This window comes from Triturus cristatus, chromosome 4_2 (genome assembly GCF_964204655.1).
Source record: "Triturus cristatus chromosome 4_2, aTriCri1.1, whole genome shotgun sequence".
In the NCBI taxonomy this organism is placed as follows: Eukaryota; Metazoa; Chordata; class Amphibia; order Caudata; family Salamandridae; genus Triturus; species Triturus cristatus.
Genome location: NC_140586.1, coordinates 722,279,455 through 723,432,887, shown reverse-complemented (window position 1 = coordinate 723,432,887; position 1,153,433 = coordinate 722,279,455). Strand labels below are relative to the sequence as shown.

The 1,153,433-nt window shown below is 45.4% G+C and overlaps 1 protein-coding gene and 1 non-coding gene across 2 annotated transcripts; both read right to left on the bottom strand.

Moving 5' to 3' along the window:
* Positions 1–301,543: 301,543 nt before the first annotated feature.
* On the bottom strand, positions 301,544–819,869 carry SHISAL2A (shisa like 2A). The gene is made up of 3 exons (XM_085600160.1): positions 819,461–819,869; positions 492,913–493,052; positions 301,544–301,989 (listed from the first exon to the last, which is right to left on the bottom strand). The coding sequence occupies exons 1-3, from the start codon at positions 819,646–819,648 to the stop codon at positions 301,805–301,807; spliced, it is 513 nt and encodes a 170-aa protein (XP_085456286.1). The 5' UTR covers positions 819,649–819,869; the 3' UTR covers positions 301,544–301,804.
* Positions 802,989–803,267, bottom strand: LOC146834967 (RNase MRP). Its single transcript, XR_014960944.1, has one exon.
* Positions 819,870–1,153,433: the final 333,564 nt, after the last annotated feature.

The window sequence follows — 1,153,433 nt, the reverse complement described above, 5'->3', positions numbered from 1 at the left end:
CAAGATGCTTTCCGGCATTCTCGCTGATTAGTAAGACCCGTAGGGCACTGAACAAACATTTTCAAGAAAATAAACTATACCCAGAGGCCACCCGGCATCTCATGGTCAGAGAAAAATATTCACTAATATTGAAAAAGGATTCGAGCAGAAAAAAGAGTAAAAGCTGCACTTCATGTATTATTAAAAATTAAAAAACACTTACCTGACCGCCTCTTCTCCTGGTCCGCGTTTGGCGCCTCTCTCTGCCCCTTCAAACGGTCCAAAACACCACGTCCACGTGACGTGACGCAAGTGACTGTAACCCGGCCCTCAGCCAATCCTGGCGCTGCAGCAGCGCCAGGATTGGCTGACGGCACCGCCTACTCCTCGCCCGCCGCCTGCCCATTAGGAGACCGAGGGGCTCCTAATGGGCATGCGCAAGACAGCAAAAATACAAGTACGCATGACTGGGCACGGAGTAAAAATTAAGCTCCATGCCCACTCATGCGCACTTGTGCTGACTTTCCCAAATGCCTCTGACAATGATGTCAGTCAACATGACGCCGGACCGCCCACGGTCCGACGTCATGCTGACTGCCATTCACAGAGGGAGCTAGGAGGGAGCTGCGGGCGCGGGCGGGGGGGCTACGCCCCCACGCCCCTATGGACGCACCGCGCCTGGATGTCTCAGGGGTCCATGGAACCCCGTCTCTCCCTCCCAGACCGCTGCCTTTAAGAGGCGCACTGAAAGTGTGCCACCTTTTTGTGGCACACTTTTAGTGCACCTCCTAAAGGCATATTTGCCTGTGCACCCACATGGGTAATACGGTGCGGGTGCAGAACACCCTCTCGTGATAGCGCTGGCTCAAAATGTGTGGCAGTTCTATCTGTATTTCAGAAGGGGGCGCACATACATCTGTGGCCCCTTCTGTAATACCATTGTGCACGCTCAAAGCAGGTGCATATGCCTGTTGCGCCCCCGGGGCACAGTGTATATCACCCTGGTGTTCTCTGTTATCTCGGGGTTCTGCTTCTTCTATTTCCTCTGTCTCCGTGATTCCGGTTGGTCGCAGGGCGCTCGTTTCTCTTTCAAGCTGCAGAGTGTCGATATAGCTCAATCGTTCGAAGGGCTGTGCTCAATCAAGAAGGCAGAGAGTTCCAGTCCGAGTGCCTTCTCTTTTCCGTGGCATCGTGTACTGTGAAGCGTTTTACATCTCCGAGTGGACAGTGTGATTTGTTTTTCTCCGCCTGGGCCTGTGGCTTGTGCGCTTCTAGATACGGGGGCTCGTGGGGAGGAATGTCCACTGTCTTCATGATTTATGGCTGCAGACTTCTGTTCCAGAGATAAGAGCGGCCTTCTGCTCGCTAAGACTTTCCCTGGGAATGAATATGCTGCGATGTTTCTGCAAGTGAGTTTCTCAGGACCAGTTGTGTTCCGTAATGTAATTTGGTTAGTCTCCTAAACTGGTGTTCTTCCCTTTATAAGCCTATTGTTTAAAAGCAAATGCAAGAAGAAAACTATTTAAAATATGTGCTAGGGTTGTGGCAAGGACCAAGAACTGATAACTGAAGTAAATCAGTCTTAAGTCTCTTGTTACAATGCATACGGCCCAAGTTTTTGCTGAAGTTGTATTTAGGCAGCACAATCCTAAAAGCGTGAACATCAGGCTTATATCTTTCTTGGGGGAGGGGCACCCCACTTGCAGCAGTCACTTGGTGGCGTGGACCTATTGTAACCCATGCATTTGCTGTTGCAGCCTTGCCCAGTGGGCTGGTTCCGGCATGCTGTGTCTGGCTCTATGCGTGGGAACGAGGTGTGAAGGCGGGCCTGGCGGTCATCAGAGCAGGTTCCAGCTGGGGATACCATGATCCTAATGACTTCTCTTTCAGTGTGAGCCCTGTGATACCTGGTTCACTCCCAATCAAGGGCACCAGAGAGACTTCAGCTGAGTGTGATTCTAGTCAGATTACGAGGTAATAGATGGGGGCCGGGACATGAGGGAAGTCTCCTAGTCCCTCTGTTAGTATGGGGTGTCCGGCATATGACTTTCTGAGGGGGTGGTAGCCAGTACCGAGTATCGATGTTGATACACACACCCTCAAGCCCCCCCTTTTTTGACCGGCCTCCTTTACATTCATCCAACATTTCCAGCATGCCTCCTAAGCGAGCCCGTGCCTCAGTAAGATCGCCCTCTAGCACAGAGCATGTGCACTTCTTTATGGAACTTTGGGAAGCAGCACACACCACAGGCTAGAACCTACCTGCAGAACCACCGAAAAGGCAACGGAAAGCCCCAGCCCATTTTAGATATTCCTTGCCCTCTTATAGGGTGGCTAGTGAAGAGCCAGCTACATCTTTGTCTCAGTTGGCAGCACCGAGTTTTCAGCACTGTTAGACCTGGCACCTTGGCGTGGGTCTCCCTTCCATTTTTGCTGTTGCCTCATATGTTTTTGCTGGTGTTAGATGCTTTGGGCACTGTGCCACTGCTGTCCAGTGCCACAGTGCAAGTGCTCCCTATTGTAAATTGATGTATGAATTGGTGATTCCAAGATTGGTTGGTTTGGTATACCTGTCAGACCCTAGTACAGTGCACCAGGAGTGCCCAGGGCTGGTAATCCAAACACTGCTGGTGAGCTTGCAGCACTGGTTGTGCCACCCACAGAAGCAGCCTGTAAAAGTGTGTCTAAGGCCTGCCATTGCAGAGCCTGCGTGCAGTCTGGTACTATCGTGCTGACTGGGCAAGTGCACCCACTTACCAGTCTCTAAACCTTCCCTTTTCTTCATATCAGACACCCCTATGGTAGGCCCAAGGGCAGGGTGCATTGTAAGTATAAGGTAGGACATGCCCTGGTGTGTGTGTGGCATGTTCTAACAGTGAATTACAGCCATTTTCGTTTTTCACTATTGCAAGGCTACCTGTTCTCCTTAGGCCAGAATGGGCAGTTTGATTATTACATCCTATAATCCTAACTGACTCAGGGAACATGGTAGAAATTAGAATTTAGTATGCCTGAACTCAGAATGATAAAATACATCTTTTAATGAAGTTGGTTTTAACTAACCCTGGGCATAGTACTACGCTTCGCTCACGGAGCATGCGTAGTTTGCACTACTACACACTGCGCAAAATGCATGTAGCAGAGTGCAAAAACTGTGCTACAACATGTAGCGTAGCAGCAATATCATCAATACCCACAAATGCTTTGATAAAGTAATTTTACATGCTAAAAAGCATATAACCAATTCAGAAAAGTGAACTGTGAATGAAAATATTAGGCAATGAGAGAGGTGATGATTTTGGGGTCTTTCCTGACCTAGGGGGAGGACCAAGCAGATGCCTTGAAAACAAAAAGCACATCTTCTTGAACGATTCGGTGGTGGTCCCATCCTCATAGGACCATCCCAAGCACTGTTATTGGCAAAAATACAATCCCAACCAAAGGCCCTGCAAAGCATTATGGGACGAGATTAGCCGTGGGCAGTGAATATTATAGTGTCCAATATCAAAATAATTCTACAAGAGTTGAAGTTTAACTAGTCGTTACTAGATGTCCCTCACGAGTCAAATGCAAAAGCATTGAAATTATTATTACATCAAGCTGCAGTTCCACTAGTGGTTACTAGATGTCCCTCACGAGTCAAATGCAAAAGCATTGAAACCCTTTCATGAAGCTTTTGCATTTGACTCGTGAGGGACATCTAGTAACGACGAGTGGAACTGCACCTTGATGTAATAATAATTTTAATGCTTTTGCATTTGACTCGTGAGGGACATCTAGTAACGGCTAGTTGAACTGCAACTCTTTGTAGAATTATTTTGATATTGGATACTATAATATTCACTGCCCACTGCTAATCTCGTCCCATAATGCTTTGCAGGGCCTTTGGTTGGGATTGTATTTTTGCCAATAACTGTGCTTGGGGTGGTCCTAAGAGGATGGGACCGCCACCGAATCGTTTAGAAAGTTGGGCTTTTTGTTTTCAAGGCATCTGCTTGGTTCTCTCCCTAGGTTAGGGAGTATCCCAAAATCATCACCTCTCTCACTGCTTGCTAATTTATCATTTTCACTTTTGTGAAATGACTATATGCATTTTAGCATATAAAGACAGAAATACTTATTTTATCATAACTTGCACTGTGCAGGGTGCTGTTTGAAATTATTGTTCAAAGCAGACAAGCACACAGTGCTATCAGCTAGGCAGTAGTTCAAAGTGTAGCTATGTATGCCCAGGGTTAGTTTTAACATCCTGTGTTTGAAAATACCACTTTTAGAAAGTAGGTAATTTTTTGTCTAACCATTCAAACCTGCCTCTGCTAGGCTGTGTATTCCTTGTCTGGAGTTTGAGTGACAGGGCTGGGGGATTCCAGGAGACACGGTGAGTCAGCCCAGTGGTGAATAGAGAGATCTGCATCTAGATGGGAGGGAGGAGTTGCACCTGGGATCTGAATAGGACTGTGCCTTCCCTCCACAATGCTGGTTCCACCTCCTGTGGTGCATCTGTTGTCTCTGCCCTGATCTCTGAAAGGAAAGAAGGAGTCATGTAAACAAAGTGCTCCAGGACTGACCAGAACTGGTTTGGACTAGGCAAAGGCCTCTCTGCCTTCAGAGAACAAAGAGAAACTTAGTATAAAAGAGGGGTCCAAAACCCCAGAGAATTAGATCACTTTTGGTCAACAAGAAGAAACCTTTGCTGAGGAGAGGAACCAGAAGAAACTGAGGAGAGACTATCCCTAAGCTGAAGTGCTGCTTGGGGGATTGGCCTGCAGTGGTTGCTTGACTGCCAAAGAAAGGAGAAAGGACTTTGTGTGCATTTTCATTCAACTTGTAAAGGATCTCCAAGGGCTTGAGAGAAGAGCTTGCCTCCTGCTGAAGTCTCAGAGACAACAGACTTCAACCCCCAGCTCCCCAAGAGCTCTTTGGAAGTGCCTGCAGTTGTTTGGGCCTTCTGAGAGACTGCGTATCGCAAAGAGCTGGAAGCGTCTTGCACCAAAAAAGAAGCGTGTCGCCATCACAGCTGCTGCCGTTGCATCGAGGATGTCGCCGCTGTAGCTGTCGCATTGCACTGCATCACGAGAAGCGTCTCACAATGAAGAAGAAGCGTGTCGCCGTTGCAGCCGCTGCCGTCGCATCACGGAACAAGGGTGTCACCGCTGTAGCTGTCGCATTGTCCGCAGATGCGCCTCGCATCCACGGAGAAGCATGCCGCCGTCGGAGTCGCTGTCGTCGCATCACTGAACAAGGGTGTCGCCGCTGCGGCTGTCACATCGAGCGGAAGCGTCTCGCATCATCGGAGAAGAGTGTCGCTGCCAAAGCCGCTGTTGTCGCATCACGGAACAAGGGTGTCGCCACTGCAGCTGACGCATCGAGTCGAGACTTCTCGCAACATCGGAGAAGCGTGCCACATCAAGAAGAAGACATCTTTATTTCTTTGCACCAAAATGTCATCGCATCATGGCGTTGCTCGCCGCATCGCCCCGGAAGCACAGTAAGGAATCAACGCATCACCAGTGTAGCAACACTTTCGTTGCCCTGCGTTTCGCATCCAAAGGTACATTGAATCAAAGTGTCACATTTTAAGATCTAAAAAGAACTAAGCCAATTCTACCATTTTAAAGTAACAGTATTGTGGATTTTGTCGTTTATGGTCTTGTATATAAAGAATACTTATTTTTGATATAAAACTTGTGTGGTGTCCATCTGTAGTGGTGTCACTTGATTAATATATATGTTCACAAATGCTTTACACACTGCCTCTGAGATAAGCCTGTCTGCTCGTGCCAAGCTACCAAGGGGGTGAGCAGGGGTTATTTTAGGAGTGTACCCCTTTACCCTGACTAGAGGCAAGGGTCCCTATTTGTCACAAGTACCTACCTGTGCCAACTAGAGACCCCCAAATCTAACAAGCACTTAAGAAAGGGGGCATGGTATTTTGCAGTTGGTCTTTCTAGTATCTCAGGGAAGGATTAATCCACTTCAAACACCCTGTGCGTTAGCGTCAGATGGACCCCAGTCAGGTGGTATGATTATAGGCCCTAGGTATGGTGTCAGCAACCAGGGGCACAGGCCATCCACAGTGGTAGCAAGGGTGAAGGAGGCACTGCTAGGTATCCCACAGGTTGCACAGCATCCCAGGTGTGGCCCCAGTAGAGCAGCAAGTGAGAGCCACGAGCACTACAGCACCGGTACCAAGAGAGCAATTTCAAACACCATGGTTCCATTTCCTTAAGGGTCAGATGCAAGTTCCACAGCCCAAGAATCCCAACCTGTTCAGGTCAAGCAATTGTACCTATTTGCCATGGCATCCCAGAGGGCTATTTATCCTTTCTATGTGCCCCACTTCGCTCGTAGCCCGCCTGTGGTAGGTTTTGGCCAGTCAGGGTCTGCAGTTTGGCATGTGCTGCAGGATATTAAGGACAGAATTTGTAAGAGTGAGTTCTGTGATGTTTTTGAGCTAATCAACGTGAGAGTAGGCATGGAGAAGGGCCACATGAGGAAGGATGGAGATTATAGGCCACAGTAAATTTGGGTTGGCAGGTCCATAAAGAACTGGTTAACTGACTTTACCATTTATCGGGCTGTCCTGATAGACACGTTCCCAGCTTCAGCCCCACAGCTCATGGGTTACATTTGCTTGATCTACCATGCATCAATGAATTTTCACGGTACTAATATAATGTGAAAGTTAGACAGATGAAGACAAAATGGCCAGACGTTGCATGTGATATGTGGGATGCAAATCTGTGGCATGCAGAATTCAGTGTGGCCCCAAGTACCCACCATCTGGGCCAGTTCATTTGGTCGTTTAAAGCTAGGAGGGACAGGAAAAAGGCCTGCTAGCAGTACAATGGAGAAAAGTGTCCATCCAAAGGGACTGCATGCAGATCCAAACACATTTGCTCCTTCTAATCTCTCCAGTGACATCCTGAGATCAAGTGCTTTAAGAAGCATGGAAAGCCCAAAGATCAGGCAGGTAAATCCCACTGAATCTCCACACAGTTAAAGGCAACCTCTCCCATACTCTTGCATGCACTGGTTCATTGACTAGGAAGATACTGTAACAGACAAGATGCTCACACTCTGTACTATGGTTTTAGAGACGGTTTTCACATTCCATAATTTGGCTTGCCACTCCTCTCTTCCCCTAGGAACTAGAAATCAATTGCTCTAGCACCTGAAACTACCAGGAAATGGTCCTCAGGGAACTGTGGGCGGGGAAGGTGGCAGGCCCCTTGAGAAGCCACGGATGGAGCACTTAGTATGGTGTCCCCATTGTTTGTTCCCCTAAAAGGAGGCTGGCAAGCTTTGCCTCATCCACGACTTGTCCTTTCCTGAGGATCAGACTGCCAAAGTTGGTCTTGACCTAGGATTGTGCGTAGTCGGTATACCCCATTTGATCACACAGATGTTCAGCTACAGATGTTTGGTACTGGTGCCCTCATGGTGAAATCCAACATGGAGTCAGCATTCAGACTACTAATCGTTCACCCAGATGAGTTCTAACTCCTGGGTGTCATTTTCAAAGGGTCATTTTACCTCAAATACTTTATGCTGATGGCCTACTCCACTGCTGGTGTTCACTTTGAAACCTTCTGTAGATTCTTGGAATGAGCAGTCAAGGACCTGGTAGGGTAGGAGAACATATTACACTAGTTGGATGACTTCCTATTCTTGGGCCTTCATAGATCCTAGGTATGCCAAATAGCCCTCTGGGGTTATCAGGACCTTACCTGAGCATTGTGAGTCCCACTGGCACAGGACAAGATGGAATGTTCACAACTAGGCTGTCTTTTTGTGAATTGAGTTAGACTCTTAGGAAGGGTCTGTAGGTTGCCCCAGGTCCAGATTAAAGGCAGTCCTTATCAGCTTGCCTGAAAGCCACTAAATTCACTCTCCATCAACTGCAGGTTTTAGTTGACCAGCTCAATCTTGCTATGAGATTAATCCCAATTGGGAGGATGTTTTCAAACAACATTGCTAGGGCTATGTAAGGGCTCAAAGGCAAACATCATCGCACCCGTTTGTCCAGAGTGGTTAAGGAGGATCTGCGCACTTGGGCTCTGTTCTTACAAAATTTCAATAGCACACTTATTTGACCAAAGCAGTCTCAAGCCAGGAGCTATCGCTATTTACAGACACAGCAGGGAGTGTGGGCTTTGAAGCAATTCTGGGAGAATGCTGAAGCATGCAGCACTAGCCTGAAGACTGGACAGCCAGGGGTTTGACTAGGAGTGAAACTTTCCTTGAACTCTTCCCCATGGTAGCGGCATGCCACATCCGGGGGCAACAGTTGACCTATAGGAGAAATGTGTTCTGGTCAGACATTATGTCAGCGGTGGCTGGAATCAATAATTAGAGTGCCCAGTGTCCTATTGCCCTGTGCTTGTTAGAAGACATGAATCGAGTTTGCATGTTTTACAATGTGCACATTCCATCAAGGCATATTTCAACGGTGGAAAAAAATGTTGTTGATGTCTTGTCTCATTTTAAGTTGGCAGATTTTAAAACCCAGTTGCCAACAGCAGACAAAGAGATGTGCTCATTCGCAGGGTACTTATGGAGACTTAGTACCCCACTCTCCCACACCTAGTGTAAGCTTCTCTTGCACATAAGACAAAGTGCACATATGAGAGGACCTGGAGAGTTTATGAAGGGGGCTTTCATGAAGGCACCAGGGATCTGATGTTTACCGCCAAGATGGTGTTGAGCTTTGTTGAAGGGCAGCAGCTTTAGGGTACGACCCTCGCTTTGGTACATAGGCAACTGTCAGCATTAGCCTTTGTCACAGGGTAAAGGGGGCTATGAATCTCACAAAGAATGTTTTAGTTAGTAAAGCTGTCAAGGGCTGGGAGCATCTGCATCGACTTCCTAGCAACAAGAGAGAAGACAATCAATATTAACAAGTTAACTGCTTTAATTGGGGCACTGCCAAGTATGTGCTTCCACCACTATGTGACCACTCTATTTAGTCTGGGTTATTTATTGTCATTTTTATGGTGCTCAGGGCATTGGAACTAGTGGCAAGGTCTAGGTTGGATCCAAATGGGGGTCTTGAGCTGGGGTACACCATACTCACAAAGTGGAGTTGAGGATTAATAGATCTGAGATGGATTAGAGGGGATTTGGGTCTGGGTGAATCTCCCAGAAGCCCCTTGTGTATCCTGCAGACCACTATCACTGGTCAGGGTGTTCTTGGATACACGGTCACAAAGGGGACACCCTAACCTATTGATACATATGGATAGGACACCAGTGAATCACTACCAGTTTACCGGCATATGCATCCGCGGCATCACACGGCTCGGTAATTCTCCCATTGGATGCTCACTTGCAGATGTGTGATTGGTTGTATGCTTTTTCTTGCAGTGCCTCTTTGTGGGCCGGTAAAGATATGCTGGTGCAGGTACTCCTTTATTCACAGAGCAGGAGAGAGGTTTCACTGTGGCAATGAGACACCCCTACTGGGGTGATTCATGTGCATTATAAATTGCATTAGCATAACATATTATTTCAGAGATCCAGCTTGGAGGCGGGGAAAAAGACAGCAGGTTTTGAGCATTACTGTCTCGGAGTTGGAGGAGGTTAAAACTGCTACACTTCACTGTGCTTGGGTTAGAAAAAGTTCCTGTTATGGACACCTTTGTGGTGCATGCGGGAGGTAAAGATATGTGCCCGAGGTACACAAGAAGTTAAAGACAAAGTATTTCTGGCCTTGTCCAAATTAAGATCTAAATTGCCAAGCACCACTATCTTCTGGTCGGAGGTCATGCCTCGTGCCATCTGGCCCAATGGGGCATCAAGTGTCATATGGAACAGGTCAGTTAAGAAGCTCATTCACACTGTCCAGACGCTATTAACCTCTTCAGTGCCCATGACGAGATAGTCTCGTCATGGAGCACGGTCGCGCTGTGCCCATGACGAGACTATCTCGTCATGAACCCCACCCACTAATACAACGCCCGGCACAGGAGGAGGAAAGGGCGTGGCACAGAAGGGGTTAAGGTACACTCCCATTAAATCCATAGGGTATGGCATCTTGCATTCAGGAATGGGGACCTCTTTTTTCCTGATGAAGTTCACCTGTCTGACAAAAGGCACAATCTCTTCATTCAGAGAGTGTTGGGGGCCATTCAAGCAGAAGCAGCAACTCGGGCAGGGCAAGGGCACGTTCACCAGTATCCTCCACACCCTGTGGTGGAACAAATTAACTGGAAATGACAAGATACCCACATTGAGCTTCACATTTTTATGGTTATTTTATATTCCATGTGGAGACTTGGCTTTGACCTGTGGACTCTGTAGATAGGGCGGACTGACCTGCTGATGGTCCAGGACCTGTAGTTAAGGGGACATGGGGCTGGTTGTTTGGGATGGCAACCTGCTGGTGGAGAAGACCTTCCAACTCTACCCCGGAGATGCCCCAAGTTATTGCCTTTCTAGGGGTGTTGCTGCAAATGGAATATGGTGTGCCCCTTGCAGGGACAGTGTCTCTAAGGAGTTCTTTGGGTGTCATTAATGAATGTTGGAACTGGAGCTCTACATGCCATTCTGTGAGATATTTATCTAAATATATATTGTGGCTGAGAAGGTGGAATACCAAATCAATTTGTTGGCTCCAGTGACAGCCCCCCACAAAGGGGGTGTAAATAGTAAATTTACTGCTGTATGTAAAATGTAAACTCTCTTTTATAAACAGGATGTGATCCTTGTTTATTTCAAAGTGATTACTCCTCGGTGATGACCAGATCTCTGCTGTGTAAATAATTATGTTTTCGTGACACTTGCTGTTAAATATCATCTACTAATTTTCAGCTAAATCAGTAAATATTAAATGGGACCTACACGTGGGTGAAATCCAATAAAGGATCTTTGTCTGTTCTTGGGGTAAACAATGATATGGATGTTTCTAATGGGAGGACCCACACAGCGGGCAGTGCATGGGTGAGTGTACTATAATAGCCATTAAAAGAGAAAGTTTGAATATTTTTAAGTTAATTTAGAAGATATGGTACAAAATGCGACTTCATTAAACCAATATACAGTAACCGGGAAGGTCCATTATGGAGCTCTCACTTACTCCACAAATGCTCCTGCTGTGTACTTGCTCTTACTTACAAAGACATGAGAATTCCTCAGAGCCAAATGTATAAGATTACTAAAATGATCCCTGTTTTCCCAACACCTGTTTTTCTGCCCACGTTTTCATCTAACAAATCAGTGCATTCTAGATTCAGTTTAATTAAACTGAACAGAATAAAACACCTGAAAGCAATGATTTGTAAAAGCATCAAGCCAGACTTGAAAAGTTGCATCCCAGTGACATGGGGTCATCTGATAACTATCTATAAAGGATCCAAGTGAGCTTTTTAAAGTAGAACCAGCTGCATAGAGCCTCTTATGCATGGTACTAACTCAGTATCATTGGTAGTTTTCATTGCAGAAGGAGGGAAAAAAAACATCTATCTACCTAGCCAAATATCAGTCAATTGTCTTGCCAGATGCCTTTGTAGTAATGTTTGTCAATTCAATATTATCTGGACCAAACTACTGCATGGTCGGTAATGGAATTGCCATTCAAGCCTAGTTCATCTAAAAAGAAGCTTTATGCACAGTGGATCAAGAATTTAGCCTGCATAATCTGATTTCCCAATATGTGCCACTGAAATTACTTTCTGAAAAACAAAGTTGATACTATAGTGAGTGCTCTCCAACAATTAGCCTATTTGTGTCGTATATTCAGCTTGAATTATGGAAATATGAAAATAGTTGGTGTGTAAGCTGGATATCCAGCTATATTATCACTAGTTCTCAAGTAGATACTCTACGAAAGTACAAACTAACACTTTATCAAATATGTATCTTTTATTGTGATTAATAATACAGTAATTACCAATGCTAATACATTGTACATACACATCTTGCAAATTTAAACCCAAGCAGGATTATAAAGAAGATATATTCATGCATTAATACAATCCGTTATTTAAAGTTGATAGACATTATACATTAGTCCTATTTCTGCGAGAAACATTCAGAGATTAGAACTCAGCAGTCAACCAACAGACACATTAAAATAATGTCCAGCTCAGCGCTCATCTTAGTAAAAATAATGTGCTTTAATAGCATAGCAACACAAAACATAGCACCATCCGAATAGGAATACAGTTACCAGGTTGTAATGCATTTCAGCCTCTACATATTTATGAGTATGGACTTTGGCATTGGTTAGGTATAGGTGCAGTTCACTATGGATTGACCTACTGGCCAATGTGTGATCTGTTCAAAAGTTCATGCTGCTACTAGTTCACACAGACAGTCTATGGTTCCTAACAGCAGATTTGCTTCTGAACATTCAGTTTCTGAACCTTATCATGGCTAGGTCCCATTTTACCAGCTCACTGAAGATGAGACTTTTATGGCGTTGGTAGGTGTATTCTGAAAACCCACTTTTCCAACAGCCGCTTCGATGATGCAGGACTGTAACGGTAGCTATACCCGCACACAGGCTGCTGTGAAATGATCAGTACCACAGGCCTGCATGGTGGGCACTCGTCATCAGTAGCTGCAGGTTCCCAGACAGGACGCAGACGGGGACTCAGTCTTGTCACCCACTGTGCTACTCAAGACAGAGGCACGATTTATGCAAATCAGCATTGGTCCTGATCCTTATGGGACCAGTCCATTCTGAACTGCGAGGTAAGGCACTCTCCAGAAGGGAATACCATGTGGGCCTTGCTAGGCCTTTTCAGGGATATAAAGATTGGGCTATGCAGCACAGTAAGCAAGAGACCCATATCTGGGAATTCTCTCGGCACTTAGGGCTTTACATTAAACACACAAGGGGGGGGTGGGTGATACCCATCCTCCACACTGGATAAAAAGCTGACTCATGCATAGTGTTGGTTTTTTATGGCAATTTATAGGCATCCATAGCACGTGGCACAGCACTGAAACAATATTGGCCCTCCCACAATGGGGGTAACTCTTGACAACTTGTGGACATTCATGGCATAGCACTGAAATTGTCTGTCACATTGTGGCCATGCCCCTTATAATTGTGTCATCCACGGCATAATAGCACCCAAGTCATATTGTCAGAATCCAATGCACAATGGTGCCCTACACTTGTATAATGATCACGCTAGTGGTAATTCCTGGCATATTTTTTTTTGCATCCAAGCCATAATTGAGGCTGGTGTTGAGAAAACTCAATGATTGTCCTAGAGTGCCATTACAGATCAGGTTGACTTCACAGACCATAAATCACATATCACTTAGGTAAAATACACCATCCAGTAGTCCCCCCGCAATTTAACAATGCCCAAGACTTACCACTCTTCTGGGCTTTCTAATACTGATTGTGCTGTGAAGATTAATTTTTCCTTCCCATTTCAACAATGTAAACAACACAAACATTTATTTTGAAATAATTGTAAACAAGTACTAATATTCATTAATAAACAACATCAACTTGGTATTCTCCTCGACCCTAAGTGTTACCTACAGGTGGCCCTATTCTCCAAGGAAAATGTAAAATATGAGTACATTTACTCTTACACTTTGTAGTACCTTTAAACGTGTTCCATAAAGAAAGAACATCCCTAATCTAAAACTGGGACAAAATGGTGTCAGTAGAACCCATAAAGGGTTCAAGTTGGAAAGAGAGTGAGATCAAGCATAAAGCTCAGAATATCCAACATCTATAATAAATCAAAGCTGAACTCCCCATATAGAGATGTTCACGAAACTCATTAGAGACTCAAAGCAATAAGGCATAGGGAAAGGGAAAATGTGCATAGCAGTAGCAACCACAAAAATTGAATGCGGCAGAATGGCTTCGAATGGCGAAATATTGTGTCTGAGCACCTGCTCTAGGAATGCATACTATTATAAACAGCCAAAAAGAAATGTTGCAGTCAGTGAACTATAGACAGTTATCATAAAGTGTGAAACTAAGTTATTTTCTATAGCTACATATGAAGCTTTTCGATTTCAAATCTCCTTTCCCACGAACAAGGCAACATTTCTAACCTTCTCATGAAACAAATGGTATGTTAGATAAATGCTAAATTCATGTAAAAGTAAAACATCGACTGCAATGAGAAATTATTTAGCACTGCATTTTTTACTATAATATAAGGGACAAACATGTTAGAAGGTCAACATCTCTCTTTAAACATCACATTCTTATGTGGTTATTTTCATAATTCCATCAAATGATAAAGTTTCTCATTATTATTAATCCGAAACATTTTGCAGAGTTATGGAAATCTTTTCATAGCCATGAAAATGTCAACTTTCAAACATTTTATGCTTGTTTCATCACATCTAGTAAAGCTCCTTGCAGAGCAAAGCTGTGTCAGACATTTTTGAGGCCTAGTACAAATACGTATAACTTATCTACTACAAATTACACATTTGTTAACATCTTTTCAGTTCAAAATAAATTGCTCATTAATACTGCACACATGATTTTCACTATTATTATTTCGTTTATGAAACTCCCTATCAATACTTTTGGGTATTCACCATGTCCGAGTTTAAATCTGTAACAATGTGTAGACTTTCAAATCTCCACCCCTTAAACAGGGGTTGGAACCACATTTATGATTGTAGAATTACTGCTAGCATCTTTTGACATGTTGATGAAGATCTCTACCTCATTGTGTTAAAGTAAAGGGAAATTTAAAAAAACTTTTTAAATTAAAAAAAAGGTAATGATATTTTTTATGGGGTGTGTGGCCTGTGACTTCACTGCATCTAACAGCAAAGTTAGGCATGTCATGGAGCACTTTTCGAGCCCCAGCAGTGACTGATGGCAGCAGATTTGGCCCACGCTGACACAGCTGCAAGGACGGTGACCCTATGTCCATCACCCCCAGTTGACCTTTTTAGATCCATTATGGCTCCCGGTCTGAAGTCGGCGGGGCGAAGATTCCCTGTAGCCGAAGAGAGTACTGGAGAGTATAATGACGCAAGTGCTGGGAACCTGTATCCAGGCCCGCAATCGGGCCTGGACCATTAACAGCCACCATTTACCATCCTCCATTTCCTAACCTAGTGGGGGGAGTTGCAAGACTGTAGCGGCAGCAGAAACTTAAAAGGGAGAAACCAGGCACCCCACCATTTCTTGAGCATCTACCTGTTATTGTGGGGCTTGGAAGAGATAAAGCACCCCAAGGCTGTGGCACTCACCAAGTGGCTAATTCCAAGATGGTACAGGTCCGACATCCAGAACAGGACCTTGCTGATGAAGTGGTTTTGTGTTTCTGCAATGCCTCCACCAACACTTGAAGACAGTGTGTCCACCTCAGGGGAGCCTTAGACTTCGCGCGAGTGCCAGGTGAGATTGGGAGCCCGCATTATCCCAAGTGTTATGTTACGTTAAAACCATGTATAAAGCATGCAAATAGCCATTCGTATCTTGGCGCGAAGTGCTCCAGAAGGCAGGGCCATGGCCTAGATGAAAAAAAACTACTAATTGAAGATCCACGTTTTATTTGTTTCCTAAATGACAATAGAGTAGGACTGGCTCTGATCTGAGAGGGAAGAGCATTCCACAGCTTTGCCATGGCAAGTTCAAAACTTCTGTTGCCCCAATTAGTTCTATAGGTTCTTGGGACTACAAGAAGATTAGCACTTGCTGAACGCTGGGATCTGAAAGGAGTGTATATCTGCAGTGAATTCTTCAGAAATTCCGGCCCTAAATTGTAATCGCCTTAATTGAATTTTGTTCTGCCTCTTATAGGCAACCAATGAAGATGTCTAACCACCGTGGAAACCGGAATGCCCGACAGCATCCTAGCAGCTGCATTCTACACCAGCTGCAGCTTACTAAGAACCATATCCTGTGCATTAATCAATAAACTGTTAGAGTAATCAACTTTGGACATTATCAAAGCAGATATTATCTTTCTCCTGGCATCAATCGGAATGAAAGGGAACAGTTTCTTCACCATTGTTAGAACATAGAAGGATGAGGAGACCACTGTAAAAAAGACAGCTTGTCGTCTAAAATGAAACCCAAGTTCTTGGCTTTAGTAACCGGTATTGAGGGCGATCCAATATATCCGACCACCAGCCAGGGGCCACACAGGAGATAGATTTCCAAAGACCATAACCTCCGTCTTAGACGAATTCAATTTGAGGCAGTGTCTTGACATCCAGGCGCTGATGGCCAACATGCCATAATGAAAGTTAGCCGAAACCGTGTCGCCATTCTTATGAACGGAGAGCAGTAATCGGGCATCATCTGCATATGACGTGAGAGCTAACCCAAAAGATTTAATCACCCATGCTAAGTCGGTGACGTAAATGTTAAACAACGTCGGACTAATAGAGGACCCTTGCGGAACTCCACACTGGAGTAAAAAACTCAGGGGAATCAAAATCACCCAAGCTGACTAGCTGAGTACATTTCCATAAAAAGGAAGTCAAAAGGGATTTTGCCTTCTTCCCAATGCCTAGTGCTGACACACAGTTGATCAGCAGCCCATGATCAACCCTGTCAAATGCTGCTGATAAAGCCAGTAGCACAAGGACAGCCGCTCCTCCTTTGTCTAACACAAACCTAATCTCATCAGTAGCTTTGATGAGTGTGGTCGCTATATTGTGGCCTTTTCTAAAACCGAATTGTGTTTCATCCAACAGCTTATTTTTATAGATGTATTGGGCCAATTGATCATTCATAATTTTCTCAGAAAGTTTAGCAGGTAACGGAAGAGGCTCAATTGGTCGATAATTGTTGATATCCGCTGGGTCCAAGTTAGGTTTTTAAGCAGTGGGAGAATAGAAGCCTGTTTCCATTGGGAGGGATAGATGCCTGAGCTAAACATAGAGTTAAAAATGTTTGCCAGGTTAGTACCTATAAGATCTGGAATCAGTTTCGGAACAGAAGGAGGACACAGATCAAACGGTGAGCCATATTTAGCCATGCTCACCAGATCAGTTATCTGTTCAGCAGAAACTGGCCCAAATTCCCCAATGTGCTCCCAAAACTGCCTGACTTCCTGATAGTGGAGGAAAGGGGCTTGTAGTCCTTGTGATCAGGCAGATGAACAGACACAGCTATGCCCAACAGTCTGCCATCACCCAGTGCTAGCATTTACAAGACACAGGAAATGACTATCTCCCCATGTAATGACTCTTAATTTTTCAAATTGTTAAGCTACTCTTTGTTGTATTTTACTATAGCCATTACCCTAACTACATATGCTACATAAGAAGATGCTTTAGCGGCTATAGACCAATCCCATGGTAAGATGTGGATACACATATACATCTCTCTGAATTTGGAACCTGTTGTCCTGCCATTTTTTCGGTTGAGGTTCACAAACTGTTTTTTTTTGTGTTACATAGGCATGTTTGTTCTAGCCATATGGGGGGGGGGGGCTAGATAGAGGCACTAGCCATCTTAAACCCTGGAGCGGGAGGGGGAGGGGGCCTGATCAATTTAAAAGAACTGGGTGGAGGAGTAACTTATGCAGCTATGAAGAGCAAGTTGTACGAAGTCACAAAGTTGGATTTAGGCCATGGGTAGTCAACACACTCACCTGGAATGTTAAGGGCTCGAATTTCCCTGCTAAGCACCACAAACTATGGAAGTACTTACTCGATCAACACTATGATGTGCAGGAGACACATCTCAAATGTGATGAGGATCACAGACTAAGGCATAAAGCATACCCACAGCTTCTTAAATCGTCCATCACCTCGAAACATAATGGAGTTGTGCTTATGTTCCACCCATCGTAAGAAATTCCATCCCACAGGACACAAAAATGATAAAGAAGGGAGGTTTATCATGGTCAAGAGTCTCCTTCGTGATCAGCTCACCACCACCCTTGCCTATATCTATGCCCCAACACACCCGGATCAGTATATTCACTCATCTATAGCGTAACTTGGAGGATTTGCAGAAGGAGAGACTGTTTTGATGGCCGATTTTAATCTTACTTGGCGCGCTAATAATGTTAGTTTCCATTCCCATAGATCGACCATGGGGAACAGCACTGAAACAAGCAATTGAGGCACTGGGGATGGTTGATGCCTGGAGAACACTCCATCCAAACTCCTGTGACTACACCTTCTTTTCCCCTGCTCCCATTGTACCTATTCAAGATTCGATTACACTTTCTTTAGCCAATCAAGAGTCCAAGACCTACAAGCTGTGACAATCCACATGGTAACTCTCTCCAATCACACCCCGGTATTTGTCACACTAGACTGGGGGGTGCACCACTGCGTTACCGCTGTTGGTTATTTCTGAACTTATCTGAGATCACCTCTCCTGAGACGACCTATGGAAGGCCTTTATGGAATACTTCCAATGAAACGTGCCTACTGACATGACACCTTCTACTAACTAGTAGCTTTCAAAGCAGCCTCAAGAGGGAAATGTATCTCACTGATGGCAGCACTCAATAAGGGAAGTGCAAAGGATTGATTGGTCCTTGAAGCTGAACTACAGACTGTAGAACAGACGCACAAGGAACACCTAACACTGCCTCCCCAGTGCAAGGTCATAGCATTATGTGGCAAACTTAATGCCCTCTACTCCAATAGGGCAGAACTTACTTTACTCCTGAACTGCACATCTTATGAACAAGGAAAGAAGGTGGGGCCCCATCTGGCGAGACAGCTTTGGGTTAAAAGGGACAGGGAGTATATAGGGGATATAAGACGCCCTTAAACTGACCGTACTACTTCAGACACAGGAAAGGCACACATATTTGGTGAATTCTATAAGGAATTATACACAGTTGAACATACAAATACTAAAATTCAACCGGACTACTTAGACAACTTGGATCTTCCCCAAATGACCCCTACACAAAAGGAGATGCTGGGAGAGCCAATTAGCAATGAAAATGTGAAGAAGTGCGACTAGTGATAACAAATCCAAAACTCCTCATATCACTGGGGCCAGATGGCCTTAGAGACCAGTTTTATAGAACCTTTAGTTCAAACCTAATCCCACACTTGACGCCATTATTTAATAATATAGCGACCTCAGGTGTGGTCACACCCTCCATGAGTGAAGCATTGATTTCCGTTATCCCTAAGCCTGGGAAAGATCCTCACTAATGCTGCTTATATAGACTCCCAGCACAGCAAAACGTGGATGCCAAGCTCTACTTCAGAATTTTAGCTGCCAGGTTGGATGACCTGATGTCCAATCTGGCCCACCCTGACCAATATGGCTTCATGAAGGGAAGACAGGCACATGATAACTTGAGAAAAGTGATCTATCTGGTGGAAAAAGCCAACAAAAAAGATACCCACAATACTATTAAGTCCAGATGCTGAGAAGGCATTTAACAGGGTAGACTTGTCTCTCTTATTCCACACTCTTAGGCGCTATGGCTTCTGTGACCAATCTATAGCAATGATGCATGCCAATTATGCCATGCTCAAATCCAAGGTTCTGGAGAACGGGGTAGGTTCCAGGCTCTTTCAGCTGCAGCGATGACGTGGCAGGGATGCCCCTAATCCCTGCTATTGTTTGCGCTCAGTATCGAACTCTTCTCGGCATGAATATAGTCTGCACCCAACATCCAAGGGATACTTTTTGGCTCCGTGGAACACAAGATTTCCCTGTTTACTGACAAAGTGCTTTTACATTTACTAACCCGGCTCCTCACTAATAGCGCTCCAGGAAGAACTGCCCTGTTTTTAAGTGACTAAGGGCCATATGTACGTAGCCTAATACCGGTCGGTAACGGCCGATTTTCGGTAATTATACCGTTACCGACCGGTATTTAGGCTTTTGACATGTAGGGGGCTCATTTCTGTATTCGGTAATTTACCGAATCGGTAAAATTACCGAATCGGTAATTTTACCGAATCGGTAAATACCGAATACAGAAATGAGATGTAGGGGGAGTGTGTGGTGGGTGTGGGGAGTCGTTATTTACCACCAACTGTAAGTTGGTGGTAAATGACAAATGACTCAGTAAATGCATTTTTTAGCCCTTAGATGTGTGCAATGTGGCAGACACACATGCCCTCGGGGCATGTATGTGTGCCACATGTGCACCCATGCAGAAATCAGGGGTGCAACAGGGTGTCAATGTGACACCCTGCCACCCTTGATTGAACTCCCCCCATTACCGATTCGGTATTTACCGATTCGGTAATGGTAACTGGCTTCCCATTGATTCCTATGGGCCTCCTGGCCCATAGGAATCAATGAGATACAGGTTGCCATTACCGAATCGGTAAATACCGACTCTAAAATACCGACACTTACCGATTCGGTATTTTTTTACCTACATTACATTTACCGATTCCTAAATACCGAATCGGTAACATTCGGTATTTATGAAGTGGTAAATGTAATTTACCTACATAAGGCCCAAAATCCTACATGCTCAACCTGACATTACCTGCAGTGGAAATGGAGATGCTGGCAGCTATGACACCTTTCCTTTCGGCAAACAGAAAATCACTTACCGGGAAATTATGATTACACCACTTGTTGCCAATATCTATCGAGCAAATTTCCCACACCTCCTATCACAACTTAAGGTAGACTTGAAAAGATGGGCCTGATGTAGCTTTCTTGGTTGGGGAGGATACATGCTATAAAAATGTCAGCCCTCCCTATAGACTTAGACCGTGAGAGAATTTATTTCCACCATTACATACTTTACTTATACATTTCATCTTGCAGAATAGTAGAGCTCATTTGCCATTCACAGTACTATGACTGACAAAGTAGTCTAGCGGCCTTGCCCTCCCAGATTGTCCACTCTACAAAGCTGCCCAATTGCATGCTATCTCCAAATGGTCACTCCGTGAATCAGATAAGCAACAGATACACATGGATAGGGCAATCATGGGGAGCATGATTTGGGATGTACTCTGGAAGTCAAGATCAAAACGTCCCCACAACTCTTATCTTAGCACGCCGACCAGAAAACCATTACAAATATCGAATGAGGTGACCAAAGCAGCAAGGTGGACTACCGTTTCCTCACCTTATATGCCACTACATTACAATCCGATATTTCTTCCGGATCTCTTACATGGTCCCTTCAATGCCTGGAGGGAACGAGGTTGCCTTACACTATCTGATCTCTTCCAGTATTGGGACATTCTGAGTTTCAAACACTTCCAAATAAATTTGACACTTTACAACACAGAACACTACGATTACACGCAACTAATGGCCTGATTACGAGTTTTGCAGTAATGGAACCACTGTCAAAATGGCATCAGGAACCCCACCACCTATTTGGCGGTCCGCCACAGTATTACGATGTTGTGGGTTGCAGAACGATAGGCTGCCCGAGCACTGCCACCAGCCATTTGCCTCGATAGCGGTATGGGGAAGGCAGTACAGACAAGTTCACAGACCGCATGCTTCATGTTCGCAGAATTGAAAGATTTCTGGTGCATACTCACCCATTTCCTTTTATTCCCCTCTGTCTTCCAAGTGCACCCTTCCTCCAGGGCCCCAATTCACATCAGCATCTTGACCCTGAAGAAAACAACCCTGTTGGTGCCGAAATCCAGGTAAATCTGTTTTGCAGTATTTACCCATTAATTGGGCTGCGCACATGTGGTCCAGACTCCAGCAATGGGAAGGTATCATCCATATGTGTACATTTAACACTTGGTAGGTAAAGAGCTATAACAAGTAGATAGATATCCAAAGTGATATATATCCGATATAGATCATGCAATGTAACCACTTAAGTGCTAGTCATATAGACACAAAACCTTAATTAGAAAAATACTTTTATTTCTACATTTAATATTCTTTTTTATATGTTATTCAATCAGAGTTTGATATAGCGTATAACACTAAAATATATAACAGTATGTACAAATCAGCAAACAAATTAGAGTGAAGTTAATTCAGAAAAATAGACAAAAATATACACACTATATATAATACTTGATATCAGACATCAAAAAACAGCAAAACTAAATAGACATGTAAATAATATTAAACACAATGCGGTAGATGTGAACTACGCGCGTTTCGGCATAACAGCCTTCATCAGGAAAACCGTCTATTGCGCTGGCATAAGTAGCGCGGTGTGAGAAGCTGGATAATTCTTAGCTTTGGTTTAAACGTCAGTTAAATGACTACAGACAGAAGGGGCGTAGTCAAAGATGATAAATTTCAGAGGTTCTCGTTAGATAAAATGCAAATACGATGATATATAACACGACGCTTCACGACTAATCGGGTGTACGTCTCTTTCAGAGTCGGCTATCTCAGTACACGCCAACTTAACAGACCGCAACAATAAAGATTTGTTTCATTTCGATTATTACACGATAATAGATCTAATCAGTGCTGAATGTAAAAAGCGTCTGTCTTCATAAGCTTATTCAGGAATCAAAGATGCAGAAAATGACGCAAGCATTGCCCAAGTGTATCTGATACTCGCTTGAGATGGTGCTGTAAATGGCTCCCGAAGTTCAAATGCGGACGGCGAACTTCGGGAGCCATTTACAGCACCATCTCAAGCGAGTATCAGATACACTTGGGCAATGCTTGCGTCATTTTCTGCATCTTTGATTCCTGAATAAGCTTATGAAGACAGACGCTTTTTACAGTCAGCACTGATTAGATCTATTATCGTGTAATAATCGAAATGAAATGAATCTTTATTGTTGCGGTCTGTTAAGTTGGCGTGTACTGAGATAGCCGACTCTGAAAGAGACGTACACCCGATTAGTCGTGAAGCGTCGTGTTATATATCATCGTATTTGCATTTTATCTAACGAGAACCTCTGAAATATATCATCTTTGACTACGCCACTTCTGTCTGTAGTCATTTAACTGATGTTTAAACCAAAGCTAAGAATTATCCAGCTTCCCACACCGCGCTACTTATGCCAGCGCAATAGACGGTTTTCCTGATGAAGGCTGTTATGCCGAAACGCGCATAGTTCACATCTACCGCATTGTGTTTATTATTATTTACATGTCTATTTAGTTTTGCTGTTTTTTGATGTCTAATATCAAGTATTATATATAGTGTGTATATTTTTTTCTATTTTTCTGAATTAACTTCACTCTAATTTGTTTGCTGATTTGTACATGCTGTCATATATTTTAGTGTCATACGCTATATCAAACTCTGATTGAATAACATATAAAAAAGAATATTAAATGAAGAAATAAAAGTATTTTTCTAATTAAGGTTTTGTGTCTATATGACTAGCACTTAATTGGTTACATTGCATGATCTATATCGGATATATATCACTTTGGATATCTATCTACTTGTTATAGCTCTTTACCTACTTGGTCTTTTTCCCTACGTATAGCAAGTTCATTAGTTGTAGGGGTCCCCTTCTTTCCAAAGAGTACATTTAACACTTGTGCAGTCAAAATATACACACCTGCATCGACACATGAAAAAAAAGCCCCCATCAAAAACTCCACCACTTTCCCAGCAATTACATTGTATAACGGCGGGTGAGAGGCTGCCGCTGCAGCAGTATGGCGGTAACAATGCTGAACTCGTCATCAGGCCCTAAGACACTGAGCAATGGCGGACATTGTGGAGAGGTATCTCAAAATACATTCACTCAATAAACTGAGGGAAGCCCGTTACAAGGTACTATTCGATTGGTATTTATACCCCACTAAACTGAAAAAAATCTTCCCGCTGCTTCCTAATTATGCTGGAGGGAATGTGGTCTTTTCGGAGACTTTTGTCACATCTGGTGGGACTGCCCTAATATCCGACCTTTCTGGAATGAGATATTGCCACAAATTGAAGACATACTAGGCAGCCCGATTACAAACATGGTAGGGTTTGCACTTCTAGGCGTAAGTGATGACACCCTCAAGCGACAAATCATTGTGACAGAGCCATTGTATGGCTGTGCCTAGGTGCCGTGAAGATGGCCATCATGTCAGCATGGAAAAAAAGAGGCCCCACCCAAAAAACACACAGTGTCATGCTCCACCTTGGCCAGCTCTTACCATGGAAAGAATGACGGACATCTTCTCAGATGACTTAAAAAATGTTGAGTTTGCAGGGGCCAATTTGGTATCTTATCTGTCCAAGGGCCTACAACTGAGGGCCTGCCCCACACATGAGAGTTCTACATCTTTTCCAATTCTAACCTTTAAAGGTGGACCCTGTCCTCTTACCACCCCCATTCAATCCACAACCTACAGTGATTACTATAAGGCGTTAACAGCTCCTATTGCTTCCTGCCAACACATACAACTAATTGTTATTACGTTCAAACACCCAACACCCCTTTAAATATTTTTGTCTTAATAGTTATTGTTTTATTGATTTGAAATTAGTTTTTGCTCATGCAAAAATCAAGGCTTGGAATGGAGTCCCTCACTGTGATACAAACTGTGTTCGCTCAATTTGCTAATAAGTAAAATGTGAGGATGTACTATTGATGCCTTTTTTGCTTTCTCTATTGACTCCTAAAAATCAATAAAAACAAGTTTGAAAAAAAAATTATTATTTTATTAATTTGTAATGTAAATTAATTTTATATATTTAGCTTAGATCTAGAATAGAATTAAACAAAATGGTACAGCACTTTTGAAATAATTATTTCATTAATTTAAATAGGATAAATACATTTTTTTTGAAGATTTATTTGAATGACATCCCACCCAAAGTAAAATATTTACATCTATTTATTATCAGTATTAAAATTACTAAACATTAGGGGCCCGATTATGATCGTGGTCGTAAAGCCTCCGACCATAGGTCGTCTAGATTAGGGGTGGGCGGAATTTGCGAAATTAACTTTCGCAAATTATCGCGAAAATGTTTAAAATTATCGCAAACAAGCGGAAATATCGCGAAGATGCGGAAGTTTTTTTCCGGCATGTTCACGAGATTTTCTGCATGGTTGCGGGTCACCAACTTACCCAAGTGGTTGCTTGCGGGCGCAGCCATCTTGTTTTGAATTGTCTCGCGGTGCATGATCGCGAGAAGAAAGACGTGATCGCGCGACGCATGACGTCACTGCGGGCGCGAACTGTCGCGAGACAGCGCAAATGGCTAAAAACAATACAACATCTCATGGAGAATGCGACCGGATCAAGAAAACTTGTCGGCGAACGCAGGGATTCAGGTAAGGCGATCGCGCGCGCGTGAGAATGTATTATTTTACAGCGCGAGCAAGAAACAAATTATCGCCAAGCTGCGGAAACCGGAATTTTTGACATTTTCGCGCTCTCCGTGGAATGCGAAAATGTCAAATTATCGCAATTTCCGCGAACGGAACGAAATTTTCGCCCAGGCCTAGTCGAGATCATCAGTTTCAATTTCGACTGGCTGATTGCAATAGAGCCAGTCGGATGAACACAGACTCCCATTCCTCAATGGGAGCTTGTGTTACAGCCGGTCATGGCCGTCCGTAACATGAGCTCTCGTAGAGGAATGGGAGTATGTGACTGCACCATTTTAAATTCTTTTTTTATACTACAACAATTATAATGTTTTGGTGATTTTATATTGATTTGCTTCGGATTATCATAGGACATTTCCAACTTCGCATTTTAGTTGGGTTGTTTATACTATATCCATGAATATGCTACCAGCAGTCAGTCTTTCATTGCTATAATCATAAAGAATCACATGATGCGGAAGTATAAGTTATGAGCTGTTTCTGCAACGCGTTGCACTATGTAAGCAAGGCCGCACGGATGTATGATGTTACAACGCGATTGTTTACAACGCGTGCCGTTACATCGCATTCGTTACAACGAACGGATGTAACCACGCTATGCCATTACAACGCAAGTCTTTACCTCGACTTGCACTAGATGGCGTGCTAACATTAGAAAAGTGTAATTTACTATTCCAACTCCAGTCCACTTAACAGTAGGGAAGGTGTTGGGATAGTAAACTACACTATTTCTAATGTTAGCACGCCATCTAGCGCAAGTCGATGTAAAGACTTGCGTTGTAATGGCATAGCGTGGTTACATCGCGTTCGTTGTAACGAATGCGATGTAACGGCACGCGTTGTACTAACCGCGTTGTAAAGGTTATTCCCCAGGCCACCTTGATCGTCGAAACGCTTCATACCGCCCTGTCAAGGAAATAAGTGGGTTTAGCACAAACCTTTGGTGTCCGAGTCCCTGTGGAGCGAGTATAGCACGTCGTTTGGGGATTGGTGGTTGCAACTAATTTGTCGTAAATCAGCTGTTTCCGGTTCTCTGACCCCCTCCCTGCAAGATGGCTGTGCGGTTTCTAGCTGACTTGGTGTTTTTTAAGTCCGGAAGGAAAAGATATTGTAGCAGCCCCCTGATGGCAGCCACTCAGTGAACAATGTCGGACGGCTATAGCTGGGCAACATGAATTGGAGGATCCGTGAAGCCACACATAACGGTCGGTGAGCTGGTTTCTACTTTTCTATTTATAGCTAGTTCCAGGTGGGGAGGTGTGCGAATATAGTGGGCAAGATACATATAAATTTTAAATGTGTGAAGATACACATTCTTTGATAATTAAGCCCACACCGCAGTGTAGTACATGAACATGGAGGACAACAAGGTGCAGTAAAGAGAAGCAGCATCGAAGGAACTCTTTGATAATTTACCAACAGTACAGGAAACAAGACCCAATAAGCTGGAGTATCCTCATCTCCAGATAGTGAAGTTAAAAACAAATTAAAGGCATTAGAAAAAATGATGAGAACAGTAATGACTAAGAGGTGGGAACAAAAGTAATCGGAAAACTACTAAGAAGTCGATCGTATCCCACGAGGACTTCGAATCATGATAGCCTCAAGCTTTGAAAACCTGAACCCTAACATGCTTGGAGAGTTGGCCGAGAGTCATCTCGAGGCGTCAATGAGGTTGGTTAACATTCTAGTGAAATATGCGCGCTCGGAAAGAGAAACAATCATTAAGGAAATTGAAAGCATCAATACAGAACTTGACAAATCAGATTGTGAAGACCAGATAGCTAAAACAAAAGATGACATCAAAGGCAGAATTAAAAAACAAGAGGAAATCATTCAAACTAGAAAGGCGTTTAAGTTTGCATGTGGCAAACAGGACTACAAATCAGGTCAAATTTTCACATTCTCAAAGAAATATGATTTCATTAAGCGCTAACATTTCACCAATAATAATCTAGCAAAACAAGCTAAGATAGTCATTCAACAGTTTGGATCTCAATCAGCGTCTACATCTGAAGCTGGCTCAATTAACAGTGAAACTGAATCTGAGAGTTCTATCACAACAGGAGGTTATGGGCAAGTTGACCTTGGCTGAGGTACTTGATTTTTTAAGAAGGGAACGTCACCAAACGCTACGGCCACGGAACCCTCAATCAACACAAGAAAAAGACGTAACCTAAGAAGGCGGGCAAGGAGGCAATGCGTCAAACGCAAGAAACAAACGGCAACCGAACAACAGTTGGAGGAAAAAACAACAATAAAAAATAATAACACAGTCATTAATTTATCAGAAGTGACATTGGATGCAGCAGAGATACAACTACTCTCTTCGGGGCTGTCATTCTGCGCTGAAAGTAATTTCAACTATCTGCAGACACGAGTGGACGTGTTTACATTCATCATGAAGTTTAAGCTGAAGTTAACTAAATATCATGCTATTAAACAATCACCTGATAAACAGCCCTCTACACCACGGACTTCTGCATCCCATCTTGCCAACCTTGATGTATCAGATATCCCCATGTTCAGAACATTAAATGCTCTAGCACACAATCTTACAGAAGAGGATGTCACATCATCCACTCAAAGTCTCCTTGTCAAAGTGGGCATTGCTCCGACTATCGCAACCTCAAGTCTGTTTAAACCAAGGTCTACATTTGTCCCTAATATGCCTCAAGAATCCATCGATATCTATCATTATGTTGTTATAGACGAACTAAAGAAACTGGACAAACAAACTCAACGGAAAGCAAGAAACATGAAATATAAGGACAAAAAATACTAGGAACTGATCAAGAAATTACAGAAAAGTACTGATGTGATTATTTCCAAATCCGTCAAGGGTGGAAATATAGTGCTTTGGCCAAAGAATGAATATATGCTGGAAGCTCATAAACATTTGGAGGATCCAGAGTGCTACAGAAAATCCAGCATCACACAGCTAAAAACAATCAAAGAGAACTTTGGAAAACACTTACTGAAATGCAAGAGAGAAGGTCCTATTTCCAATGACGAATTCCTGTTTTTGCAGAATGATTTTCCAATAACCCCAATCATATACTTTATTCCAAAAGTTCACAAAGAAGTTGTGCCCATTCCAGGCAGACTTATCATTTCAGCCAGAGGTGGGCTTCTGGAAAAAGTTTCACAATATGTTGACTATTATTTGCTGGAATTTGTACTAATGCTACCCTCCTACTTACGTGACACCAGTCACTACTTAAGCAAATTGAAAAATGTCCCCTAGTCCGACGAATACTTGTTGATCACATTAGACATTTCATCATTATATACTAGTATCAACCATTCAGATAGGTTCAAAGCCGTAGAGCACTATTTGAACAAGCGACCCATCCATTATCACAAGCATAATGTAATGATTGTAGAAAGGATTAATTTCTGTTTACACAATATTTATTTCATGTTTAACAACAAAGTGTTTCAGCAATTGAGAGGTGTAGCCATGGGGGCCTGCTTCTCCCCTAGCTACGCGTGTTTACATGTGAGGCTGTGGTAGGAGCAGGTCCTTCAGGTGGCACACAAAGATCTATTTGAGAGTCATGTCGTTAGCTGGATGCACTTCATTGACAATATTTTTATCGTATGGAATGGTTCAAGGGTAAAGGCTGAGGAATTTGTGGCTGGGATTAATGTCAATCATGTCTATTTACAATTCAATGCTGAGATTGACAAGGCAGCTATCAATTTTTGAGATGTACATTTTAAAATAGAGAGCAAAAAAATAGTTACCACTTTACATCAGAAAAGCACTGCAGGTAACTCTACGCTGATGCTGCTAGCTTCCATCTGTATCATTTATTCACAAGCATCCCGTATGGAGAATTCTTGAGGCTACGTAGGATATGTAGCACTGATCAAGAATTTCATGCTTGCATCGAGGAAGCCAAGATCAGATTTTATCAAAGAAGATTTGACAAACATACCATTACACCAGCATTGGAGAAAGTTAGAGGCATTTTAAGGGAGAATTTACTATCTGTAGACATAGAACCCCAATGCAGTCGTGATAGATTGACTAAGGATGGAAATAGGAGTGGTGCTAAATCAGAGGTTCGCCTTATAACTACCTACAGGCGCCAACACAAGCAAGTGAGGTCCATCATGAACAGTAATTGGCCCATTATGTTGACAGATGCCATCGTGGGGGAACATCTACCTCCGTTATCTACCCTTACGTTTAGATGAGCGAAATCGATGACCAATGTCCTTGTGAGGGCTAGTCCTGAAATACCAGCCAACATGCCTGCAGCCAAGGGCAAGTGGTTAGCACTGAAAGTGCAGACTTTGCGCTCCTTCAGGACTCGGACAAGAGAGAGGAGGTAAAGATTGAACAACAAGGGAGAGAGGGAAGAGCCCTGAAGGACTCCACAAGAGATGTTAACTCTAGGGGCAGTAAACTGGGCAGTGCAGACAGCCTGAGAGCGATTTTCCAGAAAGGAGCTGATCCAGCTTAAGGAAGGCCCTGAGATTCCAGCATCCCTCACACGGTCGACCAAGAGAAGGTGGTCGACCGTGTCGAAAGCAGTGGAGAGATCAAGCAGGACGAGGGCCTGTGAGGAGTCACTGTCAACCTCACTACAGAGGGTATCCAATACTGTGAGGATTACCGCCTCGGTCGAATGCACTGGACGGAAGCCCGCTTGATGAGGATCAAGGAATTCAGATTCCTCCAAGAAGTAACTAAGACAGCCTGTGACATAGGCTTCCAATATCTTGGCCAAATAGGGAAGGAGAGAAATTGGGTGGTAATTAGTCAAAGTTAACGGATCAGATCCCACCTTTTTTAAGAGACGAACAACGATAGCCTCTTTAAAAGTAGCAGGGACAATGCCTTGGGATAAAGATTCATTTAAGAGATTAAGGGCAGGGCTAGGAATGGCATTAACAATTTCCTTCAGAAGGCTAGGAGGGCAGCAGTCGGAGGGAGAGCCAGATTTAACTTTCAAAAGAAGATTAATAAAAGTACGCTCATATATTGTGGGAAAATGTAAGAAAGTGCTGTGGTTTGAAATGGGAAGGGGGCTAGGGGTCAACTTTTGACTGACTGGGATACTGGACTTGATTTTTTTGATTTTGTCAATGAAAAAGAGGTTCAGTGCATTGCAAAAAGTTTGGGGTGGATTTTACAAGAGGTTCTTTCAGGGTTGGATAACTCATTCACAATATGAAAAATCTCTTTAGCGCGATTAGTAGCTGACAGAATATTGGATGAGAAATGCACTGCTTTGGCCGTTAAAATAGATTTTTTATAAGTTTTCAAGAAGTTTAAGTAGGACTGTTTGTCTTCAGGTTTGTAGTTGCCTCGCCACTTTCTTTCCAATTGTCTTAGGGCTAGTTTTTGGTGTCTCAGCTCAGTGGAGAACCACTTCTGAGCATCATGGCGGCGGGGAGCGTGGATCTTCCTGAGGGGAGCAAACTTGTCGCTGGCAGCCAAAAGCCAGCTAGTAAGCTGTGCGTCAGCCAGGTCAAGTGAGGATTTGCCCGGAGGAGTCGAATTAGCGAGTGAATAAAAAAATTAAGATTTCTCGATCTTGTTCCAGTTCCTACGAGTGCACCCAACTAGACTAGGGTTTTTATTCACGAAGTTATCTTGAACAGTGAAGTGAATTATATGGTGATCAGACCAGGTACATGGTGAAACTGAAACGGGAGACATAGTGATGTTGACAGTCCAGATCTGGTCAAGGGTGTGCCCCTTGATATGTGTGGCTGTGGATACCTGTTGGGTGAGGTTTAGTCCGGAAAGTAGCTTGGTCAGCTCAACCGATTGGGGGCCGCCAAGGATATCATTGGCCCAGTAGTTGAAATCGCCAATCAGCAGAACCTTCCCATAGTTGGTTACCAAGTGAGCCTGTTCACCCAAGGAGTGGGAAAAAAGAGGCATCCTTTGTGGAGGTCTATGGAGCAGGACGCATACTAAGGGGGCAATGCCAGATTCAAACTCAAATGTTATCACCAGGTTGTCCACTAGGGGTAGGTCAAGCTGGGTTAGAGCCGTATAGTTGCAGTCATGGCGTGTTATAACAGCTACTCCTCCGCCCACTTTCCCCAGGGGACGGTTGGCGTGGATAATGTGGTAATCAGAGGGTAATGCCGCAAGAATGTCAGGGGATGACTCTTGAGATAGCCAGGTTTCAGTAAGCAGGAGAATATCCGGCTGCTCACATTTGAGCAACAAAAAGATATCCATATGGTGTTTAACCAGCGAGCGTGTGTTCAGGTAAATAACGGAGAGCTTCTGTGCGTTATGGCCCTGGCCATGTTGAATCAGAGATGGACCAGCAATATGGGCACCACAAATTTCAGGAAAGATAGTTCTAGATTCCAAGATTCCCTGTTCCGCAATGCTGGAATATGTAAGGGGATTGAGCTTAGCAGAAACTTTGTGAAGTGCTAACAGTTCAATGGAGGTGCAGCTAATTTTCTGAGCATAGTGGCAGGCCCCAGGTCCCGGAAGAGCGCGGACGGGCGCAGACGGGCTTGCCTTCGGTGCGCCCGCTGCGCGCGTCCGCTGCGCTCCCGCGCTGCGACTGGCATGAAGTAGCCGGTGGCAGCCTTAGCTTCGCCCCACTTCGTGCTGATTGGCTATCGAGTGGGCATGACAGCCAGCAGCAGCTGGACTGGGAAGATGCGTGCGGGTGAGCGAGTCAAGTTCAAAATATACAACAGCTTTTTTTTAACCCGTTCGACGCTTGTGACGGAGCGGTTCCGTCACGTGCGTCGGTTGCGCTGTGCGCATGACGGAACCGCTCCGTCATGGCCCCGCCCGCGCACGGAATCTTCAACGCGGCGCGGAAATCCGCGCCGCGCTGAAGGGGTTAAAAATAGCAGCAAAGTTAAGTAAAGGCAAGCAGTTCCCATAACAAGCTCTGCGAGCGAGGAAATCACACCAAAATGCCGCTCCCGTGCTGCGACTGGCGTGAAGTAGCCGGTGGCAGCCTTAGCTCCGACACCTTCGCGCTGATTGGCTATCGAGTGGGCGTGACAGCCAGCAGCAGCTGGGCTGGGAAGATGCGTGCGGGTGAGCGAGTCAATTTTAAAATATAAAACAGCTTTTTTTTTTTTGTTTCAAATAGCAGCAAAGTTATGTAAAAGCTAGTATATGCACACACACACACACAGATATGTGTGTGTGTGCAAATAGTTATCTCCCCTGAAAAGCAGCTGCTCTCTGCGTGTTTTGGAGAGGACCCGATCACCAATTATGCAGTAACAACTTCACCAATAGAAAGGATGGAAACATGCACTTGGAATTCAAAGTGATTTATTATTCTGACACCTCCATGCTTGAGCAAGGCCAGGAGGGCAAAAACGCATTGCATTTGTTGATGTCCGAACAATAAATCACTTTGAGTTCCAGTCCTGAGTGCATGTTTTCCTCGTTACTATTGTAATATATATCACAATACCACTGATCTTCTCTTCCACAGAAAACCTGCACTCAAATTCTATGGAAAATACCATTTTATTTAATGTCCTTGCAGCCTTTATCAACCTTGAAGTGCACCATTGTTTCCCATTTAAATACTCCCCGCAGGTGTTCCTTATTTCATTGTCATATAAAAGCTACCTCCGTTTTTGTTATCTCTCAGGTTTTTAAACGTCACAATGCTATTGTCAAGCACTCGACCGTGATAAAGCATACTTAAAACCATCTGCATTATGCTCAGCAGTTCTTGCAATACAACATTTCAAAACGTACGTCATGTTTTCAATCGTCTTGCTGGTAATGTATGCGGGGCACTTTCTGTGTAAAAACCATCAGTACCCGCGCTATTCTTTTCACGTGGCTGCTTGTTAATGTGCAGACAGGCATTCACAGTATTATATTTATTTTTTGCAGACCTGCATGTAAAGTATTCCTTGTCTTGCAAATGTCTACTGCCAGCCCACACTTCATTCGGTTATTTTAGCAGCAATACATCAATCCTTCACTTCGCAGTTGTAGGGCTCACCTCATTCCCCCCATTGCTGAACTGCTTGGGCTATTAACTTAATAAAATAAGCACTGTCCGTTAAGGCCATGTTCCATTGAATTCACTGCTAGACGACGTGCTTTCAGCAGTGCCCGGCTCCGAAAACCTCAAATAATCAGATGTAAGCAGTGCTTAAATTGAGCCGGTGCTTTCCGGTGCTGAGCACCAGCACTTAATTGGTTTCCGGTGCTCGGCACCGGCACCAGCACCTAAATGTCAACACCACACTTAGGGCAGTCTGCCACAAGGCGGCACTGCTCGTGTAATTTAGAGATGAGCAGTATAACAGTTGTTTAGGAAAACAATATACATTACAAAATTGCTAATACCTGCCTCCCCAACCATTCCTTTAGCTTTGGGGACCTGGAATAATCTTAACTGTCGCATTTATATGCAAGAGAGATGGTTAGTAGTTTCTTTGGCAGCGATGACAGGGGCGATGGGTGGTGTAAGCTCCAGTGGTCTCCTGGTCAGAGCCCTGGCACTTAACATTTTACAAATTAAGCACTGGATGTAAGGGCTCCCTGCAGAACTTAAGTCGACGCCAAGGGCAGCCCTCGGACTCCCAGCGCTGAACTCTCACTGCTGCTGATAAACCTTTCCATCCCTGGCTGTTCCAATGTGGTGCTCGGGGGCTCGCCAACATCAGTAGGTATCCTTAATGTGTGGCTTCACTGGTGTGCATCCTAGCCGCCGGTGGTGCAGGTAGGAGGTGAACACCACCACGCACGCTTCTTTAAATTCCCAAAACCCTTATCTCCTCTCCCAGAGAAAGCCTGCACTCAAATTCTGTGGGAAATACCATTAAATTTACAAGCTGCACTCATTAACAGGAACGCCTTTTGGCCGTACGTGCAGAGTTCATCAACCTTGAAGTGCACCATTTTTTTTCAATTTAAATACTCCCCACAGGTGTTGCTTATTTCATCGAAATAGCAAAGATACTCCCGTTTTCGTGATCTCTCCGGTTTTTAATTGTCACAAAGGTTTTTAAACAATCATCACTCGTGGTAAAGCATACTCAAACGCATCTGCATTATGCTGATCAGTTCTTGCAACACAAAATTTCAAAACGTAAATGTCATGCTTTCAATTCCATTGGTGGCAACGTGTGCGCTGCACTTCCTGTGTAAAAAAAAATCAGTAACCTCACTGTTCTTTTCACATTGCTGCATGTTAAGTGCTGGCAGGCATTCACACTATTAGATTCCGGAGAGATCATGAAAACAGGAGTAGCTTGTCTATGTCGATGAAATAAGCAACACCTGTGGGGAGTATTTAAATGTGAAAAAATGGTGCACTTCAAGCTTGATAAAGTCTGCAAGGACAGCCGACACGCATTCCTGTTTATGAATGCTGCCAGTAAATAAAATTGTATTTCCCACAGAATTTGAGTGCAAGCTTTCTCTGGAAGAAAAGATAAGTGTTTTGGTAATTGAAAGAGGTGTGCGTGGTATTCACCTCGTAATTTCAGCACCGGGGATGAATATATATAACACCCCTCACTGATCATCACATGACCCGGACGAAGGCCTTTGGCCGAAACGCGTAGGTCGTTTTGCTGTAACCTGATGCACTTTGCACTTTGCATGTTTAAATCTAAGAAGAGAAAAAAGCAAATAAATATGAAGTGAGCAATTCGAAACCAACCTGGATCTGCTGTTTGGTGTGCTGCCTTTCTGTGACCCTCCGGGACTTGGTGATCATTTCTGAGGGCTGTGCACCGAAAAATTCTTTCCAAATAGTATGTGGTGTCAGACCACGAAGGCTAAGCACCTGTACGTGGAGTGGCGTCTCTGTTTTCTGACAGTTCAGCGGTGGATTCCTGAGAACGGCGCCTGTCTTCAGAACAAGTGACCCAGTAAAATAATTTGAGCAAGATAACGGGTTTACTGGCGTTCGGCGAGGCGGGAGGCTCTTGGGTGAGGGCTGTGGGCAGCCGGCAGTTCTCTCCAGAAGGGGGGGTCACCGGGTGTTTTGCCTTTCAGTCCCCACTCAGATGTTGAACGCCCAGGCACCGAGAGTCTAAGCCCGACATTACCGTATTGCTCTAACAAACACAAAAGGGTCTCTGGTCTCTGTAGTCCAGATAGAACGAGAATCATGAGGTAACCTCAGAAGAGATTCTGCTGCGGTTTCCGGAGTGTGTGATTTCGTTTTCCAAACAGCATTGGTAACGTTGTAAAATAACCACAGTGCTCACGTTTTGTTCTCTCAAATCATTTCTGCATCAGGTACAGAGTGTACATCATTATAAGGGAAGCAATATATATATTAAAAACAACTTTTTCATTTTTGCAACGAAGTGATAATGACTTGGGAACATTCATCAATCTGATTTTTGAGACGGAAACGCGGTCATCATACAATCATTGTGTTACAATTTCTGTCACAGAGACAAAGATCAACGATCACGGTGTTTTTTTACCTTCATTGTTTAATAATCTCTGAAAGAAGATAACGATTAACGATCACGGAGTATTCAACCATCACTTCTTTTAAATAACATCAAATAACCTCTCTCATGTACGGCCTCCATTCCGAAGTAACACCGGCAACGTGGTAAATCTATCATAATATTCAAGTCGAAAAACATTTTTGGTATAAAGTCATGTGTAAGTTAATGCCTTGCGAAACAGGCAATGAAATTATTAAATCACGAAACTAATACACTTAAGAACTCACCCGTATGTCTAGAATGTATCTGGTACTCATACAGGGATACTGACATACAGACTACAAAGGTCACATTAACGGATCTACGTGCAATAATCTTTGGAGTAAAGATAAAGATCAACGATCACGGAGGATTCGACTATCACTCGTTTTGGATAACAACAAATAACTTTTTCCATCCATGGCCCCTATTTTGAGTCGACCTCGGCAACGCGACAAACCAACCATAATATTCAAATTGAAAGAGTTCAAAATACTTTTGAATAAGGTTGCATACAAGTGAATGCCTTGTAAAATATGTAATAGGACAATCAAATAACGGAATTAATACACTTAAGAATTCACCCATATATCTGTAGGGTATCTAATCTTTACACAGGGCAATTGGAATAAAGAATAAAAAATACGAAGTTTACACCAACGGACCAACGATTCAAATATATCTTTTTTGATGTCAGGAATATATTTGATATCCACATAGGGGGAATAAATTGACAAGCGGATAGGAAACGTGTAACAGGTCACTAATTGAAATTAACAAGAACAACAAGACCTGATGATAGCTTAAATATTATAACATAAATCTTTGCCCCAGTATCAATGAGAAAATAAAGACATTTATTCAGTTAATGTGTCAACAAAACGTTTGCTTTGAATAAAAATTCAACTTTGAATCATCTTAAACCAAAATTCTCTCTATCTTGTCGCTAAAAAAAAAAAAGAAAAATAATGGCCGACCGTTGGACCAAACGAGAACAACTTCTAAAGGACATGTTTGACGATGAAGGGGAGTTAACAGTGGGACATAGCCAGCACAATGCCAAACTAACAAGATCAAAGAACTCACCAAAACAATTGCTTAAGGAATAAGAACAAGCAAGGATAGTAGAGATTAACAAATGGTGGGAGAGTGTTACTCTTAAAAAATATATCGACTGCAAAAGAGTTCCTAGAGGCCTATGAATTTTCGTTTTACCAACTCTAAGTGACTTGGACTGAGACCTGCTTTTAAAATGGCAATCAGATACTAACGAATGTTCTATGAAACTAATTAACACTCTAATAGTGCACGCGGAAAGGAGACTATCACAAACTATGGAAATAATCAAAGACTTGGAAAAAACATTGGAAAATTTTAAGAAGACACCAGAAGGTATAAAAGCATTTGAGGACATGGAAAAGAAATTGAACAAACACGAGGAAGAGATACAGAATAAGAAAATTCAGAAATTTCAGCGTGATAAAATAGATTACGCTACAGGAAGAGTTTACACCTTTGCAAGAAGATATGATGCGAATTAAAAGAAACAATCAATGGATCGGGCTCTAGATCAGACAACAACACATAAGGAGACTGTGAGAATGTCAAGTGCGGAGAGCTCGGTAGTGAGTTCAGGGGATGAAGGATTACCAACGAATAGATTGGGACTGGATTTTTCCGGGGAAATGCATCTGGTGAGAATGACGACACGGGGAAGGGGAAGAGGCCTCCCCCAGAAAACAGACAATCACCCAAAAGAACCAGACGGGGGCGCAAGAAACAAATCCAAAAAAACAAGAGATCAAAAGAAATAGGGATCCCCGAACACCATGAGAACAATCTAGTAGTTAACCTTTCCTCCAAAAAACTAACCAACAAGCATCTCAATCTACTTAATAAGGGATTAACATTCTGCCCCTCCAACAACATGGACCTGGCAATGTCCAGGGTAGATTTATATCTCTTCTGTCGGAAATTGAAAGTGAAAAAACATTTTGCTTCAATACCCTTAAAAGTGATGGCTCAACAAACTCAAGAACCTTTAACACCACTAACTCTGAATTGACTTGTGCCCCTGACAACAGCACATAATCTATTACTTGAAAATGATGCTAATACACCAGTGGACACAGTGGACAGAACAAACACACATATCTGTGAAACTATAGCAATTGAAACACATCTAACTGTTAGCAGTCAATGCAAATCCAGGTCACGATTCTGTCCACAACTACCAACGGATAATAGAGTTGAAATATTTCAGGAACTAATGACTGAAGAACTACAGACAATCTACATTAAAGGAAGAAGAAAGAATCATGAGAATTACGGGAATATGACTTAAGATGATAGATGGGCACTGAACGATCTAAAAATGGATGATCAGATCGTAATAAAACCCTCCGACAAAGGGGGAAATGTTGTAGTTATGGATGAACAAAAATACTACTCAGAAATCAAACGTCAACTGAATGATCCATCAAACTACGAAAAGCTCAAGGAGGACCCAACACCATCAATCATGAAAATCTTCCACCAAAAACTTCAAGATTGGCACCAGGTTGGATTACTCGACGAGGATGAACTAGGTTATCTACTGACCAAACATCCAATACCACCTACAATCTATGTACTACCAGAAGTACATAAAAGTCTAGATAATCCACCTGGCCATCCAATTGTTAGTTCATGCGGTTCTTTACTCAAAAACACCTCGAGATTCCTGGACATCATTTGTATTAGGTCTACCATCTTACATCAGAGATTCAATGGACTTCCTTAACAGGATCTCGAATATACCCTGGAAGGATGAGTACACCATGATAACTGTTGATGTTGTATCATTGTACACCTCAATTCGTCATGAAGATGGGATTAAATCCTGTGAGTCGTTCCTCCGATCAAGGTCATTGAAAGTGCTCCAACAAAACCAACATGTTAGTAGAAATGCTACGTTTCTGCCTTATGAACAATGTTTTCATCTTTGATAAAAAATATTACAAGCAATGCAAAGGTACAGCCATGGGGACTTCCTTTGCTCCCACATATGCTAATCTCACCATGGGCATGTGGGAGGCAGAACAATCTGGTCGGAAAGAAACAGAGATATGTTGGAGCACATTTTACTTTGGATACGCTATATAGACGACCTGTTCCTGATATGGAAGGGAAACACAGAGGATTTGAACATCTTCCTCAAGGGTCTCAATAATAATTCCTTTCAATTGCAATTCACTCACAACATCAGCAAGACAATGATTGACTATCTTGATATCCACATCTATATAAAAAATCAGAAGATCTGTACGACACTCTTTCGTAAATCGACTTCATGTAATACCATCCTATCGGCTAACAGTGCACATCCCAAGTGTTTAAAATGGAGAATTTTTAAGAGCACGGAGAAACTGCACAGAAGAAGAGGAATTTCTTTCACAACTGGATGAGATGTATCAGAGGATACCCAGCAATAGTGTTGGACAATGCCAAATTAAGAACCTTACAAAAGAAGATAGATGCCACACTATTGCCTAAAAGAACCAATGTGGAACAGATTGAGAATCCGAATAACAACAAATAAGATACATTACACAATTTAACTCATCCAGCAAAACCATCAGAAACACACTCCAAGATCATTGGAAAATCCTGAGAAGAGATGATGAAATTACATCAGACCATCTCAATATTACATACAAAAAAGCTCCATCACTGAATGATATCCTTGTACATAGCCATCATCAAAGGAGTGAACGAGGTGGAAGCAAAACACAATGGCTAAAAGCAAAGGGATTTTTCAAATGTTCGAAATGTAAAGCCTGCCGCCATGGTTTGAACATACAAAAAATTGACATCATGACTGGTGAACACAAGGTTATCAAAGAGAGGATTACTTGTGAAACCACACATGTGGTCTATGTTTTAAAATGTGAATGCGGGAAGGAATATATAGGTAGCACCGTGAACAAACTAAAACTGCGAATTTTACAACATCTAAGGGCTACAAAGAACAATGATTTCTCCTATGCAATCTCAAAACATATTTGGAATGTACATGGTGGCAATTTTGACAACCAAAAATACTATGGAGTCGAACATATCCCTCAAAACATCAGAGGGGGAGATCGTGATCGTCTTTTGAGACAAGCTGAATGAAGATGGATTATCCTCAAAGGAACAGAGTTACCATGGGGTTTAAATGCAGATGCTGAATTACATAATTTCCTATGAGAACTTGGAACAATTTGAATTACAGAAAATATTGATCCACAATGAAAAGTGAATGTTTGACCAAGTTACACATGTTTGAGAATCCAACTCTTTCGTTTTTGATGTTATGCTCTTATACGTTTATTTTCATTCTTTCAGATAATGCAAAAAGAGTTCAAATCTAGCAGAATTATGGTGGTCAATTTGAGTCAACTGAACCATTGTAGGCAATTTAAATCCATTAACATATATATATTTATTTTCCTCTATAGCATTTCAAGGCGTTGTACAAGGTCAATAAATGGGAGTTAGGAACACGATCTGCATTAGAATTTGTGTACTAATTTGGTAGGCATGTGAAGTTCCCCTCCTCCTCTTTAATAATGGGAAAGAATTCCGTTTGGAATTAGCCGTGCTCCATATCTCCCTGTATACCTTGATATCATATAATGGTTTTTATCATATATTATCTTATTTTCACTTCTTAAATCTGGTACTTTATCATGATTAGATAATTACAGATGAAAATTAGTCCTACATTGTACTTCACTCTGTATTATTAATTTCATTATACACTTTAGGAAGGACTTTATATATTTGTTACAACAAGTACGGACTGCTCTAGTTCCTTAAAATCATGCTTATATATATGGTTGAATTATCAAATGAATCCATCTGTTGAGGGTCCATAATTGATGGGATGTTGTGTCTTACATACTGTCAAATGTGAAAAGGATGTATAAAGTTTAGGACCCCACACACATCATACATGACATATATATAAATTCTTTTAAATATTATGTAGTATCTGATGAAAAACTCTCTCTCTTTTTCGTTGCCATAAGAATAGTATATATTTATGCCATATAACGCAATTGGAACTGAGTACTTTACAAGTTTGTATATGCATTTATGTCGCTTCCCCCAAAAAATGTTCAAGCTCAAAACTGAATGTGCTTGTTTGTTCCCCTTTATGATGAATTTTTTCTTTTAAAATTTGGGACTTCTTGTTAATTGGGGGCGGGTCAAACCAACCCCTTTTTAAACACCCCTCACTGATCATCACATGACCCGGACGAAGGCCTTTGGCCGAAACGCGTAGGTCGTTTTGTTGTAACCTGATGCACTTTGCACTTTGCATGTTAAATCTAAGAAGAGAAAAAAGCAAATAAATATGAAGTGAGCAATTCAAAACCAACCTGGATCTGCTGTGTGGTGTGCTGCCTTTCCGTGACTCTCCGGGACTTGGTGATCATTTCTGAGGGCTTTGCACCGAAAAATTCTTTATATATATATATATATATATATATATATATACCAATCAATCCACTGCGTCTCACTTTCCCATTCACAGGACGAAAGAACAGACACTGGAGCCGCGGCCATAATCCAAAAATGTGTTTATTTCAACACTATATATATATATTCATTGAAAAAACCATAGGTTTTACAGATGTTATAGTTAGAAATTACCATTTAAAAAACCTTTGAAATTCACAGAAAAAAACATAGGTTTCAGGGGCATTATAGTTAGCTGGACATTTCACACGTACAAAACTATAGAAATTCCACCGTTATAGTTAGTTTAGCTAACTATAACTCGCGCCCCCGCAATGCACTGCTCACGACGTCACATATTACATCATTTATAGCATGGTCAGTGACATCAATGATGACATCTCAAATTACATCACTGATGACATCACCCAGTGACTGTGTGTTTCTGTAAAGTTTAAATTTGTTTTTTATATATATGCCAAACTGTATTGAAGAATGAGTGGTTGTATAAGTGGATGGGGGATTTAGCGGGTGTGTGACTGATTGTATAAGTGAGTGACTAAACATGTCTTTGCGAATGCATAGGTTAGTGACTAAACTGTGTGAATGTCTGTATCAGTCTGTTGTTGTTTAAGCTGCTACATGGGTTGGTCAGTAGCTACATGAGTGTGTATATGGGTTATTGATTTTTTTCCTGAGTATTTGTATGGGAGACTTAATGTGTGTGTGGGTGGGTTTGAGGTGTGTGCATAGATGTGTGAGTGGTTCATTCACTGGGTGTATGGGTTCAAGAGTGCATGTGGAAACAGCTGTATGGGTGGGTGAGTGTGTATATGGGTGTGGTGGTGAGTGAATGGATGGCTTAGTGCTACATGTGTGAGTAACTACATATGTAAAAGGCAGTATATGTGAGTGATGTTGTATATAAATAACTATACGTGAGAGTGAGTGATTGTGAGAATGGCTGTATGGATGAGTGTGTACTTGTATCAGTGATTATATAAGAGAGTAAGTATGCATTAGTATCTGTCTGAATTAGTGAGGTGGTTTGTGTATAACTGTATAGGTGAGTAAATGGGAGTGTGATTGATTCGTTGCATGACTGACTAGGTGTGTGAGTAACTCTATGGATGAGTGGCAGTGTGTGAGTGTCTGAATATGTATATGACTGCATACGATACTGTTGTATTGATGAGTGACTCCATGTATAAGTGATTGTATGGGTGAATGAGTGGATGTGTGTGTAGACCTGGGAATCAGTGAGTGCGTATGTAGTAACTGGTATTGGTGTCTCAATGGTTTCGAAAATGTATGTCTGTATTTTACAGTGGGTGTATCAAAGATTGTATAAGACTGTGAGGAGGTAATCAGATTTTCATGTGGATGATGTCATCAGTGATGTCATCAGTGATTTCACTGACCATGCCATGAATGATGTAATATGTGACATCATGAGAAGTGCATTGCGGGGGCGCGAGTTATAGTTAGCTGAACTAACTATAACGGTGGAATTTCTATGGTGTTGTACATGTGAAATGTCCAGCTAACTATAATGCTCCTGAAACCTATGTTTTTGCAGTGAATTTCAAAGGTTTTTTAAATGCTAATTTCTAACTATATCGTCTGTAAAACGTATGTTTTTTTCAGTGAATTTCAAAGGTTTTATAAATGCTAATTTCTAACTACAATGTCCCTGAAACCTATATTGTTTTTAAGTAAATTTTAAAAAGACGTGCATACTTTTTGTAAGGAAAAACTAACTGTAACAATAGTCTGTTATAAGTTATAATTTAACAATGTTTGAAACGTAATTAGCAGTAATTAACATATAAGTGTGGAAAAAGTGTAATGCAGCAGCTATGATACCTGACTTCGAACAACAGCGTTCACAGTTCGATTCCCGGCTCCAGCGGCACGTTAGCCCACCACTATGTCACTGTGGGCAACACCTTGCTTAAACTTTCCGACGCCCCCGAGCACTGGCACACCTTTCCAGGGGTAGCTGTATGCTTTACAAATGCTCGCATTTTTGTAATTTAAAACCATAGTGATGAGAAATATTAGCACGTTTTTTTTTCTATTTTGAAAGATTTTGTTTTATGTCTTCTATTTAGAATCACGGCAATTAATAGATGTATTTAGTCATGCGAATGGAAATGACACGGTTTGCCAGGTATCAGTTTTTAAGCTCTCCAACGTATGTGCATATTAAGGACCTTATATTAAGGACCTTATCGTGTTAGGGTCGAAATCGAAACCTTTACCGCTTTACATTTTGTAACTTTTCCCAACACGTGCACAAGTTAAACAAAGCATGAGCACTTGTCAACTGTAAAACGTGACATCTAAATGGGCGGAGCCGTATCTTCCTTCCATAGGCTGCTTAATAACCAAAAAGCATAAAACCACTCCCGTTGATTGATTAGTTTTGTTTTTGCAAGTTATTTACGCGTGTCCATTCAGTGATGCAGGTGCTCTTTTCTAGAGTCCGATTCTTCTTTAGGGGCCACAAAACATAATCCAGAGTTGTAAATTGTTGGATTATGGCATAGTAGATATTTATAATACGTAGCTATTTGTCAATATTTAAACACTTGTATTTAGAAAATAGTGTTATTGATTGTTTTTCCCATTTATTTGTAACGTCAGCATCATGTTTTCAGAAACAGACAGAATACAGCAAACATTGTTCCTTTTTTAGCTCCTTTGAGCTCATATAGTGTGACTTTGCATATTATAATATTGACACTGAACTTGACGTCAGAGGTGTTGGTGACCCGTCGGTGCAAAGACTAAAGATTTATATGTAACATCAGCAGCTTCTGTTTCTTCCTTTGTTTCCCCCTTGGGATCATATACTGTGAATATGTATATTATAATATTCACAGTCATTATGATCTCAGAGAAGTTTATGACCCGTTGACGCGAAGACTAAAGATTTATATGTAACATTGGCAGCTTCTTGGTCTGTTTCCATCTTGGGATCATATAGTGTGAGTATGTATATTATATCAACCACACATTATGATCTCAGAGGAGTTTATGACACGACGGCGCGAAGAGTAAAGATTTATTTGTAACATCAGCACCATCTGGGTCAAACTTTGTTTCCCACTTGGGATCATATACTGTGAATATGTATATTATAATATTAACAGTCATTGTGATCTCAGAGGAGTTTATGACCCGTCGGCGTGAAGATGAAAGATTTCAAAGTCCTGGAGAAAAAGAAACTCTAAACATATTAATCGCTGAAAAGTATTTTGTTTTTGATCTTCTTTTGTATTCATGAGTTTATGCTCCTTTTCCTTTTTATGTGACATCAGTGACACTCTGTATATTGTAATAGTCTGTCATATTTCCACACAACAGGAAGTGGAAATTTGTCGCTGTCAGGAGTAACCCATCTGAAATACAGCTTACTAACCTTTATAACTTACTTGATCAGATATTTTCACAGTGAGAATATTTTTCGAAATTACAGTTTAAAAAAAGTTAGTTTGCATACTTTCTTAGTGAATATCTTTGATAAACCCGACATTTTTTTTGGTATTTCTATTTTTCTCTGTTGCGGTTCATATTCACCTTCTCCCTATAGAATATATAAGACCAGTAGTGTTGGCAAACGAGGCAGCATCTGTGAGGCCTGCACAAATAACATGACTACATTTGTCCTTCACTGGGAACCAAACACCCAATTGTAGCGCCTGACTCTCAGAGGGTAGCGTTGCAGAGCAGTCTGAGGCTTACTCAAGGGAGGTGGTGTGGGCTAGTAATCGCCATTTGCAGGTGCGCAGAAATAACACTCAATAATTGATTGTCCAGTCTGTACTTTGCTTTATAAAAGTAAGAGTACATTTATTAAACACCTACACTACGCAATACTACGCAATACTATGCACCAATTTACAAATGTACATAAGCTGTTGGAATTACTTTGTGACATTGCATAACCTCTCCACCACTCCCATGTATGCTCATCATCTTACCCCCAATTCAGTTAGTTTAACATAACCTGGAGCGAGGGCCCTGCGCACTGGCACCTTCCCACCCCACTACCTCAACAAGCATTAAAAAGGGGTACACCTGCCTTGGTGACACATGACCCTGACTGAACATCTCCTACTGACCATAAAGTATGCACCGCTATATCTCAAGGTCTAGCAGTCTGGGGTCTTCACCTAAGCGCAGCTGCAAGAATACATGTTTACGCACACTTTAGAATGACAGTACTCAGCACATTTGTGGATCTTTAGAATGTATTGCAATTGCAGCCCTAAAGGCATCACAGATGAAATCACAAGATTACAAATACAGCCAGACACCCTACCAGGAAATGCTGGCCACATAACCCCACTTTGCTTATGACATCACCTTACACCAGTACTTCACATTGAACACGTGAACTTCAGTCCCTCTAAAAGAAATATCCATTAGAAAATGCATTTCAGTGCAATTGCACCTCTTCACCTCCATTGCACATCCCCAACTCAGCCCTTCATCCCTTGGCACACTTTTCCACACACCTCAGCCCTTGAGGGGTTATTCTTTCTAGTCCCCAGGACACCTAGGGTTGGACTTTTCTTCTTTGGGCTGGGGGAGGCTGCGTTGCTCCTGCAGCTCCCCCCGCCCCTCCTTCAACAAATGAGAGTGACCCCCCTCCTCTGGGGGCCTCCAGCACCCAAAACAGCCGATTTCCTAATGTCTTGCCAAGGCATTCTGGGGCGCTTCAGGCTCCTTTCTTGAATAATATATGAGCGGCTCTCCCGCTGTGCCGGGGAGAGCCGCGCTGGCGCTTCGCCGCCTTCCTGGGTCTCGTTGGGGGCCCGGTCCCACCCAGACCCTAGGTAAGCTTAACGGCTCGGGGAGCCCACCCCCGGCCGATCAGTGGATTTTCAGGTGCCCGGTTTCCACCCGGGCCCCACGATGTCCCAACACTGCTTCCCTGCCTTCTTTGGTGGAGGGCAGCCTGAGGAGCCCACCCCCGGCTGCCCCCGCCGGCTCCCCGTGTGGCCAGCACCCTTGTGTGCTGCTGCGGGAGCCAGGCACAGCAGTTCTGGTCTGCCTGCTCCGGCAGGCAGACACGGAGCCTCCAGCAGGATGGTCCATTCTTCGACGGCACTCCCCCCACGCACGCCTTCACTCTTGGGGTCCTGGGCCCCTCCTCATCTTCACGGGGGGCGCAACGGCGCTAACCGGCTTTGGGGCCCGGCAATGGGATCCCGGGTCCCACCCCCCTGCCAACCTTCACGGGGACCGTGACGGCGCTCCCCGCCTTAATTTTTCGGCCGGGGCCAGGGTGGGCTCCTGGCACCCCACGGGGGCACCTTCACGGGGAGTGCGATGGTGCTCCCCGGCTTCCATCTTCACAGGGGGCATGACGGCGCTCCCCCACCTCCATCTTAGGTGGGGGCCAGGGTGGGCTCCTGGCCCCCTCTTGGGCACTTCCACGGGGAGCGCGATGGCGCAACCCAGTTTCCCTTCTTCTGGGGGCAGCCCCCAGGACCTGACCCACCCCGGGGGCATCTCTGAGATCGGCGGCAGAGCCCCACACGCTTCGTCGTCGGTCTTCTTGGAGGTCAAAGGTCGCAAACCTTCTGGGGGGCATATCTTAGCCCCCATGGGTCCAATCTTCTCCATTTTCGCGTCTTCTTGCTCCTGGTGGTGCCCCTTAGCCACTGGGAGCACTCTCCTTTGCCCTCCGCGTCTCCAAGAGGGTGAATTCAGCAGGGAGCTGTCTTCACTGGCTCCCTGCGCCAGCCTTTCGCCTGGCTCTCCTTCTTGGCCTATCTTCTCCCTGCGCAGAGGCCACTGCTTCTGCGCACCGGTCCTAGGCTCTTCTTCTGGTGCTGATAGGGTTCTGGGGGCAGTCAGAGGGTCTCTCCTTCCAACTGCCCATGACGCCAGGCTCCAGCACCTTCAGCCTCAGCACTTTTTGAAAGTTGAGTAGGGGGCTGGCAGGAAGTCTCTGTTGGTCCTATCAAACAGCGACACATCACTTCCCTGCCCCTTCTCCCGCGGAGGGGGTGGGAATGGCTGGCAACATTTCGACTTTCAATGGTTTACAGCCAATGAACATTAGGCTTAGGAAGGTCCAGCTTGGAACACGTCAGCCAATCAGATGTCCCTGCTACTCCACAGACTGGGAGGAAATGGCTGAGAACACTTCTACTTTCAATGGTTCACAACCAATGAACATTAAGCTTGGGAAAGTCCTGCTTGGAACACGTCAGCCAATCAGATGTCCCTGCTACTCCGCATACGGGGAGGAAATGGCTGGTAACACTTCCAATTTCAATGGTTCGCAGCCAATGAACATTGAGCTCGTTGTTGGAACACCTCAGCCAATTAAACGTTAATTTTGTTCCGGGCACAGGAACAGAACACGCCCTCCCACATGATATTAAATTTTGTCTAAGAAAGTGACACTGTCCATGATGAAAGTGAACACCGCATTATAAGTAAACATTACTCCGCATTACATTAAAGGAAAGCTGCAATACGGCGCATTGTTATTTTCCTAATAAGATTTACACAGCCTACTGAACATTGCCGCAATACCGCACAGTCACACTATCTGTGTGTGCACCGTTACACAGCCTACTGAACATTGCCGCAATACCGCACATTCACACTACCTGTGTGTGCCCCCAAAGGACTGCTTGCCGCAATACGGCGCATTGTTTTCCCGACGCGATTTCCAGAGCCTTTGCAACCTTGCCACAATACCGCGCACCGTTGTTCTACGGACATAATTTCCACGGCCTACGCAACATTCAAACTCCCTGCCTCCGCACCGTACAGACTGCTTAAACTAAGACCACAGTGTTCCTACTATACCCTCTTATACAATTATTGTCTTTTTTTCCGCCCTACGCCTTTCAACTCAGTCACAAAATGGCTGCCAACACTTCCTAGTTTCAACAGTTTGCATCCAATGAGCCGCACGCTCGTGCTCGTAACGCCTCAGCTAATCAGATATCAGAATTCTCAAATATCGATATCTGTAAATTTTGATATTTCTCTCAAACTACTGAATGGACTTACCCCATTTAAACAACAGCGTGCTTTCTGGACCAAGACCTTTCTTCCTGCCAAATTTGGCTTAATTCCGTTCAGCAGTTTGACCTGTAGCCTTGTTGAAAATTTCCTATGGAAATTGCATGGAGAAAACAAATTTTGGGACCCCCCTTTTTTCTCTGCCCCCCTTCACGAATCACCCCCCAACTTTTGGCATAGGAGCTGACCTAAAAAGAGGAACTTTTTTGAAAATTTCGTAAAGATTCGTCAAACGACGTCAAAGTTATAAGCAAATCAAAAGATGCTTTTCCTATGGAAACATGGTTCTAACTATAACTATCTACTGGCGACCGCCAGTAGATAATATATATATATGAAGATAATCGTCAGCACTTGCGGTTTGTCTTTTAAAAAGGTTGAGAAATCGGAACATTTCAAGGTTTTGATTTTTGTATATATAAATTCATAGAGGATTAAGAAATTGCATGTGTAAATAATTGCAAGTAATTTACGCCAATGAAAATGTTATGTTGGAATAACTATTCATAATGTCATTGTAGTGAATAAGTACAAGGCATTGAAATGGAAACACATTCCAAAATGGCGGGAGCTTTTGACCTACCGTTTACCAGGTTGATGAAATAATTTGATAGTCCCTCATTTATGTTTTGTATGTCACATGTCTGTTTTAAAAAGAGGAACTAATGGTTTTTCATTATCGTGAACAAGGTGGTGAGAGGCCATCGAAACGCGTTGATGTGAACTCATCAATAAAAAAGCCGAATGAAACAATCCCCCTGGGAGTGCAGTGTGGTTTTTGCTGAAATCGACTGGAACCGTATGCTGAATGTTAAAAGACGGGGCGGCCGTCTTTCCTTTCTGCACCATCGACGTTAAGGAAGCACGCCAGCAAAGCCGTCCAATCTGCATTGTTTGAAGACAGGCGTGCCCCCTGAGCAAACCCGTTTGAATTTCGCCAGTTATTTACAAAGAGGAACCTGAAACCGGGAGAAGTTTTTCGTCGACTTTCACGATCGGAGGATTGCGGAAGGAGAGCAAAGCACCCGACAGAAGGCTCCGGTAAGCGTGGCGAAATTGGGAGGGCTCGGGAGTCGAATTGGACATACTGAACTGTCACGAGAAGGCTTTCCGTGATTATAAGTGCAGTGTGAAGAAACTAGGGGAATACATCGGCAAATAAAATGTGTGATGAGGAATATGCGGCACGCGAAGAAGAAGCAAAAAAGCTCTTTGAAAACATGCCAAGAACGCAAGAGAAAAACAGTAATGTCTCAAATGTGGGAGGAGTTAATGATTTGACTAAACAGTTACATGACTTTGAGAAATTAAAAAAAAGAGAAATATCTCGTTGGTGGGAGGTGGCCTCTCTAAGGCAGTATTTACAAGTAGGAAGAGTCCCAAGAGGACTACGAATTATGATTACGCCAACGTATGAGAATCCCCATGTTGACATGTTGAGCGAATGGGCAGAGAACAGTGCGAACAGCTCGACCAACATGATGCGCATATTGTTGAAGTATGCTGATAAAGAGCATGGGGAAGTGGTGGAGAAGATCAAGGAATTAAATGATATCTTTGGGAAACATGTTGAGAAAGCAAAAATAGAGAAATTCAAAACAGATCCTAAAATACGGCTAGAAAAATATGAGAAGCGCATCAAGGACAGAAAAGCCACAAAATTCACGCGTGACCGACTCGATTATGAGGCAGGAAGAATATACACTTTTGCCAAAAAATTTGATTCCGTTAGACGGAAACAAATTCAAAGTGGGACTGCAACACTACAAGAGGCCTCATGCAGTGAGTAAGCTCCGATACAGGCTCGGAACAGGAGCAGGAACCTGATAGAAGGAAGGGGCAAAGTGATATTCGTCTGGCAGTGACAGATGAATTCCGTTTTTTACAAATGGAACTGCAGACAGACCACCGACCTTCGAGGGGCCGCGGAAGGGGAAGAGGTGCAGGAAGAAGAAACAGAGAAGGGGAGGAGAAGGATACAGGACAAGCACCAGATTGGCAAGTAAAACGCTCAATGCGCTCAAACATGAAAAAATCAACAAAGTAACCACAAACAAGACCATTATAAATCTGAGCACCATTAATCTAACAACAGAAGAGCAATCGGTGTTAGAATTGGGGTTATCATACTGTGATGATAATGAATTTAATTATCCCCATAGTAGAATGGACTTGTATCAGTACGTGCGAAAATTAAAACTTGCCAAAATGTTTGCGAATAAACGACTTGACAGAACCCCTACAGATCAGTCACAAACTATTCAAACTACGAATTCGAGTGGCTTAAATACCTTGGATGCTGCAATTCTTGGCGATTTAATGGAACTGTGTAATGAAAATGACTGTCCTTCCATAGACTCTTCGCAGACAGAAACTTTGAATGAAGGAGACACATTTGGATTATTGAGTAGTGACCACACACCGTTTCGACCACGATCTAAATTCTTGCCACAAACAGCGCGAGATAATTTGGACATTTTTTCTGAAAATGTGACGAGGGATCTGAAATTACTGTATAGTAACTTAGCGGATCAGAAAAAGAAAAGAGATCCTCAAAAAGAAATCGTACAGCAAACGGTGGAGAAATTAATTAAAGATGATGGTGTGTTGGTGAAACCCTCCGACAAAGGAGGGAACGTTGTATTATGGGGACGAGAATTATATAAGAAAGAAGCCCTTACTCAATTAAATAATACTGAATGCTATAAAAGGATTGACATGCGAGAGTTTACTTTGGTGAAAGAAAAATACCATGATAGATTAGAGGTTTGGAAGGAAGAGGATTTATTGAACTGGGATGAGTACAAATTTATAAAACAAAATAATCCAATTCTCCCAGTTTTTTATATGCTCCCCAAAGTCCACAAGAATGTGGCTTCACCACCGGGAAGACCTATCATTTCCTCTTGTGGAAGCCTCTTTGAAAATACCTCAAAATATATAGATTACTTTTTAAACCCTATAGTAAAGACCTTGACCTCTTATATTAAGGATTCTACTGATTTAAGATGGGATGAGAACAGTATGGTGTTATTAACGCTTGACATTGCTACTCTTTATACGAGTATACGGCATACTGAGGGTTTGAAAGCAACTGAATTTTATCTAAACAGGAGGCCTTTGAGGTTTTTTTTAACAAAATGAAATGATTTTGGAAATGATGCAATGGTGTTTAACCAAAAATATGTTCTTGTTCGGGGAAGAAATGTTCCAACAGGAACAAGGAACGGCGATGGGCACCTGCTTCGCCCCCAGCTATGCCAGTCTACATCTGGGCTGGTGGGAGGAGCAGGTGCTCAGAGGCCCACACTTAGAACATTGGAGTGACAACATACTTTTGTGGGTGCGATTTATCGATGATGTTTTTGTGCTGTGGGAGGGCACGGAAGCATCAATCGAGGTGTTTATTAATTAGATAAATTGTAACACCCTCAACTTGAGATTCACTGGACAACATAGTAAATCCTGTATAGATTTTTGGGACGTAAGAGTAAAGGCTGCTGAGGGAAAACTAGAAACCACTGTTTTTAGGAAGCCCACCTCAGGGAATACAATTTTACATGCGGGGAGCGCTCATCCAGCCCCGTTAATTAGAAGTATTCCCTTTGGTGAGTTTTATAGAGCCAGGAGAACATGTAGCAGCCTTGAAGAATACCTAAGAATTGAAGAGGAAATGAGCGAAAGATTCCTACAGAGAGGCTACCCACAGGATATTATAGACGATGGATTTAGGCCCAGATCTCTGGTACTGGGGTGAATGTATGACATTGTTCTACATTCTGTCCATCAATTGTTGTTTTTGCATTTGTCACCCCGAGTGGAAAGGGTATGCCCAGACGTGGGTCCCTTGCTCTCCATGCCACTGAAAATCAAGCAAGCCTGGCTGAAGACGGCTGAAATGCCAGAAACCGGTCTAGGATGGTTGTTTCCAGTCCAGGGAGGACCTGGCTTGGCAGTTCGGTCTGGACTGTTCCCATGAGGCACAGGGTCAAGACTGATTTGCATATGGCTGGGTTCAAACTGGAACGGCATGGTGAGCAAAAAAACAATGGATTTAGGCCCAGATCTCTGTACTGGGGTGAATGTATGACATTGTTCTACATTCTGTCCATCAATTGTTGTTTTTGCATTTGTCACCCCGAGTGGAAAGGGTATGCCCAGACGTGGGTCCCTTGCTCTCCATGCCACTGAAAATCAAGCAAGCCTGGCTGAAGACGGCTGAAATGCCAGAAACCGGTCTAGGATGCTTGTTTCCAGTCCAGGGAGGACCTGGCTTGGCAGTTCGGTCTGGACTGTTCCCATGAGGCACAGGATCAAGACTGATTTGCATATGGCTGGGTTCAACCTGGAACGGCATGGTGAGCAAAAAAACGATGGATTTAGGCCCAGATCTCTGTACTGGGGTGAATGTATGACATTGTTCTACATTCTGTCCATCAATTGCTGTTTTTGCATTTGTCACCCCGAGTGGAAAGGGTATGCCCAGACGTGGGTCCCTTGCTCTCCATGCCACTGAAAATCAAGCAAGCCTGGCTGAAGACGGCTGAAATGCCAGAAACCAGTCTAGGATGCTTGTTTCCAGTCCAGGGAGGACCTGGCTTGGCAGTTCGGTCTGGACTGTTCCCATGAGGCACAGGGTCAAGACTGATTTGCATATGGCTGGGTTCAAACTGGAACGGCATGGTGAGCAAAAAAACGATGGATTTAGGCCCAGATCTCTGTACTGGGGTGAATGTATGACATTGTTCTACATTCTGTCCATCAATTGTTGTTTTTGCATTTGTCACCCCGAGTGGAAAGGGTATGCCCAGACGTGGGTCCCTTGCTCTCCATGCCACTGAAAATCAAGCAAGCCTGGCTGAAGACGGCTGAAATGCCAGAAACCGGTCTAGGATGCTTGTTTCCAGTCCAGGGAGGACCTGGCTTGGCAGTTCGGTCTGGACTGTTCCCATGAGGCACAGGGTCAAGACTGATTTGCATATGGCTGGGTTCAAACTGGAACGGCATGGTGAGCAAAAAAAACGATGGATTTAGGCCCAGATCTCTGTACTGGGGTGAATGTATGACATTGTTCTACATTCTGTCCATCAATTGTTGTTTTTGCATTTGTCACCCCGAGTGGAAAGGGTATGCCCAGACGTGGGTCCCTTGCTCTCCATGCCACTAAAAATCAAGCACCTGGCTGAAGACGGCTGAAATGCCAGAAACCGGTCTAGGATGCTTGTTTCCAGTCCAGGGAGGACCTGGCTTGGCAGTTCGGTCTGGACTGTTCCCATGAGGCACAGGGTCAAGACTGATTTGCATATGGCTGGGTTCAAACTGGAACGGCATGGTGAGCAAAAAAACGATGGATTTAGGCCCAGATCTCTGTACTGGGGTGAATGTATGACATTGTTCTACATTCTGTCCATCAATTGTTGTTTTTGCATTTGTCACCCCGAGTGGAAAGGGTATGCCCAGACGTGGGTCCCTTGCTCTCCATGCCACTGAAAATCAAGCAAGCCTGGCTGAAGACGGCTGAAATGCCAGAAACCGGTCTAGGATGCTTGTTTCCAGTCCAGGGAGGACCTGGCTTGGCAGTTCGGTCTGGACTGTTCCCATGAGGCACAGGGTCAAGACTGATTTGCATATGGCTGGGTTCAAACTGGAACGGCATGGTGAGCAAAAAAACGATGGATTTAGGCCCAGATCTCTGTACTGGGGTGAATGTATGACATTGTTCTACATTCTGTCCATCAATTGTTGTTTTTGCATTTGTCACCCCGAGTGGAAAGGGTATGCCCAGACGTGGGTCCCTTGCTCTCCATGCCACTGAAAATCAAGCAAGCCTGGCTGAAGACGGCTGAAATGCCAGAAACCGGTCTAGGATGCTTGTTTCCAGTCCAGGGAGGACCTGGCTTGGCAGTTCGGTCTGGACTGTTCCCATGAGGCACAGGGTCAAGACTGATTTGCATATGGCTGGGTTCAAACTGGAATGGCATGGTGAGCAAAAAAACGATGGATTTAGGCCCAGATCTCTGTACTGGGGTGAACTGGGAGCACTCTCCTTTGCCCTCCGCGTCTCCAAGAGGGTGAATTCAGCAGGGAGCTGTCTTCACTGGCTCCCTGCGCCAGCCTTTCGCCTGGCTCTCCTTCTTGGCCTATCTTCTCCCTGCGCAGAGGCCACTGCTTCTGCGCACCGGTCCTAGGCTCTTCTTCTGGTGCTGATAGGGTTCTGGGGGCAGTCAGAGGGTCTCTCCTTCCAACTGCCCATGACGCCAGGCTCCAGCACCTTCAGCCTCAGCACTTTTTTGAAAGTTGAGTAGGGGGCTGGCAGGAAGTCTCTGTTGGTCCTATCAAACAGCGACACATCACTTCCCTGCCCCTTCTCCCGCGGAGGGGGTGGGAATGGCTGGCAACATTTCGACTTTCAATGGTTTACAGCCAATGAACATTAGGCTTAGGAAGGTCCAGCTTGGAACACGTCAGCCAATCAGATGTCCCTGCTACTCCACAGACTGGGAGGAAATGGCTGAGAACACTTCTACTTTCAATGGTTCACAACCAATGAACATTAAGCTTGGGAAAGTCCTGCTTGGAACACGTCAGCCAATCAGATGTCCCTGCTACTCCGCGTACGGGGAGGAAATGGCTGGTAACACTTCCAATTTCAATGGTTCGCAGCCAATGAACATTGAGCTCGTTGTTGGAACACCTCAGCCAATTAAACGTTAATTTTGTTCCGGGCACAGGAACAGAACACGCCCTCCCACATAATATTAAATTTTGTCTAAGAAAGTGACACTGTCCATGATGAAAGTGAACACCGCATTATAAGTAAACATTACTCCGCATTACATTAAAGGAAAGCTGCAATACGGCGCATTGTTATTTTCCTAATAAGATTTACACAGCCTACTGAACATTGCCGCAATACCGCACAGTCACACTATCTGTGTGTGCACCGTTACACAGCCTACTGAACATTGCCGCAATACCGCACATTCACACTACCTGTGTGTGCCCCCAAAGCACTGCTTGCCGCAATACGGCGCATTGTTTTCCCGACGCGATTTCCAGAGCCTTTGCAACCTTGCCACAATACCGCGCACCGTTGTTCTACGGACATAATTTCCACGGCCTACGCAACATTCAAACTCCCTGCCTCCGCACCGTACAGACTGCTTAAACTAAGACCACAGTGTTCCTACTATACCCTCTTATACAATTATTGTCTTTTTTTCCGCCCTACGCCTTTCAACTCAGTCACAAAATGGCTGCCAACACTTCCTAGTTTCAACAGTTTGCATCCAATGAGCCGCACGCTCGTGCTCGTAACGCCTCAGCTAATCAGATATCAGAATTCTCAAATATCGATATCTGTAAATTTTGATATTTCTCTCAAACTACTGAATGGACTTACCCCATTTAAACAACAGAGTGCTTTCTGGACCAAGACCTTTCTTCCTGCCAAATTTGGCTTAATTCCGTTCAGCAGTTTGACCTGTAGCCTTGTTGAAAATTTCCTATGGAAATTGCATGGAGAAAACAAATTTTGGGACCCCCCTTTTTTCTCTGCCCCCTTCACGAATCACCCCCCAACTTTTGGCATAGGAGCTGACCTAAAAAGAGGAACTTTTTTGAAAATTTCGTAAAGATTCGTCAAACGACGTCAAAGTTATAAGCAAATCAAAACATGCTTTTCCTATGGAAACATGGTTCTAACTATAACTATCTACTGGCGACCGCCAGTAGATAATATATATATATGAAGATAATCGTCAGCACTTGCGGTTTGTCTTTTAAAAAGGTTGAGAAATCGGAACATTTCAAGGTTTTGATTTTTGTATATATAAATTCATAGAGGATTAAGAAATTGCATGTGTAAATAATTGCAAGTAATTTACGCCACTGAAAATGTTATGTTGGAATAACTATTCATAATGTCATTGTAGTGAATAAGTACAAGGCATTGAAATGGAAACACATTCCAAAATGGCGGGAGCTTTTGACCTACCGTTTACCAGGTTGATGAAATAATTTGATAGTCCCTCATTTATGTTTTGTATGTCACATGTCTGTTTTAAAAAGAGGAACTAATGGTTTTTCATTATCGTGAACAAGGTGGTGAGAGGCCATCGAAACGCGTTGATGTGAACTCATCAATAAAAAAGCCGAATGAAACAATCCCCCTGGGAGTGCAGTGTGGTTTTTGCTGAAATCGACTGGAACCGTATGCTGAATGTTAAAAGACGGGGCGGCCGTCTTTCCTTTCTGCACCATCGACGTTAAGGAAGCACGCCAGCAAAGCCGTCCAATCTGCATTGTTTGAAGACAGGCGTGCCCCCTGAGCAAACCCGTTTGAATTTCGCCAGTTATTTACAAAGAGGAACCTGAAACCGGGAGAAGTTTTTCGTCGACTTTCACGATCGGAGGATTGCGGAAGGAGAGCAAAGCACCCGACAGAAGGCTCCGGTAAGCGTGGCGAAATTGGGAGGGCTCGGGAGTCGAATTGGACATACTGAACTGTCACGAGAAGGCTTTCCGTGATTATAAGTGCAGTGTGAAGAAACTAGGGGAATACATCGGCAAATAAAATGTGTGATGAGGAATATGCGGCACGCGAAGAAGAAGCAAAAAAGCTCTTTGAAAACATGCCAAGAACGCAAGAGAAAAACAGTAATGTCTCAAATGTGGGAGGAGTTAATGATTTGACTAAACAGTTACATGACTTTGAGAAATTAAAAAAAAGAGAAATATCTCGTTGGTGGGAGGTGGCCTCTCTAAGGCAGTATTTACAAGTAGGAAGAGTCCCAAGAGGACTACGAATTATGATTACGCCAACGTATGAGAATCCCCATGTTGACATGTTGAGCGAATGGGCAGAGAACAGTGCGAACAGCTCGACCAACATGATGCGCATATTGTTGAAGTATGCTGATAAAGAGCATGGGGAAGTGGTGGAGAAGATCAAGGAATTAAATGATATCTTTGGGAAACATGTTGAGAAAGCAAAAATAGAGAAATTCAAAACAGATCCTAAAATACGGCTAGAAAAATATGAGAAGCGCATCAAGGACAGAAAAGCCACAAAATTCACGCGTGACCGACTCGATTATGAGGCAGGAAGAATATACACTTTTGCCAAAAAATTTGATTCCGTTAGACGGAAACAAATTCAAAGTGGGACTGCAACACTACAAGAGGCCTCATGCAGTGAGTAAGCTCCGATACAGGCTCGGAACAGGAGCAGGAACCTGATAGAAGGAAGGGGCAAAGTGATATTCGTCTGGCAGTGACAGATGAATTCCGTTTTTTACAAATGGAACTGCAGACAGACCACCGACCTTCGAGGGGCCGCGGAAGGGGAAGAGGTGCAGGAAGAAGAAACAGAGAAGGGGAGGAGAAGGATACAGGACAAGCACCAGATTGGCAAGTAAAACGCTCAATGCGCTCAAACATGAAAAAATCAACAAAGTAACCACAAACAAGACCATTATAAATCTGAGCACCATTAATCTAACAACAGAAGAGCAATCTGTGTTAGAATTGGGGTTATCATACTGTGATGATAATGAATTTAATTATCCCCATAGTAGAATGGACTTGTATCAGTACGTGCGAAAATTAAAACTTGCCAAAATGTTTGCGAATAAACGACTTGACAGAACCCCTACAGATCAGTCACAAACTATTCAAACTACGAATTCGAGTGGCTTAAATACCTTGGATGCTGCAATTCTTGGCGATTTAATGGAACTGTGTAATGAAAATGACTGTCCTTCCATAGACTCTTCGCAGACAGAAACTTTGAATGAAGGAGACACATTTGGATTATTGAGTAGTGACCACACACCGTTTCGACCACGATCTAAATTCTTGCCACAAACAGCGCGAGATAATTTGGACATTTTTTCTGAAAACGTGACGAGGGATCTGAAATTACTGTATAGTAACTTAGCGGATCAGAAAAAGAAAAGAGATCCTCAAAAAGAAATCATACAGCAAACGGTGGAGAAATTAATTAAAGATGATGGTGTGTTGGTGAAACCCTCCGACAAAGGAGGGAACGTTGTATTATGGGGACGAGAATTATATAAGAAAGAAGCCCTTACTCAATTAAATAATACTGAATGCTATAAAAGGATTGACATGCGAGAGTTTACTTTGGTGAAAGAAAAATACCATGCTAGATTAGAGGTTTGGAAGGAAGAGGATTTATTGAACTGGGATGAGTACAAATTTATAAAACAAAATAATCCAATTCTCCCAGTTTTTTATATGCTCCCCAAAGTCCACAAGAATGTGGCTTCACCACCGGGAAGACCTATCATTTCCTCTTGTGGAAGCCTCTTTGAAAATACCTCAAAATATATAGATTACTTTTTAAACCCTATAGTAAAGACCTTGACCTCTTATATTAAGGATTCTACTGATTTAAGATGGGATGAGAACAGTATGGTGTTATTAACGCTCGACATTGCTACTCTTTATACGAGTATACGGCATACTGAGGGTTTGAAAGCAACTGAATTTTATCTAAACAGGAGGCCTTTGAGGTTTTTTTAACAAAATGAAATGATTTTGGAAATGATGCAATGGTGTTTAACCAAAAATATGTTCTTGTTCGGGGAAGAAATGTTCCAACAGGAACAAGGAACGGCGATGGGCACCTGCTTCGCCCCCAGCTATGCCAGTCTACATCTGGGCTGGTGGGAGGAGCAGGTGCTCAGAGGCCCACACTTAGAACATTGGAGTGACAACATACTTTTGTGGGTGCGATTTATCGATTATGTTTTTGTGCTGTGGGAGGGCACGGAAGCATCAATCGAGGTGTTTATTAATTAGATAAATTGTAACACCCTCAACTTGAGATTCACTGGACAACATAGTAAATCCCGTATAGATTTTTTGGACGTAAGAGTAAAGGCTGCTGAGGGAAAACTAGAAACCACTGTTTTTAGGAAGCCCACCTCAGGGAATACAATTTTACATGCGGGGAGCGCTCATCCAGCCCCGTTAATTAGAAGTATTCCCTTTGGTGAGTTTTATAGAGCCAGGAGAACATGTAGCAGCCTTGAAGAATACCTAAGAATTGAAGAGGAAATGAGCGAAAGATTCCTACAGAGAGCCTACCCACAGGATATTATAGACGATGGATTTAGGCCCAGATCTCTGGTACTGGGGTGAATGTATGACATTGTTCTACATTCTGTCCATCAATTGCTGTTTTTGCATATGTCACCCCGAGTGGAAAGGGTATGCCCAGACGTGGGTCCCTTGCTCTCCATGCCACTGAAAATCAAGCAAGCCTGGCTGAAGACGGCTGAAATGCCAGAAACCGGTCTAGGATGCTTGTTTCCAGTCCAGGGAGGACCTGGCTTGGCAGTTCGGTCTGGACTGTTCCCATGAGGCACAGGGTCAAGACTGATTTGCATATGGCTGGGTTCAAACTGGAACGGCATGGTGAGCAAAAAAACGATGGATTTAGGCCCAGATCTCTGTACTGGGGTGAATGTATGACATTGTTCTACATTCTGTCCATCAATTGCTGTTTTTGCATTTGTCACCCCGAGTGGAAAGGGTATGCCCAGACGTGGGTCCCTTGCTCTCCATGCCACTGAAAATCAAGCAAGCCTGGCTGAAGACGGCTGAAATGCCAGAAACCGGTCTAGGATGCTTGTTTCCAGTCCAGGGAGGACCTGGCTTGGCAGTTCGGTCTGGACTGTTCCCATGAGGCACAGGGTCAAGACTGATTTGCATATGGCTGGGTTCAAACTGGAACGGCATGGTGAGCAAAAAAACGATGGATTTAGGCCCAGATCTCTGTACTGGGGTGAATGTATGACATTGTTCTACATTCTGTCCATCAATTGTTGTTTTTGCATTTGTCACCCCGAGTGGAAAGGGTATGCCCAGACGTGGGTCCCTTGCTCTCCATGCCACTGAAAATCAAGCAAGCCTGGCTGAAGACGGCTGAAATGCCAGAAACCGGTCTAGGATGCTTGTTTCCAGTCCAGGGAGGACCTGGCTTGGCAGTTCGGTCTGGACTGTTCCCATGAGGCACAGGGTCAAGACTGATTTGCATATGGCTGGGTTCAAACTGGAACGGCATGGTGAGCAAAAAAACGATGGATTTAGGCCCAGATCTCTGTACTGGGGTGAATGTATGACATTGTTCTACATTCTGTCCATCAATTGTTGTTTTTGCATTTGTCACCCCGAGTGGAAAGGGTATGCCCAGACGTGGGTCCCTTGCTCTCCATGCCACTGAAAATCAAGCAAGCCTGGCTGAAGACGGCTGAAATGCCAGAAACCGGTCTAGGATGCTTGTTTCCAGTCCAGGGAGGACCTGGCTTGGCAGTTCGGTCTGGACTGTTCCCATGAGGCACAGGGTCAAGACTGATTTGCATATGGCTGGGTTCAAACTGGAACGGCATGGTGAGCAAAAAAACGATGGATTTAGGCCCAGATCTCTGTACTGGGGTGAATGTATGACATTGTTCTACATTCTGTCCATCAATTGTTGTTTTTGCATTTGTCACCCCGAGTGGAAAGGGTATGCCCAGACGTGGGTCCCTTGCTCTCCATGCCACTGAAAATCAAGCAAACCTGGCTGAAGACGGCTGAAATGCCAGAAACCGGTCTAGGATGCTTGTTTCCAGTCCAGGGAGGACCTGGCTTGGCAGTTCGGTCTGGACTGTTCCCATGAGGCACAGGGTCAAGACTGATTTGCATATGGCTGGGTTCAAACTGGAACGGCATGGTGAGCAAAAAAACGATGGATTTAGGCCCAGATCTCTGTACTGGGGTGAATGTATGACATTGTTCTACATTCTGTCCATCAATTGTTGTTTTTGCATTTGTCACCCCGAGTGGAAAGGGTATGCCCAGACGTGGGTCCCTTGCTCTACATGCCACTGAAAATCAAGCAAGCCTGGCTGAAGACGGCTGAAATGCCAGAAACCGGTCTAGGATGCTTGTTTCCAGTCCAGGGAGGACCTGGCTTGGCAGTTCGGTCTGGACTGTTCCCATGAGGCACAGGGTCAAGACTGATTTGCATATGGCTGGGTTCAAACTGGAACGGCATGGTGAGCAAAAAAACGATGGATTTAGGCCCAGATCTCTGTACTGGGGTGAATGTATGAGATTGTTCTACATTCTGTCCATCAATTGTTGTTTTTGCATTTGTCACCCCGAGTGGAAAGGGTATGCCCAGACGTGGGTCCCTTGCTCTCCATGCCACTGAAAATCAAGCAAGCCTGGCTGAAGACGGCTGAAATGCCAGAAACCGGTCTAGGATGCTTGTTTCCAGTCCAGGGAGGACCTGGCTTGGCAGTTCGGTCTGGACCGTTCCCATGAGGCACAGGGTCAAGACTGATTTGCATATGGCTGGGTTCCAACTGGAACGGCATGGTGAGCAAAAAAACGATGGATTTAGGCCCAGATCTCTGTACTGGGGTGAATGTATGACATTGTTCTACATTCTGTCCATCAATTGTTGTTTTTGCATTTGTCACCCCGAGTGGAAAGGGTATGCCCAGACGTGGGTCCCTTGCTCTCCATGCCACTGAAAATCAAGCAAGCCTGGCTGAAGACGGCTGAAATGCCAGAAACCGGTCTAGGATGCTTGTTTCCAGTCCAGGGAGGACCTGGCTTGGCAGTTCGGTCTGGACTGTTCCCATGAGGCACAGGGTCAAGACTGATTTGCATATGGCTGGGTTCAAACTGGAACGGCATGGTGAGCAAAAAAACGATGGATTTAGGCCCAGATCTCTGTACTGGGGTGAATGTATGACATTGTTCTACATTCTGTCCATCAATTGTTGTTTTTGCATTTGTCACCCCGAGTGGAAAGGGTATGCCCAGACGTGGGTCCCTTGCTCTCCATGCCACTGAAAATCAAGCAAGCCTGGCTGAAGACGGCTGAAATGTCAGAAACCGGTCTAGGATGCTTGTTTCCAGTCCAGGGAGGACCTGGCTTGGCAGTTCGGTCTGGACTGTTCCCATGAGGCACAGGGTCAAGACTGATTTGCATATGGCTGGGTTCAAACTGGAACGGCATGGTGAGCAAAAAAACGATGGATTTAGGCCCAGATCTCTGTACTGGGGTGAATGTATGACATTGTTCTACATTCTGTCCATCAATTGTTGTTTTTGCATTTGTCACCCCGAGTGGAAAGGGTATGCCCAGACGTGGGTCCCTTGCTCTCCATGCCACTGAAAATCAAGCAAGCCTGGCTGAAGACGGCTGAAATGCCAGAAACCGGTCTAGGATGCTTGTTTCCAGTCCAGGGAGGACCTGGCTTGGCAGTTCGGTCTGGACTGTTCCCATGAGGCACAGGGTCAAGACTGATTTGCATATGGCTGGGTTCAAACTGGAACGGCATGGTGAGCAAAAAAACGATGGATTTAGGCCCAGATCTCTGTACTGGGGTGAATGTATGACATTGTTCTACATTCTGTCCATCAATTGTTGTTTTTGCATTTGTCACCCCGAGTGGAAAGGGTATGCCCAGACGTGGGTCCCTTGCTCTCCATGCCACTGAAAATCAAGCAAGCCTGGCTGAAGACGGCTGAAATGCCAGAAACCGGTCTAGGATGCTTGTTTCCAGTCCAGGGAGGACCTGGCTTGGCAGTTCGGTCTGGACTGTTCCCATGAGGCACAGGGTCAAGACTGATTTGCATATGGCTGGGTTCAAACTGGAACGGCATGGTGAGCAAAAAAACGATTGATTTAGGCCCAGATCTCTGTACTGGGGTGAATGTATGACATTGTTCTACATTCTGTCCATCAATTGTTGTTTTTGCATTTGTCACCCCGAGTGGAAAGGGTATGCCCAGACGTGGGTCCCTTGCTCTCCATGCCACTGAAAATCAAGCAAGCCTGGCTGAAGACGGCTGAAATGCCAGAAACCGGTCTAGGATGCTTGTTTCCAGTCCAGGGAGGACCTGGCTTGGCAGTTCGGTCTGGACTGTTCCCATGAGGCACAGGGTCAAGACTGATTTGCATATGGCTGGGTTCAAACTGGAACGGCATGGTGAGCAAAAAAACGATGGATTTAGGCCCAGATCTCTGTACTGGGGTGAATGTATGACATTGTTCTACATTCTGTCCATCAATTGTTGTTTTTGCATTTGTCACCCCGAGTGGAAAGGGTATGCCCAGACGTGGGTCCCTTGCTCTCCATGCCACTGAAAATCAAGCAAGCCTGGCTGAAGACGGCTGAAATGCCAGAAACCGGTCTAGGATGCTTGTTTCCAGTCCAGGGAGGGCCTGGCTTGGCAGTTCGGTCTGGACTGTTCCCATGAGGCACAGGGTCAAGACTGATTTGCATATGGCTGGGTTCAAACTGGAACGGCATGGTGAGCAAAAAAACGATGGATTTAGGCCCAGATCTCTGTACTGGGGTGAATGTATGACATTGTTCTACATTCTGTCCATCAATTGTTGTTTTTGCATAATAGAAGGGGCAGCCTCAAAAGCAAGAAAACTAGATAGGAAAAAAGTTTTATTTGAACCCTCGAAAACTGAACAGAAAAAGAAAAAGAGGAACCTGGGACAAGGACAAAGTGATTGTAGATTTATTACTACATTTAATAAAAATCACAAAGACGTCAGAATGATTTTAAATAAACACTGGCATCTTGTGAAAATCGATCCAATACTAGGTCCTAAGATGAAAAAGCATCCTGAGATTACCTTTCGCAAATCCAAATCATTAAAGGATCGAATTGTAAACAGTGAATACATTGAAAGTAAGAAATTGGGACCGCCTACATGGCTGACACGGAAAATGGGTTTTAGGAAATGTTTTAAATGTAAGGCGTGCCAGCATGGAGTGAATCGGACGCATTTTAAAACATCTTTTAATAAAACTATTAAAATTAGAGGCTTTTTAACGTGTAGATCCAGTTTTGTGGTTTATGCCTTACAATGCCCCTGCCAAAAGATGTACATAGGGAGTACCACCTTACCAGTGTTCCAACGAGTACAGCAAAACAGAAGAGCGATTGTAAATAAGGATAGAACGTATCCAATCGCAAGACATTTTGAAAGGTGCCATCAGAGTTATCCAACAGGTCTACAATACAGCTGTATTGCAGAAATCCCAAAGAAAAAACGAGGAGGGGATCGAGAGAAGGAACTCCGTAAATTAGAAACTTATTATATCTTGGAGTTCGATTGCAGGGAACCACAGGGTTTGAATGTGGATGAAGATCTACACACTTGTCTATACTAAGAAATGAAATAGTTGCTAATAAAAATGTATAGTCAAAGTAACTGAAAAAGTTCAATGAAACTCCCACCTGAATCAATATTAAAATAAGAGATGCTGTTTATTCAATGAATTATTCGTTTTTTAGAGGATGCTATACAAACTTTATGGTAGTCAGGTAGGAGATTATATATACATCAAAAACCTTTTTAACCTTTTAAAAGTTTACACTGATTTACTTGAAGCACTAGCACTTTATTAAAATAGATTAATAAAGACAATTTGTTTACATGGAAAGCACTAGCACTTTGTAAACAGAGAATATATATGCACTGGCACTTTATTTGAAATCAAGTGTAAATGTTTACATCAACAAGCACTAGCACTTTATAAACAAATGAAGATAATCGTCAGCACTTGCGGTTTGTCTTTTAAAAAGGTTGAGAAATCGGAACATTTCAAGGTTTTGATTTTTGTATATATAAATTCATAGAGGATTAAGAAATTGCATGTGTAAATAATTGCAAGTAATTTACGCCAATGAAAATGTTATGTTGGAATAACTATTCATAATGTCATTGTAGTGAATAAGTACAAGGCATTGAAATGGAAACACATTCCAAAATGGCGGGAGCTTTTGACCTACCGTTTACCAGGTTGATGAAATAATTTGATAGTCCCTCATTTATGTTTTGTATGTCACATGTCTGTTTTAAAAAGAGGAACGAATGGTTTTTCATTATCGTGAACAAGGTGGCGAGAGGCCATCGAAACGCGTTGATGTGAACTCATCAATAAAAAAGCCGAATGAAACAATCCCCCTGGGAGTGCAGTGTAGTTTTTGCTGAAATCGACTGGAACCGTATGCTGAATATATATATATATAATATATATATATATATATTATCTACTGGCGGTCGCCAGTAGATAGTTATAGTTAGGACCGTGTTTCATAGGAAATCCGCAACATTCTATTTGGAATAACTTTGGCGCCGGTTGACGAATCCTCGCGAATTTTTTAAAATAGGTGGGGCGCTACGCTCCGCTCCTACCCTGAAAGTCTCGGGGGGATTCGTCAAGCGGGGGCTGAGAAAAAAGGGGGGTCCCAAAACGCGTTTTCCCCATGCATTTTCCCATAGGACCTTTAGTTCGAGCTACAGCCCGAACGGCTGAACAGAATTACTTGAAATTGGGCAGAGAGGTAGTCCTCAGGTCAGGGATGTGCCTTTTGCAGGTCTGGTGTAAATCTGTTCAGTAGGTCCTGAGAAAATAGCATTTAAATCAATATATATATCTGTAAGCGCGCTCCGTGCGCTTACGGTAAGCTTACCGTACGCGTACGGTGCCGTGCGCGAGCTCAATTCTGATTGGTTGTTACATGACTGTAAACATTCGAATCGGTCGAAATCAGAAAGTGTCGGACGCCATTTTCTGTCTCTCGGTCTGAAAAACAAAGGTGGATAAGGGGGCAACGAAGAGAGTTGCAGACCCCCTAGCGTTTGTCAGGGGGTCCACGAAGGACCAAAAAGTACGAAAAATAAATTTAATAATTTTAAAAAAAAATCGCCATAGTGCGCGTACGGTAAGCTTACCGTACGCTTACGGTAAAAAAAAATTAAAAAATAAAAAAGAATTAAGAATCACATTTAATATATAAATGTAAGGACCCCCAAGGGAGAAAAAAACAATTGATATTTTGTAAAAAATGGCGAGGCGTGCACGGCACGAAATGCGCAACGAAGATGAGAATTTTGGAACACCAAAGGGCAATAGCTAGTAGAGACACGAATTATCCGGTTGCACAACAGCAACAGATCTCTGTTACAATTTTTCTGCTTAGATCCGAGCAGCAGGGGAGGTGACAGAGAGAGAAGTCTGAGGAGATTGGAATCTCGCTATATTATTGACCTACAAACAAAATACCCAGGGGGTCTGAACAGTGGGGAGGAACTTGCAGTTCATTTATGAAGAGTATATGAATAGAAATTGGTAACCCTCTTTTTGGTTTAATTTTGCATGCGATTATCTAACTGGAAATGATCTGGTCATACCGTTAGTGATTTTAATGATATCGATAGGATTTGGACATATCCGAAAACACTAATATAGAAAGCCCATACAGGGCGAAATGTAGACATTAGTGAACTAGGAATTATGAATGATACCATATGTATGTAAGAATGTACAGAGATGATGCTTTAGTTAATGGCCATAGCGCAAGCCCATCCAGGGCGACATCATGCTATTTAAAGAATGTAATGGAATTTCACATTTCATTCAGGCGCCAATATGATCAGTTTTGTATAAATCCGCTTATCAATTGTGGTTATGATTTAATCTATTGGATATTATGACCAGATGAATGTGTTAAAAGTTAAATTATTCTGTAATGCACGATATGTGAGTAACAACATACTCTAAGATGGCGCTCAAAGTCGAGCATAAGTCCTTTGTTTGTTGCATGCGTTTGTTTTGGAATTTAAGTTGCCACGACAACGGCGCTCGTCGACACCGACGAAGGCTCACGCCGAAACGCGTTTGTTGTTATCATTGACTCTCGTGAATAAATCTATAACGGATTATACCTAACGTGAGTGCTGGCCCTAATTTACTGTGAAAGTAAGGAGCTGGACATATATATATATATATATATATATATATATATAAAATCAATAAGTAAATAACCTACTGGTGGTCGCCAGTAGGTAGTTCTATTTAGGATTTGTTTTTATTCAAAAAGGGTTTATTCCTTTGCCAATACCTTTGTCGCCATTTGACAAAATGTTCAAAACGAATGGCCCGCTCACTTCAGCTGCTGTGTTAAATTTTGGGATAATTCATCAAGCGGGGGCCGAGAAAGGGGGGGGTTCCAAAACGTGTTTTTCCCATGTTAATTTCTATAGGAAACTTTAGACACGGCTACAGCCCAAACTGCTGAATGGAATTACACCAAATTTGGCAAAAATGTAGCTTTTGGTTCAGAAAGCACTCTTTTTTGTTAAATGGTGTAAATCCGTTCAGTAGTTCCTGAGAAATGTAAACATTTCTCAGATATACAAATATGGATGCAGAGGATCCGGGAACCCTACGATCTCATGCCTGAGATCTGATTGGCTGCCAACAGTTCCAATCACGACGTGTTGGGAGCCATCTTGTGACTCGGTTGAACCGAGTCACACGAAAAAAGGTCTCGGTTTTCAGAAATTTGCTGAAAACATGGCTCTTCTTATCATAGATGGCTGATTCGTGCCCCCTTACTCTCCTCTATCTGCTCAGCGCCTTGACACCCTTCGGTTTAAGTGCGCTTTATAAATTTTATCCTATCCTATAAAAAAAAAAGGGGTCATGGTAGAAACACCCTGACCCCCTAGGCCTGCTCAAGCATTTTTAAATTTTTGGCAAGATTAGGGCTGGGTGGGCGAAACCCGCCTAAATTGTTTAAAAAATGAAGTGCGGTCTCTGCTGCTTTGTTTCTCTTAAGCTCTCGGGTGGGCCAGGTCTCGGGGACAATACCAGATTATGATGCTGGCCCCCGCAGAACTGGGGGCCGCCACTTCCTCTGGGCTATGATAATGAAATGTGGGGGTCACACGGGCCCCCGCAGCCCCAGGGACTGCAACCACCCCGGGGCTTTATTTTTTAAAAACAATGGGTGGGTGAGGCTCCTGCCCCCCATGCAGTCCCGGGGACCGCCACCTCCTCGGGGCACCAATTCATTAAATGCGGGGGTCTCCATTGCGGACCCCCGGCCCAGGCACCATCACCTCCGGGGGACTACAGAGATGATGGGAGGAGCCCTCTATGGCCCTGGGGACTGCCACCCCCCCAGGGCCGGCTCCAGCAATGGCCCGGGGTAACCAACCCCAGGACATTGCAGTTTGCTATGCTCCTGCCATGCCATAGCAAACACTGCTTTGCTTCATGGAAGTGAGAGCAGGAAAAATGCTCTCACTTCCATAACGCAAAGCAGAATTGCTTTTGGGTAGAGGGAGCTGCATCAAAAACAAAAATGACCTTATTAATTAAAAATTAAAAATTGGTCGGGCCCTGGGGGATGGGGTCCCAGGGGCCCAAAAGTGTCAAGGGAAGGAAGGCCAACCAGCCCCTTTCCTAAATAAAAAAAAAATAGACAAACCGGCATCGCACCAGAAGCCTCGTTCCCTTTGAACACTACTCTGCATGCACGCCTCCTGGCATGTTCTTGTTTGGGCGATGAAGTCCCCGTCGCTACTGAGGGTCCTTAGGGGCAAACTAGCCCTCCTGGTGCCTCCAGTAAGCCCCACACAGTGGGATTGCTAAGAGGTGGTCCGAGGCCATGCCCCTTTTTACAACATTCTGCAAACTCAGAGTTAGCTTAGCTAACTATAACAGCTGAATTTCTCTGGTTTTGTACGAGTGAAATGTCAGGCTAACTATAACGGTCCTATAACCTGTGTTTTTTTCAGTGAATATATATATATGTTTAATGTCGCAGTGTCATCATGAGTAAGCCATACAGTGTGTTTTCATTTTCTATGATGTGTTTTGAGCACTTGTGACTTGTCTCACAATGCAGTGGCGTCATGTGGTCAAATCCTGCAAAGGCCGAAACGCAGAATGGTGGACAGTTAGAAAAATAAAATACAAAATTGCATGTATTTTTGTGGTCCGTGCCCATTATGTGCCAGGAAACGATGGACAAGGAGCAGAGAACTTAGATACATCAGCCGGGACGGTTTCCTCAGCTGGACCCCCTCTTGCTCTTGGGGGACGGGGAGAAGAAGCCAAACTGACACTGGCTGGGTCGGAAACCAAGCTCTTTCTTCAAAGGATTGACCGCATCTGCCCCTGACAGCACTAACGTCCTCCCATCGGAGTTGGTGAAGCTCTAGTCGAAGGACCCGGAAGGCGCTTTTATCGAGAACTCTCACTCACCACAAACTAAATCAATATTCAGTAAAAAGTATGTCCGCCGACGCGCTGCGGGACCAGGAGGCAGCATCAGTGGAAATGTACAACAACGCGCCCACAACTAGCCTACAGACATAGGCGATCAGTGGAGCGCAGAGTGACGGTGCAAACAACATTAAAGACATGATGAAAAAGTTAGATAAATTCATGCAGCAAGAGCAAGGGACATGGTGGGAATATAGATCTTTACAGCGTTATCTGGATGTGGGAAGAATCCCCAGGGGGCTAAGGATTTTAATTGCCAGATTTATGAAAACCCTAACCCAGCTACGTTGAAAGAATGGGCTGAATGCAATTTAGAGTCTTCAGCAAGGCTTGTACAGATCCTGGTAAAATATGCAGATCTGATCATATGGATTTACAAAAGCAAATTGATGAGCTTAATGAGGAATTAAACACAATGGGAACAACTGATAATATAACATAAATGCCGGATGAAATGGCCATCAGATTGCTCAAGGATGAGGAGAAAATTAAGGACAGATTGGCCTACAAATTTCAGCATGATATAATAGACTACGAGAATGGGCACATTTTCACCTTTTCCCAAAAATACGATTCACTCAAAATGTCCAAATTCAATCTAAGGAATGATAAAAAGCCAAAAAATAGAGAGCAGCAAGCAACAACATTGAATTCTGATCTGAGCTCAAGCGTGGAGAACGAATCAAAATCTAAAATTATAAATCGGTCAATAACAGGTCAAATGCCGCAACTCTCATTAGTTGAAGAGCTAGATTTTTTATGACAGGACAGGCGCTAAACAGTATGCCCAGGAATACAGAGAAACAAATCAGGAAAAGGAAAAATGCCAAATGACGCAAGAGGAAAAAGGAGTGTTGGCAACAAACAAAACAAAAAACAACCTACAGGCAGACAGAGACGCATGTAAATTCAGACATGGCCGATAACAAAACTATCATCAACCTGTCAAACATTAATCTAAGCAAGGCAGTAACACAATTATTATCATGAGGCCTATCCAACTGCCTGGAAAGCTATTTCAATTATGCTCAAACCAGAATGGACGTAAATTGAAGTTGAAAAAATACCATCTGTTGTGCAATGCTGACTATCAAAAAGATATAGGGAGAATGGAAAGCATAAATTCACAAGTAATGAATTTGACCATCTCAGACATGCCATTGCTGAGAGAATTACAGGAACTTCAGGAGGAGAATGACCCACAGAGTTCCCAAAGTGAAAATCAGGGCCAAACAGCAACTACTAGTGTACTCCCCGAATTTATTATCCCTACAAATTCTAAAGCACTAACACCTTTCAAGGCAAAATCCACATTCAACCCTTTGGCGCCCTCAGACTCCATTGATATTTTTAATGAACAAATAACAACACAAATTAAAGTTCTAAATCATCATGTACAAAGAACAAAGTTAAGACCCGGCAAACGGAACTATCAATATCAACAACTGATGAGTAAGATACAGAAGAACAACCAAATTGTAGTCCGGAATTCAGATTAGGGAGGCAACATTGTCATCTGGCCTAAGGAAGATTACATGCAGGAGGCACTGTCACAACAGAAAGACAGGAATTGCTACAGGAAAAGCAATGCCCTAACAGCCTGTGCATCATACAATGAATTCTATGCAAAATTGTTAGCATGGAAAAATGCAGGCCTGATCAATATGGATGAATATAAATTCTCAAGAATGACAAGCCAACCATGCCAGTGATATATTTCATACCTAAAATCCATAAAAACTCAACCAAGCCCCTGGGAAGACCGATAATATCTGCACGAAAAAGCCTACTAGGGAACACCTCTTGTTAAATAGCCTTTTGCAAAAATTACCATCTTATAGCAAAGATACAAGTGATTTTCTCCGTAGATTGAATGATTTTTTGCCTGGCAAGAACACTACCTCCTTATGACATTAGATGTCACATCGCTTTATACAAGCATTAATTATAAAGACGGCATAAGGACACTTGAACATTTTCTTGGCGACAGGTCAATCTGGCTGTTACAACACAGCAAAATGCTAATCAAGATGGTGACATTCTGTCTTTACAATAACTTGTTTATGTTTCAAAATCTTGTTTATCAACAAATGTGGGGAGTTGCTATTGGAGCCAGCTTCTCTCTCAGCTATGCTTGTCTACACATGGGCTAGTGGGAGGAGCTGGTTCTCAGGGGAACATATGAGACAACTATGAATAAACTTGTAATGATCTGGTTACAATTCATAGATGACCTATTTGTGGTGTGGAGAGGGACCAAAGCAACTACATTGGAATTTGTGTCAACTATTAATAGCAATGAGATCAACTTGAACTTTACAGCCACAGTAAGTGAAGAAACAGTTAACTTTTTAGATGTACAGATTTATATTGAAAACAACAAAATTGAAACTAAAGTACACCGCAAAGAAACAGCTGGCAATTCTGTGCTATATGTGACAAGCTTTCATCCCAGGCATCTAATAGAGAGTATACCCTATGGGGAGATGCTTAGGTTAAAAAGAATTTGCAGTAATAGCTCAGACTTAGAGGTGGCCCAACAGGCAAGCAAACTTAGATTTATGGCAATAGGCTTTTCGAGAGAAGCAGTCGAATTGTCCATGACTAAATCAAAGCGGTTAAATAGATTGAATCTGTTAACTAACACAAAGACTGTGGTGTATAGGGGTGACCAACTGATGTCCAAAACTGTCAAACCAAATGATGTTGAAGGAGAGAAAGATCCAATCAGAATGATATTCGCATTTAATAAACAGGACAAAGAGTTGAGAAATATCATCAGACGCAATTGGCCATTAGTTTTAAATGATCCTACTATTGGCCATCTCCTTCCCAAAACCTCTCCATCACATATAGAAGAGCACCTTCAATGAGTAGCAGCCCCGTGATAGTAGGAGGCAATACCTGGCTTTCACAAAGAAGGTTTTTGTTTTTAAATGTAAAACCTGCCGAGCCTGCCAATTTGGGGAAAATAAAAAGAGATACACTATATCCTTTAGTGACAAAGACTGTAAGATCAATAGGCTGTTGACATGCAAAACACACCATGTAATATATGTGTTAGAGTGTCCGTGTGGACTTTGCTATGTTCGTAGTACCAAGTTACAAGCACACAAAAGGATACTCCAACATATTCGGGCTATTACCAACCAAGACCCAACAGCCTGTAGCTTGACATTTTAAAGAGAGGCACCACAACAATTTGCATCAGTTCAAATATTAATTGTTGGATTCAGTGCCACTCAATAGAAGAGGGTGCAACAGGGAAGCAGTGTTGAGGAAATTGGAGACTCTATATATATTGGAACTCGATTCCAAAAGTCCAGGGGGACTCAACACTCCTGAGGATCTGTTCACATGTCTTTAACTGAATACCTTGATAATGGCTATGACAGTAGAAGAATAAAACATCATGAAAAAACCAGATTGAAATATTGTAATTAGCACCAATCATGTAATTCTTTAAAATAATCTATGAAGGAATCAGCTGCATTTCTGTAATATTAGAAAAGTTGAAAAATTGATGTATTGACACATATATGTAATCATAATTATTTATGAAAAACACAAGCTGCTACAATCCTGTTGGTTTTAACATTAGCACTATGGCACTTTAGAAAAATAATAAGGGGTGAGGCATTGACCCAAAGCACTTTGAATTTCAGCAGTTTGCACAATAGCACTTTAACAGACAATTTAATAGTATGGCAGTGTGGAACCTAATCCGAGAAGGGTGGCATAAGTAGACATCATCAAAGTCTTATAAGAATCAATTTGATTTTGATTGACAAAAAGTATTTTAAACCTATATGTAAAATGTACTGTTTTTTTCTGGGTCCCTTGATAATTACTTATTGAGCCGTAACACAAAAGGAGGTTTCAAAAGTTGTTTATATTTTATAGCAATGAAGGAAGTATTGATGAATAATGATTTTATATATTATGCATTCAGGCATCTTACTAAAACCTCTGTTTAATGTAATCAGGTATTATGAAAATAGTAATCTATATGTCGCATTGTCATCATGAGTAAGCCATACAGTCTGTTTTCATTTTCCATGATGTGCTTTGAGCACTTGTCACTTCAAATGTGGTTGTCTCACAATGCAGTGGCGTCATGTGATCAAGGCCTGCAAAGGCCGAAACGCTTAACCCCTTCAGCGCGGCGCGGATTTCCGCGTCACGCTGAAGATTCCGTGCGCGGGCGGGGCCATGACGGAACGGTTCCGTCATAAGCACAGCCCAACCGACGTGCATGACGGAACCGTTCCGTCAAGCGCGTCGAAGGGGTTAATGGCGGACTGTTGGAAAATAAAATACAAAATTGAACGTGTTATTGTGGCCCGTGCCTGGAAATGGAGGACAAGGAGCGGAGAACATATATATATGTTCTCCGCTCCTTGACCTCCGTTTCCAAGCACGGTTTTAAAAAGACAGAATAAATTAGTTTAATTTTAAATAAATAAGGCATTTTTAAAGTTGTTTTTAATTGTGTACATTATTATTTGATTATTTTTTTACATTTAATTTTTATTTAATTATATTTATGTAGTATACATTTTGTATTTTAAATATATTTTAGCACATTGATTTGTTATTTCTTCATGAGAACATAATTTTGGTGGTTTACTGACAGCAAGAGCTAAAAATCTAGCGCTGTTTTGCACTCTTGGGTTAGTATGTTGAGAGACTCCAATTTGTATTGCACAAGTCACAAAACCAAACTTAGGGGCTCATTATGATGGCGTTAAGATCGCCACCGCCGGGTCGGGGGTGGCGATTGTTACGCCTTCGTAATGAGGCACCGCCCGCCACATCAGGATGTAGGTGATTGATGGGTGGGGATTGGCTTTGGGGGCCTGTTGCGGGCCCCATTGGGGAGGTGGACTGGGGGGTACCCATGGTACCCCCTGCAGTTCTCTGCACCAAGTGGCAGGCACAGCATGGTGCCTACCACGTGGTGCAGGGAAATGCTGTGCATGCCCTTTTACCATTGCGGACGGTGCTGCAGCCAGCAGCACCGTCCGCAATGGTAAAAGGCCAGGATGTGCCCGCCAGTATGGTGGGCAATCCTAATTGGGCCGGTGGGACCGCCGCACCTCTGACGGTCGGTCCCATCACCATTGTGAAGGTGGGCGGGCAGACATCATGAGCCCCTAACTACTGTAGTTTACATTTGCCGTTTTGATGTTATGTAGGATTCGACCTCTTTGTCACACTTTTAGCAATATGGTTCAAGCAGAATCCTTTGTGCTTTTAATTTCTTTGAATTTTCAGCATAGATTGAAATTATACCATCCATTGGAATATTTTCAGTTTCTGACTTTTTTTGATAAAGTCAGCCATCATATTCCTAGGTTTGTCAATAACATCATCAGAAAACTGGGAAGAAATCACATTGTGTCATTGCCTGCATTGGACTTTCTTCATGCTTTGTTTTGAGCAAAACTGTTGTATCTCCCTGGTCTACAGCACTTCTAAGTCAGTTGTTAGGCATTGACTGAGGGAAAATGCGAATCCCGCACCCAGTTGAGGAGAATGGGCAGAGGCAGCCACTGAAGCTGGTGCAATCCACAGGAAAACCCAGGTGGCATAGGAGTCACTGCTTCCTGAGAGAGAGACAGACCTCATTTAGCCATGCACTGTCTCCCCCCCCACTTTGTGCCCCAGCCATCTGACCTAGCTCTTAGAGCCAATGGCTAGCAAGTGAAGGATCTGACTTGCTGCCTTCCGCTACCTTTATTAATCCAACATGCCAGAGGCTGTTCACTTTGGAAGCTTGCTACTGATTTGGGTATGATCCAGCATGAGATTTTCTAAGCATCTTACCCAGACATTAAAGGACCAGCAAAATCTCTTGGCGCGCTAGCATAACAGCTCTCTTTCAGTGTTAACCCATTCAAGAATACCCTATCCTTCATTAAAAAAAGAGAACACTCATGCTAGCTTGACTCAGATTGTTTGTGTTACCACACTGGATATGTTGAAGGAAGTGACTCAACTGGGGTCACCTGGGTCACTCTCAACCTCCTCTAGCCTTCCAAGAAATGGACGCGGTAGAGAATGCAATCTAACTAGTTTATTCACAAGGTACACTGCAGTGGATTCCAGTCTGACCAGCCTCCAATGATGGCTGACGAGGGACTGACTCTAACAAGTATAAAGTTACATTATGTATTTGCGGAGCCCATGAAGACCCGCTTATTATGGAAAAACACTGGTAGATGTCGTAATACAATGCGGTTACAGAACATAAGTTTAGATTCCACAGTCTGGTACAAGCTATCTACTGCTCAAGGTTGTCTGACTTATCCTCCCTACTAGACAGGTGGAAGAGGGCCTCTACACAAAGGGAAAGGCATGCGTTAATGAGCAACATTCAACTTTATGAGAAACTAAACTTACCAAGGACCACTTCTCGTAAATGATCGAGTAGCAGTTTCGATTAAAATACAAGATTGTGTCTGCTAGAGCTAAAATGGTGGCACAGATGTCAACCTAACTTTTCATAGCGTCTGCGCTTATTAATTGCATATGCATACAACGAGAATGTGTTATAAAATAGCTATATAAATGCTAACATAATACCAGGTAAAATATGAATAATATGGCAATAACACGTTTCAATTCTAACAGACCCTCCTTTTAGCGTTTATAAGCTAATTTGTTTGCGCTATCAGGTTAGGGTCTTTACAATTCTACAGGAGGAGACAAAAAAAGAAAAATACAAGCAACAACATATTGTGTACACATTTATGTATATATGCATAGCAAACACATGAGATAAAATAACACTGAAGATCATCAGTACACATAACATCAGGAACAGAACTTGCAAGAGAAGTATTTAAACCAAAAACTCCTTCATCAATTTGTATAATAGTGTCGAGCTCCGTTTGAAGCATTATAGTTGCATTAGTATCATGAACTGAAAGCCTTTTGGGAGAGAGATAAGTAGCACAGTACGAGCAGCATAAGGAAGGCACTGAATCAGAACACAGCAGCAAATTAAGAGTACAATGAAATATATCACCTTTTCTAGAATCGAACCCCAACCACCAAATAAGGACCAACCCAGATTACCACTCTCCATTCCCCGTACATTTTCCAAGATGTCTAGAATATGCTGAGTGACATTCCTTTCCATATTTGTGATACCGACCACACACTGCGCTCCTATTATTGCGCATGCACCACTGCTTTTAGCTCAAATAAAATCAACCGCACATCTTATTTGCTCAGAGTATATGCGCATACTTTCCAACTGAGTGGTGATGTCACGTAAAGTTGCCACTGTAGAGTTAGACAAAATTTGCAGTTTATACCCAAAGTACTCTCTAGCTCTTTCACCCCTGGTCATGGCGGTACCACCAAATGTAATGATAGAGGAAAGTTTTTTCCAAATGTTATACCGTTACTGTAGTTATTGACTTCCAAATCTGTAACACCCTCACAAAATTCTTTGGTCAATGTTCTTTTGACCCATCTCGTATTTGCTTTACTATACTTGCAAGGCACCCCAAAAGGTAACACCATTCCCAAAGCCAAATCCTCTGTGACGTTGTATGTATTAGAGTATGTGCCATTAGATAAAAAATAGAAACCTGGGTGTGCATAAAGCAGACCTTGACAATCTACTGGAGCATATCTGGTATTCATTCCCTTCATACTGGGATCATTCTTCCTTCCTAAAGGCATTATACTCTGTACAATATTAATCCAGAACAATTTAGATACAGGTTAGCGTCTGTTCCATTTATTATTGGGCAGCACGCTGGATAATAACCTGCCTCTCAAGTCACTGTCAGATCCTGAGAATGCCAACCTGTTAGAGTGATGTTTTGTTTCTTCATATACAGATTATCACAATACATATCAGGGGATCAACCTGGGTACCCTGTCCCTCTCGGTTTTCTATAATACAAGTAATGGCCGGGATATCACATACCAAATTCACCCTTTACCTCGACAAATGATAATGGATAATCAGTCCATAAACTTGTAACTGAATCAGTGGGATAACAAGCTGTGTTATCTCCGAAAAAATGTCTGTGTGTGTCTGAGAAAACATTACTTTGCATAGCTCTTTTACTATGATCTGAAGTAACAATCTGATATAAAACACACGATGGGGTATCACCAGAACACTCCAATACCCAGAACATCCCCCCTTCCACCAATAGGAACAGCAATATTAAAAAAAAAACAGAATACCTTCTTCCTGAACTACCAATCAAAACTGATCTGATCCAGTCGCAGGGCAACAAGAGGCTGTTCATCTTCTGCAATGGAACGTCCAAACAGATACATTTTACCATGAAATTACAAATAGAATCACCAGCGAAAGAGAGGCCATGTACTGGAGCCAACGATGGAAAGGACACAAGAAGGAGAAAAAAAAAAACGTCAACAAGATCAGGGTCCGTCACAAGCCTCCCTGACAGGCTTCTATTGTCCAATCCTCGGTGGTGCTATTGAGCACTTACGGGGGAGCCACACTGTTGGAGCCCATCTGTAAATGTTCACTGTTCTCAGGATAGGGCACTCTCCCTCCTTGGGAAAATACCCTCAGCTTATCCTGTCCTGAGTCACAGGCAGTGCACCAATCTCCTGATCCCTAGTCTAATAAGAAAAAGCAGAAACAAGGGGCATTTTTCACTAATCTTATCCACAAAGTCCATCCCTGCCACACTCACTTTTCTTTTGGTGCACGCAAATTGTACCTTGCTACTCCAGGCACTGTCTCATCATGAAGATAAATTTGAAATGGGGGTGTCAGGGACTGAGACTCAGGCTCCTGCGGGTCAGATGAAGAGGAGAGACCTGGGCAGCCCTAATTTCTGGGGGAACTGCCGCATTCAAAACTGCATCATTCTCCTCCTCTGTCCGCGTTCCCAAATCAGTTGGGCATCAGAAAAAGGGACAAAACGTGGAACCTTCTCCATCTTGTGATCCCCTATTCCATCATGAACCCAACTATCGTAGGGGAGAGGGAGCTGAACTCGTCGACAATTAGATGAGTGTATCCAATTCTTTCGGCAGTCCACTCTCACTGCCGTGATGAACACTAAGGGCCCCATTATGATGGTGGGCGGGCTTTGTCTGCCCGCCACGTAACAGTAAACGGGACCGACCGCCAGAGGTGCGGTGGTCCCGCTAGGCCCATTAGGATGTGACCGCCACCCCGGCGGTCGCATCCTGCATATTTTATATTGCAGTGGGCAGTGGTGTAAGCAGCACCCGCCGCAATGCAAAATATGCATGTTGTGCATTGGCATGCACACCATGACAGGCACCGCGTGGTACCTACCACCTTGTGTATGCCAATGAAGGAGGGAAGAGGGGTAATGGGCCCCCCAAGCATTTTCCGCACATGCACATGATAATATGGATAGCAGTGCCTGCAAGGCACCGCCACCATACTGTCTGCCTTTTCCGCTCGACAAATGCGACCAGCGGAAAAGCGGCAGACGGGCTTTCCGTCCGCCGCAGTGCCCTCGCCATACTAATATGGTGGGGGGGGGGGAACACAGAGACATTTGGCGGGCAGATTGCCACTACCGGACTGGCAGTGGCCACTGCCGGGTCGGGGCTGGCGATCTGCCTGTGATCCTAATAGGCCCCTAAGTATGGTCCTTTCCATCTGGGATCCAAACTGTCTAGTCTCTGTAACGTCTTGACTATAACAAAGTCACCGGGCTGTATGGTGTGCCCGGGCCCCTTAGGTCCTGGAGGCAAAGCTTCATGTATCTGTTGATGAATAGAACGTAAGCTTTTAGTGAGATCATATAAATAATCGACCTTTTCGGTATAGGGACACCCCACACATTTGCGGGACGGCCAAAGACCACCTCATAATGCGATAATCCTGTTCTAGAATGGGCTGTCATTCTGGTAGACAATAGAGCAAGGGGTAATGCATCTGGCGATTGCAACCCAGTACTTTCCTTAATCTTTGCCAATTTTAGCTTCAGGGTACCATTGTACTTCTCAACTAAACCTGCTGACTGAGGATGATTTGCTGCATGAAATTTTTGCTTGATGTGCAGACCATGGCACACCAACTGGATCACTTTTGCATTAAAGTGACTTCCGTTGTCACTCCAAATCAAACGGGGCAAGCCATAGCGTGGGAAGAGCTCCTTAATAAGAGCCTTTGCAGTTGCCATGGCTGTGTTTTCCTTCGTTGGGTAAGCCTCAATCCATTTACTAAATACACAAACAACCACTAGCACATGTTTCAAATTAATAACTTGTTGCATTTCAATATAATCCATCTGGAGAACCTCGAAAGGGAAGGAAGGTGGCACAAAATTACCAAAAGGTGTAGGGGTACCTTTTCCAGGATTATGCTTCAAATAAATCATACAATGTTTCACCAAATGGGCAGCAACTTTTGGATTATTGTCACACAGGATCCAGTAACCTACAAATTCCCTTTGCGCTAATATGAGCTGGACCATGTGCCATTGTAACTACAGGAAATACATATGCATCGGGTAACATCCATCTTTGTTTTTCTGACTTATCAGTCCAGCACCCTTCATCATCATCTCAACGTCCTGTACTCTCCTGCCACACTGCCAACTCCTCAATGGTTGCCTCACTCTGTATTTCTATAACATTTTCTTTTTTTCAAAAATAATTTTTTATTTTATATAATACAAAAAACAGAAGATTAAATAAGTAAAAGCAGCGTAAATCTGTATAAACATAAATACATTTTGTAACACCTATATTTCCATAAATGTAGCTAATGAGATACAGAGAGCAATACCAGCTAACATAGAGCAATATCTTAAAAAAAAAAAAAACATTCATATGAAGAGAGAGACTCGGTATTAAATGTTGATCGAAAATAAAATAATGAAAAATACATAATATCAAACCAGGCCTCATATATTACCTAACATGCTACGGCCAAAGACATAATTAATCACAATATGCAGATTACTCATCCTGAGCTAATGCATTAACCCAGCCCATTAAGGGACCCCAGATCTTCATCCCATTAATTCTCCCTTTTTTGCCTCTTTGGTCATAGAGTGCTTTTTGTAAATTAAATATGTGTAGCAGCTGACGTTTCCACTGTTGAAAAGTTGGGGGGGAAGGATCTAACCAGGCTGAGGCAACACATAATCTGAGAACTGACATTGCTATAAATATAAGCCCACTGCCAGGGCCCCCATCTTGTTCGGTTAACCCTAATAACATGAGCTGAGGAGAAAGCAACACATCTTCTTTCAAAACATGCCGCAAAAAGCCAGATATTTCTCGACTCATTAGTTCTAAACTGGGACATATAGAGAAGATGTGAATCGCATCCGCCCCGAATGCCTTACACCTAAAACACTGGGTCCCTTCTTTTCCACCCCACTTAACAATTTTAGCAGGTGTAATATGTAAGTCAAACAAAGTTTTAAAATGTTGTGCCTGCAAATTGGCAGAACATAATGCAGAATTACCCATCTCCATTGACTTCACAAAACAAGAGTTGGAGACATCTAACCTATCCTGCCATTTCAGCCCATGCTTTTCTAAATCATCAGTGACTCCATCCAACAGCAAACTGTACAGTAGCGATATTGAAAAAACGGATATACTGATTAATGCCTCCATCAGAGGCACCAGTGCAAAGCCTGCTGCCCCCCCCAGCTTTTCTAGGAAGAAAATCCCTTATTTGTAGAAACTTTAAAAAGTACTGATGCCCAATGTTAAACCTAGCCCTAACTACTTCAAAGGAAGCAATATGATCGCCCGTCAAAAGATCTCCTACCCAGTAAATGCCTGCTTTCTCCCACTTTGCCAAACACTCGTCTAGCTGGGTCTTAGGTAACTGATCATTACCAATCAACGGAGTATATCTATTATACCTGCCAAACCCAAGTTTTTTCCTAATCCCGACCAGTTTCTAAATGCTGCTATTAAAGTCTTAAACCGAGCCAATTTAAAGTAGTTTGGTTCATACATTTTTAGTAGACAGCCATTGGCCCTTAAGCCAATCAGATTCTCAAATAATGATGGGACATAATTAGAATCACTGGCTTCCCTTTTCCTAATACCAAAAAGAGGCCAATAATATTGTAAAGCGGCTGCTAGATAATATAATTTCAAGTTAGGTAGTCCAAGACCACCCTTGTCCCTCGGAAGAGATAAAAGTGCATTAGATCTTCGAGTCCGCTGATAAGACCAAATAAATCTAGCAACCTCCCTCTCAATTTGCCTAATCCAATCATTATGTATTTCGAGAGGGATTGTGCAAAATATATATAGTAGTTTGGGCAAAATTGTCATTTTAATCAGAATACATCTACCGATTATAGACAATTTTAAATAGTCCCATCACCACATATCATTTGTAATTTTGCCCATTATGGGAGTGAGGTTTATATCTACGATATCTTCCACCTTTGCCCTTAAACGTATACCTAAATATATAGCTTTCTCGACAATCCTGCTATCAGAAGCTAAGGTATACCTATTTATTAAGATCTGAGTTTTTGCTCTATTCTGCAAATAGCCCGATTGTATACCAAAATGCTCAACCACTGTTTCAACTTCGGCCATCGCCCTGTCAGGATCAGAGGTAATGATTGCAATGTCATCAGCATAAGCCAGCAGCTTTGATTTCCAACCCTGTAGCCTTGTTGGAGAGATATTCGGTGAAGCCTCAAGGCGCCTAAGAAAAGGATCTATATATAATGCAAACAACAGGGGGTAGGAAGGGCAACCTTGCCTAGTTCCCCTCCCTATTGAAAACGCCCCAGACTCTCCTCCCATTATCTGCAAACGGGCTACAGGTTTGGTGTATAAAACCAGCATAGCTCTAATAAACCCAGCTCCTAAACCATTAGCTTCCAAACACCTAAATAAATAGCTCCATGACACTCGATCAAAGGCCTTCTCGGCATCTAAAAAGGCCGCCCCCATAGGTTTCCTAAGAACATCCGAAGCATCAAATAGTGAGATAAGCCGTCTGACAAGATCGTCCGTCCCCCTCCCCTGAAGAAGGCCATGTTGCCAGACTGTTTCTAACTGCTGCATTACCTTATTAAGACGAGAGGCAAATATCTTTGAATACACCTTGGCATCACTATTTAATAACGTTATTGGTCTATAAGAACCCAGATTGAGAGGATCCTTGCCTTTCTTTAAAAAGATAATAATATTGGCAATCCCCCATGAAGCCGGTGGTGCGGCCCTATTTCTAACCTCCTTAAACAATCCCATCATTTCCTGACCGATCTAATTCACAAAAGTTTTATAAAATTCAAATGGTATACAATCAGTACCAGTGGCTTTACCTGAATGAAGAGCTTGAACAGCCATATAAAACTCCTCCTGAGAAATTTAGGCCCCTAAAAAGAAAGCCTCATCCTGCGAAACCCTCACATTTGCAACAAATGTATGCAATACCTCACTTCCTTCGGGTGAGGCTGCAGCTGCATATAATACCTCATTATACTCCCTAAAAGCATCCCTAATCTCTACCGCATCAGACACTACATATCCCTGCATATTCTTTACCTGCCTTATATGTCCTGACACTACCTGTTGCCTCGCCCTAACTGCTAATAACCGGCCAACAGTCTCACTATATTCATAGCATTATTGCTTCTTTGCAAGATACTTGCCAGCCATTTTTTCCAAATTGAAATCGTTCAGAGCGGCTTTAGTAACCATAATTAAATTCATAATTAAGGCATGATCCCCACCATTATTTACCACACAATTTGGGCTCCAGAAGAGCTAATTTCTGATAATAACTTTTAATTTTTCCTGCGCTTTTTTTTGTTTAGTCAAGCTATATTGCATCTCATCAATGCCTTAAAGGCTTCCCAGATCATTCCTGGGGAGGCACTACCCTTATTATAGCTAAACAAATCGCTAATCCACCCCCTCATATACTTAACACACTCCTGATCGGAGAGAAGTGCTCTTTCAAAAGTCCATCTATTGTATTCCCTCCTTAATCCTGACACAGAAAATTCAAAAACTAGGGGATTATGGTCCAACATTACTCTAGGAAATGACTCCACCCGAGCTGCCTTCATAAGGGATGGTGAAGTTAAAAAATATTCTAGCCTAGCAAATTTGCGGTGAGGGGCGGAGTAATAAGTTTATCCTGGCTCGTTACCCATCAGGCTAGGCCACACATCCAACAGACCAACATCCTTAAGCACATTTTTCATCGCCCTAGACGATTGAGGTTTAAACCCCTTGTTTGATACCTCATCTCTCTCCGATGCTCCTCTGGATCCATTAATATTTAAATGCCCATAAATTAGGTATGATGTAGGCCAAGAAGGTAGCTCAGTAGCTAACAAATTTAGTACCGCAGGGTCGTCTAAAACAGGGGCGTATATGAAGCATAAAGTAAATGTGCCTGCTCCCCCTCTGACTTCCAAAATTATCCATCTACCGTGTTTGTCCTTTCTCTCACACGTTATAACTCTACTTTTCATTAAGATAGCCACCCCATTGGTCCTTACATCTTGAGTAGTATATGCAAGTAACTCAAAGCCTAAAGCATTAAGTAATTTATGATCATTCCAGGCTATATGAGTCTCTTGAAGATACAGCGGATCTGTTTGTAAAACTTGAAGGTCCTCTTGGATCCTTCTTCTTTTAGCCTCATCGTTAAGGCCACAAATATTTATAGTGGCAATACGTAACTTAGCCATGATACGTTAGGTCAACTTTCCACACCATATTTCTTCTCTTCAGATTAACGTAAGTCCTATCATATCTACAGAAACTCTCCGTCAGAATTTTATACAAACATTGTTTTTCAATTTTTAATAATGCCCGGAAAGCCAATAAGAAAAACAAAACATTCTTTAGCTGCAATTTGCTTTCAGCTTTATCACCACAAAACCCCACAACCCAAGACCCCCCAAACATCTCCATCCCTCCTCCCTCCCCCTCCCCTACCCCATGAAAGCAGCCAGACCCACCAGGTCTGTATGAAAGAGAAAGCACGCAGCCCCACGACACCTCCATCCCCAACCCCCTCACAACATACCCCATTAAACCACAATTCAATCTCAATTGACCATATAGGCCAGAAGGGAGGCCCCCCCCCCAAAAAAAACACATTGCCACTTTGTTAGATTCTTTGTCAATCAAGCAGATATCAGAAACAGAAACACATGCACAAAAACCCACCCGCAGGGAAATCCCTAATATATATAGTATAACATCAATATCATTTTTGCCCGTGGTATCTTCATCCAACCCAGCTTAGCAGACTCATTATACTTTTCTTTTCTCCCTCTGAGCTTGTTCGAAATATTCTCTAGCCTGAATTTCAGGGGTAAAACTTTTTACAGTGTTTAACCTAGCCGGGGCCAGCAGAAACGCCTCAAAGCCAGCATCTTGATACGGCTTAATTAACTGCAGCAATCGCCATCTGCGCTCCACAGTTATGAGGCAGAAATCTGGGTGGACAAAAAAAGAGTCACCCGTATACTGCCTTCTAGCTTCCGGGCGGGCTTTCTCAAAAATAGCCTGCCTAAGTGAAAAATTACTGAAAAAAAACAAGATTGCCCTTGGCTGATCTAAATCTCTGCTAGGCTCTTTATGAGTCCTCTGAATTTCTCGTTCCCAATCCCACCCAATGAGCTCCGGAAAGGACTCTTTGAAAAAGTCTAACATAAAGCCCTGAATGTCATCCCCTTCAAGGCCTTCTTTAATCCCAGGAAATCAAAGATTATTCCTTCTCTGGCGATATTCGAAATCTTCCAATTTCCACATCACGTCCGTCAGTTGACCTTCGTGTGTTTTTGTTTGCTCTCTCACAGCAACCAAATCCTTTCCCACCACAGCAATTCTCACTTCCATTGTATCCAGTCTTTCACTGATTTCAGCACAGGTTCGCCCAACTTTCCGCACTGCACCTTCCAGTTTCTTTGTGGCCTGTCTTGTCTTTTCTCCTTCGGCCCTGGTTTCTGCCCAATGTTCTTTAATAGACTCTAGGATCAGACTCACAGCCGAATATACATTAGTTGCTGACTCCCCATGGAGTTCGGAAGAGGAATTGCCCGCCGGGGCCCAAGTTAGCGCAAAGGGACCGATAATCCTTATATCCGAATAGTCTCACTTCAGACCGGAACCAGAGGTACCACTTCTTTCTTTTTCCATACCTCCCTGTGACTCTTAGATCCTTTAGAGGTTTTACAAGATTTTTGATGCTTACGGGCAGTTTCCAGGGCTTCCAATGTACTAGAGCCTGAAGTGGTAACAATATGGTCTGAATCACTGTATGCTAAATTAGAGTCTGAGGCCGCTGAATAAGAATCTTCTGTCAAAGAGAAAAATGTATCCGGCCCATCAGAGATAGCGTCGGCTGGTAAAAGCCTATCCATATCGACTTTCAGGTGGACTTTCATCAAGGAGTTGGATGTCCAGTACCTTGCCATGTATCTTCATGATATCTTCATGAGCCCTCTCGCTTTTATCACAATTAGAGCTTACTGACATCACCTGTTTGCCCGTAGTTAGTATTGGCATTGTATCTATGCTTTATGAAATGAGAAAGCAATCTCCACAGCTTGGTCCTGTAGTGTTTCATTATCCTCCTGTGCCACCTGGTCCTCCTTATTGTCCTGGGAATTGCCCTCCATGCCACCATTAGGAATTATCTCGGCAGTCTTAATCCCTGCTTCAACTGGTAAAGTAACCTGATCCTGATCCTGCTCCCCAAGACCATTCCTGGCTTTAAAAAAGACCGTTATAACCGGTTGAGGAAGAGTTGGAGTGACATTTATATTGCTGCCATCAGAGACTGCCCCTGCTTCTTCTTAAGCCTTTGATGCGAAACCTTTCTTGCCCCCAGCATGTCCTTTTTCTTGGAGGTTCCTCCGCTTCACTCCTTCATATTATCATGCTGTTTCTCAGTAATACGAGCCTCGTTAAGCTTAACTGCATTAGCCTCCATGTTCGCAGGAGAGAATTCTTGTATCAGCCCATGTGGCTGATTGGAATTATTTCCTGCCGTCCTTCTGCTGTCTCATAGATTTCGGAGGCATTCTCCTGCTAGCTGGAACTACAGACCAGCTGGAAAACACACCACGTACTCTATGGGCGAATTCCCTGCTGGCGGCCGACACCAAGCCAGCCCAGACACGCAGAGAGCAGCTCAGTGATCCGGTAAGCAAAGGGGGTGAGAAGCTCCTCACAGCCGTGTTACGCTGCCTTGCGCCCGCCTCCTGGATTGCGCGTCACGTCCCTGATGCCCATAGACCGATACGCGACTCCGCCCAGGAACAGGACACACCGGCCAGAGAAGCACCAGCGACCAAAAGGGGCCCTGATGCGCCCAAGAAAGCACCACTTGTCCTCATCTACCCACATGTAAATCAGCCAGCTGTAGAAGCCTTTTTCGGGTTTCCTTCGGGGTATCAGGGGCAGAGGCTCTGCCGCGGAGCTCTACGCCACCACCATCTTGCTTTCTCCAGTAAAAACAAGTTTCCAAAGTCCTTCTGTAACACTTTCTAACGAATTTTCAAACATAGTAACATCTGGTACCCATCTAGCAGGACCAGCCACAAAAATTGTCATAATTTTCGACCTGGTTGTCTCTTTTGCTAACTGATCTGCAAACGCATTTCCCGTCCCCACATCATTAATAATTGCTTAATGGGCACTACACTTCACTATTGCCAATCCTTTGAGAAGGGTCAAGGCTGTCAAAAGCCTCTCTATCAATGGACCATGTTGAATCTTAGTACCATGTGAAGTCAAGAATCCTCTCTCTGCCCAGAAGCGCCCAAAATTATGAGCCACCCCGAAGGCATACTCGCTGTCAGTATAAATGTTGACAGTCAGTCCTTCACTCAATTCACATGCTCTCAATCAAAAGAGCTATCAGCTCCACAGCCTGTGCTGATTGGTAAGGAACACGTAAAGTCTCAACTACAGTGTGCAGCATGGTAATTACATACGCCGCTGTAGTGATGCCATCTGGCAATTTGAAACAAGAGCCGTCGACATATAGTTCCCCTTGTGGGTCAGATAAGGGGACATCAGTCAAGTCTACCTGTCCAGTCATCTCTTCTTCAGTGCGAAACAAATAATCATGGACATCTGTGTCCTCATCTTCCGAAGGGAGGGGTAATAATGTGTCTGGGTTCAGAATGGCACATCGTTTGATAGTAATATGAGGTGCAAATAGAGTCAATTCATAACCAGTCAGACGAGCACTGGTGAGGTGCTGCGTCTTTGTCTTGGTTAAAAGTACATCCACAGCATGAGGCACCATTACTGTGAGATCATGATTAAGGACGAGCCCTGCCGATTGTCGAATAAAGACCACCGCAGCTGCCGCAGCCCTAAAACAACTCGGGAAGGCTCTGGCGACAGGGTCAAGCATAGCAAAAAAATAAGCACACGGCCTCTGCTTACCTCCAAAGGCTTGTGTTAACAAAGAAAGTGCACATCCAGATGTTTTGTGTACGTACAGCACAAAAGGCTTCTTATAATCAGGCATACCAAGCACAGTGCAGAGCAAAGCAAAACTTTTAATTGTTCAAAAGCAAGCAGACATTCATGCTGCCAGGGCAAGGGTTCATACACATTTTTAGTTGTTAGGCGAAGCAAGGGCTGTATAAATAGAGAATAAGCGGGTATCCAGTGTCGACAATACGAAATGATGCCTATGATAGCACGCACATCCCTCTGTGTCACAGGGACAGGCATCTTAACAATGGCATTAACTAGCGGGTGAGCAGCGCGCTTTACAAATTGATTGATTGATTGATTGATTGAGGTATTAGCCTCTGACCCTTCTTCGACAGCAGGTGACCTAAATAGATGACCTGCTGTTGACAATATTGGAACTTGGAAAGAGCTACTTTGTGTCCTCTATTCGCCAAATGCTTTAACAATTTTACCGTGGCATCCCAACAACCCTCTTCGGTATCGGAGGCTATCAAAATGTCATCCACGTACTGCAATAATACATTACCTGGGTGAAGAGAGAGAGTCCAATTGACTTTTCAAAGCCTGGCTATAAATACTGGGACTTTCAGTGTACCCCTGTGGAGCTCGACAGAATTGGAAGCTCCTACCAGCCAGAGCAAATCCAAAAAGATACCTACTGTCTGGATGAATAGTATTTTTCAAATCAGTTACAAAAAAGAATTTGGCTGTGGGAGGAATCATTGTCAAAAGAACAGTTATGTCTGGAACTACCGTAAACTGGGGGACTATCATTTTATTAACCTCCCGCAGATTGATCACAAAGCGATAGACATCAGGATTTGCATCAGGGGAATCCAGAGGTGCCTTCTTAAGAAAAGGAAGAATGGGGCTATTGCATACATTCTACTGTCTCCTCAACCACCCCCGATTTGTTCAGGTCTTGTATAATCTGCATCAAAGCCCGTTCCCCAGCCTGTGATATTTTAAATTGGGGAACACAAGGGAGCACAGCATTATCCTTTGACCAGTATTGAAACTGGTGATATCTGCAACAGCCCCACATCCGTATCCCCTGTGGCCCACAATGAGAACGGCACATCCTTAACTTCAACATGAAGCGGGGCATCCTTTGCCAAACACTGTTTTGAACTAACCGCATTAGGTCCATGAGTGATATATACACCATCCTGGGAACAATATACAATAATATGTAACTTCTTCAACAAATCCAATCCTAATACATTTTCCCTACACTTCGCCGTCAACAAAAATGGGGAGTCCACAGTAAAAGGACCAACAGTAAAAACCAAGAGGTCGGGAAATGGGGCTCACAACTGGTACGCCTGAAAATCCTACTAAAACATTATTATGGCCAGACAGCGAACGAGAAACAAAGCTATTCACCGCATCTGTATCCACCCAAAATGTCTGTGCCGAACTATGCAAATCTGCGATCTACAGGAATTTGGACTGGTCCCCTTCCCTGTCCCTTGCTGTCCTAGCCATAGGACATCCCTGCAGCTTCTTCCATATTATAATCAGCATGATAGTACTGTTTTTCCCGGGGGTCATCAAAATAGTTTTGGTCAGAACGACTCCACGAGGATGCACCAGCTTGAGCCTCCCCTCCTTGGGGAGAGGAGTTGGCCTAACGGTTAGGGCGCTCAACCTCAAACCTGGGGGAACTGGGTTCGAGTCTCGGTAACGACGCTAAACCTCCTGTGATTCTGGGCAAATCACTTAATTTCCCCGTGCCTAAAAAAAAAAATGAATGTGTGTCCTCATGTAATGTAACTGGTTCTATGTAAAGCGCTCTGATACCTGATTGGATTCTGGTCACGTTCCCGCTATATAAAACTCTGCTAAAAAAAAAAAAACTCCCCACGGCCCTTTCCACTTGAACCCCGCCCTGTAGGTACTGCAATTTTCTGAATCAAATCTGGACATTCAATTTGCCAATATCCCTCCTTTTTGTAATACGCACCCTGATTCGGCCCTAGGGGTGCACCGCCTCTACCGACATCCTGCGACCTCTGAGCCGGACCAGTGCCTCGCCCCCTGCCAAACCCCCTTGCAACCTGTTGCATCAACACCCTTGTCTTCAAATCCTTACTCTTCTTCTCCACCTTGTCCTTTTTCCTCATTTTCTCGATGCTCATAGTACTGAGCCATACTCAATATCACCGAAGGGGAGGAGGTAGTCCAAGTACTCTCAGAAGCTTGCAACCGAGCCACAATCTCCGGAAGCAAATTCGTAACAAACCTGTTGACAAACAGACAAACACCACCTTCGACTGACAAATACTGCCCACTGATATCGCAAAACACCCCTTCAAACCGAATAAAAAAATCAGACACACTCTCCTCTTTCTTTTGACGACATGCCATCAGCTTATCTCAATCTACTCATCTGAGTGGGATACGAGAATGCATATAGGTGATAATAAGACTTGGCAACGTCAGAATCTCAGATTTAGGTTTTTCACCTGCCTTCCTCTCCTTATCCCATGCCCTAATCTCATTCCAAGTGCCACCCAACTCCACTACGTGGTCCTGCGTATGCACCTGTCGCCAGATATCAACAGGGACAAGAGCCCGAAAAACATCTCAATATCTGCTAAGGTCATAACTGACGAGGAGTCGGCCTCTGTTAACTCCTTATAATATGCCGTAGGGTTCTTCCTAGGATCCAGCAACTGACTCTTAAGAGCTAGCACCTCACTTTTCTTTCACGGGGTATAGACCCACAGTTTCTGAAAGTGAGCTGCTACCCGCTGTTGGACCAAATCACCTCTCTGGTTAGGCTGCTCTGGGATCTCGGGATGAAAAATAGGGTGCACCTCCCTCATTGGAAATTGGGACACACTAGGCGGAGTACGGTGATGTAATCTTTGTCGATAACCGAGAAGTGTCCCAACATTACTGAAAACGTCTGCAGGGGCCATACCAGCGGAATATACACAATCTCGAATGTCATAAATAATTTGAGGAGCTGTGCCACCAATACGCTGTTCCCACAAACCAATCAATGTAGCCAACATATGTTGAAGGACATGCTGCTGCACAAATGGCTCGAAATCTCGCATCACACTCCATAAATCCTCCACACTATAAATCGGACTCCCAGCCCATTGCGCCGCCTGATTTGCAACCATCTTTTTCTCCTCGACACCCACATGAGATTGAATCTATACCCGCTCCATTTGCTCCCATGCTGTCACCCAATTCCCTCCATCTGACCCACGCACCTGTGTCCCAACCAACACTACACAACACTGACGATGAAATGTCTGGGGAAGAAACAAGAGATAAAGATGCAGGTGACAAGGTTAGCAAAGGCTGGGTTGTAGGTGTAAGAGAAGGAGGAGAAACATGAGCAGAACAAGCAGATACTGCGGGTGTGCCTGCGGTCACCACACTCGCAGCTTGTGAAACCGAAGGGGAGGCAAGCAGGACTGGAGTCGAAGCAGACGAGTCCGCAGAAAGACCAGAGGAAGGCACAGGAGCAACGGGGGACTGAAACGTCAGAACAACAGGATATATTCTCTGCGGGGCATAGGGAGGTGGGGAACGAGTGTCCAAAAGATCCGCCACAAAGGGATCCTCATGCTCTCGAACAACATATGACTTATCACATTGTAATCGAAACTTCGTATCTGCACACTCAATACCTTTTTCAGTTTGTTCTCTATCATAAGCTACAGCTACAGCTTTCTGATTCACTGTCTGCATTGCCTTATTCCTAGACTCCTTCTCAGGCCGTATACTCCGCTGCTTAGCTTCCTTCTGCCATACCTGCAAAGTATCAAACATTGACTGCCTACTTCTTCTAGCGAACAAAGTGCCCTTCAAATAATTAAATCTTTGTTTGTCAAAGGTACCATCCAGTGGCCACTGAAGTTCAGCATTGTCCCTCGTATACTTGTGCCATAATGTACGAAACATAATAGGGCCAATACCAATTCACATACATCTCAAAACTCGGAATGCCTTCTGGAGGAGCAGGCTGCCTTTCCTCCAGCCGATGCTCAGCAGAACAATAGCGGCACCCCAAGCACCACACTTTACTCCAACCTAGCATCAGACACATTCACTATCCACTCAATCAACACGCACACACACACAATAAAGACACACACAAACAAAGAGCTCTCAAAAACAGTCCTCAGACTGCGTCAAGACAAGTCAGTCCTCAGACTGCACCAAGACAAGATAGGATCTAGTCCCAGGTCTTTTCAAGAATGAGCCAAATTAAACAAGTGACCTGGCAGAACATTCAAAAACGCTCCGTATCACAAGGGTCCGCAGAACCACCAAGTTAATCAAGACGGCGCCGCATATACCAAGAATCAAGATGAACTCACCTGGTGCACACAGGTCAAACAAGAGTATTCTCCACTACCGACTCTTCGGAGCAAACAGTCAGATCTAAGGGTTTCACCTTTTCAGGACCCCAGCCGAGGTGACCACTAGACAAGCAGCCGCCCGATCAGACAGGCGGGGCAGCCGCGAGAACCAGGCTCTATCATATGGGGATCCCCGATCCGCCCATCCAACCGGACGCACACCCGACCCCACAACCCGACTGTGGGGGGGATGGGTCACCTGGTGGAGACCCTGTTCGGGCGCCAACTGAAGGAAGTGACCCAACTAGGGTCATCCAGGTCACTCTCGACCTCCTCTAGCCTTCCAAGAAATGAAGAGTCAATGAAGCAGTAGAGAATGCAATCTAACTAGTTTATTCACAAGGTACACTGCAGTGGAGTCCAGTCTGACCAGCCTCCTATGATGGCTGACAAGGGACTGATTCTAACAAGCATAAAGTTACATTATGTATGTTGCGGAGCCCATGAAGACCCACCTATTATAAAAAAAACACTGGGAGATGTCGTAATACAATGGGGGTACAGAACATAAGATTCAATTCCACAGCCTGGTACAAGCTCTCTACTGCCCAAGGTCGTCTGGCTTATCCCCCCTGCTAGCTAGGTGGGAGAGGGCCTCTACACAAAGGGAAAGGCATGCGTTAATGAGCAGCATTCAGCTTTATGAGAAATTAAACTTACCAAGGACCATTTCTCGTAAATAATCAAGTAGCAGTTTCGATTATAATACAAGATGGCGTCTGCTAGAGCTAAGATGATGTCACAGATGTCAACCTAACTTAAATAGCTTCTGTGCTAATTAATTGCGTATGCATACAACGAGAATGTGTTATAAAATAGCTATATAAATGCTAACATAATACCTGGTAAAATACGAATAATATGGCAATAACACGTTTCAATTCTAACAATGTGACTGCACTCTGAGCTTGAATGTCTAAACCTGAATCCCTTTTGATAGGCTGATGGCAATGGAAGCCAATACCTGTCCCTTTTGAATGCCAATCACCCATCTCTTAGGACTAACAGATTTATGTTTGAGTGCTTCTCCCATGGAACCCTTCTTCATTTTGGCCCTCAACATTTTTGTTTGAATATTTTCACTACCATAATCGATTATGCACCTGCACATGTTGGACTCCTTATTCTGTGTTTTAAGATGTATAAGGATGGTAACTAGCATTGCCAAAGACCATTGTTACCAATGTCTGTGTCTACCCACCTAGCAGTGCAATACAGTGGAGGTACAGAGAGAACAGTCTGTCCCAGTCGACATTCATGCCAGAAGTAGGAGCCCCATCCCAAGTACCCCATGAGAGGGGCTATCGCAGTTCATAGAGCAAGTTGCAAAGACAGTCAATCTTCCTCGGCCTAGTGTACACTGCAAAATGTCTGTTCCCAAGTGAGTCAATTGTGGTGCACTGCCATGGAGGAAATGTTTCCTGCACAGGCTGGGTGCAAATAGGTGGTGGTTCTGTGAAGTTGATCCATCCTCCTGGCTAATCTACCATCCCACCTTATTGAATCATCTGGTGCAGACTTTACAGACTCCACCCATTTACCTCTTGATGGTATCAAACCTCTTGAACTCTCTCTTCAAAGTTCTTTTGAACATACAGTATTTGTGGTTATGACTTTCGAGCCCATATTTAGCCTTAAATGGAGCTTACTATCTTCTATGGGTTGCACTGAGCAATCTGACTCTGAGAAGACCTGATACCGGTGCACTGGTGCCTGTTACTGTCCTCACATTGTCCAATGGATGTGCCTTGATTATAAGGACTTCTATACACCCCATTTCAAGCTTCTGCATTAGAATCAGCATTGAACTCTTCCTTCTTTAATCACTGCTGCTGAGATAATCCTGGATAGTTTCTGTTCTTCCACTTAATAATATGCCTAAAAGCTGCAGGTCGCCATGTTTGATCAGAGGTCATAGGCAGAAGCTGAAGTGTAGGAAGCCAGACTAACCCTTGAGCTAAGCAGTGTCCCTGGGAGATGGCCACTTTTGCACAAGAGCTGCAAGTGTGCAAACTTTCCCAGACAAGAGACCAAAGCCTGTGCAGTAGGAGTCTGAACCCACAGCTTGAGGAATGTGGTGGCCACCGAGTTGGCGCCTGAGGCATTGTATGCAGGCAGCCATGGGACACCACATAATGCCACCCTTGGCAGGCAGAGAGATTCCCTAAGGTTTCATGATGATCTGCACAGCGCACTTGCTGTCAAGTTCTACTAACCTGAGTTTCAGGATCTCTTCAGGAGCAACATGATTCCATCAGTACCCTCAATGATGTATTCTCATTGTGCTCCTTAGTCAGAGCACTGGCAATAGACCCAAGAGGGAACGGTACTGGGAAAGAGAGTAACGCTCATACTCTGCTGAGCATCATAGTTTCCTTTCTTCTGCAGGCAACCTTGATTTTCAGGCTTCACCATAGGAGGATTAACTGAAGGTGATTCACCTTCTTCAAAGGGCATTTTCATACATGAAAAATAAATTAACAATGACCCAATTTGAGGGTTCCACAGACCTGAGGGAAGCCTCAGGTCTGTGGAACCCTGTTCTGGGCACTTTGTTACATCATGGGCAGGTGAATGGAGTTTATGCCCAGGGGTCCTTCCTGGGCTTGCTGGAGTGACTAGGGGCATACCTTGGTCCTGTGGAACCCCTGACTTTTTATGACACTATGGGCCAGGCAAATGGACGCCAGGCACAGAGGACCAAACCCTGGATCTGCTAAAGCTATAGGCCCAATCAGAGTTTTCCATACCACCAAAGTAGGGTAAGCCTCCCTAGAAATGTGAATTGTTGTCCTGAGCACTGTGTGACACCTAGGGTCATGAATGGTACCCAGGCCTAGTTCTCTTTATCCTAGACTGCTGGAGCTGTGACTGGGGGCCCAGGTGAAGTGTTCCACACTGCCTAACAGGAGAAGCCTCTCCGGGTCTGTGGAAGTGTATGCTCAGTAACTTGGGACACTAATAATCGGTGCCTTGCATGCGGGCCCAGGGTTTATGAGCATAGGTTTACCGCAGCTTTTAATCATGCATGTGCTAGATAGGAGCAGTCCCTGGGACTGTGCTTGCCCATTCATGGTATTAAAGGATGACACTGTTAAGTGGATGTGTCTGCCAGTCCCCAGGGAGCCTAAAATCTAACTTCAAACACCCTCTTGAGTGGCAGAAGAATCTGGTTGGTGTGGACGTCCCTCTCTCCTTCAGCAGTAATTATCTGGAGGAAGGTGACTAGGCTTTCTTTTAATTTGAGTTCCTGGGAATATGAATGGTGGCTTCTGAGCAGATGCATCTGAAATCATCCTGACCTCTGAGTACTGTCCACAAATCACATTTTCTTGTATACAGTGACACTGGCTGGACACATTTTACAGACTCCTAGGCATGATAAATGTCACATGGGCATAATTTTGCACTCTTCTAGTCTTCTGGTCCTTGGTAAAGTTTTCAAAATAAATTAATGAAAGACTATTTAAGAAAGATTGATCATCAATCGCAGATATGAATCGGTTTTTAAGTCTCCATGTATAACATTGATTCAACTGAAAACCTCCAAACCATATTTAATATATTAATAGAAGAAGGCATGAAAATTGACCGGAAGACTTGAATTAATATCCTGCAGAAAATAGCAACTGTGTCCAAAAGTGTTCAAAATAAAGAGCTGGCCTGCAAACGTTGATGGTGCTTCACTCCTCTGAAAGATTACATGAAACGGTCATCTAATATCAATTGATGTTTGGGCAAATTTTCCGCAATTAGAACTTTGATCCACCTCTGTAGAAAACCCAAATTCCCCCTTCTCTTGGAGAAACATCTATCATACAGTTGGAATTAGCTTAACTGATTTCACTGTAACAGTACTGCTCCAATAGTAAGATTTTTACCTCAAACACTGATAATGCTACACGGATTAATGTTAGAGGGGTGGATGGTGTGTTCCATATGATCTCATATGGCTGGCTAGGGTCTGGAGTAACACCAAACCAGTTGAATGCTAGGATAATGAAATGCCCATTTAGGCTTTCTTAGATGAAATTTGAAGATCTATCACGTATCCCTTCTTTCTCATGCATACCCAACAGAATCTTCTAGAGTGCAATGGCAATTCACAGGAAACATTCTTCAGTTCTATAATAAATTTGGGTGTGCTATACTATCCATAAATTTAGGATTCTTAAATCATAATTTGGAATAACTTGCAGAAGAGATTGAGGCCTGATTTAGAGTTTGGCAGATAGTGTATGTACTTTTGTCATGGCAGAGTGGTTTACTCCTTCCATGGTGAGCGTAGTCCACCCACCAAATTTGGAGATGGCCGCTGGCCCAGTGGGTATCTTTTAATTCCAGGAACTTCTGTGATGGCCATTCCTGTAAATGTATTGAAGTTTTGTTGGACAGGTCTGTCAACATCACGTTTAATCATGGTGTTCTGAAAGGTTGCTTGAGACAGGATAGGCAGAATATAATTTTTTTTTAAAGGAAGCAGGGAACTCTGGGTTGTTCGCAAGTTTAGGTGGAGCACGCTACAATACCACAGACACTCTGAATGTGCTCATCTCTGATATCTGTTTTTCTAGCAAATTGTTAAGTATAGGATTAGCACAATGCCATCCACGCTGAGCTAGTTCTAAAAACTTTACTATAAATCAGATAACTGAGGTGAGCAGATTTAGAGTGAAAACGTACTTAAAAAATTAAAATAAAGATTTTAAATTACAAAATAAAGTACAAATAATTAATAGCAATTATACTAACAATACTTACACCAAAAATTAATACTTTAAATAATATATATTATGTTGAATGGGAGAAACAATTTTACAATTATAATTAAATAAACAATATTTAACAAAACATTATTATACACCCCAAAAAACTATATGCTTGGTAGCAATATTCCGTGACACAATATCTCTTCATGAATTATATATTTAGCACACTGTTAAAAACGTGATGTTTTCTGCATGCTAGCCTATTGACCACCTTAACCGAATTAAGTTATTTTGACTGGCTTGATGATCTCACTAATAACACGGGGCCGATTCTGATCCTGGACTTTTATTTTACATACAAATCGGATCCGTATTTTTTTCCATACAAATCGTACGAGTCCCTTCCAACCCGTGTAGTACGATTCGTACGGGAAAAATACATACAGATCGGCCCGAACCTTACAAATCGGATCGGGAAAAGCTGTACGACACGGACTTGTAAAAAAGACCATACAATTTGTAAAAAGGCTGTACAACCCGTCAAGTACGATTTGTAGCGGGTTGTCAGCATGCGATTTGTATGGAAAATGGCCTGTATACGGGGAACGACTCGTACCGGGCTACGAAGCGAACCCCTATACGCCTCATATGACTCGTTCTGGGGGTATGACTCGTACCGGGGTATGGGTCGTATAGGGGTATGAGGCGTACAGGGGTCCCCCCACATGCGAGGCATGTGTATGGAGCGTACCCCAACATCGCGCATGTACGCACCGTACATACGCGATTTTGGGGTCCACACCGTACATATGCACTTTTGGGGTACGGTGCATACACAAGTGATTTTGGGGTATGGTGCTTGTACGGTGCGTACACGACCAGTACCCCTTCAGTGCGTATATACGCACCGTACCCCACTTTCCGTGTCATCGGTATGCACCGTACATACGCACCGTACCCCTGTATTCATGGGGTGTACGACGCGTACATTGGGGGTCCGTCTCGTACTGTTTTCGGGGCATACACTGTTTTCCCGGCACTTTTTGGCTCCTGTAAAAAAAGAGCCATACGGAGTGCCGTTTGTACGAATCGTACTTGACGGGTTGTAAACTGCTGCCGGGAATACATGTGAACGTCGCGTACAGGGCAATCCGAATCGGAATCGCTTGTATATACGAGTTGTATGGTCTTTTTTACAATTTGTATGGAGAACGTCTATTTGTACGGATCGTACTTCCTAGGTTGTAGGGGAATCCTTACAAGTACGAGTTGTATGGGGAAAACGCTCCATACCACGATTTGTACAGCGTTTTTCCAGGATCGGAATCGGCCCCTAAATAGTTATATGAATATTTAAATGTGCTAGGAGACTTCAAAATTTAGTGTGAACAAGCAGATAGTCTACAGACAAAAAGTATAATATAGATTTGTTAGGCATTAGTTAGCAGGTGTGTGGACCCACGCATGCTACTTTCCATACATTAAGCTACAGCTTTAGCTCTCCAAAATTAGCTTACCCATACAGTAGCGCTACTCTGCACAGATCACTAGTGTGAATTTTTTAAATATGATCTAATGTAAAGAGCCACAGAAACAAAGTGGCAGCCTTGATTGAATCACATAATTGGAAATTAGTGACCCCTTACAAACCGAGGGGTATATATTTACAAGAGCATTGCGCCACTGGAAGGTCACTTTTTACGATGCTCTGGCAGCGCAATGCCCTTCTCCATATTTACAAGGTGGTGCTAAGCCACTTTGTATGGCTTAACGCTGCCTAGTGAATATCGTACCCTAGGTTGCAGTTTTCTGCATCAAAGGGGCGTGCAATGGGTGTCGCTATTTGCGTTGCCACACAGCACCCATTGCTTTTTAAACCAGCCCCAGATTTACAAGAAATAGTAACTCTGAGGCAGCTCCAAAAACTAATGCCATAAAGGGTGGCGTTAGAATGGCACAACTAGGAAAATTGCTTTTATTTCTCCTTGTTTTTTGCTCTTTATATGTGTAGAAGGAGCAATTCGCCCTTAAAGATCAACACAACGCAGGCACCCTTGCACTTTGGTGCAAGGTCGCCTGTGCTGGTGCTAGGCACATTTTTCAGCACTGGTGCAAGGGAGAAGACAGGGGTGAGCCGTATTTTTGCAACTATGACTTATCCCTGCATTTTTAAAATGACGCAGCACATCTAAATTGCATGCTGTGCCGCGCTGCGTCATTTCTTTGTAGATATGCCCCCGAGAGACAAGTTTGAGGAAATGATTATATGACATGGTAGTGTTAGTGAATCGTTAGGCCTACAAGCTAAGTTGATGAAAGTTAGTTCACACCTAACCACGGAATTACAAGAGATTGCCTAAGAATAACAAAGTTGGTTTGTTGCAAATATAGAACATGCCAATGGTTTTCAACAGAATTAAAAATCGAGAAATCCTTTCTAATATATAAGATGTGTAAGTACAATTGCATGGTAAAAAAATCCTTCTCACAAAAAAAAATCATGGCATTGCTTAGGTGCTCCTTAAAACGTTAGCGTTCCTCTGTAACCCATGAACTATGATGGGAAAATCAGCCCTCCTCAAGAACTGTTAGATAAGCTATTCACTTTCTTCAGAGGTAAAATTGAGGAGGCAACCAGAAACTGCCATACATTAGATCTACAGAGTCAGGTGATGGAAGTAGCTGCCTTTTCTGAGTTCATGCCCCTGACTACTAAAGAAATTGAGAAGCTTGAAGCTTCCAGTAAGCCCTGAGGCTACCCGCTGGATTCATGTCATGGCTGGTGGGTAAAAATAGTAAAGAAAGTCGTGGCCCCATCAATTATCTACATTATCAGCGAGTTGCTTTGTTAAGGTTTGGTTCCTACTGATTTTAAAGTGGATCTACTCCATGCCCTATCAAACAAGCATTGGCATAGACAATAGGTCTCGCCTTTGGGAGCTTATAAGTGTTTAGCCATTGGATTTGCCAATGTCTTTAAGTTATGTTTTGGAGCAGCCCTTAGTACTGGTTACCCCTGATCGAGGTCAATGTGTGCTGTGAGGGCACCATGTATATTCTCACTTTGGGATGGGTTTCTGTGTATTTTGTTATTATTATTGCCAACTTCTTTCCAAATGTGGGTTGCATTTCAGACTAAGCTGGTGACCAAGCCAGTCAAAACCATGAATATATGATGGGAGATTAAACTAAACGTTTTCCTTGTAGTACAAAGAAGTACAGCTTCCATTTCAATGTGTAATGCAGCATGAACATGAAATGTTTTACCTCCTGACAGCAACAGAGTTGTTTCCTATACTAACATCTCACCATGCAAACAATGTATTGACATTGTGTGGTGGGAAATGCAGTATGAACAAAACAATATGTTAAGAAATATTTTAATACTGCACCTTTTTCTACCGATTTTCGGAAACATTATTTTGGGAGAGGATAACAAAATGTCTTAAATAAAGTTTTTGGGAGGTTGAAACAAATGCAACTGGCCGCAGACACAAAACATGACATTTTAAATCTTAAAAGGTCTGTTGGCCCAATGTGTATTCAAATGTAATATTTTCGATCCATTCTGTTAAAGCTCCATCAGGAAAACCCTTAAAAACCATAGAGGATGTTTAGCTCACACCAATGTTAGAAGTATGCTAAAATTTAAAATGCACGTACTGTTTAGAGAAAGACTCCTATTTGCAGTGTACCACAACAGTGAAAGGAGCCACAAGTCATTTTCACTCTGGTGCAAAGCACTGTTCCAGCTCCACTGTTCAAAGTGTTAGCCCTCTCCCCAACCCCCAGAAAGTTGGGTCTAGTTGTGCACCTGATGGTTAAAAGGCATGTTCCAGGCGGGGGGTGGGAGGTCTGTTAGAAGCAGGCTGTAATAGCACTTTATTTGGCGACGAAACACGCAATGCCTTCTGCTAGGTTTCTACTAGTAAATGATTATTAACAATAAATGTGCAGACATTTTCATCTTAACTTTGAAGGCTCATGGAGCATAAAATTCAGAAGCAGTGAGGGAGCTGTAGTACCCACATGAAGTAAACAATTGGTCGTGGTTGAAGTAAAACGCAGGGGTGGCACGCTCTCAGTCTAAGGACTGGTGGGCACAGGTTCCAGGTGAAGCAGCAGGCACAGGCTCAAGGTGGGGCAGGGGTGGTAACAGGTAGGCTTCGCGGATGGTGGTGCACATGTACTGATGCCAAGAGGAGCCCTGACATGCGCGACACCTCCAGTCAGTCCTATTTAGAATACCTGATTTGTTTTGCATCACTGAGGAAAGGTGACTGACCCAAGTGCCTGGCTCTGGCTGAGCTCAATGTTCTCTTAGACTCTTGAGCCAAAGCAAGTCAAGCATTCGTATTTAGGGAACTAGCTCTGGCATCACAGGCTGAGGCAAGACACTATACTGCGCAGTGAGTCTGCGCTAAACCCCAATCTTGAGTGGGACAATATGACACCTCCATGGAAATAAAAGAAAAACCAAGCATTTGCAATGCACTAGGTCTCACATTTACGAGAGTTTAAGCTATTGGCATTGTAAATGGCAATGCATTTTATTTTTTTATGTTTTAAAAACGAAAATATAAATAAAAGGCATTGTCATTTACAATGCCAATAGTTCAAACTCGCGTAAATGCGAGACCTATTGCATTGCATATGGTAGGCATCACGGACAACGGGAGGGAGGGCGGGGGGTAAACAAGGCACGACAACTGGAGGGGGGTAAAGAAGGCACCAAAGCATGTCTTGCCTGCAGTCAGAGAAACTGAATAAAGAACATAGTGCTCACAGTCTAAATAACACGTACTATGTAACAACCGAAGTAAAGGGGCCAGTCGCCATGGGAGGTGACAAATGGAGAGGAGGCGTGCTAAGGAGGGACTAACAAGCCTAGTTATGAATCAGACCCAGAATTTAGGACAGACAATGACACAAGCCAAAGGCAAATATGGGCGAAGAGTGGACGGAGCTTCTATTTGCTACTCCACCACAACACGTCTCGCAGAGCAGCGCATGCGCGCTGGCTCTAGGCTCTACCTAAAAAACGTATTTCACAGCAAAAGATCCAGTAATTATTTACCTGTTTTCTACTACGGGTTCTGGTGAAGTTACTGGAGAAAGTGGTAACTACACAGCTCCAAACCTTTTCTGAAACCAGTGGCTCTTAAGAGGGTGCTCAAGCTGGCTTTATCAAGCTTAGAAACTGAGCCAGTGAACATCTCAGTAATAGATGCCCCTCAGACATTGGTTGACGGTGGTGGCTCAGGAGTGGCGTTAACAATGGATTTCTCCACAGCCTTTGACACCATCAGGCATTACTTCCTGCTCCATCACCTGGCAAAGTATGCAATCACAGGCACAGTTCTTCATTTGATAACATCTTTTATCATGAATTGAACCCATAAGTTTTGAATCTGAACTTTGTGCTTTGGGGTGTAGATTTATACTTAGGTGTAGACTTACATGTGTTCACTCCCTCAAATCAGTGGGAAACAGCCTTCTACAACAGGGTTTTTTAGTGCAAAGCTACTACTAGTAACTCGGCACACGCAGGTAGAGATCTCTGCACAAATACTTGCAATCCCCAAAATAATGTTTTTTAGATCATAGTAACAATAGATTGTATTTCATCAAGCGAAAAATAATCTTGCCATTTGGCCTACATGCACTCCAGAGTGGATTTTGACAGTTGAGATCAGTATAAAACAGATTTAGCAGCACATAGGGGCATTTTTACTATGACCTCATGGAACACAGTGCAGCACAGAAGAGAGCAGAATGTGCCATATCTACTAAGATATGGAGCCCTTATACTCTCTCATAGTGCTGACTCATAGTGCTGACTCACTGTGTGCTGCCTAGACTCAACGCCGGCACCCTTGCACTCTGCTGCAAGGGGGCCTGCATTAAGGGCATGATTGTTTTTGTGCAGGAAGGGACACCTTCATGCACAAAACCGATCCATCGAGGCATATTCCTCTTTCTATGTGTGCAGCAAAACGCAGTACACATGAAAAGAGAAAGTAACTAGGAGAAATAAACATATTTCTCTTTGTCACACCTCTGTTGGGTAGGCACAACATTTTGGCGCAAACCCATGTTTGAAAGTCTTTGTAAATCTGGGTTTGCATCAAAATGCGTGGGTGGATGCACTGAAACACCTGTGCTCCACCCATGGGAGTCTTACCTGGCACAAAGTAAGGCAAGGTAGTGCTATGAGAAACCCTACACAAAATCTTGGTAAATCTGGACCATAGTAACTAAAACTTCCAAATGACTTGATTTATCTTTAAAGAAGGAACTGGTTCCCTTTTATTAAATGTTACATTATTGATTAACTTATTGATTAACTTAAATCAAAGACAAGCACTGTAAATTAATGTTTTCCCAGTAACATTTAATTAGAACAGAGAATGTGCACCATGTTCAGTTTACCTGTTTATTCTGTAAAATAAATTATGGTTGCCAAGCAACTTAGACTTTGCTATGCTTTCAGTAAGTACACAATCAGTATGGTGTCTCAGTTGAGAGGTTTATTTTGGTGTATTTGGAAAAAAATATGCTTTATCTGAAGACCTTGAGGCGATTAGAAGTATTCTGTGATTGTCTCTGGTCCCTGCTGAATGGACTCCTAATAATTTATTATTCCATTAAGACTCAGCTCACCTGCATGTCAGGCAACAGAGGGAAGGCAGATTGCTGCCGCTCTTGTTGTCCTGCAGCTCAGACAACAACCTTCATTTTAGAATATTGCTTCAACTGCAAACCGGCAACTGCATCCCCAGCAATTTACAGCCTTGAAACTGTGCAGGCTGAGGCAGTATCAGCAATGCGTCAACCTGACAAGCACATCACTCACTGGTCAATCGGATGGTAGACCACTGTTCCCTCTAATTTATTTCTTCTGGTCCCTGTGCACAGCAATCAAGCTTTGTACATCAATGCATGCAACTGCTCACTCTCCATGTGAGCACAGTGCACTAGCTACCAAGGTCAATGTTATTTGCCAGCTTCCCCATGTCGTCAAGATGACTTATTTTTTTATGTCTATTTATATTTTTATGGCATTCAGAAGAAGACTTATCACAAAGATGCTTGTTGATATAATTCCTGGTCCTTGCACGACACATCATATATGAGACTGGAGCTGAACATCTTAGCATAATATCATCCGGTACCAGACCCATGACTAAAGAGATTTAGAATAAGCCTGTAAATCAGCCATAATGGGGAAAATGAGAAAAAAGAGAAAGAATAAGAGAATATAGGGAACATTTAGGGTACTAGGGAGGGTAAAGCAGAAAGACCCTGAGATAGAAGCTGGACTGAAAATGCAGTGTTGGTTAATATTCCCATCACTTCACAGCTAAAGGACAAATTTCTCAGTAAGGATACAAGCCGGACGTAACATGATATAACGCCATATTCTACAGTCAAGCGGGGGCATATGATGGAGGTGAATAGGGTAAGGCTGTGAGTAGATGTCACCCTTACTGTACGTGTTATGATGCATCACCAAGAAAAGGTGACCATATTTGCAGGTAGACACCTGTTTTGACCTGCACTTGAGTGTCTCCTATAAGGCAGTTGTATACATCTCAGTAACCCATTACTTGTGGGTAGGTAAACGTGTTGATCACATGTGGCAGAGGATGCAGATCATGGATGTGGTTAAGTCCATTAAAAGTAATCGCTGATCATGGGTAGTTAAGTCAGGGCGATTGGTCAGGTCATGTAACATCATCAGTTGTTGAGTCAAAGGTAGTGTCAGTTCAACGTTTTCCCAAAGAATGTTCCCCACTTTTCGCCTTAAATCGAGCATGGGCAGGTAGTCAATGTTAATATGGACTATATCATACACTTCTTGGCCCCATCTCCAGCATTGTGATTGGTGTAATACATCCGCTGTATGGAGTTTTGTGGGGTCCAATACATCTCCTGGAGTATTTTAAATAGACAGAATTTAATTTGTGATTCTCTCACCCCCTTGTCCAAGTGTTCCAGTATGTTCCTAGTCCAAGTCATCGTGTTCAATGTGTAGGAGTCTGTTAGACCTGACTCACTTAGGGTGGTCTTCCCCAAACTTTTTTCCCGCTTCCCTAAATTTTTCTGAACTAATTTGTGCTGGGTTTAGAACTCTGTGCACTTTACCACTGTTGACCAGTGCTAAAGTCTTTGTGCTCTCTCCCCCCATCACAGTAACATTGGCTTATTCCCAATTGGCATATTTAATTTACTTTTAAGTCCCTAGTAAAGTGCACAACATGTGCCCAGGGCCTGTTAATTAAATGCCACTAGTGGGCCTGAAGCACTCATTGTGCCTCCCACTTAAGTAGCCCTCTAACCAATGGTTCAAGACTCCCATTGTAGAGCAAGTATGTGCAGTTTTAAACTGCCACCTTGACCTGGCAAGGTAACCCTCTTGCCCGGCCTTAGCCTTCCCTTTTCATACATATGTCACCCCTAAAGTCGGCCCTGTCTACCCGCAGGGCAGGGTGCCATGTATTTAACAGACAGGGCATATACTCTTAAGTTTACATGTCCTGGTAGTGAAAAACAACCAATTTCATTTTTCACTACTGCCAGGCCTATTTCTCCCATGGGATAACATTGGGATTACCATATTAGATCCTTTAAGTGTAATTCCTGATTGTGAAGTGATCGACTTTTCAAGTTTGGTGTCTCTAAACTGACAATTTAAAATCACAACTTATGGTGACGTTGTCATTTAAATTCCAGTTTAGCAAATGTCACTTTTTGAAAGTTGGCATTTAATTTCTTCAATAATTTGATGCCTTCAGCCTATCTCTGGAATACGTGTCTGAGGCAGTTGACAGCCGGCTTCCTTCATTCCCTCTGGACAGTCACACACAAAGCAAGAGTAGGTGTGCCTGAGTGCTCATCTGCTTGAAGATGGTCCATCCTGAGGAGGATGGGAGGGAGGCTTTGACACTTACACTTGCAAGGACTGTGTCCTGTACCCACACGAAGAATTGATTACCCTCTGTAGTGTCTCTTGAGCCAGGGCAGGAAGGGAGAACCTCTGTGCACTTCAAAGCTTTCTTTGAAATATCCCCCACTTCAAAGGCACCACTGGGTGTAAGTAATGGACCTAGGGCACGACCAAATTAGTACACTACTGCACTTGTGATTACCTTGCCAGAAAGAAGAGATGCTGTGCAGCTGAAAGAACTGCCACTCTGCTGTACTGCTGCCTTGCTGAACTCTACCTTTCTGTGCACTTGCCTTGCCGAGCTGCCCTGATGCCTGCTCTTCTCCTGCCTGGGTGAGAAGGACTGGACCTGCATCACTTGAACCCAGAGCGAATCCAAGGGCTTGCTGTCTTACCTCCTATTTCCAAGTATCAGGAACATCAAAGATTGAACCAACTGCATCTGCAACTGGACTCTGCAATCTGTGAGTCTGCCCTGCCAAGTTGTGCCACTCCAGTCCTGGACCCTTGGAAGTGAGGCCTAAGTTGCTCTACATTCCGAACCCACACATCCTCATTGGAACGGGTGCATCTCTGCCTTTGCTGGGGTTGGAACCAGCGTGTTCTCATTGTTGCATGGAACGGACACAGGGCATCGCGCCGGGAACCAGCATATCGTCTTCGGAGACTACGCATCACCTAGTGAGGGAGCAGTTGCCACGCATCACATCCTAGCTCTGTACCTCACACTGAGAGCTGACAGATCACTGCAGTTGCTTGGAGGAATTTGAACATTGCCTCTGCTGCACCTCACATTCTCGTTGACAACCACGCAACCCGTATCAAGGTACTTTGGTTCAGTGAGCCCAAGTGAGTTGCTGTATCTGCCCTGAGCTCTATTGTGGTCGAAAAGAAAACACAAAAGGAGGTAAGGCGAATATCAGTCGCAAAATTATACGAATATAATGTGTAGTTGCAAAGAGAGCACAAACACTTTGTTAAAACTGCCCTCACCCACAACATTGCCCCAGGACTATGTATATGCCCAGGAATACGTATACACTGGGTTTTGGGTGCATTTGCTTCACGTTCAGATAAACGAGCTGGTTACCTCGTTTCCTTTTACATGGTGGCATTTATTTTGCATTGCTGAGCATTGGCACCATTGATTACTGACATCAACCAGGATTACAGCGCCCCAGGACTACGGGTATCCTGTAGGGATGGATACTTACTTAACAACAATTTTTTCCACAGAGTGTGACTACAGGGGGGTGCCCTCTACTCCAGTGCCAGTTCTAGCGCTCATCATAATAAGAATTTATGTCAATGACAATTTGTGATCATGATATATATGATATATAAGGTCAAAAGGGACATTGATTGCCATTTGTTTAGGTTGTGTTATTTGGTATCTTTGAAACACCCTAGTCGCACCTAAATTTCCACTTTATTCTATGTAAATATTGTTTCAGCACTGTACAGATTGCTTTCACTGTTTTTATTCTTTCTATTTACAGTTTCCATCTGATGAGTAGTGTTTCCAAAAGCTCCAGACTTACAGGTAGAGTAATACCTAGCACAGTGAGTTTACTAGAGGGATTTTTTAATTGGAAAAATAGCATAGGGATCCTGTTTGTCCTGACGAATGCCGGTGAAAGAATCGGAACCCGGCAGAAACATGTTCACCTCTATGCAGAACGGAGGGGTGGTGAGTACTTAATTCACTCACACCACCACCGTCCGAGTGCATTTCAATATTCTTTTATATCTGACTAGGGAATCGAGGAATAAAATTATTATGATGATATCTCATAGTCAGTTTTAAACCACTATCTGTATGCACCTTTGTAGGATCCTTTCTTTTCCTTCTTCTAATTGTTTGTATTGTCTACCCCTCCCTATTGCTCCGCCTCTAGTGTTGGGTTACGCAGAGGTGTTCAGTAGCAGCCCAATGATGAAGCATGCCACAACTTGTTGTGGGTTAGGGCAGTTTTAACAAAGTGTTTGTGCTCTCTTTGCAACTACACATTATATTCGTAAAATGTTGTGGCTGATATTCGCCTTCCCTCCTTTTGTGTTTTCTATTGTGTTTGAGGACAATGAGGAAGGGCTGAGTCCTTCTCCACCTTTTTCTGTGTGTACTCTATTGTGGTCGGCCTGAACTTTTGATTTTGCCCCAGTCTAGTGCGACTAAATAACCCATTTCATCACTTATTGCTTCTAAACTCTTTTTTTGACATTTATTCTTTACAAATCCATATCTCGCTTCTACTTGATTAATTTTTGTTGTTTTGGTCTTGCTTAATTTATAAAGCCATAATCTATTTTATTAACCTGGGGTGGAGTCTTTTTGTGGTGTTTTCACTGTGTTATTGTATGAAGTGTTGCACAAATACTTCACACATTGCTTCTTGAGGTAAGCCTGACTCCTCTGTGCCAAGCTACCAGAGTGTGACAATTAAATAATTCAGGGTGTGTTGTGACTTACCCTGACTAGGATTGTGACTCCTGCTTGGAGAGGGTGCATACCTCTGCCAGAATCCCAAATTCTAACATTGGTGATTCGCGGTGAAGAGAGGACTTGTGTTTGTGCAGTGCCATACAATAACTACACTAACCATCCACATCCAAGACCATTTTGTATTTTTCTTAATTTCTCCCTTCTTTGCATCTTTGATTTATCCTCTACATCATGTATCTGGCTGGATCTGCAACTGGAACCATGGAGTTTGAGCTGGCCAAGCTGGAAGATTACACACTGGCCTGACCAAGGAGCCACCAAGAAGGGAGGGTTTCAAAAGGCACTGAGGATCTGGGCAGAGTCCTGCTTCCAAGAGAATAATGGGTTGGGGGAGCCTGAGAATGGCTCTTCTGAGGAACCACCTGCTTCAGTTATGGGGGACACCCCTGGATTTGATCTCCCTGTAGGAACAGGAAGCAGTGTCTCCTCCCATGGCCTATCCCCACAAGAGCTGAGGGAGAAGAGGGAGGAGAGAGAATTCAAGCTGCAGTTGGTGAATGTAAAGGTAGAGGCTGAGAAGAAAAAAGGCTTAGAGGGAAGCCAATAGAGCTGAGACTGACAGAGCCTTGGAAGCAAAGAGGGCTAAGGCAGAAAGAGCATTACCAGAAAAGAAACTATTGTTGGCTCATGAACTGAGCCTAAAGGAGCTGGACATCAAGACCAGGCAGTCTGATACCAGCAGTGATGGTGGCTGCATCCATGCAGTATCTGATGGAGACAAAAGCTTCTGTATACCCAAGGATTTAGTGCCCAATTATGTGTTGGGATTAAGTGATTTTCTGCTTATAAGGTTGCACTCAAGAGGAACACTGGGGTGGTCTGTGGAAACACATGCATACACTTGGAAGGGACACAATTCTGACATTAGAAGTTGGTGACCAACCAGGCACACCCTTATGAAGGCCAAATGTGTGCTAACTCTAGAAAAGTATCGCCAAAGATTCAGGGACAGCCAGAAGCTCCCCAACCAATCCTGGGAAGATTTTATTGATTACTCCAGTACGGCACTGAATGGCCAGGTGAGGAGAAGCAAAGTTAATGATTTTTTTATGGGTTGTATCATTTGATCATGAGAGAGCAAATGTTTAGTATCTGTAAAACAGAGTTGCATCAGCACCAAGTTGATATTAGGCTGGCTGACCCCAAGAGGCTTGCTGAAGAGGCAGACCTTTGAGTTAGCACCTGAGTGTCCAGAAAAGTATCTGGTGGGGACACCCACAAAGGTGGTCAGGTTTCCCAACAAAAAAAAGAGTGGGGAGAAAAACGTAAAAACAAGGAGTTCTCAAAAGGCCCCCAAAATAATTACCATTGAAGTTGTGGTAACCAGTCCCAGTCTGATCGTAAGAAGAAGTGGTTCCTTGATCACAAGACAAGGAGGTTTGTACCTCAATGTACATACTGCTACAAGTATGGGCACAACAAGGGTGACTTCAAAAGTACCAAGAGGGCACAGCTCCCACTGGTACATTTGAAGTCGCTAGGTTGGCAAATTTAGCACTCAGAAAGAGGTAGTCCAGTTAGTTGTGGGGTACAAACAAAAGTGACCTTATTTTCCCAGGGATAGAGATGTGATGCCAAAAGCCCACATGCCTTTTGATACTCCCAAGTCTAGGCAGTGGCTCTTCATAAATGGGCATTGTCTGGAGGCTCTGCAAGACACAGCAGCCAGCATGATAACTGTCAAGTGTCAGCTGGTGTCTGCAGAGCAGGTCCTGGCAAACACATTACACTAAGTCTTAGTCGGCGACAATCAGGAAAGCCCTCTACCAGTGGCTCTGGTTCCCTTAGAGTGGGGGGGGGGCATCAGGTTCTCTGAAAGTTGCTGTGAGCCCTGCCATGCCTGCTAATTGTCTGATAGGCAATGATCTGGAGTACACTACCTGGAGGAGGTAGAGCTCAGGTCTCACTTGAAGATGATGGGATTGCCTGAGTGGGTCTATATGATCACACAAGTCATGGCTGCCCGAAAAGGGAGTCAAGGGAGTCTGGAGCCTGGAACAATAGCCAAGACAGACTGCCAAAGAGAGGGGAAAGGGGTAAGGGAAACCGGTCCCTAAAGTGCACCCGGTAGAGGCTGATGGGGTTCCTGAGGAGGAGGCTCCCAAGCCAACCAGGAAAATAATTGAAGCCCTAGGTGACCTACCTGAGTTTGCCAGCTCACAGGTTGAGGGTGGGGCCACCAAAGAGGAATTCTGCCAAGTGCAAAAAGAGTGTCCCACTCTTGAGGATTTGAGGCACTAGGCCTCAGCTGAATGCAGCAGGTCAGGCCTCTAGCGATCACTTGATCGACTGGGAGAACACTCAACTGTACAGAAATCCTAAGGTTCCTGGTGCTGGGCAGCTTGTGTGCTGGTGGTCCCCCAGTATTACTGGCCCTTCCTACTGGGTGTGACATTTGCCAGGCTTGTCTCCCACTTCTAATGGCCCGAATGAAAACAGCCGCAGATAAATTTTGCAGGTCCTGTTCCACCTGCCAGACCAGTGGGAAATCAGGAAATAGGGACAACCCTCCCCTGATCCCACTACCCGTTGTTGGCACCACCTTTGAAAAGGTAGGCATCGATATCATTGGACTTTTGGACCCCAAGACAGCACAGGCAACAGGTTTATCCTGGTCTTGGTGAACTATGCCACCCGCTACCCAGAGGCCATCCATTTGTGGACAGTGACTGCACCTGTGGTGACGAGAGCTCTGATGGGGAGCTTTTCCCATGGTGGATTCACCAGGGAGGTACTAATCAGTGTTTATGATTTCCAAGTGGGATGAGTGTGGTGTAACATACAGGTTCACCAAACCCTATCACACCCAAAACAATGGTCTGGTTGAAAGATTCAAAAAGACCTTGAAGGGGATGCTTATGGGTCTGCCTGCGCCTATGAGGTGTACATGGGACATCCTCTTGTCATGCCTTCTCTTTGCCTAAAAGAAGGTGTCACAGAAAGGAGTAAGGTTCAGTTTGTTTGAACCCCTCCATGTACCCCCTGTTACGGAACATCTAGAGCCTTGTCATGGAGGGGTGGGTGCAAGTTCCCAGGATGCCCCCCCCCCAGGATGTGGTCAGCTACATGCTGGTCCTCCGCAACCAGATGCACCCCTTCTGGCTATAAGTAACCTAGATGCCAACCAAGAGGTGATGAAACTCTGGTATGACCAGAAGGCCACACTGGTGGAGCTTCAGCCTTGCCATAATGTATGGGTCATGGAACCAGTGGAGCCCAGAGCTCTCAATAACATCTGGACTGGCTCAGACGAAATAAAGGAGTGTAAGGGAGAAGCCTCTAACCTGGTGGAACTCCAGACCTCTAGGAACTCCCTAGATTTTTCCATGTGAACCAACTGAAGACTCACTTTGAGAGGTATGAAGCAAGCATGCTCCTAGTGATAGATGAGGGAGAGGAAGAGGCATGTGAACCTCTCCCTGACCTCCTCGCTGCAGAGTAGCACAATGGGCAAGTGGAGAGTGTCAATCTTTCTCCCACCCCAGAGTAGCAAGGTGACTGTTACCAATTGCTGTGACAGTTTGCCTCCTTGTTCTCACTCACTTCTGGACTCCCACATCGGTGCATCCATGATGTTGACACGGGAGACAGTCCCCCTGTAAAGAACAAAATTTACTAGGTGTCAGACAGGGTGAGAGCCAGAATTCAGAAGGATGTTGTAGCACCATGAGTTCCTGTGCCCTTCAGAGAGCTGCATCCCGGTCCCTGTAATTCTGTAGTCTCGCTATGATTGAACATGGTCTCCCACCCGCACTGGAAAGGGGAGCGATAGGCACACTCTACCACAAAGATGTCGGAAATGCTCTCAGGCCCTAAGAGATCTATAAGGAGTTGTTCCACATACTTCTCCATATTGCTAATGTTCGTGAACTTAGCCAAACCCAATATCCTGAGTTTGTTAAGGTGTAATCTAGCCTCAAAGTCCTCTGCTTTAGCCTGCAAGGTGGCGAGCGCCTTCTCCATCATTTTTTGAGACACTGTGGCAGTGACCTGTTCATCTTCTACCTCTGACACATGTCTCTCCACCATATCAAGCCTCTCAGTAAGCTTGTCCAGGTGCTCAGACATCCAGTAAATCCTGAATTACAGCAGGTCAGAGGAGAGTTGAGCTATCTCTTGAATTGTGTGAATTTTAATTAGACAATTCTCAATTACATAACATCGTTTATTTACTTCTTGGAGCCTCTCTGGATTTTGGATACAAATGTATTGACTAGTACAACAAATACCTGGCACTAGCTAATTGGTTATGAAAGTGGTTGAACATGCTTGTGCCCCCAACTAGGATTATTTTTTATTTTCTTTTTCTTCTTTGGTCATTGCTTTTGTGGACCACATTGTGCACTGTACACTCTACACGGTTTATTTTGTACCTCCTGTGCCTCAAACTGCCAACCCGTTGGCTTTCTGTGTGCCAGCTGCTTCTGTGACCATTTGTTGCAGTCCCCCATGACCTAGTTAGACCTCGCCAGTCCTCGGGCCTGGCTGCAATGCCACTATTGGAGTTGGTGCTGCGTGCACCTGTGAAGGCCCTGGTCCACCCTGATGGATTGGAGGAATCCAGCTGCAGGGCAGTGGGACTGTACAGTTCATACGAAGCTTATGAGGCAAACAGAGACTGAGGTTTTGGATTTTTCTCTGCATTTGGGGCATGGGACATCTTCTGCAGCAGAGTAGTGGTGAAAAAACCCTGTGATTTCTAATGGCAGGAGACAGCGTCTGATGTGGCTTGTATTCTGATCCAGGCTTATTAAGGATTGCCTATGTAGGCCCTCAACAGACATGTAGATTTATAGATAGTCATTTGGATTCTCCTGCTCCTCCTGGGCCATCCCGTTGCCTTAACATTTCAGCACTCTTGCACCTGCATAAGATACCAGCTGTGTTAACAGCTGTTTTAAACTGCAGCAATGGAGAACAGCGAGGGGATTGCAGACTATCATAGACTATCATAGACCATAGATTGCAGATCAGTGACATGGCCCAGGATGTATACCACTACTCACTTTCATTCATAACACTCACATTAGTATAAACACTCTAAACATTACGTATTCTGCATATATTTGCATAATCCATGCATATTTCATACTCTTGCCCGCTGGCCTCTAGATGATAGCTTAGAAATGGATCAGTAATGTAATCAAAAGATCGCTGTGCTGATTTTTTCTGCTAATATTTCTGGTACAAACAAAGCATATAAATACATTTCTATTCAATTCCCAGCTACAGGACATTAAAAAGCAAGGTGGGATAAGTCACTAAAACAGCATTCCCACACACACAAAAGATTTCATTACGAGGAATGTTAGTATATGTTTTACGATTTTATGTATTTATTATCACAGTTTCCGTTTATCTCCTTAATATATCACATTAATTCAACACCTTTACATGAGCTAAAAGAAAATTCAGACTTTCCTATGAGTGACCGTTCCAGATTTTTAAGTCTGTTGATGAGCTTGGACGAGGCTCCGGCGTAGAGGGCGTTTCCGTAGTCGAGTCTGCTGCTGACTAGGGCCTGGGTGACTGTTTTCCTCATGTTTGTCGGGATCCATCTGTAGATCTTGCGGAGCATGCGGAGGGTGTTGAAGCAGGTGGAGGAGACTGCGTTGACTTGTTTGGTCATGGTGAGTTTTGAGTCGAGGATGACTCCCAGGTTGTGTGCGTGGTTGGTAGGGGTCGGGGGGGTCCCCAGGGATGCGGGCCACCAGGAGTCGTCCCATGCTGAGGGGTTGGGCCCGAGGATGAGGATCTCCATCTTGTCTGAGTTCAGCTTAAGTCGGCTTTCCTTCATCCAGTCGGTGACGGCCTTCATTCCCTGGTGGAGGTTGGATTTGGCGGTGAGAGGGTCCTTGGTGAGGGAGAGGATCAGCTGCGTGTCGTCGGCATACGAGATTATGTTGAGGTCGTGCTGTCGGGCGATGCGTGCTAGTGGTGCCATGTAGACGTTGAACAGCGTCGGGCTGAGGGAGGATCCCTGTGGGACGCTGCAGATGATCTCGGAGGCTTCGGAACGGAACGGGGGGAGGCGGACTCTCTGAGTTCTGCCGGTGAGGAAGGAGGTGGTCCAGTCCAAGGCCTTCTCTCGGATCCCTGCGTCGTGGAGGCGCGTGCATAGTTTGCGGTGACAGACGGTGTCGAAGGCGGCAGAGAGATCCAGGATAATGAGGGCCGCCATCTCGCCGTTGTCTAGAAGGATCCTGATGTCGTCTTTTTCGGCGATGAGGGCGGTCTCGGTGCTGTGCCAATCTCAGCTCCAGATCATATGTTCCCATGTGCCCACTGAATCGCACTTAGGGCAGTTGTTCTATATGTTTAGCTTCCACTCATGTAGTTTCTTTGGGGTGTAATACACTAACCAAGATGAGTAAATGTTCATACACTTAGAATGTGCTCCTCTAAGCATCGGAGCATTAAAAAGTTAAACTTCAGACCAGTTCCCTCTGCCAGATCTACTCCTACCTCCTTCCTCCACTTCTTCTGAGAGATACTAAACATTTTGTCAGCTTTCCTCTGGTTAATTTGCATCCATTTTGCCCATTGCCTGAGCTTTTACTTTGTGTTTTTCTAATCATACATGACATTCACTCTGTCCCTTGATTCCTTCACCTGGAACGGGAGGAATTTCTTAAGCACATTTTGTGTTTGGAAATACACCAGGGTATTAGAGACCTGTCCTTAGGGGAAACTTGTTTGTTCTACCCCATGAATCAATTTCATTGTCAGCATTTACCCAATGTCCTATTCTTCCCTGTTTAGCTCTTTCCCACTTTCTTGCGGTATACTCTCTGCGGGATTACGAGACAGCTCAAAAGCTGTTTTTCGTCAACTAAATGGTTATGGCTGTATGCAAGCTTTGTGTGAAATGGCAAGCCGCAAGATGATCATTAAGAGTGTACAATGTATTACTATCCTCTATGCCCAAAAATATTATGCCAAGTGGCAAGCTACTCAATGTACAAGTAGATCAATAATCACAAATGTAGACTCAACAGCCACTGCAACAGGTGGTCATTTGCAACATTTCTAGTACACTATGTCCTAAAAATAAACCAATAACTGATTATTTTTCTAATCTACCACTTGATTGATGGTCAGAGGAGAGTTGAGCTATCTCTTGAATTGTGTGAATTTTAATTAGACAATTCTCAATTACATAACATCGTTTATTTACTTCTTGGAGCCTCTCTGGATTTTGGATACAAATGTATTGACTAGTACAACAAATACCTGGCACTAGCTAATGGGTTATGAAAGTGGTTGAACATGCTTGTGCCCCCAACTAGGATTATTTTTTATTTTCTTTTTCTTCTTTGGTCATTGCTTTTGTGGACCACATTGTGCACTGTACACTCTACACGGTTTATTTTGTACCTCCTGTGCCTCAACTGATTGATGTTAATAAAGGGAATGATGTCCCAGATGCAGTCATCCGCAGGAGCCACAAATACTTCTAGTATTTTAGTTCCTGTTACACCTGCTGTAGCTGAAGAAAATGACAGCACACCTAGGATCTCATTGAAATGTGAGTCATCATTATATTCTGAAGCCTTGCAGCCACCTGTGCCATTGTCTTTGCAACAGCCACCAGTGAGGGCTTTATTTGTGGCAGATTATACACTCCTATGCACACCATCTGGGGCCTTTTCCAAGCCGCAAAACATAATTGCAATATAAGCCTAAATACAACTCCAGCCTAAAATGAATATATTATCAACAGGAAATGATAGCTTATAGTCAAAAGATTCAACCTTCCTAAAAGTGCCCTATAAGAAGAAATATATTAATTCATCCCCACAAAATTTACAATGCACGAATTTGTCATCTCTGAAGAATTACTATCCTTCGAAAGAATCTTGAATTCTATCCTATTATTTGAGAAGTCCTTCAGACAGTCTAAACAAATATCTTTACTTCTGTCAGCTACATTATAAGCAAAAGCAGGGTGAGATGAGAAAAGCAAGGAGAAAAAGCAAACTGCAGGTACTCAGATTGAATCTTATCCTAATACCACCAAAACATTTATCCCTTAAACCATAGAAAGCATCTGTAATTGATTGCAACCCCAGCACATACCAAAAACCAAAATAGAGGATGACATCTTACTTGAATACGTGAAATACACAAAAGGTGATAAAGGAAAGTTTGCAATGTGCCTAACCCCTGGCAATCGCTGGGGTAGCATTCCAACCCATCATTTTATTTGCTCACCATGCTACCTCAATTTGGTCCCAGCCATATGCAAATCAGCTTTGACCATGCGCTTCATGGGAACACTCCAGCCCGAACTGCTAGGTGAGGTTCTAACCCAACTGGAATACATGCTACCAAGGACTGGTTTCGCCCTGGTAAAGGCTCCTCAGCCAGGTATAGCTTGGTTCCAGTGACACAGTGAGGACAGGACCCACGTCTTGACATACCCTTGCCACTTATGGAGGTACATGAAAAACACATTTTGTGTGTTTCACCTACTTGAAAACATTAACAAAGAAGAAGGTGGTAAATAAACACAAATAACGGTAATTAATGTCATAATAAAAGAAAAAGTAATCAATGCAATTAACATTAGCTCCTAATGCAAGAACAGAAACAAGAAGAGGAATAATAAAAATGGTAATGTGTCAGCATAGTCCTTGAAACAAATAGTTTTGGAATCACAAATTATATTGAGCGCTTAGCGCAAAGAGGGGCTAGAGATAAGAAACCCAGAATCATCATAGGAAGAGGAGCAACCTGTTACAATCCAAGTTTATGAAATTTTCACAAAGAACAGAAAGTCTCTCATATTGACAGAAAGTGCATTAATGCTAATAGTGAGGTGGTAAGAATACCAAATAGAAAGGGAAGAGTAAAACATTAAAAAGAAACTTCAGTTGAAATGTAATAAATGGTCAAATACTAAGAATAAGTTGAGTGGCAGAGCTCTTCTGGTAATTATAGCAGTTACCCCACAGAAGGAGATGATACCAGCTCAACTAAGGGTAGCTATTGAGCAAGATCCTTAGTTCCTGGGGACTTACAAGGCCAAGAATCATGCTCTTAATTTAGGAACCAAAAGTTACTAGACCTAGATTAAAGATGTAAAGACATCTGAAAGACAACTGAAAGATTATCCCAGCTCAGCATATTTTGAGTCCCTGGACCGCAGGCCTTTTCATCGTGGAGCCCTGCCATGAAAAGGCTGGTGATGCAGGAACAAAGGGGACCCTACAGGGCCCCCATATTGCCCCACCATGGGGTAACATTCAGGACGGCACAACATGTGCCCCTCTGTCTGTATTCCCCCCAGTTACAGCATGGCATGGTTGCCACTGTCCATGCCATGCTGGAACTTTTTGATCGTTCCCATTGCGGTGCCTGTTTTCAAAGCACTGCCATGGGAAAGGCCAAAGGACCGCTGACTGTGTTACGAGTTGTACTTTTACAACTCGTGATACAGCCAGCGATCCATGTGCGGGTTTGGCATAGAGGAGGCGACGTTAAGCCTGCGCCACTGCACCAAACTCGTAATCCGGCCCTATGTCTCTAACATCTTTTCATGTATGGCTATCAGCGTTGAGCAAAGGGAATAAAACTCAAGATAGTCTGCATGTTCATATATCCACATGCTGGTATCCTGAGTTACAAATATTATGAGAAGCAATACCATGGCCCCTTTAGTGCCTCCAGTATACTTACCTTGAAAGGACTCACATATGCCGATTATTTGTGGAGGTTTTAATGCATTTCTGGCATGTGACATTACATAATGAATAATGACGTGGTATATGATGATCTTCATTCGGGAATTATAAAGCTAATTTGAGAAAGCCTGAAAAAAAGGGGACACTTTTTCCTCCCATCTATTAACCCACAAGCTATGCTTCAAGAATGGGTGAACACCTTCTGACTCAACTGCAAAAATGATTTTAGTTGTGGCACGAGATCCTTGGATGTACATTATTTCTTGATTAATATAAAGGATTGGTAGTGGGTTATAGATTTGGGAATTATGCAAAGCATTGGGAGCGACCATGACAGCTTAGTAGCAAGTCTGTAGATGGGAATATCTTAGAGGATGAGTAACAACTCTACTTTTGACATCACGATATACCCAGCTAACAATAGGAAAGCTATGAGATGGAATTATGAAAAGTATTGCAAAGAAACCGATAAATTGATAACAATTTTTTGAAATATACTAATATAATTAAGTTCAGTGGTTGCTGTGAAAAAGAAAAAACTCTTGACATGTTTCAGACCATGACTACAAAAATAATACTAATATGGTTTGCTCCAATTAAAGCAACTAAGAAAAAACATGGTGGGGGGGGCAAAAAGGGCCCGATTCACAACGGTAAACTGAGATGTTTGGTCTAAACTTGCACCAAACGTCTACGTTTACGACTTTGGGAATTCACAAAGGGAATTAACAAGTAGTATCCTTATGACCGCACTCAGCGCAAAGATCCCCCCGAGTGCGGACATAAAGATACTACTCGTAAATGCCCTTTGTGAATTTACAAAGTCGTAAACTTAGACCTTTGGTCTGAGTTTAGACCAAACACCTAACTTTACCTTTGTGAATCTGGCCACAGATGGCATGATATGGAATACTGGGGGACAAAATGGATCCTTCTGCTGCATTGATATTGTGTCCTAAAAGTCTGAAAAATGAGTCAAGAAAGAAAACAAATGCTTGTTTGGAAACAAATAATTAGCTGTACAACAAAAGTTGCGGGATAACCTAAATGCTGCCACTAATAGGAAATATTTTGAAAAGTTTTGATGAATTGAGACACACATCATTAGGGGTTTGGAAAATAGATATGAAAGTTACATTAGGGCAAATGATTAGTTTAATTTGTTTCAGATGTCTTTATGCTGGGGAAAATTAGGACATTCATCTTGAATAAAGAGTGATTAGTCTGACTAGGAGGGCCAGTAACATCATGACCATTTGACACTAACGTAAAAAAAGCACCAGACACTGTCATGATAGTCATAGATCTATATCAGATGGAACCTAAATTCTGGTCTGGTATATTGGCAAATGTATATAATGCAGCACTAGGTGTCGGTTAGGTCCACAGTCTTGGACTTCAGCCATCCTGACTCCTCTTCATAAGAAAGGTTCTCAGAGGACACCATCTGACGGTAGGCTCATTTCATGGATAGAAGGGGCAGTAAAAATATTTGGGAATAGCCTTTTAAACTGTCCACTAGGATGTGTGGAAAGTAATAATATACTAATAGATTAACAACCTTGGTCTAGGATTAAAATAAGTACAGTCAACCAAGCTGGACAACTTGGTTTTGCATTGTTTATTTAGAATTGCTGCAAGTAGGACAGTGGCGTAATGAAGGTTTAAGAGCCCCCCCTGCAATGTACTTGGAGGGGCCCCCGCTCCGGATTTATTCTGGAGCGCTTAGGCCCAAGTACTGTGCCGAGGGGGCTCCCTGCAGCTCGGGGGCCACCCAGCACTGCGGGGGAGGCAGGGGCCTCTGTTACGCTCCTGAAGTAGGAATGTGGTCAACAGGTCTCCTGCTACAAAACCGACCCCCACGGCAGTAAAACCAACCCTGCTAGCCCACCAAAACACCGAGTAAGTATCAGTTCGACCCTGACACAGGGCAGCATTTTTTAAATCTATGGAATAAATGAAAAAGAGAAAGGTTTACTTTTGGAATGTTTACAATGAACCAGGGAGTGCAAGAAATAGAGCCTGGCAGTAAGACGGTGGCAAATGCTACAAGCTGTGAACATGCAAATCCGAGCATGAGCATGTTTTTTATCTACACCAATTTCCATCCAACTCAGTTTGGTATGTTTAGCAGTGGTAACAAAACGAAAAACAAACCCCGACAACGTCAACAGAAAAGGAAAAAATAAATGATCTACTGTATTATTTCATAACACGCAATGCTTAATATTAGTAAAATAAAATGCTCTGTGGTTTTTTTAATATTATTTTTAGGTTTGACTATTTGGTATAGTTGTATTAATCACACAGACACAGCTTTAATTAGGCGGGTCCTGACGGTGCTCACCATTGTTAGCTCTAAAAAGCTGGTGCCGAAACAAGTGCATATGCACTGAGATTTACTTCCAGCCAGACCTTACATTTATTTATTTTATTTATTTATTTATAATTAAATTTATAAGGCGCAACAGCTACCCAAAAAGTGTTTCCCGGCGCCAGGGCGGCAGTGAAACAGACTGATTAAGTACACGGGAGAAATTATTGGTTGAATAGCCAGGTCTTTATGGATTTACGGAAGCAAGAGTAGTTGGTTTCTTTGCGAATGGTAAGTGGCAAGGAGTTCCAGAGGGAGGGGCCGAGGTAGGAAAAGGACCTGCCACCCATCCTGGCAAGTCTGAAACGAGGGATCGTAAATTTCTCAAGCGTAGAAGAGCGAAGGTGACGTGTAGGAATGTAAGGGCTGACAAGAGTACACAAGTACGATGGCGCCAGGCCCTGTCTTATCTTAAACATAAAGCTCAATGCTTTGAATTTTATGCGACTAACCACTCTAAGCCAGTGCATGACTCCAGCATCTCTGCCCATGTCCGCTGGCAAAACGGAAAACAAACCCCGATAACGTCAACAGAAAAGGAAACAAAAAATGCTCTACCATAGTTTTTAATAACACCAGCTTTAATTGGCCCGAGTCTTGCCGGGGCTCACCATCGTTAGCTCTAAAAAGCTGGTGCCGAAACAAGTCCATCTACACTGCAATTTACTTCCAGTCACACCTTACATGACTCCAGCATCTCCTACCATGTCCGCTGGCCAAACGGAAAACAAACCCCGACAACGTCAACAGAAAAGGAAATAAAAAATGCTCTACCGTATTTTTTAATAACACCAGCTTTAATTGGCCCAGGTCCTGACGGTGCTCACCATTGTTAGCTCTAAAAAGTGCATATGCACTGCGATTTACTTCCAGCCACACCTTACATGACTCCAGCATCTCTGCCCTTATCCGCTGGCAAAACAGAAAACAAACCCCGACAACGTCAACAGAAAAGGAAACTAAAAATGCTCTAACGTATTTTTTAATAATACCAGCTTTAATTGGCCCGGATCCTGCCGGTGCTCACCATCGTTAGCTGGTGCAGAAACAAGTGCATATGCACTGCGATTTACTTCCAGCCACACCTTACATGACTCCAGCATCTCTGCCCATGTCCGCTGGCAAAGTGGAAAACAAACCACAACAACTTCAACAGAAAAGGAAACTAAAAATGTTCTACCGTATTATTTCATTAATCACACGCAATGTTTAGTATGAGTAAAATAAAATGGTCCATGGTTTTTTAATATAATTTTTAAGTTTGACTGTTGGAATAAAAGTCATACTGCAGTTACCATTAGGATAATTCATAACAGATGCACGTTAAAACATAAACAAAGGCACAGGGCATTTTCAGGTTGGAATTGAAGTGAAACTACAGTTAAGATAAGGATAATTGCTAACAGATGCATGCTGAAACACAAACAAAGCCACAGAGCTTCTTTAGGTCAGAATGGAAGTCAGACTGCAGTTACGATAAGGATAATTGCTAACAGATGCACATCTCTGTAAACAGGGGCCATCACACGCTACACAGCGCGTTGGCCTAACTAAATACTCACTAAGTGAAATTGCCAGAAGGAGATAAGGGAGGGACTTTTACAACCCAACACCAATACAAAGACTACATTTTTGAATGGCACAGCCAACAGCCAATAGAAAGCAGTTAATTTTTTAATACATATGGAATACAATACAACATGTCTTTCAGACAGCGCAAGCGCTGTCTAGGCTCGACCTAAAAAGGGGAAAAAACTACAAAACCGGCCCCCACAGCAGTAAAACCCACCCTACTATCCCACCGAAACGCCGGGTAAGTAGCAGTCTGACCCTGACATAGGGCAGCCTTTTTAAAATCTATGGAACAAATGAAAAAGAGAAAGGTTTCATTTTGGAATGTTTACAATGATCCAGGCAGTGCAAGAAATAGAGCCCGATAGTAAGACGGCGGCAAATGCTACAAGCTGTGAACATACAAATCCGAGCATGAGCATGTTTTTTGCTACATCAATTTCCATCCAACTCAATTTGGCATGCTTAGTGTCCCTGGGCTCAGCTGCCATGGCAGCAGAAGTAGATTTAATGGAGTCCCCCCTCCCTGCACATGCAAGGAAAAAACATATCAGACTGACAAAAGAAGCTACAAGGTAGTTCAGCTGTGCAGCATAAAGAAACAAGGGGAAAGAAAATGTGATTTAAAAATATCACACATTACCACATCAGTCAGTGACACTAAACAGAAATACCTTGTGTGTTTATGTGCTCATGTTAAAGGGCAGAATCCCAACACTAATGTGAAGTTAGCTAATGGCTGAAGTGGGCTGACCCACGGCCCATGCTTTATGTTGAAGTGGGCAGATGAAAAATGTGAATTACACACTAACAGCCCAACGAATGGAGAGGGCTGGATGAAACCCTACAAATAGGTATAATTTACATTTAATTTTAGTAAAATAAAAGTCTTGACAAATGCTAGACCATAGTGAAGAGCTGATATATTTCAGGACTCTGCACTTAAGTTTTGGCGCTGCTGGGATTCAAGCCTACAATTTGGAGGACAAGCGCAGATCTCAGTGAGAGGCTTAACCTACTGAGATATGTTACCAGTTCACCCACATCAGTGGTTAGTAGACAAATTGTACAACAAGAAACAGCAGATACAAGTACATGAGATCATGTACTTGAATGTTGTATAACAGCCGCAAAAAACAATAGTGAATTATTATATCCTAGCCTTCAAGCAAACATCAGTATAAAAAGTAAGCACAACATGCCTCACATTGAAGCTTATAACTGGCTCAAATAAAACACTCCTAGTAAAATACCTTCCGCACACGTAAAAATAGTGACAGGTGAATAATTTAACTCTTAGGCATATTTAACTTCCCAGTGAGGCCATAGTACATGTGGTGAATGAAATACACCAATGGCATGGAAGCGTTCAACAACACCTGTGGACACAGCACAGTTTGTGCCATACACTAGGCTAACTAAGAAAGCAAGGCTTCAGTCCAGCCTGTGGAGCTCGATTTCAGCAGCTTTTAAACTTGCAGGTGAACCTATCAAAATAATACTTTGTGACAAAAAAACAGGCATGGTTTGTTGCATTTTACTCCTGATATCCCATGGCTCAACCTACTATGGGTCCTGAGCCTCTGGGCCAAGTAGTACCCCTTAAGCACCTGACAGTTAGTGGTAACGCAGGTCGAGCAGTCTAAGCCTCTTGGGGGAGGTAGGAGTAAGGCGTACACAGGCACAAGACTTAAAATACCCACAGTAACCTCAATAACTCATTGTCCAGTCAAATACAGTTTTTTCTGATAAAAGTAGTACTTAAAAAAACTTCCAAAGCATAAAAACCACAAAATAAATATTATCCAGTCTCTTAAGGTAAGAGCACACGCATCTTCTTGGTCAGTATCCATGAGAACCTTTTTCCCTTCTACTGGGACAGGTAAGTCTCCATTTGATAAGGGAGGTGCCTTTCAGATGTGGTCCATGCTGGTCACCACACAACAAAGTATGAGTTTGGCCAAAGAGTCAACTTTACCAGTGCTACACCCTTAGTTCTTGTAAGTGCTCAGGAGGCTTTGAGACCTAGAACAGTCTTAACCCAACATGATTGCAGCCTGAGAGTGCAGGAGTACTGCGGGATGGGGTTCATGGGCTCTCTCCCCTCGATGCTGAAAGAGCACGACCTTTTGGCGTCTTTTCCCGCTGGCGAGTTGGGGGGCACTCAGAGTACCGACAGCCCATGTCGGTTTCAGACATTTTCTCCATGGTTCCCTCTGCTGTCAGTGTTAATATGGCAGTGGTATTTGAGGGCTGATCCCCTGGCTGGGATCCTCTTGACTGGAGTTCACAGTGGCCCTGAGTTGGCATATGGTAGTCACCAACATCATGCTGTAAGGGCGATGACCCTAACTTTATGGTGGCCCCCATCTGGCATACTGGGGTTGCCAATCTCCAGAATAGCGAAAGATGACCTGCAATCTCACAGGGGTACCAACTGAACTAGATGTCTCATACTTTGCTCACTGGGATCCACTAAACAGTTAGCGCTCCCTCCAGGCACTCTACTCCTCCTTGAAGGTCTTGGCAGGCAGAAGGCTGGTGCTCCAAGCTCAGGGCAAGTGGTCTTAACTTCCTGGGTTCCTCGCCAAGCAAGGAGACTAGCAGTCCTCGGTCCCTAGTCCTGGTTACAGCAACTTGAAGTCTTGGTGGTGATCTTTCCACGCTGGTGTACAGCGCTGTTGATCATTTAGTGGGACACATGCTCCCACCTTTATCGACCATATTCAGACAGTGTCTAATTCTTTAAAATTTATGTTATGGGTGTCTACTCCTTTGAGGTGCCTTCTCCTCTGTCTTGGCATTTGTCAAAGGGACAGCCTGCCACAGCTGAAATGTCTGCAATTCCAACTGACCTACAACAGACCATGGGATTAACCGGTGATCAAACCTTGCCCTGAGCCTCCACTGAAATACACCTCACTATATTTCTAAGGCCTAAGCTTTACCCTCTAATATGATTCCCTGGTCCTACAGTGGGAAGCTTATCAGCCCAAGCTCAACTGACCAGTAACTCTTCTTTGAATCAAAGAGACTTTGATGTGCCTAGACAGCGCCATTCTCTCCTTTCTCCTTTCCCACCCCAGCATTCAGGAATGTCAGCAATCCACATTTCCTGTCTGAGGGTTGCAGTCCTGACCTCCAATTAGTATGCCAGACCCTGGGCTTCCAAAATGAGATTCACAGGCCTCCATGTCATGCACCATCCACAGGCACACATGCTTCCCAGTATGCACACTCAACCATCATGTACTGTGCAGCTGTAAATACAAGCAGCATTTACGCCAAGAGTGAGTAAAGTACACAGCTGCAGAACTTTGTATGAGTGGGCCAGTAGGTACCACTACTGTGACAGAGAAATAAGGCCTGTTCACTCTACTGCCTATTGTATAACACAAAACGGATGTGCTGCCAACACTGTGCTTTTGTCACTTAAATCCTGGTAAAAGTTGTTGCCCTGTACTACAAGAAAGGCAGTCCTTGTGGTGCCCTTCTCCGTCTAGCAAGACTGCATTACATAGAAAAAGGCCTAGGTCATGGCACACAAGCATCAGCTGTGTTTACTCATGTCCGAAAATCAGTGCCAGGGTCCAGATATCCATGCGCCATGGGCCCTTAGGGCAGGGGTGCACGCCCATCACCATGTAGGGGGCTTTTCCGTCCCAGCAGTAAACCTTAAATAGACCTTGCAGCCCACAAAAATGTAATGTTTGCATGTATCTAAAGTGAACAGCCCCGAAAAGCTATTTGGACTGTTAACGGTAGTAGCTGTTCTATGAGGAAAAATAAAGTTTAGAATAAAAGTCAAGCTTTGCTGTCTCTGGTTTTTGACAAGCTACTAGAATAATTCAGTTGTGAGAACTGATTTTTAATAAATATTTGGGGAAATGTGACTTTCAAATAGTTATACTTTGTCTACCTGAACATCTGGCAGGCTATTTAACATTAACCTGCCAGCAGCTGGCCCCTATCAGTGCTTCCCTTTGATGAGGTATGAAAACTGATCCCAGAGCAGAAACAAAGCCATAGACGTTTTGGCAGGAAAACCTGGGTGCAAAGTATGTGACTCCCCTCAGTTCAGGAAAGGCAGGGTGAGTGAGGCCTGTCAATGTATAATTAAGTATGAAGGGAGCATTGGGAACAGAAGCCTTTAGTTTCCTGAGCTCTTTGTAACCAGGTTGGGACCAGCCCAGTGAGAGGGGGAGATCATCTAAGTGGACTCCAGAGGCCAGTTGGATGAGCCTCTGTGTGGCTACAGGAATACAACATGCTAAAATAGGCATTGTTCCTGCATTGCCCAACTGACCAATCACAACTGGACCTAAACTCAACCCTGCAACCCTGTTTGTGGCGTGTGCTAGAAATAATCATGGTCCCTAAGTGCTGTCCCTGATGTCATATGAGCCATATACTGCACCAGAACATCTGTAAAGTTAAGAAAAATGGAATTCCAAGATCTCCGGTGGCCCAGGGGATATCTCAGCAAAGGTGCCCAATGTCAAAGGTATTTAATCAGATATAGGTTCAGACTTTCCCCACTGGAATATTTTGAACTCTCAAAAAACGGACTAAGCGGCCTATTATAAGTTTGGTGGCCCACGGACCGCCAGACTCACAGTGGTGGTCTCCCTACCACCCTATTACATCTAGGATGGTCAGGCTGCCGCGGGAATACCACCACAACTGCCAGCAAACCATTGTTCCCTGGTGGTTGCATGGCGGTCCTGAGGCCGCAATATGCTTGGTGGGGCAGCTGCGATCCCACCTTGCATATTGGGAGTTTCCTCACTGCCATACTTTTCATAGTGGTGTGACCGCCATGAAAAGAGTAAAACACACAAGATGATGGATGGAATGTTGCACACTGGCAAAGCATTCACCCCCAGTCACAGATCTGGGTTTAATCCATCGTTATTTTGCTCACCACGCCACCCCAGTTCAGACATGGCCATAAGCAAATCAGTCTTGACCCTGTGCCTCATGGGAACAGTCCAGTCCGAACTGCCAAGCCATGTCTTCCCAGGACCGGAATCAAGCATCCTAGGACCGGTTTCGGGGTTTCACCCCTCTTCAGCCAGGATAGCTTGACTCCAGTGGCGTAGTGAGCATGGGACCCACGTCTGGGCATACCCTTCCCACATAGGGCGAACAGCAAAACACACAAGATGATGGACGGAATGTTGCACATTGGCAAAGCATTCACCCCCATCACAGATCTGGGTTTAATCCATCGTTATTTTGCTCACCACGCCACGCCAGTTCAGACATGGCCATATGCAAATCAGTCTTGACTCTGTGCCTCATGGGTACAGTCCAGTCTGAACTGCCAAGCCATGTCTTCCCAGGACCGGAATCAAGCATCCTAGGACCGGTTTTGGGGTTTCACCCCTCTTCAGCCAGGATAGCTTGACTCCAGTGGTGTAGTGAGCATGAGACCCACGTCTGGGCATACCCTTCCCACATACGGCGAACAGCAAAACACACAATATGATGGACGGAATGTTGCACGTTGGCAAAGAATTCACCCCCAGTCACAGATCTGGGTTTAATCCATCATTATTTTGCTCACCACGCCACCCTAGTTCAGACATGGCCATATGCAAATCAGTCTTGACCCTGTGCCTCATGGAAACAGTCCAGCCCGAACTGCCAAGCCATGTCTTCCCAGGACCGGAATCAAGCATCCTTGGACCGGTTTCGGGGTTTCACCCCCCTTCAGCCAGGATAGCTTGACTCCAGGTGCATAGTGAGCATGGGACCCACGTCTGGGCATACCCTTCCCACATAGGGCGAACAGCAAAACACACAAGATGATGGACGGAATGTTGCACATTGGCAAAGCATTCACCCCCAGTCACAGATCTAGGTTTAATCCATTGTTATTTTGCTCACCACGCCACCCCAGTTCAGACATGGCCATATGCAAATCAGTCTTGACCCTGTGCCTCATGGGAACAGTCCAGTCGGAACTGCCAAGCCATATCTTCCCAGGACCGGAATCAAGCATCCTTGGACCGGTTTCGGGGTTTCACCCCTCTTCAGCCAGGATAGCTTGACTCCAGTGGCGTAGTGAGCATGGGACCCACGTCTGGGCATACCCTTCCCACATAGGGCAAACAGCAAAACACATAAGATGATGGACGGAATGTTGCACATTGGCAAAGCATTCACCCCAGTCACAGATCTGGGTTTAATCCGCCTTGCATATTGGGAGTTTCCTCACTGCCATACTTTTCATGGTGGTGCGACCGCCATGAAAAGAGTGGCAGTGGGGAAATAAAGGGGGCCCTACATGGCCCCCTGGTGCCTCACACCAAGTGGATGCACACAAGTGGGTGCAACATTTGCCCCCCTGTGTGCACGGACACTAGTACCTGCACGGTATGGACTGCAGCCGTCCATGTCGTGCAGGCACTACATTTGGCGTTCCCATTGCGGTGCCTATAAAATAGGCAGTGCCCTGGGAATTCTAAAGAACTGCCCACCAGACCACGAGAAAACACCTGATCTGGCGAGCGGTTCCTACATGGGTGTGGCAGTGCAGGAGTGGGGTAGTCCCGCTCCTGCACTGTCAAACTCATAATAAGGCCCTAAGTCTGAAGGTAGAAATCTTGATTGGGCAATGATATGAAAAGAATCCACCTGAAGTGAGGATTTTGGCAGGTGTGAAATGTAACTTTCTCCTGCACTGCGTTTTTCCTGCCAAAACCAATTGCTCAGAGGGACCTCATCCCAGAGCTATCTAGCTTTTATTGGATTTAGTCAGATACAGCCTGCAACCATTGCCCGCAGGAGGATTTTAACTTTCATTTCAGATACTACTTCAGAAGGTAAAATCATTAACCAGGACGACCAGCATGGTGCATCCATCTCCATCACAGTCAGCCTGAAATGGCATTCTGATCCAGGTCAACAACAAATAGGACTTCTGATTGGTGTTTTATTTTTTCTTGGATCTTTTTGCTTTAAATCTTTTAAAATTCATATCTTTGGTGCACCTTCTTAGATGTTTTTTGTTTTGGTGTAATTATGCTCAATAAATTGTATTCTATTTTTAGAAATTGATTGTGAGATGTGTACTGTTTTGTGTTTAGACTTTTTAGCTGTTATGGTATAGCTAAATACATTACACATTTTGCTAGGTTAATCTTGTCTGCTCCGTGCCATAGACACACAGATTTTAAAGTCAGAGTTAAAACCCCTATACAAAAGAGTACAAAAAGAGAGATTTCCACACTACCCTCAGGGCCTCAAACAGGTCTGTTAATTGAAGAGCAACTTAGAGAAGTATGATGAGAATTACGTAGGCTAAAATAAGGAGAAGTGAATGAAAAATCAGTTTCAAGGCGGACTCTTCCAGGGAAGGGAGTGGTGTGAGCTCCCACAGGCTTAGCCTTTCTGAGTTGGCAGTCTACCATATGCAAAAAAGCAACACACAGTCAGAGAGGAGGCCTAAGGCCACACTGGCTGCTATAGCTTTGTAAGAGATGTAGCTGGCACTACAGGAAAAGGAGCAGTCCTTGGAGGAAACGAAGGCCAGATGGTAACTTGCAGTCCCATGAAAATGGTGGCAACAGTTGTGTGGTGTCCACAGGGAGGTCACACACCCCTCACTTGCTTAAAGTTGAGGTAAACAGCTATGTGGTAAGGGATGACATTGATAAATGGTACACATCTGATGCCATGGCATTGAGTATTGATAGGTTAGACAAACAGCACTGAAGAGCATTGTTGTAAGGTTTGGAGCCTACAATGGGGAGGGGCACACTCCTAGCCATAGAGCAGAGGCCAGCCAACTCATGCACCCTTATGAAGGATATGATAGAGCATCAGTTTGGTCTCACCCCTAAAAAGTATCATAAGAAGTTCCAACATACACGCAAAAAATCACAAGAATTGTGAAGTTCCTTTTTGTACACATCCTTTTAACAGCACAGGAGGGCTGGGTGAAGAGCTTTGCAGTGAGCACTTATGATGGGCCCTACAGTTTGGTTATGAAGTACCACACCTCGAGTAATTGTTCTTCAGAACTGAACCAGCATCTAGTGTATTCCACGCTGACAGACCCCGGAGAGCTTGATAAAGCAGCTGATGTTTGGGCATGCGCTATGGTGTCTAAGAAGTCCCAGTAGGATTATCCCAAAAAAGAGGGGTCGGGCCTCAAAGGAAAATTGAGTGATACAAGAAGAATAAAAAGAAACGGTTCTATTAAGGGCCCCAAAAGTCTGAGGAGGGAAATCAAAAAACACCACTTCAGGAGACACAGGGTGGGAGAAGGGGAAAAAATCATTTCATCGCTCTTTGGATATGATGGTTTTGGACTGTCATCAGCCCGGGCACAATAGGAGGGACTCTGCCTGTTCCAAGAAATCACCCACTAATGAAAAGTTGAAAGGGTTTGTGAGCATAGGAATTGGGGAGGACGTTGGCCCAAGGAAAAACAAGGGTTGGAGTAAAGCAACATTAGCTGCCTTGGATGGGATGGATATTAAAGGCATGGCAATCTTACCTCCCAGCATAGTGAAATATAGACAAAGGCTAACAATCAAAGGGACCCTAGTAGAAGCTCTCAGGGCCACAGGATCTAGCATGACAACAGTAATGGAAGGCCAGTGTCCACAGAGGAGATTTTCCCAGATGTACTACATAACCACTGAAATAAGAGAACAGATTTACACCATTACCAAGCAGTCTTAGCTCAAGGATGGATGTGCCATAATGAGCTGAATTCAGCAGAATTACATGAAAATTCAGCGAGATTCCATGGAATTCCACAAAGGGGCAGAGTAGGCAATGCCATGTGCAGTGCAGGACCCCAGGTGCCCTTACATAAGTATGCAAGGGCATCAAGAGGTATCCACTCCAGTGCAAACCACTCAGGGCCATTGCATACTTATGCAAGGGCACAGAGAAGAATGCCCTGCTGTGCAGTGGTTTAAATAGGGCTGGAAGAGGGAGCAGTCCCTCTATGTTTATAAACCACTGCAGGTTAAACTTTATCCGGAGTGAATTTTTAAACACAGAGGGATTGCTCTCTCTTTCAGCCCTGTTAAATTAAAAACCACTGCAGATTAATTCCACAGGTGGAGTGTCGGAATTTAATCAGCAATTCCACATCACAGGAGTAACGCGGAACTACCAAATTTCTCCAATTCCGCTGGCAAAATTATAATTCCCCCTCCACCCCCAGTGTGAGTTCATGAATAGAAGAGAGGTACAAACTGGGGTAAAATACATATTACGAAGAAAATGTAAAAACTCCAGTAATTCCTCCAGGAAGACCAATTATTTGAGGGTCTGGGTCAAGTTTAGAACTAGATTTCCAATACATCGATTTTCTCTAGAAACACTTTGTCCCTAAAACTAAGATATACTTAAGAGACTCAGGGGCATATTCACAAGGAACGATCGCTGACTTAACGGCACTTTATCGCAGCCAAAGTTGTGATAAAAATACCCCCCCATTCACAAGCTGGTGTAAACAGCCCAAAGCACCAGTTTACCCACGATAGCAGCCGCAAAAAACATCGCCACAGAGGCCCCTCGCAACTATCGCTAATGAGATGCAGAGTGGGCGTTCCGTGCCAAAATCTGCGACAACATCACACCACAACATTCTCAACAACCAGCCACATCGGCGATAAAAAACAAAAAACAGGCGATATGGCGCGTTAGCACCAGGAAATCTACACCTGCTCTGACCTGGCATAAAGTCGGATGGCAGCCTGCACCACAAATGGGAGCACAGCCCAGGGCAACATCGGAAGGGCAACAGATGCCATGGAGCCACCCATCATGCGGCCCGGACACCCAAGAGGGCCACAACACCCACGACACCACCCCAGGACCACAACCCACACCCGGAAAACCCCCACCCCTGGACCACCACAGACGCAGCGCAGACAAAGACAGTGGAGCCCTAGGAAGCGTACCAGACGCACAGACCCAACCTCTGACAATGTCATCGTCCACCACAGGCTGAAAGGGACAACCATCCCACGCATCCCGACCATCATCGCCTAACAGGCCTACGGCACCAACACAGTGGACAACCAACATCCCACCCCACACCAAGCTGCTGGCTTGGCTGCACCTGTTGGCCCCTGGCACCCCCCAAACAACACCCACCAGAGTCAGAGGAGTCTCACAGCCAGCCACATCCAAGTCATCCACACCTGTCCTGGACAGCACCATCACCCTGGAACCCCAGTCCCCATATGTCCAACACAATGCGCAGGTCACGCTGGAGACCAAGCACGGACCATACGCCATAGCAGGATGCACGCACATGTTGGGGGCAACCCACAGCACACATGTCCTACCTGTGCCCCCTTGTGACCCAGCACACAATCACCGCAACAGAAAGCACACGTCCCACCCCAATGTGCAGGCAACAACATAACACCGTGGAACCTCCAACAATGTTGCCTTCAAATACACAGTCAGTGTGCATGATCCCTTCATCCTCCGACCGTCCATCATCATCCAGCGAACCCAGGATGGCAACAAGGGAAATGCACAGCCCCTTGGCAAGTTCCAAATGAACACCCCACTCACCTCAACTCCACAACAATGCAAATCACAACTCTGGAAAAGCACACGTCACAAAATCACAATCAACTTGCACAACAACATGCCCACCTACCAGTCTTGACACAACAACTCACAATGGTTACCTGGCCAAGCCGTGAACATGAGCCATCAACGGCATGGCACCTCAGCCACACAACAGCCGAATGTGGGGAGAGGTGGCAAACAGCCATGTGTGAAGGATGCAGTAGTACCATGATTGGGAAAGTACACAATGCCAAGAGTGGCGGAGATGTGCTGGACAGACCACAGTATGCAGCACACACCCATATCCATGGCGACATATACCTCTGGTGTATGGAGTGTAGTGGACAGTGGACGCAACCATGTCACCTCAGCCAGTGGGGGACCTCACAAAAATGTTGCCTGTTATGCCCTCCCTAAGCGTGACCTGAGTGGGATGGCCCGGCATACGCCACGCCAGCATAGGGGTGTGAATAAGAAGCACGTAGCCCTGAGAATGGTCCTCTTCCAGAAAGCCCAATGTCTCTGCCAGGGTGGCGCCTCTCACCCCGCCACAAGGCCGACGCCGTCCTCTTGAGCGGAGTTGCATGCGATACTGTTCGCCTGCCATAACCCGGCACGCTGGACCACGAACCCATCAGGCCCGCCCCTGCGCAGCCAGGCCTCAGAGATCACGTGCCGACACCGGCGTGTGTCAAGGAGGGCCCACCACGTTCCGGCGCAAGCTCCAAGCCTGAGTCCTGCGACCACGGCAGCCTCCTCAGACCATCACGGCCTCCACGACACAGGCCCGCTTTACTCCTTTTTCGTTGACGTACTCCACTGCCGCCTCAGTCCTACTCTTCGGCCCAGTAGGTCCCATATGTGAAACTGTGTTCTGAGTCATGAATGGCAGTGAGCCCAAATCCGGGCTAGTGGCAACAGCACCAGGCCCCACCCGATCAGTGAGGCATAGTTCCCTATGGGCTTCTTGCGACACGTGGTGCCACTAACCTTGTTCAACGCCAGCCGGCGACACGTGGTGCCACTAACCCTGTTCAATGCCAGCCGGTGACACGTGGTGCCACTAACCCTGTTCAACGCCAGCCAGTGACACGTGGTGCCACTAAGCCTGTTTAACGGCAGCCGGTGACACGTGGTGCCACTAACCCTGTTCAACGGCAGCCGGCGACACATGGTGCCATTCAACGCCAGCCGGCGATATGTGGATGAGGGACCTGGACTACTCTGCGGACCAGTAGGTCCCACATCCAGCACCTGGGCGCAAATCACGAATGGCAGAGTCCACACCAGTAGTAGCACGGAGAGGTGTAAGATGAAGATGCGGCTCATTCCAGACGGAACCCGGGTCACATACAGGGAGGTGTCTGAACGCGTGGTACCACTGAACCTGAGCTACACAGGCAGGTGGGGCCATCCACCCTGTGCTGGCGATACTCGGTGAATGGGCCGTGCTGACCTCTGCCTCAGGCCTACACCACGGTCAGGTAGGTCACACATTTGGAACTGAGTCTTGATTACACCTTGGCAGTGAACACCATTTAAGGAGTAGGACAAATCACTATACCCCCTTCGATGTGGTGCCAACAAGTCTATGCATGGCATCACAACCACACGTGTCTGTGGGCCTACACAGACTACTGCCCTCGGCCTATGCTGTGCACAAGTGGGTCACAGATTTGGAACTGAACATTGGTTATTCAAAAGGCAGAATACATGCCAACGCACGCACGGAGAGTGTCGTAAGATGATAATGCTTTGCAGTCCGGAGGGAACAGGATCATCGTTACGGAGGTGATCGAACACTACAGACAACAGCCCTTGTGTCACTAACTCTGTGCCACTACTGACCGCTGCCTCCGGCCTACACTGTGGTCCAGTAGGTCACAGTCTTGATTTAGCAATGGTGGAGTTCATGTCAGTGTACCGGCATCATCGCAGACTGCAACTCCGCTCAGCACCTGTGCCACTAAATCCGTTCCCCGACATTCATGGACACTCCCTGGTCGTACATTGGTGGCGTTTGAGACTAGGGGCTAGTTTTCATCCTCATGTAGATGATACCGAATTGGTGGTGAAAACGAGGCTGGCGCTTTCCACTCCTCCATTTGCTGCTGCCTGGTAACATCAGACCTTCTGCATCATGCCCTGGAGGACACCTTCCACTATCCCCCGCAACCCTCCGCAACACACACCTCGGACATTGATGGGGACCTGCCCAGGTCGCATGGCCCATCTGACTGCACCGCAAGTCACCGTCCCGTGGCTGGGTGCCTGTGCCAGCCACAGTGCATCCGGGGCCACTAACTCTGTGCTGCTCAGGTCTGGAACCCCTGCTTCTGATATATTGGATGACCTCTGTGACGGTGGTCTTGGGGTCATCAACGCCACGTGGCTGTGGCCAAGCGCTGTCTGCAGCCTCCGGCCTCAACTGCAGGTCACCAGGGCCCACACATAGATTCGGGTCCTGACCGGCCCGGACTTCGTATCACCGTAGGAGGCACACGCCACCACCGCAAGGACCACCTCCAACCGCCATCTGCCACAGTTGGTAAGGTGGTCCTGACAGACCTACGGACTTGCTCAGACCTGTCGTGGATGCCATCATCGGATTGATACCCTGCTCAGCACTCCAGGTGCCAGTGACTCAGTGCACCGCAAGCCATTGTCCGTTAGTGATTGAGTTTTGTGCTGTGGAGATGTTGCGCAGCTATGTCACCTCATGCAGTGGGGAAGAGCTGGGACTATGATGGGGAAGATGTGTCAAGTGTCCGTACGGGAGATGGCACAGACAACGGGAGGGCAGGAGGCAACATCCCCAAGCAGGAATGCAGACTGGAGGTGGTAGTCAAGCTACACACCCGGAACCATTACTGGGTATTGTTCTGTGGACTGCGGACGCAACTGTCACCCCAGGCAGTATGGGAGACCTGGGACGTTGATGTGGAAGTTGATGCAGGTGTAACACACCCCACTGCATCTGCATCAGGACTAACCCGAAGGGACACAATCCTAGCAATTCCTTCACATGAGCGCGCTCATCTCAAGTGCCCCTACCTCAGTGCACTGCAACTCAAAGAACCTCCTGACTGAATATTGGGTGACCTCTGTCCTTGCTCCAGCTCCATCTAGTGGAGAAGTGTGGCTCACTGGTTAGAGGAGGCAGACCTGGAAGCAGAGGTCAGCCCGGGACCAGGGTTCAATTCCCGGCTCGGCTGGGTCTTGAGTCCATAAATGTCCATGGACTCGATAATTCTCGCTCCAGTGCATACTCGATTCATGGGTTCACACTCTGCGACTCTGGGCAATAGCTTGCTTAATCTCCACATGGGCCCCTCGTGGCGGGATGCCTGGCTTTCACCTTGCGGATTCCCTGCCGGGTTATCTCACAGGGGAATACCAGGACGGGTTCCCTAAGCAAGCGCTTAGAGACCGCTTGGTGATTTGCGCTATATAAAATTCCTGCACATTTACATTTATGTTGCTGTGCAGTTGGCTCTGTTATGCATGTGTTTTCTGTTTCCGTTGCACTGGTGTCCAATGTTCAAGTTGTTGCCAGCACCAAGTATTCCGTGGGGACTGACATACACTCACCCCACACACATCCAGCACAGGCATCACCGTACATGTGGCCCTGCCAATAAAGGGGCAGGGTGCACGTGCCCATAGACAGTTCGACATGATATCTACGTGTGTCCCAATGGTCTTGTTGTATGCATGAGGGCCCTGGGCCCTAGGACATTACAGTGTGCTATGTACATCGGATGCAGACATGTCACCGCAGGCAATGGGTTGGAGCTTGGACGTTGTCGTCACCCACTCATTTCATAAGGGGAGTGGCCAGGGCCGTCATACGCAGCACCAATGTGGGTGTGTGACAGCTATTTGTGCGCCCCTAGGCGTGGTTGTGTATTGTGAATGTGCATCTGCATGTGTTTCTATGGCAGTGTGGGTCTCCTTTGTGTGGTTTGGGTGGTCCCTGAGGGTGATGGACACCAACGTATGTGTCCTAGCTCGCCCTCCATGGGTTCGGCACCCACCCCCACCTCCTTTTGGCGTGTTGACACATGACATCTGGGTGCCATGTGTGGGTGGATGAAGTGTTGTGTTCCAGCTGTGCTTGCATGTGCTTCCTGCTGTGTGGTCTGTTGCAGGGGCTGTGTTCTCCTCTGAGTACCTTATCTGCCCTGGTCCTGGTGGTGGTTCGCATGGGATATCCATGGGCTGTTGTAGGGCGTTGGTGTCGACGGTGTGGTGGTCCTCTCCAGCATCACAGATGTGTTGTCTTCTGTGCTCTGCTGGAGGAGTTATGTGCCCCTCTGCAATGTGAAGGGGAGATGCATGTTGACATTGTGTTGACATGTATGTTGGCGCATTGTTCTGGTTTACATGCAGACTGTTTGGCAATGTGACTGTTTGTGAGGTGCTGGCTTCTTCTGCAGGACAGTGTACATTTGGACTACATGACAGATGTGAGGTTGTATGCATACATTTCCATTTCACAGTTTCCTGCTCTGTCAGATGAGGTAGGCATGTTTCTGTGCATGTGCGGAGCCAGTTGTGTCCTCTGTTCTACAGTGTCAGCTATGCGCATTGTACCACGTTGTCGTAAATGTGGGTGTGCTGTTCTTGCTATGTGTGTGTGCTGCAGTGTGCCAAGGGGATGTGTGACATGATCCTGGGTAATTGTAGGTGTGCAGTGTGCTACGCCTCGTTGTGCATGTGTGTCATTGTGCCCATCTCCCCCCGTTCACCCAGTCCCTGTCCGTTACTTTACCTGTTGATGTTGTCAGGTCTTCTCGAGCTGTGTCCGTACTCCCTACTCCTTGCACTGTCTCCACACTGATGAGTGTGGCCTGGGTCTCCTCCAGCTCCTCCTGTGACGCTGGACGGCCACCTCCTGTCGCCGTTGCTGCCTTCCTGTTGGCAGCGGGATTGTACCTGGTTTAGGTTGTCACGTCCTGCCGCCGCCTCATGGCCTCCTCCATTGGCCTCCTCGACACTCCGGCTGCATTCACAATAGTCTGCTTGTGGGCCAGTTGCTGGTAGTGTTCTGTCACCTCAGTGACACTGGTTTTGTTTGCCTGCGGTCTGCACCCCGTCTTCCTCTCCCTTTTCTCCTTGGCCTTCCCCGTGCCCGCTGTTCCTTGCTGGTGGTCTGTGGGGGTTGTGGGTTTCGCGTTGTCCTCTGCGCTGGGTCAGGGTGCATCCGTGTTGTTCCGTGCTTAGGCTTGTTTCTGATGTGTTGTTTCAGTGGTATGTATGGTGCATTTTCCTGCAAGAGGCATGGGATTTGCAGGCCTGTGGCTGGTTTTCGCTACTTTTTGTACTGCGATTGGCCTCATCGCATGAATTTTCGCGTTTTGCATTTTTGCGGCATGGTGTTGATTTTGACGCTGACATTTGATGCGTTATCTAGTGTCTATCGCATGCTACTGCCTTGTTGTGAATTCCACGTTGACACGGGTTTATTTTCTCGTGATGGGCTGCGATATTGAAAGTTGCGTTACGCTACTCTTGCGGTAGTTATCACACATTCTTGTGAATATACCCCTCAATGGCTTGTATAACAACAATTTTTAAATATGCAGCTTGATCTTGAGAGTGAAGTCCTTGCGAGTTTTTACATTTAAACATTATATACAAATATTCCACAAGATGAGACTCGCGATACCTTGAGTAAAACGGATATACCACACAAGGTACCACACAAGGTACCCACAGAGTTTGTAATTTAACTGACCAAGCTTTGCCTAACAAAGATTTGTTTATGTACACATCTGTTTTTTTCTGCAAAAAAGGGGTAGCTTCGTTCATGAGATTGCAAATATATACTTTTCTTACTTTGAAGAAAAGAGGATCTATAATGAAGACAATCCTTTCAGGAATAACATCAAGAAGTTGCACCATTATATTTGCGATGTCATTGGCCTCTTGAAGTGTCCAACAGAGCTATTGGCCATATTCCATGAATGGCTTAGTGAGAGGACAAATGACTGAAAATTCACGTTGCATTTTGATAGACACAAACTTATACACAAAATTAACAGATAAACACACCCTCTTACAATTTTCTAGTGCTCACCCTTGCTACCTTAAAAAAATAATTCTGTATGGACAATTCTTAGGGATAAGGAGACATTGCACACAGAAGGAAGATTAATTTGAGAATGCTAACTCTCTGAGTTGCAAATTGGTTCAGAAAGGTTACCCTGAAAAGTTGATTAAAACAGTAGCCAAACATGCATGGTATACACCGAGAGAAACCTTATTGAGTTCCAAAAATAAAGAGAACAGCACTCTCAATGTATCTGTACTTACATTTGGACCTCCAGCCAAAAGCATCAAAAAAACATTAATAACAACTGGAAGTTGCCATACAACTTGAATCTTCCAGAACCTCTTTTTGATTTGGAAAGAGTATCAGACAAAATGTAATACACTCAGGGACACAACTAGTTAAATCCAAATTTGACATAAGGTTCGTGTTAGCCTTACGACCAGTCCAGGATCATTTCAAATGTAGTAATTGCAGTATTGGCTTATTCACAAACAATACAAAAGAGTTCACAATAAATGGCATCATAGTCAAACAAAGACTCTTTTCCAATTGCAATAATAAGAATCTAGTTTAGGCCATCAGGTGCCCATATAGTTTATGGTATATAGTAAGTGCAATCCAAGAAGTAATTAAGAGCATCACACAGATCTAGAATGAAATATAGGCATCCCCCCCCCCTTCAGTGATGCATTATATAGAAAAAACAATACAACCTGGCTAAAATAACTTGGACAGTGCTGGCAGTAATAACTCTCCATTATGGAGGAGATTCCATTGAAATGAGTTTGGCTGGGTGTTAGGCAAAATGTATGGAGAAATTTTGAACTGTAACAATGGGCCTGAATGATCACGATGAATTGGTGGTATTGATGAATATGTTACATGCCTACATAGGTGTCTATTTGACACGTATCTGCATAATTGTATGCAAATAAGTATTCACTGTAACTAGAAAATGTTGCGCAATATACCTGATGTTTAAGATGGTCAAAAATGCTTTGTCAGAAACAGCAATACACTACTTCAAGGTCCTTGAAGTAACATGCCCTGTGTAATAAAAATAATTATGTTTTTTCATATCGAAAAAAAAACTTTTTGTTATGGTGTACCACAAGAATAGATACATTGACTGTTTATTATACCATTGACTATGTTTCATATGAAATTGTAGTTCCATGGTGAATGAGCTAATCTGGGAGTTATATGGATCACATTAGAGGATAATTCAATGTGAACCATATTTCATTAAGTACATTTGTCATGCAAGAATAACCATGGAGAGCCTAGAATGAGACAAAAAAGAGCATATTTCTCCTCAAAATATGGCAATGGCAAAGTGCCATACTAGATGAGTAAGAAGGAAGCACAAAATAGCTCTCTCAAACACATGACTTTAGAATCCAATCAGGAGCATCAAACCAACAGTCTATCGCATGGCGTATTACATAGACATCCAATCAGACCAGATTACTTGTGTAACCAATCAGGAGCAAGAAAATAAATGTTAAGCCATTCTCGACAGGTAATTAGTCAGGAAGGTTAGTTCCTTATAACCAGGGCCATGGATGGCATATAGAATATGCCATGCAGATTTGCAAATAGTGGCAAACAAGAGAGATTGATTCTGGGTAGATAAGAGCAGAGATTAGCCCTGATATGAGCTCAGAAGTCAAGTATTTCTTGGTCACACCAAATTTTAAAGCATTGTAATGATTGATATACATCTTTTTACACCCCAGGTACCACGATCTTTGCAAGAAGCAGGGAGCACATAATTAATAATGATGCAGTATTCACGCAACAATGATTTCCTCTGCCTATCACTTTCTGGGTGCATGAGGATATAGATATCACTAACATATAATGGGTATATATAACCTGCATGCCAAAGAGAGTACACAGCAGGCCACCTGCGCAGTAAAGAGGTTAGGTGTGGAGTCTTTAATGATACTTTTCATTTGGTAATTAAACTATGTAGTATATGGAAAACAGGGGCTAGAATAGCATATATATAATATATACTTCAGCATATCTCAGTGTGCCACCTTGTGTGATTACATATATTTTATTGTTTATGTCCCAACCACTGTCTTCCATCTACTACTTTGTTTAATCACTTATTAAGGTATTATTCAACCCTCTATATGCGGTCCGTACCCCGAGCAGGAAACCTGCTATGTCCTCTCCTTGTCATACAGGTTATATATATACACTGAGGTATGCTGAAGTAGATATATGTTTTTTTGTCTTAATGTTAATTGGATGAATCAAGTTAATCCTTGCGAATAGTCTTGTGAGGTGTCTCAGAATAAGAGGGTTGAAATCCATCGTGAAATCCGTCGAGATACTTTATTATATAGAGTTCCCAAAATTTGTGAGTGGGTGAGAATGTTTGACAATAATGGACTGGTTATAGAACATTCAATATATAAGCCCATAAAGTAGCAAAGGAGTCAAGATATAGACCTATACAGAACTTTCATAAAAGAGGACTCTATTAATTATTTTTGAGACACTTATATTAAAGTAATGCACAAGGATTACAAAATGGAAATCAAGACGATGATAACAAGTGCCATTGATGTATTTATGTACACATTGTCCAAATGTATGTTTAATATGCAATGTATCATGTTTAACTAATGTATGTTTACAATATGGCAATTAAATATTAAAAATAAGGCAAATTCAAGTTGCAAAGAGAGTGTCTCCTGTAATCTATCCCTATAGAGAACTGTATTCTCAGAACTATATAGGGTAATCAACACTGACAATAAGATGAAATTCCATTCTGTAATGAAGGTCAGCTTGGTTTACTTGCCCAGAGAAAAGTGTTATAAGTCCTACCGTACAAGTGGAGTCTGTTGGGCAATGAACTGGAAACCTCTGCTTGGGCAGAAGTGGAGCAAAGGATGCATTCTGAATGGTTGGGACTGACTAAGTGAGTGTATGTATGTGGTCACAAAGGTCCCAGATATCTCATCAGGGATGTCAGGGGAATCTGGAACAATAGACCTAGTTCTCACATCCAAGAGGAAGGGCAAGGGGGTTAGGAGCCTAGCGACAACACTTTCCACATCCCCAATGGAGTCTGACCCACAAAGGGAGGATCTAGAGGCTGCAGACGAATAAGAAACTGCCCTGGGAGTACCCTTAGAGTTGCAAGGAGCATGCGGACCCTCTTTTAAGAAGAGCTCTGCAGAGAATGCCCGACTCTTGAAGGCCTTCAGCACTAGCCTGAGGCACAGAAGCAGGTGATACTGCTGGGATCAAGAAGTTCTACTAGAAGGATGATGTCCAGTATAGTGAGGCTAGAGGCCTTAATGATGGTCTAGCCAGGACTCTGATAGTTCCTCGCCACTATAGAGCTTTCTTTCTGGAACTGGGCCATAGTTTCCCCTTATATGAACATTTGGAGAAAACCAAGATCTGAGAGAGTTTAGTTAAACACTTTTATTGGCCCCATATGAATGAGAATGTAAGGGACTTCTATCACTCCTGCCGAACCTGTCAAGCATGTGGCAAGAAAGGACATGCCAAAGATCCACTTCTACCACTAGCAGAGGTGGGGACACCTTTTGCGAGGGTGAAGATTGACATTGTTGAGCCCATATGCCCCCAGGCAGCCTCAGAGAACAGGTACATCCATGTAGAAGCAAACTATAAGAAGCAACTTAGGTACCTTGAGGCCATTCCTCTGAAGATGGAAACTCTATCTTTGGTGGTCAGGCACTTGCTTGGTATCTTTATCAAAATGGGGTTTTCCCATGGAGATAACTTCTGACAAACAAACCTCATGTCTGCGTACTTAAAGGCCATGTGGGATGAGTGTAAGTTGCCTTACACAATCACCACACTCTTATAGCCCCAAACCATTGGCTAGTTGAAAGATGAATCAAGGCCCTGAAAGCATGATCATGATCATGGGTTTTCCTGAAAAACTCAGCTGAAAGTGGGGCATTTGTTTACCATGCCTTCTATTTGCCTACAGGGAGGTACCATAAATGGGAGTAGGCTGCAGCCCCTTTGAGCTTCTGTATGGTCACCCTTTTGGAGGTCCTTGAAATCGTTTCAGAGAAGGATCAGACAAGCCTCTCAAGAAATCCAAGGAGGACAAAGTGGACTATATACTGCGCCTGAGATCTTGGATGGCTGAGTACATGAAAAATGGTAAAAATACCTATGGGCCAGTCACGTAGTTATCAAATATGGCATGATTAAAAGGCAAATTCTTAGAATAGCAACCTGGGCTGAAAGCATGATTTGGGGAGTCAGTGGTTCCCACTGCCCTTCAGACCTAGCTGACTGGACCCTACACTCTAATGAAAAAGGTGGGGGAGGTCACTTAACTGGTGGAGCTTGGCATCCCCAGAAACCATCACTGAGTGTTTCTTGCCAACCGTTTAAAACACTACTTTAATAGAGTGGCTATAACCATGTTGATGGTGACAAATGTGGGTGAGGAGGAGAGCAAACCCATAACCAGAGCTCTTGTTCCTCAAAACCACAAATGGCTCTATAGAGGAGAGAGAGTTTCCTCTCCTGTACCCTACAACAGCAGCAGAGAGATGGACACCAGTTGCTGGGGAAGTTTACTGGTCTCTTCTCACTTAAACCTGGTCTGACCCAGTGGCATGTGCATTGACATTAGTAACAGCTTACTTGCCAAAAACAAGATGCACAGGTTGTCAGACAAAGTGATGGCCAGCATCAAGGAGGAAGTGGCCACCATGTTGTCCAGGGGTAAGGGTAATTGAACCTTCTGGCAGTCTGAGTTTTGAGAATTTTCCGGTGTGCCTGTTCACGTTACGTTTTCATGTCAAACACAATGCAGAGTGTGTCCTCGTATTGGAAATCACGTGTGAATGGTGCCATGCGGTCTGCATGGGCACGGCCATCTTGTTTTCTCTGTGCTGGTCATGGTGCTGGGCCTACTTTTAAATCCCCTTTCAATCCTCCTTCTTCCTAATTAATCTACCGTAATTTTTATTTATTATATTTTGTGTCTTTGTATTTTGCATGTTTTCCAATATTTTCACGTGTTTTTGTTGACTTTTTGCACCTTTTTATTTTTCCTTCCTTCCTTCCTTCCTTCCTTCCTTCCTTCCTTCCTTCCTTCCTTCCTTCCTTCCTTCCTTCCTTCCTTCCTTCCTTCCTTCCTTCCTCCATTCTCCATTCCTTTCTTCTCCCTCCTTCCTTCCTTCCTTCCTTTACCTGTTTTTCTCCCTACCCCCCCAGCACCATGCCAGAAGAGGGAAGCAGCAGCTCCGGGCTATCTTTAGTAAGGTAGAGGTGGCAGTGCTGTTTTTTGTCATGCAATGGCACCTCCCTCTTCATTCTGGAAGCAGGCCTAGCAGTGGGTACACCCTGCTGGAGCGTCAGCTGCACTGCGGGAGAGAGCGCTGGTTTGTGCAGTGCACAAGCCAGGTTTGGCGCACCATCTGGAGGCTGACAAATTCCTGGGTGGATATCCTTGACTGGGCGCAGGACCTGCTCGACCTGCTCGGTGTAGTGATTCCGGGGCTCGTGAATATTAATAATTATTTGTTGTATTTATGTTCTACAATGCAAACATTTTTTTCTGAATAGCATGCTGCTTATACTCCGATCTAAGTTACGCTTAGTTTACGTTAGAATATTATTAATATGTGATCCAGTGTCAGCTAGGCAGGTGCTTAGCACTACCAAATTATACTTGTCGATGCTCGCTTTGGCTGATTAATTAAGAAGCCACTGCAAACTTTTCTGTTCTCCTGTCACCATAGTCAATCAGTGATATCAGTTAGTTAGAGTTCTCTGTGACTTTCTTTATGTAGCTTGTACAGTCCCAAACTATTTCACAGTGATGTGTTGTATGCATTTATGCATTGCAAAAAAGGGAGACTGCGTTAGCCCATTAATGGGACTGAGAAATTAGAATAGAATCAAAGATCATTCATTGCAATGGATGCGTTCCAAATGTAGGCTTTGTACTCAAATCTAGTACTATAGATAATCTGTTTTAGATAAGTACAATGTGACAGCGTTTTCCTGTCATAATAATTTTGTGGAGATTAACTCTACCACTAATCTATTTGTTTTTTGTCTTCTTCATTTCTTGCATCAGCACCCAAGGGCAAGAACTGTGGCAGTGCAGAGGAGGGTCCGGGAAGAGCTGGGAAGGAGGTGCCGACCACCAGTGCCATCGCTGAGGACTCCGCTTAGCCTTGTAAGTCCTATTATTTATTATTACTTTTTCCCTAACATTGGGTTTTATGATTGTTGTGGGCTTAGGGTAGAATCTTGGGGTATTGGAATGTTGGTGCTGGGTTCCAGGACAGGGTTTGCTGCCTTAAGCTTGGTGTTGTGGGGAGAAATAAAGCTGCTCCGATGCCATTACCTGCCATCTTCCTTTCACTATGGATTAGCTCTTATACCTCTGCACTCTCTGCTACTTTTACATTTTGTCTTGTTTATTTCTTTATACTGTCTCCTTTTGTTCCAACTCCTCTATCCAATTTTTGTGTCATTCCTGTATCCTGCATGATCTTTTTTTTCCCTTATTTCATGTGTTTTTTGTGGTAGCTGACTATTTCCGGTCTGTACTAATCTCTAGTTTACTTATCTTCTGCTTTGTTGGTATTCGTTCCCTCTCTTCTATGTATCTTGTGGTACTGTAAGACTAAGAACAGATTTTTGGTACTCCACTGTCTACTGTGAAGACTGCATGCCCAAGTAAGCAAGTTTTATAAATAATGTTCACCTTGTATGTTTGTTGAGAAGGCTTTCTTTTTCTTGCTCATGCTTTAACTGTTGACAAGAGAGTGGCCATGGTCATGGACCACCCCCTATCTCCGCCCCCAATTTTGTGCTGTGTAATTCATTTCTATGTATAACAGCAGTTTCCATGACAGTGCAGCATAGCTAGATAGTATAAGGTCCTATTGCATTTGCCAACAAACACCATATGTCTTTCATCAATCATTATTCCACCCCTTCAGTATGCTTCAATGACTCAGAGTCATCATAGGCTAGAGCTCTGCTGTTTTTGGTTGACCATTACCTGGCTTTGCCCAGAGTGATATTTTTGTTAGAAAATACTACTGAGCTAACCAAACTGTAGTTGATGTATTGCGGTTGTATTTTTAAAACAAAAATAAGGGGAGGAGTGGCTGGCATTTAAAAAATGTATAACATATCTCTAGCCACACCCACCAATAGTGCCGCCAGCTCAGTGCGATGCGGGAGGAGGAGAGTCAGTATGAGGGGGAGAAGTGGCAGAAGGGATTGGTGGTGGTAAGTCACGTTGCTTGCTTACTGACAATTACTATTATACTCACCAGCTACATGGGTGTCGTCATGACTCGTGATGGTGAACCCCCCTCTTTACCAACTGCAGCAGTTGTTGATTTATGGCCTCGTCTATCTGCAATGCTGCAAAAGCTCACATAAAGAACAACCAAAATGATGACTTGAGGGAAATGGTATATAGACTATAAATGCACCCTATGGACCCTTCTAGATGACAATACAATAGGATAGCCATTAAATGATTGAAGGTATAATTATTATTTATACACTTTCATCACAAGCAGAGTGACTCATAATTTTGGCCCTGATGAATGCCATCAACCTGTTGGTCAATTTAGGCAGATACATGTTGACCTCAATATGAAGTAGGAGAATATCTATATTCCTATTTTGCATTGCTTGTTTTGAAATCCAATCCATTGGGGGTACCAGAATAAAATAGTTTTTACACACCAAGAGATAGTTTTAATATACACTTTTTTGTTTGCACTCTTCCCCTCTCACCAATACAAAGTTGTTATTAGGGTATGATGTACGAAAAAGGATGAAGCATGTCATCCTAGGGTGCGTGAGTGTTCTCATCTTTAAACAGTAGTGCTTCTTAGCATATGAGTGTCTTCACTTTATAACATTTTGTTATTTTGTCACCTGCCCGATACATAATTTTGTGAGAATAGTTCTTTAGGAGTAGTATGGGGGTGTTAAATGCTCCATTAGATCTTTTTTGTGAGATACTAGTTACTAGAGAAGCCTTTAAAAGACTATCAAATCATTGTTTTTTTAATACAGCGTTAATTTGCCTTAGTACTTTTCTGCCAGACAGTCAGTGCTTTTTATGTGAAGCATATGTGGACAAAATATAAAAATTTGATTTCAATGGCACTAGGGGACCAGCAATGTACTGCTACTGGGCCACCCACTAATGTTAAACAATTGTCTACACGGAGCCTTATTTACAATTTGTCTTTATTCTTTTTGTTTTTCTTGATATAGCTAGTTCTGCTGGTCCACTCGTAGCACCCAACAGGCAGGAGATAGAGGACTTGCTGCAGCGGCAGAGGCTATACACTATTTAGCTAGAATATCAGCATCTAGTGGCTCAGGCAGATAAAGAAGAAGAGGCTGAAATAGCTGTCTCTGAGTCGAGCCCCAGTGCAGCCAGTCAGCCACAGCCTCCTGTCCATTCCATCACCGGCACCACCGCCAGCTGTCAGGGGCCCTGACTGGAACTGCTGCCACCCCCTCCCACTCTTACAGGACATTGCAGTGGCCCATCCTGCAGCAGCTGGACCGCATGGAGAGGTATATGGAGAGCCGGCTGGACAGGATGGATTGAGAAGGGCCTGGACCAGCCCCGGGCCAAATGGACAATGTCCTCTTTTAGCCCCCTTTTTTTTTTGGTGGGAGGGACTTGTTGTGGGGAAAGAGGATGGGAAGGTGGTTAGGGCTGTATTTTTTTATATGTTGGACATTTGAACATTGGTTGTGGAATGGGGGTAGATCAATTGTTTGGAGAGAGGGTTGGGCCTGTTGTGAGTGGAGAGGGTGGGGCTTTTAAAAAATAAAATAAAGGGGTAAATATTATTTCTTCATGATTTATGCCTGAAGTAGATAATTTGTGTTGTAATTTTACTTTGCACTACTCTTTTTTACACAGTCTGTTTTTGTCTTATCTGCTTATAAAAGTGCATACCGTTTAGTTATAGTTAGATATATACCTCTGTAACTATCTTGACCATTAGGGGGATGCTGCCATGACCTATATTGCCTAAAACATCCTGTATAAATGATTACTTATCTGCTGTAGCAGTTAGGTGCTTATGTAGTAACTTAACTAGTTCACTTCACTGCTTAGTTCGCTTACCTGAATATAGATGAAGAAGTAACAGGGAAGGCATCACAACTTCACAAGCAAGGTCCCACTCCCACCAAGGTGAGCTCCAACTGTAGGTTTAATTGGATTATCCATTGCAGGCACCTAAATGGACATAAAATCACTGAGGTGGTGGGTTATAAATTATATCATAGCTTTACAAAGAATTGAGACCAGTCTTCTACATGACACAATGAAGAATAACTGATAGTGATAAAATAACATAAAATAGCAAGAGTAACTTCTTCTTAGCAATGGTGAGGTAGTATTTCCTTAAAACTAAAGTTACGAAATCCTTGAGTCATAAAAAGTGGACTCAAAGTCTGGAATGGACAAGGTTAAGTATTGATGCAACATCAGGCCTGGATGATGATGCTGATGGCTGATATTCTTCTATATCTAAAAAAAGGATCACTTTTATATGTGGGTGGGTAAATGGGGCCAGTGTGGGCTATTGCTTAGGTAATAGAAGATCCTGAAGTGAGTTGGTGACCCTTTCACCACATCCCCCCCAAATGTATGATCCATTTATGGTGTAAATTAAGTCACACATCAATAAATCACACAGCCCGTGAAACGAGGGTTAGGGGTTTGATGAATGGATGTGAAAAGGGATTTGGGAAAGGTATGGCAAAGACAAACAATACCCAACGGCAATATTCTTCTGGGTGATGAAAAGCACATCATCATTATCAATCTGTTGTGGAAGGAAATGAAGGAATGAGTATGACACCGTACATTTAAATACATTGCAATCAGTCCTTCTGCCTCAGAGACCCAAGTTATGAGATATCTAAATGTTCTGTCTTCTAGGTTTTAAAGAATTCAAGTTATGGAGGAGTGAACCCACCCAGTTTTTAAAAAAAAACTGTATTGTAAAATTAGGTGGTGCATCAGCATTCTCCTCTGAAATGTGCATCACTCTTGAGTGCCTCTCTGGACTGGTCCGGTCAGTAAACAGGAGTGTTGAGCTCAGCTTTCGCCTTTCGTTCATGAAGAAACTGTATCGTAGAGTCAAGGCGAAGGACAGAAGGAATGTAGGCTTCATGAGGAGTGTACCAAGAAGACTCAGACTCAAGGCAAAAAATAAGAGGACTCAGAGTTTCACTTTTGCCCCCAGTACAACACTAAACTCGCAAATACGCATTTCACAAACCAACGCACCTCTCTCCATTTCACACAGCTGAGTACTAGGTCCCAGAGTCATGGTTTCCCTTTGAAGTTGTTAACTTCTTTCTTCTAGCTGTGGATGAGGTAGTCCTGCCCTCAGTTCTTCCATCCTCCTCTTTACTCCGAGTAACTCTATCTCAGTCACAACCCGAGCAAGATAGACGTGTAGTGCACTGCTGTTGAAGAACAAGTACAGAAACAGAATTGCAGTACTTTGTGTAGGTTTTTGTTTGTTAACTAAAGTGACTGGTGTGGTCTCTGAAGAACCAGTAAAAAGGAGTGGACCCTACAAGTAAATTTCACTAAGTGTGAAAGGGCTAGTCATCTTCAGGAAAATGATCACCCATCATTCAGGCCCCAAACATTGCAAATCATCTAAAACAAGTTTCAAAATTACAGTTGAACTTCCTCCCTCACTGTCTGCCACCACATGAATCAATCATCACGCCCAATCACTCAATAATATATCACTCTTTGTTGATTTAAAAAAAAAGGATAGGAGTGGACAGTACAGGTTAATTTCTGCTAAGTATGTGTGTAAAGGCCAATCACCCTCAATAAAAAATGATCACCCATCACTCAGGCCCCAAACATTGCAAATCATCTAAAGCAAGTTCCCAAATTACAGTTGAATACCTTCCCTTACTGTCTACCACTACATGAGTCATCAATAATCACTCACAATGACTCACTCATTGTTTCAATAGTTGTAGTTACCTCTTCCAATCCAAGCACGGGTAGGTTAGGTAGTAGGTACTGTTGTAATCTAGGAAGTTTATAATGCATCTACTCTCTGTTGCTGTCCTTGCCTTGCTGCTCAGTCTGTGTGATGTCATCGGAATGTTGAGTGGGTTTGAGTGGAAGGAAAGATCAGTTGAGGAGATGGGCTGAGCAGCAGGGAGGCTGCTCCTGGTGGGGCATTAATGGATATTAATCAAGGCCTAATCTGAACTTGTTGTGGATCCTAACCAAAGAATAAAGCTAAGATCTTGGACCACATCTCATGGACTACCTAGCATTCTTTATTTGTAACACTGGCGACGAGTTGGAGGAACCTGCGTGCTGATTGGACTTTTAAAGGTGAAGGAATTAATTTTTACGAACCTGCGTGCAACTTTAATGAAGCTTGGACTTTTTAAATCGGAGAAGCTGAAGAAACTACAACCAGTGGACAAACCTGGCACCCTAAATGCCCCACCAGTGACCTTTTCATCGGTCGCCCCAACCAGTAAGTGCCAGTTTGTTTAAGACTCTCTCCCTGTAATGTGTGTTGGAAGAGATGACACCCTAAGCAGTTAGCTGATTTGGATCTGGAATCACCACTGTCTTGGTGCTTCCTGCTGCAAACTGTACCTTGTGAACTGAAGTGTTTGGTGACATGTGTGCTTCGCCTCAACGCGACGAGATCATTGGATGACGGCAAAGTGTAATCCTCAAGCCTGCCGTGTAGCTTAGTATTGGATGGTATGATCGGACCGTGTGATGATCGGGGGCAGAGATCGAGCCCCGGAGTATATGTGAGGCGATCACATTACATGGTGGAATTAGGTGTTGCCTGCCGTTGCTGTGCTGTTCACTGTAACATACGGAGCCATAGGGCACAGAGCATTTATGAGAGACTACAAAAAGTGTGGGTCGCTTTGTTGCGTGGCTTGGGTTGCCTGCGACCGTTGATATGCACTTCATTTTGAAACCCCGTTCTTTCCCTGCACGCGCACATATCTTACCTGAGTGTAGCGTTGCTTGGAGTTCCTTGAAGGTATGATGACGTCTGCGGTGTTCGTGACGCTGGCTTGCGTTTAACGAACGCTACGTGCCGCCATTTTACGATTGGCGAATCATCGTGTATTTCTCCTGCTTTGCCAACCACGTCTGGTCTTTCATCGGCGCATTGCCTGTCAGCGCATTTTTGTCAACCTCGAATCCTTTTGAAGTGGAGATTGTTGGTTCATCAAGGATCCTCCTGTTTTCGTGTGGGAAGTTGATCGCTCTGGTTGCTGGTGAACTGCTGAAGTGGAAGTATTTTGGGACAGTGAATTCGGGTGAGAAGTCGCTCACCGGTCACGTGACTGTTTGGTCATATTTCCTTAATGTGATGTTGGAGTTTATGCCGTAATGTTCAATGCCATCCTAATTCTTTCATTTTTATAACATGTTTTTTTTTCAAGACATGCTCTTTGAAGAATTAGTGAACGTTGTTTGGTATTTGTCATCACCAGTTTATGGTGTTAGGTGTGTGCAGTTGTAGTCTTATAGGTGCAGAAGAGGGGGGTGTTTGTGTTACCTTCTAAGTCCTGCAAATGCTACTGCACTGTAGTGCGTAAAAATGGGTGATGTAGGGGTGGTGTCTTGTGTTCCCGGTCCTGTGAGTTGATGGTTATGAGGGTGTTTGTGTTGTGTGTTTGCATGGATAAGAGGGAGAAAGAGTGTATAGTGTGTGTTTAATTAAACTTTACCTCGTGTGAGGTGTTGGTCTGTGTGTTTGAGTACGCACGTCAGAAGATTCTTAATTTGAGTCTTCTCAGACTTACCTGTCTGGTTTTACTATTTGTTAGTGCTTACCTCGAGTGAGGTCTCGGTCTGTGTGTTATGGGTGCGCACGTAAGAAGACAAAGGTGCCGATCACGATCCGGTAAAAAATTCCCCCGTGCGACTCGTATCGGGTCTTTTTACCGTACGAATCGTACAAGTGCCGTACGAACTGGCAATCACGATTCGCATGGTAAAAAGTCCATACGACCCGCACCGGGAATCATTCCCCACACGTCCTCGGGTCGGAAAATGTGTCCGACACGTCCTCGGACGATTTACCTTACAAACGTAAAAAGCCAAGTCCGACCGAGGAATCACGATCCATCCCGTGCGTCCGAGCCTACAACCGTATGGAAAAAACACCGTCCGCACCGAACACCAATAGCAACCATGGAGACATGTGCCCGCATACGCGCCCAACACTCCCCCCAGCCCCCGTACGTCCGACACGTACCCCCCGTATATGTATACCCCCACCCGTCTATGTACACCCCAGTACGTTCCAGTCGTACCCCCACCCCAGTACGTGTCGTACCACCGTCAATGTAAACCCCCCCACCCCTGTACGTGTCGTACCACCGTCTATGTACACCCCAGTACGTTCCAGTCGCACCCCCACCCCAGTACGTGTCGTACCCCCCGTGTACCTACACCCCAGTACGTTCGAGCCACACCCCCACCCCAGTACGTGTCACAGCCCCGTCTACCTACACCCCAGTACGTTCCAGTCGTACCCCCACCCCAGTACGTGTCGTACCACCGTCAATGTACACCCCCCCACCCCTGTACGTGTCGTACCACCGTCAATGTACACCCCCCCACCCCTGTACGTGTCGTACCACCGTCTATGTACACCCCAGTACGTTCCAGTCGTACCCCCACCCCAGTACGTGTCGTACCACCGTCAATGTACACCCCCCCACCCCTGTACATGTCGTACCACCGTCAATGTACACCCCCCACCCCTGTACGTGTCGTACCACCGTCTATGTACACCCCAGTACGTTCCAGTCGTACCCCCACCCCAGTACGTGTCGTACCACCGTCAATGTACACCCCCCCACCCCTGTACGTGTCGTACCACCGTCAATGTACACCCCCCCACCCCAGTACGTGTCGTACCACCGTCAATGTACACCCCCCCACCCCTGTACGTGTCGTACCACCGTCAATGTACACCCCCCACCCCTGTACGTGTCGTACCACCGTCTATGTACACCCCCCCACCCCTGTACGTGTCGTACCACCGTCTATGTACACCCCAGTACGTTCCAGTCGTACCCCCACCCCAGTACGTGTCGTACCACCGTCAATGTACACCCCCCCACCCCTGTACGTGTCGTACCACCGTCTATGTACACCCCAGTACGTTCCAGTCGTACCCCCACCCCAGTACGTGTCGTACCACCGTCAATGTACACCCCCCCACCCCTGTACGTGTCGTACCACCGTCTATGTACACCCCAGTACGTTCCAGTCGTACCCCCACCCCAGTACGTGTCGTACCACCGTCAATGTACACCCCCCCACCCCTGTACGTGTCGTACCACCGTCAATGTACACCCCCCACCCCTGTACGTGTCGTACCACCGTCTATGTACACCCCCCCACCCCTGTACGTGTCGTACCACCGTCTATGTACACCCCAGTACGTTCCAGTCGTACCCCCACCCCAGTACGTGTCGTACCACCGTCAATGTACACCCCCCCACCCCTGTACGTGTCGTACCACTGTCTATGTACACCCCAGTACGTTCCAGTCGTACCCCCACCCCAGTACGTGTCGTACCACCGTCAATGTACACCCCCCCACCCCTGTACGTGTCGTACCACCGTCAATGTACACCCCCCACCCCTGTACGTGTCGTACCACCGTCTATGTACACCCCCCCACCCCTGTACGTGTCGTACCACCGTCTATGTACACCCCAGTACGTTCCAGTCGTACCCCCACCCCAGTACGTGTCGTACCACCGTCAATGTACACCCCCCCACCCCTGTACGTGTCGTACCACCGTCTATGTACACCCCAGTACGTTCCAGTCGTACCCCCACCCCAGTACGTGTCGTACCACCGTCAATGTACACCCCCCACCCCTGTACGTGTCGTACCACCGTCTATGTACACCCCAGTACGTTCCAGTCGTACCCCCACCCCAGTACGTTCCTGGCGCACCCCCAACACAACCTCCTAAGTACGGAGCGCACCCCATGCCCCAACATCACAACCGCATGTACGAGTCGTACAAAGCCACACACAAGGACCAAATCGTACAACCAAATGGCCCAAGTACACACCGTACACACGCTCAAAACGCACGTACACAACAAGGACAAATCAAAACAACTCAACAATACACCATTCGAAAGGCACACAGCCACTAAACATGGCCAACAACCACTAAAATAACACAATCACTGACCTGCAACTGTCAAAAACAAACAGAGGCCCAATACACCACCACTCCTTATAACACACCCACCCAAAATTCAAACACTGCCACACCCACCCATGGACCAATAAAAAGGGCCCACACACACAAACCATGAGCCTTTGCAACAGACCCACTGCTGCCAGACACCACAGAACCAGACTACAAGCGACACCACATCTTACACTTGCACACCTTCACACGACCACCCTCACAAACACCCTCTCATCACATTCACACACACACACAACCATCCACACCCCCCCCCAACATCCACACACCCCCCACACCCACACCATCCCCACCCACACCCCTCACCATGCCCACTACCAAGAATCCAAAGTTCAGTCACCGAGAGTTGTAGGTCCTTGTTGATCAAATCCTCAGAGTCGAGCCACAGATCTTTGGAACATTGGTCAGAAGCACCAGCCAGGCAGCCAAAACAGCCATGTGGCAGACCATCGTCGATGCTGTGAATGCTGTTGCGGACACCAGGAGGACCAAGCAGGATTGCCAGAACAGGTGGTACGATCTGCGGAGGAGGGTCAGAGCCAAGAGACAGGAGGAACACGACCAGGCCAACGCCACCGGAGGAGGGCCCTCCCGCAGACCCGTACAGTACCATCCCTGGGAGGAGAGGGTGATGGCCATACTGCCGGTGGAGGCAGTTGAAGGAGTAGAAGGACTCCGAGACCCGGGTGAGTACACAAACAACGCACCTCACATGGGGGGAACTGCAACCACAACCAAAATTAATAACAGGCACGCAAACACCACAAGCCATCGCATTACTCAACCACACTCCATGAGCAGGCACATGCCACTGCTGCCACCATGCCCCATGCACCCAGCTGGACAATGTCAAGTCACAGGCCACAGAAGACAACAACACATGACACGGTAACCCGGATGGCGGGAGTGTGGGCACCAAGAATCACATAGTGCGACTCCAAAGCAGACAACAATGCCCTCTGCCCATATGGCCTAGGTCACAGCCAGACAAACACTGTGTCCCAACACAGGAATGACTTGCCAGCAAATGGCGGATGCCTTGCATCAACACATGGGGGTGAAGGCACTGTTTTGCACATGCCAGCAGCTAATGAACAGCCAACAGTGTGAAAGAGTGGCAGCACACACCACCACAGCAGCAGCGCACAGACACACAGCAGACAAAATGGGTGCCTGGAGATCAGAAACAAACTCACATCAACAGGCCAAGGGCCACTCAAAGATCTGCTAACAGTGTGTGCCCAGGAAGCTGGGCCAAGGTGACAGAGGGTGACACACGGAGGGAGGGAGAGGGGGACACAGAGGGAGGGAGAGGGGGACTGAGAGGGAGGGAGACACAGGAAGATGGACAGAGGGAGGAGGCTGACACACAGAGGGAGGGAGAGGGGGACAGAGAGGGAGGGAGAGGGGGACAGAGAGGGAGGGGGACACAGGAAGATGGACAGAGGGAGGAGGCTGACACACAGAGGGAGGGAGAGGGGGACAGAGAGGGAGGGAGAGGGGGACAGAGAGGGAGGGAGAGGGGGACAGAGAGGGAGGGAGACACAGGAAGATGGACAGAGGGAGGAGGCTGACACACAGAGGGAGGGAGAGGGGGACACAGAGGGAGGGAGACACAGGAAGATGGACAGAGGGAGGAGGCTGACACACAGAGGGAGGGAGAGGGGGACACAGAGGGAGGGAGACTCAGGAAGATGGACAGAGGGAGGAGGCTGACACACAGAGGGAGGGAGAGGGGGACAGAGAGGGAGGGAGAGGGGGACAGAGAGGGAGGGGGACACAGGAAGATGGACAGAGGGAGGAGGCGACACACAGAGGGAGGGAGAGGGGGACAGAGAGGGAGGGAGAGGGGGACAGAGAGGGAGGGAGAGGGGGACAGAGAGGGAGGGAGACACAGGAAGATGGACAGAGGGAGGAGGCTGACACACAGAGGGAGGGAGAGGGGGACACAGAGGGAGGGAGACACAGGAAGATGGACAGAGGGAGGAGGCTGACACACAGAGGGAGGGAGAGGGGGACACAGAGGGAGGGAGACTCAGGAAGATGGACAGAGGGAGGAGGCTGACACACAGAGGGAGGGAGAGGGGGACACAGAGGGAGGGAGAGGGGGACACAGAGGGAGGGAGAGGGGGACACAGAGGGAGGGAGAGGGGGACACAGAGGGAGGGAGAGGGGGACAGAGAAGGAGGGAGACACAGGGAGAGCAAATCAGTCCTTTGGTGTGTGGGAATGTCTGCTCGTCAGCAGGTGGACTGCGTGCATGTAGACAAGGGTGCCCAGTGCCAGAACCCCCCCTCTTCATCATGGCAAAACGCAGGGCCATGTTACAACCTGTACACGAGCACAAGGACAGCCACCTGCATCATATGAGTGTGTGGATCCACTCCATGTGCACATGTACAGTGCTACAAGGAAGGCGCAAACGCATAGCTCGGCACACATGCACACTCCACTGCTGACTGCAGTCACACTTGACGCAGCAAGTAAGACTGTGCCACACATAGTTAAAGGTGCCAAATTGGTGCCCAAGGGACACACACATGCACAAGTGCACTGTGAGTGGAATGCAAGACAGATCCTAATTCCAAGAGGAAATGTGCCAACTTTGTAACGGATGAAACATGGATGTTGCATGGATCAAAAGTAACATTGTCTCTCTCACACACAGGTCAACGTCGTGCTGCACCCCCCAACACTGGGGGGGAACACTCACAGGACCCGGATCTGCAGGAGACCGATCCCACCGGCAGCGACCACTCTCACCACTCTGCGGACGACCCCGACCGACCTGGCCCCTCTGGTGTCCAACCACCTGCAGCACCTGCGTCAGGTACAACCGTGCCAACCACCACCCCCACTCCTGCCACATCCCAGGAGACACCCAGGATCCCTGCCCCAACACCACAATGCAGCCAGGCTCGCCAGGAGGGACACGGTGTCCCGGGCACCCAGGAGGAGGCAGGCGACAACGCCAATGCCACCCCTCAGGGGTCCCGGAGACCCCATGTGCCCACAAGTGCAGGCCAGGCGCAAGTGGGCAGGGGTGGTGGGAGTGGAGAGCGGCGGAGGCGCGAGCCTGACCAGTTGGCTGGGGATCCGGTATTTTCCCATGTCCGTAACATCCTGGACTCATACCGGCAGGACACCACGGGCATGGCCCAGGTTGTGTCCGTCCTCGAGGGGATCAAGGTCCAGCAGGCCCAGCAACATGCGGAGCTAATAGCCTGTCTACAGCTACACCAACAGAGGATGGAGGACAGACAGGCTGAGCAAGTGACGGCGTCCCAGGGGATTCACGCTGAACTCCGTCGGATGGCCGACACCATGGCCGACCCTCCCTGTGCCAGAAGGCGGAGAACATCACCACCCACAGGGAGGGATCATGAGGAGGAGGAGGAAACATCCGACGGAGCATCCCAGACGTCGTCACGGCCTGCTGCTGAGGTTCCCCGCAGGAAGCCGGGTCGTCCACGGAAAGGACCGTGAGGGTGGCTGCTACATCACCATCTCCCAGGACACCTGGCCTGGCACCTGGCCCACTGGAGCAACAGCATCACAGCATCAAGAGACATTCTCTGCCACATGGCCCTGCTGGTCACTGGCTGACCAATGTTGACAAAGACTGTGGCATGGACTCTGAGGATTTCCAATGGCAAGGACACCAACTCCCCTACTGAACTTTGGATTCCCTAATCCCGGAAAGGCCCTCACTTGGCCCCCCCCCCCCAATAATAAATCACACTATTAAGAGTAGATGCCTGCTGGTAGCATTATTACCTAACATGTGTCTTGTACAGTCTAAACATGCCTGAGTCATCTGTTCACTTCAACCATCCACACCCTGGGGCCTGAGTCTGGCACAGGACACATGGGTCACAGTTTTCTAGGCAAGACAGACATGGAGCACCATACACACCCGTGATGGTCAGAACCAGCTGAGGGGGTGGCCGAACAACCGTGCTGACAGACACATTGAGTACAGCAACAGTCATGCGCAGAGGTCAGGGATCCTGGCCCGTGTCCTGGGGGGCACCCAGGTACGTGTAGACAGGTGGCAGAACCATGTCCTGCAAGCTTGAGTCCGGTGGATGCAGAGAATGGGGTCATGGACAACGTTGGATGCATGGGGATGGCACATGTCACAATACCCACACAGTCATGGACATCATGCCCATTACACAGTCTCAGCACACACACACAGCTTGCATCTTGCCACTCGACACATTGACACATAGCCACAATCAGGGAATACCATGCCAGACATGCAGGATGCACCGTGCCAACACACCAGCATTGACTGAGAAGAGGCACCTTGGAGGCATAGGGACACCTTTAATAGTCATGTGTTTGGGATTGCAGAGGCAACTTGAAGTAAACATGAACACATCATGTGGAGTAACATGTGGCTCCAACACTGGCACCCCCCTTCTGCAGCACAAATGCGTGATAGCCATGGAACTGGCACACAAGTGTCGGATAATAGCTAAATACCCACAGCTGCTCACGGAGAGCCTGCCATACACCATACATCCGCTGATGTGGAAGTCCCACGCCATGTCAAGACAATGTTAACCGTATGTGTCCGAGGGCAGTGTCACACACATTGATGCCTTCATCACAATCCACCATCCCATCACTGATGACTGACAACCAGGCAGCCCATCTATTCAGGTGTACCCAGCTGCATGTCGTGTCCCATGGGGTTGCCACATGTCTGCAGAGGACCCAAACCCCGACCGGGGCAGTGTGCACACATCGTGAACAACTGCCACACCCAATACATCCCAGATGCATCCCTTACCCCATGGAGACTTCCAAACGTGTCCGTGCCTGTAACGCTGAGTCAGCCCACGATGCCATGTCCATGAGGAATAGCAGTGCCACAACAATGCAACCAGCAAACGGCATGCGCAGGTACCTGGGGAAGAGAGACACACAAGAAGTCAGCCACAAGAAGCACAGCCACTTGCATGTGCATGTACTCGACACATGTATGTATGACAACATGCTAGGTCACAATTATGCCTGGGGAAATACTACCATCACTGCCACCATCACTCCAGTGACACACCCACACACACCTCTGACCCACGTGCCATACATGCAGGTGGAGACACACATCACAACGCATGCCACACGGGGACCAATGCGTGCACACTCAGACCCTGGTACTCACCACTAAGCAAAGAAGTCGCGTATGAGCCGAGTCCGGATGTCCTCTTGCGGCTCCACATCCTCCACATCACTAGCCCCATTGCCAAGCCCTTCGTCCTCCACGGGTGGATGGTCCTCGTCATCTTGATCCAGGATGAGGGGCACAGCTCTTTCAACTGCCATGTTGTGCAGCATGCAGCAGACCATGAAGATCTTGCAGACCTTCGCCGGGGCATATGGGAGTGCGCCGCCGGTCTTGTGGAGGCACCGGAATCGGCTCTTCAGCATGCCAAACGTCCTCTCTATCACTCGCCTTGTCCGGCCATGGGCGGTGTTGTAGCGGAGCTGGGCCGGCGTGATGGGGTTGCGGAGAGGTGTCAGCAGCCAAGGCATGTTGGGATAGCCAGCGTCCCCTAAATGGAAAGCACATGGATATCGTTAGAACAGGCGAAGCGGTAGTGCTGCTCGGCCAAACAGAATACAGGACAGACAGACTGTACCCACCAACAACACATGCACGTTCGTTGCGCAGCTGCATCATCATATCAGGCATCCCGCTACGCCTCATGATGTAGGCATCGTGTGCTGATCCTGGAAAACGTGCACAGACATGTGAAATCACCATGTTGGACAGACACACCACAAGGGCATTGATGGAGTGGTAGTGCTTCCGATTGCGGTACGCCACCTCCCGTGCGTGTGGTGGTACCAAACCTACATGTGTCCCATCTATGGACCCAATGACATGGGGCATCCCTCCCAGGGCATAGAAACCACGTTTGACCTCAGTCATCTGTTCAGGGGTTGGGAACTTGATGAAGTCATCCAGGTGAATCAACATGGCCTCCAAGAAATCATGCAGCACACCGCTGAACATGCTCTGGGACATGCCACCAACATGAGCTATGGTATATTGGAAGGTACCCGTGGCAAGGAAATGTAGGGCAGCCATTACCTTCAGCTGGGGTGTCAGTGCCGTAGGATACCTGTGCTGCGGTTGCAGGTGTGGTGCCAGTCTCGCCGTCAGCTCCAGAATCAACGGTTGGGTGAAGCGGTAGAGCCGGATCCTGTCATTCTCCTGCATGGTGGCCAAGTCTGGAATTCTTCGGGCAACAGGAGGCGCTCTGCAGTAATTTGGAAGTGACAAGGAAGAGTGAGTGCACTACGAGAACAACTCATGTCTACTGAGCACATGTAAATCTGCCAATACACACATGCCACATAGGGAGTCAGGCATGTGCTACATGCCCAGGACACGTATGGATGCAAGGTGACACTCCTTCCAAGACCCAGCTACACACGGTGATTGAGAACCTCCCCATGCCACGCCATGGGAATAGCTGTGTCCCAGTGCAAGTGCACTGCCCGACGCAAGACAGGAGTGACATACACCCACACATCAGCAGAAGTGTGATGCTGATTGCAGAGACTGGCAGCGGAACACTTGAGCCACAGGTCACATGACATTACACTGGTCCAGCCCACACACCTTGCCATGAAGGTGCACATGTCATGACTCCCCACACATTCCTTGTGAGTTTGCTGACATGGCCTTGTCACGCTACTCCGTGTCCCATGCATACATGTGCACCTCACATCAGATACCACATGTGGCATGGTGTGCGGAACAGTGTGCAATGACAATCTACACACAGACACATGTTGGTTGCTGCAACGGCTGCAGCTTTTGAGGGTGCTACAACATCAACCTGATGTAAATCCCGGACACATAAATGACATAGTCACATTGTGCACTGTGGGTAGTGACAAGTCAGGTGTCATGACCCCTGTACCGGGCATCATGGGACACTTCCGTGTGTTGGTGTCCGTGCCATGCCAGTGACGCTCACCCCAAGTGCGCAGTACGACATGCACACATGTCAAAGGAGTCAAGGGCATGCCTGGCACACATTGCACCCTCACACAGTACACCTGTACACATCTCATCATACATCTGGTGCCTCCTCCACTCAGGAGGCATGTTCCACATCACAGCCTGTCACACCTGTGCCCCACACATGTAGTAATGCACAGACGATGCCTTGATGTCCATTCCTGGACAAGTATGTCCATCCATGGACAAGTATGTCCGCCCTATTCCTACCTGTGTGTCGACTATCACCACAGTGATGTGTACAAACCGGCGTACTGCTGCTAAGAGGGCCTGTGTATGTTCCCCAATCACTGTGGGAGTGCTGCCGTATGTGTACCCATCGTGATGGCGAGCGTACAGGCATTTGTACGGTCCGTACCACAACGAGTACGCATACGCGTGCAGAACCATAGTGATAGTGAGCGTAGATGCGAGTGTACGGTCCGTACCACTACGTGTACGCATACGCGTGCAGAACCATAGTGATAGTGAGCGTACAGGCATTTGTACGGTCCGTACCACAACGAGTACGCATACGCGTGCAGACCCATAGTGATAGTGAGCGTACATGCGAGTGTACGGCCCTCTCACTATGGGTCTGCACGCGTATGCGTACTCGTTGTGGTACGGACCGTACAAATGCCTGTACGCTCACTATCACTATGGTTCTGCACGCGTATGCGTACACGTAGTGGTACGGACCGTACACTCGCATCTACGCTCACTATCACTATGGTTCTGCACGCGTATGCGTACACGTAGTGGTACGGACCGTACACTCGCATGTACGCTCACTATCACTACGGGTACACAGACCCATAGTGATAGTGAGCGTACAGGCATTTGTACGGTCCGTACCACAACGAGTACGCATACGCGTGCAGAACCATAGTGATAGTGAGCGTACAGGCATTTGTACGGTCCGTACCACTACGTGTACGCATACGCGTGCAGACCCATAGTGATTTTGAACGTAGGCATGCATGTACGGGCCGTTGCCATGCATTTGGGGTGCCCTAGGGCCCGGAAACGCACCGTACCTGTGTGTGATTCTCCTAATTACATAGGGGACAAGTATTAAGGCCTACATGCATGCTGGTTGTCATGGCGACCAGGTTCAAATTTCGATTTTGTTCTGGAAGGTGCACAGCAGAAGTCAGTTGGAATTCTTCTACTTTGTTGCAATGTGTTTGTGGGGCTGACATCATGCAGGAGAATGAAACCGATAGAGAACCCACAGACTGCTAGGTTTGAAGGGATTGGTGGAAACATAGGATGCAAATGTGAGTGACCAATCACTCTGTACTCCTGTGCATGAGACTGGGCAGAAGGCCACATATAAGGCAGCCAGGTCCCATGAGGGATTACTTGCCTGCACATCTTTGCATTTGTCGACCAAGCTGCTGCTACTGATTCCCTGGAACCATGTCAAGGGCTGTGGAGAGGACACAGCCATTCACCCTGGAGGAGAACATGGCTCTGCTGGATGTGATCCTCCCACAGTACCCCATGCTGTATGGGCGACCAGGGTATCAGGTGAGTGCATAGGCCACTGCCACAGACTGTCCCTATGTTGTGACTGTGTCTTCAGGCATTGTGACCCGGTGTGACACACATGCCATGTACTGTCGGGGGGGTACCAGGGGGGGGGTGCCTGATGTCTCCCAGCAGTGCCCTGAGACAGGAGGGGTGTGTGCAGAGTCCTCCCAGCAGTGCCCTGAGACAGGAGGGGTGTGTGCAGAGTCCTCCCAGCAGTGCCCTGAGACAGGAGGTGTGTGTGCAGAGTCCTCCCAGCAGTGCCCTGAGACAGGAGGTGTGGGTGTGATGCACAGTGTGAGCCTTGATCATTGATTGTGACATTGCCATCATTCCACCTGAGTACCCACTATGGCACGTACTGCCTTTTCCCTCACCAGAGGATGATGTCCCTATGACAGAGGTGCAATGCGTTGGCTGCATTACATGCCATGTAGTAACCAGCTATTATGTTCACATATGTCTCTCTGTGACATGTGGCTGGTGTATTGATGTGGTGTCACTTGTACTCCCTCACAGGTAGGCGCCACTGCCAAGGAGCAGATCTGGCTGACCGCCGTCAGTGCCGTGAGGCGTGTGGATGGTCGGAGGCGGAGCCTGTCCCAGGTGAGGAAACGCTGGCAGGATATCCGGTGCTGGACGCGGAGGATTGCACGGCTCCTGCTGGGGGACTCACCTGAGAGCCACAAGAACCGCGGCCGCCGCCGTCTGACCCACCTCCACAGGCGTGTGCTGCCGGTGGTCTTTCCAGACCTGGAGAGGCGCTTACAGGCGATGCAGCAGGCGGAAGGGGGTAGGTACATGTGCGTTTGTTGTGTGTCACCGGCATTTGTAAGGGCACAGTGGCATTAATTCACTGGCAGGGTTTAAAGGTGCTGTGCCCATCCAGTTTGCCCAAGTGTAGCGCTGCGCCCCTGCCACCCTTCCCCTCCTTGCAATGTGTTCCCTGGTCTGTGTGTAGTCACTCCTTCACAAGGTAATGTAGGCTGGCGCTTTGTCCACGAGAACAATGACTGTAGCATCATGGGTGGTGGTGGTGGGTAACAGGTTGTGGGACCTTGCCTGTGAACTGTCAAGTTCACTGCATGTGGGTTCCATGTCAGTTGGCACTGATGCTGGCTCCAGACATGGGAGTTGGTCTCTCATGTGTCATGCCTTACAGCGCGCATGTCCTATGTAGTGGCCTGTGACATGATGTGCATGAGTGTGCGCTACGCATAGTGCAGGGATGGTGACGTGTGTAGCAGTCATTCCCATTCAGTAGCATGTAGTTGCGTGCCCAATACTGTCCCCTGGGGCACCTTATCCTCAGTGTTGTTTGTGTCATCATCAACGTGGACACTCTCACTGTCTACAGCGTAGGTTGTGCTCTGTGCCATTGTCCCCTGTCACCATGTATATAGACGTGCTATTATGTACAGGTGTCCACTGTGCAGCCTGACCTGATTGTCCCTCTTCATACTCACAGTTGCCAGTGCCTGTGTGTCTTGTTATACTCATCTGAGGATGGGCACTGGTACCTCATTATTTGTACAGGCGCACCTTTGCTGTTTTGCGTCCAATCTTGCCTTTTGCCTGCCACTGTGTTTATCACCCAGACTATGAGATGTTGGTGCCACCTGTGTCTCAGCAATTAGCATCGTGTGGGGGTTGCTTGGGGCGGGCAATGCCTATGTGTCAAATCCTGATTCCTAATTGCTGGGTCTGGACAGTGTGTGATGTTACTGGACACACACGCAAGGTGCAGTGACCGAGTTATGTTGGGCATGTTTGCAGCATTACCTATGCAGCATGTGTCTCAAGTTCATGGATATTGTCCCTGGTCATAGGTATTTTCACAAACGCTGTGTGGTGCAGAGGCAGTGCAGGATTGTCCCCAGGGCCTGGGTGCTATGTCAGACTCCGTTTCCTGTCATCAGCTATTGTCTCATGCTCTCCATGGTATTTCAGTGGCATGGTGGCTCAACCAACCGTGTTTCATGCCCTACATCGGTACCTTGTTTTGCAGATGTTAGGGATCTGCCTCTTCAGGCTATGCAATGTTGACTATGTAGATTGGACTCATGTGACAGATGTGTACAGGTGTCTGATTAATTTCTGTCTCTCCACCCTGCCCACAGCATCGTCGGGGGACACAGAGGGAGACATGGACACGGACCAGGCGGAGGGACCGAGCACCAGTGGCAGCCGTGACATCGGGGCTGGCACATCGAGTGGGACAGAGGCGGAGGATAGTGTGGCCGAGGACCTGTCGACTGGCACATCAGACTACGAAGCTGACAGGTCCGAGGAGGATGTCTCAGAGTTGGCGGAGGCTGCACCAGCAGCTGACAGTGGAACAACACCTGCCACCGCCCCCTCAGTTCCCACCAACCGCCTCCCACTTGCTCGTGTCCCTTCCCAGCGTGCCCGGTCACCGCATGTCTCCTTCCTGCCAGGCACCGCACCCCCTGCCCCTGTCTCCACTGCTGCCGCCAATGCTGAGTCTATGGACATCCAGCGGCAAATGCAGGTTGGTCAGGCTGCGATCCTGAATGTCCTCCATTCCCACGGGAAAACCCTCACCAACATCGAGGCATTCTTGGAGGGCATTCATTCTTTGCAGGCTGACCAACGCAACTTGCTGAGGTCCCTAGACTCCACACTGACTGCAGCAGTGGGTCTCCTGCAGCGCGACCTCCCCCCACCTACCCCTGCCCCATCCACACTTCCCACTTCCATGCCTGTCCCACGTACACCCAGACGTCGGCATGCACCCACCACAACAGACACAGGCACCACACCAGCAGGGAAGGTCCACCGCACTCCTCCTGACACGCACACACAGGGTGAGATAGGCACACCCACTGGGTCGGGGGGCAAACGTGTGACACGCAGCCAGAGTGGGAGTCCGCATTCCACACAATCCACTCCCTCCAAATCCCCTCCCCTCAGCTCTCCTGGCCACATCTCCCCCAAGGACTCCTTCATGGCCGCTCTGTCCCTGAGCCCCACAGTTACGCCACCACGCAAGCGGTCAAGGAAGTCCTCGGTCAGGGTGGTTGAGTCTCCCCCCCTGTCTCCACCCTCCCCCGGTGGCGCTGCAACCCATCCCTCTGAACCCCCCCCCTCCTTGGGGCCTGAGGTCACTTCGGGTGCAGGGGACTCCCTGGAGGACCTTGCTAAGGTGTGTAGTGCCATCCTGGCCTCCGCCTTTGGCCATGACACACCCCCTGTGGTTGAGTCCTCCATCCCTGCACCCACAACGCCGCCCCTTTGCCCTGATGTCCCTGCGGTGCCTGTTGCTTCCCCCCCCCCTGATGCCCTCACCAGTATGGAAGACGATGGCATTTGACTGTGCAGGCAAGGTAGGGGACACACATCCCACTGTGTCCCCCATGCAGCTGGGAATCATTGACTGCCCTATGGCCTTTGTTGACTTTGAACTGCCTTTGATCCACGGACATTGTGCTCATGCTGAATAAAGCTTATTTTTGTTGTCATTCTCACACTCCTGCTATGGTGGTATTGGTGTTGGTGGGGCTGCTACATTGTTTTGGGTGGTGTTTAAGGCTTTGGGTGTGTGGGATTTGTAGTAGTGTTCTGCTCTTTGGGGCCACCCTAGGATCTGTGTGCCATCACAAGGTGTTGGCTAACTTCCTTAGGTCATGTCAGCAGTTACTGCATGGTTCAATTGTCCCAGGGTGTATTCCTTCCTCTGTGTACCCAGTTTCTTCCCTGCAGGGTGTTCCCAATGTTTAGCGCAGAGCTGTGTGTACATGAGCTGTGTGTGTGACGGAGCCCTTCTACTTTGGCCATGCATGCATGGCCATGTCTCCACCTGCAACAATCGTGGCATCCTTGGTGATCACTGTACTTGTGTGTGGAGTCAGTTGACATGAGTTCATGGGGACATGTTCCCTTGTAGGCAGTATGGATGTGGGTAATTGTGGCATCACACACATGTGTTACACCCCTCCTGGGTGTGGACACTGCTGGGAGGACTCTGCACCCACCCCTCCTGGGTCTGGACACTGCTGGGAGGACTCTGCACACACCCCTCCTGGGTCTGGACACTGCTGGGAGGACTCTGCACACACCCCTCCTGTCTCAGGGCACTGCTGGGAGGTCTCTGCACCCACCCCTCCTGTCTCTGGGCACTGCTGGGAGGACTCACCACCCACCCCTCCTGTCTCAGGGCACTGCTGGGAGGTCTCTGCACCCACCCCTCCTGGGTCTGGACACTGCTGGGAGGACTCTGCACACACCCCTCCTGTCTCTGGGCACTGCTGGGAGGACTCACCACCCACCCCTCCTGTCTCAGGGCACTGCTGGGAGGTCTCTGCACCCACCCCTCCTGGGTCTGGACACTGCTGGGAGGACTCTGCACACACCCCTCCTGTCTCTGGGCACTGCTGGGAGGACTCACCACCCACCCCTCCTGGGTCTGGACACTGCTGGGAGGACTCTGCACCCACCCCTCCTGTCTCTGGGCACTGCTGGGAGGACTCACCACCCACCCCTCCTGTCTCAGGGCACTGCTGGGAGGTCTCTGCACCCACCCCTCCTGTCTCAGGGCACTGCTGGGAGGTCTCTGCACCCACCCCTCCTGTCTCAGGGCACTGCTGGGAGGACTCACCACCCACCCCTCCTGTCTCAGGGCACTGCTGGGAGGTCTCTGCACCCACCCCTCCTGTCTCAGGGCACTGCTGGGAGGACTCACCACCCACCCCTCCTGTCTCAGGGCACTGCTGGGAGGTCTCTGCACCCACCCCTCCTGTCTCAGGGCACTGCTGGGAGGACTCACCACCCACCCCTCCTGGGTCTGGACACTGCTGGGAGGACTCTGCACACACCCCTCCTGTGTCAGGGCACTGCTGGGAGGACTCTGCACCCACCCCTCCTGTGTCAGGGCACTGCTGGGAGGACTCTGCACCCACCCCTCCTGTGTCAGGGCACTGCTGGGAGGACTCCACACCCACCCCTCCTGTCTCAGGGCACTGCTGGGAGGACTCTGCACCCACCCCTCCTGTCTCAGGGCACTGCTGGGAGGACTCTGCACACACCCCTCCTGTCTCTGGGCACTGCTGGGAGTGATGGGCACCCACCCCTCCTGTCTCAGGGCACTGCTGGGAGGACTCCACACCCACCACTCCTGTATCAGGGCACTGCTGGGTGGACTCTGCACACACACCTCCGATTTCTGGATATGTGCGCTTGGCACATACACGGTGGGGTTACGCACACTGCATTAGAGGTGAGGGTACGAGTCTACTGACACTGGTGTGGTGGGGGTACGCTCCGTACGTCCGCGGGTGTGGGTACGGGTCGTACTTACACTGTTGGGCAGGGGGGTACGCTCCTTGCATTCGTGGGTGGGGGTTCGAGTCGTACTTACACTGTTGGCATGGGGGGTACGCTCCATGCATACGCGGGTGGGGGTACGGGTCGTACTTACACTGTTGGGCAGGGGGGTACGCTCCTTGCATTCGCGGGTGGGGGTACGGGTCGTACTTACACTGTTGGGCTGGGGGTACGCTCCGTACGTCCGCGGGTGGGGGTACGGGTCGTACTTACACTGTTGGGCTGGGGGTACGCTCCGTGCGTCCGCGGGTGGGGGTACGGGTCGTACTTACACTGTTGGGCTGGGGGTACGCTCCGTACGTCCGCGGGTGGGGGTACGGGTCGTACTTACACTGTTGGGCTGGGGGTACGCTCCGTGCGTCCGCGGGTGGGGGTACGGGTCGTACTTACACTGTTGGGCTGGGGGTACGCTCCGTACGTCCGCGGGTGGGGGTACGGGTCGTACTTACACTGTTGGGCTGGGGGTACGCTCCGTACGTCCGCGGGTGGGGGTACGGGTCGTACTTACACTGTTGGGCTGGGGGTACGCTCCGTACGTCCGCGGGTGGGGGTACGGGTCGTACTTGCACTGTTGGGCTGGGGGGTACGCTCCTTGCATACGGGGTGGGGGTAGGGTCCGTACATATCCGTCCCCACGCTATGTGATGTTTGTGCGGCCCGTACCCAGGCCTTTGCCACGTGGGTGCGATCCGTCCCGCCATTGTTGGGGTGACGTGTGTGGGCGTGGTCCGACTCGTACCCACGCTCTTCAGGCGTGGGTACGGGACGTACCTGTCTGGTTGTGTTGCCGGTTCGCGTGGTGACGGACTTCCGTTGTGGCGGTCGCTGGATTATCAGGACACGCCCCCACCCCCTCGTGGTGACCAGGGCATGGGAGTCAGGTATGTCCAGGCCATGTGTAGTGTGTCACTCATGTGGTTGTTTTGTGGCCTGCCCTGGTCGTGCCACCCCCACCCCACCCCACTTTCCCCCCTCCCTTAGTTATTCTGACCTTCTGCGGCGTCTGCGTCGTAACCTGTAGAGGAGGTGCACTGCTATGAGGGCAGGGATGACTCGTAGGTTCGGGTCCATGTCTGTCCGTCGCGTACTGGTACTCCTTGCTCGCGTCGTCCTGTCGCGTACGGGTCCTCCGTGATCGCGTCGTCCTGTCGCGTACGGGTCCTCCTTGGTGGCGTCGTCCTGTGTGTCCGTCACGTACTGGTCCTCCTTGTTCGCGTCGCCGTCTGTCCGTCGCGTACTGGTGGTCCTTGTTCGCGTCGTCCTGATTTCCCGGCAGTTTTTGGCTGCCGCAAAATATTCACCGTGCGGGGTGACGTCGGTGCGAATCGTGATTCCTGGGTCGTGAATGGCTGGCTGCGTGCGTCCCGACGTCAGGTCGGCGCTTTCCCGGTTCGCATTGGTAGGTGTTTTTTGTTCGGTCGGTCTTTTTTACGATTCGTACGGTAATGGTGTACCCGTGCGAATCGTAATTCCATGTTTGTATATTTTGACGACCGGGTACGCGTCGGACGGAGAATATGCTCCGTCCGACGGTTCGTACCCGGTTTTTACCGGATTGTGATCGGCACCTAAGTCTTCTCAGACTTGCCTGTCTGGTTTTACCCATGAGTTGGTGGTTGCCTCGTGTGAGGTGTTGGTCTGTGTTATGGGTGCGCACGTTAGAAGATCCTTACTAAGGCTTCTCGGACTTACCTGTCTGGTTTTACCCATGAGTGTTGGTTACTTGTGTGAAGTGTTGGCCTGTGCGTGGTGGATGTGCACGTTAGAAGACCTTTGTCATGGCTTCTCAGACTTTACTGTCTGGTTTTACCTTTGGGTTTGTGGTACCTCGTGTGAGGTGTTGGTCTGCGTGTTATTAGTATGCACGTTAGAAGACTCCTAATGTGAGTCTTCTCAGACGTATGTCTGGTTGTACCCTATTATAGGTTACTTGGTGAGTATGGTTGGCCTGTGCGTCATGGGAGCGCACGCGTTGAAATTGTTTATCTTTTTATCATTTTGATTTGTTTGTTAAGGCATCCAATGTTGCCCTTTTCAAGTTTTACTTGAAGCTCGTTGGTTTTTGGGATGTGTGTTTTTCTATCTTCGCACAGTTTATTTATTTAGCCTTGTTGCATAATGTACTTTGTTTTTGCATCTTACTATCTTCACAAATTACACAAAAGTACATTGTTTTTGCATGTTCATATTTTCACTAATTTGATGAGGGGGGGATGTGTTGTAATCTAGGAAGTTTATAATGCATCTACTCTCTGTTGCTGTCCTTGCCTTGCTGCTCAGTCTGTGTGATGTCATCGGAATGTTGAGTGGGTTTGAGTGGAAGGAAAGATCAGTTGAGGAGATGGGCTGAGCAGCAGGGAGGCTGCTCCTGGTGGGGCATTAATGGATATTAATCAAGGCCTAATCTGAACTTGTTGTGGATCCTAACCAAAGAATAAAGCTAAGATCTTGGACCACATCTCATGGACTACCTAGCATTCTTTATTTGTAACAGGTACCCAATTACATGTTTGACACTGGCAACACAATTGAATTTGGTATTGCCACTCTTGAAAGTTAACGATCTTCTGGGGCAGCCCTACTAAATGGTGAGCAGTCTAAATATCGAAACTTTAATGTCGACCTACAATAATATCGAGTTTAGAATATCGAAGGGACAGAATATCGATGTCAAGAATATCTATGGACAGAATATCGACCCTAAGGTAAGTAATATCGATTTCATTTATATCGATGTTAGTAATATCGAAATTAGTAATATCAATATGAAATATATCGATGTTACTAATATACATGTCACTAATATCTATATTTATAATATTACTATGTGTTTTATTATGAATTTAATATGTATGTGTTAATTACTTTTTGTGAAGTGTGCTACTGGTTTAAAAATATATGTATACAATTTTTATATGTTAATAATGGTTTTTTTAGGTTAATTTTGTGTTTTAGTACTGTAGCGGGTTGTGGGTTTATAGGGGAATAGGGTGGGAAGTAATTTAATTATATGAATTTAATTATACATTTTTGGGAATTATAAATTTATTTTAAATAATTTTAGCGTTTAAATTCTGTAGCGGGTTGTGGGTTTATAGGGGAACAGGGTGGGAAGTAATTTAATTATATGAAATTAATTATAAATTATTAGGAATTATAAAATAATTAAAAATCATTTTTGCGTTTAAATTCTGTAGCGGGTTGTGGGTTTATAGGGGAATAGGGTGGGAAGTAATTTAATTGTAATTAAGTAATATTTTTATTTATTTATTGGTATTGATAATTATATTATTGTTAATTAAGTATTAATTGGTAATTAATTATTATTAATTGGTAATTAGTTTTTATTAATTGATTAATTGATAATTATGTTAACTGTATTATTTTATTATTTGAGTGTTTTGTGTGTTATAGGGGAATAGTGTTGGAAGTAACTGAAATCTAATTAAGTAATTATTAAATTTGATGTTGGGTATTGATAATTAATTAATTGGAGATTCATTATTAATTGGTAAATATTTTAAATTATAATAATTTGGTTATGAAAAATAATTTATTGTTGATTAATAATCAATTGGTATTTAAACATGTTTAAATATTATTTATTGATATGTCTAATTAATATACTAATAAGTAATTAATAATTGGTAAATAATGTATAATAATTAATAATTTGTGTATAAAAAATATGTAATTGTTCAATATTTTTTAATTTGTAATTAATATTCATTAATTATTATTTATTGGTATTTATTAATAATTTATTGCTAATTAATTATTTATTGGTAGTAATGTTTTTAATAAATATCTATTGGTATTTGTAAGTAATTTTGAGTTATTTAATAATTAAATTATTAATTATTTTAAAGAATTATTTTATTTATAAGTATGATATTTTTAACTTCTAAGCTATCCAACACTTGCCCTACTGTTGCACTCTCTGGAGTTAGAATAGTAATTTTTACCCCTACGCTATCCAACACTTTCCCTGCTGTTGCACTCTCTGGAGTTGGAATAGTAATTTTTACCCCTACGCTATCCAACACTTTCCCTACTGTTGCACTCTCTGGATTAGGAATAGTAATTTTTACCCCTATGCTATCCAAAACTTTCACTGCTGTTGCACTCTCTGGAGTTGGAATAGTAATTTTTACCCCTACGCTATCCAACACTTTCCCTGCTGTTGCACTCTCTGGAGTTGGAATAGTAATTTTTACCCTTACGCTATCCAACACTTTCCCTACTGTTGCACTCTCTGGATTTGGAATAGTAATTTTTACACCTACGCTATCCAACACTTTCCCTGCTGTTGCACTCTCTGGAGTTGGAATAGTAATTTTTACCCCTACGCTATCCAACACTTTCCCTACTGTTGCACTCTCTGGAGTTGGAATAGTAATTTTTACCCCTACGCTATCCAACACTTTCCTTACTGTTGCACTCTCTGGAGTTGGAATAGTAATTTTTACCCCAACGCTATCCAACACTTTCCCTACTGTTGCACTCTCTGGAGTTAGAATAGTAATTTTTACCCCTACGCAATCCGACACTTTCCCTGCTGTTGCACTCTCTGGAGTTGGAATAGTAATTTTTACCCCTACGCTATCCAACACTTTCCCTACTGTTGCACTCTCTGGAGTTGGAATAGTAATTTTTACCCCTACGCTATCCAACACTTTCCCTGCTGTTACACTCTCTGGAGTTGGAATAGTAATTTTTACCCCTACGCTATCCAACACTTTCCCTACTGTTGCACTCTCTGGAGTTGGAATAGTAATTTTTACCCCTACGCTATCCAACACTTTCCCTGCTGTTGCACTCTCTGGAGTTGGAATAGTAATTTTTACCCCTACGCTATCCAATACTTTCCCTACTGTTGCACTCTTTGTAGTTGGAATAGTAATTTTTACCCCTACGCTATCCAACACTTTCCTTACTGTTGCACTCTCGGGAGTTGGAATAGTAATTTTTACCCCTACGCTATCCAACACTTTCCCTACTGTTGCACTCTCTGGAGTTAGAATAGTAATTTTTACCCCTACGCAATCCAACACTTTCCCTGCTGTTGCACTCTTTGGAGTTGGAATAGTAATTTTTACCCCTACGCTATCCAACACTTTCCCTGCTGTTGCACTCTCTGGAGTTGGAATAGTAATTTTTACCCCTACGCTATCCAACACTTTCCCTACTATTGCTCTCTCTGGAGTTGGAATAGTAATTTTTACCCCTACGTTATCCAACACTTTCCCTACTGTTGCACTCTCTGGAGTTGGAATAGTAATTTTTACCCCTACGCTATCCAACACTTTCCCTACTGTTGCACTCTCTGGAGTCGGAATAGTAATTTTTACCCCTACGCTATCCAACACTTTCCCTACTGTTCCACTCTCTGGAGTGGGAATAGTAATTTTTACCCTTACGCTATCCAACATTTTCCTTTCTGGTGTTTTTTTTGGAGCTGGAGTAGTAGTTTTATTGTCTCTGCTATTTTTTTTTATTATTATTTTAGCTAATGTAGTATATAATTAATTTTAACAATATTAAAATTAAATGTAATTTTTTTAATTTGTTATACATAATTAATTAATTTTTATTTATGTTATTGTTTTATGTGTGTAATGTTTTTGCAATTGTTAACATTTTTAAATAATTTATAATTTATTAAAATAATTATTAAAACATTATTAAGTAAGTATATATATTATATATTATATGTCTATGTTTAATTGTTTTTTTATTAAATTATATTTATTAATTATTAATTTTTAACATTGTGAAATATATTTAATTATGTTTATTTTATTTAGAAGTATTATTATGTTGATTTTACATATTTTTTATCACTAAAAAAAAACGATATTTTTCAAAACGATATTTTTGACATCTATATTTTATTTTCGATATTTTTGTACTTACCATGTTGTAGATAGGATGTCGATATTCTTGACATCGATATTAGTGTTGCGATATTTTTGTAGGTCGAATTTCTGACCTTCGAAATTTTGTCAGAGAACCCTACTAAATGATACAAAAAGTATAGGCATGTGAGGGATGCAGGCATTGTCTCCAATGTCATGAAGGAATTACAGGGGTTTCTTCACTGCACACTGGCCCAACTGCAATCCGGCCATATGGGACTAAAACATGGTGAGGCAGCATAAATCTGACACAAACATAATGTTCTACTGGCTAAATTTTCTTTTCTTTTTTTGCTAAAAAAGAAGATCAACGAGAAATAATTAAAAGTTCAGTGTTGGCACTGGCATACTCAGTCTGGGAAGTAGAGTTCATCCTCAAACTCAGGTGGTTCACCCAGATGTTGGTCAGCAAATACACTTGATTATGACCAATCCTCCTCCTGCTTTGTTTCAGGAATGGTGTAATTGTTTGGTATGAAATGTTGGTTCATTTTTATCATAACCAATCTCTCCACGTTTTGAGGCTAGAGACTGGTTCTTCTTACAGTAACAAATGCACCAGCTGCACTGAATACATACTCAGCAGGCCCCCTGCCTACAGGACAAGTCAGATACATTTGGGCCAGCCTGCTGAGTTCTGGCCATTGGTGCATTTTCCCATACCAATACATCAATGGGTTGTGATCCACATAGTCCTCTTTTAGACCATTCAGATACTCCTGGAACATCCTCTTGCGATCACCTCTGGACTTAAGCCCTGCTAATTGATACCGATACAATGCAGAAGATTGGGACATTGGGTCCGGTCCTTCTGTTGCTGTTGTTGTTGGTGTTCTAGTTGATGGTGTTGTTGGTTGCTATGAGAGAAGACTGCTCTCTCTGGAAGTTGAATGCCGCACCCCAGAACTGCAGGGTGGGACTCTAAATTCCCCTTCAGAAAAAAGAATGAAAGTGGGCAAATGTTAATGTACCATGGATCAAGTAGTGTGTCACACATGTAGTGCTTGGATGAGATTATGTTGTTTTGCAACCTTTCATTGGAAGGCAATCGAAAAAGTAAGCTCTCAACCTAGGCATGTGCTTCTGTGTTTTTATTCACACCTGTGAGGGCGAACCTTTCAGACACCTTCTTTAGCTGGTCCTGTAGCAGATGCAACAATGGGATAGCTTGGTCCATCATACTGTCCTCCTTGCTAACTTTCCGTATGAAAATCTCAAAAGGGAGTAGCATCTGTGTCAGGTATTTGATTAGACCCCATGTCTCCACATCCACGGACATAGCTTCCCCAACTGCATCCCAACCTCTTTGAATAATATAGTTGTTGATCTGTTTTCATTGCTCAAGCAGCCGTTGCAGCATGTACTAGGTCAAGTTCCAACATGTTGGCACCTCTTGTATCAGGGCTTTAACTGGTGCTGTATTAGCACGCTGAATAATCTACAACTACTTCCAGACTTTAATAGAATGGGTGAAATGAGTGTAGATTCTTCTGCATGTGGTCAGTATGCTGCGGACTATTGGGTTAATTCGACTTTGGCGGTCACACTGCAAGCCCACACCAGTGGCGGTCGGGAGAACACCTCCAAGCTGTCACCATCCAGACTGCCACATTATGACAACTCCCACAGGGCTGGCGGTGTGTTAGTGGCACAGTCATTGTGGCAGCATGCCTGGCTATAGGAAAGAGCCTGCACCCAATGCTGGCCATGCTACAGTGCCTCCAGTCAGTTGGTGCACTGTTTCTTAAACCACGTCACGTAAGGAAAACAGTGCGTGCACCGACATGACGGCATCAGAGGCCACCAGCTTAGCACCACCCTTGTCACATAAGAGCATGTTTGCCCTAGAGCAGTGTGTTATTGGCCCATTACCTGCCTTTCCGCTGACCTTTTTATGGTGGTGTCCCCTCCATTTAAAAGGTTGGAGGACAGAGGCACAGGAGCGGGGACCACCTCAATTGGTCACCTCTGCCTATCCCTCTACCACTGCAGGTGCCAGAATGTTGGCAGAGGTGGTGGTCTTGAGGCGGTTTCCCTGCCCAGTGGTTGAACCGCCATGTATGTGGGCAGTTGGACCGCCAAAATGTGACGGCAGTTCCCAGACTGCCAGGGTCATAATCAGGCCCCATGTCTTTTTTTTCAGAAAGTCTTGCACCACCAGGTTGATCCAACTAGCCAAACAGAAGACCCTGAGATAATCACCATCCACCCTGGCTTTGACTATGTTGCTGCCAATGTTTGTGGCAACAAACCAATTCTGAGACCTCTGTGTTGCAGCCATTAAGACACCTTGCTGTCAAATTCATCCTAGATGTTTGCAGCTGTATGTGATTTCTCCATGGCAAACATTGTCATTGCTGCATGTCGCTGAACGCTCTTTAAAACGTTCTTCAGGGCCAAGACCTGTAGTGCAGATATATTGTGCATTATCCCCGCAAAAGAAATCCAGTGTCCAGTGATGCACATGTAATCAGTAGCCTGACAACTGACCCACATGTCTGTCGTAAGATGGATAGTGTGCACAACACTTTGCAGCAAAGCTTGTCCAACCAGTTGCAGCACATCGTGATGCAGTTCGGGAACAGCAACTCTGGCAACATAGGTCTGACTCTTAACCTTCCATTGGGGTCAGATAGCTCTCATAAATTCTAAGAATACCACTCTTTCCACAAAAGAAAAAGAGAGGAGGTCCAGCTCTAACATTTTTGCCAGCTTCCCATTGTACATTGGGAGGTTGCGGTTAGAGGGATCTTCCTGCTTAAACATGCCCATAATAGTGGGCTGTATTATTTCTTCTTTCCTGTGGCCACTGACGCAGGTGACTTTTGAAAAGTAGGAGATGCTAGACTCAGTGCATGTTGTGGTGGAGCAGTCACTGTATGCGGTTGTGTCACCATCTGACTCTGAGTCTTGTGCAATTGTGAAGTTTCTGAGGCAGGTGATTCTGCTGGTGCACTGCTTGGGACAGTGCTGCTTTGTTTGAGGATGTCACCTTCTTCCTCATCATCACCTGCCACCCTGATTGAACTTATAGCTGATATTCCCCGGGTCGCCTCACCTTCACCACCATGGCCACATTCAACAAATGTTTTATTTAATGTGCTCCTCCCACCAGATTGCACCGTGTTTTTTCATATGGGTCAATTGGCCTTCACTACCATAATATGAGCCAAGCTTACCTCGACTAACATGGGTGTTGCAAATGTTGCATACTACAACGTGCTCCCCCTGTGAGTTAACCGTAAAAAAGTCCCAAATTGGAGAGAAATTCTTTTTTACTGTGCCACTGCCAAAGCCTGATGAAGAATTGAAGGCAGGTGGGTTTGTCGCTGATTGCCTTTCTGCAGTGCATACGTCCACTGTGTTAGTAGTTAGTGTAGGTCTCAGCTGGTGCTTTGCAAATATGGGAGCTAGTGGTGCTACCTGTGCCACATCCAACGGAGCATGTTGAATAGCAATGTCGGACTCCCCTGTGTAACCTTCCACAATGACTAGCTGGCTGTCATTATCTTCTTTGTCATCCCTTCCATAATTCTAAGGTGTTCAGGAATTTATATTTTCCCATTCTTCTCCTGGTGTCTCTCGGTCCACGTCCTGTCCCTATCATTATCATCTGAAGTTGTGCTTGAAGAAGATTGTGGAATAGTACCCTTCCTCTTCCTCGCTGAGGGTCTCAGAGCCAATGATTTTAAAAGAGGAAGTTCTTGGTCGGCTGGAAGCTCGCGCTCCAGTTGTGCTCCAACATCAAGAAGATGTACTATTGCTGGCTGCGGATGCTGTACACTTTGCTCTGTTTTCTGAAACGATTGGGTACTACTTTGCAAAGGGATAAATCAAATTAAATGTCACTGCTCGCAGGTGTCACCATGATTACAGTGGCTGCCTCACTGATGAACATGGTTTGGGCTTAGGTTGGGGTGGTGCTGTTGATGTGGGAGTGCTGCTCTCAGCTTGCTCCTCAGAGGCCAGTGAGGAAGGCACACAATGTTGTCCAAAAAAGGCTTCAGAACCCACCCACGCCACTGGTGAAAACCTGCTTCTTCTCGCTGACCACTTTGTTACCAGCAACTTTCTTTAGGGCCATTTTAAAGCTCTAAGTTGGCAGTAGCACTAAGTTGCACAAGCAGAAGAAATTAGAGGACTGACGTGTGACGTCACCGTACAGGCCTTTTGTTTCGCAGCACTGCAGGTGATGACTTCTTCTCTTGTGTACCTAAAAGCAAACAAGCAAGAAAAACCTTTAGTGAAACGTGGCATTGTTATCATTTGAGTTAGTACCGACAAAGGTAATATTAGAGTAGTGGGCAACTTAGGTGATAACCACTTTAAAGTCCTACCACACAGCCATACCATAAAATGTTATTCCCCATCAGGATAACACACAATATATACAGATACAACTCTTTCCTTTATGTCCATGTATTCCAAAGGAGACAACTGTGACACTCAGGGAACTGCATGGGTAAATGGAATAAACATCTTTGAAAAAATGCATGTAAATCTGTGCATGTATGGCAGGCAATGTGGTCCGGGGAAATGGAATAATCCTTAAAAAAAAAGCATGATGCTGATGTGTCTGCAGTGCACCGCAGCCAGGGTGTCCAGGAGGAATTATTACTAAAAAATACTGAATGCTGTTGAGCGGCTGTGCGCCTATGGTGGATGGATGGGTGGATGTATGAATCCACCGACAGATGCAAAATGAAAAAAAATAAGAAAATGAAATATTAAATAAATACATCAAAATAAACATTTAAAAAAAATAAAAATAAAAAATACAAACACAAAAGTAAACAATTTAAAGAAAGCAAATGTAAAGATAAAATAAACTTTTTTATTTAAAATTAAAAAATACTTTCAATAACTGCTGATGTTTGTACAAGAGAATGAGAAGAAACCTATCATGAGGCAAAGAGGTGCAAAATAAAACTAAATGCAAAAAATGCATGTAATATATAAGCACTGTACATCAAAATCATATTCTTGAGATACATACTAAAGTAATCCTCAAGCATATTATTAAACTGTTATCACATCCATCCATGCAAGCCTATGGCAAAAGCACACTGGCTGTATGAACAGAATGGCTGCCAGCCAGTGCCACATGGTCAAACAACAACAGCAAGCAGGGAGGCATGGGGAACAAAGAACATGTGCACGCCTACGGCAAAGTCACACTGGCTGAAGGCACAAAGTGGCTGCCAGCCACATGGTCAAACAACAACAGCAAGCAAGGAGGCATGGGGAACAAAGAACAGATGCAAGCCTATGGCAAAGGCACACTGGCTGGATGCACAAAATGGCTGCCAGCTACATGGTCAAACAACAACAGCAAGCAAGAAGGCATAGGAAACAAAGAGAACACATTCAGGCCTATGGCACTGGTTGGATACATAAAATGGCTGCCAGCCACATGGCCAAGTAACAAAACAGCAAGCAAGGAGGCATAGAGAAGAAGAGAACGCATTCAGGCCTATGGACACAGACTCCATAAAATGGCATGTAGAACAGAGACAAATCAGTGGTGGCCTAAAAACACACACACACACACTGGACTGACAAAGGAGGCATGGCAACACTGAAAGAAACACTACCATTAATTCAGCAATGCCAAAACAAAAATTAACTGAGCTATACAAATGTTACAACAACACAAATCCTCCCAAGTCATCAAATATGAACCCACATATACACTTTTTGTGCACAAAAAAAGTTAAATGCAAAAAAACCACATTCCTAATTGAATCCAATGTCATCCCAACCCTAAATGATGTTTCAAACCAATAAATGCCACAGAAACAGTTGTTTTATGTACCCATGACTAGCACAGGCCTGGGCCTACTGGATGGCCCCTTGCCAGATTGGGCTACATACTAAAATAACTACATATTGCAAATTTAACAAACATAGAGAAAATGTACTGAACTGTAAAGATTGTTCCTTTTCAAAATAAGAAACATTAAATGCAAAAATATAACTAGTCCCATACTGAACATGCAGGCCACCCACCACAATAACTTTGACAATTAGAATAAAAGTACAAATCAATACTGGTACATGCCCTCTATCTAAAAAACAACACCCTTATACAAGAGTTTTTGAAACTACTTGTGGAATCTCAAATACAAAGGCCTTAAATTCAATGGAATATATGCAGCTGACAAGGAAAGTGATCCTTCCAGCTCCAAATCCAAATGAAAAGGGACCAGGGGATTGACAAAGCACTGGGAGGAGCCTGCTGGACACGAACAGGAAGTTTGAGCCTCTTAGGCAATTCCTTCCTGTTGGGAAACAACAACACCATCCATCTTTGGAGAAGAAAATCCACTTGAAAACCTCTTTAGCTGCTTCTCGAGCACAAAAGTAACTCAACTGGTACATTCACGAGCTGCACTCAATTGATGCTGTTATGGCTGGAAGCCATGCAAGCAGGTGCGAAGTGTCGCGCTTGCTTGCTAACGGCCCAAGAATATAGTGGCACTGCCTCAGACTCAAGCGTGCAAATGGAAAAAAACTTAGCTTTGCGCCCGTAGGGCTGAATTCAGGAACTCCGTGCTCTGCCACAGAGTACCTGAATTCCGCAAACTCCATGAGTGGAGCTGATTTTACCACCTGGGCCTAGTACCAAAGGCCACCACACAAGGATTGACCACAGAACTGAAGTTCCACTTCTGTTAGGATAAAAGGGGGCTCAATGCGGTCACTTAAACCAACAATCATCACATCCCCAGATGTGCTGAGCTCATTGCTAGGGGCTGCCAAGTACTCAGCACATTTGATCTGATCACTTAGTACTGGCAGATTGCCCTAACTGAGGGGGGCAAGGAGAGGCCTGTATTCTCTACATCTGAGGGGCACTTTCAGCTTAAGGTGATGCCCTTTGGGCCCCAAATGCCCATGCCACTTCCCAGAGGCTGGACAAAGGAGCCTGTCAAGCTCAGAGGGCAATCTTGATGATATTGTTGTATGTAGCTCCGCCTGACAGACACACCTGATACACCTCTTGGGAGTGTCTCAGTTCAGACCCTGCAACAGGCAGGCCCGACTATAAAAAACAGCAAGTGCCAGATAGGGATGGGATCGGACTAGACTAAGATCCGTACCATCATGGCCTGGTAGCCTCCCAAGACTCAGACTCAGGTGACAGCCTTCCTTGGGCTGACTGGAAACTGCAGGTGGTTTGCCAAGGGTTATGATACCATTGTGACCCTACCTTATTAGAGCTAATTTCTAAGAAACAGTTAAAGATGTTATATGGACAGAGGAGTGTCGGAAGACCTCTAGCTCCCTGAAGGACGTGCTGTGCGCTGAATGATAAGGGTAAGGATCAACCTGTAGCCTTTATTAGTATGCGCCTACTCCCTAGAGGGTAACTTTTTAGCATTATCAAGGTGTAAGCCTTTGCTGTGGGTCGGATCCTAAAGAAACTGAGACTCAACCTATTTGGACGCATTTCAAAATATAAACTGAATGTAGACTAGGTTTGGGCAGAATATTCTGTTTGGCCCATGGAATTGGAGGAATTTTGGCAACTCCACATTACTCTTGTAACGTGAAGTTCCGACTAAATTCCTCCAATCGCCACATGGTGGAATTTTTTCTCATGAGTGGCTCCATAATGGTTAGTTGGAGACTGCAAGTGAGATTTGGCATCCCCTACCGCTACGTCCCATCGCTAAGAGGACATTGGGTGAGATTTTTTGCATCCGCCCGTTCCCTGTCAGAGGACTGCTGCTCGAGTAGAAATATACTAGCGCAGAAGCTAAATCAACTCGAGTAGCTGTGCCCTCTGGCATACTGCGTGGGGCCCTTTGCACTGATTTTTCAGTGTCAAGGTGCTACCAGTGCTAAATCACAGCACGAGCAGCGCAACATGATTCTTTTTCCCCACTGGCAGTACTGCACAGAATGTTGGCAAGTTTTTATTTGTCACAGAATGTTGCAGAGTCAAATTCCGCAAGTTCTGCCCACTCAATAAAGTAGACCTCCCAGGTGGCTGGTGTAGATATGGGGGCAGAACCAAAATTGTTCAAGCATTCCACCTCCCTACCGGCAATCGACTTTACAGTGGGACGCAAACCTAAAACTGACCATACCCATAGCGTTGGCCTTTCCAAGTTATTTATTTATTTATTTACTTATTTATTTATTTCTGCATTTGTAGAGCGCCTGGTTTCACCCACTGCTGTGTCCCCGCGCTATTAAGAAATTCTGCAAACTTCAGGAATTAGTGCCTCCCAGTTACTTCTTATTCTTGGATGAACAGCCACGTTGTTTTTTGTTTTCTTCGAAAAAGTTTCTCTGACGGTTCGTCCCTAAGGGTCAAAGGAAGTGAGTTCCAGCTTTTTGCTGCTAAGTATCCGAAGGTACGTGCTCCCATTCGTGCCTTCCTGATCCTTGGGGCTTTCACCAAATGTGTCCCGGTGGATCTCAGTTGTCTTCCTGTTTTGTAAGGAATCATAAGGTCATTTAGGTACAATGGACACCTGCCCTGCAAGATTCGATGCCCAATGCACAGTGCCTTAAATGTGATTCGTTTCTGGATAGGTAACCAATGTAATGTATTTAGTGCATTCTTTGAGGATGCTTTCCTTGGCAGATTCAAAACCAGACGGGCTGCTGCGTTCTGAACAGATTGTAGCTTTTGGAGTCCTTTTTTGTTGGCACCCAGATACAGCAGGTTTCCATAATCTAGTCTAGATGCAATGAGTGCATGGGTCAGGGTTTTTCTAGCTGCCAGAGTTAGGATGTCTAGGGTCTTCCTTAATATTCTGAGGATTCTGAAACATCTACCTGCAACCCTCTTGATTTGGGTCTCAAAGGATAATCTATGGTCTATCCATATCCCCAAGTTCTTCACCTCCGTCCTTGGGGTGGGGATCTGACCTAAGCTCGCTGACCACCACACCGATGACCAGATAGATAGGGTGTTTCCCACTATCAATATTTCTGTCTTACTGCCGTTAAGCCTCAGGCAATTATCTGTCATCCACCCGGCTAAGTCTTTCACGCATTCCGCAAAGCTACTGGCCGCTAGTGCAGATTTTTTAGTTAAGGTGACCACAAGCTCTGTGTCATCTGCGTAAGACACTATTGTGACACCGTGTTTCTCCACTATTTCGGCCAATGGGACGACGTATAGATTAAACAGCGTTGGGCTCAATATTGAACCCTCTGGCACTCCTTGTGCTAACTTGATGTGTTTGGAGGTGTGTATGGCCGTGAAGGTAAGAATCCATCCAGTTCAGGGCAGCCCCGTCTACACCCCCCCTTCTGAGTCGGTGCACTAACAGCTCATGTGACACCGTATCGAATTCTGCGCTGAGGTCTAAAAGAACCAGCGCAGTTGTCAGGCCTTCGTCCACTCTCTTTCGTACTGACTCTGTAGCATAGAGCAGTGCTGTCTCAGTTGAAACGGATGATCTAAAACCTGATTGTGTTGCATGCATTGGGCCATGTTTCTTAATGTGTGCCCCTAACTGTATATTAACCACTTTTTCAGCTATTTTTGAAAAATATGGGGGTAGTGAGACTGGTCGCAGATTTTCCATTACGTTCCCGTCAGCTGTCAGCTTTTTTTTTCAGTGGGCGGACAATGGCTTGTTTCCATATAGAAGGTACCTTCCCTTCTCTGAAGGAGGTTTCTAACAGCTGCTGGATATAGGGTAATATTGTTCCCAGTCCTGCACAGATGACCTTAGGTGTAGCTCTTCTAGGGAAGGGGGAGTGAACTTGGAGATACTGTTTCCCCCCCACTCCTTCATTTGTTCCTTGTGGCTTAGGTGTCCGTTTCGTGCATTGACCGGAAAAGTGTCATAGATCTTAGATACCTTTTCCGCAAAGAATTTGCGATTTTATTGCAAGATTCTTCTGAACAAGAGGCAGGTGCTACTGTTCTTTCTAATGAGGATAGTTCTTTGAAAATGCTGAACCGTTCCTTTGATGATTTATCCGCTATTTCAATCCTCCCTGTGTAGTATGCAGCTCATGTTTTCTTTATGAGTGCGTGGTACTGTCTCAACTTTAGTTTATAAACCGTCTTGTCAGAGTCTAAGAAGCCCTTCCTCCATTTACGTTCTAGCTTTTTACATGCCTGTCTTGCCATCCTTAAATCCTGGTTATACCAAGGTGCACTCTTCGTGCTTCTGCGCGGGGTACTGGTTGCCCATGGGGCCACCACATCCAGCGCACCTTCGATCCATTTATTTACTTCCTGACTCTCCTGGTTAATGTCAGTGTTTAAGAGTTGGGGATTTGCTAACAGAGCCTGTGTAAAGCTGTATCCCTCGAAATTCCTCCATTTCCTATGTCTCCTGTTATATGACGGCTCCTTTTTTAGAAGTGATTTTTTTAGAGGGATTGTAAAGGCCACTAAATAGTGGTCCGACCATGGGACCGCTGTTGGGCAGTCAACTGTCAGCCCCTGGCAGTTTGAGAAAATAGGATCTAATAGATGCCCTAGTTGATGTGTTATCCGTGTGGATTTTAGTTCTAGTTGGAAGCCTGCTAAGTCCTGGCTCAAGGCTTGCGCATCTCTGCAGGATTTGTTGTTAAAATGTAGGTTTAGGTCCCCCAGAACTAACAGGGTGCTATAGTGTAGCGATGGCTGGATTAGGCAATCCATATGGCTTTCTCTAATACCTGAAGCTGGCCCTGGAGGTCTGTAAATGAGAAAGCCATTTATTATCTGCTTGGCGTTAGCTTTTATTGTGAAGGAGGCAGCTTTGCAGTAGTCTATCTCTGCTTCTTGCATCAAGCAGTCTATAGATAATTTATAGATCATTGCTATGCCCCCTTCCTTTTTTATCGGCGATCCACTTTAAGGATCCCATATTGTGGTTGAAGCGCCTGTAGGACGCCAGGAGCTGAGAATTCGTCCAGCCAGGTTTCTGTTAAAAATAGGATGTCCAAATTCTTTCCTATGATGCAATCGTGTATCTCAGTTTTGTGTTTACTTAATGACCTGCAATTGATGAGAACTTAGAACATGAGAAGTGCCAAGAGAATGGCTGATATTCTCCTCACCTTTCGTTTGGGGAAGAATATGAGAAAGTGCCTCTTTTTGCATGGTCACTCCCATTTTTTGTGGACTGATGCTTCTAGTTTTTAAACTGTTCACTCTGGGGCTCTGCTGTCCAGTACTCAGTGTATGTGCTCTGACCCCTAAAACATGATAACATTGGCTGACTTCTAATTGTCACATTTAAGTAAGGCCATATTCTATGGTGTAGGAAAATACACAAATGTATTGGAAAATCCATGTGCCACCTGTGGAATGCACCACAGTTAGTGCTATCCACTAGACTAACAAAGAAAACATGCTGCAGGCCTCTTTGTGTAGCCTGATTACTGAAACCTTTAAGCCTGTAGGCCAGCCTGTCAAAATCCCCCCTTTTGACATGAAAGAACACTACTTTTAAATATTAAATAGGTCATCCCAAAGAAACCCCACATGGTAGGGTGCCACTTATTTAAAAGTGGCACATGCAATATTTCGTTTGGTCTTGTATCTCCAGTGACTAGCCCCCACAAGCTATTTTGACTGCAAAAGGCAATAAGTGTCATGTGAACAAAATAATTAGAATAAAATCAAAACTCTGTTATTATTGGTTTGTGGTGATATACTGCATCTTTCAACACAATTTTTTATGTTTATTAAAAATCCAATTCATTGGTGAAGTCTGATTTTTAATAACTGTCAATTAAATGTGGCTTTAAAAAACTTAGGCCCTCATTAATTGGGTTTTGGCGTAGGGTAGTGCAGCAAGTCCCCTTGCTGCACTGCCCTACATCAAAGTGAAAAGGCAGGAATGCACCGTATTCCTGTCCTTTTGCCCTTTGCTGGTGCTGTTTCGACAGCCTAGCACCAATGCGGGAACCCTTGTACCATGGTGCAAGGATGCCTGTGTTGTCAGCAGGATTGTTTTTCTGCTCAGTGGGGCAACTTTCTGCACAAGAACAATCCTAGTAGGCTTTTTCCTCTTTCGATGTGTGCTGCATAATGCAGCACACATCAAAAGAGGAATAAATGAGGAGAAATACAGTTATTTCTCCTCGTTATGCCTCACCTCAAAACAATTTGTGCTGCCTTGCCTTACTCCATATGTTTGAGGCTATTCAAAGCCACACAAAGTGGCTTTGCATTGCCTCATAGCTATGAGTTCCAGGTTTGCCCCTGTAGAGCGTCACAAAAAGGGACGCTTCTCCTGGCCAAGGGGCTTATAAATATGTCCCCTAGTCTTTCTCAGCCTGAACCTTCAATAGGCCAAATAGCATTAGCCTACCAGCAGCTGGTCCTTGGCAGTGCTTCCCCTTAATGAGGTGAGAAAACAGATTGCAGAGCAGAAACAATGACATAGACCGTTAAGCAGGAAGGCATGGGTGTGAGGTATGTGACTTAATCTCAGGAAGGGTTTCTCGGGCTGATCAAGAAGTTTATTAACATAAAGAAGACCAGGGTGAGGCCTACCCATTTATAGTTAATTGTAAAAGGAGACATGGATAAGAGAAGCCTCTTGTTTCCTGGGCTCTCTGTATTCACCTTGGCACCAGCCCAATGAGAGAGGGAGCAGATACCAGAACATGTTTGTTCAGTATAAGAGTAGGGGACTGCTCATTTCCCTGAACACCTCCTTCACTGTCCCAGCACCAGCCTCAAATGGCAGAAAGGTGCTGTCATCTTAGATATGACTCACATTTGTGATATGTAGGATAGTTTGTAGAAATGTATAGAGGTTGTGCTAAAAAGGTTGACAAATTGCCTTGCAAACTGTGTTTTCATCGCGCTTAAGATCTGCTACCTCACTATATCCAAGGCATATCACAGAGCGGTGTGTCGTACACGTGCCGCTTTCTATGCGCAGGAGTTTCGGAACAGCCCGAACCCCTCCAAATTAATCTTCAAGGTCCTAAAGGACCTCATAACTAAGAGGACCCCTGCGGCTGAAATATGCACAGACTCCCATTGCGAGCGCCTGGCCATGTTTTTTGTTCAGAAGGTGCAAGCTATTTACCACTCCTTCCCTACTGCCGTGCACTGCTTGAATCCTGTTGATTGTCCTGAGTTCAAGGATAGGATCCTGGACTGTCTAGCCCCCCTATCGGAGGAGGGTTTTGATCTCCTGAGCCAAAAAATTAAATCTGGCTCCCCGGCAGACCCACTCAAACCGGCCTTATTTAAAAACATGCGGGATACATGCCGTGCTCCCTTACTTTCCCTCATCAATATGTCTCTGGGTTCAGGGACCGTACCTACCAAGTGGAAGCAAGCGGTAGTCACTCCCATCCTGAAAAAGCCTACCCTCGACCCCACTAAACCTGAGAACTACCGCCCCATCTCCTTGCTGCCGTGGGCTGCTAAAGTCATCGAAACCCACGTGAATGGGATCCTGGCGGACCATCTTGATAAAGCTAACATCTTGGACCCCACGCAAAATGGTTTCCGTAAAGCCCACAGCACGGAGACTGCCCTGCTATATATGGCTGAACATCTGCGCTCCGTGCTGGACACCGGACAAACAGCGGCACTCCTTTTGTTAGACCTGAGTGCCGCCTTTGATACGGTGTCCCATGACATATTGATGCGGCGGTTAGAGGAAGCTGGGGTTAGGGGGTTGGCATTAGGCTGGTTCCGCTCCTTTCTTTCCAACAGATCCTTCCAGGTTGCGATACCACCCGGTAAGTCCACCTCTCACCCGCTCACGTCGGGGGTTCCTCAGGGTTCATCTCTGAGCCCCACTCTTTTTAATCTTTACGTGAGGCCACTGGCTGCGGTAGTCAAAAGCTGGGGCCTGACAATGGTTTCCTATGCGGATGACACGCAGCTGGCGGTCACACTAAGTGGGGACTCAGCTATGGATGCCCTCAACTTCTGTGAGGGGTTGCGCTCGGTGGCCAATTGGATGAATCAGAACTGTCTCCAATTGAACACTAAGAAGACAGAGGTGATGGTGTTTGGTAAGCTTCCTGGATGTTGGAATGATAGTTGGTGGCCCCCCGAGCTAGGTATGATCCCTTCTCCTGTAATGGAGTTAAAGAACCTTGGGGTCTGGCTGGACCCTTCCCTTAGTTTCACCTGCCATACGAAGAAGGTGGCTGCCTCTTGCTTCGGCATTATCAGGAGCATTAGGCCGGTGCTCAAATTCTTTGATGCCAGCACGAGACAGCTGGTGGTCCAGGCCTCGGTATTATCTAGGATAGACTATGCCAGTGCTCTGCTTGCAGGCACGAACAAGGCTGAACTTTTGCGGCTACAACGAGTGCAGAATGCCGCTGCAAGAGCAATATTTGGGTTGCCCAAACATTGCTCAGTGTCCGGAGTACTGCATACTCTCCACTGGCTGCCTGTGACGCGGCGCTTTGAGTTTAAGGTGCTTTGCCTGGCCTTTAAAATTTTGAAAGGCTTGGCTCCTCCTATTCTCACGAATCTTCTTACTCCGTACATTCCTTCTCGCTCTTTGAGATCCTTGGGCCAGAACTTAGCTGTTGTTCCCCGTTTTCTGTTGAACAGGATGGGTGGCCGCTCCTTTCGAGTAGTAGCTGCCAAGCTCTGGAACGCTCTTCCCTACGACATCCGTGCTGAGGAAGATTTAACTAGGTTCAGAGGTGTCATTAAAACGTTTCTTTTTAATAAAATTTAGTAACCCGTTGCATTCTGTGCTGTTGTGTTTACCTTTTCTGGCGCCAGGACGCCCCTTTGCTGGGGTAGCTGTGCGCGGTACAAAAAACAGTAACATAACATAACATAACATTAGGGAGTGATCAGCAGTGACCCGCTGGCTAGTGAAACCTACAAATGTGGCATCTCACCACAGCTCATGAGAACATTCTGTGGACCTATGGAAAACAGAACAACACTGGACATGCTGTTTGAGAGCTGTGTGGAGACCTAAAGCGGCGAACCTGCTCCCAGCTGTACCCAGGACTAAGAACTGGACTCCAGGGTCAATTGACTGGCTTTCATTTGTAGTTATAGGGACACAATAGGCTGCAAGAGTCCTTTTTACACAGCTGCCCAGTCCAATCGGTACTGAACTGGACCATGTTGGTGGCCTCTGGTGGTGTGAGTTCCTTTCTCAAGGTGAGCTTCAGCAGAGCCTCTCAGCTAAGGTGTCCAATTTCTAGTAGACTTTGCTGGATACAGCTTCAGGCTTAATCCACTGCAGGATGTTGAGCTCCATAAAAACAGGTAAGGGCTTGATTTTAGTGTGTGATGCATGGGTCTTACTCTGAAAGGGTGACAGAGTAAAAAACTCTTGACGCCCTGAAAGGATACCCGCCCTCCACATTTAGAGACGTTCTCCAGCCCGCAGACACCTCTTAACACTATCAGAAACTGCTGTCTCAGTGTTCGAAGTTTGATGGACGACCAACTTTTTACTTGTTTTTTCAAAAACAAAATCCCAAAGTGGGATTTTGTTTTTGAAAAAAACTAAAACTAAAACAAAACCTCATGACCACCACTCGATGGGAGTGTTCTCCCATGGTGTGGGTGGGTGTCATATAAATGTTTTCAATCATGTGCTCCATAAGGCTGTCGGAGGAATAAGTTAGCGACAAAGCCAGAGTAGGCTTGAAGTCGACATATATAAGGTCCTTCTGACTGCAAATCAGGCGGGCAGACTAACAGTTTGGCAGAGACGGTACTCCCCTCTGCGCCAAACTGTAAACAAGCTTCTAAGTCCAAAGGTAAAAATGTTATCAAACGAAGGAGCGAAAAGTATCCACCTGATACATAGACTTCAAAGGCCTTGAAATTTGAGTTTATCACACTCAGAACATTTCCTACCAAAACCAACCAGTGCTGCGGGACCTCGTTTAACAGCTAACAAGCTTTAATAGGGCTTTCAAGGATTAAGGCCTGCAATCTTGCTCCACTGAGGGTTTCCATTTCAGAGACTAGGGTGCCTATCACGATCCGGCAAAAACCGGGTACGAACCGTCGGACGGAGCATAATCTCCGCCCGACGCGTACCCGGTCGTCAATTTCTACAAACAAGGAATTACGATTCGCACGGGTACACCATTACCGTACGATTCGTAAAAAAGCCCGACCGAACAAAAAACACCTACCAATGCGATCCGGGAAAGCGCCGACCTGACGTCGGGACGCTCGCAGCCAGCCATTCACGACCCAGGAATCACGATTCGCACCGACGTCACCCCGCACGGTGAATATTTTGCGGCAGCCAAAAACTGCCGGGAAATCAGGACGACGCGAACAAGGACCACCAGTACGCGACGGACAGACGACGACGCGAACAAGGAGGACCAGTACGCGACGGACAGACATGGACCCGAACCTACGAGTCATCCCTGCCCTCATAGCTGTACACCTCCTCTACAGGTTACGACGCAGACGCCGCAGAAGGTCAGAATAACTAAGGGAGGGGGGAAAGTGGGGTGGGGTGGGGGTGGCACGACCAGGGCAGGCCACAAAACAACCACATAAGTCACACACCACACATGGCCTGGACATACCTGACTCCCATGCCCTGGTCACCACGAGGGGGTGGGGGCGTGTCCTGATAAGCCAGCGACCGCCACAACGGAAGTCCGTCACCACGCGAACCGGCAACACAACCAGACAGGTACGTCCCGTACCCACGCCTGAAGAGCGTGGGTACGAGTCGGACCACGCCCACACACGTCACCCCAACAATGGCGGGACGGATCGCACCCACGTGGCAAAGGCCTGGGTACGGGCCGCACAAACATCACATAGCGTGGGGACGGATATGTACGGACCCTACCCCCACCCCGTATGCAAGGAGCGTACCCCCCAGCCCAACAGTGCAAGTACGACCCGTACCCCCACCCGCGTATGCATGGAGCGTACCCCCACCCCAACAGTGTAAGTTCGACCCGTACCCTCACCCGCGTATGCATGCAGCGTACCCCCCATGCCAACAGTGTAAGTACGACTCGAACCCCCACCCGCGAATGCAAGGAGTGTACCCCCCAGCCCAACAGTGTAAGTACGACCCGTACCCCCACCCGCAAATGCAAGGAGCGTACCCCCCAGCCCAACAGTGTAAGTACGACCCGTACCCCCACCCGCGTATGCAAGGAGCGTACCCCCCAGCCCAACAGTGCAAGTACGACCCGTACCCCCACCCGCGTATGCAAGGAGCGTACCCCCCATGCCAACAGTGTAAGAACGACTCGAACCCCCACCCACGAATGCAAGGAGCGTACCCCCCAGCCCAACAGTGTAAGTACGACCCGTACCCCCACCCGCGTATGCAAGGAGCGTACCCCCCATGCCAACAGTGTCAGTACAACCCGTACCCCCACCCGCGGACGTACGGAGCGTACCCCCACCCCAACAGTGTAAGTTCGACCCGTACCCTCACCCGCGTATGCATGGAGCGTACCCCCCATGCCAACAGTGTAAGTACGACTCGAACCCCCACCCACGAATGCAAGGAGCGTACCCCCCAGCCCAACAGTGTAAGTACGACCCGTACCCCCACCCGCAAATGCAAGGAGCGTACCCCCCAGCCCAACAGTGTAAGTACGACCCGTACCCCCACCCGCGAATGCAAGGAGCGTACCCCCCAGCCCAACAGTGTAAGTACGACCCGTACCCCCACCCGCAAATGCAAGGAGCGTACCCCCCAGCCCAACAGTGTAAGTACGACCCGTACCCCCACCCGCGAATGCAAGGAGCGTACCCCCCAGCCCAACAGTGTAAGTACGACCCGTACCCCCACCCGCGAATGCAAGGAGCGTACCCCCCAGCCCAAAAGTGCAAGTACGACCCGTACCCCCACCCGCGTATGCAAGGAGCGTACCCTCCATGCCAACAGTGTAAGAACGACTCGAACCCCCACCCACGAATGCAAGGAGCGTACCCCCCAGCCCAACAGTGTAAGTACGACCCGTACCCCCACCCGCGAATGCAAGGAGCGTACCCCCCATGCCAACAGTGTAAGTACGACCCGTACCCCCACCCGCGAATGCAAGGAGCGTACCCCCATGCCAACAGTGTAAGTACGACCCGTACCCACACCCGCGGACGTACGGAGCGTACCCCCACCACACCAGTGTCAGTAGACTCGTACCCTCACCTCGAATGCATTGTGCGTACCCCCACCGTGTATGTGCCAAGCGCACATATCCTGAAATCGGAGGTGTGTGTGCAGAGTCCACCCAGCAGTGCCCTGAGACAGGAGGGGTGGGTGTGGAGTCCTCCCAGCAGTGCCCTGAGACAGGAGGGGTGCGTGCCTATCACTCCCAGCAGTGCCCTGAGACAGGAGGGGTGGGTGTGGAGTCCTCCCAGCAGTGCCCTGACACAGGAGGGGTGGGTGCAGAGTCCTCCCAGCAGTGCCCTGAGACAGGAGGGGTGGGTGTGGAGTCCTCCCAGCAGTGCCCTGACACAGGAGGGGTGGGTGTGGAGTCCTCCCAGCAGTGCCCTGAGACAGGAGGGGTGGGTGCAGATTCCTCCCAGCAGTGCCCTGAGACAGGAGGGGTGGGTGCCCATCACTCCCAGCAGTGCCCTGAGACAGGAGGGGTGTAACACATGTGTGTGAGGCCAGAATTATCCACATGCATACTGGCTACAAGGGAACATGTCCCCATGAACTCATGTCAACAGACTCCACACACAAGTACAGTGATCACCAAGGATGCCACGATTGTCGCAGGTGGAGACATGGCCCTGCATGCATGGCCAAAGTAGAAGGGCTCCGTCACACACACAGCTCATGTAGACACAGCTCTGCGCTAAACATTGGGAACACCCTGCAGGGAAGAAAGCTGGGTACACAGAGGAAGGAATACACCCTGGGACAAGTGCACCATGCAGTAACTGCTTACATGAACAAAGAAAGTTAGCCAACACCTTGTGATGGCACACAGATCACAGGGTCCCACCAATGAGCAGTACACTACTACATATCCCACACACCCAAACCCTTACACACCACCCAAAACCATGTAGCAGCCCCACCAACACCAATACCAGCATAGCAGTAGTGTGATAATGAAAACAAAATTAAGCTTTATTCAGCATGAGCACAATGTCCGTGGATCGCAGGCAGTTCAATCTTCACAAAGCCCATAGGGCAGTCAATGATTCTCAGCTGGATGGGGGACACAGTGGGATGCGTGTCCCCTACCTTGCCTGCACAGTCAAATGGCATCGTCTTCCACACTGGTGAGGGCATCAGGGGGGGGGGGAAGCAACAGGCACCGCAGGGACATCAGGGCAAAGGGGCGGCGTTGTGGGTGCAGGGATGGAGGACTCCACCACAGGGGGTGGGTCAGTGCCAAAGGCGGAGGCCAGGATGGCACTACACACCTTTGCAAGGTCCTCCAGGGAGTCCCCTGCACCCGAAGGGACCTCAGGCCCCAAGGAGGGGGGGGGGTCAGAGGGATGGGTCGCAGCGCCACCGGGGGAGGGTGGAGACAGGGGGGGAGACTCAACCACCCTGACCGGGGACCTCCTTGACCGCTTGCGTGGTGGTGTAACTGTGGGGCTCAGGGACAGAGCGGCCATGAAGGAGTCCTTGGGGGAGATGTGGCCAGGAGAGCTGAGGGGAGGGGATTTGGAGGGAGTGGACTGGGTGGAATGCGGACTCCCACTATGGCTGCGTGTCACACGTTTGCCCCCCGACCCAGTGGGTGTGCCTACCTCACCCTGTGTGTGCGTGTCAGGAGGAGTGCGGTGGACCTTCCCTGCTGGTGTGGTGCCCGTGTCCGTTGATGTGGGTGCATGCCGACGTCTGGGTGTACGTGTGACAGGCATGGGAGTGGGAAGTGTGGATGGGGCAGGGGTAGGTGGGGGGAGGTCGCGCTGCAGGAGACCCACTGCTGCAGTCAGTGTGGAGTCGATGGACCTCAGCAAGTTGCGTTGGTCAGCCTGCGATGAATGAATGCCCTCCAAGAAAGCCTCGATGTTGGTGAGGGTTTTGCCGTGGGCATGGAGGACATTAAGGATCGCAGCCTGACCAACCTGCAGTTGCCGCTGGATGTCCACAGACTCTGCATTGGCGGCAGCAGTGGAGACAGGGGCAGGGGGTGCGGTGCCTGGCAGGAAGGAGACATGCTGTGACCGGGCACGCTGGGAAGGGACACGAGCAAGTGGGAGGCGGCTGGTGGAAACTGAGGGGGCGGTGCGAGGTGTTGTTCCGCTGTCAGCTGCTGGTGCAGCCTCCGCCCACTCGGAGACATCGTCCCCGGACCTGTCAGCTTCGTAGTCTGATGTGCCAGTCGACAGGTCCTCGGCCACACTCTCCTCCGCCTCTGTCCCACTCGATGTGCCAGACCCGATGTCACGGCTGGCACTGGTGCTCGGTCCCTCCGCCTGGTCTGTGTCCATGTCTCCCTCTGTGTTCCCCGACGATGCTGTGGGCAGGGTGGAGAGACAGAAATTAATCAGACACCTGTACACATCTGTCACATGAGTCCAATCTACATAGGTAACATTGCATGGCCTGAAAAGGAAGATCCCTAACATCTACTGAACAGGGTACCGATGTAGGGCATGAAACACACAGTTGGTTGAGCCACCATGCCACTGAAATACCATGGAGAGCATGAGACAATAGCTAAACACAGGAAAAGGAGTCTGACATAGCACCCAGGCCCTGGGGACAATCCAGCACTGCATCTGCACCACACAGCGTTGGCGAAAATACCGATGACCAGGGACCATATCCATGAACTTGAGACACATGCTGCATAGGTAATGCTGAAAACATGCACAACATGACTCTGTCACTGCACATTGCGTGTGTGTCCAGACACATCACACACTGCCCAGACCCAGCAAGTGGTAATCAGGATTTAACACATAGGCATTGCCCGCCCCAACAAGACCCTACACGAGGCAAATTGTTGAGACACAGGTGGCACCAACATCTCATAGTCTGGGTGATACACACAGGGGCAGGCAAAAAGCAAGATTGGACGCCAAACAGCCAAGGTGCGCCTGTACAAATAATGAGGTACCAGTGCCCATCCTCAGATGAGTATAACAAGACACACAGGCACTGGCAACTGTGAGTATGAAGAAGGACAATCAGGTCAGGCTGCACAGTGGACACCTGTACAAAATAGCACGTCTATATACATGGTGACAGGGGACAATGGCACAGAGCACAACTTACGCTGTAGACACTGACAGTGGCCACGTTTATGATGACACATACACCACTGAGGAAAAGGTGCCCCAGGGGACAGTAGTGGGCACGCAACTACATGCTACTGAATGGTAATGACTGCAACACACGTCACCATCCCTGCACTATGTGTATCGCACACTCATGCACATCATGTCACAGGCCACTACATGGGACATGCGCGCTGTAAGGCATGACACATGAGAGACCAACTCCCATGTCTGGAGTCAGCATCAGTGCCAACTGACATGGAACCCACATGCAGTGAACTTGACAGTGCACAGGCAATGTCCCACAACCTGTTACACACCACCCCCACACATGATGCTACAGACATTGTTCCCGTGGACAAAGCGCCAGCCTACATTACCCTGTGAAGGAGTGACTACACACAGACCAGGGAACACATTGCAAGGAGGGGAAGGGTGGCAGGGGCACAGCGCTATACTGGGGCAAACAGGATCTGCACAGCACCTTTAAACCCTGCCAGTGAATTCATGCTACTGTGCCCTTACACATGCCGGTGACACACAACAAACACACATGTACCTACCCCCTTCCGGCTGCTGCATCGCCTGTAAGCGCCTCTCCAGGTCTGGAAAGACCACCGGCAGCACACGCCTGTGGAGGTGGCTCAGACGGCGGCGGCCGCGGTTCTTGTGGCTCTCAGGTGAGTCCCCCAGCAGGAGCCGTGCAATCCTCCGCGTCCAGCACCGGATATCCTGCCAGCGTTTCCTCACCTGGGGCAGGCTCCGCCTCCGACCATCCACACCCCTCACGGCACTGACGGCGGTCAGCCAGATCTGCTCCTTGGCAGTGGCGCCTACCTGTGAGGAGGAACAAGTGACACCACATCAATACACCAGCCACATGTCACAGAGAGACATATGGGTACAAATTAGCTGGTTACAACAAGGCATGTCATGCAGCCAACGCATTGCACCTTTGTCATAGGGACATCATCCCCTGGTGAGGGAAAAAGCACTACGTGCCACAGTGGGTACACAGGTGGAATGATGGCAATGTCACAATCAATGATCAAGGCTCACACTGTGCATCACACCCACCCCTCCTGTCTCAGGGCACTGCTGTGAGTGATAGGCCCCCACCCCTCCTGTCTCAGGGCACTGCTGTGAGTGATAGGCCCCCACCCCTCCTGTCTCAGGGCACTGCTGTGAGTGATAGGCCCCCACCCCTCCTGTCTCAGGGCCCTGCTGGGAGGACTCTGCACACACCCCTCCTGGCTCAGGGCACTGCTGTGAGTTCTAGGCCCCCACCCCTCCTGTCTCAGGGCACTGCTGTGAGTGATAGGCCCCCACCCCTCCTGTCTCAGGGCACTGCTGTGAGTGATAAGCCCCCACCCCTCCTGTCTCAGGGCACTGCTGGGAGACATCAGGCACCCCCCCCCTGGGACCCCCCCGACAGTACATGGCATGTGTGTTACACCTGGACGCAATGGCAGAAGTCACAGTCACCACATAGGGACAGTCTGTGGCAGTGGCCTATGCACTCACCTGATACCCTGGTCGCCCATACAGCATGGAGTACTGTGGGAGGATCACATCCAGCAGAGCCATGTTCTCCTCCAGGGTGAATGGCTGTGTCCTCTCCACAGCCCTTGACATGGTTCCAGGGAATCAGTAGCAGCAGCTGGGTCGACGAATGCAAAGATGTGCAGGCAAGTGCTCCCTCATGGGACCTGGCTGCCTTATATGTGCCCTTCTGCCCAGTCTCATGCACAGGAGTACAGAGAGATTGGTCACTCACATTTGCATCCTATGTTTCCACCAATCCCTTCAAACCTAGCAGTCTTTGGGTTCTCTATCGGTTTCATTCTCCTGCATGATGTCAGCCCCACAAACACATTGCAACAAAGTAGACAAATTCCAACTGACTTCTGCTGTGCACCTTCCAGAACAATTTCGAATTTTGAACTTGGTCTCCATGACAACCAGCATGCATGTAGGCCTTAATACTTGTCCCCTATGTAATTTGGAGCATCACACACAGGTACGGTGCGTGTGGGGGCCCTAGGGCACCCCAAATGCATGGCAACGGCCCGTACATGCATGCCTACGCTCTCCATCACTATGGGTCTGCACGCGTATGCGTACCCGTAGTGGTACGGACCGTACACTCGCATCTACGCTCTCCATCACTATGGGTCTGCACGCGTATGTGTACTCGTAGTGATAGTGAGCGTAGATGTGAGTGTACGGTCCGTACCACTACGGGTACGCATACGCGTGCAGACCCATAGTGATAGTGAGCGTAGATGCGAGTGTACGGTCCGTACCACTACGGGTACGCATACGCGTGCAGACCCATAGTGATAGTGAGCGTAGATGCGAGTGTACGGTCCGTACCACTACGGGTACGCACACGCGTGCAGACCCATAGTGATAGAGAGCGTAGATGTGAGTGTACGGTCCGTACCACTACGGGTACGCATACGCGTGCAGACCCATAGTGATAGTGAGCGTAGATGTGAGTGTACGGTCCGCACCACTACGGGTACGCATACGCGTGCAGACCCATAGTGATAGTGAGCGTAGATGCGAGTGTACGGTCCGTGCCACTACGGGTACGCATACACGTGCAGACCCATAGTGATAGAGAGCGTAGATGTGAGTGTACGGTCCGTACCACTACGGGTATGCATACGCGTGCAGACCCATAGTGATAGTGAGCGTAGATGCGAGTGTACGGTCCGTACCACTACGGGTACGCATACGCGTGCAGACCCATAGTGATAGGGCCGTACACTCGCATCTACGCTCTCTATCACTATGGGTCTGCACGCGTATGCGTACTCGTAGTGGTACGGACCGTACACTCACATCTACGCTCTCCATCACTATGGGTCTGCACGCGTATGCGTACCCGTAGTGGCACGGACCGTACACTCGCATCTACGCTCGCCATCACGATGGGTACACATACGGCAGCACTCCCACAGTGATTTGGGAACATGCACAGGCCCTCTCAGCAGCAGTACGGCGGATTTTACACATCACTGTGGTGATAGGCGACACACATGTAGGAATAGGGCGGACATACTTGTCCATGGATGGACATACTTGTCCAGGAATGGACATCAAGGCATCGTCTGTGCATTACCACATGTGTGGGGCACAGGTGTCACAGGCTGTGATGTGGCACCAGATGTATGATGAGATGTGTACATGTGTACTGTGTGAGGGTGCAATGTGTGCCAGGCATGCCCTTGACTCCTTTGACATGTGTGCATGTGGGACTGCGCACTTGGGGTGAGCGTCACTGGCATGGCACGGACACCAACACACGGAAGTGTCCCATGATGCCCGGTACAGGGGTCATGACACATGACTGATCACTACCCACAGTGCACAATGTGACTATGCCATATATGTGTCCGGGATTTACATCAGGTTGATGTTGTAGCACCCTCAAAAGCTGCAGCCGTTGCAGCAACCAACATGTGGCTGTGTGTAGATTGTCATTGCACACTGTTCCCAACACCATGCCACATGTGTTATCGGATGTGAGGTGCACATGTATGCAAGGGACACGGAGTAGCGTGACAAGGCCATGTCAGCAAACTCACAAGGAATGTGTGGTGAGTCATGACATGTGCACCTTCATGGCAAGGTGTGTGGGCTGGACTAGTGTAATGTCATGTGACCTGTGGCTCAAGTGTTCCGCTGCCAGTCTCTGCAATCGGCATCACACTTCTGCTGATGTGTGGGTGTATGTCACTCCTGTCTTGCGTCGGGCAGTGCACTTGCACTGGGACACAGCTATTTCCATGGCGTGGCATGGGGAGGTTCTCAATCACCGTGTGTAGCTGGGTCTTGGAAGGAGTGTCACCTTGCATCCATACGTGTCCTGGGCATGTAGCACATGCCTGACTCCCTATGTGGCATGTGTGTATTGCCAGATTTACATGTGCTCAGTAGACATGAGTTGTTCTCGTAGTGCACTCACTCTTCCTTGTCACTTCCAAATTACTGCAGAGCGCCTCCTGTTGCCCGAAGAATTCCAGACTTGGCCACCATGCAGGAGAATGACAGGATCCGGCTCTACCGCTTCACCCAACCGTTGATTCTGGAGCTGACGGCGAGACTGGCACCACACCTGCAACCGCAGCACAGGTATCCTACGGCACTGACACCCCAGCTGAAGGTAATGGCTGCCCTACATTTCCTTGCCACGGGTACCTTCCAAAATACCATAGCTCATGTTGGTGGCATGTCCCAGAGCATGTTCAGCGGTGTGCTGCATGATTTCTTGGAGGCCATGTTGATTCACCTGGATGACTTCATCAAGTTCCCAACCCCTGAACAGATGACTGAGGTCAAGCGTGGTTTCTATGCCCTGGGAGGGATGCCCCATGTCATTGGGTCCATAGATGGGACACATGTAGGTTTGGTACCACCACACGCACGGGAGGTGGCGTACCGCAATCGGAAGCACTACCACTCCATCAATGCCCTTGTGGTGTGTCTGTCCAACATGGTGATTTCACATGTCTGTGCTCGTTTCCCAGGATCAGCACACGATGCCTACATCATGAGGCGTAGCGGGATGCCTGATATGATGATGCAGCTGCGCAACGAACGAGCATGTGTTGTTGGTGGGTACAGTCTGTCTGTCCTGTATTCTGTTTGGCCGAGCAGCACTACCGCTTTGCCAGTTCTAACGATATCCATGTGCTTTCCATTTAGGGGACGCTGGCTATCCCAACATGCCTTGGCTGCTGACACCTCTCCGCAACCCCATCACGCCGGCCCAGCTCCGCTACAACACCGCCCATGGCCGGACAAGGCGAGTGATAGAGAGGACGTTTGGCATGCTGAAGAGCCGATTCCGGTGCCTCCACAAGACCGGCGGCGCACTCCCATATGCCCCGGCAAAGGTTTGCAAGATCTTCATGGTCTGCTGCATGCTGCACAACATGGCAGTTGAAAGAGCTGTGCCACTCATCCTGAATCAACATGACGAGGACCATCCACCCGTGGAGGACGAAGGGCTTGGCAATGGGGCTAGTGATGTGGAGGATGTGGAGCCGCAAGAGGACATCCGGACTCGGCTCATACGCGACTTCTTTGCTTAGTGGTGAGTACCAGTGTCTGAGTGTGCACGCCTTGGTCCCCGTGTGGCATGTGTTGTGATGCGTGTCTCCACCTGCATGTATGGCACGTGAGTCAGAGGTGTGTGTGGGTGTGTCACTGGAGTGATGGTGGCAGTGATGGTAGTATTTCCCCACTCATAATTGTGACCTAGCATTTTTTCATCCATACATGTGTCGAGTCAATGCACATGCAAGTGGCTGTGCTTTTTGTGGCTGACTTCTTGTGTGTCTCTCTTCCCCAGGTACCTGCGCATGCCGTCTTCTGGTTGCATTGTTGTGGCACTGCTATTCCTCATGGACATGGCATCGTGGGCTGACTCAGCGTTACAGGCACGGACACGTTTGGAAGTCTCCATGGGGTAAGGGATGCATCTGGGGTGTATTGGGTGTGGCAGTTGTTCACGATGTGTGCACACTGCCCCGGTCGGGGTTTGGTTCCTCTGCAGACATGTGGCATCCCCATGGGACACGACATGCAGCTGGGTACACCTGAATAGATGGGCTGCCTGGTTGTCAGTCATCAGTGATGGGATAGTGGATTGTGATGAAGGCATCAATGTGTGTGACACTGCCCTCGGACACATACGGTTAACATTGTCTTGACATGGCGTGGGACTTCCACATCAGCGGATGTATGGTGTATGGCAGTCTCTCCGTGAGCAGCTGTGGGTATTTAGCTGTTAGCCGACACTTGTGTGCCAGTTCCATGGCTATCACGCATTTGTGCTGCAGAAGGGGGTGCCAGTGTTTGAGCCACATGTTACTCCACATGATGTGTTCATGTGTACTTCAAGTTGCCTCTGCAATCCCAAAAACATGACTATTAAAGGTGTCCCTATGCCTCCAAGGTGCCTCTTCTCAGTCAATGCTGGTGTGTTGGCACGGTGCATCCTGCATGTCTGGCATGGTATTCCCTGATTGTGGCTATGTGTCAATGTGTCGAGTGGCAAGATGCAACCTGTGTGTGTGTGCTGAGACTGTGTATTGGGCATGATGTCCATGACTGTGTGGGTATTGTGACATGTGCCATCCCCATGCATCCAACGTTGTCCATGACCCCATTCTCTGCATCCACCGGACTCAAGCTTGCAGGACATGGTTCTGCCACCTGTCTACACGTACCTGGGTGCCCCCCAGGACACTGGACTGGATCCCTGACCTCTGCGCATTACTGTTGCTGTACTCAATGTGTCTGTCAGCACGGTTGTTCGGCCACCCCCTCAGCTGGTTCTGACCATCACGGGTGTGTATGGTGCTCCATGTCTGTCTTGCCTAAAAAACTGTGACCCATGTGTCCTGTGCCAGACTCAGGCCCCAGGGTGTGGATGGTTGAAGTGAACAGATGACTCAGGCATGTTTAGACTGTACAAGACACATGTTAGGTAATAATGCTACCAGCAGGCATCTACTCTTAATAGTGTGATTTATTATTGGGGGGGGGGGGACAAAGTGAGGGGCTTTCCGGGATTAGGGAATCCAAAGTTCAGTAGGGGAGTTGGTGTCCTTGCCATTGGAAATCCTCAGAGTCCATGCCACAGTCTTTGTCAACATTGGTCAGCCAGTGACCAGCAGGGCCAAGTGGCAGAGAATGTCTCTTGATGCTGTGATGCTGTTGCTCCAGTGGGCCAGGTGCCAGGCCAGGTGTCCTGGGAGATGGTGATCTAGCAGCCACCCTCACGGTCCTTTCCGTGGACGACCCGGCTTCCTGCGGGGAACCTCAGCAGCAGGCCGTGACGACGTCTGGGATGCTCCGTCGGATGTTTCCTCCTCCTGCTCATGATCCCTCCCTGTGGGTGGTGATGTTCTCCGCCTTCTGGCACAGGGAGGGTCGGCCATGGTGTCGGCCATCCGACGGAGTTCAGCGTGAATCCCCTGGGACGCCGTCACTTGCTCAGCCTGTCTGTCCTCCATCCTCCGTTGGTGTAGCTGTAGACAGGCTATTAGCTCCGCATGTTGCTGGGCCTGCTGGACCTTGATCCCCTCGAGGACGGACACAACCTGGGCCATGCCCGTGGTGTCCTGCCGGTATGAGTCCAGGATGTTACGGACATGGGAAAATACCGGATCCCCAGCCAACTGGTCAGGCTCGCGCCTCCGCCGTCCTCCACTCCCACCACCCCTGCCCACTTGCGTCTGGCCTGCACTTGTGGGCACATCGGGTCTCCGGGACCCCTGAGGGGTGGCATTGGCGTTGTCGCCTGCCTCCTCCTGGGTGCCCGGGACACCGTGTCCCTCCTGGCGAGCCTGGCTGCATTGTGGTGTTGGGGCAGGGATCCTGGGTGTCTCCTGGGATGTGGCAGGAGTGGGGGTGGTGGTTGGCACGGTTGTACCTGACGCAGGTGCTGCAGGTGGTTGGACACCAGAGGGGCCAGGTCGGTCGGGGTCGTCCGCAGAGTGGTGAGAGTGGTCGCTGCCGGTGGGATCGGTCTCCTGCAGATCCGGGTCCTGTGAGTGTTCCCCCCCAGTGTTGGGGGGTGCAGCACGACGTTGACCTGTGTGTGAGAGAGAAAATGTTAATTTGGATCCATGCAACATCCATGTTTCATCCGTTACAAAGTTGGCACATTTCCTCTTGGAATTAGGATCTGTCTTGCATTCCACTCACAGTGCACTTGTGCATGTGTGTGTCCCTTGGGCACCAATTTGGCCCCTTTAACTATGTGTGGCACAGTCTTACTTGCTGCGTCAAGTGTGACTGCAGTCAGCAGTGGAGTGTGCATGTGTGCCGAGCTATGCATTTGCGCCTTCCTTGTAGCACTGTACATGTGCACATGGAGTGGATCCACACACTTATATGATGCAGGTGGCTGTCCTTGTGCTCGTGTACAGGTTGTGACATGGCCCTGCGTTTTGCCATGATGAAGAGGGGGGGTTCTGGCACTGGCCACCCTTGTCTACATGCACGCAGTCCACCTGCTGACGAGCAGACATTCCCACACACCAAAGGACTGATTTGCTCTCCCTGTGTCTCCCTCCTTCTCTGTCCCCCTCTCCCTCCCTCTCTGTCCCCCTCTCCCTCCCTCTGTGTGTCAGCCTCCTCCCTGTGTCCATCTTCCTGTGTCTCCCTCCCTCTCTGTCCCCCTCTCCCTCCCTCTCTGTCCCCCTCTCCCTCCCTCTGTGTGTCAGCCTCCTCCCTGTGTCCATCTTCCTGTGTCTCACTCCCTCTCTGTCCCCCTCTCCCTCCCTCTCTGTCCCCCTCTCCCTCCCTCTGTGTGTCAGCCTCCTCCCTCTGTCCATCTTCCTGTGTCTCCCTCCCTCTCTGTCCCCCTCTCCCTCCCTCTCTGTCCCCCTCTCCCTCCCTCTGTGTGTCAGCCTCCTCCCTCTGTCCGTCTCCCTCCCTCTCAGTCCCCCTCTCCCTCCCTCTGTGTCCCCCTCTCCCTCCCTCCGTGTGTCACCCTCTGTCACCTTGGCCCAGCTTCCTGGGCACACACTGTTAGCAGATCTTTGAGTGGCCCTTGGCCTGTTGATGTGAGTTTGTTTCTGATCTCCAGGCACCCATTTTGTCTGCTGTGTGTCTGTGCGCTGCTGCTGTGGTGGTGTGTGCTGCCACTCTTTCACACTGTTGGCTGTTCATTAGCTGCTGGCATGTGCAAAACAGTGCCTTCACCCCCATGTGTTGATGCAAGGCGTCCGCCATTTGCTGGCAAGTCATTCCTGTGTTGGGACACAGTGTTTGTCTGCCTGTGACCTAGGCCATATGGGCAGAGGGCATTGTTGTCTGCTTTGGAGTCGCACTATGTGATTCTTGGTGCCCAGCCTCCCGACATCCGGGTTACCGTGTCATGTGTTGTTGTCTTCTGTGGCCTGTGACTTGACATTGTCCAGCTGGGTGCATGGGGCATGGTGGCAGCAGTGGCATGTGCCTGCTCATGGAGTGTGGTTGAGTAATGCGATGGCTTGTGGTGGTTGCGTGCCTGTTATTAATTTTGGTTGTGGTTGCAGTTCCCCCCATGTGAGGTGCGTTGTTTGTGTACTCACCCGGGTCTCGGAGTCCTTCTACTCCTTCAACTGCCTCCACCGGCAGTATGGCCATCACCCTCTCCTCCCAGGGATGGTACTGTACGGCTCTGCGGGAGGGCCCTCCTCCGGTGGCGTTGGCCTGGTCGTGTTCCTCCTGTCTCTTGGCTCTGACCCTCCTCCGCAGATTGTACCACCTGTTCTGGCAATCCTGCTTGGTCCTCCTGGTGTCCGCAACAGCATTCACAGCATCGACGATGGTCTGCCACATGGCTGTTTTGGCTGCCTGGCTGGTGCTTCTGACCAATGTTCCAAAGATCTGTGGCTCGACTCTGAGGATTTGATCAACAAGGACCTCCAACTCTCGGTGACTGAACTTTGGATTCTTGGTAGTGGGCATGGTGAGGGGTGTGGGTGGGGATGGTGTGGGTGTGGGGGGTGTGTGGATGTTGGGGGGGGTGTGGATGGTTGTGTGTGTGTGTGAATGTGATGAGAGGGTGTTTGTGAGGGTGGTCGTGTGAAGGTGTGCAAGTGTAAGATGTGGTGTCGCTTGTAGTCTGGTTCTGTGGTGTCTGGCAGCAGTGGGTCTGTTGCAAAGGCTCATGGTTTGTGTGTGTGGGCCCTTTTCATTGGTCCATGGGTGGGTGTGGCAGTGTTTGAATTTTGGGTGGGTGTGTTATAAGGAGTGGTGGTGTATTGGGCCTCTGTTTGTTTTTGACAGTTGCAGGTCAGTGATTGTGTTATTTTAGTGGTTGTTGGCCATGTTTAGTGGCTGTGTGCCTTTCGAATGGTGTATTGTTGAGTTGTTTTGTTTTGTCCTTGTTGTGTACGTGCGTTTTGAGCGTGTGTACGGTGTGTACATGGGCCATTTGGTTGTACGATTTTGTCCTTGTGTGTGGCTTTGTACGACTCGTACATGCGGTTGTGATGTTGGGGCATGGGGTGCGCTCCGTACTTAGGAGGTTGTGTTGGGGGTGTGCCAGGAACGTACTGGGGTGGGGGTACGACTGGAACGTACTGGGGTGTGGGTACGACTGGAACGTACTGGGGTGTGGGTAGACGGGGCTATGACACGTCCTGGGGTGGGGGTGTGGCTCGCACGTACTGGGGTGTAGGTACACGGGGGGTACGACACGTACTGGGGTGTAGGTACACGGGGGGTCCGACACGTACAGGGGTGGGGGGGTGTCCATGGACGATGGTACGACACGTACTGGGGTGGGGGGGTGTACATTGACGGTGGTACGACACGTACTGGGGTGGGGGTACAACTGGAACGTACTGGGGTGTGGGTAGACGGGGCTATGACATGCCCTGGGGTGGGGGTGTGGCTCGCACGTACTGGGGTGTAGGTACACGGGGGGTACGACACGTACTGGGGTGTAGGTACACGGGGGGTCCGACACGTACAGGGCTGGGGGGGTGTCCATGGACGATGGTACGACACGTACTGGGGTGGGGGGGTGTACATTGACGGTGGTACGACACGTACTGGGGTGGGGGTACAACTGGAACGTACTGGGGTGTGGGTAGACGGGGCTATGACACGTCCTGGGGTGGTGGTGTGGCTCGCACGTACTGGGGTGTAGGTACACGGGGGGTACGACACGTACTGGGGTGTAGGTACACGGGGGGTCCGACACGTACAGGGGTGGGGGGGTGTCCATGGACGATGGTACGACACGTACTGGGGTGGGGGGGTGTACATTGACGGTGGTACGACACGTACTGGGGTGGGGGTACAACTGGAACGTACTGGGGTGTGGGTAGACGGGGCTATGACACGTCCTGGGGTGGTGGTGTGGCTCGCACGTACTGGGGTGTAGGTACACGGGGGGTACGACACGTACTGGGGTGTCGGTACACGGGGGGTCCGACACGTACAGGGGTGGGGGGGTGTCCATGGACGATGGTACGACACGTACTGGGGTGGGGGGGTGTACATTGACGGTGGTACGACACGTACTGGGGTGGGGGTACAACTGGAACGTACTGGGGTGTGGGTAGACGGGGCTATGACACGTCCTGGGGTGGTGGTGTGGCTCGCACGTACTGGGGTGTAGGTACACGGGGGGTACGACACGTACTGGGGTGGGGGTACGACTGGAACGTACTGGGGTGTGGGTAGACGGGGCTATGACACGTCCTGGGGTGGGGGTGTGGCTCGCACGTACTGGGGTGTAGGTACACGGGGGGTACGACACGTACTGGGGTGGGGGTACGACTGGAACGTACTGGGGTGTGGGTGGACGGGGCTATGACACGTCCTGGGGTGGGGGTGTGGCTCGCACGTACTGGGGTGTAGGTACACGGGGGGTACGACACGTACAGGGGTGGGGGGGTGTCCATGGACGATGGTACGACACGTACTGGGGTGGGGGGGTGTACATTGACGGTGGTACGACACGTACTGGGGTGGGGGTACGACTGGAACGTACTGGGGTGTGGGTAGACGGGGGGTACGACACATACTGGGGTGGGGGGGTGTACATTGACGGTGGTACGACACGTACTGGGGTGGGGGTACAACTGGAACGTACTGGGGTGTGGGTAGACGGGGCTATGACACGTCCTGGGGTGGGGGTGTGGCTCGCACGTACTGGGGTGTAGGTACACGGGGGGTACGACACGTACTGGGGTGGGGGTACGACTGGAACGTACTGGGGTGTGGGTAGACGGGGCTATGACACGTCCTGGGGTGGTGGTGTGGCTCGCACGTACTGGGGTGTAGGTACACGGGGGGTACGACACGTACTGGGGTGGGGGTACGACTGGAATGTACTGGGGTGTGGGTAGACGGGGCTATGACACGTCCTGGGGTGGTGGTGTGGCTCGCACGTACTGGGGTGTAGGTACACGGGGGGTACGACACGTACTGGGGTGGGGGTACGACTGGAACGTACTGGGGTGTGGGTGGACGGGGCTATGACACGTCCTGGGGTGGGGGTGTGGCTCGCACGTACTGGGGTGTAGGTACACGGGGGGTACGACACGTACAGGGGTGGGGGGGTGTACATGGACGGTGGTACGACACGTACTGGGGTGGGGGGGTGTACATTGACGATGGTACGACACGTACTGGGGTGGGGGTACGACTGGAACGTACTGGGGTGTGGGTAGACGGGGCTATGACACGTCCTGGGGTGGGGGTTCGACTGGAACGTACTGGGGTGTACCTAGATGGGTGGGGGTATACATATACGGGGGGTACGTGTCGGACGTACGGGGGCTGGGGGGAGTGTTGGGCGCGTATGCGGGCACATGTCTCCATGGTTGCTGTAGGAGTTCGGTGCGGACGGTGTTTTTTCCATACGGTTGTAACCTCGGACGCACGGGATGGATCGTGATTCCTAGGTCGGACTTGGTTTTTCACGTTTGTAAGGTAAATCGTCCGAGGACGTGTCGGACACATTTTCCGACCCGGGAACGTGTGGGGAATGATTCCCAGTGCGGTTCGTATGGACTTTTTACCATGCGAATCGTGATTGCCAGTTCGTACGGCACTTGTACGATTCGTACGGTAAAAAGACCCGATACGAGTCGCACGGGGGAATTTTTTACCGGATCGTGATCGGCACCTAGGTGTCTGAAGATAATATTGTTGACCGGGATGTCCCGCTTGATGTATCTGACTCCTAATCCAACGCGTTTGGCCCGAAATCTCACCTACGTCCCGGTCATCCACGATCAGTGCCTTTGGAGATTTTTTCAAAAACAAAACCCAGATGGAACAAAAACAAATCACCATTACTTGATGGAAGTTATCTCCCATGGTGTGGGGGTAAAAATCCATACTTCTGGCTCTCCTATCAGGATTTGTGTTATTTTGGTGTCATTTTGTCATTAAACATTGATCTAATTTTAGAAATTGGTTGTGCTTTTTTTGATTTTGCTGATTTTTGACTTTTCAACAGCTAAATACTTTCCATAACTTTATTTCGGTCCCATGGACCATAAAAGTACATAATTCGAAGAAATTCTTTCTTCCCGAAGGAGTATACACAATGAACCATAGATAATACATAAGCGTAAAATTAGTTCATATAAAACAGAATAGGCTAAAAAGTGTCCCAATGAATAACTCTACAGTATGACAAATTTGGCGATAATAAAGTGCATTTTAGAATTTCCCAGGAAATAAGCCTAAGCAAGTTAAACTCAACCCTTCCAAATCAAACTGCCTGGGGATCACTTCAAACAGGAACTTGTGTATACAATACAATCAGAGGTTAAAAACGTATTTGATCACAAGATATTGTAATTAAAACATTAAAAAGGAATGAATAAGTACAAACAGTGATTAAAAAAAATATATAGGCAATACAAGATTCTAAGGCCATATTGGCTTATTTAAAAAGTCCAGCGAACACGCTATATAAAGGTTGAAAAAACGAGATACAGCAAAAAGTATGGGGGCGTGAGTCTCGTACTTTAGGGGCCTGATTCACAGAACTAACTTAAGACAAAATCCTAAACTTACTACCATTTTCGTATTCACAGAAGGTACTTACTCATTTTGGTATTCACAGAACACACTTACTCACTTCGGTATTCACAGAAGTTAGGAGTCCTAACTTTAGGACTCCTAAATGCCTTCTGTGAATACCGAAAGTCTTAAAATTAGGATTTTTCTCAGTTTCGGAGTCCTAAAGTTAGGACTCCTAACTTTACTACTACTAAATTGAGAAAAATTCTAATTTTAAGGCTTTCGGTATTCACAGAAGGCATTTAGGAGTCCTAAAGTTAGGAGTCCTAACTTTACTACTATAAAATTGAGAAAAATCCTAATTTTAAGACTTTCGGTATTCACAGAAGGCATTTAGGAGTCCTAAAGTTAGGACTCCTAACTTCTGTGAATACCGAAATGAGTAAGTGCCTTCTGTGAATACCGAAATGAGTAAGAAACAGACAGAGTAGTTTCCGAATTTAATTTTACCGAGTGTGTAACTTGTGTTGATCTACACGTTCTCCGATATTTCCCATTTAAATAGAACACTGCTTCTGATTGGTGCCATTTAAACAGCATTAGCCCCAAGAGTCATTTCTTATCTATACCAATAACCGGACAAGGTTGCAATTCGCTTAAGGATAATAACAAGGGGATGACAAGTATATTATGTTCCAAAGATCCTTGATAATTTTGCTTGTTGATAGTCAGTAGAATCATAGTTACGTTAGCTTTTATAAATTCAACGATCCACTCATTTGGATTCAGCTTATTTGGATGGGAATTTGAAATCGTGGATTTTTTAGAGTTACTTCCACACAAGAGACATGTTATTTGGGATTTCTATATCGGCACGGTTACAATCCCCGGCTGCATTATTACTCGACTACTCCGTTTTTTAGAATAAAACGTAGTTTCTATTTCTGCACTAACGTCATGCTCCACTAGTTTACTACCGCATACCATATGTAACTTAGCAGAATGGAGATTATGACTATGTATAATTAGGTTTTAACTTATTTTCGCAGTACTGAGAAGTAACAGGATCTCGCCAAGGATTATATTATCAAGTAACAAGTGACGCCATTACCGCAGAAACCATAGGTGGTTTGGAATTATCACCACCTACTAAGTAGGTCTTTTTACTTAAATATCTACTTTTCCTACTCCGAATCCTTTTTACTCTTATAATTACTGTGGCTATAACATCATTTTAATATAGATATCTTCATTCTTTCCAGATATAGTTATCAAGCCAAGAATAGGTAGATATGATCGTATGCCGTTTATTATAAACTTTCTTCACCTTTATGACACAAATATACGGCACAGAAAACTTTTTCTTCACTTGATTATACGTGAACTCACACTCCTTAGAACTTAAACATATCGAATCACACCCTCTTCACTTCACCTTGACACTCTTCATGTGGGTGTGTCGTTCATAATTAGGATTCGTTTAATTTTCGGCGTATTTCCTCACTAAAGCACGTTTATTCAGCTCTCTCCATCGTAATTAGAATCATAGAATTTCTGCTCTTCTGATGAATTCACAATTCATGGTGATGTTGTCGTTGGTCATACATTTTGTTTTTATTAATTGGATTGCAATGTCACCCACTTTTCGTTGGGTCTCGATTTCCACTACCGTGTTGCTGTGACATTATCATTAAGTACAACATGTTTTTTAAGTTAGAGACAATACAGTTCTTTAATCTCTTTTGCAAACACAGCCTTGAAAAAGTCACGGGACTACATTCCCATGTTGCGACGAAACACGTGTTGGCTGGCTGTTATGAACCATGGAGAAGACTACCAATGAATAAAAGAACCATCTGGAAGAAAAAGACTAAATCATTTCTTCTGTACACTGGATTGAATTGCCTTGTGAAAACACGTTACAATTTTACTGTATACAACTAGTACGTGTGCTAAGGATTGCTTGCATAACTGTATTGAGCAGAGGCTCATAATTCTGGGAAGTCAGGCGGTACTTCCCACCTTATAGCACCGTCAATCTATTAATTCAGGACTTAATAACATAAGTAAATTTTCCCTGTGGCGCCTTTACCTAAACCCAAAACCCCATTTACAGCATTTCAGTCTAACTTAAGACAAAATCCTAAACTTACTACCATTTTCGTATTCCCAGAAGGCACTTACTCATTTTGGTATTCACAGAACACACTTACTCACTTCGGTATTCACAGAAGTTAGGAGTCCTAACTTTAGGACTCCTAAATGCCTTCTGTGAATACCGAAAGTCTTAAAATTTGGATTTTTCTCAGTTTCGGAGTCCTAAAGTTAGGACTCCTAACTTTACTACTACTAAATTGAGAAAAATCCTAATTTTAAGGCTTTCGGTATTCACAGAAGGCATTTAGGAGTCCTAAAGTTAGGAGTCCTAACTTTACTACTACAAAATTGAGAAAAATCCTAATTTTAAGACTTTCGGTATTCACAGAAGGCATTTAGGAGTCCTAAAGTTAGGACTCCTAACTTCTGTGAATACCGAAATGAGTAAGTGCCTTCTGTGAATACCGAAATGAGTAAGTGCCTTCTGTGAATACCAAAATGGTAGTAAGTTTAGGATTTTGTCTTAAGTTAGTTCTGTGAATCGGGCCCTAGGACTAGGGCCATATGTCTCAAAATAGAGTTTTGCGATTCTCAAATTGCGATTTTCAGCTAATCGCAATTTGAGATTCGCAAAATGCAATGTATGTGGGGATTGTTAATAATTTTGCGAATCCTACATATTCCTTATTTGCGAATCGCAAAAGGAGATTAGCAAATAAGGAATACCTTCCCATTCATTCCTATGGGCTAGGAGGCCCATAGGAATGAATGGGAAGGCATTATCAATTTGCGAGTAGCAATTAGAGAATTGCAAATTGAGAATGCAATTTCAAGGGTGTCAAAAGGACACCCTGTTGCACCCCTGAAATGTGCAATTTGCGATTCCTTAAATGCAATCGCAAAATTTGCGATTCCTTATTTTGCGAGGGGGTTTTTGTGTGATACATTGCACACTGCTAATTTGCGATCGCAAACACTGAAAATCTCAGAATTTCAGCGTTTGCGATCGCAAATTGGCTTCATACATATGGCCCAAGATGTCTCTGCACAATGTACGAAACCTAAATTCCTGCAGAGTTGAATGAGCCAGCGCTTTCTAGGTAGCTAGTTTATAGCCAGGACAAAAAAAAGACATGTAACTCTGTCTGTTCCTTGTAGTTACAGGCAGGGCACCCTCCAGGTTGAGTTTTGGACCAGTTATTTGAAAAGGCACAGAGCGGTTGAGTACCAAATCTAAACTGTACATATAGTTTCTTTGCCAGAGTTGCCAGAGTTGATTGAATGTCATCCAGGAAGGATTCTATAATCGACTTCAATTGGCCGGAGGATAAGTTTTCCTGGATGTCAGTAAGTTTGTGCCTCCTATAGGATTTTACCAATTCTGGCCAGGAAAGTAGAGGGCATGATTCTTCAGGGTTACTCCATAAGCCTGCTTTGCCCAGCCTGTGACATACCTCCTGTATATATACAAACCCAGTTATTTTACTGATACCTGGGAAATTCAATAGCTCTTTTAGCTCAGATCGATAAACGGCCAGTTCCGGGATCACCCACAATCTATGCCAGAAAGTTATGGGTCTAAGGCCGATCTCTTCCCCCATAGGTCTAATGCACAGGTCCAGGCGTAGAGGGGTGAGGGGAGTGCTAGGGGTAAGGTCTAACAACTGCCTCATGAAGTTGTTCTCTACCTTAATCAAGCTACTAGCGGTAGAATACCCCCATCATTCTGCCCCATATAATGTAGCACACCTTGCTTGTACTTTGTAGATCTCAGCTATTGGTTTGTAGGTGGAAGTTCTATACATTTTTTAAATTCCTCCTACAATCTGAGCAAGCTTGAGGCTTGCTTTGGCCATTTGTGGTCCCCACTCCAAGATTTCCGTCAAGGTGACACCTAAGTAGTCAAAAAACGGCACTCTTTCAAGCATGGTGCCATTCAAACAGGGGTTAGAGCGGGACTTATTGGCAGGGTTGAAGACCACACATTTGGTCTTCTGTGTATTAATCTCCAGCCCCCGGGTTCTACAGATGGCAACAAAGCTACCAAGGATCCGCTGGATTCCCATAGGCCACTTAGAAAGTAAAAGAGTGTCGTCAGCAAACATCATAGCTGGAACCTTAATACATGCTAACTTGGGGGCATCATTATCCTTTACCTTTCTGAGTTGGTCAACCAATGCATTAATGAATGAATAAAATAGGGTAGGCGCAAGTATGCACCCCTGCCGTACCCCTCCATTGACTGGAAAGCGGGGGGTTAATTCACCACATTTTCCATACCTCACTTGAGCAAAGTTGCCTTCATGCTGTCTCATCAAAATGCTAAGGAGGTAGGAGGAGATCCCAAGATCTCTCAGTACACCCCTTAGTTTGGCCCTGGGCATGAGATCAAAAGCCGATTTCAGGTCCACAACTATTAGGTAGACATTGCCACCCTCTACTGTCACCACTTTCCAAAAAAGTAGTTGTAGTCTAAATATCTGGTCGACTGTAGAGGTGTTTTTTCTGAATCCGGCCTGGTAAGGGCTCAAAATCTCCTTTTCCTCCATCCATGCCCGGAGGCAGTTAAGGAATACCCATGCAAACAGTTTCTGGGTAACGTCGATCAAACTGATCGGCCTATAATTAGTAGGTAGAAGAGGTGAACCCTTTTTAAGGACTGGGACAATTTCTGCTCCAATCCAGGTGTCAGGGAGCACCTTGCCATTCATAATAGCATTAAATAAAACCCATAGGTAGGATCCCCATATTTTTGTTCCCCCCGAAAGAGTTCCCCCGGTAGTTTACCCAGACCCGGCTCTTTATCAAAGGGAAGCTTGCTAATTGCATTTAGCACTTCAGACACGGTAATCCCTGGGGTCTCCTCCTGGGTGTGCCCCGGGGGAATTATGGAGACTTCATCAGTTTGGCCCGTAGCTTCCTTGATAGTGTATTGAGACTGAAAATGTATCTCCCATACTTCAGATGCTATATTTGGCTCAATACTTTACACATTTTGCTAAATTAAGCCTGTCTGCTCAACCAGGTGGTTGAGCCCAGGTTAAAATTATTAGAACTGTGTTTACCCTGACAAGGTTGACAAGTTAATCCTAGTGGTAGAGTCTAATCTTACACCCACCCCAATTAATAAACCACATCCTTGCAAGCACTATTTAAGCTCTTCCCATAAAGGGCACAAAGTGTAAAACCTTATACAGCTACTATTTGCACGTGATTTTCCAATTTCTGCATGATTCGGAATGAGGGGATAAAACAGGGACTTAACTGGTATTGACTTGCTCTGAATTAAGAAACTACCAGTTTGAAATACACGTTAATATATATTGCATAAATATACAAAAGATTGTTTAGGACCAAAACATACCTACAGATTAAATATGCATAAGCATAAATATATATCCATTTTTAAATTACATGTTAGATGATTTTGACATCACATGTAAGGATCTGTGTCTTCATTATGGATAAAGAGCGTCCTAATATACTCTTTTTGATAAACTGTGTCCATATTGTTGGATAAAACTCTGATATAACAGAATGCACAAACTGTTGACATCTACATATTTAATGGGGGGGGGGGGGGTGAATAGAAACACCCAATACAATCTGGCAGGGTTTACAGATGAGATGCCCTGCCTCTGCCCTTGCCACTTAAATATAATTGTGCAGCACAGCTATTCAGTTCTGTGAACTGCTAAAAAATGACGACTCTAATGGCTTTGCCCAGACAGTGCGAAGGCGTTTTCGGCCATTTGCAATTGAAAGCTTCATTAGTGGCAATATCATGAAGGACCTTATCCATCCATGTAAACAAACAGGCAATAATAGCTGCAATTTTTTCAGACTCTTACCCCAGCATGTAGAGCATGTGCTATTAAGGATATCAATCAGGCAGTAATTTCATGATAGTGCAGGATTTTCTCCTGCTGGGGAGCAGGAGCATACCAGAAACATAGGCCCAGATTTATCATACTTTCACGCAGCGCAACACACCTTGTTGTGTGAAAGGGAAAGAGCAGAAATGTGCCGTATTTAATATTATGTGGTGCATTCTTGTCCTTTACTTGGGCTGGTGCACAATGTGCTACTTTGTGCAAACAAGGCACACTTGCGTCATGGTGCAAGGGTGCCTGCATTGTCGGCAGGATTGTTTTGGTGCAGGAAGGGACAGCTTCCTGCACAAAAACAATCCTCATGGGGCATTTTCCTCTTTCTACAGAATGCAGCAAACAAGATATTTCTCCTCGTTAGCCCCCCTGGTGAGGCGTAGCATTTACACGCATTCCCAGGTTTACCACTGATGGTAAATCTAAGAATGCACCCAAATTCATTGGTGGATGCATGGGAACATCCACGCGCCACCCATGGAACGCCTCCCTGGGGCAGAGTAACGCAAGGCAGCAATTTGCGCAGCCTTGTGTTACTCCAGATTTATCAAGCCATGCAGGGCCATGCAAGGTGGCCGTGTGTAGCTTGATAAATATCACTTAGGTTTTGCATCATACCTGCGTCCTCTTGCGTGGCGCAAGGGCAATGCAAAACCTTCATAAATATGGGCCATAGTTTTAAACAAGACATCTCCAGAGGCATCAGATATGGGAAAGGGGTGTTCATGAAAAATGATTATTTATTAGGACTACCAAGGTCAACTGTGTTGCCGAGAAATAGATTTAATAATCAAATGCATTCTTGTAAAATTACTCATATTAATACTTTAACAATAAAAGTAAAGTAAAATGTATATATTCTTTTAGACGAAAGAAATATTATGGTAGTTAGTCCTGTGATCTCAGGGTACCTAGAGCTATAAGCCATGAAATCTATGCCTACATGTATGTTGGGTATACCCCTCCAAGAAGTGTCTTCCATCTGTAAGCTGTTCCTCTGGGTCAGCTGTGCAGAATCAGAGGTGTTATGGGGTAAGCGTGCAACACATAGCCCTCTTCCACTTCCCCTGATCTCATATATTAACAAAATATATTTGCTGCCCAGCCACCTTTCTTCATCTACCTCTAACGTAACATCCAGATTTTCAAATATGTTTTTTATTTTTTTTAAACCAAAATATATATTTACAGCCAACCCTGCCACCATCTTCAGTAACTCCCATAATAAATAAAAAGACGAGTGGGGTCCTGCCTACAGCATCCACCATCAGCTTAGATCTCTGCAGACTAGGACAGGCTCTACAACCTCCTAGATCTCCATAGGCCTGAACAGGGGCTACAACTGCTGAACTGGAGAGGGGCTACAACTGCCATAATTGAAGTAGGCGCAAAAGGAATCTGACAGAAAGCGAATAGCTATCAGCTTCTACCCTCCCCACCAACATTATTAGCCCCAACATTAAATGCAGATGTCTTGGGTCTTGCCAAGATCATCTAATACCCACTGGCATGCCCTCTCTCATCACTTCAACTAAAGAAAAATATGGGGGCATATTATCAAGAAACGGTGTTAAAATTATCGCCGCTTTAGCGGCAGAAAACTGCAGCTAAAGCGGCGATAATGGGCTTGATAATATGCCCTTGAGAATTCCCATAGAAGCCCACGTTCTGGTGTCAACATGGGCTTCTATTGGAATTCTATGCAGCATATTAGCAAGCCCATTATCGCCGCTTTAGTGGCAGTTTTCCGTGCTTTAAAATATGCCCCATGGTTCTCTCCGAACCTTCAATCTCCCTCCCAGCATTAGGAATGTGCCCTAAAGCCCAGTTCAGACAGATTTTCTGACAGAGGCCCAGCTAGCTGACAAATCTTCTGCCTCCTGTGGACCTGCACCGAGCTGGAGCTAACAGAGGGGTGACTTTCAGTGGTACCTGCACCCCTCTGCCTTCCTCGGGATTGTAGAAACCCAAGAGAGGGTAGGAAAGGTGAGGTAGATGGTGGAGCATCATCCTCTATTTCACTTTCTGAATTAGATATCTTCTGACTGAATAAAGGTAGTGGATCAGGGTGCAATTTAGCACCTACTTAGGAACAATGCTTTTCACTGCTCCCATATCTGAGCAGAGAGAGAGAGGCCAGGTTTCAAATGCAGTATCAATGACAGTTTCAGGTGAAAGCCATGAACACCAGTGGAACACCCTCAACATGGTTAGTTTCTAACAAACTGCATTATGACACTGTTTAACTTTGATGCTATTTTTGAAATATAATATTTATACAGTAAAATGTTTAATTTGCACATCTTACTTATGCAACATTACAGATTCTGGCAGGGCACCCCACATATTAGCACTTGTCTTTATTTGGCACAGTTGGCAGCCTCCTCAACATTTTAGTAAGTTTACTGTTCAATTTTCCTAATGTCACTCTGTTGAAGTGTGGGGATTCATGAAATCCTTTTGTAGCTTTTAACTAATTTTGCAGTCAAATACTGCACAATAATGCTGACAATCTTATTATGCACATTTTATGCTTTTGGTGAATTATGGGAGAAAAATTATTCAAATACTTTCGGCCAACACACGTTATTGTGATGGTCATTTCATTCCGTTCAGTTTAGTAATTGCAAGGAAAACAGGATGGACATCCAGAAGACCCAGACAACTCCTCTGTTTTCCGGCATTACAGCACATTATCTTCTATTCTTAACATCTACATGTTACTGCTCACCAAGGTAAGCCATCCTTTTAAAGTGACTTTCATAAGGATATGGATAGCACTGAAAATCTGCTGAAAAGTCTCAGTCGATAATGTTGTTCATTTTAAAATGCAGTTTATTGCTCATTAGCATAGCTGCACACCAACTTGTTAAATACAGTGCGGCAGGGAAGAGTGCGATGCTTCCTAAACAAAAAATAAAAAAAAAGATTGTTATGAAAGACGAGGGACATGTTATCAACGGCATGCATTGAATATCGCAAATCGTGCTTAGCGCTTATTTGATTATCGCCGTCTATCGCTGGATTACATCGCCGTGTTAGCTGCGTATTAGAAACGCTTAGCTCACAGGTGATGTACAAACCAGCGATAGACGGCGATAATCATCATTAGCGTGTGAAATCAAGCGATGATTTCACAGCCCTAATGAAAAGCTTGTTAATATGGGAGTGTGGACTTAACCTGTCAATCCACCTCCCATATTAAACATGCTTAAGGCAGGTTTTGACCAGACATTAGGATCCGGCGATAACCGCTGTTAGAAAAGGTAGATGGACCGGGAGGGTCGGCCGGGGTCAGGAGGAGAGGTCTCCGGGGAGAGCCGTCTCCAGCGATCGTACAGACAAGTAACTTCCCCCCCACAGACAGATATCACACACGGATAAGGTTCAGTGTTCTTTATAAGCACTTATTTAAGGTACGGTTAACTGGTACAAGGAGGTCTGGACTCAGGGGTCCCCTCGATTAGAGTCTCGCAAGGTAGGGAAGGGGGTAGCGGGACAGTCTATTTACCAATCAGGTAGTTCGGATGAGATGATGATGAGCTCACAATCCTCGAGCTTGGTGGTTAGGTGGTATGGGCCGCGGCAGCGCCAGCAGGTCCCGGTGTGGATGGTCGATACAACGGGCCGCGGCAGCGCCAGCAGGTCCCCGGAAGATATACGGTCCGCGGCAGCGCCAGCAGGTCCCGGTGAGGATGGTCGTTACAACGGGCCGCGGCAGCGCCAGCAGGTCCCAGGAAGATGACTGTTGTAGAAGGCCGCGGCAGCGCCAGCAGGTCCCGGTGAGGATGGTCGTTACAACGGGCCGCGGCAGCGCCAGCAGGTCCCAGGAAGATGACTGTTGTAGAAGGCCGCGGCAGCGCCAGCAGGCAGGACGATGGTTCACAAGAGCGGGCTACGGCAGCGCCAGTAGACCGTCAGGGTTGAGTTCACTCGGTGTCTCTCGACTCCAGGATACAACTGCCTTCCTGCTCCGGAGCTGCCTCAGTTATAGGGCTGGTGCCCTTTGATGTCCGGACCCTCGCACTTGGAGGTCGGAGGGTCCGGGATGAAGGTGTCCAGACACCCAGCAGGGGGTGGAGCCAGTGCCTGGGGGAGCTGGGGGCGCTCGGCACCTGGCGGGGGAGAGCCCTTGACACTTCGTTCTCCCATTGACCTGCCAAGTGGTCCGCTCACCTCCTGGGTGGATGGTGGTGCCGGGATGTCGGGGCCGGCCAGGCCCGGGGTTAGGGTCGAGGGGAGGCCATGCGGCCGCGTGGTGCAGGGCCCAAGATGGCGGCTTGACCCGGCCGGGAAAGCCGGTGGGGCTGGACCCCGTGATGAGTAGGGGTCCGAGGGCAGAGGGTCCGTCGGGAGACGGAGTACAGGTGCTTGTTGCGGGGATATGCCAGGTGGGCCGGAGTTCGGGCCCTGTCGAGCGGGGAGGGAGCAAGCCGTCTGTGAGGCCTGTCCAACAACCGCGGTTAGCGAGACTTGTAATATCGCTTCGCAAGACTGGGGCCGCCTTGTTAATAAAGCGCTGTTGTGTTAGCACCCTCTTTCATGTTGTATTTTTGAAGGAACGCCTACTTTGCATCTCATTAGTGATGTTTATCGCTGGCATGAGATGCGTTACAAAATCGGCTGCTTACATGCGCTAATGCCGCTAAAGCGCCGATATTTTTATCGTCCTATTTACAAGGCGTCGCTAACATGCATTAGCGCATGTAAGCAGCTGATTTTGTAAATATTACTTTGACTTGAGTATTTATAGGGATCTGTTCTATGGTTTAATGATTTATAATGATTTACAATTTCTGTGTCATAATTGTGCTGCTTCAGTTTGGTACTTTCTCTTCGCTTTTGTTTTGCTGGTGTACGAGGCAGCAGTTTGTGTGCTGTGGCATAAGAGTTCCAAGCAAACTTTAGGTCTCTTTGTGCTGTCCACATTACCTGTATGCTGTAACCTTTGACAAGCAGAGATGGTCTCTTGCAATTGCGGGATGCGCATGCAACAAAACAATCAATCCATGGCCACTTGGAACTGAAATTGCCTCCTTATCAGTCCCCCTTGTCCCAGTCCAGACAGTGAGCATCTGCTCCCTTCACAGCACAATTTACTAAAATAACGTTCCCCACTCGCCAACATGTCTTCCTTGTGCCACGCTTCCCATAGTGAATAAGCAGAACTATCCCACCCAGTTACTGTGTGAGACTACATTTTGCAAAGCAGCACTTGTGACACTCTTCATGTTAATTTAAATGATAGTGTTTGTGCCGTATGGAGTACCTGCTATATCATTTTCCCTTTTTAGGTCGAGCCTAGAGGCAGCACGCATCCACTGCTCGCTCTGCGAGGCATGCTGTAGTCGAGTATGGTTTAGGAAGCCTCGCTTACTCACCTCCAATATTTTTCATTGGCTGTAGTCATTGTGCTTTGTAAACGCTGGTTTCCAATTCATAAGAGGCTTCTAAGTCCCGCCTTGATACCGCCCTGTCTCCATTTGTTGCTGCCCATAAGGACTGTGGGATGCCCTGGGTCCACGAAGGGGGCCCTCCATTGAGGGCGGCCCCCCTTAGTGCCACATGATGGCACACGAGGGAGCTGCCCAGTGTTTGCGACCCCCTAAGGGTCAGCATGCCCGTGTCACTTCCAGACAGGAGTGGGTGGGGGAGAGGTACATGTACCTCGCCCGCCCACTGGGCGCCCTCCTTTCCCACTGCCCTGACGCCGTTTGCACGGGGGATCTCCAGGAGCTGTCTGCGGTGAGTGCTTCACCTCCCCCCCACTTCTGGGACAAGGCTGCCAGGCCCGGCCATTGCCGTGGCTGCGGACGCCGTGTGGGGTAAGACAGCTCCCGGACTGCAAAGGGCAGCGGCCCCCTCCCCTGGTCGTGGGCAGCATACTGCAGACAGGGGAGGGGCTAAGGGCGGTCGGAGGCTTTGTTCACTCAAGCCTCCCATCTGGCCTACCTGACTACGGGGCCCCGGCCCTCGCTGGCCAGTTGCTGCGGGGTGGGGGGCGTTGAGCGTTGCAAGCCCCCCTCCTTGCCTGTCGTTTGTGCAGGCTGCTGCTGGGAACTTCTCCCGTGTGGGCCTGCTGTTTGGGGGGTGCAGCGAGGTTGCAGGAGAGCACGAGCCCCGCCGGTCCACCTCCCCTTTCACTGCCAAGCCAGTGTAGCGCCAGGTCATGCCGCCAATGAGGATCCAAACGCTGCAGTGCTCGCTTCCTTGCCCTCGCGCGGTATCCACAAGTGTGGCCGCAGTAAGGGGCAGGCTGGCCGCACTAACGGGGGGGCATACTGCACAGTGTCGTGGGGGCTGCACCTTCACCTCTCCCAGGATATGCTCCACCCCAGGTGCGTGCTGTCCCTTTTTATTTCGCTCGAGGAGGGGCTGGCTTCTTGGCTATCACTGCCTGCCTCTAATCATGAGGAAGCAGGCTCGAATTCCGGCTTCAGCCCAATATCAATATGCTGTGATTCTGGGCAATTTTTTGGGCCCCTCATTAGGAAATAGCTTTCGTGGCCGTATTTCTTCAGGCTCCACGGAAGCCCTGGAATGGGACCCCGGTAGGGGTGGCACACTCGCCGGAGCTTTCTCAACCCGACCGCACGTCCCCGCGGGGGGTGGTAGGGCAGCAACTATGCGCGGGCCCTACTGCAGTGGACAGCAGCTCCGCCCGAAAATCAGCCTGCTGGAACCAGTGAGTGGATGAGACACTCCGGCAGGGCCGTCACTTCCTGGACGGGCAGTTAGGGTGTCTGGAGGTGGTACGGCGCTGTTGGGAGCCCCCCCTCCCATTGGGTTTCTCTCTGTGGGCTCCAGTTCGGGTCGGGCCGATGGGTCCGCTAGGCATTCGGCGTCCCTTGCCGCTGGCGGGGATCCAGGCAACTGGGGGGCTTTGGGGAGAGAGGGAGCAGGTCAACACAGGCAGTGGATGCAACAGTTTCCACATAGATTTGCTTGAGTGGCTTCGGGGGTAGAGGGTTAGCAACGGTAGGCCCGCAGCGGCGTCATAACTCCGTATGATGTGGGAGTCCCAGGTGTCTGCGTTCAACCGATTTCCAAACCGTGAAGTCTCTTCCCCCTTCACCATGCAAGGGTGTTACTCTGGGGGCTGCGAGCCGGCCCCAGCTGGCCTTCACTAGCCAGGCAACCTTTAAGGGTGTTTGCCGCTGGCCATGCATCTCATGGCCCTTGATTGACTCTGTACAATCTTAAGCAAGTGGTCAGGCGACAATAAGGTAGGATGTCGCCATTTGTGCCTTTTGGTCACACCCTCCACTGTGGATCGTCGCGTTCCCCGGGTCCGGAGGTACCACGAGCATTGGTTGGTCGTGGTGACTTGGGAAGTCTGGGGCCCACTGGCCCACTGTCCCTGTAGTATTCATGCAGATAGACTGGACGGGTACTGTGAGGCCGGGAGGCAGTATGCAGCACATCCAGGGTTTTGTTGTGCAGTGTCTTTGCTGATCGGCTCACAGAGAATCCTTCTGTGAGTTTGGGCACCCACCGTCAGCAATTAGGACCAGTTGAGATGGGTCCGTATATACTTATATGTCCAGCCCAATTTAGTACATGCCTTTTGCGTGGGTGTCGCGAGTGTATACTCCCTTGTGCAACACTCCCATCACTGGGGAATCCGCTTTTTCCTGAAACGGTTTCTTGCGCTTTTGTTAGTGTAATGCTGGTATCAGCGAGTTTCACCCATACAGGCCTCAAAACATCACGGAAAGCTGGGGCCTATTAGGGCTGAAAACTGACATGGCCGCAGAATGGTTTTATGTGCGGTTGTGGGGGGCATCCGGTTACACGGCCTTAGGTTCACAGCAGCCTCGGCGTCGTATGGTTAGCGGCCTGCTTGCAAACTGTGCCCCAATATAATAGCACGACGGACTACCTTACTTTGTTGTTGAGGGGATGTCCCTTGGGTAGATTTAGGGTTGAAAGGTTAATTACAAATGTGAATAACTTTATCAGTGCATGGCATGAGAGGACAATGGCTCTCCAGGCCAATTTTATTCTACTTTGAGAGGAATTCCTGGGACCTCTGAGGCCCAATGGTTAGACACTGGCCTCCTGTGACAAGGGGTTTGAATTGTTTCAAGAAACCTACATCACAGGGCGTCCGCACAGCCTTGTGTGACAAGTGCAATTTATGATAGTTTCTGACCTGGCTGGTCAGACGTGCTGTTGGGGTATTGTTGATGCTGCCATGGTCGCGGGTTCGCATGTGGGCACTCCTCTCGCAGTGACGCATTGATTTTGCCACAAAGGTTTGAAGTTACTTCTCGTCGAGTAACTACAGGGTCCCTCAGTGTTGACTCTAGCACAGTTTTCTGTGTGTAAGTATGTAGTCGATGAACCTGTGAGGGGGCTCCAAGGTGAGACTTTCGCAAGTGCTGCAATGGACTACTAATGGTAAACCACAGCATCAAGTTGACCTGTGCTTATTTTGACCAGGTGGTTTCCGGTGCTGGGCACAGTCACTTAATTGTTGACGCCGGCGATGGTGACAGCTCGCCACAAGTTGGCGCTGCCTCTCTAGTTTACAGATGAGCACAACAACAGGCAATTTTCAATTCGCTATACTTAAAATACTTTGGCCTGCTACCCAAGCCATTCTTATAGCACTGGGGCCTGGAATAGAATGTATTGTCACACTTGCACAAGTGTTAGGGTTAGTGGGTGATGTTTAGGGATGTCAGCATGGCAGGAGCAATGTGGGGTGCAAACAGAAGTGGCCTCCTGACATGAGCCTGGCATATAATTTTCTACATTGAAGCACTTAACAGTAGTAGGTAGGTAAAAGGTAAGTGTGGATTTTGCGCTAAGTTGTTCTACAGTTGATGGGGTCACTGGACAGGGAAGGGTGGCGATTATTTGCAAGGGGTTATTCCTGGTTGTGCAACAGTCTAGCCATTTGATCTACCCACAGGGGGTGTTTTAGCCACCAGGTGGCACTGTCTGGCTGTTTACATTCAGTTGATGTTGTGTCTGGCATGTGAGAGCCTACAGTGATGAAGGTGGGGCAAACTCGCAGCGGCGAACGTTTTGAGTTTGCCACAAAGGTCTGAATTTAGTTGTCTTTGTGTATAGATGCAAGCTTTCTGCCGCTGTTCGCTATGACCCCCCCTCCCCGCCTCCCTCCAAGGACAGATAACTTGGCTTTAAGGTTCACATAGGAGGCACTTTGCATTAGCAGGTCACATAGGAATGCGGACAGCACATCAGGGCACAGGCACCCCCCAATAAGCGGCACAGTCACGGAAAACCACCTTTTCAGCTTCACTGAGTGAAGCAAATTATGACAAATTTTGGGACAAGCTCGCAACAATTACCCTTGCCGGCAACTGTCTTGTCCACAATGAGAATATACTTTCCTGGTGGTAGGGTGCATCAATCCGACTCACAACTGCAGCTGGCTGGTCGCATGAAGGTTGTTTCGTTCTGCCTGTCACCACGTGAGGCATTATTATTACTTCACACCGTGCCTGCCTGTACTATGGTTTCCTCAGTTAAGGTTGCCCCCATATCAGCAGTATTCAGAGGCCCACGGTGACCAGAAGAAAACAAGAAGGTAGTTTTTAGGAATTCTTAATGCATTGATATTTAGGGGCGAATTTCCAAATTGGATGCACCTATTGGGCTGCCCACGCAGCGCAATGTATGTCTACAGCAATACAGACAGATTTGCATCCTTAAGGGGGGACTAGGGACAGAAGACTCCTGTAGAGGGTGGCACCTAATCCTTAGTTGGAATTTTAGGTTTCAGAAAGGTTCATAAGGCAAACCACTAAGGGGTGCGGAAATCTTTGTCTTTATTTTGCATGGTTCCATGACGCCGACAACTGGGAGTGAACCGTGCTATGTTGGGGGCATATTGTCGCAGGAAGACGGACCAAAGAATCAAGAGGGGAATTTTGGCCAGCAGCGGTGACTAGTATGGTGTGAGCGCTAGGAGGAAGACAGGTGCCATCATACAAGGGGGAAAGGCTATCGGGTCGCGCATTGCCTTGGTTGGTCTGTGTAAGGCAGCCGGAACTTGCATATTAGCGGAAAGGTATTTAGAAAGCCCCACACCCGGGGATACTTTTCTCGCACTCATGACCCATAAGTATGGGGGCCACATACAGCCACGGCACCTGGCGGCCTTTTAAACTGTTTTGGTGTTAGGCGGCTGCATCTGGCATCCTTAGTACATGCAGTTGCTGTCAGGGGGAAGCTGCAAACAGGGGGTTGCCCAGGTGTTTGGGTTCCCTCAGGGCCGGGGAATTTGAGAGCAAGTGGGTAGACACAGTTTAGAAGGCAACACAGAACCTTCCACCGTAAGCTAGACTAGCTGCCCCACCCCCTCCAAATAGCGGAGGGGGCACAGTTCTCCAGTTGTGGGGACGCCTTTGATAGATCTCAGGGGCAACCCCTTTCTAGGCCCCCATCTGTAGTTTCCATGATTGGCCGTCCACCACGTTATGGCACCATAAGCTATTTTTTGGTACAGCTGCATTGGCTCTCAGCTTTTGGTCAGACGCAAAGTGATTTCACCAACCGAAGCCAGTTGTGACTCCTAGGTAGTCTGTATCTCCTGCATATTCACCTCAAGGCTATGCGAAGGGATTGTGTAGAGGGTTCAGGATTCCCAATGGTAGCTGAGCACCTGCCGTGCCCCAGAAACCGCTGGCAGTTCGCTAGCAACCAGTAATTTGACAGTATCTGATGAGTGGGATATGTGTCAGGCTATTTTGGGCCTAGCCAGTAAAAGGAGGGAGCACAGGGGGCTCCGAGGTAGAACTGGACACCATTGCGGGTGAGGCCAGGCTGCCGTCAGACAAGGATCAGGAGTTAGCTCTGTACATCCATATAGCCAGGGGACAGGACAAGGCATCACTGGGTTTCATGCAGAGCTTGCTGAGGTAGTTGGACTGCGCTGCTAGAGTGATACCAGCTGGAAGGGTGTTGGCAAGGAGTTTAGCAAGGACTCAACCTCATCGTCATAGGATGGGTCTACCATCCTATCATCCTAAGGTATGGATTTACTGCAAGAATTTGATATAGTAAATGAGCAGGGGACTGACTCGGTGAGGCACAAAAGACAATTCCCCAAGGGTACCGGACTAAAACACAACATTGGTTCAGGACAGTTGTATCTATAATTTTGGGGAGGTGCAAACTCATCGGCCAGTTTAACATGGATGTACCTCAACATAACCAGTGGGTACCTCCGCACGCTTCACTGATGGATGATACTGCCTGCCCCATAGGTGACCCAGCCAGATGGGTTGGAGTGGTTGCCCTTAGAGGGGGGCAGGGTCCTCAAGGTGTGTGGTACACTTGTTGGAGGACTCGGGCTGTTATAGTGTTTTAAAGCTCCTACAATTCCCCTCCTGCATCCCAGCAATAGTCCAATCTGGGGGCTGGGTAATCCACACCAGGGTGGGTACACCGGCACGGCTACACAACATCCATCAAAGTCCACAGGCAGACGGGGTTTGGATTCTTTTTCAGACTGTCCTCCCGTTCTCACCATCCACTTGTCTGCTTCCTGGTTTACTTTAACAGAAGTGTGGCACGTTGCCACTCACGCCAGGGTGGGACAGTAGCAAGGTGACTCAGATCGCTAGCAGACGGAGATGGACTTACAGGCAATAGAAAAAATAAAGTGCAGGCAAGTTATGCGTATGATTTACTCCAGGGCTCCACTAGCCAAGAGCACTGGCCCTCGGTGACACACCCAAGGTGGAGGAGAAAGAATGGTTCGGCATATCCATGCCGACTGTTACTAGGACTCAGCGTGTAGTCAAAGTTGAAGAAGCAGGTAATTTTCTACTGCTAGTGCGGTACAGGGGTATCAATTTGTACCTCCAAATTTGGGAATCACCAGGTTCGTGGGTAAACAAGGGCTTAGTCAACCCTAGATGGAAGGCACACATTGCACTCAGTGAACAGGTTTTGAAGGCATGATTAAGTATGACAGGCAATGCGGGCCCTGACAGGAGCTTGTGCAGTCACTCTGGGGCTGTGGGAGTCCCAGTGTTACAAAAGTTACATCCGGTCTTGAGGTTCACACAGTAAGGCCTAAGGATGTGGGGAAGTGCGTAGGTACTGGCAAGCATTATGGTTACCCGAGGGGACATGTTGCAGCACCAAATGTCGATGGCTTGCAGTGGAGTGTAATGAAGTGCAATTTTAGAGGTTGTACTTGCGAGTGTCACGGGGGGGTGGAAATCAGGAAATGGAGGCACGGCCTTACTGCCACAGAGAATATTTGGCTGGGATACCCAGGCATGCGCTGGAACTGCTTGCTGAAGAAACTGCAGCAGAGACTGGGGGGGGGGGGTAACTCTTCCCCCAATATGATGGTCATACACCTGGGAGGGAATGATCTGGCATCTCTGGGGAGTAGGGCACTGATGCAAGATATGAGGTCCACAATGTGGGAGTTGAGCAACCAGCTGGGGACTGGTGAATTATGGTGGTCGGAAATAACCCCTCGACAGGTGTGGCAGGGGGCATGGTCAGGGGAAGCCATGGAGACCTCGTGCAGGGGGTTGACAGCGTCATGCAAAAATTCACCGAACAAAGGGGGTTTGGCTTCATCTGACATGGGTTACTGCACGCTAAGTCCATAGGGTGTTTTGATTAAGATGGGATACATCTGTCCAGAGCGGGAATGGACCTGTTCTTGCTTGATCTGGGGGAGGCCTTGGAATCAGCAGGGTGTAGGTAACTAGGCCTATCTTTTTGGGGGGCCCTGGGGTGACGGTGGCCACACCCAGAGCTGTGGCGGAGTTACAGGGCAATTCAGAGGCTGTAAGGTACAGAGGGGTACCCTCTGCACGAGCACCACAAGAGTGAAAAGGCCAAATATGCCCAGGGAGGTCCTCGCATTGGACCCTGGAGGAGCGGCGGCGCCCCGTTAGTCCTACGGGCGGTTGTGGACCTGAGCAACCAGGGTTTGCCTGGAACGCTCCGCCCCCCTTCTGGGGGCGTGAGTTATGGGGTAGACTGGCGGTCCACCGGTGGGAGGGGCTATCCCCTCACCCAAATATGGCAAACACCGGTTGGCTATGGCCACGGTGTAATTTGGCTCATCAGGTGGGCAGGCGGCGAGGGGCTGCCTGCCCTGGGATCGCCCGTAAGATAACCCACCATGTTGGCTTATTTGTTATGCAAATAAACCTGCAGCAATTTTCTCCACAAAGAAGGTGTCTTGTCTGTTTATTTCTCCAAGATATTGCTGTGGGGGGAATGGGGAGCGTTGCCGACATTGACACTATGCGGGCTGCCCCGGGTCCACGAAGGAGGCCCTCCTAAGAGGGCGGCCCCCCTTAGTGCCACATGATGGCACACGAGGCAGCTGCGTGGTGTTTGCGACCCCCTAATGGTCTGCATGCCCGCGTCACTTCCGGGCAGGAGTGGGCAGGGGTGAGGTACATATACCTGTCCCGCCCACTGGATGCCCTCTTTTCCCGCTGCCCTGACGCCGTTTCCCTCCCTACCGTTTACCCGGCGTACAGGCAGGGGGTTGGGGTGTGTGTTTGTCTAACTTATTATTTTGTGTTGAAGGTGGAGTTACACGGCGATCCAGAGGCTGTAAGGTACAGAGGGGTCCCTCTGCACGAGCACCACAAGAGTGAAAAGGCCAAATATCCCCAGGGAGGTCCTCGCGTTCGACCCTGGAGGAGCAACGGCGCCCTGTTAGTCCTACGGGCGGTTGTGGACCTGAACAACCAGGGGTTGCCTGGAACGCTCTGCCCCCCTTCTGGGGGCATGAGTAATGGGGTGGACTGGCGGTCCACCGGTGGGAGGGACTATCCCCTCCCCTAAATATGGCAAACACCGGTTGGCTAGGCCCACGGTGTAATTTGACTCATCAGGTGGGCAGGTGACAAGGGGCTGCCTGCTCTGGGATCGCCCGTAAGATAACCCACCATGTTGGCATATTTGTTATGCAAATAAACCTGCAGCAATTTTCTCCACAAAGAAGGTGTCTTGTCTGTTTATTTCTCCAGGATATTGCTGTGGGGGTGATGGGGAGTGTTGCCGATATTGGCACTATGGACCTTTTACTTCGCTCGGCATGCTTAATCTGGTGGGTGACCACTATTTAGTTTATTGACAATGACAGCGGCTTTTTTTTAATTGTATGTTCATGCTGAGCGTGGCGCCCGCTTCAGGGACACTGCGCTCCATTTATTTATTTATTTTTACTCTACTTCACAGCACAGTGCCCGCTTTAGGGACACCGTGCTCCATTTATTTTTTATAGAAGACAACGACGAACAAGAAGAGTTGTGGGTGCAAGTGAACAACTTCCTCGCAAAAGGGTGGAGGGTGTGTGAAGACCTTTTGAAGGGCCCAAGTGAGGCTGCACAACAGGGAAGGCAGACAAAGCCTTTTGTATGAGCCTCCAAGTCTGCATGCATAATGAGCAGCATCTGCCGCCGTTGTGCGCCCAGTCCCCGCAGCCAGACAGCTTCTGGGGGAGCGCTCAGGACCAACCCTCGCTTCAGGGTCGCTCCCGGGCTGACATCTCCCGCTCTCCGGGTTTCCACCCCTCTCGGTCACCCTGGTCCCTGCATGATCCTTGGCAGTGATTGTGGTCTCGGATTGCTCCGCCCTCCGGGGCACGGGGGCCCCTCGCAGCTCGCGCACTAGTGTCCTTAGTAGAACATGAGCTGTTTGGGTATTTGGACCTGAGTAACACAGCAATACGCTTACATTATGCGCAGCGGCCTCCTGCACATTAGGAACGATGCGGAAGTTGCCTTATTAGCATTTGGGGCGGTAATGGTGTCATTTATTCCTTGCAGAGAGAAATGCCTTTGGTCGAGTTCTTTGATTAATTCTGTCTGGACTCTTGGTCGCCTTACTTTGCCGCCTATGTGGGAGCTTGGCATTGTTTCCTTGTGTGACTGACTGCTTCTTTGTGGCTGAATAGTTCCTCCAATTACATGTCATTTTCAGAGGCATGCGTTTCGTGCATTTTACCTCAGCTTTGTGCCATTTGTGGCAGGGCTTGGGGGCATATCAGCAAGGGCCGGCGATAAAATTATCGCAGCTTTAGCGTCCGTTTTTGGGTGAAAAGTGGCGATAATTTTATCGCACTATCAGCAAGGTCACGCTATCGCGTGAATCCATGCCTTGCACCCTTTCCCTTAATGCCCAGCTTTGCATCTGGGCGTTTCTCCCCAAAATAACGTGAGAAATGTCGCTAACAGATATTTCTCCTATCAGCAAGCTGATCGCTAACCTGCATAGCGATAAGAAAAGTAGTGCTAACTGCGGTTATCAGTACTTTCCTTATGCCTGCTTTCAGTCTGACTTGGCCATTATATCAAATGGAAGGTGGATATAATGGCTAAGTTTGCCCTGCCCTATCAGCAAGCTAGCGCCAAACGATGTGCGATTATCGCTGGATTTCCAGCAATAATGGGCACATTTGGCAGCTCGGGCTTGAAATGTTATCGCTTTGGAGATAAGCGTTGCTGATAGCACGCTATCTCAGTGATAAAATCCAGCGATAGCCGGCGATAATTATCCTCGCTCTAAGCGCGCTTAGCGATAATTATCGCCGGCCCTTGCCTGTATGCCCCTGAGTGAGTGGTTTAAGCACTCACTGCCGAGGTCTGTGCACTCACTGCCGAGGTCTGAGCGTAACAGGTGCAAATTATAGCAGGGCTGCCTCAGCCCTACATCCTTCTTAGGTTAAAAGATAAACAAGCACCGTCGAGGTTTCCAGCAGTAGGGCGCATTCTCGTCCATTGTGCTTTGTTACTGATCCAGCTTCTGTGTGGACAGACCCTCTCTGAATTAGAACTCAAGCAACCCCAGTCTGGTTTCTGTTTTGATCAGTGCAACCATACAATAAAACTAGTTTCATTCATTCAATGCTGAATGAATGAAAGGCTGATTATTTACTGGCATAATGAGCGCGCACTAGTCCTTAGCAACTCTTCTTGTTCGTCGTTGTCTTCTATAAAAAACTAAATGGAGTCCTGCAACCAATATGTGGTGCAAGGTGAAACTTTTGATTCTTGGTAGCTCCTCGTAGCTCCAGCTCTCGCAAGAGAAGCTAGGAGGCAAAGGTGCAGTGTACTTCTCAGGGCACAGCACTGCAGCTTCCAGGCACCGTCTTGGTAGTCTACCAGAACTGCACACTGACCTCGAGATGCTCCAATTGAGAAGGACACCCTAAGACCTGGCAACTGCTCCAGCGCAAAACATATGCTGTAGACAGGAGGCTCTTTGCACACAAAAACAGGCTGATTCCACATTCCACAGGAGTCTCTCAAGCAGGCCAAGACAAGTCGGGGAGTTGGGCACAAAACGAGGGTTTGAGTTTATGGAAGAGAATCGTCCCGGCAGCTTCGATCAGGGTCCCACTGAGGAGTCTTCAAAGAGTCCCTCCTGAAGCTGTGGGTTTAAGAAGGCCCCCTTGGGAACTCAAAGTTTATGGTCAGGTGGGAGAATGTGACTCATTCAGGGGGCGTATTTCAGTCACATTTTAAAACTTCTTTCTGCTTGGAGGGAAGCAATCTGTGCTTAGCATGAGCCAGTGGGTTTAGGTGGGGCCCACCAGCACTCTTTTTAGGGGCAAGTACTTATTTTTAATCATCAGGCTTTGAACAAGCGAGGGAACCACACTAAAGCAGAAGACGAGGAGCAAGAGAAATGAAGGAAAAAAGTGACAAGGAGAGAAAACAGGGATGAAAAAGAACCTGGGAGAGTGAGATAAAGGGGAAAGAGTGTGTGGCGGTGGATGAATGAGGACTCAAGATTAGACAGCCTTGGTATTCTGTAACCTCGATATTAGGTAGAGCCGGTGTCAGGCTTCTGAGGGCTGGGCAATCCAGTGCTTAATTTGTGCCAGTGACAGACTTCTGAGGGCTGGGCGATCCATTTCCACCCGCCATATATTGGCATCTTGGTAGTAAGGCAGAGATGAAATGAAGCTTAGATGCAAGAATACAGAGAGACTTTTTACTACAGCAGCTGAACCTGGCACACAAAATATTTGTTATTGCTTCACGGGAGTGATTCTTTTTTTTTAAAGTATACGGCACCCTTCCGTGCCCGCATCCATAAAAGCAGTATGTCTTTTCATTCCAAAGCCTAAATCTTCCTCCTTGTAAGAGGAGGCATCAGTTGAGTTACAATATAGGTCTGGATTTAAGTATAGACAGGTCTGCGAGGAAATGCAGAGGGACTGATTGTCTGTTCTGTACACTATGGGGTATATTTACAATGTCTGGCGCATCTCTGCAAATCAGCAGGGAAGCGCCAGAACAGATGTGACACGCAAGTCTCTCCTTGCGCCACCACGGATGCGTCGCATTTACAATGCGGCGCACTGTGGCGCAAGGATAGGCAGATGCATGACGCATCTTGTGGTGTAAGGGCGGCTCATTACTGGAGTCGAGTCGCAAGCATGACACAACTCCAGCAATGCACAAGGGCCGCCCATACCCAACGTGGTGCGCCACTCCTTACGCCTGCTTCGAGCAGGCGTAAGGTTTTGTCGCAGCGACCTCGTAAAAGTGACTCAGTGAAATCTTGTAGATTTCACTGCGTCACTTTTACCAGGCGTTCCTACGACGGAACACCCACCCTGCGACAGAACGCCCACATGAAACCTGACGCAGGTTTCATGTGGCGCAGAGCATTACAACGTGACGCATCTCCCTAGATGCGTCACGTTGTAAATGAGGCGCAACGTGGTGCAAGGTTTACGCCGCCGCTGCATCACAGAGGTGCCGCAACGGCGGCCTAAAAGTGCCGCAAGCAACTTGTAAATCTGCCCCTATATATTTGCCATTCAAGTGTGGATGGAACTGCAGTGCTGTCCACTTCACCAACAGTTATCTCCCATTGTACTACCAGGTTTTCTCCACTTCGGATCAAGACCCCTTCACTTCCTCATCCTCCAGAGTTGCACCCCACCCCCAGATGCTGACATGTATTGTTATCGGAACTGAGCATGGATATTGAAAAGGAACGCCCCGTATTACGGTGTCCTTTACCAACCATCAACTCGGATCTTGGGATATCTGTGGTGTAACTGGAATCAGCTGTGCGGAATTGAGGAGGTTTGGGGCCCAGTGATCCAAGAGATGATTTACTCTGAGTTTGGGGTGGCATTGTGCCAAAGGAACTACAGCTGTTGATGCCGACTTCATCCCTGGCACTTTCAACTACATCCTTGTATACACTTGGGTCTACGGTAACAGAGTCATAAATTTGGATTGAAGAGTCAAGATTGTGGTCCAAGGAAGGTATACCTCAGGTCCACTGGAATTATGTGATTGTGCGGCTGCAGCATGTTTTGCATAATTACAGATTTGCCGCATATGCCGCATGATCCAAATCTGCTGCATAATCTACAGATTTTTACCCCCAAAATGTTTCTAGCTCAAACGGTTCAAAAGTTACTAAAACTGCTGTAAATAAGGTTGCCACATTGAGGAAGGCCCTTTCAAAAGGTTCACTGGTCACCCGTCTGTTGCTTATTGCTATATGTGAGTGTTAAAATAAGGTGGTATCAATCTACAGACAGTGTTAAAAAATTTAAAAATGACAAAAGAATGAAGTGATACTATTACAAAATGGGCTGCATTACACTGCATTATTCACCTTCTCATGTTGCATAATTTACTCAACCCTAACGCATAATTTGGGCCTCTACAGCCGCATAATTCCAATGGCCCTGGCACACGTATCCCATCTGAATATCGGAAAGAGCTGGTATAAGTTGACATTTTTGTAGATCCAGTATGAACCCCAACTCCTATACTATGCTGGTTGTCATCTACACACAATCCTGCCCCTTAGAAAACGAGGAAGCAGACATCAAAATTCCTCTTAACTGTAGAACAGCCACTACTACTGGTACCTTTGTAAAGACCCTTGGCGATGTTCAAAGACCGAGTAGCAGTGCTTGAAACTGGAAGTACATTTCCTCTACTGCAAATATCATCAAGATTGACTTTTATACGCATTGTGCAAAATCCAACGTTGCCAGATAATTTCCTTTTGATGTGAAAGTTATGATCGTTTGCAGAGATGCCATCCCAAATTATTCTGCCAGAACAAACATTGTCGAACCCTTTAAATCTATCATATGCCTTTTATTTATGTTTTAAAAAAACAACACAAAAATAATAGGCATTGTCATTCACAATTCCAATGGCTTAAACTCGCGTAAATGCGAGACCTATTGCATTGCAAATGTTTGTTTTGATAGAATACATGAATGCATTTGATCTGTGCCTCCCCTCGAGACATTTGCATTTGTCTGCCTTATAGTGACCATACTTCCTCTACTCTGGGAGCACAAATATGAAAATCATTGGACCACACAGGAAAGCAAAACACTAGCCATCATGTCTCACACATCCCTGAAATCATACTGTAGGATTTGAATCCTCTTGCCAGAAGTCCCTTGGATTATTTTCATTTATAGAACCTGGACATTTGGGGCCAGAATGACTGAATACTTGCATTGTCCTTGCCTGACGCAAGTCATCACAAAGCAACGCAAATCGTTAAATGGGATTTACAAAGCCACGGAAGGAACAATTTGCTCTGCCTTGCGGGCTTTGTTAACAAATGTAAGGCAGCGCAGTGGCTTGCTCTGTGTTGCTTTCTATTTTGTTGTGGTCGGCATCCCATGGGAGTTCCTGTGCATCCACACATGGGCTTTAACACAATCCTGAGTTTATTAAAGACAGTAAACGTGGGATTGTGCCAAAATGGTGAGCCCACCACAGAGAGGTGTTTCATTATCCTTGTGATTGTCTCATTCCATGTGTGCTGCTTTCTGCAGCACTCGTAGAAAGAGGAACAAGGGTCTAAGGATTGCTTTTGTGCAGGAAGGTATAAGGATTATTTTTGTGGAGGAAGGTATTCAAAGGGTGACTCTGTAACCACCCCCATTCAGTTACCTTGAATGCTACACTCCGTTGTTTCCCATCGAACCATTTTTAATAACTTTTGATCCCAACTTTCGTTTTTTCTTCCTTTTGGTATCATTTCATTATAATATTTTACTCCTTCAAAATAATGGATTTGGGGTTTTAAAATACATTGTTATTGCATTACAGTGTTGTTCTGGTGCTTTTGCGTCCATCTTTGTTTGTGAATGCCTTGTTACTTCTGCTAAGCTAGAAAAGATGAGACGAGGATTCCTCACCGCATTCTTTGAATGTAATAGATGTATAATAAGCGTTAAGTTATTTTTGCCTTGTAAGTGTTCCAGCACTGCTCATGTGAAGAGTTTGGCCTCTCTCTCACATACCTTAACAATCCGGATTCCTCCATTTATCATTTCTTTAATTAGTAACTATAGCCCACAGTCACTTATGAGCTTATTTGTTTTTTTATGTCTGTGTCATTGACATGGTTATCTTGTTACTAACACAATTTTGGACTTATTGTAGCCTTTATTTAAATACAAATAAAACTAAAAAGCAGATTTAATTGATCTTTTGACACTAAGGCATTTTTCATACTGTCCTTTTAACGCAGAAGGAAATAAGCTTGACCCAGTCTTTCAGAGATAAAGATTTCCTCACAATGTATGGTGTATTGTTAATTTCTACTTTGATGAAAGTTCTTGAAATCTTCAAGACAAGTTATTTAGATGCCTTTGCATTGTTTCTGTAAGAAAAGTCATCTTTTTGCATGATCAGCCCCGCTTTTTAACTGATGCTGTTAGTTTTTTGTCTCTGTACATTGGGACCCTGCTAACCAAGTTTTATGTGCTCTGCCCCATAAAACCTGTTGTATTGCTTAAAAATCCTAATCGGCACATTTAACTTACCTATAAGTCACTAGTATATGGTACCCAGTGTACACAAGGAAGGTAAGTTGAATGTCACCAGTGGACTGAGGTACCTATTTTGCCACCACTTAAGCGGTGAGAGGAGTTGGCCTAACGGCTAGGGCAGTCGACCTCGAATCTGGGTAAGTGGGCTCGAGTCTTGGCAATGACACTGAACATCCTGTGATTCTGGGCAAATCACTTAATCTCCCCGTGCCTGAGAAAAATTAATGTGTCCTTATGTAAAGCAACTGGTGCTATGTAAAGTGCTCTGATACCTGATTCGGGTCAAGTTCGCGCTATATAAAACTCTGAAAAAAAAAAGCGACAAAGAAAGCATGTCCTCAGATCTGACCCGCTAGCTGTTTTAAAACTGCAAATACGAGCTACCAAACTAAACCTTTTGCCATGGCTAAATGTTCTAATTTAATACTTATGTCACCCCTAAGGAAGCCCTAAATGTCCACAAGGCAGAGTGTATGATATTTATAAAAATAGGGCATGTGTACTTACGTTTTAAGTGTTGTTGCAGTGAAAAATCTCCAAAGTAATTTTTTACTGTGGTCAGGGCGACTCTCCTATACAAAAGCACTGAGTTACATTATTTCTCTTTATAATGCTTAACTCTCCTTGGGAAATAGCTAAAAAATTGTTTCAAGGACTCACATTGATGGTAATTAAGGGGCATATCATCAAGGACGGGCGATAATTATCGCTAAGCGCACTTAGCGCTAGGATATTATCGCCGGGTAACGTGGAATTTTATCGCTGAGATAGCGTGCTATGACCAACGCTTATCTCAAAAGCGATAAAATTCCAAGCGCTAACTGCCAAATGTGAGATTATCGCTGGAAATCCAGCGATAATCTCACAAAGTTTGGCGATAGCTTGTTGCTAGGGCAGGGCAGACTTAGCCATGATATCCACCTTACATAGGATATCATGGCTAAGTCAGGTTTGAAGCAGGCGTAAGGAAAGTAGTGATAACAGAGGTTATCGCTACTTTGCTTGTCGCTCTGCAGGTTAGCGTGCCCATTGATAATTGGAGAAATGTCGCTTAGCAACATTTCTCCAGTTATGTCAGGGCAGGAACGCCAACTTTGTATCTCATTAGAGATGCAAAGATGGGTGTTGCGGAAAAGGGCGATAATGCAAGGATTCAAGCGATAGCGTGACCTTGCTGATAGGGCGATAAAAGTATCGCCTAACGGACGCAAAAGTGGCGATAATTTATATCGCCTCCTTGATGATATGCCCCTAAATGTCTAATCTAACTGTCGTCGTATTTCAAATTACTATTTTGAAAATGCTTCTTTCAGAAAGTTGGCATTTTCCTGCCTAAAGTCTCTATTAGCCTTTCCAGAGTTAATCAACAACCGTCACTTGGTAGCCTGCTGCCCCTGCAAGGAGGCAAGGGAACAAAAGGACCTGGTCAGGCAGGAGGTGTGACCTCCTCCTGACAGGATGCCCTTGTGGGTGTGCCCACCAACTGCACAAGATTCAACGGTGCATTCACTGTCACAAGCAGATGTACCTCACACTGAGGCCTGCCCCGGCCATTGTCAAGTAACCAGAGTGGCACCAAACTGAGTGGTAGGAAAGTGCTCTAGAACTGGTTTCTCATCTCCAAAGGCACAAATCAGGGGTGTGTCCAGAGCTCTGCACAAGGGAAAAAAGTTTCTGCCATATTGGAATTAGGTAGAGAGTAGCACTGTCGGATAGTTTACAGTAAAACATACTAGAAGTACCGCAAAAGTGGGTATGGGATCTTTTACCTAATTGGTTAGGGAGTGGCCAGGACTCTCTTCCATCCACAGCCTGGCACTGGGCATAAAAGTGGCACCCTCAGTGCCCTATTCAGAACACCACTAGGCCTGTGGTAGACAAAAGAAGAACTGCACCTGCTGTTGAACCTGTAGAGAGACATCACAAGGGCTGCCTCTGCTCCCCACTAGTACCCAAGACAGAAGAGTGGACTTCAAGGGCTAGTGGGCTAGCCTTTTGTAGCGCTCCAGAAACACAAACTCTGCAAGAAGTCAAGATATTTGCTGAGTCCAGCGACCAGTTACACATGAATTTACCCTAGACCATGCTGGAGGCTTCTGGGAGATGAGTCCTAACTCCCAAGTGGTGCCCAAAAACATCTGGACACTTGGCTGGTGTTGGAGTGCACTCTTTCTCCATCAACAACTGCAAGACTGGATGATTCAAAACCTGTTTCCAACTTTGTGCAAAAAAACAAAAGGCTACCAAGGACTTCTGACATCAATTTACTGGTCGCACTCCACATGCTTGTTTGCCTCTCTGAAAGGATTCTGACTTCCCAAAGAGTTTTCAAGCATGAATATAGAGGACTTCATCTGAAAGAATGCCAAGCAGCACCCTGCCGATCGTGACCCCTTCCTGGGCCCGGACTTCAGATTATGCCCGCCGTCGATGTCGGGGGGGCGCTAACTGCCCGTCAAAGCTCCCATTAAGGTCCTGTGCTTTACCCATCCGCCGTCTGTGTGTCCCTCTTTGTATCCAGCTAGAACCCTGACCCAATGACCTCTTCGAAGAAGACGTTTATCAAGAAATGTCACTAAGTCCAAAGGTAAACGTTTCACAAGGACAAACCTGGGCCCTGTATCCGACACCTGCTTCATCTAAGTCTGCCTTAACTTTGTCTTTGAACCAGTCTAGCACAACCAGATACCCATGGTTGACGGTTTGTGCCTTTTGACTCCTGAAACACTTACAAATTTGAAAAATCATATCTCTGGTTCCCTACATCAGATGTTTGTTGTTTTTCGTGTCTATTTGTTCATTGTAATATATTTTATTTTTATACATTGGAGTGGGATTTTATTCTGTTGTATTGAATGCTTCATACCCTTCTCCTAAGTTAAGTCTGTCTGCTTCGTGCTAATGTTTCGGTTTAAATCATTGAGACTTAATTGGGCCTACTAAGAAATAGTGCCATTATTGCTCAAAGAAGAATGCCATTCACTTACATTTTTAATCTCCTGTCTCATAGGTTCCAATTGAGGGAGGATTTTCCACCAGTCTTGTTCCATGGCCATTGGCAAATGTTCATTTATTTTCAACTGCTGCCCTGGATTTCTCTGTATCAGCATAAGAGACTCAATGCACCATAAGACTCAATGCACCCTCTATACAATAAACCATTACTCTATAGCATGATTTGTGGAACTCTGCATCGTCCCCTAGTGAGCAAATTCTCAGCGGCCTTGACTGATAAATCAAACTTAAGAGTTGCGTTGCTCTTGAAGCCCATTGCGTGGCGGAAGAGTGACGCAACCCTTTGATAAATTTGCCCCTAAATTTGTGATACCGAGAACAGTACCAACATATATCAATCAGGTGCATGATATTGGCCTGATAGGTGTATCCACAGTTGTGTAGAGAAACATTTACATATGGTAAATATTCCGGTTGTAGATGATTTTGAGTTCATGGCTTCACAGTCTGTTTAATTCAGACTATGCTTTCTCTTCACCATGTAATTCTTCTTTTCTGCAATGGGAGAGGATGTCTCCGGTCCCTTCCTTTCTTTACCCTGTTAAATTATTGTGTTTTGAACAACAGATATTGTTACAATTTTAAATCCACTGACTGATAAAATACGTGTGTTCTGTGTCTTTGTGTTTTATAAAAGAAATGGTGATTAAACCTTTATTGAACATCCAACACATTTCAAAACTATGCCTGTGTAATTGTGTCCGTCTGATTGCATCTATATAATATATATTAACATCATTGGCGTCGGGGAGCACCCGCTTCAGTAGCTAAAGTGGGGGTTGCCACTGGAACTGATATTCTTGGGCCCACTAAACAATTTGTTCGGTGTATATTAGCCTCATCATTCTGTAGACAAAAAAAGTAATAAAAAAGATTTAAGCGAATCCAAGGGCAGGACCAAGGGGTGGAGGTCAGAGGATGCAAAATTAATTAATGTCATTGAAGACGACGAAGAGTGGAAAAAAAGGCAGAGAACTTGAAAATTGTATTGGTGGAAGAAAGAAGTGTAAGAAAGAATGATCGATAGCTAGGTACTGGAAACCAGGAAAGAGAGGAAGTAGATAGGAAGCAACAGTGAAATGAAAGTATAGTGACATGTTTAAGGAACCACTAAAGGAAGAAAGGTGAGTTGAAAAGGAAGAGTGAAAAGAACAAAGGAATAAGCCGTGCAAATGTTGTTGATACACAGGTAAAATGATGGATGGAAACATGAAAGTTCCATTTGTGAAAGGGTGAATGGATGATGGAATGACAGATAGGTAAACAGAAGAATGGAAGGAAGTGTGAAAGGATGAATAGATGAGTGAAATTATGGATTAGTGGGTGAACGAAATGGACACTGAATGGATGGCATTATGAAAAATGGATGGATGGAAGGCAGATGTTTTGAAAGATCAAAATTGGGTGGATGAATTTAGAAACAGATGGATGGTCAATGTTGGATGAAATGGTGGAAAAGTGGATTGTCGAATAGGTGGGTGAATTGATGGCTGGATGGGAGAGTTGGTAGAAGTATGAAAGGTGAAAATGGAAAGTGGATGGTAGATTGGATGGCCAGATCGGTGGCTGAAATGGTCAAGGGAAATAGTCCAATATGGGATTGGTATACTTGCTTTGCTCACTCGTTGTCACTAGAGGTTTCGTTCAAAGTGGGGGGTATTTAAGTTTTCTTGCTTCTCCCTTGAATATCTTAATGGGTTTCATCACATCAGTTTTAGAAGAGGCAAAAAAGGGAAGGTCAAGACAGATCCTCAAAACAAAAGCATGTAAAACACCTGTGGAGCTGTACACGTGTATCAAACAATTCCTTGGCTCACTGTCAGAGTGCATCACTACCACTGTAAATCCTTTCCTTCTAAATTGAACACCTGCCAGTCCCCAAAAAATCCATTATTATGCACCCTTTGAAAAAATGAAATTGGCATATACACAGATTGTGGCTAACTACTGCCTGATAGTCTAACCTACCATACCCCCTATGCGTCTAACCTACCATACCCCTCTAATCTATTGAAAAATACATGAAAGCATCTACTCATTGATCGGTATTCAGCCCCTCGAGAAGATCCGCAGCCCTACTGATCGGCTAACCCTGTGATTCCCTTACCTATTTAAAGGTGGAAGAAGCATATGGTTAGCACCGGCACAACTTCCGCTAGCTTCGCTAATGGTTGTTTGAAGAAAATATCAATCTAAAAGAATCAAGAGATAAAAATATCGGAAAATAAATATCAAGATACTCAAATTTTATGATATACAAATATAGTTGACAAGATTATCTCTTTTTCAGATAAGTAATATTATTTTAAGTAACATTGAAGTTTTTAATATCGTTTTCAATAATATAGTGGTTGAGAGTACAGTTTTTTAATTATTTGATAGTGTTTTAGTTGATATATTAATAATGCCATTATTGTTTATATAAATGCTATATTTTTTAAATATACCTTGTAATTTTTCATTTATTTAGGTTTTTTTATTTAATGTATTATAGTTATTTATAGTGTCATAGTGGGTTGTTCAGTTGATAGGGAGATAGGGTGGGAAGTTAATTAGGTAATAATAATTTTTGAGTTATTTAGTTATTTTATGATTGATATTTATTGTGTAAATTATCTAATATTGATTTATTTTTGTTATATATGGGATTTGTGGGCTGCTGGGTTTGTAGGGGTCTTGGGTCAGAAGTTAATTAAGTTATAATTAATTAACAATTGTTTATTAATTATTTAATTAATTTTCAATTATGTACAATTTGGAATGCTGCTTTATTTTATTGATATTTTCTTGTGGGATGCCAGGACTGTATGAGTATAGTTTAGAAAGTGAAATAAATATTAATTATTTAACTATTAATTATTGTTTGTAAATTCATTATTTACTTGCATTTTACATATGTAAATGATGGAATACTTATTTATTTAATTATATTTTAGTTGCTGGCTGCTAGTTTTGTTAGGGTCTAAGCTAGGAAGTCAAGTGAGTAATAATTAAGGAACAATTAAATATTAATTGTTCATGAATTATTTAATTGTTTTTAAATATGTAAATTGTGCAATACTTAACTTTTAAGATATATTTTACATGCGGGCTGCTATGTTTTTAGAGTTATAGGGTGGGAAGTTAATTAAAAATTAAATACCAATCATTTATTAATTGATAATGATTATTTTATCAAATAGTAATCATGTAACTTTTTGGTGTTTTTTATTTTTGATATATATATATATATATATATATATATTCACTGAAAAAAACCATAGGTTTCAGGGGTGTTATAGTTAGCTGGACTTTTCACTTGTACAAAACCATTGAAATTCTCTCGTTATAGTTAGTTCAGCTAACTATAACTCGTGAGCCCGCAATGCACTGCTGATGACGTCACATATTACATCACTCATGACATGGTCAGTGACATCTCAAATGACATCACTGATGACATCACTGATGACATCATCCAGTGAATGTGTGTTTTTATGAAAATTAAATATGTTTTATATATGTATATCTCAAGGTCGATGGAAGAATAAATGGGTATATAAGTGTATAAATGGATGATTTGTTTTTGAAAAATTGATTGTGTAACTGACTGATTAAGTGTATCATAGTGAATACATGGCTTAGTGAGTAATGTTTAAATATGTAAATATCTGTATCAGTCTCTCACTTTGTGTATAAGTGGCTGCATGGGTTGGTGAGTAGCTACATGGGTGTCTATATAGGTTATTAGTTGATTTTTTGAGTATCAGTCTGAGTGTCTGCATGGTTCGGTGGGGGTATTACGTAGTGCATAGGTGCATGAATGAGTGACTCACTGTTTGCATGTGTTGAAGACAGCATGTGTGCAGGACTGTATGGGTGGATGAGTGTGTGTATGGGTGTGTTAGTGAGTGAATGACTGTCTCAATAGTGTCTTTATGAGTAACTACATATGTTTTAAACTAGTATATGTGACTATTGGTGTATATAAGTGAGTATATGTGAGAGTGAGAGATTGAAAGAGTTCCTGTATAAATGAGTATGTGTTTCTATCAGTGATTGTTTAAAAGACTAAGTATGTGTACGTTTCCGTAGAAGTAAGTGTGGTGGTGTGTGTATAACTGTATATGCAAGTAAATGTATGTTTGATTCTTTATTAGCATGAGTGACTATGTGTGTAAGTAACTCTATGGATGAGTGGCATTGTGTAACAGAATGTATAGGTGTATGAGTACATATGATGAGTGAGTACATGTATGAGAGACTGTATAGGACTGTTGGTGAATGAGTGGATGTGTATGTGGATCTTAGAATTACTGAAGAGGTTGTTGTAACTGGTATTGGTATGTCCATTGTTTTGAAAATGTTAGTCTCTATTTTTGAATGTGTGTATCAAAGGTTATATTAGGGTGAGAGGAGGTCTGCCACTCTATCACAAGGATGATGTCATCAGTGATGTCATTTGAGATGTCATCAGTGATGTCATGAGTGATGTCACTGACCATGTCACGAGTGATGTAATATGTGACGTCATCAGCAGTGCATTATAGTTAGCTGAACTAACTATAACGGGGGAATTTCAATGGTTTTGTACAAGTGAAAAGTCCTGCTAACTATAACACCCCTGAAACCTATGGTTTTTCAGTGAATTTCTGAGGTTTTTTAAATGCTAATTCCTAACTATAACGTGCCTGAAACCTATGGTCTTTTCTGTGAATTTCAAAGGTTTTTAAATGCTAATTTCTAACTATGCCTACAGAGATAGAACATGTGCAGAAAGAAGAAAAAATGCACAGTAGGAAAAAAAAGAAGTGCAGAAAGAAGCGACAGAAGTCCTCAAAGACGAAGAAAAGTGCAGGAAGAAGGATAACGTGCAGAAAGAACAAAAAGAAGAGCAGAAAGAAGCCTTGTTGCAAAATCATCCTGTATCCTCAACTTTTTCAGACGGATACTGGTGGTAACTGAGTCTGACTAACCAGTCCTAGAGCCAGTGCTATGTTAAAAGTCACATAGAATACAGTGAAAACACCTACATACACTAGGGAACATTATGTGTTGGGGTCCCCCTGTGATTAGCATGACCTCCTCTGTAAGCCCCTAGTATATAATAGGGCTGGGGGATTAAAACTACCTCTTAAAACAGGCCACAGGGCGTTTTTGCACACGTTAACTCAGGCCCCGTCCCCTCCCTTCACCACTGTGTAAACACGCCCTGTGTCCGTTTTTAGTTGGGAGATTAAGTTCATTTGAATCCTGAGGGTCCCTAGGGTCCAACTAGCCCACTAGGTACCTCCAGTAAGTGCCGCAGAGCTGCGTTGCAGAGAGGTGTAAAAAGTGGCACGGCCTGGACCACCTCTCTGCAATGCAGCTCAGTGGCGCTTACTAGAAGCACTTGGTGGGCTAGTTAGCCCCCAGGGGCCCTCAGTATTGAAGGGAAATTATATCCCCAATTTAAAACGTGCCATAGTGCGTGTTTGCACACGTCACCTCAGGCCCCGTCCCCTCCCTTCACCACTGTGTAAACGCGCCCTGTGGCTGTTCTAAGTTGAGAGATTAAGTCCCCTTGAATCCTAAGGGTCCCTAGGGTCAAACTAGACCACTAGGTACCTCCAGTAAGCGCCACAGAGCTGCGTTGCAGAGAGGTGTAAAAAGGGGCTTTCGCCTCAGAACACCTGTCTGCAGCGCAGCTCCCTGGCGCATACTGGAGATGCCTGTTGGGCTAGTTGGCCCTCAGGGACCCTCAGTATTGAAGAGAAATTAATTCCCCAACTTATAACTCGCCAGGGGGCGCGTTTGCAGAGTGCTGCAAGGAGGGGGCGTGGCCTCCGGCACGATGCCATTCTTTTATTTATTTTAATATTTTAAGAAGGGGGGCTATGTGGTTCCCCTTCTTATTCTAATGTATTGGCCCTGATGACCCCATCCCCCAGGGCCTGTCTCCTAATTATATTTTTTTGACCCCAATCCCCAGGGCCGGCCACTGTTTTTTATTATTTTTAAAAATATATACACACCTAGAACATGCTGGACAAACCGTACGTACCTATCACCATGATGATTTGCGTGATATTCATTAAAGGGCGACTATGCATACAATGAATCCACGTGGAATGTATTTACACCACTAGTGAAGCTCTGACATGTCTGATGCCCTACCGTGCCTAATCCCGGTAGACACCCTTGTCGTTTATTTATACAAACATGGGTAGCTATTGACGGGCACATTTAATACACATGCACACCCAGCCATTCAAAGGGGATTCAACAAAAATTCGACCAAAACTATGCAAGAAACCCCCCTCACGGTTAATAAAACACACATCCACTGCCGGATGTGTAATACTTTTTATTTTACTCTGTGAAAAGGGGACGAACATCACTTGAGAGTCACAGCGCGCTCCTGGCAGAGCCCAATGCTGTGTTACACCCACCATTGCCTGCTGAGTGCCACACACCTCTGTGTTGTATTCCACCAGCTAGTGCATATGCTATGACACTCTCTAGCCCATGTGCACTGTAACACCACCCCGTGAATATGTCATGCCACACTTGTCTTCGCACTAGTTATATTGCCCCATCTAACGTGCCTTCCTCGATGCCTATGTTATAACGCACAGTGCTATGCCATACATATTACAATCTGGGATCCATATCTTTGTCACAGTGCATATGCAACGTTACACTCCCCAGCACATATTTTATATTACAACTTTAGAGACTAGTTAGTTTACACAACACTGCCCTGTGCATATTACACTCCAAGACGCATATCGCATAGCACGCGCTAGTGCCTGTGCTATCTTGCGCTCTCCAATGAATCTGTCATTGCGCACAATGTATTGCATATTATATTTCACGCCCAGATCATCTTATATCACACTTTTTGGTGCATAGTTTATACCATACACTATATCTAGTTTTCATTTTCAATCGTGCTCTCAGGACTATGTTCTATATAACACTGTGTTCACCTACCCTTTTCCGGGCATTACATTTTGCGATAGGGGGTGGAGGGTCAGGGGGTGTGTCTGCCAAGTGAGCCCGGAGTCACAGTCAAAAACGTCCTCTTCTTCCTGAATAAAAGTGAGATTATGCTGCATACTTGTTCATATTTTAAGTAGTTCGCACAGACACACGTTTTAAAAACAATAAAGTTCCTAATACCCGCCTTCTCTGAACAGTTAGCTTGCTGCCCCATCCCCCTCCTCCCTATCCTCTGTTGTGTGAATCCATGGACTAGCCTCCTCCCTCCTGCCATGCATGGTCTGATGTGCTGCCACTGCCCTCAATTTAGTATGTGGTACCAGTCCACTCCTCCTGCCCTCCATTGCCCAATTCTATGCCCCATCATTGACCTCCTGCTTAAACTCTGTGCTTAGCTTGCTGCCCCTATTCTCCTTCCCCCTGCCCTCCGATGTCTTTGTGCATGCCCCTGCTCCATCCTTTTTGCCCACCATGTTCCATGGACCTGCCACTCCTATCTACTCTGAGTGTTCTGTTGAGCTGCCACTCCCCTCCCACCTGCCTAGCATTGTCAGATGACTGTAACCTGTCCCTGCCACCTCCACCCTGCCTGTCCACATGCCATGCCCCTATCCTCTTCCTCCTGTCCTACATGGTCCATTGTACTGCCACACCCTTCTGCCGTCCCTGGTCTGTTGTGCTGCAACTGCTCCTCCTGCCTGCCCCGTGCGGTCTGTTGTAAGGCCCGTTCCCCTGAACTTTCTTGTCTGTGCACAGGTCCTGACCCTCCCTTCTATCCTCCATCGTCCTTTGTGCATGGCCCTGCACCCTCCTTCTTGCCCATCATAGCCATTGTGCTGCCACTAACCCTCCCACTTGCCATGCATGGTCTTCTGTGCTGCCATGGTCCCTCCCACCTTCCCTGTGTGGTCAGTTAGCTGCCCCTGACCCCCTCCCACCTTCCCTCCATGGTCTGTGTGTATTCCATCACAGTCTCACTGTTGCTCTTCATGGTGTGTCTTGCATCTAGTGCCCATCCTGCCTGACCTCCATGGCTATCTTGCTGCTCCTGCCCTGCCCCCTCTCCCCCAGCCCTCCGTTTACATGTGCAGACCCCTACTCCCTCCCTCCTGGCTTGTCTGTTCCATTGTAATGCCCCTGATCCGTCCCTCCTGCCCTTTAGGGTCTGTTATGCCGCAGCTTTCTCTCCTGTCTGTCCATTATGGTCAGCTAGCTACCATTGCCTCTTGCCCCTCTGTTGTCCATGTGCATGGTCCTGTCCCCTCCCTCTTGCTTTCTATGGATTGTTGTGCTGCACTCCCGTCCCGCATGCCCTGTGTGGTGTATTGTGCTGCTGCAAACCCTGATGCCTGCCCTGCAGGGTCAGTTTGGTGCACCTCTCCATGTCCCTCCTGTCCTCTGTTATCCAAGTCCATGTCCCTACCCCATTTCCTTCCATGATCCAATGTACCATACTTGCGAACATTTTGAACTTGGTAAGAGGGAGATTTTGAAAAAAAACTGGGGTATTGATTTTCCCCTTTGAGTTACATTGAAAAAGAGGAGATTGTAGACAGGAGACAGACCAAATAAAGCCCATTTGAGCTTAAAAACATTGGACGTTTCCTGGCGGAATCGGGTCTGTTGGCATGTATGGTTGTACTACCATTGCCTCTTCCTACTGCCCATAATGGTCTATCACATTGCCACAGCCTCTCTTGCAAGTCCTGTATTGTTGGTTTGTTGCCCCTGCCCCCCTTTCCACTGCCCTCCATAGTCTGTTGTGCTGCCACGGCCCTTCCTGCCTGCTCAGTGTGGTTAAATTGTTGCCTTTGCACCCTCCTACGTGCCTTCAATTTTCAGAGTCCGTGCCCCTGGCCTCTGCCTCTCAACAGTATCCTACTGAACAACTAGATTGCTGACATTCTATATTTATTACAAAAGTGTGGAACGCCTGACGTCATCTTGATGTAATCAAAACTGTAATACCTAGAGCATTTCCTTTAGAAATTACATATATAAGAGCGTCTTATTGGCATCAAAATTATGGTTTGTGCTCTAAAAGACTAAAATAAGGACATATTTTCTGAGTTTTCAAATAGCGACAAAGCACTTTTAAATTATTTGTTATCTTTATGTTTTTTTATCCAGTTGACCACTTGATTAAATGTTGCACTTAGGGGAGAGGATGTGGTGTTACTTCCAGAACTGCAGACTTTGCAACTGGGGAACCAGGTTGGAGTTTCTGCTTCAGCTCGACATTCTGTGATTCTGGTCAAATCACTTAGTCTCCCCATGTCTACAACCAAAATGAATTTGTTCTTGTGTGATGTAACCAATGCTCATGTAAATCACTCCAATACCTGACAAGTCTGCACTATATAACACTGCAAAAATACAAAATAATAAGTGTTTTGCACACTTCCGTCATTGGGCTATATTTGGGCTACATCTGGGTGATTTTGGGCTACATTTGGGCTCTTTTGTCTCCGGTGGCCATCTTGGGAGATTTATTTGTTATGAAGTTTCCTAATTTCCTCATGTACTGCAGTCTCCTCAGTAGGAAATGCTTTCAGTTTTTTACTTTGATTCCATCATGAAGGTATTCAGATATGTCACACATTTGCCATAAATTCTGAATGTTAGCACTCTAGTTGCTCATTAGATCACTGTAGTAAAACTACTGTTCACCATGAAAGTCTTCCTGGTATTAAAAGTGCATGTTTCAGTCTGTATGTCAGAATTTTTTAATGAAATAGAAGAGGATTTGAGAAGTCACTCAAAATGTGCCCTAATTTTTCTTTCTGCAGCACTAATCATACTTTTTATGGAAAAATGAACCCCCTCATTTTGTTCCTTTTCAAATTAAATGTTTTAAGAGTTACCACTTTAATCCAAGCAAGATGGCTTCAGGTGTGCCATACTTTTGTCATAATGAAGACAGTAAGCGCTCTAGTTGTTTTTAAGAACACTCTGGGACATTCTGTCATTGGGCTATACTTGGGCTACATCTGGGTGATATTTGGGCTACATTTGGGCTCTTTTGTCTCTGGTGGCCATCTTGTGAGACTTATTTGTTATGAAGTTTCCTAATTTCTTCATTTACTGCAGTCTCCTCAGTAGGAAATACTTTCAGCTTTTTACTTTGATTCCATCAAGAAGGCATTCAGATGTGTCACACATTTGCCATAAATTCAGAATGTTAGCACTCTTTTTGCTCATTAGATCACTGTAGTAAAGCTACTGCTCACCAGGGAAAACTGCTGCTGGTATTGAAAGTGCATGTTTCAGTCTGCATGTCCGAATTTTTTAATGAAATAGAAGAGGATTTGAGAAGTCACTCAAAATGTGCCCTAATTTTTCTTTCTGCAGCACTAATCATAATTTTTATGGAAAAATGAACCCCCTCATTTTGTTCCTTTTTAAATTAAATGTTTTAAGAGTTACCACTTTAATCCAAGCAAGATGGCTTCAGGTGTGCCATACGTTTATCATAAGTAGGACTGTTAGCGCTCTAGTTGTTCTTTGGAACACTCTGGGAAGCTGCAGTAGAACACAAAGGAATCAACTGACAGTCTCTACCCTTGTTGGATGTACATGTTTTACTGAGAATGTCAGACTTCATTCTCACATGACTGAGAAAGATAATGTGAATTTACAGAAAATAAGCTCTTAGTTTAGCTTATAGATCACCTTCCAAACCTCTGTGGGAAAAGCATGAGAAAATATTTTTCTCTCAATCATGATATCCCAGCAGAAGGCTTTTTCACCTGGTGAAATCACCTTAGAACATACCACAATTCCTAAAACGAGTATGGTACCATCAACAAATGATTTATAATGTAACTAAAGTCTTAAAACCTTCTATTAACTGCAATGCTTTTTAATGAGGTGCTATCATGTATATTGGTCCCAAGATGGCTGCCAACACTTCTTGGATGAAGTGCTGACAGCCAATCAGATCTCAGGATGAGATGTGTGGTTAGGTTCCGCCCACATATATATATGATTTTACTTTTGATTTTCTCAGGAACTACTGAACAGATTGACACCAGACCTGCAAAAGGCACTTCCCTGACCTGAGGACTATCTCTCTGCCAAATTTCAAGTAATTCTGTTCAGCCGTTCGGGCTGTACCTTCGACTAAAGGTCCTATGGAAAAATGCATGGGGAAAACGTGTTTTGGGACCCCCCTTTTTCCTCGGTCCCCGCTTGACGAATCACCCCGAGACTTTCAGGGTAGGAGCGGAGCGGAGCGCCCCACCTATTTTGAACATTTTGCGAGGATTCGTCAACCGGCGCCAAAGTTATTCCAAATAGAATGTTGCAGGTTTCCTATGGAAACACGGTCCTAACTATAACTATCTACTGGCGACCGCCAGTAGATAATATATATATATATATACATATTCACTGAAAAAAACATAGGTTTCAGGGGCGTTATAGTTAGCTGGACATTTCCCTCGTACAAAACCCTAGAAATTCCCCGTTATAGTTAGTTTAGCTAACTATATCGCGCCCCCGCAATGCACTGCTGATGACGTCACATATTACATCACTCATGACATCACTGTCACTGAGACAAAATCTTAACTTTACAACTAGGATTTTGTCTCAGTTGAACTTAATTTTGTCTTAAATTTAACTTAAGACCAAACCTTAAGATCGACTGAGACAAAATCCTAACTTTAGACCTCCTAAATGCCTTCTGTGAATACCGAAAGTTCTAAAGTTAGGATTTTGTCTCAGATTACTTTTGTGAATCGGGCCTGCTGTTTTTTTTCTTTTTGGGGGAATTTCTCTCCTATGTCCGGGAGAGGCCATTCTCCTCCCAAAGGCAATCACTGGTGCCTAGTGTGCTTTCTTCTACCCTAGGGAAGGCAGATTCGGGGCAAACACTTTGCTTTGGGAGGGGACGCAGACAGACTGTTGTGGTCTTTTTAAGGTGAGGGCATGGCTTGATTCCATGGTGAGCTGCCCCACCCCTTTTTACTATTAAAGAAAATCTCTGTTATCTTGTGGGTTTCTGGCCGCCAGGTGGCTGACTTTAGGTAAGCCCCAATTTGCAGCTCCCTCCCTTTTTTGGGGGGAAGAGCACTTGCCCATGCCCATGCGCATGCCTAAGGTGGGCCACTACCAACAAAAAAGAAATCCCTGATGGCTAGTTGCTATGTAGAAGTGGACCTCAGCTAGGCCTACCAGTTCAAGGGGTTCGCCCTTCTCTGCACAGAGTCCTCAGACCAATAGGAAGGAGTTGGCACAGAAACTGGAATAGAAAATACAAAGTTTAATAAACCTCATGAGGTGGAACTACATTCACACAGCACCCATCGGTATTGAATGAAGTAGCACACCGAAGAGAAGGAGCATGGTCCTTTTATACCCACACAGGGGCTCAAAAAGAAGGTGGTACAGGTACAGAAGATGATTTTATGCACATATAAGGTCATATAGAAATGCACAGTCGACAAGTAGGAGGAGTTAACAGTTTGCCAATGCTAGTAAACACATCCTGACAGTTACATACTACTAACAGCTGCAAGGACAGCTGAAAACTCAACTGGGCATGTGCGAAGGTGGAAGATGCTAAATATAGTTTGTTTCTAGGCAGATTACAGGAGCAGTCAACACTGAGGGAGGACAGAGCACATGGTGAGCACGTGGCAGCACATGGCAAACAAAATGGCTGCCAGAAATACAAAATGGATTTCAAAAAATGGACAAGATAGCCTCTAAATACAAGATGGATTCCGCTAATGCTAATCCAATCGCTGCCAATTTACAACAGCTAGACCTCAATCTTACTTGGGTATCGCCCTCATTCAATGATCCCTAAGTAAGGATACACTAGGGAGACACTGTCCCCATTCCAAAGTTATCTGTCTCACTTTGATTGGTATTTGGGGGGATTGAGGTATGCCCTCTGAGCAACGATTATAGTGAAAGCAGTTGTCACCTAGTGGCGCACACTGCTTTCACTTTCAAATGTCGGAAGTTATCATGCTGTGCTCCTCCCACAACCTGAAAAAAAATCTCTTCCCTTCCAAAGCAAATTCATTCTGGTGTTTGTATTTCTGAGGTAATGGAGTGGATGTGAACGTCTCAGCATGTTAAGTGTCTATATCTCTGCAGTCTTTGGAAGGAAAATACAAGGTAATTGTTTTACCTTTTAATTGCATTGTGCAGTGGCTCTGTTAGACATGTCATCTTGGGGGTGGTCTTCCCTCAAACAATTGGCCTGCTTATCTCCTTTTTTTGCTGTATCTTTTTCTTGGCCTTAGGACACTGAGCACATTACCACTGCTAACCAGTGCTTCTTACCTAAACATGGTGACATTGGTGTATACATGATCGGCATATTAAGTTTACTTTTAAGTCCCTTGTCCCGGGCCGTGTATACCCAAGGTCCGTAAATGAAATGCTAATAGTGGACCTTCAGCACTGATTGTGCCTCCCACACCAGTAGCCTTTCAAACCTCTCTCAGGCCTTCCATTGCAGTGCCTGTGTTTGCATTTAAAACCACTTGCCAAGCCTAAAACGCCCCTTTTTCTTTTTTGTAAATATGTTTATTGTTTTTACTCATAACAAAAAGCTGTGCATATAGAGATACAGCTTGAACAATCAAGAGGCAGAGTCGAAATAAGTATGTAACATATCACTGCTGAGGGGCATGAGCAAGAATCTGAATATTAGGAAAGGATACAAAGGTACAATATTATGCAGAAGTGATTCTTCTCATTCCTAGGGGAACAAATGAGGAATAAATGTAGCCAGGCAGTAAGTCAACCTATTCAAAAGAACTAGGCCCACATTATCCCACCTCCCCTCACAGCATGGCAATATAATGTTCATTTAACAGGGAGTCAAGCATTTTTCAGGGGCTCCCATCTGGACATCTGGATGTCATTCATCTAGGGCCAGCAGGTCCTTCAACTTAGTCAGATAGTCATCTCAATGCTCCATGAGGGTACACTTCCTGTCTCTGGCTCGTGTGTCAGCCCGTATTGAGAGCTTCGCTGAGCCCCAATAGACCACAGCCATCTGTCATGCCGTAATTGAGGGGCCAGTCACTGGTTTCCAGGACATGGCAATATGAAGCTTCGCAAGAACCAGTGCCAGACCCTGAAAACTCATCAATAGTTTTTTTGTTTGTTACGATCCTACTTTAAGAATGCAACAAGTGGGGTCACAATGTAGGATGGAATTTGTGATAGTAGAAAAACATGAGGTCACCGATTGCCAGCAATCCAAGATCACTGGACATACCCACACCATATGAATAAGGTCAGCCTCAACCTGTTGCCATCTGGAACATTCTATTTTGGGCCTGGGTACATTCACTATTCTGTCTGGGGAGTAATACGTGTGATGAAAATAGTTGAATTGTGTAAAGTGGAACCGAACATTCCGCATAATCGATTTGATGGACCCCTGCCAGGCAGCGTCTGTTAGTAGTGTTGACAATTTGTCTTTATACCGCTCCTTAAGGTTCTGGAAGCAGGGACCAGAGGGGTCCCGGCTCAAAGATCCATAGATAGCAGATATTGTTCTTCTTGAGCTTGTTGTAGTCCGCATCAGGTCTAGTGATCCAGCCACGTGTGACAGATCTCTGTCGAGGTCCCACATCTTACTAGCCACCTCTCAAAAGACCGAATTTTACAGAAATTGTCCTGGGCCTAGGTTGCCCCCTTCCATCAGGTCCTCGAACGTGCAGATCCTATCTTTTACCACCACATCTTCCCACTTAGTATAACCCACAGTCATCCAGCTATCAATTGATTGAAGCGCCATCAGGGTCCTACATGGCAGAAACTCCCATTAGGGCAAACTGAGTGCATATGGTACTACCCTTTGTCCGCGATGTATATATTTACTCCAACACCATACTAACACCTTCGATAGAACATTTGGTATCATGCGAGCCATCTAAGAGCTCAAGACCCAGTGTATCTCTTTCGGGACTCTATGTGTCATGCAGCCAGTGTAACGGCCACTGAAGTTGCGCTCCAGCATTATAAAGCTAATAATTGGGGGACTCAAGCCTCCCACCTCCAAAACTGGTATCATCATCCCGATCTCTACCCTAATCTCTTAGCGCCCCAGAACAGGGAGAAGGGCAGTCACTGCAGCTCCAGAAAAAATGGCTGCTTCAGTATCACCGGACGTGCTGCAATAAAATAAAGAAGTTGGGGAAGTATTACAATCTTCGCTATGGACATTCTACCCATAGGATTGAGGTGAGTGCCTTACCAAGGTCACCTTCTATTAGATATCATTCCAGGTAGTAAACATGGACCCCCTAAGTATTTGAAGGTATCGTATGCCTATGGCCTGGGTGAGTCTATCACAGAGTATGCAGTGGTGTGGAAGTCTGCAGCAGTGGGTAAAGGTGTGATTTCCCGCAATTGATCTGGAGTCCAGACACCTGGCCAAAGTCATCCAGAGCCGAGATTAACGCTGGTAAAATTGATGGGTCTGGTTTCAGATAGTATAACGCCATACTTAGAAACTATCTGTGAGTGATTTGGTCACTTGGTATCCCCATGCAATCGCTTGCTCCTGTGGTGGACAAGCCAACAGTTCCATGGAAATGGCAAACAACAAGGGAGACAGGAGGCAACCATGACCAGTTCCACGTTCACTGTGGAAACTGTCTGAGATAAATTTCATCTGTGCGTACCCTGGCCTGGTTGCCCTGCCTCACATAAACGCAATAGAAACAGCCTGGCATTTGATGAGAAAGACTCAGCTGGCTCTTCCGTTGGTAACTATTAGCAACTAGTACTGCCACCACTCGGCCACACAGCATTCTATCAAAACGATAGCACAGCATGCACATAAGCCTGCGTGAAGTCTGCACACATTTATTTAGCAAATCAAGCAACATGCATTATTGTTGTGAAAATCAACAGCATGTCCACTCCATGACAGTGAGAAGCAGCTAACGCTAGCTTCACTTTTGTTTTCATGACTTTTATAGATTTCCTCCATACATTGCTTCAAATGAGGGCACACATGATGGAATACAAAACTGAGATTATCACTCTGTATTTGTAAAGGGTGAACTAATCACTGCTAGGGATCTCAAGGTGCTGGGGAACATCGGGGAGATTAAGTGAGCTCTTCCCAGAGTCACATAGGGCCAGATGTACCACCAAGAAAATTGCGCATCGCAAATTGCAACTCTTTTGCGAGTCGCAATTTGCGAGGCGCAATTTCCGATGTACAACAGTGTATGTCACATTGTTTGTGATTTCTCATGGAGTTGCAAATTGCGAGGCTCATTATTATTAATGAGCCTCTTGCAATATAGGCGAGCCCATTGGGCATGACGACCCTCCCAGGGATGGTGGCCTGCTGGGCTCAGCAGACCACCATGTCTGGGACTGCTTTTAACAAAGCAGCTATTTTTTTTAAATGCAGCTTGCTTTCCTTAAAGGAAAACGGGATGCTTTAAAAAAAGAAAAATGAAACTATTCAGTTTCATTTTTTAGGTCTCGCCAGCGTTGCAGCGCGAATGCGCTGCCATCGCTTTGCGAGGCATGCAGTATATACTGTAGTGTGGAAGATTCGTGGAAGCTCCGCCCACTTTTGTCTTTTGTCTTAAATGCTGCCTTCCGATTGGTTTGAGGTTTGTTAGTCCTTCCTCTTTCATCATTTGTATCCTTCCACGGCAATTGGCCCCTTTACTCCTAACACTATTTTCTTCCCTGTCTCCCCACCCCACTACCCCATCCCTCAGGCTGTGATTTCTCACCCTCCCCCACCCCCCCCACTCCCGTTCGTGTTTTCTTGCCTGCGGCACTTCCGTTTTCATCTTTATTATTGCCACCTTGCGAAATCTGCGAGTTCAAGATGCATTCTGTACAAAAACTTCTCGTATTTTATGAACTAGATTTTAATGTTACTCTAAATATAATAAGACTCTAGGCAACATTCGGGGTATGCATGGTAACTGACGACTCTTAGTTCACAAATGGCACTGTTGTCGGGCGGGAGGAGCGGCAGAGTTTTAACTCATGCTTAAAACTAGCACTTTTAATAACTTCCTATCAATTCAGTGCTATAATCTTGTGTACTGAGGTGACACGCTAAAGAAATGCACTTTTTTGAATTCTGAATAGACATTATCGCACATTTACATCATGTTTACTGTATGATTAACATGCCGATCATTTTCACGGCTCGCCCACCGGCTTGTATACGCTTGGCTCGTCTCCGGCTGGCTCCACCTGGTAATTAATATATTGGCTCGCGCACCTCTAAGAAAGAGAGATGAATGGATACATGACAGTGAGCGCGGTTGATGGTAGAGAAATAGACTGGTGCAGACAAACAGACAAAGTCAGTCTCCATTGCCTCAGAATCATCACTTTCAATAACCTGGAAATCTGCCGGCAAATCCCGCATGCCCCAACCTCATCCCCCTCACCTATTCTTAGCAGAAGCGGCAGATTCTGAGCTGTGCCCTGCTGGTGCAGAGGAGCACGGCAACGTTTGTAGAAGCACTGGGATCCCTAGCCTCTCCGGGCGGGCACCTAAGCCTTCTGGGTGCCTTCACCCTAAGGATAAATTAATACATTTTGTTCTGTGCTTTAGTCGCCCCTCTGTGAGCACTGTCTGGTAGATGAAGCTCTGTGTTGATAAACACATTCAGAGAGGTGGTTGTGTACAAACAAACAACAGCCACAATACCATATGTTTTGAACGTGTAGTTAAATACCTGCTCATCGAGTACCTCATTGGCTGATCATTCCATGGCAATACCAAAATTACATTTGGACACATTTGCTCAACTGTAAAACACTCCCTTCTATGAGTCATTTAACAACTCGGGGCTTGGGGGTTAGGTAACCTTGGATGCTGTGTAAAAGAGTAAATACAAAAATTAATGCAATGAAACCAAGCAACCAGTATTGTCTAAAACACTGTGAAAACTGACACGCATTCTGGCATTTTGTTTAGTTAATGTCGATTTTCTCATAGTGCGAGTAAAGTATTCTTAATATCTTAATGAAATCTGCACACTTTTAATTTATAGCACCTGGAGACCTTTGACAACTAGGCAATGAATACATTTTCATGTACCCCCGAAGCCCCCCTGTCCCCCGCCCCCTTGGCAAACTTTATTGCCTCCCAGTGTTTGGGGGACAACCAAGACGCAGGAGAGTGAGTCAAATAGTCTAGAAAATGAAAGAGAAGCCGGGATTCGGATTCACATGCTCCGATCCCAATCGCGTTGGTTAGTCTGTAAGCACTACTTTTATTAATTAGTTTCGCATGAGTAAAGCACCACAGTGTGCATGTGTGGCGACACTTCACCCATGAGGTACATGCCAAGCAATTGTTGACACAAGCCTCACTTTACTTATTTTTCAATATATTTATTACGAAGTGCAGGACCTTTCCAAGGGATATTTCACACTACATACATTCACACCAAAAATAAAATGTGTAGGTAAAAAACATTGCCATTTACAATGACAATAGCTCCAAATCACAAATGTGAGACCTGTTTGCATTGCAAATGCTTGTTTAAGCTCAGGCAGTGGTTTCTGGGACCACTGCCTGCTCTTAAAAAATATTTTCCAACATGCTCACAAAGGGGAAGGGGTCCCCCTTCCCCTTTGCGAGTGGTTTACCACCTACTTGAAGTAGGTGGTAAACTACAAGTGTTTTGCGGCCGCAAATGCAGTCGCAAAACACTAGTACATAGCATGTTGACTCGCTATTAGGAAGGGACACCCCTTCCTAATAGCGAGAGTCGCAAATGCTATTTTGCGAGTCGGGGACTCGCATTTGTACTTGCTATTACCCTTTTTTTGCAGCCGCAAATGGGAGGCTCTCCCGTATGCTGCCACTAAAAAGGGTCGTACATCTGGCCCTTGATGCTGAGCTGCTCTTCCTCATGCACTGGGGATCAAACCGTTAGCCCCAACCTTCGAAGTCAGCTGCTCTGGCCGCTGCGCCACACTTCTCCCTAAGGTGCACAGTTTTTTTTATCAGAGAGCAGTTAAAGAACCTAGAAACAGAGGCAGAAAATGTAAACTACTACACGCCTAGCTTTAAGAATCATCGCCTCAAGGTGCCAAATATGAGAGTGAGGCTGACTACTGTTGTGTCCTGCTGGACACAGTCTAGTGTTTTGCCAACCACTCCCTCAAGGGCTGGCCCATACATCCACCCCACACCCATCTAACACAGGCGTCATCAGTCAGGTGATCCTGCGAATAAAAGAGCCCGAGTACACTTGCTCGAGGCTAGTTCCAGTACCCACATTTACTGTGTCCAATTCATCATTCATTAGTAATGTGGGCCCAGGGCCCACGACGCAACATTGGTGACGAGTGGGTCTCACCCCGCATGCATACTGGTTGCCGCTCTGAGGAAATCTAGCCCCAGGCAACCCTGAAGATAATGCCCGCTTGGTAGCGCCAGTGGCAGAATAAAGCAAGACTGTCACCCAGAGAGTGGGTCCGATGGCATCCACAGGCGATGCCTGTCCTGCCCACTGTACCCAATGTCCCGAGGTGAGAAAGAAGGGGCTGGTCACCTCCAGCGGTCCGATGACCCGCTGCAATCTGCCTGTTGAGTGGTGGAATGAACTGACTGGCAGTGCGAAATGTTAAGGAGGGGTCAGCGCCAAGAGCAAAACATGCCATAGACCTCTCGCAGGACCCGCGACTGCATATGCCCTTCTGACTGCTGATTCGTCCATAAGTTGCCTCCACTTGCAAGTGTATGTTCTGGTGATAAGAAGAGACACCAGTGAAGCCGGCAAGGAGTGAGAGGCCCCCTCAGGGGTCAATCGCGACACGCCCTCAGCATCTGTGAAGTTGCCACAGTGCCCATACACGTCACTTCAGTGCCACCGACCGAGAATCTGGTGCACTGTGACTGATGAAGTAGCCTCAACTGTGCCCACACACTGCTATAACACTGCCCCGCACCTGAAGTCCAGCAATGCCCTTTTGAGTGCCACATTTGCAGCGGCCTACAAAGTAATTGCAGAGCCCCCTAGCAGCTTCGCCGTCGTGTACCAGTCTGCAATGAAGGTGAGGAGGTCTAACTGCGGCTCAGAGAAGTGAGTTGGTGTGTTTGGGACACATCTTATAGTGCCTAAAGTCCACCTACCTGCGTGGCCCCGAAGAAGCATTGCAGCGGATCAGCGAGAGGCGCACCAGCTGCCTGAAGGTAAAACGTACATAGATGAGAAGGGCACGAGTCAGCCCGAGGCCGCTCCCCAGCCGGTGAATGCTGCTCCCTGCCTTTACGGACACTGAAGAAAGTGGCGAGGCCCGCAGCATCAGGAAACCTGCTGGGGCCTATGAAGAGTGCCCACAGTGCCACCTGGCGGTCGCCGATACACACCGCACCCTGCAATAGTAAAGAGATGGTAGAGGCCCAGTAACAGCACCTCCAACCCCTAAGCGGCTCGCAGTTGTTGAGAGGATGCCACGAGAAGCAAGGAGTACAGGCAGCGATGCAGAATGCCTCCCCACCTCAACAAGAATCACATGGTCACAGAAGTACCGTGGTCTAGCAAAGTACTGTCCGGCACATGGCAGTCGAGTACTGCATCCCTAGCCGCAAGAGAGAAATGCTCAGCCAAGAGCCTGAGACTGCACCAATACGGAGTGTTTCCCCGGATCGTCAGCATGTCAGAAGTGACTTGCAGCAGGAGAAACTGCCGAACCACCCAGCAGTAGCAAACCACCTTACCTTGGCCCGTACCTGGCTGGGCAAGATTTCTGGTCAAGAAAGACCCGGATGGGGCTGACATTTGTGCTGGGTCAGGCGTACTGCCGCCCCGCATGCTGAAGTGCCTCTGCAAGCTCAGAACAGAAGAGCCCCCCCCTCCCAGCGGGGAATAACCTTGGAAAAGGAAATGACTACCTGTTTTGCATTCCAAAGGACTGGCATCTCCAGAGGCCTGCAGTGTCAAGGAAACTGCAGCAGCCAAAGATGAGAAGCAGCAATTGCGCCATGTTGGCAGTGCCCTCCTTTGCAGCACGTGAGCGTGGATCAGACCAGCTGCACCAAGCGTTAGTATCACACCCTTTACAGACTTACCAAGGGAGGGCAGTGTCCTACACAGCTCCCTGTCTTCCATGCAGCAGCCGAGCCATTGACTGTTGGGAGGATCGGAGACTAGCCAAGAGTGTTCCACCCACCCAGGTGGCTGCCTGTCATGGCCAGGAAGAGAGACGCTACCCCGGGAGAAAGCCCAGGAAGCCCAAAGCAGCAAAGCCTGAGAAGGCAGTGCTCCTGCACAGAAACGGGAGCCAAGTCACAAACAGCACAACAAAGAAAGGACAGCAAGCCCCATGAAGGGCACGAGAACATGTAAACGAGACACATAGCCCCTTGCTTATTTTGATGTCGCTGCTTTTTTATATGTCCGACCAGAGTCAACACAACCAAAATACTTCCCCTAGAGAGGCTGTAGATTACTTTAATGTGCCTTTTGTCCTAGCAAATAAGCCTTATATTTTTTTTTTTTACAATCATTATTCCTTAAAGTTAAAAAATGTATAGTGGTGTGGATGAACATGACCATCTTCTAATCTGACAGATGCCGATCCTTACTCAATCAGCAGCAGCACAAGAATGAGGGTGATCTATTTTATAAACAATGCTTACACCTGAATTTAAGAGGCTCATCTACATAAGATTGTTGCACTTTTTTACAATCTACAGTAAATCTTTATCTAATATCACATTTTTATTACTACCGTGACTGCTTCAAAGAATATTGAAGTTATTGCAGCTTAAAAGAACATACAAGTTGACATTGAAATTGAAAGACATTTATAGAGAGCATGGCTACCCGGGAGCGTCCCAGCGCTGAGGGCCAAAACACGAGGGAGGCAGAAGAACTAAGGAAACAGAAAGGTCTTCAGTTGTTTGCGGAAAGCCTGATGATTGGGAACTATGCGAAGATGCAGTGGCAGAGAATTCCAGAGTTTAGCGGCATTATAAGAGTAGAGCCGTCAATCACTTCTGGCCCTACTTGATCCTTGGGACCTCGGCTAGAAGCAGTCCATCTGACCGAAGTTTCCTTTTCGCTTTGTAAGGACAGATCATGGCTGAGTTGATAGGAGGCCCGACCCCCTGCAAAGATTTCTGTACTAGGCACAGGGCCTTGAATCTAATACGTTACTGCACTGGGAGCCAGTAAAGAGAGCGGAGTGCTGGTTTCGCCGATTGTCTGTTAGCGTCTCCCGTTAGAAGTCTGGCAGCGCTGTTTTGAACAGACTGTAATTTGGAGACTACGGTAGTGGATGCACCCAAATATAGTGCATTACCGTAGACCAGTCTGGAAAGTATAAGTGATTGGACCAGTACTTTTTTAAGCTTGAGAGGGGAGGAGGTGGAGGACTTTACGGGCCATTCTAAGCAGGCCATAGCAGATTGCTGCCGTCTTCCTGGCCTGTGTCCTGAAGTTCAAATCCTGATCCAACCAGATGCCCAGGCTCTTAATTTCTGATTTAGGGACCGGAGGAGGACCCATTCCGGCTGGCCACATGGAGCTGGATTTAAAACTATGGGGATTACCCAATATCATGATCTCAGTTTTTCCGCCATTAAGCTTGAGCTGAGATGCATCCATCCAGTTCGAGACTTCCTCTAGGCAAGCGTAGAGGCCATTGTTTTTTTGATCTGCTTGGTTTAACGCTACCACCAATTGCGTATCATCGGCATAGGTCACCATTCGGATTCCAGAGGGGGCTACAATTGCTGCCAAAGGAGCTATATACACCTTGAAAAGGGTCAGGCTGAGCGACGAGCCCTGCGGGACTTCGCTCAGCAGAGAGGTAGGTTTAAATGCAGTGTTTTCCTCAAATACCTGAAAGGTTCTACCCTCCAAGAAGGAGCACAGCCATTGAAGCACTGTGCCTGTTACTCCTAAACTCTTGAGACGATGAGCCAGAATCCTATGGTTCACCGTATCAAACGCTGCGCTCTGGTCGAGGAGTATAATGGCTGACAAACCTCCTGAGTCTAAAATGTTTCTACTTTCCTTCACCACTGCTAACAGGGCCGTCTCGGTGCTCTGACGCGGTCGGAACCCTGTTTGAGAGGAGTGAAGCAGGTTGTGGGTTTCGAGGAATCCGGAGAGGATTTGATTAACGTATTTCTCTGCCATCTTACCTATTCCTGGCAGAAGGGAGATAGGGCGGTAATTGCCCAAATCTGCTGGATCCAAACTGGGTTTCTTAAGTAGGGCTTTCACCATGGCCCCTTTCCAGTTGGTAGGAACTATTCCTGTGGACAGTGAGGCGTTAATCAGGTCCGTCATGTTAGGGACTAATGTCGAGGCTACCTCTTTCAAAATGTTAAGCGGTATGGGGTCGTTTGGTGATCCACTCTTTACCAAAGACAACAAAGTGAGGAGAGATTCCTGAGGCAGGGGAGGGAAGACCTCTAGTGAGTGTTCAGGGGGATGCGGGTCAGAGTCTGTCTGATTGTACGGGGTCTGACCATCGTCATCCTTATACGGCAGGGATTTCAGAATATTCTGAACCTTATTGGTAAAATATTCTGCCAGTTTGTTACAACGTAGACCGGAAGTATCCGGTGCTATTCTCGGGACGGGAGCTTTAAGAAGTTTTTTAATAATGATGTAGGTTTCTCTTGGAGAGTTGGCGGCTGATAAAATCTTACTTTCGTAATAGGAGGCCTGTGTTTTTTTTATTTTTGCTTTATACCTACAAATAGCTGCCCTGTATTCCAACTTTTTAATGGGTAGGAAGTCTTTCCTCCTCTGTGTTTCCTTAACCTTACAACGCTGTTTTAAAGTGCGCAGTTCAGAGGAGAACCAAGGGGAGTTATGAGGCCCGATAGTCTTTTTTATCCTAGTCTTTGGAAGGACAGAGTCAAGTGACTCCTCTAACCAGCTAGTGAAATCCTCATTGGCTTTAACTGGACAGGGTTGGGTATGGGTCTGGTCCTTTCCAGTTCCTGGGTCCATTTCTCCAGGGGGAGTTTGGCCCAGGAGCGACCTTGGGTCCATATTGATTGAATAAAAGGTTTGGTGACCTGTGGAGACCAGGAAAGGGAGACCAGGAGATGGTCGGACTACGGGACAGGGGTAATATCTGTCCCTTTAAAGTCCTCTAGATTAGAAAACACCGGGTCAAGGAGGTGTCCTTTAGCATGGGTAGCAGGCAGGATTTTTTGGGACAATTGGAAAGCTGTAAGGACTCTGGCCAGCTCAACTGCATTTACAGCTTGTGGGTCGTCAAAGTGGAGATTGAAATCTCCAAGGATAGTGAAATTAGCCACCGAGCTGGCAAGGCTAACCGCTGCCTCCAGCGGTGATATGTTGAAGGATCCTACTGCTCCAGGGGGACGATAAATAAGAATGCCTGTAAATAAAAGGAGTGGCGTGAATTCTATGGTGAAGTGGGCATTCTCACAGTCTGCTAGAGGGTTCCCAAGCAGGCGACAAGTGAATTGTTCCTTATGGATAATAGCTATCACACCACCTTTGCCTGTTGTTTGGTCTACCCTCTGCATCACAAAACCATAAGGGAGTGCTTGCACAATGTCTGGCTCAGAATTAGCGTTGAGCCAGGTTTCCGTAAGAAACAGCACATCCGGATCCAAGTCTTTAAGGAGCATCCAGATCTCTGCTGTATGTTTGGGCAGGGATCTGCAGTTTAATAGAAAGATTTTAAACTGGTCCTTAGATGCAGTGGGCACTAAGCTATTAGAAAAGAAATTACACCTGCAGCATGGGCATCTTTCGGGAAAATTATCCGGGGAGATAGAGTGGGCACATGTAGTCCCCAAGGGACCGTTTAACTGCTTGAGCTGGGTGCTGGAATAATAGTACTGAGTTGGGGGAAAAGATGCAGGGGTTCTGGCCCCTGGGCCAGGTCGGCCGCGGACGGGCACAGACGGGCACAGACAGGCTTGCCTTAAGCGCGCCTTAGGCGCGCCAATGGCGCTCCTGCTGCGCGGAGGCGTCATCACACGCCTTTATGCAAGAGAAGCTGCGCCGGGAACAGAAACTAGACTGCTGACCCGGCGATCAGAAATGCGGAAGTAAGTGTGCCCTTTTCACCCCCAGAGAAATGAAAACAGCTCTGCCCCCACATAATGCGTTAAGTAGATTAAAAAAGTAAAAACACAATTTAAGAATAGCAGCAGTAAAGAGCTTTAAAAACAAACTGACCTGCAGACTCACTCTATGTGCATGAGTGATCTGCCTCCGATCCGTGTTAGGGCCAACATCGATATTGTTGTTGAAGTGTTGCAGAAGAGATACGAAGTATAATTGATGTAGAGTAATAACCAGAAAGAAAGACAATCGAGAAGTGATTAAATTAAGCAAACAACAAGCTATGGTAAATGCAATAGGTTTCAGCTATGTGGATACTAATACGCTGTTTTTTGTTGTAAACTGTAGCTTGTGGGTAGTTATGCAATATACGTTATTGAAACTATATTAAAGTGAAATGACTTGTACATTGAGAAAGGCAATATATTGTGCTGTTACTGGGGGTATTATGAAGCAGGGAGATTAGGTAAATTGGGGGAAGACAAAGAAGACAAGCATTGGCATAGCCAATAGGTCTCGCCTTTGGGACCTTCTAAGTGTTTAGCCATGCAACAGTTGATGTTGTTGCACCAAGGATATTGTGCTGCATAACTAAATACCTAGAAGGTCCCAAAAGCGAGACCTATTGGCTGTGCCAACGCTTGTTGTTACTGGGGCCCATTTTGCAGCAGAGCTGCAATATCGGTCCTCAGTAACAAAAACAGCAGTGCTTCACAAGGCCTCCCAAAGGAGGCTAGTCCTTCAAAATTGCCAGGGCTGCTTTGAGTTCCCAGTCTGGCCCTGTTGAAAGGCATTGTGGGAAGATTGTAAGAATGCAGCAAGAAATGACACTGGGCTCGTTGTAAAATCTAGTCGGGTATGCAAGATTTTTCTGAATAAATAAATGGGGGTCTATTTACTCATTATGAATTTCACTGTAGACCATTTGCATCTTTTTGGTCATTGTGAATTTCATTGTAGACCATTTGCATATTTTTTGTCATTGTGAAAACACACCTCTGTTGTCCTATTTGAGGACTTAACGATCCCAACATTCGAATTAGCCCATGCCCATAAGAAGTGTGCCACTTTTACAAGCCGGTGGCTATAGAAAATCTTGCAGCCACCAAATTCCAGCCCATGCGCCATCGCATAACTGAAAAAAATACATTGTTCTTTTATTTACTAACCTATGAATTGAAGTGTCCGCCTTTTATTGCAGACATAAAGTAAAGACTGTGAAGAGGCAATCATTTCTGTGGCGCTCTCACCCTCAGTAACATATCTCATGTGGTTTAAATAACAGATAGTTTAAGTGTTTTTCTATTACCACCATGTAAATGAAAAATGCATAAAATATTTTAACAAGGCAAGGTAATCCAAGGAGATTGTTATTTTGTTTTACAAATTGGGTTATTTCTATCATAAAATTAAAGGGGCGAAAACCCCAGCGCCAGGATATTTCAGTTTAATATCATTTACTAGAAGGAGCATGTAACGGATTTAATGAGCTAGCAGGTTACTTGGATCCAGCTGTTTCTGACCTGCTTTATGAAAGGTAGAATGCCACCTAGCCGTAGGAGGTAAGCATTATTACAAGCTCTGAAGGAGTTACAGAATCGATTTCTGCTTGAATGAATTAATTTAGATGATCAATTTATAACCAGCTACAGGAATATCATCTGCACAACTCTTTGGTGAATGACCAAGTTCAGCACACGCTGGAGTGTAACAATTAGGGAGGACATGTGTGTTTTTTTTTCTGGACCGCGCCGGCCATCTTGCTGTTTGACGGGCTTGCTAACAAAGGGGCATATTATCAAGACCGGCGATAAAATTATCACCGCTTTGGCGGCAGAAAACTTCGCTAAAACAGCGATAATGGGCTTGATAATATGCTCTAGGGCACAGGTCTTCAAACTGTGGGGCGCGCCCCCCTGGGGGGGCTTGGTTGGGTTCCCAGGGGGGCGCAAAGCCCTCTGTAAGCACATGTAAATGAAGACGCATCTGGAAGTGCAGTGATGTTTATTTGCTGCATTTCCAGGCTGTCTTCATTTTCTCTGAAGCCCGACTTAGAGTGCCGTGGGGCCAGAGGTCAGTGGGTGTGCTGCTGGGGGCTCGGCTGGGCAGAGTCTGGAGTCTTATTAAGACTCCAGCATGCCTGAGTTTTTCACAGGTCTTTAAAGACCATTTGCATACCTTTGGAAACTGGTTACTGAGGCTTAGTTTTTTTTTCTTTTTCCAGTAAAGCCGTAGAGAGTTCCAATAGAAGCCCATGTTGACATCAGAACATGGGCTTCTATGGGATTTCTCAAGGGCATATTATCAAGCCCATTATCGCTGCTTTAGCGGCAGTTTTCTGCCGCTAAAGTGGTGATAATTTTAAAGCCGTTTCTTGATACTATGCCCCTTAGTTTGGCAGACCGAAAAGAGGAAAAGAAAATGTTTGCTCGAGTGCCGAGCAAGTGGTGTGAAATCTAGCGTCGATGAAAAGAGCAGCCAACGTTAAAGCTGTACACGACTGGACATCATGTTTCCAGGGTATACATTTTTTTTCTGTCCTTTTTAGCCTTGTCAGAAATATTTTTGCCAGTTACGTCAGGGATGGTTTGCGTTTAGAGCTCCTCTTGAGAAAACAGAAAATCTGCACAACCTTTTTGAAAAGACGAAATATCATGCCACTGACAGATGCAATTCATCTGTTGCTTTGATGGGAAATGGTGTGCTGTCGGGGAGGGGAAGACGAAGAATAATTAGGCGGTCGGTTTAAGTTTACTTATTATGCAGATGACCGAACGCCTAGAGTGACACGTTTCATTCTCTACCCGTGGCATGAGAGCGGCTTACTTGCATACAGTTTGCCCCAGGAAAGATGAGAGATTATTCTATTCTGTGTTTTACAGAGGTGGGGATGCTCCAGTGACGCCGCGAGCCCCTTCAAATTACGTGCTGCTCTCCTCTAGCACCCATTGGTCGGTACCAATACGTTCTTTAAAGCAATTTGGCGTTTCTAGTTGCCGCAGCAATATCCTTTGGCCTGGCTCTTTAGCTTCAATAAGTGTAACAGTATTAACTACCTACTTACTGTACATGTGACCCAAGTACCGCTGAAGAGCGAGAGCCTAGAATTTGCAAGTATAAACAAGCGTGCGCGCCCCTCGCGCTGAAAGGAGGCAGCAGGGAGAGGGGAGAGAGGAGGGGGCCTGCGCCGGTTTCCTCCCTTGTGGGAGTAAGTTAATTACAAACATATGGTGTCAAAGCTCGCTCCCGCAAGGGACTAGCCAAACGTGCATGCGTTGCTATTGAAAGCAATGCAATGCGTGCACATTTTTAGGGCGAAAAGCAAATCTATTTCAAAAGGTCTTTGGATGCGCTGCATAGTCGAGACCTAAAAAAACATGTGCCCGATAAGTACAGTGTAAATGCATATGAGGCTGGGACCGAGATTAGGTGAATCTTTGCCACGTGTCAGTGGCTGCACCTTGCTCTGACTGGGAAAACATCTTGCCCCGATAAATGCAGGGTCATGCTACAGGGGTCCCTTGTGTGCACCTGCACAGAGGACTTAATGGTCATCCCTGCAGTCTGGAGGGAACCAATTTAAAATACCCAAAGATTAGTTTATTGGATGAGAGCAAATGATGTCAAAAAGATGGGAGCTGTAACTGTGGAAACATAAATAAATAAAACGAGGGGAAAAGCAACGAGATGTGACCCGGGGGGAGAAAGCAAGACATGGGGAGGAGAGAGACAGCATGCAAGTGAAGAGGCTAAGTGCTAGGTGAACTTCTGGAGGAAATTCTGTGCTCTTGGCTCAGTCCCAGAAAACACAATAAAGAGATGAGAAGAGAATGTGGTATATCAGTCAGAGCTGCCGACTTTGGAACTGGGGACCATCGTACAAGTGTTGGTGTTGGGTCAACGTCCTGTGATTCTCAGCAAATTATTTCATCTCCCACAACTACAAAAAATACTTATAAGGTCCCAAAAGCGAGACCTATTGGCTATGCCAATGCTTGTATTCTTTCCTGCTTGCTTTTCTATTGACGCTGCGTTCCTTTCTCATTAATTGCCGAGTTGCAGATAGAAGAGACCCTAAAGAAGCCCAACCCTGCTGCAGCTGCTAAAGCAGAGGTTCACGACACCCCTGGTTACTACTATATGTTACGAGTACAAGATATGGTTTTACTGTATGTTATGGCACTGCTTCAGATGCCCTGCCAGTGAACGTTTCCTGCAGATAAAATGCAAAGATATGTGTGCAACCTGCAGGCCGACGTCTGAACTCCAACAAGGTAGCTCTGTGGGTGAACTGCCCTGTTGTAGAGGTTGGTGTGTCGCCTGCTGTTCTCAAGTTCCAGTGTCAGGCAGGCAGACCGATTAGCTTCTGCACCCGCCTCAGAGCACTGTATGTAACATGTATGTGAAAGGCTTGAATGCCAGTAGGATAGCAAACTTACACAATAGAGGTGGGCAGGCCGCTGAAAGCTCGATCCAGGCTCAACCCAAAACGTTGGCTTTGGCTGAGCTCGAGGTTCTCTTAAAACCTCAAGCCCAAAAGGAAGCAGAACTGTCATGAGGAGATATGGCCTAGTGGCTACAGCTGCTGAGCATAAAACATGGCGACCCAATTTGAAATCCCAGTCTCGGCTCAGCATCCTGTCGCCCCTATCAAAAAGAAAGTTGTATTGCAGCTGGTCTCTGTTGTGGAGTGCAGACTTGCACTATGTAAAGCTGCCAAAATTAAAATGATGTGATTTCTGCTTGTCACCCACGCTGTTATCCCACGCTCCAAAAATCAAGGACAGAGCATTAACCTTTGATATCAGAAGAGATCTCCATCTGGTGGCTGATGTGCACATTATGAAATTTGAAAATCTGGGCTCAATCCGGGCTTCCCTGCTTGACCAACGTGTCTGATCCCAATCATCCCAGGATACTTTATTTCACAGAACCTCCTTTTTTGTTCATTTTTATTCAAAAACGTGAGTTCAGGATATGCGCTGTACAAAAACCTCCATTGCGTTTGATTTAACTGCCTATAAAGTCTTTCAATCTGTAACAGGAATCTTGGCCGCATATAGGTTACACATGACCCATGACTTGCCTTCGAGGTCACTGTTGGCCTTGTCATCAGGAAGTGGCAGAAATGCTTCTCAGGGCATCTTTAAAAACGCACTTTTAATAATACTTCTCAAAGCAGAGATCGAGTCGGATGCACTAAGAACAAAGGGGCATATTAACAAGGGCCAGCGATAAATATCGCAAAGCGCGCTTAGCGCTTGCATATTTATAGCCGACTATCTCTGGAATTTATACACCCGGTTAGCGCGTTATCAACAACGCGCATCGCCGAGGCGATAAAAATTCCAGAGATCGTGTGGATATCGCCGTTTTCCATGGTGGAAAACGGCGATATCCTAGATGATAGGGCCTGTGGTCTTAGCCACAGAATCCACCCCCCATGTTAAGTATGCCTTAGTCAGGAATTTAACAGACGTTAAATTCCTGCATTAAGGCATACTTAACGCGATTTAAATAATCGCTACCCTTCCTTGTTAATATCACGAAGCTGCCTTCGCGATATTTTCCCTGGTTGGTTTCACAGCCACGCCTACTTTGCATCTCATTAGAGATGCAAAGTTAGGCGTGCTGGAAACGTGCGCTAAGTCAGCAAAACACGCAATAGCGTGTCTTTGCTGATAAGGCGATAAAATTATCGCCGCTTTTCAGCCGAAAACGGCCGCAAAAGCAGCGATAATTTTATAGCGCCGCCTTGTTAATATGCCCCAAACACTCTGCGTATTAAAGAAATACACGCGCGTTTCAAGGAGACTTTACCATATCTTTTACATGATGTTAGTGCCATGGTTTACACGCCAAATAGTTCCGATGCTCGGCTCGTGTGCGGGCTCTCCTAGTTAGTTTGTTGGCTCGCTCCCTCTAGTAAGTAATGCACCCCATGCTGAGACCTTGTGTGACCTGCAGGACACACGTTTGAATGTCAGTAACATATCTCATTCGGTTAATGCATCTGTTGAACAAACATGTATTACCTGAAAGCTACACACGTGTGTGATAATGAATCCCTGCAACACAGCCCAGCAGCTTTACTCCGCCATTGGACAGATGTGTGTGCAGCTACAAAGCGTACATTCATTGTCACTACGGTAGCACAGTGGGTTCATAAACTCACTCCTTTAGCATGTACCCCTGGTGCAATTATCATTTTTCTCTAGCTCCTCCCACAAACCAAGAGGCCTCCAGGTACTTTAAATAATAGGTGTTGTTTTCACTGATCCCTCGACTCTCCTACCCCTGTTTTGAAGGTGGACAGGGGGGCTGGAGGCCACAGGAACTTTCCACCTACTCATCCACCTGTGTCCATGGTCACTGCGTGGGACGAGCTGCTGGGTGTAGGGAGGTGGAAAATCTTTGTTTAATTCTGCTCCACCAACTTTCAGGAAAACAAGTTAGGCAGGGGCAGCGCGTGCCGGGCAGCTTGCCGCCGATAATGAGGCCAAAATCTCAAAAGAAGAAGTTGGTGTGTTTTTCTCTGTTTTATTGCAGGCCTTGGCTGCTGTTCCGTTTTATTGCCTAATTGCTGATTGAAGGCCCTAGAATCAATATTAGATCTACCCAGGGCCCGCTCTGGGCGGTCGCTGTTTGCAAAGAGTTAAACGGGTGGAAAATCGGGCTTGTGGCGAGTTCAGCGCCCCTCTCCGTCCCTGCCCGGAAACTCCGATCCGAGACAGGGGACTTTTATTAAAAGTGCGATGGTGCTGAGATAAGGGGCTGCGGGGGGAGGGGGGTCAGCCGGGCTTTATGGTGCAGGCTGGAGGCGGCCACGTAATCACATCAGAACTTTAATTAACAAGCGTGTGCGAGGCGCGCGGCAGCAGGGGGAGGGAAGAGAGGAGGGGACTGCGCCAGATTCCCTTGCGGGAGAGAGCAGCAAGGCGCAATATATGCTAACATATGGCACCGCTGCTCGCTCCCGCAAGGGAATTGGCAAATGTGCCCGCGTTGCCATTCAAAGCAATGCAACACGTGCACGTTTCTGCCTGCAAAGCAGTGTCGATTTCAAAAGGTCTTTTCCTACGCAGCGCATTCGTGCTGCGTAGGCGAGACCTAATGAAGGTGTAATGTAACTGGCGCTCACGTAAAGTGGAAAGTACATTTTACTAAACTTCAAGCATGAAAATTTAACTCATTATAAACGCATAACAAGTACCCCTCCCTCACATGACAAACCACAGAAAACCTGGTAAAATCAAGCTGCTTGCTGCAGGCTGGAAATTGTGCCTTTTTAAACAATGACAGGCTGTTTGTGAAGTTTTGCAGTGGTATTTCTTAGGTTTTAGTTCTGCGTAACAGCTCAGGTGGACTAAGCAAACAGTAAACAGTTTGAAAGAGGTGTGATTTGTTTCAAAAGAGCGCTGCATAATAAAGGTGAAAAAGTAGCCTTCCCTGGCACTCACAGCCAGATCCTCCTGCTGCTGAAAACAAATATGCCAAAAGGGTTGAGTTTTCGTCTTGGAAGGAGGGGGAGCAGAGGTCATGGAGGGGTCAGGTTAAAGAGCAGTGAAAGCACCAACAATGAAGAAGCAAAGACAATGGGGGAATCAAGAAGAAAAAGCCCTTTATGATGGATTCTGCATGCCAAAGTGCATTTCGAAAGGGGACAAAACTGTAAACTAATTTCCCAAATTCACATGATGTCAAAACTATAAGTTGTTTTCAAGTTAAAAGTTGCCAGCTGTAGCCATTGTAGAAGCCATTGTAGAAGTTTGTTAATCAATTGGTTTGGTAATTTGCAAATCTACTGAAATGAATGGGCATTCTACCACCTACCACACTGCTGTGACTGCGCTGTACTAGCGCTGTGTAATTTTAAGCTTTCCTCGTTTTTGTATTTGGGTTACTGCTTGCTTTATATTTACCCCTGTTTTTAAACTCTGCTGCCTGCAGCTCGCGCCCCGCTCCCCTTACCGCATTTAAAAAGTGCACTTTTGTGCCTCTAAAGCACCACCACTTTGGTGGGTCCGGGTCCTGGGCTCCATTTCAGGCGCCATCTTTGATTGGGGCTTCTTGTCCAGCGGCGGCCGCCATTTTGGAGCGGTCTCGCGTGCCAAGGGCTCACTGGAGAGCCTATTTAAGGCGGTCCTTCGTGGGGTGGCGACCTCTACCACCTACCACACTGCTGTGACTGCGCTGTACTAGCGCTGTGTAATTTTAAGCTTTCCTCGTTTTTGTATTTGGGTTACTGCTTGCTTTATATTTACCCCTGTTTTTAAACTCTGCTGCCTGCAGCTCGCGCCCCGCTCCCCTTACCGCATTTAAAAAGTGCACTTTTGTGCCTCTAAAGCACCACCACTTTGGTGGGTCCGGGTCCTGGGCTCCATTTCAGGCGCCATCTTTGATTGGGGCTTCCTGTCCGGCGGCGGCCGCCATTTTGGAGCGGTCTCGCGCGCCAAGGGCTCACTGGAGAGCCTAGTTAAGGCGGTCCTTCGTGGGGTGGCGACCTCTACCACCTACCACACTGCTGTGACTGCGCTGTACTAGCGCTGTGTAATTTTAAGCTTTCCTCGTTTTTGTATTTGGGTTACTGCTTGCTTTATATTTACCCCTGTTTTTAAACTCTGCTGCCTGCAGCTCGCGCCCCGCTCCCCTTACCGCATTTAAAAAGTGCACTTTTGTGCCTCTAAAGCACCACCACTTTGGTGGGTCCGGGTCCTGGGCTCCATTTCAGGCGCCATCTTTGATTGGGGCTTCTTGTCCGGTGGCGGCCGCAATTTTGGAGCGGTCTCGCGCGCCAAGGGCTCACTGGAGAGCCTATTTAAAGTTGCTCCCTACGCGCAGCGGGACGCGCAGGTGGACGCCTTCGCGTAGCCTGAGTCGTGCCGGAGTCCTGCCCGTCTGCGCCCGTCAGCGTCCCGGAGGCGGCGGGGCGGCGTAGGACTCTGGTCAGGCGTGGGCTAGGATGATCCATTATACCTCGGCGATGCTCCGCGCCATGCGTACTACATCTAGCCTGTGTCGCTCAGTATTTCCCGGTCGACACAAGGGTAAACGACGCTGCCCAGCCTGCGGTTGGTCGCCCACTGGGGCGCAGTGTTGCGCCCTTAGGACAATCGAGGTGCATGCGAAACATCTCTGTCTGCTGCTTAACACAAGGTCGGTAGGAAGACATGCCTTGCACATTTACGATCTTCTTGTCAGGGAGAATCCTCTTTGTCTGCTCCTGACCGAAACTTGGTTGGGAGAGGCGTCCAATCCGGACATCTTCACTGCGATCCCTCCGACCTATAACATTTTTCGCCAAGACAGAGTTAAGGGCAGGGGGGGCGGAGTCGCTGTCGTGGTGAGGAAGAACATTTCCTGTTCAGTTCTTCCCGTGAACTCCATTGAGGGCTCTGAATCCCTTGGTTTTATGCTGAGACTGTCTCCAGGCCATGCGCTTAAGGGCCTGTTGGTCTACAGGCCTCCTGGCCCGGTGGGCTCCTTCTGGGAGGACCTACAGACAGCCATTTCGGAGCTGGCGCTGTCTGCACAACATTGTCTGCTGGCAGGCGATTTCAATTTTCATCTTGATGTCACGGATGACCTGGATGGGGCTAAATTGTTGGATATTACATCTCCGCTTGGCCTGGCACCGTTTGTATCAGGACCTACACATGAGAAAGGACACACTCTTGATCAAGTGTTCTCCTCTGTCCCAATTGTTGACATTGAAACGCGGCCGGTGCTCTGGTCGGATCATAGGCTGATGGGGTTCTCTGTGTTGGAGAAGGGGCGGTTTGACACCTGCGCCCCTACGGTGCCCAGATCGGCCTCGAGAGCGTTACACAGAGTGACGCCTGCTATGCTGGAGCAGGCGCTCACGGAACATCCCTGTTCTCTCTCGGGGGATCCGGAAAGAGACACTGAGGCCCTGCAGCAATGGTTGACCGAGAGGTTAGATGATCTTGCCCCAAGGGCAACCCCCCGGTCCACGGCGATACGGCAATCAGCGCCATGGTTTACGGAGGCGCTACGTATGGCTCGCAGCCAATGTAAGGTCGCTGAGCGGGCCTAGCGCCATCAATATGATGGGGAGGCTAAACTCGCATATAGGTCGGCGGTGAAGGCCTATCACCGTGACATTCTTGGTGCCAAGCGGGAATATCTTGCCAGGAGGATTGAGGCGTCGGCGAACTCCTGCAAGGAGATCTTCACGATTGTGAAGGAGTTCACGTCCCCTACTTCTTATTCACCCCCGCCTGTATCACCTGATGCGTGGGCGTGTGATCTTGCCACTTTTTTCACCGACAAGATTAAGGCAATTCAGGCCTCCTTCTCGGAGAGCTTGGTGAAGGGTTGCTGTGACCCCGGGGCAGGACTTGGAACATCGTCCATGCCTACGGCCACCCTGGAGGACTTTCCTCCTGTCTCCAGTGACATGTCCCGGACTCTGCTGGCCAGTCTCAAATCTGGCTCCCCACTTGACCCCTGCCCCGCCAAATTTTTGGCCGGGATGGCGGCAGTGGTGAATTCCCCGGTCAACCCGATCCTCAATGCCTCCTTGAGGGAGGGGAGTATCCCACGCACCTGGAAAAGGGCGATGGTGATCCCCCTCCTGAAAAAGCCTGGTCTTGATGCCGAGGTCTTGGCCAATTACAGGCCAATTTCACTTCTCCCGGCTTTGGCTAAGATCACTGAGAAACATGTCCATGGCTTCTTGTCGAGCTTCCTAGAGTCCAACAATCTGCTCCATCCATCCCAATCCGGTTTCCGTCCGAATTTTAGCACGGAAACGGCGTTGGTGGAGGTCTCTGAGATCATCGGGGAGACCTTGGATGTGGGTGGCAAGGCCATGTTAGTCATGCTGGACTTGTCAGCGGCCTTCGACACCGTCCCCCATGAGGCGCTTCTCGCCAGGCTTTATGACATCGGCCTAAGGGGGACGGTGTTCAGATGGTTTACATCTTTTCTGGAGGGCCGCCGCCAGACGGTCTGGGTTTCCCAGAGCTCCGCCGAGATGCCGCCATTGGGAGTTGGGGTTCCACAGGGTTCTGTGTTGAGCCCGACATTGTTTAACATCTTTATGTCCCCCCTGGCGGCTGCGGTTGAGGCTTACGGAGCCCAGATCGTGTCCTACGCCGATGACACGCAACTCCTCTTCACATGTGGAAAAGATCAGACATTTGATGGGGAGAGAATTCGGGACTGCCTGGACAGGGTCTTCGGCTGGTTCCAGCGGAATAGCCTGAAGGCCAACTCCAGCAAGTCGGAGGTTTTATTCTTCGGGTGTGCCATCGATCCCGAGTGGCGGCAGTGGTGGCCGGCCGCCATGTGTCCTCCGGCACAATCCTCCTTGGTTGCCAAGAACCTTGGTGTGAAGCTTGATAACAAGCTCTCTCTGAGAGCGCATGTCCTTGGCCTGTCCGGCACCTGTTTCGGCATCCTGAAAATGCTCCGCAAGTTTCTTCCTCTATTGTCTGCGGAGCACAGACGGATTACGGTGCAGGCGCTCATCGGATCGGGGCTAGACTATGCCAATGCTCTTTTCCTAGGCCTTCCGGACTACTTGGTCCAGCGTTTGCAGGTGGCACAGAACTCTGCAGCCCGTGCGATCTTTGGTCTGCATAGACGAGCACGGGCTTCTGGGCTGCTGCAGACGCTTCATTGGCTGCCGATCCGGAAGCGGATTATTTTTAAATCCCTGACGCTGGTGCACAAAGCTTTGTTTGGCTCAGGCGCAGGATATCTGCAGAAAAGATTGGCCTTCTATCGTCCTGCGCGCTCACTGCGTTCGGAATCCCTTTTCACTGCTGTGGTCCCACGCGTGAGGAAGGCCCGCATTGGGGGACGCTCTTTCAGCCTCAAGGCCTCCCAGCTGTGGAATTCGCTTCCACTGGCACTCCGCAGCACTCCCAACTTGCTTCAATTCAGGAAGAATTTGAAGACTTGGCTTTTTAATCATTCTGTTTAGGTGGGCTTCTTTCTTTCTCTTTTGGGCTTTGTTCTTCTTGCTATGTTGTTATACTCTGTAGCTGCCTGTGGAAAGCGCCGGGACACTCTTTTAGAGTAGCCGAGCGCTATAAAAATGCATTTTAACATAACATAACATAATGCAGTCGAACGGAGTGTATTTAGGGTATATGACTTTCTTACTACACCTCTGCTTGAATTGCTTAAAGCGCCCTCCAATCAGACACGTGAAAAAAGCAAGACCCTGAGACAAGGGAGAGGACGTGGCATTGCAGCCAGAGCTGCCGACTTTAAAGCTGGGGAACCAGGTTCAAGGCTTGGCATCAGCTCAATAATCTGTAAGCAAATCGCTTAATCTTCCCGTGCTTACAATTATAAAAAATATGCAGAGAACTCGCACCAACAAAATGTTACATTTCAGTTCTTTAAACAGCACAGTCTCCAAAAAGTAGGTAAAAAAAAGTGGCATGCTAATATTTAGAATAGCAAAGAAATTCAAGCGAATGGAAAGAAGTACTTTGACCTCAGGACACTGATAAGAAGAAGACACAGAGAACAACATGAAATGGTATGCTACAAATAATAGAAACACAGAAAAAGTATGTGGCAAGCACACAAACTAATGAAAAAGAAGGGCGGGATGTACACCTAAAATACCATAGATTTCACAAGCACAGCACAAGCTCTGTGCAGGGAAAACCTAAAAGAAATGCTGATTAAAAAAAAGAAGAACAGGTCAGCAGTGTAACCATTCCCTTACTTTAAGAACAGGAAATAGACTCTCACATCCTCATCAACCCAATAAAGCACAAGCTTTCAAACCAATTGAATTATGATGTAAACAGCACTTCACTTTTTACTTTACATTTAAGTCACTAAACTGTTTGAGAGGTTTCTCTGCACTCTGCTCAAAAAATTTAAAGATCAAATTCAGCACTTATGAAAGCTTTTGCACAGTTATCAGAAAACCCTGTGCACCTACATCTTTCATGAAGTGTGCAATTGACTGTTACATGTACAAACCTTGAGTGTCGGGTGCAAACGAAATATGTGTAATATTTATATTTCCCTTCTGTCTTCTGCATTGCATACTTCAATAAATATGATTATTAGCTCACACATAGTAACATCATGTTTTACGGATGGCCCTATTAACCTGCTCTATATTAGCTTGCAACCTAAGTACCCATTATCCATTGCTAATCCTGATAACTTTAAGTTTTTTTTAAAGAATAGTTTTTTATTCAGAGATGGTCTTCAATTCTTTCAATAGCATACAGGATTGAGTTATATCCATATAGAGCTATTCACAAAATATACATCGTAAGAATTCAAAGCAAAACAAGGGTTATCCCCACCAAAGCCGTCATATAACAGAGAAGCACGAGTATGTAAGTTCATCACCATGAAATATTGGGCCCAAGTACAAGAGAGCCCTTTTCCCTTTAGTTTTCAAGCCAGTGGATTCCAGTTCAAAATAATGATGCATCGCAACAAGCCAAAAATCAAAAGTACATGGAGACTTCATTCTCGGGCAATACAAATTCTGGTGATAATAACAGAGAAGACAAGAGTTGGTATATTTTTCAAATTAATACAGAGTATTATATTCAACACATCAATTTCCACCTCAATCACCAGTTTGTTAGCAAGTCACCTCCGAATTTCACCCCTTAGCCTTGAATAAAGTGATATACAGCAAACATATGAAAAATATCTGCAGCCAACCAACTGCATCTTGGGCACCTGTTATCTTCCAGATTTAATTACATGGAGGATAGTGTAAAAGCCTGGGCAATCATTTGGAAATCCACTGCTTGTTCTAATGAATTAGAACATTTTGCGGCCAGTTTTTACAGATCGTTTTCCTTTAAATCATTAAAAAGTGCATAGTTTCTGAATGAGAGCCATAGCCTTTTTTTCAAACATTAAACCTGGTAGCTTATGGGCATGGCAGTGAGGTGCTTTGTGGCCCCATGGGTTGTTGTGGGCACGGGGGCACTCCCCTACCTACTCTCTCATGTTTGTTTTGGGCGATGATTGCCTGGGGAACCGCCCACTGTGCACACCACACCCTGGGCCTGAAGCCTGCTTTCTGGAAACGCCAATGTTCCCCTGGGAGCCTTCTGGAGATCCTGAGTGGCCCCTCCAATTGCTGCCTTCACCGGATGCCTTGATTTGTAGCCACGCTGAGGGGGGTGTGACTGACAGGAGATGGCGAGGCCTGGGGCCCGAGGGGTATTCCAGTGCACTTGCACTTCTGCACCTGCAGTGGGCCCTGGGGTCTTTTTGAGGCCCCTTGTTGTGACACCCCGGGCCCAGGGTGTGACTTTGAGGCCAATGGCGGCCCACCGCAGAGTTGCTGAGGGATGAATGTGAGTACACCAGGTGGATGGCCTGCATCGGGGTGAGTCTGATGCCATACGATTTCCTAGGTTCCCCACATATATAGTATCTGTGGTGATCTTTGTGAGCTTCAATCTCTAAGGGATAGTTGAGGAGGCTCTCAGACACTTATTCACTACTAGACCCCTATACTCGAGGCTAGGCCTGCCCCTTCCTGCTGCCTTTGCCCCTCGACCTCCTGTGGCAGAGACAAAGAACACCCGGGAGAGTGTCAGGGAGGGAGCGCACCCTTGTTGGAGCCTAGCCATTCCTTAGGCCTCTCAAAACTGGAGTGTGTACTTCTGGCCCCTTCATTTGGGTATGATTTCAGGGGAACATTGATAGATGCTTTGCGTTGAAGGCTGTGAGACTGATATTTGAGCATGGTATTGTCCTGCCTCGTTCGCCCACCGGTCGCTGCCTCCCTCAGCAAGGAGTGGTTAGACTCAGATTGTGTGAGACTTGTAAACAGGTAAAAGGGTCTCCCTGTGGGTGAACTTTGTGTGGGCACTGTATTGGAGGTGCAGGGCATAACCTTCTGCCCAGACCCCCCCAACCCCTCATTTTCTGCCAGCCTCTGAGGCCCCCAAAGGCCCAACATAGTGAGGGAAAAACCTTCCAGCTCTGCAAAAAAATTGACATATCAACTAAACAAATGACCCCAATGGACAATGCCGGTGGAGCAGGGGGTGACATCCCACCGATTGAGGGACTTCAAACCTCATCCATTCTGTAAGTGATCCAGGATCTTAAGAACTCAAAGGAAGGCAAAATAGAGGAACTAAAGGTAGATATGGCCCTTATCAGCCAAGACCTACAGAATACAGCACACAGAGTCACAGAGGTGGAATGTAGGGTTTCTGAGACTGAAAATGCAGTTAAATTGCACAAATCTTGCCTCTCACCGTTGCAGCTACTGGTGGGACAATTGGAGGCCAAGGTGGAAGATACAGAGGGCAGATCTAGGTGCAACAATCCATGCATCATGGGTCTTCCTGAGAGGGCGGAGGGGACGATGACCACCTCCTTTGTCTGTGTTGTTGGCGCTCGGCTCCTTAACCAGTCAGAGGTCTCCACATGCTTTATAGTCGAGTGGGCTCACCAAGAATTGACTGTGAAGCCCTCAGTGGTTGCCTCGCCATTGCCAGAGTGCTCAACCACACAGACAGGGATGCTAAGCTTTGGGCAGCATGCAAGGCAGGCCCACTGCAATTTCACTCGTCCCCCGCGATGATCTTCCTTGACTACACTGTTAAGTTTCAGCAACAATGCCGTTCCCTCCAGAAGGCAAAGCAAAGGCAAAGCAAAAACATAGAGCTCTAGATATCTAATATATGCTTCTCTTTCCAGCTCACCAGAAGATCATCTTTTAAGAAAAGGCTATCTTCCTAGATTTGCCGGAAGAGGCATGGGACTGGATAGATGAGCACCCTATCATAAGCGCAGCAGGGTCCTCTTCTTAAAGGGGTAGAGGGGGAAGGGGATGAAGGGGCAGGAGCTGAAGTTCCCCCGGGTGAGTGGCACACTGCCTTGCTGGAGATCACTGAGCCACCGAGGCCGCAGGGCCCACAGCCTTGGACCAGAGAGATCCCTTAGTCAGAATGATGCTTTGAATGGGACAGGAGAGGTGCTCTCAGACACTGCATCTCTGGAGATTCCGATGGTCTGACAAGACCCTATGTAATGATTCAGTCTTCCAAAGGGGCATGGGCACATGTTAATGCAGTCAGGGAGCAATGTGTTTCTGTTCTGTTCACCACACTGAACCTCCCATAACCTTTTTTCTTTAGTGGGTCTCAGTTAGCTACACATACAGGTTTTTCTTTTAGTTAAGTTGGGTTCTGAGGTTTGCATAGATGGGGAGATCCCCATCTTAGGTTGGCCCAGTTAGCTGCCATCCCTAGTTGCACCACAAAATGTACTTCCAGTTCCCTGAGTATGGGGTTGGTGTTGAGGGAGGTTGATAGATGGGGTTTGTTTCGGTTTTATCCCATTGCAGGTACATCAATCATTTGCAAAGTGACTATTTCCTGAGACATTCTCACTTGGGTTGCACAATACACCACCTCATGCATGACACATCTGAATCCTTGATTGGGGCTCGGTGACAGGCTTCACGAGGCAGACTGACAGCCCTCTCCTGGAATTTCAATGGTATACTCGACAAAATTAAATGCGATACGATACTCAAGATGGCCCACAGGTTCAATCCCAATGGTGGCTGCCACAAACAAAGGGTGGTGGGGGTGGTAGGGAGCAGAAGCACAGGGAGGGGGAATGTGCATCTCATGGGCAACAATTGCCCCTTTTTGTTCCGCAAGGGGTACTTGCGGGAATATCAATCAGGCTTCCATCGTGGTTTCATTTGCTGACATGTCACCTTCGTAGTATCCTGGGTGTGGCACGACTCTCTTGGCTGCTATTTGGTAGTCACAGGCACCCTGTGGGGATCCCTCTCCCCCTGATCTGTGTCTTCATTCCTCCACCCCTTACTTCTGAGTTCTTGGGAAGGCTGAGTGGTGTACTTCAGGAGATGCCTGACGTGCCATGGATTCTATGGGGCAACATGAATGAGGTGTGTAATCTGAGCCTGGATTGCACCCTCCCCTCCACAGCTGCTAGCTGTAGCCCCACGCTACTATCTATTTTTCTCCACAGCATGCATATTACCCGACTGAGCGCTAGTATACCTTCTACTCTAGGGCCCACAGATCTTTCCCTCGCCAAGATTATTTTGTCATGCTTCAACGCGATGGTCACCTTGTACTATATGCCCGCATGCTGTCGAGGGTTTTTCCAGATCACTCACCGGTGGTGCTGAACCTGGCATCCACCACAAACTGGCGGAAGGGACTGTGGCTTAATCATGGTGCCTTCAGGGTGCTTGGGCAATAGTCAGCAATTTCTCAGTGAGAACCAGAAATCGGTGTCTTCCTCGAGGGACCTATGGGGGGCCTTCAAGGCCACTATTAGGGGTGACATCATTAGCTTCTGCAGGGGGCAGAAGGCGAGCGTTCAGCAGAAAGTGCAAGACCTTGATGAGAGTGTGCTAGACCTCGAGTGACTGTATGGCGCCACAATGGGGGCGTTCCTCATGTGCAACTCACTTTATAGACAGACTCTACTTAAGCAAGAGCTCACACAGGAGGCTTGCGAGTTATGGCTAGCTACCTGTAGTCGTATTTACCAATGGGGTGATAAAGTCAGCAAAACACTACACTAGCTACATACTCCAAGGATCAATGGCGCTCCCATCGCATATCTGGAAACTAACTATCATTACAGCTAATTTTTGGCTGGCATTATGTTGCAGTGCGTCTCCTCAGCAGCTAGCGCCACGTTGGAGGAGAAATTACCTGCAAGGAGCTCAGGGTTGCCCTGGGTAACTTCAAGCGGGCAAGGCCCTGGACCCAACAACTACCCAGCGAAATATAGGCACCTGCTTTGGCCCCACGTGGGTCTGCTATTTTTGAAAACCTTTAATGAGGCCCTACTCACAGACAAATTAACCCCAGGATCTTAAATCGGGTGAAATTGTGGTTATCCCGAAGCTGGGCCAAAATCCTAGCTAACCAGCTTGCGGGCTAATTACCCTCCTTGTTCCAGACAGTCTGGATTTATGCCTTGTTGTGCCACCAGCCACAATATACGCTGTGTTCATAATGCCATAGCGTTGAGTGAGTGAGTACCTTATCACCAGGCTGTGCTCATGGTTCATTTTAGAGAAGCGTTTGACTTAGTCAACTGCAACTATTTGTATTACCTCCAGGGTTGCTTTGGCTTTAGACTTAAATTCATTAAGTCGTATGCCTCCTTTATACTAACCTCACTGCATGTGTGTGGGTCTGGGGACTGCATCAGATTGGTCCCCTCTCTCCCATGCTGTTCACCTTGGCCATTGTGCCTCTGGTAGCATGCATACTTGTGGATGCCCTGTTAGGCGGAAGTCAGTGGTCTCCTAAGGTGAGCGATAGGATTTCCCTTTACGCCAATGACATCCTGCTGTTTTAAGATCATCCTCGGGATACAGGTCCTCAGGTCCTTCAGATCCTCCAGATCTTCGGATCATATCCTGGGCTCCGTTTAAATAAGACCAAATCTTCCATATATCCCTTTGCTCCCGGTCCCTTGACCAAGGCATGGGTTCCTGAGCTGCGGGTGCTCTCACAAGATTATAAGTATCTGGGAGTTTTTATTACTGGCAGTAGGCCTCGTGAAATTTTGGTTCACTATCCACCTGTCCCTTTGGGGTCGCTCAGCCATCTTTAAGATGGTCTATTTGCTACAACTCCTTTATCAGCTCCAAAAGTATCCATTTTACTGTGAGCAAGGCACTGTTTGTTAAAGTTAAAGCCCTACTTTGCACTTTACTATGGGGTGTGAGGTCCTTCAAATTTCCCTTCACAAATGCTACCATCTTGCCTTCGACAGCAACATAGCTACCCCTGATGTACTCCTTTACTATAGAGCTGCACATAAACTGAAGAATTGGTGGTTTTACGACATGGCCTATGCGACTGAGGGATGGATCATGGGTCGCACAAACCTCCCTCACCTGCTCGATGAGGAGGGGACACTCCGACCACCATACCGACAGCCACAGAAGCAGTGCTGACGATCTTAATTTTTCCAATATCTCCAACTCCGCCATGCACTGATGCTATACTTACAATCTGTTGACATTATCCATGAATCCTCCCACTTGGAAGCTAAGATCTTATTCAGCAACAGTTGCGAACATAAATCATCAGTAATATACCAGATGTTGCTTCTAATCAGCCAGACTCACTGGCAAGGGTGAAGGAGTTGTGAGAGATAGATATGGGAATCTTGGAGGATGAGGACTGGATCAAGGTGATGGCTGCCCCCAGGGGAGCGATGATAGCTTCCCTGTTGTAACTAATTCAACTGAAACTGGTACAATACACATACGTCACTAGAGCACGTTTATTTAAAATGGAATTAATTACGTCAGGAAGTGGCCTGAGATGTGCTGATCCCATTGGAGACTTAACACATACATTCTGGCACTGCCCCATTCTGTTGACCTTCTGGAATGGAGTGTTGGGTACCTTGGACACAGTACTGGGTTTGTAAATACTTAGAGACCAAAAATGCATACTACTACTACATATTACAGAGGGCACAGATGGGAGTAGATATCAGAGGGCGATTCTCTGGCTATGTCTCATGATCGCCGCGTGAGATATAGCACAGGCTTGGAAGAGCCCTAAAGCCCCAGTTAGTAAATGGGCCAAGGGAATGGATCATTGCATGGGTCTGGAGCACCCTACATATATGACATTCGGTTGCCCCCAGAAACGTCACAAGATATGGAATGATTGGGCCAGTCTTATGGGGATCCTGATAGAACCCTGCCCAACTAGACCAAGGTCCATGCATGGCAACGGACCTTCCGGGGGAGGGGATTGAAATGGCTGTTGGAATTGCCAAGTCCCCGGGGTTGGGCTGCAAGGCTGCTTTGTGCATTTTGCTTAAGAATGCCATGTTTGTTTGTTGTATACTCTTGTGGTTTTATCTATATCCATTTACACAAATTGTAAAACTCATGGAAACTTGCAGTTAAAATCACTAAAAAGGTTTAAGAAAAAAAAACAATAGCTTATGCTCTCCTAATGTACAAGTTGGTTTACTAACTAAATAATCCCATATTTGAAGATATTTGAAGACACTTTTAGCTGGGAGTGTGAACCTTCCTTGTAGACTGAACAAAGCGCTGTTTGTATCTGATTGGACAAATTGTATGGCAGATTTTAAACCCTGATTGTGCTAGACATGGTAAATAGGGTCATGGAAAATAGGTGGAAAGAGATAATTTGTATACACTTGTATATTGGGATGAATATGTCAGAAATTGCATTTTTCACCCCAGTCCAAGCATATGGACAATGCATCTCACACTACCTTAAATTGGACTCGCTTTAAGTAACTAAGATTGAACCTAGAAAAGCAGGTACACGCTTAGGCTTATTTTGTAAAAATAAGGGGGCATATTAGCAAGGGCAGTATTGCCGCTTTAGCGGCACTTTTTGCCGCTAAAGTGGCGATATTTTTATCGCCCTATCAGCAAGCTGTCGCTAACAGCTGTTAGCGACAGCTTTATGGTGAAAGCAACCGTTTTGGGTGCCGCTTTGCATGTCAGCGATATTTATCGCTAATGACATGCAAAGGAGGCGTTCCCAACTTGAAAGCGACTGAAAGCAGTCACAAACACACCTTCCGCCTATTACCAAGGCCCGTGAAGCGATAAAAAAAGCACGCTAACCGCGTTTATCGCTTAGATTTTACACCTGGTAGAAACTTGACTTACCCATTATAGTCAACGGGAGGTGGATTCTACGGTTAAGTCCTCATCTGCCTATTAGCAAGATTTCCAGTAGCGATGGGATTTTTATTGCTGAATATCTCACGTTACTGTTGGGATTCGCCGCTATCGCTGGATTTAATGTCGCCTTTGAGATAAACGTTCATGATAATGCGTTATCTCTGCGATAAAATCCAGCGATAAAAAAAACAGCGCTAAGCGCGCTTTGCGATAATTATCGCAATTCCTTGCTAATATGCCCCAAAGTATTTTATGATTACACTTCTCTGACAGCAAGCAACAAATGCATAACTCATAAGCAGCCCAAAAATACTGCTGAAAATCAGGTAGAGACCATCCACCCTTACTGTGGTGCTTTCAGCCATTTAATGGCTCCTCATCTATCTGCTCTCTAATAGCCCCTTAGAAAGCTGCCAATAGCAGAATCCAACCACTTAAAGAAAGAGTTAGGAACTCAAAGTGGAAAAGCACAAAACAAATACGAAACTGGCGGAGCACATTCATTTTAATGATGTTACATTTCCCAATGGGAGATATTGGTAGCCGAGGGCAAAGTTTTATTAGTGAAATAGATTTCTAGAGGAAAGCCTCATAATTAGGTTTTATGACTGATTGCATATTGCAGGAAGTTTGGATGCTCAAATAGATTACTGTAGGAGTCACCGGAGGCTCTTGAACTGTGATAGGATTATTCAACATAATTTGGGTTTTATTTGTATTCAATGTATTAACAGAAACCTTACAAGAATCAAGTGCCTCCTCTTCAATAATGGAGATATCTGAAATGATGTTAGCCAAATAATTCACAACATTGCCAGCATAGGACGTTACATGCATCCTAGTCCTATTGATCTCAATGGGCAAAAGAGAGTCATTATTGAGGATCCGAGATAGATATGGTTCCAAACCTATTAGAAAGAGTAATAGTGGAAGTGGGCCACTCTGGCAGGTGCCCCATTTGAACTTAAAAGTCTCTGATGTTTCTCCACAGATAAGCACCCTGGCTTTAGGATCTCGATATAGGCAGAGAACGTGATCTCTATATTTTATTGCAAACCCCATATTAGTTATAACAGCCCAAAGGTAGGGCCACAAGACCCTATCAAATGCCTTCTCAGCATTAAAGAGGACCATACCAGTTTATGTGAGTTATTTGCACCCAAAAAAGGTAATTGCTGTGTTTTTATGTATAGTGGAGTCTCTAGCATACTAAAAATTATAATAAATCACACATTTTAACCTTGTAGCAAAGACTTTATTGTACATTTTAGTATCTGCATAAATGGGTGAAATCGGATGGTATGATCCTCTCTCAATAGGAGTCTTTTCTTTTTGTTTTTAGAAATACTTCAATATATGATAAAAGAAAGAGAGGGGCCCATATGCCATAAAAGAGTTAATAAAACTCAGTGAGAAACTCATAATATCCAGCCACTTTACAGGGGAAGAGTGATAGGATTGCATCTTTAATTTCTTCAAGAGAGATTTCTCCCTCAAGCATTTCAGTTTGTGAGCTAACTAAGCATGGAATCTTGGCAGAGCTTAAATATTCAGCCATCTGTGCCGATTGGTAATAATCCATCCAGTGCCATCTTCCGCACCTTTGAGGAGTTAATAAGGCAAGTGGAATTGATCCAGAATCTCTCAAGGACGAGTGGCCTCCTGCCCTTGATCATCTTTAATATAGTCCATACAATTCCAGTTTTGTCTTTCTTTGATTTTATGTCACCATCTTCCCAATATATTTAATATACTCATAATCCTCCCCCTTCTTGCTCATGGATGATACAGATATTTTTTTTCTTAGTGCTGTGCAAACAAATGATGGCATGGGTCCCGTGCTCACTGTGCCATTGGATTCAAGCTAGCCTGGGTGATGAGGTTTGATACCCTGAAACATGTCACAGATTGCTTGTTTCTGGTCTTGGAAGGACCTGACCTTGAGGCTTGGGCTGGACTGTTCCCAAGGGTAGTAGGTTCAACACTGATTTGCATATAGCTGGGTCCAAAGTGGGGGGTTGTGGCAAGCCAAACAATGATGGCTTTAACCCAGATCTGTGACTGGGGGGTGAATGCTTGATTTGCTCAGCATTCCATGTATCATCTGTTCTTTTTGCTTTTTCTCTTAGTGCACACCCAAACTTACTTCAACAATCACCATGTGAAGAAAGTAATCACTTTCAGATGGATTTTTATCTAAAATCGCTGCTGCATGCATGCTTTCTAACCTTGATAATTCTGAAATGAGCCATGTCTCAATATTACCTAATTTCCTATTTCGGTTGGCCACTTATTTGATTGCCATCCCACTGATATAAGCCTTAAGCACTTCCCACACCACAGGAATAGGGGCAGAGCCCACATTGTGGTCAATAAATTCCACTAAATGAATATGCATCATATGCTCATATTATTTATCAATTAAAAGGATAAGATTAAGTTGACATTGGGTCGATTTTACCCCAGACTGTTCATTTTTTAGAAAGAAAATATTGGGTTGTGATTGGATGTTAAGTTAGGGCTGGCCTCCATTTCCATATCATCCATAACGATGTGGTGCAAGAATAAAACCAGTTTGAGTGTAATGATTGTGAATGAGTGAATAGTAGGTAAAGTTGGGTGTCCCTGATTTAATTGTTCGCCTTGCATCGACCATCCCGTGAACTCTCATCAGAGCTTAGATCGCTTGGCTAACTTTAAGCATACAAGAGGTAGCACAGATATTAGTTGTATCAATGTTATAATCGGTAACACAATTAAAATCCCCAAATATGAATGACATCCCCAGCCAATGAGAAGTTCAGCCAATATTGTTTTAGATACCCGGGGATCATCCCGATTGGGACCATAGATCACAAATTTACCTAGATCAACCTCCAACTGTGCTATGACCTTCCTACTCTCAGATGTTTTGACAACTCTAAATCATGCAGCATCACTAATAAAAATGGCAACCCCTCTAATTTTAAATTGTTGAGTTGTTGCAACACCCAGTCTGTAGCCTAATTGTCTTAATAAGGCTTGGGGTGAGTGGAGCTCCCCAAATTCTTCAATGTTACATAAAACTGAGATATTACACAGAGTTCAGCCAACATGTGGGAATATGCACATCATGCTGCTCGCTCTGTGATTTAGCACTGGGGCATGTTCTGCTCTGAAAAATAAGGGCAAAAGGCACCATGCAGTGTGCAAGAGCACGCGGCCATTCAAGTTGATTATGCTGCCACGCTAGTAGAAAATCTGCTCAAGAAGCAGCCCTCTGATCACCACAAATCCTGACCTCTCTCATTAGAAGATCTCACAGGAAGTCCTCCTAATGACTGGATATCGTGCTAGGGGACATCAAATTTCTCTAGCAGTCTCCAGCTCACATTTAAGGAGCCTTGCAGGAGAAACAATTCCATCATGCGGCGATTAAATGAATTTGACAGGAACTCTGCATTCCAAGAGACACCAAATTCCACTACCTCCGTGAGCGGAATAAAATTACAAAATGCAACATGTGTCTCAGTGAGGGATACAATTTAAGGCTTAAAAAGATTTAGCATGTCTTTAACAAAGCATTTTTTGAGAGGACTGTTTAAGCCCCTTACATTCCAACCCATAAGCTTGACGGTAATTATTATTTTTGACTAAGTTGAGACTTTGACAAATAAGCAAAAAATCAATAATAGCCCAGACCTCTCTATTGCTCAATCTCCACTTGCCCCCAAAATAGACATATTCTCCCATCCATTTCTTTGCCAACTTGGGATGACCCTTTCCCTTTTGTTTCCCCCTCTAAGTGAACTCTCGCTCCTCCCCACCCCTCTCTTCCACCGACTCCCCACACCCATCCTGCCTCTCCTGGACCACCCTGAGAGGCCCCATCACTGGGGAAATCACCCCACTGCCTGCCATTATGGAAGGATGGACATACACCGCTCCTCACCGACCTAGGAAGAAACAACCACAGTACGCATTAAAGTGAATTATTAATTGATAAACCCCAGCTTCCTCTGCCCCCTGGACATTTATATCCGGAGGAAACGAAGTCCCACAATCCCATGAGACAAAATTGTTCAAGGCCCTGACTCGAGAAACCAGCACCTCAGGCTGATATATCTGAAAATCCGAAAGAATCTAATTATCTAACTCTTGGTAATGAGCCAGAAACCCTAACTTGCCACTTTCAATCCCTCCTATACCACATCTAGTGTCACTCACCCTACACATCAAATATATTACTTTGAGGAACCCAGCCAGAGGATTTTGGCTTTTAGTCAGCCCCTAGTCTTATTCAATGAGGTGTTGGAACACAGTCGGTAGTCCTGGAAATCTCTTCCACCTCAGTGGTTGCTTTGGTCTGAGTGTTGGGGAGCAGATAACTTTAGTGTTCTATGCTGATTCCTAAACAATACATTGAATTTATTTCTTGGGTTTGTATAGTATGATAATGTGCTTCTTCCTAATGTATTCCTATCTTTCTATATAATATACAGGTTGTCTTCGGTGTTTTCTTGTGCGTTTTTACATAAAGGAAAGTAGTCAGTCCAATGTGAATCTTAACATAGCGCATAAAGTGTGACGAGGGACAGCTTATCACAGTCATCCTGCGAACAGTACAAATATGACTGTTCTTTCTCAGGCATAGAGATTCTTATGCTTAGATCCAAAGAGTTTGTTTCACCAAGGTCATTGGCTGATAGCCTTACGGAACTCTTATAGGCTGACTCTGGCCTTGACAGCAATTAGCAACCCGCCCTTAACAAACAGGTATGTAATGAAATATTCGCCTCTCATAATAGCAGTCATTTTAGGATGGTAATTTTCATTATGAGTGTTGCAAAGTCATCCTGTGCCCTGAGCACCCCCATTTCCTTTTGAATGGTACTCGTGGTAACTGACTCTGACCGTCCTTAGACTATGACAAACCAGTCCCAAGGGCAGTGCTATGATGAAAGCATAGTGAAAACACACACACGCACATTAGGGTACACTATGTGTTAGGATACCACTATGATTGGCATGACCTACCATATAAGTCCCTAGTACATAATAGGGCAGGGGAAATTAAACCACCTTTAAGTCCCTAGTATATAATAAGGCATGGCAGTTTAAAGGCCAGCAGCCATTTCAGCACTTACATGTGTGCACTATTGGCAGCCTGATGTCATTCTAAACGCAGCCTTGTTTTGCAGCACTGCCTTTAAATGCAATTTGTGCCCAAACTCGACTTTGGTGGTAGGGGGAATTAAAAAGTGATAAAGCACAATTTTAAGGCATAATAGGTACCCCAGGATCTCCGCGAGGGTTCCCATGGGTGGGGGTGCATGTAATTATAAGGATGACCCTTATAAAAGAGGTTTGATATGCCCTAGGGATAGAGATTACACATTTCACTTCCCCCATTGCACTAACGTTCTTCCCAAACTCGACTTTTGTGCTAGGAGCACGGTTGATTGAGGATCAGCTCTATTTTTGCATGTTCAGGACCCCTAAAGTCTCCACTACGTGTCCCAGGGGTGGGGGGTCATGTAGCAATACGCAATATCCTTATAACAGAGATGTTTTATAGTTCCTGGTGTTGGAGAAATTGGACATTTCATTTTCCCCATTGCAGATATCTACACACACAGGTTAACATTGCAATAGTTTATAAAATCATAACTATCACTAGAGATAACCAAAAATATCCTTCAATGATTTAGGAGAAATGGTATTGATGAATCCAACAATATGCTATTGTTGAATGTATCCTAAATTATACAGAAAGAAGATTTTCTTGTCTGTAATCCAAACTTCAATCAGGGGAGACCACAGGAAGGCTGATCAGAGTTAAGAGAATTAGCAAGGCTGCTTTGATTAAGTGATAAGTCACACCTGGGTAGAGAGGCTATCTGGTAGGAGAGGGCTCTGCTACACAGGAATGCAAGAGCAGGAGTGAGGGGTCAGAAAGCATGAGCTTCAATGGAAGAATGGGACAGGCAGAGAAGGCCAGGTCCATCTACCCCCATCCCCTCTGAACCCAGCCAGAGGGCAGGCTTAAGGATGGAATTTGCAGATGTCAGGGGAAGCTATGAAAATGAACCATCCTGCAGGTTGGTTAAACTAGTACTTGCTCCTCTGCTGACACTTCAGCCGTATTGCATTTTGGAGGAATAGTGCTTTCTGGGAGACCATTATGCCACACTTTGGAGGAAGTGGTCATGCTCTGGAGTGTTGCCCTGCACCTCATTGGACAGGTGTGCTGTCCTGCTTGGCCCTAGAGAGCACTGAATAAGTACCTGAGAGGAGCAGAACCTCACAGGTCTGCTGCTTGAAACTAAGAGGAAAAGAAGGGTCTGTGCTGGAAGTTTGATTAGCACCAACTGCACTCTGACTGACTGTGCATGCTGCACAATCTGGAATAACAACATTGTGGACCTAACTTGCTTCAAGAGGAATGGACTCTCTGCAAGCTACAGGTTAAAAGAGCTCACCTTGACCATCACTGCCAAGAATCCCCATCCTGGATTGCGTCCAGTGGATTTGTAAGGGCTTTGTCCAAGTGAATTGTGGGAACTGAAGTCCCAGACTTTCAAGGATCGTCTTGGAGATTCCAGACCCTTGGATTGTGTGTTGGACACTTTGGAACTCGCAGTAAGAAGTTCCGGAAGCTTGGAGAACTTTGGAAAAAAGATCTAGAAGGGGACCGACTCAACTGCGAGAGCCAAGCCTGCGACCTTCAACCATGAGCCGGCCTGCCTGCTGGTTCGTCCCACTGAAAAGCTCCAGAGGTCGACTCCCAAAGTTTGACCGGGAGCTCCCTGAAAAGCAAGCCGGCCCACCCTCACCGAACCCGGATTGGTGAAGAGCATTGAGGGACCTCGGCAGAAAAAGCGCTGGAAAAAGTTTGTAAGTCTGTACGGAAAACTTTGACCAAGGCCTCCCGCGGGGGATAGCTGGGCAGGGCTTCATTACGTTCAGCCTGAAACTTTAACTTTGTATCGGTCTAGTGTGAATAGCTGTCCCAATAGGTGGTATAGGTTTCTATGTGCTACATAGTGCTAAATCTTTTAAGTTTCTTTTCTCCAGTTCCCTACATTGGATTTTTTTTATTTTGGTGTCATTGTAATGATAAAAAAAATCCTATTTTTATTAATGGGTGTGGGATTTTTTTTGTGTGTTGTGTCTTAATTATTCATTAGGTTGGTGTTTTTAAAATGCTTTACATACCTGTTTCTTAAGTTAAGTCTGCCTGCTCGCAGCCAAGCTACCAGGGGTTGAGCATAGGAATAATTTATTGCAACCTATTCTGAGCTCGTGACTGTGTTAGTGACTCTAGTGCGAGTGGTAGATGCACATTTACCACTACTAATAAACCACTTTCCAACAATGAAAAACTCTTTAGGAGGGGGAGTTATTGAAAATATCATGTTACTCTTAACTTGCATTCAACATATCCCCATGCAGAACATGTCACGACTAAAGAATGTCAGTCAATAGTTTCAACTCACACCCAGCTGACCTCTAACTAGCTGCGGTCCGTGCAGGTAAGAGCGGTGGGGCTGGGTGGGGGTATTTCTACAGATGACGACGAGGGAATATGAATTATTTATTTTATTTTCCTTCGTGGTCGCCTATTGAATCCCCCCCCAACCCGACCCCACCACTCTTACCTGCATGGGACGGTGCTGCCTCTAACCAACATTATCCCCATTTTATTCAGGCTCAATACAGCACATTGTAAAACTCTGGATTGAAATAAAATACTAAATAAATCAAACACAGAACTTAAGGTGTCAGGATTGTTACACAAGCAAGTAATATAGCCTCAAAGGGGAGCCCGTTCTTGACATTCCTGTCACGTGGAGCTGTCACTGCATCTCCCAGCCTTCCCCACGACCTGCTACGCCACCAACACAACTCGTCAGTGCGCCAGGAGACTCTACATAACCAACTCAGGCCTCCCGCAGCGCGGGAGCCCATTCTGCCCATTCCTGCCACAGGGAGCTGTCACTGCATCTCCCAGCCTTCCCTGTGGCCTGCTACGCTGCCAACGCAACTCGTCAGCGAGCCAGGAAGAGCTATATTACCAACTCGGGCCTCCCGCAGCGTGGGAGCCCATTCTTGCAGTTTCTGTCACAGGGAGCTGTCACTGCATCTCCCAGCCTTCCCCACGGCCTGCTACGCCACCAACGCAACTCACCAGCGTGCCAGGAGGCGCTGCATAACCAACTCGGGCCCCCCGCAGCACGGGACGCATGTGGGCACACCCGGGTCAAGGGCGGGCCCGTCTGCGCCAGTCCACGGCCGTACAAGGCTGGGCTGGGCCGGGCCCTTTATCTTAGGTTTTTTGTTGTGGCCCCGATCATCCTCTGCAGATTCGACCAATAGACAAGGTGAGAGGATGGGGAAGTGAAAATTAGCTATGCCTTCTACCAAGGACCGCTCATTAACTTCCACCATCCCTAGCTTCCTCACCACGGCTATGGGGGCTATTACTAGTGAGAATGAGTGTGTGGAGGAGAGACCGGGGGCCATAAAGCGGACATTACATACAGGTTCTTTGGCAGAACTACCCAGCTTACCTCAAATCCAGCTATCTATTGGAAAACCTACAGAAGACCTACAATCCTGTGATTCAGAGTCTGCCATTAATATATTGCATGGTCCCCCATCTGACATCTTATGCTCGCCCCCTCCCAAAAAGGCAAAAGCTTGTAGCAAATCGAAGAGTGTCTTACTGCCACCTTCAGCCAGTAAAAAAACGTGGCCCCCACTGCAAGGAAAAGAGTGAGGGAATCTAATTTGGGAGTTGAATCAGGACCTCAGGGCGAGACTTAGCCGGATGCTCAGTTTGTTAGCTGTCTGGAAATAACTTCATACTTAACAGAATTGACATTTAGCTGAAATTTTTGATTGGCTCAAGCCTGTCGAGTTTAACCACTGGAACTAACAAGGTAGCTGATTCCGAGACCCTGCCCATGGGGTGCAATTCCCTGCCCCCTCAGTGGCCTGTTATGCCAGATCATCAGCCTATATCTGATCTCCAGTCCAATATCATGGCTAATAACATTTTACCTTGCCCATCTCAATCCAGAGCAAATGTTGCACCCACTTCAGTTGGCGGTGGGGGATATCCAACAATTTCAAATAGGACAAATGTTCCTGGAAATTTCGAACCAGTCTGGAAAAGTCATTCTGAAACAAGGAAAAATCATGATTGAGTCCTTCACCTTCCACCGGAAGCAACAACGTTGGTTATAGTCCTTAACATTTTTCCACCTTTATCACCAAATAAGGCGGACGATACGCCACAGACAAAGAATAAAACTGTGCACTGGTTAGCGCAAACCACAAACTGGACGAACTGTGAAGATTTATTTAGGTATATACATAATGTTGAGCGAGTATCTTGGGTGGGCTCACAACTTGAAACTGATGCTGGTGAATATCTTGTCATTAACTTTAAAAATATGTTTTTGGTACACTCCCTCATGGAAAGGCTTTCTGGGCGTAGCAATGTTAGTGGCTCTGTCTTGGCAGTACCCCTTGGCTATTTTTTTAACCTAGCACTCAGATGGAAATCACAGTGCACCGCAGCATTTTTTTTATTTCAACCTCTAATCGATTTTCTCCCTTGGAACAGGTGGATTGACTTCATCAATGGGTGCTGGGAACTACATTGGATATTAATTGTGATTTAAATACAATAGATGCTGAGGGAAGCATTGATATGCCAACGGCCGGCACATGTGGAAAAATCTATCATGCCTGATTTGGCAATGGTAGTCCCAGTTGAAACTGCAAATACTCTATTAGTAGACATGGGCCAAAATATGATATCCCCAAATATAGCCCAGAAATCTCTGGATAATTACTGGGTACTTGGCCATGCAAGCAGCTGGGGCGCACCTTCTGGTAATAATAATACAATTGTTTATTGAGGCTTGTTTGGGAGTATTGCAGGTTTACTAAACAAGGTGAGGAATGAGGCTTAGCTCAACCTTGTAAAAGACTATAGCATTATATGCCTCCAAGAAACCTGGATGAGAGAGATAGTTTACATTGATGGTTATGCTTCCATACATACCCCAGCAGGCGCAGCACTGGGTAGCCATCTTAAGGGGGGCTTACTTACCTTAGTGGCAACTACACTAGAAGACAAGGTTGGCAAGACACAGCTTGATTCACCCCATTTTCAAATTATTAACATTTTATTTAATCAGAGTGTAACATTGATTATTGTTAATTTTTATCAATATTTTTGTTTTTAACTACACTGGTATTGCAGAAGATTTAGGGAAATCACTAAGTAGATATAGAGGAACTAAAAACAGATTTTATTGTACTCTGGGGGGGGGGGGATTTTAAATGTAGATTATGTCCTTCATCAAAGCAGTCTGCATGCTGTTTAGTAGACGGGGAAAATTATGGTGGTTGTCATTTTGACCATAACCCCTGTGGGTACATTTTTAACTCTCTGCTTTCTAAATGTTCTCTTTTTTTTAACAGTAGATCTTATCCAACCAGTGGGTTGAGACCACGTCTCCTTCATGGGCAGAGGCCAAGGTAGCCTCATTGACTTTATTGCCCTTTCCGAATATTTTAAACATCACTTTGTGGCATTTTCCATTTTAAAGGTTTGCTTTAACGACCACTTTCCCCTAGCTATTTGTTTAGAGACTCAGATTGGCTAATCCTCTGGGAAGTCAAATTTACACCCTATAGTTTATAATAAAAACAAGGGTCTCTTGCGTAAGTGGTCCCTGGTAGATCCGGACTCCGTCCCTTAGCAGATTTTGACTACCAATAAGGCACAAATCTTGGAGTGTCTAGAAAGTAGGATAAATCCCCTGTCCTTGTTAAGGGCTTTTGCTGAAATAACCGAGACCATTAACAATGTTTTACGAGGTGACAGGAGACCGAGACCCCAGAGGCTTCATAAATGGTTCAACAGTGACTGCTCCCAATCTCACAGCAACCTTATTAAGGCACTTAAAAAAATATAGGAATAATCTAGTGGTGAAACATCTTTGAAATGAATACAAACAGGCTATTGTGAAACATAAATTGGCCATAGGAGAAGAGGCATAGGAACAATTGCATGAAGCTAGTCTCAATAGACTTTTCTGGAAAATTTAATTCCATTTTTTTCCAAAGTTCCCAGAATAGTAGCATTGATGCCCCAATTTTGCCCGATGCTTGGGTACAACACTTTTCTAGCCTATATAGCGATAATAGTGAGCACCGTTCCATCTCAAATTATATGAACACAAAAATTGGTCAGGGAATCTTCGAGCTGGCGAACCCAACGCTTGATGAAGTTGAAAAGCCTTATATCAGACTATAAAGAATAAGGCATCTGGCATGGATGGCGTCCCTGCAGATCTTTTTCTGGCCAATCCTGTCCTCTGGCTCCCACTGCAGACCAATATTTTAAGCTGCATAGCTTCTCAGGGCCCTCCAATATCTTGGGCCACTGTGATTATAGTATCCATTTTTAAAAAAGGGGACTGGTCAGACCCAAGATGCTCTCGCCCAATCTCATTAATGGTTTATACATGCAAACTGATGGGTAGGGTCATTTTAGATTGGCTGGAGACTTGGGTAACTGAAAGTGGGAAGTTCTCTGATATACAATATGGCTTCAGGAGGGACCTTGAAACTGTTGAACAGTGTCTCAACATCCACCTGGTCATAAGTAAGTACACACTAAACAAGAACGGTTCCCTCTATCTTGGGTTCATGGATCTTACATCGTCTTTTGACTGGGTGGAGAGAGGAAAACTATGGGAAATAATGCTGGACCTGGGCATTGATCTATCCTTAGTTCATTTTTTAGCACAGATGCACCAGGATGTGACTGGGAGGGTTAGGTATGGGGTGGACGAGGAACTCACAGCTCCCATTAAAATGAATCCTGGGGTTCCTCAAGGGTGCGTCCTTGTCCCTTTTTTATTTTGTCTTTACATCAACGATTTGGAAAGCTATATTAATCAATGGCATGTTGATGCTCCCAAGACAGGCACTAGAAATCTTCTGGCATTACTTTATGCAGACAACTGTGTGTTAATGTCCAGAACCAGTGTGGGCCTGCAAAAGCTTGTCACTAGATTCAACGATTTAATGACTGATTTGGGTCTAAAGACTACAACTGCCAAGGCTTACACTATGGTGGCAGGCAAATCTCTCCCCCTTTAAAATCATGTTTTATTAATGAAAGGTTGTCCTATGTTCCAACTTTTTCGTATCTGGGAATCTCTTTCAACCACAAATGTACTTGCCATCATTTAGTTGAAACAAGCATTAGTAGTTTTAACCAAAATTTGGAGGCATTGTTTAGGTTCACAAAGAAACTAGGTTCCAGACCCATTGACACAATAATTAACATCTACAAGGCTTGCTCGTGTTCTGTAATTGTGTATGGGACCTGGAGTGTGGAGCTTTTGTAACCTGGCACGTCTTCAGGTAGTTGAGAATAATTTCCTTAGATGCTTTTTAACAGTTCCATGTAGTCTCCCCATTATCTTCTGTCATACTGAACTTGGCTTGACTCCCTTAACCCATAGTATACAAAGTGCTAGGGGTGGGCGGAATTTGCGTAGTCACGCTACGCAAAGCTCTGCGAAACGGTAAAAAATCTCCACGAGGACGCAGAGTTCCGCAAACACTGGGAATTGCTTGTTCCGCCCGTTTGCAATGCTTTTTTCCTGTTCGCGAACGCTGCTTGTGTGCTCGGGGGGAAATATCTCGCGAACACGCATTTTGAAAGCGCGAACAAGCGAAATATTCCGTGAAGCCACGGCTCGCCCAATTTTTGGCAATTTTGCATTCTCTGCGGAACGTGAAAGTATCCAAATTCCGCAAATTCTGCAAGCGGAACGGAATTTACCACCCAGGCCTACAGAGTGCGTCAATTTTATTTTGGCATTCTGTATGGGTAAAAGATGAGCTGGCCCTTAATCATGCAATTATATTGGATTGATCCGAAAGAGACAGTTGTTTATGGATTTCTCACCTTAGAATTACCCCCAGGCGTCAGACTGGATCTGGGGAATTTTTCGTCAGCAGTACCTCTGCGCGTCGATAGGTGGCGTTGGTCGACTCCACCTTCATCGTTGGCATCTTGGTCGAGGCCCGGCAGTCCGCTCCGTGATCCTGGTCGAGAGGGAGGTCACGGGACCGGTCTCGGAGCCACCACCACCACTCGTCATCGAAGTCTTCGGGTAAGTCGAATCAGGAGAAGAAGGCGAAGAAGCATCGCCGCTCTTCGCGTTCTCCCTGTCCATTGGCCAACGCCGCAGGTAGTTGTCCAGCTCCACCTGCGCAGCCTGTTTGGTTGACTCTGGCCTTCCCTCCCTTTCCGGGACTTAGAGCTACCCCTGCCCAGCTTCGAAGCTTTCATGAAGCCTTAGATTCTACCTTCCGGCAGCCCAACTCTGCCAGCATGCCTAGTGCCCCACGGACTCGGTTGGGGTCGTTAGGCCTTCGATGTCGGCAGCTTTGGGTCCGGCGCTGCAAGGCCCCCAAGGATCCAAGCCTGGATCGGCACCTGGCGACCTCGTGACAACTCCTCCTGCGCCGAATCCAGTGACGACACCCCCACCACTTCCGATGCCGGTTATGTCCCCAGCCGGCGGTGACCCCGGCCTCCCCATCGATGAGGGCATGGAGCCGGACCAACGTCGTCCAAAGCCGGTACTGGCGCTGGCTGGTACGTTTGTGCCCCTGTTCTCTCCTGATGTTTCCTACCACCCTGAGTGGCTCACAGGAGAGTGTGGGGAGGACTGGGAGGGGTCTGTGGACCCTCTTGCAGACCAGTTGGAGGAACCGGCCTGGAGAGAGGAGTCGGGTGAGGCCAGTGGTCTGGATACCTCCCCAGACCTTGGCATGCTATCTCCCTCTACCGTGGCTACGGAGGAGGGTGCATAGTTTGCTGGTGTGCTGCATAGGGCAGCTGAGGCCCTGAACCTCGAGCTTCCTATGGTGGTGGTCATCTGAGCCCTTGCTGCCATTCAATGAGGCCCTTATGGACATCCTTTTGGGCACTTGGTCCAAGCCCAACACAGGGGCTCATGTGGACAGGATGATTGCCCAACGCCACCACCCGACCCCATTTTCCTCTCTTCCCATCCTACCCCTGAGAGCTTGGTAGTCTAAGCCTTAATGTCCAAGGGCGCATTCCCTACTGAACCACTTGATAGGGAATCCAAGAAGCTGGACCACCTTGGGAAGAAGATGATTTCTTCCTCCAGCTTGAGTCTGTGGTCGGTGAACACCGCATGTCTATTGGGCCGTTACTCCCACTCGGTGTGGACACGGTTGTGCATGTGCTGCCACAGTGCCCAGGGGAGGCCCGGACCGTTCTCTCCCATGCTGTTGCCGAAGGGAGAGAGGCAGCGAAGTTCACCATCCGGTGTGGGCTGGACACTGCCGACTCACTGGGCAGGACGATTTCCACGTCTGTAGTATTGAGACGCTATGCATGGTTGAGGTCCACCGGCTTTTCGAGGGATGTCCAAGCAAGACTTTTGGACATGCCCTTTGATGGCCGTCACCTGTTTGGCGACAAGCTAGACAACGAGCTCGAGCGCTTTAAGGATTCTAGGGCTACGGCCAGATCCTTAGGCCTCACTTCCACCTCCCGCCCAGCTCAGCCTGCTTTTTGTCCTTTTTGTGGCTATGGAAGGAGTGCCCCGCCATGTTCTGCCTAAAGCCACAGGCCTGTGCAAGCTGTCCAGCCTTTGCGTGGCTGGGGATGTGGATCCCACCGCTGTGGGTCGGTGGGTCAGGGGGCAGGCCAGTCCACCAGCACCCCCTCTGCAGCAGCCTCCCTCACTGGCTCAACATCACGTCGGACAGGTGGGTTTTACAGATAGTCCAAAGGGGCTACTCCCTCCCCTTTGGCACTACCCCTCCATCCATGCCACCTCAATTCCATTGCATTTTGGAGGATCACCAGGCCCTTTGCCAACAGGAAGTCACAGCTCTCTTGTCCAAGGGAGCCATCGAGCGCATTCCTGCCCCAGAAGTCGGTCATGGTTGTTATTCCTACTACTTTCTGGTGCACAAGAAGGACCAGGGCCTGCGTCCTATTTTGGATCTCAGGGACGTCAACTGCTTCCTCTGGAAGGAGAAGTTCAAGATGTTGATACTGCTCTCCACCCTGTAGACTGGATGGTAGCGTTGGACTAGTAGGACGCTTATTTTCACATCCCCGTCCTGCCGGCCCACCGGCATTACCTGCTGTTCATGGTAGGCCATAAGCACTTTCAGTTTACCGTGCTCCCCTTTGGCCTTACCAGCGCCCCTCAAGTGTTTACGAAAGTGTTGGCCGTGGCCGCAGCTCATCTGCGCAGATCTGGGGTTTCAGTCTTCCCCTATCTCGACGACTGGCTGTTGAAGGCGGGCTCGCCCCAGGCTGTCGTCACCCACCTTCAGACTACACCCGACCTCTTGCATTTGCTGGGGTTCACCATCAATGTGCCAAAGTTTCAAGCTTATCCTCCCAAGCAGCGAGTCCGGGATATTCAGGCAATGATTCTTATCTTTCAGCCTCTATCCCGGGTTTCGGTCGTGATGACCCTGAGGATACTCGGCCTCATGGCCTCCTGCATCCGGCTAGTGGACTATGCCAGGTGGCATATGCGGGCTCTGCAGTGGGACCTGAAGTTCCAGTGGGCACGGCATCAGGGGAATCTTTCCGATTGCGTCCCGATCTCAGAGGGCACTGCACCACAGTTGCTGTGGTGGCTCATGAACTGAGATTGGGTCAACAGCAGATCCTTATCCCTTCCCTAACCAGAGTTCACAGTGGTGACAAATGCATCACTGCTTGGGTGAGGAGGCCACATGGGAGAGGCGGACATCAGAGGCCTCAGTATCAATGTTTTAGAGCTTCAGGCGATTCGTCTTGCACTAAAAGCATTCCTTCCCTCTGCCCGGAGAAGAGGTGCAGGTGCTCATGGACAAAACTACTGCCATGTGGTACTGCAACAAAGAGGGCAGGGTGGGGTCATGGACCCTATGTCAAGAGGCTCCACCTCTGGACATATCTGGAACATCAGTGCATCTCTCTGGTGGTTCAACACCTGGCAGGTTCTCTGAATGCCAAGGTAGACAAACTCAGCTGCAGGTGCAGGATCGATCACTAATGGCGTCTTCACTCGGATGTGGTGCAAGGTCTCTTTCAGCAGTGGGGAGAGCCTTGGTTAGATCTATTCGCCACTACTGCTGTGGGACGTGGAGTCCCCCTTCTTCAAATCTGCCAGGCAGGTACGTGGGCTTCACTACACACGTTTACCAAACACTATTGCCTGGACTGCCAAGTCCGGAGAGACGGCTTCTTCGGCCGTTCAGTTCTCCAGGACTTTCTGGTGTGAACTTGGTTTGCAGACCCACCACCTGGGCTGGTATTGCTGGGGTATCTATTCTAAGGTGAGGAATCCATAACTAACTTTCTGTTTCAGATGAACAAGTTACTTACCTTTGGTAATGATATATCTGTAAGAGACATAGGTTAGTTGGATTCCTCACTACCCCACCTATCCTCCCTGTTCTGCGAACCCTAGAGGGTAAGGGACTCCCCTTTCAGGTCCCTAGTTTTGTGCACCAGTGGTCAGTGTCTTGCATGGCTCTGTGCTTCTGGTGTGGAATGTCGTGTAAAGAACTGACGTCAGCACATGAGGGAGGCGTCTAAGTAGATACAGCGCCATTATTCTGCCGACCATGCCGCCTACGACGAATGCCGAGCCGACCCACGCCACCTATCGATGCGCAGAGGTACTGCTGTGGAAAAAATTTGCCTAGGGGTAATTCTAAGGAGAGGAATTCATAATTAACCTATGTCACTTACAGATATATCGTTACCGAAGGTAAGTCATGTGATCTTTTAGACTCGACCATATGCAGAAGATACCATGGCTCAATTACATAAAAGACAGTTCGAGACAGTGGGGCTGGTGGATTGTTTTAACAACCCAGAATTTATTGTCAAGATCCCAAAAATTCAGCTGAAAATAGACCTTTTATCTTTTTTAAAGCCTACAAGTGAGTACCTGGAGATAGGGAAAAAGAGAGTTTTTGAATATTTGCATCTAGTACGCTCCCTACGTGTTGAGCTCTATCTCTCTTTTTATTTTTGTCATGCGAAAATATTTTATCTTATTAGATTTAGGTTTTTTATCGCACATTTCTAGGTTTCCTATCCTCGAAAAGCTTACTGTAATGATAAACTAGATCCATGCCTGTCTGACTCTAAATCAATACAGAACACGCTGCCTTTCCTGTTTTTTTGTCGACATTTATACTAACCCGAAGAGGGATTTTATTATGCCCCTATTAAAATTTTCAAATATCAGGAAGTGTCGGCCGGCCCTATACCACCTCCAGCTTTTAAATGATGAATATACATGTCTAATGATCTACAGATATATTTCCACAGCTGTCTGTTTACGGAATTTGGTTGGGAAATGATTTTTAAATTTTAATATGAATTTTAATGAATTTTTTATGAATATCATGGTTTTTAGGGACACAGTGTTGTTTTACAGATCAATATATGTTGTTTGTACGTTGATCTATGGTTGTTGTTAGATAACTTTTCTTTTCGTTTTTATTTGTTAACCAGTGCCATACTGCTATTTGTTGAAATATCAATTTAATTTATCACTGCCACATTGCTGATTATGAATTCTTATTGTCATGAAGTCTATTGTATATTGTTTGCATTCTATTTTAAATGTTTTTTAAATCTTGGTTGTATTCTTTTATGGTTGCAAGTAAGCGGAATTAAGATTATTTGACTGACTAGCCTCAAAGGACATGTGTGAAACAGAGAGAGCAATGTATTGCAAAGTTTTGATTTATTTAATTAATCGAACAAATGCACAGTGCTCTGCCTCTTGAAAATTCCGTATTATACAACAAAAACTATGACAAGATTTGTATTACAGAAAAACAGATGAAAAAATATATGTTTTTCAATCCATCTTCTAAGAACAAAGCTTTAAGGCAAACGTTACAAAAAGCAGGGTTGGTGAAAACACAGTATGAACTTGAAGTACAGAGTAAGATGTTCGTAAGAATCTTCAGACAACACTTCAGACATTATGTAGGTCCTTGCACGTTGATGGTGGTAACAGTTGCCATAAAACATCTCTGGAAAAGTCGATCAGGATCCTGTGGTTGATTATCACAGTCCAGTTTATGGTTAAAAAAATGTCTCTTAAAACCGTTGGGTCCTGTTGACTGGCTGGATCTGCTGGTACCCTCCAAGGAATTCTGCTCTGCAACTAGAACATAAAACGTGCTTTAGTTATGCAGATAACAATATACACCACCTCTCTTCAGTTATACAAATAGTGAAACTGGCATAGGTTTGCATTGACATGCACTTCGGTATCCGGACTAGTTTTCAAAACAAATGCACTTTTTGCTCATTCTCTCATTTGAAAGGAATTTGTAATATTTCAGTGCTTGTGTGACGCCACAGTCTACTATACCTATGACGTCATGGAAATGTGTGCCTTTAATACCTGCCGTACAGAGTTGTTTATACTGCCACACACTTTTTGTAAAATATAGGGGATACCTGGTGCACAAGCGCGATATTTGTATGCAGATTTTAGACACAATGGAAAGTCTACAGTATAGATGATTTCTGCAGACATTGCAAGCATGATTAAATTACATACTTCATATTGTTTACTATTATATGAGAAATACTTTGGGCATAACATTGAGCGCAATACAGGGAAGATATTAACGACACCTAGCCTGCTTCTCTTCTGATACCCACGCCTCGGTGCTGTATCCGACAACGGTTATTATTTAACCCTTTGTCTCTGGAACACTTTGCCGCCATGTGCAAATCTCTCAAAGCCATCTCCCATAAAGATGATGCCTTATCCTCATCCTCAATCCAAGCTGACACACAAAGTTACATCTAAGTCTCCTTTGTTCCAGACATCGAATGCCTCAAATACCGCCTACAACTCATGAAGACCTATATGTCTAGCACCTATGTGAAGCACATCCACACCGAAACAGAATTACTACTAGTCATGAAGAACCTAAAGCAACAACTAGGCTATAAGTGGCTTAACAAGATGAAACTGGACAGGTTTGGACCCCAACTTTGGCCGAAGGCCACTTCACTCATAGTTTTTTCATATAGCGCAAACCAGACACGAAGGTGTCAGAGTGCTATACATGAGCACCGGTTGCATGACACTCCCCTCACTCTCAAGGAGAATATTGCCAAGAAAATCAAGAGGTGCTGGTACCAGTTCTCCTTGATAAAGAAAATGAAACTATTCCTTCCGGAAAAGGACTTCAGAGCAGCTAGTCATGCCCTTGCACTCTTGCATCTGGATGGTGCCAGTTCCCTCCTTCATGGTCCACCACACAGACTCCACACCAGCTCCCTTGTAGGCATGCCACACACCACAACAATCCTCATCAAAGACTTGAAGAAATATGATCACATCACATCATCCTGGTGAAACTCCTGCAACGGATGCATCAGCTAGAAAGCCATCACGACCAGCAGTCCACAGAGCTTGCTGACAAACTCACCAACTTCAGTGGCACTTGGCACTAGCCACTGCCAGGGCACCAAGTCCAATAATGAAAGAATATCAATCTGCTTTGACTAACAGAACCCAGTTCCACTCTGCGCCCCCTCCCTTCAGCTAGATTCTACACATATACAGCATACATACATATGTACATGCATAGATAGATGCATGCATAACAACATAATTAAAATATATAAATATGACACAGTTTGTTTAGGTAGAGGGATGTCTCCTACCAAAAGACATGAACAATCGAATCAAGAGAAAACAAAGAAGACCTGTGAGGGATTAAATCTATTCTCAAAATAAAATAAAGACATTATCCGTGTATAGAAGATGCTGAGGATTTGATGCTTTCCTTAAATTTCAAAGTGACTGCAGTGCTGTCTCCTTTGGCTAATTTGAGAAAAGATTGCTTCGATTCTGTTGTATCTAGATACATTACAAATAAGCTATTCCATTTTTGGTTTGGACAATGGTGTTCCATATTTCTTTAATAATTAATTTTGTGTTGCTTGGTGCTCCAATTTCCATGCACCGCTCTTAGGTAAGCACTAGCTTGTCACCATGTTACAAAGGATAACAATTGAATCAAATCTGTACGTAACTGATAATTTGCCCCCTATATATTAGGTAAGGCGTTGGTCATGATTCATATTAAAACAATGTCATCTTTCTACATTTAGGTAAAATATAGGGGATACCTGGTGCACCCTACATGCACATAGGTAATGCTAAAATATAGAAAACAATGGTACCCTATAGGGGTGGATTTAATAGAACTTGTCACCCAATAGTGATTTTAGTCACTATTATTAACCAGTAAATGGAATGTTTATACTTCATATATTTTACAAGACCTGCTGCCTCTATGGGTGATTACTAGGGATGGGTGGAACTCGCAGATTTCACTCTACGGAGTTATATAAAAATTCCACGAGATTCTGTGGAGTCCCGCAAGTAAGTGAAATTCAGCACCTAGTGCTGCTCGTGCAGATTTTTGACACTGGGAGCTTGTTCCATGCTGTAAAATCACCTTGAACGACACCATGCAGCACGGCAGAGGGTGCTGCTTCCTCTCCTACTCAAGTACATTTTCTACAGAAGTGAAAGCTTTCTCATCGCAAACGGTCATGACCTGCCGCAACCACCCGCATCGAGAAATCTTGCTGGGAGGCGTTCTAGCACCAGAAAATCACTCAAGGGGACACAAAATTTCGCTCGCACTTGCCAATCTAATGTTGGGAAACTGCACACGAGAAAAAAATTGCCATGTTACGATTGGTGGAATTTTGCTGGTACTCTGCACTCCAAGTGGAACACGGAGTGGACAAAACTCTGCCAACTCTGCCAGCACAGTGGAATTTTTCACCAACCCCTACTGATTACAAGTATAGGTGCTATTTATAGCACCTGATAAATAATGATACCACAGGGTAGGTTATTCATCGGGTACAATAAATAGCAGAGATTTGTTTTTAAAAATAAGAAAAACTAATGTTCCTCACACCACAGGAGTTCTCTCGCATGGTGTGGGGGTCATTTTACTTCTTTTTACTGCCCTATCAATACTCTGGGGGTGTATATCAGGGTGCACACTTACTTGCACTATTCACTCTACTACTCATATCAGCATATCCCTCACAATGTATATGAACAAGCACACATATTACAATGATTAAATGTTCTCGCTTCAAAGAGTAGAAGCCGGAATCCCCAAGATACCGAACCTAAGAAATGTATTCTCACTTCAGTCGCCATTTATATCCTTTGGTGATGATCCTTATGTAAAGAGTGCAATATTGTGAACAATCCTTCACCGTCATGGTCCAAGTGGATGTTTATTTGAAATATGTTAAAACAAGGGAGAAATATATATGCACCACTGGACTGTATAGGTTATTTTTAAGCCAGGTAGGAAAAGATTTACTAACTGTCACTTCTTCCATGTGCTAATGATCCCTCTATAGTATCCACTGGCTGGTTCCTTTTTGCATGCACCCTACTTTGCTATAATGTGTATAAAAATTTCAAATTTACTTTATCAGACTCATAAGAACCATAAAAGTACATAGAAAATGAAAGCATCAAAAACAATCCATCACAGGCCCCTAGCAACCATTAAAATAACAACAATGTAAAAACCAGTAATCCTTTCTCTAATTTACTCAGGTACATAACGGATCTTCAAAAAATGATAACATTAAAAGTAACAAATTCACTGCTCAGTGTCCGCAAATACATGGGCAAGACAAACTTAAGAAAACCCTTACCCCTCAAAAGTGGAATAATAAAAGATCTTCTTGGGGCGGTAAAATATTTACAAAACATAACAAAATGTAGGATGCCCTGTGGAGACACATTGACGCACCCACAGGCACCCATAGACCCCAAATAACAACCTCCGGGAAAGGCTAACAGTGAGTGAATTGTTGAATAATGACAGCAGGCAGAAGAAGGATGATTTCCGTTTATTCACAAAGGAAATACACCCACGACCAGGGCGTCCAGCTGCTGCAGATTCAAGCACGAAAATGAACGCTGCTTAAAAGTCCGCTAAACAGCAAACAGCCTGGAGCGTGGAAGACACTCAAACACGAACAAGTTTGTACACGAGATGATCGCACGCAGAACCTCATAAAGTCTGAAACGGCTGCGCTCATCTCGTGCACCATTATTATAACATTACCACAACATCTCCCTCCTTGGCAAATGAAAGGAAATACAAACATGGCCAATAAAACAGTTAATTCAAAATATTGAAAAATACAATTGAAAATAGAGCATTCAATGCAACGTTTACAAAGTCTGGAAAGGAAAAGAAGATGACAAATCAATCCAGAACATAATCCTTGAATTTATCAGGTAATCTCCTTATACGAGCAAAACTTTTCTCACATGTCACTCCACTTTTATCAACCAACAATAGATTTGTGAGAGCAACAGGTGGAAATGTGTCACAGGGAGAAGGATGAACAGGTGTAAGCAAGGTGGGGTTACTTAGAGGCTTGGAAGCAACTACATCTTGTAACCAATTATAAGATTGTGAATGACCTGTGTTGGAAAGAGAATGATTGACAATAATATCAGCTTGGGAACTTGAAATGAGAACTAGATTCCTTTTACTCCACCATCCCTTGTTGAATAAAAGAGCTGAACCTTTGCTCACTTTACAAACTTGTACTGGCGGAGAAAATTTGGAGGAACCTTTCAACACTTTCTTAGGGTTTTTAATTAAAACCCAATCACCCGGTTTCAAGGAATGACCAGTAAAATATTTTTTAGAGTCAAACTGACTTTTCAGGTTGTCTTGGTTGCTCTTTACTCTGGCTTTGACCACATCTAACGAATCAATTTTTCGCTCAGACTTACTAGATAACCATGAGGGAAATAGACTAGAATGCGCCATTTTACCTCTCAGCAAGGTGAAAGGTGCAACCCCAGTGGTGGCATGGGGAGTAGTGTTGTAAGACCAAACCTTTTCCTTAAGGTATTCCCCAACATCTAAACTTGAAGCAATAGCAGTTTGTGTGCCTTCTTTGATAATCCTGTTACCTCTTTCAACCAGACCATTTGAAGATGGGGAATAAAGAGCTACTTTAAAATGCTGGATGTCATGATACTCTAAAAACTTCCCTGTGCGTTGAGAGATAAAATGTGTACCATTATCAGTGACAATCGACTTTGGAGAACCTTCAAGTTTGAAAATATGCTCTAAAAATTTGATGGTGTTTTCAGTAGTGGGACCATCACAAAACCAATAAAACATCCACTTTGAAAAGTAATCCACCATTAAAATTAAGAATTTGTTATGTGCAGGTAACAACTCATAGGGTCCAGAAAAATCTATACCTACTTTGTCCCAAGGACCACATGGGAAGGGTAATGGGGTTTGTAGGGTTTTCCATCTTTTATCAGATAAAAGGCACTTGATTTCACTTGCGCTTCCATGGAAGGCCACCAATAAAATTCTTTGATTCGTTGACAAGTTTTAGAAATACCAAGGTGACCTTGATGTGCTAACAGAATGATTTTCCTCCATTAATTCTCAGGGGGAATGAACAAATCATGACGCATGATTATATCATCAGCAATGGATAGCTCATCAGCTTCGAAAGCAAATTTCTTCATGTGACCAGAAAGCACTCTGTTTTCGGGCCAACCTTCAATGATAAATTGCTTAACGTTATTAAGGCTGTGATCCTTAACATATTCTTCTCTCCAAGTGTGCTCAGAAATAGAAGGAAATTCTACGATAGCATCTATAGCTGCCACAACACACTCAGAAATACCATCATCACATTCATTACATTCAGCTTCCAAAGACATCCTAGAAAGACAATCTGCTCTGAAGTTTTTCCCTCCAGGTAAGTGTTTGATTACAAAATGGTATTCTTGCAAATTGGAGAGTAAACATACTAATCTCGCAGTAGCTTTATTGGGACCAGAACTAGAGAGAAAGTAAACTAATGGTTTATGGTCAGTGAAGATGTCAAATTCTCGTCCCCAAATGTAACATCTGAACTTTTGAATGGTCCAAACACACGCGAGTGCTTCCCTTTCAATTTAGCTGTACCGTGTTTCTGGAGGTTGTAATGTTCTGGAGGCAAATGCAATTGTGTGTTCCTTGTTTCCTACCCATTGACAAAGAACAGAACCCAAACCAGACAAACTAGCATCAACATTTAAAAAACATCTTCAGTCATCCTGAAATGCTTGAAGGGCAGGAGCACGTTCAATGATGAACTTAACCTGATTCAAGGTGTCTTGCAAATCATCACTCCACAAATATTTTGCTCCTTTCCTAAGTAAAGCTCGAAGGGGTTCAACAATCTGAGCATAGCCATGTACAAAGCGAGCATAGTATTCAGCTAAGCCAAGGAAAGAACGCTGGGCATCTCTGTCTTTAGGGGGTGATGCATCACGTACAGTTGTGGTTAGTGATATTTTGGGTTTGATACCTTCAGGAGAAAGTTTGTGACCTAAATAATCAAGGGTTTGACCACCAAATTTGCATTTATCATGTCTAATAGTCATTCCAGAGGTAGACAATTTTGACAAAACCTTGTTTAAGGTGGAATTATGTGCTTCACGACTGCTAGTGTGAACCAGAATATCGTCTTGATATGCTTGGACTCCAGGAATATCTTTGAGGAGTGAGTCCATGAGTTTCTGGAACAAACTAGCAGCGGAAGCAAGTCCAAATGGCAGCCTAAGGTATTTAAATGCCCCGAAGGGAGTGATGAAAGTGGTGAGCTCTTGAGAATCAACACTGAGGGGAATCTGATGATATGCTGACCGTAGGTCAATTAAAGAAAAATACCTGGAACCTCCTAAACTAGCTAGAAGGTTATGAATTTTCGGAATGGGGTGGCAATCTATAATGATGTTTTTATTTAACGAGCGCAAGTCAGCACAGAGTCTCACCTTGCCTGATTTTTTCCTGCAAACGACAATGGGAGAAACCCACTGAGATGAATCAGAGGGGAAAATGATACCTTCAGAACAGAGATTATCTAATACCTTCTTGAGATCATCTCTGGCGCTGAGAGGTAAAGGTCTGACCTTGTGCACTACGGGTTGAGCGTCTGGTTTACGTCTTATTTGATGTTGAAAACCCAAAACAGTACCAATTTTCTCAGTAAGAACCATGGGAAACTGGCTGATAATCTTATTAACATCAGTGGGGAGATCTGAAAAGGAAGAAGTATTAATGGCTAACATATCTATGTTGTCAGTATCATCTGTGACATATCCTCCTGGTAAATCACCAAGAACAATAGGGTTATCTGAACCTGGTTTAAGGTAAATTGCAAGATCCTGCCAGCCAACAATGTCCCTGCCTTTAACTGCAACGTAATTTTTTTGCGAAAACATGACGTCCTAATCATAACAACTTGGATTTAAAATATCCAAGCATATCAATTTCAGTTTCCCCAAACGCCTTAGGATTTACATCTGTGGGAGTAAGTGGTACAGAATTATGCCATTCCTTTTGAAAATACATTTCTGAGAGAATTGTAATAGGAGATCCAGAATCAGCCATCACTTGGAATGGAACACCTGCAATAAAAACTTCACACCAAGGACCTTTAGCAGTACCTATGTCACTAATGGAATTACATTCAATTGTAACAACAACGTTGGTGAGTTTTTCTGAAACAGCTTGTATATCCTCAGAGAAGTCTATACTGTTGATTTTCATCGGTCTTCTGACATTTCTGCACACTCCTTGAAAATGGACCATTTTTTTGCATGCAGTGCATTTCTTGCCTACAGCTGGGCAGTTGGGAGAATTTCCAATATGTGATCTAGAGCCACATCTGTAACATATTAAAGTTTTCCTTTGATAGTTTTTCCCAGAATAGTTAGTTGAAATTGCAGAAACAGTTGCCTCAGGTTGAGTAGTGAGAGAATTTACAGATTGTCCATCATGAATGGCTTTGAAGGAGACCATAGAACGTTCAATTGATTTTGCTATATCAATGGTTTCAGATAAGGTAGGGTTCCTACAGCTCAACAGTCTTTCTTGAATCTTATGAGAAAAGCATCTGAAAACAAACTGATCTCTGATGGCATAATCTGTAATTGCACCAAATTCACAAGTGGATGCCAGTATTCTCAATTCTGCAATATATTCCTCAACAGTTTCATCAATATTTTGTTTTTTTTTTAAAGAAATTGTGGCGTTCTACCATAATGCTCGGTTCTTCATCATATTGTTTGCTTAAACGAGCTAAAGCTTCTTTAAAAGGGTCCCAATCATCACCTGAACCTGCATGAGGTACGTGAGGTAAGTTGTCAAAATCTTTTTGTGCGGCAAGACCAATACAACTGTATATAATAGCCGCTTTACGTGCAGGAGAAAAACCTGTTGCGTCAATTGCCACTAAATAATTGTCAAAAATGTTAATTCATTGACGCCATTTAAAGATAGGTTTGCAAGGGGACTGTAAAAAAAGAGGAGGAGCTGTAATCTGTTGAGATGAAGCCATAGTAACAATGTATAATGACGAAGTTTAAGATAATGAAAATATGGCAAAACAAATGTAAAAAACAAATTATAAATTGTAGAGGCACGTAGCAATGAAAAACAAGGGGTGCCTAAATGATAAGTTTGTGCTTAATGAAAATTAATAATATATTGAATGTCACAGCAGCAAATAATAATGAAGTTCAACAGTACCTGAGCAAGAGTAGTAATGAGTGAAGACTAACCAATCACAGGCCCCTGCCTGTGGAAGTGATGAGATGAAGGTAGACGCTTCCAATTTTAAAACATTGTAGTTGGGAATGGCACATGTATGTGAAGCAGATTCCCAAATCTGAAGAAATGAGTTGCACTTTAAATGAATGAGATCAAAAACATGTTGGAGATCGACGTGCACAATCTCATTTGAAAATAGGGCAGTACCCCTTTAAATCAGTTGGAGATCGGCGTACGCAATCTCGTTAATTGCCAAAATGAATAGCGTCTCCTGCGAGGGTCCGTAGAGGAGAATCGCACTCTGCCAGGATGAGTAGCGTCTCCAGCGAGGGTCCACAAAGAGGAAGAATAGACGCTGAGAAGGAAGGCTCCGGTATTTTAAATCCAAGCGGTGCGGCGAAGAGAGCACAAGCCGATCATGAAGAGGTACAAAATGGGTTGAAAAGCTTGAAATTGTTGAAATGGTCGATGGGTGTGTAATCCCAAATCGTCACCAAGATGTTAAATAATGACAGCAGGCAGAAGAAGGATGATTTCCGTTTATTCTCAAAGGAAATACACCCATGACCAGGGTGTCCAGCTGCTGCAAATTCAAGCACGAAAATGAACGTTGCTCGAAAGTCCGCTAAACAGCAAACAGCCTGGAGCGTGGAAGACACTCAAACACAAACATGTTTGTACACGAGATGATCGCACGCAGAACCTCATAAAGGCTGCATGCACTGCGCTCATCTCGTACACCATGATTATAACATTACCACATGAATCTAAACCTGGTGAGTTTTCTCTGTTTTGTTTTACATAAACAAGATAAGGCTCCATCATCTGTGCATTTGTCAACACCACATACAACAGAACCAAAGGTTTCTGGAGTTCTGACTCCTCTCTCGCCCCAGTTCTTTTCTCCTAAAACTAATTTTTGTCCCGGACCTATCCATCTTACAGATACCCTCTGGGTTAGAGAATAGCTCCCCCCTTCCCAGTCACATAAAGTATTCCGTGTTGTACTTAACCATCTGGATTTTTAAAGCCCCATCAAGTGACAAGCAGTCTTAGGCTATCACCGATTTAGGAAAGGGAGCTTCATTAGACCACAGCCTTATCCAGCCTAACAGGGGATGCAGAGCTAAAATATCGCTGAGATAACCCACCCCCAATTCTTCATGCACACCCATTGAGGGGTTGCTTGGGGGGAACACAGAGTAACCGTCACAATAATTTGTTTTCAGCCACCTGAAAGCACTCAAGAACTGTATACCCCCAGATCTCGCTGCTATATGTGCCCTTAGAAGTGCATTTGGCCTGATATCTTTTTGTGAGAGTCGTAAGAGGTTTATTACCCAACCTTGATGAAAACTGGAGAAGTGCAGCAATAGATCTAGAAAACTCCTCAGACTTAACACCCAAAACAGGTTTCCATAACATATTAGAGTCAATCAAATCTCCTAAGTATGAAAAAGCCTTTACCTTAGCAACTGTTTGGTTACAAATGCTAAAAGACTGTGATTTGGCCGACCTGGAACCCACAACCATCTAATAAGATTTAGAAAAATTAACAGCCGGGTCTAGCTTTTCCATAAAGTTAAAGAAAGAGTTTAGGAGGATTAGCAGACTCCTTGCAGTCCTTGCCATCAGGACCATGTCGTCCGCATATAGAACAAATGGATTGCCTACCTGGAGGGCAGTCAGCCTTAGACTCCAACAGGGCCTGCTCGAGGCTATTGATATATGGAGTAAATAGAAAAGGGGCCAAAATGCACCCTTCCCTAACCCCCTCTTTCGGTTTTAATACACTCGATATGGGCTGCTAGGCTAGTACCCCCAATGGACATGGTCGTATGTGCATGAAGATCCCACAGGTAGATTACAATATTGGAACTGACACCCATCCCCAAAAGGATACCTCCGAGTTTGTCGCGGTTGACACTGTCGAAGGCTGTCACGAGATCCATAAAAGCCAGGTGGAGGGATTCAGGGCGGGCAACAGTACATTTGTTGATCACTGACTATGGGTTCAGGCATTAATCAATAGTAGACTTCCATTGCCTGAAACCATACCATACGTCAGATATGATGTTATTTTCCTCTACCCAGTTGGTAAGTCTAAACAACAGGATACACCCCAGAACCATTACTACAGGATCAATGAGGGAAATTGGGAGATACCTTTCTGGGTTTTCGTTACCCCCTTTTTAAAAACTGGGACAATTTCAGTGGTGGGCTGGGGGGGTGACTCTCTAACTGAGGCATTACAATCTGTGTTAAAACTGGACCCCAAACCTCCACCTCACAAAGAAACATATCCCTTTCCATGAACCGACAGGTCAACACCGTCGCCTCCAGCTTATGCCTGGGCTGTGAACTTCGCTCCGTGCACGGAGTTTGCAGAGTTTTCTGCACTCCACACTCAATGGAGCACGCGGAGTACAGAAAACTCTACTTCACGATGTGCAGCAGAGTTTTTTCCTGCTCGCGATCGCAAACGGTAAGTTCGTGATCGCGAAGGGTAAGTTTGCGAGCGCGAGCTGCCGCTCGGGTAGAATTTTGACCAGAACGGCAGGAATACCAGCACAAACTGCAGTTCGCACTGCACGCCACCACTTGCAGAACTTCGCAGAGTTTTTTTGTAACTTTGCGGAGTTCCACGTAGCAAAATTCTGTAAACTGCCTACAGCTGCTTCAACACCCTAAGCATCCTCTGAAAGACCCTCAAATGGATCCACCAGAGTCAAGAAAAGCCATCACCCACGCACTCATAACCAGCAGACTGGACTACGGAAACTCCCTTTACGTCAGGATCAACAAGTCTCTGCACCGCAAGCTCCAGACCATACAGAACTCCCCAGCCAGACTCGTCCTCAGCATCCCTCGACACCACGAACACATCACCTATGGAACCTCCACTGGCTTCCCATTGAGAAGAGAGTTACTTTCAAGATACTCACCCAGGCCTACAAATGCCTCCACAACACCGGACCTCAATACCTCAACGAGAGAATCTCCTTCCACACACCCAAGAGAAATCTCTGATCCACCAACTTTGTCCTCACCGAAACCCCACGCATCCCATCCACAGAGCCAGAACAGGCGGATTAGCATTCTCCTACATCGCAGCCAAGACCTGGCATGCGCTCCCGATCGACATCAGACCCTCCCTGAACATCTTCAGGAAGACACTCAAGACCTGGCTCTTTGACTGAACGGAGCCCCTTCCCCCCCAGCGCCTTGAGACCCTCATGGGTGAGTAGAGCGCTTACAATTCCCCTAATTGATGGATTGATTGGAGGTATGCCATCTGGGCCAGTAGCCTTAATCCTTGTTAAACCTTGAATGCACCGAGTAACTTGCTCCAACTTAAAGGCTAGCTTAAACCTACCACTGGGAGGCAGTGCAGGAACGACTGCCTGCACAGAATGCGCTTGATAATTATAGATACCTTTAAAGTGAGTTACCCATTGGTCAGCAGCAATGTGATGGCACACCGTAACATCCTTTCCCTGAGCAAAACATTGTTGGTTCAGTATGCGCCAAAAGGTTGAACCTGTTTTTCCAGGTACTTGCTTGAGCTAGGTCATCCTGAACTTGGGCACTTAGTTCATATTTATGACTCCTTCACTCAAGCTGATAATTCTTTTTACAAAGGTTGGAAATCAGATCCCTGTTTCTAGGCATAGCTCTCAGTGCAGATTTTAGAGACCTCAGGGCCTTACAGCAACCTGTGTCAAACCATCGGGGGCCAGGAGTGAAGTTAGTAGCCAGGTGCGATAAAAGCGCAATTGTTTTTTTAGAAATACGCCCAAAAGACTGTAAGATTGATAAATCAGTGGCAATGGGTTCTAGACAGGTGCTAAAATCCGGAGCACAGCTATGAAACAGGGAGCGCTTAAATCTTTCAGGCTCAACCATTGCCCACTGGATTCGCCTTTCTTGATCAGAAAGGGAAAGAGCACGAAGAGGCTCCTGAGTGCGAGTTAAGATGGACTGCCTCCAACTCATGATAATTGAAACTGGGTTGTGGTCACTGAAGACACTATGTAAAATATTAAAACAAGACATCAACAGAAAAAGAGAGGCTGAAACAAAAACAAAAATCTATAGTTAAAGAGCAGCCCCTGTCAGTAAATGTGGGGAGAATATGTGGATTTGGAGCATAGATCAGTTTCTCCAACATTAAAAAACAAATTATTTCCACTTGCAATTTTATTCTGCTCAGAGCCTTTTCTTTTGTGTAGCTCCTCCTAGAGCCTACATGGAGGCTTTGTCTTGCTTCTACTAAGGGAACACTCACACAAGTGAATATTAAAATCCCCTGCAATGATTGGGCTAAGAGAACCACCCACATTATTGATTACAGAATCAATGAAGGTACCCAGAAGGGATATATTGGATGATTTGTGGGGAGAAAAGGCAGCATTATAAAAGTGAAAAAGAAAGAATTCTGTAGAACCCGAAATTGACAGTCTTAATGCCTGGAGTATAGAGGATCCAGAAGGCATAACATTGACTCAAGCCTCAACATTCCAATGCAATATAAATTACTAGAACCCCTTCAGCCCCACCGGAGACTGAGGCAATTGCTGGAACAAAATAAACTGTATACCCCCACCCAAAAATTATTTGAGGTCACCCAGGTTTCCTGAAGACAAATAACATTACATTTCCTGATAAAAGCATGTCAATGCAGGTCTCTGAATTTTGAAGCGAGTCCAGCAATGTTCCAGCAGACTACGTTAAAATTGTTGTTGTGCCATAAAGCAAAACCTGTACGAGGAGGGATGGGAGAGCTACGACCAGGGGAACTGACTGAATTCACAAGAAGAGCTTGAGGAGCTAGTCAATCACAAGAGTCCAGGGCACTCAGGGGGGCAAAATAGGTCCAATTCTCCAGAGAAGAAAGGACAGAGTGGTCCGTGGGTGGACCAAGGCCATGATGCATTGCTTGGACACGTGGAGCGTCAATCTATGGCCCATAGAAATAGCCCAGTGGAACAGCTTGAATGAAAAACGGGATACTGTATCGCTGTAAACTGATTGCTGCCAAAACTTACGCAGCAACCTGAGGTCGATTACAGTTCACCACCACTAAATCCCCTTCATCAGCTTTGGCATTCTTCCCCAGCCAGCTGACTCTTTTCACTATGTTAATCTAGTCGTGAATGTGGGTCGAAGATTAGAATGAAGGCCGATCCAGTGAGTCCCCTAGTTATTAGCTGGGCAAATGATTCACTCACTGCCGTTTCGGAGGGTGGACATTCCCCAGCACCACAACGTAAGGTGTAGCCGCCGGAGGAAAGTCAATAACAACCTCATTCTTGGTAGTTGTGGGGCAATACAAGCGAGCATGTGGAGGAGCAGCACCCCTCATAACCATGGCCCCAGATTTACGCTGCAAGGAACTGGAGTCATTAGTAAGTACAGGTGGATACACCACTTGTCTGCTAGAGAGAGGGATCGGGGATTATGGCAGCCAATATAAGACAACACCATGTAGGAGCGACCGGAGTCAGGTCAGTAGTAACCCCGGGCAGAGCAGGCGGAGTTTCTCTACCCGGAGCTCCACAGAGTTGGGCATCAGCTCAGTGGAGCTCCACTCCGAGCCTCCCACCTCCCGCAATTAAATATTTCTAAATAGAAATTACAATTAAAGTAAAATAAAAGCCCACTTACCTTTATGCATGCGCAGTCCTACCATGATGTACATCTGACATAGGGGATTACGGCGTGGAGGAGGAGGGCAGCCCGGAGACGGCGCGATAAAGGTAAGTTGGCTTTTATTTTACTTTAATTGTCATTTTTATTTGAAAATATTTATTGCGGGGGTTTGAGGCGGGAGGGTCCGGGGCTGAACTCCGCTCTGTTGCGGAGTCAGACGTTTTTGCAGACTTTGCGTTCTCCACGGAACGCGGAGTAAGCAAAAATTTGCAAACTCCGCCAGCGGAGCGGAGTTCGTGGCCCAGGGTTAGTCAGTAGAAGGAGGCTTCAAATGAGGATGAGACTTGATGAGTTTACTGACCTCCTCAGGAAGCTTATTTAGTCCCTCATTGATAGTGGTCAGGCAGTCATTTTTAACAGATGCAAATTCAGTCATTATGGGCAATCTTCGTTAACATCCAAGATAGTTTCCTGTTAGAGGGGGCTCACAATCGTACCACGCATGGCCTCCGGTCTGGGGGACAGGAACCTAGACTTGCACTTGCGTTTAGCAGCAGGAGTGCGATTGCTTGGGGACAACTGGGCCACTGCGTCCATGGGGTGACCAGTGGCAGGGATAGTGACAGAGGGCTCTACAAAAACCAGAGGAGCTACGTGATCCCTCAAAGCCTCAGTGCAATCATCAAAGGGCAAAGGCAATGGCAAGGTTGGGATTCCATCATGATCCAGAGACAAACGACACTCGGCCAGATCAATTTTCTGAAAGAGGACACCCACAGCTATCACTAAAAAAGCATCTATGGTCATGCCTATAGGTCCCAATGTGGGTTTCGGGTTAACCACCTTCTTCTTCCCCATCGTGATAACACAAACCCCTGTAGCCTACAGGGTGGTAGTAAGGTTAAAGCACACAATTCATCTGAACCCACTCAAGGGTAACCTCGTGAGAAAAAAAAGACATTGTCAATTACTTCCTTTGAGGTGATGCTAAACAGCATCCATGGGACAACCTTGATGGAATGCCCAAAAGAGCGAGTAGTCAAGAGACTAGGCCCAGCCCAGCCTCGTTCGGACATCAACGGGTGCAGAAGGGTTCTCAGAATGCGCTATATAGCGCTGTGGCAGAGTCAAATTGGCAACAGGTGAGGTGCTGAAAGAGCCCTTGTAGAATCTTGGGATAGGTTGTCCCTGCTGGAATGCTTCCACCCTGTCGGTACTCAGAATGCGCTATTTAGTGATGTGGCAGACTCAAATTGGCAGCAGGTGTGGTGCTAAATCATGCTGCCTCCGTAGCCACTGTAGAATCTTGGGACAGGTAGTCCCTGCTGGAATACTCCAGTGTATGTGTATTATTATGAGTTTACATTAATTAAACCAATATCTTGTTGATTCTGACTTCTATTTCTTAAAGATAGAAGGGCCTATAAACAAGGTACATTTCTGGATGATTACTCTTACACTTTGTAGTAAAAATGAAAAAAATATTATCAAAATATTTAGGATAAAATAGCATTTATGTTTAATTTCTGCGTAATTGTTTATGACATTAAATTAAATGTATATATATTTTTGCAGTACCGGTAGCTGGTCATGTATGGTGCTGGAATCATTCCAGGTCTGAGCAGGAGTACATGTTCTGCTGTTTTAGGTCATTTGTGACAGTTGTAACTTTGGAAGTGCAGTTTCTGAATAGCAATGAGCTTACTCATTCGTGGATGGGGGTTTTGTCACTCTCTAAACCCATGTTAGCCCTCCCTTAACTCCCTACTACTACTCCTCACATAACCCCTGACGTTTAGTAGTAAGTACTCCCCTCTTTCCAGCAACTCCCCAGATCCCTACTACATTTAATACCAAGTAGTAAATATAAATGTGTGATGATCTTTCCATGGAAAATATAGGAGAGGAGGAAATTGAGATAGTTTTGTGAATTGTATTTTGAAGTAAGTAAACAGTACTGTTGTAGTACTTCTTTATGTTCTACAAAATGAAGTTTGTGAATGAAGCTAGTATTTTTAATAATTTTACTGTTTACACTCATTCATATATGGTATGTGTAACAATCCCTGAAGCCAAATAAATTCAGGCCGAACATGCATGGATCAAATGGCACTTACTACATAAGCTGTTTGGGGACCTTCCCTGATTAACAATTTGTAGAAGCTCTACCATTTAGGTTTAAAAGGACTGAACCCCATTTCTACACACAAAGTGAGGATTGCATGCCACATCATTTGTTGAGGCTCACACGGATTAAGTTTTGCCTCAACCATTTTGAACTTTAACATGATTCCACTTGTAAATATCTTCGAAAATGTCAACTTGTGCTCATCATGGGGGATCTGGCAGCATACAACAAATGGCTATATGAATCCGCCAGAAGTATGGGCACTATAATTTGATACATTAATGGCATTGGTCATCTGCTAGACTTCATAGAGCCAACTTAAGTCCTGACTCAAACTGCTGACGAAGTGACACTCTGGATTGTGACATAGTGCATATTTTATGGGCGTGTGTACAGTTACTGGACTCCAATATGGGAACATCTGAAATTGTTTTTTTGGTCCATGGAGGCTTGATGGCAACCTTAGTCCTTATTCTTGACATAAGGGACCTCCCAGACCTTCCCTCCCACTTCACACGATGGGTAACTATAGCTCTAGGGGTTGACAAAATGAGGATTTTAAGACATTGAAAAACTGACAGAGTCCTAGCCTACGTCCTAGGCCTGGGCGTAGTTCGCGAAGTAGCACTTCGCGAAGCTACGCAAAGTGAAGTTCGCACTACGCGAGCTACGCGTAGCACTTCGCGAACTGCGTAGTACCTTGTTCGCACTGTGCCAGATGTCGTTTTCAATGATTGCACAGTGCGGACAAGCAACCGGCACTGTGCAATCATTGAAAATGGCATCTTGCACAGTGCGAGCTGTAGTTTTCTGCTGCTCGAGTAGATTTTTACTCGAGCTTCAGCTTTCTCAACGCGAACTGGTACTTTCTCATCGCGAGCGGTCGCGAGCATACGCGACCACTCGCAATGAGAAACCTGACCTCCTCGCGTTGGGAATCTCGCCGGGAGGTTTATTTTGCATGCTCGCGATCGCCAACTTGAAGTTGCTGATCGCGAACAAGGAAAAAGTCTCGCCGGGATGTCATTTTGCTTGCGCGCGGTCGCCAACTTGACGTTGAGAACCGCGAGCAAGCAAAAAATGACCGCAGCACTACGCAACACTACGCTACGCGTGTTCGCACTGTGCTACGTGCAGTTCGCGTAGTGCGAAGTAGCGCGAACTTCGCAAACTACGCGAGCGTAGCGTAGTGCTTTGCCCAGGCTTACTACTGAGCATGGTTAGAGAATATGTGTGAAACAGCATTTTTCAAAAAATGTATATATAAAATTAATGACAGACTACCACATTTTGAGGAGATGTGGGGTAGGTTCCTCGACACGAGGTCTCACAAGAACAGGTTTCTAAAGGCCTTCACCTTCGCTACACTTTCCTGTGAACTGTATGGGACGGCAACAGCTTTGCACTTCACTAGTAACTTCTAGTGGGCATTCCCAGAGTGTTCCCTCTCTCCCTTTCACATTGAAAGATGTTGATAATACTTATTTGCCGCTTATATGCTGTGATGGTTCGCTTTGTGTTCCAGTTTTTCAGTGGGTGGTTCCTGTATACTTAGAGTACCTTCTAAACGGTTTTCACCATGACTGAACGTTATGAGAAGCAATGACTATAAATGCTTGTATCTATATACTGTTCCTGAAGATTTAGCATTGAGACTGCTAAAAGGCTGTTGATTGTTGTTAAGGCCCCGCAAGACACTTTTTCTTGACCTTTATGGAGGCGTCCATTACCTCGCTCCCCTTCCCCTCCTCCCATCTTCTGCCTGATGTTTTAGTACTTCAATTCATTTATGTATGTATGATGTAGTGTTCAATTATTGTGGTATGTATACATTGTTGCTTACATTTCACCTTCGAGCCAATAAAGAAAAGTGAGACACAAAAGACAATTGCAGCTTGGTAGATCACACAATGCATGAAGATGACACACAAATCCACATAAAAGCCTCCAATGATCCCTGCAGCCATAAAAGAAGCATGGAAGGACTTGCAATCATAAAAAATCCAATTATTTACCTAAATTAACTACATCACTTGTAAATCTACAAAGAGTCCAGAAACAGGACTCCTGTTTAGCCTGAAATGCCATGCATTAAGCCAGCTTTGGAATCTTTTGGCATTGGTAATAGAAAGATCAATCTTTATAACCCTAAATTTCATTCTGAAAGTGCTAAATGGTTTCTCACCAGTGTAGTTCTCAGAGTGGATTTTCTCATGCTCTTGAACAAGAATCCTTCATTGTGTCAATTAACCTAAATTATTGATACTACAGCTATACAATTAGAGATATGGTGGAAGATACCTTCAAGTAGAAACTGCCTCCTTGTGATACTCTAGCTATGCAGCTCAAATTCAGTAATTCCCCAAATCATTCTTTCTTAACACAATAGATCAGTAGTCGTATTTGCTTATGTTTACCCAAATGCTCATTCTCCAGCCAATCAAGCATCTATGACTTGCCTTTGCCTTCACCACTACAGGTCCAGGCTTTTTTAGGAGATCACTAACTCATCTAAGGCTTTATAAACCCACTTCAGTACATTGGATGTGTGCTTGCACAAGTACAAGCCACCACTTCACTGGCTAATTGACTGTTCATCTACCTCAAACTGTAATGGGTTATGGGTTAATGGATAAATGGTATGTACCTATACAGTGCTTTACTAAAACGACTAATAAAAAAAAGTAGATAAAATTGGATGCACTAAAAATGTCTTCTTACTACTTCTTCGGCCAAGCAATCCAAACTAATTTCTGTTTTACTGGCCTGCTTCTATGGGCCCACTCCAGCTCCTAAGCAAATGTCTGGAACTTATACTTTACACTTGATGTTAACCTATCAATGATCCCCAAGTTAATATTGTATTAGAAAATACATTCTATTGCTTATTCATTTTTGCCTTTACTACTCTTACTAAAAAAGATCACCCTTGTCTTGGCAGCTATGATGTCCAGGATAGACTATTGCAATGCTATTTACACTGTCCTTTCAGATAAATCTTCACTTATTCAGCAAAGATAAGAATTCTACAGCTCCCTTTATCCTCAGACAGACACTGATCACCTCAATTCCACTGTGATAACTCTTCATGATCTCATAATAATTCAAAAGATTACATTCCAGATCCTTCTGCTAAGTGCACACGTTTTTACATGACCAAGCACCATCATGAATCATCAAATTGCTTCTACATTACCAACAGAATAATTGCATAAGATCTGCCACCCAAAACTGTTTTACCATTCATTTACTTTAGCAATCGGTCCCATTGGTTACTTTCATTTTAGGAAGGTAAGTCAACCATGAGATGTAGTCAATTTCAAGTTACTATACATTTTCCTGGTTAACAAAAGAACCTACACCATGTGTGGGAATCTGCAGATGGGATGTATTGGCTACTCATCTTTTTTATAGGGTGCTAATTCAGATGGGCTAAATTAAAACTGAATTATATAAGTTATAGATGTAGGTACTGAGTCAGAAAGGCACACACTTGAAATGTATGTCAAAAATATGCCATGAGAATACTCTAATGTAAACAAAACAGATGATGGACGGAATGCTAAAAAAAAAACATTTACCACCAGTCACAGATCTGGGTTAAATCCATTGTTTTATTGCACGCCACACCATTCCAGTTTAGCTCCAACCATATGCAAATCAATCTTGACCCTCCTCCCCAGGTGAAGAGTCCAGCTTGAGCTGCCAAGCCAGGTCCTCCCTGAACAAGAAACAAGAATCCTGGGACCAGTTTCTGGGTATCACCCCTTATCAGGTAGGCTAGCTAGAATCTGGTGGCGTAGTGAGCACGGAACCCACATCTGGGGATATCCTTCCCACTTAGGTTGACAAATGTCAAAAGAACAGATGATGGACAGAATTCTGAACAAATCAAACATTCAGCCCTAGTCACAGATTTGGGTTAAATCCATCGTTTTTTGCATGCCACGCCATTCCAGTTTAGAAACCGCCATATGCAAATCAGTCTTGAGCCTGCTGCCCATGGGAACAGTCGAGCCTGAATTACCAGGCCAGGTCCTCCCTTGACCAGAAATAGGCTATGTTCACCCTAAGCTGCCAAGGGTATGTCCAGACATGGGTTCCTTACTTGCTGTGCAACTGGGTTCAATCTAGCCTGGCTGATGAGGGATGATATCCCAAAACTGTTCTCATTAGGAGAAGGGTCAAGACTGATTTGCATATGGCTGGGTCCAAACTAGGGTGGAGTAGTGAGCAAAAGAAGGATGGATTCAACCCAGATCTCTTGACTGGAGGTGAGTGGTTTAAACATTTCAGCACTCTGTCCATCATCTTTTTGTGTTTGCTATGTTCACCCTAAGTGGCTAAGGGTATGCCCAGACATGGGTTCCTTGCTCGTTGTGCACTGGATTCAAGCGAGCCTGGCTGATGAGGGCTGATACCCCGAAACCGGTCACAGAATGCTTCTTTCTGGTCCAGGGAGGACGTGGCCTGGCAGTTCGGGCTGGATTGTTCCCATGAGGAGCAGGGTCAAGACTGATTTGCATATGGCTGGGTCCAAACTGGGGTAGCGCACTGACCACAAGAACAATGGATTCAACCCAGGTCTCTTCACTGGGGTTGAGTGGTTGAAACGTTCCAGCACTCTGTCCATCATCTTGTTGTGTTTACTATGAGAATACTCTAGCCACTCATAGCAAAACTCTGAAACCTCATCTCTCATTTGATAATTTAGTATCAGACAAATATGAAACAGAAAACAATTTCTTGTAAGGAACTGGGCTTGCAGCTGAAATTGAGGTTACCGATTTAATAAAGAAATATTAATATCTTTAATTGCAATACCCCAAAGGCTATTCGATTTGCAAGAGAAAGTGGGGAGTTTTAATTTTCAAATTTTTCTTTTATAAATTCTTGGTTCCCTATATATATATAGGGCCCACAAAAAGCAAAGTCATTCTCCAGCAGAAAGCCTCTGAAATAGGGAGAAAATCCAGGGCCGCCTCGGGAGGTGCTATGTCCCCAGTCCTTACCGTATATAGAGCAGTAGCGCTAACATCAGCAATATACAGAGCAGAGTTATGGGGCTATGATACATCAGAGTCTCTAACTAAGATCGAAGATAAGTTCATTAAAACCTTAATTAAACTACCCCAAGCTCGCACATTACACCATTGCGACTAGACCTAGCTCTCAACCCTATACACCTAACAATTCTAATAAAAACGTTGTTATATTGGATTAGATTGTGGTCTACGCAAAAACTAGGAATATATAGGGACTGTGTGAAAGACCTATTAGGTCTCGACAGGTCACTGTGCACTCCACGGCTTAAGAACATTAAAAAAACATCACACAGAATAGGTATGGATGAATTAGGGACATCCCCTGAGTCGATTGTTAAGGAAGATGCACAAAAAGTTAAACAGCTATACTGGGAGGCAGTTTTGCTGCAAACATGGGACGCTTATCCAGATAGCAGTCAAACAGGCCAGTTTCTGAATCACAAGTGTGTTCCAAGTTTTGAACCCTATATGGAAAGAATGTATCCATTTCAGTCCAAATGCCTATACCTGCAATTCAAATGTGGGCTACTACCCCTGAGAATCCATACCTCGAAATGGGCTAATGAGCCTACTCATTCTAAATTTTGTCCAAATTGCCCTAATATTGAAGAATCTGAAGACTATTTTATGTTCTTCTGCCCTCTATACAGGTACACACAAAAGAAATGGCTCTTAGCTGTATGCAAACTCATGGGTTTGGAACATTACTGGGAAGTCGCAAGACTTTTCAAGAGTGACACCAGCAAACAACTTGCCTTTGCGGTATCACGGTACCTGCACTGTGGTTGGAAACAAAGGAAGAAGGCCTTAGATAACTCCTAACTATGACAGTTAATTGCCAGAACAAGTCCCAATAGGCTGCTTAGTGTCCTTGTTCTTCTTATCTAAGATGCTGATTAAAGCCATGTTTATGAACCGTTTTTTAGATCGATATGTGCAAGTTTTTTATATACAATTATATGGAACTTTTTTAAAGATTGCTTTGCACTAGAGGACATATTCCTATTTTATATAGAAACAGAGTTACTATATAGCAGTAACATTGATAGGATTGGCAAAAATAATAACGACCTGCTGGTTGTGTCATCTTTTTTTTCTTAAAATGGTTTCATCTGTACCTTTGCATGTGCAATAATTTTGTAGGTATGATAAATGCTGCTATTGTTTTAATTTTTGTAAACTTTTTATAGCTTGGACGCCAAAATAAAAGATTATATATATATATGTGTGTATATATATACTGCTTTCTCCACGAGACTTCGATTTGATACCTTTCTGTGAGTGTGGTTGAGGTCCGTGCCAGCTGGTTCTGCCGAAGATTGGCAGAGAGCAACTTTTGGCGAATATATATATATATATATTCACTGAAAAAAACATAGGTTTCACACACGTTATAGTTACGAATTAGCATTTAAAAAACCTTGCAAATTCACTTAAAAAACCATAGGTTTCACACATGTTATAGTTAGCTGGACATTTCACTCGTAAAAACCAATGAAATTCCCCCGTTATAGTTACTGCAGGCAACTATAACTCACGCGACCGCAATCCTCTGCTGATGACGTCAGATATTACATCACTGTATTTAGACACTTATTTACCCATGTCTTCTTCCATTAATCTTTAGCTATACATATATTACAAATATTTATTTTTCAGAAAGACTCATATGTCATCAGTGATGTAATATCTGACGTCATCAGCAGAGGATTGCGGTCGCGTGAGTTATAGTTGCCTGCAGTAACTATAACGGGGGAATTTCATTGGTTTTTTACGAGTGAAATGTCCAGCTAACTATAACATGTGTGAAACCTATGGTTTTTTAAGTGAATTTGCAAGGTTTTTTAAATGCTAATTCGTAACTATAACGTGTGTGAAACCTATGTTTTTTTCAGTGAATTTGTACGGTTTTTTAAATGCTAAGTTATGATTTTATTTTTTAAATTTTTTTTCAGGTTTTACACCGTGCGCGCACGGTGCGCGCGCGGTGCGCTTCGCGCACCGTGCGCACTCTGTGGGCACTCGGTGCGCTTCGTGCACCGAGCGCCCACGGTTCGCAGTGCGTGCAGGGTGCGCGCACCTCGCGATTTAAAAAAAAAAAACATTTGTTTTTTTCTCCCTTGGGGGTCCTTCTGTGACCCCCTGACCAAGGCTAGGGGGTCAGGAACTGTCCACTCTGCCCCCTTTTCACGTTCTCCACCTTTGTTTTTCACCCCCTCAGACTGCGAGAGACAAAATGGCGGCCGACACTTCCTGGTTTCGACCGATTCGAATGTTTACCGACATCTAACAACCAATTAGAATTGCGCTCGCGCACGGCAGGGTGCGCGCACAGTGCGCGCACGGTGCGCGCGTATAGATATTGATATGCTTTGAAATGCTATTTTCTCAGGAAATACTGAACAGATTTACACCAGACCTGCAAAAGGCACTTCCTTGACCTTATGGCTACCTCTCTGCTAAATTCCACGTAATTCTGTTCAGCCGTTCGGGCTGTAGCTGCGACTAAAGGTCCTATGGAAAAATGCATGGGGAAAACGCGTTTTGGGACCCCCCCTTTTTCCCCGCACAACATGACCTCCTCCTCGAATTCCATCACCACCAACAGGCAAAAGTGCCCCTTATCTCTGTGTAGCAGCCCCTGTATAGCCTCTCTCACATACATTTAAATTGTTTTAAAGCGTTGGTAAAGGTTGGCTTTACCAATCCACTCTGCTATCCATAAAAAACGCAGGTCTTTTCTTTGCAGCTGGAAATTAACCATCTGAGTTACGTTATGGCCAGTCAAAACTGCCACTAGACAAAAATATATTTTTCTTTCTCTCGCAAGAACAATAATGACAAAGTTATCTTGACATTTTTATTAATGCCTGAAAGCAGGTCGAACGAGGAACTCTGCAGCAGGTGCTTTTCAATGGTAAACTTATGCTCAGTATAGCGCCCCACCCCTCTTGCCCCCCTCCAGGTGAGCGCCCAGTGCGGACGCACCAATAGTTCTGCCCTAAAGCCGGCCCCGCATGGCACTGCCTCCTGCTGGGTTCTCTTTTAAATCCTTCCTAGCCTGACAGACCGTGATGACTTTGGACTCCAATCCGACCGCCGAAGTAGTCCATTCAAATCTTTCCTCAGCTTGCGGTTTGCTTCATTTTATTTCCAGCCTCATTAAAATCTAAACATTGGACGTTTGGAGTATGGAAGCCGAAGACACTTCAAGGACCTCTAATCGAACAACTCTCTGAATCAATGCTAATTAGCTGGTGCTCAGGAGCGGGCGCAGTTGCAGCGGGTCGGCTCTGTGCAGCGGGTCGGCAGCGGTTCGGCTCTGTGCCGCGGGTCGGCTCTGTGCAGGGGCCCTGACACTGCTAAATAATCCGCTGTGCAAAGGCCGGTGTGAGGCTCGCCTGTTTGACACGGCAGCCCATCTCCGCCTTGCTCCCGACATCTTTTCAGGAGAAAAAACGCATGTGGTATAAAAACATTGATTTTACACCGACGAGAGGCCTTGAAAATATATAAACGCAGCACTCAAAAATAAAATAAACATATCTCGATACAAGCAATTGAGATAAAGGCCGCAAACGAAAAATATAAATACATTCATATGTCTTGTCTGGGTCTGAATTCACAGCTACAGAAAGATGACGGTGGAAACCAAAAGTTCTCTGCTAATAAAAACGGCAGTCACATTTGTTGGCGAAAGACTCCACAGCGAGTAGAAATTAAGGCCTTCCTGGAGCTCAGGAGCAGAGAATGACCCGCTTGTCGGACTGAGTCCATCCCCTGCTCTATATGTCAGTCCCCCAAACCTTATGATAGAACACTGATGGCTATATCTGACTCATATAGATCATTATATGACAATATTGCAGATTTGCACTTACACTAGTAAGGGCCAGTGTTTTTATTACTTTCACGGTGGCACCAGGTGGCAGCAATGTGACTGTGATGTTGAGGGGCCCCAGGGGCCCCGTTAATAGTCTTTGAGTAGAGCAAAGTCTCTTGGGAGGCTGAGGAGAAAGACATTCACATGGGATGTGGCTAAGGCCAGATAAATGACCTGGCACAGCAAACTTGCAGAGGCAAACCGAAAACTTTACACTTATTAAACAATCCTTGTTCCACTCTTAGGTAGCGGGGGCCGAGCACAGTACTTGCTTTAAGGAGGTGATATTGTGTAGATCCCAGGGTGAGGAGTTCAAAATAAAAAATATAGTTAAAAGAATAAAGAACATAAGGTGTAAATCAAACTAAAAAAATTGAATAATGGATTGACAAACTACCAAAAGAAATATATGCAGTAATCTAATACCAGGTAGCTTGTCAGGATACCGGTGTTGAAGCTGGTGCCTCACAAAATTATAAACCAGCTGCATGTTATCACAGAGACACTGCTCGATGCTAGATGCATCAGGACGCAGAGACAGTATCCATGCGCTGATGGAAACTGAGTCATAATCTTGCTCCCTAAAAGCAGACAAGAGCAGGGCACATTAAGTTGAAGGTTGCACCCCCATTGTGTCCTCTGAACCTTACGCTTGGCTGGAGGGAAGGCCTCAGGGTTCCAATTCTATTGCAAACATTTCAAGCTTTGCAGTCTCATAAGCATCTATCCACACGTCCTCAGATCGACCTTCATCTGCAACATGCTGGGGGCTTCTGATAAATGTTTACTCCCATGGCCTCTGGTAATTGATTTAATGGATTTTAAACTTTGACAACTCAGACTAAGCGAAAGAACAAAAAATATGTTCTTGGCAGTTCATATACGAAGGGATGAAAAATTAAGGTGTCATATATTGCTAATTGTGCATTTGTTACATTCATGTCTATCAACATCTGTGTGTTAAATCATGTTGCTTTTAGGTCTGCAGGTAGTTATATATCAGCATTTCCCTTTCTTTCAGGTGAGGTGAATCGTGTGATTAAAGTTCATAACATAATATGAAGACTCACTGAAGTAAATAACCATTCTTAAAAAAATATATATATACCTTCATAAGCCTCCGGAGAGACTTCAAAGCTGTAAGCATTGCATATCTATTGGAGAATGACTCAATTGGCTATTGGTGTGGCTGCTTCATCTTCTCTCTTTGGGGGATTTTGTATTCTATCTTAAACAGGTTACGGGTCACTTTTTTCTGATCTTTAGCCAGTAACTGCTTTGAAGATCAACATTATGGGATTTTTTAGGTCAGAAATCAGCTGCACTTTTTTGAGTACCTTTACCTGGCTTAACTGGTATGAAGGTTATCCTACAAATGAAGTCATGCAGTCACCACTTTATCACAAAAATACAGCATGTACAGCTAGAGGGCAGTATTTTGTATACTAAAAGTCTCTTCCTTTAACAATAAACTAAAGGCCAGTGATAAAAATGGGACTTCCTTTATAAAGATGACCCACATACATTGGTAAGTTTGTAATCCAAAGCCACCTTAAAACAAGGAGCATAGTTCATTTTCTTATATGTAAGAAATGATAGCCTTCACCACTAAATCCCAGTTGTTGTAATCATGTATTAGTGACAATTGGTACACATCCATACAACAATATAGTCAAAATAGCTAGTAGCTGCTTACAAATCCATCAAACTAAATGCTTATTTAGAGTTTGGCGGATGGAATACGGCGTCACAAATGTGGAGGATATCCCGTCCACCTTCTAACAACTACTATGCGCGTGTCAAATGGTGGCGAGATATTCGCCATGTTTGTGACAAAGTATTCCATCTGGAAAACTCTAAATAAGGCCGTAAATCCTCTGTACTACCTTTTCATTCTGATTAGTGTATCATTCAGAGCCTATGCATTATTTTAGATATGATCTTCTCAACCACTTTCAATGGATCATCTTAACCTGTCTAAATATCCACACATTTAGCTGGCTTAGTTTCCAACTCTACTGTGCTTGGTGTGCCCAGCTCTTCTGCGTGGACTATATCTACTGTGCAACAGATGCCTCATGCTTTCTTGATGTTAAGGATCCTCTGTATGTTCTTTGCTTCATTTGTATGTACTCAATGCAGACATAGAGCCTGGTTATGCGCTATTGCATAATTATCACCCCAACTAAATAACAATATCATGCAGTACATTATTTATTGGGTGCAATAAATAACACCTATTATGAGTTCATGGGAAATAACGTGGATTTTGGTGTTTAATGCACCAAAATTCACAAATGTACAGTAAATACCGTATGTTTTCCCCTATTAAATTTCGGCAGGTTTCACCTGCTGAAATTTAAGGAAGGTTGAGTTATTTAATGCATCTGATATTTATTGGATACTTTAAATACCTTCAAACTTGTAATTGACAAACTCATAATCAAGTCCATAGTCTTTGCTTAATGCTGTACCCTCAACTGTTAACTGAAACACTAATATCCTCTAGCCATAATTATAGATTCATTCCACAGTAATTATTACATTTCGTTCTACAGGTGAGATCGGACATTTCTTTTCCCCAATTCCATGCAAGCAGCAGCATTCTGGAGAAGATGTTTTGACAAAAGCAAGCCTGCCTTAGAATGATATCTGTCGTAACTTACAGAGGATGGTTTGATGTATCCAAATGATCTCTAAATCACGTGCTGGAAAAGTAAATGATTATGGAGTAATGTTGGTTCTGTCGGGTACAGAATTGCTCTCTTGCTTACTGAATAATCAACAATAGCGAAAGAAACAATTAGTCAAACGTCTATGTAATAGCAGTTAATGGAAAAAAAGGAGAACAAAGAAACACACCAATCATGAATAGATCAAAGGAATGTATTAAAGGATTTATCACTTATTTTCTTTTTACATGTTATATTGTATACATGACACTAAAAGGCTGTCACGAATAATGAAACAAAACAATTATTCAGAACAGCGCAAGTGATAAGGTGACAAAGGTAAAAAAGAAGTGCTAGTTGTGAGCAAGATATATTCAGTGCTGCATAGCTGGTTAAAAATGATCATTCAAAGGTCATGCATCCCTAGATACATAAATCTCCGGTCCGCTTGGGATTTGAATTTCCTTTTCACGTGGAGCAGAGAGAATAGGGTCAGGATTGTGACAAGAGCGTCCACCTTTCCACCCAAAAGTGTGTGTGAATTGCTGGTAGTCATGGTGGGTCTTTCTCAGGACGAAAGGAACATAAGGACAGCCCGAATAAAGGTAATGGGAACCTCGACTGTCTTCTAGGATTGATCCACCCTAGGTTGGATTCGTAGAAGGAATGACGGATGCGAGGTCCTGGTGGTGATGAGTAATAACCAAGAATGGTTGGACTGTGATAGTGAAGAATCTCATCAAAGGGAGGCAAGGTTGGAACGCTCTCCTTTTTTCCATTAACTGCTATTGCACAGATGTTTGAGTCATTGTTCCTTTTGCTATTGTTGAATATTCAGTAAGCTAGAAAGCAATTCTGTACCTGACAGAACCAACATTACTCCATAATCTTCACACCGAGGTTCTGATGGGCACTGGGTTACCCCATTATACTAGATGTATGGAAAAGTAAATGAGACACCAGGACAAACTGACAGATGCCCCTGCACAGGTGAGAGTAGTGTGTGTTTCAACAGTGCCAACGTGGAAGTCCCAGTGCTGAAAAGCAGAGAAGATTTATTTATTAATGGATTCATTTGTTTGTTTATTAAGAAAATACCAACAGAAGCACACTATGTAGGTCATGAACAGTTTGGGTGGATAAAATAAATTGGACCATGGGTATAGTAAGTCACTAGGCAAAACACACAAGATGATGGACGGAATGTTGCACATTGGCAAAACATTCACCCCCAGTCACAGATCTGGGTTTAATCCATCGTTATTTTGCTCACCACGCCACCCCAGTTCAGACATGGCCATATGCAAATCAGTCTTGAGCCTGTGCCTCATGGGAACAGTCCAGCCGGAACTGCCAAGCCATGACTTCCCTGGACCGGAATCAAGCATCAAAGGACCGGTTTTGGGGTTTCACCCCTCTTCAGCCAGGATAGCTTGACTAGGCAAGTCAGAAGATGCATTTATTTTTATACGTATCTGCAACGAGCATGATTGAAAAGATAGGGTTAGGTACAGGGTTAGGATTTGATAAGTTAAGTGATTGGAACTTTAAGATCGTCTTAGGGAACACCAAAACAACTACCCAGTGGAGGTTTGCATCAACGGGGGCAGTGGCGTAGCTAGAACTTGTGGCGCCCGGGGCTATCCCTCAGATTGCCGCCCCCCCCCCCCCCCCGGCGGGAGGGCATGCACTTCAAAGAGGTCCGAAAAAAACGTAATATCGCCTCGAATAGTTACCTTGATCATGCAAGTTGCATGCACATACATGACACGGTCCAAGGCTACACAGTTGAATACACCGGTGACTGGCAGTACAAAAGAGAACACACAGACTGCATGATCTATCTGGGGACTCAGAAAAACCTCATATGACATCCATCAGAGAGCTGCGTGAACAATTACCTGGTAATCCCCTCAACACAATGCAAACATGCACACACATGACACTGTTCATGTAACCTTCATCTACAGCTGACATTAAATGACCATACATCATGGTCCCACCATTAAAGCAGTGGGGACCTGCACGAACGTGATGTGCTCTGGGGACCCAAAACCAACTTAACAGTGTCGAAGCCTGTGATTCTTTATCTTTCAAAAACAGCAAATTAATTATTCACAGGGAATGACTCACTGTGTGCCCTTAAAACTAAACGCAGCACAAAGGGGTCAGTCAGCTCCACCTTGCCAACACAGACCAGATACAAAGCCCACTCTGGTGGCCCAAAGGCAACATCCAGGGGCCGCTCCCTGTCATTACTTCAAAGCAGCAGCAACCAACTCCCTGGGAATGAAAAGACGTGTGCTCTTGGTACCCAAAACCAGCTTGTAATAGTGCATCTCTCCTTCACAGCAGCCTCAGCACACACATGGTGCACAGCCTGCCTGGGGGCCCAAAGCTAAAATACAGGGAGGGCCGACACATTATGATCACAATCCTTAAACACAGTTGTGGGGGCCATGGGGACTTGTTCAACTCTATCCAAGACCCGGGACAAACTGTTCCGGCGCTGCGGCACTCCTTGAATATTCAGAAGAAACAAGAAATATTAAACCACAGTGATGTCGGCCAAGAATGGTCAATGTTTCGAAATAAAGAAATGTGCAGGGCAAATAAATAGATACAAGACAAAGACGACATCAAGCATGTTAAGTGTGATTGTCAGCTGCTAAAATTTAAGTGAAATACATCTAGATTAAAGGAAGTAGATGTACAGAGGTGAGTCTTGAGCATACCAGGTAGGCTGCATTATGCTAAACTTACATGAGATGCTGTTAGGTGTGTCTATTTAAATATATTGCCAAACTAATACCACACATACATTATGGCTAAATTAAAGAAGACAATAACAATCAAACTGAAAATTAAGGGATGTAAAGCCAGGGAATCGAACCCTGGATGTACATGAGATAATCATGGAGATTATGGGATGGGCTGTATTGTGCTATACTACTGTGCCCCCCTGTTATATGTGCCCATTAAAATCTATTACCAACATAAGTTAAAATAATTTGAGTAAGCTACATCTGAATTATACATTAGAGAAGAAAATTGTGCAATCTATATGACTTATATGGGGGTACTGCCAAAGAGATCCAACCCTTGATGTGCATGGACAAGTCACAGATGATACACAGTAAGAAGAGTTCTACTGTACATTGTTGTTTTGAGTAGTTCCAACGTCAGTTGGTAAATAGCAGCCTCAAAGTGCATAGCTGCCAAGCTTTCAGATTGCTGGGTGTGATATTTTCATAATTTTATTGCAATTATGAGTCCGCCGCCGCAGACATTTGTACCAGTTTTAGTCTTCTTAGAGTTTCTCATTGCTCAAATGGGTGTAATTACTGATATATATATATATATATATATATATATGTTTCCCTCGTCTTCATTGCTTGAGTTTTGCTCGCAAAGAAGTGTCACTCATAGTCGTTGAAATGTCACTCACAACTACAATTGAATTATGAAAATGTCACACATAGCAATTTGAAACCTTGGGAGCTATGCTCATAATCGTTGAAATGTCAATCATAATTACACTGAAGTTATGAGAAAATGTCACACATCTGAAACCTTGGCAGCTATGCTGCCACTCTGCCACTCACTAAATATCCCCTCTGAAAACGTTTAGCTCTTACCTCACTCAGCCTCCAGCAGCACTCCACAGTGGTGGCAGCCAGAGCCAGGGTCTCTATGGCAGGGGTTGGTTCACGTCTGGGGACGGAGGACACAAAAGAACCTGGGAGGGCAATGCACAGCAAGACACACTCCGGACAGGGAGGGAACCTCATGGAAGAGGACGCGATGCAGGAAGAAAAAAGAACGTGCAATTACATGGTCAGGCTTGTGTCAGAGAGCAGCGGGAGGTAATGAAGGAGTAGAGGCAGGCAAATTGGTAGAGGGACTGTAGATGCACATACTTAGGGGGGCGACCAACAGGCGAGACAGGAAGAGAATGAGGAGGGCCAGTGTGAGGGAGAGAGGCCAGGGAGTGATAAAGAGAATGAGGAGGGTTTCCAGAAAACGGCATTAGCCGCTCGGGCAACCGGAGAGGGGTCTTCATTTTCCTAATGGGCTGGAAGTGCAGCCAATGGTGGGAAGCTGAGAGCCGCCTGTCCTGTGGGCTGAGCCTGTAACTTACCCCCAAGTCTACCCAGGACACAGGAAGGGAGCCACTGCCGAGAGAGACACGGGCTGGGAGGCAGTGCCAGGGCAGGGCTGCTCTGTGGAGTGCCATGCTGTCAGCTCCAGACATCCATTGTTTGAATGTAAATGGTCGAGGATCAACTAAGCCCCTGGGTCCAAGCTGTTACATTCTTCCTCAATGTGGAGTGGGATTTTAATGTGTGTAATGGGTCTTAATTTTGGAAGTACTGCTCAGATGCTGGAACCACAAGATTTGTCTGTTAACATTATTATACACCCAGTCATTGATCGCTTATGGAATGCTTTTTGAAGCCCCATGCCTCTTCTCTGTGGAGAGCCTTTCAGCTTCAAACCGTTTAGAGCTGTGCTCACCCATTCTTTGAACGTAAAGGGTTGAGGATCTTTAACACTGTGTGGCCATTCAACCCTAACCATACATATCACTATCCCCATCGCACATAAATGTTCACTGTAAAATACTAGCATGCATCGTAGCCAGCAGGATAAACCCACTGAGGCCCAGTCGGATGCCTCCAGATGAGGCAGCTTAAAAACAGTCACCACCACAGAGCAATGCCACATAACAAACATGCACAAATATTTTTGCCACACATCAGGCCTGGCTCCAGGAATTTTTATTTGGGTGGGCCAAGGGTGCATTTGGGTGGGCCACTGCGGGCTCGATTTGTCGCATATATGTCTGGGCAGGCCTGCTTCAGAGCCCTCCTTTATCTCTTCTTAGCCTTATAAGGACCAGTAAAACTCACTCTTTTCCAAATCTCTTTCTAAATATTATCACTCACAAAAAGTGCTTTTTCCATGTAATGTTCCTTTGATGGGAAGAGGATTTTTTTGAGGTGGGAGTATCAGGCAAGTGATACTACTCAGGCTCCATCTGTTTGAGCCTTCATGGAGGATCCCTCTTCATTACTACCTCCAGCTGACCCCGGACTCGGCAACGCTCTCCCTTACAGGCTTGATTATCCACTACTCCTCTCTCCAGTGCACCTTTTCTCACAGCTGTCCTTGGGCCCCAGCCCCATATCAGGCACTATCGAGCTCCACTTTGCTTTTTCCCGGTAAAAACATTAGTAAAATCACCTTAAAACTTAAAACATTGAATATAGCAGTAAATATAATTAGCAGCACTTTAAAGCATGTTCCACAGTAGCCCTTATGACCCGACTGCTAATTAAATAAACAAAAACAGAAAGGCCATGACAGGGCCGGCTTTAGCGCTGATGCGAAAGTCTTTTTTGGCGCCACACTAATAACCTCTTTCTCTGTAAATACCTTTACTACCACCTTCCAACAGTGCCCCTCGTCCCTCCATGGCCCCCCTAGTGACCTCCTCCTCAGATTCCCTCACTGCCTCACGCCACAAGTGCCCCTCATCTCCCCATAGCCCCTCCCCCTCATGACCTCCTCCTTGGACTCCCTCACTGCCACCATCCACCAGTGCCCCTTATCTCTCTGCAGCCTCTCCCCCTCATGACCTCCTCCTCAGACTCCCTCACTACCACCCTCCACCAGTGCTCCTCATCTCACCCTAGCTCCCCCTCCACACCATGACCTCTTCCTCGGATTCCCTCACTGTCACCCAGGGCACAAGTCCTAAAAAAAGAAGTATGGGGACGCTGACGTCACAACAGGAAGTAATGTCACGAAAGTGGCTTGCACCATCAGACTCATTGCCTCCCCTCGCTCACCCCTTAGATGCCATTGCATCAGAGAAGCCAGCGCGTGAGCAGCGTTCTGAATGAGCTCCAATCTCGCCCCAGAGAGGCCAAAGAGTAAATGTGTGGCTCCATTTGCTCCAGTAATCGAGCTCCCGTTAAAATAAGTGAGGGGACACCGTCCACCCGCCTGGTACCCCGACTCGAGCCCTGCAGTCACCCTCCACCAGTGCCCCTCATCGCTCCACAGCCCCTCCAACTACTTCCTCCTCAGATTCCCTCACTGCCACCCTCCACCAGTGCCTCTCATCGCTCCGTAGCCCCTCTCTCATATGCATTTGTTGTTTAGCGCTACTCATATCAGTGTAGTGTAGTGTGTCAGCACTTTACACCACAAACACATTATACAGAGACAATCAATCATACAAGTATGTAAATCAGTCTACAGGGAATGTCACATAAGCCAATGAGGATTACAAGGTGTAGGAATCACATGTCATCCATACTGGTGGGCAGTATATTTTGAGAGGATTTGGTCTGGGGAAACACAACCTTAGGATTTAAAAGAGTATTCCATGGGGATCAGCTTTACTGATAAAAATGTATCTCTGCTCAAACATACTCATTTTAGCAACATTAGAATGATGAAAGACTGAGGAAGCTCTAACTATATCACAAAACAAAAAAAACGATACCATTCATGTTTGTATGCAGCTCTTTGATGACAGTTCATTGGTCACTGTCCTATGTTAGGATTGTGACTTCTGAACTGCAAGTAACACAAGGATCTCTGTGACAAAGGCAGTAACCCACTGAGCTATCCACATAAAATACAGTTCATCTGCACTTAAAAACTACCAACAGACAAACGATTGCTCTCCAGCAGGATCATTAATCACTAGCGTTATCTGGGCATTCTGAATTGCGTTGTCATATTGTGTCCTGCATCGGCCATGAGAAGGATAAAAACTGTTTAAATGACGTGCACAGAAGTATGTGTCCTGCTGGGCCTGCACATATTTTTAAAAGAAAAAAAATAGTAACACATTCTCTTACCTACTAGTCGAACTCTGTGTCACAGCCTGATGCGATAAGCAGCTGCAGGGGTCAGGAAAGGGGAATAGGAATAAACAAACTTATTTTCTCCGACAATCCGACTCCGACCTGTGCAGCACAGAATTGGGTCCTCACGAGTGCGTAGTGGTGAAGCGCGTGACGCGTCACCACTACGTAACGTTCTCATCGCGAGGCCCTGGAGCAGGCTGGGTGACCAATACGAAGTCCTGGCTCTAGAGTCTAGTCTTGGCGAACCGGAACCGACCGACGTCATGATGGCAAGGCAGCACTGCAGCAGGCGCTGACGCACTGGCGCACCACAAACAAGTAGGTCTGCTGGTCAGCGTCAGGTGCGTGCAGTGCGCAGCGCGCTCACCGCGCTGCTTGAAGACAAGTTTAACTTTTAACTGGGCCGCCGGCCGCGCGCGCTGTTGCGGCCGCGGCTGACTTTATAATTTATTTAGGGACAGTCAAATCTGTCCCTAAATAAATTATAAAGGCCGCCGCAGCCGCAACGGGCCACCAGTGCTGAGCGGCCGCCCTAAAAACAGTGCCGCCTGGGGCGGTCCGCCCCCACCGCCCCCCCCTAGCTACGCGCCTGAACGGGGGCAGGTAGGTGCGCACGCTCAAATAAAATTAAAGTATATAAAAATAAACTGGCATGCATGCGCAAATAAACTCAAAATATATTAAAAGTAAACTTACCTTACTCCTGCACTAGACTTTTCATGACTGCAGCTCAGCCACCAGGGGGCATATGTATGAAAGCAAAAATTAGTCGCAAACGCTGTGAATCGCAAAAAACAGCGTTTGCGACTGATTTTTCGCAATTTCATATGTATGACACACATCCCTAGTGTAAACTAAGAAATCGCTAAATTAGCGATTTCTTAGGCTACGAAACATGAAAACTGCGATTTTCCTTGCGAATACTAAATTAGCAATTTCTTAACTTTGCGAAAATCGCAAAAATGATATCGCAAAATAAGAATTCGCTAACACATGTATGAAAAAGTCGCTAATTGCGATTTCACGAAATTCGCAAATTAAGAAATCGCTATTAACACCAATTGCATGCAGGTGGTTACGGACAGAAGCAAGTAACATGCTGCAAATATCCCATCTCATTTTAAGTATCCTGTGTGATGTTCTCATTGATTAAATGGTTCTGATAAACGGCTTTGTCAAGGACTATGTGAATATCACACGTTAAATGTTGTTTACATGATGTCCAATGACTAATGTTATTTTGTAATGCTTTGACTGACGCATGTTCATGCGTCACTTGTGATGAATTGCAGCAGGTTTGACGAGCTGGGGCGATTGTGGAGATAATATACAGCCATATGCAGACCTTACGCTTCTTGATTCTGTTTACACACATTTTAATTAAATAGAAAAATGCAGCCACTTGGGAAATCGCAACCTATAATGTTTAAAAAAAGGATAATTCCTGATTGCAGCAGCGGCATCATGTTGATTTTGAGATATCTGGTTACTCTTAAACAAACACAATCAAAAAATGGAACAATAACATTGATCATTTGCACTCAGTACTGATGTTCTCTCATCTAAATTATTTATGAATTATTACGTTTTGCTTGAAACTTATCCATGCCTACGAAATTTCACTTGCTCGTGTAGTTTTGTCGTTGTTTTAAAAACTGCTAGGAAATCAGTTGTAAGGATGTCATGATTGGAGATGGGGGCTAATGGCGCAAATGTTTGTGTTTTTTAGAAGATGAAACCATAATTTCATAAACAAACACAAGCCCTTTCATCAAAAGTAGGTTGCACAAATAATTGTCTGAATATTAATGCATGCTATTTTTTTTAGCAAGGGTGAGCGAGTGGTCCGTGGTCAGTAGAGTAAACCTGTTTTCTCAACACACCAGGGCAAATTTCAAGAGCTGCTAGTATTTGTTGCCAGCTTGCCCATTCCCTGTGTATGTTCTTGGAGATTTATTCTCAGCTGTTTTTGGTATTTCTCCTCATTTTATGCGGGTCTTCCATTGAGGTCTGGTCTACAGATGGATTATGGGTTTGCATTCTACCCTGTTGGTTTCCTCGCCTTCCGTGGCGATTTGACTGTGTATGTTTTAAAGGTACAACTCTTGCTACAGTAATGGAAAACTCAATCAAGAATTGAAACATCAAGTACTGCTAAAAGGTTTTATGTCATTAGTAGTTAGAGTCATGCTACTTGTATCCCATCTGAAGTGATGTGAAATGTAAACAAAAATCTTACCTGATATTGGCACAGCTGCAGATGAACGGAAGTGGATGTAAAACCTTCCTCCTGCCAGGGAGAATCACTTTAAAACATGCTGAATTGCTTTCTAAGTAATTAACTGAAATCTACCTTCATGCCTCTAGAAGAATGCATCACCATCACGTGGCTAAAACTAACAAAAGTAAATAAAGCCTATATAATTACATGGCCCAAAAAAGGTTGTCATTTAGGCCCAGTATGCCACAAGAGCGGTTTCCTCCAATTCTGCGGCTGACCTACTACCCTATTACCAGTGCCGTAATGTAAACTGATGTGGCCCCCCTGCGAAGGCAGTAAGGGGCCACTCTGGCTCTCATATCTCATTGATATACATAGGTCTTGGCCTGAAACGGGGCTTCCAGAAGGGTGGGGCCCCAGTGCATTACACGGGCTGCAGAGGCTTGCGTTACGCTCCGGTCATTTATGGTGACCTGTTTGGTGGTTTATTTCAGATGAAAATGCTGCCTTTCTTTTGAGGCAGAAGTGTATCGTAGTGAGGAGGTAGATATCCTGGATTAAGAAGAACACAAAGTGAATGGTGCCAGTAGACTTTATTTTCACTCATCAAGAAATAAGGAGCTGCCACAGAGGTGCACCCAAAACTTTTGAATCGATCTTATGTCTTGTTCAACCGTCATCTCTCGAATCACAACAGTCTTCCCTCTGATGTCATGACATTCCAAAGTGAAGAATGTTGACTTTACTATTCCCTTTACAAAGCAAACACATGAAATAATAATCCAATCATATACAAAAAATGAAACAAAAGAACAAAGTTACAAATGATAAACAGCTTAAACTGCCCCGAGTAAAACACAAATAAACAGGGCCGGCTTTAGCACTGGTGGCGCCCTGTGCGACAATGTTTGTTGGCGCCCCCCACGGACACCCCCACGGATTCCCTCACTACCACCCTTTAACAGTGCCTTCTCACGTCTCCATAACCACTCTCACTCAGATGTATTTAATTAGTTATATAGCGCCGCCTATACCAATGTAGGGTGTCAGAGCACTTTTCATCAAACACACATTACTAAGAGACAATCAACCATATGTGTGTAAATCAATATATAGGAAATGTTACATAAGCCAGAAGACTACAAGGCGAGTCACATGTCATCCATATTGGTAGAGAGTATAGTATAAGAGTGCTTGGTCTGAAGAAGCACAAACTCAGAATTTAAAACATAACCTCATGGTTGTGGTTACATTTAATAATAAGGTGTTTTTTTTCCACCGGAATGAACCCTTTTTGAAACATTAGAATAAGGAAAGACAGAGGAAAACATCATAATGCTCCAATATATACCTTGCATGCAGCTCTTTGATGACAGTTATTAGCTCACTGCTCCATGTTTGGATTTTAACTTATACACTGGTAGTAACAAAAGGATCTCTCTGACAAAAGCCCTGACCTATTTAAACTATATGCACTTTGTGATCTGCATGGTACACATTCTTTGCTGCATGCATATTAACCCTCTGTGCTACCATAAAATGAGTTAAAACTTCCACTAGACAAAACTCCTTCTCTCTCAAGGAAGAACATTGATCACTAGAGTTATCTTGACAGTTTTATTGTTGTGTGAAAATAGCCCGAGGCCAGCAATGCAGCAGAAGGTGCTTTTTAAACCATAGAATACTTCCAAAGAGGGCACCCCTGGAAGAGTCAGCACCCGGTGCGGTGTGGCACCGGTCGCACCGCCCCGGAGCCGGCCCTGCAAATAAATTACAATTGCCCTACTTGACCCATTGTGAAAAACAGAGAAATTTCCAGGTCATATAAGAAATTATCTGTAGCAAATGGACATCCTTCTGGGGCGAACTCATCTGCGAAGATGCCAGAAACCACCATCATTTCCTTACATTTTGCTGATGTTCATACTGGGACACACAGACCTGGTGCTTGACAAGAAAATTCACTTTGAACTTTTATCTAGGGCTGCTCCCCCTTTGCACCTTACCACTGTTTCAGCATTCCACCAATGACGCCCATTGACACGGATTCTCAGAAATTATTTCAGGCCTTCTTTGTCCTTGGGCGCAGGTGCATCAATAATGGCCTGGGTTCAGTGCCTTCCCTAAAAATAAATGGTCCAGTTTCGCTACCTTGGTTTACAAAAAAAAAACCAAATTTTGTCAGTTTTAAGAGCCATAACCCTTACTTGCAGTTTAAAGAACACCCGCTTAAGTATGGCTGTATGTGCTTCTTCTGTGGCTGCAAATATGATAACATCATCTTGGAAAACAGCGAAACTCTTCATCCCGTGAAACATCAGGTGCATGAATCTTTGAAAAAAAGAAGCAACTGAAACCAGTTCGAAAGGAATCCTGCAGTATTGGAAAGTTCCAATGGGAGAAAGAAACGCAGTGAAATGTCTGAAGCTAGTGTTCAACACATCTTGATGATAAGCGGAAGCTAAATCCAGTTTACTGAAACATTTAGCCCCACCAATTTGTGCCAACAGCTCTGGAATATTGGGTAATAAGTGTGAGTCTATACAAATGGCTTGGTGAAGGCTTCTTAAGTCAACAAAGACTCTTAACTCACCACTGTGCTTACACACAGCAACCAGTGGTGACAACCATGTGGAAGACTCTAAAGGCTCAATTATCCCTTTCTCACATAAGGATTGCAATTGTTTTTCCAGATCATCCCTGACTAAAAATGGTATGCTACGCGATTGTGCTTGACAGGAAGTACTCCCTCCTTGACTTTAATCCTGTGGTGGAAACCCTCGATGGTACCCAGACTACCCATGAAAACAGCAGGAAACTTCCTCCTAAGAACCTCAGCACTATTTTCACTCACAACAGACACATGTTTTCCTAGTCCCAGATCTCAATACCATTTTGAATGGCCTCTGATGGAACCATCATAAAATGCAAAGCCTCTTGATAGCCACATAGATTTTTCCAAAGATCTTCCTCCCACCAAACAAAATATTATCCAAAAAAAACCAGACAGATTAATCCTCCTTCCTTCGTAAGACTCTGGGGCATGGTCAGGGGGCTTTAATCTCCTACCTGGCCATACCTCATCAAATAAGCCGAGTGACTATTGTTATTCTTGCACCTGAATCCACCAGAAGCCACACCATCTTATTTCCAATAGTGATATTCACAGGGGCGTGGCTAGCGGCCGTCGGGAATGGTCGCTATCTGAGGTGGCTCCGCAGCCCTCGCCGTAACAACCGCACAGTTCTCTGTATGTAGCGAGGCAGATTCCGCTCTCACCTCGGGAATCGCCTCTTAAACCGATCCAGCATACAAACGCTGCTCGAAGATCAAGCTGTACCGGCACTGAGGCCGAAGAGTACTGCCGATTCGAGGAACCTGGGGTGTATCAAAATGGCAGACTGTGGTGGAGGAGTTGCGGACCACTACGGAGCTGCATTTGCGGACAACACCGCCGTGGATCACAGCTGATGTGCGAGCAGGAAACCTCCGAGCAACACTGGTGAAGAAGGGGCGATCGAACGCTGCTGAGGAAGGAGGTGATCGACACCCATGACTGCGGCCTGCGGGTGGTCGAGAACATATCGGCTGACCGAAGAATTGAGATCCCTGGCTTTGCGGCCTTACCGCTAGAGCGCTGAACCATCCTCGGAGCGTCTACACCCCTCAAGAGCCCAACAGAACTGAAGGTGAGGTGGGCCGACCGAGCGCTAGGGAGGATGAACACGCGCAATAGACGCTTCCACTGCCTGATGATGACTGGGAGGTGCTGGGCAGCCGGGTAAAATTTGAGGCCCCGGCTTCAAGGCCTACTCGGAAAGACATTTGCTCCTTCCTGTCTCTGAGCTGACGAGGATAATAACAGCCAAGGCCAGACCGTCGGCTCCTGCTCGCCGCAGGGGAAATAGCTGACACTGGGTTCGATGCACCATACACCCTATCGGAGAGCCTTCAGCTGCAACGCCTGCGGAGGGAGGAGGCGCGAAGACGTCGGGCGGCCCTGCAAAACTTTAGGCCTGTGCTTTGAGACCGACTGATGCCAGCACCACAAGTTGGGTGTGTATTCCCGGATCTGGGCCACCTCAAGGATTACACACAGTACAGAGCTCCTGACCTCCTCCCGGACTGTGGCTGCAGTCAGATTTGATCTCTGCTCTCCCCAATATCCCCTTCATCTGGGGCCATGGTAGAGAACCACAAAACGCTATAACCTGACAGCTTTCATTATACACGGAGAGTGGGAGGAGGGGGGCCTCCCCCTACGGGACTGACCTGCGACGTGTCCCACATCTTATTTGCTGCGGAGGGGACCGTCCCTAACTGGCTACGGACCAAAACATAAAGTACGCTGATACTGAAACGGCCCCACCCGGCAGCTAGAAAACAACCGCACTCCTTCCCAATCTAGTTGACCCACCTAAAACACCGACAGGCCGGCGGACGATCACCCTCTTCCTCCATGTAGGTGGCGGCTAATACAGGTGTGTCCCCCAGATATCCTCAAGTATTTTCAAGTATTCTTGAGCTCCCTTGTCTCCTGCCTACCAAAGATGGCCACTAACAAAGGACTCAAATCTCAGACTCAAAAACAGTTGGCAAAGTTTGCTTGGACTAAACAAGGGGAAGATGCTGACGTGACGACAGGAGAAGACCCCAAAACGTTGCAGCCTCGCTCTTCAACTAAAACTCTCACTCTCGAAGATGTCATGGAGGCTATAGTAGGGGTACGGACATCGCTGGAGACTCGGATCGACTCTGTGAACATAGAGGTAACTCTCCTCCGAGCGGATCTAAAGAAAATTGACTCTAGAGTCAAGGATGTAGAAACTACTACGAAAGCTTTGGTCCCCGACACCTCTACTCTACAACAACAGGTAACCCAGCTCCAGGACCAGCAGAAAAAGATGGAAGAGTTCCTGGATGACTATGAAGGGAGGGCGAGGAGGAACAATGTCCGTATCCTGGGAGTTCCTGAAAGATCGGAAGGACCGGCCATGGATCTTTTTGTGGAGGACCTGGTGCTCAATAAACTCCAACCTAAGCATCCAAAGCCTGGGGCTCCCCCCAGACCTATAATCGCAAGAATCTTCAATTTTCGAGATAGAGACGTCATTCTACAAACAGCAAGGGCCGGACCTCCAGTAAAGATTAATAATGGAGATGTCACCTTCTTCCCGGATTTTACTGTCAAAGTTCAAGCGCAGAGGCGCAGCTTCACAGCGGTTAAGAAGGCCCTACATGATAAAGATTTCAAATAATCCATGCTGTTCCCGGCTAGGCTCCGACTGGAATCCGAGGGGAAATCATGGTTCTTTTTCTCTCCGGAGGAAGCCTGGGAATGGCTTGAAGGATGGCAGCGAGTGGGACGATCATCGGACGTTAGATTGCAAACATCATTCATAGGATCAGAGAGATGGGACGGGAGAGGCTTTGTCAGTGCTGTCATCCCAAACCATTTTTTTAGCTTGGAAATACTAGGTGAGGTACTAACGCTCGCATCGCATTCCCCCTTTGCTCTTCACCACTACCTGATATGACAATCACAAGAGACTTGAAGTTGTCCATAATGACGTGGAATGTTAATGGTTTGGGGAGTAAGATAAAAATGGGAGTGGTCCTACAGCACCTTAAGAGGCAATTGCTGGACCTAGTGCTATTGCAAGAAACACACTTGGTGGGAAATAGTTGCAAGGCTCTTAACAGATGGGGGTACAGGCTTGTGGTCCATGCGGGATTCACATCAGGCTCCAAAGTCACAGGTATACTTATACGCGAAAATCTCGCCCTTACACCCACTCGTATCTGGAGCGACCCACAGGGTAGATTTGCTGTATTGGAGGCGTTATGGGAGGGTAAACCACTAAATGCAATATCAGTATATCTTCCACCCTCGCTGGGTAAGGTAGCATTGCAAGACCTGGGCAAAATTCTGATAGATCTTCCCCCGGGTACTCTTATACTAGGAGGAGACTTTAATATGGCAATGGACGGGACGCTCAACAGACACCCCCAAAAACTCTCTCCCCGATGAAACACACACATGGCCGACTTCACCCAAGCGATGGGTTTCATTGATATTTGGCGCACATTTAATACCACCACGACCTACTTCACGCACTACTCTAATGCGCACAAAAGCATGTCCTGCATTGACTATTTTTTCACTTCCCTTGCAGATATAGGTCTATTTCAATGCCCCCGAGGACTCCCAAGAGGTATATCAGCCCATTCCCCCCTCAGGGTTGAACTTACTTTAATCAGCACTGTACCTGAGGCCCTATAATCATAAACCCTTGGCTTCTTACGATCCCAGATGTTAAGGATGATCTTGCTGAATGCACAGACTATTATTTTAGTGAAAACGTTGGCTCTGTTGACTCTAGCCAACACTATTTGGGAAGCCTATAAGGCAGTGATTAAGAGGCACGCACTAGCATTAAAGATTGGATATATCAGGAATCTAAACGCACAGCTGACTCAATTAGAAAGTGACCTGCTTCAACTAGAAACAATACATAACACCTCCCCCACAGACGCCACGGCCCACAAACTTTGGAATAAGCAACTGGAGTATAACGCCCTTGCCCGGGAAAAGACTCAGGCGAGACTCCTCTGTACACGCCACAGAGTATACGAGCTAGGAGAGCGAGCCAGGAAAAATTGCTGACGTGGCTGGAGCGGCGAGACCAAGTGGCTCGTTGGGTTTCCGAACTCCTACTCGAGAATGGGAAGCAGGTAACTGACCCACGGAAGGTGGCGGAAGCGTTTGCAGACCACTTGGAGGCGGTATACTCCTCCAAGACCACCTACTCCTCTGATGATTCTCGCCAGCTCTTGGAGGACATGCCCCTACCACACTTTCAGATAATGATAGAGAAACCCTAGATGCAGACATAACAGCGGAAAAAATCTGTAAAGCTATATTTGCTATTACTTCAGGGAAGGCAATGGGGCCCAATGGGATTCCAATCGAATTCCTCAAGGGCATGGCCCTTAAAGTGGCCCCACACCTCAAAAACATGTATGACGAAAGCTTGGAGCAATGTGTTTTCCCCTTGGATCAAAGGCTAGCATCTATTGTTGTCATACAAAAACCCGGCAAACCGGCAACCAACTGTGGCTCATATAGGCCCATTTCCTTAATAAGTTCAGAAGACAAGGTGTTAGTCAAACTCCTTGCGTCCCACCTAATCGCAGTTCTCCCCTCCTTGGTCCATAATGACCAATCGAGGTTTGTATCGGGGCCGCAACACCGCTTTAAATATTCGAGTTCACAACGTCCTTGGGAGGCAGCCATATCTGCAAGAGGACGCGGTTATATTGTCATTAGATGCCGCCATGGCGTTTGACTCAATAGAATTGCCTTACCTCTTTGAGGTTCTGGCGAGGTTTGGTTTCGGTCCTCGCTTCTGACGGTGGGTGGCATTGTTGTACACTGCACTGCTGGGTCAAGTTATAGTAAACAATCACACATCACGTACATTTACATTGCAGAGAGGGACCAGACAGGGATGTCCCCAGTCCCCCCTACTGTTCGCGCTGATTCTAGAGCCATTAGTGCATTGGATAAGGCGTGATGTCTCCATACGTGGACTGCGATGGAGCGACGATAAAGAGGATAACATTTTGTTATATGCTGACGATATTTTGATTTATCTGGCGTCCCCACGGGCCTCAATTAATAGCCTGTTCAACGTCATTACTAACTTCAGCAAATACGCAGGGTACACCATCAATTGGTCCAAATCGGTACTATACGTTTTACATGGCCCCCCACCTAAATTGCCGCGTGGTTATGCAATTGAGGAAGCTACTAGAGGTTTCAAATACTTAGGAATCTACATTACGTCCGATCCCAAAACATTTTATGATCGGAATCTTTTGGGCCCCCTCCGGCGGCTACAAGATAACATCAGACACAGGAGATCACTGCCCTTGTCCCTCCTGGGAAGGGCAACCCTATTTAAAATGCTTGCACTCCCTAGATTTTTATATGTGTTCCAAAACTGCCCATTCCCAATTGCCAACACCTATTTTACTATTATTGAAGGAGAAATTCACACTTTATTATGGGATGGCAAGGCACCTCGCATTGCCCTCCGAAAACTGACAAAGGGATGGTACGATGGGGGAATTGCCCTTCCTGACCTGCATCTATATTACTGGGCCTCACAACTAGTAGCCACTAGCCACTGGATTCATGATTCCCTGACGAATCCGGACTTTCATTTAGAGCGCTATCAAACTGGGCGGGAGGGTTATTTAGGCGCCCTCTATAGCAGGGTCCGAAGGGGTCGTTACCTAGGACCTATGTCGCAAACAGTGGCTATCTGGCACGAGGCCACTAAACATCTGGGATGGGCAGATAAACTCACGAAATCCACACCGCTCTGGTCCTCTCAGAGGCTGGGACTACTTTGCCACCATACAGGTTTCGATAAATGGGACACCATTGGTATAGCAAACATTGGGGACCTGATACACAGGGGCAAACTTCTCACCTTTAAAGAGCTGCAAACCCAACCAAACAGGCAAAGTCTTTCGATATTTGCAGATTAGACATGCACTTCTCACTAACATTCCTGACATGCCCTCCTTACCAGACTCTTCCTCTTTGGAAGACCGTCTACTCTCAGAACCGCTCCTGACAAAGGCCGTCTCCTGCACATATCGTAAGCTCTGTAACAACATACCTGACTCCTTTCAGACCCTTCGGAATCAGTGGCAGATGGACATGGGGCCACTTGACGACGATGACTGGCAGACTGCACTAATGTCCCCTAGGGAAACGGCGATAAAACATCGCTTTTGCCTTATCCAACAAAAAATCCTCCATAGATCCTATCTCTCCGGGGTCCTCCTGGCCAAGATAGGCAGCCGGAAGGACACGCTATGTGGTCAAGATAGCGCCTTTTATCATGTCTTATGGGAATGTCCCGGGGTACGCCCTCTATGAAATAACGCAACTAAAAAAATGAGGGACACATTAGGCAAGCAGCGCCTATTGACACCACGGCTGGGAATCTTGAATATATGGGATCCCACAGATTGACGAAAATAGAACAACAGTGGGTGGCACTGGGACATCTACTAGTGAAAAGAGCTATAGCAATGCTTTGTGGATCCAATAAACGTCTTTTATCGATTGGATGGGTGGCGGAAATGGATAGGTGCATGATAGCAGAGAAGGAGGTCTATAAAATACGAGGTTGCCCCAAGAAATGGGATAAGAAGTGGGGGGATGGAATGCATTGAGGGGGTTTATTTTTACATCACCAACAGAAGATATGGCGATGCGCAGAAGAACAGAACAGTAGACTCTCAACCGTCCAATTTCTGTAGCACATGATTATTGACGCACTGTAACTCATTATATTGGATATGTACTATGATATTGCAATGATGATTCTGTGATTTACCTTTAATAAAAATTGTTATAAAAAAAAAACCAGTGATATTCACATAGGGATCATCACAGTTGGATGGATCTCTCATGGCCATGTCACTGTTTCTAACCACTAAAAACAATATAACTTAGATCCTCCTCTTACTACTAAGCTATTTCTTCATCTGGTCATCCGACCTCTCCCTAACTACAGCAGCCATTCTGTCGTTTTGTCCTTTTTGCCCTTGACAAACTTTAGCAAAATGGTCTATTTTGCCACAATTCCTAAAAGATACATTCCTGGCCAGAAATGCCCTACCCTCTTTGGTATGTGGAGAGTTCTCATACCTGAAACAGATCTTTGATTGATTGTAAAAACTTCTAATCTGTTTGGAACCTTATTTTGGCCTCTTCCTTTCTCTAGCATTTTTCACTTCCTTGTATTGTACCACATTTACACCTTGTATGGTGTTATCTAATTCCTTAATAGACTGTTGGGAAATGTCAATGCTTTTGTCAATCCGCAAAATCACTTCTAACTATGGATTACCCAAAGAGAACAGCTTCTGCTGGGTAGATCTATCTGAACAATGTCCAATGAACTGGTTGTGCATTAATTGATCGGCAAATTTATCAAATTGGCACTCAGACACCAACCTCCTCAAGGCAGACAGAAATGTATCAACACTTTTACCTGGTAGTTATTTCTTGTAAAAGATTTGTGACATTGTACAACTAAACTAGATGAACGTTGAATATTTTTTCTAGTCTCCTTACTGTCTCCACATATTCATCCAACACCTCTCCTTCATTCACTTCAGTTTCAGGAAGGTGCTTGAAAATGGAATGCCATTCAAACCATAGGGAGTGTATCAATAAATATTTTTTCTTTCAGATTTAAACCTGGATGCCCCTACATCATCCAGATAGGATTTGAACACATCAAACCATGGCTTCCACCTTATGGGTGGCAAACCAGGGACCTCTAGAAATGGAGATGGATTTACAAGCTGCATGGTGAGCAGTTATTACTCAACTAAAACAATTATTCTATGTCACTCAAGGTACGTTTTTCCAAGTAGATGTATTTAAGCATAGACCCTGAGAACTACTGGAGGCACACAGCAAACACCAACTTTCACAAGACTCACCGCCAATCCTTCCGCGTAGAACCCTGACATAACACTGCTAAGCTTCCACAAGGGAACATTCCACTCAGGCCACTACATGTCTCTTTCCTTTACAACAAAAACTAAATACATCACAGTATGAAAACAATAAGAAACTAACAACAATAGGTACACTAACATTATTGGGCCAATTTCGATGTCGGGCGGAAAGCCATCCAACAGCTTGTTTGAGGTTTTCCGCCCAACATCAATGGTTTCCCTGTGACTGCCATATTACAATGATGGTTGTCGATGGGAAACCCGCGGGGGATTCGGCTGCACTTCCGACGGGCTCAAGGAACCTGTCAGAGTGTAAGAATGACTAACAATCCCATAATGAGGGTGGAGCCAGCCACGGCTCTGCCATTCGGATTATGATGTCATATGTGATTATGATGTCACTAGCAGGGCCGCCTTGCCCCCTGGCCCTCCGCTATGGGGCATGGATCACACCAACTTCCCTGCACCATGTGGCAGGCACTGCATGGTGCCTGCCACATGATGCAGGGATGTTTACAGACATCCATTTTTAAAAGGCAGCTTGTGCTGCAGGCCTTTTTTGCTCGCCGCACAAGCTGGCATTAATTAATGGATGATAAGGACCACCCCTAGGGCGGGTGCATCCAAATTCAGTGGGTAGACCGCCGACCTATAGTTGGGCGGCTCCAGTTCGCTACGATGTCAGACAGACGCAAGTCTGACTGAAATTGTAATGATGCCCAATGCGTGCATCTGTGAAATGTTCCCTAGAAAAGCCTACTTTAAACAAAACACACAAAAATATTTACTATCCCCCACAAAAAATGCAAAAACAAGATTACATTGTATCATTAATATATACAAAAACATAGAATTGAAGTATTTTGATCAAAGTAATTAAATCTGTTCACATTCCCTAAACCTCAGTGGCAAATTCCTCACTTTCACAGAACGTCTCACGTTGATTTCCAAGCCCATTCTCCCTTTCCCTGGTTTCAAACCTCGGTCAGAAACGCACAAATCTCTCCCATTTCTGTTCAACTCATTCCCACTTCAATTTACCCTCACCACATTCTTCCCATTCCACCATTGACAACCTTGCACCTTTACACTGTTTCCTTTCATTTCCACTACTTTCATTGGAGATCCAAACTTTGTCCCACCTTTAACCACATGTACAGGTTTACACACTCAAACAATTTTTCCCACTTCAAAATCTATAGCTTTGACCCTGTGTCTCTGATCAAAGTATGCCTAACGCTGCATCTTGTTTACCTGGCCCTGGCCCTGATTGTATCATCCAACCTCCTATCCTGACTCATTTACACCCATGCCTGACAAAAACAAGTAGTAGCTCTTCTCCCAAGTAATGATTCAAAAGATGTAACACCAGTAGTCACATGTGGAGTGGTGCGGTACAACCACAGCATACTCCTCACAGCATTTGCAACTACACACATTAGTGATAGCCCTTTGAATACACTCCCCAACACTTTTTTCATCCTCTCTACAAGCCCGTTTGTTTGGAGATGATATAGTCAACTCTTGAGATACATCAAACCACTACATTCTAGAAAACTTTCCACCTCATTAGAAACAAATTGGACTCCGTTATCTGATGCCAACGTAGCTGGAAACCCTTCTTATATGAAAAACTTCCTTTAAGAATTCCATTACTACTTTAGAAGTCAGCTCACTTACAAACTTCACCTCTGGCCATTTACTATAATATTCCAATATGACCAACGCAAATTTCGATGTGTTTGCTAGAGAATGGAAAGGTCCAACAATGTCAATATCAACTTTTCCCCAGGGTCCCCTAGGAAGCTCAATGGGACACAATGGAGGACTCCCTACCTTCATGGACTTTTCACAACCTTGAACAAATCACACATTCCTTGAGCATTTGATGGGCTTCCCAATCCATAAAGACAACCAGACAACCATATACGTCTTTTTATCATGGTGGTGCCCAGATGAGTTTCATGAGCACTTACTATTATGGAATTCATCAATGTAATGGGTGGGACGAACGTATCCATTCTCATCAATAACCCATCCTCCACAGAAAATTATTCTGCCACTTCGACGAACGTTTTAAGATGCAAATCAAGTTTCCACATATCTCATAACTAAACATAAAGTAGCATCCTCCTTCAACAATATCCTCCATTCTTGTTCATTATAGGCTTGTGATTGGGTTAGATCTATGGATCTATGGACGCCATAATATATTCCTCTTGATCCTTATCACCATTCATCACCTTATCATCCTCTTGGTTTGTAGGTGAATGCAAAAGAAAATCAGTGTGACCATTTCTACCACCTGGGATATACTCTGGCGTGAAGATAGATTCAACAACGATTTTGAAAGCCTAGCAATGCAGGGAGTGAACTCCTTCAAATTCCTCCCACTCAAAATATAAACCAAAGGTTTGTGATCAGTCTGAATTACAAATTGCTTACCCCACACATAGTTTCTAAATTTCATCACTGCCCACCAGCAGGCCAATAGTTCTCTTTCAATAACCAAGTATTGCCTCTCAGTATCAGGCAAAACACAAGAAGCATAACCAATCAACTGAGCTTGATTATCTCTCACTTGGTGGAGAACAGTTACCAATCACACATTAACAAGATCTACCATCAGCATACATTCCAGTTCTGGATCATAGTTTTTTTAACACTTTTGATGATAACAGCTGTCCTTTCCCTGATTCAAAACCTTCCTGACATTTAGCACTCCACACAAATGCCACCCCTCTCCGTAGCATGCAGGGCAAGGGTCTTAACTTTGTTGCATAGTTCTGTATAAATCTTCAATAAAACTCACACAAGCCAAGAAAAGGTATTAAAGTCCCTCTCTCCACCGGTGGTATTGCTTGTATGATACTTTTCACTAGAGCAGGTTTGGGTTCAACACCTTCACTTGAAATAAGGTGTCCCAAATGCTCTACTTTGTCAGCAAGGAAAGCACACTTGTCCTGCCTCAGCACAAATCCATTAGCCTCAAATCTGTTCAATACCTCATCCAAAATGTCATTATGGACTAGTCTATCTGGAGCAATGATCAAAACATCATCCTGAGAGAATGGAAATCCCTTCTCCACCTTCAGCATATTAACCATCACTCTCTGAAAGACTGAACCCTCTGATGCCAGCCCAAACGACATGCAGAAAAATTGATACATCCCAAACGGGCACACAAACGCAATGAGATGTCTTGACTTTATCTCTAGTTCCACCCATTGGTAAACTGACGCTAAATCGAATTTGGAGAAAAATGTTTGCATCTTTCAATCCTGCCAATAATTCTGAGATGTTGGGTTAAAGATGTGCATCAACCCAAATCTCCTTATTGAGACACTGAAGATCAACACACACCCTTAATTCCCCACAACGCTTGCATGCTACCACCAAAGGTGATAGCCACTGGTTTGATTATCCCTTTCTTACACAATGTATCCAACTCTCTTTCCAAAACTCCGCAAACTCTAAAGGGCACATTCCTGAGTTTGTGTTTCACAGGCTTAGCTCAGTCTTTTACTACAATCTTGTGCTGAAAAGTTTTACTTTTGCCCAATTCACCGGAAAATACAAGCGGGTATTTATTCATGATTTCTTCTGGATCTTGATCATCCCTAATGGCAATAACTTGTTCTCTAGAGGCTGGTCTCAAAATATTGCAAAAAAGTCCCTGGTGAAATCACCCTAGAATATTGAGCTCCTTTTGGGCTACATAAACTTTCCCTGCAATCCTGCGTCCTTTAAATTCCAAAATATCCTCAATATACCCACACAAATCAATACTGCATCCTTCATATGGCACAGCTTTTCTATCTGGTGGTAACAATGGTCTGTTTGCCCAAACTTTGTTGAATAGCCGTAGTGTAATCAGTGATATTCATGCACCCGAATCCACCAATAGTTCTAAGGCCTTATTGTCCACAGTGATTTTAACATATGGATCAACACAAACACTAGGATCACCCGTTCTTATAACATCACTCTTGACAACCAAGTCCATATCTCTTAGATCTCTTCCAATACTTTCTTCATCATCAAGTACATACTCATCTGTAACACACTTGACTGAAGAAACACCCTTAAATCTCTGAATTTGACACACTTTAGCAAAATGGACCAATTTGTTGCATTGTCTCCCTTGTTTAAGATGCATCCGATTCCCCAGTGGAAACACACATCCTGTTGACTTTGGTTTTTTCTCCTTGTTCAACATCCTTAGCAACTTTACTCATACTGGTATTGCCTGCTCCTACATGATCTACAGCTTTGTTCTATAGTTCCTTCGCAGACACTTGAGACATCTCAGTACTTTTGGCAGTCTTGATCGTAACTTCAAGTGTTGGGGTTCCCTTGGACAACAATTTCTGTGTAATGGTTTTGTCAGAACAGTGACCTATAAATTGATCTCTCACCAACTGATTAACAACATTTTCAAATTTACACTCAGCTGCCAATCTCCTCAGTGCTGTAACATATGTGTGTACATCCTCCCCTGAATTCTGCACCCTTTTAAAAAATGTATGTCTGAACATCACAATACATGGTTGAATATCAAACCATTTTGGATTTTCTTTAACATTTCTTGTTATTCATGCAGCTGCTCCACCCCTTCCTCCTATTCACATCCGGGAGATGTTTAGAATGGCTCTGCCCTCGAAACCCGAAAGGTGCTTTAACAGATACTTCCTATGCTCTGGGCAAAAACGTTGTGCTCCAATGGCACCCACATATGTTTCAAAGGACTCATACCATGCTCTCCAAGCGATAGGGGGATCACCTGCTGTTTGTAGAAAAAGAGGTGGAGGATTTACAGTCTAAATTTCACTCTGTACCTTTACAGCGCACCTTCAAAGTATCAAGGGAGGAAATTTGCATATAACAGACCAATAACAATATAAACACAAATGTACACACACACACTATAGTGCTAATAGATTATTTACAAGCATCACTGATACTCCCATTGGCACCTGTAAAACCTAAAAGTGCCAACTTACTGCCAGTAAACTTCCAATCTGACCACATCACCATACAATCTCATTTGAAGAACAAAAAACAAAAAAAACAAAAAAACATTTATAAAAATGTCACCAAAAACAATTATTTTGTCCAATCACACACATTTCAATTACTATATATAATAGTGAACTTCAAAATATGTTTTGCATATCAGTGATTTAATACACTTTCATTGTGAAAAGACTGTGCACAAAAACTTGAAGAAACGTTGGAACACCTGTCTGCTGTGCACATCAGTGTATGAATATGTTGTTCCGGGTGACTGAAATCAGCTAAATAAATTACCTCAAATTTGCCCATCGTTGCTATGGGAAGACTTGGGTACTCTCAGCCTTTCCAAATTGCTCCTAGATTGATTGAACTGTCACTCACAGCACCTTGCATCACCTCTGTGCCATAAACATGAAGAATTACACTCTGCGGGACAACTGGCACGCTAAACACTCTCTCCGCACAACGAGCGTACAACTGCAGTATACATATCCTTCTCTTCAAAAAATTGATGTTCCTGGCTCAGCTGTTTGTCCACAATACACTGTGTTCCACAGTGTGCATGTGGGTTCCACGTCAACTCCATCCGTTTTGCGTTTCAAGCCAATGCGTGTCACCACCTAAACACGTCACAGGTACCTTCACACTTGTCCACTCAGTTTTCTCCACCGAGGAATCTCATTTAATGTCATTTCTGTGTGCCGCCGTATCTGTTCAGTATTCCAGTGCTCTGATGCATGCTCAAACATTTCTGTGAAAGACTGAGTGGCAAACGGATACTCCCTCCTCGGGGATGCATAGGTCCATGTCAGCAGTTCGCCTACCGCTCATCGCCAACAAGACAATGTTGTAATCAACAGTCCATGTCACTTAAGGTAAGTTTTTCCAAGTAGATGTATTTAAGCATAGATCCAGCGAACTGCTGAAGGCAAACAGCAAACACCAACTGTCACAAGAAGCACTGCCGATCCTCACTTGTAGAACCCTGACATAACAATGCCAAGCTTCCAAGAGTGACCATTCCATTCAGGCCACTACTTTATTATGATTATTATTATTATTGTGCTTAATTTGTAAAGTGTATGGCTACTTAAAAAAAAGGTTTCCCAGCGCTAGGCTCAATTATGTAAAATATATCAAACCAGAGTACTATCAAGAGAAAATGCAGAGTTAGGAAGATTCTGAAATTGAAACACCAATGTCTGTAAGATTTGCGTAACTAAGAGAGTGAATGACACTCCCGCAGTGTTGGAGGTAGATCATTCCAGAGTCTAGATCCAAGGAAAAAGAATGCTCGACCTTCTTGGTGGGACTTCCTAATTTTAGGAATTATGGCCAACCTCCTATGACAAGAGTGCAATGAGCGTGCAGGGAAATACAGGGACATCAAGTCTCTAAGATATACAGGTCTGGTGTTTGAAAGGATTTGTGTATATAGCACAATGCCTTCAAATGTACATGGCACTCTATAGGTAGCCAATGTAAGGTCCGTAATATACTGGCTGTGAAGGTGAATTAAGGAGAGTGGAGAAAAAGCCGTGCACCAGCATTTTGAATGATCTGGAAGTGTTTGAGTAATGTTTTTGCCATGCCCAGATGTAACACATTCCCATAGTCGAGTCTGAAAATAACCAAGGCCTGGACCACGGATCTCTGTGCTGAGGTAGGAAGACAGAAGAAAATCTTCCTGAGCCAATTCAAGATGCCGAAACAAGTAGTGGCCATTTTATTAATCTGATGATTTAGTAAGCACTGCTGCCTGTCCTTTATCTTTTTTAAGTTGTTTTACCCGTTTTAATTGCAAACTGATTTTAATCTATGGTGTGTTTGCCCTATGTGCATGTGATTTTATCTCTGTGCGCTGCTGCATGTACTCACCTGAGACATTACTAATATCTTAGCTATTTTATACCAGCCTGGCTCCTCTGCTACCGTGAGCCGTAAGGGACCTTACCTTATTTCAGCCTGTGTCTCGTCCTGAGTGTCTCTCCCCCTTTCTGCCGTGGCTGTGTGCCGATTGAACAGAGGGCGCAGAGAAGTCCACTCAGGATCACTGTAGTTTTCAGAACCACATTGCTGGTTCTGGTCTTCCGATGTTGAGCGGTCTAGTTTTTCTCCTGCCACCACTTACTTAAGGCACGCTGAAACAGATTTGCAGCAGACGAGCGCAGTGGGCGTGCCAAAGGCAAGCCCTTCTGCGCCCGTCCGCTCCTAGTCCAGGCTCAGAGCCAGAAACCCTGGTTTTACTATGGCAGGATTTGTTACATATTCAGGTAAAAACTTCGTGGCCTGGCCCATAATATCTTTGGACCCGACTGCTGCAGATTTACTGTGGGCAACAATCTTCTGCAAAAGTGGCAGAGCTGTGTGTGTGGTTTTTCACTCCCGGCTGAACAGAGGGCCAGGTGAGGTTTTATGTCAGGGGTGAAGCCTTTAGTGAAGTGCCCAGAAACTTCAGCTGAGGCAAGGTTTATTGCGGTCTTAATAATGTTAGATCTCTAGCCAAACACAAATATGAAATAGCAAATCTTATATCCCGTTATAACTTGGATATCCTATTCCTCACTGAAACCTGGGCGGACCCGGACTTCGTAACAGCAGTGCCCTCTGGATTTTTATCTACTAGGTTGGATAGATGCCTCAAGAGAGGTGGTGGGCTAGCTGTGAGCTACTGTGAATGGTTTAGAGACACTTTTTCCTCTGTCTCTAACCCCCACTGCGAGGCACTCAATTTTGCCCTGGAATTGAATAAAAAAAAAACCTCTAGTGGTATCCTCCTATATCGCCCCCCTGGCTCTAAAAGCCCCTTTGTTAATAATCTATATTCCCTGATGGAACCTTTTCTCACTACTAATGACCTTTCCATCTGGGTGATTTTAATGGATACCTGGAGGATTTAACTGGCAAAGACACGGCTGCCCTTCTAGATACTTTTGAAACTGTAGTGCTATCACAACTGGTGCGTAAACCTACACATGAGGCAGGACACACACTGATGGAATATTTGCGTCCATATCTAGCATGATAGTATAATACATCCAGCTTCTTACCTGGACAGATCACTACATCATCCTTTTGAATTACTCTATCCCCAAAGCACCAGTGGTGGCTGCGAACAAAGTGCACTCAAATGCTTACAAAGCCTGGAATAAGATGGATAAGACTATGCTCCACACCTATTTGGATAATTCTAGACTCACGCTTAGTACAAATATAGACTTGGTAGCGAGCAAATACACAAACTGGCTGAATGAAGCTTTCAGGGCCACAGAGCCTCTTGGAAAAATTTCAGGCAATCGGAAATCCCCCTCTGCCCCTTGGTTCACAGAGGAATTGCGACATGAAAAACAAAATTGTCATAGATTGGAAAGACGTTGGAGAGCACAATAAGATACTCTTGAAAAATGCGACTATAAGTCTGCACTGGCCAAATACAAGACGTTGTTAATCACAGAAAAAGGATGTTATTTTACTGAACAAATTGAGAAGGCTAAGAATTCAACAAAATAATTATTTGGGATTGTAGAGAACTCACCTCCCTGCCTCGTAAAAAGACCACAGAAAGCAATTAAAGTTTCTCTGATGATATAGCCACCACGTTTAGGAACAAAGTTAATAACATTTATGACTCCTTTGAGACCACTGTTACACAGGAGCTTATTGAGGATAACCCGAACACTGACCCCTGCAAAAATAAGTTTCAGGTTTTCTCCCCGGTCACCAGGGAGCAAGTGGAAACTCTCATCAAGGAAATCAAACCTGGATCTCCTTTGGATCCTTGCCACCCTTGCAGTATTAAGAGATATAGTTAAGGAGATCAGTCCTATTCTTACGGAAATTTTTAATACCATGTTCACTTCAGGAACTTTTCACATAAATCGGAAGAACGCATCAATCCATCAATTGATTAAAAAGAAATGAGCCTGGATGCATCTGATCCTCACAATTATCAACCTATCGCTAGGCTTCCCTTTCCAGCTAAGATAGTGGAGAAAATCATGAATAAACAACTCGCTCAGTTTGTTCAAGAAAATGACCTACTTGATTTCTCGCAATTTAGTTTTCGTCCAGAACATAGCACGGAAACGGCCTTGATAATGGCTACTGAAGAAATCCGGACAATGATGGACAAGGGCGGTGCTGCCACTTTGATTCTTTTGGATCCCTCGGCAGTGTTTGACACAGTCAATCACCACCTGTTGCGATCCTGCCTGAGAAAGCTGGGGGCAAAGGGACTAGCTCTGTCCTTGTTAACAGTTTTTGTGATGGAAAGAACACAAACAGTGACTGGATCATTTTAAATCAACACCCTATGTCCTGCCATGTGGGGTTCCACAGGGCTCATCGCTCAGTCCATCCCTTTTTAATATCTATGTGTCAGAGCTGGCTCCTCTGATCCAACGGCTTTAGCCTAACATCGTATGCTGATGACACACAGATTGTGGTAGTGCCGTATAAGCAGCAAGCCTCCCCTGCTCTGCTATTTGGAAATTGTATGCAGGAAAGTAACAGCTGGATGGGCAAGCATTGTCTTAAACTCAATTCGTAAAAAACTGAAATTGTGATTTTCGGCAACCTCCAACCAAGATGGGATGGCATCTGGTGGCCCACAGAGATGGGAGAGTTGCGAAAACCAGTGGAAAAAACAAAAAACCTTGGGATTTTAATTGACAAGAAATTAACATTTGCCCAGCAAACAAATGCAACGGTTTCTACCACTTTTTACTTGCTCAAGAAACTGAGGAAGGTTCTTCCTTATATCCCTATAGAGGCTAGGAAGACGGTGGTGACTGCACTAGTATTATTGAAATTAGATTATTGCAATGAGCTGTACCTGAATATGCAAAAACAACATTAAAAAAAATGCAAATGGTGAAGAATGCAGCTGCAAGACTTCTCTTAAACCTGCCAAGTATGAATTGGTCTCAACTGAAATCCGAAGCCTCCACTGGCTTCCTGTAGCAGGTCGTGTAAAGTTTAAGATGCCATGCCTAGAGTTTAACGCCTTGAACAATATGGGACCGATGTTGCTAAGAAAATAAAATCTTGGTATTGCCCTGGTAGACAGCTTCGATCTACTGGCCCCAAACTTATGATGGTTCCCAGGATTTGCACCTCTAGCTGGGGGAGGCGAAGCATTGGCTATGGTACGGCAAAGCTAAGGAATACACCTCCTATGCATATCAGTTCTACAAGTTCATTAGCCTCATTTAGAAAGAGTCTGAAGACTTGGCTATTCCTGAACTAATGCCTGAAACTCAAGGGCTTACTGTAGTTCCTTAGCGCCAAGACACCTCCGGGTATTCGTGTGCTCAATAAGTTATATTAACATAACATAGCATGACTCATACTAAGTTTGTCATCAAGCCACACTCCCAGGTTCTTCACGACCAGCCCTGGCTGGAGGGACTACCCGTGGTCAAAGGCCACAGGTGGGCTGGAAACACCAGGAGGCAGGGAGATTACCCACCAGCAGAACCACAGTCTTATAACTGTTACATTTCAGGGAGTTGGTGCACATTCATGAGAAAACTTGGGCAAGGCAAGAATTAAAATAAACTGCAAAACGATTTTTTTTTATAAATGTGCGGCTAACACCTCTGTGCACTTTCAATAAAACATTGTTGTACACATTTCTCAAGAAGATGAAGCCAATATGGAGACCCGCTGTAAATGCAAGGATGTAGATGTGCGCGTCACCACCACAGACTGCCTCCCCAAAATTTGCAGATAGAATGCAACATTTAATGATGATCTTGACATGGTGTGCATGTCACTGTCAGTATACAACACGCCAGTATACAACACGCCACTGGTGATCATTGTCATTTGTTCATAACAAAAGTCACAACACCTGCTAATAACAATTACGGGGAGAGGTGTGTGTGTCACTGTTTATCAGCTCTTGTTAAGACTGGTGATCCTCAGATTTAATCTTTGAGGTGTGCTTGTCACCGCTTAACACATCTTAGTGTTAGTGCTTGACCTTCCTTAGTGTTAGTGAGACTCCGGTTTCTTCTTTAAGGTGTGTGTGTCACTGTTACGGACATACCATACATGCTTTAAAACAAACAACTGAAATTATTGCTCAGTATCTGAAACAGCTGCTTCTAACGTGGCTTCACAGATAAAAGCTCCACTAAGGGCGCACAATACTCTGCCTTTCTCTGATAATGCGCTCCTACCGCCAGGAAATGCATGAAGCTGTGCGTCTCCGACTGCTTCCCGTGAGTCTTCACGCGTGTGCAGACTGAACCATCCTGCACACCTCCAGTGGTGCTCAAGGCGTAAAGAAAATGCTCTGACGTCCTCACTACAAAATAAGGGCCATATTATCAAGGAACGGCGATAACATTATCGCTGCTTTAGCGGCAGGAAACTGCCGCTAAAGCGGCGATAATGGGCTTGATAATATGCCGCAGAGAATTCCCATAGAAGCCCAGGTGCACACCAGAACCTGGGCTTCTATGGGAATTCACAAGGGCATATTATCAAGCCCATTATCGCCGCTTTAGCGGCAGTTTCCTGAATGTTATCGCCGTTCATTGATAATATGGGCCTAAGTGAGAAAATAAGTAAAACTCTTTGGGGATTGCGATGCGTGCCAATGGGCGACTCTGGACACGGTGACAGCTCCTCTCCACTCGTCATCACAGAAAAGTATGTTGTAGCGAGGAAATGGATATGCCGGATGAAGAAGAACACAAAGTGGGTGGTGCCAGTAGACTTTATTTTCACTCATCAAGAAATAAGGAGCTGTCACAGAGGTGCGCACAAGACTTTTCCATTGATCCTCTCAGTCTCGCCCAACCATCACCTCTCAAATTACAACATTCTTCAAAGACTCCGACGTCTTGAATTTGAATTTGAATTTGAGACTTTATTTATAAAGCGCAGCTATCACTCCGCGAGGAGTATCTTGGCGCTAACGTCATGAGGTGAGGGAAAACAAAAATTAACCTGATCGAGACATTAAATTAGAGCAAGACAACAATCATCTGTAATGCCGTAAATCCAAGTTTTTAGGGATTTCCTAAATAAGAGTTCAGTGTTACATGATTTAATCTGTGCAGGGAGCTTGTTCCAGGCTCTGGCACCCAAAAAGGCCAAAGTTTTGGCACCTTTTAGTTTATATCTGAAATTGGGCAATTTAAGGAGATTTGCTGAAGAGGACCCAAGCAGTCTAGTAGTTGTGTGTGGGGCAAAGCGTGCCGACAAAAATTTAGGACCAGTATTCATTTTTGCTCTAAAAGTGATCAGGAGAATCTTAAAAAGAATTCTTTTATGAACCGGAAGCCAGTGAAGGCTGTTCAGAGCTGCAGAAGCTGAAGATCTTCTAGGGAGTTTGAGCACCAAACGTGCTGCTGCATGTTGTACCACCTGAAGCTTCTTTAAAACAGCCTTATTGACTCCAGCCAGGAGGCCATTGCAATAATCAATGCGTGAGAGTATTAAAGCCACCGCAACAGATTTTCTTGCAGGCAAAGGGAGAAACTTTAAAAAAAAATGTAAGGTTTTAATTAAGCTAAAACACATGCCCGCAACCGCTTTAGTATGCGGTAGGAAGGAGAGGGAATTGTCAAATTGTACTCCCAGATTCCTAGCAACCTTCACAAACTCCGGTGGTGGAATAGCTCTATCAGGCCACCATTTAGACGGCTGGAAAAGGGCGTCAGCCCCTATCGGGAGAATCTCTGTTTTGTCCGTATTGCATTTCAACTGGTTGTTCATCATCCATTGAAGAACCGCGGTCAAACAATGTTTGAAGTTAATTTCAGCCTCCATGGAGTCATTCTCTATAGAGAGAATCATTTGAGTGTCATCTGCATATTACATAACCTCTATCCCAAATGAACTAATTAGAACGATAAGAGGGGCCATATACACCTTAAACAACAACGGACTTAAAGAAGACCCTTGTGGAACTCCTGCCGTAATGGAGCGTTCTGGGGACAAGAACGCACCTAAAGTGACTGCCTGTCTCCGACTGGCAAGAAAAGATTTGATCCACTTCAGCACCATACCGGAAATGCCGCTGCACTCGAGACGTTTCAGAAGGATGTCATGAGAAATAGTGTTGAATGCAGCCGACAGATCTAAAAGAATCAAAAACGCCTTCTTGCCCCTATCGGCAATCATTTTCAGAGAGTCAGAAACTTCAAGGAGGGCTGACTCCGTGGAATGTTTAGGCCGAAATCCGGATTGAAGCGGGTGAAGGATTTGTTGATCTTCTAGAAATTTTGTTAGCTCTTTTAGGACAAAAGTCTCCGTTATTTTGCCCAAAAGTGGGAGAAGCAAAATTGGGCCAAGATTTGAAAGAACGGCCGAGTCAATATTTTGTTTTTTTTTCAGTGGTTTAACCAACGCCAGCTTCCACTCCGTTGGAACAATACCCGTCCTGAGAGAGGAATTGACTATCTGATTAACGATGGGATTCACTACCTCCAGCATTTTATGGAGAATCGACGGAGGGCAGGCATACAATGGCGATCCTGATTTACACCTTTCAATAGCCATAAGTGTCATATCTAATGGGACGGGCTCAAAAGTGGAAATAGAGACCGAGCTTTTCACAAGGAAAGGGTCGGAGACAAGATTACACCCTGGAAAATCTCTTTGAATTTTATGGATTTTCTCCTCAAAGTACAGGGAGATATTATCAAACAGTATCTGTGAGGCTGGAAGCTCCCTCTGTTCCGCCATGGGTTTTGTAAATGACTTCACAATCAGCAAAATCGCTTTCTGATTATCCTTAGCTGTGTTTATTTTCTTGGTAAAAAATTCCTTTTTTGCCTGTTTAATCTGGAGAAAGTAAGCTTTCCTACCTTCCCTAAACATTGTTTTCTGTTCCTCCTTATATCCCTTTCTCCACTGTCGCTCCAATTGCTTGCAATGCAGGCGTGCTTGAGCCAATTGGGGCGTGAACCAAAGAGTGTTTAAGTTCTTAGGTTTTTTTGGCTTGCTCCCCTTCTCCAAAGGAGCAAGAGTCTTGCAGACATTGGATAACCAGGACTGAAATAGACGAGAATCTATCTCTGTATTGCCTGTCAATGTCGGTATGAGAGCTTTAGCCACAGTCGATAGATTAGGGTGTTTTGCAATCTGTGCCCATGATGGCCCCTGCTGAGGTTCTTTCAAAAATTTCACCACATGACCCTTCAGGGGAATCATGATCCTGAGGGGGATGAAGGAGTGATCGGACCAGATTAAAGGAGAAGGGATATCTACAGAGAGCCAGGGCAGGTTAGAGCAAACCCCATCATGAGTATGACCTGCCTGGTGGGTAGGTCCCTTCACTATTTGTTGTAGTGAGAATAAATCTAGGACTTGGAGGAAGTTACCTGTCCCAGGCTCAGAGTTGCCCTCTAGGTGAAGATTGAAATCACCCAATAGCGTGAAGTTAGCATATTTAAGGATAAGATAGCTCAGAGAATCACTAAGTGAGTCAATAAACTTGGTGCTTTGACCAGGAGGCCGATAGTAGAGGGCGCCTGAGAAGCATGAAGTAGCATTCAGGGAAAGACAAAAACCTAAACTTTCAGCTTCTGCAATCGTATCAAGTTAAAAAAAAGTACAGGTAAAATAGTCACACAAAATGATAGCCAACCCTCCACCCCTACCTACCAATCGATCCTTCCTATATATCAGGTAGCCAGGTGGAACAGAGTCCGCAACATCAGGACCACTCCAGTCCTTTAAGCAGGTCTCTGTAACAAATAGTATGTCTTGACATTCCGGAGTGAAGAATGTTGAAACGTATTACAGAACACTACACAGTACTCCTGCTGTGTCAGCATTTTCATCTGAAATTAATCATCTCGACCTGTTAGGGAGAGTTATTTCTGAAATACAAAAAAATCAATGACACTGGCGCACTGGGAGTTTTTGCCATGTGGGGGCCATTATTAATTGCCTTGCTCAAGTCAACCATAAGACACACAGTAGACCCAGGATGGAAAATTATTCATCAATGGGATGCTGCTTCGGTGTATGAACCTACACAGATGATTGGGGGCTTCACGGGTCCACAAACAGTGGTTCTCCGAACTCTACATAGGGACAAGAGAACCATGTGTTTGATGGGGTGGGATGTCTGCCAATTTATGGCGGTGTTCTGCTCTATCAAACCCTACAGCCCTATAGGCATACTTGATAATTCATCTATTAGAAGAAATGTATTTGATTTGTAACCTGCTGACATTTCCAAATGTGTTCAAAGTACATCTATTTAAAGCATACCTGTTGAGACAGCAATCCTCCCTGCATGGTATTCAGTTGAGACCTCTGCCCTGCATGCCTTACTCCAAGTATCTACTATCATAGTTTTCATATGTTTGGCCTCAATTTTCCGTTAGCCTAGCTTACTAATGGGCCTGCCCCTGTCCAGAGGGATGCACCAAGAAGACCTCCCAAGGTGACAAAAAGACTACTGTCTTTGTCACAGGTTCTCAGACACTGGAAGTGTATTGCTGACATTCCTTAGATGAGAGGGAGGGAACCCAGACACTGAAGTGGGGAAAGAAGACACAGGTTTCCCTTTAGGAATTTGACTTTGATCTTTGTGATACAGAGGACTGCTAATCAGTATTTCTGATTCTGCCATTTGATGGATGGCAGGGGTGATGAATGGGATTGAAGTTTCTGTGTCAGGACATAAAATGTTCTTTAGAAGGGGACCAGCCCTTTTGTCTGTCTTCCTGATCACTATTAGATGTGGATATTAATAGTCAGGTGCAGACTGCCCACACCCCTTTGTGCCTTTAATGTTAGTGATCCAACCTGGAGACAACCCTGCTGTGAAGTGCAAGACTTAAGACAAAGGAGGAAAGCCTGAGAATGACATGTTTAAAGGTCCAAACCGGTTTTGCGAAAGTAGAGAATACACACTGTGTTCTTCTAACTCTTTATAAAAGTGGGAACTGCCGATCCACTTATTTTTCCAGGTCCAAATTCCCATTGACCAAAAGGGAGAGGCTCGACAAAGTACCCTGAGGAAAACTGTGGAATCAGGGTTGGTATCTGCCTCGCTGCCAGCTTCCTAGAGCTGAAGGGACATCACCTGGAGTCTAACCTGGAGGAAGATGTGCCTGCATGTCCTGGAAGTCCAAGAGTCCTACCTGAGTAAAGAGGAAGGAGCAAACCCACCCTGTAGGAGGAGCTTACTGTTGGAAGGAGGCAAGAAGCAGTTGACGCTGGTGCAAGGGAATATCACCAGAGATCCACTGTGCAACTGCTATGTTCAATGTTGTGGATCATTTCCAGAGCTCTGCAGAGCATTGCAGTACTTCTGAAGTGGGCCCAAGCAGCCTCACATGTCATCCCAGTCATTGCCGTCCAAATGGTTGAGGATATGTGCCCAATTGTTATGCCTGATTGAAGATGTATCTGACCTATAACGGGCTACTCGACAGCGTATCAAGAAGACTTCTGTGCAATTAGGGGTGTTATCTGCCTGACAGCCAGCTTCCGAAATGTGGGGGTACATCACCTGGAGTCTAACCTGGAGGAAGAAGTGATTGGCATGTCCTAAGAACCCATGGAGGCCTAACTGTGTGAAGAGGTAGGAGCAACCCCATACTGTAGGAGGAACTGGCCAGCGGAAGGGGGCAAAAACTACTTGACCCTGGTGCAAGCGTCTATCCACCAGAGACTCACTAAATGTATGACTGACGTGATTAATGTTGTGGACCATTCCCAGAGATCTTCGTAAGACTGGCACTTCCGAATCAAACGTGAGTAGCCTTCCATGTTACCCCATTCATTGCAGCCAAGATGGTTGAAGAAGTGTACCTGATTGGTTAAATTGACTGAAGCTAGGATCAACATTTGACATGTGGCATCAGCTGCATGCCTGCACCTCCAGATGGAGCGATCACAGCATTTGCAACTGTGCACCATGTGGCATACCAGCTCCGAAAGTGAAGACTACAAACCAGTGGTGCCAACCTGAGGTACCACCTTTGTGAGTGGGTGTTCTGGCACTGACCTAAAATAGTGCCATGTGGACTTTTCAGCTCTGAAGTTCGAGGCCCTCACCTTGACGCACTACATCTCAAACTAGCCTCTGCCACCTGAGGAACTGAAAAGTCTATTCATGCTTCTTCCATTCTGCTCCTAATAGCACCTACAAATCTCCCTTCATCACCAGAGCCCTGACACAGTGGAAGAGGACTGCAGAACCACCTGCATCCTGGAAGGCCCCAGCATGACCCACAGAGTATTCACTGGAGGCTTTGGCCACAATGAGTCTGAAAGGCCCCTTAGTGCTGAAAGACTGGAAGAGACCAGAAGAGAGTTGACGCTATAAGCTGCCGAACCTGCTGACATCCATATGGCCTGCAACAATCTACCTGAACATGACTGGCATGAGATATGCACTTGATCTTGCATGCTGGCTGTGAACCTGCCCTTCTGGGGGAGCCCCATTGCAGCTCCACACCACCAAGAAGGAGAGTATGACAGAATATAAGGCTATTTGGCCCTAAGAAGTGACTGTATGCTATGCGAGGAGGAAGCACTGCAACTGATTTACAGTCTATACCACAAGAACTCCAAGCCCATAGAGTGGAGAGAGAGGGGTGGGAGGTAGGAGCTCTGCCTCGTAGCATATGGGACTTGCACCCATGTCTCTGGTTATCTAGTGCATTTTTGTATGTTGTAATAGTGTGCCTTTATATAAAATAAAGTACTTGACTATTTTCAAAAGGAGAGCACTGTGCTGGGCAATTATCTGATTATGCTGCTGGGTGTGGTGTTGAGTACTAAGCCTATGCATGTAACCTCCTTGAGATGCCTCTGACTGCTCGCCATCATTGCTCCTGAGACTTAAGTGTGGAAAGGGTTGCACTTGGCCGAGTTTGCGAGCCGTAGTAGGATGGAATATGGGACTTTGTGGGCAATAACCTCAGCCCTCATGGCTGTGGCCCAGTAGCCCCTGCCTGCCCATAGCTTTCCAAACAGGACATGACAGCAGTACCTATTAGACAATTAATTCGACAGCAACTTTTTATCATTATCCTATGCTTCTGATGCACCCACATGTTTTATACATTTTTGTACTTAATGCTTTGTTGCCAATGCAAATCGCTCCACCGTCCATGTGGTGATGTCATAGTGATATACAATAAATATAAAGCTATTTCCTGAAAGATTATGTTAGGTGCACCGCAGCATGGTCAAGAAACTTTCCTCCGTCTGGTGTTCTGCTTACAAGAAATGCAGGCAAAGGTTATTTTGCAATGACCTTTTCCATTACTTTGATAACATTCCTAGTTTTATGCAAATAGGTCAATATTTGTGCTGATATAACTTAATCAAAGGGGTATACATTTAACAACCAAAATATTTTAAAGGAACTGAGTCTGTGCCACAATCAAAATGTAAAAAGAACAATTGATGGACAGAATGCAGAACAATGTCACACATTCACCCCAGTACAGAGATCTGGGCCTAAATCCATCGTTTTTTTACTCGCCAAGCCATTCCAGTTTGAACCCAGCCATATGCAAATCAGTCTTGACCCTGTGCCCAATAGGAACAGTCCAGCCTGAATTGTCAGGCCAGGTCCTCCCTGGACTGGAACCAAGCATCCTAGGACCGGTTTCGGGGTTTAACCCCTCATCAGCCAGGATAGCTTGACTCCAGTGGCATGGAGAGCACGGGACCCACGTCTGGGCATACCCGTCCCACTCGGTGTGAAAAATGCAAAAAGAATAATTGATGGACAGAATGCATAGCAATGTCATACATTCACCCCAGTGCAGAGATCTGGGCCTAAATCCATCATTTATTTGCTCACCATGACGTTCCATGTAAGCATTCCCACTACATGTTGTCTTCAACAACCATTTGGTAGCTTAGGTATGACTGCCTCTATTAAGCAGTGCCATATAGTTACATTAGCCTCATCCATACAGATTCATAATTACACTGAACATGTCTATGCATATATGCAGAATAGAAGGCCAACAAACTTCTGTAAACTGCCCAACACATAGAATGTTAAGATGATGCACATATCTGATGACGTTAATAGTCTATTATAACGAGCTAGTCTGAGATTGAGAACTTGTAAACCAATATACCTTCTTGGAAATAGGGAGAATCAAACATATGAGCCCAAAATTGCAGCTTGGTTAGGAGGAATGTTTTTATGTACAGCTAAATATTAGGAGCAAGGGAGTTTGCCAAAGGGTGTAAGGTAAAGTGTTCTAAACTTTCAGCGCCTGGACAAGGAAATGTCATACTCCAATGCAGAAGTTCCTAAATCAAGCAATGATCATGAGAGCCGTGTTTGGGCATCTGAGATGGTGACTTGGTGCACACTGCTGATTCCTGCTTTTAATAAAATTAGGAAAGGAACAGAAGTTCACTTTGAGTTGAACCCACATGGTTTTAAAGATGACACATTCCCTGAGATTAAGCCAATAAAGAGATTGCAAAATGGACGGCTAAAGAGTGGCAAGCCAGGCTTTGACAATCAGCTTGACACAGGGAATTACATTGTCCAGATGGATCTGACAAGACCAACAGTTGTTGCTAATGCTATCCTTTTTTCATCATGGTTAAGATACGGGGGGGGGTTTCCTGAAGCTACGCATATAAGAGGCACAGGTAAACACCAGAGTGGAGATTTGAATTGTAAAGGAAAAATGTGCATCAGATCTGAATGTTAGATAACATACCGACTCAACGGGGGAGGGGCAAGGCCTACATTTGTTAAGCCAGTAATATTTGATGGCGCAAGAGTATATCACCACCATGATCTCAGGCCCCTCACTTAGCTTTAGCCAGCTGGCTCTTATCCACATCAGACACTGTTGGAAGGACTATGCCTTTGATTTGTTGACACCCTCACCGATGATCAACTCTGGGTTGCCAATGTACATCGGAAGGTGTGTTAAGAGAATGGACGAGTGGAGCCAAAGGCTCAGCATAGATATTACATACATGAGGAAAAAACATAACCACGTGAAGCAATGGGGACTGGAACAAATGGAACCAAACTTTATTGGAACTGATTTAAACAAAGGTGTGCAGCAAAGCCATGGCTGAGCCCACCATGCCAATATCTTCTACTAATCTAGACACTCCAAGAATATGGAGTGGTCCATGGTGTTGAACTCCATTGATAGGTCTCCTGGTACTAGAGCTCCGACACTGCCATTGTAAAGTCATCAGCAGCTGCGAGCAGGACAAACTCACTGCCATGACCCTGCTGCAGTCCTACTTGACTAGGGTCATAGATAATTTTTATCTAAAGGAAGAAACTATAGGCTGTTTCCATCAATTTTGCCAGGGGGACTGGTTTCAAATTAGACAACTGAGATGGGTCTGCTTGGGTTTTTCAAGATCAGCCTTAGGCTCCCTCCCTCTTCCCTACCATTTGATGGTGCAAAGAGGAGGAAAGCTGTTGGTGAGGGTAGATACATTTTCTCAGAATGCCTTAATATTGAGATACATGGTTAAAATGTCGGAAAAAGAGAAAGCAAAAGGTACAAGAAAGTGTGGCTTGTACAAAAAGAGAAAACATCTTTAGATTGCATCTGCCAGTTTCTACGTGTACATTTTGATTGCTGGAATTATGCGTGTTTTCTGTGAGCTTAAAAAAGTCCTCTTTGAAAGACGAACGTCGCATAAAATTAGACCTAAAAGAAATGCGAATTAGACAGAATGTTATGTCTTATACAACAGGAACAATCGAAAGAAAGCTAAGCACAAGACAAATTCAACGTACAGGAAGCAATACAAAGTTAACGTTTATCCTAAGAAATCCTGTTAACAAATAGCACGAATTAACAAATACAGTCAGGCTAGCAAGCAAACCTTTTGACCAAGAGCACTTTTTAGGGAATGCTTAGGCTTAAAAGACACATTTGTTCCTTTTTAAAAAGGTGTGTTTTGAAGTTGTGGTTTGTTTCGGGTGTATTAACTGTGAATGGATTAGGTATTACTGCATGGTTGAAGTAAGATTAAACTAAACTCTCTGATGTTACGTCCACTGTTTGATGTTCTGGTGGGTTGCAGGCAGAACTGATGCCAGAATAATCCTTGTGCTGGCGTTCTTTTGTTTTTCAAATGTTCTCTGAAGAGTTTGAGATTATTTTATGCTTTCATGGTTTGAATGCAAAAGGCACACAATTGATGGACGGAATGCAGAACAAATCAAAACATTACCCCCCAGTCAAGAGATCTGGGTTAAATCCATCATACTTTTGCTCACCATGCCATCCCAGTTTAGACCTGGCCATATGCAAATCAGTCTTGACCCTGTGCCTCATGGGAACAGACCAGCCCGAACTCCCAAGCCAGGTCCTCCCTGGACCGGAAACAAGCATCCTAGGACCGGTTTCAGGGTTTCGCCCCTCTTCAGCCAGGATAGCTTTATTCCAGTGGCACAGTGAGCCCAGGACCCACACTTGTGTGTCTTTTTCATGGTTTGAATGACAGTTTTCCAGAGCCTTGGTTTCAGATCTACAAGTAGTCTAATTCCTGGCGTAGTCAAATCACATAAATCCATGGATGGTGATATTTTCAGAACAAAAAGATTAATTAGTACAGAACATGTGATCTAAATTATAAGTCGGAGCCTCGATATTTATATGTGCATATTAGTCTGTATTACAGAGAAGAGATAATTTACAGTAACTCGAAAATGTTTCCCTGTGAGAGCATGTGGACTCAGTGAGAGTACAACCTGCTGCAATAAAAATAGCGCATAGTAAGGCATTAGATTGAAATTTTAGATGGTGCAAGTGTACACCAGCAGCCCAACCAAGTGCCATGCATCGAGGGTTAAACTAACATATTTCAAAGCTGGCCCCCGCGTTGCCGCACTGAAATGCGATGTCACGCAATTCATAACTCCCAGTCTTACTCATAAAGCATGTGACAGTCTAAATAAATCCGGCCAGAATAATGATCCTATGTCAGAGCTGTTTAACCTGCTGAGGGTCCCAAGGCAGATTCTGTGGTACGGCAGAGCTGACGACCGTACTAGGGACCGATCACCAGTGTGACTCTCGCTAGTACGGAGTTTGTAGTTCAGTCAGAACGCATGCACCCACTCCCTAGCACAGAGTAACCCTGCAGAATGAGTTGGGTCTTCGAGCACTCAGCTGAACTGTGAGTGCCACCTCGTACACAGACTGGGAGCACTAGCACAGAAAGTCATGCGCAAGCCAAAGTACGCAGCGAGGGAGAGGTCAGAAATGTTAGTTATTTTTTTAGCTCAAACAGTTCTTTGTACTTCTTTGGTTATGTGTTTTTATTGTGTTCGTCGTGTTTTCAAATTCTATCAGTAATAGGCAGTGGCACAAACGCCGTTTCACTATGCCTATGCTTTTAAGCGGGTACTTTCTTAACCCCTTCGCTGCTAGGCCTTCCCCCCCCCCTGTGCTAAGCCTTTTTTAGGCTATTTGGGGTAGTGCGCGCTTAGGCCCCTGTAACTTTTTGACCACATAAGGTATCCACGCCAAATTTGCGTCCTTTTCTTCCAACATCATGGGGATTCTAAAGGTACCCAGGGTTTGTGGATTCCCCTGGAAGGGTCCCAGAAATTAGCCAAAATACAGCAAAAAATAGGTTTTTTTTGTGAAAAATGGGATAAACGGGCTGCAAATGAAAGCGTCTGGGTTTTTCTCTGCAAATGGTATCAAAAAAGGGTTTATAGGGCTGAAATCACCATTTCTCCAGCTTTTAGGGAATGACAGATTTTTGTCAGAAAACCAACATTTTTTACACAGTTTTGGCATTTTTCTGGGACATACCCTATTTTTGCTATTTTTTGTGCTTTCAACCTCCTTCCAGTTAATGGTAGAAATGGGTACAAAAGCAATAATGGATCCTGGAAAGCTATACACTTTTAAAAAGTAGACAAAATTCTGAATTCAGCAAGGGGTCATTTGTGTAGATCCATCAAGGTTTCTTTATAGAAACTACCAGTTAAATATAGGAAAATAAAAATTAGTTGAAAAAAGCAGCCTTTTGTGTCAACGTTTTCACCTGTAACTTCTTCTAATTATGACATCTCTTTGAAAGCAATGTACCGTTACATCCGCTGGACCTTCCTGGTTGTGGGGATATATAGGACTTGTAGGTTCACCAAGAGCCCAACGAACCCAGAGTAAAAAACTGAGCAGCATTTTGTAATGGTTTTTTATTATGTTCCGGGTATATAGCAATTATTGTGGGAAAACGTATACATGGAAAAATCGGTATGAAAGACACCTACGTATTTCTGAAATGGGAACAAACTACAGAGTTTAAAAACAGTGCATATTTGCACATTTTCGAAAATGGGAATACTCATACTAGCATGAGAATTATTGGTCATTTTTCAAAATGACTTTTTTTTTACACAATGTCTTTCATTTGGAAGGGAGAAATGCATCAAAAATCAATAGGTAATAACAGTTGCTTTACAAAACTAAACTACCCTAAGTGTCCCGATAAAAATGGTACCTCACTTGTGTGGGTAGGCATAGTGCCCACGACAGGAAGTGGCTCAAAACCTAAAGTGAACACACCACATTTTCACAATGAAAATGTATACATTTTTTGCGAAGAGTCTAGCTGTAGTTTTTGAACCCTAGCTCTGCCGGCACCTAGGGAAACCTAGCAAACCTATACATTTTTTAAAACTACACACCCAGGGGAATCCAGGATGGGGTGACTTGACTGCCTCCCACCATGATCTGTTACCCAGAATCCTTTACAAACCTAAACAGTTGACAAAAAATTTCTGTGGTGGAAAGTTCTGGAATCTGCGTGGATCCACAAATTTCCACCCACCCCGCGTTCCCCAAAAGTCCTACGAGAAAAATGGTACATCACTTGTGCGGGTCGGCCTAGTGCCCGGGACAGGAAACGGCACAAAACGCAACAAGTGAGGCACCATTTTTACCGGGAGACCTGGGGGAACGCTGGGTGGTGGTAAGTTTGTGTGAGCCCGGTGATGCCACAACTTTCCCACACCAAAATATGTGAAAAAAGTGATTTTTTCAGCTAAAATTGAGGTTTGCAGGGGATTCTGGGTAAGGAAACATTGGGGGATCCACGCAAGCCATACCTCCCTGGAAGCCGCCGGGTGTCTAGTTTACAGAAATGTATGGGTTTGGTAGGTTTCCCTAGATGACCGCCGAGCACCGGGCCAAAAACCCAAGTGACCCCCCTTGCAAAACCAGGTGGTTTTCGATAGGCCATTTTGATGTTGCCTCACTACGTTTTGGGCCCTTGCCTGTCGCGGGTACTTGGGCCTTCCACACAAGTGAGGCACCATTTTTACCGCTAGACCTAGGGGAACACTGGGTGGTGGGAAATTTGTGTGAGCCCATTGATGCCACAACTTTCCCACACAAAAATATGTGAAAAAAGTGTTTTTTTCAGCTAAAATTGAGGTTTGCAGGGGATTCTGGGTAAGGAAACGTTGGGGGATGCACGCAAGCCATACCTCCCTGGAAGCCCCCGGGTGTCTAGTTTTCAGAAATGTGTGGGTTTGGTAGGTTTCCCTATGTGCCGGCTGCGGTAGGGCCCAAAATCCACAGGTAGGCATATTGCTAAAAACTACTCTGTGCCTAGTTGGCTTTCTGCCACCCGGGGGGTGGGCATCGGGGGGGAGGGGGTTGCCCCGATATGCCCCCAAGGGGAACAGAAACACTGTGGCTATTTTTTGGGGGGTGGGGGCATTGGTATGCCCATTCCCGGCAGCCCCCACCCCCACACATAAAAAAGCCAGCGTAATCGTTGGCGTCTAGTGGGCTTTTTGCCCCCCAAGGGGGCAGATTGAGGGCTACTGCCCCTATCTGCCGCCCCGGGGGGGCAGAAGGTCTAAAAGATGCCAGGGATTTTTTTGGGCAAATTTTAATTAGGGTGGGGGCTGTTCAAAACGTGCATCCCAATGCCCCCATCCTAATTAAAATTTGCCTAAAGAAATCCCTGGTGTCTAGTAGGCTTTTTGCCCCCCAGAGGGGCAGATTGGGGACTACTGCCCTATCTTTCCCCCGGGGGGGCAGGAAGGCTGTAATCTTTTGGGGGAGGGGGTGGGGGCATGCCCGTTTTGGGCAACCCCCACCCTAACTCGAATTTTCCCCAAAACACTCCCTGGCGTCTAGTGGGCTTTTTAGCCACCCCCGGTGGGGCAGATTGGGGGCTAATGCCCCATCTGTCCCCCACAGGGGGCAAGAAGGCTGTAACTTTTGCAGGGAGGGGGTGGGGGCATGGGCATGCCAGTTTTGGGCAACCCCCAACCTAATTAAAATTTGCCCCAAAATAATCCCTGGCATCTAGTGGGATTTTTACCCCCCCAAACAGGGCAGATTGGGGTCTGATGCCCCAATCTTCTCCCCAGAGGAGGTAGAAAATCCACTAGACGCCAGGGAGTTTTTGGGGCAAATTTTAATTAGGGTGGGGGCTGACCAAAACGGGCATGCCAATGCCGCCACCCTAATTAAATTTTGCCCCAAAAAATCCCTGGCATCTAATGGGCTTTTTGCCCCCCGGGGGGCAGATTGCGGGCTACTGCCGCATCTGTCCCCCACGGGGGGCAGAAAGGCTGTAATTTTTGCAGGGAGGGGGTGGGGGCCTCAGCATGTCCGTTTTAGGCACCCCCCACCCCAATTCAAATTTGCCCCAAAATAATCCCTGGCGTCTAGTGGGCTTTTTGCCCCCCTGGCAGGGCAGATTGGGGGCTGACGCCCCCATCTGCCCCCTAGGGGAGGCAGAAAATCCACAAGATGCCATGGAGGTTTTGGGGCAAATTTTAATTAGGGAGGGGGCTGCCCAAAACGGGTATGCCAATGCCCCCACCCTAATTAAAATTTGCCCCAAAAAATCCCTGGCATCTAGTGGGTGTTTTGCCCCCCGGGTTGGCAGACTGGGGGCTACTGTCCCATCTGCCCCCCAGGGGGGCAGGAAGGCTGTAATTTTGGTGGGGGTATGGGCATGCCCTTTTTGGGACCCTCCACCCTAATACAAATTTGCCCCCCAAAAATCCCTGGTGTCTAGTGGGCTTTTTGCCCCCCCCCCCCGGTGGGGCAGATTGGCGGCTAAAGCCCCCTTCTGCCCCGGGGGGGGGGGTAGAAAGTCCATTAGTTGCCAGGGAGGTTTTTGGGCAAATTTTTATTAGGTTGGGGGCTGCCCAAAACGGGCATGTCAATGTCCCCACCCTAATTGAAATTTGCCCAAAAAATCCCTGGCATCTAGCGGACTTTTTGACCCCCCCGGGGGGGCAGATTGGGGGTTACTGCCCCATCTGCCCCCCAGGGGGTAGGAAGGCTGTTATTTTTGCGGAGGAGGGGGTGGGGGCATGGGCATGCCCGTTTAGGGCGCCCCCCACCATAATTCAAATTTGCCCCCCAAAAAAACCCTGGCATCTAGTGGGCTTCTTGTTCCCCCCCCGGCAGGGCAGATTCACGGCTAATGGCCCCATCTGCCCCCCAGGGGGGCTGAAAGTCCACAAGACGTCAGGGAGTTTTTGGGCAAATTTTAATTAGGGTGGGGGCTGCCCAAAATGGGCAGGCCAATTCCCCCACCCTAATTAAAATTTGCCTAAAAAATCCCTGGAGTCTACAGGGCTTTTTGCCCCCAAGGGGGGCAGATTTGGGGCTAATGCCCCCATCTGTCCCCCAGGGGGGGCAGAAAGGCTGTCATTTTTGCGGAGGGTGGGTGGGGGCATGGGCATAAATCCCTGGCGTATAGTGGGCTTTCTGCCCCCGGGGGGGCAGATTAGGGGCTACTGCCCCCAACTGCCCCCCAGGGGGGCAGAAAGGCTGTACATTATGCACGGTGGGGGCATGGACATGCCCTTCATGGACAGCCCCCACCCTAATAAATTATGTGCGCCAAGCAAATATCTCTGGTGTCTAGTGGGCTTTTTGCCCCCCCCGGGGGGGCAGATTGGGGGCTATTGCCCCATCTGCCCCCCAGGGGGGGGCAAAAAGACTAAATGACACTCCAAATATTTCAGGGAGCAAAAGCCCTTGCCTAAGGGGCCGCTCCCCCCTCCCTGGTGTCTAGTGGGTGGATCCCTGCTTGGGGATCGCCCTCCTGGGGCGATCCCCAAGCAGGGATCCACTGGGTACCATTGGAAAGGGGAGATTCTCCCCTTTCCAATGATACCTCTCCCGTCTTTCTATGTGCCCGGGGGGCTGAGATAGCCCCCGAGCACATACAAAGTGAAACTGAAATGAGCTTAAAGGCTCATTTCAGTTTTGGTTTCTGTGCAATGAAGACAGCGCGACGTGCGCGCTGATCTTCATTGCACAGAAACCAGGGAGGGGGCCTCGGGAGCTGGGGAAGCTCTTCCCCAGCTCCCAAGGTCAAAGGGATTAAATAGAAATCCCTCTGCTGTCTGCACAGAGGGATTTCGTGCCCCTGGCCTCATGACGGAATGGTTCCGTCATGAGCACAGGGGCACCGATATTCATGACGGAACCATTCCGTCATGAGCATCGAAGGGGTTAAACAAGTGATAGTCACTCACTGAGGGAAAAGAATCCCAAAATGCCTCATGACAATCAACACATTTCACTCACTCCTGTCGAAGTGAAACTGTTAGCTGCAGTACAAAACACTCACACTGTGGATTCACACTCTTTCAGGGCAGCTGTAACTCATCTTGCAGACACCCAGCCAACACAAGGTGTTTCAGGTTGTTACAGTCCTGCTGGCTAGGAGTCTGCAAGATGAGATACAAGTGCGTGGAAAGGGTAATAATATAGGAATATAGAATAATACATGAGAACTTTAGTTTAGCCCTTCTTTATTTCTGCTTCAAGAAAGAGTTTTGTGCATCAGCCTGGCGTTTCCTTCCTAATGGTCAGTGAAGTGAATTAATTGGGAGTGATGAAAACTTGGACAGGAATCCAAGCTATAGATTGAAAGGGTGGTATAGTAAAAAAAACAACAACAAAAAACAACATTAATATAGCCTTATAGCTTGCTGACAAGGGCTACACCGGTTGTTAAAGGCCCTGAACTTGAATTTTCAGCCAGAATCGCAGGCGAGGGCCTATGACAAGGGTGAAGGCCTTTAACAACAGGTATAGCCTGAGGCATAAGGGCTACAAGGCTATTAGAACATTCCACCCTCTAGGGGTATGTTAGAATCCGGCTTCTCTGGTTGGCACAGGTAGGTACTTGTGACAAGCAGGGAACCTTTCCTCTAGTCACTCCTAAAATAACCCCTGCTAGGTAGCTTGGCGCGAGCAGACAAGGCTTATCTCAGAGCGCTATAGGTTAAGCATTTGGGAACACATACAGTAACCAAGTGACAACACTACAGATGGACACCACACAGGTTTTTATATTAAAAATAAGGATTCTTTATATAGAGTTACCACAAGACCATTAAACGACAAAAATGCACAATACTGTTACTTTAGATGGTAGAAGTTTGCTTAGTTCTCTTTAGTTCTTAAATGCGACACTTTAAGTCAATGTACCTTAGATGCGACACGCAGGGCAACAAAAGTGTTGCAACGATGCAGATGCAATGAAGTTTTTGGTGCAAAGAAATAAAGACGTGAAGATCTTCCAGGTGCGTTACGCTTCTCCGATGTTGCGAGAAGACTTGACTCGATGCGTCAGCTACAGAGGCGTCACCCTTTTATGCGATATGACGACAGCGGCCTTGGCAGCGGCACTCTTCTCCGACGTTTGCGAGACGCTTCCGCTCGATGCGATGCTGCAGCGGCGTCACCCCTTTACGCGATGCGACGACAGCAGCTCCGACGGCGGCAGGCTTGTCCATGGATGCGAGGCGCTTTTCTTGATGCCGTGCAATGCGACAACTACGATGGCTGCGATGGCGACACGCTTCATCCTCGATGCGAGATTCTTCTCTTGATGCAGTGCAATGCGTCAGCTACGATGGCTGCGATGGCGACACGCTTCTTCGGCGTTGCGAGACACTTCCAGAATGATGCGAGACGCTTCCGCTCGATGCGATGCTGCAACGGAGACACCCTTTGCGAGATGCGACAACAACAGCACCGACGGCGGCACGCTTCTCCTTCTTGAGTCGCACTTCCAGCTCCTTGCGACACGCAGTCCCTCAGAAGGCCCAACAACAGCAGCAGGCACTTCCAAAGAACTCTTGGGAGCTGGGGGCTGAAGTCCACTAGTCCTGGGACTTCGTTCAGGGAACCAGCTCAGCACAAGCCCTTGGAGATCTTTTAAGCACAAGTTGAAATAAAGTCTTTGTAGTCTTTTCTCCTCTCCTTTCAGCAGCAAGGCAACCACTGCAGGCCAATCCCCCCAGGTCAGGGACAGTACTCCTCCTTACAGCTTTGCCGGTTCCTTCTCCTCAGGCAGAGGTTCTTCTTGTCAAGCAGGATCTAATTTCTTGGGAGCAGGGTCCCAATACTTATACCCCTAATTCCTTTGTTCCTCTGGGGTAGAGGGGCCTTTGCCCAGTCCAAACCAGTTCTTGAGCACTTTGTTGACATGACTCTGCCTTTCTATTCAGGGTGCAGGGCAGAGACATCAGCCGCTCCACATGAGGTGGAGCCAGCATTGTTGTGGCAGAGCACCGCCCTATTCAGAGTCCAGGTGCACTCCTCCCACCCATCTGGATGTCAATCTCTCTATTCACTACCAGGCTACCTAGCCTTGCCCATCTGGGTTTCCCCAGCCCTGTCACTCACACAAACCAGACAGGTAGATACACATCATAGCAGAGGCGGGCTGAAATGGTTAGGCAAGCAAATACCAACTTTCTAAAAGTGTTATTTGCAAACACAGAATATTAAAATAAACTTTACTAAAAAATGTATTTTATTATTCTGAGTTCAGGCATACTAAACTCGATTTTCTACCATGTTCCCTGGGTCTGTTAGGATCATAGGATTTAACAATTCTAACAGCCCATTCTGGCCTATGGAGAACAGGTAGCCTTACAATAGTGAAAAACGAAAATGGCTGTAATTCACTATTAGGATATGCCATACACATCAGGGATTGTCCTACCTTATGCTTACAATGCACCCTGCCCTTGGGCCTACCATAGGGGTGACTAATATGAAGTTAAGGGAAGGTTTAGGGACTGGGAAGTGGGTGCACTTGCCCAGTCAGCATGACAGTACCAGACTGCACGCAGGTTCTGCAATGGCAGACCTTAGACACATTTTACTAGGCCGCTTCTGGGGGTGGCACAACCAGTGCTGCAAGCCCACCAGCGGCATTTGTATTTACACGCCCTGGCACCCCTGGTGCACTTTACTGGGGTCTGATAGTAAACCAAATAAGCCAATCAGGGAATCCAACCAACATATACATTTTACATAGGGAGAGCATATGCACTTTAGCACTGAACAGCAGTGGTAAAGTGCCCAGAGTCATAGAATAGCCAACAACAGGTCAGAAAAAGTACAGGTGGAAGGCGAAAAGTTTAGGGACCATCCGGCCAAAATGGCCAGGTCCAACACAACCCCCTTCCAGCCAAAACGCAGGGTAGACCAATCACTACCTTGATGGGCTTCCCTGCTGCGGGCGGTAGAACAAGGACCTGGCCCGCAACTGCAGGGGCAGACTCCAGTCCTACGCCAATCTGAACCTAATGGAATCCCTCTGTCCATACTCTCAGGGCCCACCAGGCCAATCCATGGGGAACCCTTCTCCTTACCTGTGGAGACCACCTGTGCAGCCCCGACCCTTAACTGGCTCACAGGTGTGTCCCAACAGACTGACAGCAAAAGGCGACAGTGACCACTGACAGTAGTCAGGGATGGGACCCAGGCCGTAAGCCTCTCAGGGATCTCAAACCTCTGTGGCACCAGGGAGCGGGGGCAGTAGCCCCAGGTGCTTGGCACCCTTTGTCCATTCTCCCTCCTGTCAGGTCAGGTATGACATCCTGGCACCGACCCACCAGCCCCAGGCCTGTACCCGGTGGCTGGACCAAAGACTGGGGTGGCCTCTCACACACCCAGTCCTCCTCCTTGGGGCTCTGTACCCTTCCACTTGGAGTGGTACTCCCTTCCACAATTGCCAGGGCACCTGTGGCAGGTGTCCTGTGCAATTCGCCCACCAGTTCAGGGGTTCTATCCTGCAACTGGGCGTCCAGGTCAGGGGGGACACCCTGAACCTGGCCCTCCAACCTAGGGTCTAACCCCTTCAGTTGAGCGGGGGTCAGAGGCGAGGACTCCCTCCCTCTTCACCCCCTTCCAGATGGCTGTACCCTCCCACCTGGAGTGGTACACCAAGAAGCAACATGGGTCAGGACACTGATTACAGATGCCCCTCCCTCCAGGTCAGACAACACCTGAACCTGGCTCTCCAACCTAGGGTCTAAACCCTCAGGCTGCACCGGGGTCAGAGGTGAGGACACCCTCCCTCTGCAGCCCCTTCCAGAGTACTGCACACTCCCAACTGGAGTGGTACCCCTAGAAGCAACATGGGTCAGGACACTGATTACAGTTGTCCCACCCCCCAGGTCAGACAACACCTGAGCCTGACTTCCCAACCCTGGGACCAACCCATGCGGTTGAACGCTTGCCTGGTGCACCAGGACTTCCCGGGGAGCACGCATGCCTCCCCTGAGGGTGACACATAACTCATGTGTCGTGTGACAGTCTGCCTGGCGCAGATCTCTCAACCCCTGTCCATCTGACAGTGCGCGAAGATCCCCCAGGGCAGAAGTGGTGTCACCCTGGTCATTCACTGGTGACGCAGCCCTTCTGGCTGGCCCCTGACCCACTGGTTCTTCCACTGGGGGCTCCTTCCCCCTCTCACCCCTCACTCTGGACTTCTGCACCCTCCCGACTGGAGCGGTACTGCCAGACACCAGAACTGATGGAGGCCTGCTTACAGACACTCCCCATTCACCAGACACTGGGGGTCCCGCACAACGGGCAGCCCCTCAGGACAGACTAGGCTCCCCACCTGGTGTTCCCTTAAAGAACCATCCAGGCTCTGAGACGGAGGTTGGGCACTACCAGGACATAACCCATTCTCACTCCTTCCCCTTAAAGACAGGACGTGAGGCCCTACACCCCTCTCACTACTATAGGACCTAGTTGGGCTACTCTGAGCCACTTCCACCACGTTGGGTTTGAAGATACCTGAACCACTCCTCTGGGGATCACTCCCCAATGCCTTTCCAGACCCTCTGGACTCCACCAAAAGGTCTGCCTCCAATGTGAGCTCCCTGTGGTCAGAGAACTCACTCTCCCACAGGTGTTGGCATAGCTCTGGAAAACAGGGAATAACAATATGCTCTCCCACAATTGGATCACACAGCCCCCTAGCAGGGTTAACCAAACTATCCTTCACCTCACCAGCCAGTGCCTCACACACGTACTGCACACCCCTCTCCTGAGACTGGTAAGACAGTATCCGACTGTCTCTGTCACACAACCCACACTCTTCTGGGCGGTCTTCACACTCACATACCAGGACTTCAATTTTGGGGAACTCCTCTCCCTGCACCTCTCATCTAGAGTCAGTAGAGTGTCCCTCCCACTACTAGGACCATGAACTCCTGCGCCAGTTACCCTATCCCTCTCAGGGACACTGTGCACTACTGGAGCTACCTCATGTCCTTGAACCTCCTGGTGTATGTTAACCCCCTCCTTCAAGTCAGGTGCCATGTCTCTAGGTGTGTGTACTATTCTCTCTGCACTAGAAAATTCAATATGGCTGCCACCATCTGTGCTGGATTCCTCCTCCCACTCAGCAAAGCTCAATCTCTGAGCTACACACATTTCTTGTTGCTGGGCTGAGACACTCATGGTCTCAAGCCTCTCGAGCTCTAAGTCAAGATTCCTCATGATCAACTCATGCTCCCTTTCCATTCTTCTCTCTTCCATTTCCAGCCTTTTCTGTCCCATTGCCAGTTGTCCATTTAGTTTCGCCATCTCTATCTCATGAGCTCTGGTTTCCTTCCTGTCTGCCAACTCCTCTGGAGATAGACTTTGCTACCGTCAGGGGAAGGGGTTCTCCTTCCTCTTGGACCCACTGGCCCATCCAGCTGCTCCTCTGCATTCTTATCATCAGTGGCATTCCTGTCTTCTACCCAGGCCTTCAGCGCCTTGTAGAACTCTACCTTGTTTTTACATCCAGTTGTAGAAACATTAAATTTCTTGCAGAAGAATTTCAGCTTCTTGGCAGTGTAGATATCCAATTTCTCTTCTTCCCATTCAAATTCAGTATTAACAGAGACTATGGATGCTGCTTTCTCCACCATGGTTTAGCTTGGCAGTGCTCAAAAATAGACAGTCCCAAAAAGAAATCTACCAACAAGTATTGGTTGCGTTAAGGTCTGCACTCACTAAGTAGTGTTCACCAATTACTGTACATGAATCACAAATGCAAGTCCAGAATCCTCACCGCTGACCACCAATGTTAGAATCCGGGTTCTCTGGTTGGCACAGGTAGGTACTTGTGACAAGCAGGGAACCTTTCCTCTAGTCAGGGTAAGGGGTTACACTCCTAAAATAACCCCTGCTCGCCCACTAGGTAGCTTGGCGCGAGCAGACAAGGCTTATCTCAGAGCGCTATAGGTTAAGCATTTGGGAACACATACAGTAACCAAGTGACAACACTAAAGATGGACACCACACAGGTTTTTATATTAAAAATAAGGATTCTTTATATAGAGTTACCACAAGACCATTAAACGACAAAAATACACAATACTGTTACTTTAGATGGTAGAAGTTTGCTTAGTTCTCTTTAGTTCTTAAATGCGACACTTTAAGTCAATGTACCTTAGATGCGACACGCAGGGCAACGAAAATGTTGCAACGATGCAGATGCAATGAAGTTTTTGGTGCAAAGAAATAAAGACGTGAAGATCTTCCAGGTGTGTTACGCTTCTCCGATGTTGCGAGAAGACTCGACTCGATGTGTCAGCTACAGCGGCGTCACCCCTTTACGCAATGCGACGACAGCGGCCTTGGCAACGGCACTCTTCTCCGACGTTTGCGAGACGCTTCCGCTCGATGCGATGCTGCAGCGGCGTCAACCCTTTACGCGATGCGATGACAGCAGCTCCGATGGCGGCACGCTTCTCCGTGGATGCGAGGCGCTTTTCTTGATGCGGTGCAATGCGACAACTACGATGGCTGCGATGGCGACACGCTTCTTCCTCGATGCAAGATTCTTCTCTTGATGCGGTGCAATGCGTCAGCTACGATGGCTGCGATGGCGACACACTTCTTCGGCGTTGCGAGACACTTCCGGAATGATGCGAGACGCTTCCGCTCGATGCGATGCTGCAGCGGCGACACCCTTTGCGAGATGCGATGACAACAGCACCGCTTCTCCTTCTTGAGTCACGCTTCCAGCTCCTTGCGACACGCAGTCCCTCAGAAGGCCCAACAACAGCAGCAGGCACTTCCAAAGAACTCTGGGGAGCTGGGGGCTGAAGTCCACTGGTCCTGGGACTTCGTTCAGGGGGCAAGCTCAGAACAAGCCCTTGGAGATCTTTTAAGCACAAGTTGAAATAAAGTCTTTGCAGTCTTTTCTCCTCTCCTTTCAGCAGCAAGGCAACCACTGCGGGCCAATCCCCCCAGGTCAGGGACAGTACTCCTCCTTACAGCTTTCCCGGTTCCTTCTCCTCAGGCAGAGGTTCTTCTTGTCAAGCAGGATCTAATTTCTTGGGAGCAGGGTCCCAATACTTATACCCCTAATTCCTTTGTTCCTCTGGGGTAGAGGGGCCTTTGCCCAGTCCAAACCAGTTCTTGAGCACTTTGTTGACATGACTCTGCCTTTCTATTCAGGGTGCAGGGCAGAGACATCAGTCACTCCACAGGAGGTGGAGCCAGCATTGTGGTGGCAGAGCACAGCCCTATTCAGAGTCCAGGTGCACTAATACCACCCATCTGGATGTCAATCTCTCTATTCACCACTAGGCTACCTAGCCCTGCCCCTCTGGGTTTCCCCAGCCCTGCCACTCACACAAACCAGACAGGCAGATAGACATCATAGCAGAGGCGGGCTGAAATGGTTAGGCAAGCAAATACCAACTTTCTAAAAGTGGTATTTGCAAACACAGAATATTAAAATAAACTTTACTAAAAGATGTATTTTATTATTCTGAGTTCAGGCATACTAAACTCGATTTTCTACCATGTTTCCTGGGTCTGTTAGGATCATAGGATGTAACAATTCTAACAGCCAATTCTGGCCTATGGAGAACAGGTAGCCTTACAATAGTGAAAAACGAAAATGGCTGTAATTCACTATTAGGACATGACACACATATCAGGGCTTGTCCTACCTTATGCTTACAATGCACCCTGCCCTTGGGCCTACCATAGGGGTGACTAATATGAAGTTAAGGGAAGGTTTAGGGACTGGGAAGTGGGTGCACTTTCCCAGTCAGCATGACAGTACCAGACTGCACGCAGGTTCTGCAATGGCAGACCTTAGACACATTTTACCAGGCCGCTTCTGGGGGTGGCACAACCAGTGCACGCCCTGACACCCCTGGTGCACTTTACTGGGGTCTGATAGTAAACCAAATAAGCCAATCAGGGAATCCAACCAACATATACATTTTACATAGGGAGAGCATATGCACTTTAGCACTGAACAGCAGTGGTAAAGTGCCCAGAGTCATAGAATAGCCAACAACAGGTCAGAAAAAGTACAGGTGGAAGGCGAAATGTTTAGGGACCATCTGGCCAAAAGGGCCAGGTCCAACAGGGTATAATGTTCCAAATTAAAAAGAGACAAACATGAAGACAAACATTGGAATGTTGGAGCTTCTGGCTTATACTAGGCCTTATAAGCCTGGAGCCAATCCACTGTCTCCCATGGAGCTCTCAACACTCTAATGCTCCAATAATGCTCAAATTCTGCTCAGATGAGGCACTAAAGCAATGAAGACCAGGGGACCTTTAAGAACTAATTTAAGCTTTGCTCATATCTGCTAACTAGCTCCATGTCATGTGTGATACCTTCAACAAGTTCTGCTTCTTTTAGCTAACAACAGATTGCATAATGGGAGTTGTGGTTTCACTTAAAGTTGTCTCACATGACATGGGGTATTTGGGTTGAAGGACAGTGAGAGCCTCGTCTTTGCATAAGATAACAATAACCGTTTCCCTCCTACATGAATAAAAGCTTCAGGACTGATCTAGAATCTGCATTATCAGTAGATTGTTACAGAACAGCCTTTGCAGCTGATTCTGTACTGTTCTTTGGAAAAAAGCATGATTTGCATCTATAAAACTCCTTCGTTCTGCCTGTCTTCACAAGGTTCATTACCTTCAAAGGTTCAAAACACAAAGAATCAAACACAGATGTATTGTGTTTGTGAGGACTGTGTGGTGTAAGAGGTTAAGGACACCACAAGCTGTTTGATTCGTGGTGGAGAGTGAGCAGGCATATGTGCATCCACACTACAGAGATGGGTTTGCTCAGATTTGTCAGAACGCAATTGCGAATTGAGAAGCATTAGCGGATACCTGAGTGGCATGGATGGAAACATTCTTCATGGTGGAACAGTGGGCATCTAATAGTACAAACGTACCAAAGGGGAATAAAGGGTGTAAGTAGGAGCAAAAGCGTTTAGAAAACACCATGAGAGAAAGCAGTTTACTGTGTATTAATAGTGGAGGATACAAGACCGGAATGGGGACTTCTTTAGGGAGGGGGTGAACAAATACTGCATGATGGATATGGAAGGTTAATGAAGGTGATATTGAGACAACAAAGAGAGAACCTGAGATTTATGAATTGTGCCAGAGTGCAATCACACTGGACATTTTGTGTAGGAATAGAGAGGAGAGAGCACCCGAGGGGAGATGAATGCAGAAATAACTGAAGAATGGAAGAGACATTATTTGTAGATGTGGCGGAAAGAGATGACATGAGCAGCAATAGAGTAGAGGGTATAAGAGATGGGATGGAAAATAGAGCACATGGACTAGACAGAACAGAAAGTTCAGATAGAGGATAGAGCTTCCCTAAAGGCTATGTAAGAGAGGCTACAGAGGATTACTGAAAATCAGAATAATTGTATTTATTTGAATTTAAATATTAGCATTGGAAGAGCTCTTGGCATTGTAAAACTTGGTTATTAATGTAATTAACAGTGAAACAGATGTCTAACTACTTGACTTAGATCATGATTAAGTGTCACTCAAAGTGTAACACAAGACATGAAATATCACATATAAGTATATGAGAACACTATTAATGTCACACATACTGCACCAGCAGTAACATGCAAGTATACATGCACACATGTAGACACCAATTACATGTGCAGCACACATGCAGATAGAGCAGTACACCTTAAGACAAACACAAATTAACCATTCAGGCACACAGACTAAAAGACATAAATACACCCCGCTGATTTTGGGGGGAGGTCGTGTACAGTTCTTGTCAAGTTGTAACTACAAAGTAAACAATGATCTGTTATCAAACACTATTATGAACTTTGATACGGACACGAGTTTGAAAGCACATGTTCCTATAATAAATTATTAATATGAGACTCTAGATGCAGGTGAATGGGGAGGCACAAAATTAAAGTGCAGACATAGGGATACAGCACAGTGATACAAGGTGCCAATCAAGGTGAAATGAAAGTGTTTGAAAGGTCAGCTGCCAGTGAAGCACTTTCAATAGTACATGGGTGGGGTGAAACTCATAGTCATCCTGAAAGTACTTTGCAGATGATGGGGTACTAATGAAGAACAAGGATGTAACGTTCTGATGAATTTTGATATATGACCAGTGCAAATGAATAATAGTGTTGCGAGTAACTGGGATGTAAACAGCAGTGATGTGGAATGTATGTGTCATTGTTTGTCGTCTCAATGTAAGGCTGACTTGAGCGATGAAGATGCTGAAACATGTCAACATCACTCTGAATGAGAGTCATGAGATCGGTTTTACCCTTCGGAGGATTGAAACTAAGCAAATGTAAGGGAACACTCCAAAAGCTTCACACAAGTGGAATTGCTGATATCTTTGAAACATTGTTTTTACTATCTTTGGACCAATACGAAATGAATGAAATAGGAAGAGTTAGGTAATAAGAGGGGTAGGCGGAGGCGGCAACACTTTCCCTATATCAGAGATGCCAGGAGGGTTACTCTTTGAATAACCTTGTGAGAAAGTAAATCATGATACCTAGAATTCACTAGGAAAGCTAATGATTATCCTGTAGATCGCCCTCGAGGAACAAGGCACACAAGAATCACGAGCCACGGAGTGGAGGGCGAGCCTCATGTCTTGTGAAGGCATTTTACAGACACAGATGTGCTCCTGAAAAGGTCCTGTGGAAGTGTCTCAGACAGGAGAAGAAGGCATGTTCCTTGTATGTTGTATAATGAGTAGACTTTTTAGCAGTAAGCATTGTTGAAAATTGTAAAGTAGGAAAGGCAGGGAAGGCACATATATAATGAATTAAGTCATCAAACTACTCTTCAAAATTCTTCAGTGTTAGGTAAGTTCCAATTGAATCTAGGCAGACATTGGAAAGTACATGCATCCGGTTGATGAGCCCCTGACTCTGATTGATGGAGGGGTCATGACTTATGCTTGGGTGGGGCAGGGCTGTGCTTGCAAGTAGTGCGATAACTCATGAGGATGGTTCATAGGAAGCCTTGGGTGTTGTATCTCCAGGATCCACTGTAAGAGGCTGGAGAAATAATCTTTCTGTTCCAGTCCTGTGCACAGACCTAATTTCCCTGGTTCGCAGCCCCAGGAACTCACAATTATTGCTACCCATTTGTTATGTCTATCCTTTTGATGGTCATGGAAAGCACAAGACTTCCCCCCATTGCTAGGCAAATGCTATAAATAATATACATTTGTATGAGTAAAACTTGAACAATGATTCATTGAGGGATAAACAGTGCATAGAGGTAAAAAATACACTATGGCGTGTCAAATCCGAAAAATACAACTGTCTCATCAAGGAGAGTGTGAGGTGAGTAGGCCTTTGCTTAATGGTTAGCGAGCATTCTAAGCAGGAACTGAGGGCATGGCTGACAGTCGGGTTAACAGGCAGTGCTTCCTGCCTCAATAAGGATCCCTCTAAAAAAGACAAAAGGGCAGCGTAGAGCTAGGAGCCTGACTGGGAAGTTGGCTTGTAATAGTCTCATTCTAGGGAAGCTGTCAGAAAACATTTCCCCAATGCCAAGCATTTGAGCATTATGTTTTTTTATGAGGCATGCTTTGGTTCTTTGTTAGACCTTTGGAGTTATCCATTCTAAGACTTGAAGTCATGATTATGTCGTTATAAACATCAGGACTAGAAATCCCAGAATGAAAATCAAAATCCTGGACCTGATGAGCTACTCAAGCATGAATCTGGTTAACATGAGAGCTTTGCTTCAGCTGGTCTCACACCTCACGATTATGCAGGAATATAATATGTCCTCCTTCTAGGGCAATATGCAAAGCAGCGGGAGTGCATTTTTTGGTTTCTTAAAAGTTGATTGCAAGCTCTCAGTTATTACAATAAGGGTCAATAAGGGTCCAAGAGCAGCTTCAACTGGAGGTTCGCTGTGACAGTCATGAATTGGATCGCCTCCTGCGATATATAGTGACAGGAGGGTAGCAGAGATGATCAAAATAACAAGGAGGGTAGTACCTCTATGAAGAATGCAATGTGAACCAGTTTGTAAATGTGCATGTTCCAATGAATAACATGAACATAAATATTCTGGTCACATTTGGCACATATTTTAGTAAATTTGGTGTAGAGGAAGCAGATCACAAGACATGCACCCAACTATAGCAAACACAAATAGGCTGACGTCTACCCAGAACATCTGAACCTAATATATATGAGGAACCAATAACTAACTCTCTAGGTGCAGCTACTGCACCTAAAAACATAATATGAAGCCACAGGCCAGGGATTGCACGGTGAGGGTCAAGCTTGTTATCTCCTGAGACTATAGGGAGGGAAGACCAGTGAAGGATATAGCAAGGTGATAACCCTGTGTAACACCAATGCATCAGGGGACGCACAACCTGTTGCAAAAAAGGAAATAATAAAAAAAAAAATCTGAGTAACTTTCATGGATAAAGAAACATTGTAGGAATGATACAGCTGCATAGGTGATGTAAATATCCCTGCCTCAGATCTGAACACTGGAGGTTGCTTGACCTCAGGATATTATAACCCCTATACTGCAAAGGCTGTGCCTCTTAGACCTCCATGTCTTGTACCCTAACCTCTAAGCAGAGACCTCCTCTGATTCTGACAACATGGCACAGGTAACGCTGACTGAAACGTCAGGATGCCACTAGCTTCTCAGGGAAGGACAGTGTCCTGGACGTTCTGAATTTTACAGGAGCAATCCTTGGGTTCCTTCAGGACTCAGGGGTCACAACTCATGGCTCACAATAAGTAATGTGGTTTGCACAGCATATTGGAAGGGAAGGATGAAACTGCTGGGTGGTTAGGCCAGCGCTAGCATAAATTAGACAACAGAGGGGCGGGCAATTATCACAGGTGAGAGGTGGGGGTATTTGAGGGCTTTGCAACGGGAACTTGGACATATTCAGAACAGACACATGTCTATTCATGGCCCACATGTGACTGACAGCACTACTGTGGGGACCAAAATAGTAATTTTGATGCTTCAATGTTTGATCATAACAGGTTTGTGCATGAGTGTCCGATGAGATGGGAGCCCACACGATGCACACAGTCAGTCAGAGAGAACACAGTATGAAGTATATCACTCTGATCTCTACAAAATATGAAGGGGCAGATTTACTAAGATTTTGTGTCTGGTTGCATCACTTTTGTGGCACAGCTCTGAAGCAAAATTAGTTTTGGTATTTACTAAGCCATGCAAAGCTGCTTCAAGTGGAGTAGTGTGGCTTAGTTAATAAAAAGTCATGTAACTGTTCATAGCACTGCGTTGTGTTACTTAGTGTTGGAAAGGAGTTCCATGTGTGGAGTTTAGGCGTTTCCATGCATCTACCCTTGGATTTTGGTGCATTTGCAGATTTACTAGAGCTAGTAAATAGGTAAATGTGACAAAAATGCTATGCCTTCCACAGTGAGGCATAACAAGGAGACATATCTTAGTGTACCTACAAAGAGGAATATGCTTATAAGGATTGTTTTTGTACAGGAAGATATCCCTTCCTGCACAAAAACAATCCTGCCTGGAATGAAGGTGTCTGCGTTGGTGCTAGGTAGCCTCAAGTGCACCAGTGCACAGAGAGAGCTGAAGAGCTCCATATCATAGTAGATATGGCACTTTTAAGTTCTCTCCCATTCTCGAAACACAACATAGCACCTTGCCTTGGTGCACTGCATTGCGTAAATTCTAAGCAAATCTGCCCCCTCATGCTTGCCATCTATAATGAGTCCCGGTGCTGAGCACTGACAAGCAAGGGCTACACTGAGCACTCTTTAGAACATCGTATGCTGGAGGCACACCTTGGGTGAGCCAAATAAGCAAGGCATTCCCACGTGCACAGCTTTCACAGCACTTGAATAGATACCAAGGGGCCGATTCACAGAACTAATCTGAGATAAAATCCTAAACGTACTACTTTTGGTATTCACCGAAGACATTTAGTAGTAGTAAAGTTAGGACTCCTAACTTTACTACTACTAAACTGAGACAAAATCCTAACTTTACGGCTTTCGGTATTCACAAAAGGCATTTAGTAGTAGTGAAGTTAGGAGTCCTAACGTTACTACTACTAAATCCCTTCTGTGAATACCAAAAGTAGTACGTTTAGGATTTTATCTCAGATTAGTTCTGTGAATCGGCCCCCAAGAGTTGATCAATACGCGATTGCGCATCTATTGACTGATTGCTACAGCACACCACTCTTTCTCACGTCCACTGAGTTCATAAGGACATTGCATAAACATGCATCACGCCCATTTATTTGTTGAACACAGATGTTAAAAACTGGCAAGTTCGGTTTCCTAAAATTAGATCGTTTTGCAGTGTTGTACACACTCACAATCAACACTATCAAAGCAAGTTGGGAAATTGTGCCAAAGTAACTAAAAAAAGAACAACACAAATAAACACCCAACAGTTACAATGCAGGGAGCTATCACTCAGGGGCGTAATGCAGGCCCAGCAGTGCCTGCAGGGCGTGGCGACCCCCAGCCCTTCAGGGCGCCCAAAATCTTCAAATAGTGGGAAAATAACAGAAAAAGCACAACGCAAGGCAAAGGTGCACCCTGGACATGCAATGCAAGGACCTATCACTCACGAACGTAATGCAGGCCCAGCAGCGCCTTAGAGGCAGGGTGGCCCTCAACACTCCAGGAGCCAAAACCTTCAAATAGTGTTGAAATAAATTTAAAAAGTCAATGCACACAAAGATGCACCCTGGAAAGAAATTGCAAGGGGCTAGGTCAGGGGTGCAATGCGGGCATGGGGGGGGCACCAGCCTGTCAAGTGCCCTAAAACTTACAGGGGGTTCCCATACAGCCCAAGGAAAATACATATTAGTGAGCTGAGTGAGGCTCGGGAGCCTCTCGTCATTCTGCCATAGGGGGGTGTTAACGGGACATCATTTTGCATCATGCCACTGCTGTCACTAAGGAGCATTTTGAGAGTCATCAGTGCTAGAAACAAATGCGATATTTAAAAAGTGGAGAAATTGCAGCAAACGTGATATATTCTATTCCACGGCTGTAGATTGTAAGGAAAAAGATAGATTGTGTATACCTTGCACAACTGTAAATATATATAACCACAATTATGTTGACATATGCATTCAATAAAAAATATTGCCAGTAAAAACTTTGCACACAAATGTGTGATTGTTGATGGGCACCATTCTTATGCCAGTCAGTATGCTGCTATTAAGACTCAAATCCTTTAATCTGCGGGCCCCATTAAACCACCGTGCAATCCTGTGCGCAGTACTGGAAAAAAGCGAGGAACCCATAAAATGGAGGTCAATGTGTGGCAGGGGAAAGGGGTCGGAGTCATGAAAAACAGAGTCTGTCAGTCAACTCATACATTTATTTATTAAAAACTCTGCAGCAAATAAATTAGCACCAAGGACACATTTGACAGTAAATCGGTTCTGGCTTACTTTATTTGGCACAAAGAGGCTGCATTGCAAAGTACCTTAATAAGTTAAGGCACGTTCTCAGGGGATAATAGTAACAGTAAGATAACTCTGATGATTAATGCACTCACTGGAGAAATCTGTGTTGGGTGTAGTCTCACTTTTGACTCATGAAGTAGCACAGTAGGGCTATGTGCCTGCTGCAAAGCATATCTTGTAGCATGCAGATCACAGATTAGTATTTTATGCAGATATGTAAGTGGGTTACTGCGTTTGACAGAGATACTTTGGTCACTTGAAATTTGTATGTTGCAATCCTTCTAATATAGCCCTGTGACCTATGAAGCGGCATCAGAGAGCAGCGTGCAAAATGCAAAGTATCGGATTAGAGATTTATAGTTTTTTATCCAGTCTGTGATTATTCTAAACAGTGTTATGTTTTAAATCCTGACACGGTGTTTTTTCACCTAACCATGCACTCATAACATATAACTCATACCATATACTGTCTTCCAGTATTGACGCTACTTGAATCCCACACACTGTAACCCTCAATGTCCTATGTAACATTTCCCTTTACGCAGATTTGCATACTTGTAAGAAATATTGTCTATATTTATGTGTGTTTGTAATGTGCAACACCCTACATTCGGATGAATAGTGCTATAAAAGAATTGAATGATAACATAATTTAAAATATTTGTTCAATTACTAATACAGCCAGATACAGTGGACATTCTTACACGGCATGCAAATCTCTACATACAGGGGTTGAACAAAGTCAAAAACCTGTCTCCAAATCAAAGTTTCTCTTAAGTACTTGTGTAGTGAAAACAAGCTCTATTTCCCTCCCTTACATTGGCATCAAGGTCTTGGGCTCTAGACAGCGTCCAGTCAGATTAATACTCAAACAAAGGAGGCCTGTTGGCCCTTTAACTCAGGACTTTGTTGTAGGCCCAACTGGAACTGTAAATAAGAAATCCCCCTCGCTGCATACAGGTTGCTGCTCCAAACGGAAAGCAGATAATGTTTGGCAGTCGCTGAATATGTCCCGATCTTGGCTTACACCGGGATAAATTAATCATATTTCACTTGACCGTGTGGAAACAGCACACCTGATAAATTCACGATACCACTGCATACGACTTTTTTACAGCTTGCACCGGAATAGGGTAATGCAGTAATATTGCATGTTTCACACCTACTAAGGTGTGCAAACTCAGGATGTGTTGTGTTCGCCTGAACAAGGTGTCCCAGCTTTTTACATGGAAAACGTTATGCTGGCATAAAGTACACATTTGACAAGTACCACAAAATTCAGAATAGCAATTTAGACACTAACTTCCTTTAAACTGAGGCCCTGAGTTTGTTTCACTGCTTGCTTGTGGTCCACCACCTAAGCATTCACACACCACATGCGACTTCCCCACACACCTCTGACCCTTCTGCTAGACTTGCCTTCTCAGCATAGACTGTTTTCCTGGCCCCTCAGAGACAAGACCCCTTCCTCAGTCCTCAGTGCCTGCTTATTGAAGGTGGAACAGTAGCAGAGAAATAATGAGGCACCTTTTCTGTTGAAAAGCACATAAAGGTTTAGGCAACCAATCACACAAAAGGGAGGTAATGACAGTGCTAAGAGGGGTAAGATGTTTGTCATGCAAAGGGAGGTAGCGGCATTTGGAAGTAATCAATGCAACATTTTGATTTTCAAGCTAAACATTAGAGTTCGAAACAATTGACATCAATGTACCTTAAGTAAGGTATACACCAATACAAAATACTGAGTTTTAACATTTCCTGAAGTATCTGAAAAGTGTACAGGAAGCACTGATACTGCTTGTGGGTTGTTTGCAGCCACCGTTTTTTTTACTGCAACACTTATGTTTTCTCCTGGAGACCCCACATTGTGCCCTTATCGAATTGACAACTGGGCTGGTAATACTTTGCAACCATTATCAGTCAATCTTTGTATGTTCACGGAGGCCATATTGGGAGTAAAAATGGTGCATGATTCTCTGTCTTTTCTTTAGGGCTTGCTTTCTCTTTGATAGTCATCACATATCTCCAGGGCAAATGAATATAATTGTCTGCAGGAGTCCGTTTAGGTGAGTGACGTTTGCTTTAACTTACATAACTGTGTAAATTGTTCTTCTGTATCTATGTGTGCAGTAGTAACTGTTGTAATGTAAAGCACACAGGTCCCCCTTTTGGGTTTTGGTCGCTCCAGGTAAAATCGCAAAAATAAATAAATCAAAGTGTACTTAAGTACTGAAAGTGGTGAGCACGCTCTGAACCCACACCATTCCCACTCCCAGAGAAATCAAAGTCTATACTTTATAAGCAACTCTGGCAAGAGCTGAGTGCAAACAAACATTCAGCGCCTTGTATCAGCATTGCAAATCATCTAGCAACTGTCACAAATTTAACAACAATAAGGTATATTTAAAGCAGAGTGAATATTTTGCAAAGGCATCTTTTTTTCGAGAAATAGTATTGATTGGAGGCTCTGTTGAGGACTGTATTGATTTCCAATGCGCCTATGAAGCACTGAAACCGTTTTCTTTTTGTGTATCAAGGTGTTCAACAATGCATTGCACAATGGGGTGTAAATACCTGTCTACCTGAACAGCATTTACCACCTCTCTTCACAGTCATATTTAAGTATACAAAAAGTAATTGATGGAATGCTTAAATTAATCTCAGCCAGCAGGCCTGGTTGGCTTGTGTTCTAGATCCGAAAGGACCTGTCCGGGCAGTTCGGGCTGGACTGGTCCCATGAGAATCAGTGTCAAGACTGATTTGCATATGGCTGGACTAAGTTGGTATGGTAGGTGAATAGCTACGGACTGGGAGCGATTGCCATTGGCAAATGTGTTTCTTCCTAAGAATACTGGTTTTAGGGGGCAAGATGGCGGCGGTGTCCTAGACCGCTGTGAGATCCTCTCTGACCGGCATCAGTTCTGATTATAATGGTCTAACGGGTGCCTTTCTCTTTCGGAAGAGAAGAGAAAATATGTAAACTTACTACTTCTTTAAACCATGCTGAGGCTTCGAGACTAATTCTGAAAGAATTTAACGCTGCGGGCTTCTGTAAGCCTAATGGAGTTGGATGAAAGCTCGACGATCCCACTCTCTAATCACTCTCACCTGCGGGTCCTGGCTTCTTTGATCGGCTTTGTAGTGCTGCGGGCAGTCAGATGTTCACGGCTGATTAGAACTTGCACTGGAGCCCCCGCTGCCACTGATCGGGGGGACGACATAGCGACCGCACAAAGTCCGCAAAGTACACAAAATACCTCCAGCGCTCTGGTCACGGCAGGCTTGGATCGAGGCAGCTCAATGGCTCCAAAGAACGCCGCAGCAGCGGCAGCTTCCAAAACCCGAGCAGCAAAGCAGGCGCTCAGAGATCGCGAGCTGGCAATGAAACGCGGTGAGCTTTTCGACTCGGATAAACCTAGCTGCCCGGACATAGCCTCTGTGAAATTGAATAAAACAACAAAGCAACTGCCGCTTACTCCGGGACCCGGCCCCTCGGTAATGGAGCTTCTACAAAAAATGCCTGGGATCCCCTCCCCCGCTCCCGTATCTACTACCACGGAGGTGATCTCGCTGATTCAGAATGAGCTGCCTGGAGGTGGCGCTCTCGAGCAAACCCAGCAAGAGAAAGTTATGGCGAGTTTAACTGATACAGGATTGGTAAGCAGTATACCGGGCAATCCAGAGGGAGAAGGGGGAGAAGGGGGAGAAGGGAGCATTCAAACACCACCCTCTGAAGTGCAAGTGCAAATGGTCGAAGACTTTGAAGGTATGGATGCCAAAGGTACATGTTCCTCTTCACTAGTCACAGTGGTTTCTAATGCTCCTCCCGTGTCTGTAGATTCTACCTCACTCATAATCACTGCTGCAACTCCCGTTCTACAACCGCTAGTGTCTTCCTCTTCTCAACAAGGGGGTGTCATTGACCTCCCTACGTCTTGTGCTGTATCAAATGTATCAAATGCCTCTAAAAATACTGTACATCGCGCTCTGGTCCCCAGTGGGAAGGCGTCCAAGGCTTATGCTTCTGACTCTTTTGATACCGATAAAGATCCGTCGGATTTTTACTCAATATCTGAAGGTTTGGAAGAGCTTAGATGGTCTCAAGAGTCAGATTCGGACTCAGATTCTGAAATCAACACTGGCTCTGATACTGCACCGACTGAAAGTGATTATGACCTGGCTCATGGAGAGTCTAGGGAAAGCAGGAGGTCTGTGCTGCGGAAGAGAAGGAGCCTTCATGGAGCATCTGGGTCAGCACGGGATTATTCCCTAACGGTGCTACCAAACTCACAGGACCATGCCTCTGTATCTCATCCTGAGTTGTCTGCCATTGAGCCGCAAAGCACTACATTATCAGCTGTTATGGATACAGTACTCCAGGCTATTGCTTCCCACCGGGAACAGACTTCCAGGGATGGTCGTAGGGCGCAAGTAGCTCTTCATAAAGTTCAAGGTGTGGTCCGGAAACTTTCTAAAACAGTTACAACCTTCAACACGAGACTGACGGAGATTGAAGATCGAATAGTAACTAATGAAACCGAAACCACTACAATTCAGAAAAAAGTGGAGGCTCATGAAGATGATCTGAAAGACGTTAGGTGGAAATTGGAGGAAATGGAAAATCGCCTTCGACGCAACAACCTTCGTGTACTTGGAGTTCCAGAGAAAATTGAGGGCGATGATGTACGCTCATTTATAATCTAGCTGTTCAAGGACACACTCCCCGAGCTGGTATCCTGGAACTGGGACTTAGAAATTCAACGTGCTCATAGAGTCCCAATTACTTTAAAGACCTCACCACAAGGGGGATACCCCCGTGCAATTCTGTTTTTTTTTGGAAATTTTCTACTCCGCCAGGCTATCGCGGAGAAAGCAAGACCTGAAGCTCGGCGTAGCAGAGGCGCTATCTCCTATTTTGTGAGGCCTGATTTTTGTCACACTACTGTTGAGAGGGGATGGCGTCTCCGCCAATTGATCAAACCCTTTCAGGAAAAAAAAGTGCAGGTGTATCTCAACAACCCTGCTAAGCTTAAAGTTATTCACAATGGTAAGGCTAAATTTTTTTCTTCAGAAATTAAAGCTAAGGAGTTTTTAGATAGCCTGCCTTGAACCTTTAAACTCTCTTGTTTATACCATATACATTATATATACTAGTAGTACTGAGTTAGGAAAATGGGCTGGGTTGCTTAGCTTCTCTATCTTTTTTTTTTTGTTTTTTTTTTTTTTTGTTTTCCATTTTCTTCTCTTTACCTTTTTGCTCTTTTTTACCACGGTTGCACCCTTCTGGCCTTATTGGCTTTTCACTCTTGATGTTTATTCTTTATATGCTGGTTAGGGCATATCTCTCCATCGCCATAGACTCCTTTGGAGTCTTAATGCCCTGTTGGCCGCCGTTTGGGGAGGGGGGGATTGGCGAGGGGGAGGGGGGGGGGAGGGAAAAATATAAAAATGAGCAATTTCATGCAAATAAGGTAACTTTCAGTTTTTTGTATACTGAATATATTCTAGTAATTAGAGGGGACCAGACTAAGATTTATGTTTTGTTTTTTATACAGCCTTTTGTCTTTCTGGTGTTTAGGTTCCGGAATTTTTCTTGTTTCTATAGATGGGGAGAGTAAAACTCTGTAGTTGGAATATTGCGGGTCTAAATGATAGAAATAAAAGGGCACAATTATTTCAACTCTTGCGGCAGGATCCTGTCGATATCTTATGTCTACAAGAGACGCACATTTCAGAATCAGATAAAGAACTGCTTAATATTCCAGGGTACAATGTTATTATAGCAACATCACAAACATCTAAAACACGCGGGGTTGCTATTCTTGTAAAGCCCTCAATTGGTGATCCTACTCGAACACTGGCCGATAAACACGGCAGATGGGCTATAGCTCAATTAAAATCTGGTCTCGTAATTTGTGCAATCTATGGCTCAAATCTGGACGATCCCCTACTCTTTAGAGATCTAGAGCTGGAATTAGCCTCTTGGTCTGGACCTCTTATTCTATGTGGGGATCTAAACATTGCTACAGGGAGTCATTTTCATAATCAAAATTTCACAAACTACAAGGGACGTAAACCTAGGGTATATAGGGCCTTGCGTCAATTGATGGATAGCCATAATTTACAGGATATATGGGGACTAAAGAAGAAAAAAGATGACGGATTTACTTATTTTTCATATCCACACAACAAGTATGTCCGAATTCATCATCATCATAAGCTTTTATTCGATATGCAAGATATCTTATAAGCACAATTAGAATACAATCATTACAGTGTACAAAAAAGCATTGCTACAAGAAGCCAGTATAAAATTCATTAGAAAAGATAAAAGGACATAAAATGCCCGTTACTAAATTAGCTAAAAAAGGAATTAAACAGCTACTGACAATCTCTTACAACGAATAAGCCAAAACTGCTTTAAAAATTTTGCTGTTCCACACACTATAGGGGGGGAAGTGTCCGTGGTTAGGATACGCAAGGCTACTAGGTGGCTACGTGTGCCCATATTTCGACAAAGAGGTTTCAACCAAAAACTCCTAGGCCTTGCATAATCCGGGCATTCAAATAGGACATGCGCAATGGACTCAACCCTACTCAGGCAACATGCACAGTTTGGAGAAGTACGGGCCGCTGATGTCCAATTCGATACCACAGCACCTAGGGGGAGGGATCCAACTATAAATTTAAAATAAAGGGCTCGGTCAAAGGGGAGGGTGATCAGGTCCAGGTAGGGTTCAAAAGCCACAATGTCTTTGATTTGTAAAAAGGCGACAGTGGACTTGCAGTGGTTAGGGTTTGTAATTAGACGCTCCGCAGTCCATTTCCAGTAAAGCGCCTTGACAACTTCTTTTGGAGGGGCTGAACGTGATGACCAACAGTCTCCTAGACCGATCTTCTCCAGAAGCTTTTTAGTTTCTCTTAACCATCTTATCTTAGCCCAACCCCCCAGACTCATTATTTCCCCCAGGGCATCAGCATAGGATTTTAGTTCTTCACCCCTCCAGATTCGTGTCCATAGCAGGAGCGGGCGAAGCTGGGCCTGATCTTTGATGTTTTTACAACCCGTGTCCAACCACACTGGTACAGATGGTGTGCTTTAGTGGAATGGAGATAATGGATTTCAGTAGCTTGCTCTCCGCTGTCACTAGGGCATCCAATCGGCAGTGGCCCCACAGTTCTGCCCCATACAAGGCTGATGTCACTACTTTGGCCTTGTAGATATCGATTACTGGGGTAAGTGATCTCCTAGGTGAGGCCCTGAACTCCCTCATGAGAGCTCCTCCTACTCTCCTGTGGTTGAGGACCATTTTGTCAATATGATTTGCCCAAGACATCCTATCCGTAATCCGAATACCGAGGTAATCGAATTCGGCTACTTTCTCTAGGGGAATCGAGTTAAGTGTAGGTGGACGGCCCAGTTTCTTAGGAGGATTTAGGACTAGGTATTTTGTTTTGTCCACGTTATTATTAAGCCTTTTGCAGCACAGAACTCCTGGAGTCGCGTTAGCAATTTCTGGAGGCCTTGTGGGGTCTTCGAGATCAGGAGCGTGTCATCCGCAAAAAGCAGGGTGGGGATACGGACTCCTCCGAGACAGGGGGCGTCGGCTGGTTCTTGTTGAAGATGTTTTACCACCCCATTCACATATAATGAAAATAGGGTGGGTGCCAAGACACAGCCCTGTCTTACGCCCCTGGACACTGGTATCTTCTCAGTGAGCTCTCCATTTTTACCCCAACAGACCTGTGCAAAGGTATGGGCATGAAGGCTAATGAGAAGGGACGAGATGTAAGGGGGTAATCCCAACTCATAAAGCACCCTCCAGAGCTCTTCCTGGGGGACTAGGTCAAAGGCAGTCTTCAGGTCTATAAAGGCCAAATAAAGACTACCCTTGCCTAGTTCCACCACCTTCCACCCCAATAGTGCCAGCCTAAACACCTGCTCTATTGTCCCCTACCAGCCCGAAAACCTGCCTGAAAGTCTGATAGGATTTTATTCTCCTCCACCCAATGGAGAATCCTTCCAAGGATAGCTTTACCAGCTATCTTTTGGGTGGAGTCTATCAGACTTATAGGGCGATAGTTCCCCGGTGTTTCCCTGCACCCTTTTTTATAAATCGGGACCACCACCGCCCCTTTCCAGGATTCTGGCACAGCCCCTCCCATCATGATATCGTTTAGGAGTGTTGCTATGACCCTTGCCCATTCCGCTGGGTATGCCCTCATAAGGTCCCCCGGAAGGCCGTCTGGGCCCGCTGCCTTGCGAGGCGCTACCCACCCTATAACCCCCTCAATCTCTAAAGGAGTGAAGAGATCATAGGCATGAGGTTCAAATGCTCGTGTAAGGTCCATCCCCACGTTCAGTTCCCCATCTGGGGGGAGGTATAGGGTCCCAAAGTGTTTTACCCAGCTTTGAGGCGGGATGTTGCAGGGTCTCACAGATGCATCGGGTTTATTCCGTGTGCTTATGAGATTCCAAAAGGCCCTTGAATCCCTGATTTTACTAGCCTGGAGCAGGTCTTCCCAGAATTTGTCTTCCCACTCCCTCCTGGCAAATTTAAGGGACTTATTATAGGTCTTCCTTGCTTCCTGTATCACACTACGGGACTTGAGTTTAACCGCCTCAACTAACTTGGCCTTGTGGACCCTACATGTTTGGGTATACCAACCATCGACTGGTTTTTTAAATTCTTTGTTGCCCGACTTGTTAGGGTATAAGGTAAACACGTTGGTTAAGGCTTCTACCAGGGAGACAAAAAGCCCACTCGCTCTACCCACCCCTTCTAAGGAGGTTCCGAGGGTTGTTACCGCATGGTTTAAATGGGATTGTATTTCCCCTACCTTTGCCTCGGATAAAACCAATTTCGCCCATTTTATTCGTCTACCACAAGGGGAGACTTCAGACTCATCCGCGGGCGCGGCTACCAGGTTAATGTTGTCCTTCCTTAAGGGGCGCCACCACTGGACCATACTTAAGGAGAGTGAATTGTGGTCACTTTCAGTCGAGGGGACCACCTGCATGCCCCTTACATAAGACCATAAGTATACATCTATTAGGAAATAATCTAGCCTAGAGGTGTGTCCTGGTCTATTGTACGTGTGGGCACCCCCCCTATCCGAGGATGTCCTCCCATTAGCTGCCCTTAAGTTGAATTCGAGGCTCAGGGAGTATATCTGGAGCGCCACTTCTGTCCACCTTCTGAGTATGTCCGAATTGATTATATTATGTCATCATTAGAGTTCCCGTTTTTGTTAGATATAATTAAATCCCCGAAAACGATCTCAGATCATAACGCACTTACCCTTATATTTGATTCTCCAAACAGTATGAAGCCGAAAACGCAATGGTCCTTTGATAGAAAGCTACTCGTTAATTATCAATATATAGCCCATATAACATCTTGGGCCCAGGAATTTTTTGACTGCAATCAGTTTAGTGCTTCTAGACTGATCGTATGGGATTGTTTCAAAGCTGCATTAAGGGGGGAGACTATTGCGTTTGTTGCTAAACGCAAAAAGATAGAGGATAATATCAATATGAGCTTAATGCGTGAACTGTCCAACCTCGAGACACATCATGCTACCCAGATACAACAGGGAGTCCCAACTCTTGATACTCTTCAAAAAATACTGGTATTAAAAGCTGAAATTAATGGTACCTTAACTCGGAAAGCTGTAGAAACATATGAAGCCAATAAAAGCAGATTATATGAATCCGGAGAGAATGTAGGCAGATATCTAGCCCTCCGAACACGTCAAAAACAATCTCAAAACAAGATTCAGAAGATTGAGTATGAGGGCCAGGAATACGCCTCCTCATGCGAGATTGTGGAGGCATTTAGAAAATATTATCAAAAACTTTATCACAGCGATAACTCACACTCTGATAACGCCTTAAAAACTTTTCTTAAAAATTGGCTATCGGATCAGGATCTCAATCCGGTGGTTGACGAAGTAGTTAAAGAAGATCTCGAAAGAGAAATTTCAATGTCGGAGCTGGAGATTGCACTTTATGATCTAGCAAATGGCAAGGCAGCAGGACCGGACAAAATTCCACTTGATCTTTATAAGGTGCTAGGTAAACAAATTCTACCCTACTTACTGGACTTGTTTCTGGGGGTTCAGTATCATTCACTTCCACCTGAATCATGGAAACATACCAATATAGCCATTTTTCTGAAAAAAGGCAAACCCCCACATACTCCAACCTCTTACAGACCTATATCTTTGATAAACTCTGACTCAAAACTTTATGCTAAGATTCTAGCTAACCGGCTGAGTGGGATCATCGAACATCTTGTCTCCCCATGGCAACATGGCTTCATCCCAGGTAGGGGTACTACGGACCACACGCGGAGAGCCATCACCCTTTTTGACATCATGGGCAGCACGGGGGGTGAGATGTCGATGATCCTTCTCGACGCCGAGAAGGCATTTGATCGCGTATCATGGAGTTTTCTTTGGAATATCCTGGAATTTAACAACTTTGGGAACAAGTTCATTAGAGCTATAAAGTCTCTATATATCGATCCTAAAGCAAAAGTGTCCATCTGTGGTGTTGAGTCGGAGTTTGTTGAGATACAGAGAGGCACGAGGCAGGGCTGTCCCTGCTCTCCTATATTATTTTCTCTTTATATTAACCCATTAATTGTTAAATTGCTTTCCTCACCCGTTATCCGGCCTATTGATATTGGTGTGTCATCGACGAAAGTCCTGGCCTATGCCGATGATGTGGCCATTTTAACAACAAATCCTGCTGATGCAGTTCAGGAAATTGAACTAATCACTCAGTCCTTTGGTTTCTTTTCAGGTTATTCCCTCAATAAGGATAAAACAATGGTTCTGTGTACAAATAATACGGTTTTTGATAGCCCTCTAAGAGTGAAGCAAGCCACCTATTTAGGTGTCTGCCTCTCTTCTGATGTAAAGGAAATTGATCATCTCAACTATACTCCCTTGATTAATAAAATAAAGATTGACCTTAGGAGAGTAGATAATTTACATCTATCTATAATTGGCAGGGCAAATTATTTAAAAATGAATATTTTCCCAAGAATACTCTACCTGTTTCGAGCAATCCCGCTTCTACCTGGAGGTAGTTTTATTAAGATCATTGACTCCTCCATGTCCAAGTTTATTTGGAGCTTTGGAAAGATCAGAAGAGCCCTATCCTTTCTAACTTCGCCCCAGAGGAGAGGCGGGCTGGGTATTCCCAGTTTAACATTATACTTATGGGCAACATTTCTTCAACAAATGGCCCCATTATTTAGTTATAAAACTACCACCTCGCTTAGTATGGAATATTTTATCCCTTCCATTTATGAGCTGAGTCTTGGAACTAAATGTCAAGGTTTATTTTTAAGGCAGGTTGAGCAACTATATTATAAAAAAATTAAGCTAAAGGTAGTCACGGATGCTTGGAAGGTCTGGAAATCTGTATCTAAATATTTATCAATTCCAAAATTCTCGAAATACACCCCCTTATGGCGTAGCGCTATTATACCTATTAGTCTTAATGACTCTACCACCCGTAGGTGGGAACTTTTAGGTATTAATACAGTGGATGATTTCTTCGGCCAGGATACTACTTTGTCATTTGGACGGTTGCAACAGAAATTTAATATTCCATCTACTGATTTTCTGAAATACCTTCAGGTGTTTACAAGCATTCGTGACTGTATTCCCAGAATTAAATTGGACAACATTAATCTGTTTTCTATTATTGGGAAACATTCCACTAAGATCGGCACTTTTTATCAATTGCTGAACCAAAGTACTCCAGATGATTTAGAACGGGTTGAACAGGCCTGGGCCACAAGGTTAGCTAATCCAAATGTCGATGTTGATCTTTGCTTGGTCCTTTCATCTGAGCTTTTTATTCCTTCGAATCTTAAAGCCCAATATTATAGAGTTCTTTATAACCTTTATTTTACGCCCGCAAAGTTATTTTCTTGGGGCCTACGGGCTGATGATAGTTGTCCGAGATGTACCCAACCCCAAGCGAATTTAGTACATATGTTTGCAAACTGTCCCAAATTAGATTTATTAAAGGCTTCGTTTATGGGCTTTTGGACCCAGCTATTTGGTCATTATATTCAAGATTCAATAACTCTTTATTTATTGGGACATGATGAATCGCTCGGTCATAACACTGAAGAACAAAGGATACTTTTTTTGGGTACCGCTATTTTTCGTATTATTTTAGCTGCACGGTGGAAAGATTCTGAATCACCTACTTTCCAGATGTGGCTTAGCCGGTTTTTAGCAACATATAAACAGGAGCTTTTAATTTATAGTTCTAGAGGTAAAAAAACCCGGCTTTTTGGGGCTCAGATTTGGGCTCCTATTTCTAAATGGTATCTAAAACATAGGTCCAATGATATACCTCCTTTGAACTAAACGAGCTGTCCGCTATTTAAGTCCTATGTTTCTTTGGCTTCTAAAATTAGTCAAATGTTAGTCCCCTCTGCTGGGCTTTATATTTATGTAAATCCTGATTTGAATTCTTATTTCATATTTTTTATTGTTTTTTCTGTATATTGTTTGAAATATTATGCTGTATGAATTTTGCTCGATAAAAAATAAAATATAAAAAAAAAAAAGAATACTGGTTTTAAGACACTGAGAACCTGTTAGTATCTATGCATTGTAACTCCAGCATCTCCAAACAGGCCTCTGTACCCATCTTGATACAAATCCTTTGAAGGAAAGATGTCTACAACTGCAAGGCCTCTTCTCCCAGTATCCAATCGCATTAAGGGACTGATGTATCAAAGGGTTTTACCCATTCTGTGTCTATGGGACAGTGTGTTCATTCGTGGTTCGCTAAATCTTACCAAGACCCGTATTGCAGTTGTAATATTATTTTGGAGCCCGAACACCGCATACCGTAGATATCAATAACTATGTGTCTCATTTCCGAGTGTGAAATTATCATATTCTGAGTTCTGCAGCCTGGAATGAGGGATAGCAGATTAAAACTACATGTTTCCTTTCTTTCAGAGATTTACAACTCAAAATTCTAGAATTGTACTGTGAAAGATTTCCATAAAGTTTGTACTCGGTAAAAAATTGTACATGGAAAAACCAGCATGTGCAGTTAGTACTGAATGTTATGAAATGCTGATTCTGGGAAATTTAAGAGAATGAGAGGTTTACGAAACGAATAAAAAAGGCTGAGCACTTACATAGTGCAACACGCCTGCAGTCTACTATGCTGACTTGTGCTCATCCTTGGTGTGTGTAACCCCGCCCCCTTCCCTTTGCCTCCAAGACAACTACTCTGAAAACGCTGCCAGAAAGGATAGGTGCACTACAAAGACCTCAATCAAATCACAATATGGAACTTCCAGTAATTTATAAATTATCACACTGTTTGAAGTGGGTATCCCATTCAGTGGATTGTGTGCCAGACTATCAAACATAAAAGGATCCTGCTATACAAATATCATAAAGAGAATATCAAATCAAACAACTAAAAAATATAAGTATAGATTTACTCTTCCGACCTTCACATCTATGTACCTTGACAGTATACATACCATCAAGGTACATAGATGTGGAGTTAAGTATTCTAAATCTAAAAACGTTTTTTACTTACCTTCACAATATTTTTGTAGTCACTGTTCTTGCGCCAATATTTTTGTAGCACAATATTCAGCGTTCTGTTAGGATTGTGGAGATTGACAGAGCTACTGCCCAGTGGATAATGGTAACATTTGGCTTGATGAAGTCTGATGGTCGATGTCATGGAAAGGACCAGAGTTTGAATCTCTTGTACCTAAATCCACTGTTTTATTAATTGCTACTTAGGGCCTCAATATGAGCTACTGGCCCCACTGGAAGTTACAGGGCACTGGTGATGAGGCCCTATTTACTATATTAGCATAGCTCAGACTGGCACGATAGATGCTACAGCAGTCTCTATTGTTTATTGGAGCAGCCTTGGACATATCAATCACACCTAAAATACATGTCTTTCAAATCATACGATATGATTCATGAAATAGTGGACAATATTCACATCAATTACATAAGCAGTATATCTTTTTGCCAAAACAAATAGCAAACAATAAATACCACCCAAGATAATAACATATGATAAGTTTTCAAATACATGCTCAAAATAGCAAAGTAGCTAGAGTAGGCCTATATCACTTGGAAAGTCCTCTGATCTCTTTGGTATTTCATCTGGTCTGAAGGCTTATTCATGGTACAAAAACACTGTGGGGATGTACAAGTAGGTGCAGGAAGGGACAGTGTGAAGGGGTGCAATAGAATTTCAGAAAAAAGAGTTGACGGGCGACAAAAACAGGACAACTGGAAGATAGAGAGCAGGAGGAACAAAGGTGGAGGGACAGGTAGGAGAATCCCACTGGAGGATGAAGAGTGCAAGGGTAAATAGTGGGCACATCCATACAAATAAAAGAATGATAGATGCATATAGGAGGAACCTGAGTTTGGATGGCAACCACCTGACAACTAAAATAAAACCTTCCAGAGATCAAGAACATGAATACAGTAGCTTCTCATGTTTATTAGCAGTGTACTGATGAGACAGCAGTTGTTCAAAAAAGTTTCTATTGGAGGAGATGCTCATATTGTTGCAAAGTCATCCTGTGGGCCCTGTACACCCCCATTCTTTGCTGGTTGGTACTAGTGGTAATTGTCTCTGACTGTCCCTGGGCTCTGTCTAACAAGGCCCCAGGCTAGGTTGAAAACACAAGTGTAAACCCACACTTTCGTAAGGGTACAGTATATATTAGGGCACATTTACAATCGGCATGACCTACCCTACAAGTCCCTAGTAGATAGCAGGACAGGGGGATTTACAACTACCTGTAAGTCACTAGTAAATCATAGGGCACAGCAACCCTTTCTGCACTTGTATGTGTTCACTGCTGAGTGCCTGAGGTCATTTTAAAAGCAGTCCTGTATTGCATCACTGTTTTTAAAAATACATGCACTGCAAACTCAACTTTGGTGGTAGGGGCACCTAAAAAGTGATACTCTACAATATTTCTGCATATTAGGTACCCCCAGGGCCTTCCCTAAGTGTTCCAGGGGTGAGGGGGGCTCATGTAATTATAAGAAGGGCCCTTAAAAAAGATGTTTTTTATGACCTTGGGGTATAGGAATGGCCCATTTCACGATTTTCATTGTAGTAAAGTGACTCCCAAAATCGACTTTGGCGCTAGGAGCTCTGTGGAGTGTGGATCTACATTATCTTTGCATATTCAGATCCCCAAGGTCTCCCCTAGGTGTCCCAGTGGGACATGTAACTATAAAAGATGTTATATAATGGGAACACTTTTCATATTCCCCATTGTAAGATCCGAGCCACATAGGATAACACTGCAATAGTTTATGAATGCATTAATACTACAAGGAATTAAATAACATATAATTCAAAGACTCAGGGGAATGGTATTAATAAATCTAACAATATGTCATTGTTGGATTTATCCTAAAGTGTTCAGAAAATAAGTTATAAGACTTTCTTGTCTGTAAGCCAAAATTCAGCCTTCCTGCAGTCTTCCCCAATTGGTAAGTGTTAACAGGATTAGCCAGGCTTCTTTGATGAAGTGATACGTCGCTCACCAGGAGAGAGGATATCTGTCAGAGAGAGCTCTGCTACACAGGTATGTCAAAGCAAGGGGGAGGGTCGTAAAGCATGAAGCTTGAAAGGAGAAACAGGACAGGCAGGGAATGGCAGGTCCAACTACCTTCATCCCCCTTGAACCAGCCAGATAGCAGGCTTAAGGAAGGAGTCTGCAGATGTTAGGGGAGGAGAGCTATGGAAATGAGCCATACTGGAGCTTGGTTTAACTAGATCTTGTTCCTCTGCTGAGCATTTTGCCATCATGAATTTTGGAGGAATGGTGCTTTCTGGGAGATGATTATGCCACACTTTGGAGGAAGTGGTCATGCTCTGGGGTGTTGCTTTGAAACCTCATTGGACAGGAGTGCTCTTCTGCCTGACCACAGAGAACACTGAATAAATATGTGAGTAGTGCATAGCCTCTCAGATATGCTGCTTGAAACTAAGAGAAGAAGGATTGCAATGCTGGAAACTTGATTTGCAACACCAGGTCTTGCATTCTGACTGACTGTGCCTGCTGCACTATCTGGAACTACAGCCCTGTGGATGTACCCTGCTTCAAAAGGATTAAAGATTGGACTCCCTGCAAGCTACAGGTTAACAGAGATCACCTGCATCAACTCTACCAAGAGTCCCCTAACTGGAGTGTATCCAGTGGACTTTTAAAGGTTTTGGCTAGGCTTATTGTGGAAAATGTGGTCCCAAACTTTCAAGAACCATCTTGGAACTTCCAAGCCTTGGATTGTGTTTTGGAGCCTTTGGACCCTCAAGAGGAACTTCTGGAAGATTTTCCAGAAGTTTGGAGAAGTTTGAAGCAACTTTGGAAAAAAGCTCCAAAAGGTGACTAAGTGCTAGAAAGTGTTTATTCTTTAGAAATTCATATCCCTGTATTGGATGTTTGTCATTATAGTGTCATTTTAAAGATAACAATGTTTCCTATTTTTATAAATTGATGTGGGATTTTTATTGTGTGTTGGGTCTTACTTATTTACTGAATTGGTATTTTTAAATGCTTTACATACCTGTCTCCAAAGTTAAGCCCTCCTGCATGCAGTCAAGGTACCCAGGGTTGAGCATGGGAATAATCTATTGAGACCTGTACTGAGCCCTAGACTGTGATAGTGGCATTATTGCCAGTAGTAGATGCATATCTACCACTACTAATAACACAATTTCCAACATATGGTGTTAAAAGGTGTGGATTCAGACTTGTGTTTAAAAGTACACCTTTCAGTGAAGTGAATTAAGATTTTAAAAATCCTCAGAATTGTCTCAGAATAAAGCTTTTGAATTAAATTTTTTTTAATTTGGACTAAACTAATTTTTAATCCATTGTTTAGTTTTTCTACAGTTGTTCTAAGTCTGATTGATAGTTGTCATGACCAAAAACTAGGGATCCCATGGAAATGGACCTACTTATACTGACTAAACTCAAGATGGCTGAGCTTCGGATAAAGTGTAGGCTTAGGGAGCTACCTGCAGTCAACAAGATTAGGAAGGTAGGGTTGCTTAAGTACCTGAAGGCCTGGACTAGGGCAGCTGAAGAGATTGAAGGGGAGAGGAAGGATGACTCTCCCAGCGTCATCCAGGAGGGCGAGGAGGATGCCTCCTCAATACCATCTAACACTAGATAGATGGTGGGGGGAGTCAGGGCCACACACACAGGAACAATCGCTGTCCCTTGCAGAGAGGCAGTTTGAGGCCCAGCTAGCTTCCATTTCCTTTGAGGGGGAGAAATTGAAATTAGCTAAGAAGAAGTGGCAGCGGGAGGAGGAGAGAGGAAATGGTGACAGCAAAATTGAAGATGAAATAGAGATGTCCAACGGTGGTGGGTTTGACCACAGGCTTCCCAAGGGAATAGTTTCTAAGTACACAGAGGAGAATAACATTGATAAGTGGCTAGCAGCCTTTGAGAGGGCCCCTAGGATGGGTTGGGGCCACTCTAATATTGGGGCATACAGCTGTGGGAGCTGATTATTGTAGCAGGGAGGGATAGGCTCCTGACTCCGTGAGGCCATGAGGCAGAATCTTCCCAGCAGATGAACGCATGCTTAGTCAGGAGATTTGGTCTGACTCCAGAGCAGTACAGGTTGAAGTTCAGAAACACCCACAAGGTGAGCACACTGTCTTGGATGGACTAGGTAGACATTTCACTGAAGGTACTGGAAGGCTGGATTGTTGGTAACAAAGTTGACACATATGAGGGATTCAATAATTTGTTGTTGAAGGAGCACTTTTTGACTCGTGCTGAAGAGAATTTATGCCAGTATCTAGTGGACTCTAGGCTGATAGACCCTAGAGAGCTGGAGAAAGCAGCTGATGAGTGGGTGAGAACCCGGATTTCCAATCAGCACCAGGGGGGCAATAGGAAGAAGAAAGGACAGCCCCCCCCAGTAGAAGGCCCAGGGGTAAGAAGGTCAAAAACAGGAGGAGTCCTTAAAAGACGTGAAAAACATGAACAAGGAGGGGGTGGCAGAGCCAACCCAAATTCAAAGAGAGGGGGTATCAGGGTAAGAATGGTAGGTTTTTTGATCCCTCAAAGGTGGAAAAGTGCTTTGACTGTAATCAGCCAGGACACAAGAAGAGAGATGCTGTCTGTACAAAGAAGACCCCCACTTATGGGCTATCCCCAGGGATTTCTAGTGTAAGTGTGGGGGTGGAGAGTGCCCTAGAGAGGGTTATGGAAGTGCCAGAGGCAACCTTAGTGTCCCAGGGTGGGGTGAATATTGCAATCATGACTGCCTTACCTCCAAACGTGGATAAGTACAGGCAGAGACGCAAAGTCAATGGGACTGAGGTTGAGGCTCTAAAAGACATAGGGGCTAGTGTGACACCCTGGTGTCTCAAGTGAGAATCCTACCTGGTGAGTTTCACCAGGTGACCCATGCAGACAACAGTACCAAACTCCATCCCATGACTGAGGTAGTTTTGGAATGGGGAGGTGTGACAGGCCCTATGATGGTAGCTGTGTCTCCTGAACTCCCAGTCCAGTACTTACTGGGCAATAATCTTGAAGCATGTAAGTGGTTAGAGATGGAGAAAGTTCTACATATCCAGTTGTTTGAGGCATTTGGGAGCACCAGAGGAGGGTCTCCTATACATCAGCTTGCCTGTCCTCAACATGACCGCCGCACCTGGTGTTTGAAAAGAACGCAGTCACACCACATCTTAAAGAACCCATTTTGTTTGTTTTTTTATTTTTTCTTGGTTATTGTAATTGGGCTCGTGAGCATGTGATGTTGGGCCTCTGCATGCCTGACCTCAACATGGCCGCCGCACCCAGTGCGTGAAAACGAGCACAGTTACACTGAAACCTCCTGAGTGCCGGTTTTTCTCCCTACTACTGCGATGGTGTTTCTCCTTACTGCCGAGATGCTTTCCTGCCCTGTTTAAGGAGGTGTGAGAGGGGCTTGGAAGTGCCTGGAAGTAAATCGCACGGCACCCCAGGCTCTGTTTGTTCACATAGAGGGACGCCCATTTTGCTTGTGAATCTTTATTGTCGATATCGGGCATCCATTTTGTCCTCTGGTCGCAGGAGCTTGTGGTGGGATGCGCCCCCCCCCCTCGGCTCTTTGCTCGGCTGAGCACTGAAAGAGAAATGGGCTGGTTCTAACTCTCTGCTTTTGGTGGCCATCTTGGAATGGGCCTTTTTGTCATATCCCACACACCTGGGTATTGAACTCTCCTCCTAACACCATCCTTATCGTACGGATATGACACTACCATCAGAAAATTGACACACTCTCAAAATGGAGTTAAGTCCCGATCCCTCAGATTCCAACGCATTCATTATCAACTACCCACCCAACCTTTTGAAAAACGATGCCAAAAAACACAAGCACCACATACTCAGGGCTAGGCCCGAAACCTTAATTTCGAACATCTATTTTTGCACAAACAAAGGTAGTAGTGTTAATGACCTGATTTTCTACACCAGGAAAAGAGCATGTTGGCGAAAAGTCTTCTACGCTATACTCAGAATGTCAAGTACCAGGAAAACACCTCATAGTCTCAAGCTTACTACAGCACCCTCATCCACGCTCAACACCAGTGCCACCATCACCCTCTATAACAATGGGATAATCCTAATCAAAGCCTCCAATGTCAATCTAATTAAGATAGCCAGTATCTTCCCTTTACTCAAAAGCGTGGTTTCAGCGAAACCCAATGACACCCACTCTCACCTTTCCATCACTCAAGTCATCACTAGTCCTCCCCCACCACTCTGGGGAGGCCCTCATTCTCTCTAAATCTCTCTTCGCCTTTAGATGTTCACAGAGCGGCGCTGTCCCCTGTTGAAGTGCCCCAACCCTCTAGACCCCAGATTGTGAGAGACTTTCCAGGTTCACCCGACGCACAACCAGCCAAGCTGATTCTATCCGTCCCTCGTTCGGAGAGATCCCCGTGTGACCTACTATCATTGCCCTCAACAATTGATCCCTCTTCCCGCCTCCCTCTCCCCACGACCCCTACTATGTTTGTGAATGGGCAATTTCCATCCACCGATCTTGATCGGTCAAACCCACTCTTTCCTGTCTGGACCGTATCTGACCCTCAGCTCAATGGTCATATCACCAGTGCTAATGCTCCAACCTTGATATCTAGAGGTCAAGGAACTCTGCTAGTCCCAATTGATCAACTCCCTCCCCAGGAACCATTCTCCATCACCTTGGACCCCGAGGGCTTACACCGAGGCCCCCTTTCTCCACGCGCTTTCCCAACACACCCTTTACCATATTCAGACTTGGTTACATTCCTGGAGGATATATCTCTCCAGCTGCACCTCCTCACTACTGAACTACATGACCTGAACGCCCTCTCAAATGATCTTCTCCCCGCGATCAGCTCATTTCTCACCTCTGCGAACCTGCCCAGAGCCTCCCCTAGTGTGAGTGAATGCATGGGCCAGTTTTTAACCCCCTCATCTCGCAAACCATTCTCTTAGCCAACGCGCCCTCTCGCCACAGAAGATGTGAGATCTACCTGGCGCCCAAGGATCTCATTGACCTTCACAACTCTTACTCTACTAGGTCCAATTCCAACATGATCCCGTCGAGCCAAATACAAACCATCCATGCTAACCCATACAGAGAACCTCCACACAATCTTAGAGTCATCAAAAAAGAGAATCTCAAGAAAGTAAATGTCATCCAGTCTCCTTCCCACACTACTTCACCATGACTTAAATGTGTACTACTCAATTGTAGGTCAGCCAGTAAACACGCCTCTGACATCTTCGACATCCTTCAACACAATGATATAGACATTATCATCCTCACCGAAACTTGGCTAAATCCCGCCTCCACTCCTATCCTAGACTTACTAGTACCTCCTACTCATGACATAATTAGGCTAGACAAAGCTCGGAAGCTGGGGAGTGGCCTAGCGTGTATTCATAGAAACACACTTTCGATTTCTCACCTAGAGTCCTCTTTGCCCTCTGCCTGTGAATACCTTTGGCTCAGCATCTCAAGTAATAACCTGCCGGTCTGCAAACTTCACACTTTTTATCACCCCCCGGGAGACAAACTCCCCTTCATCGAGCAACTAATTGAAGTCATCTCTGGCAATGTCGACTCAGCCGTGACCCAGATCTTCCTTGGTGACTTCAACCTTCACTGATCTAACCCTAATGACCACGTGGTAACTTAAGCATTTCTGAATGATCACGAGCTGATGCAGCACTGTGACCAACCAACTCACAATAAAGGAGAAACTCTAGACCTCATAATCTCGAAAGGGCAGTCCATCACATTGGATACCATTACCCCTTGCGCTTGGTCCGACCACCACTGCATCTTCTTTTATATTATCAGGGAGGTTTTGTTGAGGAAAGGCTCAACCAACGAAATCAAAGATCTGGAAAAGGGACCTCAGATCAAGAACTAGCAGCCCACCGTAAATCTGCCCTCTCCTCCCAAGCTGACTTGACCGAGATTCAGTTACTCACTGACTCCTACAACTCGACCATCTCCAACATCATGGACGACATCGCACCGCTCCAACAAAAAAATGTTTCAATAAAAATATCCAAACCGTGGTACAACGACAACTTAAACAACGGAGTGCCGCAACCTTAGGGCAGCTGAACATTCCTGGAGAGCCAAACCCTCCTTAGAACAACTAAAACTTCTTAGAGATGTTAGAAGCTTCTACAGTAAACTAAACAAGAGCGCTAAGGCAGACTATTTCAGACACCAACTTGATCAAGCTGCAAATCGCCCCAAGAAACTTTTTGAGTTGGTCAAACAGCAATCAGTGGTCGGCCCAAAGCACTCTGACTCCGGAGGCAGCCCCCCTTCCTGTGATGATCTTGCTGCTTTCTTCACCGAGAAATCAAGACTCATCACCATTGAACTTGCCTCTAAGAAGGCTCTACTGCAATCCCCTGGGTCCGCACCATCCCTTGTCCGCTCAGAAAAGTGCAAACCTATCAGCCTGAATACTAAGAAAAATGCGTCATGGGGCACCTTTACCCCATTCAGTGAAAAAGAAATCAACAAGATTCTTCAGAACATCAATCCATCTAACCACTCCAGTGACCCACTGCCACCGGCCCTCTTCAAAGAAATCAAGAATGTACTCATCCCCACCTGGACAAGGATCGTAAATGCTTCTCTATCACAAGGCACGATCCCAGACTGCCTAACAGCGGCTCAGGTGTCACCTATACTAAAAAAAAACTAACGCAGATAAAACTGACCTCAAGAATTTCCGCCCCATCTCCAACATCCCCACTCCAGCCAAACTACTTGAAAAATGTGTACAATCCCAACTCTGTGGTCAGATAGAGAATTTCCAACTCCTAGACCAGCATCTATCTGGTTTTCAGAAGGGGCACAGTACCGAATCGGCTCTCACGCATGTTATGGATGACATCTTAAAAATGCCGGACCAAAATGATTCCTGCCTCCTAATCCTCTTAGACCTTTCATCCGCATTTGACACGGTTAATCACGACAACCTCCTATCCATTCTGAATAACAGAATGGTTTCTCAGGTCGGGTGCTACAATGGTTCTCGTCTTTCCTTCACCACAGATTACAAAGAATAAAGGCAAACCACTCCCTCTCTCAGCCCTCTCCAGTACTCATGGGTGGCCCCCAAGGGTTCGCCCTATCGCCTATCCTCTTCAAACTTTTCTTGGAACCACTAGCAAACTCTCTAAATTCCACGAACATTCTCTTCCATATGTACGCGGATGACACACATCTTTATTTGAAAATCTCATCCCTGGACAACATCATCTCATTCAACACTACCCTAAATGCTACGCAAAATTGGTTAACGGAGAACCATCTACTGCTCAACACCTCCAAAACTGAATTCCTTTTCATCTCTCCCCCGAACCACATCCCCAAGCTAGACCTTTGACTGAATCACCTCACTGCCTTCAACTGCACCCCTCTCATCAAAGACTCAGCCAAATCTCTCGGAACCACCCTGGACAAGCATTTGAATATTAAAAATCATATCAGCAATGTGTGTAAGGGAGCTAACCACTTGATGAGGACACTTAGAAATTTCAAGCCATTCCTTCCACAAAAGGACTTCAAGCAGGTGGTACAAGCACTATTCCTACTGAGGCTAGACTACGGCAGCGCTACGCTCTGTGGCCTTCCCAAATACACTCTGGCTCCATTAAGGGCATCACTGAATGCTGAGGCCAGACTGGTCAGAGGTACCAAACAAAATGAGCACATATCCCCAATCCTTAAATCTCTTAAATGGTTGCCATACAAAGCTCGAATTCAGTTAAAGATTGCCGTTCTGACGCACAAAGCCCTACATTTCAAAACTCTCAGGTACTTAGCGCAAAAGCTTGAATTATCCTGTGGGGGGAGAGCCTCAAGAAGAGCTATCACTCTCCTCCTGAAACCACCCATCCTTAGGAAAAAGAGAACCTTTCTTCGAGCCTTCTCTGGCGCTGCCCCAAGGATATGGAACGCTCTCCCACCGGAAGTACGCAGAATCTCTTTAACGACTGCTTTCAAACTGGAAGCCAAAAGATTCATAACAAACACATTTTTACCTTAATTTGGGCTAGGATCACCTGCTCGAAATCATTGATCCTAAATCCATTGTGCCTTCATGTGATGCTACTCTTCTGTAATGCATTGTGTGCCCCCCTAGTAGCCTGCTAATTTCCTGCTTATTGTATCTCTCTCCTAGGTTCATTTGTCTGGGAATCAAGTGATTATTCATGTTGTGTATTCCTACTTGTTGTCGATATTGAATCTATGCTCTTCTTTTCCGCATGGTTTGCCCCCTTCGGAGCTTGCTATATACCTGTTTTTTGCATTACTCTCCCTTATTCATTTGTCTGGGAATTATGTGATTATTCCTGCTTTGTATTTTTACTTGATGTTCGATATTGGAGTTATGTCCTTCCTTCTATTCTTTGTAAAGCACTCCGATATCATTCAGGATCTTGTTCGCACTATATAAAACCTTATAAGTAAATAAATAAATATTATGGGTGGGCCAAGAATTTTGCTCCACCAGTGGAGATCTTGGAGTTTTGCAACTCTGAACTCCATGCAGAGCGCGGAGGGCGGAGTTCCAAAAAACTCAGCGAAGTTATGCACAGCAGAGTTTTTTCTCTCAAGCGGCTTGCCAACTTTAAGTTGGTGAGCTCTTTTGAGAATAAAACACGCTCCAGACCTCCTCCTGATGAGATTTCTCAATGCATGTGGTCTCATCAGCTCGCGACCACTCACATTGAGAAATTTGCTGCTCACGTTGAGGAAGCTGTCACTGTAGTAGAATGTCTACTCAAGTGGCAGAATGCAGCAGGGCCCTCTCGCATGACCCTTAGTGCTGTTCTCGCTGATTTTACAGCATGGGACAAACTCCTGGCACTAAAAATGAGTGCGAGCAGCAGGACTTAACAGAGTTCAACACTTTCGGAACTCTGCGAAGTACACCAGTATTTTTCCTGCAGAGTATCCCAGAACGTCACTCAGTCCTACTCCATATGAGAACATTGGGGCTCCCTGAGTAGGCATGTGCTGTGATCAGGTCACAGACTATCCGGAAAGGAAAGGCTGGGTGCCTGGACCCTAGAACAAAGGGCCAAGCATCAAATGACAAGGGCACCGGGTCTGGTGAGCCAGCCCAGGGAACTCCACAGGTGCAGGAGGAATCTGACCCTGATGGGGAGGGTCTGACCTCTGAGAAAGGAATTCCATCCCTGCCCGATCTGTCTGACTTGGCAGAACTGGCAGGAGCCGGTGGACCCTCCTGAGAGGAGTTTTGTCAGGCACAGAGAGACTGTCCCATTCTTAAACGCTTGAGTTGGATTGTCTTGAAGCAAGAGGAAGAGGATGAGAGTGGATTTCACAGTATCTACTGGGAAGATTTACCGCTTTATTTTGAGGCCAGAACTAGTCCTGGGTGGAGTTGGCAGAGTTCAGTGACCAAAAAAGACCAGCGTGCTACGTGGAGTTTCGCAGGCTGAAAAGTACATTCGTTTGGGCCATTCATGCTGAGTTTTAGTACTGAGTGTTTGTTCCAGCTGGAAAATCAGCACGAATGGCACCATGTGCAGCGCAAGAGGGCGCTGCTTCTTTCTGCTGCTCGAGTAGATGTTCTACTCCAGCTGAAACTTTCCTAACGTGAACTGATGTTTTTTCAACGCGAGAGGTCACGACCATCTGTGTTGAGAAATATCGCTGGGAGGTGGTCTAGCGCTGGAACTTAACGTTGGCGAGCGCAAGTGATGAAAACGTTTTTGGGAACTCCGCATGCTCCACGAAGTGCAGAAAACTCCGCAAATGGAGCAGAGTTTACTGCGCAGGCCTAGCCAGAGCCCTCAAGGAAGGGGCCAGAAAGAGGTTGGTGGTGCCCCAAAAGTACATAGAGTTCATCCTGACCTTGGGTGATGATATCCCCTTGGCAGGACATTTGGGACTGACTAAGACTTGGAACCGGTTGGTGAACTATTTATACTGGCCCCATATGTCTGAGAAGGTAAAGGCATTTTGCAGCTCATGCGTCACTTGTCAGGCCAGTGGCAAGCCAGGGGACACAGGAGTTTTGCAGGTCTTGTGTCACCTGTCAGGCCACTGGCAAGGCAGGGGGCAAGTCAGAGGCTCCTTTGATAACACTGCCAGTGGTTGGGACTCCCTTTGAAAAGGTGAGGATAGACAGTGCGGGTCCCCTAGACCCACGTACTGCATCTTGGAACAGGTATATCTTGGTAGGGCAACATACCACAAGGTACCCTGAGCCAATACCCCTCAGAACAGTCAATGCTCCTGCAATGGCTAGGGCCCTACTTGGTGTGTTCACCTGAGTGGGTTTCCCAAAAGAAGTTTGTGGTTAATGAAGATGCAGAGTAGCCAGTCGTAAGGTAAACAGGATCAAGGTTTATTCTTAAGATACGAGTCTCAGGTTACAGATAAAGCATGTATGAAGGAAGCCCCACCGGGAGCAGCATCCTTGCTGCTCAGCCCACACATTCAACTGACACTCTCCTCAACCATGCACACAACAGCATTCTAATTAAATCACAGTCACTCTGGCTGAGCAGCAGGAGACATAGCACTAAGAGGAGAAAATGATGGCAAAGATGAAGATAGCGCACACTTCCCTTCTTTAAGGAAAAGATAGGCAATATAAATTAAAATAAGACAGTAATACACCTCATCCATAAAAATGAAAATGAAGAAAGGAAGTTCAAATTCAAGCACGCAATACATAAAAACAAAAGGTCTAGAGAAGAGAACAATTATACAAGGATAAGACTAGCACATTTAAACATCACTTGGGAAAAACACCCACACTCTCCCCCTTTTACCGACAATGAAATATGGAGGTGCAACAAAAGTGTCACCTACTAATAGAGTTACCGACTTTTCAGCATAGTACAAGAGTGCAATACTTGTGCCCCTATGCATTATACACAAGGGTGTAATACATGTGCCCCTACGGGTGCCATACACTTGCCCAATATTAAAGTGCAAAATATATGCCCCTGCGGGTACAACACATATGCACCATCCATAATGGTGCAATTCGTGTGCCCCTACAGGTGCACACATTTGTCCAATATTGAAGTGCAAAACATGTGCCCCTGTGGGTGCAAGACTTATGCCCTAAAAAATGTAACTGTAGGAATGGTTTGATCATAATGCAAATGCCCACAACCATGAAACGTAAATAGAGTTTGGGGTTATAACCAATCTACCCCACCACAGACAAATGTAAGAATAGTTTGAGCGTAGCCCAAATACTACCCACCATGAAATGTAAGTACAGTTTGGGGTTATAACCAAAATATATCATAACAGGCAAATGCAAGAATGGTTTGAGTGTAAGGCAAATTCCCACCACCATGAAACATGAATGTAAGTATGGTTTGGTGTTATAAAACAATATACCCCACAACAGGTAAATGTAAAAATAGTTTGAGCGTAAATCAAATGCCCACCACCATGCAACGTAAATGTAAGTACAGTTTGGGTTTCAAGATCCCTGCTCCACCACCATGAAACGTATATGTATGTACGGTACGGGTTGCAAGATCCCTGCCCCATAACCAAAACAATAAAAATTGACTAGGAGGTACTAAACATGACCCAGTTCAAGTGAAATTATGCGTGGAAAACATAACCCCCATAACAAGTAAAAGAAAGAATAATTTGCACAAGGTGCCACACTCACACCCTATACAGTATGAATCCAAGAATAGTATTACAAAATATGCTAACATGGCATTACCCACACATGCAGGCAGCAATTCAGCATAGCAAAATATATATGCATTACTTGAACTTTCAAACTCATGCGGATAGCATTGCATTAAAAATTAGGTATTAAATCGAGAATAGCACTCCAAACTATGCTTACATGGCTATCACATGCAATCTCAAAATGGCATAGAACTTTACTGTTGATGAATGTATGTTATGTTATGTTAAAAAATACTTCTAAAGCGCACGTACACCAACGGTTTCTTGGCACTAGGGAGGGGACGTGTTAAGAGTCACAGTAAAGAACAGATAATTAATTGTATGCCAAGGTAAAGAGCCAAGTTTTGAGGGATTTCCTGAATTGAGGATAGGAGGGGGTGAGGCGCAATTCAGAGGGGAGGGAGTTCCAGAACTGAGGAACTAAGGTAGAGAAACGTAGACCACCATATTTTTTCCTCCTGAAAGGGCAGGGGTCAGGAGGTTCATATTAGAAGAGCGGAGCTTTCGAGAGGGAACATATGGTTGAAGTCTAGTGACAATAAAGGCTGGTCCATGAGATGAGAGGGCTTGATGAATCAAGCAGCCAAGTTTGAAAAGACACTGCTGCGAGACGGGGAGCCAATGAAGATTCTTAAGAAGTGGTTTAACATGGTGAAATTTAGGCTGGCCATAAACAAGTCTAGCTGCTTGGTTCTGGATTAATTGTAGACGGTGGGATTGATAAACCGGGATACCAGAGTACAGGGAGTTAGCGTAGTCGATGCGAGACATGACAAGGGCAAGGATCACTTGAATGAGCGCCTCCGTAGAGAGAAATCTGCTAATCTTTCGAATTCTTCTTAGGTGGAAAAAACAGGCGGAGGTCACAGAATTTATCTGAGCCTTCATAGTGAGATCACTACTAATAATGATCCCAAGACTCTTGACAGAGCTGACTGGGGAGGGGGGACAACCCAGTGAGTTGGGCTAGAAATTGGAATTCCAGGGATTAGCGGGAGCCCCGGTAAGAACTAGCTCAGTCTTATCAGGATTGGGTTTGAGCTGATTTAAGTTCATCCAATTGCTGATAAAATTCATAGTAGATTGAAAATTTTCCATAGAGGACGAAGAAGAATTAATGGTAAAGGCTAGCTGAAGGTCATCAGCATAGTTAAAGGTGACGACTTCTCTCTAACGGAGGGCAAAGATCAGAGGAAAGATGTATAAATTGAAAAGGAGGGGGGAAAGGGAGGAGCCCTGCATGACGCCACAGGACAATCTTCTCTTTTCCGAAGTGAAATTAGCAAGGCGAACTGCTTGAAAGCGGTCGCTAAGAAAAGAGGAGACCCACTTCAGGGGCAGCCCCCTGATCCCGGCACAGTCAACCCGATCGACCAGTAAAGCGTGGTCGACGGTATCGAAGGCCGCCGACAAATCCAGGAGCACAAGGGCCTGTGAGATGTTATAGTCTGCCCCCCTCCTAAGTTCGTCAAGGACTGCCAAGACGATAGACTCGGTAGAATGTTTGGGTCTGAAGCCTGCTTGGTGTGGGTCGAGGTAATGGGTATCCTCGACAAAGGTGCTCAGGCACTTGGTGACATGAACCTCCAGGATTTTACCAAGAAAAGAAAGGCAGAAGCGATATAGGGCGGAAATTGCTGAGAGTCAGGGGATCAGAACCGGGTTTTTTTTAGAATTGGTACAATTTCTGTGCTCTTGAAGAGATTGGGGACTATACCCTCCATGAGGGATCTGTTTAGAAGCGATAGAGGGGGTTCAGGGAAGTGAAGAAAGGCTTCCCGAGTGATGTAAGGGGGACAGCTGTCCGTGGGGGAGCCGGAGCGCACCTGGGTGAGGAGGGAGAAAAAGATCTCCAGGGTAATAGGGGGTATAAGGTCTAAATGGTGGGAATTCTGATAGAGACAATCAGAGACTGGAGGTGAGGTAACCTTGGGGATACTGGCTTTGATAAGATTAATTTTGTCCAAAAATAGGAGTTAAGAGAATCACATAGGGACTGAGAGGGGATGGGTTTAGCGGTAATACGGTCAGGTTTAACAAGTTCATCCACAATGGAGAAGATGTCTTTGGCTTTGTTCGTGGACGCGAGGATTTTAGACGAAAAGTATTCAGATTTGGCTAGGAGGATGGAATTTGTATAGTCTTTCAGAGCCATGTTGAAGGTAGCCTTTTTCAGGGGGCAGTAATCTAGTCTCCACTTCCGCTCAAGTTGGCGTAGGGCTAATTTGTTTTCTTTCAAATCAGTGGTAAACCAGCGTTGAGCGTCATGGGACCTCAAGATACTGATTTTCTTCAATGGGGCTAGTTTGTCTCTAGCAGAAGCTAGCCAAGCATTGATGTCTTACGCTTGGGTGTGCGGAGAAACCGTGTGATCATTAAGCATGAGTTTATGTAGCATAGGGGAGGAAAGAGCGGAGCACAGTTCAGAGGGTTCGATTCGGCTCCAATTCCTGACCTTGGTAGTGTTAGAGGGGAGGACTGTGACCGGGGAGGAGAAAGGGATAGAAAAGGAAACGGCGTGGTGGTCAGACCAGGAGCAGGGGAGGATTTGGAGGTCGGCTACCTCAAGATTGGATGTCCAAACCTGATCAAGGGTATGTCCTTTTATATGGGTTGCTACCTTAATGTGCTGGGAGTAGTTCAGACCAATCAGTAATTCCGTAAATTCCGCCGAGCATGGGCTTTCCCGCGGATCATAAGGCCAATAGTTAAAGTCGCCGATGATCAGCACTCTGGCATGGTTAATGACCAATACCGCAATTAGGTTACCAAATGACTGCGAAAAAGTGGGCATATGGAGAGGGGGCCTGTAGAAAAGCGCACAAATAAAGGAGTAGAGATTAGAATGTAGCATAGTTGGAAGTGAATTGCGATGTCCTGGAAACGCTCAAAAAAGTAAAGTACATGGCAACAGCACTCCGAGCGGCACCAAACAAAAGGAATGGAATTCAAAATAAGCGAAGGGTACCAGGTCCCTTCAAATATTGATGTCAAAGCTTTATAAGTAACGCTCGCTGTCAGGTACCTGGAGACCCTTCAAAGCATCTTTTATAGAAGATGAAAATACACTGGAATACTGGGTGTGCTTAACACCAGAAGCTAGTCATACAAAGCAAACAGAGCACAGACATAGAAATGAATGCCTACGCCTTCGGGTATCTCTGGATCTGTCTTGCTGAATAACAGACGACAATGTAATTCTCTTGATTTAGAGCGCGTGTATGAGAAAAACGTAAGTGCAGCGAGAAATAACCTTGTACACGCTGCAGAAGTTCACATAACCATCCCAACCTTGATGACATTTCGGGCTGTTCTCCACAGGTGTGCTGCACCATCCCTTCGTCAATTACGCACTGCAAGGCTGGAAACTGCCTGTGGGCTCTGATGACAAAGTGCTGAGATAGCGCATCCGTCGCAGCATAGTTGAATGCAGGTTGCCTATCCACGTTGTCACTGCAGTCCACGTAGACACAGATGAATACAGAGCCCATTTGGCAAATTAATACAAAATTCGTAGGAATACACAAAAGTCAATAACACGTTTCAGATTAACGCAGCCTGGGCATGTGAATGTTGCCTGGGGCTGTATGTCTAGCTTGAAAGGATTCCCGCACTTTTCCTTAGCAGAACAGAAGTGTTTGTAGGCACAAAAGTGATGGTAACTCAGTAGCTGCACCTTCAATCAGTTGTACAATACCCTGGTCTGTGGACTGCCTGATGTAAATGGACGCCGGTGGGGCTACCAGGTGCATTTTCCAGAACATCTTCATTGTCAGTTTCTCTTAGTTTTTTGTATTGGTTCAATTGTCATTTAGTTACAATATCTTCTCCTCTCCTGTTCCTCCCACATCAGTAGCCTTTTACTCTTCACGCTGGTACTTTCTCCGCTCGTTGCCATTGTGGTAAATGAAGATGCAGGCCAGCCAGTAGTAAGGTGAAACAGGATCAAGGTTTATTCTTCTTTTATTTTTTTAATTCGTGTTATTGAAAAGTAGTTGAAAAGCGGATACATTTAACAACCATTTGATACAGTGCATGTTTACCAATTCGAATCTTCAACCTAGCAGGACAAACATCAGTTGTAATATCACCACAATTCTTGTCAGCATTACAAGTATTTCTCTACCCACATTACTCCTCCTGGAGGGAAGGACCATTGAGCGCATGCATATCATCCCCCTGCTTTTATTTCATTCCCCCAAATCTTGGACCACTTTTGTGGACAGCCTCTTCCTTCATAGATCACTCTTTCCACCTGCATACACCAATCCATGTCTGCCTCCCAGTCTCGTAATCGAGGCACAGTCACTCCCCTCCATGTCCTCGCAATGTTGCGCTTAACGACCATACACCCTAGGGCGACCCAGGGTATTCCTTTTGCTGTAAGGTCCGTTTTTCCCAGACATTAAGGAGGCACTATTGGTCGAGACCTTTACATCCTTCCAAAACAATGTCAGCATTCTCTATGTTATTTTATACCAGTATTTCCTGATAATTGGGCATTCCCACCATTGATATATAAAAGTTCCCACCTGACCACAGTTCCTAGGGCACGATGGTGAGCTTGAGGTGCCCATTATAACTAGTGTTGTACTCGTATAATATGCTCTGTGTAAAATTTTTAATTGTATTAATCTGAATCGAGAGCGTATAACCACCACCTGGGGGGACGCCCGTGCCTCCTATCACTCTTCGTCACTCATGTCCCTGTTGTGGGTTAATTTCCATTCTGTATTCATATGCATGTTGTCCTCGTTTCCTTGCCTGTGTTGTTAGGCTATGCCCTACATTCTACGTGGTCATAGCCTGGCAGCAGAATGCTGGGGAGGTTGGGAATACTGTGTGCAGGCAGTTGGATGGTAACTGCTGCCTGGACTGGTGGTTTGATTTGTATGCTTACGAATAAATCTTCCTTATCTGTGGATTAAGTTTTGGACTCTTATTCCTGGAATTTTCCTAATTTCTACAGTCCCCTACATCATCTACAAATTTAGCCAGTATTTTCACCAAGTAATGAAGCAAATTATTTAATATCTTCCTATATGTCAGTGAGATTACTTTCTGCTTTAAATAGTTGTCCAAGAGTCTATCTTCTAGAGGAGAGAATGCCTGGAGTTCAGTGCTGCTGGGAATTGCCTTTTGCAATATGCTGCATACCTGAAGGTACTGAAACGTTTCTCCTATGTCAAGTTCATAGTCCCTTTGGAGGTAGCTAAAGAGGATAATCTTCCCTCTTGCCCATAATATCTCCCACCCTGAAGAGGCCAATAAGGTTCCATTTATCGAACCCAGGTTGTCTTGCTAGTGGCCATTGTTATCTTATTCTTCCACCCCAGTCATGCTGATGCAGTGTGCCATAGTGTGAATGTAGTTGATGTTGGTGTGTGTTGTGGTGCACTCTTTCCCCCACAGTTGATCACTCTCAAATAATTCCCAGGTGACATATTGTGTCTGTCCATCATATAAGCTGGTTCTGCTTGTGGCCAATATACCCAATGATTTGTTACGGCAAGTTGAGATGCCCAATAGTAATATTGAGTTGCTGGGATGGCAATACCTCCATCGTACCGGCTTTTCGTAAGATTAGCCAGGGCTATATGAGGGATACCATTGTCCCAGAGAAGTGTGCGTATCTTTGATTCTATTGCTTGAAAATATTTGATGAAACGAGATATGGAGTATTTTTCAGGATATAGATAAACCCGGGGAGCGCCATCCTTTTATATAGGGAGGCTTTACCAAGTAATGTGAGGGGAAATGTCTTCCAATATTTAACGTCCTCTTGTAGTCGACGTAAGTTTTGCTCTTAAAAGACTGTCAGGTTTGTGGTGACATAAATTCCCAAGTATTGAAACCCTTTAGTTACTCCTAGCGCCATGCAGACCTTGGGGAGGGTAGTGCCCGGCCCGCAAAGAAAATAAATGAGCGACTTATCCCAATTAATAGTGTACCCCCAGTATTTTTTTTAAAAGGGTGAATATATGCAGTATTCTATGTATAGAAGAATGTGGGTTAGCTAAATAAAGTAGTATGTCATCTGCATACTGGGAGATTCTGTCCTCCCAATCCTCTGTCCATTTGAGGCCCCTGACGAGCGGATCACCTCTGATCCATATTGCCAATGGTTCTAACACCAGTGAGAATATTAATGGTGAAAGTGGGCAGCCCTGCCGTGTTCCTCTCTGCGATTTGAAGCTTGAAGATCTTCCCCCATTCACTGTAACTTGTGCAAGGGATTCTGAGTAGAGAAGCCATATCCATGACAAGTATTTTCCCCCAAATCCGAATCTTTCCAAGGCCGCGAATAGAAAGGGCCAGTCAATCATATCAAATGCCATTTTGGCATCTAGTGACATTATTACCACCTCCATTGAGGTGCTGCAAGTTGAGTGCTGTGTTTCTACCTAGCATAAAGCCCGATTGATCGGGGTGGACTAGATTGTGCAGCAGGGGAGACAGTTGAGTTGCAAGGATTTTGGCAAGAATCTTTACCTCTGCATTCAGCTGGGATATGGGTGGGTATGAGCCACAGTTTTGGGGGGATTTCCCACTTTTTTGTATTACTACGACATTGGTGAGTTTCTGACTTCCAGGTAGGGTACCTCTCATTATACTTTATTTACACATCTTCACCAAGTATGGGGCTATCGTAGATGCATTTAGTTTGTATAATTCAATAGGTAGTTCACTCGGGCCCATTGCTTTTCCAGTCTGTAGCTCCCCAATTGCGTGTACCACATATTTTTTAGTTAAATCAGACTCCAAGCTTTCTCTATCTGTATCATCTAAGGAGGGAATATTGAGAGTGGCCATCAACTCTTGAGCCCCAATCTGTGTGGATTCCCTGATGGCGTGTATATCTGGCTGAAATATGCTGCAAAGGCCTCTACTATTTCCTACCTATCGCTAAGCGGGGTCCCCTCGTTTGATGTAATCGCAAACACCCATCTGGTAGCCTTTTCTTGTTTCTCCAACCATGCTAATAGTTTGGCCGCCTTATCTCCAACTTCATATATTCGATGTTGGGTTGCTCATTATTGCACTCATGGCACTTCTTCAGCAATATCTTTATATTTATTCTGTTTAATCTGTAACCTGTGTTTGGTGTCTGGGTAATCCAGCAATAATAACTCAGATTCTAGTTTGCTAATCTCCTCTTCTATCGCGAGCAGTTGTTTCAATTTTCCTTTTCTTTACAAATTCATATATCTGGTTTATCATTTTGGTGTCATCTTTAAGATAAGAATATTTCCTATTTCCATTAATTGTTGTGGGATTTCTATTGTGTGTTGTGGTTTACTTATTTACTGAAATGGTTTTTCTAAATGCTTTACATACCTATCTCCTAAGCTAAGCCTACCTGTTTGCAGCCAAACTACCCAGGGCTAAGCATGGGATTCATTTATTGAGATCAGTACTGAGCCCTGGACTTGGTTAGTGGCCTGAGGGTCAGTGGTAGAGGCAAATTTACCACTACTAATAACTCATTTTCCAACCAAATATTGACAGTGGTGCGAGATGCTTTCGGCTTGACTGTGCATGAAGTAGTGGATGGGGTGGGGGAGGGGCTTTATGTCTTTCCTTTCCTTTATGTCTAATAGGTAGTGTAACAAACTAAATTGTTAATTGGGTGGATGAATGTCCACTGCAAGTACTAAAGTCACTAACCTGTGACTTTGACTAGACCTGTTAGGTCCAGCCAAAGGTTGCAGTAATTTAAACTTGATCTAAACCCCTGAAGTCATTGCAGAGAGCAGACAGGTTTAACTTAGAGAAACTGGATGAAGCATTTAGAAGTACCAAAACAGCTCAAAAGTCAAAGGCACAACACAATAAAAATCACAATCAAATTTATGAATAGAGAGAAACATTTAATAGCAAAATGACAAAAATCCAATAAGGAGAACCAGAGTAATGAATTTTTAAAGTTTTAAGGGGAAAAAGTGGCATGAAAAATAAAGTGCCAAATGTAAGTCAATGGTCCCATTAGAACGGGACCCAAGTGCAATTTCAGGCCGACCTCAATTGAGCCCAGCTCCTCTACAGTGGATTGGTCCCAGTAAAAGTCTGGAAGTCAAACAGTAGAAAAAGTATCTAAGTCCCACTTCAGAAAGGAAGTTTGGCACTGCTTTAAAGAAAAACATTGACATTTCATCTATGTCCCAAACCCATAAAACTTTGACAATTTTTTGAAGAAAAATGCTCCCCACGAGGGTCTCCATTGATAGTGTAGGTACTGGTGTGGAACATAGAATGGGACGTTTGAGCAGGACGAATCTGAAATCCATTCCTGCTTGTCGGACACATTTTCAGGCAGATCCCTTTGGAGCTATGCAAGAAATGTTTTCAAACGTTTTTAAGATTCCTTTTGGTGCCCAAACATCTACAGGAGTACTCATCTAAGGCACAAAGACCTCAGGGGAGGGGCTTAAAGATTCACAGGGTATCGGCCACAGTCCAACAGCAGGGTCCAGTCCAGGTCCTGTTACTACTGGTCAGCTGGGCACTTCAGGAAAAAGGTCTCTTGCATAGTTTTACATCCGTGTAGCTACACAGGGGGTCTGCAAGCTGACCCTTGTGACCCTGTTCAGCCATTCAAGTCTCCTCACGGTCTCAAACTTCAGGTGCAGTCCTTCTTCTCTTCTTCTAAAGGTTCAGAAAGTGTTCTGAGGATGGTACCTTGGGATGCCACATTTATGCCTGGCACCAGCTAGTGGCTTGTGGTGTTTCCCGGATCTTTCCTGACCAATGAGGTGGAATGTGGTAAATGTTCCTAGGGGCAATCTAACCTCTTCAAGATCACGCACTAGATTGACAGTTGCTGTAATGTAAATTATCCTCCTGGAGATTCAGGCTGGTAAAAAGATAACTTTATAAAAGTTAATTTTCCTCAATATTAAATAAAAATCCAATATCACCAATGAATTGGGTTCTTAATAAATATTAAACAGAGTGGTTGGATTATTTTTCTAGCTGGTTCCAAACTCAAGATAATTACATTAATATTTTAATCTGAACTCTATTTTTCTCATAGAACAGTCAGGACCTTCTTCTGTGAAAATAGCTTTTCAGGGCTTTGTGTCACAGTGACATGATAACATTGAATTTCTACATGCCCCATTTTTAATACCATTGCACTAACCATGTGGACTAGAAGGCTTACATATGAGTGGCTTATACATTTTTTAAAAGGGAAGTTTTCCCCTCTAAAAAGTGTTGGCTGCAAATTAAAATTGCTGCAGTTACAAGGGACGGCCTGAGCCATGGTTTCCTTGCCAGACTTGTAGATGGCAGAATAGGTGCTCAAATAAAGATACATTGAATTGAATTAAAGTGTTGCAGTCCACCATGCCATGGGTTTAGTTTCCACATCATATATTATGGCCTCATTGGAGAGTTTAACATGCCAATCGGGGATAATTATTTCTACATACGTTAGTGGTCACAGCACATACACTTTTCACTGGACAACCATGCCCCACAGTACAGAGTCTAAAAACAGCAATACAATTGAACAGAAAATGGGGGTTACTTTGCAAAAATGTACAATTTCTCACAGGCAGCTCATTAAAAGACCTTAGCACTTGAGAGATATGTTCTCATCTGTGACCAATTTACAAATTGCAGCTGTGGAAAAAGTGCTGCACACCAAACTCATTACCCTTATGTATCAATCACACATAATGCAAAACCAAGGAAGCCAGATGCAAGGTGCTCCTACTCTGCTATCAAAAGAAAACCTTGAGCAGATATACATATTATCCTACATTGGGTAGGCACTCTTTCTGCTAACAAAGCTTGTCAAAAATATGATTCCTTACATGATACAATAAATAACTTCTGAGGCAAAATCCATTGTTCGGTGTTTCACTTTTATTAAAAAGTAAATTCTTTCCTCAATTTGCACTAAAGGATCAGCCTTCAAGTTTCTTTATATAATTTCAAGGCAATCAGGTGTTGTTAGAATGCATAGCGAACTTCAGCCAAACTATATTCAGATGTGGTATTTGGACCTAGTTCTTGTAATGGAATCCATATTGCAGGTTTAATTTAGCATTTACTCAGTTTGAATTAAATCATTGATCAAAGGTATAGTCTAAAAATGGGACTCTAGTAAGCCCAAACGGTGTTAGGGGCATTTATGCTGTCATTGATTGTGCACAAGACAATACAGGCACTTAAATGTCAGTACCAGTTGAAGATGGTGTGTGAAAAATTGGGTTTTGGTTGATTGGGGTGTGAGCCCTGGTCAAGCAACAGCCACATTCCCTTGCAGGGTGAACCACAACAAATCTCAAAATTAACCTGTGCTTAACCCTGGGTAGCTAAGCACAAAAAGCAGTGAGGCTTAACTTAGAGGTAATGTGTAAAGTATTTATGCAGCACACAAACAGCAATAAAGTGATAATACAATGCAAGAAAACTCCCACACCAATTTGGAAAAGTTGAGCAATTTGTCATACATCATTTGACACAAAATGACAGATATCTAATCAGTAGAACCAGAGTTATGAACTTCAATAAACTAGCTGAAAGCCCAGGAAATCAAATAGAAATTTGGGAAAAATTCACCGATACACTTATAAGTCCACAAACAGAAAACAACAATAACAAGCGGAAGCTACAGACCACACATAATAAGAACAACACCTCGAAAAGAATTCGAGTAGAGATAAAGTCTTGTAAAAAAACAATAAATGCAGCTCTGCGTAACCTAAGACACTCACCGTGGAATATTCTTCTTCGAACAAACTTAAAGGAGCAAAGGGCAAAATTGAAGAAATTGAAATGGCATATCAAAAGAGACTCGGAGAATGATCACTGGGCAAAATTGCTAAGCGACATAAAATGTAACAACAGTAGTCGTTTTTGGAAAACAGTCAACAGAATTATCTGCCCATACCACATCGGAATTGGGTCAAACATAACAGAATTAACATGGGTGAACTACCTGTCAAGTCACTTCAACAACACTACTGATACACCTGGCAATTATGAAACACGCATTTTTATGCCGCAAGTATATGTCAGCCAGACCTTAATTGAGCCGAGTAATCAAGAACTTGAATATAATGAAAACAGCCGACTAGGTGCCATCAGCTATCTCCCCCCGACAACAATAAGAAAACAAATCTCAAAAGGAAGGAGAGAAGGAGCACCAGGCACGAATGGCATTCCCCCGGCACTCTACAAGGCTAAGTCCGATGCCTGGGTGGAAATTTTTCATTCTTTATTCACAGACATCAGGCGGCTGGAAATAATACCAGAACTCTGAAAAGGGTCAATTATAGCACCAATCCACAAAAAAGGGCACAAGGCGGATCCTAACAACTATCGCCGAATAGCTTTGATAGACAACGAGGCAAAATATTTTTCAGGCACAATACTTGAAGATCTAACAACTTGGGCAGAGGCTAGTCTTATTATACCGTGGAATCAGACTGGGTTCCGTAAATCAACAAGTACCACCACTAACATCCTCACAATATCCTTAATAATCGACGCAGCTAAAGTCTCTAAGCAACCATTACATCTGTGCTATATTGACTTTAGTGCTGCCTTCGACAACGTGGACAGAGGCAGACTATGGAGGAAATTGGATCAATGGGGTGCACCAGCGCCTACTGTAAATATGCTGAAGCTTTTACACACAAACACTTGGGTGCAGGTGAAACTAGGTGATGGTACCCACATCTCCAAGAAAATTTACACCTCAAAAGGCTTGAAACAGGGTTGTGTGCTTGCACCAACCCTGTTTAATCTATATCTGGCTGATCTGCCAAAAGTACTCAACGCCTGTAACTCTCATTCCCCGCGGTTAGGTGGGATTGCACTGTCCAACTTAATGTATGCAGACGACGTAGTCCTGCTTAGCCACACATACGTCGGACTACAGAAACTCCTGACGGTAATGCAGAACTATGCCGAAGAGAATAACCTAAGGATAAATTTGCAAAAAACACGGACGATGACAATCCATAATAACAAAACGACACGCCAGAGAAACTGGTTCCTCGGTGACAGACAAATTGATGTGGCAGACGAATATAGATACCTAGGAGTATTAATAGACAAAGGAGACTCGTTTAAATCTCAGATGAAGGAGGAAAGAAGAAAGGGCATGTTAATGTCCATAACACTGAAAAATCTTGCACACAAACTTACGGGGCCGCTCCTGACCCCCTTACTAAGGGTAGCCCAGGCAAAACTTCTTCCCACAATTGCATACGTCAGTGAAGCTATGCTGGGCAGAGATGCTAAGGAACTAGACAACCTTCAGGTCAAAGCTTACAAACAAATGTTCTGTCTTCCGAACTATACCTCTCCAGCCCAGGTTAGGTTGGAGTTCGGGATCCTACGACAAGATCTCGCCAGACAGGGTGCATATATTATCTGTTGGTTTAAGATCAAAAGCTCTCCATCCCATATGCTCAACAGTCTGCTGTGGCAAGATCTGCAGGACAGAGACACGTCTCAAGCCAGAGATTACCTCCACTCAGCCCTGGAAAATACTAAATTACAGGAACTTTGGGGTGCTCAAATTGGATACTACGCATTTAAAAAATTGGCCTGGAAGGTCATTAAACAAGCGTCACTGATCGAAGATAAGGCAACTTTCTCCAATAGAGCCCATGCCTGGATGACTCTGAACACATATAAGACACTGACCCCACAAGTATATTTCAATCAGGGGTATTCTAAAGCAGTAAAAATGAGTTTTATGAGGTTCAGATTAGGAATTCTGCCTTGTGCCCAGCATCTTCCGCCATGGCAACGGCGGACAGCACAAGACTATTGCAGCTTGTGCAAAGCTAAGCAAGGCGATATACTACACTCAATCTGCCTATGCAAAAATATGGCTCAAGATCGGCAGAAACTCTTAAAAAACCTATTCAACTCAAAGGGTATCCGAACTAGCTAGATTGCCGCATAGTAAAATTTTTAACGCTTGCTGAACAAAAACGGCTACAAAAACTTGGTAATTGATCAAAGAATCATCAATGTTCTTGGACATTCTGAAGGGGACTTGGATCCGTCTTAGTCGGACTCCATGGTCTCAACATCTATTCACAACGGGACTATGCCACAGCAAGCACCTACAAGGAACCAGCTTAGACAGTGTTGTGGGGCGTGGACGATTCGCTACAAACCCAGTCATAAGAGAGCCCCTTTTGAATGAACTAAGAACTTGCCTGCTCACCCCTCTGTTGTTGTACACAAACGCTATACATGGCTTTCTTAAAACTTTTTGCACACAATTTACACCATCTATAACTAAATTGTAAACGTGTATGTTTTAAGAACAAGTTAACAACACGATGGCACTTACATAATTAATCTCAGGTATTGGCCTAATTTTATTGTTACATTGGCTATCTGTACAAGGAAACGGCCCAAACATTTTATGAAAAAAGTAACTGGTTTTACAATACTTTTTTAATTGATTTTATTGGTATAATGCATTGTTAACAAATGTTATATTGTTCCAGTTTTAATTAACTAAACAATAAAATGTATTCTATTCTATTCTATTCTATTCTAATCAGTAGAACCAGAGTTATGAACTTTTAAAGTTTGCAGTAAAAAGTAGCGCCTAATAGTTCAAAGCGCTAACTGTGAGCATCTATCGTGTGAGACCAGGTCAAACAAAAAAAATATGGCTGGCCACGATGGACACGGGTTAGAATATAAGAAGTGTATTGGGCCCCCGTCAGTGCTTACCTTCGGACTTAGTAACATTTCTGAAAAAATGTTTAGAGAAGGTAAAGTTCAGTGGAGCAAGGCTGTTGGAGATTTCCAAGGAGGGAGTGTCATTTCGGACATCCTTCGGTCGAAGCTGCAGTGAATATTTCTTAGTTCGGACTTAGGGGCTGATTATGATGGCGGTCTGAACACCATCGTTGCAGAAACGAGACCGGTCCACAGGGAGTCGGCGGTCCCGCATGGCAAATTACTATCCGACCGCCATGGAGGTAGTTGGAAACATGCCCCTTATCACTGTGGCTTGTGCTGCGGCGCAAAAAGGGCCGCAGCACAAGCCTTACTGCTGAGAGGCATGTTTGTAAACATCCCTGCAACCTGTGACAGAGGCCCTGCACATGGTGAGGGATGTTTAGGGGTGGCACCATAATTGCCATCCAGACCCCATAGCGGTCGGCCAGGGGAAAAAGGGGTCCCACCAGGTGCCCCACAAGGCACTTTCCACCTGCCTTTTCATGGCGGGCCTACCCCCATGAAAGGGCATGCAGAAAGAGATATTGTAATCCCTACGGCGGGGCCTGAGCAGGCACTGCCCCTATTTTAGCGTTTACTGTCCTTCGGACAGTACGATAGGCTCCTTGAGCCTGTCAGATGTGCTGCAGACGGTCTCTCCGCCCGACGCATTATAATGCGGCAGGCAGTCCTGCAGGGCCTTTATGTTGGTGGGACTTCCACCTACATTCTGACGGTAATCAACCTTTACAACGAAAATATTATCCTGCATACCATCACTCCGCATACCTTTATAACGAAAGTACCATTACTCCGCAATACCATAATAACGCATGGCATTATATTTTATATGCTTTTACCACGTATGCTTTTACAACGAAATTCGTTGTAAATGCATGTATGGTAAAATCATATTTTTTTTATATTTAAGTTTAAGGTAAGTATATGGTTTTAGTTGAAGGGGTGTAGGGGTATATGTTTTGGGGTTCAGGGGTATTTTAAGAGTTAAGGGTGGGTTTGGGTTATGGGGTGCAGAGGGTATTTTTAGAGTATAGGGTTGGTTCTGGTTTTGGGGAGCTTGGGTATTTTTAGGGTTAAGGGGGTATTAAGGTTTTGGGGTGCAGGTGTTTTATTTAGGGTTCAGGGTGAGTTGAGGTTTTGGGGTGCATGGGGTATTTTTAGGGTTTAGGGGGTATTTAGGTTTTGGGGTTCAGGTGAATTTTTAGGGATTAGGGTGAGTTTAGGGGGGGGCAGGAGATATTTTTAGGGTTCAGGGTGAGCTTAGGTTTTGGGGTGCAGGGTTCATTTTAGGGTTCAGGATCGATTAGGGTTTTGGGGTGCTGAGGGATTTTAAGGGTTTAGGGGGTATTAAGGTTTTGGGGCACAGGGGAATTTTTAGGGTTTAGGGTGGGTTTGGGGTGAAGGGGTATTTTTAGGGTTATGGGTAAGTTTAGGTTTTGGGGTGCAGGGTGTAATTTTAGGGTTCAGTTTGGATTTGGGTTTTGGGGTGCTGAGGGATTTTTTAGGGTTTAGGGGGTATTACGGTTTTGGGGTACAGGGGAATTTTTAGGGTTTAGGGTGGGTTTGGGTTTTGGGGTACTGGGGTATTTTTAGGGTTCTGGGGGTTTGGGTTTTGGGGAACTAGGGTATTTTTAGGGTTTAGGGGTATTTAGTTTTTGGGGGACAGGGGTATTTTTAGGGGTCAGGGTGGGTTTAGGCTTTGGGGTGCAGGGGTCGTTTTAGGGTTAAGGATTTGTTTGGGTTTTGGGGTACATGTGAATTTTAAGGGGTATTAGGGTAAATGAGTTTTTTTAGGGGTAAGGGTGGTATAGGATTATGGGGTGCAGGGGCATTTTAAGGGATCAGGGTGGGTTTAGTTTTTAGCATGTAAAGGGATAATTTAAAAATAATATATATATATATATATATATATATATATATATATATATATATATATATATATATATATATATATATATATATTATCTACTGGCGGTCGACAGTAGATAGTTATAGTTAGGACCGTGTTTCCATAGGAAATCCGCAACATTCTATTTGGAATAACTTCGGTGCCGGTTGATGAATCCTCGCGAAATTTTCAAAATAGGTGGGGAGAAAAAGGGGGGTCCCAAAACGCGTTTTCCCCATGCAATTTTCCATAGGGAACTTTAGTCCAAGGTACAGCCCGAACGGCTGAACAGAATTACTTGAAATTTGGCAGAGAGGTAGTCCTCAGGTCAGGGAAGTGCCTTTTGCATATATGGAGTCAATCTGTTCAGTAGTTCCTGAGAAAATCAAAAGTAAAATCATATATATATGTGGGCGGAGCCTAACCACACATCTCATCCTGAGATCTGATTGGCTGTCAGCACTTCATCCAAGAAGTGTTGGCAGCCATCTTGGGACCAATATACATGATAGCACCTCATTAAAAAGCATTGCAGTTAGTAGAAGGTTTTAAGACTTTAGTTACATTATAAATCATTTGTTGGTGGTACCATACTCATTTTAGGAATTGTGGTATGTTCTAAGGTGATTTCACCATGTGAAACAGCCTTCTGCTGGGATATCATGATTGAGAGAAAACTATTTTCTCATGCTTTTCCCACAGAGGTTTGGAAGGTGATCTATAAGCTAAACTGAGAGCTTATTTTCTGTAAATTCACATTATCTTTCTCAGTCATGTGAGAATGAAGTCTGACATTCTCAGCAAAACATGTACATCCAACAAGGGCAGAGACTGTCAGTTGATTCCTTTGTGTTCTACTGCAGCTTCCCAGAGTGTTCCAAAGAACAACTAGAGCGCTAACAGTCCTACTTATGATAAACGTATGGCACACCTGAAGCCATCTTGCTTGGATTAAAGTTGTAACTCTTAAAATATTTAATTTAAAAAGGAACAAAATGAGGGGGTTCTTTATTCCATAAAAAGTATGATTAGTGCTGCAGAAATAAAAATTAGGGCACATTTTGAGTGACTTCTCAAATCCTCTTCTATTTCATTAAAAAATTCTGACATGCAGACTGAAACATGCACTTTCAATACCAGCAGCAGTTTTCCCTGGTTAGCAGTAGCTTTACTACAGTGATCTAATGAGCAAAAAGAGTGCTAACATTCTGAATTTATGGCACATGTGTGACACATCTGAATGCCTTCTTGATGCAATCAAAGTAAAAAACTGAAAGTATTTCCTACTGAGGAGACTGCAGTAAATGAGGAAATTAGGAAACTTCATAACAAATAAGTCTCCCAAGATGGCCACCAGAGACAAAAGAGCCCAAATGTAGCCCAAATATCACCAAGATGTAGCCCAAGTATAGCCCAATGACAGAATGTCCCAGAGTGGTCTTAAAAACAACTAGAGCGCTTACTGTCTTCATTATGACAAAAGTATGGCACACCTGAAGCCATCTTGATTGGAATAAACTGGTAACACTTAAAACATTTAATTTAAAAAGGAACACAATGAGGGGGTTCATTTTGCCATAGAAATTATGATTAATGCTGAAGAAAGAAAATGAGGGCACATTTTGAGTGACTTCTCAAATCCTCTTCTATTTCATTAAAAAATTCTGACATGCAGACTGAGACATGCACTTTTAATACCAGGAGCAGATTTCCATGGTGAACAGTAGTTTTACTACAGTGATCTAATGAGCAACTAGAGTGCTAACATTCAGAATTTATGGCAAATGTGTGACATATCTGAATACCTTCATGATGGAATCAAAGTAAAAAACTGAAAGCATTTCCTACTGAGGAGACTACAGTACATGAAGAAATTAGGAAACTTCATAACAAATAAATCTCCCAAGATGGCCACCGGAGACAAAAGAGCCCAAATGTAGCCCAAAATCACCCAGATGTAGCCCAAATATAGCCCAATGACAGAAGTGTGCAAAACACTTATTATTTTGTGTTTTTGCAGTGTTATATAGTGCAGACTTGTCAGGTATTGGAGTGCTTTACATGAGCATTGGTTACATCACACAAGAACAAATTCATTTTGGTTGTAGACATGGGGAGACTAAGTGATTTGATCAGAATCACAGAATGTCGAGCTGAAGCAGAAACTCCAACCTGGTTCCCCAGTTGCAAAGTCTGCAGTTCTGGAAGTAACACCACATCCTCTCCCCTAAGTGCAACATTTAATCAAGTGGTCAACTGGATAAAAAAACATAAAGATAACAAATAATTTAAAGATAACAAATAATTTAAAAGTGCTTTGTCGCTATTTGAAAACTCAGAAAATATGTCCTTATTTTAGTCTTTTAGAGCACTAACCATAATTTTGATGCCAATAAGACGCTCTCATATATGTAATTTCTAAAGGAAATGCTCTAGGTATTACAGTTTTGATTACATCAAGATGACGTCAGGCGTTCCACTCTTTTGTAATAAATATAGAATGTTAGCAATCTAGTTGTTCATTAGGATACTGTTGAGAGGCAGAGGCCAGGGGCACGGACTCTGAAAATTGAATGCAGGTAGGAGGGTGCAAAGGCAACAATTTAACCACACTGAGCAGGCAGGAAGGGCCGTGGCAGCACAATAGACTATGGAGGGCAGTGGAAAGGGGGGTAGGGGCAACAAACCAACAATACAGGACTTGCAAGAGAGGCTGTGGCAATGTAATAGACCATTGTGGGCAGAAGGAAGAGGCAATGGTAGTACAACCATACATGCCAACAGACCCGATTAAGCCAGGAAACGTCCAATGTTTTTAAGCTCAAATGGGATTTATTTGATCTGTCTCCTGTCTACAATCTCCTCTTTTTCAATGTAACTCAAATGGGAAAATCAATACCCCAGTTTTTTTTCAAAATCTCCCTCTTACCAAGTTCAAAATGTTCGCAAGTATGGTACATTGGATCATGGAAGGAAATGGGGTAGGGACATGGACTTGGATAACAGAGGACAGGAGGGACATGGAGAGGTGCACCAAACTGACCCTGCAGGGCAGGCATCAGGGTTTGCAGCAGCTCAATACACCACACAGGGCATGCGGGACGGGAGTGCAGCACAACAATCCATAAAAAGCAAGAGGGAGGGGACAGGACCATGCACATGGACAACAGAGAACAGAGGGGCAAGAGGCAATGGTAGCTAGCTGACCATAATGGACAGACAGGAGAGAAAGCTGCTGCATAACAGACCATAAAGGGCAGGAGGGACTGATCAGGGGCATTACAATGGAACAGACAAGCCAGGAGGGAGGGAGTAGGGGTCTGCACATGTAAACAGAGGGCTGGGGGCAAGGGGCAGGGCAGGAGCAGCAAGATATCCATGGAGGTCAGGCAGGATGGGCACTAGAAGCAAGAAACACCATGAAGAGCAACAGTGAGACTGTGATGGAATACACACAGACCATGGTGGGAAGGTGGGAGGGGGTCAGGGGCAGCTAACTGACCACACAGGGAAGGTGGGAGGGGCCATGGCAGCACAGAAGACCATGCATGGCAAGTGGGAGGGTTAGTGGCAGCACAATGGCTATGATGGGCAAGAAGGAGGTTGCAGGGGTATGCACAAAGGACGATGGAGGATAGAAGGGAGGGTCAGGACCTGTGCACAGACAAGAAAGTTCAGGGGAAGGGGCCTCACAACAGACCGCACGGGGCAGGCAGGAGGAGCAGTTGCAGCACAACAGACCAGGGAGGGCAGAAGGGTGTGGCAGTACAATGGACCATGTAGGACAGGAGGAAGAGGATAGGGGCATGGCATGTGGACAGGCAGGGTGGAGGTGGCAGGGACAGGTTACAGTCATCTGACAATGCTAAGCAGGTGGGAGGGGAGTGGCAGCTCAACAGAACACTCAGAGTAGATTGGAGTGGCAGGTCCATGGAACATGGTGGGCAAAAAGGATGGAGCAGGGGCATGCACAAAGACATCGGAGGGCAGGTGGAAGGAGAATAGGGACAGCAAGCTAAGCACAGAGTTTAAGCAGGAGGTCAATGATGGGGCATAGAATTGGGCAATGGAGGGCAGGAGGAGTGGACTGGTACATCATACTAAATTGAGGGCAGTGGCAGCACATCAGACCATGCATGGCAGGAGGGAGGAGGCTAGTCCATGGATTCACACAACAGAGGATAGGGAGGAGGGGGATGTGGCAGCAAGCTAACTGTTCAGAGAAGGCGGGTATTAGGAACTTTATTGTTTTTAAAACGTGTGTCTGTGCGAACTACTTAAAATATGAACAAGTATGCAGCATAATCTCACTTTTATTCAGGAAGAAGAGGACGTTTGTGACTGTGACTCTGGTCTCACTTGGCAGAAACACCCCCTGACCCTCCACACCCTATCTCAAAATGTAATGCCCGTGAAAAGGGTAGGTGAAGACAGTGTTATATAGAACATAGTCCTGAGAGCACGATAGAAAATGAAAACTAGATATAGTGTATGGTATAAACTATGCACCAAAAAGTGTGATATAAGATGAACCGGGCATGAAATATAATATGCAATACATTGTGCGCAATGACAGATTCATTGGAGAGCGTGAGATAGCACAGGCACTAGCGCGTGCTATGCGATATGCGTCTTGGAGTGTAATATGCACAGGGCAGTGTTGTGTAACCTAACTAGTCTCTAAAGTTGTAATATAAAATATGTGCTAGGGAGTGTAACGTTGCATATGCACTGTGACAAAGATATGGATCCCAGATTATAATATGTATGGCATAGCACTGTGCGTTATAACATAGGCATCGAGGAAGGCACGTGAGATGGGGCAATATAACCCGTGCGAAGACAAGTGTGGCATGACATATTCACGGGGTGGTGTTACAGTGCACACGGGCTAGAGAGTGTCATAGCATATGCACTAGCTGGTGGAATACAACACAGAGGTGTGTGGCACTCAGCAGGCAATGGTGAGTGTAACACAGCATTGGGCTCTGCCAGGAGCGCGCTGTGACTCTCAAGTGATGTTCGTCCCCTTTCCAGAGAGTAAAATAAAAAGTATTACACATCCGGCAGTGGATGTGTGTTTTATTAACCGTGAGGGGGGTTTCTTGCATAGTTTTGGTCGAATTTTTGTCGAATCCCCTTTGAATGGCTTGGTGTGCATGTGTATTAAATGTGCCCGTCAATAGCTACCCATGTTTGTATAAATAAACGACAAGGGTGTCTACCGGGATTTGGCACGGTAGGGCATCAGACATGTCAGAGCTTCACTAGTGGTGTAAATACATTCCACGTGGATTCATTGTATGCATAGTCGCCTTTTAATGAATATCACGCAAATCGTCATGGTGATAGGTACGTACGGTTTGTCCAGCATGTCCTAGGTGTGTCTATAAATATATATTTTTTTAAAATAATAAAAAACAGTGGCCGGCCCTGGGGATTGGGGTCAAAAAAATGGAGACAGGCCCTGGGGGATGGGGTCATCAGGGCCAATAAATTAGAATAAGAAGGGGAACCACACAGCCCCCCTTCTTAAAAAATTAAAATAAATAAAAGACTGGCATCGTGCCGGAGGCCACGCCCCCTCCTTGCAGCACTCTGCAAACGCACCCCCTGGCGAGTTGTAAGTTGGGGAATTAATTCCTCTTCAATACTGAGGGTCCCTGAGGGCCAACTAGCCCAACAGGCATCTCCAGTATGCACCAGGGAGCTGCGCTGCAGACAGGTGTTCTGAGGCCAAGCCCCTTTAGACACCTCTCTGCAACGCAGCTCTGTGGCGCTTACTGGAGGTACCTAGTGGTCTAGTTTGACCCTAGGGACCCTTAGGATTCAAGGGGACTTAATCTCTCAACTTAGAACAGCCACAGGGCACGTTTACACAGGGGTGAAGGGAGGGGACGGGGCCTGAGGTGACGTGTGCAAACACGCACTATGGCACGTTTTAAATTGGGGATATAATTTCTCTTCAATAATGAGGGCCCCTGGGGGCTAACTAGCCCACCAAGTGCTTCCAGTAAGCGCCACTGAGCTGCATTGCAGAGAGGTGGTCCAGGCCGTGCCACTTTTTACACCTCTCTGCAACGCAGCTCTGTGGCAATTACTGGAGGTACCTAGTGGGCTAGTTGGACCCTAGGGACCCTCAGGATTCAAATGAACTGAATCTCCCAACTAAAAACGGACACAGGGCGTGTTTACACAGTGGTGAAGGGAGGGGACGAGGCCTGAGTTAACGTGTGAAAAAACGCCCTGTGGCCTGTTTTAAGAGGTAGTTTTAATCCCCCTGCCCTATTATATACTAGGGGCTTACAGAGGAGGTCATGCTAATCACAGGGGGACCCCAACGCATAATGTTCACTATTGTATGTAGGTGTTTTCACTGTATTCTAAGTGTCTTTTAACATAGCACTGGCTCTAGAACTGGTTAGTCAGACTCAGTTACCACCAGTATCCGTCTGAAAAAGTTGAGGGTACAGGATGATTTTGCAACAAGGCTTCTTTCTGCTCTTCTTTTTGCTCTTTCTGCACGTTATCCTTCTTCCTACACTTTTCTTCGTCTTTGAGGACTTCTGTTGCTTCTTTCTGCACTTCTTTTTTTTCTTTCTGTGCATTTTTTCTTCTTTCTTCACATGTCCTATCTCTGTAGGCATAGTTAGAAATTAGCATTTAAAAAACCTTTGAAATTCACAGAAAAAACCATAGGTTTCAGGCATGTTATAGTTAGGAATTAGCATTTAAAAAACCTCAGAAATTCACTGAAAAAACCATAGGTTTCAGGGGTGTTATAGTTAGCTGGACTTTTCACTTGTACAAAACCATTGAAATTCCCCCGTTATAGTTAGTTCAGCTAACTATAACTCGCGCGCCCGCAATGCACTGCTGATGACGTCACATATTACATCACTCATGACATGGTCAGTGACATCAATCATCACATCACTGATGACATCTCAAATGACATCACTTATGACATCACTGATGACATCATCCTTGTGATAGAGTGGCAGACCTCCTCTCACCCTAATATAACCTTTGATACACACATTCAAAAATAGAGACTAAAATTTTCAAAACAATGGACAGACCAATACCAGTTACAACAACCTCTTCAGCAATTCTAAGATCCACATACACATCCACTCATTCACCAACAGTCCTATACAGTCACTCATACATGTACTCACTCATCATATGTACTCATACACCTATACATCCTGTTACACAATGCCACTCATCCATAGAGTTACTCACACACATAGTCACTCATGCTAATAAAGAATCAAACATACATTTACTTGCATATACAGTTATACACACACCACCACACTTACTTCTACGGAAACTTACACATACTTAGTCTTTTAAACAATCACTTATAGAAACACATACTTATTCATACAGGAACTCTTTCAATCTCTCACTCTCACATATACTCACTTATATACACCAATAGTCACATATACTAGTTTAAAACATATGTAGTTACTCATAAAGACACTATTGAGACAGTCATTCACTCACTAACACACCCATACACACACTCATCCACCCATACAGTCCTGAACACATTCTGTCTTCAACACATACAAACAGTGAGTCACTCATTCATGCACCTATGCACTACGTAATACCCCCCACCGAACCATGCAGACACTCAGACTGATACTCAAAAAACCAACTAATAACCTATATAGACACCCATGTAGCTACTCACCAACCCATGCAGCCACTTATACACAAAGTGAGAGACTGATACAGATATTTAAATATTTAAACATTACTCACTAAGCCATGTATTCACCATGACACACTTAATCAGTCAGTTACACAATCAAGTTTTCAAAAACAAATCATCCATTTAGACACTTATATACCCATTTATTCTTCCATCGACCTTGAGATATACATATATAAAACATATTTAATTTTCAGAAAAACACACATTCACTGGATGATGTCATCAGTGATGTCATTTGAGATGTCATCAGTGATGTCATGAGTGCTGTCACTGACCATGTCATGAGTGATGTAATATGTGACGTCATCAGCAGTGCATTGCGGGCGCGCGAGTTATAGTTAGCTGAACTAACTATAACGGGGGAATTTCAATGGTTTTGTACAAGTGAAAAGTCCAGCTAACTATAACACCCCTGAAACCTATGGTTTTTTCAGTGAATTTCTGAGGTTTTTTAAATGCTAATTCCTAACTATAACGTGCCTGAAACCTATGTTTTTTTCTGTGAATATATATATATTCACTGAAAAAACCATAGGTTTCACACACGTTATAGTTAGGAATTAGCATTTAAAAAACCTTGCAAATTCACTTAAAAAACCATAGGTTTCACACATGTTATAGTTAGGTGGATATTTCACTCGTAAAAAAACAATGAAATTCCCCCGTTATAGTTAGTTCAGATAACTATAACTCGCGCGCCCGCAATCCACTGCTCATGACGTCACATATTACATCACTCATGACATGGTCAGTGGCATCACTCATGACATCACTGATGACATCCTCCTTGTGATAGAGTGGCGGTCGCGCGAGTTATAGTTATCTGAACTAACTATAACGGGGGAATTTCATTGGTTTTTTACGAGTGAAATATCCACCTCACTATAACATGTGTGAAACCTATGGTTTTTTAAGTGAATTTGCAAGGTTTTTTAAATGCTAATTCCTAACTATAACGTGTGTGAAACCTATGGTTTTTTCAGTGAATTTGTACGTTTTTTTAAATGCTAATTTATTTATGTATTATTATTTTTTTTCTATATTTATTTTACAATAAACTACGTATTAAAATTTTTTTTTTTTTTTGGTTGTCACCGTGCGCACACGGTGCGCGCACCCCCGATTTCAAAAAAAAATTAGTGCAACCTGCGCGCGTATAGATATTGATATGCTTTTAAATGCTATTTTCTCAGGAAATACTGAACAGATTTACACCAGACCTGCGAAAGGCACTTCCTTGACCTTATGGCTACCTCTCTGCCAAATTTCAAGTCATTCTGTTCAGCCGTTCGGGCTGTAGCTGTGTCTAAAGGTCCTATGGAAAAATACATGGGGAAAACGTGTTTTGGGACCCCCCCTTTTTCTCGGCCCCCGCTTGACGAATCACCCCGAGACTTTCAGGGTAGGAGCTGAACGGAGCGCCCCATTAGTTTTGAAAATTTCGCGAGGATTCGTCAACCGACGCCAAAGTTATTCAAAATAGAATTTTGAGATTTCCTATGGAAACACGATCCTAACTATAACTATCTACTGGCGACCGCCAGTAGATAATATATATATATATATATATATATATATATATATATATATATATATATATATACATATATATATATATATATAGTTTTGATGCCTGAGCTGCTGTACTGTCCCAACACATAGGTACGAACCACTTAACTTCTTCAAAATGTTGAAAGAAAGCCGCTTCAAACAACCTGGGTAGCTTCTTAGTTTGATTTATTCAGCCATTGTAATAAAAACAGACAAGTGTCCGCCCTGGACGCGTTTCGATCGACAAAGCGATCTTGATCACCTGACGCCCCTGTGACGGGTTACCATAGTTGAATTACATTCAACCAATGAAAACCTCTCAACAATTGAACCCTCATGGAGATTTAAAGCAATACCAGCATTTAAAGTGACACAAAGATTTTGACAGATCGCTTCGAATTCAAAATGATTACAAAGTAACATGCGAAGTGTAGCAAAGTCCGGTGCCACACAGATAAAAGTAAATATCATGGAACTAAGATGCATATTGTAAACAAATGATTATTAGCAAAGAACTCGCGTCTAAATATTGATACAAGCAGTGACTAATGATTTTTACAGAGTGAACATATGAACACTGTCCCCCCAGTGAATTCAAATAAAAATGGATATCTGAAACGAACAATTTCGTATGTACAGCCCTGCAAAGGACCCCAGGACATGGATTGTATTGTAACTAAGGCAAGTGCCTAGTGAAACATCACTGCAAATATAACGTGACTGAGTTCATATTCCTATTATAAAGGCAAATGCCCAATATTGTCATTAATTACTTAAATAAAAAATGCATCAATGATCTGATCCACTTATTTCTCATGTGAGACTATTACCTTAAATTAGCACCCGCTATTGTTTGCTGTGCACTTCTCAAAGCATGTTAATATGCCAGATTGTATCAATCTCCATAAATGAAAAATGTTTTTTATTTTGAAAGGATAAATCAAGGTTGATTATTTTTAAAAATTTGCTTTGGGTGGTGCAGCTGGGAACAATATTTGTGAATACCAAATACTCAATATATAGCAGTTGACACATAGATACGGGCATCAAACATTGACGTTTAATCATGTGTGCTGTGGCGATATTTGACAATCTCACTAATAGCCAGTATGGCACCAACTCCACACAAACGGTTTAGTAGCTTCAGACAGGGAAAGAATTAAATCCCCATATTGCATTGCTTAAGGCTTGACAGTAAGTTCACCTCCATAAACATATGGTACTCATAAATAAAAGGTCTCCAAATACACGTACAGATTTTTTAACACATACTGTATGTCAATTAGTTTTGAAACTAAGACCTTTCATACTGTTTATAGAAAATGGTGTAAGTCCTCACTGGTGTTCAATCCATGCGGTATACGCGTATCCAGCATGAGAATGAACGAGGACTCCAACTGCCTCAATCTTTTTTCCCTGTTGCCTCCCCGAAAATAAGGAGGAAATGCCCCTATTACGGAATAAGTTAGATCTTGTAACCTATTATTGTGAACTGCTTTAAAATGTCGTGCTACAGGATAATTTTCATCCGAGTTAACAATAGCACGCAGATGTTGGAGAATCCGGTTAAAAAACGGAAGCTTAGTGCTGCCAATATACTTCAGTTGGCATGTACACTGCAGTTGATATACAGCGTAGTCAGTTCTACATGTGTAGTGTTCTTTTATACAAATTGGAGAATCACTAAAGGCTGTACAATATTCCGATAGGTTCAGACCAAATTTACATGCTCAGCATGACGAGCACTTAAAAAAACCTGGTCTGACCAACCAATTGGTTTTGGGCATGATCTCAGGGCATGTTTTAACAAGTGCATCCCTCATAGAGGGTGCCCTCCTGAAAGTTATAGCGGGAAGTTTTGGCAACAAGAATCTATATATATATATATATAAATTCACTGAAAAAACCATAGGTTTCAGGGGCGTTATAGTTAGCTGGACTTTTCACTCGTACAAAACCATTGAAATTCCCCCGTTATAGTTAGTTCAGCTAACTATAACTCGCGCGCCCGCAATGCACTGCTGATGATGACACATATTACATCACTCATGACATGGTCAGTGACATCACTCATGACATCACTGATGACATCTCAAATGACTTTGGTCAATTGCTGCAAATTTATTGTTCTCATAGATATATTTTTGCCATGTTTGTTTATAGAGATTCACTTAACAACCCTATGAGAAGCATTATTGCAAGCTCTCAATCTAGGTACACTTTACAGGCTATCGGGCTTTATGCGCTGAGTATAGTGGCACTATGCTGACTTTCACATTTATTTGCAATTCGCCTAGATGCTCGGCTCTTTAATTACAGAGTTGAATTTTGCAGGCTATTCGGCCTCTTAATATGCACGTTACCTAGACTGTAGTATTAATCTAGAGTTAAGCAACTGCGCTTGACACACACTTCACACCCTGTAAAACTGATTATTCAATCTTGTAATAAAGTTGTTTCCATGGACATGTTTCTATGTAATATTAATTCAGAGTTTCATTGTTCCGTTATTTGTATAAATCACTAGCATGAACCTTTATTTACAACTATGGAACTTTATTTGTACATTTAGAAATGTCCGCCGTGGTTACATACACCACTTGTCAATTACTAGTCTGTCTTTCATTTCAGCAGCTATGTAATGCCTCCTGTTTTCTGTGGTATTTTGTGTGATCAAGTCAGCTTGTCTGACGAAACGCGTAACTTTTACGAATAAACACTGGTTTAACTTCCGAGAGTGAGTCCTTCTTTGAAGAAGACGCTGTGTGGATTTAACGTTGCCGGGAGACCTGCCCGGTGTGACTCACCACCTGTCAACGGGCCATTGACTTCAGAAATCTGGGTCGCTTGTGGATATTATTACTGAGAAGTCTAACAGCCGGCCCCTGCCCTACGTGAGGATTTGCAGACTGTTTTACTGCTCAGGATCTGGTGATTTTCCAATGCTTCCGTAAGGTAAGTGTCTCTTTTTCCCAGTTTTCGGGGAGCGTGAGGCGTGGGAGGGGTAGGCTACCATTTGGGAGCAGACGCGTCCTGTCCCTGCCCGCCACATTGCTTTAGGAGACACGTTTTCCCTCAGACGGCGCCCGTACTATGTAAGCAAGCTGTCAACTGCATGAACGCTCCGATAGTAATATTGCAACACTGCTGATATTTTTTACGTTACGGAACCCTTGCAATATTGAATTTGTGAAACCATTCCGACATGGTGGAAGCGGGATGGTAGAAATCAAAAACGATCCTGAGCATATCTATCCAACCACTGCATTCATATTGCGCGGCAACAGGAACCTCCAATTGTGTGGAGGGGAAGAGAACCAGATGATCACGGAGAGAAAGTGCCTCCCGCTTTGCATGAATTACGTTTGTGCACTTCTTGTGTAAGTGCACTGTGACTCACAGACTATCTGAATACCAGCATGAATACTGAAGCAGAACGCCGTGCAGCGGCAGCAGTGCTGCTAGCACGTGCACCAGGTATAGGACCCAGCACTAAAAAACCTATCCACCAGATGGATACATCGCTTAATGCAAAATTAAGACGCCTAGAGAAACTCAAAAAGTCTGAAACGGCTAAATGGTGGGAAGCCATCTCGTTGCAAGATTATGTGGATAAACAAATGGTACCTAAAGGACTTCGCATCTACATCATGCCCTCATATGAATCTTAAAATCCCCGTATGTTACAGGATTGGCAGGTGAATTCGGCCAATAGCTCAAGAAATAGGCTTAACATACTTATCAAGTATGCATGGGAGGACAAAGAACTCATCTTATCTGAAATAGGTACACTTGAAGATGAATTATCTAAATGCAGCGAACAGGATGTGATTAATAAATTCATGACAGATTTGAAATCCAAACTACAACAACATGAAGAAGACATCAAAAATCGCAAACAAAGGAAACTCCACAGAGATTGTGTGGACTATGAATCTGGCCGCATCCTGACCTATAGTAATAAATATGACTATCTATATGATGATCTACCACAGTCTACTGAGACAACAGAAACCATGGCACTGGAAGTAAAACATCCGGTTACAGAAGCCAGCGGGTCAGACACTGATATCTCAATCTCTACGGTCAGCACAATATCTGAAAGACAAGCGCCAGTAAGAACGGCGACTTTTTTAGACGAGTTCAGGGTCCTGTGAAAAGGCCGACAAACACCAAGATCAACACCACTGTCACCTCCGGGAAGGGGAAGAGCGCCACTAGGCAGGGGCCGTGGAAGAGGAAGAGGGAGGGGAGGAGTAAACAAAGACGCAAAAGAAGAAAACAAAGGGAATCAAAAGAAAAACACAACAGAGCCCATGGGAAACAAGGCACATGGCTCAAAAAGCAGGAAGTAATGGATCCGGACACGGTAAACAAAACTATCATTAATTTAAGTGAAAGACAATTGACATTTTCTGAGAAAAGTACACTATGCCTAGGTCTTCCTTTTTGCCCTACGGAAATCTTTAACTATGCAGACGCACGCATTGACTCGTACAAATTTGTCAGGAAAGCCAAACTTAAGAAATGGCATTTCCTTTACAAATGAGACCGTAATAATCAACTTTCTATAGAGGATAACGTCAGCCGTCCCTTCCAAAATTTGAACATTGCAGATGCAGAAACATTACGTGACATGCATGAGTTAGCTATGGGATATGAACCGCAGATGACAACTCCCACTGAAGAATGGGAGCCAGATATTCCCACAGACTCTATAGCTTCTACAAAATTTAAACCTCAATCTTTTTTTTACCCTAACCTCCCACATTATAACATAGATACTTTTCAAGACGTTGTTACGCAAGCCCTGCTTAAACGCAAGCATCAAACCAATAAGAAAAATAACATACAGTTTAATTTATCTATCAAACAAAAATAATTTCTTAAAACATTGGCACCAGACCCTAGCATCATCATCCGCCCTGCGGATAAAGGGGGAAACATCGTCCTTTGGGACAAACACATGTACATTGCGGAAGCACAAAGACAATTGGGTGATCAAAAATTCTATATGAAAACAAATATGGACACATATAATGCCAGCATTTTTGATACTTGGGACAAACTGAAAGAGTGGGAGGAAAAAGGCTATGTAACATGGGAGGAATATTGTTTTTTTAAACCTGACTATCCTAAACTATCAATTTTGTACCTCTTGCCTAAGATTCATAAAAATCCCACTAGACCACCAGGGAGACCTATCGTATCATCTATAGGTAGTACCTTAGAAAATGTGTCCAAGTACGTCGACCATTTCCTTGGGGAGTATGTCACAGGACTCCCCTCACACGTAAAGGATAGCAAAGACTTTCTGACTAAACTCAAAAATATCAGATGGGGACCCACTGACCTGATGATAACAGTTGATGTAAATTCCCTCTACATGATTATAAACCATACGCAGGGCATTGAAGCATGTCATCATTACTTGAAAAAGAGACCATTAGAGTACTTAGAACATACTAAAATGCTCTTGGAGATGATGCACCTATGCCTTACCAATAACATCTTTATGTTTGATGGCACCATCTATAAACAGACCCTCGGTACGGCCATGGGAACTTGTTTTGCCCCTAGTTTTGCCAATCTCTTTCTAGGCAAATGGGAGGAGGACATTAGAAATGACAGAACACTTTCATCGTCTTTTGGCAAAGTCAAAATTTGGCTTCGCTATATAGACGATCTCTTTGTAATCTGGACTGACACTGAGGATATGGCTAAAAAATTCATAGAGAAATTAAATAGCAACAAACTTAACATTACACTTACTAGCAATATGAGCAGACACTCTATTGAATTTCAGGACCTACTCATTAAACCAGAGAGAGAAACACTTCAAACTAGCCTTTTTCGCAAAACGACATCAGGTAATACCCTCCTTCATGCTCTCAGCAGCCACCCAGATACCCTAAAATGGAGTATCCCGTATGGGGAACTGCTGAGAGCGAGAAGGAACTGCAGTACTGACACTGCTTTTCAACTAGAAAAAGAAATCATGATTAAAAGATTTAAGGATAGAGGTTATCCTAAGTAGGTTCTTCGTAAAGCCATCAACAGAGTGAATCAAATTGATCGTGCTCAATCCTTGACCACCGAATTTGAAAGTAATATTGAGAATACTACTACCCCTGAGGAAACCAACAGAGTCATACTTACCTACAGTGGTAACTCTGGACAGATACAAAAGATACTGGCAAACAAATGGGATATACTTACAAGTGACCCCATCATTGGCCATACTTTCCAGTGCAGACCGAGAATAACTTACAGAAAAGGCCGTAGCTTCAAAGACATTCTCGTCCACAATGACATAACACCTAGGTCAGTTACAAGCGAACACAATCTTAAAGGATTTTATCCCTGCGGCCACTGTAAAGCCTGTCGTAATAGCTATATAACCAAAAAAGTTGCCATCCCAGGTTATGATATGCCTAAAATCATCAATCAATTTCTAACTTGCAGCACAACATATTGTGTATATGTGCTGACATGTCCCTGCAAACTGTGGTATGTGGGTAGTACCACATTTATGGCAAAGAAAAGAGTGCTTGAACATATGCGGCCCATAAATAAAAAAGACAACCATTACCCTATCGCCAGACATTTTGACCTTTTTCATTTTTCCAAAAGTTCGTTGTTGAGTTACTTTGTTTTGGCACAAGTCCACACAGGTCCAAAAGGTGGCAATAGAACCTTACTACTTCGGAAACGTGAATCCAGGTGGATAATTGAACTCGAAACAAAGTATCCGACAGGCCATAACCTGGACGAAGAATTGAGCACATATTTACGCAGTGAATGATTATTGTTTCTACCTTCTGTTCAATCTGTTCTGACTATGACTGGATATGTATCTTGCTGGCTAAATTATGTTTTTATCAAAAGGTAACTACTATGATGTAATAGTATAACCATCTCTAATTTTAACCTCACTTTCCTTTTTTTCTCTTTGCACAGGAGGAAAGGAAGGGTCGCCACACTTGCGGACTGTCTCATGTGTTCCGGTTACCCTACCCTTTTCTTCCTCGTCATGTGGGTCCATCTCAGATAAGACATATCTTTTTCTTTTCTTTTTCTATTTTCACATATATTGTTCACTTTGGGCACTTTCTTTGATCAGGAGGTTGTAAGTCTGCTGATTTTGGAGTCGGTCAGCTAGCTGTAATTTTGGTCTTGCATATACATGGATCCTGACCTTATGGACATGAGTGTGTTGATTCTAAAAACCACTATGCTGATTGAATACATAAACTAATTATTTAGCTTGCCATTTAACTTTGGTCAATTGTTGCAAATTTATTGTTATCATAGATATATTTTTGCCAGGTTTGTTTATAGAGATTCACCTAACAACCCTATGAGAAGCATTATCGCAAGCTCTCGATCTAGGTACACTTTACAGGCTATCGGGCTTTATGCGCTGAGTATATCGGCACTATGCCGACTTTCACATTTATTTGCACTTCGCCTAGATGCTCGGCCCTTTAATTACAGAGTTGAATTTTGCAGGCTATTCGGCCTCTTAATATTCATGTTTCCTAGACTGTAGTATTAATCTAGAGTTAAGCAACTGCGCTTGACACACACTTCACACCCTGTAAAACTGATTATTCAATCTTGTAATAAGGGTGTTTCCATGGACATGTTTCTATGTAAAATTAATGCTGAGTTTCATTGTTCCGTTATTTGTATAAATCACTAGCATGAACCTATATTTACAACTATGGAACTTTATTTGTACATTTAAAAATGGCCGCCGTGGGTATTTACACCACTTGTCAATTACTAGTCTGTCTTTCATTTCAGCAGCAATGTAATGCCTCCTGTTCTCTGTGGTATTTTGTGTGATCAAGTCAGCTTGTCTGACGAAACGCGTAACCTTTACGAATAAACACTGGTTTATCTTCCGAGAGTGAGTCCTTCTTTGAAGAAGACGCTGTGTGGATTTAACGTTGCCGGGAGACCTGCCCGGTGTGGCTCACCACCTGTCAATGGGCCATTGACTTCAAAAATCTGGGTCACTTGTGGCTATCTATATATACATATATATATATATATAAATATATTTAAATAATAAATATAAAAAAATGTTTTGATATATTTAAAAAAACATATATATATGTATGTATATATATATATATTCAGTGAAAAAACCATAGGTTTCACACATGTTATAGTTAGCTGGACATTTTACTCGTAAAAAACCAATGAAATTCCCCCGTTATAGTTAGTTCAGCTAACTATAACTCGCGCGCCCGCAATGAACTGCTGATGACGTCACATATTACATCACTCATGACATGGTCAGTGACATCACTCATGACATCACTGATGACATCTCAAATGACATCACTGATGACCTCACTGATGACATCATCCAGTGAATGTGTGTTTTTCTGAAAATTAAATATGTTTTATATTTGTATATCTCAAGGTTGATGGAAGAATAAATGGGTATATTACTGTCTAAATGGATGATTTCTTTTTGAAAAATTGATTATGTAACTGACTGATTAAGTGTATCATAGTGAATACATGGCTTAGTGAGTAATGTTTAAATATATAAATATCTGTATCATTTTTTCACTTTGTGTATAAGTGGCTGCATGGGTTGGTGAGTAGCTACATGGGTGTCTATATAGGTTATTAGTTGGTTTTTTGAGTATTAGTCTGAGTGTCTGCATGGTTCGGTGGGGGGTATGACGTAGTGCATAGGTGCATGAATGAGTGACTCACTGTTTGTATGTGTTGAACAGAGCATGTGTGCAGGACTGCATGGGTGGATGAGTGTGTGTATGGGTGTGTTAGTGAGTGAATGACTGTCTCAATAGTGTCTTTATGAGTAACTACATATGTTTAAAACTAGTATATGTGACTATTGGTTTATATATGTGAGTATATGTGAGAGTGAGAGATTGAAAGAGTTCCTGTATGAATAAGTATGTATTTCCATAAGTGATTGTTTAAAAGACTAAGTATGTGTAAGTTTCCGTAGAAGTAAGTGTGGTGGTGTGTGTATAACTGTATATGCAAGTAAATGTATGTTTGATTCTTTATTAGCATGAGTGACTATGTGTGTGAGTAGCTCTATGGATGAGTGGCATTGTGTTACAGGATGTATAGGTGTATGAGTACATATGATAAGTGAGTACATGTATGAGTGACTGTATTGGACTGTTGGTGAATGAGTGGATGTGTATGTGGATCTTAGAATTACTGAAGAGGTTGTTGTAACTGTTATTGGTATGTCCATTGTTTTGTAAATTTTAGTCTCTATTTTTGAATGTGTGTATCAAAGGTTTTATTAGGGGAAGAGGAGGTCTGCCGCTCTATCACAAGGATGATGTCATCAGTGAGGTCATCAGTGATGTCATTTGAGATGTCATCAGTGATGTCATGAGTGATGTCACTGACCATGTCATGAGTGATGTAATATGTGACGTCATCAGCAGTTCATTGCGGGCGCGCGAGTTATAGTTAGCTGAACTAACTATAACGGGGGAATTTCATTGGTTTTTTACGAGTAAAATGTCCAGCTAACTATAACATGTGTGAAACCTATGGTTTTTTCACTGAATTTCTAAGGTTTTTTAAATGCTAATTCCTAACTATAACGTGTGTGAAACCTATGGTTTTTTCACTGAATTTCTAAGGTTTTTTAAATGCTAATTCCTAACTATAACGTGTGTGAAACCCATGGTTTTTTCAGTGAATTTGCAAGGTTTTTTAAATGCTAATTTTTTTTTTTCTTCTATTTTTTCTAACATATTTTTATTTTAATTTTCTTACCTTTTATAAAGACTATGATTAAATTTTTAAAATTCTTAAATATGTTTTTTTTTATATATTTTTTAAAATAAACATGTAAAATGTATTTGCAGTACTTTTTTTCTATTTTTTTTTAAATTTTTTTTAGTACGCGTACCGTAAGCTCACGGTAAGCGTACGGTTTACGCAACGTCCGTAATTTTCCTACGCTGCTTGCGTATAGTTACGCAATTTGCGTAGCCGCGCGTACTCCGCGTGGGACGCGTACACGTGTACGCTACACGTGCACGTTACGTGGAAGTGCCGGGAGTGACTGTTATGCGCATGCGCGCAAGCGCGTGTCTTTTTTACGCGCATGCGCACTTTTGCCGTAAGCGTACCGTAAGCGTACCGTAAGCGTACGGTAGGTCATGTGATCATGAAACACAACTTTTGATTGGTTGAAACTACTTTCAGTTCTAGAACTCTCCTACACCACACCCATTCCCCTCATTTCTGCTTGTGATCCCTTGGGAGAAGGAGCTGGTTTGTCTTTGGGATACGATGGCAGAACAGCAGAGCTCTTCTGAGAGTGAGGCTAGCACTAGCAGCACTGTCTTGAGGCAGAGATCGAGGAAACAAAAGCCCTCTTATGTATGGGATTATTTTACTTTTCCTGAAGGCCAGCAAAAGGTAAATGCACCCTTAGTGACTTGTAAGCTGTGTAAGCGTGTACTTTCTAGAGGTAATCCTAACAGGAAGTATTCCTTTGGGAATCACACCATGAAGAGACACCTCCAGGATGTACACAGAAGGACACATGGTCATCTTTTTGGAGGTAACTCTTCAGAAAGACAAGCCAGTACATCCACAGCAGCTCAGCCTGAACCATCATCTGCAGGGCTGACTCCTTCTTCTGCAGGTCAGGTGAGCCCTTCATCTGTGGGGGGAGAATCTCCTTTTGCTGGCCCTCTGGAAATCAACCCTCGATTTCGGAAGGTTGATATTCGATGCACATTTTGTCAAGATCTAATTTGCTATAGGGAGACCAGTGTTTCCCTAGTGAACAACAAAATAGATCAACACATTTGTCGCTTTGAATAATTTTCCCATGCTTCCTTTCCTCTGTCCCTGCATGAACACAACGGTTCTTTTAAGAGCCAACCTTATCTTTCATCTTTTTTTTACATATGTTTTTAAAAACTTTTTTTTATTTTTTTTTACCGTACGCGTACGGTGCGCGTACTTTTTTTTTTTTTTTTAAAAAACACTAAAAATCAATAAACACATTACAAGGTCCTTGAGAGACTACAATTATTATTATTGACTTACCATACTCACTGAAAAAATATTTATTCATTTGTTTTTTTTAAAAATAGTTTTAAAAATGTTTGTAGTTTTCGAAAATTTTCTATATCTATCTGGAAAAAAAGAAAAAAGTATTAATATTTTTAAAACATTTTATAATACAGTACACATATTTACATTTTTTTCCATAAAATATTTTTGCCTTATTTTTGCTGTTTTCAGAATATATTGCATTTCACTATAAATTGTGAAAGCAATTGCATTCATCATTTTACAGCGGGCAAAAAAAAATAACAATCACAAAGATTGTATTAAAAAAGCCCTGATTCTTTTTTTACTTAAACTTAACATTATAGAAATGCATAATATTCTAAAAAAATATCATCTAATACCAATACTTATTTCTTTAAAATACCGTCTGATATGTTTGTTTCAGAAGTATAATCACAATATTATATCTCAAATAACTCCAAAATACATCTGATTTCATTTCCTTTAGACCAAATAGTAATTTTAAAATTCTTTTTTGATTACATTTCCAATGGTAATCCAATAAAATTCTAAAGTTTTATTTGTACAGATCTCACCGATTCTCTGTAACAATTCCTTTATTGTATTTAAATATATTACTACATTTCTTTTCACAATAGTCACAAAACGAAATTTCTATGCCAATTTGAATGCACACTAACTGCTCTTTTTTTTGGGCAAGTGAAAATCACTTTTACAAACTGTCACATTATGAAACCACTTTTCAGATTTTTTAAAAAGCCCATGTCCAGACTGCTACACTACAGCAAGGGCAACCAGCCTTAGTGATGCTGAATGTATTTGCATTACAGACTGAAACCTGAAAACCCCACTCGCTTGTAAATACTGTGCATGACTATACATGGCAAGCACATGGGTGTGTGCTAAGACTCTGCTTCTTCCCCCAAAAATTCGCTCCCCCTTTCCATCTAATGCAACTGTGAAATCACCAGAGCAAGACGCAATAAATCTCTGCCTATAATTCCTCTCTGCACACAGAGTCATGTTTTCACATTAGTCCCAAAACGAAATTTCTTTGCCAATTTGAAAGCACACTTACTGCTCTTTTTTTTGGGCAAGTGAAAATCACTTTTACAGACTGACACATTATGAAACCTCCATGTGTAACTACAACAAAAACAATTTCCATTTCTATTATTCATTTCTTAAGTTACTACATACATCCCCTCTCAAACTGTAAACTCACCTTTAAAATTAGTTAGTTGTGAAAGAAATGTGACACTCAAACAGCAGATTATCAGAGCCAGGATCTCTGTTGTGTTCACCTCTCTCCTCTCAGCAGAACCAGATAATGGCAAACTTTCCCTCTATTTTTCCACACATATACTTGTAAGTTTCAAATCTCAGTGCTTCCCCCTTTTTTTCAAATGTAATCACACATTTCTATTGGTTGAAAACCAACCCTTTTCCAAAAGTACCCTTCCCCCAACTTGACTTCTGCCTAGTACCCTTCCCCCAACTTGACTTCTGCCTGCTACCATAGCAACAGCTCATGGAACACTGCTGTGTTGAGTTAGGTCAGAAGTTCGCCAAACAATGTTTCAATTCCACAGAGCAAGAGTGCTTGACTTTTCAAACCTAACAGCAAATCCATAGTACTGTTCTTTGTTTACACATTTTTTTTTACCAATACAAAACATGCTTCTATTAATTTACACATACAGCCTAGTTTTTATTCTAGAATGGTATGAAACAGCCAATCAGTTCTTTTTGTTTTGAAAAAAATATGCATGCCTCCATTTCCAAACTGTCTTTCTTTTCATATTGCCATTCTACTGAAAGACACCTCCTGAGTGCATCCAGTTCTCCTTTGAAGATGTTCACAGTGTGGATTGTAGGGCACAGCTATGTCTTCTGGAGTGAAAAGTTTGCAGAGAAAACAGGTATGGTGAGAGACCTTGCTTTGCCAAATGTAGACATTAAATGGATTGGTCAGAGAGGGTTAAAGTGGCACCAATTGATGCCATTGGTGAAATCCTTCATTCAAATCCAACACCCTGACCTCATAATAGTGCACTGTGGTGGCAATGACCTAGGCACTTTTACTGGGGTATGTCTGGAAATGCTTATGAAGGACACCTTTGCACAACTGTTTACACTTTTCCCTAAAACTGCCTTTGTGTTTTCCAACATATGCCAAAGGCAAAAATGGAACTGGTCCAATCATTTCTGTCCACAGATTGACAAAGCAAGAAAGCACGTCAACAAATCTGTTTCTGCTTTCCTCCGTGACTATGGTATGGGTGCCATTTACCACAACAACTTGCGTTATGACATGCAAGACATTTATAGATGAGATGGTGTGCACTTCAATGATGAAGGGAACAGAGTCTTCCTCTTGAACCTTAGACTCTGCATCGGTACTTACTTGTAGGTACCACTAAAAAATCACTTCATAAACACAACGGCTCTTTTTAGAGCCCCCTAATATCTAAACTCTTAAATCTGCTTTTCATTTATTTATTTTTATTTTTTTTACCGTACGCTTACCGTAAGCTTACCGTACGCGTACCCCGTGATTTTTTTTAAAATCAATAAATGTTTTTTTTGTACTTTTCTGTCCTTCTTTGACCCCCTTACAAATGTTAGGGGGTCTGTAACTCTCCTCATTGCCCCCTTTCCTTGTTTTCACTCTTTTTTTTCAGAGTGAAATACACAAAATGGCGGCCGCCGCTTCCTGGTTTCGACCGATTCGAATGTTTACTAAGATCTAAGAGCCAATCAGAATCGCGCTCGCGCACGCCACCGTACGCTTACCGTAAGCGTACGGTAAGCGTACCGTAAGCGGGCTCAGATATATATATTGATTTAAAGGCTATTTTCTCAGAATCTACTGAACAGATTTACACCAAACCTACAAAAGGCACTTCCTTGACCTAGGGACTACCTCTCTGCCAAATTTTGAGTAATTCTGTTCAGCCGTTCGGGCTGTAGCTCGTTCTAAAGGTCCTATGGAAAAATGCATGGGAAAAACGCGTTTTGGGACCCCCCTTTTATCTCAGCCCCCGCTTGACGGATCCCCCCGAGACTTTCAGGGTAGGAGCGGAGCGTAGCGCCCCACCTATTTTGAGAAATTCGCGAGGATTCATCGACCGGCGCCAAAGTTATTCAAAATAGAATGTTGAGGTTTTCCTATGGAAACGTGGTCCTAACTATAACTACCTACTGGCGACCGCCAGTAGGTAATATATATATATATATATATATATATATATATATATATATATATATATATATATATATATATATATAAATGTTCAAACTCAAGGTTACACTTTGTGAGAACGCCAGCACACTTTGAAGTTAATCACCTTCTTTATTGCAGGCTGCAGAGAAACACGCTCACATCAGGTAAGTTGCCATACGCATTTCGGGCAGCATTGCCCTTAATCACTGGCTCAGCATCAACAAGTTTTTGCAGCGAAAGAGGAACATTTAAAGTGCTTGTTGGACCTGCCTCCAGTGGGCGTATCATGCCCCATATCCTCATGGTATCTGTAGTTCCTTCGTTTCCCACAGTGGGTGTTGACAAATTCTTATTGCTTTAAAATTTCACTTACTCCATGTGGAGTTACCTCTGGAGAAAAAGTTGCCTCTTCTGCTATTTATTCCAGCAACACCAGGCTTCAAAGTCCACACTGCGCTCGATATTAACAGGCGCTGCAGGTCCGCATATAATTGGCGGCAGGGCGTTCTCGCGACGAGGCGCGCCGCTAATTAATGTCCAAACTCAAGGTTACCCTTATACATATATATATATATATATATATATATATATATAATTCACTGAAAAAACCATGGGTTTCACACACGTTATAGTTAGGAATTAGCATTTAAAAAACCTTGCAAATTCACTGAAAAAACCATAGGTTTCACACATGTTATAGTTAGCTGGAAATTTTACTGATAAAAAACCAATGAAATTCCCCCGTTATAGTTACTGCAGGCAACTATAACTCACGCGACCGCAATCCTCTGCTGATGACATATGTGTCTTTATGAAAAAAAAATATTTGTAATATATGTATAGCTAAAATTTAATGGAAGAACACATGGGCAAATAATTGTCTAAATACAGTATTACCATCAGCAGAGGATTGCGGTCACGTGAGTTATAGTTGCCTGCAGTAACTATAACGGGGGAATTTCATTGGTTTTTTATCAGTAAAATTTCCAGCTAACTATAACATGTGTGAAACCTATGGTTTTTTCAGTGAATTTGCAAGGTTTTTTAAATGCTAATTCCTAACCATAACGTGTGTGAAACCCATGGTTTTTTCAGTGAATTTGTACGGTTTTTTAAATGCAAATTTTTTTTGACATTTTTTGTAAACCTATGTATAAAATAATATATGTACTATATCCTGCATTATGGAAAGGTTTTTTTTTTTTTTATGCATTTTTTTCCGTGCGCGTACGGTAAGCTGACGGTACGCGCTCCGTACGTCATAAGTACGGTGCGCGTACGTAATAGGATACGCGTACCGTAAGCTGACGCTACGTGCTCAGCACGTCATAAGTACAGCGCGCCTACATGATACGTGCGTGACGTACGCGTACACGCGGAAGCAACGTCGCGGTTACGCAGGGGCGTGTAATGCGCATGCGCGAGTGCATCTTACGTACGCGCTCCGTAAGCGCTCCGTAAGCGTCACGTTTGCGCATGCGTACTTGTTTACGAGCGCGTACCGTGAGCTTACGGAGCGCGCACGGTAGGTCATGTGATCCACAAAGAACACTTTTTATTGGTTGAAACTGCTTTCAGTTCCAGAAACTTCCCACACCACACCCATTCCCCTCATTACTGCTTGAAAGAACACTTTTCATTGGTTTAAACTACTTTCAGTTCCAGAAACTTCAAACACCACACCCATTCCCCTCATTACTGCTTGAGATCCCTTAGGAGAAGGAGCTGGATTGACATTGGGATACAATGGCAGAACAGCAGAGCTCTTCTGAGAGTGAGGCCAGCAGCACCACCATGATCCAGAGAAGGAGGAAACAAAAGACTTCTTTTGAATGGGAGTATTTTACTTTTCCAGAGGGGGAGAAAAAGGTGAATGCTCAATTGGTCACTTGCACACTTTGTGGCCGTGTTTTATCTAGAGGAAATCCAAGGAAGAAATATTCCTTTGGAAATCACTCTATGAAAAGACACCTGCAGGATAGACATCCCAGGACCTTTGCTCGACATACTGGAGAAAACTCTTCAGTAAGTCACCAGAGCCCAACCTCAGATGCTCAGCCGAGTACATCATCGGCAGCTCAGCTGAGCCCTTCCTCTGAGGTGGGAGCATCACCTTCTTCTTTTCCTGTGGACATTAACCCTCGATTTGGGAGGGTTGAAATGAGGTGTACAAGATGTGGTGGTCTTATTGTTTATGGGGAGATCAGTCTTCCCCTTATTAACAATAAGATAGACCAGCATGTTTGTAGACGCTTATAATATTCCCATTCTTTCTTTCCTCTATCCCTGTATTAACCCAACGGCTCTTATAAGAGCCAACCTTACCTCACAATTTTTTTTATTTTTTTTTTAAGCTTTCCTTTTTGCAAATTTTTTTTTGCCGTGCGCGCACGGTACGCGTAATTCCGCGAATTTCGCGGAATTTCGCAGTTTACACCGTGCGCGTAAGCTACGCGCATTCGGCAATTTTTCGAAAAAAAAAAAAATTCATTTTTGCCCTTGAGGGTCCTTCTAGGACCCCCTGACCAAGGCTAGGGGGTCAGGAACTGTCGAGCCTGCCCCCTTTTCACATTATCCACCTTTTTTATTCACCCCCCTGACAGTGCGAGTGACAAAATGGCGGCCGACACTTCCTCCTTTCTTCCGATTCGAATGTTTACTAAGATCTAACAGCCAATCAGATGTGAGCTCGCGCACGCCACCGTACGCGCACGGTAAGCGCACCGTAAGCTGCCACAGATATATATATTGATTTAAATGCTATTTTCTCAGAATCTACTGAACAGATTTACACCAAACCTACAAAAGGCACTTCCTTGACCTGGGGACTACCTCTCTGCCAAATTTCATTAAATTCTGTTCAGCCGTTCAGGCTGTAGCTCTGTCTAAAGGTCCTATGGAAAAATGCATGGGAAAAACGCGTTTTGGGACCCCCCTTTTATCTCAGCCCCTGCTTGACGAATCCCCCCGAGACTTTCAGGGTAGGAGCGGAGCGTAGCGCCCCACCTATTTTGAAAAATTCGCGAGGATTCGACGACCGGCGCCAAAGTTATTCAAAATAGAATGTTGCGGATTTCCTATGGAAACGTGGTCCTAACTAAATAGGTAATATATATATATATATATATATATTCACTGAAAAAACCATAGGTTTCACACATGTTATAGTTAGCTGGACATTTTACTGATAAAAAACCAATGAAATTCCCCCGTTATAGTTACTGTAGGCAACTATAACTCACGCGACCGCAATCCTCTGCTGATGCTAATACTGTATTTAGACACTTATTTGCCCATATCTTCTTCCATTAAATTTTAGCTATACATATATTACAAATATTTTTTTTTCATAAAGACACATATGTCATCAGCAGAGGATTACGGTCGCGTGAGTTATAGTTGCCTACAGTAACTATAACGGGGGAATTTCATTGGTTTTTTATCAGTAAAATGTCCAGCTAACTATAACATGTGTGAAACCTATGGTTTTTTCAGTGAATTAGCAAGGTTTTTTAAATGCTATTTCCTAACTATAACGTGTGTGAAACCTATGGTTTTTTCAGTGAATTTGTACGGTTTTTTAAATGCTAAGTTACTTTACGCCATTTGTGGCGTGCGCGCCCACTTAACGCAGTTCGTTCCGTGCACGGTTTTTATCAACTTTAATAAGCCCTGTACATTTGGTGGCCTTCGGCCACCAAAAGCACAGGGGGTGAGGTCAATGTGGATAGTGTTTTTTTTATTTCTTTTTTTTAATTTCATGTTGCCAAAATTACGTTTTTTTTCTCTATTAATAAGCCCTGCACATTTGGTGGCCTGCGGCCACCAAAAGCACAGGGGGTGGGGTAAGTGTGGATAGTGTTTTTTTTATTTTTATTTTTTTACCGTAAGCGTACGGTAAGCTTACGGTAAGCGTACGGTAAGCGTACGGTAAGCGTACCCCGCGAAATTGCCGAAAAAAAAATAAAACCGTTTTTGCTCTTGGGGGATGTTTGGGGACTCCCTCAACATGACTATGTGGGAGGGAGTTGTCAAAACAGCCCCGTAACATGTTTTTGGCCATCATGTTTGATAAACAACACTCAGTGCGAGAGACAAAATGGCGGACGCCGCTTCCTGGTTTCGGCCGATTCGAATGTTTACTAAGATCTAAGAGCCAATCAGAATCGCGCTCGCGCACGCCACCGTAAGCTTACGGTAAGCGTACGGTAAGCGTACGGTAAGCGTACCGTAAGCGGGCTCAGATATATATATTGATTTAAAGGCTATTTTCTCAGAATCTACTGAACAGATAAACACCAAACCTACAAAAGGCACTTCCTTGACCTAGGGACTACCTCTCTGCCAAATTTCTAGTAATTCTGTTCAGCCGTTCGGGCTGTAGCTCGTTCTAAAGGTCCTATGGAAAAATGCATGGGAAAAACGCGTTTTGGGACCCCCCTTTTATCTCAGCCCCCGCTTGACGAATCCCCCCGAGACTTTCAGGGTAGGAGCGGAGCGTAGCGCCCCACCTATTTTGAGAAATTCGCGAGGATTCGTCGACCGGCGCCAAAGTTATTCAAAATAGAATGTTGAGGTTTTCCTATGGAAACGTGGTCCTAACTATAACTACCTACTGGCGACCGCCAGTAGGTAATATATATATATATATATATATATATATTCACTCTTAAAAAACCATAGGTTTCACACACGTTTCACACACGTTATAGTTAGGAATTAGCATTTAAAAAACCTTGCACATTCACTTAAAAAACCATAGGTTTCACACATGTTATAGTTAGCTGGACATTTTCCTCGTATAAAACCAATGAAATTCCCCCGTTATTTCAGTGAATTTGTACGGTTTTTTAAATGCTAAGTTATGTATGTATTATTATTTTTTTATGTATTTATTTTACAATAAACTACGTATTCAAAAAAAAAAAATTCTTTTTTTTCTGCCTTCGGGGTCCTTCAGGGACCCCCTGACAAAGGCTAGGGGGTCAGGAACTCTCTACCCTGCCCCCTTTTCACGTTAGCCACCTTCCTTTTTCACTCTCGCACTGAAAACAAACAAAATGGCGGCCGACACTTCCTGATTTCGACCGATTCGAACGTTGACTAACATGTAACCACCAATCAGAATTACGCTCGCGCACGTTAGGGTGCTCGCACGGTGCTCGCACGGTGCGCGCACGGTGCGCGGCTATAGATATGTATATGCTTTTAAATGCTATTTTCTCAGGAACTACTGAACAGATTGACACCAGACCTGCAAAAGGCACTTCCCTGACCTGAGGACTACCTCTCTGCCAAATTTCAAGTAATTCTGTTCAGCCGTTCGGGCTGTACCTTCGACTAAAGGTCCTATGGAAAAATGCATGGGGAAAACACGTTTTGGGACCCCCCTTTTTTCTCGGCCCCCGCTTGACGAATCACCCCGAGACTTTCAGGGTAGGAGCTGAGCAGAGCGCCCCATTAGTTTTGAAAATTTTGTGAGGATTCGTCAACCGGCGCCAAAGTTATTCAAAATAGAATTTTCAGATTTCCTATGGAAACACGGTCCTAACTATAACTATCTACTGGCGACCGCCAGTAGATAATATATATATATATATATATATATATATATATATATATATATATATATATATATATATATATATATATATATAGGTTAAGTAATTTTAGTAAGTTTATGCCTTTACCACGCATGCCTTTGCGTTGTAATGGCATGCGTGGTAAAGTCATATGCGGGGTAAAATTGGCGGGGAGATTGGATCACGGAGTAATTACACCTGCGTTGTAAAAAATGTGGAGTGATGGTATGCGGGGTAATTGACTGTGGGATATCATCATATGTTCCATTCTGACGCATCGTAATTAGGCCCTAAGGGCCTCATGTAGGTAAATAAATTTTACCGTTTCTTAAATACCGAGCCGTACCGAATCGGTAAATTAGAATCGGTAAGTTATATGTAGGTAAAAATTCGGTAACAGTTACCGATTCGGTAACATTCGGTAATCACGATTCGGAATCCACCGAATCGGTAAATACCGAGGTGGTATTTACCGATTCGGAAAATACCGAGGTGGTATTTACCGAATCGGAAAATACCGAGGTGGTATTTACCGAATCGGAAAATACCGAATCGGTATGTACGGATTCGGCAAATAAAATCACATGACTTGACGAAACAGCTAATCCCGTGCAACCACAGCCCACCCAACCAGGAAGTGGCCACACCCAGGCAGGTGTACATAATTAGCCGACCCTGGAGAGTCTTGGAGTGCAGAGGAGAGGCAGGGAGCCGGTGCCTGTGCGAGCGGGAAAACGAACATCATGTCCAGCCAGAGAACACAGAGAGACGGAGGGGAAAGGAGGAGGAAGCTGAAATTTAGCCCCAAGGAACTCCAGGTGCTGGTGGAGGAGGTGGTGAAGCAGCACCAGAAGCTGTTCGGAAGGCAATCCCTGCAAGTGCCTGAGGCGGAAAAGCGCAACATATGGCTGGCCATCCAGGCCCAGGTGAATGCAGTGGGAGTGACCCACAGGGACATAGAGGTCCTAAAGAAGCGCTGGTATGACCTGAGGATTGTAACCAAGAGGAAGATGGGCGACATCCAGAAGGAGGCCAGCCAGACTGGAGGTGGAACCAACAGGGCACCTGCCCTCACCGAACTGGAGGAGCTGGTGGGGGCCACAATCGAGCAAGAGAGCGTCGTGGGTCTTGGGGACGCCGACAGCTCTGCCAGAGCCGCCACACAACAAGGTAAGACGAAAGCACAGCAATGTAGCACCCCCTATCCCTATCCCACATCCCCCATTGTGAAACGAGAATCACACTGCAGTCCACACGTGTCAGTGCAGACAGGCATTGCATTCCGGGAGATGTAGTCAGGGAAACACTAACCATGACGTAAATGTAACAGGGCAACAAGGCATGTTACGCACTCGAGGCACAAGGAGACAGAGGACATTTTGGAATGTGAAATGATTTATTGTGACGCTTTCAATGCAGCCCTTCGGGGACACTGAGCCATTGTTGTATTTCTGTCCACAGATGTGACATCATGCAAGACAGGGCATGCTGCAGGAGAGACGGCACACCGGCCACAAATATCACCTCTAGCCAGCACAAGTACAGACCAGGGAGCAGGCCCACTGGCACCCGCACCACCAACACAGGCAGCCTCGCCGCAGCCAGAGCCAGCATCACCTCACCAAGAGCCAGCATCGCCACTCATGTTTGAGTCACCGGCCACATCTCCGCTTGCAGGTGTGAGAATGATGAGGCGTCCAGCAGCCAGGCTACGAGCCTTAGACACCTCGTCAGACGACAGCATGGGCCCTGACGAACTCACCATGTCCCAGGAAGGGAGCCATGCCACTGTGCCCCACACCTCACAGGCAGCACAGACGGGAGCAAGAGGGCGCCGCAGGTCGCGTGTCCAGAGTCCACCAGCACCCATTGACGGCCATGGTGTCTTCTTGGGTCTCGAGGGCCAAATGTTGAAGCAACAGCGCCTGCAAACAAAGGCAGTCATGTCAGTCCAGAGGCACATGCGGGTGATGAAAACCACATTAGTCACCATGGACAATAACATCAGCGGCATGGCTGCGGGCATTCGGGACATGTCCCAGTCAATCCAGCAGTTGTGCAGCAAATTAGATGCTGACATCGAAGCACGGCGCCGGGAACGCCAGAGAAGGGACACTACCAACAGGGCACTCAACCGTCTGGCAACGGCGACTTCTCTACTGTGCCGGCGCTCTGTGACGATGCAGGAGGGCCTAACACAGTGCTGCAGCGACCTGTCTCGGGGGATGGTGCAGGTGACAAGTGCACTAGGGGTGCTATTGACTAGTCAGGCGTCGACAACTGCTGCAGGGGATGCTGCGGAGAGCATCGACACCAGCAGCAGGAGCAGCATCACACCCCCCGTCCCAGAAGCACGCAGGAGCAGCAGGCGGCTTGGGGTTGGCTCTAGTGAGGATGCACAGGCCGTGCCATCCACCACTGCAGCGCGTATGCGCAAACATTGATGTGGCCCTGCTTAGCCCCTTCCCATTGGGTGACGTAACCCTGGACTTACTTCTTGTATAGATGGGATATTGCCAGATTGGCTTGTTCATGTGTTCATGGCGTGGTGCCACATTAAACTACGTCATGACTTCTCACAACTGGCTGTGTCCCCTTACTTACTCAGAAATAGTTGCATGTGATCTCTGCCCGTCTCTCTCTCCCATCTATTGCAGTTGGCACTCTAGCTGCGTTGCCCTGTGGCTGTCCTGACTCATCCTCGTTGTCCTCAAAATATGTTAGTTCCACATCTGTCCCTTTTTTCGTGGCAAGGTTGTGCAGCATTGCACAAGTGGCAATAATCTTGCAGCAGGTGATGGGTTTGTACTGGCGTGCGCCTCCGCTCTTGTGGAGGCAGCGGAACCTGCTCTTCAGTAGTCCAAACGTGCGCTCCACCACATTGCGTGTTGTTTTGTGTGCCACGTTGTATCGTCTCTCACTCTGGGTTGCTGGGTGTAGGTAGGGAGTGAGGATGAATGACCGGCATGCATATGCACTGTCGCCTAGATGAGTAACAGGGTGACATCAGTCACATGCCTCTATACACTATGATTTGCAGGTTGCAAGGGGCGTCACTGTTACTTACCTAGCAGGTATCCCTCTCCGAATTCTCCTGCACTCAGTCGTGTGTAGATCCCACTATTCTGGAAGATGTAAGAGTCGTGGGTGCTTCCAGGAAACTTTGCAACGATATCTGTGATGATGTTCCCTGCATCACAGATCACCTGCACATTGATGGAGTAGGTGGACTTCCTGTTCCTGTAGATGTGCTCTGTGTCAGCTGGTGGACAGATTGGGATGTGTGTACCATCAATACAGCCGATGACATGGGGGAACTGTGCCATGTGATAAAAGTCTGTTTTTGTTTTATGCAGTGCAGCCTGTGTGTTGGGGAAGCTGATGTAGTGGTGCATTCTCTGCATCATGGCATCCAGGAACTTCCTGAAGAAACGGGACAGGCAACTCTGGGATACCCCACCCACCGCAGCTATCACCACCTGATAACTGCCGGATGCCAGCAGATGTAGGCTGCAGAGCACCTGCACATGTGGGGGTATGGCGTGCGCCCTTCTTATTGGCTGGTCTAGGAGTGGGTGAAGGTCCCTGATTAAGTCCATGATGGTTTCGGGGTGTAGCCTGTACCTCTCATGTATCTCTGCATCAGTCAGCTGGAATAGTGTGATGCGCTGTCTGTAGATGCGTTCCTCCCGTCGCCAAACCCTCAGTCCTGCTGCCTGTAGACGTAGGCGCCTTGCAATGACATACATAGCGGCCATGTTGTCCACGCTGTTGCATTTTGGGATTGCTAATATGCACTGTTGATGGTTACCACCTGCTTTCAATCCGTGTTAATTACCGACTCTTATTTACCGATTTTCTTGGATTTCTTAATTACCGAGTGCTCCTACATGTCATTTTAATTTTTACCACTTCATATTTACCACTTCATATTTACCGATTCGTTAAGTATGTATTCGGTAATTCTGATTCGGTATTTTAGAATTCGGTATATATGATTCGGTATTTACCGCCTCATATTTACCGAAAGGTGGTTTTTGGACTCCTACATCTCACTTGTCTGAATACCGGTCGGTAACGGCATATTTGCCGAAAATCGGCCGTTACCGACCGGTATTTGGCTACCTACATGAGGCCCTTAGTCTCTGAAATGGAAGTCAAAATCTCCAGCAGGACGAGACAGAGGGCTGTAGCCGAAGAAAATTCCATGAGGACCATGAGGACCCCCTTTGTTACAGGACCGCTGAACAGGATTTGCTGCTGTGGAGAAGAATGTAGCAGGAGAAACCATGAGAAGCCATGACCAGCAATGCACCTTTGGTGGATAGGTGAGCAGGCTAGCCTCGGTCTCCTGATTCTCAGAGCAGTTTATGGCCAAAAAATGTCCCCACTATAGGATTTTGGCTATCTGGTCACCTTCCCACCACTTCCAAGGGTCCAGGACTGATGGGACACCGCTTGGAGGGCCAGCACTCACTCAGAGTGGCTTCAGGTGTGGGTCCGAGGTGACGGGATCCTTTTGTGTCCTTGAGGGTCAGATCAGTAGGCCAGCAAACTTTCCCTTTGAATCCGCTATGGTGGTCATGGATTGAAGTTCCAATTCTAGTTATTCCTCCCCATACAAGAGGGCAGCAGGGTAGAAAGGCAGCAATTCAGCATGGAAGCAGCAGGTCAGAAGAATGGCAGTCATTTAAGAAGCAAAAACCAAAGGAAATGATGGACGGAGTGTTGAACATTGCAAACACTCACCCCCAGTCAACTGATCTGGGTTTAATCCATCACTGTTCTTTAGCCCACTCTGCCACCCCAGTTCAGACATGGCCATATGCAAATCAGTCTGACCCTGTGCCTCATGGGAACAGTCCAGCCCGAACTGCCAAGCCATGTCTTCCCTGGACCGGAAACAAGCTTCCTAGGACCGGTTTCTGGCATTTCAGCCGTCTTCAGCCAGGCTTGCTTGAATCCAGTGGCAAAGTGAGCAAGGGACTCACGTCTGAGCATGCCCTGCCAACTTATGGCGAACAAAGCAAAAACCAAAGGAAATGATGGACGGAGTGTTGAACATTGCAAACACTCACCCCCAGTCAACTGATCTGGGTTTAATCCATCACTGTTCTTTAGCCCACTCTGCCACCCCAGTTCAGACATGGCCATATGCAAATCAGTCTGACCCTGTGCCTCATGGGAACAGTCCAGCCCGAACTGCCAAGCCATGTCTTCCCTGGACCGGAAACAAGCTTCCTAGGACCGGTTTCTGGCATTTCAGCCGTCTTCAGCCAGGCTTGCTTGAATCCAGTGGCAAAGTGAGCAAGGGACTCACGTCTGAGCATGCCCTGCCAACTTATGGCGAACAAAGCAAAAACCAAAGGAAATGATGGACGGAGTGTTGAACATTGCAAACACTCACCCCCAGTCAACTGATCTGGGTTTAATCCATCACTGTTCTTTAGCCCACTCTGCCACCCCAGTTCAGACATGGCCATATGCAAATCAGTCTGACCCTGTGCCTCATGGGAACAGTCCAGCCCGAACTGCCAAACCATGTCTTCCCTGGACCGGAAACAAGCTTCCTAGGACCGGTTTCTGGCATTTCAGCCGTCTTCAGCCAGGCTTGCTTGAATCCAGTGGCAAAGTGAGCAAGGGACTCACGTCTGAGCATGCCCTGCCAACTTATGGCGAACAAAGCAAAAACCAAAGGAAATGATGGACGGAGTGTTGAACATTGCAAACACTCACCCCCAGTCAACTGATCTGGGTTTAATCCATCACTGTTCTTTAGCCCACTCTGCCACCCCAGTTCAGACATGGCCATATGCAAATCAGTCTGACCCTGTGCCTCATGGGAACAGTCCAGCCCGAACTGCCAAGCCATGTCTTCCCTGGACCGGAAACAAGCTTCCTAGGACCGGTTTCTGGCATTTCAGCCGTCTTCAGCCAGGCTTGCTTGAATCCAGTGGCAAAGTGAGCAAGGGACTCACGTCTGAGCATGCCCTGCCAACTTATGGCGAACAAAGCAAAAACCAAAGGAAATGATGGACGGAGTGTTGAACATTGCACTGAAGACGGCTGAAATGCCAGAAACCGGTCCTAGGAAGCTTGTTTCCGGTCCAGGGAAGGTATGGCTTGGCAGTTCGGGCTGGACTGTTCCCATGAGGCACAGGGTCAGACTGATTTGCATATGGCCATGTCTGAACTGGGGTGGCAGAGTGGGCTCAAAAATGGTGATGGATCAAACCCAGATCTGTTGACTGGGTGTGAGTGTTTGATTGGTTCTGATGCTCCGTCCATCACTACCCCCTTTTGTACCGCTTTGTTCGCCATAAGTTGGCAGGGTATGCTCAGACGTGAGTCCCTTGCTCACTTTGCCACTGGATTCAAGCAAGCCTGGCTGAAGACGGCTGAAATGCCAGAAACCGGTCCTAGGAAGCTTGTTTCCGGTCCAGGGAAGGTATGGCTTGGCAGTTCGGGCTGGACTGTTCCCATGAGGCACAGGGTCAGACTGATTTGCATATGGCCATGTCTGAACTGGGGTGGCAGAGTGGGCTCAAAAATGGTGATGGATCAAACCCAGATCTGTTGACTGGGTGTGAGTGTTTGATTGGTTCTGATGCTCCGTCCATCACTACCCCCTTTTGTACCGCTTTGTTCGCCATAAGTTGGCAGGGTATGCTCAGACGTGAGTCCCTTGCTCACTTTGCCACTGGATTCAAGCAAGCCTGGCTGAAGACGGCTGAAATGCCAGAAACCGGTCCTAGGAAGCTTGTTTCCGGTCCAGGGAAGGTATGGCTTGGCAGTTCGGGCTGGACTGTTCCCATGAGGCACAGGGTCAGACTGATTTGCATATGGCCATGTCTGAACTGGGGTGGCAGAGTGGGCTCAAAAATGGTGATGGATCAAACCCAGATCTGTTGACTGGGTGTGAGTGTTTGATTGGTTCTGATGCTCCGTCCATCACTACCCCCTTTTGTACCGCTTTGTTCGCCATAAGTTGGCAGGGTATGCTCAGACGTGAGTCCCTTGCTCACTTTGCCACTGGATTCAAGCAAGCCTGGCTGAAGACGGCTGAAATGCCAGAAACCGGTCCTAGGAAGCTTGTTTCCGGTCCAGGGAAGGTATGGCTTGGCAGTTTGGGCTGGACTGTTCCCATGAGGCACAGGGTCAGACTGATTTGCATATGGCCATGTCTGAACTGGGGTGGCAGAGTGGGCTCAAAAATGGTGATGGATCAAACCCAGATCTGTTGACTGGGTGTGAGTGTTTGATTGGTTCTGATGCTCCGTCCATCACTACCCCCTTTTGTACCGCTTTGTTCGCCATAAGTTGGCAGGGTATGCTCAGACGTGAGTCCCTTGCTCACTTTACCACTGGATTCAAGCAAGCCTGGCTGAAGACGGCTGAAATGCCAGAAACCGGTCCTAGGAAGCTTGTTTCCGGTCCAGGGAAGGTATGGCTTGGCAGTTCGGGCTGGACTGTTCCCATGAGGCACAGGGTCAGACTGATTTGCATATGGCCATGTCTGAACTGGGGTGGCAGAGTGGGCTCAAAAATGGTGATGGATCAAACCCAGATCTGTTGACTGGGTGTGAGTGTTTGATTGGTTCTGATGCTCCGTCCATCACTACCCCCTTTTGTACCGCTTTGTTCGCCATAAGTTGGCAGGGTATGCTCAGACGTGAGTCCCTTGCTCACTTTGCCACTGGATTCAAGCAAGCCTGGCTGAAGACGGCTGAAATGCCAGAAACCGGTCCTAGGAAGCTTGTTTCCGGTCCAGGGAAGGTATAGCTTGGCAGTTCGGGCTGGACTGTTCCCATGAGGCACAGGGTCAGACTGATTTGCATATGGCCATGTCTGAACTGGGGTGGCAGAGTGGGCTCAAAAATGGTGATGGATCAAACCCAGATCTGTTGACTGGGTGTGAGTGTTTGATTGGTTCTGATGCTCCGTCCATCACTACCCCCTTTTGTACCGCTTTGTTCGCCATAAGTTGGCAGGGTATGCTCAGACGTGAGTCCCTTGCTCACTTTGCCACTGGATTCAAGCAAGCCTGGCTGAAGACGGCTGAAATGCCAGAAACCGGTCCTAGGAAGCTTGTTTCCGGTCCAGGGAAGGTATGGCTTGGCAGTTCGGGCTGGACTGTTCCCATGAGGCACAGGGTCAGACTGATTTGCATATGGCCATGTCTGAACTGGGGTGGCAGAGTGGGCTCAAAAATGGTGATGGATCAAACCCAGATCTGTTGACTGGGTGTGAGTGTTTGATTGGTTCTGATGCTCCGTCCATCACTACCCCCTTTTGTACCGCGAGTCATTTAAGAAGCACAGCAGTTCTTCTTGGCAGAATATCCACAGGTCCAGAAGTGTACTGTAGAGTTGATGTCTGAGGCCCTATGTTTATATCTTGGTGCACTCTTTCTTGAAGGCTAATGAAGCTTCAAGACAGTGACTTTAAAGTGGATGGAATTTCCTGACTCCCCTCCCTGGCTCACTGACTGCAGTGACAATGAGGAGGCAATAGACCCTTTGTATGAAGGCAGAGCACTCCCAATTCATTTGCAAGTGGGGCTGTGCTCTCCTCCGCGCCCTATCTGCCATCAGATTGCCCATTGCGGCACACCTAATCCCTCTATTGTGTGATTGTCTGGGAAGAATACACAAAGCCTAACTGTCAGTTACACCCAGTCATGTAACCCAACACAGGCTGGAGGCACAGAAGGGCTAAGGGGAAAAAATGCCAACTTTTTATAAGTGGGAGAAAAGCAGCTGTGATGCACTCAAAAAAAGTTCTCTAGTTTAAACCATATATCATATTTATAACATTTTCAAGATAACTTTAAACGTTCTGTGTGCACCAGGAAAAGTGGTTCTGCGGACCACTGAATACAAAAGTAATATAGAAAAACCAGAGATGTATCTGGTGATACCTAGTGCACTACTACAATACACTATCCAGTGTACGTTTCTCAAAAGGATGAATCAATCACTTTAAACACAAATTTCTCACTATTATCATTGAACCAAAAACATTTGTACATGAATCAAATAAATCCAACAAAACGTTTGTTGATAATGAAACAGTTCTTTCTTTACTGTTACAAACAGTTGAGATTCATAGCTCGGTTACAGCAAAATCCCGCTGTGATGATCACATTTTCAAATACATGATTGTTCTCAAAATTTCCCAATGCATTTCGGGCTGAAAACGCAAAGCCCTTCGCCAGGGGAATCTATAAAACAAAATGACAGCCATGTACACAGTCATATGACCTATCTGAATAACCAACTTGTGTAAAACATAGTGATTTTGACAATAAGGGCTCATAAGTTCGGTAGGACTAATGCGTTGTTAGAATAAAGCAGTAATGATATCAGGATGTCAGAAGTGAAAAGACAAAAAAAGTAAAAAATAGATTCGAGGATCAAGTCACCACGAGTGTTGAATAACTGTGCATCAATTCTAAACTCAATGTGTTCAAAGGAAAGGTGAATAATTCAAAAGAATGCCCTTCACAGATCCATGCTTGAAGAGAAAGAAAAAAACAATAAGGAAAAACAATGAGAAAATATTCTAACTGATCTCGTACCAGAGGATCACAATCACCACGCTGTTAGATGCGTGTCGATTCGTCAATAACAAACTGCGGGAAGCCTGAAACATGAGGCAGAACAGAAATAAAGAAGCGTAAGTGAAAACCATTACAAGCTGTATAACTGAAACACCCAAGTGCGCTAAAGGTTATCTTACCGACACAAGTATGTGCCGCGTACGGCAATGAGTCCACGGAAACACAATGACTACAAAATAGAAGAAAACACGAAAATAAATACGTGACTCGAGAAAATCGTAAGCCTTAGTGGTGCGTAAACGGAAAACGACAGCAGCTTACCCTAAGCTTAGAGAACTCAAAAATCCGTCACCGAAAAGTGTCCACTTCACCGGGATAGCAAGTGAAAACTAGAAACAGAGCATGCGTGTTTTAAACTAAATTCAGTGTGAACGAAAGAGGACTGCATCGGAAAACCTCCGCGGCCATGTTGAATAGGGGAAATGAGAGACACGGGCACTTATAGCAAGCCTACAAATGTAACTAAAAAATCAGCGTTATCACACTCGTAACCCTAAATTGAAAGTAGGCAAAACGCAAATGACACTTTTGTATGGCAATAAATAATATAAATAAAATAAAGAGTGAAGAACTCGTACTGTACAATAAAGTTTAACAAATTCAAAAAATGACCTGACATTATGTAACTGTATCAACACTGTCCATATGAAATTACAAAAAAGCATGATGTTAAAAAACAATAATATACATATATACAGCCATATAGACATATGGCACAGTCAGCAGTTTACAATATAAATCATAGAGTACCAGGCAGAGAGATGACAATAATATACACAACAGATGGATTACAGAAAACATGCTAATTCAAATTTATCATTAAGCCCCAATGGGGCAAGTGTTTGTAGGAACCAAATCCAATGTGATTCCCTCTGTGCAAGAATTTTAGGCAAGTTTCTCCCTGGAATGTCTTCAATTACTTCAAGAACCCCAAATTTAAGCTGAGCTAGTGAATGTTTAGAGTCAGTCCAATGTTGTGCAAGTGGGGAACTGATAGTTTTAGTGCGAATCCGGCTTTTGTGCTCTGTTATCCGTATCCGGAGAGCGCGTTCTGTCTTTCCTACATAACATAAATCGCATGGACATTTAATAATGTAAACAACGTGATGACTATTGCAGTTGGCACTAAAATGTAGATCAATCTTTTTCCCTGTTCTTGGATGGGAAAGGCTGCTGCCTACCATTACATTATTACAATGTGAGCAGTTCATGCATTTTGACATGCCTTTGTAGGCCTTCTTTGGTTCAATTTTGCATTTGGTCAAAAGTTCTTTTAGATTCCGTGATCTCTTGTATGCAAACAGTGGAACTTCAGTGAACAGGCCTTGGAGATCAGGCTCGCATTTCAATAAGTCCCATCTTTGTAGTATACTTTTTTTTAAAGAGTAAGAGTCCGTTGAGTAGGTGGAAACGAAAACCTCTCTTTTTTTCTCAGTCGGTATCAATCTCTTCCTGAATAGATCTTCACGATTAGACAATTTAGCCCTTGTGGCCGCCTGTTCAACAATTTGAGGAGGATATCCTCTATCAAGGAATTTACTTTTAGAGGCTTCAATGGCCTGCTCGCCAACCTCCAGATCAGACGTGATACGTTTGATCCTAAGAAACTGTGAGTACGGAAGGTGGCGTTTTAATGGCCATGGATGAAAGCTTTGGAACAGCAAAGCATTATTTCGATCTGTCGATTTTGTGAAGACAGTGGTCTGAATAGAAGAATCTACTAGGGTCACTTGCACGTCAAGAAATGCTATACTTGAAGAATCAATCAGGTGTGTGAATTGAATTCGAGAATTAATCTGGTTAAGTGCCAAAATCTTAGTCTCAAGGCTGTTTTTAGACCCTTTCCAGACAATCAATATATCGTCGATATATCGACGGTATAACAGGAGATTTGAGGTCCACGAAACGTCTGTAAGAATGTGCTCTGTTTCAAATTTGAACATAAAAATGTTCGCATAACTGGGAGCCCCAGAAAAACCCATTGATGTGCCATTGGATTGAAGAAAAAATTGACCCTTCCACTGGAAATAGCTATGAAACAAGCAAAAATTCAAAATTTCCAATAAGAAAACCTTACTTGCTTTAACATCATTTTGACGTAGTAAAGCCCATTCAATGGCATCAATGCCTTCCATGTGAGGAATAGATGTGTACAGAGAAACAACATCTACTGTACATAACCATAATTGCTCACCCTCGGGGATGTGAATGTTTTGGAGTATTGTCAATAAGTGAGTGGTGTCTTGAACGTAAGATGGACAACTTTGAACAATCGGTTGGAAAAAAGTATCCAAATAACGGCCAAGAGGGTCATGAATCGAGTCGCATCCCGAGACAATGGGTCTCAGGGGAGGATCGTCCAAATTTTTATGAATTTTAGGGAGCATATAAAGGCTCGGCCTTCTTGGAAACTGAGTGAATAGATAATCCCTAGTTTTAACAGTAATCCATTGCATTTCAAGTGCATGTGACAAAATAGAATCCAGTGTCTTCAAAAATTCATTAGTGGGATCTGACTCTAATGGCAGGTATGTTGACCGATCTTGTAGCATCTGATCTATTTTCAGCTCATATTTGCTGCGATCCATCACCACTAAAGCCCCACCTTTGTCCGCTTTAGTGAAGTGTAACGTATTTTGAGATTGCAATGATTTTAACGCAAAGATCTCACTCTTTGTTAAATTAGAGTTACCCTGGGGACGAGAAGTGAACTTGGATATGTCCTGTTTAACGAGAGTCTCAAACAAATCTATAGCCTTATGTGTCACAGGGGACACAAAAGTGCTACGTGGCTTGAACTCAAGATATTCAACCTCTGTGTCTGACTGTGATTCCGTAACAATTGTAGAAAAAAATAGTCTGAGACGTAACTTCCTAGTGAATTTATAAAGAGCAATCAAGGAGTCCAAATTTCTAGATTGAAAAGTGGGTACAAATGAGCAACCTTTGTTAAGTACTGCAATTTGCTTGTCGGTCAATGACTTGGAGGAAATGTTTACCACTAATGTTTCTTTGTGCGGCGACTTGTCCCTGTTTTTGTGGAATCGGTGGCCTCTACGTGTTTGGGATGTTCTGTGGGTGGCTGCGTCGGTGGTTGATTTGAAGCCGGACTGGTGGCCAAAAAAGACACCTTAGATGTGCTAGGAACCGGAGATTGACGCTCACCCGTAGAGGGTGGAGGTGGACCACTTACAGTAACAGGTGGTCGAGATAATTGAGTGTCACTAGTAGAAGCTATGCTCTCTTCAGAAGATGTGGTGGTTGGTTTTTGCCAATTTCTTCTCTGAGAGTAGACTTCCGCCCAAGAATAAACTTCATCCAGCTTATAATCAATTGTGTCACGGCGAAACTTCCTCACTTTTCGCTCATGTATTTCTTTGGCGTATACATCTAATTTCGTATTAATCTCTATCAATGTAGTAGACCATGCCTCATTCTCCATACGTAACACAAGATTAGCCTGAAGTTCCTTAATTTCAGTTTCTAAACCAGTAAGGACTAGTGAAAGTTCTTCTACAATGAGCAAAATCAAGTCAAGGGAGCATTTATTTAAAATAGTGTACCACTTCTCCATAAACTTTTTGTTCATTTTAAATAACATGGGCTTGATGGCTAAACGCAGTCCCCTGGGTATACGACTTGCCTTATGGTATTGGATTAAAGTGGTGGCGTGCAGGCGCTGATTGATCTCTCTGCGCATCAGGTACTCTAACTGCCGAACTTGTTGTTGTATTGGACCAGAATTTAAGTCAAAAGTCCTAACCTCCTTAATGAGACCGTAAATGTCAGCTGCTTCAGCAGCAGAATATGCCTTAGTTTGTGCTCTGTTCTCGGTCAGATGTGCAATGTCGTCGAACGACATGGTTGCTTGACTGTATAAAGCTTAATTATGTGGTGCAACTATAGCTGTGTGCAGATAAATTGAATAACTGGGAGAAAAGCAGCTGTGATGCACTCAAAAAAAGTTCTCTAGTTTAAACCATATATCATATTTATAACATTTTCAAGATAACTTTAAACGTTCTGTGTGCACCAGGAAAAGTGGTTCTGCGGACCACTGAATACAAAAGTAATATAGAAAAACCAGAGATGTATCTGGTGATACCTAGTGCACTACTACAATACACTATCCAGTGTACGTTTCTCAAAAGGATGAATCAATCACTTTAAACACAAATTTCTCACTATTATCATTGAACCAAAAACATTTGTACATGAATCAAATAAATCCAACAAAACGTTCGTTGATAATGAAACAGTTCTTTCTTTACTGTTACAAACAGTTGAGATTCATAGCTCGGTTACAGCAAAATCCCGCTGTGATGATCACATTTTCAAATACATGATTGTTCTCAAAATTTCCCAATGCATTTCGGGCTGAAAACGCAAAGCCCTTCGTCAGGGGAATCTATAAAACAAAATGACAGCCATGTACACAGTCATATGACCTATCTGAATAACCAACTTGTGTAAAACATAGTGATTTTGACAATAAGGGCTCATAAGTTCGGTAGGACTAATGCGTTGTTAGAATAAAGCAGTAATGATATCAGGATGTCAGAAGTGAAAAGACAAAAAAAGTAAAAAATAGATTCGAGGATCAAGTCACCACGAGTGTTGAATAACTGTGCATCAATTCTAAACTCAATGTGTTCAAAGGAAAGGTGAATAATTCAAAAGAATGCCCTTCACAGATCCATGCTTGAAGAGAAAGAAAAAAACAATAAGGAAAAACAATGAGAAAATATTCTAACTGATCTCGTACCAGAGGATCACAATCACCACGCTGTTAGATGCGTGTCGATTCGTCAATAACAAACTGCGGGAAGCCTGAAACATGAGGCAGAACAGAAATAAAGAAGCGTAAGTGAAAACCATTACAAGCTGTATAACTGAAACACCCAAGTGCGCTAAAGGTTATCTTACCGACACAAGTATGTGCCGCGTACGGCAATGAGTCCACGGAAACACAATGACTACAAAATAGAAGAAAACACGAAAATAAATACGTGACTCGAGAAAATCGTAAGCCTTAGTGGTGCGTAAACGGAAAACGACAGCAGCTTACCCTAAGCTTAGAGAACTCAAAAATCCGTCACCGAAAAGTGTCCACTTCACCGGGATAGCAAGTGAAAACTAGAAACAGAGCATGCGTGTTTTAAACTAAATTCAGTGTGAACGAAAGAGGACTGCATCGGAAAACCTCCGCGGCCATGTTGAATAGGGGAAATGAGAGACACGGGCACTTATAGCAAGCCTACAAATGTAACTAAAAAATCAGCGTTATCACACTCGTAACCCTAAATTGAAAGTAGGCAAAACGCAAATGACACTTTTGTATGGCAATAAATAATATAAATAAAATAAAGAGTGAAGAACTCGTACTGTACAATAAAGTTTAACAAATTCAAAAAATGACCTGACATTATGTAACTGTATCAACACTGTCCATATGAAATTACAAAAAAGCATGATGTTAAAAAACAATAATATACATATATACAGCCATATAGACATATGGCACAGTCAGCAGTTTACAATATAAATCATAGAGTACCAGGCAGAGAGATGACAATAATATACACAACAGATGGATTACAGAAAACATGCTAATTCAAATTTATCATTAAGCCCCAATGGGGCAAGTGTTTGTAGGAACCAAATCCAATGTGATTCCCTCTGTGCAAGAATTTTAGGCAAGTTTCTCCCTGGAATGTCTTCAATTACTTCAAGAACCCCAAATTTAAGCTGAGCTAGTGAATGTTTAGAGTCAGTCCAATGTTGTGCAAGTGGGGAACTGATAGTTTTAGTGCGAATCCGGCTTTTGTGCTCTGTTATCCGTATCCGGAGAGCGCGTTCTGTCTTTCCTACATAACATAAATCGCATGGACATTTAATAATGTAAACAACGTGATGACTATTGCAGTTGGCACTAAAATGTAGATCAATCTTTTTCCCTGTTCTTGGATGGGAAAGGCTGCTGCCTACCATTACATTATTACAATGTGAGCAGTTCATGCATTTTGACATGCCTTTGTAGGCCTTCTTTGGTTCAATTTTGCATTTGGTCAAAAGTTCTTTTAGATTCCGTGATCTCTTGTATGCAAACAGTGGAACTTCAGTGAACAGGCCTTGGAGATCAGGCTCGCATTTCAATAAGTCCCATCTTTGTAGTATACTTTTTTTTATTTGAAGCCTCTAAAAGTAAATTCCTTGATAGAGGATATCCTCCTCAAATTGTTGAACAGGCGGCCACAAGGGCTAAATTGTCTAATCGTGAAGATCTATTCAGGAAGAGATTGATACCGACTGAGAAAAAAAGAGAGGTTTTCGTTTCCACCTACTCAACGGACTCTTACTCTTTAAAAAAAAGTATACTACAAAGATGGGACTTATTGAAATGCGAGCCTGATCTCCAAGGCCTGTTCACTGAAGTTCCACTGTTTGCATACAAGAGATCACGGAATCTAAAAGAACTTTTGACCAAATGCAAAATTGAACCAAAGAAGGCCTACAAAGGCATGTCAAAATGCATGAACTGCTCACATTGTAATAATGTAATGGTAGGCAGCAGCCTTTCCCATCCAAGAACAGGGAAAAAGATTGATCTACATTTTAGTGCCAACTGCAATAGTCATCACGTTGTTTACATTATTAAATGTCCATGCGATTTATGTTATGTAGGAAAGACAGAACGCGCTCTCCGGATACGGATAACAGAGCACAAAAGCCGGATTCGCACTAAAACTATCAGTTCCCCACTTGCACAACATTGGACTGACTCTAAACATTCACTAGCTCAGCTTAAATTTGGGGTTCTTGAAGTAATTGAAGACATTCCAGGGAGAAACTTGCCTAAAATTCTTGCACAGAGGGAATCACATTGGATTTGGTTCCTACAAACACTTGCCCCATTGGGGCTTAATGATAAATTTGAATTAGCATGTTTTCTGTAATCCATCTGTTGTGTATATTATTGTCATCTCTCTGCCTGGTACTCTATGATTTATATTGTAAACTGCTGACTGTGCCATATGTCTATATGGCTGTATATATGTATATTATTGTTTTTTAACATCATGCTTTTTTGTAATTTCATATGGACAGTGTTGATACAGTTACATAATGTCAGGTCATTTTTTGAATTTGTTAAACTTTATTGTACAGTACGAGTTCTTCACTCTTTATTTTATTTATATTATTTATTGCCATACAAAAGTGTCATTTGCGTTTTGCCTACTTTCAATTTAGGGTTACGAGTGTGATAACGCTGATTTTTTAGTTACATTTGTAGGCTTGCTATAAGTGCCCGTGTCTCTCATTTCCCCTATTCAACATGGCCGCGGAGGTTTTCCGATGCAGTCCTCTTTCGTTCACACTGAATTTAGTTTAAAACACGCATGCTCTGTTTCTAGTTTTCACTTGCTATCCCGGTGAAGTGGACACTTTTCGGTGACGGATTTTTGAGTTCTCTAAGCTTAGGGTAAGCTGCTGTCGTTTTCCGTTTACGCACCACTAAGGCTTACGATTTTCTCGAGTCACGTATTTATTTTCGTGTTTTCTTCTATTTTGTAGTCATTGTGTTTCCGTGGACTCATTGCCGTACGCGGCACATACTTGTGTCGGTAAGATAACCTTTAGCGCACTTGGGTGTTTCAGTTATACAGCTTGTAATGGTTTTCACTTACGCTTCTTTATTTCTGTTCTGCCTCATGTTTCAGGCTTCCCGCAGTTTGTTATTGACGAATCGACACGCATCTAACAGCGTGGTGATTGTGATCCTCTGGTACGAGATCAGTTAGAATATTTTCTCATTGTTTTTCCTTATTGTTTTTTTCTTTCTCTTCAAGCATGGATCTGTGAAGGGCATTCTTTTGAATTATTCACCTTTCCTTTGAACACATTGAGTTTAGAATTGATGCACAGTTATTCAACACTCGTGGTGACTTGATCCTCGAATCTATTTTTTACTTTTTTTGTCTTTTCACTTCTGACATCCTGATATCATTACTGCTTTATTCTAACAACGCATTAGTCCTACCGAACTTATGAGCCCTTATTGTCAAAATCACTATGTTTTACACAAGTTGGTTATTCAGATAGGTCATATGACTGTGTACATGGCTGTCATTTTGTTTTATAGATTCCCCTGACGAAGGGCTTTGCGTTTTCAGCCCGAAATGCATTGGGAAATTTTGAGAACAATCATGTATTTGAAAATGTGATCATCACAGCGGGATTTTGCTGTAACCGAGCTATGAATCTCAACTGTTTGTAACAGTAAAGAAAGAACTGTTTCATTATCAACGAACGTTTTGTTGGATTTATTTGATTCATGTACAAATGTTTTTGGTTCAATGATAATAGTGAGAAATTTGTGTTTAAAGTGATTGATTCATCCTTTTGAGAAACGTACACTGGATAGTGTATTGTAGTAGTGCACTAGGTATCACCAGATACATCTCTGGTTTTTCTATATAACTTTTTATAAGTGGCATTTTGAAAATTGTCATAAAAAACACAACTTTATCATGAAATAGGGTCTTTTTGCACAATTCCAAAGACACCAATCATGACATAGCTACCTGCTCTCAATCATGCCATGACTTGCTCCCAATTGGATATTACAGCTTATTAAATGTTATAAATGTATATAGGAATCCACATTATTATCCTATGGGAGGGGTAGGCCTCACCATAGCGGAAAATGAATTTAGACATGTTTTACTACCAGGACATGTAAAACTAATAAGTACATGGCCAACCTTTCAATTACAAGGCACCCTGTCCTATGGGCTACCTAGGGCTTAGCTTAGGGGTAACTTATATGTAATGAAAGGAGAGTTAAAAACTTGGCAAGGGGGTTTTAATGCAGTCAGGCTGCAGTGAGAGGCCTGGCACATGTTTTATAGCGCTTCTTAAGCAGGTGGCACAATAAGTGTTAAAGGACCACCAGTAGAATTTAATTTAATTTACAGGCCCTTGATATATGGTATATCACTGTACAAGGGATGTGCAAATAGATTGAATATAACAATCAGGTGTATGCCAACCAAACCATGTTTAGTGGAGTGAGCACAAGCACTCTAGCTCTGGTTAGCAGTGGTAAAGTGCAAAGTCCTACGGTCAACAAAAATATATTCAGCAGAAATTGGAGGGTAAAAGTAAACCTTTGGAGTGAGACCCTAAAGAGTGGGCCAAGTCCCACACAGTGTTAATGCTTTTCATGGGCTTTAAGATATATCATGTAGGCTTAACCTAGCCTGGACTTGATTTATGCATTTACATTACTACAGGAAAATGTGTCCGAGTCACACAATGGAATTCCTTGAAGGAGCCACAGTAGCTGAAGAGAAAAAGGACAGAGTGTGTTCTATCCAACATTTGTTAAAACTCTGCCTACTACAGATAGAGATGTCTTGAAGGTTTTCTATGGTACCACTAGTTCTCTCTTCCATTAGCTTGGCTGAGTTCAAGCCTTAAACTTCTAACCGTTGTTGGAGGTTGTGGCAAACAATGCCACTCAATTAGATAGCATTGAACACATGGTGCTAACAAATTAGTAAAAATACCATCACTAAATACCAACAAAAGCTCTGTAGTGAATATGAATAAACAACTGCTAACAATGCAGTATGGCTTAAATTAAGTATTAAGACAGAGAATAAACGTTTATCATTGAAGCTCATTATAATATATTGTGATGCAAACTTTTTAAGAAAAAGCCAGAGGCACTGAATACAAGATGTGCAAAACAAAAAGCGGTATTTACCAAGAGGAGTAAATACCCTGAGGTGCTTTTTTTCTTGGCTGTACTAAATTCCTCCTATTCTGAGTTTTCTCCTTGGAAATGAGGCATAACATACGGAATAGGAATATAACCCATAAACGTATGCATGTTTTCCTTCCTTCCAGGACTTTTTCTCTTAATTTTTTGGCATGTTTTGGCATACGGGCTGCTTAGGTGAGACTGAGATCTATGGCAAAGTAGGGCTATGAGTGACAACAAATTCAAATCACATTTTGTAATTTGTCAATACCAGAAAGTATCTTCCCTTTTTTGCTAAATTAAAGGCAGGTACTACACTCTACAAATGGAAATCTGGGAGTGATTGCTCACAATCTGATCAACCCTTCTTCTCCCTTTTTTGGCACAGCCTCTTGGATCTTCCATTGGCCTAATAAGCAACTAAACCTAAATATATTCCTTAACTACTATAGAGCAGATTTCCCATTAGAGGGAACAAGAGAAAGGAAACATAAACAAGGACAAAAGAATGGGGGGAGGAAAAGGCAACAATGGTAGGCTACTTATTAGAGAAGGATGAGAGTGAAAAACAGAAATATGCAGCAATTCACTCATATATAGTGATGTTTAGAATCATAGAGAAGGGGACAGAGCAATAGTGTCTCTTTCGTGTGGGGAAAAGTGGTTTATTTGTTACTTTCCCTGGATCAACAGAGGGGTTAATTCATGATATTCACTCTGAGTGGCTTTAAGAATTTCACAAATACTTATTGCTATTTCCCTTGGGTACTTTAAAAACAACTCATAATCTACTGGGGAAATTTCCGTCAGCATATGAGCTGAACATTAGCTCTAAAGGTTTCAACCGATTTTCTTTCGTCCCTTCTTTCACCCTCATTACAAAGAAGTCGCTAATATATAAACAAAATAAGATAACACTCTTTTAAATATCCTTTACTTAAAATTTAGTAAAAGGGTAATCAAATACATTACACACAATCTAGTAACTAACAACTAGTTTTTTAAATTAATCTACTAATGATTAATCCATGATTTAGATTGTAGTAAAGGGGTAATCAAATACAAAACACAAAATCTAGTAACCAGCACCCAATTATTAAACAAAATTACAATCAAAGAAAAGTGCCTTAATAAATGAATCCAAAATCATATCACAAAACTTCTCTCTCTCTCTTTCTTTCTTTGTGCCTAACTCGTACACGCCACAACTTCTATTAAGCAAATCCTCACAAAATCTACATGAGAGGGACCGTATAAAGGTTTGCAAATCATGTACTAATTATAGACATGTGACCGACATTAAAGAAAAGTAATCAGTACCAATAATGTTTTGCACTAGGTTGGGCAAAATGAATAATTTTGCAACAATAAATATGGTAGTGGGCAGAAGACTTAAGATGTTCAAAGAATACCTATTGAGAGCATTATAAAAAAATGAAGGGAAACGCCGCACCCACATTATTGTGACAAGCTTTATCATAGGCAATTCTGTCCCATCTTGGTTGGGTAATCCTGCCAAAGTCACCTTGACCTCACAAAGAGAGCGATTGCAAGAATATTTCTTCTAGATGGGAGTAGGATCCAGATACAGTGATATAACTGCCACAGTGTTAGTCCCAAAGATATATCTTCTTAGGGGGAACTCCTGTCAGGAGTATAATTGGGTGAGCCAAGATATTATGTCTTCATCACTCTTCAAAACAACATATTTCGAATCTTTTATAGTCCAGAAGGGTTTTTGGCCTTCATCAGGGTTAACAGGATCCCTAGAATGTTACAGTCCGGAAATAGTTAGTGCTGAGGGTAAGGCCTCAAATGCACTGGTGACAGGGCAGGCCGTGCCTATTATAGTCCATGGAGAGCTTCAATGGGTATTACCAGGAGACCACCTCCTTGACAAAGTAAGATGCCAGTATTGTAGTGTGTCTGGGGCCTTGTCGTCTGCTCACCCAATTGTATTTTTTATACTGACTGCATCTGGATCTCGCTGCTATCCAGAAGAAATTATTGTGTTCTCCCTCGTCTTGAGGCCACCTTGGCAGTATTATCCAACCAAGGTAGAACAGAATCACCTATGATGAAGCCACAGTAGTGTGAGTGAGGCTTTTCCATCCATTTTTTAAAATGTTTTTAGTAGAACTTTGGCATTTTTTTTTAACCTCTATAGTGTTGTGTCTCATAGCATACTTATTGTGCGTAATGTTGTGGTTTTAGAGGACGAATGTTAGTAGATGTGCTTCCTCTTACTCATTTTTTGTGATAGAGATCAAAATGAATAATTTGCCAGCAAATTCAATAAAAGTAGGAAGTTTCCCTTATCTACGTAGTGAGCAGAACTTTCTGACTCAAACTGAGGTGAAGTTTAGCTTCACCCAAACTCTATTCTCTGCAGTTAGATGACCTTCCTAAGTTGGATGGTACTTACGGCTGCAGGGAAATGGGAATTGACCTATGTTCAGGAGTGTTCTCCTGAGCCATTCATGGCCTTGCTGAGTTCCAGAAGGGAACTGCTACTTCAGAGCCTTGAACTTTTCATTTATGGCTACCAGAAATCTTAGAGCGGGACCTAAAGCAACAGGAAAAACAGTGGAAGTGGTTTGTTCCATGTTTTGGTGCATTCACGGCCTGATGAGGTAGTGTGAAAATGTCCTTGCTTTTTCACAAGACTCTTTAATAGAGCTTAATCAGATTTCGACTTGACACACTTGGAGAATACAGTGTACTAAAAAATGTAAGGAAAGCACTGTCGGGCTTGAGTTGTCTAGACCATACTCAACGCACAGAAATCAAAAGAAATTGGACATTTGTTGCTTCAAAATAAAATGGTGTGCACAGGCATGACCATTTGTTTCGGCATCTCAATAAAATCACTTGTCTCTATTAACATAATTGTGTGGCACTGGAGACAGCATCTTACAACATGTCTAGCACATTTACGATCAAAAGGTACATCATGTCTCCAGTTACCTCTTCACAGATGTTCTTCTCCCAATAAGTATCACGTCACTCCAGCCATCATACTTACCTGGAAGATTTCAGAGGATTGCATATGGATACATGTAGCCACATGCAACAACAACTGTAGTAGAAATGGAGAGGGCTTGTCCAGTACCGCAGATGAACCTCACTAGGGAGCAGGCTAATGTAAACCATTAAAAATGCAGACTACCATGTCATGATGGGATGTACGGGGCCAGCAGTTGTTCTAACTTATCCCAGAGAGTTGCAGGAACTTCTTAGTGCTGGAGGTTCTTAACATCAAGTCGGAGCTACAGCTACCATCAAGACAGACCACTTTTAAATGAGCCACTGATATCCGATTTCAGCACCCTCTCTACAGGCAGAATCTGTAGGCTTGACCCTCTAGAGTAAGAAATTAAGTAAGAATCTTGACATTCCAAATATGCATACCACCTAGAGTTGTAAACAAGGTTTTTGATGCTACTGGTGTGGGGTGTTTCTGACATGATTTAATTTTGCCACTTTTTTTACAGACATCTTCAAGTTTTCCCTCACTATTTTAAAATCATGGGTCAATCTATGTTCTCCTTTTACTTAAAATGGATGTTAACGTTTTAGGTTAGTTATGTGTGAGCTTGACTGTATGGTCACACTGTTACTTCGTGCATTTTCTGTGGAGATTGCCTTGCTTCCTGGCCATAGTACTGTGGTCCAATGAACTAAACTTGCGGAGGTTTGTAGAGAATTCAACTATTACAACCTAACACAGCAAGATATGCCCCTTCCCAGCTTTAAACAATGTCTTTGTTTTTGTCAGCATGGTTTGGTATTCTATTCAGTAACGAATTATATTTTGCAGGGACGATATATATTACTTAATCATTTAATGTGCTTCACATGTTGCCTTTTCCTACTTCATCCTCCTGATTCATTAAAAAATTAGGCTGAAAACAAGATTTATTTATTTTTACAAAGGCTGAACAAATTGCAACAGCTGGTAATGAGAAGACCTATGTGATAGGAATACTGGAATAAGAAAGGGCAGTAACTTAGCTTTCTAGTCAGTATTTTAGAAATGTATGCTGGGTGTCCTGATAACTTGAAGAGTTTGAACTTCCACTGCCGAATTGGTGCTTGAGAGTCTCGGGGCCACGACTGTTAGAAGAGAAGCAAACAGTCGACAAGAAATCCGTAGCATCAGAGGGGCAGTTGCAAACAGGGCCGGACTGGGAACCAAAACCGGCCCTGGCAAAGTGCTTGCCCGGCGCCCCCTCCCCCCCGGGGCTTGCGGGTGCCGCTGAGCTCTTTGCCAGGGCCTTTTTTCGTCCGATTTTGTTTCGGGGTGATTATGCTGCGTAAACGGCCCTGTAACAAAAACGGCCCCAGGGGCCCAAAACCGGCCCCCACTTGTGCGGCCCACCGGGGGATTGCCCGGTGCCCGCTATGGCCAGTCCGGCCCTGGTTGCAAAGATGCCTATTGTCTCATCTCTGGCTCATCTCATGGGCCTGGACTCTTGTGAGAAGCGAGGTCAAGTGATCTGACCAGATTTCCGGGTTGGGCGCCTTCAAGAAGAGATCAGTCTTTATTTATTTCCTGGACCACGGTCGAAAAAGTCAGCTATCGGTTTGTTTTAATAGACTCGTGATAAGATGCTTATAGGAATGCTCAATGACTTACTAGGATAACTAGTAGAATAATTGTGTACTGCTCTCGTTGTACCCTGAGGACAGTTGCTCATGCTGAAGGCCTTTCTCATCTTCACAAGAGCTCTCAAAGGAATCCCAGAGGTATTCCAGGCAAGCTGCAGAGGCTGCATGGTACCAGGAGTACTATTGGAAAAACTCTAAAAATCTCCCAATGTTTGAAACCTGCACCCATGCAATGCTGTAAAGCTCTGAATGTTAAGACTCGGCTCTATGGTCTTCCTCTAAGAGTTAAAATGCCATTTGTGCTACTTTGAAAGTACACGAGAGCCACTGACTCGTAACTTAGTAGATGCATGTTGTGTGCATATTAAACAATATAAATATCATGAAACAGAGCAATATGAGTGGCCAGTCTACATGGAACTCACAGGAGAAAAATAAAGGTGCACTGTGCATTTTCTGTTGTGCACATATAGAAATAGAAATTACTCATCGACATGAAAAAATACTGCTACACGTGCCAGGAAGCAGCCACCAGCGGAGTCAGGCTGATAATGCAATGCTTCAACTTTTGTTAGATTTCAGATTTATAAAGGATTACCTAAGTGAGCTATTAGACTGGTCTCTGCAGCTTCCAGGAGCTTTTAGATGTGTCAGTCAAGCCAAGAGAAAGTAAGTAGAAGAAATGCAATTACACGTATACAGTCTTCTTATCATGAGAAAAATATTTTACGCTTGCATTGCAACTCAATTAATATATCAGTAGATTATCCACCTGTCAAAACTCAGATTGCTGTTCAATACATTTTAACCTTTAAAACAATGGCCGTGAAAAGTGAAAACATGTTTGGGCATATTTGCATATTCATACCTTCCATTGCTGATTAAAAGAGAAGCATAACCTTTATTCTTAGGGCTCAGGTTGAACATAAGAGGTTGCCTTGATTACTTACTGAATATTTTTGTTTAATTAAAACGTTTTACTCATCCTACACACAAACCCACAAAGCCTACATTATGCGGGCAAGTAATGTCTGAAACACAGACAAACTCAATCAACTTTTAAATTTAGCAGAGATTTTTAGCTCCTACCTCTTGCCAACAGAACACATATACCTTCACTTCAACCCCAAAGCCTTGTCTGCAATACCCAAGCAGTACTACAATAGCCGATGGCTGACTGCACAAATAGTCTAAAATATCGTAGCAAAAACATTGATAATAACCTATGAACAAGTTAAGTGTATATAGACGAGGAAGGGTTAACTATACTGAACTTCACACATGTGTAGCTTAACTACATATCTGTGTGTGTGTGTGTGTGTGTGTGTGTGTGTGTGTGTGCGTGTGCGTGTGTGTGTGTGTGTGTTTGTACTTACCCCTACAATATCTTGCAGACAACATTTCTATGGTCCAGATGCTGACATACTCCCAACAGTGAGGGAATTTACGGATGTGATGTTGAACAGTATAACGAGTTTATTACTGCATTACCATTCAGCCCTGCTAACTTGCCACACAATCTTTAACTTGTGAGTCCATATCAAGCAGCCCCAACTCTTCTACTGACAGCTCTTGGTGGTTTGTCCACAAATCATGCACCTCTTGGGATTACTGGCTTCAAAATACCACTGAGGAAGTGTTCCAATTTTCTTTTATAGAAAACCACAACCTTCCACCGCCTGTTTTCCTACTTTCCCAATAATCTCACGAAAGGAATAATCTCTATGAAGGTGGGTGGAAGGGAATGAGAACACTCAACAGGCTGCCTCTTCGTCAAGACCCTGACCTCCTTGACACAGTTCAAAAAATACATTCTTAAGGAGGAGCCTGGGAGAGAAACAAACACTAGCTAGCAAAGCTAGGGGAGATGCAGTTGCTTTGTTAAATGTATAGAGCTAGAATGGTTGCCTGTTTTTCCAACTAGATTCATCTTAAAAATGTAGGGACTGTGATAAACAAGCATTTGCATTGCAATAGGTCTCGCATTTATGCCAGACCTAATGCATTGAAACTGCAAGGACACGGATAATGGGATGGAGGGTGGGAGGGGGTCGAGAAGGCACAGACAATGGGAGGGAGGGAGGGCGGGGGTAGAAGGCATGGACAGCAGGAGGGCAGGCGAGGGGGGCGAGAAGGCATGAACAGTAGGAGGGCGGGCGGGCAGGGGGAGAGGAGAAGGCACGGACAACGGAAGGGAGGGTGGGGAGGAGAAAAGAAGGCACGACAATGGGAGGGTGGGGGGGAGTAAAGAAGGCACCAAAGTATGTCATGCCTGCAGTAGGAGGACCTCATTAAATAAAATAATGCTCACAGTCTAAACAACACGTACTGTGTAACAACAAGTAAAGGGGCCAGTTGCCATGGGAGGTGACAAATGAAGAGGAGGCGGTACTAAGGAGGACTAACAAGCCTATTGACAAATCAGAAGCCAGCATTTAGGACAGACAATGACACAAGACAATGGCAAATATGGGCAAGAGGGGGTGGTACTTCTATGCCCTACTCCTCTACACTAAGTCTCGCAGAGCAGCGCCTGCGCGCAGGCTCGGCCTAAAAAGAGGGACAAAATGTAAATGAATTGCAGTAGACTGGTTTCATATAAATCAGTGGCTCTGTATTTGAGAACCCCTTGACTCGTGATGCTAGTGATGTTATTAGGGCCGGACTGGGAACCAACGGGAGCCCCAGCAATTTTCTCAGACTAGTCCTGGGGGGAGGAAGAGAGGGGTGTCAGGATGGGTGCCTGGCCCTTGGGGAAGCACTGCCTGCCCCAGTATGCTAGAAACGCTTGTTTGCTGCTTTTGGGGGTCGATATTGCAGCATGGCTGCAAAACCGGCCCTCAGTAACAAAACCGGCCCCCACCACTTCAAAGCCAGCCCGACCCTTCCAGGAAAACGCCTGATGCCACAACTTAGCACCCTTACCCTGCCCGCATTTCAACTTCTGGCATTACTTCGACTGCCATTACTGAGTCATAATATTAGTCCATCATTGCACCAGACCATAATCTTTTAAAGCAAGTTAATAAGTGGTTTAAAGGTTAGCTAAATATAAATGGATTTAGAGATATAGTTCCCTATTTAATTTAATTCAGTTTAATGTATTTCATTTAACTCATATAAATATAAACACATTTACAATTAATGTAAGAGGTAAAGTTCTCTACTTTGAAGTTAATTTAATTAACAATATTAGGTATTTAACACGTTTTGGGTTTATAGTTAGTATTAGGTTTCATCATCTTATTAATAATAACAATAATAATATAGTTAAGTATTCAAATGTTGCTAGTTCAGAAGGAATGATTTGAAGTTAAGGATATTTTCATGCTGCGGGGTCACAGTGATGGTGCTATGATTGTTATGAATAAGAAGGTCAAAGTAATGTTAAATCCCAGTGTTGGTGTGCACTTGATGTTATGTAGAGGAGTGGTTATTCCACCAGCCTCCACCATTGCCCTGGTGAATATTTCCGACCATGAGATAAGCTTATAAGAATTTTCACTGGGAAAAAACTGCTAACTTTTACCTGGTTGATGTCCATGACAGGTCTACTGCAGAAGTTGCCTAGGTGCTGGTCTACCGCACTCCGTGGATTAGCCGCGAATTTTGATTTCTTATGATTTTTAATTGAATGTTTTTTGCTTTTAAAACCCCTTTTCATTCATTAGGGTTGGTTTTCTTTATTTCCAAGGCAGTTTATTCATTTCAGTTATTTTCTTTTTAATTAATTAAACGTTGGTTAGAAAGTGTGTGTGTTCTATTTCTTTACAATATGGTTGTTTAATTTAGTTGCAGCCCTTGTACCCCGTGGTTCCTTTGAAGCCGGCCTCGCTGCTTGTGCCAAACCACCAAGGGTAAGCTTGGAATTCCTTGCAGAAACCAGTTTACTCTTAGGTGTATAACTCTTTGGCGCTTGTGTGAGCTCAGTCACAGCTCACATGAGAACTAGGGCCACCCTCTCGCGTAGGCTAACAATCCATTTTTCCTACAATCATTCATTTTGAGGAATTATACAAAATGGTATAACAAAAATGGCAGGATATAACTGAGTGAATGACATGGAGAGAGGAGGTTAAAATCAAGCCCTCTGATATTTTTCGATAGCTTTAAATGAAAGTTTACTATTAGAAGAACCACAACCTAATTCCCTTCATCCTTTAATACAAATCATCAAGTTCGCAATGTTCGTCCTAATTTTTACAAATACATGGGCGATGATCATTCGATGTGTGGGACTCCAAAAAAAAATACAAGATACAAACTGTCCTACCTGGTGCCTGAAGGCTGAGACCCGTGTCCAGTTTATTGTGTGGTTTGGTGCTGATGAACAAGTAGCAGAGTACACACACGGTGATGATAAAGGCAAGCAAGACCACCGCTGCTATCGACAAGCCGACGAGTGCTCCTACACTGAGAAGAGAGTAAACAACCTGATTAGTCAAGGACTTACAAAGAGCTAGGCCATTTCACATGGCACATACATCATAGGACAAAGAGCACAAGTACAGACCTTCTGCACACATTGCCTTTACTACAATATGACTGATCCTCCAACCTTTCTAAGAACCCCCCCCCCCCACCTTCATCCCCTGTGTTTCAAGTCCATTTTCACTCTTTTTTCTTTCTCTCTGCGCCTCTTAGCCTCAACTTCTCTCGCTCAGTCTTATTTGGAATAAAAAGTTTGCGCCCCGATTGTGCCAGTCTCTAACTGGAAATGTTAACAGCGTGTGGAGTGAGCAATGGTCCTACCTCCCTCTCCAATCATCGGTTTGCTGCTAAGACTTCACCACCACCGCACTCCCATGTGTGCTCCATGGAGTCCTTTTAAACTGCACTCTTGTGCATTGACACATATTCCATGCGCTCTAGTTCGTACATGACATTCCTCTCTATAGTGAATTAGGTCCAATGTCCACGGTCCTTGTTGAGTAAATGTAGTTGCATGTGAAATTCATTTATGGTGCAGTAATGACCTGCTCACACTCCTACACATATTACCTAAAGCTAACATTAACTGCTGGGCAGGTTGGTCCCAGTCTATGAGCTAGTGATCAATTAGATTAAATGTATTGGCTTTGCACCTCTGATTCGAGTACCCGAATGATGAAAACACCCCTTCTTGTGTTTTTAAATTACGCTGAAAATGAATGAAGGGCTGGGTTGTCTTACAACAAACTCAATATGACAGAAGCTCTTCATCCTCAAAAATGTATTTTTGGAACCTAATGAGAAGTGAATTGCCATGGGCTTCTTGTCTCTGCCTCTCTAGGAGGACCTCATCTCTCTCTCTACAACTCCCTATGCCACCTCCATCTCTATCTCTCTCCCCCTCTCTTTATCTCATTCCTTTCTGTGTACCTTATTACTCGGTTTCCATGTCCCATTTCTATGTCTTTGTCATGCATCTATACACTCTCTCGCAAACTCTTTTTTGTTTTTCCCTCACCTCTTTCCATCTCTCTACCTTCTCTTGGGCCGATCAGAAGGGGAGTCAAAGGGGACATTATTCACCAGACAACGTGCTGCAACATATTTATTTATATATTTGAAAGCAAGTTAAAGCAAAGCTGCACTCCACATTAATGATACAGCAGCTGATAGACTAATTTAACTAGATGACACCATTACTGTGTGTTTCTTACAGTGAGAGGAACAGACTGGTTAGATACTCAATGACACATTAAAATGATTTTCGCAAGATAAGCAAATATGGGTCCAAGCGCAAAAAGAAATGACTTTAACAACACTTAAGGAGAGGTGTGGCGCAGGGGCCAGAGCGTCTGACTCCGAGCGCGGGGCTCTCGGTTCGATCCCTGGCGGGGGCGGCAGCTCAGCATCCTGTGACTCTGAGCAATAGCTCACTTAATCTCCCCGATGGCTCCCAGCTCCTGCATATCCTGAGGGGTTTTGTTAAGTTGGCGCTTTAAAAATGTTGAATTATTATTGATTCAAGCTCTCGTGGTACTATCTGGCTGATGGACGCCTCCCTGCAGTGGAATCCAGTCTCCAGGTTGAACCTTGAATGCAGGCATGTTAAAATAGGCCTACAGCAGTAAACACCATGCACTGAAAGCGGATCCCAGCCCATTCTGTAAAATGACACGAGAGCCTATGGCGGGCTCTAGCTACTAACACTTCCACTGTTTCACATTCGACAACACCTGGAGTAAAATCACAGTGAGACGTAGGAGTTCAGCTCGGCACAGCTGCTTAACAAACATGTATTTAAATGAACCCAGGCACTGTTTAAGTAACACCATAATCAAGAGCTTGCTTGAGCGAGTGAGCAGGGAAATGAAATTCTGCTGTAAACCGGGCCTGGGAACAAGTGAGTCATCAGCCTAAATTAGAGCTCAAAGTGGGGCCCTGTGCGCACCGAGAACGCTGCAGCCATGTTTTAATAGGAGGTGTCGTAAGGGAACAGGCGATGCGCGCCCGAGTTCAGTTCAACGTTAGAGCATGGCATGAATATCAAGAAGGCAGTCCATTGCTTCATCTCTTCTCCACATTCAAGGCGCGGGCAGGTTCCCCTTCGCTGTGATTTGATTGCTTCCCTGCTCATTCTTTGCATTGCATTTGGTTGGTCCCCATTTTTGTCCAGAATTAGATTTCCTGCTAAAAGGTCCGCTGGATCCATGTCTCTCCACAGGGAAACTCAACAATTGATGTGGAGGGTGCAGGGCCGGCTTAAGTGCTGGTGGCGGCTGGTGCAACAATCCTTGTTAGCGCCTCACAGTGACCACTTCCAAGGATTTCCTCGCTACCATCCTCCAGCAGTTCCCCTCAACTCTTCATGGGCTCTCTCTCGCATGGATTGATTTCTTTTGTAGCACTACTCACACCAGTGGAGGCAGTGCTTTAAATGGGCCGGTACTCACCGGTACTAAGTACCGGCACTTCTAAATTTTCTGCGCTTGAGTACCGGAACTTCTCCTTGTCCAAAGAGAGTACCGGTACTCATGAGGCAGCAAGGCAAGCTCAGTAAAATTGGCATGTTCAGAAGGAAGTGCGGAACAGAGCTGATTGAGTGCTAATCTACCCTCACAATGTGCTAATTGAGCGGCGGCCCATAGGCATCCATTCAAACTGGCAGGAGGTTTGGGAGGGGCCTGACTCACGCTGTGATACTGACACAGTGTCCACTCAGGCACTGTGGAGTCAATAGCTCAGTAGGTGTGTGGGCATGGGCCTGCTAACAGGCACATCTCCTGACTCTCGGGAAACCAGAGAGAAGGCGTCCTGCTGGCATAGCAGAGTAAGGCAGCACTTGTTTGGAGCCAGAGTGAGGAGGAAGGTGGTGACGGTGACACTGTAGCCCAGCTGATGGGAATCAAGGTTTAGTGATGTGGGCAGCAGCGAATGTAAACATGTACTAAATGCCCTGTGCGTGTTCTTTCATGAGTGAGTGTTGTCTGCAGTGTCCAGCACAGCAGATCTATAGTTGCACGCCCCACAAGCCCTGGATTACCAGACTCTGCCCATGAAGCGCACTTTAAAGGGTTCGCTTGTAGCAAGTGCTAGGCCACTCTCTCTCTTCAGTACAGATCTGCTTCCTCCGCAGTGTTTCAACATGATTGTATTTTGGAGCCCGTTTACTCTTGGGTTTAATGAGGGGGCTTTGGGAGGGGTATAAGTGGGACCAACAAATTAACAAGGAGAGCCAAGTCAGAGCCGAACGAGGAAGTCTGGCTTGGCCTTAAAAGCCTCGGCATAAGTCGAGCCTTGAAAACATTACCACTGAAATAAAAGTGTATTTTTATCACGTGGAAGCATTTCACCTTGGTGCATCCCACCGTGACAACAATGCCTTTAGTGATCTAGGAAGTAAGTCACTTTTCAAGCGTATACTATATATGGACTATTTTCTTTTCATGAATGAAGCAACATTATAGTGTATTAAATCTAACACAAGATGTGATTGTACAACACACATATTGAACTTGTACCTTTGAGTATACTATCATATGTCCTAATGAACAATTAGGAGGTAGGTAAGTTAAAATATTTGTCTACGATTACACATTTTGGTCGTGTGGGGAAGGTAGGATTGATCCCAGAATTTCTGCTTTTACATTGTGCAATTCAGCCTCTAGGACACAGGTCTTCAAACTGTGGGGCGCGCCCCCCTGGGGGGGTGTGGATGGGTTCCCAGGGGGACGCAAAAGCCTCTGCAAGCACATGTAAATGAAGACGCCTGGAAGTGCAGTGATGTTTATTTGCTGCATTTCCAGGCTGTCTTCATTTACTCCGAAGCCCTGAGAGTGCCGTGGGGTCAGAGGTCAGTGGGTGTGCTGCTGGGAGCTTGACTGGGCAGTGTCTGTAGTCTTAATAAGACTCCAGCACGCCCGAGTTTTTCACAGGTCTTTCAAGACCATTTGCATACCTTTAGAAACTGGTTACGAGGCTTAGTTCTTTTTCTTTTTCCAGTACCCCCGGGCCCTGACTCTGCCTATTCCTTACATTTGTATTGTAAATTTACTGCTGTAGTGTGAAAATGCATTTCATGAAAAGGAATATAAAAAAAAAGGATTGCCAATAGAAAAAATGACAGCCATGTATGTTTAAAGAGCCTGCAAATGCCTTGCTTTGACACTAAATAGGGTCTTAAATAAAACAGTATGTATTCATTTGTAATTTGACTTTCTGTCTGTTCCTTTTATTTTCAGTCATGAAACATTCAGGCATATTACCTTTTCTAAGTACGCACAGATAAGTGCTGAAAATAGGGCTTTAGGTGACTGTTTATTTTTGTACCGTCTGCAACATCAAAATAATGAGCTGGCAACCCTAATCATAAGACTGGACGTTTGTTGCAGGATCAGCACATTATTTATTTCCTTCGCCCTCGATTCCCTGATTAATTCCATAATAGCAATAGTTTAACTTATATCTGAAACCCTACGCCCCGTCAATAACATGCTGATTAACTTCAAGTGTCTGGGAATTCACCTTGCATTCAGACAACTCACTCCTCATTTTCACCCTTCACTTTCACGCTCACCCTGCACTCACAGCGCACAGTTATGATTTTCCTGCATTTGCCACATAATCCATCGTCTGCTGCATAATTTGCACATTAAAAAATGCAGCAACACATGTTACCTCACAGTGGAAGGCCCTTTCTAAAAGTTCACTGGTCACCTTTCTGTTGCTTATTGCTATATGTGGGTGTTAATGGGGTACTCATGAGGGGCAGTAAACACCAGGACAATGGTAACAAGTGTAAAAATAGCAAAATAGTGCAGTAATGCTATCACAAAACATGCAGCATAATTTGCCTTTGTTTGCTGCAGAATTTAGGCAACCATGCTACATATTCTTCTCCTGCCGCATAATTCCAATGGCCCTATTTATAGTGCTATGAGGTCCCAGCCTGTGGCAGAAAGCACTGTGAATATGTAAGTCATTATTTTAAAACAGTATTTACATACTCAAAGCTAGGCTGCTGCAAAATGATGCAGTGATTGAGATAAAACAAGTTCTTACAAAACATACTTTTTAGTAATAAGTAATCAAACTGTATCTAATGCAGACATTTTTGTAAGTGTCTCCACTATTCCCGATCCCAGCTGATAACTCCTTTACATTACATCTTAAAAAGAATAGATCTTTGCCACCATAAAGCTTTAAGCAGATCCACTGGAATTATTCAGCAGAAGAGGACAACATTATGCTGCAAATTTGACTAAATTATGCAGCAAGAAAACGTAAATTATGCTGCACAATGCGCCACATTTTGTGGTTAGCAATACTTCATTATTTTGTCATTTTAACTCACGGTAACGCTGTCAGGGGAATTATTTCACCTCATTAGTACTAGTGTAGCACCCAAATACAGCAGTAAGCAACTACAAGATTACCAGGCAATCTTTGCAAAGGGCCTTCCACTGCTCCGGAACACTTTGTCGCGCTTTAAGTAACCTTTGTTCCGTTTGAGCTAGTATCAAGATTTTTTTGTTGAAATCTGCAGATTATGTAGCAAATGCAGTACACTGATAATTATGTGGAAAACGCTGCTGCTGCAGAAACTCATAATTCCATGGTTTCTTTTTTAACTTTCTGTACTACTACCCACACTTCATTTTCAGGCAGAGGCATCTCAAAGTCAGTATTAACCATTCAGGGGCAGTTTTTTTGTGAAAGCTGAGTCCATGGGGTGGCAGGTAGAAGGCCAGCAGGGTTGCATTGGTATGCAGAGCCCTAATCGTCTCGATACCTGGTGCCTCACAGTAATGGTCTAGGACACAGAGGAATGATTCAAGATTCATAGATATTGTCAAAGAGAAGGCCCAGAATAGAGAGCACTGTATGCAGACTCATTTTTATGTTTACAAATGGCCAGAGACCGCTTCTTCAGAGAGATACCCCAAAGAAGGGGAGAATATAAGTGTTTTTGTGTTTTTTTAAAGGGACAGTCATTAGTGAAGCTGGTACTGCTGCCAAGTGTGTAAGTGGCCACTCCTGGTTATCACAAAGGAGCAGATGTAGCAGGACTGGGGCACAGGGATTTGGGGGGCCCACTGCATCACAATTATGACTGTCTACCTTTAAAAAAAGGGGCATCAGAGCTTATTGTCCTTTCAAGCATTAGGACAGAGGTGATGATCCATCATGGAGGGGAAGAGGTAAAAAAGGCAAAGGAGATAGCCTGCTACCCAGGACTGCAGTTATTAGTGCAGCAGGTATAGTTGCATTGAGGTCAAAGAGTGTGAGGGCCTCACAACACACCAATTATGGGGAGCAGTTTGTTTGGGATATCTGTTTTTGTTTGATGCATTTTCTATTTTATAAGTCTCATATTTGGTGCAATTCATTAGCTATAGAAAAAGTATTCCTGAAATCATCTCATAAGCCCCGCTCCCTGCACGCAGCCATGTCCCTCCCGCTCCCCCAATCCTTGTCATAAAGTTATGGAGTGGGGCCCGGCCTCAAAACATTTTGCTTGGTGGGGCTCAGAGTAAAAGAGTTTGAAGACCTCTGCTCTAGGACGCTACATATTTCTTTCTCTCCAGTATTACAATAAAGGCCACACTTTTGTCTTTATTCTTTGCACATGAGATTAGAGTTTGGTTGGCAGGAAGATGCACCATCAAAGCTCTGTTCATTCTTGGCTTGAGAGCGCAAGAGGACCTGGAACTGAGCCAGAGCCAGGCATCCTGGCTCAAGCTTTCAGCAGCTTGCCCACCTCCAGATAGAGAGAATCAGACTTTGCAGCAGGTAAGGAGCTTTGAGGCAAGGGTGTGCCATCTAGAAGGGGCTGGGTGATTTGTGCTACGTGGCGCTAAAACAAGAGAGTTAACCATAGTTAAATGTTTCTAAAAAATGTTAAGGAAAATATCTTGTGCAATTCATATGTGATTTAGGTGTTGCACCATGAGAAGCCCACTTTAATAATAAATGTATCCTTTTGTACGTAGAAGGGGAAAGGAATACTCAAACTCTACCAGAAATGGTTTAGTATAATTCTGCACATCTGCACACCAATTAAATCTCAATCAAATTAAATGTGTGCCCCTGGCCGGGTCCCTTAGCACTGCCCATAGCCCTGCCCCATAGACCTGCCCCCAAGCCCCACCCCCTAGTCCACATCTCATTTTGATGAGTACTTGCACTTATGTTTTTCCATTTAAAACATGAGTGTAGGGTGTCAGAGCACTTTTCATCACACATGTACTGAGACAAAAAAATAATTCAAGTTTGTAAAAAATGTATAAAAAATATTACATAACACAATAAGGACTACAAAGACTGTAGAAGCACAAATTTAAAATGTAACACAGTAGGTGGGGTTGACTTTACAAACAAAAGGAATGCTGCGACAAAAGCACTAATCTTCTCTGCACATACACCCTCTGTTGCCAGGTTAGCATGAGTCAAAACTGCAACTAGACAAAACTCTCCAGCAGGTACATTAATTACCAGAGTTATCTTGATGTGTTTATCATTGTCTGAACATTGCTGTACACACACAGAACTCTGCAGCAGGTGTTTTTAAGCCATCATAGATTTCAAAATACAACCCCCACCCCCAGTACTTAATTTGTAAAACAATAAGTGCCAGGGCTCTTGTTAGGAGGCTACTGAAGCTTGCACCACACACAGAGGCACGGCTGATACAGGTAAGAGCGGTGAGACGGGGTGGGGACAGAGGGGCAGGGGGGAAGTAGTCAGACAAAGGAATAGGGAAAATAACATATAAACATAAATATAACCACTTACCTTGTGCTGATGCAGCGAGCGCAAGCTAAGTGTTTTTCTTTAAAAATATTTTTATTTTTCCTATTCCATTGTCTGTCGACTACCCCCCTTGCTCACCCCACCACTCTTGCTTGTACCGGCTGTGCTTGCACACATTGCCCCTGCTATGCTGCCGTTGATAGTGACAACATAACTACTAACCGTCACACTCTTACAAGTTCTGACTATTTCAGACCACAAAGCTATAAGAATAGCTTGGGCGGCACATAAGTCATTTTTAATGTATATTGAATTCATATCTTGTTGCTGTGGTATTCTCTAAATTAGTCACACAGTGCCACCTTGTGGCAGACCGTCAAGCTCTGGTGTTGACAATTAGATGCCAGTTCTAAGCACCAAAAACCACTGGCTCAAATTAAGCACCTCCAACCCCCCCCCCCCCCTAAGCTCAGCAGCCAGTGTGTACCGCCCTAAAGCTGGCACTAAAGGGAGTGGGGCAAGACTCAGTGAAAGACAGATGAAGCAAGGGGTGGTCGATCAGAAGGGGATGTTACACAAAGCATGCCTATGGCTAAAAGAACCCTGTTAGCTTGTGCACTGCATGTGTGGAAGAGAAATGACGTGGCACAGGCTAGGGCTAGGATGGGTCAATCTAGATCACTGCAGCTCTGGAAACAACAGGAACGTGCTTATGAGGATTGGTGGGTGGGAGAGGGGGGTAAAGACTGCTTATATAATAACTGTGTTGGCCACAATCATCTGCAGTAAATGTGTGGACACTGACCAAATTGTTGGGTTTGTTGATAGATATGCAGGCTTTGTAAAAAAAAATATATATAGGGATTTCTCAAAAACCGGTAAATTATTGTTTTAATGAATGGACCAGTGCATCGATAAAGGACTTCCACAATCAGCAGAACTGATTGTTTTAAGGTAATATTGCATATAATAGCACACAGTTAAAAATTAATTCACATAAATTGGCTGTGTCAATACATTTAAGAGGAAGGTGAAATTTCATATGAATTGAGGTTTAGCAGTATTGATATGCAAGGTAATGACCTCTAAAGACGGCAATATCGGCTGGAAGTATTGCTGAACTCAGACTACTCCAATATAGATGGTATATTTTTCAGATGTCACATTATGCACCACTGTGTCCCTTCTGCAGGATGGTCAATGCAAATTTCATTTCGCGCTCCATGTGGAAGAACTATGCCCCTTCTGCAGGATGGTCAATGCAAATGTCATATCGCGTTCCCTGTTGAAGAACTGCGCCCCTTCTGCAGGATGGTTAATGCTAATGTCATTTCGCGCTCCATATTGAAGAACTGCGCCCCTTCTGCAGGATGGTCAATGCAAATGTCATCTAGCGCTCCCTGTTGAAGATCTACGCCCCTTCTGCAAGATGGTCAATGCAAATGTCATATCGCGCTACCTGTTGAAGAACTACGCCCCTTCTGCAGGATGGTCAATGCAAATGTCATCTTGCGCTCCCTGTTGAAGAACTACGCCCCTTCTGCAGGATGGTCAATGCAAATGTCATTTAGCGCTCCATGTTGAAGAACAACTCCCCTTCTGCAGGATGGTCAATGCAAATGTCATCTTGCGCTCCCTGTTGAAGAACTATGCCCCTACTGCAGGATGGTCAATGCAAATGTCATATCACGCTCCCTGTTGAAGATCTACGTCCCTTCTGCAAGATGGTCAATGCAAATGTCATATCGCGCTACCTGTTGAAGAACAACTCCCCTTCTGCAGGATGGTCAATGCAAATGTCATGTCGCGCTTCCTGTTGAAGAACTATGCCCCTTCTGCAGGATGGTCAATGCAAATGTCCTATCGCGGTCCCTGTTGAAGATCTACGCCCCTTCTGCAAGATGGTCAATGCAAATGTTATTTTGCGCTTCCTGTTGAAGAACAACTCCCCTTCTGCAGGATGGTCAATGCAAATGTCATTTCGCGCTCCATGTTGAAGAACAACTCCCCTTCTGCAGGATGGTCAATGCAAATGTCATGTCATGTCGCACTCCCTGTTGAAGAACAACTCCCCCATGTCTAGGATTATCCTGCAGCAGCCGATGCGCCTTGGGGGTGTCCCTAGTGAAGAACGGACCTTCAGGTTGTGTTGGAATAGGAGTCAACAGAGGGCGCGGATCACGCGTCCGTATGCGCCGGAGATCCCGTTGTTAATGTGTCAGAAGTTGCCCCATGGGGGCAACTTGTCGGGACTTGTGGGGTGGAATGATTCTGGATTGACGACTGTGGGAGATCTATATGAAGACAATGCGCTGCTGCCCTATGAGACACTCCGCGATCGGTTCGATCTCCCTCGCGGGGATTATCTGCTGCATGCGGCGCTGGTGTCAGCTATTCAGCGTCGGTGGAGGGGCGGATTGTCTGAGCCTGGAACATCCATGGCCTGCCAGTATGTGGTACTAGCGGCTGGCACCATTAAAGTGGTCACGTGTTTATACCGGCGGATGACCTGCGAGAAACTAGCCCCCCTTACTAGGTTGAAGCAGTATTGGGAGGAGGATTTAGAGGGCGAAATACCTGACAAAATATGGGCTGAGCTGCTGGAGAGGCCCTGGAAATGTTCCAGAAACGCTCGATTCAAGCAGATCCAGTTTTTTATATTGCACAGGGCTTACCTTACTCCTGTTAAAATTCAACGGTAATTCCACACGCTTACGGCGATCTGTCCTAGGTGTCATGTAGAGGGGGCTGATTTTCGTCACATGCTGTGGAGCTGCCCTCGGATCGGGGCCTATTGGAAGTATGGTCCTTACCATGCGAAGTTACGGACAGGGAGATTGAATTTGGTATGGCTCCTTGCTTGCTACACTGGTTTCCCCACACCTCGAAGACTAAAATAACTAGTACATTTATAGATCTGGGATTGGTACTGGCCAAGCGGGAGATTACATCTAACTGGAAGGCGCAACGTGGGCTGAGATTGCAGAAGTGGAGGGCGGAATTCGTTCGGTGGGCGGACTGTGAAACGGCTCTTAGGTTGCAGGCGGCCACTCGAGTTCATAGCGATAGGGCACTGGACTTGGCCCGAGCCTGGAGAGCCTAAGCAGAACTTCTGAAATCCACAGACTCTGATATGGAAGTGGGGTCGGAGATTAGTGATACGCAAAACATACCCCCCTCTGGGCCTGGTTAGAACGGTTACGGGAGAATAGATGGATCTTATTACTAGCCTGTCAGTAGTCCTGAAACGGGAAAGTTTGATGTTCACCTTAGAATTGTAGAAGATGTAAGTATGCGCACAGCCGAAGGCCTTGTTCTGTATCCACTCAACAAGTCATGCCAGGGGAGTTGTGGGAATGGGGGGTGGGGGGAGGAGGGGAGGTAGCATGGGATAGGATTGAGGGTTTTATGTACTTGTCTTTATTACGATATGGAACTTCCGAGGGTACTCACTGTTATTCGCATTGTTGCGGTGCACCTTGATATGAAAAGATAATGGAGCGGCTAATGGGTGGTATATCACAGGATGTTATAACGGGTATGAGCAACTCTGTCTGTAAATCATCGCACATGAACAGTATTGTTTGTACGAGGAGGATGGTGGATTAGGATCTTAGTATGTGCGCGGATGTTTTTGCTTGAAATGTTCCTGAAGTACTGTACAAGGTTACTTAATAAACATATTTTACAAAAAAAAATTGAAGAACAACTCCCCTTCTGCAGGATGGTCAATGCAAATGCCATGTTGTGCTTCCCGTTGAAGAACTTTTCCCCTTCTACAGGATGGTCAATGCAAATGTCATGTTGCGCTTCCTGTTGAAGAACTACTTTCTGCAGGATGGTCAATGCAAATGTCATACCGCGCTCCCTTTTGAAGAACTGCGCCCGTTCTGCAGGATGGTCAATGCAAATGTCATCTTGCACTCCCTGTTGAAGATCTACGCCCCTTCTGCAAGATGGTCAATGCAAATGTCATATCGCAGTCCCTGTTGAAGAACTACGCCCTTCTGCAGGATGGTCAATACAAATGTCAACTCGCTCTCCCTGTTGAAGAACTACGCCCCTTCTGCAGGATGGTCAATGCAAATGTCAGATAGCACTTTCTGTTGAAGAACTACTCCCCTTCTGCAAGATGGTCAATGCAAATGTCATATTGCGCTCCCTGTTGAAGAACTATGCCCCGTCTGTAGGATGTTCAATGCAATTGTCATATCACACTTCCTGTTGAAGAACAACTCCCCTTCTGCAAGATGGTCAATACAAATATCATATCATGCTCCCTGTTGAAGAGATTCAGCCATGGGAGACCTGAAGAAGCAGAGCTGCTTACTGCTTAGGAACAGACTTTTTCAATGGCGACTAGTGATCATGGTGGAAACGTTCAATCTCATTCGACCACCACAAGAGGAATTCTGCATTCTACACAGAAATGTAATACCACAAAAAGAACCTTCTTAGATCGAGCCGAGCTCAGCTCGCATAAGCTGCTATATGGGAGGCTTCTTGTAAGTACTCTATACTACTCTGTGTGGGACTGACTCCTCCCACACATCGGATTGACTTTTGTGTGTGTCTTTCACTAATGAAAGCACGCAAATGGCAAAAGGCCGGTGCATGTCCCATCTTCTTTTTTAAAGTTCACTCCCACAACGTTTTGCTCTCGGGAGCGAGCAGCGACGTGCAGGGTGGCAGCTGCATTTCTCGGGTCAGGTTACTAACTAATTGTTCACTCCCACTGCGTTTTGCCTGCGGGAGCGAGCAGCAGTGCACAGGGTGGCAGCTGCCTTCCTCTGGTCAGGTTACTATCTACTTGTTTCTCTGTGATTTTGAAGCACAACATTGCAGTTAATTTAATATCTGCAAACAAATGCAGTGTATGAAGTTGTGTTGCTTTTCCTCCTGTCCATGCATAAGTAATGGTCATTTGTAATCCATGTAGGTAATCGTTGCACATTTAACCAGTGCATGGGGTTGTGGTAACTCTTGCTCCCTGTACCACCAGTGAGGCAGAATCGGTTTTGGAAGAGCCACCAGGCTAGTGTGCCCCACTGAACGGTACAAGTGTTACTCGCCATCTGCTCGCCTTACGGAGCCTTCTGTTTCCCAGCAGAACCACTGCTCTGATCTGTGCCACAAGGCCACTTTTTAGCCTGCCGGCAAGTGAACTTGATGCTTTTAATGTTGTGGTTAGTACTTTTTGACACAAGGGCCACGTTGTGGCACTTTCAAGTGGGGCGGCATGCTTTACTCTCTAACTTACCCACTGAAAAGAAGCCTGCCATGTCAGAGGAGGGAACCCAGACGGGAGTTGAAGATGGGAAGCTTAGGGTAAAATGCATCAAGGCTCACTCAACCACTCATCTTCAAGAGGCTGATAAAATGCGTAGCTTATTATTCGAAGCGGATGCCCTGGTCTCCCTCTCAAAGCTCCTTCTCTGGGCCTCCTCCCGGCACTAGTCTAAATGATGCAAGTGAGGTCACAGGGACATTTTGCGCTAGAGTAATGTTGTGTAAATCGGAATTATTTGGCTGTAAGTATTATATGTAATTTTTATTTTTTGTCTGCTTTTTGTGTAACATTGGTGCGCAGCACACACACTCAAGAACACATAGCGCTCGGAGCTGCTGTGCCTGGCGTAGCGCTCTAAAATATGAATGTGAATACCCATCCCTTATCTGCATATGGCAGGAACATATAGCACCAGGAACGCCTCTCCAGCATGTACCTGTAAGGAACACACTGTGTACCATAGCGTAAACACGTTCTAAGGGAACCAGAGTAGCAACGTAAATAGACACATCATTAACAAACTTATTAACCCGATAAGAAAACAGCATACGCCCCAATTCAGACCATGTTATGACCACAGATGCCAGCAGCTATGGTCAATTGCACAGCTCTTCAATTCCAGGTGGCACAGTACCCAGGATAATGTGCTGCATGGCTAAACACTTTTAAGGTCCCAAAGGTGAGACTTATTGGCTATGTCAATGCTTGTTTGTAATAGTCATTACTGTGTTTATTTGGTGTAAATTCGTTCAGTAGTTTTTGAGAAATATCAAAATTTACAGATATCGATATTTGGGAATTCTGCCATCTGATTGGCTGAGGCGTTACGAGCACGAGCTTGTTGCCGATTGGCTGCGAGCGGTTGCAACTAGGAAGTGTTGGCCGCCATTTTGTGATTCCGTTGTAGCGAGTAAGGTGAAAAAAGGGGGGAAAAGGGGGAAAAAAGTGGGACATAGGAGGGCAGGAGCACTGTAACCTCTGTGGGGTGTTTAGGGTGTGCTATAGAGGAGGTGCGAAGCAAAGTATTTACCCCTACTGGTGTGTAAGTGGTGGGCTACGAAAATTAAGTGAGGTATTGGGTAGAGTCTGATGCGGGTAAGGTGAGCTGGTGTGGGACTCGGGGATTAAAGCATGAGCCCAAATTGTGTGTCTTATGCTGTGAAGTCATGTGCCGTGGCCCCTGCACTACAGTTGTGGAATTAGCGTGCGGATGTGTTTATAACTACTAGGATGAACTGCTGACCCGTACTGGTATGAAAGTCCTGGGGTACGGAATATATGTGCGGTATTGTCTAGAGTCTCATGTTGCTAAGCTGAGCTGCTGCCGGAGTCGGGGATTAAAGCGTGAGCCCAAACTGTATGTTATATGCTGTGAAGTCATGTGCTCTGGCCGCTGTGCCACATCTGTGCAAGTAGTGTCAGCATGTAGTTATTGGTACTTGGATGAACTTTTGTTTAGAACATTGTAGCTTGTGTATGGTGCTTAGGTGGTGTTGTATAGGGAGTGCAAAGGTAAATCAATATGGTATTTGTAGAGCACAAACTACTCACCCCTATGGGTGAGTAGAGCTGGGGATCAAAGCGAGAGGTCTGTGCTGCAAAGTGAGATGGTCTGGCCGCTGTGCCACAGCTGTGTGGAGAATAAATTTTGACGAGGGTGCAGGAGTTGGCGTTATCTAGCCCTAAAATAGCGGGCCTAAGTTGTAAGTTATAGGGTGGCTCTAAATAGAGCCCTTGTGTTCATTAGTTGGAGCTACATATAAGTGCGGATGCACAGCTTCAAGTTATTCAGGAAAACTCAGTTTCCCTGATCTATGAAGTGTACTCCATCACTTCTGTATATATCCGCCATATCAAAACGTATGTTGTTGTTGTATATGGACCCCATTTTGTGGTCTCTGAGGTATGCAGAGACAGCTTTTTTGACTTTTTTCTGAGATTTTTCAATCTGAGGACAAAATTGTTTGGACCATTTCCACTTCAGTCTTTGGCATATATTGGAATATACAAAGAAAGTTTGAGGCAAAAGTAACATCAATTGTCCAAAGGTGTCCTTCATAAGCATTTTCAAATCTACCCCAGTCAATGTGCCTAGGTCGTTTCCACCACAGTGCACAATCATGGGGTCAGGATGTTGGAGATGCAAACAGGTTTTAACCAAAGGCAACAATTGGTGCCACTTCAATCCTCTCTGTCCAAACCATTTAATGTCCACATTATGTAAACCTAGGTCTAAGTCAATACGTCTCTGTTCTGCATACCTCTTGCACCAGAAAACATAGCTATGTCCTACGATCCACACTAGCATTTTGAAGGTATGGCTGGAAGGTATGGAAAGATGTCTGTAGCTCATGCAGTTCCTTCGTAAAATAAGAATATGTTTAAAGATGGGGAACTAGTTTCTTTTCGCATTAAAGCGGTACCTGATTGGGAGACGAAAAGCATTGTTTTTTAAAAGCAGGGTGCACATTCATTTTGTGGAAAAGTATGTTTGTGATTGGTTAAGAAAAAGCAGTTTGCACGTACATATTATAGTACATATTATAGAATACAATTTGCTCAACTCAACCACACCTGCTACTTGCATTTGGAAGGCACTGTTCGAACTTAAAACAATCGTGAACTTTTAACCTGCATGTGCCGTTAAATGTTCGAGAAAATTTTGCAAAAAAATATCGTTAGGTTTATAAAATTGATGAACTTTTAACCTCCACGTGTTGTAGAATGTTCTAGAAAGTGTGTTGATAGAATACGTTGCATTTCAGACTTCGATGTGTACTTGAATATTAAAAAAACTATTTATATGGAAAAGTAGAAAGACAGTAATAGAGAGAATTTTTGAAAGCTAAAAGAATCAAGGAACTATTGTAATTTGTTCTGGATTACCTACTGGCGGTCTACAGTAGGTAGTTATCACTGTTAACGGTCTGAAAGTGCGGTGTTGCTCAGAGTGGCATGGTGGTGAAATGATATGGTACTACACTCGGGTATGAAACCGAGAGTCTAAACCATCAAGTCATTGCTGTAAAGTGATGTCATCTGGTGTTTGTAGCATACATGTGCAAGTAGTGTTAGTAGGTGTTTATACCATACAGGGAGTGGGAAGCGAACTACTGACCGCTACTGTGTGTTGATAGTATGCCGGAAGCGGGAAGCGAAATAGTTACGCCTACCGGTGTGAAGACTTGGGGATGAAACCGAGCTGATTGCTGTAAAGTGATGGGCTCTGGGCGGTGTAGGATACTGGCCGCTGTAGTATAAGTGTGTAAGTAGTGTTAGTATGCGTTTATAGTATATAGAGAGTGGGAAGCGAACTACTCATCCTTAATGGTGTGAAGGCTCGGGGATTTAACCGTGAGCCTAAATTGTGAGCTCATTCCTGTAAAGTGATGTCCTCTAAGTGCTGTAGCATATTTGTGGAAGAAGTGTTGGTTTACGTTTATACAATATAGGGAGTGGGAAGCGAAAGTCTTACCCCTACCGGTGTCAAGACTTGTGGATGAAACTATGAGCTCATTGCTGTAAAGTCATGTGCTCTGTGTAGTATTCCATTGTAAGTCATAGTAGAATGTTAGTATGTAATGCTACTAGAATCTAAGGGGCATATTATCAAGGAATGGCGTTAAAATTATCGCCGCTTTAGCGGCAGGAAACTGCCGCTAAAATGGCGATAACGGGCTTGATAATATGCCATAGAGAATTCCAATAGAAGCCCATGTTAACACGAGAACATGGGCTTCTATTGGAATTCTCTACGGCATATTATCACGCCCATTATCGCCGTTTTAGTGGCAGTTTCCTGCCGCCGAAGCGGCGATAAATTTAACGCCGTTCCTTGAGAATATGGCCCTCAGTATGTAATGCTAGAATGTAGGGCTGTAATGAGGGGAACCTTGCGGAATTTGTTCACGGTGCTGGATTAGACGGTTGCTTTGCTGTCTACTCCTATTGGTGGTTGTTTCAGGTGTCTTGTTTTCTTGTAATAAATCTACTTATTGGATTCACTTCTGTCTGCCTCTTCACTACATAAATTTGGCGACGAGTGGGAGAAGGCAAAAAGAAGGCACCACTCAGCAATATTTCAAAATTGCTCGCGTTGTACTGAAGATCCGTTTTGTTCGTGTAGCTGTTCCTACTCATGCCAGGGTCGTCGGCTCATTGAACTGTGTCATCCGACTTCTGGTAGGATTTATATTTTTAGATTTTGCGCTTCCTTTGCTTCTTCACTACATTCTGGTCGCTGTACTACACATGTGTAAGTAGTGTTAGTATGCGTTTATACTAACAAATGCATCATGGTAGTAGGGAGGGCGACCTCTCAGGCGCAGCTCATACAATGTCCTGGGGTGTGCATTCGCTGGACATTTATGTTTGCTATTAGAGGGTGGTGCATTGCTTCCACCCTGTGATGGCAAATACTTGTTCGACTACTTGAAGCAAGAGGAGGAAAACCTTGTATCGCTGTAATAGAGGGGATGCGGATGGTAAAAATGCAGAGAAAAGAACAAAACAAAAAAAGCGGGTCTCACCCGTTCTTTTAAATGAGGCCCATGATGTTCCGTGGCCAATCCAATTATTATATCGTGGGGTCTCTGTAGGACTGGGGATCTTAATGTCACATGTAAATTAGGCGCTGAAGGGCACAGAGACGTTTTGCAGCCCAGGGGTGCGTCACCTTCCCGGGTATTGTTTACTAATTGTTCGGGGTATTTGAGGCCAACTGAAGTCCGGGGATCGCCACACTCCGGGTCTTTATTTAAATATGCAGGGTGGGCCTCGGCAGTCCCTGAAGCCTCGGTGGTCCTAGGCAGTGCCTTATTTGTTCTGTAATCACACGGGCAGTACTTATGGTGTTATAAAGTGATACACTCATAGAACTCTTGCAGTTGTAAAATTACCCAAGCTTCATTTGTCTAATAGTCAGTTAGATTACGTTTGGTAGGTGCACTCTGATATTAAATATTGTTGTCCTTAAAATCTCCTATAAACAGATGATTTTCACAATAAACAATAGACAAGTGTCGACAGTAAAAGAAGACCTATACACTCAGTTATTTATTTGAAAAAATAAGTAACCTTTATTAAAACAGAAATAAATAGAAAGGTAACTTTAATAGAACAGTATAATAAAAAAAACATGGTTTGAACTCCAGTGGAAGCAGCGTAGGAAACCTGCAAGACAAAAATGAAACATAAGTATGTGTGCTATGTGGAAGAGGTAAAGAAAGGTAGTCCGAATGAAAGGACCATAGTGAGAATGGAAGGGAGGGGGAGCGGGTGGAAGGGAGAAGGGGAGGGAGAGTCAAAAGAAGAGAGGGAGGAGGAGACAGAGCGTCAGCCTATTGCACCCAGCATTTAGTGTTTACTCTCCGTCACCCATTTGTCTAGGACGCTGGGGTCTGCGAGAAAGAGTGAGGTTCAGCAAGTCCTTAAAATTAAATACATGAGGCCAGAGATGATGGGCCATATTATGAAGGTCGCCCCTTTCGCGGCAGGAAACTGCTGCTAAAGCGGCGATAAGGGGTTGATAATATGCCCTTGTGAGTTCCCTTAGAAGCCCAGGTTCTGGTGTGAACCTGGGCTTCTATGAGAATTTGCAAGGGCATATTATCAACCCCTTATCGTCCCTTTAGCGGCAGTTTCCTGTCACTAAAGTGGTGATAATGTTATCGCCGTTGTTTGATAATATAGTCCTACATTATTAGCTACGGCAAAATCGCTTGCATACACCTGTGCACCCAGGGTGCTGAACACCAACCCCTTCCCCCGCACTGTGCTCAATTGTAGGTCTTGCACACCGAGGCTTCACTGCTCACCTGCCACCAATGATGTGTCCCACGACGTGTTGGTGCAAGCTCCTAGTCTGGGGTATGTTTGTCCAATAGACCAGGTCTCCGGTCGGGGACGGTGTCTTGATACCACGATGGAAGGTGTCAGAATGCCAGGGCATCATTGCGGGGTCAGCTCCCGCTCCGCCCTTCTTGTGGCAATCAATGGAATGACTGAAAAGGGAGAAATAATTTAATGGTGGAAACGTCTGGAGGTAAATGAAGGTTTATTTCAAGCTTGTTAGAAAATAGGAGTTGAGTGCATCCTTCGTTTTTGAAGTATGATCTACCAACTGTTAGTGGTAATTGTGGTTCAAAGAGGAGTTGGAGTGCACGAGAATACACAAGGTTAAATAATAATATGTTATGCCAACGTTCACATACAAAGGAACAGAGCGCATGCTAGAAGCATAATGTGCGCATGTAATGCAGTGGCGGGAGCCTGTGTGCATGTGCACTTAGTAAGGAGATCACTACAGTGTCCTAAAAGCCAACGCCACGTGTCTGTAGGGCAGCGCTGCCCGCTGGCTCAGGCCTACAGTACGGTCCAGCAGGTCCTTAATATTAGACCGATGTGACTTAATGAGGTCAGAGATCATATCATTACGCACGGCAACATCGCTTTTTTGCACGTGTTCACTCAGGGTGATTCACCACACCTCTCCCGCAGAACCGCACTCAACAGGTGTCTGTAGGGCAGCGCTGCCCGTAGGTTCAGGCCTACCTTATGGTATAGCAGGTCTTTAAAATGAGACAGAGATGTGACTGAATGAGGTCAAAGATCACATCATAACACATGGCAATATTGCTTATTCGCACGTGCGCAGTCTGGCTGATGCATCCCATCCCTCCCGCAGCACCACGCTGAAGGTATCTGTAGGGCAGCGCTGCCCGCTGGCTCAGGCCTACAGTACAGTCCAGCAGGTCTTTAAAATGAGACAGAGATATGACTGAATGAGGTCAAAGATCACATCATAACACATGGCAATATCGTTTGTTCGGACCTGCGCAGCTAGGCTGAAGCACCCCACCCCTCTCGCCGTAGTGCACTCAATTGGAGGCCCTGTGCACCCAGGCCGCTCTGCTTACCTGCTGTCATTGTTGTGTGAGCAAACACTACGGGCAGCAGTGCTCACAATTCAGATGGAGTGTTGATTGCAGGAGAGTGTACACCTCATGGATCCCCTTCGTAGATGACGGGCCGTAGGGCTCACAATTTAGAGCCCGTGTTGATTGCCAGGATGGAGTACACCTCATGGATCCATTTCTTTTTTTTATTGCGTATTGTGATATGCGAGGTGGATGCAGCAAATCATTTGAGGTAGTGTGGAAGAATGTGGCGTCATGGTTATCCTATTTATACGTACGCAAAGTGGGCTGGGCTTGCGTACGCCAGGCAAGCGTAGGGGTGTGAATAATTATTCCAGGGACTTGGGCGTTGTTCAGTTCCTGCCTGGCCAGGAAGTGTACTCATGTTTGTTTCTTTTGTAGTTTTGACCTCGCAGAGTGTGCAATTTAGATTAGTGTAGCATGTGTCGGGAGGGCGGAAACTATCGTTAATGAGATGGCATGTGATCTAGGATGTGCAGTCTGCCCGTGGCTGATGATCTTCCTTAGAGCCAGCAATACCCAGTCTGAAAGGCAGCACAATAATGTGTAGACACACACACCAGCAGCATTGTGTAACACATATTTGTTTTTGGTGGAACGTTTGAGATGCATGGCAATCACACGTGGAAGGCTAATGTACAAAGCATGAATATTGATCAAGATGATCTTTGCATGTTGTGTGTAGTATAAGATATGTGTATAAAGAAAAACACTTTTCAAAAAAGCTTTCTAAGCAGAAGAGGTGTTTCTCATCAAACGCTGTAGAGAGAATGAGTAAAATGGGTGGGGTCGTACACTGTTACAAGGGGAAATGTTATGAACCAATTGAAATGCTTTTTGTTAAGGTCACAAGGCAATCGCGCACCGAGCGCGCAAGGAGGCCGCACCCGATGCAATTTCGACAAAATATATTAATCATAATATAAGTTTATTGCAGTTAGAAATATATAAATGTTTAAAATAATTTAGATTTTCGCGTCGGATACCAAAGTAGTACCTGGGGTGACTTCATGCGTATATGATGTTACGCGGGACGCTGTGCCACAAACTCGTCGGATACGAAATGCGCATCATTTAGCAATATGGCGGATAGGATTCGTGTGGTGATGGAGCTTGGTACGCTACCGGTGTGGGAGTGCAGTTTTCTCCCCCCCCTCAAAAAAATACATATTTTTTGGGGAAGATATAAAAGATTACATGAATTATAAAGTTAAAAACAAGAAGTATAATAGAGTTCCAAAATATTTAAAAATATAATATAAAATATAGGTTTTATAAATATTAAAATATGAAATTAATATTTACAAACTTAATTCACTGAAAAAATGATAGGTTTTACAGATGATATAGTTAGGAATTACCATTTAAAAAACCTTTGAAATTCCCCAAAAAAACATAGGTTTCAGGGACGTTATAGTTAGTTGAACATTTGACTCATATAAAACTAGAGACATTCGCCTGTTATAGTTAGTTGAGCTAACTATAACTTGCGCGCCCGCAATGCACTGCTGATGATGTCACATATTACATCACTCATGACATGGTCAGTGACATCACTGATGACATCACTGATGACATCTCAAATGACATCACTCATGACATCATCCACGTGACAATCTAATGCACATACTGATGCTCTAATATAAACTTTGATACACCCATTCTAAAATGCTGACTACTATTTTTGAAACCATACACAGAAGAATGCCATATACTACATAGCACTCACTATTTCCTAGGTCTACACACACATCCAGTCACTTATACATGTAATTACTCATCAATAGAGGACTATAATTTGCACTCATACATCTATGCATGCAGTCACATGCTGCCACTCATCCATAGAGTTACTGACACGCGTAGTCAGTAATGCAAAGAATGAATCACATACCCATTTAATCATGTATACAGTTATACATACCAACTTCGTTATTTTTAGACATACCACATCACTTATTTATACAGATACTAACACATATTTACTGTCTAATACAATCACTGATAGAAGCAGACACGTATTTATACACCCACTCTTGAAATAACTTAGTCTCACCTATACTCATTTATATACCCCAACACTCACATATAGTGGCTTAAAACATATGTAGTTAGTCACAGATATACCACTGAGACATTTATTCACTCACCAACACACCCATAGACACACTAACTCACCCATACAGCCCTTTCCAGATGCACTTTTTAATCCATACAACCACTGAATCACCCACTCAGACATCTATGCACAGACTCATACACCCACCCACCCACCCACCCACACAGACACACAGGGACCCATACAGATACTCAGACAACAAATCAATAACCTATATAGACACTCATGTAGGTATTAAGCCAACCATTCAGTTGCTTACACACCAATGGAGAGACTAATACAGACTTTTACACAGTTTAGTCAGTAACCCATGCATTCAGTAAGACACGTTCAATCACTCACTTATACAGTCAGTCACATACATATAAAATAATTCCTTTAAGCACTTGTAAATGCATTCATTCTTCAATACACCTTGGCATATATATATAAAATATATTTACATTTTATAGAAACACACATTCACTGGATGATGTCATGAGTGATGTCATGAGTGATGTCATTTGAGATGTCATCAGTGATGTCATCAGTGATGTCACTGACCATGTCATGAGTGATGTAATATGTGACATCATCAGCAGTGCATTGCGGGCGCACAAGTTATAGTTAGCTCAACTAACTATAACAGGCGAATTTCTCTGGTTTTATATGAGTCAAATGTTCAACTAACTATAACGTCCCTGAAACCTATGTTTTTTTTTGTGAATTTCATGTTTTTAAAAAAAATACTAATTCCTAACTATAACGTCTGTAAAACCTATGTTTTTTTCAGTGAATATATATCCTGCCGTGAGAGAGTCCCGCTGCATGGAAGCGGCCAAAGCTGCGCCAAACGGTTTGCAGCAGGAATTGGACAGGAGAGGTGGTGAGGCGAGTTGTATGGTGCAGCAGTCCAGTTAAAGACATTTCACGCACCCACTTGGGTTTTTATTGACTTGAAATACGTTGTGCGCTAGGAACCTCGCTGAAGGAAAATCGCACGAGCACTACATTGACCAGCAGGCAGCAGTGCTGTCCACGCCCCCACTGGGGATGGTCGACAGTGATATCAGGTGCTCGTTGTCCCGGCGCACAGTGAGTCATTTGGCCTTGGAAGAAGTGCTTGGTTGCACGAAACGCATTGGCCTTTGAAGATTGCAGTGATGTCTCGTGCTTTACTGCTGTAGCTTGCCTCAATAAACCAAAGGTTAAAACCTACCTGTGTTGCGGCTCTTTCGAGGGGACATCCAAGGGAAACCCCTTTGTTGTGTTAATATATATATATATACATATATATATATAAGTATATATATATATATATATATATATATATATATATATATATATATATATATATATATATATATATATATATATATATATATATACAGTTCCACAAGTTACCCACAGGGCAGGGCGCACTCACTAATCGACGGTTCATGTGGACAAGGAAGAGTCAGGTACATCCAGCGTCTGCAGTAACCTGACGCGTTTCGAGTATTCCACCCTTAATCATAGGACAAAGAGCAGCGAATGCTGTTTTCATTTTTTACAAAAAATGAACTGTTACCTGCATGAAATTTTAAAGCAAACACATTTTTTTCAGTTCGGCAAGGCTACAATTTCTGCGTCTCTGGGGCCACAGATGTTAATAAAGTTTTCTTTGAACCACACCCCCTCTTGAGTGACAGATCTTCTTTGAAAGTGAAAAAGAGGCTGATGGATATGTATATATATACGTATATACATATATATATATATATATACACACACACACATATATATATACATATATATATATATAATTTGGCAATTCAGATATGTAAAAAAAATTATGGGCTGCAAGTAGAGGGGTGCATTATATAAGACACTACTCTGTAGAAATTCAATGAAAAAACTAAGGGTTGAGGATAAGTTATAGTAAAGAAAGCCTATTTATTCGTATACAAAACCAACTTAAACTACACAAGCATTGGACATTTTAAGGTTATAGCTATAACTTACAGTTTTAATTTACACACCATCCAAAACTTATTTAACTTGTGCATCTCCATACACAGTGTTTCAAACGTTTTCCTAACTATAACTTCTCCTCAACTTTTGCTTTTTCATTGCATATAATTCATAACCCACATGTGGGTTATGAATTAACAGGGATGGTAACTAAGTGTGATTTCCCCGTTTTTCTTTCTTTTCCCACTATAGTTTTTCTGTAGTCCCGCCACCCACTTGTATGTCTAAGGAGCGGGTTTATTTTCCTCTACACGTAAGCCCTGTTTTTATTTTTTATTTACTATTCTCCTATGTGGTAGTACACGCCATTTTTTGTTGGTGTTGTTTCTACATTTTAAATATGCCAAGCTCTAGCGTGATTACATCTACATCGTAGTAATCTTTTAGGTCTATTCACTTGATAAACGGCAGAATTGAGTAGACTCACTCATTTTGCATAATGGATTCGAAAGATTGACATAAAATTTTGGTTCTTCTTTCTTGAGTCTCTGTGAATACTGGTAGTTACGGAACATTGTCAGTGTGCATGCCAGTTTAATAACGTTATCATAAAGTTGTATTTGTGCCTATGACCTTTCATTCAGTCTGTAATGAAGCCATTATATGAAGTAATGATTTGGAAATGAATACAACACGTGCACTATATATATATATATATGTTTTCTTACAGACGACCTGAGGCCTTTGTGAAGTTCTCGAAGGCCCATACAAAACCGTGAGTGTATCCGGTTCCTTTGCACCTGAGGTTAGGGTAAGCCTTAGCGAGCTTACACCGCCAAGGTGCTGTTTTTATTTATTTTTTCTATAAGGTCCTGAAGAAAGCTTTGGAAATAACGACAATAAGCTGAAACATGTCGACCAATACAGCATTTATTAAATAGGATGTACCTGACCAACTTAAGTCAGTACTAACCATCCTTCACTGTTTTTAGACCAGTGCCAGATTCGTCGCCATTAAATTTGCTTGTGGGCGAATCTTGGGCATTTTTTAACTCACTATTTTGAATTATTATTTTTTGCACTTATCATACACTAGAATCCCTTCAGTCTGATATTTGCGCTCCGGTTTAAGGAAGCGTCGAAGCACACCAGAGGTGCAATAGGCACCCCTTGTGGAACCCTATGATGAAGCATTTCACCAACCAGGTTGGTGAGTGAGGGTTCTATACTTATATCTGATTGATTTGTCTGTGGCACTTTATAACGTATATATTCACTTTAACTGAATTTTTTCCTTTTTGTTTCTTTTTCTTCACACTCTTTTGTTGTTGAATTTATGATATAGGGGGATTAAGAGTGTGACTCAACCCTCTCTCTCTTGTTGTTTTCATTTACACCAAAGAAAGACACCAGCCTTCACCACAGGATACCACTGGACCCGCTGTATACAGTGATCTGTATTCCAGCGACAGCTGGCCTTCTACTGGCACAAAGAGGACTTCAAAGAAAGCCAACCCCTGTTGTAAAGGTTGCCACACCTTACCTGTGGACTGAGGAATAAGTGCAAGGACACCCCGCCAACCGTACAGCAGCATGAGCATTTTTTAGCATCCTCATCATCTTGCATCCCCAGAATCAGGACCACTCCATTGGAGTCTTTGGCGTTCTTGATGTAAAGTATGGAACTGGATTTGAGACTGCTTTGGTGACCAGGCAACTGTCCAAATACTCCTTACTAGCCCCTCACCATCTTAATGACAGAACTGGTCACTCAACTTAGCCAATTTAGCCAAGCAGACAAACACAACTCTTTCAAAGTTTTCAAATTTTTTCAAACTTTACCGTTACCAATGCTTGCTTGCACTTTGGAGTATAAAGCTGAGATTTATGTTCTACTTAAAAATCCATATCTCTGGAACCCTCCAGTGGATTTTGCTCATGTTTATTTCTAAACATCCATACAAATATAATCAATTTCTACAGATTGGAGTAGGATTTCTTTTATGTTGCATGATTTTCTTATTTTGTTGTTTGTGTTTTTAAATGCGTTACACTAGTTCCTTTGTTTAAGCCTTGTTGCTCAAAGCCACAGCTAACCAGGGCTGAACTAAAGGTTTTACAAATAAGCCTGACTTGATCCAAGGCATTTTGCAAGTGTATTACACTGTAAGGATGCACAGTCTTGTCATATAACATACCACAATCCTCAGAAACAGGATTTAGACCCCTGGTGTGGGTTCTTCGTCATCATACAAAGCCACCACTGTTTTCTCGGGCCTTTCTTAGTCAAAGCAGTGGAAGTCAAAAATAACTCTGCTTTTTCTTTTCCCTCCTTCCATTTCATGCATACACAGACCTCTCTATGTATTCCTACAATAAGAGCATGTGCCCCGTAACACTCTGAGTACTTCAGCATCCTAGAGGTGTGTCCTCTCTCACTCCTTATGGGGCATGTGTCAGGGACCTGCTCCAGCAGGCGCAATGGCTTTCCCCGAGAGTACCAAAAGCGGGTTAGGGAGGAGTTGTTTTTAAGACCCAAGACTGCACAGCTATCCTGGACTTCAACTAGCCCGTACGCCCCCCAGAAGTTGCAGTTGTATGCTTAGAATGTTACATTAACAAAGTCAGGTTCATTCATAAGCCTTCATTGAGTTAGCACATACAAAGCATAGTCTATCAGAAGCAATGACTGCATCCTAAGTCCAGACCTAGAGCACAACAAACTCCTGTCATGGCCCCCCAGCACCTGTAACAAAAAGCCTCAATAGGTCCGCTTTTAGTTGCCTGACTTTTGGCTTTGTCAATGCTTGTTTTGTCATGTTATTTGTTAAACTTTATTGTTGAGGATCTGTTGGCCCCTCAACAACATAACAACAATTGGTAAAAAGCAAAAAATGACACACTGCCATAATAGTCTGTGGCACTAACGGAAACTACTTTGTGTGTGGGTGTGCTCTTTGTGAAAGAAGCAAATGCAGTCAATCATTGGCAGTGAAGTTAGCAAATGGCAGATGTTAGCTGACCTAGTGCCCCACGCAGTATGCTGTAGTGGATCGTAGAAAACTGTGAATGACGCAAAAAAAAATGATGGCTTTACAGTGGTGGCTGAAAGCATGCGTAAGTAAGTATATGACATATATATTTAATGTGAAATCTAAAGAACTTGGATAACGCAGACGTAAGCAAAAGGTCCACAATGTCACTAGAAAGAGTCCTGCCTTCTGATGAATGGACAAAAATTATATACGTACAGACTTAAATTGCAAACTCCGATATAGCTTCAAAAGATTCATTTGTGTCTATCGCAAATGATCACAGCCCCTTCGATTCTAGTGCCGCCATCACAATATGTCTTTAACGACCTTATGTCCTTTCTAATGACCGCTAGGCTCCATCGTTACATGCAACCAACCACTTTGCCTCGGCAAGAAATCAATACCCCAACATTCTTCAGTGCTACCGTCACTGCGTTTGTTAGAATGACAGAGAACACCATCAACAGAATCATCAATAAACTCAAACATGTTATGATCCCTCTAGACTCCTGTAAACCATTAGACTGCCAATCTGCTATTGTGTCGATCATCAAGATATGTGTAACTGACTCCCAATGGCATGAGAAGTACCAAATGAACTTAAACATGCTATTACTACATCACTTCTTAAGAAGGCAACGGCTTCCTCATATATACTGGCAAACGAATGAATATATATTCAATGGAAAAAACAAAGGTTAAAGTGACATTATAGTTAGCTATGGTAATAATTAGATTACTTAACAAAAAACACCTTCGAAATTCACTGATAAAACCAAAAGTTAAAGTGACGTTATAGTTAGGTTTGAAAAAAAATAGGAACCAACGTTTAAAAAACAAAAAACACTGAAATTCACCAGTTATAGTTTACTGAGCTAACTGTAACTTACACCCCCACCATGCATTGCTTAGGATCTCACATATTACACCAACCATGACATGTTGAATGACATAATGGAAGCCCATGCTTAGTGAGGGATTGGCCTCAGGGCCTACCTTTACCAGGCCCTGCAGAGAACTGCCCTCGTGGGCGGCCAACCATCGACTGTGCTCAGCTTTCAGCCATGCACCCAACCACTTGGGTGCGGTCAAATCCCTAAGAACACCCAAACCACACTGCTTTTTTATATATTTTTCAAAAGGTTTTCGGATACCGCGGTACTCTGTACCCTCTGGTCAAACTTTACCCCAGGTTACCACAGTCTGAGAAATTGGGTTTTTGGTTGAGCGAGGTGTTAACATTTCTCAAGCAACAACCACATATCCTGTGAGAGGGAACCACAAAAGTCATTGACTGAACCTGTGCTTAAGCCTCTGATAGCTTGGCACAAAAGCTTAACTTAGAGGCAAAGTACAAAGCATTTATGCAGCACACCAACAGTGGAGTGGAGGGGGAGCCAGCGTGAGTCTAGTGGAGGATGAAACATTTATCAGGTAGTGAAGCCACGAGCCTTCGAGGCTTTACTACCTGATCAACGTTGGGCGCATTTGGTTCGTCCTCTGCCAAACTCACGCTGGCTCCCCCGCCACTCCTCGAATCTTGGGCATGGTACGCTTGACCGTTTTGCCCTTAAGACGAGCCCCTATCCTTTATGAGCTCTCCAAATCCAAACCGGACCTCCAGATTTCGGAGGACTTTCGTTCCACGAACGGGATTCCCCGTGAGCCGATCTAACTCGCAGGAACACATTAAAATTTAAATTCACATGCCGTGATTTTGTAATTTCATTACAAATTTCCTGATGACAACCTAAAGTATTCACAGGTCGAAACGCCGTCGACCATTCAGCGCATTTCATGGCGCTCTGACGGTTGCATAAAAAGATTGAAATCATTTTTGCACATTGTGAATATTTTATCTTGTAACCATCTTTTGTTTATATTTTGCTGTTTCTCCATATTTATTTGCACGTGTCACTAGCGCCGATCACTCCTTGTATGAGCACGTCTGTGCACGTATTCTTTAGGGTTAAACCCACATACATTGAAAACAGTGCTGATATAACTATTGATGTATACCAATCATATAAATACAGACCCCTATGAGTACTCAAAGAAAATCCTTGGTTTTCTTCCCTTTGTTCTGTGCTTCTGCAAATTATATGCTTCTTTTGAATCTGTCTATGTAAATGTAACTTGTTGAGACATTGTTGATTGTTATAATTAATCTACCGGGGTCTCAACTGGATCTATGGGTCTTCTCCTGTAGGTTTCTTGTTAACATTCTATACAAGCATCAATCGCTGAGTATATTGAACAGATGGGACACAAAAGATGGGCAAAACTGACATATCTCAAACAGAGCTGCAATTTGAAAAGCGCAGGACCCCTAGGCCTTGTGAGATGGACGCTGCTGAACAGGCTGAGTCAATTGCGGAGTCGGATCTGAAACAAATATTGCGAACCATGCAGCAGAGTCCGACTAGATTCGACAGGAAAATAGATGCCCTAACAGGATGTCTGAAAGCATAGATAAGCACACTGACAGGCTTGACACAGTCAAAAGAGGGTCTCAGACGCAGAAGACATGTTGCAGGCTGCGTCAGTGTCACACAAGGGGATGGATAAACTTCTACGGTCACTCCAGGCCAAAGCCGAAGATTTAGAGGGCCAGTCTAGTTGGAATAACATCAGAATCATGGGCATTGCAGAATCAACCAATTTAAATAATATGGAACAGTACATTGAACAGGTACTAATAGAGTTACTAAGCAGAGACACTTTCTTCGACATGTTTGTCGTGGAGCATGCCCACCACTTCCTTGCTCCGCGACCGATACCGAGGGGCCAGCCCAAGGCATATAATAGCGAAATGAATGAACTAAGGAGATCACGATGCTGAGATGCAAAAGGCCTGTGAGTTTGGGACATTGCAGCATGAAGGAGCGGAGCTCTCCCGCTATCCAGATTTTACCCAACAGGTGAAGGAAGCAAGATGTCTGTTCGTCCCAGCCAAATGGAAACGTTGTGAACTTAACATGGACTGCAATATGCTCTACCCAGACAAACTAAGAATAACGTCAGAAGACAAGGTGCACTACTTTACTGATTCAACATTTGTTATGCAGTTCATAAAGCAGAAGGAATAATCTAACAGTAGACAGAACTCTCCGAGAAAGACCCAGGGTGAAGGCAGTAAAATACAGGATTCAGAGGAACAATGGCGCACACTCCTGGTTCGGCGCTTGTCACACTGACTGGAGGTTTGTAACAGAAGCACTCTTAGGGGACCTTTTTTATTAGAAGATCCCCTGGGTCTGTGAGGAGAGGTGATCAATGAGTGCAACTTCTTCAGTTGCGTATCGGCCAGTGGCAGAATTGACATTTTTCCTGGTGGGGAGTTAAGGAGGCTGACTATTGGTAAGACTGCTCCAGTTTTTTCCAGTGGGGTCTTGGCTTGCATCTATAGCAGAATGAGGGTGATCTATCTAATGTTATCTAGCATAATTGAACTGTGTCACCTTGTATGGCACATTTATATTGCATCAATGCGGTGATCGGGGCACGTGGTCCGCTCCAAGTGGCCTGGGTGGAAGGTTGGGGCACCCACTGTACTTCATACCACAGGGTTGGTGGTAGGGGCCGTCTAGGGATCAGAGAGCCGACAACATCCACCCCTATGTGTGATCCACTTATTGTTGTGTATGGGTTACCCCCTCCCCAGGACTTATTCGCACCATTCTCCAATACAGTTGATACTAGAATATCAAGCGCAGAGGATCCCTGCTTTCACATGGTGTTTCTCGCCCTACTCTCTACTAGACTCGGTCTTCAGGGCTGAATTGCCAAAGGACAAAGAAGAGTTTATTCAACACAATGTGGGATCGGTTGTTAACTTCTCCACTGTATGGGAAACTTTCATGGCCTATAATAGGGAGGTCATGATCTCTAAAGTGCAGGTGTTCTTCGTTCCTTAAGGAGTCAGTTAGATGGGGTTGAAAAGGAGATAGCCAATATGGAAAGTAGATTCCAGAGTACAAGAGAATCCTACTTCCTCGCAGACATAAAATAAAAGCTGAAAGACTTTCATGAGACGGCAAATGCTGAGATTAAACATGTGTGCAAATACGAGATAGCGCAATCCTATGGGGAGCTGGACTATCCAGGAGCAAGGCTGGCGGGTATTCTGAAACCCGGGAGGATGTCTGACATAATAACGGAAATTCTAAATGAGGAGGGGCAGGTTCTACATGGTACCGATTAAATTGTTGAACAGTTGTGCAATTATTGCGAAGATTTATACCTCTCATGACTCTCCATAGCCAGTGAAGCTATAAATGAATACCTGACTCAAATAGAAATGCACTGGCTGTCTGAGGAATACAGAGAACACCTGATGGCGCCACTGCTGTCCGCTGAAATTAGGGCTGCCTCCAAGGTATGCAGTCCAGGAAGGCACCGGGATCTGATGGCTTTACGGTGGCCTATTACAAGGCCTACCAGGACCTAATAGTTCCACACTTGGTGACATTATATCAGGAAATGGTAGAGGCAGGAACAATGCCTCCCCCAATACAGGAAGCACTGATAGTGATGCTGCTAGGGAGCCATTATAATAAATGGGGTTAACCCAATAAAAGTCCTTGGATCTGGGTAACGATTGGTACGGAAAACAGTGGTTCTGGATCTATTTTAATTTAATAAAAAATAAGTATCTTGATGAAGTTGTACAATCATCTTATGACGATTTAGTGATTAATAAATATATGGCTTTCTTTGAAATCAATTGTGGTTGCACATCAGTATTCTAAATAATTCAGTTTTCAAGTAACCGTGAGCTAACTTTTGAATGCTCTAAGACTTGGTTTGAATACACCGCTGTTTCCATTAAGAAATTTATGTTAAAAAATAGGTCTGTGGCAACTGTTTTCCGTACTAAAACCAGGTAAGCAATCTAATCTCTGCTCTTCCTACAGGCCACTATCCCTACTTAACATCGACACTAAAATATACGCAAAGACTTTAGCCAACAGATAAGCGCTCATATTACCGGGAGTTGTATGTCCGGAGTTAGGGGGATTTGTCCCCTGCCGCAGCATAACATATAACCTGAGAACACTCTTTGGTACCATCCAGAGGGTATACTAAGAGATTATGGCGGCCGCTGTGTTTCTCGATGCTGAAAAGGCATTTGATTCAGTAGAGTGGCGGTTCATGTTCGCTGTGCTTCACAGAATAGGTAATGGAGGAATCTTTGTTTGCCTCATATCAGTTCTATATTCATGCCCTTCTGCTAGAATACGGGTGGGCGGTGCAGTTTCCGCCACCATAGCCATAACTAGAGGTACCAAACAGGGCTGCCTCGTGTCCCCTTTGTTATAGGCGTTGGCAGTCAAGCCCTTGGCCTGCGCGCTGCGAGAACACCATTGCAATAAGGGCTTGTGCTTCCTAGGATATAATCTCATTATATCGGCATATGTGGATGATATGTGGATGATACCCTTTTATATATTTGCAATCCAGATGTGAATCTTCCCCCCATACTCAGGGAAGTGGTGTGGTTTGGAGGGCTCTCTGCACTCAAGTTAATTGGAATCATCTTTCCACTCACTACTACCGTGACCCCAATGACTTTGGAATATCCGTTGCAATGGACAACTGATTCTGTACGTTATCTTGGGATTCACATTCACACTGACACCGCAGTACTTTTACTCGATAACTATGAGGTAGCAAAAAGAGACTTGCAGGTGATGCCGGAAGGTGGATTAAGCTCCCGTTATCCTTGGTAGGGTGGGTAGCCATAATAAAAATGGTTGTACTACCCAGATTTTTGTTTCAGAACATCTCGTTGCTTTTACTGCGAACCATGCTACACACCCTCCTGATTTAGCTAGCTTGGGCCGGGAAACAACCTAGAGTGCAATGGGAATCTCTCACCCTACTGTATGACATGGGAGGCCTCAATGCGCCAAGCCTTTAAATGTACTACAGAGCTGTCCAGAGCACATTTTCAAACTACTGGATACATGTCCTACAATCCATCTGTACCTTAAAAAAGACGCTGCTGATCCCTCTGCTCTCTCCCGATCTTCTTCTGTAATCCATTGAGAAGGCATGGGGTATTCGACTCATTGGCTGTCACAACACAAGCTTGCCTGACATTGTTAGACAGGCAGGCGGAGGCTTTCTTATATTCACCACATATCCCTTTGCAATGCTGCTTATGGTTCCCGATGGGTGAGGGGGGCACGACGTGCACTCAATACTCTCGGTATAACCACTTTGAGGGATTTCTTTAATGAGGGTACAGTATGCAGCTAGGAATTTATCCAAGAGAGAGTATCAACCATCTCAGTGCTAACGCAGCATCATTATCATAGGGCCAGGCATACATTGCATTAATTATTGGGAGAGCATATGTTGGAGCTGCAAGACATGCTGGCAATGACAGCTCTGATACAGATGGAGACTCCTGCAAAATTGATACTAAAAGTCTACATGTGAGCACAAGACACGCGCAGGCCTGAGATGTTAAAGGCTAGAGTAGATTAGCAACGTGATTTGGGAAGCCATCAGTGATAAAGCATGGCAGTATTGCTGTACTGGAACCAAAACCATCTCAATGAATGGGCGACATAGATTGACACATTTTAAATATCTCCACCGGGTTTACTACACACCAGAAATACTACATTGTTATGGGCTGTGTGACTCCTCGAGGTGTCAAAGATGTGGTAAGGAGGATGCTAAGTTCCTATATGCCGCCTGTCTTTGTCCAGGGATACATGACTTTTTGCACGAAATATTCCAAGAGCTAGAGCCATAACTGGCACCGAATTAGAACTAGACCGAGAGAGGGAGCAAGATGGTGTCAGGTTGATTCTTCGTTGCTTCGCATCACACGCCGTACTGCCGACAATCGGCCATGCGGACTGTTCCAAGATGCCGCTGCCGAGGCTGAGAGCAAACAGGACATGAGCGCAGCTGCCCTGCTTGACAGCCAAAAGGAATCTGGATCTTGTTTTCAACGCCGTGCTTGGTGAAACGCTGGGAGAGACGATACAATCTCTCAGCTGCCTTCTAATCCTCTGTTACATTGTTTCACCACTCGCTGAGTTCCTTTCGGGATTTCTGTTCCAGGACCCGAGAGGGAGCAGGACACGAGCGTTGCGGATTTGCCCTCGAAACTGGGGAGACGCGAGAGGTGGAAAACACGCTGCGCTGGGAAGTGCGCTTAGATGTCTTGGCTGTCTTCTGCTTTTGTGCTTCTCGACTCCCTTGGTGTGTGCTCTAAAATCCATCCTGCCAATTAGGGATCTACATATGAAGCGGCAGATGTTGTTCAGGGCTCCCAGAGTTGTGATAAGCAACAAACCAAAGGTGCCTCAGCCCATGCCAAACAGCAACAACACATGAGAGGGTGCTGTACCTGACAACTCTACAAAAGGTAAAAGGGAAACTAACTATTTGAAACGGGCTACTGGAAAAACTGGGAGTTGTGGGAGTATATGGGGCAAAGGAAGGTATCCAACCAACAATTGTAGAAATGCTAGTGGGACCTAAGACACTATCTACTAATCCTGACGCTACTTTGAATGACGCTCCAACCCCCACACCCCACACAGTACCCGAACCAGATCACCTGCTCGTAGAGGTTAGGGAGCACCAGAATCCTGGAGCTAACCCAGGGGAATCTCAAGAAAGTGGCACTTTTTTACAAACTTCTTTCGGTGAGCAGGCTATAGACCAGAATCACACAGAGGGTTCAGTGGCTTTTGGAAAGATACCCGCCAACTTACTTACTTCCGCGCCCTCCCCCGAAGATGCCGCTAGCCCCCTAGTCTCAGACTTCATCAAAACAATGGTTGGAAGTGGAACCGGGGTAAATCAATTAACAAAAGGCATCACTGACTATATCCTTAGAGTAGAACCTAATCCTGGCCTCAGAGCTCCCTGGACTCCAGAAATTAGTGGCAAACACTTTTATTCGGTTTTGGATGGCTCTCTATCCACCTCTGATGGCGAACAAATCAGTTCCAGCTCTAGTAAAGATATCAGTATCAACCCCTCTAAAGACACTGGGACAGTGCAACGTCAAGCAAAGAATAGAAACCCCCCCAAAAGTGTGTAAAGAGATAAATTAAGAAAACGAGCGTAATAATCTGATGGTTTTTCCTTTTCTTTCCCTCTTTATGTGAATTTGGGTGATTCGTTTTTGGGGGCTTAGAAAGTCAAGATATAAAGCCGATAATGCATCTCGTTTAATCCAAGGGCGTAGCCAAGCGGCGATGCATCTTTACTGACAACTATCATTCAGGATTCTCCTGATTGCTCTAATTGTGGGGGGGTGGGGTGGAGGGGGAAGAGGGGGGTCACGAATCACTGGTGATGAGGCTCACGACACTGGTAAATCTGATATTAGATAATGAAAATAAAATGCAAAAAAAGAAGGTTAAATCACAAGTCAAAAGAAAAGAAAACAGGAAAAGGGGAATAAAAATGAGCAAAAAATCTAAAATATTTGTATATTGTAAGAATCACCATAGGCTTGATGAGACAGGATACACAGCTAGTAGAAAGGCAGTAAAAAATATGTCAGACAATATGAATAATCAATGATTCTTAAAAATTGTGTCTGTTAATATATGTGGCCTAAATGAGGTTTTAAAGCGGCAGAGAGTAGCCCAGGGCTTACGTTTTTTGGGAGCTGAACTATCACCCTGCAAGAAACACATGTTGAGGGGTCCCAGAAGCACTTATTAAACTCACTAGGGTATAGGGTCATAGGGGGAACCTCCCAGGGGGCAAAAACGAGAGGAGTTGGAGTGCTGGGTTCAACATAGATATCCATTGACTTCCAACAGGGTAAAATCCGATCCCCTGGGTAGGTGGGTAATCGTGGAGTGTCATCTTTCCCCTAATATGGTCTTTACACTATGCTCTATTTACGGAAGTAACAAAGATGACCCTGGGGTCATCAATTGGCTCACGGGAAAACTTGCCCACTGGCCTTTGCCTCTAGTAATCTCTGGTGATCTGAATATTAATCTACCCAGCAACCGATCACTGGTCATACACTGGCAGGAAGCCCAAAGTTTATCAGGCCTTACTTAATTTAATACAAATACACAGACTCAGTGACGTCTGGGCTAATCTAAAACCCACTCATCCAGGGAACACATATTTCTCAGCCCCACACCTCTCACTTGCTAGAATAGATTATTTTTTTGTGTCTACATCTATACTCCAAAACATGCTCTATCGAGATAGCCCGACGATTTATGTCGGACCACAACCCCCTTATTTTAAACATTAATGGGTTAGGGCTTAGGAAAGAAACTTCGAATTGGTGCTTTGAAAAAGCTTTATTATATGATGAGGTTTACCGCTCACATATGCAGGGGTGGATTAAGGAGTTTTTGGAAATTAACACAGGATCAGCCGTAGTGAAAAAGATAAAGCACAACTAGCAAAAGCTCATGACAAGATGAAAATAGCTGAGGAAGATTTAATTTTAGCAGTCAATCTAGGGGCTGAAATTTAAAATGCTCAGTTAGAAGTAATAGCTAGTAAGGCAGAAATAGGGTCCATATTTGCTGAAAAAACTGCTAAGAAATGGGCCTCTGCCAGGGAACAAATATATGAATGTGGCGACAACATTTGCCACCAACTCGCTCTCAAAATTAGAGAACAGGTGTCTGCTAGTGAAATTCAGTCGATCCAGCTTAATACTGGAGAGATCACAAAAGATGCTAGTAAGATCCGTAAATCATTTTGTGATTTTTACCAGAGTCTCTATTCAGAAGATAACACAGGGACACCAAAACTGAGAGGGGTAGAAAGTCTGATGTATTTAGACCAAATCACCCTGGTGGCACTTAACTCTGAGGATTATGACCAACTTGAGGTAACCCCTGAATGGGAAGAGATAGCCAAAGCCTTAGGAAGCCTTCCAGATGGGAAAGCGACAGGTGCAGACCACATACCGGTGGAGTTTTATAAAAGACTAAACAATTTACACCTTACCATTGTAGGGAGGTGCAACCTCATTAAGATGACCCTACTATCTGTTCCCCAGAGAGGGGCGGATGGGCACTACCTAATCTGAAATTTTATTATTGGGCTGCAGCCATGCAATACAGTGCAGAATTGCTGCAAGAACATCCATATACTCCAGATTTAGGCCTACCATCACCATATCAACTGCTTTTGGGGGAAGAGACCCGTGGATGCCTCTGGAGGCAACTCTCCTATGGCTATTACAAGCGGGTAAGATTTAAGACTTTAATCAATATCTTTAAAGTCTTCTCCAATATACGGAAAACTTTTGGCTGGGCAGCTTAAATTATTATACCCCTCTTAACAACAACCCCAATCTACCGTCGATATTCAACGCTTCTTATATGCCTGAATGGCATCGAGCAGGCATTCTGAAAATGGGCGATCTGATAACTATCGATGGTATTAAATCTTTTGGTGTTCTGAATACCAAATTTCAATTTGGGGAACATCAGTCGTTTAAATACATGGCTGTAAGAGACTTTCTATCTCGTAAGACTGGGAGGACCGCTGGCTTCTCAAGAGTAGACCTTATTGATAAATTGCAAAACTCTACCCTGCCCAGGATCGGCAACATATATACTAAACTAGTCAGCTTGATGCCTGACGATATGCTCGCCACTGCCAGTAAATGGCAAAAGTATCTAAATAGTTCCTATAACACATTTAATCAAGCCATACAATTAGCCAGTAGCGGTTTGCTATCAGCTAAACTGCAGGCACAATTTTTTAAAACCACTTTTTTTAATATAAATTACACCGGGTAGAGTTGCAAAGTGGGGGACAGGGCCGGGCACATTCTGTCCCAGATATGCAGAGTTTAGCGCGGACTCGATCCATATGTTTGCTACTTGTCCCCAACTTACTCCGCTATTGGGTCAGATAGAGGACTTTTTGATTGATTGATTGATTGATTGATTGGGGTACTTATAGAGCGCAACTATCACCCTACGGGCATCTTGGCGCTTGCATTGGGAACCCTTCCTGGTTTTTCCCTGTAAGATAACCCGTACTGGGCATCCCCAAGGTGAAAGCCATGCATCCCGCCGCAGGGGGCCGTTGTGGAGATTAAGCAGGCTTGTTGCCCAGAGCTGCATAGTGTGAACTCGTGCTTAGAGTGGGCACCGAAGCGAGAATTATCGAGTCCGTGGACAATTGGGTTCTGGACCCTGCCGCGTCGGGAATCGAACCCAGGTCCCGGGCCTGATCTCTGCTTCAGGGTATGCCTCCTCTAACCAGTGAGCTACACTTCTCCACAGAAAAGTTCTGTCACAGGACATTCAACTAACACCCCCGACAGTTCTATTGGGCATGCAAGACAAGGTCTGCAGAAAGAATGGAGGCGCACTTATTTTTGTTGCTATGACTATTTTGCACCTCTGTATAGCGTCATCATGGAAGGACTCTAATCCTCCACTATTCTCTCACTGGTTAGCTCGATTGATTTCTACTCATAATATGGAAAAGGCTATATTCTCCAAAATGGGCTACAGGGGGGGAGACAAAGGGCCTTGTTATCTGGCAACCATTATCTGCTTGGCTTAGATAGACAGACTTAAGGGGGACTTTGGGAAAAGGTCTTAAATTATTTTTCTGTCTTTCTTTGTTTTTCGGATGCTAGATGAGACATTCTTGTATTTACACTGTTGATGTTATCAACGAACCTGAATGCTGCTGGGCATTTTGCACTATAGTTTTTTTTTCTCTCTCTCAGTTATTTTCTTTTTCCTCTTTCTTTTCCTTCTCTTCTTTCTCTCTCCGCCTCCTTTTACTTTGTTTTTTTCTCATCCCGATAATAGATCACTCATCAACCAATGTCTATACTGTTGTTTTTAGAGTTGGGGGGGGGGGGGGGGTGCAGAGGGTGGGTAGGGAGGTCTTGATCAAAAAGGTTTTTTTTGTATCTTTGTATCTGTTTTTTGTACTTTCAATAAAAAAAAATAATAAACAAAAAAAAAAAGAACTAGACAAAAAATGTTGCACTACTGGGATATGACTTAGATGTGGAGGCCCAAATGGGTGTTTATACTGGACCTCAGACACCACCACTTCGGTACACTTCTGTACCTGTGAATACCCTGCCAGGAAGAAGGACTACCTTTCTGCTGAAAAGACTGGCTCACTTCAGGACTGCTGCTCTGAATGACTACTGCCCTGCTGTGCTGATCTGCTGGCAGCTTCCCGCTTGCCTGTGTGAGAAGGACTGGACCTGCCTCTCTCACCCCAGAACCTAGAGTGACTCCAAGGGCTAATTGGCTGGCCTGATCTGAACCCTCGGGGACATAGCAGGCTTCCAACAACCCTGCACCTAGACTCTGCCATCTGTGAGTCTACCCTGTCTAGTGGTGCCACCTAAGTCCTGGACCCTTGGAAGTGGACTAAAGGAGCTCTGTCAACTTCTCTATATCCAGTGTAACCAATGCATCTCCTCTGCTGCACGGTGCACCCCTGAGCAGAACCGATGCATCTCCGCTGGTGCATGTATTGCACCCGTCGCAAAGATACGTATTGCCGCTGCAGCCTGCAATGCCTTTGGAACCGCCACTGTGTGATGCATCCTCGGTGCAGGCCCTCGAAACCCTTGTCGAATGCAGCCTTGACGATGACGTCCGACTATACATTGCAGCCCCTTGGATACCACAAGGCTGGACTTTGCATCACGAGCCCTGTCGACGGGATCATCAATGACCATACAGGCCCTTGAATCACAACCATGCTGCATCTTAAAACTGAGGCAACACTTCAGCTGCACAACACATCTTTGATGTGAATCCTAGCAAGGGTCCGCAAACCAGGATTTGAGGTACTATGTAAAGTGGGCCAAAGAGGGTCCTTGTAGCCAGACCACGCTCCATTGCAGTTGTCCTGAACTTTGTGCTTTTTGGCACTATTTTCTCTGAAAACTTTAAAATTGCATTCCTATGGTTCTACTGATTGGATTTTTGTTGTTTTGGCTTTGTTTTATTTACTAAAGAAAGTTCTACTTTTTTTAAGTTGGTGTGAGATCTTTTTTGTGTCGTGTTTTCACTTTATTACTTTTTGAATTGTTGCACAAATACTTTACAAATTTCTTCTAATTTAAGCCAGACTGCTCTGTGCCAAGCTACTTGAGGGTTGAGCACAGGTTAATTTAGGCTTCAATCAATCAATCAATCAATCATTTGTAAAGCGCACTACATACCCGCGAGAGTCTCAAGGCGCTGGGGGGGGGGGGGCGCTACTGATCGAACAGCCAGGTCTTGAGTATCCTCCTGAAGGTCAGCAGGTCTGGGTCTGTCGTAGGCTCAGTGGGAGGGTGTTTCATGTCTTGGCGGCAAGGTGGGAAAAGGATCTCCCGCCGGTGGTTGTTCTTCGGATGCGCGGGATGGTGGCGACTGAGAGGTCGGCGGAGACTTGGTTTGTGCCCACTCTGACAAGGATTGTGATTGCTGCTTGATCAGGGCTCATACCCCAGTCAAAGAACAATGTCTCACAGTAAACTAATATCTTATTATAATAAATCTACAGCCAACACCTCTCTCCTGTGTGCTGCTGCATGACTGGGCCTGTGGCTAGTTCCTGTGCCCAACTCCCCACGGGACACGGCCTTCGGCCATGCTCAGCGTGGGGGTGGCCACATGGCCGTGTTCCCAGACCCTGCATCCAACCCCTGCAGGTAGTCAAGCCCCTGTGGGCTGCCAACCCCACATCCCAATATTCCTTTTTTTAAATGTTCTTTGCTTGAGTGGGACTCCTGTGGAGCACAGTAGTTTGCGCTGGCTCCCACCAGAGTCCTGTGGGACAACATAGGGGCTGCACTGGGTCCTACAGGACGCAATGAGCCAAGACATTTTCTTTTAATTTTGTCTCACAGGCGAGGGCAGACAAAGGCAACAGGGTCTTTCTAAGGAACCTGAAGCTCTGCATCTGGTATTATTTGTAGCTGTCAAATATACACAATTAACTAAAAGTCTCTTGTCAGAGCCAGCCTAGTGCCCAAAATTTGTGTTCATTTTCATTCTAAATAACTATTTTTTTTAATTTTTGAAAATATTTGCAACAACATTGCGATGACCATGACACTTTTCTTGGCTCTAAAGAAATAGGCAAGTCAAAAAACGCTTTTCCTATGGAACATGGACATAACCAGAACTACCCACTGGCGACCGCCAGTAGGTAATATATATATTATATCTAGTATAATGGCGTTTTTATACTCACTAGTGGGTATGCAGCAGCATCCTGTGGCATACAGCTTGATTCCTGGTCAGCCTGACGTTCAACACGCCAACATTCACAGCCAAAACTGGAAAGTTTTTATCTTTATATACAGATTTCCTCTCAACCTGGTTCGATATAATCAGCTGGCCTCTGTTTTCCAGCCAGTGCAGAGTAAACTATATCTGTGACATCGAGGTTGCACAGTGGCCTCCTTTGACTGACACAATTCCACCTAGGACTGACCTACAGTCCAGCGTTTCTCTCTTGTTTCCCTGTCTCTCCCTAGATTCTTATCACCGGCAGCATGTCCATCTCTACTCGTTGGTGTAGGCATTCAGAAATGGCAGGATTTTTCAGCCGGTCTACATCCTCGGAAGCGGACATGGATGATGGGAGAAAGAGCTCTATAAGGCCAATGGTGTACCTTTATTATTTGTGTTTTGACTTGGGATTCCTCCGTGGATTTGCGAATATGCAGAGGATCCACAAATTAAAAGTGCGGATAGCTCAGTGATTCAATGCTTTTGTGTCCACCCAAAAACACACTTTAAATGCCAATTTCTTGAAATTACTTAATGGGTTTACACCAAATCAAGCTAAGGAGCTTCCTTGCATGAAGTTTTACTTTCATGCCAAGTTTGCTTTAATTCCATTGAAATGTTTTTTCTGTAGTAGCTAATAAAGAAACCTGTAGGAGTTAAAATGGGAAATATACATTTTTTGGACACTTCTTTATTTCCAGCCTCCCTTCTAACGGGGCACAAGTCAGGTGTAGCTAATCTATCCCCAACTGGCAACTTTCAGTGGTTCATATGTGTTTTTTAGTAACCATAACTTCATTCATACTGCTTTTTTCAGTGATGTTTTTACTTCACATAAAAAATAAGCAGTATTACATATATATATATATATTTATAGATATTTGAAAATCTTAATATAATTATTTCTAACAGATTCAGCACCGCATTACTAAACGCATGAATGAAAGTCCAAAGATATTGGTTTTCAATCCATTTAAAACCTGCAATGAAACTTATGCTGAAATGTGCAGCCCAAATAATATTCAGTAATCATTTTTTATTATTGCAACAGTCCTAGTTCACCCTGTTAGCACAAACCCTTGGGAGAAATGTTAATAAATAATACATCACAAGAAACCCTATGGATGGACTGGAGGCAGTAGCAGCTATTTGGTGTGTTTTTGTTGCTATGGATCGGTCTCATGAAAAAGAATATTTTACTTTTTGTTGCAGAAGGTTTCTTTGGGAGTTGTCTGCCCTCGGAAAGGTTCTCGAGCTTCACAGATGCCTTTTCTTGTGTCTCCACTTGTTATTGCTTTTAATAGCGTTCATAAACCAAAACAAACTGCTGCACTTACAAAGACAGTACTAAAAAGTTCCATAGGGATGTACAACAGAAATTAAATGGACTGTATTTTCATGAGTTTATTTAAAAGTCCAGATTCCTCCTCAGTCATGGGGAGCGGATGGGAATTCTAGTCAAATACGAATTCGAATGAGCAGTGTTTGAGCAGTGTTTGTGGTTTGTTGTATGAGCTTGGGACTAGTACTCAAAACAGTCTGAATGAAGGTCTGATTTACGCATTGAAATCAGTTGCAGCCAGCATGACTCACGGGTGGGGGGGGGTTCTTTCGTGCGGGGGTTCACACAGGGAGGGATGTAAACAATTCTTTTTAGACAAACCATCTTACCGGGTCCTGTGCGGCCTCCGCTCCTGGCCGGGTCCTGTGTTTTCCTGCTGCTTTCCTGCTCTCCTGTACAGGAAGCAGGCAGCCTCCCTCCCCTCCCCATAGCCAATCACAACACTGCAATGGCAGTGTTGTGAATGGTGCAGACGGTGCCCAGCCGGGCGCCTATGGGGAGGCCATTTTCTCTATGTAGGCTGCATGCAGCCTACATAGAGAAAAGAGAGAGTGCACATGACTGGTTTGGTCAGCCCCAGAGGGCTGACCAAACAGTCAGGGCCCACAGCATTGGGAAATCCACTCCTCCCCGACCCGCCCACCAGCCCACCCCCTACGAGGCATACCGTTCTGCTTTCTCGCAGCATGAGAAGCAGAAACATAAAATAATATTTAAAATACCATTTAATGTTTCTGCTTCTCACACTGCAAGAAAGCAGTGGGGCAACGCTCCTCCGCCCTAATGGAGGAGCCGCCCATGGTTGAAATGTTACCAATTTGCATTTGTAGTTTGCAGGTGATTCACAATGCACAACACTTGTGAAATTCCATGCGTGCTCTATCCAGGCGTAAGCCCAGATTTACGAAACTTTTTGCAACACATAGGTGCGTCCCATGCCAATCTTCACACAAATAGTAAAACAAATAATGCAGCATCTGAGTTATAAAGCCGTGCACCAATGATGACATTAGCTGCACATGCGCTAAAAAACTACTGTAGCACAATGTTTGGTGTGCTGCCAATTCCGCAAAGGCAATTCAGCGGTGCCATGCTTGAAGTTCATTCTTGATATACACCCTCCAGTACAGGTGTTAATGCAATTATAACCGACCAAGCATAAACCACATAAAATGGGTAATTTCTTGGAATTTACAAGTTACACGTTGGAATGGCAGGCAATGCTACACTTGCCCATTGTTTGTCCTGGTTTCTTTTTGGAGCTAGTCATTCACCTATAGACAAGTCACTTGATTTTAATACCTCTACCTGATGGCTTTTCCTCTGGTGCTATCCCATTATCCTACCTTTGGTTTATCAGGGTTTGGCCCTCTCTGATACAAAACAACTGTTGCCCTGCACTCATATCAGCCTCTGGCGCAAAATAGGTTTTGTATGTGTAAGATTACTGGTGTTCGGTCCACTTTACAACACGAGGTTCAGACTTGTGTCCCACTTGAGCACCCACAAAAATGTGCAGTCAGGGATGGACTTTGACTGAAAAGCAGCCCTGGCAAATATTGCCTGATCAACCCCCACTGCTTGTAGTGAGCGAGTGCAGCAGCAAACCTGACCACTGCAAGGTGGGTTTAGAGAGCCTAACATTTTGACCTCTGGCTTTGAATGCACAGCAAATGTGACAAAATTAAAACAAAATGTAAGGGCCTCTTTGCTGGTCATTCACCTTTGAAATCCAGCATGGTTATTTTGAAGTTGCTGCAGCACCTCTGTCTGGAATTAGTTTGAAGAGGCACCACAGACCTTGGTGGGGGTGTGTTAGAATGGTCCATTTTGCAGGGTTATTCCCAAACATTTTGCTTCTTCCTCCTATGTTTCCTGACCTGTTTTTGTTGGCTTAAGAACTCTGGGCACATTACCAGTGCTCAAGTGCATATCCTCTCTGTGTAGATTGTTATTACGATTGGTTATCCATGATTGGCATATTTGATGGCATATATGATATACTTGTCCCTAGTAAAGTGCATTGTGTGTGCCCAGGGCCTGTAAATCAAATGCTACTAGTGGGCCTGCAGCACTGATTGTGCCACCCACATGAGTAGCCCGGGGAAGGTATCTAAGACCTGCTACTGCAGTGTCAGGGCACAGTTTAAAAACTGCCATGTCGACCTAGCAAGTGCACCCACTTGCGAGGCCTAAACCTTCCGTTCACTTCCATGTAAGGTGTCCCTAATGTAGGCCCAAGGTATCCCCATGGGCAGGGTGCAGTGTATGTAAAAGTTAGGACATGTACTGGTGTGTGTGACATGTCCTGATAGTGATATACTGCCAATTTCGCTTTCATTATTAAAAGACTATTTGCCCCATAGGCTAACCTTGGAGTTGCTTTGTAACATCTTATAAACATAATTTTCCATTGGGATGAGATAGAGAAATCAAATTTAGTTTGTCTGAACTCAGAATTTAATAACACATCTTTTAAGGGAGATGGTTGTTAAACTCTGTTTGAAAAGACCACTTTTAGAAAGTGAGTCTTTTCTTGTCTAACCATACAGTGTGCCGCGGCCTTGTGTGTATTCCCTGGCTGGATTTAGAGTGACAGGAGCAGGGGATGTGCATTCACACTAGACAGACAAGGAGGGGTTGAGGTGGTCCCTGGCTCTCCTGGGTGACTCACAGCCTGGCTGAATGGACCTGACTGCATTTAGCGTAGTGAGAGCAGTTTTCCTTGCACCTGAATAGGCCCCATCTCCTGTGCACCATGCTGTCTCCTACTCCTGCCAAGAAGCTGGAACAAAGAGGACAGAACTGGTTTGGACTGAGCGGAGAGACTTTTTGCCACAAGAGAACAAAGGAAAATGTAGCATAAATATTGGGGTCCAGACCACAAACTTAAGAATACTTCTGGACTCAGGAGGAACCTCTGCCAATGAGAAGAGCTGGAGAAGCTGTAAGGAGGCGTACTGCCCCAATGCTGTGTGGATGCTTTGCTGGGTTGGCCTGCAGTGGCTGCTTCTGTCAAGGAGAGAACAAAGACTGAACTGTGCTGTGTTTCCTGCTTGACGAAGATCTCCAAGGGCTTGGTGTAGAGCATGCCTCCTGTTCTGAAGTCTCGGGGACACAAAGGGCCCGATTCACAGAACTAACTTAAGACAAAATCCTAAACTTACTACCATTTTGGTATTCACAGAAGGCACTTACTCATTTTGGTATTCACAGAAGGCACTTACTCATTTCGGTATTCACAGAAGTTAGGAGTCCTAACTTTAGGACTCTTAAATGCCTGCTGTGAATACCGAAAGTCTTAAAATTAGGATTTTTCTCAGTTTAGTAGTAGTATAGTTAGGACTCCTAACTTTAGGACTCCTAAATGCCTTCTATGAATACAGAAAGTCTTAAAATTAGGATTTTTCTCAATTTAGTAGTAGTAAAGTTAGGACTCCTAACTTTAGGATTCCTACATGCCTTCTGTGAATACCGAAAGTCTTAAAATTACGATTTTTCTCAGTTTAGTAGTAGTATAGTTAGGACTCCTAACTTTAGGACTCCTAAATGCCTTCTGTGAATACCGAAAGTCTTAAAATATGGATTTTTCTCAATTTAGTAGTAGTAAAGTTAGGACTCCTAACTTTAGGACTCCTAAATGCCTTCTGTGAATACCGAAAGCCTTAAAATAAGGATTTTTCTCAGTTTAGTAGTAGTAAAGTTAGGAGTCCTAACTTCAGGACTCCTAAACTGAGAAAAATCCTAATTTTAAGACTTTCGGTATTCACAGAAGGCATTTAGGAGTCCTAAAGTTAGGACTCCTAACTTCTGTGAATACCGAAGTGAGTAAGTGTCTTCTGTGAATACCAAAATGAGTAAGTGCCTTGTGTGAATACAAAAATGGTAGTAAGTTTAGGATTTTGTCTTAAGTTAGTTCTGTGAATCAGGCCCAAAGACTTCACTGCCTCTGTCCTCCTGCACCTGGAGCTGCTGTTTTTCAGCTGCCACATAGGGGTGAGGCAACACAGAAGCTGGTGAGCAATGCAACGACCTGCGACAAAGCCATTGGCATCGCTCGTGAAATGCACCATGCACCACCCTGGCTTGTACCGCAGTGCTGACGCCTGCCGACACTGTATCACCTCTGACACCATCACCAAGGCCGCGGCCTGCACCGGAGCCAAGGGCACCACTGCCCTGACCTCACCAATGCCGGTGCCTCACGATACATGGCGTGGGTGACCTCCTTAATCCATCGACCCCGCACAGTCGTAAGCAACCACTGCATCGCCACCAGTGCAACGTCACATCCCCGACAACAGTAGTCACAGACGCCTCACCTCTATGGCAACAGTAAGGAACTGATGCCTCACCTTCTATGCATCACAGTAAGGAACTGATGCCTCACCTCCCCTGTGGTCGTAAAGAACCAACGCCTCCCCTGTGGTCCTAAGGAACTGGTGCCACCTGGCACCAACGACGCATCACCTCCCCGATGCCTTACACGGTCTTTGTTTTCATCATTTGTCAAGGTACTCTTCTTGGGGTCCATGCAACACTGTGCCTGGCCTGCACACCACGCGGTCAGCGCCTTACTTTGGGATTTTTATCAGTCATGATGTCATAATAGCCGCTGGTGGAGCTATTTGTTGCTACAAGCTTTCTTTTTGTGAATAACCTATTTTTTTATATTTCTTTTTATTAAACATTCATCGACATGTACTATACAATACAGAGGAATCAAGTACGTTGCAATCAGCGATGGCAACAATAGATAGACTTCTATGTCAGAGCATTGTAAGTACAGGTTATGGGGTGAAGGGATCGTCTGAATCAATGTTAAGTGGCTTACAAATATATCCTCGATAGGAGTTCCAGGGGTTCCATATTTTAGACCATTTTTTAGGGCAGCCCGGGCTGTATAAACAGTCTTTTCTCTATACATACACCAGTCTTGGTCTTCTTTCCAGGCCTCTACTTTGGGTGGCTGCGACGCTCCCCACAGTTGTGCAATGTTCCTCTTTGCCAGCAGTAATCCTAATGTGACCCATTGCGTATGGTGACTATTTAAATCTGTAGGTTCCCATATGTTCACGAGGCATCTACGTGCTTCCGGGCGGAGGACAAGTGTGAGCACTTCGCTTAGAATGTCGTGGATTTTGCGCCAGTATGATTGTATGTAACCGCATTCGCATATTATGTGTAGAAATGTGCCTTCTTGACCGCATTGTCTCCAACAATCTCCTCTGTCAGCCCTACCCATGCATACCAGACAAAGCCCTGTGACATAGACTCTATGAAGAATTTTGAGTTGAACTAGCCTGAGCCAAGTCGAGATTGCTACCACTCTTGGGGAGGACACTGCTTCCTGCCAATCTTCATCGTCTAGCTCAATGCCATCCCTCACCCATGTCTCTCGCAGTGGCCCGAGGGGGTCTGCCGTATTATTGATCAATTTTTTATAAGTTAACGATATGGCTTTCTCGGGTAAGTGACCATCCAGCAGCCTATCCTCCAGTGGAGAGGGTTCTGGAGGGAAGGAGCCTTTCGGGAAGTGAGACTTTAGTGCATGATGGATTTGAGTGTATCTAAAGTACTCTGAGTCAGCTAACTCATGTTTTTGATCATCTATTTTTGATGACATCCTGACATATGTATGGTGGATTTTTGTCGTTTTGGTCTTGTTTGGTTTAGATAAAGATTTCCTATTTTTTAAACTGTTGTGGTGGCCCTTTGTAGTGTCTTCACTGTGTTACTGTATGTGTGCACAAATGCTTTACTTCTGACATAAGCCTGATTACTCGTGCCAAGCTACCACGGGGGTGAGCAGGTGGTCTAAGGGTATAACTCCCTTAACCTAACTAGTAGGAAGAGTACCTACTTGGACAAATGTCCAAACCATTGCCAACTAGAGACCCCATTTCTAACATGTTAAAAGAATGAGCAGCAATTTGCCAGAAGACAGAGCCTGACTTATGACCTGTATCTTTGAACACACAGCAAATGTGACAATGTTAAAACAAGATGTAAGGGTCTCTTTGTTGCTCATTCACCTTTTAACACCTTTGAACGTGGTTATCTATGCCTGCTCTAAATTCAGGGAGGCACCATAGACCGTGGTGGGGGTGATTTTGAGTTAACCTGGCCTAATGTTTCGAACTACAGATGTGTCCTGTTGCTATGGTCTCTCTGTAAATTGCATGTTCAAATTTCAGCAGCCTTATTTATTTCAACAATAACACACAGCAACAACATATGATGAAGAGAATGCAATGAGTGTCAGAAGAAACAGGACAATGCTGGGAGGCAATATGGCGTATAACTAATAACCTATGGCAAGCTGTGTCTATAGATCAAGATACAGGGCCAGCTGTGTGTAGATGGAGCAGAAAGCACACCAGGTGCAGCCTTCCTGCACTGATATGACCCGTGCATTGATACTCATCCGGGTCTATTTTGTCTCTGGTACAGATGGCCACATACAAGGGGCCCTGCGTGCCATAGGAAGAGATGGAGCAGGTGGCAACCATAATGGCACTCTGAACAACATCAAAACCGTCTCCGGTCACTGATCTCAGTAATGCACAAACAAACAAATGAGGCTGTTTCGGTCCCGATTCCCCCATCCTCCTCAAAGTGCATTGATGGCGAGCTCCGGGCGGGTGCTACGGAAGAAACAGCAATTGAACACCTGCACGCCAGGCATCTCTATTGCATGTGTATCTTAAAAATGTCCTGACTGATGCTACAGAATATATTTTTATTAGGGCAGGTTCAAAAAGGGGGCACATCTGCAGGCTTTTAGTACTTCTCGTTTTAAACATTAGGTATAAATGGGGCAATATACATGCTGTATTCTTAATGAAACCATTCATTATATTAATAAACCCTTTCTACAGAAATGTACTTTGTGCAATATTGATTGGTCCTCAATCGAACCTTTTCCAGTCCTACACAATGACTACCACCATCACGAGTGAGGCGGAGTGGTATTACTCATGCGTTGCACCAGTAACGCTGTGCACCGCCACACGACTTTCGGCATTCGTTATTAGCCTATGCTGAAGTAGTGACCCGAAAAATGAAAATATTGTATGCAGTAATAGCGCATGTGATAATGCCTAACTACCGAGTGCCAGGCAGATCTTGCGGAATTGCCGCAGAATTACTCCTCCATCCCAGAGCAAGTGGGAAACAATTGACGATCAGCAAAACCCACACGTAGAAACTACAGGGCAGATTTACCAGCCCCCGGCGCCACCACTAAGTCACTTTTTGTGACGTACTGGTGGTGCAGGGGGCTCCTCCATATTTACAAGGAGAGGAAAAGCCACCCTGCGTGACATTTCCTCTCCTCGTAAATATGGCCCTTCATACGCAGCACTGTGCGTGGAAGGGGCGTTCCATGGGTGTTGCTGTGGGTGTTCCCACGCAACACCCATGGAACTAGAAACATCTCCACATTTACGAGAAATCGTAAATCTGGAGATGCGTGTTAATGCTACGCCACCCTAGAGGTGGCGTAGCGAGGCGCAACGAGGAGAAATGTTTTCATTTCTCCTCGTTTTTTCCTCTTTCAATGAGTGCTGCATTCTACAGCACGCATTGAAAGAGGGAAAAACCTCTTGTGATTGTTTTTGTGCAGTATGGTGTCCCTTCCTGCACAAAAACAATCCCCCACGACGCAGGCATCCGTGCACCATGGTGCAAGGGTGCCTGCGCCTGCGCATGGCTGCAGTTTGTGCGCCAGCGCAGGGGAAGCACAGAGATGCAACATATTCTTGTAAATATGTCGCATCTCTGTGCTTCCCAAACTAACGCAGCATGGCGCAGCAAAATTACTTGCTGCAACGCGCTGCGTTAGTTTGTTGTAAACTGTCCCAACGTATCTTTATTATACGAACTGTGTCCCAAACTATTGACAACACAGACACGATGAATGATTTTTGGTACAAAACATCAAACTATTTAACATACACATCATTGTCTACAATACCCCAACAGGGAAAACGTAAGCTCATAGGTGACTGCAATTACCCCAAGCACTGTAAATTCGTTCCACATCTACCCACCCTTACTTGCAGCAGGTATCACGGAGCAAGCACAGAGCAACAAATTATTTCAGACTGCATGAAATAGAAATTTTGATTCAGTCAGTACTTATGCAGCTCCAACATCAACATGCAACCTAGCACCAAAGGGCATTGCCACAAGCTGGATGCCGCATAAGGCTGACGCTCATTGACGGTGGACTTACCCCACCCAACTTTTCCTGAACCCACATTCCCACTGCAGAGCAGCTAGACATTGACACAATTCAGCACCCCCTAAGGCCATTAGGGATGCGCTTGAGCCTAACACTGGCATAAGAACTACTGTGCCCCCACCCCAACATGGAACTAACAGCTATATTACATTTGGCTGCCACTATGAGATACTAAAGTCCAGCTGGACATTTGCTCATGTAAGTGAAGCTGCATTTCTGTAAGGTGTTGACCTGAATCATGAGTGCGCTCCTCAACTAGTCCCCCAAACCATTTCCCTACAGGACACCAGTGTGGCTGGCACAGGTAAGAACGGTGAGCGGTGTTGTGGGGGGGATAGTCGACAGACAACAGGTTAGATAAAAATTAAATTAAACTAAACTGTCGTCTGTCGACTTTCCCACTCACATCGCCCTGCCCCACCAACTCACTCCACCCCACTGCCCCACCCCACTACTCTTATCTGGCCGGCTGCCCACTGCAGTGCACCCAGACACTGAATTTTCCAAAGCAATGTTCTTTGGCATTGCCGGTAACCATAATGTCATTGGGGTAATATACTGCACACAAATGATCCAGCGGTGCACCAACAACAGATACTCCAATACCATATATTCGCCTGGGCCCATCAATAACACATACACTTAAATTCATGGTAAGCCGCTGTGGGTTATGTTTGTTTATTTCATGATTTGATTAGTACAGCAATAATTTGTACTTCTTCCTAACTATTATCACTGATCAATAACTTCTTTCCATTTGGTCGATGAACCAAATTAGTTGGAACTAGTTGATGGTGACGATGCACAAAGCCTTTCTTACAAATACTTCATCTAATAATGATATTAAATAGACTCAGGAAGTTTTCAAAACCTTTATCCAAAGTTAAATGTGAGTGAACCATTCGATTGCACGCCATGAACACCATCAATCATTAGGGAGGAAGATTCAATTAATTCAAATACTCTCACAGATTCAATAGATTGACGTTGCTCAGAAAACAGAGGATAGAGACAGCAATACATCAGGAAATATATGAAATTTATAATTACCAATGGTGGTGTGAAGACCAGCCCCCTGGCCAAAGGGATTGGCAAGGGTCCCCGGGAAAGATCAGGGACAAAGACTTCAGGACAGGAGTCAGGACAGGACAGTGGACCTCTCTAGAACCAAAGACTCGCCGCACCCCTCTCTGATACTCTCTTCCTCCTCAAGATTCTTCCTCTATCTTCTTCCAATAAATTGCTTAAGTAAGTCTGCATTCGAATCTTCATCAGCCTATCAGCATCATCAACCCATCCGACAGCATTCTCTCAGGATCAGCATCAGCATCAATCAGCAACAACAACTTGTCTTCTAACTAATTACCTTAGTTATACCTTTTGTGATTCATGTACCGCCCCCTAAAGTTGCAATATCGTAAAAATACGAATTCGGATTGGACAGGCAAGCGGCGTTTGGTCATTGCACCATGATGGCATAGCACTTTTCTTTGTTCACAAACCCATCCCCTTATTAATATGAATTTTATTTTATTCCCACCCGAGTTTATTCACAGTTGAAACATTTTTATCAATAACGTTCATATGACTTCAGCCACTGCACTTCTGACACTTGGGTTCCCAGGGTTTAGCGGTCGGAGGCCTTGGATGCAGTCTAATCATGGGATCATCCTTCCGGGAGAAGTAGCTGTCACACATGCGCAGAAGGCTTTCACTCAATCACTCGGGTTATGGCAAGAAGGCCCAAAATACGAACTAATGAAAAGGTCAAAAGAGAAAATATTAATTCAAGAAATAAATGATTTCACTATATACCACCTACCTCTACTCTATTTCCCTTTATCCATTAGTACTTTCCCTGCATTAGCTCTTAGTAAATAAAGCGTTTTCTAATTAGCAAAGCAGGTGCTATGCATGTGGGTCTTGAAGACGTCATGTTAGTGCATTCTCTTCATGCACGAGAAATTCCCTCCAAAGCTGTTAAACGTCACATCACGTAAATGCAATTGACGCATGCGCAGTTAAGTTTCCCTGTTAGAGCCGAGTTTTTAGTCCGCTATCTGTATTAATGGTTAGAAAACACATAGGCAAGTTTCTGTGTCGTTTATGTAAATGTAATGTCCAAGGATTGATCACAAACACAATTAATAATTCATGTTAATAAGTTAAAACGAGTGAATTGAGTCCGAGCAAGTCTCATTTAAATGAGTCCTTGCTCCATCACTAATACCACTCAAAGCTCTCAAGACCACTAGTCGAACATACAGAAATGGGATAATGCCCTATCCCACCAGTGTGCAACTAGGGTGTGATGGAGACATGGTGTTCAGACACTGCTGCTTCGGAATTCGTTGATCTACCCATGATACCATGATTTTGAACAGTGGAATACCTTATACTAGGGAGTTGTGGCTCCTAATCAGCACTTGATTTCTAGTGAATATATTATCCTCAACCCCACATGATGTTAACACATCCCACAGGTGATACAATTGAAGCATTCACAATGCATCTTGGAACTTGTAGTGACTATCTGATACTACAACATGACCCATGTATTCGTAGAACCCTAGAGATGTCCTCAACATTGCATTAAGAACCTGAGGTTATAAAGAGGGTGGGTGTGTGCAAGCAGAAAGTAAACAGTCATAATTCGCACATGTACAATGGAACGATCAGTGAGGATGCACAGATACAGGGCTAAAGAGTTAGAACATTTAAGTAAGTGGTGTCCTAACAGATATTGTGGATACACAAACACATGACAGCATAATCACAAGCAAACTCTAGTCCTGTATAAATTCATTTCTAATGTATGTGCATTGCCCCCAAGCCAGAGAGGACCTTCTAAGTGACTAGTTGATTGCTAACAATGGCCATTGAGATGCCATCATTAATCAACAATCATCAGTGGTTTGAAGAATGTAACAAATATTAATATACGATAATGTGTATATGTAAAGTGCATGTTAACCTCTTGAGGCTGAATAACAGGTGTTTATTGTTACCTATCTCACTGGTACTCTTTTTATCGCCCTCAGAATATAGAGTAGACTTACCGGGATTTGAACCTGTCACCAGAAGTCAAGCAGAGGGCATATTAGTCCACTAAGCTACCAGACTCAGCAATGAAATTAGATATGTATTACCCAAGTAAACACTGGTACACACTACTTGCATGTATATCATCTGCATTGCACTGTCACACTTTAATTACCTGTCCATTCCCTCTGGGTATTAAATCTGATCCTTAAGGTGTATATTTTCTCCAATGTTTGTTAGACTGGAGTTAGTATAGTAAATCTGACCTTGTTAAAACACAAAACAAAAAAAATCCTATTCTAATTTAGAAAATAGAGTGAAATTTAATAAGCTATTTGAAACAAAAACAACACAAACCCAAACAGTAGATCCGGAGATATGCAGTTTTAAAGAACTAAGGTAAGTATAATGCATGAATGCACAAAGCACCATTTACTGTTATATGGTTGTGCTAGACTTGTGACAGTCACAAATTCAGGCCAACCACGATGGAGCCTGGAACAGATACAAGGACAGGTTAGCACTGCTGAAATAGTTACCTTCTAAAATATAGCTCGAAGAACTCCATTCACGGTGGATGAAGACACAAGGAGCAGGGAGTGTGTCATAAATGGTCATCGCTGTAGTGTGAAGAGTAGACTGGGCATTGCAAGCCGTCGTCGATGTATTGTGAAGAGCAGATCTCGCATTGCCGGTCGTCACTGGCATTTACTGTCTGGTTCACTAGAGCTTTGTGGTGGCAGTCAGCAAGATCTTGTCAAGAATTGTCCTGTTCACTGTGCCACACCAAGGGTCCAGGACATTAGGGGCACCTCTAGGGGATCAGGAACTCACTCCAGCAGAGGTCAGGAGGGCTCAGGCAATCCCAGTTGCAGGTACAGGCAGCAGGTCAACTGGGCTGAGTAAGTGAGTCCTCTGGAACTTGTTATGTCCCTGTAGCTCAGAAAAGGAGATCAGTCAGCTGACCCTTGAAGTCACTTCAGTCTGGGATGAAGGGTGCAGGTCCAGTCTTTTTTCTTCACAAGCAGGGCAGGCTTCAAGCAACAGTGAAACAGGGCATCCTGTAGTATCCACAGGTCCAGGTGTGTACTGAAGAGTTGGGTCTGAGACTCCAGTGTTTATATATGGAGCCAGCTTTGAAGTAGGCGAAGACTCAGAAGGTTCCTACCCCATAGGTGTTTAGAATTTCCTGCCTACCTGCCCTGGACCCAATGTGTCTGGGGGCATAACAGACTAGTGTGAAACACTTTGTGAATGTGCTGAGGAGAGTCTTTATTACATGCAGTTGGGGTAGGTGACACCTCCGACCACTCATCAAATTAGAGACGGCCCATCCTGCCAACACCTATAACCACTTTGTGTCACTGTCTGGGAGTAATATACAAAGATCAACTGCCAGCTACACCTAGACATGTGACCCAGGATACAGGCTGAGGCAACACACACTTTAGCACTTGTTAGCAGTGTAAAGTGCACAGCGTCCTAAAGCCAACAAAAATTAGAGCAGCAGCAATGGAAGATTAAGGTAATACGTTTGGGGGAATACTACCCTAAGGCCGACAAATTTAACAGTCATACCACCGCCCCAACTATTTGCAAAAAGTAATTCTTTCATTGGTCATACTTAGCTGGGGTCTGGCTCACCAAGGTGAGCTGGGCAGTATGGGCAGAATTGCTGTGAAACCTGATAGGAGAGAAATGATGGCACGAGGATAAGAGTAAGCAGGTGGTAACGTGTGGTGAGGAAGTACTCTTGCTCTCATCGCATCCCAGGGCTGGAAATTGTTTTGTGGCCAGCCATCCAGGTGCTTCAGAATACCAGACATTACTGTCAAAAATCCTTCTCCACAATCCCTGTGAAGCTAAGGATGGCATAGGTCATGCAACAATTGACCCTTTGGGAGGCCCATTCTTTAAACAAGTGCAGTTCATGGGGGCATTAGGTTGCCCTGGTCATTTTGCATTTCTGAATTCTTTGTTGCAGAACAAACTGGGATTAGTTTCTAGACATGAACCAGGTCTGCACGTTTCTCTGACACCACCCCATGTGCTCTCGTATCACCACCATTGCTGTTATAGCCTCTTGAGAGATCCCCGGGAGGATTGCCAGACCTGTCCCCATTACATCAGTTCTTTCTTTTCTCTGTATCAATGATTGAGCTGTACTATTCTTGCTTGTCCAGCTCCAGCAGGAGCTCCTGCCTCTCCTACTGGAACTATGGGCCTAGTAGTCAGATCCATCATTCTGGAGTGTGATGTGTTCTTTCTCCTAATCCCATTCTCCCATGCTGCTCTCTCCTTAAAGCTGGGTTGAACGGTGGCAATGGGATCACAGAAGCAGATGGTTAATAAAGATGGTGGTAGAAGATGTTGCAGCTGCTCTAGAGATGGTCAGGGGCAGTGGATGCTGGGGAGCACTGGCAATTGCACACATGTTGGCAGCTGGTATGGACCTGGCTCTGGTGACAACTATGTGGACAAGTGAGCTGGTGGAGGCAGGTGAGGTGTTAATTGTGCTTGTGGTGGCAAATGAGGAGGAGGCATCTCACGTGGACAGTGGTGTGACTTGTAGAGTGCATATCTCCCTTATGCTGTGCAATGTTAGCTGTAATTGGAGCTGGGGTGCACTAAGAATGAAATTATGCTATTGATAATGAACCACAAATATCAAATTGTAGCAGCACCTTTCAGTATGCTACCTAGGCACATCTTTTCCTCATGCACATATCCTCTACCGTCCACTTTCAAAATACTCTGTAGAGAGGCAGCACACAACATGGACTCTTCCTTGACCTTGTTGCCTTCCACTTAGGTAACAGATGTCTTTATATAACTAACTGAAAAGAAAGCATAAAAACATTCATTTCCGAAACTGCACATCCTAGGCAACATTATCCATTTCCTGCAACCAATAAATCATTTACACTCCTATCCCTAAACTTCAAGCATATGATGTGTGGCATGTATGTAGGTGGTATATACTGTTGATACATTGACCTCTATCCTCAGTCCCTTATTCTTCAGCTCCTCCGTCAAACCAGTCCAGACTTGTAAAGTTTATGGAGGACCTTCTAGTTCTAGTGCTGGCCTGCACCAATGACCAGGCTTCCCTGTCCATGCTTGGAGTGGAGATCAAACACAATCCATTTTAGATTGTGTCTTTTTGCAAATGTCACCATCTCATGAATTTGAGACCACAGTATTGGCCTTGTCCGTGATCTCTTATATTTTGGTCTGCAATATTGTGCTTGAATTGTAGAGGGTGTGACTAGGTTCCACCTTTGCAATCTCCTCTGCTAGGATAGGATAGGATAGGATAGAATTTATAGAGCACACTAAAACCTGAAGGTGCCAAAGCACTTTAGCAGACCAGAAAAATCAGCAGGAGCAGTGGATTCTGAAAAGAAAAATGCAAGGTTTTCAGATGTTTTTTAAAGGACATAAGAGAATCTACTTCTGAGATATAGGTAGGAAGAGTGTTCCACAGCTTGGCAGCGACCACAGAAAAGAATCGCCCACCCCATCTAGCCTTCCAAAATCTGGGAATCCTGAGTTTTTGCAGCCTGAGAATCTAAGAGGTCTTCCAGGAATGTACCAATGAAAAAGTTCATTCATTCGGATGGGGCCTTGGTGATGAAGAGCGTTAAAAACTAAACATAGGGCTTTGAAACAAATTTGCCTCCTGATCGGGAGCCAATGTAAGGTACGTATCCCTTTTCTGACTGAGTGCCATTGGGTATGTTCAGAAGCAGACAGGCTGTCACATTCTATATGACTTGAAGTTTATTCAAGGGGGAACTATTGATGTTAAGGTAAAGTGCATTGCAGTAGTCCAACAATGAGGTGACAAGGGCGGTCGTAATTGTTTGGTGCAATTCTGATGGAATGTAAGGAAAGATCTTTTTCAGGGTCCTGATGACGTCGAAACAAGTGCAAGTAATGCAACTGATCTGTGAATCAAAACGTAGAGTGTTATCAAAAATTACCCTAAGCTTTTTAGCTGACTTGACAGGGGTGGAGAGGAATCCACTGACATCGGGCCACCAAGTGTTGAACCATATAGAATTTTGAGAGCCAAACACAAGCACTTCAGTCTTGTCTGCATTAATCTTGAGTGTGTTGTCTTTAATACAGCAGATAATGCTGGACATACACTGGCTGAACTTTTCCACCACCTAAGGCAGGTTGTTAGAAATAGATACAATCATTTGAGTGTCATCAGCCTATGACAGCACTTAAAGCCCGAATGAGCGCACCAGGTCAGCCAGAGGGGCCACATAAAAGTTAGAAAGAGTTGAGCTCAAAGATGAGTCCTGGGGCATCCCGCAAGAGAGACTGAACACCTCTCTTGCCTTGGCTCTCTTGCCTTGCCTTGAAACCACTGCAGCTGACAATTTGCACCCTCTTTGATGGAAAGGAATGGAGAAGCTGAAGAGCAGTCCTGCTGACTCTAGCTTGCTGCAGAAGCTGAACCATACATGCGGCTGAGACAGAAATGAATGCTGCCAACAGGTCAAGCCTCCCAGGATAGCCTTCCTGCCCCGATCAACCTAGGCACAGATGCTGTCTGTGGCCAATATAAGGGCTGTCCCTGTACTATGGCCAGCATGAAATCTGTTTTGCGAAGGGATCAAGGGTACCCTGAGTATCAATAAACTTTATCAGCTCTTGATTAATATGTTTTTCTATGATCTTAGCAGGAGCCGACAACAAGGAAATGGGATGAAGATTTTTCATAACTTCTGGATCGCCATTGGTTTTCTTCAGGAGCGGAGAAACTATAGCTTCCTTCCATGTATCTGGAAAAGTGCCTAATTGATGTGTGCAATTATACACCTTCTGTAAAATGTAGAAATTGGATCCGGGGCCAGTTGTAATATTTTGGGCATGCAGGGATCAAACGGGGACCCTGATTTTAAACTCAATAATAAGTTCTTGGTCTGTTGGACAGAGATAGGTGGGAAAATTGAGAGGAGATTGTCAGGGAAGTCAAAAGCAGATTTGTCAGGAAGTGTTTCATATGCATCCGGCAGCTTGAAATTCCAAAAGATGTTGAGAACTGTATCTTGAAAATATACTGCTACGTTGTCGCAGAACTCTTGAGAAGCATCGAGCACCCGCTGAGTAGGGGGTTCTGATAGCTCCTTCACTACTCTAAACAAAAATTTGGAAGAGTTATTTGCTGCCCTAATTTTCTCCATAACAAAGAATGCTTTAGCTTGTATTATGGCCTGTTTATATTTCAAGCGTAGTGCTTTATGCTTCTCTCTTTCACTAGGGCATGGACTCCATTTCTGCTCTTGTCTGTGGCATTTCTGCCTAAGGGTCATACGTTCTGTTGAGTACCAGGGTGCCGAAGGCTTGCCTATAACCACAAACCGGATTTCAAAGGGAGCAACAATGTCCAGAGATGTCTTATCCCAGTCTTGAAAGCCTTCCACAGAGAAAGGAAAAGAGCTATCCTCAGCTGCTTTAGAGGGTTCAAGAGCCTGTTCCCAGCCAACAGGTGTGATCGTATTTATGTTCCTGCAGCATAATTGCTTGGGAAGGGAAGAGACCATTTCACATGTGGGACGAGGATGAGAGAATTTAAACTGAATGACCCGGTGATCTACCCAGCTAAGAGGCAGGACTTCCTCAATAGTCAGGTTGTTATGATTAGCGAAAATCCCATCTAGGGTGTGTCCAGCACTATGAGTAGGAGATTGCACAGCTGTAGAAATCCATAATTGGACATGAGTTCATGGAATAAGGCTGAGTCTCTACAAAGAGTGTCTTCAAAATGAAAGTTGAATGCCCCATCAGTATTAAAATAGGAGGACATTAAATTAAGTTCCAAGGTCTGGCACCAAACCTCGGTAAAATTACCTCTGGGCCCGGCAGCCGATATACCAGAAGCCCTGAGGCAGTGTACTTAGCTGAGAGTTTAAGCCTAAATAGGGCTGTCTCCAGAGAGTCATTTGTACTCTTGGCCACAGGATTAATGGTGCAGCTGAAAACCTCACGCGCTATTAAGGCCAGGCAACCCCTCCTCCGGTCCTGACGATCACTTCTAAGAATAGTGTAACCTGGGGGGATCTTGTCCACCGACTCAGGGCCAGAGTCCTCTTTTGCCCAGGTCTCTGTGATGAAAGGGCAATCAAGGGACAGTGACATAATTAGGTCACAGACCTCCAATTTATGCTTGATGAGGGATCCTGAGTTAATTAGCTCACCACGAATATGCATCGGATTGTCCCCTCCCTAACATCATCATTAGGAAGTCTATCCACATCAAATTTAAGTAGATTTCCTGAATCATATTGGAACAGACAATTAGATGAAAACATACAGTTCTGACAATGCCTTACCTCACTATCACACAGATTAAATTAACTGGGCATGCCTACTTAGGGTTTCTAGGTTGGAGGTCCATAAGTTGTGCACACGAGTATTGCCTTACCACACCCAATTAGTATGGGACATAAACCTGCCAGCATCCTTGTCCCCTGGCGCCGCCGCAGAATTGTGCAGACGGGCTTGCCTTTGGAGAACCCACAGCTCACGTCTGCTGTGCGTCGGCACCAGCCTGCACCTAAATAAGGGCCGATGCTAATAGGAATTAGCTGGACAGTGACTGTCCTAAATGGCGGCCGCAGCGGTCCAGCAAAGAGAACCCAATTAACATTTCAGTTTCCTCCAATCAAACGGCAGGCGCGGCGGCCTGGAGAGCTGAAAGAATGAAGTATGCACAAGCAGCAAGGAAGGCATCGGTAAGGGCCGAATGTAAGAAGAAGATGTGCACAAGCAGGATGCAGCTATAGTAAAATATTTTAAATGTATCACCTAAAATACATTTATCACATAAAATGTATTGGGGTATATCTCAGGGGGATAGAAAATTTACAAAATACAGTCCTGTAAACCCTGAAAACCTAAAGTGGCAACAGCCCCATTAGACTGTCCGTCTGCTGCACATCGACGCCAGCCTGCACCTAAATAGGGCAGACGCTAATGGGAATCCGCTGCATCGCGACCGTCCAAAATGGCTGCCTCAGCGGTCGAGCAAAGAGAAACCAATTAACGTTTCAGCTCCCTCCGCTCAAATGGCTAGCGTGGCGGACTGGGAAGCTGAAATAGCTAAGTACACAAAAGCAGCAAGGAAGGCACTGGTAAGGGCTCCCTCCGCTCAAATGGCTAGCGTGGCGGACTGCAAAGCTGAAAGAGCCAAGTACAAAAAAGCAGCAAGGAAGGCACTGGTAAGGGCTGAATGTAAGGAGATTATATGCGCTAGCGGGAAGCAGTCATAGTGAAATAAATATATTTTATGTGATAAATGTTATATATCACATAAAATGTATCCAGGTATATCTCAGGGGGGATATAAAATGTACCAAATACAGCCCTATAAACACTGCAAACCTAGAGCGGCAACAGCCCCATTAGACTGTCCGTCTAATAGCACATCAAACTACCTCCCCATAAATTGCAATTTGCTGAGTCTATGAGAGGCTATGGTGACTAGGTTCCTTAGGTGCAACATGCCACACAGAGAAAGGCCAAAAAATAATCTTGGTGTGCTGAGAAGACAGACCTGAATAAGTCAAATACTTGCTCTGTAAGGCTGCCCGGGGGGGGGTTGCGCAGCGGCCCGCCCCTTGGAGGGCGGCCGCCTTAGTGCCACAGGAAGGCACAGGGGTGGGAGGTCGAGTCCCTGGGCTAGTCCGGGGGAGACCCCAACAGATAGCTGTTTCCGGCGAGGGCGGGCAGGAGACAGGGGTACTTATTCTGTCTCCGCCCCCTCCTCGTCCTCTTGTCCGCTCGTTCGCCTTGACGCCGTTCGCTCCTCGGGGTCTTGCGGCGGGTTGTTTCCGGGTTGTTCGTCATCTCTGTTATCCCGGTGAGTGTTGTTGGGATGAGAGCGAGAGCCTTGGTGGAGCGTAGAGCTCTTGGATTGTGTGTGGGAGGCCCCGGCTGGGCCGGATTTAGGGCGATGCGACCGGGGCCACCGCACCATGTGCTGGCTTCTTGGGGGCGCCGGGTTTGAAGCTTATTATGCTATTTGAAGCACCGGATGCTGCGTCTCTGTATAGTTGTGGTTTTGACTTCGGTGAAGTTCGTGTCTTGTTGTTGGGATCCTCAGGCCTGGTCGGGCTAGCGCGTCGTTGGCATCGGTGAGTGCAGCGTAGACCCCCCCCCCCCCCAGCTCGTTGTTGCAGGACCCGCCGGTATGCGGGCGCTCCCCACCTGTGTAGGCGAGTACACCTCGGGGGGGCAGTGCCGTGCTGGGCCGGTTTAGGTGTCCCCGTGCTGTCCCGGGTGCTCGTGGCACTTTGACGGTTCGCCTGGGGTCCGGGGCGCAGCTGCGGTGCGGACGGCAGTAGTGGCAAGGCGGGTTTTGAGCGCTAGCTGCAGCAGGCAGGAGCGGTTCGCCGACTTGGGTTTGAATCCCGGTTAGTACGTTTGAATCGAGTTGGGCTGCTGCTTGGGTACAGGCCCATCTCCTCTCTGCAACTGCTGTGCATTGTCCGTTTTGTGGTGCCCCGGCAGCGGGAGCAGTTGCCCGGGAGCTGGATCCTCTAGCGTGGCGCAGGGCAGCGCCCGACTAGATAAATATTGCAAGTATTATTCCCTCTAAGCAGAGAAGACCGGATAAAAAGTGGGTTCAGTGAAGCATTAATCCGGTAGTACCTAGTGTAAATGCCGATATAACTGTGAATAGCGCTGATGACATAAAGCTTTTTTGGGGTTGAACCAAATTTATTGAGTCAAAATCAATATTCTTGTTTAGATTAAATACTTATTCGGCTCACTCTAGGCTGCCTTGTAGCCACTCATATACTAACCTTAGTGTAAGATAATTGTTGATCAGAGCAGTATCCCGGCTGGAGATATTTGTGCCGCTCAGTGGGTTGGTAGAAGAAGGGCAATTTCGAGATCAAAAAGTAGAAAAAGGGATGGCAATTTAGAAGAATCGGACTGAAAACGGCAATCGAGCTGAGCCAAGAGGGTCAAAGCCGCACTCATAGGGGGATAGTTTCTGTGTCCGGGTAATTTTGTGGAAGTCAGAATCCAACAGTGATGAGGATAATTGATAGCGCTGTTGTAAAAACTAGCATGAGTGCGACTAAGTTCATTGTCTTTTCCTAGGCGCTAACTAAGGTCTAATAATTGGAAGTCATTTAGAATGGTTGTACTAAATAGACATGATCGCCATCAATAAATGGATACATACAAGAATAGTCGAACTACGTGCACAAAGTGTCAATATCATGCTGCTGCCTCGAAGCCGGAATGGTGGTTTGATGTAAAGTGAAACTTAATTTGTCGAAAAAGGCACACAGAGAGGAACAAAGATCCGATAATAACATGTACGCCGGGAAAGCCTGTTGCAACGAAAAAGGTTGAGCCGTAAACTCCGTCCGCAATTGTAAATGGGACTTCATAATATTCCATAGCCTGGAGGGCAGTAAAGTATAGCCCAAGATAATTGTCAGAAGAAAAGATTGAATGGCTTCTTTTCGGTCTCCTTGCCTCCGGTGTTTAATAGGGGAACTTCATATGGGTCTAGGGGCGTAATTCCGGTAGGGGGTCAGCATTCCCCCTTGCTCTAGAGTTGGGGCGAGGCTAGAGTTGTAAAATGCTCAAAAAACCCCTAAGAAAGAGAAGACCTCTGATGTAATAAACAATATTATTCCGTATCAAAGCCCTTTTTGTACAGGAGGGTGTGGTGCCCCTGAAATGTGCCCTCTCGTATGATGTCTCGTCATCACTGGAGTATGGTTAACAGTATAATTACTAATCCCAGTGTTATTAAGGTTATTGGTCCAAAGTGAAACCATATTGCTAAACCAGAGATTAGGAGAAGGGCTGCATTGGCTCCTGTGAAGGGTCAAGGGCTTGGGTCTACTATATGATAGGCGTGTGCTTGGTGTGCCATTAGACGTTTTCTTGTAAATAGAGGCTTAATAGAAGGACGAAGACGAAAGCCTGGATTATGGCTACTGCAATTTCTAGGAGTGTTAGCAAGAACAGGACAATTATTGTAATACAGAGATTGCTGGCATTAGGACCAAAACGGCTGTGGAGATTAGTTGAATAAGCAAATGGCCTGCTGTTAGGTAGGGCGGTGCACCGGGGCCCAGCGCACCGAGTGCGTGCTCCTTGGGGGGGCGCTTGGTTTGGAAGTTTATTACGCTTCTTGAAGCACCGGATGCTGCGTTCCCCCTGGAGAGCGAGCAGGATTTGTATAGTTGAGGTTTTGACTTCGGTGAAGTTCGTGCAGAGGGTTAATATGCCTGCTGCATAGAACGTGTGCCAAGTAGATTACAGAGTGCGTATGATGTAAATAGGTCAGCAGGTCACTGTTTTCAAAGAGGCATCCTTTGGTTATTTGCAATTTATAACTTAAAGTCCTAATATTCAACAGTGAGCTACAAACGTTCTTCCCAGAACTGCATACACATCGCAAAGTATACATTATTAGAACATTGATTATTGAGGCAAATGAGTTAATTTGGCCAGAAAGCGACTCTGAGCTTGTGATTCTCCGCACTAAGCAACCTTTAACTATATTGCCTTCCAGTAGGGATGACATGAGAATCATACACTTTGAGTCCTTTGGCTTAGGTAACATTTCCGATACACCGATTCACACACATATGAATGATTGGCTCTGCGTAATTTGTGTGCGAGGCAGAGTGTTCCGACACCCTACACTGGTAGGAGTGTCGCTATATACTAATTCAATGCAGCTGAGTGTGGTTAGGGAGACTTGGTCACTGTCAAAGGGGGCGAGTGAGAGAATGCGTGGGGGAGGTGGCATTGGGGGGTGCCAACAAACATTGTTGCACAAGGCGCCACCAACACCTAGGCCGGCCCCGGGTTTAACCCCCGGCATCTCCAGTTCTATCCGGTTGAGGGGTGGGACCTTCGCCTGGCTTGGGCGCCCCTCCTGTCCGCGTGCCTTGCAGTCCAGGTGCCAGTGCTCGCCATGAGCGCATTTCATCCATATATCCTGCAGCAATGTGTGCATGGATGCGCGCACCAGTTATAGATAATTTTAATCAAGTCTAAGCAGCCTTGGTTGTGGAAACGTGCTAGCGCTGGTTTCTGAGCAGCGGCCTGTGCACAGGCACACATTCATTTCAAATTCAAAACGGGTGAATAGCGACAACAGTCCAGGAGCTTGGCCTTTGTCTGGTCTCAGCGCGGTTTCTCCTGCGGTCGGGACAATGCAGTGATAAAGTGTAGTTTGGTAGACAGTTGTAATGGGGGATGCAACTTCTAAGTGACTGATTAGGATTTACACAGCCTCTTCATTCCGGAACCATTACATGTTCAACGGAGCCACAGTTGTTGCTTAAGTTACGGAGGCAACTATCTCCCAAAAAAAAAAAACTGGGGCCGCACTTGCCACACACAGGCACTATGTGGTAAGAGTAGGAGGTTAGGTAAATGCCCAACAGGTTACGATGACTATGGAATTATATCGTTATTGGCGTTGAGTGAGGATCGGCGGTGCTGACGGTTTGCCTCTAACGGAAAGGGAAGAGCTGGGGGGGCCTTCCTTCGAAGGAGGTCACTGTATAGCCTGTGCATTTCCTTCTTCCTCGCCTTTTATTAAGGGATCCTCTGGGTGTTGTGTAGAATTTGCTGTCTGCTGGTGTGGGGATGCCAGCCCAGCTTTCGTTTCGCTGCAAGTCTGACATGAGGTAGAATAGCCCTCAGTTGGCCATGCAACTGAGCTATAATGGGGAATTATTTCACTACTTGCAATTAGCAGCACTGATTAGCCAATAGAGGGGCTTGTTGTAGGTAGTGCACCGTGTGTAGTAAATACAGGGATGCGATGATGTGCTCAGGATGTCAGGTAACTTGGGTCATGTTTAACGTTTCAACACCTTTGCGTTCACATACTCTTAATGAAATGTATTTCTCAATGTGCATAGATTAACGCCATGAATGGTGATCAGTCAGGTTCGCAGTGAATGTTGTAAATATACCTGGTGAAGCAATGATCTGCCTGACTTTGCCTGGGTCACCAGTAATGACTACGGCTCTCACTGTTGGTAATGTAGCATCCTTCTCGGGATGGGCTCGGGGCCCGTAGGTATCCCGTGTGCCTTCTGATTCAAATAATATTTACACTGCAAGGGCTTGGGAGTGTAAATCTTTAGTAAGTTTGGCTAGTATTGTTGTCACTTTGCATCCAGCACATAGGCTAAGCGAAGAGTTACGCCTAGTGTTGAGTGAGTGTTAATGTTACCTGGTCGTTCATTGGGGCTCCTTATGGTAGGACGACCTAGCGGCAAGGAACAGCTAGGGTGGTTTACGTGTGCTTCAGCGATAATGAAGAAAGCATGCATCGCGGGCCCTGGTCACACGGTAGTTGGCCAAGATCACATCCTCCACAGGTGCCGAGGCCTGATCTGATGCCTGGCATTTGGGTTCCCAGGTTACCTCTGAAATGGCTAGGCCTTCAGAGGCTGAAAGGATGTCCGTTGTTATTTACTCAATTGTTAAACGATTGGTTATTTCCTGGGGTCATCCGCGGGTGGAGGGCGTTAGGCTCTTGTTGTCTTTCCATCAGGTCGGTTTGACACGGGATGGAGGTTTTTGGGCAGCCACGTGGTGGGTCTTTCTGTGTCTGACTGGGGATAGCCTTCCTTTTTTTCTCCCTGTTTGTCCACACGGTTGTAAGACGGGGGGCACCTAGCCCTGTGCTGATTGAGTTGTCACTACTGTTAATAGTATTAAACACATCAGGTACTCGTGGTACTGTTATTTGCACCAAACAGGTACTCTAGGGCGCATGTCCTCCATTACACACATCTCCAGCCAGGACTGCCCCTCATCCCCCCCCCCCCCCCTCCAATTCTTGGAGCAATAGGGGTCCAAATACTTTGGGGCTGGTAGGCAGGGACAGAGGTGGTGGCGAGCTCCCACACCATTCGTTATGAGAATTTCATAGAGCCTTGGGGCAGGTCACAGGCCGCTTCCTCTCGCTGTGTTTGTTCGTCAAGGTGTGGTCGGGTCAAGTGACTGAGGAGAGCAATAATCGCATGGTATATCTGGGCAGGAAGGAAGGCCAGGCAAGAGGGTAGCGTAGGCAGATAGTGGTACTTATCGGGGACTGGAGGTTGGTGTCAATGGCATGCCGCCATGCAAGGGGACCATGTACCTAGGTCACGTACATCAGGCAGTGACAGGTGAACTGGGACCAATTGTCCTAGAATATACAGGAGTGTTTCCCACCACGGTTGGTCAGTTGGGAAGCTGTCATCTTGATGCTCACTGGATACCCTTACTCCATCACGCATATTGTAAGCGGAAGATGCCTTTTGACGCTGTTAGACCTGCTATTAGTTAGTACACTCACTGTTGTGCCTTGGCTCGGTTTGGCTCGCATCAGGGCCAGTTTGGGGTTACTGGCGAATTGTTTGCTCTACGGCTGAAGCGGGCGCTTCTAGAACAGGGCAAGATTGATTAGGCCAGGTAGCATGACAAAGGTCTCTTCGGCACTGGCAGAATGGTGCAGGCTGCGAAGTAGAGCCATTGCAGAACATAGATTTGTCAGCATTCGGCTAGGAAATGATTAACAGCAGGAAGGTATTGAACCATGGTGAGCAATTGGTTTTGGGTTCATGCTCAACAGGAGCAAGGGAATTGCATTCTGTTCCATCAGGGTACGGGGACCGTCTAGAGCACCAGATACTGTAAAGCTGCCAATTTTCGCCCTGGGCTGGGGTGTCAACATCATCCAACGTTGCAGCCAGACTCTGAGCAGGCAAAGGCATACTTGCGATGGTGCAACGGGCACTCAGCAGTAGAGTTAGATGTGTCATTATACCCCCGATATAACGTCAGTGATGAAACATAGGTTGTGGCTACACACGACCAGGCACTCTAGGGCAGCTGGGGTGGGGGTGTGCCAGTGCCAAGAGGGTACGGGTTGCCTGGGTAGGGCGGCTGGTTTGGAGGGAGCACTACTCGGACCGCCACAAGGGCACGCTTTGTTTCATAGAAGGCTGAATTGATACTTTTATGGCATGGTGCCAGTTGCTTTAGTTATGCGCATGTTTCTTGGCAGTGTTAGAAACATTCAGAACGCAATGCTGGTGGTTAGCCTGTTGGCATGCTGTTCAGAGGTATTTTAGCTCAGGCATGGCCAAGCATGGGGTATAGGCTGGTGGTCTGCCCTGGGATTCGTGTTAACAGGCAGGTGAAGCAGCAGAACTTGGAGGGGCTTGGGTTTGACCTCTGGATACTAGGGCGGAGCCTGGTTGCTCACTTAGTAGCCCGCCCTTGAGTTCGACGAAACAGGTACTTTTGATGTGAGTATGGGTACCGGGTAACTTTCCCCGCCCTCCAGCACTGGCTGGCAGCTATGCAGGTTGTGGAAGTCGGCCATCCAATGGGGGCTTATGGTCCAGATGATTAAGGGAAACACCGGGGTAACACTTTTTGGGCTACAAATCAGCAGGAGAACAATCGGCTTTCCCAGTATTTAAATAGAGAAGAATTTTTACACGTTGTTCTCCTCTGTGGTGACTCTGTCCTGTCTCTCCCTGGTATACTAGCAGAATTTTGGGAGGGCAAGGCTTTACATTTGGTGGTGACTGATGGAATACGATGGGCGTACTCCAACGGAGTGAAAGAGGAAGTAAGGTGGGCTTGTCTACTCTTACCTCCCGCATTGGCACCGCCAGGCAGGAGTGTCTAGTCAAAGGGATTGTTCTTCAGCCATGCAAAGGCAACATTGGACCAACGCCTTGTTTTAGGTTTAAGGTCATCTCAGTCAAAAATCGACGGGGGAGTTTAGGAAGGATGGGGGCACATGTCCTGATGGTGCATGCTGGCCGCCGGTCCGGTTGAGCGTAGACTTGTTTTAGCTGGACCTGGGAGAAGCCCGGTATCAGTATGCTGTAGGTAAAAAGCCCTACCTGGAGCCATGCGCAGTTGCGCAGACCAAAGAGGTCTTGGCTTCATCAGGCATGGTCTTATCACGCCGAGTCCACAGGGTGCCTGGAGGGAGATGGGGTGCACCTCCCTAGTTTAGGCATGGACCTTTTCCTACTGGACCTAGGGGAAGCTTGGACTGCAGCAGGTTGTAAGTAAACAGGTCTACCTTGGTGGGGGGCCCTGGTAGTGACGGTGGCCACTCCCAAGGCTGTGGAGGAGTTACAGGGCGATCCAGGGTCTGCACATACCAAGGGGTACAGCATGCAGCAGCACCGCGGGGTGCTACGCCAGGATACCCAGGGATGTTTAGCGGGTCCCCTGGAAGAACGACGGCGCCCCGTTAACCGAAAGGCGGTTGTGGGTCTGAGCAACCGGGGGCTGCCAAGTATGCTCCGCCCACCCATCACGGGGGGGCGTGTGAAGCATGTGGACTGGTGGTCCACGGATGGGAGGGGTGGACCCTCCCAATATTTGGTATACACCAGTTGGCGTTGCCATGGTGACTCTAGGCTTATCAGACGGGCAGGCGGCATAGGGCTGGCCTGCCCTGGGATCGCCCGTAAGATAACCCACCTTGTTTGCATATTGGTTATGCTAATAAACCTGCAGCAATATTTCTCCACTTACATTAGTGTCGTGTGTTTTATTTATGTACTTATGTGCTTTGTGATAACTGTTGCCGATATTGGCACTATGTAAGGCTGCCCGGGGGGGGGTTGCGCAGCGGCCCGCCCCTTGGAGGGCGGCCGCCTTAGTGCCACAGGAAGGCACAGGGGTGGGAGGTCGAGTCCCTGGGCTAGTCCGGGGGAGACCCCAACAGATAGCTGTTTCTGGCGAGGGCGGGCAGGAGACAGGGGTACTTATACTGTCTCCGCCCCCTCCTCGTCCTCTTGTCCGCTCGTTCGCCTTGCCCGCCCCTCCGCTTACCCGGCGTCCGGAGGGACAAAAGGGGGGGCAGGTTTTTTCTAACAATTTTACTTTGTGTTGCAGGAGGAGTTACAGGGCGATCCAGGGTCTGCACATACCAAGGGGTACAGCATGCAGCAGCACCGCGGGGTGCTAAGCCAGGATACCCAGGGATGTTTAGCAGGTCCCCTGGAAGAACGACGGCGCCCCGTTAACCGAAAGGCGGTTGTGGGTCTGAGCAACCGGGGGCTGCCATGTATGCTCCGCCCACCCATCACGGGGGGGCGTGTGAAGCATGTGGACTGGTGGTCCACGGATGGGAGGGGTGGACCCTCCCAATATTTGGTATACACCAGTTGGCGTTGCCATGGTGACTCTAGGCTTATCAGACGGGCAGGCGGCATAGGGCTGGCCTGCCCTGGGATCGCCCGTAAGATAACCCACCTTGTTTGCATATTGGTTATGCTAATAAACCTGCAGCAATATTTCTCCACTTACATTAGTGTCGTGTGTTTTATTTATGTACTTATGTGCTTTGTGATAACTGTTGCCGATATTGGCACTAAGATGTTGTCACATTTTTGACAAAAAAGTTGATGCGATATCGAACACAATGGGTATAACAGGGCTCTGAAACAGTCTACTTTTTTTTTTTTTAGTTTTATATAGTGCGAACTAGTCCCGAAGATATCAGAACACTTTACATGAGCACCAGTTTGATTAAACAAGGACACATTCATTTTTTGTTAGGCAAGGGGAGTTTAAATGATTTGCCCAGAATCACAGGATGCTGAGCGTCGTTGCAGAGACTCGAGCCCCGGTTCCCCAGCTTTGAGGTCCACCGTTCTAGCCGTAAGGCTACATCCTCTCCCCTGATGGCATCAGACAGAAAAATAGGGTGTTAAATTCATAGACTGTTTATTTCTACCGGTGTTGCCAGATATTGGATAAAAGAAAGATCTGTAAAGATTGATGTGTATTTTACCACGAAATTAATGCAATTGATTTTTGAAAGTGTTGAGTTATACTAATATTCGGGTGTCTTTAACTTATTTAATATCAAAAGATGAAAGTGAGCTTCAGTGCACATTTTGATAGCCCAATATTCAATTCAATTCAATTTACTTTCTTCAGATAAAAACATATCCATAAAAGAACACATCACATTTCAACACATAAAATGCACGATTTCATCGTAATATCAAATATAAAAGCAAACATGTTAAAACATTATTCATATAGTGCTCATCGTATTGCAGACACGCACAACAGTTTTCAGGAAAACGCCTAAACAGAAAACCGGTTCATCATCTTCTAGATTAATGAGAGTCCTATATGCAGCTTCAAGGTGGACAGCTGAATTATTAAAAAATAAATAAAAGGTATTAAAAACCATTTGGCATACTTCATTTAAAATGTACAGAATAATAAAAAGTGTGATATAGTTTGCCCGCTCTGGCCATCATACGGGCATGGCAAAAGATCAAGATCAAGGTTAGCATGAAAATCAAGAGGGAAACAACGTAAGAATTTCACTGTGCCAGCGGAAAAGGAGTAACCGCTCCCAACGGCCTATAGGTTTTGTGAGATAGCTGACCAACTGATAATTTGTATTCTTGATTGACAAAAAAGAAGCAGCTACAGTTGGCTTCCTAGACTCCCTATCAAGTCTTGCCTTACTATAATGCTTATAGAGTGCCGTCCAGACTTCTTTTTTGCTAACGGTATCTATCTTATTTGGACTTACAAAAATATGTTCATAGTTAACCCTGCTTAGGCTCAAGGGCACCTCTGCTATCCATGGAATTCCATTCCCTTTATGCCCTTGAGGCGATCTCCTATAATCTCTCGTGTGAGTGTTACCACTGGATTTTTTCAAATGGCTAGCCAGAACAGGGCAGGGAGGGCCTGTATGTAATCTTTAATAGAGTGTAATTTCAATTCGCTGTGCCAAACATATTGGGACTAATAGATAGGGGCACCCAGGAGTTTCTGACAAAGTCTATTTTCCTCACGCTGAATACAACAGCTCCTTGAAAAGCCCCAGACCTCCGTACCATAGGATGCCGTGGGTATACACTGAAATTTAAATATTTTTAAAATGGCTAAAATAGCCCCCGTCGTCTTGGTTGCGGTAAACTCAGAACCGTGTTAATAGCTTTGGAAAACTTATTCCTACAGTATACCATATGATCAGACCAGGAGCCATTAGCAGCAAAGACCAACCCCAAATTGGGAAAATTGCTAGTGCATTGTAAACTTTGATTGCCCACGGAGATGGAATTTAAAACGCGCTTTCTCGGCCCGCAAACCATTATAAAAGATTTTTTTTTAATTAGTGCATAGCTCTAATGTGGCAATAAAATTAAAAAAAACCTGCACTAAAAGACGTAGAGCATTAGGTGTGCGGCCCATTACTACCGCATCATTGCCGTATAACAAGGCGGGTAGTATATTACCGTTAACTCTAGGGACATCATTGGGGGCGTGGTCTGCAACCTAGTGGAATGGCCTCTCTGTGAGTGAGCTCCACCAGCCGGGAATTAATCCTCTCATAATCCTGGGATATGGAGAGCTGCTGTGCCGCTTTATGACACTCCTCAGGTGGCAGAATATCTGTGGACCCTGGTGCTGGCGCTCCTGTGGCTCGGATGCACTCTGGGGCCGAGTTGTGCGGTTGGCCGCTAAACCGCCGGAGGTTTGACACTCCTGGCCTCGTACCGAACTGTGGACGGGCAGCCCTGTAAATTGAGCCTGAGGCCGCCGCCAGACCATTGGCCGTGGCCCTGTCGTGAAGCTGAGACAGTCCTGCCGGCTTCCACCCAGCGGCTTTGAGGTACGGTCGTAGCCTGCGGGAGTGTGAAGAGCCGCGGTGCGCCCAGTTGCCGTGGGGTCGCGAGTGGAGAGACCCAGGACGCGCTGTCCCAGAGGCCGCCATTTTGAGGCTGAGTCACGTTGAGTCGGAGATCGGGTGCGGCTGAGGCTGCCGGGACACTTGGGGCACATCTGTTACCACCATCACTTCCACGAACGCTGCGGTCTCGCTGTGGGTGCCTGCTAAGCTGGACTGATCATTTCTTGATACGCTTTAGGATTACTATATCTAGAGCTTCTCCGACAGGGAAAAAACAAGCTTCCTTTCGATGGGGCCGAGATTGGTCAAAATTGCCTAATGAGAGTCTAGCCTCTCCTTTTACTGAGCAATATCTACATGATCCTGATGTCTCAATAGAGGAGAACTATAACAGCTACAGCAATTTTATAAATAATACTCTCGATCGCTGCATTCCCAGGAAAAGACGTAAAATCAAGGCCATACCCTCTGCACCGTGGTTCAGTGAGGAATTGAAAAAGCTCCGCTCTGCCCACCGGCAGGCAGAACGAAGATGGCGGAGGTCATACTCTGAGTCAGATAAAACGGCGTCCAGATTAGCCCAAGCCCAATATAATCAAGCCATCAGGGGAGCCAAGGCACAGTTTTATGCCAACTCTATCTTACAGGCGCCCAATAGTACTAAGGCTCTTTTCAAAATTGTTAAAGACCTTAGCAACCCTGGGTGTACGGCTAATGGAATCCAGCCATCACAAAGGCTCTGCAATGAGATTGCCGCCTTCTTTATTGATAAGGTGGCCAAAATTGTGGGGGGCTTTGTTTCTGATTCTAAGGGCTCACCATTAACTATCAAGGACAACAGATCGACCACATCACTGGAATATTTCCAACCCCTCACAGAGGATCTTTTCAACAGTTTAGCACTGGAGGTCTCATCTGGATCACCTCTTGACCCCCTTCCTCATAAAATATGGAAGGATTACGGCCCCATCCTTTTCCCGGCCTTGCGGCTCATCTGTTGCCAATCCTTGAATGAAGGAGTGGTACCAGGTGCTTGGAAACAAGCGATGGTGACCCCCCTATTGAAGAAGCCATCTCTGGACCCCTTGCTGCCAGCTAGTTTTCGCCCCATATCCTTGCTGCCTTTTCCTATTAAAATCGTGGAAAAACTGGTCAGTAGGTCTCTGTCATGCTATTTAGAGGATAATCTTCTCCTGGACAGGGACCAGTTTGGGTTCCGGCCAGGGCATGGGACGGAGACCGCTCTGATCACAATGATGGATAAGTTGAGAATGCGAGCCGACAGTGGGACCTCTTCAGTGCTGGTCCTACTGGACATGTCGGCCGCATTCGACACGGTCAACCAGTACTGATGGCAAGACTAGAGAGTATTGGAGTGAGGGGATGTGCCCTGAAATGGTTTCAATCATATCTGTCAGGTCGACAGCAGGCGGTCAGTATGGTGCCATATGTCTCCTCATGGTCTCCAGTATGCTCTGGAGTACCCCAGGGCTCAGCAATCAGCCCGATTCTTTTTAATGTCTATCTAAGCCCTTTGATCCCCATCATAAAATCTTTTGGGATTGATGTTATCAACTATGCCAATGACATTCAATTGTCTTTTTCCATCCAAGGAAAGCATGCAATATCCATGAGTTCCTTTCAGGCGTGCATGGGGCAGATCTCAGACTGGCTAGGAGTTAATTCTCTCCAGCTCAATGCGGGGAAAACAGAGCTGCTGCACTGTGGTGCAGCGAGACTGTCCAGACAACTGATAGGTGAATTCAGGTTCGGACCAGAGGATGCCCTTATAGAGGCATCCAGGACGGTGCGTAACCTGGGAGTCATGTTTGATGAAGACCTTCAAATGAAAACCCAGGCCAATAAAACAATCGGCATATGTTTTGCACTATTGAGAGCCCTCCGTCAGATCCTTCCTCTACTATCTAGTGAAGTGAGGCCTTTGGTGGTCCGTAGTATCATCATGAGTAGACTGGACTATTGCAACTCCCTGTATCTGGGTGCTCCCAAGTACATTCTTCAGGGGTTGCAAAGAGTCCAGTCTATGGCAGCTAAATTGGCCCTTAAGAGATAGCGTAATTCCTCCGCGACGCAGGCACTGAGGGATCTACACTGGCTTCCTATCAAGGACAGAGTCAGTTTTAAATCTTTATGTCTTGTCTTTAGAGCGCTCCATGATTTAGGTCCGCTCTCCTTACAAGAACGGCTTACCTGGTATGCGCCCAAAAGACTTCTTCGGTCCGCCAGCCAAAGCCTGGCGTCTGTTGCCAGAGTTAATTCGTCAAAGCTAGGGGGCAGAGCTTTCGGCCTGGCAGCAGCCTGTCTATGGAATGAAATTCCCTTAAGCCTTAGACAAGTAGACTCTTTACTGTTATTTAGGAAAAACCTTAAGGCCTGGCTATTTGCCAGAAACAGCTAGTAGGTTCCCGTTTAGTGGCCGAATCGATTGGTTGCCTTATGTCATCATGGTCTCTATGCGCCAGGATACCCGTGGGGTGATAGTTGCGCGATATAAATACTTCATACAATACAATACATACAATACAATACAGTGTGGTGCACTCAGAGCAACAGGAGGGGCCCTATACGGTGAGTCCACCATTTTGTGAGCGGACGTGGCCTTGAGTGCACGATGCCCCTGCAGAGGATCACCCATACCAGCAGACGGGTGAGCGATTCTATGTTGCAGATACGTCGCTGTGTGATTTAACAACACGTGAACTGCTTGAGGCTGGATACTCTGCTGCCTGCTGCGGAGGACTGTGTATGCCAGGGTGCTGTATTCTGGTTGGGGCTCCCTGGAGACGATGTGCGCACTGGCCTTATTTCTCACCTGCAGCACCGCATATGCCAAATGCGATGCAGCGCGCGCAACGAAATTCGTTTTATTAATTTTTTTCGTAACTTACCTGAAATCGGCCGTTTGCCGCATTTTGCAACCCCCCACCCTGCCCCTCCTCTGCGCCACGTCACCGCCCCGGTAAAATGCCCTACACGGGCCGTCACTACACCTAGGCCCATTCTGGCAAAGCTATTGAACTATCAAGACAGGGATCTTATCCTGAGGATGGCCAGGGAAAAATGTCAAATATCGCATAAAGGCAATACCATTTCCTTTTATCCCGATTTTACTCCAGCCGTGCAGGCGGCGCGTCGAGAATTCCTCCCTGCCAAACGTATCCTTATGCAAGCACAGATTCCTTATTCCCTGCTGTATCCAGCCAAGTTAAAAGTTTCATATGACGGTACAGTCCGCCTTGAAGTTCGCCAAGCATGTCAGTGGAAAGAAAAACAAGGTCGCCCGAGAAGCAGAGAGGTCTACTGCCGGCCACCTTAGTGATAATGATTGACTTGGGTATCGTTGTGTTCATTAGCCTTTAAGATTATGCCGCTGGGGTGCTAGCTTGGGGCGGATATATTTATTTCGCTGTAGAGAGTCCTGGAGTTCTATAACCTGAATTTCTCTTGGATGGTTTGATATAGGAGGTTTGAGCCGGTAGCTTCTCTGCAGTACTCCCGGCCACCCTGTGCAAACAGGGAGGTTTGCTGGTGCCTCTGCGCCCTCATGGGAAAGTTCCCTGTACTGATTTGTGGTTACTTGAGTTTTAATTTTGGGGTGGGTATTCTACAACCTGATTGGGGGGTTGGAGTGGGAGGGGGGGTGGAGGGCAGGGAAAGTTCTATTGTTCATTGCCAGTACGATTGCATATTGTTGGTCAGGATACTTGGTCTGCCATTGGGGGACGTCACGTTGCCACTGCCTGCATCACTTTTATTGGTTTACCGCGCACGATTTCACGCTAATACGAGAAATTTTCTCACATGGAACATCAGAGGGTTGAATGACAGTGGGAAGTCTAGGCTAGTGCATGCCTATTTATCCACGCATAACATAGATGTCTGTTTATTGCAAGAGACACATTTAAATATCACACCATCGCAGAGGCTCCGACACAATAGGTGAGGGAACGTGTACTCTTCTATTTACTCCAACTACGCTGGGGGGGTGGCTGTGTTGATTAAGCGGGGAGTAGACAGGCGGGAGAGGGAAACCCACGGTGATCCCGAAGGGAGATTTATCCTCATACATGGCGATTTGGGTGGCATTTCCCTAGTTATAGCAGCAGTGTATTGCCCCAATGTGGACTCACCAGAGTTTTTTCAGGATGTCTGGACTAAGGTCAGGGCGACCGGTTGCAATACAATTTTGTGGGGAGGGGATTTTAATGCTATCTTAGATGATGACATGGACAGGAGGGGTGCAGCTCGCCCCCTGCATCTGGCTGCTAGTGCCGCCCTGCCAGCTTTAATCTCTGATGGAGATTTACTTGATATATGGTGTAGGAGACACCCTTTAGTTAGGGAGGGTACGTGTATCTCTGACCACCACAGCGCCTGGTCCCAATTGGACTTCTGGTTGGTTTCATGCAACATAGCCACCTGGACCTCTGAAATCTTGCACCTGCCACGCTCCTTATCAGACCATGCCCCTTGCCTGTTGAGACTGCTAATCCCGGGTTCACCTCCTGTGCTTTCACCTGGCGCCTCCCGCTGCATGCCCTGCTTGATGAAGCTTTCAAGAAAGAAATACGATCGGATATTACCGAGTATTTTACCCTGAATACAGGTTCGGTAGAGACTGATGCCTCACTGTGGGAGGCATTTAAGGTAGTTATCAGAGGTCAGTGTATTGCCAGACAGGCGGGAGTGCTGAAGGCCATTAGGGGTATGATTGCCTCACTGGAAGCTCAAATAAAAGAGTTTGAAAACCAATTCTATTCCACTAATGAGCCTAAAACTGCTGCCCTCCTGAAATCCAAATTGTTGGACTTTGCTGAAGAGGCCCAACGTGAGGTCAAGTTCCTGGGTAAATACGCAGAGGCGCGGCGGTATGGGGAGGGTAACAGACCTGGCTGCACGCTGGCTGGTATGATCTGCCCCTCTTGGTCTGCTACGTTCATTCACAAACTACATAACACACAAGGTGACGCCATCAGAGGCCAGGCAGAAATTTTGGATGCCTTCTCTGCGTTTTACTCTCAAGTAAAAACAAGGAGAAATGTAAACATTTCTCCTTGTTGTGCCTCACTATGCTACTCCTAGGGTAACATGCATTCTGACGCATTTCCAGGTTTACGAATTCTCTGGAAATGCTGTAGAATAGATTGGTGTGGCATGCGAACACCCACAGCAACACACATGTCACGCCCCTTTCATGCAAAGTGTTGCGTGAGAAGGGGCCATAATTACAAGGATAGAAAAAGCCACGGAGGGTCCTTGTAAATATGAGGCAGGAGGTTACGTCAGCAGTGCATCACAAAAAGTGACGCACCGATGGTGCAAGGGGCTTTTAAATAAGCCCCTTTGAGCGTTTGTATATCTGAATTGGTAAAAGTGTGAACACCACAAAACAAATTCAAGAAGTTCTCAATTGCAATCCACGAATCTAAAACAGTCAAAGCTTTGATGCCAGAAGGCCTTCTGAAAACCAACTTTGATTAAAAACTTTGGTGCAAGAGCAACTCTGCCTAGCATGCAGTGTTTGAGCTCTTCAATTGCAGAGCCGAATAACTGGACCGGTCTACGACAATAAGGGTTCACAGAAAGTGTAATACATAATACACTGAGATGTCACGCATACGTACACTGAAAACATCTAAATGTTGCACATACGCAAACTAAAAACTTAGCAGCCACGCACCAATTGCCATGATGAGTACAAACTGAAAAGCTTGTGCATATTTCTTGCAAGGGATTTTTTCAAATCTGCACTTCTTTCACTATCCGGGGCAAGTGATTAGTGATTTCTCTGTCATATTTCAGAGGCTGCCAGAGGGATTCAGGATCCAGCAGAAGATCTCAACACACTAGTCAAGTGGACCACTCCTCTAGAATGAAATTAAAATACCTTGTTTGAAGCACAATGCTTTCTACAGCTCTGCCTCAGCCTGGTTCATTAATACCTGAACTCATCACACTTCTTCAAGTTCCATTGTTAAATGTAGCATCAATGGAGGTGATGATCTCAATACTTTGAGGTCTAAACTCTGGAAAGTGCTCCCCATCCACCAGTACATGATCTGTGTTTTAGAGAAGCCCTTAAAAGAGTTATTTTACTTAGTTTTCCTTTCCAGGTGCTTCACAGCAGGTGCCTGTTGCCCTTGGACAGACCTCTAGGTATGGTGCCTATCTCAACGCCTTTGAGATTTGCCTCTTCTGCTAATTCTCATTGCACCTCATTCTGCCATTTTCCGTCTATGCTCCCAGGATCTGGGAAAACATCCCTGTCTCCATCAGAACCACCCCAACACTACTCCAAATTAGGAAAGAGTTAAAGATGCACCTGTAAAGAAGACTACATCACAATAAGAGAGTCCACAATGCAGCTAACAATTATCCCTTGTTGACTTTATTCTTGTCTTTGGTCCTGTATAGCGCTCTGCTCCATTTTAGCTAGGTTCCCGCTATAGGAATGCCATACACATACATATATGTACATTTTCACCCTCATTTTTGGTCTTGCAGTTTCAGCACTACATTTTTTTTAGGTTGGTATAGTCTCTTTTCAGTCTGCTGCCCAAGAGGCCACTCAAATTTCACAGCCACATCCACTCAAACCAATTTTATTGTCCAGCCAGGTACATTTTTGGCAAAGTTCATTCAATCAGGATTTGTAGAGCGTAGCTGCTTCACCGGTGAGGGTCTCAAGGTGCTGTTGGATAAATCTCCCTGTCCTATTGGTTGACCATCCATGTCTTGAGGTTTTTCCTGAATTGCTGGAGCAATGATGAAGCTCTGAGGTGCAGGGGAGGTCATACCAGGTCTTGGGTGCCAGATGGGAGAAGGAACGGCCTCTGCTATTTGTCCGGTGGATGCGACAGGTGGCAGCTAGGGATCCGGATTGGAGTTTCCTGGTGGGCTGGTAAAAGTTCACATGTTGGTTGAGGTGAGCAGGTCCTTCGTTGTGTAATGCGTTGTATGCATGGGTGAGTAGTTTGTACTGGCATTTCTTCATGACCAGTAGCCAGTGTAGTTTCCTGAGGTGAGGGGTTATGTGTGTCTGTCTGGGGAGGTCGTCCTGTACAAACAGCCACCGTCTACCCCTTCTACTTCCCAGTCACTTCCTGTCTCTTTTCACATAATTCGTTTCCCTTATGTAACAGACCATTTACCTAAATATATGTAATAATATTTCATATGGCCTAGTACAACACAGCAATACACGATGTGACACGCACCACTGAAGGATAAACAAGTACTTCAGACACGCTTTTAAAAATTGAATTGTTTAACTCGACAATGTACCGTGAAGAAACAGACAGCTATTGCCCTCAGGGAACAGAAATGGAAAAACACAAACAACAAATTATATAAGTGCTTACCTCCAGGGTTTTTAAGATAAAAGGGCACTAGAAAAATCTAAATCCATTACTGCTCCTCCTGCAAAGCGATTTTGACACCCTTAAAGGATTGGACCAATTATTGCCTGACGGATTTAATGATGGTAATTGAATAGTGATGCATTAAGGTCAGGCAATGGAGTCGTTATCTGCAATTAGCAGCGCAACCTAAAAAGCTTATGTCATGCTGCTGTATCGCATTTACTTTCGGTCTTACAGTGTTGATCGTGCATGTGTCACTTGTATTTCACCGGCATGTGCCAAATCTACATTCTGCGCGTGTTTACAAGAATGGTACTCGTCAATGGAGGTTGGTGAAAGATGTCAGGGTGCAATTGCTAATTAGTGCACTGGTAGCACATTTGCTAACGAGAATACCCTCAGTTGTGATTAAATTCGAGCACCCATGGAAAGGATCTTATAGAAACATCTGAACATGTGGAACAGGTTTCTTCCATATGACAGCAGGTTATCATTGGGTCTTTGATCCCAGGCAGTTCAGAAGCTAAACACGAGAAGCCTGGTTCAGTGTTCTTGTATTTATTACTCTTGAGATTTCCAGAATCAGTTGTGGTTTGTTTTTTGTGCATCTTTTTCCTCCTGTGGGTGTGAGTTTGTCTTTCGATGAAGAGGGTCATGCAAGGTCTGTGTCGTGTTATGCAAGCTCAGTCCATACTTTAGAACTTGCAAACAGATGCCTTTGTGGTGGGTTCCAAGTGGGGCTCACACTTAGGCTCCTTGAATTTGATCGAAAACAGAGCCCAGCAGGAGGTGAAAGATGGCTTTTCCGGGGATCTGAAGTGATGGAGCAAAGTAAAGCCACCAGACTAGGGGTGAACTCCAGGGCACTTGAGTCTCATGGTTTGCCACCTCAAGAAAGGGTCAGGATCAGAGGCAATAAGGGGCTTTCTTACCAGACTTTGTTGCCAGAATATTTTTTTACATAAATATTGGTTCCTAAATATTGTTTACAAACATATTGTCCTAAGAGAGTTAATAGGAATTCTATGCTCAATGGATGATATTTAAGAGATGTTTGTGCCAAGTGATATTTCATTATTCAACATTCTGACCTACATTCTTTCATGGGAAGGACCTTCTGATCAACCTAAGCATGAAGTATATGTTCTACAAACAGAGGACCAATTACTGTAATGCTGTAATTACAGCAATGCTCTAGACTTGTCTGGAAAAACATTACACAAGCTTCAACTCATTGAAAATTCAGCATCCAGAATGTTTCTGTGTGTCAACAAATTTGGCTCAATTTTCCCAGTCCTGGCTGAATTGCACTGGCTTCTAGTACATCAAACAGTAATGTTCAAATTTCTATCCCTTGTGCTCAAATTGTTCCATTATCCCTGCTCTTCCTACTTGTCCGGAAGATTCTTGTTCCATAAACCAAGGTGAAGCCTTAGATTGGAAAATGCTTTTTTGGTTAACAGTCCCAAATTCTGTCATGCCAAGTTAGGTGACAGAGCATTCTAAAGTTGCTGTTGCTACACTGTAGAGTAGAATGTCTCTAAAATTGTGAGAGGAACTGTTCCTAATCAACTTTAGAAAACGTGGCTGTTGCTAGCTCTTTAGTTGTCATCCTACCTTTCTGAAAAAGCATGATATTTTTTCACATTTCTTGATATAGATCTATGCACGATGGTACCTCAGAGGGAATCCTACACTTGAAAATTAAGAAAATAAGAGAAAAAAAATTATTCGGCAGATGAATAACCCCTCCTCTCTGAAGTCCACATGGAGTATTTCAACAAAGTGGGACCCAATCAAAATCTTCACTAAATCACAGAAAAGAGATATACTTCCACACAACATCCAAGATAAAAGAGTGACCACCTTCAAAGTTTGCATTAGAATTGTAGGAGGTTGTTGTAAAAGAGTTGATCTCTTATAAATCATTGACATAATTGCTGAGATATTATTACTCCATGCATTCTTTTGATGATATCATAAGAACAGCAAGAGACAGAAGTCCAGAGACAAATGTAAGTATGTCAATTGTGCATTGGATGAAAAAAATTAATACGTTAATATTCTGCTATTTGCCATATAAATCAAAATTTTAGCATGTGGCGCTTCAGGAATGAGGTTTAGTCACGTCATTGAATTAATCCGACAAATTCGCCAAGGAAGAGGGATGAATACACACAAGTGGGTAGTTATAGACATATTGGGGGGTAGCTGCACGAGAGCTGGGGGCTCAGGATGGCTGGACTACTTCTGGCTTCATGGGGCAGATGAGCGGAGGGGCATGCACGCAAAAGGATGACACCCCTACAATTCACCCGTCTGTGGCCATTATAACCCTAGCAAGTGGATAAGCATTCTAGAAGAGGTTGCAGGTCTTGGAGTGGAGATCTTTTACTTGCAAGAGAGAGACACATATCCTGAAAGAGGATTGGAGTTGTTTGAGATCAGGTCTTTTTGTGTACATTGCCATGCTTCAGGGGCTAAGAAATCTATGGAGTGGCAATCCCAGTAAAAGACCAGCAGTCCATCATAGAGAAGGAGCTCAAGAGGGATAAGGATCCCTGCTTGGTTAATAGGTAATACTACATGGAATAACCAACCACTATCTTTACATCGATACCCTTAGCCGGGAACAAGGAGAATTCTTTGCTAGAATGTATTGATTTGGACAGAGAACCCTGATAACTGGTTGGAATCTTAATCTTGTGATGCAAGTGAGTCAAGAACACTTGTAACGAAGAACTGAAGGGATGCTTGACATAACAACTGCAAGGTAAAGAACTGGACAGGGGACTGACTGACGCCTGCTGCCACTGCCATCTCATCGGGACTGACTGTTCTCAGCAGCTTACAACACTCCAGAATCGACTATATGTTCCTCCACAAAAGGTGGGTGGAAGGATGGATATGAGTGGATCAGAGTCCCATGATGGGGTCCTTGTCTTTGCTTTTTGGTGAAATGCGGAAGCCTGAAGCTCCTGGCGATTAAATAAATGACTGCTGCAGTGGTTAATATCAACTACAAACAGATGGTAGAGTATCTCACATTTAATACCACTGGAGAGGTAGATGAAAGAGTGGTATGAGGTGCCCTGAAGGCAGCAGTTCCCAGAACCCTGATCAAAGAAAACAGCCCGCCTTAAAGTAATGCGAGCAGCCCTCTTGACCGACCTGCACATACAATTGCAGCAAGCAGAAGAAAAACACAAATCTTCCTTATCCAAATCAAGTTGGAGTCACATTCGAGGTCATAACCTCAAATATGACAAAGCTAAGGATGTATTAATTAAGGTTGGAGTGATTTTTCATGAAGCAGGCAATAAACGTAATAGACTCCTAGCTCGTAAATTCTGGACACCACAGACCAGCAGTTACATCTCAAAAATTACGTTTTAGGATGAGGTACTGCAAAATACTCAGGGAGGCAAATTATGGGTTTTCAGGACTTCTACCAGTCCCTTTAGGCACCAGAAACTTCCAACCCGACGCTAAGACAAACCTAAGTAAACTCAGTTCGCTTTCCTGAGTTACACAAAACACAGAGGGAGGTATTAGAAGCTCTTTTATCCCATGAAGTGATTACAAGAGACATAGAGAGTCTAAAACAACTCAAAATGCTAGAACCAGATCCTCTTTACAGCTTTATTTTACTGAACCTTCGCCTCTCATTTGGGCTCATTCCTAGTAAATCATTATAATATGCTGAGCAAGAACAATGATATTAAAACCGGACAAGGACCCCTATAAACTGTGGATCATACAGACTGATTTCTTTACGTAATGCAATCACCAAGAACTGTCCGAGGGTTTTGGCAAATTGGCTGGAGGGGGTGCTGCCAGCTCAGGTCCATGTCAATCAGGCATGATCTGTCCCAGGACATAGTCCTGGCAATAATATTAAGAAACCTCTCCATCTTATTGATTTGGCAAAGAAAAGCGGGAGAGCCACTACCCTCCTCTCTTTAGATGCTGAGAAGGTGTTGGATTGGGTGGACTAGGCATGATTGTAGAAAACCCCCAGAAATGAAGTTTGGACCATGTTTTCAGGGCTGTGTTTTAGCAAACTACCTATCCCTTCGGTAGAGAATAAGGGGCATAATTATTAAAGTTTTGTATCGCCCTGTGCCACGCAAGGCAACGCAGGGCAGGGCAAAATCTACAATGAGATTTATCAAGTCACGCAAGCTCATACTGGGTGGCCTCGTGTGGCTTGGTAAATCCATTGTAATGCAAGGCAGAGAAAGTTGCTGACTTGCGTTACCACTGCGTGGTGACGGCGTTATATGGGTGGAGCCTGAGAGTTCATATGCATCCACCCATGTATTCTGATAAATTCCCAGATTTACCAAAAGTGGTAGACCTGGGAAAGTGTAGCTGCGTTGGAGATAGGAAGCACATTGTGTGCCTGCGCAGGGAAAAGACAAGAATGGGCCATACAATATTAAGTATAGTGCATTCCTGCCCTTTCCTATTCATGCAGCACTGCAAGGTGACTTCCTGCGCTGTGTGAATATGCCCATAAGAGTAGATGTGAAGCAGTCATACAGGGTGTGGATACAGAGGACATGACAGGAGTGCCTCCAGTGCCCTCTTTTATTTGCACTTGCTTTAGAGCCTCATCTGCAAACAAAATAAGTACAGCCACTAGACCAAGGGCATATATTCAGTCAGAATACCCTTAAAACAACATGGCTTTTGCCAATGATCTTCTCATTCCTTTAGAAGACCCCTGGCATTCCATCAGGGAATTATTTCCTGAATTGACAGAGTTACAGAGCTGTATTGTTGGAAAACGAGGCATTAGTTGTGAGGCCCACAGAAATAATGGGTTTACATTTATCCTTCACTAGGAACCAAACACCCCATTGTAGCGCTTGACAATCAGAGGGTAGCGTTGCATAGCAGTCTAAGGCTTACTCAAGGGAGGTGGTGTGGGCTAGTAATAATAATAATACAGTCATTTATTGAGTGAGAACAGCTGCCTCCTAGGAGGTGTTCTGGTGCTAAAGCGACAAGTGACACACGGGAGACAGACAGTGATCGAGAAACATCAAATTAAGCCAAGTTAAAAAGCCATGTTTTGACTGCCTTCCTAAATTGTGTTTCAGAAGATATCTGACGCAAGGAGTTAGGAAGGGAGTTCCACAATGTAGAAGCCCCAAACATGAAAGATCTGCCACCCAGCCGAGTTTTCTTCACTCGAGGAATGCAAAGTAGTTTCTGGGAGCTGGATCTCAGAATCCGCGACTGTGTGTAAACACCTAGCCTCTGTTTCAGATACGAAGGGCACGATCCGTGAAATGCCTGAAATGCAAGGGTCAAGGCCTTGAATTTGATTCTCTTGGCTACCGGAAGCCAATGTCGTTCTCTAATATGCGGAGAGATGTGTTGCCGAAAAGGAACATGTTTGATTAATCTCACAGCCACATTTTGGACCATTTGGAGTCTCTTTACAAGGTAGTCTGGTAAGCCGGTATAGAGGCCATTTGCGTAGTCCAAGCGGGCAGTTACTGTGCCATGGATTACAGTCCTGCGGCAGCTCTCCGGTATCAGATGTATAACTTTCCGCAGGTTTCTCAAGCTGCTGAAGCAGGCAGCTGTGACCTGCTGAATTTGGGCAGAAAAGGATAGATCATCCTGCCATTTTACACCCAAATTTTTAGCATAGCCCGCTGGTACAGTTGGTGGACCAATTTCCTTAGGCCACCATAGGGCTGCAGCCAGAGGCTGGGATTTGCCAAAAAACATCATTTCAGTTTTATCGGCATTCAATTTAAGCTTGTTGTTGTTCATCCAGCCTGCTATGTCTTTTAAGCAGCCTTTGAAGCACTTAAAAGAATCTTCAGTCTGATCCTTGAATGAGAAGACCAGCTGGGTGTCGTCGGCGTAGGAAATCGCCTTCTCTCCCCAGTTGGCTATCAGGGTGAATAGAGGGGCCAGATATATGTTAAATAGGAGCGGGCTTAGGGCCTTAGTAGTCGCCATTTACAGGTACACAGCAATAACACACAATAATTGATTGTCCAGTCTGTACTTTTCTTTCTAAAAAGGAAGAGTACATTTGTTACACATACACACTACTCAATACTATGCATCAATTTGCAAATATACATAAGCTGTTGGAGATACTTCTTGACATTGTGTACACATTCCTAACCCTCCTGCAAGGGGGGAGGGGGGATCTAGTACCAGCATTCACATGTATTAACATCATCTTGCGCCCAAATGCAGTGGGTTGACCATAACCTGGAGTGAGGGCTCTACCCACTGGCACGGCCCCAGCGGCACATCCCAATTATCTCAACAAGCATTTATAATGGGAACACCTGCCATAGTGACACATAACCCTGACTGAGCATCTCATACTGAGCATACAGTATACACACATTAATCACAGTGGCTGTCAGTCTGTATGTTCAACTAAAGCAGTAGCAAGAATACATATCTAGGCATCACTTAGAATGACAGGTACTTATCATACCTGATAACAGGTGTAATGCAAGTCAATCACAGCCCCTAAAAGGCGTCACATCTGGAATCACATGATTATGCAATTACAACCAGGCACCCTGGCAGGAATACCTAGCAACATATTTCCAAATTACTTATCATTTCACATATTACATGTGACTTACAGTCCCCATTAGGAACACCCTGTAAATGCACCACCTATGCAATTACACCTTTACACCTCTAGGGAATGTCACAAAGACAATCCCTGTTCAGCCTTTGAAATTTCTATGCAGATTTAGACACGAGCGCCAAGCTGCAGAACTAAACTTCAAGTATTAGGTTAGCTTCAAAACATAGTTGAACACTTGAGGGGTTATTTCCTTCAAGTCTCCAGTGACTTAGGATGGGGACTTTCCACTTGTGGGCTGGGGGAGTCTGTGTTGCTCCTGCAGCTCCCCCTGCACCTTTGCACACAAATGACAGTGGCCCCATCCTCCTGGGTCCACTGCACACCAAAAACAAGCCTGTTTTCCCTTCAGGCCTTCCTGGGCCCAGCAAGGCATTATGGGGCACTCTTTTCCCAACTCATGCATATCTGAGACATGGCTCTCCCGCTGCTCCAGGGAGAGTCGCGCTGCAACTGTTGGCAGACTCACGCCGCATCTCCCCTTCCTCGGGGGGCCCGGTCCCGTGCGCAGGTAAGGTGGAGAGCAGCTCGGGGAGCCCAGCCCCGGCTGCTCTCGCCGGCTCCCCGACTGTCCAGCATCCTCACGTGCTGCAGTGGGAGCTGGCTCTTCATTCTGGTCTGCCCGCTCCTACGGGCAGACTGGGATGCTTCAGCTGGTCGGGCGGGGCCTCGGGGGATTGTGATGGCACCCCCCCTCCTTGCTTCTGCCACGGGGGAGTGTGGCAGCCCTCCACCTCCCTTACGCTGACACCAGGGCTCGAGGGAGGGTCCTGGGCCTCACCACCATACACGGGGAGCGCAACGGCACTCCCCGACTTCTTCTTTGGCGGGGCCTGGAGTTGGGGGTCCCAGGCCCCTAGCACCACTTCACAGGGTGTGTGACAGCGCTCCCCGGCTTCCTCTTTGGCAGGGCCTGGAGTTGGGGGTTCTGGGCCTCTGGCACCTCTTCACAGGGGCGCGACGGTGCTCTCCGGCTTCAGGATTGTAAGGGCCCCGGGTAGGCTCCTGGGCCCTTGGGGGGCCATTTCAGGGGAAGCATGATGGTGCACCCTGATTTTAGTTTGTGGGGGCACAGGTTTGAGAGCCTGGGCCCTCTAGGCAAGTTCACAGTGTGTGCGACGGGGCTCGCCGGCATCTCCTTCTTCTGGAGGCAGCCCCTGGGATTTGACCCACCTTAGGGGATATCAAAGACCGGCAACAGAGCACCACGCGCTTTGTCTTCAGTCCCAGAAAAGGTCAACGGTCGCCTACTTTCTCGGGGGCATATCTCAGCCCTGTGAGGCTGATTTCGGCCATCTTGGCCTCCTCCTGCTCCTGGTGGCCAGCCCTAGCCATCTGGAGCACTTTTCACCTGTGCCGAGACAGAATATCGAATCAAAAACATCGATTTATACAAATATTGAGTTAAAAATCTCATGGGTCAGAAATATCGACAGACAAATTCTCGTGGTCAAGAATATCGAATTTAGGTAAGTAATATCGATGTTAAAAATATCGAAGTGTAAAATATTGTTGGCAAAAATATAGGTGCCGATTATGATCCTGGAAAAACCAGGTACGAACCGTCGGACGGAGCATATTCTCCGTCCGACGCGTACCCGGTCGGAACAATATACAAACATGGAAGTACGATTCGCACGGAAATACTATTGCCGTACGATTCGTACAAAACACCGACCAACGAAAATACACATACAAATGTGATCCGGGAAAGCGCCGACGTGACGTCGGGACGCACGCAGCCTGCCTTTCACGAACCAGGAAGTACGATTCGCACCGACGTCATCCCGCACGGAGAATATTTTCCGGCAGCCAAAAACTGCCGGGAAATCAGGACGACGCGAACAAGGAGTACCTGCACGCGACGGACAGACATGGACCCGAACCTACGTGTCATCCCGGCCCTCATAGCAGTCGACCTCCTCTACAGGCTCCGACGCAGATGCCGCAGAAGGTCAGAACAACAAAGGGAGGGGGGAAAGAGGGGTGGGGGGGCAGGAGCAGGGGCAGGCCACAAAACCCCCACCCAAGTCACACAGCACACATGCCCTGGACATACCTGACCCCCAGGCCCTGGTCACTACGAGGGGGTGGGGGCGTGTCCAGCAAAGCCAGCATCCGCCACAACGGAAGTGGTTGATGACGCGAACCGGTAACACAACAATACAGGTACGTCCCATACCCACGCCTTAAGAGCGTGGGTACGAGTCGTACCACGCCCACACCCACGTCACCCCAACAATGGCGGGACTCGTACCCACGTGGCAAAGGCCTGGGTACGGCCCGCACAAGCATTCCACAGCGTGGGTACGGATATGTACGGACTGTACCCCCACCCTCGTATGCATGGAGCGTAGCCCCCACCCCAACAGTGTACGTACGGACCGTACCCCCACCCACGTATGCATGGAGCGTACCCCCCACCCCAACAGTGTACGTACGGACCGTACCCCCACCCCCGTATGTATGGAGCGCACCCCAACAGTGTACGTACGGACAGTAACACCACCCCGTATGTATGGAGCGTACCCCCCACCCCAACAGTGTACGTACGGACCGTACCCCCACCCACGTATGCATGGAGCATATCCCCCACCCCAACAGTGTACGTACTGACCGTACCCCACCCGCGTATGCATGGAGCGTACCCCCCACCCCAACAGTGTACGTACGGACCGTACCCCCACCCCCATATGTATGGAGAGTACCCCCCACCCCAACAGTGTACGTACAGACCGTAACACCACCCCGTATGTATGGAGCGTACCCCCCACCCCAACAGTGTACGTACGGACCGTACCCCCACCCCCGTATGTATGGAGAGTACCCCCACCCCAACAGTGTACGTACAGACCGTAACACCACCCGTGTATGCATGGAGCGTACCCTCCACCCCAACAGTGTACGTACGGACCGTACCCCCACCCGTGTATGCATGGAGCCAACCCCCACCACAACAGCGTATGTACGGACCGTAACACCAACCCCGTATGTATGGAGCGAACCCACACCCGTGTATGTTCTAAGCGTACATATCCTGATATAGGAGGGTTGGGTGCAGAGTCCTCCCAGCAGTGCCCAGACACAGGAGGGGTGGGTGCAGATTCCTCCCAGCAGTGCCCACACATAGGGGGGGTGGGTGCAGATTCCTCCCAGCAGTGCCCACACATAGGAGGGTGGGTGCAGATTCCTCTCAGCAGTGCCCACACATAGGAGGGGTGGGTGCAGAGTCCTCCCAGCAGTGCCCAGACACAGGAGGGGTGGGTGCAGAGTCCTCCCAGCAGTGCCCAGACACAGGAGGAGTGGGTGCAGATTCCTCCCAGCAGTGCCCACACATAGGAGGGGTGTGTGCAGATTCCTCCCAGCAGTGCCCACACATAGGAGGGGTGGGTGCAGAGTCCTCCCAGCAGTGCCCAGACACAGGAGGGGTGGGTGCAGAGTCCTCCCAGCAGTGCCCAGACACAGGAGGGGTGGGTGCAGATTCCTCCCAGCAGTGCCCACACATAGGAGGGGTGGGTGCAGAGTCCTCCCAGCAGTGCCCAGACACAGGAGGGGTGGGTGCAGAGTCCTCCCAGCAGTGCCCAGACACAGGAGGGGTGGGTGCAGATTCCTCCCAGCAGTGCCCACACATAGGAGGGGTGGGTGCAGATTCCTCCCAGCAGTGCCCAGACACAGGAGGGGTGGGTGCAGAGTCCTCCCAGCAGTGCCCAGCCACAGGAGGGGTGGGTGCAGAGTCCTCCCAGCAGTGCCCACACATAGGAGAGGTGGGTGCAGAGTCCTCCCAGCAGTGCCCAGACACAGGAGGGGTGGGTGCAGAGTCCTCCCAGCAGTGCCCAGACACAGGAGGGGTGGGTGCAGATTCCTCCCAGCAGTGCCCACACATAGGAGGGGTGGGTGCAGATTCCTCCCAGCAGTGCCCACATATAGGAGGGGTTGGTGCAGAGTCCTCCCAGCAGTGCCCAGACACAGGAGGGGTGGGTGCAGAGTCCTCCCAGCAGTGCCCAGACACAGGAGGGGTGGGTGCAGATTCCTCCCAGCAGTGCCCACACATAGGAGGGGTGGGTGCAGATTCCTCCCAGCAGTGCCCACACATAGGAGGGGTGGGTGCAGAGTCCTCACAGCAGTGCCCAGACACAGGAGGGGTGGGTGCAGAGTCCTCACAGCAGTGCCCAGACACAGGAGGGGTGGGTGCAGAGTCCTCCCAGCAGTGCCCAGACACAGGAGGGGTGGGTGCAGATTCCTCCCAGCAGTGCCCACACATAGGAGGGGTGGGTGCAGAGTCCTCCCAGCAGTGCCCAGACACAAGAGGGGTGGGTGCAGAGTCCTCCCAGCAGTGCCCAGACACAGGAGGGGTGGGTGCAGATTCCTCCCAGCAGTGCCCACACATAGGAGGGGTGGGTGCAGATTCCTCCCAACAGTGCCCACACATAGGAGGGGTGGGTGCAGAGTCCTCCCAGCAGTGCCCAGACACAGGAGGGGTGGGTGCAGAGTCCTCCCAGCAGTGCCCAGACACAGGAGGGGTGGGTGCAGATTCCTCCCAGCAGTGCCCACACATAGGAGGGGTGGGTGCAGATTCCTCCCAGCAGTGCCCAGACACAGGAGGGGTGGGTGCAGAGTCCTCCCAGCAGTGCCCAGACACAGGAGGGGTGGGTGCAGATTCCTCCCAGCAGTGCCCACACATAGGAGGGGTGGGTGCAGAGTCCTCCCAGCAGTGCCCAGACACAGGAGGGGTGGGTGCAGAGTCCTCCCAGCAGTGCCCAGACACAGGAGGGGTGGGTGCAGATTCCTCCCAGCAGTGCCCACACATAGGAGGGGTGGGTGTAGATTCCTCCCAGCAGTGCCCACACATAGGAGGGGTGGGTGCAGAGTCCTCCCAGAAGTGCCCAGACACAGGAGGGGTGGGTGCAGAGTCCTCCCAGCAGTGCCCAGACACAGGAGGGGTGGGTGCAGATTCCTCCCAGCAGTGCCCACACATAGGAGGGGTGGGTGTAGATTCCTCCCAGCAGTGCCCACACATAGGAGGGGTGGGTGCAGAGTCCTCCCAGAAGTGCCCAGGCACAGGAGGGGTGGGTGCAGATTCCTCCCAGAAATGCCCACACATAGGAGGGGTGGGTGCAGAGTCCTCCCAGCAGTGCCCAGACACAGGAGGGGTGGGTGCAGAGTCCTCCCAGCAGTGCCCAGACACAGGAGGGGTGGGTGCAGATTCCTCCCAGCAGTGCCCACACATAGGAGGGGTGGGTGCAGATTCCTCCCAGCAGTGCCCACACATAGGAGGGGTGGGTGCAGAGTCCTCCCAGCAGTGCCCAGACACAGGAGGGGTGGGTGCAGAGTCCTCCCAGCAGTGCCCAGACACAGGAGGGGTGGGTGCAGAGTCCTCCCAGCAGTGCCCAGACACAGGAGGGGTGGGTGCAGATTCCTCCCAGCAGTGCCCACACATAGGAGGGGTGGGTGCAGATTCCTCCCAGCAGTGCCCACACATAGTAGGGGTGGGTGCAGAGTCCTCCCAGCAGTGCCCAGACACAGGAGGGGTGGGTGCAAATTCCTCCCAGCAGTGCCCACACATAGGAGGGGTGGGTGCAGATTCCTCCCAGCAGTGCCCAGACACAGGAGGGGTGGGTGCAGAGTTCTCCCAGCAGTGCCCAGACACAGGAGGGGTGGGTGCAGAGTCCTCCCAGCAGTGCCCAGACACAGGAGGGGTGGGTGCAGATTCCTCTCAGCAGTGCCCACACATAGGAGGGGTGGGTGCAGAGTCCTCCCAGCAGTGCCCAGACACAGGAGGGGTGGGTGCAGAGTCCTCCCAGCAGTGCCCAGACACAGGAGGGGTGGGTGCAGATTCCTCCCAGCAGTGCCCACACATAGGAGGGGTGGGTGCAGATTCCTCCCAGCAGTGCCCAGACACAGGAGGGGTGGGTGCAGAGTCCTCCCAGCAGTGCCCAGACACAGGAGGGGTGGGTGCAGATTCCTCCCAGCAGTGCCCACACATAGAAGGGGTGGGTGCAGAGTCCTCCCAGCAGTGCCCAGACACAGGAGGGGTGGGTGCAGAGTCCTCCCAGCAGTGCCCAGACACAGGAGGGGTGGGTGCAGAGTCCTCCCAGCAGTGCCCAGACACAGGAGGGGTGGGTGCAGATTCCTCCCAGCAGTGCCCACACATAGGAGGGGTGGGTGCAGATTCCTCCCAGCAGTGCCCACACATAGTAGGGGTGGGTGCAGATTCCTCCCAGCAGTGCCCACACATAGGAGGGGTGGGTGCAGAGTCCTCCCAGCAGTGCCCAGACACAGGAGGGGTGGGTGCAGAGTCCTCCCATCAGTGCCCAGACACAGGAGGGGTGGGTGCAGAGTCCTCCCAGCAGTGCCCAGACACAGGAGGGGGTGGGTGCAGATTCCTCCCAGCAGTGCCCACACATAGGAGGGGTGGGTGCAGAGTCCTCCCAGCAGTGCCCAGACACAGGAGGGGTGGGTGCCTAACACTCACAGCAGTGCCCCTGGAAAGAAAAGGGTGGAGTACCCACAGATCCAATGGCTACAAATGTCAGTCAGGTGCACAAAGACCCTGCAGTACATGTACCACATGTGTGCGAGGCTGGAAGTATAAATATGCATAGCGCCGAAAAGAAAACATGTCCACATGAAGTCATGTCAACAGTCTATATACACAAGTACAGGGATCCACCAAGGATGCCACGAATGATGCAGGTGGAGACATCGCTCAGCATGCATGGCCCAAGTCTAACGAGTTTGTCACACACCCAGCCAATGTAGACACAGCTCAGCACCACATATTGGAATGACCCTGCAGGGAAGATGTCAGGTTACACAGAGGAAGGAACACACCTTGGGACGATGTCACCATGCAGTAACTGCTTACATGAACAAAGTTATGTAGCCAACAGCTTGTGATGGCACACAGATGCCAGGGTCCAACCTATGACCAGCACAAGACTACAATTCCCACACACCCAACACATTACCACCACCCAAAATAATGGAGCAGGTCCACCAACAGCAATACCAGATAAACAGTAGTTTTCTATGTAAACAAAAAAATAAATGCTTTATTCAGCAGGATCTAACTAATAATCCTTATACATGTCAATATATACAAGGCCCATAGGGCAGTCCATGACTCCAATCCGGAAGGGGACACAGTGGGACGCGTGTCCCCTAGCTTGCCTGCACAGTCAGACTCCTTTGTCTTTCACAGGGGGGGGGCATCATGTGGGGGGGAAGGACCAGGCACCGCAGGGACAGGAGGGCGAAGGGTAGGCGTCGGGGGTGCAGGGACGGAGGACTCCACCACAGGGGGTGGGGCAGCGCCAAAGGTGGAGGTCAGGATGGCGCTGCACACCTTAGCAAGGTCCCCCAGCGTCTCCCCTGCACCCGAAGGAACCACAGACCCCAAGGAGGCGGGGGGGGGGTCGGAGGGATGGGTCGCAGCGCCACTGGGGGAGGGTGTGGACAGGGAGGGGCCTCAACTCCCCTGCTGGTGTCCTGCCTCCACCGCTTGCGGGGTGGGACACACTGGGGCTGATGGACAGACTGGGCAGGACTGACCCTGTATCCAACTCTTGGCCAGGAGAGCTGAGGGGAGGGGATTTGGAGGGAGTGGATTTTGTGGAATGCGGACTCCCACTCTGGCTGCGAGTCTTACGTTTGCCCCTCGACCCAGTGGGTGTGCCTACTTCACCCTGTGTGTGCGTGCCAGGAGGTGTGCGTTTGACCTTCCCTGCTGGTGTGGTGCCTGTGTCTGTTGTGGTGGGTGCATGCTGACGTCTGGGTGTACATGGGACAGGCATGGGAGTGGGAAGTGTGGATGGGTCAGGGGTAGGGGGTTGGACGAAGCGCTGCAGGAGACCCACTGCTGCAGTCAGTGTCGAGTCAATGGACCTCAGCAAGTTGCGTTGGTCAGCCTGCGATGAGGAAATGCCCTCCAAGTATGCCTCCATGTTGTTTAGCACTTGGCTGTGGCCATGGAGGACATTAAGCATCGCAGCCTGACCAACCTGCAACTGCCGCTGGATGTCCACAGACTCGGCATTGATGGCAGCAGTGGAGACAGGGGCAGGGGGTGCAGTGCCTGGCAGGAAGGAGACATGTGGTGACCGGGCACGCTGGGAAGGGACACGAGCAAGTGGGAGGCGGCTGATGGCAATGGAGGGGGCGGGGAGAGATGTTGTGCCGCTGTCAGATGGTGGTGCAGCCTCCACCCACTCGGAGAGCTCAGCCTCGGACCCGTCAGCTTCATATTCTGTGGTGGCACTGGACAGGTCCTCCGCCTCACTCCCCTCCGCCTCAGTCCCACTCGATGTGCCAGCCAAGATGTCACTGCTGGCACTGGTGCTCGGTCCCTCCGCACGGTCTGTGCTGATGTCTCCATCCGTGTCCCCCAACGATGCTGTGGGCAAGGTGAAGAGACAGGAATTAATCATACACCTGTATACATATGTCACATGAGTCCAATCTACATAGGTTACAGTGCATAGCCTGAAAAGAAAGATGATTAACATCTACAATGCAAGGTACATATGTAGGCCCTGCAACACACAGTTGGTTGACCCACCATGCCACTGAAAAACTATGGAGAGCATGACACAATTGCAAATGACATGAAATGGATTTTGACAGAGGAGCCAGGCTCTGGGGACAATCCAGCACTGCATCTGCACCACACAGCGTTGCCGAAAATAGGGATGAGCAGGGACCATATCCATGAACTTGAGGCACATGCTGCATAGGTAATACTGAAAACATGCCCACCATGACTGACTCACTGCACCTTGAGTGTATGTCCAGACAAACATCACACACTGGCCAGACCTAGCAAGGAGATTTCAGGTTTTGACATGTAGGCCTTGCCCGCACCAACCACCCCTACATGAGACAATTTGTTGAGACACAGGAAGCACTTACATCTCTTAGTCTGGGTGAAATACACATGGGCTGGAAAAATGCAAGATTGGACACAAAATACCCAAGGTGGGCCTGTCCAAATAATCATGTGCAAATGGGCATCATCAGATGATTGTAACAAGACACACAGGCACTGGCCACCATGAGTATGAACAAGGAAAATCAGGTCAGGCTGGACAGTGGACACTTGTACTACATTTGACGTCAATATACATGGTGCCAGGGGACAATGGCACAGAGCACAACCTATGCTGTAGACACTGAGAGTGTCCACATTTTGTGATGACACACATGACACCTAGGAAAATATGCCCCAGGGGACAGTAGTGGCCACACAACTCCATGGTCCTGAATGGGAATGACTGCAACACACGCCACCATCCCTGCACTATGCGTATTGCACACTCATGCACATCATGTCACAGGCCACAACATAGGACATGCGTGCTGTAAGGCATGACACTTGAGAGACTAACTCCCATGTCTGGACTCAGCATCAGTGCCAACTGACATGGAACCCACAAGTACTGAACTGGACAGGGCACAGGCAAGGTCCCAAAACCTGTTACACACCACCCCCACACATGATGCTACAGGCATTGTTCACGTGGATAAACTGCCAGCCTAGATAACCTTGTGAAGGAGTGACTACACACAGACCAGGGAACACATTGCAAGGAGGGGAAGGGAGGCAGGAGAGCACCGCTATACTGTGGGTAACAGGATCTGCACAGCACATTTAAACCCTGGCAGTGTATCCATGCAACTGCGCACTTACAAATGCTGGTGACACACAACAAACACACATGTACCTACCCCCTTCCTGCTGCTGCTTCTCCCGTAAGCGCCTGTCCAAGTCTGGAAAGACCACCGCCAGCATACGCTTGTGGATGTGGGTCAGACGGCGGCGCACACGGTTCTTATGGGTCTCAGGTGAGTCCCCCAGCAGGACCCGTGCGGTCCTCCGCTTCCAGCACCGGATATCCTGCCAGCGTTTTCTCACCTGGGCCAGGCACCGCTTGCGACCCTCCGCCCTCCTCACGGCACTGACGGCGTTCATCCAGATCTGCTTCTTGGCAGAGGCGCCTACCTGTGAGGATGAACAAGTGACGCTACATCAATACACCTGGCACATGTCACAGAGACACATATTAGAACAAATTTGCTGGTTACAACAAGGCATAGTATGCAGCCAACGCATTGCACCTTTGTCATAGGGACATTATCCTCTGGGGAAGGGCAAAAGCAGTACGTGCCATTGAAAGTACACAGGTGGAATGAGGGCAACGACACAATCAAGGATCCAGGCTCACACTGTGCATCACAAGCTACACCAGGATTATGTGCAGCACCTCAAAGCAGTCACATGCCACAGGCCACTGACGCTACCTCAGCAGAGTACACAGACACACACAGGCACAGGACATTCACCTGCCATTGCCAAATGCAGCTACAAACCTCACTCTGCACATGTGCCACTAGACGGGGGGGCTCACAGGTGTGGGGCTGGCTCTGCACGTCAGACACACAGCACTGCTCCCTGCTCACATCAGATGGGCAGGGTATATCCATCCCTCATGCAGCTTGGGTGCTACACTCCACATATGCACCCACCCACATGACAGGGAACTTACACACACACCGATGTCCAGGGTACGAACACATCATGTGGACACTCTCAGCACAGGTACACAGAAATAACACACATCTGTGTGTACAGTCACCTGTCACACTGGGCTGACCACATAATCGCATGAGGACTGTAGAGGCAACATTCCCAGGAGGATAAGACAGGCAGAATGTGGCATGCACCATGCAGTGATTGTCACAGTAAACACAATGCAAGTGACGGCAGACATGCACCACAGCATGCTCTGGCTGGGAGACATCAGGCATTTCCCATTTCATGTGTGTCACACCTGGACACAATGCCAGAAAGCACAGTCACAAAAAAGGGACACAGTCTGTGCTAGTGGACTCTGCACTCACCTGATACCCTGGTCGCCCATACAGCCTGGGGTACTGTGGGAGGATCACATCCAGCAATGCCAGGTTCTCCTCCAGGGTGAAAGGCTGGGACCTCTCCACAGACCTTGACATGGTTCCAGGGAATCACGAGCAGCAGCAGGGTCGTCGAATCCAAAGATGTGCAGGCAAGTGCTCTCTCATGGGACCTGGCTGCCTTATATCTGCCTTGCTGGCCTGTTTCACGCACAGGACTACAGAGTGATTGGTCACTCACATTTGCATCCTATGTTTCCTCCAATCCCTTTAAACCTAGCACAGTCAGTGGGTTTCATATTTTTTTTCTTGAGCATGATGTCAACTCCACAACCACTTTGCAACAAAGTAGATTCATTCAAACCGACTTTTGCTGTGCACCTGCAGAAAAAAATTCATACTTTAAACTTGGTCTCCATGACAACCAGCATGCATGTAGGCCTTTATACTTGTCCCTCATGTGTCCCCTATGTAATTTGGAGATTCACACACAGGTACGGTGCGTTCCGGGGCCCTAGGGCACCCCAAATGCATAGCAACGGCCCGTACAGGCATGTGTACAGTCCGTATCACTATGGGTACGCATATGCGAGCACACCCATAGTGATAGTGAGCGTACACGCGTGTGTACGGTCCGTATCACTATGGGTACGCATACGCGAGCAAACCCATAGTGATAGTGAGCGTACAGGCGTGTGTACGGTCCGTATCACTATGGGTGTGCCTGCGTATGCGTACCCATAGTGATACGGACCGTACACACGCCTGTACGCTCACTATCACTATGGGTGTGTTCGCGTATGCGTACCCATAGTGATACGGACCGTACACACGCGCGTACGCTCACTATCACTATGGGTGTGCTCGCGTATGTGTACCCATAGTGATACAGACCGTACACACGCCTGTACGCTCACTATCACTATGGGTGTGCTCGCGTATGCGTACCCATAGTGATACGGACCGTACACACGCCTGTACGCTCACTATCACTATGGGTAGGCCTACGGCAGCACTCCCATAGTGATAGGGAACGTACACACGCCCTCAGAGTGAATGTACGGTGCCTTTCACACATAACAGTGGTGACAGGCAGCACACAGAAGGGAATAGAGCTGACATACTTGTCCATGGATGGACATCAAGGCATTGTCTGTGCAGTACTACATGTGTGGGGCACAGGTGTGAAAGGCTGTGATGTGGCACATTACTCCTGAGTCGTGAAGGCAATAGATGTATGATGAGATGTGTACAGATGTTATGTGTGATGGTGCACTATGTGCCAGACATGCCCTTCGCTCCTTTGACATGTGTGCATGTCGTACAGAACACTTGAGATAAGCGTCACTGGCATGGCACAGTCAACAACACACGCAAGTGTCCCCTGATGCCCGCTACAGGGGTTACCACACCATACATGTGACTATCCACGGTGCACGATGTGTCTATGTCATGTATGTGTGGTGTGTTCACATTAGCTTGATGTTGGTGTTCCCTCAAAAGCATCTGCTGTTGCAGCAACCAACATGTGTCTGTGTGTAGATGGCCATGGCACACTGTTACGCACACCAGGCCACATGTGGTATCGGATGTAAGGTGTGTATGTATGCATGGGACACGGAGTAGCGTAACAAGGACCTGTCTGCATCCTCTCAATGTATGTGTGGTCAGCCATGACATGTACACCTTAATGGCAAGCTGTGTGGGCTGTCCTAGTGTAATGTCATGTGACCTGTGGCTCTAGTGTTCCGCTACCTGTCTCTGCAATCAACATCCTATTTCTGCTGATGTGTTGATGTATGTCACTCCTGTGTTGCGTCTGGCTGTTCACTTACACAGGGACACAGCTAGTCCCATGCCATGGGATGTGGAGGTTCACAATCTCCGTGTGTAGCTGGGTCTTGGTAGGAGTGTCACCTGGCAGCCATACGTGTCCAGGGCATGTAGCACATACCTGACTCCCTATGTAGCATATGTGTATTGACAGATTAACATGTGCTCAGTACATATAAATTGTTGTTGTAGTGCACTCACTCTTCCTTGTCACTTCCAAATTACTGCAGAGCGCCGCCTCTTCCCCAACCAATTCCGGACTTGGCTGACATGCGGGAGAATGACTGTATACGCTGCTACCGCTTCCCCAAACCGTTGATTGAGGAGTTGACGGCAAGGCTGGCACCACACCTGCAACCGCTGCACAGGTATCCTACGGCACTGACACCCAAGCTGAAGGTAATGGCAGCCCTACATTTTCTTGCCACGGGTACCTTTCAATATACCATAGCTCATGTTGGTGGCATGTCCCAGAGCATGTTCAGCCGTGTGCTGCATGATTTCTTAGAGGCCATGTTGCTTCACCTGGATGAGTTCATCCATTTCCCAACTCCTGAACAGTTGACTGGGGTCAAGCGTGGATTCTATGCCCTGGGAGGGATGCCCCATGTCATTGGGTCCATAGATGGGACACATGTGGCTTTGGTACCACCACAGGCACAGGAGGTAGCGTACAGGAATCGCAAACACTACCACTCCATCAATGCCCTTGTGGTGTGTCTGTCCAACATGGTGAATTTACATGTCTGTGCTCGTTTTCCAGGATCAGCACACGATGCCTACATCATGAGGCGTAGCAGGGTGCCTGAAATGATGACGCAGCTGCGCAACGAACGAGCATGTGTTGTTGGTGGGTACACTCTGTCTGTCCTGTATTTTGCGTAGACTTCCAGCACGACCACTTCTCCTGTCCTACTTATGTCCATGTGGTTTCCATGTAGGGGACACTGGATATCCCAACATGCCATGGCTGATCACACCTCTCCGCAACCCCAGCACGCCGGCCCAGCTCCGCTACAACACCGCCCATGGCCGGACAAGGCGAGTGATAGAGGGGACATTTGGCCTCCTGAAGAGCCGATTCAGGTGCCTACACAAGACCGGCGGCGCCCTCCCATATGCCCCGGCGAAGGTCTGCAAAATCTTCATGGTCTGCTGCATGCTGCACAACATGGCAGTTGAGAAAGCCGTGCCACTCATCCTGGATCAAGATGATCAGGACCATCCACCCGTGGAGGACGAAGGGCTTGGCAATGGGGCTAGTGATGTGGAGGATGTGGTTCCGCAAGAGGACATCCGGAGTTGGCTCATACGTGACTTCTTTGCTTAGTGGTGAGTACCAGTGTCTGAGTGTGCACGCATTGGTCCCCGTGTGGCATGTGTTGCCATGTGTGTGTCCATCTGCATGTATGCCACGTGAGTCAGAGGTGTGTGTGGATGTGTCACTCGAGTGATGGTGCCAGTGATGAGTGTATTTCCACAGTCATAATTGTGACCTAGCATGTTGTCATCCTTACATGTGTCGAGTACATGCACATGCAAGTGGATGTGCTTTTTGTGGCTGACTTCTTGTGTGTCTCTCATCCCCGAGTACTTGCGCATGCCGTCTGCTGGTTGCATTGTTGTGGCACTGCTATTCCTCATGGACACGTCATCGTGTGCTGACTCAGCGTTACACGCACGGACAAGTTTGGAAGTCTCCTTAGGGTAAGGGATGCATCAGGGGTGTATTGGGTGTGGCAGTTGTTTACGATGTGTGCACACTGCCCCTGTCGATTTTTGGTTCCTCGGCAGACATGTCGCATCACCATGGGACACATTACATGTAGCTGGATACACCTGAATAGATGGTCAGACTTGTTGACAGTCATCTGTGATGGGATAGTGGATTGTGATGATGGCATCAATGTGTGTAACACTGCCCTCGGACACATACGGTTTGCATTGGCTTGACATGGTGTGGGACTTCCACATCAGAGGATCAATGGTGTATGGCAGCCTCTCCGTGAGCAGCAGGGGGTGTTTAGCTGTTAGCCGATACTTGTGTGCCAGTTCCATGGCTATCACGCATTTGTGGTGCAGTAGGGGGGTGCCAGTGTTGGACCCACATGTTACTCCACATGACCTGTGTATGTGTACTCCGAGTTGCCTCTGCATTCCGGAATACATGACTAATAAATGTGTCCCTATGCCTCCAAGGTGCCTCTTCTCAGTCAATGCTGGTGTGTTGCCACGGTGCATACGGCATGTCTGGCATGGTTTTCCGTGATAGTGGCTATGTGTCCATGTGTAGAGTAGCAAGATGCAAGCTGTTTGTGTGGGATTAGACTCTGTATTGTGCATGATGTCCATGACTGTGTGGATATTGTGACATGTGCCATCCTCATGCATCCAACGTTGGCCAGGCCACCATTCTCTGCATCCACCTGACTCAAGCTTGCAGGACATGGTTCTGCCACCTGTCTACACATACCTGGGTGCCCCCCAGGACACTCCACATGATCCCTGACCTCTGCGCATGACTGTTGCTGTACTCAATATGTCTGTCGGCACGGTTGTGCGGCCACCCCCTCAGCTGGTTGGGCCCATCACGGGTGTGTATGGTGCTCCATGTCTGTCTTGCCTAATACATTGTGACCCATGTGTGTCCTGTGCCAGACTCAGGCCCCAGGGTATGGATGGTTGAAGTCATATGAGAACTCAGGCATGGTTAGACTTTACAAGACACATGTAAGGTAATAATGCACAATTTAGGCATCATCTCTTTATCGTGTAACTTTTTATTTGTGTTGGGGTACGTGTTGGGGGGGGTATGACAAGAGGGGCTTTCCGGGTGTGTGGAATCCAAAGTTCACTTGGGGAGTTGGTGTCCTTGCCATTGGAAATCATCAGAGTCCATGCCACAGTCTTTGTCAACATTGGTCAGACAGTGACCAGCAAGTCCATGTGGCAGAGAATGTCATGTGCTGATGTGCTGCTGTTGGGCCAGTGGGCCAGGTGTCCTGGGAGATGGTGCTGTTGCGCCGACCCTCACGGTCTTTTCCGTGGACGACCCGCCCTCCTGCGGGAACCCTCAGAAGCAGGCCGTGATGATGTTTGGGATGCTCCGTCGGATGTCTCCTCCTCCTCCTGATCCCTCCCTGTGGGTGGTGATGTTCTTCACCTGGTGGCACAGGGAGGGTTGCCCATGTTGTCGGCTATCCGACGGAGTGTACGGTGAATTCCTATGAACACCGTCACAAGCTCAGCCTGTCTGTCCTCCATCCGCCCTTGGTGTCGCAGTTGACAGGCATGTTGCTCCGCATGTTGCTGGGCCTGCTGGGTCTTGATCTCCTCGAGGGTCCCCTTCATCTCGTTGAGGGTGGACACAACCTGGCTCATGCCCGTGGTGTCCTGCCGGTATGTGTCCAGGATGTTTCTTACATGGGAATATACCGGTTCCGCAGCCAACTGGTCAGGCTCGCGCCTCCGCTGTCCTCCACTCCCACCACCCCTGCCCACTTGCACCTGGCCTGCCGTTGTGGGCACATCGGGTCTCCGGGACCCCTGAGGGGTGGCATTAGCGTTGTCGCATGCCTCCTCCTGGGTGCCCGGTACACCGTGTCCCTCCTGGTGAGCCTGGCTGCGTTGTGGTGGTGGGGCAGGGATCCTGGGTGTCTCCTGGGATGTGGCAGGAGTGGGGGTGGTGGTTGGCCCAGTTGTACCTGACGCAGGTGCTGCAGGTGGTTGGACACCAGAGGGGCCAGGTTGGTCGGGGTCGTCCACAGAGTGGTGAGAGTCGTCGCTGCAGGTGGGGTCGTCATCCCGCAGAGCCGGGTCCTGTGAGTCTTTCCCCCCAGTGTTGGGGGGTGATCCACGACGTTGACCTGTGTGTGTGAGAGACAATGTTATTTTTGTTCCATGCAACATCCATGTTTCATTCGTTTCAAAGTTGGCACATTTCCTCTGGGTATTTGGATATGTCTTGCATTCCACTCACAGTGCACTTGTGCATGGGTATGTCCCTTGGCCACAGCTTTTGAGACTTTACCTATGTGTGACACAGTCTTACTTGCTGCGTCAATTGTGACTGCAGTCAGCAGTGGAGTGAGCAGGTGTGGCGAGCCATGCATTGGCGCCTTCCGTGTTGCACTGTACGTGGGCACATGGAGTTGTTCCACACACTTATATAATGCAGGTAGCTGTCGTTCTGCTAGCGCACAGGTTGAGACATGGCCCAGTGTTTTGCCATGGAGAAGAGAGGGGGATTCAGGCACTGGCCACCCTTGTCTACATGCACGCAGTCCACCTGCTGACGAGCAGACATTCCCACACCACCCAAGGCTGAATTGGTCTCCCTGTGTCTCCCTTTCTCACTCCCTCTCTGTCCCCCTCTCCCTCCCTCCCTGTGTCAGCCTCCTCCCTCTGTCCGTTTCCCTGTGTCTCCCTCCCTCTCCCTCCCTCTGTGTGTCACCCTCTGTCACCTCAGCCCAGCTTCCTAGGCACACACTTTTGGCAGATCTTTGAATGGCCCTTGGCTAGTTCATGTGAGTTTGTTTCTGATCTCCAGGCACCCATTGGGTGTAGTGTCTGTGTCTGCGCTGCTGCTGTGGTGGTGTGTGCTGCCACTCTTTCACAGTGTTGGCTGTTCATTAGCTGCTGTCATGTGCAAAAAGTGCCTTCACCCCCATGTCTTAATGCAAGGCGTCCGCCATTTGCTGGCAAGTCTTCCCTGTGTGGGGACACACTGTTTGTCTGGCTGTGACCTAGGCCATATGGGCAGAGGGCATTGTTGTCTGCTTCTGAGTTGCACTATGTGATTTTTGAGGCCCACACTCCCGCCATCCGGGTTACCGTGTCTTGTGTTGGTGTTTTCTGTGGCCTGTGACTTGGGATTGTCCAGCTGGGTGCATGGGGTATGGTGGCGCTAGTGGCATGTGCGTGTTTATGGAGTGTGATTGAGTCATGCGATAGCTTGGGGTGGTTGCGTGCATGATTGTGAGTTTGGTTGTGGATGACGTTCCCCCCATGTGAGGTGAGTTGTTTGTGTACTCACCAGGCTCTCGGAGTCCTTCTACTCCGTCCACTGCCACCACCGGCAGTATGGCCATCACCTTCTCCTCCCAGGGATGGTATTGTACGCGTCTGCGGGGCGGCCCTCCTCCAGTGATGTTGGCCTGGTTGTGGTCGTCGGTCATTTTGGCTCGGACCCTCCTCCGCAGATCGTACCACCTGGCTTGGCATTCATGCCTGGTCCTTCTGGTGGACGCAACAGCATTCACAGCATCGACAATCGTCTGCCACATGGCTGTTTTTTCGGAAATGCTGGTCTGTCTGACAAATGTTCCAAAGCGGTGTGGCTCGTCTCTGAGGATTTCGTCGACAAGGAGCTCCAACTCTTGGCTAGTGAACTTTGGATTCTTGTTAGTGGGCATGGTGAGGGGTGTGGGTGTGGATGGTTGTGGGGGGTGTGGGTGTGGATGGTTGTGGGTGTGTGGGTGTAGTTGTGCAGGTGTGTGTGTGAATGTGATGAGGGGGTGTTTGTGAAGGTGGTAGTGTGAAGGTGTGCAGGTGTAAGGTGTAGTGGAGTTTGTAGTATGGTGCAGTTGTTTCTCTGTGTGGTCTGGCAGCAGTGGGTCTGTTGCAAAGGATCATGGTTTGTGTGTGTTGGGCCTTTTTATTGGTCCATTGGTGGGTGTGGCTGTGTTTGAACTTTGGGTGGGTGTGTTATAAGGAGTGGTTGTGTTTTGGGCCTCTGTTTGGGAGTTTGGCAGTTGCAGGTCAGTGAATGTGTTGTATTTGTGCTTGTTGGACATGTTTTGTGGCTTTGTGCGATTCAAATAAAGTCTTCTTGTGTTGTTTTGCTTTGTCCTGGTTGTGTACGTGTGTTTTTAACGTGTGTACGGTGTGTACATCGGCCATTTTATTGTACAGTGCTGTCCTTGTCTCTGGCTTGGTACGACTCGTACATGCGCGATGTTGGGTGAAGGTGCTGGTGTTGGGGCCTGGGGTGCGCTCCGTACTTAGACTGTTGGGGTCGGGGTACGCTCAATACATACGCGGGTGGGGGTACGGTCCGTACATACACGATTGGGGTCGGGGTACGCTCAATACATACGCGGGTGGGGGTACGGGCCGTACATACACGGTTTTGGTGGGGGTACGCTCCATACATACGCGGGTGGGGGTACGGGCCGTACATACACGGTTGGGGTGGGGGTACGCTCCATACATACGCGGGTGGGGGTACGGTCCGTACATACACGGTTGGGGTGGGGGTACGCTCCATACATACGCAGGTGGGGGTACGGGCCGTACATACACGGTTGGGGTGGGGGTACGCTCCATACATACGCGGGTGGGGGTACGGGCCGTACATACACAGTTGGGGTGGGGGTACGCTCCATACATACGCGGGTGGGGGTACGGGCCGTACATACACGGTTGGGGTGGGGGTACCCTCCATACATACGCGGGTGGGGGTACGGGCCATACATACACGGTTGGGGTAGGGGTACGCTCCATACATACGCGGGTGGGGGTACGGTCCGTACATACACGGTTGGGGTGGGGGTACGCTCCATACATACGCGGGTGGGGGTACGGGCCGTACATACACGGTTGGGGTGGGGGTACGCTCAATACATACACGGGTGGGGGTACGGGCCGTACATACACGGTTGGGGTGGGGGTACGCTCGATATATACGCGGGTGGGGGTACAGGCCGTACATACACGGTTGGGGTGGGGGTACGCTCCATACATACACGGGTGGGGGTACGGTCCGTACGTACGGGGGTGTACATGCACGGGTGGGGGTTCGCACGTACATACGAGGGCTGGGGGATGGTTCGGCGCGTACATACGGGGGCTGGGGGTTGTTCGGCGTGTATGCGGGCACATGTCTCCATGGTTGCTATGGGAGTTCGGTGCGGACGGTGTTTCTTCCATACGGTTGTAAGATCGGACGCACGGGATGGATCGTACTTGCGCGGTCGGACTTCACTTTTCACATTTGTACGGTAAATCGTCCGGGGACGTGTCGGACACATTTTCCGACCCGAGGACGTGTGGGGAATTATTCCCAATGCGATTCGTATGGACTTTTTCCCATGCGAATCGTACTTGGCAGTTTGTACGGCACTTGTACGATTCGTTCGGTAAAAAGACCGGACACGAGTCGTACGGGGAAATTTTTTCCAGGATCGTAATCGGCACCATAGTATAGTAGTTATCGATTTTTATAAATATTATGTATTTTAGTATATATTTTTATATGTATGTGAGGTATGTTTTTTTGTATAAGATTTGCTAGTATTTTTAATATATGTGTTAAAAAATTGTTAGTGATTAATTATTTTCTATTTGATTTCTGCGTTTTTAGTTCCGTTGCAGGTTGTAGGTTTACAGGGGAATGGGGTAGGAAGTAATTTCATTATATAAAATTAATTGATTATTTTTAGTTGTTAATAATATTTTTTTATTTGAATTCTGGGTGGGAAGCAATTTAATTATATTAAATGTATGAAATATTTTTTATTTGTTCAATTGAGATGTTATAGTGTTAAATGGGTAAAGTAATGTATTATTCATGAATTAATAATTGGTTGGCAATTAATTTTAATTAGTTAATTGGTAATTAATTATGGCAATGGTGTAATTAATTGTAGGTGTGTGTTCTGATGTTTATCAGTGTAAAGGATGGGAAGTAATTTATTTTTAATTGGTGATTTAATAATTAGTTGTTAATCAATTTTAATTAATAAATTAGTAATTAATTATGGTAATTGTGTAATTAGTTTTAGGTGTGTGTTGTGGTGGTTATAGGAGTAAAGGGTGGTAAGTATTTTGTATTTAGTTAATTATTGTATAGTTGTTAATGAATGTTAATTATTTGATATTTATTTTGGGTAATTGTTTATTTTATGTGTTGTTTTTACTTTTAAAGGGGTAAAAGTTGGCTATTAAATACATTTTTAAATATTTAATTATTAGTTGTTGATAGTTATAGTTTTTCTTTTACAAATAATATTTAATTCTGTTTTATTATTGTATAGTTTAATTTTGGTGTGTGTTGTGGATATTATAATGTTAAAGCATGTGTATTCAATGATTTTTTTTATTACTAAGATTTTTTCAAATGATTATTAATTATGTTAATTATGGAAATACATTTAATTAAAAATGTTGAAGTGTTTTGTTATTGGTGCGCTGTTATCGGGTAGGAAATAAAATAAATACATTTATGTTTTAATTCATTTTGTTGTTTGTTAATAGTTGCTACTTTGAAATAATTATTGTTTATAAATGTATTCATTAATTTATTTTATATATTATTTGTAGGGTTTTGTTATATGTAATTAATAGTATAATATTTATTTTTATATTGTTAAAATATTGTTTATTTTTTGTTATGATTTTTAAACTTTTGTAATATTGTTTTTTTTCAATTGTTTAAGTGTTATTAGTATTTTTTGTTTATCTGATATCCAACACTTTCCCTAATGTTTTAATCACTGGAGTGAGAATAGTCGTTTTTACCCTTCCGCAATCCAACAGTTTCCCTACTGTTGCACTCTTTGGAGCAGGAATAGTAATTTTTACCCCTACTCTATCCAACACTTTCCCTACTGTTGCACTCTTTGGAGTGGGAATAGTAATTGTTTCCCCTCCGCTATCCATCACTTTCCCTACTGTTGCTATCACTGGAGTGGGAATAGTAATTTTTACCCCTCCGCTATCCAACACTTTTTCTACAGTTGCTATCACTGGAGTGGGAATAGTACATTCAATTATTCCACTATCCAACACTTTCCCTACTGTTGCACTTATTGTATTGGGAAATGTAAGTTAAAAAAATAAATTATAGTTTAATTTTTTTTAAATTATAGAATCTTTTTCTATTCTAAATTATTGATATATATACTTTTCATTTTTATATAATTTTAAAGTTTAAAAATTAAATAAAGATAATAGTAAATAAATTATTTTGAAGTAAATATATGCATATGCATAAATTTTTATGTTTGTGTTTATATTTTTTAAATAAGTTTATCTGATATATTTGGGGGGTGCTAGAGGGCGCCAAGCAAGATGGCCACACTGATGTGAGGCTCTTGCTGTTCGGGAGGCAATCCGCCCAATATCCTGACAATCCTGGCATCTACTCACCTGGCGGGGACCCCCCCCTGCCTCTGTACAGCCTGGCGCCGACTCGGAGGAGAGAAAACGGCGCAAACACTAACTTTGGAGCTGACGGCGCGGATGCTGCCCTGCACGCTCGCGCTGCCTAAGATGGCGGCCTAACTGCATATACTGACCCGGAACGAAGAGAGGTCCGGCGGCGAGCCGCGATATGGGTGCTGACCCTGCTGCCCGCCCACTGCGCTGGATCCACGGCGTGGCCGGAGCCTGGGTCCCGCTGCGTCGCTGCTGCTGGCCCGGGGGGATCTGTCTCCTGCGACGCCCGCGTCACGAAGGCTGCTGAGGGGCTGGCGGCTGGCGGGAACAACGGACGACTACGACGGAGTGCCCGCCTGTGCCCGGAGGGGCCTGCCGCGCTGAAGACACCACAGGTAGGGGCGCTGTGTGGGGGTGTTGGTGCTGTGGGAGCCGGGCAGGGGAGGCGGCTGATGGCGGCGCGGGAGGCCTAACGTAGCTTTGCCCCTGTTGTGTCCGCTTTGCTGGTTGCCGCTCCCGCTGGGGCCCGCGCTTCATTGCCTCCGGGGCGATTGGCCTACGCAGAGGGGGAGACCGGGGGGGGGGTGGCCGACTGTTGCAGCGGAGGGGGACCTGGAAGCGCGGCCCGGAGCGGAGGTCTGATCACGCGGTGTTATTACAGCGGGCCCCTAGCTAGGGAGGCCGCGGTCTAGGTTTTCCCGCGCTGGGGAGTCCGGCCTGGCCTAGGGCCCTCCCTCTTCAGGAGCTACCTGTAGCCTGGGTTGTTGTCTGCCCCCCTGGGGCGCTTGAGGCGCGGCGCTGTCCTGGGCGCGATGGGCCGACTTTGACCTTCTGCTGCGGCCTGTTTGGGGGCTCCTGCGGAGGGCCGGACTGCTCGGGTGCCACCGGGGCCCGGGGACGGCTATCCACGCCGAGTGAAGTCTTGGACCCTGGATGACGCCGACGAGCTGTCCGTGAGGCTGGGGATCTTGCCTGTTGTTTGCTGCACTGAGGCTGGCTGATGGGTTACCTGGACCTACCTGTCTGAAGGCGCACCTAGCCTGAGAAATCCGCTGCCTTAACGCCTGACCCAGTGGACACTTTGGCAGCGCCCGCTCTCTGCTTTTTAGCTGGTTCCTGCTGCGGGCCCCCTTGCCCTTTGGACACCCACGAGGCGATATAACTTGGGAGACGGCCCGCAACCCTTTTATTTTTGGCTCCCGGTTGCTCACCCCTCTGGGCCACCATGGGGAAACCGGAGGGCAGGCAGTCGAAGCTCACCTTTGATTCCCGGAGGATTCCGCGGTCCCAGGCGGGCCCAGAGGAGGATTCGGCGGAGCCGCCAGCCCCGACCACGGCGGAGTTGAAAGATCTCCTGCTTAACATGCAGACGAGCCTGACCTCGATAGCCTCCAAGATGGACTCTATGTCGGCTAGGATGGACGGGCTGAAATGCAAGGTGGACAAACACGAAGACCGCCTGACTGAAGCGGAGCGGCGCATATCTGACCTGGAGGATACCTCTACCGCAACCTCTGCCGGCACCCTCGAGATGGAGAAAGTTCTGAAAGTGATTGCTGCCAAGAACGAGGAGTTAGAATCGCGGTCCCGGCGGAATAATCTTCGAATTTTGGGAGTACCGGAATCAACAGCGACTAGCCAGATGGAGGACTATGTAGAGCGATTATTGACGGAGCTCTTCGGCGGAGAGGTGTTCTCGGGGGGTTTTGTGGTGGAGAGGGCGCATCGTGCTTTGGCAGGTCGTCCTCCACCTGGAGCCCCCCCGCGGCACATTATAGCCAGACTACTGAATTACCGAGACCGGGATGCTGTGTTGCGGCTGTCACGGGAGAGGGGAGACGCCTCACGTATGCAGGGTCGGAGATCTCCATCTATCCGGACTTTACCGTTGCGGTGCAGGAGCAACGCCGAACATTTTTTTAGGTTAAAAAGAGGCTGCAGCAGCTGAATATTCCTTATGTCATGCTCTACCCGGCCCGCTTGAAGGTGTCGTCTTCGGGGAAACAACACTTCTTCACCAACCCCCAACACGCCCAAGACTTCATTAACAGCTTACCCAGGTCCCCGGTGAAGCGTCGCTCCCCGGCACCTCAGGACGCGACGGGGCGAAGTTTATCTGATATTGAATGAGGGTCTCCACGGTCTTGACCTTCCATCATCTATAAATTTCCCACAGACCTTGCAGAGTGTTTCCCCTACTTTTTTTTCTCCAGTCAGCTGCGAATCCTTTTAATCTGGATACTGATGGCGGACCTCCCCTGTCCGGGGGTGGCGTCTCTATTAGGGACCCTCAGCGGAATCCTGCAGGAGAATGAACTGAAGATTCACTCTTGGGAATGCTTCTTTGGGTCGGACTGGGGGGACCCTGGGGCTGTCTCTGTGAGGCTGTGTCGCACTGAGCTTGATGCCTCCTTATGCTGTATCGGCCTGCCAGTCCCTGTGCCCACCTTTGATTTATGTGCCATCATGGGTCTCATATGCTATACCCGAACACCTTCGCTTGATGCGAGGAGTGCCTGGTTGCCCTCTGGCTGCGACCCATCAGGTGACCCCTACTGTTAGACTTTGAACACCTTGATTTCAATGTTCCCTTCTTATCCTGGGATTGGGCAGGGAATTCTGAGAGGGTTCGGGAGGGGGGTGGATAGCGACACGGCAAATTGGGGTTGCTGGTGTGGGAGGGGGGAGGGATTCTTCGTTGTGTACTTTGTTAGGCTTCATTGCCAGTTTGTTCAGGCTCTACTTGACATGCTTCGCTGGTGGTCCGCACGCACTCTGACCTCCACTGCAATTCCCTGGTTCCTAGATGGCGGGCCCTGGTCCTAGAGCACCCCACTATACTTTTTTAACCTGGAATGTGCGCGGTCTGGGCAATCCTCGGAAGAGGCGCCATATCCTTGCTTACTTAGACAGACATAATGCCACTGCGCCATGCTCCAGGAAACGCACTTGTCCCCCAGTGCACCTCCCGGGTTTGCGGCACGCTGGGCTGGCTCTAGGGGCTTTTCGTGTTACTCCTCCTATTCACGGGGCACCTCAATTCTGGTGAAGCGCACGCTCCCATACACCCCTATTGGCGCTTATGCTGACCCGCAGGGTAGATATAACATAATGTGGGGGAGACTATGCGAGCAGTCCATTACTATGGTGTCTTGTTATATACCAAACTTAGATGATCCGGAATTTTTTCGGGTGCTATGGGGGAAGATACAGGACAATGATACTACACACATCATCTGGGGAGGTGACTTTAACGCAACTGTTAACCCCAGGCTCGACCGATCGCACCCACAATCGCACCACTACACCGCCGCGCAGTTAACCCTTCAAACCTTGTTATCGGATACTGCTCTTGTGGACCCTTGGAGGGCTCGGTACCCATAGGCGCGTCAGGGATCCTGCTACTCCTAAGCGCATGCCTCCTGGTCGCGTATTGATTATTGGTTGATGGACAGGGGCCTTGCGACATGGACCTCCCATGTGTCATACCTACCATGCACATATTCGGACCACTCTCCGGTGATGCTGGTTCTCGCCCCACCTCAAGCAGAACCCCCATTTCTTTCATGGCGCCTCAACCCACACTCGCTCCTGGATACGGCCTTCAAGGCTGAACTTGAGCAAGAAATATCGGATTTCTTCAGTCGTAATACCGGATCTGTGTCCCAGAACTCGACCCTATGGGAAGCCTTTAACGCGACTGTGAGGGGCATATGCATAGCGAAGGGCGGAGGGGTGTTAAAAGATATCCGGAATACGCTTAAGCGGTTGGAAAGGGACATAAAGCGTACCGAGTCTGAGCTCTGGACCACGTCTTCCCCAGCTGTGCAAGCGCAGCTACGCAAATTGCTCGATGATTATCAGGCCACTGCAGAACGGGAGTGCAAGTTTAGGGGGAAGTATCACGTGGCCCGGCGGTATGGGGAGGGAGAGAGACCGGGACGAGCGCTGGCATCTACCATCAGGCCTCCACGATTCGCCAATACTGTCTTGGAGGTAGAGGATGAGGATGGTCTAGTGCATAGTGATTCCGCAGAGATACTTGTTGCATTTAAGCGGTTCTATAAAAAACTCTACACCTCCCAACGGCAGTCCCCAGCAGATTTCGAGTCATTCTTTGATGGCACTGCCATAGACTGGCTGGGAGATGGCCAGAGAGAATTCCTCCTTTCGCACCATGAAGATGAGGAGATTGTGTCCGCTATCATGCAAATGGCTTCTGGCAAAGCCCCGGGGCCCGACGGCCTCCCGGCTGAGTTCTATAAACTGTACTGACACCTGCTCATTCCCATATTGCGGCACGTGTTTGAGGAAGCCCGAGAAACCGGCATTTTACCTCGTACCATGCGGGAGGCGCTCATCATCTCCATCCCAAAGCCTGGCAAAGACCCTAAACACCTGGATTCCTACCGGCCCCTCTCCCTTATCAATGTTGATGCAAAGATCCTTGCGAAGCTTGTAGCCAACCGCATCAGGCCTCTGATGCCGGTGCTTGTCCTTCCAGACCAATCCGGGTTCATCCCACACAGAAGCACGGCTCACAATCTGCGCACTTTGTTTGCGCTGCTTCATGACATGGATCCGGGGGAGGATGCAGCTGCCATTTTCCTTGATGCCACCAAGGCTTTTGACTCCCTAGAATGGGATTACCTATCCTTTTTTTTGGTGCGCATGGGCTTCCCTCCCCCCTTTTTGGCATGGATAAACTTGCTCTATACGGGACTCCGCGCGACTGTGTCGGTCAATGGACTGCGCTCGTCTTCCTTTCCGCTGGCCAGAGGCACCCGGCAGGGGTGTCCACTTTCTCCTGTGCTCTTTGCCCTGGCCATAGAACCCCTCGCCGCAAAAATACGACAACATCACAGGGAGCACTCCATTGTATACCCGGAGAGGCAGGTCCTCATCTCGCTGTATGCTGACGACCTCACTCTATGCTTGCGACACACTGGTGTAAGTCTGAACCCCATGCTGCGGCTCTTCATACTGTTTGGGCGATTGTCGGGAGTCATGTTAAATTGGAATAAATCGCATATATTCCCCCTCACTGATTCCACGCAGCGGTTCGTCCCTGATTATCCCCTCCGGTGGTGTGAAGGTGCCATCAACTACCTTGGTATTAGTATTTCCTGGGACCGCATGGAGCTCATGCGAGACAATTATGGAAGACTTCTGGACTCCATTACGGATAGGGTCGCGCGCTGGATTGCGCTGCCCCTCTCCATGGCTGGGAGGGCAGCGATCATCAAAATGGTTATTCTGCCAAAACTACTATATTTCTTCATCAACATTCCGTACGCCCCCAGCCGTCACTTCTTCTCCGCTCTGAAGACCCAACTGGTCTGCCTTCTTTGGGGTGGGAAGCAAGCGCGGCTGAAATGGGACACCATTACGCGACCTTTATGGGCCGGGGGATTTTCTGTGCCGGACATTGAGCTGTATTATAGTTGCGCCCAGGCCCACTACGCTGCCTAATGGATGAAACCCCCCCCTTTCATGCCTCACTTGGCCATCGAAGACGGCTACATGAGGCCCACCCCTAGCATCGCCTATCTTAGCGCTCCCAGAGTGCCCCGGCACCATGCAAATACTTCTGTCCAGTGTACTGTTGGTGCGTGGTGGGATCTAGCTAAGGCAACTTGCTGCGCGCCTCTATACTCCCCGCTCCTGCCCCTTGCTGGCCGGCAAGACCTCCCAGTCACACAAGAGGGAGGTTGTAGACAGCTTCTACGCAGGCTGGGGGTGCACACTTGGGGTCAGCTGTACAGTGGCGGGAAGTTCCGTACTTGTGAGCAATTTTTTGGAGAGGTAAACCCTACCCCCTTAGATCGCTTTTACTACATAAGGCTTCGTCAGTGCGTGAAGACTGCTACGCCTGCCTTTCCTACAGAACCGCCGTTGATGCCCGCGCTACACGCCCTACTCCAACAAGATACCCCAGCACATGTACTCTCACTCCTATACCACACGGTCCAGCTACACATGGAATACACCCCTCCAATAGCCCGCAGTTGCTGGGACACTGAATTAACCCAACCTCTTACAGACAAGCAGTGGCTCCATTGCTGCTACTCCTGAGGCGAAAAGCCGGGAGGTGTTCTGTACTCGTTTTTAAACCTGCTTGTGTACTGTATTTGTTTTTAAAATACTTGCCTGACTTGCACAATCCCTGATCCCACAACAGCTGATTATTAGCTGCTGGGACTCAGAAACCACTCGTTTCTTGGCGCCATTGACCGCCGAAGGGAGACGACAGCCACGCCCACTTCTTGTTGGCCACGCCCCCTCCGCAGACATAAATAGAGCGCGCTGCACTCGAACGCTGCTCCATTGCTGCTACTCCTGAGGCGAAAAGCCGGGAGGTGTTCTGTACTCGTTTTTAAACCTGCTTGTGTACTGTATTTGTTTTTAAAATACTTGCCTGACTTGCACAATCCCTGATCCCACAACAGCTGATTATTAGCTGCTGGGACTCAGAAACCACTCGTTTCTTGGCGCCATTGACCGCCGAAGGGAGACGACAGCCACGCCCACTTCTTGTTGGCCACGCCCCCTCCGCAGACATAAATAGAGCGCGCTGCACTCGAACGCTGCTCCATTGCTGCTACTCCTGAGGCGAAAAGCCGGGAGGTGTTCTGTACTCGTTTTTAAACCTGCTTGTGTACTGTATTTGTTTTTAAAATACTTGCCTGACTTGCACAATCCCTGATCCCACAACAGCTGATTATTAGCTGCTGGGACTCAGAAACCACTCGTTTCTTGGCGCCATTGACCGCCGAAGGGAGACGACAGCCACGCCCACTTCTTGTTGGCCACGCCCCCTCCGCAGACATAAATAGAGCGCGCTGCACTCGAACGCTGCTCCATTGCTGCTACTCCTGAGGCGAAAAGCCGGGAGGTGTTCTGTACTCGTTTTTAAACCTGCTTGTGTACTGTATTTGTTTTTAAAATACTTGCCTGACTTGCACAATCCCTGATCCCACAACAGCTGATTATTAGCTGCTGGGACTCAGAAACCACTCGTTTCTTGGCGCCATTGACCGCCGAAGGGAGACGACAGCCACGCCCACTTCTTGTTGGCCACGCCCCCTCCGCAGACATAAATAGAGCGCGCTGCACTCGAACGCTGCTCCATTGCTGCTACTCCTGAGGCGAAAAGCCGGGAGGTGTTCTGTACTCGTTTTTAAACCTGCTTGTGTACTGTATTTGTTTTTAAAATACTTGCCTGACTTGCACAATCCCTGATCCCACAACAGCTGATTATTAGCTGCTGGGACTCAGAAACCACTCGTTTCTTGGCGCCATTGACCACCGAAGGGAGACGACAGCCACGCCCACTTCTTGTTGGCCACGCCCCCTCCTACGCTACCCGTGACCACTATAAACTATGTGTCAATGTCGGAAGCGCAGCGGACGAGCGCAGCGGGCACGCCGATTGCGCGCCGAAGGCGCGCTTAAGGCAAGCTCGTCTGCGCTCGTCCGCGACGAGGACGCGCCTAGCGCCACACACCCTGTCCGGCACAGCCCATCATCCCCCGGCTCCACTCGGGATGCTTTGCTCGACCTTCGAGGGTATGCGCATGAAGGTAAGCTCTCTTTTGAAGAGACTGCCTTTCCATTAACTGACTTCACACATAAGGACCTAACTGTAGGAGGCCTCTTGAACGTAAGATCCTTACCAAAACATGCCACCGAAATTAATCTTCTTATCGAGTCACACCATCTAGATGTACTCTTTTTAACCGAGACTTGGACACATGCAAACTGTGAGACCGACCTAGCAGCCGCCTGTCCGCTAAACTTTAACATTCTTCATCTTCCTAGACCCAAGGGCCGCGGTGGCGGAGTTGGCGTCATCCTCAAAGCCTCGTGGCAAACGAACATCCTAGACATAGACCCGACACCTGGAATCGAGCTCTTTGGTCTGTCTATAAACCGCCATCAAGGAGATATCTTTACGGTAATCATCTGCTACCGTCCACCTGGGGCCTTTTCTCTCTTGCAACAGCAAGCCCTTCTCACGACCATCACCAACATGGCAACCTCTCACAGTAAACTAGTACTTCTAGGAGACTTTAACCTCTGGCCAAACGGCAGCCTAGACGCAGGTCTACACAACCTTCGGCTGTCCTGTGATAGTGTAGGCCTCCAACAACTGATAAAGGACCCCACTCACTCCGCAGGCAACCGACTCGATCTTATCTTCTCGAGCCCAGGCCTAACCCAAATAGGCGACATCCTGCCTATGAGTTGGACAGACCACTCGCTCATCAAATTCTACATCAATAATGCCACAACAAGCAAAGCCAAATCTCACCCGCCCCCACAATTCTTGTACCAAAACTGGAAAGCGTTTGAAAAACTCAGCACCTCCACCAGAATCTTCGAGGTGGAGGACAGTTTCACCATTACCAATTCTGTGGAAGATAACTACAGATCCTTTAGCTCGAGAATCACCTCCCTTGCGGACTCTGCTGCCCCTCTTAAACTTTGTAAACCGAAAGGTAGAGCCTCGGCTCCCTGGTACAACGACTCTTTGAAAACCCTCAAATCAGCCTGCAAACAAGCTGAGAGAAAGTGGAGACACGGATACAGTAACAACAACAAAACCCTCTGGAAGAAGGCACTCCGTGACTACAAGTCCGCTATTGCAGAGAGTAAAGTGAACTACTACTGCTCCACCATTACCAATGCGGCTAACAGTCCAAAAAGTATATTTCAGATTCTGGACAATATCTTACACCCTGACTGCGTCAAAAACTCCATCCCCCCCTCTCAGTCCCTTTGTGATAGCCTCGCTCAGTTTTTTACTGATAAAATTGAGACTATTATTAATAACCTGGCAACGCCCCCGTCTTCCACTCTCTCCACCCTCTCCAAAATTAACCTCACTAACCCTGAATCTCTGAGGCCAACCTGTCCTCCCGCGAATAAATTGCTGGCTTTCCCTCTTATTCCTCAAACAGAATTTGAAATAGTCGCACAGGGCATCACTTCCGGATCCCCCCTTGACCCTCTGCCACCGAAAATATGGAAAACCTGTGGGCTCCAACTATTTCACACCCTCCGGTTGATTTGTAATCAATCCCTGAGCTGCGGCGTCGTTCCCCGCTCCTGGAAGCAAGCGCTTATAACCCCGCTGCTAAAGAAACCCACGCTAAACCCAGATTGTCTGTCCAACTTCCGCCCCATATCACTCCTGCCTTTCCCGGCGAAGGTGCTCGAACGCTGGGTCAGTAAATGCCTCTCAACCCACCTCGAGCAGCACCATTTTTTGGACGAATTCCAATTTGGGTTTCGCCCAGCCCATGGCACTGAAACCGCGGTGCTCACGGCCATGGAGGAGCTTCGAATGCGCGCAGACAGGGGCCAAGCCGTGGCCCTCATTTTACTTGACTTGTCTGCCGCATTCGATACTGTCAATCATAGGATCCTGCTCCAGCGGTTGAGAGCGGCAGGGATCGACGGCACGGCCCTGATCTGGTTTCACTCCTACCTCAGCGACAGAAAACAGGCTGTTTCCCTCCCCCCTTTCCAATCGGTCTTCTCCCCGGTCCCTCACGGTGTCCCCCAGGGTTCCTCTATCAGTCCGATTCTTTTTAATGTTTACTTAAAACCTCTGGTCACGTTAATTAAGTCACACAACATGACCACAGTAAACTATGCGGACGATACACAGCTCCTTCTCTCGTGGGAAGGCGAAGACTCCATCCCCTTGCAAGCCTTCCATGACTGCCTACGAGACACGGCATGCTGGTTGCACCGGAACTCACTTCAGTTCAACTCCTCGAAAACCGAGGTGATGTACTGCCCTGCGAGCCGCATACCTCGCCCTCTGCCCGCTGAGTTCTGGCCCCCGGAAAACTCCAACAACCCCCTACCAGCTACCACCGTTCGCAACCTGGGCGTCATGCTCAACCATCAATTAAGCATGGAAACACAGGTTTCAAGAACAGTCGCAACTTGCTCTGGCCTTATGCGCTCACTGCGCAAAGTCTTGCCTCTACTTCCATCCTCCGCCAGAGCTCTAGTAGTCAGGTGTACTATTCTTAGTCGCCTTGACTACTGCAACGCCCTGCTGCTTGAATCCCCTGCAACACTACTGGACAGACTCCAACGAGTCCAGTCGGCAGCAGCCAAACTGGCTCTGGGATGGACCAGGAGATCCTCGGCCACTGCCGCACCGGCCGAGTTGCATTGGCTGCCTTTGAGGCAACGCATTGCCTTCAAGGCCCTTTGCCTGGTCTTCAAGGCACTACATGGAATAGGACCCAGACCTCTTCAACGTCTGTTCTCCTGGTATACTCCCACCAGAACACTCAGGTCCACTACTGCCTGCCTCGCGAGAGTGCCCAGATGTAAGAAGGCCAGGATGGGAGGAAGATCGTTCCGAGTAGCTGCAGCCAAGCTATGGAACAGTCTACCTGTCGACATTCGCCATATCCCTCACCTCCTCCCATTCAGGAAACGTATCAAAACATGGCTCTTTCCCCTGTCCCTATAAAAAAACCGTCCAGTTCCAGTTCACCCCCGTCAATAAACCACAAGAGTAGCTACCAGCGCCAGGATACCTGCCAGGTGACAGTCGCGCTTTATAAATATTTTAAATAAATAAATAAATAAAACAGACGGGTGAGGTTTCTGCCAGCAGTCGGCTTAGAATTATACACTATAAGTTCCTCCATAGGTTCTACTACACACCGGCGCGGCTGTATAGATTGGGGCTTCGAGATAACGACCGATGCGACAGATGTGGGGAGGAAGGGGCAGACTTTCGTCACCTGGACCTGATGACAGGCCTCCATGTCCCTGTGGAGCCACTAACTGCCCTGCTTGGATATACTGAACCCCTGGCTGCCAAAATGCGCAGATACATCTCATTAGCACTACTCTTAGCTAAACGACGAATTTCATGCCGGTGGGGGACGGGGAGGGCACCGAAGTTCAAGAACTGGCTCCAGGATCTCACTTACTGTCAAGAACAATTGCAGGTATATGCGGATCTCCAAACCCCCTCATCTCGACCACGGGATATATGGGGACCCCTGCAGACTTATTTGTTGGAACATGCTGTCGACACGGACCGCGATGGGCCTGCATCGGGACCCCCAGCGTAGTCTTCGCCCATTGCTCTGGCCCTGGGATCGCACATTTAGCGGATTGGAGGGCGTGCGGTATTGGGAGCCACTGCCGCGAAGGGTGGACTGCGGACCTTTAACAAGGCGATATGCTCCAGACTTGTATGATCACATGTAGAGCTGAAGGTTACTTACGTTGTTTGATGGTTACTATTGCTAAGCATTGTATGCACCAGATACTGCTATGAATGGTACAGCCGACTGACCTCTAACCGCGGCCGGCCCAGATGGGTTGTAGGCGGCTTGCTGTGTACTCCCCTACCCCCAGCTGCTTGGATATTTACATAACGTGATCATGGCGTTGCCGGCCCTGCAGGGATGTAGGCGAGTTGCCGAGCTGTACACTGACCATATTTGTTAATAAACTGGTTCAAAAATAAAAAATAAAAAAGTTTATTTGATATATTTAGTGAAAACGTATGTTAAATGTAATTTATTTTGTTAAAAATAATATTAATATTTAATATACTTACTATATATTATTTTATTTGATATATATATATATATTTTTTTTTTGAAACCGTTTATTGCAATCTCAAATAGTTACAGGTATGGGCCTACAACCGTCTGGCCGGCCGCTAGAGTGGCAGAAGCATATGACATATATACAGAAAAATCTCTTGGCGGTGCAAAAAGGTAAATCAGGAGATATCAGTAGTGCAGGCCACATAACTCCAAACCCACAATACGGTTTCCTTTTGTCGAAACACAACAACACAAAAAACCACACCCGCAAGGCAACCCGCAATCCCAAGTGACAGCACGCGCTCCTTAAGTGGGGGACCCCAACCAATCGCCAAACTCTGAAGAGGGGAATGAGAACAGATCAGGGACTGGGGAACCACGTGCCCATGGCTGGGGGAGGGGGTCGGCTAGGGGGACGGAGCTGGTGAGGCAGCCGGCAGCAGTGGCGGCTCGCAAATACCCCCGCGATAGGCGTTCCAGGGGCCCCAGATTTTCACCCACGCCCCAGGCTTACCCCTCGCAACATACACCACCTTTTCACGAAACATACACCAATCCATGTGTTCTTTCCAGGCCGAGACCGCCGGGGGCCTCTGGGATCCCCACAATTGAGCAATGTCACGCTTAGCTATCATGTATCCCAGAGTCACCCACCGCGTCTGCGGAACCGAGTAGTCAGTTGGCTCCCACACATTCAGCAAGCATCTCCTCGCTTCAGGCAACAGCGCGACACGCGTAACCACTCGCAGGACCTCGTGCACACCACGCCAGAATCGCTCCACCTTTGGGCATTCCCACAGAATATGCAAGAAAGTTGCCAAAGCACCACAGCCACGCTTACACAGTCCATCCTCAGCAAAGCCCATACGTAGAAGCCTTGGCCCCGTCACGTAAACCCGGTGGAGGATCTTAAGCTGGACGAAACGAAGGCGAGCCGGGATGGCCACCTCCTTCGGAGAGGCCACCGCGGAAATCCAGTCCTCGTCGTCCAATTCCAGCCCATCGGCAACCCAGGCCTCGCGGAGGCCAGTCAGCAGGCCCGATCGGTCGTTGATCAGTTTTTTATATATAAGGGAGATCGTGCTGTCTGGGACATGGCCATCCAGCACTCTGTCCTCCAGGGGGGAAGACTCCGGAATGGACGCGACATCCGGGAAGACGGAGCCCAGCGCGTGGCGGACTTGTAAGTACCGAAAGTACTCACTGCCTTGCAACTGAAACTCCGCCTGCAGCGCCTCGAAAGTTTTGAATCCCCCCCTCGTCCAGAGATCTCCCACCGTGCTGATGCCGATCGTGTCCCACTTCTCGAAGCCCTTCGAGGTCCACAGGGAGCCCAACCTCGCAGACGCATATAGCGGTGACGCTAGGGTCAAACGGTCCTTCCACCCCATAGCTGCGTTAGCCGCGTGCCATACACGCACCATGACACGCGTCGGTCCCGTCAGGCGAGGGTCCGGCGCGCCAGAGTAGAGCGCTCGATTGTAGTCGCCACCGGGCAGGAGCATCTTGTCCATTTCAAATGCCGGGTTCAGGGCGGGCCCGTAAAGGCCATGATTAATCGCAGCTAGCTGGGAGGCCCAGTAATACCGTTTAATATCCGGGAGGGCAACCCCCCCGTCGTACCACGGGAGCGTCAATTTAGCCAAGGCAATACGTGGCCTCCCGTCCCAGAACAGGCGACGCTGCAAACTCTCCACCTCACGGAAGTAGCGCGCCGGGACCAAGTCCATAGTGTTCTGGAGAGCGTACAGAAAGCGCGGCAACGACATCATCTTAAACAAGGCCGCTCGGCCGAGCGGCGAAAGCGGCAGACGCCGCCAACGCACCACGTCCTCCTTCAAGCGCTGGAGGGGGGGCAGCAAATTCCGCTCGTAGCGGGCCTCCGGGTCCAGAGTAATATATATACCCAGGTACCGAAACCCCTGGGAGGCAATCTGGATCGGACAGTCCCGTGGTAGGACCGGAGCCTCCCCGGCAAGCACATATACACAGGATTTCGCCCAGTTGATGACGAGGCCTGAGTTGCGACCGAATGAGCGCAAAACATCAACTAGGACGATCAGTGATTTACGCGGGGAGGCGAGATATAGAAGGATATCATCAGCGTAGAGGGACACACGGTCCTCATGCTCGGGGGTCCAGCGGAGACCACGGATGGAAGGGTGCCACCGCAGCCACTCCGCCAGGGGCTCCAGGGCCAGTGCAAACAGGAGGGGCGACAGGGGGCAACCCTGTCGCGTGCCCCGTCCCAGTGCGAATGGGGCCGAAACTCGTCCATTCACCACCACCTGCGCCAATGGGCCGGAATACAACAACTTGACCCAGCTGATGAAGCCCGGTCCGAAGCCAAACTTCGCCAGCATCGCCCAAATGTATGGCCACTCGAGCGTATCAAACGCCATGGTGGCGTCCAAGGACGCCAAGATGGCCGGTTCCCGCACGAACGGGACACGCGCGAGCACCCCGTGCAAGCGTCGCAGATTAAGGGCCGTGTTACGATGGGGTATGAAGCCGGACTGGTCTTGGTGGACCAAATCGCCCACCACGCCGACCAGCCGGTTGGCCAGCACCTTGGCGAGGATTTTGGGCTCCGCGTTCAAGAGCGAGATAGGCCTATAGGATGTGACCCGCTCACGGGGTCTCCCCTCCTTGTGGATCACCACGATCGTGGCCAGACGCTGGTCTGGCGGAAGGGAACCCCGCGAGCGGGCCGCCAGGAACATCGCGCGCAGGTGGGGCGCCAGTACATCCGGTCGCAGCTTATACAGCTCGATAGGGATGCCATTGGGGCCCACGGCCTTGCCAGATGCGACCGAGCGGATAGCAAGGGCAATTTCGTCCGAGGTGGGAGGAGCGTCCAGCGAATCCCTGTCCTCCACCGAAAGGGAGGGCAGCGCGATGTCCCGAAGCAGGGCATGGGAATCCTCCTCCGAGCAGGGAGAAACCGGGGAATACACCTCGCGGAAATAATCCGCGAAGCAGGAGACAATGGCGTCCGGCTCGGTGACACACACACCATCCATCCTCTCGATCAACGGAACCACACGACTCGCTCTCTCCTTTTTGTCCAACCACGCAATCAATTTACCAGCCTTATCACCCACATCATACAGTCGCCCCTGTTGCTCTCTACTGAGGCCCCTGGCCGCCTCCGTGACGAGGGCCCTATAGGCCGCCTGCCTGAGGTGTAGAACAATGTGGCATCCGTCACCCCGCTCCCCAGGTCACCCTCTAGTTCAGTAATTTCGGCCTCCACCCGGGTTACCTCCTCCCGCTCGCGCCTCCGGGCATGGGAGATAAAGGAGAGGGCCTCCCCTCTGAGAACTACCTTAAAAGCCTCCCACAGGGAGATAGCCGAAGGGACAGACCCCACATTCTCCTCAAAGTACCGCTGCAAGGATTTGATCAATTCGGCTCGAATAGTGGGGTCGCGCAGGTACCAGGCATTGATTGGGGCTACCCTGCCCTCCCCCCTCGGGAAGACATCAAAGTGCAACAGTAATGGGGAGTGATCTGAAATACCCCGCGCCAAATGGCGCACCTCTCCCACTCTCCCAGCATAGGCCGCAGGGACAAGGACATAATCAAGCCGCGAGAGGCTACCATGGGCACCCGAGTGGAAGGTGTATTGCAGCTGCGCGGGATGCTTTAGTCGCCAGCAATCCACCAATCCTAGTGTATCTAAAAGGCCGGACAGCCACGCCTGTGCCCGGGGGAGGTCCCTGGGGGGATGACGATCCATAGACCCAGAAGCCACCGCATTGAAGTCCCCCCCAACTACCAGAAGCCCACCCGGGAGGTCAAGGAGGAGGCGCCCCAGGTCCGCAAACGTGGTAGATTGCAACCCCGGCGGAACGTACACTGACACAAAAACGACCACTCTGCCCTCCATTCTACCCACCAAGACAGTGTAACGTCCCCTCTCATCATGGCGCACCTCATCAATCTCCAATGGGAGCGAGTTCTTAATCATGATGCCCACCCCCCGCGAGCCCGAAGTGAAGCCCGAATGGGCCACCAAGCGATAGCCTCGCCGATTCATGGCATGAAAGGAATTACCTATAAGGTGTGTCTCCTGCAGGAAGACCACATCTGGTGAAATTCGTTTCAGATACTGCAGGACCACACCACGCTTAATCCTATCCCCCAGTCCGTTAACGTTCCATGATAACACAGTCAAATCCCTACCCCCCATCATACACGGAAGCCAGCAGTCGTCCCCCAAAGAGCATCTCGAAAACAACAATACAGTAAAGGGTTCGCCTTGCGGTGCAAACAAACAACACTCCACCCCCGCCCACCCATCCCAACAGAACTCCCCCCTCCCTGCACCCCTGCATGAGCCCAGACAGCCCCCCCAAAGTGCAGTGTGCCTGTCGCCCCATAGACGAAAAACTAACTAGTCCCCCAGAGGAGGAGGGAAAGCCCCCAATGGACCCCGTACGACCTCCATAGGAGGGGAACATACACGATCAGTGAATGGTAACCGGAATGTTGTCCAGAGCAAGGCCTACTATTCACCCCTCAGTTCTGATCCGGCGAGCCCTCCCCGCCAACCGCACCCCCCCCACCCCCCCGGCCCCGATCCCCAGGCAGAGCATCCAACCAGTCCCCAGCCGCCTCGGGACGGTCAAAAAAGTGCGTGCGACCATCCACCTCCACCCTCAGCTTAGCTGGAAAAAGCATTGAGTACTTAAGGTTCAGGTCCCGTAGGCGACGTTTAACTCCGAGAAAACTCAGTCTCTGCTTTTGGACCGTCGGAGTAAAGTCAGGGTAGAAATTCACGTCCATATTATCGAGCTTGACCGGTCCCTGTAGCCTGGAAGTCTGCAGGATAGCGTCTCTGTCCCGAAAGTTAAAAATCCGGGCAATGAGAGGCCGCGGCGGGGCTCCGGCCTTAGGTCTTCCTCCGGGGACCCTGTGAGGACGTTCCACCGCAAAAAGTTTACTCAGCCCCCGGGGCTGGAGACGGGTGAGGATCAGGTCTTCCACAAACAAATCTGCCGCCTCCTCCTCCCGTCCCTCCGGCACCCCGACAATGCGAACGTTGTTCCTCCGGGCCCGACCCTCGGAGTCCTCCAATCGACGGTCCATCAGGGCGCTCGCCTGGCCAAGCCGGTGCACCTCCTTTTGAAGGGCCGCCACGTCTGTAGTGAGACTCGAGGTAGTGTGGGCCAGGGAATCGACCCGGTCATTTGTTTTAGACAAGTCGGCTCTCACCAGGCCCACATCCACCAGGGCCGAGTCTATCTTCTGCGCCAGAGTATCAAAGCGCTGGTCCACCGAGGCCTTCATCTCGGCAATGGCGCCCATGACGTCCCGGAGGGTCAGATCCGCGGGCTGAGCAGACGCCTCAGTCGGGCCCGCGGGGGATGTACGCTGTGCCTCTGGAGATCCCTTCTGGAGGGTGTAGCGGTCCATGCTGTTAGACTGATGTGCCGGGCCGCGGCGGGTCGATTTCACCTTTGCCCGGTCGCCATCTTGCTTTGTGGACATGTCGCACTCCCAAAGTCGTGCCAATCTCCTCGAAAGGGCCGATAAACCAGTTCACGGGTTCCGGGGGGGGGTGACCACTGGACCGCAGGACAACTCACAGCCGGCGGGTCAGCCGGGCACCGGGACAAGGCCACACCACCGCACCCCGCTCCGCAACCCTACCTCGCTTGAGGGCAAGGAGGGCACAAAAGTGAAAGTGAAAGCGCGGGGTACGCGAGTCGCCCGGCCCTGCCCGCCGCTGTTGTTCGCTTTGTCCCCGGATCGCCCCACAACTCCAATCCGGGGGGCCGGCGCAGAGAAGGCCGCAATCTTCGATCGGCGCTCCCACCGGTGTCCGGGGTCCGATTCGAAAACGGAAAACGGGTGCCGCCTCAGCTCGGGTACACAGACACAGTCCCCTCATCAAAGACAGGATATAATCAGGATTAATTCAGGAGGTCGCGGAGGTCCTCGGGAGCTTCGCACCTACGCGGCCATCTTGGTTGCGCGCTAGGCTCCTCCTCTGATATATATTTTTTTTATCGATATTTTTTACATCTATATTTTTTACCTCGATATTTTTGATTCAATATTTTTGTACTTACCTGTTAAGGTATTGGAGTTGATATTTTGCAGTCAATATTTTTTTTTGATGTTTGTTACATCGATATTCTATCAGTGAACCCTTTTCACCACCCTCCTAGCCCTAAGAGGGTGACTCTGCAAGGAGCTGTCTACACTGGCTTCCTGCGCCAGCCTTTCACCTGGCTCTCCTTCTGGGCCTCTCTTCTCCTTGTGCAGAGGCCCAGGCTTCTGCTCACTTGCCCTGGACTCCCTCAACGGTGCAGTACAGAGTCCTGGGGCAGTCAGAGGGTTTCTCCTTCCAACTGCCCATGGTGCCAGTCTCCAGCACCAGTCTTCCTCGACAAGACCGCACCCCAGAGAGAGCTCCTCTTCTGTGCAAGACCTTTTAAGAGAAATTGGAGGGGGCTGGCAGGAAGGCACTTCTGCCCTATCCTGCAGCGACACATCACCTATCTGCCACTACTCCCTCCTTCCTGCACAGGCCCCAAGATGGCGTTGTCCAGCTGTCTCATGCTACATGGTCTCTCAAAAGCCCCTTTGCCCCCTTGCTGGCTTCATAGCCCAGGCCCAGAGCAGGCCTGGTGCCTGGCACTGGGTGACAGCTGCTGACTGATACCCTGCAGCTTAACCCCATCTCTCCCTCCTGGAGAGAAGACCTTTGCCCTTGGGAATGCTTGTAGTGAAGGGCTAGGCCTCTGATGCTACAGCTTGGGGAGGAAGGTAATCAATCCTAAAATCTCCTAAAAGCACACCCAAAAACTCCAATCTCTGACCCCTACTTCTCATATAACACAGGACACAAAACGAATGACATTATCTTCTACACCAAAAGGAGAACACAATGGCGGAAAGCCTTTCTCACCCTATTCTCAATTGCATCCACTATGAAAACTGCACACGGTCTTACATTATCTATCATTCCCTCTCCGTTCTACAACACGACTGCTACAATTACCATTTATCATAATGGGATCATCCTCATGCAGGCCTCAGACCATAACCTTAAAATGCTGGACAATATCTTCCCAATCATCAAAGTGAAGGTTACAAAACCCTTTCCCACCTCCCCAACAAACCACTCTCCTAACCCTCTGACTGACTCTCTACCTGATTCCCCATCTAGACATTCTCCCTCTGTATCCCATAGCACAAATACACCCACCCCAGGCCCAACCGTCACCCCACTGAATGACATAAATCTGCATTATACCTACTTCCCCCAGCTCAAACCACAATTTCTACTATACCCACCTTCCCTCAAGCTCGCTTCACCTCATCCATAGCCTTCCCACATGCACCCTCGCCCCCACTACCACTCCCCATCTCCCCAACCACATCTTCATCACCTCTTTAGATAGCTCACCCCTCCCCACCTCCCCCATTAACTCCATTCCAGATTCTACTCCAATCTCTCCCTACACAGCTACTCCCGTTCAGTCCGCAGTTCCACCCTCTCCCTGCAATACACATCTCACCATCCCTCTTCCTACAGCCCACACCAATACACCCTCACGTCCGTGCTCTATTGACTCCCTTCCCAGTGACTTACACTCCACAACAATGCCACACAACAAATCAGATACTCCTAAAGTACACATCAATACCCCTTCACGTCCCCTCTCCACCCCTCCCGTCACACCCCGGGACACCACACAAGCTACTACACCTCCTCACTTAACCACAGTCCAGGCCATCAATATGACAACTACTACACCTGATCCCAGACTGGACGAGATCCCTACAACAAATAAAAGAGGACATCCAAACTCTTCATGACCTGATCTGACAACAACTCAAGCCTCAAGCGAAACCCATTCAGCAGGCTTGCACTAGCCCCTCGCCTCAGGTGCTCCCCAAATGGAAAACAGCACTTTACCCCAATGCATCATCCCGGCTGATCAGGGAAAAGAATACCCTATCACCAAATGATCTTATTTCCCTACCTCACTCCTACAAACCCGAATCCCTACCCTCTGAACCTGTGCACTTGGAGAATACACAGAAACGGTCCTTAATCCAACCAATCCATTCCAATGCCTCAAGATTTACAAGACACACTCCAAGAGGTATTGTTGAAAACAACCTCAAAAGAGTACCCATCTCCCACGACCAGAACACCAGATAAAATGTATCCTACTAAACTGTAGATCGGCAGCACGTCATGCCACTGATGTAGCAGGCCTCATTATGACCAATGAACCCGACCTTATAATTTTAAAGGAAACTTGGCTAAATGAATCATCCACGCCCATCTTAGACATATTAGTTCCCCGAAACTACTACATCACAAGACTAGATAGACCCGATAGTATAGGTGGTGGTATTGCCTGCATCCATAACAACAACCTCTCTGTGAACCGATCAAACACCCTGGTGTTCTCTTCCTGTGAATACCTTTGCCTACACATTACTAGCAATAACAAGCCAATATGCTCACCACACTCTTTTTACCATCCTCCTAGTAACAACCTCACCTTCATCGAACACATGATGGATATTTTAGCCACAAATGCCGGACAACAGAATACACAGATCTTCCTGGGGGACTTCAACCTCCACTGGAACGATCCGGATGACCCAGAGATCAATAGCCTCAAAGCTTTCCTATCCGACCTCAACCTGTCCCATATCTGTGACAGCCCCACCCACGAAAAAGGCTCAATCCTTGATCTAGTAATCTCCAAAGCAGACTCTACCCAGCTGGAATCGATTCTCCCTTGCGATTGGTCCGACCATTACATTATCACTTTCCATATCAAGGAAGTAGTTAAACTACTCTCTGCCCAACTCACGAGAACGAAAATCTGGAAGAGGAACCTAGAAAACATCAATCCGGTCGATCTCGCATCCGCTAGTCACATCCTCACGCCCCCACCAGATGGATCAAAGGATGTACAGGATATGACCAATCACTACTTCCACTCTATGAACAGGGTACTTGACACATTAGCCCCCCTACAATTAAAAGGAGTCACCACAAAGAACTCAAACCCCTGGTATGATGGTAGACTAAATGAAGACAGAAGATCATTGAGAGAAATTGAAAGACAATGGAGAGTAGCCCCATCCACTGCCCGCCTCAAATTACTAAGAAGCACCAGAAATGCCTACTACAGAAGGATTAGACGCTCAAAAGCTGATTTCATATGCAAACAATTAGACAAAGCTAAGAATCGCCCCAAAAAATTGTTCAAAATAATCAAACCTCAATCTAAGGGTGTCTCCCACTCCCCCCAAGTCAATCCTCATGCACTCCCCAATTGTGAGGATCTTGCCTCCTTTTTCACAACAAAGACTGAAAAATTAAAGACAGACCTACTTAACGATCTATTATCCCTTACCGATAATAATAATAATAATAATAATAATACAGCATTTTTCTAAAGCGCGAACAGCTACCTCACAAGGAGGTGTCCCGGCGCTAGGACAGCAGGCATGGCCACAGGGACCAATTTTGAGCACTTAGCGTGGTTGGGTGAAGAGCCAAGTCTTCAACATCTGCTTAAAGCAGGATTCGGAGGGGGCCTGCTGAAGCGCTGGTGGCAGGGTATTCCATAGCGCCGCCACATTGGCCGAGACGGTTCTTCCTCCCAGCCGAGCCCTTTTTGTTCGTGGAACTGCTAGCTGAACGCGGCAGTTGAAGCGGAGGGAGCGGGCCTGGATATATCTCGGCAACCGAGCTCTCAGGTAGTTTGGGCAGGTGCCATACAGAGATCTAAAGGCCAGCATGAGTACCTTGAATTTGATCCTACTGGCTACTGGTAACCAGTGAAGTGAAAGAAGGTGCGGAGAGACTGAATGCTTGAATGGAATACGCATTAACAGTCTCGCAGCCGCATTCTGGACCATTTGCAACTGCTGAGTTAGGAACTTTGGCAAGCCCAGATAGAGGCCGTTAGCGTAATCCAGCCTTGATGTCACTGTGGCATGGATTACTGTTTTTCGGCAACCCTCTGGTAGGAGTCGCAGAATCTTCCGTAGATTCCTCAACTTGCACAGACAGCACCCAACTATCTGCTGGATATGCGAGGCAAAGGAAAGGCTGTCGTCCCATCGCACCCCCAGATTTTTTGCCATTTGGCTAGGCGAAGGGGCCGGTCCCATGGCCGCCGGCCACCAAAGCTCCGAGGGTGGAGGGGAGCCTTTTCCAAAGAAAATCACTTCCGTCTTGTCTGCATTAAGTTTTAATTTGTTGGTGTTCATCCAGCACGCAACGTCTTGGAGACAGCCCTCGAAGCTCGAAAAGGCCGCCTCCGACAGCTCCGAATACGGGAACACCAGTTGGGTGTCATCGGCATATGAGATTGCCTTGACCCCCCAATTGGCAATCAGCGTAAAAAGCGGAGCCAGGTAGATATTAAATAATAATGGACTAAGTGCCGATCCCTGAGGGACGCCACAGCTGAGAACCTTAGGTGTTGAAGAAACGGTCCCCAGTGCCACCTTCTGGGTCTCTGAGTCAGATACAACTGTATCCATCCCAGCGCCTGGTCCTGAAGGCCTACCTCTGCCAGTCACTTTAACAGCCTTGTGTGGTCAACTGTATCAAAAGCAGCCGATAGATCCTGGAGGACCAGCATAGCTGAGTCTCCCGAATCCATCTACCACCTCACTGACTCTGCCACCTCAATCAGTGCTGTCTCGGTACTAAAACAGGGTCTAAAGCCTGACTGCGTCTCGTGCAGTATCCTATTTTCCTCCGTAAATTTACTTAACTGCCGCTGGATTACTTTCTCAAGCATTTTGCCCGGCGCTGCCAGCAAAGAAATTGGATGAAGGTTACTAAGGTCCGTGGGATCTCCATTTGTTTTTTTCTTTAATGGGAGGAGGGTGGCGTGTTTCCATATCTTCGGGAACACCCCGGAGGAGATGGACATATTCCAGATGTGCTGTATAGTGGGAGCCACAAAGTCAGCCATTGTGCTCCAGAGCTTAGGTGGACAGGGGTCGTCAGATGACCCTGACTTACAGCGTCTTAATTCCTGCATGACCAAAGTCAGAGCTATAGGCTGAAATTGAGCCAGAGTTTCACCATCCACCTCTTTGACAACCATATCCGTCTTCACCGTCCTCCTCTCAGGGCCGAAGGACTCATAAACTCGCTTAATTTTGCAGTCAAAGTATTCTGAAATGCTATCGCACAGTGTGGCCGACGGGGGTACCTCTCTCTCAATACACCTGGGTTTGAAAAAGGACTGTACTACCTAAAAGATGTCCTTGCTCGAATGTTCTGCCTGCTGAATCGACGCCGCAAAGAACTGTTTTTTGGCCTTTCTAACAGCCTTCTGCAGTTTTTTGGAGGCTTCCTTGTATCGGGTTTTTTCCAGGGTCCCGTAATTTACCCTCCAGAGCCTCCCTAGCCTCTTACACGCTGCCTTCTCTACTCTAAGGTCCTGTGAAAACCAGGGAGCGGAAGGGGATTCCCTCTTGGACATTGCGCGTTTTGCCGGTGCAATGGACGACACCATGTTCCCAATCCAGTCATTAAACAGCTGTGCATCTGTATTGGTATTCGAGGTTAGAGTTGGTTTATTCTGAGCCAGAACTGGGCCTATAATGGCAGGGACTAGCTTCTTCCATTGTCTCCTCATAAAGGAGCACTTGCTTGTCGCAGGTCTATTGGCCGCTAAATTTATTTTAAATGGAATAAGCGAATGGCCTGACCAAACTAACGGCAGTGCCGCCTCCACCGCCACATTTTTAATGTTGGAGAAAATTAAATCAAGCGTATGACCCGCTCTATGTGTGGGGCCATCGTTGATTAATCTCAAATTGGCTGCATTCAGTGTGGCCCTCAGTATCTCTGCAGGGACGCAGCCCTCCTTATCCACATGGATGTTAAAATCCCCAACTATGAGGAAATGAGGATGAAGGAGGGAGCTCTGAACGATCACATCCAACAGAGCTGTCAGGTTGGGGTCATCCCTACCAGGAGGGCGGTATATAACTAGTCCCGCTAGGGATAGCTGAGGTCCCACCTGAAGGCAGAAGTGTAGTCCCTCCAGTCCCGGAATCAGGGTTGGAGCGGAGGATGTTAGTGTAAACTGCTCCTTAAATATAACAGCCACACCCCCTCCTCTTCTAGCGCCTGCCCGGTTAGAAAAACACATTTTATAACCTGGGGGTACCGCCAGCGCGATGGCGGTCACATTGTCCTCATTGAGCCAGGTCTCTGTTAAAAACAGAGCATCCGACTCATAACCTTCCAATAGCAGCCAGATGTCGTCTGCATGCTTGGCTAGGGATCTGCAATTCAAAAGGCCAGCTCTGAAACCTCTGCTAATGAGCGGCTTGGGCTTAGTATACCCCTCCGCTCCCACACCGCCCATCACTCCCAGAGGTTTCCTACAAGCCCCACATGCCTGAGGGAGGGCGACAGACCTTAGGTCTGACCTATGAGCGCAACACTCAGCAGCCGTGTTTAGCGCCCACAGATCTTCCCGTGACCACACGATCCTCACCTCTGAAGCCCCCTCAGTGACAGCATGCCTGGCCCTGGCCGCAGTCTGGTCGCGGACGGGCACAGACGGGCTTGCCTTTGGCGCGCCGCCGGCGTGCCCGCTGCGCGCGTCCGCTGCGCGATAGCTAAGGCATCAGATTTAAATAAGGGAAGGTGCGGCAACTAGAGCGCCAATCCCAGAGCACCAGAAGTTGCTTTACTCCCTCCACAACAATCGGGACTACACCCGCGGTGGAATGGGGAGGGGCAACCAACAGCTACAGATACGGTAAAATACATTTAAGAATAGCGCTATGCTGCAAAAGCAATTTTTGTGCAAATAGCAATTTAACACATATAAACGCTAATTTTTAAAGTGCAAATGGTGCGAGATATCCTTTTTAAAAAACGGTAACAATCTACATGCAGTTAAAAAAGGCAGAGAACAAATTCAAGGACAGAGCTGGTTAACAGGTCTCGGCGACTCTGTGTTTCTGCGCGCGTCCGCTGCGCGATAGCCAAGGCATCAGATTTAAATAAGGGAAGGTGCGGCAACTAGAGCGCCAACCCCAGAGCACCGGAAGTTGCTATACTCCCTCCACAACAATCGGGACTACACCCGCGGTGGAACGGGGAGGGGCAACCAACAGCTACAGATACGGTAAAATACAGTAAAGAATAGCGCTATGCTGCAAAAACAATTTTTGTGCAAATAGCAATTTAACACATATAAACGCTAATTTTTAAAGTGCAAATGGTGCGAGATATCCTTTTTAAAAAACGGTATCAATCTACATGCAGTTAAAAAAGGCAGAGAACAAATTCAAGGACAGAGCTGGTTAACAGGTCTCGGCGACTCTGTGTTTCTGCGCGCGTCCGCTGCGCGATAGCCAAGGCATCAGATTTAAATAAGGGAAGGCGCGGCAACTAGAGCGCCAACCCCAGAGCACCGGAAGTTGCTATACTCCCTCCACAACAATCGGGACTACACCCGCGGTGGAACGGGGAGGGGCAACCAACAGCTACAGATACGGTAAAATACAGTTAAGAATAGCGCTATGCTGCAAAAGCAATTTTTGTGCAAATAGCAATTTAACACATATAAACGCTAATTTTTAAAGTGCAAATGGTGCGAGATATCCTTTTTAAAAAACGGTAACAATCTACATGCAGTTAAAAAGACAGAGAACAAATTCAAGGACAGAGCTGGTTAACAGGTCTCGGCGACTGTGTTTCTGCGCGCGTACCGATACACACACAATCTCCTCACTGACCACACCAGGGACCCCCCTTAACTGCTCCACCAATGCTCGACCTCAAGAACAATGCCTCCTGGACTGCCTTCAACCTCTACAGTGAATAAACTATCCTAAGCACGCTCACTACTCTGAATCCCTCCAATCATTTCACAGACCCCCTCCCAGCATCCCACTTAAAGACCTTCATTCCACTGCTAGTGCCCCTATGGACTAGGATTATAAACACCACTCTTCTGCAAGGAACCATCCCTGACATCCTCAAAGCTGGTCAGGTATCCCCCATCCTAAAGAAAGTATCAGCGGACCCATCAGACCTGAATAACTATCTCCCAATATCCAACATCTCGACCCTGGCCAAACTACTCTAAAAATATGTCCACATGCAGCTTAGTAACCACATAGACCACTTCAACCTGCTTGACCAATTCCAATCAGGCTTTCGATCAGGGCACAGTACCGAATCAGCCATGACCCACATAATAGATGTCGCATTACAAATACTGGATCAAAACAAAGCCTGCTTGATAATCCTACTTGACCTATCTTCAGCCTTCGATACAGTCAAACACGACAACCTACTTGACCTCTTGAAGCATAGAATGGGGCTATCTGGAACAGTGTTAAACTGGTTCACTTCCTTCCTCCAAAATAGAACACAAAGATTCAAGATCAACCAATCTTCAGCTAACCCCACCCCAGTCACTTTGGGAGTACCCCAGGGATCTTCCCTCTCCCCAACACTCTTCAAACAGTTTATGGAACCACTCACTGAGCTTCTTATCTTCACAAATATCCAATATCACATGTAGGCCGATGACACACAACTCTACATTAAGGTCCACTCTCTTGAAGACATCAAGTCCCTTAACTCAACGCTCCAAAAAACACAGACATGGCTAGCTAAGAACCATTTCAAACTAAACACACTAAAGACAGAATTCCTCTTAATCGCTCCCCCCAACCAAACAACCATCATCCACGAGTGGATGAAGCACCTAACTGCACTCGACGGTCAGCCTCTCATCATTGATTCCACTAAATCTCTAGGAATAACCCTGGATAATAAGCTAAACATGCAGGAGCACATCAGCGTTGCACCAAAAGGAGCACATTTTCAGATAAACACACTGAGAAAATTGAAACCCTTCATACCCGCAAATGACTTTAAACAGGCAGGACAAACTCTAGTAAATTCCCAGAGTTGACTTTGGGAGTGTTGCTCTCTGTGGTCTTCCCAAATCAACGACCACTCCGCTCAGAGTCTCAATCAATACAGCTGCAAGACTCATCACAGGCACCAAAAGAAACTGCCACATTTCCCCTGACCTTCATGCCCTCAACTGGCTACCTTTTGAGGCCAGAATCCAGTTAAAAATCGCCTGTATGACACATAAGGCATTACATCGCAAAACCCCGAGGTACCTAGCGGAGAAACTAGTACTATCAGGTGGTAACAGATCTACCAGGAGTTCAAATAATCTTCTACTTAAACCACAACGTTTCTCCAAGAAAATAACATAAAATCGTACCTTCTCAGGAATGGCCCCCAGGATCTGGATCGCCTTACCCCCAGAAACAAGACTTAATCCATCCACTGCTTTTTTTTTAAAAGAAGTGAAATCGATTCTCATGTCCAAATTCACTTGAACTTGTCCTATACACTCTTGTAGATATGTGCTAATCTCTAATAGTTACCAGTACTGTATTCACATAATTCATTGTATTTATATGTATATGTCATTACCTATATTTGCCCTGTAAAGCGCTTTGATACCCGCAAGGGTCTTGTTTGCGCTATACAAAACCGTAAAAATAAAAAAATTAAAAAAAACAGCCTGGCAGGGTCACACCCGGCCAGGCTGTGGTTATGAGCTGAGCCAGAGGAATATGACATTTCTGGATGACACGTAAGCAGTACAGATATGGCTTTGGACTCAGCAGAATACTTAGTTTTGCACAACTTACAGTGCACTTTGGTGCTTATGTGGAGTTTGTAGGCCTTAGGGAACTGAAACTACCCCATGTGGTCTCCGTCTCCATAGAAGAGTAATGGAGTGTTCCTGTAGTGAAACAGTAAGGCACACTGACTTTCCCTTGCATGAGTATCCCCATATTATAAAGCCTATTCCATGTCACCACCTAACTCTGCATAATCCCGTCACACCATTCTATCTGTACCAGCTCCTGGGCTGCACACGACAGGGCTCTCCCTGCGCAACCCTTATATGGGTGCACACACGTGTACACACGTGTCCACATGTAACCAGTCCGGTGCTCCTTACCCTGGCTACAGCGCAGCAGCCTTATTTCACAAGGCGGACACCGGTGAAATCCACATGCAGTCCATTTCATCATAAGTTCACTGTCGGTGAGTCCAAGCTTTTGAGGCTCTCCCACAGTAAAAGTTCAAAAATCGAGTGTTCAAAAAGTGAAAAATCCAGGCGGCTCAGATGGTCAGAACCCCCTTCTCTCATGTATCAACTTAAGTATGAATGCCTGATCGTAGCAGAAGGGCATGCACTTCTATTTAAAACACCTACAGACCCGTACCCTTTTGCGATGGTCAATGAAAAGAATGAGATATTTGGGTGTGAGATTGATCCCTCAGTGGCAAGATTGCACCAAGGAATACTTCTTAGCCATGATATGTAAAACCAACACTGAAAGATGGTTCTATTGTCCATAATTTTCTATCAGTTCCAGGCAAGTTCCCTGCAGGTAAACTGTGGAGATATTGCATGCTTACAAGACAAAGCCAGCACTTTCGTATGCGCTAATTGGACACAGATATTCAGATAGCAGTACTGCACTAGCCATTTAAGTGGGGGAATTGGGAGTCCCTCACTCCTTCACTAGTATCAAACATCTCAACTGAGATGATACACAGGCTTAGATAGTACCCTCTTCAACCACTGGAGAGATATCTACAAGCACATTTTGAAATTTTTAACACAACATGTTGCAGCATATTGCAGCATTCGAATATGCTGCGTTGTGTTATTACATTTTACTGTATTGTTTTCAAAATTGCTGTGGGATTTTTCTTGTGTTGTGTTTTTCCTTCATTACTGTTTGAAGTGCTGCATAAATACTTTACAAATCGGCTCTAAATTAATACAGATTGTTGTGTGCCAAGCTACCAAAGGGTTAAGCACAGGTTGATTAGAGATTTGCTTGTGTTTCAACCTGATAGTGATTGTGGTTGCTGCTTGAGTAGGGTTTCACCCCCCCCTCCAACCCCCTCAACCAGTAACCCAATTTCCTACAAAAGGTAGCTGCATGAATCTAGCCAAGCTTTTGTGTTAGAGGTGCATAAAAATCGTATGTTTATATTTAATCCTAAATTAACACTTTTCATCAGATTATGTCACACTTGGTGACTTTGTATGGTGCAAAGTGTTGATAAACCAGGCCCTAGTCTGGGAGATTGAATTGAGTACTGTCTTAGGCCACAATACACACACTTTTGCAAAGTTAAGTGCAATTTATGTGTGCTAAAAATAATTTATGAATCCAAATTCCACATGCCAAATCACAAAATCATGAGAAGTGGAATTTTAAAATGGTGCAGTGCACTTACAATGGTGATAAAAAACAAGCTACACAGTGGTGCCGATTCCGATCCTGTAAAACCCGGGTACAAATGGTCGTAGTGAGCGTTTTCTCCATACGACTCGTACCCGGGAATTCCACCGTATAAACCAGCAAGTACGATTCGTACAGAAATACCTTTTCCGTACGAATCGTAAAAAACACAGTGCGGCTAAAAAATACATACAATTCCGATCCTGGACAGCGCGTACGCGACGTCCGCACGGAGTCAGGCAGCGTTTTACGGACCAGCAAGTACGATTCGTACCCACAGCACTCCGCACGGCTATATTGTTACGGGAGCCAAAAAGTGCCGGAAAAGCACAGTACGCCGCGATGCATGAGGAAAAGAGGGCCCAGTACGTGCCGTACCCCCAACCCCGTATGTACGCGCCATACCCCCAGCCCCCGTATGTACGCGCCGTACCCCCAGCCCCCCGTATGTACACGCCGTACTCCCAGCCCCCCGTATGTACGCGCAGTACCCCCAGCCCCCTGTATGTACGCACCGTACCCCCAGCCCCCGTATGTACGCGCCATACCCCCAGCCCCCTGTATGTACGCGCTGTACTCCCAGCCCCCTGTATGTACGTGCCGTACCCCCAGCCCCACATATGTACGCGCCGTACCCCCAGCCCCCCGTATGTATGTGCCGTACCCCCACCCCCATATGTACGTGCCGTACCCCCAGCGCTGGGGGTACGGCGCGTACATACGGGGGTGGGGGTACGGCATGTACATACGGGGGGCTGGGTGTACAGCGCGTACATACGGGGGTGGGGGTATGGCGCGTACATACGGGCGTGGGGGTATGGCACATACATACGGGGGGCTGGGTGTATGGCGCGTAAATACGGGGTGGGGGTACGGCGCGTACATACAGGGGGCTGGGGGTACGGCGCGTACATACGGGGGTGGGGGTACGGCGCGTACATACGGGGGGCTGGGGGTACGGCGCGGACATACGGGGGGGCTGGGGTACGGGGCGTACAGGTGCGGGGCTGGGAGACGGGCCTGGGGTGCGGCGTGTACAGGTGCGGGGCTGTGCTATGGTGTTGGGGTACGGTGCGGAGGGGGGGTACGGTGCTGACATACGGGGGTACGGTGCTGACATGTGCGGGGTGAGGGGGGGCTGTACGACTTGTATCCGGGCACAAGTTTACCCGTGTACATGTGTGCTACAGCGTTCGCTCCGTACGGGGCCTTTTACATGCGGTTGTGTATTCGGACGGGTGGTACGGATCGTACTTGCGCGCTCGGACTTCTGTTTTACGATTTGCACGTAAAAATGTCCGGCTCCCTATCGGACACTTTTCCCGACGCTATTCGGACGTAAAAATTTACGACTCCCTCTCGGACCATTTTCCCGACGCAATTCGTATGTATTTTTCACGTACGAATCGTACTTCGCAGTTTGTACGGTACTTGTACGATTCGTACGTGAAAATATATGGATACGAGTCGTACTCAATTTTTTTTACCCGGATCGGAATCGGCACCAGTATGTGTATGTCATATTGAGAGTTACTTCATTTAAAGAGTTAAAAAGCAAAAGCCCTGCAAGCAGCAGATAGACAAATCACAAAGATGTGCATTGGCAATTTATTTTAGAGCAATTTCTCTTTAATTTTCTAATCTTGTAAGAAATTCACGTTTCATCAGTGGATGATATGATTCTGTGGGGAAGATGCCCTTTTGGCTCAAATAAATGTCCATTTTCACCTGAATTAGAATTCTGGCTCAGGTTGTAATTTTGGGCCTCACAGGTGGGTGTCGGACATATTCTGTGCCAGATGAAACCCTATGCACTATGTACGGGCAAACACTGCACATTCTGAGTTTGCTCAGCATAGATGGTGAAACAAGCGGTTTTGGCATGTCATCCCCTAATCTGAACTGTAAAACTCAGAATGGTGCGGTAAATGAACTAGGGGTGGGCGAAATTTGCATGGACGCTTTACGCAAAATTCTGCAAAACTGTAAAAAATCCCCACAAGCTGCGCAGCTGCGGAATTGCTTGTTCCACCCGTTCACGATGCGTTTTTCTTGTTTGGGGACACTGTTTGAGTGCTCGGGGGGAAATATTTCGCGAACTTGCCCATGCGGTAGCCAAATGGCGCGGCCATCTTGTTTCACTTGTCCCGCCCGCTCGCAATGTGTGTTTTCTGTTCACGAATGCGGATGTCCAATAGCGCGTCCAAATGACGTGTTCGCAATCACACACTCTCACAGGATCGCGTGGCCGGCTACCAAAATCTCGTGGCGCACGCGAACGGATAGGAAAACTCGTCAGCGAATACAGGGATCCCGGTAAGTCGCTGCCACATGCACGAACACGCATTTTGAAAGCACAAACAAGGAAAAAATTCCGCTACGCTGCAGAATTTTCGGCGCTTCAGGTTCTTTGTGGAATGCGGAATTGCCAAAATTCTGAAAATTCCACGAGCGGAGCGGAATTTACTGCCCAGGCCTATAAATGGCCACCCAGTAAATTCCCGACAAAGAGAGTTCAGTATTTACCAGAAGCACAGTAAGCACCTGGCATTGCACAGGAAAAGAAATGAGCACCAAAGTTTGTACCACTCTTTTTTCCACCCAACAAGCAGAAGCATGTCTGATAGCAGTTTTCTGTAGTACAGAAATACAGAATTAGAAAATTCAAGTTCTAGTATTTTTCTCCCAAAAATACAGTTTAAGCTCCATCCATCACCAATGTTTAGAGATGTGAATTACTGCAAATAGTGATTAGTGACTTAATAAAGGATATGGCCAAGTAGAGACAAGGGTACAGTGGCGACCGGCACAAGTAAGAGCGGCAAGGCGGGGCGGGGCGGGGTGGGGTGGAGTCGACAGATGACAGGATAGGTAAAATAAAATAAAAAAATAATTAAAACCACTTACCGTGCACTCACCGCATTGCCGACTCGGCGAGGCGGCGAACGCAAGGTAAGTGGTCTTCTTTATTATTAAACTTCATTTTACCTATCTGATCTTCTGTCGACTTCCGCCCTACCCTGCCCCGCCTCACTGCTCTTTCCACTGACGGCCGCCACTGCCAAGGTAAGCATTTCAGCGTTGGCAAGTTGTGCTGTACTGATACCTAGAAATATTTACCTAGCCACACAGTTTTCTTACAGGTCACATTATTGATTTTAGCGCTTGCATAACATAATTACGTCTTATCTTGATCAATATGAGTCTCTAAGTAACAATTAAAGAGCTCACAAATACAAAGGCTACTCTCATTTAAACTATACAAACCAAATGAACAATTTAGAATTGTGGTGGGTGGGCTGGATATCACTGCTAGGGTTTATTCTTGTTATTCCATGTTATTCAGCATACATTTCGATTGCGACCATTTTAGCACCAGCGCATTGGTGTAATGGTATTGTTAATTGAGTACATATTTTTTTTATTTTAAGACTAGAATAGTGCAAACGACTGATCGTGAATAGTTAAAGATATAAAACGCATCACTGAATGATACCTAACCGTCACTATCAGAATATGGACTGGTCTGCTGCTCATCTGTTTGCAACACTTTACTGGGCAGACAAAGGCATGATAAATGGCTGAGGACAATGGTATGGCAGAATATGAAACAAAAAATATCGTATTGTAGCTAGAATCAGCAGATTGGATCACGGGAATGCTCTGCTGGCCGAAGTAGGAGAGACCCTGCTTGCTAAACTTCAGGTGATTCAGAAAACTGCGGCAAGAACGAATCGGAACCGCCCGGCAGGCTCCACCTCGGGCCCGCTATTGAAAGAGCTGCATTGGCTACCAGTGAGGAAGCGATCATATTTTAAAATTTGCTGTCTTACCTACAACGCCTTGAAAGGCAAAGGTCCATGCTATTTGCAAATGAAACTCATAAAACATGTACCTTGTCAGAATCTTAGATCCAGCACACTTGCTCTTCTACAGGTGCCCCGAATACGCCTCAGCCATACAGGGGGTAAAGCTTTTTCCTACCTTGTTCCAAGATACTGGAATAAATTACCTATTGCTTCATGTGAAATCCCCACCTACAGTACATTTAGGAAACAACTAAAAGCCTACTTGTTCTAATCTCATTTGATCTGATCTTCCAGTCTCAGGGTGGTTTCTAAACAGTGCCGAGATGCCCCCGGGTGAGTCGTGCGCTACAATAGTACTAACATAACATAACATAACATAACATAACATAACATAACATAACATAACAGAATATCAACTTTCAAAATATCATGGAGTCTATAGGAAAGTATAGATTTATTATGCTTAGGTCCACCTCTACGTCTTAGGAAGATGTATATTGTCATTGTACCCATAAGTGGAGATAAATAGAGTGAATACATAATTAACTATATATTTACCTTTCAAACATTTTGGGAGACAATATTCTTGTTCCAATATTTTAGTAGCACAATGCAAGAAAAGGGATTATTAGCTGAGAGGAGTACGAGCCCCACTTCAGTAACAATTATAATTCTTGTTAGGGTGAAACACAAAAATCACTAATTTAAACCTGTGCTTAACCTTTGCTAGCTTGGAACAAAAGCAGTCAAGCTTAACTTAGAGGCAATTTATGAAGTATTTCTACAGCACTCAGTAATCAGTATTACACTGAAAACACAACACAAGAAAAATATCAAACCAATTGGGAAAATTTGAATATATTTTAATAAAAAATATGACTCAAAAGGAGCAGGAATCCAATCAGTGAAACCGGATTAATGAGTTTTTAAAGTTTCGGGAAAAATAGAGCTGGACAAGGACAAAGTCACAAGTTTAGGGTGACCGCGATTACGCGCAGGCCAGGTATAGGACTGAGTTTGACCCGCTGAGGGTTGCATCTTCTGCAATTGATGTGAGGTCTGCGTGGCATTGTTTGTGGAGGTCTGCGTCACTCAGTGTGAGATCAAGTGCAGCTTTTAGCTGCATCGCAGGTTATGTTGGGATTCGCATCACTTGACTTAAAATCTGGCAAAGCCAAGAGCAATACAGCTCTGGGGGGATTCTGCGTTGGATCTGGAGAAACTTTCAGATGGGATCTGTGCGGTATGGCTCTGCAAGGCTTTTTGTCACTCAGCGTTTTGGTGCAGCGAGACTCTGCAGTGCTCTGCATCGCTCAACGTCAGATCCGGTGAAACCTTAGAGTAGAAGCTGCGTGGCAATGTAAGGCTTGTATCGGATCTGATGGAACCATCAGTAAAGCAGAGAGTAATACACTCTGACTCCAGCCAAGGGTCCAGGACACTTGAAAGAGTAGGGGGGGTTTCAGGACTCACTTCCACAGAGCCCAGCAAAGGGGTCCAGCTGGGGCCCTGTACCTCAAACAGGAGGTCATCCAGCAGACCCTTGGAGCCACTTCTGGGGTCAAGGCAAGCAGGTCTAGTCTTGCTTGTTTCAGACAGCAGGGCAGTATTTCTTCTGAATCTTCTCAGGTCCAGGATGGTTCTGATGAGAGGTTCTGAGGGTGCCACTTTTATATCCAGTGCCAGCCTGTGTGTGGGGGTGAACCTATTTGTCTAACCTGCCCCTCTCCCTAGGTGTGGCTCCAATCTGTTTGGAGGGACAAAGGGCAGGTAGGCCCATGTAGGAGCTGCATTTGCCAGTGACTAGGTAGTCAGTTTCTGAAGTCAGGAAGGGGGTTGCCACAGTCCTCAGGCTAACCTTTGAAGTTCAGGACGGGCTAAAGGCAACCCCCAGGCCATCCAGCTTCCTTGTCACACCCTTTTGTCCCATGTCTGCTGATGTCCCTGATTTGTGGCGAGGGTCATATTACATCCCATACAGAAAAAAGGGGACACTAAAGACCTGGCCAAATATTTCTTGATGGCACTTCTGGATGTCGAGGCCAAAGCCTATCCAAAATCAACAAAGCCAGTGTACAGTAAATCAAAACAAAGGGCACTGTAGTCAAAACAGTACTGTAGTCAAAAGAGCACAGGTCCACAATTTCCATATAAACCGGTATGTTCACGGAAAGAAAGTAGACCTCTATGGAACAATACCCAGTTGGTATTAAAAGCCCTCACTCGCCAACCTGGTTGGTGACATGCTTCATCTTTGGGCTTCCACTGGGACGACCGAATGTCATCCCAGTGTGCTGCAACGCCAGGTTACTGCGGAGCGGGGTTTTTTGTGTGGGGAAAGTGAATTTAAAATCTCCAATTGAGTCAAAAAATAAAACTTTAATAATTTTGCTTAATTGGAAAAGAATAAAAGGGAGTGAGGGTCAAAAAAATAAAAGACCTGGTTCACTCCGCGGCGGTCAACATGTTTCTGCCTCTATGAGTGTTAATCGGGCATTCTTCAGGACCAGAGTGGATGTGCAGAGCCCCGGTGGTATGAACACTCTAAGGTCCACCCTACCGTGGGCTACTAATGTGAAAATCAAAAAAACTTGATAGTGAAAACTCCGCCAGTTAATGTTAATTGTTAAGGGGAGAGGAACGAGTTTACTCTGACGATACAAAGAGACAAACAAACAGAAAGACAAAACATAAAAAGAAATATCAATGTTTGTCGCAAAATCGTGCTCTACAACTCAGGAGTTAAGAACTGTTGTGCTCGAAGGACAAATGAGTGCCACTAGATCTACCTCAGGTGCCAAAATGTGAAAAAATGTGCACCTAGGTATACTCAAATATCGGTGTAAGATAACAGATCGTTATCATATCGATAGTGACTAATAGTCAAATCTCGGAACGCACGTGGAATGTATAGGTGTCACTCAAAATGCGGAGAAAAGGGAGGGCTAGGGACTGTTTCAACTGCCCACGATGCTCATTATGCACATATTAGGGTAAAATCTTACTGAGAGGCCAATCCGTTAAATGCCTCATGGATCCCGGGAGGGGGGTGGGAGCAAATTGGCACACCCTGCATCAGGAAAAGATAAAAAGAAAGGGGAGTCCGGGTCAATACCACGAACGGAGGAGAAAGCGAGAGCTCGCTTACCTTCTCGGGCGAGGAGCGATGTGTGTTACTTACGCCCTTGCTGCTCAGCACCCGTGGAAAACCTACACAGCCTCTTGCTGCCGGGTCCGGATGGTAGTGATCCGTGGCCGGAGGTGTGAATAAAGATCACTCGGCGCGTCCCAGGTTGGGCTCGCTGAGAGAGCTTCTACCTGATTGGATAGAATGCTCCAGCTCCATTACTGATTGGATAAGGGAGATCCAATAGGAGCGAAGGGAAGAAAAAGGAGTCGTTCGTCGTACTAGACAACGTGTAGAAAAAAAGGGGAAGAAAGGCACAAAACTTTAATGGCAGGTTCCATAGGGGAACACAAAGCAAACTAACACAGGGCACACGTGGAGTGTGCAACGGGGCCTGATGATAAGACCCGGCCCCAAGTAGGTGAAAAGAGAGTATTATGTATACGCTGAGGACAGTTCTGCTCGGAGGGGCCAATTGGCAGACTCGCGTACTAGATAGTGACTAGATGTGCATAGGGGGTATAGGGCAAGTAATTCATCCCCTACTGTCTGAGATAAAAACATGTATAAAAACATGTAACGTAATTGCTGGGAAAGTGAAAAACACCAAATGACAAAATTGAGTCATAGCAGCTGAGGTCTCAGGAGTTCCTAATGAATAAAGATTAAGAAAATACTCTTCCTGTAGACTGAGAGTGTGTTAAAGAATATTAGTCCAAGGAACATTATCATTTAACCCATGGAGGTTAGTCCCCAGGCGATAGACCCATCTCTGCTCCCTTTCAAAAAGTACTTTAGGGATGTTTCTGCCTTTTGAAATCTCTTCAATCACGGTCCATTTTAGGTCATTGGTGGTGTGGTTGACGGATAGAAAGTGCTCACTCATTTTAGTAGTAGCGCGTTTACACCTGACGTTGCTCCGGTGTTCGCATATCCTGAGTTTGACCTTCCTCGTCGTCATCCCCACGTATCGTAGACCGCAGGGGCATGTAATGAGGTAAACCACATTAGGAGTATTACAGTTCGTATGGCCTCTTTGGGTCCAGACCTTGTTAGGTTCAAGATTAAGGGTTTTAGTATGTGAGGTCAGATGGCATACGCTACAGTCAGAGCAAGGAAAATGTCCAGTGATCTTGGGGAGGCCCCATGCTTCGGTTATGGTTCTTTGTGGGGTCTCCAGTGACATCAGAGGGCGTGTATGTACAAGATTATTGCGGAGGCTCTGAGCGCGTTTGAACGAAAAGAGCGGTTTTTCCCAGTTACGATTAATACTGTTGATTATACCCCAATGTTTGTTGATAGTTTTTTTCAGTTGGTTGGAAAGGGTACAATAGGTGGTGACGCATGTAAGTGGGATTGGAGCAGTATCTTTTGCATAGTCAGTTAGGAGTACATGCCTTGGTTGGTTCCTCGCACGTTTGTAGCTTCTGGAAAGGAGAGGGGAAGGGTACCCTCTAGCTCTCAGTTTAGTTGTTAGATCGTGAGATTGGGCCTTGAAATCGCTCAGGGTGGTGCAATTTCGTCGTAGGCGGAGAAACTGTCCATAGGGTAAGTTCTCCCTCAGGGTGCGTGGGTGGAAACTAGTAAACTCGAGGAGATTGTTCCTCGAAGTAGGCTTATAATAGGTCCTGGTGTGAAAGGACCCTAGTGTCTTAGTGATCACCACATCAAGGAATACAACTTCAGATTCGTCATATGTGTGTGTAAAATTCAGGTGCGGATTCAGAGTGTTGATCCATGTGAGGAAAGACTGGAGGGTGTTGTTATTACCTTGCCAGATCAGAAGCACATCGTCTATATATCGCTTCCATAAAACTATGGAAGAGCGATATGGGTTTGAAGTAGGGAGGATGAACTTTTGTTCAAAAGCATAGACGTACAGTCCAGCTACACTGGGAGCGAAGGTACTCCCCATGGAAGTACCTGTGGTTTGGAGATACAGTTGTCCCTGGTATTCAAAAAAGTTCTTCTTCAAGGCCAAGGAAGCACATTGAATTATAAACTCTTTTGTGGTTCTGTACTCCCAGGGAGTGGAGTCAAGTGACTCCTCCAGGACCCTGATGGTTTCGTCCTGGGGTATGCTCGTATACAAGCTTTCTATGTCTAATGTCGCCAGTATGGTGTGTTCTGAGCACGTGGAGTTATTGAGTAGTTTTAGAAGGTCCTTAGTATCCTTAAGGTAAGTGGTGGATTTTTGGACCAAGGGTTTCAGGAAGTGGTCACAGAACCGTGATAGGGGTTCCAAGAGAGAGCCGATCCCCGAGACTATGGGACGTCCAGGGGGAGGGACTCTCTCTTTATGGATTTTAGGAAGTGTGTAGAAATATGGGATATTCCCCGGGCCTTCAGTGAGGAAACGTGCTTCAGCCCTGGTGATGACACCTTGTGTCTGTGCATCTTCAACCACACTCAGGATCTCACCCTTAAGCTCATCAGATGGATCATTGAGGAGTGGTGTATAGTTCCGACGGTCGTTTAACAATCGGAGACACTCTTGGTCGTAGTCGGTAGTATTCAGTAGTACGACTGCGCCCCCCTTATCTGCAGGTTTTATGGTGAGATTGGGGTCCGCACGGAGAGAGGTGATGGCTCTGTATTCATCTGCCCTCAAGTTCTTAAAAGTAGTGGGGATGACTGTATGCTCAATTTCGGCAAACACTGCTCGTTCAAAGGTCGTAATTTCCACAGGAATGGTATGTGGAGGGGGGTTAAAGGTCGATGGTGGGCGTAGGGGGGTGTCCCCTACGTCCATGTCAGCTTCATCTGTGACACGGCCTTCAAAGAAAGCTTTTAGTTTCAACTTCCTGAAAAATGCTGCAAGTTCGCAGTGAAGGCGGAATTTGTCGGGGCGGGCTGATGGAACAAAACCCAGTCCCTTTTCCAAAACAGATCTCTCTTGGTCTGTCAGTGTTTTGTTCGACAGATTGACGATCAGGCTGTTGAAGTGCTCGGTCCCGAGGCCAACTGTTCCTGAGCTTGTTTGCTCCGGGTGTGGTTGCCCACTGGGTCGTCTTGTACCCAGTGTACTCTTTGATTGGTCCCTCTCCGCCGACCTTTTCCCCTTTGGCCCCTCTCTAAAAAAGGGGGCTGTGAAAAGGGATTAGGAGGGTACATTGGGGACGCATATCCAGGGTTCCAACCCATATGTGGGCCGAACGGATAATGGAATTGCATGGGATGTGGGCCCATAGCACCTTGTTGTGGGGGAAAGTTTGCCCAAGGTGCTTGACTAGGAAGGAGGCGTGTTCTTCCTCTTTGTCTGCCTCTTCTGGTTTGTCTGAAACTGTTATTACTAGAACCACTACTATTAGAGGAGTCATCATCTGTCCCGTAGGAGTTGGTTTCAGTTCTACGTATGGCCACAAAGGCAGGGTCAGCATAAGGGTAGATTTTATTAAATTCAAATTTTTTCAGATCTTTCTGAAATTGATTCACCTTGCTCTGTGTGAGATTTTCTTTATACTCGTTGATGTCTTTATTCAGTTCATCAAGTCGTTTTTTAAAACCAGTGAGTGTGGTTTTAAATTGTGTCTCTGTCTGGGTAATCTCAATCATAATTGCCTCGGACAGTCGGACGGCTGTTTTTATGATTAGGACTAACCAGTCTCGAGTGCAATGCCATGCTATCATTGCCCAGTCTTTTCTGAAGGTGGCATCCTCCAGAAAGATACGTGGAGCGTTGGTTACTAGTAGGCCCCTTGGGGCTGTATTAGTCCGTAGGTACTCCGTTAGGATAGTGCCATGCAGAATTGTGCGAATCCGATTTTTCTTCAACTCAGAGAGTTGTTCCCATTCGCTAGCATATGTTACTGTTTGCGATATGGAAGGGTCCGCAAATAGTGAGGGGCGTGCTAGGATAGCATCCACCTCAGAGTCTGAGAAAGTAAGACCAAGGGAGGCCATACTGTCTGGGTAAAGGAGGGATGATGAAATCCCGGGAAAATAGAAAGAACCACCGCCTAAGGTAAGGGGGGGAAAGAGAAACAAACGGTCTCTCACAGCTATGCGCTGCTGAACTATCAAAAATCAACAAGAGAGGAAGGGATCTACACGGCTAGTCCCCTCAGTAGATTATCCAAAATCAACAAAGCCAGTGTACAGTAAATCAAAACAAAGGGCACTGTAGTCAAAACAGTACTGTAGTCAAAAGAGCACAGGTCCACAATTTCCATATAAACCGGTATGTTCACGGAAAGAAAGTAGACCTCTATGGAAGAATACCCAGTTGGTATTAAAAGCCCTCACTCGCCAACCTGGTTGGTGACATGCTTCATCATTGGGCTTCCACTGGGACGACCGAATGTCATCCCAGTGTGCTGCAACGCCAGGTTACTGCGGAGCGGGGTTTTTTGTGTGGGGAAAGTGAATTTAAAATCTCCAATTGAGTCAAAAAATAAAACTTTAATAATTTTGCTTAATTGGAAAAGAATAAAAGGGAGTGAGGGTCAAAAAAATAAAAGACCTGGTTCACTCCGCGGCGGTCAACATGTTTCTGCCTCTATGAGTGTTAATCGGGCATTCTTCAGGACCAGAGTGGATGTGCAGAGCCCCGGTGGTATGAACACTCTAAGGTCCACCCTACCGTGGGCTACTAATGTGAAAATCAAAAAAACTTGATAGTGAAAACTCCGCCAGTTAATGTTAATTGTTAAGGGGAGAGGAACGAGTTTACTCTGACGATACAAAGAGACAAACAAACAGAAAGACAAAACATAAAAAGAAATATCAATGTTTGTCGCAAAATCGTGCTCTACAACTCAGGAGTTAAGAACTGTTGTGCTCGAAGGACAAATGAGTGCCACTAGATCTACCTCAGGTGCCAAAATGTGAAAAAATGTGCACCTAGGTATACTCAAATATCGGTGTAAGATAACAGATCGTTATCATATCGATAGTGACTAATAGTCAAATCTCGGAACGCACGTGGAATGTATAGGTGTCACTCAAAATGCGGAGAAAAGGGAGGGCTAGGGACTGTTTCAACTGCCCACGATGCTCATTATGCACATATTAGGGTAAAATCTTACTGAGAGGCCTACGCAAGAGTCCTGTTAAAGGAACGGGAAGATTGGGTGGAAGAAGAAAATCTAATACCGTACTGCCAGACGGGGTTTAGGCAAAGTGCCTTGACAATTGACAATGTTGTTGCCAACCAACCTCCAAAACGGGTGTGCTTTGTGGACTATTCTGCAGCTTTTGAAAGAGTGGATAGACAAATATTATGGAGGAAAACTGTCAGACTGAGGCATTCTCCAAACCCTTCTAAAAGAAATTGTTTCTCTCTGCTCGGATACATAGGTGCAAGTTAAACTCGGCTAAGGGAACAGGGTATTGCAAGAAATCCACACAAATAGGGGCATCAAACAAGGCTGCATATTGGTACTGCTACAATTCAATGTGTATACTTCAGATCTGGGAGCGCAATTGCAAAGGCCAAGTCAGTCCCTGCGAAGATCAGCTCACACAAAATCCATTTAATACAATATGCAGACTTTCTAGTCATCTTGGACCAAACTACAATAGGTATTCAGCGATTCCTCAATGAAATTGCATACATACAATCAAAGCAACGGGTTGGTGGCAAATACAAATATAACTAAACTCAGTCTTTGGGAAACTCAGGGATAAAACAAAGAAAGTTTGGAAGCTGGGCCCGCAAGATTAGAGTACACACAACACACAACTATTTGGGGGTTTGGCTATGTGGTAACAGCACTGCGTACACTCACATTTGAGCTCTGGAGAAGAAAGCACAAAGCCTAATATTTGCCATTTGGAAACTAAAAGCAAAACTGTACAGGCCATCGGCTGAAGTCATAATGAGAGTCGTTAAGGCTACATTAATACCAACAATCTCTTATGGTCGACATGGCTTTTCTTCAAAATTGGAGCCCATGTTGGATAAATTCCAAACAGCAACCTACAAAAGAATATTTCAGTTACCTGGATACATACAGCGAGCCCAGATCCGGCTGGAGTTTGGAATATTAAAAGAAGAGTTAGGGCCTGATTTAGATCTTGGCGGAAGGGTTTATATCTCGTCTGTCGTAATATAAATCCCATTATATCCTATGCCTATAGGTGTGAGAGGCATGGAAGAAATGGAGAAATACGCGGTGAATGGGTTAGGCAGTAATGGGTGCAGGTGGCAAGCGGCCCTCAGTGGGTATGTGCGCGCTGACACCAGTGTTGTGGCTTATTTGGACGAAGATGGGCTGTTAGTCGCCGCAATGAGTGGCTGCTTGGTTTTGCAGGCGATGCCATGAGGCGAAGAGCTGCTCCCTCGAACAAGCATAGCCCCGGTGGCAATGCAGAGGCATTCCTTCGTTCTCCGGTGTCAATGGGCTCCACGACAGGCCCTTTCTTTATTTCCATGACTCAAAATAGGTTCCGAAGGTTCTAAAGCGCGTTTCCGGGACCGAATGGTGTCAGTCGCGGTGAGTTTTGGGAATGGGAGGGCTCCTTGGGCCATACTTTGTGATTGGCCCCTGCCGGCTGTTATGATGCTTTACTGTTACACGATCATATCACAGGCTGTAACTAGCGCGTGGCAGCCGATGCTCAGGAGCTCTCCTGCGCGAGAGCATCCCTGTTCTCCTCCCCTCCCATCGGTTGCCACAACATTCCACCTGCCCTGGGGTTCCCTGTCCCCAACTGTCAACTGTCATTATCCTGTCAAGACGTTCACTCCGCACCTGTGTGGGGCTGTTTTGAATAAAGCTTTTTGCTGTATTTCGGTTCAGTGTCCTTTCTACACCGGCATGTGGGTGTGGGCCTTCTGTCCTCTCGGTGGGGTGGAAGGCTGGGCGTTTGTTTCCGTGTCTGTCCTTGGGTCCTGAGACAGAGTGGGTATGTGTATCGGCACGTGGGGTGTCCTACGGTTGTTTTGCGCACCCACCTTCCCCAATGGGGACCGGTCCAGATTGGTGCGCATGTTTGCCGCTGACCGCGGCCCCCGCAGGGGGCCACTCGGCGGTCGGCGCCTTAGTGGCCCCGGGGCCCCGGTCACCCCTCCCCACTTCCTCCTTCGGGGGGGGCGGGGGCAGGGATCCTGACTGTTGCCCCCCTCCGTGTCGGGGGCCGGAAGTGACGCGCAATGCGCGTCACTTCCGGGCCCAGGTGTGAGGGGAAGGCTATTTAGCCTTCCCCCACCCTCACTGGCGACCTCTTTGTCGCCCACCTCGCCTTTTACCCTCCCTACCGCTTACCCGGCGTAGGTGTGGTGGGGTGGGGTTTTTTGCTGAACGTTTTCATGTTTTCCTTTTCGTTGCAGGCGGAGTTACAGGGCGATCTGGAAGCAGGCCGGTACAAAGGGTACCTCTGCGCGGCACCACGTGGTGCCTGAGCCAAAACGAGGAGCCTCCAGAGAGGTCCCGGAAGCCGGTCGGCGCCCCGCTAGGCCTGCGGGCGGTTGTGGGCCTGAACAACCGGGGGTTTGCTATGCGACGCTCCGCCCCGAGAAGGGGGGCGTGAGTAGAACTACCAACGGCACGTGATCGAAAAAAGAATCACTTGGGGGGCAGCACTTGCGTGTCGTTCCCGTGCGACTGTGACTTCCGTAGACAGAGAGCAATCTGCCCAGATCTTGAGTGGGACCAGTTGGAGGTCCGTTTATGGGTAAAACACATGGGCAAGCATACTGAGGGGTCTACGACGAAGTCAGGTACAGAGAGCGGTGTAAAGAGCAAAGAGAAAGAGGATAAACAGGAGAGGAAATGGCAGAACAGGAAGTCCTTTCGGGGCGGTCGTGGGGGGGGTCGCAGGCCTGGCTTTCGGGCACGGTCTTCTGGGACCTGCAGGCTCTTTAATGCAGGGTTCTGCTCCTGGGACAAAACATGCCGTTTCTCACACAATTGCAGTGTGTGCGGGGCCCCCCATGCCGCCACTGCATGCTCCAAGCGCGACACTCCCGACAAGCCTTCCTCGAGCAAGTAGCCCCGGGGGGGTTCCCCCTCCCGCGCTTTGGCCCCCCGCGAACACATCTGCTAGCGCGCATGCCCTTGCCCCACACGACCATGTGAAAGGGCCCTCTCCCATCAGCGTAAAGAACCTCCTCAGCGCCCTCCGCGGATACACTAGCAGGGAAGGGTCCCTCATTTCTGAGGGCTTCTTAGACGGTTTCCGCATTCCTTATCAAGGCCCCTTAGTGAGCAGGGATGCGGAGAATCAGAAATCGGCTAGGGAGCACCCGGAGGTAGTGCGGGATAAAATAGCGAAGGAGGTGTCTTTGGGCAGGGTGGCGGGCCCTTTTTCCTCACCCCCTATGCCCCACTTTGTGATTTCTCCCCTGGGGGTGGTACCAAAAAAGGAGCCAGGGGCTTTCCGTCTTATTCATAACCTATCACACCCTAAAGGGGACTCCGTGAATTCCTGGCTTGACGAAGGTAGATGCTCAGTGTCTTACTGCTCCCTAGACCTGGCAGTCGACATGATCAGGAGGGCAGGGAAGGGAGCCTGGTTGGCCAAGTCTGATATCGAATCGGCCTTCAGGCTCCTGCCAGTACACCCGGACAGCCAACACCTTCTGGGCTTCAAGTGGGGGGACCAGGTCTTTTATGATAGGTGTATGCCCATGGGTTGCTCGGTGTCTTGTGCGTACTTTGAGGCGTTCAGCTCCTTCCTACAGTGGGCCTTAACAAACAGGTATGGCATTGAGGGAGTGACCCACTACGTGGATGATTTCCTGTTCATCGGGGGAGCTGACTCGCAAGATTGTGCACGGGCGCTGCAATGTTTCAAGGAATTGGCAGGACACTTGGGCGTACCTTTAGCTCCTGGTAAGACCGAGGGTCCGGCGCAGGTTTTGGTATTCTTGGGCATCGAGTTGGACACGGTAAAGGGCGTGTCCCGACTCCCTGCGGATAAGGTACAGGCCTTGCGTCAGGAGATCTGCGATCTACTGGGTAGGGACAAGGCTACTCTGGGTGAAATCCAATGCCTGCTAGGGACCCTGAATTTTGCGGTAAAGGTCATACCCATGGGGAGGGTCTTTGCACGCAGGTTAGCAAGGGCGACCGCTGGTATAAAAAAGAAACATCACTGGGTCAAGCTGGGGACAGGTCTGAAGCAGGATCTGGTGGTATGGAGCGAATTCCTAGCCTGCTTTAATGGGACGGTTATTTGGAAGCAGCCCTGGATTGATAGTCAGGAACTTTGTCTTTTCACAGATGCCTCAGGCAGGGAAGGTTTCGGGGCTATCTTGGGCGAGGAATGGTGCGCGCAGGGATGGCCCAATGTTTGGCGCAGGCATAGGATCACCAAAAATGTGACTGTTCTGGAGCTCTTCCCGATTGTTGTTGCACTACACCTATGGCCGGCGGCGTTGTCAGATAGGAAGGTGGTATTTTGGTCTGACAACATGGCGGTTGTTCAGGCAATTAACAACCAGTCCGCTAGGTGCCGGCTGGTGCTGCGCTTACTAAGGGAGTTGGTCCGGGCATGCCTGCGCATCAATGTCGAGTTTAAAGCCAGGCACATTGAGGGTATTCAAAATGTGGCAGCTGACGCTCTTTCTCGTTTTCAGTGGCTCCGATTCAGGGAGGCCTGGCCGCGGGCGAGAGCGCAGATGACCCCATTCCCGGACCATCTATGGAGGATCCTGCAGTGGGACTGAGCCTGAAGGAGATGGGAGAAAGAGCTCTGGCCCCAGGTACCAGAAAGCGTGACAGCGCCCACATGGCAACATTCAGAGCAACTTCTGTAGCGCTGGGTACTTCAGGGGCTGCGTTGGTGTCCCAGGTCCGAGCATTTCTGGTGTGGGCTAGGGGACAGGGGAAAAGCCGTTCATGGGTAGGCTGCCACTTGGCGGCCGTAAGCCACGACACCAAGTTGTCTGGCGGGGCGGATCCCACTAACTCCTATCCCATCCGGGCCGCCTTGAAGGGCTGGGCTAGGGAGGAGCCCAGGGCCCCTGATAATCGGGCCCCCATTGATTTCGAAATCCTGAAAGGCATGCTAGGGGCTCTCGAGCTAGTCACCTACTCTCATTACGAGGCCACGCTGTTTTCAGCCACGTTCTGCTTAGCATTTTTTGGGGCATTCAGAGTCAGCGAGTTAGTGGCTAGGTCCAAGGTCGACTTTTCAGGGGATGCGCTGGCAATTTCAGATGTGTCCATTTCCGGGTCACTGACCATTCATTTACGCAAGTCCAAGACTGACCAGGCGGGGCGGGGGATCAGGGTGGTTCTTCAGCCCCTAGGTGACCCCAGGTTCTGCCCAGTACAATGGGTAAAGGCGTTGTTGGAGTACAGACCGCCCGGCCCTGGTTATCTTCTGTTGCATTCAAATTGTACCCCCGTAACTAGATACCAGTTCGAGCAGGTAATCAGGGCCAGCTTAGCCAAGGCGGGGCTCGCCCGGCCGGACAGAAGGTATTCCAGCCACTCCTTCCGCATAGGCGCTGCCACCGCCGCTCACCTGGCGGGATTAGAGGCCGCTCAGGTGAAGAAATTGGGGCGTTGGGAATCTGATTGCTATAAGATATATGTTCGCCCATGAGGCAGCTTTTAGTAATGTGTTTGTGATTTTATAGTGTGTATCGTTGAAATCACCCTTTCTGATTAAATAACTTGTGCGTACACCATGTCTCCTCTTTATTAGGACGAGTGGTGTGGGTGATCGGGCATTCATTTGTCGCCCGGGCGGCCCAATGGGCATCGCACCGGAATTGGATGCGACACTTCCCCCAGACTGAAGTGGAATGGATGGGGGTGCCGGGGATGAGATGGTTCGAACTCAGGAATAAGATCGAGCAGAGACTAAGAGCACACGGGTCCACCTTGCCCCACCTGTTGGTGATACACCTGGGTGGAAACAACCTTGTTACCGTAGGGAGACGATTGCTGTTATTAGCCATGAAAAGAGACTTAGGGGAAATCTGCAAGCGTCTGGGCGAGTGTGAGATCGTGTGGTCGGAGATCATCCCCCGCAGGTCTTGGCGGGGAGCTAAATCCTTAGAAGCGGTAGAGCACTCCAGGAGGCGCATTAATGGAGCAATGCGTAAGTTCACATCCCAAAGGGGTTTGGGCTTTATTCGCCATGAGATGATTCGGGGGAATGTAAAGGGGTACTTCGACTTGGATGGAGTACACCTCTCCCAAATAGGCATGGACCTGTTTTTATTGGATTTAAGCGAAGCATTGGTGAATAGAGGGTGCAGGTAAAGAGCTAGGTTGGTGGGGGGCCCTGGCTGCGACGGTTAGCCGCCTCCAGGGCTGTGGCGGAGTTACAGGGCGATCTGGAAGCAGGCCGGTACAAAGGGTACCTCTGCGCGGCACCACGTGGTGCCTGAGCCAAAACGAGGAGCCTCCAGAGAGGTCCCGGAAGCCGGTCGGCGCCCCGCTAGGCCTGCGGGCGGTTGTGGGCCTGAACAACCGGGGGTTTGCTATGCGACGCTCCGCCCCGAGAAGGGGGGCGTGAGTAGAACTACCAACGGCACGTGATCGAAAAAAGAATCACTTGGGGGGCAGCACTTGCGGGTCGTTCCCGTGCTGCCCGGCTCATCAGGCGGGGCAGGTGAAGTAGATGGCCGCCTGCCCTTGGATCGCCCGTAAGATAACCCACCTATTACATATCCTGGAATTATGTAATAAATCCTGCAGCATTTGTTACCCACTTACAACTGTTTCTTGTGTCTTCTTTGGGTAACCTAATTTGGGGGGAGGGGGGAAAGCGGGGTGCCCCTGGGGGTACTATGCCGCTGACCGCGGCCCCCGCAGGGGGCCACTCGGCGGTCGGCGCCTTAGTGGCCCCGGGGCCCCGGTCACCCCTCCCCACTTCCTCCTTCGGGGGGGGCGGGGGCAGGGATCCTGACTGTTGCCCCCCTCCGTGTCGGGGGCCGGAAGTGACGCGCAATGCGCGTCACTTCCGGGCCCAGGTGTGAGGGGAAGGCTATTTAGCCTTCCCCCACCCTCACTGGCGACCTCTTTGTCGCCCACCTCGCCTTTTACCCTCCCTACCGCTTACCCGGCGTAGGTGTGGTGGGGTGGGGTTTTTTGCTGAACGTTTTCATGTTTTCCTTTTCGTTGCAGGCGGAGTTACAGGGCGATCTGGAAGCAGGCCGGTACAAAGGGTACCTCTGCGCGGCACCACGTGGTGCCTGAGCCAAAACGAGGAGCCTCCAGAGAGGTCCCGGAAGCCGGTCGGCGCCCCGCTAGGCCTGCGGGCGGTTGTGGGCCTGAACAACCGGGGGTTTGCTATGCGACGCTCCGCCCCGAGAAGGGGGGCGTGAGTAGAACTACCAACGGCACGTGATCGAAAAAAGAATCACTTGGGGGGCAGCACTTGCGGGTCGTTCCCGTGCTGCCCGGCTCATCAGGCGGGGCAGGTGAAGTAGATGGCCGCCTGCCCTTGGATCGCCCGTAAGATAACCCACCTATTACATATCCTGGAATTATGTAATAAATCCTGCAGCATTTGTTACCCACTTACAACTGTTTCTTGTGTCTTCTTTGGGTAACCTAATTTGGGGGGAGGGGGGAAAGCGGGGTGCCCCTGGGGGTACTATGGGGGCCAGCCCAAGGTCCAGGGCTGGTTCGCAGCTCACTGAGTGGCCGCGGCAGGCTTTCAGGGGCACGGTGGGGGGGCTGTGGTTGCAGGTGAGGCGGTTACAGCAACCATCCCTAGGACGCCCATTCGATGGTTTGTTTATTAATTTAATAACGTCGTTCTCAGGTGCTAACGGACTGAGACGTTTGTTTTATGCACATGGGAAAACGGAGTTATTGTTTTGTCACAGGTACGTCATAGCCCGAGCGATTAGAGTTTAGCACTCCGGTTAACAAGGTCGCAGGTTCGGTCCTTTGCGGGCCAGGGTGTACAACGATAATGGGTGACATATCGCCCTCGAATATAAAGAAATGTACAGTCGGCGTTGGCAGCGTTCGCTAGGCTGTCCGCAGCGCTTGGTTACTTGGTGTTTAGTTAGACGCATCGTGAGCTCTAAAATTGATGAACGTGTGCTCACTTGCCAAACGGATGATTAACGAGTCATATCGTGTGTTAGGTATGAAAAGGTAACATGTGTCCCCCATGCTGATGTTTATTTGAACTTGGTACTTGCGTTGCTCATGTACAGGTTAGCGCAAAACACGCAGCGTTACAGTAAAAATGTTCATCTTGTAGCACTGGCCAACCGCAAATTAAGCCAAGTTAGTTTGTGGGTTGTGGTGGGTGTTGTTCACGATGGGGTTCCCGCATGCCGACGTTAGGTGAAACAAGGAACTTGTTTGCAAGGATGTGGTAGCGCGAGTAAGGACAGTGTGGCGCTACGAATAACAAGGTCACAGGTAAATTTGGCAGATGTACATGCGACAAAATTAAAATGGCGGCCAATTCGCACGTGGTGTGCATTTAGACGTATCGGGGGTACCACGGGAATTGAATGAGCAACCATGATTCAAAGGCTTGGTAGTTCGGGGAAAACAGTATTCGCCAATTAGCCGGTGCACGAATAGTGGCGTGGCAGCATGGCTTTTGTAAGGCAATAAATTTCATCCATTAAGCATGATGCTAAATGGTTTGGAGTTTAGTAAAAGTACACACAGCGCTGCAGTTGGGCTTCCGGACGGGACGGCACGGGACTGTAAACTATTTGAGTTTACAAGGAATATCGCAAGTTGTGTTTCAGGGCACGTTGGCCACCAGGCACGGCCCCACAGTCTCTAGATGAGCAGTAAATATATGCAAGGTAATTTTGGCCACCCGAGGATACGGGTCCACTGTTGTTCTATTCTACCAATGTTTAACAATGAATGTCGAATGTATTTGAGGGTAGGGGAACTCGAACAAGGTTGTGTCTCTGCAGCCATTTCAGCTCGGCTTGTGGAGGTGTACAGGCCAACAGAGGGCACCGCAACAGGGGTTTCTCCAGTTACAATGGCCATAGCACGCGTTGTTACAAGATTTTTGTAACGCAAAGAGTTGGATGCAGGGCAGTCATATAATCACTGTTCAATTGTTTTAAAAGATTCCGCGCAGGAGACGACAAAGCAATACCTGTTACTGTGTGGGACACGGCCTTTTGTCGGGTCACGAGTGCTCCTCAGATTGAGGGACTAGACCCATTTCGCGTGCCGCTCTTGTGGGGGAAATAACACACCTAATTTGGCCAGCTTTGTCCTACGCTCCAAGTATGGCAGATTGGTCGCCTAGCAAGCTCTATATTGACAAGATCAGTATACTGCAGTTGGCAATATTGTGTTAATAGTGGGCATTGTGCAAGGATCCTCAGTGTATTGTGCGGTTGGCAATTTTTAGACGTCACAACCCCCTACGGTGTTGGCGGTGCTCAAGCAGCCCTGTGGTTTGTGTCAAGCAGGGAACATTAACATGGTATTACCTGCAGGACAACGCTCTACAAGAAGAATCCTGGACCTTCGACGTTAAACTACCTTTGGAAGACTGAAGAATCTCCCTTGAAGTCAAGGAGTGACTCCCCTGCTTGGCAGGCACCAAAACTTTGCATTAATGGTCGTAAACTTTCCCACTCTCGCCGGAGTCTGAAGTCCCTGCAGCCCCAGATGTGGATTTCCTGACTTCTTGATGGCCATTGTGAGTCCCCAGCAAACCTGAGGAGAGTGGACCCCACGAGTGATGAGAAACAGCAATACCCGGGTACTGTGCACTATTGTCGAGTGCAACCCCTTCACGACGTTCTATGAACTTGTGCATCGGACCACGTGTGGTCCGAGCCTCCAGCAGTATTTCCACTGAAAATCAGAGGCTTACTTCGTCCCGTGTGACCGTGGGCTCCTGTGAAGTGAATCCTCCTGAGGCATCTTTGCGATCCCTTGCTGGTTAGCTTGTGGGTCCCCTGAAGACTTTTTCATCAAACCAAAGGGCTCACCTGGTGGCTCCAGGCTTGCCATGACTTACCTTTGCTGGGTGAGTCCCTCAGACCTTGCTGGTCTGCACCGCTGACTTTCTTCACATTCCACGAGACTTGCTGTTGCCAAGGCTTGTTGGCTCCAATCCGGTTGCCAACACCTCAGTAAGGTGCAGACTTCATGGGACACTCCGAATCCAGCTCCTGGTCATCATCGACACCTCCTGGACCTCGTGGCTGAAGAGTCAAGACACCCGTGATCACCTGAAATTACCCGACTACTGTGGGCATCCATCTTCCTGGCCCCGGGTCACTGGCAAGTGACTTTGAACACTGTCCCTTCTGCTTTCAGGTCTTCCTTCTTCAGAATCCAGACTTGGATTTCACTGGACACTTCTTCTGTCTTCACAAGTAGCAAGTCTTCTTTGGCTCCCATTGAAATCGACGCCGCGACCCGACACCAAAAGATACCTATGCAACCGGCTTCCCTGGGTGAGGTAACTCATGCACTCCGGTCCTCCTGTGTGTTTTGGCTCTCGAACTACTTACCCTGTAAGTGACTTGCTTGTAGACTCTCCAGAAGTACCCTAAAACTTTAAAATTCCAACCGCGACTTGCTCCATTGAAGTCTATTGGGGTCCGCGGCTGTGTTCTCACACTGCATGCGTCTCCCGTGGGTCCTTTACTTACCTGCCTTGGGTGGATTAGTGAGGCCCCAGCGCTTCTGAAGACCTTAGGCCTTCTCCCTTCTCAAGTCGTTCTTCTTATACCTCTTTTTTAGTATATGGTCTGGTACGCCCCCAGGGCACCAGCCATATAAGTGCTTAATTTGTTGTGAAACATTGATTTGTGCATATGTTCCTGACTTCTAATCTCATAAAGAGATTAGTAGAGTGTGTCTAGAAATAAATACATATATATTTTATATATATACCTTTGTGGTGTCCTTTCATTTGGTAATTCAAGAGATTATAAGGTAAAACAAGCTGCTTTACATTCCTTAGAGACTTAGCCTGAAGGCTGCTCTCCACAGCTACCACTAGGATAGCTTTCTTTAAAAGGTTGTCTTAAACCTATCTACCATAAGAGTCGATTTGGACTGATGCAAGGTGGCCACTTTAACTAGTGACCAGCATATGCCAGGCCAACTTCTCACATGCGCGTTTTTGGAAAACATGGCATAGCGCTATACCTAGTAATACAAAAAGAGTACAAAGTTCCTCTGGTCAGAAAAAAATATATAAAGGTGAAGAAGGTTATATTATCAGTGGGACTGTCATATGTCACGGGGGTGGGGGGAAACCCTTTGTTGGAACTAGGGCTCTCACACACCCAGCAAGCTAGGTGTCATGCTTCATCATTTGAGCCTGCCCCTCGTCAGGTCGGCGCTGCAATTCCTGACGGGCTCCCAATAATAGGGCTCTTTGGCGGGGATCTTCTGTTCCTGCCGAAGGGTGCTGTGGGGGTAAGGGGCCCTAGAATGTGTAGATGTGGTGAAAGAATTAAAATAGGTACTGTTTGTCCACGGAAAAATATTTATTAAAGTGGTAAACAGCCTAATTAAAATAAGTGAAAAAATGAGGTGAGTATAGCCACTAGTGGTTATGTCGCTAGTTATGTATGCCCTACACTCAGGAAGATCAACATGTTTCTTGCCTAAATAGCCAGTAATTGGTCACGGCAATTCATCAGGATCAGAAAAAATAGGAACTATCTACAACGAAGGTGTGTGAATACTACATACCTAAGAGGTGCTCAGAAGTAACCTAAGAAAAAATGGAAAACAGAAAAGAACACATGACAATATACCACATGATAAATTGTACACATAAAACAAAGTAAGCTACGATCATCAAGAGACTGCTGGGGACATACTCCCAAGTGGATAGTGAAAGGTCACTTGTGAGGAGGCAAAACCAAAGACAGGACTGTGGAAGGAGACAAGGGGAGAGGTGAAGAACTCACCTATTGTGCTGGCAAGGCAATCTTGCAGCAGTGTCCGGCGGATAAAAAGGACTCCAACGTGGGTCCTGGGATAAAAACCGGGAAGGAGGATATTAAAAAACCTGAAAACGCAAAACCCGTGCATAACGTAGTCATCCCATGAATCCAAAGGGGTGAGTGAAGTTCCGGTAGGTAAAGGCAGCCTAAAATCTCATAATGTACTCCCATGGGCGGTCTGGTGTGCAGCCATGGTGGCCCTCATACTCAGGGGCTCAGGCGTGTCATCGCACAAATGGTTAGAGTGCTGGATATCCATAATGTAATGAAAACCTCGTAGACATAGCGGGAACCGCCGTAGCCCCTGGTAGCGGATGGGTCAGAACAGGACGGTGGCGCCCATGGTGTCATTGAAGTTAAAGAGGCGCCAAAAGACCCCTCCGTAAAAGGAGACTCACCTCGGAAAATATGTGGATGTCGGGGAAGTGAAAAACACGCTCCACTCACCTGCGTTCGTTGACGCTCGTGCTCAAAGACCTACCCCTGCCGCCGGACCTGGGATGGGTAACGGAGTGAGCAAGTGTGAGCCAGATAAGGACCCCGGAAGTTGCGGATGGCGTCACGTGATCCCGGGTGCCCCAACCCCATTGGCGGAGGAATTGTCCTCAGTGTAGCCATCTTGGAACAGGCAGGGAAACCGCCTATCAAAATCCGGTTTCAACCCGTGACCGCGGGAGTAGTTCCCCATAGGTGGAGATTCATAAGGAACGGGTAGCCATGATGGAACGGGGTAATGAAGTGAGAGGTATGCAGGAAGTGGTGAATTAAAACCAACAACCCAAATGGAATCAGGATGGAGACTAGGTTAGAGGAAGCAGTCACGGGGGCCATGCTACAGTGTAAAGGTAACATTAGACCTTTGGGGATATAACCCGTGGGTGGAAATAAGAAACCAAAACGGTAATGATCCGCTTGGAGAAACAGACAAACAACGAGGAAAAAGAGGGTAACAAATTAAAATAAATAAAATACAGTTGTTATATCTATGCAATACAGGTGGACAGAAGTACCAGAGAGATCTATATGGAATCTGGTATACTTTTAAGCAATGCACCAATGTCCCCAAAGCCAAGAGGGAGTGTGTGGTCAGGGGCAAAGGTCACATGACCTATCTGGACGATCGTGTGGGATGTAAAACACAACCAGTTATAGAGGGGGTTCAAGCCCTAACAGGGAGAAACTCAGCCAATGAGTGCAGACCATGGGATATCATCATTCAAGCCAGTCAAATGTGAAGATAACCTAAGGACCCATCTTTGTTCTAGTTTGAACAATGCATTCTGAGAGATCTGTGGGTGTGCTTCTAAGACCACCCAGCTGATAGTGTCAGTCTGATGTTGCATTTCTTTGAAATGAGTGTAAAGTTTAGTAGTCACTCTCTGACATCGTATGTTGCTCTTGTGTTCCGTTATCCTAGTCTTGACCATGCGGGTAGTCATGCCTATGTACACCAACTCGCAAGGACATCTGATCATACAGATGCAGTTTTTTGTGTTGCAATTGGTATGTCTGTTCAATGTCCAGTGAAAATCATTCTTAAAAGTGATGTCCTTACAGGTGATCGTCAATTTGCACACTACACAAGAGCCACAAGGGAAGTGGCCCCTGACTGGGGGTAACTCCCATATTGTCCTTTGTGAACCGATGGTATTCGATCTAGGTCTAGTGTGAACCAATAGGTCCTTGATGTTCTGTGTGCGTTTGTAGGCAAATCTAGGTTTGGGTATGTTGAGATTGCCCGTGTCTAAAATCCCCCAGTTGCTCAAGATGATCTTTCTAATCCTAGTGGAATCAGATGTGAAGGAAGTGACACAGGTCAAGATGTCAGTTTCAGGTTTGGTGTGTGTTTCTAGGAGTGTCTCACGTGGGTTGTTCTTAGCCCTTTTCATAGAGTTGTGGACACATCTAGTGGGATAGCCCCTGGCCATCAGGTTAGTTGATAGTATTCTAGCCTCTGTGTTGTAGTCCGATACCCTAGTGCAATTGCGTCTAATGCGTAGGAATTGCCCGAAGGGCAAGTTATCCCTCAATGTTTTGGGATGGTGGCTGTCGTAACGCAGTAGACTATTGCGGTCAGTGGGTTTTTTGTACAGTGTGGTGGTGAGGGTGCCATTGAGTAGTGTGATGTTCAAGTCCAAAAACGGTATTGAGTGCTCTGATATAGTGTGAGAGAATCTGAGGAACTCATTTTGCTCATTAATCCATTGTATGAAATTCACACACTCAGTGTGTGTACCGTGCCAGAAGACGAGTATATCGTCTATAAATCGTTTCCAAAGGGAGATGTTGTCATAGAAAGGATTGGAAGTATTCAAGATCACATTTTTCTCAAAATCTGCCATGTAAAGACACGCTACACTGGGAGCAAAGGTACTACCCATAGATGTGCCTTGGCTTTGATGGTACAATTGTCTGTTGAATTCAAAAAAATTCTCAGTTAAAGCCAAGGTAGCACAATCAACAATAAATGTGACTGGTGTGGGTGATGACCAATCGAGTGCCCGTAATGTTGACTCAATAACTGCCAAGGTGGCCCTCTGGGGGATGTTTGTATAGAGGGCCTCCACGTCTAAGGTTACAAGATAGTCAATGACACCAGTGTCTGGGAAGTCATCAATGATTTTAAGGACGTCGGTGGTGTCTTTAATGAATGAAGGTGTGTCTCGTACCAAAGGTTGTAAAAAGTGATCGCAGAACTTGGACAATGGTTCGAGAAGCGAGCCAATGCCAGATACGATTGGTCGTCCTGGGACTGGGGTCGTGCCCTTGTGGATCTTCGGAAGGGTGTAGAAGAAGGGGACCCTAGGTTCCCGAGTTACCAGAAACTCTGCCTCTTTATGGGTAATCCAACCATTGGCTTCAGCTTCATGAACCATGGTGGAAATGGTGGTCTTAAGACAGGGGGTCGGATCAGACGCTATGGGAGTGTAATATCTCTCGTTGGTGAGTTGGCGTCTGCATTCTATCTCATAATCCGTGGTGGACTGGATCACGATAGCCCCACCCTTGTCTGCCTGTTTGATGGTGATGGAGGTATCCTCAGAGAGGTTATTCAAGAGCAGGGTTTCGTGTTTAGTCAAATTATGTAAAGGTGCCTCCCTGTGAGGTAAGTTTAGTTCTTTCATGACCGCTTTTTCAAAAGTGAGAATCTCCACGGGAACCATGTTATTCTGTGGAGTGAATGTGGAAGGGTTTCTCAATCCAGCATCACTTTCCTCATTATGAGGTTGGTCCTGGAAAAAGGATTTGAGACGTATTTTACGAAACAGGTTGTGAATTTCACAATGATCCCTGAACCTGTCGACCCTTGGAGTGGGGACAAAACCAAGACCTTTTTGTAGCAGTGATTTTTCGGGAGCTGTGAGGATCCTGTGTGAAAGATTCACTACTGGTTCCTCTTGTCCTTCGTTCTGCTCCTGGTGTCCATGCCGCTGGTCGGTGGTTCCTGCCAGTGGACCTGCTTCTGTGCGCCTCTTCTGTTGCGCCCTCTTCCTCTGCCCCAGCCTCTGCCTAAAAAAGGTTGGTTATTACCATTAAAGAACTGAGGGGGGCAATGTTGGTATTGGGGAAATTGCCAGAATGGTAGTGGTGGTGGTGGGCCTTGGAACATGGGGGGGCCATGGAAGGGAGGACCATTGTAGAACCTGTTGTTCCGTTGGTTTTTCCTAGAGTTGTTACTCCCCCAACTATTGGTGCTGGAGTTGCTATCGCTGGAGTCTCTCCTATCTGAAGTATCATCAGAGGAGTAGCTCGTTTTGTCAGAGGTGTAGTCAGCTTTCAAATATGGGTAAACCCTTTCCTTGTCGAATTTCTGTATATCTTTCTGCAATTTGGTTATTTTCTGTTTCATTAGATAGTCTTTGTTATCGGCAATTTCGGCATTGATCTCGGCCAGTCTGGTTTTGTAAGCCGTTATCTGTATAGCTGTTTTTAATGCCCCTTCAGCAATTTGAATTCTCACGAGGATGGCGTCAGCCAATCTTCTCGCGGTATTGATAATCAAGACTAACCAGTCCCTAGTGCATTTCCACGCAACTAGGGACCATTCCTTCTTAAAGGTGGCATCCTCTAGAAATAATCTAGGAAAGTTGTTGACAATTAGACCTGCGGGTGCGATGTTAGCCCGCAGGTATTCTGTCATGAGTGCCCCATGCAAAGTAATCTTGAGCCATTCCCTCTTCAAGTGTGTTAATGCCGTCCAGTCAACAGACTGTGAACCCGTTGCTGCATTGCCATCAGCCCCTAGTAAAGAAGGCGTCCTGTCTAAAATATCCATTACTGCATCATCGCCAAAGCTCAAACCCTGATGGGAGTCCATCTTGGGTCAGTATGGTCTTGCTATACCTGCAATATTACATACTCCAGTTACCTGCAATACACCTGCATGCCAATTTCTCACACCTCTGGGACATCCCATAGGTACTGCATCATAAGATGAGGTTACCCTTCCGTGGGGTCGGGGTCCTCTTTGTAAGAGGGGGCTGGATTTGGTGCGGGTTATAAGGCAGAAATCAGTGTCCCGGAAGCGAAATATTTAAGCTGTCAGGTGAGCTCGTTCTTATGGTGATTAGGGAGTGAACTGATCATTTGTGTCTTTAATTATCTGGCATGGTATCTGTCTGCGTTACCCGGGAGCTGAACTGAGTTGTGCTGCCTGGGGAGATGTCCAGGGAGGGAAGGGCCCTGCAGCGTCAGTCAGGCTGTGTACCAATGAGGGGCGTATATCACCTAGTTCAGTAACAGACACCTGTCATCCAGAGCCAAGATACCTTCGGGTGTGGGGCATGCAATTACAGGTTGGGGTTGTACACAACCAGGGTTACCTCAATGCTTGTGGACGGGATGAACTAACATAGCTCGCATGGACAACACAGGGATGCCCGGTCCACATGTAGTGCAAGGTGCCCTTTTGTGCAGGGTACACTGGAGATAGGACACTTGCAGACAAAGTGTAGCAAAGCAACCTGCTTTTCCTCTCTGGCATCCCAGTATTACTTCCAATTTGGGTGCTGGGTAGTCCATACCAGGGTGGGTGCGCTGGTCGGCTACATATCGTCCTGCTTCTAGCCGTAGTTAAACTGAGATGGAACTCGGTCAGCAGAGCACAACCTCTTATTCCCTGTTTCTGCTGGCTCAGCGATTACAGCACACACTGCGGGGGCCGGGGTTCTACCTCCCGGTCATGGTCCCCCCCCGTGGGGTTTCTCTCAGCCTGGCACCTCCCTCTTCAGCTCCAACATGCCCAAAGGTTCAACCACCCGGCTCTTAGAAAAATGCCACTGGCGCTGGGAGGGCTACAGCACAAATAACAAAGGCTGCAAGTTATTGGACTTTGAGCATTCACATACTTAGAAAGGGCAGGCAAACCGCTTGATTGCTACCCCCACTCCAGTAGCTTTTCCACACGCAGGCCTACATTCTGGTATGCGGCAGGAGGAGTCTGGCCATGGGCTACTCACGTGAGGGGGGGGACCTGGGCCAGCATATGGGGACGATTTGCTCGGCATGGGCCCTGCAGTCGTTCTCTCTGACTAGGGTGATGCAGGGGACAGGTTGCAAGCATGCGCTGAGGGATGGGTCCTTTGACTTCATCCATAAGTGAATGTGGTTAGTTTCAGGCCAAGGAGCGACTGCATGACCCCCGTGTGCCGGGGAGGGTTTTCTGGGTGGCAGCTTTCCCGAATATTGCACAGGTTGTTGTTTCCACAGAGTGGGGGCAGGTTAGCAGGCCTCATCTTGTCAGGGTTTGAGGTGTCGGTCGGGTCTTTTAGACCGAGTACGAATAGGCTCTAGTCTGTCAGCTGGGCCGTGAGTTTATCATTCCCAAAAGGGTGCTGGTCAGAGGCGTAGCTAGGGGGGGCGGTCCGCCCCAGGCAGCACTATTTTGGGGGTGGTGGCACGACCCTGGTGGCACATGGCGATGGTGTTTATGATTTAATTGGGGACACTGACACCTCCCCCACATGTACGGCGGTGAATCTGTTGCTGAGGTCGGAGCACTGTCTGCACACGTGACGTGCAGTTATGTTAGTGAAAGCGCACCGGCTGCAGTGCACGCACGCACCACCTAGCAAGTGGTGGTGGTGCGTTGTGTGGCATACCGTGTATGTGGTTCCCAGGGCCATCAATCTTGTAGCACGTGAAAGCGCTACAAATGACGGCCCTGGGTATCATTTTTTTCCAGCCCCTGCGCAATGCTGCTAAAATGCAGCAGTGACGCGCGCCACCACCACACGCTCTTTTTTCAAAGTGGAGTCTCAGCAGGGGACTGCTGGGCGATTTGCAGAGCCCCTATGGTAGGGGCCCTGCCACCACTATGGAGTCTACAGGAGAGGTAAGCTAAATATTCGCTCCAACAACAAGCAGATTCGTTTTTGTGAAAAACTTTAAACGCACTTGAGTTGCTGGTGTTATTTTAACTGTCTTCGCTCTCTTCCTGATTTACATCCTAGCCTGAGCCTGCAATGCCTCTTCTCTTTTTTTTTGTAGTTTTATATAGCACGAACTATCAGTATCAGAGCGCTTTACATGAGCACGAGTTGCCTTACAGACTGATTTATCTTAACCTTTACTGGAAACAAGGGTATTTTCCCATTTTACTTGTTACCAAAGTGGGATCATAGCAATTAATAGGACGGCTGGCGTTTTGCCTATGGTACTTTAGAATACTGTAGAAGTGGAATTGAACCGGAAGTGAACAGATTCATCAACAGTGAAGCGACTTTAGTTCTTTAAATAATATAGGGCAAGAGGGAGAAACTGCGTTTGGCATTTGAGACGTGAAATAGGTGAATAGCTTGCTCTGCCAAAACATGTTTCCGTTTTTGATACATGTTGAGGTCACCCTTGCATTCTCATGCTCGTAATTATTTGTGAGAAAAATGATAATGTGATCAATAGTAGAAACCTCTGTCCAGGTTGCCTACAGGTGGACCCTTGATTCTGTGATTCAGAGTATTACTTTTGTCAACAAGCCTTTTCAGACTCAGATTAGCATGTAAGGAAATTTTCTTTGACACGTTAAAGGCGTACCTTGGTACAATAGCATACAAGTAAAGAGTCTACCCCATTCCAGGATTAGTAATAAAGGGCCATGACCGGAAAGCACCAGGTCAGGTGGTTCAGGGCCACATTGGAACCCACCCTGGAAGTAGAGTGCAGTAATCCCCTCCTGCTGATGTACAGGAACCAGGCTCACCGGGGGAAGGCTTCTAGATGGCAGCTCTGTGCTCACTTGTACCATCTACAAAGCTTCCTTTAGAACTTTGTTCAACTTATCCATTTTGACACACCAAGTGAAACAAACTTGAGATATGGAATCAGATTTTTTGCCACCTTCTTTCAAAAATTATAGGCCACACTAGAACATCTTTATTGTCGGCAGAAATGTTAACGCTAAAAGACACGCCCAGCCATCCTTGACCTAAGTCTCTTAACAGAGCATTAAAACCCCTCAACATGGAGAAGAACTGGAATGAAACTATTTAATATTTGCCCTTCAGGGGGATATACTAGCCAATCAGATGAAAGTTAAATCCAAGGATTTCCAATGACCTGCAGAGACGAGATACTCATGGATTATCCTGAATTCATGTAGGTTTTGCCGTTGCATGACTCCTTCTCAATATAACTGACAATCATGTTCATCAGGATTTTTTACCTGTAGTTGAATTCCACTTTAGCTACAAATCACCCACACCATTAGTGATTGCTAGCGCTGCAACTATAAAAGGAGAAACCAGCTAATCCTCAATTGGTTTAGTTTCTGGAGCTGGTAATTAGGATGTTTAATAATTTCTTCATTAGACAGTGAGAAATATGATAATCAAATTTAATTATTATTGACATCAGCAATTGTGAATCTTTTGATTTGTTTGTTAGAGATGTAAACAACTATTCAGCAGCTTTTTCTTTGATTAATATTTCATAGTTTCATTTGGAAGATCCAGAAAAGCTCCACATTGCGGAAGTTATTTGAAGTTATCACTTAAACTTGGAATAGGGATTTCAATTTCATAGGATTTAAACATATTGTTAACCCAGACTATTTGAAGGATTCACTGGAGACCCTGTTTAAAAGATCAGACAGATCATCAAATCTGCACCCAGGTAAGGGACATAAAGCAGACTTTTAAGGCAAACTTTCATCTTTTAATTAACATACCCAATTCTAAGTCTAATTCCTCAATCTGATAGAAGACAGCAGGCAATACCTGTCCAGGACTAAACGAGTATGTGATTAACATATTGCGATGCAACAGGCTTTGGTCCGTAAAAGTCCTTCAACCCCAAATCCTTTCCCCATCTCTTTTGCAAATGGGTCCCACATTAGGGCAAAAATCAAAGGGGAGCAGGCACAACCCAATATGGCCCCTCTCCGTAGTGGCAAATTGGCAAGACATCAGAGACTGTTCGAGTAAAATTCAGAAACTGCATTCAGTAGAACCATTAGAATCAGTACAGTAGTACTACTCTCATACTACAAAATGCAATTCACAAACCCATGTGTGGAGACCTCTACCTCTACTACTTCTTTGTTTTATGTGCTGAGATCTCCACCCAAGGAGGTATAGGTTTAAGGTGTAATAACATCTATTCAGATCAACTCAATTTACCGCATATAGGACTCTGGTCATTTTTTTTTGGTTAAATATGCTAGAGGTTGGAAACAAGTCAAACTTGATACCTCTGTACTTGTATAGTATTATTGCAAAAATAACAATTGATGGACAGAATACAGAACAATGTCATACATTCACCCCAGTACAGAGATCTGGGCCTAAATCCTTTTTCTGCTCCCTATGCCAATCAGTCTTGATTTGCATATGACCAAGTCTAAACTGGGGTGGCATGGTGAGCAAAAGAATGATGGATTTAACCCAAGATCCATGGACTGGGGGTGAATGTTTTGATTTGTTCTGCATTCCGCCCATCAATGTTATGTCTTTGTACTGCCGGTGTATTCAACTGTGTGGCCTTGGCCCGTGTCATGTATGTGCATGTAACTTTCATGATCGAGGTAACTTTTAGCAGTTATACCACATGTCTCTTGAACCTCTTTCATGTGCTTACCGTTATTTTTACCCAGCATCCCCCCACCCCCCCCCCTACCTGCCATGGGGGGCAATCTGAGGGATAGCCCCGGGCACCAGAAGCTCTAGCTACACCACTGGTGCTGGTACTCTAATAGTTTTGGAATGGAGGGTTAGGATCACAAAGACGGACTACTATCAGAGCACATTTTGCTTTTATAGTTAAGAGGGTACAGGTACACTGACCATAGGTTTACTCCATGTCCTCCGATCCGCAGCGGCATGATACAGGTTGCTTCAGTTAAGCAAAATATCCTTGGGAGCAGTCAGCCAACAAGGGGACTAATGTCCCAATTTTGGCCTAGGAAGACGGGCGGATGTGGTGCTCCCTTACAAGGGGTAGGGAGAAGGGCACATGCCGACCAGGCTTGGCTGAAGGGTATTCTGTCACACCCAGCTGGGAGATAGATGTATGGCCCAGTGGGTCTCGTCGCTTCTTACCTGGCCCTTAGGGAGAGGGGTACTCTCTGGTTCATGCTCACAGCACGCCCCTTACCATTTTGGGGTTGAACGGGTATGGAAGGCATGATTAAATGTCAGGCTTTGCGTGTCCTGGCAGGCAACTTTGCACGCACTCTTTTGCAGGGACAGCAAGCCCAGCATTCTAGGCAGGCTTGTCAGTGGAGCGCATCATGCAGGTGGGACGAGGTGAATCCCAATGTGTTAAAAGGTACATCCGTCAACAGCCACCCAGGGGAGTGGCCGGATGACAGGTTAAGTGTTTTATGTACAGGCGAATGGTGTATATACTAGGCCTGGGCGAAGCACTACGCTACGCTCGCGTAGTTTGCGAAGTTCGCGCTACTTCGCGCTACGCGAACTGCACGTAGCACAGTGCGAACACGCGTAGCGTAGTGTTGCGTAGTGCTGCGGTCATTTTTTGCTTGCTCGCGGTCCTCGACGTCAAGTTGGCGACCGCGAGCAAGCAAAATGACATCCTGGCGAGACTTTTTCCTTGTTCGCGATCGCGAGCATGGAAAATAAACCTCCCGGCGAGATTCCCAACGCGAGAAGTTCAGGTTTCTCATTGCGAGGGGTCGCGTATGCTCGCGACCGCTCGCGATGAGAAACTACCAGTTCGCGTTGAGAAAGCTGCAGCTCGAGTAAAAATCTACTCGAGCAGCAGAAAACTACAGCTCGCACTGTGCAAGATGCCATTTTCAATGATTGCACAGTGCCGGTTGCTTGTCCGCACTGTGCAATCATTGAAAACAACATCTTGCACAGTGCGAACATGTTACTTCGCAGTTCGCGAAGTGCTACGCGTAGCTCGCGTAGTGCGAACTTCAATTTGCGTAGCTTCGCGAAGTGCTACTTCGCGAACTACGCCCACCCTTAGTATATACTATAGGCACCCCTGTGAGGCACATGAGATTTGTTGAGGTGCAGTGTTATGAGGCAAATATGTGCAAGCTGGTTTAGTTGTATAGAATGGTGTGCAGTGCTCAACAAAGGGGGTTTTTGCAACCTAGCATTTCTTCAAGTTGCCAGGAGCAATGGTCTGGGGGGAGGGACTTCCGCGCGTCCTGTGAGTGGGGGTCCCAGGCATGCGCTGGAACAGCATGCTGTAGAGGCTGCGACACAGACTAGGGGGGGTGTCTCCCCTCCCAACAATTTTGGCTATACACCTGGGAGGCAATGACTTGACTTTCCTGGGTCGGAGGGCAAGGCTGCCAGAAATGAAACCCCCCTGGTGTTAGTTAAGCAACCAGATTGTGGGCATGTGTGTTATGATGGCCAGAGATAACGCCACTGTTAATGTGGTGAGGGACCGGTCAGGGGTTGCCGCGGGAACATCTGCCAAGAGAGTTTACAGTGCCAGGCGCAGAGTCACTGAACAAAGGGGGTTTGGGTGATCAGGCATGGCCTGCTGCATGCAAAAATCCACAGGGAGTTTTTAGAGTTTGGGATGCACTTGTCCAGAGGGTCAGCAGGGTGTAGGTAAAGATGCCTATCTTGGTGGGGGGCCCTGGTTGTGACGGTGGCCACACCCAGAGCTGTGGTGGAGTTACAGGGCAATCCAGAGGCTATAAGGTACAGAAGGGTACCCACTGCAGGAGCACAACAAGAGTGCAAAGGCCAAATATCCCCAGGGAGGTCCTCGCGTTGGATCCTGGAGGAGCGACGGAGCCCCGTTAGTTCTATGGGCAGTTGTGGACCTGAGAAACCGGGGGTTGCCTGGAATGCTCCGCCCCTTTCTGGGGGCGTGAGTAATGAGGTGGACTGGCGGTCCATCGGTGGGAGGGGTTATCCCCTCCCCCAAATCTGGCAAACACCGATTGGCTGTGGCCACGGTGTAATTTGGCTCATCAGGTGGGCAGGCGGCGAGGGACTGCCTGCCCTGGGATCGCCCGTAAGATAACCCACCATGTTGGCATATTTGTTATGCAAATAAACCTGCAGCAATTGTCTCCACAAATAATGTGTCTTGTCTGTTTATTTCTCAAGGAGATTGCTGTATGGGGGATGGGGAGTGTTGCCGATATTGGCACTATGCCATTGTTTCTTTCTTGTGCCAATCCGCAATGCTAGCCTTCTATTGTTTCATTCCTCTCAACAATCCCTCCTTTGGGGGCCTGTTTCAGTTGAGGCGATTTCACCAAGGGATTGCTTTGGATAGCCATCCTCCTCCTCCTCGCACAGCACGCGAGGGCCCCTTCTCTCTGGGCATTGAAGCTCATCAGTGCTTGTTTGAACTGTCGTTCACGGCTCTCTGATCAGGGGAAGGAAAGGGGAGCCGAGGCTGTGAGTCGGCTCTCTTTAATTCTGCCGGTTTGGCAATGTACCTCAAGATTGTGATAATAATTAATGGCCGAGATTTTGTGAACAGGCACGGAAGTGAGCGGCAGTCATGAGTAAAACTGTGAGTCGCCAAACTTTTTTTGTGGTAACCGGGATTGCCAGGCTTGCAGGGCCGTCCCGCTTCGTGGGCTGAGGAGATCAGAATGTGCCTTCTTTTGCTCACTTTTTCAGGCACTTCCGCTTTACTTTCAATTTAAAGAGTCGTCCTAAATGACCCGATTCATATTAGGGTTGTTTAGATGTAGAAACGATATGATATTTTGTGGGCTGACCGACGCCGCCACCGCAGGGGACCCTCATAAGAGGGTGCCCCTTTAGTGCCACAGGATGGCACACTGGACAGCCTAGTGTCCGGAGACCCCTTCGGGGTCACGCTCGTCACTTCCGGCCGAGGTGGGGGAAGGGGAGAGGTATAAGTTCCTCCCCGGCTCAGCTGGCGGCCTCTTTGTCCCTCACTCTGACGTTGTGCTGGTTGTTTGTGATTGTGCTGCCGAGGCCCACCAGGTTAGTAGCCTGCCCGCGGCACAAACCCCCCCCCCCCCACCACCATCGGGGTCCCACTGCAGGGGCAAGGTGGGACCTTGACTCTCTTTCCCCGGTTCGGCACTCGTGAGGTCACCTTTGCGACTGGGGGTTGTTTCGTGCACTTAGGGGGTCCCGCAGCCAGGCTCGACTAATGCAGTCCGCGGCCTTGTGTGAAAAGTTCTCTCCGCCAACATGGACCCTCTGCCGGTCCCCCACAGCATTTCGCCTGGCAAGGGGGTGCTCCGGCACCACCAGGCCGCATGAGGCTTCTATGCGAGTTTCTATGCAGGATCTGTTTGGGGGGTTTCACTTCGGAGGTTTCAGCAGCCCGTTGTGTGTCGCAAGCTCCACGGGGCCTGCACAGCGTGTGGAGGTTGCCCCGAGGCCTCCAACTTAAAACGCCCCCCCCTCCCTGGCGAGGTGACACGCTCCCACATCGGTGCATGTACCTCCTCCCTACCTACCTTTGGCTCCTGACAAAGTCCATGGGGAGGGGGGCAGGGCTCGGCTGACTCCGGGGAGGCCTACGAAACCCACCCGGCCTTAGCTGGACCTTGCGTGATTTTCATGTGCGAGGGAGGGGGCACCAGAGGCGATGGAGTGACCTCCCCTGCACACCTCCGCTCCCAACCCCCGGGCTCCCCCCACGGCCTACAAGCTAAACCTCACGGGGGAGCCTGGCTTAAAATGCATGAGATGAGGTCCCACAACGGCATGGCCGAGGACCCTGAAACCGGCCCCATAATGTGATGACAATGCACGGGGCAACACCATAATGCTGAGGCAAGTCCCCCCCCCTGCAGCGCAGTTGGCGATGCGAGCGAGTGGGGGGGCGGGTTGCGTTTCAACTCTTCAAATTTCTAAATGTGTTTCCATACAATATTTGAGGTTGGTGACGTGTTTGCAATACGGTAACACAGCAGCAGCTCACTAATAGTAATGAAAATAATAGGTGACTCTACCAACTGGCATATAGGAGGTTCTGTTTAGATCTAAAAGAAACCTTTTAGTGATGTTGTAAGGGTGGAACACATGGCCCAAGTGGCGCATGGTGAAGCTTTGCAGGGAGGCATACTGGGTTCAGTAATCAGAGCGCTGTGGGTCGGTAGTGCGACCGTTGGTGTTAGTTTTGATCTCACAGGTTGAGAAGAATAAAAAGAGACTTGTACTTGGTTGGCGCCAATTTGATAAGGGACTGTGTTCTTCGCAAGCACATGCGCCACCTGTCCAGAATCGTTGCATTTTTAGTATACTACTAGACCAAAGCCATATTGGGGCTGTTCGCCTGGTTGGTGTCCTGTGCTCGAGAGGGGCAGATTTGGGCCTACCGTCCCCAGGTACAGGAGGGCAGTGCTCTCTCTAGGTGCAGCTGCTGCTTGGGGGGTCTTTGGGGTGCAGCTTGATGATGGCACCATGGGTCAGTGAGTGGCGTGCTCAGTATGAGGCGAAGCCAGCACGAGCCGGTTCCCCCCTCAGCGCAAGGTGTGTACATCGCGCAAGGCTTGTAGTTTGCATGCGCCCATCTCCTGTACTTACTGTACCAGGCTGTTCAGACTGACTGTGTATATTTGTGATACTCTGCTCCATATGAGCTACGTCAGTCTCATACCATACCAGGCACTTTGACTCCCAAAGTATCGTATATATGTTACTGTCTCACACGTGCACACTCCAAGCTAGGGAATATCTCACAAAAGCAGCCTTAAACCTTGGTCTTCTTAGAGTTTCTTGTTGGTCAAATGGGCGTAATTACTGATATCGGTATGTCTCCCTCATCTTCATTGTTTGATTGCTAGCAAGAAAAGTGTCATTCATAGTCTTTTAAATGTCACTCTTAGTGCACTGAAATGATTGAAATGTCACACATAACAGTTGAAACCTTGGCAGCCATGGATGGGGGCGACTAGCTCCCGGTTGGCTATGCAAGAAAGCTATAATTGTGGCTTATTTATCTTATCCAACTAAGAAGCATTGACTAAGCCAACAGATGGGCTTGTTGTAGGTGTAGTGCTCCTTTTGTAGTAAATATAGGGAGGCAATGACATAGCGGCTAAATACCAGGCAATATTGAGCACATTGCCTGAGCGAGCTGGGTAGCCCTGCAGATCAGTTGGGCCTGAATAAGCCACACATATACCGCCTACATTCTGGCCCACGCTGAGATATTTACATAAGTTGTATCACAGCATCGCCAGTTTCTTATACTCAGGTTTGTTGGCACTATGGTGATGCATTATCAATTTGCACAGATTTTGGGCCTGCATTAGCCACACATACCTCCTCCAGTCTGACCCCACTAAGACCATTCAGCTCTGGCTCCACTTCAGGTCTGGCTGATACAATAAAGCCTCTAACTTGTTTAATCTCATTGGACACATGTTGGCACGTTAATGGCCATGTAGGCGATTGGTTGGCTGGTTGTACTTGATGGGTCAGGTTGTGGGCAGGCAAAATCAACAGTCAAAAACTCAACAACAGGGGTTGACACGCAGTGGAGGACCCTTGGCTAGGTGCACTGGTAAGCTTTTACCTAGACAGTATTTATTTAGTGGTTATTCAGGTACTAAAGCAGGGATACCTTTTGCAGTATTTACATGCCGGGAAGTACGTAGTGAGGAAGTAATAGTTCCCCTAGTTGCGCAACATGTATATACATTCGTATAGGGTGCTAGTTAAAAGCTTCCTTGGGTCCAACGAGTGCCAGGCAAACGGGGACGACTTGTAAAAGAGATAAACATGAGTAGTTACTCAACACGGTGTGTTAGAAGGGATGTTGCCTAAGCAGAACTCAAACTGGCCTTAAACGCATGATGGAGACAATTAGTGACATGCCTAAACAGAAAAAAACTGTGTTAAAGAGAGGGTATGCCTAGGGAGATAGCTTACATATTTCACGGAATTCCGTCAATCCAACATGCCTAAGTAAGCGAGGAATGCCCGAGTGATGGGTTGGACCTGTTATTAATTTTATTAAACACACCAAGTACTCCGAAGTAGTGACATTTGAACTCATATCAATGGTACTTCCAGGACACATCTCCTTCAGTACACACACCGCCAGACAGGGCTGCTCTCCCCTGGAGCAAAGGGAAGCCAAACACCATAGACGACATAACACCAACGTTGCCAACATTAGCTAAGCTTGCGGCCAGGCAGTGGGCTTGTCCAACTAATGTGATAATGTTAAGGGTTGCAAGTATGCACCAAGAGATGGATCCTCGAGACCATCCAGGACAGACAAAAAGACCCGCCCTAGAGCCAGGGAGCCAGGCATTTGCGGAAGCTGCCAGCTAACATGTGGGTTGCGGTGCAATAAGCTGAGGGGAACATGGGGTCAGAGCATATTTGGCTACAATGATTAAGAAGGATTGTTTTGCCTTTCCTGCTGCTCAAGAAGGGGCAAGTATTCGTTCATGTTGTTCCCCCTCTTACACGGCAGGTACACAAGGACACCCATGATTATGTCACATATCCCATGGCAGGATAGTCACCAAAAGGGGGGAATGGCCATTGACATGCCTTGCCAGGACAGGGATAGCCACTCAAACTAACTAGCGCCTCTAGGAAGATAAATGTTAGAAACACAGACTGGGTGTGCTGAGCCCAAAACCCTTCACCAAAGCTGCGGGGGGCATCAGGCTGTCAGGTGTCTTTGAGGGACGGGCAAGGGAATTAAAGGGCCGTAGTGCGTGACACAGCATTTGCAGGGATACAGAAGGGTCCCAGCGGATCCACCAAAGGGACTACAGCGAAACATGTGACACAGAATCTGGTAGTCCGACACCACTACTGGTGTGAGTATCAAGGGTCACAGGTGGATAGCAGGGACCGGGCATCTGTGACCAGTCGAAGGTTCAGCAAGCGGAGTAGGCTGCGTAAGTTGTCACTTCACAAAAGGGTGCAGTGCAGCCGCGGCCCGTGGAGGGAGTTCCGTGGGGCGGAAAGGCAGGGCGGGGGAGGGGCAGGGTGGGGGGTCTAAAAAACGGAATGTGGATAATTGCAGGTAAGTAAACAGTAAAATAAATAAAACAAATTTCGTAGCGCGCGCTGCATCGCATTTTGCGATGAAGGGCGCGCAACGAAATTAGTTTTATTTATTTTATTGTTTACTTACCTGCAATTATCCATATTCCGGTTTTTAGAACCCCAAAATGTAATGACAAATTTAGATCTCCCCTGGACCAAGGAATGTACCGTCACTTTCCCAGGGAGAGAATATCAGTTCCAAACTTATGGATTATAACATACACACAGCACTTCCTAAGGTGGGCAAACTTTCAACACTCCCCCAAAGGCAAGGCAAGAAAACAATATATACACAGACTTTGCACATCACTTGCCAGGATTAGACCAACTTCCTATAACACAATTACCTGCTAGAAGGGAATTCACCCATCCTTCTACAACAGAATACTTGGTCAAGAAGAGTCCACACCTCCTGCTACAAGGAAAAGACGAATTGGTATATCTGGGATGAATTTATTAGTAAATAGCACCACACAGTAAGCCAAATGCACCTAACATAGCAGACTCTAACATATCAATAGTATGATTGAAAAACAATCAATGATATAAGAACCAGAAATAAGAAGGAAAGGAGAGAATCAGTAAAGAATCAAGAGACAGTTAGTAGCAGAGACACCTCACCTAATGCTCCATCATTTCACCCCACTTTGCTCAAGGGGAGTCCATTACTTGAACCGGGCGAAAGCTCAGAGGTGACACCAGCCTCTACTCTTCCGTGACAGCACATCTGCTCCACGGATGAACTTCCACCAGGCCAGTGTAGACTCCCCTTTTTAATACACATTCAAAGACAGCGAAGCTTCTAGCAAGCTCCGCCCCTAGTTCTCATGAGAGCCCGTACCAGCTTGCTCCAAGGTCACAGCAATGGTTGATCAGGCCCTTGCTATGGCTACGAGTCAAACCATGTACATTCCTCTGATAATAACCAGTTCTCTCTAGTTAGAAAAATGCAAAAAACAGGAGAGAGCAGAACATGCCCTCTTCTTCGTGCAGGCAAAGAAAATGGCTTCAGCATGAAAATGGAGTTAGTTAAGCCATGCACACAAAGGCCCAAAGCAAGATGGAATCAGAAAAGCAAGGATGACATAAAACCATGTCAAAGGAGCACCTATAATTCTCATCCACACAACTTACAAGCACCACTGTGCACACAGAAAAGTTTGGCGCAAGGTAAAGTCAGAAGGCAGAATGACATTAGACCACGTCAAAGCCAATAGGTCAAAGTCATAATTCAACTAACCTAAATAACATTATACACTTAATCCCTCAGTATACAACATTGAGCACATGTGTGCACCACCACCCACACGACTGCACCTCAACATCCCATACCTTCTATTCTTGGAAAGACTATTCCACTAAAAGACAGAGGAAAAGCAGGCATATGCAAACCCATCCTACATTAAGGCTAAGGTAACATAACACACTTAAGTCAATACAAAATGGTGGTGGTTGAGGGTCATCATAGGGTGTCAGACCACAAAAGTGGCTCATTCACTACATTGCACCCCATGACCCTCGATCATCACCATTCACATATGTCAAAAACAAAATCCCTTAACTAAAGGCACAACTGTGAATGAAGCACTGCATCTCTTAACTGCAAAAATGAAATCATTGCAAAGCAAATAGCAACTGTATATCATAACTGAAAAACAAAACTATCATTGAAGCACTGCATATCTCAATGGAAGCAAAACCATTTAAAACCACATTTCTAAATTAAAAGTCACAACTACTAAAAAGCACATGTTGAAACAGCAACTCATGTGTTGAAGTGGCTACACAAAAATACATAATTCAAAACAAATCATGACTAAAAAGCAACTATTATCGAAATGCTCCATTGCAAAACTGAAAAACTCATCAAAAGTATATGATAATCACTTTAGAGCAAATAAAGTGTGCATTCTCTAAATACATTTAGAAGCAATAACTCAGGTGCATCTAGAAATAGCTCATAGATATCTGGATACATGTTGAATGGATACACAAAATAAATGAATCAAGCTTTTGAATGCTCCTAATACCTCTAATGGTTAAACTGGAAACTCCACTGCCAAACTCATATATTGTAGCAACAGAAAATATCTACGCCAATTGCAGCAATGCGTCTCTATTGGTCTCCATCCCTAAAAACAAAAACAGTCCTTCTGTGTGAAAAAACACACAGCCGTCTCCCATCGCATCTGAACTTCACGTTGATAAAACAGTTCTGGCAAAGCACATCCTGTAGTTCCCTCTTCTTCACTTTCACTTGTACATAAGGAGTTCCCTGTGTGAAAGACACACAGCTTTAAAGTCGGCCTCACGTGAAGGAAACAGTTCCACACTCTGCTGATCCCTCTTTGCTTGGAAAGAAGCAGTCCATCATGCTCTCCGGCATATATCTGCATCTGTATCTCCTTGACAAGGGAGGACCCCATCCAGTCTGGTCAGCCACAGGCATCAGCCGCCACCGTCTGGTCTGGCGATCACTCCAGGCTTGGGGGGAGGGAAGGGAAGGGGTAAGGGGAGGGGGGAGGGAGGGAGAGGGAGGGCCCCACTCACACGGGAGAAGGGAGTACCACGTTTCAGAGTTATGCTCTGACATCTTACATTCACTTTGCAACTGAAAACATTTTATATGCATTCCTTAACAAACACTTGAAAGGGATCCAGCCCTTTCTGCCTAACGTAGCAAGCTATTTATAAGCACTTTTTACAAAACACACCTAAACACACACACACCAATTCTAACTCAGCACAATTAGATCACTTCACGAGCCAGCACATCATATGGGCTACCCCCATGCAAATAAATCAATTGATATCTAAGAGTCTGCTTTCAATTTCTAAAAAAAAATAAAAAAACATATTTCTTCCCCTTTTAAATCAACGTTCAGATCCTGCAACCGACTACGCCAAAAATGTCATGACAAATTTAGATCTCCCCTGGACCAAGGAATGTACCGTCACTTTCCCAGGGAGAGAATATCAGTTCCAAACTTATGGAATATAACATATACACAGCACTCCCGAAGGTGGGCAAACTTTCAACACTCCCCCAAAGGCAAGGTAAGATAACAAAATATACACAGACTTTGCACATCACTTGCCAGGATTAGACCAACTTCCTATAACACAATTACCTTCTAGAAGGGAATTCACCCATCCTTCTACAACAGAATACTTGGCCAAGAAGAGTCCACACCTCCTGCTACAAGGAAAAGACAAATTGGTATATCTGGGATGTATTTATTAGTAAATAGCACCACACAGTAAGCCAAATGCACCTAACATAGCAGACTCTAACATATCAATAGTATGATTGAAACACAATCAATGATATAAGAATCAGAAATAAGAAGGAAAGGAGAGAATCAGTAACGAATCAAGAGACAGTTAGTAGCAGAGACACCTCACCTAATGCTCCATCATTTCACCCCACTTTGCTCAAGGGGAGTCCATTGCTTGAACCGGGCGAAAGCTCAGAGGTGACCCCAGCCTCTACTCTTCCATGACAGCACGTCTGCTCCACGGATGAACTTCCACCAGGCCAGTGTAGACTCCCCTTTTTAATACACATTCAAAGACAGCGAAGCTTCTAGCAAGCTCCGCCCCTAGTTCTCATGAGCCCGTACCAGCTTGCTCCAAGGTCACAGCAATGGTTGATCAGGCCCTTGCTATGGCTACGAGTCAAACCATGTACATTCCTCTGATAAGAACCAGTTCTCTCTAGTTAGAAAAATGCGAAAAACAGGAGAGAGCAGAACATGCCCTCTTCTTCGTGCAGGCACAGAAAATGGCTTCAGCATGAAAATGGAGTTAGTTAAGCCATGCACACAAAGGCCCAAAGCAAGATGGAATCAGAAAAGCAAGGATGACATAAAACCATGTCAAAGGATCACCTATAATTCTCATCCACACAACTTACAAGCACCACTGTGCACACAGAAAAGTTTGAAGCAAGGTAAAGTCAGAAGGCAGAATGACATTAGACCACGTCAAAGCCAATAGGTCAAAGTCATAATTCACCTAACCCGAATAACATTATACACTTAATCCCTCAGTATACAACATTGAGAACAGGTGTGCACCACCACCCACAAGACTGCACCTCAACATCCCATACCTTCTATTCTTGGAAAGACTATTCCACTAAAAGACAGAAGAAAAGCAGGCATATGCAAACCCATCCTACATTAAGGCTAAGGTAACATAACACACTTAAGTCAATACAAAATGGTGGTGGTTGAGGGTCAGACCACAAAAGTGGCTCCTTCACTACACCCACCCTGCCCCTCCCCCGCCCCGCCTTTCCGCCCCACGGAACTCCCTCCACGGGCCACGGCTGGTGCAGTGTCTAATAATGGGCACCAAATGTATAAGTTTTTATGCCTCTTAGCTGACCTTTCTTATTTTAAATGGTAAATACTCACAAGAATCAAAATAACAGCACAAACAATTTTCCCCATAAATACAATGTCTACACACAAATATTGCTTTTTTTTCTTTGTTTTTTTTATTTTAGTAAAAAGCAAAAAGTTTTTTTTATGTATATCAAAAATATGTTCATATTACATTTCCTTTTTTTTGTACTTAACAGAAACTCTAAAGATGGACGATACTGGATCAAGTCCCATATGACAGACGCCCTAAAAGAATCGGCATCTAAGGCCTATTAAGACATAAAATGACAATTCGTCTTTTGCAAACAGAATAAAAGTCCCCTCTCTCCCTTTTTACTCTTTGATGGTCCTGAGGAAGGTGATCATAGTTACACTTTCACCGAAACGTACGTAGACCAGCTATTTCACAACTGGACAACAAGCACTAAATGGATCAACTATAACCCAATGAGAAAAGAAATCCAGCCTGTTGTTAATGTCATCAAAGTAAAACTCGACAGTTTGTAAGATTAATGTGTAAAAAGATTTATCCAGTTGTGTGTTTTTACAATTCCCTGTGTGTATATTTCTTTGTGTATGGTATGATTGTTGTGACACAAGATCAGATAGCTAGTTGTGAATGAAGATATTTATGTTTGCTTGATGAGGGGCACTTCCAATGGTTCATAGTAGTGTTTTTTGACACCAAGGTAATAGCTATTCACATCATTGTTCACTTATATTTATTCATCTTTAGAGTTTCTGTTAAGTACAAAAAAAAGGAAATGTAATATGAACATATTTTTGATATACATAAAAAAAACTTTTTGCTTTTTACTAAAATAAAAAAAACAAAGGAAAAAAAAGCAATATTTGTGGGTAGACATTGTATTTATGGGGAAAATTGTTTGTGTTGTTATTTTGATTCTTGTGAGTATTTACCATTTAAAATAAGAAAGGTCAGCTAAGAGGCATAAAAACTTATACATTTGTTTCTTTTCCCCCCCTCTTGGACCTCAAAGTAACTGGGGAAAACCTGTTTCCATAATCAATAATAATGGGCACCATACACTTATTCCCTCAAACCTGTTGTGACACCATTACTATGTTCGTCAGGGATCAATCGAAAAGAACTATGAAATTGTCTGGTCAATGTGGCAAAGTAATGCACCCTAGAATAAGACCACAAGATGCCTATTAGCAATCAGTTGGGGACAGGTGAACTTTAGTGGTCTGAATTCACCCCCCGGCTCTGGGGCATGGAGCTTGGTCGGGGGAGGCGATGGAGTCTGCACACAAGAGGTTCATCTGCGCTATGCATAAAATCACTGAGCAGAGGAGATTTGGCTTCATTAGACATGGGTGCTACAAGCCAAATTCATAGGGTGCTTTGAGGACGATGGGGTACATCTGTCCAGTATAAGCATGGACCTGTTCTTGCTGGATAGGGTAGAGGCCCTAGAAATAGAAGGATGTAAGTAGGAATGCCGGCCTTGGTGGGGGCCCTGGCTGCGACGGCCGCCACACCCAGGGCTGTGGCGGAGTTACAGGGCGATCCAGAGGCGGAAAGGTACTCAGGGGTACCCTCTTCAGGAGCACAAAGGGTGCTGAGGCCTAATATCCCCAGGAAGCCTTTGCGGTGGACCCTGAGGTACGACGGCGCCCCGTCTCTCCTACGGGCGATTGGAAACCTGTACAACCGGGGGTCGCTTGAACGCTCCGCCCCTCGTAGGGCGGGGGCGTGAGTAAGGAGGTAGACCGACGGTTCACCGGAAGTGGGAGGGGCTATCCCCTCACCACAACCGCTAATCACCGATTGGCTAAGGCCACGATGCAAGTTGGCCCATCAGGTGGTAGGCCGCGAGGGGCGGCTAGCCTTTGGATCGCCTGTAAAATAACCCACCATGTTGGCATATTTGGTATGCTAATAAACCTGCAGCAATTTTTTCCACCAAAAAGGTATCTTGTCTGATTATTTATGTTACCTGTATGTTGCTGTGTGAGGGCTGGTGAGTGTGGCCGATATTGGCACTATGTGGGCTGACTGACGACGTCCCCGCAGGGGACCCTCATAAGAGGGCGGCCCCTTTAGTGCCACAGGATGGCACAATGAACAGCCTAGTGTCTGGAGACCCCTTCGGGGTCACGCTCGTCACTTCCGGCTGAGGTGGGGGAAGGGGAGAGGTACAAGTTCCTCCCCCGCCCACCTGGTGGCCTCTTTGTCCCTCACCCTGATGCTGTTTCCCTCCCTACCGCTTACCTTGAGTACTCAGGGAGGGGTAAGGATTTTCTAATCTTTTTATTTGTGTTGCAGGCGGTGTTACAGGGTGATCCAGAGGCGGAAAGGTTCTCAGGGGTACCCTCTTCAGGAGCACACAGGGTGCTGAGGCCTAATATCCCCAGGAAGTCTTTGCGGTGGACCCTGAGGTGCGACGGCGCCCCGTCTGTCCTATGGGCGGTTGGAGACCTGTACAACCGGGGGTCGCTTGAACGCTCCGCAACTCATAGGGGGGGGGCGTGAGTAAGGAGGTGGACCAACGGTTCACTGGAAGTGGGAGGGTCTATCCCCTCACCACAACCGCTAAGCACCGATTGGCTAAGGTCACAATGCAAGTTTGCCCATCAGGTGGTAGGCCGCGAGGGGTGGCTTGCCTTTGGATCGCCTGTAAGATAACCCACCATGTTGGCATATTTGGTATGGTAATAAACCTGCAGCAATTTTTCTCACCAAAAAGGTGTCTTGCCTGAATATTTATGTTACCTGTATGTTGCTGCGTGAGGGCTGGTGAATGTGGCCAATATTGGCACTAAGGTGACGTGCCATTTACCGTGCAATCTCTCAGTCATTCTTTTCAGTGCACTACACTCAAGTGAGTCTCCTGGGCACATGACCATGCACTCCGCTGGCCTTGCTCCGCCCCTGCCCAGCCTGTCACAGAAGCGAGTCAACAAAATTACACCACACAATGTATATTCTGTGCAATTATTATTCCACCGCACTCATAGATTTTCGAAAGAATATAAAATAGCTGTATACACCCGTTCCATTCATTTGCAAAATGTCACTCGCTGAGACCACTAAAACAAATGTCAGTGTTTGAAAGAACAGGTCAAAATGTTCCAGTTCTTTTCAGTGATGTATTTCAAGTGTTACATATCACGACTGCATGAAGCAATGTATGTTCTCATGTATAAAAAAAAACAGGAAGCATGTTATAAACAGTCCTTGTTAACTTGCCTTCTATAACACATCCCCTCTGATCTATCATGTGCACATTCGTCAGGAATGTTTTGCTGAAAGTATGTTTATATAATGCTATGCACTGTGGGTGCGTGTGTGTCTGTGTGAGTTTGTTAGCACTATGGACGTCTGCATCATGGAAATAAAGGAATAAGCGAACTAAGAAGGAAGAGGTAAAACTGGAGACCATTCGGAGTCAGTTTAACTGGGAGGCAGGTAATTGTCAGACTGGATCAACTTAGCTGCCTTAACATACCATGTCTACTTGCAAAGGGACTGGTCGTCACTGTGTATCTTGGCACTGTCAACATCTGATCTCATACTCCATCTACCTAAAAATAGATTTCAAGGAGTCTGATTGATATCGATTCACCAACAAGCTTTGAACATTATCATTAATGGTGCTATACCTAACATGCAAACAAACATTTCAAGTTGACTTAATAAGGAAAATTATGGGCATGAAATAGATTGAAGCAAACGAGGACAAGCAACATTTGCATTCTTGTTTAACCAGTTTTGAGTTAGCCTCACTTGATGTATTGCAGACGGGGTACACCGCTCTTGTGCAATTGCATAGTGCGAGTGGAATTGACTCTGTGATCGAGTTGTGCTTCCAGGCTCTGGTCCCATATACCATAGACAAGAGGAGGATTGCAAGGGCACACAGTGAAAGATCCGCACACAGCTGCTTTAATGGGCACTGAGAAGAAGATAGAGCAGTTACCGATTGTCAAGAGGCATCAGAATCATAAACTGCACACAGGGCCACCAGAATGATGAGATACTGCGGGCGCTACTTTTTCAGCAAAATTATGGATTTGCTGTACTTGTCACAAAATTCATCATCTGCTGCATAATCTGCAGATTTTAACAAAGAAGGCCTTTCACAAAGGTTGACTGGTAACGTTTCTATTGTTTTTTTGCTGTATTTGGGTGTTAAACTTGTACTAATGAGGTGAAACACTTTCCCAGACAGTTGAAATGTTTAAAAAACCAAAATAATGAATCAATAGTATCACAAAATATGCAGCCTTACGTCCCATAACTAGCCGTTTGTTGCTCCAAAACTTAGCAAACCCTGTGGCATAATTTGGTACTCCACTGCATTATTATTCTAGTGGCTCTAGGTATATATCAACTATTCCTAGGGCTCTCTCTGCTGCCACCCATAGAAGTGCAGAAAAGACTGTAGTTCACTTCTCAGGCCATGATCCAGTGCCTGCTGTGTGTTTTGGACCGCAGCTGAGCACCGCACTTTGGAATTTGGACAGGCTTTGCTTATTTGCACAAACATCGCATGTTTACACTTACACAACGTTAAATCACATGCACGTAATGTATGACAGCACTGACCTGTATGGCCCTCCTTTGAAAAAATGATTATGTACGCCTTTTCAGTCCCACTTATTCACTGCCCTCATATCAAAGCAGCCAAACAAGTAGTATATTTTTTTCTCTCCTCTGTCATCAGATCAGTGAAACACCAGGCTCCCTTTATAAGGTCGTTGTACAACACTGGTCTCTATAGAGCACAGGGAGGTGAGGGGTCTGCTGAATTTTAAACTGGGAACCCCTTGTTTAAATCTTGACGAAGGCTCTATATTTTGTGCTTTTGGTAAAATTAATTAATATCCCGTGCCTAAAGATAAATGGTTTTGTTTGTAATGTAACTGGTGCTCATGTAAAGTGTGCGAATTCCTTCAGTTTGCGTTGTAAAAACACTCCCAAAAAAAGCAAAGTCTAAGCTTTTTAGGGAGAAAAATGATTACAAACATTACACCCCAAAATTCTTGGATTACATTTGACCCGTAGCGGTCCCTGCTTTTGCTGCCCCGCAGCGACCCCATCCATCGAAGGGTGAGGGGCGGAGGGTGCTGGCAATCGCCCCCCCCCCGCGACGGCCGACGAAATGTAGAGCGGCAGGTAGGAGCTCGGCCATTGTAATAGCTCTAGCTAAACTTTACTCATGAGGTCCCAAAGGCGAGACCTATTGGCTATGCCGATGCTAGTTTTTTAGGTCTCGCTGAGCCAAAGGCTCAAAGAGACATTTTGTATGTGGGATTTTCAAAGTGCTACCCACAGTCTTTTGGCTGGCCTAAACCTTGAGTGCACGATCACATGCACGTGCACAGCTGCTCCCACTCCCCCCTCCCTTCTCTATAGCTTTCTTTCACTTTAGCCGCTTTGACCCTTGCATTCCCCCCTCCCTTCTCACCCAGCCCTTTGATGCTCTGCTCGATTACTTTCACTTTCGCCGCTTTGATGTTTGATTTTTATTGCCTTTGTTTATGTGACGGAGATCCATTGCATTTGGCAGAACATTTCTGGGGCCGTATTGCATGAAATACACCAGGTGGCGCTAACGTGTTTTACAGAGCACCATACAGCATTTTGTTCTGCGTTAAAAAAAAGACGCTTTAGGAGCGGAAAGGAGCTATTCCTTTTACTTGTATTAAAATGTATTTTTAAAGGTGTCTCAAAGGATCCTGTACATAGTTTATACTAGCATGCTCCAATACTGTCCGTATTTCACTCCTGATTGTACTGGCCTTCCAGGTCCTAAGACTCAGACTCATGATTTTACTGTTATTTCAAAACCAATCTAACATTTGTTTTGTTTTAGGTATTACCTTAGTAAAGCATACCTATGTGATCTTACTCTCCTTGGTCAGTGTTTTATTATGGATGACAAGATTTTTTCTCATTAGGACTCGCACCATAAGCCTCTTTCATTCCAAACATCTGGAAACGCATTCGTCTCTGTAACTATATAGTAATGGCTTTCAGTTACAGCTGGCGGAAATTATGCTACACACCTATTTATTGCCTTCACCAAACGATTCTGCTTTCACTGGTGTGACCATAACTTGCCAAAATGCTTTCGGCAGTGTCTCCACTTCTGTCTGATCACTCCTCAAATGACACCTTCCTTAATCCCACCCACAAGCAAGGTAAGCCACTCAATTTTATGCTAATTTCAAACACTTTATCCAAATCTAAACCCATCATCGCTCCATCTGACATCACACATTTCACATGCAAATCAGTTCGCCTCCTTGTAGATCGCTCTCTCATGTACCCATCTGCTGTAGAAAACAGGACCCCACTGCTCTCACTGCTTTCCACGTGATCTTCATAAAGACCTCACTTCAGTCTTGCACTACAGCTCATACAACTGCTTCGTTATCCACATTGTACCAAAGATAGGCCTCAGCCATGAATTACACTTGAAATAAGAGCGCATAACAGTAAATGAGGGCAGCAGTACATAAATGGCGAAAGCACATATTCACTGCTAACTTCTTGGTTAATAAGCAAGCCCTTCATACACTGCATAATGATCTAGGAGGTGTCAAATCTATCTATTTCCAGGACCTCATTACCTCACCATCCACAAGCGCTCTGTGCAAACCTTCAGCTCTTTACTCTCTCCATCATCTTCAATTATCAGTATTCTATTGTTCATCCTTCCCTGCTCAAGACTTCAACCTGCTACATCTGCTCCAAGATTAACACTATAATTAGTCCACAGTGCTCAAGTCCTCACTCGCCTCAACCCTGCGCAGTTACATTATTACGATTTAACACAACATCCTCCTAACAAACGTTTCCTCTTATGAAAGTAGCTAATCCACCCTGTGCCCCCCCCTGTAACCATTTCGTCCTCCCTTCATCAAATCTTTGCCTCTTTCATCCAACAGTTTCCCCTGCGTTTCCCTTCGCACTGACTGCCTGTCCTGTAACCGACTACTCAACCCTCTCCTGTGTTCGGGACCCTTCATTCCACTTTCCTATCCTCTCCTCTGTTCTTGTCTATGCTCATACTCTTAGATCGTTCTGCCTCTCCTTTTATATTGCTGGTCACCCCACACTTTTCTCAATGAGCGCCCGGGGCATTAGCTGGGTACCAGCCCTTATGCTCCTCAATAAGCAGCAGCAATCGTTGCAGTTTCACCAAGGTGAGTTTAGTAAAAGTTTATTTTACTAGTTTCGATAACTGGTGCCTTTCGCAAACAGAAAAGGTAATGACAATGTATGGCACATTACAAGATGGCATGTTTTAATACTAGGGCTTCTGATTATATGCATAACGTTTGATCTAGCAGACATGATTGAACATATGGTGAGACCCTTAAATGAAGGCTTAGGGCTCAAATCACAAAGGGACTAATATGCAATAAAGTTACGTGTCTCTTCACTCATGGCAGAATCTCCGCACTGCACTCACTGCAGTGCGCTCGACAGAGAGGCTGCCCAGAGTGCAGAGACTCCACACTTGTACCTTTACTACACGTAAGTCCCTTTGCAAATCAGACCCTTAACCTCTACTTCTTTGTGATTTTTAAAATAAAGAGAGGGAAGCATTTATAGTAAAAATGGAAAACTCGTGTCTCTATTTACAATGCAGTTATTGGTTGTTTTTAACTTTCAAGAAAATAACACATTTGTTCTTAAACGACATCCATATCTTAAATCACACATTTTATGATTTTGACATTTGGAATTTCATGTCATACCCTTCACTTGTGCCCATTCCCGACTTCTTATACCCTTGTTATCTAGCAGTGCTTTCAACACCACAGGTCATCAAATTCTGGACGGAACGGCCCTAAACGGTTTCGCACATATCACTATAATCACACTCAAATGCTAACAAGCATTGGCATAGCCAATAGGTCTCGCCTTTGGGACCGTTTAAGTGTTTAGTTATCCAGCACAATATCCTTGGTGCAGTAACATTAACTGTTGCATGGCTAAACACTTATAAGGTCCCAAATGCGAGACCGATTGGCTATGCCAATGCTTGTTTTTGTTGTTGCTTAGGCGCCCTCTGGCACCAGAGCACCGCACCACGTTCCTTCTGTGGACTTCATGACTTGGTGAAAATGCCGCCAGCTGACATACTAAAATCTTTCTTCTTACCCTGCAGTCCGCAATGACTTTTATGTTCTCACTGTATGCATTTCTCTGTGCATTGCCAATGTTATGCGAATGCCTATTGGTGTTCTCATTTTAAACCTGCAAATGTGCTGTAATACTGTTAAAATTTCAATAAACAGATATTGAGTAAAAAAAAAAAAATACAAGGGGCCACAACCGCCTGGTCCCGCAAAGCTGCACAACGATCTCCGCTTTAAATCCAAGGGTCTCTACATGAGAACCAGGAAACATTCTGTGGGATTATTGTGAGAGGCTAGTGGAATATATACTGATTCACTTTAATTCAAGACTCCTTGAATCGTCCAAAGACAGATGTCCTTTTATCAGGAATAATAGTTCTTCTTGCTTTATGTACTTTTGTATTGGTGGTTTTTATCAGTCTGTGCTTTTGTGAAAATTTGAATTATTCATACACAATACAAATTATACATACATACATAGATATTAGCACAAGCATGTTTCTGCACGTGGAACCCACATTTTGTTTGAACTGTGCATGACTACAGAATTTTCACAGTGGACAGATCCTGCACTTACTGACATTTATTGCACACATTTTGAGGCCAGGAATGGGCTGTTCGGTAATACCTTAAAATATACTGCAAGAAAGCCTCAGATTTATAATTTAAGTGAAGGTTATTAGAAGATAAAGATAAAGCAGACATGGTCCTATATGGGTTTTATTATTTTTGAGACAAATCTTAGTTTCTGCCCAATCTCTGAGAATGCTAATCAAAAGAAGCTATTTGTGTGGGCTTGCAATATGGCAGAAGACTGGCTGAAATCAGCTCAGAAACACTGACAGATTCAACTACGTGCATGCAGCAAAGAAACTGCTATAACCTAAATTACCTTTCCCAGGGTTGTTAAGCAATCAATCAAGAGAAATGATAGGACAATGGAAGCCCGGAAATCATATGCAAAACAGTAATTACTTTGCATTTTCGGCAGGGTTCCAGATAGCACAGCACCTCCAAGGTGCATAATGAGTTTTAGTTCATCCATCCTAATGCTGAGAGTAGATTCGTCAGAATGCAGTTCAGAATTACTTGTTCAGGCTCAGCTCCAGCTCTCACAGAAGACGTCTGCCTTTTGACATGGACAGGAGAAGTGGTGGTGATAGAGACAGCACTTTCATGTGCTGATAGCATTATGATTCTGGAAATAGCCAATTATAGCAGTTATTGCACAATATCCTTCTCATGAGCCATTGCCTGCAGCCCAGATCCATATGTCAGTTGAGGGCCAATAACTATCATACTTGACTGGTTATGCAGGCAGTAATGGTACTTTTAGAATAACCTGGAGAACCAATCTGTAACAAGGGAAGTGCAAGAGCATGACTTGCACATTAGGAGTGGCAGAGTATTAATATGAATATTGCGCTTAACCTATGCTTCAATGCGCTTACATTTATGACCAAAGAAAGACGTTGGCAATGATTAGTGAAGGTATCCCTTGGTTTTCTTAAACTAACATAGCCATGTTCATAAACCTTTACCATACTAGAGATGTGAGGGATATCCAAAATACAACATGCACAATGCAAAACAAAATAAAATAAATTAAAGTATAAACAATGGTAGATATAAAAATGGTACAAATTTATTTTTTAATTACTTGTTAAAGGTTAGATTTCGAAATATGAGCAATTCTGATACAAATTATGATAAATTATAATAAGTATACACAATGGTTTAGGATTGAGGTGCTATAATAAAAAATTGCTACTAGGCCTCCATTAAAATTGATGGAACATGAAATATGCTCAGTAATTTCAGAATATGGTACAGACTGTACCTGTGGAAATATATCGAATTGACATTTAGAAGAAGTAATGATGTTCATTTCCCTTACGGACGTGCAGTTTGTCTGAAGATGATCCCACACCAGCTGATCTACAGAAGGTGGCGGTGAAGCTGACCAGAGGTGAAGATCATTCGCTAGGTGGGTGAAAGAGCCACCCGAAACCAAAGACGGGTAGACAGCCCTTGAATCAGCGCAGAAGTCTCCTTGATTGGCCACCAACAGGCATATATGTGGGGGGGAAATTAACACAAGTGCAAGCAGGTTTCAGATGCTATCACCTGCGAAGAGGGTGCCATGAATTTAGAAAGGTTGGATGGAACAGCCAGAAAGAACAAGTTACTTACCTTCTGTAATTATATATCTGTAAGAGACATAGATTAGTTATAGATTCCTTACCTTTAAAATAGATACCCCTTTAGAATTACCCCCAGGCATCAGACTAGATCCGGAGAATTTTTTCATCAGCAGTACCCCTGCGCGTTGAAAGGTGGCGACGGTCGGCTCCGCGTCGATCGTTGGCATCGTAGTCACTGGGATGACTTCGTGCTAGCTACTTAGACGCCGCACTCGCGCGCTGACATCAGTTCTTTTACACGACATTCCACGCCAGACACTGGTGCACAAAACTAGGGCCCTGAAAGGGATTCCCTGACCATAGAAGTCAGTTCACAGAACAGGGAGGATGGGTGGAGCGGTAAGGAATGTATAACTAATCTATGGCCCTTACAGATATATTGTTACCGAAGGTAAGTAACTTGTTCATCTGAAAGAGACAATTAGTTATAGATTCCTTACCTTTAGAATAGATACCCCAGCAATACCAACCCCGGAGGTGGGTCTGTTAACCAAGTTCACACCAGAAAGTCCTGGAGAACAGAACGGCCAAAGAAGCCGTCTCTCCGGTCTTGGCTGTCCAGGCAGTAGTGTTTTGTGAACGTGTGCAGAGAGGCCCATGTAGCTGCCTGAAAAATGTCACAGTGGTGTCTGCCGTCGCCCTGGTGGAATGGGCACGCAATCCCACTGGAGGCTCCTTCTTTTCCAAAGAGTAATAAACTATAATGCACAAAACAACCCACCTAGAGATGGTCCGTTTGTGCACGGCCCGACCTTTTTGGCATCCACATAGCCAACAAAGAGTTGGTCGCCCTCCCAGAATTGCTTGGTACGATCCAAATAAAATGAAAGTGCACGTTTTGGATCCAGACGGTGGAGCCTTTCTTCCTCCTTACAAGGATGCAGAGGTGGAAAGAAGGTGAGCAAAGTGATGGTTTGACCAGTGGAAAGAAGTAACCACTTTGGAAAGAAAAGAGGGTCGAGTTCGAAGGACAACCTTGTCCGGATGAACCGTCAGAAAAGGAGGTTTTAAAGAAAGAGCTTGGACTTCACTCACCCTGCAAGCGAAGGTGATGGCAACAAGAAAGGCAGTCTTTAAAGTGAGAAGTCTGAGAGGACAGTTATGTAGCAGCTCAAAGGGAGCACACATAAGATAAGTAAGAACCAACTTCAAGTCCTACTGAGGCATTACAAAGGGAACAGGAGGAAAAAGATGAGTAATGCCTTTAAGAAAGCGATTTACAACAGGGGACTTGAAAAGAAAAGGCTGATCAGGAAGCCTAAGGCTGAAATGTCTGAGAGATAGCCCTTCAGAGTGCCCAGAGCGGAGCCCTGCTGGGCCAAAAAAAGGAGGAACAAGAGAACCTCAGAAAGAGGGGAAGACAAGAGATCCACAGCCTTTGCTGCGCACCATGCCACAAATTTGTTCCATCTGAAAGCGTATACCGTCTTAGCGGAGGGACACCTGGCTCCCAAGATAACATCACAGACTTCGGGAGGAAGGTTGAAGGCTGTCAAATGTCACCGCTCAATCTCCACGCAAGGAGGTGGAAGCTGGACAGGTTCGAGTGGAGGACCGTCCCCTGCTGCTACAACAGAAGATCCTCCCAAAGAGTCTGAACGGAGGATCGATGGCCATGTGATACCAGACTCTTCATGCCCAACTCAGAGCCACAAGAATGACTTGGGCCCAGTCGTGCTTGATCTTCTTCAGCACTCTGGGCAGAAGTGGTATAGGCGGAAAAGCGTATAGAAGACCGCAACTCCACTCGCGATGAAAATCGTCGTCTAGCGAGTGCCGCCTTGGAAATTCCAATGCGCAGAATTGCTGACATTGAGCGTTCTCTTTGGTGGCGAATAGATCTGACCAAGGCTCTCCCCACTGCAGAAAGAGACCTTGCACCACCTCCGGGTGAAGACGCCATTCGTGATCCATCATGCACCTGCGGCTGAGTTCGTCTGACCTGGCGTTCAGTGAACGTGCCAGGCGTTGAACCACCAGGGATATGCCCTGATGTTCCAGCCATATCCAGAGACGGAGAGCCTCTTGACATAGGATCCACGACCCCACCCCACCCTGTTTGTTGCAGTACCACATGGCGGTGGTGTTGTCCATGAACACATGCACTGCTCTTTCCTGGATAAAAGGAAGGAATGCTTTTAGCGCAAGACGGATCGCCCGGAGCTCCAGAAGTTTGATGTGGAGCCCAGACTCCGCCGGAGACCAGAGGCCTCTGATCTCCGCCTCTCCCATGTGGCCGCCCCACCCCAGAAGTGATGCATCCGTCACCACTGTGAACTCCGGTTGGGGAAGGGAGAGGGATCTGCCGTTGACCCAATCCTGGTTTTTTAGCCTCACTGCAATTGTCGTGCAGTGACCACCAAGATCTGAACGCAATTGGACAGATTACCCTGATGTTGTGCCCACTGGAACTTCAGGTCCCACTGCAGAGTCCGCATATGCCACCTGGCATGATCTACCAGCAGGATGCATGAGGCCATGAGGCCCAGCAGCCTCAGGGTCATTCTGACCGAAACCCGGGATAGAGGCTGAAAGATCGGAATCATACCCCGTATATCCCAGACTCGCTGCCCGGGAGGATAAGCCTGAAACTGCGCTATGTCCAGAACCGCTTCAATGAAAAGGAGCGTCTGAGAGGGAGTCTGGTGTGACTTCGGCAGTGAATGCAGGAGGTCCGCCGTAGTCTGGAGTTGGAAGATGACTGCCTGGGGCGAGCCCACCTTCAATAGCCAGTCATCGAGATAGGGAAAGACTGGGACCCCTGATCTGCGCAGATGAGCTGCGACCACCGCCATCACTTTTGTGAACACCTGAGGGGCACTGGTAAGACCAAAGGTGAGCACGGTAAACTGAAAGTGCTCGTGGCCTACCATGAACTGCAGGTAACGCCAGTGAGCCAGCAGGACAGGGATGTGAAAGTAAGCGTCCTGCAAGTCCAACGCTACCATCCAGTCTCCAGGGTCGAGGGCAGACAAGACCAGAGCTAGTGTCAACATTTTGAACTTCTTCTGGAGATATCTGTTGACGTTCCTGAGATCCAAGATAGGGCACAGGCCTTTGTCCTTCTTGGGCACCAGAAAGTAGTGGGAATAGCAACCACAACCTACTTCTGGAGCAGGAACTCGGTCGGTAGCCCCCTTGGCTAAGAGTGCTGTAACTTCCTGTTGGAGAAGGGCCAAATGATCCTCCGACATGTGATGGTATTGAGGTGGCATGGATGAAGGGGCAGTTTTGAAGAGGAGGGAGTAGCCCCTTCGGACTATCTGCAAAACCCACCTGTCCGACGTGATGGTGCGCAATTTGGCAAGGTGATGGAGGATCCTGCCGGACACTGGCGATTGGTGGCCCTGAAAGGTCAGCTAGGAAGTTTTGGAGGCTGCTGCAGAAGGGGCGCTGGTGGACTGGCCTGCACGCTGTCCCCCAGACCCACGACGGTTGGTCGCACGTCCCCAGCCACGCAGGTGGTGAGTTAGGGAATGTGCCTGTGGATGTAGAGGCTTGGACCACCAAGCTCTTAGGAGTGGGGTGTAGGGAGAGGAAAGTGAGGTCTCCCAGAGCTGGGCGGTGGCATCGGACAATCATCCTATCCACAGGATCCCATGTTGGGCCCGGACCAGGTGCCCAAAAGGATGTCAGTAAGTGCTCCATTGAAAGGTAGCAGGGGCTCCAAAGAGGCCACTGCCGGTTGAAGCACCTCTGTCAGGAGATTCGTCCTGACCGCCACAGTAGGTAGCTCGAGGTTGAGGGCCTCTGCTGCCCTATGCAATACCACTGTGTATAAAGCACCCTGGTAGGAGGAGGCAGCATGCCATGGTCTGGGGTGGTATCCAAACCACTGGCCTTCCCCCAACTCCTCTCTCCAGTACGGTTCATCTAACTGGTCAGCTAAAGAGTCCACAGACCCCTCCCAGTCCTCCTCACCCTCCTCTAGTTGCCAATCTGGCCTGTAGGAAACACTAAGGTCAAACAGAGGTACAAGAGTACCGCTCGGTGCCGGATCCGGCGTCGGTCGATGTTAGTCCGGCTCCGTGTCCAAGTCAGGGTGGAGGCCGGGGTCGATGCCTGCTGGGGACCCAACCATCATTGGAAGTGGACGTGGTGCCAGTGGAATCGGCGCAGAGGGAGGTGTCACAAGGTGGACCAATGCCGATCCTGATGTAGGCCTGGATCCATGGGGACCCTGTAGTGCCGAGGCCGGAACTGCCGGCATCGAAGGCCCAGGATCCCAGCCGAGTTTGTGGAGCCCGAAGGTGCACCGTCAGAGTCGGGCTGCCCAAAAATGCCATGCATCATTTCGTAGAAACTCCGAAGCTGGGCAGGGGTCGCTCCGGCCCCCGGAAAAGGAGGGAAACTTGGAGTCGACCCTTCAGGCTCCGCATGCGGAGCCGCTGGACGGGCACTGTCCGCATCCCTCGTCGCGTCAGCCGATGGACGGGGAGAAGTCAAAGAGTGACGATGCTTCTTTGATTACTTCCTATGCTTTGACTTACCTGAGGAGTGCGAAGACTTCGATGACGAGTGGTGGTGCCTCCGTGACCGGTCCCTTGACCTCCCACGCAACCGGGACCTCGAGCGGACTGCCGGGCCTCGAGAAGCTTTCAGGACCACTCCCGCAAAGACTTCAGGTTCATGGTCCAGCAGTTGGAGCACGACTTGGGATCATGGTTGCGCTCCAGACACCACAGGTACACGCAGTGCGGGTCTGTGACCGACATCAGCTTGCGACAGGTGTCGCAAGCCTTGAAGCCGGGCCGAGGATGACTAGACATTCCTGCGTGCACCAGGAGTCGATAGACTCAAAAAACAGTGTAGACAAAAGTCACAGAAAAGTCAGTCAAAAAGTGACTGGAGGCACGGTGAGGGGGTGAGATGGGGAAGGGCAGAGAGTGCAGAGCTAAAAAGGGAGGAACAACAAGGGTTGTGGAGGAAGCCCATCTCTATGGAATGGAACGTGATGTTGGAAGAGTTTATTGCTGTAGATATACACACGTATTGACAGATTCTTTGTGTGTTTCTCCCCCCTCCCACTCCCCTCTGGTGCGCCTTTGGGCTATTGAGGTAGATAATTATTTTATTTCTATGTTTTGCTCCATTGGGTTGGATTGCCAAACTGTTGGCATTTCTGCTGAGTCTACGGGTCTGGGAGGTGGGTGGGTATGTAATTGGGTTTAAGTTGAATTTTTTCTTTCACAACATGTAACTAGTGGAACTGTGATTTCCAAAAACTGTTAATCTGACCAGGAGGTACCATTGCAGACTTGAACTTACAGAGACCATAATGAACAGCAATTGAAGAAGCATGTGCAGCTGTGGTTGCTTCCCTGTGGTATAAGTAGTCTGTTGCATGGTTAAAAACTTGGAGTGCCACTTGCAGCTAAGCTAAAAATATTGCTTGTTACATAATCTGTAATGTTACGATATGACTGTAATGACTGATATCTTCTGAACAATGGTTTGATGATTAACTTTAATAAAAATATGTTAAAAACAAAAAAAATATGTGCTCTTGGGTGCAGGCAGATACATCACTTAGGGCTAACCCCACATAAACTCGCGATGCTAATACTCGATCTCAAATTGTTTACAGTTTATGTTAAGCAAAAAGATACTAATCTTCTTTATTGATGTGACTGCAGTGTGACTCATCATCTGGCACGCTTAATGACCCTGATGGAAACATTCACTGTTCTCCTACCAGCTGCTGTATGAACGGTGATGTAATGTTTTCTCCATTATCCTTTATTCCATAGTTTATTAATAAGTTTAAGCATAACAGAAAATGAAACTCTAATAAAGAGATACTAAAAAAATGTGAAGAAAAAAAAAGTGACTGGAAGTACCGCTCTCTCCGGATCTGTGCTGGCTGGTGCGGAAAAAGAAAGAACCGATGTAAGCGCATGAGGGCGGCATTTAAGTAGCTACCGTGACATCATCCTGGTGACCACGACGCCAACGAAGAACGCGGACCCGACCGATGACACCTTTTGACTCGCAGGGGTACTGCTGATGAACAAATTCTCCGGATTCAGTCTGGCGCCTTGGGGTATCTATTCTAAAGGTAAGGAATCTATAACTAATTGTCACTTTCAGAAAAAGAGGTACCCTGAGGGGTGAGGGTGCTGCAGCAATATGTGTCATAATGGAAGGTCCTCAAAGTGTTGTGACCATGTCATGGAATGATATTTTGTGGGTTTTGCAAGAATGAAGGAGGAAAAGGGACGGTGTGTTAGACGTGGGAGGTTGTTTAATGCTTTGCTTATTAAGTTGCTTTTGCAATGTATATTTTGCTCTTTTTCTTAGGAATGTACTTCAGCTATTCATTTATATGCAACCATACTCTTTTGTAAATTGGATTTCATTTTGCTAAGGTCTTATTCGTTGATCACGTTGGCTTACAATGGAGTGGTTAAAACTAATTTCAGTGCTTTCTGACTAAGATGTTTTTCAGATGTTTTGTAGTTAGAAGAAAATAGATTGCTTTTTTTCATTTTATATATTTGGATTCACCTGTAAAGTGTTGGGGCCCTAGGGGCGTGGCCGCGACCGCCAACAAGTTGGCCACAACCCTGTATGGCTCCGGAGGCAGAGGGCTTTAAACCGCAGTGCCGTCACATATACCGCTTTGAGTGGGGATGACAGGAAACCAGCGAAGCCTGGATGACTGGGTAAGATTAAGCAGGGAGCCTGTGAGCCACTGAGGGTCTGGCACCAAATGCCAAGTTGGGAGTGGCACAGCCCGCCTTGGAGGCCCCGGGGTGACAGGGGCCGTGGGAGAGCCTGAGGCCGAGACCGCCCGGTCCCGCTGGTACCACCCCAATGTCGGTCATGAACTGCTGGCCTGAATACGGGGACTCAAGTTTCGACGAGCGCTGAACTGGGTGGGAAGCGACTGCCAGGCCCAGCCATTGCTTGCATACGAGTGCCGACTGCGGATCCTGTAAGATGACGTTGTAGGCTGCCATAGTGCGGAGCACTGGCCCCACCTATTGAGGCCTTGCCATGCCCTGTAGTGCCACGACACCTGATTGCCGGCCGGACGTGATCTGACAGTGGCAAGCCCACTGTGCTGCGTTAGGGCTGCGTGGCAGCCCGCAAACGTCGCCCACGCTCCTGGGGATGGCTGCATGCGATGGCCATGGTGTGTGCTGCCCGGGGTTCCCAGCAACTGCTGTACTTCACCCCATGTTTCACCTCCACTACTAGTAAGCAGTGCGCTTGTTGCACCCCTGGACCCTGGTGCTACCAACTGCTGTGGGCCAGCCCGCGGCCCCATGCAACATCGCACAGTTTGACACGATCTGCACCACATAAGAACATCCAAAACTCGTCGAATGGGTATCCACATATACCCTGTGTGTGGCCACCTATAGACATTAATTAACATAATGGGAAGAAAAGACCCAAAGAAGCACAAGCTGAAATTTGTCCAAGCTGGACAGCAGAAAGGCAGGGGAACAAGTTCTAATGCTTATGACTCTACTGGCACCCCTACAGAGGTGGCCCCAGCTAATGACACCGCGGCTCTTATGCTCGAATTGAAGGCGGGCTTCCCTGCCATGGACGCCAACTTTGACACGCTGGTTACTCGTATGAACAGGCGGGGTGAGCGTCTTGACACCCAGGGAGTGAGGCTAGATGCCTCAGAGAAAAGGATATCTGGCCTTAAGGACACATCATCCACAGTTCAGAAATGCCTAGAGAAAGTAGAGCATGTTCTTAAGTAGGTGGCTATAAAGAATGAACATTTAGAAGCTAAGTTTAGGTGCAACAATATTCGTATATCTGGCATAGCCTAGACCACAAACATGGTCCGCCCGACTCCTTTGTCGAACAGCTGGTAACAGAACTATTTGATCGATCCAATTGTCCCCAACTTTTTGCGTCGATAGGGCCCACCGCACCCTGAGACCACGGCCTCCACCCAGCGCCCAGCTGCGCTTCCTCGTTGCGTGGCTCCTCAACTGTAAGGACAGAGATGCTGCACTCTGCCTGGCCCTGGAGTGAAGTGAGCTGCAATACCAGGGGTCTGCCATTTCCATATACCCAGATGTTAGCCCCACGGTCCAGGAGGCCAGACACAAATTCAGAGATGTGAAGAACATGCTCCGCAAGCTGAACATATGGTACGCAATGCTATACCCGTCCCAGTTGAAAACTGACAATAATGCGAAGCCCAAGATTTTCAGGTCCCCCGCGTACGCTGCCAGCTATTGTAGGAAGCTTTCGAATGAGTCCCCTGCCCACTCACGGGGCCACCCTGTGCCAGACTGATGACTGGAAGTGCCTAATGCACCATATGCTGGCTCAGAACATACAATCATTGGACAGTGCTGCACGCATAGACCCTCCTGAATACTGTTCAAGTCGGTGCTTTGGCATCAGGTAATGGCTCCATCTCAATGCCCTACACCTCCACCATCGCTAACTATACTCGGTGATATGGATTCTGTACTGTATCCTTTGTTTCTATATCGCTTTCAGATTGACGGCTGCCTCAGGGTTGCCACTGCGCCCCCTTGGTGTACACCATGATTATAAGTTTGGGGATTTTTAGTTACCTGTCTCTAATAAAGGATATTCGCTTGATCTTTTTTGTATCTAGTGTGGGGGGGGATCTGTATATTTCAGGATGGATGATGTTTAAATGTTCTTCTTTTCTCTAGTTCATAGTATTACGATGCCACAAATCAGCCCAATTAGCACCTGCTTCCATTACTACATTCACGTACATACTTTATCCCAAACTAGGTCTTTACTCCAACACATGATTTGACTAAACCTCTGGATATATCCTGCATCACCTGGAATATTCGTGTTAGTAGTATCCCACGAAAGGGCAAGCAGGTTCTGGCATACCTAAACAGGCATGGTGTCAAAATAGCTTTTTTGCAAGAGACACACCTACACCCAGGCTCCCACCCCGTCTTTGCTAAAACCTGTGGCGGGAACCACTATTTCTCCTTTTACAGCCTGTACTCACAGGGTGCTTGTATACTCATACATAAAAGCGTCCCCTTTCAGCTTCAACTACACACATCTCACTTGGATCCAGAAGGTCGATATATTATCCTGTATGGCCTGCTGGTCAACAAGCAAGTTTTATTGATAAATGTTTATGGCCCCAATGTGGACGACCCCCGCTTTGTATTTCAGAGATTATATGCTACTCTCCGGTCCCGGCTAACCAACTATACTCTCGCACCGGAAGAGTTTCCACCATTAACACTTGCAATAACAGATACAGACGCTTCATGCACAAGGTTGAAGCCGGACACAACTACTAGAGTGAGGGAAGCCTGAACACGAGACCTTGGTGTTCCGATAACAGACAAAATGTGGTCATACTGCTGCAAGCAAATGCAGAAAATATTGCCTAACCACACATACAAATTATTTCAGTTCAAGTTCCCACATAGAGCATATCTCACCGCACTGGAAATCGCTAAATACAACACCAACAGAACAGGCTGTTGCCCCAAATGTCAGGCCCCTGCAGCAGACTTCTCACATCTCATATGGACCTGCCCCATCATTTCCATATACTGGATCTCTGTATACTAACATATCATTAAAGTCACAGACATCACACTACAACCAGAACCAGCAATGGCATGTATGGGCCTCACTGCCAACCTTCCCCAATCAGCACGCAGATTTATTTCAATGGGCCTGCTTTTGGCGAAACGCGATATCACTCTAAACTGGGGCAATTAAACGCCCCCCTCTTCCGCTTCCTGGCTCAAATACATGACACAATGCAACAGTATCACTACAGACTTTGTGGCCCTCCAGCCCCCGAAGTCGCGCCCTGTGCATTTTTGTCAACCCCTATGTGACTACCTGACGCCCTCGAGCAAGATGTAGCAGGCCGCTAAGCTCCCCTATCTCCCACTGACTCTTTTAGATCTGCTCCTAGATCCTGTGCACCTTGGCCTTTTCGTACAATGCCACACATCTATGGGATGTCCTCCAAACTTCCCTCACCATTTAATTAACAGCTTTGCTCTCCTATCATGTGTTCTGGAATGGAACTATTATGACACTGAGTTGTTGCATGAATATTGAAGAATGTTGATGCAGTTTGTAATTCATGTTACTGGAAAACCAATAAAAACATGTTTTTTTTAAAAAGAATGGTTGGGGCCCTAGGCCCCCATGCACTATTAGTAATGAATCTGGAACTGGCCAAGGACAAGGGCGCCCGCCCCTTTTATTGGCAGGGACACATGTCTTGAGACACCTGTGATGGATGGGTGTGGGGTGATAGTATAAGCCAGTCCTCAGGGAGTGGCTGGTACAAACCTATGATTAGAAACACTAAAACAGTGACCAGCTAGTCACTACATTACCCTCTTGCCTGTAATACTTTCCTGAATTTCTGTTTAGCTGATTGTAACCTTGTGCCCTCTCCTCCAACATTTCAGAGTGAGTTTTGACCCTGTCCCCGAACTAATAAAGACTGACACATATATACTTTAAAGGAACATATGGCTGAGCTCTGGATGCTTCTCATGTCCACGTTGTGGAAATTGAATCCTAACATATGCATGTATTTGTCTAACTTTAGAGAGTAACCCTTTGACAAGGCCTCCTTCCTTCCATCCATGCTTCATGTGCGTTCAACCAAGCTCGGCACCCAAAATTTAAGGATGAAGGATGAACATCTGTGATGAGATCCCAGGGTTGTATCCACTTCTGTACAGAAAATTCCCAGCAAAGTAGCATCACACAAAAAACAATGATTTTCTTGGATACAATCTATAACCTGTAAGATACCAGAGCCTTGTTTTTACACTTTTGAAAAACGTCAAAAGTGACTATAAGTTTTATTTTATTTTTTAGCAGGTTGTCAGTGTAGGATTTTAGCAATACATGTAAACACAAGAATTCTTAGTTGACCAAACCATAGTTCAGAAATCAAAAAATACTCGTGTAAACAAAACACGGTGTAATAAATATGGCTGTCAGACTTGTGGGTGGGGGGGGGGTAGTCGGGAGTGGCTGGGAAAATTGTAAATAGTTTGATAATACTCTGGAAAAACTCACACAACAACCTGGCCATGGGCATCCAGCAGAAAGGTGCCCAAACGTGTCAAGCGACTTACTAACTCTTGACAGTGTCTGAAGAAAAACAACGCAAACAGCAAAACAGTTAAGAAACTGATATTGAACTTGGACATGTAAAACTATCCAAAATGACATTAGAACCCTCAACTAAGATGGGCAGCAGGGCATTCTGCTAGGACACAACCATCCCAAGTGAGAGTGTATTAGCTCGCTACGTGTTTTTCCAGTCCACAAACAAACAACATAACAGCAGAGAATTTTGTCACTTTTTCACTGCCTCACTCTTTGGAGGACTGGGACATGTAAGAAGGCAGATCATTTATGTGAAATTTGGCACCACTGGAATATGAGAAACATTGCAAGTTAAAAGCAGCAGCACTGCCATAATCTAGCTAAATTCAGTAGTATATGGTATATCCCCTCTGCATTACAGAGACTTGTGAAAACTAAAGTGCTTTTACATTTACTAGTAATTGCTTAGTGTTTTGTGTAATGAATTGCTTAAGAAATTAAATATTACTTTATTCTGACACTAAGGGACAAAAAAACAATAAAAGAGTGAATCAAAGGTTTCAATGATTCAATAATCACGTAGAAAAAAAAGAAAAATGCAATTTGGAGAATCCTGAACAATGCCCAAAAGTGTGAAACAACTGCCAAGGAGTTATGAATACAACAAAGCACACTAGGTTGTTTGTCTTAGTAACAAATGGCAAATCCGTATTTCTCATTACTCATCTTGGAATTGGCAATGTTGCAACCCTACTGAATATCTGTTTTTTAAACATATTTTTATTGAGTTTTACATATATACTTGCAAATACAGTGCAATTATTATATTTCTCCCCAATCAGTGCACCCTCTAATGTAAGATATACAAAGTGGTGGCTAGGCTCTAGATGTGTGCAACCTGCACCTGCCTCAAGAGTAAAATAACACCAATGGCATAATTTGGATGCTAATTCAAGCTGCTGACCCACACACACAAGGCTCTACACAAACAAGGACCCGCCTACATTAACCACAGCCTAAACCTCCACTGACCATCGAGAAGACTATACTTCGCCTCCAGTTAATTTGCCCATACTCCCCGCATCTACCGAAGCAGAAGTGGAGGATGTTTCTTCTCCACATCAGAGCAATGACCTGGAACAGCCTATCTGTGCACCTCCAGACCATCACCTCACTTTCGGAATTCGGAATGGCCCCGATGACCTGGCTGTTCGAATGAGCTTCCTGGGCCTGCAATTGCCTAAATACCCTATCGGGTGATAAGCCGCACTTTATGAATCCTGATTGAGTGATGTGATGCTCAAAGGGGGGAGAAGGGGCCACCATACACTTCAAATGAAAGCATAGGCCTCCGTCACAATATAAACAATCTCCTGAGCAGCCAGACTTATGCAAGTCAGTGTACAAGCCCATTTGTACAAAGATTCTTTTATTTTTACGTTTTTTTAAAAAAGTTTGGAAATAAAAGAATCTTTGTACACATGGACCTTCTACACTGACTTGTATATATATTTTTTGCTCTGGAGGTTGTTTATATCTAATGTAGGATCTTATGCAAGGAGAAGAGAGGGAGCAAATCACAAATAAGCTCCGGAGGAGATAGAAACAGTTTCATCATGGATCCCATACATAGGTGATTCAGCAGGTAAGCATGATATCATATCACAAATAAGTCCTCAAATGTAAAACAGCCTGCCGGAAGAGTAAGGTCAAGATTTGTTTTGTTGCGGGGGTAAATCTGGGAGTCGAGGGGGGTATTATATCAATCTGCTTTGCTGACTGGGGCTTATAGATGAGCACCAGACTCATCTATGTGGGACAGCCCTCACTGTGACACAGACACAAGCACCCCTGGGGACAGTCTCCTACAGATCATCCAGTGGATAATTGTCATCAAAGTGAAGAATGATCTTGGAGTACAAACCAACTAGGCACGCTAGAAGAGCAATAAGAGAGACGATGATGTGCTCCACCATGGAATGAAGTTGCTTTGGAATACTGTGTGAGTAGTTGAATCTTAGGAGCAAAGACTGGACACCTGTTTGTGGCCAATGAAGGAGACGATGTCAGATGGATATTGCAATAAAGCAGAGATTAATCAATACACGTTGGCAGTGGATGATTTATATGGCAACAAGGTTGGGGTCCAGCAAATATATGCATTCAGTAGCATAGTGAATTCAAGCAAGGATAAAAGCTAATGGCTCCCAACAGCTGCCTGGGCAAACCTGTCCAAGCCCAGACAGGCTGCTTGTTAAAACTGCATCCACAGGGTACAACAGCCTTATTTGTCACTCACCTCAACCTCGAGAAATGACATGGGTCGTGCCATCCTAGTTGCCACTGCTTTGGGAGCCATGCCTGTAGACAGCAGCTGGAGTCCTTCTTAGTGAGTGAAATGCTGCTATTTTATGTTGATTGAGGCACAAAAGCAATTTTTGGTACCACCCACCCGCCCCCCAATAAAAGTGTCTTGCAGCTTAGATGGTTCCATTATGTTGTGTTTTTGAAGTCCCTTAAAACTGACAAGAAACCGGCAGGTAGCCTCTTTTTGAGCTGATACTCATAGATCTCTGCAACTTTAAGAAGAGTGACTTTTATGACTGAAAAGAATAACCAAGGTAGTTTTACTCTATGAAATGCATGTACACTTTTTATCTGTCAGCCTGCAAGTTTCCTGCATCTACTTAAAGTCATTGAGACACCCATATTCGCAAAATCTACTAAGACAATGGCTGATGCCATGCGTCCCCATATCATACATTATTGATCACAGTTTTTACTTGAAGTAAAATCAGAACATAAAGAATCATAGACGAGTGGCATCAAATAGAGAAGGAAAGTGAAACACCAGTTATTTATGATACCATTCATAATACTAAGGTGAAAAGTATTATTTGTGTTCACGTCTTACCCATCTACAAAATTAAGTTATCTATGCCCTCACTCCTTCAAATTGTCTGCCCCTTCCTTCAACTTCTACACAAAGGCAGAGGAGTAATTAGGGAGCCTTGTATAACATGGCCTCGCCTTCCAAAGTTAAAAATACACCCACCACCTTCTTAAAAGAAGAAATTGCCCCCAGCCAAAATGTATTAAGAAAAAAATCTGGACACACACCCAACCATGTCATCCAATTAATGCATCCTTCCCCACCCAAATCTTAAACAATGACCGGCCGCCTGTCGTGTGTGAAATCCCTCCTTTCCTCGCCCAAAGCTGCACTTTCACTCACAGCGGCTTTGTGTCCTTTCTAGTATCTCGGTTAGAGCAGGCCTCTATTTCTGGGTGAAGGCTCACTTTCGAAGTCAATCTCATGCAACAATGTGGCACAAAAAAGGCGAGAGCTGCATCACTACTTTAATATTTGATGGGGAGAATATGGCAACTGAGGGCCAGATTTATGAAGACCTTGTGTTGACATTGCAACACGTAACGCGGCGAAAGGAAGCGAAAGGGCTTCAGTGAGGTCTATAAAGCCACCTTCTGTGGCTTTGCATGGCTTAGTAAATCTGGAATAATGAAAGGCAGCTCAAGTCGCTGTCTTGCGTTACTCTGTCCTGCCCTGAGAAGGCTTTCCATGGGTGGAGTATGGGTATTCTGACGAGTCCACCTATGGATTTTGGCGCTTTCCCAAATATACTAAGACAAGTGAAATTGGGAAAGGGGAAAAATACACCACCTTTCCAGATGAGGCATAGCAAGGACAAATAGGTTTATTTCTCCTCGAATTTTCCCGTTTCTATGTGAAAGTGGAAAAAGACTCAGAGAATTGTTTTGTGCAAGAAGGTGTCTCTTCCTACTCAAAAACAATCCTGGCTGCAATGCAGGCACCCATGCAGGCCAACAGCTGCCTGGGCAAACCTGTCCAAGCCCAGACAGGCTGCTTGTTAAAACTGCATCCACAGGGTACAACAGTCTTAGATGTCACTCACCTCAACCTCAAGAAATGACATGGGTCGTGCCATCCTAGTTGCCACTGCTTTGGGAGCCATGCCTGTAGACAGCAGCTGGAGTCCTTAGTGAGTGAAATGCTGCTATTTTATGTTGATTGAGGCACAAAAGCAATTTTTGGCACTACCCCCCTCCCAGCCCCCCCCCCCACCCCCCAATAACAGTGTCTTGCTGCTTAGATGGTTTCAATATGTTGTATTTTTGAAGTCCCTTAAAACTGACAAGAAACCGGCAGGTAGCCTCTTTTTGAGCTGATACTCATAGAACCTTTTTTAATCTGTTGGACCCGGCCTCGTAGCATGGCTCTACTGGTCCCCGCACCACCTCACCTGGTACCTGCAGCCCCGAGCTCACGGCCTAACCGATCCTTTCCACCAGAACACACGCACCCGACCCGGACATCCTCGTCCATGGCCTCTCCCCCTTCGGCCACCCCGGGCCCGCGTGCCCACTCCATGCACCAAGATGGCCGCCCGGCCCCAGCGCGACCCGGGCCTAGAGGCGCCACTCCGGCTGGAGTACATCACGCTTCCAGGGGATGAGAGGGAGAGGAGCAGTTTCTATCGCACCTCTGAACTCCCCTGGGACGATGGGTTTCGATCGGCCCTCCGGCCTCCCTGAGAGCTGGCTCCACGCCTGCTGGGTGTCTGGGACTCCTCCCGACCCGGCCCTGAAAAGATCACAAGACAATGACAGGAAACCCCGACAAGCGACCCCCAGGTGACAAGACCCCTGCCTGCACAGACTCCGGACATCAAAGAGGGGTCGACCTATAACAAGGGGTGCTCTGGGACTGTCCGGCAGATTCGACGCTGGAACAACGAGAGCCTGCTGACGCGGTCGCGGCTCCTGGAACTTAGGACCACCTGAGCCCTGCTGAGTGACTCGCGGCTCCCTGAAGATCGTAAGACCTCCGAACTCGTACCTGAGCCCTGCTGAGTGACTCGCGGCTCCCCGAAGATCGTAAGACCTCCGAACTTGTACTTGAGCCCTGCTGAGTGACTCGCGGCTCCCTGAAGATCGTAAGACCTCCGAACTTGTGCTTGAGCCCTGCTGAGTGACTCGCGGCTCCCTGAAGATCGTAAGACCTCCGAACTTGTACTTGAGCCCTGCTGAGTGACTCGCGGCTCCCTGAAGATCGTAAGACCTCCGAACTAGTACCTTAGCCCGCTGAGTGACTCGCGGCTTCCACAGACTCCACCGGTCCCGCCGGACCCCACGACAACCAGCCTACCCCCCAGCTCGAGGATTGTGAGCTGTGCGCCGGGTACGTCCTTGCCTTGAACCTTTTACCAGAGACTGTCCCGCTACCCCCTATCCCTTCCGAGACTCATTGAGCCCGTGCTCTCCTTGTACATATTTGCAGTGCTAACCTGTTTGATAAAGATTGATTCCTAAGGACACACGGTGTGGTGTTTCTGTTTCGTGTGGTGCCAGAAGTACGATCCTCGATACGAGATTTCTCCTCCTGAGGAGTCTCCCGCCAGTGCCCGGCTACGATACTTTGAGGGTGGGTCTCAGGGTAGTCAGGACCCCCTTTCCGGGCTCCTCTGAGGTCGCCGTCTAACATAATCCATTCCATTAAGGACCCAATTATGGCTTTGCTCAGGCGAGAGATACTGCTTTCCCTGATTACAAATGGCTGAGTGCTCATACAGCTGAATTTCCTGAATATTAGAACAGTGGAATGTTGGGAGCTCCGTTAAAAACAATGGAGTGCTTCGGCTTCTAATGGTCGGTAGATGCCTGAAGCCCAAGGGGATTTCAATTGTTTTATTTGTTAGAACATTCTGCCCTCTAGTGGAGAATGTTCTGAAAGCCATATGGCCCTCAGTGGCTGGGTTATACCAGCATTAAAGTTGTGCTCCTTTGTTAAAGGCCCTCACCTTTGGCTCGGGCCACTATTGCTGGAGCAGGCCTTTAATAGCCGGTAACCAAGCTATAATAGAACACAGGAACTAATTATTCCTGATGAAAAATCAGGACAGTAAAATAGCAAAATGACTGAGCTGCAATCGCAGCCAGGCTACAGCCACAGCCCCACTGACACCTTCCTACAACAAAGAAGGAGCATGGAACCCTCCTCTGCCTATTGCTACCCTCCCCTACTACTGAACATGGGTGGCAGATGCAAGCTGTAATCAATAGTTGAATGGGGAATTCTGCGGGGAATTTCACCTGGAAGAGCAAGCGTACAAAGTTATTCCCTATTCTGTGGAGACTTACTAGTAATACCGGATTTAGGTAAGGGAATACCAGAAATAAATAGTATCTTCAGCCACATGTTACCCCTGCACCAAAAGTCAACTGACTCGTAATCAGGGTCAAAGTCTCTAGTATTTCGAATTAGCACCGGCTGTCCGCCATTGGGAAGAGGTGAAGGACATTATGTCTTACCAGTATGGTACTCTTCTCATAACGCCAGGCTCTGGCTTTAAAGTGTAAAAAGATTTTTTTAAAACAGAAAAAAAAATCCTAGAAACATACAGCCCAAGATAAATGACCTCCAAAGAGAGGTAACCAATTCTACATCTACTATTCAAGTGAAGATAAATATAAAAGACAACAGGTTTAAATATTATTCCTCACTCAAGTGTTCTCACCAAGAACATTTCCCGGAGCACGTGTGCGGAAATATTCGCTCATTTGTGATCAGGCGTAACGGCATCCCCCCCCCCTCCCGATTTAATTTTGTTGAAAAAAATCAAAGGGAGATCCTCTCGTGGTTGTTGGTCAGGTTATAGTACATACAAAACTTGGATTCGAGTATGCGTGACTGTCTCTCAAAGTGCTGCAACCGCGCTTTTGGTACTGGTTTTCTGAAGGCCTGTGACAAGTTTCCCCATGATCTCTGACACATTGTGTGAAGAATCTCATGAGAATTCTTACAATCTTGCATATGAATAGCCATGGTAAAACAAAGACCGTAGCTGAACACTATATTATATGTGAATATATGAGTGAAAAGCACACTATCATAAAATACAAAACAAAAGCTATATAACATTATAGTGTTGACTATATACTATAATAAAAGCAACCAGCTTTAGCAATGAATAATCGAGGCTAGAAGGATGGCGGGCACTGATGCAAAAAATGTGTAAACAAACAAGAAGACGAAGCCTGCCAGAGTCTGACTGGCATCGCGGCTGCAGATGAGTGGCTTTGTTGTGTGATGAGAGAATGTTCCTGCAGGGGCTGGCTAGTCAGTCAATCGATGAGAGAACCGTAGGAGCTGTGATGGGCAGGTGCGCTGTAGTGGTTCAGCCCACCAGCGTTAGAAAAACAAACACTTTGGAGAAGCAGGAGGTCGGGATTGTTTTAGGTACATGGGTTCTTTGTTGCATTGAATTGTCACATGCTGCTGTGTAGGTGAATACATTGATGGATGGATGTGCACGTGAATGAACAGACACATGGTTCTCGTTTGATGGATGGATGGACGCAAGGGGATTAGTGGATATGTGCCCGGGTAAGGATAGGAAATGGACGCATGAAAAAGGATGGATGCATAAAGGTACGAGTACGTAGGAGTATGTAGGAGTAAGATTAAGAGTTAGCAGCTGTGTGTTGAAGTAGGAATAAGTAGAATTAAAGTGTGGGCATATTCATAAGTAAGAGTGTGAGTAAGAGACGACATTGCACCAGCTAACAGCAGGTAAAGTAAGTAGGCAAAAGCAATCCAGACATTGTGAAGAAGTGTTGCATCAACATTGAGGTGGAAACAACCATTCTCAGTGTTATGTTCCTTTTACGAGTGCAAAAAGCTTGTACTATCTTGAGAAAGCACTGACCCCCACGGTAGCAGGACTATCAGCTGCATGAAGACAGATGCAGGAATCTAGCATCCCTTGCCATTTGGCCGCTAGAAGTCAATAATTGTGAATACAATGATCACTGTTCAATTTTCTAAAATAGACTGCGTAACCTTAGCTGCATATACCACACCAGATCCTGGGCACTGAATCCATGGGGTAGGTTTAGAGCAGGAGGGAGCCTATGGACTTCTATGTATGCTTTAAAAGGTTCCACAGAGCACCCCCGTGGCATTTGGTGTCCCCTCTCTCCAGCTCTGTTATATCAAAGACAAACCTTGTCCACCAGTTGGTAGAAGGTAGCAGAACCGCACACTGTTCTGATGCAGGTGGCCTGTTGCCCACACTGCCTGGGACAAACACCTATTCAATCTAAAAGATTCCTTCGCCCCTTGATAGACCCGATCTACTACTGCCTCAGCCCTGGAGATGCCAGGGGTCATCAATGGCCTTATAGATAGGATTTTTCAGGCACTGTTTCAGCTCAGAAAATGTGTATTAAGAGTGAATATCTAGTCAATTGTACTTTTGAATCTCTTACAAAAATCAATTACAAAGGCTACAACAATAGCAGCTTAACACAGATCTCACGACCGCCCAGGACGTGCTGCAATGTATGGCCAGGTAAGGCTGAACGAGGGCATGTGAAGTTGCAGCTGAGCATGGGAGGCTATACAGGACAACGAGAAACAGAATCCGTCCATGTGAGACAGCAGGAAGTGCTCGATGAAAGGTCACGTTGATATTTGGGAAGTCAATTTGTGTATCTGCTCCCCAAGAAAAGAGGATATTTGAGAGCATTTTTTATTTTTAAAAGTCACAAGCTAGTGTTCCATGAAGAATGAGTTTATTTACACATAATCAAAATCAGGCACGTGGGTCTAAACACTGTGCATTTTCAGGAAAGGGAATGGAGATGTCTGCAGTAGAAGTTTTTTTTTTTCCCCACAAATTCCAAGCTGATAATAAAGGGCAATGTGAATACATTTTCAGAAAATGATTAGTTATTAATTTATGGGGCAAAACAGGTCAATTTCAAATTAATTCAAATCTGAAATTTGAGCGACAATCAATGCTGAGTTTGACTCCTTTACCACGAATCATTTGAAACACATGTTCGAAGGGCGCAGACTCGCTTTAATAGTGGTCATTTCATGCATATGGTATTGTATCAGCTATATTGATGAGCTATCATGAGTTTATCATCACTATCTGCAGCTCATGGATGAGTCTCGAGTCTATGAGTTTTGGGGTAAATCTTCTGTCTGACTCTTTTAGATTTCTGTAACATGAGCAGAGGTTCTGCTGTCATAGCCCGTCAGGTTACTTTAATAAACATATTTGAAAAGCCTCCACTCCACCGAAATATACAGAGAGCACAAGACTCCTCAAGCAGATGTATGACAAAGTATCAAGTGACTAAATTCCATCCTGCAAGAAAATCATATCCTGAACAGTGCCTACCACAGTATCGTGATGGTAAGTGTAGGAAGCTGGCTCTGTATATGGTATACCACTAAGTGGTTAAATCGCTCACATAGTCCAGAGATTTCCTCAGAAGTGTACAGGGCTCAATGTAAACCCAAAGTGCTCTATTTGTGTTAGTGAGCAGCCTTACGCCTAACAGAGGAGTGTAAGACATTTGTTATGCACACAGTAACTAATCAATGATACACGACTCAAAAAGGAGATCCATACCAATTTTAGAAAATAAGCTTCTTTCAAGTTTTATTTTAAGACCAAGATGTACCCAAAAAGGTAAGTACGTTTTTCAGGAAAAATACTTTACACTTTAAAAAGTGGACACTGTGCAATTTTCAAGCTTTGCAATGTTAACCTATGGAGGAAACAAGAATGTGTTTTGCAAGTAAATGTTCGACTTACAGTTCCAGTCTTAGGGGTTTCCGGTCAACAACAGGCAAGGTTCAGATTGGCACCAAAACTGCACCACCAGCGGCACAGGCGCAGAGAGGTGCAGAGGTAGGATTTGGGGTTGGTGCCCAATGTTAACCAATAGAGACTGGGAGCTCTTGAAGATGCACTACTTACAGGTGAGTAAAGTGGTGTCAGGGGTCGATCTCCTGGGGTTAAGATAAGTACAAAGCAGAACCAAATTTACACCCTCAGCAGCACAGGGGCGGTCAGGTGCAGAGTGCCAACACAGCGCTGGGCGCACAATGCAATTCAATGGGGGAGATCGAGGTTGAAGAAAGGCTGCAGGCTCAGACCAGGAGGCCCGACGAAAAAAAAACACAGCTGCCGAGGTAAGTAGAGGTGCTAGTGGATGTAGGGACACTGAGGCTCTCGACCCAGGGGTCCAGAAACATGTCTAGTAGTGACAGACTACCTAAAGCCAGTCAGAGACCACACCAAGGTTGGCAGCTTTTTAGGGAGCGCCTCCGAGGTGCCCTCTGGGTACATGGTTCAATAAATCCCACACTGATCAGTGTGGGTTTATTAAGAGGAGTTATTTGGTACCAAACACTCCTGGGTTCAGTGAAGCCATCATGGTGCTGGGAAACTCGAGTTGTGAATTTTCTAGTCCATGTTATCTCTATGGCTTCTCTGGCACTTCCAATATTAAGGAATAGACTTAAAGATCATATGGGCATATCTGCTCATGCAGATATGCCCACACCTGAGATATAGTACACGCTTGTAAGGCCTGCTAGATGCGTGACTTGCCTATACTTTAGGCAGTGCTGGTTAGCATGGCTCACAGGAAGTGTGCAATGTCTACTTTGTCGTTTTTCACTGTGCCAAGGTGTGCAAGCTGCAGTGGAAATGGCATGGCCTTGGTGAGGTGTCCCTAGGGGACCGAACCTCTTTAGTTCCCATGACCTAGGTACCATTGGTACCATATAATAGGGACTCTTACTGGGCTGCAGTTGCAAATCGTGGTACAGTTTTAGGGAAGAAGAACTGGCACAGGGAACCTACTAGCAGAGACCCTGTGTACTATAATTGAAACCACATTATTTTCCAGGCAAAAAGAGGGGAGCTAACCATGTCAAAAGAGGCACTTTCTCACAGTAAGTTATATAGGTAAGAGTAGATCAACTACTGTGAAGGTATATAGATCGTCAAAGTACGTAATGTGGAGATAAGAAAACGAAATCCTGGTTTACCTGCATACTCATCTTCACTATGTTGCGGTACTTAATACTGTAGATTCAATATTTTGGCAGGCTGAAATGTAAAGCTCAAAATTGTGGTAGAATAGCCCCAGGCTGGATTTCAATCATGCATTAGAGCTTAGTCCCCTTCAGATCTCAACCCATACCAGAGTCATTTGTTCATACAAAACCAGTAAACTACAAATGTGACATTTATTTGATGGAGCTTCCCAGAGCCCTGATGCTCAGGCAACTGATGTCCTTCCTTGCAACATTAGGACAACTCACCACATCAACAAGTATGTCCCCAGCACGATCAATGATCCTGCCAATGGAAGCAGAACACTTCCCAAGACAATCATGCACCACATCATTCCCTGTCTCACCTTTCCATCCCACAATCCACAAACAAGTGCAATGCCATGTACATATTATTCAGTCAGAAACGTCAGACAACCAAACAGTACATCAGCAACATCAAGCCTGCTTCCCATTTTAGAATGACAACTCCTTGCAGCATCCTGCAATGATCCTCCTTGAAATAAGCCCTGTCTCTTGCAGACATTTCTGAGATACTCAAGTCCCTCAAAATCACCTCCAGTGAAGGTGATATTTCGCTCTTATGATTCACCAAAGCTCCATCTTAAAAAGCTCTCTTGCCCCTACTCCCCTTTGTCAATGTCTCAATCATTTAAAGCATCTTTTTTTTTTTGTAGAGCAGAGCAGAGGACAAAACAGCATGATAATAAGATTAGTTGTCAGGAATAAAAGAAAACAGATCCACACTTTACACAGATACACATTCTGTACATTTGTCAACTGAAACCCATAAAGCATGGATAAACATACCCTAATTAATCGATATACTTAAAAAAAATATATATATGTCCAGCAAAGCCATATATTCGTTTAAAAACTACTCAATATTCTGGCCTTTAACAAGTACAAGGAATTTCCCCCACCTTATTAAAGCGCTCTAAGTGCAGACTGCCTCTTAAAACACATAATTACAAACACTATCTACATTAAAGTGCATAAATTGAGGGAAATCCAACCTTATATTGTTGTTTTTCCCAAACACGATAAGAGCCTCCAGCCAATCATAACTCGTATTTGAAAAAGTTCAGGAAACAATTGCATTTAAAGCATCTTACGGGAAGCTCTCACGATTCTCATATTCTCACAATTGGGCAGAAACCCACATTAGATCTTGATGAACATATATTAGCCCATTGCTCATCACTGGCTCATTATTCACATTCACTTCATTGGCAAGATCATCAAAAAATTGCTACACTCAATTCAAGATCACATCAATGCCGACCATCTCCTGAATGACCACCAATCTGGCTTCAGATCAAGTGGTAGCATACAACCAATTACATTACAAATTGTAAAGACTGCCCTCCTGACCAAATATAAAGGGGACCTCTGTCTCCTGGTATTGCTAGACCTCTCAGTCACCTTCAATGCCATTGACTATCTCCCTGTCATCCACACTCTGAAGTCTTGAAAGGGATTTACTGACGATGTCTTTCAATGGTTCTGCTTCTACTTATCCAGACAGCCTGGTTAATTCACACAGGCACCTAGAAGCCGCCTCAGGTTCCATCTTGTCAACAATCATCTTCTCCCTCTACACAGAGCCCATTGAGATTCTTCTCACTGATAACAGCACCAAAATTCACCAAGATTCTGCTGATACACAACTCGTCCTGAAAATGTTCTCTTCTTCATACATTTAACAGCTCAAACATTCCCTTTACTTCAAACACAAAATTCCTGTCATTTGTCATGAACAGCAATCAATAACTATTTTAAATCTGTCTCAATAACCTGAACACTGAAAGCTTCAAACTTCAACTTTCACCTTTTTTCAACTGACATGGATTTCCAGTGGACTCCGACCTCATTCTGAATGAACACACCATCAAGATAACAGACATCTAAATACCAGGTCTCTTTACTGAGGAAAGTGAAAAAATTCCTTTCAGAAAGTGACCTCAAAGCTGCTGCCCTCTCAGACTCCACACTGGGCCTGAAGAAATGTGACTACACCAGCCACATTAAGATGGGGCTTACTGGGTGCTCTTTCCAGCCTGCATCATCTTCAAAATGAGCTGCATCATCCACATAGCCATCACAAACCAACACCCTCTCCTATCGGGCTGACACATTCACCCTCTTCAGTGGCTCTTGGCAGCCCGATAGCCAGGACACCATCAGATTTAGAAAAGAAGTGAAAAAGACATAAACAACAAGAGAGCATGCTTTCTCCATTTCTACACCCAGGATCTTGAAATAACAATCCCCATATCCAACAGACCCACTACAACCCTGCTAGGATTTAGGAAAAAGCTGAAGACACATACTCTTTAAAGAACACTACATCATTGTGCAGTAGCAGTCTACTTCTGTTTCCATAACCCAGCACCTCTCCAATATCTCAGTTTTATCTTAGTCGTTGGCATTGTTGAGTGCTGCTTCAGAAGAAGAATAAGGATTTCTCATTTATCAATAACAGGGAAGTCCTCTGAGGGAAGCCATACTACCTGAGCCAGTTACCAAGGGTTAGGCAGGTATTCCTCATGGAAATCAGTTTACATATTAGGAGCAAGGTTGTTTGGAATCTGTGTCTGCTCAGCCACCGCTCACATCAAAACTGTGACCTCTAGGGGAGGAGCCAAGATGGCGACCGGAGCAGACGCTTGAGCGCCCGGCTCCGTCGGCCCTTGGCCCCGGACTATCATCCTGATTCCTATCCTTGCCGATTCTCGAGGTGAAACGTGTGCGACGGCGCGCTGTCCACGCCGCCGCTTCCCCGAAGTCTCGGCCCGTCCGGATGCCGGAGTTCTTGGTGCTTTTGTTCTCCGCCCTGGACCCCTGCTCCATTGTGGCCTTTGCCGGCCCCCCGGAAGCTCCGCAGTCACCGGACCCGCTAGCGCAAACCCGAGCCCCGCGGTCCCGACCTCACCTAACACCACGGACTGTCGCCAGATGAGCCTGGGGAGGGACGGCCAGACACCTCCTGCACCCTGCGCCTGAAGGGCTGGGGCTGTAAGGTAAGCCCTGGTGCGGCGGGTCTCCTGCCCCGATCTGTGGACCGCGCTGTGGGAGGCTGCCGACCCCCTTCTTCTATTGCCTAGTCGGCTGCAAAGAGAACCCGAGGGAAGGGAGGCGACTGTTGGCTTTTCCAGTTGCGGCGCAGACCTGAGGGTAACTGACTCCTTGCTACGACCCCCCCCCTGGCCATTGTACCGTCCGGCGGTAAAACATGGCGTTGTTTGCCTGCTCGCGGCTGGGGGGTGATACTCCGGTCTTGCCCCCTGCCCGCTTCGCCCTCCCTCCACCAGACACCAGCTCCACAGTGCCGTCCCGGATTGCTGCCGATGTGGGGGTGCAGCCTCCGCTGACATGCGGCTCAGTTCTGGCCGTCCTGCGGGACTTTCGTCTACAAATGTGTGCTCGCTTTCAGGCGCTGAGTGAGCAGTTTGACTCCATGCTGTCGGCTGCGGGCCGTGAGCGCTCCGTTTGTCATCAACACGGCGTGGGTCTGCCAGTGCTTTTGTCCTCTTGCGGGGACGCAACGGCTGTGTGTGATCGTGCTACACTGGTGCCTGCATCTGGCTTTCCCGGCACCCAGGATCAATTGCTCTCCAGCTCAACAGCGGATACTTTGTTTCCCAGTTCATTGCTGCCTGCTTCATTGTTGCCTGCCTCACCGCGTTTGCAAGAGTATCCAGCTGAGCAACACCTAACATCCTCGAGGAATCGTTCACAGTGGCCTACTGCTTCTTTTCTGTGGAACTCCTGTACTCTACATGCCATGTCTGGACTTTATGTGGTGCACAAAGGGACCTCTACAGATGGTCGGCGGCCATTTTGTGATTCTACTTCACCATCTTCTCCCAAGCGGCCATATTGTCTTTGTCTGCACGGGATGCGGGGCCTTCATGTAGGGGCTGGCTTAATCTCAAGCCCGCGATCGGGCCAGGGCTAGACTGATTTATATCGCCATGGTTTCACGGATGGGCTGGACTGGGACTGGAACTGTATGTATACTTTGTGCGCACTCGTCGCGATCTGTCTTCCTTCATTTAAATTGTTGTGACAATTCATTTTCACACGACCGCTTTTGGTGTAGTGGGTTCTCAGTGTGTGGAAGCCATAGATGGCCGATGGTTAAGGGCGCTCTGATGATACGTAGGCTCCTCCCCAATTTCTTCTTTTTGGGAGTTTAGATTAGAATAGTCCTATTCTTTTCTCACCCCCTTTATCATAGGTGTACTGTTTTCTTATCTTTCTTTACTCTATTCTTACTCTCTTTCTTGTCTATATTTCGGGTTTATTGGGCGACAGGCACTATGCTGGGGGGGGGGCAGGCCGTAGCCTCCGCATTGGTGTAGGGTGGGGGGGTAATTTACTGTTTCTAATTAGTTCTATGGGCCTTTTTTTCTTTTTATGTTTCTGCGCTATACTTGTTTCGATTCTGGGTCCGGGTGTGGGGTTGACCGAGTGGGGGCGGCACTGGAGGGGTGCGTAATTGCTCATGTGACTATCCTGTTATATAACTGCATTGCCTCACTGCCTGAGATTTTACTTCCATTGCTGTTTTAATGATGCTGCTGCTCTCCCGTGTGGTGAAGATATCGTGCGGACTCGAATCTCCTTGGTTCTTATTCTTCAATGACTTTTTCCCTGATAAAATTATTTCGAAAACCTTAAAATTAACCTTCACTTCTCCTTTCCCTGGGGTCAAGGATCACTCCAGTGTATAATTCATATATCGTCGCTAATCTTGACCTTTGAAGCACAGGGGCTGTAATGTTTGTATCAGTGCTTAACCGTATCGTGGCCGGCCTGAAGGTTGTAGGCCCGTATTTGTTCTTTCAATATGCACGAATAAAGGTTTTAAAAAAAAAAAAAAAAAACTGTGACCTCTATCACCATAGCTTAACAATCCTACAGGGACTAATGACAGAGTACGTTTTCAGAAAAAAATCTAAGATGGCATATGGCTCACATGGAAAGACAGAACAATTTCAAATCGCAAGCCCACCCATTGGTAACAAGACTGGGCCATCCATAGAAGAAAGGAAGTCCAGCACCTTTCAGCAGTCCAAATGCACACCAGTGCCTCACACAGGGAGGTTAACCATAGTCTAGGTGTAACTAGAAAGGTGAGGTGATGAAAATCTTTCTGCACCTTCCTACCAGGAACTTCCTGCAATCTCCTGTCTCTATGTAAGACGTGTTTAAAGAACTATAGGACCTAATGGTCACTTGAGGGACATTTACATATCATACTTAGGTTTCACTAATTAAATTGTTCTGGCTGAAAAAGTTGAACTAACAACATTTCTCATACCTCAGAATCTATAAGAGGTAAAACAACATACCTCACACTTATACCACATATGTCACACATATGGGTCTGCAAGCTAATGGGTCAGAACTACCAAAGTTATCTTAAGATGTACCAGGTATTAATATTTGCCTATCCTTATTTTCAGTATAGTAACCCAAATCAGGCAGCAGCAATGAAGGACGCTTTTTCTCCCACCTCACCGTGATGTCTTGAAATGACCTACTGTAGGAAGCTGGCTCTGTGTATACTATACGAAAGTAAGGTATAGTTTGCACAGAGTCCAGTAGATCCCTAGAGGTATAGTAGAAGCTAAATTAGATAATCACTAACAGCTCTCTTTGTGGTAGTGTGGTAGAGCAGTTAGGAGGGTGTATCAATCATTTATTGTATTCCCTCAATCAAAACTGATGGCACACACCCAGAGACAGAATCCAGACCAATTAGGTAAGTATAAAAAGGTATACTTAGGTTTTATTTCTAGAACCAAGCAGGATTTGGCACAGATAAGTAAAATATACTTTCAAATGCAAAACTTTACAAGGAATTGCAATTGTGAATGGAATTGGAATTGTTACCGGTCTGTATTTGTGTTTAAAACAGTTTAGAATACATAGAAATTACTTTTGATTACTTTTAGATTACTTTTCAGTTACTTTGAGTATTCGGGTGATATGTCGAGATATTCCACCCTGGGTCTTACAAAATACATGTAACTCGACAGATTTTGGTTTAAAGCAAAATTACTTTGTTTTCCATAGAAAAAGTCAGATCAACACAACCTTTTTTGAACAAAAATCTTAACATTGGTTCCAATGGGAGAAAATGAGGTTATCAATTTGCAGGTAAGTAAATGACCTGCAAGGATGGCTTTAGGGGTTTAGAACCAAGGTTACCCAAGGTTAAGTTAGGCATGCAAATTGCACCACCAGCGGTACCAGGGAGGCTGGGTGGAGAGGGAAGAGGCCTAATGTTAGCCAAAGGGGCAAGGGGGCACCTCGGTTCAGGGTTGTTCACGGGCAGACCACTCGGTCTTGTGAGCCAAGCTCCTAGGGTTAATGTCAGGGCACAGGGAGTCCCAGGTCAGCACCAAGTGCACAACACCAGCAGCGCAGCGGCGGCCGGGTGCAGGGTGCTTAGGAGGTGTTGGTAGCCCAATGCAATCCTATGGAGGTTGAGGTTTTGGATTTTGACTGCAGGCTGAACCAACAGCTGGGCAGGTAATTTGGAGAGCTCGGGGACGTAGGGGCACCTCAGGTCCATCTCTACAGGATGCAGGGCGGGCGGATGCAGAGGTGCCTTTTGAGGTCGGATTTCACCTTACCGGGCACCTCACGGTTTGGGGGGGTCTCCCTACAGAGGCTGCCTGCGATGTTGGGGAGTCCTGGAGCGGTCAACCCCTGGTGGACTCGGCATCTGGAGCATTGGGGAAGCACGCTGGGACCAGTGGGCCACCTAGACTCTGGCCATAGGTGACGAGTGCAGTGGTGGTTCCAGGCGTCGAGTTTATTTGTCCACAGCAGGCTCAGAGTCTTTCTTTGGAGTTTCTTTTGAAAAGAGCGGCTGTTCACAGGAAATCCGGTTTTTGTTGAAGGCAATCAGTCTACGGAACTTCGGAACTGCAGACGGGCTGGTAGGGCTGGGGCCAAGTCAGTTCTTCTCTACAGTCTTCTCTGCTGTGTGACTTCTTCCATCCTTCTCCTTTATAGGTTGCAGGAACCTAAGGAGGGAAGGTTTAGGATCACCCCTAAATAGTAAATTTAGGGGTGTTACAGGGGCATACAGGTTGGGACCAATTGGTCCCTTCCTTGGGGTGGGTACTCCCACTATTATGCCACCATCCAGTGGAAGGGGGCATGAGCCTCAATCTGATTGGCTGGGTCCCCTCATAAAGATGAAGGGGATTGAAATATGTGCTTCACCTCGCCTCCCTCACCTGAGGGGAGGGGTTGGCAAAGGTGGGCACAGCTTTCTTCCTCATTTAGTTTTCCTGCCGATTTTTCCGCCCAAACCGGGGGGGGGTCTCAAAACCGGTGGGATCCAGTTGCTGGGGGCAGCAAAAGGCGTGGTCACCCGTAACTGGCACCAGGTCTTTGAAGCTTACCCTTCGTGGACCCAATCCATGCGGGGGAGGAGGCATGACACCTCTGCCCAGGATGGGCTATGTTTCTGGAGCCAGAGAGCGGAGGCCCTCTACCCAGGGGTCCAGAATCTGTTTGGTGATGGCAAATGGCGGATAGCCATTCAGAAACCACACCAGGGCTGGTTGTTTTTCAGGGGACATCTCTAAGATGCTATCTGAGGGCATTTTACATTCAATCCCACACTGGCATCAGTGTGGGTTTAATGTACTGAGAATGCTGCTACCAAACATCCCAGGTTTCAGTAAAGCCATTATGGAGCTGTTGAATTTGTAATGACCAACTCCCAGACCATATACTCTAAATGGCTTTACTTCACTTACAATGCCTTAGAATGGACTCAGACACTGTGGCGGTAAAGTGTTCATGCAACTGTACCCTCTAGTGCATCTTGCTAGAGGAGTAACTTACCTAGACCATAGGCAGTGGGTGCAGGCATGACACACGGGGATGTGCCATGTCGACGCCTAACTTTTTTCTGCACCAAAGCATGCAGCCTGCAATGGCAGTGTGTGGGTCTCTAAGGGTGGCATAATAGGTGCTGCTGCTCTTAGAGGCCTTCCCTGGTCACAAAGCCCTTTGTACCCATTTACCATTTACAAGGGGTTTACCTGCGGCCAGAGATGTGCCAATTGTGGATTTGAAGGTACCGTTTTGGGAAAGAACACAGGACCTGGGGACCTGATTGGCAGAGACCCAGGGCACATCAAGTCAAAGCGCATCAGAAATCTGGCCAAAAGTTGGGGGTTACTGTAACAGAACCCGACTTTCCTACACCTCCCACTTCACCTACGAACCTCCTCCTCCCTGCTAGAATTCAGAAAAGGACTCAAGACCTGGTTATTCAAATGAGGCCCGGCAGCAGTACTCTCAGCGCCTGGATACCCTCATGAGTGAATAGCTGAGCTTTATAGATTAAGATTGGATTGGATTGGATTGGAAGTATGTTGAAAAGAATATTTATGGTCATAGTCAATTTGCTAGTTGTAGCAGATATGACATCAAATGTCTTTTGACCCATGATTACATCACAGTGTTGATCCTTTGTCCTAACCTTAGTCCACCAACAATTGTGCATTTGCTGCTGGGAGTTTAGGAGCCTGAGGATGGACAAGGAGTAGGTACTACAGAAATAAAACAGGCCTTTTGCATCCTACTTGCTTTCTGTTGTCTTACTGCTATCTTCATGATTCCGAAGACCAGGGGAAGAAATGGTAGTCCCAGGGTTACCAAACTGCAAGCCAAGAGTAACAGATGCTACCCCTGTGACTCCTAGTTAATGTGCATGTCCCAAGCTTTTCAAGGTATCTTAATCCAGTCTTGTGGACAGAGAAGCATCAGTTTCTCCAGTGAGGCATTGCAGTAGTGGAAACATTTGCCTTTGAGTAGTTACCAGATCCTCTCTATTGTGGTGTTCTGAAGAAGCCGGCAATTATCCATCTGAAAAGCTTCCTCCCTGCTCCAAGCACTTGCTCCAATTATCCTTGCCCTGCCCAATAAAGCAATTTAGTTTACATCAAAAACTTCATCTGGCAAAACAAATGGCAAAAACCGACAAAAAGATACTATTCGACAGACTGGACATTGACAGAGCTGGTAGGAATATCCCTGAATTCCAAATTCTGGCAATTAATTTGATGGGACAAAATGACAGCACCAGTCTTTGTAGAATCCTAGATGAAGAAAGGACTAAGTAGACAACATTTATGGCACTCTGCTTGGGCCGTGGGAGTCAGGAGTCCCATTCTGCAGAGCCCCAGAGTACAGGGGTTCTTTACAAAGCAGAAGGATAGACTTGAACCATGCAGCTACAAATGGCGAAGCAGGCGGGGGTTTGAGCACGGGGCTCAGTCTGTAATGCATCTTTTGTGTTTCGCTGAACTCGAGCGCCAACATTACCATTCAGAGAAAAAGCCGAGGACTGGGTCCGTAAAGGTCAAGTGCACTTAGAGGATATTAAAGCACATGGTGTCCAGTGCATTAAAAGACCGAGGTACAGAATCTGTTCCATAACCGTAATAGCTAATTTGCTGCTTCACTGAACGGAAAGAGGCGTATACCCCCACTCAATACCAGTTGTATTCACAACTCGTTAGGTGGGTGCCTTAGACGTCTATAAAAATGAATCATGAAAGCAGTTTTGTAGTGAAGAGTGGAAAAAAGGAACATTTCTGCATATTAAAGTTTACAGAAATATCATTAGAACAGAAATATAGTTGGACTAATTCACATTCACTCACTCCCTCTCTCTATCCCTCCCTCTCTCTCTCTTTGTCTCCCTTGTCTCTCTCTCTACCTCCCTTAACCCCAAAGGAGCACCTGCCACTACCGTGGGCATCTTAGGACAAAAATGTATTTCCTATACTCAGAAGTCGGATTCTGTGGAGGCAGTGAGAGTGTCCTGGACCAACAATCAATACGCTTAGGACTAGGTGTACTAAAGAGTCAGGTCCTGACTCACAAAGGCAAACGTATACGCTTCTGTACGTTTACGCTTTTCAGTATTCACAAAACTGCATTTTAATAGTACGCTTATGAGTGTGGAGAGTCCGCAGTCGAGGTGAAGAACTTTGCACAGTAAAAGAGGCCTGTCTTGTCTTTTTCTGTTCAGACTTCTCTGCCCCTGACTGCGAACTCTCCACACTCGTGAACTTACGATTAAAATGCAGTTTTGTGAATACTAAAAAAGCGTAAAGTTACACAAACGCGTAGGTTTACCTTTGAGAATCAGAGCCCTCCATTCGCAAAAAGTGGTTGCAAATTGTGCAGAGACTTTTTGCGAACAGACTCTGATTTTGCAAAGTGACCTATGAACTATTAGGTAGCTTCGCAAAATCACCAGATGCAGGGGACCTTAAAGAACTAATGTTGCTTAAAACAATCAACATTTTCCATTTGGAAACAACGGCGGGAGGAGGCAGTTCCCCAGACCACTACCTGCTCCCCTTGTAGCTGCTGAAAGTTTTTTTAACTTGGCCCTATTTTGTAGCACAAACTACATCGTCCTGTCCATGCCTGGCACCCTCCTCTTGCCACTACACTGCTGTGACCCTCCATGCTCTCAACCCTGCCCCTATTCCACATGTTGCAGCCTCGCTGCACCACACAACACTGAAAGAGCGTTCTCCATGCTTCCTGCAAGTTTGTACGCCAAAGTTATCAAGAATTTCAACAATTGGATCACCTCCTCCCTGACGCAGTGCCCCCCTAAAACATAGCAATACAACATGAGCTAGACCCCAAGCCAGTTATTACACAGAGGAACTCAGTAGGACTGAAGAAAAACCACTGCAAACAACTGGAGCATAAATGGAGGATGGGCAAAGATAATGAAGACAGGCTCACATTCCAATCTGCCCTGAGACACCACCACCAAAAGATCTGGACCATGCCACTCTGGCATACTGCATCGATGCCAACACCAACAGTTATAAATAAATCTTCATCATTGTGAAGGATTACACCTCGCCAGCGACCCCCTCTAACCTGATCACACTCTTGGTACACCTATGCAATAGTCTCTTTCCATTCTTCGGCAAGAAAATAGCCATCATATATAGCAACTTCAACCCATAACTGGACATGACAGATCTCGCCAATTGACTCCCAGTCTTACCCAAATAATTGATGCTAACCACATGGCCCATCATTACCACAGAAGAAAGCCCAACACCATGTAGACCATCCACTCAGGGGCCCCATTGGACCCCTGCCACTACTACGCCTAATCCAAAGGACTGCTACCGACCAGCACTATACTCACACTCATTCAAAATGCTACCTCTTCTGCGACCTTCCCAGACACTTGCAAAAACACCCAACTGTCGTCCCATTGCTGAAGAAACTCTCCAGAGACCCTCAATGCTCGTCAGCTACAGGTTGATTTCACTGCAACCTTTCCCAGCCAATGGCATAGAGAACATTATCAATGGACACCTCACTGAATACCTTAGCAATCGAGGACAACATCCTTCAGTCTAGTTTCAGACTCAAACACAGCACGGAAACTGCCCTCATTACTGTCACAGATGACATCCTCAGGACAGAGGAGAAAGGCCCTCATCCTTCTGGAGCTCTCTGCAGTGTTTGATATGGTGTCCCACTCCATGCTCATCCAACGCCTACATGACATTGGAATCCAAAAACGTGCACTCCAATGGATCTGATTCTCCTTAACTAGAAGGACCCAGTCAGTCAGCGCACCTCAGACGCCTGACATTATCTGCAGAGTTCCACAAGGATCCTCCCTGAAAGTGACACTTCAATGCATACATGAACTCTTTAGCCAGCATCATCCATTCTCATGACATCAATGCCATCTCCTATGACAATGACATTTAACTCGTTCCCTCTCTGCCTGATAAGACACCTAGTAACCGGAACAATTTTGATGTCTACATGTCTAGCATTGCCCACTGGATGAAGACCAGCTTTTTGAAAATGAACACTGGCCAGAAGGAAATCATGATCGTTGGGAAAAGCACTTCACAGTTGCATTCCACCTAGTGGACAACGGTACTGAGACCGAACCCAGACTAAGAACCTCGGGATGCTCATAGACAGCATTCTCGACATGACCAAAGTCATCGCACATCATCGCCTCAAGCTACCATACCTTGAAAGTGCAGAGGAAACTTTTCCAATGACTCATAATCAGCACCGGGAAAACAGTCATGCACATCTTCTTCTTGAGGAAGCTCAACATCCTGTATGCCGGGATCAACAAAAAAAATCACCAGAAGGCTACAGAACATTCAGAACTCAGCAACCAGATCACTCTCAATCTTTCAAGCCAGACTCACATCACATTGCACTTGAAGGAGCTTCACTGCCTCCCCATACACAAACAAGCACAATTCAAACTTCTCACTCACACTTTCAAGGCATTACATAACACCGGCCCAGTATACCTCCACAATTGCATCTGCTTTTTACGAACCTTCGAGACACCTCTACTTATTTAGACTCCTAATTGTGCACGTCCCATGCATACGGAACAACAGACCGGGCGGTCAAGCCTTTTTCTACATTGTTCCTAAAGTGTAGAACAACTAGACACTACACATAAGAGACTCCTTTTCACTTTTTGAATTACAAAGACAGCTGAAGACCTAGCTTTTCAACTGGTCCCACTAGGCCCTAGGTTTGCATTGACTCACACCTACTCAGTGCCAGGATACCTTACCGAGTGACAGTGCACTCTACAAATCTGCATGATTTAACAAAACATAAGATAAGATAACAATATGTAAATTGTAGGTGTAAGGGTGGATTTTGTATTAAAACAATAGTGCAATTAAACAAAACTGGTGCAAACAGGATCCATTCATATTCTGGTTGCTCATGTTGATCCCTTGTGTTTGCGCAACAATTTTGCTACAAATGCTGTGTAATTACATGACATGGCATAATAGCTTAATTTCAAGAATGTCATATAACAAGTGTGACGGATAATACCGAAATTATATGAGAGTATGACCACATAACAGAAATTTCCCTTTCTTTGAGGTGTCCGTAACTTTTCAGTGCCCTGCGACCAGAATTGCAGTCACAAACCATTGATACTTTAGACATGAATCCCAATTTGGAAGGCATGTTCCTTTTATGCCCTTTAATTGTAAAATGGGTTTGCCACATAAAAACAGCCTTTTTGTTGTCACAAACCATGAGATTTTCAGAATCACTGGGTTTACAACATCCGAATCACTTTGTACATCTAGCCCTAAATTCAAACTAAAAGCTTTATAGGTCCACTGTACTACTTCTGAGGAAGAGGTATATGCAACTCTGAAAAATAATATTATTTTATCTCCCTTAACAACCTATTTGAATCAATATGCTAACAATTTCCAATAAATCGCTTTTTGCCATTAGTTAAAACTGTGCATGCATCATTTCGATTCAGTGGTGCGAAATGCAGAGCTCTCCAGTTTCCCAGACCCACGCATGAATGTTTCAATAAGTGGAGGTAGTTGGTGCTTTCTGGCACGTAGCACTGCATTTATAATGAAATAGACAGAGGTATAAGCCCTCAAAAACACCTGGACTGGATGAGCCACTACATCAATACACTACATTGAAGCAAAGTAAAGAAAATTCATAGGACCGGCCTGCACCTTCAAGCTTGAACCAGGGTGAGGGTTGGGTGTGCACACCATGTACCAAAGTGCAGCGGTGGCTGCTGTGGAACGGGGTGGCGATGCGGGAGACGCAAATAAAAATAAAGATCACTTACCTGTTCACGCCGCACGCTACTCATCGTCCTCTGCTCTTCCTTGCTCCTGGAAGCAGGAAGCACCCAGGCTTCCATGAGCCAATCATGACACTGCTGTCATCATGACAACATAGAAGAGCGTAAAGTGATTAAAATGGCAGGTTGAAAAAGTTTTCTTATGACCCCCATTGACATGGAAAATCAAACCAATAAAATTCTCTCTGGGAATGGGAGAGAGAGTTGGTTTGGAACTACAACTTCCTTCCAACTCAGATGATGTGCCTTATCGTCTGAAATATTTTCAGCTCTGTGATATTGGGTACCTAAAGAGCTGTATGAATGTACGCAAAGGTGAATTTATGGAATTTTAGTAGTGATTGAATTTAGACTGTGCATCCATAATCTTACCGAGGACGTCATTAGGAAGGCTAGAGAGTGCCAACTTCGTTAAAAACCAAGTAAAAAATGATGAGGCGCCATAAGAATACGCTATGACTTAAAGGGTCAGCTTTCTGCTCGTATTATGCTATGTATGTTACATCGATTTTGTATAGCACAATATTTGCCAATTCGTTGGTGTCTTTGTGCTCTGAATTCTTGTAGGTTGGCTCATGATTGGGATTGTAGGTTTACCCAACAGAGGGATCCATAACGAACTGCCATGAGCACTATCGCCCATGTGGATACCGCTCCAGGCAACTATGTGCCTCGATGTGTACAGCCCAGAATGATCAAGTCCGTAAACTCCGTACCCACCAATTCTACGTCCAGTGCCACGGGGCAACGTCAGAAGCTATCAGCCACAGAGCTGGAGGGGGTGCAGGCCGCTGCTACATCCAGCCCCTTCCTAGCCGCATCTCCATCAGTACTGGGAGGGGAGAGAAGACAGAAAGAACATGTCCTCCTGCCGCCCTGCCCACCTGCACCCCTTGTTTCCCCAAAAGGAGACACAAATTAGGAAATGGTCTTTGTTTTTCAGTGCATGCATGTTATTCCCCATTCTGTATGAAACAACTTTTAATCCCCATGACCTCATGGGGAGATAACAGCTGGTATTGTTACCTCCAGGACTGGCATCTCCCGATGGAGATAAGGGGGGGCTTGTAAAGAAGCCCCGAGGGTATCCAAGCAGGGCTAGAGAGAAATTCCACCAATCCATGGCAGGTTAGTGTGGGTGATGCAGTTTATAAAATTGAGTGTTTTTCCTAACACTGATGTTTCTTTATAACCTTCCAAACTAACCCATGACAGTGAGAATTAATGCATGAGGTGTCTTGTAGTGTTCATTTTTCCATTTTAATTGCATGACTCTGAGTAAAGAAATTATAATGATAAACAAAACTGGACTGGTCATAAATGTCTGAAACAACTGCTTGAAGTGTCCGTGTAGCTTAGCCTTCGTGCGCTCCAGGGCCTGAAGTCCTGCATTCATTGGCCAAATGATTCTGCACCTACTGCATAATCAATAGGGGCAATAAGGTAGGTCAAGTTTCTCGACTTTCCTCAACTTTTCCCTAAGGTGAGATTTAGGCCCTGTAAGACATTGGGTTATTGGTTGAGGGGTGTTGAAGCTACACTTTAGCAACAGCCACAACCCTTGTCACGGTAAACCACAAAAGTTACCTAATTAAACTGTGCCTAACCCTCTGGTAGCTTGGCACAAAGCAGTCAGGCTTAACTTAAATGTGTAAAGTATTTATGCAGCACACAAACAGGAATAAAGTGAAAACTCAACACAAGAAAAACCCCAAACCAATTTAGAAAACTAGAGCAAATATTAATTAATAAATTTACATCAGAACGACAAAAGTACAATCAGTAGAACTGGAGAAATGCAATTTTAAAGTTTTAGGTAGATATAGCGCCTAAAAGCACAAAGCGCCACTCAGGGTCATCTGGTTGTGCTAGACTGGGGGACTGTTACAAGTTCAGGCAAACCCAGATGGAGTGTGGGCTGGATACAGGGATCAGGTTAGTTCAGCTGAAAAAGTTACCCACTCAAGGTTCGGCACGAAGAGTTTATTCACGGTGGAGGAGACCACGGAGAGCAGGAAAAGCATAGCAGGTGGTCATCACTATAACACAAACCGCAGGCCGAGCGGTGCAGACTGCTGTTGCTATAGGGTGAACAGCCAGCGGGCTTCGCGGAGGGTCATTGCTGAAGCTTTGAATTGGCAGTCACAACTGGCTGTTGTTGCTATAGCACAAACTGCAGATCTTGCGTTGCCACTCGTCACTGGTGGTCCCTTGCGCGCAAAGAGTTGGGCTCACTGGAGCTTCACACTGGTGGTCATCAGAGGCAGCAGAGTTTAGACACAAACGGGCCCGTTGGTGGTCACAAAGAGCTCAAAACTTCAGGATTTCACCTTTCTTTCACAAGAGGAACTCAACTGATGCTAGCAAAGGGTCCAGGACCTGGGGAGGCACCTCTTGGGGATCAGGAACTCACTCCAGCAGAGGCCAGCAGGGTTGAGGCAGGTCCAGTTGCAGAGCCAGCAACTCCAGTGCAATAGGTCATCTGGGCAGCTGCAGGGAGGCCTCTGGAACTTGTTTTGTCCCTGTAGGTGAGACAGGAGGTCAGCCAACTGACACTTGTAGTCAATCAGGTTAGCTTTGGATGGAGGGAGCAGGTCCAGTCTTCCTTTATAGACAACAAGGCAGTCTTCAAGCAGCAGGGCAGTCCTCTGGTAGCAGCAGGGCAAGGCTCTTCTGTAATGTCCATAGGTCCAGTGGTGTGCTGATCAGTAGCTCTAGAGGTCCAATATGTATAGCTGGTGCCAGCCTTTGAAGTAGGAGGTTCCCTATACAATCCCCACATCTGGTTCTGAAAAGTTCTTCCCATGCCCTGTCAAGGCTCCAAGAAGTCTGAGGTGGCAAAAGACTAGTGTTAGGTTCCTTTGTGTGTGCTGGAGGCAAGGCCTTTAAAGTGTAAGTGGGGCAGGGAACATCCTGGGAGGTGGCCTATCCTGTCCCCTTTTGAGTCACCCTCTGGAAGGAATTCACAATCCAAACAGCAGAGCCATTCGCAGCCATGTGACCAAGGACACTGACAGAAGGCACAAATGGTTAGGACAAGAAAATGCCAACTTTCTGACTGTCCTAGACAGAAGGTGCACTACTATTGTTCACTGAAATAGTGTAAACCATTTACATTGAATAAGTAAACAAACTTCAATGCTACATATACAAAAACAGAATCCAAGAGAAACATTCACAGTATGAAAAAGTCCACAGACTCAACTTCTACACCCCCGCCCGCCAGCTCCTCTCCGCCAGCCTCGCCCTCGCCGCCATCCGGTGCATCCAATGAACAACCTCCAGCAGCAGATCCTTCTCCTTCCTCGCCACCAAGACCTGGAAGACCCTCCCCACCCATCTGCGGCAGACCCAAGACCTGCTCACCTTCAGAAGGCTCCTCAAGACCTGGCTCTTCAAGCAGTAGCAGCAGTCCCCCCCCCCCCCCCCAGCGCCTTGAGACCCTCACGGGTAAGTAGCGCGCTCTACAAGTTCATTCATTGATTGATTGATTATCCAATCATCACTGAAGTGCTGAATATAGCTCATTCATTTTGTATTGTGCAAACAAATCGACGTCACAGGAAAATATTGAACAGTTCCCACGTTGAATAAACAATTCCCAATGCATTTCAGGCATTAATGGTTGCCCTTCGTCAGAGGAATCTACAAGCAAATGATTGTTACAATGAGTATTCATAGTTCAAAGTTTGACAAAACAAAAAGTTCATAAACGGCCAGTCAGTTCCATGAGTCAGACATCAAAGGATTAGACCAGAGCAATTAGCGATCTCTCGCCAGAAACCCTGGAATCAGAGTTATCAGAATGTCAGCCCTCCATGAAAAACCAAATGTGAAAACATGAAAGAAACGCTACAGAGAAAAGACCATCACTAAACTGAAGCAGTGTGTAGAAATAAACTGACAGCCTTAGGTTGTGTAAGAAATACACCTCCGAATCGTGATAATGCCAAGACTGAAGTGCTTCGGAGCATACTCTGCAAAAACACTCAAATCAACCATGACCGATACCTCTAAACGTCGCGGTCTGGAGACAAACAGTCAACTGTCAGTCACCCTAATCTCAATAAGCATGCATGCTAAAGGGACAAAATAAAAAACACGGTGTCAGGAATTAATCAATCCTGAAAGTAAAAAGTGAAACATGGAGCGTGTGCTAAGCTTGCCGTACCCCTAGGCTCAAACCGCTAAGGAGACACAGTCACCCCAATTCCGCGCGTTGTCGGAAGTACGCCGCGCTGGTTAGCGTGCAACCCAGAAATAATATAAGGAGAGAGAGGAAGCTTCCTCCTGATTGAGAAACATAAAAGAAAGACTGTGATAGAAAGCTGCGAGGCGTGTGTAATAAAGTTGAAAGGAAAAACAACCCGAAAAAAGTGTGTGAATTTGTTGGAGTTGGGGGAACATCAGATTATTGACATGAAAGCAATGTACTAATTGTGTGTCAAAAAAATCTGTAAAAGACCTGTGAACAGAACACAAAAATGTGGTGACACATATTGATCATGAAATACAAATACTAATTTTGGAACACTGTTGGACACCTCGTTTTTCAAGCCTTGTAAACAAAGTATAAATCCCTTCATTTTAAGATGTTACGTCTTACACACATAATTAATGTTAAAAATGAATGAACCCCTGTACGCAAAATACATTAGCTCAACGTACGTCTCCTCCATAGAAGATGACCCGTGAGTCATAAATTGACATCAGCAACATGTTGTAACATCTTTGGCATATGAATATAACAAGGATAAAGGAATACAGGTAAAACAATATAGAAATCACCAGCAGATGCTCTGCTGGAGAAAACACTACGATGGCAGACAATAGTAATTCTAATGAAAAACATTACATTGCTCATTTAGAATAATGTGAAACAAGAGAAACATAATAAAAAGTAAGACGAATGTCAATTGTTGAAATTGACAGATGATGCACAATGTATTATGTCCTACAAAGTAGAGGTCAATGAGAAAACAATGTGTTTAAAATGGAGATGTGGCCTAAGTGCAAGAGAAGAGGTCGTGTAAAAATCTGGGCTGGAAATCTAAGAGATTTAAAGAAGAAATCCCTGTGTATTACAAGAAACAGGGAAGTTCAAGCTAATCATTTTGTTTACTCAGAGTGCAACCCAGCTGTTTCCTTTCTACAACTTTCTAATTGTGGCATTTTCAGAAATGTGACTTAAAATCCGACTTTACCATTAAAGTTGATTTTGAATTACAATTCATTTGAGTGTAAACACCATCTCTCTATTTGCTCCCAATCAAAGGTTTTCACTTATTATACATACTAAGGTAACCCAGTGTTAATCAAAGGGAGAGCTAGACTTTGCAATAGTGAAAATGACTTTATGAGTTTTGCACTACAGAACATGTTAAACTTAAGTACATGTGTTGTAATTTTTAAATACAATGCACCCTGCTCTATGAGCCTTTAGGGCCTGTCATATGGGTGGCTTATATGTATTATTAAAAAGGAAGGTAGGTGTAGGTCTGACACAAGGTTATTTTGCTAGAACACAATGGCAGTTCAATACTGCACTACAGGCTGCAGTGGAAGGCCTGAAACACATTTTAAAAGTCTACTTTATTGGGGGGCACAATGAGTGCTGCAGGCCCACCAGTAGCATTCAAGTTACATGTCATGGCTACATGTGGTATAGAAAAAGGTTTATGCTGTACCTCTGAAGTAAGAATCAAGTAAAGGTAATAAGAACCAAGCTGATCAGAGTGGTTCAAAGTTGGGAATCCATTTTATTGGATTATAATGCCCTCACACACCCTGTCGGGTGTCATGCTTCCTCATCGGGCTGCTCCTCATCGGGTCAGCGGTGCAATACCCGGAGGGCTCCCTATAGTAGGGGCACTTTAGCGGAGATCTTTTTCCAACAGCCGTTTGGTGAAGTTGGGGTGAGGGGGTCTAGTGTGTGTAGATGAATGTGTGTTTAGAGTGTGTATTCAAGTGATTCTAAAATAGGGTTTGGAGTACCTACGACAACAACTTTAATCAAGGGGTCTCCTACCCTAAGTAAAAACAAGGATATAAGGCGCTAGGCTGAGATTATGTCTCAGGTTGTGGCGCTCTTATATGTGATCGGTCAACATGTTTCTCGCCAATTGAATAATCTGCGGGCGATTCGTCAGGACCAAAGAGGTGAAATCCTATCTACAACTAATAACTCAAATGGTGTTGTGGCTGCACACTCACATCAAACATACGACTAACTAGTCATGTACCTGGTAGTACTGGAACTACCCACAACTGTGGACTAACCAGGCTTCACAGTACCCGGTAGGTTGAAAACACGAGGAGTTCCTCATGTATTGTGTGCCTGTAGCATGTAGCTTTGCGACCTACCCACTTCTACTGGCTCCCGGGTGGCTACATCTGGTACCATCTATTAGGGACTTATAAGTGTGCCAATTAGGTGTAAACCAATGTTACCATGTTTAAAGGAGGGAGTGCAAGCTCTTTAGCATTGGTTGGCAGTGGTAACATGCACAGAGTCCTAATGTGAACAAAAACAAAATCATCAAAATAGGAGTGAAGGCAAAATGTTTGGGGAAATACCACGCCAAGGATGTCAGGTCTAACAGTCCCCCAGCCAACTGTAGCTCCAATTGGTGCACAGCTATAACTGCGCGCCTGATGATTTCCTGTAATAAAATATATCCTGTGGGAAAGATTGGACTTCTAATACATAGACTCCATCAGTGCATGTCTTTGAGGTGTTTTCCAGTGGGGCAACATTTACTGCCGAGTGGTTGTCATGTCCCCCTGACGGCTCAGGCCCTACTCTTAACCCTGAGTAGCAACGGGTAAGTAGAGAGGGAGAGCTGGGCTTCCTGCAGTGTACAGTGGCTCACCGGTGACAGTTCACTTCCTGCTGCCATGGCCCTGAGGAGCAGCGGGAATTATTTCCTTCAACCGTACACGGCTGCTATGCTGCTTTTAAACAAGAAGCATCCTTTACAGTTGGCAGAGCTTGTGACATTTAAAAACAATTACACGAAGCTGTAAGACAGCAGCCTTTGTAACTTAAAAAAATAAATTATTGCCTTTCCATGAATTTATTGAAAGTACAAATGACGTTGCATGCTGCGATGAATAATATCAAACGTTTAGGCACATCAACCTGTCGCAGTGGATCGCCAGACACTGTTTACAACTGCACAAACGTTAAAGTGAATAACGCTGCGCATTCACTCTCATAAACAGTATACTGTTATAAATGATGCTTCCCGGAGAGACGGAATGCGCCCTTTTACGAGCAGTCCAAGGCCATTATCTGGTGCATTCCATTATAAACCCGAAGTACCAGGCTGCTAGGCATGGAAAGAATGTGACAAATGTACCTTTAACAGGAGTTAGGGAGAGATTGCTCATAGAGGCAGATTGTTAGAGTCTTTCTTCAATTCCAATAAGAAAATTCCGCAAGATCTCGCCCTCCAGGCAACCTAGAGAGCTCTCTCAGCAAGGTACATTCAGCTTAGGACCACCAAGCTCAGTCGATGCAAACCCAACACAAGGGAAGGGTCTTAACCTTTCAAGCCACCATCATGCACCTTTTCGTTAGATCACAAATGTCCTTGCCTTCTCAGCTTCTTCAGGACATTTAAATGGTCCCAATACAGAAAATTCTGGGTGGGGTTTACGTGGCCTGTGTGAATATTGTGTCATTATTTTCATCATAGTATGTCCCATAAACCCTATGTAACCTTAACGGGGAAAGCCGAGCATTTGGTGATGCTCTAGTAGTGTAGCCCACCACAGTCTCCCAGACATCATCAGTGAAGAATTATCCTATATCACGCGGAGTCACATTAAAATTCCACCAAATTCCACAGAATTCAGCGATGGGACGGAGTGGGCATTTGGCACAATTTTCTTAGCACAAAATGCACCATTGCATCCAAAAATGGACGCAGAATGCATTTCGTCGAAGAATATATTAGCGGGCGCCAAGAGTCTGAAGGACACTGAGTGATATGCAGTGCTTTGATGGTTTCTGGGACTGCTCTCTCTCGTGTTTGGAAACCACTGCATACCACTCACATCCTTGCATACACTGCAGTGATTAAATGCAAAGCACGGAAGGGCGCTAAGTGGTCGGCTTCAGAGCACAAAAGGGCGCTAAGGGGTTTGCAGTGGTTCTAAACACGGTGGGAAGAGGGAAGCGTCCCTCTATGTTTGAAAACCACTGAATAATTTCAAATGTAATTCCACCGGTGGAGCGGCAGAACTGATCATTACTTCGGCATTACAAGAATGAAGCAGAATTATCAAAGTCTACCTGTGGATGAAAATTTCGCCCAGGGCTAGCCCAAACCTTCCTTTTTAATATTTATAAATCACCACTACTACAGCCCTACTGAGACCTAAAAGTATTGTGCATTATATTAAAAAGAAGGATGAGTATTAGTAACTTTTCTTGTCCTGACAGTAAAAAAAAAAACACATTGTCATAGGCAAACACGGAACATATGTGTGAGCCATGACATAGATCTGTGTCACAGATTGTGGTTTTGTTGGATTAGGAGGGGGCCCAAGTCGCTTCCCTCATAGTGGTGAAAGAGTTAAGCGGCACAAGCGCGGTGGTGGCAGCATACTGTGTAGTTATCAATAGGAGTGAACATGTCCTTTGTACTTGTGTCACTGGAGTGAGGCCTACATGCTCACTCATTTAAAGTTCCACTGCTGTGCGCTTAACTCATCTATGGCCTGCATTGGTTTGGTGTGGAGTGCTGCATGGAGCACGAGTGATAAACCTGCACTGGGTGGAGGCGTGCCTGGGAAGGTTACAATGCAGGGATAATGCAGTACTGTGCATGGCTGGTATGTCCTATGCATGTGCTGGGAGTGTGTGTGCCTGTGAGGAGCAAAATATATGATGAATGTGGTTTTTGTGCAGTATGTGTATATGAAATACACATGCTGGGAGTAATTGTGCCTGTAAAGGGCACAATACATGGAGGACTCTGGATTCCATGAAACAAAAGAAGGTTGCAATACATGAAGGGTATAGTGCTGTGCAGTGTGTGTATATTGAATACATGTGATGGGTATATGTGTGCCTGTAAAGGGCACAATATATGGAGGACTCTGGGTTCTATGAAACAAAAAAAGGGGGGATTCTTGTGTGGGAGAAAATGGCGCCTATAGAGTGTGTGTAAATTATATCTATGCAGGGAGAACACCCTAAGCCCTCAATAGTAAAGCCGGGGTCAAAACATAAGTATAGCAAGCCTATGCACACGCTCGTGGTAATTACAACTTCTAGTCTGACGTTTGTTAAACTTCAATAGAAATTAAATGGACACATATATCACAAAATGAGATTAATCCGTGTAGTTGTAATTTTCTTGTTCTTTTAATCTGAAAATTGCCCAGCCAATTGGTAATTTCTATTGAACTTTAACAAACGCCTTACTAGTAGTTGTAATTAGCATGTGCATAGGCTTGCTATACTTGACTCTGGGTTCCATTTTGGGAAACCCAGGAATGCAAGGTGAAACATGAGGTGAGAAGGTACATGAATCCTCCCCACAGAGATTGATAAACCTCAAAGGCTCAGACTTTAAATCACATTTGGTGTCTGGAAATGGACTATAAGAAGGGGAGCTTGAGACTCCAAAAATTGTCAACTTTCAAGCAGCCAGTCAGGCTGTGTCAGGAGGAGAAGTTCTGCAAGACTTCTGCCTGTGACCATGACTGGTGGTCAAGACCTGCTAGTCTCTCAGGTGAGGGAACATTCCCCAGAGAATCCAAGACCAGCGTGCCCGGAAAGGAAGAGCAGAGCACTGGTGCGAGCGAGGTGCAGTGGAGAATCCTGTTGAGTAGACTCCTTTTGCAAGGTGTGAGGAGAAGGCTACTGCACCTATTGGGTCGTTGCCCATGGGAAGAAAGAACTTGGCAACCCTGTATATACCAGGTGGGGCCACTGTTACTTGAGCCCTAAACGACACTGTGCCAAACAGGTTATCACCTGTGTGCAGTGAAGAATAGGTGACACCATGTGCCAGGAAGGCCCATATCCCTCATGTTGTGGAGAGCTGGCGACCCTATATGCAATGGGGAGGCCACTTTGAAGGAATCTGCTTTGCTGATCAGAGGGCATGTGCTGTAGAGATACTGTGTAAGGAAATGCCTCTTTTTGCATGATAACCCCCAAAGTTTTGGACTGATGTTGCTAGAATTTCAACTCTGAATGCACACAGAGGCCTGCTAACCAGAGCCCAGTGCCAGTGTTCTAGTCCTTCACACAATGTATGTTGAATTGACTACCACAATTGGCATAAGTTAACATAACTATAAGTCCCTGGTATATGGAACCATGGTACTCAGAGTCTGTAAGATAAATTAAAAAATGGCTCCCAGTCTGCCATTGTAGCCCGGAAGAGCAGTCCTAAACTGCTAGTTCAACTTTACCATTTAAACCACTGGCAAAGCCCACACTTCCCCCAACAATATATGTAAGTCTCTCCTAAGAAAGACCTATCAATCCCTTAGGCAGAAAGCTGTATATTATTAAGTAGGACATAGATTTGTATGTGTTCTGACAGTAAAAACATGAAATTGCAGTTTTTACTGAGAACCCAGTAGCCCCATTTGCTACTACAGAGTTACACATGGAATCTTCAGCTGTGCTAACATCTGAAAAGGGCCACCAAAATGGTTGCTACAAGGTATTCAATTTATCATCGCATTAAACCCGACTTGATGCCCTAGTCAAATTTAATGTCACTATTAAGGAAAGGTAACTTTAAGAAAGTTGCCACTCTGTTGCCCTCTCTTTCCGGTAACCACTTGCAGTTACTGGCCACCAGACAACCTTCTGCTGTCCAGGGGGAAAGGGGAAAACAATCCCCTGCTTGAAACAATAGAGGCCTGCCGCAGAGAGAAGTGTTATTACCTCCCCCTCGCAGGAAGACACACAGGGTGTCGGCCCAGAAGGCGAGCTTCAATGGAGAAATTGCCTTTGGAGGGAAAATAGCGAGAGGGGCTTTCCCTTTGTTCAGGTATATGGGCTTTTGGCAGAAAAAGAGAGGAGAAACCAGTTAGCAAATAGTTTTTCCGTGGGTGTGTAGCCCACAGGCAGAGGTAGCCCACCTCTAGGGTGGGCTACTAAGCTCATCACAGCTGAGGTGGGGTTCAGAAATCTTGAGAGTGGGCAGAATAGTTTCTTTAGGATTGCTAGATGCCACACGTAGCCAGAACTTGTCATAAGGTGGGAGGGATCCTGGTAGCCCATATGATAGCAACTGCATCATCCCCAAGGGCACTTTCTGGGCATAAATATGCCCCCCTGGAATTCTGAACCTCAGAACACATCTGGAATGGAGAATGGACCAAAGAAGGACTACCTTGCTGGTCCCTGGACCTGGCAAGAGAGGCTGCACCAGCTGCTAGTCTGCACCTGCTGCTCCGTGGGCTAGCAAAGAGAAGAATATGCCAGTGGTTTCTGGCTCCTGGAAAGGTTGCCCCAGAGCCCCAGCCTGAAAAGGTGAACTTCAAGAGTTAGTAAGCTGACTCTCTGGTCCAGATCCAGGGTAAAAAAAGCTGAAGTAGCCTGTTTTGTCTGGTTGGTAGCCACTTCATCCAATTTGCTGCTAACCACCAACGCATGGCCAAGAAGACCACACATCTGAATTCAAAAGTTGCCACCAAGTCCGGGAGACCCAGGAGAGTTGTAAGAGTGCAGATTTGCCACCCAAGACAGACACTAATCTTGGCCAAAGGATACCAATGGAGCTACTGTAACCGGAGACCAGTAGTCCAGTCGTAACTGGACTCTTGCTGGTTGGAAGAGGATTTCTGGGGACACGGATCCCTGCAGCCAAAGTCGCAGCACCTCACTCATGGACTGTGGAACAACCCCAGGAAGACCCCTGTCTGCCACACAGCACCCATAGCATCTTTAAGCATCCTCAACATACTGTCTTCTCAGCATCAGGACCACTTACTTAAAATCTATGGCGGTTTTGATGTAAAGTGTGGAACTGGACTCGAGACTGCTTTGGTGACCAGGTTACTGTCCAAGTACTCCTTAAGGGCCCCCTTGACCTTCTCCCTGTCGGAACTGGTCGCCCAGTCTGGACCAGGATTGTCAAACACAACTCTTTAAAACTTATCAAAAGTTTCCAAACTTTATGTTACCAATGATTGTTTCCTCTTCATACTAAAAAGCTAATGTGAACATTTTACTTTAAAATCTATATCTGTGGAACTCTCCAGTGGATTTTGCTCATCATCGTGTCTAAAAATAAAGGAAAAAGAAACATATTTTTATTAATTGTTTTCGGATTTCTTTTGTGTTGAGTGACTTTCTTATTCTGTTGTTTGGTGCTCCTAAATGCTTTACATTAATTCCTTTGTTTTAGCCTTGCTGCTTGAAGCCACAGCTACCCAGGGTAGAGCAAGAGGTTTCACAAATGAGCCTGAATGGACCCAAGACAGTTTTGGTGAATGTATTATACATTTAGGTCACACAACCACACCATATAATACACCACAATCCTCACTTACAATGACCCTCCTCACCTACGATGACCCTATGCCAGACAGGGTCACATGGAGCAGCAGTGTGACCTGATCAGGATTCTAATGGAGGAGTGAGGTAATTGTGGGGACCTCTTCACACCTACACTGGTACAAAGTATCAGCATCAGAACCTTCGCACTACTTTTACTCCCCCACATAGTGGGACAGGCCAAAGACTTATTCTGATAGAAGAAGTGGCGAAAACCTCCAGTCACTGCGGGTGCACAACCACATGTGAGGCACTTTAGGAAAGCTGAATGCAGTCCGCAGCATCCGCTCTAGTGCCCACCGAGGGGGTGCGCTGAGGAACTTCAATGGCTCTGATCCTGCTGGTGCAGGTAAGACTCATTTAAGGCCAGTCACCCCGGCAGGAACGTGCTTGCTAGATAGAGATTTAGTGCAGGGAACATTTGTGAATTTAAAAAAGAATCGGAGTAGACTTGTGAGACTCTGACTACTAGTGGGGCTTACCTTGGATGTTGTCTACAATGAATGGGGAATAACCACTATAGCTAGAGCAAGGAGGGTGTGAGACACAGGGAACTGCCTACGAAACACTAAAGCCTCAACCTCAGGGGGACAGTGAAGTTGTTTGTAGATGCCGTATTTACCTATGTGTTAATAGTGGGGGGGAGCTTGCGGAATTCTACTCCATGGAATTCTGCAGAGTTAACTTAATTCTTGTTGCTGTACGAGTTCAAATTTCAAAGGCACAGCTCTGTCAAAGCACCCTTGTCTTTCATCAGCAGCCCTGTTGTTACAGGTCCCAGATATTATGTTAACATAGGCAGCTCTACTATGCAGTAAGCCTGCTGTTCCTGGACTGACAGTGAGACAGCATGCACAGCAGCACCCTTGTTTTGTGCAACCCCTGTTGTTTCAGCACTTTGGTTACCCAGGCAACTCCACCACTGCACATCTGTCCTGCAACAACATTGCTTGCTATTCCAGTTATGTGTTCACAGACATAGGGTTGTCAAAGTATCCTTGTCCTACAGCAACCAGTGCTTTTCCATCTCTGAGACTACACACACAGCTCTGTCCAAGACCTGTGCTGTAGCACCTCTGCTATTCCTGAACGAGACCAATTTACTGTGCTCCCAAAGAAGTTCAAGCTTGACCTCACCCATCTCCCTCTTTAGTACATAGAACCACTTAAAGATGTGTTAAAGCACCTCAATTCTGATTCCCCTAGCCATACCAGTCCTGAGAATGACTGATGTATCTACCTTTTATAACATTTGCTAATTGAGCCTAAATGTGGAACCGCACACATAAACACTGAAAAGTAGACACACAGACACACATACGCCTACACACTTCTAACCTGAACTGCAGCAGTCTTTTTTGGTTCATAATATTGATGCTCACGTAATTTATAAACTTCTTCTGATATATCACAGTTTCGACTTGCCATACAGTCTGCTATTCCGAACACACACACACAACACATGCGGATGCACACACACCACTTGAGCTGCAGCAGTCTCTCCTGGTACCATCTTTATCTTTCAAAAAGAATGTTGGATTTGTTTTTATGCATATTTTCTTTTTGCGAGTCCGGATGCGACCGCCATGGTTTTTGGCGCTTGAACAGCATTATCGGCTTGCATGATTCACCTCCAAATAAACAGGGCCAAATAATAAAGAAACAAGAACCAAACAAAAATGGAACAGTAAGGGTGCATGCTCAATTGCAGTTTAGGCACTAGATGCCCAAAGCCCTCCTATGACACTATTTGGCCCCAACCCCCTCCTACCTCTCTGCTGCCCAAGGTTGCCATAAAGGGTTGCCATGACTCATAGAACCCAAAAAACTGAATGCCACGGGTTTCGGACATTGAGCTTCTAGCTAGCAATGGGGCAGATGACCGGTGACCATGCACCCACAGGGAGGGGAGACAAGGGCACATGCATGCTGGAGGAAAGAGGAGGAGGTTGCGTCTGTTCACAAGTACAGCAAGTGGTGCAGCACCCACAAAAGAAAGCTCATGATGACGGCGGTTGGGTTTCCTGTCCTTTCTTTACTGCTTGAGCGCACCTAACAAAGCAAGATAGGCAAAGGGCCGGGGTATTCTGGAGCACAGCAATGAATTCCAGAGCCAAGACAAAGCCTCTTCCCCGCCAACAGCTGTGGACCCTAGGGCTAGAAACTGAGAAAGGACACCATTGACAGAACCCACGATGATCACCCCGATCTGAGCAAGTCAACCAGCGTGAGGTGCAGGTCCTCGCGGCCATATTAAGATCAGGCACTAATTGGTCAGGATTTTGATAGGCGTGGACGCCGGCAAACTCCGCTACATGGTGGTTTGCGGAGTTTTTGCTGAACTCCATGCTCCAATCAGAGTACGGAGTGACAAAACTCTGTAAACTCCACTAGCAGAGTGGAGTTACCACCCACCCCTAGTTAATAGTGGAGAAATGTTTTTTCAGAAAAATGAGTACTTGGCAGGAAAATGATTTATTACTACTGCTGCGTGTATTTTGAGTTGGAAGCCTGTTCACCCCTGCATCTACCTGCATCTACCTCCCCCTGTTGGAAGCTTTGGACTCCCCAGACCATGCCTTTACTTCGAGACAACTACTGAAAGGGTACTTGGCCCACTTGGTGAAGGTCCGTAGTTCACAACTTGTTGGGACATCAGGAGTAAAAGGCCTCAGCCCCCACGTCTGGGCCCAGTAGCTCCTTCTTGCCCGATGGCACTCTAAAAGGGGGTTGGACAGTCTTTTCTTACTGTAGCAAGGCTTGTAGCCCCATTAGCGAGTGAGGAGATACATGCTGACAATTCAACAGTGCCGACTTCTAAATTTCACTACTACATATGGTACTTCAAGGTGTCATAAGAATCATTGTGTTAAACCCAATGTGTTGCTCAAGTCGAATTTAATTAACTATTTTACAAACTGCCACCTAAGAAAGTTGCCAATTTGTTGCCCTACGTTTACTGTAACCATTTACAGTTGTGCACAAGCTGCTGCCCTCAAAACACCCTGCTGCCCTCTTGGGGAGTGGGGAGAATGACTCTCAGGAAAAGGAACAAAGGCGCTGCTGATGGAAGAGGTGTGACTTCCTCCTGGAAGGATGGCCAAAGTGGGTGTGAACTCAAAAGGTGAGCTTCAAAGGCAAAGCCATCTTGGAAGGGCAAATAGTAGTCACTCTAGGAAGGTGATGCTCTTTTATTTAGGCAAACAGGCTGGAATCTCTGGGAGAAAGGGAGAAGGCATTGTCAAACTGGTTTTTCAAGGGGAGTGTAGCCCCCAGGTAGACCCATCTCTGGTTTAGGCTAGGGAGCTCTACATACTGAGAAAAGGGTTCTCAGTAAATGGTATGTCTGTTACAGTTGTGGGGTTAGATAAACATGATGATAAAAGAATATGATTTCTGACAATATCATTTGGTTTACGGTTTTGACAGTTAGCATTGAAATCTTTACAAATTTGAGGATGGATCGGACCATCCGGTCTTCCATATATGTTACCCACCAGCTTTGCCTGTAGGTCTACTGGTTTACAGATCCATGTGGCCATACGTGTAGTGTTGTGCATTGTATTGCGTCGAGTGCTTACCCTCAATGGACGCATAAAAATATAAAACAAAATGTGGGGTAATGCAGATGTTTGTGTTGACACTTTTCCGATAGGTTTTTAATTGTTGAGTCAATGATAGACAAGTGTTACTGCAAGGGTGTGAGAGATTAGAGATAGAGAGACCAAGGGAGAGAAAAATAGTTAGAGAGATTGTTAGAAGGTGGTTCTAACACTACGGGCCGCCCGGTTTTTTCACTTTTTGAGCACCTAATTGTTGAGCTTTTACTGTGGGGTAGCCTCATAAGTTGGGACTCACCCACAGTGAACTCAGGATGTAAGAGACTGCATGGGGATTTTACTGGTGTTCCCCTGGCTTGACCAGGCCTCTGCGCAGCAGCTGGAGTAAGGGACACTGGGCTGGTTACATGCAGACACACGTCTACATGCCAGGGAAACTCAGTGTGTTTTACTGTGTTTTCACTTCACTATTCCCCTATGGAGATGTGAGGCCCATGGCTAGATTAACTTCCATTAGGCCTACAGATTCCAGACACGCACTTAAGTCCAATGTAGCGAATGTGAAAAGAAGTATTCTGCAGAGTCCAAAGTCGTATTTGTACTGCTTTTGGATCATCCAGAACTGTCATATTTCTCTAAGCCGGCCATGACCAGACCCAGCCTGAGAGCTGACCTCAGCTGGATGGATTGATAACCTTTCTTCCACAAGCTAGGGCCTCCTCTCCACGAAGAGAAGATGGGTGGGGCTACCGGCCAATCCATCAACCGCTGTCGCTGGGTGCCAGGCACTAGGCTGCACCAAAGAGGGAAGGCAGCGTGGGCGGAAGGGGCTTCAGAGACATGTGGCCAGAGACACTGGACGACGCCATTTTGAACAAACCCAGAGGCTGGATAAGAAGGAGGGAGCAGGGGCAGGAAAGTGATGAGTCGCTGTTTGATAGGACCAACAGGGACGTCTTGCCAGCCCCCTACTCAACTTTAAAAAAATGCTTGCACAGGAAGAGAAGCTCTCTCTGGGGTGTGGTCTGCTGAGGCTGAAGGTGCTGGAGCCTGGCACAATGGGCAGTTGGAAGGAGAGACCCCCTGACTGCCCCCAGGACCCTATCAGCACCAGAAGAAGAGCCCAGGACCGGTGCGCAGAAGCAGGGGGCCTCTGCGCAGGGAGAAGAGAGGCCCAGAAGGAGTGCCAGGCGAAAGGCTGGCGCAGGGAGCCAGTGAAGACCGTTCCCTGCAGAAGGCACCTTCTTGGAGACCCAGAGGGCGAAGGAGAGTGCTCCCTGTGGCTGGGGTCGCCACCAGGAGCAAGGGAACATGAAAATGGAGGAGATCGGACCCCTGGGGGTTGAGATATGCCCCCAGAAGGTACACGACCATTGACCTTTGATGGGACCGATGACGAAGCATGTGGGGCTCCACCGCCAGTCTGGAAACTGCCCCCGGGCTGGGTCAGGTCCCGGGGGCTGCCCCCCAAGGAAGTAAAGTCGGGGTGCGCAGTTGCGCACCGCGTGTAGGTCCCCCCGCAGGGTGCCAGGAGCCCACCCTGGCCCCCGCCGAAAAATGAAGACGGGGAGCGCCGTAGCGCTCCCCATGAAGGTGGCCCTAGGCGAGGCGCCAGGAGCCTACCCTGCCTCCCGCCGATGCGGAATGAAGGGGAGCACCGTCGCGCCCCCCCCGAAGCTGTTCGGGGGCCCGGGACCCCATCCCCGGGCCCTGAGTGTGGAGGAGGTGGGGGGGGGTGCCATCGCACTCCCCTGAAGTCTCGCGGAAACGGTGAAGCTGACTCGTGTCTGCCCACCGGAGCAGGCAGATCAGAAAATGAATTCCGGCTCCCGCGGCAGAACCCGAGAGTGCTGGCCGCGTGGGGAGCTGGCAGAGGCAGCCGGTGGTGGGCTCCCTAGGCTGCCCTCGATCGAGAAGGCATGCGGGGGTCCCAGGTGGGACCGGGACCCACAAAAGAACCTCCGAGAAGAGGTGTGGTGCTCAGGCCCAGGTGGGACCGGGCCCCCGAAAAATCAGTGAGAGTGGCCGGGGGTGGGCTCCCCGGGTCGCAGTACCTTACCTGGGGGTCCGGGTGGGACCGGGCCCCCCAACGCAGCTGAAACACTGTAGAAAACCACCGGCAGCATCAGCGCGGCTCTTCCCGGCGCAGCGGGAGAGCCGCTCATACAATATTCATGAACAGGAGCAAAATCGCCCCATAATGCCATGCCAGGCATTTGGAAGTCTGCTGTTTTGGCGCCTGGTGGCCCCAAGAGGAGGGGGTCACCCTCATGTGTGAAAAGAGGTGCAGGGGGGCTGCAGGAGCACCGCAGCCTCCCCCAGCATAAAGAAGAACAGTCCACCCATAAGTTTCACGGGGCATCTGAAAGAATAACCCCTCAAGGGCTCAGCCAGCAGTTAACACTTTCTGGGCTGGAACTTATGTTCTACAGCTGAGGGTGTATTAGGAAGTGCATCATGGAGTGAAGGGCTGAGTTGGGGATGTCTGGAGAAGGGCATCCTGTGGAGGTGAAGTGGTGTAATTGCACCGAAATGCATTTACTAATGGTTATTTCTTTTAGAGAGACTGAAGTTCCGGTGTTTAATGTGATGTGCTGGTGTAAGGTGATGTCATAATCCAGGTGGGGTTATGTTGCCAGACTTTCCTGCTAGGGTGTTTGGCTAGATATGCATAATCCTGTGATTTCATCAGTCATGCCTTTAGGGGCTGTAATTGCAATGCATTCAAATGGTCAACCAAGGTGACGAGTACTGTCATTCTAAAGTGTGCGTAAACATGGATTCTTGCTGCTGTGCTCAGGTGAAGACCCCTGACTGCTAGCCCTTAAGATATAGAGGTGCATACTTTATGGTCAGTAGGAGATGCTCAATCAGGGTCATGTGTCACCAAGCAAGGTTTACCCCTTTTTAATGCTTGTTGAGGTAATGGGGCGGGTCGCCACTGGGATGGTGCCAGTGCGCAGGGCCCTCGCCCCAGGTTATGTTCAACTATCTGCATTGGGGGCAAGTTGATGTGCGTACATGGGAGTGGTGGTACTAGACCCCACCCCCCCTGCGGGAGGGTTGGAGATTTTATGCAATGTCACAAAGTAATTCCAACAGCTTATGTATATTTGTAAATTGGTGCACATTATTGAGTAGTGTGTGTGTTTAATTAATGTACTCTTACTTTTATAAAGCAAAGTACAGACTGGACAATCAATTATTGAGTGTTATTTTTGTGCACCTGCAGATGGTGATTACTAGCCCACACCACCTCCCTTGAGTCAGCCTCAGACTGCTCTGCAACGCTACCCTCTGAGAGTCAGGCGCTACAATTGGGTGTTTGCTTCCCAGTGAGGGACAAATGTAGTCATGTTATTTGTGCAGGCCTCACAGATGCTGCCGCGTTTTCCAACAGAGATAAAGTGTGCGTGTGTGGGGGGGTGTCAGGACACTCGATTCTCCACAGGAACTTAATTGAAGTTGTCTCTCAATGCCCACCTCCCAGTGACACCTGACTGCCCTCAGTCTAATGTCACCAGCAAGTGGGAAAGGGGAATGGGACAGAGAAGAGACAACTTCTGTCAAACTGCTGGGCTCCCTCTCAGTGGATTTGTCTAATGCACTGTCTTTCTCAATGCTAAACTGTTTACTTCAGTGCGAGGGAACACCTGGATTAATAATAACAATCTACATTAAAATTGCAATTAATAACTAAATAAATGCATTACTAATAATACTATTCTCAAGACATCATACCAAGCTTATGGGAGTGAGTGCCTCTCTACTGTACTATTTACACTGCAGCATTGTACTTTTGACTGAACTTGATATAGATTGATTCTTTAGAGTTCAGCTATCTTCAGCACTTACAGTCTTTCTCATCATGTCATCTTTCCTTGAGTCAGTAGGTTTAAATTACTCAATTACTTGTCTTGTAAGGTTTAGTTTGCTTCTTCCTGGACGAGTGTATTTCTACACGAAAAAAGGTACTAGATAAGTGAGATTGTGAAGGAAAACTGAGGGAAAGGTGCCCTGTGGGTAACAGCGGTCGGGAAACCGAAAACACAGAGTTTTTTACTAGTGACAGTCTGTCTCTTTCATTGCTGGGCTGAAAGAATAAAAACAGACTCGTGATTCCTTAACTGGGATTAAGTCCACCGCAATGAGGAAGCGGCACAGCAATCACCGTTCGATACGTCTTCCAGCTTTCTCTGATGATTCCGATGACTCCGCTGACGAATAAAGATGGTGGTGTATGGGCTGCGCAGATTGTGTGCTCTACGCTCGCTGTTCCCTCTTCTGCGGTGACTCAGTAGACGACGGAGCAGTGGGGAGCGGCTGCGAAGACTAGAGGCTCTTCACTCTTTCTAGCAATTACTCAAGAACTGCTTCAGGATAAAGTCTACTGTGGCGCTAAGTGCAGACACTGCTCCACCGATCTGAAAGACTTTAGCTTCAGCGCTGTCGAAGCTCTTCTTCACCAACCCAAGAGACTATATGGGTAGGCAAATAACTCTGGATTTTTACTGAAAATTACCTTACAGAAACTAACAGATTGTCCTAAACTATTCTAAAACATTGGAGAAGTCCGTTGGATGTTTATCTCCCAGCTGAATCAAATTGAAGTGCACAGCTTAGAATTCCTACTGAACAGAACAAAGGAATTCTAATAACACACCAGATGCCTCACAAACCTAAAAACAGTGACCATATTGCACTGCCTAAACTACCCTTAAGCTGGCTATTGTTTCCCAATGATTGATCACAGGACACTTAAAACATACTTTGCTTCTCCTAGAACCAACAACCTTTCTCATACCTTGTCTAGCAACTGTATTGACACTCAGGGGGATATGTACAATAGAAGTGGCGGAGCGTGTTGTAAGCCTCCTGGGCTTAATGACACGCTCCGCCACTTTGGAAACGCAAGCCTGCACCATATTTACAAGAATGTGGTGCAGCCTTGCATTCCCCCCTGCGATGGCGCAGGCACCCTTTCACCAGAGTGCAAGGGTGTCTGTGTGCAGCGAAGGATTGGTTATGTGTAGGAAGGTGTCCCTTGACAGGGGGAGCAGATGAATTGTATTGGTATTTGTATGCTGCTTTCCTCCCGGTTGGAGGGCCTACGCGTATTCATTTGATTAATTATTTTATATTTGATTTATTTATGATTTATTAATTTACTTATTATTTAGTAAGTTCATGTTCATTTAGAGGCACCATGGTGGAATAAGCAAAGCAGAAAGAACGGAAAGCTCTGCCTCCTCATTTGGCTTGTTAAAGCAAGAGAATTGCAGTACCAAATATGTGCTGACCATAATTGTGAGACGGAAGGGCAGGACCAGCTGAGTAAGAAGCATTGAGAGCGAGGCAGATGGCTTTGATCTGGATCTTTTTGCTTGACCGGACGTCAGTGCAAAGAGAGGTGGGCAGAGGGACCATGATAGTGTCTTTGTAGTATGCATACCATTCTCACTGCCAACTACTGGAGCCATCAAAGCTTGGAAATCATATTCTCTGTGAATCTGACGGAAATCACCTTACAAAAATCTGGGTGAGAGTGAACACATGCATGTACGCCAGAGGAAAGTTTGACAGTATGGATACAAGAATTTACTTAAGCCTCATGACCAGCAGAAATGTTGAAGACCACACCACACCTGTGGGCAAAAGAACAGATCTCAGTCAAACAAGACCCCTATGTTTTTAGCAGGACAAGCCCCAACGAGATTTCTGTGTGGCTGCGTAAGTAGCTACTCCAAGTTTGTAAACCTGGGGATTAAATTTGATAATAAAATGTCTTTCCAGAAACAAATCATCTAAGTTGTAGGCTTGTGCTTTGGCATTTTACGAATGGCAAAAGAAAAATCAGCATTTCCTTTCAGTGCTAGCTAGCTATGATCCCTTGTTCCTGCTCCAAACTTTGGTACAAACTATTTATTTTTACTCCCTGCTACCTCCACCGACACGCTTTCATTCCCTCCATAAAGGAGATCTATTCTCCTCAATGTCAAGATCCTACCTCATTACCATTAAAATGCCAACGCTCGTTCTTGGACCTACCTTTTTGTACGCATTTTATGCAGGTATGAATGGATGCAGTTAAAAGCCCTCCATAAAAAACATAAAATGAATTGGATGAATGAATATTTTCGTGCTGCTTCATACAACTATTGCCAAGGACATTAGTCTTTGAGAATCTCTCTGCACAGCCAAGAACTACTTTAAAACTCAATGTGTCTCCTTTATACAGAAAGAGTAACTGAATATCTTCGCCCAGATTTCCATGTCAAGGAGACTCGAGTATTCGTGAGTGTAAGGGTTCTCTACAGTGCAAAGTTACGTGCACAGCAATGGAGCACTTAAGAACCACAATGGTTGTTGGAAATGACCGTCTTTTAACTCAGACTCTGTGGCAAAGGAAAAGCTGCCTTTGGCATTTGGAAGCAGCGCAGTAGGTGGTGCACTGCTTGCGTCAAACGAAAAGCTACTGACCAGCTGTTCCCTGCACCACTGCTCCCAACATACTACCCGCAATCCACGACTTCACAATAATCTCGCTGGCTTAACCCCTAACGCTATTCATCAATTGAACCCCCTGCGATCAGGCTGAAGGCGTGCCTTCATGAAACCTCAGAGTATCTTACGTTTGTTAGACAAAACTTGTGATTTCTCTGGAAAGTGTAATGAGCGAATTCCAACCATAAACCGCGGTATCCATCTTTCAAGGTTGCATTGCCCTATTTGGGCTCACCGAGGTTTGTTTTGTGATGTGGCACAAGAAGTCCTTTGGATAGACTAGAGACACTGTCTGTTTTTGGTTTACTTTCTATGCTGTCACAACAGCATTTTATTTTCTGGTTTATGGCATCTTTGTTTAGAAAGTTCTTAATGTCTGTATGTTTTAGTCTATGACGAAGACAACAGTGCTACTTTCTAATCACACTTACACATTAATTTGTTTAACTTTGTTGTCATGATAACATGTTGTGGAATTTACTTTTTTTTTTTTACAAAATAAACATTTGTATTCACATAAGCCTTCTTAAGGATGCAATCAAAATACATGCCCTTCGTTTGTTAAATATGCCTGACAAAATGTCAGCGAAGGTATGCCCACCCAAGAATCTTGTTCATAACATAAGTTAACATTATTAATTTCAGCACATTAATGACTATATTTCTCTTTCAGCATGCATCTATAAAGCAATAGGTCTGGTCTTGAAAGGCAGGTGTGCTAGTTTAAAAGAAAAGAAATTATAATAATAAATATAAATATATATATATATATATATATATATATATATATATATATATATATATATATATATATATATATATATCAAAGAAATACCCTTTCAGGCATAGAGTGACGAATAAATTATGCAAAAAAGAAGCAGACAACTCTGGGTAGTTCTCAAGTTTAGGTGGAAAGCAGCTCCTGTATGGAGCACTCTCAACACCAGCGACACTCTAGACCTGCTCACCTCAAATGTCTGTTTTTCTATCAAAATCTTTAAGCATAGGATTAGCACAGTGCCATCCACGCCGAGATAGAAAAGGACAAAGTCTTTTGCCATTTGTACAGCAAAGTCTTTAAGCATAGGACTAGCACAGTGCTGTCCTTGCCGAGCTGTAAAATGACAAAAGCCAATTACCACTCCAGGCACAGCATTACAGCTTTGAGTTGGTAAAATACCAATCAAGCCAACCTGAAATGAGTAAAAGCAACCCCTGACACAGTGTTTCGCTCTAATTAGAACTCTTCAGAGAGGTATAGCTTTGTCCAGACACAAGGGAGCACCCAGTATAAGTCAAAGAAATACCCTTTCAGGCATAGAGTGACGAATAAATTATGCAAAAAAGAAGCAGAGAACTCTGGGTAGTTCTCAAGTTTAGGTGGAAAGCAGCTCCTGTATGGAGCACTCTCAACACCAGCGACACTCTAGATCTGCTCACCACAAATGTCTGTTTTTCTATCAAAATCTTTAAGCATCGTGAGTGTCGCTGGTGTTGAGAGTGCTCCATACAGGAGCTGCTTTCCACCTAAACTTGAGAACTACCCAGAGTTCTCTGCTTCTTTTTTGCATAATTTATTCGTCACTCTATGCCTGAAAGGGTATTTCTTTGACTTATACTGGGTGCTCCCTTGTGTCTGGACAAAGCTATACCTCTCTGAAGAGCTCTATTTAGAGCGAAACACTGTGTCAGGGGTTGCTTTTACTCATTTCAGGTTGGCTTGATTGGTATTTTACCAACTCAAAGCTGTAATACTGTGCCTGGAGTGGTAATTGGCTTTTGTCATTTTACAGCTCGGCAAGGACAGCACTGTGCTAGTCCTATGCTTAAAGACTTTGCTGTACAAATGGCAAAAGACTTTGTCCTTTTCTATCTCGGCGTGGATGGCACTGTGCTAATCCTATGCTTAAAGATTTTGATAGAAAAACAGACATTTGAGGTGAGCAGATCTAGAGTGTCGCTGGTGTTGAGAGTGCTCCATACAGGAGCTGCTTTCCACCTAAACTTGAGAACTACCCAGAGTTCTCTGCTTCTTTTTTGCATAATTTATTCGTCACTCTATGCCTGAAAGGGTATTTCTTTGACTTATACTGGGTGCTCCCTTGTGTCTGGACAAAGCTATACCTCTCTGAAGAGCTCTAATTAGAGCGAAACACTGTGTCAGGGGTTGCTTTTACTCATTTCAGGTTGGCTTGATTGGTATTTTACCAACTCAAAGCTGTAATACTGTGCCTGGAGTGGTAATTGGCTTTTGTCATTTTACAGCTCGGCAAGGACAGCACTGTGCTAGTCCTATGCTTAAAGACTTTGCTGTACAAATGGCAAAAGACTTTGTCCTTTTCTATCTCGGCGTGGATGGCACTGTGCTAATCCTATGCTTAAAGATTTTGATAGAAAAACAGACATTTGAGGTGAGCAGATCTAGAGTGTCGCTGGTGTTGAGAGTGCTCCATACAGGAGCTGCTTTCCACCTAAACTTGAGAACTACCCAGAGTTCTCTGCTTCTTTTTTGCATAATTTATTCGTCACTCTATGCCTGAAAGGGTATTTCTTTGACTTATACTGGGTGCTCCCTTGTGTCTGGACAAAGCTATACCTCTCTGAAGAGCTCTAATTAGAGCGAAACACTGTGTCAGGGGTTGCTTTTACTCATTTCAGGTTGGCTTGATTGGTATTTTACCAACTCAAAGCTGTAATACTGTGCCTGGAGTGGTAATTGGCTTTTGTCATTTTACAGCTCGGCAAGGACAGCACTGTGCTAGTCCTATGCTTAAAGACTTTGCTGTACAAATGGCAAAAGACTTTGTCCTTTTCTATCTCGGCGGGGATGGCACTGTGCTAATCCTATGCTTAAAGATTTTGATAGAAAAACAGACATTTGAGGTGAGCAGATCTAGAGTGTTGCTGGTGTTGAGAGTGCTCCATACAGGAGCTGCTTTCCACCTAAACTTGAGAACTACCCAGAGTTCTCTGCTTCTTTTTTATATATATTTATATATATATATATATATATATATATATATTCAGTGAAAAAACCATAGGTTTCACACATGTTATAGTTAGCTGGACATTTTACTCGTAAAAAACCAATGAAATTGCCCCGTTATAGTTAGTTCAGCTAACTATAACTCGCGCGCCCGCAATGCACTGCTGATGACGTCACATATTACATCACTCATGACATGGTCAGTGACATCACTCATGACATCACTGATGACATCTCAAATGACATCACTGATGACATCACTGATGACATCATCCTTGTGAAAGAGTGGCAGACCTCCTCTCACCCTAATATAACCTTTGATACACACATTCAAAAATAGAAACTACAATGTTCAAAACAATGGATATACCAATACCAGTTACAACAACCTCTTCAGTAATTCTAAGATCCACATACACATCCACTCATTCACCAACAGTCCTATACAGTCACTCATACATGTACTCACTCATCATATGTACTCATACACCTATACATCCTGTTACACAATGCCACTCATCCATAGAGGTACTCACACACATAGTCACTCATGCTAATAAAGAATCAAACATACATTTACTTGCATATACAGTTATACACACACCACCATACTTACTTCTACGGAAACTTACACATACTTAGTCTTTTAAACAATCACTTATAGAAACACATACTTATTCATACAGGAACTCTTTCAATCTCTCACTCTCACATATACTCACATATATACACCAATAGTCACATATACTAGTTTAAAACATATGTAGTTACTCATAAAGTCACTATTGAGACAGTCAGTCACTCACTAACACACCCATTCACACACTCATCCACCCATACAGTCCTGCACACATGCTGTCTTCAACACATACAAACAGTGAGCCACTCATTCATGCACCTATGCACTACGTAATACCCCCCACCGAACCATGCAGACACTCAGACTGATACTCAAAAAACCAACTTTTAACCTATATAGACACCCATGTAGCTACTCACCAACCCATGCAGCCACTTATACACAAACTGAGAGACTGATACAGATATTTACATATTTAAACATTACTTACTAAGCCATGTATTCACTATGATACACTTAATCAGTCAGTTACACAATCAATTTTTCAAAAACAAATCATCCATTTAGACACTTATATACCCATTTATTCTTCCATCGACCTTGAGATATACATATATAAAACATATTTAATTTTCAGATTAACACACATTCACTGGATGATGTCATCAGTGATGTCATCAGTGATGTCATTTGAGATGTCATCAGTGATGTCATGAGTGATGTCACTGACCATGTCATGAGTGATGTAATATGTGACGTCATCAGCAGTGCATTGCGGGCGCGCGAGTTATAGTTAGCTGAACTAACTATAACGGGGCAATTTCATTGGTTTTTTACGAGTAAAATGTCCAGCTAACTATAACATGTGTGAAACCTATGGTTTTTTCACTGAATTTCTATGGTTTTTTAAATGCTAATTCCTAACTATAACGTGTGTGAAACCCATGGTTTTTTCAGTGAATTTGCAAGGTTTTTTAAATGCTAATTTTTTTTTTATTCTTCATTTTTTTCAAACATATTTTTAATTTATTTTTCTTACCTTTTATAAAGACTATGCTTAAATTTTAAAAATCCTTAAATATTTTTTTTTAATATATTTTTTAAAATAAACATGTAAAATTTATTTCCAGTTTTTTTTTTTTTTTGTTTTTTTTTTATAGTACGCGTACCGTAAGCTCACGGTAAGCGTACGGTTTACGCAACGTCCGTCATCTATCTACGCTGCTTGCGTATAGTTACGCACTTTGCGTAGCCGCGCGAACTGCGCGTGGGACGCGTGCGCGCTTACGCCACACGCGCACGTTACGCGGAAGTGCCGGGGAGTGACTGTTATGCGCATGCGCGGAAGCGCGTGTCTTTTTTACGCGCATGCGTACTTTTTGCCGTAAGCGCACCGTAAGCGCACCGTAAGCGTACGGTAGGTCATGTGATCATGAAACACAACTTTTGATTGGTTGAAACTACTTTCAGTTCTAGAACTCTCCTACACCACACCCATTCCCCTCATTTCTGCTTGTGATCCCTTGGGAGAAGGAGCTGGTTTGTCTTTGGGATACGATGGCAGAACAGCAGAGCTCTTCTGAGAGTGAGCCTAGCACCAGCAGCACTGTCTTGAGGCAGAGATCGAGGAAACAAAAGCCTTCTTATGTTTGGGATTATTTTACTTTTCCAGAAGGCCAGCAAAAGGTGAATGCACCCTTAGTTACTTGCTGTCTGTGTAAGCGTGTACTTTCTAGAGGTAATCCTAACAGGAAGTATTCCTTTGGGAATCACACCATGAAGAGGCACCTCCAGGATGTACACGGAAGGACACATGGTCATCTTTTTGGAGGTAACTCTTCAGAAAGACGAGCCAGTACATCCACAGCAGCTCAGCCTGGACCATCATCTGCAGGGCTTACTCCTTCTTCTGCAGGTCAGGTGAGCCCTTCATCTGTGGGAGGAGAATCTCCTTTTGCTGGCCCTCTGGAAATGAACCTTCGATTTCGGAAGGTTGATATTCATTGCACATTTTGTAAAGGTCTAATTTGCCATAGGGAGACCAGTGTTTCCCTAGTGAACAACAAAATAGATCAGCACATTTGTAGCTTTGAATGATTTTCCCATGCTTCCTTTCCTCTGTCCCTGCATGAACACAACGGTTCTTTTAAGAGCCAACCTTATCTTTCATCTTTTTTTTACAAATGTTTTTAAAAACTTTTTTTTATTTTTTTTTACCGTACGCGTACGGTGCGCGTACCTTTTTTTTATTTTTTTTAAAAAACACTAAAAATCATTTATCACATTACATTGTCCTTGAGAGACTACAATTATTATTATTGACTTACCATACTCACTGAAAAAATATTTATTCATTTCTTTTTAAAAAAAATAGTTTTAAAAATGTTTGTAGTTTTCGAAAATTTTCTATATCTAACTGGAAAAAAAGAAAAAAGTATTAATATTTTTTAAACATTTTATAATACAGTACACATATTTACATTTTTTACCAAAAAATATTTTTGCCTTATTTTTGCTGTTTTCAGAATATATTGCATTTCACTATAAATTGTGAAAGCAATTGCATTCATCATTTTACAGCGGGCAAAAAAAAATACCAATCACAAAGATTGTATTAAAAAAGCCCTGATTCTTTTTTTACTTAAACTTTACATTATAGAAATGCATAATATTGTAAAAAAATATCATCTAATACCAATACTTATTTCTTTAAAATACCGTCTGATATGTTTGTTTCAGAAGTATAATCACAATATTATATCTCAAATAACTCCAAAATACATCTGATTTCATTTCCTTTAGGCCAAATAGTAATTTTTTTTTTTTTTTTGGAATAAATTTCCAACGGAAATCCATTAAAATTCTAAAGTTTAATTTGTCCAGATCTCACCGATTCTCTGTAACATTTTGGTTCACGAAAATTTTTTGAATAATTTATTTAGTCCACAATAGAATTGCTTACTTTTCCACATGGCCAAATAGTAATTTTTTAAATCATTTTTGAAAAAATTTCCAATGGCAGTCCAATAGCATTCCAAAATTTAAAATGTGCAGAAGTTACCGATTATCTCTAAATTATTGGTTTTTCAAAATTGCATTAACAATTAAAAAAGTCCACATTACAATTGGTTATCTTTCCATTAGGCCAAATGATAATTTTAAAAATATTTTTTTTACAAAATTGCAATGGTAATCCAGTAAAATGGTAAAATTATTTTGTCCAGATCTTGCCAAGTCTCTCTAAAATTTAGGTTTCAGGAAGATTAAATAGGAATTTGCTAAATCAAAAGGCAAACGTTGTTTGAAAATCAATTGGGAATCATTACACAGTGTCCAGCCTTTTTCACATTTAAGATAAACTGTGTAATGTCCAGAAGTAACAGTAGGTCCATCATGGAAAATTATTGCAACAGTTACAAAAGTTTTTCCTGAAATTGATAATTGCTGTCCTGTAAACTTCTTTATTAAAGTATCCAATTTTGAACCATCAGCTCTACATCGTTGCATCATTAAAATTACATACTGTCCGTATTCCCTTAAAATTAATGTTGAAAACATGTCAGAATTACACTCACCACATTTCATGCTATGATTAGCATCTTTAACTAATTTTGCAAAAGTGACTGTTTTACTCTCTGGCAATGTCAAATAAATAAACCTTTCATTATCAACAATAGAGCCACATATATTATAACAATTATCACAACTATGTTCCCATTTATAGGAGAGACCAAAAAAAATGTCAATGGGAACTCCTTCTTCTTCCACTACCTGAAGAAAATACAACAAAAATTTGTGTGCATCTTGCTGTTCATTTTGAGAAAACTGTGTTCGTCCTGAACATACATCTAAAAGTTTTCTAATATCAGTAGCACTTTCTGTTTGAGTTTTATCTTTACTCAGCTTTTGAAAAAGGAGACTTAGCTCTGAACAGAATCTTTTTCCCTGATTTACTATTATCTGCTCTTGCAAACTTTCAAGATAAAATGCAACATTCAGCACTACATTAGCGTAGCAGTTGACACCAGAGCTATTTTCAAAATGACATCCTACAACCTGTTCTTCATTTTCCTTTTTCTTTTTGCTTGCAATTACATCACTCCTCTTTTTTTTCCTCTTCTCTACATCTTCATTACAGATATTCTCATTTTTTCTTTTACGAGAAACTACACGTTTCTCCAACACAGGATACTGACCTAAATGAGGAGCATAGCTTCTTCTTAATCTATTATACTCCTTTACACAATTTGTATCAGCACTAACTTTTGATTCTTCAAAATCTATCATGAATAAACCTGATAATGTTTTGACTCGTGACAAAGCAACATATGCCATACCTTCTTTGAACACAGTTGAACCAATGTTCACAAATGCACAATCTACAGTCAATCCTTGAGACTTGTGAATAGTTACAGCATATGCTAGAGAAAACGGAAACTGCTTCCTACGTACATATAAGTCTTTCACAAGCATAAAACGAACTGTACAACGATAAATATCTTTAACTTCATCTATCTGATCAAATTTTATTTTTAAACATTCAATTCCTTCTTTTTTCTGATAATTAATAAAACCCACAACTCTTCCCATCGCTCCATTCACTAAGCCTTTCTCAACATCCAAATTTCTCCTTAAAAACACTCTACAGTTCATGCAAACATATAGATTTTTTTCTAATCCTGCTGTTTTGGAGATGTTCTTCTCTAGTGAGTCCAATTTATTTTTCGGTTTGCCTGTTACTGTGACAGTAATTCTTCCATCCTCAATTTTGTCCACTGCTTCCAATTTCCTGATCTCTTCCTTTTCCAATTTCAAAAGCTCCTCATTGAATATTGAGCATTCACGTAGAGTTGGCATTAAGCAGATGACACTTTTGTTTTCTGCAATATTCTTGTATATTTTCTCTGCAACTATTTCTTCCTTTGGAAATAAATTATGTAGCAGCCGACTCTGTAATGCTTTTTTGCCAACTTCTGTGAGTAGTCCAATTCTGATATCTTTCAGAATACTTCCATATTCTTCATCGTTTGCTTGCCTCATATTAGTTGTAAGTTCCTTGTACTCAAAGAAGGACCAAATATTTGTATTTCCAATGCTTCCCAATGACTTCTTCGTGTCTTCATGTGTCACAGTATTAAACACTGGTTGTCCTTTAACTGGAGTAAGTTGCAGAAGATCCCCAAAAACTATGACGTGTTTTCCACCAAATAACACGTCATAGTCTGTCTTCAAAATTTGTTGCATTCTTAAATGCACAAAGGCAAGCATTAAGTTTGATACCATGCTCACCTCATCAATAATGAGAACTTGCATCTTCTTCAATACTCGTGAAACTTCCAAGGATGCTTCTCCAGTTAGCTTGTTGAATTGTATTTTGTTCTCATGCTCCACTGGTAACATTAGCAAACGATGTAAGGTGATTCCTTTTATGTTATATGCTGCTAACCCAGTTGGAGCAGTAACCACACAAGACAAAGTAGAATCCGTTTTTTGTTTTAGGTAGCTTCTGATTACTTTAATTAGGAAACTTTTTCCAGTGCCAGCTTGTCCGCTTACATACATCCTGATTGGATGAAATGATGTGCATGAGCACTCTTTTTTTATATGTAGAAATCCGTGATCAATTTTGTTTTTGATCTCTTCATAAATTTGTTGCTGCTCTTGATTCAGTTGTCTTTCCAAATTTTCTAAGTCTATAAATTCTTCTTGAGCTTGATTCATAGCCGTTTCCACTTCATTCATGGCTATTGATGCTTCATTTTCAACGATTGGTTGTCCTAGGGGATCTTGACTGTATGTTCCTGAACTTTGGCTGTCCTGAGAACTGTCTCTAGCTATTTCTGCTGCAATTGTAGTTTCCTGTTCAATTTCTTCATTTAACATTTGCAGATAAGTTGAGAATGTACTGCATTGTATGCTGTCTTTGCAAGCATTAAAAGAATCTTCATAGCTTTGAAATTCTCCCAGTAGTTCATCCTCTGTACGCCATGGTTTAAACAACTGTAAAAGAGCCAAGTAGTAAAATTCTTTCTTGTCGGTAGTGTCGCAACTCAGCTTCCGGTGATTTATCAAACTTCCTTTGGTTTGCTTCACCAAACATCCTTCTTCACCAACAACTTTATATTTTCCATTATTAATGTCTTCTGCTGCTTTCCGTGAATAAATGTAGTTCTGCAACACTTCATAGAGACACATGTTCTCCAGATGATGACTTCTCTTGGGATAATATGTGTCCAACATGTTTGTTTTCAATATATCTGTACTTTCTGGGTCATTCTCGGCCAAATATTCAATTTCTCCAACAGATTTCAGTACCCGATTTCTCATTGCTGCAAGGCCTAAACTTGCCCAAATTATTCTTCTTGACTTCGAGTAGAGACTTGCAGAAGATAACCTATCTGAACATTCGTAGGATCCAATTTCTCGATGCGATAACATCTTCAAACTGAAACTGTACAGCTTCTTACTGACAGTCTTCTCGTGAGAAATCTCTTCCCACATTTCCTTCAATTCTGTTTTTTCTGATTTCGTAATGTAAGACGTTACATATCGTGCAACAGCAATGGAATTGTCAGCTACATACTGTATATCCATGTTAGCGTTCCACATGGATAAAATAACTGGGTTGTAGTCATTTATATTTTTTGATTCTTCTTTTCTTTTAAGGTTGTAGGTATTCTTAGGTGATTTTCTTGTGATAGTATGTCTCACAGCTGACATAAAACTGTTGACTCTTCCATTTGAAAGAACAGGTCTAGGAAATCCAAATCGACATTTAGTGTAGTATTTTTCTTTGCTCTTGTATTTCCGTCGACAGTATTTTCCACACCGATGACTTTGGAAACGTAAAACTTGCTCCTTTAACTTGTTCTCTTCTGTGCTTTTTGGTATACCACATGTTGCATATTCTTCAATGTAAGATAACACTGCTTCATCAGTATCAGTTCCAAACTTTGGGGCATCCTTGATCCACAACAGCATATGAATATGAGGAGCACCTCTTGCCTGGTACTCTTTTCTCCAAAAGAAATCCACTACTTCTCCAAGGGGTGGATTTTTTTTATTGCAGATGAAGGACATCATAGCCTCAAATCTATGATTGAAATATCTGCAAACATTAACCGGATCCAATGAGCACAGTTCTCCTGCTGTCTTGTATTCGATGTTTTTAATGTTTGAATTGGCCTCTCGTAGAAAATCCAGTAAATCATCCCAAGCGTACTCGGCACAGCTTAGGGTAAGGAACCATGTTGGTGTTCCTAAATTGCGTAACATGCATTTTAGTTCACCATGGCGTCGGTACCAATATTCATTAGTCCCACGCTGACAAGCCATCAGATTGATCAGTTGTGTTTCCAAATGATCATCTCGGTGCTGCACTTTCTCCATAAAATCCTTAGCAGACACATTTTGTAAATGTACTCCACTTTTTAAAATGTGATTTACTGCATAAGACAGTGCAGACAAGTCGCTTTCAAATAAAAGATGGAACAAATAAGGAATACTTTGTCGAAATCTGGAATCTTCAGCATATAGTCTTGTAGTCCGAAACTCTGAAGCTGGAATCTGTTCTGGACGTTCATCGTATCGTCCTCCTTTTCCTTTAGGAAACAGCTGGGGAAAACATCGAGCTTCCAAGCTCTCCTCCCATACACTCACGGGAGTTCCTTTTGCTTTCTTCATCTGAAAGAGATCAATATTGTCTCCCATAACTTCTTTCGAATGAAGAGGATGTATGCTAAAATGTTCATAAATTTCTTCTTCCTTTGACTTGTCCACTTTTTCAATTTGTCCAGTTGGTGTTTCTGTGTCTTCTTGAAAATCTTCTTCTTCTTCTTCTTCTTCTATATAAATTGATTCATACCATTTGTTATTTTTTTTCAAATACAAATTTGCTCTTTGTACTTTCCGCACATCTACCAGCTCCTGCCAAATCTTCTTATTCTTTGTAGGTACACCATTAACCAGAATAATTAATGGTTCAGTTTCCAAAGTATCCGCATCAATAGTTTCCATATTTTGTTTCAAATCCAAGGGCAAATACACCACTCTACCTTTTAAACCTCTCAGTAAATCTGAAGGAGGTAATTTACCAGTTTTGGGCTCCATACGTACTATGGTCTGGAACGGATGAACACATTGAATGAGTATAGACTCATATGTATTTAATTCAGAAAGTTCAGCAGGAATAGCATCCAATTCTAAATTATTATGTACAGCTCTGGTCGGCATTCTATTTTCCTCTAACTTGTTGTAACAGTATTTACAAATACGCTGATCTTCACCCAATTCAAAACAATTTTCAAGAAATATATATGTGGCAAAATCCATCCACTTATAATTATCTTCATTTTCACTCTTTCTGTAGAGATCAACATTCCTAGTTTGTTTTCTATAATGAGTTCTGCGGCAACAAATACAAGTAACATTTGGTCTTTCATTAGAGACTATTGCAAATTTTGTTATGTGATCATTAAATGTCTTACTTACAGAAGGTTCTACATTCTCTTCCACTTCTGCCTCATTTACTGTGTCCTTCTCTGCACTGTTTTGTTCAGGACCAAAGTAACAAAACTGAATTTCATCAACAACCTTCTCTACATCTGATACCGTTCCTCGGAACAGAGCCCTATTCAATTCATTTAACTTTATTGCTGGACTTTTGGCAAAATACAACCGTCTCACAAACTTTCTCATTTCAGTATGATGAACAGCCAGCATCCTAAAATGATGGAAAACACTATTGCACACTTTTCTAGATAGACAAGCCAGAGAATGACCCTGCAAACCAGTATTCTCTCTCACTCTGCATGGATCCAGACTTTGAAGCACCTTAATCTTCTGTTTTACACTTTTTTTACTATATTCTCTTAGAAACTCTCGAAATCTGTCAATAGATTCCTGACGCACAGTGCAAATACTACTACAATTCCAAGTGTACACTGGGGCTTTAGGACGTCTCCCCATTGCCTCATCTGCCATCACTTGTACCTCATCTCTTGGAACCATAATCTCCTTCTCCATTATGCAACCATTTTTTACTTCGTATGAACGACCTCTGGTGTCAACTGCATGCAGCAAACTATTACTTTGAAAATAGCTCTCTTCATTAAAAAAAGGTTCACTACTTGAACTATGCATCCACTTTCCTAAAAACACTTTACAAAAGTTTGTTCTGTTCACTACTCTTTTGCTTTTGCTTTGTGATTTCAGTACATTAACCATTTTATCTAATGTACGCATCCTATTCAAAATTAATATGAATAGTTTCCTTTTTAATTCTAATGCTTTTGCTGCAATGGCTTCAATTTCTTTTTTTCTCTTGTAATATTTTGCCTTTTGCTTATATTTCTTCACATCCTTTATCAAATTGGACATAACTCTTCTCTGAAACATTTTTCTACGTATCTCTTTAAACGCTGTTTTTCTGTTTATGTAAAACTTTTCAATTGCAGAAGGTATATTTGCATTAACTAAATTCTCATTTTTTTGCTGTTCTCTATGTTTTGTTACATTCTTCCCAGGACAGACATTTTGTACATTTTTCTTTGTTTTGAATATTTTGTTAAGAAATTGTTTTTTCTGCTTACCAGAAGATTTTTTCTTTTTCCCAACATGAGCATCTTCTACTAACTTTGGTCCTCCAGTTGTCTTCAAATATAGTTTTTTTTTTAGCGTTTTTTGAACTCGAGATTTTGTAGGCATCTTAAATTTTGTTCACTGTTCTTCAGCAATACCTGAAAAAAACTAAAAAAAAATCCTTTATTGTATTTAAATATATTACTACATTTCTTTTCACAATAGTCACAAAACAAAATTTCTTTGCCAATTTGAATGCACACAAACTGCTCTTTTTTTTGGGCAAGTGAAAATCTCTTTTACAAACTGTCATATTATGAAACCACTTTTCAGATTTTTTAAAAAGCCCATGTCCAGAGTGCTACACTCCAGCAAGGGCAACCAGCCTTAGTGATGCTGAATGTATTTGCATTACAGACTTAAACCTGAAAACCCCACTGGCTTCTAAATACTGTGCATGACTATACACGGCAAGCACATGGGTGTGTGCTAAGACTCTGCTTCTTCCCCCAAAAATTCGCTCCCCCTTTCCATCTAATGCAACTGTGAAATCACCAGAGCAAGACGCATTAAATCTCTGCCTATAATTCCTCTATGCACACAGAGTCATGTTTTCACATTAGTCCCAAAACGAAATTTCTTTGCCATTTTGAAAGCACACTTACTGCTCTTTTTTTTTCGGGCCAAGTGAAAAACACTTTTTACAATTGGAAATCACTTTTACAGACTGACACATTATGAAACCACTTTTTTTGATTTTTTTAAATGCACATGTCCAAGCTGTTTTTTCAGACCACCACCATGTGTATTCTCTGTGACTGCCTACACTCCAGCAAGGGCAACCAGCCTTAGTGATGCTGAATGTATTTGCATTACAGACTTAAACCTGAAAACCCCACTGACTTCTAAATACTGTGCATGACTATACACGGCAAGCACATGGGTGTGTGCTAAGACTCTGCTTCTTCCCCCAAAAATTCGCTCCCCCTTTCCATCTAATGCAACTGTGAAATCACCAGAGCAAGACGCAATAAATCTCTGCCTATAATTCCTCTATGCACACAGAGTCATGTTTTCACATTAGTCCCAAAACGAAATTTCTTTGCCATTTTGAAAGCACACTTACTGCTCTTTTTTTTTCGGGCCAAGTGAAAATCACTTTTACAGACTGACACATTATGAAACCTTTTTTTTAAATTTATTTAATTGCACATGTCCAAGCTGTTTTTTTTTCAGACCACCACCATGTGTATTCTCTGTGACTGCCTACACTCCAGCAAGGGCAACCAGCCTTAGTGATGCTGAATGTATTTGCATTACAGACTTAAACCTGAAAACCCCACTCGCTTGTAAATACTTTGCATGACTATACACGGCAAGCACATGGGTGTGTGCTAAGACTCTGCTTCTTCCCCCAAAAATTCGCTCCCCCTTTCCATCTAATGCAACTGTGAAATCACCAGAGCAAGACGCAATAAATCTCTGCCTATAATTCCTCTATGCACACAGAGTCATGTTTTCACATTAGTCCCAAAACGAAATTTCTTTGCCATTTTGAAAGCACACTTACTGCTCTTTTTTTTTCGGGCCAAGTGAAAAACACTTTTTACAATTGGAAATCACTTTTACAGACTGACACATTATGAAACCACTTTTTTTGATTTTTTTAAATGCACATGTCCAAGCTGTTTTTTCAGACCACCACCATGTGTATTCTCTGTGACTGCCTACACTCCCGCAAGGGCAACCAGCCTTAGTGATGCTGAATGTATTTGCATTACAGACTTAAACCTGAAAACCCCACTGGCTTCTAAATACTGTGCATGACTATACACGGCAAGCACATGGGTGTGTGCGAAGACTCTGCTTCTTCCCCCAAAAATTCGCTCCCCCTTTCCATCTAATGCAACTGTGAAATCACCAGAGCAAGACGCATTAAATCTCTGCCTATAATTCCTCTATGCACACAGAGTCATGTTTTCACATTAGTCCCAAAACGAAATTTCTTTGCCATTTTGAAAGCACACTTACTGCTCTTTTTTTTTCGGGCCAAGTGAAAAACACTTTTTACAATTGGAAATCACTTTTACAGACTGACACATTATGAAACCACTTTTTTTGATTTTTTTAAATGCACATGTCCAAGCTGTTTTTTCAGACCACCACCATGTGTATTCTCTGTGACTGCCTACACTCCAGCAAGGGCAACCAGCCTTAGTGATGCTGAATGTATTTGCATTACAGACTTAAACCTGAAAACCCCACTGGCTTCTAAATACTGTGCATGACTATACACGGCAAGCACATGGGTGTGTGCTAAGACTCTGCTTCTTCCCCCAAAAATTCGCTCCCCCTTTCCATCTAATGCAACTGTGAAATCACCAGAGCAAGACGCAATAAATCTCTGCCTATAATTCCTCTATGCACACAGAGTCATGTTTTCACATTAGTCCCAAAACAAAATTTCTTTGCCATTTTGAAAGCACACTTACTGCTCTTTTTTTTTCGGGCCAAGTGAAAATCACTTTTACAGACTGACACATTATGAAACCTTTTTTTAAAATTTATTTAATTGCACATGTCCAAGCTGTTTTTTTTTCAGACCACCACCATGTGTATTCTCTGTGACTGCCTACACTCCAGCAAGGGCAACCAGCCTTAGTGATGCTGAATGTATTTGCATTACAGACTTAAACCTGAAAACCCCACTCGCTTGTAAATACTTTGCATGACTATACACGGCAAGCACATGGGTGTGTGCTAAGACTCTGCTTCTTCCCCCAAAAATTCGCTCCCCCTTTCCATCTAATGCAACTGTGAAATCACCAGAGCAAGACGCAATAAATCTCTGCCTATAATTCCTCTATGCACACAGAGTCATGTTTTCACATTAGTCCCAAAACGAAATTTCTTTGCCATTTTGAAAGCACACTTACTGCTCTTTTTTTTTCGGGCCAAGTGAAAAACACTTTTTACAATTGGAAATCACTTTTACAGACTGACACATTATGAAACCACTTTTTTTGATTTTTTTAAATGCACATGTCCAAGCTGTTTTTTCAGACCACCACCATGTGTATTCTCTGTGACTGCCTACACTCCCGCAAGGGCAACCAGCCTTAGTGATGCTGAATGTATTTGCATTACAGACTTAAACCTGAAAACCCCACTAGCTTCTAAATACTGTGCATGACTATACACGGCAAGCACATGGGTGTGTGCTAAGACTCTGCTTCTTCCCCCAAACATTCGCTCCCCCTTTCCATCTAATGCAACTGTGAAATCACCAGAGCAAGACGCATTAAATCTCTGCCTATAATTCCTCTATGCACACAGAGTCATGTTTTCACATTAGTCCCAAAACGAAATTTCTTTGCCAATTTGAAAGCACACTTACTGCTCTTTTTTTTTTCGGGGCAAGTGTAAATCACTTTTACAGACTGACACATTATGAAACCACCATGTGTAACTACAACAAAAACAATTCCCATTTCTATTATTCATTTCTTAAGTTACCACATACATACCCTCTCAAACTGTAAACTCACCTTTAAAATTAGTTAGTTGTGAAAGAAATGTGACACTCAAACAGCAGATTATCAGAGCCAGGATCTCTGTTGTGTTCACCTCTCTCCTCTCAGCAGAACCAGATACTGGCAAACTTTCCCTCTATTTTTCCACACATATACATGTAAGTTTCAAATCTCAGTGCTTCCCCCTTTTTTTCAAATGTAATCACACATTTCTATTGGTTGAAAACCAACCCTTTTCCAAAAGTACCCTTCCCCCAACTTGACTTCTGCCTAGTACCCTTCCCCCAACTTGACTTCTGCCTGCTACCATAGCAACAGCTCATGGAACACTGCTGTGTGCAGTTAGGTCAGAAGTTCAACACACAATGTTTCAATTCCACAGAGCAAGAGTGCTTGACTTTTCAAACCTAACAGCAAATCCATAGTACTGTTCTTTGGTTACACATTTTTTTGTACCAATACAAAACATGCTTCTATTAATTTTCACATACAGCCTAGTTTTTATTCTAGAATGGTATGAAACAGCCTATCAGTTCTTTTTGTTTTGAAAAAAATATGTATGCCTCCATTTCCAAACTGTCTTTCTTTTCATATTGCCATTCTACTGAAAGACACCTCCTGAGTGCATCCAGTTCTCCTTTGAAGATGTTCACAGTGTGGATTGTAGGGCACAGCTATGTCTTCTGGAGTGAAAAGTTTGCAGAGAAAACAGATATGGTGAGAGACCTTGCTTTGCCAAATGTAGACAATAAATGGATTGGTCAGAGAGGGTTAAAGTGGCACCAATTGATGCCATTGGTGAAATCCTTCATTCAAATCCAACACCCTGACCTCATAATAGTGCACTGTGGTGGCAATGACCTAGGCACTTTGACTGGGGTAGGTCTGGAAATGCTTATGAAGGACACCTTTGCACAACTGTTTTCACTTTTCCCTAAAACTGCCTTTGTGTTTTCCAACATATGCCAAAGGCAAAAATGGAACTGGTCCAATCATTTCTGTCCGCAGATTGACAAAGCAAGAAAGCACGTCAACAAATCTGTTTCTGCTTTCCTCCGTGACTATGGTATGGGTGCCATTTACCACAACAACTTGCGTTATGACATGCAAGACATTTATAGAGGAGATGGTGTGCACTTCAATGATGAAGGGAACAGAGTCTTCCTCTTGAACCTTAGACTCTGCATCGGTACTTACTTGTAGGTACCACTAAAAAAATGACTTCATAAACACAACGGCTCTTTTTAGAGCCCCCTAATATCTAAACACTTAAATCTGAATTTCATTTATTTTTTTATTTGTTTTTCTACCGTACGCTTACCGTAAGCTTACCGTACGCGTACCCCGTGGTTTTTTTAAAAATCAATAAATGTTTTCTTTGTACTTTTCAGTCCTTCTTTGACCCCCTCACAAATGTAAGGGGGTCTGTAACTCTCCTCATTGCCCCCTTTTCTTGTTTTCACTCTTTTTTTTCTGAGTGAAACACACAAAATGGCGGCCGCCGCTTCCTGGTTTCGGCCGATTCGAATGTTTACTAAGATCTAAGAGCCAATCAGAATCGCGCTCGCGCACGCCACCGTACGCTTACCGTAAGCGTACCCCGTGATTTTTTTAAAAATCAATAAATGTTTTTTTTGTACTTTTCTGTCCTTCTTTGACCCCCTTACAAATGTTAGGGGGTCTGTAACTCTCCACATTGCCCCCTTTTCTTGTTTTCACTCTTTTTTTTTCAGAGTGAAACACAGAAAATGGCGGCCGCCGCTTCCTGGTTTCGGCCGATTCGAATGTTTACTAAGATCTAAGAGCCAATCAGAATCGCGCTCGCACACGCCACCGTACGCTTACCGTAAGCGTACCCCGTGATTTTTTTTAAAATCAATAAATGTTTTTTTTGTACTTTTCTGTCCTTCTTTGACCCCCTTACAAATGTTAGGGGGTCTGTAACTCTCCACATTGCCCCCTTTTCTTGTTTTCACTCTTTTTTTTTCCAGAGTGAAACACAGAAAATGGCGGCCGCCGCTTCCTGGTTTCGGCCGATTCGAATGTTTACTAAGATCTAAGAGCCAATCAGAATCGCGCTCGCGCACGCCACCGTACGCTTACCGTAAGCGTACGGTAAGCGTACCGTAAGCGGGCTCAGATATATATATTGATTTAAAGGCTATTTTCTCAGAATCTACTGAACAGATTTACACCAAACCTACAAAAGGCACTTCCTTGACCTAGGGACTACCTCTCTGCCAAATTTTGAGTAATTCTGTTCAGCCGTTCGGGCTGTAGCTCGTTCTAAAGGTCCTATGGGAAAATGCATGGGAAAAACGCGTTTTGGGACCCCCCTTTTATCTCAGCCCCCGCTTGACGGATCCCCCCGAGACTTTCAGGGTAGGAGCGGAGCGTAGCGCCCCACCTATTTTGAGAAATTCGCGAGGATTCGTCGACCGGCGCCAAAGTTATTCAAAATAGAATGTTGAGGTTTTCCTATGGTAACGTGGTCCTAACTATAACTACCTACTGGCGACCGCCAGTAGGTAATATATATTGCAACAATGTGTCACGAAAATAAAAAGAACAAATAAAAGGAAACTTGCCACCGCCTAGATGTGGCAGACATATGTTTACAATAAAAAATGTATGTAAAAAAAGTGTATATATAACAGTATCACATCCACAACTGAGCCGTTAATGGGACAGGATTTTTCAGTTTCTGAGTGTGGGTTGTGGTGCTGATATTTTTCCCAACTTCTGCACTGTCATGTTGGGGTTGCTGACTCAAATAAATGTCAATATACCTGATTTCGTTTTTCTTCCAATACTTGTAGCATGAATTACCATGACATGAATTGATGACACACTCCCGGCTTACAAGCAATGGCTCAATACTCTAATAGAATGTTACAATAGGTGGCACACTGAACAAGGCACATTTGCAATTATTTATAATTCCTAAAGAGTCTGCTCTCAATGGATAAATATTTTGATCACTCAAGTTGAAATTGAGTCTGTTTGCTTACTCTTTCACTAGTCTATGCATTTCTTCATTTACTGACTTATTTATTTATTCAATGTTTACCTATCTGTATCTTCTTTTATATGTTCTTTAACTATATCTTGATATCTACTCGTCTTTCGTGTTGATACATTTTTGTTCTTTATGATTTTGTGTTTAGTTGATATACAATGCTGTGTTTATTTTGACCTGTGATAGCATCTTTTTTTGCTTTCTTGATGCCCCCAAAAAATTAATTAACAACTTCATGTAATTTCGGTAGAACAGCTTGGGTGATTCATAGCAATCTGGTGTACATAGAACATTTTTAAAAACCCTTTTTTTTTACTGCACAGGACAGAAAACTATAATTCTTTTTGGTGCAAGGAAAATGTACTTTTGGCTTTAAATTACTGTAGCATGAAGACATAGCATTAGAACAGATTTGACTAAAAAAAGGAAATTGACAAATAATGGAAAGAAAAGGCATTGACAATGTAAAGTATTGGCCTACGTGTCCTGGCAGTAAAGTGCACTTCGTTTTTTATTGGATGTGATCATGTGAGCTTGAAAAATGTCATCACTCACAGTGCATGAGAGCCAGTGGCTAAAGTGGACAGCCATGTTGCCCCATGCTGTATGCTGTGTTGGGTGAAAGCAAATTCTGAATGACAGATTAACCCCTTGTGTGCCCCGCCCTTTCCCCGCCCTGTGCCGGGCGTTAAATTAGCGGGCGGGGTTCATGACGAGATAGTCTCGTCATGGGCACAGCGCAACCGCGGCCCATGACGAGACTATCTCGTCATGGGCACTCAAGGGGTTAATGGAGTAAGAGAGCTGACCCAAAGGCCCTATTTGTATTTATATATGTATGTCTTTTTTATTTATTCTTGTCGGCTGGTGAGTCTGCACACGCTTTCTCTAGCACTCTTCTAACAAGCATAATCAATGCCAAAAGCTCTGGCTTATGAATGAAACTGCCTTTTACATCACTGATGGGTTTAGGCCCTAAATGAGGGCCTAATTATGATGTCAGGTCGATTGACAATGACAGGCTGTTGGTGGCAGTCTGATCAACATCAGAGGCTGGGTCAGACCGCCGGATTAGGATACCGCCAGTCGGAGCGCATCAGGCGGGGGTAAAGACCGCAGTCTCCAACTGGCTCAAGGAGCCCATCAGGCAGCAGTCAGAGTCCTTTTCCTTACAATGGGGGCGATGCCTGCAGAGGCACTGCCCTAGGGATTAGGATGTACCTTTTCCCTCTGTCTTTACATGGAGGTCTGACTGCCATGTAAAGGCAGACGGAAAGGGACTTTTGGGGTCCCTAGCAGTAACCCTGGACATAGTTCGCGTAGTATCGCTTTGCGTAGCTACGCGAAGTGCACTTCGCGCTACGCAAGCTACGCGTAGCTACGCGAACTGCGTAGTGCACTGTGCAAAATGCTGTTCGCACTGATTGCACAGTGCCGGATGCTTGTCCGCACTGTGTAATCATTGCAAACGGCATCTTGCACAGTGCAAGCGGTCGTTTTCTGCCGCTCGAGTAGATTTGTACTCGAGCGGCAGCTTTCTCAATGTGGACTGGTAGTTTCTCATCGTGAGCGGTCGCGATCATACGCGACCCCTCGCAATGAGAAACCTGACCTCCCTGCGTTGAGAATCTCGCCAGGAGGTTTATTTTCCACGCTCGCGATCGGCAACTTGATGTTGCTGATCGCGAATGAGGAAAAAGTCTCGCCGGGATGTTATTTTGCTCGCTCGCGGTCACCAACTTGACGTTGAGGGCCACAAGCAAGCAAAAAATGCTTGCTACGCGTTTTGCACTGTGCTACATGCAATTCGCGTAGCGCGTAGTTGCGCAAACTACGCGAGCATAGCGTAGTTCTACGCCCAGGGTTACCTAGCAGGGCCCCATCGGTCTCCCCAATGGACCCTGGGGGGCACATGTGGTGCCCTCCAAACATCCATGCACCATGTGCCAGGCACCACATGGTGCCGGGCACATGGAGCATGGATGTTTGAAAACATTCCTTTTTCATTTGCAGCTTGTGCTGCGGCCCTTTACCGGGCTGCAGCGCAAGTCACAATAGAAACAGGCATGTATACAACTGCCTACACAGCGGTTGTCTCCTAATTAGGCTGTTGGACCGCTGACTCCATGTCGGACAATCCTGTGCCTGAATGATGGTGGTCAGACACTCTTCTGACCACCATCGAATGAGGCACTAAGTCATCAGACATGCACTCTGCCACTCATCTTTGCATTCATGCATTCATTCATCAATCCATTGACTCACTCTTGCATCCATCCTCTGACACAACCACAATAAAACACACAAAAACTCAACAACATATGCAAGGTGAATCAAAAGAACAGAAATAGAAAAAAGAAATCATGATGCCATCTAAACATGGCGGGTACATGGTTGAAACAACTAAACTAAATGGAGCAGCAGCTGTTCATCTTGCAAAGGTATTATAAATAGTCTCTCACTGTTTTAAAGTTCAGGCAAGACTGACACATTTAATACCAATGTATTGCCCATCTTGGAATGGTAAAACAATGATGCACTATTGACAACAGCCTTCCATAATGGCCTCCTTGTTTAGAGGAAGTGACCACGTAAGATGTGGGACACTGTAGATGAAATGAGGGGCATGCAACCGACCAGTTCGCACTGCCTGGAGAGATATACTATCATCCTAAAACATATTAATATAAAAGAGGAAAATGAAAGAATTGAAAAGGGAACTATAAAAGGGGAAAATTCAAAACTAAAGAGTTGGCCAACTAGCCCAGACTCTGAAGCTCATCCATATTCAGGTAAATGTACACGCGCTATCAGAAAATGCCACCATTCACAAGGCAAGAAAGCCAACAACACATGAGGAATGAACCTTTAACTCGTGAAGTTCACTGTCATGTCTCGAACAGAGTGTAAATTACACTCAACGCCAATGACAGAAAAGAGCTGACCCTCAAGCCCAATATGTTTCTATAGGGATATATATTTTTTATATGGATGGAAGTGTTATTTTGTGATTTTTTTTATTACAAGATCCTGGCAGACAGGTAAGAAGAGATTCAGGAAAAATTAGCACATTACAAGTCTTCTCTCCTAGGGTTTGTCAGAGGCGGCAAACCAACACTAAAATAATTCCCTACAAAGGTAATCTGTGACATTTCATGTAACAAAATACCTATCTGTAGGCTTTAGTGCAGAGAAAGAACAATTCACCCTTGAATGTCTTATGACTTTTCACAATCAATATGTCAGGCTTAATGCGTTTATCACAGCTTTTTATAATTACAGGTCATATTTATGGCATCAGAAATATCCCCCGTAGTGAACTAATCATGCCTCTAGCTGTCATCATCGGTTTGTCACCGTACCCAACTGAGAACTAATTTACTGAGCTTAGGTTTTCTTCCATGGCAATCATTAGGCATAGTCATAGAATAACATAACATACAAAATGACAGTAGGCAAAGCAAAATACGATTTCTCCTTGGCGGGTCTAGCAAGGATTCTTACTGAAAATCTTCTATACCCATGACTTGTCAGAGTAGGTAACCAGGCACAAAACCATTGCATAGTATGGTAATCTGTGAGATTTAATGCAACCAAATAGCTATCTGTAAGCTTTCAAATAGAGTACTAACTAGTGGCAGCCGGCACAGGTAAACAATGTCGGGCGGGGCGGTGTGTTAGCAGGGGGGAAGTCAACAGATGACGGAATAGATATAGTTAAATAAATGAATATCACCTATTCCGTTGTGTGTCGGTTGCCTCCCCTGATGTGCCCTGCCCCGCCTCACCACGTTTACCTGTGCCGGCCACTACTGGTACTAACAGTCTACCCTGGAACTCTTATTAACTTTAATATATGTTTTTCACAACCAATGTATCAGTGCAACTACCTTTATCATAACTTTTCATCAGGCCTATAACCTTTATTATTAGCATGTCGCCATAACAAACTCAAGCCTTCTGTACTGAGCATAAGCTTTCCAAAGGGCAACTATCTGGCATACAGTCATAAAACTACAAATGTATACACAATTACAGCTGGCAAAGCAAAAACCTATGTCTCCTAAAACAGCCTAGCAAGGATTATCTTAGTCCATATTTTCTATGTCCACAGTGTGTTCGGGTGGATCAAAAACACCAAAGCGCTTGCCTGCTATGGTAATCTGTGAAATTCTCTTCTAACAACATAACTGCCTACAGGTTTAGCACCGTGTAATAACAATACATACTTAAATGCCTATACATTTAACCCATGCTTTTCACAATAGTTTGGTCAGGCCTACTGGTTTTGCCGTAACATTTCATAATCAGATTAGACCTATGAAATTTGTACTGATTTTTCCCAATGAATCGATTAAGTCTTTGCCCTCTCTATTGGCAACACACCTTACTCAACACCGGCCTATTCAAGTGCTTATAAACTGGCACCCATTGTGCATACAGTTACAAAACTACAAATATGTAGACCAATAGAGCTTGCAAAACAATATACAAACCATCTCAACAGGGCCTAACAAGAACCATCATAGTAAGTTCCCTCAGGGTTTGTCAGAGTGGGTGTCCCGCAACAAAAACCTTGGATACTATGATTTTCTGGAATATTTTTTGTAAATAAATACATATGCTTAGCGTGTAATACAATGTGAAAATAACCAACTATTAACAGAGTACTGGCTTTAAAGGTATGCTTTTTATATTTAACAGATTCGATAAAATGCCAGTTTTTATTTTTCATAATAAGCAGATCAGACCTATGGCATTGGTAATAACATCGCCAGTGCACGAAACAGACCTACTGCTTGTCACCATAACCATATCAGGTATACAGTTTGGGTTTGATTGTGAGCTTTTCCATACTGCAACCATAAAATATACTGTCATAAATTATAGATGTGAACAAAATTACAGCTGGATAAACAAAATACCGGGTCTCCTAAAATGGCTTAACAACAATTATCACAGACCAAACCTTCTATTCTACGATTTGTCACACTGAGTGATCAGCACCAAAACCATCTGTAGGCCTCAAAATTGAGAGACAACAATCAATCCTTAAAACCCCATTGACTTTTTTAACATTTGATTTTCACAATAAATATTTCAGAACTAGTGCCATTATCACTACATTTTCTAATCCACAGATCAGGCCCATAACACCAATGATCATTGGCTTGCCACCATACCCAACTAAATCATGCTGTATTAAGTATAAACTTTGCCACCAGCCCAAAAGTGCCATTCAAGTATTCTTTTTAGTGGGAGCACACAAATTCTGCCCAAATTAGATCCTGTTGTCCGAGGAATCAACATGTGGGTGGAACCTAAGCCCCTCTCTCAGTAGAAGCCTGAAAGCTCTTTCTTGTTGATCACATAAGGTCGCATAACAGATGTACCGTCCAGCCAGACCCAAAAATCCATGCAGATTGATGTAGTCTTGGGTTCTCCAACACAAAACTGCACTCTGTAGACTAATGGTATTGACTGCCCTCCTTCCATAAGTGCTACTGCCAGAGAAAAGCAAACTCCTGCATTGTTATCTAAGACACTTTAATAGCATTACAATGTCTTGTATGTGCCCCTGAAAGTTCAAGGTCAGGATGAGTATACAAAATGATCACAGCTGCGTGAATGGCAAGCGCTTTTTTGTGGAAGCACGCAGCTTCTGACAAATCAAAACATGTACTCTTGGCTACCATTATGTGGGCAGAGCCAAATCCCCTCCTCTGGTAGTGCTTCTTAAAGCCCTTTTTAGGTTGGTCACATAATGCCTAGCAGCTTCTGCGCTGTCAAGCCAGACCTAATAATGACCATAAAACCAATACAAAGGCTAACAAGAAAGGCTGCAACTAAGACGAAGCCATGTTTTCAGTAATTCCCGAAAAGTAGCTTAGAAGTAAGACACAGTTTGAGGGGGAGGGTATTCCAATGATTGGCTGCCAAGTAAGTAAAGGACCGGCCTCCCATGCAAACTCAGGAGATAGATCTCTGGATGTCGGTAGCCTGATTGACTGACCTAAGTGTTCTGGAGGGCTTATAGAGACGAACTCTGTTCCAAGGAGCAAGGAGACCACTATGATAAAAACGTTCTCAGTACACATGGCACAGCTGTTTAAAAATAGCCCTCCTACTCACTTGTAGCCAATGAAGACAGACTAAGCTGTTAGATACAGAGACTCTGAAGGGTAACGTGTATATCATACGCACAGCCATGTTTTGAATACTTTGAAAGCACATGGAAAGGTATTCAGCCATGCCCACGTAGAAGGCGCTCCCATAGTCAAGTCGACTTGTAATGAGAGCCCGCATGACAGTTCTGCGACCGTGCATCGGAATCCAATTAAATGTTCTGTGTAGATGTTGCATGATAGCAAATCAGCTCCCACAGACTGCATGGACTTGTTCTATCATCAATTAAAAATTACAGTTTCTTGGCTTCTTGCTTGGCAATAGAGGTCTGTCGCAAGGAGTCAGGCCACCAAGATTCGTTCCAAATTGAATGAGCTTTCCCAGACGAGGTGATCTCCATTTTGTCTCCAATAAGCTTGAAGCAGTGGAACTACTGCATCCAGTCTACCCCTATCGTTAAACTGCTAGCAAGATTGCCCTTTGTCAATTAATTAACTAAGTGTCATCTGGGTAAGATGTGATATCGAACCCGCAGGCTCTAACAACACGCACCAAAGGCATAATTTACACATTAAAGAACCTTAGCCCTGGGGGCGATACAGGTGACCTCCACAGACTTGGAGCTGAAAGGAGACAGGTGAACCTCCTAGGAGCGCCTACTCAGAAAGGTGTTCAATTATCCTTCTAATTTCATTCCACAACAGTGGCATTTTCTCAATGATGGTTAAACATCCTTTTTCTTGTTCCATCTGTTTTACATTCATTTGTTATATTCTAATTAATAGATGCAATTTTTAGTATTTTGTTCTCTTTCTGGATGCCACAAGAGTTAATCTGCTGGACTGCATCATAATATGAGTAGGATTTGTGGGAGGGGGGGGAGGTCTAGATACACAAAGGCTCCAATGAACAAAGGTCCAATAGTTGAACTCCCCCCTGAAGCTGTGCCCTATGTGGTCGTTTTGACGGGGGTCCCCATATTGACAGATAATAAAAGGGAAGGGTTTGCCCAATTAAAAAATAAAATCATGCACTGGTTTAGTATATATAGACCAATCACAAATAACATCAATGGTGAAATAGTGCATGTGCGGCGACTCCCATGGCTGGGTGGCAGAAGTAAAGATCTCGAGGGAGATGTAGTCGTGGTCAATTTCAGAGATCCACGTGTGGTCAACTACATATTAAACTGGCCCTTGGGTAATGGAATGAACTCCATCATACCTCGTGCTTTGACATACTTCTATCCCAGATCACCCAACCCATGTCAGCGGCCAAGCACCCATTTACCCAAATTATTTAGTACCTTATAATACGGGACACCCTGCACAAGCACAATGCTTAGCACTTGTTGCTGATCCCTTTGTGTGGAATATTGTTCCTCCTAGATTTAATACAAACATTATTAGGAGAATGGAGCATTTAAGACCTTTCACACCCTTGGAGACTGTAAACAGGATTGATGTGCTCACAGATATGGAAGGGTGCGATTGAAGATTACAGCCGTTGTGGGGCTCGCGGGCTCGCCCGACCAGGGGTGTTACCCGCTCGAAGCCGCAACGTAATGAATCTTTTAGTAATCAAATAGTTTGGCCTGCTCTCCTTTCTGACCGTGATCCCATCATTGTTTATGATAATACTTGTAGGGAGGAGGTTTTGATGGTTGGTGAGACTTCTGTTGCAGACGAAAAAGGTTTAACTACAACCTCTAATGTGCCATTGCTTTTGTCTGTTCCAGGCAGGAAAGATCTTAACAAAGGTGGGGTTGGGGCTGGAAGTTTAATGTCATGGAACATAGCGGGCTTGCGTCACAAACAGGAGTCCCAAGAGTGGGTTGACTTTGTCAATGGTTTCGATATCTGTCTATTCCAAGAGACATGGGTGTGCGAACCCATGTTCCTTCAGGGCTTTTTGAACTACTCTGTGCCATCCACTAAGGGTAAAAAGGGCTGACGATTTGGGTCCGGCAAAACCTGTGCTTAAATATTAGAGTTATCGAGACAGGGAGCAGGGATATTCAACTTATAAACCTAGATTTGGGACCGCTAGGGTGCCTTAACCTATACAATGTATACGTTAGGGGCAACAAGGGTGGGAAGTCAGAAGTCTTAGCTTCCTTGGTGGCTCTCTTAGAGACCCATTCTCTGGTTAACAATATTATAATTGCTGGTGATTTTAACCGTACAGTCGAACCACTAGATACAGGTGATGACTGTATAGGGACAGAAGAAGATAGGCATTGGGGTGTCCCTCCACTAGATCTAGAACCGATAAAATGATGGTCCGATGATATAATTTGCCTAAACGCCATCTGTCTAGAGAGAGGCCTCCGTGCGTTGAATGGGAGAACCAAGAGTGATAAGATGGGGGCTTGCACTTTTGATAATAGTCGGAGCAGGAGCAGAATAGACTATGTTATGTGTAACTTGGAAATATGGAACCAGGTTAATGATATGGAGGTTATACACAGGTTGGAAAGTGATCATGACCCTCTCTGTATTTGCCATAGATGGTGGACCTTGCCTAGCGGGAATGTTCGAACAGAGTGGGAAGGTCTCCCTCTACCATTTTCTTCCAATAATACACGTCGGTTAAAATGGCCCCGTGTATTGGCCAACCAAGATTCTATGGCTAGTATAAATATGGAGGTGGATAGAGCTATTGAGGCCTTGGAGCAGGTTGTCGCTGCTATCCAGGGGTCGCAGGAAGCGACAGTAATTCATGATTCACTCTTTTTAACTGTCAAGTCACATTTCCAGAAGGTAGGTAGGATTAATAATAGCAGGGCCCCTAAGAAGACTGCAAAGTGGTATAATGCACAGTGCAGGACGGCAAGGTTGGCCCTGGGCCGTGCTATTAAGTCTAGGGATCTGGTGGTAATTCGTGGCGCTACAAGTAATTATAAAGATTGCATGGTCGCAGCTAAAAAGGAGTGGGACGAGAGGCACTGGAGAAAGTTGTTGGAAGCCTGTGGCTCCAAGGACTCCAGGCTTTTCTGGAGCATTGTTAGATGGGGGAGCGGTGGTGTGCCCGATTGCCCTGATAACAATGTCCAGGAGGAGGATTGGGTTAAATACTTTAAGCCCCAATATGCTGAACCTAATCCTGGCACGGAGATGGAAGGGTTTAAGGCTGTCTACCCGAATGAGCCTTTTTTTAGCCTCAAAGAGGTTCTGTTGGCTCTAAGTGTTGTATCATCGGGTAGAGCCTCTGGGATGGATGGGGTACCGGCAGATCTCTTTATTTATGATAAGGAAAGATGGGGTAGATACATCCTTCTTCTAGCTAATGCAGTTGCTCAAGGAGCACCGGTACCGATGAGTTGGAGGGGTGCAATCATCATTCCCATTTTTAAGAAGGGCGATAGGGGGTCGCCTGGGAACTATCGGCCTATTAGTTTGATAGCGACTATACAAAAGGTTGTGGGGAGGATGGTTGTAAATAGACTCATGAATTGGGTGGATGAGCACAATGCATTATCACCCTACCAAGCAGGATTCCGTAGAGGGCTACTAGCACGATGGACCAGGTGTTCCGATTCACTCTGGTTCAGTGGCGGACTGTGTCGCTGGGTGGCGGCAGCTTGTACGCTGCTTTTGTAGACTTGCGGGCTGCCTTTGACCTGGTGCCTAGGTCCAAGTTGTGGTCTGAAATAAGAAGCCTGGGTCTGCCTGACGATCTGTTGCGGTTACATGAGGCAAATTTTGCTCGGATACAGTGGGGTACGCAGGGTGAGACTACTGATGATTTTCCGGTAGAACAGGGTGTGCGACAAGGATGTGCGATGGCGCCGCTGCTCTTTTCTTTGTTTATTAACGGGGTAGTGGCCAGAATGCTAGCTGAGAATGTGGACGCACCCTCATTGGCGGGCATCAAGATACCGATCTTGATGTTCGCCGACGATACGTTGATCCTGTCTAAGACTCCTAGTGGCCTGCAAAGAGCTCTCTGTATTTTTGACGCTTTCTGTAGGAATTATGGTCTGGAAGTTAACGTGGCAAAGACCAAACTCATGTTCTTTAACCCGCACCGTATTTGAGTGAACGCCCCCTGGATGTAGTCAGAGCCTTCACTTACCTGGGCATTTACATAACTGACGATTTAAGATGGGCTCAGCATATTGAACTGGCTGCCTTAAAGCATAGGCAAGTGTCTGGAATCCTTGGGCTTGAGCACAGGAAATCTCAGTCGAAACCTATTGCACCAGTTCTGAAGGTGTACGAAGCAAAAACTCTGGGATCTGCACTGTATGGTGCAGAATTGTGGGGATTTGGCCACCTTAATTCGATGCAGATGTCTGAGAATAAGTTTCTCAGGTCATTAACTGGTCTCCCTAAAAGTACACCCCTGATCCCAATCAGATATGATTTGGGAAGGAAGGCAGTAGGGATTTGGCAAGGCTACGCCCGATCTTGTATTGGAGGCGGCTTTGGACTACACCAGAACTTAAGCATTATGCTGAGGGCTTTGCGGCAGTGATTAAGGCTGATGTTTTTCATAAAATCCAATGGCTGACCAAACTTAGAGCATTGTTATGTATGCTTGGGTTGAAGATGCTATGGGACAGTCCATTAGAAGCTGCATTCCCAAGCAAGCAAGCAATTAAGGAGCTGTATTGGACCTATGTGTTCGAGCAGGCATGGAGAAAATCTGATGCAGGCTCTATGTCTGGTCGTTTCCTGGAGGTTAAGTCCCTCCCTATATTAGAATCATTCTGGGATATTATAACTTAACCAAGGGATAGGAAACTTTTCTTTCAATTGAGGATAGGTGCCCTTCCCTTAAGGTCTTTAACCGGGAGGTGGAGGGGGTCCACTGATATTACCTGTCCTGCCTGTGGAACTACAAAATAGTCCATTGGGCACTTCTTGTTTTCCTGCAAGGCCTAAACAGCCCCTCGGCGTATCTGGTTAGCACCGGCTTGTAGAAATTTAAGCATTCCCAATGGTTCTGTAGCTATGAGAATCATATCCACTAGCTCCTGCCTCCAATTGACTGTTGCAACTGCCAAATTCCTCGGGTGGGCATGGTCCATTAGGCAGAGTGCCATTGCCTAGGAGTTAATCGTTAAAATGAATGTAATACTGGCACTGTGTTAATTTATTGTATTTATACTTACTTTTTTTAAATTGATTGTTTGTATATTTATGTCGTATGATTTTAATAATTATTGTCTGTCTTGCTTTTATGAGAAATTCTCGAATAAAGCTTTTTGACTGACTGACTGACTGAGTAGGATTTGTACTCTACAAACCTGTGCAGTGTCTACTCGTACACTGCTAGAAGAATCAGTTTTGGTTTCATAAATGTATGCTATTTTGGTTAATTTTTGGTAAATTATCTCATTATAAAGAAATATTTTTACTTCAAATTAAAAGAGCAATTTCTACGGCCAATCCAGATAGAGGCTGGTAGCAACAAGGACCACATATGTACAGAGCGTTTCGCCCCACTGGCAGAGATCCTTTACCCAACGCAATGGTGTGCAAGTTACCTTGGAAGCATGTAAGGTGGATAGGTCATGCTAAGGCTAGAAAGTGCAAACGATGGAAAGCAGTCAAGGCACAGAGTCAGCCGGCTCGTGCATCAGGCAGATGGATTACTGTATTGGCCATCTAGTGAGGGAACTCACAGCTCAGTAGAAGATAGCGTTAGAAATGTACATCATTGAAACCCAATTCTCAGGAAACAACCCTTCAACCAGGCACTGTCCCAGAACGGTGCAGGCACTGACAATGACCACAGAAATTGAGAAAATCCTGTTGCCTCTGATGTGGAGATGCCAAGGAGAAACCCTGGAATGCAACGGCAAATTGGCATATGCCACCTGCCACAGCACAACCCAACTGAGGTGCTCAAAAGAGGGCACCGTTAATAGATGGGGCAATTCGACAAAAGGTAGTGACAAGGCCAATACCTCATTATAGACAAACACAAAAGCAAAAAGCCAGCCACAGCATACAGGGTCGGACTGGCCTGTAGGGCAATCATTAGTTGGCCGTTTGAGACGAAAAGATGGAAACAAGTGATTGCTCTTGAGAGGCACGCCGGTTCGAGACATCTAAAAAGCTCCACCGCGCACTCCAAACAAAACAAAGTAAATGGATTTCATTGAACAAAGAAGAAACTCACTGCAACACTAATTGACTAGTTGGACATTGTCGTAAGCAGTTCAGAACAGGCACTTACTGCAGATTCCAGCTAGTAACAACACAGAGAAAGTACTGACCGAGTCCCGGTCCTGAGGAGAAACCCACAAATCGTGGATGGTTCGAAACGCGTTGACCCAGCTGGTTGGGGGAAGAAGATTTGCAAATAAATCAATATTAGTTAGGAAATATGGCAAAATCCCTATTCCTTTAGCATCACATCCCAACTAGCTCACACAGTCAGGACATACAGTGTTATTGATTCACAAATGAAAATTCTGCCAGGTGTTATTTACTTACAATGAAGGACTGGTCTACTTAACAATTTTACTGTTGTGTTCTTTTCGTGATTATGTGTGATTACTTTGTTTCTTTATGTTGAAATGTTATTGTGAAATGCATATATGATCAAAAAAGAAAAAGTAGACCTTCAAAAAGACATGTGATAAATGTTTAATAAAACTGCTTCGAAAACAATGAAATGAGAGTGAAATAAATCACAAGGGCCATCACAATTGAAAGTGTGGTTGTTATAGTAAAACGTGTTATTTAGAATTTAGCACCCAGACGCTCTAATGGTTGATACAACTGTAGGGCAATCAGGCAGTGCTCGATGGACTGGTCTAACAGGTCAGAGTGTGGGTTGTTTTTTGGCTGTTTGCGGGCCTGCTTTACGGTCTGCTGGGACGGATTTTACAGTTGATTACCTTGACATTAAAATTAACATTTCCTCCAACAAACTCAAATTGCAGTCCCGCTGGGTTCCAGCAGTGGCAGAGATGTGCACAGGACTCTCTGGTTTTGGGAGATGCGGGGAGGAGCAGAGGTGTAGGCGAGTTGCTCTTGTAAAGAGAAGTTTGTTTCCCTTCGCGGTCTCTTTTGTGGGAGACCAATAGGCTTCCAGGTTGTTTCTTAAAGGCAGCCGTATTGGGATGCCAATAACGAGGCTGACTTTGTAGGACTTGCAAACCACAAGACTGCCACCCTGCGAAAGGAAGCAAGCTATCTATGTTAAATGAAAAAGTAGCAGCCCACCATTCCCCCCTTTGTTCCCCAAAAATATTAACATTATTTGTTAATGAACCAGACTATACCGCTTAGATGCGGGGCACAACTCTGCTAGATCTGTGCTGGATTTAACTTAATTCTGACATTGATGGAAAAGGAACCTGGTCAACCTTGGCAGCAGCTTTGCAGATATGGGCAAGTCTAGCAAAGGGGAAGGCTATATGTCTGAACACCCTCATCGGACAGAGTTCTGGCTGGTAAGTAAACAGGTTATTAGTTGGGGGTCTCTGACTAATAACCTCCAACTCAGGCCACACAATCCAGTCAGGTCAAATGCACAGTTTCAATCAGTTAAACCTGGGATCAAAACCTGGTAGCTGTGATACAGAGCAAGCGAGCTTAACTTAGCAAAATGTGTAAAGTATTTAGCAACATTAAAGCAGTAAACAAGAGGAAAAACATTTAATTAAAGTGCCACCGCCTAGTGAATAGCACTCTAGGTACTGCAGTCCCCAAATGGCATTTAACTTTCCTTGCCGTTGGTGTATTTCCCATACCATGCACTAGGGCTCTATTGGAAAGTTAAATATGCCACTTGATAGCTAGCCAATTTAACCAGGTTTTAAGAGTCAGAGCACAAACGCTGGGGACTGGGCAGCTTTACTCCAGTGTGATGAGCTCAAAAACCAGCAGCACTAGTGCAGACAAAATGGGGAGAGAGACACATTTTCGCAATATCCCCTGCCCAGATGAAAAGTGAGGAGCAGTGGCCGCTGGTGCAGGTAAGCGCGGTGGGGCGGGGTGGCACGTGGCAATTTGACAGACTACAGCATCGGGGAAATAAAATAAATAAATAAATCCTGTTCCATCGTCTGTCGACACCCATACCGCCCAGTCCCAACGCGCTTACCTACACTTTGTCTAGTGAGGAGTACTCAGCCATTCCCTTGGCAGTTTTTATAGTCTAAGTGTCAGAAGATACAAAGTCCACCTAGACTGGCACAGTTGATTCCTGGTCTGTTCTTCACAGTAAACTCAAGCCCCTGTAGAGGAATGGATCGCTTTATTAGTTGTGGATTCTTCCCTCTCTTCTGCATCAGTCATCTAAGAGGTCTATGGGCAGTATGAATTCCCGAGCTGCCACTCTTACTTAAACGTATCTTTTCAAATGGAACTTACCCATAGTAAATTAAATGCAATATTCCTAGAGTTTGTGCACTATAACTGTTCTTATATATTTTGCAACTGCTGTTATGTATGGCACTCTATCACCTATTTGAGTCTTGCTTGCAGCATTCACAACTGCAAAAATTAATAAATAAATTGACCCCTTTGACGTCATATTTCATGGTGTAAAATGTAACATGGGCCAGCAAGGCAATTCTTGTGAGGGTTTCTTCACTTGGTCTGTGTTTAGTGTTGCAGGGTTAATGTGGGGCACTGTGACATCCCAGGGATTTCCCTTTTTTAAGACAAATGCAATGCTACTGAACTGAACATTCTTTAGGAGCTAGACAAGTCCTGTTTACAGCTGAGGAGCCTTTTAAGCTATCAGGTTTTTTGCCAAAAAGACTGAAATAAATAGTTTCTAAAGCGAGTCTGCCTAGCTTTCTGACTTGGTAAAGTGGTCGAGTGTGACACTCCACAGCAACATTTTGAGCTTTGAAATTTCCGTGCCATTAAACTGAGCAAACACAAGGAGATGATGGACGGAGCACTGCAACTTTTTCAGACACTCACCCCATCACGGATCTGGGTTAAATCCATCATTGTTCTTTAGCTCACTTCGCCACCCCAGTTCAGACCCAGCCATATGCTAATCAGTCTTGACCCTATTCCTTATGGGAACAGTCCAGTCCGAACTGCCAAGTCAGGTCTTCCCTGGACAGGAAACAAGCATCCTGGGACCGATTTCAGGGTAACACCCCTGATCAGCCAGGCCAGCTTGAATCCAGTGGCAAAGTGAGCAAGGGACCCACGTCTGGGCATACCCTGCCACCTTAGGGTGAACAAAGCAAACACAAAGAGACGATGGACGGAGTGCTGAAACTTTTCAGACACTCACCCCCAGTCACAGATCTGGGTTGAATCCATCATCGTTCTTTAGCTCACTTCGCCACTCCAGTTCAGCCCCAGCAAGGAAACTGTCCATGTGTGGGGGAGAGCATGTCACTGGACGCCTGCAAACATGTCACTTGCAGCTCTATAACCCACAGCCACTCTTTCCTTAAGGGTAAGAAGAGGGTGAAAGCCTCAGTTAGTTATCCTATGTGGAGCTCCTTGAAGGCCTGATTTGTTAGCTCAAGATGTTGACGAGAAAAGAAAGAGGACACTGGGTAACAGCTGCTGACAGCAGTGGACAAGCACTTCCCAGGACTGTGCTCCTTGTGACAGGGTCTATAATGAAACCTAAAGTGTATACTAAGGAGGAGTAAAACTGAAAAACTTTTCACTTGTGTAATACTGATATTTTTTCTTATAATTAGGGGAAATTACACATATTATGCAAAATGCACTTGACCAAATTCGTGTGTGAAAATTGAACATGGGGCAAACATTGCATATAAAAGTTATACAATATACCGGTGGGAGACTCTTGTGAGCAAAAAGTATCTCTTTCAGGGTTCCTGTCAAACATTTTCTGCTTGGACTAGTCTGCCAAAAGAGGAAAATTATGCGAAAAAAACCATAACCACCTAAAAAGACAAGCATTTGCAATGCAAATAGGTCTTGCATTTGTGAGATAGAGCTATTGACATTGTAAATGGCAAAGTTTTTTACCTACACGTTTTATTTTTGGAGTGAATGTATGTAGTGTTCAAAATCCCTTGGAAAGGTCCTGCACTTCGTAATAAATATATTGAAAAAGACGGAAAGTGTGGATTGTGTCAACAATTGCTTGGCACATACCTCATGGGTGAAGTGTCGCCACACATGCACACCGTGGTGCTTTACTGATGCGAAACTCATTAATAAAAGTAGTGCTTACAGACTAACCAACAAGATTGGGATCGGAGCATGTGAATCCGAATCCCAGCTTCTCTTTCATTTTCTAGACTATTTGACTCACTCTCCTGCGTCTTGGTTATCCCCCAAACACTGGGAGACAATGAAGTTTGCCAAGGGGGCGGGGGGCTTCAAGGTACATGAAAATGTATTCATTGCCTAGTTGTGAAAGGTCGCCCAGTGCTATTAGTTAAAAGTGTGCAGATTTCATTAAGATATTAAAAGTGCTTTACTCGCATCTATGAGAAAATCGACATTAACTAAACAAAAGTCCAGAATGCGTGTCAGTTTTCACAGTGTTTTATACAGTACTGGTTGCTGAGTTTCATTGCATTAATTTTTGTATTTACTCTTTTACACAGCATCCAAACAAGGTTACCTAACCCCAAAGCCACGAGTTGTTAAATGACCCATAGAAGGGAGTGTTTTACAGTTGAGAAAATGTGTCCAAATGTAATTTTGATAGTGCCATGGAATGAGCAGCCAATGAGGTACTCGATGAGCAGGTATTTAACTGCACGTTCAAAACGCACGGTATTGTGGCTGCTGTTTGTTTGTACACAAGCACCTCTCTGAATGTGTTTATTAACACAGAGCTTCATCTACCAGACAGTGCTCACAGAGGGGCGACTAAAGCACAGAACAAAATGTATTCATTTATCCTGAGTGGGAAGGCACCCGGAAGGCTTAGGTGCCCACCCAGAGCGGCTAGGGATCCCAGTGCTTCTAGAGACTCTGCCGTGCTCCTCTGCACAAGCAGGGCACAGCTCAGAATCTGCCGCTTCTGCTAAGAATAGGTGAGGGGGATGAGGTTGGGGCATGCGGGCGTTGCCGGCAGATTTCCAGATTATTGAAAGTGATGATTCTGTCATGAGGCAATGGAGACTGACTTTCTCTGTTTGTCTGCACCAGTCTATTTCTCTACCATCTCACGGGCTCACTGTCATGTATCCATTCATCTCTCTTTGTTAGAGGTGCGCGAGCCAATATATTAATTAACAGGTAGAGCCAGCCGGAGACGAGCCAAGCGTATACGACCCACTGGGCGAGCCGTGAAAATGATCGGCATGTTAATCATACAGTAAACATGATGTAAATGTGCGATAATGTCTCTTCAGAATTCAAAAAAGTACATTTCTTTAGCGCGTCACCTCAGTACACAAGATTATAGCACTGAATTGAGAGGAAGTTATTAAAAGTGCTTGTTTTAAGCATGAGTTAAAACACTGCCGCTCCTCCCGCCCGACAACAATGCCATTTGTGAACTAAGAAGTGTCAGTTGTCATGCATACACTGAATGTTGCCTAGAGTCTTATTATATTTAGAGTAACATTAAAATCTAGTTCATTAAACACAAGAAGTTTTTGTACAGCACGCATCTTGAACTCGCATATTTCAAGGTGGCAATAATAAAGATGAAAACGGAAGTGCCGGCAGGCAAGAAAACACGAACGGGAGTAGAGGGGGCGAGGGAGGGTGAAAAGTCACAGACTGAGGGAGGGGGCGGTGGGGTGGGGAGACAGGGAAGAAAATAGTGTTCGGAGTAAAGGGGCCAATAGCCGTGGAAGGATACAAATGATGAATGAGCAGGGACTAACAAGCCTCAAACCAATCGGAAGGCAGCATTTAAGCCAAAAGCCAATGGGCAGAGAGTGGGCGGAGCTTCCACGAAGCTTCCACACTACAGTATATACTGCATGTCTCGGAAAGCGATGGCAACACATTTGCGCTGCAACGCTAGGCGAGACCTAAAAGAAAATAGTGTCAGGAGTAAAGGGGCCAATAGCCGTGGAAGGATACAAATGATGAATGAGGAGGGACTAACAAGCCTCAAACCAATCGGAAGGCAGCATTTAAGACAGAAGACAATGGGCAGAGAGTGGGCTGAGCTTCCACGAAGCTTCCACACTACAGTATATACTGCATGCCTCGCAAAGCGATGGCAGCGCATTTGCGCTGTAACGCTAGGCGAGACCTAAAAAATGATATGTAATACGTGAAATCCTAAAATCAGGAATTGTGTGAGATCACGTTGATGTAGTTAAAATGTTGCCCAGGCGTGGAGCACACATTATGTATGACAGAGCTTTAAGTGAAAGAGAACATTTCTTTGCTGTTTCCTTTGCTCTTCAAGGCGATGCTGGTAGTTGGCTTTTACTGCACCCTGGCCCATCGACTTGCTGGGCTCCCTGAAATAGAAATCCTGAGTGGGCTGCTCAATAACTTTACTTGTGGTCCAGGCCTTTAATCTGCCAGATTTGGCCTCAGCACGGTTGAAAAGTCTGAGGGCCTTGACACAGTGCAGCTTTGTGAAGGAAACGTGCTTTTTGAAGACAATTTTCACAAGTTGTATTAATTTATCATTGGGTTACTATTTTCATTTTTTCATATAGTGTAAAAAGAATTTCCATACTTCTAGATAAATGAAAGTAGAACCATGAGTTAACATACAAAAAAGAAAACGTGTTCTGTCTCTCCGTTGATGGCTTCTTCTACAATAAACTTTTCAGTGTTACCACTGTTACTTTTAGGAGAAACTGTTTTGCCTCAGAACACTACATCAAAGCGGAAACAATAAAACTTTTCGGGGCCTGTAAATTTGTGCCTGTTTGTAATAATCTGCTTAAGCCAATAACACAAGTTTATACGCGGCTTTGATATCGTTTCATTGCTTTTATTATGTTTTTGCATTTTCGGGATCCATACGTGCAATTAGCAAAGTTAAACCTTGAGCTTGATCAAAGATACCAAACTATGGGTCATAATATACTCTAGAAAGCCTTAGGATCGCCTCTCTTGAGAAAACTTGGTCTTGGGTGTCAGGGAAGCTTGGCTTTGCACGCTCAGCCTCCAGGTTCTCTTCCTCGGATGTCCCGTTAATTGTTTTCTGGCAGCAGAGAATTCCACAGAGAGGCACATTTTAGCAAAATGGCACTAGCAATGTCAACAGGTCTTGCCTTAATATGGCAACTTATGTAAACAGAGGCATTCACAAATGCTGTTGATCACATGTCCTATTGGTTCTGCCATGCCTGGGGGGAAAGTGAATTGCTTTTTTAATAGAATTTATAATAGCAATAAGGAACAGAATGTGAAAACAGAGAAATGAATGAGTGTACTTTTCAAATATACAATAGTCCCTCATGCATTCCAAAGGAAGCACTTCCTGGAAGGCAGATTGATACACCGAGCAGCCAAACACATGAGGTGAGAGAGATTTTAATCCTTTGGTGGGAGCCCAAGGCTGCTCTATGGATATCATAAAGACTTGTTAACAATTCTTCACCAGACTGTAGCGTTGTTAAGCCATACCTAAGAGAATGACCTTCAGCTCATTCTCTACAACACCCATGAGTAAAAAGAAAGACTCAGAGGAAAACTTCAGAACACAGGAGTAAATAAAGCAAGCCTATGTGTGAATGAGAACTAGAACATCTTCCCACGTCACTAGGGACACATTCCTTGACTTTTCTATATTGTCCTGTTACTCTTCCAGTGAACTGTTAGTTCTGGTACCATTGGCGTGAGTCTCCCTTCCACTTTTTGCTGATGTCTCCTCTGTTTTTGATATGTTTTGCTGGTTTCGATGCTTTGGGCACTGTGCCACTGCTATTCAGTGCCACAGTGCAAGTGCTCCCTATTGTGAACTGGTGTACTAGATTAGTGATTCCATGATTGGCTTATTTGATTTACTTATCAGACCCTAGTACAGTGCACCATGCATGTCCAGGGCCTGTAGATCAAATGTTGTTAATGGGCTTGCAGCACTGATTGTGCCACCCACAGAAGCAGCTTGTAAAGTGTGTCTCAGGCCTGCCATTGCAGAGCCTGTGTGCAGTCTAGTACTGCCATGTTGACTTGGTAAGTGCACCCACATACCAGTCCCTAAACCTTCCCTTTTCTACATGTTAGCCACCCCTAAGGTAGGCCTAAGGGCATGGTGCATTGTAAGTATAAGGTAGGGCATGCCCTGCTGTGTGTGGCATGTCCTGATAGTGAACTACAGCCAATTTTGTTTTTCACTATTGCAAGGCTACCTGTCCCCATAGGCTAGAATGGAGAGTTTGATTATAACATCTTATAATCCTAACTGACCCAGGGAACATGGTGGAAAAACAAATTTAGTATGCCTGAACTCAGAATGATAAAATACATCTTTTAGTAAAGTTGGTTTCAGCATTCTATGTTTGAAAATACCACTTTTAGAAAGTAGGTATTTTCTTGCCTAACCATCCAGCCTGCCTCTGCTAGGTTCTGTATTGCATTTCTGGTTTGTGAGTGAAAGGAGGGCTTGGGCTCCAGAGGTCTGATGAGTCAGGGCTGGGCTGAATAGGACCTTGGCTGCATAGAGAGTGGGGGGGGCGGAGATTTCCCTTCACTTCCCTGAGCCCTCATAGAATAGAGAGTAGGGGGAGGAGATTTCCTTTCAGCCCACCTAGGCCAGGTCTGCTTTCAACAATGCTGTCTCCACCACCCTGCCAGGAAGCTGCACCAGGGAGGACAGAACTGGTTTTGGCCAGGTACAGATACTCTCTGCCTTCAGAGAACAAAGAGAATAGTAGTATAAATATTGGGGCACAGACCCCAAGACTTTGGATCACTTCTGGGAATCAAGACGGACCTTTGCTAAGGAGAAGAGCCAGAGAATCTAAAGGAGTTTGACTGCCCCTGTGCCCGTGCGCTATTTTCTGGGGTTGGCCTGCAGTGGTTTCTTTATTGCCAAGGAAAGGGGAAAGGCTTTTATTAAAACTTTCTTCATCTTGAAGAAGAATCTCCAAGGGCTTGAACTGTGCTTGCCTCCTGCTAAAGTCTCAGGGATACAACACTTCACCACCATTCTCCCCCCTGAATTCCCTTGCAGGGAATCCTGCCTGCACAAGCCTGCGTATTGTTGGGAGCTGGAAGCGCGACTCAACAAGAAGAAGCGTGTCGCATCCGCAGCTATTGCTGTCGTATCTCCGGAGAGGCGTGTCGCCACCGCAAGGGTCGCCATCGCATTACCGGAGAAGGGATGTATGTCGTTACAACGCACACTTTTACAACGCATGCACTTACAACGCATTTTTTACAACGCAACATCCACTACAACGCATTCCATTACATAGCATGACACTACAACTACCTTTACAACGCATTCCATTACATCGCATACTACCTTTACAACGCATACCATTACAACGCATAATATTAAATTGCATTTAAGGTAAGTGTTGGATAGTATAGGGGTAAAAATTGCTATTCTAACTCCAGGGGGTGCAATAGTAGGGTAAGTGTTGGATAGTATAGGGGTAAAAATTGCTATTCTAACTCCAGGGGGTGCAACAGTAGGGTAAGTGTTGGATAGTATAGGGGTAAAAATTACTATTCTAACTCCAGGGGGTGCAACAGTAGGGTAAGTGTTGGATAGTATAGGGGTAAAAATTACTATTCTAACTCCAGGGGGTGCAACAGTAGGATAAGTGTTGGATAGTATAGGGGTAAAATTGTTATTCTAACTCCAGGGGGTGCAACAGTAGGGTAAGTGTTGGATAGTATAGGGGTAAAAATTACTATTCTAACTCCAGGGGGTGCAACAGTAGGGTAAGTGTTGGATAGTATAGGGGTAAAAATTACTATTCTAACTCCAGGGGGTGCAACAGTAGGGTAAGTGTTGGATAGTATAGGGGTAAAAGTTACTATTCTAACTCCAGGGGGTGCAACAGTAGGGTAAGTGTTGGATAGTATAGGGGTAAAAGTTACTATTCTAACTTCAGGGGGTGCAACAGTAGGGTAAGTGTTGGATAGTATAGGGGTAAAAATTACTATTCTAACTCCAGGGGGTGCAACAGTAGGGTAAGTGTTGGATAGTATAGGGGTAAAAATTACTATTCTAACTCCAGGGGGTGCAACAGTAGGGTAAGTGTTGGATAGTATAGGGGTAAACATTACTATTCTAACTCCAGGGGGTGCAACAGTAGGGTAAGTGTTGGATAGTATAGGGGTAAAAATTACTATTCTAACTCCAGGGGGTGCAACAGTAGGGTAAGTGTTGGATAGTGTAGTGTAATATTATGCGTTGTAATGGTATGCGTTGTAAAGGTAGTATGCGATGTAATGGAATGCGTTGTAAAGGTAGTTTTTAAAAATGCGTTGTAGTGTCATGCTATGTAATGGAATGCGTTGTAGTGGATGTTGCGTTGTAAAAAATGCGTTGTAAGTGTAGTGCGTTGTAACAGTTGCGTTGTAAATGTTGTTCCCCCCGGAGAAGCGTGTCTCTGTCTCAGCTGCTTCTCGTCGCATCATCGGAGACGCATGTCACCACCGCAAGGGTCATCCTCGCATCAGCGGAGAAGCGTGTCGCAGGGGCTGTCCTGGCTCAGAAGTTACAGAATTCGCCGCACGGCCATCGGGCGTGCACGCATCGCCTTCACGTTGTCGCATCGCATCAAAGACGCCATCTTGTCGCATCGCAACCGGAACGCAACGCGAGATCCATGCATCACCTCCTCTCCGGTAAGGAACAGACGCATCGCCTACTTTGCCCAAGCACTGAGGAACAGACGCATCGCCTCCCGAGGCAAGGAACCAACGCATCGCTGTCCCAGCGAAACCCTGTGTTTATCGTACGTGACACATTTATCATCATCTTTGAGCTAAGCTATTTCTACCATCTAAACTTTATTTTCTTAATACTGTATTGTGGATTTTTGTCGTTTGGGTCTTGTGTTAAGTCTATATAAAGAATGCATATTTTTATAAAACCGTGTCCATCTCTAGTGTTTTCACTGTATTATTGTATGTGTTCAATAATGCTTTACACACTGCCTCTGCGATAAGCCTGCCTGCTCATGCCAAGCTACCAAGGAGGTGAGGCAAGGGTCCCTACTTGGTCAAAGGTACCTTCCTCTGCCAACTAGAGACCCCCAGTTCTAACATTGGTGGCAGCGATGGGATTCTGGACTTGCATTTGTGACTCTAATACAGTGATTGGTCCTTGGAACTGTTATTTTTGCTAAAGACTGACAGTTCTTATTGCCATGAGCAAACCAGCATCTATTACATCTATGGATCCAGAGTTTGACGAAGAGAAGGTGGATGTATAAACTGTGAAACAGGTGAAGCACTTCTGTAGAAAATTTTAAGTTGCTACTACAGGCTTCACCAAAAAGGAGGAATTCCAAAAGGACCTGAGGGTCTGGATGGAAGGAAGAAATGCCTCTGAGCATGTGGATGAGCCTGCAGAGGAGGCTGAGGATGCAGAAGATCAGCAAGATTGGCCATTGGGTCCAGTAAGGGAGAGAGCGTCTTCCCTCATAGGCAGCTGTGTCTCTTCCAAGGCCTGACCCCAGAAGAACTGGAGGACAGGGAGAGAAATAGATTGCACAAAATGGAGCTGGCCAAGCTCAAGATGGAGGGTCAAAAGGACCTAGAGTGTAAGAAGCTGGAGCTTGAGAATCACAGGATAGCTTTTGAAAGGGAAAAAGAGAGATTAGCACAGGAGAGATGTTTGAGGGAATTGGAGCTTAAAGCTAAAAGCTTAGAAATTAGTCCCTCTGGTGGCAGCGCACCATCTGTGCCTGCAGAAGGCAGAGTATATTTCCCCAAGGATGTCATCAAGGATTTTCATAAGCATGAGGATATTGGGCAGTGGTCTGCAGCCTATGAAATGGCACTGTTGGCCCACTGGGTCTCTGAGAAGGATTGGGGAGTGGGGTTGTGGGGCCGCTTTGTTAGTGATGGGAGGGATACTTTGTTAGACCTACCCAGTGAGAGTAGGATGATCTATGCCCTGATGACCAGGTTTGGGTTGATCCCAGAGCTCTATAGACAGAGAGTCAGGAATTGTAAGAAACTGGAGGCAACTACCTGGGTGGAGTATGTATCTTTCTTTTTCAGAGCTATGGCTGGTTGGGTGAAGGGTAGCAAAGTGAGTACTTTCGAGTAGCTCTATGATTTGTTTGCATGGTAGCACTTGTCTGGTAATTGTTTTCCAGAGCTACGCCAGCACCTTATTGATAGCAAGCTAACTAACCCTAGGAAGCTTGCTGAGGAGGCGGACTGCTGGGTCAGTACCAGGGTCCACAAGGGTCATGTGGGAGACTCTGCCAGAGGAGGGTAGGGTCCCTAGGAGAAGAGTGGGGGGACAAGGGTAAACAGAGGGAGTTCCAGAAAGGGCCCCAAAGTAATTCCCAATGGAACCAAGGTAAGGGTTCCCAGCCTCCCCCTGAGAAGAAGACAGAGCTCCCGACAGGTAAACCTGTTCACAGGGGGCCCCCTACATGCCTTGAATGTAAGCAAGTGGGCCACTGATGGTATGATCCCCAGTGTCCCCTGAAGAATCCCAATGCACCACCCCGCTAACCACCCCGTCAGATGGTGAGTGTAGCCCTGGGAGGGGAGGAGATGGGTGCCCAATGTGGGTGGGGTCCCGCAGAGATGTCCCTTGTCTCCTTAGGAGACTGTGAGATGGTCCCTAGGACCCAGCTGCCTGATAACACTAAGAAATACAGGCAGTGGGTGACCATCAATAGCCATAGGGTGGAGGCTCTGAGAGACACCGGGGCCAGTGTGACAGCTGTCAGCTGGTGTCTAAGTAGCAGGTGATCCCCCCCGCATTCTTCCCTGTAGTTGCCGCGGACAACTCAGAGAGCCAGTGTGAGGTGGCTCAGGTTCCCTTTGAGTGGGGGGGTCTCAGGTACTCTCCAAGTAGCTGTGAGGCCAGCCATGCCTGTGGATTATCTGTTGGGCAATGATTTAGAGAGCTCCCCTTGGGCTAAGGTAGAGAGAAGGTCTCATTTAGAGATGTTGGGTCTGCCCTAGTGGGCGTGTGTTACCACTCGGTCCATGGCAGCCAGTAAGGGTGTTCAAGAGGATCTGGAGCCTGAAATTATGGCCCAGGTACCTGCCTTAAAGAGAAGAGGTAGGTGGTGTGGGAAACCAGCCCCCATATTTCCCACAGTCCAGGAGTAGGCAGACCTCGAGGGGTATGCCCTGGAACCTACAGGGGAACAAGTGGCTGAACTGGAGGACCTGCCTGAGCTGACCAATTGGCAGTAAGAAGGAGGACCCTCCAGGGAGGAATTCTGTGACGAGCAGAAGAAGTGCCCTTCTCTTGAGGGTTTGCGGCAACAGGCCACAAACCAGGCAACAGGTGATCAGTCTAGATCACATTGGATCTATTGGGAGAATGGTCTCCTGTATAGCGAGCCTAAGCTTGCTGAGCCTGGGTCAGCCCGTGTGCTGGTGGGACCCCAGCGCTTCAGAGCCTTCCTACTGGGTTTGGCTCATGATGTACATTTGGACATTTGGGGCAGGACAAGACCTTTGAAAGGCTTGTCACCCACTTCTATTGGCCCCAGATGCGCAAGAGTTCAGATACTCATTGTAGGACCTGCCAGATTTGCCAGGCAAATGGTAAAAGTGGAAAGAAGCCCAAGGCTCCTCTCCAACCTTTCCCAGTAGTCAGCACCCCCTTTGACCGGGTGGGTATTGACATTTTGGGGCCTCTGGACCCCAAGACAGCCATAGGCAACAGGTTTATCCTGGTCTTGGTGGACAATGCTACCCGGTACCCGGAAGCCATCCTGCTCAGGACAGTGACGGCCCCCGTGGTGGGACGTGCACTGATGGGGATTTTCTCCAGTGTGGGGTTCCCCAGAGAGGTGGTGTCAGACCGTGATAGAAACTTCATATCTAAGTATATGGAGTCCCTGTGGAAGGTGTGTGGTGTAACATACAAGTTCACCACTCCTTACCACCCCCAAGGTAATGGGCTGGTTGAGAGATTCAACCGGACCCTGAAGGGCATGATTATGGGTCTGGAAGAACCCATGAGGTGTAAGTGGGACGCCCTCTTGCCATGCCTTCTGTTTGCTTACCGTGAGGTGCCACAGAAGTCCTTAGGGTTCAGTCCTTTTGAACTGTTGTATGGACACCCGGGAAGAGGACCTGTGAGCCTGGTTAAGGAAGGCTGGGAAAGAGCCCCCAGGAAACCTCCCCAGGATGTATATAGCTACATGCTCACCTTCAGGAACCAGACTAGGCGATTCAGACAACTCGCTCAGGTGAATCTGGAAGCCAGCCAGGAAGAAATGAAACGGTGGTTGATCAGAATGACACTCAGATCGAGTTTCAGCCTGGACAGAAAGTTTGGGTCATGGTCCCAGTGGAGTCCTATGCACTCCAGGATAAGTGGACTGGACCCTTTGAGGCGGCGGACCGCAAGAGTGATGTCACCTACTTGGTGGACTTGCAGTCTCCCAGGAATCCCTTGTGGGTCCTGCAGGTTAACCATCTGAAGCCCCACTTAGAGACGTCCGAAGTGGGCATGCTCCTAGCGACAGATGCTGGAATGGAGGAGGAGACTGAGCCTCTTCCTGGCCTCCTGTCTGCAACAGAGCAAGGTGGGTCAGTGGATGGTGTTATTCTCTCTGCCACGCTGACCCCTGAGCAGTAGAATGATTGTCGCCAACTGTTGGGACAATTCTCTGATTTGTTCTCCCTGGTTCCTGGTGTCACTGAGTGGTGCGTCCATGATGTGGACACTGGGGACTGTCCCCCTGTTAAGCACAAGACTTACAGAGTGACTGACAGGGTCAGAGCTTACATCAAGGAGGAGGTCTCCAAGATGTTTGCCTTAGGGGTGATTGAGTCCTCTAACAGCCCTTGGCCAGCCCAGTGGTCTTGGTCCCAAAGGCTGCCGCGCCTGGTGCCACACCTGAACTCCAGTTCTTTGTGGACTACCGAGGACTCTATTCAGTCACCAAGACTAACACGCACCCCATCCCCAGAGCTGATGAGCTCATTGATCGGCTTGGGGCTGCACGGTACCTCAGTACATTTGATTTGATGCCTGGGTACTGGCAGATCGCCTTAACTGATGGGGTCAAAGAGCGGTCAGCATTCTCCACACCAGATGGGCACTACCAATTACAGGCTATGCCCTTTGGGATGAAGAATGCCCCTGCCACCTTTCCGAGATTGGTCAACCAGGTGTTGGTTGGCCTGGAAGATTTCAGTGCCGCCTACCTGGATGACATTGCAGTGTTCAGCGCCAGTTGGAAAGAACATCTGCGCCACCTCTGGGAAGTGTTGATGGCACTGCAGAAAGCAGGCCTCACGATCAAGGTGAGTAAGTGCCAGATCGGGCAGAGTTCTGTTGTGTACTTGGATCGTCAGGTAGGAAGCGGCCAGGTGGCACCCCTACAACCCAAGATTGAAACCATCCTGGCATGGCAACCCCCCAAAACCCAGACACAGGTGAGAGCCTTTTTAGGACTCACAGGGTGCTACAGGAGGTTTGTCAAGGGGTATGGCAACATTGTTGCACCCTTGACTGAGCTGACTTCCAGGAAGCAGCCCAAAAAGTGAACTGGACTGACACCTGTCAGAAAGCTTTTGAAGACTGCCATGTGCACAGCACCCGTGCTTCAGGTGCCCAACTTTTCAAAGGAATTCATTGTCCAAACAGACACTTCAGAGCATGGTGTGGGGGCTGTTCTTTTACAGATAAATGAGGAGGGCCTAGACCAACCTGTAGCCTTCATCAGTAGGAGGTTACTTCCACGGAAACAAAGGTGTAGTGCAATTGAGCGTGAGGCATTTGCTGTGGTTTGGGTGCTGAAGAAGCTGAGACCATACTTGTTATGGACTCACTTCTGGGTTCAGACAGACCACAGGCCCCTCCGATGGTTGATGCAGATGAGGGGTGAGAATCCGAAGTTGTTGAGGTGGTCCGTTTCCCTACAGGGATGAACTTCACGGTGGAACACCGCCCTGGTACAGAACAAGCCAATGCTGATGTCCTGTCCAGATTTTTCCACCTTAGTGAAGAGGACTCCCAAGATGTTGGGTAGTTCTCCCCACATTTCAGCTGGAGGGGACACGTGTTAGACCTGGTACCATTGGCGTGAGTCTCCCTTCCACTTTTTGCTGATGTCTCCTCTGTTTTTTATATGTTTTGCGGGTTTAGATGCTTTGGGCACTGTGCCACTGCTATTCAGTGCCACAATGCAAGTGCTCCCTATTGAGAATTGTTGAACTAGATTAGTGACTCCATGATTGGCTTATTTGATTTACTTGTCAGACCCTAGTACAGTGCACCATGTGTGCCCAGGGCCTGTAGATCAAATGCTGCTAGTGGGCTTGCAGCACTGATTGTGCCACCCCCAGAAGCAGCTTGTAACGTGTGTCTAAGGCCTGCCATTGCAGAGCCTGTGTGCAGTCTAGTACTGCCTTGTTGACTTGGTAAGTGCACCCACATACCAGTCCCTAAACCTTCCCTTTGCTACATGTTAGCCACTGCTAAGGTAGGCCTAAGGGCAGGGTGCATTGTAAGTATAAGGTAGGGCATGCCCTGGTGTGTGAGGCATGTCCTGATAGTGAACTACAGACAATTTTGTTTTTCACTATTGCAAGGCTATCTGTCCCCATAGGCCACAATGGGCAGTTTAATTATAACATCTTATAATCCTAACTGACCCAGAGAACATGGTAGAAAAACGAATTTAGTATGCCTGAACTCAGAATGATAAAACACATCTTTTAGTAAAGTTGGTTTTAACCTTCTATGTTTGAAAATACCACTTTTAGAAAGTAGGTATTTTCTTGCCTAACCATCCAGCCTGCCTCTGCTAGGTTGTGTATTGCATGTCTGGTTTGTGAGTGACAGGAGGGTTTTGGCTCCAGCAGTCTGATGAGGCAGGGCTGGGCTGCATAGGACCTTGGCTGCATAGAGAGTGGGGGGAACGGAGATTTACCTACACTCCCCTGAGCCCTCATAGAATAGAGAGTAGGGGAGGAGATTTCCTTTCAGTCCACCTAGGCCAGGTCTGCTTTCAACAATGCTGTCTCCACCTCCTGTCAGGAAGCTGCACCAGGGAGGACAAAACTGGTTTTGGCCAGGTACAGACACTCTCTGCCTTCAGAGAACAAAGAGAATAGTAGTATAACTATTGGGGCCCAGACTCCAAGACTTTGGATCACTTCAGGGAATTAAGACGGACCTTTGCCAAGGAGAAGAACCAAAGAATCTGAAGGAGTTTGACTGCCCCTGTGCCAGTGTGCTATTTTCTGGGGTTGGCCTGCAGTGGTGTCTTTCTTTCCAAGGAAAGGGTAAAGACTTTTATTGAAACATTCATCATCTTGAAGAAGAATCTCCAAGGGCTTGAACTGTGCTTGCCTCCTGCTGAGGTCTCAGGGATACAAGACATCACCACCAGCTCCGAATTCCCTAACTGCAGAAGCCTGCGTATTGTTAGGCGCTGGAAGCGCGACTCAACAAGAAGAAGTGTGTTGCATCTGCAGCTGTTGCCGTCGCATTACCGGAGAAGCATGTCGCCACCGCAAGGGTCGCCATGCATCGCCAGAGAAGAGTGTCGCAGGGCCTGTCACGGCTCCGAAGTTACAGACTTTGCCGCACGGCCGTCGGGTGTGCACGCATCGCCTTCACGTCGTCGCATCTCATCAAAGACGCCATCTTGTCGCATCACAACCGGAACGCAACACAAGATTGATGCATCACCTCCTCTCCGGTAAGGAACAAACGCATCGCCTACTTTGCGCAAGCACTGAGGAATAGACGCATCGCCTCCCCCGAAGCAAGGAACCGAAGCATCACTCTCCCTGCGAACCCTTTGTTTATCTTGCGTGATGCATTTAAGGCACTTTGTGAGAAACGTGACACATTTACCATCATCTTTGAACTAAGCTATTTCTACCATCTAAAAGTCATTTTCTTAATACTGTATTGTGGATTTTTGTCGTTTGGGTCTTGTGTTAAGTCTATATAAAGAATACTTATTTTTATAAAACCTGTGTGGTGTCCATCTGTAGTGTTTTCACTGTATTACTGTATGTGTTCACAAATGCTTTACACACTGCCTCTGAGATAATCCTGCCTGCTTGTGCCAAGTTACCATGTGGGTGAGCAGGGGTTATTTAGGAGTGTAGCTCCCTTACCCTGACTAGAAGTAAGGGTCCCTATTTGGTCAAAGGTGCCTACCTCTGCCAGCTAGAGACCCCCAGTTCTAACATGAACTAACTGGACTAATTAAATATAGATGAGTAAGGGTGCCTACAAGCGATTTAATTAAAAAAATAGGTTACAATATTGGACAATTTACTTGAATAGTTAGCCCAAAATTGTGGCTAACTTGAAAAATCTGTGTAACAGTTTGCTTATTTAAATAATAATTAATACAGTATAACCAATTAGAAAACACAGGTGTGAATTTTTCAATTTAGGCTCATTTAATGTGAATCAACAAAATAAAGGGTACACAAATTGATTATCAACACAGAATGACAGAGGCAGATGTATAATATACACATATAATAACCTTCAAGTGTAAACATCTATTCCAAACTTAAAGACAAGAAAAAAATCGAAAGTGTAGAAAACAATTTCTGACACAACAAATAACAAAAGGAATTAGATGAACTTGTCGACGTTTCGGCCTTTTGTGGCATACAAGTCCGTCAGACCATCCTCAGGACTATGAACATAAAATTGTAATTGACTCTTTTAGATTGGTCAAACAATAAGAATGAACCAGGCGATTGGTTAAAGTTGTAGAAAGTTTCAGGTCCCAGATTTCGGAATTGTAAGTTATTTGGGAATCGGATGAGTGTCCAAGCCAATTGAACACACATCCCCACGCAATCCAAACAGATGTGCTCTAGGTAACACTCTTTTCAATCGAGTGACACGCACGATTCTTGAGAAAAACCGCTGTCACTAACAAACACCGTCTGCCATGACAGCGTTTTTTCTCGAGGAGCCGTGCCCCGTACGTGTCACTCGATTAAAACGAGTGTTACTTAGAGCACATCCATTTAGATTGAGTGGAGAAGTGTGTTCAATTGGCTTGGACACTCACCCGATTCCCAAATAAATTACTATTCCGGAGTTTGCGACCTGGAACTTTCTACAACTTTAAATAATCGCCTGGTTCATTCTTATTCTTTGACCAGTCAAAAAGGGTCAATTAGAATTCTACATTCATTGTCCTGAAGACGGTCTGACGGACTTGGTATGCCACAAAAGACCGAAACGTCGATAAGTTCATCTAATTCCTTTTGTTATTTGTTGTGTCAGGAATTGTTTTCTGTCCTTTCGATTTTTGTCTTGTCATTAAGTTTGGAGTAGATGTTTACACTAATGATTTGAAGGTTATTATTTGTGTATATTATCCATATGCCGCTGTCAATCTGTGTTGATAATCAGTTTGTGCAGTGGCATAGCTAGGGGGGGGCGGTGGGGGCGGTCCGCCCCGGCGGCACTATTTTTGGGGCAACAAAGGCATTCAGATAAGGCCCGGCTTGCTTTCGTGGGCGTTTGGGAACGGGCAGAGAAAAAATAGGACTCTGGAAATGTCCTCTTCTTTTTTGTGCTGGCAGCTGTCCCGTCCCCCCCCCTTTCCTATTATTCCCTCTCTTTCTGTATGCTCCTCACTTACTGAAAACCGTAAATTGAAGAAACGGTTCAGAACCTCTCTTTCCTTCCTTCATTTAGTTGCTTCCCTGTGAAATGGATCCAAAAAAGAAAAACACTCTTGCGGGAAATGCCCTTTTTCTGACGTTTTTCTATTCCAAAGTGCAGCGGCATGGAGAGAAATAGAAGGTTTTAAATATGAAAAATAAATACAAACTAAATAAAGCAAGACAGAGTGGTTGCAAAGTGGCCAGATTGGTTTTATTCACATCCAAATACATCAGCCTCACTTTACAGACTTTGCAGTGAAGCGCTACTTTTGTTTTCTTGTCTTTCTTTGAACAGCATTGTTGCCCCCAGGTGGGGAAGTGCACCATTCCTGGAGGTACTGCAATACCTGGTTGATGGGTGGATTGGAAAACAAAATGTGTACCATGGCTCTGTGTTTATGGATGTGGTCTTTTTAAACCATGTTGCTTACGTTTTGGAAGGATATAAGCAATGGACATTGAAACGGTTCCCTTCAGGGCCCTGTAGTCATGTCCTTAACTTTTCAGGAAAAACCACTCGCTGATTTCTGAATAGTGAGTGAGAAATCGTTAAGGTAACCATCTTGTTTCTGCTTACATTTCACATGCTTTACTTAATCTTGCATTCCCTATGAGTGTTTTCTTTAACTTTTTTTTTAGGCAGCATATTACTCTTATCAAGTGCATAATTTGAATTGAGCCACATCCAAGTGTTTATAGCGGGCACAATTAGGTTGTAGCTGAAGACAGTGCAAGTTTCTCTCAGTGGGGCAGCATGGTTTTCAGTGGGGGAGACGATGTGGCACTATGGCCAGAGCTGTCGAATTTGGAACTGGGGAACTGGGTTCAGCCTTCATGACCAGTCCACCAAACCACTCTATGGAGGGAGCATATTCCCATGCTAGACCTTAGAAGGCCCCACTAGACCTTAGAAGGCTTGATGTCTTAGCACAAGCAGGTGTACCCTAGTGGTGTCAATTGTGAGTTAACCTTGAAGGCCTGTCCACCACAATCCATACTGAAGTTCATCTCCAGTCTTGCGGGCACGCCTACGAAGCAGCACAACCTAGAGCAACAGTGATCCAGTCACTGTGACTCTGTCACTAAGGTCACATGAACCTTGAGCGGGTTAGGGCGGTGCAAACGGTGTGACCGCACTGGGTACCTATTTCGGGTGGGTGCATAGTGTTTGCAAGTATATTATGGTTTTTAAAAAAACTTGCTGCCTCCTTCCTGGCCTCCAGCAATTTTCAGAAACAATAAAAATGTCATGATAGCTTCGGTGAGTAATGTTCTTCCTAGAGAGAGATCTGAGTTTTGTCTAGTGGAAGGGTTAACTCCTGGAAAAGTAGCACAGAGGGTTAATGTACCTGCTGCAAAGAACATGTACCATGCAGATCACAAAGTGCACTGCTTTAATGGGGGGACCATGATGAATGGTCATTTAATGTCAGCTGTAGATGATGGATCCCTGAACAGTGTCATGTATGTTCATGTTTGCATTGTGCTGGGGGATTACCAGGTAATTGTTCACGCAGCTCTCTGATGGATGTCACATGCGGTTTTTCTGAGTCCCCAGATAGATCATGCAGTCTGTGTGTTCTCTTTTATACTGCCAGTCACTGCCAGTCACCGGTGTATTCAACTGTGTAGCTTTGGACCGTGTCATGTATGTGCATGTAACTTGCATGATTGAGGTAACTATTAGCCGCGATACTACGTGTCTCTCGGTCCTCTTTCAAGTGCTTGCCGTCCTTTTTCCCCAGCAACCCCCCCTCCAGGGGTGGCAATCTGAGGGATAGCCACGGGCGCCACAAGCTCTAGCTACGCCTCTGAGTTTGTGTACCCTTAATTTTGTTTATTCACATTAAATGAGCCTAAATTGAGAAATTCACACCCGTGTTTTCTAATTGGTTATCATATATTCATATTTATAGAAGCAAATAGTTACACAGATTTTTCACATGTTAGCCACAATTTTGGGTTTACTTTTCAAGTACATTGTCAAATATCGTAACCTAGTTTTTCTAAGTAAATCCCTTAAAGGCCCCCTTACTCATCTATATTTAATTGCCCAAGCCTCCAACGGTATATTGGGTTTCCCACTTTGTTTACTCCACTCTAACTGGACTAAGACACCTCAAATCAATGATTTTTAGACATAAAGTTCGGGACTCGAGATGGTGTCCATAATACCCTGGAGTGAGTTGGAACCTTCTCATAAAACAAAAGGAGTTAAAAACAACAGAGCTCTTCACTGGGAACCAGTGCACCCCTTCTAGAACTAAAGAGAGGGACTCTTAATCTCCGCCGAGAGACAGAGTTAAACGCTGAGCTCTTAATCTCTAAACGCCTCTTGATCTGGCTACAGGGGTTCGTTTTCTGGAAGGACCCCAAGATGGGGACAGGGGGGGGGCAAGGTTGAGGTCTTCAGCTCATACATGCCCGTAATCACAGGAACCTATGTTTTGTTGATAGTCCATTCAAAAAAGTTGAAAGTGAGTTTTAAATCATTGTGATTTTCCAGAACACCTCACAGAGCAGCTCTGGATTTTTGAAAATGTAAGATATAGGCGGATCTCAAGAAAAGTGGCATCAGTTTATTTTATTACATTTGTAATGATCAATGAATATGTCATGAAATAAAACATAGCATGGGTAGTTGTCGCCATTTAGATCTAAATATAATTTTCAACTCATCCTCAAATACCCCCGTTACCCTGGGTTCTAAGCACTCCTGCTGCTGGTAGACTACAGAGCTGAGGGGCCGTTTAATGCAACGGTGGGGCATATTAACAAGGGCTTTATCTCTGCTTTTTTGGCTTAAAAAGCCAAAAAAGCGGAGATAAAACTATCGCCCTATTTACAAGTGGGTGCTAACATGCATAATCGCATGTTAGCACCCTTTTTCCCGAACGCCTCCCTTTGCATCTCTAATGAGATACAAAGTGAGCGTCACTGGACGTACCCCAATAGACTACCTTGTAAAATATCGCTGATGTTCACATCGCGATATTTACAAGGCAGCCCACAGGATTTCAGCAGACGTTAGATTTTGGCGAAAACAGCGGTTTTCGCTAAAATCTAACGTCTGCTAAAATCCTGACTGAGCTATCCCTAACATAGCTGGTGGATTATGCTGATACGACCACAGGGTCATAGCCGGCGTTAAAAAAGGAGCGCTAAGCGCGCTTTGCGATAGTTATCGCAAAGCGTTGCTAATATGCCCCGATGTGTCTAGTTTAACAGAGACTATTCGTCAAAGTGAATGATCTTGGAGAATCGTTGCTTTTCAGCAGTTTGTTGGTTCCAGAAACCGACTTCTGTTAGCCAGATCAAGAGTAGGAGTTTCTGTTTGGGGATACGCAGAATTGTTTGTAATAACCGCGGGGAATATTAGCAACGCTTTGCGATAACTATCGCAAAGCGTGCTTAGCGCTCATTTTTTTAACACCGGGTATCGCAGGTTTTTATCGCGGAGGTATCGCGTTATTACCAACGCGTATCTCCAAGGCGATAAAAATTCCTGCGATAGCGGGGAAATCGCCGTTTTGCAGGGAACATCGCTGGTTTTCCAGCGATGTTCCCTGCAAAACGGCGATATAACCTTGCTGATACGACCCTGTGGTCGTATCAGCATAATCCACCCCCTATGTTAGGGATAGCTAAGTCAGCATTTTAGCAGACGTTAGATTTTGGCGAAAACCGCAGTTTTCGCCAAAATCTAACGTGAGCTGAAATCCTGTGAGCTTGTAAATATTGCGATGTGAACATCATCGATATTTTACAAGGTAGACCATTGGGGTACGCCCAGTGACGCCCACTTTGCATCTCATTAGAGATGCAAAGGGAGGCGTCAGGAAAAAGGGTGCTAACATGCGATTATGCTTGTTAGCACCCTCGTTTAAATAGGGCAATAGTTTTATCTCCGCTTTTTTGGCTTTTTAAGCCAAAAAAGCGGAGATAAAGCCCTTGTTAATGTGCCCCACCATTCTCTATCTCTGCGTAAGCACGTCTCTCTCCGCCCCCGTCATCTCCTTCCACTTTCCCAGATCATTCCTTCCGTAGGTAGGATCATAAGGTGTAGCTATGGGAACAGGGGCACTATCGTAGTGACGCTATGCATTATCTTTAGGAGAGCTGCTATGAGAAGGGTTCTCAGGGGGCAGACAGCGAGCCTGCACGCGCGCAACAGGAAGGCGGCGCTGGAGGAAAGAAAAGAGCACATACCGACACGCCCCTCCCCCATACACATACGTACACACGCCGCACCCGGAGACAAATTCTTGTCATGATGGTTGCGGCTCCATTTTCGCGGCGTGCGGTTCACATCTCAAGGGTGAATGCGTTCTTGTTGGCAGCGTTCGCTTTCTCTCATACTCCGGGATGTCTCGCTCCAGGTGTGATTCTGAAGTATGAGGGCTCGTCGCCACTAACGAGCATTTGTTTGTTCTGATTAGCTCTTACAGGGCCTCGTAAGTAACCTCGCCTTCTGCGACTCTGGCATTTTTTTGTGCTTTCAGAGCAGGATGAGATGCCAAGTTCCAAGCATAACCCCATGGCCACGTGTAGTTGTGGTACCTTGCAGTGAGGGGCTGGTTTGAATATTTTTGAAGGGCTGATTTTGCAGGGTGCAACAACGCCCCCTAGTGGTGTTTTGAGTGTGTTGTGTTAAAATATTCTGCTTCCAGAACTTAAAGGGGGGCGGGTCCTGGCGGGTCTCAGACCCTGCAATACTTAAAAACCGAATATAAAACGTGTCACTTTCGGACCCTGGCAAAACACTGGGCGATTTCTCAACAATAACGGTACAAATCCTTAAAATATTCCATGCCTCTGATGTAATCCCTGTTTCGTTTCACCTTTTGTTGAATCTTGAATACCGAAGATTCTTTACGTTTCTCAAGATGATGTGCTGAATCTGATGCATTTCTTTCATGCAATTTATGGCTCTTGTATTGCCAGATGTCTGAGAGAGTTCGGGTTTTGTGAGGGTGATTATGACAGGGCACGACTGATCACCCTTAAACGGAGCCTGAAAGCAGGGTGAATTTCTCACAGCGACGGCCAGTGAGTCCTAGAGATCTGCATATTAATGCACACCCAATCCTTGGCCTCTGTGCGGAGTGCGCAGGTTGCATATATGAGAAACGTCATTCTGGAAAAGTGTGAGCTATGCAGATGGAGGATTTCAGGGGAATGTGTGGAGGAAAAGAGCACAAGTATCTAACAAAGTGAGAGACTTCAGAAGGAAATGGTGAGAAGGGAAGAAGTGGTTTGAGACACTCTGAAGACTAAAATATCTCCCAAAGACCTCGGTAATGTTTACTTCATAGTTGCATGTTTTCAGAATTGAACATTTTTCAATTTTATTATTTAAAACAAAGGTGGTGTTATTGATTTTTCTGCTACAGCTAACAAACATTGGCAAAGCCAATAGGTCCGTTTTTTTAAAATATATATGTTTGTTGTTCTTTTACAAGCCTCGGTGCAATATTGGCAACATCCCAGACAGGCACTCAAATACTGGTCAGGTGGCACACTATGTGAAGTACAGTATTTTAGTTAATATATTTTAAGCCACGCCCTCAGTATAAAGGTCGTGCCTGTTGAAAAGTATTCCTAGTTAAGCTCCTTTGGCCATGCCTCTCTTAGAGATACACCACGCACCTTTCGTCCTATTTAAAGCATTGGCTGCATCATTGTTTCCTGCAGCATAGTGCTTTATTCTTGGTAGTAGTTGTTTTGGAGGAGTGCACTTTGGCGTATTTTACCCCGTTGTGTTGTGTGACGTGCTCTGCCCCAGAATGATTTGGCTGTGGTGTGTTGTATAATGGTGTTTTGAGATGTGGCATGGTGGGCTGTGTCAGATCTTTTGGGTCATGGTCAAAATGTTTTATGGTGCTGCATATAATGTCCTGCTTTTTGTGCTGCCTCATGTTGTGGTGTGGTCTACTGCAGCTAATGCTTTATGCTGTGTTCAGTGCTTAATTTGAACTATTGGTTGCAGATGGGGCCACAAGCTCTCATTTTGTGCACTGCACTTTTGTTATTTTCACACTTTGACCAAGAGCAAGTGAAAGGCAGAAAAAGGAAAAAAATGGAGGAAAGAAAATATAGGAAAATAGTGACAGAGAGAGAAGGAAGGGATGAAAACGAACTTAGAAGAAATAAATAAAGGGGCAAGGAGTATATGGTGATGGATAAAAGAGACAAGAGGTGGAATCAGAACTAGACAACCATGATATATGCATGCCTGACATTCAGTAGCGCCGGCAACCGATTTCTGAGAAAAACCTTGGTCCCCAGCACTCATTATCTTATGAATTAGGCAGTGGTTGTGCTTTGACACAGTTTATTATGCTACAACGGTGTGTTATCGCTCTTTATGTTGTGGCTTGGCACTTTGTGTCGAGGTTTATTGGACCCTGAAGGAGTACACAGTAGAGTGGTAGTATCATGTTGTGGCATAATTTGTGATGAATTTCCGGGTGGTGCCCTTTTTAGGTTTCGCCTGCACAGCGCTTTGTGAAATCTATTGTATTCAATATAAATCTTAAAAGGGGCATACATACCGCCTCCTTGTTTTCCTTGCTTTTCATTGCTTCCTGCACTTTTCCTCCATTTCTATTTGCTGTATAACTATTTCCTGCATATACCAATGCTTGTTCCTGTGTTGTTCCTCGTTTGCATCTCATCAGTTTCCCATAGGTGAAGTACTGCTTCCATCTGTGTTTCTGGAACTATTTTCTTTGACATTGACCATCTTTCTGCTTCCTCTATAGCTCTTGCACTGGCTGCCGAGTGCATGGCTCTCTACTGTTAGTCTCCGTCCCTCAGGTTGCCCCTCACCCCATTTCCCTCCTCCCACGCACCACTTTAATTACAACAATCTCCACACAACCTTGTCTCAACCCTTGTCATATTGCCTCCATCTTGGAGTCAGACATTACTTTTAGAGCCTCTAACTTGTTGCCTGCTTCATATTATGGTGTTTAGAAGACAGATAAAAATTGCAATACATAATGAAATTGTGGGGGGGGGGGGGTGGAGTGCAGCATACGCTGTTACAAATGTATTTGGTAAGCTGAAGTACTATGCAAAACCTTACTTGCCACAGATGTAATTACAGTTAGTTCACCTGCTAAACCTGTGTAACTTAAAACGTAACTCACAACCAGCAGACTGGGCTACAGAAACGCCCTCTACGCCAGGATCAACAAATCTCTGCTCCACAAGCTCCAGACCATACAGGACACCGCAACCAGACTCGTCCTCGGCATCCCTCGACACTTACACATCACCCAACACGTATGAGACCTCAACTGGCTTCCCATCGAGAAGAGATTTACCTTCAAGATACTCACCCAAGCCTGCAAATGCCTCCACCACAGCGGACCCCAATATCTCAACAAAAGAATCTCCTTCCACGTACCCAAGAGAAACTTCCGATCCGCCGACCTCACTGAAACCCCGCGCATCCACAGAGCCCGAACTGGTGGAAGAGGCTTCTCCTACATCACAGCAAAGTCCTGGAATGAGCTCCTGATCAACATCAGATGCACCCCTACTCTGCACATCTTCAGGAGGACCCTCAAGAACTGGCTCTTCGACTGACCGGAGGTGCACCCCCCACACTCCAGCGCCTTGAGACCCTCACGGGTGAGTAGCGCACTTCACAATTCCCTGATTGATTGTTTGATTGATTGATGGTGATGAGGCTGCGGTGAAGGGAAAAAAAGGCATTTGGAGAATCAGCCCTGTTTCGTTTGTGCACTCAAGAGCAAGCTACCTGCGTACCTATGCACACTGACAAACGTTCCCATGCGCATTCATCCACTCTGCTGAACCGCCTCCTGGTGGTTTTAAGTGAAGGTATGCACCAAACTCATGCATGCCCACAGGTGTGAGCGGCTCTCTCTACCAATTGGTCTCGGGACTTTAATCTAGGCGGTGCAGCGTGCGCAAGAGAAACAACGCCCTCTGTATGTAACCTAGACATCAGGTCTTCAGAATGCTTCGATAGCAGAAAGCTCATTCACTGCCTTAAATAAGATGATTCCAACATATACTTTACACATACAGTTAGTTATTTTGAACATGCCTTTGCTATTTGGTAGAAAAACATAAACATAGAAAACGGTTGTTAATGTCAGATTCATATTTGCAGCAAACTCTACTACAGTGCAAAATAGTGCCACCTATCCTGGAAACAACTAGGGAGCAGAGAGGGGCGTTCGAAAAAAGCTGCATGTGTAAATGCAAATCATGGCTTGAATCGACATGAACATCCTGGACATTTTCAGTGGATGAGTTTCCATCTGAGAAAGGAAAGCTGTTTCAGAAAAAAAAATGGATGGCCTGTATGTGGGAACTTCATTAGTATAAAGACCAATCATGTTTTGTTAGGCCGATATTTTTCTAGTATTATTGATAAAATATACACAGTACGTGTATCCAAACAATACATTTAGTGTCTCTACCATGAGTATTGCTTTGTTTATTTAAATCCGCCAAATTACATGTCCGTTAATTTGTGCTTTTGTAAAGAACTGAGGTTGTCTTTTTAGGTTTGACCTGTACACTGCATGCGCTGTGCATGGGAAATGTATTGTATTCAATATATCTTAAAAGGGACTTACATCTCGCCTTCACTTCTTATTGGTTGGTCCATGTGCTTGTCACTTTACTTTTCTCCGTTTCTATTGGTTGCAGCCTGTTCTCCCTTCGGTTCTCTCTGCAGTGTCCCAGCACCGAAGTATTCATTCCCATCCGCTTTGGTGGGTGGATTTTCCTTCCATGGTTTCACGCATTTAAAGCATGCTTTCTGACAGCATTTGTTTTGCTTCGTGGGCCGACTGCACGCATTTAAAGAGTGCTTTCTGACTGCATGTTTTTGGCTTTGTCTGACGACTGCATGCATTTCACGGCACGGCACCGGGGGCAAGGCGCACTCACCAGTCCCTGGGCTCAAGCAGGGACACACTTGAGTGCTCCTTTTTACCTGTTTGCAGCACTTGTGTTTGCATTGTGCACATGTCTGAGGGTTAGCTTGTCTGCCACATCCCTTCTAATTTGCATCTCTTCCTGCAGGAGTACACTCTTGATTACCGTACGCACTTTGTTTTCAGAGTGGCTTTGTTTCTGTGCGATTTTTGGGCTCCCCGATGAAAACTTGAGAGAGCCACCTGCCGTCCTCATCTGTGAAACGCCTGCGATGAATGGCTGAGTCAGCCAGCACAATAGCCCAGCCGGGGGCACCAGCATCACAGTACATGGACCGTGTCTCTTACCTCCGTGCAGTAGCAGCAGCATCAGGCCGCAGCTGTCTTCCTGCAGTCGAACAATTACATCCAGTAAGGTAAGGGGCCTGGGATTCAGTGATAGCACAACTGTTACTCACAGCTTTTGGGAATTGCAGGACTGGTAGAAATTGAGAGTTGAAGACCCGTGAATCACTGATGAAATGCTGACGCAAGCCACTTACTCCCATCAGAACTTTACTCTGCCTAAAATATTGAAGCAGTACATTATTTTTTCTTGGTATTAGCTCCCCTTCCCAGCTCGCCGTGCCAGTGAACTTAATAACCAGTCTGCAGCAGATAAAATAGGAACACCTGTAGAGTGCCCCTGTTTGCCAAACTTTTGCTGATTTTTCTTCATTGCCTCAAAGACTCTGTCCTTCAACTTGGACACCAGGGATCCTGATACTGGGTTATTTATTCATCTTTCGTAGAGTGTCTTCTAGATTAATGCCTGTGCCCCATTTGTGCTTTCAGTCCTCACTCCGTACAGCCATTCCCCCAGGCTGTGTTAGCACTCCCCGCTCTGTAATTCCTCTGTGCTCTCCCTTCGTATCTGTTCTTCATGCATCATTTATCCCTCTACAGCCTATTATGGTATTTGTCACTTTGTCCTATGAGCTGTCTCTTTGCCCTGCAAGCTGTCTCTTTGTCCTGTGAACTGTCTCGCCACTTAGCAATTTTATTGTCTGTTATGTATTCGTCTGTGATTAGTGCACTCTTTTAGCTAGTACTTCCAAATCATAACACTCCAACAGAGTTTCAGTAACTTAAACTTAGGGCCACTGGAATTATGTGGCAGGTGAGGGTCAAATTATGTGGCAGGGTTGAGCAAATTATGCAGAAAGAAAAAGTAAATTATACAGCATAATGCAGCAGAATTGGTAATAGTATTACTTCATTATTATATAATTTTTAAACTTTATGGGTCTTGGTTGCATTAGTACCAATTTAACATTCAAATATACCAGTAAGCAACAGAAAGGTGACCAGTCCAGCTTTGCAAAGATCCATCCACTGCATAGCAACATCTCATCACATTTGTAGTAACTTTTGAACCGTTTGAATTGTGCAGCAGGTGCAGTGGCACTGGGCCCAAAACTTTTCAAAACTCCTCTAAACACATAGTTTTTAGATCAATTTATTATATTATTTCCCTCTTTAATTTTTCAATATGTTGCTATTACTTACCCGCACTATACCACTAGGAACTGCACAATATATTGCAGTATTTAGTATATAAACAGTCATAACACTTTAACAGACTTTCTGTAACTTATATTGTAAAACTACTCAGCAATCTACAACTTACAACAAAAAACTGCGTATGTATCACACAGACGAAACCTAATGCATTTACCAATGCTTGTTCATATGGTGTTGTGTCACAGTCAGTTATCAAGTCCCTAGTGTGTTCCGTTATTCTAACCTTGAAACTGCATGGTGGAAGATTGAAGCCGCGTGCCATGGTAAAGCCTTAAGCCGCAGGTGCACGTGGCAAGTCAAACACATGAAAGAGTTTTACCTTCCAGCTTCCCAGACGTCCCGGTTCCTTGTGAGCGCGCACAAGTCGGCCGGTTTCTTTGCCTTGGAAGAATTGCCCGCACAGAAACATCATTAGAGAATCCATTGAGGCTTGTGGTAACGCCACGACGTGTAAGAGGGTCGCGTGGATGCCGCAGAATAAATCATCAATACCACTTCACCCTGGGGTGCTAGGGGGCGCGCGGACAAGATGGCTGCAAGCGTGTAAGGCTCCCGCAGCCTAGTGCCATTATCCTTCACTTCTCCTGCCTGCGGTGTGAGACGTGACTGCAAACGCCGCCTGCTGCTGAGTAAAGGACTCCGGCGGCCCTGGGGGGAAGAATTGGAGCCGGAGTCAGCCCATCGCCGGAGATATCCGCTCCGACAGCCGGCCCGGTGAGAAGCGCGGGGCGCGATGTGATTGTCGGCCGGCTATGAGGAGCACTCCGGCCCGCGGTTTCGCACGAGGCGACCAGGCCGCATAGGCCGCGCGTCGCACGGCGGGAGGAAACAACCCGCTGGCGACCTGTAAAGGCATTGAAGTTCCCCCCCTGGCGACAGCGAAGAGCGGTGAAGCTACCGATCGCCTGAGCTGCGGCATCACACAAGGGGAGCGCTGGAGCTGTGAGACTCGCTGTGGTGGGTGCTACCTACGAGAGGCGCTGTGGACGGTAGACTGTGGCGGTGTCATTGGAGGGGCAATCTGAGGCGGCCAGCGAGCGGAAAGATGAGATGTCCCGACCAGGCTTGGATCTCCCTGGTGAGGCCTGATCAATCGTCTGTTGGAGCGGCCAGGTGAGGCATGCGGGGCCGGCGCCCGACGTGAGGGTGGCCTGGGACAAGGAGCGAGGTCCCCGTGCGCAGTGCAGAGAGGACAGGCCAGGTGGGCCTCCTCTAGTGCAGCTGAAGGGAGGCGGATCGCCCTGACACTGTGGAGAGCACCGCTGTGTCCTAGGCCCTAGCTATGGACAGGTCCCGAGCTCTTTATGCCTGACACCCGCAGGAAGCGACGAGAGGCCCGTGAGTCCCCCGGCGGGGGCTGCTGGTGATAGGCTCAAGGGAGCGCTGTGTGGAGGAACGGTCCCGACTGTGGGCACGAGACCAGTGGATCACGGCATAGCCGCGGCCGATGTGCTGCCGGATCTAGGCCGAAGGTGCTACCGTGTGGATGGTGTCGCACCGGTTGGCGGCCCCTGTGTGCTGTGTGCTGGCGGCTGAGGTGGTGCATTACTGGACCCTGCTTGTGAGCGGTGCACTCGCCGGGGCCGAGGAGAGGCGCCTGGTGGGTGACTCTGCTACGTGGAGAGCCCATTGTAAACCGGACTTGGCGGCTTCGGACATCGGGGGGCGCCGGCCGAGCGACGACGGCAGCTGAGGAGGCCCTGTGATCCTCTCCCTTCTCTGGCGCTGGTCGAGGAGGGGGGAAGTTAGCTTCCTGCTGCCCTGATATAACGGTGCCCAGGATCGCACCTACCTGACACGCACCGGAGGAAACCGCGAATGCCGTCAGCACAACAATTGGCCATGGGGCGGTTGCGGAACAAGCAAAGTGAGGGCCGGCTGAGGGTAGGGGACCCTGGCCGGGCACCGGGACACTCTGATGGAGGTGCGGAATTGCCGGCGTCGACTTTGGAAGCCAAAATGGACGCCATGCTGGCGGCAGTGGACCGGCTGGGTAACACCCTGGAACAGACTAGAGCCTCCTTGGAATCCCGCATCGACAAAGTCACGGTGGATTTCACTTTACTCCATGCTGACCACCGTAAATTAGTGGACAACGTTGCTCACCAGTGCCAAACGCTACAAGATGTTCAACCGGTGGTGCGCAGCCACACCGCAACTTTACAGGACCTGATCGATCGAGTTAATACTCTGGAGGACTGTGCTGAGGATGCAGAAGGACGCTCTCGACGCCAGAACATACGTGTGGTGGGCCTGCTGGAAGGGGAGGAGGGTCGGCATCCAGAGCAGTTTGTTGAGGGGTGGCTACGGGACATTCTCCCTACAGGGGTGCTCTCTCCACAGTTTGTCGTGGAACGGGCACACAGAGTCCCGGCGCGGAGGCCTATCCCTGGGGCTCGGCCGCGTCCTTTTCTATTCAGAATCCTCAATTACCGCGACAGGGACGTGGTACTCCGTGAAACAAGGAAGCTGGGCGCCCTTGTGGTAGGGGGTGGCCCAGTGATGCTGTTCCCGGACTATACGGCGATGGTCCAGAAGCGGAGAAGCTACTATTTAGAGGTGAAGCACCGACTACGTGAACTACAGATTCCATATTCCCTGTTGTTCCCCTCACGCCTCCGGGTGGTCACAAAAGAGGGGACACGTTTCTTTGACGCCCCGTCCGATGTCTGGGACTGGTTGGAGGAAACGGGACAGCACAGTGGTCAGAAACCCACGGACTCAGGCATTGGCAGGCAGCGAGAGAGACGGTCGCAGCCCGCGGCGACGGAGGGGAAGCCGTGGAGGGTCGGGCCCTGCCGTGGCACCCAGCCCGGAGAAGATGCGCCTGGAACGCCAGGAAGCCCTTGAGGCAGTGGCAACCTTGGGATCTGTGAGCAGTCAGGGGGACCTGGCAACCCGTGACCATAGCGATCCTGAAACTAGTAGATCTTCCTCTCCGACTGCCATGCTTTCAGATGACCAAATGCTGCCAGTGGTGACACCTCAAACAGCTGACATTATTGTGTGAATAATGACGCATTGGGACAATGATATGTACAGGCGATGGAGGTGGAATGAGTGTGGCTGGGCACCCGCCGGGGGGGGGGGCTGTGGACCCTGCTACTCCCCTGTTTGTTGTGATGCGGTTTCTCGCGCCGGCAGGTGCGGACCGGCTGGGGTGCCTTCGGTGGGTGGGACTGGGCTCTCACTCCTTGATCCCCCTGATAGCACAGGCAGAATACTTGGGCCGGACCCACTCGGATCATAACCCCCTTAGGCTGCGTCTGTGTTGGGACCCCGGAAGGCCCCGATTCCGTGCCTCTCTAGGCGCGGCGGTTGAGCAGTTCGTAGAACTGAACGAGGGAATGACAGGCAGTGAGCTGACGGAATGGGATGCGCACAAATCCACCATTCGGGGACACTTCCTGGGGGCGACGTGGAATATTCGTAAACAACTTGCATTGTCGCTTGCTGCCTTGGAGTCACGCCTTCTGTCGTGTGAATGTCACAGCGAAGGCGGAGGCCGGGACTCGACTCGGCTGGCGCGGCTCCGGACGCGCCATACTGAGCTACTTGAGCGACTGCGGTGCCACAACTACTCGGCTCATTCGGCTCGGGTTCACGCCACATCCGATAGGGCGGGCGGTTATTAGCCTGGTTACTTAGGCAGGAGACGGTACATGCCCCGATAGAATCTATTCGTGGGCCGGACGGGGTACTGGTGCATACGCAGCGGGAGATCCACCAAATACTGACAACACATTATGCGGCCATATACACTTCGACGGGGCGCCGACAGGTGCAGGATCTAGATCAGTTTCTGGAGGCCGCCCATTTGCCTACAGTTCCAGGTGACCATCAGGAATCACTGGAGGCCCCCCTCACGGTGGAGGAGATAGGAGAGGCAGTGGCATCCCTGGCCTCTGGAAAGGCGCCTGGACCGGATGGACTCCCGGCGGAGTACTATAAGGCCTATCGGGAGTCCCTAGTGCCCAGGCTGCATGCACTATATCTTGCGGCCCTCGAGGAGGCCACCCTGCCTGCCTCCATGAGGGAGGCCTATCTGATCTCCCTACTCAAGGCTGGGCGCAATACTACCAACCTGGGGTCCTACCGCCCCCTTGCCCTTCTTAACGCGGACTACAAAATTCTGGCCAAGGTCTTGGCAGAGCGGCTGGCCCCAACGGTACCGGCGTTGGTGCACAGGGACCAAAACGGGTTTGTGCCGAAGCGCAACACTTCTCTTAATCTGCGACGGTTCTTTCGGGTGGCTACGGATGGAGCGCAGCATTGGCCTAGGGCGGGCTGTCTGGTCTTGGACCTGGGAAAGGCCTTCGACTGTCTTGAATGGGGGTACCTAGTGGCGGCGCTGTCACACTATGGGCTGGGCCTCGGGTTCCTCCAGATGGCGGCGCTCCTCTACAAGAACCCTGTGGTGCGGTTAAGAACTGGTCCATACATTTCTGACGCCATCCCGATCGGTCGCGGTACCAGACAGGGATGCCCTCTCTCGCCCCTCCTTTTCGCGCTCGCAATAGAGCCTTTGGCTGCTACGCTACGTGGCGTGCTGACGGACGGCATCCCCCTGGGTGATGCGACCCATCAGGTTTCCTTATACGCGGATGACCTCCTGGTTTTCATCAAGGATGTGGCACACATTCCGGGGGACCTGGAGCGAGTACTGTCTGACTTTGCCGCACTTTCCGGTCTACGGGTGAATGCCGCTAAGTCGTGCCTCTATGCGTTCCGAGCCGAGACTCAAGATCCACAATACCATCTAGGGGGAGTACCGATCAAGTGGCAGCCAGACACCTTCCGTTATTTGGGCATCCAAATATACCGGCAACCGGCGGATCTGGTGGAGGGCAATCTGGGTAAGGCGGTAACGGCAATCAGAGCGCAGATGCGGTTTTGGAGTACCCTCCCTCTCACGGTCACGGGGCGAATCGCTTTAATCAAAATGGTGATTCTACCCAGGCTCTTATACTATTTTGCTAATCTGCCCATTTAAATACCGGCTTCCTTTTTTACAACCTTGGAGCGATCGCTCCGAGATTTTGTGTGGGGTAATGCACGCCACAGAGTCGCACTATCCAAACTATATCTCCCCACAGGTCAGGGGGACTTGCGATGCCGTGCTTTGCACATTATTATCTAGCGGCACAACTGCAGTGGGTGGCCAGGTGGCTGGCAGACAGAGAGCGAGACGACACGGTGACCACGGCGGCCCCTATTTCTCTGGCTGATATCACCGAGTCGTTCCACCCGACCGCAAAGGTGTTCAAGCCGGTGCCCCTTCTCGTCAGAGTGGCCTATAAATGTTACCGTCGTGCTCTTTATCTAACTCGGAATTGTATCCCATACGCCCCTGCCATGCCGATAGACGGCTCCCCTAGTGGGCGGAGGGTGCTGCGTTCAACTGAGCTCGCAGACTGGCATGCGGCGGATATTTACACATTGGGGGACCTCTACCGGGATGGTGCTCTTCTTTCATTCGCCTCGTTAGCGGAGGAGACAGGGTTACCACCTGGTCAATTTCTCTGTAACCGCTCACTGATAGCGACGATGGCGAGTCGGTGGGGAGATCTCAGAGTGGAGCCGGAGCAGCACCTCACGATGCAATACCTCAATGTCATGGGGCGAGGGAGGCATATGATACGCTGGTTTGCAGCTTCCATGCGCACACATGCGGCGATCAATTTGACCCCGCTACGCCGTAAATGGGAAGCGGACTTGGCCCGCCCCATGGCCGACAAGGAATGGAGCAGAGTGCTGCAGGGTCCAACGCAGATCCCCAGGAACATGCGATTCCGCCAAATCCAATACTTTATTTTACATAGGGCATATCTCACATCGACTCTATAAATCCGTATTTCCATTGTGCAGACGCGAGCTGTCCTTGCTGCGGGGTGCTGGACGCTGGGCTGGTTCACATGTTGTGGAGCTGCTCCGCACTGGATTTGTATTGGCGTGCGGTACATGGAGCACTAAGTGCCTGCACGGGTCGACAGGTCCCGTTTGAGTGGCCGGTCTGCTTGCTGTACCTTTTTCACAGAACTCCCTCCACGAAGGTTGCATCTAGGTTTTTCGACCTGGGTCTGGTGGTGGCGAAGCGGTTGCTTACCAAGCGCTGGAAGGCAACGGACCACCCCCCATGCGCGAGAGTGGCGGAGTTCGCTGCTGGTGTGGGCAGGGGCGGACCATATGGCCCTTTTGCGGGAGGAAACACTAGGCCTCAGACGAACACCAATAGCGAATCAGTGGGACACACTCTTACAAGCCCTGACACACCTAGATGGGGACACCATGAGGCCCTGCGGGGTGCGGGAGGGGGGCACCCTTACTGAGGGGAGGGGCGACAGTCAGACTAGGGGCTGGACATGAAGAGTGTTGCTAAGGCTTTAGTTGCCTCGGTGAGGTACTGGGGAATGGTGATGATGTCGATAGAACGGCCTATACCAGGGGACACGGGGAGGGTGGGGGGAGGTCGGAACAGGGGACAGAATGCGGGAATGTCAAAGTGAAGGCCGGAATCTGCTGCTGATGTTTTGTCGGGGCACTTGTTGTTCTGCCCCTTTCCTTCTGTTTAGTGAACTGTTTATAGGAGCATAGTGGGGATGTGCGGGCGAAATCCGAGTGGCTCACTCAGGTGAAGTCTCCCAACAATGAGAAAGCGAAGGGGTTGTTGTGATAATGATATCGGCTGCGAAGCCCGTAATGTTATTCTTTATTAGAAGGTGGGCGTAGAACCCGATCCCGTTCATTAATGTACTCATGACCAGAGATGTACTATTGGGCCTATTTCAATTGTACCGTGTACCTTGTTTAACCTAAAAAAAAAGCCAATAAACAGATTTCATAATAATCAATACCACTTCACCCCTCACCTCCTCCTGTTTAAACTCGTGCACATCGACGCCTTCGATCAGAGCTTGTGTCCCATCATCCCACAAGCGCGGGCATTCTATGCACGAAATGTAACAATGTTGTTCCTAGGCAATACAGACAGTTACCAGTCCTGGACTTATGTGCAGCCGCAGGTTGGCGACATGTGCAGTGCAGCCCATGTGATGGACGTGAGCCGCGGAGAGCTGGAAGATGTGGATGGACGGAGGAGGAGCAAGAGCCTGAGCCTGGTCTGGTGGGGGGATATTCGAATATGTATGGGTGGAAGGGCGGGTGCGTCCCGCAAACAGAAAGATTGACAAAGATGGATGGACTGGCAAAGGGACAAACATAGGTGAGATAGGCTAGGTGGATACCAGGGTTGGGTGGATGGTTCTGAGTGAGCAGAAGTGGAAGAGCTGTAGTGGAGGGATGGGTGTGTGAGTGGATGGATGGATGGACGGATGGATGGATGGGCGAGTGAGTGGATGGGTTGGTGGATGAGTGGATGGATGGGTGTGTGAGTGGATGGATGGGTGAGTGAGTGGATGGGTGGGTGGGTTGCTGGATGGTTGGGAGCATGGATGAGTGGGTGGATGGATAGATGGGTGGATGGATGGGTGGATGGATAGATGGGTGGATGGATGAGTGGATGGATGGATGATTGGATGGATGGGTGGTTGAGTGGATGGGTGGATGGATGGATTTTTTTTGGGTAGGGATCGATGGAAATGTGGCTTGGACGGGTGGTTCTGGGCAGACAGAAGAGGAAAAGCTGAAGTGAATGGATGGATGATAGATGAGTGGATGGATGGGTGGGTGATTGAGTGGATGAATGGGCAGATTGGTGGATGGATGGGCAGATTGATGGATGGGCGGCTGGATGGATGGATGGGCTTTTTTGGGTTGGATGGATAGAAAGGTGGGTTGAATGGGTGGTTCTGATCGGACAGAAGGGGTAGGAATAAAGTTGGTGGCTGGGTGTTGAGATGGGCAAATGTGTAGAGGTGGGTTGTGCTGGCTGAACAGCTGCAGTGGGCAGAAATTAATATTTGAAGCAGACAGACAAGTTGGTGGATAGTCGGGTATTTCTGAAGCGCATTATGCCCCAGGTATCTAAAACCTACATGTAGTCAAACATCCAGCTCTCCAGACATTTCAGAAAATAGTTGCGGAAAATCCACATGCAACGCATTTATAATGAATTTCATATGTAAACGATCATTAATATTCGAGGGAGACAATGTTACATATTCAAGTTAATTTTAAGTTTGGAAGAAAACACAAGGAACTGAAGAGAAACGACTCTTCCTGTCTAATGTTGGCGGAGCCAGTCCTGGGAAAGGCTGCTAGGGGATGACTGGCTGCAGCAAAACATAAAAACAAGCATTGGCATAGCCAATAGGTCTCACTTTTGGGACCTTATAAGTGTTTAGCCATGCAACAGTTGCATAACTAAATACTTATAAGGTCCCAAAAGCAAGACCTATTGGCTATGCCAATGCTTGTTTCTGTTTATTACTGCTCTGTAGTAATGGCGGCACCCGTGCTTTAGCTTAAACATCTTAAACTAAAGTCGGGTGCCGAGATTGTTTCAAAAGTAAAGAATTGTCTATTTCTTTACTTTTTAAGCAATCTCAGCACCCGACTTTAGCCTAAGATGTTTAAGCTAAAGCACGGGTGCCACCATTACTACATAGAAGTAATAAACAGAAGAAAAAAAAAGAACTGGCTCACGGAGAACATCAAAGCGGCCGTGCGGCCGCAAAAGTGAAAGTGATCGCGATCAAACATCAAAGCGGCCTTGCGGCCGCGAAAGTGAGGCGCGCTCGCCCGCGCTCATGCACTGTAGCTCTAGACTGGCCCTGGTAGCACTTTTTTGAGCCCTCACAAAAAGTCTCGCCAGATCAGCACATGCGCTGGGTCAGGCGAGACCTAAAAAGCTCTCTCTTTCGGTCAAAGTATTCGTGATAAACCATGCACGAGCTGCGCACATTGGAGATTTCCACTGACGATTCTATACGCTCCCCAGTATGTTGGTGATCTGACCACTCCCCCCTTTCTCGGACCCGATTCTCAAAGCCGACTGCAAAAAAAAGCTGATCATTTGATCCCATGTGGTATTTCTATGTTTGGAGCAATTTTCCAACTCGTAACAAATTAACAAAGAATGCCAGCGACATTCATAGATTTCCAAGTTATCAAAGGAGTGAAGTGTACCCATGAAGATTTCCCAATTGATAGAAGGATCTGCGCGCAGCTATCTGAAGCCAAAACGCACGTGTCATTTTTCTTTATACAGAACCTCCCTCCCATTAAAAAACTCCTCTCCATTTTCACAGTCAAATTTTACCTTCTCCTTACAAGCAAAAATCAGCATTTGTTCCCTGGGCAGGGAGCTAATCAGCTACAACTGTTGTTGGTACAGGAATGCCCCCTTCATTGTAGGCATTTGTGTATCCCAGAGTGGCCGACTGCACGTGGAGCTGTTATCCTGGCGTATTATTGGCCGAGACATCACTCTTTGTTTGTGCACAGAGGGCCATTGCTGTCCGAGGTAATAGGAGTCTCAGAACTTGATCTGTGACCTGGCAGGGTGCACAAAGCATGCCCTCGCAGTAGGCACAGGATTACTATCCATGCCCTGGGGTGAGCGCTTGTGGCAGCGTATCATGTTTTAGGAGTCTTTAAAGTAACTAGACCTTTTTCTCTGTGCCACATAGGGTGTAATCACTGACTTCACTCACACTTAGTTCCACTGTTATGTGAATCCTCAAAGCCTCGCACTGAAATTTCTTGTGCCCGTTGAGGGAATGTGTGTGTGCAGTGAATACGCAGCACATCCATGGTAGTAGGACCTTGTGTTGTATGAGTCTGAGTACTGGCCCAGGGGATACGTTTTAGATACCCCTGGTTTAGCATGGCAGAAGATGTAAGATGAGAACAACCTCCCAAGAAAGTGAAGTTTGAAGCATACTACTGGCAAGGGGGCACTGGAGAAAGCTTAACTACCACAGAGAAAGAAGCCAGGAGCAATCCATGCTGTAAAAGGACCCCCAATCTCTCTGATCATCTGTAGGAACTGTGCCTAAGCTTCTGCAAGAGAATCTATCATCATCTCGTCCGGCAATCCTCTTTGAGCCTGCAAGACTGGTGTTTCCGAAGGCAATATCAGGGAGAGGAGCCACATCTTCATGGAAGCAGAAGGCTCTGATGGGCCCAGAGATCGCAACTTCCAAAGAGACACCTTTGCAGGTGACTCGGCCTGGAGGCCGCAAATGCAGTACCTGAGCACCTGTCTGCACCTGGCTGAGGATGCCGCCACTGCTGAAGACGAGTGCTCCTGCACAGGCCTGCCAGACCAACTCCATCCAGTAGTCTTTGTTCCAACATGAGGTTACTTCTGTGACCCCCACAGAAGTGAAGCCGCTGCTGCAAGTTTGGCACTTGAACCACACCTGCTGCACTGCTAGAACTGCAACACTGGCAAGAAGGTCAATGCAAGGCTTAGCCTGAAACTGGAACAAGACACTAGAATGCGTAGATGAGCCTGCTGGATAGACTTAAGACTTTTTGCTGAGTAAACACCAGGGGTAAAAAGACATTAAATTGATTTGTGGGTTAATTGAAATAATCTACACCTGTACTTAATCAGGGCCCCTGCCCACGAAATTAGACATGGGCATAGTTTGTGGTGTTCTGCTATGCAGAACTCCGCGCGGTGAACAATATTTTCTGCAGCACTAAGTGGAGTTCTGCAACTGGCGGTATTTGATAGGTTGTGCGCGTTCGCCTTGATTTGTAGCAAAGAGTGTTTGTCACACACTGGAAAATCTGTGCGAGTGGCGCTATGTGCAGTGCAAGAGGGCGCTGCTTCTTTCTGCTGCTGGAGTAGATTTTCTACTTGAGCGGCAGCTTCCTCATCGCGAATGGATGTTTTCTCAACATGAGCAGTCGCGACCATTTGTAACCACCCACATTGAGAAATCTCGCTGGGAGATGGCCTAGCGTTGGATTTTCCTTGCTCACGCTCCCTAGCTTAACGTTAGCAAGCTCGAGCGAGGAAAGAACTGCCGGAACTCCACGTGCTCCACAGAGCGCAGAGAACTCTGCAAACTCCATGAACGGAGTGGAGTTCACCACTCAGGCCTACCGACAATATACTGGGTACAGTAGTCACTAGATATCACCTACAGCAGGGAGAAAGAATACTTAAAGGGAGGTGTAGCGCCTTACTGAAGATCATAACAGAAACTAAAGCCCTGTAATTGCTTTAACATTGAACTGTGTAGTGTTTAGTTTTGATGTGAGATTAAGTGCTTTCTTCATCTAAAAGATAAGCACTAGGTTGGAAATGTGCTATTGGCTCTGTAAGTTGACTGTTGGGTTCTGAACTTTTGTCTCCCATGCTACTGCCCTGAGATGCCTTAGGCTGCACTTCCTCTATCTTGTCAGAGTAAAGTGCGGAAAGGGCTGTACCAGACTTGCTGAATTTGAGATAACTCGCCCCATGTGAATGGGCCAGGCTTACAGGAGCATGATTGGATAGGAGATAGGTTCTTTAGACCATTTCCTTTATAAAGCATGAACAGGAGGGCCAAAGACAGGGGGCAGGGCTTTGTGCTGAGCACACACCCTCATCTAAACCTCGCCCTGAAAAAAGAAAGCATCCTGGGCTCCCGCTAATTCAAAACATGTATCTTCCACCACGTGATATCAGCTCCTCACCAGGGAACAGTGCCAGCAGATACATTGTGTGACACATGGTGGCACCATGTGTATTCAGGGGCGTAACAAAGGCCACCACAGCCCCCTTCCCCTCCCGTACAGGGGGTCCCGAGCTCCAGGGGGCCCCCCTCAACACTTTACCCTGGCCTGACAGCTTCTGAAGAAGTCCGGAGGGGGGCCCTCCCTGTACTGTGCAGGGGGGCCCCCTCCGCTTTTGTTACGCCACTGTGTATATTTGCAGGTCTGCTGTTCCCGGCCCGTTTGTAATGCCAGGGCTTTAGGTGGGCCATGTCTCGCCGGGTTTGAGCACCGGCAGTTTTTTAAAGGGGGGGCTCGAAACGGGTCCCTGACGGGCTCTGTTTTGTGCCCTGGCACAAGCAGTCTGTTGTTTTCCAGACTGCAGTGACAGCAGGCACATCCATGTGCGCGTGGTCACACTGCTCACTTCTCACCAGTGGAGAAGTTACGGCATGACCTCATGCCAAGTGAGCGTTGGAGGGGAAGGGAAATCCTTGCTTCTTACATCTCCCATGTGCCTGCTTTTTAAAACACAAGACTCCGAGCGCTGTTGCGAGTGAGGGGGCCCTATTGAATAGCGCACACTGCAAATTGCCACTTCTCTTTTTGAAACTCAGGAGCAGCAACATTGTCCTCGGTGTCACCAGGGCTTTAAGTGGAAGCTTTTTCAATATTATATACAAGCCATAATTGCTGCTTATTTATCTTATGCAGTTAACAACCATTGACAAAGCCAATAGTTCTGACTTGTTGTAGGTATGATGTTACTTGTTGTATCCTATATCTGGATGCAATGACAAAAACAGCAAAATACCAGTCAGGCGGCACACTATGCTAATCACAGATTTTTAGCGTATGTGTTTTAAGCCACGCCCTTAATTACATTGACTACGCCCCTTTGGGAGACCCCCCAGTTTTTTCCTCTCACTTACCCTGTGTAAAGCCATAGTAGGACAGACGCCAGGTCACCATTGGCAAACAACCTCAACCGCCTCAGTTGGCGCCCAGAAGCCTCTGACTGCTCTGTGGCCCCCTGAACGAGTCCTGACAGCAGTGAATCTCAAGAAGCAAGTCTGGGCGCATTGACACATTTCTAAGAGCATTTCAGTGAAAGCACAATTCCACTAATCATGAGTCTGTGACAATATCTCTTATGGAGGAGTCTTAAGTCCCAAGATAACCATAGTCAAAACTTTGTATTGTTTCAGCCACGTGTCTGTTTGTTTTCTCACATACACACACACAGCGCGATTACAAACTGTGGCGCTAGCTACAGAAGAGATAGACACAATAAATACTCTATTCAGCCATTCACATTGTATCAGCTGTAGAAGAATAAAGGGTTCAGTTGGGCACAGTGCACACAAATTGCCTCAAAAGGAATATTAATCCAGTGATCTACTTTACCAGCTGTAGCTGATGGCAAATTGGATTGGGTGAGCCACTCCCCTTGCATGCTCTATGGAAACTTGCAAGAGGAGTCTAATACGAGCAGCGTTGCACTGGCGCAAAGTGCAGCACACGCTGAAATAGGGGAAGCAGTGCTTAATTTGAGGCGGTGGGGCCAGCCAATACTTATTTTTCCTCAACAGACTTTGAACCAGCGCAAGCGAGAGAAAAACCCAAAAGTGTGGAGGAAGAGAAAGGGAGAAAACAGTAACAAATGGAGAAAGCATGGATGAAAAGGAGCCTGCTGGAGGGAGGTAAATGTACAGGAAGTGTTTGGCTGTGGATTAAAGAAGCCTGAGGTGGAATGGTGAAATACTCTCTCACTTCACACGCAAATTCCCTCGTTCTTTGCACATTTCCCTGGGTCTGAATGCCCCCACAAAACCATGCCCCCTTTCCAGTGCACCCTCACTGCAAACACGTTCTGTGAAGTCAGAGTTACTGCTGCAAGAGCACACTCTAGGAAACACCCCACCCCCTCCTCGAAGAGCTGTGGTTTTAGGTCTTGAAAAGTAAAGCCAATGCCAGGTTTGAGCGCACGAGCAGCTTACAAAAGCCACGCCAGTTAAAACCACCGGAGTAACTGTCTGGCGCCCTGGCTCTGCGCACACAGTGCCACAACTCTCGCCTCCACCCCGCTTACCTCAGCCACCACATGTAGTTGTGGTCATAGGGGAAGTAGCTGTTGGGGTCGTCGCAGCAGTACTTGTTGTCCCTGAAGCCGCAGCAGTAGACGGCCCCTACCTCGCTGTCGGCGGGCACCCTGGGGCAGCTGAAGGCGCTCACCAGCACCTTCTCGGCGTTGGTGTAACTCGTGCACTCCGCGCTCATGGTGCCCGGCGGGGCTCGTCCAGGTGTAGGCAGGGGTGAGAGGTAGCAGGCATGCAGCGTTCCCGGCTCCACAATCCGCCAGCAGGGGGAGAGGGATGTCAGCAGCCGGCGTCAGTGCATGTTCCAGAGGCGCAGCTGGTTAAGGCGGGAGGCGCGCGCCGAGAGCAGGTATCCAGTCACGGAACTCAGCGCCAGGCACAGGCAGCTATCTTACGAGGTGTGTGGAAGGGGGCGTGAGCCTGCCGCATGGCCAGCCCTACTGCCCCCCTCCTACCCTCCACCACTGCCAGGTCAGAGGAAGACACATCCCTCAAACCTGCCTGCCGCCAAACGGACGGACGCAGCTTCAAAGCGCTTCAGCCCTCCACACAAACCTGCCTGCCCTGCTGCGATACCACGGACGCAGAATCAGAGCGCTTCAGTGCTCTGCACAAAACAGCCTGCCCTGCGGGATACCAACGGACGCAGCTTCAAAGCGCTTCAGCCCTCCACCTAGCCGAGCAGGCGGCACTGTCGTTGCCAGGGGGGAGACGGTCTTAAGGCTCATGCTTTACCTTTACGAGAAAAGGGGCAGCGCAGGCGCATGTTCCCCTAAAGTATGGGGCAGTTGGATACACGACATATACATCACAGTTTTTCTCACATCAGCGTATTTATGTTGCCTGTTAAGACAAATACTAGAATCATGACTTTTACGTCTATTACCTCAGTTTTACCAGATTAAAATGTGCAGTGCAAAACATTTACAGTGGGAAAAATGTCCGGTAACTATCAGGTAGGTCAAGCACCAAAACCGACAAGTTATGCACCCACAAATCATGTATAGGCAATGCTTATGGAACCTGATAAAATCCATACACCTCGTTGTAAAATGTCGCGGGTGCATTAATTTATGATAAGGGGTCACACGTAATGATGGTCTAAACCCCTCATTGTGAGCGGCCCGTTATCGGATGGCTCATTCTCCGATCAGTAAATACCCTATGCCCCGGGGATCGGCATTTAATAGATCTAATAACAGTTGTCTATTCCAAGTTCAGCCTGAAAAACATGTTTAACAAGCAGAGTTTTGTGCTTATCACATCCAAAATCTGCAACCTGTATTTCCCATGCTTTATTCCCACATTACATTTTGCAGGTTTGATCTTACGAAATGTAACTCTTAGGGCTGGTAAAACCAACAAAGTTATAATTGTGATAAATGAGCTAACAGCCGTTTGCGCAGTGGCTTCTATTTAGTGGGTCACTCCGAATGTTGGCATAAGGGTCTGATTATAAGTTGGGCAATACTGTGAGGCGGGGGGCCGGGAGGGTATTGACAGCATCTGGTAAATACCACATTTTGCCGGTATGTGATAATTATAGAATAACTTGCAGTCTGTTTGCACAGATATCAGAATTTAAAGCCTGACTTGGAGTCAGGCCCTTGGTGGTTCTCATTTTATCTTCCCTGGAAGTATGACAGCTTGAGTTGGTACCATGAGAATTAAATCAGAACCTCCAGGCTGCACACAGATTAGCAAAGAATTGAAATAACCCCATTGGGCTACCCTACAAGCTTTATCACCTGGTCAAGTGTATCCACTGGGAAGCAAACCTTGGTGGTTCAGGTAGTCATTAATTCCTCAACAGTGATGAATCCACACTCATCATGTGTTGAGGCAGCCGTATTGCTGAAGTGCCCCAAGAATAGAACTATTATGCATTCTTATTAATGGGATTTACCACACTCGGGCAAAGAAACACAATTTTGTGATTAGATGCTCAGGACATTGATGTAAGCAGAACTGCAACCCTCCTCTTCCTGCCAACTAGATTCTCTTCTTCCTAACCCATCCTAATACCAGCTGTTAAACACTGATGTTAACTTGAGTATTAACTCATATACATGGTGATGTGACTAGGGAGTGGTATGTGAGGTCTCTGCTGCTTACTTCAATTCTACATGTTATGTATTGTTCTTTCTGAGCAGTAGTAATGACAAAAACTCCTAGGCAATATCAATAAAGTAAACAAATTACACAATATCTATGACAATAAGAAGACCTAGGAAGTCAGAAAAATATGTTCAAATTTGTTACTATTTTAATAATTTCTTCTCATAATATTTAAACAAATTATATTTATACAAAACATCTAAAAAATGAAACAATATTTAACACATTACATTTAATCAATACGTATAAATAAAAAGTGGCAATATCTTTATTAACTCGACGCGCGTTTTGGCGTATACAACGCCTTCTTCAGGAAAGCCACACAATTATCTAAAAAGGAAAAAACATACTCAGATTTCATCAGTGGTTGTCCATATCTTGTTATGTATTCTCATGAAAAACATCTATTTAAACAATACATATCTTTTTTTTTAATTATCATAAAAAGCACAATATGCATCAATAGCAACAATCTATATACATAATCTGACGGTCTTCCTATGTATCACACATTATGATTTTATATTTATTTACGGTGCTATATCTGAGTGCTCAAAAATGAAGTTTAATGAAAGAGGTCTATTAAATAGTAAAGGCCTGTAACATTATATAATCCAGAAACAATAAGATAGAAAATAAGTAGCCTATCACTCACAGATCCTGTTTCAAGGTGATGAGTTCCTAGTGATTAAAACTTGCAACTCCATAGTTGGTGGATGTCTTTAATTCTAATAAATGGCTGAAAAGAATGTATGTATCACCATTATTATAGACCTGTATGATAGGTTCTGATCATTATTAATGTACATGGTAGCTGCTGTTTGTATAAGCTATCTATATGATTTCATTTTGGAAAAGAAATCTGACGAGATTTATGCTCGTAAGATGTGCAATTAACACTAATAAATCAATGTTAATAATTCAATAAGATCACAAAGAAATAAGAACTGTACTCTATTCAGTAACAGTGTGAGCAATCATCATGCTCCAAAATTCGGACTGATATTAGCGGACCGGAAAACTGAGATTGGTTATGAAAATCAAAATATCTAGCATTAATCTATCACAATTGGTGTTAATTCACCAATATTATGCATGTTCATTAAGAACAGATAAACCACAATGACGAAAGGGATTACCTGATTAAAATGCAATGCACCGGATGTGCAACGATGTCTTATTAATTTTAAAATCAACAGTTTCACGAAAAGGTCTGATGTCTACGAAAGAGAAGAGTAAAAAATGACTATTTTTAATAGTAATTAGATTACAAAAAGATAAAAATATCCTTAACATTAAATAACTGTAGGTTTCTATTATCTTTTGATCTAAAGTGAATTTTAAAGGTCAATACCTGGTTGTCAAACAAGCTTCGTATAGGTATGTTGGAAAAGCGGTCTGGTCCTACTTAGGTGCCGATTCCGATCCTCTAAAACCCGGGTACAAATGGTCGTACGGAGCGTTTTCTCCGTACGACTCGTACCCGGGAATTCCACCGTACAAACCAGCAAGTACGATTCGCACAGAAATACCATTTCCGTACGAATCGTAAAAAACACCGTATGGCTAAAAAATACATACAATTTTGATCCTGGACGGCGCGTACGTGATGTCCGCACGGAGTCAGGCAGCGTTTTACAGACCAGCAAGTACGATTCGTACCTACAGCACTCCGCACGGCTATATTTTTACGGGAGCCAAAAAGTGCCGGAAAAGCTAAGTGTGCTGCGATGCACGAGGAAAAGGGGGCCCGCTACATGACGTACACGCCATCACCCACATTGTACGTGTCATCATGTACGGTGCGTACCCCAACATTGCATATGTACGGATCGTACCCCAGGTGTACCCCCCACCCGCGTATGTCCGCACCATATCCCAGGCGTACCCCCCACCCGCATATGTCCGCACCGTAGCCCAGGCGTACCCCAATCCTCGCATATGTACGGTCCGTACATACGCGAGGATTGGGTACGCCTGGGGTACGGTGCGGACATATGCGGGTGGGGGGTACGCCTGGGTACGGTCCATACATACGGGGGGTGGGGGATACAGTCCGTACATACGGGGGGTGGGGGGTACGGTGCGGATGTACGCCGGAGGGGTTGGAGGCTGGGGGGGCCGTACGACTCATACCCCGGGCACAAGTGTACTCGGGGTAGGGGTCGTACAAAGTTTGCTCCGTACGGGGCCTTTTCCATGCGCTTGTGTTTTCGGACGGGCGGTACGGATCATACTTGCGCGCTCGGACTTCAGTTTTACGAGTTGTAAGTAAACCTGTCCGGGGACGTCTCGTAGACTTTTCCCGAGGCGATTCGTATGTATTTTCCATGTACGAATCGTACTTCGCCGCTTGTACGGGACTTGTACGATTCGTACGTAAAAAAATACGGATACGAGTCGTACGGGAAAAAAAAATCCAGGATCGGAATCGACCCTTTAATGTTAAAATCAGTGAAATGATATTCTGGAAAGCCTCTGAAAAAACAATACACAATCTATTGTCAAAATCGAAACCTTATAAAGGAAAAAAGGACACATTATAAATCGGAGTAACAATAAACCCCGTAATTACCTTGCAATAAAAGAAATTCAACTAAGAAACTGGAACAAGCACTGGATATGTGATAGTGTTCCAAATATGTAGCTCAATAAGCAAGCACAGTAAAGGATTTATCTAAGAAGGAATGTAACAATATATATCTATGAGCGTGTAAAACTACAGCTTCAGAGTAAATCAAAGTCCCTATACCTACAAACTAGTAAATACCTGATAAAAGGAGGCTTCAAGTGGGACCAGGCTAAGGATGGCTGCCGGTGACGCCTTCGGAAAAGAGTATCAAATGTGTTGGTGCCATTCTACACATTATATACTCTATGGCTAGTCACATGATAATCATGTGATTCTAAAAAGTGTCATGTGACCGAGTTGGTGGTGGTCAGTGAAGACAGACTGAAGTGAAAATGGTCAGAGAAAACAGACTATATTGAAAACCATGGAAACTTTATTGTTCTGTCTGACAAAATTTCAAAGATATATCAAACTGTTTGGTATTATAGATATCAATTACTATAATAACCTTGTATTATTTCAAAAACCTACTGGCCTGATATATATTATGTAACAATGAGTGATATATGATAAGTTGAGAATTATGAAGATAGTAACCAAAACTTTGTCCGAGTTGTAAAATCAACACAACTAAACGAAAGTTAAATTAAAAAATATAATATCAAATGTCGGACGATGTTTTGAAGGTATCAACCTATCAGATTTGACTGGTATTTCCATAAATGTTTATATTGATTAAAAACGCAGTGGCCTAAACAATTTGAATTAGATTCAGTATAACCAACATCCTATTATAAGATGCAATCCCTACTCAGGTTATGGCATTCTCCCAGGGTATTTCACTATTTAGGCCGTTCCTAAAAGTGTTAAGAGTAAAAATCCAAAAAACGTCTCGTTTTGTACGTATTTTGAGACCCCCTTTATTGTCGGGAGTCCTGATTCTTTCCAAAATTCTCCAATGGATGTCTTCTGGTTTATGGTTCATGTCAATGAAATGTTTAACTAAGGGCGCTGTAATTTTGGCTGTTCTGACTGCAGAGCGGTGTTCAGTAATGTGAGTTTGAATTGCTCTTGACGTCTCACCTACATAACCCAGGTTACAGGGACAGCAAATGAAATATTCAGTATTGTTTGTTTTACAGTTCCACATCTCGGTGGCTTCAATAGAAACCCCATTGTGGACCAGAATTTCACCTTCAATAATGGACTCACAAGATTTACAAGAGGAACATTTCATAGCACCTTTAATGGGTAAATTACCATTAATGGATTTTTGAATGAACATAGGTCTATTGGTCTTATTGGTGAACCGTGAGCGAACAATTAAATCTTTGATATTTCTGTTTCGCTAATTTGCGAATAAAGGTTTGGTCAATTTACAACTATCTGGATTACTGTTAAGAATGTGCCAATTACTATTAATAATTTGTTTGACTTTAGTATCCATCGTGGAGTGTCTGGTGACACATACCAGCGGAATATTACTGTTGTTAACTTTAGAGGTCAATAAATGGTCCCGGTCGTAAAACCTAGCACGTTTATAGGAATCCCTCACCAACCGGTGAGGGTATCCTCTATCTAAAAACTTCTTTCTCGTTGTAATGGCTTGTTTATCAAAATCTCTCAAGTACGTGCAGTTTCTACGCACTCTTAGAAATTGGGAAAACGAAATACTTTGTTTTTGGTTGCAGGGATGATAACTATTGAAATGCAACAGCGTATTCCTTGCAGTGGGCTTCACAAAAAGATCTACTTCCAAGTGGGCCAAAGAATGTCTAATTATCATATCAAGAAACTCTACTTTCTCAGTATCTATGTGTGCAGTAAATTTCAAATTCGAGTCTGTAACATTGAGCCATTCCAAAAATTCTGTGAGCGAATCTCTCCCACCAGTCCAGACAAAAAAGATATCATCTATGTATCTGGACCAGTGGGAGATAGATTCGAAAAAAGGGGTAATCTCGTTGTATATGAATTTGGTTTCAAAGGCAGCCATATAAATATTCGCAATAGAGGGCGCCACAGATGCATCCATGCTTACGCCTTCGGTTTGGCGATGCAGGGTCTCATTGAATTCAAAGATGTTTTCGGTTAATAGTATATTGAGGCATGTCAAAATAAATGGTTTGGAACAAGATACATTATATGTGTCAATGAACCAATCAGTGGCTGACATAGCTCTCTCCAAGGGTATGTTACTATATAAGGACTCTATGTCTAAGGTCACCAAAATGCTTTGGTCAGGGTTAAAATTCATATTCTCTACTTTTTTATCATCTCCATAGTATCTTTAATGTAGGAGGTGATTTTGGGAATATGGGGACGTAAGCAGTTATCAATAAATTTGGATACTGGTTCAGTGATAGTACCAATTGTGGACACTATAGGTCTATAAGGTGGATCATGAATATTCTTGTGAATTTTGGGCATGCCATAAATGCAGGCTGTTTTGCCTGAATTATGGCTTAAAAAGTCATATTCTTTGGTAGTAAAGTCACCTGCAACTAGTGCCTGGTAGGACAAAGTCTGGATTTTTTTTGATATTTTAATGGCGGGGTTAGATTGTATTTTAGAATAAAACGTGGTATCATTGAGCATGGTGGTCATTTTATGTTCGTAGTCGTCAGTATTGATGACCACTATTCCTCCTATTTTATCACATCCTTTTATTATTAGATTTTTATTGTCAGCTAAAGAATGGAGGGCTGTGTATTCATCTTTATCCAAATTGTACAAGGGTTTAGGTATAAATTGAAAGGCTTTATCTAATCTTTGAAGAACTACCAGTTCAAAAGCAGCCACTTCGGGTCCTAATTGGTCCAAGGAAGGACAAAATGTGGATGGAAGGGCTAAATGTTTATTAACTTGAGATGGAGAGTCCTGATCTATGTCTTCTTGAAAGTGTTTTTTTAGTCTAACCTTGTGAAAAAAAAGAGATGATATCCTGATATATTTCAAATTTATTAGGGTAAGCATGGGGGACGTATGATAAACCTTTAAAGAGCAAACTGATGGTATGACTATCTAAATTACAGTTCTTATTTCTTTGTGATCTTATTGAATTATTAACATTGATTTATTAGTTTTAATTGCACATCTTACGAGCATAAATCTCGTCAGATTTCTTTCCCAAAATGAAATCATATAGATAGCTTATACAAACAGCAGCTACCATGTACATTAATGATGATTAGACCCTATCATACAGGTCTATAATAATGGTGATACATACATTCTTTTCAGCCATTTATTAGAATTAAAGACATCCACCAACTATGGAGTTGCAAGTTTTAATCACTAGGAACTCATCACCTTGAAACGGGATCTGTGAGTGATAGGCTACTTATTTTCTATCTTATTGTTTCTGGATTATATAATGTTACAGGCCTTTACTATTTAATAGACCTCTTTCATTAAACTTCATTTTTGAGCACTCAGATATAGCACCGTAAATAAATATAAAATCGTAATGTGTGATACATAAGAAGACCGTCAGATAATGTATATAGATTGTTGCTATTGATACATATTGTGCTTTTTATGATAATTTAAAAAAAAGATATGTATTATTTAAATAGATGTTTTTCATGAGAATACATAACAAGATATGGACAACCACTGATGAAATCTGAGTATGTTTTTTCTTTTTTAGATAATTGTGTGGCTTTCCAGAAGAAGGCGTTGTATACGCCGAAACGCGCGTCGAGCTAATAAAGATATTGCCACTTTTTAACTTTTTATTTATACATATTGATTAAATGTATAGTGTTAAATATTGTTTCATTTTTTAGATGTTTTGTATAAATATAATTTGTTTAAATAATATGAGAAGAAATTATTAAAATAGTAACAAATGTGAACATATTTTTTCCGTCTTCCTTGGTCTTCTTATTGTCATAGATATTGTGTAATTTGTTTACTTTATTGATATTGCCTAGGAGTTTTTGTCATTACTATTCAAGTCCCTGTCCTAGGAATTGAACTATCCATTGTTCAGGGGGTCCTTGTTTTTTCTCATTGGTTCTTGCTGAGCACCACTATCGTAAATACAAGATCTAAATCTGTAAATTCACTGCTATGACGAAGCACCAGTGGGAAACACAAGCTGCTCTCCATTGTTACAATGTCATAAAGGAATTCCACGCTACTCTGAAAGGACTCTCAGAGAACTTGTCAGCACAGCACTGGCTCTTTGCTACGATGGAGAGCAACAAGTACCTCTTCAGGGAAGGGAGAGAAGAGACGGATGATGGTGGGGTTGGTAGTGGAAGGGCAGTTTTTGTTGTTTTTATTTGGGACAGAGAGGAGAGGCTCTGTTGTCTGAGTAAGAGTAATAATTTAATGGAAAACAGCATGAGCCACAGAAGCTAAGCCAAACTTGCCATTTCCACGCAGGTGGAACACTGCTTGACCTAACCACGCCTATGCCTTAACCACGCAAGCAGTCAGTGGTCTAGTTGCAAAGCCCGGATGGGCGGGGAGAGGTAGGTTCCGACTTGGGAGGAGATCGCGGCTTGGTAAGTAGGGCTTAGCTACTGTACAAATAATTTTGGGTCCGTCTTCAATCTCTATTACCTATGTTTTATTTGGTACACAGTGTCAATGAGGATATACATGCCTTAGGACACACGCGTTTTGGCTAACACTTGTAAGTTTACAGCCTGATCATGTTAACGATGTATTGTTTGATAATTGTAATGTCTTCTCTTCTTCTTTTCTTTTTCCCCTTTCTATCCTTTGCCCTTCGTTTCTTTCTATCTCTCCTCCTGTCGTTCTATCTTCTAGAATCCTGTCTCAAGTTTGGTATTCTTTCCCTGCACTTCGTGCTGAGCAGGTGACTCCGCTGTGGGTCCTGTTACTTTGTAGCTTAATCTGTATCCTGCTAAAATAAAGAAGCTACAATTCTTGACACCTGTCCATGCTGCCGCTCCTTCGTCGCTACATAATTTGGTACCAGAAGTGGGGTTGAGAAAAAAAATATTTCTCACTTTCACCACCAACTGACACCGACTATACTTTTCCTGCGATGCCTTCAACCTGTCTTCTTGAGTGATTCCTTGGACTCAGCTGTGCTTCTAATTTTAAAGGACTCACAAGCCTTCAGGTCTGTTTAGTTTACTTTATGTATGCTTTCGACCTTACGGCCTTCTGGTAGGCCTCAACCGTCTCTCCTGTTTGCTCGAGCCAGCGCGATTCCTCTGCACGCGTATGCTTTATGACGCTCAGCCTTCCCTGCATCAGCATCTCCACAGCAACCAACGCGTTCCTGCATCTACCAGCGCTCTGTTCTATAGTAATCTCTCCTTTAGACATTACTTCCAGCTTCCCATTGTGACGTCTATATTCTATTCTCCTTTGTGACACTGGTCTTTGTGATGCCTTCATCCAAGCACCTTTTCCCAGGACAGCTCACATTATGACGTCCTTATTGTAACTTTTCCTACTTACACTCTGGAACCCAGCTGCTTTTTCTTTTATTACAACATTGTTTTTAGCCAGGAAAGCTCTTACTTATTTTGTTCTTACTTATCAATTACTTTGGATGTGGGAGTTCCACTCCAGCCATGTCTGCTCCTCAAAAGAACCAGTTCAAATTTAAGCTTTTATCCAAAAGTAATTGTGGGAGCTCCGCTCCAACTACTTTCTGGAACTCTAGAATTATTTTCTTTTTGCTGAATATTCTGGTTGTGGGAGCTCCGCTCCAACCATTTTGGTTGTGAGAGCTCGGCTCCAACCACACTGTACTCATTTCCTTAAACGTCCTTACAAATATTTAAGGAAGCAACTTAAATGTAATCTTCTGACAATGCTGTGCATCCTCCGCCGTTTCTGCAAAAAACAGGCAAACCAGAAATCATCTGGAAACAATGGATTCACATCTTCGAAAATTATTTCATCAGCATTATTGGAGTAGAATACTCCCCTGCAAGAAAGAATGCTCTTCTCTACAATCATTTGGGCGTTGCTGCACAAAAGATTTTTGATAACTTACATCCTTTTCCACGGTCCGCTGGTGATGGCACCTGGAATGTCTATCTTGAAGCCAAAGAAAGACTTCAAATACAGTTCTCTGAAGAACCCAACGTTCTTTTGGAAAGACACAGTTTCTTCAAACGTAAACAAGCCAGTGATGAGTCAGTTGAAGAATATGTACCTGCCCTTCGTGTTCTGGCTTCTACCTGTGATTTCGCAAATTGCATAGACATTTGCATCAGAGACCAGTTTATTTTCAATTGTTTTTCTAAAAAGATGCAAGAACGTCTTCTTACTTGTTGTAACCCATCCCTTTCAGAAGTCATCGATATTGGCAAAAGTATTGAATGTTCTATAATTTCTTCCCAAGCATTATCAGGTCAAGAAGGTAATTCTCCCATATCTTATGTTTCAGATAATTCAGAATTTTCAACTCCCATTTCTGCCATCAGAGTTAACAAAGAAGTTTTTAAATGGAGCTTTTGTTATCACTGTGGTTCTAAAAACCACATCGCAAACTTTCCTTCTTGCCCTGCCTTGGGAAAGAAATGCAGTAAATGTAAAAAGACAGGTAATTTTCAAGAACTTTGCAGATCTCGACGTTCCTTTCCTCATGTTAGGATTCACAATGTAGAACTGCAATCTCCTTCTACCTCGACCTGCAATTCATCTGTCTCTGACTGCCCTAGTAATTTTAATAATCTCCTTCTCTCCATCAATGAACCTTTGAATTCCATTGAGTATGAGTGTCCCCTCTGCCAAGCCTTCATTAACGGAAAATCCTTACAAGTCATGGCCGACTCTGGAGCCCCCATCACTGTACTGGCTGATACCACCTTCTATACCTTATGGGGCGATTCCATTACCCTTCAAGCTCCCGATATCTCTCCCAAAGCTTTTGGTGAGAAGGACATTGATCTCCTTGGTTTCTTTGTTGGCTCTTTGCAAGTTCTGGGAAGATCCACTGAAACCAAAATTTACTTTGCAGTTAAAGGCAGAGATTTGGTGGGTTGGAGAGACCTAGCCAGACTGGGTATTATTTCAAAACCAGGCCATAAGAATCCCATTGTTCTAGGAGATGTTCCCCTTCTTTCTATCGACAACAGTAATCTTAATAATACTGATCCGCTTGCCTTGCTTAAAAACAACTTTCCTTTCGTTTTTAGCAACAGCATTGGCACCATCAATGGTTTTGAATATGTCATTAGACTTAAGGCCAATGCCACACCTGTCACTCACAAAGTCAGATCCGTTCCCATTAATGTTAAACCTGACCTTAAAAAATGATTGGAAAACTTGACAAAGGATGGCATTATTGCCACTACCGACTCCTCTGAATGGGTGTCTCCCATTATTCTTGCTAAAAAGAAGAATGGTGATCTTCGTCTCTGTGTGGATCTCAGGTCCTTAAACCGCAACATCATCATTGATTGCCATCCCCTTCCCCATATTCAAGAAGTGCTCTCCAACATTGGCCACTCTAAATATTTTTCCACTATTGACCTGCATTCTGTCTACCATCAGATAGCTTTAAATACTTAGTCTCAAGAACTCACCACCTTTGTCACTCCCTTCGGGGAGTACAAGCAATTGAGGGTACCTTTTGGTTTGGCTTCCGTAGCCTCAGTGGTTCAAAAGGTCATGGATGTTTTTTTTAAAGACGTTGCCAACGTTCAAACCTTTCAGGATGATATCCTTGTTTTTATTGAAACCAAAGTGGCTCACTTGGACACCTTATATAAAGTTTTCTCCATCCTGAATGCCAGAGGTCTTAACATTCAACCGGACAAATATAAATGTTTAGTTGAACAAATCGACTATTTAAGTCATATCATCACTCCGGAGGGCATTAAACCAACATTTTACAATGTTGAGGCAATTGTCAAAGCTCCTCCTCCTCCTGACAAAGATTCCCTTAGAGCCTTTCTGGGTCTCTGTGAATATAATGCTCGCTTTGTACCTGATTACCCTTCCTATTTTCAACCATTGAGATCTCTTCTCAAAAAAGGCACTACTTTTGTTTTGACCGATTACATCAATACTGCTTTCACACATTTCAAAAACCTAGTTTCCAATGCTCCTGCTTTAAGTCCATTTGTTCCTGGCCAGCAAAAGTTTGGTAAGGATCACACTGTCGCATTTGCTTCAAGAAGCTTATCCGAAGCTGAATCCAAATACAGCACAATAGAAAGGGACGCCTTAGCCTGCGTCTGGGCTGTTGCCAAATTCAAAACCTACCTTTGGGGCAGTCATTTTACAATCTACACTGATCACAAACCCCTTGTCTACCTATTGCAAGGCGACGGCTTAGGCAAAGCTTCTGCCCGTCTTGTACGCCTTCTTTAAAAACTGCAACAATATCATTTTGTTATTAAATACATTCAAGGCGAAAGAAATTTCAGGGCTGATTGCCTTTCCCGTCTACCATTGCCATTAACTGACGACACTGTTGATGATTTTGATTGTGTTGTAGCTACCATCGATGCTTCTTCCTCCTCCAATGGCGTCATCTCTGAGAAAGATTGGCTTGATGCTTCTTCCCTTGACCATACTTTGAAAAAAGTGTCTGAATTTATTGTCAAAGGTTGGCCTCCCATTCGCAATGTGTCTCATGATTTAAAGCCCTATGCTCAAATTTCCTCTGAATTGACTCTTGAAAATGATCTCTGTATTAGAGATGGTTGTTTCATTCCTCCTTCTTCTCTTAGGAATAAGCTTATTTCCATAGCACACGGTGGACATTTAGGAGTTACTGCCACAGGTAAAAAACTCAGGGAAAACTATTGGTGGCCCTCCTTGAATTCTCAAGTTTCCTCTTTTGTGGACTTGTGCCCTCAATGCATTGTCTCTGACAAACATTGGAAGACCATGCAAAATCCCCTTCGTCCAGTTTCCTTACCGGAAAGTCCCTGGGCGAAAGTTGCCTTGGATTTCGCTGGTCCTTTCAATCTTCTACCCAATACTTCGAAATATTTGTTGGTACTTATTGACTACTACTCTAAGTGGATTTACTTTTCTTTTGTTGATTCTGCCTCCACCCAATCTGTCTTACAGTTCCTCAGGAATGTTTTCTCCCTTGAAGGCCCCCCAAAAGAATTAGTCACTGACAATGGCACTCATTTTGTCTCCACCGCCATGCAGAACTTTTTGAAAAACTTTGACATACAACATCTTCAAGTTGCCTTATATAGCCCTCCGCCAACGGTCTGGAAGAAAGAGCAAACCGCTTTCTTAAAGAGGGCATTCAAACTGCTCTTTCTTCAGGTCTAGATTTCAATCTTTTCCTTAAAGACAAGATCAATGCCTATCAAAATTCGCCTCATCCCACTACTGGTTTCACCCCATTTGAATTGTTAAGAGCAAGGAAATGCCGCACTAAACTACTACCTTCTTGGCTAGAGCGACATTCTTCAGTCTCTGATAATTTAAATTTCAGTAGAGATACCATTCTACGCCAATCTGTCTCATTGGCACAGAAGCAAAAACTTCACTATGATCATCTCAAACACGTTCATAACAAAGAATTCACTGTTGGTTCTTGGGTCCTCGTCAAGAAACCATTTGGTGTCAAAAAAGGCGAATCTTTGTTTACTTCCCCTTGCAAAATTGAGAAGGTTGGCCTAAGTGCTTGTTTGTTGCAAGACAGGGGATGGTGAAACAAGAGTAGACTTGTTCCTATTTCTAATGAACAAGTTATTATTCACATGAAAACTGCTGTACCAACTCATTGAGATGATTCTATTTTGTTTGAAACACCTCACACCACTGTGAATCGTTCTGATGTAAATTCATGTATGGCTGAACCTCCTCCCCAAAATTATGTTCCAGATGTTTCTCCTACCTTTGTTAATGTTCCTTCATCCACTCATTCTGTTTTACCACTAAGAAGAATTTGTAGATTGCTAATACGTTTTAATGATTTTGTTATGTACTAATTTCTCCGTAAAGAGGAAGATGTTGTAATGTCTTCTCTTCTTTTTTCCCTTTCTATCTTTTGCCCTTCGTTTCTTTCTATCTCTCCTCCTGTCGTTCTATCTTCTAGAATCCTGTCTCGCGCTTGGTATTCTTTCCCTGCACTTCGTCCTGACCAGGTGACTCCGCTGTGGGCCCTGTTACTTTGTAGCTTAATCTGTATCCTGCTAAAATAAAGAAGCTACAATTCTTGACACCTGTCCATGCTGCTGCTCCTTCATCGCTACAATAACTCATACTTTTAAATCTGACTGGGCTTTTTCAATTTTGCCCCCCACCTCTCTTCGGCAGTACTCCGTGTTGGAGACAATAAGGGCTTACCATAGTCATCATTCTATACTTCGCAGTTTGACAAACGTATCTTGACTTTCAGGTACGTTACTTCTAAGTATAAAGCTTTAATTCACATATAGATGTATACTTATGGAATACATTGTGCCATTATACAAATTTTTCTACGACCTCCTGTTGGGATCTGGTGTGGGGTGGAGTGTTGTGCTTGTGCATTCCTCCTTTGTGTTCTCTGCGCGGAACACGGAATGCGGAGGCTTTGTCAGTTGCTGCCGGGAGGTTGTGGAGACTGGACTGAATAAAGGAAGCTGGTAAACATACCTGCCTCTCGTCTTCCTTTTCATGGCAACGACGAGTTGCCCTGTCCTCGGCCTCCCCATCCTGGCGTGAACCTGTTGCCTGTTAACCGACCCATCTAAACTCCAATCTTGCTGTTTCCTGTGTGGCGCCACCACGCCTACATTCCTGACGGTCTGGTCATCGTTGAGGACTCTTGTTGTGGTCCAGCTGTGGTCCTGGTTCCGCCAATGCCAATTTGATAAAGTTTAAGGTACTTTTGACGAAATGAGAAGTATGCGCGCGTGACTGAAGTAAACCTCTGGTTGCTTCTCGTGCCTCCCCTGCTGTGACGTCGTTTCTGGTGAAACGTGCTGCGTGTGATGCACATTCTATTGACGTTCTTGGCTGACTTGCCTGGCGCCGCACTACGCAACATCCTTACGTTGCGTGAGGCCATTTTAGATTGCTGCATCTCATCTCGTAGCACACTGCCATAGCAATGTGTTGTTTCCACCGCTGATGCGCACAGCTGTTTGGCATCTTTCCGAACTATGCGCTCAGTTCTTGGGTAATCGCTGATACGCACAGCATATTCCGTGGAATTTTCAGCAGTGGCACTGTGAGCATTTAGTGAAATTCTTCAATAAATAATTATGCCAACTCTCATGTGTAGGGAGTCTGCATGTCAGTGATGTGCACACCTTTTACTCCATGGAGTTTGTATGTCGGTGATGTGCACACCTTGTACTCCATTAACTGCATGTTGGCTGTGTTCCAGCACAACTGGTAGTGGATTTGCACGTCTTGCACTCTAGACAGGTTGGAAGGCAATTTCTACATGTAGACTGATCGTTGCTGGTTTGTGTTTTTTTGGGGGCAACAACTCACCCACGCATGGCCACCCAATGGATCGTGTACTTGCACCACCTCCCTTTTTGCAATCATCTGGTACTCCTCCTCTCAATTGGCAGCAGTGGAAGGAGACATTTGATGCTTATCTTGAGGCGACAGATGGGGACATTTTCACCACAAAGAAGAAGAAAGCCTTACTGGTATACAATTTGGGTTCCGAGGGTAGAAGTATTTTAAAGAGTTTACCTCAGGAGCTAGTGAGCACACATGTAAATGGAGGCAATGATGGTGATTCTTTAATCGTAGATGACTATGCTTCAATCATTAAAACACTGGACAAAAGGTTTAACCCCAAGAGACATTTAGTACTATAGCGGCACAAACCTTCGCAACATGCTCAGGTTCCTGGCGAATCCATCGATGATTTTGTGGCCGCATTCAGAACCCAAGGTGCCACTTGCAATTATAGGGAATTTAGGGATGAAATGACCGCAATTAGCTAATTGAACGTACATGCAATAGAAAGATTCTGGAAAAACTCTTATCTTCTGATGATCCAGACTTAGAAACTGCTCTCACCCTAGATAAAAACATCAAGCATTCCCAGTTTTGTATGAAAGAGATGCGTGGGACGGCGCTATCAAATGAAGTTAAGATGGTTAGTGCAAAACATAATAGCAAACCTGTGAAGGGCAGCAACACAAATGTCAATCGTGTTTCCACTCCTGCACCTGGTTCATCCAAACCCAAGTTCGAGAAGGTTGATTTCTCTTGTTTCCATTTTGGGAGCAAATCAAACCTGGGAAATTCTACGTTTTGCATTGCTGTAACCAAAACTTGTTTCAAGTGTGGCAAAAAAGGGCATTTAGCGCGTATATGTAAGGGTGCAGGAACGCACAAGGGGCTGTCGCAAACCATGAAAACCATTGAAGAGAACTATGCTGATTCTGGGGTGGAAAGTGAGTGCAATGAGTTGTTAATGTTGTCCTCTTCGTCCATGCAGTCGGAAGGTATTGTAGAAATAGCTTCCATTGTTGAACCACGTAAAAGGAAATCCCCTCTGTGTACAATAAGTGTGAATGGCACGAATGTAAGATTTCTTGCTGATTCAGGTTCTCCTTTTACTCTCTTCAATGCCAAGGACCTTGAAAGGTTGAGTGATATTTTGGTGAACCAGTCCAGCATAAAGATCTTTGCGTATGGCAGAAAAAAAGTGAAGGTCCTTGGCAAGTTTGAGGACGAATTGGAGTTCAAAGGGGATTTTGCTCGAGGAACAGTATAGATTGTTAAGGATGGTGCAAATTTATTGGGGTGGGAAGAGCAGGGTGAGGTTAGGATCATTCTGAATCCCAATCATCTGGATATGGTTTTGCCAAAACAAGAAGCTAAACAGTTCTACTCTACCTCTTTGCCTGCCACCCCTGCACACTCTGCCACCGTGGGACGCTTATCCGATGATGACTGAATCCAAAGGTTTCCTGAAATTTTTAGTGGTGAGCTAGGGAAACTGAAGGGTCTTCAACACCGCATTGTCCTTAAGGAGAGCGCGAAGGCAGTTGCACACAAGGTGCGGAAAGTACCGTTGAGCTTACATAGTGAACTCAAGCAGGAACTTGAGCGGTTGTGCACCATGGGTGTAATTTAACCCATTGAGGGATCTGAATGGTTGGTTCCCATCGTTCTGACATGCAAGGCAGACAAGTCTCTCAGGATGTGTGTGGACTTGCGGGATCTTAATTCCAACATATGGGTGGATCGCCAACCCCTGCCCAACATCAATGAGATGTTAGCAACCTTGGAGGGTGCCAAGTGCTTCTCCTCACTTGACATCACCTCAGCTTACCACCAGGTGAAGTTGTGCAAGGACTCAAGACACCTCATGTGCTTTGTGACACCTGAAGGTGCCTTTCATTATATAAGCATGCCGTTTGGAATGGCTTCGGCTTCTACAGTGTTTCAGCGCCTCATGGGGAATCTGTTTAAGAGCACTGCAGGAGTCGTGTTTTTCCAAGACGACATTCTTATTCATGGGAAAACCGAGTTGGAGCATGATACTAGGGTCAAGCAGGTATTGGAGATATTAGGTCAAGTGGGTTAACGCTGAGGAAGGAAAAATGCAACTTTTTTCTGGAAGGTGTTGACTATCTGGGTCATCACATTTCCGGGAAGGGGGCTGAACCCAAGGTAAAGATTTTAGATGCCATCCAGAATGCACCTGAACCACAGAATAAGGACCAACTTTGTTCCTTCCTAGGGCTGGTGGAATACTATGCCAAATTTGTGGGCAACTTCTCAGACAGGACAATGTGTTTGCGTGAGCTCCTGAAAAAGAATGCAAGGTACGAGTGGACAGATGTGTGTGGTTGTGATTTTAAGCTCCTGAAGGAGGCAATTGTACAGGCACGCCCCCTTAAGGTATTTAACATCAATGATTGTTGCATTGTCACTACCGATGCTAGCAATGTGGGCTTAGGGGCTGTTCTTATGCAGAGGAGATGTGACGGTAGGGAGGAGACCATCACTTTTGCCTCTAGAGCACTGTGGGAGGCTGAGAATACTTGTTCTACGATTGAAAAGAAGGCCCTAGCCCTGTGGTGGGGTGTACAGTATTTTAAGAACTTTTTGCGGGGGGACGAATTTGTCCTGAGAACTGACCATAAACCGTCAATGGATCTTTTTACCAAAAAAGGGGGTGACAGAGCCACCCCACGCATACCCAAGTGGCAGTACAGACTGAATGAGATTAACTATCGCTTAGAGTATGTGGCAGGTGTGAAGAATCACGTTGCCGACTGTCTGTCCAGATTACCACTCACGGTGGTTGCTGATGACACATTGGGGGAGGACCTGGAAATGGTGTGTGCTGTAGGTGGAGTGGCGGACACTGTTGAAGGTGCTCTCTCTGAACTTGATTGGAAGCTATCTGTGTCCGAGGATGTTGAAATCAGTAGGGTGATGGATTTTGTGGTTCATGGTTGGCCCAATAACATGAATTTAGCTCCTGAGCTGATCCCTTTCAGGAGAGTAAGCAATGGATTGTCCCTGGTGGATGGAATTCAGCAGAGGGGGGATATTGGTAGTGCCGGTGTGCCTGCGCAAGAAAGTTTTGGGTCTGGCTCACGAAGGTCATCTTGGCATTCATGCCATGAAGCGCAGGGTTAGAGAGGACTTCTGGTGGCCAGGTGTGGATAGGTCCATCAAACAATGTGTTCGGGATTGTGGTGCGTTTGTCCTTGTTGTAGGGATTCTGCACATGATGATCATGCTGACTCAGTCATTGAAGCACAATGAAGTGGTGGAATAACGATCAATAAAAGACATATGATGTTGGTTGGCAAATTCAATGGGACCTCATTCTTTTTTTTCCAGACATGCTGCACTGCCATGGGAACTGCTGGTATACTGTATAACTGAGTTACACAGCACACAACATTGAGGGGGTCCATGGCCACTGTCTAGTTAACTCAACTGTTAGAGAATGAGCAGGAAAAATAAAGCCTTCACAACAAAGTATCCTTTCTGAAAAATCTTTGTGGACCGGGTGTTTCTGGTGCCGTCCTTTGTCCCTAAGGTTAATTCAGCTTTTCATCTCATTCAGGAGCTGATTTTGCTGGAGTTTTGTCCTGATCCTTCCTCAGCTGAGGATTGTTGTTTGCACTGTCTGGATGTACGGCAGACGTTGCTGTGGTATCTGCAGGTGGTGGAGTCCTTCCGGAATGGGGATGCTTTGTTCGTGAACTTTGATCCTGCTGAGAAGGGTGTGAAGCCTTCCACAGCTACGTTGCGACGTTGGATTCGGTCTACGGTCTTGTTGGCTGACAAAATTGAGAGGGTGGATCCTCCTATGGGATTTCAGGGCCATTTTAAACGCAGCATGGGAATGTCCCTGCTTAAGTGATCAGCACAAATATTCTCCACCCTCCGAATGTAAAGAGCAGACAGAACCAGCACCCAGACCTGAGCCCACAGGAAAATGTCTCTGGCAATCAAGCTCAAGGACCTGGACCTGGTCCCCCCGGTCTGTTGACATAGGGCTTTGCCACCATATTGTCTGTCTGAGCTAAGGATGGGCAGAATTTGAGAAGTTGCCTTCCACAAAATTCCGCGAAATGGCAAGAAATCTCCGCGAGCACGCTGAATTTCACGTGCTCGTGGAGATTTTGCTGCGCCCGTTGAAAGTATCACCTGTAAAGTGGCCCTACTGTGTCTGCGTGAGAATAAAACCAACCTGGTCACCGTGTCTTGCTTTATTTATTTTATTTAATTGCCGCTTTGCGGCCAACGTGCTGTGCCTTATTTATTTATTTATTTTTCACGTCTTCTTAAACTTTTTTTTTTCGCCCTGTTTATTGTGCATCGTGATGCACACGCCAGTGGTTATATATTTTCCATATAATTCAGGTACACATGTAAATGTATTCTCCAGCTGGGGCCCTTCAGTTTTTTCCTGCATCATTTTATGCAGAAATGAAGTGGCGATGACGCATGCGCTGCAACCGAAATATTATTGTGGATATTGTTTGAAGCATTGAGATTATTCTTAAAAGCAATGCTTTGTAAATTAAAACATATACTGAGAATGTGCTTGTGTTAGCCTTAGCCCATATTGAAGATATCATCCATGCAAGGCTGAAACCTAATGTGTGAACCACATATCTGCTGCTTGCACGCACGTTCAATGAATCTCTCCTGTTGTGAGCACTCCGCCTTTGTATACACCACTGCACTGCTGCATTAACCCCATCAAAACAACACCTCCTTGAAGCAATCTATGTAACTGGAACGTTTTGTAATTTTAAGATGGCGCTCACAATTTAGACTTGAGTCAGGAGGTTAAACCATGCCGTTCCGTCCTGGTGGACACCATTTCCTGATTTCTAAAAATACTGGCCATCTGCCAACCAACAGCGTCTGCCGTGAAGCCAGCACGTGCTCCACTGCTGCCAGGTTTAGAGGTGCTGTCTGCTGTGTAGAGTCTGCCAGGTGAAGGTTGGTTACCTGTGCAATCCAGACCACGTCCGAGTATTTCACTTATTGTGTCGTGAACAGCCGCACATTGTCAGGCAGCCAGGTGACTCGAGTCAGCAACGCCTGCTGTAAATCAGTGCCTCGTGTCCTACATCTCGATGCATTGAAGCTACGCAGACTTTTTGGTAACTACATTTGTGTTTAGATGCCATCCAGGCGCTGCACTTTGCGGCCCCCAGGGGAAGTAGGGTCGACAGACCAGTCTTCCCCTGGGGTGTTCGCGCGATAAGAGGACAGGGGATTAGAGGTGGGATAACGGGTGGGGCCAGGTTAGGGGTAAAGGGGACTGGGGGAGGAAGTTCTTCCTCTTCCTGTCCCCAGCGCCCCAGGGTGGATTAGGTGTTTTTTGTTTGGACCAGAGATTAGTGGCGGCCCAGTTTGTCGGCTGGAGCGGCCTCAGCATGACGATCGTGTGGCGCGCGTTGTGTGGCAATGGAGGTAGGAGGCGTGGCGAGGCCCGATGCGGCGGTGGTGCATGCCGCGCTTCAGCTACTAGGCCGGGCAGGGAGATCTGATCTCTTCCGGCCGGGCGTGCTGGATCAGGCGTGGGTCGGTATGACCCGAACGCCGAGATCCGCGTCCGCGGGGGTGGCAGCTGCGGTGGCGGCTTGCCAGGAGGAGCCGCCACCGGCAAAAGTTTTGTCCATGGCGCGGGGGAGGGGGCGGAAACAGAGTGAGGCTTCGAAGCGCGGGGACCGGCGTCTGAGCCTCCCCGCGCTAGCACGACCTTCAGGTGAGCCAGTGGGGGCGTCTGGGGTGGGGGGAAGGGACTGGAGGCGGTAGAATGCAGCGAGGAGGCCCTGGGTGGCAGCGGAGAAGGGGCACAACCTGAGATGGTGGGAGCAAACATCTCAGGGCAGGGGGGTGCCTGGGGGAGTCCAGTGAGGGCAGTGAGCAAGAGGGGGAGTGTGAGGAACAGGCGGGGGAGGAGTTTACCCTACAGCTTTCGGGCAGTGAGTCAGCGGGGGGGAGGAGGGATTGTGGGGGGTGCAGCCCATGGACCTCTCCAGAGGGGGCAAAGGGGGTTGTGCGGGGTGGGGGGCAAGGGCGAAGGTGCAGGGAAGGCGGCGGTGTCACATGGGGGGGTGGCTGGTGGCAGGCGGGAGGCCCCTGGCCCCTCCAGGGGCGTGGGGCAAGTCCCAAGGGGTAAGGCTGAGTCGGGGGGGGTGACAGGTGGGAGGGGTTGTCCATTGCAGAGCGCATTCGGGAGCAGCGCAGGATCATTGAGGAGACTGAGCGTAGGTGGCATGAGATGTGTGCTGAAAGGGAGGCGACGGGGGAGGGGGGGCCCCCTCGGGAGTTTGCCCCCTGGCGCGGCGGGGACAGCGGGCGTCGGGACGCGGGAGGGGCGGGGGGCAGCCTAAGGCTCGAGGTCAGTGGGTATGGGTAGAGGAGGCAGGGACTGACTTGACGTCTCAGAGACCTGGTGGCGCTGGGGCCCCCTCGCGCTGTGCCGGTCCAGGGGGGGGGTTCAAGCCAGTGGTGGATGCTGGTAGAGGCCAGGGTGGGCCGGCGGGGCGCAAGACGGCCTCCAAATGCCGGGGCAAAGCAGCAGGGGGGTCCGTGGCGGCCTGCCCTCCGTCGCGGGAGCGGGCATCGTCGGCGCCGGAGTGTGAATTTGTGCCGGGTATGAAAGGAAGAGGTGCGAAGAGAGTGGTGAGTGAGGTGCAGAAGGTGCAGTTTGAGGATGAGTTTGCGGAGGAGCTGGACTATGAGTTTGAAAGTGAGGAATTGTAAGAAGGTGAGGTGCGTGAGGTGCACAAAGGGACGGGGAAGATGGCAACTAGAAGGATTGGTGTTTTACAGGCGCCGCTGGCCAGCAGCAGTGGGACCCAGACGGAGAGGAAGAAAGCCCAAGTGTCCAGTGGACGGGAGCAGGAGGTGCCAGTGACTCTTGCAGGTGAGGGTGCTTGGTGGGAAGCATGGGACGATGGGGGAAAGGGGGGCCGGAAGAAGGCTTGCAGGTCGGTAGGTGTCGGCGAGGGGTCGGTGCGGGAGGGGGGGCACCAATAAAGGGAGCGGAGTTGGCGGGGGAGGGGAAACGGTTCGTGGGGGCCGGCGTGCAGACGGACAAGCCGGGGGAGCCAGATGGAAAGGAGGAGGCAGGGGATAAGCATAAGAAAAAGCTGCCGTACATGGGACTAGCTATGCCCTTAGGGTCACATTTGTCAGAGAAGATGAGGGCAAGGATTTGGAAACACGAATATGTAGATGTGTTCAAGTTGTTGCATAGGGAGATACAGGCCAAGGAGGGTTTGAAGGAGGAGGAGTGGGAATTGACGAGGAGGCCTCGGGTGCCGGTGAACATGGAGAACTGGACGTCGGCCTTTCTGATTTACGCGAACATATATTGTGAAAAGCACCAAGATAGGGCCATCGCGTTATTGAAGTATATGGATATCATCCGCAAAGCGCAGATGCACTTTGGAGGGTTCGCTTGGCTCAGCTACGACAAGGAGTTTAGGGCCAGAATCAGTGTTAACCCCGATAAACCATGGGGTGAGGTGGACCAGGAGCTGTGGGTGCAGTGGATGTCTTCCACGCAGTCGTCTGCCTCTACGCACACGGCGAGTGGGCTTCCGGTGACGTATCGGTCCTTTCAGTCTCGTCCCGCCCAAGCCGGGGCGGGGGGACAGGGTAGTGTCGGGGGTGCGGGAGGACAGGGCTCCACTTCTGCGGCCGCAGGACAGTCAAGTAAGAGTGGGGGAGATACCACAGGGGCATGTTGGAACTTTAACAAGGGATTCTGCACCCGCCATCTGTGTAAATTCAAACACGAGTGTTCTAAGTGCTGGGGGCGACACCCGGTCACACAATGTTTCACAGTGGCCACTCTCTCTGAGCAGTGGCGGATTACCAAAGGAAGGGGGCAGGCTGGGCCAAAGGGCTCCTACGCCGGTTAGGGTGGAGGCCATGGGTCCATGGCTCTCCAGGTACCCCGACAGAGAGGCTGCGCGAAAAATTTACTGGGGGTTTGCGGAAGGTTTTCGAGTGGGGTACCAAGGTCCTCGGGAGCGGAGATGGGCAGAGAATTTGAGGTCGGTGAAAGAATTACCAGGGGTGGCGGAGGCTAAGCTGCGGAAGGAAGTGTTGGAGGGTAGAATTGCGGGCCCGTTTGACACGTCTCTCCACTGGGGGTTGTACCTAAGAAGGAGCCGGGGGAGTTTCGTCTGATTCATCACCTGTCGTGGCCGGAAGGGTCGTCGGTGAACGATTTCATTGCGGCGGAGGATTCCAGGGTACTGTACGCGTCTGTGGATGATGCGATCGGTTTGGTGCGGGTGTGTGGCCGGGGTGTGGAATTGGCAAAGTGTGACATTAAATCTGCGTTTCGCGATTTTTGTGGATAAGGTTTTGCCAATGGGCTGTGCCGTATCCTGTGCGTTGTTCGAAACCTTCAGTTCCTTCTTGCAGTGGGCTTTCACAGACAGGTCGGGACACCGGCCGGTGTCCCACTATTTGGATGATTTTTGGTTTGTGGGGCATGGCCAGTCGGGGGAGTGTGGGGAGGCTCTACGGCAGTTTCAGCGACTGGCCTGTGACTTTGGGGTTCCATTGGCACCGGAGAAGACAGCTGGGCCTAGCTGTCGTTTGTCCTTTCTGGGTATCGAATTGGACTCCGTGGCGTGGGAGGCGAGGTTGCCCCAGCAGAAAGCGGAGGAGATGGGAGATGCAGGAATTTCTGTTGCACGTGGTGGAGCAGCGGAGGATTGACTTGAGATCGGTACAACGGCTGTTGGGTTTGTTGAACTGCGCATGTCGAGTTGTGCAGGCTGGCAGGACTTTTTGCAGGTGGTTGGGCATGGCCATGTCTGGGGCGGTGTTCCCTCATCACAGAGTGCGGATATCCATGGGCGTGCGAGCGGATTTGCGGATCTGGCACGTTTTTCTGAGTGAATTCAAAGGGGTGTCTGGATTTTGTGGATGACAAAATGGTGTGGCAAGTGCAGATCTTTTCAGACGCGGCTGGCGCAAAAGGTTTTGGCATTTTCTGGGAAGGGAGGTGGTGTGCAGAACAGTGGCCGGAGCACTGGTTGACACAGGGAAAGGAGCATCGCATTCTTGGAGTTCTTTCCGTTGGTGGTTGCACTTCACGTGTGGTGTTTGGAGTTTCAGAACAGGTCAGTTTTGTTCCATGTGGACAACAGGACGGTGGTGGACTTGGTGAACAATCAGAGGGCAAGGGATCTGCGGGTGCTGCGCTTACTGCGAAGTTTTATGCTGCTGTGTCTGCGTTTCAATGTGCTGTTTCGCACGCAACATGTGCCGGGCGCCAGAAATGACATTGCGGATGCATTGTCGTGTTCGCAGTGGCAGCGCTTCAGGAAGCTGGCGCCGGGAGCAGAGGCTTGCAAGACCAAGGTGCCGGAGGGTATCTGGAGCTGGGGGGAGTGAGAGTAGTGGATCTGGTTGAGAAATCTATTGCGGACTCCACAAGGCGCGCATATCGGCTGGCATGGGTTGAGTTTGGAGCATTTTTGGGGTGGACAAGTGTTAACTGGCGGATGTCACGCAGCAGCTGTGAGGAGGGGGTGATGAAGTTTGTGTTGGATTGTATGGAGAGAGGTCTGTCGCAAGGGACGATTGCGGGGAAGTTAGCGGCCATTTCCTTCTATGGCATGGTGTATTTGGGTTTTGATCCAGCGAGGAGTGAATTGTTGAGTAGGATGTTAAAGGGCTGGGGAAGGGTGAGGGGGAAGTTGGGTGGGGATGCTGCGGGAGGCAATAACGTTTGATCTGTTACTTGAGATGTTGGCGGAATTGCGGAATTGTTGTTACGATGTTGCCGAGTTGGCTTTGTTTCGTTTGTGCATGATATGGATGTTTTTTGGGGCATTCAGGGTGTCTGAGTTGTTGGGGGCAAGAGGTGTGCCTGGCAGGCGTTTTGAGGATGTGCGAGTTGACGGGACACGTTTGGGTATCTAGTTGGGGCAGTCCAAAACCGATCAGGCGGGGAGGGGCAAGTGGGTGTGGTTATGTGAGTCGGGTTGGGCAGGGGCTTGCCCGGTGCAGGAGTGGAGTGCATTTCGCAGGCAGGCGGGGAGGATGGAAGGAGAGATATTTTGTTACGCTTCTGCTAAGAGGGTCACGGCGTTCCAGTTACTGGCAGTGTTACGAATGACAGTGAAGCGCCTGGGCAAGGACCCTGCTTTGTATGGGACGCACTCATTTTGGATCGGCGCGGCAACGGCGGCGGCTAGGCCTGGGTGGTCGTGGGAGAGGATCAGGCGAATTGGTAGGTGGAGGTCGCGTTGTTGCGAGCGGTATGTGCGAAAGTAGGGCTGACAAGCGCGAAGGTGCGCGAAGGCTGCTGGAGCGGTAGTGGTCTGTTTCTTTGTTTCTAATATCTTTTTTCTTCGTAGGTTGCGTGGGGGGTCCGGGAGTCAAGACGGTTACCTGGATCGTTGGACATTCCTTTGTGCATTGGGCTTCCAAATATGCTGACAGGCAGGTGTACAGTCGTAGCCTTGGCCTACGGAGCAGTCATCATGAGGTACATTGGTGGGGCAAGAGTGGGATGCGCTGGGGAGCACTGCTGCCCTGGCTGACAAAGAAAGCATCGCAAAGAAGATGCCCGGACATGCGTGTTATCCATTTGGGGGAAAAGGATCTGGTGAACCAATCCGGGGTGTCGTTGCTTCATATGATGCAAAGGGACTTGGAGGCTATGAGACGCAATCTGGCTGGCACCTGCATTGTGTGGACTGAATTCATCCCACGCCGGATTTGGAAAGGGGCATTGAAGCCCGCAGCGGTGGAACGAGCGAGGAGGAAATTGAATAGGGCAATGCGTGTCTTTTGTGGGAACATTGGTGTTAAAATGATTACGCACACGGGTCTGCAGCTCGAAGAGCCCCTTCTTTTCAGGGACGACGGGGTGCACCTTTCGTACATGGGCAATGCGTACTATATGATGGAGTTGAGGGATGTCATCAGTGCATTATGGAACAAGTCCATTTGGTGCCGGAGGGAGTGAGGGCGAAAGGTGCACTTGAGTGGGGTGGGGCAGATAACCGCCCTCCGGGGGTTCCCTGGTTGGCGTACTTGGGAGGGGGGGGAGTCCATGACGGGCATACTCTCCCTTCCGGGGAGGGGGGATACTGGTGCAAGGTGGGGGTGCGTCATACAGGAGTGCGATGGATGGAGACAATGGAGGAGGTTGGAAGAGAAGTGATGAAGCGAATGGGATAAGTGAAGAGGTTGCTGTGTGATGCGGGAGTGAGTATTTGGAGTATGGGAGAGAATGGAAGGATGAGAGATATGTCGTTGGGGATTGTTGGGGGGTTTGATTGATGTTTTTGTTACGGTTGTTCAACCCTGTCCTAATAAATGGCCTTTTACACTAACTAATTGCTTGGAGTGGTTATTGCGCGATGAAAGAGAAAAATGAAAGAAACAGACTGCTTTTCCAGCAACAGAGTTTCATTCGATTTTGGATCCATTTCACTGGGGAACAAATGGAGGAAGTTTGCCAGCAAGTCAGTAGGATCGAGCTCGAGGTTGAGACGGACGGAAAGAAAGAAAGAGAGGGAGGGAGGAATGGAGGGAGGCAGAGAAGTGGACACTCGGGCTCCTGCAAGTGCTTCCTGGTGAGGTTTCAAAATACCTCATGCCCCCTGAATTCCGTTCCACCGCGGATCGCGTAAGTTTCGACATTTTCACGTTCCACGCGGAACGCGGAAATGCTGAAATTTCGCAAGTTCCGCGAGCGGAACGGAATTTTCCGCCCACCCCTAGTCTGAACCAACACTATCTGGCCCGCATAGAGACAATTCCCTCCAGTTCAAAGACCTCCGGGAGTCCCGCAGGAACCAGCACCCTTGAACCTGCTCTGACCCCAGCCAAGCCCCCCACCCATACTGACTGGCATCCGTAGTCACCACAAGTGTAGCTGGAGGAGACAAGGATATCCCGGCCAGAAGATGACGCCGGCAAAGTCACCAGGAGAGGCCCTCCCGGATCCGAACAGTCATTGGCAGGGGAGACAAGAGACTCTGAGCTACCGGAGACCAACCCAACAAGATCCAGTTTGCCAGGTGAAGAATTTGAAAACAGGCCCAGGGTACCAGAAACACCACAGAAGTCAAATGCCCCTGCACCCTTAGCCACTCCACTGCCAGAGGTGCCTCCTGGGACATCAAGGACAGAACCTGTGACTGAAGGGAGGCCAGGCGCCGGTCGGACATAGTGACATGGCTGACCATTGTTTGAAAACAAGCCCCGATGAAAACCATGTCCTGAGATGGATACAAAGAAGATTTTTCTCAGTGCACCAAAAATCTGTGCCCTTGAAGAGCCTCCAAGGCCCTTACACGTTAAGAAGGAAGGCGAGGGAGGGACGGGAGGTTAATGCTCTGTCTCCATTATGTTTCAAAATCATCAGTGGAATATATTGCTCCATGTAATCACCTCTTCGCATTTGCAAATCAATATATTTGCATATTTCCATAATTCCTAAAGTTTTGAAATAATTCCACAATGTTCATGCTTTCTGTATTTCAATGGTAGCCATATTGAAGGTATCAAATAATGAAAACAATGTCCTGTCTCCACTATGCTTCACAATCATCAATGAAATAAATTGCTCCATGAAATCACCCATTGCATTCCTTATGTTAATTTTGTATCTCAATTAGCTCTACAGTATATGCCCCAGTGGATAAGCGGGGATTACTGTGTCCATATTTTTACGAATTCCTTGTCACTTTTAATATTGGGTATCTGTCTCCTCATCATGCCCCAGTGGGCTTGCAGGATTTATTATGTCCATTACTATAATTGATTACTAATACCGGGTAACAGCCCCCCCTTCATCATGCCCCAGTGGGCTCACTTTACTTCTTCTGGTCTCAACAATATATAATCTAAAACAGTATACAAAAAACAAACTGTTTTTTAAAATGCAAAATAATAATTATAAAATCCCCCTAGACATCCCTCTTTAATCCATGAGGTTCAGCAAATAAACGTCTACAGATGGGTATGCATCTCCTCATCAATACTGAAACTTCTCAGTTTCATTGAATCCATTCTCAAAATATATAATGATTGCAACCTGCATAGATTCCTCTTTATCCACGCCTCTTGCTTTCATGGGGATCCTATTTACCACACTAAACCTTAATAGACTGGCATATCCTTTCTGCTCCCTATTGAACATCTTACGAGAGGATATCCAACGTCACAGTTTTTTATAGCTCACAGGTACTATATTATCATTTTATTAACTGGTAAAATCGTACTCTCCAAGTATATTTTCAGACAAGGGCGCCTCAACAGGCACACTCATATTCATTTTTTTTATGTCAAACAGCTTTTGATCGGTATACTTCAATTGAAGGGTGTAAGTATAGTAGTTATGTTTCCTCCTTGCTTGCACACATCACATTTTGTACACTTACCAAAACACTTCCTTGGTTTCAGCCATCTTTAACGTCACTCCTCAGCAAACGATCTCTCAATAATGAAGCTTGTCTTAATGTAAACTGTGGTTTCCTCATGACTTTTCCAACAATTGCAGGATCACTCCGGATCAGGTGCCAGTGTCTATTCAGTATTGTTCGTATTGCCTGGTGTTCGTTATTCTGCATAGTTATAAATGTACAATTGTTCTCTTTTTGTTAGACGTGCTCTCACTGTCCTTCTTAAATAATGCATCTTCTCTACTGCATTTTCCCACTCCACTGCAAGCTGTCATCAGAATCTTTATTGTACCCTCGCTCTCTAAGTTGCTTGAGCATACTCTCTTCTGTTTCCTCAAATATAGGGTATGCTATTCTTAGGTGCTGCAGGGTGAATGGTATGGCCATGTAGAATATTATTGCCAGCTGTGGCTTTTCTGTGGAGTATGGTCACCAATTTGTCCTTTTCTACCCTTTTTTCACATCCAAAAATTCCAGTTTAACTTTATCATAGTGCCTGTTAATGTAAGGTTTAACTTATTGTTATTGATATCCTTCATAAAGCATTCTGCTTCAGATATACTTCCATTCTATATGATGTATAGGTCATCAAAACAATTTACCCAAAGCACAATATGCTTTAACCTCCTTTCCTTCTCTTGCCCATTGACACCTGCTTCTCCCACCAACCTATATGCAAATTTATATAGCTGGGGGCAAAGCAGGTGCCTATCGCTGTCCTCTCTATTGCTCAAAGAGCTCCTCATTGAACATAACAATGTTTTTAGTTAGACATTGTTAGACCTGACAGACTAAGATGTGGTCTTCCCCCAACCTAAATATTTGGCCTCTCCCCTGCTGTTTGAAAGAAATGTGTTTTTGTTGGTCTTAGGACTTTGTGCACTTTACCACTGCTAACCAATGCTAAAGTGCTTGCTTCTTAAAACATGGTAAAACTGGCTTACACTCAATTGGCACATTTATATTTACTTATACGTTTCTAATAAGGTGGTATTAGACATGCCTATGGCCTGTAAATTAAATGCTACTAGTAGGCCTCCAGCACCCATTGTACCGCTTAAGTGGCCTTTTTAAATATGTCTCAAATCTGCCATTGCATCCTGCGTGAAGTTTAAACTGCGGTTTCCACCTGGCAAATTAAAACCTTTGCCAGGCCTAAACCTTCCTTTTTAATACATATATGTCGCCCTTTAGATAGGCAATAGTCAGCCTAAAAGCAGGGTGCATTTTATGGAAAGTTGTACATGTATTGTTAAGTTTTACATGCCCTGATAGTGAATCACACCTACATTTGTTCTTGCTATTGCAAGGCCTACCGCAAGTCACAATTCTGAAACTGTTACTTTTAGAAAGCTGGCGTTTTCTTGTCCGAACTATTTAGAGCCTACAGCCTGTTTCCTAGGTCACATGACTATGTGTAGTTAGCAGTCAACCTGTGTGTATTCTTCCTAGTCAGGTTCACAATACAGGGTCTGGGAGTTGGCAAGATGGGCCATCCTTATTTGATGGGGGGCGGAGCTGTTACCTACCACACTTGCCCTTCAAAGGCACTGGCCCAGCTCAGACACAGATGACTTCACACTAGCCTTTTGTGCCCCTATACTGGGACCAGGGCAGGAAGGCAGGATATTCCAGACACCTCTGTAGGGAGAAGACTACAGAAGCTTCTCCCACTTCAAAGGGAGCACTGGGTATACAAATGTGGCACTCACACCTGCTCTTCAGTACACTCTTGGACCTGTGGATACTACAGAACCCTGCTGACGGATGCCTGCCCTGCTGTCTGAAAAGGGAGACCGGGCCTGCTCCCTTCATCCCAGGCTGAGTGACTCGAAGGGTCAGCTGACTGACTCACTGTTCTGGGCTTCAAGGACACAACAAGCTCCAGGGATCTCCCTGCAACTGATCAGCTAGCCTGTTAAACTGGACCTGCCTGGATCTACAAATGGAGCTGCCTGAACCCCGCTAACCGCTGCTGGAGTGAGTCCTGATCCTCAAGTAGTCCTGGGTCCTTAGCTGGTATCAGAAAGAGTTTCTCCTTCCTTAACTGAAGGTCCCACCAAATTGTGCGTGACGCAATGCAAAGACCCACAAAGCCACACCACACAGCTACCAGCTTCATCAGAACTGATGCCAGGCAACGCAAAGCCTTGCCGCTCCGCTCATTGGAATCAACACAGAGTGACGCTAAACCCCACTGCATCGGATCATTAGAACTGGTACTGGACGACGCAAAGCCCCTAAAAGCAAAATCACGCAAAACATGTGCCAAGGACATAAGGTGCAGTCATCAGCGGGCCAAACTTGGTCCTTTGCCCAGCCTGCACTCCATCGTGGTCAGCTTGAACTTGTGACTTTATCCCTGTCCAGCATGACCAGATAACCACAGTTGGTGTTTTGCGCATGCTGGCGCTTCTTTGATCTAAACCTTTAAAATTGCTTATCTCCAGTTCTGATTGGATTTTTGTCATTTTGGGTCAAATAGTATATTAAAAGTTATTCTAATTTTATTAAATTGGCATGGAATTTTTCTTGTGCTATCTTTTCACTTTATTGCTGTTTGTGTGCTGCATATCTCCTTTACACATTGCCTGTAAGTTAAGCCTTACTGTTTTCCTGGAAGCTACCAGTTTTCAGCACAGGTTAATTTAGTGACATGGTTCCCTCTGACAGCGATTGTAGTTGTTGCTTGAGAAGGGCTCACCCCCCCCACCCCCCGTAAAATTGTAAGCCTGCGCAAATTTAGTTGCCATTTCAATGGGAAATGAGCTGTCTGTAATGACAGTGCGCTACCACACAATGCTTTAGTGCGTTAGTTACATTAAACAATCGAACGCCTCATGTCCATTAATGCTACCGGGGTCCCGAATGTTTGTCATTTTAAATATTGGGTCAAGGTTCTAAAAAGATTGGGAAGCACTGGTCTACTTGTAAATGTATATTTGTAGATCTATTCAGTCTGTATGTGTCCACTCTATAAATATGTCAGACCAGCTTGATCTGTTGGTGTTTGTTCAAACAATGCAAAAAATATTTAACAATGTACAAATACGGATGCTTGACAATGAGTTATTACTTTCACAAAATAGCCGCTCACTTTGCAAAATTAGTAGATTACTTGATGAAACTAAAACGATGAAGTCTCGGAACAGTCTAAGAAAGGAGAGTGTTCTAGATTGTACTTAATTTCAGGCATAGAGGTAAAATTAGGAATGGCTATAAATGTATAGGTGCTTGGCTGAGGCGGTCTGTAGGACTGTCGATGTTCAGGTGCCAAATGAAGGCTGACTGTGAAAAGGAATCTCTTTTCACGGAGCTATCTTTTAATAAAGCTGCCACCCTGCATGACTTTCAGCGCGCTGTGTGTTGTCTGTGTAAAGTTTTGCTCGTGCATCTGGCTGCCAGTGCCTTGAAGGGATTTTGTTTGGAAAGGTTAGATTGTTTTGTAAATTATGGAAAATTAATTATTAAATGAGTTCAAAACTGATACTCAACCACATATTATTAACTGAATTAATCCAAGATATACAACACACACGGGGTATCTTTTTCGTGAAAAACTCACCGATTTTTTTATATAAACAATCAATAAAAAGGAGTACAAATAAACAATTGAATGTGCAGTGTAACATGAAAAGAGAAAAAATTGAATGTTATCCACAGTTCATGAAACTAAATATCCAATCCAGTAAAGAACACAGAGATCTATCTCATATTAGGAGAGCAATCAACTGTACATAGATGTTGTGGAAATGGATAATGTAATCGACGTTTCGGTCTGTAGGGGCGTCAATCCGTCAGACCATCTTCAGGACAGTGGAAATTTCTAAAAGGGACTCCTGTATAAACATAGTGTCAATTAATTACAACAACTTAAACATAATTGTTCTCTTCATACTGGATAGAGAAAAGAGAGATAGCCCGTGTGTGAAGAGCGATCTTTTTGAATTAATGTTGTGAGAAAAACACCAAGATCCAATAGTTTTTGCAGCATTTGTAATTACCGCATGGCTAGGTGAAAGAGTGAAAGCATGCTGTTGGTGATAGCTCACTAGAGTCTAACATTCAAATACTTTGCTTACTTATGAATCATTGAATTCAATTAGAGGTAATTTCATCTCCTCGTTGAATTTGGTTATGCTGGTTCTCTAAAATCAGTAGACAAATACAGCATAATTATGAACTCATCTATTGAAGGATATGGAAACTAATTTGTCGTTCTCTTATCAAGACCTACCCGATCTTAGTTGGATAAAAGTATTCCTTTCTGGTGTCTACGAAGGAATAATGCAGCACTGGAAGGCAGTACTGTGAATATACTGTTTTCGTGCGTCAAAAGGAGGAATTAGTCCTTCCTGGATTGAAGTTCTTAATTTTGCGCAATCTGAAATGGCATCGGAAGGGCAACATAATGTCAGTCGAAGTTGTCGACACAATCAATGTCGCTATGTCAAAACGTTTGGCGAAGCAAAAATTGTACATGAATTGGAATCGTGGGATGTTATATCAGGGGGGTCTGTGACATTAATTCCAGATAGGGTTTGTAATCTTTCGTTGTGCGCTCAAAATAAATTGCTTATGCACAATATTCTGGTATGTTTGTCAGGGAGTTAAACTTAATAGAAATGAACCTTGGTTCTAGACTTAAGATCTTCAAATATGCCACGATGTTACAGCTTTTGAACAGAGCAGGAGGTTCATTAGATAAAGGATCACAGTTATCTAAAAACGTATCAAATGTGGTGCTATTAAAGGTAAACCGCTCCCACATATACTAAGCGTTATATTAACTAAAGCAACCGAATATGAAAAATGAACACCGCTAGTGTTACTTACGTTTCTGTCCGAGAAGAAACGAATTCAAATACTGTCCGTAGGCAGGAACTCGAACAAAGGTGTAAGTTTCGCGGCGTTTATTTAAAGGGCGTTAGCAAGCTGCCGATCAGCTGTTTGCAATTTGAACGAGCAGTGGGAGCGCGAATCTGCTAAAATGAGGCAGACATCTTGTAAAGTGTTTTTTAAGATTGATTTTCCTGTTGTGAGGGGTGGTATACTATCCAAAGGCTGAACATATAACAGTTTGTGACCATAGAGTGGTACTCTCGCTACGCTGTTTATTTCTATAATTTACCGTATCGAGATCTTTGATGCAAAGATGTTACCGAAGTTGGCGGCCATGTTGGAACAGTGAAATGCGTAAACTATCACATTCTATATGTTAGATTATGGTAGATCAAGATGGAATTCTAGTTGCAATCAAGTAGTGTCAGTGAAAGAAAGTAACAGAAAGTAAATCAGAAGAGTCACAGTTGACATATCATATTGGTTTAAATTAATAGTACATGTGACATTGTGACTATAGTGTGTGTCAGTATAAGATATGGTTACAACATGTAAATCGAAAAGTATCACAATTAATACATCATACTGATTCAACTTGTTGGTGAATGTAAAATCATAGATACAGAGTTATCATTATACAGTGTGTTTACAAAAAGGATTGCTTCCATAGAGAAGTCATAGATTTTTACATGTCGTATTTTAGGTCGATTTTTAGCTACTATAACAACATTTAAGCATCAATGCAAAGCAAATAACACATCATATTCTTATAGTACATATTTAGAAGTACAGTTGTACAAAACAGACAAGATTTTGTGCAGTAGAAGAAGATGCATTTTCAATAGATACAGTGAAAGATGGGTAATCTTTTGGCTAGAAAGATACAGACTCAGGTAAGGCATGCCAAGGTATGCCATTCTGTTGCTGTGTTCAAACCCCGTTTAATGTTGTCGGTTTTACAGATCCATTGATTTTCTTTGATCGTAAGTATATGATCTACGTTGGATTGCCTAATCGTAGGTCTCACCACTTCTATGACCCACCATAGCATCTCTTTCTCTGTGTGTCCCAGTCGTGTGTAATGATCAACAAGTGGGGCATTTTCAACTTTGCATCTAATTCTAGACTGATGTTGTAAAATGCGACTTTTTGCCATTTGTGTTGTCTTGCCTATGTAATTCAAGCCACATGGGCATTGGATACAATAGACAACATTTTTAGTGTTGCAATTAGAAAAAGATTTAGACAGCACTGTTTGTCCATTTTATCTCTCTTTTCTCTATCCAGTATGAAGAGAACAATTATGTTTAAGTTGTTGTAATTAATTGACACTATGTTTATACAGGAGTCCCTTTTAGAAATTTCCACTGTCCTGAAGATGGTCTGACGGATTGACGCCCCTACAGACCGAAACGTCGACTACATTATCCATTTCCACAACATCTATGTACAGTTGATTGCTCTCCTAATATGAGATAGATCTCTGTGTTCTTTACTGGATTGGATATTTAGTTTCATGAACTGTGGATAACATTCAATTTTTTCTCTTTTCATGTTACACTGCACATTCAATTGTTTATTTGTACTCCTTTTTATTGATTGTTTATATAAAAAAATCGGTGATTTTTTCACGAAAAAGATACCCCGTGTGTGTTGTATATCTCGGATTAATTCAGTTAATAATATGTGGTTGAGTATCAGTTTTGAACTCATTTAATAATTAATTTTCCATAATTTACAAAACAATCTAACCTTTCCAAACAAAATCCCTTGTTGGCACACTACTTTTTCAATCAAATCTGCCCAAGCCCTCAAGGGTTTATTGGGTGTTTCCCTAAGGCTATATTGCCAGTGCCTTGAAGCAACAGAGGCAGGCTGTTCATGCAGAGGAGGAAAGGGAGACTGAAGCAGAGAGAAAGAAATTGAGATCAAGAGAGAAATGGAATGCAGAGAGTGTGGCAAAAATATTTGGTGTCCATAGAAAGAGGACAGAGGAGACTATGAATACAGAGTATGAGGTCAAAGCTAATATGGAGGGAGATATAGAGAGAAAGAACAAAGCCAGACTGTCAATGAAAAGAGGAAAAAAGAACTAAGAGAGGTCTCAATGGAGGGATGGAAGACAGCCTGGGAACAGAGAAACAGTGATCAAGTCAAAATAAGCTAGGTAGATAGGTAGGTAGCAGCAGTGTAGGAAAGGGGCCCTGGAACGAAATGCAAGCAATGAAATGTGCCTCTCTGTCCCTTAGCTGGGTAGTAAAGACATTCATAAGCAGGATTGGCTTCTCAGACTCCAATGCCCCGGTGCCAAAGCACCAGCAGCACTAATGAGAGCTGCAAACTGGATGGATGAATGAATGGATGATGTTGGTAGCAACAGAGATACAGGCCACAGATAGATCGGGGTGCCAAAACAGAAGACAGAACTTTAATGAGAGATCAAGGAATGAGAACAAACTCGGAACATCAACACTGAGAGAGAACATACTGTAAATTCAAACATGCACATGGAGAAGTAATACAGAGATAGAAAGTTATTGCAAAGAAATAGGAGACAGTGCAGGCATGACAAGACAGGGGATGCAGAAGTACGTGTAAAAGAGTACAACTGCTCTACAGGTTAAGACCGAGAGAGGCAAGTATAGAATGGGGATCGAATAAAAAGGTTGGATATACTTTAAATATAGATAAACTCTTGAATTAGAGGATGAACAGTCTGAGAATAAGAGTGTGAGTGGAGAGAGCTACACTGAGGTAAGAGTCAGCGAGGGAAAGCAGTAGGCAGAGACACAGAACACACAAAAAACATCAGCAAAGCTCATAGGTCTGGGTTCAATGTGCTTCTGTATACAGCATAGCACATTAAAGCCAGGCTCGAAAGGAATGGCGGACTGTATTGTTTTTACTATTTCAGTTAAAAGGAAGATAGCAAGTAGAACCTTAATTATATCCTGCATCGGTTTCTAAGACATATAAAAAAGGGCTATATGAAAGGCTCTCCTACTAGAATTTCTTTTAACATAGAAACAAAAAGAAGACAGAACTGTTTCTGCGAAATATAAAAAGCGGCAGTACGAACATTTTCTCTAGCTAACGCATCACGAATTTTGAATTCTATCAAGCACTGGAGGTAAGGATTATGCTTCTCCTTCTCTGCTGTTTATTAACAGAATTTCACAGCATCAAATCAAAATTAAACTTTGTGCATAAACTACACTTCCCATAAATCAAAACATGACATCACATACTATGCACCAATCACCATATTGCTGTTTATGTGAGGTGCCACCATCTTATGATCCACTGATCGCCACAACAGAACAACTGTAAACCTGGTAGTTATTTTGCAGTCGTCCAGTTATGCTTCTGGTCTAGAGAACACAAAGAAAATCTGTATATACCACCCATGCTATATATATGGACCTCAGGCATTGGAATACAATAATGCAAAAGGGTGGGATATCACAAAACATATATTTAGTACTTAAATGTATGAATCAATTTAGGGTGGGATAATCCTCGCCCCTGAGTTGTTCTTAGAATAGTAAATTCTTGATGGGTTAGCTAGAAGTTTTTTATTCTATTTCAGGACCGGAGGATTTGAATTTTGCTTGTTCAAAGCTGTTCCAGCATTACTGAAGATACATTTGCGATTGGCTCGTAGTAAAAGGTTTTGAAAGTGGAATCAGCAGACCAATCTGCTGTTCTCATTATTTTTTAGAGATAAGAACCTAAGGCGTTTGACTTTTATGCTATGGCTCCTCTCACTGAGTGGGCTCCAAATCTAGAAACATCTATATTGGCCTCAGACAGAATCCATTTCACCCGGCGGGCTAACGTAGCTGATGATTCCGGATGAAAGTGTTTCTGAAGGACAATTAAGAGCTGACCCACTGTAGACTGACGCAATTCCTTAGTACGATCCTCGTACACTTTCAGACACTGCACACTGCACAATTTGAGATCAGCAGGAAAACTACTGGGATACATAATCTGCTGAGAAAGTGTCTTAGTTCTCCTTGACAGTGTAAATGGTGCCCCGTCAGGTGGAAATACTCTACCTGTAAGATATAGATCTTTGACATCAGACACATTCCTACAAGAGGATGGTCAAATTTGCTGAAAGTTGTTTCCTGGATAGATCCGAATGGTCAGCCATCTTTGTAAGAAAATAAGAATAATTTTAACGTCCCAAAGGACTGAATACTTTGGATGAGGAGGATTCGCAAGATGGATGCCTCTCATGATTCTGCTTATGAGAAGGGGTTAACCAATCGGTTTCCCATCTATGAGTGAGTGGCCTGCCGAACTTGCAGAACAATAGTTGTTCTCGGAACAATATGTTAACCCAGAAGAAGGCATTTCTGCTAGGAAATTGATGATACAAGTAATCGAGGCCAATACAGGATCCAAATACCATTTGTTTCACCAATTCAACCATCTCCGTATGGCAGATGAATAGTGTGTGTGGGTGGACTCAGACTAGGAATTGGATATGAATGAAACAGCTTGGTCCAAAAGGCATGACAGATACCAGCGTTTCCTGAAATGTGCTAGGCCATGAGACATAGACAACCCTGGAGAAGGAGAGGATGTTGTATGCCTGCAGGATGCAGTAGGAAATCCGGAAACCAAGGAAGTTGAACCGGGGAATCGTGTGACATCTCTAGCAAGACAGGGAACCAAGGCTATGCTTTCCATGGGGTAGGAGTATGCTGACACTCTCGGAAGCAATAGGAATGGGGAAAGGTGTAATGCAGAGGACCTTTCCAGACCTTGAGGAAGGCATCTGTGGCAAGAGACACCATGAGAAAAACCTCTCCATTTGAGTGGACAGACGGGACGCAAAGAAATCAGCGTGGCATGGACCCCAGCTGTCCTGTAGGACGCAAAAGATAGATGGATGTAGTCTTCATTCGCTGGAAGAGATATCGTGAGTTCCAGTTAGCCACTACATTGTTCTGGCTGGTAAAATACCTTGCCATCACTGAAATGCGGTGTTGAAGGCAGTAGTGCCAAAAGGGTTTTGCATTCTCCATTAACACTGAGGTGTTTGTCCCTTCTTGTTTGTTTATGTAGCGGACCGTTGAGATGTTGTCCATTCTCAGCAGGATGCAACAATTGGCTGTACGAGGTGTTAGACTCTTTATCATGAAGGAACCTGCTAAAAGCTCTAGACAATTTACATGGAGGCCCGCTTTCTCCGTGGACCAATGCCCTCTGGTAGAAATATTGTTGCACGTGGCACCCCAGCCTGACGAGTTGGCTTAGGAAAGTATGATAACATCTGGTCGAGAACCGAATATGGCTCTGTTGTTCTAGGTGGTCATGTGGTCCAACCATCACTGTAACTCCATTCTGGTCTCTGGGGCCATGCTCGCTAATTCTGAGTAGGTGATCTCCCTTTGAAGATGGTGAATTTTACATCATGTAAGGGCTCTCTAATGGAGTGTGGCGGGAAATATGGCCTGAATAGAAAAATCCAGAAGGCCCACTATTCTGGCCAGAATTAGCAAAGATATCGTGTTTTTGTGAAGGGTGGGACATTTTTTTTTTGCCACTGTTTTTAGGTTCTGTTGAGGAAGAGACACTTGTAATCTCTGGGAGTTGATCTGAAATCCTAGAAATCCTATGTGCAGGGACGGAAAGAGGACGAGGATTTCATTGATAAGGAAACCTAGATCCTGGAGCAATTTGATTGTCCAGTTCAAATGCTGTAATAGTAAGAATTTTTTTCTGGGTCATCAGGTGAATATTGTCGAGGTAAATAATCAGACAAACACTAATGTCCAAAGATGTTCTACTGCTGCGCACATAAGCAAGGTAAAGAACCAAGGGGAAGAGAGACCAAAGGGGAGCATGATGAACTGATAGATCGGGATGGAGAGGCATGCACCTTTCAAATTAACACACACAATCTAGTCCTGTTCTCTGAGCAGGTCTCTTAGAAGGGGAATGCCTTTCCATTTTGAATTAGCAGTAAAGAATCCACCTGTTGAATTCTTTTAGATTGATGACTAGACAAGAGCCCCCTTCTCTCTTGGTCACCACAAAGATATTGCTGCAAAAGCCTGAGGGATCGGGTTGACAAAGGCAAATTGCGTTTTTGCGCATCAGTTTAGATATTTCTGTTTCAATAAAGTCCCTTTCTCATTGGGAAAATGGAAGGGCCAGGAAGGAGAGGACTGGATAGGTACCCCAAAAAATTTGATCTTGTAACCTGAGTTTGTCTCCAGCACCCAAGGATCATACATCATAGAGGTCCAATTGGTGAGAAAATATGCGTCCTGCCCTGAGAACAGAAGGAGCCTCTTCCATAACGGTATCACCCTCCTCAAGCTCTACTTGGGTAAAAGCCATCTCTGGGCAGGTAGGCAGAGCTTGGCCTTTAGATGGGATGGCATTGGTAGGGCTTCAGGAATTGGCTCAGCCTGGCAGTCGTGCTCTGTAACTGCCAGCCCAGGTAAAAGGCACTGGTGGAAAATCCTATGTAGGGAGGATTGGGCTTATTTGAGCACCATGAAGCTATAAACAAATTTGCCCAGGTCCTTAATGAATTTGTCCCCATATAGCATACTGTTGGCTATAGGTCCCGCCTCTGCCGTCGCACGTTCCACCAGTTTAGGATCGATGCGGATCAACACTGATCTACGGCGTTCCATGGACAGTGCACAGTTGGAGGATATTAGGATGGCAGCACCTCACTTTATATGAACAGTGACATGGTGATTTGTGCATAGTATGTGAGTTCATGTTGTGATTTATGGGAAATGTAGTTTTTGCAAAAAGTAACATTTTTATTGACTGCAGTAAAATTGTGTTAATTAACAGCAAAGAAGGAGAAGCATGATCAGGGGCCTCTGTTCTTGACATAGCATTATGAGAACCAAGAGAGAAAGAGGAGTGCTGAGTGAAAAGAGGGAGGGACACTAAGGATATATGAATGAGTGGTGGGTGGGATAAATGAGTACACAAAGGAAGAAGGCAGGGTCGGACTTGGCTATACGGAGATCTGGCAGTGTCTCTGTGTGGGCCATTTGCTGTTTGTGGGCCGGTATTATATTGAAGTGGGCTCATATTACACAAACATTGCCTGCAGCAAGCACATGTGCATGCAGCCTTTTAGATCTTGCAAAACACCTATACTGCATGTCTTTACAAGTTCAAAACTGCCCCAATTTGAAAATGTTGGCCTCCTTTTTAGCTATCCCATTCGCTAATGGAGACCGCTTTTATGTTGGTGTTCCAGCCTATATTCTGTCCCAGTCCGACTCTGGAGAGAGGGGAAGTGGTGTAAGGAAACCTTAGAGGGGGGTGCAAGGAATGGTGATCGGGCCCCTGGCAATATCCTTACACCTGAGCTGACAGGCTGAGGGGCCCCTCTTTATGTACAGAAGACTGCCTCCTCCTTCCCCCAACACCGCTGGGGCTGCGGGCTACACCCCTGGAGAGAGGTGAAAGGGAACAGAGACTAGGAGTAGAGCAAGACTGACAGCTAGGAGGCAATGGGCATAGACAGAGAGGGCTATAGTGTTAAAGTAATACCTTGTGCGGTTCAATGCAAGCATTCAAGTGGATGTGGAAGGAAACAGCCAAAATACCATAGCATGATAGTGATAGTGATAGTAAAAGTTGATTACTTCATTGGGCTGAGCCAAGACATGATTGTCAAAGTATCAAGTCAATTGCCGCAAGAGGCTAATTGAAGAATAAATAATAATTGTTGGAAGGGGTGGACCCAAACCCCCAGTAGATGTATATTGTAACATATGGAGACCCAAAACTAATAAACTAGCGCTCCAGAGAAAGAGATAAATGTGTGAATCAAATCAGGTGAATAGATGTACTTCCATTAATCCATTATATTGTGTGGGGGCCTGTTTCACAATGAGACTTGAAGCATTTTTATTTGACTGGATGAGATGACTACAGTGACATATCTATCAATGGTGCAGCAGGTGCAGTGGCACTGGGTCCTAGCGTTGTGAGAGTCTCTTGAATCCCAATGATGTACGTTTTCTACTGATTAGGCTGAACACAGGGGCTAGTGTCCTTGCTTGCATAATGGCCCACGACACCAATCTACTTTATTGGAAGAATAGCATTGTTAAAGTGCAAATTATGTCATTATGTAGATATAGAAACAGGAGTCTATTACTTACAAATCTTTGATCCCTTCATTGACATATACTTCCCTGCGATCAATCAAACGCACAACAGAGCTACCTTCATGGCATAAAAGAGGACATTAATTCCGTTTGCCTTCAAAAGCATTATGGATTGCTGGCCATTATCCCACTGAGGAGAGCTCCTGGGTGAGTTAAAGAGTCCACAGTGATTGTTTGCAGTGAATGGCTGAAGCTCATTGCTGCAAAGTAAAAATAATCTTTATGAAAGCAAAACATGTTTCAGTAAAATGAAACAATGCTGGTCCTCTCGTCTGGCACTGAATCCTGGCCGACCTGCAGCACTTTGTTGCACTCGAATGCTGAGCCTTAGTGCAATTTAAGTGAGGCGTGACAGCATTTCTTTGAAAATCTTTTGGCCTACACAGAGAAAGGTCACAAATCATTTTATAATATGGTAAATGGATAGATTCCAATATTACAAGATGACGGCATCAAAATGTAGCTACGCGGGAAAACTTTATGCCACAACGCAGCAGAATTTTGAAACTTTTGAGGCCATTCAAATGTCACAATCTATTTAAATCTTTTGGGGTTACTGATGATGCTCAGGTGCAATGACATTGACAAGCGAAACTGACTTTCTCAAATTTGTAAAAATCTAGTTTTAGAAATCTTAAAGGACTCCTTACATAAAATATCTTACATGTTCTCTGCCCTGCTGAGGTGAAAGCTCCACCGGAATTACCTTTCGGTGTTGTTGCAAAATGCAGTGCCACTGGTGATCAGGGCCGGACTGGGAACAGAAACCGGCCCTGGCAAATTGCTCAACCGCTCCCTCCTGGGGTGAGGGGGAGTGCAGCCGAGCAGTTTGTGAGGGCCGGTTTCGGCCGATTTTGTTACAGGGGGCTGATATTGCCGAAACCCGGTAAAAAAAACGGCCTCCCAGGGGCCCAAAACCGGCCCCCACCCTAGCGGCCTACCGGCTAAATGCCCGGTGCCCGCTATGGCCAGTCCAGTCCTGCTGGTGATATGAAATATCCTAGTGGTAGTTACCGATATGGAAAATTGCACTCAGTGGAATTCATGTTCCCATGCCTTTAACACCTAAGCAAATGTACCTTGGTAAAATGTTTTGATAGGTTGTGAATGTTGTCATTTTTCAGCTGAGGATGGATAGCACAAGTTTATCCTATGCGCAAAGGCTTTGCTGTGAACATGGCAAAATGCTTGTTCATGTTCCTAGCTCGGCATGGACAGCGCTACGCTAAATCCTATGCGTAAAACATTTTGCTTGAAAAACAGATATTTGAGGTGGGCAGATTTAGAGTATTACTAGTGTTGTAGATGCAACCCATAAACGGTTCACTGACAAAATATCAACCCTCAAAATATCCCCATACCAAAATATCGTGACCAAAATATCGAGGTCAAAAATAACGTCATCTTATACTTATAATGGTAAGCACCAAAATATCTAGATTTTTTTCCCCAATGTAATAAATATGCTATTAAATATTTTTTTAAATATATGTAAACTAACATAATACATATTGAACATATGAAATAGTAACATTAATTAAAAATATAATAGATTTAATATATATTTTAATAAATATCATAAACGTAATTTAAACAAGTTAAACACGCATATAGAATAATTAATACATATTTACATATATCCACACAAAAAACAATTATTGAACGAATAATTTTAAGTTATATCATAATTTCAAAATGTTTAAAATATAACAAATATATATACGTAGATATATATATATTTATATATATACATAAATATATATCCATCGAAAACAATTGCTTGTTAAGAAGGAGCCACCAGGTACGTAGGTTTCTTGCCGTTATTTATTGGAAGAAAGCACAAAGCTCAGTTCAATGCTTCACCATAATCTCGTCCCTCCCGACGCGTTTCGTGTCTCCTGACACTTCATCATGGGATCAGGGCTTGTGTGAGTTCTGGAACTGGCGAAGGCAGTACTTGATAGAATTAAGACCATGCCCATGTGGGCGTGGCCACCCCGTGGCCTGTTGGTCTTCGTAGTGCCGGAATCTTCTCTAGTGAGTCGCTGTTCCATTCACTTGTAAAATTAAATCCCCAGTGGGTTGGGAACACACTGTTGCTGGAGAAAAGTGCAGCTTACATCCTCCAAAAGGCCGTACCACCCTTAAAGCACTGCGTCGGTTGGCGCGATGGCAGGGCTGCACGCAAGTGCAGCGGGGCTCTCTTCGCGACTCAAGCAGGGCCGCTTCAAATCCATCGAAAACAATTGCTTGTTAAGAAGGAGCCACCAGGTACGTAGGTTTCTTGCCGTTATTTATTGGAAGAAAGCACAAAGCTCAGTTCAATGCTTCACCATAATCTCGTCCCTCCCGACGCGTTTCGTGTCTCCTGACACTTCATCATGGGATCAGGGCTTGTGTGAGTTCTGGAACTGGCGAAGGCAGTACTTGATAGAATTAAGACCGACGAGATTATGGTGAAGCATTGAACTGAGCTTTGTGCTTTATTGCTATTGCTCATATTCACTGTGATGGCAATGTTACAACAGCGACCATTTTTGAATGGGATTTCGTACATGGTATAACCAAAGAAAAAACAGTTCAGTTCAGTGGCACTTGCATAAAAGCATATTGTAATCCCTAAGACCTGTAGTTCTAAAGCCATACATACAAATTATTCCAGCCAAGTGGCAAAGATAAGAGGCAGTCCAAGTCAACAAATAAACAACAAAAGACAAAACATAAAAACACATTTGATCAACCAATTAAGGATCCAATTAGTGATTTCAAAATTGGATAAAAGTTCCTTATTGTGTCCTGGTGCAAACCCGAGCCCGGGGAAGAAAAGGGTAGGGAACCCGTGAAGTGTCCGTCTTGTGCGATGGGCCCCTTCCTTTCCTCCTGTGAAAAGACAAAAATTGACCAAAGGTTCGTGATAACACCTATTGTGAATAAAATGCGTTCATACATACAAATAAAATCAATTTACAGTTCATGTACTGTTCTGGTGAGGAAACTGAAAATCGAAACATAACAGAGATATGAAAAGACAGAAAAGCTCACTCAATCATCACGCAGATGAGTTGCCAGCTCCTCATCTAAATTATGGCCCCCCTGAAACCAGGTTTCTAGATCAAGGATCCATTTGGATTCTCTCTTGCGTAGGGCTAATTTCCTGTTCCCGCCTCTATGTCCCATATTAATCTGCTCAATTGCATAGAAGCGGAGAAGGGATTTATTGGATTGGTGGCAGTCTTGGAAAAGCCTGGCCATCGAATAATGAATATCTCTGTTAGTGATGGCTCCGAGGTGCTCTAAAATCCTCTTTTTGACCATAAAGGTTGTACTTCCAACATACTTTTTGCTACATGGACATTCCAAGACATAAATAACAAAGCTGGTGCTGCATGTTCGAAACTGTGTTATGATTTTGTTTGCTCTCAAACCTGGTACTTTAAACTCTTTTACCATGTGGCTAGATTTACAGGCCTTACAGTGCCCACACAGAAAGAAAGCTTTCAGATTGTGTGTGTTGGCTATGTGTTGTTCTGTAATGTCTCCCCGCACTAGGATGTCCCTGAAACTTCTGCCCTTTCTATATGTGATCATAGATCTGTCATTAAGTGTAGGTCCCACAATGGAATCTGTCTTGCGTATGTCCCAGTGGTCTGCTAACACTTTGTGTACTTTCCATGAATTCCTATTGAATGTCGGAATGACCCTGGTATCATTATCGGTGGTTTCCTTCTCAGATGTTTCGAGCGTTTGTTGTAGGTTTATCTTGTCCATTTTGTTTATGGCCTTTTGTAGTACCCAGTCTGGGTATCCACATGCTTGCAACCTTGAAATCATGATTTCCTGTTCTGCATGGTAGGCTTCATCGGAAATACAGTTTCTTCTTGCCCTCAGCAGCTCCCCATATGGGATGCTCCACTTGAAAGCATCTGGGTGGCTGCTGAAGGCATGAAGAAGATTGTTGCCCGCTGTTTCTTTTCGGAAGAGGCAGGTAGTTAAAATGCCCTGACATACTTCAATTCTAACATCAAGGAAGCCGATACGTTGTCTGCTCATATTGTGGCTAAGTACTATATTGTAGGAATTAATGTTGAGTTTCTCAACAAAGTTACTAGCTTCTATTTCACTCCATTTCAAGACAATAAATAGATTGTCTATGTATCTCATCCAGACCACCACTTTCTGAATGTCATATTGGAGCAAACTTTCCTTGCGGATCTCCTCCTCCCATAGGCCCAAAAAAAGAATTCACAAAGCTTGGCGCAAAGCACGTGCTCATTGCCATGCCAAGCACTTACCTGTAGGGCTCTCCATTAAACTTGAAAATATAATCAGTTAGGGATTACATCATCATCTCTGCAAGCATGTTGTTGTGTTCAAGATACCCTATATGTTTGGTGTTTAAAGGGTGGTGAGGAAATATTCCTCATCCAAACAATGCCTTAAATTTTGCTTAAAAAATACTTTGAATCTCACACATTAGATGGTAATGTGGTTATAAAATCTCTTAAAAAATGATCCACATATTTAGATATATTTTCATACACTCTCCCTATTGATGACACTATAGGTCTACCAGGAGGGACTGGGGGGTATTTGTGTATCTTAGGCAGAAGATACAGAATGGGCAGTCTAAGATAATCTTTTTTGAGAAAGCTGTATTCTTGCCACGTGATGATCCCAGTCTGTTGCCATTCCGTAAGCTTCCTCCAAGTAGTTGTAATGCTCTCGTTGTATGTGGTGGTGTTAAATACACAATAAAATCTGCCATCTTGTTACTGTCTAAGGGCCTCATGGATATACATTTGTCTACTCCATAGTACAAAATTGCTGCCGTTGTCAGACAGGCGCATTACAATGTTTTTATCTTTGGAAAGTGACAAGATGATATTTCCCTGTTTGCCGGATAAATTGGACGGTAGAAGATTCCTACTGGTGTTCTGATGTTTTTGTTTGAGAAATTCTTGTGTCACAACATCGTGGAACATATCTACTTCATCATGTGGAACATTAGGATAGAATACAGAGCATGGTTTGAAATGAGTACATTCTGCTCTATCCATTGGAATGTCAAAATCATTAGAGTACGCTCCACCATTGACGTCGTTATCTTGGGTGAGGTTAAGGTCCATTATGACCTGTAATATTTCAGCATATCCTACTGTAAAGCACCAGATTTTCCCTTGTTCTTTCGCCAATATTAGGTGGCCTGCTATTTTTTAGATTATGCCACTTTGTAGTAATCGACGAGTCAGAGGTACTGAAAGAAGTCGTTTATTGCAGAAGATAAACTGCGGAGGCAGCAGACTGGAGAAACACCGCTTACAGCAAACAGCTTTCCATGTTCAAACAGCTACAAAGAATGCCCACACAGTGTTCCCAGGCAACTGCACTAACATTCTTTTCTTAAAGAACTACACCATACAAATATGAACTAACACATGCGATTTACAATGTGGGGTATAACATATCCCCCTTTCTTCAATAAATAAAAAAAACAACACAAAAATAAAAGCAACACATCAAAACAGCCTTAAAATACACAAAACTATACATTATAAACCATACAAAACTACTACATAAATTCAAATGCAATAACGTTAGGAATCATTTTCATTCTGGTACTCCTCCTAAACGCAATAACGTTTAGGAATCATTTTCATTCTGGTACTCCTTCTCAGAGAAGCATGAGCATCAATAGTTTCATGAGATAAAGAAACATCAGCACCGTTAGCACCAATCCCCCTATTGCAAGAAGTCTCTTTAACTTGATCTTTAACAATTTTCCCTACATTCCACCAATTTCCACCCTCGACCTGTACTGCATTCTTACCAATACGAATAACACGGACAGGTGGTCCAAACTTACTCATCCCCTTCTTTTCATGAATAGAGGATTTAATACGAATAAAATCTCCCACATGCAATTCCACCAACCCAGTACAATTCTTCTCATCAAACCATTTTTTTTTGTTTGGCCTGTGACAACGCAACATTTCTTTTAACAATGTTCATGAGATTATTTATATCATGAACCGATTTGATCCATTTATTCATCCACCCTGGTTTAAAACTGGTATTGGCTTTACGCCCTCTCAATAGCTCAAAAGGTGATACCTTAGTTGTAGAGTGAGGAGTCGTTCTATAGAACCCAAGCTTACTGTCGATCGAACTCTGAATGTTCACATTATTATACTTTGCCCATCTAATACATTCTCCTACCACTCTATTCATACGCTCCACTTGACCATTAGACTGCGGGTGATATAATGAACTTTGTACATGTTTAATGTTACACGACCTTAAAAGCACATCAAATTCTGAACTGACAAACTGGGTACCATTATCTGTTACTAGTGTTTCAGGAAATCCTTCTCGGATGAACACCTCTTTTAAAAATGCAATCACACTGGAAGATGAGGTATCCTTAACTTTTTTCACTTCAGGCCATTTCGAAGCATAGTCAATCAAAACCAAAATGAAACGACACCCATTTACCATACCCTCTATTGGACCCATGATATCCAACCCCAGTTTACACCAAGGAGAAGACGGACACTCAATAGGAAGAAGAGGAGGTGTCTTAATTTTCAATCCCTTATCCGAGCTTCTACAGATATTGCACACATCAACAACATCCCCAATATCATTATCCATAGATGGCCACCAAAAACAATGGCGGACTCTCCGTTTAGTGAAAGTTAAACCAAGATGTCCCTCATGAGCCTTGAAAATGATGTTCCTTCTCAAACTAATGGGAAGGATAAGTTTATCTCCTCGAACCAAAACACCACCCTTTAATTGAAATTTCTGATTGCACCTTCCAAAAAGATTGCAAATAATGTGGCAACGTACTTACTCTCGGCCAACCATTCCTTACACACTCACACACTTGTTGTAGTCCTTCATCTTGAGAAATGGCTTCTAACCAACTTCCTTCACTCCCAACACTATGTTCGGAAAGATCTACTGCAGCAATGCAATAAAAGAATCATCCGAATCATTGTCATCATCCTCGTTCTCCTTCAAGAATTCCCTTTTTTCCTCACCGATAGGAAACCTAGAAAAAAAATCTGCTCTCATATTTCTTCCACCAGAAACGTGTACCAAATCAAATTGGTATTGCATAAGCCGTGAAACCATCCTTACAATCCTTGGTGAACAACATTTACTAGTTCCTGCACTGAGAATGTTGACTAAAGGTTTATGATCAGTCCTCAATAGAAAACGCTTACCCCAGATATACGAACGAAATTTCTCAACAGCCCACAAACAAGACAATAACTCTTTTTCAATTACAGAGTAGTGTATCTCTCCATCTCTTAAAACTCTAGATGCAAACGCAATGGTGTTCTCACGAGCTTGAGTGTCTTGAGTAATAACACACCCCAAACCCACTTGACTTGCATCAACAGTAATGCAGGTAGATCCTCGTCGCCAATAATTTTGTAGTAATCGACGAGTCAGAGGTACTGAAAGAAGTCGTTTATTGCAGAAGATAAACTGCGGAGGCAGCAGACTGGAGAAACACCGCTTACAGCAAACAGCTTTCCATGTTCAAACAGCTAAAAAGAATGCCCACACAGTGTTCCCAGGCAACTGCACTAACATTCTTTTCTTAAAGAAAGACACCATACAAATATGAACTAACACATGCGAATTACAATGTGGGGTATAACACACTTTTTGAGCTTAAGTTTCCTAATAAATTAAAAAATATCCACACGTGTCTCTGAGTAATTGAATATCTCTGTAGGGCAAAAAGTAAGTCCTAAACAAAGTGTTTTGCTCTCATAGGGTGTAAGCGAACGGGTTGATAAGTTAATGATGGTTTTATTTTACTTCATTATGTGCCATTATTGGTGTTTCTTCCTGGAGCCACCTCGTTTGCTTCCCTTGGACTCTGTGTTTTTGTTTCCTCTGTTTCTGTTTGATTCCCCATTGTTTTCAGTACCCCTGCCTCTTCCTCTTCCTTGTCCCTGACCTCTGCCGCATCCCCTCGGTGTTGGAGTTGGTGTGGGGGCTGTTGTTCTTCCCGTTTGCCGCCCCCTCCTCAGCATCCGGTATTCGTCTAAAAACCTAGCTGGTTTTGTGAGAACTTCGACTTCTAAGGATGCACTTGCTGTATTTATAGATACATCTGTATCTGAGTCGCTTGTTAGTGTTGTAGAGGGAGGATCTTGCTTGGCACTAGTTGGAAATGTCACGTCTTCATGTATTGGTGTTATAAAGATGATCATATTTGTTACTATAGGTTAAAATCCGTCCATCCTCATAGTCGACACAGTCGCGGTGTAATTTCCTCTGTTTGCGAAATTTAATATCTTCTTCATGTTCGAGCAGACTTCCTTTTAAATCTTCCTTGAATTTGTTTATGGTATCTTGTCCACTATTTTGTTTCAGCTCCTCATCCATCTCAGATATACCCTTTATTATTCTGTCTCTGTCTTCCCATGCATATTTAATGAGCATCCACAGCATATTCTTAGAACTGGTGGCAGAATTATCCACCCACTCCTCCAACATGCAAGGATTGGGAGATTCATGTGATAGGGTGACATAGATTCTTAGGCCTCGCGGTACCATCTGTTTGTCCACATAATCTTGGAGGGAGATTCTTTAATGCGATATATCGTAGTTGCCTGTCCTTTTCCTGGTGCACGTGCAAATAATGTTTGCGCAGGCAGCCATCTTTCATTTTCATCCTCCATTGTTTTTATCCTATTTTCTTTAGTTTAAAAAAAAGTTTTGTTGACCATGTGCATTTGTTGTTTTCAATGTTCATGCACTTGTTGTGGGAATTTTTCTTTAGGGGCTCCCTGGTAGTCCCAGTGAATCGCACTATAATGCAGAGTATTGTTCCTTCCTTCCAATAGGAAGTTCCTGATGCCGCAATATTATAATAATCGGTCCTGAAGTCTTGGGATGTAAGGCACGTAATTTTGCTCCACCGCCTAGCGTTTCTGATTGGTAAGAGCAAACCTTGTCCGATCTTGAATGACAAGTCGGAAAAGTGAGGGAACTTGAATACAGAGTATTTTACTCTGTCACGTTTAGTCCGTTTCGTCCGTGATAATACGTTAGTCACTGTTCTAGCCGTTAGGTAAATCTAATTGCAAACCATATTGAATGGCTTTCCGCGACACAGAAAAGAACAGTAATCACAAAGTCTTGTGTTCTATATGCAGCGGCCTGTCTGTATGGACTGACAGTTCTTGAAACAAATCTTATCATGAAGATATTTCACAGTTTAAGCCTCAACTTGTACGTGTCCTGTACCATTAGAAATCCCCTGTTCCCTAGCCGCCAGCCAGAGACGTAAAAAAACCCCAGCATCGTACCCATGAGGGAGCCGATAAGTGCACGGAGTACACGCACGCTCCCTCCGTAAAACTCCGGTGCTTCGGGATTCCTGGTGATTGAAGTCCTCGATTGTGGTGAGCGGCCGGCTCCGATTCCTCCATGTAAATACCAAAGAAGCAAAGGGTTCATCCTGAAAACGAGCCCGTAGTCAGCTGGTGCGCGATGCCAGCAGAAGCACAGCCGGACAATAGTAGTCCCAAACACTCCAAAGAGGCGCAGTTCTAAGAACATGCTGTGCATACTCATTAAATATACATGGGAAGACAGAGACAGAATGATAAAGGAAATATCTGAGATGCATGAGGAGCCGGTCCCAGGATGCTTGTTTCTGGTCCAGGGAAGACATGGCTTGGCAGTTCGGGCTGGACTGTTCCCATGAGGCACAGGGTCAAGACTGATTTGCATATAGCTGTGTCTGAACTGGGGTGGCGAAGTGAGCTAAAGAACGATGATATAGTCAACCCAGATCTGTGACTGGGGGTGAGTGTCTGAAAAGTTTCAGCGCTCCGTCCATCATCTCCTTGTGTTTGCTTTGTTCGCCCTAAGTTGGCAGGGTATGCCCAGACATGGGTCCCTTGCTTACTTTACCACTGGATTCAAACTAGCCTGGCTGATGGAGTCTGTTAGCCCCAAACTGGTCCCAGGATGCTTGTTTCCGGTCCAGGGAAGACATGGCTTGGCAGTTCGGGCTGGACTGTTCCCATATAGCTGTGTCTGAACTGGGGTGGCAAAGTGAGCTAAAGAACGATGATGGATTCAACGCAGATCTGTGACTGGGGGTGAGTGTCTGTAAAGTTTCAGCACCTCGTCCATCATGTCTTTGCGTTTGCTTTGTTCGCCTTAACTTGGCAGGGTATGTCCAGACGTAGGTCCCTTGCTTACTTTGCCACTGGATTCAAGCCAGCCTTACTGATAAGGGCTGTTAGCTCAAAACCGGTCCCAGGATGCTTGTTTCTGGTACAGGGAAGACATGGCTTGGCAGTTCGGGCTGGACTGTTCCCATGAGGCACAGGGTCAAGACTGATTTGCATATAGCTGTGGCTGAACTGGGGTAGAGAAGTGAGCAAAAGAACGAGGATGGATTCAACCTAGATCTGTAACTGGGGTTGAGTTTCGGGAAAGTTTATGCGCTCCAACCATCATCTCCTTGTGTTTGCTATCTCTCTCAATCTCATTTTGGTCGGGACAGAGTCAGAATTCGGAGTCGGGACTACCGGCAGTTAGAAGAAAAAAGTTATTAACAATGCCTGTCTATTTCAATGGTAAGCCAGCATGACTCAAAGAGCCCTACACAGCCCTGTGTACTAGAAAGATGTGCATTGATTTGGAAAATGCTGAGTAGCGTGCCGGCTTAAATGTCAAACTCCTCTAATTAAGTTATTGTGGTCAGGAGGGACTGTAACTGGAGACATGTCACATGATGGACATACTCAGCTATATGGTATAACATCTGTGAGATTGGTCAGCCAGGAACATGCAGCTACTTGTCTGAGATTGGTTGTAAAATTCGTATCACTTCTCAGTTAATGTCACATGAGTAATGATTGCAGCAGTCTATGCTCTTGCCCTGCCTCTTGGTCCTCATGAAGCTGAACCTCTCTTTGACTCAACAATATCGATATTTACTGTTTTGTAATCCACAGGCTTTCTCTTCTTCTGCCCGAAAACTCCATAACACTGCTTACCTTACCGAACCGGTTCAGCCATGCACCCAAGACGGAGATTCTGAGAGAAGAATGCAGGTGCACCACCCAATTTGCCATTTATACACAGTATAATTTTTCTTTTAACAATCATAATTTTTAGAACGTTGTGCATTTACTTCTCCCTAATTTGTATTTTTCAAACCTAAATGACAGAACAATTAGATAGTAACTTGAGTCTCTGGGCTGAAGGACTGTTTACAATGCATTTATTAACTGAACTGTCATCAGTGATGTAATAAGTGATGTCACTGGCCATGTCATGAGTGATGTACTATGTGAGATCATGAGCAGTGCATTGCGGGGGCATAAGTTATAGTTAGATCAGGTAGCTATAACTACTGAATTTTACTGGTCTTGTATGGGAGAAATCTTAGCCTAGCTATAAAGTCCATGTACCTTTGTTTTTTCAGTGAATTTCTAGTTTTTTTATTGTTAAGATGCCCATTCCAATGAACTGTGGGGAAGGGGTTAGACGCAGGGCCTGACTTGGCCTTGTGCTGCCGCTACCCAAGCTTGCTGCTCCTGCCCCCCTACTCCTTGCCATCCATTGTCCAAGTCCATGCCCCTGTTTCCTGATTAAAGCCCTGTCTGGCTGTTATTCTGCCATGCCCTTCCCGCCTTCTCTGGCCTATTAGCTTGGGGCCCAGTCCACATTCTCCCTACCATATGTTGTCCGAGTACATGCACCAGCCCCTCCCTCCTGCCTGCATGATCCGATGGGCTGTCATTGCCCTCCATTTAGCTTGATGTCCATGCCCACTGCTCAGTCCTATGCCCCATCATTGCCCTTCTACTTAGCCTCTGTTCTTAGCTTGCTGTGCCTACTCTCCTTTCCCCTGCCTTCTGATGCCTATGTGATCCCTCCTTTTTGCCCACCATGTATCATGGACCTGCCACTGCCCCTCCTATATCCTCTGAGGGTACTGTTAAACTGCCACTGGCCAGCCAACCTGCCTCTCACGGTCAGATTGCTGACGCCTGTCCCTGACACCTTCACCCTGCCTGTCCGACTTCCATGCCCCTATCCCCTCTCTCCTGTCCTCTATAGTCCATTTTGCTGCCACTCCCTTCTGGCCTCCATTCTCTGTTGTGCTCCAACTTCTCCTCCTGCCTGTTCTGCATGGCATGTTGTGAAGCACCTTCCCCTGCTCTTTCTTGTCCTGCTCCTCCATGGGCCGTTATGCTGCAACTGACTCTCCTTTCTGTCCGGTATGGTCAGCTTGCTGCAGTCTGCTATCTGTTGTCCATGTGCATGGCCCTGTGCACTCCCTATTGCTTTCTATTGTCCATTGCGCTACACTGCCATCCCCCTCGACTGTGTGGTGCATTGTGCTGCTGCAACCTCTGATGCCTGCCGTGTAAGGTCAGTTTGGTCCACCTGCTCATCTCCCTCCAGCCCTCTGTTATCTGAGCCCATGTGCCTACCCCATTTCTCCTGCCCTCCGTGATCCAATGTACCATAACATTTTGAACTTGGTAAGAGGGAGATTTTGAAAAAAGAACCTGAGGAATTGATTTTCCTCATTGACTTACATTGAAAATGAGGAGATTTTAGGCATGGGACAGATAAAATAAAGTCATTTTGGGCTTAGAAAGATCGGGAGTCTGTTAGCTTGTATGGTTTTACTGCCACGGCCTCTTCCTTCTGACCTCAGTGGTCTGTTATATAACCACAACCTCTCTTGTCTGTCCTGCATTGTTGGTTTGTTGTCCCTGCCCCCCTCTCCCCTGCCCTCCATGGTCCATTGTGCTGCCACTGCCCATCCCGCCTGCCCAGCATGGTCAACTTGTTGCCTCTGCACCCTTTTCCGTTGCACAGACCTCTGTCTCCCAACAGTATTTGAATGAACTACTATATTGCTAACATTCTATATTTATTACAAAAGTGTGGTACACCTGACATCATCTTGATGTAATCAAACTGTAATACGTAAAACATTTCCTTTAGAAATTATGAAAATGAGGGTGTCTTGTTCTCATAAAAATTATGATTCATGCTCTAAAAAACTAAAATGAAGACAACGTTTCTGAGTTCTCACATAGCAACAAAGCACTTTAAAACTATTTGCTATCTTTATGTTCTTTTATTCAGTTGATCACTTGATTATATGTTTAATTTAGGGGAGAGGATGTGGAGTTTTGGCCATATCTTCAGACTTTGCAACTGGGGAACCATGTTTGAGTTTGACGTCAGTTCAACATACTGTGATTCTTGACAAATCACTTACTCTCCCCATGCCTAAAACCCAAATGAATGTGTACTTGTATAATGTAACTGAAGCTCATGTAAAGCACTCCAATGCCTTCGGGTCAAGTCTGCGCTATATAAAACTGCAACAACAAAAAATAATGTTTTACACACTTCTGTCATTGGGCTATATATGAACTGCATTTGGGTGAAATTGATGTTATATTTGGGCTAATCTGGTGGCCATCTTGGGAGACTTATTTGTTATGAAGCTCCCTAATTTCCTCATTTACTGCAGTATCCTCAGTCGAAAATGCTTTTAATTTTCCACTTCAGTTCCATCAAGATGGCATTCAGATGTGCCACAATTTTGGCATAAATAAGAAATTAATGTAGTGGGACCGTGCCCCCCGCAGCCCCGGGGGACCACCACATCCCTACAGCTGTGTCCAGCCAATAATGGCCCGGGGACCGCCACCCCCCAGGGCTGGATCCTGCAATGTACTGGGGTGCCCGGCCCCAGGACATTGCAGTTTTCTATGGTTTGGCGGTAGTAGTTGGTCCCCAAGAGCCCTCAAGAGCCAAAGGAACTTCATCCCACAACTAGTAGTGCACCAGGAGGCGCGTTTGCAGAATGATTGAGAAAGGAGGTGTGCTAAAAAAAAAAACTCTCAGCAAACCCACTGTTTGAGAATTACTGGAGATAACAGGAGGGGGAAAAATCCCCCAAGGATCTTCAATCGCCAAGGGGACTTCATTTTCCTACGAGTAGGTCACTAGGAATTGAATTTGCAGAATGGTGGAGAAAGAGACCATGGCCTCTGACAACGTCTCAGAAATCCTAGTGTGTGGGACTTTCTGGAGGTAACAGGAGGGGTAGTTGGCCACCAAGTACGTCCTTGGGGGCCAACCACCCCTCCTGTTACCTCCAGTAAATCCCACACAGCGGGATTGCTAAGAGATCTATGGAGGACACACCTCCTTTCTCCACCACTCTGACCTACTCTGGCGCACTACTGGTTAGAGGATGAAATCCACATTATGCCTGAGGGACTTTAGGGGCGAGGAAGCCCTCATGGTATCTCCTGTAAATCCTTCACAGCAGGATTTCTAAGAGCTGGTCGGAGGCCCAGCCCCTTTTCTCCACCACTCTGCAAACGTGACTACTACTTAAAAAACCCATAGAAATTCACTAAAGAAAAACAAAGGTTACAGGAACGTTACAGTTAGGAGTTAGCATTTAAAAAACCTTAGAAATTCACACAAAAAAAGGTTATAGGGACGTTATAGTTAGGCTCAGGTGTCTCTCATTCAAAACCAGGGAAATTCAGCCGTTATATTTAGTGAGCTAACCTTAACTCGTGACCCCACAATGCACTGCTTATGACCTTACATATTACATCACCCATGACATGGTCAGTGACATCACTCATGACATCTCAAATGACATCACTGATGACATCATCCAGTGACTGTGAGTGTTTTTTCAAAAGTTATAGGGATTGGGCTAGGTAGAGGTTTAGCTAGGTAGAGGTTACTGATCATATACTTTTGCTTAGTCACATTGATTGATGGGAGGAAAAATATTGAAACTGTCAATCCATGATGGAAGACATGACATATCACTTCAGTTGGGCAGAAAATGTGGCACTGGCATCACATTTTGAGACAGAATCTACATTTATGTTAGGGTGAGACCGAAAGACAGAATTATGAAGTGAAGCACTTGTAGGCAACTGAGAGGGCAATGGGAAACACACCTTGTCTTTGGTTTGTACATTGAAAACGTTTCATCGAGTTGCTGTGCTGCAGCAGACACACAGAATTTCACCGCCTGCACTGCAGCACCAAATTACACTCCACTGCAGTTTAAGGTGCTAAAATGCTGAGGGTAGGGACTGGACCCTGGAGGTGATGGGTGGAATATCTGCCTCACTTAACAAATACAGTATTGTAAATAAGAAAGCATGGTGACTTCTTGGTCTCCCTCGACAGGCTGGGCTTTCCCTGACATCCTTGTGCTGATGGGACTGCTAGTGGCCTATGCACCTAAAAAAAACATAATGCCCTCATTTTAGATACCATATAGCCACCTAAGTATTTATTTTGCACAAGGTACAACATCAATACCTCACTACAGTCAGGTTAGTTATTTATTAGTATCTACTTCCATCAAAAGTAATCCCTTTGGGAGGTTTATTTTACTTTGTTTGTTGCTTGACAACATTTTAAAAACCAGGCAGTCATTGAGTCGACCAAAAATGTTTTCTCTCAATGGAGGGTTAATTAGGGAAGGACATAAAGTAAGGCTACAATGGATGAGGGGTAGAAGGGAATGCAAAGGGCATATAGTATTGGTTGTGGAATCTAATTCCTGCCATGCTGCAGTGTCATGGAAACTGCTAGTATAAGACAACATTGGGGGTCCATGACTACCACTCTATCTCTGTCCGTGTATTTTTTGATTATTTTATCAAGAAAAACACCTACATGTTTGGTGACTAGAGTACTTGGGCCTGGCTGTGCGATCTCTTTATGCTCCAAAAATCTTTTCCCTCCTTAGTACTGCACAAGACATGTAAAAGAGGGACAAGTGTAACTTATGAAAAAAGGGAGAAGAAGAAAGGTACAGACAGGAGAAAGTCAGCTGCGGAAACAGGAAATAATAGATAAAAACACACGGAAATGCAGGGATAGAAATCAACACCCAATTGATTTTGAAATAAATTAGTAAGTATACATAAGGGCATAATTTTAGTAGTGGTTAATTTAAATGACTTACAGGGGGCAGTAGACCCATCTGCCAGGGTCCTAGTAGCGGTGGTGCTAGTTGCACCGGTCACACCCACCAAGGCACAAGAGGTGGCAGCAGACCCACGTGTCTTCTTGCCCTTGGGGGCTTAGGAAAAATGATAAAACACAATGATTGGTGATACTCTGTACAAAATTGTTTTTTTTGCTAGGCACAGCATTGCACTTTTCTTTAAATCAGATAGCCTGTTGCTTGTTTCATAATCCTAAACCATCAAAATAATATTTTGAACTATTCATACATTCCAAACAATGATCTTTGCACGCTCAGCCCCCTTTTGATGAATCCAGTCAGTCCCCCTTTGTGTATTGTAAATCCAGGAGATTGGGTCTATGACCGAAAAGCCACAGAGAATAACGCGTTATGCAACACCCCTAATATACTACCATTGTAAGAGTGAGTGACATGATGAGATGACAATCATGCCTTAAATCAGCCCAAACACACACCTGCCTAGCTCACACTGGTACAGAATCCTGGCAGTATCATTCACTTGACTTCCACTCCCCTCCTTCATTCCTAACTTCTTACATTCTCCCCATCAGGCTAGCACCACTACTCTATCATGGGTTTGTAGGAAGGTCTTCCTTCCTGGACAAAACAATTCAGGGTGCTGTGCTGTATAACGTGGCACCCTTACATTCTCATGGCGCAAGGTTGCCTGCATTGAGTCACAAGGCAGCACTCAGTGGGTAGTGCAGGGAGAAAGCAGATATCATACATATTAATAAATAAATGACACATTCTGCCCGCCGCCTTTGATGCAGCACAGCAAGTTTACTTGCTGCCCTTCATGACCTTTTTATAACTCTGAACCATGGCACTGATGCACTCAGCACTGTATTGAGAAACCCTGATGTTTTATTATCACATCATGCCCACATTCCTTTTGGAACAAAGACAGTGGATGCAACTGCAAGCACTCTCTCATGCTAAAATTGCATTTATTGAAGGGAGTGGCACACACTAACATTTAAAAACCTCTTACATGAACTAAATGAAATATTCTTTTTGGATTTGCTCCAGGCGACACGTGGTCACTGGTCACAATCATTGCTGCAAAGGTATATATCTATATCTATATATCTATATATATTTATATATATCGATATATCTATATATATGACTTACTGGCAGTCGCCAGTAGGTAGTTATAGTTAGGACCTATTTTTCATAGGAAATCCGCAACATTCTATTTGGAATAACGTTGGCGCTGATTGACGAATCTTCGCAAAATTTTCCAAACTTTTGGCAAGCTCCGGTCCGCCCCTATCCTGAAAATTTCACAGTGATTCGTCAAGCGGGGGCCGAGAAAAAAGGCGGATCCCAAAACGCGTTTTACCCATGCATTTTCCCATAGGACCTGTTGACGCAGCTGCAGCCCGAACTGCTGAACGGAATTACACCAAATTTGGCAAAGAGGTAGTCCTCAGTTCAGACTCGTGCCTTTTGCTTAAATGGTGTAAATCCGTTCAGTAATTCCTGCGATAAATAGAGTTAAAAAGATAGATATATCTGGGCGGAGCCTAATCACACATCTCATCGTGAGATCTGATTGGCTGTCAGTACTTCATCCAAGAAGTGTTGGCAGCCATCTTGGGACCAATATACATGATAGCACCTCATTAAAAAGCATTGCAGTTAATAGAAGGTTTTAAGACTTTAAGTACATTATAAATCATTTGTTGATGGTACCATACTCATTTTAGGAATTGTGGTGTGTTCTAAGGTGATTTTACCATGTGAAAAAGCCTTCTGCTGTGATATCATGAATCATGTTGTTCTCATGCTTTTCCCACAGAGGTTTGGAAGGTGATCTATAAGCTAAACTGAGAGCATATTTTCTGTAAATTCACATTATCTTTCTCAGTCATGTGAGAATGAAGTCTGACATTCTCAGTAAAACATGTACATCCAACAAGGGCAGAGACTTGCAGTTGATTCCTTTGTGTTCTACTGCAGCTTCCCAGAGTGTTCTAAAGAACAACTAGAGCGCTAACAGTCCTACTTATGACAAACGTATTGCAAACCTGAAGCCATCTTGATTGGAATAAAGTGTTAACTCTTAAAACATTTAATTTAAAAAGGAACAAAATGAGGGGGTTCATTTTGCCATAGAAAGTATGATTATTGCTGCAGAAAGAAAAATTAGGGCACATTTTGAGTGACTTCTCAAATCCTCTTCTATTTCATTGCAAAATTCTGACATGCAGACTGAAACATGCACTTTCAATACCAGCAGCAGACTTCCCTGGTGAGCAGTAGCTTTACTACAGTGATCTAATAAGCAACTAGAGTGCTAACATTCTGAATTTATGGCAAATGTGTGACACATCTGAATGCTTTCTTGATGGAATCAAAGTAAAAAACTGAAAGTATTTCCTACTGAGGAGACTGTAGTAAATGAGGAAATTAGGAAACTTCATAACAAGTAAGTCTCCCAAAATGGCCACCAGAGACAAAAGAGCCCAAATGTAGCCCAAATATCACCCAGATGTAGCCCAATGACAGAATGTCCCAAAGTGTTCTAACGAACAACTAGAGCGCTGACAGTCTTACTTATGACAAAAGTATGGCACACCTGAAGCCATCTTGATTGAAATAAAGTGGTGACACTTAAAACATTTAATTTACAAAGGACCAAAATGAGGGGGTCAATTTTACCATAGAAATTATGATTAGTGCTGCAGAAAGAAAAATTAGGGCACATTTTGACTTCTTAAATCCTCTTCTATTTCATAAACAAATTCTGACATGCAGACTGAAACATGCACTTTGAACACCAGCAGCAGACTTCCCTGGTGAGCAGTAGCTTTACTACAGTGATCTAATGAGCAACTAGAGTGCTACCATTCTGAATTTATGGCAAATGTGTGACACATCTGAATGCCTTCTTGATGGAACCAAAGTAAAAAACTGAAAGTATTTCCTACTGAGAAGACTGCAGCAAATGAGGAAATTAGGAAACTTCATAACAAATAAATCTCCCAAGATGACCACCAGAGACAAAAAGAGCCCAAATGTAGCCCAAATATCACCCAGATGTAGCCCAAGTATAGCCCAATGACAGAATGTCCCTGAGTGTTCTAACGAAAAACTAGAACGCTAACAGTCTTACTTATGACAAAAGTATGGCACACCTGAAGCCATCTTGATTGGAATAAAGTGGTAACACTTAAAGTATTTTATTTACAAAGGAACAAAATGAGGGGGTTCATATTGCCGTCGAAATTATGATTAGCGCTGCAGAAAGAAAAATTAGGGCACATTTTGACTTCTCAAATCCTCTTCTATTTCATAAAAAAATTCTGACATGCAGACTGAAACATGCACTTTGAACACCAGCAGCAGACTTCCCTGGTGAACAGTAGCTTTACTACAGTGATCTAATGAGCAACTAGAGTGCTAACATTCAGAATTTATGGCAAATGTGTGACACATCTGAATGCCTTCTTGATGGAACCAAAGTAAAAAACTGAAAGTATTTCCTACTGAGGAGACTGCAGTAAATGAGGAAATTAGGAAACTTCATAACAAATAAATCTCCCAAGATGGCCACCCGAGACAAAAGAGCCCAAATGTAGCCCAAATATCACCCAGATGTAGCCCAAGTATAGCCCAATGACAGAATGTCCCAGAGTGTTCTTAAGAACAACTAGAGCGCTTACTGTCTTACTTATGACAAAAGTATGGCACACCTGAAGCCATCTTGATTGGAATAAACTGGTAACACTTAAAACATTTAATTTAAAAAGGAACACAATGAGGGCGTTCATTTTGCCATAGAAATTATGATTAGTGCTGAAGAAAGAAAAATTAGGGCACATTTTGAGTGACTTCTCAAATCCTCTTCCATTTCATAAAAAAATTCTGATATGCAGACTTAAACATGCACTTTTAATACCAGCAGCAGACTTCCGTGGTGAGCAGTAGCTTTACTACAGTGATCTAATGAGCAACTAGAGTGCTAACATTCACAATTTATGGCAAATGTGTGACATATCTGAATACCTTCTTGATGGAATCAAAGTAAAAATCGGAAAGCATTTCCTACTGAGGAGACTGCAGTAAATGAGGAAATTAGGAAACTTCATAACAAATAAATCTCCCAAGATGGCCACCAGAGACAAAAGAGCCCAAATGCAGCCCAAATATCCCCCAGCTGTAGCCCACATGTAGCCCAATGACAGAAGTGTGGAAAACACTTATTTTTTGTGTATTTGCAGTTTTATTTAGTGCAGACTTGTCAGGTATTGGAGTGCTTTACATGAGCATTGGTTACATCACACAAGATCAAATTCATTTTGGTTGTAGACATGGGGAGATTAAGTGATTTGACCTGAATCACAGAATGTTGAGCTGAAGCAGAAATTCCAACCTGGTTCCCCAGTTGCAAAGTCTGCAGCTAATTTAAAAGTTCTTTGTCGCTATTTGAAAACTCAGAAAATATGTCCTCATTTTAGTTTTTTAGAGCACTAACCATACTTTTGATGTAAATAAGACCCTCTCATATATGTAATTTCTTATGGAAATGCTCTAGGTATTACAGTTTTGATTACATCAAGATGACATCAGGCGTTCCACACTTTTGTAATAAATATTGAATGTTAGCAATCTAGTTGTTCATTGGGATACTGTTGAGAGGCAGAGGCCAGGGGCACAGACTCTGAAAATTGAAGGCAGGTAGGAGAGTGCAGAGGCAACAATTTGACCACACTGGGCTGGCAGGAAGGACAGTGGCAGCACAATAGACTATGGAGGGCAGTGGAAAGGGGGGTAGGGGCAACAAACCAACAATACAGGACTGGCAAGAGAGGCTGTGGCAATATAATAGACCATTGTGGGCAGAAGGAAGAGGCAGTGGTAGTACAACCATACATGCCAAGAGACCTGTTTCAGCCAGGAAACGTCCAATGTTTTTAAGCTCAAATGGGCTTTATTTGATCTGTCTCCTGTCTACAATCTCCTCTTTTTCAATGTAACTCAAAGGGAAAAATCAATACCCCAGTTTTTTTTCAAAATCTCCCTCTTACCAAGTTCAAAATGTTCGCAAGTATGGTATATTGCATCATGGTAGGCAGGAGGAATTGGGGGTAGGGACATGTACTCGGATAACAGAGGACCGGAGGGACATGGAGAGGTGCATCAAACTGACCCTACAGGGCAGGCATCAGGGTTTGCAGCAGCACAATACACCACACAGGGTATGCGGGACGGGAGTGCAGCACAACAATCCATAGAAATCAATAGGGAGGGGACAGGACCATGCACATGGACAACAGAGAACAGAGGGGAAAGAGGCAATGGTTGCTAGCTGACCATAATGGACAGACAGGAGAGAAAGCTGCAGCATAACAGACCATAAAGGGCAGGAGGGACGGATCAGGGGCATTACAATGGAACAGACAAGCCAGGAGGGTCTGCACATGGAAACAGAGGGGTTGGGGGCAAGGGGGCAAGGGGGCAGGGCAGGAGCAGCAAGATGACCATGGAGGTCAGGCAGGATGGGCACTAGAAACAAGACACACCATGAGAGCAACAGTGAGACTATGATGGCATACACACAGACCATGGAGGGAAGGTGGGAGGGGGTCAGGGGCAGCTAGCTGACCACACAGGGAAGGTGGGAGGGGCCATGGCAGCACAGAAAACCATGCATGGCAAGCGGGAGGGTTAGTGGAAGCACAATGGCTATGATGGGCAAGAATGAGGGTGCAGGGGCATGTACAAAGGACCATGGAGGATAGAAGGGAGGGTCAGGACTTGGGCACAGACAAGAGAGTTCAGGGGAAGGGGCCTCACAACAGACCACGTGGGGCAGGCAGGAGGAGCAGTTGCAGCACAACAGACCAGGGAGGGCAGAAGGGTGTGGCAGTAAAATGGACATGGAGGACAGGAGGAAGGGGATAGGGGCATGGCATGTGGACAGGCAGGGTGGAGGTGGGAGGGACAGGTTACAGTCATCTGACAATGCTAGGCAGGTGGGAGGGGAGTGGCAGCTCAACAGAACACTCAGAGTAGATAGGAGTGGCAGGTCCATGGAACATGGTGGGCAAAAAGGATGGAGCAGCGGCATGCACAAAGACATCGGAGGGCAGGGGGAAGGAGAATAGGGGCAGCAAGCTAAGCACAGAGGCTAAGCAGGAGGTCAATGATGGGCCATAGAATTGGGCAATGGAGGGAAGGAGGAGTGGACTGGTACATCATGCTAAATGGAGGGCAATGGCAGCACATCAGACCATACATGGCAGGAGGGAGGAGGCTAGTCCATGGATTCAGACAACAGAGGATAGGGAGGAGGTGGATGGGGTATCAAGCTAACTGTTCAGAGAAGGTGGGTATTAGGAACTTTATTGTTTTTAAAATGTGTGTCTGTGCGAACTACTTAAAATATGAACAAGTATGCAGCATAATCTCACTTTTATTCAGGAAGAAGAGGACGTTTGTGACTGTGACTCTGGGCTCACTGGGCAGAAACACCCTCTGACCCTCCACCCCCATCGCAAAATGTAATGCCCGTGAAAAGGGTAGGTGGACGCAGTGTTATATAGAACATAGTCCTGAGAGCACGATTGAAAATGAAAGCTAGATATAGTAAATGGTATAAACTATGCACCAAAAAGTGTGATATAAGATGAACCGGGCGTGAAATATAATATGCAATACATTGTGCGCAATGACAGATTCATTGGAGAGCGCGAGATAGCACAGGCACTAGCACGTGCTATGCGATATGCACCTTGGAGTGTAAATCACAGGGCAGTGTTGTGTAACCTAACGAGTCTCTAAAGTTGTCATATAAAATATGTGCTGGGGAGTGTAACGTTGCATATGCACTGTGACAAAGATATGGATCCCAGATTGTAATATGTATGGCATAGCGCTGTGCGTTATAACATAGGCATCGAGGAAGGCACGTTAGATGGGGCAATATAACCCGTGCGAAGGCAAGTGTGGCATGACATATTGACGGGGTAGTGTTACAGTACACATGGGCTAGAGAATGTCATAGTATACGCACTAGCTGGTGGAATACAACACAGAGGTGTGTGGCACTCTGCGGGCACTGGTGGGTATAACACAGCATTGGGCTCAGCCAGGAGCACGCTGTGACTCTCAAGTGAGGTTTGTCTCCTTTCCAGAAAGTAAAATAAAAAGTATTACACATCCGGCGGTGGATGTGTATTTTATTAACTGTGAGGGGGGTTTCTTGCATAGTTTGGTCGAATTTTTGTCAAATCCCCTTTGAATGGCTTGGTGAGCGTGTGTATTAAATGTGCCCGTCAATAGCTACCCATGTTTGTATAAATAAACGACAAGGGTGTCTACTTGGAGAGTACCCACCGGCGGGGGCGCCGGAATTAGGCACGGTAGGGCGTCAGACACGTCAGAGCTTCACTAGCGGTGTCAATACATTCCATGTAGATTCATTGTATGCATAGTCACCTTTTAATGAATATCACGCAAATCGTCATGGTGATAGGTGCATACGGTTTGTCCAGCATGTCCTAGGTGTTTCTATAAATATATTTTTAAAATAAATAATAAAAAACAAAGGCCATGACCCGGGGGTTGGGGTCCCCGGGGCCGATTAAAGCCTTGGGAGGGGGGCCCCCTTCCAAATTTATTTTTTTCAACAAAAAAAATTAGGGTGCAGGCCCTGGGGGATGGGGTCCCCAGGGCCAATAAATTAGAAAAAAAAGGGGGGCAACACAGCCCTCCTTCTTAAAAAAATAAAATAAATACAAGACCGGCATTGCGCCGGAGGCCACGGCCCCTCCTTGCAGCACTCTGCAAACGCGCCCCCTGGCCAGTTGTAAGTTGGGGAATTAATTCCCCTTCAATACTGAGGTTCCCTGAGGGCCAACTAGCCCAACAGGTATCTCCAGTATGCGCCAGGGAGCTGCGTTGCCGACAGGTGTTCTGAGACCACGCCCCTTTTTACACATCTATGCAACGCAGCTCTGTGGCGCTTACTGGAGGTACCTAACGGGCTAGTTTGACCCTAGGGACCCTTAGGATTCAAGGGGACTTAATCTCTCAACTTAGAACGGCCACAGGACGCGTTTACACAGTGGTGAAGGGAGGGGACGGGCCCAGAGGTGACGTGTGCAAACATGACCTGTGGCAAATTTTGAGTTGGGGAAATAATTCCCTTTCAATCCTAAGGGACCCTGGGGGCCACCTAGCCCACCAGGTGCTTCCAGTAAGCGCCACTGCGCTGCGTTGCAGAGAGGTGGTCTAGGCCGTGCCCCTTTTTACATCTCTCTGCAATGCAGCTCTGTGGCGCTTACTGGAGCTACCTCGTGGTCTAGTTGGACCCTAGGGACCCTCAGGATTCAAGGGGACTTAATCCCCCAACTTAAAACAGCCACAGGGCGTGTTTACACAGTGGGGAAGGGAGGGGACAGGGCCTGAGGTGACGTGTGCAAACACGCCCTGTGGCGCGTTTTAAGAGATAGTTTTAATCCCCTGCCCTATTATATACTAGGGGCTTACAGAGGAGGTCATGCTAATCACAGGGGGACCCCAACGCATAGTGTTCCCTAGTGTAGGTAGGTGTTTTCACTGTATTCTGAGTGTCTTTTAACATAGCACTGGCTCACGGACTGGTTAGTCAGAGTCCGTTACCACCAGAACCAGTCAGCAAACAGTTGGGGCACAGGATGAATTTGAAAAAAGGCCTCTTTCTGCACCTCTCTTGGGGCCAGATGTAGATAATCCATAAATACAGAATTCTTAATAGTGAATTTTACCAATTCAGTATTAAGAAATCGGTATTTCTTATGTAGTTAATGAATCGGTAAAAACTAAAGAGGCACAAGAAAGCCAAAAAAAACGACGCAAAACACGAAAAGGGGGCAGGGTAGAAACACCCTGACCCCCTAGGCCTGCTCAGGGGGTCCCACAAGGACCCCCAAGGCCAAAAATACATGTATTTTTCTTGTAAAAACGGGAGGAGCGCGCTGATGCTAATTTGCCCCCGAGGGGGGCAAATCCCGGGGGCATAATAATAAAATAAGTGTGGGGGTTCCCAATCCCCCCACACTGCCCCAGAGACCACCACTCCCCGGGGCTTCTTGAAAATGGGTGGGGGGCTCTCAGCCCCCCCGGCCCCGGGGACCGCACCCCCCGGGGCAACTTGAAAATGAGGGAGGGGGCCACACGGCCCCCCTCCCGGAGTCTTGTATAGGCCCTGGGGACCACCACCCCCCAGGGCCGGCTCCTGCAGTGCATACACTAGGGTACGCTATGGGTTGGGGTACCCCTGTGATTAGCATGACCTCCCCTTTAAGGGCCCACTACATAATAGGGCAGGGGGTTAAAACTACCTCTAAGTCAGAGGTGCAGAAAGAGGCAAGAGAAGTGCAGAAAAAAGCAAGAGAGGTGCACAAAGGGGAAAGAGGGGTACAGAAAGAGGCAGGAGGGGTACAGAAAGAGGCAGGAGGGGTGCAGAAAGAAGAAAAGAAGTGTAGAAAGAAGCAACAGAGGTGCAGAAAGAGGCAAGAGGGTTGCAGAAAGAGGCAAGAGGGGTACAGGAAGAAGCAAGTGAGGTACAGAAAGAGGCAAGACAGGTGCAGAAAGAGGCAAGAGAGTTGCAGAAAGTAGAAGAGATGAGCAGAAAGAGGCAAAAGAAGTGCAGAAAAAAAAGAAAGTTGCAGAAAGAAGCAACAGAAATGCAGAAAGTGTCAAGAGAGGCGCAGAAAGAAGCAAGAGTGGTCTTACACACCATTAGTGCCAATTTAAGTCCCACATTTAGCAATAAGTAACATGTGACCATTCTAGCTTTGCAAAGGGCCTTCCATCACGCTGTAACACTTGTCGCTGCATTTTTGGTAAGGTTTGAGCCGGTTGAGCTAGAAACAAGGCTTTTTTGTTCATATCTGCAGATTGGGCAGCAGATGATGGATTATGTGGTTAATGCAGAAAATGTATAATTGTGCGAAAGTTGGTGCAGCCAAACAGTCGCATAATTCCAGTGGCCCTGCTCATACCTCTGACTTTGTCCAGAAGTGCTCCTCAGTGAATCCTTCTTTTTTTGTCTCATTGAGTTAATAATTTAGCTTCTATGGAAATGAGAAAGACTAAACCTCAGGTTACCACTCCACAACACAGACTACCATACCACTAATTACTCTCCATAACACATAAACTCACTCTACATAATTACACTAAATACCACATACTTTCTATCCACATAATTTCACTGCACAACATACCACATAATTTCACTACACACAAGACCAAGAGACTCGTAAACGCTCAGCTGACCACATTCATTGAAGAGAACTCCATCCTAGACTCCTCCCAGTCTGGATTCTGCAGCAACCACAGCACTGAGACCGCCCTCCTCGCTGCCACCGAAGACATCCGCATGCTACTCGACCAGGGACACACCGCGGCCCTCATCCTACTAGGCCTCTCCGCAGCCTTCAACATCGTCTCACACCACATGCTCACAGCCAGACTTCATGATGCAGAGATACGAGGAACCACCCTCAACTGGATCCGATCCTTCCTCTCCGGCAGAACCCAGAGGATCAGACTCCCTCCCTTCCTCTCCGAACCAACAGAGATCAACTGCGGAGTACCCCAAGGATCATCGCTGAGCCCCACGCTCTTCAACATCTTCATGACCCCCATCGCCACCATCGTCAGACAGCATGGGCTCAGCATAGTCTCATATGCTGACGACACTCAGCTCATCCTCTCCCTCACGAAGAACCCTGAAGACACCAGACTCGGCTTCCAGAAAGGAATGAAGGACATCGTGTGCTGGATGAAAGACAGCTGCCTGAAGCTCATCTCAGAGAAGACCGAGGTCCTCATCCTAAGACCCTCCAACTCGGTCTGGGACAACACCTGGTGGCCCTCTGCCCCTGGGAGTCCACATACCCCTACAGACCACGCAAGGAACCTCGGCATCATCCTGGACACCTCCCTCACCGTGACTCACCACATCCTCTGAAAGACCTTCAAATAGATACCCTGCGAATGCAGAAAGACTGTCATCCACGCACTCATTACCAGCAGACTGGACCACGGCAATGCCCTCTACGCCAGAATCAACAGAACTCTGCTGCACAAGCCAAGACTTGGAACGGGCTCCCAGCAAACATCAGACGCTCCCCGAACCTGCACACCTTCAGGAAGAACCTCAAGACCTGGCTCTTCAAATGAACCGGAGCTGCGCCACCACCCCCACCCCCAGCGCCTTGAGACCCTCATGGGTAGTGGCGCTCTTTATAAGCCCCCTGATTGATTGATTGATTGATTGATTGACACAAAGTACATCCAATCCACTCCAAAACACATTAGTAAAAAACTTTTAGATTTACAACGCCAATAGCTCTAACTCTTGCAAATGCAAGACCTATTACATTACAAATGCTTCTTTAAATGGTAGTCACTTTTGCAGAGTGGTGGAGAAAGAGGGCTGGGCCTCCAACCAGTGCTCAGGAATTCCGCTGCGTAGGACTTACAGGAGGTACCAGGAGTGAAGTGGACTTCATCCCCCAACTAGTACTGTGCCAGGAGGCGCATTTGCTGATTGGTGGAGAAAGGTGAGCGTGACCTCTCAGGAATCCCACTGTGTGGGAATTACTGGTGCTAACAGGAGGGGTAGTTTGCCTCCAAGGTGAACCCTGGGGGCCAACTACCCTTCCTGTTACCTACAGTAAGTCCCACACAGCACGATTGCTAAGTTCTCATAGAAGGTCACTCCCCCTTTCTCCACCACTCGGCAAACACACCTCTGGTGCGTTCTGGTTTGTCCCCTTGAATTCTGAGGGTCTCTAGGGGCCAACTAGCCCACCAGGTACCTCCAGTAAGCCCGCACACAGCTGGATTGCTGAGAGTGGTCCAAGGCCATGCTCCCTTTTAACACCACTCTGCAAACGTGCCTCCTAGACCACTGGTGAACTAAAGTGGACTTCATCCCCTGAGGTGTATTTGCAGAGTGGTAAAGGAAGGGGGATGGGCCTCCGGCGAGATGCCGGCCTTTTCTTTTTTCTTTTATTTAAATATGTAAATATTCAGGAGGGGGGCCACTTCTGGCCACGGTGACATTTTTTTTATTTTTCTAGGGGGCCGTGTGGCCCCCGCTTGAGGCCAATTATGGCCCTGGGGACCCCATCCCCGGGGATGGCCTTCCGTTTAAAAAAATATATATATTAATTAAATTAAAGTGGAGGGGGGCCAAGTGGCTCCCCACCCAGGCCACTTCTGGCCACAGGGACCCCATACCCCGGGGCATGGCCTCAGCATTGGGGAGCGTGGGGGGGGCCCCAGTGCATCCACGGTCCCAACCGGCTCCCCGCCTCCTGCTGTAGCCGAGATTGCTTTTGGGCAAGGGGAGCTGCTGACATGCAGCTCCCCTTGTCTAAAAGCAATCTGCTCTCGCTTCCAAGAAGCAAAGCAGTGTTTGCTATGGCAGTGCAAGAGCCGTGCTCCCGCCCTGCCATAGCAAATGGCAATGTCGTGGTGGTGGGCACCCCAGGACACTGCAGGAGCCGGCCCTGGGGTGTGGCAGTCAGCAGGGCCATGGAGGGCTCCAGGAGGGGGGCCGCGTGACCTCTTCCCTTTGTCAAAATAGCCCAGCGGATGTGGTGGTCCCTGGGGCCTGGGGGTCTGCAACAGACCTCCACATTTAAATAATTAGTGACCCGCTTTTTCTGTATTAATAGAAGTGGGCAGTTCATGTGCACACCCTAATACATACACCCTTGATCTGAGAGAAAGGACCTAGTCAAGAGGCAGTCTCATTCCATACACCCTACTATGCAGACCCGTCATCTGAGAGAGAGGTCTGGAAGCAGAGGGCAGTCAATGTACACACTTTAGTATGCACTCCTGTTATCTGAGAAAGAGGTGTGAAAAAGAGAGGGCAGTCTTTGCAAACACCCTAAAATGCACACATTTCATGTAAGAGAGAGGTCTGTGGGAAGAGGCAAGTCTCTTCTCACACCCTACAATGAACATTCATCATCCAAGAGAGCGGTCTCACTGGAGAGACCAGTCCCTCCATGCACACTATTATGTATACCTGTCATCTGAGAAAGAGGTCTGTGTGGAGGGGCCAGTCTCTCCCACACCCTACTACACACACCTGTTATGTAAGAGATAGGTCTCAGTAGAGAGGATACTCCATTCCACATACTACTGTTTCCCTACAATTATGTTGCAATTCTGCAAAACTCTCACAAGAGTAGCTCAGAAGCTTCAGTGAATGAAGCTTGCCGCATTCACATGCACAATCTTGTGAGAGGCTTGCCAGACCTGAGGGAAAATTACTGAGCCTGCACAAAGGCGTTTAACAATATCATAAGCATCTCATGAGACTCGCATGGAGAATGACTGGGCCTGCCACAACGTGTTTTACGATCCTGCAAGTCTTCTGAGATCATTTGGGGGGAAGTAAAAAAAAGGGCCATGGCTCAACCAATAGTTACCATTCTCATTGCATGGTCGAGAAATGCTGTGATGTGATTGGGTGAAGAACCAGGGATAGCTCAGATTGTTCTTGGTGATTTGGAGGAAAAGGAGTTCTGTTGGAGTTCTGCTCAGCAGAAGTGGCTGAATTTGGAACTGAGACAGACTGCTGTCTTTAGGTTCAGGCAATTAGAAATGTACTTTATGGACTTTGTTGAGAACTGTCAGTAGGTAAGTTGGTAAACTTATTCTATACAAGTGTTTATAGAGGTGCATATTTATAGTATAGTTTTTGAAAGATAGAATTTAGAATGTGGAGAGATATCACCAAGTGTTGGATGTTGTGTTTAGAAATGAAATGTTTAATCTGTATTTAGTTGTAAGCAGCAGTGTTTCTGAAATTATAAAATAAAGCATCTGCAATCTGTTATATGTTATCTGACTAGCATTTTTATGAACCTCATTGTGCACATATTTACCCCATGAGATGTTTGAGTGGTGTTGTTGCCATTTCTAGAATAAAACACTGTGCTCACTGTTAGGAAAGGTGTGGAAAGAGGAATGTGCAACTTTACAAATTTTCATAGAAACACGTTTGATGGCATGTTATAATGTAATTGTGAAAACAATGCATTGAGGGCGTGACCAAGATGGCGAGCGGGTAGGACGTGTGTTGCTTCATTTCCCTACCAACCGATGCCCAACTCGGCCCCAATATAACATATTCCTCCCCCACAAGTGACCAAGGAACAGCGGAACTGCCCCCCACCTGAATGAACGATTCCATACTGTGATCTTGCGGCTGGGGGCTGACTTTTGAGCCTTCACGGAGCGGAGCAGCGGAGCGAGAGTGAAGGCCAAGATGGCGGCCGGGCCCTGAGTATCGCCGGATCTCGGCTAAAAGTACAGCCGGGCCGATCTTTGGCGCCTACTCCTGCCGGAGGGCGCAAGCAGCCCCATTGACGGCAACCCAGAAGATACCGGAAAGGGGCATCACTGCCGCCGATCGCTGATGAGCTCGGAGGGGGGCTCCCAATATAGCCAGCTGTGCACTAGGCCCGCGGGGCTGCATCGCGGGAGAAGTCCTGGAGTGGCGAGGAGCGGAGGCCTGTGTTCCTTGGCACAGGTTGGAGACGGGCGGCCGGAGAGGACCAGCTGTCGCTCTGGTACTGCGGCTGCGACCGGCCTGGGAGCCTCCACACTCATCTACGACTCCGACGCCATCACCCTGAGGGACGAAGGAGACGGGGAGAGTGGAGGGATGCTGAGACTTGCGGCGGCCCTCCGGATCGGCAAGGGTAATGGTAAGCAGCGCCTACTGCCTGGAGGGGGATCCAGTGAGTGGCCTCCCCGAGCACCTGCTACCCCTACGCACATGGACTGAGGCTGACACTGGCACGAAAGGCCGGGGACTGCAAAGCACACAGGGCCTGCAAAGTAGTGACGCATAGCAGATTGGTGCATTTGAAGGAGACGGGACAGCACTGAGCAGCTGGGGGTATCAGCCAGGGCAAATCAGCTGGCGCTGAGGGGACATGGAGGCGCTCCATCGGTCACTGAACCCCCCACAGTTCCCCATGGAGAAGACCGCATTTTGGTGCAGGAACGCCCTGATTACCTGCAGGGGCTCCCATTCTGACGCGGGCGGCAGCGAGATGCCCTCAGTTTCGACTCAAGGGGCCCAGCATAAGGAAAGGGGGAGTGAGATCTCTTACACTGCCTGATGCTTTTCTGGAGCTCCCACTCTTTGTACACCATCTGTAGCGACTGAGAGCCACAACGCAGCCGCACGTGCCTTGAAGCCACATTGGGCCACGATTTCCTCTGGCACAGGCACTGGCATGGGTCCAGGCTCAGGCTGCGTCAGTGGGAGCCAAGAATGGTGAAAGATTCCCTTGACCTAGTGACGCTGGTGCTGATAACCAGCTGGCATTTGTAAAGGAGGGTGGTGACACAATCGGGAGGATTGGCGTGCCGGCAGCGAGACAGTCACCAGCCTGAGCCTGACCCTTCACACTACATTGATCGGAGGTGGTGCGGCTGGGATCTGTGGGTCCTGGATTGTCGGCGAGGGCTTCCCCATCATCGCTAAAAGCGGCAAGTGAAACCTGGCCCTGAGCAAGGGGCCTGCATTCAAATTATAGGAACCCATCCATGATTGGCAACGGGGGGCTTTTCTGGAGATTGCAACACCGGCTGACCAGCTGTTACGACCACCGGGAGTTGAGACACTTCCTTGGGCAACTATTGACTCTCTGTGGGGCGCGCTTCCCCCAAGACCGCAACGTAGCCCTTGGTCTGGTTGGCGCAGAACCTCGAGTCAGCCGCCACCCAGTGATGTCATGTCCAACCAAAGGGGTAGAAAGGAGCGTACACTGAAGGAGATGCACACCAAGGGCCCTCAAGCCAGTACAGGCCGCAAAGATGAGGACACTCCCATAACCAAATCTTTCCTAGAGACACTATTTAATAGACTTCGCGAAGACTTTCACACCTTGAAAAGCGAGGTAGCGGGAGAGGTGCGCGAACTCCGGAGGGAGGTGGATACCCTTGGAGACAGGGTGACGGCTATCGAGGACAAGGAACGGGCCAAAGAAGAGGAAGTCACGCAACTACAACAGGAGGTGATCCGCTTGAAGGACCAACAGCTCGACCTGCAGGCCCACTTCGAAGACCTAGAGAACCGCTCTCGGCGCAACAACATCTGAGTCCGGGGGGTACCATCGGATGCCGAATGGACTGACATCACTGGGATTTTGCAGGGCCTATCCCGGGACATTCTAGCAGCCCCTCCGAAGATGGAGATCCGCATAGACAGAGCTCACAGGGTGGGCTTGCGTCGACAGGTTAATGCACCCACTCAGGACATACTGGCCTTCCTCCCGGACTAGTTGCTGAAGGAGAGCATCATTAGGGAAGGCAGATTGAAACACCCTGTGCAATATCAAGACCTGACCATCACTTTGTATCAAGACCTAGCGGCTAGCACTTTGCAGAAAAGAAGAAGAGAATTCAGGAGAACGGGGTGGCATACCCTTGGGGGCACTCCTTTCGCATAATATTTAAGTGGCATGGCAGACTGCATCAAATACACTCCCTCTTCAATGCACGCAAACCTTTGGGTCTACCACACCAGAGTCCGGTGGCGGAGCACTCAACTAGCCCACGCCAGTCCCCAGCACGATGGCAGATGGTCGGGGGTAAACGATTAACAGGAACTGCGCGAGGGCCCGACCCGGAGACACTAGCTCAGGAGCGTAAAGCGGCGCTCGCAACCGTTACAAACGACATGTCCTCCCAGGAAGAACTATGACAGAGCTCAGGAGGATTCTGCATGTTTTCGTGATGTGAGGGCTGGGGGCGGAGGTGCGAGGGGGGCATGGGATCCTGCTTCATCGCCCGAGTCACGAAATGCCCCGGACTTCAGTAATCCACCACGGGCACACTGCTCGGTACAGTGTGCATGCAATTGTTTGGGGGGGACACTTCTTTTGGTTGGGGTTAGGGAGTGAAGGGAGGGGAACTGGTTTTCTAATACGGGGATACTGTTCTTAGGCACTTGCTATTCTGGGGGGTGCCGTGGGGGAGGGGGTTTTGGGTCCCATGCAGTATGGGAACACTACGAGCCTGGGAGCGCGCTGCCCATCCTTCCCAGTCATGAGGGACTCAGAATTAACCGTCCTCACACTTAATGTTAAGGGTCTCAATAGCCCTAATAAGACACGCTTCATACTGTCCTATTTAGAGAATTCAGGAGCGAATATCTGTCTGTTAAAAGAAACTCACCTGCTTGCACGATATTGCCATAGAATGAAATCCAGGGCGTTCCCCTTTCAATATTTTTCATCTACACCAGACAAGAAGGCGGGGGTGGCAATCCTAGTATCACGGGCATTTAGAGTGTCAGTGGGGGACAAGATAACCGAAATGAGAGGGCAGTTATTAGCATATCGCTTTTGGATTAACGGCCTAGCCTTAACGATTGGGACTGTATACTCACCAAACACAGGACAGGAGACATTCCTTAGAAATGCCTTATCAGCAGTACTGGAGTCGCAAGAACGCTTCATAATGGTGGGGGACAACCTGAATCTAGTTATGGACACAGCCGCAGGCAGTCGAAGTTCCCAGGTGGGGGAGGTCTCTGAAGTAGGCAAGCTATGGTTGGGGGAAAGGGGATTACTAGATCTGTGGAGAGAGTCGCACCCTCGAGCCTCCCAGTTCTCCTACTACTCACATGTACACCACACCTATGCTAGATTAGACTACTTTCTTGGCTCCACAGAGGCTCAGGCGGCTATTAAAGACATCTATATCACAGCAGCGGCCCTGTCAGATCATGATGCGGTGGTGGTAACCATGAGGGTCCCCGACACAGCTAGGCCAGCCGGAAGTTGGAGGTTGAGGGAGACTATGCTCCATAAACAGGCGGTGCAGGAGCAAATCCTCAAATGCATTACAGACTATTTAGAACTCAACGACACCCCGGACACATCCATTGCTACGCTGTGGGGGGCACTGAAAGCAGTAGTACGGGGTGAGCTGATTGCTATATCAGCGGCAGAGAATAAGGATCGCAAGGTCAAACGGGAGAAACTTACTGCCAAAGTGCTAGAGCTGGAAAAGGTGCATAGCCGAACGGGAGCGCCTAGGATCTGGAGGCAATTGAAAAATACGCGAGCCCTGCTGGCGGGGTTTGACTTGGACAGGGCAGAATACGCAGCCGTCCACCTTAAACACTCATATTACATAGGGGGGATAAGACAGGACGGATGTTGGCTAGTAGACTGAGGGCGAGGATGCAACAGTGTAAAGTAAAGGAGATTATAAGCTGGGAATAGCGCAGAGTTTTCGAGATTTTTATGCTACTTTAAATGCGGGCGACTCCTCATCCATTCCACATATAGATGCCTACCTCCATAACGCACATACGACCGCCTTGAACCAACATAACAGAGAGACGCTTGATAGCCCCATCCACATAGAGAAGGTGATGGGAGCCATCTCCCGCCTTAAACACCTGAAATCTCCAGGGCCGGATGGTTTCTTGGCTGGGTTTTATAAACAGTTTTGTTCAGCGATAGCCCCAATACTTACTCGTCTTTTGAATTCCTTCACTGACCCGGGCATGATCCCCCAGGAGCTGTTATTAGCTTCGATAGTGGTGCTTCCCAAACCTGGTAAGGATGGTTCAAATTGCGTCTCGTACCGGCCAATCTCGTTGCTTAATGTCGACCTAAAATTGTTTACGGGTATGCTAGTAAAACACCTGGGCCCCCTTATGCCGGGTATAATCATCCCAGAACAATCTGGTTTCATGAAGTCCCGGCAGAGTAGCGATAATACTAAGCGCATCTTTCATCTCTTAGACAAGGCTCACCGCACCGAGTTGGGCGCTCTCCTCCTGTCAGTGGACGCGGAAAAAGCATTCGATCGGGTGGATTGGCCCTTTTTAGATAGGACCCTAGTACACTTTGGCTTTGGTGAAAGGTTTAGAGTGCGGGTCTCGAGTTGCTACACTAACCCCAAGGCTCCAATTAGGGTGAACGGGGTAACTTCTATGCCATTTGAGATACAGAGGGGGACCAGGGTTGCCCGCTGTCGCCTCTCCTCTTCACCCTTTATATTGAACCGTTGGCTCAGAGGATCAGGGACAATCCAGAGATAGTGGTCATCCCCTTTGGGGGAGAACAACACACCGTTAGTATATATACTGATGATATCATTGATCTCTGGAGTTCACAGCTCGATCGGTTCCCGCTTTTTTGAAGGAATTGAAAGACTACGGTCAGGTCTCGGGTTTGCGAGTTAATGTGGGGAAGTCCTCGATCCTTAGGTTTCAGGCGTACAGTCAAACGCCTCCCCCTGTAGGCTCGACGTTTACGGGCATACCGACTTATTCTTCTATCCCCTACCTGGGCATTGAACTGGCAGCATCGGTGGCCCAGACGCACCACCTCAATTACTCTAAATTCCTCCAGTGATCCACAAAAGATCTGAATGAATGGAAGCGCCACTCGCTCTCCCTGCTGGGCAGGGTAGCAGCTGTTAAGATGTCTCTCCTAACTAGAGCGCTGTACCTCTTTCAGACTATACCGGTCTGGCCACCCCCGGGCACTCTACAAGCTCTACAGCGAGCAATCAATCATTTCATATGGGGAGGGGAGAGACCCTGACTATGCAAAGACCTGAGCTATTTGAGACCAGACGAGGGGGGATTGGAGATTCCTAACGTCCTAGAATATTTCCGTGCGGCACAGTTACGGTATCTTGTTGAATGGAAACGCCCCGAATCCGAGAAGAGCTGGTTCTTCCAAGATAGGGCGATAACTCAATTGGATCAATGGAAGGTCCCCTTTCTTAAAAGAATACACAGACCTCCCAGCCTCCGGGTCTCCCCTACTACAAACACTTTAATGAGGGCCTGGGATGGGGTGGCAGTTAAAAGGGGCCTGACAATGTTTCCCTCCCCATGACACCTCTATTTGATAATAAAGAGTTCTCCCCAGGCGCGGACATGAGGGCATTTTCAGTCTGGAGGGCATCTGATTGTCGGTCAGCAGGTCATCTGTTTGACCTAGAGTGCATCCTTCCCTTTCAGGACCTGAAAACTGAATACGGGCTCCCGGACACAGAACGCTTTCGCTATTTCCAGCTTCGACACTGGCTCCTTCACGTTGACGTTCATCCTGGGGTAGCTAGGAAACTCACTAAGTTCGAGAGGTGGCTGTACACTAAGAATACTGATAAGGCAATGATTTCTGAGCTCTACAATATGCTTAGAGGTGGGACTCCCAGGGAACACACTGCAGGTCAGCGGAGATGGGAGAGAGAACTAGGGAGAGAACTGATGAGCAAAGAATGGTTGGACATCTATTAACGTGTGAATCATACAGCACACAACATAGCTAGTAGGGAGTCAGCAGTTAAGGTGGCCATGTATTGGCATCTGACCCCGGCCCGCTTGCACAAAGAGAATCCAACAGGAACTTCGCTGTGCTGGTGTGGCTGTGGTGAGGATGGCACTCTGACACACATATTATGGGACTGCAGAGAGCTGCAGACTTATTGGAAAGATGTTTTGGATGACATTGATCGCCAATTCGATACTGAGATACCACGGTTCCCTGTCTATGTGATTTTGGGGCTGCCCAACCCCATAACATACCCAATTAAGTCCAAACCAGGCAGACTAATGGGGATTGCATTAGGAGCTGCCACACAGAACATCCTATCACACTGGGGCTCCCCCATGAGACCGACAGATTGGGATGGCTACATAAATTATGGTATATTATAGGAATGGAGCACATACATCGAACGCTATGGCCAGCTTTTCAGATACTTGGCAACCATTGCTTTCTCTCTTGTCGCTAGAGATGAACGAAATCACATGTCCTAAATATCTCCGCCTTCTCCATTTCACAAGCTTGGCCTCCACACCACAACCAACGAATGATGACCCATGACTTCACATTTGTCCCGCTGCACCTTAATACAGAACAATGGCACACCAGTTCGAGGGAGGGAGGGGGGAGTTGGTATGGGGGGGTTCTTTTATATTCATTAAAAGGCAGTAGCTGACTAGCTCTTAATAATGGTTTGCCATACAGGGGCCATCCTGGCAGCACAAGAGGGTCCTGGTTGTATCCAAGTTACTAGATGACCATTACCAGCGGGAGGGGCCATGGTTACGACCCGATGTGCCAGTGCCTGACATTTGTCTTATTGAATATTGTTGTACGACTTTGATACAATGCCAATGAAAATAAAGTTAATTTAAAAAAAAAAAAACAATGCACTGGATGATGGTGTTGAATTCTTCAACAGAAAGGAATATAAAGACAGTGGTACAGTGAATATAACTATGTGATTGCGGGTGAAAATGTAAAGAAAACTTTAGAGTATATAGCGATGTATCACTGTTATCATTTATTGATCAGTATGTAACTTTACATTTTTCACTTTTTTTGTCTTTTTTTATTTGGAAAATGGTAAACAGAAGTTTTGAACAACAGACGTATCATGTCACAAAATGTATGGTGGAGAAAAACAAAATTTTGGCTGCGTTTGATTCTTTCACTGATAGGTGAAATGGCTTTGGAATCTTTCCCAATATGGGTCATCACATTTACCCACAGAGAATGGGTAAACACCCTTGATACATCAGCCCCCAGTTTCTAGTAAGTCAGTATTGATAGTAGGTGAATTGCCAACAACTCAGGCTTTTTCAATGCAAGGTATAGTGACAAGTATATGTGAAAAGAGTGCTATCACTAAACATCTGGGATAGTGGTGAAAACATGACACCAGACTTCTAGAGAACATGGTCACTTGGAATGCTCTGCAAAAAGGTTCTTTCTAAGTTCAACAAAGATTGCAGTGATTTTGTTTGTATTTGCAGTGATTCAGCTACGTATATGAAAAGGTTGTGCGATGACCTGTCAAAATCGATACCTGAGCTAAAGTTCTTCCCTGTAAGAGATCCTTGCCACTTGTTAGATGGTATGCTGCAAGCATCTTTACAATCTTCAGAGTAAATTAAGAATGCTATGGACTTTTTAGCCCATTGTGGTGCACTGTTTTGTGATGCACCGGAACTAAAATACAAATATTTCTCATTTCGTGCTTTGTGTGGCATCAAAGAAAGAGTCATCCCAAACTGTGTTACTTAGGTGATGGTTCGCAGTCCAATGGACTATGAATGTTATATTTTCCGTGTGGTGACCGTTTACAGAATTTTTGTTGAGTGATGATGCCAATGGCAAGAAATGTGAAGCTCTTTGGTTGCCTATTGATAGTGATGTGAAAAAAGTACACCCTACTTCATTCTTAGATTTTTACAGGAAGACATAATAGCTGTATTGGTCATAATAAAAAAACTAGAGTCTGAAAACAGCCTTGTCTGCCAAGTGTTCAGCATAATTGGTGTAGATGTGAAACATCTCCTTGAGAGTAGGCTGTCCGGCACCTTTACTGACTCTGGCACTGCAACATGTTCCATGTTAGAGTGCTTGCCATTTGGTAAGCAAAGCAATGTTGAAGAGCAATTCAGGAACTTTTATTTTACACTGTATTAGAAATAGCTTGCAATTATGCACAGAAAGGTCCCTTCCCCAACCATGGCATTTGCAGTCAATGAAACCTCACTGTGGTACTCTGTACAAGTTCTAGATCCCTTCCGTAAAGGGGAATTTCCTCCATAGTTTCAAAAGTGCTGCTTTATTTTGACTGCTTCAATAACTCTGAGGCCATAAGCGCCCAGTTCAATGCAAATGTTGCAGGACCTGCCCTGAGAATCACAATCTTCAAGTGCACCAGTATTGGCGTGGAAAGCTATGTCAATGGCTAGACTTAACAAATTGTGTACTGACTGTTTTGGCGTTGCCCGTCTCAAGTGCCAATGTTGAGAGGAACTTTTCACAGAAAAAAGTTTACATGGGAAGGAAAGAGTGAGTGCACATGGCCAAAGACTCACTGTAGAAGTATTGTATGGTGTACTACAATAAGTTACATTTGCTAAAATGTATTTGGACCTTATATACACACTGTCTATATACCATGCGCTATCAGTGCATAAACCAAGCAATAATCAAAGCAAAACATTCCATAAACACTGGAAAAACACTGGAAAAACACTGTTTCTGTTGTTTTCAATGGTGCGAAAATGTGTAACCACTGATAACCACTGTTTTTTTAAGGTATTAAAATCACTTGAAAACACCGAAAAAAACCACCAGAATTTACCAAAAATAGAAACTGAAAACAGGAAAGCCTAAATGTTCATTATGGAAGAAAAGGGGAACAGTAACATTGTGGAAAGCCAGAAAAAATGATATTTGCACAACAGAAAGATACTCGTTCTGAGTAGCTCTGCTTGTTTACAATGCCAAAATTATCTACTTACTTTAACAGAAAAAAAGTGCTTCATTTAGAAAAGAAATGGTGTTATCTGCTTGAACAGGTTTAGATTCCTGTAATGGTGTAACAAACAGTTTTTTTCACAGATTGCAGCTGATCTGAATTTTATTTTAAGTGATTCTTTCTCCACCTAACCTGCCAGAAAAAGAGCAAGGATTTTTATATAGATTAGTTAAGTTTGTTTTGTCTATTTTACAGTTATTGTTGTTGTAGTTTGTTAATGTAGATGTTCGTAATGTTGCTAAATAGTTTCTTTTAATAAACAATTACTACCAATTTCTCTCTGTATTAGTTTTTAAAGATTTTAATATTATTACAAACTTGCAATGTTGGCTTAAAGTGGCAGTTCCATTTTCAAGAACTATAACTGTGCTGCTTGACATATACGTATACGTATGTATAAAGTAGTATAGAGGGATTAGTGCTTCTTCTGCGCAGAGGTCTGTGTACACCCTATGACACATATGTGTCCCCATAAGGAGGTGTCTGGGAGAGAGGTGGATGTGTCCTTATAATCAAATATGCACACTGGGGGCATTTTTACAAGCCCCTATCACCACCAAGTCACTTTTAGTGACATTGTGGTGATGATAGAGGCTTTGCCTTATTTATAAGGCATCGTTCAGCCACTTAACGTAGTTTAAAGGTGCCTTGTAAATAAGGCACCCTTTCACACTGTATTCAGCGTAAAATGGGATGGCAATGAATGTTGTGGTGGGTGTTCAACCACAACACACATTGATTTTGACACGGACCCCTATTTACAAGGGTGTCCTAAATAGGAGGCAGTGCCAAAATTTAAACCGGGGAAAACCAGCTCTTAAACAGGCGAAACGAGGAGAAATGCTTTATAGCTCCTCTTTTTTGCTGTTTCCATGTGTGCTGCATTGTGCAGCAAAACATATAAACAGCTAATTGCCCTTGATTGTTTATGTGTAGGAAGGCGCTGTTCCGGCACTGAGGAAATTCGATTTTCGATCTCGCTTATATTCAGCCACCATTTTGTGTTCCACCGCCATTTTGTGTTGCCCTCACTCAGGCAGCACAATGAACGAAGTTTTTTCTGCTGATCTCACTGCAACGTGTCAAAATAACCTCCTGCCTCTGTTTACAAGACTGATGTCAGGTACTGGCTGAGTCCACTAATCCCTGTCTGGTCCGACTGATCCCTGTTTCAACTATCTGTTGGTTTGCACCATTCTTTCCTGACTTTATCTTATCTTCTGGCCTTCGCTATTCTCTACTTGTATTCTCTCGTTTCACAACTGTCCTCCAAAGCATACAAATGTGTCCTGCCACCTGCAAGTGGAGTTGTAGACACAACCACTGATTAACTTGTGGGGAGGGGTGACAAAAACAGTTGTAAGAGAGGTTTATTTGGGTTACTTGATATCTTGTTTTCAAACTTTTCTCATTGGTTATATCTTGTTTTTAAACTCTTCCCATTGGCTAAACATGTATGCATTGGGTGTGTTCTTGGTGAATCTATATGCTATAAAAGATTGTGCGCCATGGAGTAAAGTGGCAGTCTCCTAAGAACATACCGGGTGTACTTCTGGGACAACTGTACTTAGCTGCAGCTAATAAACCTGATCTTCTACGCTCAACAGAGTGTCCTGTGTCTCTGTTCAACAAAGCAGGTGAACTCAGGAGATTAAGGCGTACCCTGCGCCGCCAGGCCTAATTCAGCCTGGTTCTTCAAATGGTGCCCTCTGTGAGGCGGCTTCAGAGGTAGCGGTTTTGCCTGAAGGCCGTGAGGAACCCCGCAAGAAAATTCTGGAGGAACCGCGAACCACGTCAAGTGACCCCTGCATGTCAAAGTGGTCCGAAGGTCTTTTTCAGTGCCGTTTCTCCTTCCTGACGACTGCTGACCACTGCTGCCCTGACTGCCGCCTTGCTTTGGCCCCCTTTTTGGTGATGTATGGTATCGTGAGACATTAGACGGGCCTCTGTTGGCGTAAGAAGACTCTTAGTTAAGTATTGGTGGGTAGCTCCCACTATTTTGTGTGATTTGGGTCTTTGATTTGGCTATTGCAAAAGCCGAAGCCGAGGGGTGAGTACAGTTTGTGCTATATTATTTGATTTAACCCCTTGATGTTTGTGAACAGTCCAGTGAAATAACGATGCCTGGTCTGAGTAAGTTTAGAAAGTTTTGTTGTTTTGGTTGTGAAAGGGATTCCCTGCTGGAGGACTCTTGTCCAATTCCTCCGGTTGGAACTACCACTTATGAGCTTTATTCTAAACATGGTGTTGGCCCCATTGCCTTTAATGAGGCATGGATCCGATACATGAAGAACGATGGTGTTCTGCAGTGGCCACAGAATGGTAGCTTTGAGCCTGACATATTAGATCATTTGGAAGCAATTTTGTTTAAAAGAAAAGCCCGGCCGGCAATGTTTGACTCTTTTCGCCTCTGGCGCAAGGAAGCCAAACAGAGAGAAATTAAACAGGCAAAAGAAAACACAAAGTATGAGGATTATACAGGCTGCCCAGCAGTGTAAAGATAATGAGATTAATCAAGAAATGGAAATTTCAGAGAGACAGCATCGTATGGCGATAGATAAATGCTATCCGGTGTTGCCTATTTCCCCTTCTGATAAAAGTAAGGATCCGGAGGAAGATCCTTTGATGTCTCACTTATTGAGATTGCCTCCTCCCTATGTACAAGGTGCTAATGCACCCCCATTGTTACAACCAGTTCAGCAATTAGTTGCACCTCCGCCTGCTCCGGCTCTTCCGCATTTGCCCCTTCCGGTAGTGCCACCCCCACCTCTTCCGCCACCGACTTCTTTGCCTTCGTCTCCTTAACATCAATCTCCTTTGCCTTCTGCTCCCTTTATAACTGTCAATTCTTCTGTTAGTTCACCTAATACCTTGTCCCCTGTGCTTATGTCTAATTCTCCTACTGTGCGCAAACGAATCACAGATACTGTCTCTGATTTTCTGTCTCCTTTCTTTGAGACTCTTAATATGTCTCCGGTTTTTCCCCAAAGACAGTTTCATAGTCAGCTTCCAGCTTCCGACGAACGGGTAATATTGGACTCTCTTGCTCGCAAATGGATCGAGAAGGGTCCCCAGTATAGTGTGAATGATATCATGGCCACCTTTCACCAGTGGGAAGCGCCCACGCAGAGATATGTTTTTAATGTTATGTGTGACACTCTTGTTAAAGGATGGGAGGATATGGATTTGGGTTCAGTTCCTCAGGGTTTGTTAGATGTTCAGGGTAATTTCGATAAGGGACTCATTGTGGGTTCTAAGGTTAAGGACGCCGTAAAGACACTTGTCACTTTTAGGTCCCTATTTTCCTCGCAGACTTTGTTTGATTTCGATCCTGCTGTTAGGCTGACATCCAAACATTATCCCATGAGAGAGGTCCCTCCAGTGTGGAGAAAAGCGGTTGCAGCAGCAGGTGCTAATCCAGCTGTTCCCACGCACTTCCAGCGTATATGGGTACATGTCCCCTGGAAAAGATCTGAAGTTTTAGCTCTTAAACAGTCTCTACCAGACCCCCGTAAAAACCCTGCTGGTTATTATAAAGAGTTGTCCCAGACTGTTGATGCCTGTATTATGAATTTAGTCGATATTGATATGTTGATGGGAAATGTAGTCCCCCAAGCATTATGGGCTCGGATTCGTAGAGAGGATCACGCCCAAGCATTAGGTGGTGATTGGGCTTCTATAATTGCCGCGGATAGAGCTCAAGTGGGTGGTGCTAAGCCTGATGTTTTGATTTCAGAACTCCCTGGTAGGATTATTACTTTAATGAAAACGATGATGCCCGCCTTGCGAGTTAATTGGGATAAACTAACTGCGTGTAAGCAGAAGAAAGATGAGAGTGTCTCTGATTTCTTCACTCGTTTTGAGGAGATGTTTATTGATCACAGTGGTCAGGATATGACTACGGAGGGTGGACAGCGATTATTTGTAGATACATCCGTATTTAATTTGCTTCCCGAGCTGTCTCATAAGTTGAAAGACTCTGAAAGTTCATGGGCTGTTTCCTCTTCTGCTCAGATATTGGCTACTGCTCAATATTATGAGAACAGGGATAAAGAGGAAAAAGACAAGACAGAGAAAAAGACTAAAGAATTAAAAACGAAGGTTCTTCTGCAACAGGCTTATCCTCCTCGTCCTGCTCAGGGCCAGTTTCAACAGCCTCCACAGTTTCAGAGGGTGTATCAAAAGCCTGAGCCTTTTATTCCGCGACCTTTATTAGGTCCTAACCAATGTGCCTATTGTAGAGAGGAGGGTCATTTCAAGAATAGTTGCCCGTTTTTATTACAGCGTAATGGAGGATTATCTGCTCCAGGAGGTCGTGGTATTTATCAATTAGCGCCCAGGGGTAGAGGTCGAGGTGCGTTGACCCAAGAACAGCGTTCCCTTCCCCCTCCAAATTCCACAAACTACTTTGATCAACAAAATACTCAGTCTACCCAGTATTACAATGATGATTATCATGTTGAAGGTGAAAATGAAAGCCTTCACGCTAACTAGGATAGCCAGAGACAAAGTGAGGGAGTTGTATCGATTCCAGTAGATCAGAGTGGACCTTATGTTAATGTCACTACAATGGGTGCTTCAGAGCCATTTCTTTTAGATACTGGTGCGATGAGAAGTTCTATCATTCACTCTAAACTCCCTGGGGCACCTTTGTCTGGCTCAACGAATGTATCAGGTGGATTTTCTGGCGCCCCAGTTCGTAACCCGGTCTCTAGCCCTCTGCCTATTTCAATTGGCCCTTATGATTTGGAAGCTCCTCTTCTTTTAACAACTGGTTGCGGTGAGAATCTGTTGGGTTTGGATTTATTGAAAAGATTGGATGCAACGATATATTGTTCTCCTTCTGGTGTGCATCTTACTTTGGGGCAGAAATTGACTTCTTCATTGTATTTGTCTAAAGATCAATTCCCACCTGAATTGCTCTCTCTTCCTGCAACACTCTGGGCTACGGGTCCAAATGATGTTGGTTGTCTTGAGATCCCGCCTTATGTTGTTACTCTCAAGCCCAATGCTAAATTGCCACGCATTCCTCAATACAGAATTTCCAATGAAGGTGAAAGAGCGCTTTTGGATATCATTTATGATTTGATTCAGAAGGGTGTAATTGAGGAAACGAGAGAAAATGTATGCAATAGTCCTATTCTTCCTGTTCTTAAACGCACTGCTCCTTCTCAGCCTCCTGTTTATCGTTTTGTGATTGATCTTCGGGAAGTCAATAAAATTGTTGTACCACAGTTTCCTGTTGTCCCAGATATTACTGCCTTGTTAACTATGATACCTGCCTCAGCGGCTTGGTTTTCTGTTATTGATCTGAAAAATGCATTCTTCAGCATTCCCATTGCCGAAGAGAGTAGGGATATTTTTGGTTTCTCTCTAGGAGGCCGAAGTTTCCGGTTCAAGCGTGCACCCCAAGGCTATTGTGAAAGCCCCTCCATTTATAGTCAAGCTCTGAAATGTCAGCTTGATGCCTTTCCTTTGCCCCCAGGTGCTACTCTTATTCAATATATGGATGATTTGTTGATTGCTGCTGATTCAGAGGATGTCTTCAAAAATGTGACTGTTGCACTGTTACGTCACTTGTCTGATCTTAATCATAAGGTTTCGCCTTCTAAACTACAATATGTCCGTCGAGAGGTTACCTACTTGGGTCATCCCTTATCAAAGGAGGGAAGGCGATTAACCCCAGAACGAATTCAAGCCATTGCGCAAATGTCTGTGCCATCCACACAAAGAGAGGTGCGTGCCTTTCTGGGCATTACCTCTTATTGTAGGCAATGGATTCCAAATTTTTCTTTGTTGGCCAAGCCTTTGTTAGCACTCACTTTGAAAGACACACCCCAACCCCTTCCTTGGACTGACGAATGTCAGAAGAGTTTTACTGATTTACGTGCTGCTCTGTGTTCTGCTCCTGTGTTGGGTACTCCAGATTACAGTAAGCCCTTCACGCTCTATGTCCATGTCAGTCCTAACACAACGATTTGGAGACAAACAGCGGCCATGTGCCTATTTTTCAGCTAACTTAGACCCAGTAGCCAAGGCATTGCCTAGTTGTCTTAAAGCTACAGCAGCAGCAGCGATTTCTATTTGTCAGTCTGCTGGAGTGGTGCTAGATAATACTCTCATTGTTATGGTACCACATGCAGTGGATACCTTGCTAAATAGGACAAAAACACAACATCTTACAAGTGCTCGATTGTCTGGATATGAGCTGACGCTCTTGGCTAGTCATGTGTACATCAAACGATGTAACATTTTAAACCCAGCCACACTGTTACCTCTTCCAGAAGAGAAAGATATTCAGGAACAACATGATTGTTTTCTCTGTACTGAGGAGGAAACAAAAGGAAGAATTGATTTGCAAAATACGCCACTAGTGGATCCAGATGGGATCCTGTGGGTGGATGGGTCTTGTTTCAAACTCCCAAATGGCGAGACAACTTCAGCTTATGCTGTTACCACCTTGTATACAATTGTGGAGACAGCACGCATCAGATATAATTTAGCTCAGGTGGCTGAATTGATAGCTTTGACCAGAGCGTGTGTGTTATCTAAAGAAAGAGAGTGAATGTATATACCGACAGCCAGTATGCGTTCGGTGTGGTGCATAGCTTCGGTCGTTTGTGGAAGGAAAGAGGATTCCTTACCTCCCACGGTACTAAAATACAGCATGGTCAATTGGTAACTGATCTTCTTGAGTCACTTGCTTTGCCTACCCAGATAGCAATTGTGAAATGTAGTGCGCATAAGAAGATTACTGATGATGTTGATCGCGGAAATGCTTTTGCGGACGAGGTAGCAAAAAGGACAGCCAGAGATGCTACAAGTCGCATGTATGTTGCGGGCCCTGCGAATTGGGTCAGGGAAAGAGGGATGTGTGAGGACACAATAGAAAGTGTGAGATCGATTCAGGGAGATGCTACAGAGAAAGAGTTGAGGATGTGGAAAGAAAGTACAGGAATGTTAGACGCAACAGGATGTTGGATAGAATTGTCAGAACACCAGCGTTGGTTGTTACCAGATGCCTATGTACTGCCTGTAGTTACTATGGCGCATGGTCCAGCCCACATCCGTGCGAAAGGAATATGTAAACTTCTGACTCCAGTGTGGCTGAACGAAGGGATTCCAAAATGTGCAGATAATGTGGTGAAGCATTGTATCATTTGCTTGATGTACAATCCGGGAAAGGGATCCCCAACTCCGGCAGGTCATTTTGCTCCCCCAACATATCCTTTTGAGGTGTTGCAAATCGACTATATTCACATGGATCGATGTAACAATCTTAAATATGTTTTGGTGGTGGTATGTGCCTTTTCCAGATGGATAGAGGCTTACCCCCTGAAAGACAACACTGCTTTGTCCACTGCCAAGATTCTTCTAAAAGAGTTCTTACCTAGGTTTGGTTTGCCGCGCATTGTCTGGAGTGACAATGGAAGTGAATTTGTAGGCCAAATTATGCAAAAGGTGTGTACCGGTCTTGGTATAAGGCAGAAATTTCATGCGGCAAATCATCCTCAGTCCGCAGGTTTGGTAGAGTGCTATAAAGGCACTCTCAAACTTAAGCTTGCAAAAGTACAAGCCAGCACAGGTCTTAGTTGGCCCGATGCTTTACCTTTGGCTCTCCTGTCCACTAGAACAGCTGTACATTCTCGTTTGGGACTCAGCCCATATGAGGTTGTTTTCGGGCGCCCAGCTAATGTATGGGGAGTCCCTCGCCCTAAAAAGTACTCTGACATACAGTATCCAATGCTGATTGACTATTTACATGACCTCACCACTAAATTACGTGTTCTTCACCAACAGGTTCAAAACGCTTTACCAGAAGCCTCCACAGACCCAGGACATTCTATCCAACCTGGAGACTGGGTCTGCGTGTAAAATTTTCAGAGGACAAAGAATTTGGAACCTCGCTGGAGGCCACCTCGACAAGTCCTCCTGACAACTCGCACAGCAGTAAAAGTCGAAGGGAAAAAGAACTGGATCCACGGCGTGCACTGAAAGAAAGTGCCCTTGCCCTTGCCTTTTGATCAGTGGGTTCGTAATGGTATAGGTGATTCTGAAGGAGAAAAAGTCCCCCAATTCATACCTTTTAGTAGTGTACACCTGGATGGAACTCGATCGGAGAAAGAAGATGACGACATTCTACAGGAAGCCATACCTTCCCATCTCCGATTAAACACTACAGAGCCACAGACCCTATTTCAAGACGAAACTGTACCAACAAGGACTAGATACAATTTAAGACCTAGATTGGTCAAGGACACCTGAGATTTTCATTGCTTCTGCTACATTTTATCATCTGTCGAGGTTGCAGGGTCACGGTAGGAGGTTTGGTTTGTGACCTGTATAGTGGCTAGGCCCCTAGGACTTGCAGTGTCATAGGACGGCTAATAATCACAGCTAAGTGAGTAAGGAAGATTGCCGTGAGCAACAATTTTAGAGGATGGATGTTAAATTAGGAAAGAAGGATAATAAGGAAGAGATGAGAAAGAAATATTGTAAAATATTGTACAGTCGATGTGGCGTAACATTGTGTGTTTTTATGTTTTTGTTTATCTTATTGGCTTGTGTAGGTTGGGTTATTCATGCTACGCAGCAAAAAGTTGTCCCTAATTCTATCTCTTTGCCTCTTCATTCTACTATCTCCCCACATCAATTATATACACTTCCCCAACATGAACTAATCAGGAGAACAGAATATTTTAATAATTAATTTATCCAATTGTTGCACCAACACCAATTGGTAGTCAACACAACCGACTGTTGGGTGTGTGGACTTATGCCTCATACCACAGATAAAGGGATGCCATATTTAGTCCTTCCATTTTCCTATTAAGGTTCCGCTTGGGCTTATTTTGTAATATTTTCAAATGCATATCAGAGCCGATTTAGACGTCCAGTTGGTTCCTTTGGTAGTAAGCCAGATTTTAGTCATAATTCTCTGATAAAGGGAATGGTGGCTATGACTAAAATTGTGGAGAATAATAAGGTTCCTGTTGATGAGAGACAATCATATACTAATTGGAACGTGACTCGTTACATTACTAGCCTTAGAGATAAAACTAAACAGGGAAAATCTCCACCAATTTTGACTGTCCCTCATCAAGGTAATTTCTGTTTACAAATGAATGGCCAAACTACTGACACTGGACAAAGAAAAAGCTTTTGTTCCCATACATACATCTACACGTCTCAAAATTCACCGCCGTTAGTGCCATCCCAGGGCACATATTTTGTCTGCCACGATAGAGCTTACACGTGGCTACCAACGGATTTTTCAGGAACATGCTATATAGCTTTTCTTCTCCCTCCTACATACACTGCTCCTTCAGGCCATCATAAAAACAGATATGGCAGAGGGATTATTGATTCTAAAGACACAGCAGGACAAGAGGGAAGTGATTTCCTTAAAGGATTTCTTCCTTTTTGGGGCCCAATGGCCAACAGCAGAAACATGAGACAGCTGGTTCATCTTGTTGAGACTACCATAGATGTCACTGTAGGAGCCTTGAGTAATCTCACAGCTGAACTTCAGGCGGACCGTCTCATGACTTTGCAGAACCGGATTGCACTAGATGTTATTCTTGCAGATCGTGGTGGAGTCTGTAAATTGATCGGATCTAGCTGTTGTATTTATATACCTGACGATGCCCCTACGGTATACCAAGCCATCTCCAAACTACATATGATCTCCGAATCGATCCATCAAGACGAAGGAGATTGGTCTTTATTGGGATGGTTTTGGGGATTACTGTCTAAATGGGGATGGAAGGCACTAACCTTCCTTGGAGTGATTTTGGCCATCATTTTTTCCTGTTGTCACTGTATGCAGTGTGGCCCCGCCATCTGCGGTCTTTGTGCCACTCTGTGTGTCCCAAGACCTGAGTCACAGAAAACAGAGAACATTAAAATAATGTTGCAGCAACAGCTTGACGACCTCATGGCTATTGACCTTGATTCAGATTAACGTGAATCTGTGATGTTTTGCCTGAGTTATGGCAAAAGGAGGGTCTGAGGAAATTCGATTTTCGATCTCGCTTATATTCAGCCACCATTTTGTGTTCCACCACCATTTTGTGTTGCCCTCACTCAGGCAGCACAATGAACAAAGTTTTTTCTGCTGATCTCACTGCAGCGTGTCAAAATAACCTCCTGCCTCTGTTTACAAGACTGATGTCAGGGACTGGCTGAGTCCACTAATCCCTGTCTGGTCCGACTGATCCCTGTTTCAACTATCTGTTGGTTCGCACCATTCTTTCCTGACTTTATCTTATCTTCTGGCCTTCGCTATTCTCTACTTGTATTCTCTCGTTTCACAACTGTCCTCCAAAGCATACAAATGTGTCCTGCCACCTGCAAGTGGAGTTGTAGACACAACCACTGATTAACTTGTGGGGAGGGGTGACAAAAACAGTTGTAAGAGAGGTTTATTTGGGTTACTTGATATCTTGTTTTCAAACTTTTCTCATTGGTTATATCTTATTTTTAAACTCTTCCCATTGGCTAAACATGTATGCATTGGGTGTGTTCTTGGTGAATCTATGTGCCATAAAAGATTGTGCGCCATGGAGTAAAGTGGCAGTCTCCTAAGAACATACAGGGTGTACTTCTGGGACAACTGTACTTAGCTGCAGCTAATAAACCTGATCTTCTACGCTCAACAGAGTGTCCTGTGTCTCTGTTCAACAAAGCAGATGAACTCAGGAGATTAAGGCGTACCCTGCGCCGCCAGGCCTAATTCAGCCTGGTTCTTCAGCACATAAACAATATAAATGATGTTTTGCAACTTCTATGTGTGCTGCATTAAGCAGCACACATAAAAGTCACAAAACGCCTCAACACAGACACCTTTGCACTATGGTGCAAAGGTTCCTGCATTAGCGCTAGGCTGATAAGTTTAGCGCCAGTGTTCTCTGTGTCTGTGTTGTCCAAAGATCAGGCTCCACCACCATCTGGGCCAGCACTCAGTCCATGTTAACTGCAGAGGCCCCCATTCCATCAGGGACTCCATCTGCAACCCCTGTGCAGGCATCATCTGCTCCCCCCACTGCCCATCCAGGAGAACACCAACAGTCAAGGGACCCTTCTGCACTGACACCCCACAGCCGTGTTGTGCAGCTGTAGGGACTGGGCTATTGTTGCAGTTATCCCCCCAATTTGTGCCATCTTTTGTGCTTCTAAATACTGATTTTTGACTCTGACAGTTTACTAAGGCCTCAGTGGCATTCCTTCTTCCCCAAAGCAAGGTAAAGTCTAATTGTGCTACAATTGGCTAAGGGCTTTTGCACGGCTGTAGGTCCTTAGTAAATGGCACTCCACGTTCCTAGAGGAGGGGCACTAAAGAGCGTCCCTAAGGGCTGCAACATATCTTATGCCACCTAAGAGACCCACATACAAATACCACCCACACTGCCAGTGCAGGCTGAGTGACATGGTGCATACCATGAGTGAAAACACGACATGAGGCACTCTTGTGTGTCATGCCAAAGTCACTCCTTCTAATATATGTTAGTCACCCCTACAGCAGGCCTTGAGCCCTAGGGCAGGGTGCATTGTATTCTACGTGAGGACATATCTGCATGAGCAGATAGATCCCTGGGATGTCTAGTTCTATTGCTAAATATTGCAAGTGAGCAAGGAAGTCATCAAAAGGTATGTACTGAGCACTGGTCAAATCAAGTTCCCCAGCTTCATAATGGCTTTACTGAAACATATGGTGATAAGTATCTAACACCTCATGTTAATCAACTCACACTGATTCCAGTGATGGATTCATTAATATGTGCAGCCAGAGGGTACCTTAGAGGTATCCCCTGAACCCTACCAGCCCTCTAGTGTGCTAGCTGACTGGTTCAGTCCACCCTGCTGCCAGAGACAAGTTTCTGACCTCCAAGGATAAGGGCCTCCACTCTCAGGAGGTCAGGAACAAAGCCCACTTGGGTGGAGGGTTTCCACATGAAGTAGCGGCTGGTGACATTTGAAAGTGGTGAGGCTTAAAAGTTCGGGAGGAGTTCCCTTTGGCAAGAGAGCGTAGCGAATGAGGTCGATTATCATAAGAGACACATGGAACTTAAGGTTCACTGATAGAATATCGACCCCCAAAATATCTCCATACACAATTATCGAGGTAAAAGTATCGATGTCAAAATATCGATATCCTAAATTTATAATGGTAAGTACAAAAATATTGGAAAAACAGATTGATGTAAAAAATATAGTTGTACAAAATATCAATTTTAATATATGAAAAAAATAATATTAAATATATTAAATAATGCAATTTACTTTAATTTTTTTTAATTTAATATACATTTTTACAAATATAACAAATAAATGTAACAAATAAAATTTAAACATATAAAATGTAATATATATATATATTTACTTTAAAACAATTAATAAACTAGTATTTTTTTATCTATTTTATAATTGTATATCTGAAAATTTACAAATAAATACATATATCAATGTGATCAAGGCCCGTGGGAAGGTCTGAAACGCGTCATGGCGACCTCTTGCACGAAAATAAATTAATTTTGCACCAGAATTTGGTCCATATCCGTTTTCTGCCTAAATAAGATACGCGCAATAGAAGCGGAGTGCCTTGGATATATATATGTCTATATATATATATATATATATAGACATATATATGTGTATATATGTATATATATTCAGCTCCGGAAGATTCCACTCTGTGAATGAAGGGGACCGCACACAGCAAGGTTTCTCGATACATATAATTTATTCCATGATTCGAGAAAAACAGCAGTAACACCAGGACGCGTTTCGGCGTTCGCGCCTTTTTCGACTGAGTTACAAAGTGCAGCTTATTCGAGCAGTACTATATCCGGTTCATGAATTCTAGTTCCGGTTCACTTAATCATAAACAGAGTATATGTATATATATATATATATATATATATATATATTCAAAGAACCGCTATTCCAAACCTCCTGTCCGGATAGAGGAAAGCACACGAACCCACAGAAATGGTGGCAGAGATTTTTATTCTTCCAAAGACCTCTTACGTGACGCGTTTCGAGCAACAAGTGCCCTTGATCTCACGTTAACACAAACGCTAAGGCTGTTTTTTTCATTTTTAAAGATGCAGTGCTACACACGATCACATGTGATAGAAATGGAAAACATACTTTTTACTTTTTTTTCCCATCTGAAAGTTCTTAAAAAGTGAAACAGGGTACATCACCATTACATAATTGTTTTGCGCTAATAAAACATGCGGATAATAAAACATGAGCCATATTGACATAATCATTTAGATAAAATTATTTGTGTTTTAAAATTGAATTTAAATTAACTGAGTGCAAATCTACATACATTTTGACTAGCAAACTTGTAATGCTCTCACTTTTAGTGGTGTTCCCATATATGGTTTAGACTTGATACCTTGAAGGGAACTGACCCAGTATATCTTCATTATGGTGCCGATCACGATCCAGTAAAAAATATCCCCGTGCGACTCGTATCCGGTCTTTTTACCGTACGAATCGTACAAGTGCCGTACGAACTGGCAATCACGATTCGCATGGTAAAAAGTCCATACGAACCGCATTGGGAATCATTCCCCACACGTCCTCGGGTCGGAAAATGTGTCCGACACGTCCTCGTACGAATTACCGTACAAACGTGAAAGGTGAAGTCCGACCGACGAATCACGATCCATCCCGTGCGTCCGAGGTTACAACCGGATGGAAAAATCACCGTCCGCACCGAACTCCCATAGCAACCATGGAGACGTGCCCGCATACGCGCCGACCCCCCCCCAGCCCCCGTAGGTACGCGCCGACCCCCCCCAGCCCCCGTAGGTACGCGCCGATCCCCCCCAGCCCCCGTAGGTACACGCCGAACCCCCCCCAGCCCCCGTAGGTACGCGCCGAACCCCCCCCAGCCCCCGTAGGTACGCGCCGAACCCCCCCCAGCCCCCGTAGGTATGCGCCGAACCCCCCTGTATGTACACCCGTGTACGAGTCGAACCCCCCGTGTACGTTCGAGTCGAACCCCCCCCGTGTACGGTCAAGTCGAACCCCCCATGTACGTTCGAGTCGAACCCCCCGTGTACGTTCGAGTCGAACCCCCCCGTGTACAGTCGAGTCGAACCCCCCGTGTACGTTCGAGTCGAACCCCCCCGTGTATGTACGGTGCGTACCCCCCCATGTACGTACGAGTCGAACCCCCCGTGTACGTTCGAGTCGAACCCCCCGTGTATGTACGGTGCGTACCCCCGCGTACGTACGAGTCGAACCCCCCGTGTACGTTCGAGTCGAACCCCCCCGTGTATGTACGGTGCGTACCCCCCGTGTACGTACGAGTCGAACCCCCCGTGTACGTTCGAGTCGAACCCCCCCGTGTATGTACGGTGCGTACCCCCCCGTGTACGTACGAGTCGAACCCCCCCGTGTACGTACGAGTCGAACCCCCCCGTGTACGGTCGAGTCGAACCCCCCGTGTACGTTCGAGTCGTACCCCCACCCGTGTATGTACGGTGCGTACCCCCAGCGCTACGCTCTGGGGGTACGCACCGTACATACACGGGTGGGGGTACGACTCGAACGTACACGGGGGGTTCGACTTGACCGTACATGGGGGGTTCGACTCGACCGTACACGGGGGGGTTCGACTCGAACGTACACGGGGGGTTCGACTCGAACGTACAAGGGGGGGTTCGACTCGTACGTACACGGGGGGGTACGCACCGTACATACACGGGGGGGTTCGACTCGAACGTACACGGGGGGTTCGACTCGACCGCACACGGGGGGTTCGACTCGAACGTACACGGGGGGTTCGACTCGACCGTACACGGGGGGGTTCGACTCGAACGTACACGGGGGGTTCGACTCGACCGTACACGGGGGGGTTCGACTCGAACGTACACGGGGGGTTCGACTCGACCGTACACGGGGGGTTCGACTCGACCGTACACGGGGGGGTTCGACTCGAACGTACACGGGGGGTTCGACTCGACCGTACACGGGGGGGTTCGACTCGACCGTACACGGGGGGGTTCGACTCGAACATACACGGGGGGTTCGACTCGTACGTACACAGGGGGTACGCACCGTACATACACGGGGGGGTTCGACTCGAACGTACACGGGGGGTTCGACTCGACCGTACACGGGGGGGTTCGACTCGACCGTACACGGGGGGGTTCGACTCGAACGTACACGGGGGGGTTCGACTCGTACATACACGGGGGGGTACGCACCGTACATACACGGGGGGGTTCGACTCAAACGTACACGGGGGGTTCGACTCGACCGTACACGGGGGGGTTCGACTCGAACGTACACGGGGGGGTTCGACTCGAACGTACACGGGGGGGTTCGACTCGAACGTACACGGGGGGGTTCGGCACGTACGTACGGGGGCTGGGGGGGGTCGGCGCGTACGTACGGGGGCTGGGGGGGGTCGGCGCGTACGTACGGGGGCTGGGGGGGGTCGGCGCGTATGTACGGGGGCTGGGGGGGGACGGTGCGTACCGGGCCACCTACTCTGGTCGATTCGCGCCGTACTTCGCTTTTGCGGCACTTTTTGGGTGCCGTGAAAATATTGCCGTCTGAACTGCTGTCGGTTCGAATCGTAATTCCTGGGTCGTGAAACGCTGCCTGAAAGCGTCCCGACGTCACGTCGCAGCATTCCCGGATCACATTCGTATGTATATTTTGTTCGGTCGGTGTTTTTTACGATTCGTACGGAAATGGTGTTTCCGTGCGAATCGTAATTCCATGTTTGTAAAGTTTTACGACCGGGTACGAGTCGGACGGGGAAAACGCTCCGACCGACGGTTCGTACCCGGTTTTTACCGGATCGTAATCGGCACCTATGTGTGTAAATACACTATGACCAATTTAAAACACAACAAAACCAAACCCATTTGTCATATATCCTTAGTCTTTGGCTGATTGCAGATATCCATGCTAACAACGATACAAATAAAATTGTCTTATTTTTACTGTGATGTTATTTAAACCCTCATCTCATATTACTGGTACCTGATATTAGATCAGTAGTAATGCTGATTTATTCCTCCAGCTACCTCTAGATTGGACACTGTCTAAATCTATGACATGAGGTAGTATCAGTATAAGTTTGAAAAGTATGTGCAAATAACGCCTCGTGAATAAAGTGCAAAGTGCTAATAATAAAGTACTTGATTCAGCTAAAGTGCTTCAATGCTTGAATGAATAAATGTAACTCACATAAAAAATACTTTAGAAAAGTTATTTGAATAGTATAACAACCTTTCAATCAAAAGATTTAATTTCATAGTGACTAATTATTTAAAATTAGTTCCAAGATATCGTTAATTTCTGATGTGGTCATAATGAACTGTTGTTTGTCAATACTAAAGTGCATTCTGAATTTTCAACATACAAGGAATCACGATGACTAATCCCATTTCTCAACCCCAGCATGGTACTTTATAAAAAAATACATACAAAACGCACATTTCATAAAAACCACGCCTTAAAATCTAGGATCTCATAAGAAATAGTGCATGTCCTCAGTGGTGTTAAGGCCGTTGGGGTATTTCCTGTCCAGCTCTAAAATAGTTCTGGACTCCAGTTGTCTTAATAAACGTTCTCTGTCTCCTCCCCTACGCTGTTTTGGAATGGCTGCAATCACAAAATACTTTAAATCCTGTAAGTTATTGTTGTGTTGGATTTTGAAATGTCTAGCTACCGGATAAGCTGTATCATTATTCACGATAGCTCGCAGATGCTGTAAAATTCTGACGTGCACCTGTAATTTGGTACTGCCCACATATCGAAGGCCACAGGTGCACGTCAGAACATACCCAGCATGATCTGTCCTACAATTGTAGTTGCCTCTGATCGCCTGTTTCTCCTTGCTGAATAGAATAAAAAAATGGGTGGTATTTATCCCAAATTTACAGGCCCGACATGTGCTGCATTTAAAAAAAAAACAACTTTGGAAATTCAGAATGCACTTTAGTATTGACGAACGACAGTTCATTATGACCACCTCAGAAATTAACGATATTTTGGAACTAATTTTAAATAATTAGTCACTATGAAATTAAATCTTTTGATTGAAAGGTTGTTATACTATTCAAATAACTTTTCTAAAGTATTTTTTATGTGAGTTACATTTATTCATTTATTCATTCAAGCACTGAAGCACTTTAGTTGAATCAAGCACTTTATTATTAGCACTTTGCACTTTATTCACGAGGCGTTATTTGCACATACTTTTCAAACTTATACTGATACTACCTCATGTCATAGATTTAGACAGTGTCCAATCTAGAGGTAGCCGGATGGATAAATCAGCATTAATACTGATCTAATATCAGGTACCAGTAATATGAGATGAGGGTTTAAATAACATCACAGTAAAAATAAGACAATTTTATTTGTATCGTTGTTAGCATGGATATCTGCAATCAGCCAAAGACTAAGGATATATGACAAATGGGTTTGGTTTTGTTGTGTTTTAAATTGGTCATAGTGTATTTACACACATAATGAAGATATACTGGGTCAGTTCCCTTCAAGGTATCAAGTCTAAATCATATATGGGAACACCACTAAAAATGTGAGCATTACAAGTTTGCTAGTCAAAATGTATGTCGATTTGCACCCAGTTAATTTAAATTCAATTTTAAAACACAAATAATTTTATCTAAATGATTATGTCAATATGGCTCATGTTTTATTCTCCGCATGTTTTATTAGCGCAAAACATTTATGTAATGGTGATGTACCCTGTTTCACTTTTTAAGATTTTTCAGATGGGAAAAAAATGTTAAAAGTATGTTTTCCATTTCTATCACATGTGATCGGGTGTAGCACTGCATCTTTAAAAATGAAAAAAACAGCCTTAGCGTTTGTGTTAATGTGAGATCAAGAGCACTTGTTGCTCGAAACGCGTCACGTAAGAGGTCTTTGGAAGAATAAAAATCTCTGCCACCATTTCTGTGGGTTCGTGTGCTTTCCTCTCGCCGGACAGGAGGTTTGGAATAGCGGTTCTTTGAATTTTCATTGCGGAAGCAGGTTGATTCCGCCAACGAACCCACTCCCCAAAGAAGCAGGCTACCGCCCACAACCTAAATATATATATATATATATATATATATCACCTTAATACTCTTTCACCGCATTTCCTTCCATCTGGATACTGGATACTGGATACAAAGAGCACGGACCACAAAATCCTTTTGTAATACCGCTTGGTTTATTCACATAGTTTTACACAACAGGAGCGGCAGCCATTACGCGTTTCGTCCCTCCCTGGGGACTTGATCACATGACGCGCCTTTGCCAATAGGAATGCTTTTTATAGGATACACACTCTTTTTTTTCCAGCTTATTTTTTTCTCTGTTTCGCTTTTTTTTCCACATTAACTTTATGTGTTACAATTGTGCTCATATTTTAAAGTTGTTAATAATAACAATTAAAATAATTCAAAGCAAGCAAAAGACATCAATATACATTGCTTATTCGTTGTCGTTAAAAATTTAGATCATTTAAATTGAAGTACCAGATTTCGTTTCGTGGATAACAATAAAGTGCAAGTTATTATGTGCAAATTTGCAATTATATAAATAAATAAATAAATAAATAGTTAAATACTCAATAATATGCAAAATGAAGCTCAAATCTTTGATTAAAATACATCCATAAAATCCGTAAAAGCCACAATTTATGGTGATTAAATATGTTGCATTGCATGATAAAATTATTATTATACATAAATAAATATATGCATAAAATTTAAATTTACAGGATAAATCCCTGTTTGTTCGATTTGCCTAAAATACTCTTTCTGTTCACTAAATTAGTGTTTATACTGAGTATCGGCTGATCTAGATAGATGGTTTGCTTTTTTTTTTTTTAAGTTTAAGTTTTGGAAACCAGTAAGAAAATACAATGTACAATCAAAATCCGGTCAGACAACATGAATAATTATGATATGAATAATAAAGGATATTAAGCATAATGGTTACAATAAACACGGTGACCTAGAAAAGAAAAAGGGGAGAAAGAGGAAGAAAAAGGGGGGGGGGGAAGCAATATGAATATCATTGGAAAGAGTTCAGAGCAATCAATGGCAACAAAAGAGGTAAAATGAAGCATTACATTGCATGTACTTTAAAACTCTAAAACGAATATAGTGATATAATGGGAGGAGTACAGTATGCAAGAACAATAATAAATTATTCAAACAAAAGACAACGAAACTAAATCAGGGCGGTTTGCGGACATCGTCCGATGTTCTCACAGTAGCAGTAATTGAAATATTCGAAGGGGGGGAAGCAGATAAATATGTAGTGAGAGGGAGCCATAACAAATCCCTTTTAATTGCTAGTGATATAGGGGTAACATAGTTGGTGTCAAGTCTATGATTAAAACAGATGGCGTTCCACCAGGCTCTGTAAGTGACTTTATCCGCATGTTTCCAATTCAAGGTGATTAGATGTAAGGCTATAGCAATTAACAAATCTATTAACTGACAATGTGACGAAGGTTGAGGCCATGAGGGGGATAAAGAACCAAGAAATATATTTGAGAGGGAAAAAGGAACCTTAGTGTTAAATATTTTGTTAATTTGAGACCAGACTAAGAGCCAAAATTTAGCAATGTTAGGGCAATCAAATAGCATGTGTTTTAAGTCAGCCTTTAAACATGTGCAAGACCAGCAGTGTGATGAAGTGGTGGAAGAAAAGGAAGCCAATTGCGCGGGTGAGTATAATGCACGCTGATATACAAAATAAAGAGTCTGAGTGGTATTGGCCGCCCGTGAAGTTTTATGAATCTTTAACCACAACTTATCCCACAAAGAGACAGACCAGGATTGTAATAAGTCCTTTTCCCATGCCAGCTCAGTCCTTGTTTTGCATTGCGTCGAAAGAGATAAAAGACCTTTGTAAAGGGAAGATGCAGAAGGGGAAGCGTTTAACAATGGAGATAATGTAGAGCAAGTTGTAGGGAGATTTGGAGAAGGTGGGAGTGATGAAAGATATTGGTGAAGAGAGGGGAGCAGAAGGTAATATTGCTTCTTACAGGAATTAGGAAGGGCAAAGTTAGATTTGAGGACTGAGAAGGATAGAGGTGTATCACCCATCAAGAGTTGGGAAATCCACTTCAAACCCTTAGAGTGCCATACCTTCCAATAGAAAGTACGATTTTTAATACGTAGTAATTTATTATGCCAAATAGGTTGTTGAGAAAGTGAGTTAAGCGAGGGGTAAGAGGCTGGTAGGAGAGGAGTTAAGAGTTTTCGCGTGTGAGAGATAACAGGATGACGCAAAGAAGAAGTGTGCGCAGAGAAAGCAAGGGATTCCAAAAAGGCGAAGGGGGAAGTGAAAAACTTCTCGATGCTAAGCCAAATTGGAGGATAGGTAGGAAGGTCCGAGGAAAGCCATGAAGAGGCTTGTTTTAGGGAAAATGCGTGGTGGTAAGATTTAAAGTCAGGAAACTTAAGCCCACCATTTGATTTGTCTTTTTTGAGAGTAGATAAGGCTATCCGAGGGGGCTTACCTTTCCAGAGGAATTTTAGTAAAGTGCGATCTAATGTCTTAAAGTAATAATCTGGGATATGTACAGGAATCATTGAGAGAGAGTATAAAATAACGGGAGCAAGCATCATCTTAATAGAGTCTAACCTACCCCACCAAGAGAGAAAAAGAGGGTGCCACTTGGTAATGGAATCATTTAGTTTCTTAGTAATGTAATCAAAATTGTGTTTAAGAGTTTCGGAAATAGACGGGGAGAACCATAATCCTAAATATTTTAATTTAGAGGATTGCCAGGAAAAACCGGTATGGTCAAAATAGTGTTTAAGACACAAAACATTGAGGGGTAAGACTTCACATTTATCACGATTTAGGCGGTATCCTGAAAGTTTTGAAAACGCATCTACTTGGGAAAGGAAAGGAGGAAGAGAAGTATCGGGATTGGAGCAGTATAAAAGAATATCATCTGCGTAAACAGACATTTTGACTTGGCGGGAGCCTAAATGGAATCCTGTAATTAGGGAATCCTGCCTAATTTTGGTAAGGAAAGGCTCTAACGCCACTACAAATAGGAGAGGGGATAGGGGGCAACCCTGCCGTACACCTCTTGAAAGAGAAAAATAATCGGAGACCTTACCATTAGCAAAAATAGACGCCTTGGGACCAGAATACAAGAGAGAAATCAAGGAAATTAACTTAGAGGGAAACCCTATCCACTGAAGAGCATGGAACATAAAGTCCCAACCAATCCTATCAAAAGCCTTCTCGGCGTCTAAAGCTATGGCAGCAAGCGGGTAGTCTAAGGAAGAGGCCTTGCTAAGAATGTTAAAGAAGACTCTAGAATTATCAGAGGATAAGCGACCTTTTACAAAGCCCGATTGCTCCGAACCAAGAAGCTCGGGTAAGATTGGGTCAATACGTAAGGCAAGAATTTTAGCAAAAATTTTATAATCCGTGTTCACTAAAGATATCGGGCGATAATTTTTACAGAAAGAGGGATCTTTGCCTTCTTTGGGGATTAGGCAGATCATAGCATCCTGGAAGGTACCTTGAGATGTTCCGTTTGTGATAAAAGAGGTAAACAAAAGAAGAAGTTGTGGAAGAAGGAGTTTCGAAAAGTGTTCATAAAATTCAATGGTAAATCCATCAGGGCCAGGGGTTTTCCCTCGCCTTAAAACCGATACGGCATGAGAAATTTCTGTTAATGTGATATCTAGCTGCAATGAATCAAAATCAATATGTTGCGAGGGAGGAGAAGAGATGGATTGGAAGTAGGAGGAAAGATCAGATTGAAGAGGTTGGGCCTCAGGGGTATAAAGAGTTTTATAAAAGGAGACAAACTCATTTAAGATATCTTCATCTTTGAGAAGAATGTCACCATTGGAATCCTTCAAAGACTCTATCCTAGTTCTGTCCCGCCGAGATTTTAGATAGTTGGCCAATACTTTCCCCATTTTATTCTGACCTCCATAGTAACGAGCACTACTCTTCAGAAGATAAGAAGAAGCCGCTTCCGTGGATGCTTTGTTGAAGGTAATTTTAGCAGTGATAAGATCTTTCAAAGAAGCTTCAGAGTACGAGTGGTAATAGGCGTATTCTAATTTTTTAATTTTGGTAAGCAATTGAGCCGAATGTTTCTCAAAAACTTTTTTCTTCCGAGAAACAAAGTTAATAATAAAGCCTCTGGCAGCTGCCTTAAAAGAATCCCAAATCATAGCAGGGGAGGAATCATGAGTTGTGTTTATGGTGAAGAATTCCGAAGCAAAAGAACTGAACTGGCTGGAAAAATTAGGATCTGCAAGCAGTGAATTATTAAAACGCCAACGTCCAGCAAATGGGGTGTAAGGGAGAAGATCAAAATCAACAGAAACCGGGGCATGGTCTGAGATTAAAATGGACCCTATTTCTGATTGAAGTACATGTTGCGTTAGAGGTTTACTTAAAAAGAGGTAATCAATACGAGATTGTGATTTGTGTGGGGGGGAGAAAAAGCTATATTCACGAAGATCAGGGTGACACAGTCTCCAGATGTCAACTAAAGACTTTTGACGAATGGTGGAAGTAAATTGTGAGTGCATTTTGTTGTTTACAAATCTGACTGGGGAATTCCTATCTAAAATGGGATCACAAACTTGATTACAATCACCCCCAAAAACAATATAATCGTCTGCAAGGGAGAGCAACTTATCAGAAATATGTAACCAAAAAACATTGTCAACTGAAACTGGAGCATAAACGTTAAAGAAAACCACTGGTATTTTGTCAATAAGTAATTTAACAATTAACCAACGACCTTCAGAATCAGTCTCTTGAGAAATCACTGATACATTAAACTTTTTATGAGTAAGAATAAGAACACCATTTTTCTTACCTAAGGCTGGAGAGGAAAACACATTACCTACCCAACATCTTTTTAACTTAGATGCTTCAGCCTCAGGAAGGTGGGTTTCCTGAAGGAAAGCAACATCAGTTTTTAACTTTGCTAAATGGGATAGAACTCGTTGTCTTTTAATGGGATTGTTCAATCCTTTAACATTCCATGTGATAATTCTGAACTTGACTGGATGAGATTGAAGTCAAAAACCATGAACATACAATGCGATAAATAGGGTTGAGGATGAGAAGAGTAGAGAAATGAGAACTCAGGAGTGTACAAAGAAGAAGATAAGAGAGGAAAAGATTAAAAACAATAATATTAAGAAATTCAATAAGGGATAAGAAACATAAGCAAGGAATATGAATTTGCGAATGACCAAAGGAAGGGAGAAGAGGATAGAATGAGGGAGGCGTAAGCGGGAAGAAAAGAAAAGGAAAAAAGAAAAAGAAAGAGAAGAGAAGAGGAACAATGTCAGAAGATAGCAAAAAAAGCATAAAAGGAGAATATGAACAGGAGGCATACTTACATGAAGAAGATCCAAGAGAACAGGGGGGAGGGGAAGAAGCCACACGAGACAGGCAGCCCATCCAGGCTGACCAGACGGAGGACGAGGGGGAAAACGCCAATAAAATAGGACATCTACGGATGCGAGAGAGAACAAAAAACAAAAACATAAAAACTATTTAGCACAGTAAGTGATGAAGAATAGGAGAGTTAAAACAGAACAAAACAATTAAATACCAACTCAAATTAAGAAGACCATCCAAGCTACAAAAGAACACCAAAGAATACATGAAGGACGATGATAAGGAGAAGCAATGAATGAAAGAACCATAAGAAAAATCATCAGAACATCAAGTAACATTTGAAGACGAGGGTCCCGAAGCTTCCATGGTCTCCGTCTTGTGAAAGTTTATGAAACTTTGTAACTGCTGTGGATCGTCATAGGATGTCGTCTTGTTATTGAACGTGACCTTAAAGAGGCAGGGGTGAAAAAGACCATAACGCGCTCCCATGGCACGAAGAGTAGGTCTCATATCAAGAAAGGCCTTACGTCTGTTGGCTGTGGGCTTGGCATAGTCTTGAGCGAAAAACAAAGTGGCGCCGGACCAGGTGACTCGTTGAGAGGATTTAGCCGCTGACAAGACCTTTAGCAAATCCGTGTACTCCAAAAAGTACAAAATGACACCTCTCGGCCTCTGTGAAGAAGATGCATTCGATGGGAGACGTCCTAACCTATGGGCTCGTTGAATGTTGAGAGCAGTGCCTTCCGGCATATGGAGAATCTTGGGTAGAAAAGTTTTAAAGAAGGTAGGAGGATCCGACCCTTCTGACCCCTCCACCAGACCATAAATACGCAGGTTGTTCCGCCTATTACGGTTTTCAAGATCCTCGACTTGGCGTTGGAGGGCAGACACTTGAGATTGAAGGTGAGATACATTGGTGTTAGTGTCTGTAAAGGAAGACATATGACTTTCAACTACAGTAATTCGTGAATCAAGTTGAGCCCAAGTGTCAGTGAGAACTTGTAGTTTATTATTTGTTTCCTCCATAAAGGGACGAAGGGCCCTGATTTCTTCCAGTAGTGTTTCCATGGAAACAGGCGAGGTCGATTTAGGAGGAGAAGGTGGGTTATGCTTTAAACGCTTAGTGACAGACTTCACAGCAGGCACTGGCGAGGGAGAGGGATCCATATTCTCCGTGGGGTCTTGTGAGAATAACAATGAATCCTCTAGTTTGGAGAAGGCAGTAAAAACTTTTGAATTTTTGATGAGGGTATGCTTAGGCGTAGGGTGTTTAGCAAGTGAGCCTTTCGTTCTCCCCATAAGAGGCAAGTCCAACAGTCCAAGTGAGAGGGGCAGAGACGTGGCCCAGAAGTAGAGTAGCACTAGTTAAATGGTTAACATCACTGTCAGATCCAGCAAGTATCAGCAAACCTCATTGAAGCGCGCGTTCAAACGGAATTGAAGAAATAGTCACTGAATTGACGTATCCGAAAAAATGAGGCAGTTCCATAAAACTATTTCAATATCTGAGACAAAAACACTCGTCAAGAATAGCCATGAGTGAGGAAGAACTGAGTTATCTGAGGAGAACAGCACAGGAAAACACTCTCGTGAGGTGCATGCATAAAATGGCGGCTGATTCGGTGAAGAAAACGCTGCACAAACTACGCACCTTCCGTATTCTCCAGATATGTATCATTGAGATTATCAAAAGTTGGTGAAAAAATGAAGAAAAAGCCAGAGTTAATCAGAAATAGTAGCCAAGAGGGGCAAAAACCACTTTTGCAGCATACTTCTTCAAGCCATTAGCTTACATTCTCCTCAGGCGAAAAAACAAAATGGCGGCCGTTCCGAAAACGGGACCTCCGAGGGAATTAAAGAGGATTAAATGCAGCTTACTGTCATAGCGACTGCAAAATTCGGCGCTCCGGATGTTCAGACAGCCTGTCCTCACTTTGTGGCATCCTCGCACTCGCAGTTATGCGAGAAAAAATCGGCGTTGTCCTCCCGACCCCGGGAGCGTCAGGGAAAAGCCGCCATCTTCGTAAGGCGTTAACCACGCCCCAGATGGTTTGCTTTTAATCATTTCCATATAGTGGTTTACAAGTGCTGGTGCTTTTTTAAGAGGGATATTGTTAAATTTAGGCGTTGATAATTCAAACACCTTAATCTGAACCTGGATTTTACATGTGTCTCTGCTTGCTAATCAATTCCATTTTAATACTATTATTGTGTTTATTAAACATAAAACACCCATGACTGTCTAAATATTTTGTGCTGGTGAAAAAAGTGCTAGGTGCCTAAAATTAGTTAAAAAAAGTGGTTAAAAACAATTCACTTGGGAAGGGCGATTGCAGTAGGTTAAATGGTTGTGATGTTGTCGGTAACTTTTATAGTGGTTCAAATATCCAATATATTTTTGTTACTGAGGCCATTTATTTGCAATTGTTTCAATTTTATCATATTAATTTTATCATTTCACTTGAAATGGTCCAAGGTGTATATCTGAGGAGCATTTCTAGTAACTTATTTGTTGTCTATACTGATGGACTATCCAAGTTATTGCAAGCTAGCATGAAGTTCATCAGAACTATTGAGTCAATTTGGCTGTTTCGTATCTAGATTGAGAATATAGTTCATTTCCAGGATACGAAGGGTTCTTTCCCTGTTACCACCTCGCTTGTTCTTGGGGACTGAGTCCAATAGGAAATATTTAAGATCCTTTGGATCTCCATCATGTAGCTCATGGAAATGGCGGGCCACAGGATAGGCCTGATCATGATTCTTGATGGCCCGTATGTGTTGTAGTATGCGCTTGTGTCCTTGTAAGATGGTACTGCCAATATATTTTAGCTTACAAGGACATTCCAACACATAAATCACAAATTCGGTTTTACAATTTAAGGCCTTTGTAATCTGTCTGTTTGGTCCACCGAAGGGGGTTGAGTATTCGGTGGTTGTTACTCCAAACTGACAAGCCTTACATGTTTTGCATTTGTAAAATCCGGTCCTTTGGGCTAACCATGATCCCTTGGCTGTAACGCCACAGGGATCATTATCCACCAGGGTATCTTTCATTGAGGTGTTTCTTCTGTATGTTATGGATGGTTTTTTGGGGATTAATTCACCTATGATTGGATCCTGTTTGATCAGATACCAATTCTTGTTGATGATTTTGCGTACTGATGACTCATGTTGATTGTATTCCAAAATGAATCTAAATTTACTGTCTAATGCATCTACTTTGCACTCTTTTTCTTTTTGCTTCAGCAGATTGTCCCTTGTTTTCAAATTGCTTTTGTTTAAAGCTTTAACCAAACATGTTTTACTGTACCCTCATTCTCTGAATCTGGTTAAACATTCCATTTGTGCTGTTTCTAAGTCCTTATCGTTACTGCAGATGCGCTTAATTCGCAGTAACTCCTAATAAGGAATGCTTTGCACTAAGTGTTTTGAATGTGCGCTTTTGGCATGGAGGATGGCATTTCCTGCCGTGGGCTTTCTGTGAAGTCTGGTGTCTAATTTATCTTGATTGACAACAAGCTCAACATCAAGAAACACCACATTGGTTTTACTGATGTTAGCGGTAAAACTAAGATTTAAATCATTGATATTGATAGATTCAATGAATTTTAGTGCTGACTCTTCAGTGCCCTGCCATACCAAAAAGAGGTCGTCTATGAATCTCCACCAACATTTCACATGGGTTTCTAGAATTTCTGTATACTTGATTTTGAGAACCAGCTCCTCCCACCAGCCCATGTGTAAGCAGGCATAGCTGGGGGAGAAGCTGGCTCCCATCGCTACTCCCTGTAACTGTTGGTACATAGCATTTTGAAACATGAATATGTTATTTAGCAAACACATTTCTACCATATTCACTAGCATTTTGGTATGGTCACAGTATTGGGTTCCTCTTTTCCACAAAAAATATTGTAGTGCTCGTATATATATATTATCTACTGGCGGTCGCCAGTAGATAGCTATAGTTAGGACCTATTTTCCATAGGAAATCCGCAACATTCTATTCCCAATAAGTATGGCGCCAGTTGATGAATCCTCGCGAAATTTTCCAAACTTTTGGCCAGCTCCGCTCCGCTCCTACCCTGAAAGGTTTGTGGTGATTTGTCAAGTGGGGGCCGAGATAAAAGGGGGGTCCCAAAACGCGTTTTCCCCATGCAATATTCCATAGGATCTGTTGTCGCAGCTACAGCCCGAACCGCTGAACGGAATGACACCAAATTTGGCAAAGAGGTAGTCCTCAGTTCAGACTTGTGCCTTTTGCATAAATGGTGTGAATCTGTTCAGTAGTTCCTGAGAAAATTAGGGTAAAAAAGTTAGTGATATCTATGGCCGGGGAGGATCCGTACACCCTACCCGCACCGTAAGCGCAGCCTCCCCGAACCGAGAGCGCACCCTCCCGATCACGCACTGAATGCTAATTGGCTGTCGAGTGTCTGTCTACATTCGAAACCAGGAACTGTTGGCGGCCATTTTCTGCCTCGCTAGAAGCGAGGCTGAAGAAGCAAGGGGAATAAGTGTGTAAAACATATAAAGGGGGCAGAGTGGAAATACTCTGACCCTCTAGAAGTGCTTAGGGGGTCCCAGAAGGACCCCCTGGGGCCCCCTTTAAAAAAAAAAAACGGCGAAATGCGCGCAGGGTGCGCGCATCCTAATGCGTTGGGTGCACAGATTCTCTCGCGTTGGGTGCGCGGATCCAAGGAAAAAAAAATTACATTTTTGGGAGATAAAGATCAAGCTTAAGTGTTTTGTTCTGGAGTGGCTCTAAAAAGAGCCGTTGTGTTCATTGAGAGTTTTTGGTACTCATAAGTAAGTACCTATACAGAGTCTAAAGTTGTTGAGGAAGACTCTGTTTCCTTCATCAGTAAAGTGTACTCCATCTCTCCTATACATCTCTTGCATATGAAAGCGCAGATTGTTATTGTTAATGGACCCCATTCTATAGTCTCGGAGAAAAGCAGAAACAGATTTATTCACATGTCTCCTAGCTTTCTCAATTTGTGGACAAAAATGATCGGACCAGTTCCATTTCTGCCTTTGGCATATGTTAGAATACACAAAGGCAGTTTTGGGGAAAAGTGAAATCACTTCTGCAAAGGTGTCCTTCATAAGGATTTCCAGACCTACCCCAGTCAAAGTGCCTTGGTCATTGCCACCCAGTGCACTATTATGAGGTCAGGGTGTTGGATATGCATGAAGGATTTCACCAATGGCATCAATTGGTGCCACTTTAACCCTCTCTGTCCAATCCATTTAATGTCTACATTTGGCAAACCTAGGTCTTTGTGAATGCCTTTGTTTTCTGCATACCTTTGGCTCCAGAAAATATAGCTGTGTCCCACAATCCACACTCTAAGCATCTCGAAAGGAGGTCTGGATGCACTCAGATGGTCTCTGTAAATGAAATGGCAGTTTGGAAAGTAAGATGTTTCTAAAATGGTGGCTAAGATGCAGTTTTGAAAAAAGACAAGAAATCATTGGTTGTTTGACAACCTTCTACACTGAAAGGTAGGGTGCATGTTTCTGTTTTTTAAACGCATTTTGGTTAACAAAAACTGAGTGAAAGGAACATTATATATGATAAGCTGATATGTTGAAAAGTCAAGCACACTTGCTGTCTTGATTAGCAACAGTGTGTGCTGAACTTGTGACCTGTGTGCTCAGTACAGTGTTCCATGACCTGTTTCTATGGTAACAGGCAGAAGGCACATTGGGGGAAGGGTTCAAATTTATGTCATTTGGAAAGGGTTGAAATGTTTAACCAATAGAAATGTGTGTTTGGTTTTGAATTTATGTGTGAAGGAATGTTTACATGTATATGTGTGGAAAATGAAAGGGAAACTTTGCCATTCTTTGGTTTTGCTGAGAGGTGCACAGTGCAGAGATTCTGTATAAGAAAATCTGGTGTGTGACTGATATCTGGTGTGTGACTGATATACTTCTTAATCTACAAAATAACTTGAAAGGTGAGTTATTTAATTGTGAGGGGATTTATGTAGACTATTTTGATTTTAATCAGACTAATGTATTTCTCCTGCTAAAGTGTAGGGAGTACTTTTTTCCTCTACAATCTTATAGACAGTGTGTGTGCATGGAGAAACCCTTCTGTGATAAGCATTTGTGTTTTTCATGTGTTCACAGACAGATAACTGTGCTGTTTTTATATTTTGGTAGAATTAGAAACCAGTCATTGTTTATGAATTTGTGAAATGAGTTATGTTTCTACACTAAAATGTAGTACTCCTTCTAGATGAAGAAATGTGTTTTGGTATAGTGCAAGGGATAGTGTTGTTTGTCTAGAATCACACAGTGAGTATGTGTGCATTTGGGAACCACTGTGAGAGAGGCATTTGGTAACATTGTGTATTTGCTGACAGATAACTGTTTTAAAACCTGTCATGTTGTCAAGTTTTAGTAGCATTAGAAGCCAGTCTTTGCTTATGCATTGATAAAATGAGTCATGCTTTGACACTAATGTGCTGTACTTTAATATGTAGATTGTGTGCAGTACCCTTACCTCTTCTAGACTAGTGAATGAGTTTTGGTAAACTTCTAGGATAGTGTTGCTTGTCTAAAATCACACTGTGAGTCTGTGTGCATTTGGGTAAGGATTGTGAGAGAAGCATTTGGTAACATTGTGTATTTGCTGACAGATAACTGTTTTAAAACCGGTCATGTTGTCAAGTTTTAGTAGCATTAGAAGCTAGTCTTTGCTTATGCATTGATAAAATGAGTCAGGGTTTGACACTAAAGTGCAGTACCATGTACTATTCTCTTCACTGCGCCAGAACTGAAAATGTAAAAGTTTTACCCAGGCACTGTCCTAGCAGTAGTCTGATGATTTAGTCAGTTTCCAAGTACTCATGTTGTGAACCATACATTACCACATTGACTGCTTCAAATGTCTATGCAGTATGAATGCAGTCTTCTAACATACTATGCACTTGTCTTTCACACCTTCAATTCCCTAGTCAGTATCCATACAGTCCAACAAACATCCTGTCACTCCCTTTGCACTCCTCTAGTGACCAATTCAGTACCAAGTACTAATCCATTCACTGTGCCAAAAGCCAACCACTTATAAATTCACCCAGGCACTCTCCTTGCTGTACTCTAATCATTCAGTCAGTACCCAAGTACTCATGCAGTGAGCCAGGCCTTAGGACTTGGACTGCTTCAAACGCCTATCCACTATATATGCAGTCCTCTTAACCACCTAAACAGTTGTCTTTCACACCTTCAATTCCCCAGTCAGTATTCATACACTTCTAGCAAACACCCTGTTACTCACCCAGTGTGTCGCCTTATAGTACTGTAATCATTCAGTCAGTTAGCATGTAGTCTTTTAGTGAGGTAGGCTTTAGGGTATGAACTGCTTCAAAGTAGTATGCGCTATGCATGTAGTGTTTTAACCATCATCAGACTTGTGGTTCAGGGCTATAGTTTCGTAGTCAGTTTTTAAATAAAATGTGTTTGTACAGTAATGGAATAGTATAAATTTGAAAGTTATTAATATACATTTATTTGTGATTCTTTTTTACAGATACAGTTTTTCAACGTTAAAATAGAGAAATTGTGCCAGAAAAAGAAAAGAAACTCAGAAAGGCGCAGGAGCAGGAGTGTTTCTCATCCGTTTGCACTCTTCTCGTGCAAGATTGTTCGGATGAAGGGTCCTTAGGTGTTTCATCATACTTGCTGTGCCGCAGGAGTATTTCTTGTTAGGATCCCCTCGCGACAGCACTCTTTTGCAAATCTTGCACGTGACCAAGGTGGCATTGGTCTTTGTTTGCCCCTCGGGAAAAGTAAAAAATTTCCACACCACTGAAGAAAAACGTTGTGGGCATGGTGCCTCCTCCAAAAATTCATCCTCAGATTCGGTGAATATTTTAAAGCGGCAACATTTACAGTTTTTGTAAGTTAAACTTATCAAATTTTACTGAGAATAGCATGTTGGTTTTTTTTTACAATCTTTCTGATTGTTTTTTTTTTGCCCGCTGTTAAGTGATGAGTACGATTAAAATCACTATTTCTAGTGAAATCCAATATATTCTGAGAACAGCAAAAAAGGCAAACAAATTACTTTGTGGAAATTATGCTGTGTTGTAAAAAATTTATTATTACATGTTATATATTTTTTTCCTTTTCTTTCACAGATCCAAATTTTAAAATAAGCAATTTATATGAATTTAGATTGCAATGAAAATCTGAAAAAAATGTATACCATTCTTTATTCCTATTACTGTGAAGGTGAGTTTAACTAAGTCTCAATATGCAGAATGAGGAGGTCTGCAAGAAGCTACAAAGTTGAAACCCGTTTCTAAAAACACTCTGTTTATACCTATGTAGTTTTGAAATCTGACCATAATCAGATATCATGTGACCTGCAAAAAAAGAGATTTGAGGGGTTCATGATATTTCCCATTGTACCTATTGAAGGACAGCAATCATTTCAATCATTCTTCTTTGAACATCTTTGCAGACAAAACTCTGTGCTTACCTTCTATCATTCGCAAGGAATTTTAAAACCAGAAATATTTCACTTCTTGTAACATAGTTATTGCGCAAGACACTCTTTCATATTTACAAAGAGAGGAAAAGGCACTCTGTGCACTTTTTATACTCCATGTAAATACAACCTCATTATGCACACCACTTTGCGTTGAAAGGGTGTTCTATAAGTGTTGTTGTGCATGATTGCACTGAATACTCATAGAACAAGGCACATGTCTAGATTTATCAGAAATCATAAATCTCGACATGTGTGTGAATGCTGCACCATTCTAAAATTGGTGTAGGAAAGCACAAGGAGAATTGTTTTCATTTCTCCACATTTTTATATCTTCAATGCATGCTGACATTTTCAGCATGCATTGAAGGAGAAAAATGCATTTTCTCATTGTTTTTGTGCAGGAAGGTGTGTCTTCCTGTAGAAAAACAAACATGACATGACACAGATATCCTTGCACTATGGTGCAAGGGTGCCTGTGTCACCACATGGCTGCAGTTTAAGCAGCCGTGCAGAGAGAAGCATAGATTTGTGTTAGACCTGGCATCATTGGCATGAGTCTCTCCTCCATTTTTTTCTGTTTGCCTCCTCTGTTTACGATGTTTTTGCTGGATTATTGCTTTGGGCACTGTGCCACTGCTGATCAGTGCCACAGTGCAAGTGCTCCCTATGTTAAATTGTTACATTGATTGGTGTTACCATGATTGGCTTGGTTGACTTACTGTTCAGACCCTAGTCTAGTGCACTGCGTGTGCTAAGGGCGTGTAAGTTAACTGCTGCTGGTGGGTTTGCAGCACTGGTTGTGCCACCCACAGAAGCAGCGTGTAAAATGTGTCTCAGGCCTGCCATCGCAGAGCCTGTGTGCAGTCCCTGACTGCCATGTCGACTTGGCAAGGAAACCTACTTGCCAGTCTCTAAAACCTTCCCTTTACCACATTTCAGACACCTCTATGGTAGGCCCTAGGGCTGGGTGCATTGTGGGTAAAAGGTAGGTCATGCCCTGATTTGTGTGGCATGACCTAATAGTGAATTACAGCCATTTTCGTTTTTCACTATTGAAGGGCTACCTGTCTCCAATAGGCCAGACTGGGCAGACTGATTATTAACTCCATTATAATCTAACTGACTCAGGGAGCATGGTAGCAGATCGAGTTTAGTATCCCTGAACTCAGAATTTAATAACACACCCTTTAGGATGGATGGTTTTTAAATTCTGTGTTTGAAAATAGCCCTTTTAGAAAGTGGCTATTTTCTTGTCCAACTATCCGCCAGTCTCTGCTGGTTTGGTGTGTGTGTCAGGGGCTGGGTGGCTCCAGAGGTCTGAATGAGTCAGTGTGGGGTGAATGAGGCATTTACACTTAGAGTGAGGGAAGAGTAGCCTGCCCTGCCTGACACAATGCAGGCTCCACCTCCTGCCGGGCGACTGATAGCCCTGCTCCTGCCAGTGACAATACTGGCTCCGCCTCCTGCTGGGTGGCTGAGGACCCTGCCCTGCTCAGTGAATAGACCAGGTGCCTCTGCCTGGCAACACCCACAACAAACCCAGGATGGGGGGGAATTTCCCTGCTTGGACAATGGGAACAAAGCAGAAAAGGGGTATAAGAGAAGGACCCCTGAACCAAGAACTCAGATCACTTCTGACAAGGAAACCTCTACCAAGGACAAGAAGCCTGCTGATCTAAGGACTTGCCTCCCCCTTCTGCCAGTGTGCTGTTTGCTGGGGGGAACCTGAAGCTGCTTCTTTATTTTTGCCAAGGAACAAGGAGAGAGGAACTTGGTGTGTACTCTCAAAAGCTTGCTAGAAAATCTCCAAGGGCTGGAAGAGTGCCAGCCTCCTGTTGAAGTCACAGGGCCAAAGGACTTCACCCCCTACTGAATTGCTGATTGCTGGAAAGTGTTGTTTCCAGTACACAGGGGAAAATCTGCAGTCTCGACGCCGCCGACGCCGCCGAATCCAGCTCGACATCGTGAGTAACGGCTCCAGTGTTCCGAGCCTTCGACGCCGGCCGCTGGGCCCAATCGACGCCAGCAGCCACGCCAGGAGTAGTGAGTATCGGCTCCAGCTCTAAGCGACCCCGTCTCGATCGCATCGACTCGACGCCCTTCTCGACGCCGTGAGCGCTGCTCCGGCCCGACACCTCTCGACGCCGCTGCAGATCGACCCGAATCCGAGGCACGACCGACGCCGACCTCAACGCCGACATCTCGACGCCGTGGATCATCGTTTTCTTCATTTCCAAAGGTACTGTGTTTGGGGGTTCTGTTGCGACTCCAGGGTCGACGTAGCGCTCCTCGCGGTCGGCGCCGAACCTTGGGAATATCGTAAACTCGACGTCGTGTGACTCCTGTGGGGGTCACATTGTTGCCAAGAACTGTGTTTTAAGAAGAATACGTACTTTTGTTGCTAAAGAACTATTTCCTGAGAAGAAACTTTACTTGAACTATTATTTTTCCTTCCAAAGAGTATTTATTAAGACTGTGGTATATTTTTGTCGTTATTTGGTCTTGTGCTAAGCCTTATATAAAAATACTTATTTTTATAATAACTCCTGTGTTGTGTCCCTTTGTAGTGTATTCACTTTATTACTGTATGTGGTCATAAATGCTTAACACACTGCCTCTGAGATAGGCCTGTCTGCTCTGCCAAGCTACCAAGGGGGTGAGCAGGGGTTATCTGAGTGTGTAATCCCCTTGCCCTGACTAGAGAAGGTGGGTCCCTATTTGTCAGAAGTGTATACCTCTGCCAACTAGAGACCGCCGGTTCTAACATTGGTGGTCAGCGGTGAGGATTTGAACTTTGCATTTATGACTCATGTGCAGTGATTAGTGTACGCTACATAGTGAAAGCAGACCATAACGCAGCCACAATCTGTTTTTGGTAGGATATTCTATTTTTGTTCTCCGCTTTCCTGGAGCTTATTTTTTAAACACTGCCAGTTTTGACCATGGAGGATGCCGGAGCTGCTGCACCTGCTGAGAGTGTTGTGGGGGAATTTGATAAAACATTGATCAATAAGTACAAGAAAAAGGAGCTAGAGCAATTTTGCAAGCAGTTTAAAGTTCCTACCACAGGTCTCAGAGTGAGAGACGACTTCCTCAAAGCACTGAAAGCCTGACTAGTGGCCAGAAATCCCTCTGATCTGGTGGTGGTACCGGAAGAGAAAGAAGAGGAGGAAGAGGAAGTGGAAGAGCCCACAGGTGGGCCAGTGTCATCTCCCGGCAGTAGTGTTTCCTCTAAGGGCCTTTCTCCTGAAGAGTTGGAAGACAGGGAGAGGGAGAGGGGACACCAGTTTGAAATGGCAAAACTTAAATTTGGAGGGCAGTTGGAATTAGAGAATGCAAAAAGCAAGAGAGAAGCTGAAATGGAGAGCAAAAGATTAGATTTTGAGAGAGAGAAATTAGCATTTGAACGTGAGAAGATGGTGAGGGAGATGGAGCTTAAAACTAAGAGTTTAGAGTTGAATCCCTCTGGTGGCAGCACTCCATCTGTGCCTGCAGAAAGTAGGTTTTATTTTCCCAAAGATGTGATCAAGGATTACAGTAAAAATTAGGATATTAGTCAATGGTTTAAAGCATATGAGTTAGCATTGTTGGCCCACCCGGTCCCTGAGAAAGATTGGGGAACGGGGTTGTGGAGCCGCTTTACAAATGAAGGGAGAGATACCTTGTTGGGCATTCCTGCTGAGGATAGGATGTCTTATACTCATATGAAAGATGCTTTAATGTTGAGATATGGCTTAACCCCAGAAAAGTACCGACAAACCTTTAGAGAATGTAAGAAGTTGCCTGGTACTACGTGGGTTGAATATGTGTCTTTTTTTTGCAGAGCCATGGATGGTTGGATAAAGGGTAGCAAGGTTGATAGTTATGATGCTCTTTATGATTTGTTTGCTTGGGAGCACTTGTCTAATAACTGTTTTCCAGAGCTACGCCAGCACCTTCTTGATAGCAAGATATCTAACCCTAGAAAACTTGCTGAGGAGGCGGACCGCTGGGTCAGTACCAGGGCCCACAAGGGTCCAGTGGGAGACTCAGCCAAAGGTGGGCAGGGTCCCCAGCAGAAGAGTGGGGGGGACAGGGGTAAACAGAGGGAGTTTCAGAAAGGGCCCCAAAGTAATCCCCAAGGGAACCAAGGGAAGGGTTCCCAGCCTCCCCCTGTAAAGAAGCCAGAGGTCCCGACAGGTAAACCTGGTCCCAGGGGCCCAATGACCTGCTACGTTTGTAAGCAGGCGGGACACCGTTATTATGATCCCCAGTGTCCCATGAAGGATTCAAATGCACTGCCGCGTGCACCCCCCGTCAGATAGTGAATGTAGCCCTGGGAGGGAGTGAGATGGGTGCCCCCGGTGGGTGGGGTCCCGCAGAAATGTCCCTGGTCTCTTTAGGAGACGTGGAAATGGTCCCTCCAACCCCTCTGCCTAATAACACTAAAAAATATAGGCAGTGGGTGACCATTATTGGCCATAGGGTGGAAGCTCTCAGAGACACCGGAGCAAGTGTGACAGCTGTCAAGTGTCACTTGGTGTCCAGAGAGCAGGTGGTCCCTCATGCATTCTACCCCGTTGTAGCTGCTGACAACTCACTGAGTAAGTGTGAGGTAGCTCAAGTTCCTTTTGAGTGGGGGGGGTCTCAGGGACTCTTCAGGTTGCTGTGAGGCCCGCCATGCCTGTTGATTGTCTCCTGGGCAATGATTTGGAGGACTCCCCTTGGGCTAAGGTGGAGAGAAAATCGCATCTGGAAATGTTGGGTCTGCCTGAGTGGGTGTTTGCAACCACCCGGTCCATGTCAGTTTGTAAGGGTGTTGATGGGGCCCTGGAGCCTGAAAGTATGGCCCAGGTCCGAACCGTGAAGAGAAGAGGCAGGGGGCACGGAAAACCGTCCCCCATCGTTCCCGCAGTCCAGGAGGGAGCAGACCCTGAGGGGGATGCCCTGGAACCGGCAGGAGAACAAGTGGCCGAACTGGGAGACCTGCCCGAGCTGACCCATTGGCAGCAGGATGGTGGTCCCTCCAGGGAGGAATTTTGTGCTGAGCAGAAAGTGTGCCCTTCTCTTGTGGGTATGAGGCAGCAGGCCTCAGCCCAAATGACAGGTGATCAGTCAGGATCACATTGGATCTACTGGGAGAACGACCTCCTGTATAGCGAGCCTAAGGCTGCTGAGCCTGGGTCAGCCCGTGTGCTGGTGGTACCCCAGCGCTTCAGAGCCTTCCTACTGGGGTTGGCTCATGACGTTCCGTTAGCTGGACATCTGGGGCAGGACAAGACCTATGACAGGCTTGTCACCCATTTTTATTGGCCCCAGATGAGAAGGGATTCAGATATCCATTGTAGGACCTGTCAAACTTGCCAGGCAAGTGGGAAAAGTGGGCGGAAGCAGAAGGCTCCCCTCCAACCTTTTCCCGTCGTCAGTACCCCCTTTGAGCGAGTGGGAATTGACATTGTGGGGCCACTGGACCCCAAGACAGCCATGGTCAACAGGTTTATCCTGGTCTTGGTGGACCATGCCACCCGGTACCCGGAAGCCATCCCTCTCCGCACAGTGACGGCCCCCGTGGTGGGACGGGCACTGATGGGTGTTTTCTCCCGCATGGGGTTCCCCGGAGAGGTGGTGTCAGACCGGGGCACCAACTTCATTTCTAATTATATGAAGTCTCTGTGGAAGGAGTGTGGGGTAACCTACAAGTTTACCACTCCATACCACCCTCAAGGTAATGGGCTGGTTGAGAGATTCAACCGGACCCTAAAAGGCATGATTATGGGTCTTGAAGAACCAATGAGGCGTAAATGGGACGTCCTCTTACCATGCCTGCTGCTTGCTTACCGTGAGGTGCCACAGAAGTCTCCAGGGTTCAGCCCCTTTGAGCTTTTGTATGGTCACCCGGTAAGAGGACCTTTGAGTCTGGTCAAAGAAGGCTGGGAGCAATCTCCCAGGAAACCTCCCCAGGATGTATATAGTTACATGCTGGCCTTTAGGAACCAGACTCTGCGCTTCAGAGATCTTGCTCAGGCAAATCTGGAGGCCAGCCAGGAAGAGATGAAGCGGTGGTACGATCAGAATGCCACTCTGGTTGAGCTTCAACCTGGTCAGAAAGTTTGGGTCATGGCCCCTGTGGAACCTTGTGCGCTCAAGGACAGGTGGACTGGACCATTTGAGGTTGTGGAGATAAAGAGCGATGTCACCTACTTGGTGGACTTGAAGTCTCCCAGGAACCCCTTAAGGGTCCTGCATGTCAACCGGTTAAAGCCCCACTTAGAAAGGTCCGAATTGGGCATGCTCCTGGCCACAGATGCTGGGATGGAGGAGGAGAGTGAGCCTCTTCCTGACCTACTGTGTGCCAAAGAGAAAGATGGGTCGGTGGATGGTGTTGTCCTCTCTGACACACTGACCCCTGAGCAGCAGCAAGATTGTCGCCATTTGTTGGTACAATTCCCTGATCTGTTTTCCTTAATCCCTGGTGTCACTCAGTGGTGTGTCCATGATGTGGACACTGGGGACAGCACTCCTGTGAGGCACAAGGCCTACAGGGTGACGAAAAAGGTCAGAGCATATATCAAGGAGGAGGTCTCCAAGATGTTTGCCTTAGGGGTGGTTGAGTCCTCTAGCAGTCCTTGGGCCAGCCCAGTGGTATTGGTCCCAAAGGCTGCGGCGCCTGGTGCTTCACCAGAACTTCGGTTCTGTGTGGATTACCGAGGACTCAATTCAGTCACCAAGACTGACGCGCACCCCATCCCCAGAGCTGATGAGCTCATCGATCGGTTGGGGGCTGCCCGGTACCTTAGTACGTTTGATCTAACGTCTGGGTACTGGCAGATCGCCTTGACTGATGGGGCAAAAGAGAGGTCTGCATTCTCCACACCAGATGGGCACTACCAGTTCCGGGTGATGCCCTTTGGGATGAAGAATGCCCCTGCCACATTCCAGAGGTTGGTTAACCAGGTATTGGCCGGGCTGGAAGATTTCAATGCCGCCTACCTGGACGATATAGCAGTGTTCAGCGCCAGCTGGGAGGAACACTTGCGCCACCTCCAGAAAGTGTTGTTGGCCCTGCACAGAGCAGGCCTCACAATCAAGGCCAGTAAGTGCCAGATTGGGCAGGGTTCAGTGGTGTACTTGGGGCACCAAGTAGGGAGCGGCAAGGTGGCCCCCCTGCAACCCAAGATAGATACCATCCTGGCTTGGGAACCGCCCAAAACCCAGACTCAGGTGAGAGCCTTCTTGGGTCTCACGGGTTACTACAGGAGGATTGTCAAGGGGTATGGCAACATTGTGCACCCCTTGACCTCGCTGATTTCCAGGAAGCAGCCAAGACTTCTGATCTGGACTGACGCCTGTCAGAAAGCCTTTGACACCCTGAAAACTGCAATGTGTACAGCACCGGTCCTCCAGGCACCCGACTTTTCAAAAGAGTTCCTCACAGGTGGTCGCTCCCCTTCCACTGCTGCTACCCTACGCCTGCCTACCTGACGCCTGCCTACCTGACGCCTGCCTGCCTGCCCGCTGTCACCACTGACCCCCCTGACGCCACTTACCTCTTCCGCCGCCGCTGACCTCTGCCCCGCCACTACCTGACACCTGCCTGCTCGCCTGCTGTCACCGCTGACCCCCCTGACGCCACTTACCTCATCCGCCGCCGCCGACCTCTGCCCCGCTACTTCCAGGTACTGCCCTCCGCTCGCTGCCTGCTCTGCTGCCCTTCTTCTTCGTGCTGCTCACCGCCGCCGCTGCCCCGGTCACTCGCCTTCCTTTCCCGCCTCCCAGTTCCGGTTTCCCGCCACTGACCCCGCAGTCCCGCCTCCCCTTCCTTCCCATTGGCCACCCAGCCTCCCGCCTCCCAGCTGACCCTCCCTCCCGGCTCACTACTTATGACGCCCCCTCAGCGACCGCGCAGCGGACGCGTGCAGCGGGAGCACCGATTGAGCGCCGAAGGTGCGCCAAAGGTAAGCCCGTATGCGCCCGGCCGCGCCTGGACCGTGCCCAGCGCCAGACCCCCTGGTTCCCGCGCCCGCCAGCCCCCCCGCAGGACCTACGATGCCGCCACACTCTTCGCACTCAACACCACCCGAACCCCCGGGTGCCACCTAGCATCCCCGCGACACACCCACGGACCCTTCGCCTGCAGATCCTCCAAATTCTCCTGCCTCCGCACCGGCACCGCACCCACCAAGACGGACAACAGCAACCACCTGAAGTGCATCCTGCTCAACACCCGCTCCGTCCACAGACACGCCGTGGAACTCTGGGACCTCCTCGACACCGCATCTCCTGACGTTGCCTTCCTCACGGAAACCTGGATGAACGCCTCCTCAGCCCACGACATCGCCATCGCCATCCCGGACGGCTACAAGATCATCAGGAAAGATCGCGTCAACCAGACCGGAGGAGGCATCGCCATCATCCACAAAAGCACCATTCGCATCTCGACCGACTCCACCGACACTCTCAACGCCGCCGAACACCTGCATTTCCAGATCCACCTCAACCCCAAGACCACCCTCAGAGGCACCCTCATCTACAGACCCCCGGGACCACGCACACAATTCAGCGAAGACATCGCCGACTTCATCAGCCCGCACGCCCTCCCCTCCGCCGACTACATCCTCCTCGGGGACCTCAACTTCCACCTGGAGAACAACAACGACCGCAACACCACCACCCTGATGGACAACCTGGCCAACCTCGGGCTAAAGCAACTGGTCAACACCCCCACCCACTACGCCGGCCACACGCTCGACCCCGTCTTCTCATCCAGCAAGCACGTCACCTTCAGCCACTCCACCGGACTTCACTGGACTGACCACAGCTGCGTCCACTTCAGCTTCAAAAAGAACACGGTCCACCACCACCCGAAGCGGGTTCCCCACAGGAACTGGAGCAAGATCACCGTCGACCAGCTCGCCACCTCCCTCAGTCAGAACCCACCTGTCAGGACATCGGACCCTAACACAGCAGCCCTCAACCTCACTCAGTGGCTGACCTCCTGCGCCGACGACCTCGCCCCAGTGAAGAACCCACTCACCAGGCACAGAAGCAAAAAGGCCCCCTGGTTCACCGACGAACTCAAGAACTCCAAGAAGGCCTGCCGCACCCTCGAGAAGGCCTGGCTCCTCGACAAGACCGCCGACAACATGACCGCCCTCAAACTCGCTACCCGCAGACACCACCAGCTCATCCGCACCACCAAGAAGAAATCTCTGAAGGAACGACTGGACAAGAACGCCCATGACAGCAAGGAGCTCTTCAACATCGTCAAGGAGTTCTCTAACCCCAGCACCGGCAACAACGACATCACTCCCTCACAGGAGCTCTGCGACTCCCTCGCCTTGTACTTCCACTGCAAGATCACCAACATCCACAACAGCTTCGGCGTTTCACCCCCGCACCCATCGGTCGAACCTACGCACCCCGCCGCCATCCTCCAGACATGGACCAAGGTGACCCCCGAAGACACAACACGCATGATGAACACCATCCACTCTGGATCGCCGACAGACCCGTGCCCCCACCATGTCTTCAACAAGGCCGCCTCTACCATCGCACCCCACCTCCGAGACATCATCAACACCACCTTGAACACAGCCACCTTCCCGGAAAGCTGGAAGCACGCCGAGCTCAGCGCTCTGCTGAAGAAACCAACAGCGGACCCGACCGACCTCAAGAACTTCCGCCCCATCTCGCTCCTTCCCTTCCCCGCCAAAGTCATCGAGAAGGTCGTCAACAAGCAACTGGCCGCCTTCCTCGAGTCGAACGGATCCCTCGACCCATCACAGTCCGGATTCAGAGCCAACCACAGCACCGAGACCGCCCTCATCGCAGCCACCGACGACATCCGAGCCCTGCTTGACAACGGTGAAACAGCGGCACTCATCCTCCTAGACCTCTCCGCAGCATTTGACACTGTCTGCCACCGCACTCTAGTCCAACGCCTCAACGACACCGGCATCCAAGGGACGGCCCTGGAATGGACCACCTCATACCTCTCCGGCAGAACACAGAGAGTACGCCTCCCTCCTTTCCTCTCTGAGGCCACCGGAGTCATCTGCGGCATCCCGCAAGGATCATCGCTCAGCCCCACTCTCTTCAACATCTACATGAAACCCCTCGCTGCCATCGCACGCCAACACAACCTCAACATCATCTCCTACGCCGATGACACCCAGCTGATTCTCTCCCTCACCAGAGACCCCGACACCGCCAAAACCAGCCTACACGAAGGGATGAAAGACGTTGCCAAATGGATGGACATCAGCCGCCTGAAATTGAACACGGACAAGACAGAAGTCCTCATCCTGGGACCATCGCCCTCCGCATGGGACGACTCCTGGTGGCCCCCGGCCCTAGGCACCGCACCCAAGCCTACGGACCACGCACGCAACTTGGGCGTCATCCTGGACTCCTCCCTATCTATGACCAGACAAGTCAACGCCGTATCCTCAGCCTGCTTCCACAACCTTCGCATGCTCCGAAAGATCTTCCGCTGGATCCCGACCGAGACCAGGAAGACGGTCACCCAGGCCCTCGTCACCAGCAGACTAGACTACGGAAACACCCTCTACGCCGGTACAACAGCCAAGCTTCAGAAAAGACTTCAACGTATCCAGAACGCCTCCGCCCGACTCATCCTGGATGTCCCCCGACGCAGCCACATCTCGAGCCATCTGAGGGACCTGCACTGGCTCCCCGTCAACAAGAGGATCACGTTCAGACTCCTCACCCACGCACACAAATCCCTCCACGACCTCGGCCCAAGATACCTCAACGACCGCCTGACCTTCTACACGCCCACCCGCCAGCTACAATCCGCAAACCTCGCCCTCGCCGTCGTCCCTCGCATCCAGAGAACCACCGCCGGAGGAAGATCCTTCTCCTACCTGGCGGCTAAGACATGGAACTCCCTGCCCCTCCACCTGCGACTGACCCCGGATCACCTCGCCTTCAGGAGACAGCTCAAGACCTGGCTGTTCGAGCAGTAGCAGACCCCCTCCCTCATGCACCTTGAGACCCTTCCGGGTGAGTAGTGCGCAATACAAATTTCTTGATTGATTGATTGATTGTCCAGACAGACGCTTCAGAGCATGGTGTGGGGGCTGTTCTAGCACAGATGAATGAGGAGGGCCGAGACTTACCTGTAGCCTTCATCAGCCGGAGGTTACTTCCCAGGGAACAAAGGTGGAGTGCGATAGAGCGTGAGGCATTTGCTGTGGTCTGGGCGCTGAAGAAGCTAAGACCCTACCTGTTTGGGACTCACTTCCGGGTTCAGACAGACCACAGGCCCCTCAGATGGTTAATGCAGATGAGGGGTGAGAACCCAAAGCTGTTGAGGTGGTCCATTTCCCTACAGGGGATGGACTTTACGGTGGAACACCGCCCTAGTACAGATCACGCCAATGCTGATGGTCTGTCCAGATTTTTCCGCCTTAGTGATGAGGACTCCCTGGGTGAAGGGTAGTTCTCCCCGCATTTCAGCTGGAGGGGACACGTGTTAGACCTGGCATCATTGGCATGAGTCTCTCCTCCATTTTTTTCTGTTTGCCTCCTCTGTTTACGATGTTTTTGCTGGATTATTGCTTTGGGCACTGTGCCACTGCTAATCAGTGCCACAGTGCAAGTGCTCCCTATGTTAAATTGTTACATTGATTGGTGTTACCATGATTGGCTTGGTTGACTTACTGTTCAGACCCTAGTCTAGTGCACTGCGTGTGCCAAGGGCGTGTAAGTTAACTGCTGCTGGTGGGTTTGCAGCACTGGTTGTGCCACCCACAGAAGCAGCGTGTAAAATGTGTCTCAGGCCTGCCATCGCAGAGCCTGTGTGCAGTCCCTGACTGCCATGTCGACTTGGCAAGGAAACCTACTTGCCAGTCTCTAAAACCTTCCCTTTGCCACATTTCAGACACCTCTATGGTAGGCCCTAGGGCTGGGTGCATTGTGGGTAAAAGGTAGGTCATGCCCTGATGTGTGTGGCATGACCTAATAGTGAATTACAGCCATTTTTGTTTTTCACTATTGAAGGGCTACCTGCCTCCAATAGGCCAGACTGGGCAGACTGATTATTAACTCCATTATAATCTAACTGACTCAGGGAGCATGGTAGCAGATCGAGTTTAGTATCCCTGAACTCAGAATTTAATAAGACACCCTTTAGGATGGATGGTTTTTAAATTCTGTGTTTGAAAATAGCCCTTTTAGAAAGTGGCTATTTTCTTGTCCAACTATCCGCCGGTCTCTGCTGGTTTGGTGTGTGTGTCAGGGGCTGGGTGGCTCCAGAGGTCTGAATGAGTCAGTGTGGGGTGAATGAGGCATTTACACTTAGAGTGAGGGAAGAGTAGCCTGCCCTGCCTGACACAATGCAGGCTCCACCTCCTGCCGGGCGACTGATAGCCCTGCTCCTGCCAGTGACAATACTGGCTCCACCTCCTGCTGGGCGGCTGAGGACCCTGCCCTGCTCAGTGAATAGACCAGGTGCCTCTGCCTGGCAACACCCACAACAAACCCAGAATGGGGGGGAATTTCCCTGCTTGGACAATGGGAACAAAGCAGAAAAGGGGTATAAGAGAAGGACCCCTGAACCAAGAACTCAGATCACTTCTGACAAGGAAACCTCTACCAAGGACAAGAAGCCTGCTGATCTAAGGACTTGCTTCCCCCTTCTGCCAGTGTGCTGTTTGCTGGGGGGAACCTGAAGCTGCTTCTTTAGTTTTGCCAAGGAACAAGGAGAGAGGAACTTGGTGTGTACTCTCAAAAGCTTGCTAGAAAATCTCCAAGGGCTGGAAGAGTGCCAGCCTCCTGTTGAAGTCACAGGGCCAAAGGACTTCACCCCCTACTGAATTGCTGATTGCTGGAAAGTGTTGTTTCCAGTACACAGGGGAAAATCTGCAGTCTCGACGCCGCCGACGCCGCCGAATCCAGCTCGACATCGTGAGTAACGGCTCCAGTGTTCCGAGCCTTCGACGCCGGCCGCCGGGCCTGATCGACTCCAGCAGCCACGCCAGGAGTAGTGAGTATCGGCTCCAGCTCCAAGTGACCCCGTCTTGATGCCGGTATCGACGCCGCTGAGTGGTGAGTATCGGCTCCAGCTCTAAGCGACCCCGTCTCGACGCCGCTGCTGATCGCATCGACTCGACGCCCTTCTCGACGCCGTGAGCGCTGCTCCGGCCCTACACCTCTCGACGCCGCTGCTGATCGACCGGAATCTGAGGCACGACCGACACCGACCTCGACGCCGACATCTCGACGCCGTGGATCATCGTTTTCTTCATTTCCAAAGGTACTGTGTTTGGGGGTTCTGTTGCGACTCCAGGCTCGACGTAGCGCTCCTCGCGGTCGACGACGAACCTTGGAAATATCGTAAACTCGACGTCGTGTGACTCCTGTGGGGGTCACATTGTTGCCAAGAACTGTGTTTTAAGAAGAATACGTACTTTTGTTGCTAAAGAACTATTTCCTGAGAAGAAACTTTACTTGAACTATTATTTTTCCTTCCAAAGAGTATTTATTAAGACTGTGGTATATTTTTGTCGTTATTTGGTCTTGTGCTAAGCCTTATATAAAAATACTTATTTTTATAATAACTCCTGTGTTGTGTCCCTTTGTAGTGTATTCACTTTATTACTGTATGTGGTCATAAATGCTTAGCACACTGCCTCTGTGATAGGCCTGTCTGCTCTGCCAAGCTACCAAGGGGGTGAGCAGGGGTTATCTGAGTGTGTAATCCCCTTGCCCTGACTAGAGAAGGTGGGTCCCTATTTGTCAGAAGTGTATACCTCTGCCAACTAGAGACCGCCGGTTCTAACAATTTGCAACATATTTATGGACATATGTTGCATCCCTGTGCTTCGGAAGTACTACAGCCCACTGCAGTTAAAGAGGTTACTGTGTGATGCTGCAGCACTTCCTCATAGTTCTGCACTTATACATTCACCATACGCTACTAATGCATTCATTCAATCAATTACGTACTACACATACATTCATCTAAACTTTCACACACTAACAAAGAAATTTAGGTCTTTTTTTATACCAAGAAAGTTAGTTCTTAGAAGAACTTTTTTTTTCTTCTTCTTTTATATTTTTTGGGGGGGGGTTCTAACAATTTTGTGATTTTTTTGGTTTTTCTGGGGAAAAAAACCAAAAAAAAAACAGGGGAAACCAAACAATGAACTTCAAGGAACAAAAAAAAACAAACTAGCAATTGTGACTTTCTTGCCGGCGGCAGATCAGATCGATCGACTGCTCTCCGTAGCACAAAGTCGCACTGCACTTAGTGCAGAGCACTTTTAAATATTGAAATTGAGGACGGATGTCCAAGTTTTGGGCTGATGAATGCACTTCTTAAAGTGCTCGGCTGCGATGAGGTGGAAGGCGCAGGAGCAGGAGTGTTTCTCATCCGTTTGCACTCTTCTCGTGCAAGATTGTTCGGATGAAGGGTCCTTAGGTGCTTCATCATACTTGCCGTGCCGCTCGAGTATTTCTTGTTAGGATCCCCTCGCGACAGCACTCTTTTGCAAATCTTGCACGTGACCAAGGTGGCATTGGTCTTTGTCTGCCCCTCGGGAAAAGTAAAAAATGTCCACACCACTGAAGAAAAGCGTTGTGGGCGTGGTGCCTCCTCCAAAAATTCATCCTCAGATGCAGGTGATGCCTGCTGCCCTGAAGCCATTTTTAGTTGAAAAAAGTTAGAGCTAAGTGTAAACTTAGTCTAAAAAATCTTCTTCTCTGCAAAGAGATGCTCCTCCAAAGCAGGTGAAAGAAGAATGATTGAATTGGGTGGGGTCTTTCAATACTTAGAACAGGGAGTGTAATGAACCAATCAAATCTCTTTTTTTGCAGGTCGCATGGGATCCGCGCACCGTGCGCATACGCAGCACGCACCCAGCGCGCATCCGCAAAATTGAATTAAAAAAAATATAGGATTAGTTGTAAAACTATATTACTTTTAAGACTAGTTTAGAGTTTGTTTTCAATTAATATTCACATGAAATACATATATATGTTTTTTTAAATGTTAAATTTTTTGTGGGATCCGTACACCTACCGCGCCATAGATGCAGATGACGCATCGCGGAAGCGCGTAAACGTCGTGTTACGTGAATCGAACGTGTCGCGTATAGGCTGGGAGTCGCGTACCGGTCGCATTGCGATCGCGCACTAAACACTTACCCAATGCTTACCATGCGCGGATGCTAACGCGTAGGGATCGAGAACGGTGCGCGGATCCAAAAACATGGAAAAAATATATATAAAATAAAGTTTTGAACATATAGTTAAAACAAAACAATAAAAACAAATAATGTTTTTTAATTTTTAAAAGAATTACTTGAAAAAATAAGTTTAAAAAATGGTGATAAAAAAGAATTTCAAAAAACATAATTAATGAAATTGACACACTGAAATTGAAAAATATAGAAATCCAATGAAAATCATTAAACATGATATCTTTAGAGATAAGTAATAGATAGGAATTAGCATTTAAAAAACCTTTGAAATTCACTGAAAAAACCATAGGTTTCATACACGTTATAGTTAGGAATTGGCATTTAAAAAACCTTTGAAATTCACTGAAAAAAACAAAGGTTTCAGGGGCGTTATAGTTAGGAATTGGCATTTAAAAAACCTTAGAAATTCACTGAAAAAACCATAGGTTTCAGGGGCGTTATAGTTAGCTGGACATTTCCCTCGTACAAAACCCTAGAATTTCCCCTGTTATAGTTAGTTCAGCTAACTATAACTCGGGCCCCCGCAATGCACTGCTGATGACGTCACATATTACATCACTCATGACATGGTCAGTGACATCACTGATGACATCACTGATGACATCTCAAATGACATCACTGATGACATCACTGATGACGTCATCTATGTGATAAATTAGTGCATCTTCTCACACCTTAATATAACTTTGATACACTGGCTCAAAATTTCAGACGGCCATTTTGAAAACCATAGATACTCCAATACCAATAACTACATACCCACTCATTGACTCTTAGGTCTACATACATCTCGACTCACTCACTTGTACAGTCACTCATACTTACAGTTACTCCGTACAGGACTATTATATGCATTTATACACCTATATAGACACTCACACACTGCCAATCATCCATTGAGGTACTGTCACACCTAGTCAGTCATGCAAATAATTAATCACAGTCCAATTTACTCACCTATACAGTTAAACACACTCAAGTTCACTTACTCATAAAAATACTAACAAATTCTGACGCTCTTATACAATTACTGATACAAGCACACACTCATCCATACAGCCACTCCCGCAATCCCACACTCTCACATATAGTTAGTTATATACTCTTACACACATATACACTGTGTTTCACAAATGTAGTTACTGACACATGTACAACTGAGATATACATTCAATCACTAACATACCCATACATACACTCAATCAACCATACAGTCTATCACAGTTGCACTCTTAAAACCATGCACCTATAGAATCACCCACTCACACATCTATGCACAGAGTCACACACACCCTACCCACACAAACACTCAGGCACCCATACAGATACTCAGGCAACCAATCAATAAGCCATATAGACACTCATATAGCTATTGACAAAACCATGCAGCCACTTATACACCAACACACGGACACATACAGACATTCACACAGTTTAGTCACTAGTCTGCAGTAGAATACATTTAATGACTCACTTATAGAGTCAGTTACGCACCTAGAAAATCATCCATTCACACACTTGTACACCCACTCATTCTTCAACAGGCCTTTCCCTATATATATTAAACATATTAAAACTTTACAGAAACACAGACTCACTGGATGACGACATCAGTGATGTCATCAGTGATGTCATTTGAGATGTCATCAGTGATGTCATCAGTGATGTCACTGACCATGTCATGAGTGATGTAATATATGACGTCATCAGCAGTGCATTGCGGGGGCGCGAGTTATAGTTATCTGAACTAACTATAACAGGGGAATTTCTAGGGTTTTGTACGAGGGAAATGTCCAGCTAACTATAACGCCCCTGAAACCTATGTTTTTTTCAGTGAATTTCTAAGGTTTTTTAAATGCCAATTCCTAACTATAACGCTCCTGAAACCTTTGGTTTTTTCAGTGAATTTCAAAGGTTTTTTAAATGCCAATTCCTAACTATAACGTGCAGGAAACCTTTGTTTTTTTCAGTGAATATATATATATATATATAGATATAGATATATATTATCTACTGGCGGTCGCCAGTAGATAGTTATAGTTAGGACCGAGTTTCCATAGGAGATCTGAAAATTCTATTTTGAATAACTTTGGCGCCGGTTGACGAATCCTCGCTACTCAAAACTAATGGGGCGCTCCGCTCAACTCCTACCCTGAAAGTCTCGGGGTGATTCGTCAAGCGGGGGCTGAGAAAAAAGGAGGGTCCCAAAACGCGTTTTCCCATGCATTTTCCCTTAGGACCTTTAGTCGAAAGTACAGCCCGAACGGCTGAACAGAATTTCTTGAAATTTGGCAAAGAGGTAGCCCTCAGGTCAGGGATGTGCCTTTTGCATATATGGAGTCAATGTGTTCAGTAGTTCCTGAGAAAATTGCAGTTAAAAGTACATAAAAATCTATAGGCGGAGCGCACACCTTAACGTGCGCGAGCATAATTCTGATTGGTGGTTACATGTCAGTCAACGTTCGAATCGGTCGAAATCAGGAAGTGTCGGCCGCCATTTTGCGTGTTTTGTGTCTGACAGTGAAAAAGAAAGGTGGAGAATGTGAAAAGGGGGCAGGGTAGAGAGTTCCTGACCCCCTAGTCTTTGTCAGGGGGTCCCTGAAGGACCCTGAAGGACCCCAAAGGGTGAAAAAAACATTTTTTTTTTTTTTCAAAAAATCACGGGGTGCGCACATGGTGCGCACACCATGCACGTACGTTGCGCGCACCATGCGCGCACGGTGAAAAAACTTGTATATATAAAAAATATAATAAAACATATATAACTTAGCATTTAAAAAACCTTACAAATTCGTTTAAAAAACCATAGGTTTCACACACGTTATAGTCAGAAATTAGCATTTAAAAAACCTTGCAAATTCACTTAAAAAACCATAGGTTTCACACATGTTATAGTTATCTAAACTAACTATAACGGGGGAATTTCATTGGTTTTTTACGAGTGAAATGTCCAGCTAACTATAACATGTGTGAAACCTATGGTTTTTTAAGTGAATATAGATATATATATACATACACCAATAACATAAAATCTAAAAAAAAAACATTATATCATAAAATAAAACATTAAACTATTTAAAAGTCTTTAAACTTACATTTTCCACTTCAGTGAGTGCAACAGTAGGTAAAGTGTTTGATAGCGGAGGAGTGAAAATTACTATTCCAACTCCAGTGAATGCAACAGTAGTGAAAGTGTTGGATAGCGGAGGGGTACAAATTACTATTCTCACTCCGGTGAGTGCAACAGTAGGGAAAGTGTTGGATAGCGGAGGGGTAAAAATAGTATTCCCACTCCAGTGAGTGCAACAGTTGAGAAAGTGTTGGATAGCGGAGGGGTAAAAATTACTATTCCCACTCCAGTGAGTGCAACAGTAGGGTAAGTGTTGGATAGCGGAGAGGTACAAATGACTATTCCCACTCCAGTGTGTGCAACAGTAGGGAAAGTGTTGGATAGCGGAGGGGTACAAATTACTATTCTCACTCCGGTGAGTGCAACAGTAGGGAAAGTGTTGGATAGCGGTGGGGTAAAACTAGTATTCCCACTCCAGTGAGTGCAACAGTTGAGAAAGTGTTGGATAGCGAAGGGGTAAAAATTACTATTCCCACTCCAGTGAGTGCAACAGTAGGGTAAGTGTTGGATAGCGGAGAGGTACAAATGACTATTCCCACTCCAGTGTGTGCAACAGTAGGGAAAGTGTTGGATAGCGGAGGGGTAAAAGTTATTATTCCCACTACAGTGAGTGCAACAGTAAGGAAAGTGTTGGATAGCGGAGGGGTAAAAATTTACTATTCCCACTCCAGTGAGTGCAACAGTAGGGAAAGTGTTGGATAGCGGAGGGTGAAAATTACTATTCCCACTGCAGTGAGTGCAACAGTAGGGAAAGTGTTGGATAGCGGTGGGGTAAAAACGCACTATTCCCACTCCAGTGAGTGCAACAGTAGGAAAAGTTTTGGATAGCAGAGGGGTAAATAATAATATTTCCACTCCAGTGAGTGCAACAGTAGGGAAAGTGTTGGATAGCAGAGGGGTAGACAATACTATTCCCACTCCAGTTAGTGCAACAATAGGAAAGTGTTGGATAGCGAATGGGTAAAAATTAATATTCCCATTCCAGTGAGTTCAAAATGAAAACCAAACAAAATATCACCAACACAAAAAATAAAAAATGTATAAAAATATTTTAAAAATCTAAAAAGCAGAAAAATTACTATTCCAAGTCCAGTGAGTGCAACAGTAGGGAAAGTATTGAATAGCGGAGGAGTGAAAATTACTATTCCAACTCCAGTGACTGCAACAGTAGAGAAAGTGTTGGATAGCGGAGGGGTAAAAATTACTATTCCCACTCCGGTGAGTGCAACAGTAGGGAAAGTGTTGGATAGCGGAGGGGTAAAAATATTATTCCCACTCCAGTGAGTGCAACAGTAGGGTAAGTGTTGGATAGCGGAGGGGTACACATTACTATACCCACTCCAGTGAGTGCAACAGTAGAGAAAGTGTTGGATAGTGGAGGGGTAAAAATTACTATTCCCACTCTAGTGAGTGCAACAGTAGGAAAAGTGTTGGATAGCGGAGGGGTAAAAATACTATTCCCACTCCAGTGAGTGCAACAGTAGGGTAAGTGTTGGATAGCGGAGGGGTAAAAATTACTATTCCCACTCCGGTGAGTGCAACAGTAGAGAAAGTGTTTGATAGCGTAGGGGTAAAAATTACTATTCCCACTCCAGTGAGTGCAAGTGTAGGGTAAGTGTTGGATAGCGAAGGGGTAAAAATTATTATTCCCACTACAGTGAGTGCAACAGTAAGGAAAGTGTTGGATAGCGGAGGGGTAAAAACTTACTATTCCCACTCCAGTGAGTGTAACAGTAGAGAAAGTGTTGGATACCGGTGGGGTAAAAACTTACTATTCCCACTCCAGTTAGTGCAACAGTAGGAAAAGTGTTGGATAGCAGAGGGGTAAATAATAATATTTCCACTCCAGTGAGTGCAACAGTAGGGAAATTGTTGGATAGCAGAGGGGTAGACAATACTATTCCCACTCCAGTTAGTGCAACACTAGGGTAAGTGTTGGACAGCGGAGGTGTACAAATTACTATTCCCACTCTAGTGAGGGCAACTGTAGGGTAAGTGTTGGATAGCGGAGGGGTAAAAATTATTATTCCCACTACAGTGAGTGCAACAGTAAGGAAAGTGTTGGATAGCGGAGGGGTAAAAACTTACTATTCCCACTCCAGTGAGTGCAACAGTAGGGAAAGTGTTGGATAGCGGAGGGTTGAAAATTACTATTCCCACTCCAGTGAGTGTAACAGTAGGGAAAGTGTTGGATACCGGTGGGGTAAAAACTTACTATTCCCACTCCAGTGAGTGCAACAGTAGGAAAAGTGTTAGATAGCTGAGGGGTAAATAATAATATTTCCACTCCGGTGAGTGCAACAGTAGGGAAATTGTTGGATAGCAGAGGGGTAGACAATACTATTCCCACTCCAGTTAGTGCAACACTAGGGTAAGTGTTGGACAGTGGAAGGGTAAAAAATACTATTCCCACTCCAGTGAGTTCAAAATGAAAACCAAACAAAATATCACCATCACAAAATATCAAACAAACAAAAAAATGAAAAATATATCCAAATATTTTAAAAATCTAAAGAGTAGAAACATATTATAATGTCAAATAGATATGACAAATACCTAGAAATATTATATTATATGAATTTGAAAATAATTTACAAATAAATACCTATTTTAAAAGAGAAATTATTTATAAACAAAAACATTAATTATTACATACATTCAATCTTTTTATTTCCTGCCCTATAACACCCCGCAATTTACAACACAGATCTAAATTCTAAAATAATGTAACTCCATAATTAACATAATAAACTATCAATGAAATAAATATTATTAATGAAAAAACAAAATAAAACAGATGAAAATGTATTTATTCCCCAAAGGTAACCCCTATAAAACCAAAACTCACAAAAAAAAACAATTACCCTAATTAATTATCAATAGATTCATTAATATTAATGATCAACTAATTATTAATTAATTGAGCATCAATTACTTTCCACCCTCTAGCCCTATAAACCCCTCAACCCACACCTAAAAATCATTAGACAATTTCCATAGTTAATTTAAATGATAACTTAATATCAATTAACAACTACTTAATAATTAATTAAAATAAATTACTTCCCTCCCTTTACCTCTATAAACCCCACAATTCACATCTAAAATGAATTACACAACTGCCATATTTAAATTTTGATTAATTAATTAGCATTAATTAACAAATAATTATTAATTAGTTAAAAATAAATTACTTCCCACCCTTTAGCCCTATAAACCCCACAACCCGGTCCTAAAAAAAGACACAATTAACATAATTATTTACTAATTAATTAATTAATACTAATCAACAACCAATTAGTAATAACTTACTTCCTACAATCAGCACTATACAATCTAAATTAAACAAATATAAATAAATTGAATAAATCATTGATTTATGATAATAAATTACTTCCCAGCCATAAGCCCTATAATCCCCTCAACTTGCTCCTAAAAAAATAAAGATTACCCTAATTATTTACCTATTAATTAATTAATATTAATTAACAACCAATAATTAATTAATAATAACATACGTCCCACAATTAACACTATAAAATGTAAATTAAATAAATATTACTAAATAAAAAATAATCAATAATTTATGATAATTAAATTACTTCCCACCCTTTACCCCTATATATCCCACAACCTGCTCCTAAAGAAATAACAAAAAATAACACGATTACCATAATTAATGACCAATTAATTAATATTAATTAACAAGCAATTAATAATTAGTTAATAATAAATTTCTTCCCACAATTATCACTGCAAAATGAAAATTAAATAAATATTACTAAATAAAAAGTAATCATTAATTTAATACAATTAAATTAATTCCCAACCTGTTCCCCTATTAAGCCACAACCCACAACGGAACTAAAAAACGCGTAATTTAATTAAAATAAAACAATATTTATATGAAAAAAATAGCTCACATGCATTTAAAATACATACTAAAATATATAACACTAATTAAAAATCGATATTTTAAACAACTATATTTTTGCAAATGATATTAATGACTTCGATAGTTTTTAAATGATATTTCTTACCTTAAGATCGATATTCTTGACCACAAATATTCTTGCTGTCAATATTTCTGTGTCATAACATTTCCATCTCGATATTCTGTCTGCATACCGGAACTTAAGCCTCAGGTAGCTCCTTCTCTGCCTCTCAAAGCTCCTTGTGACGGAAGACTATGCTAAAGGCAGTGAAGAGGGATAACGAACAGTAAGGTAAAAGTAAACCATTCTAATGGCAGCTCTAACAGAAAAGGCAAAGTATGTGATGGAAGACCATACAAAAAGGTAGTTTCATGTAATAAGGCACAGTATAGCGATGAAGACCATGCTTAAGACAGCTGTAAGGGATGCAGTGCAGTATACTGTTTGATGGATATGCTAAATGCAGCAGTAAGGGACTCAGCACAGTATGGTGATTGGACGACCATGCTAAAATTGCTCCTCTCTCTCTCTAATCTCTCTTCAGAGACCATTACAATTATGTTCGGCTGCTTTTCCTCCCTCACTCCCTCCCTCCCTTCCTTCCTCTCTTCTCCTGTCCCCTCTCTGCTTGCACCCTCTGGAGGGTCTCAGGTGAACCATCGCTCTGCTGTTCCTCTGGATGTACAATGTAAAATTCATGTTACTTTTTTACATAGTGTTGCTAACCATAGCTTACAGAGTCCACGAAAACCACCAGAAAAACATAGGAATGCCGAGATTCCAAAACAATACAAGGATGGGCACATCTACACAGTAAAGAACAGCGACAAAGTCAATATGTCTGACTTCTGTATACTCAAAGGGCTTCACCTGGATTCACTAACAGGGAACACAGCAGCAGACAAAGCTTCACCAACAACAAGGAACAGTGCAAGCAGATGCAGTTGTGCAAGCTTCTCTTGCTCTCGCTCTCACACACACACACACATAGATAAATATACAACAGGCATAGCACATTCTTCACTAACACAGACCAGGTTACAGAAAGCTCAGCCGCAGTCGAATCAGAGGCCCCTGAAATATCTTAATGTTCCTCGTACATTGGAGTCACAAAGAGTTTTCAGACAAATCCTTCATCTTCATCTTCCCAATCCTATTTAGCGGTAGCAAGGTACCCGTAAATAAATTAATCTATCTCCTGGTGAAAAGATTATCCTTATAAACATTATTTTGAAAAGACTATCCTTAACTCTCTCTGTAAGTATTTACAATTTTTAGTAGTCCCGACAGCTATAGATTTTTGGTATGGCTTATTAAAATTAATTTTTCGTAGATATTTCCCTTTCTTCTCAAATGCCTCCCTTTTTTATTTCAAGCTTTATCAAGCTGGAGTATCCATTTAAGATTAACTTAAAAATCACTAGCGAATATACAGTTACTTTGGTTACTTCACATCCATTGATATCACTCATAAAGGAGACAGACTTGGGGGCAGATTTACAAAAAGTGACGCATCACTGCTGCAACGCAGCGATGCGTCAAAAATCTTGCGCCGCCGCAGCGACAACACAAGTCAACGTGGATGCGGCAAATCATCAAGGTGACGGACCGTGGCGCAACCCGGTAGCCTGTGTTAGAAGACGTAGGTGCCGCAAAACTGCCGCAAGTCAGCCTGATGCAACTGCAGAAAAAGTCACGTAAGTCCGATTTGCGACACGCAATGCCATTCCGACAACCCTGCAACAGTTCACACTGCGTGAAGCGGCAAAAAGCACCAGGGAAAGAGACGCAAAGCCCCAAAAAGACATTTGTGGACCACAGAGGACCAGGAAGGTAACCCCAGTAGCCAGGACGCTCTGGAAAATACCGGTAGCACAAGCCCTGATGCACAGGCTGAGCCTGGGGCTAAAAGAAAACAGAAGTCCAATTTCAGTTGTGAGGCAAATGAAATACTGTTGACGGAGGTCACTAACTACCAGCACCAACTGTTTGTCAGTTCCAAGCTGTCTCTCGCTAAAAAAGAGGTGATATGGCAGAGAATCGTCGAAAAGATCAACAGCGTAGGACAGTCCAAGGGGACTGTCGATGACTGAAAGAAAAGGTAGCATGACTGTAAGTGCCGTACAAAAAAAAAGCTCGCGGCAAACCGTAAGGCAGCCTCACAAACTGGAGGAGGCAGCCCAGCAGACCAGGAGGTCCTGGATGACCTGAAGGAGCGGCCGGCAGCTGTCATCCCAGAGGAAACTGTAACAGGAATATCCGGACAGGACAGTGCCGCCTGAGAAACTGAAGAGCAGACAACGGGTAAGTCACAATAATGACCATGGGTCATGGTGGTGATTGCAGCTAGAAATGTTCCTGTGCCACAGTGTGATGTGTGCATCTTGTTGTCCTTATACTTGTCCACAATCACAACTATTCTCAATGTAAGTTATTTACATATGACAATCACACATTGAAAATGTCAAAACAGCACTGCCATGTCCATCCCTGATGGAGCAGATATACTGGACCTCATTGATGAAGTGCCTTGCACCACTGGTACCTCACTTGTGTGAATGTCCAAAGTGAAGACCTGTTGGTGCAAGGACTATATAAAAGACGTTCACAAGGTCACGCATATGCCTACATTCGTAAATTAGGTAATACGGTGCAACATGGTGCTACATCTTGCCTAGTCTTTCTTGAGGTGTGCCAGTGTGTTCGGGCAGTTTGAGATCAATGGTTGGAGGACGTGTGCAGCGGCGTCATTGTATGTAAGCGTTGGTGGAGTGGTGGGGCCAAGGGAGTCAATGATAACTGATTAGATAGCCTGGATCCATTTGTGATGTCGATCAATGATTGTGATGGTGTTGGTGGGCATGGTGAATATATGACATTAACAATGATGGTTGGTCCAGGTGAATCTGGTGGTGTGGCTGTACTTGAATCTGTCTACTGGTGGAGGAGAAGTGCTTGTCTGTGTCTCCTGCAATGTGGCTTGGTGTGGCCAATAGCTGCTTCAGTTTGATGTTAGCAAGTTCATCCAGTAAGCGGTGGTGTTCTGGTCACTGGGGTTGTCCAGGTGGAACTAGAGTTCTCAAAGTAGGAATGTCGTTGGTGGATGGGAAAGCCTGGTGTGCAATGATGGCTACAATGGCATTGGTAAATGGGTGCCCATGGTCCGGGGGGCCTGCAAATGAAGATGCCAAAGTGGATGTTGTTGTGCTTGGTCCAGCTTTTTAGGTTGTGTAGTACCATGGTCACCGCTGGGTCATTAGAGTGCGTGGTTAGTTGTTGTGTTTCCCTTTCTTGTAGGAGATGGCAATGCCTCCTCCTGATGGACGTGGTGGGCCCTGCGGATAATTAAGTAGCCATCACTGATGGTGATGGTGATTTCTGCTACAGAAGGTTGGTGCATGTTTGTGAAGTAGGTGACATTTGAAGAGTTTTCAGAAAGGTGGTGCAACATTTCTGTAGTGTGCATGTGTAGGGCCTGCACGTTGTGGAGGATGGAGTTGAGCTGGTTGTGTGGAGTGTTGTTTGGCTGGGTGGCACGAGGCACTGGTGTGTTGATGTGGCAGAAGGTTTGTTTGGAGATTCGACTGGCGCAGGGTGCAAGATAAGCAGTCTTGCAAGATGGCAGGTGGTGTTGCATCCAGGGTAGATGGTGAGGAGGGTGGTTGTGTTGCAGCGGAGGAGTGTACGAGAGGGATAGTCCTTGCTGGTGAGTGTGGTCCAGGGGCAAATGGACGCAGGTGGTCTTATCCATGGTTTGCCTTCGTCAGGGGAGATGTACATTACAAAACATTTATCACATTGGAATGTCAATTCAATGTAACTTCAGGCACGCAGTTGCCTTCACATTGCATGTCATATCAACGCATTGTGATATAAGTAATGGAGTTTCATCAGTTCCAGGTTAGGTAATGCATTCTGGTGGCAGATAAAAATGAAAGGAAGTTTCTTTGTGATCAAATATAAAATTTAGGCTGTCTCGTGGGCAAATAATGAAATATAGTGTCATTTTTGTTTGCATGAAATCAAAAATGGATTTATTTTGAGGAAGTTAGGGTGTCTTCTGGGGGAAAAATATGAAAGTATGGTGTCTTCTGGGGCAAAATATGAAAATAGAGTGTCTTTTGGGGGCAGAATATGAAAATAGAGTGGTTTTGGGGGGCAGAATATGAAATTAGGGTGTCATCTGCCCTCAAATGGGACATTTGGATGCATTTGCCCGGAGGGGTGGCTCTGTAAAGCACGCTCGCGTGGATTGCTAGCGCTTTTTAGCCTCTTTCAGTGTTTTTATCGATTGCGCTCTCCTTCCTTGCTGGGTGTTAGGACTCCCCCCTTACCTGCACATAATACTGGTGATTCACCGCTCTTTTAGCGGGTCCGGGCTCCCTGGTAGCTTGGTTCTGCAGCGTTCCGATTTTGGGCGCCATTTTGGGTTGGGCAGTGGCGATCTGGTAGCGCCATCTTGTAGCGTCCTTCTGGGACAGGGAGGACCTTACCTGGAGGACCTATTTAAGGCGGTCCTTGGATGTGCCTGTCCTCTTTGGATGCATTTGCCCGGAGGGGTGGCTCTGTAAAGCACGCTCGCGTGGATTGCTAGCGCTTTTTAGCCTCTTTCAGTGTTTTTATCGATTGCGCTCTCCTTCCTTGCTGGGTGTTAGGACTCCCCCCTTACCTGCACATAATACTGGTAATTCACCGCTCTTTTAGCGGGTCTGGGCTCCCTGGTAGCTTGGTTCTGCAGCGTTCCGATTTTGGGCGCCATTTTGGGTTGGGCAGTGGCGATCTGGTAGCGCCATCTTGTAGCGTCCTTCTGGGACAGGGAGGACCTTACCTGGAGGACCTATTTAAACCGTTCCTTCTAGCGCAGCGGTATCGCGCAGCGGGGTTGCCTTCGCATTTGCCTGAGTCTTGCCAGAGTCCTGCCCGTCTGCGCCCGTCAGCGTCTCGGAGGCGGCGGAGCGGTGAGAGTGCCTGGTTCCGTGTTCGGGTAATATGATTCGTTATTCTGCCAGGGAACTACGTGCGTTGCATAGCTTCTCCTGTGCTTGCCGTTCCGTGTTCCCAGGCCGTTACCGAGGTAAACGGTTGTGCCCTGCCTGTGGCTAGTCGCCAGGTTCTGTCCCGGCTGCTTCCTCACGGAGAGATGAGGTCTGCGTTAAACATCTCTGCTTAATGCTGAATACAAGATCGGTAGGGAAGCACGCCTTGGAGATCTTCGATCTCCTTGTCAGGGAGAATCCACTCTGTCTTCTGCTGACAGAAACTTGGTTGGGGGAGACGTCCAATCCGGACATCAGGGCGGCTTTTCCTCCTGATTATACAATCTTTCGTCAGGATAGAGTGAAAGGCAGGGGAGGAGGGGTGGCGGTAGCAGTGAGAAAGTCAGCTACCTGCACCATCACTTCTTTGAACACCATTGCTGGAGCGGAATCTCTTGCCTTCACTATCAGATTAACCCCTCATCACGCTTTCAAAGGGCTGCTGGTATATAGATCTCCTGGACCAGTGGGCTCTTTTTTCGATGATCTTCAGGGGGCCATATCTGGTATGGCACTAAGTACGGAGCATTGTCTTCTGGCAGGAGATTTTCATATGGACGATGACAATGACCCGAATGTAAAAAAACTGCTCGATATTACGGCTCCTCTTGGTCTTGCCCCGTTTTTGGTTGGTTCTACACACGACAAGGGACATACTTTAGATCAGGTTTTCTCCTCGTTCCCTCTTGTTGATGTGGAGCTCCTTCCGGTGCTCTGGTCCGACCATAGATTGGCCAGATTTTGTGTATTGGGTGGCGAAAAATTGTTCAGTTGCGCCCCCAGACAGCATGGCACTGCTCAAAGGGCTCTACATAGAGTCACACCCGAGTTGCTGGCTCAGGCTGCTATAGACCATCCTTGCCCTCTTACAGGGGATTTAGAGCAGGATGTAGAGTCCTTGCAGGGATGGCTGTTGGAGAGGCTGAACGATCTGGCCCCCGCAATGGCCCCTCGGGATAGTGCTAAGAGGGTCTCAGCCCCATGGTTTACGAAGGCATTGTGTGCCACTCGTGCGCAGTGTAAGGTGGCAGAGAGGGCATGGCGTCTTCGGTATGACCCGGAAGCTAGATCGGCTTATAGGAAAATGATTAAATCCTATCACCAGGATATTCTCCGGGAGAAAAAGGAGTATCTGGCCAGGAGGATTGAGACTGCCGCCAATTCCTGTAAAGAGACTTTACTGTGGTAAGGGAGTTTACGGCGCCTAGATCCTGCGTGGCCCATAGTGTTCCATTGGAGCACTGGGTCTGCGATCTGGCTAAATTCTTCACGGATAAAATAAAATCTATCCAGGACTCTTTCCCAGTGAGGTCTGTGGAGGAGTGTTCCAGTCCGATGGCCGGACTGTCCAGCCTGCCGATGCAGGGTGTGGTTCTTGCTGAGTTTCCACTTGTCTCGGCCGATGCTTCTCTTGCTCTTCTGACCAGCCTGAAATCGGGCTCACCATTGGATTCGTGTCCTGCCAAATTTTTGGCTAAGATGGCGGCCGTAATCAATCCACTAGTCAACCCTTTGGTGAATCTATCTCTGAGGGAGGGGAGGGTTCCAGTGCTATGGAAAAGAGCTATGGTGATCCCCCTCCTCAAAAAGCCAGGGTTGGACTCTGAGGTCTTGGCCAATTATAGGCCGATTTCTCTTTTACCGGCCTTGGCTAAGATCACAGAAAAGCATGTACATGGTGTTCTCTCCAGCTTTCTCGAATCCAACGATTTGTTCCATCCTTCGCAGTCCGGTTTCCGTCCTAATTTAAGTACGGAGACGGCACTGCTGGAAGTGTCGGAAATCATCAGGGAGACACTGGATTCTGGAGGAAGGGTCATGCTCGTCATGCTGGATTTGTCGGCGGCCTTTGACACCGTCCCCCATGAGGTGCTCCTCTCCAGACTTTATGACATCGGTCTGAGGGAGACGGTGTTCAATTGGTTTACATCTTTCCTTGAAGGCCGCCGACAAACGGTCTGGGCCTCTCCGTGCTCCGCCGAGATGTCGCCATTGGGAGTTGGGGTCCCACAGGGTTCTGTGTTGAGCCCGACTCTCTTTAACATCGTTATGACACCTCTGGCGGCACTGGCGGAGTCCTCTGGGGCCCGGATCGTATCCTACGCTGATGATACCCAACTGCTTTTCACGTGTAGGCAAGGACAGGCTTTCGATGGAGAGAACATCCGGGGCTGTTTGGAGTCGGTCTTTGGCTGGTTCCAGCGAAATGGCCTTAAGGCAAACTCCAGTAAATCGGAGGTGTTATTCTTCGGCTGTTCTCGGGACCCTGAGTGGCAGGCCTGGTGGCCATTAGGTATGGATTGCCCCGTGCAGGCATCGCTCGTGGCTAAGAATCTGGGAGTGAAGGTTGACAATAATTTGTCACTGAGCTCTCATATTTCTGGCCTGGTGGGTACCTGCTTTGGTATGCTTAAGATGCTCCGGAAGTTCCTGCCTTTACTCACAGAAGAGCACAGAAAGATCACGGTGCAAGCCTTGATAGGCTCTAGATTGGACTATGCCAACGTCCTCTATGTTGGTCTTCCGGAGTATCTAGTTCAGCGGCTGCAGGTTGTGCAGAACTCCGCTGCCCGGGCCATCTTTGGCCTTCATAGGCGAGCGAGAGCTTCGGGTCTGGTACGATCACTTCATTGGCTACCTATCCGGAAGCGGATTATGTTTAAAGCATTGACCCTGGCGCATAAAGCGCTTTTTGGCACCGGAGCAAGGTATCTACAGCAGAGACTGTCTTTCTATTGTCCAGCTAGATCTCTGCGGTCGGAATCTTTGTTTCTCGCGGTGGTTCCTCAGGTGAGGAAGGCCCGCACTGGGGGTCGCTCTTTCAGTCTGAGGGCCCCTCAGTTGTGGAACTCTTTGCCTCTGGACCTACGGTCTTCTTCTTCTCTTCTTCTGTTTAGGAAGAGCCTCAAGACGTGGCTTTTTAATCTTTAGGATGTCTTTGTTTGTTATGTTTTTCTGTCTCTTTTTCTCTTGTGTTTGTTGTTATGTTTCTGGTTTTTACTGAGCTGCCTCGATAAAGCGCCGGGACACTCTACGGAGTAGCCGTGCGCTATAGAAATAAAAGTTTAACATTTAAGGTGGTTCTGGGGGTTTGAGATGAATCTCTGGTCTCTGGGGTTGTTATGTGTTACAAGTGTTCCTTATAGGGTTGCGCTCACTGTAGGGGGAACTGTAATTTACAATGCTACCCTATCCAGCTCTTTCTCCGCTGTTACTATATGAGACCTATTGGTAATGCATCGTATTGGAATGCGATGTAATGGTATGCCTTGCAAGCATCTGACATTGAGAAATGATGTAGGGGGCACTGGACAGCTAGGAGGTGGTAAAAGCCTGAAAAGACACTGGAGGGGGCATGGATGCGGGGGGGGTGTGAGCGAGGTTTGGCATCACATTACAAAAGGGAATTTGCAACAAGGCTTGGTCCTGCGTATTCTGTGCTCCTGCACCTCTGAGTCTGCATCAAGGGACAGGAAGAAGCCAGACAGGCTCCATCACCTAAGTCAATCACAAGGCTGCAATGTGGTGTTATGATTGCTCAAGCCCTCAGGGACAGTGCGTTCAGACAGGGGCTTTAGGTGTGGGCATGTTCTCTATGCACGCTGTATTGCTGGCTGCATTGCAAACAGGGAAGTGCACATGACTGTTCCGGGCGGACTGAGAGGGCCAAAGTAACAGTAATTGTGCACTTTAGTGGGCATACCACTGAGCCCTGGGCCTACCTGTGAGTAGAGCAGCCCCAATCACCCTCCCACCCAGAAAGGAAACATAGCATTAGTACAACAAAAAATGACCTTCATGATATTTGTTTCACCGTCTAGCACTGCTCAAATTCATGGGCCCAATGCTCCTGCACCATAGTGGATTATCCGCCACTGGGGGTCCCTCACCCACTGGTGCTATCCCTGGGCATCCTCCACTACACATCACACCTTCCACTCACTTGGAAATGGACACGGTGGTGTTCTCTGATGCTCCCTCACAAAGTCTGTGACTCAGCCAGCATGATCCTCAGCCAGGCGGGCTTACACAAGCCTGGGTACATCATTCACTGCCAGGATAGCTGGGTAATCACACGATGAAGGTGACGTAACACACATCCCTTAGGTGTGTAGTTTCAGTGCTTGTGCAACATAAGTTTGCATCATCTCAGGGTCCGCACCCTCCACAGCGTATGGCCAGTGACCCATCCTCTGGCCTCTGATGCAGATATACTTTGGCCACCATTGGCAGTATCCTTTGTGCAGCCCAGTGTACTGTTGGGGCATGGTATGCAATGTGTACCTCCCTACGTCGTTACTCAGGAGGACATGTACCATTCACAACTACAAGTGGGACCAGGGTGTATTCTCACACAAGTCTGCAAAATGCCTCCATGGGACCTGGCTGACTACACCACCAGGTAAGGGTGATCACCTATGTCTCAATGCCTACTACCACAGGCCACCAACTACACTGCACCTCCACATCCCAGGTCGGTTTACAAATGGCGGGCCACCAATGCCACCCTGAGCTGGGAACTCATTGGTGCTTAGATGGGTTTGGATGCCATTGTGTAGCAGGAGTGCCCAATGAGAAGTGGTGCACACTGGTATTGCTCAGCAAAGCACTTGTCCTCAGCAGTGTAGCCCAGATTTTCCCCTTTCCCTGGGTCTCTGGATAGTCATCATGGCTGTTGTGGGGGCTTGGGGGAGTTGTTGAGGTGTGATGTACTGGGGCTAGGCTAATCCATTCTGCATGATAAATATTTTTAGTTACCCTGTTCTCATTGTAGGTTGACTCACAGGCTTGTTTTCACTGTTGATGCCATAAAAAAGGGCTGACAATTATTTTTTCCTTTGCCGCTAATGTGCCTTTGGTCAGTCATTGCTTGCTAACGGTGGAATTACTGACGCTTTTACAGCCGTGTTTCTGGCAGTCATCATTGCAGTCAACTGCAAATCTCGCCATGTCACAACATATTGTAAGAACATCACTAACAGTGCGTTCTTTGTGGGCGATAGGTCGGCACATCGCAAACTTCCACTAACTAGTGTTGATGCTAGTTTGAGTGAGTGCTTGTACATATGGGCCATAATGTCTTCAAATGTGCATGGAAACATATCTTTAGTTTGGCAGTATGTTGTGCTTAAAAGGAGGCCAACACACTAGTATCACACACTAATTTACAATTGCCAATGCAGTGTTGCCAGAAAAGTGCATCTACCACTAAGAGCAACATTTCCAATGCAGTGTATGTCCACATGTCAGTAACAATGAATACCAATGACCAACACCACTACTGTAACAATAAGTGGTACAATGTCCATTCAAGTGAGTATGAGTCTTGAGCATCAGTCTGCATCAGGACATAGATCGCTTGAATGTGACACAGAGGTCAGCTTTGATAAGCCACATGTGATGTCTCGTACTAAACCCCACTACAATTGAACATGCAAACACAACTAACACATTTGCATCTTATTTTTCAGAGGATGCACCTTCAACATCACAACAGGTGGATGACACCAATCTTGTTGAGGAAATAGATGACACCCTGCCCTCCATTGACAGTGACACACTGGAGGACCTCATTGCCACCATATGGTCACCTACAGCATCTCCTGTGAGTGACAACAGTGTGTTAGCTGCTCCAGCTGAACTCCAACCACCACCACCAACAGAATCTGCAACAACTAATATAAGCCCGGACTTGGAGAACACACAGGTAGAGATCCAAAGTACCGCTGTAGCTCTACAACGGGAACTCCTCAGAGAGGTTCATGCGGCTGTGGAGAGTATGGGTGGCATCCTGCAAGCAATACTGCGAAGCCTGAATCCTGATTTGGCGAACATTGGTACAGAACAAGCCAGCAACACCCAAACACCAGGACTTGCGCAATCTGTGGCTAACATATCCAATATAATGAGTCAGAGGCATGTACAAATGCCACCACAAAGTGGCACCAGGGATATTGCTCAGTACCTCCAAAACATCGATGAGACAATGAGATACATGCAGCAACGGCAAGACATGTACATGACATCTATGACTGCCTTTCATGGCGAATTGCTGACTGTAGTTAAAAATCAGCAAGTGATGTTGAATGCCCAAATGGCAAACCTCTTGTCACCAGAATACGTGTTCCCTCACACCTCCTCTGCCACTGCTGGTGGTAGCAGTGGTACAACACGCCCGGCAGCTACAGAAAAAATAAAGGCCCAATCTGACGACTAGGAGGAGGAGGACGAGTCAGGAACACAGTTCCGGAGGAACCACGCTCTTCAGCATCTACTAACCCTGGGCGTAGTTTGCATTATAGCACTACACGTAGCTACGCGAAGTACACTATGAACTACTGCATAGTGCGTAGCTGTTAGCACTGTGTGTTTGTCTGCTCTGAACAATAATTGCAAACAGCATCTTGAACAGTGCAAGTTATGATAAAATAAGTATCTCTGTCTTTATATGCTAAAATGCATATAGTCATTTCACAAAAGTGAAAATGATAAATTAGCAAGCAGTGAGAGAGGTGATGATTTTGGGATCCTCCCTAACCTAGGGAGAGAACCAAGCAGATGCCTTGTAAACAAAAAGCACATCTTCTTGAACGATTCGGTGGTGGTCTCATCCTCTTAGGACCAGCCCAAACAGTTATTGGCAAAAATACAATCCCACCCAAAGGCCCTGCAAAGCATTATGGGACGAGATTAGCAGTGGGCAGGGAATATTATAGTGTCCAATATCAAAATAATTCTACAAAGAGCTGCAGTTCAACTAGTCGTTACTAGATGTCCCACACGAGTCAAATGCAAAAGCTTCATGAAAGGGTTTCAGTGCTTTGGCATTTGACTTGTGAGGATCATCTAGTAACGACTTGTGGAACTGCAGCTTGATGTAATAATAATTTCAATGCTTTGCATTTGACTCGTGAGGGACATCTAGTAACGACTAGTTGAACTGCAGCTCTTTGTAGAATTATTTTGATATTGGACACTATAATATTCACTGCCCACTGCTAATCTTGTACCATAATGGTTTGCAGGGCCTTTGGTTGGGATTGTATTTTTGCCCATAACTGTGCTTGGGGTGGTCCTAGAAGGAAGGGACCACCACTGAATCGTTCACCAGCATGATATGCTCTTTGTGTTCAAGGCATTTGCTTGGTCCTCCCCCTAGGTTAGGGGGACCCCAAAATCATCAGCTCTCCCATTTCCTAATATTGTCACCGCCAGTTCACTTTTGTGAATTGGTTATATGCTTTTTAGCATGTAAAATTGCTTTATCAAAGCATTTGTGGGTATTGTTGATATTGCTGCTACGCTACATGTTGTAGCACAGTTTTTGGACTGTGCTACGTGCATTTTGCATACTGCGTGCATTTTGCGTAGTGGTGCAATCGTAGCATGCTCCGTTAGCGAAGTGTAGTACTACGCCCAGGGTTACTGTACATGTCTCCGCTCACCCCCACTATCAGAACCCACGGACTCAACCATTGTTTGATAAGCAGAGGACACCCAACTCATCCTTTCCCTATCCAACTAACCCAACGCAGCCAAATACAACTTTCAAGAAGGCATGGAAGCTGTCGCCATATGGATGAAAAGCAGCTGCTTACAACTCAACACTGACAAAACAGAAGTACTCATCATGGGCCCTTGGAATGACACCTGGTGGCCCCCTGCCTTCGGAAGCCCACCCACCCCCATGGACCACTCACACAATCTTGGAATCACCCTGGACTCCGAGCTAAAAATGGACCACAATATCAACTCTGTTGCATACTCATGCTTCCAAACTTCCAAATGGATTCCCCTTGAGCACAGAAAGATCGTCACTCACGCCCTAGTTACTAGCAGACTCGACTATGACAACGCACTCTACGCCGGAATAAACAAAAACCTCACCCGCAAGCTACAAAACATCCAGAACACTGCCGTGAGACTGGTCCTCAACCTGCTAAGACACTGCCACATCTCCCAACACCTGTGCACACTCCACTGGCTCCCCATCGAGACTATAATCACCTTCAAGATCCTCACTCACGCACACAAAGCCCTCCACAACACCAGACCAGCATACCTGAACAGCCAACTTAAACTCCACGCATCCCAAAGGACCCTACGATCAGCCCAGCACTCCTACGCCGTGGTCCCCCACGCCAGAAAGACCCCATCCAGAGGCCGCTCCTTCTCCTTCCTCACAGAGAGAGGCTGGAACGCCCTTCCACTCCACCTCAGACAGACAACATCACTCTCCATCTTCACAAGAAACCTCACAACTTGGCTCTTCGACAGACCCCCTCTTTGATGGACTGGAACCTGCACCTCCTCTCCCCCAGCGCCTTTAGACCCTTACGGGTGAGTAGTCGCGCTTAACAAACACGTTATTGATTGATTGAGACTGGTCACTAAAATGACACAAAGTCATAGGTGTGGTATGACAACAGAAACAATTTGACTTTGATGAGAAAGATGTTGGACAGACAAGATCATTAAAAAAATCGGAACACCTGTGCCACACATCTTTTTTTTCCTCACTCACTGAAGTAGAAAACATTGTGACAACAACAATGTATTCATCAAAAAGCAAAATACTAATTAAATCTCTTTGTTTCAACACTCGCAAACATGTCAACATGAGTGCTGCTTCACTACTTGTGTGTCAAGAACAATGTGCCCTTGTTTCAGGTTTTTACCATTCAACAATATCACTGGGTATAATGTTTGTTGTAAAATTCAGACACATGTGAAAGAGAGTGTAAGCACTTGATCAATGTCTGTTAGTATGATTATGCAAATGTGAAAATACATGTTGTCATATGGAGATTTAAGGTGTGTATTTACATGAATGTGCCGCAGCGTAGCACAACAAGCCCTTTGTCTGTGCCACACTGTGTAACTTTCCAACAGTAGCAGTCCGTGGAGGGAGTTCGGTGGGGCAGTGAGGCGGGGCAGGGGAGGGGCAGGGTGGGGAAATGTAAACACCGGAATATGGATGAACGGAGGTAAGTACACCTTTACATAAATAAAACGAATCTCGTTGCGCGCGCTGCATCGCATTTTGCGATGCAGCGTGCGCAAAGGAATTCATTTTATTTAGCCAAGATGATGACTCAACATAAGAACTATACTGAACATATTGAACACTTGCGATGAGAACTCTCTGACCTGCGTGACAGAGTAGACAATGCAGAAGGTAGGGCCCGCCATAATAACGTTCGCATAGTAGACTTACCGGAGCAAAGTGAAGGATCCAATCCTACCCAGTATATGGAGCAATGGTTTAAAGACGTGCTAGCACCAGCGGGCCTCACAGACCTCTTCAGTGTGGGATGAGCCCACAGGACACCCACTCGACCTCCCCCTCCAGGGGCCCCACCTAGACCGCCAATTGCCCGTATTCTGAATTTCAAAGACTGGGATACCCTACTTTGTAAGGCATGTGAACAAGCTCCAATACAATTTGAGAATAAGAGAATATCTCTTTATCTAGACTTTACTATAGCAGCACAAAAACTGGGAGCGTCATTTCAAGGAGTCAAGACACAACTTAGGAGCCACAATTTGAAATATGCCCTTCTATTTCCAGCTAGACTAAAAGTCATTTATGATCAAAAGTCCCTGTTTTTCGATAGTCCAGCTGATACGAGAGAATGGATAGAAGTTATGCTGATGCCTGATCGCCCCCAACATGATTCTCTGCACTCACGGCCAAAACCGCATAGGGCTGCTAAGAACACCAATGGCAAAGCAGATTGCAAGCAACAGATTCGAAATGAAGCTGCGGTGGGTCCCTCTAAGGAACAAATGATAGATGAACAACAATTAGCACTATGGGCGGCTGCCGCGTTGGACGATCAGGATGCCCAATCAATTGTGGACTCACATGATTCCTCGGAAGACACAACTGTGCCCTCTGACTCCGATACTAGCTTGGCATTGTTCCCGTCCATCACTCCCCGGTGGTGAAAGACTACCTGGGTTGAATTACGTGGTTCGTAAGTACTAGGGTGCAAGTAAGAAGTTACTAGCTTCTGGTTTAATTTCCTGTTAGACCGGTATTTGCAACATTATTATCTTATAAGCTATGTTAAGGCCCTGGACTGGCTGGCTGTGTGACTACTGCGTTGTAATGTCCCCCATAAGGATTCTTATTGTATAAGGGTTGCCACACCCCCATTGCAACTGCTAATCTATTTGAGATGTTAGGATATATAGTACTTTTTGATATCTTAGTTTAGTCCTCTAATGTTTTATGGGGAAATCTTGTATTGGGGATTGTTCTTCTCAAGTTTTACCAGACTCACCTACTGTCACATTTCTTATTGTCGCCGAGACGTCACTGGGGTAAACATACTACGACAATAACACTTGTTCTATGACTACGGCTGGGAAATATAAGATTCTGACCTGGAATGTTAGGGGGATGGGATACATAAACGACACAGAATATATGCACAACTGAACAGACGTAAAGTCCACATTGTTTTAATGCAGGAAACACATCTTACAGACAGCGAGGCTGTTAAAGTGCAGAACAAATGGCGGGGGCAAATATTTGGTACCTCTTACTCTGCATTCGCTCGCGGTGCTGCTTCGTGGGTTAGAGCAGGCACCCCATTAATAGTGGAGGAACAACGGATTGACACTAATGGCAGATATGTGTTCCTCCGAGGGACACTAGATGGAGAACCACTAATACTTGGAAGTGTCTATGCCCCTAATATGGAGCAGGATAAATTCTTAGCGTCACTAAACACAATATTGGCAGATTGAGACGGCTGTCTCGGGTGGTGGGTGGGGATTGCAACTCGGTGTTAAATGTGGACCTGGACCACTGGCATCCCCATATAACAGGTGCACTTAGTAGACGACAATCCGAAGTGTTAGTGAACTGGGTGGCGGGTCGGACAATCGATGATGCATGGAAAGTACTTAATCCTATGAGTAGAGAATATTTGTTCTACTGCCCTACACATCTATTACACACATGCATTGAAGGAATATTTTGTTTTACACCTCTGATTAGCGCCATCTTACATGCTACTTAGCTTGGAAAGACACTATCAGATCATAATCCCTTGGCAATAACGTTAGAATGGGGTAGGGTCCCAACACCAATCCCCACTTGGAGACTACAGCCCATATCATTGGAAGACCCTGTTTTTTGTAGTGCCCTTTACTTGGCAATAGTAAATTATTTATAGCAGCGCCTGTCCATTTCCAGATTAGTCTCCCCTGCCCTGGTTGTATATGAGGGTAAGGCAGTTAGCGCGGCAACCTATGGAGCAGAACTTTGGGGGTTTGAAAAAATAGCAGAAATCCAAAAGTCAGAGAACAAGTTCTTAAGAGACATGCTCTCTGTCCCCCAATGCACCCCTCTAACCCCCTTATTCCTCGACACGGGGAGGCACAGGGTGAGCGATATAGTCAGATTGCGCCCTCTCCTATACTGGGCAAGATTAAGATCTACCCCTGAATTGATCACTTTGGACATGGGCAAAAGGGTAAAATGGCTCACTGAACTAAAGGATCTCTTAGTGTCTCCGGGTTTGCTGATGCATGGGGGAACCAAGCACAGCCTTCTAAGGCTGAGCTAAAGAAGATCTATTGGAATTGGATACACCAGCGTCATCTATCCTACTCGAGGCATCGGAAACTTTCAGAAGATTTCTTATTGTTCAAACAAGTTGGCCATCTGGAACCCTATTTAGACTTCATTCGAGTCCCTATGGATAGAAAGCTGTATATACTTTTCCAGTTGGGGTCACTATACCTTAATGATTCAGTTGCCCAGAGGGTCCCAGCTAAAAACCTCTCTCCTAGTTGCCCGTGTTGCAAAGCCCCGCACGAATCTATAGCCCAGGAATAAATGGCTTAAACCCATTTATGTTCAGTTAGGAACAAGGAACCATCAAGTAGCACTACGCATCCTGAGATCAGATGCGTCCAGACCGGTCTTTGTGTGCGGAGTTGCCAAATTTTTGGGTCGTGCTTGGATCCTTCGCACGAAAGCCATTTCTAAAGCTACAAAATCAGTAAATGCTGCTATTCATTAAATTTTGAAACCACTTTTTTGTGTAAGAGGACTAAAGGAATGAACTGCGATTTTGAGACCTCTTGTTGATACCAGTAACTTGTTTTTAATGGGAACTTGTTTTTTTTATGAATTGTTTTTTCCTTTTATTACTGTCATGCCCTGTGTTTTAAATATTTTTATACCATTTTTAAATATTACTAATTCTGAATTGTATAATATTGATCCTATGGTTGTGAAAGCTTTTATGATGGTAATTATCGAATAAAGCAATTTGGAATTGGAAAAATTATTTTACCGAAAATGCGCACACTACAGGTATGCGTCAGATAGAATGGGAGGCTTTCAAGACTGTTACCCGTGGAGTGGCCATCGGTATTAAAGTAGGACTTCGAACTTAAGTAGATAGCAAACTGCGAAACCTGGAAACTAGACTGGGGGGATTAGAAACTGCTGCTGCTTCAGATGACACCCACAAAGCGGTGCTGCAGGAGGCACGAATCAAACATGCTGAACTACTGGAACAACTCTGATACCCTCTTGGGTCAAGTTCGGGCTATATAAAACTTTATAAGTAAAATAAACTACGGACAATTGATTATCGTAAATATACCCAAACACAACATGTGGAAGCAGATAGTGCAGGACCATTACTTGCACGACTAATACAAGATACTCCGTCCCCTATTCCTATACATGAGGTGCACACAGCAGAGAGATGCACAGTACATACCCAAGCAGACATCAACTGGGCTTTCCGAGACTATTATACAGCATTATATGCTAAACCTGCAGCAATGCGGGAAGAGGACTTCATGGGCTTCCTAGATGGGTTGGAGTTTTCCCAACTAGCTGAGACACAAAAGAAAGAATTGGCAAAACCGATCACAAAGACTGAAATCAGATCGGCCATAAAAGACCTCCCACGTAATAAAGTCCCAGGACTTGACGGTCTACCCGCAGAGTTCTATGGGACATTTTCAGCAATCCTGACTCACTACCTCGAAAAATTGTATCAGGCGGTATTGGAGAGGGGTTCCCTGCCCCCTACCACGAGAAAGGCTTTGGTCACTTCATTGTTAAAACCTGGTCGGGATCAGACGGAGATGGGGGATACCGCACCCTTTCCCTATTAAACACTGACTTTAAAATCCTAAGTAAAATACTGGCTGGCAGACTGCTTCTACATCTGCCTAGGTTAATACACATGGACCAATGCGGTTTTGTCCCGGGCAGAAGTACCTCACTTAATATTAGGCGACTACATCAGATACTAACTCTGATACCCCGAGAAGACACAAGAGCCGGCTGTATCTCACTGGATATGCGTCAAGCTTTTGACTCATTACTTTGGGATTATATGTTGCTTGCTCTCACGTTGTTTGGTATGCCACAGGTATATGTCCATTGGGTAGAATTGCTGTATAAAGACCCTACAGCACGAGCCCGAACAGGACCCCATATTTTGCGGCCCTACAAGGTGGCTAGGGGCACAAGACAAGGCTGCCCATTATCAGCCCTACTATTCGTGTTAGCACTTGAACCACTGGCTGCAAAGTTGCGAAAAGAGGCACAGGCTAGAGACATTAAGCTGGGGACTACAACGCATATAATGTCTGCATATGCGGACGATATTATATCATATTTTAATAATCTCTGCGATCCCAACGAGCCCCTCTCAACGATATTCACGCTCTTTCAGACAATATCTGGCCTCATCATTAATGAAACTAAATCATACGCCTACTTTTTTAGAGATACTGAACAATCGGACGGTGTTCGATTTGGGCCCTGGACCTTCACTGTCGCACCCACCATATTTAAATATTTAGGTATACAAATCTACAGGACGCGACAGGATGTACTGGAGGCTAACTTAGGGCGCGCAATTAAAGCACTAAAAACACGAATTACATTCTGGAACTCCCTACCATTATCAGTGGCTGGCAGAAACACAATATCCAAAATGGTTATGCTCCCCAGATTGCTTTATTTTTTTACTAATCTGCCGAATATGGTCCCAACAAGCATGTTCCAAACGCTAAATATCATGCTGACTGAACTGATTTGGGCTGAAGGCCGCCGGCGGGCAGGTCTTGCCAAACTACAACTGAGCACTGACCAGGGTGGGTTGGGTGCCCTGGATTTCCGTGCCTATTGTTATGCTAACCAACTACAGTGGCTATCTTACTGGACGGCTGGCCGCCATTTGCATGAAATTGATATGACACGGACTACATGGGCCAAGGGGGCTTACATACACTACTATTACTGGAAAGTAAAGCTCCGCTGAAGGCACAACCGTTACTTAGAGTAGCTTTATCCTATTAAGGGAAAGAGATTCAATACACCAAATGACAATGCCCATATGCTCCTAATATCCCACTACTGGGGATCCCCACACCAACAGGGATACTTTACGATAGGAATTTGTTAATACGGTGGGAATGCTATACTCACATAATATGCTTATGGACCACAAGACATTTGTGAGAACAAGGCATTCCTAACACACTATACCTACTACATGCTAGCATTAGCAGATATGTGAGAAACACCTGGTCTCCGGGTGGTGCAGAACCCCCAACACATAACTTGTCCACATGTTGTTTCTTATGGGTAATGGGAGCCACCTAGTAATATGGATATACAGTAGCATCAGAACACAAGCGGCAGTTCCGCTGCACGACCTTAAAACTAAATGGTCTGACGATATAGGACGTGAGATCTTTAATAAGGAATGGGTAAAACTATTGGAATATCCCGAGAAAATCTCGAGAAACCCTAAATTTAGGCTGATACAATTAATGATAATGCATAGGGCATATTTCACTCATATAATGAATAAGATGTTCCCAGACTCAACAGACTAATGCCCCCGATGTCATATGCAACCAGCTAACATCCTTCTGGGCGATTGTTCATAAACTTGTCAATGAATTGGCACCAGGGATAGGGAAGGATAACCCTGACTATTGTATATTGGGAGTCAGTAAATTCAAAAAGTCGCAGAATACCCAAGCCAAAATGGCTAATTTAAAATTAATACTGGCTAAAAGAGCAATAACTATGCACTGGAAGTCTGCACAACCCCCGACAGTATTAATATGGCATGAAGAAGTAGTGATTGGGGAAAGGCCGAAAGTATGGAAATAAGGAGAGAACAAAATAGAGGACTTAGAAAGCATCGAATCTCTATGGAATGGGATATGCTATTAGAACAATTTATATCTGTTAAACAATCCCTGAATTGTCTGATCTGTTGCCGTTGTCTCACCCCCCAATAACCACCTAGTTCCAGTATTGCCCCTGGGGAGTCACCTATTTGGATGCTGTGAACTGACATACGGAAATGTGTGATGTGTATTTTGTCTAGGATGATAGTATTAACTGTTGATACCGTTGCAATGAGTCTGGTGGGGAGGGTGGGAGAATTAGTAGAATTAGTAGATACTTATCAATGGGGAAGAGGGTGGGTTTAGATTGATCACTAACTCATGACTACATATCCTGTATACGATGTTTAATTGTAATAATGTATGATGCGATTATTTCAAAACCCACTAAAATGCGTTAAAAAAAACAATTCTACGTAATTCCTTTTCACACTTAAAAACTAATCAATTTATGAAGAGCCAGAGAAATAACTAACCAGTTGACATATATCATGGCATTTGATCATTTCCTCAAAAAAACATTATATGGCCCCCCATGTACAAATCATGGAGTCATGTGATCCTTAATATGCAACAATAGCTGAGATCAGACAGTGTCACAGTGTGTTGTGGATGAAGATCATCTTCTCTAGACATATATGCCGCTTGACCGTTCATTTCACACATACACAGAGTAATGCACTGTAGTAGCAAATTCAATTTTTGAAAAAGATATATGGTCGCTGTCTTCTACAACAATGACCCTCAGAATTGATGACACTAATCATGTTGACTGGCATGCAGCATACCATGTAGTACTGGCAGGGTGAACTGCACCTCAGCCTATTATCAAGCATACATGCATCTACCTTCAAAATGCTGACTCTAGCTTTTGTGTACATTGTTCAATCTACGACACACAAAACATAGCTACAGTTTGATCACAACTACTTAGTCCTCATGATAATGGACCAAGGATTCATTACAGCATCATAACATAAGTCTTACGGAGTCATGACTGTGAGGGAATTTTGGAGTACAAGATGTGCCACACTTGTATGATGACACAATTAAATATTGTTCTTGACACAGCACAAGGATTAACCCATCCATATACATAAGACAGACTACCATTCCTATACCTCCTTTGCATGCAAATGAGTATGGTCTATGCATGTTGTTTAAAAGTGCGTAATCGATTAGATATTCCTAGTATGATGCAACAGACATTTGAGGCATGGATGACAAATAACAGTCACCAAACTTCATTTGTTCACACTTAAAATGTCAAAATCGTGAAGAGACATATGACAATGATGGACACTGAGCATGGCCAGTTTGTGCTTGGTTGTTCTCTGTGTTATTATATTGGCTCTATGCGAAAAAGGATTGCAACCCATGTACTCCCCTAGACCAGCTGACTCTGACCTTGCACCCACACTGCAACCCAGGAACAACATCCTGTCCAATGATTGTGCACAACAATACTACTCACATGTAGTGAGGACTGTGTTAAACATGCCTGCCTCTCCAAACATCATCCATCTGATGCTGCTGTCTTCACTTGATTCTGCTACTCCAGCCTAAGTGGCAATGGGCACTCCATTTTGCATTGTGGATTGAGGGAAGGCATGTCTGACACTTTCATGGCTTTTAATGTGTCCACGCATGTCTCCACGCAGTACAACATTCCCAATGTGTTTCATAATGGTCTATGAACTTTGATAGCGTTTAACAAGTTGAGACTGCAGCTGGATGTAGTGATCATACCATAGTTGTCCACATACAGAGTCAAGCTTCCATCCTTGCACATCACGAACATCACAATCAATGATGAATGATACTCACTGGTAGCGTTGGGGTCTTCAAATGTGTTGACCTCCCCTTGTGTTTATGGCAGTGGTCCACCTAAGAAATATGAACTGATGTACAATCCTGTTGGAATTCCGGACATATGTACATTCTATGGAGAAAAAAAAGTTTGCGTAACACATGCATGTAATTAACAGACCATGTAACTCCTCTCACATTAAGTACAGCAATGTTGTGTCACCCACACCTGGACATTGTAAATGTTGGATCAATTCCACATCACAGTTCACTGAGTGTTAAAAAAAATACATGTGTAGCATCCGTGTGAGTATGCATGTGCTTTGACAGATTTATCAGACATGCCCTTACGCAGACGCAATTGCACAATGCTGTAAGGATGTTTGGTCCCAAAAATGTGTCTGTGCATGCACATGTGTACACAGTTTTTTGATGTGAGAACTCCCAATATTTCTTCGACTCTCTACATGCTTGCAGCATGTTAAACTCTATCTTGTTGCCTGATTGCACACTGATTGGACCTTGCTTGTGACTTTAGCATTGTTTGTTGCACGTCTTGTTATTCTTTTGGCTGCCATCTTCCCCCTCTGTTCCTGATGCTGATGCACCTGCAGTGCCTCCACCATGATGATTCCAGATTTGCACCTGCTCATCCGTAACCCCTTCCCAATTTGATGCTGTTTGATGCATGTCCACACGAGAGTCATGCACAGTATTTGCTCAACAGCCAAACCCCTCTGAAGCCGTCAAAAATCCAAACACAACCAGCGCCAGAGGTCATGGATCTCCAAAATCCCTCAGCTATGACTCCGAAAATGTCCTTGCACTGTACCAGTGGAGAATTTCAGAAATACTACCTGTACATACAGATCAACAACCATGGACAGTAATCCTGACTACACTGCCCCAGACCTTCACCACCAACTGCACACACACACACACACTATGTACACACCAAACTGCACCAACTTGTGATCCCTGAAATGCATGCTCTGTAAATTGTCCTGAAATTCATCCTCCGTAAAGTGTCCTCCATGCACAGACTAACCACGGAGATCTGGATCATCATCATCGACAACAACCATGGAAAACGCCACCTCTGCTAACAACATTGCCAACTGCATCACAAAACGATATAAAAATATGAAGATGGGCCTGCAACAACCGCCCTGTATGAGGCATTACCATTGCACTTAAGAGCTACCTCCAAATCACAAACTCGAGCTCAACCAACAGCCCGCTCAACACCAAACATCTACACTTCCAGATCCAGGCCAGCCCAAGGACAACCCTGCGATGGACCCCTAGATACAGACCATCCAGGCCTTGAACTGTGTACATCATTTACATTTCAAACATTATTGCACAACATACCATCGCACACATGTACTACAGACTTGTAACATACCTCAACTCACAGCTGACAAACTCAGTGACAACAAATTTGCCAGCCTCATGGACAACCTTGCAAACATCTGACAGTAACAACGTGTCACCACCCACAACCACAAGCCAGTGCAGAACATCACCACATCCACTACAGCCAGACCACGTAACCCCCATGGACTGACCAGCATGGTGTACACCTCCATGTCAACAAAGCATCTGGATATGAAAATCCAAAATGCACTCCACAAAGAAACTGACACAAGATGAACATAGAACAACTATAATCAGCCACGAACCAAAATGTAAACCAACACCTTGCACAACACAAACTTTGCTCAAAATGGACCCACAGATGGTTCTCAAAATGTGTAGATGAACTTGCACCAGTATGTCACAGCAACACACAACAGCACAGGAAGCCAACCTGGTTCCAGGCCAACCCACATCAATCGTGAGGCACATGCAGATGCCTTGTGGAGAAGCAGAGTAACAGCAAATCCCCTGAAGAAGGATCCATCTACAAGGAGACCATATCAGAATTACACCCACACATCAGACTTAAAAAAAAGGAACTTAATCTCACACTCGATCCTCAAAAACTCCAGAAATGCAAACTAACAAGTCAGCATCATCAGTTATTTTGTTTACAAAACTCACATGGATAATAAAGACATCTCCCCTCCCAGGACCACTACAACAAGCACTGCTCATACCTCCACAAGGATGTCATGAGCCTCTAAGAAAAGTTCGAAGACCAGACACCGGTCTATGAAACCATACAATTTTCAAGCAACCCCGGCTACCCCTCCATCTCATCCCGGACAACAATCAGCACCCAAGACAATGCATCTACTATGAGAGGAATCCACTCATGCTCAGAAACGGACCCCTGTCCCACCCCTCTTCCACAAAGCTGCTGCAACCATCACTCCAGCATTAAAAGATTGCGATGAACACCAGCGTCAAAAGTGGCTTTTTCCACGGCAAGTGGAAGTGCGCATAACTCTGACCCACATTCAATAAGCTAACAATCATCAGCCTGCGCAAACCCCACCCTGCACATCTTCATTGCAACTGAAAAGATCTGAATCTTTAACTGTACGCAGATGCTCCCCGCATGCATTCAGACCCTCACATGTGAGTAGCGCACTTATAATTTCAGTGATTTGTTGGTTGGCTGATTGATGCCTCATGCTTACATACACATCCAGACTTATGTATATCATGAGATTTACACAGGATGTAGCCAGATTTGCAAGAGTGTGCCACAGTGAGGCTCCACAAGCCCTTTGTCTGCATCACACTGGGTAACTTTCTGAGCACTTGAATACAACGATGCCAATTTCCTAGACCCCTGTGCCACCAGTACTTCACTTTTGTTGATATACTGGTGTTGCCGTGTCATGCTCAATATTTACAATGACATGAAAATGCCACCTTTACACACAGTAGTTTGCATGGAAGGGATGTTCCATGGGTATTCCCACACAACACCCATATCTACAGATGAATTGCCAGACTTACAATAAAGCGTAAATCTTGAAATGCGTCACCCTAGGAGTGGCATAGCAGGGTGCAATGAGGAGAAATGTATTAATTTTCCCTTTTTCTTTTTCATCGCTCAATGCGTGCTGCATTTGACAGCACACATTTGAAGAGGAAATCACCTCAATTATTTATTTTTGATGCAGGAAGGTGCCCCTTCATGCACAAACACAATCTCCCTACGACGCAGGCAGCCTTGCACCTTGGTGTAAGGTTGCCTGCGCCTGCACATGGCAGCAGTTTTTGTGCCAGAGCAGGAGAAATCACAGAGATGCAACATATTGTTGTAAATATGTTGCATCCCTGCACTTCTAAGATAGCGCTGCTTTGCGCTGAAAAATTACTTGCTGCACCATGCTGCTTTAGTTTATTGTAGATCTGCCACATAGTTTATAGCATCACAGAAATATTTACACCTTTGGCACTGGTGCATGTGTGTGTGCAAATATACAATTTATAAGTCAACATCAGATAAATTGGTTGCAACATATGTGTCTGTGACCACACAACATGCAATTAGTTCATTGAGGTCACATATATTTTCTCTGACACCATTGCAACACCACTGAATCATATTACAAAACTAATATGACTAATATTATACATTTACTTGCCAGTTAGCCCATGGACCTTCAGGCCAAGATGGCCCAGCAAGTTGCCCTCACAGTTGATCACATCCTGCCAGCAGTGCTTGATTTGGTGGGGTGTGTGTTGCACTTCGAAAATCCTGGCTGGATGTTGCTGGAGCCTGCCCACCTCTGCTTGCGGTCAGCTGCTGGGTAGCCCTTGCTCACCCAGCCCCCGTGCTGATCATTCTCTGTGGGTAATGATAAATCAGCCAGAGGAGGCCACCAAACTGCATGTTGGTCAGGTTCTTGGACCTGCCGGACATGCTCAGTTTAGTGTAGTAATTTTAAATGAAACTTAAAAACAGTTATAAAGGAGACTTATAGAAAGATAAAATACAGAAAAATGAATTTACCCCACCCATATATTAATCCTACACCTAACTACCTCTATAAAACACACTCAGCCCAAAATACAACTATTTATAACACACACAAGACTGACAAGTGACAAAAGACAGACCAAGAAATGTTTAAACTACACACAGGACTGACAAAACACACTCCAAAAGACAAATCTCAAGCTCAACAATCTACATCAGCCTCCTCCACCAAGCACACTCCTAGAGATAGTAATAGAAAGTGAAAGTAACTGTGTACTTCCTGGTTTACAAGATTCTAGAATCATTGCATCATTTCCTGTTTAGATGCGACACATTTTGACGTTTAGCGTCCTATTTCAGACGGTGTGTAGTGTTTTTGACTCAATTGCCAGTTCATTTCACATCTGCATGCATGACCTTTCTCTGTTTTGTGTGTGCTTACTGTTAGTTGCGTTTGGCATCATGAGCTAACATGCATTTGTCAATACAAAGCGTAACGGTTTTAACTTTGCGTCGCGCTTTGTTCCGATACTACCCATTTATGATTATTTGCGACACTTTACGGGCGGATGCGACACGTTTCAGGGGGTCTGAGTGAGTCAAGGCAGATTTGAAGATGCTTTATGCTTGGGACTTTATGACACTTTACGGTCGGATGCGACACGTTTCAGGGGGTCTGAGTGAGTCAAGGCAGGTTTGAAGATGCTTTAAGCTTGGGACTTTGCAACAATTTGCGGTCGGGTGCAACATGTTTCAGGAGGTCTGAGTAAGTCAACGCAGATTTGAAAATGCTTTACGCTAGGGACTTTGCGACACCTTACGGTTGGGCGCGACACTTTTCAGGGGGTCTGAGTGAGTCAAGGCAGATTTGAAGATGCTTTACACTTGTGACTTTGCAACACTTTACGGTTGGATGCGACACTTTTCAGTGGTCTGAGTGACTCAACCCAGATTTGTTAGTGAATAGATGGATATATGTGGTGTTGTGCAAGGGATGTGTTATGCAAAGTGCATGTGTGTATTCCTTCTCAACATGTTGCATCATTTAATAATGAGATGTGTTTTTTCTGTCAACAACATTCACGTCAATCATGGGATATGTGTACATATTATGTGGAAAATTGATTAGTTTGTGGTACTTTTAAGTTGCACTCGCACAGCAGGTGGATAACATTGCATCATACTTTGTTGGCACTACCTGCAGTACATTTGTTACAATGCACAGGGAGGAACCATGTGACTTCTTTTCAGGCCCCTTGCGGCACTGGTGCACCACTTTTCACATGTCAAAACGTGACACATCAGCGGCACAAGGTGCTTTTATTTTACCCCTGTGTTTTAATGAGTGATGGGCGGTGCCACTTTCTGCAGCTATGCATGTCAGCCACACCACACAGACATCCTTAGATCATGGTGCAAGGGTGCCAGAACCACCGCATGTCAGCTGTTTGTGCACAATTGCAGGGTAGTACACAAAAATGCAACATATCATTGTGATAATGTAGCATTCCTGTGCTCCATGAGTGCCACACCTTGTCACAGCCAAAGTGCTTGCACTGGCATGCAGCGGCAGTTTCATGTTAATCTGCACATATATATTAATATCATATGACCTGTGAAGCAAATGGACAAAAGTTGATGCTCCTACTTAATTTTTTATTGAGAATATGGTGCATATTGTTACAAACTTAAATGTGCTACATCATGAGAAGAACTGTGTGCCAATGTGTGTGCGACGTCGTATCCCTGCTGCACTGTGGCGTATGTCTCGTCCTTCTGCTTCAGCTTATCACCATCATTCATTTGTTCAGGGGGCTGTTCCTCTTCATCCCAGGGCACATTTGTTTTGACACATATGTTATGGAGCATTGCACATTTCATTATCATCTTGCACACAGTTTCTGGAGAATAGAGTAGCCTTCCGCCTAATAAATTCAGGCAACGGAACCTGGACTTGAGCATTCCGAAGCTTCTTTCTATGATGTTTTGAGTTCTGCAATGGGCATGGTTGTATGCCTTTTGCGGATCAGTCTGTGGATTGCCAAATGGTGTCATCAACCACTTCTGTAGACCATAAACTTGATCAGCTGTAAGTGGAAAGTAAGTACAAAGTGTTACTTTTGGGTGACATCAGTATACATGTCATGTGTTGTACGTCATGTTTGTGAAGATTGTAATAGTGAATTACATTGGTGCCAATTACATGTTGTGTTTAAAGTTGCTGGTCAGCTTTTTGTGGCACTGGCACTGACATTACGTCACTTTTTGTGACGCACTGGCAGCGCATTACACTGCCTCATATTTACAAGAACAGCAAAAGCCACCCTGCATGGCTTTTCCTGTCCTTATTAATACGGCCCCTTCACACGCAGGACTTTCCGCTAAAGCTGCTTACATGGGTGCTGCTGTGTGTGTTCTCACTCAACACCCGTGGAACAAGACACATTTCCAGATTTACGATTCCTCGTAAATCTGGAAATGCATCTGAATGCTACACCACCCTAGGGGTGGCGTAGCGAGGCGCATAAAGGAGAAATGTTTTCATTTCTCCTTGTTCTTTCTCTTTCAATGCATGCTACATCCTACAGCACACAGTGGAGGATGAAAATGCCTGTAGGGATTGTTTTTGTGCAGGAAGGTGCCAATTCCTACACAAAAACAATCTCCCCAGACGGCAGGCCTCCTTGCACCATGGTGCAAGTGTGCCTGCGCCGGCTCATGGCAGCTGTTTTTGTGCAAGCGCAGGGAAAGCACAGGAATGTGACATTTCATTGTAAATATTTAGCATTCCTGCGCTTTGGAAGTACCGCAGTGTGGCGCAGCCTAAGGGGTTGCATTGCAGCACTGCAGCACTTCCTTGTAAATCTTCCCTGTAATGTTTTGGTTGGTTGCACACTTTCAAACATTGTGCATTGCACATCTGGCACATTTCAATATGTAAGTACGACAAAAGTTTATTCTGTGCAAAAAAGGTCCTACACATTTTGTTGACTTTATGGTTTGATGTATTTGGCCCTGCATTATCACTCATTTGGCTTGACATGTCCCTGAACAGGTACCTTTGTCACATGGTGCACCAATACATGCATCCTGTGTGTAATGTACACTTATATACACATAAATGCACATGCACATCAGGGTGCCGATCACGATCCGGTAAAAACCGGGTACGAACCGTCGGACGGAGCATATTCTCCGTCCGACGCGTACCCGGTCGTCAATTTCTACAAACAAGGAATTACGATTCGCACGGGTACACCATGACCGTACGAATCGTAAAAAAGTCCGACCGAACAAAAAAACACCTACCAATGCGATCCGGGAAAGTGCCGACCTGACGTCGGGACGCTCGCAGCCAGCCATTCACGACCCAGGAATCACGATTCGCACCGACGTCACCCCGCACGGTGAATATTTTGCGGCAGCCAAAAACTGCCGGGAAATCAGGACGACGCGAACAAGGACCACCAGTACGCGACGGACAGACGACGACGCGAACAAGGAGGACCAGTACGTGACGGACACACAGGACGACGCCACCAAGGAGGACCCGTACGCGACAGGACGACGCGATTGGAGTACCAGTACGCGACGGACAGACATGGACCCGAACCTACGAGTCATCCCTGCCCTCCTAGCAGTCCACCTGCTCTACAGGCACCGACGCAGACGCCGCAGAAGGTCAGAATAACTAATGGAGGGGGGAAAGTGGGGTGGGGTGGGGGTGGCACGACCAGGGCAGACCACAAAACAACCACATAAGTCACACATGGCCTGGACATACCTGACTCCCATGCCCTGGTCACCACGAGGGGGTGGGGGTGTGTCCTGATAAGCCAGCGACCGCCACAACGGAAGTCCGTCACCACGCGAACCGGCAACACAACCAGACAGGTACGTCCCGTACCCACGCCTCAAGAGCGTGGGTACGAGTCGTACCACGCCCACACACACGTCACCCCAACAATGGCGGGACGGATCGTACCCACGTGGCAAAGGCCTGGGTACGGCCCGCACAAGCATCACATAGCGTGGGGACGGATATGTACGGACCCTACCCCCACCCGCGTATGCATGGAGCGTACCCCCACCCCAACAGTGTAAGTACGACTCGAACCCTCACCCGCGGACGTACGGACCGTACCCCCCATGCCAACAGTGAAAGTACGACCCGTACCCCCACCCGCGTATGCATGGAGCGTACCCCCCATGCCAACAGTGTAAGTACGACCCGTACCCCCACCCGCGTATGCATGGAGCGTACCCCCCATGCCAACAGTGTAAGTACGACCCGTACCCCCACCCGCGTATGCATGGAGCGTACCCCCCACCCCAACAGTGTAAGTACGACTCGAACCCTCACCCGCGGACGTACGGACCGTACCCCCACCCCCACCAGTGTAAGTACGACCCGTACCCCCACCCGCGTATGCATGGAGCGTACCCCCCATGCCAACAGTGTAAGTACGACCCGTACCCTCACCCGCGTATGCATGGAGCGTAACCCCCATGCCAACAGTGTAAGTACGACCCGTACCCCCACCCGCGTATGCATGGAGCGTGCCCCCCACCCCAACAGTGTAAGTACGACTCGAACCCTCACCCGCGGACGTACGGACCATACCCCCACCCCCACCAGTGTAAGTACGAGCCGTACCCCCACCCGCGTATGCAAGGAGCGTACCCCCCACCCCAACAGTGTAAGTACGACTCGAACCCTCACCCGCGGACGTACGGACCGTACCCCCACCCCCACCAGTGTAAGTACGACCCGTACCCCCACCCGCGTATGCATGGAGCGTACCCCCATGCCAACAGTGTAAGTACGACACGAACCCTCACCCGCGTATGCATGGAGCGTACCCCCCACCCCAACAGTGTAAGTACGACCCGTACCCTCACCTCGAATGCATGGAGCGCACCCACACCGTGTATGTCCCAAGCGTACATATCCAGAAATTGGAGGTGTGTGTGCAGAGTCCTCCCAGCAGTGCCCAGAGACAGGAGGGTGTGTGCAGAGTCCTCCCAGCAGTGCCCTGAGACAGGAGGGGTGGGTGCAGAGTCCTCCCAGCAGTGTCCAGACCCAGGAGGGGTGTGTGCAGAGTCCCCCCAGCAGTGTCCAGACCCAGGAGGGGTGTGTGCAGAGTCCTCCCAGCAGTGCCCAGAGACAGGAGGGGTGGGTGTGGAGTCCTCCCAGCAGTGCCCTGAGACAGGAGGGGTGGGTGCAGAGTCCTCCCAGCAGTGCCCTGAGACAGGAGGGGTGGGTGTGGAGTCCTCCCAGCAGTGCCCTGAGACAGGAGGGGTGGGTGCAGAGTCCTCCCAGCAGTGCCCTGAGACAGGAGGGGTGGGTGTGGAGTCCTCCCAGCAGTGCCCTGAGACAGGAGGGGTGGGTGTGGAGTCCTCCCAGCAGTGCCCTGAGACAGGAGGGGTGGGTGTGGAGTCCTCCCAGCAGTGCCCTGAGACAGGAGGGGTGGGTGCAGAGTCCTCCCAGCAGTACCCTGAGACAGGAGGGGTGGGTGTGGAGTCCTCCCAGCAGTGCCCTGAGACAGGAGGGGTGGGTGCCCATCACTCCCAGCAGTGCCCTGATACAGGAGGGGTGTAACACATGTGTGTGAGGCCAGAATTATCCACATGCATACTGGCTACAAGGGAACATGTCCCCATGAACTCATGTCAACAGACTCCACACACAAGTACAGTGATCACCAAGGATGCCACGATTGTCGCAGGTGGAGACATGGCCCTGCATGCATGGCCAAAGTAGAAGGGCTCCGTCACACACACAGCTCATGTAGACACAGCTCTGCGCTAAACATTGGGAACACCCTGCAGGGAAGAAAGCTGGGTACACAGAGGAAGGAATACACCCTGGGACAAGTGCACCATGCAGTAACTGCTTACATGAACAAAGAAAGTTAGCCAACACCTTGTGATGGCACACAGATCACAGGGTCCCACCAATTAGCAGTACACTACTACACATCCCACACACCCAAACCCTTACACACCACCCAAAACCATGTAGCAGCCCCACCAACACCAATACCAGCATAGCAGTAGTGTGATAATGAAAACAAAATTAAGCTTTATTCAGCATGAGCACAATGTCCGTGGATCGCAGGCAGTTCAATCTTCACAAAGCCCATAGGGCAGTCAATGATTCTCAGCTGGATGGGGGACACAGTGGGATGCGTGTCCCCTACATTGCCTGCACAGTCAAATGGCATCGTCTTCCACACTGGTGAGGGCATCAGGGGGGGGGGAAGCAACAGGCACCGCAGGGACATCAGGGCAAAGGGGAGGCGTTGTGGGTGCAGGGATGGAGGACTCCACCACAGGAGGTGGGTCAGTGCCAAAGGCGGAGGCCAGGATGGCACTACACACCTTTGCAAGGTCCTCCAGGGAGTCCCCTGCACCCGAAGGGACCTCAGGCCCCAAGGAGGGGGGGGGATCAGAGGGATGGGTCGCAGCGCCACCGGGGGAGGGTGGAGACAGGGGGGGAGACTCAACCACCCTGACCGGGGACCTCCTTGACCGCTTGCGTGGTGGTGTAACTGTGGGGCTCAGGGACAGAGCGGCCATGAAGGTGTCCTTGGGGGAGATGTGGCCAGGAGAGCTGAGGGGAGGGGATTTGGAGGGAGTGGACTGGGTGGAATGCGGACTCCCACTATGGCTGCGTGTCACACGTTTGCCCCCCGACCCAGTGGGTGTGCCTACCTCACCCTGTGTGTGCGTGTCAGGAGGAGTGCGGTGGACCTTCCCTGCTGGTGTGGTGCCCGTGTCTGTTGATGTGGGTGCATGCCGACGTCTGGGTGTACGTGTGACAGGCATGGGAGTGGGAAGTGTGGATGGGGCAGGGGTAGGTGGGGGGAGGTCGCGCTGCAGGAGACCCACTGCTGCAGTCAGTGTGGAGTCGATGGACCTCAGCAAGTTGCGTTGGTCAGCCTGCGATGAATGAATGCCCTCCAAGAAAGCCTCGATGTTGGTGAGGGTTTTGCCGTGGGCATGGAGGACATTAAGGATCGCAGCCTGACCAACCTGCAGTTGCCGCTGGATGTCCACAGACTCTGCATTGGCGGCAGCAGTGGAGACAGGGGCAGGGGGTGCGGTGCCTGGCAGGAAGGAGACATGCTGTGACCGGGCACGCTGGGAAGGGACACGAGCAAGTGGGAGGCGGCTGGTGGAAACTGAGGGGGCGGTGCGAGGTGTTGTTCCGCTGTCAGCTGCTGGTGCAGCCTCCGCCCACTCGGAGACATCGTCCCCGGACCTGTCAGCTTCGTAGTCTGATGTGCCAGTCGACAGGTCCTCGGCCACACTCTCCTCCGCCTCTGTACCACTCGATGTGCCAGACCCGATGTCACGGCTGGCACTGGTGCTCGGTCCCTCCGCCTGGTCTGTGTCCATGTCTCCCTCTGTGTCCCCCGACGATGCTGTGGGCAGGGTGGAGAGACAGAAATAATCAGACATCTGTACACATCTGTCACATGAGTCCAATCCACATAGGTAACATTGCATGGCCTGAAAAGGAAGATCCCTAACATCTACTGAACAGGGTACCGATGTAGGGCATGAAACACACAGTTGGTTGAGCCACCATGCCACTGAAATACCATGGAGAGCATGAGACAATAGCTAAACACAGGAAAAGGAGTCTGACATAGCACCCAGGCCCTGGGGACAATCCAGCACTGCATCTGCACCACACAGCGTTGGCGAAAATACCGATGACCAGGGACCATATCCATGAACTTGAGACACATGCTGCATAGGTAATGCTGAAAACATGCACAACATGACTCTGTCACTGCACATTGCGTGTGTGTCCAGACACATCACACACTGCCCAGACCCAGCAAGTGGTAATCAGGATTTAACACATAGGCATTGCCCGCCCCAACAAGACCCTACACGAGGCAAATTGTTGAGACACAGGTGGCACCAACATCTCATAGTCTGGGTGATACACACAGGGGCAGGCAAAAAGCGAGATTGAACGCCAAACAGCCAAGGTGCGCCTGTACAAATAATGTGGTACCAGTGCCCATCCTCAGATGAGTATAGCAAGACACACAGGCACTGGCAACTGTGAGTATGAAGAAGGACAATCAGGTCAGGCTGCACAGTGGACACCTGTACAAAATAGCACGTCTATATACATGGTGACAGGGGACAATGGCAGAGAGCACAACTTACGCTGTAGACACTGACAGTGGCCACGTGTATGATGACACATACACCACTGAGGAAAAGGTGCCCCAGGGGACAGTAGTGGGCACGCAACTACATGCTACTGAATGGTAATGACTGCAACACACGTCACCATCCCTGCACTATGTGTATCGCACACTCATGCACATCATGTCACAGGCCACTACATGGGACATGCGCGCTGTAAGGCATGACACATGAGAGACCAACTCCCATGTCTGGAGTCAGCATCAGTGCCAACTGATATGGAACCCACATGCAGTGAACTTGACAGTGCACAGGCAATGTCCCACAACCTGTTACACACCACCCCCACACATGATGCTACAGACATTGTTCCCGTGGACAAAGCGCCAGCCTACATTACCCTGTGGAGGAGTGACTACACACAGACCAGGGAACACATTTCAAGGAGGGGAAGGGTGGCAGGGGCACAGCGCTATACTGGGGCAAACAGGATCTGCACAGCACCTTTAAACCCTGCCAGTGAATTCATGCTACTGTGCCCTTACAAATGCCGGTGACACACAACAAACACACATGTACCTACCCCCTTCCGGCTGCTGCATCGCCTGTAAGCGCCTCTCCAGGTCTGGAAAGACCACCGGCAGCACACGCCTGTGGAGGTGGCTCAGACGGCGGCGGTTGCGGTTCTTGTGGCTCTCAGGTGAGTCCCCCAGCAGGAGCCGTGCAATCCTCCGCGTCCAGCACCGGATATCCTGCCAGCGTTTCCTCACCTGGGGCAGGCTCCGCCTCCGACCATCCACACGCCTCACGGCACTGACGGCGGTCAGCCAGATCTGCTCCTTGGCAGTGGCGCCCACCTGTGAGGTAGAACAAGTGACACCACATCAATACACCAGCCACATGTCACAGAGAGACATATGGGTACAAATTAGCTGGTTACAACAAGGCATGTCATGCAGCCAACGCATTGCACCTTTGTCATAGGGACATCATCCCCTGTTGAGGGGAAAAAGCACTACGTGCCACAGTGGGTACACAGGTGGAATGATGGCAATGTCACAATCAATGATCAAGGCTCACACTGTGCATCACACCCACCCCTCCTGTCTCAGGGCACTGCTGTTAGTGATAGGCACACACCCCTCCTGTCTCAGGGCACTGCTGGGAGCACACTGTACCCACCCCTCCTGTCTCAGGGCACTGCTGGGAGCACACTGTACCCACCCCTCCTGTCTCAGGGCACTGCTGGGAGCACTCTGTACCCACCCCTCCTGTCTCAGGGCACTGCTGTGAGTGATAGGCCCCCACCCCTCCTGTCTCAGGGCACTGCTGGGAGACATCAGGCACCCCCCCCCCTGGGACCCCCCCAACAGTACATGGCATGTGTGTTACACCTGGACGCAATGGCCGAAGTCACAGTCACAACATAGGGACAGTCTGTGGCAGTGGCCTATGCACTCACCTGATACCCTGGTCGCCCATACAGCATGGGGTACTGTGGGAGGATCACATCCAGCAGAGCCATGTTCTCCTCCAGGGTGAATGGCTGTGTCCTCTCCACAGCCCTTGACATGGTTCCAGGGAATCAGTAGCAGCAGCTGGGTCGACGAATGCAAAGATGTGCAGGCAAGTGCTCCCTCATGGGACCTGGCTGCCTTATATGTGCCCTTCTGCCCAGTCTCATGCACAGGAGTACAGAGAGATTGGTCACTCACATTTGCATCCTATGTTTCCACCAATCCCTACAAACCTAGCAGTCTGTGTGTTCTCTATCGGTTTCATTCTCCTGCATGATGTCAGCCCCACAAACACATTGCAACAAAGTAGACAAATTCCAACTGACTTCTGCTGTGCACCTTCCAGAACAATTTCGAATTTTGAACTTGGTCTCCATGACAACCAGCATGCATGTAGGCCTTAATACTTGTCCCCTATGTAATTTGGAGCATCACACACAGGTACGGTGCGTGTGGGGGCCCTAGGGCACCCCAAATGCATGGCAACGGCCCGTACATGCATGCCTACCCTCTCCATCACTATGGGTCTGCACGCGTATGCGTACCCGTAGTGGTACGGACCGTACACTCGCATCTACGCTCTCTATCACTATGGGTCTGCACGCGTATGCGTACCCGTAGTGGTACGGACCGTACACTCGCATCTACGCTCTCCATCACTATGGGTCTGCACGCGTATGCGTACTCGTAGTGACAGTGAACGTAGATGCGAGTGTACGGTCCGTACCACTACGGGTACGCATACGCGTGCAGACCCATAGTGATAGTGAGCGTAGATGCGAGTGTACGGTCCGTACCACTACGGGTACGCATACGCGTGCAGACCCATAGTGATAGTGAGCGTAGATGCGAGTGTACGGTCCGTACCACTACGGGTACGCATACGCGTGCAGACCCATAGTGATAGTGAGCGTAGATGCGAGTGTACGGTCCGTACCACTACGGGTACGCATACGCCTGCAGACCCATAGTGATAGTGAGCGTAGATGCGAGTGTACGGTCCGTACCACTACGGGTACGCATACGCGTGCAGACCCATAGTGATAGTGAGCGTAGATGCGAGTGTACGGTCCGTACCACTACGGGTACGCATACGCGTGCAGACCCATAGTGATAGTGAGCGTAGATGCGAGTGTACGGTCCGTACCACTACGGGTACGCATACGCCTGCAGACCCATAGTGATAGGGCCGTACACTCGCATCTACGCTCTCTATCACTATGGGTCTGCACGCGTATGCGTACCCGTAGTGGTACGGACCGTACACTCGCATCTACGCTCTCTATCACTATGGGTCTGCACGCGTATGCGTACCCGTAGTGGTACGGACCGTACACTCACATTTACGCTCTCCATCACTATGGGTCTGCACGCGTATGCGTACCCGTAGTGACACGGACCGTACACTCGCATCTACGCTCGCCATCACGATGGGTACACATACGGCAGCACTCCCACAGTGATTTGGGAACATGCACAGGCCCTCTCAGCAGCAGTACGGCGGATTTTACACATCACTGTGGTGATAGGCGACACACATGTAGGAATAGAGCGGACATACTTGTCCATGGATGGACATACTTGTCCAGGAATGGACATCAAGGCATCGTCTGTGCATTACCACATGTGTGGGGCACAGGTGTCACAGGCTGTGATGTGGAACATGCCTCCTGAGTGGAGAAGGCACCAGATGTATGATGAGATGTGTACATGTGTACTGTGTGAGGGTGCAATGTGTGCCAGGCATGCCCTTGACTCCTTTGACATGTGTGCATGTGGGACTGCGCACTTGGTGTGAGCGTCACTGGCATGGCACCGACACCAACACACGGAAGTGTCCCATGATGCCAGGTACAGGGGTCATGACACATGACTTATCACTACCCACAGTGCACAATGTGACTATGCCATATATGTGTCCGGGATTTACATCAGGTTGATGTTGTAGCACCCTCAAAAGCTGCAGCCGTTGCAGCAACCAACATGTGGCTGTGTGTAGATTGTCATTGCACACTGTTCCCAACACCATGCCACATGTGTTCTCGGATGTGAGGTGCACATGTATGCAAGGGACACGGAGTAGCGTGACAAGGCCATGTCAGCAAACTCACAAGGAATGTGTGGTGAGTCATGACATGTGCACCTTCATGGCAAGGTGTGTGGGCTGGACTAGTGTAATGTCATGTGACCTGTGGCTCAAGTGTTCCGCTGCCAGTCTCTGCAATCGGCATCACACTTCTGCTGATGTGTGGGTGTATGTCACTCCTGTCTTGCGTCGGGCAGTGCACTTGCACTGGGACACAGCTATTTCCATGGCATGGCATGGGGAGGTTCTCAATCACCGTGTGTAGCTGGGTCTTGGAAGGAGTGTCACCTTGCATCCATACGTGTCCTGGGCATGTAGCACATGCCTGACTCCCTATGTGGCATGTGTGTATTGCCAGATTTACATGTGCTCAGTAGACATGAGTTGTTCTCGTAGTGCACTCACTCTTCCTTGTCACTTCCAAATTACTGCAGAGCGCCTCCTGTTGCCCGAAGAATTCCAGACTTGGCCACCATGCAGGAGAATGACAGGATCCGGCTCTACCGCTTCACCCAACCGTTGATTCTGGAGCTGACGGCGAGACTGGCACCACACCTGCAACCGCAGCACAGGTATCCTACGGCACTGACACCCCAGCTGAAGGTAATGGCTGCCCTACATTTCCTTGCCACGGGTACCTTCCAAAATACCATAGCTCATGTTGGTGGCATGTCCCAGAGCATGTTCAGCGGTGTGCTGCATGATTTCTTGGAGGCCATGTTGATTCACCTGGATGACTTCATCAAGTTCCCAACCCCTGAACAGATGACTGAGGTCAAGCGTGGTTTCTATGCCCTGGGAGGGATGCCCTATGTCATTGGGTCCATAGATGGGACACATGTAGGTTTGGTACCACCACACGCACGGGAGGTGGCGTACCGCAATCGGAAGCACTACGACTCCATCAATGCCCTTGTGGTGTGTCTGTCCAACATGGTGATTTCACATGTCTGTGCTCGTTTCCCAGGATCAGCACACGATGCCTACATCATGAGGCGTAGCGGGATGCCTGATATGATGATGCAGCTGCGCAACGAACGAGCATGTGTTGTTGGTGGGTACAGTCTGTCTGTCCTGTATTCTGTTTGGCCGAGCAGCACTACCGCTTCGCCAGTTCTAACGATATCCATGTGCTTTCCATTTAGGGGACGCTGGCTATCCCAACATGCCTTGGCTGCTGACACCTCTCCGCAACCCCATCACGCCGGCCCAGCTCCGCTACAACACCGCCCATGGCAGGACAAGGCGAGTGATAGAGAGGACGTTTGGCATGCTGAAGAGCCGATTCCGGTGCCTCCACAAGACCGGCGGCGCACTCCCATATGCCCCGGCAAAGGTTTGCAAGATCTTCATGGTCTGCTGCATGCTGCACAACATGGCAGTTGAAAGAGCTGTGCCACTCATCCTGAATCAACATGACGAGGACCATCCACCCGTGGAGGACGAAGGGCTTGGCAATGGGGCTAGTGATGTGGAGGATGTGGAGCCGCAAGAGGACATCCGGACTCGGCTCATACGCGACTTCTTTGCTTAGTGGTGAGTACCAGTGTCTGAGTGTGCACGCCTTGGTCCCCGTGTGGCATGTGTTGTGATGTGTGTGTCCACCTGCATGTATGGCACGTGAGTCAGAGGTGTGTGTGGGTGTGTCACTGGAGTGATGGTGGCAGTGATGGTAGTATTTCCCCAGTCATAATTGTGACCTAGCATGTTGTCATCCATACATGTGTCGAGTCAATGCACATGCAAGTGGCTGTGCTTTTTGTGGCTGACTTCTTGTGTGTCTCTCTTCCCCAGGTACCTGCGCATGCCATCTGCTGGTTGCATTGTTGTGGCACTGCTATTCCTCATGGACATGGCATCGTGGGCTGACTCAGCGTTACAGGCACGGACACGTTTGGAAGTCTCCATGGGGTAAGGGATGCATCTGGGGTGTATTGGGTGTGGCAGTTGTTCACGATGTGTGCACACTGCCCAGGTCGGGGTTTGGTTCCTCTGCAGTCATGTGGCATCCCATGGGACACGACATGCAGCTGGGTACACCAGAATAGATGGGCTGCCTGGTTGTCAGTCATCAGTGATGGGATGGTGGATTGTGATGATGGCATCAATGTGTGTGACACTGCCCTCGGACACATACGGTTGACATTGGCTTGACATGGCGTGGGACTTCCACATCAGCGGATCTATGGTGTATGGCAGGCTCTCCGTGTGCAGCTGTGGGTATTTAGCTGTTAGCCGACGCTTGTGTGCCAGTACCATGGCTATCACGCATTTGTGCTGCAGAAGGGGGGTGCCAGTGTTTGAGCCACATGTTACTCCACATGATGTGTTCATGTGTACTTCAAGTTGCCTCTGCAATCCCAAAAACATGACTATTAAAGGTGTCCCTATGCCTCCAAGGTGCCTCTGCTCAGTCAATGCTGGTGTGTTGGCACGGTGCATCCTGCATGTCTGGCATGGTATTCCCAGATTGTGGCTATGTGTCAATGTGTCGAGTGGCAAGATGCAAGCTGTGTGTGTGTGCTGAGACTGTGTATTGGGCATGATGTCCATGACTGTGTGGGTAGTGTGACATGTGCCATCCCCATGCATCCAACGTTGTCCAGGCCCCCATTCTCTGCATCCACCGGACTCAAGCTTGCAGGACATGGTTCTGCCACCTGTCTACACGTACCTGGGTGCCCCCCAGGACACGGGCCAGGTTCCCTGACCTCTGCGCATGACTGTTGCTGTACTCAATGTGTCTGTCAGCACGGTTGTTCGGCCACCCCCTCAGCTGGTTCTGCACATCACGGGTGTGTATGGTGCTCCATGTCTGTCTTGCCTAATAAACTGTGACCCATGTGTCCTGTGCCAGACTCAGGCCCCAGGGTGTGGATGGTTGAAGTGAACAGATGACTCAGGCATGTTTAGACTGTACAAGACACATGTTAGGTAATAATGCTACCAGCAGGCATCTACTCTTAATAGTGTGATTTATTAGGGGGGGGGGGACAAAGTGGGGGGCTTTCCGGGATTAGGGAATCCAAAGTTCAGTAGGGGAGTTGGTGTCCTTGCCATTGGAAATCCTCAGAGTCCATGCCACAGTCTTTGTCAACATTGGTCAGCCAGTGACCAGCAGGGCCATGTGGCAGAGAATGTCTCTTGATGCTGTGATGCTGTTGCTCCAGTGGGCCAGGTGCCAGGCCAGGTGTCCTGGGCGATGGTGATGTAGCAGCCACCCTCACGGTCCTTTCCGTGGACGACCCGGCTTCCTGCGGGGAACCTCAGCAGCAAGCCGTGACGACGTCTGGGATGCTCCGTCGGATGTTTCCTCCTCCTCCTCATGATCCCTCCCTGTGGGTGGTGATGTTCTCCGCCTTCTGGCACAGGGAGGGTCGGCCATGGTGTCGGCCATCCGACGGAGTTCAGCGTGAATCCCCTGGGACGCCGTCACTTGCTCAGCCTGTCTGTCCTCCATCCTCCGTTGGTGTAGCTGTAGACAGGCTATTAGCTCCGCATGTTGCTGGGCCTGCTGGACCTTGATCCCCTCGAGGACGGACACAACCTGGGCCATGCCCGTGGTGTCCTGCCGGTATGAGTCCAGGATGTTACGGACATGTGAAAATACCGGATCCCCAGCCAACTGGTCAGGCTCGCGCCTCCGCCGTCCTCCACTCCCACCACCCCTGCCCACTTGCGTCTGGCCTGCACTTGTGGGCACATCGGGTCTCCGGGACCCCTGAGGGGTGGCATTGGCGTTGTCGCCTGCCTCCTCCTGGGTGCCCGGGACACCGTGTCCCTCCTGGCGAGCCTGGCTGCATTGTGGTGTTGGGGCAGGGATCCTGGGTGTCTCCTGGGAAGTGGCAGGAGTGGGGGTGGTGGTTGGCACGGTTGTACCTGACGCAGGTGCTGCAGGTGGTTGGACACCAGAGGGGCCAGGTCGCTCGGGGTCGTCCGCAGAGTGGTGAGAGTGGTCGCTGCCGGTGGGATCGGTCTCCTGCAGATCCGGGTCCTGTGAGTGTTCCCCCCCAGTGTTGGGGGGTGCAGCACGACGTTGACCTGTGTGTGAGAGAGAAAATGTTAATTTTGATCCATGCAACATCCATGTTTCATCCGTTACAAAGTTGGCACATTTCCTCTTGGAATTAGGATCTGTCTTGCATTCCACTCACAGTGCACTTGTGCATGTGTGTGTCCCTTGGGCACCAATTTGGCCCCTTTAACTATGTGTGGCACAGTCTTACTTGCTGCGTCAAGTGTGACTGCAGTCAGCAGTGGAGTGTGCATGTGTGCCGAGCTATGCATTTGCGCCTTCCTTGTAGCACTGTACATGTGCACATGGAGTGGATCCACACACTCATATGATGCAGGTGGCTGTCCTTGTGCTCGTGTACAGGTTGTGACATGGCCCTGCGTTTTGCCATGATGAAGAGGGGGGGTTCTGGCACTGGCCACCCTTGTCTACATGCACGCAGTCCACCTGCTGACGAGCAGACATTCCCACACACCACAGGACTGATTTGCTCTCCCTGTGTCTCCCTCCTTCTCTGTCCCCCTCTCCCTCCCTCTCTGTCCCCCTCTCCCTCCCTCTGTGTCCCCCTCTCCCTCCCTCTGTGTCCCCCTCTCCCTCCCTCTGTGTCCCCCTCTCCCTCCCTCTGTGTCCCCCTCTCCCTCCCTCTGTGTGTCAGCCTCCTCCCTCTGTCCATCTTCCTGTGTCTCCCTCCCTCTGTGTCCCCCTCTCCCTCCCTCTGTGTGTCAGCCTCCTCCCTCTGTCCATCTTCCTGTGTCTCCCTCCCTCTCTGTCCCCCTCTCCCTCCCTCTCTGTCCCCCTCTCCCTCCCTCTGTGTGTCAGCCTCCTCCCTATGTCCGTCTCCCTCCCTCTCAGTCCCCCTCTCCCTCCCTCTGTGTCCCCCTCTCCCTCCCTCTCTGTCCCCCTCTCCCTCCCTCTGTGTGTCAGCCTCCTCCCTCTGTCCGTCTCCCTCCCTCTCAGTCCCCCTCTCCCTCCCTCTGTGTCCCCCTCTCCCTCCCTCCGTGTGTCACCCTCTGTCACCTTGGCCCAGCTTCCTGGGCACACACTGTTAGCAGATCTTTGAGTGGCCCTTGGCCTGTTGATGTGAGTTTGTTTCTGATCTCCAGGCACCCATTTTGTCTGCTGTGTGTCTGTGCGCTGCTGCTGTGGTGGTGTGTGCTGCCACTCTTTCACACTGTTGGCTGTTCATTAGCTGCTGGCATGTGCAAAACAGTGCCTTCACCCCCATGTGTTGATGCAAGGCATCCGCCATTTGCTGGCAAGTCATTCCTGTGTTGGGACACAGTGTTTGTCTGGCTGTGACCTAGGCCATATGGGCAGAGGGCATTGTTGTCTGCTTTGGAGTCGCACTATGTGATTTTTGGTGCCCAGCCTCCCGCCATCCGGGTTACCGTGTCATGTGTTGTTGTCTTCTGTGGCCTGTGACTTGACATTGTCCAGCTGGGTGCATGGGGCATGGTGGCAGCAGTGGCATGTGCCTGCTCATGGAGTGTGGTTGAGTAATGCGATGGCTTGTGGTGGTTGCGTGCCTGTTATTAATTTTGGTTGTGGTTGCAGTTCCCCCCATGTGAGGTGCGTTGTTTGTGTACTCACCCGGGTCTCGGAGTCCTTCTACTCCTTCAACTGCCTCCACCGGCAGTATGGCCATCACCCTCTCCTCCCAGGGATGGTACTGTACGGGTCTGCGGGAGGGCCCTCCTCCGGTGGCGTTGGCCTGGTCGTGTTCCTCCTGTCTCTTGGCTCTGACCCTCCTCCGCAGATCATACCACCTGTTCTGGCAATCCTGCTTGGTCCTCCTGGTGTCCGCAACAGCATTCACAGCATCGACGATGGTCTGCCACATGGCTGTTTTGGCTGCCTGGCTGGTGCTTCTGACCAATGTTCCAAAGATCTGTGGCTCGACTCTGAGGATTTGATCAACAAGGACCTCCAACTCTCGGTGACTGAACTTTGGATTCTTGGTAGTGGGCATGGTGAGGGGTGTGGGTGGGGATGGTGTGGGTGTGGGGGGTGTGTGGATGTTGGGGGGGGTGTGGATGGTTGTGTGTGTGTGTGAATGTGATGAGAGGGTGTTTGTGAGGGTGGTCGTGTGAAGGTGTGCAAGTGTAAGATGTGGTGTCGCTTGTAGTCTGGTTCTGTGGTGTCTGGCAGCAGTGGGTCTGTTGCAAAGGCTCATGGTTTGTGTGTGTGGGCCCTTTTTATTGGTCCATGGGTGGGTGTGGCAGTGTTTGAATTTTGGGTGGGTGTGTTATAAGGAGTGGTGGTGTATTGGGCCTCTGTTTGTTTTTGACAGTTGCAGGTCAGTGATTGTGTTATTTTAGTGGTTGTTGGCCATGTTTAGTGGCTGTGTGCCTTTCGAATGGTGTATTGTTGAGTTGTTTTGTTTTGTCCTTGTTGTGTACGTGCGTTTTGTGCGTGTGTACGGTGTGTACATGGGCCATTTGGTTGTACGATTTGGTCCTTGTGTGTGGCTTTGTACGACTCGTACATGCGGTTGTGATGTTGGGGCATGGGGTGCGCTCCGTACTTAGGAGGTTGTGTTGGGGGTGCGCCAGGAACGTACTGGGGTGGGGGTACGACTGGAACGTACTGGGGTGTACATAGACGGTGGTACGACACGTACAGGGGTGGGGGGGTGTACATTGACGGTGGTACGACACGTACTGGGGTGGGGGTACGACTGGAACGTACTGGGGTGTACATAGACGGTGGTACGACACGTACAGGGGTGGGGGGGTGTACATAGACGGTGGTACGACACGTACAGGGGTGGGGGGGTGTACATAGACGGTGGTACGACACGTACAGGGGTGGGGGGGTGTACATAGACGGTGTTACGACACGTACAGGGGTGGGGGGGTGTACATAGACGGTGGTACGACACGTACTGGGGTGGGGGTACGACTGGAACGTACTGGGGTGTACATAGACGGTGGTACGACACGTACAGGGGTGGGGGGGTGTACATAGACGGTGGTACGACACGTACAGGGGTGGGGGGGTGTACATAGACGGTGGTACGACACGTACAGGGGTGGGGGGGTGTACATAGACGGTGTTACGACACGTACAGGGGTGGGGGGGTGTACATAGACGGTGGTACGACACGTACTGGGGTGGGGGTACGACTGGAACGTACTGGGGTGTACATAGACGGTGGTACGACACGTACTGGGGTGGGGGTACGACTGGAACGTACTGGGGTGTACATAGACGGTGGTACGACACGTACAGGGGTGGGGGGGTGTACATAGACGGTGGTACGACACGTACAGGGGTGGGGGGGTGTACATAGACGGTGGTACGACACGTACAGGGGTGGGGGGGTGTACATAGACGGTGTTACGACACGTACAGGGGTGGGGGGGTGTACATAGACGGTGGTACGACACGTACAGGGGTGGGGGGGTGTACATAGACGGTGGTACGACACGTACTGGGGTGGGGGTACGACTGGAACGTACTGGGGTGTAGGTAGACGGGGCTGTGACACGTACTGGGGTGGGGGTGTGGCTCGAACGTACTGGGGTGTAGGTACACGGGGGGTACGACACGTACTGGGGTGGGGGTGCGACTGGAACGTACTGGGGTGTACATAGACGGTGGTACAACACGTACAGGGGTGGGGGGGTGTACATTGACGGTGGTACGACACGTACTGGGGTGGGGGTACGACTGGAACGTACTGGGGTGTAGGTAGACGGGGCTATGACACGTACTGGGGTGGGGGTGTGGCTCGAACGTACTGGGGTGTAGGTACACGGGGGGTACGACACGTACTGGGTTGGGGGTACGACTGGAACGTACTGGGGTGTAGGTAGACGGGGCTGTGACACGTACTGGGGTGGGGGTGTGGCTCGAACGTACTGGGGTGTAGGTACACGGGGGGTACGACACGTACTGGGGTGGGGGTGCGACTGGAACGTACTGGGGTGTACATAGACGGTGGTACGACACGTACTGGGGTGGGGGTACGACTGGAACGTACTGGGGTGTAGGTAGACGGGGCTGTGACACGTACTGGGGTGGGGGTGTGGCTCGAACGTACTGGGGTGTAGGTACACGGGGGGTACGACACGTACTGGGGTGGGGGTGCGACTGGAACGTACTGGGGTGTACATAGACGGTGGTACAACACGTACAGGGGTGGGGGGGTGTACATTGACGGTGGTACGACACGTACTGGGGTGGGGGTACGACTGGAACGTACTGGGGTGTAGGTAGACGGGGCTATGACACGTACTGGGGTGGGGGTGTGGCTCGAACGTACTGGGGTGTAGGTACACGGGGGGTACGACACGTACTGGGTTGGGGGTACGACTGGAACGTACTGGGGTGTAGGTAGACGGGGCTGTGACACGTACTGGGGTGGGGGTGTGGCTCGAACGTACTGGGGTGTAGGTACACGGGGGGTACGACACGTACTGGGGTGGGGGTGCGACTGGAACGTACTGGGGTGTACATAGACGGTGGTACGACACGTACAGGGGTGGGGGGGTGTACATTGACGGTGGTACGACACGTACTGGGGTGGGGGTGCGACTGGAACGTACTGGGGTGTACATAGACGGGTGGGGGTATACATATACGGGGGTACGTGTCGGACGTACGGGGGCTGGGGGGAGTGTTGGGCGCGTATGCGGGCACATGTCTCCATGGTTGCTATTGGTGTTCGGTGCGGACGGTGTTTTTTCCATACGGTTGTAGGCTCGGACGCACGGGATGGATCGTGATTCCTCGGTCGGACTTGGATTTTTACGTTTGTAAGGTAAATCGTCCGAGGACGTGTCGGACACATTTTCCGACCCGAGGACGTGTGGGGAATGATTCCCGGTGCGGTTCGTATGGACTTTTTACCATGCGAATCGTGATTGCCAGTTCGTACGGCACTTGTACGATTCGTACGGTAAAAAGACCCGATACGAGTCGCACGGGGGAATTTTTTACCGGATCGTGATCGGCACCCAGATGTATGTTTTTGCTATTTCCATGCATTCCTTACAATGCATTGCACCTTTCAATAGTTAATTTGTGTTAGATGCTATGTGTGCATATGTCGACAATGTAACTTATTGATCTACAAAACCTTATGCAAGATATTTGCATGCATTCCTATCTGGTGTCCCTTGGAACTTTAGGTTATGCTGCTATGTATGTATGCAGCTTTGTACTGTATGTTATGTGGTTATAGTGTATATGTGGTTCTGCATTTTCACATTGACTTCTTGCATCATTCAGGCACAAGGGCATGTAATGTGGCAGAGGGGCAGCTATTCTTGCAGGGTATGTTTGTATGTACATTTATTTATGCTTACCTACAAGGAGCCCATTGCCATATTGTCCATTTTGGAAACGGTCATTGATGATGCTGTTTCTGAATATATATGTATCATGCACACTCCCAGTATATTTCGCAAGTACAATGATGTATAGTCCCCGATGGTCCACAATGGCCTGGACATTGATGGAGTGTGTGTGCTTTCAGTTGCAGTTGCCTTCGGCACAAGCTGAACATGCGTGCAGTCCATTGCACCAAGCACATGTGGGTAGCCAGCAATGGCGCAAAGAAGCCTTGTTTAATGTCCATCTGCTACTGGGGTGTGTTTGGGAAATGAATGTGCTATGGTGTGAGCTGAATGATGGCATCCAAGACAGAAGGGAGGAATGTGGAGAAAGATGCCTGTGAGACCCCTGCCACTCGTGCTGCTGTTGTTTGAAAAGATCCGGAGGCCAACATGTGTTTTACCGCCAGTAGTTTAGTCAGCGGTGGGATGTCGCTGACCCTTTCATTTGGAGTCTGTAGCTGTGGTGTGATCTGCTGCAGCAGGGTCAAAATAGACGCTTTCCTAAGGCGGTACATTTTAATGACTTGTTTGTCCCAGAGTCCAATGAGGGTGGTCCTTTGACGGTAGATGTGCTCCCTTCTCCTGCGCTGCCTTTGTGGTAATGGTGGAGGGTGAGGTTGTGAGATTTGTTGTGGGAGTGGTTGTCGTCTTCTTGTTGCAACTCCCAGCTGCAGGATTAGGAGGTTCATGTTGCCTGCACTGCTGCACTTTTTTTCAATTTATGTGGTACTTGCGTCATTTCCTGCACGTGGGTTTATGAGACGTAGGCTTGCGAGCACATTTTCAAATTTGCGTGACACATTTTTTAGATGCGTTGACGCGGGGGATTGATGTAAAAATGCCTGAGTCGGAAATGTGTTCATGAAAATATGTCAACCTGGCTACCACAACTGCTTAGTGGCCAACCTTCACCTGAAAGTTTGACCTTTTTACTAATGTGTGGCCTGTGATGCCTCAGTGTGAATTGCCCTAGCAACTGTTGCACCACAGTCAGCGGGCCTCGAGAGAATGACAAGCAGAAAAATAACAGCAACCTGACCTTTAACTTCTGGTATAAATCTGGTGAAAATACGATGACAAATGTACAGGTAATGAATTGTTTGAATTGTCCTGCTCTGCAGACTGCATGATGCATACCTGTTTTCAACTTCTATCACATAGTGTTCTTGCTTGATTTACTCCATTACTCTCAGAGTTCATATATCTACACCAATATTGCTCGCTTATCTGAACACCAAAGTACAAGCCGTATTTCAAATGACAGCTTCAATTGCTGGAGCAATCAATTGAGAGGGAGAGAGGGATAAAGGACAGTGGAGATAAGAAGTTGCTTTATACAAGGCAGCAAATTTACCTCAGAAGGCAGCTAATTCACCATGTAAATAAGCGGTGCAGCTGTGCAATGTGAGGTGAATGTTGCTCAGACACAGCAGTGGAGCTACCTCACTCATATGCTGCAGACTCAGGCCAAAGTCGGATGAAACTTCCGTTTCCTTCAACTCGAACCTAACCAATTCTGCAGCTTCTCTCATGCTGTTAAGCATGTGAGAAGCTGCAGGACTGGATGGAGCAGGCTAATCCAGTGCTCTGTTTGAGATTGGGAAGCTGCCTGTGCAATACCCCGCCTGTTTACCACTGCTATGGGTGAGCAGAAGTTTGCATGTCAGGTTGGCCGGCGCAAGATGGCTGCCAATCTGACATGCACACTCTGCATTTTCCGTGTCATCCCAGCTGTTGTCAATCAACATTAATCACCACCGCACCCTGCGCTCGCCGGTAGCAAGCAGATGAGTAAGTATGAGTCCATTTTAAGAGTGTCAATGTATTTGTTCCTCCTTTAGGGCGAAGGAGCCTCTCAGCAGGTGTGGTGATGCTCCTCTGCCCAAAAAGAGCAGCCGCTGCTGTTCAACCCCCCTCCCACAGGTTGAACTGCTGATTAGCATACCAAGGCAGGGGAGCTGCAAAGAAGCAACGCATTTGATACACAAGTCTGGCTTCTCTCACCGAACAGGAATCCAATCTCCTTTTCCCAGTGACCTTTTGCATCTGGACAGGCAGTAAAAATAGCTAGTCAGGGAGGCGTGCCTACTCCCAGGCTATTACCACCCCTAAGGTGGGCTACCTGAAGCGGACTACTTTTCAGAGTTGACCATCTTGATGATGGCAAGCTTAGGAAATCTGGGACAGGTTAATGCCCACTCCCCACAAGAAGCGGTAATCCAGGGGATGTAGTGATCCCAGGTGAAAGTAGCCCATTGGGTACTACCCCTCACTCCTCTTAATACCCCTAAATTGAGAATTTAGGGACCCCCAATACCAGATCTTGAGACGGAGTTGACAAAGATGAGTCCTGTCATGAGAACTGAGGAGCAACGGCTGACTTAGCACTAACTCTGCCAGCCTGACTGCTGCCCTAAACAATCATGGAAGAAGCAGACTAGTCCTGCCACTGTGCAGTCTCCAAGACCTGGAGGGCTTCCAGTGCTTCGTCAATTGCATGAAGAAACTACCTTGAAGTAAAGCAACAACCCCCCTGCAGCAACAGGTAACAAAGACGCAAGGTGAGTTCCACCTAATTGCCGCCTGACGCAGCAGCTCACCAGGAAGAGGACCCTGTGTTCCTGAATGTCAGATTTGTCTCTCCACTGAGCGGGAGGACATCAGGACCATCCAGAGCCACACAGGACCAATACCTGAGTACCAGACCCCTTGCAGCACACAAAGCTTGCTGTGTCCAGTCAAGAAACCAAAGCTGAGACCTGCATGTTGAGGGACTTCAGGAACAGTGAGACCCACTTTGTGAGTGGCCCAGCTGTCCTAATACTCCCTTTTCTACAAAACAAACACCAAGATGTGAGGCAGTGACCACTGCCACCAGACTCCTCAAAGCACCCATGCACCCATGCTCCAGAGCCCGAGTCCATGGGAGGTGACAATGGCAACCGGGTCCCTAAACGCACATGCTTGGGTTTGCCCAGACTAGACTTCCAGTTGCCGTCTGCAGTCTCTTTCTGGGAATTTTGCCCCAGGCCACAAACATGATTCAGGCACCCCTTTTGGCTTGGAGAGATAACTTTATTTAAATTTTGAACAGTAGACTCCTTTTTTGGCCAATTTCTGAGCTTTGGTTATTCTCTTTTGTGCATAGAACGATTACCTTGCTGTTTCTTGACATATTTATATTATTTGCCTACCCCATCCAAGTTAGCCTTTCCCCTCTGTTTAAAGACTTAATTATATTTAATCTTTACTCTAAAAAATATACATAGCATGAACCTCCTTGCTATGAATGTGTCTTGAGATATCTTCTTTCAATTGAGTAAGCTTTCTTTAGCGTATAAATAGTTATGCCTCAAACTCTTCTCACAAATTTACTTACAGTAGAGCGTAAATTCATTGTGTCTTTGAGACTCCAAACAACTGCGCTTTTCCTCAGCACATGATGCTTCATTAATAATGATATAGTTCACCTGGATTGCTCTTTCCTCAGTGCTTGTTGAGTAATGTCAGTAATACTCTGATCTGAGTTCATATATGCCAATCAATTGCTTCAAAATGATTGCTTTAGTTAAATAATAAAGTCCTGTACTTTCCTGGAGCTTTGGAACAGCCAATTCTTAATTTGTGCAAGAGAGTTAATTGTTCTTAATTAACGGGGTTCACTGATCAACATGACAAATCCACATTCTATGAGCATCTTGGTAAAGACAGTTTGTCTCAGAAGAATTAATCTTGAGAGAAAAAGTCTTTCAGCTTTTGAAACTGAAAGCAGATAACTGCATACACTCCCAAACATGTTGAATGCAATTTAATCCAGTTTCCTGATACCAATGTTAACCCTTATTTGACTCAGAAGATTTAATTGTGTCTCTTGTCAGCTGAGAGGGGAGTTTCCAAAGGAGGAGCAAGACTGTGGGAGCAAGTCATGGAGAGACTCATAAAGAAGGGAGATGACGTTAGTAATTTGTCAGTGGCAAGGGGTTGATCATGTTTGCTGAGGTAGGCTGACCTGAAGAGACCAGAAGCCACCGGATGTGTGCTGAGACACAAAAGTGAAGTAATGGTTGTCGACACTGCATGAAGTGGCTTTAATATACCTGAACAAAGAAAACCTCAGAGGAAACTTGAGGGAGCTTCTTGCCACCACAGCCTCCTCTTTATGCGATTTCAATTGTTTTGGGACCTTCTGTCTTCATTCACTGCAGTGCTAGAAGTACACGTCATTCTGTAATAGTTTCATTAATTAAATATATGTGATATGCTTAGAAATATTTTGATGTGATCTGTTCTTTCAACCCAGTTCTTTAATTCTTAATTCATGTAGAACATTCTGGGATTTGACTCACTAGGCAGAATTATTTGTGATCTGAAACATAGTGCACTACTAAGATCAAAACATCAAAACATCAGCTACAAATATCTCTGGAGTACATTTAGTACATGACCTAACCAAGCAAAGATTGTTGTTTTGTTCACCTACAAAGAGTGTTCAAGTGCTCTCTTTCTGTATAAAACTGGATTGGCAAACATTTTAATGGAGCTTGTTTCCTGCTGAGCATCAAAAACAAGGAACAATAAAAAAGATTACTCATGTGGCTTGCTGTTCGTCACAAAGTTTGTGCTTCACAAAAGGTAGGTTAGTGGCAATGAAAGAGTTACATCAATCTTTTCCTCTGCCTCAATTTGTCTAAGAAAAGGATGCATATTATAGTATTTTTAGTAACAAAGGTATTCTGCGCCTCTTGGCAAACTTTACAGAAAATGCATGCCATTAGGAAAATTATGAAAACTCAACTCTGGGACCTCTGGCTTTTTATAAATTTGCACCGTCAAATATTTAAACTTTTTGTGTTACCGATTCTCCTTTTATAACATTCTTAGAGTGCTTTTTATTGTAAAGCTTTTAATTTATCGAACAATAAAGTTTCTTCAGTAAGAGATGCATATTACTCTAAGGTACATTCATGAATAATACACATTGCTATGTACACTAAGAATTCTTAAATGTTATATATAGTGCTTCATGTCAGAACATACACATTTATTTCGGTTAGCTCATTCCGTCCTCTTAGCATTCGTTTGTTGGGTATGTGTGAGCTTAAAAATCACATTACCGTTCATATGGTGAATCTGACAGGCTATATGTAATGATGAAGGGCCCAAATGTGTCACTGTGCCCCAGAAAGAGCACACAGCAAGGTCCTAATGCATCAGTGGCAGCGCAGTGGCTACAGTTGATTTAAAACATTAAAATCCATGTAAAAACTGGCAAAAAAAGACCACATTTGGATACACCAAATGGTAATAAAACCAAAAGCTAGAAACTTCCTCGTGCTTTTAGGAAGAACAACCCAAGCTGCAAACAATAAACAAATCTGAGAAATATACAACAAATATGTCAGCCGAAACAGGCTTCCCTTGGCGTTTCATTACTTACTTTGATAGCCAAGTCATAGGAACAAGGCAATCCTAAGAAAACAAAAATATTGTTTAGGAATGAAGACGTTAAAGCTTCAAATCAAGTGCAGCTATAAAATACAAGAATTCAATAAGCAAAATACTTCAATATGGCAAGAAGAAGATCAAGTAGAATTTACAGCAAAATTGAAATAATAAAAAATGTGCTCAAACTTGAATATTAGCAAAATGTCTTAGCCAGAAAACAATTCCTTTGTCCTAAACATCCACCAGGTAACTTTGTAATAGCACAGTCAGTTAACTTGTTATGAATGATGTACAGTGTTTCTATGATAGGGAGTTTACAGAAAAGACTCACAGAATTTACAGATATGTAGCAATTATCAAGCGCTTCAGGATGAGTTCCACAGCAAAGAGACCTCTTAGAAAAATGTTTGGTGTGCACACTACAACCACATAGGTCTACAAGGTCATTCCAAGAACCTCACCATTCAGCAGGAAAATCTGAGCCCTCCTCTAAATTTCACACGACAGTTCAGTTTCCAACTCGCACATGTGGTTCTGTTTGTGCTCTCACAAGTTGTGCATCTCCTCAGGAGTCAGGGCTTAGAGATCACATATATTAGGGGAATAACACCAGGCATAGTTTACCATGCCACAAACATGCATATTCTTATTCCGTGAGTTTGAGTAGGCGGCCATGGCATTGTGTGAGCAGTAAGAGGTGCCATCAATAATGAAATTGAAAACAAAAGAAAATTACACAGTCTGCTGGTCACCCATGCCCGCTGTTGTCAAAGCACAAATATTCTTGTTTTGGATGCTCTATTCTACTGCTATTTTTAATTCTAGATAATTCCCCTGGCCTGCACGTCAACCCTCAAACCAAGAAGCCTCACTGCTCACCCCATCTCCTGTTCCTTTAACTTGAGTCACCGACAAACCACCTATTGCAGCTTCTTTTCCAGATGTGCTCCCAGGCATATCTTGATCGTTGGATTCCCCTCCAAAGGCTTCTCCTACTCACAGTCATTCCTACTCCTTTTCAATGCCCCTCCCTTGTCTAATCAGATGCCTAACACCACAAGTGAGTATCTATTGATCACTTCCCTTTTGAATGCTCCCCCTTCCCTAGCTCCATTACCCTGTCGTCCATCATCAGACAGGAAACACCAGAGAACTGGTATTCTCCCTGGCTTGTGGGTTTGTCTCTGTATTTCTAGGTTGTATGATAGTGGCACGCATGGCTAAACCACGTGTGCCTTTACCACGCAGCCCAAACTACAAATGCGTCTCAACCACGCATGCCTTTACCATGCAATTTTGTGGCAAAGACATGAATGGTAAGGGGGTATGTGTGGCTAAGGTCGCCACTACTCTAAGCTCCCTCCCTGCCCTAGGCCCTAAATTACAAACCCCCTATGTACCCACCCCACCCCACACACTGTCCCTTATACTTCCCGAAACCCTTCCACTGCCCTGAGCCCTAAAACCCAAAACCCTAATCTAAAAATCTAACCGGACGCCCACAGCCTTAAAAACTACCCCGCCCTCCCCTAAGCCCTAAAAACGACCCTGACTAACCATTCCCCTCCCCTGCCCTGGGGCCTAAAACCCTGCCTCTTAATATACACCTCCCTGAACCCCCACCCCGTGCTGTCACTAAAACTATCCCAAACCCTTCCACTGCCCTAAAAAGTACCCTGACCCCCCAGCCTTAAAAACTCCCCACCTAACCATTCATGGAAATATGTCAACCTGGCTACCACAACTGCTTGGAGGCCAACCTTCACCTGAAATTTTTACCTGAAGCAGCCTGCTAAGGTAGCTTAGTTGTTTTTTACTAATGTGTGGCCTGTGATGCCTCAGTGTGAAAAATGCAAAATCCCTCCCTACTGCCACGGACTAAAAGATCTCACACACGCACACTATCCATACATTCGCTGGTGGGGCCCATAACACCAACACACACTTACCATTAGTCCGTGAAAGAGGCGTTTATCCTTCCAAGCGCTGAATAATGAGGGAGGATGATACCACTTTACCCTAATGAGCAGCAAACCTACAAACCTTTCTTATACTCATTAGGCCCTAGATTTCACATTTGGTATTTCCCTCATAACCGGGACGGATCTGTTAGTTGTAGTTTAAGTGAAATTCTAATACTCTAATTAACCTTTTCATCAACACATTTCAATGAATAAACAACCCAACTCATTTCTGTAGATGTTCAAATCCAAATTTATATTAATATTGCAGATTAAATCATTCATTTGATCAAGTTGCCATTCATATTTACCTATTCTGGCTAAAGTCGTCCTCTATGTCAAATTTTGCAGTCTCGCAAATCTATGCCCATCAATTTTAGCAGATTTCAGTTCATCAGGAGTTTGGGCATTAATTTAGTCCGTCAAAGATTCAGGCTAACAGCTGTCCTGCAGTGTCACCGTCCTCTCCGTCAGCATATCATCAGGAAATCGAAGGAGTGACATCCCGACCTCTCTATTCTATATGTTTTATAATAATTTCAATAGCAAAATGTAATAATATTGAGTTTTAAACTGTTCTGATTGGCTGATCAGAGGTCAACCTCTCCGTTCCCATAAGGTTTAGTCCATGTTGTCAGCATACTTGCTGGTTCCGGTTCTTTAATAAAGTCTTTTGTCTGTAGCGCTGGCACCTTTCCCAGTGTCCTTGATAAGTACAGCTTGCCTGGGGTCAGGACAGGGCCATTGTTGCTCATCTTTTAGCGCAGCCGCACTTCACTCAAGCCTGGTTCAGCGTCGGCAGTCGGGTTAGGCACCAAAAGCAGCCATCATTTGATAAGCCAGAAAAGTCAACTTAAGCAAAGAAACACAAAAACGTAATTAATACATAGAAATGACTAATTAAATGTTATTCCCTCGCTAATACCCATATGTGTGTGTATTTATCTAGCCAAAAGCAACACTCAATGCAGTTTATACTTACTAAATAAAGCACGAATCACAATTACATCACCAAAGCGACATATATCATGCAATGTTCTAATTATCTATCATTAGTATATGTACAAAATTTAATTCACGTAATTAATTCGGCCATGCAGATGCAAATCCCACGTGTATTTCAATCATTAATAAGGTTGATTAATTATTTCCACATCACTCCAAACCATTAGTACGATTATAATTAATTAATTAATCTAATTAATAAAATGACATACAAAATGGGGTGGGTATACAAAATTTAGCATAACCCGCTCCAGCAATCCCCCCTTTGGTGATTTTATCACCACACCACCCAAAAATGTTATTCTGTCTTTACGGAATCTTTAAAATGTTTTCTTGCTCTTAATCATAATTCAGTTTCACCTACGTCTTCTCTTTTCATACATACTTTCCTTCCACTCCTCCAATTCTATTTCTTCCATTTCTCTTTCTTGTTTCTTATCTTTTCTTTTTGAATTTTCACTTTTTATTCTTTTCTTATTTTTCTTGTTTCTACAGCAGATACAACATAATCTTATCATTAAAACTATGCAGATTACTTATGTTAATGGAAACAATATTTTACCTATAAGAGTACTACCTATTTTCACTAAGAAATTCTTAATAGCAGCTATTTTCTTTCCAATTCTATCCCAAACACTTTCAACCTCCAGTGGTGCAAGTTCATCATGCAATTCAGTAATACAGATCTTTGCTTTCGTCAGGAATGTAAGTACAACAATGTTGAACTTTCAGCATTCCACAGACTCCACCCTCTTTTGCCAATAAAATATCAAGGGCAAGTCGATTTTGCATTACCATAGCACGCATGGCAACCATTTCAGTATTAACCAATAAAAATCCTCCAGCGGTGCTTGTTGACAAGCGATCCACTACAGTTGACAATTTTCTTATTTTGTTCGTATTCAGAGTTATTCCCACTGCTGGTATCAATGCCTGAAAAATATCACCTACAATTTCTGCCCAAGATTCTCTCTTGGTCCTAGCTAAATGATTACTTAAGCTATGTACACCATCTTCTCCTCTATCCATATGAAAGATTTTTTGTAAAGACCAGGCCTACGTAACATGTGCCATACCAATGGTCTGGCAAACGATAATATGCCCTGTTCCCACACATAAAATATAATCCAGGAAAGACTGGATCTCTTCCACCTTTGAATCCCCATCCACCCATGATTCGATATGTATCATGGCACTCACTATTACCTAGAAAATAATTATCATACGCCGTTTGATTCCTTCAAATGCAAAATTTCCCTTTCTGAGGCCAATCTAAAGCTATAGTTGGACTAGCTTCTCCTTTCAAATGTTTTTCTTTCTCTATCTCCCTGATTGTTTTCTCCACTTTCCCTTCTGCTGCTTTTCTTTGCATTTTCAATCTTCTTTCCTCAACCATGTCTAGGAATGTCTTTTCCTCCTTCTTCAAACTGCATGTTAGATTGTTTCTAAAAATATACTCTAAAGTTAGTTCCTTAGTTTCTAAAAAGAATTCACCTAATACCTTAGCAGGTTTTACTGTGTTCAATTTATTATAAGAAGGCACTTGCGTAAAAATGTTATCTACATCTGAAAAATAATATTCTAATTTCCCTGTTTCATAAAACAAACTAGCTATTACACTACATGTTATTCCATACGTTGCTGGAAGGTGATGATAAGTCACTCCCTCAGAAACAGATGCAGGTAACTGCATACATACGTAGCAGTCCCGTACGTCCATTGTCTTTACATATTCATACAATAATTTTGAAAACACATTATTAGAAAAATCTGTTATTGACCTGTCTTTATGCAAATACTTTTTATCTATTCTAGTTGGAACTACTTTTAGAATCTTCCCTATATTAGTTTTGTTCTCACTATGTCCTTCTAATGTATCTATAGTAGCCTTAAAGTAAATGACAAGAGGAAGGATGCTCCACAGAAGCATTAATAATCCTGTACAACAACAACACATTTTACACCATCTTTTCATGAATGTACATCTACCTTTACTACTTTCTATGTTAGCCATCGTGTTAAAATGGACCGTGTCTTTTGACTTAGCCTCTTTCACTTCACAACTAGTTTTTCTAACCTAAGGTTCTAACACCTATTTGGTTCTACCAGTCACTATTTTTACTTCAATATCTTGTTTTCTTCATCAATAATTTTCTTAACTTATTCAGTTGGGCATCTCATCGTTCTTCACTCTCCTCTCGTCTTCCAAATATGGATTTTCCTGAACTTCCGTTTCTTCTTCTCCAATGTCGGACAAGAGAACTCTCAGGATTTCCGATTTTATTTCATCCTCAACCACTTTCAGTACAGTCTCCTCTGGATTTCCTTGACTATCTGCCTCTTCTCCCTGTTCAGGCAGAGCCATGTACGTCCATTCTGGTGGCTTATACTTCTGGTTAGGTTTTCTTGTTCTTCTACTCTCTTTGTCTTCAGTTAATTCGTCTTCTTTTGATTTTTCTTGACTTGTCACTTCATTCACCTGTTCAGCTCTCGGTGAATTCACTCGTGTCAGTCTGTATCTCAGTTACCTTATTTTATTGGGCCAAACATCATCTCTTGCAACTCTTTTTACTTTACTTCCTTTGTCATTCTTTTCATTCCTCCAAGCTCTCTTTCTTAGAACTCGACCTTCAGGTATTTCATTTTCACTCTCTTCAGACTCTGTCTCAACTTGCTTTGTCTTTTCAGCAACAACTTCTTCCACCACTTGTTTTGTTTTCCCTACTTCTGTCCCTCCTCGGGTCTCCGGCACGCAGTCTTCCTGCTGGCTACTTGTCCCTTCACCTAACTCGATGTTGCAGTTCCCTACACCTCCTCTGGGGTCTTCCGCAGAAATCTGTCCCTCTCTCTCTGTACCTGTCCCTTGTTCACTTAGATTTGTTATTTCAGGTGGAATTTCTCTCAGTCTCTCATCTGGTACTTCCTTTTCACAAATTTCTTTTGTTGCGTCTTCAGTACTCTTTCCACTTTTCTTCCTGTGTTTCTTCTTGGAACCCTGCGCTTCTTGCTCGTTTCCAGAATCGCTTGATTCGGAAATCTGAAATCTTCTTCTCAGAGCGATACTTCTGGGGACTAAAGCTGATCTTTGTTCTGTTTCCCCCCTTTCAGAGTTTCCTTGTGTCTTTGGCCCTTTGTCATCTGATTCAGAGCTTGATTCTGATTCATCAAAGTATTCTTTTCCTGTGCTGTCCACTGGATTTGGAATTCTCAATGTATGACTGGCATGGATCCAGTTTTTCAGTCCAGCACACTTCACAGCTGTGGTCGTGGTCAAAATGACTTGTCGTGGTTTCCCCCACCTTGGAACCAGACAATTTCTTCTTCTGTGGACTTTTATCCTTACCCAATCACCTGGGCTCAGCTCCTGGGCTTGCTTCTTTTCAAGTGTGGTGGCATCTGGTCCAACCTGATGAAACACAGAATGAACTGCGTCAGCCAGGCCTTTACAGTATTCCAACACCATGTCATCAGAAATTGTCATCAGCTTGTTGACTGGTATAAACACATGTCTCATTGCACGTCCCATGATTATTTCATGAGGACTCAATCCTGTAGTTCTGTCTGGAATTGTCCTTATTGTCATGAGTACTAGAGGCAAGACATCAGGCCATTTCATACCTGTAGCCAAACACATTTTCCCTATTCTATTTTTGATAGTACCATTCATCTGTTCGACCACACCAGAAGCCTCTGGTCGGTAGGCACAATGTAGTTTTTGTTGTACATTCAATGCTTCACAAATTAATCCTACAATCTCATTATGAAAATGTCCTCCTCGGTCTGACTCAATCGTCACCGGGAACCCGAACCTGAGGATGAATTCTCTCAACAGTAGCTTGGCTACTGTCAACCCATCATTTCTTCTTGTTGGGAATGCTTTCACCCACCTGGAGAATAGGCAGACTACTACCAAAACATACCTCAATCTATTACAGGGAGGCATCTCAATGAAATCTACTTGCATTCTGGTGAAAGGCCCTCCTTCTCGACCTATTGTTCCCAGACTCACTACTGTCTTCCTGCCAAGATTGTACTGCTGACATATCAAGCATCTCTGACAAAGACTCTCTGCCACAAGTCTGAATTTTGCATTGTACCAGGTCTGCTTAAATGACCTGATCATAGCATCTCGTCCAATATGTCCCTGGCCATGATACATCCGTGCCATGGTAGACATCATGCTATCAGGCATAACTGGTCTTCCATCTCTATAGACCCATACATGATCCTTTTCCCTTGGGGCACATCCTGCTTTTACCCACTGTCTCATTTCCTCATCTCCTGCCTCATCCTGCAATTGTTTTACCTCTTCCCAAGTTCCCACAATGTTAGTGAACATCAATGAGGAAGAAGACATTTCTCTTTCCTTAGCCCGATTGACCGAATTCTGATTCCATGCACAATACTGTGCCATGTCATTGGCATACCTGTTCCCAGTGGCAATATAATCACCACCTTGACTATGTGCAGCACATTTTACAACAGCTAATTGTTTAGGCAGCTGTATCGCCCCAAGCAACTTTCCAACCACTTCTGCATTCTTAATGGGAGTTCCACTCGAGGTCAGGAAACCTCTTTGTAGCCATAGTTGTCCGAAGTCGTGGACAACTCCAAAGCCATACTGGCTGTCAGTTATCACAGTCACTCTCACACTCTTCCCAATCTTGCATGCTCTAGTCAAAGCCACATGTTCATCTACCTGGGCTGATTTTACTCCTTTCAAATATGATGCTTCAATTACTGCTGCAACTGTACATACTGCATATGCTGCACTTAGCACTCCTTCAACCGTTCTCAAACATGACCCATCAACGATCATCACAAAATCACTTTCTGGCAAAGGTACATCTTTTATATCTGGTCGTGGTTTGGTACAAAAATCAAGTACATCCAGACAATCATGATCAACTTCATCTCCTACCTCCACAATCTCAGCATCAGGCAACAATGTTGCGGGATTCACATTCACACACCTCGTAACACGACTCACATTAGTTGCACCCAATATGACCTTCTCATACTTAGTCAGCCGACTGTGGGTCATATACTGAGTACGACTCCTTGTCAACAGAATCGCTACATCATGAGGTAGAAACACTTTCAATGGATATCCCATCACAATTCCTTCAATCTGCTCCAAACTTCGACATGTTGCAGCCACCGCTTTCAAACATCCAGGTAAACCTACAGCTACTGGATCTAGCAGTGATGAAAAATATGCAATTGGTCTTCTCATTTTACCATGTTTCTGGGTCAACACCGAAAGTGCACATCCATTTCTCTCGCTGCAATACAACTCAAATTATTTTTCGTAGTCTGGCATGCCTAATGCAGGTGCTTCACACAAACCATCTCTCAATTGTCTAAATGCTGCCAATCCTTCTCTGTTTAATTCAAGCGGATCTTTTACATCACTTCTCGCCAATCGCACCAAAGGCTTTGCAATCAAGGAAAAGTTCCCTATCCACTGACGACAGTATCCAACCATTCCCAAAAACATTCTCACATCTCTTTGAGTCATGGGAGCTCTCATTCCTTTTATTATTCTGATTCTGTCTATTGTTATTTCCCTTAGTCCTTTCTCAATGTTGTGTCCCAGATACTGCACTTCCTTCTTACAAAACTGTAGTTTTGCAGGTGACACTTTAAGTCCTCCATCTGCCAAATGATTCAGTAAGGCTATTGTATCTGCCTCACAGGCTTCACGTGTTTTTGACGCCACCAAAAGGCCGTCAATATACTGTACCAGTACAGAGCTTTCAGGCATTTCTAGACTCTCCAAAGATCTCTTTAACAACTGATTGAATATTGAGGGTCTCTCTGTATACCCCTGTGGGATTCGGCACCATGCCAAAATACGCTCACCAAAACGAAATGCAAAAATTTGCTGACTGTCATGGTGCAATGGGATGGAAAAGAAAGCATGACACAGATCAATTACTGTGTACCATTCTGCATCATGGGGAATCTGATATAAAATCACTGATGGATTTGGTACAATGGGACAACATGATACCACAATTTTATTCACCTTTCTCAAATCTTGCACTATCCTGAATTTCCCATTAGGCTTTTTCAGTCCCATTATCGGTGAATTACATGGACTACTCATTAATTCTCTCAAGATTCCTTGTCTGATCATTTTCTCTATTATAGGAGTTACACCTTCAATTATTTCAGGTGTCAATCTGTACTGTGGAACATTTGGATACGTTACTCCTTCTTTTACAGTTATTTTGACTGGATCTACATTTCTCATTAGTCCTACATCATCCCCAGTGAAATCCCAAACCTCTGCCTTTACGGAGTTTCTCAGTTCTTTTGGTAATTCATCAGGGTTGAATACAGCATATGTTTCAGTAACTTCACTTTCTCTGTTAGCTAGGGTCATCTTATACAATACATCATCATCTGGTGTTTCAGAAGCTATTCCATCCGGAGTACAAAATATAGTGCAATTCATTTTGCACAACAGGTCCCTACCTAATAAATTCACAGGACTGCTGTCACACACCACAAAGTGGTGCATTTCTGAACATTTCCCTATGCTGACTTTCACTGGTTCTGTAAGATAGGTCTTAATTTGCCTGTTGGACACACCAACTACTTGGATAGTTTCATCCGAAAGAGGAAGATTCTTAACATCAGCTGATCTAACAGTTGATCGAGTAGCACCAGTATCTACTAGGAAAGTAATATTTTCATCATTAATACTCCCATCTACGAAAGGTCCTGTCTGGTCTACTTCTAGAGTTGCGCCAAGTACGCACTCTTCTTCCTCCCTTCGGCACCGTCAATAGCTCTCTTCTGTGTCACTCTCATCGCGTTGCAGCCAATACTGCGAGACAGCGCTAGCGCGTGGCAGCTTATTTACCTGTTCTTCATTGTAGAATGCCGATTCACTACTATACTTCTGTGTGTTTCTGCTCTGTGGAAAAGGCAGCTTTGGCACCTGATTCTGTGGGGGAACAACTTGCTGCTGTTGCTGCAGTTGACCACTCACCTCATGCTACACCTGTGGGTTCAGTTATGGATTTTCATTGTTAGTACTCAGGGGAAACTTACACTTGGATTTCCAATGCCCTATCCTGCCGCAATTATGCCACGGAAATTTCTTTTTAACTTCTTAAATGTTCCCTTTGTACTTCCCATTATTAAATTTTGGCTTGGTCCCTGCTTGTTCCACCAATTGTGCTTCCTGTCTCTCCGCTACCTTTACCTGTGCCCACATTGCCTTCTCCTTTAATTTCCGCTGTTTTGCTTCAATTTCATCACTGAAGTATTTTGCATGTCTCAATACTTCATCTATTTTCTTGTTTTGCCAATCTACCATATGCTGCTTAATCATACAACCAATTTCTAGTCGTAAACCATATACAAATCTGTATACAAAATGGCTCAAATCCCTTTCACTCAGATTCTGGTCTCCTGCTTTCATGTACTGACTCTTTACTTTCCTGGTGTGTTCGATCAATTTTTACCCAGTCTGTTTCTTTAGGGGGCACTTTATTTTTCAAAAATACCATAGCCTGCTCATATTTCTTCATTACCTCGGGGTCTGATACTCCTGTTTTAGGATCCCTAGGATATTCCTTGGTTGGCCAATTTATCATCAATTTGCACTCTGACCATAAATCTGCTGGTACTATTATGTCAAACAGACTATTCAAATCAATCCATAGTACTTTAGACAATTTTACAAATCTGTCTACCTGTCAACGGGCTTTTCGCGTAGTCGAGGGAAATCATTCGTAAATGACAAAATATCCTGTCTTGTCCATGGAACATGTACATATCCTCCTCCTGGAATCTCTCTCATAGGGCATTCTGTCACTATTTTCTCCTTTTCTCTTACAGGAAAGGCTGAAAATGTCTTATCTGAGGCATCATCGCGTTTTCTATACCACCTGCTTCTCCATTTATCCACGTCTCCCCATTTTCTCAGCAAAATGATTATGTCCTTAATTTGACCTATTCGTCCTGTGGTGTTCATATTTTCAATATCCTTTTCACTGAATTCTACTCTATATGGTTTTTGTAAGGCTTTTACCTTTTCAATATCAATACCCATTTCATTTGCCACTTCTTCTAACCTTTCATGCAAGTGTTTCGCTCTCCAGGTTGCACTTTTACACAGAAATAATAATTCTTCATCCTGACTTTCAATTTTTCTGTCGGGATCGTCCCTACAATTAATTCTTCCAATACCATTTGTAACTTGGCCACATCAATTGATTGGGATTCTTTGTCTTTCCTCTGCAAGCTTCTCAACCATTCACTTAACTCGTCTGTTGATGGTCCTACTGGTTTTTCTACTCTTCCGTGTCCAAAATCATTTTGATTTTCTGACACTGTCTCTATCATTGTCATACGTCTCTCTGCACAATTCTGATCTACAAATGGATTATTTGTAAAATTTGGTTCCATTACCTCCATGGATTCTCATTCTGACTCACTCTTGGTTGTTCTACAGGGTTACTATTTCTGTAAGGGATTGTCAAACAATGCTCACTGTCCTTCTGTTTTTCAAAAATGGGCATTACTGGACCTATTGTTACTGGAACCGTTACTGCTTCAAGATTCTTGGTCAATTCTCTTATTTTCTCAGTTAATTCCAGGGTTGTTTTTACTAATTCTACAGAATTTTCTCCATCTGTTCTTCCTTCTGATCTCTTTTCTACCTCTCTGGTACCATTGTTTTTACTCAAACTTTGGGATTCTGCTTCCGATTTTATAATTCGCACTGTTTCTCTCATTGGGGCACTTGGAGTTAACATTTCTGGTTCTGATCGATACGGTGGTGGATTTTTATAAAACATATCATCAAGAACATGATCCTCAGACTCATTCGCTCCATACTCTCTCGGTTCTAAATTATGCTTCTTTTCTGCACACTTTCGACCTTCATTCTCTCCTACAGTTCTTCCAGGGAACACACCCTCAGTCATGCTCGCATCTCGCCATCTTTTCATTCGATCACTATGCGTTTCGTGTCCATATGGCCTTCCAAACCAGTACCTATATCCTCTACCACTTCTTTGTCTTTCTTGTTCATGCATTTCGTCTTCCCACTCTGTCAAAGCCTCAAACTGTGTTGGTCTAGGTCTTGGTTCCAAATTCATCATTTTCTCCCGTAAATTTCTTAAAACAGCCAAATTAAATGAATCATGCTCTGGAAAAGCCAATACTCCGTCGTCCTTGGTGTATCTCACCCAGTTATCTAACCAAATACAAGTATGATACCCATATTTCGCAATCATAAAGGATGCAGGGGTTTTCGGTGGAGGAAGTAACTGTCCTTCCCTAGTCTTAACTGGTTTGTCCTTTTTAAACCACTTCTTGATTCTCCCTAACCAGGGTTTTTTCTCCTTTTCTGGTGGGTCGTAATACATTTTCTTGTCTTTCGCGCAACGCTGGTCCCTCTTTACAACTGTACCGCTAATCTATCCAATCACAGCGCGACTTCACACTACCGCACCAATTCAAAGCGTCCACGTCACTGTCACAGTCCTCGAATCCTAGCGCGACTCACACTAACGCACCAATAAGGAGCGTCTACGTCACCCTGTTTCTTCTCCAATCCTAGCGCGGCATACACTAACGCACCAATCCGGGGCGTTTCACAGTTCTGACCGACTGTCCAATCCCAGCGCAGTCGTTCTGACGTCAGCAGCCGCTGCGGCAGCTCCTGGTCCTGCTTCTGTCTACCCCTCCTTTACAAATCCGCTCAGTAAGTTTTTGTTTCAATTTCTACACTTCTGTTAGAAACAACATAGAAACATCTCCATTGTCCGCTTCGCTAACCAAAGAACAGCAAAAAGACCTTTCTCACGAGAATTCCGTCTTTCCCGAGAGCAGCGCTTACCTCTGCCCTACTACAGAATCATTACTTCCGTTGATAAAGTAGCACATCCCTCTACTTCACCCTTCTAACAAACATTAGCTAATTGTTTCTCCAGTATTTAAGACACATAGTTGGAGACCCAATGCTCCTGAGAAATAAACCCAGAGTTTCACAATCAACCCAAATGCCTTTGCATTCACAATCGCTCATACAAGAAAAATGTAGTACATTCACGCAGAATCCTGTCTTTCCCGAGAACAGCGAACAGTCTGTCCTACTTCAGAATTATAACATACATTAACAAAGCAGCGCCTACCTCTCCTTTGTCCTTCTAACAAGCTCAGAGAGTACCTATTACCTTTCCAGTGATAAGCGTTATCGGAATGCCAGTTGGATCCCTGGTACCTAAGACTAGAACTTCACAGGTAACCTTCGCTATCATACACATTTCTTTTACACAGAAAACGTCTCTAATGGCAACACACGGCGATGTCACTGAATCGAACCCAGACAATGCGTCGTGCAACTTCAATCGTTACACGTTTTCCCTGTGTACCTACAGGGCAACAACAATTCCGTCTTTCCCGAGAGCAGCGCTTACCTCTGCTCTACTACGGAACCGTTACAAACTTCCGACTTCCTACATCCCAGTAGCCGTACCAACAACATTAAACTCGACGCAACTCAACATAGAGTGTTAGTACATAAATCAATACCAATCAATAACCAAAATCAATAAGCAATGTACAAGCAATAATCACTAAACCAATCAATAACAAACCATCATACTGCTACCAGAAAAACTGATGCAGCACGGAGTGCAAAATCCCTCCCTACTGCCACGGACTAAAAGATCTCACACACGCACACTATCCATACATTCGCTGGTGGGGCCCATAACACCAACACACACTTACCATTAGTCCGTGCAAGAGGCGTTTATCCTTCCAAGCGCTGAATAAGGAGGGAGGATGATACCACTTTACCCTAATGAGCAGCAAACCTACAAACCTTTCTTATACTCATTAGGCCCTAGATTTCACATTTGGTATTTCCCTCATAACCGGGACGGATCTGTTAGTTGTAGTTTAAGTGAAATTCTAATACTCTAATTAACCTTTTCATTAACACATTTCAATGAATAAACAACCCAACTCATTTCTGTAGATGTTCAAATCCAAATTTATATTAATATTGCAGATTAAATCATTCATTTGATCAAGTTGCTATTCATATTTACCTATTCTGGCTAAAGTCGTCCTCTATGTCAAATTTTGCAGTCTCGCAAATCTATGCCCATCAATTTTAGCAGATTTCAGTTCATCAGGAGTTTGGGCATTAATTCAGTCCGTCAAAGATTCAAGCTAACAGCTGTCCTGCAGTGTCACCGTCCTCTCCGTCAGCATATCATCAGGAAATCGAAGGAGTGACATCCCGACCTCTCTATTCTATGGGTTTTATAATAATTTCAATAGCAAAATGTAACAATATTGAGTTTTAGACAGTTCTGATTGGCTGATCAGGGGTCAACCTCTCCGTTCCCATAAGGTTTAGTCCATATTGTCAGCATACTTGCTGGTTCCGGTTCTTTAATAAAGTCTTTTGTCTGTTGTCTTTCCCAGTGTCCTTGATAAGTACAGCTTGCCTGGGGTCAGGACAGGGCCATTGTTGCTCATCTTTTAGCGCAGGCGCACTTCACCCAAGCCTGGTTCAGCGTCGGCAGTCGGGTTAGGCACCAAAAGCAGCCATCATTTGATAGGCCAGAATAGTCAACTTAAGCAAAGAAACACAAAAACGTAATTAATACATAGAAATGACTAATTAAATGTTATTCCCTCGCTAATACCCATATGTGTGTGTATTTATCTAGCCAAAAGCAACACAATGCGGTTTATACTTACTAAATAAAGCACGAATCACGATTACATCACCAAAGCGACATATATCATGCAATGTTCTAATTATCTATCATTAGTATGCGTACGAAATTTAATTCACGTAATTAATTAGGCCATGCAGATGCAAATCCCACGTGTATTTCAATCATTAATAAGGTTGATTAATTATTTCCACATCACTCCAAACCATTAGTACGATTATAGTTAATGAATTAATCTAATTAATAAAATGACATGCAAAATGGGGTGGGTATACAAATTTGTGCATAACCCGCTCCAGCACTTGCAACTGTTGCACCACAGTCAGCGAGCCTCAAGAGAATGACAAGCAGAAAAATAACAGCAACCTGACCTTTAACTTCTGGTAAAAATCTGTTGAAAATACGATAACAAATGTACAGGTAATGAATTGCTTGAATTGTCCTGCTCTGCAGACTGCATGATGCATACCTGTTTTCAACTTCTATCACATTGTCTTCTTGCTTGATTTACTCCATTACTCTCAGAGTTCATATTTCTACACCATTATTGCTCGCCTATCTGAACACCGAAGTACAAGCCGTATTTCAAATGACAGCTTCAATTGCTGGAGCAATCAATTGAGAGGGAGGGAGGGATAAAGGACAGTGGAGATAAGAAGTTGTTTTATACAAGGCAGCACATTTACCTCAGAAGGCAGCTGATTCACCGTGTAAATAAACGGTGCAGCTGTGCAATGTGAGGTGAATATTACTCAGACACAGCGGTGGATCTACCTCACTCATAAGCTGAACTTCCGTTTCCTTCACCTCGAACCTAACCAATCCTGCAGCTTCTCTCATGCTGTTAAGCATGTGAGAAGCTGCAGGACTGGATGGAGCAGGTTAATCCAGTGCTCTGTTTGAGACTGGGAACCTTCCTGTGTAATCCCCCGCCTGTTTTCCACTGCTATGGGTGAGCAGAAGTGTGCATGTCGGGTTGGCCGGCACAAGATGGCTGCCAATCTGAGATGCACACTCTGCATTTTCCGTGTCATCCCAGCTGTTGTCAATCATCATTAATCACCACCGCACCCTGCGCTCGCCGGTAGCAAGAAGATGAGTAAGTATGAGTCCATTTTAATAGTGTTAGTGTGTTTGTTCCTCCTTTAGGGCGAAGCAGCCTCTCAGCAGGTGTGGTGATGCTCCTCTGCCCTAAAAGAGCACCCGCTGCTGTTCAACCCCTCCCTCCCACAGGTTGAACTGCTGATTAGCATTCCAAGGCAGCGGAGCTGCAAAAAAGCCACAGCATTTGATATACGAGTCTGGCTTCTCTCACCGAAGAGGAATCCAATCCCCTTTTCCCAGTGCCCTTTTGCACCTGGACAGGCACGAATATTAGCTAGTCAGGGAGGTGTGCCTACTCCCAGGCTAGTACCACCCCTAAGGTGGGATACCTGAAGTGGACTACTCTTCAGAGTTGACCATCTTAATGATGGCAAGATAGGAAATCTGGGACAGGTTGATGCCCACTCCCCACAAAAAGCGGTAATCCAGGGGGTGTAGTGATCCCAGGGGAAAGTAGCCCATTGGGTACTACCCCTCACTCCCCTTAATACCACTAAATTGAGTTTTTAGGGACTCCCAATACCAGATCTTGAGACAGAGTGGACAAAGATGAGTCCTGTCATGAGAACTGAGGAGCAACAGCTGACTTAGCACCATATCTGCCAGCCTGACTGCTGCCCTCAACAATCATGGAAGAAGCAGACTAGTCCTGCCACTGTGCAATCTCCAAGACCTGGCGGGCTGCCAGTGCTTCACCAATTACATGAAGAAACTCCCTTGAAGTAAAGGAACTATCCCCCTGCAGCAACAGGTACCACAGACGCAAGGTGAGGTCCACCGAATTGCCGCTCCCCGGCCAGCCTGATGCGGCAGCTCCCCAGGAAGAGGACCCTGTGTTCCTGATTGTCATATTTGTCTCTTCACTGAATAGGAGGGCATCAGGACCAACCAGAGCCGCACAGGACCAATACCTGAGTACCAGACCCCTTGCAGCAGACAAGGCTTGTTGAGTCCAGTCAATACACCAATGCTGAGAAAGACTGACCTGCATGTTGAGGAACTTCAGGAACAGTGAGACCCACTTTGTGAGTGGCCCAGCTGTCCTATTTCACCCTTTTCTACAAAACAAAGACCAAGACGTGAGACAGTGACCGCTGCCACCAGACGCCTCAAAGTACCTATGCACCCACGCTCCAGAGCCCAAGTCCAAGGGAGGTGACGATGGCAACGGGGTCCAAAGACGCACATGCTTGGGTTTCCCCAGACTGGACTTCCAGTTGCCGTCTGCAGTCTCTTTCTGAGAATTTTGCCCCCAGGCCACAGACATGATTCAGGCACCCCTTTTGGTTGGAGAGATAACTTTATTTTAATTTTAAACAGTAGACTCATTTTTTGGCCAATTTCTGAACTTTTATTATTCTCTTTTGTGCAAAGAACGATTACCTTACTGTTTTTTTACATATTTATATTATTTGCCCACCCCATCGAAGTTAGCCTTTCCCCTCTGCTTAAAGACTAAATCATATTTATTCTTGACTCTAAAAAAATACACATAGCATGAACCTCCTTGCTATGAATGTGTCTTGTGATATCTTCTCTCAATTGAGTAAGCTTTCTTCAGGGTATAAATAGTTATGCCTCAAATTCTTCTCACAAATGTTCTTACATTAGAGCGTAAATTCATTGTGTCTTTGAAACTCCAAACAACTGCGCTTTTCCTCAACACATGATGCTTCATTAATAATGATATATTTCACCTGGATAGCTCTTTCCTCAGTGCTTGTTGAGTGATGTCAGTGATACTTTGATCTGAGTTCATATATACCAATGAATTGACTCAAAAAGATTGCTTTAGTAAAATAATAAATTCCTGCAAATTCCTGGAGCTTTAGAACAGCCAATTCTTAATTTTCGCAAAAGAGTTAATTTTTCCTAATTAACAGGATTCACTGATTAACATGACAAATCCACCTTCTATGAGCATCTTGGTAAAGACAGTTTGTCTCAGAAAGAGTTAATCTTGAGAGAAAAAGTCTTTCAGCTTCTGAAACTGAAAGCAGATAACTGCATACACTCCCAAACATGTTGAATGCAATTTACTCTAGTTTCCTGATACCAATGTTAACCCTTATTTGACTCAGAAGATTTAATTGTGTCTCTTGTCAGCTGAAAGGGGAGTTTCCAAAGGAGGAGCAAGACCGTGGGAGCAAGTCATGGAGAGACTCATAAAGAAGGGAGATGGAGTTAGTAATTTGTCAGTGGCAAGGGGTTGATTATGTTTGCTGAGGTAGGCTGACCTGAAGAGACCAGAAGCCACCGGATGTGTGCTGAGACACAAAAGTGAAGTAATGGTTGTGGACACTGCATGAAGTGGCTTTAATATACCTGAACAAAGAAAACCTCAGAGCACACTTGAGGGAGCTTCTTCCCACCACAGCCTCCTCTTTATACAATTTAAATTGTTTTGGGACCTTATGTCTTCATTCACTGCAGTGCTAGAAGTACACGTCATTCTGTAATAGTTCATTAATTAAATATACGTGATATGCTTAGAAATATTTTGATGTGATCTGTTCTTTCAACCAAGTTCTTTAATTCTTAATTCATGTAGAACATTCTGGGATTTGACTCACTAGGCAGAATTATTTGTGATCTGAAAACACAGTGCACTACTAAGATCAAAACATCAAAACATCAGCTACAAATATCTCTGGAGTACATTTAGTACATGACCTAACCAAGCAAAGATTGTGTTGTTTAGTTCACCTACACAGAGTGTTCAAGTGCTCTCTTTCTGTATAAAACTGGATTGGCAAACATTTTAATGGAGCTTGTTTCCTGCTGAGCATCAAAAACAAGGAACAATAAAAAAGATTACTCATGGGGCTTGCTGTTCGTCACAAAGTTTGTGCCTCACAAAAGGTAGGTTAGTGGCAATGAAAGAGCTACATCAATCTTTTCCTCTGCCTCAATTTGTCTAAGAACAGGATACATAGTATAGTATTTTTAGTAACAAAGGTATTCTGCGCCTCTTGGCATACTTTTTATAGAAAATGCATGCCATTAGGGAAATTATGAAAACTCAACTCTGGGACCTCTGGCTTTTTATAAATTTGCACCGTCAAATATTTTAACTTTTGCATTACCGACTCTCCTTTTATAAAGTTCTGAGAGTTATTTTTATTGTAAAGATTTTAATTAATCGAACAGTAAAGTTTCTGCAGTAAGAGATGCATATTACTCTAAAGTACATTCATGAATAATACACAAGAATTCTAAAATGTTATGTATAGTGCTTTATGTCAGAACATACACATTTATTTCGGTTTGCTCATTCTGCCCTCTTAACATGCGTTTGTTGGGTATGTGTGAGCTTAAAAATCACATTACTGTTCATAGGGTGAATCTGACAGGCTATATGTAATGATGAAGGGCCCAAATGTGTCACTGTGCCCCAGAAAGAGCACACAGCAAGGTCCTAATGCATCAGTGGCAGCGCAGTGGCTACAGTTGATTTAAAACATTAAAATCCATGTAAAAACTGGCAAAAATATGAGCACATTTGGATACACCAAATGTTAACGAACCAAAAGCTAGAAACTTCCCCGTGCTTTTAGGAAGAACAGACCAAGCTGCAAATAAAAAACAAACCTGAGAAATATACAACAAATATGTCAGCCTCAACAGGCTTCCCTTGGCGTTTCATTACTCACTTTGATAGCCAGGTCAGAGGAACAAGGCAATCCTCAGAAGACAAAAATATAGTTTAGAAATGAAGACGTTAAAGCTTCAAATCAAGTGCAGCTATAAAATACAAGAATTAAATAAGCAAATACTTCAATATGGCAAGAAAAAGATCAAGTAGAATGTACAGCAAAATTGAAATAATAACAAATTTGCTCAAACTTGAAGAATATCTTAGCCAGAAAACAATTCATTTGTCCCAAACATCCTCCGGATAACTTTGTAATAGCACTAACCTGGGCGGACAACTACGCTACACTTGCGAAGTTTGCGTAGTTTGTGCTACTTCGCGTTACGCGAATTGCACATAGCACAGTGCAAAATCGCGTGCGTAGCGTAGTTGTAATTTTTTGCTCGCTCGCTGTCCTCAACGTCAAGTTGGCGACCGCGAGCAAGCAAAATGACATCCCGGCGAGACTTTTTCCTCGTTTGCGATCACAACATCAAGTTGCCGATCGCGAGTGTGGAAAATAAACCTCCCGGCGAGATTCTCAATGCGGGGAGGTCAAGTTTCTCACTGCGAATGGTCGCGTATGCTCGCGACCGTTCGCGATGAGAATCTACCAGTCCGTGTTTCTATGATAGGGAGGTTACAGAAAAGATTCACAGAATTTACAGATATGTAGCAATCATCAAACACTTCAGGATGAGTTCCACAGCAAAGAGCCCTCTTAGAAAAGTGTTTGGTGTGCACACTACAACCACATAGGTCTACAATGTCATTCCAAGGACCTCACAGTTCAGCAGGAAAATCTGAGCCCTCCTCTAAGTTTCACACAACAGTTCAGTTTCCAACTCGCACATGTGGTTCTGTTTGTGCTCTCACAATTTGTTTTGCATCTCCTCAGGAGTCAGGGCTTAGAGGTCACATGTATTACGGGAATAACACTAGGCATATTTTCCCAACCATATAGACCTTGTTTACCATGCCACAAACATGCATATTCTTATTCCGTGAGTTTGAGTAGGCGGCCATGGCATTGTATGAGCAGTAAGAGGTGCAATCAATAATGAAAACAAAAATTACACAGTCTGCTGGTCACCCATTCCCTCTGTTCTCGAAGAACAAATATTCTCGTTTTGGATGCTCTATTCTACTGCTATTTTTAATTCTAGTTATTACCCCTGGGCTGCACGTCAACCCTCAAATCAAGGTGCCTCACTGCTCACCCCATCTCCTGTTCCTTTAACATTAGTCACCGACAAACCACCTATTGCACCCTCTTTTCCAGATGTGCTCTTGTGCAGATCATGATTGTTGGATTCCCCTCCAAAGGCTTGTCCTCCTCACAGTCATTCCTACTCCTTTCCAATGTCCCTCCCTTGTCTAATCAGATGCCTAATACCACAAGTGAGTATCCATTGGTCACTTCCAATTTTGTGGTAAAGGCATGAATGGTAAGAGGGTATGTGTGGCTAAGGTCGCCACTACTCCAAGCCCCCTCCCTGCCCTAGGCCCTAAATTACAAACCCTCTACATACCCACTCCACCCCCACACTGTCCCTTGAGCCTTAAAACCCAAACCCCTAATCTAAAAAGCTAACCTGACCCCCACAGCCCTAAAAACGACCCTGCCCTCCCCTAAGCCCAAAAACTACATTGACTAACCATTCCCTTCCCCTGCCCTGCGGCCTACAACCCAGCCTCTTAATATACACTACCACGACCCCACACCCCGTCCTGTCACTAAAACTACCCCAACCCCTTCCACTGCCCTTAAAAGTACCCAGACCCCCAGCCTTAAAAATGTCCCCACCTATCCATTCCCCCATGCCCTCATTCCTAGAACCGAGTGCCTTAACATACACTACCCGACCCCCTATCCCCCAGGCTGTCCCTAAAACTACACCAACCCCTTCCACTGCAATATCAGAGCACGCATTAGCTGAAGCCGCGGTGTTCTGACTAATTCACATCTTTCTATGCTCCCCAACACTCTCCCGGTCGGTAGGTTCCTACGGCCAGCGAGAAACTATATATTGCTGAGTTCCGATTTGAAACCTTTTCCTCATCCAGTCATTCTACATTACAGTCCTCAACATGCACGTTGTCAACTGCCAGACACCAGCGCTCAAACCATAGCCCACTTTTTCTCCTTTCAGACACTGCATGCCCGGTGGTTGTTCTGGTGGGGTGATGGCGCTCTAAGGCAGTACGCAAATATTATAGGGTGAACTTAGGCATAAGTGCAGTGCAAAAGGGTAGGGAGAACCACCCTCTCCCTTGATTGTGGTAAACCACAGAAAAAGAACTCCAAGGTCCCCTGCACACGCTAGTGGTACATAGATTTAAGTTAATATGGTTGTACTTCCGTCCCGAAGGTAAATAGTAGTAGATGGTCTCAAGGTTAACAGAGACCAGAATTCCATTTAACTAAAGTTTCCTCATGAATCACATTCTCTATTCTGTGATACCGACGAGTTTTCAGATTATGCAGCTACTAACTATTGTGAAACCCTATTTGTAGGGTTATGGCTGTCAGCCAGCTTTGATTGTGTTGCCGCTGGTCACCCGATCCGGTGAAGCAGCTGGTGAAGTCTCCCACATGTGAAATGGTCGTCGCTGTGTACTTCACGGTAGCAACAAAACATTTGTTGGATAGGCTAAGACTCTGTAACAAGGAACGCACAACAAGGACAATAAATCCTGGACCCACACAGAGCACTGGATGACGAGTGTTTCTTTCTTTCCTACACTCATTGCTTTACTAACTTAAATCTATGTACTATTATTTCTCCTTTGTCCCATTCCTTCTGGTCCCTTGTTCACTGATTCTCACACAGCCCTAAACCAGCCTAAATTCGATCCTAGTTAGTCGGGCATCTCACAACCTACAATCAGTGTCTTACCATTGACTCACCTCAGTTTGGGATCAGTTTTCACATATGAGATTTCCATCAATTTTCTCCCATTATTACACTTCTCTACTCTGAAACCCACCAATTGATATTCCCAGGACCGGTGAACCAGCGCACCACAGGTCATCTCTCATTTGAATGGCAGCACAGGACCGAGATCAACTGTGACTTTACATGCCCGTCTTGTGGCTTGTAGCGACATGTAGTGTATTAAGTAACAAAAACATTTGAATAAATAAATGCATCCTATCACATGGATTTTAATGGATTTTTTAGATGAACGAAAGTGAACTGGTTTTTATTCATACCTGCTTTAGGTGAGTATATTTTGATGATGAGTCGAAACTTTTTTGTCTGCTTTCCAGTGCAATTTGTATTAACTGGTATGCATTTTTATTGTATTTAATATGTGGGCTGGGTGTGGAGTTTTCTGTAGAGGTAGACCAGTATTAGCTTACCTTTAAGCTTTTCCAACAGCAGAGGTGATGGGCATATTCGGAGATGGTAACCATTTCAAGATGTCACATGTTTTGTAAATCTGAGAAGTATCATTTGGATGCAATTCTCCTTGTTGGCATGTCAAAGTCATTCATACAACATTAATCCAACATTCTGGAGAACATTAGTGCTGACCATACAGGTTAGCTACAGGTTAGTGTATACCTCCAGTCCAAGCACTCTAACTTTAGCTGAGGAAATTCCAGTTCTTCTCCAGCGCTTCCTTCACACTTATGCCTAATGCTGCAATTGATTGGAAACAAGAAAAAGACAGTATAGATGTCTTTCACTCTCAGCAAACCAAGAAAGTGAGCAGCCAGTACTGGAAGGCAGCTTCACGGCCGCTACAAATCACAATGCATGCGTCACAGTCTTTTACTTCCTGTAAGTTGAAATATTGACTATGGAAATATCATGACACAAAAATATCGTGTAAAAATATTGATAACACACCTTTTGAGATTCTATACTGAAAAGGTAAAGCCTAAGAATATCAACAGCCAAAATACCATCATAAAATTGTAACATAAAAAATATTTATCTTAGTAATATAAACTACAAAAATGTATTATTTTTTAAAATAGATTTAACCATATTATTGATATCAAAAGTGTAGTCTCTATAAATAGACAACAAACAATACATATAAAATGAATTAAATTGAATAAAATATCAATTAAAATATATGATTTATTAATACAAATATTTAACGATTCTTAAGTTATTTTCATGCAAGAAAATGAATTAATTTTCAGAATGCAAAATCCATAATTAATATTACAATATTTAAAGTTTTTTTAAAGTTTAGTAAATAATGAAAATGTATTACATTTTCACATAACTGTGTTCAGAATAAAATCAACAGTCTTATCTAAAGTCACTATTTTATAATATTTTTTTTAAAAACATATTCTAAAATATTTGATAAATCTAATAAATATTTATAAAATTGCTTTAAAAACTTAAATTAAACAAATCTTAAACACATTCTAAAATGATGGTGTGTCAATTTAATGTATTAGTTCCAGTTCTAGAAGCATTTAAAAAAAAGTAAACCATTCTTCAAGTTATAGATTAAATAATCTAAAATACATAACTGCCAATTATATCATTCTCAGATCACATCCCAAAAATTGAGTAAACCACATAAATAAGGAGGTAAAATGTATAATTTTAACGGCAGTCTGATAAACAGTCGGAAACATGCAAATATTAGAAGATGTCTTATATATTAGTATAACTCTAATCCTAAAAATATTAGGAAAAGTACACTTATTGAAAGGGGCAGGTGAGATACATTAACTCAAATGACACAAAAACTGGAAAAAGTGCATATATTTAGGGGTAAATCAAATGTATTGTTCTAGCTCCAATTTCACAAACATTGGGAAAAATACATATATTGTAAGGGGGCACATTTATGATTCTAACTTCTGACTCCATTCCCACACATTTTGGGAAATGGGCATATATTGAGAGTAGTAAGATTCACTATTCTAACATGAACCCTGCAAATAATGCAAAAAGTGTATCTATTGGTAGGGATGTCAGATTTATGATTCTAAGTCCAGTTACACAAACAATGGCGTATGTTTATATTGTGGGATTTCAATTTTTTTATTCCTGATCCAAAACCCAAACCCACAAACATTGTAGAAGAATTACATAGTGTGGATTTCACATTAAGGTGGCGATTCCGATCCTGTAAAACCCGGGTATGAATGGTCGTACAGAGCGTTTTCTCCGTACGACTCGTACCCGGGAATTCCACCTTACAAACCAGCAAGTACGATTCGTACCAAACACCGTACAGCTAAAAAATACATACAATTCTGATCCTGGACAGCGCGTACGTGACGTCCGCATGGAGTCGGGCAGCGTTTTACGGACCAGCAAGTACGATTCGTACCTACAGCACTCGTCACGGCTATATTTTTACGGGAGCCAAAAAGTGCCAGAAAAGCTAAGTACGCTGCGATGCACGAGAAAAAGGGAGCCCGCTACGCGACGTACACGCCATCACCCACATCGTACGTGTCATCATGTACGGTGTGAACCCCAACATTGCATATGTATGGACCGTACCCCCACCCCCCTCGTACGTCCGCACCGTACCCCCCACCCCCCGGTAGTCCGCACCGTACCTCCACCACCCGTAAGTCCGCACCTTACCCCCCACCCCCTGTACGTCCGCACCTTACCCCCCACCCCCCGTTTGTACGGACCGTACCCCCACCCGCGTATGTACGGACCGTACCCCAGGCGTACCCCCCACCCGTGTATGTCTGCACCGTACCCCAGGCCTACCCCAATCCTCGCGTATGTATGGTCCATACATACGCGAGGATTGGGGTATGCCTGGGGTACGGTGCGGACATATGCGGGTGGGGGGTACGCCTGGGGTACGGTCTGTACATACGCGGGAGGGGGTACGCCTGGGGTATGGTGCGGACATACGCGGGTGGGGGGTACGCCTGGGGTACGGTGCGGACACATGCGGGTGAGGGGTATGCCTGGGGTACGGTCTGTACATACGCGGGAGGGTGGTACGCCTGGGGTACGGTGCAGACATACGTGGGTGGGGGGGCATGGTCCGTACAAACGGGGGGGTAGGGGGTACAGTGCGGACGTACGGGGGTGGGGGGTACGGTCCGTACAAACAGGGGGGTGGGGGGTACGGTGCAGACGTACGTGGGGGGTGGGATGCTGGGGGGCTGTACTGAGGTTCTGTAATTCTCGAGACTGACTCCATTTTATATTGTGCCACCATTTTGTGTTGCCCTCACATAGGCCTGTGAAGGTAGCCTGGCGAACAAAGTGGCCTGGCCTTCTTAGGCTATGTATACATTAACTAGGTTTCTTTCTGGCTCTGGAATGAACTGTAAGAAACTGACCTCTTCACCTGAAACTGACCTCGCAAAGCCAATTTCCCTGATCGATCTTTGTTTGAGATTGCCAATCAATGTTCAGGACATCGTTAACTTTTAGTTTCCTTGCACATGACTTATCTTGTTCATCATCTGTTACTGTTTCTTTTTTTATGTTTCTTCATTACATGGGTTATGCTTTCAATTATAGGTTTGTCCGGCTTTTGGAGATTGAATTTGGGACATTCCTAATGATTAACTTTTGGGTTGGGATACTGTACATGTAATCATGCCATGCCCTGAAGTGCCATCTAAATCAGATTAACCTTTGTGAACTATGTAATTATAATGTTTTGCCCATATCCTGCTAAAACCCCAAAGGCTACTCACCTGCTGACCCTCCAGATTTTCCATTTGTTTAGGAATGTAATTGGTACAACTCCCTTACATGCCTGGGGCAGGATAAAGAGTATATAAGACGTGAAGCAAGACCATTCTATGGGCTACCTAATTCAGTTGCTACGGCTTCTGTGTGACGTAGTCACACTCATTTGAGTTTAATAAAAATGTTCTTTTATATTTCAGCTTCTGTGCCAAATTCTTTATTATTGGTTTGAATGGACTAAGTATCAGTGAGACCCTTGAGAAGGAGTTTATATTTCTTCAAATGGCGCGGCCAACGTGGGCCTCATCAGAGAAGTGGCCATCTGTGGGAGTGATCTTGTCAGAAGACAGGAATCTACTGAGGAGGACAGGACAGGACTCTACTAAGGAGGTACTCTGTGCACGGAGATTCTGGGGATTCCTTGTCTCTGCAGCCCAGTATATTTCTGATCTTGCTGATTTTGATCCTCCACATGATGTCACCTCTGACTGAGAACATTTTTGGCATGAGTATTTTAAAAAAAGACCGTTAGGTCATTTAGAACTTGGCAGTTAGAATTTGGACAACCATTTGTTTGGTAAAAGTCGTTATGCGGCACTTACTGTTGGTTTTTGCCTTGGATTGATAAGGTAGTTTAGTAACACTTACTATAGCTTTGGAATTTTGGAATTTGTGTAGGCCAACTTTGGATTTGTATAGGTTTGTATATGCGAATTGCAATTTGTGTAGGCAGGTAATGAGGAGATTTTTCTCTATCTGGTTTTGTTGAACGGTGCAACGTACGAAGAGTACCTTAAGCACTACTTTGATTGTAATATTGCATATTCTGCAGTATTTTTGGCATGCCTGTTTTCAAAGCTCACATTGAAGAATGTGTTCCTTTTTCTTGGAGGTACCATAGTGTGATGTGAAGTTAATTAGCCAACTCCCCTAGAGGGAATACCTAAATAGGTTTAGGTATAAAAACATATTTCTTCCTTGGTGATTCTGTATCCCCAGGGAATTAAAATATGGACATAATACATACAAGGATCCTTTGTTCTGCGCAATCTTATGAATGGAGATATGCAGAGCGATTTTTGGTGTTCTGCCAGCCAAAGCTAGTGAATTGAGTGTATCTTGGCTTCTTGGAAATAAAGGTCTGTGGGGCTGTTTTTGCAGTCTTTTGGAACACCATTGAGAAGCGCTTCTTGGAAATATGACTTACAACTAGTATTTACAAATGGTTTGGTTTAAGTACAGTCTGTGGGCTGTCCTTTGTTTCCGTCTTGAGTATTGATCTGTGGGTTAAATGTGTGTTTAAATGTCTATGTGGTTTTCCCATTAGTGCAACATCTGTAAGTAAATAGCGATGGCGCTATTTATGAAATAAATGACTAAAGCGTGCTGTATTGTATGTCCTGAGTGTTTGCTCCTAGCATTAAAATTTAACTTAAGTTGTGTTGAACCGCAGAAATGAGAACATTTGCATATGGAATTTCACTTGGCGCAGGCGTAAAAAACTCATTTTTCTAAGGATTTACATGAGATATGTCTAATGTCCAATCTCTGCAATTTGTAAAGAACATTCTGAGGATGATTGATATGTAGCACAATTATAGGATATTTATTTTTAAGTGCCCCAGGTGTCAAAGTCGAAATTGGATGAGGGCACTATTTAGGCACCATTTTTTTCATTTAGAGTAGCTTTTAAAGTGCCTTAGGCTTCAGTAAATGCATACATTTAGGTATAATACAAATGTGCAGGTTGTTCTCATTTGGGATTGCTTTTAATGGCTCAGTGAGCCAATGTGCCCGGTGCAGAGGTTTGAGTTTAATATCAGGGTTGAATGTTTTGACTCTAGCTGGACCTACTGAGACGTTCATCCATTTAAGGTTGATGAAATGAGTACCATTGCATAGGGTGGTAACAAGCATTTGTTCTAAAGCTGGTATGTTGTGTCTTTGCGTTCTGTGAATTATTCACAAGTAGATGTTTTTGAGTCTGGGAATAGGAGTGGATTGTGGCCCCTAAAGGGAGTAATATATATGGTATGTGGTTTTGGATAGGGTTGGTTATTGCAAGTTAGAAAGAGTTAGGTAGGCATTTTGTCTTTGACAGCTTCAGGGTGGAGAGAGAGAGGGCTGAGGAGAGGCAGATTTTGACCTTGAGGTCAGTAAGGTGGGGGTTAGCAGTATGTTGAAACAAGAGGAGTTTTTGTATGACTCCTTTGAAGAAAAAATGTTCATGTGTTTTTCACGTTTATGCATTTTGTCCTTCTATGAATTGTTCCTGCTGGTCCTGTGTGTCAGAAGCGACACAGTAAGTTGTATTTGACAGCTGATCACCACTAACTGGTGACCAGTTGTCAAAAGGAGGGTGAGGAAAGTAAAAGAAAGTGTACTTTTAATTTTAAGCCTGACAAATTAAGCAGGCCCGAATATTGGGTTTTGGGCTGCATGAAGTGCGTGCGTCACCGCTCATTTACATGTGCTATTGTAATTTGTCTATGAAGTGCGTGCGCCACCGCTCATTTATATGTGCTATTGTAATTTGTCTATGCTTTCTGTGCTTGGTATACAGCAAGTATACCTGATGGCTTGGCATGTGTGTTTTTATTTTATGCACGTTTTTTTGTTTTTGCGTTGTGTTTACGCTTTTGCTTTTAATACTGTTACAAGCTCCCCTGTGTTGTGAGGGGATGGTCATGACGATGCCCATCGCTACGCAACAGTTGGTTGGACTTGTTCTGGTTACTAAATTTCACAGATATGATATTTCATGCTGTGAATATGACAGACAACACTTCACCAGTGCATGTATATTTGGCTATAATGGTATTGAAAAAAAAATAAATAAACAAAAGAGATATACAGGATCAAAAGTGTGTCACCTGCAGTTAGTCATGTTACTGCTCCTTCCTTTAAGGGACGAGCAGCCTAGATTGATGTTCCCTGATAGGACCCTAAGGATGAACTATAAATCTGTGGCTCTTGCTAAAGGTGACCTAACTTTCCTTATCATATTGCACTTCTACATGTAGTCATAAGAGACACCAAGAGTTTCTTATTTGCTGTCCTGAGTAGCAGGATTGTGATTTTAAGTGGGTATGGTGCCCCCTCCGGACAGGTGACTAGGGAAAGGAAAAATTGTACATCAGACACCAGAGACCTGAGAATTATTAGACTAGGGTGACAGGTATTGACGAGATATTGTTTAGCCTGTGTATTGCATGGTGCACTTGCTGCACAATTATTAAAGGGAGGTATCTTCATGCCCCTGATAATTTGTATCATGCGTTTCCCCTTTTGAGGTGTTCTAGATAAGGAATGTAGGAACACACAGATGTAGTAATTTAAGAGGTGTTTATTCCATTAGAAAATCATGAAATGAATATTTGTAAATCCATAAGGGACTGGCCTATCTGTAAAACTGGTGCCACTATGAACCACGTCCAGTTTTACTAATGATACCAGAATGTTTAATTGATTGGTTATTGAATTTGCCTTTTGTATTCCCCTCCTTTATATCTGTCCTACCTCATGAGCACTTTCTTTTTTTCACACTCCCCTTGGAGCAACCTCTTTCTCTATTAGGAACGTTTAATATGGTGATCTGTTCTAAAAGTCTCTTAGTTTTCTCTGGTCTGTATCATACCCTGTTCTCCTCAGGTTTTGAGCTGATCATGCATCTAAACTGACACATTTTCACTCTGACTCCTGCAGTCCCGCATTTTGGTGGGTCAGCACTGATTACAGCTCAGGCTACTGCTGCCATACCTTTTTGATGGTGCACTGTTCACACACATGTTGTGACTGATAAAGGAGAGACTGCAACATGGTCAATCTCCTTGTGGCTTAATTATATTGAGATTGGATACAGACTGTCATCTAGCAGATCCTATAGGCTGGCACACTGTGTGTTTGAGTGTTGGTATGAGTTACTGTGATATGTTTGGCTGGCTGTCACTCTTAGGGTCTTGAGATGATCAGTGCTGCCTTCTTTAATAGGCACCTACTCTGAAATTGATTCTGGGCTTAACTTCACCTCAGAGAGCTACTTTGAAGGTACTGGCGAGCTACCAGTGGCTCCCGAGCTACTCGTTGGAGACCCCTGGACTAGAAGTACTGCCTTTGCCTTCGCATCTTATGAGAGTGACAGTGCATTCTAAACCAGAGTTGTCCCATGGCTTCTGGCCACTCCCTTGAAGATTGCAGGCCACATGCCTGCAGTCCTATTGTTAAATACAATGAACTGTTTTTATACTAAACTGAAGGAAACTAACAACTGTGTCACATTTCCTACATCACTAGATTCTGCGGGAATTAAGTCATAATAACCTGCAGAACATTGATTTATTCCTAATTCCCATCAGTGACAGCTACAGATGAAAGGCGGACGTCTTGGCCCTACAGTCCCAGCACCTAGAAAGTAGCAAGGCTGGACAGCGATCGCCAGCGCGCCATCAATGGTATCGTACTTGCTCCATCAGACGGCATTGGACATCACAAAACCAGAGTTTCAGTGTAAAAGAGCGAAAGAGAAGGATCCCTGTTGTTGATAGAAGGGCTGGTTTGAGGCTTCAGTTTTCTACCTGTCATGTGCTGGTAACCTCTGACAGTGTGCAGTCCCTTGAACCCCTTAGCCTGAGTTTTGGCCACCCCCCCCCCCTTTTTCTTTGCTCCAATGGAAGGGCAGTGCACCGGAGGATCTAATATTGACAAAAGACACTACATGATGGTGCCCATGAAAGAGCAGCCTGAGCGTCCTTTGACACTGAATAATGAGTGTTGGAGCCTGAGAATGTAGACCCGGGTCTGCACAAGATGATCTGTGCCCATAACCAATGAAGAGCACATTATTTGTAGTGTCTGCCGCAGAGGAGAGACACTGGTACACTGCCTTGAGACATTGAGACTTTTGAGGGAGCTGTGAGTGTTTGCCAGGAGGGCACTCCAACTAAGCAGTACTATTTTCATGAAGAGGCCTGAATCGAGAGGCCCAATGCGGAAGAAGACAATGGAAACAGATTTGATGGACGATAGAAGCCTGCCAGAGAGGCTTGGAACGGACTTTGGGCACAAGCGATTCCAGTGCAATTGTATAAAGTAAATGTTAATTAAGTTCTCATTTGACTGAATTGCCATGGAAGAGGAAGTGGCTCCGCCTCTAGCATCCAAAAATGGTCCACCAGAAGTGAGTCTTTGTGCTACTATGTGTGTTCGGAGACCTGTCCTGAGAGAAGTAGAGAATAATAAGATGATGTTACAGCAACACCTTGACGACCTAATGGATATCGATATAGACCTAGATTCAGAATAACATGAGTCTTAGGTTATTGCCTACGTAATGGCAAAAGGAGGATCTGAGGTTCTGTAATTCTCGAGACTGACTCCATTTTATATTGTGCCACCATTTTGTGTTGCCCTCACGTAGGCCTGTGAAGGTAGCCTGGCGAACAAAGTGGCCTGGCCTTCTTAGTCTGTGTATACATCAACTAGGTTTCTTTCTGACTCTGGAATGAACTGTAAGAAACTGACCTCTTCACCTGAAACTGACCTCGCAAAGCCAATTTCCCTGATCGATCTTTGTCTGAGATTGCCAATCAATGTTCAGGACATTGTTAACTTTTAGTTTCCCTGCACATGCCTTATCTTGTTCATCATCTGTTACTGTTTCTTTTTTTATGTTTCTTCATTACATGGGTTATGCTTTCAATTATAGGTTTGTCCGGCTTTTGGAGATTGAATTTGGGACATTCCTAATGATTAACTTTTGGGTTGGGATACTGTACATGTAATCATGCCATGCCCTGCAGTGCCATCTAAATCAGATTAACCTTTGTGAACTATGTAATTATAATGTTTTGCCCATATCCTGCTAAAACCCCAAAGGCTACTCAGCTGCTGACCCTCCAGATTTTCCATTTGTTTAGGAATGTAATTGGTACAACTCCCTTACATGCCTGGGGCAGGATAAAGAGTATATAAGATGTGAAGTAAGACCATTCTATGGGCTACCTAATTCAGTTGCTACGGCTTCTGTGTGACGTAGTCACACTCATTTGAGTTTAATAAAAATGTTCTTTTATATTGCAGCTTCTGTGCCAAATTCTTTATTATTGGTTTGAATGGACTAAGTATCAGTGAGACCCCTGAGAAGGAAATAATTGTTCTTCAGGACGACCCGTACCCCGGGCACAAGTGTACTCGGGGTAGGGGTCGTACAAAGTTCGCTTCGTACGGGGCCTTTTCCATGCGCTTGTGTTTTCGGACGGGCGGTACGGTTCGCACTTGCACGCTCGAACTTCAATTTTACCATTTGTATGTAAAACTGTCCGGGGACGTCTCGTAGACTTTTCCCGAGGCGATTTGGATGTATTTTTCACGTACGAATCGTACTTCACCGTTTGTACGGGACTTGTACGATTCGTACGTAAAAAAATACGGATACGAGTCGTACGGTAATTTTTTTTAACGGATCGGAATCGGCACCTAAATGTCATAAAATAAATCTAAAATAAGTTTAAAAAAAATATGCTATTAAAATATTTAAAAGAATATTTGTAATATTAACAAGTAATGATAATATGTTAATGCATATCATTTTGCTCCATTATTAGGGTGTTTGTATACATTTCTAACAAATGAAATAAGCAACAAATTAAAAGCATACGCACAAATATACGGAAAATGCTGAACACCAATATTATTTCTAATTAATTTCTGAATATAAAATGTGTATAATTTAAAATCTTGCATAAACTATTTGATAAACTTACTTACGTCATTTCAAACCCCAAATTCATATGTGAATTAATCATTCTGAACATAAAACACTACCCACTCAGTTCACCAATACAACCGACAATTATTTGTCAAAAATGGTAAACAATTTAGAGAATAGAGACATTAATAAACCTTATTACTTTACTTTTAAAATTGCTTAAATTAATAAAGTATTATAATTATTTTAATGTAAATTATAGATCTATTTTAATGCAGTTCATCATGGTTAACATATCAAAATAAATGTACAATATAACCCTACATCCCTAACTCCAAAATACATCCCAACATCCATCAAATAAAATAAAATGAACATTTTTCTAAAGATCAAGGTGGTTATAGTTAGGACTAAAGTTCAAAGTAGGTATAGTTGGGATCAAAGTTTCCATTGGAAAATAGTTTATTGTTTTGCCAATAACTTTGGCGCCGCTTGACGAATCTCCACAAAACTTTGAAATGAATCCTCTTGTTTGGTTCAGCTGCTGTGTTGAAAGTTTTGGGGTGAGCCATCAAACAGGGGCCAAGAAAAAAGGGGTTTTGCAAAACATGTTTCCACATGTTACGTCTATGGGGATTTTTCATTTTTTGAACACGACTACAGCCCGAACTGCTTAAGAGAATTACACCAAATTTGGGAGAAGCTAGATGTTGGTCCGGAAAGTGTTTTTTTTGTGATTTTGTGTTAATCCCTTCAGTAGTTTCAGTGATATTTAAGTTGAAAAAATGTAGATATCTCTGAGCCCAACATCCTACTGAAATTGAATTGGCTGCCAACACTTCAACCATGAAGTGTCGGCAGCCCTCTTGGGACTAAGTTGAACCGAGTCACTGAAAAAAAGCTTAAAAAAAAGAAAAGGGGGCATGGTAGAAACTCCCTAATCCCCTAGGCCTCGTGGGAGTTCCACTGGGACCTCGTAGGGCCCCAAAAAGCTTTTATTTAAATAACAATTTTGTCGGGATCTGCAGATTCGGGTGAAAATGTGAACAAAAATGAACCACCCTCTCCCCAGGGCTTCTTTCTAAAAAATTTGGGAGAGGCCCCTACAGTCTCCCCTGCTGCCCTGGGGACCACTACCTCCTTAGGGCTTATAATTTTATAAATACGGTGACCCATTTAGACCCCCTAGTGGCGAGGACTGCCACCTCCCCGGGGCTTTACTTGGAAGGAATGTGGGGGAGGGTTCAGACCCCTGCAGCCCCAGGGGCTGTCACCTCCCTGGGGCAAATAGAAAGAAAAGAGGTGGGCTGTGTGGCGCCGGCCCTGAGCCAACTTGGCCCTGGGGACCGACACCACCCAGGGCCAGCTCCTGCTGTGCCCCAGGGTGCCCAATCTTGAGACATAGCAGTTTGCTATGGCTAGGCAGGTGTTTTACCACTCCTGCCAAGCCAAGCTTTGAGCAAGCAAGAGCATTTTGCTCTCACTTGATTAATGAGGAGCACAATTGCTTTTACACACAGGGAGTTGCAAGCTAGCAGCTCCCTATGTGTAAAAGCAATACTGGCTCCCGGAGGAGGCGGGGCCTGGCAGGGACTGCAGGGGCCTTTTGGCTCCCCCAGCAGCACCTATTTTTTGTGACTGGGTGCCCTGACAAGGCACCTACATTAGAGGCGAGGCCCGTGGGGATGGGGCCCCACGAGCTGAAATCAGTCAGGGAGGAGGGCCACACTGCCTCCTCCCATTTTGTTTATTTTTTAAAAGGAGGCTGGGCCCTGGGGGTTGGGGCTCCCGGGGCTAAGATCATACTGGGGAGGGGGCTTGATGATCCCTCTCTCACATTCTAAATAGGCCTGGCCCTGGAGGAGGGGGTCGCTGGGGCAAACATTGGCCTAGGCAAGACGGGCCGTGCGCCCCCCCGAATAAAGAAATGTGCTGCACTGCATTTGTTTCGAATCACAGGGATGCAACATATTTACAACAATATGTCGCATCTCTGTGTCTTGCCCTGCACTGGCACACAAACTGCTGCCATGAGCCAGCTCAGGCATCCCTGCACCAAGTTTGGTGGTCTTGGAGCAGGCTGCCATGCCAGCGCCTGCTCCAAGACCTCCAAACTCGACCACTGGCCGCCTGCCAGATTGCTAGTTATCTGGTGGTCTGGCAGGCTATCCTTTGGTATTTCCACAGCAGTGAAACCAAAGCCCATTCCTGCACAGCATAGACTGTAAAGTCCATGCTGTGCAGAAAACGGGGTGACTGCACACAGGAGGGCACAACATGTGCCCCCCTGCATGCACCCCAGGAGGCAACAGCACCTTACGTATATGGGTCTTGCTCCTACAATCATTAAGTGGAATCAGCTGTGGATGGTGGGATAGAAATTCACTGTAGAGAGTGAAGGCCCTGTATTCCGTGAGCTAGATTCACCCTTACCAACACGACTGCTGTATTTGAATGATAAATAACTGCCCTTCACACTTGTTTGAAGCCACTGTCATTAGCTGAGCACTAGCCAGTGGTATTGGTATTAAGTAGGACCTATGCGAAAGCAATGCAAATAGTTTTACATGTATTTAACATATGGACTACATCTTCAGTCAAATGGTTGCATATCTGAATTTTCTTAAAATAAAGGGGCGGAGTCTAAATAAATCATGATTACATTTATTCCAAGGGCCTGTTAACAAGTAAAGGTGCTAAATATCGCACCTGGCAAAGAATGATACCTTGGGGTTGGTTACTTATCAGATGCGACAAATAGCACCTATTATGAGTTACTGGGGAATACTATGCTGATTTGGGGATTTAACACACCAAAATCCGAGTGGTACAGTTAATACTTTATAAATTTCCCCTTTTAAATTCTGAAATTTAGGGAAGCTTAGGCATCAGATAATTATTGGATGTGTTAAATACCTTTAAACTCATAATTCTGACCTGTCTAAACAGGGCTTTATGCACAGGTCGGAATATAACAAGCAACTCATATTCAGGCCCAAAGAGTGTTTTATTTCACATGAACTCCACACTCTGGGTCCCCTTACAAACACACGTCTTTTTTTATCCAAGGTACTTAAAATATTAATGAATGTACATTGCATGTTGGCGCTTCTTTCTAGTGTTTACTGGTTTCCAATGCTGCTCTTGAAATAAAACATTTTCGTTTAATTGGGAAAAAAGTGCACCACTACATTCAGAGGGTTCTCGTTGTAGGTTTTCAGATGGATTGGAATAAGCCTTGGCATCTTTCTTCTTGATTATCTTTCCCTATTCAAGAAAGTCTGCTTAATGTTGTGAAAAAGGTCTTTACAAGGAAAGCGATGTCATGCAGAAAAAAACAAATGATTTCTATTTCAATGCTATTGGTTTCTCATCTGCACGGAGTATGTTGTCTGTGCGTTTCTTCAAAATGGTAAATTCATACAATACAGAGAATTGTATTTATATAGCAGGCTGCTGGTTACTGTTGGCAAGTAGACGTTTACAAAAATGGGCTTATAAAATGCAACAAAAATATGCAATTTGAGCTCAGTCAGGTGGTCTAAGATTTAGCAGCCCAGCCCATAGTCCCAATTTACAAAGGTAAATTCAGTCATAAACGTGTTTATGACTGGATGTAATTTTCTTTTACAACTGATATGAATTCACAAGTTGATACCTTGCAGACATTTATACGTGGGGAGAGCTCTGTACCTTTAGCTCCCAGTCAAGGGGTACAAATGTGGGTGTTTCAAGACGCTCCAAGGCATAAATAGCCTTTGAAGTTTGTGGGTGCCCACAACCAAGTACAGTTGTGGGATTCACAAATTAGTTCATGTTATCCTTTCCATCCTGCACATGCCAACATTTTTACTCCAGTATTAATAAGGACAAGGGCACCCAATTGTAATGGTCAGGGACCTTGGGTATTGGTACGTTTCAAACACAGTTGTCCCTGACAGGGAGAACACATAGGAAAGGAATGAATATAGACTCGGAATCAGTACTATATTAAGGCTCTCCAGCCAGACAGGGTTATTTTAATAATGCTTCAATTCGAAACACAAATAGAGTAGGACACAGTCCTGCATCCAAAGCAATACATATAACATAAAACAAGAACCAAAACAAAGTCTCAGGCAGGAAGAAAAGCTTGTAAACTTTACAGAAGATACAACAAGCCAAAATGAACAATGACACCGTTACACTTAAATAAAAAATTGGATCGTGTTTACGGTGTACTATCAGTCGACGACGTTTCGATCCAGTAATGACAATACTGGGATCACCATCAGGACATTGTATTACATACGGGGATTAATAATTAAAGCAAGACCGCTTGGTGGTGGTAAAATTACCATCTACGTAATGGCATACAGACAATGGGAAAATAATCTGGACAGCAATGGTGGGTCCAGAGTGGAGAAAACTTAGTATTCCGAGTTGTGTGGGAGGACTCAATGAGTCAATTTTTACTCCAGCACAGTGCTAGCATAAATTTCTTACCTGATTGGATCACCCCCAGATTTGTTGCCCTTACAGGGGAAGGTCTTTTTCTATGGGGAAAAATATTTTCCCTGCAGAGATAAAAAAGTGCATGTTTGTATAGAGGATCCAATTCACCCCGTGCAGAGTTCTTTGCTATGGAAAATTCCATGCCGGTAGAATAGGACCTTACATGGTAGTTACATGACATTCCCACACTATCACCTGTAAACCTGTGTTTTGCGAGTAGCATAAAGTCCGAAAAAGGAGATACCAGGAGGTAGCTGGAGCAGAAGTAGCTTTTTCTTGAACATCAGGAAGAGTGAAGAGGGAGATAATTCCAGGGTGTAGGGGCAAAAGATGAAAAGGCTTAATGCTTGATTCCCTCTTTTGTGCCTTGTTGATTACCAGTAGTGGTAGCTCCGAGAGGTGCAGGCTTATAGTCCAAAAGGTTGAGCTTATTAGAATACATGTCTTTGAAGATGATGTAATGATGTATGAAGAGAAAGGCTTAGAGCCTTATTATCAGTAGGGTGGTCCATAGAATGGCCGCACTTGCGGTGGCAGTCTGACCACCACACTACGGGCACGCCCGAGTATTACGAGTTGGGTGGTCATGCAGGTGTCAGGGAGCTCCAATATGCTGGTGGTACTGCTGAGGCACCCCCAAGCATAATATGAGTTACCTGTTAGCTGCCCCTTTCATGGCAGTGAGTCTGCCATGCAAAGAATGGCTGAGAGGAAACAAGGAGAGCCCTAACATGGTCCCCATGCTGCTCCTGGGCCTGGGTATGCATGCAGGAGGCACATGTTGTGCACCCTGGTATTGCACCCTTGTTCCTACACGGTGTGGCATGCATGACCACCAAAGTCGTAATAAGGCCCTTTGTGCCTGATTGATATCAGGCTGTTTGGGTCATCTGTACTATGCAAAGGAAGTTTTAATCCATCCGCTGAGTTGGTGTGGCTTCTCCTGCCTGATGTATGTGTTGGATGGGAAAACCGCCATCAGCCTTGAAGGAGGTATTACCAGCCGGCCATCAGTTATCCTCTGTCGATAGCGCACAATTGGCTGCCCTCAGAAAACACTCCATCAGCGTTGGAGTGGTGGTATGAATGTCTATCTTATTGACTGGTTCACAGCAGTGCACCCTCAAAGTAATAATGTTGCTAACCTGTTTTGGCTTGCGGCATCTATCTGTCTTGATGATGGACATGTACCTCACACACTTGAGATGAATGAACAAAGTAATCACACCTGCACAGCACAATGTAAAGCACATACTGTGAATACACCATGATCTTTTGTCTTTACCCTTTTGAAGCTGCAAATATCATGTGTTGTTTTGTTGCCTTGTACCACATCTCTGTTTTTAGTTATATTAGCACCCTTTCTTCTTGTTATTTTATAATTTAACTTGGTTATCTGCACCATGTCTGGATGAAGGAACCCAAGATTTACAGATACATAATTAACAATCTTGGTGGTTGAGATAATTAATTGTATTTGTATTTGTATTTGTATGTGGATTTATTAAGCGCGATTGATGTCCGGGGGCGTCCAAGCGCTGAGGGACCAACAGATGTATAGGCAGAGGCGGGGATAGTTACCAGAATTATTGTGGGGAGTTGAAAAGGAGAGTCTTGAGCTGTTTCCGGAATGAGGTAAGATTAGAATTGGCTCTCAGATGAAGAGGAAGGACGTTCCATAGCTTGGAAGCGTTATGGGTGAAGGTCCTACCGCCTGCTCTGGCTCTTTTTATTCTGGGTGCGGTGGCCAGAAAAGTCTGGTTTGACCGTAGGTTTCTGCTTGGATGGTAGTGAGAAATTAGGTCGCGGGTGATGATTGGGCCTTTGTCCCAGAAAGCCAGGTGGGCAATACACAAGGCTTTGAAGTGGATTCTTTGGCGGACTGGCAGCCAGTGTAGACTGGTCAGACTAGCTCTGACGGATTGTCGGCGTGGGAGCTGGAGCAGTGTCCGAGCTGCACAGTTCTGTACTGTTTGAAGTCTCCGCAGTGTGTAGTCTGGTGCAGCGAGGTATAGGACGTTATTAAAGTCCAGGCGGGACTGGATCAGAACCTGGATGGCCACTTGCTTTGCCTCCATGGGTAAAAGATGAAGAATTTTTTTGAGCATTTTAAGAAGGCCAAAACAGGTGGCAGAAAGTTTGGTAGCTTGTGTGTCGAATGACAGGGATTTATCGAGCCACACCCCAAGACTCCTGATGTTGTCCTTGGGTGTTGGGGGGGTGCCCAGACAGGGTGGCCACAGGGAATTGAAGGAGCTAGGATTCGCGGGACCTAGAAGCATCAGCTCCGTCTTGTCCCCGTTTAGCTTGAGTGATGAGGAAGACATCCAGCTCTTTACTTCCTCAAGGCATTTACAGAGTCCCCCGCTCATGGGACTGTTGGCCTCATGTGCCAGTGAGACCACCAGCTGGGTGTCGTCTGCATAGGAGATGATCTTAACTCCATACGGACGAACAACCTCAGCCAGTGGCCTTATATAAATGTTAAATAGCCCCGGGCTTAAAGAGGAGCCTTGTGGGACCCCGCACCTTAAAGGTCTGCTGGTAGATACTGATTCACCGTCGAATACCTGAAAGGATCTGTCTTTCAGGAAGGACTCGAACCATAGCCAAGCCTGGTGCTTGATGCCAACATTAGACAGACGGTTCAGCAGGATGTCATGGCTGACCGTGTCAAAGGCCGTGCTGAGGTCAAGGAGGATCACTGCCACTGATCCTCCTTGGTCCAAGATTTTTCTGGATTCCTCGGTGACCTTGAGGAGGGCGGTCTCGGTTCCGTGCTTGGCAGGGAGATTAGCCGATAGTTGCTGAAGTCTAATGGGTCCAAACTGGGTTTCTTCAGCAGTGCTTTAACCATGGCCCGTTTCCATCCAGGAGGGACCGTGCCGGAGGAGATAGAGGCATTCAGGAGGTCCATTATGATGGGTAGGGTGACCTGAGATGCCGACATTATAATGTCTGGTGGGGCTGGGTCGTTGGGGGAGCCAGATTTGACTTTCCGGGCTACAGTTTCCAGAGATGCCAGATCTAGGGGGGGGAAGTGAGCTAGTGTAGTGGGAGTCTGTAAGGTAGGGTGTGCCAAGACTGTGTTAGTCGAGGCTGGAACGGAGGTGGCCAGGGGGGGGAGGGAGGCGTAGATTTTGTCAATTTTTTGGTGGAAAAAGGCTGCCACATTGTTGCAATGCTCTGTGGATGTGGTTACAGGTAGGCTGGGTGGTAGCTTGGAGAGATTTTTTACTATTAGGAAAATCTCCCTAGGTTTTGATTTGGCTGACATGATTTTGTTAGAAAAATATGCCGCTTGAGTGGCTTTGATTTCTTCTCTGTACACTTTAAGTAGCGTTCGGTATTGGGTTTTTCCTATTGGAGAGAAGTCCAGACGCCATTTCCTTTCAGCTTTCCTGCATAGGCGTTTCTTTGCCCTAAGGGCCTCTGAATACCATGGTGCCGATTTTTGGGAACGTTTTAGAGTGGTTTTTCTTTTGGGGAGAATGTTGTCAAGGGATTGGGTGATCCAGTATTCATAGGTCTGGTCAGCTAGGCGTGGATCCTTATTATGGAGAGGAGGGTTGCTAGCGAGTTTGCTCATCCATTTGTCGACTGGAAGGCGGGACCAGGCTCTGGCTATTCGTACTGTGGGTTTAATGGTTGGGGGTTTGAGTGTGGTCCAGGTGAAGGGGACTAGTAAATGGTCAGTCCATGGAAGGGGGATTGGTAGGCTAGATGTAAGATCTGCGCAATTGCTGAACACAGGGTCCAGCAAATGGCCTTTGACGTGAGTGGAGGACCTAACGATTTGGGTTAGAACCATACTTATTTTGGAACCTGTGTTCCAAGTGCCACTATAACCCAGAAAAAGCTAGTGTGGGAGAGAATGGTGACAAGAGTGAATGGTGTATCTAACAACTGGTGCTCACAAGAGGAAATTAGTAAGCGCTGGAATGATTACGGGGGAGAGTAAGCTCCTTAGCCTCTAAAGCCCACGTAGAGACCCAGCATCCCAATGGTAGCATTGAGAAATATCACCGAGAGGAGGTCCAGTGCAATTTTTGTCTGAAGAGCATGCACCAACCTACTGCTGGCGAGCCGCGCGAGTGAAAAAACTCAGCTCTGTGTAGCTTCATGGAGTTTTGCAGAACTCCACATGGAGCGCGAAGTGGGCAAGACTCCGCAAACTCTGCCAGCCAAAGCGGAATTCTTTACCCAGGATTCACCAGGTGTCATTACCGAATGAGATATTATAAGATTATTTGTATGTTTAAATACTTGTTTTAATGTTTCATAGTAAATGTTGCTTGTTTCTATCTGAATGTATTGTTTTATTTGTTGAAACTGGTGCTTATTTCTGTTTGCTTTGTCTAAAGTGATTGTTTTATATGTTTTACTAACAGCCCTGAATAAGTCCCTATGCTTAGGGGTGAAACACTTTGGCTTTGTCCTTGTCCCTGCTTTTAAATTGCAAGAAAAGAAAATAAAGGGTGAATTTAGAGAAAAATTCTAATGTTGTGTGATGTTTAGTTCCTGTGCTGCCATATTTTTGAAACTCTGTTGGTTTCGATTTTGAATGGATATTTTCCTGTATGAAAATTCTTTATCTTGGACTCATATATATGTGTGTGCTTCTCGTTTTTGTGAAACGTTTTTTTAATTTTGGGGTATTTTGGACAATGGGCTCTAACACTGAACACCTATTGTTTGTGGGAACAAAACAGAGTGCGGTAAAACTATATCACAAACATTCTGGTAGTTTTTGAGTTAAATCAGAAATCCAGTACCTTTTTCCCAGAATCACGGTTGCAACCACTACCCTAAACTAACCAGCTTCCTGGTATTCAACCACTCACCGCTATTCCTATCCAAGAGTGGAATGATGTGAACTGATCTTTCAATGAACACCACAGACCTTACACAAGACTTCTTCCAATGGCTTAAAAAATCTAATACACAAATTGAGATTTCTCATGTTTTTTAAAATAATTTGTCATATTTCAGCAAGGATTACAGCAATATGGGAAGATTAATTTTTAAAAACATTGTAGGCCTCACTTACTATATTTTGGTGTAGGGCAACGCCACAAGCCTTCCTGCTGTGCTGCCCAATGTAAAAGGAAATGGCAGGAATGCGCGAATCTATGCGATACAGTGCATACCTGTCCTCTTCCACAGCACTGCTGCACAAATGGCTGCAATGCGCTAACGCATGCACCCTTGCACCGCGTTGCAAGGGTTTCTGCATTGAAATCAGGTTGCTTTTGTGGGGGAAGTGACACCTTCCCTCACAAAAGCAACCCTGACGCCACCCCTGGGGAGGTGTAGGCTTTTGACGCATTCCCAGGATTACACCTTGCTGTAAAGCTTGGAATATGTCAAATGCCATGGGTGTTACGTGGGATCACCCAGCATAATGCTTATGGCATGCTTCCCCATCGTAGTGTGAGGCAACGCAGCGACTTGGCTGCGTTGCCCCACACTCTAACTATGAGTCCAAGAAAAGTCACGCAGGGTGGCTTTACATGGCTTTGTAGAAATGGGTAAGCCTAGTGCGCCGATGGACCGTCATTAAAAGTGGCATTCTGGCAGCACACTGGGGGCTTCATTTACTATATATTGGTGTAGGGAAGCGCCGCAGGCCTACCTGCTGTGCTGCCCTATATTAAAAGAAAAGGGTAGGAATGCACCATATCTAGGAGATACAGTGATTTCTGTCGTCTTCCACAACACTGGCACACAAAATGGCTGCCATACGCCAATGTAGGTGCCCATGCACCATAGTGCAATGGTGTCTGCATAGAAATTAGGTTTTTTTTGTGGGGAAAGGGGCAACTTTCCTCACCAATACAACTCTTCTGCCACCCCTGGGGAGGTGCAGGCTTTTTTGCTGCATTCCCAGGTTTACAGCTTGTTGTAAATCTGGGAATATTTAAAGTGCCCTGTGTGTTACAAGGAACACCCAATGTAATGCCCATGGCATGCCTCCCCATTGCAGTGTGAGGCAATGCCGCAACTTGCTCTGTGTTGGCTCACACCATATCTACAAGGACATAAAAAGCCATGCATGGTGCCTTTACGTAGCGTCATAGAAATGGGTAAGCCCATTGCGCTGCTGGAACTTCATTAAAAGTATCGTTCCAATGACGAACTGGGCTTGTAAATAAGCCCCGGGCTTGTAAATATGCCGCTGGTTGTTAAGAAAATAAGAATAGTGTGTTTTCATCTCAAAGGTCACATTTTCCTAAGATGAGTATGTGTGACTGAATAAGAGTACGCTATTAGTGACCACCAACAATAAGTATATGTCTGACCCCATCCTTGACACTTGTTAAGGCCTCTGCATACTTACAATATGAGAAGGACTAGAATACTCTAAATCCATTTTTTATCCAACCTTATGTTTCTCTTCTGGAACATTTTAGTTATCCTTGGTCAGAGGCCTTGGGAAATTTCCTGCAGCAATAAGCTTTCACAAAAGTCTTTTGTATCCAATAAAGAGGAATTCAGAGTAGAGACGACATACAATGAATCATAAATAAATATATCTTGTTGAAACAGGAATAAATAGGTTGTTTTTTTAATTTAGTTATTTATAAACATATTCCCTTTTTCTTATCTCTCCGTCATGTAAACCTAAACATGTGCCTGGAGTCTTACAAGCCATGCTCTTCTAGTGGGTAGTATGCCCACCTGTCCAAACACACACCCCAAGAGGAAGGTTACACACAGTGGGCCTGAGTCACAAAGGTAAACTTAGACGTTTGGTTTAAGCTTAGACCAGACGTCTAAATTTACCTTTGGGAATCTGGCCCAGTGAGAGGAGGAGCAACTGCTTCAAACAGCCAATCCACATTTCACGAATGCGCTCTCCCCAGAGCAGGCATGAGTTTGTGGCTTCCCTGGGTGTTGCACATTTTATGCAATAGATCGCCAGGATTAGGTCCACGCCAGGCACTCAAGTAGGGCAAGCAGCGATAATGTGCCTTATACAGGCTCAGGAGCACATGGTAGCGTGCAGGCAACCTGAATGTCAGTGCAGCCAACTCGAATCAGCCACAATTTGATGAATTTCTTGTCTATTCCCCTATTGCTGATTCTTTGTCATGTGTCTATTCCTTTAGTATTTATTAATTTATAGTTTTAAATGCATCTTCAATTGTCACAATAAATAAAGCAAAACATACTTCTAACAAATAAAAAGAGATCATGAAACGCTGCATTAGAAGAGCAACATCCAGAACTGATCAACCTAAGTTGCCACGGGGCATATTATCAAGACATAGCGTTAAAATTATCGCAGAGAACTGCCGCTAAAGCGCCGATAATGGGCTTGATAATATGCCATTGAGAATTCCCATAGAAGCCCATGTTCTGGTGTCAACATGGGCTTCTATGGGAATTCTCTGCGGCATATTATCAAGCCCATTATCGCCGCTTTAGCTGCACTTTTCTGCCGCTAAAGCGGCGATAATTTTAACGCCGTGCTTGATAATATGCCCCCACATTTTTTCAGAATCCTGTGCATTTTCATGAATAGATTTTGCTGAATTGACCTCATTTGAGGATAGGCTCAGACTAGTGGAATGACCAATATGCTTAATTTAAGTCATTTTACTGGCAACCCATGCAAGTTTATCAGTGATTGAATGAGACATTTCAAAACAATTCGTGCTGTGATATAAAATATGTTTTTATAGTTGCATTGTGCCCCCTATGCTACCGTTAAAGACAGGGACATAAATAACCCTCCACTTAAACAGCGCATGCCTGGCTAGTTGGCTGGATGAATGGATAGGTGGATGATGGATGGATGGATGGATCAAAGTGGTAAAAGGCTAAGAAGAAAAAGGAAAACAAGATGCCAAAACCATAAAGCAGGATGAGAGAAGGAAGGACAATAGACTGACAGAAAAATGTAAAGAAAGAATAAAGAACATTTTTTGAATGTTAGAAATCCTGTAAGGGGGAGCAAGCTCCTGGACAACCGCTGGGTTTGCTTGCATCACCCCTTTGCTCAGAGCTATTTGAGATGTGATTCAAAGAGGTGGGGGCTTTGAATTAAAGTCATCTGACAATGTCGGAGATCTGGAAAGTGGGACTTATCACACAATCTCCATAAGGCGTTAACTTTGATCCAATTACATTTTAATGAGAACAAATATGGGGCATAGTTACTAATGTTCAATGCAGGGCAGGGGCGCCAGCAAAGTAACTGTGCTGTGTTGCATGAAATGCAGAGAGCAGAAACACCATGGGGCAGATTTACAAGCCCCTTGCGCCACTTTTCCATCATTTTTAACATGGCTCATGAATGCAGAACACGTGGAAAGAGGAATTAGTAAGGAAAAATAAAGATATTTATCCTTGGTATGCATCTCTGTAGTTGGCACACTGTTTTGGTGCAATCCCTTTAGTACATTTGGGATTGCATAATATTCTATGTGTGGATGCATGGGAGTGCCCATACTCCCCCCATGGAACGTCTACAACCATGAACTGTAATGCAACACAGTGCAAGCCACTCCGTGCCATTACATTTCTCACATGACGCAATGAAATCTCCCCTTGGGTAGCTTTGTAGCTCTTACTGAAGCCTTTACATTGCCCTTGCATTGCCTTGCATGGCGCAAGAATGACACAGAAGCATAGTAAATCTAGGTCTATGTCTTTCATGTCTCCCAAAAAACAGTTTTTCCACAAGTTACTCATTTACTAACTTGAAAGCTACTATCTTAACATTTTTAAGATGACATCATAAACTATATCAAATAAATGTCCCCCAAAGTGGATATGTTGGGTACGTTATGGGTTCATTATTATTCCAAATGATAACTGCATTCTTGATTGTTATGAAGCTTCAATAACCTGCAAGTGTTTTATTAACAATTTAAGGCAGCATAACAGAAAGTACAGCCATACACTTAAGCTGTTGCGCATAGGGGATAAGGGTTGCTTCACACTTCCTTAGTTCAAATGAGCCACATGGACCCTGCTATAATCACAAACGCAGTTCGTTTCTACAATGGCTGTGCACTCAAAGTGGGTATTACCTCACGTATATGTTAAAATGGTGGTGTTTTTGGTTCTAACTCTGATGCATGTCTCTGGTCAAAAAATGCCCTGAATGGCCACACTACTTACAGGCAGGAATGCATTTGGGACCCTCTCATCCCACAGTTGACCTTTCGTACCGAGCATGGAAGATCATAGAGACCCAATGTGAGCCTTGATTGGTGCATTCAATTGTATGGACTTGGCAGATGGACACAGGGGGTTGCACATAAATCACGTTTGTGTAGCGAAGGCTCTGTTAGGATATGCACACGAGAAAGCTGCACACTTACTAGCTGCTCTCTATCTGTTTAGTGCATGCCCTCTTGCCTCTAGGCTAATAATACTGAAAGTGAACACACAAGAGGTGGACATCTGCTGACAGTGATTGCTTGCACAGCCGCATTGTGAAAGTGAGGGAGTCAGTGTGTGGGTGCCCTTGTTGAAAGTGGGACTCTGCATCACCAAGCAGCACTCAGAAGCAGAAGCTGGTGGGAGATTCAAACAAACTGGGGGTACCACAGGCCTAGATATTGAATGATTGCCTCCTCTATTTCACCCTTTCTTCAGTAGAACCTAACAATTATAGTAAGAAGCTAGTTGAATACCAGGGACTCAGAGAATCAAAATGAACACGAATAATATATGTTCTCAACAAACCAGAAAAACAGGCTTTGCAAAGACTTGGGGGCCTGATTTAGAGTTTGGCAGACTGGCTATCTTTTCAGAAATGCGACACATATCTCGTCCACTTATTACAAGTGCCTTATATCCCGTGGCACTTGTAATGTGTTGTACAGGATGCCCGTCTTGTTTGTGACAGAGTAACCCACCTGCCAAACTCTAATTCAGACCCTTTGTTTCTTGCGTTTTAGTGCAATATCCTGAGTCTGATCAAAACGTTTGCTAGCAGGAGTTCTATATACTTATTTCATCACTTGGGTGCTGGAAATCCCACTGCATGTTGCCAGATGTGTCTTTTACTCGCTGCAACAGTGAAATGCCTGTCACTGCAAGACATCTAGGGAATGGGAAGGATTGTAAAGTGTTAATACTCACATTTCTGGCCTCCCTGTCATCCTGGGAATGTTTACAAAATGTTGGTGAAACTATACTTACCTTGTGGTGAAAGCCTGGACTGGAAGGCTTCTCTGTCACAACTTAAAGCAGAGGTCTCTGAGGTCTCTTCTTACCTTGGCTGACCAAATTGTGAGGGCAGGTGGATTTCCACCGGTGGAATGGCTGTCATGGAGGCAACTCAAATTAGGATGTTCAGTCACATGAGATCCTTCAGTTGTTTGGGCAGAATCACAGTTACAACCACCTTCAGAACTAGTCTTTTTTCTGGTCAATTCATCACTCACCGCACAGAGGGAATGATGTGAATTAGGGCTGAATGAACATCTTAGAACTGCTATAGGACCATTTAAGATATCTTACATTGTTTAAAGCATGTAAGGCGGAGGCTGTCAGATTTCCAATGTTTTATCAAACAATGTGCCAACTAAGGTTAAAGCAATGTGGAAAAAATAGTTTTAAAACCATTTCCTATTAATAGACAGAGAATAGCGTGTTTTTATCTCAAAGGCCACATTTGCATATTGTGAATATGTTGTGACTGCTTACGAGTAAGCTTTTAGTAAAAACTAATAAAATTTAGTTCTGATACCTTGCTTGACACTTAGCAAAGAGTCTACATGTAACTGACCTTATGTTTTTTTCTGCAGCCTTTTAGAGTTAGCCTTTGCAAGCAGTCCTTGGGAAAATTCCCTGTGTGATAGGCCTTCTCGAAAGCCTTTTGTATCCAAAATAAATGTATTTAGTCCAGTGGCTACAGCTGCTTTTCTTTGTATGAAATTATTGTTTTTGTCTCGCACGCAGCTGATTTAAACCTTTGTATTTTTGGCCTGACATTGTTGGTGGCTGCAAATGTATTTACGCTTGTTGTAGCATCACTGGGCCCTTTCGATCACTAACCCTTTATCTCTTATCAGTTGCCCTGGCTCCCATTTATTTGGTCCTCCGATGGATCTTGCTTCTTGCTGAGAGGGGTCGGACATAAGGGATCCAACTCCAGTTATCCAATGAGGATCAGGAATTGGGAATTGACCTACAAACTCATAATTAGGTTCATGTATATAACTCCCAGAACTAAGCTATACAAATAAAATATTATCGCTGCTAGGCCAAATCTCCTCAAAGAAATTCATTCAAACTAAGATCATACAACCCAATAATTCAGCTAGAACTATGCAGAATAATAACATTAGTATCTGCTGTTCAGAGATCTCTCTATTCAAATTCCCTCTAATCATTAATAACCCAATTGGAATTTCACAGTGAATAATTGGAAATAAATCATGAAGAGACGGAAACAGGATTTAGATTAGGATTAGATTTCAGCATAATTAAAAAAAAGAATGAAGAAAAAAATCTCAGGCATTTGGGATTTAAGGGGCCCATTCACAGAACTAATCTGAGACAAAATCCTAAATTTAGTACTTCTGGTATTCACAGAAGGCATATACGATTTTTGGTAAACACAGAAATCAATTACGACTCTTAACTTTATGTCATCACTCGGTCCAGAATTTCCGCACCCAGAGAGGAATTTCCACACCCAGAGCGGAAATCCCAGACCTGTGCCGGAATTTCCGCACCCGGGCCAGAGTCTCCGCTTTCTGGCCGGTTGATCATTTTCCTCAATACTAAACACCTGACCAAGTGCTTACCATCCCCACTATGCATTAGCTGACAAACTGCAGCCCAACAGCCAATCTGAGTCCTGCAGCACATATAAAAGCAGAGCAGACACACACAAACTCTTTCAACATGTTGCTGAATGTGTTTGTTGCTCTGCCCCTTGCCATGTGGCAACAATCCTTGGGGGGGGGAGGAGGAGGAGAGTAGAGAGGATCTTCAGACAAAGGATCAAACTATTTGGGATGTCCAGCCCAGATGTTAGGGCCAGATACCGTTTCCCTCCAGAAGTCATCTTGGAGATGGTATGTGAGTGGGAGCAGGAACTTGACTCTGTGACCTGCTGCTCCCATGCCATTCTAGGCTATCTAAAGATCCTTTCTGCTCTCCATTTCTTTGCGATGGGGTAGTTTCAAAGGGTCTCTAGTGACCTTGTGGACATCTCTCAGGCAAGCCAGTCACGGTGCTTGCATCAGGTACTGAGCTGCATCAATTCTAGGGCCCACCTTCACATACGCATGTCCCATACACCGGCCAGCAGAAAAAAAGGGAAGCTAGGGATTTCTATCTAATCTTGCGATTTCCATGTGTGCTGGGTGCAATTGATTGTACCCATGTGGGCTTTCAGCCACCCCGCCACATTGCACACGCATTCTGCAACAGACACTGATGGCATTCCATCAATGTGCAGGCTGTCTGTGATGCCAGTGGGAGATTCATAGATGTGCATGCAGTGTTTCCAGGCAGTACCCATGACAGCTTTGTATTCCGCATGTCACCTCTTGCCTGGGGGATGACTGCGGGAGAATTTGGCAACATGTGGCTACTGGGTAAGTACCAAGCTCTAAAAATGAGGGATATGTGCAAATGAAGGGGCTTATTTACAAGCCCCTTGGGCTGCCGGTACATCACTTTTTCCCATATTAAAAGTGATGCACCGGTGGCGCAAGGGGCTTGTAAATAAGGCCAGAAATGTATAATTACCACCTTACATTAACAACGATTGTACGGTAAGAATCACCAAGCCACATACACTGCAAGTACCAAAGTATAGATCATGTTCTGTTTAAATTTAAGATAGACATGTAACCTATTGCCCTATCTTCTCTCCTCAGGCGATGCCTCAACTCCTCACACCTTACAGACATCCAACCACTTTACCTCAGTGTAGGTAGAATCGGGCACACATACGAACTCGAGCCATCATAGAGCGCACTTTTGGGCTGTTGAAGTCGTGATTCAGATGTCTTGACTGTACACAGGGTGTGCTGATGTGCTCCCCTGAAGTCGTGTGCAAGATCATATTAGCCTGTTGTGTTTTTCACAATATAGCTTTAACGCATGGCTTACACATACCTCTTGTACCTCGGCTAGCTCTAAATCCTGGCAACCGGGCCATTGGACATAACCGAGGTCAGGGTATGCAAGTCAGTGATCAGCTGGTTGCCACGTTTTTCACATGAGCAACCTGTTGTATCATGGACAAAATGTGGTTTGCAGTCTGTTGTCAATTATGAAAGTTGGATAAGTAGGACTCTGTTCAAAAATTTCATCCTGAGACTACTTTGCAAGCCACACTAACTGTACGTAAACCACAGCTGTTGGCAGGAGTCAAAAGATTTACCGTGCATCAGGTCATGTGTCGATGTCAGCAATCAGTGTAGTGGATGTCCCTAAGGAATCTATTGACTCAGAGGATAAGATGTATATGTTCTGAGAGACCCTCCCGTACCTTTTGAGTATGGGTGTCTGAATCAAAAAAGGTCATAATTATTGCATTGTGGAGTTTTTGCCCCAACTGATTTGACTCCCCCACAAATGATGGGCCCACAATGTGAGTGATGATGTTCTGGCTAAATCTGGCACTGTGTCAGGGATACACAGCACTGCTTCCTCCAAATTTACCACAACACACCAGACAACTCTTGTGTTCATCACTAAATATGGACAACATGTACCATAATGCAAAGGAGGAGAAAACTAAACTGGGGTGTGATGTTTTGCCAATCCCCCCTTGTCCCAGCCCAAATCTCATTAAATGGTCTTTTCTCCCTTTTGTTTCATGCCTATGATTTTCTCTTACACTGTAATTTCAGGTTTCTCCACTACAGAACAACAGGAAGGCAGTGGATTTGATCTGTGATGGTGGATGAATCAAAATGAACACAAAATGGCCGTCAACTACTTCCTGTGATTTATTTCCTGTGTACCACTTCCTGAATGTCATTTCCTGTATGAAGGTATGGGTTATTTTTCTTTATTTTTTATTTTTATAATCCTCATTTGCCTCTAAAAACACCATTCCATTTGCACCTGTGAATGGAGTATCATGCCCTTTTGTGCTGGAAGCAGGGAAAGAGAAGAAAGAGAGACAAAAAGCTTCGACCTTTACCGCCCTCATTTATTTGAAGCTCAGTCTTCTTTCCAAAAATCCCTTGCTATCACTCCACTCCCCACCTCCTTGAACAAACAAAAGGTGGGGATAAAAAGGAGACCAGATAGCCAGATGAGGCAGAGAAGGCATAATCATTAGACTTCATTATTATGTTGCTCACACCAATCCAAAAAGGGGTGCCAAAAATCATGCTTTTTAAAAACCTTCACATCCAAACTAGCAACATATTTAACAGAGTGTAACCAATCATCGAACCTGGGAGAGGACACGGCTATCCACTGTTTGTAGATTTCTATATGCGCCTATAGCATGCTCCTATTTATTTCATAACCCAAGATTTTTCCAAAATCTGCTGTCAATGTTGTGATAAGACTCAATGTATTTTGTAGGTTGGTTGTGTAAATGAGGATGTCATCTGCGTAAATACTCAATTTCTTACTCCAGCCATCATATTGGAAAGGTGTAATCCCTGGAACTTCCCTAATTTTCCTGGCTAGGGGCTCTATATATAAATTGAATAGGAGCGGCGATAGGGGACATCCCTGTCTTGTTCCCCTACTGATAGAGACAGGATCTGTCAAAGAGCCATTAATCAGGACTCTAGCTTTGGGTGCCTTATAGATGCCCGCTAGTGCTCTGCAGAAATTTTGGCCCAGGTTTAAAGACTTTGCCACTACCTGTAAGCAGACCCAATTAACCCGGTCAAAAGCTTTAGTGGCATCTAAAGCTATTACCGCAAGTGGGAGCTCATAAGCGGACACCAGGTCTATCGAGCCTATCAGTGAATAAGTCAACTCTTTCAGAGACCTATCGCGTATGAACCCTTTTTGATCCATATGAACCAACTGCACCATAGGCCCATTTAGCCTATCGGCCAATATCTTTGCAAAGATCTTATAATAGCAATTTAGCAATGATATTGGCCAATATGAGTCACAATTTTTGGGGCACTTGCCTGGCTTTAAAATTAGGGAGATGCTGGCATCGTTCCATGAGGCTGGCATTTCGGCCCCATCTATATAGAGATCATAAAAAAAATCACAATAATAGGATTTAGTACACTTGCCAATGCTTTGTAGACCTCATGGGGCAGGCCATCGGGACCGGGAGCCTTACCCCGCTTACCTTGTCAATGCGAGATCTACTTCCTTCTCCCTAATCTCCCCATTCAGCAGTCTGCTCCTATCTGTTGTAAGGGGGTTGTTAGAGCCCTGCCCCAGCCATGCATCCACCTCATCTTGGGTAGGTTTTAGATCTTCTTGGTATACTCTACTATAATAGCTGTGAAAAGCATGCTCAATATCCTTATCACTGATTAGGGCTTCTATGTGTTTGCATTTGACCTGGTCTATCCTGTTCCTTACCTGCTCTCTTTTCGCCTTCCAGGCCAACAGCTTGCTACTACCCTCACTGTATTCAAAATGGGCCAATCGACTAACCTCCCATTTTTTTCTAACCCTTTCATGTAGGATTACTGCCAAGTTAGATTTTGCTTCCAGCACTTCCTGTAGCAGTCTTGCTCGGGCTTCGTCGTCTATCCTATGGTCAGTCAGATCTTTTTCTAATGAACCTGCTCCTCGACTGCTGACACCTCTTTATAGTAACTTCCTCTTTTTCCTGCAGCCAGTGCCCCTAATCTTCCCCTTAGAAAGGCTTTATAAGCATCCCAAATTATTCCAGATACTGCCAATTAAAATTAAAATTAAAATGAAAAAACTCTTCTGTCTCTCTACTCAGTGCTTCTATAACTCCTTCTTCCTACAGAATTGTGCGATATAGGGTCTATCTAGATTGAGTGGCTCCTTCATGTATCTTCATGTGCAAAATCACTGTCGAGTGATCCGACAGATGAAATCCCACATGCTCAACCTTCTGAACCCAATCTGCCAAATTACTGTCAATAAGGAAGTAATCTATCCTCGACTGATGTCTATATTTTTGATTGTAGAATGTAAAGCCTTTTCTTGGCCCTGCTTTCTGTCTCCATATATCACAGAGCCCCAGCTGGGCCATTATTTGCTTAATAAGCATTGACATTTTTGGATTTACACGTGCTCTGCTATGTGAGGTTCTGTCTAAGGTATGGTCTAGGACAGCGTTGAAATCTCCAGCCATGATAATCAGATCGAATAAACTTACTATTTCCGCCAGCAGATCACCTAAAGGAGAGACATCATCTTGATTTGGGCCATAATATCCCACTAGAGTAAAACCATGACCCAAAATCTTCACATTAACAACTAGCCACCTTCCAGCTTTGTCAGAGACCTGGGCCCCCAAACTGATTTGTGCCCCTCTCTTCACTAACATCGCCACCCCTTTTGTAACAATTGAGATGTGCAGACTACTTGGGAGATCCATTTTTGGGCCTTAAAGAGTTCCAGACTCTCCTTTTCTGACAAGTGAGTCTTCTGCACAATAATAATCTGGGCTGGACAGTCTAACCCTAAGGCCATTAACATTCCACAAGAGGATTTTTATTATATTCTCTCTCTTCTCACCCATCTCTCCTGAAGGCTAAAAACAAGCACCAAATCAGCATTGAGAAAACTTTAGCGGCTATAGAGGATCTTTCTGTTTGTCTTTTCTCCCACTGCTCCCCAGCCTGTCCTCCCCCGATTCCCCCCTCCCATGGAAAACCCTCCACTAACTCTTCACGGCCCAGAGCCATCTGGGTGTCCCCCCCAGAACGAACGTGTAAAAATAAATGTAAAGTTGTACATGAGTGAGTTTGCCGTTCGTATTTTATTGAATTTATTGGATTTAATTCCTTAGGTTTGGAATGATTTTTTCTACCCAGTCATTGATAGTGTGGTAATATTCAGCACTCCTTTCAGTGGCCGTCGTGCTCCCCGTAAAGAAAGACCTAGCCCTAGGCTTTTGATAAAGTCATCCAGCTTGTCCACAGAGTGGAAGATGTGCATCTTGTTATTTAACATTACCTTAAAAAATGCTGGAAATCTCAACTGTACTGAGGCACCCAAGCTCTTCAGTGAGTCGATCCTTTGCCCCATCTCCCATTGCCTGTTAGAGGTGGTAATTGAAACATCTGATCTAATCTCATATCTGACACCACCCACCTCAATTGATTTCATCCCCAGGGCTTTTGACAGTATTTTCTCTTTCAGTGAGTATGTAAAAAAATTTAATAAACTTTTTCTAGGCTTGGACCTATTGGTGTTAAGTCTGAAAGGGTCTCTATGGACACGCTGTATACCTTTTTCCATCTCCTCTTCTGACTCCTCCCTCTGTAGCTTGTTCTTAATCAGTTTAACTACATATGCTTCAATATTATCACCTTCTCTACCTTCCGGCACTTTCAGGATTTTCAAATTATTTCGTCTTTGGAAATTCTCTAATCTTTCAACTCTATCTAGGTTCTCTCTTTCTGTGGTTTTTAGTTGGTCTATTTCAGCGCAGTTTGCCCGTATCGTTTCCTGGAGCTCTTTAACCTCCCCCTCTAGTGTTGTTGTTCTACTGCTGAGGTCCTCTATCTTCCTCTCCATCACATCACAGGCCTTTTTTATCTCCAACTGATTTGACTCTGATATTTCAAATCTATTTTTAATTTCAGCCAATAACGCTGCTAAGAGTGTTCCGACAGATGAGTCTTCCTTCTCTGGATGTTTAAAACTCCGTTCCGAGTCTTTGGAATTGGGACCTAGGCTTTTTTCAATTTTTTAAAGTTTGCTATTTTCCTGTGTCAGGGTCAGGATCGGGTGTTGTTGTATTTAAAATTTGATATTTATTCAGAGGCATCTCTCCCCCCCAGTCCATCTCACCTAGTCCATCTGGGTGGGTTTCTGAGGTTGTTGACTGTCTCACAGTGTCTCTCTCCTGGCAACTATTTATACCTGCCATCGTGCTCCCACCAAATTAATGTTTTAGGTAGGACTTTGAAATAAGTTATAAGAGATGGGGTAATTTTTACTTTAAGCTTCGGTGTCCGTTTCTTTAATGAAGTCTTTTTATACTTTGTCTTGGGTTCGGAGGGTATCAGTTTCTTGACTGTAACGTATAAGGTTTCAGGACCCTTACACCCCTCTCCCCGTCTTTCTCTACCTTCTCCCCCTCCTTCCCCTTCTCTCCCTTCTCTTCTTTCTCAAAAATCTCCCTGGGATTTAATTCTTTATGCACTAGTCGGTTATCCCTCTTTTCCAGGCTCTTATCCAGGCTCCGGAGGGCATACCTAGAAGCCCCCTCCACAGGTGCACTCCCACACGCCACCTTCCTCCTACCTTTATTAGAAGCAGTGCCGGTGTAATCCGCCTGAAAATGCGCTCCTTTCTCACCCCTTACACAGAAGACACGTCTCTGCCTGCTATCTAATGAAAAGCCGCTCTCGACTTAATGCTCCTCCCTTTGGAAAAAGTTCCCAGTGGCCGTCTTGCTGCTGAAGCCTCCTCGTCCTCCTATCCCCCAAAAGGGAATCCTTGCCGCCGCGCCTCTTCCCCTGTCGAGCTCCAGGGCCGCTCTCCCCCACACCCGTGCCGTTGCCGTACTGCCGGATGACCGTTTCAGCTCACACCAAGCCACCTCTCACCACGCAATAGATGGGAGAAATAGCCAAATGCAGGTACGGTAAGATTTTAGAATGTGTTGATTCAAAAGCAAAATATAGCTCTTTCACTCGATTTCCATGGTCAAATCCACGAACGTTCTAGGGGCTCTCCCGCGACCCGCTACTCGCCGGCCGCCATGTTTTCCCTCCTGCTTTCTGAAGGTATGTGTTCTTGTCCGTTTTCACAACTTCAGGCACAACTGTGCACTCTCCATATGCGGAAATTACGTTTTTGGGCCGTAACGTCCGAAATCAAACCGGAACCCATCATTTCTTACAGGAAATGACATACAGGAAGTGGGAGACAGAAAATACATCACAGGAAGTTATTGACAGCCATTTTGTGTTAATTCTGGTCATCATCTCTCACAGATCAGATCCTGCTGCTCTTTTCAACCTTATTTCCCCCAAAATGGTTAGGGCTATGCGGAGAAAACACCCCCATTCACTGAAAGGGAAGTAGACATTTTATCGGAGGGGGTGCTACTCAAATATCCTCAGATATATGGAGAGGACCAGCTGAGTAATGCAGCACTGGCCACACTATAATCCCAACATTGGTGAGCGCTGCATTGCAGTGGGCGTTTACACCAGGAAGACGAGGGCTTGCCCCAAGCGCTGGGAGGACCTAAAACGCTGCACCCGGCACAAGGCCGAGGAGCTACTGGACCAGTCTTCCCAGCACCATGTGCATCATCCCCGCCTCTCGCCACTGTACAGGAGGGTCCTACGTGCATCTTGGCCAACCTTCCATGCTCAGCTGGAGGAGCATGAGCAGCAGAGACCTGGTAAGTGCATTATATGCAATATGTGTCTGGAGGTCTGATGTGAGTGAAGACAGAGCTGTACCATCATGTGTCCCACGCTTCCATTCTCCTATTCTGTGTCTATGCAGCAGTCATCATGAAGCAAATGGCTCACTGTAGTTCATTGACTGTACAGGGCAGAGTGCATTCTGGGAGTTGTAGTTGTATTATGACAACTGGGGAATTGAGCCACATGTGAATTTGTACAGACATTTGCACTGCCAGCACCACTAACAGTGATCCAAGGGCATCATAACTGGTGTATGTATTGGATGGGGAATGGATACACACACTGTCCAGTGTGTGTATGAGAGGCCAATGGGTGTTGGATGTTGTGACTTGCATTGCCTTTAGTGAGTTTGGGTTCTGATTGAGACAGATCATCATGTGCCATGGAGTCAAGACAGACTTTGAAATCCTTGCCTCATTCTTAATTGTTTCCAATTTTGCCAAGTGTGTCCACAAACACACGTCTTACCCTTAGTGGCTTGTATGCCATTTTTCAGGTACAGGCAACTGTAACAACGAGCCACTACTGAGCACCAGTACACAGCACTACCTGATCAGTCTCCGAAGCCAATATGTGGCACTAGATTGTCAGCATTTGTGAGGGAATATCAAAAGGTTAGACTTATAACTTAGCAAACCTAATAGTCCAGACCCTTTATGGATGTGTGACCCCCAATTTGTGTTGTCTCATACAATGCTATACGGCAGATAACATTTGTCCAGACGGAAAAGTACAGAGACTCCATATCACAGGCCCATTTCAATACCATCTGGACTCTCTCTGATATTCTTTTGTAGACTGGGTTTGGACCCCGCCCATGTAGCAGTGACAGGACACACAGATCACAAGAATGCCAAAGTTGAGGTCTGGCCAGTACAGATGTGTAGGCCACCAAACATCTTGTGAGATGTCCATGTCAGACTCAAATCAGGAGATGACAGTGAACATACACGTAATTTAGGCTCATAAACACTGACAACTCTACAGTGTGATCAGAGTAGAACAAAGTCTACCCTTGGCTCATCTAGGTATTTGTCTTGTCCTGACGTGTACAACCACTACATCATGGTTTGTCTTACATTTCAGTGGGCTCAGCTGGCCAAAAGAACCAACAGCTGGTTCGGAGCAGGACATCTTTGGTGCGCCGGCAGATATGACCTCTTTCCACTAGTAAGGAAGAAGAGGATGAGGCGGCACCTTCGACATCAGGAGACAGGGGGATTGCGCCCACCCAGACTGAGCAGGAAGACACCTCTGGTGCTACGGACCTGGTGGAGGCTGAGGACATTGAAGTGGGGGGGGCAACTGGACACCTCTGGCCAGGGGGGAGATCTACTCTCCCCCGCACCATTCACCACTTACTTTTGGCGAAGTGTGCCCGGGACAGGTCACTACACAACCTAGGCCTGCCATCAGCCCATCCCCAACTCTAGAGGGCCCATTTCATTGGGGCCTCTAGCTGCATCCCCTGCAACAAGTCCCCCTCATCGTAGCTGCCAGGTCAACACGAAAATTGGCTCCAAACCTGAGGAACCACAACCCTCATGTTCAACCCAAAACCCTCCCTGTGTTGGTCCTCCTGTGGCTGTACCAGAGGGCTTAATGTGGGCATGTGTGGGTCAGCCAGACATGGCCTCTTGCATCATGCTGCAGATGTGTACAGAGCTGCGCATGATGCAAGAGGACGCTGCCCGAGCTCTGGCCACCCTCACTGCCAGTGTCAATTTCCTGACTGCAGCCATGTTGTCTGTCGTATCTCAACATCCCTCCCACACCAGCGTCAATGTCTCCCCCTGTCCATTGTGCCACATTGTTTACCCCTGTACTCCTCATGTGTCCCAACCCTGTGTGATGCCTGCACCGGCCAGCCAGGAGCCTGCATCATGCTCAGAGTATCTGGACATTGTGCTAATAGATGATGACCAAAAGGAAACTTCACCTGTTGGACAGAATTTTCTTCGTGGACAATTATTTACTTTGCCCCTTGTAAATAGACTGCTTCCCCTAACGCTCCCTGCCGTGTTTTATTTATGTTCCCCCACCCCAATCCAAGTTCCCTTCTCCTTCTGTAGTAAGAACATCATTTGTTTTCCTTTCTCCCTTCCAAACCAACTGTTGTTGTTTTTCTAATCCCACACTTTTTTTTACATAAAATCTCATTTTAAAGCATAATTTCTCTATCTTGTTTAACTTCATTGTGAATGTCTTGTACAAAATATGGACATATATTTTGCGAGTCATCTGTTCTGGACATGAGGGCTTGTTGCAATGATGGGGTTACACTTGTACATGTGTCACACACACACATAGATCCTCACATCTCTAGGCCACCAAAATTGGTAAACATTTGCCTACCTGGACATTATACGCAACATATTCTTGACTTGTGAAGAGAATTTATTTTTATTAACACATATTCACACTGGCCAAAAGGTTTTAGGATGAGATCAATGGGGATCGTGCTTGCGACTTTGCAATTTCAGAGGTGAGGATCGCTGTGAGGGATCATGTCTGGGTTGTGCTGAAGTGCAGGTTGGTGTGGTGCATGTCCCTGTACAGGGTGAAGTTCATGTGCAGGGGTGGATGGTGTCTGTACAGTTGGTGTTTGTGCGTGGACAGGGGGTTATTGTGCAGGTGGTGGTAGTGCCTGTTCAGGGGGTGGTGGTGGATGTGCAGGTGGGGGGAGCGCCTGGATAGGGGGTGGTGGTGGGTGTGTACCCTTGCTGTGGTCCTGTGCAGTTTGTGGTACAGGTGTGTGGGTGTGATGTGCTGCAGGCAGATGTGATGGCTCCCCTCCCTGCGTTGACCATGATGGGAGACTTTTGATCACGTTCAGCATGCCCTCCATCATCTTCATGGCCAAGGCATGGTGTCGTGCACTCTCTTCCCTTTGGATGGATATCATGTATCTGATATTCTTGGACATGTCTTGCCAAGATCTATCCAACCTGTCCAAAACATGGGTCAGTCTATCCACCACCTGAGGGTATTGGTGCATGTCCTGCAGGGCCTCAAATATGTCCGACAGTGTAGCCACTATGGCACAAATGTCCTGCCTCACATCTGCCTGCTGTTGGAAGAAGTCCTGTTTCCACTGGGCACCATGGCCGGGTGCAGGCCCTCTCTGCTGGGGTCGGCCATGGATAAGACCGCCAGGTCCAACAGTGGAGGGGGGGCAACTAGAAGCCTGTGGACAGGAGAATGGTGCCCAGGGGATACCTGCACCACAACAGGGTTGTAATTTCCCTCAGATGGTGGAGAGAATGCCTGGGATACACTGTATAGGGAGGAGTTTGTAGGGAAATCTGTACTGGATGTGAGGGCTGTGAGGGAGTGATGTATGTTTTGGGATGTGTGTGAACTGTGGCTGGTTAGCTCTATGCTGAGGACACTTTGCTGTGAGGAGGGTCAGAGGCCATGTCAACTTTATTCGATCGGAGAATTTTTCAGGCCATGGCATCTGATTCATCATCCTCTGCGAGGATGGACAGATAGCCTTCATCATGGTCAATTTCTTCAGCCTCCTCAGTTATGTCATCCTCCTCCTCTTGCACAGTACTTGCAGCCGACATTACTGCCTGCAGGAGCAGTGGATTTTGCCGAGTGATTGCCCGTCGCCCAACACTGGAGGAAGGTCCATCCTCGTCATCGTCATCATCACCTAGAACACAGAGTTGCAACAGGATAAGTAATTGACCTGGTGTAAGATGTGGTGCAACACAAGGGTTCGTTCTACTGTACTTTGCATCAACAGATGAAGCACATGTGACATGTTTTGGATTCCCCCACACGTGACAGCTCACACCATAGCACTGAGGTGTTGAATGGAGATGTACAATGCACAAGCAAACTCACCAGCTCCAGCCGGAGCTTTGTGGCCCTTTGCGATCCCCCTGATGTGAACTGCTGAACCTGGCTCCTCATTGGTGTAGTTGATGAAGTGGTCCCGATCCAGCAGCTGGAGAGGGAAGTGACACCATACTCAATGATCTGCATTACTAATTTACAAACAGGCCCATGTGACACTTATGAAAACGAAATGGTATGTATGTAACTTTGTAAACACCGACTGCAGATTCTATGCAGAAGGGAATTTGGATCTTTGTCAGGGTTTTTGAATCTATGATAGGGAAACACTTAATGCCACACTTACCTGAGGGAGACGACCTTTACATCGCGGTCATTACACCGTGATGCCATTACAACGCAGTCGTTATAACAACCACGTTGTTACCACGCAAAGCCATTACTACGCAAGTCATTACATCCACTTGCAGTAGCAACAAGGAGGTCCTACACATACTTGCATATCTTTCTTATATGGAGTTCCTAAAACCCACAAAGACACACTTGATCCACCTCTACGACCAAAAGTATTCACTAATGGGGCAGCCACTGAACCCTTATCGAAATACATTGATGTCTTCCTAAAAACAATTGTCCACAATCTTCAGTCATATGTAAAGCACACTGGTCATTTAATCTCTAAAATAGAAGGTCTTCCATTTAATGAGTTGTTAGTAACTATGGATCTGGAAGACTCTATACGAATATCCCACAAGGTGAGGCCCTTAAGGTTATTCAAGACGTTTTTCAGACTGAGGACAGCAGCCACTATCAAAAGTTTATTCTGGAATGCCTTGATATTGTGCTCAATGAAAACCTGTTGGAATTTGATGGTGAACTTTATCAACAGATTGAGGGAGTGAGCATGGGGGCGGCATGTACTCCCAGCATAGCATGCCTATATATCGAGAATTTCGAGACCAAATATATCTATAATGAGGTTTCCCCTTTTGCTGAGAATATCTTCAATTGGTCACGCTTTATCGATGACATCTTCTTCTTTTGGAGAAGTAATGAGGAAGACCTGAAGGGATTTGTGAAATGGATTCATGCCTGTGACGCTAACCTCAAATTTAAGGTAAGCATTAGCAAGGCTAGGGATGAATTCCTGGACGTATGGGTTGAACACCATGATCAACAATGTTTGGTATCATTATATACCAAATCCACGGCCAGGAATACCCTCCTACACTTCAGCAGCTTCCATCAACACTGTCAAAAGCAACATACCGTTCAGTCAATTCCTGCGCTTGCGTAGGAATTGTACCACACTAGAGGATTTCCTGAAACATGCAGAGCTACTTAAACTCAAACTGGCAGCTAGAGGTTACCCTAAAAAACAAATAAAAAACTCCCTTAAAAGATCATGATATTTTAATAGAGACAGCATGTTTGTATCTAAGAACAAACAATAGGAGGAAAAATTGGTTTGTGTCACCAGACATTATTATACGGATGGAGTGATCAGACAAATTGTTAATGCTCAATGGCATTTGCTGAATATTAACAATGACAAGACTCGACTTGCATGACCAAAAGAAATTACAATCTTCGCAATTTGTTGGTCAGAGCGAAACTGCGCGAACACAAAGGTTTTTGTCAAAAGTCCATCACAGGTAATGACACTATCAAGGGCAACCACAAATATGGTACTTGTCAAGCTTGTGCTACGCTATAGTGGCTGATTCTATCAGGTGGGTGAAAGAACTATCTATCTTAAAGATATGACAAACTGCAGTTCATCGAATATTATTTATCTTATCCTGTGCCCGTGTGAGCTGGGATACATAGGGGAAACCGGACGTGAATGGAGAATAGGAATAGGAGATCACAAATCCGACATCCACATTGGTAGATCTGCTGCCCCATTGGTTAAATATTGGATGGAAATGAAACACTCGGAAAATTATCTCCATTGGACGATCATTGAGAACATTGTTCCCCAGAAAGGCAAAGACAATGTTCTGTTTGGAAAAAACGCATGTTTTTTTGGATATTTTTGCTTAACACCCACAAAAAGGGCCTTAATGAATATACCCCATGCGAAAATTTCATCTGAGACTCGGTTGCCTGGGCGTTTTTCCCAGGAACATTGTTCTTTCCCCATATTTTTGTTTCTGTCAAATTTCTGGTTCTGGTGAGATTTCCATTCTGGATCCATTTGGCATATTTCTGAGCTATACTCCTCTTTCTGAGGAGTACCCCTCTTGGTGAGTTACTTTTTTCTATTGCTACATGAAATCTGTATTCTCCATTTTTACATATCTTTCGTTTAACTTCACAACCTCTTCTTGGGTTCCTTATGTGTCTGATTATCTATGTAATCCAGACTGAGAACGTGGACCAGCCTTGCCCATTCTGGTCCACTGTGTTTTTATTTGCTTTCCATGTGGGTCTCCGGTTGGGTTTCCTTCAATTCATTTGGCTGCCCCCTGGTTGTTGAGGGTAGAGGTTCTGTTTACCCGTCCCCCCAGCACTCACAACTTGACCTTTTTTTAAACATGGTTTCTTTTCTTGTTATATTTTTATGTCCCAAAATCTGTGGGGGCCATATAGGCGAAACATCTTGCCGCCTTTGGAGTTTACAGTTTTCATCTTAGCTGATATCCTATATATTTTCCATTCTCTTATTTCTGTTATTTGGATCTTCATATAATTCTTCCTATTATATAATTCCTTTTTATTCTTTCAGCCCTATTTGGTTTTGTTTTAATTTTCATCTGTTTTTGGTTTGTCAGTCCATGCAATATGACTGTTTTCTCCTTTCAATATGGCCTCTGTATTATCGTTCAATCGCACATAGGAGAGTGTTAGAGGGCGTAGCCTGTTACCCCCCCACTGGAATGCTGGGATAGCTGTACCTCCAATTTCCTCTGCTGATGATGATCAGAAGTCTCTACCTGATTGCAGGCGTGTGCACAATCCAATGCCGCAGGCGCACATCTTTGCTCCGTTTTTTTAATATAAGGTAAGGAATTGGCCACTGGTCATGATGCAGCTATTTTCTTTGACCTCACACGTGTGGGTTATCCCACTATTGGTGGGCAACCATACTCTCTGACTGGCCCTGGCGTGTGGCTTTTAGACTACAACCCGGATGTTCTGTTTATATTCGGTTCATGACTGAGTCCTCTTTTAGTCCATTCTCCGGTAGAGATTTTTACTTCGAAGTTGATCCTTATGTTTGGGCCTCTGCTGAACTACAGGAATATTCAGTTTCTAGATTGCTATACATTCTCCAGTTGGTATTAAATGAACATGCTCATTTCTGTGCATTTGTTTAATTAAACTATGCCTACTATGGGATATAAGGCTTTAAGTGGGTTCTATTACACCTAGAGGACACCAGCTCGGATGGAATTTAAAGCCAATTATCGGTATGCATGTGGAGACACCTTGCGGCATTGCATGACAGTTTTATTTAATTTTTTTCTTACTTGGCTTTTTATTTCCTCTCTTCTTGGACTCTTGCAATACCCAAAGATGGGGATATAAGGTCAAAACTTTATACCCTCTCTGTACATGTCACCCATATCCATTATTTTGTGGATTGAGTCTTCACATTGGTTGGAGTCAAAGTGTGTATATATACATATAATTAAATACATAGATTTATGTATGTACTCTATAATTTCAGATTCTGCATTGGAGGCAACACCCCCTTTTCCCCCCTCCTGCTTTGCCCTATGCTTGATCAGCTTAGTGCCCTGAAGAAGGTGTAACCATATTTGTAGGTGTTCACCAAAATGAGCGTCAGCACATTTCCAGTTAACAAGACTCGACCATCAAAATATTTAACATGTTTAACAATTACATGTTTTGAAGAAATTATTTGCTAACTATATGTACGAAGAGCAACTGATTTTTTGTATGAATGTTTGTTTTTATTTGTTTATTTACTAGTATGTTTGTCCCCATTTTTGGTATTTATGGTTCTGCCTGCCTCTCGGGCTATTGGTATGAATGAGAGCATTTTTTGTATGAATGTGTTGAGAGGTATATGGGCCTTGAATCGGGGCCTGGTACTCCAGCGTTGGGGATATCATCCTCTTTGTTATATTCTTATTGTCATGTCTTACACCTTTAGATGTACAGGCATATGTATTTTTGTATGATGTTATTTACAATAAATAACACAAAAAATCTTTTTTTCTTGATTATAGCACTAATGTTCTCTTTTATGCTTCTTTAAAAAAGCATCCGCTGTGTGATATACTTACACATAAAGACTCCATAAATGACGTGGTAAGCATCCTTTAGCATGGCGAGATATACCATTAATTAATACTTTACAGGCAGTCTGTTTTGTTTTTTAGGTATACATTATTGTTTCCCTTATTTGTCTGCCTGTGCATGCATTACTCAGGGGTCCTCTTTCTTGATGTGTTTGTTGCTACCTCTAAGGATGTGCCAAGCACACATTCCTTCATCCCTCCCAGGTACCATCATTGTGGCAGGTCTGAGTCTGCATCATGTAGCTGTATCAAAGAGTACTGTTGAGTCACATTCTGATTTGCATAGGATTCTGCATCTGTTTAAAATCCTTTATTCAAATTGTATTTCTGGACCTCATCATTCATTTGGGGCTTTGGGGCTAGGAGCACATTTTGAGTTTGAATTCTCTGTCTGTGAACCTGTTGAGTCTGTACCATGCCATTTCCGTGTCACTGTGCATTTCCAGTATTCTGTATCTGTCCACCCATTTCCTTGATTCATTGGATTAAATCGATATTCGTGCTTCCAATGCCCTAACTTGCTGCAAACGTGCCAAGGGTTTGTCCTTTTTAACACATCAATTGAAACACTTTGACCTCTACCTTGGGACGGCATCTTCTGCTGTTGTCCTCCAATTGCCCCTCACATCGTTGGGGTCTGTTGATAACCAACCTGCTCAACAAACATGGGATCAACATCTGTCCACCTTGGCCCTGCTTTCATTCCGCCAATCATTTGTTTTTCCTTGAGTTTCTTGTGTTTTGATTCAATTTCATCTCCACAATATTTTGCATAACAGATGATTTCATCTACCGGTTTATTCTGCCAACAAACTAAATGCTGCTGGATCATGTTGCTAATTTCAGGTCTCAATCCATACACAAACCGATAAACAAAATTTGCCATATTTTTTATAGACACATTCTCCATTCCACTGTACTGCTTAAAGGCTTTCAATAAACTCTCATAGTAAGCATGAACTGCTTCCTTCAATTCTTGGGTTGTCCTTTCAATTTTATAACCAATCAATCTCTTTAGGGGAAATTTTCCCTTTCAAATAAGTAATGGCTTGGTTATATTTCTTCATCACCTCAGGAGATGGTGCACCTGTGCGAGCATTCCTAGCTGGTTCTGTTTCAGGCCAATCTACAGCGATTTTACATTCCACCCACATTTTACTTGGCACTACAATATCAAATAAGGCATCTAAATCTTTCAACAAAACCTTTGAATCCTTCACAAACTGTTGAACTTGTTTGCACCATTCAACAGGATTTTCTTTCAATTTTGAAAAATCGTTTGTAATGGACAATATGTTTGGTCTGGTCCAAGGAACATCTATGTATCCTACTCCAGGTACCTCTCTCATAGGGAGATTCCTCACTCCTTCTTTCCCATCATCTTCGAAGACCAGGAACATTTGCATGGTACCCTTTTTCATTTCCTTATTTTTGGCCCATCGGCCTTCCCTTTTTTCCAACTCTACCCATTTCTTAAGGGCAACTAGCAATTCTTTCATCTGTATCTCATTCCTGAAGGTCTCATGTTTTCAATATACCTGAAATCTTTTTGATTGGGTTTCTGCAATGTTTTAAACTTTTGTACATCCACTCTATATTTCTGGGCGAATTCAACTTTTTATGTGTGTTTCGAGCATGTTTGGTAATGTCTTTGCAGACAAACAATAATTAATCACCCTGATCGTCAACTATCCAAGCAGGGCTTAAGGTTACTATAATAATTTCTACCTATTCCACCTTGAGTCTTGCGTCATCAAAGGACCTATATTTTTTCATTACCACAGCATTTGTTACATTAATCCCAACACCTTTATCATTCACAGGGGTAACTATATCTTTAGGCCAATCATCAAATTCTTGTGAGGTAGGAACTGTTTGCCCTTCTATTGTATTTCTAATAAATCCTCATGCTGACCTTCCATTCTTGCAATAGGTGTGTAAAAGGGACTCGTCAGAGTCTGGCGTTCCCATCATAAGAATGTTCCCTGTGGTGGAGTTTCATTCCTCTGAAAGAATTTATTCGAGTGGAATGTACATTTGGACCAGCTCTAGTTCTGCAGGGAATTTAAGCTGGAGAAGGAACTAAAGGCATCTGGGTAGGCTGTCCGAATCGCAAATGTGCAGGAGTAGAAGTTGAACAATTTATCCCAGTAGGAAAGGACAATGCATGTACGTTTCCCTCTATTCCTAGGTTGATATAAAGGAACTACAGGACCTACAGTCACTGGGGCAGTCAAGGCATCTGGCGCCTTCAAAACAGTCTGATTATTTACATCACACATCCGTATGTTACCACCCACTTGTGTAAAAGTGTGTGTGGAACTGGCTATATGGGCAAGGCAGGCGCATCAGGAATTTTGCCCAAATAAGAATTGGTTAAACTCTGGAAATGATCTTCATTATAAGATGGTGAACGGTTCAGCAATAATTCATTTAAGAATTCATCATCAAATTCATGATCAGTATCTCCAGCTGGAGATAGAGTTTTGGGCTCTTCAAGATGCATTTTTTTTTCCTTACGCTTCTTTCCATCTACTTTCTCTGCAACTATTAAGGGATACATTCTTGTTTCCTCTGCTACATTTGTTCTCCAAGCCTTCTGTTGAGCATCCCATCTAGCTTCAACATATCGGTTTAAAGTAATCTTGTACCTTCCCTGTCGTTTCTGCTTCTCTTTCTGATGTGCTACATGCTCCCATTCAATAAGCGCCTTGAATTGAAAATGCCTAGGAGGCGGTTAAGTCTCATATAGTTGTCTCTTGACAATGCCTAGAATTCTGACATTCAATGTTCCATATTGTGGGAAACCTAATGGTCCATCATTTCCATTGCATTTCATATAATTTTCAAGCCATGTACACATGTGATATCCTTTTCCTTGGGACAGATATAATTGTTGGTGTACCCTGAGATGGTATTGGTACCCTTCATCGAGTGGGTATGGGTACATCTGTATGCATCAAGCTCTTCAAATTGTTCAAGATTTTCATCTTTTTACTAATTATACATTTTGTGCTTCACAAATAACTCTCCTCAATCCATTTCTCCTATACTTCCTTGTTTTGCTCCTTCACATCCAATACCAGTAAAGCTTATAGTGACGTCGTCACCCTATCACAGCGCAGCATTACACCAATTAACCAAACCAGCACGGCACACTGTGACATCAATCTCACTCCTCACAGTGGCTACCCCTCCATTGCAATCCTTCATGCGTATTTTCTCTAGGCAAAAATATTCACACAATGCAATGTATTTCAAGAACTCTGTCTGCTCCACTAAAGAAATGATAGGTCCTTTCATACAAGAAGTCTAACTAAATACAATGATCTAATCTATTATTATATACACTTCAAGTGAAATCTCGACCAGTGAGAACTCACTCAGGTTGTCGTAATTTCTCCACGTGCTCTGAGAGCAACTGTAACAACTTTATCCCTCACTTACACAAAGGAAGTTCCCTTCACTCAGTGGTACTAGTGACGGTATCTCACGAACAGCACCTTCAAATCACAGCAGACAACTTACTCAGCATATTCTACACTGAGACCACTACTGGTGTATATCCCGGGATCTTTGGTCATGACGGACACAATAACAACTTCAACTTTTCTGCATAAAACGCATTACCCAGACGTGGACCACTTCTCTTAATCTCATACGGCCATTTCATTTAACTGCAATCTAAGCTTAAGCACTTGCAAAGTGCAACCCTATTAATACTCAAACCACTGCACTAAATCGTCTTCCTTGTACTCCTCTGTGGATACCAGCACTTGGTCTCCTTCAACCAAACATGAGCTTGAGCTGGGGTGGGCAATCTTTGGTCAGAGAATTTCAATAGTGATCCCAGTAGGGACCCCCTATATCCTAACATCATCGCCAGACGGCTAGGGCGGTCGACCTCGAATTTTGGGAACTGGGTTCGAGTCTCAGCAATGATCCTGTGATTCTGGGAAAATCACTTAATCTCCCCGTGCCTGACAAAAAATGAATGTGTGTCCTCATGTAACGCAACTGCTATGTGAAGCGCTCTGATACCCGATACCTTCGGGTCAAGTTCGCGCTATATAAAACTTCGTAAAATAAATTTTTTTAAAATAAATTAAAGATAAACCATCTGACACACTACCGGAATTACTATGTAGCATCACCGGGCCCTTTCTTATCACTAACCCTTTATCTCCTGTCACTTGCATTGGCTCTCATACATTTGGTCCTCCGATAGATCTTGCTTTGTGCCAAGACGGGTCAGACATAGGGGATCAATCTCCAGTTATCCAATGAGGACTTAGGAATTGAGTAACTAACCTTCAAACTTATAAATAGGTTCATGTATATAACCTTCAAAATATTTTTTTTTATTATCACTGCTAGACCAAATCCCCTGAAGAAATTCAGTCGAACTAAGATAATACAAACCAATAATTCAGTTAGAGCTATGCTGCTGTCCAGAGATCTCTCTATTAGAATTCCCTTTAAACATTAATAACCCAATTGGAATTTCACAGTCAATAATTGGAGATAAATCATGGAGAGATGGAAACAGAATTTAGTTAAACTTAGATTTTATCATAATTATTAAAAAGAATGAATACATCCTCTAACTCATTTGCACTCATAAAGCATTTTACTTTCATTGTAAATGGCACATGTAACTATGACATATTGCTGCATTTTCAAAGTTCCAACTTATAAAATTATTTCAAAACATAAATTATTCATATTGTTTCTAGAGATTCATATTAGTACACATATGACAATTATTCCCTAAACGTTTCAGAGCATTTGGTTTAAGTAGAAACTTGCAGCACCCTTTTCTATTTTATAATTTGGTGCACAATTTCACAAGTGCAAAACATGGAGTTTAATATGTGACTCCCAAAATACAGATAATTTCATCTAGCTTACATTATTTTTCATAAATACTTCACACACATTATTATTACGAAAGTGTAATTAGAAAAATCTTACACTATGTGAATTCATCACTGAACATTTTCTATTATGTTGTGAAAGGATACACCAATACTAGTATATAGAGTACAGTCTATGTTATTCAACTGACTATTTTTCATCTAATTAACTCTTGTCTGCATGCTTTTACGATGCAGTAACTAAGCCTGCCCAGGATTTTTCTCATGTTTCTTCAAGGTACAGTTAGCACAATTGGTGCACATTTCATACATTCTCTCTCAAATGTGTCATAACCGGTTTTATGTGTGAGTTAAAAATTCAGCAGCTTATCTGCTTTATCAGGCTGAACTGGAATATAAACATATTTCCAATTCTGGAAAAATACAGTTTTATTTCCGATCTTTTGGGTTCATCCCAGTACTAGAGGTTTAGTTTCTAGAAATCCAGTTATTCTTGATATTTCGATTTAAGAACGTTACAGGCTGGCTGGTATTGCCACCAGACTGCACCTCCCCCTGACTGCAATTTCCAATTACTGGCATTTTTTTCTTCAGATTTATTTTGGTCTCCTTTGGTTGGCTTACTTTGAAACCGTTTATCTTTGTGAGGTGAGTGTTTTTTACACTGTTATCCTGCCTTTAAAAGTGCCCATATCTGCAAAAACAGGAGGACCTCAGCAGTCACCTTTCCTGATAAGGAATGGTAAATTTGAATACATTTGCATGTTGAATGTCTTCCAGACTGCACCCCAAACATGGCCTTGATGCCCATCACAGCAGGGATGTCTCTGGCCTGGAATGCCCGCAGCAGAGGCACAAAGAGGTATGAGTGCTCTTCACTAAAGTGTGATTAAGGTAGACAAATGCTTGGCCTTACCTAAAAGGTGCCCTTCAACCTGCAGCTCCACCCCTACTCTCCCTTAGCATCTACAGAAAGGACAGACTTTAGGGAAGTCGAATCAGAAGCCATTTGCTAACAAAAGCGTTTAGTGAATTTGTAAAGGGAGCCCTTTCCCACAAGCTCCCAATCAGCTGCTCCATTCGTGAAGATCATTTAGCTGTTCTTGTCACTTTACTATAACCTGTGCCCAATGCACCGATGGCAGAAAGTAAGGTGGGGAGATAAGGAATAAAAATGTAAGGGGGGCTGAAACACGAACAAGGATGGAGGAAAAAAGTGAAAGAGCAAGCAGTTAAAAAGAGAGAGAATGGAAGGGCAAACAAAAAAAAACCAAGGAAAAAAACTAAGTAAAAAGGAGGGGAAGAAAAGGAGAGAAGAATGAAGATCCATAACAGAGCAAAAAACATACAGAGTGGGATGTGATAAAGAATTAATTTAAACAAAGTTAAATGGGTGGAAAAGAATACATCACAGGGAAGTAATGAGAGAAATCAGCACACAATATCAACAAAGGGGAAAGGTGAGAGGAAAGGCTGCTGACAAAAAGAGGCAGTTTGAAACAAAGGCAGAAAAGGAGAGAAAAGTGAAAGTAATGAAAATAAAAAAAAGCATAGGGAAAACACAGAGGCTTTGTGTCCTACAGGTAAAATATGAGTGAGATACAAGCAGGTGACGATGCCCTAATGCAGAGTAGCTTGAGTAATCTACCACCCCCAGACTATAAACCTAGTGAAATAGTTCAGTGGTTAATATACTGACTGCATCCATAAATGTGTAGGCAGCAGTTCACCGGTCCTAAAACCATGTACCCGATGGGTTAATGCACATGCTGTTTAGCTGTATGTTTCACACCTCCATCACAGGCTGCGATCATCATGCCCCTGCTCCAGAAATGTGTATGTTGCAGGTTTCGGTCCTAGTGACAGACCTCCTTCCTGGGTCGGGCACTTGCCGTGTGAGTTATGTATTAGAAGATTCCTAGGGTTAAAAAGAAGTGGGTAAAAAAAGAAAGGAAATGTGCATAATTGCAATGCTGCAGGAACTGAGAACATTTGGGGCTTATGGTGCACCATGAAAACTAACTAGCAGTGTACATGATTTCATCATTGTGTGTTGGACAAATCCGTTAATTGCTGCATGCCAGTATATGGGCAAATTTGCAGGACTATAACAGGTCAGAATTTGAGGACTACATGGAGAACAATGTGCATTGCTGCCAGTGGGCAAGTCTGGACCAGGTGGGTGTGTGTGTAAAGTTTAAATCTGATTTGAATATCAGGCCTGAACCCCCACTTTTCATTAGAAACTAATGCTGTTTAAAATGTGTCTTCGATTAAATATGCTTTGAAAGGTCCACTTTGTGAGTAAATAAAAAAATAAAAAATCGAGTTGAGGAGCAATTAATTTTAAAATATGTCAATTATTCGGCCAATATTAACGTAGTGTACATGTGAATCATTTACAACAGCTTTTCTTCAACATAACTTGGATTAGCACAAATTATGCACAGAGTTCGAGCTTTAATGTACTTATAAATATAGCATATTGTTGTGTTAATCTAAGGAGGCATAAAATGACATCTGCTGCTGTATAATTTTGTTGGGTGTCTCTTACTCCATGTTGTTATGTTTGCTAGTCATTGTATGTTGTGCTTTTTGTCTGTGACTGTGGTGCAGTTGTTGCAGCCTACAGCATCTCCCTTACAGTCTGTGCTAATGGGTGTGTGTCGCGCTGGCGCTGCAGTTGTGTTTTTATTTTTCTGCATGTTGCAGTCCTGCAGCATGGTTATGTGTTTGTGTCTGATCTATGCCCATCTATATTTGATGCTGGTGTTACCAGCTATTTTTCCCCTGCTACCCTTTTGCTTATACACGAGGCGTGCCCGTATTCAAAGAAAAGAAAAACTTTCACTCTCTCCAATGCACTACTCCGTCTTACCGTCTACCTCTCTCCATATATCCTCTACCTTCACTCTGACTCATCCCGAAACTACTATCATTTCCTAAAATAACCCTTTCTAGACTCTTTCCCCCTCTATCCCTCCAGGCTCCCCCAAACCTCATTCTAAAACGCTTTTTACATTCTTCCCTCATGTTCCCCTCCTTTGACTCATACCAAACATCTTTTACTGCTATGATCTAGAGACTGTTCCCTCCTTCATCATCTCCTTTTTACTCATCCCAAACCTCACCTTACTACTATGAATGAACTCCCAAATAATCCTTTCTAGACTCTTCCCTCTCTATCCCTCCATTATCCTATTAAATCCAACTAACAGGCTCACAGGTCCACCAATCACATTAGCTCATATATCCCTGTACTAATCCACCACTAATCCTTTTGTGTTCCATAGCAGAGTTCTACTCACCGAAAAGCACTTTGATGCCTCGTCAGGGGTAGTAAGCACTAAATAAATTCAATTACGTGCAATGCATCATAAATATTTATAGATTTTTAAAACAGGAACTAATAGTTCTGTTTCAAAACGCATTCCCCTTTCTTCTGGGTCTGCCATGTGATCTTGAATATGTTTCTCGCTACCTAGAAGTCATGTTTTTCCAGTGAGTAATATGCCATCCCTTCAGGAGCAGATCTGATGAGCAAGGTTACATGGCAATTGTATTTTTAAATTATGGAAACTTGCTTACACATTTTAAAGTGGCAATAGACAGTACATCATGTGTCATTGTTAGTTGAGATAGATAAATGTTTGTAATATGTTTTTATGTAACCAGAGTAGGGCACTTGTTCCTATGTGATAAAGGGATAAAGAAAGGTTGGAATAGATAGCTCTAAGGGGGATCGTCTTTATTTGGAAGTGATACCCACACACACCCATGCAGGCGTCATGCTTCATCATTGGGCTTTTTGATCCTTGTGAGGCTGGCGCTACAATGCCCCATGGGCCCCACAAGAGGGCTCTTTAGTGGAGATCTTTTGATATAGATATATATATATCAGCCAGGATGATGTGTGCAGGTGTGTGGAGCTAATGAGTGGTTGTTCAATGGTCTAAATCTAACTAAAGCTTATCTAATGAACAATATATTCAGGGGCCCCCTTGGTAGGGTTAAAAACAATAAAAATATGAAAAGTCAGCACAAAGTTTTGGAGCGCGACTATCTGGTCTGTGTTGTGCAAAAACTGTTTAGGTTTTATAGGTCTGGTCGACATGGTTCAGACCCTGCTCGTCCATGAGGGATCCACAGCATTTGTTCAGGACCAGTTTTAAATAAATACCCTACCCTTATTCAGGGCAGGTGTCAGAGTACAGTTCTTTGTAACATTCCGCAGTGGTGAAGCATGAGGTCAAAAAAGTACTTGGATTTTGCTCACCCTTTCATGTTTCCAAAATCCAACCTGAAGGGTGAGGGGAGAGAAGATAGATAAAAAAGAAGAAAGGAAAAAGAAACACAGAACAATTTATTCTGTCAAAGCAGATTAATGCGGTAGGCTAGGCCAGGAGAACCTGGTTGCAACATGTTATTACATCGAGCAGTGTCATGGTGTGCTCTTGGATAATCATGTACTGCTCTACTATCGGCAAGCGCCACCTGTACCAATGTATCTTTGTGACATCATTGTGTTTACATAAAAGAGAAACGTTGTAGAACATATAAAAAAGACAAGACACATATGTTGATTTTTCTCTCAATTTCCGTCATTAGTGCTCACATCGGTATAACCTAGATAAGGGTAGTGGTATCTCTTACCCCTAACAACAGGCCAACATGCCTTAGGTCAAGGCAGAGGACCGCTTGGAGACTGTGGTTTCTGTCTGGAAGAGAGAATGCAAAACAAAGGAGCTGAGCTTGTAGTGGTGCTGTTGGAGTACTCAGACTCAATTTCCAAGAAGGAATGAAAGACGTCGCAGCTTGGATGAGTGACAGCTGCCTAAAACTGAACTCAGAGAAGACGGAGGTCCTTGTTCTCGGACCCCCCCTACAGCTTGGGACAGCTCCTGGTGGACCCCTAACCTCGGAAGCCCACCCACCACGACGGACCACGGCCAAAACATCGGCATCATTCTAGACTCCTTCCTCAACTGGACCTGCCAGATCAACGTCTTCGCCTCCACCTGTTTCAACTCCCTCCGCATCCACCGCAAGACCTTCAAGTGGATCCCTACCGAACACAGAAAGACCGTCACCCGCACACTCATAACCAGCAGACTGGACTAGGGTAATGCCCTCTACGCCAGAATCAACAAATCCCTGCTACACAAGCTCCAAACCATCCAGAACACCACAGCCAGACTCGTCCTTGGAACCCTTCGACATAAGCACATGACCCAGCACCTGCAAGACCTCCGCTGTCTCCCCATCGAGAAGAGAGTAACCTTCAAGCTACTCACCCACGCCTACATATCCCTCCACAACATCGGACCAAAATACCTCAACAAAAGAGTCTCCTTCCACGTACCCAAAAGGAACTTCTGCTCCGCCGACCTCGCCCTGGCAGAGACCGCACGCATCAGCAGAACCAGAGCAGGCAGAAGAGCTTCCTCCTACCTAGCAGCAAAGACCTGGAACGAGCTCCCAGTCAACATTAGAGGCTCCCCCATGCTGCACACCTTCAGGAAGAGCCTCAAGACCCGGCTCTTTGATTGATCTGGAACTGCACCCCTGCCCCCCCAGCACCTTGAGACCCTCACGGGTGAGTAGCATGCTCTACAAACCCCCTGATTGATTGAGTGATGTACTCCCCGGGTCCTCTGTGTTTGTGTCATACTCACAGCTTTGCACGCAGAATGTCGCGCTGGACCTACCCCTCTCCCTGACTTCCTCAGGTATGGGTGCATATTGGAGCAGACAAATAACCATTATTGTGACTTCTTTAGTTATGATACCAATTAATATGAGATACAGAGATGGTCTCAACACAACCCAGAATAAAGTAACAATCTTAATTTTGTTTTTTTATACATTTTATTAAACCACCTAGGGGCTATATCTCATATGGGTATTGTTATTATAGCAGTGCTTGATGGGTTGGTATCATGAGTATGCGCCCTACCATATTTTTTTCCCGACTGATGATTGCTGCAATGGAATTTATTATTATTAATTATTATATTTCCCTCCCCAAGACACCTGTATGATATACTGGATTATCATCTCTCATTACTGGATGTTACCTATGGGAATTATTTTATTAGGACACCTGCCAGGTCTGTTCAGTATGGTCATTTCTTGGTGTTTCCTTCACATGCAGCCACCCCACATAGTTACTGTCTTTTGAGGGGGATGATAGATTATGTCTGTATACTAGTTTGTTCCCATGCATAATCTATATTTCATGGTGCTGAACTTTACCAGAGTGTGGGTTCAGGGTGTTGATCTATGATAACCTGTTACACTCATGACAAGGAATTTAATCATTCAGTCCATGTATGTCTTTTCAGGGAGAAAACCTAGCGCTGTTCTCTTGTAAAAAGTGACCGCTGGTCCCAGCGGTCATTGGCTTCCAAAATAGACCTTTTTATATCTTCCCGCTTATGATTACTATTTGCAAAGTATGTTGACATTTTGGTGGTAATGCGCTTTCAGCGGACATTGCTGCGGTGTTCCGTAATCCTGGTTTATATGGGTCTCGTGGTCATCTTGAAGTACAATACATTGTATGGGCAAGTAATCAGGTATATGCAGTTTTTCGTGTTGAAGTAGATATGTCCATTTTGCATCCACGGTCAGTTTTCTCCTAGATTAATTTATTCACATGCTTTTGTGAAACTTCATACTGTGCACCTTCCACATGGGTATTGGGCCGTTATTGGTAGTAATCCCCATAGGGTAGGTTGTCTAGTTTTCGGGGTTTGGTGCCTGAGGACGCACTCTGTGTTCCCAATGCAATGCAAACAGGTGCGCCAGCAAACTCTGCCCACAAGCAGAACTCCGCATACCGCAGCAGAGTTTGAATTCCGCGTAGCAGAACTCTGTGAACCCCGCCCAACCCCTGATTATTTTTCGGTGGGAGGGATAGCTATATCAGATTCACTCCCTCAGGGAAGCTTGTGAATTGCTAAAGATTGAGGGTGATGGATCCACCTCAGCAGAGGGGACTGCTGCTGGGAGAAGACCCAACAAACGCAAGTGGTGGTGGAGGACTGCATCTCACCCTGGCGTCTCAGGTCTTGATTCTGCCACAATTGCATGAGAGAGACGGGCAGTAATGGAGAGGCTAGTAGAGGAGCAGTCGACTCAGGATTCCTTGTGATGCTGCCAGGGCTGAATATTAGTAATGTACTCTCTTTGCATTCCGGGGGGTGAGCCGGGTCCCGGGGCTGTGAGGGCAGGAGAGGTTGCTATTTGGATCAGTGGCTACAATTGACCCTCTACACCAATTCTCCACTGAAAAGTCACTGATGATGTTCAGTGGGGGGGGGGGGTTGTGTGACTTTTTTTTCTCCTAACAATGTTTTTTGGGGGTGGGGTTGTTTGTTGTAAGGGCACTCAAGAAGGTAACACTGCTAAGCTGCATTGATGTTTTTAGCTGAGTGGGTCAATCTACGGGGCATCTTGAAAGGCGAGGGTAGGGGTTATTGGTGGAATTGTGTGTGACAAGTATATACCGTCACTATGACTCAGGGTACTCTAAGAGTAGTAACCCTCAATGTTAAGGGGCTTAACAACCCTGTTAAAAGGCAGGCCATTCTCACCTATCTAGAACAAGCGAAGGCTGATATCTGCCTGTTTCAAGAGACGCATTTACTAGCAAGGAATTGTCACCGGCTTAAAACAAGTCAGCTGTGGTTGCAGTATTTGTTTCACACTCCTTTAGAGGTAGGATAGGCTCCAAGGTTGCAGAAATCAGGGGCTGTCTTCTTGTCTACCGAAGACATATGGGGTCATACACACTTGTCTTAGGCTCTCTGTAAGCCCCCAACAAGAGGTAGGAACAGTTTGTTCGCAGAGCAGTGGCAGATACAATGATGGCCCACGATCGTTGGATTTTGGTTGGTGGTGAATTTAACTTGGTCTTTGATAACAACAAGGACTGGTCTGCCTGCAGAGAGCAAGGGGCGGGAGCAGCCTCATTGGATGGGACTCTTTGGTTCACTCGGGGTGACAAATGCAAAAACAACAGTTGATGGACAGAATGCAGAACAATGTCATACATTCACCGCAGTACAGAGATATGGGCCTAAATCCATCGTTTTTTTGCTCACCATGCCATTCCAGTTTGAACCCAGCCATATGCAAATCAGTCTTGACCCTGTGCTTCATGGGAACAATCCAGCCCGAACTGCCAAGCCAGGTCCTCCCTGGACTGGAACCAAGCATCCTAGGACCGGTTTCAGTGTTTCACCCCTCTTCAGCCAGAATAGCTTGATTCCAGTGGCATGGAGAGCACGAGACTCACGTCTGAGCATACCCGTCCCACTCGGGGGGACAAATGCAAAAACAACAGTTGATGGACAGAATGCAGAACAATGTCATACATTCACCCCAGTACAGAGATCTGGGCCTAAATCTATCGTTTTTTTGCTCACCATGCCATTCCAGTTTGAACCCAGCCATATGCAAATCAGTCTTGACCCTGTGCCTCATGGGAACAGTCCAGCCCGAACTGCCAAACCAGGTCCTCCCTGGACTGGAACCAAGCATCCTAGGACCGGTTTCGGGGTTTCACCCCGCTTCAGCCAGGATAGCTTGCTTCCAGTGGCATGGAGAGCACGGGACTCACGTCTGAGCATACCCATCCCACTCGGGGTGACAAATGCAAAAACATGCCACTGGAATCCAGCTATCCTGGCTGGGTGTATTTCCTGCCGAGAATATGCAGACAACACGAAAAGAATCTTCCATCTCATAGAAAAGGCCCATCGATCCCACCAGGAGATTATGCTCTTCTCTGTTTAAGGCAAGAAAGCATACAACCATGTTCACTGTCTGTATCTGACAGAGGTGTTAACACACTTTGGCTTCAGAGACAGGTTTAGGACATGGGTGGGGAGCAACTTTGGGGAGTCAATGGGAGAAGCTCAGCCCCCTTTCCCATTTGAAAAGGGGGTGCCCTTTGTTGCCCCTGTTGTTTGTGCTTTGCATGGAGCCTTTTGCTCAGAGGGTTAGAGACTACCCTGGCATCACTGGGATGCATTTTGGGGGGGATTAACACATCATTACGCTATATGCGGATGATGTCTTTGTGGCCATTGATAATCCCAGCGAGGCCCTTCCACCCTTTCTAGAAGAACTGCTGCAATCTAGGGACGTTTTGGGTTTTCAAATTAATCTGAACAAATCACAGGCCAAGAGCATCGCTGTGTTGCCTGACTCTATGGCCTCTAACATCTGGAACCATTCTATTCCGCGGACGCCTGGTCCCCTTCCTTATCTCGGTGTACAGCTGGCGCCTATACTAGAGGTGTGGGCTCGGAAGCTGTCCCAACAGAAGGGCTCATAATTTGAGGTTTTTCAGCCATCTCCGAGGTTACCCTGGCGCAAGCCTCAAGAGAACTGGGCGAGTGGAAGGATGAATAACAGCCTGAGAATACCTCCACCTCCCTGTCATGGTATTACTTATTACATAATCATAGGACCTTAAATTGTCATTGTTTAAAAAATTGCATTAGCCCATTCTACCCATGCCATCCAAAATCTTGCTCTTTTTTTTTAAAAGACAGCTACCATCAAACCTATTAACTCTTTTTACAGAATTGACCCACTTAAGAAATACTGGAGGTGAGAGAGAAATGCATTTCAGACAGATTTCTCTTCTCGCCATTAAAATGTTTAAATTGGGCCCCCACTCCTGGCAGGCCCCCAAAAATGACTACGGCAAGGTGTACCTCGATCTATTTTCCCAAAATTTCTGAGATGGTCTTATCAACATCTTGCAAGAAGACCTGGATCTGAGGACACTGCCGGAACATATATGTATCATCTGCGTTCACTGTGGCACACTTTAGGCAAGCTTTGGTGCCCTTCACCTCTGAATGTTGATAACCTTTTAGGGGTCCAGTATGCTCTGTGGACTGTAAACAAGTGATTCCTTCTGAGTGGTGCAGCTTTAACGACCGGCCATAAAGAGAGCAGCGATACTGCAGGTCTCTCTTCCAGGACTCTTCCAGAGGCACTGGCGTCGAATCCCCCTTTACCAGCACCCAGTACCACTTGGAGACCTCTTTGTTCTGGTAAAAGTGCTGCAGCAGTTTATTTTCGCATTCTTCGTTTTCTTCCCCATCTTTACCTAAGCCATGTGCCCCGCTCGACTATTGGTAAAACTTAAACATAGATAATATTTGGTTTGTGGTAGTGTTTAAAAGCTCCCACGAAACTAATTCATTATCCCGCAATAATCGCCCCATTTATTTATTTCCAGTTCCAGCAGTTAGACAGTCAGTTTATCCTGCAGGCAAATAGAAGTCCCTGGGGAGTTCCAAATCAGTGCAACTGTACTGTAATACGGTATCTTCAGAATTCTTCTAATCTGGTACCAAAGCTCACCCAGTAGATTTCAAAGTCTGTAATTTAACTTTCTTACATTATTTTGGGTGATCGCATTTAAAAAGAAAACCATCACTGCCACAAGTTGGATTTTTTTGTCATAGATAGAAAACAGGGGGAAAACAAGCTGAAATGCATAAGGGAGGTCCTATATCTTTTAACTGGAAGGCCCAACAGTAGAAGCGGAAATCAGTTCCTGCAATGCCACCTTCTAATTTCAGTCTTCAAAGTTTGTTCCAGGCGATCCTCACTCCCTTGTAGGACCAAATAAATCTTGTTTTTTCTCCTTGCAAAGTTTTTAAAGCTTTAGGTTGAACGACAGTGGGATCGCATAAAAAATAAATGTGAATTTTGGTAGAATGGATGTATGACGTTACAACGCATACATTTACATCGCGGTACATTACATCGCGGTTTTTACAACGCAAGTCGTTACAACGACTTGCGTTGGAGGACGCTGGACTTAGGAGTAGTATAATTTACTATTCCAACTCCAGTCTACGTACAGTAGGGAAGGTGTTGGATAGTAAATTATACTATTCCTTGTCCTAGAGCACCATCTAGTGCAAGTCGTTGTAACGACTTGCGTTGTAAAAACCGCGATGTAATGGCATCGCGATGTAATCCCCGCATTGTAAACGATGTTTCCCGGTAGAATAGACATTTTCACCAAGTAAGAGCGACCTATGATTGAAAGTGGTAGAACCCCAAAACCTTAACTGAGCACTAGTCTCTTTCATTTTCTAGTCAAGGTTTACCTGGGCCAGCTTGGTAAGGTCCTGAGTTACTTGTGTGCCAGAAACCTTCCTAAAATCACTCAAATGTTGTTCTAGCACAGAAGAAGAATGAGTAAAATTCTTTGTAAAGACCATCAGATTATCAGCATAGAGTGCCGTTTTTATCACCCACCCATTCCATTCAAAAGGTATGATATTTAGATTTGCCCCAATTTTACATGCTTGGGGTGCGATGTATAAATCAAAGAGCAAGGGGGATAGGGGGCACCCCTGTCTTGTCCCTCACTCTATACTAATTAATTTGGCGAGGGTCCCATTAACCATGATCCTAGCAAAAGGTTTCTTATATATGGCGCTAATAGCTTTTACAAACCTCTCACCTAGGCCGAATTGATGCAACCTATAGCGTGAAAAAAGTCAACTCACTCTATCAAAGGCTTTTGCAGCTTCAAATGTGAAAAATGATAGGGCTATGTTATTTATTTAAGCTATATCAATTGCACCTATCAGCTCGTGTGTTAGATCATGAAGTTGATGGCCCTTAATAAAACCCTTCTGATCAGCCTGAACCAGGGAACCTATCACTGATTCCAACCTCTTTGCTGAAATGCGCGCATAGATTTTATTATCAAAATTCAGCAATGTGATCGCTCTATAGGACTTTACATTTTAGGGACCTTATTTAGTTTCAGAATCAAACTAATGGCCGCTTCATCCCAGGACTTCGGACTCAACAGCTCCTCAGAAAATATATCATCAATCAGCCTAGCCAAAACAGGCACAATTACCTCAGAGAGGGATATATAAAACCGATTGGGAATACCATTCAGCCCGGCGGCGCACCCTCTCATTCATTTTTTTAACAGCTGGCAGCGCTATACTGTTAATATAAAATAACCTTTTACCTGACTCTCGGGGGCTGAAAGTTAAATCAGTATATAACTCTTGGAAAAAAAACCTGAATGCTTGTTCTATCTCTGCGTTCTCAGTGCATCCCCGCCCCAAATCTTTGGATACTTTTTTAACCCCTTCGCTGCTAGGCCTTTTCCCCTCCTGCGCTAAGACTTTTTTGGGCTATTTGGGGTAGTGCGTGCTTAGGCCCCTGTAACTTTTTGACCACATTAGGTATCCACGCTAAATTTGCGTCCTTTTCTTCCAACATCATGGGGATTTTAAAGGTACCCAGGGATTGTGGATTCTCCTAGAGGGTTCCCAGAAATTAGTCAAAATACAGCAAAATTTTGTTTTTTTTGTGAAAAATTGGAAAAACGAGCTGCAAATGAAAGCATCTGGGTTTTTTTCTGCAAATGGTATCAAAAAAGGGTTTGTGGGGCTGAAATCACCATTTCTCCAGCTTTTAGGGAATGACAGAATTTTGTCAGAAAACCAACATTGTTTACACAGTTTTGGCCTTTTTCTGGGACATACCCTATTTTTGCTATTTTTTGTGCTTTCAACCTCTTTCCAGTTAATGGTAGAAATGGGTACAAAGGCAATAATGGATCCTAGAAAGCTATACATTTTGGAAAAGTAGACAAAATTCTGAATTCAGCAAGGGGTCATTTGTGTAGATCCATTAAGGTTTCTTTATAGAAACTACCAGTTAAATATAGGAAAAATTAAAAATTAGTTGAAAAAAGCAGCCTTTTGTGTCAACGTTTTCACCTGTAACTTCTTCTAATTATGACATCTCTTTAAAAGCAATGTACCGTTACATCCGCTTGACCTTTCTGGTTGTGGGGATATATAGGACTTGTAGGTTCACCAAGAGCCCAACGAACCCAGAGTAAAAAACTGAGCAGCATTTTGTAATGTTTTTTTTTTATGTTCCGGGTATATAGCAATTATTGTGGGAAAATGTATACATGGAAAAATCGGTATGAAAGACACCTATGTATTTCTGAAATGGGAACAAATTCCAGAGTTTAGAAACAGTGCCTATTTGCACATTTTCGAAATTGGGAATACTCATAATAGCGTGAGAATTATTGGTCATTTTTCAAAATGACTTTTTTTTTACACAATGTCTTTCATTTGGAAGGGAGAAATGCATCAAAAATCAATAGGTAATAACAGTTGCTTTACAAATCTGAACTACCCCAAGTCTCCTGATAAAAATGGTACCTCACTTGTGTGGGTAGGCATAGTGCCCACGACAGGAAATGGCTCAAAACCTAATGTGAACACACCACATTTTCACAATGAAATTTTAGGCATTTTTTGCGAAGAGTCTAGCTGTAGTTGTTGAACCCTAGCTCTGCCGGCACATAGGGAAACCTAGCAAACCTATACATTTTTTAAAACTAGACACCCAGGGGAATCCAGGATGGGGTGACTTGACTGCCTCCCAGCATGATCTGTAACCCAGAATCCCTTGTAAACCTATAAAATTGACCAAAAAAACAAATTTTCCCCACATTTCTGTGGTGGAAAGTTCTGGAATCTGCGTGGATCCATACATTTCCACCCACCCCGCGTTCCCCAAAGTCTTACGAGAAAAATGGTACCTCAATTGTGCAGGTTGGCCTACTGCCCACGACAGGAAATGGCACAAAATGCAACGTGGTCACACCTCAATTTCGCAGTGAAAAATGACCATTTTTTGGCAAAGTGCCTAGCTCTAGTTTTTGAACCCTAGCTCTGCCGGCACCTTGTAAAACCTAGCAAACCTATACATTTTTGAAAACTAGACACTCAGGGGAATCCAGGATGGGGTGACTTGAGTGCCTCCCACCAGGGTCTGTTACCACAGAATCCCTTGCAAACCTAAAAAATTGTCAAAAAAAACAAATTTTCCCCACGTTTCTGTGGTGGAAAGTTCTGGAATCTGCGTGGATCCATAAATTTCCACCCACCCCGCGTTCCCCAAAGTCTTACGAGAAAAATGGTACCTCACTTGTGCGGGTCGGCCTAGTGCCCGCAACGGGAAACGGCGCAAAACGCAACGCGGTCACGCCTCAATTTTGCAGTGAAAAATGACCCTTTTTTGGCAAAGTGACTAGCTGTAGTTTTTGAACCCTAGCTCTGCAGGCACCTAGGGAAACCTAGCAAACCTATACATTTTTGAAAACTAGACACCCAGGGGAATCCAGGATGGGGTGACTTGAGTGCCTCCCACCAGGGTCTGTTACCCAGAATCCCTTGCAAACCTAAAAAATTGTCAAGAAAACCACATTTTCCCCACATTTCTGTGATGGAAAGTCTGGAATCTGCGTATATCCACAAAATTCCACCCACCCCGCGTTCCCCAAAGTCCTACGAGAAAAATAGTACCTCATTTGTGCGGGTCGGCCTAGTGCCCGCAACAGGAAACGGCGCAAAATGCAACGTGGTCACACCTCAATTTTGCAGTGAAAAATTACCTTTTTTTTTGCAAAGTGCCTAGCTGTAGTTTTTGAACCATAGCTCTGCCGGCACCTAAGGAAACCTAGCAAACCTATACATTTTTTAAAACTAGACACCCAGGGGAATCCAGGATGGGGTGACTTGAGTGCCTCCCACCAGGGTCTGTTACCCAGAATCCCTTGCAAACCTAAAAATTGACAAAAAAAAACATTTCCCCCACATTTCTGTGATGGAAAGTTCTGGAAGCTGCGTGGATCCACAAATTTCCACCCACCCCGCGTTCCCCAAAGTCCTACGAGAGAAATGGTACCTCACTTGTGCGGGTCGGCCTAGTGCCCGCGACAGGAAACGGCGCAAAACGCAACGTGGTCACACCTCAATTTTGCAGTGAAAAATGACCTTTTTTTTGCAAAGTGCCTAGCTGTAGTTGTTGAACCCTAGTTCTGCCGGCACGTAAGGAAACCTACCAAACCCACACGTTTCTGAAAACTACACATCAGGGGGCTTCCAGGGAGGTATGGCTTGCGTGGATCCCCCAACGTTTCCTTACCCAGAATCCCCTGCAAACCTCAATTTTAGCTGAAAAAGTCACTTTTTCACACATTTTGGTGTGGGAAAGTTGTGGCATCACCGGGCTCACACAAATTTACCACCACCAAGTGTTCCCCCAGGTCTCCCGGTAAAAATGGTGCCTCTTGCCGCACTACACCAACGGGAAGCCTTGCAGCCGCAGGCTGCAGCCCAGATGCCTCTTGCCGCACTACACCAACGGGAAGCCTTGCAGCCCCAGGCTGCAGCCCAGATGCCTCTTGCCGCACTATCGGCACATCAGTCTCCTCCTCTAACACAGGCACTTCATCCGCACTAAGAGTATCTTCATCATCCGATGACTCCATATGGAGAGAAAACTCACTGCCAGAATCGTCCCGTGCCTCCTCTGCCTCAGATGCAGAGTCAGTCTCTGAACCATGGTCAGAGGAAGACTCAAAAAGCAAACCAACAACCTGCTGAGCAGTAATCCTGCGGCTAGCCATTATACTTACTAAGAAAGAAGACTGAACAAACAAGTCAACAACAACCAACAATGTGCAAAACAAGTAAAGAAATGTGTACCTTTATCACAAAGATCTATATACTCAAAAACTATAGAATTAACTTACAAGAGACAGCTACACTCACCAGAACCTACTCTGCAGTGACACAGCAAAAACCAACGATATCCCACTAGAAAGAAGAAAAAAAGAAAAAAAATTACTCAGAAGACAACAAAATACACATCGAGCACAAATGCAAACAGTTTTTGACACTCAAAAACCAAACCTACTGCTATTACTACACCATTTGCAAAAAACAAGTCATGCAGAGAAATCAAACTCATTTACATTGTACAAAAAAAAGTCTCTTACCAAACTACACAAACAGCAGAACCACCAGTAACGAAACCGCAAACTGGAAAGAGCAAAAGCCTTCACCTAGAACAAAAAAGTAAAAAAAAAAAGCATTACAATTGCACTTCACAAAAAATATAACAATAAACATTATAACATGCTATGTTACTACCCAAATCAGGCTAACTGTCCCGGGGGAGGGGGGGGGGGGGGCGAATACATATTATTAAAAAAATTGCCCCCTGGAAGCGACCCTTGCCCAAGGGGTCACTTCCATTTTTATTTAATCTAATTCCCTGGTGTCTAGTGGGGGTTTCTGCCTCCCCTGGGGGCAGAAAGGGCAAAAAAGGGGCCGATCTGCCCCGGGGGGGGGGGGGGGGGACAGAGTTCCCAATACAAAAAAAGATGGCCCCCGGAAGTGACCCTTGCCCAAGGGGTCACGTACATCATATTTTTTAAATGTTCCCTGGAGACTAGTGGGGGTTTCTGCCCCCCCCCCCCCTGGGTGCAGGAAAGCCAAAAAAATGAGGCAATCTGCCCCCAGGGAAGGCAGAGTATCAGAAAAATAATACTGTTCCCCGGGAAGCGACCCTTGCTCAAGGGGTCACTTCCCATTCGAAGCACAAATACATCCCTGGGTCTAGTGGGCTTTTCTGCCCCCCCTAGGACCAGAAACGGCTAAACATAAGCCCGATCTGCCCCCATGGGGGGCAGAAAAGTCTTAATTTAAATTTGGCCCCCAGGAAGCAACCCTTGCCCAAGGGGTCGCTTCCTTTACGCAAAAAAACCATCCCTGGTGTCTAGTGGGGCATCCCTGCTCCACGATCGAGATGCTGTGCGCGATCGTGAAGCAGGAATGCCCAGCATTGAGACATCAGGGGAGAGGAAATACTCTTTCCTCTCCCCCGATGCCTCAAGGCATCCTAAATTGCCCCCCACATACCTACTTCGCTGGACGCGCTGGAAGAAATGAATTCCAGCGCGTCCAGCGCTTCCTGATTACGTCGGCGCGCGCTGTGCGTGCTGACATCATGGGGAGGCGTGGGGGGGCTCGGGGGTGGCAGAGGAAACTCTTCCGCTGCCATCCCCCTCTGTGGGGGCAAGATCGATGCCCCAGGGGGGGAGCGCCATCGCTTCCCCCAGGGGCTGTGCTCATGACGGAGCAGTTCCGTCATAAGCACAGCCCAACCGATGCTCATGACGGAACCGCTCCGTCATGAGCATCGAAGGGGTTAAAAATTATATTCCTCATAAAGTCAGTTTGAGATTTCCAGGTGAGAAGCTTCTCACACTCTTCCCCATATTTATAGTGGGCTACTTTACTTGCCTAAAACATTGATAGCGTTATCTCCCGCGGGAGTAACGTCTCTTACTCAGCACTCCTTTGTTTATATACTTTCAAATAATTGTGCGACAACCGTACGTTGTATGTTTTAAACACTTTCTTTAATTCGTTGTTTTTGAATATTTTCATATAGTGTTCATACTATTTCACTCATAGTATTCAAGGACTATTTTTTGCCAATCATCATATTTCTGCCCAATGCATTTCGGGCGGGCCCTTCATCAGGGGCCTTAAGTTCTGAAAGCATTAAACAAATTTCCAATAAAACAGTGAAATAAATGCATATGCAGTATCCAACAAACATTTTCAATATTTATTTCATTATGTTAGCGAAAGAAGTAGTAGCTGGGTTATCATAGATGAAGACAGATTAAAGGAAAGGACGCCGGGCGGCGAAATAGACTGCGCCTCTGTTACGATACATTAAACACGGGTGTTCTGAGATTAAACGAAAACAACAATCAAGTGTTTGTGTCCCAAAGTGAGTGGTTGAGTGCACGGCATCAAAAATGGTCTAGAACCGAAATTTCAAAGTGACCTTAAGATCATGTAAGATCGTGGCGATTTAAAAATTCATGTGAAGTCTCTGTGACAAAAAGTGAATTTAGCAGTACGACTCAGTTTTTTAAAAACCACTTCGAAAAGAATTGTAACTTCTAACCTTTCTAGTTCGTTTCATCAAGGTCCAAAGTAACTGCCATGGTGCATGGCTTTGAATTCAAAATAATTGCGGAACGTTGAAAGTATACTTTCTGTTGGAAAGAAAGTCACATATATAGTAATGAGTATTGCGAGCGTGCAAGCGCGTGAAGATTAATCGCAGTGATTTACAACGTCAGTGACTATGACAGCATCGGTCATTATATCGTGAAAGCTTACCGCGGTATATAAATTCGACTGTGTTCCGCTGAAAGAATTCCCGTTCATTCAAAGACGCTTACTTCCTGAGTGCAAAGAAATACCGCGAAAGTTTGGTCACGTGATCATAAAATTCGAAAAAAGACTATAATGTAGTCCCGGTGTAAATAAAGTTAAATGTGAACAAGCTATGTTCTAAAATAACAATGTCAGTGATTGTTGATATCTAAGTTTATCAGCAAATAGTGTGCTAATAAATTAAATCAACAACAAAGTAAATTCAGAAATGTGTCGAAGTGAATCAGAATTGAAAATGGCACTGTTAATGAAGGTGAATATGACGATATGTGAAAAAATGTATAATAGTGATGGTAAATGAAACATTATGATGTGAGAAGAACTAAATGCACGAGGTAATTTATATGATTTGTAGAAACGATTCAGGAGGAAAAAATAAAAAATAAAAATGATAATCTCTTGAATGCAAAGGTAACAAAAGATTCATCAATGCATCAATCAGTACAATATTGGCTAGTAGCTGAATGTTTACAAAAAGTCAAGCCGTTCATTAAGTCCTTTTGGCTGACGGGTGTTGAGATGGGTAATCCAGAATATCTCTCTTCTTAAAAGATGTTGGGAGTTGGCTCTTCCTGGGAGGATAGGTACATTCTCAAGTATACAGAAACGCAGTTGACTGGGGTTGTGATGCTGTTGGTTGAAATGCGTAGCTACTGTGGATTTCGTATTTTTTAATCTGATGTTGCTCTTGTGTTCGATAATCCGAGTCTTTATTTTTCTCTGAGTTTTTCCAACATAAGCTTGACCACATGGGCATTTAAGCATATATATGACATTGCTGCTGTCACATGTACCTGTGACTCGTAGTTTTATAACAGATCCTTTGGTTAGGTGTAAAATTTGATTTTCCTTGATTATAGCGTTGCTGTTACTGCAGTTATAACATGGTAACGTACCACGGTGTTTTACTCTGGAAACGTCTTCCTTAGGTTGTAATAGTTCCTTAAAGTTGCGGGTGCGTTGATATGCAAATCTAGGAGTATTAGAAAAGATTCCTTTGAAATCTTCTTCAAGCGCAAGTAGTGGCCAGTGTTTGAGAATGATTCTCTTGACATTGTAACTTCTTGTAGAAAATTTGGAAATGAAAACTGATCTTTGTTCTTCGTCTTTGTTTTGTGAAATTAATAGTTGTTTTCTTTCGAGTTTCCGGACCCTTTCCATGGCTTCATTGAGGGTGGCTTCGGGATATCCTCTCTGTTTGAATTTGTTAATAGTAATGGTTTGAGATTCGTTGTAGACGAAATTCTTTTGATACGGAGCAATTGTGAAAAGGGTAAATGTTGTTTCAGTGATGGTTGGTGAAAACTGGTGAAATGAAGGAAATTGTTTCTATCAGTGGGTTTAGTGAATACTCTGGTATCCAATTGTCCATCGTTGTTGATAACAAGTACATCCAGAAAAGATATTTCCTGTTTGTTGATGTTGAATGTGAAACTAATTCTATCATCAACTCGGTTAAGTTCTTCAATAGCTGTCATTAATGCAAGTTCCGTGCCTTTCCATAGTACAAAAATGTCATCTATGTGCCGTTTATACAGGATGAGATTATGGTTCCAATCTGAGTTGCACAAAATGTGATCCTGTTCAAATTTGTACATGAAGAGGTTCGCATATGCCGGTGCGGCACAATTGCCCATTGAAGTTCCTGATGATTGGACAAAGAAATGTTCACCCCATTTGAAGTAACTGTGGTACAAGGTAAAATGTAATAATTCCATCAAAAACACTTTAAACATTTCTCCTTGGTCACTTGATATTAAAAAAGATTCCACTGCTGTTAGACCCATGTCATGGGGTATAGATGTGTAAAGAGATTTTACATTGATTGTACACAGTGTCATATCTTTGGTAAATAATGATTTGTGTGTTTCCAAGATATTGAGAAATTGAGTAGTGTCTTTGATGTAAGTACTCATCCGTTGAACAATGGGTTGAAGATGTCTATCTAGGAACTTTCCTACTGGTTCATGAATGGAATTGATAGTGGAAACGATAGGGCGAAACTGTGGTGTATTGACATTTTTATGGATCTTTGGGATCATGTAAATGTATGGAATTGCGGGGTTGACTTTAATCAAATAATCTCTTTCTTTAGTACCAATGATTTCTTGATCTACAGCTGTGTCAACTATCCGACTAAGGATGTGCTTGAATTCATTAGTTGGATCCGTATCCAATTTCAGGTAAATATTGGTGTCGTTAACATGTTCATTAACGTTTTTGAGGTAAAATTCAGTGTCCATGATGACAAGGGCGCCTCTCTTTTGAAAGTATATAAACAAAGGAGTGCTGAGTAAGAGACGTTACTCCCGCGGGAGATAACGCTATCAATTTTTTACTTTCGTTTCGCCCTTTTGCCCAGGAGGGTGTTACTTACCAGGCACCCCAAACGAACTCAATCGAGATTACTCACTTACAAGGAGTGCAAGGATCCACATTCCAATTGGATTTTCTAATTTACTTGCCTACCATTTTGTCCTTAGAATACCATCTAAGTGATGTGCTAAGGCTTGTTTTGATATTCTAATTCCATTGTCTTTCTTAACCTGACCCAGTTCTTCTTGTTGCAAGCTTCCCTCGCTCATAGCCCTTGAAATGTTGTATCCAGAACTTTTAGCCTACATCTAGTCTCCTTATGTGTTTTTTTACTGCAAGAATAATTACTCTGCCCTTGATAAAAACCTTATAGGCATCCCATATCACATAAATTGGTGCAGAGGAGTTGTTAACTTCAAAGAAAACCAGTGTATCTCTTTTCAGCTGAGCTATTGTTATTGAAACTAATATTAAGGATCTATCAAAAGTCTACCTACTATTGGCGGACCCTCTTTCTAAATAATCAGGGATATGTTCCACATTTTTGACTCTATTAACCAGCCTGGTATCCGGCAAGAAGAAATCGATTTTGGAGGAAGCCGGTGCCTTTTGTTATGAAAGGTAAAATTTTGACTGCAACTGAGCCCCTTGGTTTTGACTCAAAATATATCAATTAGTCCTAGATATTCCATCATTATTTTGATGAACCATCTCATTTTTAGAGAACCAATACTTTCCCTTTGATAGATTTATCAAGATTAGGGTGCACCGTTGGAACACGTACCATTCAAGCAAATTTCTAACTGTAGCAACACGCTACTTGATGTGAGCGGCCAGTTGCAGTGAACTCGCGGGCTACATCTGCGGGAGGCTTCTCCAGTGTAACGAGCGATAAGAAGGAACAGGAGAGGCACGGAAAGGGGTTAGAGCAGCGGCTGGTCTTGCAGAAACCCCACATGGCACTGATCACAAGCTGTGTCGTATCCAGGCAGGGGACACATAGCATAGTTGCAGGTCTCCTACTAAAGATCTAGAATCAGGAGATGATAAGACAACTCCACGCCAGATAAATCACCATTGCACGCAGGAATTAATTCCAGTGCGAATCTAAATATTCAGAAGCCCTGATGAGAGTCCTAGTACCGTGAGGACTAGGATTCGAAACGCGTTGGCAATCTTTTCACAGGGGAACTCAAATCAAATATCCGCAAATCTTGAGTGAGTTGAACTGTTTCTCCTATCTGTTAAATCTTGTTCCCTTTGATTGTAAAATAGGATTTAGAAGTTCTGATGATTTACACACTGTGAATATTAATTGTGAAATCGGGCAAAAGAAAAATTAGCTGTTTAATGTGTTGTTTGTTGTTACGAGTTTGTTATCGGTTTCATTCTGTGTAATGTTCAATGTGTATTATTTACTATGTGAATTAAGTTGTTGACTGTCCTTTTTAATATTGTATGTAATTCTTTTTGATATGACGACACGTCTTTCTCTATGAATTTTCAGAAATCAAATGAAATATTCAGAAAATAATACGGGTTAATAAAAAACCTGATTTAACAAAAGTTAAGTTTGTTGATCATTTCAGCTTTTAAAAAATATGCTGAAAGCAATTTGAAGGCTCGGGTAATCACTTTTCTCCTTTCCTTCAAATCTACAGCGGCCAGCGAGAAGGAGAACATTTCCAAGGAAGGGCCCAAGCAGAAATTTCAAGTAAGAGAGGTTGTTCAGCTGCACTATCTGGCAGGCAGTCTGGTGGGAGTAGTGCGAGAAAGCCAAATCGGTACGCCTTAAGAAATAAAAATATCTGCACAGTGGAGGCTTCCCTACTCATCCACGATCCTATCCATGAGAAAATTGAGCGTAAACAGAGAGGTAGGAAAGTGAGGGACCTAAATACAGCAAACACCAGTTCTGACTCCACACAAGCTTCATATACAGTTAAAAACCCTCTGATTCCGGCCCTGCAGAAAAGAAAAGTGGAGCGAGTTAGGATAACCCCTTCTCTAAGATCGTTCTTTTAGGTGTATGCTAAGTCACAGACCAAAGGGCCTGACAAAATCTTTCTCCCTGCCATGGTTGACTTGATTGGACTTATCGAAGACAAAAGGAAGAGTATAACCAGTATAGAGTTTAATAAACAAGGAGCATAAGGACTATGTCTGGGCATTGACATTACTAATCGTTTTTAAGTACTGGGTGATAGCGAAACTAACTCTACAGCGAGGGGTGCCAGGGTTCCAACTCTTTAGTCACAACAGACATCCCTAGAAAAGCTGAAGTAGCCAGAAGCAGCTGGGTTTGACAGGAAGGCTAGATGCTTTATCTTCTGAAATTAGAAAAAAGTTTGCCATATCGGAGAGAAATCAAATTTTAATCCATGAGGCCTGCAAGTCCTTGAAGGCAAGACTATCTGCTATTACAGAGAGAATTTGCTCAATGGAAGCCTCTTTAAAGACCCTTTATATGGAGGTAGAACTTAATTAAGGTGAAATCCAAGCTCTAAAAAATGGGAGAAGGGCGTACTAGACAAAATAGAATCAATGGAAAACAATGCCAACATTAAAGGCTTCATCATTAGTTTATTGAAAGAATGTATCCCCTCTGTAGATGCTGTGGAGCTGGAGACATGGGGCCCGAAGTTAGGATTTTTCTCAGTTTAGGAGTCCTAGTTAGGAATCCTAACTTTACTACTCCTAAACTGAAAAAACTCCAAACTTTAAGACTTTCGGTATTCACAGAAGGCATTTAGGAGTCCTAAAGCTAGGAGTTCTAACTTTACTACTCCTAAACTGAGAAAAATCCTAACTTTAAGACTTTCGTTGTTCACAGAAGGCATTTTGGAGTCCTAAAGTTAGGACTCCTAACTTCTGTGAATACCGAAATGAGTAAGTGCCTTCTATGAATACCAAAATGTTAGTAAGTTTAGGATTTTGTCTTAAGTTAGTTCTGTGAATCGGGCCCTGGTTATCCGGAGGATTCAGCTGTCTCCTCTTTCACTACTGGGCCATACCTAGATCGGAGCTTGAAAGTGTGGGATAACCAGGCAGAACAAAAGGGCCTCTTGTCATTTCCATTTCCCCTCACCCCAGTAGTAGGCAACCCAGATGTATTTTTTCTCCGGGTCTCAAAGGGGTGGCATTCAGGGTATGGGAGGAAGTGGGTTGTCGTTCAATTGGACATTTCTTTGATGTCGAGGGTCCAATGCCTGTCAACAAGCTACCCCATGATTATGCCATTCTTGGGAATGAGAGATTTCACTATCTCCAGATAAGACATTGGCTTGTGCATCCTTTGGTCAGAGACGCTGTGCAGAGGCACCTAACGAGGTAGGAAAAGTGGCTCTTTACCAAAGATAAACACCTAATTACAGATCTCTACGGCAGGGCAGGTTGGATCGGAATCGGAACTAGGTAGACAGCTGTCCCCCGGGGAATGGCAGGATATATACTACAGAGCAGGGCATATGGCTAGCAGCACTGCCAGTAGGGAAGCTTGTATTAGGATTGCCACCTATTGGCATTTGACCTCTGTCCACCTGCATAGAAGTAACCTGGAGCAAGAATGTTGGAGGGTTGTGGTGCAATTGGAATTCTTTTGCATATTCTTTGGACTGTGCCCGGCTAGCCCAATTTTGGGATGAAATTTTAAATGACATGGATCCATTTTTACAGACCCAATTACCTAAATTCCCATGATACACTATTCTGGGCTCCCCAATACACTAACATTTCTAATCCGGCAGGGGCAGACAAATAGGTTGGGCATTGGGGACAGCACATCAGGCGATCTTGGCTAATTGGGGAACTGATAGGCTACCAACTCACCAGGGTTCGCTTCAATACCTGTGGCATTTGCTTGGGATGAAGAAGCTTACCTTGGCACTATCGGCACCAGGGGATTCTTATCGAGAAATCTGAAAGCCTTTCATTTCACTCCTTTCTCAGGAGTTTATGGAACTGACCTGTCCTAGGTACCTTAGATTACTCCACCTGACTGACCCAATGGCTACACCATCAGGAGTGGGCCCTTCTTCGTAAGCTGTTCTGCACATGCTGTCATGATTTACAATCTTGATTAAATGTTCAGTGCCCGTGGGGGGAGGAGGGAGCATGGGTAGTGGGGTTGGAGTTGTGGTCCAGTTAAAAGTTGCCGTTGTTATTTTAGGAGTGCACCCTGGTGCTGTTTCGAATTATGTCATTGATTTGCACTACCTTTGCAAAGCAACAATAAAAACAAATTTGAAAATAAACTGGAATGGTGTGGCGAGTAAGATAAAAATGGATTTAGGTCCAGGTCTCTGAAAAGGGGTGAGTGTTTGACATTGTTCAGCTTTCCATCCATCAATTGTTCTTTTTGCAACTTTCTAAATGTTTCAAAATTGGAATAAAAAATCTGACTTTACCATTTAAGAGGGTTTATAATTACAATTTCTTAGGTACCAAGCATGACATCCACCTGCTCCCAATTAGGAACTATGGCTTAAATGTAAGATGGAATCCCCAATGTTATCTTATGGGAGGGTAGGCCTCACATTCGTGAAAAATGAATTTGGGATTTTTCTGCTACCAGGACATGTAAAACCTAAAAGTACATGCCTAAACTTTTAATTACACACAACACCCTGCTCTTTGGGCTACCTACCCTGGGGGTGACTTATATGCAATAAAAGGGGAGTTTAAGGCTTGGCAATGGGGTTGAATGCCAAGTTAATATGGCAGTTTAAAACTGCATTAAGTTGCGAACTGTAGCCCTGGGACATGCGTTTAAATGCTACTAAAGTGGGTGGTACAATAAGTGCTTGCAAGCCCACTGGTAGCATTTAGTTAACAGGTCCTGGGTCTATGGCATACTCCTCTACAAGGGACTTATCAGCAAGTTAAATATGCCAATTAGCTATATACCAAAAAAAACATGATTATGGGAGTGAGCACAGGTTTTGCAAGGGTTAAAAGTGTTAAAGTGCACAGAGTCCAAAGGCCAACAAAAAATAATCTCAGCAAAACTTGAAGGTAAGTAGGCAAAAAGTTTAGAGAAGTCCACCCTTAGGCTGACAGTTGTAACAGCCACAAAGGCTTGCTACAAGGGCAGGTATGCTATTTTTTTTCAATAGGTCTCATGGCTATGCTGCTGAAATGAAAGTAGTTATCTTATTTTACCTCCAGACACAGGTTACAGACATGTAAAAAAGTGCCATCCACACTACCATATGCTTTTGACTTGTGTTACCATAAGAAGAACATCAGAAGGTAAGACCTACTGCCTGTGATATGCGAACAGGATAGAATAAATGTACCTGCTTTCTGTTATATCCAGAACTAATAAGAGACTGTGGATGAGGTTAATTACACCTTGGGTTGTATGTCTCCCTAGTCAACGTTTTATACTCTTTGCATGAGAATCTGGGGGGTTAGGGTGACGTATGGATAGGCAGGTGTTTTATCTGATGCCTCCCCTTTAGCCAGCTGTGTGCGGCAGGGGTGCATTCTGGCATCCCTGCTTCTTTCTATTTTTATCAATGATCTTAACACTCAATTGTCCACCGCTGACAGAGATGTGCCAAATATTGAAAATTCCCCTGTCCCGCATTATTACCTGCTGATGATGCCATGCTAATGGCCAAGACAGCCCCTGCTCTGCGTATATCGATAGATTCCTTTGTGGCATTTATGAGCAACCTTGACATGAAGACTAATTTTGGGAAATCCCATAAAATTGACTTGTGGGCCTGGTAGGAAATGTTTGACATCCCTAAAGCTTCAGGGTCAGCATCTATGCTTCGTTTAGAATTTCTGCTACCTGGGAGTCACGTTGAGTGAAGGCAATTCATGGCAACCACAAGTGAACATAGCACACTTGAAGCTGGGAAGGGTGTCTGGCTCGTTGTTCAGCCTTATCCGGGACATAAGAGGAACTATATTTTCATTTCTTAAGATTTATAGGCTGTGTTGTATCCTTACATCTATACATGGCACAGGGGTAGGGGTAACATAGTGCCTCTCTAATACAGGTAGAGGAAAACAGAATTGGCAGGCGGTTGTGAATTTCCCATCCTCCAGCACTACCTATATTATGCATTCAAACTTAATTTAGAATAGATCACAGACTCTATTAAACTGGCCCCTCTCCTGCTCTGGGTGAGAGACTGGACCAGCAACAAAGAAAGCTTCGATAGAGAAGTTATCGCTGACTGCCTTAGACAGGATAAGGGCTTATCTATTCCCTGGCTAAATTACGTCAGTTAGGGGCTGATTATGAGTCTGACGGTCTGATTGCCGGACAGCCCTTGTGCTAGTCGGGAGAATGCTGCCAAACCAGCAGCTTCCCAACCACTGCATTGTGAGTTAACCACCGGGTTGACGGTGTGCCAGTGGTGGTCTTGAGGTGGCAGAATACTTCGGCTCACAGAGTGAGCCTGAAGACTTTGTCGCCGCATTGCATCACCTGCATTGTTGTGCATGCACTGTTGCCAGGCACCATGTGCACGACAGAGCAGGCATAGGGTGGAACAACATGTGCCTCCAGCCACAAAGCTCAATGGACAAAAGCACCAGAGGGCCTTGTTTGGGGACCCTTGCCTGCCTTTCTGCTGACCTTTTCATGGCGGGGTCCCCACCATTAAAAGGTTGGTGGAAATCCAACTCGCAATTGGCGTGGCTATGTCAGCATCGGCACTGCTTTTTAATCCTCCCACCTTTCAAAGTGCCGTAGGGTCCACGAACCTGGTTGTGGCAGCGGTCTTGTGGAAATCTGACCGCCGTGTTCGTAATTAGGTGGACATACCGCCTACTCGGTGGTGGTGTCCCTACGGCCGATGCCATGGCAGTCCCCAAACCGTCAGACTCATAATCAGCTCCACGTTTTTTGCTGAAATTGGTCTTCTTGAAAAGTTAACGTCAACTAAGTCCGTTTGTAAGCTTGAGAAAAAAATTGCCAAAATGCTGAGTTCATTCTCTCCCAAAGAACTGAGGCAGCTCTTAGTAAATTCTCCACTCGTATTTATTATACTACATTATCAGTAGGGGCTGTACCTTTCTTTCTGACCTGGAGCTTACTCATTCGTAGAGATCACTTCTCTTTAGATTTAGGTCTGGTATTGTTTGGAGTTTAAGGTCCTTTTCAGAGGGTGGAGCAGTTTGGAATAGTATTTTGCCCCTTTGTCCCTGTGATGGGACTGCGGAACAATGTCTGCTGCACTTTATGTTTTTTGTGAATGATATGGTAAACTTTTCCAACTTTATTTAAAACATTATGTGAAATTTCTGACTTTTAAAAAATTCTTTGATGCTCCCATTTACCTCCTGCTGTTTTCCGGTTCATCACACCTGTTTTAGAATCTTTTGTTTTCTTAAAATGTCTATACGAAATAGAAAACCATGGAGGGGTGACAAGCTTAGAGATAGCAGTGCATTCTGCTAAATTCGTCCATCAGCAGTTTTACTACCTACCATCTTATGTGTCATGTTTCATCACTGTTTTTATACTTGTGTTCAACTGAACTTTTTAACTATGATCTGTCCTGTGTATAATTGATGATTTGTATATTGCACTTTATTTTTTTTTAGAAGGTTGCACAAGGATAAAGATGCCCAATTGTATAATGATTGTATCTGACTTATGTATAAATGTCAATTTTATATTCTTTTTATGATATGTTGTTGTACTGTGTTCTTTTATGATCTCTACGTAAGCTCGAATAAAAGATTTTGATTAATTGATAATAAGAGACTCAAAAAACTATAAGGGTTATGCTAACTACATCAGCCATTGACCTCCATAATTTCTTAACCTGAAAATATTATCAACAATGTCCTGTGTTGCTTTCTTGTGAAAAGTCCAATTCTTCTAACATCCCTTAAAAGCTATGAAATGTTATCATGTTTGTTTCATTACAACTTAATATGACCTGTTGAAATAATTTTAAGTGAAATCACACGTGTGTTGTGTGTGACACCAATATGAAAAGTTAGAAATCATACAAGTGTGCACAATTCTAATTTAAATTTGGTGCATCCATTTAATTTGCATCTATCTGACATCATACAGCCATACTCACCACAGCCTGCAGTCCTAATACACAGCTGATTGGAGTGTAAAATGCAGTCACAATGTTCACCTTCTGACCTATTTCAAGACTGACAATGTTTTAGACTTGAAATACATTTCTGTCATTTATTGCTTGTAACTGACTCCTGGTGTCCCACAACACCTTTACCTTCAATTTCTCTTCTTATTTGTATGCGTGACTAACATTTTGAATGAACACTATGTATTGCTTACTGGACTTTAATTTAAATGTATTTAGTTTGTTTAAAATGTCCCTGATTGTAAATTCGCATTTAAAATCACATCAATACTGTTGATATCTTAGATTCAGAATCTTTGACTCCATTACAGCTTCTATTGAAGATGCAATTTAAGGCTGTCTGCTCTGTCCCATAGTTAGCAGGAGGGTGTTGGTCAGGTGTACTTCTGAAGCTTATTAAGTAATACTTACAACGATCTTGATTATTTCTTGAAGTGTCTTCTTCCCCTCCTCAAGTAAAAATCAAATATATTGCACACATCTAGTCAACCTTTTTTGGTTATGACCAATATATAAGTGTATCTCCAATATAATGTACATTATTTAAATCAAATAACATTATAGGTATTTTTTCAGGCAAATAAAAATGGTTGGCATCACATTGTCAATATTTTCAGGTTCCAAGATAAATCTCCAAAAGTAAAAAAAAATGTAAAGAAGCAAAACACACTAAAGCAATCTACATCTTACTATAAAAACAATTAACTATAACAAAATCCTAAGGATTTAAACCACAGTCTAAAATCTAAAACTATTAGTAAAACTACATATACTATAAAAACAAAAACACTTGTTTCTAAAATAACATATAAAACCAAATACGCACTGAAATCAAAATACTCATATGAGCTTTAAAAATACATATTGTACTAAACACTCACTAAAACATTTAAACACTCCCTCTAAAACACACATCTAAAATGTGAAAATATATCCCATCAAATTAACTGTATATCCTGTCCTATCCTGTGCTAAACTACCCTACGTATAAACCTATTCTCATCTATTTATAACAATGTATAAGAAAGTAACAAATGTCACAATAAATGTATATCCTGTTCTAAATGACACTAGTATAAAACTATTCTCATCTATGTATAACAATGTATAAGAAAGTAACAAATGTCACAATAAATGTAATTCAACAATGAAAAACACTGAAAACAAATAGTAAAGAAATGTGATGCCAATTTGAGTAAAGCCTCCTGAAACCCCATCAATATTATGGTGATTTGACTAATTTGCCTATTGAGGCTTTTGTAATTTTTGCAATGTTATGCAGTGTTATACAAAACTTAATTGAATCCATCTTGAATTCGTAGAGTGAAGAACGCTTTTTCTGGTGGATACACTATCTGCCTGTGGATTCCTCACCTAATGAATATCCCCTGAATATCCCCTACGCCAGCATTCTGCGGAAATATTTTCCTAGCTCTCCACGCCGACGAGCTCGTCACAATACCATGGCTCCGCACGTGGCTCCGCATGACGTCACTGGAGCCATAAGAAGACCACGTCGGCGTGATGACGTCAGTTCCACCCATTTTTTCCATGCCACCGAGGCAAACGGGCAGACCGACCATAGAGACAATGCATTCATAGTACGCAGTATTCACACAAATACACACAGTGTAAAGTGAAAAAGGAAAACAAACATTTCCTATAAACCTACTCAAAGGCAAATATAGGCAACACAAAATAACAATATGAAATAACCATATTAACCAATACATCTTTTAAGGTATAAAAGGGTGGACAATGGGGAGGCGGGTGGGTCAGTGAGGAATCCACAGGCAGATACTGTATCCACCAGAAAAAGCGTTACCGATGGATACATCTGCCTGTGGATTCCTCACCTTACGAATAGAATCCCACAGCAGTCCCACTCCCGGAGGAGGGTGTCCACCCTTCTATACCAAAAAGTCTTGCAAAACAGAGCGCGCAAAATGATCATCCCTCCTCACTTCGGAATCCAAGCAGTAATGCTTCGCGAAAGTGTGAAGGGAGGCCCAAGTTGCGGCCTTACAGATGTCCAACACAGGAACACCTCTGGACAAGGCAGAAGTAGACGATTTAGCCCTGGTAGAGTGAACTCTAATGCCTTTAGGAGGCTCCTTACCAGCCAGAGTGAAGCAGATCCACCTGGATAAAGTGCGCTTGTGCACCGCCTTGCCCTTCATACGACCAACATAGCCCACAAAGAGCTGATCCTCCTGACGAAAGTCCTTTGTTCTATCAAGATAGAAACTAATCGCCCTCTTAGGGTCCAAACGGTGCAGTCTCGCCTCCTCCTTGGAAGGGTGAGGGAAAGGATAGAAAGTAGGAAGGGTAATGGACTGCCCTAGATGGAAGGGAGTTACAACCTTAGGCAGAAATGCAGCCCTGGTCCTGAGTACCATCCTTTCAGCATGTATGGTCAAAAACTGAGGCTTTTAACTCAAAGCCTGAAGCTCACTCACCCTCCTAGCCGAAGTGATAGTCACAAGAAAGACCGTTTTAAATGTCTCAAAAGGACAACTATGCATAGGTTCAAACGTGGAACCCATTAAAAAGGTTAATACTAAATTCAAATCCCACTGGGGCATAATAAAAGGAGTAGGCGGGAACATGTTAGTAAGCTCCTTAATGAACCTTAAAACTATTGGAGACTTAAAAAGAGATGGCTGTTCAGGCAAACAGAGAAATGCAGATAAAGCCGACAAATATCCTTTAACAGTGGCCACAGCACAACTCTGCTGGGCCAAATGAAACGAAAAACAAAGAACATCAGAAAGATGAGCTTTTAAGGGATCAATAGACTTCTCTCCACACCATCTAACAAATTTTGACCACCTGTAGGAGTAGATAGACTTGGTGGAGTGTCGCCTGGCCGATAATATAACATCTACCACATCAGGTGGGAGAGAGAAAGAATTCAGGTTGCCCCGTTCACTTCAGTTCAGTTCAGTTCAATAAGCTTTTATTCGGTTTGCAGAACACAACCATGTAAGCTATACAATTTGTTCTACATTTATCAAATCACCCTCATATATAATTATTACAAACACAGTGTAGTCAGTACTCCTCCTTCTGGATGATTACTATAATACATGTTCTCAATAAAACATAAAAATACACTATATTAAAAAAAAGAAATACCAAATGTAAAACTGTGCAAAATCGCTGTAAAGTGACCTATGCTAAATGTGCAAAATTGCAATATCAACTCATTTTTACAGCACATGAAGCTGTGCAGATTCGCAATAAAAGGACATCTGTTAATAATTTATAAAGTGCAAATTTACATTTTCTCACCATCTAATACAGTACATGAAACTGTGCACATCCGCTTTAAAGTGCCATATGTTTATGTGCAAATTGCAATAGTAACACATTTTAAAATATTATCGACTTTCTAGCAGCTCTACATTTCAAAATAAAACTAGTTACATAAAAACAGATATCTGAACTCTCCAATTTGCATAGTAGTCTCATGGCATTTGTAGTTAAACGAATATTATATTTTAGAAAGATCGGTTTTAAATAGTATTTCCTAAGAGATACATAAAATTTGCAAAAAAGTAAAAAATGCCAGCAACTCTGACTAGAAATATTGTCACATGGGCATTTGACTTTGGAGCGTTTACCCATATCTGGGAAGGCTACGAGATGGTGGACAATACCCAACCTGAGACGGGATAATACAAATCGATGCGAAGATCTTGTCACATCTTCCAAGTACTGTTGGAATCCACTTTTAAGGTCAAGTTGCTTGTAAAGCACGAGTGTTTTTTGGGTCTTGATTAATTTATTATCTCGTTCCCCCCTCTTAAAGGACAAAAAGCAGTCTTTTATCTCTTTTTTGGATAGTGTTCTAACATGTTCGGACTCATCAAGGATATTAAAATCAAATACAAATTTATACCAGTGGTTAATGTAACTTATCCACGGTATACGAGTACTAAAGTCCAACTTTAAGCAGTCCCTAATTATGGATTGTGTAAACTCAGTTTCGCTCTTGGACCAAATAGAACGCCATAAAAGCAAGGGTCACAAAGCAGCCAAATCAGAAATATAATCAAGACCGGTTTCCATATGAATTAATTCATTAGAGGCTGAGACAGGTGCGCTCAACAGTCGTTTTAAAAAACTGTTTTCATCTAATTGAAGTCGGTCAGCAGGGTAATGGCCCCATATTCCAGCCCCATAAAGGGCTGAGGAGACACATCTTGCAATATATATGTTCACCATGTCCTTTACCCTCCGGTCCCCTAGTTTGGCCGCAAACCTAAATATTCCATTTGTGTTCCTAGTCATGTGATATCTGATGTTTTCATGCTCCTTATTCCAACTACCACTTCCAGTAAAGGTAATACTTAAATCACAAAAGGAGGTAGCAGCTTGAATTTTAAAACCATCTAAAAAGAAAGTCCTCGATGAGTTTGGCTTTTTGCCACATGTCATAGTATAAGTTTTGGTTTTATTAATTACGAGTTTCCTGCCTTTAATAAAATCTATAAAATTCTTGATGAGTCACTGAAGGCCTAATGGGGTACGGGATAGTAAAACGGCGTCATCAGCATATAATAATATTGGTACCACCTTTTTATCTATTATCGGTGCGTCTGCTGGGATTTGACTTAAAACCATAGCTATTTGATTGATGAATAAGGAGAATAAAAGTGGGGCCAAAACACACCCCTGCCTAATGCCTCTTCTTACATCAAAAAAGGGAGTTTGTTCGCCAGTTGGCCCATATCGTACACTGCAGGATAGCTTCTCACATACTCGTGCCAAAAAGAATACTATTTCTTTCGGGGCCCCAGATTCAAGCAGTACAGACCACAAAAGAGAGTGGTCCACCAAGTCAAAGGCACTGCTTAAATCAGCAAAACATAAAAACAAATTATCACCCTTCACTAATGTATATTTATTGATCAACAGATCCAGGTTCACTCATTGTTCGAGGGTACCTAGTCCTTTCCTGAATCCATATTGGACTGAGGTTAAAATCTTGTGGTCCGTTGCCCAGGTTTCCAATCTTTTTAGAAGGACCCTGCTCATAACCTTTATTGAAGAGTCCAGTAAAGATATTGGGCGATAATTACAGGCTTCAGAACGGGAACCCTTTTTATATATTGGAATAATTAAAGATTGTCCCCAAGATTTGGGGAAATTCCCTACAGCCGCAATGTTAAAAACTCTTGTAAGAATCGGGGCCCATAGATCCATTTCACTCTTGTATAAATCAATCGGAACATCGTCCGGACCTGGAGTTTTTCCCCCTTTACTGTTGATTAGCCCTTCCTGTACTTCATCCACTTCAATTAGCATAGGCAAAAAAGGCCAAATAGGGTCATTATTTGATGTTATAGTTAAAAGGACCTTATCTGGGTTAAAGATGTTAGTAAAGTGGTTGATCCATTCAGTACAATTTACTTGGGACGTCAGATCCGGTGTACATTTATCTCTCAAAAAAGGACAATTTATAGTTTCTCAGAAGAGTTTACTATTATTGGTGTCTGCTGCCATATTTAATTTATCCCATGCCTCCGCTTGTAGATCTTTTTTATGTGTCAATATAGCTTGCTTGTATGCAACTCGCAGCTCATGTATATACAATTGGTTTCGGGGAATTGTCCTCAATGCCAGTTTTAATTTTTGTAGTACGAGTGTACATTTTGAATCAAACCACCTTGGTCCTATTTTTTTCGAATTTTTAACACTTTTAGTTAGTAGAATCTTTATTGATTTGTTAATGTCCGAAAAGGCCTCTATCAGGGTATCATGTAGAAACTCTTCACTAAGACAATAATCAATTTCTTTCCTGCAATTTGTAACCACCTCTAGTTGGACTTTTGGTGGGTCTACTCCAGTCCATTTAATTCATTAGATCTAACAGGGAGGATATTTAAAATACAATCCTCGGTATTCACCAATTTATTACCGCAATCTAAAATTACAATGGAAATGCTATTATGATCACTCACTACCTGTTCAGATATCCATAAATCAGTATAAAAACTATTCTTTGAGATTAAAATGTGGTCTATATTACTAAAAGCATTTCGCCCCGTAAAGGTTGGAAATTTAATATATGACCCTTGCTAAATGTGCAGTCTAATGAATCAAGATCAAATTTTGCCATGAGCATGTTTAAAGTTGTACCATATCTGCAATGGGGAAAGTGTAACATATCATCATCATTCTTGTTATTATTGCTGTTAACTTTCATAAAGCCACAAGAATTAATTTGAGTTGAGGGACATGTTCGTATATTAAAGTCTCCAACCCAAAGGATAATGGCGAGTTTACCAGAAAGTGCCAGTACCCTATCTATTTCCTTTTCCAATGCATCCAGCAAGTCTCCTCTGTCGTTGGAAAAGATGGAATTATAATAATTAATTAATACTAAATCCTTACCCTTTGGAAACTCAAATCTCAATACTTGGCTGTGATTACATACAAATGAATAACTTACAATTTTACACCCAAGTATTTTGTTGGATATAAGCATCAGCAATCCTCCCTTCGCTCTTCCTGTTGTGGACGGTAGAGCACTTAAACAATATGAGGAATATCCTTCGACCACAACAGGATTAATACACCAAGTTTCCTGTACACAAATAAAATCATTGCTGCAGGAAATAAAGTCCTGCCAGAAAGGGGTATCTAATTTTTTACCAAGGCCTGCAATATTCCAGGTTATGAATGTATAGCCCCCGTGTGTTATTGTTTGCATTCTCTGACTTGTAGAGGAAATCATAGTTGTGGTAGTGCCTGCTACGATTTCAACATTCCGTGACCCAACTTCTTGCTCATTAATATCATTTATAACAGAGGCAGTATACACAATGTTGTCGTTATTTAAGGCCACCTGCTTAAGTTTTGTATCTTTATTAATTCCATTTCTACTGACAACTAGCCCATAATCTACCCCACTGTCTTTCCCGTCAATTGATGTTACAGTCTCGGGTCTCTCTTGTCAATCATTATCCTCCAGTGTGCCCAAACGTTGAAATCTGTTATACAACGGGATATTAAAACATGTAGCACGGGGCGCTAATGAAGGCATTGACTTAGTAGTTGGATAATACATTTTTTGGTATGCAACGCAATAACTTGCAGCCAAGGATCTATAAAAGTAACCCAGCGGCAATAATGTTGTGTTAAAATCCCAACAAGATGGTGGAGGGGCATTGGTTATGGCTTTGTAAGCCCATCCTGGTGACCTAAAATTGATTATTATACAGTCCCCATCTAAGTTTTTCGATAATGGGCCTATCCACCCAACCCTTTGGGTGAGTATTATCTGGTCGGCCCTCATTGTGGGGAAACCGCAGTAGTTGGTAAACCAATGCAGGTTTTTATTTTTTAGAGTTTCGTTGTTTTCTATTTGCCCTTCCCGTAATTTGGGTATATTGGAAAGAACAGCCACGTATGCCTCACATTGTGGTGGTAAGTTAATGACCGCTGGTATATGAGTGTTATTACAATTTTCAGTATCACGTGGCTTTCTTGCCTGCTCTAGGGTTTCATTCCTGAGGGTTTCTTTACCATTTGGTGGCATAATACTTTTAACTGGAGTTGGATTATTTGACTCCTGTAGATTTTTCCTATTATGTGGGTTACTATCGGTAGTTGGGCCTATAATAGAATCAACAGGTACTGAATTTAATGAATTACTAGTTACTAAACTCCTGGGGACATTATTTGTCGTCGTGTTAATCTGATCACATGGATTAATTAATTGGGCTTGCGGTCTATGGCTATCCAAATATCTACCAAGTCTATGGACCTCTCTAGTCAGGATATCTATTTTCTCGTGCAATGGTCGAATTATCTCAGTAATTTTCTCAGTAAGGACCTCCAAACTAATGGAACACATAGGTTCCCCATTATTCAATGCTACTTTCTGTTTAGTCAACGTCCCTCTTGTTGCTATATGCTTTCCTTTGGCTGTCTTAATAATTCCCTGGCCTATATTTCTCCTTTTGCCCCCTTTATCTAAATTCCAAGGCTGTGGCGAAGAGGGTGGATTGGGTGAGTCTGGTGTATTAGGGGTCCGGGAGCTATGTACATTCTCTGCATCAGCCGAAGCTATAACAGGGATTATACCCGGTGTTCCATCTGCTATACTCAATCCATCCTCCCTGGGTGTATGTACCTCTACAGTCACATTAACTTGATCCCCGCCCCTTATGCCTGTTCCCATTGAAATCCGTCTCTCAGTTCGATCTATTTCCTCAGCCAGGGCACTGAGTGCTCTAGTTAAATATGTGTCTATAGTATTAGGTTTGTTGTCTGTTGCAGGTTTTACTCCGCGTCTCGACATAATTTCTCAGTATATATTGAATAGCAGTGTTCTCAACCCACACGTTTAAACTACACCTATATACAAGCACGAAACGTGGAGAGCAATTTGCCTAATATACATACAATGTCACACTCTTACTCGAATCGAATAGTGTCAATAAGGTGGCCCAGCCCGGCCTCCCTCGGCCCCTGATGGTCACAGTCGGTCCCGCCCTTGTCTCGGGCTTCTCCCGGCGCGGCCCGTGCGCGTCCCACGGGACGAGGATTCGCCTTGACCTTTATGCGCCTCCTGGCTCCCGGTAGCAGCGTCTGCGGCGACCTCGCTGGTAGCAGGGCTGCTGGAGGATGGAGTCCTGGTCACGTTGTGGAGGGGGGCGGCAGCGGAGCAAAGTCCAGCCAAGGGGAGAGTCAAACAAGGAGGAGCGGCGGAGCAAAGCCCGGCCGAAAGTAACTATTGCCAAACAAAGTTCCACAGAAATCTCGGCCCGCCCTGACCTTTATGCGCCTCCTGGCGCCCGGTAGCAGCGTCTGCGGCGACCTCGCTGGTAGCAGGGCTGCTGGGGGCTGGAGTCCTGGTCACGTTGTGGAGGGGGGGGCAGCGGAGCAAAGCCCAGCCAAGGGGAGAGTCAAACGAGGAGGAGCGGCGGAGCAAAGCCCGGCCGAAAGTAACTATTGCCAAACAAAGTTCCACAGAAATCTCGGCCCCTCCATGACCTTTATGCGCCTCCTGGCGCCCGGTAGCAGCGTCTGCGGTGACCTCGCTGGTAGCAGGGCTGCTGGGGGATGGAGTCCTGGTCACGTTGTGGAGGGGGGGGGGCAGCGAGCAAAGCCCAGCCACGGGGAGAGTCAAACGAGGAGGAGCGGCGGAACAAAGCCCGGCCGAAAGTAACTATTGCCAAACAAAGTTCCACAGAAATCTCGGCCCTGCCCTGACCTTTATGCGGCTCCTGGCGCCCGGTAGCAGCGTCTGCGGCGACCTCGCTGGTAGCAGGGCTGCTGGGGGATGGAGTCCTGGTCACGTTGTGGAGGGGGGGGGCAGCGGAGCAAAGCCCAGCCAAGGGGAGAGTCAAACGAGGAGGAGCGGCGGAGCAAAGCCCGGCCGAAAGTAACTATTGCCAAACAAAGTTCCACAGAAATCTCGGCCCGCCCTGACCTTTATGCGCCTCCTGGCGCCCGGTAGCAGCATCTGCGGCGACCTCGCTGGTAGCAGGGCTGCTCGGGGATGGAGTCCTGGTCACATTGTGGAGGGGGGGGGCAGCGGAGCAAAGCCCAGCCAAGGGGAGAGTCAAACGAGGAGGAGCGGCGGAGCAAAGCCCGGCCGAAAGTGACTATTGCCAAACAAACTTCCAAGGTTGCCCCGTTCAATCTCCAGGCATGAAGGTGCAGGCTCTAGAGGTGGGGGTGCAGAACCTGCCCCTCCTACTCCGAGTGGAAGTCTACCCTGAGAGGGAGATGGAGCAGAGGGTGCGATGAGAGGTGTAGAAGCTCTGTATACCACACCCTTCTGGGCCAATCCGGGGCGATCAATATAACTTGGGCCCGGTCTTGGCGAATCTTCCTCAGAACCCAAGGAATCAAGGGTATGGGAGGAAATGCGTAAAGGCGTTGCGAGCTCCAACCTAACTGAAACACGTCCCCCAACACTCCCTGCCTCGGAAACTGGGGACTGCAGAATGATGGGCAGTGAGCGTTCTTGAGAGTGGCAAACAGGTCCAACCGAGGAGTTCCCACATCCGGAAGACGTATTGAACAACCTCCGGATGAAGCCTCCACTCGTGGTCGGCAGAGAACTGCCGACTGAGACTGTCCGCACGTACGTTCAGCACTCCGGCCAGATGATTTGCCATCAAACAAATCCGATGGTCCTGAGCCCAGGACCAGAGCCGCAACACCTCTCTGCAGAGACGGTACGACCCTACTCCTCCCTGCTTGTTGACGTACCACATCGTGGCAGTGTTGTCCGTCAGGACTTGAAGTGACTGATCGCGAAAGGAAGGGAGAAAAGCCTTAAGAGTCAAACGTATCGGCCACAATTCCAGAAGATTGTTATGAGACAATCTTTCCTCTGGAGACCAAAGACCCTTGATCTCCAGATCCCCCAGATGAGCACCCCACCCTAGGGTAGAGGCATCCGTTATCACTGTGGCCACCGATGGAGGAAGGTGGAAAGGCTTTCCTTGAGACAGATTGCCCCCCACGCTCCATCAAGACAGATCCGCTGCAGCTTCTCTGGAGATCCTGACTGACTCCCTGAGATCTCCATAGTGCTGATACCACTGCCTGCGGAGGCACCACTGAAGCGCCCTCATGTGCCAGTGTGCATGGTTGACCAACAGAATGCAGGAAGCGAAGAGACCGAGCAGGCGAAGGACCTTCAGAACCAGAACAACCGCTCCATTGTAAAACAAGGGAATCATTTCCTGAATGTCGAGAATCCTTTGCGGAGGAGGAAAAGCTCAACACACAGTGGTATCCAGTACTGCCCCTATGAACAGGTTGTGCTGAGAGGGTATTAGGCGGGACTTGGGTGCATTTATCGAAAAACCTAATTTGTACAACAACTGAGCTGTTACCTGTAGATGATGAAGCACCATCTCTGGCAACTCTGCCTTCAGAAGCCAGTCGTCAAGGTAGGGGAAAACCGTAATCCCCGACCTCCTGAAATGGGCAGCCACCACTGCCATCACCTTGGTGAAGACTCAAAGTGCAGTAGTAAGACCAAACGGAAGAACTGCAAACTGGAAATGTTGCGACCCAACCGTAAATTGGGGATACTTTCTGTGCGACTTCAGGATTGGGATGTGAAAATACGCATCCTGTAAGTCGATGGACACCATCCAGTCGTCTTGCTGCAATGCCTGAAGAACCTGCGCTAGGGTGAGCATCTTGAATCTCTCCTGCTTGAGATATAGATTCAAAATTCTGAGATCCAGGATTGGATGTAACCTGCCATCCTTTTTTGGGAATTAGAAAATACTGGGAGTAGCATCCCTGACCCCTTTCCTGCTCCGGAACCCCCTCTATTGCACCTTTTTGTATTAGGGCAAGAACCTCCTTTTGAAGGAGAAGTAAATGATCCTCCGTGCAAAACCCTTGGCAAGGAGGGTAAGGTGGAGGGAATTCCCTGAAGGGATGGGCGTACTCATTTTCTACCAGATCTAAAACCCAAAGGTCCGAAGTGATCGATTTCCAATCTAGTAGAATATGGGTAAGCCGACCTTCCATGGGACCTACATGATCCAGAATGGCGGATCTAGGGCTGCTTTCCCGCATTACCAGGAGGGGCTGGGGAGGTAGAGGAGGAGGAGGAGGAAGGTTGACGTCCGGCACCATGAAGGAGACCTCTGCCCTTACCCCTAAAGGACTTATGCAAGGGGTTTTGTTGCTGCTGCTCCTGAGGCTGTCTGAAACTTCGAAAGGAAGACTTCCCGAAGCCCCTGTATCTTTTATAACCATAACCTCTTACCTGTGATTGCAGACCCAAAGACGTTGCTGTGGCATTACTATCCTTAAATCTTTGCAAAGCAGAATCCGCCTTGTCCCCAAAGAGCCTGGATCCATCAAAAGGCAGATCAAGAAGAGCAGCCTGCACATCAGGAGAGAACCCCGAAGACCTGAACCACGCATGTCGTCTTGTTGCAATGGATGAACCCATCACCCTGGCAACAGAATCTACCGTGTCCAGGCCAGACTGGATGACTTGGCAAGCTGCAGCCTGAGAGTCCGCCAACACCTCATTCAGATTTCCCCTGTCTTCCTTAGACAACTTAGGAAGAAGCTGTTTGGCAGAGTCCATTAGGGCATGAATGTATCTACCCAAGAGACAAGTGGCGTTGGTAGATTTCAGTGCCATGCTAGCAGAAGAAAATACCTTTTTTCGCAGACTGTTCCAGCTTCTTGGAATGCCTGTCAGCCAGAGCCTGTGGAAAAGCCCCCATAGAGTGCTTCGAACAAGAATCCTGCACCACCAAGCTCTCAGGAGAGGTGTGAGATAAAAGGAACACTGGATCCCCAGGAGCAGGTCTATATCTTTTGGACACTGACCTTGAAACCGCAGGAGCAGAAAGAGGGTTGCGCCACATATCGAGGATTGGCTCAGTCAGTGCATCATTAAAGGGCAAGAGTGGTTCAACAACGAGGACGGAGAATAAAGGACCTCCGTAAGAAGATTAGGCTTATACTCAGCCATAGGGTGCTGCAAATCCAAAAGTTCCGCAGCCTTCCTAATCACAGAATGGTACGGAGCAACCTCCTTCGAGGGAGAAGCCTTCTGAAAAACAGAGTCCCACTCTGGAGAAGTGTCAAGTCCACTTGCCTCACACAAGTCCTCAAACACATCTTCTGTGTCATACACTTCCCCTTCCTCCCTCTCATCAGCCTGGTACTGCTCCTCCTCCAACAACCTCTGCGCCTCTCTCCTCGAGCGCATCTTCGGTTGCGGCGTCGGCGACGCCACACGCGGCGTCGATGGCTCCAGAAGCGGTATCGAAGGAGGATCCGCTGTAGCAACCGGCGCCGATCGAATCCAAGAAGCTTCATGGGATGGAGCCCGGGACTGCACATACGCCGTCAATATCCTCGGAGCCGGAAAATGCCAGGACGGCATCGCCAGCATGAAATGCACAAAGGGGGCCTGTGGATACTGGTGAGGCACACCCAAATTAAATGCCAAAGGACCCATGGGACCCGAAGTTGCACCAGAGGGGTATGAGGCCCTGGCGAACATGCCATACATTGCATTTAAGAAATGCGATGGATCCGAACCCGGCGCTGGAAATTGTGGATATTGAGCCAGTTCGCGATCCAAACGAGGCACCTCTGGAGTCTTAGCCGCTGGAGCCACAGGCGAAGCCACAGGAGCCGAAGGAACCTCAGCATCAGCCGGATTCGACACACCCTCTGGAGTTGGTGAGAAACTCGGCGCCGAAGACTGCTCCGGCGCCCTTGTATGATGGAGAATGGACTGGAGTTGCCTGAGGAGATACTGAAGGAGAAGGAGATACAAAGTCCTTTACTCGACATCGAGGAGTTGGAGAAGGTGACCTCGAAGCCACAGCCTTTGACGACCGGCGCCGAGAAGCATGTCTCTTCTTCTTCTTATGCTTCCTCTTGGAGTCATGCAAAGTCGATGACCTGGATTTCGACCTTTTTCGACCCCTTTTTTCTTTCCTTGCCTTGGCCATATACAGCTTGGCCTCCCGCTTCTTCAGGGCCTTCGGGTTCATCTTCCTGCAGGACGAACAGCCCTCAAAGTCGTGGTCAGACGACAAACACCAAAGGCAGTCTTCATGCGGGTCAGTAATAGACATGGGACCTCCTCATTCCTTGCAGGGCTTAAAGCCAGACTTCTTTGGAGCAGACATGCCAAAAGAGAGAAAGATACAATCCAAATAACAAAGTATCCAGTCGAAAGTATAGAGAGTCCCAAAAAAAACGTTAGTGTCGTCAGCGTGGAAAAAAGAGAACTGACGTCATCACGCCAACGTGGTCCTCTTATGGCCCCAGTGACGTCGTGCGGAGCCATGGTATTGTGACGACCTCGTCGGCGCGGAGAGCTAGGAAAAAATTACCGTGGAATGCTGGCGCAGGGGATATTCATAAGGTGAGGAATCCACAGGCAGATGTATCCATCAGAAAAATGTCTTTAGATTTTGCCACTCCACGTATGTGTGATGGTAGACAGTCATGTTGTCAAAGGTTGCCGAGGTGCTAATGTTGTGCCCTGGATTGAGGCGCAGGATTGTCCTAGCCCATGTGTGAAAGATGATGCTTTTCCATGCTATGCTTTGCTGCAGATTAGGTAGTCCTTTAATCTTTCTTCCCTACCTCCTATATGCATCACATTTTGAAAAATCTGCTTTCAATAGCCTCCAGCCTACAAAATCTAGCTTTTTTTCTGCTGGCGGTTCAAGTTATCTATAGAAAGAAAAAAGCAAATCATTTTTCAAAAAACATGTTTTGACAATTTACTTACCTATAAGTTTCTTGCTAAAGTTCAGGTCTGGCAATTATAAAGCAAAATATGTGCATTTAAAGGAAGCTACACATTCAGTAATGTATACAAGATTTTTATACTGTCACTCACAAGAACTTCATTTGAAAATATAATGATACTTTCCAACAGATTCCTATTCAGATTTACTATGTTGTGTTAATTTAAAATTATCACACATTAGTTGATACATACCTATTGTAATTAAAGCACATCTTTGTACCGTTCAATAATTATATTCCAGATTTCCTAATGTGACACCAAAATAGTTTTCATATTTACTTACATATAAGTCATTGCACTTCATGTAAGAGTATATTTTGCAATTGGTCTTGAGGATCAGTGCTCATCTGGTTTGTAATTTATAAATCTGTATACCATGTTTGAAAACGTATGTCAGCTACAAGCATATATCATACCATGGATACACTGTATTAACTTATGATGGGAATACTGCTTTGTAATACATATTGTGTCATCAAGGTGACTATGAAAGATAACCTTATCACACTATAAACATTGTATCCTTGCATAAAATGTATTCCTTATGTCACCTTATCTGTTGAAATCCTACCATTTGAGTCTGCAGAAAGCATAAGTACAATTCAGATCCAAACCATTAACAAAAGAGTTTTAAGGTAAGATAATGCAGTGTGCATTTATTGCAAAACTATCACAAGTTATGTACAAAGCATATATTTTATTTGCTAGTTTGATGTTAGCAAAATTCCAATATTGTTTCCCATACTTAGCTTTACACTTTCATGCACTTAACGTCACCATCACATGTTTTTGGCTTTAGGGAAGCAAAAAATTTTGATTAAGTTCATGTTCTACACATGCTAGTGTTACTGTAGAATTCTCCATAATCTCACTATGGTCCAATTGTGATGTGTAGCAATATTGTGATGTCCAAATAGGTGACTCTACCAGTGCAAAAGGAAAACAAGTAAGACACTTCCAGTTATACTTAACAAAACTTTTATGTATGTTTAATTGTTTTTTTCAAAATCAAATCTTACATTTTATGTGATATTTTTTGTAAGTTACTGGAAGGTAATAATTAAAAATAACAATAAATCTAAACCAAAAATACATATTGAAAACCAGTGCAATAGATTCTCACAATGATACCACCACAATATTTGTTGTGTTAATAGTAAATTAAATTATTTTTAGTAATTAAAATTAAATTAGAATTTGCCTAACCTACTCACCAGCAGTAGCAGGATTGTTGAAAGGTGAAATTTCAGCTGCATCAAAAGGAGGATTTATTTCCACCTTAAAGAAAATCCCAAAGACTAAATAAAGAGTACACACAGCTACCAGATTTTGGCGAGTTCTGCTTTTGCAGAAAATATGGGCAATAGCGTGACTACTTCTATCCCTATTGCCTTGCCTTGTATTTGGTCCGACCACTATTTATGAAAATTCTCACTTACACGACCACTGCTTCAGAAAATCAGTGCGACGGAAGGAGGCTTTGCTAGAAGATGGAATCTTATTAATAAAGAAGATTTTCTCAATACTCTAGCTGATACTGCTCCACTCCCTGTCCACGATGTTAATACTTTGGAAAATAAAGTATCCAAATGGCTTCTCGATGCCAGTAATAAACACGCCCCATTTAAAAAAGTCAAACTAGTACGCCGGGCGGAGGCAAATAGATGGTTCTCGGATGATCTCAAGACCCAGAAATTGGCCTGGCGTCAATTGGAGAGACAATGGCGTCTGCAATACTCTCCAGAAAAAAGATTACAGTACATCGCTGCTCAGAAAGAGTACAAGAAAAGTATTCTGACTGCCAAAGCAGCCTTCTTCTCTGATCGCATCCTGAAATCCACCAAAAATTCTAATGTAATTTTCTCTATAATAGATGAACTCTCCAACCCTGAGCGTACCCTTTTGAAGGCTGCCCCCTCCCAGGGCCTATGTGATTCATTGAATGACTATTTTATTGACAAAATCTCTTTAATAAAAGCTAGTATTCCTATTCATCTTTCTCCTTTGGGCTCCCCTAGTTCACATAGTAATGACAGAACCTTAAGCTCCTTCTCTATCATTAGTGATATGGCCTTTCAAGAGCTATTGGTAGATACTAAATCTGGTGCTCCTTCTGACTGTTGCCCCATTCGCATTCTGAAAGAATGCCTTGCAATTCATCCTGGTCCTGCTCTCGCATTACTGAATGAATCTATTATATCGGGCACAGTCCCCTCGGCCTTTAAAAGAGCTATAGTGGTCCCTCTTCTGAAGAAACTGGGAGCTGACCCTGCGCTTCTTTCCAACTACCGCCCAATTTCCTTGCTACCCTTCTTGTCTAAAATCCTGGAGGGCTATATAGCAAAATGTCTCTCTAATTTTTTAGAGCTGTCCAAATACCTGGAACCCGTCCCACCCATTCCACCGAAGCAGTGATTCTGTCGGCTGTAGATAGCCTACGGGATTATGCTGATAAAGGCAGGCCCCGAGCCTTGGTCTTGTTGGATCTGTCTGCGGCCTTTGACACGGTCGACCATAGTATTTTGGTGGACCGTGTGAGGAGGGCGGGAGTTCGGGGGACTGCGGCCCGTTGGTTCACCTCTTTTCTCGAGGGCCGTTCACAAGCTGTTCCCCTGGGTCAATTTTCTTCACATCCTCATATTACCACCTGTGGGGTACCCCAGGGCTCTGCTCTTTCTCCTTATCTATTTAATATCTATATGGCCCCCCTGATCAAGTCACTCAAAGACAGAAACGTGCTGGTCCTCAACTATGCTGATGACCTTCAGCTCCTTCTTAGGGTCGATAGTTCTAACAACTCTATTACAGGATTCCAGGATACTATGTTATTTATTTAAAAACGTGAATGGACCACAACCATCTCAAACTGAATCCTGGAAAAACAGAATAGTCCTCACTGGTGATAGCCATAAGCACTGGGGCCCTCACTATTGGCCCCTAGAACATGGCCCTCCACCCACCCCTTCCATCTCAGCTAAAACGCTAGGAGTATTTCTGGATAGTGATTTGTCATTGAAAACCCAGATCGGAGCTGTGGTGTCTAAATGCTTTTTCCAAATGCGCAAAATTAGGAAAATCCATTGTTTCCTCACCCACGACGCTTTGATTCAAGCCATGATCTGTACGGTTTTATCTCATCTAGACTATTCCAACTCTGTCTATTTGGGAATGCCTCTCTACCTGTTCAAGCGTCTTCAGTTGGTTCAGAACCAGGCAGCGCGGTTGATTTTTCATCAACCTAAATGGGATTCTGCCTCCCCACTGCTGAGGAAACTCCACTGGCTTCCAATATCACAGCGCTGTGTCTTTAAGACTGGCTGCCTTATTTTTAAATCCTTGCACGGCACCAGCCCTAAGTTCATCAATAATCTGATACTCAGGTATTCTCCTTCATGCGACCTAAGATCGGCCCATTTATCTCTTCTCATCATCCCGAACTTTAAAAAGGTACGTCTAGGAGGTCGCAGATTTGCCATTCTTGCCCCTAAACTGTGGAAATCCGATCCTGCACTAACCTCCTCCAATTCAGGAAACTCCTGAAAACTTGGCTGTTTACACAGGGTTTGCCTCTGCCTCTTTGTCAACTTGAGCCCTAGCGCCATGAAGCCAATCGGCGTACGTGCGCTCTACAAATTCCCACTAACATTAACATTAACATTAACAGAAATTGCAGCATACTATCAATCCAAAAATAAGAAATAACATTTTACTTTTTAAAATTTCAATAAGCTTTGCCACTGACGTCAGCTATGTTGCTATGCAAACACTATAGGGCCATAGTCGTGGGTATCTGCAGTATGGAAAGCATACTTTTATTACTGGAAGGACTGACTTCAAAAGCTGCAAGCATGATTCCACGTTTAACTCACTTGGCTATCCCTGCCAAAACAGGGACAGATTTCCTTGCTTTAGCATCAGGTGTTTCCTACTTTAATAATGCTGTACCAACACAGCATCTAGATTTGTACTTTTATACCAATTCAAATGCCAATTTGCATTGGTTTGTCACCAAAACGAATGCAGCAAAACACAATGCTCTGCCTTGCGTCACTTTGCAGCAAGGGTGCATGTTACGGGTGGTACATGTGCATTCCCATGTATCCAACTATGAATTGTGATGCAAATCCATATCTGCAAATGGTTGTTGACATGGGTTTGGCCTAACATCCACAGGCTCAAGGAGGTAGGGATAACTTAAAACTTTTATTTAATTTTTCATTCCTTAATTTAATTTGCATGTATGATGCATTCTGCAGCTCAAATACGAAGAGACAAATCCATTCCATTCACAAAAACTATGCTCGCCACAATGCAGATTCCCTAGTACTATGTTATAGGTGCTCATGTTGATGCATGGCTGATGTAAAGGCACTAGCGCAGGGAGAAAGCATAAGTGATCAAACAAAATAATTATTTGGTGTTGCTCTTCTCTGTTGCATTCAAACAATGCTGCATAGCAACGTTATTTGCTGCTCTCCCTAGAGGAATGCCCTGTTACATGTGGGCAGTACATTGCTATTTGTTTTGCTTTCAAAGTCCAATATATAGATAATATATTGTTTTATATAATAAATTCACATTTTTAACAAATTAAAACAGTGTTCCTAAAACTAGTTATGAGAAGAAAAAGAAAGTATATAAACAGCATTATTAATGTAGACATTATAATATTATTTACTTACCAACTGAACTGAAAACCTATAGGCCAATGTGGGGCAGCAGGTCTTCCTCTCTGGACACCACATCTGCTTAACGATGAACATGCTGCACACTGCGCTCAATCTTTGCCATATAAATAAATTGTAATCAGACCCTCTCCCAGTGGTTTTTCCTTCCTTGTAGGGGATATCACTGCCCCAGTCGCTCACCTTCAGCTCACATTTGAGGGACATAGTGCATAAATAGCTTCACTAATGCTCCTTACTCCCTCTTCGTAAAATAAACTAATATCCCTCTTCCAGACATAGCTACAACTAATAAACTAGTCAAACCAACCCCAAATAAACGTAACCTAAACAATCCCCAACTATATACACCAATTCTTAAAATGAAATATACACTTAATAGATAAACAAAGCCTAGCTAATACCTTACAAAAACACACAGTGAAAGATGAAGCACACAAGTAGGTAAAAACTAGCAATGCTTGACAGAACTAAGACAATCACAACACAACCATACTACACAACCTTTCCAAACTACACAAACCTCAAAACTCGAAGCCAGCACACAAAAATGCCTGCACATAAGCCTTAAACTGAAACATCTAAAAAAACATGCTCACGCACTTTACATCATTTACGTATAGAGTTAGGACGTTTTGCAAGTTATTTCACAAGTTTTCAAAAGCAAACCTGCACAGTAGGTAGATGCTTTATAATACATATGAAAAATTGACTCATCATCATGCAAATGAGTAGCAAACTCACTAAACACAAGTGTAATACCATTACATAAACTATAAAAAAAAATATGCCTGATTTATACTTAAATTCATCTATATGTATGCGTAGCACAAAATAAAATTATATTACATTTAAACACACAGGTGCAGACTAATAATGCCATAGTGAAAGTCGCATTTGTTAAATACTTTAGATCATAAATCTTCATGATCTGATGTCTGTAACAAGAAAATTATGTGTAAAGTTAAAAAAATGTGATATGAAAAAGTATACATAAATATGTTATATCACCTACAAGCACATCCCTTATTTTGCAGTACTCCGTCACGGGTAAAGGCAAAAAGAGGTGCAGGTTTTTTTTTTAATTGCTTGGTTATCCCTGCTGATATAGGAACCTAAATAATATAAGTAGTAGTCATTTTATTCCATGTATAATGTATTCTATTGTGGCAATTTTAAGCTACACTGTGACTTGTGAGTGTTTGACTACTGACATTTTCTTATAGGTTATATATTTATGAAACAATGCAAATGCTACACACTGTAATGTCAAGTTATGTAGCATAATACGAGTAAAATCACAGTGGCCCAATAAGACTCATTAAAATTTAAATAATACATAGTTTTAATTTTTTGGGGCTCTGTAGCCAAACGTAACTTGACTACTGACATGTTCATATAGGTTATATATTTATGAAAAATGAAAATGCTACACACTGTAATGTCAAGTTATGTAGCATAATAAGAGTAAAATCAGAGTAGCCCAATATTAAATAATACAATTTAAATAATAAATAGTTTGAATTTTTGGGGGAATTTGTTGGGGCTCTGTAGCCAAACGTAACTGGATGAATGGATAGCATGAGATACACATGGAGTAAGGTTAGGGTACTCAGAGTGGTGTAATGGCAAATATACTTTACACCTATATGTGTTTTGAATAATGAAATAACTCAGTGCTTATTCTTAAGAGCATAGTATATGCCCATATATCATCAGTAATTAGCGTTTACACATTTAAATGCATTCTTTAGACAACTTTAAAACTGCAATTTTGTGTAGGTAGATAGCAGTACAATGTACATAGAAACTTGATTTCATTCATCAATTATAATAATCAACATTTGAATTCTCTATTGTTTATGTCTTTGTGTTACACATAAAAATGTACTTTGAAAATAACGACAAATTCTAATAAACATTCAAAATAATTGTAAATATAAATAAATATCAGACCATAATGATTACCTGATGTGTATGTAACATCTTAACGTTTTAATGTAAAGATTGAGGGCCAGATTTATCAAGGTTTTATGTTGCCCTTGCGCCACTCAGGGGGGCGCAACGGCGACACTAACCCAAGTTAGATTTATGAAGTCATGGAAGTCCACCTAGCATGGCCTTGCGTGGCTTGATAAATCTGGAGTAATGCAAGGCAGCACAAGTCACTGCCTTGCGTTACTCTGACCCAGGGAGGCATTCCATGGGAGTAGCATGGGTGTTTCCACACATGCACCCATGGATTTTAATGCATTCCCATAATAACCATTAGTGGTAGACCTGAGAATGTGTCAAAAACCTATGCCTCCCCAGGTGAGGCGTAACAAGGAGAAATATCTTTATTTTTCCTCATTTGTTCCTCTTTGTACGTATACTGCATTCAGCAGCACACATACAAAGAGGAAAACACCTCTCAGGATTGTTTTTGTGCAGGATGGTGTCCTTTCCTACTCAAAAACAATCCTGCCTGCAACGCAGGCACCATTGCATGATGACGCAAAGGTGCCTGTGTTGGCGATAGGCAGCTAAAAGTGCACCAGCGCTTTGAAAGGACAGGAACGAGCTGTATAAAGTTAAATACAGTGCATTTTTGCCCTTTCCCTTTCCCTCTCATGCAGCACAGCAAGGTGGCTTGCTGTGTTGCGCTATGTGAAAGAATAATAAATATGCCCCATAGGGTTTTAATTATATGTTGCCATGATAACATTGCATTAATATTCTTTACTTTGCCAGCTATGCCACGATAAAATAAAAGAATAACCATTCAGTCTTTCTTCTATTGAATATTATATGAAAAACCGATTAGGTTTGATTATTTAGGGCCTCATGTAGGTAGCCCAATACCGGTCGGTTTAGGCTTTTGATATGTAGGGGGATCATTTCTGTATTCGGTAATTTACCGAATCGGTAAAATTACCGAATCGCTAATTTTACCGATTCGGTAAATACCAAATACAGAAATGAGATGTAGGGGGAGTGTGTGGTGGTTGTGGGGATTCGTTATTTACCATCAACTGAAAGTTGGTGGTAAATGACGAATGTCTCAGTTAAGGCATTATCTGGCCCTTAGATGTGTGCAATGTGGCAGACACACATGCCCTCAGGGCATGTATGTGTGCCACATGTGCACACATGCAGTAATCAGGAGTGCAACAGGGTGTCAATGTGACACCCTGCCACCCTTGATTGAGCTCCCCCCATTACCGAATCGGTATTTACCGATTCGGTAATGGTAACTGGCTTCCCATTGATTCCTATGGGCCTCCTGGCCCATAGGAATCAATGAGATACAGGTTACCATTACCGAATCGGTAAATACCGATTCTAAAATACCGACACTTACCGAATCGGTATTTTTTTACCTACATTACATTTACCGATTCATAAATACCGAATCGGTAAAATTCGGTATTTAAGAATCGGTAAATGTAATTTACCTACATATGGCCCTAAATCTTTTAAATTATTAAATGATAAATAGGTGGATATTTAGATTTTTGTTTAAACCACTGCATAATGTTAAAGATTATAATGTTTTGGACTTATCTTCTCAGTGTTGATGTTTCTGAAGAATAATGTAAGTAGCAGTTCAAGGTTAAAATGAGCCGAAATATGTCTTAAATCACCCTGCCTGACCGAAAATGCCCACTAGATGAAGGCCAACTGTCTAAAGCTGAACACCAATAATTCCAAAATTTAGATCTTCAGGAGGAGCATTCCCACCACCCATGCTAAGAACCGCCGGTACAACAGTAAACTCAACATGAATGTCCAAGTCAATGCCATCACCACTTCATGCTTCCATATCCTGGAGATGCTAAGGAAAAGTTTCAAATGGCTCCTAATCAAAACCCAGAAAGTTGACATGCACGCCCTAATGACAAGCAAGTTGGACTGCAGGAAGACCATTTATGCCGGGATGAATGAATTACTCACCAGACGGCTGCAGACCATTCAGAACTCAGTGGCCAGAATCACTCTCAACCTCCCATGCTGCGCTTACATCACCTCCTCTGGCTCACCATTCACAAACAAGCACAATTCAAACTCCTCTCACACTCTATCAAAGCACTACATAGCACTGGTCCAGCAAACCTCAATACTTGTATCTACTTTTACAGACCTTACAGACAGCTTTGCTTGGCCGGACTCCAACTTTCACAAACCCAAGTATACAGAAAACCAGATTAGATGGTTGAGCCTTTTCTCACGTCACTCCTATAGCTTGGAATGACCTGCCACTACACATATGAGCCTCCCCCTCACTTCTTAATTTCTACAAGAAACTGAAGATCTGGCTTTTTGAGGAGTTCCAGAAGGTCCTTGGTGTGTCTAAATTCCCAATTGCTCAGTGCCAGGATACTCTATCGGGTGATAGTGCACTCAACAAATCTGCATCGCGGAACAAATACATTGTAAGCTACCTCCCACATATCGCTACATTTATCTTGGTGGCCATAAATAAATGAATTAATTGCAAACAATAATATTTTTAAACTTATATAAAAAACACAAAGAAATTTAAAAAACAAATAATATCAGAGAAAAAAAAATGTGTACAATTACTATATATTTTTTAGTTGTTCAATTTGATTTTCACTCTGATTGTAAAATGGTAAATGGAAATATTATTTAAATAAGAGAAAAAATTTAATAATAACAAATCAACGACGTGTAAAACAATACATGCCTAATTTCTCAGACATAGATTTACAAATTATCATACCTCAAAAGGAAGCTTTATGTAAGAAATATATTAGCAAAATAAACACAATAAAACCAAAACAGGACTGTAGACGGAATGTCAAAAGGCATGAGGAAAAGAATAGAGCTAAGGAAACAACTGGTCAAGAACTTCTCACAGATGGTTACTTTGCTACCTTGTGATGCACAATAGTGATTCTTACATCTTCCTCTGATGAATGATCATGCTCCTCATTGTGTATTGGAAGAGAAGACAAATGAAGATTTGTGTCCATTACTGCTAGTACGTGGTGTTCTTCGAAACCTGCAATGGGTCTTGAAGTTTGATTCTATGTTTCTTGAAGTAAAATTAAGTCAAAACCTTGTAGGATGGTCAGTGTCTCATTTTCTTGGCACGTTTCTCCAAATCCATCAACATTCCATGAACAGATCTTTATGACACCCTCTGTGTGTGGGATGTGTTTGGCCTCAAGTGGTTCACCTGTTTTATGCCCCATATTTTCGTCAGTGCCACTGTTGACTTAGGGCTTTCCGCACCCATGTCCTATCCTGGTTGTGGACTATCTGCTGATATGAGTGTTGATGGCCTAGCTTGTATTCTTTCTGTGTTTTCGTTCCTTTGGTGAGCCATTTCTTGCTCCCCTCAAGAGAGACTTTGGGCCCTTTTCTTTGTCCTGTGGTGTTTTTAGCGACTCTACTTTTTGTAGTAGTGGATACGGGTATTTTGGAGACTTACGATGCTTTAGAGTCATTCCCCAGGTTTCGAAGGCAGTTCTGCTTGCATAGATCAAGTCGACTATTTCATGGAGAACCAGGTAGTTAATGTTACTTCTGATTTAGCCCTGTTTTCTATTTGCTGGAATTGAACTGCTAGGAGATCTGCTGATGCTATTTTCCTAAGTTCAGTGATTTCTTTAAACAGTCTTAGCAGGTTGCAGCTATCTAATATGTCCTGTCTCCCTTTCGTTTAATTTTTAGGCGAGTTTTGTTCTACTCTCTGCTTTGTTGTTCATGTGGATTTCCCCTGGTTATTACTCTTAGAATTATCAAGGGTTGTAGTATTGTCTTGTCTTATTTGTCCTCTGTTTTCTTGCCAAGCCTGATCATGAACTGGGGTGTTAAACTTTTCATGTGTTACTTCCAGAGCCTTGCTCCCCTTGTTGTGACTGGTTCGTGACCTTGGTTGATCTGCCCTTTGAGTGGCTTCAGTGTTTAATTTACAGACCTGGCCCTTACTGTTAGTTGAAACTAGAATTGAATATTGTTTTCCTGATTCTTTTGTTGATTGGTTGCCTGGCATTTTTTCTGTTAATATTTCTGCCTCTTTATCTCCCTATTTTATACAGTTTACTGACTTTTTTGTAGTTGGTCTTACTGCCACATTCTCTTATTTTGTTTCACAAGGTACTGTTTGAGCTACAACTTGGTGTTGGACTTGGTTTGGTTTCTTGACTCACCCTGGTGATTTGTATTTGTGGGTTTGAGTTCTGTCCTAGAAAGAGAGAAGTCTGTTTTTGGGTCCCCTTGTTGTTCAACCGCTTCTTCTTTTTTTGATGTTGTGTTACTGTTTATTTGATTGGGGCATAACATTTTTGTATTGATTCTTTTAATATTACTGAAAGATCAGACTGTTTTGACTCTGGACTAGACATATATTAAAGCAACAAGGGAACCCAAATAAGTCAGCCAGGGACCTTGGGAATCGTTTTATTTTAGACAATAGTGGTCCCTAGGTTAGAGAATGAAGAAGCAACGAATAAATATAGACTCAGTCTGTGCTATATTGATTGGACTTGTCCAGCCGGACAGAGGTCTAATATTTACTTTCTAAATAATTTCAAAATAATGTTTGCACGCAAAAATACATGAAGTGGGACACAAGCCTGTATCCTACTAAACCAAAAAAATACAAAACACAAAAAGGGCTCAGGCAAAGGTCATAGTTTGTTGCAGAAGTATCACAATTTTTGTAACAAATCAAAGCGTACACCCTTACATTTTTAAAATAAAGAATTTTCACGTATAAGGTGTTTCAAAGTGAAAATTCTTTATTTGAAAAATTTTAAAGTGTACGCTTTGATTTGTTACACAAATTGTGATACTTCTGCAACAAACTATGACCTTTGCCTGAGCCCTTTTTGTGTTTTGTGTTTTGTATTTTGTTGGTTTAGTAGGATACGGGCTTGTGTCCCACTTCATGTATTTTTGTGTGCAAACATTTTTTTGAAATTGTATAGAAAGTAAATATTAGACCTCTGTCCGGCTGGACAAGTCCAATCAATATAGTACCGACTGAGTCTATATTTATTCGTAGCTTCTTCATTCTCTAACCTAGGGACCACTGTTGTCTGGACTAGACATGTCCTCTATTGATTCTATTTTGCTTTTGTTATTTGCTCTTACAGTTACCTGTTGCATAAAGATTGAGTAGCTTTGTCTCGTTCCCTGGGCTGTTTGTTTACTAAACTTAAGCTTGGACTTCCTGGCTCATTTTTGTTGCCTTTTTGTGGTCAATCCATACTTGGTGGGCTGGTGGGGGGCGTTGCTGCCACAAAATCCTGGGTTTTAACTTGTGCATCTCGCTACCTCTGTTACCTCTTATTTTGTTTTGCTTCCACCTTCCATAGTGTTTGTTGTCTTGGTGGACCCCTCTGAGTCTTGAATTTCTTTACTCTGTTGTGTTGTGGTTGTTGGCGACATTTATTCTGTGGCTTGGACCGCGTGCAATATTCCCATTAGGATTTCAGGGAGGCAAGCCAATTTGTCTATCATTTTGCCACATCCGAAAGTGTTGGAGGAGGTCCATGTAATTTGATAATGAGAAGGTGCGAGACCAAGCTCCTTCCTGTTGTGCTTCTTTTTTTTGAATGAATAATTTTATTAATAGAACAGTTGTCACTTGTACATTCACAGCAATATACCTTCTATCACATAATTGGAGGTTAGCGGTCTGACATACAATATTACAGTGTGACATTTACATTGTATTGGCGCATCCCCTAGACATTTCAAGTTCCACTGTCGGCGAGATGCACAGTTCCCCCCGATAAGCATTCCAGGCACCCCATTTTTTGTCCAATTTTTTGGGGCAGCCTCTAGATTTGTAGACCTCCTTTTCGGCGACCATGCATCCGTCCATTTCCGCCACCCATCTTATGAGTAAAGGCCGGTCTTCAGGCCCCCATTTAATGGCGATGGCTCTTTTAACCAACGTGTACCCCAGGGTAGTAAATTGTTGTTCCCAGTCCGTGAGATCAGTGGCCTCCCAGATATTCAGAATCCCCAATAAGGGTTTCAAAGTGAGTTGTTTCCCCAGCGCGTCTTGCAGTTTGGCTGTAGCCCTGTCCCCTAAGTGACGAATAAAGGGTCAGTCCCACAGTATATGGTAAAATGTGGCTATCTGGTTACAGCCACGTCGGCAAAGTGCATCCTGTTCCGTCCCTATCTTAGCCACGGTTACCCATGTGAGGTATGTCCGATGTAGAACTTTTAGTTGGATGAGGCGAAAGCGGTGGTTTATAGCTGCCATTTATCCCGGAGACCGAGGAGGGGGTCTAGCAAATTATTGCATAGCTTACTGTATGTAAGGGAAATGGCCTTGGTCAGGAGGGGTTCTGAAAGAAGTCGGTCCTCCAGGGGGGATGTGTCCGGTATGGTTGTTAAATCTATGGGGGCTGTGGTTAGCGCGTGGCATATTTGTAAGTAAACCTCCTTAGGCGCCAACTCATATTTACCTGTAACTCTTTAAAGGTAAGTATCTTCCCTTTTTGTATGAGATCGCCAATAGTGAAGATTCCTATTGTGTCCCACCTGTCAAACTCTGCTTGGTAGCATAGTAAGCCGAGCTGTTGAGAGGACCATAGGGGCGTTGCTTTTGTTAATTTTCCCTTCCAGCCCAAGCGTTTGGTAGCTGAATGCCAAATGGAGGTCATGTGGGCCATTGGACCTAGGTATATCCCCTTGCGGGGTCTAGTGTATAGGGCTTCGAGATATCCCTCCCGTCCAGTCTGATACCGTTCTAGGTGATATGCCGGGTTTGTTGGGGGACTGTACAGCCAGTGATTAATCGCCACCAACTGAGAAGCCCAATAATAGAGGCGTAGGTCGGGAAGTGCAATACCCCCATCATACAACCCCATTGTTAATTTGGCTAAGGCAATTTTCGGTGACCAACTGTCCCACAGCAGCGTTCGTACCTCTGCCTCCACGCTTTTGAAGTATGAGTCAGGGATCAGATAAGGGCAGTTTTGGAGTAGGTAGAGCAACCGTGGTTATGCTAACATTTTAAACAGGGCCGCCCGACCTAGTAATGATAGTGGCAGTGACCTCCAGTGTTTGACGTCCTCTTTGAATCTATGTAGGGGGGCTACAAGGGTTTTGTCATAAAAACTTTTGGGGTCCGGAGTAATGAATATCTCCAGATAGCGAAAACCCTCCCTTGTCACTTCGATATTGCACCCTCTAGGTAGCCGAGGGATAGGGCCATGGAGAACGAAAAGCACCGATTTCGCCCAATTAATGGCGTAGCCGGAGTACATGCCGAATTTTGTAAAGATGTTTAATAGGCTGTGAATCGAGGCAAGGTAATAAGGATATCATCAGCGTATAATGATATTCTCTCCTCAATATCTGCCTCCCATTTAAGGCCCCTGAGAGTCACATCCCGTCTCACCCATGACGCCAGGGGTTCTAAAACAAGGGCGAAGAGCAGGGGGGACAAGGGGCAACCCTGTCTAGTCCCCCTGCGTAACACAAATACCCTCGACGTCCGATTGTTTACCTGCAACTGGCCACGGAGCTCGGTGAGCAGCAGCCGAACCCAGGCTACAAACCTGGGGCCAAGACCAAAGCGGGTGAGTACTTCAAAAAGATAGGGCCATTCTACCGAATCGAATGCCATTGAGGCATCCAATGACAATATCACAGCGTCCTCCTCTACATATTGCTGTTGTGCTAAAACATTATGTACTCGACGAATGTTGAGCGCGGTATTCTGCCCGGGCACAAAGTCGGATTGGTCTGCATGGACAAGGGAGGGTAGGACCGCATTTAAATGCGTCGCTAACAACTTCGCCAAAACCTTGGCCTCCTCGTTTATTAAGGAGACCGGCCTATACGATCCACAGCAATCCGCCGGTTTCCCAGGCTTGTGGATCACCACTATAGATGCCAACCTTTGATCTACGGTCAGAATGCCCTTGCTAAAGCTTTCCATATACATGTGGCGTAGGTGGGGTGCTATCTTCAATGCCACTGATTTGAGGAATTCTATCGGGATCCCATTGGGCCTCATTGATTTCCCCGATTGGACGCTAAAAATGGCTTTGCAGATTTCATCATCGGTGATGTCGGCATCTAGATCGTCTCTCTCTGTTTTAGACAGTGTGGGCAAAGTAATGTCTACCAAAAGTTGTCAGGAGTACTCCGCCGGATAAGTAGCGGCGGGCATGTACACCCCCTCCAGGTAGGTCGCGAACATCTCTGCAATGTCTTGGGGATCAGTGACGCGTGCTCCCGAGCCAGTGGATAGCTCCAGCACCCATCTCTGCCCTTGCTCTCTACGCTCTAGTCAAGCCAACATTTTGACCGCTCTCTCCCCCATCTCAAACACTCTATGTCGCGTGGAGAGCAGCCGCGCCCTTGCCTTTTCCCATACGAGGGCCTCATACTCAAGGCTTTTGGCCGGTAGCAGGTGTGCCGTGGCCTCGGTGGGCGAGGTGTTATGCTGTGTCTCTAGCTACTGGAGATCAGTTCCCGCCACTCGTATATATATGTTCAGTATGATGATGAAGATAGCTCAGTTTTAGCGCCAGGGTATGGCCCTTCAGGACCGCTTTTTAGCCCCCCAGATAGTCTGTGCAGAGTCAAATTTTTGGCGAAGTAGTGCTCAGTCTGCTCAGCTGGAGTGCCATTTTTGACTTGAGTTGCTTTTTCTGGGACTCTTCTCAGACCCAGGTGTATTCCACTTGTTCCACTAGTTGCCTCCATGATCTTATTCGGCGGAGTTCAACTTATGTGTACCTGAGCAGTGGTTGGTATCGATCTACTTGAAATGATTATCTCCTTTTGGTCAGAATTTGCTGCACTTGCCTCTATATTGTGTTTTGGGGGTGTATGGTATTTTCAGTGGGCTTAGCGAGTTGAGCCTGTACTTTTGCTGGTCCTGGTGTCTGAGGGCTATCCTTGCCAGATTTATTCAGAAGTATAGAGCTTTTTCCAATGAAGCATATAGAGAGGCCATAGGGTGAAAAATTCCAGCTTTTAGTTTTTTCACCCAATTTTGAAGAATGCTGGTTCTGGTGTTGGTTCTGTGACCAGCCTCTCTTTTTGGCTGGTCTTTTTTTATTGTTATTACTTGGGGAAAAATCTTTTGGAAGGGCACTTTTCCTTGGTTTTCTTGTGATTGCCTGACAAACTTTCCCCGATCTCATTTTTAGAAATAGTCATTGGCTGACTGCGGAAGGTGGTTTAAGTCCTGTGATTTAACTTCACCGCTGACATGTTTGCAGCTGACTGATGTCTGTGAGTTTGTTGTGAGTAGCCTCCGTTTGGGTTAAGTTATCCTTTTTTGATAATGGGAGCAATGGATGCTACAAAGGTTTTCTTGGGCTTTGAATGTTTTTTTGGATGTTGGGAGAGTCCGTTAGGATTATGTGATCTTGCCCCCAGAGTTAGAGGAGTTTGTGGGGTCTTTGTGATCTTGTGCAGGTGTCCCAGCGCCCTCCGCTGCTGCTCCAGACCTAGCTGGCTCACTCTCTGTTACTCTATGTCTCTTAGCGCTCATCTGTGCCATTCACCACACCCTTTTGTTTATTTTTTATTTTTTGTATTGTTGTACTTTTTTATTCTCCGCTCACCGTCTCAGGCTATCGACCTATATTGTCCTTAGGTATATTTCAGGTGTAGTCCTCCTGTGTGTATGCTCCAGAGTTTCCAGGGGTTTACGATACGGTGCTCCAGGGACCCCTGCAGTCAAGCTTCCTTCTGCCTCCCTGTCTTCGGAGCCAATTGCCGACTGTACCCTCTACTGCATTCTCCTCCTGTTCTTTGGGCTGTTAGTGAAGTCTGCAAACTCCTCTCCTTAGGCGTCTCTCCCACTGGGTGGGGCTGGCTTTGCACCAAGGCTGAGGCCGAAACTAGAGCAAAGGGAGCCAGGCTGGCTACACGCCACAAAGAAGATTGCCACACTGCTTTATTACCTGGCAACTTGCTAGGCAGGGACTTGGTCCTGCTTCGTGCTTTCTTCTTGACCTCTGTGCAGGACTGTCCAGGGCTCTCCTGGGCTGGGATGGCTGCTATGACTAGGCGGAGGGCTTCCTCAAAATCGGGTGAGACCGCGACTCCCGGATCCTGTCTTCTTTTCTGTGTGAGTCTCCCCTGTTTATCCTGTTGAGGCTCCCTGTGACACCCTCCCCCCTGAGGTCAGAAGGTTAGATGCGGGATGTTAGACTCCGCTCAGCTGTGGGACCCGTGGGCAGCGACGGGCAGTGGTAGGCTGCTCACTTACTCACTCTACTCACTCCACTCCACTCCTTGCCTCCCGCTGAGATCTCCCAGCCGCGGGGGTCCTGCCCACCAGGCCGGTATCGGCAACTCTTCCAGGCCGATGACCCTTACGTCCTGTGAAAAAGTCCCCCGCCGGGTCATACTCCAAACTCTAAACTCCAACAATCGACGCCACCTGTGGGAGACAAATACAACGAGTGGAGGGGGGGGGGGTGAGCGGGCAGGCGAACAATCAAGCAGCAACAGCAATCACCGCACTGAAATGCACTGTCATGCATAAGCATAGCATCAGAGCTGTCACATAAAGTGCACTGCAAAGAGTGTGTGGCAGCTAGAAGTGTGCACCAGTGTCTGCGTAGGCTGTTCCCGTAGGCTTGGATGCCCTCCTAGCTGTTCAGGGCAGCCTCACAGACAGGGCTTTAAGTGGAATGAAAAAACTGGGGGGTCTCTCAAAGGGGCGTGGCCAATGTAATTGAGGGCGTGGCTTAAAAACAGTACGTTAAAAATCTGTGGTTAGCATAGTGTGCCGCCCGACTTGTATTTTGCTGTTTCTGTCATTGTATCTAGGTATATGATACAACAAGTAACATCATACCTACAAGTCAGGACTATTGGCTTTGTCAATGGTTGTTAGTTGCATAAGATAAATAAGCAGCAACTATGGCTTGTATAGAATATTCAAAAAGCTTACACTTAAAGCACTGGTGACACCACGACAATGTTGCTGCTCCTGAGTTTCAAAAAGAGAAGGGAAATCCAGAGAGAAAATGACTCTTTAAAGGATTTCCCTTCACTCTACAACGCTCACCTGATATGATGTCATGGCGTAACTTTCCACTTGTGAGAGTGTGAGCAGGATACATCGATGTGCCTCCTGTCTTGAAACGGGTCTCTAAAGGGCTCTGTTTTGCGCCCTGGCACTTTTTCCGGACTGTCACTACAGTCTGGAAAAAAAACCGGACCGTCTGTGTCAGCGCACAAAACAGAGCCCGATAGAGACCCGTTTCGAGGCCCACTTAAAAAAAACTGCCGGTGCTCCGACCCGGTGAGACCCGGCCCACTTAAAGCCCTGCTCACAGATACAATGTATCTATCTTTTTTGATTCCCACAGGGCACGCATAGAGCCTGAGTGATGATGTTATAGCCCGGCCCAGGTTCAGTGAGAGACACAGTCTCAGACTGGCCGTAGCGCCGCAGGAGGATGTGACATTACGTCCTGCTTCCAGAGAGCGGAAGGAGTTATTAAATTTCGGGAGGACTCTGATGCTCACTGGCCTGGCGGCTCAATCTCACTATCTGGTTTGCCGGCAGCCGGGGAATCATGGTACTCGGCCTCGGACCTCACTCAGACCTGTCCTGACCAGCAGGGCCACCCACGCTTTGGGGCCGGCCCAGGATTTAAATTGTTATGCCGGCAGAATTATTTCCAAACATCAACAGAGCCCAGGCCGGCCCGGCTGACTGGGGGAAGGAGAGTGCTGCATCATGCACTCAAGAGACCGTGGTGAGAGGCTGAGGGCCGATCGTCACCGGTAAAGTCATGCAGTGACGTAACGAAAGTTGAGGGGCACCCCTGTCACGTACACGGAGGGGCCCCCACTCCGGATCTAATCTGAGCTCTTGGGCCAGAGTATTGTGCTGGGTCCCCTGCAGCTGGGGCCCCCCCGCTCCGCCGGGGCTGCGGGGGCCTGTGTTATGCCCCTGAAGTCACGCTGCCTCAGCCTGGGGGAAGAAGAACGAACACTGTAAGTTAACCAGCCAGTGCCACTAGTGTCAGTCACATTCTCACAATCAAATTAATTTAATTTTCGGAGCGCGCACAACGTTTCTATTCTTGTACTGCTGCAGCAAGCTGTGCATTCAATATGGCTCCCATGAGGCTGTACATTGAGGACAGCAGCTGGGCTCCCCCGCACAGGCACCGGCTGCATTCACTGGTGCAGTCAGGAATTGGGGGCAGCTTACAGCATGATTGTGGGGGTTATTCCCAGCCAGTGAAACAGCCAGATGCAAAGAGGGAGTCTGGCTGGGGATGGATCATAGCAGGTATGTTTAATTTTGGTACATACACAAGTGGGAGAGATCTGAAGAGCAGCACTAAAGAGCACCCAGAGCAAGTCTGAGTCTAGCCAGGGGCTCAGGGGGCAAGACAAGTTCCCAAAGAGCCCCGCAATCCTCGTGGGTCCTAGGCAGCTGCAGCCAGGACAGCTAGGAGGGCGTGGTATCCAGTGGGCAGAAGCAAGCTGTTTGGGGACACGGAGCATACTCTCGAGCAAAGCAACAGATACCCCAGCAGGTCAGGCATAGGAGCTCCCTGGGAGTGCTCTAACGGTACTACGACAATGCCACGATGCCATTACGGCCGATAGCGTGGGCTACTGGCCTGGGCTAGTGGCGGTTGGGCATGTTTCTGCTAAATAGTTGGTATGTCTTAAAGTAAACAATTCTGTGCCATGCGTTATTTATGACTACTCACACAGCCTGCTGCATGACACACACTGGTACAAATACTCTTAGGCAATAGCGCAGGCGACACACCAGACCCCGGCCAAGGCGGCCCTACGTTCAGCTTTAGGATTATTACTGCTCAGTGTCTCGAAGTGTCTTTTTGAAATAATACAGCATAAATATCTAGGCTATGTGTACCTCAGTCAGCCTCTTCTCCTGAGGCTTGCCCTACCCCCCCCAATCATGCCTCATTGTATTGTAATGTTAATTGCTTAGACTAGCCATGCAACTTACTTTCAGCTTCGGGTTAATATTAGCTGGTGGTGCTGCACGCAGTGCTGTAATCAACGAAATCATTTTTATTAAACTGCTCAATATGTCTTTTTGAAATAAATAACAGACTGCTGCTGGGTTATGACCCCTATCTATGTGTGTGCTCGTCCATTTCTGGTGCTTTCCAGCCGTATTAAGATCTTCTTATAGTTTTTTGTTGCTCTAATGGGTGTAATTTATAATATTCATATGTTTCCCTCATCTTCATTGCTTGAATTTGCTTGCGAGAACGTGTCACTCATAGTTGTTGAAATGTCACTCATAATTACACTGAAATTCTAAAAATTTCACACATCGCAATCTGAAACCTTGGCAGCTATGGGCATGGCTTTGTTTCATACAATCCTAATTAAAAGCAGTTGGACCACATGGATGTGTGAGCAAAAACCTTGCAAATGCATTCAAAGGTGGCTATTATCGATGCTTCTTCAGCAGATCTACATCTTCACCCAGCATTTTCTCACCTCTGTATGATATACTCAGAATCAATGTATATTTAATCACTGTTGTCACTGCCTTTAAATTGTGACCCCAGAAACTTGTCCTCAGGTTAGAAATGGAAAAATATAACACTTCAGATTTTGAAATATTAATTTTTGTATGCATCAAATAAACTCCTAGAGTCCAGTTTGACCCCTAGGCAGCTGTACGTTGTAACTTCATCAATGTTGGACCCACTTTGGTGCCATTTCTCCTTCTTTTGCTGCTCGTCATTTTAGGGGTATAACTTTGGTCTTTTTAAGGTTGATTTCCAACTAATTGGAAGCTGAGTACTTGGCGAGTCTAGTGATCATCCTTTGCAGGCCTACTCGGGTGTTGCTTAACAGCAGTAGATTGTCTGCATATAGGATGTTACTCAGCTGTTGAGTTCCCAGACTTCCAAGTCCTTGTAGTTTTTGTCACCTCTTTTTTACACCCTTTAACGTCCAAATAAGATACTCAACGTAGTAGAAAATATGTATAATACTCACACACTTTTCCCAAGATCGAATATAAATCAAAAAGAAAAACTCCTGTTTACTCTCAAAAACTACACTGAAATGTTGTTTAAAAAAAAAAATGAACCGCCGGTGTTTATGGGCAAGCATTGCATTTACAGCCCTGGCCAGGGCCGTAGCTGCCAGTGGTGCTGCAGGAGCAGTGACACCAAGACCCAGATGTGGGAGAGGACCCAACATGCTCTGAAGAAGCTGTAGTTATTTTAAAGTCTGGCAGATCAGACGTTTTTTAAACAGAGCCTGTGGCACATGGGAACGAGAGGATAGATGATAAGTGGAAAGAGAGTAAAGAAAAGGATGAAAGGAAGGAGAGAAGATGAGGAAAAGTTGACAGAAAGGAAGGAGTTACGGATAAAAGAGATAAGGAGCAAACGGGCAAAAGAGAGAGGGAAAAAAAGGGACCAGAAAGAAGGATGCTAGGAAAGAAGAGAGGAAGGAGACACATTTGAGTTAGAGACAGAAGAAGAGAATAGAGAAACAGATTTGTACACAAGTTGGTCGCACACTGCTCGTCACACCAGCAAGTTGCCCCAAAGGACTGTGGTAAATGTAGTGGCGACGGCGGGTACGCCTATGCCACGATGTGTAAGGAGAACAGTATGTGTTGCATTTAGCCATCCCTGGACACGTGTTTCGAGGTAGTTGCCTCTCGTCAGCAGGGAGCAGGACAGTGTAAAGGGGTGCCGTGTGGACTGCCAAAATGTAATTAAAAACAGGTCAAGTACCTCTCATGGCGCGCAGGTGCAGATCCAAGGCTCGTCAGCCCGTTTGCTCAAGGGAGCCGTAATAATTTGTACACAAGTTGGTCGCACACTGCTCGTCACACCAGCAAGTTGCCCCAAAGGACTGTGGTAAATGTAGTGGCGACGGCGGGTACGCCTATGCCACGATGTGTAAGGAGAACAGTATGTGTTGCATTTAGCCATCCCTGGACACGTGTTTCGAGGTAGTTGCCTCTCGTCAGCAGGGAGCAGGACAGTGTAAAGGGGTGCCGTGTGGACTGCTAAAATGTAATTAAAAACAGGTCAAGTACCTCTCATGGCGCGCAGGTGCAGATCCAAGGCTCGTCAGCCCGTTAGCTCAAGGGAGCCGTAATAATTTGTACACAAGTTGGTCGCACACTGCTCGTCACACCAGCAAGTTGCCCCAAAGGACTGTGGTAAATGTAGTGGCGACGGCGGGTACGCCTATGCCACGATGTGTAAGGAGAACAGTATGTGTTGCATTTAGCCATCCCTGGACACGTGTTTCGAGGTAGTTGCCTCTCGTCAGCAGGGAGCAGGACAGTGTAAAGGGGTGCCGTGTGGACTGCCAAAATGTAATTAAAAACAGGTCAAGTACCTCTCATGGCGCGCAGGTGCAGATCCAAGGCTCGTCAGCCCGTTAGCTCAAGGGAGCCGTAATCATTTGTACACAAGTTGGTCGCACACTGCTCGTCACACCAGCAAGTTGCCCCAAAGGACTGTGGTAAATGTAGTGGCGACGGCGGGTACGCCTATGCCACGATGTGTAAGGAGAACAGTATGTGTTGCATTTAGCCATCCCTGGACACGTGTTTCGAGGTAGTTGCCTCTCGTCAGCAGGGAGCAGGACAGTGTAAAGGGGTGCCGTGTGGACTGCCAAAATGTAATTAAAAACAGGTCAAGTACCTCTCATGGCGCGCAGGTGCAGATCCAAGGCTCGTCAGCCCGTTAGCTCAAGGGAGCCGTAATCATTTGTACACAAGTTGGTCGCACACTGCTCGTGACACCAGCAAGTTGCCCCAAAGGACTGTGGTAAATGTAGTGGCGACGGCGGGTACGCCTATGCCACGATGTGTAAGGAGAACAGTATGTGTTGCATTTAGCCATCCCTGGACACGTGTTTCGAGGTAGTTGCCTCTCGTCAGCAGGGAGCAGGACAGTGTAAAGGGGTGCCGTGTGGACTGCCAAAATGTAATTAAAAACAGGTCAAGTACCTCTCATGGCGCGCAGGTGCAGATCCAAGGCTCGTCAGCCCGTTAGCTCAAGGGAGCCGTAATCATTTGTACACAAGTTGGTCGCACACTGCTCGTGACACCAGCAAGTTGCCCCAAAGGACTGTGGTAAATGTAGTGGCGACGGCGGGTACGCCTATGCCACGATGTGTAAGGAGAACAGTATGTGTTGCATTTAGCCATCCCTGGACACGTGTTTCGAGGTAGTTGCCTCTCGTCAGCAGGGAGCAGGACAGTGTAAAGGGGTGCCGTGTGGACTGCCAAAATGTAATTAAAAACAGGTCAAGTACCTCTCATGGCGCGCAGGTGCAGATCCAAGGCTCGTCAGCCCGTTAGCTCAAGGGAGCCGTAATAATTTGTACACAAGTTGGTCGCACACTGCTCGTCACACCAGCAAGTTGCCCCAAAGGACTGTGGTAAATGTAGTGGCGACGGCGGGTACGCCTATGCCACGATGTGTAAGGAGAACAGTATGTGTTGCATTTAGCCATCCCTGGACACGTGTTTCGAGGTAGTTGCCTCTCGTCAGCAGGGAGCAGGACAGTGTAAAGGGGTGCCGTGTGGACTGCCAAAATGTAATTAAAAACAGGTCAAGTACCTCTCATGGCACGCAGGTGCAGATCCAAGGCTCGTCAGCCCGTTAGCTCAAGGGAGCCTTAATAATTTGTACACAAGTTGGTCGCACACTGCTCGTGACACCAGCAAGTTGCCCCAAAGGACTGTGGTAAATGTAGTGGCGACGGCGGGTACGCCTATGCCACGATGTGTAAGGAGAACAGTATGTGTTGCATTTAGCCATCCCTGGACACGTGTTTCGAGGTAGTTGCCTCTCGTCAGCAGGGAGCAGGACAGTGTAAAGGGATGCCGTGTGGACTGCCAAAATGTAATTAAAAACAGGTCAAGTACCTCTCATGGCGCGCAGGTGCAGATCCAAGGCTCGTCAGCCCGTTAGCTCAAGGGAGCCGTAACAATTTGTACACAAGTTGGTCGCACACTGCTCGTCACACCAGCAAGTTGCCCCAAAGGACTGTGGTAAATGTAGTGGCGACGGCGGGTACGCCTATGCCACGATGTGTAAGGAGAACAGTATGTGTTGCATTTAGCCATCCCTGGACACGTGTTTCGAGGTAGTTGCCTCTCGTCAGCAGGGAGCAGGACAGTGTAAAGGGGTGCCGTGTGGACTGCCAAAATGTAATTAAAAACAGGTCAAGTACCTCTCATGGCGCGCAGGTGCAGATCCAAGGCTCGTCAGCCCGTTAGCTCAAGGGAGCCGTAATAATTTGTACACAAGTTGGTCGCACACTGCTCGTGACACCAGCAAGTTGCCCCAAAGGACTGTGGTAAATGTAGTGGCGACGGCGGGTACGCCTATGCCACGATGTGTAAGGAGAACAGTATGTGTTGCATTTAGCCATCCCTGGACACGTGTTTCGAGGTAGTTGCCTCTCGTCAGCAGGGAGCAGGACAGTGTAAAGGGGTGCCGTGTGGACTGCCAAAATGTAATTAAAAACAGGTCAAGTACCTCTCATGGCGCGCAGGTGCAGATCCAAGGCTCATCAGCCCGTTAGCTCAAGGGAGCCGTAATAATTTGTACACAAGTTGGTCGCACACTGCTCGTCACACCAGCAAGTTGCCCCAAAGGACTGTGGTAAATGTAGTGGCGACGGCGGGTACGCCTATGCCACGATGTGTAAGGAGAACAGTATGTGTTGCATTTAGCCATCCCTGGACACGTGTTTCGAGGTAGTTGCCTCTCGTCAGCAGGGAGCAGGACAGTGTAAAGGGGTGCCGTGTGGACTGCCAAAATGTAATTAAAAACAGGTCAAGTACCTCTTGACCTGTCGATCGTCGATCTTCCCTCTGGGTGCTCAAACGGAGCGTGTGGAGATAACGCTGGGTCCGCATAGGCTGTCGTGGGACGAATCGGCCCCCAGATACTTGGGAGTGCGACTATACCACTCCCCCAAAGATCTCTTTGAGGGTAACCACCGGAGGGCGCTGGCAAGCTTGAGATCGGCGGTGGGATTCTGGAAGACGCTACCATTGGCACCCATTGGTCGTGTCTCCATAGCAAAAATGATCATGGTACCGAGGATGCTCTATTACTTTGCGAACCTTCCTATAGTCCCGCCGCACTCCTTCTTCCGGGAGTTAGATACGTTATTATCAAACCCTGATCTGGGGAGGGGGCCGTCATAGAGTGGCGTTGCGCACACTATACCTACCCACGACGGGTGGAGGCCTGGGAGCTCCGTCCTTCGAGTCGTATTTCCTCGCAGCGCAGCTCCAATGGCTTTCCCACTGGACGGCGGAGAGGCATACAGGACAGACAATCACGGAGAGAGGCAGATTACCCCTCCCGGCGATAAGGCGACTGCTACTACCAGGTACTACACCAGTGCGCACGCACCCGCTACAGGTGGCCATAGCTCGCAGATACATGATGCGAATACACCACATGTCCAAGGGCCAACCACTATACTCCCCCTTGCTTCCCCTGGTGGGACTCCCCCGGAACAGCGGATACTACACCGTGGGAGCCCTTCGAGTGTGGGCCGACCACGACATCACGGAGATGGGGGCGTTGTTCCATGAGGGACAACTGAAGACATTTGCTCAATTGATCGAATGGTATGATCTCCCTCATGGACAATTCCTACGTCACAGACAAGTGTTAGAAAGTGGTGGTCAACTCTGGAACCTGTGGGAGGGGGAGCCCCCGACCCATCCGGTGTTGCACACACTGTTGCGCATGGGGTCCGGCAGCCAACTAATCACGTGGCACTACAAAGCGATCCGGGAATTGATGGATGTCTCCTTGGACAGGCTCCGAGGCGCATGGGAGGAGGATGCGGGCTGAGCGTTTCACGACACAGAGTGGCGCAAAGCATTGGAATTCCCAAAAAAGGTGTCCAGAAACGCTCGGTTCAAAAATATACAGTTCAACATCCTACACCATGCGTCCTTATGTTTTTAAATGAATCCTGGGTTGTGCAACATTCTCTTATCATCTGTCTCAAATTCCTTAAGCACATTAGGCATAGGTAAAGACAATCAATTACAAAAGAACGAGTCGTAAATGATTATTTACACATTTTTCTGCCATATTTTCATTTTTAAAAATTTGAAAGGGTTCCTATGGTACGCAAAGGGCTCAAGATTTTCGAGAGAAGTAATCACATCTGAGTGCACCATATAACAGCTTTCTTAACATTGTATGCACGCTCCTGATTGGTTACTTTAATCTGATCATTAGTCTAAAAGTTATCTTGGTCATGGAGGAAATAAAGAATATTGGCATGTCCATAGGTAAGTCCAAGCACTTCTATAAAGTTGGTAGTGGCCCATGCACAGCTGAAGATAGTCTCTAAGGGGAATATTTACTAATGTTTCACGTAATGCCGGGCAGCAAGCAAAGTTGCTGAGTTGTGTGAAACAGAGAGAGCAGAGATGTGCCATTTCATCTGAGATATTGCGCACTTTTGCTTCCTCCTAGTTGTGGACACACTGTGTGCTGCCTAGTGCCAACGCAGGCATTTATGTGCCATGCTGCATTATGGGCAGGATCGTTCTTGTGCAGAAAGGAACACCTTACTGCTTAGAAAGAATCAAAAGAGGAATTTTCCTCTTTCTATGGGTGATGCAGAAAGCATCATTCATAGAAAGAGGAAATAACATGGAGAAAAAAGAATCCTCTGATACCGATTTGACGCAATCCCAGTTTTTTGACCCTTTATAAATCTGGAATTGCATCAATCAATGGGTGGATGCACAGGGACGCCGCCTCCACCCATGGAATACCTACCAGCTAAAAATGTAACTTTATTCAGTGCAAGCTGCTGCATTGTACTACATTTCTTTACAAAGTCTGCAACGCGGCACTAATAGCCCCTTGCGGGGCATTGTAAATGTTACTAAAGCCTTTGCAATGTCCTTGCACCGCCTGGCTTGACACAAGGACAATGCAAAGGATTAGTAACTATGGGCCTAAATTTATTTATCTTAAGGACAGATTAGGATAGGGGAAGAGACCATTCTGGATAAGCGACAACACTTTATGGTTTTCTGTCTAGACAGGCAGGCAATTCTATTCAAGCATGCAGTCAATTCTCCACACCACGGTAAAGCTGAGAGGGCTGTGGTTTTCGCCACAAGCAACACATATTTTTTAAATGTAAATAATGGAATGGAATTGCAGATTGTTAAAGGATTAAAAGAGGAGATTTAGAATCTTTTTATATTTATACTGGTGGCTTATGTACTTATGTACTTAACAATTACTTTAAGAATGTCTATAGTTATTATCCTGATTTTCAATAGTGGCATTGTAAGTGCACCTCTCAATAATTATTAGATTTGTAGTCTTTACAATTCATAAGTAGTACCAGTATAATTGCAAAATTTGTAATGCTTACAAAATCAGTAAATAAGAACTTTTATTCATTCATATGTCAGAGACCCGACCGCGACCAGCACCAGGGACCCTGGATCTCTGAGCATCTACCACTACGGCTCTGCCACCCTCTTCCCACTCAACCCCGGAAGAAACAACAACTGCGAGCTGCTCATGCCAAACATCACCCACGGCCAGTTCTCCTGCCGTCACTGCCACAAGACCTTCACCACTCACCACACCCCACGGGCACCAGCCCCTCGCCAGGCACCAACACCACCGAAGCCCTGAAGTGCATCCTCCTCAACGAGTGCTCCCTGCACAGACATGCCGTAGAGATCTGGGACCTCCTCAACACTCTCGCTAGATGTTGCCTTCTTCACGGAAACCTGGACTAATGCCTCCACCGCCCCCGACATCGCCACTGCCATCCATCCATTCCAAAGGAAGGACTGCCCCAACCCTCCAGGAGGAGGACTCGCCATTGCTCACACTAGAGCACCCTCCGACTCACCACCTCCTCTACGAGCGACCCCCTGTCCTCCACCGAGCACCTCCATTTCCAGATACAGACCAGCCCCAGATCCACACTACGCGGCATGCTAACCTACAGGCCACCTGGACCACGAAACGCGTTCACCACCACCATCACTGACCTCTTCACACCCCACGCCATCGCCTCCATGGACTACATAGTCATCGGAGACCTCAACTTCCACCTCGACAACCTCAACGACTCCAACTCCTCCACCCTCCTAGACAACCTTGCTAACCTCGGACTGAAACAGCTCATCACCACCCCACCCACAAGGCAGGACACACCCTTGACCCCATCTTTGCAGGAGGTAACAACATTCACTTCAGTAATACTAATCAACCCCCCTGGACAGACCACCAATGCGTACACTTCCACATCAACAAACCCACACGCCCCCAAACCTGGACCCTGCCCACCGCGAAGGAACTGGAGCAAAGTCACTGAGGAGCACCTCAACTTCACCCTCAACCGCGATGCACCCGCCTCTCCGAACAATGCCAACCTCGCAGCCAAAGAACTACACAGATGGATCTCCATCTGCGCAGACAAACTCGCACCCCTCCGCAATCCCGACAAAACATACAAGGATCGCTACCAGGAGGCGGTGACCAAGGTGGTAGAGCAAGGCTGCACACAAAACATACAAGGATCGCTGCCAGGAGGCGGAGACCAGGGTGGCAGAGCAAGGCTACACACAAAACATACAAGGATCGCTGCCAGGAGGCAGTGACCAGGGTGGTAGAGCAAGGCTGCACATAAAACATACAAGGATAGTGTTACCAGGAGGCAGTGACCAAGGTACTAATATATGATAAAGAGTGATGACTAATGTCCAAAAACAGCCACAAAAGGCATCCTACATTTCAAGGTAGCAGACTGCTTGTTAGTAGCACATGAAGTCACAATGTCATGGACACTTCACCCACCATTACCAGTCAGTCATTGGTAGCACTAAATGCTACAGACCTTTGCCTAGTAGTGTTTGCACGTTTCAGGCTAGTGGACATATGATAACTTTTGCCTTTGCTACTATGGCCTTAGTCCAAAACCTTTATTAAATGTTAACAAATAATAACATTTATTCTTTGCTTTTTTTTAAAAGTATTTTTAATTTACAGTGGAAAATCCCCAAATGACCATCAGTACTGGCATAAACTCTGCAAGAAGGCCACCTGGTACACCGCCGATCTCCAAGAATTCAGGTTCACTTGCAGACATCTTGAAAAAAATTGGCGAAACAGCAAAACGCTGGAAAACCGGACCTCATACATGAACGCCATGACAGAATACCACCATCTCATCGGTTCAACCAAACAAACCTTCATCCAGAAAAAGATGTTCACCAATGTCGGCAACTTGAAAGAACTCTTCAGCATCATCCAAGAATTCACCAAACCCCCAGCGAGGCCTCAGACATCACCACTTCCCAAGAACTCTGCAACAAGCTCCTATTTCCATCTGAAAATCAAGGCCCTTTATGACAACTTCAAACAGCCAACTCCGAACTCCGAAACTACTCCCCCCTCCAACATCACCAGCCAACCCACCATCTCCGCCTGGACCCCAGCCACCACCGAAGACACCAAATCAACCATGAAAGGCATGCCCGCCGCATATCTTCCACAAGGCTGCTGCTGCCATCGCACCAGAATTACGACACACCAGCAGCACCACCTTCAAATCCGGCACCTTCCCCAATGACTGGGAACACGCAGAAGTCAAACCCTCGGCAGACCCTTTGGACCTCAAGAACTACCGACCCATCTCCCTCCTTCCCTTCGAAACCAAAGTCACTGAGAAGACCCCCAACACCCAATTAATGAAATTCATTGAGGAGAACTCCATCCTCGACCCATCCCAGTCCTGATTCCGACCCAACCACAGCACCGAGACAGCCCTACTCGCCGCCACAGATGACATCCGCACCCTCCTCGACCAAGGCCACACCGCAGCCGTGATCCTGCTTGACCTCTCCGCAGCGTTCGACACCGTCTCCTACCGCACACTGGCCATCAGACTTTTCTACGCTGGCATACGGGAAACCGCCCTCGAACGGCTCTGCTCCTTCCTCACCGGCAGGACCCAAAGAATCAGGCTGCACCCTTAACCTCCGAAACCACTGAGATCAACTGCGAAGTGCCTCAGGGATTGTCACTCAGCCCTACACTCTTCAACATCTACATGGCCCCCCTCGCCACTATCGTCAGACAGCACGGACTCAACATAGTCTACGCGGACGACACCCAACTTATCCTCTCTCTCACCAAGGACCCTGTCACCACCAGGCTCAGCTTTCAGGAAGGAATGAAGGGCATCAAAACCTGGATGAGAAGCAGATGCCTGAGGCTCAACTCTGAGAAGACGGAGGTCCTCCTCCTCAGACCCTCCCCCAACACTTGAGATGCAACCTGGTGGCCCACCACCCTCAGCAGCCCACCCTGCCCCACTGACCAGGCCCGGAACCTCAGCATCATACTCGACTCTTCGCTTTACACCATTGTCTAAGTTTACGATTGTTTGCAATTCATCAAGGCATTTCACTAGTAGTATCTTTACGACTGAGTAGTCTACACACATACAGAGTTTGGACAGTCCTATTTTTTTATGTGTGGAGACTCTGTAGTTCTAAAAATACTACTAGAAAAAAATCCTTTGTGAATAGAAAACAATTGTAAACCTACAAAAAAGTGTAAATTTACCTTCGTAAATCAGGCTCAAGGTGGTAATCTCAGATATGCAGGCAATCAGTGAAGGTGGTGATGGTGACAACCATGTTTCCCTGCTCTATTAGAGTTATTATCGTAGATTGCCCAGTCCAACTGCCAGTCTTCCTACAGAGGATGATGAGGAGGGAAACAGTCTTTACAACGCAGGCTGAGCCACACATGCTGTTTCCCCACAAGAGTAACAATGCTTGCCTGATCGGCATTTACGGCGCATATGCATGGTTAAGGCATATATCGGTCTAGTGTCTGGATGGGCGGGGAGAGGAACAGGAAGCATCGGTGCAGAAAGCTCCAGATGTGGACAGGTAAGTCGGGCTGGGGCCAAGTTTGGAGGGTAGATTTTAGGTGTTGGTGTTGGCTTTAGGGCCCAGGAGTGCGTGGTTCGGGGTAGTATTTTTAAAGGGAGACAGGGTTTTAGGACTTAGGGCAGGTGGAGGGGTTAGGGTAGTTTTAAATGATCATGGTACCGAGGATGCTCTATTACTTTGCGAACCTTCATATAGTCCCGCTGCACTCCTTCTTCCGGGAGTTAGATACGTTATTAACAACCCTGATCTGGGGAGGGGGCCGTCATAGAGTGGCGTTGTGCACACTATACCTACCCACGACGGGTGGAGGCCTGGGAGCTCCGTCCTTCGAATCGTATTTCCTCGCGGCGCAGCTCCAATGGCTTTCCCACTGGACGGCGGAGAGGCATACAGGACAGACAATCACGGAGAGAGGCAGAATACCCCTCCCGGCGATAAGGCGACTGCTACTACCAGGTACTACACCAGTGCGCACGCACCCGCTACAGGTGGCCATAGCTCGCAGATACATGATGCGAATACACCGCATGTCCAAGGGCCAAGCACTATACTCCCCCTTGCTTCCCCTGGTGGGACTCCCCCGGAACGGCGGATACTACAGCGCGGGAGCCCTTTGAGTGTGGGCCGACCACGACATCACGGAGATGGGGGCGTTGTTCCATGAGGGACAACTGAAGACATTTGCTCAATTGATCGAATGGTATGATCTCCCTCATGGACAATTCCTACGTCACAGACAAGTGTTAGAAAGTGGTGGTCAACTCTGGAACCTGCGGGAGGGGGAGCCCCCGACCCATCCGGTGTTGCACACACTGTTGCGCATGGGGTCCGGCAGCCAACTAATCACGTGGCACTACAAAGCGATCCGGGAATTGATGGATGTCTCCTTGGACGGGCTCCGAGGCGCATGGGAGGAGGATGCGGGCTGAGCGTTTCACGACACAAAGTGGCGCAAAGCATTGGAATTCCCAAAAAAGGTGTCCAGAAACGCTCGGTTCAAAAATATACAGTTCAACATCCTACACCATGCGTACCTGACACCGGACAAGCTCCACCGGTTCTACCCCCGATACGCAATTTCGCTGTCCCCGCTGCCAATTGTTAGACGCAGACTTCAAACACATATTTTGGGCCTGCCCATCTATACAACGATACTGGGGCACGGTGCACCACACGCTCCAAGTGACGACTGATCTCCCGGTCGCCTCTACGTGGGAGGCATGTGCTCTGGGGATATCCCCGAAAAAGAAAACCGCAAAAGTGCAATGGAGATTTGCTTCTCTGGGTCTCCTCTTAGCGAAAAGGAACATAGCTATGCACTGGAGGGCCCCAGCGGGACCCTCGGAAGCAGCCTGGACGGGAGCGTTACTTAAATGGGGTGCGGCGGAGGAGCAGACACTCAGAGAGGAAGAGGCGAGGGGCATCCGCAAACACCCAATATCCATGGAGTGGGCACAACTCATACACTTCAAACAACAATGTACAGAAGGAGAAGCACAGAACACGACACAGCCTAATCCCTGCACTCCTCCCGCTCCCCCTACCACTCGAGACCCAGGGATAATAGCGGTGGCACAATAGACAAGGAGAGAGCTTCGTTGGGAGAGGCGAGCGGAGGCCCCGTCCCCTCTTGCGCACCTGCGCACCGACCCGTTTTCTCCCCTGGCTTACCCTAGAACGAGTCCGACACACCTACTCTTAATCAGCGCACAGACCACCGCGGCAGACCTTCCCAGCTCGCCCTACACCTTCCCCCCTTAAGATCCTTTCATTAGTTTCCCCTCTACCCCCCTTATACGTTCCCTCTTCCTTTCTCACGGTCTTTTCCCCTCCTCCCCACAGTTAGCAGTTGTACCCATCGGCAGTTCAAACACCGATGCACTAGTTGCCGAAACAGTTGAATACATTCGTCACCAGGGAAGAGCTACACAGACAGTAAGAGGGAAACCGAGTTGACGGTAGAGATCACGTGACACATTAGCACCACCGGGATGATATAAGTGACGATCTACTGGAACGTACTGGTAGGAGACATGTGGATTTAGTAATAACAGAAAGTCCCAGGGACAAAGCAACCAATGTAACCACCCTTGCAAAAAGCAATGTTAAGTCACACTGATGCACAAAACTGA

What these genes read in the sequence shown, in the direction of transcription:
- SHISAL2A (XM_085600160.1), bottom strand. Translation starts at nt 819,648, where the DNA reads ATGAGCGCGGAGTGCACGAGTTACACCAACGCCGAGAAGGTGCTGGTG. An exon ending in AACTACATGTGGTGGCTGAG is followed by an intron (nt 493,053 to 819,460) that starts GTAAGCGGGGTG and finishes CTCTCTTCTCAG; the next exon opens with TGTAGGAGCACTCGTCGGCT. An exon ending in TCTCAGCCTTCAGGCACCAG is followed by an intron (nt 301,990 to 492,912) that starts GTAGGACAGTTT and finishes TTTATGTTCTAG; the next exon opens with TTGCAGAGCAGAATTCCTTG.